An 884,571-nucleotide genomic window follows, 5' to 3' on the forward strand; every position below is an offset into this window, starting at 1 on the left:
AGGCCTTTTTTAAAAGCCTCATCTTGTTAGAGACATCTCATCATTTCTGATGTATTCTGTGTGTTAGAAGCTAGTCAATACGTCCACCCCACACCCAGTGGAAGGAGATTACCCAAGGGCATAAATCAGGAAGCAGGGATCATTGTAAACTACAATGCAAGGCTGCCTATCGCATGTGCTAAGTATTCATTACTGGACTGTTCTGTCGGGTATTGTAGCTTATTGTAAATTAATAAATGATCTCACTTCTTATGAATATAATTTTACCCACTTTACACACGAGGAAAATGAAGTAACTCGCCTGAGGACGGAGTAGAAGAAAGGGAGGGAACCATGATTTATTTCAGTCACTCATCACATACTTTTTTGAAAGTCTGTCATATCTGGTTTTTCTGAATCTGAAAGAGAATATGACATATGAATACACATGTGACATGTGAACCTTGCTCTCAAGGGTTTACAATCTAGGATGGAATTCAGACATTAAGAAGTTACAGAAATGGGGGTGCCTGGCTGGCTCCGTCAGAAGAGCATGCGACTCTTGATCTTGGGGTTGTGGGTTGGAGCCCCACGTTGGGTGTAGAGATTATTTAAAAAGAAAATAAAGAAATTATAAAAATAATTAATTACCATAATCAGATTAAACTGTTAGATTTATAATGCTTCTGTTAAACATGGAGTTGAATAAAACAGATCAAAAGAAATAAAGAAGTATAAAGGTCTTTGAATATTCCTGTGAAAACCAATTTTTAAAAGTTTTTCAAGGTAACAAACAGGAAGAGGAAAATAATTTGGGATGCTTCAGCACTGAAGATGGCTACCCAAAATATCTTGCTTGTTTTAAGAAAATTTTCAGGATTTCCATTCAACTCTTTGGCATTGCCGATCCACAGAAATCTTGCAGTGACCATGCCCAATCACATGTCTGTATTCCCTTCTTCAATGGACTGGGTGATTCTTCTATGCATTCTTGCATCTAGAAAGGCTCAACTGAAACTGTGCTACTAAAAGGATTTTAACAATTATGTTATATGGGCTCTTCATGTTATATAACAAATACATTACTGGGCTCTTCAGCTCCTCTCCCACATTTTAGATTCAAAATATTTACATGTTAAGAATTAAAATGAACTTATTTCAGTGCTGGGCACGTAAAATTGCAGTTAAAAAGGTTACTCAATCAAGGACTTTCAGACCTAAGAACAGCTACTGAGATAAGAAAATTAGGCCCCAAGTATATGAGTTCATTCCAGGAAACTTTCGGTAGACAATGGCAATGAAAAATCTATGGGAAATCCGTAGAGCAATTAAAATAGTGAAAAAAATTAAAGAAATTCTTAAATCCCACATTGCAAATTGAGAAAAATCTGTCAATCAAACGGAAGAGATACATTGGCTTCTTTCATTTTTCATTTCTGTGGTTGCGAAAAACCGAGAAGAAAAAATTCCCAATCTGTGTTAATGAAATCTATCCATTAAGACATCTTGTCTATATTAAATCTTTTTAAACTATTCATTAATACGCCTTGAGAAAGGAAGGACAAGAAGTCCTCAAGCTAAATTTCCACGTATTATTATTTCCTTGAAAAACTTCTGTCCAGGTTGTCAAAGTCTGGTTTTCACTGCGCTCAAACGGACTCCAAAATATTCCTAAATAAGCCTTATTTCTATTGCTGTGCATTTCTACAGAATCAATTCTGACTGCTAAAGTAATTAGGAAAATAGTTTCTGCCATTGGCTACAAAATTCAAACTATCTCTATATGCAATAAACTTCAGAAGTAACCAACAACAGAGAGCTCAGGACTGATGTCTAATCTTAAACTTCTCGGCAGAAGTGCAGATTGAATCAAGACAGTAGTTCTCAGGAAAATGATCATTATATATTTGAATACTCATCAGAGATACACAAATATTACCCGTTCTAATTTTGACCTGCCATGGAATCTGTGAACTCATTCGCCATTTATTTTTATTTCTTGCCAGGAGGTAAAAAAGTTCTGTTTCAAACTACTCGTTTCTTACTGAATAACTAGCTGTTATTCTTCCTCACTCTAACAACTTCCAAACGTTTGTCAAAAATATTTTGCAAAATTTGCATGAAGGCGAAAGGACTTTGCATGCATCCGCGCAGACAAGGAGCCCGCACTTAGGAAGCAGGAGAGGGCTGATTAACAAGCGATTTCTACATTCGGAGTCCCCATCCCGACATCCCGGCCGAGGCAGCGACACGGAGCACGGCCAAGGACTCTCTTGGGGCGCTGCAGCGGGGAAAGGACTTCGGGAAGCTCCAGTCGGCGGGTCTCTCTCCAGCTTCAAAGCTCCCCCGCACCCCGCCAGTCATGCGTGGAAATTCCAACTTCCACCGTGGGAACGAAACTTCTCTTCCAGAGTCCTGCATCCCGCCCGGCATTCTCCTCAATGACTTTGAGAGACTTAGCGTCACTTTCCCCGTCTTTGATAAAGCCGAGAGGAGCAGCCGCCACCTGCCTGAGGCCAAGGCAATAAACCTACTCCACAGAGAGTCTGAGCCCCGCAAGAAGGGGTGCAAAGCACCGCTCAGGGCTCTTTCCTCCCAGCTCGGTTTCGGCTGCGGACCCGCAGAGCGGAGGAGGAGGAGGGGCTCCAACCGAATAGCGCTGGGACCTCGAGCCCCGCGGGGGTCGCCGCGGGAGGTGGGGGGAGGGGATCAGTGGCCGCGCGGGCTCGGCCCTCCCCGGGGGCGGGGCTCTAAGTCTGCCCCGCCCCCGCGCCTCCCTTCCCCACCCCTCCCCCACGTCCTTTTCCACCCGCCCCCGCAGTAGGAAAGGGAGAGGGAGGGGGAAAAGGAAAGTGCTGCTCTGTGGAAAGGGGCGGAAGGAGGGGGAGAAAAAAAAGAAAAGGGAACAGAAACATGGCCGTCAGCTGTCGGAGCGGTAGTGCAGCGGGCAGCTCCTAGGCGACCCGCCGCCCGCACGGCCGGATTCGAGAGAGCACAGGCGCCCGCGCGGGCTCGCGTTCCCGGCCGTTATCGCTGCATGCGGCGCCCCTCGAGACCAAGCCCCTGAGGCGGCGCAGGCGCAGATCGGACCGTGGCGGCGGTGGCGGCCGCGAGAGCAAGTCCCCCGCCCGGCTGTGCTGAGGGCGCGCAGGCCGCGAAGCCGGAGCTTTCATGCCCCAGGAAGGGGCTGTGTCTGGGTGGCACTGAAGGTGGAGCAGGCGGCAGGTGAGTCTGCGGTGGAGGGCCTTTCGCGGAGGAACCCTGCGCCGCGCCGCCGCCGGGCCCGCGCTCCCGGGCTGCGAGGGCGCCGGGCAGGTAGCCACTCGGAAGGCTGAGTTCCTCTGGCTCGCCTGCGGGGGGTCGCCAAGGAGGCGGAAAGTGGCCGGGGCTGGCGTTCCCGGCCTAGCTTCTCCGCGGTTTCCGGGGGCGGGGAGTCCCCGGAGCCTGCGGGGAGTAATGATGGGGGAGAGGCCGCGCCAGGACTGGCCTCCCCGCGCTGTCCGCCCCGGCTGCTGAGAGCCACTTGCCAGGACGCGCGAGGGGTCTGGGCCCCGGGGACCTCCTGCGCGACGGATGTCTGGGAGGGGGTTGGGCGGGGAGGGGGCGGGGATTGGGTTAGAGTGGGTGGAGAGCGAGGGCTGGGGTCTGGAGCGAAGGGTCCAGAGACCGCGAGGGGAGACCTGGGGGCCCGGGCGACCCGGGCAGGTGTCGCAGGTGAATTGAGGACATGTCCTCCTCTGCCTTATCGTAGCTGATCCTCAGGGCTTCCTTGTGGGAGATGACTTTTCGGAAGGCTGGTTCCATTAAACTCCGAGTGACTAAACACAAATAAAACCAACTAATGAGTCCCAAGTGCTGACTTGTGTAGAGAGCTGTAACTTTTCTGCACTGAGGATGCTGTCCTGTCTTTTTTTCTTTTGCTGCTTCATGGACCTTTTTCCCTTCCGTCGCGTCAGAACAAATAGGGAATGACCCAGTTTTTAAAGAGTACCGCCGTCCCATCCCTTTTTGCGTTCGTTTCACACGGAAAAATTTAGGCCAGTTACCGAAGTTACTTGTGCAAATACGAGGGTAAGTGTCATCTCCAGTAACGAACGAACCCTCAGCTGACTTTGTGTTTTTTGCCTAGGAGAGATTGTCAAGCATTGTTACTTGGGAATTTGATTTACTGAGACTGCTTGATTGTGTACAAACTCGTGTTAAGTCTTTTTCCCTAGACCGCGATTTACGGTAGGAGTAGGTGTTCCCTTCCGGTCTTCCGGTTTAGAAGGTGAAGGGTATGGTGAGACAGGGAAGCGTATTAGCACTAAGACGCCAAGTTTTTAATGAATTCTTGATTTGAGGTGAGCGTGTGTATTAAGCTATCCGAAATGAAGAGCATAGTTTATGATGTTCTGTGTACACATACGAGCAAAATCGGTATCAAAAGGAAAACTGTGAGCGTTAAATGTCAGTTCTTGCTCAGTTATAACCCTTAAAAAAACCCTTTTTATTTTCTGCCCTGTTCTTTGCATTACTGTTAAAAAGTTGGTAAACTGTCGTCTTGCTTTGAGATTGGGGACTCAGAAATGAATTTAGATTTCTATTCATGAGGGTGATCTGCGTCGTATAGACTTGCTTTGACTTGCTTTGACTCGAAATGGCAAACTCAGTCCACACTTTGCACTGCATTGGTATCTCGTGTGGCCATTTTGCAAAATAGTTGATCTTTTGTATTACTGATTTTAGTGAACCGGTAACGTGCTAGTTGACTTTGGCCATCCATAGTACCTCACTTAGTGCACTACTGTTTCAGTCTTGTTAATTTGGATAATAGAAAAGCAATGATGCTAGAAATGTTGAAGTCGTATATTGGAGTAATTTACTCTTGTATAATTTGTAAATGAGTGCATCCTGTCGTTGAAAGTAAACATAGTATTTTGTAGTATAAACTTGAGTTTTCAGCTGAAGAAATTGGCAGTAGAGCTGGTGTGTGGAGACTGTTCTTAAAACGCAAATGTTTTAAATTACAAGGAGCTGCAGTGATGTGTAGGCTGTGACAATTCGTGGTGCCAGACTTGGAAGGTTATTTGGTTGAGGTGCTCTCTATAAAGGAACATGTTAAGTATCTTCAGTAAACGCTAATTTGTAGCTATACACAAGAGATTTTTCATGATAAAGATACATAAAGGCACCTTTGCTCTTTATATATCTTCCAGTTAGGACCAAAACATCTCATATTTTCTTTGGATTTTCCTGCCAAGACAATTACTGATTTTGTATTGGCTTTGCTGCTTAGTTTGAACGTTAGTCTTACCCTTGCAACTTAAGTACAGGTTGTAAAGAAAGAAAAAGAAAGCTGCTGAGTCAGAGGCAGGTTGTTTCATTTGGTCTTTCTGATTTGCAGAAGGGAATTTCTGTTAGAATTTCAATTTCCAATATAATATGCTTGCTGAAACTTAGATAGTAAGGGCAAATAAGCTTTCCTAATACACGAATTAAAATTTTATCTTCTGTCAGCTGGTGCCACGAGTTTTATCTCCTCTTTCATATTGTCAATTTGATAGACCTGTAGTGAGTGGAATGCCTTGTTGGGATTGGAGATTGCTTTGTAAGGGTTAAAAGTTGGGGAAAGTTGTACATGGTACAGCTGGTGTAAAGGTGTAGTTTAGCATCAGATTGTAGGAAATTCCAAAATCAGATAGGTTTATTATTTGAAATTTAAAACAGTATTTTTGGGGGAAGAAATTAGGTAGCTTATAAACTTAAAATATTTTTCTACTTATGTCAGTACATAATACATATAAGTAACTGTGATAGAGCTTAATGTGCTACTTGAAAACTTTTTACTGGAAAAGAGTATAACATGATTAAAGGAAATTCAAAAGGAAAAAATTTAATACTCATCTATCTTACATTTTTCTGTATTCTACTTGTATAATATATTAATTAGTATAATATACTAATCCTATCCATACTTGTATATAATTCTGTGGTTAATATTCATATAATTGTTTTTTTTAAAGATTATTTATTTATTTGAGATAGGGAGCGTGCGTGTGCATGGGGGGGAGGGGCAGGGCGGGAGGGAGAAGCAGACTCTCCGCTGAGCTGGGGGCCCCTCGGGGCTGGATCCCAGGACCCTGAGATCATGGCCTGGGCCAAAGGGAGACCCTTAACCGACTGAGCCACCCAGGTGCCCCATATATAATTGTCTTTTTTAAAAAAAGATTTATTTTAGAGAGAGGGCGTGTGGGTGGTGGAGGGCAGAGGGAGATGGAGAAAATCTCAAGCAGAATCTCTGCAGACTCCATGGTCTTGGGGCTTGGTGTCACCACCCGGAGATCATGCCCTGAGCTGAAATCCAGAGCCTGCTGCTTAACTGACTGAGCCATCTAGGCGTCCCATATAATTGTCTTTTTAAGCATAACATGTTTTCCTTGGTGATGCATATTACTGTTATTTTATGGTTTTATAATAGTCCAAAGTTTTACTGTTTCACAGTGGATTTAACTATTTTTTCTGCCTTTTAACATTTTAGTATTTCACTTTATTACTCTTAAAATAATGTGATAATGAAATCATTTTGGTAATATGATGGTCGAAGCCAAATTACTTTTTAAATTTTTGAAAAAGTAAACATTCTTTAAGTGGTTTTGTTAGCAGTGGGTTATTAGGGCCCCTATAATATAGTATTTAATTGAGAACAGAATTAAAGAAAGATGAAAAACTGTAGATATGTCTGTATGACTTGAATTCATTGAGTAGGTATCAAAATATAAATTCATAATTCTCCCTGTTACTGATTTGCTGCATGTTTCTATATTTACTAATTTTACTTTTAAAATACAATAAGTAATATTCTTATAGGAATTCTTAATTCTTAAACTAATATTGTGGGGCATAAATGTTTCTCAGTATACCGTATTTCAACCAGACCTAATGTTTACAAATCTAGATTTATATAATCTTTTGACTTACAGAAGAATAATTTTATAGGATTTTAAAAGTCTTTGAGTTATTTTAAAGGATTCCTTGAACCTTGTTTTTTATTGTGTATATACAGTTTATATGTATCTTGATTTAGGGAAGCTTAGATCCTAAAAGCATAAATGTTATTAGTCTCTTTTTAATTATAGAAAAAAGAATGTATTAAATAGGTACTGTGCAATCAGCTAGGGATAAAAAGATGAGTAACCTACAGTCTGAATATTAAAGTCTAGTAGGATAAACAGTCTTACAAATATGCATCACAACTACAACATGACAAATGTAGAATAGAGTAAACTTCTCTATAGGAGCAGAGAGAAGTCCCTAACTATTTTTAGTGTGGATTGGAGGTAGTGAATTTACATAGAAGGAGACATTTGATTTAAAACTCAAAAGAATGATATGAAAAGGTACAGAGTAGTGAAAATGGTGGATTTCATTACAATGCAGGTAATGTAGTGTAGGTGCAGGTAGTTCTGGAGGGAAGGAGGGTCTAAGCTGGAGGGGAGAGCAGGGGCGATGTCATGAAGGGTCTTAAAAGCCAAATAAGAAATTAAGACCAAACATTGTGGGGAACGGGAAACCATATAATGATTTTAGGCTGTTAAATATCTTTGGCTCAGTTGCGAAGGATGGATGTGGGAAAGCGGCTTGAGTGAGGCTGCGGGTTCATCAGGAGATCTTGAAGGCATCCAAGGGAGACTTGAGATCAGCAGTGGTAGGGATGGAAAAAAATGAATAGAATTGAGAACTATTATGTGATACAAACATTTTTCTGTGGCTCAAAAGCCTTGTCTCTGTTCTTATCTTCTCCTTGTCCAGTGTGCACCTGTCACACCAACCAACTTTCAGATTTTTTCTCTTAGAGCCCTTGCATATACTGTTCCATTTACATGTTAGTTTTTCTGAGCCAGCTTTCCTGATCACGCTGTCTAGTTAGGGAGATCAGTTAGTATCAGACCACCTAGTTATTTTATTCTGTAGAATTTCTTTTCTTACTTTCCTTCCTCCCTTCATATCTCTTCCCCTTACCAATTTGGTGGTTATATGCGATCTGGCTCCTTTTTATTTTTTGTAAGTGTGGGTCTGTTTCTGGTCTCTCTTTTTCTGTTCCATTGGTCTATATTCTTACACCAGTAGTATATTGTGTTTATTACTATTTCTATATAGCAAACCTTGCAGTCAGGTAGTGTATGTCCTTCAACATTGTCTTTTTTCAACATTGCTTGGGTTATTTTAGATCTTTAGCATTTCATGTAAACTATAGACAATGCTTGTCAGTTTTTACAAAAAGCCTGATGAGAATTGACATCTTACTAATATTGAGTCTTCTGATACTTTAATGTGGTTTATTGCTCCATTTATTTAGGTCCCTTTAGTTTTTCTTGGTAGCATTTTTGTAATTTTTCTTTTGTAGGTCTTGTATATATTTTGTTCATTTTATCCTTAAGTGTTGCATGTTTTTTGAGGCTTTCTGTTGTCAGTGATACTGTATTTTAATTTTTGTTGATAGTGTAAAAAATACAGTTGATTCTCTTGTATATGCTGTTTTGTATTCTGTTATCTTACTAAATTCACTGTTTACTTATAAGAGTTTTTAAGTAGATTCCTTAGGATTTTCTTCATACACAATCATGTCCTCAGAGAAAGCCATTTTTGCTTCTTCATTTCTAATCAGTATGCCTTTTTTTTGAGGCTAGATTAATGCTATTCACTAAAAATACAGTGTAATTAAAAATTTTCTGGTAGCCCCACAATAAGAGGCAACAATAAGTCATTAAATGTAATATATTTTTTACTCCACTACCTCCAACATATTATTTACATGTATAGCAGTTTCCCCAGCACTGCCATGACAAATTACCACAAACCATGTAGTCTAAAACAACAGAAATTAATTAATCTCAGTTCTGGAAACTAGAGGTCTGAAATCAAGGTGTCGGCAGGGACTTGCTCCCTCCGAAGGCCCTAGGAAAGTTTCCTTCCTTGCCTCTTCCTGTTTTTGGTGGTTGCTGGCAATCCTTAGATATAGGGCTGTTTAGATTTTCTGTTTCTTTTTGTGTCAGTTTTGGTAACTTGTGTTTTTTAAAAATTTTGTCCATTTCAAATAAGTTGTTGGAATTATTGTTGTGAAAGTATTTATAATATTCCCTTGTTATTTACCAATATGCCTTCTTTCATTCCTCATATTGGTAATTTCACCTCTTGCTTTTTTCTTGATTAAGAGATATTGGGTTCTATTGCTATTGCTTGTCCATTTTCAATTTTATTGATTTCTGCTCTTTTATATTTTTGTCTACTTTTGGTTTAATTTGCTTTTTTTTTCATAGCTTCTTTAGGTGAACCCTTATATCACTGAGTTAAAAACTTTCCTCTTTTCTAATATAAGTGCTTAAAGCTATAAATTCTCTTCTAAACATTACTTTAGCTGCATTTCACAAATTAATTTCCTTACTTTCAGCTCAGAATATTTGCTAATTTCTCTTGCGAATTTTTTCTTTGATGGATTATTTGGAAGAGGGTTGTTTAATTTCTAAATACTTGAGGAATTTTATAAGATGTCTTTCTATTACTGATTCCAAGTTTAATTCCATTGTGGTCAGAGAACGTGTTGTGTCTGATTTATATTCTTTTAAATTTATCCCAGCTTTATTTATTGGCCAGCATCTTGTTTATCTAGGTGAATGTTCTATGTGCACTTGAAAAGAATGTGTATTTTGCTGTTGTTAGGTGGAGTATTCTATAAATAACAGTTATATCAAGTTGATAGTGTTCTTCAAATTTTATGTATCTTTACGGATTTTCTGTGTACTTGTTCTGTGAGGAGTGTTGGACTTTCTTTAATTGTGGATCTGTTTATTTCTCCTTTCAGTTCTGTCAGTTTGCATATGAAAAGATGCTCAACATGACCCATTATCAGGGAAAAAGAAATCAAAACTACGATCAGATACTACCTCACATCTGTCAGAATGGCTAAAATTTAACACAGGAAACAACAGATGTCAGCGAGGATGCAGAGAAAGAGGACCCCTCTTACCCTGTTGGTGGGAATGCAAAATGTGCAGCCACTCTGGAAAACAGTATGGAGGGTCCTCAGAAAGTTAAAAATAGAACTGCCTTATAATGCCCGGCAATTGCACTACTGGGTGTTTATTCAAAGGATACAAAAATAGTGATTTGAAGGGGCACATGCACCTTGATGTTTATAGCAGCATTATCAACAATAGCCACATTATGGAAAGAGCCCAAATGTCCCTTGATTGATGAATGGATAAAGAAGAGGTGGTGTGTGTGTGTGTGTGTGTATAGGTAAATATATATATATATACACACACAGATATATATATATATATAATGGAATATTACTCAGCCATCAAAAAGAATGAAATCTTGTGATTTGCAATGAAATGGATGGAGCTAGAGTGTATTATGATAAGCGAAATAAGTCAGAGAAAGACATACCATATGATTTCACTCATATGTGGGATTTAAGAAACAAAATAGATGAACATAGGGGAAAGGAAAAAAAAGAGAGGAAGAGGCAAAACATCAGAGACTCTGAACTGTAGGAGACAAACTGAAGGGGATGTGGGCCGAAGGATGGGCTAAATAGGTAATAAGTATTAAGGAGGGGACTTGCTATGATGAGCACTGGGTGTTATTTGTAAGTAATGAATCACTAAATTCTACTCCTGTAACTAATATTACTATATGTTAAGTAAGATTTAAGTAAAAACTTAAAATATTAAAAAAAAACACACACACAAAAAACCCCCGATTCTATCAGTTTGTGTTCCATATGCTTTGAGGCTCTTGTTGAATGTATACACTTTTAGGATAGTTAGGCTGGATGAATGAATTTTATTATGAGATGTTTCTCTTTATCTCTGTTCTGAAGTCCTCCTTTGCCTATTGTTAATATGGCCACTCGGGATGCCTGGGTGGCACAGTCAGTTAAGCGACCAACTCTTGGTTTTGGCTCAGGTTGTTATCTCAGGGTCATGAGATCGAGCCCTGCATCAGGATCCACGCTCTGTGTGGAGTCTGCTTGAGATTTTTGTCTCCCTCTCCCCCTCCTATTTGTGCTCTTTCCCTCTCTCTGCCTCTCAAATAAATAAATCTTTAAAAAAAATATGACCACTCATGCTTCTTAAAATATTAAATGTTTTTGCATGCTTGCACTTTTTTAGAAAGTGGACTTTATTTATTTATTTATTTAAGATTTTTTATTTATTTGAGAGAGAGAGCTCATGCAGCCACTCTGGAAAACAGTATGGATGTTCCTCAGAAAGTTAAAAATAGGACTGCCTTATGACCTGGCAATTGCACTACTGGGTGTTTATTCAAAGGATACAAAAAATAGTGATTTGAAGGGGCAGGGGGTTGGAGCAGAGGCAGAGGGAAAAGCAGACTCCCCACTGAGCCAGGATCCCGCCTGATGTGAGGCTCAATCCCAGGACCCTGAGATCATGACCTGAGCTGAAGACAGATGCTTAACCGACTGAGCCACCCAGGGGTACCTAGACTTTATTTTTTAGAACAGTTTTAGATTTACAGAAAAGTTGAGAAGGTAGTACAGAGAGTTTTCTATACCTTGGACCCAGTTTCTCCTATTACTAACTAATCTTATTGATCACTATGGTACATTTGTTACAATTAATGAACTAATGTTAATATATTATTATTAATTGAGGTCTATAGTTTATTCAGATTTCCTTAGTTTTTACCTAATGTACTTTTTCTGTTCCAGGATCTTATCTAGACACACCATTACATTGAGTTGTCATGTGTGCTTAGGCTACCTTTGTGTATAACAGTTTCTTAGACATCCTTGTTGTTCATGACCATGGCAGTTTAGAGGAGTACTGGTCAGGCATTTTTTAGGATGTTCCTCTAGTGGAATTTTTCTGATGTTTTCCTTAGGATTAGAGAAGGGTTATGAGTTGTTGTGAGGAAGATCGAGCACAGAGGTAAATTGCCATTTTAATCACATGTTAAGGATGCCTGCTATCAGCATGATTTATGATTCTGATGTTGATCTTGATTACCTGGTCAAAGTAGTGCTTGTTAGGTTTCTCTACTGTAAAGTTAGTCCCCTCTTCTTCCTTTCCATTGCGTGCTCCTTGGAAGGAAGTCACTATGCTCATTTTACACCTAAGGATTAGGGAGTAACATTCCTTGAGAGCAGAGTATCTGCATAAGTTATTTGAAATTGTTTTGCATGGGAGATTTGCCTGTTTTCCTTAATGTATTACTTTATTCATGTCATTGATTTATATCAGAATGGACTTACGGATATTTATTTTATACTTTCAGTTATAATCCAGTACTACTTTATTTGCTCAAATTGTTACAGTTATTGTTTTTGGCTATTGGGAGCTCTTTCAGTTGGCTCCTGTGCTCCTTTGACATAAAACTCTCAGTGTGGGTTTATACTCTCAGTGTTTATTTTTTGAGCACTTACTTTCTGGCACTAAAAAATGCTCCAGGCTCGTTTTGTGTATTTTCTGTTCCAGTCCTAGACTCAGCCATTTCTTCAAGATATATCGGTTCTTTTGATTGGAGAATAGTGTTATAAACCAAGATCTTGGGGTGGTAGGTGTGCTGATTGCTATTGGGGTGTCATTGCTTCTAGGCCTTCTCAGCTGATTGAGCAAGGAAATATACTTGTGTATATTAACCCATTCTACACATATATTTATAAGTCTATATGTCACCATCCGTATTTATATTAAGCTAAATACGAGTTTATACTGAGTCTCTAATCCATTACTAATGGATTATCATAGTTTTCTCCCCTTACTTTTCTGTAGATTCCTGCTTTGACAGTGAGAAACCTGGCTCTGCTGTCCATCATCTACTAATGTAATTGTTCAGTTCCAGTACACATATATAGCAGTATTGGAATTGTTAACTCATACTCCTGTGGGAAGCAATTTTATCAACGAGAGTGCCTGTTGGCAGTTCCTTTTGCCTTTAGTTTTAAAGACTCCACTCATTTCTAAAGTTACTTTGGTCAGTATCTTTTTCCTCCAACTCCCTTCAGTGAGTTTGTTTTATACATTTGTAATAGAGTTATGTTCTCTTGACCTACTCCACATTGCTTTGGGGGGATCCCCTGACCCCCTCAATGGTTTTTAAAATTTTTGCCTACATTAAAGCTCACTTTCTATGCTTTAAAGTTCTATGAATTTTGACAAATGAATAATGTCATGTATCCACCATTATAGTGTTGTATTGAATAGTTTTACCTCCATAAAAATCCCCTGTACTCCAACTCTAGAATCCCTTTTGCCTTACTTTAAAGCTTTGGAAACTGCTATCTCTTTTTACTGTTTCTGTAGTTTTGCTTTTTCTGAAATGTTATATAGATGAAATCATATAGCAGTTAGTCTTTTCATATTAGCACCTTTCGTTTTGCAATGTGCATTTAAGGTTCCTTCATGGTTTTTTACGGCTATAAAGCTATAAAGCTCACTGCTTTTTATCACTGAATCATCCATTGTATGAATGTATCACAGTCTGTTTATCCATTCACCTATTGAATGACATCTTCCTTGCCTCCAGTTTTTGGTGATTATGAATACAGCTGCTATAAACATTGTATGTAGGTTTTGCATAGACAAAAGTTTTCAAATGAATTTGGATAAATACCTAGGAGCATGATCGCTGGGTCATATAGTAAGATTACGTGTAGCTTTGTAAGAACTGTTACGCTGTCTTCTCAAGTGGCTGTTCCACTTTGCATACCCATCAGCAATGAATTTCCTGTTCTGTATCCTCATCAGTTTTTGGTATTATCAGGTTTTTTTTTTTTTTTTAAAGATTTTATTTATTTATTTGACAGAGAGAGAGGCAGCGGGAGAGGGAACACAAGCAGGGGGAGTGGGAGAGGAAGAAGCAGGCTTCCCACTGAGCAGGGAGCCTGATGTGGGGCTCAATTCCAGGACTCTGGGATCACAACCTGAGCTGAAGGCAGACGCCTAATGACTGAGCCACCCAGACACCCCAGGTTTTCTTTTTTTAAAATTTTAGCCATTCTAATAGATGTGTATTGGTGTCTCTTTTCAATTTGCATTTCTCTAATGACACTGAGCATTTTTCCATATACATATTTGTCATGTGTAGATTGTCGTCTTTGTTGAGGTATATGTTCAAATCTTTTCTCTATTTCTTTTTTGTTTATTGGGTTGTTTGTTTTCTTACCGTTTAGTTTTCTGTATATTTAGTATACCTGTCCTTTATCAGGTATGTGTTTTGCAAATATTTTTTCACACTCTGTAGCTTGTCATTTCATTCTTTTCACAGTGTCTTTCATAGAACAGAAGTTTTTAATAGAGTCTACCTTATTTTTTACTTCATGGATTATGGTTTTTGTATCTGAAAACTCATCGCCAAACCCAAGATCACATGTATTTTCTCCTAAATTTTCTTTTTTTTTTTTTTTTTTTTAAGATTTTATCTATCTGACAGAGAGAGAGACAGCTAGTGAGAGAGGGAACTCAAGCAGGGGGAGTGGGAGAGGAAGAGAGAGGCTCATAGCGGAGGAGCCCGATGTGGGGCTCGATCCCAGAACTCCGGGATCACGCCCCGAGCCGAATGCAGATGCTTAACCGCTGTGCCACCCAGGTGCCCCCTCCTACATTTTCTTCTGGAAGTTTATAGTGTTGCATTTTATATTTAGGTCTATGATCCATTTTAAATTACTTTTTGTAGAAGGTGTAAGATCTCAGTCTAAATTTTTTTTTTTTTTGCAAGTGGAGATACAGTTTTCTACCACTATTGGTTGAAAGACTACTTTCTCCATTGAATTGCCTTTGCTCCTTTGTCAGAGGTCAGTCATCCTTTAACTTTTAACACATTTATGTCTCTCTATTTAAAACGTGTTTCCTAGAGATAGCTTAGAGTTGAGTCTTATTTTATTTCTTTTATCTAGTCCAGTAAGTTCTTTTAATAGGAGTCTTTAGACCACTTAAAATTTAAAAAATCAGTTTTATTGGGGCGCCTGGGTGGCACAGCGGTTAAGCGTCTGCCTTCAGCTCAGGGCGTGATCCCGGCGTTACGGGATCGAGCCCCACATCAGGCTCCTCCGCTATGAGCCTGCTTCTTCCTCTCCCACTCCCCCTGCTTGTGTTCCCTCTCTCGCTGGCTGTCTCTATCTCTATCAAATAAATAAATAAAATCTTAAAAAAAGAATAAAATCAGTTTTATTGAGTTCTAACTTACACATCATAAAATTCACCCATTAAAAGGGTACAATTCAGTGGTTCTTAGTACTATTTACAGAATTTTCCTGCCATCAGTGTAATCTCATTTAGTGCATTTTCATCACCACAGAAAGAAACCTTGTGTCCATTGCAGTCACTGTCTTACCCCCCACTTGCCCACCGCAGCCCTAGGCAACCACTATTTTCTGTCCCTAAAGATTTGCCTATTCTGGATATTTCATAAAATGAAATCATACAGTATGTAATCTTTTGCAGCTAGCTTTCATTTACGATAAGGTTCTTGAGGTTCATTCCTGTTGTATAAGAAATTCATTCCTTTTTTTTAAATTGTGGCAAAATTCACATAAAATTTACTATTTTAACTGGGTGGGGGATGGGCAAAATAGATGAGGGGGAATGAAAGATACAGGCTACCAATTATGGAATGTATAAGTCATGGGGTGAAGGTACACAGCATAGGGAATATAGTCAGTGGTATTGTAATAGCATTGTGTGGTGATAGATAATAGGTATGTGGTGATCATAACATAATGTGTAGACTTGTGGAATCACTGTGTTGTACACCTGAAAATAATGTAATGTTGTGTGTTAACTATACTTCAGTTAAAAAAAAGTGAAAAAAGCTCACCATTTTAACAATTTAAAAATGCCCAATTCAGTGGCATTTAGTACAGTCACAGTGTTACACAATCATCAACCACTATCTAGTTCCAGAATATTTTCATCACCCCAAAAGGAAACTCCTTTCCCTTTAAGCAGTCACTCCCCATATCCCCCCTACCCCCCAGGCCCTGGCAACCACTAGTCTGCTTGCTTTTTCTATGGTTTTGCCTATTCTGGATATTTCCTATAGATGAAATTGTGCAGTATGTGACTTTTTAAAAAATTGAGGCAAAGTTGATATAAAACATATTAGTTTCAGGTGTATAGCATAGTAATTCGATTTTTGTATACATTACAAAGCGTAGTCTGGGGGCACTTGGGTGGCTCAGTCTGTTGGGTGGCTGCCTTTGGCTCTGGTCCTGATCTTAGGGTCCTGGGATTAAGCCCCATATCGGGCTCCCTGCTCAGTAGGGAGCCACATCTCCCTCTCCCTCTGCTGCTCTGCTCTGCTTGTGCTCTCTAGCTCATGCTCTCTCTCAAATAAATGAATAAAATCTTTAAAAAAATGCACAAAAAACCCCCAAAGTATAGTCTAGTTATCATCTGTTACCATGCAATTGACGCTCTTGACCCATTTCACCCACCGTGAATCCCTTTCCCTTATGGTAATGACTGATCTTTTCTCTATATCTCTTGAGTTTTTTGTTTTTTTTTTTAAAGATTTTATTTATTTATTCGACAGAGATAGAGACAGCCAGCAAGAGAGGGAACACAAGCAGGGGGAGTGGGAGAGGAAGAAGCAGGCTCATAGCGGAGGAGCCTGATGTGGGGCTCGATCCCATAACGCCGGGATCACGCCCTGAGCCGAAGGCAGACGCCCAACCACTGTGCCACCCAGGCGCCCCTCTATATCTCTGAGTTTTGTTTTGTTTTTTAGATTCCACACAGAAGTAAAATCATATAGTGTCTGTCTTTCTGTGTCTGACTTATTTCACTTAGCATAATACCCTCAAGGTCCATCCATGTTGTCACAAATGCAGGATTTCCTTCTTTTTATGGCTGAGTAATATTCCAGTGTGTGTGTGTGTGTGTGTGCGTGCGCGCGCGCACACACACACACATCTTTAGCCATTCATCCATCTGTGGACATTTAAGTTGTTTCCATATCTTGACTATTGTAAATAATGCTGCAGTGAACATAGGGATGAATATATCTTGTGAATTAATTTTTTGTTTTCTTTGGATAAATATCCAGAAGTGGAATAACATGGTGTTTCTGTTTATTTTGGGGAACCTCCATATTGCACCAATTTATATTCCCATTGATAGTGGACAAGTGTTCTTTTTTCCACATTCTTGCCCAACACTTGTTTCTTTTTGATAATTGCTATTCTAACAGGTATAAGGTAATACCTTATTGTGGTTTTGATTTACATTTCCCTGATAATTACTGATGTAGTATCATTAATAGCTGAATGCTTTCTAGGTTCATCCATGTTAGAGCATATATTAGTAGTACTTCATTCCTTTAATGGCTGATAATCTAGTGCATGAAAACCACATTTTGTTTATTGATTCTGACTTGATAGAATCAAGTTGGGTTGTTTCTGCATTTTGGCTATTTTAAGTAGTGCTGCTATGAGTATTTTTTTTTTTTAAAGATTTTATTTATTTATTTGACAGAGATAGAGACAGCCAGCGAGAGAGGGAACACAAGCAGGGGGAGTGGGAGAGGAAGAAGCAGGCTCATAGCGGAGGAGCCTGATGTGGGGCTCGATCCCATAACACCGGGATCACGCCCTGAGCCGAAGGCAGACGCTTAACCGCTGTGCCACCCAGGCGCCCCTGCTATGAGTATTTGTATACTAGTTTTTATAGGGACATATTTTTCATTTGTCATGATAGTGACGTAAATTTAGTGAAATTATTGATAAGGTTGGGTTTGAATCTATTACATTGCTATTTATTTTATTTTATTTTATTTTATTTTATTTTATTTTATTTTTCCTTGCTGTTTTTAATTTGTCCTATCTGTTCTTTTTTTTTTTTTTTTAAGATTTTATTTATTTATTTGACAGAAAGCTTAAGAAGGTGGAGTGGCAGGCAGAAGCAGGCTTCTAGCTGAGCAGAGAGCGTGACATGGGACTCTATCCCAATCATGACCTGAGCTGAAGGCAGACTCTTAACCAACTGAACCACCCAGGAGCCCCTGTTCTTTTTGGATTGAATATATTTTAGTATTCTATTTATCTCTGTATTGTCTTGTTATCTATATGTCTTTTTTTTTTAAGTAGTTGCCTTAGGGCTTATAAATGCATCTTTATAACTCACCACAGTTTATCTTCAAATAGTATTATACTGTGTTATGTATAACCTAGGACTCTTTTTTTTTTTTTAAAGATTTTATTTATTTATTTGACAGAGAGAGACAGCCAGCGAGAGAGGGAACACAAGCAGGGGGAGTGGGAGAGGAAGAAGCAGGCTCCTAGCGGAGAAGCCTGATGTGGGGCTCGATCCCAGAACGCTGGGATCACGCCCTGAGCCGAAGGCAGACGCTTAACAACTGTGCCACCCAGGCGCTCCTCTTTTTTTCTTTTCTTTTTTTTTAAAGATTTAATGTATTTGAGAAAGAGCACGAGCAGGCGGAGGGCAGAGGGAGAGGGATGGGGAGCCCAATATGGGGCTCGATCCCAGGATTCCAAGATCACGACCTGAGCTGAAGTCAGATGCCCACCGACTGAGCCACCCAGGTGCCCCAATGACTTAGGACTCCTAATTAAGTACAATTCTATTCTCTTGCATTCTTCCTCATCATTAAAAACAGAATAATACTAGTTCTACCTTATTGGGTTGTTACGAGTGTGAAATGAGTTAATGCATGTAAGATACTTTGAACATAGCTCATGCTTTTATTTATATTGGGAATAATAGAAGAAAACTTCATTAGAATTTCTGAACTCCAGAGCTTGTTTCTTTTCCTGTCTGCGTCAGCTTCCTACTTCCATGATCACACCCAAGACTATTGGTTCTCAATTCTGGCTGTACATTGCAGTTAACTGAGCAGCTTAAAAATATTTATGGTACTATGCCACCCTCAAATTCTTACTTTATTGGTTTAATAGGTATTTTTTAAAGTGTTCCAGCTGGTTCCATTGTGTAGTTAGTGTGGAAAACCATTACCCTAGACTTTATGACCATAATCTGTCACTGAAAGTATTTTAAGCATCTAACTGATTTTCGTCTCCTCTTTGGCCACCTTATCTACTCTGGTACCCTGTTCTGATATTCTTTAGATTCCATTGAGGTCCAGGCCATTAGCCACATCACTTTTTCACTGTCATCCCCCACGTATAGTAATTTCTTTCTTTATCCAGTTACATTGGTTCAGTGAATAAAAATTTTAATGCCTACAAGTGTTCTGTACCATTTCATGGGATCAAGTTACCAATTCCCTCATTTCTCTCTTCCTTCACTATAATTGAGGTAAGGGGTGCCTGGGTGGCTCAGTCGGTTAAGCTCCAGACTCTTGATTTCAGCTCAGGTCAGGATCTTAGGGTTGTGGGATCTGGCCTTTTGTCGGTTCCGTGCTCAGTGTGGAGTCTGTAGTCTGCTTGGGATTCTCTCTCTCCCTCTCCCTTTGCTCCTTTCTCCGCTCATGTGCTCTCTTTCTTCAAGATTTTATTTATTTATTAGAGAGAGAAAGAGGGAGAAAACACAAGTGGGGAAAGGGGCAGAAGGGGAGGGAGAAGCATACTCCTCACTGAGCGGGAAGCCTGATGCAGGGCTCGATCCCAGGACCTCGAGTTCATGACCTGAGCCACCGAGGCACCCAAAATAAATAAAATCTTTAAAAACAACAACAACCTATAACTGAGGCAAAACTTCAATTCTGATTAATTCATTACTTTGCCAACTCCACTTCCTTGAACCTGAGCAGCTGAGTGTGATTGGAGAAAACAAGAGTGCTGACTGGTCTCACTTTAAATTTATGGCCACAAATATCACTTGTGCCCCCAGCATTACCTCCTCATTTTGCTCTTCCACTTTCACTAAGAAGACCATTTAATCTCTTTTCTTTCCATACTCTTGCCCATATACATATGTACGCCTTACTTTTGCAAAGAGGTCTTCCCTGATTGCACTGTAAAAATAAGTCCTTCTGTTATCACTTTCTTTCCCTCTGTTTTGCTTTATTTTTCTTCATAGTACTTACATTTTCTGAAATTATTTATTTATAAGTTTATACTTGTTTACTGATTATTTCCCAACTATGATGTAAGTTCCATAAAGACAGGGCATTTGGTGTTTTCATTGCTTCAATTCCCAGCATTTAGAGCAATGTCTGAGGCTCGGTAATAGGTCATTAATAAACCAGCAGTGATTGATTAGCAAGCATAAGAGCTCATTCGTATTAGCCACACAACTGTAAAATACTAATGAATAATCTACACAAGACCTGAATGAAAAAGATTATACTTTGCTTAAAAGCTTTTTTTTAAAAAAGACCTGAATGAAATGGAGAGTCATACCATGCTCCTGAGTAGGGAACTTAATATTGTAAAGATGCCCATTCTCCTTAAATAAACTGTGTTTTGAGCAGTTCTAAAAAAGATCTCAGCTCCCACCCCTGTCCTCTCCCCAACCTCCACTGAAACTTGATAAACTTAGATGAATAAGGCTGGAAAGTCTTTAAAAAAAGGGGGTGGTGGTGAAGAGGAGGTTTATCTGCCAGATCAGAAAACATTTAGAGCTATTATAATTACCTATGGGTGATACCAGCTTGAAAATTGGCTAATGAAACAAAACAAAGGTTGGCTTTTATAGGATTATATAAGACATTAGTATATGAGAAAGATGAGAAAAGAATTATTCAGTAAGTTAACCTTTCTGTAATACGTAGAGGACGCTGTTCTAAATTTTATTCTGTAGAGCATTTTTTCTTTTTTTTTTCTGTGTTTTTTTACATTTAAATTCAGTTAACTAACATATAATGTATTATTTGTTTCAGGGGTACAGGTCTGAGATTCATGTCTTATATAATACCCAGTGCTCATTACAACCCATACCATCCCCAGTGTCCATCACCCAGTTATCCCATTCCCCCATCCTCCTCCCCTCCAGCAACCCTCAGTTTGTTTCCTAAGATAAGAGTCTCTTACAGTTTGTCTCCCTCTCTGGGTTCATCTTGTTTCATTTTTTCCTCTCTTCCCCTATGATCCTCTGCCTTGTTTCTTTTCTTTTTTTTTTTTCTTTTTTTTTAAAGATTTTATTTATTTATTCGACAGAGATAGAGACAGCCAGCGAGAGAGGGAACACAAGCAGGGGGAGTGGGAGAGGAAGAAGCAGGCTCATAGCGGAAGAGCCTGATATGGGGCTCGATCCCATAACGCCAGGATCACGCCCTGAGCTGAAGGCAGGCGCTTAACCGCTGTGCCACCCAGGCGCCCTCTCTGCCTTGTTTCTTAAATTCTACATATTAGATTATATGATAATTGTCTTTTTCTGATTGACTTATTTCACTTAGCATAATACCTTCTAGTTCCAACCCTGTTGCTGCAAATGGCAAGATCTCATGTTTTGATGGCTGCATAATATTCCATTGGGTATATATATACACACCCCATCTCCTTTATCCATTCATCTGTCAGTAGACATCTGGGCTCTTCCCATAGTTTGGCTATTGTGGACATGTTGCTATAAACATTGGGGGGCAGGTGCCCCTTTGGATCACTAAATTTATATCTTTGGAGTAAATACCCAGTAGTGCAATTGCTGGATTGTAGGGTAGCTAGCTCTATTTTCAACATTTTGAGGAACCTCCATACAGTTTTCCAGAGTGGCTGCACCAGCTTGCATTCCCACCAACAGTGTAGGAGGGTTCCCCTTTCTCCAGGTCCTTACCAACATCTGTCGTTTCCTGACTTGTTAATTTTAGCCATTCTGACTGGTGTGAGGTAGTATCTCATTGTGGTTTTGATTTGTATTTCCCTGATGCCGAGTGATGTTGAGCACTTTTTCATGTGTCTATTGGCCATTTGGATGTCGTCTTTGTAGAAATGTCTATTCACATCAGAAGGCATGTAATATCAGTTTGACTAATCATTAATGATGTTAATTTTGATTATTTGGCTAAAGTGGTGACCACCAGCTTTCTCTGGTGATACATTTTCTTCTTTTTTTCTTAGAGAGGGTGCGGAAGAGCAGAGATAAAATCTTAAGCAGGCTCTGACAGGGCTTATCCCACAACACCGAGGTCTTTACCTGAGTCGAAATCAAGAGTTGGATTCTTAACCAACTGAGCCACCCACGCACCCTGATACATTTTATTCTCTTGTAATTATTAGTATGTCTGGGAAAAGGCCTTGAGACTGTATAAATATCCTGTATTCAACAGCCTTCTGCCCAGAGATTTTAGCATCTGCTGGTAATTCTTGCTTGAAACTGAATACTGTGATGATTGTAAAATGGTTTTTGATCATTCATTCTATGTTTATTAGTTGGCATTCTGTTGTGAAGAAACTTCTTTCCCTCCCCCTCATTCATTTATTTTATAATATCAGTGTAGACTCAAGGATTAAAAAAAACCAGTGTGTTATAATCTATTATTATCATTCATTTTGATGCTAAAATTATTCCCAGTCTGGTTAGTGGGAGACTCTTCAAGCTAGATCCTGTGTCCTTTTGATAGGACCCCATTAGTCTTTGAGTAGTGTTTTTTTCCTTCTTAAGGTGTTCTAGGTATATCTCATGCCTTTTTTTTTTTTTTTTTAAGTTGGCTCCACACCCAGAATGGAGCCCAGCATGGGGCTTGAACTCAAAACCGTGATATCAAGACCTGGCCGAAATCAAGTTTGACACTTAACGGACAGAGCCACTCAGGCTCCCCTATCTTGTGCTTTTCTTGCCCAGCCTTGGAATTGGTCATTTCTCCAAGGAGGTCTAGTATCCTTTGATGAGGAATGGTTTTAAGAAACAAAGATTTAGGTGCTGAGTATGTTTGTTGCTGGTGGGGCGACACTGTTTTTGGGTTTCCTTTTCAGTAATAGGAGACATACACACATACACTTTTAACAGCTTTATTGATAAATAATTCACATATCACACAATTCACCTATTTAAAGCATATAATCCATTGGTTTTTAGTGTAGTCACAGATTGCTTAGCCATTACCACAATCAATTTTATCACCCCAAAAAAGAAACCCCATGCCCGTTAGAGTCATTCCCCCTTTCCCCCATCCCCCCAATCTAGGCAGCTACAAATCGATTTCTCCTTTTATAGATTGCCTATTTTGGACATTTCGTATAAATGGAACCATACTATATGTGGTATTTTGTGACTGACTTCTTCTTCTTAGTGTCATGTTTTAGGGTTTATCCATGTTTAGCATGTATCAGTACTTAATTCCTCTTTACTGCTGAAGATAGTCCGTTGTATGGATGTACTGCATTTTATTTGTCCCCTCATCTGTTGGTGGACATTTGGGCTATTCCCATTTTTTGTCTAGTATAAATAATGTTGACACACATATTTAAAATTTATTTATTTTTAATTAATTAATTTATTGAGAGAGTGAGAACGAGAGAGATCACAGAGGGAGAGGGAGAAGAGAAGCAGACTCCCCACTGAGGAGGGAGCCCGATGTAGGGCTCGATCCCAGGACCCCGAGATCATGACCCGAGCTGAAGGCAGACGCTCAACTGACTCAGCCACCCAGCACCCCTAAAAATTTTTGTTATTGAATTATTTTAGGTTTACTGAAAAGTTGAAAAGATAGTACAGAGAATTCCTGTATTCCTCTATAGTTAACATCTTACATTACCAAAGACATTTGTCAAAACTAAGACAACATTGTTATATTGCTTTTAACTAAAATCCAGATTTTATTTTAATCTCACTAGTTTTTATGTTAATGTGCTTTTTCTGTTCTATATTCCAGTTCACGGTACCACATTACATTTAGTGCATACGTATTTTAAAATCGTGAGTTCATACTGATGCCTCTAATTCTGTGGCAGTACACATACTCTTAGTTGCCCTCTCCCATCCTGTATTTATCGCTCTCTTTTCTCACAGTAAGAATTCTGGCTTCCAACAATCGTTCAGATATAGAGTATGTACAGAATAATGTTTGAATTGCTGCAGCCATACCACTATGTCTGAGGTTAGGATTTCTTTTTCAGTTCTTTATGTTAAATTGTTTAAATTATCTGCATTAGTTCTATTTTTCATTCCCTTTTATGTGATTATATTGTCAATTTGGTATACAATTAGTTTTATTGGCTTATATATTATTGGTGAAGTTAGGTATTTAACCACGTCAAAAAGTTTTTTTTAAAGATTTTATTTATTCATTTGAGAGAGAGTGAGCACAAGCAGTAGAGGCAGAGGGAAAGGGAGAAGCAAACTCCCCACTGAGCTGGGAGCCGGACGTGGGGCTCCGTTCCAGGCCCTGGAGATCATGAAGGCAGATGCTTAACCATCTGAGCCACCCAGGTGCCCCTCAAAAAAATTTTTTTAATGGAATTTAGAAATTGTTCTTTTCTAGACTTTTAATTTAAACTTTACAGTGACTATATCCTGCTTAATGTGTTTTGTTTGAACTTAGTATTGTTTACAAGAATTCTGAATTAGTTGCCGATATTTTAGAACATGGAGATTTACATAAATATCCTGATTTCTGGCTTCTTTTAAGAAGGCAAAAAAGAAATTCTGGTTTTGCCAAGTCCATTTGGCAACAATTGGATGATCTGACTAGTAGTGGCTGCCTCTGTTCTCTAGTTCCCACGACTCTTACATCCTGCTTGACCCCTTTAGGCATTTGTATTTGCAGCCTTTCTTTACAACCCTCCTTCTTTACAAAACTTTTCAGTGGCAGGTGCAACAGTAGAGAATTACACTGCTTTGTGTTCTGAAAAAGGAACTGATTTTGTCTGAAGTGACTTTTTTCAATTTTGTAATTTCATGACCCAGCCAGTGTAGCTAGCTCATGTTGATAATGCTTTCTAAATGGATTCACCAAGGCTCTATTTTAAATTGCTTAAATGTAGCAAATAACTTTGATAATACTGTACTCTCTTTGTGGTTTAAATGACATTCATTCTCCATGGTTTGGAACACCAAGGAACACACATATATTTTTGAAGCCTTAAACAGATCTTTTTGTTACAGTGAGAGAATTGTGTAAACTACATTTAGCTTTATAGATTGACGTTACTGACATTTTGTTGATATTAACAGCATTTATTCATTAAAGTGTATGCCATTCTAAACAGTAGGGTGAAATGAAATTGATTCTGAAAGATTATCTTAGCAGTAGTTGGAAAATGAAATTTAATTATTAGACTCTGTACCTGTTAGTTTCTATAAATATTTTAATGTTTTTCAAAAGCTTTTGTTAATACAGAATAATTTTTATTGGAGATAGAGAAGGCCGTTTCATAATGATAAAGGGGTCAGTTAATCAAAAGGACATAGCAATTCTACATGTTTATGCCCTTAATAATGGAGCTTCAAAATATATGAAGCAAAAACTGGTAAGAATTAAAAGGAGAAATAGACAAATCTGCAATTATAGTCAGAGATTTTAATATTGTTCTCTTAATAATAGAACAAGTGGACAGAAAATCAGTAAGGATATAGTAGACTTGAACAACACTATTAACGTACTTGATTGACATTTGTAGAGCCCTCTGTCCAACAACAGAATACACATGCTGAAGTGCTAAAGTACACATGGTGTATTTATCAAGGTAGGCCATATTCTTTTTATTTTTATTTTTTTTAAAGATTTTATTTATTTTTTCGACAGAGATAGAGACAGCCAGCGAGAGAGAGAACACAAGCAGGGGAAGTGGGAGAGGAAGAAGCAGGCTCCTAGTGGAAGAGCCTGATGTGGGGCTCGATCCCATAACGCCAGGATCACGCCCTGAGCCGAAGGCAGACGCTTAACCGCTGCGCCCCCAAGGTAGGCCATATTCTTACCCATAAAACGAGTCTCAATAAATGTAAAAGAATTCAAGTTTTACATAGTATATTCTCTGACAACAGTGTAATTAAATTAGAAATTAATAACCCGAGATTCTTAGAAAATTCCTGAGTACAAAATTTGGAAACTAAAAAACATACTTTTAAATAGTCCATTGGTCAAAGAAAATACTTTAAGAAAGGGAAATTAAAAAGTGTTTTGAACTGAATAAAAAGAAAACATACACAAATTTTTGGATGCCACTAAAACATTACTTGTGGGATTTATAACATGAAATACCTACAATAGAGAAGAAGAATGGTTTCCAATCAGTGACCTCAGCTTCCGCCTTAAGAAACTAGAAAAAGAAGAACGAATTAAATTTTGCATAAACAGAGGGAAGGAAATAATGAAGATCAAAATAGAAATCAATGAAGTATAAAACAAAAGCAATAGAGAAAAATTAATGAAACCAAAAGCTGTCTTAGGGAAGGTCAATAAAATTGATAAATTTCTGGGTGCCTGGGTGGCTCAGTTGGTTAAGCGTCTGCCTTCAGGGTCCCAGGATCAGGCCCTGCATCAGGCTCTCTGCCCACTGGGGAGTCTGCTTCTCCCTCTCCTGCTCCTCACCCCCAGCCCCAGCTCGTGTTCTCTCTCTCTCTCTCTCAAATAAATAAATAAAATCTTAAAAAAAAACTGATGCATTTCTAGCCAGACTGGTGAGGAAAAAAGGAGACCCAAATTAATAATATTGGGAATGAGAGAGGTGACATCACTACATATTCTACAGATATTAAAAGTATAATAAGGAACTATTATGAACAGCTTTGTGCCAATAAATATGACAATTTAGGTGAAATGGACAAATTTCTTGGAAGACACTGCTATAGACTGACTGTCCCCTCCCCCCCTTCAGATGTTGAAACCTAATCCCCAGGGTGATGGTATTTGGAGGTGAGGCTTTAGGAGGTATTTCAGTCCTGAGGGTAAAACCCTCACGAGGGGAATTAGTGCCTTCCATAAAAGAGATGCCAGAGAGATCCCTTGCTCCTTTCCATTATGTGAAGTTACAGTGGAAAGACAGCCTTCTAGGATCTAGGAAGCCAGTCCTCACTATACAGTGAATCTGCCAGTGCCTTGACCTTGGACTTCCCAATCTCAAGAACTGTGAGAAATAAATTTCTGTTGTTTATAAGCCTTCCAATCTATGGTATTCTGGCATAGCAGCCTGAATGGACACAAACGATGAAAGTTTATTCAAGAGAAAGTAGGTAACCTGAATAGCCTATATGTGTTAAAGGAATTGAATTTTTAGTTATAAAAACCTACCTACAAAGAAAACTCCAGACCCAAATGATTTTGCAGGTGAATTCTATCAAATATTTAAGGAAGAAATAATACCAATTCTATACAAACTGCCCCAGAAACTTGAAGAGGAGGAAGTTCTTCCTAGCTCATTCTGTGACACTATCATTACCTTGGTACCAAAACCAGATAAAGACATTACAAGAAAACTACAGACCAGTATCCCTCATTAACATACATAAATTTTCAAGCAAAATTTTAGCAAATAGAATGCAAGAATATAAAAGGGGATAATATATCATGACCAAGTGGGGTTTATTTTAGGAATGCAGTGTTGATTAATAATTTGAAAATTAATCATTGTAGTTCACTGTGTTAAACAAAGATAGAGAAATGTTTCTTGTCAGTAGATGCAGAAAAAGTGTGTGATAATGTCTAACATCTATTCCTGATAAAGTCTAAGGATTAGAAAGGAACTTTCTTAACTTGATAAAGAGCATTTATGAAAAACCTACAAGTAACATCATATTTATTGATAAAAGACTGAATGCTTTCCCTGTAAGATTAGGAACAAAATGAAGATGTCCGCTCTCAACATTTCTCTCTTTAAAAAAAAAAAATCATTGATTTATTTAAGTAATGTCTGCACCCAGCATAGGGCTTGAACTCACGACCCTGAAATCAAGAGTCACGTGCTTTACTGACTGAGCCAGCCAGGTGCCTCTCCTTTTTTCTTTTTTTTCCCTTTTTAATCAAAGAAATGTGTATTAAAATCTCTCTATACCAATTTTACTCTAACACTATAAACATAAATACAGTTGTAACTCTCACTGAACCATAGATAGATTACTGTTGCCAGGGTAAATTGGTATGTTCTTTTGAAAAGGCAAGAAGTATATAATAGTTGTTACACATTGATTTATATACTATGATCTGGAAAGCTGATTCTGGGAGTTTACTCTGTAACTTAACTGAAGCCCAGAAGGTTAATATGGAGACATGCTTATTGATACATTTTCTTTTTTTTTTTCTTTTTTACTCTAGCAAATATACATAACATTTATCATTTTAACCATTTGTAAGTATACGTTTCAGTGGCATTAAATACATTGGCAGTGTTGTATAACCATTGCCACTGCTATACCCAAAACTTTTCCATCATCCCCAACATAAACTCTGTCCCCATTAAACAATAACTTTCCATTCTTCCCCCTCCCAGCCCCTGGTAACCCCTACTTTACTTTATGTCTCTATGAATTTATTCAGTGTACCTTATATAGGAACCATATAATATTTGTTCTTCTGTGTCTTTCTGAGTTATTTCACTTAGCATAAAGCTTTCAGAGTTCATCCATGTTACAGCACTTATCAAATTCAGTTCCTTTTTATGACAATAATATTCTGTAATTGTAATGATATGTCACATTATGTTTATCCATTCATTTTTTGGATGGATATTTGGGTTTTTACCATTGGTTATTGTGAATAATGCTGCTATGACTAATGATCCTGAGTACCTTTCATGTGCTTATTGGTCATTTGTATATCTTCTTTGGTCATCATTTCTTTTGAACACTCTGCTGGATGTTCTACCTAGTACAGTAAGACAAGAAAAAGAAATAAAAGGCATCTGTATTGGAAAGAAAGAAGTAAATTTGTCTTTATTGATGGGCACATTATGTAGAAAATTTGATGGTACCTACAAAACTCTACAACTTTGAAGCAACTGTATGAAGATTGCACTGTATAAGATCAAGATATTAAATCAATTGTATTTCTGTGTAGTAGCAAATAATTGGAAATTTAGTTAAAAAGGAAACAGTGTCATTTACAATAGCATTAATTATTACGTTGTTAAGCAAAATCCGAAGAGATGTGAGGGCCGTATGCTGTAAACATTGATGAGAGAAATTTTTACAAATCTAAGTAAGTGCAGAGATGAACCTTGTTCATGGGTTTGAAGACTTAATATTGACAGTCTTTCTTAAATTGACCTCCAGTTTCAACACAGTCCTAGTTAAAATCCTAGTAGCGTTTTTTGGTGGTAGAAATGGACAGGCTGGTTCCGAAATGCTTATTGAAATACAAAGGACCTAGAATAGAATAATCAAAACAATTTTGAAAAAGAACAGAGTTTGAAGACTAACACTTCCTGATTTCAAGATTTGTTATAAAGCTTCAGTAATCAAAATCATTTGGTACTGACGTATAGACAGATCAGTGGAATGAAGAATCCAGAGATGAATATAAACATATTGGGTGGTTGGTTTTTGAATAAAGGTACAAAGGCAAAACAGTGGAGAAAAGTTAGTTTTTTTAACCAGTGGTGCTGGAAAAATTGGATATCTATATATAAAAAGTGGATCTTTATTCATACCTCACACTATATACAAAAACTAACTCAAAATGGATCATAGACTTAAATGTAAAGCTTGAAATTATAAAACTTTTTGAGGAAAACATTGGAGAAAACCTTTGTGACTTTAGATTAGACAGTGATTTCTTAAATATGATACCACAAGCACGACCCATAAAAGAACAGATTGGTAAATTGGACTTCATCAAAAATAAAAACTTCTACTTTTCAAAAGGTACTATTAGAGTAAAAAAACAAGTCATAGATTGGGAGAAAATATTTGCTAAGCATATGCCTGATAAATGATTTTTCTATAGAATGTATAAAGAACTTTCAAAACTCAAGAATGGGGGTGCCTGGGTGGCTTAGTTGGTTGAGCGTCCGACTGTTGTTTCAACTCAGATGGTGATCTCAGGGTTGTGAGATTGAGCCCCATGTGAGGCTCCGCGCTAAGGGGGCTGTCTGCCTGTCCCTCTCCCTCCCCCTCTGGCCCTCCCCCCACTAGTGCACAAGCTCTCTCCTTTTCTCTCCTTCTAAACTAAATTAAACAAACAAATAAATAAATAAAATCTTAAAAACAAAAAACAACTCAAGAATGAGTAAACAAACAGCCCAAGTAGAAAATGGGCAAAGATTTGAACAGAAACTTCAGTGAAGAAAATACATGGATGGAAAATAAGCACATGAAAATGTGGTTAACATCACTAGTCATTAGAAAGATGCATATTAATGATTGCCTGGGTGGCTCAGCCAGGTAAGCATCAGACTCTTGATCTCAGGGTTGTGAGTTCAAGCCCTGAGTTGGGCTCCATGCTAGTTGTGGAGCCTACTTGGAAAAAAAAAAGATACAAATTAAAATGATAGTTAAGTATCACTAAAGGCATGTTAGAGTGTCTCCATTTAAAAGACCGTATATAGAGCTATAGAGAGGATTTAGAACAACTGGAAGTCTCATGTACTGATGATAGGAATATAAAATGGTATCCTCAGTCTAGGAAACTATTTAGCAGTTTTTTAGAACTGTATATACCTTGCAGGTGATCTAGTCCTTTCGTCTTAAGAATTGACCTAAGGTGAATGAAAGCTTATGCCCATAAGGCTTATACGTGGGTGTTTATGACAGCTTTATTCGTAATAACTCCAAACTGAAAATAACCCTAATGTCTATTAATAAGGTAACTAGGTAAACATATTGTGGTACACTCAACAGTGGAATACTGCTTAGCAATAGAGAGGAATGAGGGGCACCTGATAGGGCATGCAACTCTTCATTTTGGGGTTGTGAGTTGGGTATAGAGATTACTTTAAAAAATATTTAAAAAAATATACAAAGGAATGAACTATTGATACAAACAACAGTATGAATGAATCTTAAAATAATTATGAAAAAAGAATACATACTATATGATTCCATGTACATCAGTTCTAAAAACTAATGACAAAGCAGATTACTCGTTGCCTGGGGAGGAAGGGATATATGAAAATTTGGGGTTTTGATGGATATGTTTGCTATCTTGATTGTGGTAATGATTTCTCAGGTGTATGTATCTATGGAAATTTATACTTTAAATATGGACATTTTATTGTATGTAATTTATACTTAAATAAAGTTGTTTTTAAAAAGCACATAAAATCCATGGAAATATTTAAAACCTCAGAAGTTTAATTTTATTTTTAGAGGTGCTGAGTTTAGAGATAATAGAAATCTTGACTCAATGTTCATAATGTCTGGGTTTCTACCGTGTATTACCTTAATACAATACAGTCTCTTAATATGTGTTTTATATAATTTTGTCTTCTTTAGTTATAGTATTTTATGCTCTGTCTGGTATTTATGTAGGAAATACATAGTGATTCCTAGACTGACTTAATTTACATGGTGTTCCCATAAAGTTTCTTTTTTTTTTTTTTTAAAGATTTTGTTTATTTATTTGACAAAGATAGAGACAGCCAGCGAGAGAGGGAACACAGCAGGGGGAGTGGGAGAGGAAGAAGCAGGCTCCCAGCGGAGGAGCCCAATGTGGGGCTCCATCCCCTAACGCCGGGATCACGCCCTGAGCCGAAGGCAGCCGCTTAACCGCTGTGCCACCCAGGCGCCCCCCCATAAAGTTTCTTAACTAGAAGGGACAGGCTCCTAACTGGATTAGGAAGCCAGTTTGATTACCTTCATTATTATTACCTTTATTTTTTTTGTCTTAGACCTTGACTTAATTCATGATGAACTCAATTCATTTGTTTAAATGTGAAGCTTAGCTTTAGGAATTTTGTAACCTAAAAGAGAATGATTTTTTAAATGATCTGAATATTGTTCATTAAGTGCATTTTGTTGAAGCACTGTAGCCCATAGCCCACTTCTGACAGTTTGATTATTCTTAACAGGGCCTTGGCACATGAAAGGATCATAGTTGCCTTACAAATGAGTTGATGCTGTAAGCTTGTACTGTATAGCAGGTAAAAGCTGACAAGATAATACCAAAACAGGCTGCTTCTCTGGGAGGACAACAATTTGATTATAAATCCAGCTGGGAAATGTGCTTGTTGATAACTGTTAACTCAGGAGTGTTTATAAACTTTATAAAATAAAGTATTTTATTTAATGGAGGTCTTTTTTCTTTTTTTTCCTCTTCTAGGAAATACAGTAGCAACCATGATAGAAGACAAAGGGCCAAGAGTGACCGACTACTTTGTTGTGGCAGGTCTCACTGACACATCTACTCTTTTAGATCAAGAAGTAAATCGTTTAGATACTAAGTCAACTGGGCCTAAAGCTCCAATTACAGACATTGCAGTTATTAACAAATCTGCTGGGGAAACGGTACCTGAAGGTTACACCTGTGTTGAAGCCACTCCATCAGCTCTTCAAGCAAATTTGAACTATGGAAGTCTGAAAAGCCCAGAACTTTTCCTCTGTTATAAGAGAGCAAGAGATAAACCACCCCTTACCGACATTGGGTATGGTGACTTATTTTCTTTTGCTATAGTGAAGTAAATAACATTTATTTAAAGTGCATGGGAATAGAAATTTGAAATCCTTGATAGTTCTATTATTACTTGTTCCTTCAGGATCAAGTGTGGTAAGATACTACATATCTGTATCTACCCTTACTGAATTTCTTTGTATTGTACTTGAATCATTAGATCATTTCCTTTCAAAAGATTGAAATGAAGGCATTGGAGCCTGAAATGTGATTCCATTTCTCTTGTACTTTTCAGATAAGCTTATTAATTAAAAATAAAAGAACAAGAAGCTGTAATAAAAGACTATATTTTTAAGGAGCTACTTAGGTTATGTGATGAGGTTTTGTGAAGCCCTGAATTCATTTAACGAACATTCTTGTTTTTAAAAAAAAAAAAATTGTGCTGTGTGGCTTTTAGTCCCAGGAGGGAGGAGGTATTTACAGTTTAGAATGAGTATAATTGTTATGAGGTATTTAGTGTCTAGTCCACAGCAAGAGAAGTACATTTTTTGTAAAAGCCCTTTTTCCAAAAATGTCCACGTTGACCCTCTTTTGTAAATGAGATGTGCTTTTAGAATACCTATAATTATTACTTTAATAGGTATACATGTCATGTATTAAGCTGTTCTGCTTATTATAATTACCATCAGTTGGTAAAAACATACAGGTATTTGAGAGCATTAGGAAGTATTTGGGATCAGCTTGTCCATTTATGTAAAACATGAGATTGGAATTTTGGTGGGATTGTATTTAATGTATAGATCAAATTAGGGAGTACTGCCATCTTTATACCAGTTAAGTCTTCGAACTTACGAATGAGAGATAGCTTTCCCTTTATTTAGGTCTTTAATTTCTTTCAGCAATGTTTTACAGTTTTCAGTGTACAAGTCTTTCACCTCCTCGATACATTTTATTCCTTCATGTTTTATTCTTTTGAATTCTATTAAAAATGAATTGTTTTCTTAATTTCCTTTTTGGATTGTTCATTGCTGTTGTATACAAACACAGCTGAATTTTAATTTCATATGTTAATCTTATACCCTGCAACTTTGCTGAATTTTTTAGCTCTAATAGCTTTCTTTTGGATATTCAGGGATTTTTTAAATATATAGGGTCATGTCATTTACAAGTAGAGCTAGTTTTACTCCTTCCTTTGCAGTTTGTTGTTATTTGCTGCCTTGTCTTATTGCTCTGACTAGAACTTAACGTACAGCGTTGAATAGCAGTAGTGAAAACAGGTGTCCTTGGCTCATTGCTGGTCTTAGGTGGAAAGCTTTCAGTCTTTCACCATTGAATATGATGTTAGCTGTGGGTTTTTCGTAAATGCCGTTTATCATATTAAGAAAGGTCCCTTCTATTTCTGATTTTATGAGAGATTTTATCGTGACAGTGTGTCGGGATTTTTTTCAAATGCCTTTTCTTTGTTAATTGAGATCATGCAGGTATTTCTTTCTATTAATGTGATGTATTACATTGATTTTTCTTATTTTGAATCCTTTAATGTCATCACAATACCACACTGTAGAAATGATTAATTACTTAATATCACATATATCCAAATTTCCCTGATTGTCCCATGAAGTTGATTTTTTTTTTTTAATGGTTGCTGGTTTTTCTGATAATAGCTGTTCACATATTAAAGTAGTGAGCTGCTCCGTTTGACCACCACTTGTTGTCTTCATCACCTCCTTTACTTTTGCATTAAAGCTCTAGTGAGATGGTCCTAGGTCCTCATTAAGTTCAAATTTCCAAAGTTAGAGGATGATTTGTCCTTATCTTACTTGACCTTTATGCAGCATCCGTTTAACTCCTTTAGTTAACTCCTTTAGTATTGGCCACCCTGTTTAGTTCTGTGGTTTTCTTTCAACCCAGTACAGTTAGGTCATACAGCTTTATAGGATCATTAGGAACAGGAGCCAGGTTAGAAAAGTTTGAGGAATGATTGGAATTGGATTAATAGAGGCTTTTTTGAAAGCTTGACTTTAAGAGAAAGAGAAGATAGTTATGGGCCTTGTTATTCAAGATGTGGTCCTTGAACCACTATTATCTAGGGCCTGGGAACATGTTAGAAATTCAGAATCTCAGGCACTGCCCCAAACCTCCTGAATCAGAATCTGTATTTTAACAAAATCCCCAGAAGCAACGGTTGAGGATACCTTGGGGGTAAGGCAATACGGAGCCATGTGCTGTTCTTTCTTTCTTCCAGGGGATAACCTTAAACATCTTTATTTGAAGGAGAGAAACCAATGGAAAAGAAACGGTGAAAATATAGGAATACGGAGATATTTGATAGAATAAAATTGTGAAGCAGAAGGGGTAATGTCAACAGCATAGGTGACTGGATTAGCATTTAGTGGGAGGGGCTTTTCCTTTGAGAAGGGGCACGGAGGTTAAAATTGGTATAAACACAAACTGTTGGTTGCAGGGAAGTAATTCAGGACATGTAATGGTTTTATGTCAGTTCTTTTTATTTTCTCCATGAGTTTCTTAAGAAGATAGGTAATATCCATAGAAGGATAGGTATAGGGTAAAATTTTGGTAATATACATGTCAGTCAACGGGAATCAAGCCAGGGACATAACTTGTTTCAGGCTTCAGTGTTCACTGTCCGCCGTCTCTGAAGGCCGTCTTTTCATATCCTCGTCCCCATCCTTCCACAGTACAGTCGTAATTGAAAGGATGTGTAGCTTTCAAAGATTGTTTTTGCTTGTGGTTCCGGGACACAACTTAAAATGATGACTTAGATAATTGTACTTACTTTCAGGTTGCAAGTGACTCTTTCATACACATCTTGTAGTTCCCTGAGGCTTGTTATGATAGTTTACTGATTGAGGTTTTCCAGAGTATAGGTTGTCTTTTAATCATAATCATAAATTTTTCTTTCCATATCGAATAATTGTTAATATCTCTGATGACTGCAATATTTTGACCTGTCCACCCCACTTTCCCCCCATTTAAGTACACGAGTGAGGTGTAGAAAACCTGTAGCCACTACAAAGACAGGTACCCATCTCATTCAACTAAATATGAAATACTGTTGTCAAACTTTTGATCTTTTTTTTTACCTTTTTGACTTTTATAAACTGAGATGAGATATTTATCAGGTTGGTTTTTTTTTTTTTTTTTAAAGAAAACTGTTAAGTTAAAGGTTTTTTTTGAGATTTTTATTTATTTGAGAGTGTGAGAGTGCAGGTCTGCGCGCACGCAAGAGAGAGAGAGAGAGAGAAAGAAAGAGAAAGAGAGCCCATTCATGAGCAGGGGGAGAGGCAGAGGGAGAGGGAGAAGGAGAAGCGACTTCCCACTGAGCAGGGCACCTGATGCAGGGCTGAATCCCAGGACCTGGAGATCACGCCCTGAGCCGAAGGCAGATGGTTCATCGACTGAACCACCCAGGCGCCCCAGGTTTATTGATTTTCAAGAGTTTTTTCTCCAGCACTTTTTTTTTTTTTAATTTTCAAACATACAGAAAAGTTAACAATATTATAATAAACACCGGTATCCTTTCCTCCTGAATGATAGACTGTAGTATAATGAACAGTATACTTTCCACCTAGATTCAACAAATTAACGTTTTTCCATATTTTTGCTAAACTATTTGAAAGGAGGCTGGAGATACCCTGACAGTTCTCCCGTGAATGCTTCATCATGCATCCCTTAAGCAACGCTCCTGTGTAACCATGGTATATAGAAAGTTAATAATAGTATCATGGTTTTCAATATCCATTCCCTATCCAAATAGTCACAGTTATCCCCAGAATATCTTTTATCGCCTTTAAAAAAAAAATATTCATGGGGCGCCTGGGTGGCTCAGTCGGTTAAGCGTCTGCCTTCGGCATAGGTCATGATCCCAGCGTCCTGGGATGGAGCCCCACAGTGGGCTCCTTGCTCTGCGGGGAGTCTGCTTCTCCACAGGGAAGCATGCGCCCCCCCCCCCCCCGCTCTCTGCCAGATAAATAAACAAAATCTTGAAAAAAAAAATTCAGCATCCTGTTGTGGTTTACTTGTTGCATTTGGTTATTATGCCTCTTGAGTCTATTTTATCTCCCCCACATTTTTCTATTAGATAATTGACATTTTGCAGAATCTTGCCAGTTGTCTTATAGAATGCCCCCCACTCTCGATTTATCTGATTGTTTCCAAATTCTGTTTTTTTTTTTTTTTTTTTTTAAGATTTTATTTATTTATTCAACAGAGAGAGAGACAGCCAGCGAGAGAGGGAACACAAGCAGGGGGAGTGGGAGAGGAAGAAGCAGGCTCATAGCGGAGGAGCCTGATGTGGGGCTCGATCCCATAATGCCGGGATCACGCCCTGAGCCGAAGGCAGACGCCCAACCGCTGTGCCACCCAGGCGCCCCCCAAATTCTGTTGTTTAACTTATTACCTTATTGTCAGTATTTCCTGTAAATTGGATGTTACCTTTAAAGTCTGAATTAAATTTATGTTAAATACTTTTGGCAAGAATACCCAGGTAGGGCTAGCATTAGGAAAGCATGTAGTGACAGATTATCCCATAATTAGTGATGTTAAGTTCAGTCACTTAATTAAGATGATAAGTGCCAGATATCTATTGTTATTTTCATTGTTAAATTTAAGTAAATTGTGGAGTTGTGGGCCTTGTTTAAATACCTGGTTCCCTAGCTGCTTTTCACTTCTCATTTTTTAGGATCCATTGATCATTGCCTGAATTAGATCTTGCATGGTGGGGGTTGTAAAATGAGACTTTTCTAATCCTGTCATTTAAAAAATAAATTTTTTAACTGGCATTTTTCTTGAAAATCTTGAAGGAAGAGCTTTCTCGTTCTCTCTCTTTTTTTTTATTGTTTTGAGAATAACTAAGGAACTGTGGATTTTAATTTATTCCATGTGATTAAAAATCTGTTATAATCCTTATTCTGTTTGCTCATATGGTCCCAAGTTTGGCTAGTGGGAGCCCTGACTGCTTTGCCAAACGAAATCTGGATTTGTGTGTGTTCATTGTTACCGAGGTGTCATACATACGTCAGTCCCTTGCCCTTGGAGTAAGACCTATCAGGCGTTTACAGAGTACTTAGTGTGTTAAAAAATTATATATAATAGTATTTCTATGTGGGTACGTTACCAATTTGTTATGCAGTATGCAGTTAGGTTCATCTGTTTGTATTTGTTTTTTGTTTGTTTGGTTGGTTGGTTGGTTAGGTTCTTTTTATTTTTTTAAATGTTTTTTTATTATATTATGTTAGTCACCATACAGTACATCCCTGTTTTCTGATGTAAAGTTCGATGATTCATTAGTTGCGTATAACACCCAGTGCACCATGCAACACGTGCCCTCCTTACTACCCATCACCAGTCTATCCCATTCCCCACCCCCCTCCGCTCTGAAGCCCTCAGTTTGTTTCTCATAGTCCATAGTCTCTCATGCTTCATTCCCCCTTCTGATTACCCCCATCTGTTTGTATTTGTGTTTCATTTGTTGTAGAAAAATTTTGTTAATATGGAAAATATTGTCACAGCTCAAAACACGTAAAAAGATATAATGAGAAATATTGCTTCAGTTTTTATTTCCTCTACTTTTTTCTCTATACTTTCTGCCCTCTCCTTTCCTGTTAGTGCAATTTTTGATTTATCCTTTCACTGTGTATTTTTACAAAAATAAACACATGTGTGTGTGTATTTTTATTTCTTCCTCTTAAACAAACTATAAATACTATATACGTTATTTTACACTTTGCTTTTTTCACCCAACAGTATGTCCTCAGAATCATTCCATATCTGAACATGGAGGTCTTTCTCATTCTTTATAACTCTATAGTACTTATTTGTGTGAATGTATATACTTTATCCAAACCTCTGTTGATGGACATTTGGGTTCTGTCCAGTCTTGTGCTATTACAAGAATGCTTTGGTGAATAACTGTGTATATATTATTACATATTTGTGGAAGTATATTTTCAGGTAGTCCTAGAAGGGCGTTGCTGGGATAAAAGATAAATGCACGCATAATTCTGTTAAATGTTACTACATTTCTTTCCATTGTGGTCATGCCACCATCAATATGTGATGTATGTGCTTCTTTCCCCCCGGTCCCGTCCACAAAATACATGATCAAATTTTTGAATTTTTGTCAGTCTCACAGTCAAGAAGTGATGTGTCATAGTAGTTTTAATGAGATTAACAATTTCTTCATATGTTTAAGGACCGTTTTCCTTTTTTTCTTTTGTCAATTGTTAGTGTCTTTTGGCATTGACTTTGTGACTTTTTAAAAACATGGTTTTGGGACAACTGGGTGGCTCAGTCAGTTGAGTGTCTGCCTTCAGCTCAGGTCGTGATCCGAGGTTTCTAGGATTGAGTCCTGCCTGGGGCTCCCTGCTCAGTGGGGGAGCCTGCTTCTCCCTCTGCCTGCTGTTCCCCCTGCTTGTACTCGTGCTGTCTCTCACTCTGACAAATAAATAAATAAAATCTTAAAAAAAAAAAAAATAGAAACAGGGTTTTGGCCTTTTTGGGTTTTTTTTTTTTTTACAGTACATTATTATGTAATAGGAAGATGAACTTTTTGTGAAATAAATTTCCAAATGTGTTCTTCAAGTTTATAATTTGTCTTTTGACTTGTGTTTTTTGTCATGTAAAATTTACTTGATGAAGTTTATTTTCTCACTCCCTTTTATTGCTTGTAGATTTTGAGTCATAGTTAGACTTTTCCCACTGCTAGGTTTTCTTTTGGTACTAGTGTATTTTCATTCTTGACGTTTATATCTGTGATCCCCTGGGAGTTTTTTCTGGTGTATAGTGTGAAGTATAGATAGAATTTTATTTTTTACCCAAGTGGCAATTCAGTTATTCAAGCACTGCTTATTAAATTAAAAAGTCCATCTTTCTTGCGGTATATTGAGATGTCACCTTTATCCATTTCTGGTATTTCTTTTGTGTTCGTTGTTCTTTTCTGTTCGCTCATTTGCCAGTACTATCCTGGTTTAAATATAGAGGCTTTATACCATATTTTAATATTTAGTTGGGTTTTACCAGTTTCATTGAGATATAATTCAGATATCACACAATTCAGCCATCTCAACTGTACAATTTATTGGTTTCTAATATATTCACAGATTTGTGCAGCTATTACCACAGCCAGTTTCAGAATATTTTCATCCCCCTGAAAGGAAACCCTATATTCATCAGCAGTCACTTGCTGATGACCCTTTCCACCCTCTAGCCCTAGGCAACTACTAATCTACTTTTTGTCTCTACAGATGTGCCTATTCTGGCCATTTCATGGAAATGGAATCATACTACATGTGGTCTTTCTTGTCTAGCTTCTTTCACTTCACATGGTTACAATGCTCATTGATGTTGCACCTCATATTAGTACTTCATTGCCTTTTTAAGTTCATTTATTTATTTAAGTAATCTCTACACCCAGTGTGGACTCAAACTCATCCCAAGATCAGGAGTCGAATGCTCTTCTGACTGAGCTGCCCAGGCGCACCTAGTACTTCACCTAGTACTTATTGCCGAATAGTGTTCTGTTACAAGCCCACGCCACCTTTTATGTATCTTTTCATTACTCGGTGGACATTTGATTGTTTTCACTTTTTGGCTGTGCTGTTAAATATGTATTTGCATACCAGTATTTGTGCAGACGTATGTTTTCATTTCTCTTGGGTATATATCCAGGAGTAGAATTGCTGAGTCATACAGAAACTCCCTGTATAACCCTTTGAGGAACCACTGGACTGTTTTCCAGAGCAGTTGATTCCCACCAGCATTGTATGAAGATTCCAATTTCTCTACACTCTTACCTTACCAGCACTTGTAATTATGTCTTTTTGATTATAGCCTTTCCAGTGTGTGTGAAGTGGGTATCTTATTGTGGTTTTGATTTGCAATCCCCTAATGGCTAGTATGTTGGGCCTCTTTTCATGTGCTTTTGGCCGTATCTTCTTTGGAGAAATGCCTATGAAGAGTCTTTGCCCACTTAAAAAAAAAAAAAAAGAAAGAAATAAAATGTCTTATTTAAAATAACTTTAGTTTTACAGAGGAGTTCTTAAGGGTAGTACAGACAGTCCCCCATATATTCTTTGCCAGCCCTGTATCCATTTTTAAATTGCTATTTATCTTTTCATATTGATTTGTAAGAGTTCTTTACATATTCTGGAAAGAATACCCTAATTAGGTATATGATTTGCAAATATTTTCTCACATTTTATGAGTTGTCTTCCCACTTTCTTGATGGTGTCACTTGTAGCATGTAAGCTTTTTATTTTGATGAAATCCAGTTTTTTAACTTTTGTCACTTGTGCTTTGGTTCATGTATAAGAAGGCTTTGTCAAACCCAAGGTCACAAATTTTTATTCCTTTTTTTTTCTAAGAGTTTTATAGTTCTATCTCTTACGTTTAAGTGTTTGATCCATTTCTGGTATGCAGTGTAAGGAAGGGATCCAACTTCTTTTCCTTTTGCATTTGATATCCAGTTGTCCCGGCACCATTTGTTGAAAAGACTGTTTTTTTCCTGTTGAATTACCTTGGCACTCTTGTCAAAATCCATTGGCTGTAAATGTACGGGTTTAATTCTGCACTGCCTGTGCCGTTTCATTGATCTAAATCTTTATCCTTGTGGCCGTAACACATTGTGCTGATGACTAGATTTGTAGTAAGTTTTGGAATGGGGGAGTGTGAGTCCTCCAACTTTGCTTTTGTTTTTTCGACATTAGGCAGCCTGAGCCCCTTGCATCTCCATATGAACTTTAGGCTCATGTTACCAATTTCTAAACAAAAAAGCAACTAAGATTTAGAGGGGAATTTTGTTGACTCTGTAGATCTCTTTGGGAAATATTGACATCTTACCAAATATTTGGTGTTCTTATCCATGACCATGGGATGTCTTTTTTTTATTAGCTCATCTCTAATTTCTTTGAACCATGTTTTATAGTTTCAGTCAAAGGATTTTTATATTATTTATTTATTCATTCATTCATTTTCAGTCAGAAGATTTTTAAAGGTGGAATTTTGACAGGAATTATGAAGGAAAATTTTGTGAAAACATCTGAATACTTGATCTAAGGATGTTTATGGTGTTGCCCCTTTCTTCTTTCATACAGCTTTTGTAAAAAGCGATAAAAAAAATCAAGTTGTTTGATCTTATTTACTCTTAAGGTTACACTCCAGCTGTTGAAAATGTAGTTAAGAGATCTGTAATTCCCAAAGTAATAATCTTATTTTGGTGCACAATTAAGATTTGAGAAGTAGAAGAAAACCCCCCCCCCCATTTTTTGGTTTGTTTTCAAGAGGAAAACCAGCATTAACTTGAAATGTATTTACTTATCTATATCTATCTATTTTTCCTCTCCCTGCCTTACAGAGTTTTATATGAAGGGAAAGAAAGGCTTATTCCAGGATGTGAAGTGATCCAAGCCACACCCTACGGTCGCTGTGCCAATGTCAACAATAGTTCAACTACTTCACAAAGAATCTTTATCACTTACCGAAGGGCTCCTTTAATTCGACCCCAGAATTCCTTGGCTGTAACCGATATCTGTGTTATTGTAACCAGTAAAGGAGAAACCCCTCCTCATACTTTCTGCAAAGTTGACAAAAACTTAAATTGTGGAATGGTAAGAATACAGTTGTTTCATTTTCAGTTTTTTATGTACTGTCCCCCACACCCCCAAAAGGATAATTTTTGTGCTTCTGTTTATTATTGAGTGTATAATTTACTCTGTTTATATTTTTGTGGTTTTTATTATTTTTTAGATCTGTAACTTCTGTAATTCATAACAATTTAAAAAATCTTTAGCTATCTGATTTTTAGAATAATTTCATTGAGAAAATAAATACTTAAAGTCAGGGATTTAAAATTTTGTTTTGGTATGTGGTTACATTGCCTGTGTTACACTAATACAGAAGTTGTATTAACTTTTGCACTTCACTGGTGTCTTCACAGACAACCATAGGGAGACTGGATAGGGAACTCCCTTTATATTTATTTATTTTAATTATTGTAGTTTTACATACTTGCTCTTTTCAAGTGGGCTCCAGACCCACTGTGGGGTTTTGAACTCATAACCCCGAGATCAAGAGTCGCAAGCTCTACCAAGAATGCTAGGCACCCCATCTCTTACATACTTATTTTGTTAAAGGGCTCTAATGAACAAGAACATTGAACATACACCTTTGATTTATAGTTTTAGGAGACTAAGGTTTACTATGGGGTCAGATTTATTTTGAAAAATACCTTTAGATAAAAATATTACTAGCTTTAGGGGCGCCTGGGTGGCACAACGGTTAAGCGTCTGCCTTCGGCTCAGGGCGTGATCCCGGCGTTATGGGATCGAGCCCCACATCAGGCTCCTCCGCTATGAGCCTGCTTCTTCCTCTCCCACTCCCCCTGCTTGTGTTCCCTCTCTAGCTGGCTGTCTCTATCCTGTCGAATAAATAAAATCTTTAAAAAAAAAAAATATTACTAGCTTTAATGAGATATGGGCAAAGATGACTGACTAATGTACCCACGGCTTTTAGTCAAGACAGTTTGCCCCTGGAGGTAGTGACTTCATAGTACCTCAGTCACCTTCATAGTACCTAGTTTGGGCTCCAGGGCCCACTCAGCTTTGTACTGTTTCTTCCAAACTGTCTGATTGTAGCATTCTAAACTTTTTGAAACTGTTTTGTGTCAGTTTAACTTTTGCGGCAATGTTTTTTTACTCGTTTCTTTCAGTGTTCTGAACTTCATGTTTTGCTATATTTTATAGTCTGTAGTCTTTTTTTAAAAAAGATTTATTCATTCATTTTAAAGAGAGAGAACATGCATGCACACACGGTCAGGGAAAGGGGCAGAGAGAGAGGAGCAGGGAGAGAGAATCTCAAGCAGACTCCCTGCTGAGTGCGGGGCCCAACGTGGGGCTCAATCCCAGGACCCTGAGATCACATCCTTAGGTGAAACCAAGAGTTGGGCACTCAACCAACCGACTAAGCCTCCCAGGCACCTCTGTAGTCTGTTTGATAAAACATATGTTTGAGATAGATTTCACTGGGGGACGCCCGGGTGGCTCAGTCAGTTAAGTATCTGCTTTCAACTCAGGTCCTATCTCAGGGTCCTGGGATCGAGCCCCACATCAGGCTCCCCACTCAGTGGGGAGTCAGCTTCTCCCTCTCCATCTGCCCCTCCCCCCACTGGTGTGCACGCGCTCTCTCTCTCTCTCTGAAATAAGTAAATAAAAATCTTAAAAAAAATGGATTTCACTGAATAATCAGAACCTTTAGAGAAGATATTCAACAAAATAACTTTATTTTCACTCTTTGGTCTTTTTTAAACATAATTTATATTTTACAGTGGGGTTCCAGTGTATTTCTGTGTTATAAGAAGTCTGTGCCTGCTTCTAATGCAATAGCATATAAAGCTGGTGAGTAAATTTAAAAAAAAATTGCTACTGTAGTTACTGTTGTACATTAATATATGGTTAGTTTCCATAGTGTAGTGGTCATCATGTTCACCTAACATGTACATTTGGTTAGATGATGTATGCTCCCTTATGTAGTTTATGGGATTGATCTAGTTATAAATTGAATTATGTATAATATTAGCACATAAAGGTGTAAGTTTTCTTAAATACATTACATACTACAAGATATATTAATATTACCCCCCCAAACATTTCGTTAAATAGAAATTTTCATCCCAGGTAAGCATTTGTGAAATGAACATTCAGGCTTTTAGTCTACACTAATAGATTTAATAATTCAATGGAAAACTGCTTACTCTCTCTGACCTTTTTATTTTGACAATCAGAAAGGTGTCAAACTGCATCTTTACTTCTTATATTTCCTTCTCTTATCTCTGTGTGTCTGATTTGAAACCTCATGTTACTTGCCATGAAAGGTGGACTTGCTTCCTTTTTCCTTTGTTGCAAAGAATCAGCTATATGGAGGAGAGGAGGGCCTGAGAAACTTTTCTGCCATGAAGTGTTTGAGAAATCTATCGCCACATTCTTACTGCACAGTAAAGTGTCAAGGGCTGTAAAGATTTAAGTGTGACCTCTTCATCCCACTGGTATGGTGGGATAGAAACTGAAAATACAGGTATGCTCCAGTTGTAAATAGAAGAGATACTGGAATACTTCCTTATGAAAAGAAGCAGTGTCAGTTACTTTTTGATCATGCACAATTTGTTTTGCTTCAGGGAAGTCAGGCAAATCCATATCTGAAAAATCTTGATTGTCTTCTTAAAGACATTCATACTAATATATCAGACCATTTAATTTATAACATAAAAATAAAGGCAGCAACTAATAATTACAAATTTCAGTATCCTTTTAAAATGTGATACTGTTAATATTGTTGTAATGTGTTGATTTAATGTGATTTCCTAAATTGTGTGTGTGTGTGTGTGTGTGTGTGTGTGGAGGAAGCGTCACTTTAAAAAAGGAACACTTACAGAAACAAGCTTTGTGAAAGTATTCATGTATTTGATAAAAGACATATTTTAGCATATAAAGCTTTGCACACTGAATTTTGATTTAGAGTTCTTCTGATTTTCAAGAGTTTAACTTAGAGGTAGTCTGCATATTAGAGTCATCAGAGGCTAATGAACTGATGCTTCATAGCTACTTTTTTCTGAAGGGGCTTTGTTATGCTTGCCAGAGGCCCCCCCTTGCTCCTGCTTCGTTGGTCTCACATGCTGTGTACTCAGCCAGAGGATTTGGTCTCATTTACTTTTCATGCTGAATACTTTTTACACTGCTGCTCTCAAGATGAGTTTAAGGGCTCTGATCATTTCTGTTGCCTTGGCATTATTACATAACACATACCCCTTCCCTGAATTTTTTGCTGAAATATTTGGTAAATTTTCCTGCATGTTCCTTACCACTCTCTATAGGATGCTGTGGTATGTAGAAGACAATATATTAAGATTGGTGATCCTGTCGAATAGAGTTTTAATTTGTCTATTTAGTACATTTTAATGTTATGATGAACTATAGGTCCATGAGTAAAAAATAAAGGGTAAACTTGTTAATTTATTTAAATTCCTGGTATGGCAAGAGAAAAAGGAAATTTCACACATGAATATTTTCATGCAATTTGCTATTAAAATATCCTGTTAATATGTATCACATGACTTCTGGGAAAATAGCTATTAAAAAAATTTTAATATTGCCTCCTTTCTCCAAAAGGTTTAATTTTTAGATATCCAGAAGATGATTATGAGTCATTTCCGCTCTCAGAATCTGTACCTCTCTTCTGCCTTCCCATGGGAGCTACTATTGAATGTTGGGATCCTCAGACTAAATACCCACTTCCAGTTTTTTCAACTTTTGTCCTCACAGGTTCTTCTGCTGAAAAGGTATATTTTTTCCTCTTTTATTAAACCTATATCGTCCGTGTTTTTATCCCGTAAAATAATTAATATGATGTAAGTTTATTTGAATGTTAGGATTATTTGGCCACAATATATTTTGGATTAAATTTGTACTATAGTGCCCAAGGTGAGAAGTCACCATGAAGATTGGCATCAGGATGCAGCTACCTCTGGAGCTTCTACAGAAGCAAATATAAAGTCTTTCTGGAGAGATACCCACAAAACCCAAGCCTCAAGATGATATTATAGTATAAGTTAGAAGACATAAATACCATAGGAAGAATCAGCAAGATACAGTACAAAGCTGGATTAGACCCTGAAGATATTGAATTGATACAATGACAACATTAAAAATATAAATTAAATATATAATTGAAATGATTCAAGATGTCAAAAAATCAGGGAAGAACAGTGTATTTTGTGAAATGAGTAAACAGACTGGGAAGAGAATCAGACATCTAGAAATGAAAAATATGGTCCTTTAAATTAGAGTCACTGAATGGTTTGAACAGCAGATAAGACATACATGTAGGGGAAATTAATGAAGTGCAAGATAGGTTACCTCAAATGTGGCAAATAAAAACTTCTAAAAGAGTTTAAAAATGTAGAGGATAGAATCAAAAGGACCAGTGGGTATTTAATGACTTCCAGAAGGAGAGATTAGAAAAGGGAGAGGCAGCATTTTAAGGGATATTGGTTGGTCGTTTTCAGTAACCTTCAGCAGAAAGGTTCATATTATAGTGAAACCATAGAACACCAAAGAAAAAAAAGCAACCAGAAAGAAAAGACATACTTATTTTTAAAGGGACAACTATTAGATTGTTGGCTAATTTTTCAATGACAACAATGAGGCTCAGAAGACAAATAATATATTAAAATGGAGGGAGTAAGCAAAGATCAATTTCACAGCATATAGAAAGTACTAGCCAGACTTTGCTGAAGATGGCAGAGTAGGAGAACCAGAGGCTCACCTCATCCCATTCATACATCTAGGTAACACTCACATCACTGTAAATAACTCAGAAAACAGTGTGGAGACGGGCAGAACAAACTCCACAACTGAAGGTAGAGAAGAGGCCACATGAAAGAGGGTAGGAAGGGCAGAGAAGTGGTTGATAGTTAAAGGGCCATGCGTGGACTGTCTGTGGGAGGGAAGGACATCAGCCTGGAGAGGGGAGACTGTCATGCTGAGGAGCCCCTCTTGTGTGGGTAAGATGAATCCCCATAATATTTGGCTTTGAAAACCAGAGGGGCTGAATTTCATGAGTTCTTCCAACCAGTGTGACTTAAAGCCTGGAACTTTAAAAATCAGCAGGCTAGGTTCTAGGACAGGGTGAGTGATAGGAAACTGAGTCCTTACTCTTAAAGAGATAGCATAACAAACAGTCCACAGATACACAGCATAGAAGCAGCAGTTTGAAAAATGCCTGGGACATAGAGGAGGGAGAGTTATTTATTCATCTCAGAGTGTGTCTTTAGGGGTAGGGTTCCCTGAACAGAGGAGGTGGCAGGTGTCATTTCCCTCCCCCGACCTCCCAGTGTAAACAGATGGCTGCCTCTGGGAACCATTCACTATCTAAGTTGATTACACTGCATCCCCCACTCCCCCCAATACCAGCCAGGCCTGCCTCCGTCCTAATGCTGTGAGTCCCCTCCCCCAGAAGATAAGCACAGACCTTGCCAACACCAAGTCTCCTGACTGCACTTTGTGGGGCCTCGGTCCTGGTGGCAGTGGCCGGTTACCTCCTGTGGAGGATGCATGCACCTTGTTAAAACTGAGCACCCCACTGGTGTGTGCTTTGTAGGTCAGCCCCAGCTGGCTGTGGTCTTGGCAGCACCAGCACATCTCCTGTGGAAGAGGACCAGCACAAAACGAATGGGGACTGTGTGTGCCATCCCCCTGGCCCCAACATGGACTTTGCCAATCACCATGGCTGGTCTTGGCAGTGGAGGCATGTCCCCTGTGGGAGAGGACCAGCATGCACCTTGTTAAAACTCTGTGGTCCACCCATTACTTTCAAGAGCAGGAGACTTTAGGTGACTTTCCTAACTCACAGAAACAGGTACGAGTTAGACGAAATGAAGAGATAGGAATATGCCCCAAATGAAAGAACAGGACAAAACCACAGCAAGAAACCTAAGCGAAAAACTGAGATAAGTAATATTCCTGGTAGAGAATTTAAAGTAGTGATCATAAAGATACTTACTGGACTTGAGAAAAGAGTGGAGGACATCAGTGAGACTATTAAAAAAGATAAAAAAGAACCACTTGGAGATAAAGAACACAGTAATTGAAATTAAAAAACACTAGATGAAATAAATAGCAGACTAGAGGAAGTAGAAGAATGAAACAGTGACCTGGAGGATAGAGTAATGGAAAGTAAGTAAGCTGAGCAGGTGAGAGAAAAAAATTATGCAAAATGAGAATAGACTTAGGGAACTCAGTGACTCTAAAAGCATAATAAAATTCTCATTATAGGGATCCCAGAAGAAGAAAGAGAAAAGGGGGCAGAAATTTTATTGAAGAAATAATAGCTGAAAACTTCCCAAATCTGGGGATGGACATAGAAATCCAGATTTAGGAGACATTGTGAAGTCCCAACAAAATCACCCCACAAAATAACCCCAAAGAGGTCCACACTAAGATACATATTAATTATTATTATTAAGATACATAATAATTAAAATGGCAAAAAGTAGTGATAAAGAGAAATTTTAAAAGCAGCAAGAGAAAAGAAGACAGTTACATACAAGGGAAACCACATAGGCTGTCAGCGGATTTTTTAGCAGAAACTTTGCAGGCCAGAAGGGACTGGCATGATACTTTCGAAGTGCTGAATGGGAAAAATCTGCAGCCAAGAGTACTGTATCTAGCAAGGTTATCATTCAGAATAGAAAGAGAGAGAAAGAGTTTCCCAGACAAAAGTTAAAGGAGTTCATGACCACTAAACCAGCCCTACCAGAAATGTTAAATGGGACTCTTTGAGTGGGACGGAAAGGCCATAAATGAAAGTAAGAAAAGTAGGAAGCATAAAAACAGTAAACATAAGTGAAACAACTGTGACAATCAGTCAAGGGACTTACAAAATAAAGGGGTGTAAAGTATGACGTATAAGTATAAACTTAAGCGACCATCAACTTAATATAGACTGCTATGTGCTTATATGAAAACCTAATGGTAACCACAAATCATAATCCACAAATAGATATGCAAAACATAAAGAGAAAGGAATCCAAGTTATTACTAAAGAAAGACAATGATTGTAAGAAGAGAGCAAGGGAGAAAGGAACAGAGAAGAACTACAAAAACAACCGCAAAACAAGTAACAAAATGGCAATACATACATACCTGTCAGTGATTACTTTGAATGTAAATGGACTAAATGCTTCAAAGGAAAAAGTATGACGGAATGGATAAAAAACAAGACCCATTTATATGCTGCCAACAAGAGACTTATTTCAGACCTAAAGACACCTGCAGATTGAAAATAAAGGGGTGGAGAAGCATTTCTCATGCAAATGGATGTCAGAAGAAATCAGGGGTAGCAATACTTATGTTGGATAAAACAGATTTTTTTTTTTAAGATTTTATTTATTTATTTGACAGAGAATAAGCTGGGGGAGCAGGAGGGGGGAAGCCGGCTCCCCGTTGAGCAGGGAGCCTGATGTGGGACTCAATCCCAGGACCCTGGAATCATGGCCTGAGCCAAAGGCAAGTGCTTAACCCACTGAGCCACCCAGGAGCCCTGATAAAACAGACTTTAAAGGAAAGACTGTAACAAGAGACAAAGAAGGCACCATACATTTTATTTGTGTGTGTGTGTGTGTGTGTGTGTATTTTTTTTTTTTTTTTTTTTTTTTTTGTAAAGAGGGAGCGGGAAAAATAGAATCGTAAGCAGGCTCCACGCATGGTACAGAGCCTGATCTCAGCAACCCTGAGATCAGTGACCTGTAGAGAAATCAATCGTCAGATGCTTAACTGACTGAGCCACCTGGGAGGCCCAAAGAAGGACACTATTAAAGGGGACAATCCAATAAGAAGTTAATAACAATTGTAAATATTTATGCACCCAACATAGGAGCACCCGGATATGTAAAACAGTTAATGACAAACATAAAGGAACTCATCGATAATAAAACAATAATAGTAAAGTACGTTAACACACCACTTATGTCAATGGACACATCATCCAAACAGAAAATCAACAAGGGAAACAGTGGCTTTGAATGAAACATTGGAAATCAGCCACAAGAAAAAACCTGGAAAAGAGCATAAATGCGTGGAGATCAAATAACATGCTACTAAACAATGAATGAGTCAACCAGATAATCAAAGAAAAGATCAGAAAATTCACAGAGACAAATAAAAATGAAAACACGACGGTCTAAAATCTTTGAGATGCAGCAAAAGTGGTTCTAAGAGGGAAGTTTAATACCATACAGACCTACCTCAAGAAGCTAGAAAAATCTCAAGTAACCTAACCTCACACCTAAAGGAGCTGGAAAAAGAAGGACAAACAAAACTCAAAACCAGCAAAAGGAAATAATAAAGATTAGAGCAGAAATAAACGATACAGAAACTGAATAAACAGTAGTATATATCAATGAAACCAGAAGCTGGTCCTTTGAAAAGATCAACAAAATTGATAAAATTTTAGATTCCTCAAAAAAAAAAAAAAAAAAAAAACCTCAAATAAAATCAGAAATGAAAGAGGAGAAATAACAGCTGACATCATAGAAGTACAAAGAATTATAAGGGAATATTAGGAAATTATATGCCAACAGACTTGTCAGCCTAGAAAAACCCAGCTAAATTCCTGGAAGCATATAACCTCCCAAAACTGAATCAGGAAGAAACAGAAAATTTGAACAGACCAATGACCAGCAATGATGTTGAATCAGTAATCAAAAAACTCCCAACAAACAAAAGTCTAGGACCAGACAGTTTCACAGGTTCATTCTACCAAACATTTAAAGAAGAGTTAATACCTATTCTCAAAGTATTCCAAGAAATAGAAGAGGAAGTAAAACTTCCAAATTCATTCTATGGGGCCAGTACCAAAACCAGATAAAGACAGTACAAAAAAAGAGAACTATAGGCCAATATCTCTGATGAACATAGATGCAGAAATCCTCAACAAAATATTAGCAAACCGAATCTAAGAATACATTAAAAAAATCATTCATCACAATCAAGTATTTATTCTGGGGATGCAGGGGTGGTTCAATATTTGCAAATCAATCAATGCAATATATCACATCAATAAGAGAAAGTATAAAAACTATGTGATCATTTCAGTAGGCGCAAAGTACAACATCCATTCATAATAAAACCTCTCAATAGAGTAGATTTATAGGGAACATACTTCAACATAATAATGGCCATGTATGAAAAACCCACAGTGAACATCATCCTCAGTGGGGAAAAGCTGAGTGCTTTTCCGCTAAGTCAGTAGCAAGAGAGGATGTCCAGTCTCACCACTTATTTAACATAGTATTGTAAGTCCTAGCTGCAGCAGTCCCACAACAAAAAGAAAAGGCATCCAAATCAGCAAGGAAGAAGTAAGACTTTTGTAATTTGCAGATGACATAATGCTATAAATATAAAACTCTATAAAGATTCCACCAAAAATCTACTAGAACTGATAATGGCGTTCAGTAAAGCTGAAGGATACAAAATCAATGCGCAGAAATCTGTTGCATTTCTATACACTAATAATGAAGCAGCGAAAGAGAAATTTAAAAAAAGCAACCCCATTTGCACCTGCACCAAAAATAATAAAATACTTAGGAATAAGCATGACCGAGGTGGTGAAAGACTTATACTCTGAAATGTATAAATATTGATGAAAGGAATTGAAGACGATGCAAAGAATTGGAAAGACATCCTATGCTCATGGATTAGAAGAACAAATATTGTTAAAATGTCGATACTACCCAAAGTGATCTACAGATTTAATGCAACTCCTATCAAAATACCAACAGCATTTTTCAGGGAGCTAGAACAAACAATCCTCAAATTTGTATGGAACCCACAAAAGACCCTCTATAGCCAAAGTAATCTTGGAAAAAAAAAAAAAAAAACAAAGGTGAAGATATCACAATTCCAGATTTCATGTTATATTGCAAAGCTGTAGTACTCAAAACAGTATTGTACTGACACAAAAACAGACACATAAATCAGTGGAACAGGATAGAAAGTCCAGAAATAAACCCACAATTACATGGTCAATTAGTTTTCAACAAAGGCAAGAATATGCAATGGGAAAAAGACAGTCTTTTCAACAAATGATGTAGGGAAAACTGGACAGGTACATGCAAAAGAATGAAACTAGATCACTTTCTTAACCATACACAAAAATAAACTCAAAATGGGTTAAAGACCTAAATGTGAGACCTGAAACCATAAAAATCCTTGAAGAGATTATAGGTAGTGATTTCTTTGACATAGGCCGTAACAACATTTTTCTAGATGTATGTCTCTTGAGGCAAGGGAAACAAAAGCAAAAATAAGCTACTGGGATTACATCAAAATAAAAAACTGCACAGCAAAGGAAACAGCCAACAGAACTAAACGACAGTCTACTGAATGGGTGAAGATACTTTGCAAATGAAATATCTGATAAAGGATTAGTATCCAAGTATGTAAAGAACCTATACAACTCAACAGCAAAAAAACCATAATAAACCAATTTAAAAATAGGCAGAAGACAACAGACGTTTCTTCAAAGAAGACATAGAGGTGGCCAATAGGCACGTGAAAAGATACTCAATATCACTTGTCATCAGGGAAATGCAAATCAAAACCACAATAAAATATCACCTCACACCTGTCAGAAGGGCTAAAATCAACACAAGAAACAAGTGTTGGCGAGAATGTGGGAAAAAGGGAACCCTTGTGTACTGTTGGTGGGAATGCAAACTGGTACAGTCACTGTGGAAGACAGTATGGAGTTTCCTCAAAAAATTAAAAATAGAAGGGATATGTGTACCCCTATGTTTATTGCAGTAGTATTTAAATTATTGAAGCAGTCTAAGTGTCCATTGATAGATGAATAGATAAAGAAGTGGTATATATATACAATGGAATATTGTTCAGCCAGAAAAAGAATGAAATCCTGCCATTCGCAACAACATGGATGGACTAGAGAGTATAATGCTAAGTGAAATAAGTCAGAGAAAGACAAATACCATATGATTTCACTCATATGTGGAAATTAAGAAACAAAACAAGTGAACGAAGGGGGGGAAAAGAGACCAGCCAAAAACCCAGACTCTTATCTATAGAGAACAAGCAGATGGTTACCAGAGGGGAGGTGGGTAGGAGGATGGGTGAAATAGATAAAGGGAATGAAGAGTACACTTCTCTTGATAAGCAGATAAGCAGCAGTAATATATGGAATTGCCGAATCACTGTATTATACACTTGAAACTAATACAACACTGTATGTTAACTATACTGGAATTAAAATTTTAAAAAAGTACTAGCCTTAAAAAAAAAGATGAATAATAGAACCCCACTGGAATAAAAAAAAATCTGTTTATTTGAAGATACCAGGGGCTCCTGGGTAGCTCAGTCAGTTAAGCATCTGATTTCAGCTCAGGGCATGATCTCAGGGTCCTCGAATGTACTTGTCCCTCTTTCCCTCCCCCCGTTCGTACTCTTTTGTGCTCTCTCTCTCTCAAATAAATAAGTAAAATCTTAAAAAAAAAAAAAAAAAGTACCCTTAAGGTGAAAAAGAAGGCCACAGGCTGGGAGAAAGTAATGCGAGATATATATAATTGAATACATATATATATATATATATATATAATTGAATACATACATATATGTAATTGAAAAAATGTATAAAGCAGTAATAATGACATAATGATAATTTAAAATAAAGATGGTGAAATGATATTAGGAAATAAAAGTAAATGAAACTATGAATATAGTAGAAATTTAAAAATTAAAAGCACTCAGGAAATTTGATAAAACAGTTTATTGAAAAGTATAACTAACCAATGCTGACTCTTGTGGATCAAGAAACACATCTGTGGCCTCATTCTACAGGGTATAAGTTTAAAACCACCGTATTAATGATAATGAAGGTTAAGTGTCCAGCATAGTATCTGGAACATAAGTAAAATACGCACCGAGTGAAGGCCAATACTATATTAACTGGGTTGCTTATAACTAAGGGAAGTCTTTAGCTAAGAATTATTTATAGTTCTCTCATTGGAAGCAATAAATATAAATGAAAATTTTAAGATCTTCAAACATTTAAGAGTACTAAATTTACTTTGATTGGTAGAAAACAACAACAGCCTCATTGAGATGCTTTTGTCATATTGTTTGTTAAAAATCTCTTGAGGTCATTGAAATAGTTGTATCCAGGAGTGTTGTATTTGCAAAGACAAGGGTTAATGTGATACACACACACTACATATATGTGGTGATTGTGTGTGTGTGTATACACAACTAAGTAGTTATAAGATTTATAAGAGAGAGGTATCACTGTTTCCAGAACTTTTTCGTTACCTTAAACAGGAACTTACCCCACCCCTACCCCTGGTTCTTGGTAATCTCTATTCTACTTTTTATGAATTTGCCTATTTTAGGTAGCTCATATAAGTGGAATCATAATATTTGTACTTTTGTGTCTGGCTTACTTCACTTAGTTTAGTGTTTCTAAGGTTCATCCGTGTTGCAGTATCTATCAGAATTTCATTCCTTTTTAAGGCTGAATAACATTCCATCGCATGTATATACCACATTTTGTTTATCCGTTCATCTGCTGATGGACTTTGGGGTTGTTTCCAGCATTTGTCCATTGTGAATAATGCTGCTATGAACACTGGTGTACAAGTATCTGTTTAAGTCCCTCCTTTCAGTTCTTCTGGATATATTCTTATTAGTGGAATTGCTGGATCACGTGGTAATTATTTTTTAAATTTTGGAGAAGCTGTTTTGCACAGCAGCTGCACCATTTTATATTTCTTATCATCTATCTGTCATATCCACTCTAAGTTAGTGTTTCTTTTGTAATGAGAGATAAAGAGAAATTTTAAAAAACAAACCCAAGTCTTATAATGGAATTCTGTTGCTCTGTAGGTATATGGAGCTGCCATCCAGTTTTATGAACCTTACTCTCGGGAACTTCTGACAGAGAAACAGCTAATGCAGCTGGGCCTGTTGACCCCTGTGGAGAGAAAAGTGGTCTCCAAATCCATCAATTCAAACAAATGCATTTGTTTACTCTCACACTGGCCTTTTTTTGAAGCTTTTAGAAAATTTCTCATGTTTATCTACAAACTTTCTGTGTCTGGACCACATCCTCTTCCCATTGAAAAGTATGTATAATGATTAGAAAGATGCCTGGTGGAAAAGCTGGTTGTCTGTGTGTACATTTCATTGTTTACCTGACTTTAAGCAGAAAAGTTCAAAGGGAACAAGAGTCACAGTCACCTTACTTTTGCTTCTTCCCTTCTTCACTTGAATCATTGATTTTAAATCATTGAGGAGTGGTGGTTAGGATAATCAAATAATAGGGGCGCCTGGGTGGCTCAGTCGTTAAGCGTCTGCCTTCGGCTCAGGGCATGATCCCGGCGTTCTGGGATCGAGCCCCACATCAGGCTCTTCCGCTGGGAGCCTGCTTCTTCCTCTCCCACTCCCCCTGCTTGTGTTCCCTCTCTCGCTGGCTGTCTCTCTCTGTGTCAAATAAATAAATAAAATCTTTAAAAAAAAAAAAAAAGGATAATCAAATAATAATCTCTTGAGAATTCAGCTGAAAAAGGAACTCATCATACATTGCACTGTGTGTGTCCTTTCTATTCATTCTGTAATAACGAGAAAAATAGCTATTATACACATACACCTGAACCATACAAGTGGACATTCCTGGTTCTGACTATAAAGCATCTCTAAACTGATGTAGAAATTAATAAGGGTGAGTTAATTGATGCTAAAAATGAGGTTTTGGTTTGAGCATTGAGAGATCCTAATTTTCTACTCTATTTGTAATTCCCTCTGTCATGGAAATCTTTTGTAAGGAAGAAAAATAAATGTGGAGCTGCTGTCTTTTATTTTTTTATTTTTTGTTTTTTTTTTCTTTTCTTTAATTTAAATTCAGTTAATTAACAAACAGTTTATTATTAGTTTCAGAGGTAGAGGCCAGAGGTTCATCAATCTTACATCACACCCAGTGCTCATTACATCACATGCCCTCCTTAATGTCCATCACCCAGTTACCCCATCCCCACAGCCCCCTCGCATCCAGCATCCCTCAATTTGTTTCCTGTGATTAAGAGTCTCTTGTGGTTTGTCTGTCTCTCTCTGGTTTCATCTTGTTTTATTTTTCTCTCCCTTCCTCCATGATCCATTGTTTTGTTTCTTAAGAAGCCACTGTCTTTAAAAACCACATCTTGGGGTGTCTGGCTGGCTCAGTTGGTGGAGCATCCAGCTCTTGATCTCAGGGTCATGGGTTCAAGCCCCCACGTTGGGTGCAGAGAATACTTAAAAAAAAAAAAAAAAATTTTTTTTTTCTGACTTCTAGTGGCACACTGACTTTTGTCTATTACGGGTAATCATTTATTTATCCTCCTAACAAACCAAGAGGTGTCAAGGGCTTTATGGAAATATAGTATGCATAAACAGATTTTTCATACAATTTCAGAAATTTCACATTATAGCAAAAAGAATATGAGCAAAGCATACTAATTAATGGAAAGGTAGGGGCAATTATTTGGCTTTCCTTTTGTACTCTTGGGATACCAAACTAATAGTTCATAGTTCTAGATTTAACTTTGAGCTTTCAGATTAACTTAAAATTGTTTGAAGTAAAACTTAATGGTAGGGACAAGTTAGCAACCTTTTGAAAAATTAAGGTTCTATGAATAGTTTGAGGAAATGAAATCAGTGTATGTTACCAGCATTTTTTCTCAGATGAAGTAATACTTTGCAAGTTAGTGGCTGCTAAGAGCTCAAAGCTTTGGAGAAACTTAAGCATTATTTGTAGGAGAAATAGAGAGTGCAGGTGGTTTGCTCAAAGTTACAGTAAAAGAACTATATTGATTAAGTTAATATTTAATTAAATTAATTACTGGGATTAAATTCAGTATTAGTTTTAATTTATTGTATTGCAGTTAGTTGCTCCCCATACCAGCACTGGTAACCAGACAATAAAAATTAGCTTCTTTATGAAAACTGTATTTATGTCGTTCTTATTTTCCTGGCAATATTAGGGTGTATTAATATAGACTTTTAACCAGGAAATACATTGTGCATTTCAGAAGTTTAGTGGGATGAATACGTTTATTTATACTAGATAAATTTATTTAACGTAAGTTTTAGGTAAGTGGTTTTGTCAGATTGGGAATATTATAATGATATTTAAAACTTGTCAAAATCTATGAAGCATTTTAGAAAAGTAATTATGATCTATATTTCAAATTTTTTTCCAGGCACATTTCACACTTCATGCAAAACATCCCTTTTCCTTCACCACAAAGACCAAGAATCCTTGTACAGGTAATCAGAAACAAATACATTTGAGGGAAGCTCTGCATATGGTCATTCTAGTCATTGCAGAGTAGATTCTATGGCCCTTTGAGTTTGAAGTGGAGCACCATGTGTTCATAAAGTCCTGAATTTCCTGTATTTTATCTTTTATTTGGGTGTACAGAATGGGAATAATTACAGCCTTTGATTCATGACATTATCATCATTGGTCTATGCATGATAATGTAAAACCTAGAATTGTGTTATTGGCATGTTTTTAAATCAGAGCAGCTAATATTAAATATGAAGTGATTCGTGGTTGGAGGGAAAAAGTGAGATAGTCTATGACAGTGGTCTTCAGACTTTCTATGTTACAGGACCAGTTTCTTTTTATTTCCAGTCATTGGCAGACCTATATAAGTTTACAGCTTTTGAAATGTGCACCTTACCATGTGAGCAGTGTAGACATGAACATGTCTGTACCCTGTGCAAGGATAGGAGTCCTCTGATCACGTACTTGGTGGTGGGAGCAGTGTCCCATTGCCATTAAAGTTTCTAAATGTCTTACTCTCCATTTATATATGCTCTTTTCCTGGACCAGTGACAGTTTGCAGACTGGCACTTTGAGCAGTACTGATCTGTAGAGAGGCCATTTTAAAATTGTTTTCTAAGATGTTATCAACATTATATGGTGGCGTTAAGTCAAATATTGTTAATCTTGAATGTACTTCAGTTCAAGTATGTATTTCAGCAAGTATTAATATATAGTAATCAATCGCCAAATGCCTGCCAGTCTATAGAGTAAATAAACTTGAAGCTTTTAAAAAGCAGTTATTTCATAATTTTAAAATAACTGTATTTTAAACAGTTAACTGAATCAAAATTCAATTGAATTAACCATTTAATTTAACAGAACTAAAATAATACCTCTGAGTAAATACAGCTATTGTTTTATATCGTAGTACATTTCAAAAACTATGTCAGTCTGCATGTTAAACTACCTTCTGTATTCTGTATTAACCTTGATATAAATATTTAGGTTTCAAGATTGGCTTGATTAATTCTTTTTTTTTTTTTTTGGAAGCTTTCAGTCCATGATGCGTTAATATTATCACAGCCAGTTTCTACACCTTTACCACTAAGGTAATTACTAGTATCTAAAATGATATACTCATTCATTTGGGAGAAGAATGCTTTAAAATATTTTAAGGGCTAGGATAATAAAGTTAAGTATTATCTTTTACATAAGGATAACCTTAATGTTTCTATCTTTGATAGCTGGATGGATGGTGGGCCATCCAGTGTTTTAAAAAGGGAATATTAAAGAGCGTTGAAAGATTGGGTGTAGGGAGTACATCCCTTTTCTTTTCCTCTCCCCTCCTCCTATCCAGTTCCTAGCTAAATATTCAAGGTGAACTGATTTTAACCTCCTCAAACATCTCAAATCTGTTAGCTTCTAGTCCAGGATAGTGTGATCTCTTACCTGGACAACTTCATTATTAACGTTTTAGTTGGTACCCTTTTGTTCTTCCTTCATTTCTTTATCCACACTGCAGCTGTGTGTCCTTTCGAGAAGGCAAATGTAATTGTGTTGTTTCTATTTTGACATAATCTTTTGCCCCTTTTTTACTATGCTTTAGTCACAATAAGTGTGTTTCAATTTTGTGGAAATGATGGTAGCTTTTTCTTGCTTTATTGCCTCTGCGTATGTTGGCTTCTCCCTAACTTCCATTCTTTTGAGCTCAGCTCAAATGGTTCTTTGGGAAAATCTTCCCTGATAAACTCCCCTTTGTTACCAAAGGATGAATTTGATTCATACTGTTATATACTCTCTCATTAAATGTGCTACTTCTCGGTGATAACTAAATCAACACTTGAAATTAGCACTAGCTTCTCAATCTGTTAATATTTAGGAAATAATTTAATAAGCAAATCTTAACATATTTTAGCGAAATAGTTCATAATCATCTTTTTCTCTTTTCTCCTAGTGGAGCCGACTTCAGCACCTTGTTAATGAATCTGGGTCCTGAGAATTGTGCAACACTGCTGCTCTTTGTTTTACTTGAGAGTAAGATTCTGCTGCATTCTCTTAGGCCAGCTGTGTTGACTGGAGTAGCTGAAGCTGTTGTAGCTGTAAGTATAGAATTGTCCTTGCAGTACAGGATAACTGACAGAATTTTTACTCTAAAGGGAAATTTCCTTCAATGAAAGCAACTTTGAAATTACCAGGAAATGTTTAACAAATATAATAGAGTGGCAAAGAGACATAGTAAGTCTAAAGAAAAAAAAGGTGGTTTCTATTTGAGAGAAAATTTCAATTTCTGATTTTTAATATATTAGAGTACTTCAGAGACTCTGTGATTACATAGCAAAACTTGTGAATGAAGCTTATTAAACAGGAGGCTCTGGCCAATTACATCTGCCCTAAAATTATGCAAATGAATTACAATTAATTACTCCCAGTTTTAACTTTTAATCATTGTGAGCCATAACATAGGAAATTCTAAATGATTGTGAACTAGGATAATGTACAGATGCTTAGCTATTAATGTAAAACATAAATAAAATCAAGTCTTCCTCTGTTTTTTGAAGGCTTCCCATTGCAATTAGATGTCTGATCATGTAGGACTTTATAGATTATAGTATAGAATTTTGGATGTCATTTCTCCAACTTTATTTTTCATTTTATGTTTCATTTCAAATAGTTGACTCTCCTTATTTCCACGCAAGTTACATTTTAAAAATTACATTTTATTATCCTTGTGTCCTCAGCACTTACCACAGCTTAATAGCATGGAGTAAGTAAGCACTCAGTAAATACCTGTTAAATCAACAAATGGGATATGTTTCCAAGATCTTAATTTGGTCAGAGAAATGCTACTATGACTGAAAACTAAAGAAACCAATGTCAGATAGTTTATGGGTAGCAGAGATCCTCATTATGTATTAATTTTCCAAATCTCCACAGTTGCATACGAAAGCAAAAGCCATTGTAATGTGAAAATATTTGTTAATGAACTGAACAGTGTTAGAAAGTTCCCACTCCTTCCTGTAAAACATTAGTGTTTACCTATGTTCCTTGGTCAGAATCTTTGTGGCCCAGTCTCTTGATTGATTTCAGCAATACAGTGCAAGAACAGGTGGAAAAATTGTAATGTGTAATTGGAAATCTTATGGAAAATGCAAGATTGCATGAAATTTATGTAACTGATGTTGGAGAACTGCCTGAATTGGCATGCAAAACCATTGTAAGTGAAGATTGGCAATTTACCATTTAAAGAAGAGAAAATGGAAGGGAATGATGACAGGATAAGTTCTTCAGGAGGAGAATGATTTGAATATCAAAGAGTATTGAAGAATTAATGGAGCCCCATGGCAAACATTGAAAAATGACCCTCTTTATGATTGAGCTGTAAAAGTCAGAGTCGAATACAAGCGTGTCACATTTTGCTGTTACTTTTGTTTTAAAAATTTTTTTACGTAATTGCAGGTGTAATGTACTTTTTTTTGAATGGAAAATAGTTTTTCACTGTAGGTATCTGAAGTCCTTGCAAGGTCCTGTGGGAGTGGCTCTGTCTGTCTGCCCTCTGATCTGATTTCTGCTCCTCTGCCCCCTTGCTTACGAGGCTCCAGCACACAAGCTACTCCTGAGTATATTAGGCAGGCCCCATACCTTAAGCTTTTGCTCCAGCTGTTCCTTCTCTCAAAAGCACTCTTGTAGATATCTCCTAGATCCCTCCTTCAGGTCTAGACTCAGTTGTCACTTTCTTAATGAAGTCTACCCTATTTGGCCTGTTTAATAATATAACCTGCTTCCCCCTTCCTATTCTGAACTCTCATCCCCTTCACTTGGCTTTCCTTTTTCCTTTTCCATAGCACTTAGCACTTCATGATAGGGTGTATGTATATATTTTTTTATTGTGTCCTCTGTGTATTTTCTGCCTCTTTCTGCTAGACCAGGTAGGTGGTGGCAAACTATGGCCCACTGGTCAAATCCTCCTTGCCACCTGTTTTTGTAAATAAAGTTTTACTGGAACATAGGTCATTTATTTACATATTGTGTGTGACTGCTTTCATGCATGGAGACAAAGTTAAACATTTGTGAGAGACAATATGGCTCACAAGGCCTAAAGTATTGCCTATTTTTCTTTTCTTTCTTTTTTTTTTTTTTTAAAGATTTTATTTATTTATTCGACAGACATAGAGACAGCCAGCGAGAGAGGGAACACAAGCAGGGGGAGTGGGAGAGGAAGAAGCAGGCTCACAGCGGAGGAGCCTGACGTGGGGCTCGATCCCAGAACGCCGGGATCACGCCCTGAGCCGAAGGCAGACGCTTAACCGCTGTGCCATCCAGGCGCCCCTGCCTATTTTTCTTGTACAGAAAAAAGTTTCCTGACTCTTTTGCTAAACTGTAAACCTCAGGAGGGCAGAGATCTTTGTTTTAGTCACTGTTGTAGCCTTATCTAGAATAGTGCTTGGCTCATAATAAGTGCGGAAATATTTGATAAATAAATAAATGATTGAAGACAAAATCCTACCCTGAACAAGCATCTGGAATAACCAGCAGATGTAATAAATGCTATAGGCATTTCTTTGGGGGGAGTGATGATGGATAAGGTATAGCAAGGATTTTTGTAGTAGAGGAAAAATTTTATCATCAGTGATTAGAATTTTCATATTAGCTGATAATTGAAATTTTAGTCTGTTTTTTGATTTATCAAAACTTGTCTTTTTTTTAAAGCACATATGACACAAGGTAGAGCTTTATAAAGATTCTTGAGGCATGTTTTATATTGACTAGTATTTTTTTAAGATGCCAAACTTCAGTGAAGTTGAATCATTTTGTGTTTATTTGAGCAGTTAGGAAATTTTTTTATTGAAATGTTTAGTTTACTATTACATTTTTAAGAGAATCATTTTAATATTTTTCAGTCCTTGAAGCTCTTAGTTGGATTTTAGTCAAAGGTTACTTTGAGAATTAATAGATGGATGAAGTGCATAAGAGTTAAAGATCATGAATTTGTTTTATAATTTTGGGGGGCAGTTTTCTCTCTCTGCTTTGACTTTTTCTAAAAATGTGGATGTGGGTTTTATATGGCATTATAAGAATTAACACGCAAAGAGCTATAAGCATTTTTATTGTGCTTGTGATAATTGTCACGCTTGAAGATTTTAATCACATTGGTTCATAGTACTGCTAAGTAATATTTTATAGCCATTTAGTTTTTGGAATGAAGTGTAAGGTAAAAGAAACTACACTTCACTGCTTTTTAATGGTCCCTTTCAGTAATAGTTAATTACATGCTTTTCATTGCAAATTTCAAATTTGGTTAATTTTTTAAAACTTTTTCCCCAGATGATCTTTCCATTTCAGTGGCAGTGCCCGTATATTCCCCTTTGTCCTCTTTCACTGGCGGCAGTCCTTAGTGCACCTTTACCATTTATAGTTGGAGTTGACTCAAGGTATTTTGATCTTCATGACCCACCACAGGATGTTGTTTGCATTGACTTGGATACAAACATGCTATATGTGTAAGTTGATTCTTTTTATATTATCTCCCATTTATATTTTCCCCCATCTGTAGTTACAGCTTATTGACAGAATCTAGAAGTATGCTATTTTTAATGTTGTTCATAAGTTTTCATCTTTAATACAGTAATTCTCAGTGATGGCAACTATCAGAATTCTGGAAAGTTTGGAAAAGAACATGTTCAACATTAGTGTATATTTTGGTAATAATGTTGGCAATAGGCAGAAAATATTTATGTTTGTCAAAAGAGAATATGGATTTGAAAAAAAAAGTTAAACACTGCTTTCAGAGCTCAAGAGATGATACGCTTTCTAGGTTTAATTCAAAATTCATACGTAAGCTTTGAAAAAATGAGTTTACCTGTTTGAGTTTAGTTAGAATATAGGATAATGTTACGCCATTTCATTAGTTGTCAAGATTTGAATTTTTTAGGGATCTGTTTTATTGCAGATAATTTTTTTAAAAGATTTTATTTGTTTGAGAGAGAAAGAGAGCATGAGCGGGGAAAGGGGGGGAGCAGAAGGAGAAGAACAGACTCCCTGCTGACCAGGGAGCCGGACATGGGGCTCGATTCTAGGACCTGGGATCAGGATCTGAGCTGAAGACAGACACTTAACAGACTGAGCCAGCCAGGCGCCCCTTATTGCAGAGAAGTTTATACTAAAAATCAGTCATACTTTGTGTTTACTGGAGGTGATAAAATGTACAGCAGTGGTGTAACTGGGGATTCAGAGAGGAGAGTATAACATTAATAAAAGCAGCTCTGGGTCAGTGCTCAAGAGCTAGTCCCCGCCCCCAAACCCCCTTGGAAAAAAAAGTGGGAAAGGGCAGTAATTGTTGAAAATTCCTTAGCCTTGGTGCCAAACTCTAGATCCTGGAGTTTTTTTGTTCTTTACTGTTTGAGATTTGCAGAAAATAAATGGGGTAAGAATTGTGATGAGACTTCAGTGGTAAAAGCAATGGAATAGGTTGGGAAACTATCCCTAAATGAACCAAAGGAATATGTAAAGAAGGAGGAAAACATTTGCTATCACTTAAAATGTTTTTGAAATGGATCTGCCATTTATTTTTGAAACTGTGTAATTATGGTAGCTCTTTACTACGTATACTTAGACTTATTTATAGCCTTGAAGTAATGAACCACTGAATATTTCCTGTAGCACACATTTTGTTGTTTTTTAGCTGCTATCCCTGAAAAACAATTATTTTAGGGTTGTATACATTGTGGTGCTTTTGGAAATGATTATTTATGAAGTTTAACTCAGATGTTTGCCTTACTTTAATTACTATTCTGAATAAAATAATATTATGGAGATTCTTAATTTTTCCCAGTTTTAAGTAACTTCTGAAATATTTCTGTTGATCAGAAACTTTGTTTTCTAAAATAACTTTGAACTCTTTGCTCAGTTGTACTTAAATAATTATGAAATGTTCTAGATACCCAAGAATTATAAAGAATAATGTAAATTAACTCCCATGTATCCATAATGCAAATTAAGGAATAGAATATTGCCAGTGAATTTGAAACCCTGGATAGTCCTCTGCAAAATAATTTTGCTCCTGATTTACTGTTATCTTGAATTTGGTGTTTGTCATGATCATTTCCATGTGTTTTCGAAACATTTATTATACATGTATTTGTTTAAATGATATTTAGTTTTGCATGTTTTAAAATTTTTTTGTTTGTATAGTTTCCTGTGACTTGCTTTTGTACTTGGCATTCTTTTGGGGTTCATCTGTGTTGAGACATGTAGCTCTACTTCATTTTTAGGGTTTAACAGTGTTGCTGGGTATTTAGATTGTACCTATGTGTTTTGTAATTTTGAACAAGGCTTCTCTGATTATTATTGTGCATATTTCTTTGAGTCCATGGGCAGGAATTCTCCCGAAGCATGGTTTGTAGACATAGCTAATGCCATATTACTTTTCCAAGTTTAACTCCTCTTTGGAAGCAAATGAGAATTCTCTTTGTTCTAGTCCTTGCCGATACTTGTTATGGTCAGACTTTAAAATTAATTTGATGGTAATGGGATCTCATTGTGTCTTTAATTCATATTTCCCTAATTAGTAGCAAATGGGGCATTTTAATTTCTTTTGCCCTTTGATTTTCCTCTCTGTGAATTGGATTTTCCTTTTTTTGGTGCATTTTTCTGTTAGCTTGTTTGTCTTTTTCTTTTGATTTGTATCACTTCTTTATATAACCTGGCTAATTCTTGGTCTGTTATATGCTTTGCAAACAGCTTCTCCCGCACTGTGACTTGTACTTGCATTCTGTTTATGGTGTGCTTTGATGAGCGGAAGCTTGTGTTAATTGATCAGATTTATCAGTTTCTTTTTATTGATTGCTGTTTTTGGTTCTTGTATATGAAATCCTCTGCCTTGAGGTCATGAAATACTATTCTGGATAGTCTTTCTTTCTTTTTCTTTTTTAAAATTTTTTATATTAAGTAAACTCCACACCATACATAGGGGCTCAAACTCACAACCCTGAGATCAAGAGTCACATGTTCTACTGACTGAGCCAGTCAGGCACCCCTATTGTGGATGTTCTTAAATTTGTAAGGTTTTGCCCTTCTCACTTAAGGGCCTTAATTCAGTTGAACTTGATATTACTGTATGACATGACATAGAAGTACCATTTCATTTTTCTTACCTGAATAAATCTCTCTCATAGCACTGTATATTGGATAACCAGTTCATCTCCTCCCAGTGGTCTTTAGTGTCAACACCATTGCATATCAATTTTTATATTTTACATTTATACATATTTTATATTTTACAATTCCATATTATATATTAATTTGCAAATCAATTTATATTTATAATACACTTATTACTCTGTTCCTTTGGTCTGTTTTAGACTCTTGCTAGTATAACACTATCTTATGGCTTTAAAATCCGGTTGTTCAGGGGCGCCTGGGTGGCACAGCGGTTAAGTGTCTGTCTTGGGCTCAGGGCGTGATCCCGGCGTTGTGGGATCGAGCCCCACATCAGGCTCCTCCGCTATGAGCCTGCTTCTTCCTCTCCCACTCCCCCTGCTTGTGTTCCCTCTCTCGCTGGCTGTCTCTCTCTCTGTCGAATAAATAAATAAAATCTTTAAAAAAAAAAACAAAAAGTAAAAATCTTTAAATAAAATAAAATAAAATCAAGTTGTTTAAGGGACACCTGGGTGGCTCAGTCAGTTAAGCGTCTGCCTTCAGCTCAGGTCGTGATCCTAGAGTCCTGGGATTGAGTTCCAGATGGGGCTCCTTGCTCAATGGGGAGCCTGCTTCTCCCTCTGCCTGCTGCTCCCCCTGCTTGTGCGTGCTCTCTCTGTCAAATAAATAAAATCTAAAAATAAAATAAAATAAAATTAGGTTGTCTTAAACATCAGTGAACCTTGAAAACATTTGTGCTAAAAGAGCTTATATGATCTCATTTATACTAAATGTCCAAGGCAGATCTATAGACAGAGAACGTAGATTAGTGATTGCGTCGGAATAGGAAGATGGGGGAATTGGAAGTTAATGACTGAGGTGGGGGATGCAGGGTTTCTTTTTGAGGTGATGGAAATATTCTAAAATTGTGGATTGTTACACAGCTCTATGAATATGCTAAAAATCCATCAAGTACCACGGTTCAGGTGGGTGAATTGTGTGTGAATTATATCTCAATAATGTTAAAAAAAAATATTGTGAGATGACAAGTCCCTTTCTTTACCCTTGTTCTTTAAAATTGTTTTCACTATATTTGGTCCTTTGCTTTTCTGTATAAATGTTAATATATTGTTAAGTTCCATGCAAAATAATGCTGTGATTTTGGTTAGAATTCTGTTAAATTTATAGATTAATTTGGGGGCACATGACTTCTTTTTTATGTAGTCTCCTTACCCATGTATGTAGTATTTTACTTCATAGATTTTTTACATTTTTTTTAAAGATTTTATGTATTTGTCAGAGGGAGAGAGTGAGCAAATAAGCAGGGGGAGTGGCAGGCAGAGGGAGAAGCAGACTCCCCGCTGAGCCCCACAGGAGTCCCATGTGGGACTGGATCCCAGGACCCTGGGATCATGACCTGAGGCGAAGGCAGATGCTTAACCGACTGAGCCACCCAGGTGTCCTTACATTTTTTTTTTTAATAATCTTTGCAGCTTTCTCCATAAAGACCATGAACATCTTTTGTTAGACTTATTTATTCCTGCGTGCTGTGTGATTTTTATCGTATGATTATATTAAGTGATATGTAAAATATAATTTAAATTGCAGTTTCCGTTTGTTGCTGCATTATAGAAGTGCTGTTGGTTTTCATGTAGTCGGCTGCTGCGTAGTGGCTTAATTGAATTCTGTTTTGTCTGTAGATTCTTGTCAGTTTTCTGGCCGTAAACAATCACATCATGTACAATCTTTACATATTTTTAAATTCTTGTCTTAATTCTCTGGCTAGGATCCCAGCTTAGTGTTGAATAGCGTAGTCATAGTTGGTATCTTGTCTTACTCCTGATTTTAAAGGGAATGCTTTGAGCACTCCATCATTAAGTATGGCTGTTGCTTTAAGCAAGAATTGACATCTGGCCCATGGCTCATTTTTGTAGATAAAATTACAAAATTCATTCATTTACATAGTCTGTGAGGCAGCTTTCATGTTATAATGATACATCTGACAAGTTGTGACAGACCATATGGTCCTCAAAACCTGAAATATTTAATATCTGACCTTTTATAGAAAAGGTTTGCTAGCTCCACTGTAGGGTTTTGATTGCTTAATAATAAATTAAGGAACTTTCCTTCTACTTCCACATAATGATTTTTAAAAACCTCTTAAGTAGTGTTGAATTTTATACTTTTGTACAGCTATTGAGATGAGCATTGTTTCTCCTTTGTTTTCTGTGTGGTAAATAACATTATAAAATCAATTAATAGTGAATAATCCTTACATTCCTGAAATATATATCATCTTATTTTTTATATCCTAGCAGATTAAATTTTCTAAAAAATTTAAAATATTTGCATTGATGTTCATAAATGATGTTGGCTTGATGATGTATATAGTGTTAGCTGTGGCCCATGGTTGATAAATAGGCTTTCATCTTTGTAGAGGTTTTTTGTTTTTGTTTTGTTTTTTTTTAAGATTTATTTATTTATTTTAGAGAGAAGGATTGAGAGAGCATGAGGAGGAGGGGGAGAGGGAGAAAGACTCAAGCAGTCTCCACGCTGAGCGTGGAGCCTGACGTGAGCTCTGTCTCAGGACCCTGAGATCACGACCTGAGCTAAAACCCAGAGTCAGTCACTCAACTGACTGAGCCACCCTGGCACACCATCTTTGTAGAGTTTTAAATGTTTCTTCTTTTTTTTTTTTTTTTTTTTAAGATTTTACTTATTTGACAGAGAGACAGCCAGCGAAGAGAGGGAACACAAGCAGGGGGCGTGGGAGAGGAAGAAGCAGGCTCTTAGTGGAGGAGCCTGATGTGGGGCTCGATCCCAGAACACTGGGATCATGCCCTGAGCTGAAGGCAGATGCTTAACCATAGCGCTACCCAGGCGCCCCTAAATGTTTCTTATTTCTATTAAAATATTTTGACTCGTGCATTATTTAGAAGTATTCCTTTGAACTTCGAAGTTTTTTTTCCCTTAAGTGCTATTTGAATTATAGTCAGAATATGCTTTATATATTACTCTGTGACATTTACTGAGACTTACTTCTAATAGGTAGTTTGAAGTGTTAGTTAAATCTGTCACTTAAAATATTATAAATCTAAAATGTAACTTCTGAAGCAAGACTTTGGTGTTGGATTCATAACTCCAGCCTTGAAAATCTGTGTTAGAGCATTAGAGTGAGATGACCAAATTTAACTGAGGTTGTTTGAGATGTAAAGAGAACTTCCTTGAAAACGATTTATTCAGACTGTGTCAATTGTAATTTGAGCAAAAATGCCCTTTCCATTTTCTTTTTTAATTTGATGTAAGAATTTTGCTAAGTAAAAAGAGATTATAACAGATTTTATTAATTATGCTTTTATTTAATAGATCCGATGAAAAGAAGAACATGAACTGGAAACAGCTTCCCAAAAAGCCGTGCAAAAATCTGCTTAGTACCTTAAAGAAGTTGTATCCCCAGCTGTCTTCAGGTACCTGTGAGGAGAAAGGAATATTTTTAATGAAAGAATAGATATGAGAAAATTCTTCAATTTAATAGGAATCTCATTACAAAACAAAATTTCAGTACTAAAACATTAATATTGTGGTTCATGACTTTTTGAGTATGTTCTTTGTGTCCTGTCTGCTTGCGCCTCCCTGCTAGCTCCTGCCAGTGATTCCTTTACATTAATGAAGAGAGGAACTTCAGGAAGTCACGGGTTTTATTTTGACAGTTTTTCTTAATTGTTAAATCATTACTTGTATAACATTCTGTATTAATGCCGTTTTCTCTTCATTTGTCAGTTCACCGAAAAACTCAGGAAGGCTCAGCAATTGAGATGACTCCAATCGAAGCAGATTTCTCCTGGCAAAAGAAGACAACACAACTTGAGATGGAAATTCAAGAGGCATTTTTGCGTTTTATGGCATCTATTTTAAAAGGATATAGAACATACCTCAGACCAATCACAGAGGCTCCTTCAAATAAAGCCACAGCTGTTGATTCATTGTTTGACCGACAGGGTGAGTGGCATTGAAAATATAGTTACTTTTCATTGAAATGAAAAATGTTTTCTATTTGGTATTGCTCCCCCCAAAATAGTCACTATATAAGTTCTTAGAATTGTATATTAAAATAAATGAATATTTGTGTATTTGTGATCCAGCTCTGGGAAGAATTCCTTTCAACTTTATACCCCATTTTTCCTTGAGAAATCTGAAACTGGAGACCTTTAATTATGAAAAGTCAAAGATGTTGCTTATATCTCCTGGGTAGTCAGTTATCTTAGTAGAACATACCTGGTGATTTGCTTTTAGATGTTTCCTCAATTTTGCATAATTCTTCGATTTATACATTCTTCGCTTTACAATATTCCCTAACAGTTTTTGGAATAAGGCCACCAGATCTTAGATTTTTGAAAAACATAGCTTTGTTTCAGGGGAAAACACTATACTCATATTTTTGAGTGTTATTTTAGGGAATTATAAATACTTCTGTTGTTATTCCACTGTTCTTATGTGTAGTAGCAACCTTCAAATACAAAAAAAAATTCATATGATAATTATTTTATATTTCTGTACTTTACCCAGTAGTTACTTTAAAAAAAAATCTCTACTTTTCTAATAATTCTTTTGACTTTTATCATCTCAGCTTCAGGATAACCTGTCTCTTGAATATTTATTATCTTACCAAGTCTGACTAGTTATTAGATAGGGATATAAAGAAGTGTTAAAATCTAGCTCTATGGGATAGTAAATGGAGACTAAATCTAAAATGCTTTTTAAAATCGAACATGTACTCAAGAAAACAGATTTTATATAATTAATAATTCATTGAGAAGTTCCCAAATTTAGAAAAAGGGAGCATTTTTCCAAAGGACTATTTCAGAAGACTTCATGGAAAAAGAGCATGACTTTGAAGAATGGGTAGAATTTAGATAAATGGAGATGATCAGGAAAGGCTTTCTAAAAAACAGTATGCATTAGGGGTGCCTGGGTGGTTCAGTTGGTTAAGCATCTGCCTTTGGCTTAGGTCATAATCTCAGTGTCCTAGGATTGAGCCCTGTGTCATGGGCTCCCTTCTCAGTGGGGAGTCTGCTTCTCTCTCTGTGCCTCCCCCTGCTCGTGCTCTTTCTCTGTCTCAAATAAATAAAATCTTTAAAAACAAAAACAATATGCATTAAAAGCCAAATTTGAATAGAATTTCTCCTTTGCTATTTATTAAGCCTTTCTGAGGTTCTGTTTTCTCATGAATAAAATGGGGTGATATCTACTTCATGAATGGTTGTGAAGATTAAATGTATGTGAAGCAACTAGTAAAATTACAGTACTCATGACAACAGCTATTATCATTAATGGTAGTAACAGAATGGAAGAAACCTCAAGAACAAATGTATAAGGCATGTGTATTAGTTTGTCCTGTCTGCCATAACAAAGTGTCCTAGATTGGGTGGTTAAACAACAAAAATTTATTTTCTCACAATTCTAGAGGCTTAAAGTCCAAGATCAACGTGTTGGCAGGATTGGTTTCCTCTGAGGCTTCTCTTCTTGGTTTGTAAAGATGGCCGTCTTCTCCCTGTCATGCCCTTCCTTCTGGGTGTATCTGTATCCGGATTTCCACTACTTTTTTTTTTTTTTTTTTTTTTAAGATTTATTTGTTAAAGAGAGGGAGAAATGGGGGCGTGTGGGAAGGGAGAGACTCTCAAGTAGACTCCCTGCCGAGCACAGAGTCCATCATGGGGCTCAAACCGATGATCCTGAGATCATGACCTGAGACGGAATAAGAGTTGGTCACTTAAATGACTGAGCCACCCAGGAGCCCCCAGATTTCTCCTTCTTATAACATTAATGATTGGATTAGAGCCCACCCTAATTACTTCATTTTGACTTAATTACTTCTTTAAAGACCCTATCTGCAAATACAGTAACCTTTTAAAATACTGAGGATTAGGACTTCAACATAAGAATTGGGGGGAGGGGGACGCCTGGGTGGCACAGCGGTTAAGCGTCTGCCTTCGGCTCAGGGCGTGATCCTGGCGTTATGGGATCGAGCCCCACATCAGGCTCCTCCGCTGTGAGCCTGCTTCTTCCTCTCCCACTCCCCCTGCTTGTGTTCCCTCTCTCGCTGGCTGTCTCTATCTGTGTTAAATAAATAAATAAAATCTTAAAAAAAAAAAAAAAAAGAATTAGGGGGAGGGGATACAATATAAGAATTATGGGGTTCAGCCTATAATAGCATGTTTGGTAGAGTTTGACCAAAGAAGAGCTTTAGTGGTGTTGTGAAAGATAAGGCTGAAAATAAGATTAGAGCTCAGATTATGGGTAGTCTTAAGTGCCAGACTAAAGATGTGGAGTTTTTCTAATGGGCAGTCGTGGGTCACTAATTCATACATATTCTCTCTCTGTGTCTCAGTGGGAGAGTGGCATTACTAATGGAATTTAGAAAGATATTTAGTTAGTATCTGAGGCCTAAGATTTTTGTTGTTAACAGAATAGTATTTAGTGTCATGAAGGCTGCAGATATTAGACAGTAACACAAATACTAATTACATTTTACTAAGTATATTGTAAAGGAATGTATTGGCTATGGTGACAGTGCTAGGTCAGGGAAAGGTTCCCTGAAGAAGTAACAATTAAGCTTGGGTCTGAAAAATGAATAGGAATTACCTGTGGGTTTTAGATTGACTTTTCATTAGGCGGACTTTCCCAACATGTATGAAAATAGAATAACGTACTCTCATATAGCATCTTCCGACCTTAGCAGTAGTAGCAATCAACATTTCACCATTTCTGTTTCATCCTTCCCCCCCTTTCTTTCCAAATTCTAAGTAAGACATCATTTCACCCATAAACTTTGAATTATCCTTTAGAATTTCCTAGATACGTATGGTATGTGCTTTTGGCTGATCATATCCCCATGGTGCTATATAACATTTCTTCCATCATCTGTATTTCCTGTAAACTTGTGTTTGGATTAAGAGACACATTGTCCAGTAGAAATGTAATGTGAGCCACACATGTAATTCAAAATTTTCTAGTAGCTATAGTCCAAAAAAAAAAAAAAAAAAAAAAAAAAAGGAAGCAGTAGGGGACATTAATTTTCATAGTTTGTTTTTGTAACTTAAAATATCCCAAATGGTACCAACATGTAATTAAATTTCTAAAATTTTAATGAAATACTTTACATTCTTTTTTCTGTACTAAGGCTTTGAAATCAGCATGTGTTTTATATTTATAGCACATCTCAGTTTGGACCAGTCCCATTTCAGGTGCTAAATTGTCACGTGTGGGGAGTGATTACTGAATTAAATAGTACTGTTCGAGAGCTTGACTAGATTCAGGCTCCGTTTTCTTGGCAAGTAGTGCCAAAAACACATGGTGTTCACCACTTCCTGTTGCAACCCACATACATGTATCGCTGTCCCACTTTTAGTGCTCCTAGGATTGATCAGTGTGTTGTTAGCCTCATTCATTCATTCATTAAAATTTCCCCATCAGCCTTTCATTTAATAATTTTAGCGGCCTTTGCTGATCATCGCCTAGATTCACTAGGAGAAGGAAAAAAGACCTTGTTACTACTTGTGAAGAATAATTTATTTCTATTTTATTTAAGCATTTCTCAACTAATTAGTATCTCAAGGGGATGGAGTGAGGACCACAGCTTGTGGAATGCCCTGAAGCATCAAAGAAAGAAAGGCTGGAGGGAAAAGTGGCTCAAAAACCATGCTTGAAAATGGTGGGTGTGAGCCAAATCATGTAGGATCTTTCAGGACCAGTGAAGAGTTTCTGTCTTTAAGAGTAATTAGAAGCCTGTGAAGAATATTTCAGTAGGTAATAGGATCAGGTTTTCATTTTTAAAAGATCAGTATTAAAAAAATTTTTTTCTTTGCCTTCTATGCAGAGATTGAATTGGAGGCATCCAAAGCACGATCTACCAGTTAGTTGGTTATCGCATTGGTCCAAGTGATCGTGGAAGTGCCCTGGGTTAACTGACGGTAGTATGAATGGAGGAGTGGTGTTTTTTTAGGAGGTAGATTGAATACAACTTGGTGATTGAATAGGGGATATAAGATAGAGGGAGATGTCAAGAGCAGCTTTGAGATTTCTGTCTTTGTCAACCAAGTGGATGGATGGTCGTGCCCTTTATTGAAACAGCAGAAAGAGGAAGGATCTGATTATTTTTTAAGGAAAGGTTTTTTAAAATGAGAGAGAGACTTGGTTGTGCTGATAAGTAACTAATAGAGAGGGAAAATTGTCCTGAGAACACCGAAAGGGCTGGAATCCCAGGTTTGTGTGGGCTTGGCCTTAGATAAGAGGGACGCCGTCATTGTAGAAAGAGGGAAGGAGTAACTGATAGCTGCAGAAAGTCATAGATTTTTGTAGTGAGATAATGATGGTAATTCTCTTAATAATTTTCATTTTCTCTTCAATATAAGGTGTGATCATTTAGAAATGGGGGAGGGAACATGATAGGAGAGAATTAAAAAATTGGAAATAGGGGCGCCTGGGTGGCACAGTGGTTAAGCGTCTGCCTTCGGCTCAGGGCGTGATCCTGACGTTCTGGGATCGAGCCCCACATCAGGCTCCTCCGCTATGAGCCTGCTTCTTCCTCTCCCACTCCCCCTGCTTGTGTTCCCTCTCTTGCTGGCTGTCTCTATCTTTGTCAAATAAATAGATAAAATCTTAAAAAAAAAAGTTGGAAATAGTTGTGAAAACACGGGTAAAGGGAAATTAAGTTGATTCCAGAAATTTAGTAGGATTGCTAGTCAGGAATGAAGGTATAAGTGGTTCTGATCAGCCTAGTCGTGGAATTGTTTTTTTCCCCTTTTAAGTTGTGTTCGGCCACACTGGTATAGGTCCAGAGAAAGCAGGCAATACGTTTCTCCAGGGCTGTTTTACTGGGTGAATTTGACAAAAAGGACAAAAGAACGTAAGAATTGAGAGTGTTGACAAGAAAGTAATTGAAATGATGGTACTCTATGACATGGAATCAAAATTGGATAAGGAGAGAAGTGAAGATAGGAGGGTTAGGTAGAAAGTAAAAGGATATGGAATGATTGTAGATTTCAAAGAGCCCCCCCTCCCCAATACCTGGTAGGAGTACTTAAGTAATAAGCAAATTAGACAAGGGTAATGGGCAGAAAGTAATATATATGTAAATTAGATTTGGGAGGCAGAATTGTTTTGAATGCCAACAAGAAAGGTCCAGGGAGTGTGTGACTGTGTAGAAGTTGGTGACTGAGGTGGGATAGACCATAGATCATTGAAATTTAAGGCCTTAAGAGCTCGTTAAAGTGTTGGATGGTTTGTGCTTGTGGATGTTGAAGAATGATAATGGTAGGAGTTGGAGAGGAGAAGACTTGGAATTATGTGCCCTAGTCTTCAGTGAATGAAGGAGAGAGTGTCCTTGAAGTCAGTAGATGACTACAATTAGCAGGGGAAAGGATGGGATCGCCAGGGTGCTCGAACTGTCACTGAGCTGAAATTTTTACAAGCCAGTACAAGAATTGTCTGGCAGCATTGCAGGGGACGGACATTGACCCTTCTTACTTAAGGCTATGCAGAACATAAAAGAGAAACTCGGGCTAGAGGTTCCTTATAGGAGGTTCAGACTTCAGTAAAAAGGTTAATGGTAGAAGTTAAACTTTTTATGGTTGAATCAGGCAGAAGGAGTGATGGTTACTGGAATATGGTTAGTAAAAGCTTCTATAAATGTGGATAGAGGTGAAGAGAATATAATATAGGTATGTACAGGTTTAACATAGTATTTTGTATAACCTCTAGTTCCACTTTAAGTGTTGAATTTAATTGTAATTTTGTTTTCTTCAGGATTTTTAAAAAGTCGAGATCGTGCCTATACAAAATTCTACACCCATTTATCCAAAACACAGATTTTTATTCGTTTCATTGAAGAATGTAGTTTTGTAAGTGATAAAGATACTGGATTGGCATTTTTTGATGACTGCATAGAAAAGGTAAAAGTTTGTCCTGTGTGTAAGTGTTGAAGAAAAACTTTTAACAGTTTGGCTGCCTGTATAGTTAGTCATCATTATTACTAATGAAATGATCTGAGGGAGACAGGATAGGGTCTGTGTGTGTACAAGTGTCCAGTCCTATGCTTAAAAGAAAATAAGAATACTTCTCCTTTGTGATACATAGCTAATTTTTCTTGAATCTCACTTTGGTTTTGCAACTTAAGTACCAAGAACATTTCATTAAAACTTCTAAATGTCACAGTTTTTATTTACCTAAGTAAGATAAGATTTAGTAGTTCATTAAGAAAGTTTAGCTTTATGGGTAATGAAGTCTTGGTTTTGTTTTCTCTTAACTATTAGGTTTTTTTAATTCAATTACACATTTTAAACATTATACCTTCTTGCAGTATAGTCAGTATATGCCATTTTGTTCTTCTGTTTTAATGTCTTTCCAAATACTTTTGCTAAATATAAATTTTTTGTTTTAATGAAGCATATTTGGAAATATGTTTTATATCAAAGTTTTACTTACCCATGGTAAGGAAATTTAAGTTGATTCTTCACATTGATCACTCACATTTATTTTTCTCATTTTTAATGGAGTTTTTATTTTTGCTAAGTGGATCTTGGGGCTGATTTGTTTATGTAAGCCATAGTATATAAAATTTGAGGTTGTATCTAGAAAAAGGTAGAATATTATGACATAATTTTTGTAGTCTCCTTAGAGGACTTGAATGATTTTCTCCCATTCTACCAATGTGATCTAGAACTCTGGGGAGAAGATTAAAACTATTCAACATTTTTGTTACTTATAAAATTGATAGTCTGACATCATCCAGTTAGAGGGAAGCTTAGATAATATCAATCTCTAATGCAGGGTTTTAATAACAATGAAATTTTTGATTTGAGAAACCATATTCTCCTCGTGACTGGCCGTTATTTGCTTGTGAAAAAGGATTTATGAAAAACCTATTTAAAATAAATTGTTTCTATTCTAATAGCCGTAAGAAAAACATTATATGGTAACCTGATAGTGTAGGGCCCCCAAAATGTATGTGAAGTGTTTCCTATCTGCTATTAAAAGTTTTTAAAATAAGAATTTAAGGTCATCTCTAATAAATTCACAGTAGACATTTCACCAAGAATTCTTTTCTTCTTTTCTAGCTGTTTCCTGATAAAGGCACAGAGAAAACAGATAAGGTATTTTTTCTTAAGTTTTGAAATTTCGGAACTAAATATTGCTTGTATGCAGATTCATTGGAGAAAATAATTATTTTCAGGTTGATTTTGATTCAGCCGAAGATACCAAGTTGATAGAGCTCGATGATTCACAGAAAAGTGAGCACACTGTGTTCATAATGCCGCCGGAGCCGCCGCCCGACGACGGAGAGGACCTGCCACCCAAGTACAGGTAGCGGGAGTTTTTTTAAATTGTTGAGTTCAGCTTTAATAATTTGTTTTGATCTTTTGTGATTATTAGTAGATATGTATATTAGTCATTTGTGAAAGTCATTTTCAGAATTAATTCCGTGAACTCATGAAGATGAATATTCTATGAAGATGTTACCGGCCATTGTAACTTAAAAATTGGACAGCCTGTTTGGAAGGGAAGCCAGATGTTCATCACTCTTCACCTAAACATTTAATCAAATTTTAATCTTTAAAAATTTCATTTCTGGAGAAGAATGAACTTACTTTTGTGAGGTTTCTCCTATGTTTGGGGGGTTTTGTTGTCAATGTAAAGACTGAAATTCTTATTCATTAGTAAGATACCAAAGAAACCTTAAAAGTAGAGTGCCAGGAATCATTATTTATTAAAGTAGGTGATGGGGATTAAGGAGGGTACTTGTCCCTGCTGAGCGCTGGGTGATGTATGGAATTGTTGAATTACTGTATTTTATGACTGAAACTAATACAACACTGTATGTTAACTACACTGGGATTAAAAAAAATAAACTTGGAGAATAGAATTTGGATGGGAACCTTTTAAGAAATTAAAATGTACGTGATTGTTATTTGTTATTATAATTATGATAATACACAGTTTAACAAACTTAGGAAATCAAACCAAAAAAGAAAATTAGCACATCATCTAAGCACCAGTACTTAATGTCTGGTAACAACTGTATGTGTATCTTTCCTGTTTTTGTGCATAAATTTGCATTTACTATATTAAAACAAATATGCGTTCATATTGTACATATTCTTTGTAACCTGTGTCTGCCTTTAGTGGTCCGGACATTTTTCCATGCTAACAAATATTTTTGTGCCATATCGTTTTGAGTGACCATATTGCATGCATTTATTGTGTTTTGTTTGACTAGTCTCTTGTGGAATTTTTTTTTTTTTTCATTTCTTTGCTATCTGTATCCTTGTGTATATACATAGTTTTTTTCCTTAGGCTGCATTCCTAAAAGAATATCTGAGGCAAAGGGAGTATAAAATAATTGTCTTCCACAAATATGGAATTAATATATTATCTTACATAGACTGCATAAGAATGAAGAGTATATACCTGGAACTTAGTGGCTTAATTAAGTGCTATTTTGATCACATGTTAATTATAGAATTTCTTTTTAACTTTGGTTTAATCACTATATATTGGAATCCATGTATAAGGTAAATCAAATAGGGAAAGGCAGTCTCTCCCAGAAGAAAATTGTCCAAAGGCAGGAAGTAGGCAATTTCCAAGAAGAAATCCCAATAATTAATAATATGAAAATATATTAAGTTTTTCTAGTATTCAAAGAAATGCAAACCAAAATGGTGAGTAGAAGCATTTTTAATCAATCAGATTGAAAATAGGTTGTGCTACTATATAGAGTGTATATAAGTATAACCTTTCTTGAAATAATTTGATAGTGAATATAATAATTTTGATTCTTTTGATAAACATTGACCGTAGCAAACTCTATTATTGGGCATTATCCTAAGACATTAAGGAAAAGTTTCACAAAGGTAGAAGTATATAGATCTTTAATTGCAAAAATTTAGATAGAACCTAAAGAGGTCCGACAATAAAGAATGGTGAAATTATGGTATATCCCTAAAATAAAAATCTTACGGATTTTTTTTCCTCTTAAACCACTGCAAGGTACTTCTATGAAGAAAAACAAAATTACAAAGTATACTAAATGTTACTTTTTAATATAAATTATTATTGAACACATGGTTTCTGTTGAAAGTTACTAATTCCTCTATCAAGTAAGATAGCAGGATTTTCTGTTTTCCAGGGATTGGTGGAAAATAACTTACAGGGTGAGGAAGAAGCCAAAGTTTCCATGTAGGTAGTCTGTGTATCTTATAACTACATCATCTTACAGTTTTAAAAAATACTATTTTTCTGTATCCGGACTTTGGGGAATAATATTGGGTACTGTTTAAGGACTTAGAAATACTCACCTGAATTCTGGAATAATATGAAGAGTTAATGTATTTTAAATCAGCAGTTCTATTTTTGCTTTTTATTTTAGTTACAAATACTTTCCAAGACTGGACCTTAAGCTTTTTGACAGACCACAGGAGTTGAAACTTTGTTTTAGTAGACACCCTACTGGGAATAGCATTACAAACAGTCCAGCACTCATGGCTAAGAGAACTAAACAGGTCAGATATTCTTTATCTAATACATGTTAATTTAAAATGTAAAATATGTATATGTGATATGCAGCTCGTAGTTTAGAATTACCACCCATGGCAACCATTTGAAGACCCTCTGTGGTTAAGTAAACTAGATGTCTCGCAACCCTGTTGTAATATGGAGGCTGAAGTTTTTGAATGCTTATGTTTATGCTTTAGGAGAATCCTGGGGAACCAAATACACTTTTTAAAAAACAACTTGATTGAGATATAATTCCTGTACCATACAACTCACTCATTTAAAGTATCCTCAGTGTCTGTTAGCATATTCACAGAGTTGTGCAGCCTTCGCCACAGCCAGCTTTAGAACGTTCTCGTTACCCCAAAAAGAAAGCCTGCACCTCTTAACCTGTTAACCCTCCCATCCATCCCCACAGCCCTAGGCAACCACTAATCTGTTTCGCCTGTTCTGGGCATTTCATAATAAATATTCCACAAATGGAATTATACAAGATGTGGCCTTGTGCCTGGCTCCTTTCACATAGCGTAATGTTTGTAAGTTCATCCGTGTTGCAGCACGTGCCAGTACTTCATTTGTTTTTATTGCTGAATAATATTCCATTGTACGAATATATATCACATTTTAGTTTTTCATTCATGTACACGTGAAGTGGTTCCTACTTTTGACTATTATGCGTAGTGCTGCTGTGAACATTTGTGTACAAGTGTTCGTGTGAATGTGTGTTTTCATTTCTCTTGGGTAAATGCCTAGAAGTAGAATTGCTGTGTCATATGGTATCTATGTTTAACCTTTTGAGGAACTGTTGAGACTGTTTTCCAAAATAGCTACACCATTTTAAATTCCTGCCAGCAGAGTATGAGGTTCCAGTCGTACCATGTCCCTGTCAGTCTTGTGATTATCTGTCTTTCTGATGATAGCCATCCTTGTGTGTGTGAAGTGGTATCTCATTGTGATTTCAGTTTTCATTTCTCTTGCAGCTAGTGTAAATATACTTTATGCCAAATATTAAAGGGAGCTAATTTAGGACAAGTTAGACATCTTGCTTTAATACTATATCTGATTTAGGTATAAAGAGTTAATCTGTGGTTAGCTGTGAGTTAAAACGAAACATCCTTTATACATGTATTGTTGACATATTTGTGGTCTACAAAACATGGAAAATTTCAGAATGAAATTTATAGTTCGGGTGTTACCAATTCGTGTATAGTCCCCCAAATCCTAGAGGTAACCTGAAGTGTTCCTTAATTTCATATAGTACACGTTTCTCTCAATGTCAGAAGGGAGATAAGCATATATATATTTTTTTCTATTACCAGCTTAATAAAAGGTAGTTTTTACAATGGGTGAATTTGGTTACTAAATCTTTAAATCTCATATTCACCAGAATTTTTGTCCCCCAGGCTAGCTGGAAAAGAAAAGAACCTTCCTATCTTAGAAAAACAGGGGACTATATTTTCAAATGTATCTTCTAAGTCTAATGGAAATAGAGGTCATAAGAAAAATTAGTGGGCCAGGACATTTTTATTTAGAACACATCCCAGCAGAGGGATCTTTAGTGTAAGGCACACGATGGTAGTCTGACATATCTGGAACGTTCTATGGTTTCTGGGAGTATATATAGTTGTTTTTTTTTTTTTAAGAGTTATTTATCTGAGAGAGAGGGCGCGCGTGCTTGTGTGCGCGCACAAACCGGAGGGGGAGAGAGAATCTCAGGCGGGCTATGTGCTGAGCACGGAGCCCAACATGGGGCTCGATTTCACAACCCTGATGATAGTCATGAGCTGAGCCGGGTGCTCGACCAACTGAGTCACTCAGGTGCCCTGTGGGAGTACATACATAGTTTGAGTAAAGCTCAGCAGGTGGTTTTGATACCTGCTCTTTTCCAACTAAATCAGAATGCAAATCGGAAGTAGAAAATGTGACTGTCAGTCTGTTGGGTAAGAAAGTCTGTGATCTTTCTCAGACTATGTTGCCTGCAGTGGCACATGTCTTTTTAAGGAGTCGGTCAGTGAAAGAATTAAAGACTGGTGAGGGAGGGCAGAGTGGAAATTTTGGCAGGAAATAGCCTATGGTATCTTAAACATTTTCAGCAGGGAGAAAGGTGGAAAGACTGTCACTTTTCAAGAATGCCATTGAAGGACTGACAAGCTCCAAATGGTTCAAACCCTTTTATCCGTCAAGCATACGAGTGCCTTTTATGTGAAGGGCAACTAATTAGCCATCATTATATTATAAACATATGAATGATCCCCACTTCTAAGGGATTTCTAGTCTAGTAGGAGACTTGTGCTTGCCAGTAAATAATTACAGTGCAGTAACTTCTGTAGATGAATGTTCTGGGCACCACATGGCACTAAGTAGGAAGCCACTCATGAAAGTAAAACTGTGAAATGCTTCATTTTAGAGGTAAATTTTACATTACATTCCTCTCTCTCTTTTCCTTCTCACTTTTACCCCCACTCTTAACGGATTTTAATAAATACCATAGTGTTTTTTTCCTTAATTTTCTTTTTGTAAGTAATCTCTACTCCCAGTGTGGGGCTCGAACTCATGAACCAGAGATCAGGAGTTGCGTGCTCTACCGACTGAGCTAGCCAAATGTCCCAAATGCCATAATGTTTTATTTATTCTCTTTCTAGGAGATAAAAACAGCTCATAAGTTGGCGAAGAGATGTTACACAAATCCACCACAATGGGCCAAGTGTCTCTTCAGTCACTGTTACAGCTTATGGTTTATTTGTCTGCCAGCCTACGTTAGAGTTTCTCACGCTAAGGTCAGAGCGCTTCAGCAGGCATATGATGTACTCATTAAGATGAGGAAGACAGATGTGGACCCCCTAGATGAGGCAAGTACAACGAATTGAGTTACCATTACTAGGGTAAATTTTATTTTTGTATTTTTAAGGAAATTTAGTCTCAGTTGCTTTAAAGTGTTCTCAAGTATTTTCATTAAGCAGGAAAAAGTTAAATACTACTCTGTTCCATGGAGCTGATACTTACTGTTTATTTTTAAATACATTTATGTAAAAATTACTGCTTTGGAATGAAGCAGAGACTGCCTTAGTTAGGTCAGATAGTTTACACTTGATAGATAGAAAATAGAAATAGATATTAACTTCATTTTTTTCTTTTCTTTTTTTTTTTTTTAAGAGAGGGAGGGAGTAGGGAGGGGCAGGGGGAGAGAGACTCTTAAGCAGGCTCCACGCCCAGCTCCATCTCACAACCCTGAGACTGTGACCTGAGCCAAAATCAAGAGTCGGACGCTTAACTGACTGAGCCACCCAGGTGCCTCTGCTTCAGTTTATTCTTAATATAACTTTTTTAGGAAGCAAATAGGGAATAGGCTGTTAGTAAGTGGCTCTCCACTTAGGCCCTGTGTCCTAGGGTGAGTTACATAACCTGTCTGTGTTTCAGATTATGTATCTGAAAATGTAGATCCAGACTTCTCAGCCTTGGCACTGCGGACGTTTGGCCCACATCGTTATTTATTGTGGCCCGTTCTGTACATTGTAGGGTGTTCAGCAGCATCTCTGGCCTCTGTGCACAGATGCTAGTAGCGGTCCCCCTTCTACATGGCATTCAGAAATGTCTGCACACGTTGCCAGATGTCCCTGGAGGTCAAAATTGCCCCACTGATGTAGATAATTATAGTTGGTACAATCTTTATAAGGTTAACTTGAGGTTTAAATCAGCTAATGTACAGTGTGCCTAGAATAGGACCTGGCTTATAGTTCAAGCGCTCAGTGATTGAGATGGTAAAGGGTTTATAGGCACTATCTCTCTTAAGCTTCAGAGCCATCCTAAGAGATAGGTAGTGATACTATCCAGTTAGTGGTTGAGGAGACTGAATCACTTATTTCGCCTTTTTCTTTGCTAGTTTTCCCTCTTAAAAATAACTTGTGGTGTTAAAATAACTGTAAATGATCTTTAGAATCAGATTAAAATTTAAAATGAAGTTGAAATAAAAACTCGGAGTAATGGGTATCTGAAGGGAAAGAGCACAGGGATAGGAGAGAAATGGGACTGAAGAGGGGCGCATTGTGGGCTTCAGCAGTAATTGTATATTTTTTCTTAAAGATCTTAAATGAATATAGCATGTATAATACGAAGATTTGATAATGCTTGTGGGTACACTAAAACTCATTTTCTCTAAGTATTAACTGTATGTTATAAAAGCTTTAAAAATAAAAATAAAATTATAAAACAAGTACTAAAATATCCATTCTCATATTTGATTACATTTTCTCTCGTCTGATGTTTATAAAATTATTTGAAATTAAAAGTACTTGATCAGAATGCATTTTAGTGTTTTAAAAAATTTGTTCTAATAGAGTTAGTTTCTAAGATGTGTTTTAGCTTGTGAAAGGTGTAAAATATTTTTAAAGTGTTTTAAAGTATTCTCTATGAATTATGTTACCGTACTCAAAATTCAAAGCACAGTATGTGGATTAAGTTTGTTTGATAAGTTATAAGTTCATAGCACATATCATAAATTTCCTGAAAAGTATTTTCCTCTATAGGTATTAAAGTTCAGTGGTAGTCTTTGGTACAAGGAATTACATTCTCTCATTTCTAACATACAGCAATAATGACTAGTAAGCTAAAAAAAATTTTTATTAGACTATTTCCCCAATAAACACTGTGATAGGAAGCTTACAATTTAGAGCTTAATTTGTTATATTCCTACTTCTAACAAGTTATTTTGACAGATTTTTTTAGTGTCCTGAAGTCATTACATCTCCACAACTGGAAGAAAGAAATGTTTATTTTAAAACTTAAGAATGCATATTTGCTATGTATGTTTTGTGCGTTTTATCTGTTTATTGATTATATAGAGAGTAGCCTATTAAAGTTTTCACAGTATTTTCTTTGAAACTTAGATGAAATGACACACACATAAGAGTGCCTAATAAGTAAGTTGTCTTGATTTTTAGGTCTGTTCCATTAGAACCCACTGTCTCATTCATATGCTTAATGTTTTCATTTGACAGCTTTTTGTTCTGCATGTTATGTTTATAAAAGGTGTAATAACCTAGATTTTAAAATAAAACTCTTCAAAGACAGAGAAATAGCCTATGCTACATAGACTAAAGTTAAAACGTGTAATGTATTTTGTTTTTAATACTACTTAACTGAATTTTTAATGAAAATGAAATATTTGTGTCCAACTTATTCCTACATTTTTTTATCAGTCTGTTCATATGATACTGTTGTATATTACTGAGTAACAAACCACCCCAGGACTTAGTGGCTTAAAACAATGATTTTATTAAATGTGGCCCTTATTTTATTTGCTGAGAACCCAGGAAGAATTCTGGGTGATTTTTCTGCTCCACACTGCGTTAACTGGAATCAGTTGGTTATAGTCAGTTGCTAGCTGATCTGGTGTGGTGGGCCCGAGTTAGCTTAACTCCAGTGCCAGCCAGGTACCTTGGCAAGGGTGATTGGAATGCTGGGCTCAGGTGGGCCCCTCTCCCTCCACGCAGTCTCAGGACCTCTCTCTGTGGTACTTGGGCTTTTTCCATGATAGCTTAGAGTTTGAAGAACGTTTGTTTCAAGGGGGAGGAAGTGGAAACGGGCAGTTTCTTAAGGCTTAAGCCAGGAAACTAGTACAGTATCTCTATAGTCAAATTCTCTTGGTCATGCAGTCTCAGACGCCCTTCTCCCTCAGTTCAAGGGGAGGGACATAGACCCAGTGGAAGGAGTAGCAAAGAGTGAGTGGCTGTCTTTTATCCACCACACATATCCAAAAGATATGTTGCTGGCAACAAAATACTGCAATTGAAAAATTCTCCCTCTCACATTATTACTCTTTCTTTAGTTTGGTGACTGGCTCTTATACAGGTAGAACTGGGAGGTTGGGGAGCACTTTGCAGACTTCAGAATAAATGCATTGCCTAGAGTGGTTGTAGGATGAATCCCAATTTGACATAGAAAGTGAGTTACTTCTTTATGGCTCACAGAATCTTAAGGGTTGGTAGGATTTCGAGATACTTTGGTACAGCTTGAACCTAAAGCTGAGACGCTCTGCAGAAAGTCTGTAGCGTATGAGCTCTTGCCTGTGCTTGAGTTGAGTCTGATGTTCAGGAAGTCTGTGTGTTTCTTGTCGAGCTCAGTTGCACCTCCCTGTGGCTTTTTTGGAGTTGTACAGACTGCCCCCTTTTCTGTGACAAGTCTTCAGATATTTGAAGGCCCCTCGTGTGCCACGTTCTCTCTGATCCCTTCACACATCTTAGCTGCTTCCTTCAGTTGTGCCTGATTCACGTAGTCGTGTGTAGAGCTGCTCCCACAGTTTCGGACCTCCTGTTCCTAAATTACATTCTCCCTTCCTGGCTTCCAAGTAGTCGTCTTTTTGACCCTCGGCCCTTTCATGTCTCTCTCTTTCATTTCTTCTGTTCTCTTGACTAAAATATGCTTTCTGAGATCTTTTTGCTTTCCCCTTTGGCTGAGAGCACCTTGGCTTTACAGTACCTTTTTGTTACCCAACTCTGTCATAAGCAGAGCACATGTTACAAATCCCAAGAAGAGGATCTTCTGTATGTGTATTTCCTTATTCTCAGACTAAGCCGTAAGAGAGTCTGTGGCCAGACCGTCACTGCTCCTGTCAGCTGGCTCACCTCTTTGCCAGAGCCCTTGAAATACCTGTTTATTCTCCATGCTTTCTACCGAAGTCTTCTAACATGTGAGGTTCTGACTCCGTCTTCTAACTTCACTTGTCCTCTTGTGAACAAATCTCGCCGTCCTCAGTAAACACATATTCTCAGAAAAGCCTTTGCTAATAGTATTACAGTGTTTTAAAGTTTCTTTTTTTTTTTTTTTGAAGATTTTTTATTTTTACAGAGAGCTCGCATGCAAGCAGGGGGAGGGGCAGAGGGAGAGAGAGAAGCAGACTCCCCACTGAGCAGCCACTGAGCCACTCAGGCGCCCCTAAAGTTTCTTCTCATACTTTTCTAAGTATGGGCTTACAAAATCTTTTTTGTTACGTTGTCTTTAATTCCTTTGGCACAGAATATAGAACATGATTTGGGAGAGAGTTATTTTAATCATATTAGATTTAAAAAAATGAATTCCTTCTCAAATTATGGGAAATGATAGTCGTTCTCTTTGTGTAAACTTAGTTGCTGAAACAGATGGCCACAAGCACATAGGTCTTCTGTGATATAGTTAAAGCTGGTATTTTCATTAACGAATAGGTCTTTGAAATCATTTACCGAGGCTCAGAACAAAGGATAAAATAGTGCTTAATGACTCTGAGAAGAAGAACTGAGTAATTTACGGATGTCTGCAAGTCAGTCTAATTAACTGCTCATGCTTTGATGTTATTTTTGGTAGGTGTGCTATCGAGTAGTCATGCAGCTCTGCGGACTTTGGGGTCATCCTGTTTTAGCAGTGAGAGTCTTATTTGAAATGAAAACTGCTAAGATAAAGCCAAATGCTATTACTTATGGTTATTATAATAAGGTAAGTGGATTGACATTGGACAACCTCTGCTGCTTATTAAGATTGATACATTTTTGTACCTTATATTATTCACGAAACTTCTGTTAGAGTTTAAGCTATAGTTATTTATGTGTGTATTATATATGTATGTATTTCTTTAAAAAGTCAAGTGTTCCTAATAATCATTATTTTTAACCGTTACTTTACCTGTAGGTAGTTTTGGAGAGCCCGTGGCCTAGCAGTACCCGCAGTGGTATCTTCTTATGGACGAAGGTACGGAATGTGGTACGTGGCTTGGCACAATTTAGGCAACCGCTTAAAAAGACTGTGCAAAAGTCACAGGTCTCCTCAATATCAGGTAATACATGTGATTGGAAAGATACTCTCTTGCTGAACCTTAAGCTTTATATAGGCATATGAGTGTTTAATTGTATGAAGTAGAAAACATAAATGAAATTCTGGTTGATATTTTCCTATACAACTAAAGATAGAGATTACATTAGTCCAAAATTATCCCCCCCCAAATTTAGAAAGTGTTCTGCAACTGCATATGAATTGTGGGGCATTCGCGTTTAGTTTCAGAGATGACCAGTGCATGCGTTATTGAACTGCTGTTGTCCTTGTCTTTAGCTCCTCAGACTGCCACAGGTGGAAGTGATGGGGACACGGTGAGCCACGGTAGCGTGGATAGTTCTAACGATGCTAACAGTGGGGAGCACGCAGTCTTCGTCAGAGATTTAATCAGGCTTGATTCCACTGATAATCACTTTAGCACAGGTACTAAAATCTGCATTTTACTAACCCTTCACTTACTCTCTCAGTAAGTCTTTCCCTTTTTAAAAAGCTTTTACCTTCCTTTCTTAAGAGTTTGTGCAATGAGTACTTTAAAAATACGTTATATAAATAGGGGAAGAAATTACACCTCTGGTTGCAGATCCCTTCTTTCTATTTCCTAAATATATAAAATTAACATTGGAGTGCTGTGTAAAAGGCTTCAGCGTGGTGCTCCCTTTGTATTTGTTAATCATTAATTTGTGAAAGTATACGATAGAACTGAGGAACTTGAATTTAGTGTTACAACGTGCAGATCTTTTTTTCATTAAGTGGAAAAGATTAAGCTTTTGAGATTACGAATGTTAAAGAGGGAAGTAAAAAAGTCACACACCACGAGAAGGAGTATTCTCTTTGCCTAGTCGTCATTTTAAATGACACTTCTTAAAATCTGAGAAACTTCTGAAGCCACTTTCACATGCAAAGCTACGGGCGTACCCTGAGTCCTCTGAAGTTAGAAAGACGCATAATTCAAGTAGCACATTGAGCGAATATTTGTGTGTTGCACATCCTTCTTTTTGTGTTGTTTTTCTTTTTTGTTGTTGTTATTGTTAATATCTCAAGCTTTTCTTTAAGAAGAATCCTGAGTCTAATTCCTGTGCTTCATCTGATGAACTTGTCTCAATGACTGAAGTTTCCTGTTTTCTGCTCTTTGTTGCTCTGCTTTTTGCTCTGTGCTGTTTCTTGATGCCGCATTTGTCCTTGGCTGTCATGGTGTGGGGTGCAGACAGACTTGTGTGACGGGAAGCTATGGATACACGTGGGCATTAATGCTACCCTTGAATGTTAACCGCTTCAGGTAATTTCCCATTTATTAGGTTAAATTTTGCTGACGTGCAAGGGTGGGGGAGAAACCTTTTGTTGTGTTTGAAGTATTGTTACAGGTGGAAAACAATTTCAGTTTTCTTGACTTTTTCTTCTTCAGATAAGTGTAATCATATATGTACCACTGAAAATATTTTCCTGTCGTGTTGCAAAGCATGTTTGTTACCTTATTTGAACGCACGCCTGCCTTGCTGTAATTCTCCGTTGGGGTTTGTAGCATCGTTGTATCCAGTGGTTTTGTGGGGATTAAATGTCTCAGTGTTCCAGCTGTTGAGATGCGTTTGCTTGCTAAAACTGATCTGCTAAATTCTGGCGCTGAAAATTACCCCATAATTACAGAACCATCTATAAACCATGGAGAGTCAACATAGAGCTCTAAGTTACAATCCTGTTTGTAAATTAACTTTCAACAGTAGGAATTTTTATATAACTTTAATTTTAGAGAGTCATTTTTATATGACTTTAATTATATGGTTTTAATTTTAATTTTATATGACTTTAATTTTATATGACTTTTATTTTATTTCGTCCTGTATTTGTTCCTAAAACTTGTAAGAAGAAATGGATTTCATTTATGGAAAAAAAAAAAAAACCCAAGAGAGTAATTTTGTGATATGAAACCATTTCACCAGAATAATTATAATTTTAAAAATAGTAATAGATAAATCCTGTCCTTATTCTTCTAAACTTGTCTCCTTTAAGGACAAAGACAATCTCCTAGTAATTCTGGGTAATCGGCATAAAGATTCCAGTAGTTGGGGAAGAAACTTAGATCTCTTTTCCATATATGTTTTTCAAGTTGCATTTCAAATGGCTGAAGCCCTGTTGCTGAATTTACAGTGATTATGGGTCCTTGTGGAGTTTCTGGTGATGTCATTTGATACTTTTGGAGACTTTCAACCCAGGTGCTTAGGTTCCTCTGTCTTTAAGGATTCTCTTGTAGAATCTTCCCACTTGGTACCTGATTTGGAGTCACTTAGCTTGTTGGGGTGCATACCTCGGTTTAATCAGTCTGCTTCGTCCCCAGACTAGTGTCCATTTTATGGCACCATATGCCTTACCAGACTTTCTGAGGGGCCAATAAAAAACTGACAAATTAATCATTCTAACGAGGGGTATATAAAGAAGTTTAGTTCTTTGTTTATATTGCAAACCCAGAGTTTGAGTGGCAGTATAAGCAGCAGCAGGAGGTAGAAGGCACTACAGTTAACTCTTGAACAACGTGGGTTTGAATGGCACGGGTCCACTTGCACGCCAGTTGTTTTCAATGAATACAGTACTGTAAATGTATTTTCTCTTCCGATTTTTGTCCCCCCGCCCCCACCTTTTTTAAAACAATTAAATTTGAGTGTGGTCTATACGCGATGTTACCTTAGTTTCGGGTGTACAGTGTAGTGAGTCAGCTGCTCTCTGCCTTACGCTGTGCTCACCACAGTGTAGCCGCCGTCTGTCATCACACAGCATCACCGCAATACCTGATGATTTTTTAATCACATTGTCTTTTCTCTAGCTTCCTTTACTGTAAGAATACGGTATATAATACATAGAATACAGGATATGTGTTCATCGACTGTTTATGTTACTGGTAAGGCTGACAGTCAACGGTAGACTATTAGTAGTTCGGTTTTGGGGAGTGAAGAGTTACGCCTGGATTTTCGAATGTGCAGGGTGGGAGGGCCAGTGTTCAAGGGTCACCTGTGTGCTCCTGTGTCGTGTTTCACTGACATCCTCTGTGAAGATTCTCTAGGAACTTAGTTTCAGTTAGTCCTAGTTTAGTCTTCAGTCTTTGTTTCCGTTTTAAATGATAGAACTCAAAAGTCAAATAGACTTGTTTAGGACTTTATTTTGAAATTATCTCAAGCTTATGAAAATGTTGCAAGTGTACTACAGAGAACATCTGAGTCACTTCTGTCTAGATTCACTCTCTTAGTTTGCCACTTTTCCTTTGTCGTTTTCTTTCTGTCCACACAGACACACATTCTTCGGCTGAACCGTGTGACAGCAGGTTGCATACATCCTGCCCTTTTACTTTTTAATGCTCTAGTGGTATTTTTCTCTGATAAAACCGTAGTATAGTTAACCAGATTCAGGAAAATATCGATATGCTACTTTAATCTGTAGTCTGCATTCCAGTTTGGCAGTTGCTGTAATGTCCTTTATGGCCCTCTCTTTAGTCTCCTTTATCCTGGCACAGTTCCTTAGCCTTTCTTTGTCTTCATGACCTTGACCTTTTGAAGAATTCAGTCCAGTCATTTTGTGGAGTGCTCCTTCGTTTGAGTTTGTCTGATGTTTCCTTGTGACTAGATTGGGCTGTACATCCATGGCTCTGCTACAAAAGTGATTGTCACGTCCCAGAGGCACGCAGTGTCTGTCCGCCTGCCGCTCGTTGGTGATACTAATTTTGATCCCCTGGTCTTTGTATTTGGTTTCTCCTCATTATCATTCCAGCCCCTGCAGATAATAAGCTGTCTGTGAGGAGACTCTGAGACTATGCAGTAATACCTGCTTTCTCATCACACTTTCTGTTTTAAATTAACATCCATTGATGATTCTTGCCATAACCAGTCTTTACTATACGGTAGTGATAATGGGGCACCTGGGTGGCTCAGTTGGTTAAGCGTCTGATGCTGATTTCCGCTCACATCATGATCCCAGGGTTGTGAGATCAAGTCTTGTGTTGGGCTGTGCACTCAGCGTGGAGTCCACTTGAGATTCTCCCTTTCCCTCTCCCTCTGCCCCTCCCCCTGCTTGCTTGCTCGCTCTCTCTCTCAAATAAGTAAATCTTTAAAAAAAGTAGTGACTTTGCCAACTCTGTCCTACAGCCACATTTATAGGATGGTATTCTGTGTTTTCTGCTTTAATCATTTTACTCAGACATTCCCTGATTATGTTTTTGAACACTTCCTTTCTTACACAACAAATGTTCCTGGCTCATTCTTGTAGCTTTGCTGCCTGAGATCTGAAATCAGCCATTTCTTCAAGGATCCCAGGTTCCTTTCAATGGGCAGTAGATTCTAGAAGCCAAAATCTGGGCTCTACGTATGCTTACGCTACAGGCTATTACTGCTTCTAGAATTTTTCAGGGGAGCTAGAAAATATGTATATATGAGAAAAGAAAAAGAAAATATGTATGTATATTTTAGAAATACCTTCATTTTCTTTCTTTTTTTTTTTTTTTAAGATTTATTTATTTATTTATTGGAGGGTGGGGAGGGGCAGAGAGAGAGAATCTCAGGCAGACTCTACGCTGAGCACACAGCCCAACACAGGGCTTGATCTCATGACCTGAGATGATGACCTGAGCCGAAACCATGAGTCGGATGCTTCACCAGCTGAGCCACCCAGGCGCCCCTAGATATATTTCCATTTTCAAATCAACCCTACAGATTTTTCTTTGTCTTCCTTTGTTTCATTTTTTTAAAATCTCTTTTCTTCCACAGTAAGTATCTTGGCTCCCAATAACCATCATTATGTTTACTCATTTGCTCTGTCCTGCAGCATATATAGAATAATTTCAGAATTGCTACATCTATTCTGGGAGAAAGGAACTTTCTAAAGCGTTCAGGATTTGTCTGTTACCCCCCTTCCCAGGCTTAGGGTATATACTCAAAATACTGTGTTGAGAAGTTTTTTGGAATAGTCCTATCCCCCTCCCCCTGTTCCCCATCCTTTCAATATGTTTATTCATGTGAAACATAGTTGGTCCCATTTGTTTGTTTGCATTTAATTTTAGTCACTACCCTCCTCCCAGTTTTATTGATTTAATTTTTTTGAATATGTAGACATTGATGCATTTCCAAAAATAAAAACAATACAATAAGCCATATTTAGAGAAGTTTCCTCTCTCTTTATCCTTTCCGTCCTATTTCCCTACACCCCTTGTAGTTAACCAGTTTTATTGTTTTCTGATGTATTATTTCTGCATTTCTGTTTGCAAAAGTAAACAGATATATGCTTATTTCCTCCTCTTCCACAAAAGGTAGCATTCTGTAGACATACTCCAAAAGAAACTTTTCAGAACATCTTGTCCAAATCTCTTAATTTACGGATGAGGAAACTAAGGTTCAGCGCTTCTAGATTTTTTAGTCTTTGATGTTCCTGTAGTTCCTGTTCTTCGCTTCTTATCATTTGTTTACCATGTTCTGTGTGCTTCGTGAGCTCTCGTATCTTCCTTTTCTGTAAGTTTAATTGTGTACATCAGTGGAGTTTTCTTCTGATGTTTTATAGCTGGACTGTGAGTGTGTGAAAACATTCACCTGTAAACCTGCGTTCTTTGTCAACAGGTGGTCAGTCTGACCAAGGCTATGGCTCTAAGGATGAACTTCTAAAGGATGACGCAGAAGTTCACGTGCCTGAAGAACAAGCAGCAGGAGAAGGGATAACTAAAACAAGAGTGCAAACAGAAGGTTAAGTACTGGTATTCACTTGCTTTCTTTAGAAAAATACTGTATTCTTTTTAAGGTTTTTTTGGGTTTTTGTTTTGTTTTGTTTTTTTGTTTTTGTTTTTAAATAATCTCTACACCCAACATGGGGCTCGAACTCATGGCCCCGAGATCAAGAGTCTCATGCTCTTCTGGATGAGCCAGCCAGGCACCCCTGTACTCCTTAAGTCTGATTTGATAATTCTGTTGATTTTTCCTAGAAAGAAATGTAAGGTCTGGGCTTATAAGATACTATGTAATGTGATATATGCAGAGAATGAGTAGTTTCTGAATTTTAGAATTGAAGAGATCTTTTGTAGGACTCTGCAGTCCACTGAGGTATTCCTTTGCTAAAGGCAAAGAGCCATTTTGTGATAGAACCAGGACTAAGCTTTGAGTCCTCAAACTTGTGTTGCAGGGCTTGTTTTATTTTAAAATGCTCTTTCACCAGAAGTCCTTCAAATATCTAAGCAGGTATTTTTCATTGGATAGATTGGATACAGTGTCTGTGGTTTTCCTGTTTTTTTTTTTTTTTAATGGGACTCATTGAGGTAGATAAGATTTATAGTAATCATTTTATGGAAATGTGGAGGAATTTTCTGGCTTTATGGTAATAAGATGTTCTTCCTATCCTTTTACACAAAAGTACACTTTTCTTAAATGATGTCACTTAATTTATGCTCCAGAGTGAGCAGAAGCAAGCCTCTCTCCTGCTTTACAAGTGATGGGATTATAACTGGAAGCCACAACCTTTAATTTATTCACAGGAATGCTCAAGTTAGGATTATTTTTGCTAAAATACAGCATTTATTTTCATTAGTACTGGCAACATTTATGGCATAAAGTAAATCAGACACAATAGATTAGTAATAAAATAGTCATGTATTCACCCCCACTTGGGGGGAAAATATAAAAAATATATAAAAATCAGTATATGGCTTCTGGTCAGTTTTAGTAAAAGTAGGAATAACATCCAAATATTTTTTCCCCAGAGGTGTGTGATGTCTCTGCTGGTGTGGCAGAACATTCACAACCTGGTGCGGAGCCACAGGGTACTACTGAGCCCCCCGCGTGGGGCGGCAGTATCGTGAAGGTTCCGTCTGGGATATTCGACCTCGGGGGCAGGAAGAGCAGCACGGGTGAGTCTTCCCATATTGATGGCTAAATATTTAGAGTAGCTTTTAATGGTATTAAATTGATGACTTAACTGTGATGAGCCAGAAGTTTGGATCCTATACATGGGTTAAGACGTTGTTATTTAAAATATTTAGTGTTTCAAAGGAGAGGTATTTATTGTGCTTAATTGTTACTGGGAGTACCTTTTCTTGTTGTAGGGCCTCCTCTCAGTTTGGTCTCTCTTTCTCATGGTAGATAATGAGAGAGGGCCTGCTGTGCTCATGGAGAACAGAGAGGCACTGATGTTACTGAATTCCAGGGGGGCTTTAGGGTGGCAGTGAAAGGTAGTGGAAGAAAAAGGTTCATATCACTATGCTGTGCTACAGAGAAGTACCAGTGCATCTTTAATTTGGCCAGTTTTTATGGCACCCTGAGCAGCTTATTTGTGATGAATAACTCTTTTTTGCGCATGACTCCCTTGAATTTGAGTTCAGTCCTTTCACTTGTGTTTTAGGCCTCCCGAGGACCCTTTAGGCGTGCATCTAAGTCTGATTTCAAAGGACCCAGCGATTGGCCTGTCTTTAGTAGTAGCTGTAATTCACTGCTCTAAAGCCAGCTGTCTTAAGTGTATCTGTTCTATGACTTACAGAAAGTAATTTGCTCAGCTGCTTGAAACCATGTAGGAATACTCCTTATTCCAAAAGTCTCTCCTTCTTTTAAAATTCAGTGTGTGTGTGTGTGTGTGTGTTTGGGGAGCAGGCTGTATTCAAGACATGGAGCTAAAGGTTTTTGAAAAAAATAATTGGTATAATGTTCTGTATCCTATTTTCCCAACCTGTTGCTAGTGGGTTTAGAAAAGAAAAAGGAGGAGGGCAGAGTTTTCTTCATCAAAGGTTTATGATCTTCTCAGAATATTGACATGTATAAGATCTGGGGACTGGTGTGTTTCCTTCCCTCTTTACTCATCCTCTTTCCATGTTATGTCTTGATGTGGGAAGAGTTAGTCTAATAAGAAAGGTAGTAGTGGGGCTTTTGCCAGTATATCAGAGGGTCAAATTTATTTTAAAATTGAAAAAAATGTGCCACTAAATTCTTGGAAATACTATGAGAACCAGTAAATTTGCTAAGATCTGTTTCTCAGATATTGGTATAAGTTTTCAAAACAGGCACAAATTTTGGAGTTGGAAAATAGGTTAATTTAATTCTCGTAAAAGCTGTGAAATATCTGTAAGTGCTTATTCTCTTTAATTGGTGTGATTATGATTATTATTTGGTACCCATTTGGAAGCTTAAAAAGAACCTTGAAATTAATTTGGAAGATGAAGACTTTATTAAAGACAACTTTCCCCTCAAGTCTCCTAGGTCATTATGCCTTTTAAAAAACAAACGAGAATCCTAAATAGGAATGGGTAGACTTAAGGTCTCATAATGATTCGAATAGGAAATAGCTTTTGGTCTTGGAATGGGAAAAAATTGCACGGTAGCAAGGAATACTACTTGCTTGTTGTGAGGCACACCGAGCGTTGTACGTAAGTGATGAATCACTAAATTCTACACCTGAAACTAATGTTACACTGTATGTTAACTAACTGGAATTTAAATAAAATTTTAAAAAATACTAAACAAAACTCTTTAAAAAAAAAAAGAAAGAAAGAAAAGACTGCTTGCTTCCCCTTACAGCCCCTGGCATAATTTTGTTCCAGTTGATCAAACAAGACTGAACTCTGAGAGACCTGGGATCATGTCTGTTTTATTTGCTGTTATATTCTTAGTACCTTATGTGGTAAACGCTAGTAGACATTTGAGTATTTGTAGAAGGAATGAATATCTGTGAAAAATTTGGAGCTATTCACATTTTATCAGCCTCCTTGGAATCAAGTGTAAGAACTCCATTCTGGATTCTTTTACTTTGGGGAATTATTTTACTTTGGAGCAGTAAGTCTTGGGTTTTAGCAAATATATAATCCCTCCATGATTGTGAATTTACTTTGTGCGGAGTAGATTCCTGGCAAATATTTATTGAATTAGATGTATGAAAGCCAGAAGGGAAGAGATTTTGTCTTTTTAGGTCTGTTACTTAACACAAAATATATTTCTTAAATGGAATGTAGAACTTCTCAACTGTAGGATGTATTTCTAGATCTGTATTTGCTCAACGCGATCGATTTTAGTGAACGGTACAGGTGTCTGCAGCACATATCGCATGATTTTTCAAATGTGTATGTGTCGGGGGTGAAAGGTAGGTTCTAACTGTTAACTCTGGGAGGCAGGATTGAGTGGAGGTTTTTTGGTGGTTCTTTTTTCTGTCTACTTTCTTTGTACTTTCTGAACTCTGAAGCTTTTACTCTGAGTATGTGTTACTTTTCAAAAATCAGAAAAGAAACGTTTTTCTAAAAGTTAGATCAGAAAATAGAGTTTCATTCTAATATTGTTCTTTTCCTTTTAGGTAGTACATCAGATGTGGCATTTTCTACTCATCCAGCTGAAGATGCAGTCTTTGGTGAAGGTACCAATCTCAAGAAGAATGGTGAGAGAGGAGATAAAAGACAAAAGCATTTTCCAGAGAGGAGCTGTAGTTTCAGTTCTGAAAGTCGAGCAGGAATGTTGCTGAAGAAAAGCAGCTTGGATTTGAATTCGAGTGAGGTGGCTCTTATGATGGGAGCAGATGCCAAGATTCTCACAGCAGCGTTGACGTGTCCTAAGACCTCTCCACTCCGGGTTGCAAGCACCCATAGCTTTGACAGTGTTAGTTGTCATCTAGCTGACGCTAGGACTCGTGTGTCTGAGAGCACTTGGGATTCAGAGCACAGATCTTCGGTATTAGAGATGCTTGAGGAAAGCCAAGAGCCCCTAGAACCCGTGGCTGATGACAGTGGAGCTAAAACTCCTGTGGAAAAGGATGCATGTGACAGTCTGCAAAGGGATGCTGATGGTAATCATCCCGGAGACTTGAAAGTAGGATCCAGAGATCTAATAAATAAGAGAAGTAGTTTATATGGTGTCGTTAAAGCCGTTGAGAGGGAGGATGTTGAAACTGGACTAGATCCTTTGTCTCTTTTGGCCACTGAATGTACAGGAGAAAAAACTCCGGATTCTGAAGATAAGGTGTCCTCTCCAGTTGTCGCGCGTAACCTGGCCGATGAGATCGAAAGCTATATGAACCTGAAGAGCCCCCTGAGTAGCAAGTCTTCCAGTATGGAGCTACACGCAGAGGGGGGCCGCGAGTCTGGCCCGAGCGCGGCATTTACGCGCCCTTCGGAGAGGAGGTCAAGCCTCCCTTTAGAGCATGGCCCGGCCGCTCGGGAGGATCCCGAAAGTGGAAAGAGCTCCCCTGCCGCAGCCCGGGCTAAACCGTCCACCGGCCGTTTCAAGCAGCCGACGCCCTCGCGAGGTCACAAAGAACGTTCCGCTTTAGCGGCCCTGGTGCGCTCTTCACCGCACGGCTCGTTGGGTTCCGTGGTAAATTCTCTGTCAGGGCTGAAGCTAGATCACATACTCTCAGGACCCAAGATAGACGTGCTGAAATCTGGCATGAAACAAGCGGCAACAGTAGCCAGTAAGGTGTGGGTGGCCGTAGCGTCTGCGTACAGCTACTCGGATGATGAGGTAAGCGTGTTTTCTGCGCATGCTCTGTCTGATCTGGGACGGTTGCTAGGAATTTTTTTTATATGTAAGTTATTATCTTGAGATTTCTGGCACCTTTGGTTTTTATATTTTAAAACTTTATGCATATCCTATTTCTTTCCTGAAATGAACATAAATGTAAGGAAATTAATAATAAAGAAATAGAATATCAGGACTACTTTATAATTCCATAGATGAGTCTGAGTAACACATTCTTTCTTTGAAGGTGCTAATGATTAATACTTTAATAATAATGCCGTATTATATTTGCATAGCACTTCACTTTTAAAATAACTTTTATCTGTTATCTCTTTAATATATATGGAATCACTCTGCAACTTAATCCGTAGATTTCATACCGCATAACAATTGCTAATTCTTTTAAAAATTATTGAAAAGAGAATCATTAGACCTTCCTGTGAAATAGAAGGGGGAAATTTTGCTTACTTGTTTTACAGAAAAAATTAAAATTTCACCTTTGTGTTCAAAGAATTATATAGTACTTAGGTACTTTAGTGGAAAAGACCGACAGCTATAAAAGTTCACTATTATTATTGTAACACTATGTTATAGGTGCTGTCATAAGCTGTGTATCTATTTTGATATATAATTTTCATAGCAGTCCTGTGCCTTGGTACTGTTGTTATCCCCATTTTATAGATGATGTACCTGAGATTCAGAGAGGTTAATTAATTTCCCCAGGTCCACACAACTAATGAGTGGCAGAACTAGAATTTGTTTTTTTTTTTTTATAATGATTTTTTATTATATTATGTTAGTCACCATACAGTACATCCCCAGTTTTCGATGTAAGGCTCGATGATTCATTAGTTGTGTATAACACCCAGTGCACCATGCAATACGTGCCCTCCTTACTACCCATCACCGGTCTATCCCATTCCCCCACCCCCCTCCCCTCTGTAGCAGAACTAGAATTTGAACTCTGGGAGACTGGCGGTAAAGTCCGTGCTCATAAACCGCTACGGTGGCAAAGAAGGAAGCAGTGTCTTAGAAGAGGCTCTGCTGGGGGACTGTTCACAAAGAGCAAAGCAGGTGATATCTAAGTTAGGTTTTGATGGATGAATTTGAAATTTGGGTTAGTGAACGTGGTAAGGCGGAGCAAGGTGTATCTGAGAGGGCCATATGAAAAAGCGTGCAGGCTTGAGACACCATGCGTTTCAAGAAAACAGAATCCATTTCAGCTTGCTAAAGTTCTAAATAGGAAGTTAGAGATAGGAAAGGAAATCAGACAAGTAAGATTTATATGCCATTTGAAAGAAGACTCTATTCTGTAGGCAAACTATTAATTGAATTAAAAGTACAATATCGAGGGGGCGCCTGGGTGGCTCAGTTGGTTAAGTGTCCAGCTCTTGATTTCGACTCAGGTCGTGATTCAGGGTTGTGAGATCGAGCCCTGAGTCAGGCTCTGCGCTGGGCATAGAGCCTGCTTGGGATTCTCTCTCTCCTTTATCCCTCTGCTTCTTCCTCTTGCTCCCTCCTTTTCTCTCTCTCTCCCCCCATCTCTTAAAAAAAAAAAAAAGTACAATATTGAGTTCTGTAAGACAGAGTTGCATTTTTTGCATTTAAAAGAGCTTACAACGTCAGTGAAGGAAAGACAAAATAAGCTAGCTTCAAAAGTATCTTAACCTAGCATTATGTTAAGGTAAACTAACCGAATGAGCCATTTTATTTTTGAAATTTTATCTAACAGTGTTAATAAGAATAATAATTTAAAAACCCGGGGGCGCCTGGGTGGCACAGCGGTTGGGCATCTGCCTTCGGCTCAGGGTGTGATCCCGGCAATCTGGGATCGAGCCCCACATCAGGCTCTTCCTCTATGAGCCTGCTTCTTCCTCTCCCACTCCCCCTGCTTGTGTTCCCTCTCTCACTGGCTGTCTCTATCTCTGTTGAATAAATAAATAAAATCTTTAAAAAAAAAAAAAAATTTAAAAACCCCACCTTTCTACAGAGCACTTTGGACTTGGAATATATGACTATAAATTTCAGGTGGTCACATATCTTAATCTTTCTTTTCTTTTCATGACTATAGCCCTGGTACTAGTGCCTGACAAAGCAAACAGGTTATACCTAATGAATATTTTAAAATGAGGGAATGAATACAAAGTCTATAAAAAATGGTTATAACTTTTATCCAGAATTTAATCTAAGGAAATAATTAGGGATATGTATAAAAATAGCTCTAAGGAATTCATCAGTGTACACATAAAACTAAAAGCATTCTGAATGTTTAAGCAATAGAGATTTACTAAATGCATTACAGTACGTCAGTACACTGGATTAGCTTGCAGGGGTTTAAGTAATTTAGATTTAATGACATTAAAATACATAAGAATAGGTTAAAAACAATATCCTATTTTGTAAAAGTATATATATGTATTTTAAAATGACTAGAAGGATATATATTAAGATTTTGATTATACTTGTGGGTGTTGGTAATATAAGTGCATTTATTTCCTGTTTTGCATATCTAATTTTTTTATCACTTAACATGGTTTTATAACAAGACACAAGTCTTCTATAAAGCAAAAATAAAAAAAGGAAACGGCTTATTGAAATGTTTTTTATCTAGAGCGCCTGGGTGCCTCAGTCAGTTAAGTGTCTGCCTTCAGCTCAGGTCGTGATCTCAGGGTCCTGGGATCAAGCCCCCCGTCAGGCTCCCTGCTCGGCGGGGAGCCTGTTTCTCCCTCTGCCTCTTTCTGCCACTCCCCCTGCTTGTGCTTGCTCTCTCTGACAAATAAATAAGTAAAATCTTTATTTAAAAAAAAAAGGAAAAAATGTTTTCTGTATAAACTAAAGCATCAGTTCTGAGTTCAGAACTATACTGTTTGGAACTTTATTCTTATTTTATGCCTCTAATATTGATGGTGGTTGTTCTGAAAATCATATTGCCAGCTGTAAGTCTCACAACAACTTTATTTTAAAGGACTCTTCTTATCCATATTTTTCAGATGATATAATTAAAAGTTAGAGTAGTTACATAATTTCTGCAAGGTCACATACCTACTACATGATGGGGGGCCAGGACCACAGTCTGTCCGTCTGACTTTATGGCCCCTACTGTGCTTGTGCTGGGGTGCCTGATTCCAGTGGAGACTCTGAGCTTCCTGGAGTTCCTTCATTTTATGATATTGATTGTTGAGAGACACCCCAACATTTTGTTTCAGTGGTGAAACAAAATCTTAAAGTATTGTAGGTCATTGTTTGACTATGGAAAGGAAATTCCAAATCATATTGAGAAGAGTTCATGGTTTTGAAAAATAGGAGGATGATAATTTATTTAAGGATTGTAGAGAAGTTTAATTCTAAGGGCAGATTGAATATGTTCTCATTGGAGAAGATGTTATTTATGTATGTGGGGTTTTTTTCTTTTCAATTAAAGGAGGAAACTAACAGAGATTACAGCTTCCCAGCTGGCCTCGAAGACCATATTTTGGGGGAGAATGGGACACCTAACATGAATATTTCGGGCTTGGTTCCCAGTGAACTTACCCAGAGCAGCACGAGCCTTGGCAGTAGCAGCAGCAGTGGAGACGCAGGCAAACTGCAGTACTCAACAGGTATGGGAGAGATTGTCCTCTCCTGTCATTTATCTGCCCATACCTTCCCCTCCCCCCGCCACATACACAGTCAGCCCCATCTGTTGAATGAGCGGATAGATTTTCAATATAACACCGTACTATCACTTATTTTATAAGATCTCTAAGTATTACAGTCACCTTAGGTGTATTTGTGGACTCTGTCATTGGTTCTCAGACTTTAGTGTGTGTCGAAATCACACAGAGAAGTTATTTAAAAATATAGACAAATGTCCAAAGCCCTAGGCTAAAACTTTTGAGACTGAATTTGTGGGATTGCAGCCTTAGGAAAAGATATTTTTAAGCAGCTCTCTGGATAAATCAAATGTATACCAGCGTTTGAGAATCCCTGGGCTGTCACTGAAATTTCTTAGTGCTGTGTTATTTTACGAACTTTTAATTCTGTTTATTTTTTCCAACATTCTGTTATGAAAAATTTCAAATGTCCTGAGTAGTTGAGTCATATGATGAATGATATTTTCTCCACTTACATTTAACTATTGTTAACTTTAGATATATACATACAGAAGTTTTTATACTGAACCGTTTGAAAATAAATTGCAGACTTCATGATACTCCCTCTAAATACTTTAGTATGTATTTCCAAAGAATAAGGACATTCTCATATAACGTGTTATATTGATTTCTCTTTAGGTGAACCTCCATTTCCGAGAAGCATAAAAGGGCAGGACTGTGAAAAATCAGACCATGGTTCTTCTCAAAATACCAGCATGTCCAGCATCTATCAGAATTGTGCAATGGAGGTAAAAGTTCTGTATTCTTCCCATGATAAAGTGGCTGTAAACATCTTTCAGAATGGCACTGTAACAGAATTCTGTGATACCCTTGTAGACAGAAGAGTAAATCATTTTGTTGAATTTGCTTCATGTCTCATGTAAGTAAGACAATAAACTGGTAGTTTTATCTGTAAAGTGATTGAACTGTTAATTCCAAATTTGATCAACAAAATAAATAAAATTCTGTGTCTCAAGAGGATGGCCTGTTAAGGTGACTTTTCACTGTGGAGGTTCTCAGTGTCTGCACTTTTCTACTCTTAGGTTTTGATGTCAAGTTGTTCACAGTGCAGAGCTTGTGGAGCTTTAGTTTATGACGAAGAAATTATGGCTGGATGGACGGCAGATGATTCAAATTTGAATACAACCTGTCCATTCTGTAAAAGCAACTTCTTGCCTCTTCTCAATATAGAATTTAAAGACTTGAGAGGCTCTGCAAGGTTAGTATTGTAAAAGCTCCCTTAAGAGGTGAGTGCCGTCCCAGAAGGCATGACTCCTGGGGGAAGAGTGAAATAGTCATGGCACACTCCAGCTGTCCCTTTCCTTTCTCTCCTTCACTCTCAGTATTGGAGTAGAAAATACTGGTAATAGAGGAGATACACAATTATCAGTAGTAGGTAATTCTTGGCGCTAAACCTTATAGATCTTTCAGAACTTTAATGTTTATCATTATTTTAAACTTCATTCTCAGTGACTTTATATCTTCTAGAAGAAAAAATAAAGGTGTGAGGGATGGGGTGTTTTGACTCTTCTCCTAACTTCTTGCCCCTTTACAGTAGTGTTCTGTACGGTGAAATGACCAAATTCTAGGCAATAGAAAAGAGACTAGGTGATCTATAATTAGTCATTAAGTAATTGAGAGTTTGGTAACTGCTTACTTAATTACACTTAATATTCTATTTGTTGTATGGAGCAGACAAACTTCATATTATGATCTACCTTTAGCGGCTTTTAAGTATCTCTAATCGTACAGGTGTTTCTTCTTAGCTTAGTTTTTCCGTTTAGCTTTAGGCGTGGAGCTGAGTGAAATCATATTCTAATTCCTGATGCACTATCATCATTGCTTTGTGCAAGGATCCTCTTACTAGCCCTACCCCCAACCCTGCCCCCATTCCCACTCTCATTCCTTTATTCAACAAAGACATTGTCTCTACCCTGTGTGATATGTAGTTGAATATATACCCTCATAAAATACATTGTTTTGCACAATTATGCATTTTTTAAAGATTTATTTATTTATTTATTCAACAGAGAGAGAGAGACAGCCAGCGAGAGAGGGAACACAAGCAGGGGGAGTGGGAGAGGAAGAAGCAGGCTCTTAGTGGAGGAGCCTGATGTGGGGCTCGATCCCAGAACGCCAGGATCACGCCCTGAGCCGAAGGCAGACGCCCAACGACTCTGCCACCCAGGCGCCCTCTGCATTTTTAACTTACATAATTAGAATACTGATAATCTCCATTACTCAGTTTAAAAGCTGAGTTGCTATATGTACATCTAGCTTATTCTTTTTCTCCTGTAGAAAGCTAATACCTCATTTTATTTATCCATTATCCTGCTATTGCTTCAGTTGCTTCCAGTTCACTGTTACTGTAAATATTTCACTGCAGTGATGGAGTGAACTGTAAAATATGTCTCCTGAGCTTGTGAAATAGTTTCTCTCAGAATAATAGTCTTAGAAGCGAGGTCATGGAGTCATTTTCATACATGATTTCAATAAACAATGGAAGATTGCTTCCCAGATGGCAGTACTCCCACTACTATACTAGTGCCTAAGAATTCTCATTTCTGTATATCCGTACCAGCATTTGGTATTATTTTTCTATTTTTTGTATTCTAGTGAGTATAAAGTAGTATCTTATTTTTGTTTGAATTGCTCTGAATATTAGTGAGTTTATCTCTTCACATACTTGTTAATTATTCCAGCATTTTCTATGAATTGCCTGTTTCTATTTTTACCTTGTCCATTTTTATATTAACTTTGCCTGTTTCTATTTTTACCTTGTCCATTTTTATATTAACTTTCTTTTTCTTGTTGATGTCTGTCTTGAATATTCTTGATATTAATTCCTTGAAATCATTCATTTTGATGTTATTATCCATTAATTTTCCACGTTATGATTTGTGCTTTTGGTCTTGTTTTAAAGGTGGTTTCCCATCTGTAGGACATGAAGAGTGTCTCCTGAAGTTTCTTTTGTTAGCTTTATATTTTTACCTTTGATATTTAGGTCTTTAATCTGGACTACACCCTTGTGTTTGTGTATGATGGTAGAAATACAGCTTTATTTTTCTCCATGTGAGGAGCCCGTTTGCTATCTTTTCTTCATTGATGGGTAGCCTCACCTTTATCATGTATCAAGTTCCCATGCACAACCTCACCCTGCTTCTGTGTTCCCTGTTTTTGGGTCAATAATCAATTTTTATTACTCTTTGTATTACATCCGGTTGATAGGGTAAGCTCCCTGTCATGGAATTTTATTTATTTTGCTTAGAGCAACTTTAGTCTCCCCTCTCCCCCCACAGCCCCCAAATCCAGCTGGAGTTTTCACTGAGATTGCAGCATTATATGTATAGGTTAATCTGGAGAGAATGGACATTTTCAGTATTACTCTTATCTATGAACAAGATCTGTATCTCCATTTTTTTAGATTGTCTTTTATATCCTTTTAATAGAGCTTTAAATTATTCTCCATAGTCTTATACTTTTTTGTTGAGTTAATTGTGTTTTGTAAGCTAGTGTGTTAAGTACCTTATATTTTCTAAGTAGGTAAAAAGGAGCATTATTGATTTTCCTCCCCAATATGTCATTATGGAAAATTTCAAACTTGCAGCTGAGTTTAAAGGTTTTTCTTACAGGGACACCCAAATAGCCATCTCTCCAATTACTATTTTATTGTACTTGCTTTATCAACTGTCTGTCCCTTCATTCACCAGTCCATCTTATATTTTTATTTATTTAAAAGAAGATGTAGACATTAATATACTTCTCCCCCAAAGACTTTAGCATACATATTAACTAAAGTTCAGTATTTGTTTACAGTTTTTTTCTTTTGCGATAAAGATGTATACAAAAAAATCTGCAAATTTAAAATGTACCACTTAAAAATTGAATGCACACATTTATGCAACTCTAACCCTTAAGATTCAGAACATTACTATTACCTCAGAGAGTTCTCTTAATGTCCCTTGCAAGGCCCACCTCACTCCATCCCCACCCAGAAAGAGGACAGAGATAAGATGAAAACAAAATAATGAATAAAGGGGAAGAGGAAATGACTAGAGACAAAATGGATATTTAAGGGGGAGAGGATACTATACACACTTATAGGTTAATACATGCTAAAATGCCATTGCTGCCGTGTTTTTTTTTTTTTATTGTGTTCAGTTAGCCAGCATATAAGTACATCATTAGTTTTTGATGTAGTGTTCAACGATTCATTAGTTGTGTATAACACCCAGCGCTCATCGCAGTGTGTGCCTTAATACCCATCACTGGGTTACCCCATCCCCCTACCCCCCTCCCTTCTGTAACCTTCAGTTTGTTTCCCAGAGTCCAGTGTCTCTCATGGTTTGTCTCCCTCTCTGTCTTGTTTAACTCAGAAAATTAATGAAATATTTTGCTTTCCATCTTCCTTCATAGCTTTCTTTAAAGGATCTTATATTGAACTGTAATGACTTTGAGACCTTTTTCATTTGAAAAGTTTACGACAAGAGAAGAAGATAGAATGATAGCGGGGGTGTGTGGGTGTGTGTTTGAAAGAGGCAGTAGTTCTATGGATTGTATAATTCATCAGTGACTGCTTTATCGTAAAGTATTTCTAAATATGAAATTTAGAGGGTTCTAGGTTTTTAAAGACTTTTTTTTCATTGCTCCATATTTAGCTTTTTCCTGAAACCAAGTACCTCTGGTGACAGTTTACAAAGTGGCAGCATTCCATTGGCAAGTGAACCTTCAGAGCACAAACCTGTATCTAGTTCAGCAGAACCTGACTTGATCAACTTTATGGATTTCCCAAAGCAAAGCCAGACCATAACAGAAGAAACCACGTCTGCGATTGAGTCAAGGTACCACAGGGCACAGAGAAGTCTGTATTATAAATTGGGCACCCTTGTAAAAATTCCATCTTTACAGATAACCTGATGCATGTAGGCATAAGTTCTGGCATTTTAAAAAATTCGGTCTTAACTTTTTTACTATGATACATTGTTTAAGTATCAAATGAATGAATATGATGATAAACTATTTTTGAAATCATGTTTAATGTTTTATAGTGTCCTTTTACAAAATGAACTTCTCAAGAGTACAGAGTATTTTCCTTTGTAGTGTAGTCACTGCCAGTTTCCAGATCGCGTGTAACACCCAGTGCTCATCTTTACTGTGAAACATACTGCTTCCTCTTAAATACTGTTTGAATCAAACATTTTTTGAGAGCCTGTTGTATGCTGAGCATTATGCTAAGCACTAAAAATAAAAAAGTAAGCTCTGGTCTCTGTCCGTAGGTTGATCATGGCCTGATAGAGCTTAAATACTTATGAATGAATCCATAATACTTAGCTGCATAATTCTAGGTGATTTTGGCTAATAATGATGAAGTAATGTTTGAATAAAGCAACTGAATGGGCACTTTGTCTTTTAAAAAGAATATCTATTACCTACCCTTTGTCGTCTTCCCACCCTTCATCAGAGTCATCCACTCCGTCCTGTTCTTCTGACTACTCTTACAAAAATGTCTGAAGAAAATGTAAATCTTACAAGGTGGTACTCATTCTTCTCCGATACATTCAGTAGACTCAAAATTCCTTGTAGAAAATATTCTACCTGGACAGCTTTAGATTGTATTACAGCACAAACACGGCATTTCTTCATTTTTTTAAAGTGATGAAATAAAGAGAGCCAGTGGAGAAGTCCAAACTATGAAAATTTCACCTGCGCCTAATAGTTTATCAAAGCGAAATGTATCTTTGACTCGAAGTCACAGTGTTGGAGGTCCCTTGCAAAATATTGACTTTTCCCAGCGACCGTTTCATGGCATTTCAACAGTCAGTCTCCCAAACAGCCTGCAGGAAGTTGTGGTATGTAACAAGATTATAATTATCTGTGTATTCATGTAAGTATTTATTAGAGCAGCACATAATCCATAAGTGATAAGAATTTTTCGTAAGCAGACTAAGAATTTTAAAATTTCAAGTATGTACAAAACTAAACAGAAGAGTATAATGAGTTCCTTTGACCTGCCATCTGGCTTCAGTAATTTTCTCCTTGGGGCCATTCTTCTTTCATGTATATCATTATTCAGTTCTTGCCTAGATTCCTCTGAAGCAAACTTCAGACATCATATATTCCACTTGTAAATATTGCAGTATACTGCATAGTTCCTAAGAAATAAAGACTCTTAAAAATATAATGCCATTGTATGACTAAAAAAATAACAAAGTATTCAATCTGTTCAAATTTCTAATGGTTTAAAAAATGTCAAGTTTGTGTGTGCTTTGTAGCTTGACGAATGGTCAAATAACATCTCTGCATTGCAGTTGGTTGATCTGTTTTTTTAGTCTTTTTAAATGTGTAGCCCCTTTTCTTAACCTTGCAACTTATTTGTTGATTACAACCCTATAAATGGGTAATTTTATCTAGAAGCTTGATCAGATTCAGGTTTTTGTTTTGTGGTTTATTTTGTAAGACAATAGCAGTCCCTCAATAGAAGACTTGAACTTTCTTTGTGGCTACTAGCTATTAATGCCTCAGTGCCCACATCGGGTTATACATTTCCAGCTGTAAAGGGTGATAGTCTAACTGTCTTTATTATATGGGGTATACCAAAAAGAGAAACTTCCCACATGTGTTCTGTTTGCTTTTCCAAAGACACAATTTATTTTGGGAAGGTAGAATAACTGATTTTTTCCTTTTATTTACCAATTTTCAAAATAACAAGTTGGGTTCCTAGCATTCTCCCAGGTGATCAATTAATTTGGAGGAATAGGGTATCATTATGAACGCATTGATTTAAACATTTATGTTTACATCCATTGCTGTTGTTACCCTTATTAATACTTACATTATCCCAGGCACCTGGGTGGCTCAGTTGGTTAAACGTCTGCCTTCAGCTCAGGTCATGATCCCAGAGTCCTGGGACTGAGTCCCTCATTAGGCTCTCTGCTCCGCGGGAAGTCTGCTTCTCCCTCTGCCCCTCCCCTGTTCCTGTCTGTGTGTGTGCGCACGCACACGCGCTCTCTCTCTTTCAAAAATAAGTAAAATCTTAAACAAAACAAAACTTCCATTATCCCATCTGTGATCAGCGAGAAGCCTCTGCACATTGGTGCTGTAGCTCCTTTGACACAACTCTAGTAGACTTTTTGTAAATTTTTTTAAAGCTTCCTTGCTTTCTTATGTGACAAGATGTTTCATGCTCATGTGATAGATTCTTTTCTCTAGACCTAGAATCAGCCATTTCTCTAAGAAACCCTGGTTCTTTTTAGAGGAAATGGTATTTGGAGACCTCAGCCTGGGCACTAGGGGTACTCATTGATGAGTTGGTCATAGCATTTTATTCTGATTATAATATGCACAACTTACGAAGACTAAACTGGATTCTTTTTTCATTTGTTACTTGATTTGTAAGACTGCTCTTTAACTACTTTAGTTTTCGTTGCAATCCAATGTAAAAACAAGCTTTTTACAAGTAGATATAATTGTAAGAGGAGTCATCAAATAGTAACACAAAGATTGCTGCATCTGTTTAGAGTTTTAGAAAGAAGATAAAGTCAGCTTTTTGGGGGGAATCACCATAAAACATCTGAAATGTGGTATTTCTTATAAAAATAGAGAAACTCAGTGTTTAAAATAAGGTCTGTTATATGGATTATTAATTTTCTTTTGTAATCCTTGACATTTATGATTAAGTATTTTTTTCTTTTTTTAGGTTTTCATTAGGGTATACTGCATGTAGCAGTGGTTCTGAAATCACTGATTTTGAAAGGATAGATAAAGCATAATCTCATTGAGAAGTACTCTTAAACATACAGAATAGGTAATATTCACTTCTTTCTGTATTTTTATTTTTTAAAGGATCCTTTAGGAAAAAGACCCAATCCGCCCCCCGTTTCTGTGCCCTACTTGAGTCCTCTAGTGCTTCGTAAAGAACTTGAATCTTTGCTAGAAAATGAAGGTGATCAAGTGATTCACACATCCTCTTTCATCAATCAACATCCAATCATTTTCTGGAACCTCGTTTGGTATTTCAGACGTTTGGACCTTCCTAGTAACTTGCCAGGACTCATCCTCACATCTGAACATTGTAATGGAGGTGTACAGGTAGGGTAGCAGCTTTGATACTTACACTGCATTGGGGTTGGTTAGAATGCGGCTTAGCTTCTAGTAACAGAGCATACAACAACAGTGCCGTAACAAGATGTATGTTATTTCTCTCTCACATAAAAGTTCGGGTAGGTGGTCCTGGAATGGTATAATGTTAGGGACTTGAGAGCCTTCTGTCTTTTTGCTCAGCGGTGCATAACCTCTATTTCCAAGTTCCATACCTGGTCCAGGATGCCTACTCTGTTTCCATCACATCCACATGCCAGCCAGCAGTAAGGATAAAAATGGATGGAGAAGAGCACATCTTCTTTCTCTAGGGATAGTCCCTGGAGTTGCAAGTAACATTTATCTATGTATCTGTTTGGCCTAAATTTAGTTACATGGTTATATCTAGTTGCAAGGGTGGCTAGAAAAGATAGTTTTTATTCTGAACTATCAAATCTCCAGCTGAAATTCTCACAACTCTATTTTTTTTTTTTTTTAAGATTTTATTTATTTATTTGACAGAGAGAGAGACAGCCAGTGAGAGAGGGAACACAAGCAGGGGGAGTGGGAGAGGAAGAAGCAGGCTCCCAGCAGAGGAGCCTGATGTGGGGCTCGATCCCAGAACGCCGGGACCACGCCCTGGGCCGAAGGCAGACGCTCAACGACTGAGGCACCCAGGCGCCCCACAACTTTATTTTAAAGGCCTCCTCTTATCCATATTGTTCAGATGATATAATTAAGAGTTAGAGAAGTTAAGTAATTTACACAAGGTCACATACCTACTACGTGCTGGGGAGCCAAGACCACAGTCTGTCTGTCTGACTGTAAAGCCCGTACTGTACTTATGCTGGGGTGCCTGATTCCAGTGGAGACTCTGAGCTTCCTGGAGTTCCTTCATTTTATGATACTGAATACTGAGAGACACCCCAACGTGCACCAAGGGCACAGCACAATCTTTGCTTTAGTATCACACTCTCTTTTGACTCATTTATTTTAAGTAGCAGTGTGCACGACAAGATAGTAGAAACTATTGTACTTTCTCCTACCTTAAAATTTGTTGTCATGGTGACTGCTCTTTCATGTGGCCACTGTGCCCAGCTACCAAGTTGTCTTTGCAGTCTGGAAATAGGAATGATAAACCTGCACTTCAGAAAATAGGAATATTTATCATCAGGTACAAATAAAAATTAAAATTTTTGCTTAGAATTTTAGGTCCATTATTGGGGCGCCTGGGTGGCACAGCGGTTAAGCGTCTGCCTTCGGCTCAGGGCGTGATCCCGGCGTTATGGGATCGAGCCCCACATCAGGCTCCTCCGCTGGGAGCCTGCTTCTTCCTCTCCCACTCCCCCTGCTTGTGTTCCCTCTCTCGCTGGCTGTCTCTATCTGTTAAATAAATAAATAAAGTCTTAAAAAGAAAAAAAGGATTTTACGTCCAGAGTTTTTAAAGAACTCATTTGTTTTATATAATAAGCTTTGCTAGATCCACTGGTAATCATTATTCTGCTTAGGGTGCTAATACTTTCTGTTGATCTCTTTTAGCTTCCTCTATCATCTCTGTCCCAGGATAGCAAACTTGTGTATATCCAGCTATTATGGGATAATATCAACCTGCATCAGGAACCAGGAGAACCTTTGTATGTCTCGTGGAGGAATTTTAGTAAGTAAAATAGAATTAAAGACAGACGCAAACTAGAAACAACCCATATATCTTTCCACAGGTGAATGAATAACAGGTTGTGGTACAATGCATACAGTAGAAAATTATTTAGCAATAAAGAAGAATAGACTACTGGGGTAAAAAAATAAAGGAGGTGAGAGAAACAAATTATTCTGCTTTATTTTAAAGTTTTTCATACATTTTTAGTATCTCTTCCATTTTAGATCAGATTGATTTGCTCTTATACTGACCCATTTGACTGTGTCAGGGAGTGGAAGAGTATTTTGTGATTTTTCTGTTGGATGCCAATTCGGGGGGCATTGGGAAAGTAAGTGCGGTTAGTGGAAGAGCAATCTGGATGTGCTGTTGGTATAGGATCGTAATTCCAACTATGTGGATACTGATCTCAAAGATTCTGGCTTCATTTTCAGTCTTATGTTTAGGACATATTTTTCCAGGGCTCTGAAAGAAGTACCATCCAGTATTCCAAAGTCCTTCGAGTCAATAAGACAGCACCACCTATGGGATATGTGAGCATATGATATCAGTAGGCAGTTCACGGAAGGAACATTTCATGACTTATATTAGTTTGCTAGGGCTACCGTAACACAATACCACAGACTGGGTGGCTTAAGCAACAAATTTGTTTCTGTCTGGAGACTGGAAGTCAAAAATCAGGATGTCAGTAGGTTTGGTTTCTCCCATGGCCTCTCTCCTTGGCTTGCAGATGGCCTTTTCCCTCTGTACACCTGCCTCTCTCTGGTGTCCTTTTCTCTTCTCATAAGGACACCGACTATAGTGGACTGAGGCCCCCCCCCTTATGACCTCATTAACGTTAGTTACCTCTTTAAAGACCCTGTCTTCAGATAAAGTCACATAGGGAGTTAGAAGTTCAGTGTTACAGATTTGGGGGGAATGTAATTCAGTGCATAACACAAACATGAAAAAAATGCTCAATCTCATTATTTAGTGAACTATCAATTCCTTTTGTTAAAAAGGGGAAAGTACAAACTTAGTTACATCAGGATGGCAAAAGACCTTCTTATATCCAATCTTTTTGAGGATATGGAGGAAAAGAACACTCTTGATACATTATTAGAAGTGAAAATGATACAGTTCTGGAGAAGAATGTGGCCTATATTGTTCATATTTAATAAGTGGATACCCTTTAACTCAGCAGTCACAGTAAGACAACTCTGTTCTATAGAAATACAGTATGGAAAATTGCACAGTGATGCTTACTGTGTGATTATTTGTGATAGTGAAAAACTTCACGTAAATACCTAACAGGAGAATTGTGATAAATCCATATTATAAAATGTTGACATGAGTCATTTGCATATGAGTGCCTGAAAAGGATGTCATGTATCAAGTGGAAAAAGGGCAGCTTTTGGAACAGTATATGATCTTTCTAATTAAACAACAACAATATATGCATTTAAAAAGGCCTAAAACCACTATTAACAGTGGTTCCTCAGATGAGAAAGGGAACAGTTCACTTTTAATCTTCTACTATTTTGTACTTTTAAAAGAATCTATTCCTGTTTTGCAATTGGGATTTTTTCCAGTTTAAGTACAAAAAAAACAAAACTTTTTTTCCTTGAAAATGCTAGTCACAAAATTATGGATAAATATATTACAAGCTTTTTTGTCTTTTTGTTGTTCAGTTCTGATTTTTTTTTAAACAGAAGCAGAGTAACCTTGAAATTTATGCTAGAAAATAATAGAATTAGGGGCACCTGGATGGCTCAGTCAGTTGAGCATCTGACTCTTGGTCTCAGCTTAGGTTTTGATCTCAGGGTCATGAGTTCAGGCCCCATGTTGGGCTCCACGCTGGGTATGGAACCTACTTAAAAAATAATAATAGTAGAATTAAAGTTCCTATTTCTGTAGTTATTTTCCTACCTCTCTTGAAATGCACAAGTATTCCAAAATATTCTATGATTTGTGATGGGAATAAAATTTAGAGCTCCCAGTGGATTGATTGGCTGCGTTAAATGAAGAATTGGCAAGTAAATGACATTAAAAGACATACGACTTAAGTGGGTGATGACTTCTAGAATGGTAGTGGCTTCCAGTGATTTCTGGAAGAGGAGCTTCAGAGAGCCTGCTTCCCAGCAAAACAACCATAATTGGTAAAAAAATATATATATATATTAAAGAAAAAAAGGGAGAAGGGTAGAGGCAGAGTAGGAGGGTCCTGAGTTCATTTTGTGCCACTGACAAACCAAGGCAACAGCTACATCTATTGTACTAACTCTGAAAATGACCTGAAGACTGGCAAAATGGATCTTCCAAAGCTAGTTGAAAAAAAAGGCCATATCAGAAAGGAGCAGAGGGGCGGTTGGGAACCAAACTCCCAGCACAACTAACCAAATGGGAGGGACATCACAAACATGGAGGAAGGAGGGACTCAGACCCCACCCCGGCCCTGGGGACTTGGACTGAGAAGACAAGTCCCCATAACATCTGGCTTTGAAAATCAGCAGTGCTTAACTCCAGGAGAGCCAGAGGATGGTAGGAAACTGAGTCCCCACCTTAAGAGAGCCAGCATGCTAAGTAACTTGCCAGGGACATAGCAAAGGAGCAGTAGTTTGAAAAGTGCCTAGGATATATGTGAAAGGGGATTTACTGACTAATTTTAAGACATGTACCAAAGGGGCAGGGATCTGCATATTTCTCTGGGAACAAAAGTGCTTGCCCTCCCCCAGCCTACAGCGCTAGACACTTGGAGCCAGCATTAACAGTCTCCATGTACCTTACCAGCACTGCATGCCTCTCCCCGACACTCCCCTTCCAACCCATTTGCCTCACCAGGTGCCCCTCCAAAGTAGCTTCTGCCCTGCCACACCGAATGCAGCCCTGGCTGGGAAAGTTGTCCTTCCAAAGTGACTCCTGCCCTGAGGAGCAGGGGGGTAAACAACCTCACACATCTGCATGTCTAGAGTTCCTGCATTCAGGCCTCTTCACCGGCTGCAGAGGAAGCAAGCTTTACCCATCAGCGTGCCTGCAGCTGTGGTACAGGCTAATGGCAGGCAGCTGGGCTGAGTGCCAGCCCCACCCACCAGTGGGCTCGTGGTGGCTGCAGCTGACCTCTCAATCCCTGCCCAGTGCACCTACAGCGGGTTATTGCAGCCAGCTGGGCTGAGGGCCAGCCCCAGTCACCAGCATGCCCACAGCAGTCGCAGCTCAGCCACTACAAGAGGACACATGGAGCCCACACAGCAAAAACTCTTGGAGTACCTGGTTCTGGTGACCACAGGACCTCTTCTACACAAGGCCACTACTTTCAAGACCAGGAGGTACAGCTACCTACCTCATATAGAGAAATAAACAGAGTTAGACAAAATGAAGAGACAGAGGAATATATCCCCAATGAAAGATTTTTCCTAATCTGGGGAAGGACATAGACACCTGAGTCCAGCAAGCACAGAAAGCCCCTGAAAAGATGAAGAAAGGAAAAGAGAACTACAAGGACAACCAGAAAACAATGAACAAAATGGTGATAACTATATACCTATCAATAATGACTTTAAATGTAAATGGATTAAAGGATTAAATGCTCTAATCAAAAGAGGGTGACAGAATGGATTAAAAAAAAAAAGTTAAAACCCATCTCTATGCTGCCAACAAGAGACTTATGTTAGACCTAAAGATACACAGAGAATGAGAGGGAAGGGATGGGAAAAGATACTTCTTGCAAATGGAAGCAAACGAAACAAAAGCAGCTAGGGTAGCAATACTTTTATCAGACAAAAAATAGACTATAAACAAAGACTGTAGCAAGCGACAAAGAAGGGCCTCACATGATGACAGGATTAATCCAAGAATAGGATATGACAGTTTTGAATATCTAAGCACCCAATATAGGAGCACCTAGATATATAAAGCAAATTTTCACAGACAAAAAGGGAGAGATTGAATAGATACATGCAGAATATTTCATCTCAAAACACACATTCTTTTCAAGTGCACATAGAACATTGTCTAGGACCAGTGTTGGGCTGCAAAACCAGATCTTGATAAATCTGGGAAGACTGAAGTCCTATCAAGCATCTTCCCTGACCACAACAGTGTGAAACTAGAAATCAATTACAAGAAAAATACTGGAAAAAACAAAACGGAGGCTAAACAGCATTCTCTTAAGCAATGGGTCAGTGAAGGAAATCAAAGGAAATTAAAAAGAAAATACTTGGAGATAAATGAAAATGGAAACACAGTAGTCCATAATCTTTGGATTTTGCAAAACTGCAAAAGCAGTTTTAAGAGGGAAGTTTACAGAGCCACAGGCCTATGTCAAAAGACCACAAAAATCTCAGTCTGACCTCTAACATCTAAAGGAACTAGAAAAAGAAGAACGAAGCTCAAAGTTAAAAGGAAGGAAATAATAAAAGAGTGGAAATAAATGGAGACAAAAAAATAGAAAATATCAACTAAACCAAGAGTTGGTTTCTTGAAAAGATAAACCAAATTGAGAGACCTTTAGCCAGACTCACTAGGAAAAAAATCAAGTAATGTAATACACCATACCAATAGAAGAAAGGACAAAATCAATCACCCTTTGTTAAAAACACTCAAGTTAGGAATAGAAACAAACTTCCTCATTCTAATTACAAGTATCTACGAAAACCCACAGTTGACATCATACTTGATGGTGAAAGACTGAATACTTTATCCCTAAGTACAGGAACAAGACAAGGATGTCTCTTTTCCTCAGTTTTATTCAACATTGTGCTGGAAGTTCTTACTAGAGAGCAGTTAGGCGAGAAAATAAAAGACATCCAAATTGGAAAGGAGGAAGTAAAACTAGATTTGTAGATTATGTGATCTAACCAAAATTTTAAGGAGAATACATATACTATATGGAAGTAGTAACTTCAGCAAAGTTGCAGGATATACGATCAATACATAGAAATTAACTATTGGGTAGGGGGATGGGGTAACTGGGTGATGGGCATTAAGGAGGGCATGTGATGGGATGAGCACTGGGTGTTATATGCAAATAATGAGTCATTGAACACTACACCAAAAACGAATGATGTACTATATGCTGGCTAACTGAATTTAAATTAAATAAAATAAATTCATTGTATTTCCGTATACTTTTCAATGAATAATCCAAAAATGAAAGCAAGAAAGTAATTCCATTTACAATAGCATTAAAAAGGATAAAAAAGAGGGGCACCTGGGTGGCTCAGTTGGTTGAGCTCTTGATGTCTTTGGCTCAGGTCATGATCTCAGGGTTCTGGGATCAAGCCCCACGTGCAGCTCTGTGCTCAGCGGGGAGTCAGCTTGAGGATTTCTCTCCCTCTGCCCCTTCCCCTGCTTGCATGCTCTCTAAAATAAATAAACTCTTTTTAAAAAAGAATAAAATAGGAATAAATAAAGCAGAAACACAAAACTAGAGAAGACCTAAATAAATGGTAAGAAATTCCATGTTTATAGATTGGAAGATTTAATATTAAGATGGCAGTGCAGTATTTCAGATAGAGCCACAGATCCAACACAGTCGCTACCAAAAATCCGGGTCGCTTTTTTTTACAGAAATTGACAAGCCTGTCCTAAAATTCACATGGATATTTAAGGGACCCAGAATAGCCCAATCTTGAAAAAGAAGAAAGTGGGATATTGGGGCGCCTGGGTGGCTTAGTTGGTCAAGGGTCCGACTCTTGGTTTGGGCTCAGGTCATGATCTCAGGGTCCTGAGATTTAAGCTCTACATCGGGGTCTACACTGGAGTGTGGTGCCTGCTTGGGATTCTCTCCCCCTCTCCTCTGCCTCTCCCTGCTCACACACTCTATTAAAAACAAAAACAAACAAAAACACAACAATTTAAAGAAAAAAAAGAAAGTGGGATACTGGCATAGGGAGATACCTATCTATCTGTCTCAATAGAATAGAGCTGAGTTTCCAGAAGTAAACTCTCATATGTATGTAGTCATTTGTCTTTCAACAAGAGTGCCAAGACCATTGAGTGGATGAAGAATAGTGTTTTCAACAAATGGTGCTGGGACAACTGGAGCAACATGCAAAAAACAACACCCCAAAGTTGGAGCACTTCCTCAAGTTATACGTAAATGGATCATAGATCTAAATGTAAGAACAACGGAACTCTTAGAGGAAAACACAGGAGTAAACGTTCATGACCTTGTATAGGACAGACCTCCTTAGATACACCGCCACCAAAAGCACAAGTGAGAAAAGAAAAAAATAAATAAATTGGACTTAATCAAAATCAGAAACTTCTGTGCTGAAAAATAAACCATCAAAAAATGTTAACACACAGAATGGGGGAAGCATCTATGCAAATAATTCAACTTAAAAAAGATTTACACTCAAAATGTTTGAAGAACTCCTATGACTCAGCAATAAAAAACCCCACCTATTTAAAAAATGGGCAAAGGATCTGTTTTAGTCCATTCTGGCTGCTGTAACCAAATACCACAGACTGGGGGGCTTATAAACTATAGAAATGTATTTCTCACAGTTCTCGAGGCTGGAAGTCCAAGATCAGGGGGCCAGCGTGGGCAGTTCAGGGCCCTCTTCCAGGTTGCAGACTTCTCATTATATCCTTTCAGGTGGCAGAAGGGATGAGGGAACTCTGGTATCCCGCCGCCCCCCCTTTTTTTAACAGGCACTAACCTGTTCGTGAGGACTCTGCCCTCATGACATGCTGCTTCCCAAGGCCTCCGCTCCAGATACCATAGTATTTGGTATGAGGTCTTTCAACCTAAGAAATGTGGGCAGACAGACCTTCAGACCACAGCAGGATCTGAATAGACGGTTCTCCAAGGATGTTGTAAATGGCCAAAAGCAAATGAAAAGATGCTCAGTATCACGAGACATCAAAGACATGCAAATCGAAACCGCAGCGGTGTACACATCTCACTTGCCAGATAGGCCGTGGTCTAAAGGGTCAGATACTACCAAGTGTTGGTGAGGATATAGAGAAATTAGAACCCTCTGACACTGCTGAGTGGAAGAAAGAGTAGCTGCTTTGGAAGACAATTCATGGTCCTCAAGATGGCAGAATTAGCACAAGACACAGCAGTCGCACTCGGGTATATGCCCGAGAGAAATGAAAACATACATATAAAAATTAGTACACTGGGCTTAGCAGCATTTTCTTACAGCCAAATAATGGAAACGGCCTAAATGTCCATCCACTGAGGAATGAATAAAGTATGGTACATCCATACAATGGAATATTATTTAGAAGTAAAAGTAATGAATATGGATACATAGTACAATATGGATAAATTTGAAAACACAGAAGCAGCCAGTCACAAATCACAGAAAATAGGGTTCTTTTCTATGAATATCCAGAATAGGCACATCTGTGGAGACAAAGTAGGTTAGTGGTTGCCTAGGGCTGAAGAGCTGGGGAGACAGAGGAGAGACTGCTAAGAGATAGGAGGTTTCTTTGGGGGATGAGAAATCTTCCACAATTGATTGTGGTGATGGTTACACAACTTCACGAATATACTAAAAATCACGGAATTACACACTTTAAGTGGGTGAATTGAATGGTTTGGGAATTATTTTTCAATACAAGTGTTAATTAAAAAACTAAACTATAGGAGAAATAGCGAAGTTGCAGATTCTGTTTGGGTTAGGTTCTAAAATCACAGCATAGCATAAAAATCAAATATATTCAAAGGTCATCATGTAGCAGGTGTAAGAGCTAGACTCAAACCCCATAGCAGCCAGTCTTTCCTCTTGTAACAGAGAACTTTATTTCTTTGAACGCAAATGAAGTTCTGCGAGTTGCCTTTACTAAGAGGCTGTGTTGTATGAAAAATACAATAGCCTGTTTTATGACAGGCACTCGAAGTGAGGCTGACGAGGGGGCTACTGGATACGTATTCCCATGGCAACTAGCGTGCGTATAAATAAAATTGTATGGTTGCTGGAATTACATGCAGTATTAAAGTTTTCCCTTCTTTCTGGGCCAAGCACCCTTTGTTGATTTTTTATTATTTTTTTGAGAGAGAGAGAGAGAGCATGAATGGGGGGAGGGGCAGAGAGGGAGGGAGAGGGACTCTTAAGCAGGGTCCACACAGCAGAGCCGTATGCGAGGCTTGATCTCACCCTGAGATCATGGCCGCAGCTGAAACCAGGAGTTGGATGCTTAACTGACTGAGTCACCCAGGCACCCCGATTTTGTGTATTTTTAATGTTAGCGTGATTAAATTCCAATATATACTGAAGCACTTTTGTAATTTATGAAATCTATATAAATATTTGTTCTTAATAATTGTGGAATTACCCTTGTATCAATTAGGATTATACTCTGCTATATTTAATAGCAAATAACAGAAGCTTAAACAGGTGGATTATTCTCTCACATAAAGAAGTTAGAAGTAGACACTCCAGGACTGGTAGGCAACTCCTCTCATCAGCGACCCAGGCCCTGGTGTCGTGTCTTACTTCTTCATGGTCACAAGATTGCTGCTGGAGTACAAGCTGTCACATCCCAGCCTGAAGAAGGAACCCCTACATTCAGGGAAAAGGCAAAGGGATCCTATCTGAAGAAAGCAGGAAAAATATTTTTTAGCTGGTCACATTGACACATAATTTTACTGGTAGGGAGGAGGTGAGGTTGAATAAAAGACTAGAAAATGCTACCACTCTGGGGGAAAAAAAAACTTTTTTTTCCCCAATTTAGAGTATTCTTACTTACTGTGTTCTTACTACTAGATTCTGAAAAGAAACTGACTCTCCTGTCAGAGGAACAAGCAGCAACAAGCACTTTAGTAGAAACCATCAGGCAGAGTATTCAACATAATGATGTTCTGAAACCCATCAATCTACTTTCACAGCTAATAAAGCCAGACATGAAGAGACAAAGGTAAGAGCCCAGTGTTTGCTTCATGCCACTCAAGATAATTTCATGTTTATTATTTTTAAAATTTGTGTAGTTGTAAAAGGAACACACTCACTATAGAACACCTGATTGTTTCAAAAAGTGTTGCCCAAATAGATCTGCTCCTCCTTGAGCAAACATTATGAAAGTTGTGTGTGGAGGAGTAAACTTGAGGAGGTCATTCATTCATGTCTAAAATGCCCTGAGTCTTTGGGAAACATTACTGCTGTTCCCCAGAAGTCTACGAATTTGTTAGCAGTGATGTTATACATAGGTACTACTGGTTCAGGCCCTGTCAACCTGCTGTCTTACCTTTTATTTTCTTGTGGGACATTAAAAAAAAACAAAAAACCTGTTTAGGAATAGAAACAATTTAGAAAAGTGATGGAAACAGTAAATTACAAAGGACATGGAGCTTTCCTGATCCTCTTACTGTTGTTTGCTAACATGCGTAGACTAGTACTCATCCCAGTCTCAGTAGAAGTGAATTTTGCAGCGGAAACCTCAGAAAAGGTGGCATAAGAAATGCTACCAAATACTAACAGTCTCCAGGTCCTCTGCAAATTTCTTTGGTCATGGCATCTTTGAAGATAACCTCAGAAGTGATAGAGCATGAACTGATTATGAAAATGAATGGATCCTTTTGTAATCTCAACAGCTGAGATAGAGATGATCTTTGCAGTCTAAAGAGCAGCTAGTTTCAAGCATCTGTAGTTTAAAGGCAGGGAAGGAAAATTAGAAATGATACGTTACGGCTTCTGAAGCTTCTAAACAAAGCTATCTGAAGCGTTATCAGAATCAGCATTACTCTAATTTTTTTTCTATGTTAAATACTCTGAAATCAGTTCATTTCTTAAGCTTTCCTTCATTTTTAACTGAACTATGAAGCTCATTTCGAAGGTTTGATTTGTAACACTTTTATGTTCACAAACCAGATACGGTTTATCCTTTATCATGGGATTGAATAGTAAAGTGACCACACCACTTTTCACAGTGTCCAAGGGTTTTAGACGCCCAACTTACTTAAAAATTAGTGTTACTTTGTCAGGTGGCAGAAGATGAGAGGAGACTCTGCTTTTGCACATTTTAATTGCAAAGTAGACTTAAAAGAGTTACCTATTACAGTTAACCCCCCATGCAATCGATAATCTGTATATAATTTTTGACTACCCCAAAACTTAATAGCTGTTGACCAGAAGTCCCACCAGTAACATAAACAGTTAACACATTTTGTATGTTGTATGTATTATATAATGAATTATTTACAATAAGTTTAGCAGAGAAAATACCTTTACAGTACTCTGCTGTATTGGAAAAAACCCCAACATATAGGTGGACCCATGAAATTCAATCCCATGTTGTTCAAGGGTCAGCTGTATTTATATTGTTAAAATATTATAATAAGGTTAAAATAAGCTATTTAAAATAGTTTTTAGTGTGAAGCCTTATGTCCATAACTTTTTAATTTGAAATAGAAATTCAGAGTGAATAGCAAAAAGTAGCACAGTACTCACACTTTTCACCCAACTTCCCCTAAAGGTGACATCTCCTAACTGTATTGTTGTATCAAAACCACACTGACATGGATACATTATTGTTAACTATAGAATTTAATCATTTTTCACCATTTTACAAAACCTTCATGTATTTTTATGCTCTGTGCCCATTAACTTTAAAAATATTTGTTTTATAGGAGTTTATACCGAGAAATCCTCTTCTTATCATTAGTATCTCTTGGAAGAGAGAATATTGATATTGGTAAGTTGGCTAATTAAGGATCACTAAAGGAGGTTCTTTCATTTTCTAAAGTAATTTACAAAATTGTAATTGGTAGGGGTAAATACTGCCCTTACCCTTCCAAAGATTTCTCTTAAAGATGCAGTTTATAGATATATATGAAATTACTTGATTACCATTTTTCAATTTATGACTTCTGTTTAACAAATTACTGCATTTTTGGAAATGTCTTTCAGAGGCTTTTGACAATGAGTATGGACTTGCATACAATAATCTATCTTCAGAGATTCTTGGGAAGTTGCAGACAATTGATGCTCCGCCAAGTGTCAGTATGGAGTGGTGCAGGAAGTGTTTTGGAGCACCCCTCATTTAAGTAAGATTTCACTAGATATTTGACACACAGCGATTGAGGGAATAGATTCAGTTGGCAGACATTCAAGGTTTGTTCCAAATCCTAACAACTGATGAAAGGGAAATGAAGTTAACTCTTGGGACAATATATAATGAAACGTAATCTATACTGAATCATCTCGCAACATAAAAATCCCATAAAAATGCCCCAGGGTTAGTGTCTGAAGGTTTGCAAATTCTGAGTGGTTCATCTGCCTCTGCTTGAAAACTGTTTTTGGATTTCTCAGTATATGCAGTTTGATAATGCGAAACTAATCTTGGCAGTTTGTTTATATTTGAAGTTGTTGGCCTTGGGGAATAGCAGTTTAATGTAAACTTGCCTAACCCCAAAACAAATGAAATCTCAATTATAAGAGCAACCTTTTTGTGTATGTGTGTATATATGTGTGGCTGTGTAGGTATTTTTATGTACAGCCATATTATATTTATTAAAATTCTTAGACTGCATGTTGCAATACCATTTTCTGAAAGGGGTCTGCAACTCTTAAATGACTACTGTTAAACTCAGCTGTAGTCATTAATCAAAATTACCTTAAAGTCTGATGACAGTCTATTTCTTCATCCATCATATTATGTATTCTCTTCCTTAGTGGATTTTATCTTGAATATCCACCTTACTTTTCATCCTCTTCCCAAACCATGTTAATTTGCAACAGCTTTAAGATTGGAATAAATGAACCAATCATAGAATTTAAATGCAGTTAAATCAGCCTCATAATTTACAAAATTGGAACATGCTTAAAATGCTTGTGTTTATTTTTTTGGACCTGAAATTGTTCAGGTACATTAATTGTTGCTATTGGTCACTTTTAAAAACCTGTGGGATAAACTTGCACTGCACACAGAAATTTTATTCTTGTATAATATTTAATTTGTATGCTTATTATTTGTGCATTTGTAAATAGTTTTTTTAGGATGGATCAATTAAGTCTTAAAACATTAAAGCTTATTGAGCTTGCTGCCAGTAGGTTCAAGAAAATCATGACCTCACATGCCTCTCTGACATTTTATCATGCCTTTCATTAAGAACAGCCCTTAGGAACAGTTAAGTTTGCCTTAACTCTTCAAGGTTTAAAAAGCCAATGGTTATGTGTGCTTTTACAGTAATTATGCAGATGACTAAATCAGTTGATAAAAATATTTCCAGGGGGTACGGTTAATAGCACAAATCTCCCACCTGGTGTAATCTTTTAAAAAATTACTATACCAGTCTTTCAACATTCAGGGTTAATCTAACCTACGCAGATTTTGTTTCAATTTATTATGAAATTGCTGAGTGAAAGAACTTGTCAGAAATTATGTACAACTCTCATTACCTTAAAAATGGATCATTTGCACTATCTCAGAGTATATATTTTTGCAACGTAACACTTGGTACTTAACACTGCCCCAACAGAGTTTGGAGTTACCTTGCATATAAGCTTGAGGTTGAATAAAATGGAAAATTCTTAAGTTTGCTGTGCTTGTCTCTGTCCCATCTTTAAGGCTCCTGAAATATGTACAATTCTAACCTTTGTGATTTTGAGTTCATTAACTTGAACTAAACTACTTACCAAAGCATTTCCTACTAGTAAGTGTAATGATGATCTCCTTACACATCTAAGATTTGGCTATCCTGTACCAAAGTATACATTTTCTGGTAACTTCTTCGAACATTCTAAATAACTCAGCCATTATACATTGGAAAACTTAGCCTGCTGCTTTCATTTAGAAGTAGGGGCTGTTTTGTGTTCAAAGTACACAAAGGCCTTTTTCTAGCACCTACCACAGAAAGGGGACCACTAAAAATTTACTGCAAACGAAACCAGAAAGCCAGATATGCAGTCATTATCCATACATTTAGAAATATCTAGAATGATTTGTAGCAATGTATGAAACTGGAAAGCCTGAGAACTTCTGCGAACAATCTTTCAAATTAGTCCGGATGTTTAGCATTACCTTACACTCGTTTTGGATTTGAGAGTCTGATTTGACTTGAGCTGCATTTTGTCAATTACAGCAACCTGCATGGTTAAGAGTTAATAAGCAGGCAGAACATAAGCATAAATGACTCCTATAATTGTGGGATAGTCAGTTGTTGCTCTTTTATTAACTTCATTCTTGGTACAAACTAGTATTGCAGGATTAAACATTACTGCTGAAATACTGTCTAGCATCCCCCCCTTTGAAAAGTAGTTTCCATCATAAATCTGCCAGAATTAACAAGTTCAACAGCCTAGCTCAGTCGTTATCTGTCTGTCCACTTTAGTGACTGCACTCCTTGATACAAGAAAGCATGGTGGTGGTTCTCCTGTCATATTAGAACCAACCAGGTACTGTTAGTACAGAACTCTGGGCTGTATACCAGACTTGCCTCCTGGCCTTTAAGTTACCCATGACTGCAGTGTTTATTCCTTTTTATTTTGCGTTATCACTTACAAATGCTACATTTTCCCTTTTTAGTTTGACGTTAATTTATAACATCAACTGCCAATTACAATTTTTCACGTTATGTAACTTCCTAATACCACGTATTAAGAGCAACACCGATCTCCCTTTTGTCTAAGAATCTACTCAGCTAGTCTAGTCCAGAGACTGGCATTATTGGCATTAGCTGGAAACTTAATTAGTAATGTAGAATCTGGGGCCACAAATCTTGTGAATCACAATCTACCTTTTGGTCAGATCTGCAGGTGATTGATAAGCGCATTTCAAGTGCAAAGCACAGCTTTAGTCTCTATGTTAAAGCAATTTGAAAATTTTACTCACTGATGGTTAAAACGTATACTCCAGCAAATAAGGAACTCCCAGTTCTTCACCCTTAAAGCCTAATGTGCCTTTTTAAGAGCCTTCTAGTCTGTGAAGTTTAGTTCTGACTGCAATTAATATAGAAACTAGACAGGCTACATTAGAAAAAGTATACTACTTTCTCTTTGTGCAACCTTCATTGATCCAAGTGTTTCTTAAAGGCACAGTGTGAAACTGTAAAATGCATGAATAACAAGTCACTGAGAGTTGAAAGCTTTTGTTAATACAATTTGCACTGGTTTTAAAAGCTTTGTGAACTGTTTTAAAATGATATCTGTTAACTATACTTTTAACAAGGTATCTTTTTTACGTATGACAAATGTCCATCTTAAGGGCACTTTTCATGTATTGTGTATAGATCTTTAAAATTGTATTCCTCAAAATAAAGTGTACAAAAGATGAATAGTCCTAGACCTTTATTTCCCCCAAATTGTTCCATGTCTTGCTGAAAAAGCAATAGGTACCTTATGCTCAGAATCCCTTTCCTGAGCCACGCACCCATCCCAAAAGAAACCCTGTTCTGGCCATCTCACCCACTGTTAAAGTATGGTCTCAGCCTCTAACCTCGAAAGATATCACTTTCAAGTATCTCCTACACACTTTATCCACCATCAGACTGCTATATACGATACTCCCTTATCGATCTCCATTTTCTCTCCAGTTATCTATGTTTTGTCATCAATGAAAAGTCAATAAAGGTGATTTGATGTCTGATCTTATTTATTTGTCACTCTTAGAAAATCTCATTTTTGACTGGACTCAGACTTAGAGGTAGAAGCTCTCAGAGAGGACAGCCTCCGTCTCTTGGCAATCTGTTCCTGGCGTTTTTCTTTGGCCTCCTGAACAAAACAAAAAAGCAGTTATAGCTTGTCTGGCTTAAAAATCCAAAGTCGGGCCTGACTTTTCCTCCCCCAGTCTTCCTGACTTACCTTCATTCTCTTGGCCAAAAGTTTAGCATATTCTGCAGCCTCTTCCTTATTTTTCTTAGTGCGCTGTTTCTTCAAAGCAATACGCCGACGTTTGTGTTGGAGGACACGCGGAGTAACAAGACGCTGAATCTTGGGTGCTTTGGTTCTAGGTTTCTTACCTGAAAATTCAGATGATTCAATCACTTCTTAAGAATACCCGTGTTCATTAGGATCCATATCTACATTTTTAAAACATTACTAACAGGACTACGTAGGAAAACTTACCTGTATGAGACCTTTTAGGTGAAATCTACACTACTGTATAACTTAATAACTACTCTGCCAACAAAAAGCCAAGATGGGTTAAAATAGCAACTGGAAAGTCCTTTTGAAAAGTGAACAGATTAACTTTGTCTACTAGGTGCCAGTGTTTTCCTGATTAGCACATTTAATCCTAAAACAGCTCATTAAACTACATCTCTAGTTGGGATGTCAACTTCAAGACTGTAAATTTAGGCTACTCCGCTTGAGGGAAGTCATACCCCACGCTTTTTTCTACTCAACTTTGATTTCCCTTCCACCATTAGATTGTCTTCGTAGGGTATTATATATTTTTGTACTCTAAGACACAGGTGCATTATTTTAAAACTGTATTAACTGTGTATGTGTAACTTCTTATCTATGAAAACTAAGTAAAGCTCTATCTGCACCACCACCCTAACCACACTCCGGAATCCCTTATGCTTGAATCTAGTATTTGCCAAAGCAGATCCTGCCAATCTGGGGAACGAAACCATTAACATTAGAATGTGCAGCACACAGTCCACAGAGTACCTTCACTTAGCCTGTGTGCTCTTTAAGTCCCAACTCCTATGTAGTACAGATCTGCTCTGGAGCAATAGTCTCTTTAGATGCAATCATTTGAGTTTGTAGACACCTAGTGGGAGTGACAAATAGCTCAGGCAAAAATTCTAAAACTAATTGTTCAGGTTTTGCTGAAGTCGAACACCTTAATTAACCTTAATTATAAAGCTGTAAGAACCATGCTATAAACACCTGTTAACTAGAACACACTACACTGGTATTGCCAGTGGTGTTGATAATGGGCAACTGCCACTTCTTAAGTGTAAACTGCAGGAGAATAACTTGTCCTTTTATACTATATCCCCAACACTTTAATACCTCACACATAGGTGGTTCAGGTATTTGGAGTGACCCATGAGCACTCGCTATATGCCAGGTGTAGGTTTTTAAGTCCCCGATGCCAAAACCCAACCAAATCTTTTCACAATTGTCAGGAAAACCCGACCTGAACTGACATGCTCTTTATTCCACATAATGAAAATAAATTTCCCTACACTTTACTAGAGACAGTCACGTTACAGAGCACTGCTGCGTCACCAGTGATGGGTTATGTTCCCTAACCATGTTATCTACTATATACCACCTCAAAATATTAAAACTCCAAAACCCCAAACACCTGTTCCTAAGATTTTGAATAAAGTATTTTTCTTCTAATGGCCACAACTCCTACTATTGCTATCCACATCTCAGATTAAGAAAATAAGGGCAAGGAGTTACAGCAACTTCAGCTGATGAAAGCATTACTTCTGTAAAAACAGAATCTCTAATATGTAAAGAAAGCAAAAGTGGATAGGAAGTGAGCGTGTTCAATCATAGAATTTTCTATCATTTTCCCGACTCCTACCCAAAAGTAATGACCTTTAGGTCTGATAAGTTATCTTCAGATAAATATATATCAGTATAACTCAGGTAAAATTTCAAGTAAAATTGTAATACTCTAGCTAGAAGCATCAGACACAAGGATTAGTAACAAGTGCCTATCCTGACCCTCTTCCCAGTCTTTTCCTAAGATACTTAAACCAGTCAATACATAATACATGGACTCTCTAATATACAAGATGCTACAGACAAATGAAATTAAGCAAACCCCAAGTTGCATAATCTTCCCTACCTTCTTTGTTTAGGGGCTTTCTCACAACATACTGGCGGACATCATCTTCTTTAGAGAGATTGAAAAGCTTGCGGATTCTGCTGGCTCTTTTGGGCCCCAGGCGACGAGGCACAGTAGTATCAGTGAGTCCAGGAATATCCTTCTCCCCTAAAAGAGGAAAGTGATCAGACCTTTTTAATTCCACAACTTTCTTATAAACAATAACTGTTAATTACTGTTTATGCATTGGTAAAGAAACAAGTCCACTGGTCAAACTGTGGATACTGCAAATGAAAAAGCATTTGGGTAATCAGCTTTTAAATTGATGTCAACAGAAACCAAACTCAAGAACGTAAGTAAACCTTACCTTTTTTTACAATGACCAAGTTGAGAACACTGAGATTGGCATCCACAATGCAACCCCGTACGGATTTGCGTTTTCTCTCTCCAGTCCTCCTCGGCCTATAGCAGGAATGCCCCTTACTCAGCAGCAGGCGGACACGGCCATGGGTCAAGACACCCTGCTTCATGGGGAAGCCTTGTTTGTCATTGCCACCACTGATTCGAACCACATAACCCTGTAGAATACAAAGACACCTTGTAAAATAAAGGATTATGGTCCTTAAATCCTAGGAAGTGTGCTAAAACCAATTTGAAACTTACAGTTTTCTCTGGTTACTAAGTTTGGCCTAGATCTTCAATCTGGCAAGATCAATTAGCAAATTCCCTTCAATCAAGTTCTACTTAGGTTTTACTACATGTAACAGTTCCAGTGAGGTAAAGATGTTAAGAAACCAAAATGCAAACAAGCAACCAACCAGAAACAACCCTTGTGAGCACTTCTTTAAAAACCTGAGGTCTGTTTTGCCCTTCGATATACATAGAACCCCGCAAGGTGATAGCTCTACTTCGAAGAGACAAGTGGAAGCAATCCAAGGTCAGAAGACAGAACCTGGAGTCTGAACCCCGCTATATACACCAATTTCCAACAGCGCTGACCATCTCAAATAGCTGAACAGTTCAATTCAGTACCTTCCATTCTTCACCCAGAGCATCGGCAGCAACTTCTGTGGCCATACGCTTCTCATAAAACGTACGAAGTTTGCGTTCATCGTCCACTTCAATGAGTTTCTGGCAGCCAGTAGCTGGGAAGGAGATGTTCAGCTAAGGATTAAAGGGGGGGTGGGGGGGGGGGAGAGAGTTTTAAAAAACGGCAGAACCACCAGAAAGCCTTTTATGCAACCCCCAGACAAGGAGCAGATACCTTAACATGTCGGTTTTGTTAGCTGAAGCATGTGTGCGCGTAATAACGCACAAGCACCGCACTAAAAATCGGGCTGATTTTGCCTCAAGGAATGACTCCGGGGGCGAAGGGTCCTCCGCAGCCTTTCAGCCTGTCAGAGCCCGACCCACGGGCCGCCAGCGAGGCAGGAGGGCCGCATCTGCCGGGCCGGGTGTGAGGACGCCACCATGGCGCTCCCCGCCCGGCGCGGCTCCAGCCGTAATCGCTCGCCATCCGCTCTCCCAAGGACCCCTGGACCCGAGAGCGGCAGGCTTTCTCCCGCCTCAGACCCTTCTCCACCTAGATCGAGGGCTCTGGGGAGCCAGGACTGTGGCAATGCAGCGTTCTGGGGCTCGATCCACCTTCCCCCGGCCCATTTCGTAGCCTCCACCACTTCCTACCTTCATCCTGAAGCAGCCTACCGCCTCCGAGGCGCCACGAAAAAGAGGCCCGACTTCCGCTTAGCCCACGTCTCATAGGCACTTCTAATTCTCGCGAGATAAGCGGGCCTCTGGGATAGCGGAAGTGATCGCAGGTAGGCGGTACTTCTGGAGGCGGGGTGAATTCGCTTAGGGAGGTCGGCTCTGCTGGGTGTGAGTACTGCGGTGAGTTTGTTTCTGAAGGTTAGTGTCTCCGGAGGTGGGTCTATCCCGCACTGTCCTGAGCGAGGGTAGAGTCCCCGCTCGATCCTGGAGACTCCGCCTTTGCTGGTACCATGGAAGAAGGGCAGGACCGGAGTTCAGCTCTCTTGGCCTCTCCTGTACCTTAGACACCGTCTGGAGATTTTTAGTTCAGAAGCTTGCCCTGCTCTGGTTCCGGCTGTTCACAGCAGGACGCCCTGAAAGCCGTGATTTGTTTCTCTGCCTGTCCTCCAACAGCTCTGCCGTCATCGTCGTTCTGTCGCAGAATAACACCTTCCCTTTCGCGCAGGCCAATAACCACAATTGCCCTAAGTCCAGGCCACCATCGGTGCGTCCTAAATGGTCTCCCTGGGTTCTGTTTTGCCTCTGCATCTTTTTACAACGCAAAATTATATCACTCTTGCTGGAAATGCACCATTGCAGTTAAATACTTTCCAATCTCCTGTCCCTGACCTCAAACTTCCAACAAATTCACTTACCGTCATTTGTTAATATCATGCAGGTTATTCAGATTAGATGTCCCTCCCAAGAAAAACCTTTCCTGGCCAGGTTACCTAAAATAGTATCCCACCTTTTATTTCTGGTAGAGCACGGTTTTTCTTTCTCAGACCTAATGGTACATAAATGGTTTGTTTATGGTCTATGCCCTCTACTAAATGATAAATTAGGCCAGGGATCCTGTCTGAACTTCACTATGGAATACTTAGGACACAGCAAAAGTGCATGGCACATAAAAAATAGGTGCTCAGTAAATATTCGTTAAATTATGATAGCCTCTGCTCTGATAGGTATTAGTCTATTGCAGTGTGGTAGTATGGAACCAGCCAGTAGAGGGAGAATAAGTGAATGTATTATAGTAAATCTTGAATAGTACACAAGACATGAAAAAGATACAGTGCATTTGATAGTCCTCCAGAACATTCCTGGGAAGACAAGAATGGGAATCCAGGTGGTCTAACTCTGAAGCCCACATTCAATCAGTATCCTGAAGGAAGGAACATTTATTGTCTATTATTTACTCCGTTTTTTTCCCCCAAGAAATAAAAACTCCTGCATTTCAGGTAAACAATAAGTTACTTTCCAAGATGATTACATCCTATCTTCCACTTAAGTATCACAAAAATTTGAATTTGGCCCGTTGCACATGCAAAATTGAAATAGTTTACTAAATCCTGTTTGATCATCTAGCATTAATGTATAGAATGCTGGTGAAATGTCACATTTAAAACCTGTGGAATTTTTTTGCAATGAGGTAAAATTCATATAACAAAATTAATCATTTTTAAGTAAACAATGCATTGGCATTTAGTACATTGACAATGTTGTGCGTCCACCACCTCTATCTAGTTCCAAAAGGAAACCCCGTCCCCATTCAACAGTTGCTCCCCGTTCCCCTTTTCCAGCAGCCAATGGCAACCACAGTCTGAGTTCCGTCTCTATGGATTTACATCCGTAAATGGAATTCTAAAATATGTGACCTTCATGTCTGGCTTCTCGTGTTTTTGAAGTTCATCCACATCATAGCATTTATTAATACTTCATCTCTTTTTATGATTGAATGATATTCCACTATATGTATAGCCTATAATTTGTTTATCCATTCATTCATCCATTGATGGACATTTGGGCCATTTCTAACTTTAAACTTGTGAGCAGCGCTGGTACATTTGGGTACCTGTCTTTAATTCATTGGGGTATATAAATAAATAAATCTTTAAAAAAAAATATATATATATATATAGAATGACATTATTGTGAAACAGATCCTCAGAACTTTCTCATCTTGTCAAGGGAAATTCTATACCTATTCAACACCTCCTCCCCCTTCCCACCCACCCTTGGTAACCACCATTCTCCTTTGTTTATGTGAAGTATCTCAGGTGGTCAAATTTAAAGAAATGGAATCACATAATACTCGTCTTTTTGTGATTGGCTTATTTCACTGGACATGTCTTCCAAACTCATCCATGTTGCGGCATGTATAAGCCTTCCTTCTTTTAAAGCTGAAGGATGTTCCATTGTATCTATATACCACGTTTTGTTTATTCATCTGCTGATGAATACTTGCGTTACTTCGACCGCTTAGCTATCGTGAATAATGCTGCTGTGGCAGGTGAGAGTTCTACCACTGAACCACCAGTGCGTGAACAATGCTGCTGTGAACATAGATGTGCATGTACCTGTTTAAGCCCCTGCTTTCTGTTCTTTTGGATAAATACCCAGAAGCGGGATTGCTGGATCACATAGCAGTTCTATTTTAAATTTTTTGAGGAAACTCTGTACCATTTTCCATAACAGTTGCACCATTTTATAATCTCATCAGTAGTGTACAAGGGCTGCTTACTCATTTTGAATTAGCACGTCTTGTTGAGTTGCAAGAGTTCTTTGCATATTCTGAATATTACAGCTTCATTAGATATATGATGTGCAAATATTTTCTCCCGTTCTGTAGGTGTCTCTTTCCACTTTCTCGATAATGTCTTTTGATGTACAATAACTTTAATTTTGATGAAGTCCAATTTATTTTTTTTCTTTATGATCATGCTTTTGGTGTTCTATCTGAGACAAATTCATTGCCAAGTCCAAAGTAATGATGATTTACTGCTACATTTTCTTTTTTTTTAATGTTATTTATCTCAGAGGGAAAGAGAGTACATGCACGAGTAGGGAGGAGGGACAGAGAGAGGGGGAGAAGCAGACTTCCTGCTGAGCAGGGAGCCTGATTGGGGGCGGGGGGACTCAATCCCAGGACCCTGGGATCATGACCTAAGCCAAAGGCAGACACTTTACCCACTGAGCCACCCAGGTGTCCTATATTTTCTTTCAAGAACTGTACAGCTTGAGTTCTTATATTTAGGTCATTGATCCATTTTGAGTTAATTTGTTAATATAATGTGAGATAGTCAATCCAACTTTATTCTTTTGCATGTAGATATCCAGCTGTCCCACCACCATTCGTTAATGAGACTATTCTTTCCCTCACTGAATGATTTTGGCACCCTTGTTGAAAATCAGTTGGCCATAGATGTAGGAGTCTATGAGTCTGGACTCTCAGTTCTATTCCATTGGCCTATATGTCTATCCTTATGCTAGTACCATGCTGTTTTGATTTGTAGCTTTGTGGTAAGTTTCAGAAATCAGGAAGTATGAGTCCTTGATTTCGCTCTTTTTCAAGATTGTCTTAGCTTTTTGGGATCCCTTGAATTCCATACGGATTTTACGTCCGTTTATACAAAATGTGCCCCCTTGGAATTTTGAGAGGGATTACATTTAATGGATAGATCAGCTCTATCATCTTTACAACATTGAGCCATCAATTCATGAACACAGAATGTCTTTCCACTTATTTAGGTCTTCTTTGATTTATTTCGGCGATGTTTGTAGTTTTCGGCTTGCAAGTCTTCTACTCCTGGATTCATTTGATTCCGAGGTATTTTATTCTTTGGGATTGTTTTCTTAATTTCCTTTTCAGAGTGTTCAGTGTTGGTGTGGAGAAACACAACTGATTTTCAGGTGTTCATCTTATTTCCTAAAACTGCTGAATTTATTTATTAGTTTTCTTGTGGAGTCTTTGGGATCTTCTATTTATGATCATGCCATCTGTGAATGGAGATAGTTTATTTCTTTCTTTTCTCTATTTATGATCTTGTCATCTGTGAATAGAAATAGTTTTACTTCTTTCTTTTCAGTTTGAATGCTATTCATTCCATCCTTCCTTCCTTCATTCATTCCTAATTGCTCTGCCAAGACCTTCCAGTACAATGTCACCTAGCAGCGTTGAAAGCAGGCATCCTGTGGATGTAGTCTTGTCAGTTTTAGAATCACCTGAAAACTTTTGAGGAATAGAAACAACAGCTGGGATTCCAACTCTCTTTTCTATTTGGTCTTTTTTCTTCTTCATTAGTAAAACTGAAATTATAAAAGCTTCTCTTGCAAGTCAACTGAAAGCTTTTAACTAATAAATGTCTAGCGCCTGTGTACTTCCTGATGCATAAATGGCTCACACTAACCTTTGCCCTGAAATCTGTCATCGCCCCCAAGGGGCTTGGATGTGTCTACTACATTTAATTGCACTGTCTGGTGTGTGACAGGTAATCTTTTGCATAAATGGCGACTTTTTGTTTCAATACTGCATCACAATAACTTTAAGCATATGGTCAACAACAAATGGCAATCCAAAGTATGCAAAATTGAACTTCATGACACTGCTCTTTCAAGTATTTCAGTTGCATTAAGAAGCAAATGAATAGGAAACTGCCCAGGAGAGAATGGTCACGACTTACCTCTCTGCCTTGTGGCTGGTAAATTCACTTGACACTGATTTAAGCCTGGTTTTGATGTTGAAATGCTGAAATAGAAAGGAATGTGAGTCTTAGAATTAAGAAAACATGGTATGTTGCATAAAAAAAAGAAGAATGAGGAATAGCTCTTAGAAAATACATAGCCTGGTTTCCCAGATATTTTTGAGTGAGAAAAGTTACTTCTTTTTTTCAATAAGAAAGGGAATAATAGGGGCGCCTGGGTGGCACAGCGGTTAAGCGTCTGCCTTCGGCTCAGGGCGTGATCCCGGCGTTCCGGGATCGAGCCCCACATCAGGCTCCTCCGCTGGGAGCCTGCTTCTTCCTCTCCCACTCCCCCTGCTTGTGTTCCCTCTCTCGCTGGCTGTGTCTATCTCTGTCAAATAAATAAATAAAATCTTTAAAAAAAAAAAAAAAAGAAAGGGAATAATAGAGATGTATTTGTCAATTGATTACCTAATTAAATCGATTACCTTTACCAAGTGGCAATAAGATAGAGGGAACAGCAGTGACAACAGGACGTCCCCGGCAGTGCAGGCATGGATTGACCTGGCTCCTGCCAGGTCTCTGGGTGGGCTGGCTGGCTCTCTGACCATGGCTAGAGGGGCCAGAGCCAAGAATAGGGCCCTTTCAGGATCTCCGGGTCACAGACAGGAAGATCTCCTGCCAGTCCTCGTGCCAGCAGGACTGTTCACAGGTTGCCGCTGGGATGGGCTGGAGTCCAGTTCCAGGGCTGTTTCAAAATCTGCCGTTTGACCAAGTTTGACAGGCTTACTTCCAGGGGCTTCTGGATCCCAGCCGAGCGTCTTAGAGCCAGTTCATAGGCCACTTCAGGGTCTGCAGCCAGGACTGAGGTCCCTATGCCTGTTACCCAACGCACCAGTAGGTGTAACTCCTCCCAAGTCCTTAAGCATACGGTGCTGCTGACAGAACCAAAGCCAAATGGGGCTGTAGCCAAGTCATCAGGGTTACAGAGCTGTTTCTGCATCTGTGGCCATGACCACCGCGGGTGAGCCAGCAGCCCGGGTGCAGGCCTGCCTTCTCAAAACAGCTCTCCTAGGCCTGCATCAGGGTTTCACAACCTACCTGGATCTCAAGGCTCCCACAAAGGCACTTTTGTTCCTGGTTGGATGCCAAATTATTGTTGATGGAGATAGAGATATGAGCAAGGGATGTCGTGGGTTTTTTAAAGATTTTATTTGAGAGAGAGAGAGAGAGAGAGAGAGCGCGCACAAGTAGGGGGAGGGGCAGAGGCAGAGGGAGCAGCAGACTCCCCGCTGAGCAGGGAGCCCAGTCTTGAGCCGAATGCAGACACTTAACCAACTGAGCCACCCAAGCACCCTTAAGCAAAGGATGTCTTACTTGGCCATCTTGCTGACATTAGTACTCTAAATATTCCTTTTATAAAGGTTTAACTTCTATGTAAATCTTGTAAATATTTTAAAAAACAAAAGGATTTTTTTAAATCACTAAATTTAATATGCACAGAAACAAATTGACTATCAAATTGAAATATAATCAGATAAGAAATTTCAAGAAACTTTTGAATACAGTAGTCTGTGTATTCCTGGTGGGGGATATATTCTAAGGACCAAAAGAAGTGCAAGAAGATCTTAAATTTTACTTAGTAAGTTTGCTAATGATAGTTGTATCAGTCTCATAATTCTGAAACTATTTTGTATATATTGTAAGATATAGAGCAAATAAATACATTGATGGCTTAGGAACCAGGATTTTCGCTGTGGGATATGTAAGTGTAGAAAAAATATAGAATCTTGTGGCGTTAGATTTGCATTCGAGGTATTGGTATCGTATATATATACACACACACACACAGACACACAATCTGTGTGTGTGTGTGTGTGTATTTGTGTGTGAGAATGGTGGAATGGGGAAGGGAAAAGGAAGGGAAAGGAAAGGATATTTGAAAACAACTGGTAGGGGCGCCTGGGTGGCACAGCGGTTGGGCGTCTGCCTTCGGCTCAGGGCGTGATCCCGGCGTTATGGGATCGAGCCCCACATCAGGCTCCTCCGCTGGGAGCCTGCTTCTTCCTCTCCCACTCCCCCTGCTTGTGTTCTCTCTCTCGCTGGCTGTCTCTATCTCTGTCAAATAAATAAATAAAATCTTTAAAAAAAAAAGAAAACAACTGGTAAAATTTAAATGTGGATTGTATATTAGAATATATTACTTCAACAATGTTAGGTTTTAGGTACAGTAGTGATATCGAGGCTATGAGGCAGAAGAGCCTTATTCTTTGGAGTGCATTCTCAAGTATTCAGAGATGAAATACCATGGCGTTTGTAATTTATTTTCACATGGCTCAGGAAAAGTTTATATATACAAATATAATATATACTATTATATATATATAGTATATATACACAGGAAAGTATATATGGGGGAAGTGGAAGCAAATATAAAAATTATTAAATGGGGGTGCACCTGGGTGGCTCAGTCAGTTAAACCATCCGACTCTTGATTTCGGCTTAGGTCGTGATCTCAGGGTCCTGGGATCGAGCCCTGAGTCAGGCTCCTTACTCAGCGGGGTTGGAGTGGGGGTGGGGGCAGGAGTGGGCATCTGCTTGGATTCTCTCTCTCCCTCTCCCTTTGCCCCTCCCCCAGTGCACACATGCGTGCGTTCTCTTTCTCCCTAAAATAAATAAATCTTTTTAAAAAATGGTTAATTTTCACTACATTCTTTCCAGTTTTCTTTGGTTTTGACATTTCAATGCAAACAAAAAGTTAAGAAATGAAGAGATTCCAGGGGTAGAATGCGCAGAACTTTATAACTACTAGAAGTGGGAACGGAGGAACAGCTGAATCAGGAATGGTACCTAGATTTCTGGCTTGTCACAGGGGTGTCGTCGCTGAGATGGTGAGCTTTCAAAGGGCAGGCATACAGAGAGTGACGAGACTTCTGCTTTGGACACACCGGGTGTGAAGTGTCTGTGGGATACACAGGTGGGAACATCCAACAGGCTGTTGGCCGTACAGCTCTGGAGGCCGAGTGACATGGTGAAAAAGGTGAGCTTTAAGTTGGGGGCCTGTATTAATCTTCCAGAGCTGCCGTAATGAATACCACAGACTAGGTGGCTAAACGGCAGAAATTTCTTTTCTTACAGTTCTGGAGCTAGAACTCCGAGAACCAAGGTGTTGGCAGGATTGGGTTCTTCTAAGCCTCGCTCCCTGGCTTGTAGGTGCCCTTCTCTCTGTGTCTTCAACGGTCTTTCCTCCATGGGTGTCTGCATCCTAATCTCTTCTCCAGTCAGATTAAATTCGGGCCCATCTTAAAGATCTCATTGTAACTGAATTACCTCATTAAAGACCCTGTCTCAAACTAGTCACATTCTGAAGTACTGGGGTTAGGATTTCACCTTAAGAAAGGGGAGTGGGGAAACAATTCAGCCGATCACAGGGCCTGAAGGTAGTCTCTTGACCCGAAGAAACCTGAGCAAACAGAACACTTTCTTATATTCAATAGCATTAAGTTAAAGTAACCTCCAAGAGTGATCAGTAAAGGCAAAATTTCGCCTAACTCAGTGGTGAATGAGTTTTTCAAGTGTGTTTGGGAAAAGGGATATTTTCCAACGGGAGGCATAAAGACAGAAAGGAAGAGAAGTGGTAAGGGAGGAAATGAGTTTGTGCACTTCAGCTGTCTCCTATTTGGCCCAGGTTGAGGAAGCAGAAAAAAAAGATCATTTTAGACACAAAAAACTAAATTTCAAGGGCAATTTCTACTTGTAGGAAGAAACTAATTTTAAGCATGCCCCACTGTGTTTGGGAAAGGAAGTGAAATCAAAGAAATGAAGTTAGACAAACTCTTTGGCATTATTTCTGTAACTATATCCAGGAGCAAGAATTACAATGGATTTCTCACCCCTTGGGTCAGGGACTAAGGGATGTTTTTGCAGAGTTGTGGCAAATAAGCTCTGGCATATATTTATGAAATATTTGGTGGTGGGCAGGAAGAAACAGGAATGACAGGAAAGGTAAAAGAATAAACCTGGTTTTTTGTTTGTTTTAATCAAATCAAGTCATTATATTAGGGCAATCTTTTTGTCCTATGCAGTTTCATTCCTTCATAGCTGTGTGACCTTGGACAACTTACTTGCCCTCTCTGTGTCTTAATTTCCCCATCTGTTAAATGGTGGTAATACCTTTCTTCTAGAGTTCTTGCCAGGGATAAATAAATAAACAAGTGAAAAAGTTAGACAGTTCTGGGTGTGCGACAGACTTTCCATGGAGGTAAGTAATCCTCCTCATCCCTACCCCGCATCGTCATCATGGGCAATAGCCAGGTCCCTCTAAGTTTTTCATGTCATTCCCTCTGCTGGCAATGCCTTCCTTTCTCCTCTCCATCTGCTTTAAGTTGTGCTGGTTTGGGGAGTGTTTCCCTGAACATGTGAACCGACGGTGACCTCACTACAAGGAGGAAATGGAAGTCTGAACTGGGGGCCGAGGTGTAATGAATGGACTGATTCAGATGGTGGACAGCCATGGGGAGGGTCTCCAATGACACCACTCAACAAACACGTGCTGAGCACCTACTTTATGTCGGAGCCATGCTAGGCGCAGCAGATACAGAGATGGGAAAGGACGGGCCTCTTTTTCAGGGAACTTCCTATCTAATGGGAAAAGAAACAGACAAGCAGGGGCACCTGGGTGGCTCAGTTGGTTGAGCGGCTGCCTTCCGCTCTAGTCCCAGGACCAAGCCCCCGAATGAAGCCCCCATGTGGAGGCCCCGCATGGAGTCCCCCATCATCCATCGGGCTCCCCACTCAGCGGGGAGTCTGCTTCTCCCTCTGTCCTTTGCCCCACTTGTGTGCTCTCTCCCTCTTTCGCTCTCTCTCAAATCTTTAAAAAAAATCTTTAAAAAAAAATACACAAGCAGACAAAGTTTTAATGGAGATATTTGAAAGGTTCACTCCTATAGCAAAAGGCAGGATACAGTCTAAGTGTCTGGATCATTCCCAACAGCCTGAAAACATGCTGAATGTCTCCTAGCTCTAAAAAATCTCATTTTGACCCACACAGCCTCCTCTGGCTGCCATTTCTTTGCAGAGCCCCAACCTCTTCCTTATTGGAAAGCTGTAAATAATGGCGCTATGGATTAATTGTTTGTGTCCTCCTAAAACTCGTATGTTGAAATCCTACCCCCAGTGTGATGGTATTGAGAAGTAGGGCCTTTCGGAGGTGATTAGGGTGGAGGGTTTTTTTTTTGTTTTTTTTTTTTTAGATTGTATTTATTTGAGAGAGAGAGAAAACTAGTGGGGGGGGGGTGGCAAAGGGAGAGGGAGAAGCAGACTCCCTGCAGAGCAGGGAGCCTTATGCAGAGCTTGATGCCAGGACACCCGGGGTTCACATCCTGAGCCAAAGGCCGATGCTTAACCTACTGAGCCACCCAGGCACCCAAGGATCAGGGTTCTTATAAAAGAGTCCCCAAGAAAGCTCCCTTGCCCCTTTGGCCAGTGAGGACACAGAAGGAAGACTGAGGATAGAATGGTGAGGCCCTGAACCTGCCCGTGCCTTGATCTTGGACCTCCTGGCCTCTAAAACTATAGGAAAGAAATTCCTCTCGTTTCTAAGCCTCTCAGTCTATGGATTTTTGTTGTAGCAGTTCAGACTATACGGATAACTTTCTAGGCTTCTTAGTTCCACTTTCTCACCTCACACTCCTTCGTTTCTAAAAAAAAAATGTTTAAAATTTCAAAAAATTACAAAAAGCTATACAGCTTTCTCACCCCACCTCCCAGTTCTACCTCACGCCTCCAGTTACTTAGTGTTATTAGTTTGTTTATACATTCAGAGGTGGGTTTTTCCGGTTGGTACAAACGTATCCCATCTTCCTTTTTAACATAAATGACAACATACCATGTATGTCATGCTGCCCTATTTGGTTTTCCCTTAACAATACATCATAGGGAACTTTCTCTTTTCATACAGAAAGAGCTTCCTGTTGCTTTAATCGGTCTCCTCCTAGTTGACATTTAAGTTGTTCCCAGTCAATTACTATTACAAAGAAAGCTGCAATTACACAGCGACCCTGCGGGTAAGGCATTTCCCGCGTCCGGAAGTAAAAGTGGTGAATGACTAGAAGTCGATATGCGTGATCTAAGTGTACGACATTTGTAATTTCGATAGATCCGGCTAAGTCGTTCTCCATAGGGTTGTCACAGTTCACGCTCCCACTAGCAATCAGAAGAGTATCTGTCCCCCCAACGAAAGGCAAGTGTCCTCGCACCTCGCACCTCGCGCACCCTGCGGGCTGCAGGCTGAGAGGAGCCAAGCCGGGAGGCAGGCGGCCTGGGAAACACGGCTCCAGGGGTCTCTCGTGGCCCCTTTGCCTCTCTGGGAGCTAGGAGCGCATTGCTTCTCCCAGCGGAGCTCCTAACCCCCTTTCTTATCGAAGGCCCTGGGGTGGAGGAGAGGGGCGCCCCCGGGCGCCCCCCCCCCCCAATCCTCTCCGACTTCCAATGTTCCTTGCTCCTGGCCAGAGCCTCCCCGGCTTCTTTTCCCTCTTCCTCCCCTCTCTCCTCCCCTGCAGCCTCCATTTCCTTAAGGGGGAAGGGGGTCCCCACTCCCCAACACACCCTGGTGACGCGCGACCGGGCAGATGGGGGGGGGGGAGTAGAATTTTCTAAGAAACAGCTTCACCCAGATGCCCAGGGCCAGGCAGAGGTCTGATGACGAGAGCTCCAGCCCCAGCCGCGGTGGTTCGGCGGTGGGCCCGCAGGAGCCGGTGGGCCGGTAGGGGCCGGTGGGCCGGCAGGGGCCGGCGGCTGCAAAGCCCGACGACCACGAAGAAGGAAAGCTTTCCGCCACCCTGCGGAAGAAAACCACCACGCTCTCTCGCAGAACCGGTGCCCGAAGGACTCAGGAGGAAGTGGCCGAAGCAAACCTCAATCCTCCTTCTAACTACACTGCGGGGCCTAAAGCAGAGAACTTTCATGAATGGAGGCCTGCTATTCACGGCCCCCAGGTTCTGTCTAGGAAAGCGGGTGTTTTTCCTGGGTATCACCTTTTCATCCGACGATCCGTTTCAGGCGGCACAGGTTCTGTCTGCCCCAGAATCGATGCAACAGCTGCAGTCCCGCTTGGACCGTCGCAAAGGTTTTGCCGTTTGTTGGCATTTGACACGCGTTGTCCCTGCGGATCCTCTGGCTGCAAGCAGAGCCGCGGGGTTGGCCCAACAGAGCGGCCCACGACGCGATGGCCAGACGGCGGCGGAGAGCCAGGCGGCCTCATGCATGATTTGCGCGCGCTGGGAAGGAGCGAAGGATTCTGCTCGCTGTGCCACCCGTCCTAGAGCTTTTCCAGGACGGACTCCTGTGTGTACGTTGGACCGACGCTGCGTTTATCTAACTCTGGAGCCTGGAACGCGCCCCCAAGACGTAAGGGCTGCGGTCAAGAGTAGAACATCGCAGCTCTAGAGGGGTCAGGTTTACCAGCCTCCTTGCAAGTCTGGCTGTTTTGGGGTATCAGAATGTCTTTTGTGGAGTACTAAGTCTACGGATCCGGCCTTTTACCTAATTCATTATCTGGATAAAGTTATAAAAGTAGCCAGAGAGGACTAGGAATTAGGCCATTTGTATAAAACCCAGATCTACTTGAGTGTGTGGTCACGCTATTGTGAAGACTGTTTTCGCTTCACTTGTGTGGGTTTGTAATGAGAGGCTTTCCTTTACCCTTTGCAGCTGAGGCAGCACCTGACAGATCATCTCAGACACACACACGCTCCTGAAAAAATAAAAAAATGAAGTCCTGGCAAGTGTTACCTCACTTTGGGATGTTGTCAGTCCGATAGATGAAATAACTGTTATTTTAACGTAGTTATAATTCATAGCTCTATTACTAGGAATTAAGCATCTTTTTATATATTCTTCTGTTCCATCTTTTACCATTTTCCCCCATTGGATTATGTGTATATATATATATATATATATACATAATATATATATATATATATATAACATATATTATTATATAATAACTGTTTATGTAAGGGATATATATATATATATAACATATATTATTATATAATAACTGTTTATGTAAGGGATATATATATATATATATAACATATATTATTATATAATAACTGTTTATGTAAGGGAAATTAGCCCTGCATAAAAGTTCCACGTGTTTTCCCAGTGTGTAGCATTTTCTTTTTTTCTCCCTCCCACCTTTCCCTTTTTTAAAAAAGCAGCTTTGTGATCACAAAGACAGCATGGTACTGGCACAAAAACAGACACATAGACCAATGGAACAGAATAGAGAACCCAGAAATGGACCCTCAGCTCTTTGGGCAACTAATATTTGATAAAGCAGGAAAAAACATCCGGTGGAAAAAAGACAGTCTCTTCAATAAATGGTGCTGGGAAAATTGGACAGCTACATGCAAAAGAATGAAACTTGACCACTCTCTCACACCATACACAAAAATAAACTCCAAATGGATGAAAGACCTTGATGTGAGACAGGAATCCATCAAAATCCTAGAGGAGAACATAGGCAGCAACCTCTATGACATCGGCCAAAGCAACCTTTTTCATGACACATCCCCAAAGGCAAGAGAAACAAAAGATAAAATGAACTTATGGGACTTCATCAAGATAAAAAGCTTCTGCACAGCCAAGGAAACAGTCAAAAAAACTAAGAGGCAGCCCACGGAATGGGAGAATATATTTGCAAATGACACTACAGATAAAGGACTGGTATCCAAGATCTACAAAGAACTTCTCAAACTCAATACACGAGAAACAAATAAACAAATCAAAAAATGGGCAGAAGATATGAACAGACACTTTTCCAATGAAGACATACAAATGGCTAACAGACACATGAAAAAATGTTCAAAATCATTAGCCATCAGGGAAATTCAAATCAAAACCACACTGAGATACCACCTTACGCCAGTTAGAATGGCAAAAATAGACAAGGCAAGAAACAACAATTGTTGGAGAGGATGTGGAGAAAGAGGATCCCTCCTACATTGTTGGTGGGAATGCAAGTTGGTACAGCCACTCTGGAAAACAGTGTGGAGGTCCCTTAAAAAGTTAAAAATTGAGCTACCCTATGATCCAGCCATTGCACTACTGGGTGTTTACCCCAAAGATACAGACGTAGTGAAGAGAAGGGCCATATGCACCCCAATGTTCATAGCAGCAATGTCCACAATAGCTAAATCGTGGAAGGAGCCGAGATGCCCTTCAACAGATGACTGGATTAAGAAGTTGTGGTCCATATATACAATGGAATATTACTCAGCTATCAGAAAGAATGAATTCTCAACATTTGCTGCAACATGGACGGCACTGGAGGAGATAATGCTAAGTGAAATAAGTCAAGCAGAGAAAGACAACTATCATATGATTTCTCTCATCTATGGAACATAAGAACTAAGAAGATCGGTAGGGGAAGAAAGGGATAAAGAAAGGGGGGGTAATCAGAAGGGGGAATGAAACATGAGAGACTATGGACTATGAGAAACAAACTGAGGGCCTCAGAGGGGAGGGGGTGGGGGAATGGGATAGACTGGTGATGGGTAGTAAGGAGGGCACGTATTGCATGGTGCACTGGGTGTTATACGCAACTAATGAATCATCGAGCTTTACATCGGAAACCGGGGATATACTGTATGGTGACTAACATAATATAATAAAAAATCATTAATTAAATTTAAAAAAGCAGCTTTATTGAAATATAATTCACATACTGTACAATTCATCCATTTAAGGTATGCAATTCAATATTTTTTTTAAAAAATCCCAGAATTGTGCAACTATCACCACAATCTAATTGTGAAGTATTCTTCTCACCCCAAAAGGAAACCCCGTACCACATAGTAGTCATTTCCCATCTCTGTTTATCCAAACTACCCCACCGCCCCAGCCCTAGGCAACCACTAATCTATTTCTGTCACTATACATTGGCCAGTTCTGACATTTCACGTAAACGGAATCACACAATACACCGCTTGGGTAGCTTTCTTCTTTCACTTTGCTTCTATTCTTTCTCAAACCTGCTTCAGTCTGGATTCTGTGTTCACTTACGCTACCCTTTAAAAGGTGGCTAACTAAGGGCTCCTGGGTGGCTCAGTCCCTTAAGTGTTTGATTTCAGCTCAGGTCCCAATCTCAGGCTCCTGGGATCTAGTCCCACATCCCCTCAGCCGGAACTCTGCTTCTCCCTACCCTACCACAACCCTCCCCACCCCTCCCGCTCCCCTTGCTCCTGCTCTTGCTCTCAAATAAAGTCTTAAAAGTAAAATAAAATAAATGGTGGCTAACCATAGCTATCTTACATGTTTCTGCTTGTCCTCCTGTCTCCCCAGCTGTGTTGCCTTCTTGCTGCGTTGCTATTTCCTCTTCCTCTTTCCTCTGGACTTGGAATCCCCCAGACGCAGTCCTTGCTCTTCTTCTCTCTTCTATCTTCACCCCTTCTCGGCCACTCATCCAGGGAGACCACTAGCTTGCTCTAAAAATCTGTTCCTCTAGAATTCTGGTTCCAGGAATAGGGAATAGGCTTATATTCCCTATTCCTCCTGCTAAATACAACTAAAAACTTTGGACATTGTATACAAAACAAACATTCGAAAGGTGGAGAGAAGAAGGCCAGCTGGCTAGAGATGTTGGGACCCAGGCAATGGTATGATGGGGAGTTCTCTGCATTTCTTCTTGCTTCATACATCCCAGAAAGGGAATTGGAGAAGCCAGCCACTCAAAATGCTAATAGGCATAGACCAAAAATTCCACAACAAAAGCTTGTTTTCTCTTGTCAGAGAACAAGACAGGGGCAGTCTAGCCAGGCAGAAACATGTAGATAATAACATTCTACTCCAGCCAAACACCGCAGGAAAAACAAACAAACAAACAAACTATGGCCCAACCCCAACCGCACAAGCAAAGGCTGAGTGGAAACCTAGTCTTCACCCTCATCAGGCTATTCTGAGGTTTTCCACCAATCCTGCCAGGGGGGTGTCAGAGAAAGCTCAGTAGGGACTTGAACTTTCAGCCCAGCTGGCCAGTCAAGAGCCTCCCCCACCCCCCTGAAGTCAGTGGAGACTCTATGCAGAACTTGGACGTCCACCCCTATCATCAGTAAAGAAGAGTCCCCTCTCTGGTGTCAGTTGGACAATCTGGAAATCAATCTCCACCTGGCAGAACCTCCCCTTCCCCTTCAGAGAAAGCCATCTAAGACAGAAGGTTTAGATGAGAGCCATAATTTGTATTATGCAAAGTTATGCATAATACAAAAATATTGAGGCTTTGAGTTTAAAAAAATCACTCATTATACCAAGGATGAGGAAGATCTCGAAGTGAGGGGGAAAAAAAAAAAACACCTGTAAAAGCAGAGATGATGGAGAGGTTAACATTACCGGACAATGATTTTTTTTTTTTTAAGATTTCATTTGTTTATTTTAAGTAATCTCTACACCAATGTGGGGCTCAAACTTACAACCCTGAGATCAAGAGTGGTCTGTTCTACAAACTGAGCCTGCCAGACACCCCCTCTCTGCCTGACAAGGATTTAAAAACAGCCATGATACAAATACTTCAATGAGCAATTAAGACTATGCTTGAAATAAATGAAAAAAACAGAAGGACTTAGCAAGAAAACTGAAAGTCTCAGCAAAGTAATGCAAGCTATAAAGAAGAACTAAATGGGAATCTTCGAACTGAAAAATACAATTACCAAAATAAAAAGCTCGGTGAATGGGCTGGATGGTAGAATGGAGCGGATAAATGAACCAATGAACTAGAAGATAGAAAGATAGAATTACCTAATGTGAACAACAGATGAAATAGATTTTTTTTTTTTAAGATTTCTTCCTTATTTATTTTTTGACAGAGAGAGAGATAGTGAGAAAGGGAACACAAGCAGGGGGAGTGGGAGAGGGAGAAGCAGGTTTCCCGCTGAGCAGCGAGCCTGATGAGGGCCTGGATTCCAGGACCCTGGGATCATGACCTGAGCTGAAGGCAGACACTTAACGACTGAGCCACCCAGGCGCCCCTGAAATAGATTTTTAAAAATGAACAGAGCCTAAGGGAACTGGGAACTACCAAAAACAAACAAAACAAAACAAAACAAAACAAAAAAACCTCTCAAAATCTAATATTTATGTCACTGGAGTCCTGGAAGGAGAGGAGAGAAAGAGCGAGACCGAAAAATTACTTGAAGAAATAATGGCTTGAAAATTCCCAAATGTGATAAGAAACATAAACCTACAGGGGCGCCTGGGTGGCGCAGTCGTTGAGGCGTCTGCCTTCGGCTCAGGGCGTGATCCTGGCGATCTGGGATCGAGTCCCACATCAGGCTCTTCCGCTGTGAGCCTGCTTCTTCCTCTCCCACTCCCCCTGCTGTGTTCCCTCTCTCGCTGGCTGTCTGTCACATAAATAAATAAAATCTTTAAAAAAAAAAAAAAAGAAACATAAACCTACAGATTCAAGCAAACTCCAAAGGGACTGAACCGCAAGAAATTCACATGAAGACACACATAATTAAGATTCTAAAGACTAAAGACAAAGAAGAAAAATCTTAAAAACAGCCAGAGAAACACAACGCCTTACTTATTAGGAGAAACACAGCTTGAAAGACAGTGGATTTTTCGTCAGAAACCATGGAGGCTAGAAAGAAGAGGTGTAACATTTCTTTTTTTTTTTTTTTTTTTTTGAGATTTTATTTATTTATGTGACAGAGAGACAGCCAGCGAGAGAGGGAACACAGCAGCGGAGTGGGAGAGGACGAAGCAGGCTCCCAGCGGAGGAGCCTGATGTGGGGCTCGATCCCGGAACGCCGGGATCACGCCCTGAGCCGAAGGCAGCCGCCTAACAACTGCGCTACTAAGGCGCCCGAGGTGTAACATTTCTTAAGCACTGGGTGGGAGGGAGGTGGGGAAAAACTCAACACAGAATTCTATACCTAGAAAAAGTATCTTTCTTGGATGAGGGGGGGAAACAAGACATTCACAGAGGAAAGAAAGTTTAAAGAATTGTTGCCAGCACATCCACTCTAAAAAAAGAAAAAAAAATCCTTTAGTCATTCTTTTAAAGATTTTGTTTATTTCAGAGAGAGAGTGAGAGGGAGCACAGGCAGAGGGAGAGATAGGAGCAGACTCCCCACTGAGGGGGAGCTCAGGTGTGGGGCTCGATCCCAGGACCCTAAGATCATGACCTGAGCGGAAGGCAGACACTTAATCAACTAAGCCACCCAGGTGCCCCTAAAAGGACATTTTTAAAATAGGAAGTAAATAATAAAGGAATAAAACTTGGAACATTAGGGAAAAAGAATAGAGCAAAAATATGGGTAAATACAACAGACTTGCCTCTTCCTCTTGAGTATTCAAAATAATGTTTGGTGGTTTTTTAAAAAAAAATTTACTTATTTTTGCAAGAGAGAGAAAGAGAGCGAGCACAAGCACGGAGGAGGGGCAGAGGGAGAAGCAGACTCTGCACTGAATGGGGAGCCTGTTACAGGATTCGATCCCACGGCGCTGGGATCATGACCTGAGCTGAAGGCAGTTGCTTAACCAACCGAGTCACCCAGGTGCCCAAATGTTTAATGGTTAAAGCAAAATTTATAGCACTGTTTGGTGTGGTTCTAAATGGATGCAGAGAAAATATTTAATGCGATTATATTATAAATGTGGAGAATAATAACATGTAAAAGGAGGTAAGTTTCTGTACTTCACTTGAATAGGTAAAATGACACTAGGAGCCTATGCTAACATACATACCACCCAGAGCTACTACCGTGTATAACACCCAGAGCACCCGTATATAACTACACAAAGAGATACACTTAGAAACACTGCAGACAGATCCAAGTGGAATTCTAGAAAATGTTCAAGTAACCCACAAGACAGGAAAAAGAAAACTGGTAAGCAAGCACAAAACAAAACAAAACAAAACATGAAAGGGCATAATTAAGCCCTACATACCAATAATTCCATTAAATGTAACTTTGAGTTATTTATTTACATGTATTATATATATTTATTTACATGTATTATATAATATATATTATATAAAAGATCAACATACATAATGATAATAATAATAATAAATCTTTATTACACACGGTGGCAAAAAACTTTTTTCAAGGAATTGCTGAGGGCAGAGCTTTCCTGGTCACTTTTATCATGCAAATGGAATTCAGGTTCTTTTCTTTTCTTTTTTTTTTTTTAGATTTTATTTATTTGTCAGAGAGAGAGAGAACATGAGCTGGCGGAGCAGAGGGAGAGGGAGAAGCAGGCTCCCCACTGAGCAAGGTGCCCAACACAGGACTTGATCCCAGGACCCTGAGCAGAAGGCAGACGCTTAACTGACTGAGCCACCCAGGCATCCCTGGAATCCAGGTTCTGAGCCCCTTAGGAGAGTGAAGGCTGTGTCTAGTTAGAGGCTGAAGGATGACCCTCCTGGGCCCAGTAAGCTCAGATGGCAATTCTGGGAACAGTTGTTCCTAGGGTTCCAGCAGTTTCTTCCACGGGTGGAGGTTGAGAGTGGGATTGAATCTGGTTGACCCCATTATCCAGTAGGAAATCACACGGATCCCTGGAGCAGTGCAGAGCAGGCGGAACTGTGGCTCCAATCACTTCCTGTTCTTGACTGACACTGGAACAGGGGCCACTACGAAAATCCCTGAGTTGTGGTCATGAGTTATTATGTGTAAGGAGATGCCCAAGTTATTCTCTAAGATTGTTGCTACAAATCCTGTCCACGTTTTCTTCAAAATGCTCATCCTAAAAGATGTTAGCAACTTTTTCATGCGAAAAGAAATTGTAACATGTCCATTCATTTGGGAATGAACTATCAAATATTTCTAGGATTAAATTTCTTCCAATTTTCACACTTGAGAGGAGAGTCAAGGTCCTCAAACTTCTAGATCATGTGTTCCCAGGCTGCATTGCTAATGAGAAAGGTGAAAAGATCTTGGTTCTTCTTGGTGCCTTGTCTGGAACTTGATGACTATCCCCATCTATAGAATATACTAGATCCTTGCCTCCAGTTGCTAAAATGATTAGAGAATTTAGTGGAAAAGGATGATCTTCTCACTGGCTTCAATCTTTTTCACTTTCTTCAAGCCTCTGATCTCATATATGGGCCTCTCATTTTTAGACGACTTTTTCTCCCACTTCTCTCAGAAGTATGAATTGCCCCAATCTTCCCTCATCCTCAGTATGTTTCCAGGTCTTCAGATATACTTTCTACATTCCCCCCTTCCTTGGCATAGAATTCTGTTAGGATACTTGGTTTTAAGTCACAGTAACCCAACTCAAACTAGCTTAAGAAAAAATGTGACTTTCCTATAAAAGTCCTGGGGTGTCTTGGGAACATTTGTATGTGGCTAGGCCCCTGGGCATAGCTGGAGTTAGGGACTTCTTTTCCATTTGGAAGACCACTTGTCTAGACAACTCTTTCTGGGACTGCTTCATTATTTCTTTGCGCTGTTGACCAGTTTTGCCAGCTCATCCATCAATCTGGTGAGACAGGTCATCAATAGCGCCCAGATTCAAATTTCTATCCCATTAGGGAGTCAGAGCTGCAAGAGCTCAATTCTGATCCCAGATTCCCACTGATGCATTCTGATCAGCCAGCTTGGGTCAAAACCCACTGCTGGACCAAGGAACTCTAGCCACAGAATCGGGTCACAGTGTGTTACCGTGACTGTTCTTATAGCAGCCTCCTGAATGGTGTAGGGGCAGGGGAAGGTGGGAGGTGGACAGTCCCCATCAAAGAAGCCATGGAAAGTCCCAGAAAAGGAGGAGACATTGGAAGAGATAAAACAACACATGTCTACTTCACGCCTTTCCTCCTCTCCAGGCAAATTGCAAGCTCCTAAGTTTTCAATTCTACTTTTTTCCATCTCCTTGAGGATCTAGTTTCATGAATTACCCTTTTATTTTTCCTTTACATTTTAAATCTGTTCCTATACCTGGGTGCCTTTCTCTTAGGCTGAAGTTTGCTCAAGATTCCCCCAGACTAAAGGAAAGTCCCATAACTCTTCTTCAAGCTCCTGGCCAATCTATGTACCTCTCTTTTTCACCAAATATAGGTCACCTGGGTACTCCCATTTTACCCCACGTGACCTTCTTCATCTTGACTTACTCCACCTTCATTTCCCCAAGGTGTTTCTTGGCTTTGCAAGGCTGAAGACAAGGCAGAGTGAAGGAAGCATGGCGTTTATAGGCCATTGTGATGCATCCCTTCCAGTGGGTAGAATGTCTGATGTGCCAGGGTCAACTCCCTCAAGGTGTATCTGAGGAATCGGAGAGCCTAGCCCCAAGGGTTTGGGAGGATTGGGAGGCCTGGCACTGACCAGTCCCTGACCTTTCTAGCTTCCTGGTTCCAGAAAGTCTGCGGCCACAGCACCACCTGGACCCCACCCAGGCTGCTGATAGCTTGTTTACCAAAGGCTCCCTGGTTCAAGCGCCTTCTCACGCAAAGGCCTGAGAGAATTCACAGGCCTGAGAGGGACTGTTTGCCATTTGCTTCCTCAGGTGAGGGTAACTGCCTGCCATCCTGTGCCCTCTGGAATGAAGGGGACAGGTATCAACCACAGGTTCAACCAGAAATGCTGCTTTAATGGTAGCCATTGCTAAAGGTTGAGCCCTTCGCTCTCACTCACCAACCGCCTTTCTGGTGCTCTCGTCTACATGGGTGCTTGTGGGGTCCCCCCATTTAGTGAAGTCCATTGCTTCTTTACCTTTTAAACTTATGGAAAGTTTTCAACACACACAAAGTAGGGAGACTATTGTGTCTACACCCAGGTCCGACAGTTATCTATTTAAGGCCGGTGTTTTTTCATCTGTACCCTCAAACCAACTTCCTCCGCCATTCATTCATTCATTCATTCATTCATTCATTCTTTTTTTAAGATTTTATTTGTTTGACAGAAAGAGAGCACACATGCTCAGTCAAACAAACAAAATCTTTTAAAAAAGGTAGTAGACTTCTGAAGACTCACGTTTTAAAACATAATCATAGGGGCGCCTGGGTGGCACAGCGGTTAAGCGTCTGCCTTCGGCTCAGGGCGTGATCCCGGCGTTATGGGATCGAGCCCCACATCAGGCTCCTCTGCTGGGAGCCTGCTTCTTCCTCTCCCACTCCCCCTGCTTGTGTTCCCTCTCTCGCTGGCTGTCTCTCTCTGTCAAATAAATAAATAAAATCTTTAAAAAAAACCATAATCATCATACCATTATCAATATCTCTCCCAACCAACGATTCCCAATATCAGCAAATATTTAGTGTTTCCTGTTCCACATTTGTCCGAAAAAGTATTTGTTTACACTCTGACTTAGGATCTAAACAAAGCCTACACATTGCAACTGATTGTTAGGTTTCTATAGGAAAGCCATACGTTTCCTCTCCAGCTTTTGCTGAAGACACTGGGTGGTCCTGAAGAGTTAGTGTCCTTTGATCTGAGTCTTACTGATTGCACCTGCATGTTATCTCCTCCGCTGTTCTCCACGGCCTCGCCACTGCAACGTGGAGGAAAAGTATCTGCGTCACTTAGGAGTTCGTGAGAAATGCAGAATCTTGGACTCCACTCAAGACCTACTAAATCAGAATCCGCATTTTTAACATTTTTACAAGATCCCCAGGTGACTCAGCTCCTGTGAATTGGTAGTGAGAGCCAGAGTTTTGGTTTCGGTCCTGTTTTTTCCCCCCCTTCAGGGAGGCAACACCGCTTTTTATTTCTTAACCCTGCACACCTGCTCCTCTCTCGCCCGGTGGGACCGCTCGAAGGGACCGCGCCTCCCTGTCACTCAGGCCTCCGTAAATGTGGCCACGCCCGAGGCTCCGCCTCCTGCCCGCCCCCATCCTCTGGTCCCGCCCCCATCTTCTGGTCCCGCCCCCATCTTCTGGTCCCGCCCCGTCCGCTGAGCGCATTTACCCACAGGGCTCTCAGGGCTGTCTTTGCTTGCCGTGTTCGCACGTCTTTTGTCTAACCCTGACCTGCCCTTGGTCTTTCAACTTGCCTTTTCAGTTCCTGAGAGAATAGATCTTTCGCGGAGGTTCAGCCTGCACCTTTAACTCAACAAGTCCAAGCCTCAATCACAATTTTTCCCCCTAGCTTCCCTTTTGGGTTAGTAACCCGGCCATCTTCCGATGGTTCAGGCTAGACTATTAAAAGTGGTCTTCTGTTTCCCCCTTCTTTCATGTCCTACCTCTAATTAGTAAACTATTAATTCTCCTGTATTTGTTAGCCTTCATTAGGTCATGCTGGAGTAAAACACAGTCCCCCAAAATCTCAATGACAAGACTGTTTGTTTGCTGACATTCTAAGTTGGGGTGACTGCAGTTCTGCTCTGCTCTAGGTGTCGTCTTCATTCCAGGAGCCAAGGTTGAAGAAGCAATCCCGATCTGGCATATGGCAGAGGGCACCTAGGAATGGCAGAACTAGGGATCGATTTCAAAGCCTCTGGCAGTCACGGAGCACATCCATTCCACCCATATTCTATTGGTCACAGCCAATGACAAGGTCAAATCCCATGACAGTGGGTTGGGAAATATGTTCAAGTATCTGGAATCAACAGTACAATCTGTCAGAACTCCTGTTTTATATCGGAATTGCATCCCTTATTGCAATTCCCTTTCCCCTTGCCTTAAACTTCCCTTCTCTCAGGTTAGAATCCACCTGCTCTGGGAAGCCTTTCCTGACACCTTCAGACAAGGTCAGAGCCACGGCCGTCTATTGTGGTACCTGCACTTTTTTACGGCACACTTGTAATGAATTATTTATGTTATTTATGCAATATTCAATGTCTGACTTTCCCTCTAGACTGCAAACTCCATGAGGGCAGAGACAGCATCTGTTTTGCTCACCACTTTCCCCTCGGCCCCTAGAAAAGTGTCCAGGCACGTAACAAGAATTCAATAACTACATGTAAATGAATGAATGGATGCTTTCACCAGGCTCCTCTCATCCCTCACCTGGATTATGGAAAGACCTCACCAATTGTTTCTGATGTCTGTGTACTCCTCCGATCACCTATTCGTCTTCCAGCTTGGCCTCCCTTTCTGTCGCTTTTCCAGCTGAAACACAGTATTTGAAGTTTCCTCAATTATCATGCTTTCTCAGACTTCCATCCTTTTGCACATGCTGTTCCTTCTGTAGCATTCCCTCTCCTCACTGCTGTTCCTGGTAAAATCCTATTCATCTGGTACACCTCCGTTCTGAGGCTATCTTCTCTGCCGGGCCTACCTTGGCTCTCAGTGCAGACTCGGACCCCTCCCCCCCTTGCTTCCACATTCGATGCGCGCATCTTCATTTTAGCAATTACCACGTAGCAGTCTGATGTTTTGTGAGCCTCTACTAGACTCAGCGCCAGGAGCCCAAGAGGAGTATTTTGTCTTTATATTACGCAGCACCTAATACAGGGCCTCGCACAAAGCAGGTGCTCAAACTCGTCCTATACCCTTGTCCCCTTGCAAACTAGTTCTTTAACAGAGCAACGCCTTCTCTGTCGAGAAGCAGCAGTCAAATCCCACGTTAACAAATTCCACGCACGGCAGGCACAGGCGAAGCCTCAGACTTCCAATCCGAATTGACGGACCTGTACTGTATATACATCCAGTCCTAACAAATTGTTTGTGGCTTTCCAGTGTGGATTAGAGAAAGGAGAGGGGCCCAGGGACAAAGGCAGCAAGTAGCCTCTGACGGCCTGTCCGTAAACTACAGCAAATGTGTCCTTGTCCTGAAGTGGCCGCAGTAGCGTGTGGGCCTGGGGAGTCCCTGCTTCCTGCAGCCCTCTCCCACAATTCTGAGCCTGGGGACTTTGTCTTAGATTAAAAAAAAAAAAAAATCCTTGCTCACCTATCTTGTTTCCCTCCTAACTGAAGAGGGCGAGCAGACTCTGAGCCCCTGGTTTCCTGGTGATGAACCAGGGGCCAAGAGAGGACGATCTCTCTCTGGGCTCCTGTCTTCTTCTTCCTTTCGCTGGTGGCGGCAGTCTTGGCTTGGATTTGATCTTTCGGGGAAGCAAAGCACACGGTCTATAGTGGCGTGTTGCCCTGCCGTGCTTCCGCTACGATAGTGGTTCTCCAGTGTGAGTGTGGGTTGGAATCTCCTGGAGGATTTGTTAAGCCACACATTGCTGGACTCCCCTTCCAGAGTTTCTGAGTCAATCAATCAGTCTGGGGTATGGCCCTAGACATTTGCTTTTCTAAGAAGTTCCTAGGTCATGCTGCCACTGCTGGGCTGCGGGGCGGCCCTTTGAGAATGACTAGCCTGAAAAAAGAGCCTCAAGGGAGATGGTGATGAGAAACTCCGACCGGACAGGAAAATGCAGAAAATTCTATCCGTGATCATGCACTTTGGGCTTTATTGGCACAGGTGCCTGAAATTTTTTCCAAGGAAGACTTTGTGACTCGGTGATTTCCACTTGGAGAACCAGTTGAACTGGATATTTGTTATCAGATATTTACTTAGACCAAATAAACATGGTTAAAAACTCTGTAAAAAGGGAAGATGCTGGCATCGTGACTTCCCTGCAGGGGTGGCTCCCTCAAACCTGCTCTTCATGGATCTCTTTCACGGACTCACATTTAGACCCAAAGCAACACAAGCAAAGTCATCATCAGAACTCAGCAGTGCCCTGTTGTTGCGGTCACACCTCCCACCCCGCTCTCCCCAGGCTCTCTGCCTCCACCTGATTTCAGAATCTTCTATTGAACCACTAAAACTAGTTGCCAAGGCATAATATTAATAGAAATCAATTTCAAAATTAATGAACCTGTGACAGGTCCTCATGGTAATTAGGTTATAGTCATTGAAAAAAATGACAACAATGGGGAGAGTCGAGGACAGCATCAAAAAAACTTTAACGCAGTCCCAAGAAGACCAACACTGATGTCTTTGGAGAAACATCCTTTGTGTCCCTGATGCCACTCACCAATGACCTTTGGCTTAGCACTGTGTCTCTGTGCAATTGTAATTAGAACCCAGGTGGCTGGGTTTGATCTTGAACTAGGATGGTCATTGCCAATAAGAGTTCCTGAGTGGGAGGAAAACTCCTCATCGGCCCCTAGTAGGACCTGCAGAAGGAGGATTTATATCCGGTGAATTCTATACTGCAGTGCTGTTAAAAGTTACAGTATTTTGCATTGTAACATCCTGAAGTCCAGATACATCTTATGGTGGATGGCATTTTATAATCAAGGTTGGCCAAGTGGGGGTCAAGGTGTGTTGTCATTGCCTGAACACACACAAACTGAGTGGGTTATCCTGGTGGAATGATCTGGCAGCTGTCATCTTCATGTTTCTTTCAACAAATCACCTAAGGACTGTCTGGAAAAGAAACATGATGTCAATTGTCTGAAGACTTTCCCTTGCAACCTTCAGGTAAGTTCAAGAACGTGCCAGCATCAAAATATGCACACTAGCATTCAGGAGGGGAGCGCAGCTAAGAAATGCTGCATCACCAGTGCCTGATAATTAACAACACGAGGACACCAGTGACTCAGTTGAAAAATGACTAAGAAAAAGAAGAGAGATTCTAATTATGAGTTCCTTAGTAAGTTTATTGTGCTTATATGTTCCTTTTTCTGTACACACAAGAGTGATATAAAATAACTATGTCTAAGTCTAAACGCTCTCATTCAATTAATACTTAAAAAGCCTAAAAGATAGGGGTGCCTGGGTAGCGCAGTCGTTAGGCGGCTGCCTTCGGCTAAGGGCGTGATCCTGGCGTTCCAGAATCGAGTCCCACATCGGGCTCCTCCGCTGGGAGCCTGCTTCTTCCTCTCTCACTCCCCCTGCTTGTGTTCCCTCTCTCGTTGGATGTCTCTCTCTGTCAAAATAAATAAATAAAATCTTTAAAAAAAAAAAAAACCTAAAAGATAAAAAAAATTACAACGAGTTTAATTGGGTATATCTTTTTTCCTAACAGCAGCTCTCAATCTTTTTGACCTGAGGACTCCTTTTATACTGAAGATTGAGGATCCTAAAATTCTTTTGTTTAGGTGGTAATATCAATATTTATCATATTCAAAAAATTTTTTGAGAGAGAGAGAGTACACATGTTCAGGTGAGGGGCAGAGGGAGAGAAATCTTTTTTTTTTTAAACTTTTTGTTTATTTATTTGAGACACAGAGTGTGAGTGAGCGGGAGAGAGAGCACAGGCTGGAGGAGGGGCAGAGGCAGAGGGAGAAGCAGGCTTCCTGAGGAGCAGAGAGCCCGACGCGGGGCTCAATCCCAGGACCCTGGGATCATGACCTGAGCCGAAGGCAGTCGCTTAACTGACTGAGCCACCTGGGTGCCCCAAGGGAGAGAAATCTTAAGCAGGTTCCATGCCCAGCACTGAGCCCCAAGTAGGGCTTGATCTCACCACCCTGAGATCATGATCTGAGCCAAAACCAAGAGTTGGACACTTAACGGAGTAAGCCACCCAGGTGCCCTTTACATTCAAAATTTAAAGAGACTTTTAATACCAAAGAATACCCAAACACAGATTCCATTAGCCGTCAGAGAGATAATGACATCACCTAGCCTCTGAAAAGCTCCAGTGTGCACTGGTGAGAGAATGAGACCCAAAGGGGGAGACCATGTTGCAGCGTTCACAGGAAGAGAGTTTTCACCTTGTGGATCACCTGAAAGGGGAACCGACTTTGAGAATCACTGGTATATGAAATAATGGTGTGTTTTACAGCAGTAGAGTTAATACAGATATATTTCTACCTTAAGTACCGGAAGGAGCACAACATGGAAAACCAGCGTTGGACAATGGGTCGTGCTGTGAAGCATGGAGAAATTAGCTGCTCTGTGGCCGCGAGGAGTATTCCCCCCCTCCCAGTGACGTGCCCCGCTCACACTGGGTGTCCTGCAGGCCTGAGTCATTCTGACCTTAGGAGAAGGTACCTGTGTCCCTGCATTCCAGGACCGTGGAACCGGCTGTCCAGGAGGAGGACAGAAGTTGGGACAGAGGAAAGGAGTGTGGGTTGCTCCCCACGGGAAGAACGCTGGATTTTTCTGGAGACGAACATTGGCTTGCGGTTTCTGGAGATCTGGGGAGGCCAGCAAACGGCTGTGTGGGTATCTGCTGATGGACACCGGAGCGCCAGCCAGGGTTCCCCTGGACATTCAGGCCCAGAGAGGGCAGTGCCCGGGGAGCTGCTGGCCTTCAGAGCACTGTGCAGGTTGGAGCAAGCAGAGGCTAGTGCCAGGCACCACGGATTGCTGACCAGAGCTGCTTCTGCCACTGTGCTGCCCTGCCCTGGTAATCCCAGAACCACTCAAGGAAGGAGGACCAGAGCCCCCCTCCCCCATACACACACATAGACACGGACACACACTGTTGACCTTTGTGGGGACCGGATTGGGTTTTAGAATCTACAGCGGCAAAGTAGTTACCAGCAAGTCTGAGATCATCCCGCATGCATTTGATTTCTAGCTCTGCCTTACTGGCTGGAATGGCATTGTCAATAGAACCCACTTCGCAGTATCACCCCCGGGAACAGTAAGTAAGCGATGCATGGGGGCTCCCCAAACAGTGCCTGGCCTATCATAAATGCTATGCCATCATCTCTTGCACTTTCAGTGTCCTGGAGATGTCATATCTGCCACATCATGTGTCCTCCGAGTGCTGCTATGACTCAAGTTTCGCCCTATGTTTATTTGAAGACCAGATTAAAGCCCTACAGCTGGAAATCCGGGGGACCAGGAGCGTCCTGGACATTGCAGAAGTGCGCTACTGAACAGCAGGTGGCAGAGGCGGCGTGGGGGAAAGGCCATGGAGTCGGCCACTCCAGCCTGCAAGGTCTTCCTGCTTTAGCCCGTGGCACTGGGTCCTGCCAACCAAACCCTCACGGGCCTTACAAGGACTGAGGGCTTTTCTTTCTTGAGTGTGAGCACGGGTGTCACACGCAGGGCAGAGCCAGATCCGTGAGCGTCCACAGGGGGGTGGGGGTGGAGGGTGGCGGGTGGCGCCTGTGAGTCTGAGCCGGGGAGGTGGGCGTGGGCAGGCATGGGCAGGCACCGGCTGGACCGTCAAGGCTTCTGCCACCTGCCTGTAGCAGGGCTATCTGGACTTGCCCGGAGCTCTGTCCCTGCTTCCGGACTGCCCCTCCTCCCACACGCATCCCGCCGCCGGGGTGGGCGTGGCCTGCTCCTACCCTCGCCTTCCCCTCAGGGGGCGGAGCTGGGGGAGGGGTCCACGAGCGAGTCACGTCCAACAGGCGGAGCGGAGCACTAGGGGGCCGGCTGGGGAGGCGCCACATCCGGCGGCTGACTCGTTGTGTATAAAGCTGCGGCCGCCGCGTTTGGCTTCCAGCAGTAGTTCTGGACTCTTCTCGGCTGCGGGAGCAGCTGCTCCAATGCCCCACAGCGGCCATGAGCATCCCGCACTGGTGGGACCAGCTGCGGGCTGGCAGCTCGGAGGTGGATTGGTGCGAGGACAACTACACCATCGTGCCTGCCATCGCCGAGTTCTACAACACGGTGCGGGAGCGGGAGCGGGAGCGGGAGCGGGGCTGGAAGGCGGGCTGGAGGGAGGGGACGTCCCTAATCGTGGCTGCGCCTGGAACCTGGACATGGGTCTCTGCGTGTATTTGGGGTATGCTCTCTCCAGGGCCACAGTCGATCCGCGCGCCCCCTCCTCTGCGCTCCTTCCAGCTCTCCATCTGTCCTCTTCTGTCCCTATCCCGACATCTGGGCTCATCTCCCCTTGTCATTTCCTTCTGATGTCTCTATTGTCTTGTTTGACCTGCACCTGTCCCGAAGCCAGTGGTCCGTGACAGCCCCTCGCCCAGGTGGGTGACTCAGGGGCTGGTGAACCCGCCCGGACAATTCCTTCCTCCCCTAGGATCTCTGTGGCGTGACGCACTTGGGTCGCATTGTGCGGTTTCTCCCTGAATACCTGCTCTAGGAGTAGGGGGGAGGGGAGGGGAGTCCCCGGGCAGGTCTCAGGGGCAGGGCCCACTGCCACTGTGCCGACTGGCCCCGCCCCACTAATACGCCAGTAATAGGTCGAGTTACTTTCGGCCAGAATCAAGTTAATTGCTACTAGTTCTTATTTCTTTGCCTTTAGTTTCCAGTCTCAGTCCAGCCCCAAAGTCAACTCCCCCAGGCCTGTGCCCTCCCCCGTGATTAAGCCTGGGGAGTGAGAGGGACGTTTGGGAGCGAGTGTGTGTGTGTTTCGTGGGCTTACCTCGGTCCCTACTACGGGCAGGCTGAAACTTCCCCGCTGCAGTAGCCCGTGTGCTGTTAGTATTTATGGAAGGGAAAGCTTGATGCGGGAAGGAAATGCCTCTTCTTTTCACTGTGCGGTGGCTCAGGATTCTCAGACCAAACAGAAGACTCCGCATGGTCATTTCTGCGGCTGGCCAAACACAAAAAAACAGGAACTCCTGGTTTACAAGTCACTGTGAATTTGAGATTGTTCTTTAGGATTTTCTCCTTGGATTTGCTGGAGAGAATGTACTTGGCATCAGTCAGTCTGGAGGGATCTCCGATGAGCTAGTCCCAGCCCTTTCATTCATTGACGATGAAACTGAACTCTAGAGAAGGGAGCCGTCATGCTCGCGTTTCTGGCACAATCCATAAGTCTGCACTCTTCCTCCTTCCTCCCGCACAAACACTCCTGCTTCTTATTTAGGACCAGGTTAATTCTGCAAGAAAACCTGGCCCTCTGCTGTCCATAGGTCCTGTGTAAGACATCGTGGACATCGCTACAGCTCAGCTGTTGAGCCTCCGTTTTCAGAGCATTCTCTCAGGGGTAGACGCCCGCACACAGGATGGGCTGGGGCATGGCTGGGTACTTCCAGTAGCCCTAACTCATTTTCTCCTTTTCTAAGTGGAGGGTACGACTAAGGATTTCACAAAAAACAAATGACAGGTTGGGGACAAGTCCTCATACACCCAGCAAGGTCATGATCTGTGGAATCCGAGGCCAGCCGAGAGTCAGGCCTGCTTCCTTGGCCAGAAGTTCGTGGGTCTACAGCTGCTCTGCGCCTACCTTGAAAAGCCTCAGAGTGCTGGATGGGGGCGGGGGGGGTTATGTTGTTTTTATTTTTAATCTGGTCCCATTGGAGCAGTTATGGAGTGAGTGCCAAAGTCTTTCAGAGAGGAACTGTTGCTCTCAGCTGCAGTGTCTGTGGTTGATGAGCCTGGCTGGTCCTCCTGACAGACCTTCTTTTTGGAATACTGCTAAACCACAACGGTTTGCTTCAGCCCAGCAGAGAGCTGTAGTCGGTCACCTAACTTTGTTGAGTCTAGGTCCAAAGAGCTTGGCAAAAACTGTTTCCTTGCCCTAGTTATCTGCGAAAGCTTATCACAGGACAACCCGTGCTTATCTCTCTCTTGTATTGAGGAAGACAGTGAACTATTACTTGGTGATAAACAGCTCATTAAATCCTCATTGGAAGGCAGCAGGTCTCTTTATCCATTTTAGAATAACCCTTCCTCATTTTGAGGATAAGTGTAAGGAACTGAAGATACAAAATCAGGAGAGGACTGGAAGAGGGATCTAGAACCTTCTTAATGGGTCTTGGGGGTAGCACCTCCCTACTACGACTTCAGGTACTACTGGCTACTGTGAATTGTTTGCTAGGTGTTGAACCTGTGGTGTGCACGGCACAGTGACCGTCAGTGGTCGGCGCGCATTATTAGAGCCGTCTGATAAAAGGGAAGAAACCAGGGTCTAGAGAGGTGACGCAATTTGCCAAGGTCAAGAAAATGGCAGAATTAGAGTTAGTTGGTCCATTTGACTCTACAAAGTTACTTCTCCTGAAGGTGTCGGTGCCATGTAGCTCCTTCTGACTTCTTTATTCTGCATGGCGTAGCTCTTTATGACTCAGCCACTCTTGAACTGGAAGCTCTTGCATCGGAAGCATTTGATCTACAGGATAAAACTCATGATGGGTGATATGAAAAGGTTTTCGTTTTTTTGTTACAGTTGTTCTGTATTTTAAAATGTTCACCTTAAAAATTAAAGTTACTTTACCAGCAAGCATGGGTTTATTTCAGAAAAAGAGAAACTGCCCTTCAGGGCGAGCAAGCTATAGCCAAGCCATAGGCAAGACGGACAAACAAAGGAGAGGAATGTTATCTTATGGAGAAGGAGGAAGTCGGGAGGGGTTGTTGGGACCCGGAGAAAAGCAAGAGTTCAGGGTGATTGTTTCTCATGGGCTGAGTGGCTGGGGTAGTGGACTTCTTGTGGGAGATACAATGTACATCTTTCCCTGTTGGGGCCTGGAATAGACCATTGGTTCCTGTCAGGGAATCTTCTGTGAGGCATCTGTAATTCCCATTGAGTGGTATGGGCTTTCCGTTCCAGCCTCCCCTTCTAGCAACCCCAGTCAACTTCAGCGAGGTTTCCACTTACTAATTTTCACCAATAGTAGCATGATCATGGTAAAAAATTCAGCGTATGCAAGTTATAAAGTGAAAAATCTGCTTTTTTGTGTATCTTTTCAGACTTCTTCAGGCATTGTACAAAACACATGTATTTGTGTGAGTATAGAAAATGCGTGTGTATAATGCATACACACGATATCTAAGCTTTTATTCAACGCAGGTGACATCACACTACGCAAACTCCTCTCGATGCTTGCACTTAATAGGTCTCAGAGATGGTCCTCTCTTGGCTCTGCGTTATCTTCCTCTTTACAATGCCTAATCAGCGCTGCATGTAATGGATTGACCATGATTTATTTACCTACTCAATCTCTTATGGACGGATGTGTAGGGCAGTTTCTGTTTTATGTTTTGATTTGGTTTCTGAGCAGTGATGCAATGAATATCCTTATAGATGCATCTGGATGTACTTCTACAAGTACGAATCCTCTAGAGGGAATTGCTAGGTCAAGGAGAGTGTTTACTTAAAGGCTGCTAATTATTGCTAAATGGGCCACCAGAGAGAGTACCCTGGTTTATGCTCCCACTGACAGTGTTTGGATGTACGAAGCAGTTCGCTTTGCCCCCCCCCCCCCCAAACCTCTATTGCCTCAAGACCTGTCATCATCCTTGGCTTCAGCCAAGCCCAGACCTCCCTTCCAAGAACATGTCATGTTCTTCTACCGCCTTTTGCTTCTGCACAGTTTGTACTGTTTCTTCCACATACAAGTTCTACTGACTCGAGTTCCTTCTTATGTTTTAAGTTTCCGGGCTCTAGTCACACTGCAGAGAAGGATTCTAGAAAGCACTGCTTTAGAGAAAAGTAGGCTCTGCTTTTTAACCACTGGGCTTAGCTTGTGGGGACTCTGTTGCTGGGCAGGGACTCGGGGTCAGGAGGAAATCCACTGGTGCTGAAAAAAAGTCTGGAAGCAAAATATATGCATAAAGTCAGCCCATTGTCTGTGCCTTTCCCAATAAGCTCTGCCAGCCATCAAGAGATAAGGAAGGTAGTTCTCCTGATAATGCTGAAGCCTATGTCCCTGTAGGACAGAATGACCTATGTCCTGTACCCGTTCATCTCTAGATCTATTCACTGGGCAGCTACTGTGTGCCCGTTACAGAGACCAGACCTGCAGACAGTCATCTGGGTGGTGACGGCCAAACCGGAGAGGTGTACCAGTTGGCAGGGCATTATTAGTATTCTGCATGGGGTTGGTGGACTGTGGGGGAATTTTGCAAGAAGTCTTCTGAGTGGAGTGGCCAACTTGTCCTGGTTTGTCCAGGCCTTGCCTGATTTGGAAGCGGAAAGCCCCATGTCCTGGGGAACCCTCCTCAGTCCCAGGCAGGCCAGGCCAGTTGGTCATCCCAGAGGCAGGAGGGGAGCAATGGAATGGACGATTAGAAATCTGCATACAGTTAAGATGCGGAGACTGTCTACCCAGCCAGGGGAATACCCCTTAGCTGTTTCTGAACCTTCCTGCTCAGAAAATCTTACAGCCTGTTGCTTTGTCAGCATTTACCCTCGGCCTGGGAAAGCGCACACTCCCATGCATCGGGAGGAGATTGCTGTCTGTCCCTGAGATTATTTTGGTGAGTTGTTAAGGAGGAATTCGTGGAATGAGGAACTTCCTAAGGAAATAATTAATACACTTTAAAATTGCGGTTTCCTTTTAATGAAAAAAAATCTGCTCCGCAGACATTAAGCAAATTCGTTCTCCAAAGCAATAGGCTTTAAAAAAATACCCTTGGCTGAACTATTCTTCAACTGCAGTGACCCACACAATAGTTAGGGGAAGTTTCATTTCTCAGAAGAGATGAAGCACTGAATGTGTGTTTTAACCAGGACTTGTTTGCTTCTCCGTGTTTCTTTCGGAGTTCCTTCCTCTTTTTGTCTTGGGGACAGAGGCTCCCTCGGATTTGTTCTTTCCCTTTTCATAGGTGGAGGGCTTTAAAAGGCGTGGTGGAGGCCAGCCGTCACTGGTAGAAGGGCTACGAAGAGGCAAGAAGGTGATTTCCGTGTTATCTGGGGGATGTTCACTTGGTGCTTCTAAGTTGAGCTCTTTAATGTGTGCCTTAAAAAAAAAAAATGTTTGTAGTCCCATGACTTTCCTGCAGGTGTAATGAATGACTTCATGCCTTTGTGAGTAGTGTGTAAATACATTTAAACGTGATTAACACAGAAACCAACATTGCACCGTATGTTACCTAGAATTTAAATGCAAATTTTAAAAGAAAAAAAAAAGATAGGAAAAAGAAGGTGATGAGCGCAAGTCGACAGAGCCTGTTGGGGGACGGCTTGACAGGAGATGGTTGCACTTGGCCGGAGCAAGGGAGAGTGCAAGGACTTGAGACAATGAAGACGTAAAAAGCAAAATGCGTCCTATCCCCCGACACTGTAGGAGGGGCTGTTCATTGGGGCTCCTTCCCCTGGGGGAGGACTAGATAACCCACTCCCACATGGGACACTTACAGCAAGGGAGGTCAGTCTATCTGAACTAAGATGAAAAGGTTTACGTAGCCTATTGTTGAAGGAGAGAAGAAACAGAGCGATAATGTTATAATATGGGATATATATGTATTCATATAAATGCAAGGAAAATGATTCGAAGGCTGTGAATCTGAGGATATCCATTATCCCTCGGGAGAAAGGAGACTTTCAAAAAAATTACAGAACGAAACAGGAGGACACGTTTATGTCTAAGAAAGGAGACAGATCGGGTTTTGAGTTACCTCTGGTATAATAATTCCATTTTCTCCTTCTCCCCCTTCCTTCCTTCTCTGCTTAACAAAATGAGAGCCACATTTGTATCCTATCACAGGTGCACAATGCAGGGATAAGTCAGAATTTTTAGAGAACCCGTGAGGAGTTAAGCCAAGGAGGTCAGAGTGTGGTGGGGGAGGGGGCTTGGAGGTGAAACTCGGCTCTGGGCAATGGAAACAGCTCAGTGTTGGCCCCTCCTCTGTGGGTGATCGCTCTTTGACCTCCGCAGCCAGCCCGGGAAGCCCTTCTGGGCGCTCACGCATTGCCCCTTGCGAAACAAGGGATGGTCTTGAAACGCTCTCATTCTTTACTTCTAAAGGTCTCTCGTTCTTTAAAGGATTCCTTGGAAAGTGAAAGGCTGTGATCGTAATAACGAACAGCAGCTTACTGCTGACCATGCACGCAGACCCTAGGCCCAGTTCCTCCTTACCTGCTGTGTAGTGACAGAGAGTGGCCGTATTTCTAAGCCTGGAGACTGCACCCCGGCTGGGCCATCTGAGACAATTTATCCAAACTCTCACCCAGGGTCACAAGTAGCTCATGGGCCTCTCAGGTGGGAAGGAGGAAAAGATCCCCATCAGAGCCCACCAACTAGAAAGAAAGTACCCCTTTCTCCACAATGGTGCAGCCCCACTGGGGGTTTCAGGCTTCGCTCTTAACCCCAGGCAGCAGCCCTGCTCCCATCCCGCCCCGGACACAGGATCTGGTTCTCCACTCATCACTGATTTAATTTCCCTTCTACCCTCTCTTCCCCCCTTTCTCAAAGTGATGTCCCTTCTACCCTTTCCTGCTCCCAGATGATGAAAGAGGCCTGCCTAGGCCGCTGGCCCTGCCAGTCCTTATGTGTGCACCTCAGGTTCTGGGGTTTGGTCTAGTCGTGCACGTGCACACTTTCCTAGGTCTGGTAAAGCCTCACTTCCCTGGCCCCTTCAGCTCAGCTCACACACCCACCCTTACGGTTCCCTGGGGGCTGCCTCTGTGTTGTTCACCATGGGGGACTGGACTGGTCTTTTCTTTGGAAAGACCCCAGGCCCTTGACTTTCTGGACTTCATCTGCCCCAACCTCCTACCTCCGAAAGTTGTTTTTCTAGTCTTTTTTTGTGGAATCCTCCCACACCCCTTCCCCACGGGTGTTGCTCATTTCAACTTAGCTGTGCTTTTCCCATTCTGCATGCTTCCTCTGGCTGCTGTCCTTTATGAGTCACAATTAGAAAGAAAACTTCAAAAGCTGCATGTCCCCACCACTTTGTACCTTGCAGGATGGCGTTCATTAAAAACAAAAACCACCAGAAAATAACACACGTTGGCAGAGCGGTAGAAATACTAGAACCCTGTGCATTGCTGGTGGGAAGGTAATGTGGTCCAACCACCATGGGAAACAGCTTGACGGTTCCTCAATACGTTAAACATGGAGTTACCCTTGGATCCAGGGATGCCAGATTGGGCATATACCGAGAAGAAAACAAGGACTCAAAAACTTGTATGGGAACGTTCATAGCAGCCCTGTTCACAACAATCCATTAATGAGTAAACAGATGAACAATGTGGTGTTCGGACGATGGAATATTATTTGCCCACAAAAAAGCAGTAAGTATTGAGGAAGTAGTGAACGTGCCACGACATGAACCTCAGACACGTTGTGCTAAGTCAGAGAAGCCAGATGCAAAGGTCATAGTGTGTGTGATTCCGCTTTCATGAAATACCCGGAATAGGTAAAAACTCATAGACGCAAAAAGCAGATTTGTACTTGCCAGGGGCTGGGTGGGGGTGGGGAGGGGAGGGAGTGGAAAGTACCTGCTTAATGGGTGTGGGCTTTCTTTTTGGGGTGATGGAAAGGTTTTAGAACTAGACAGAGGTGATGGTTGCATATTCCAAGGGCATTTAATTGTACACTTTAAAATGGTTTATTTTGGGGCGCCTGGGTGGCGCAGTCGTTAGGCGTCTGCCTTCAGCTCAGGGCGTGATCCTGGTGTTCGGGATCGAGCCCCACATCAGGCTCCTCCGCTAGGAGCCTGCTTCTTCCTCTCCCACTCCCCCTGCTTGTGTTCCCTCTCTCGCTGGCTGTCTCTCTCTGTCAAATAAATAAATAAAATCTTAAAAAAAAATAAAATGGTTAATTTTATGTGATGTGAATTTTACCTTGATTTAAAAAAAATTTGGAAAAAAGAAAAGGGAGCTGGCTATAACCTCCTAAAAACAAAAAGACAACAAAGTAAATAAAAAAAAAAAATTAGAGCTGAGGTTCCAGAGTTACGCTGACCAGTATGGTCGTCACTGGTGGGTGTTGGGCGTGTGGGATATGGCTGGTCCCGATGGAAACGGGCTGTAAGTATGAAGTTCCCTCTGGACTTCAAAGCTTTATGTGAACGTAGCCCGTTAATGATCTTTAAATAGTGATTAGGTATTGAAATGACAATAATTTGAATATATTATATTAGAGAAGATGTATTTTTTTTGAAAAGCTAAATGCCCCCCTTGGATAATAGGCTTAAATCCACACCAAAATCTGAAAGTTTGATCTTTACCTAAAATTAGGTTTGATTAGGGGAAGAAACTGACGAAGGCAGACACGGCAACCAGGAAGCATCCTGCCTTCGTGTGGGCGCCAGAGAAAAGGCTGGCCTTGCTAGCAGAAAAGTATTGGGAGCTGGGGTGTCCAGTACTCACCTCCTTATGAAACTTTTATTTTTTACCCTTACTTAGTGCAGGCCTTGCCTTAAAAATGTATGTGCGAGTAGATAAAATGCATCATAGTTGGTCTTGTGCAGAAAAAGAAGAAGATTCTTGGAATCCAGGGAGGGGGCTGGGCAGCTTTCATAGACTGATCATGGGAGCAGCTATAAAAACGCTGCAAAGAGACAGGAAGAAGCCCCCAAATGGCCATTAAAGAAGGCTTAAATTTCCCTGTGTCTGCAGTGGGGGGAAAAAAAAAAGGAAAAAGACGTAAGAGTTTAAACAAGACGTGCGGCCACATTCATCCCAGTTTGCAAAGCTCCTATTTGGAACACGCTGCTTTATTTTTTTGCCCTTTTACTTAACATTCATCTTTTCATTTTACATTCCCCCCTCCCCCCCCAGATCAGCAACGTGTTATTTTTCGTTTTACCGCCCATCTGCATGTGCTTATTTCGCCAGTACGCAACGTGTTTCAACAGCGGTATCTACCTAATATGGACGCTCTTAGTTGTAGTGGGTAAGTGGATGCGTGTTCGAGCAGGGCCTGAAAGGGAGGAAATGGAATTCTGCACACTTCCTGTCCTATTTGAACATTATGTTTTGTAAACCGAAGTCCGTCTGACTTCTTCGCGAGCTTTTATTTTGCTTTGACGCCAGAAGGAGGCCGCTCCTGGGCAGGGGCTGGGTACCGGGGCGACTCCACCGATGGCTTAATTGCAGGGGAGGCCTTATTTATGCGACAGCTGCTGGTGCTGGGCCAGCGCAATGTTCTGAGGACTTCTGAGGAAGATCACGCAAAAGCGATTGAACGCTGATGAGACTTTAGGCTAATGGATCAAAACGAAGAAAGAAAATTCTAGATGTTTGAGCCTTCATTGTTCTGGGAAATGCTTGTATAGTTTCCATTTCCTTCCACAGGCAGATTGGGCATTCTTAACAGTGAGAGAATGTTGACTTTTAGTCACTGCCTCTTCCCCTGAAGCCTTGGTAGAGGAGGACGGAGTGTTTAACTGTGGCATTATTCAAGTTCTGATGTGCTGACATGGGGGCCCTGCTTGAAATCCTCTTTCTAGGCTTCAAGTCTGCATGCCCAGGCGGTGTGGGTCTCTTCCTTCAGCTGCTGCTTTCAGTGAGAGTGTGATCTGGTGATGGTGACCGTGGTTGTTGGAATGGCTGGCCTTCAGCAGTGTGTTGAATTTGCGAGTCTGTTCTTCTGCGGTGACCTTTCTTTATTGGTTGTAATTGATTCTAGGAATTGGATCCGTCTACTTCCATGCAACCCTAAGTTTCTTGGGTCAGATGCTCGATGAACTTGCGATCCTTTGGGTTCTGATGTGTGCTCTGGCCATGTGGTTCCCCAGAAGGTATCTACCAAAGGTCTTTCGGAATGACAGGTAAGCTTGTGCTGAACCATTTTGTATTTACTGCTGAGTGCAGGACCCAGCATATCGATGCATGTATCAGAAAAACAGCACACAGGGGAGCCTAACCTTGTGACACCTTATCAGACACTTCTTTAATGTCCACTGATTGTTTATTCTGCCAGACCGTAAACTGACGAAAGAGGGAATCTTAGTATGCTTGGCGGAGAATTTATAGGATATTAGGGGTAATTTCCTTGAGTCCAATCCAGTTCTACCATTGGATAAGTTTATAGAATTCCGTTAAGGAATTGGTTCTTGTGGTTGTCAAATGGTATTGGTTTTACCTCTGCTAAGATCTACACACACACACACACACACACACACACACACACACACCCCTCCAAGCTGGAAATCCGGAATTTCAGAAACGGATGCATTTTAATAGCTGTTGTGATGCTTACATGGTTATTCATCCAGTAAATATTTTTTTTTTAAACACTTACTATGCATTTTTTTCTAGGCACTGGGATATAGCAGTAAACAAAACAGCAGAGTCTCTGCCTTCAGTGAGCTCATGGTGAAGTCGGGGAGGCTACAAAGCAATGAACAAACAAGCAATACAGTGTGCTGGGACAAGTGATCTGATAAAAAAAAATGAGGGTGGGAAGGGGGTAGAGGTGACATGGGGGCTCATTTGGAGTTTGGTCAGGGAAAGCCTTTCTGAGGAGCTCTATGAGGTTTGTTAATATCTGAAGGAACCGAAGAGGCAACCTCATAACGATGAGAAATGCTTCTAGAACATAGGACCCACATGTATTTCTCTGTAGGGACACTGTTTTATGTGGATCCATATATATATATGTATATATATGGAGATAGATAGATAGAGAAATAGTCTAAAAACATGGTTTCAGTCAAGCAAGCTGTGTGTACCCAGGGAAGAGCTGTACTAGGAAAATAGTGCTCCCCGCAGTTTTCCTGGTACTGTGAACAGGAGTAGACATTTTGGAGCTATTAAAGACAAGGCTGCTCTCTGTGGATGGAGGTGGGGAAGCGTCTGTAAAACACGCTGGCTGCAAGAAGTACGTGGTAGAACTGTGTGTGGGGTATGGTAACTTCAGAATGAATGAACTCATCTCTTGTCGCGTCTGCGTCTTTGTCTGTGCACAGAAATGCCCAGGGGAGGAGGGTGAACAGCCCCTATCGTTGGCTAGTCAGGCATGGGGGAGGGGTGGGGGAGAGAACTTTCACTTTTACCTTTACTCTATACTGTTGTGCAGGTTTTCTTTTAAGCAAAGAGCACGTGTTGCTTTTTCGCAGTAAAAATGTATTTTCAGTGAGGTAGGGAGATAACATACTTCAGATGAACTACTGTACAACTGAACTCGTGTGTTCAAACGAACACACTTCGTTGTACAGAGCAGGATTTGAATTAAATAGTATTTTCTTTGAGGATCATCGAGCAGGTAAAAAGGATCCTTAAGGTTACTTATCCAAAAAAATGAGAGCGAGCGAGCCAGCTGTTCACAGGAGGTGACAGGAAGGGCCATTCCCGGTCTCCGGAGAGCTGTGGTCTCCGTTTGCTGCGGCCTTCTCCTCGGTGGAGGAAGGAGGCTTCAGTGCGTGGCAGGTTGGCTTGCGTGGTCTGCAGTTTCTAGTCTTGCTGTGCTTGCTTGCTCAGTTTCAGGAGAATGACTGGGGTGCTTAGAAAGCCTCGTGAGGTGGAGAAGGGGAGCAGCGTGAGGGCGAAGGCAGGCAGCGCCAGGCAGGGTCAGGAGGGGACTTTGCAGGCAGGGGCTTTCCTCTGGCTGAGAAACATCATTTACCTTGGCCTTTCCTGTCATGTCGGAAGGTGGCCACAGTCACCTCCATCCCTGCCCTGAGCCGGGTGGGTGATAGGTTGAGAGCTGAGGAACCTCTTTGCTCTTGGATCTGATCTTTCAAGTCCTGGGAGCTGAGTGAGGAGCGGCAGACAGGAGAACATTGCTCGTGACACTGTGGAGATGCCCCTGGAAATTCCAAGCGACAGTTTTTAGCATGTTTGTAGTAGAGAACCTTTTTCTTTTTCATTTCTTCCTTTCTTTCCTTTTTTAAAGTAGGCTCCACACCCAGCTTGGAGCCCAACACAGGCCTTGAACTCACAACCCTGAGATCCAGACCTGAGCTGAGATCAAGAGTCGGACGCTTAACGACCAACAGAGCCACTCAGGCTGCCCCTTTCTTTGTCATTTTTTGAAGAGAGGAGTGAGGGAATGTTATGAGCAGGTGAAAGAAGATGGGGCAATGGATGTAGTTATTAAAGCTTACTACCTTTAGTAATGAAACCATACCGCGGGACAGAGAGGTGACCGCTTAGGACTTTCTATTGCCGGCACCTTTTCTCGGGGAAGACGGGACCCCATTGTCTTCAGCTTGGGGACAGTCCTTTGGAGCCCTGAGCACCACAGATGTCTATGTCCCTGGCTTTGGAGACTCCCTGGGTTTGAATCCTAGCTTCCCTGCTTACAAACGGTGGGACTCGTCCGGACTCTTTCACTTTCTGTTTCCTCATTTGTCAAAGTAGGTAAATAATCCTCTCATGAGAGAACCCTGCAGGGCACCAGAGAGTACTGGAAACATGGCAAGTGTACTACCAATGGCACACGGAGATTTCTGCCCAGCATTCCTGCGACAGACAGACAGACACACACACACACTGAAGGAGAAAGTGGGGACTGTAGATGCGAATTAAGGAAAGGCGTATGTTACGGGAGAGTAGCGCACTATAAATAAGGATTGCCACTCTATTCGTCCGCCTTCAACCTGCCAGTGACAGGGAGAGCAAGATGACCAAACCCCTTTTTGTGGGTCTCACTGCCCAGGACAGGGGGACAGGTGTAGCTCTGAGTCCAAGTGGCTGCCAGACCAAAGACTTCGTGTCAAAACCAGGGTTTCTGTACACCAGGGATCGTGTGGCTTAGCTGTCCAAGTTAACGTCTCTTTTTGTGATCTAGACTTTGCTGGAATATTTCTAAAAATACATCAAAAGTAGTTCCAGTGTGAGATTTCTGGAGGAGGGGCAGAAGAGTGTGGTGGCTAAGTGTATCAGAGACACATGGCTTTGGGGAATGGGGTGTTTTGTGTTTTTTTTTTTTTTTTTAAGGCTCTGGTACCTCATTTTGCTCATCTGTAAACTGCAGATATTAAGAGTACATTGCAGGGTCGGAAATACAGGGGGAAATCCTGCAAGGTGTACAGTGTCTTGTCCAGAGTAAGGACTCAGTAGGGCTAGCAGTTATTAGGAATGGCTAATATGGATAAGTATTTTGGAGAATGTCTGGGTCAGCAGGGACATTATTAAAGTTTACCATATGAATAGGAATAATTGGTAGGTCAAAAAACAAGGCATTCTGGGGGCGCCTGGGTGGCTCAGTTGTTAAGCGTCTGCCTTTGGCTCAGGGCGTGATCCCAGGGTCCTGGGATCAAGCCCCACATCGGGCTCCTCTGCTGGGAGCCTGCTTCTTCCTCTCCCACTCCCCTTGCCTGTGTTCCCTCTCTCACTGGCTGTCTCTCTCTGTCAAATAAATAAATAAAATTAAAAAAAAAAAAAAGGCATTCTTTGGTCTTGCCTACAACGTCCTAAGAATCATCATACACTCAGCTGTTGATGGTTATTAATAATTTTTAGACATTTTTGTTTTGAGAAAAAAAAAACTCCAAGAACAAAGAGCTAGGATACGCTAATTATTTCCATTTCTTAAAGATTTATCCTGCTGTGATTTTTATGATTTTGCCCTCGCTTTATAATCCAATTCAGTTTTTGAATCCTGAATTACCAGGCTGGGGTCTGGCCATTCTGCTCTGGCTGCATGACTGGGGGCCAGGGCCTTAGACTCTGCGGGCCTTATCAGTTCCTTACTTAGAAGAGGCCCAGATGCTGGAATCCTGGGCGTACCATGGGCTAGTTGTTCTATATAGATGACATTTTAGTCCTCCAGGGTAGTTTAAAGCACATTTCCATCCCTTGAGGGGCATCTGGGAAGTTTGTGGACAGGGTTTTGGTAGTTACCGTGATGGAGGTTTTATCATCCATGAAATCCATTTCGCTTCGGAAGAGTAAAGGGGGCATCACCAGGTATTTGCTGTAAAAAAGGAGCACAGGGTCTGACAGAGTTGGAACCTCTGCTCTAAGGGGTGGCTAATGGTGACAGCAGTAGCGGCTTTGTTATGTGGATGGTGTTGGGCTGTTTTGATTTGGGGGAATCGAGGAAGACGGGTGATTGGTTTCCCTGACCTGCTGTTCCCATTGGAGCCCATAATGGGCTGGAAAGAGGAGGACAGGACCAGAGACCAGGGGTTGCCTAGTGTCACTGATAAGACAGCACTCTGTCAGAACCCTGCGCTCCTCAGACATGGCCAGCGCTCTTGTCCCCAGGACCCCTGGTGACTCAGGGCTGGGCCGGGCTGGCTCTGACTCGTGTGGACTTCTGCCAGTTGCTTTGGTCCGCTCCGCCACCGTCTTGCAGCACATTCCTCCGCACCCTCTGGACCGTCGGGGCGGTGTCTGCCTCTGTTCTCCTGAAAGAAAGCAAGTTTCCTCATGCTTGCCGCCTTTGAACTGTTTGGTAATGCCCTCCAGGCCTTTGGGGATTGCCACAGTCCCCCCATCAGGCTTGCCCTGAGGGTAGCTGTTACTCACAGTCACATTATTTAAAATAGCATTTATTCTCGAACAGTGGGAAGGAGAACAGTAACAGTGGATTTGATTAGCGCATAACCACGGTCCAGACACCATGTTAAGTGCTTTAATGCTCATAGGAACATCATGGGGTAGGGGGTCTTCTTTTTTTTTTTTTTTTAAAGATTTTATTTATTTATTCGACAGAGAGAGAGACAGCCAGCGAGAGAGGGAACACAAGCAGGGGGAGTGGGAGAGGAAGAAGCAGGCTCCCAGCGGAGGAGCCTGATGTGGGGCTCGATCCCAGACCGCCGGGATCACGCCCTGAGCCGAAGGCAGACGCTTAACGGCCACCCAGGCGCCCCGGGGGTCTTCTTTTTCATATGGGAAACGCGAGGCTTGGAGGGTCTCGGGACCTGCGGGAAGGTCCCACAGCTACTAAGTGATGGAAGCAGCGAGTGAACACACATCTGTTAGCTGGACCACCTGTGCTTACGTCACTGTCGCCCTCACTAACTCCCGAACCATTGATCTTAGAGAAGTAATGCAATTTAGCGAGTGTTTTTTCTTTCTTTCTAATTTTTTTTCTTTTACCTTGTATCCAATCTGAAGAGGCTGAAAAGCCTTGGTACAGGTCATAGCACCTCAAAACTCAGCGAAAGAGGTATTGTGGGTCCCCAAGGGCCATCTGCATGACGGGGGGAGGGGAGTTGCGGGCTGTCATCCTCAGGCTGGAGCAGGCAGCCTTTCCTCCAGTAACGAAGGATGCCAGCCAAGGCCAGGAGGAAAACAGTGATTCTCCTGAGGATTTGCTGCCTGGACCCTTTCCCGCATACGTATTTTTTTCTCTGGTTGAAGTTCAGGGTTACAATTCCTGTTCATTCCAGTCAGAAAGTTGGCAGCTCGATCAATGATTTCCTGCGCCTTGATGATAAATGGTTTTCCTCTTTAAGAGATAAATTTGTATTTTGGAGGTTTCAATGTACTTTGATTTCTTTATAATGGAATTTCATTCAAATGAGTTTCCCAACTGTGACCTGTTCCAGGGCTTTCGGCCAAAGTAAATTGTGCTAATGAGGAATAATAGAAACTTCAGGAAAATCATGTGCTCCTAAATTTCAGTCATGGATGAGGCCTTGGGGATCATCTAGTCCAGCCTTTTCATTTTATAGATAAGGAAATACAGTCCCAGGGAGAGAAGAAGGAGCATGTCCAGGATCACGTCGCCACTTCTGGCTCTTTCTACTGAAAGTGCATCCACTGAAGGGTGTGAAGATGGTATTTTCTTGTTTCCTTCTTACAGATTTATTTATTTGAGAGAGAAGGAGGGAGCGTGCACATGTGTGTGTGCAAGAGTGGAGGGAGGGACAGAGGAGGAGGGAGAGGGACAAGCAGACTCCCTACTGAGCATGGAGCCTGATGGGGGGCTCGATCTCATGACCCGGAGATCATGACCTGAGCCGGAACCAAGAGTTGGCTGCTTAACTGAGCTACGCAGGCACCCTGAGGATGGTATTTTTTTAAGATCTGTCATGTCAAAAACTTGTCAACACAAAATTCCAGTGCATGCTAGTCTGTGAGTTGCCAGTAAATATAGACAGTCCTAGAATTTTTTCTTAAGACTGTTAGCTATATGTTGCTAGACACAGATTATTTATTTTTTTTTAAGATTTATTTGACAGAGAGAGCTCAAGCAGGGGAAGCGGCAGGCAAAGGGAGAAGGAGAAGCAAGCTCCCGCTGAGCAGGGAGCCCAATGCAGGACTCAATCCCAGGACCCTGGGATCATGACCTGAGCCAAAGGCAGACGCTTAACTGACTGAGCCACCCAGGTGCCCGAATTCTTTCTTTTAAGCTAGGGAGCTTTGTGGTTTGTAAATGGTTCCTGTTTTTCTTGTGAAAGTCCTCCACGTTCACCTTGTAGGACAGGTATCTGCCAGCTGGGTCCTGTGAGCCAAATGGGTCCACTGCCTGCTTTTGCAGATCAAGTTTTTGGGGTACAGCCACGCCCATTCCCTTACCGCTTGTCTCCAGGGGCAGACTTAGGGAGCTAGGGAGGTCCTAGTACTTGCGAAACCCAAGATGATTGCGCTCTCGCCCTTTACAGAAAAAGTTTGCTAGACCCTGCTATACAATATCTGAAAGAAATACAGAAAAAAGTAACACTACAAGAACAGTTAACCATATCTGACCCTTGGGGACTGAGATGGACTCTCATTTTACCATTCTCCTGGCTAAATGTTTGTCCAATTTCTGGTTATTTCCTAAGGATAAGCTGCTTGAAGTGGAATTCCTGAGCCTGTGGGCGGGCGTGGGTTTGAGACTCCCGGTACGCAGTGCACCACTTCTCAGCTTGCACACCTGCCTGCTGTGCGTGGCCAGCATTCACCGACAGACGAGAGCTCCTTAGCTAACAGTTCGGTTTGCTTTCATTGATTCAGGGGCAGGTTCAAGGCGGTGGTCTGCGTCCTTTCTGCCGTTACGACATGCCTGGCGTTTGTCAAGCCCGCCATCAACAACATCTCTCTGATGACCCTCGGGGTTCCTTGCACGGTGCTGCTCATTGCAGAGCTAAGGAGGTGGGTGCCTTTGTTCCTCCCGCCTGCCCCTTAGGCGATCCCTGTGTTGGGAACACACCAGCTTCTGTTTTTTTTTTTTTAAAGATTTATTTATTTATTTGAGAGAGAGTGAGCCTGAGCAGGGGGAGGGGGAGAGGGAGAGGGAGAGTCTCAAGCAAACTCCCACTGAGCACAGAGCCCCACACGGGGCTCGATCCCACGACCCTGAGATCATGACCTGAGCCGAAACCAAGAGTCGGATGCTTAACCGACTGCACCACCCAGGTGTCCAGCTTCTGTCTTTTTTTTGTTTTGTTTTTTTCCTTTTTACTGCCCTCGAGTGTGGAAGAGGAGTTTGAGTCTTCCCAGTAAAGCCTTTGCTCTTTGCGTAAGGATTTTCCTTTGGAAAGTTGTATACTCAAGTTCAGGTTGATATCTATAAACAGTTTAGCCTTGTGTGTACATGATTACTTCTTTAACCCCAAAATACATCAAATCACCACCCTTATCGTAGTGAAAATGCTGCTTTTTCTTTGTGCCCATCTTTAGAAGTGTGTTTTAATTCATGACTTTCTCATTATTAGGGACACGGCGTTTAACCGAAGTTTCCTTTGTATCTGTCTTCCTTTGTGTGAGAGTTGCTCTGTGTAACGTGTTGACAGCTTTCTCTCAGCCTTTGTTTTGAGGGGAGATATATGGTTCTTCCTGCTGCTTTGCCTCTGGGGGCTGCTTTGAATGTTGGCCATACCAGGCAGGGTCAAAGGTGATTGAAGAAGTATTTAAAAGTACTGGCTCGCAGAGGAAGGATGCTGTCCGGTCTTGTCTTGTTGGCTTCCCTCCACAGCCTTGAAGGAGTGGAAAAATAAGAGACTGGTTTCAGAATACCCACAGGATTTTGAAGCTCTTTGGAAAACACACAAATTGCCAATAAAGAGATCTGAAATGGATTTGTTATAGTCCAGGGGTGCTGGCTTATATTAGGCCTAAAATGAATAGAATGCTCAGGACTTAGCTAAGTTTCTTGAGAATTCATTGCAATCCAGTTCATTTTAACTCTTGATACTGTGTTTTAGCCTGAAATTTTGTTAAAAAGTAGCTTAAGGGAAGGGAAAATATTTATAATTTATAATATTTAAATAAGAACAAATGAGAGAAGACAGTGGTTAGGGCAGATTATGGTTGAAATAAATTCTCCCTCATGAGTGTGACCTTTAAGCAGGGAAACATTTTCCTTTATTTATTTTATTTTTTATTTTAAGATTTTATTTATTTGAGAGAGACAGAGAGCATACAAGCAGGGGGGAGGGGCAGAGGGAGAGGGAGAGGGAGAAGCAGACTCCCTACTGAGCAGGGAGCCCGATGTGGGACTCGATCTCGGGACCTTGGAATCCTGACCTGAGCCAAAGGCAGACGCTTAACCAACTGAGCCACGCAGACTCCCACATTTTCCTTTAATACTCTATTCTTTGTACATAATTACAAAGGAAATCATCTGTGTTTCATACTAAAAAGTCTTTGCCCCTGAAAAGCTAGCTACGACTATAGCTCATTGGTCTCCATCATTACATTTACAAATGGCAGCGTCATGGGAAGTAGTCTTCCTTCCTGCTGGGGTCTTTCTACCCATGGATCATTCCTTCCATTCTCCTATACTTACTTTACTCCTCTGAATTGTCTACTGGGTCCTCACCCCTCCTTAAGCAGTCCTTCCCATTGGCCTGTAAAAACACTTGAGCCTCTCCCATCTTCCCGAGCTCTCAGCCTGGGCTCAGTCCAGGTCTGTCTCCAACCACCACCTTGCTCTCTCTCGTCTGTCACAGCCCAACGTCTTAGAAGTGCTTATTATAAGTGATCTCTATGTCCAACATGGGGCTCGAACTCAGGACCCCGAGATCAAGAGTCACATGCACTACCAGCTGGGCCAGCCAGGTGCCACAGCCCAACGTCTTTAAAGGTTGTCTTCATCCCTCAGCTCTTTTCTTCTTCAGCCCGCTCTGTTTAGCTTCTGCCCCATTTCGATACCCAAGCCACCTTTGGTCTTATGCCCAGTGACGTTTCTTCAGCCCTCCTGTATCTTATCTGCTCTTCTCTCAGCTGATTGCACAACTCACCCCCCTCATCCTTGATGCGTTCTTCCCCATGCCTCCCAGGATGCCACACTCGCCGCGGATTCCACTCACTCTGCGGTAGCTTCTCCTCTGTCTCTCATGTGAGCTCCTTGTTTGCTATGCACCTTTGCATGTAGGGGTCCCTTAAGGTGACCTCTCACTTCAGCTTTCCTCCTCCTACACTTGGCCCTGGAAGATCTCATCGACAGTCACGGTGTTCTTTACCGAACACATGCAGATGTCTCCCAGGTGTATGTCTGACTCTGTCCTTCCTTCTACCTCCGCCATGGCATCTAGCCTCCTGTCCCACCTCTGGCTCCACCTGTCACAGCCGTCTCGAATTCAACCAGATTCCTGATCTGCCTTTTCTAGTTCTGGTTCTCTTAATATTTCCAGCGATCGTAAATGAGAGCACCATTTACCCATTCGCTCGAGGCAGAGCCTGGCTCCTTCTTCCTCCCCCGAACATTCCATCGATCACTTTCATTTTTCCTTTAGTTGACATTACAATTGACATCGAGTTCAATATCCTCAACATGGCCCCTGCTTGTCTGTTTTTTTAGCTGACCTTGCAATTAGGATGACGTTCAAAATCCTAACATGGCCCCCACCTGCTGATCTGTCCTGCACGAAGCTCCCCTTACATTCTGTCCTCTCGCTGTTCTGACCTTCCCTATCCTCCAGGTCCTCGTTCATGCTGTCCCTTCCTCTGACTCTCCTGCTTGGCTCACTTCTGGCTCATCGTTGACTCACCTGTTTGGCTTCATTGCTCATAGCACCTCAAACTTCTTTCTGGCACCCCTCCCAATTGTAATTAAAAAATTATTTGTGCTGGTTTTGTTGTTGTTGTTGTTTAGTGTCTGTCCCTTTTCTTGGTGTAGACTCCGTGGGTAGGGATGAGGCCCTTATGTTCACTGCTGTGTCCCGGTTCCCACCCGAGTCCCAGCAAAGAAAGAGAAGATGGTTGTTGGTCTGCTTTGATAAAATTCCCAGACAGGGGACGCCCTTGCTGCTCTTTGCATTTCCTTCCAGAACCTTCCCTGCTGACATTAGTGATGATCTGTAATGTGGCAGCTAAATATTTCTCGTCCAGGCTCCCTCTGCTCAAAGGAGCTAGGGAAGCTCTCTATTTCTCATTAGCCTTGTTGTTAGAGCTTGTTTCTAGTCTTTTCTTATTTTCATTGTCCTTTCTGAACTTTCAGACCATGTGGCAATAACATTGTATTTGGGGTTATGACCGGACATTTACTGAAATTTGCGTTGTCATATTACCAAGTGGCTCAGCTGCATTTAATATATTTTAAAGTAGGTGTTTTTTTTTCCCCCGACTATAGGAGTGAGTCTGTTAAGGATGAACAACTTTGAGAATACAAAAGGGTTAAGAAGAGAACTGCAGATATCAGCTCAGATTTTTTTTTATCCTAGAATAGGGTCCTGCTGTATATATCACTTTTGTTCTACTTTTTCCGTTTAATCTCACATTGATATTTTGATAGGAGCCCTGAAAAGTGGGAATAAAACCCGAAGGAGCTCAGGTTTGGGAAAGACCCAAGTGCACACGGGCCTGGTCAGCAGCAGGTAGCAGGACCTGTCCCTTCAGCAACAGAGGAAGGGACAGTACCAGGCCACCCGGAGACCCTGACTCTGCAGGGCTTTCCCCCTACAGGACTCATCACCTGGCAGGAGAGGCGGGATGTCACAGACGCGCACTGCCTCTCCAGCACACTGAACTGTGTTCTGGTGTGTTCCTTAAGCCAGAGTATCTAGGTTTAATTGAATTGAGTGTGCATGGGTCCTCTTGTACCAAGTTGTCTATAGTTGTTGACACTTGTTTTTGTCTGTTTTCATTTTATCTTTTAAAATAGCAAGGCAAGAGGCCTTTTCATTTTGCCTTCGCAGTGCCTAGCGTGCATTCAGAGAATTTGGTACCCAGTCCACGTGGTTACTGTTTAAAAAAAAAAGAAAAAAAAATCCGGGAAAAAAATGTGCTCCTTAGATCCCTGGAATACAATTCACATCTTCCTTTACTTCCTTGTTTTATTTATTCACTCAGCAAGCATTTATTTCATGCCTGTTGTGGGCCAGACACTGCATATACTTGGTGAAAAGCAGGTGGCGTTCCTACTCTCGTTGAGCTTACTGTCTAGTCGGATCCTAGACGTCCAGCAGATAACTACACAAATGAAAACAATGTCAGCTTGTGCAGTGGTATGAAGGAAAATGGCGGGCGCTCCTGGTGCGGACAGCGTAATGGGGGCGGGGGCCGTCAGAGAAAGTCTATCTGAGAAGGCGCCCTGGAAGCCGAGACCTGAGGTGGCAGAGAAAGCTGAGCCGAGAGAGAAGAGGAGCCTCTGTGAGGGCGAACTGTTCAATGAAACTAAGTAGGAATTTAGTGTCTCCAGGCTGGGCCTCTATTGTTTCAAAAAATTTTTCAAGGACTACATTTAGCTCTCTTACAAAAGAGTATTTCAGTTTGTTTTTTGGAGTAGGCCTTTCTGAACCTACGCCCACCCTGGTTTCACGGATGCTTGTACTGATGCTTCCTCAGGTGGCTGGGAAGGGTACCAACCAGTCAGGCTTTTGACACTTGTTCAACAAATCTGAAACAGCTGTGACCCCTTCTCAGGGGCAGAGGTTACGTTGCACTCTGGGTCCCAAGAGACAGCGTGCCTGACCCAGGAGCAGTCCATGGCGGGAAGGAAACCCTGAGGGAGGGCTGAGAAGGACCCTCAGCCACCAGTTGCCTCTGAGCCTTCCCCCCTAGGAAGGGAAATCACCGCCCTTTATGAACGATTCAGAAACAAGGAAAGGAAATGGCAATGGAAATTTCTTTGGGCTGTTAGGATTGGTTTCTGAAAAATGTTTTGTCCCAGTGTATGTGAGAGCTCTTTCTTTGATTCAGCAAGTAGTGGGAGCCCTCTGTGTGCCCCATGCTGTTCCAGGGGAAGACCAACTGTCAGCAAGTACAGCATCGAGGATGCTAGAGGGGTTATGATCCCTACAGAGATTTTGGAAGAGAGAAGGAGGAAATGGTTGGGGGGGAAGCATCACTTAGGGGGGTGGAGACCCACGGTGCAATTGTTAACGGAGGTCAGGAAAGGGTTTACTGAGCCACATTTGAGCAGAGACTCAGGAGACGGTGAAGCACGTGGATATGTGAGGAAGAGCATTCTAGGTGGCAGGAACAGCCAATGCTAAGGTCTAGGGAACGTGCTGGAACATTCCTATTTGAGGAATGCAAGGATCCCTGGTCAGGGGTGGGGTGGGGCTTAATAAGCAGAGGCAGCGAGGGGCAGAGTATGTAGGAGAACAGGGGTTCATTATGGACGTGGCAAATTCAGGTCTGTGTCACCCATGGGTGGACAGGTCCAGAAGGCAGCCGCGTCTGCGTCCCGAGGCAGGGAGAGGCCCGGGTGAGAACACGGCTTTGGGGGTATGTACCGTGGTAGCTACATCCACAAGCCTGTGGGGAGACAGCACGTTGGGCTGGACCTCCAGTGCCGAGGGGCTAAGGTAGGGGGTGTGAGGAGCCAGAGAAGAGGGGCCAGCAAGGTGGGTGGCAACCCAGACTGAGGATGATGCTTTCTGGATCCCTGTGCAGGTGTGACAACGTGCGTGTCTTTAAGCTGGGCCTCTTCTCGGGCCTCTGGTGGACCCTGGCGCTCTTCTGCTGGATCAGTGACCGAGCCTTCTGTGAGCTGCTGTCGTCTTTCCACTTTCCCTACCTGCACTGCGTGTGGTAAGCCCCAGCCACCAGACGGGGGTCCGCACCTGCCGTTGGGCGTTCTTTTCCCTGCACGGTGCGCAGGGGTGCAAGGGCACAGAGCACAGTCTGAGTGCGCCGCTCTCCTCACAGAGACCTCGGTCAGACCTTCTGGAAGCAATGGAAGGTATTGTCAAAAGCAGCATAGGCTCCAGGGAGCAGGTTAGCCAGAACAGAAAGACCTAATTGTGTGTGCTTCAAGGCTGCGGTCTCTTACCTCTGGCTCCATTACTGAAGCATAAAGGACCTTGAAAACCAAATCCGTAACCTGAGCTCTAGCTAGATCCATCGCCCAGGGTCCGGTGGGGGTGGGGGTGGGGAAGGCTTGGGTCAGAGGTGATGTGGGGACGGAGATGCCCAAGTGACCAGGGGAAGGCATCACAGGTCATCTGGGGACAGTCTCACCCATTCGCTTTACAGGTAGAGACAGCTGCCCAGAGAAGTGAATTAATTGTTCAGGATCGTTCACCTGGGAGTTGGGTCACTGGGAACTGGAGCAGCTGTGCACTGGAATGCTCAGGACACGCGCGGTTAAGTTAAAAAAAAAAAAAAAAGCAGCAAGCAGTTTATTAAACAGCATGCCGAATCCTACACTCAGATGCTGAGGAGGAAATCAAGTGGTTTTTTTCCTATGAACTTCAGCTCCAAACCCAGAGCCCCGTTTCGTTTCCCTGTCCCCCAGAACTTCTGATTGCAAAAGAGATCAAGGACCGAGGGAAATCTGCTTGAGGATGTCCCTTGTAAATTGAGAGCCCCTAGGGAAAATTCTAGTGGTAAGGAGCTAGAAAAACTTTATTAGATCCAAGATTCAGAAGAAACTTGACTTCTATCAGAGATAAAACTCTATGCTTTGAAAGAACTCGTGTGAATTCCCTTGAACGTGGGCACTGGTGCAGATCTAGCATGAGATCCAGCTTGCTCTCAGTTTAAGGCTTGGGGACTCCCAGGACTGTGGGCAAAAGCCAGAACAAAGCAAAACAGCACAAACTGGAGATTCCGGTCTGAGGGCCCTTTTCCTGATATTTTTTAGTTCAACCTTGACTCACACTAGTGAATTTATGCACGGTAAATCTGAGTTATAATGGATAATAAAATGCAGATTTTTAGTGTACACTTTGATGAGTTTTGATAAATGTATACACTTGTGTAAATATGACCTCATTCAAGGTACAGTAAGTACATATATCCAGGTTTCTTGGTAATGTTAGCAATTTAAGTAAAATTCAGATATTAGATTGTACTAACTTTGGCTCAGACTTAACTTGTTTCTAAGTTTGATGTACTTCCTGCTTTTTCAAAGTGAACCATATTTTGTCCCAGTTACGACGTTTTAAGAACAAATTGAAACAGACGTATAGAGAGGCTGTCATAATTCTGTCCACCCAAGTGATAACAATTGTTAACAGCCTGAGGCTAATCCTTCCAAATCTTGAGATTTTTGAATTTTAAGTAATTTCTGTGGCTGTTGTGGGGTTTGAACTCACAACCCCAAGATCAAGAGTCACACACTCCACTGATTGAGCCAGCCAGGTGCCCCTCCTTCCAGATTTTTTTTTTTTTTGAAGATTATTTATTAGAGAGAGAGTGCGTGCGGGTGAGTGAGCACAGGAGGGGAGGGGCAGAGGGAGAGGGAGAGAGAAACTTAAGAAGACTCCATGCTGAGTGCAGAGCCCAACGTGGGGCTTGATCTCAAGACCCTGAGATCATGACCTGAGCGGAAACCAAGAGTTGGCCGCTTAACTGAATGCGCCACCCATGCAGTCCACCTTCCGGATTTTTCATATCTATTTCTCAAATTCTGCTTTTTAAAAAGAAATATAGCGTCATTCTATATGTGATAGAAAGCGTTTTGTTTTTTCTTATATAGGGAATACTAGATTGTGGACAACTTTTCCTACCAATGCATACATATTATCTTCCATTTTTTGTGTCCAATTAATATTTCACAGTATGGATGCTTTAGAATTCATTTAGTCAACCTCTCTATTAATAGATAATTAGGTTATTTGTTCACATGCCTGAACATTTCCTTAGGTTAAGTTTTATATATCTATAGATTATATCTGTATCTATAGATACAAGTACATATATAGATCTGTATCTCCAAAGTATTAATGCACACTTTTTATTAAAGTCCATAAGAGGGATGCCTGGGTGGCTCAGTCTGTTAAGCATCTGCCTTCGGCTCAGGTCATGATCCCAGGGTCCTGGGGTCGAGTCCGCATGGGGCTCCTTGCTCAGCAGGGAGTCTGCTTCTCCCTCTGCCTGCCACTCCCCCTGAGCACAAACTGAATCTTCCTCTTTCTCTCTCACAAATTGAATCTTTTTTTAAAAAAAATAGAAGTCTAAGGTATTATCTAGTATATATGAAAATATGGGTAAAAGGCATTAACTCTTCAATCTCGTTAACCTAATTAAAAATATTTTTATTTTCACGTCTTTGTGAAAAATTAGCATTACTGCTGAGCATCTTTTCCAGCATAAGTTCACTGTGTGCGATTGAAAGGTACCTTTTCATTTGTCTTCCCTGTGCAGTGTTTCTATTTTTAAAAATGGATATCTAGCACCTGGTGTCTGGCACGGAGTAACCAGTCACTACTGTCCAGGAACTGTGTGTATTATGCAAGTTTGCATCATTTTCAACAGAACGTAGAATACTACACTGACCCCTCGTGGAGGCAGCCTCCAGCTTCCGTATTACCAGCCTGAGGCCATGTCCGTCATATGCCATCTTCACCCACTGCCTGCTCCCACACTGGTTGTTTTAAAGGGCAGCCAGGGAAATGCCTAGTTTTTGAGAGTTCTTTGGAATACAGGGATTTTTATTTTATTTTATTTTTTGAGAGCGAGTGCACGTGCACGAGGGGGTTGGGCAGAGGGAGAGAATCCTAAGCAGGCTCCACGCTCAGTGCAGAGCCTAACACAGGGCTGGATCTCAGGATCCTCAGATCATGACCTGAGCCAAGCTCAAGAGTCGGCTGCTTAAACGACCGAGCCACCTGGGTGCCCCAGAATATAGGGATTTTAACTCTTTGGTCATATGGTACAAATAGTCGTGTCCCCCCGCCCCCCGCGTTTTCCATTTTTCTTTCAGTATGTGATGGTATTTTTGTGCCATATTGGTTTCGACAGTCATATTCTCCCATCGTGGGTCTCTTCCTGTAGGGTTTCTGGACTTTGTCATTGTCAGAAAGGCCTCCCCTACCAAAGTTTATAAAAATATTCTCTTCGACTATTTAAAAAAATTAGGTTTTAAATACTCAATTCATCTGGAATTCAGTTTCAGTCTAGGGTAGAGGGAAGGGTTACCTGCTTTTAAATGGTCCCTCATTTGATAAAAGATTCATGTTACAACTTTTTACAGGCACAGTGAAGTAAAAAAATTTCCCTACTAAACTGTAAAAGTAGTTTGGTCAGTATAAAAAGAATCCTAATAAAGGGCATAAACTATGTATAAGCAACGTTGGAGGAAGAAGGCGGGATCTAATCAGATGTTCTCAGTTCCACCTTCTTAGCACCTGTTTTAAATCCTTGGGCCTCAGTCTTCAGGGTTGAGCCCCGAAGGCGTTTGCATGTTTGCTCTGGTTCCCAAGTGGAATATTTTAGAACTTTCTAAAGCAGGCACGTTTGCTGCAGAGTTATCCTTCTCCTGCGCTTCCGGGGATTATTGGTTACCTTCACCCCCTCGCTGCAAGAGGCGCTGCGCGGTCCTTCCCGCCAGGGAGGCCCGGTTGGGTGGGGGGGTCTCGCCCGAGGGCGGCCATCTTTGTTTGCCCCACCCCCCCAGGTGCTCACCTCCTGTGTCCTTTCACAGGCACATCCTCATCTGCCTTGCTGCCTACCTGGGCTGCGTATGCTTTGCCTACTTTGATGCTGCCTCCGAGATCCCCGAGCAGGGCCCCGTCATCAAGTTCTGGCCCAGCGAGAAATGGGCCTTCATCGGCGTCCCCTACGTGTCCCTCCTGTGTGCCAGCAAGAAGTCGCCCGTCAAGATCACGTGATGGCAGGGCAGGGGCTGGCTTCTCTGCTTGTTTCTCGTCATGCACCGGGCTTCACTTGCTGGCAAAGACAGCCGGTGGTTTGTAGAGTTAGGGGAAGGGTCTGTCTTTTTAGTATTCTGTTCCCTTGGGCTCTAGCGTGTCTGTGGCGCACCAGGACTCCATCATGCATGGGGAGGAGTGTCTTCCCCTTTCCCGAAGATGGAAAGTGGAGAGCTGAGGGGCACCAGGTAGATCTTCTCAGCGTCCCTTCCAGATGCCATGACTGGTTGGGCTCTATCCTTTGTGATGGCAGAGCAGCCCCTTGGGGGAGCCTCATTTCCCAGAAGGAGTTTGCTCCAGACCCCATCGTTCCCATGTGCCCTCAGAGTGGACCCTCCTGCTGACAGATAGACTCTGTGACAGACAAGACCGTCTAACTGTTGGAAAATGCCAGGGATTTTCATTTGGGGAAATGGTCCTAAAATAAAACCAAGCCAATGAAACCCACACAGGGCTTGTGTCTCAGGAGGCTACTGGTCCACTCGGAGACTCTCAGTAACCAGATTTTACATGTGCTTGTGAATCCTCTGCTACCTCTGCTGGGAGACGGGGACTTCAGAGGAGGGTGAAGCCGACAGGAAAACCCTCTGTGCCAAAAGCTAACTCCACTTTTAAGCCATTCTTGAAGATGAGCACGATTTCTAAATGTTGACATTGTTGGTCGTCCCCCCCCCCCCCCAGCCCAGTGGCCTCAAACACATGGAGAAGAATAGGTGTGGCTGAGCTCTCTGCACATAGACCCCTGCTCCTTACTGCTGAGCTCTGTAAGTTCAAGGCCTTGGGATGGTCACGGTGGGGATCCTGGTTCAACATCTGGAGCAAGCACAAAGTTCTGGAAACTTCTGCTGGTTGGAAGCCTTCTATTCTGAAGTTATCCTCGAAAACCTCACCTCCTCTTTGCCCTTATTTTCTGCGGGACTCGTACTCCTACCCTCACAGTACAAGGTGCTTCCTGCGGTTTCTCCGAGCATCTGACGGCTGCTTCTCTTGAGCACTGAAGGGACTACACGCTGACTTGTGGGGTTGCTGGTGCAGCGGGCAAGTCTGTTGCCTTCTGAGTTTTTCCTCAGCTCAGATGACACTGGCTACCACTAACCTCTTTCGTGGGCTGAATGAAGGCTCCAGAACGGTCATCAAGGTGTGAGGGGGAATACAGGACCTCAGGGATACTCAATGTAACTCTGACATCTCCTGCTTTGCAACATTCCACTGTGAAAAAGGGCAGGACGGAGGTGTCCCTGTGAGGACGGGAGTCATGTCACCAAGGATCGAAGAGTTGGGGGCAGTACCAGTCTTTGGCATGTCTAGGAACTCTTGCTTTAATTAGAATTTTGTACAGGATCTAAAGTGAAAAGTCCAATAAGGAATAATGAATTGAGAGTTTAAAAATGAATGACTTTGTTCTACTTCTGTGGTTTTCAAGTTATGTTTAACAGAACCCTATTTTTAGTAAGAAATCTTGATGGAACCCAAACGTGAGAAAGGTGTTGTATTCTCTTCATTTATTTTACGGTTAAACTTATATATTTCCCTAATATCATGCAGTGAAAATGCAAGTGAAATTGTGGTTTCCATGGTAAAAAATTTGGTATTAAAGGAGTGTACCTGTTTATTATGGTTTCAAAATATATTTTGAAAAAAAGGTGGGGCTTCTAATGCACCTCTGAGACCTAGGTGGTTCATGGAACCAACGAGAGTTTTAAAACTGCTATCTAGAATTTTTTAAAAGGGAAATAGCAGTGCTCGCTTCAGATGGGTTTACCAAGCATGGATTCTGGGCTCATCCATTCTGCAGTATAAAAATGCTCTGAAATAGGGGGAAGCTTTGATGTACGTCAGGCCCAGCTGTCTTAGTGTGGGAGCATAGATGAGGAGAGGCAGGGGGTGTGGGAAGTGTCTGTGTTACAGGTGAGGTTTAATTTCTGTCTCGAGGTGATGGGAGCATTGTTACAGCAGTTAAGGAGGGACTGTGTCTCCCTGTCAGGTAAAGGGGTGGGTCCCTGAGGAACATCAACTCTGCCTCTCAACTCTTTGACCTTGCTTTTCTGGAAGTTTCTGAGTGTCCTTTGGAAATAGGGATAAAACGTGACTGCTGGAAATAAGGAAATCAGTGCCCCGACTCAGGGCTGTTTCCATCCGTCTTCTACAAGACAAATGACAGAGTTAAGATGTCACAAGGGATGTTTTTGCTGTAAAACAAAAAAACAAAAACAGAAGGCCCTTCTAGAGATTGGTTTTAATGAGCTGAGGGCTGATAAAGAAGTACGAATGGGTATATTTGAGGACAAAAATAGAACTCTAACAAAAATCACTCTAGCTTGTTAGTGTGAAGAAGGTAAATCGAGAAAGCGGGAGTTGAACAATCTTATTTGAAGTTAGACTTATGGCATCATATTTATATTTACATTTATGTTTATAGTGCTTTTCTAGCACAACATACTCTTGAAAGGAAACTGGGAAACTACAGGAAAGTTGAAGAGAAAAAAGTCCGTATTTCTATGGTCCAAGGACAATCATTGTTAATATATTGGTATTTTGGTGTATTTCCTTCTCATCTTCCCCCCTCCCCCCCGTAGGGTTGTAAATAGCCGTCTTTTAGAGTGGACACTTCATCCGGTAGCTTGAATGGACTATAAATGCCAGTTGTGTGTTTTTCATGAGGAACAGCTTTTGGAATACACTGCGGTTAGCTATACACTTGAGAGCTCATCACTGGATTCTGACGTACTGCTGAGTCTTCTTTTTCAATGGAGCCTGGTATGAATAGGTCCTAAGAAATAATGAACTGAATTATAATCTACTTTTGGAGAGGTCTCTGCTCTTGGATCGAAGAGTCACAGGAAATCGCTGGTAAAAATAGGTTTTCAGATTTTTAAAAAAGTGAATAGCGTATTAATTGATGTGCACATCAAGAATCTTTTTGTTTTTTCCCCCTAATAGTGCAGGGGCGTGGAGACTGGATGTTTGGGAGTTAGGTCATGGCAGTCACTCACTGTGACGGTCACATTTTTGTTCTGCTTAGATAGAACTTGCCTAAGATCGAGAACCAGCAGGAATTGGATCTAAGATATTAAACATTACTATCCTAGTTTTCAAGCAATCATTCAGGTCACTAATTCTTATGTTACAGTGTTCGATTGAATGTTGCTTTTTAGAAAAAATCTTTTCTCCTCTTTATGATTATGATTATGTTGTTAGCACTTCAGTGACTGTATTTAAAGCGTATGGGGAAGAGATCCCTGAATCTAGTTGGTAACAGGCTACATTTTTGGGGAAATTGGCCTGTCCCTCTGATGAGTGCCTAAACCATTAACTGTGGATCCAAGATGTTCTGTTGAGGGATCTAAGCTTATGGTCATCAAGCACAGACTTCTAAAAAATACCGTAACTTGTTTTATTGGATTTCTCAGGTGTGTAAAAACATCTCATCAGTTCGTCATGCTTATGTGAGCCAGCGCCATATTGGAGGCTCTGAGAGAGGGGCAGAGTCTTCCTTGGCTCTTCATCCCGCGGGGCTGGCACGCAACCATCTCTGGGGGACAGGGAAGGGCTGAAGCTCCTCCAGTGAGCCCCCCTCTTACAGCTCCTTCTCCCCAAATGAGCTTGGAACCTTTCATTGCCAGCTCTTTGCCTGGGTGCTACCGTTCCAGCTGGCCAAAGAGAATTGGCAGGCCAAATTGGGCTTCTCAATGGATTTCATGGACATCCTCCTACAGATTAAAAAAAAAAAAAAAAGCCTCTATTCTAAAGGACTAATTGTTTGAATTGTTCCTTTCTCTCTCTGTTAAACCAGATTGAAGACTATTTTATAATCACAGTATGTAATCAGAGCGTATATAGTATTTTCAGATATACCCCTCGTTTTATACTTTATAGAGTTGTGCCGTATAAGGGTGGTGTGCCCACTGGCTGTGGTAGCATTTAGTCTCCATTGCTTTGGGAGTGATCTGAAGCCTTTTGAAATGGAGCTTTTGCACTTTACGCTATTTTTGTGAGCTGTGATGGTTATAGTCAATATTAAAGCCGTAAGTGGCATTTTCTGTGAATATGTATGTTTGTATTTATTTACAAAATGATTTCTGAAATATCTGAACATGAAAAATGCATTTAATGGATTGTCAAGCAAAGCACATTTCCCCAATTTGTTCATGAATTTGGGTATCATTATTATTACACATACTTTAGAGTAGCGTAGTTGTTTCTTCTCAGAGCTGTGAAATTAACACACCAGTATTTCCGGTATAAAGTGCCTAAGTGTATAAATTTCTTTAGCAGGAAAATCTGTATGTACCTGTTTTTAATTCCCTATGACCATTTTTTTTATTATTAAAGATTTCATAGGCCATCATATTTTAAAGAACAGTGTGACCTCGGAAGAGAGACTGCATCAGTATTATCAGTATCATTGCAGTGGGTTTTTTTTTTTTTAAGATTTTTTTTTTTTTTTAAGATTTTTTTTGACAGAGATAGAGACAGCCAACGAGAGAGGGAACACAAGCAGGGGGAGTGGGAGAGGCAGAAGCAGGCTCATAGCGGAGGAGCCCGATGTGAGGCTCGATCCCAGAACGCCGGGATCACGCCCTGAGCTGAAGGCAGACGCTCAACCGCTGTGCCACCCAGGCGCCCCTGCAGTGGGTTTTTAAAGACTTTTTTTTTCTGGCCTGGGGGAAGGGGGAAGGGGATAAGGAATGGCCACAGAGCCTTTTGACAATCTGGTGGGAGTCGTGAGTTTTCTCCCTAGGAAAATGCCTATCTATAAAATTGGGAATTCACGTGGCCTTAGAAGCCACCCAGATAAAGAGTTCCTGCAGGACAGGGTGCTAGACCAGGATTCAAATCCTCTCTGGGGCCAAAATTGTTCACCTCCACGGACAGGTCTGCTTTCCCAACTGCCCTCTAAAACCGGGAGCTTACATTCGCCTCAAGCCTCTTTCCTGGTTTATCGTACCAGACCCTCCGTATGATTGTATCTAGGTCTGTCATATTATTCTAGCTTTTGTATTGTCAAATTTTTCCATAATAAAAAATTTAAGAGGTGGAACATTTGGGGGTTTTGTCCTTCCTTCTCTGGGGTGGGGCTCAGCCTCCATCCTGCCCCAACTTAAGGGCGCTGCTCGCAGCCCCTCTCCCCGGCTAAGGATTTGTCTTCGCCTCAAGTGAGCACTTCTGTTGCTGACTGTCTCCAGGTCTGGTGGGTGGGTGACCCCCCACTTACCTGGGAAGTCTCTCTGGACTGTAGCTCACAAAAAGATCAACCTCACATGTTTTTTGATTGGTTTATTTTATATTTCTTACTAAAGCAAAACATTTGAACTGCTTTTGCAGAAGAGAGAACATATCACTATAGTAAAAATTTAACAAATAGCAAAAAATATAAAAAAGTTTAACAAATAGAAATAAAATCAGCTTTTGCATTAAGGCCAGTCACAATAAAGGGCTTAAGGTAAGGCCAGGAGCATGAAGAGACACAAAATGGACGGTGGCATTGGTGACATTTGCTAGCGAAGGAAGTCTGAACAAAGAAAGCCATAGCTGCCGGGTGGGCAGGACCGGGAGAGACTCCTGGAGTAATATCGCCATCTTGTGGCCTTTTCAGGTATTCCTCTCAGTGGCGCCCTTGAACCCCTTCCCAATTGCAAATCACCCCAGAACTCAATATAATTATCTCAAAACTCCCACAAGTCACACAACTTCTTTCTGGGTCCAAGTACGTGTTCCTGCTTTTTTCTCCCCAAGCATCTCTCTGCTTTTCCCCCTCCTCGCTTCCCCCGGCCACTCATTCTTCACCCTCTAGGTGTTTGATCTTAGAATTCTAAATATCTGCAGAATACCATAAAACATATTTTCCTGCACATAAAACTGAGTTAACATAGTCGTGATCTAGAGGGAGTGTTGTTTTTTTAATCCACTGAAGTTTCACTTTTGGGATTAAAAGTTCCGTTTGGCAAATAAATGCCCGGTTTGTACTACGTGTGCTAGCTGCGGAGGGCTATCTGATGAACACGGCAATGTGCCCCGCGGAGGAGAGAAACCACCGATTGATGAAATCCGTGCGTACAAGGCGCATCAACAGCGCCGGGAAGGCAGGCAGGAGAGGTGACATCTGACCAGTGGGGAGTTGCTTTGAGACTTCTACGCCGTAACTGATGGACTGCGAGCCATAGTTAGTAATATATAATCTCAGACCAATGAAAGAATGGGTATATTGCCTAGGAGTACTGTTTTTTTCAAAGCAACCTGTATCTGAGAGCTCAGCACATAAGTTAGCTTTCACACAAAATGGTCTTATTTACTCCTCACGGCTTTTTTGTGAGGCCAGTATTACTATTATTCCTGATTTGAAGATGATAAAACCGAGGCTCACAAAGGTATTTAGATCACAGCCAGTAGGTGGCAGAGTCAAAATTTAGACCCAAGACTTTCAATTCTTCTATTTGGTTCTCTTTCTACAAGGGATTTTTTGATTTTTATTATTTTTAAATTCAATTAATTAACATGTACTGTAATATTAGTTTCAGAGGTAAAGTCAGGGATTCATCAGTCCTATATAACACCCAGTGCTCATTCCATCACATGCCTGCCTTAATGCCCATCACCCAGTTACCCCATCCCCCACCCCCTCCCCTCCAGCAACCCTCAGTTTGTCCCCTTTGTTTAAGTCTTTTATGGTTTGTCTCCCTCTTTGATTTTGTCTTGTTTTATTTTTTCCTCTCTTCCCCTATGTTCCTCTGCTTTGTTTCTTAAATTCCACATATCAGTGAGATCATATAATTGTCTTTCTCTGATTGACTTATTTTGTTTGCATAATACCCTCTAGTGCCATCCACATTGTCGCAAATGGCAAGGTTTCATTTTTGATGGCTGTGTAGTATTCCATTGTATATATATACCACATCTTCTTTATCCATTCATCTGTTGATGGACATCTGGGCCCTTTCCATAGTTTGGCTATTGTGGATATTGCTGCTATAAACATTGGGGTGCAGGTGCCCCTTCAGATCACTGCCTTTGTAGCTTTGGGGTAGATACCCAATAGTGCAATTGCTGGGTCATAGGGTAGTTCTATTTTTAATGTCTTGAGGAACTCCATACTGTTTTCCAGAGTGGCTGCACCAGCTTGCACCCCTACCAACTGTGTAGGAGGGTTCCCCTTTCTCTGCATCCTCACCAATATCTGTTGTCTCCTGACTTGCTAATTTTAGCCATTCTGACTGGTGTGAGGTAGTATCTCATTGTGGTTTTGATTTGTATTTCCCTGATGCCGAGTGATGTTGAACATTTTTTCATGTGTCTGTCAGCCATTTGTATGTCTTCATTGGAGAAATGTCTATTCATGTCTTTTGCCCATTTCTCAATTGGGTTATTTGTTCTTTGGGTGTTGAGTTTGAGAGTTCTTTATAGATTTTGGGGACTAGCCCTTTATCTGATATATCATTTGCAAATCTCTTCTCCCATTCTGTTAGTTGTCTTTTGGTTTTGTCGACTGTTTCCTGTGCTGTGCAAAAGCTTTTTATCTTGATGAAGTCCCAATAGTTCATTTTTGCCTCTGTTTCCCGTGCCTTAGGAGACGTGTCTAGCCAGAAGTTGCTGCGGCCAGGTCACAGAGGTTGCTGCCTCTGTTGTCCTCTAGGATTCTGATGAATGCCTGTCTCACATTTAGGTCTTTCAACTACAGAGGATTTCTTCTTTTCTTTTCTTTTTTTTTTTAAAGATTTTATTTATTTATTTGACAGAGATAGAGACAGCCGGTGAGAGAGGGAACACAAGCAGGGGGAGTGGGAGAGGAAGAAGCAGGCTCATAGCGGAGGAGCCTGATGTGGGGCTCGATCCCATGACGCCGGGATCACACCCTGAGCCAAAGGCAGACGCGCTTAACCGCTGTGCCACCCAGGCACCCCTCTTTTTTTTTTTTTTTTTTAAGATTTTATTTATTTAGTTGACAGAAACAGCCAGCGAGAGAGGGAACACAAGGAGGGGGAGTGGGAGAGGAAGAAGCAGGCTCATAGCGGAGGAGCCTGATGTGGGGCTCGATCCCATAACGCCGGGGTCATGCCCTGAGCCGAAGGCAGACGCTTAACAACTGCGCCACCCAGGAGCCCCAGGATTTCTTATTTTCAAAATGGCAAAAGCGGTACAAGGTTTTCATACAGGTGGGCACCAGCCTGGGATTATCAGATTCAAAACCATCCTGTTAATACACATGATTAGATAAAATACAGAGTAGCAGGGGGCATAGAGGAGGTGCTTAGTAAATGGCAGGTGATAAGATGCCCTATCACCACCAGACAGTCATGGATGTCAGTGTTGTCGTCTTGTGGCCATAGCGAGGACCTGCACCCCATCCCCCACACTTTCCACCCCAGTCATCTTTCTGAAGAAAAATCTAACGAGGTCAATTCACTGCTAAAAGCCCACCAATTCTCCATCACTCTGAGAGCAAAGAAACTTACTCTTTAAAAAAATAATAATTTATTTGAGAGAGAGGGAGAGAGAGTGTGAGTGTGGGGGGGGGGTCAGGGGGAGAGATAGAGAATCCCAAGCAGACTCTGAGCTGAGTGCAGAGCCCAATGTGGGGCTTGATCCCACAGCCCTGAGATCATCACCTGAGCTGAAATCAAGAGTTGGACACTCAACTGACTGAGCCATCCAGGTGCCCCAAAGCAAAATTTCTTTGAGGGCTTTAACATGATTTAGAATCCCCCTCACCATCTGGTCCTTGCCTTCCTTTCCAGTCTTGTTCTGAGGGGCTTTCCTCTTGGACCCTTCACTTATGTGAAGACGTCGACATAGCTCTACCTGGTCTTTCCCTTGGCCTCAGGGCCTGTATGAGTTACACAGTGCTGTGTAACAAGTCACTCCAAACTCGTGGGCTTGACACAACAGATTTACTCCCTTGGGTCATAAATTTGGGAGCAGCTTAGCTAGGTGGTTCTGCTTCAGCTTGGCCACCAACTCATGAAGGATCTATTAGCTGGGGCTGTGGTCATCTGAAGGCTTGACTAGAGCAGTAGGGCTCGCCTCCCAGGTAGCTCACTCACGGGGCTGTTGGCTGAAGGCCTCGGCTCCTTGCTGTGTAAAGGGCTCCGTAGGGCTCCTCCACAAGAGGCCAGATGACTTTTAGACGGAGTGACTGAACAGAGCAGATGGGAAGCTACATCTTTTATGACCCAGCCTCAGGAACTCACAGTCATGTTCGTGACATCCTGTTATATAAGTCAGCCCTGTTCAGTGTGGGAAGGGACTACACAAAGGCACCGTGAGTTAGGGCTCACTGGGGGCCATCTTGGAGGCTAGTAAACACAGGGTCTTTGCAGAAAGGATTCCCTCTGTTAGAATGCCCCATAGCATATCCTCCCACCTCCTGAGACTTCACTTCTTCTCAGGAAGCTTTTCCTATTATTTCCCTCCTTCAGCTCCTTCCCCTTTTATTGCAGGGCTTTTCACACTGTAACATAATAGAGCAAGGGTTAGGTCTTTAAAAATACCCATTTCTTTAAAAAGCTGGCACAGAGTAGAAACTTGTGGAACTCGATTCAGGAAACCAGGGACTAAAGTGGGGCGCCGATTGTGCAGTGAGGAGGGATTACCGCAGACTTGATGAAGGCAGAACCAGCCACTTTTCCAAGGAGTCGGAGTGGAGGGCATGGGAGACGTAGTCCAGAGTGACCCCAGTATTTGTTTGCCAGTTGCTACGACAACTTAGTGGCCCAGAACGATACAAAATGCCACCTTGCAGTTGTGCAGGTCGGAAGTCCCAAATGAGTTTCACTGGGTTACAATCAAGGGGTCCTCAGGGCTGCATTCTGGAAGCCTAGAGGAGTCTTTGGTGCCTTTCCTCTCTCGGCTTTCAGAGACTGCCTGCCATTCATGGTTCACGGCCCTCTTCCATCTGCACCACCAGCAACGCTGGCCCGTGTCCTTCTCATGCCGCCATCTTTCCCGTTCTTTCCTGCACCCCCCCAACCCCCACCCCATAAGGACCCTGTGATGACCCTGGGCCTACCCAGATAATCCAGGAGACACTCCCAGCTCAAGGTCGGTTATTAGAAACTGCAATTCCATCCGCAACCTTAATTCCCTTTTGCCACGTAACCTAACATACCCAGCCTGTCCCCAGGTGTCAAGTTTGTGTGGCGGGAGAATAATGGTGCCAGGAGTCAAACCGGAGATGTCAGAAGAGGAAGTTACGAGAAGATAGCTCACGTTTAGTGAATGCTTGTTGTACGTCCCCTACTTTACCTGTATCCATTCATCTCATCCCCCAACTTTGTCCTTCTGCGCTAGGAATGGACGTGATGCTGTACCTTTGTGGGCTTTCCCACCAGTGGGAGCTCCAGGAGGGCGGGGCTTGGCCTAGGGGTCTACTGGGCAACGAGAGCCTGAGGCCCTGCAGGAGCTCAGTCCACATCTGTTGAAGGAGCGGACAATTCACTGTGTCTTTGCTCAGGCTGCCGTAAAAGAATGCCCCAGGAGGGCGGCTTACACAATGGACCTTGATCTCTCCCACGCCTGGAGGCTATGAAGTCCAGGACCAAGGTGCCGGCATAGCCGGTTCCTGGCATGGCTGGCGTCCTGCTCGCAGATGGCCGCCTCCTCCCGTGGTGGGGAGACAGAGTGCTCCTTCTCCCTAATCTTATCACGAGGCCCCACCCTCATGACCTCTAAACCTAATTACCTCCCAAAGGCCCCAGCTCCAAATACCATCCTATGAGGGGTTAGGGCTTCAACAGGTGAATTTTGAGCAACAGAGTCCCTAACAAACTACATGAGGGAGGTTTTGACCCTTTGTTTTCTGGATGAAGTCCCGAGGCTCTGTGGAGCTGACTCTGGAGTCCAAGGTCACAGAGCTGGAAAGCAGCTCAACTCTCCCTCACCCCCAAACGTGGGTGCTCTCCTGTCTTTGGAGACAAGGAGGGACTGTGGCCACTGGCCTGAAGGGGAAGAGTGAAGGGTGAGTGGGGCGTGATTAGTGGATCCTGGGGACCTTCTAGGTGTGCCGAGTCCTTCTATTGTTTCAGGTCACTGGTTACAAGGCGTTGGAAACTAGTATCCTTTTTTTTTTTTTTTAAGATTTTATTTATTTATTTGACAGAGAGAGACAGCCAGCGAGAGAGGGAACACAAGCAGGGGGAGTGGGAGAGGAAGAAGCAGGCTCCCAGCGGAGGAGCCTGATGTGGGGCTCGATCCCATAACGCCGGGATCATGCCCTGAGCCGAAGGCAGATGCTTAATGACTGAACCACCCAGGCACCCTGGAAACTAGTATCCTGACATGGAAACACGGACGTTCAGAGGCACCGTCACCTGCCTGAGGACGCTGAGCTGATGAGTGACAGAGGCAGGGTATGGGACATCGAGGCTTCTGCTTGCACATCCCCTCTGTGGTACGTGGGTGTGCTCACATCTTTCAGATTCGAGTTTCCTGTGGCTACAGTAGAAAATGACCATAAACCAGGTAGCTTAAAACAAGAGGACTGTAGCTCTCACGGTTCAGGAGGCCAGAAGTCTGGAAATCAAGACATTGGCAGGGTTGGTTCCTTCTGGAGGCGCGGAAGGAGAATTGGTTTCATGGTGTTCTCCTGCCTTCTAGTGGTTGCCAGCTATCCTCATCCCTTGGCTCGTAGATGGATGCGTTCCTCTATTCTCCGCCTCTACGGTCACGTGGCTTCTTCCCTATGTCTCTGTTGGAAAAGCCTCCTATAAAGACACCAGTCATTAGAGGCGCCTGGGGGGCTTAGTCAGTTAAGCATCCAACTCTTGGTTTCAGCTCAGGTCGTGATCTCAGGGTTGTGAGATTAAGCACCGTGTCAGGCTCTGGACTCAGCGTGGAGTCTGCTTGAGATTCTCTCTCCCCTCTCCCTCTGCTCACTCTCTAAAATAAATAAATGAGGGGCGCCTAGGTGGCTCAGTTGTTAAGCGTCTGCCTACAGCTCAGGGTGTGATCCCAGGGTCCTGGAATCGAGCCCCGCATCGGGCTCCCTGCTCTGCTGAGTGCTTCTTCCTCTCCCACTCCCCCTGCTGGTGTTTCCTCTCTCGCTGGCCGTCTCTCTGTCAAATAAATAAATAAAATCTTCAAAAAAAATAAATAAATGAAGTCTTAAAAAATAATAAAGACACCAGTCACGGGATCTCAGACCTCATCCTAATTCTATCTGCAAAGACCCTATTTCTAAATAGGGTCACTGAGTGGACATGAATTTTGGGGGGACACTATTCAACCTACTGCACTGTCCCACAAGCTGCTTCTTGCATCTGGCAGGAATGTGGGATCCCCTGCACACATGCTTCGTCAAAGACACCAGAATCTAGTGTCTCAGAGTAGCTCGATCCTCACCATACACACGTACACACGCACGCACACCTGGGCTTAGTTCTCTTCTATGGTCCCTGTCAGTTTCTCAGGCACCTTTCAGGTTCCCCCATCTGAGCTGGGCAATGTGTGCCCCACCCACAAGCAGTGGTGGAAAAATACCTTGAAAAAGGGAGGGAGTGGCGGTAGCCATAGGAAGAAAGGCTCATGGGTAGAGTAGGAAAGAATGGGTCTTAGGATGCTTGCCTGGAGCTTCACTTGGCAGAAAGCCCCTTCTCTCCTGCACAGTTGGGGGTTCTGGTAGGGAAAAGCCAGCCGGCTATGCACCACCCCAAGTCCTCCTTGTCGTCCTAGTGCCAGAGGCAGGCCCGGGGCTGACCTGGCGATCTGTGTTTATGAGATCAATAAATTGAGGTTTGAATTCAATCAATCAATCAATCAATCAATCCACCAAATCATAAAGCAAGAACAGCTCAGAGTGTGGTGGGAATACTCTTTGGGACAAGGAAGTCTTCCTGGATTGGAAGGCGGTGTCCAAACAGAGATGTGTAGGATTGATGAGGACAACACCGAGTAAAAGATTTCAGCGGGTGGGACAGCGCTTGGCCGAAGATGGAGCCTTTGTCAATGGCACCTGGTCGGTCTGTCCGGAGTAGGAGTTACTGTGTGTATGTGGGGGTAGGGGGTGGTGGGAGGGTGGAGAGGGTTGTGCAGGGAAAGTCCTGAGACACATCAGCAGGAGCTATGCCTGGGAGTTGAAAATATCAGAAAAAGGGACTCAGACCTGCAAGACCGCTTGTGATTGTGCTTCTCCGTCATGTTGGACAGTGGCCTCCTGCCGGTGGGGACTGGGCTAAAGCAGGGATGCGCTTGTGCCTGGGTGCCGAGCTGGCGCGGGGGCGGGTGGGGTGGTGGGGGGCGGGGTGAGCACGGGCTTCGGAGCCGTCGGCCCGCGCCTGGGCAGATGTCCACCAGGGGGCAGTGCAGCGGGGCACGATGTGGGGCTTAGTTCAGGGCCTGCAAGCGGGGCGCCCAGCCGGCAGGTGCCAGGCAACCGGGGAACCGGCCTCCCTTGCGCGCAGGGGAGGTTCTCATGTGCGTGCTGCTCTCCTCGGTTGGGAGGTTTTCGGTCGAGCTGCGGTGGCGGGTTCCTGGCTGCAGGCACGTGCCTCAAGGGGCAAGGTTTGGGTTCTGTGACTGTGTGTGTCCGGAGGGGATCCTTACAGCTGGACTTCTAGAGTGGATTCACCCCAAAGCTGATCACGTGCTTCAGGGCTCCTCTCTTGCGGGGGTCCACCCAAATGCCTTGTTCATTTTGGAGAGATACCCCAAAAGTATATAAAGTTTCGGGCCCCACAACACCAGGCTTTGCCCCTGGGTGGCTCCATCCTTGAGGATCTCCGTCCCAACTCGGAAGATGCGCCAGCGGCCGCCTGGAGGCCGCCAAGCAGAGCCCGAGGCCGAGGTCTGGGTGAGAGCGCGCGCTCAGCCCTGTAGCCTCTCCCCTAATCTAGTTCAGACTTCTCATGCTCCAGGGGTAGTCCCTTTGCTCCGTGACATGTTTGGGGGAAATCCTTACGTTGTGAGCCTCTGCTCTTTGCTGTCTCGAGTGCCTGCCTTTAGCCGCTCTCCGTCCTCGGCTCTAGGGGTGTTCCCGCCAGGAGGGGCTTCTTGTGCGGGATTGTCCTGTAAATTATGGCAGCGTCGCCGACCTCCACCCACCTACATGACCTCCCTTCCTCCCTAGCTGTGACAACTCGAAGTGTCTCCAGACATTGTCAATGTCCCCCCCCCCAGCCGAGGGGGGGGGTTAAATTGCCCCTGGTTGAAAGCCACCCATGCACTGGCCAGGAGAGCAGACAGCGTCAGCTTTCCTCTTCCAGTGTGTGTCATGGTTAAGCTTGAAGTCTTTTCTAGAAAGCCTGAATGGTGGCCCCTTCTAGGCCCTCTTCCTAGAAATGTCCACCCACAGAGGTGGGAGGTTCCACACCTTCCATTAGTTCAGTTAAAGCCCTGGTCCGAGGCAGGGGGCACTGGGGCTCAGTAGGCTGGACACAGGAGGTGGAGAGCCTGGTGAGGGGCCACAGGCTGCCGCCCCAAGAGCTGCGGAAAAAGCAGCTGCTGGCCTGGCCTGTGGAGCCACACTAGCCTCCCACAGCCTCGGTCCTCCGGCAGTGACAACAGTAAAGCTGGAAGGGATTGGAGAGGCCATGTAGCCCAACACCTGTCCCTTCTCTTTAAAGAAGTGCTTATGAGAATTCTGAGGTCCATGGCCGGGAAGGGCCCCTTCCAGAGTTGCATGGTTAAGGGGTAGAAGCAGGACCAGAGCCAGGTCTTTGGACTTTGAGCCCAGGGCTTTTTTCCTGCTACACAGGCAGCCTCTCCAAGAGTCTTGTGTTTTAAGATTTGTCAGAGAGAGGGAGAGAGAGAGAGGGAGAGAACATGCAGAGGCAGGGGTGGGGGGCGGCAGGCAGAGGGAGAAGCAGGCTGCCCGCTGAGCAAGGAGCCTGAGACAAGACTCGATCCCAAGACCCTGGGATCAGGACCTGAGTCAAAGGCAGATGCTTAATCGACTGAGCCACCCAGATGTCCCAAGATTTTTTTTTTTCTTTTTAAGTCATCTGTACACCCAACATAGGACTTGAACTTACAACCCCAAGATCAAGAGTTGCATGCTCTCTCCACTGGATCAGGTGCCCCCAAGAGTCCCCTGGGAAAATGCAGTCTTCTTGGAAGACACACACCATAAGCTGCAGGAGTGATTGCATACCAAGTTACCCCAAAAGCAAGTGGCTTAAAGCAAGAGTCAGCATTTACTCTCTCTCAGTGTCTGAGGGTCAGCAGTTAAGGAGTGGCTTGGCTGGGCAGTTCTTTTTTTTTTTTTTTTTTAAAGATTTTATTTATTTATTTGACAGAGAGAGAGAGACAGCCAGCGAGAGAGGGAACACAAGCAGGGGGAGTGGGAGAGGAAGAAGCAGGCTCATAGCGGAGGAGCCTGACGTGGGGCTCAATCCCAGAACCCTGGGTTCACGCCCTGAGCCGAAGGCAGACGCTTAACGACTGTGCCACCCAGGCGCCCCTGGCTGGGCAGTTCTTGCTGAGGGTCCTTTGGAGTTTCAGTCAGATGGCGGCCAGGAATTTTGAATAAGAGATCTTGTCAAGAATTCTAAGACTTAGTTTCCTCATCTGTAAAATGACAGAGGTTACGTCATAAGTTCGTGGGTAGGATTAATGAAATAATCTTTGAGTGGCAGAGACTGCTCATTGCCTACACGAAGATCAGTTCCCCTTTTTTCTTTGTAATAGAATTTCCAATTTTTAGCTGTGAAGGTGGCCGTCTGGAATAGAAGTCTACATTTCTGCAAACCCCCAGCCACCAATCCCTTCTCTCTGAAGGGAAGTAGAAATGGTATAGTGGCAGCTTTCAGGAAACTGCCCTTGATGGTTAACTTTATGGGTCAACTTGACTGGGTTACGAGATGACCCGGTGGCTGGTAAAGCATTTCTGGGTGTGTCTGTGAGGCTGTTTCTGGAAGAGGTTAGCATTTGAATCAGAGTGAGTGAAGATGATCCCTTACCAAGGTGGGTAGACATCATCCTATCCATGGAGGGCCGCTCCAGAACAAAAATGTGCAGCAAGGAACATTCGAACTTTGGTGTTATCTGTTCTCTGGCTTTCGGATTTGGACTGGGACTTACACCCTTGGCTCCCCTGGTTCTCAGGCCTTCAGACATAAACTAGAATTACATTATTGGCTTTCCTTGGCCTACATCTTGCAGATGGCAGATGATTGCATGAGCCAGGCCCTCTTAAATCTCTATCCGTTGTTTTTTTTTTTTTTTTTTTCTATTTCTCTGGAGAACCCTTACTACTGCACTTCCCTTAAAAGCAACTTGTTATCTCCACTTGTTCCTTTTCTTGGTTGCCCTTCCACTCTTCTTCCTAGAATGTGGAGATGCTGGCTGGAGCTCTGGCTGCCATCTTGAAAGAAGAGTAAAGCACCACACCCTTGGGATGACAGAAACCTGGGGTTTTCAAAGTTTTGTGGAGCTGCCCTACCAACCCTGGACTGCCTTGTGATACACAAATCAACTTTTATTTGGGTTAACCGTTATTTAGGCTTTCTGGCTCTGGCAGCCAAACCGAAGGTTCACCTCATTACACCTCAGCGAATGCCTGGTAGACAGGAGGTGCTCAGCACAGTGGTAAGTGATTTTTTTCCAAAGGTGGGGTCAGAGCGGTCAACCACCCGCCATCACAAGGATAGTGGAGAAAGTGCACCAGGGCCGGGGGACTGGATCATGTTTTCAGCTCTTCTCTCTCAGGTGCCATTTAATTTTCTTTCACGAAGAGAGGCTGGATAGCACTACAGTTTTCAATCTGTTCTCAGCAGATGGGAGCCCATATATGAAACAGTGGAATTTGTAATCCAGCCAATCCTTTTAGTACTGGCCCTGAACTGCCCTGGGAGTAGGGGGAGTCCCAAGGGGTCTAGGAGCATTATTTGAGAAACACAGAACGGATGGATTCCCCCGGTTGTGTCCAGAAGCCACAGTGTGACCCTAAGACGCTGAGCTGGGACACTTGGTCAGGCTCTCTAGAATGTGCCATCATCGGGGGTAAGGGGAATGGCAAGCCCCTCACGGTCCTGGGTTCCCCAAGGACTCTGGCTCTACGTGTGCTGATGCTGGAGCCTGCGATCCTCCTCTTACAGTGAAGGAAAGATCTGATCATAACCAGGTAACCCCAGGAAGCATTTCCCCTTTGCAGTTCCAGGCCACATAGTTCATTGGATGAGCCAGAACTTGGTCAGTGTTATCAAGAACAACGGGAGCATGTGAAATGTCATGTTGCTGGGGCTGCAGGATTGAAAAGGTCAGCCCTTCTTACCCATCTAAACCACAGATCAAGAAATGGGGGCCAAGACCTAAATCCTTGCCTTGGAAATTGGGCTCTAGACTGCAGTAAAGGAGCACCACTGTTGTACCATGCAAACCTCTCCAGCCCATTGCGGAGATCACTGCTCGTGTCGCTGGGGTGAAATCAGCATATACTTGGTCCCGTTAAGCGAGGGTGGGAGGAGGTAATCCACAAACATTCAGAGACTAGGTCAGCGACTGTTTCTTCAGTGGTCAATAGGGGGCTTCAGTGTTTTTTTTCTTGAGAAGGCTACAGGCAAGGAAGTGAGCCCTTTGAATACACACAAACGTTTGAAAGTTTTAGGTGGTCGGATCAGATCTTTTCCTTAACAATAGCAAACATCCAGGTGTGTGTGCACCAGGCATCCAGGCACGGCTGCCTTTTTAAAGTCCTTTTTCTAGCCATTTTATCAAGTCCTCATCACAACCGGAGGTGGCTATGGTGTTTGTATCCATCTGATGATTAAGCCAGTGGTTTTCTGCAATCCCCACCTAGCATGTCTGTGGGATGCCCTGTGCCCACTGGCCACAGAGCCTCACAGAGGTTCTTTTCCTCTAAGGCAGGTGCAGGGGGTGGGGAAAGCATAGAAGCATGTGCAGGGGGAAAGGCCTCAGGGCAAGGTGGGGGGGGGGGGGGACACAATCTCAGCGACCACTGAGCCAAGTGAGAAAATGCCTTGCAGGAAATTCTGGTAAGCCCCAGGATGTGCCACACATAGGCCCTGACTCTTACTGACTGTTCTGGAAGGACACTGCTGGAGAAACATTCACCAGAGTAGGTTTTGATTGCAGGCTTCCACTCCCCCTAGTTCCTTTCCAAATCACCCCCAATACAGATGCTCTTGCTTTTAGTTTTTCTTCCAGGAGTATCAGCCAACCAGCCACTGGATTTGGCAAGTTGGCTATGGAAGAGAGAGGCTGGAGCTTTGGCTGGAACTTGGGGAGTCCTGGCCCGGCCACTTACCAGCTTTGGGAGTTTGGGCAGGTGGAATTGCTTTGTGCACTATGGAGGCGTGTGTACAGAAGCACAGGGTGAATACTCAGGGCACTCTTTATTGAGTGGCATCGCGAGCCGGTGGCCGTGACCCGGTGTTAACGCGGATGCTGAGAAGTGTTTTTGGCTCTCTTCCCATCTGCAGCGCGGTTTAGCGATTGCCTGATACCCTTGAACGGAACGCTCCTGGCCAGGTTTGTGAACTCCAACACTGCGCACATCTCCAGGCTCCCCGGTCTTCTTCCTCCCAACTATACACCACCGTGTACGGAGTACCCTCCCTCTAGGCTCTGGCATTTCTGTGCCCTAGGCCCAGCTAGCTTTCTTCCCTTTCCCCTTTTTTTTTTTTTTTTTTTTTTGGGTGCAAAATTGGTGGTTTATTAAAGCACGGGGACAGGACCTGTGGGCAGAAAGAGCTGCCGCCCCGGGTCATGAAGGGTGGCTGAGTACATACTATGGGGTGGGGGGAAGGTAAGGAAAAAGGGAGGCTGAGAAAGTACTTTCATATGTTAAAGAAGACTCACAGGATACCAGAGGCCTTGCCATTGTCAAGTTAAGGTTGTTTACCCCTCTAGTAAGGCATTAACATGAAGACAGTTGGGAACTTCCTGGAGGCTGCAGATTATAAGGACATTTAATTTTATCTACCTTCCCTTCCGGAAGCTCGGTTATTGGTAGAAATGCTTCGTTCTTGTAAACTGCTAAGACATTTGTAAAACTGAGGGAGACTTAAGTCTTGCAGGATTGTGGTGTCTATAGGTTAACTATTTCTTTGTCCTTTAGGGCAGCCAGGAGTGCCTGAGGAATGTCACCTACATCCCATGGGGGGGGGGTGTGTGCGGGGTGTCAGTTTCTGCTTTGTCCTCAGCTTGCCTTCTGTTCCCTCATCATTTCCCCCTGAACAATTTTGACCCTTAAATCTTTAAGGCTGTTGAAGGTGGAAGCTCTCATCTTCTGTAACGTCTTCCTGCTGGATAGGGGCGTAGAGACGTTCCTTCCTATGGGTCAGTATTGTTCAGTTGGGAACGTATAGCGGAGTTATGAAAGGGGAGGCAGCTGAATCCAACACTGACAACATCTCCTTGAGTAGAAGGGATCATCTGTCAGCTGGAAGTTATGGCAGTGAAGGAGTCTTGGCACTAGGAAGGGAGACACCGGAAATGACAAAATAAGGTTAACATTGAACGAGAAAGAGAGATCTGAATAAAAGCTCTTTGATAGTTGACCTTTGATAATTTTCCTCCAGTCCAGGAGTTTAAAACAATCATTAAAGGAAAGAGATCATTTAAAGCACCAATTCGAGTATTGATTTGTCAGGTAGAAACCAGATATGTTTCGTGGTAATCTGGACTGTATACACAGCATTCTGTTTTTATGCTAGCACAAGTTTCACCTTATGTAGCAGTTAAAAACATCTAATATTCTGTTTCTTAAAGCTGCTTTACATATTTGTATTACCCTAGCATTTAATAGAGAAACGCTATTTCGAGTGTCATTTAGGGCTTTGACCATGTATGTAAGAGTTTCCATGTGCCAAACAATAGTCTCCAGTCTCAAAGAGAGATGCTAGGTGGTCACCAATGAGACACAGAACATGTCTACTATGGTTTTAAATTTGGAAGGTTGGTAATGGTTTTAATAATGCATCCATGCATCCAGACAAAACCCAAGAGTACAGTGGCCTATCCAGCCTGGGGGAAGCCATGGCCTCAGGTTAGAGCTGCATAGCCATCGGGTCCCAGCCAGGAGCCAGTCATATAATACTGGGCCTCCTTGAACTGCAGTCAGGATTTCAAGGGCTTTTCCACACTTTCAACACCCTTACTTCTACTTGTCCTTCAGGATTCTATTTACCTAACACCTCCTCCAGGAAGCTTTCTTTGCTAACTCCCCCGCCACACCCTCCCAAGGTTGGCTGAGGTGCTCGGTGTTTCCATAGCAACTTCTGTTTTCCCACCATGGGGCACATCAGACCGTATCCAATGGTCTTTACCATGGAGAAGAAGCGAACAAGATACACTCTCCCCAGCAGAGCTACCGGTCCTTCCTAGCATTCTAGAATTCCTCAGTGTTTGAACTGGAAAGGGTCTTAAATGTTCTCTGGTAGCTTCCCTTTACAGAGGAGTAACCGAGCAGGGAAAGATTTCATGATTAGCCCAAAGGACTACAGCTACTCGGTAACAGAGGTGAGCCTAGAACTCAGGTCTTCAGACAACGGAGACTTTTTCCTTTCCACATGGAAGGAGAGAGAGCAGAGCTCGGACGCTCGTACATCCTTGTTCCAGCCGCGTGGCTTTGAAGAACGGCCTTGGCTTCGGAGGGTTTGCGCGTGTGGATACCGAGGACCTAATGTGATTGTGGGGAGGATCGATTAATTTACGGCGAGCCGAGAGCGCAGTGCTTGGTAAGGAATAGGGGTGGCGTTATGAACTTAAGACAAGGCCACTATTCGCTGTTATCTTACATGGGCTGAACTGGATCTGTAATGCAGATGTGACACCATGATTTATATTGTGGGTCCCGCCCCTCCACATAAGCTCCTTCAGGGAGCTGTATGTTCAGCTCACGGCTGGATTCCCAGAGCTTAGAATAGCACCGGCGCACAGTAGGTGCTTGGTAAATGTTGACTGAAGGAGCAGACGAAGTACCAAGAGACTCCATGGGATGGTTAGAGATCGGTGGCCAGTCCAGTGGTCCCCGGAACCTGGCTAGCTTGTGTCCCCAAAGAACCTTCCCTTATCCCAAACTAGAGGACCCCCAGGATTTTCACTAACTGTCCTCAAATGCATGACAAAGAAAGGATATTTCTCTCAAAGAGAAAGAAGGGAGAGCATGCCTTCTCTTAACCTCCAGTGACAAATGGAGCCCGAAACACACACACCTACATGGCTCGTGTTCTCGGGAGAGAGACACAGTAACGTGCATCTGGGGGAAAAAACCCATTGAGGGGCGCCTGGGTGGCACAGCGGTTGAGCGTCTGCCTTCGGCTCAGGGCGTGATCCCGGCGTTGTGGGATCGAGCCCCATATCAGGCTCCTCCACTATGAGCCTGCTTCTTCCTCTCCCACTCCCCCTGCTTGTGTTCCCTCTCTCACTGGTTGTCTCTATCTCTGTCGAATAAATAAATAAAATCCTTAAAAAAAAAAAACCGGTTGAAGCCATATTTGTGTTAATTGCTTCCGTCCATCTGTACTTCCCCACTGGAGCGTAACACGATGACGGTTCCACCCAGTTTTCTGCCCTATGCTTCTTTCCAAAGGAAACTTCGATGGGAAAAGATTTTTAGAAGACACATGGGGAACAAATTCCCAGCCCGCAGACTAGCATTTATCCATTGTAACCTTCTGTGATGGAAATGTTCTATAACCTGCATTGTTTGGCAGGTCGGCACCAACCACACGGGGCTACTGAGCACTTGAAATGTGGCTGGTGCAACTGAGGGAGTTTAATTTAAATAGCCGCGTATCATTAGTGGCTACTGGACATGGTGGATAATGCAGACAGATGAAGGATGGGAAAGGGTCTGACTTGGGAAGTCCTCATTTGGCTCTTTTCCAGGGACCAGAATCAAAAAAAGCCCACTAGCTTTTCCGTGTTTTTAACGTAGGTGCCCCTTGACCAGCTTAGATGAAGAAATGGAGTCCTGTTCCTTTTAGTATTCAAAGCACAGGTCTAAGCCCTCAGTCCCACCTCTCTTCTCTCCTGGGAACGCTCAAGGACTCCTTGGGGGCCTCCTTTGTGCAAGGGTAGGTAGTGCTTACGCTCCCCTCAGGGAGAGAAAACCAGGAATCCCGGCTCTTCTGTTGCTGCCTCTGCCTTGGCCACTAGATGTCAGCAGTGCTCCCTCAGTGGACCTCCAGGCAGCAAGCGGGTGGGAGGGCTGGGAACACACATGGGGGCTGGAGGTGGAGGCGGACGGCCACTTCCTGAATGGTGGAATGAAGACAACTGTACCACAGGCACCAAGCCATGTACGGATGGACGGGGAATGTGTGCAGGAAGCTGGATGGGGCCCGGAGAGGTTTGCCACAGGACTTGCCTAGATTCCTCCTCTGGTTGTCCTGGGGAAGATTTATCACCCATCCTGCTGAAAGAGGAGGCCTTTAAAATACCTGCTCTCTTGACTCAGTGGACGTCAGCTGGCAATCTCCTATCATAGAAGAAAATTGATGTGCTCGTCCTACGGTCGGAGGCCTCAATCTCCATGGTCCTGAGAAGGGAGAGGTTCTCACAGCAGGAGAGGTGAACAGACAGACATGGGTCCTGGTCCCAGCCCCACCACTCGCTTCTGGTGGGTCTCAGGGGGAGCCTTGCAAACCCCTGAGCACCCGTACCAGAGAGAAAGTAAAGCCGGTCACACATTTTTTGCAGCTTTTTGATTTTTGTCTCCAAGATTAGATTTTTAGTTTCCCTGATAGCTCACGGCACCTGTAAGGGCTCACATCGTGATAGTTGATTGAATGCTAGTTTGAGGGTTATTTAATGTAGGTGGGGAAAGAACTGGATTTTTTTTTCCCCTCCGGGTGAGATTCAGTGGTACTCACCCCACCCCCAGCTTTCTGGAGTCATGAGGACTCGGGTTTGACTACAGCCAGACCTCCAACCAGCTTCTTCATTGGGTAGGTCATTTAGTCCTTCTGAGCCTCAGTTCCCTTCATATGCAAAACGAAGGCAATATTTACATTTCAGATGGTGTGATGGCTAATTTTATCCATCGGTTTCACCGGGCTTTAGTATGATCAGATGTTTGGTCAAACATTATTCTGGGCATTTCTGCGAGGGTTTAGGATGAGTAATCCTTAAATCTATAAACGTTAGGTAGAGTGCCCTCCATAGTGTATGTGGGCCTCACTCCATCCGTTGAGAACTCAAATAGCACAAAGAGATCAGTTCCCTTAGAGCAAGAATTCTCCGGCAGACTGCCTTTGAACCTCTCCGCAGCATTGGCTCCTCCTGGTTCTAGAACAGACGGCTTTGGGGCTAGAACTGGAACAGTGGCTCTCCTGGGTCTCCAGGCTTCCCGCCGCCTACAGATCCCTAATGTAATTCCTCATAAGAGATCTCTGTCCCCCCCCTGCCCCACTCCATCCCTCTCCACATACGGCTGCTTCTGTTTCTCTGGAGAACACGCCTATGGAAGGCCACGAGCATTACCAGAAGTTACAACGGAGAAGGACGTAGAAAAGTGCCCAACACACAGAAGAGATGCGACTTTGTTTTTTTTTTTTTTTTTTAAAGATTTTATTTATTTATTTGACAGAGATAGAGACAGCCAGCGAGAGAGGGAACACAAGCAGGGGGAGTGGGAGAGGAAGAAGCAGGCTCATAGCAGAGGAGCCTGATGTGGGGCTCGATCCCGGAACGCCGGGATCACGCCCTGAGCCGAAGGCAGACGCTTAACCGCTGTGCCACCCAGGCGCCCCGAGATGCGACTTTGTTAGCCCGCCTCCCGATTCCCTTGAGCAAGCATTAAACAGACACGGAGGCAGAGGAAGAGTACTTCGAGTCTGGGCCTCGAAATCCCCTGGTCAGTCTGTTAACGTTGCCCACTGGCGGTGGGCCACCCAGCTTCCATCCCTGACGCCTGTGATGCAGACATTTCCCAGGGCACCTGCCTGCTCTACCCGGCTCTAGTCTCCCAAGTCCTAGACCAAGAAGGCATGTAACGTTCTTTGTTCCCTGTCGCTAATTGCTCCTGGGTGGGTAAGAGTGGGAGGAAGAGAATTCTCCTCCTCCGCTATAGTCTCTATTAAGTCACACGTGTATTTGGAACCTGAAAGGTGAGGGGGTGGGTTCATTATGCTTCAGATACATGAGACCTCTTCTCAAGGAGTGCTTCTCACCAATTGGTAGCAATTAGAATTATTTTTAGCGTATTTGAAAACTTTTTTCCCTTATTGCACTTTGGAAGTCTAAAGTGCTGTGCTATTGTGAACTTTCTTCTCCACACCTATTTACAAGTAGTGTTATAATAAAGAAAAGCCCACTTACGCTATTGTGTTTGGGTCATTTTATAAATACTTCTCATGGCTTAGAGTTTGGTCTATGTATTAGCGTTCCCCTCGGCCTAACAAAATACCATCCGCTTAGCAGTTTAGAACAGCACCTACCTCGAATCTCCCAGCTCTGAGGTCAGGGGTCCAGGCATGGTGTAGCCGGCTTCTCCATTCACAGGGTCTCCCAGGACTGAAATCAAGGTGTCATTCAAGTGGTTTTCTCACCTAGAGCTCTGCTAAGTTTATCCAGGTTGTTGGTAGAATTCCATTTCTGGTGGTTGGAGGACAGACGATCTTATTTCCTTGCTGGCTGTCGGCTGAGGGCACCCTTGGGTCCTAGAGGCCACCCTCAGTGGCTTGCCCCTGGCCAGGCCCTCTGTAGGCCCCCATGTTCTCATGCTTTGAAGCTCTTAGAGGAAGGCCCAATGCCTTTTAAGGGCTCACCTGATTGGGTCAGGCCCACCGGGGATAACTTCCCTTTTGATGAACTCCACGCCAACTGATTAGGGATCTTAACCACATTTGCAAAACCCCTTCTGCCATATAACACGGCGACAGGAGTGAACCCCTTTGCTTTATACGGAGTCTGGATCCTCAGGGGCGGGGATGTTGGCTGCCGTATTCATTTCCTGGGGCTGCCCTAATACCTAGTACAAACTGGGTGGCTCAAACAGAGTTTAGGATCGCAGCTCTGAAGGTTAGAAGTTTGAAATCAAGGGGTTGATAGTGGCAGTTCCTTCGGACGGCAGGGAGGAAGAATCCGTTCCGGAATGTGGGGGAACACAGTTCAAGCCGTAACAGGTGCCATCTAGGATTCCGCCTTCCACTGTCTGCAGAACACCGTTGCCATTAGCGTCAGTACCAGTGGTTCCTTCCAGGAGTCGCCTGCCCCCATAGGAATACTCCAGACTTATAGCATTTTGTACCTTCCATTTCCTTTGTCCTTTTCCCACCAGCTGCAGTGAGAAGGGGGTGGGGACGATCACCCTGGTTGCGGAAATAGTTTTCAGCCTCAAATTCGCAACCAGTAGCATCAGAACAAGGACGCTTGAGGTCTCCTTCAATTCGCCTTAGCTTTGGAAGGATCCAGGGGGACTACCCTTTCACAGGCCACCACTGGAGTTTTTCTGCTGTGGCTTTTGCTGCTTTCTGGTCCTCCTGGGGACCTTGATCCCTGATAGGGCTCCCTTTTCAGAGAGGGTTGGGGTGGGCCTTCTCCTGCTACCACATAGGCCGTCTCTCTAACCCCGCTTGCTTACACTCTCTCTTCCCTCCAAATGCTCAATCAGGCATTGGAAAACTGCAGCCTGGGGTCCCAATCAGCCCTCTGCCTTGTCATTGTGGCACCTGAGAGCAAAGAATGAGTTTGTACATCTTCAAGTGGGTTAAAAAAAAAAAAAAGTATTACATCACACCTGAAAATTATATGAAATTCAAATTTCACTTCCCATAAATAAAGTGTTACTGGAACACAGCTGCTTGCATTGTTCCACACCCGATGTGCTCTGGCTTTTGCATTACAGTGCATCGGCCTGACAAAGCCTAGAATATTACTACGTGGCTGTTGCAGGAAGTTTGCCAGCCCCTGTTCTAAATGGTGGTATTTCTTAAGGCAGGTCCCTCAACCCTCATTTAAATTTTTTTTCTTCTGTGCACTTGTTCTTGGTGACCCCATCTGGTCCTAGGACTTAAAGGTCATTTGCTCCTCAAATCCGTAGGTCCTTGTCCAAGGGCTTTTTTTTTTTTTTTAAGATTTTATTTATTTATTTGATGGAGAGAGCGAGAGAGCACAAGCAGGGGGAACAGGGGGAACAGTAGACGGAGAGGGAGAAGCAGGCTCCCTGCTGAGCAGGAAACCCGATGCGGGGCTCGATCCCAGGACCCTGAGATCATGACCTCAGCCAAAGGCAGACGCTTAACCATCTGAGTTACCCAGGCGCCCTGTCCAAAGGCTTTTTACCTCCACCTTCTGGAATGTTCTTCCACTTGCTCTAACAATAACAGATTCCTACTTATTTTTCAGGTCCCAGATTATGCATTGCTCCTTTCATGCTCTTCCCTCACCAGCCCAGCTGTGTAGACTTCACATTCTCCATCCTTCTCCGCTTTTACACATTGCTTTTTCCTTGTTGGAGCCCATCAACATCTGTAATTCTATTTATCAGTCTACTTTTTGTCTCTTTCAACTAGGATAGAAGCTTCAAGGGAGCAGGGAGTAGGTCTGCCTTTGCACAAAATCTTCACTGGCTGGCATAGTGCCTTTCATTTATTAAGTTTGCAATCAATATTTATAGAGATCATTAATGAATGGGAGGCAGAGTTGGCAGTGGTTGGGGGGAAGCATCCCAGAAGCCTTCCTGAGTCACTGAAATGGAGATGCTGTATTTAAAAAAATTACTTTAGCGATGCTTTAGAAATTAATACATTTCATGGTTGTCTCTTCGTGGAAGCCATACATCAGTGTGACAGTGATTTATTCCAAGGCAAACACCTGTGTAACCACCACTAAGTCAAGAAACAGACCTTGACCACCATCCTAGAAGCCCATCTAGGTCCCCATCCTAACCACCATTTCTGTCCTCCCTCCCCTGACAAGCCATCAATATCCCAGTTTCTAGTTGTTTTTTAATCCAAATGTGCATCTGTAGACACTACAGTTTCATTTTGGACATTAAAAATGGCGATATTCTATTGTTCTTTTGTCATTAGTTGGAATACTTTTATGAAGTAAAAAAATTCTCGTCTACTATGCGGTTAGCCAGGGATAAAGAGCAGATAGAAAGCACAGGACACACATCTTTGATTCTCTTATTTACCAAAGTTCAAGATTAAAAAATTGGTTCCTTGTCATCCTTCAAGAAGGACCAAACGCATGTAATCATGAACTCATGGATTTAAACGTAGCTGATGGATTTCAAGCCATTGCAGTTATTTATACTCCAATTGTTCCCTCTTTAACCAGTGAGGCTAAGCTGGTTCTTGAATTTTTCTGACATGACCCTAGTAATTGGCAGTTGCCTTGTTAACCCGTAAGACAATGTGTCCCAGGGCCATTTTGTACATTTCCAACCAGACCTGGACTAGCACACACAGAATTTCAAGTAATGGCTATTTTAGTGAAACACTATTTCAAGACCTAATCTAGGTTCTAGCTAATGGCTTGGTCATGGTTTCTAATTCTTTTCGGTGGACAGAGCTAGTAGATGGATTTGAAAGTCATGAGAGAGGTAAAGCATTACTCTTTGTAAATAGTCCATAATCCCCAAGTCCCTTAGACCTTCTGGACTTAGAAGTTTCCCAGTATTGTTCCCTATGAGAAAGATGGCGGCTTTGCCATTTGAGCCAAACTCCGGTCTTAGTGACAGCGTTCCACCGACCTAAATACTCCCATTACAGCTTTAGTTAAAAATAGCACCACTTTTTCACTCCGTTTTCAACTGCCACATGGTTGCCACACAGGGGCTTATGTGGAAGCTGTGTCCCCTCCCCCAGGGGTGAGATCATCCCTGTAGATAGCTTGAGTGTCCCCAGAGTCTTGTTAGCACCTTCCTTCCGGCCATGCCGTTCCTACGGCGCCTTCCCAGCTGCTTGTCCGCTCCCACACAGCAGGTCTCAGGAAGCCTTCCAGGGCTGCGTAAGCCTCCGTGGACCTCACCTTTCACGTCTGTGAAATGCAGAGAATTGTACCCACCTCATCAAGTTGTGACATTTAGATGAGGTACCAGCTAGACTAAGGCTTAGCACAGCAAGTCTTCGACAAATTTGTGCCTTTCTGCTCACGTTAGCCAGAGACTTCTCTCCCCAGCTGCAGGTTAGAAACATCTGAGACCTTTTAAAAGAAAAGAACGATGCTTTGACTTCTTGGAGGTTCCGACTTCATTGGTCAGGGCAGCTGGAATCTTTCCAGTTCTTGGCGGGATCCTGGAGCAGGGGCTGGCGACCCACACTGCAAACTGTCCTCTCCGTTAGCACTTTGTTGGCCCTGTGAGGGGAGCTGCTTCTGTGCCATTTTAATATATTTTTTTCCTGATTCCACAGCAAACTGGATTCTTTTAAAACCAAAAGAGGCCTAATGAATGCAGGTGCAATTTGTAAGACAGATTACCGGATAGAGTTAGACCTTAGGGAGCACTGGAACCGAAGGTACTTCCCGAACTCTCACCCCATTGTCCTTTCAGAGGCCACCATAGTGGGCGTACTGTTTAATGCTGTCCCCATCTGTAGAGAGACCCGGCTACTTGATTTAGTCATCCATTCTTTTCTTACCACATTAGCTCAATAAATTTGAGGGAAAAGAAATCATGAGCATTGTCTTTTCTACTCCCCCCCATCCCCACCCCTGCCTTTGAAACTAGCCACCGCAGCTGCTAACAGAAGCATCTCTATGTGGAATGTGTTTTGTCCTTCTGGAGAAGACAAAGAATTATTAAAAGAGCAGCCAGCTGCTTTCACTGGCAGGAGAAAGAGAAGAGCTTGTCAGCATTCACTCTTCGACCCTTCCTCAGCTAATCGCCACCATCTTCCTTTTTATCCCTTTTCCGGTCTCACTTTCCGGTCTGGGAATGTAGGGCTGTCACCCTACTCCTGGGCCTCTAACTCTGGGGAGACATAACGGCCTAGTTCTTCCTCTGTTAAACCTGCCTGTGGCTCCATTCTAAGACTTTCAGCAAGCCAGACAGTCGATAAACTCCACCCTGACTCATAAATAGCTCCTCAAGCTCTCTTTCACAAACACAGATCACCCAATGTTCCAACATGGTTATTTGCACCACAGGGATAATGACAGTCTACCTCCTGGAGTTGTTGGCGTGATTAAATGAGATAGGGCCGTGGGGTCTCAAACTTGGCTGAACATTAGAATTGCTGGAAGAGTTTCAAAAAAAAAAAAAAAAAATCCCAATGCCAGGCAGCACCCAGATACAGTAAGTCAGAATTTCTGGTTGTGGCAGCTATCCACGTCAATATTTCAAAAATCTCCCTAGGTATTTCAGTGCACAGCCAAATTCGGGAGCCAGTGAGATAGTACTTGTTATAAGCACTTGACGAATGGTAGCTGCTTTTATCATAATTAAAAATTAAATGGGATTTCCCCACATTTAACAGACTGCTAAAATTAAGGTTTAGTGGGACCAGATTCATTTCTTCTTTAATTCACTCAACAATGACTGAGCGTTTAGTATGTGCTAGGCTCCGTGTAAATTTCCTCCCCCTCCATTTGAAAGTAAAAAAGATGTATTGCCTGCAAGATGAAATGCAAGTTCTTGAAGGGCAATCTGGCCTCCCCCTCCCCCCCACGCTCTAGTACCTGGCAGCGAGATCACCCACATGCTGGTAAGTTCCAACCACTCCAAACTATTTGTTGCACTAGGCTGTGTCTCTGTGCCCTTCTCCATACTCTCCCCTTTGCTTAGAATGCCCTTCCCACATTTTCCCCTCTGCTTTCCCACCTGGCCTGCCTTATAGGATGGAATTCCTGGTACAGAACCCAAAGAGCAGGTGTGGACCCAGCACTCCTTGGCAGTCCTCGGCCATCCCCGCTGTTCGAGCTGGCCGGTGTCCTGCCAGTTTCAGGATTCCTCGAGGATCCTGCAGTGGGTGAATGGTTTGTGCTCAAGATCAGCTCTCTGCAGAGGGGCGGGGCAGCTCTCTCTACGCGCTCTCAGGCTCCCTCTGGCAGAACCCTAAGAGACTCAGGCAGACTTTCTTTCCTCTGTCTCATTCAACGGTCTCCGTTGTTGCCAGACCTCATAGAGCTACTCCCCAGGGCCCCTCTCAGGCAGAGAGCTCTTCCTCGTCAGTCGCCCAAGGGAGCAGGGCAGCTCAGAGCCCACAGCTCAGAGTGGGCCCAGGCCTGGAGGCTGGATCGTCTGGAGCCACCGCATGAAATCCCAGGAGGCTGGCAGCCTTGGAGGAGTCCGAGGACTTTAGGAGCATGGATTATCCCGGAGGACCGGTCTGTTACCTCCGAACACGAGAGACCCTCGGGTGCCCCTGCACTGCAGGGATCAGACAGAACGGGCAAGGGGCTGCGCGTTGTCATGGCTGCCACAACTTCGGCTAACTCCACTGCAGCAAGGGCTCCTGTTGGGGATCCTCCAACCCTTTCCTTGCCTGAGTGGACCTCCAGACTGGCCCAGCTTGGACAGGTCTCAGGGCTGTCTCTGCATTTCTGGGGCTGCCAAGGAGGTGACCCCCAGGGTATAGATTTGCATGTCGCTGGGCCCACAAAGCTGTTTCTATAGGGGCTGACCAGGAAGACCTTGGTCAGTGTTCCAAGTATACACACACACACACACACACGCATGCACACACGCACACTCACCCCCATGCAACCCCCCTCAGTTCTGGCTCTTCTAGCTCTAGACCTGTGCCAAGGGAAGTTAACCCACCTTTCCAGCGAGGCACAGGGGACGCCTCCCTTCTGCTCCATCCTTCAATATTCATATTCTTTTACTGGGCATGGGGAAGGGAAAAGGAATATTTGAGTGTGTCTTTTTTTGGGGGGGGGGCTTTTTGTTTTGTTTTGTTTTGTTTTTACGTTAGCTCACTTAAGCTTTTATACAAATCTTATTTAGTTGGTATGGTTACTGCCATCTTTCCAAAGAGAAAACAGATTCCTCCTGAGGTCACATGGTTGGAATACCAGTTAGCTTTTGCTGTTACAAACCATTCCCCAAAATAATGGCCTGAAACCACCGGCATTTATTTACCTCCCAGTTCAAGGGACTGCCTGCCCGTCAGCTGGAGTGTTGCGAGTAGGGAAAACAGTCACACAATCTCATTCATCCTTCAGAGGCTAGCTGGGGCTTGTTCACACGGTGGCTTGGCAGGTTTCCAAGGGGAAGGGTGAACGGATGCAAGGCCTCTCAGAACTGGTACTGCTTCTGCCAGATCTATCCATTAAAGCGGGTCACGAGGTCTGCCCAGAGTCAAAAGATGGTAAAGTGGACCCCAGTTTTTGATGAAGCTGCAAAGTCACAGCACAAAGGGGTGAGCATATGGGGAGGGTACAGAACGGGGTTCACTTTTGCCATCTACTGCAGCTGTTGTCAGAGGTAGGATTTTATTTTTAATCATGAGAATAGCATATGCACTGAAGAAAAATCCCAAAGGAGGAAGAGAATCTCTTATCGCTGGGATAGGAGCACTGTCTAACCTAGTCCCACTCTCCACAGGTAAACACCATCAGGAGTTTGCCCATCTTGATACAATTTTTTTTGTGCCTATACAGATGGGAGGCCAATATACGCATTAACCTGCACTTTTCACCTAATAATGCAGCTAAGAGCTCTCACCATCGCGGCACTACCAGAAATGTAGACCCTGGGGCACCTGGGTGGCACAGCGGTTAAGCGTCTGCCTTCAGCTCAGGGCGTGATCCCGGCGTTGTGGGATCGAGCCCCACATCAGGCTCCTCCGCTAGGAGCTTGCTTCTTCCTCTCCCACTCCCCCTGCTTGTGTTCCCTCTCTCGCTGGCTGTCTCTATCTCTGTCGAATAAATAAATAAAATCTTAAAAAAAAAAAAAAAAAAAAAGAAATGTAGACCCTAAAAGGAATGGAACCTAGCGGTCAACCAAGTAAAGGTACTGTGCTTTATTTAACCACATAACCTACTGGTGGATACTTAGGCTACCTGATTCCAGTTTTTGTTGTTACAAATAACGCTTCATTGAAAATCCTTGAAGATCCCCCCCTTCGCATACATGAAGCCTAGATTCTTAGAAATGGAATTGCTAGGTTCGATGCCAGATTTGAGCCTCAGTTTGTTCCCAAAGCCTACGACATTCCCAAGATGGGTCTCTGGCTACCAAGCGTTCTTCCAGCCGTTTCTAGGACTAGAAGCTAACTTAGGAACCACACACCCCGGGGCACATGTCATGTACATGACCCCCTCACATCGGTCCCTTCCTGAAAGGGCTCAAGAGGTCCTGAGTTATCTGTTCAGCTCTTCTAAAATTATCCAGATAAGTGGTCTCAAAAAAAAAAAAAAAAGGTCACGAAGGAAAACAGAAGACATGCACTACTTTGTTATAGGTCAGTGATAAAATAGTCCTAGTAACAAATGTGAGCATACAAATGATGAGTTCCATCCAAGAGAAGGTCTAATGTATAAACGAAGGTTTCACCATCAGTGCACATACAGACATGTGGCAACATAATTCAGCTGAATGAGCACATGGCAGACTACAGGCCTGTTGTCACACTGACTGGCTCTAGTATAGGACTTCGTTAGATTAAATGTTCTATTATGCTTAACAGATTTGTTTTTGTTTTTGTTTTTCTTGTTTTTTTAGATTTTATTTGAGAGGGAGAGAGCATGAGTTGGGGGGAGGGGCAGAAGGTGTGGGAGAGGGAGAAGCAGACTCCCCGCTGAGCAGGGAGCCTGACTCCAGGCTCCATCCCCGGACCCTGGGATCATGACCTGAGCTGAAGGCAGATGCTTAACCCACTGAGCCACCCAGGCGCCCCCAGTTCATGAACTTTTAGTAGCAAATATATCATGAGGTGTTTTTTCCCCCATTCTTGAATACTGTTTTTGGGTTTCTTCACGGAATCCCCCCTCTCACTCCCCCTTGGAGAACTGACATACATCAATGCCTACGTTTAAGGCACACAACATGGTTCGATTTATGTATATTGTGAAAGTACCATAGGTTCAGCTAACATCTTACAGATACGATAGAAAAAATATGGAAAAAATTCTCCTTGTGATGAGAACTCTTAGGATTTACTCTTAACATTCCCATAGATTATACAGCGGTGTTAGCTCTGGTCCCGTTGCACATGACATCCCTAGCACTTATAACTGAAGTTTGGACCTCTTGACCACCTTCCTCCAATTCCCCCTTCCTCCATGCTCCACCTCTATCTAGTAGCCACAAGTCTGATAGATTTTTCTAGAACTTCGGTTTTGTGATTCCACGTACAAAAGAGATCATACAATATTTGATTTATTTAGCAAAATGCCTTCGAGGTCCATCCACATTGTTGCCAATGGTTGGATTGCCTCATTTTCTCTATGGCTGGATAATATCCCACTGTGTCTTCGTGGATCTTGACGCCCACATGCCACCTGTCCAGGTGCTAGCTGGAGACCTGAGTTTTTACTAGGTGTACATGGACTTGATTACAAGTAGCACCTTGGCGATGGTCGGACTCTGGATGTGGCAAACACACGCATGCCTATTTCTTACAGTCCCCGATTACGTCCCCGAGTACATGTAGCCAGTAATTCTGCCGAAGGGAACAACAGGGGGCCCATTTCTGTGATGTGGGGAGTCTCCATTTCAGGACGGTTCTGCAAGTGGGTTAAAGAAATGGACTTCCAGTGAATACAGTTTCAGGAAGTAATTACTTAATGGTTTGAGGTCTTTAGAGAATCATAGGCATGTGCCTCAGACTTCAGAGCAGGGGGTACCCAATGTCCCATCTGTTACTTAATGACAGAGACCCTGCTGCTGTCAAAAGGCAAAGCTCCAAAACATGCCTATTTTTAGAGTTCAAGGAAGACTGCTGCTTTACCCCCGCGGTACAGTGAACAGTGAAGAACTTAAGGGCGGACTGCTCTGCCATCACATTGTTTCTGCATTAACTTCAACATTTATCCATGGAATGCCACATTGCACCAAACACCGTGCTGGGTGTTAGAGATCCAGAGATAAATACTGCAATGCAGCCTCTCCTTGTAGCAGTCAGCTCTGGCTATATGACGAACACCCCAAAACTTAGTGGCTTAGGACAAAAAACGTGGTTTTCAGTGCTCTGGGGGCAGCTGGCCGGTTTTTCAGAGCTGACTGTCTGTGGCCAGGTAGGCGGCTGCCGGTGTCAGGGGTTCTCCGCTGTGGGGGAGGGGGGCTCATGCTTTTAGTAGGCTACCCTCGACTTACTCACGCAGTGGTTAGGCAGATTCCAAGGCAACGCATGGAAGCCTGCTGGGCCTCTTGAGGACTGGGCTCTGAACTGACATGATGTCCATTTAGCCATTCTATTGGTTAAATCAAGTCCAAGGTCAGGTCAGATTCCGGGAGGGTGGGCGCTGGGAGGGGGAAGAGAATACCTCCTGACGGTCATTGCTAAGGGATTTGGAAACGGGGGAATAATGGTGGCTCATTTTTGCAGATGGTCTAGCTCAGTGCTCTTTGGTCTGGTCAGAGAAGAGAAATTAAGTGCTAATAAGTGCTATTTAGAAGTCCCTCCCTTCACCCCCAACCTTGGTCTATCTCTAACAGTTTATATTTCACAGCACAGAAATCTAGTGACTCTAGTTAAACCACTGAGTCAAATGTCTGGTGCAACGCTAATATTGTACATTTCTACTTTTTAACCTATAAGGCAGTTGGAGTGATGCAAAAATATCAACCACCAAGCTGTTGGTCCTAGGGCACAGCTGGTAATGTATCTGAAAGGCAGACCTGTAATGACATAATCAACATTCAAATTGTGCCTAGGTTTTGTTGAAGCACATGGTATGTCCGCATACGTACGTACATTTCTTTAGCTGGAGACAGAAAATCATTTTGTTAAAATGAAGGACTTGAAACCAATGAAAATAAGCCAGAGCCGTGGCTAGAAAAGAGGATTTAACTGAGGGGCTTCTTTTTGACTCTGGAAATAAACCCCTGTGAAGGGATGTGCTAGCGGTGCCAACACCAGATGCGCCTCTTCAAATCCATTACACGTGCTCATTGCGGGACACGTGTCCTCCAGGCCCCCGTGGAGAACGGAGAAAGCCCTATGTGAGTGGTCCTCAAGCTTCAGTGTGTCCAAGAATCACCTGGCAGGGTGGGAGACGATTCTTATTAATACTCTACCCCTCATATCCTCCTAATTCTTCCAGGTAACTTTCACAGGCGGTAAGGCTTACACTTGGGAGCTCACTGAATTTATCTTAGAGAAGTTTTAGTTCCAGAAACAAAGCTCTTAAAGATGAGAGAGAGAGAGAAAGAGCGCATGCAGACACACACACACACACACACACACACACACGCAGGAGGGAGAGGGAGAAGCAAGCTCCCCACCGAGCTGGGACCCTGAACACGGGCTCCATCCCAGGACCCTGGGACCATGACCTGAAGGCAGATGCCCAAAACAGACTGAGCCATCCAGGTGCCCCCAGAAACAAAACTTTTAAAAAGGAATTAGGACTGTCAAACTTTTTTCTTATCAGGCAGAAAGGATCAACCCTTTACGAACTTAACTTTTTCACATAAACTTATGGAGGACCTGAGGTATAGAAAAGCAGTAACTCACTAACCAAAGACCAAAATGCCTTAAAAAAAAAAATCCAATTTATCACAAAGTGGAGCGACTGCAGCTGTGATTCGTGGATGGGCCCAGCGCTTTTGTTTGAATGTCCTCTAGGTTTGTAGATCTGTGAAACAGGGGGGTACAAAGAGAATTTGAGTCCACCTAGCTATACTCCATTCTGTGGACAAAGGAGCTGAAGTAAAGGGGCTTCTCTAAAGTGGCAGAGATGGGACTAAAACCCAGGTCCTTCTGATTCTTTTAAAAATGGTTAGTGTTCTCCAAAACGGAGAGTCTGTAGTACTCAGTCTACTATGAGCTCTTTGGTGCTGGTTCCCTCATGAGGCAGCCAGGCTGGTGGTGGAAGAGAAGACCCCCACCCCCAGCACTTTCTTAGGGCCCCTTTCTGACAGCAGTGCCCCAGACTGGAGTCAGGAGACCTGGCGCTGGGTTCCTTAGCCCCAGCCAGGACGCTGGATGCCCCGCCACACTGGGGACTCTGTCTGGGGGTACATGTGCTAGGGTCACCCTGCCAGCCTCCCTCTATTCTGGGTTCTGAGAGGAGGCAAGACACACCTTCCTGCAAGATCTTCATACCTGCTTAGAGTCTGTGGGTGCTGCCTACGCTTCCACGTTCCTCCTCTTTCCCCACGTGAGGCATCGCTAACCCATTATGACTGTTACTCCAGCAGAGCCAAAGCCTGGTTTCAGAGTGTTTCTCAGGATAACTCTGTAGGCAGCCACTTTGGATCATTCAGGCCGGGAGAGAGGAGATCTGCTTGCGATCCTGCTTCTGAGTGATTGTGTAGAAGAGTAATTCTGAAATTGACATCCCAGGGAGTAGGGATGTCAATTACAAGTCCCCGGGGAGGAAAAGAGCAGAGTCAGGGTTACTGAAGAACAAGGCTGTTGCTCAGGTTCCCTGGAGCAGCCCAGGTACAAGCTGCTGGCCTGGCAGGGGGTGGGGGGCATTCGGGGTCCTTCCCATCCCATCTCCTCTGGTAACAAAGACCCAAGATGACCAGCTGGGCCCGTGGGTTCAGTTCGCAGCTACAGAACAGAGTGACCCCACTGAATGGGGATCACACTGATGTTCTTGGCTTCCCTGGTGTGATTCTCAGCCAGTTGTGCTAGCTTGTGACCAACAGAGAAAGTAAAGGCTTGTGAAAGTAGAGTCCAAAGACCAGCACATTGGCCTCCCTGGGAGCTTGTTAGAAACTAGAATCTCCTGTCTCTTTTCAGACCTACTGAAACACCAATTGAAACTAACAGGTTAGCAAGTCATACAGGTGATTTACATGCACAGGAGAGGGAAATGCACTGGCTTAGAAAAATCACCACATAGCACAAGGGAAGTTCAGACTGGTTATTGTTTTAATGGTCAGCTGTGTGCCTAGAAATGTGAGCTCCTTGAGAGATGACTGGTCCAGTCTTTAAAGGGAGCTCCGTGGGTGCAAAGGCACCAGGAAGAGCATAAACTGGCTTTGCGATCCACGGTGTTCTGGAAAGAAAAACTTGTTTTTGTTCAGCCTTTTTCTTCCTCCACTATGAATCCTTTAATGTTGCTCTTCGTTGTTTGGGTCCTAATATTCAGCTTTCACAGTTACTTCCAACCCTCGTGGTGGCTCGATTACCTGCTTCTCCACTACCTTCCTGTTGGCTCAGGGTTTTGATGGAGGCCCCGATTTTGCAGGGTACACAGATATGGCGTTTCTCTACCTCCACTGGTGATGATCTGCTGATCACATTTAAAAAGACCCAGAATCTTAGGCAATTCAAAAGGCAAAGAAGGTTTGGAGCAGATTTGCATAGTGGATCCTATCTGTTGACAAGTGAAGACACCAAACTTACTTGATTGGTACCTGAATTTGGAGTCCTTCACCTGTACTGGAACCTACTGAATAGCCCCTTTGGGCTGGGACCCTCATCTAAGCAGACACTGAATGGCCAAGTGACAGGTGCCAACTATGTTAAACCAGGTGGCCTGCCCTGTAGTCTTTCCTTGGCATAAAGCTTGCTTCTGAGACTGCCAACTTAGAAGACTGCTTTGCCCAGCACCCAGCCCATTCCTGAAGTAATGGCTAAGATTGCTATAATCCCTATGTTCATTGCCACGGGTCAGCCTCCATGGTGTAACCATTTGACCATGTCCTCTTAATATTCAGGAAAATGAAGATTATAAGAAACAAGCCAGGGGGTCTCCAAAATCTGTCAAATGGTGAAGAGATTAAATGCTAAGATGTTCCATATGCCTTCACTGTCCTCATTCAGGACATTAGTTGGTGGCACAGGACATCTCCCAGCTGCCATCTCTGGCTACTGCTGGCTGCCAACATTTGGAGAAGGTAGGCCTCTTTAAATCTGAATAATTGAGTCAGGATTAATTTGATTTCCTTAACGGAGACACTTAAGAATCTGTCACAATTTCCATTAAGAAAAGATTAATGAGTACTATGATTAATTGCTAGTTATACCAATGCTCCGGTATTTCTTTCGTCTGGGTTATTTGGGTGAAGATATCCATTCCTCCACTGTGCAACATATTAGCCACCAACCACATGTGGCCACTTTGAGTGAAACGAGATGTACTCTGTTGTTGTACCATCCACGTTTCACCTGCGCAATAGCCAGAAGTGACTAGCAGCTACGGATAAAGGACATTTCCACCCCCGGGGAAAGTTCTTTTAGACAATGCTGACAATAGCACAGAATTTAGAACATGGCTGAGTCTTCCGAAGCTCATGTCTCTTAAGTAGCTGAAGGACCTTGGGCAAGTCATTTGACTTCCCAAAGGGCTGTTTCTACATTAATACCACTTGCCCCATAGGGTAAGCTGTGAGGATTAGGAGCGACGGTCCTTCTGAGACGGCTGGTGTAAGTGCTCCGTGTCCTCCTTCCCTCTCTCCCTTTGCCCCTAGATCACCTGCATCCCTGGGAGCCTGGTCTGAGCTTTGCTGGCCATGCTCCGTGTCCTCCTTCCCTCTCTCCCTTTGCCCCTAGATCACCTGCATCCCTGGGAGCCTGGTCTGAGCTTTGCTGTCTGGCCAGGAGCTGAGAGCATTGCCCTTCCCTCACTAGTAGGCAGGGGGCAATGGGGAGGTCCTGAGGCTGTGATCCGGACGCCTGCCCAGGCAGGCTGAGGGAGCATCCGGGGAAGGGAGGAGTTTGGTTTTATTCTGCACACTCTGCCTTGGATCTTTCTCCTCCCTGCCTTCAGTTGCTGCCTGCAACCGACGTGGGGGAGGGGCACACAATCAGTAACATTTGTTCCTGAAGACAGACACCTAAGTTTCAAATGAACGCTGATATTGCCTTGGTTCCTGAGTCTAAGGAGCATCAGAATCAGCTGGGAGGCATGTGAAAACAGTTTGCTGCCCCCACCTCGGGGGTTCCTGGGAACGTGCGCTCGAGTTCGCACGTGCTGCCCGCCTGCAGGTGCCTGGAGTCAGGAAGCCAGGGCGCCGTCAGCAGCAAAGAGGGAATCACCTGGATGCTTGGTTACACAGGGAAGGTCCACAGGCACACCCTTGAGGGCCTAAGAGTTCTGTGTAACATTGTAACAACTGTGAGTTTATTCTCGAAGATTAGTCAACACCTCTTCTAGATCACAGAGGACCAGCTCAAAACCAACTGCCACATGTGATTTTAAGTCCGGCTTTTGCAGTGACAAGGACATCACCAGACCGTTTCCAGAACTGGCAACTTTTTTTTTTTAAGATTATTTATTTATTCGACAGAGATAGAGACAGCCAGCGAGAGAGGGAACACAAGCAGGGGGAGTGGGAGAGGAAGAAGCAGGCTCATAGCGGAGGAGCCTAATGTGGGGCTCGATCCCACAACGCCGGGATCACGCCCTGAGCCGAAGACAGACGCTTAACCGCTGTGCCACCCAGGTGCCCCCTGGCAACGTTTTAACCTTGGTTGTAGTGTTTCCCTAACTGGGTTCTGTGGGCGTCTAGGAGTCCAGGAATCCTCATGTTTAAAACAGAGTCCCAGAAAATGCAAGGTCTTAGGGATTTTCTACAGAGAGCTTTTGGCATTTTTGAGTGGAATGATTTTTTTCCCCCCTGTGCATGACTTTCCCCCTCACTTTGCAGGACATTTAGCGTTGCCGGGTCCGGGTGGTGCTCCAGAGTCACGATACAACCCCAAGGCATTTGCACACATTTTCAAATCCCCTGCGGGGCTGGGGGTGGGAAGGGGTGGGAAAGGGGGGGATTAGTCCTGATAGCTTTTGGGTGAGAACGAAGACCATCAGGCCTGCCTTAAGACAGCTCAGCCTTTGCTCTTTGGGCGGGGGGGGGGGGGGGGGGGGGGGCTACTGGCGGCAGCTGGCTCCTGAGGGCTCTTGGGGGGGAGGGACTTATTCTGTTAATTCTAGGCCACCTGGTAGGACGCGAAGATCGCCCGTCTTCAGGACTCTTTCAGTGGGGCCATCTTCTGTTTTGCCTGAAGAAGGCAGCAACACCAGGAGCTTCCTAGTTGCATTTTAAAGATTTGAGAGAGCTAGCGAGCGAGAGAGCTCTCGCGCGCAGGCAAGCAGGAGCAGAGGAAGGAGAAGCGGACTTCCCGCTGAGCAGGGAGCCTGAGGCGGGGCTCAATCCCCGGACCCTGAGATCACGACCTGAGCCCAAGGCAAATGCTGAACTGATGGAGCCACCCACGCGCCCCTTTTCTGGTTGCATTTTAAATGTGCGAGGGGGTAGCCAACCTAGCCTCTCTATTCCCTCCACCTTGCTTCCCACCTTACCCCTTTTTATTTTTTGGCAGTTACCCTGAGAGATTTTCAGAGTGCCCCTGCTGCCCTGGCGGCTGAGGGCCTGGAATGACTCCCGGCGAGCCGCAGTAGCGGTGGCTGGAGCCCCGGCTGCTCTTCTGGGGTGGTGTGGAAGGCGCGCCCCTCCCCCAGCAGCCTGGGCGTCTGGCAACACTCAGCGGCTTGGAAAGCCTGGGTCTGCCACCCTCCTAGCAGGCTTTTACCCCACGTTTCCCCTCTGTCTTCCTGCCCCCAAGTGCTGCTTCTCAGATGCCAAGTCAGTCTCTTGGTTTTAGAGGAGTTCCTGCTACACTCTGGCAGAGGTCAAAGCGGGGGACAGGAAGATTGTAGTTGCCCCTGTCGCTACTCCAACAAGAGGAAAAATGTAGGAAAAAAAGGTCAGGCAAAAGTCTGAGGAGGGGAGATGGTGCTCTTTGGCTGCTCAAGCCCCACCCCCTGCAGAATTCTGAAGGGGACACAGGAAGGGGGTCCCCCTTGGCTCCCTAGAATAGCTCAGAATCTTTGGATTTAATGTAGCCTTAGAACAAGAACATTTCCCCGTTTTCCCAGAAAGGCCCTAAAGCTTGGCCTACTCCTTTCTAGAAGTCAGCTTTTCTTAGTTGTCTCCGGGACCGCCTGGCCCGCGTACGCGCGCTCCAGCTCCGCCGCCTGCCCCCGGCCGCCCGTTTACCCTCTTGCTGCGGAACAGGCCGCGCCTGCGCGGTCCGTGGTGGCTCCTGGAGCTCACCAGGCTGCACTGCCCTCTGAAGCTCCTGGAGGTCGCTCCGGGGTGCTCCCAGGAGGCCCGGCCGTTTGGGGCCCTCATACTGTACCTCTGTCCTTCCACGACCCCAGGTCCTGGAGGGGACTCTGGGACACACGATGTGACGCACCCAGGACCCAAGATCTCAGACAGCACCGCTCACTGCAGAAAAAACTCATCATCCTGGATGCTAAAATGGGCTTAGGGCAGCCCCGGAGTCCGATGGATGTCCCAGCGGGGGAGAAGGCCATCAGCAGTGGCCCCGGGGAAAATATTCGTACCCAAACCTGGGGGTTGTAGCAGAAGTGGCCTGGCCTTGAGAGTGCAGGGAGCTGATGGCCAAAGTCTGTGTCAGGCACAGTTATCCAGCTGGAGGCACGGGGAAGCGTGCGGGGGGTGGGGGAAGGAGGCCAAATCGTCTTAGGCAGCCCCCACCCCCAGGCCGACCGCCTTCTCCCTCCGCCATTTTACTTCTATGGCCCCTGCTCGTGCAGGCGTCTTCTGCTTCCTCTTCATTCCCCCCAGAACGTTCCTCCTTTCCCAGTGAGGTGCAAATGACTGATGACAGCAGAGGGATAGTGCCTCAGAGCTTTCTCCCAATCACCCTCTCCAGATAATTGTTTATGATGGAAAATTCCAGTCATATAAAAACAGAATACTATAACGAACCCCCGTATAGCCATCACCCAGCCTCAACAATGATCAACTCAGAGCCAGTGCAGTTTCTTCTCTGCCCCCCAAACCCTCCACCCCCAGGGGCATTGTGAAGCAAATCCCAGGCATCATTTCTTTTCAGTATAGGCAGGACTTTCTTGACGACCTGACCACGTCACACGTGGGTGAAGAGTCTCCGGTGGCCTGAGAGAGTGCAGGCAGCCTGGGGGTTGGACAAGGCTCTGTGCAGTCTGCTGCCGCCCACGTTGTCAGCTTCCATCCGTCCATCATTTAGCAGAGCCCACCTACTCCTCTAGCCACGCCAAATATTGTTTTCCCAAATATTGTTTTTCTCATCTGTCATTTGGTACAAGCTCCTCTTGTTAGACTTACGACCCCACCCCTACCCCCAACACACACACACACACACACTTTGGGGCTTTTCTCTGTAGTTTTCTCTGAATTCTGAGATGGAGTTGACCAGGGCCCCCTCTGGGCTCCAGTGGCTCGTCGACACCTGTTTACAGCACTTATCAAACAGAGGGATATTGCTTACCCTCAAATACACACTGTCGTGGGGGTGTTCCAAATAAATACGAACGGATTTAACCACATAAAACAACTCTCATGAGCTTATAGTGGGAAAGTGGGGCACGGAGAGGCTTAGGTCCCCCAGCTGGTAAGTGGCAGAACTGGGGTTTCAAACCCAGGTGATCTGGTTTCTTAACCACCCTCTAAGGCTGCTTATTCTAGTACAAGTCCTGTATTTGTCACATACTTGTGGCCCTCTACAAGCCACAAAGCCTTTGAGAGCAGGGGCTGGGGCTTATCTCCTTGGGTCTCCAGTGCTCATGCCTGTATCTGGCACATTTTGGGCCTGAGCACCTATCGTTGAACGCATGAAGGAGTATAAGGCACTCTTCCTAGTCATTTGGAGAAACTCCAAGGCACGACGCCTCCTAGAGGCAGTTATCATTTCCCCAGGATCGAGGTCTCAGGCTAAACAGTATTCCCCATCTTTTTTCCACCCACCACCACTGTGGGTTATGGTGCACCCCCTTGAGGGAGGGCTCCCTATGGTTCTCACCTGAAAGAGCATGCTTTGGCGGGGGTGGAGGGCAACTGAATGCGGACTGGTTTTACGGGTGGAATTTGAAGAAGCTGCAGGTGTTTTGGATATGCCCTTCGGGCCCAGCGTCTTGGTTGAGAAGCACTGAGCTGGAGAGAGAAGGCACCAAGACAAAATTCCAGGCAACAGTCAAGGATGGGGGGGCAACTTGAGGATCTTGGGGACAGGGTCTTTCTCCCATTTTTCTCCCTCCTCCCAGGCTCTTCTAAAGGCCACTCCCAACCTAGGAATGGTTGACCTAGGCCAACGGGAGTGACGAGCATTACTTTTCTTGCAGAACACATTTTTTCCTTTTCCCCTTAAGTCTAGTGGAACTATTATGGGGATTGATTGCACATTTGAGCGAATTCCTGCGAGGAGACAGGAAAGCGTGAATGTTTACAGCCTCCTCTGACCTGATTCTATTTCAAGGACACGGGTCATTAGCTGCTGGCAGCGGACAGAGCTGTATGCATACCTTCCAACTGTTTTGTAACCACAGTTGGACAAAACTTTTTTTTTTTTTGGTCCCTGAGGTGTTGTTATTATTTACTGGAAATTCTATTATCAAATCCCAGCAGCAAAAACCTTCCTTTTCTTTCTACGCAGTTCTCACTAATTAGAAGCTGTCATTATTCACTGTCTGGCTATAACCTAACTAATGACCTAGCTTAAGCCTTTGAAATGGGAAGACTTCTTATCACGGTTCTCTAGCAAAGACTACAAAAAATAAAAACCAGACCTTAATATCCAGTTGGACGGCTTACTAGTGTGACCTCAGGAAAGTAGCACTGCCTTTGTAGCTCTCATTTTCCTCCTTTATTGGTTGGGCTAGAATGTGACAATTAGGTTTTTTTCTTCCATTTCAGAACTGATGGGTAGTGGCTGCCTGGAATGCTCGGCTGGAAAGTGTAGTGGGAAATGGCGCTGTGATTGATTGTTGATGTCTGCTGAGGGCCAGGGAGCATAAGTGGCATAATTCACCAAGTGTTTGCCAACTCTGGGTTTGCAAGGTCCTAGGGCTGTCCCTGTAGAGATATACAGAATGTACTTAATGTATGAGCTGGCCTTAGAGGCAAGACCGACCAAGCAGGGGGTTCATGTTTCAGTGTGTTATTCGTAGATATAGTCCCCAAAGCCTCCAAAAGATGTGGAAATCCTGAGAGCTTTGGTGCAGCCCAGAATTTTTTATGTCCTGGATGAGCCTGACACCTAGAAAGAGAATTCCTCCTGGTATACTGTTGGTAGGCTTTTAGATCCCCAGGGCCTGGGCACATTGCTGAGTGAGGGTAGGTGGGGGGCTCAGCTCAGGGGCATCCCAGGAAGAGAAGGACTTTCTGTTGTGTGTGGTGTTAGAGTACTGAGACAGACAATTAGGATTCCCGTAATCTGTAAGATTAGGAAGGGTCCAGATAGCCCTCTAAAGGACACACTTAAGACATCTTCTCAGTCTTAGAGAGGTTCTAGAACTTGTTCAAAGTCACGTGGGATGGGGAAGAGGGAGCTGACCTATACTAAAAGCCTCCTATGACCCAGGCACTTCATGGAGTAAGAACTCATCCTTTCCAACGAGCTTGGTGGGAGGCGGGTAGTAGAAATACAGTAGTATTGTTTCTTTTTTTTTTTTTTTTTAAGATTTTATTTATTCAACAGAGATAGAGACAGCCAGCGAGAGAGGAAACACAAGCAGGGGGAGTGGGAGAGGAAGAAGCAGGCTCATAGCAGAGGAGCCTGATGTGGGGCTCGATCCCATAACGTCAGGATCACGCCCTGAGCCGAAGGCAGACGCTTAACCGCTGTGCCACCCAGGCGCCCCAGTAGTATTGTTTCATAGACAAGGAACCGGCGATGCAGAGTCATTGAGTAACCTGCAGGCAGGAGCGGGTGGGTCAAAGTCAGTCTTTCTGACAGCTCTGGGCTCTGATCGCTGCATACTTCATGTCAAGACTTCTGGGTGTTTGGTAATGGTCAATGCCTTTGGACCCCAGGATCTCCGTATTTGTGACAAGGGAGTTTTTTTTTTTTTTTTTTTAAACCAAACATTAATTATATGGGTGTTTGTGGGCCAATGGCTAACCTAAATAGTTGCAAAGGCAATTTTTTTCATAACTTTAAATTTTTACAAATATAATTCGATAAAATTTAATAAAAATTACTTGTGTGACATATTTTCCTTTAATACTTTATGTTAATCAAATGCATACCATAATAGATTTGATAGTTGTTCAAACAGAGAGTTCTCGGGATTTTGGTATTACACAACTTTAAGCTGAGACTACACTCAGAAACAAGTTTAAAAAATGGTATTACCAAAGCATGGGGGTAGTTAAAAAAAAAAAAAAGGAAAGAAAAAAACAACAACCCCCAAACAGCAACAATTAAAAACCCATGCAGGGTTGCTGTGCTGTGGGAAATCACGTGTTTTCACTGCCATAAATCTTTACTGAGGCCAAACCTAAAAACTAGTCCTAGAAGGTGAAGGCATTCTGGAAAAAATACAGCAATTCCAATGTACTATGGTTTTTTCTTTAGCAACATAACCTCCAAAGAGTACAATCTATTCTAGAATTGCAAGTAAAAAAATTGATGGAAAACTTAAATATTCTTGGTGAAATTTAGATCTGTAAAATTGTACCAATAAAAACTGGGTTCAATCAAAATACCGGAGAAGATTCTGTTAAAAAACAACATTTAATCAAGTAAATTTAAAGATCAGATTGGCTTTATTAAACAATTCAGGGATCATGCAACATGCCTTCTAGCAAGTAAGGGGAGCTCCACTGGGCTAAATAAGAGAAAGGTTTTAAAGGCAGAGAGGGGCGCCTGGGTGGCACAGCGGTTAAGCGTCTGCCTTCAGCTCAGGGCGTGATCCCGGAGTTGTGGGATCGAGCCCCACATCAAGCTCTTCCGCTATGAGCCTGCTTCTTCCTCTCCCACTCCCCCTGCTTGTGTTCCCTCTCTCGCTGGCTGTCTCTGTCTCTGTCGAATAAATAAATAAAATCTTTAAAAAAAAAAAAATAAAGGCAGAGAGTGGGCATTTAAAAAAAAAGAAGTTATTGGCAAGGAATGCATTGTTTAGACAAGGTTGCCCTCTTAGGGGCGGTGGAAAGGGTCTATCAGTAAATTTCCTAGTATTGGCCAGGAAATTCCATGTTGACTGGCTAAATATTACATTTCTGAAGGGTTGAAACTGCAGTTAGGTTAGGTATTAAGTCTTGGTTTAATGATTTAGGGCCTAAACCAAAATGATGCTATTTTGGGCTTATGGTTTTCTTTTTTAACAATTCCCAATAAATATTCGCAATAGCAACTGTGGTGGGTAAAAATTTTGATACGGATACAAAACAAAACTTAGTTGATGAGTTGAGCTTCTATTTTATTTTATTATATTTTAAAGATTTATTTACTTATTTTAGAAAGAGAGGAGCGAGTGAGTGTGGGGGTGGGGGAGAGGGGCAGAGGGAGAGAGAATCCTGAAGCAGATTCCCTGCTGAGCAGGGAGCTGATGTGGGGCTCGATTTCAGGACCCTGAAATCATGACCTGAGCCTAAATCAAGAGTCGGATGCTTAACTGACTAAGCCACTAAGGTGCCCCCCATTCTAAAATTAATTCAGCAATGTCTCTATGAAAATTTCAATAAAATAAAAATGGTTAAAAATTGTTCTCTATAGACAATTGATCAAAGATTTAAACCAACCTAATGAGAGTTGCCTGAAATCAGCACTGGTGAAATTAGCATTAATCTCATCGTGACAAAAATATTTACATTCTCAAACATAGATCAAAAATACCATCGGGGCCGTAAACATCACTGCGTTGAATGCAGCGCTAAAATGTCTGTGTCTTTTCCCTACATATAAAGCAGTTTCTAAATCCTCATCTCTGAGAAGTGGGATTCATTTTGGAAGGAAGATGAGAGCAAGCATGGATTTTCAGTTTTCCTTAAAGTTGACTGTTTGCCCTCAGCCCATCAGCTATGCTGATGGAGAAAAAGACCTTTAAATCTTCCTCTAGGGAGAAACCCAGCTATGAGGACAATGCCAGCGGATGTTCATCAAAGAGGCACCTCGGAGCATGGTTTTGGGGATGTGGTATTCCGTGGTTGTGGCTTGCAGAAATCCCTTCCAGAGAACGGCCAAGGTTTGCCCAGGGAGAGACCCAGAGACACAAGAGAGGCAGTCCCCTTAAAGCCAGATTGTATGTGGTAAAATGCCCATCCATGTGGAATGGGCTGAAGGAAGAGTCCCAAAATTTAGCTTCAGTAGTTTCTCTTCACATGGAGACCATTTAAAAATTGAGGCCAAAGGGACTTCTCTGCTTGAATTTTTACATCTGCACTGTTGTGGGTGGGGGATAGGAGGTGTGTGTGTGTGTCACAGAGAGAGAGAGAGAGAGCGAGAGAGCGCGCGCACAGGTGAAAAGGCAACATTGGCTGAAGTGCAGCCACCTTGACCTTGCAGACTGAATTCTACTTGACAGAACTGTAGTGGCTCGAAAGCAGGGGCGATTTTGTCCCCCGCTTCCACCCCTGACCCCCCCCGGGTATGTTTGCCAATGTCTGGAGACATTTTTTGGTTTGTTGAAACTTGTCCCTAATGGGTAAAAGCCAGAGCTACTGCCAAACACCCTATAATACGTAGGACAGCACCTACCAACAAATAATTTCCCAGTCTCCAATGTCCATGGTGCCAAGGTCGAGAAATCCTACAACGGAGACCCCAAACTCAGTCAGGTGCAGCTGGGTGCATGCACTTTCTTACGGAGAAGTGTCAGTTTAGGAAGCCAGAAGACGCCCAGCACTTGCCTGACTTCGGTGTTTTCACCCCGCCTAATGGCCCGTGTGGTCCCTAATTGTGAGTGCTGGGACTTGGGTAATTATGTAGCTCATGGAAGAAGGTAAAAAGTGATCCTTACGAGCTCAGATTTGGGTAACAGAATGACTCAGATTTAGTCGAATATTTTGACACTGTGTGACCTTGGGCATGTTACCGAACCACTCTGGGCCTCACACTTCTATTTATAAAATGGGAATAAAGTGGTTCCCAACCTCAGCGAGTTGTTATGAAGATTAAATGAAATGTATACAAAGTATTTAGCATTAAAGTGCATGCACATAGTTGTCAATAAAGTGTTTGGATTTGTGGTCAGAACAGGTAAGAAAGTTAACAGAATGAAGAACCCAACCAAGCAATAAGGAGAGGAGCTGACTGCAGTCCAGAGGTATAGAGAAACCGGCTGTAACTCAGGTGGGGCTACAAAAGTCATCATTCAAATGAGGAGACCGAACTTGGAGAGATTTCAAGTTAAAAAAAGGAATGGATTGCAAAATTAAACCCCAGCCAGGAGGCTTGGGCTGGGTGAGGAAGGGGCTCTCCGCGGATAGGAAACGGACTTTGACTCAGTCTGAGTGCCACGTGACGGCTGCTGGCGTCAGGAGTTCTCTTGTGTGTAGCGGTCCTGTCTCGCGTTCTGGGGTCCATCCTCTAAACGATAAATAGCGGTACTGTGACGCATGCTCAGTCACCTCGTCCTGCCAGAGATGGTAGGTCTGCTCGTTAGGCGGCAAGGTGATATTGAAATATAGAGATAATAAGGTAAATCGAATTGATAGCATTAATATTTTGGTGTGGCTTAGGAATAAGTTTCATAATCACTGGGATGTTTTGTGTGCATTTGTGTTTTAAGATACTTTATTTTTTTTTTTAAAGATTTTATTTATTTATTTGACAGAGAGACAGCCAGCGAGAGAGGGAACACAAGCAGGGGGAGTGGGAGAGGAAGAAGTAGGCTCATAGCGGAGGAGCCTGATGTGGGGCTCGATCCCACAATGCCGGGATCACGCCCTGAGCCCAAGGCAGACGCTAACGACTGCGCTACCCAGGCGCCCCTAAGATACTTTAAATAAATCTGGCATATCAGGTCATCAGATTAAAATTTGACATGTGTAATTTGTATTAGACTCATATTCATTTTAAAGGTATAGTAGACTTTTATTGTTTGTAAATAGTATTTAAATGTAGGAGAAAATCTGGCTTATAATATTTTATTTGTTTGATGATTAATAAGAATTATCAAGTGTATAGGGAAGATTTTGTTTTTTAGGTTTGTGAGTCTGTCAGGCTTTTGGAGTATTTCAGAAAATTAGGTATGCTAACTGTGAAAAATTTAAAAAGTGCCCAAGGGAATTTAATTCATAAGTGAGGTTAACCATTTAGAATTTAATCTTTTAAACTTATCAGTTACTTGAGTATAATCAAAGAAAACAGTGACTGTGAATTCTTATTTTTATATAAAATATTAAATTTATAACAAGCCCTCTAAATTGAACTTAAAGGCTTAGGAAACACTAGGCTTTTAAATTTCCAAGTTCAATACATTTAATTAATAAAAATCCAATAGTTTGTATAGTCCTTTTAATGTATGAGGTCCGTCAGACATTTAAAAGCTCAAATGACATTAGTAAGCATTCAATAAGTGGTAGTTGTAATGAACAGTAAGTTTGCTTGTCTTTTTGTTACTTTGAATCCCTGCAATGAAACCTTTATGACTGTGTGTCTATTTCTTGAGACCCTGAGGGTCCTGATTAGCTGAAGGTAAGGATTATTCCCAAAACAAAACAACGTTGGTTGTTTTTTTTTTTTTTTTTTGAGTCAATAATTTTATTACTATCATTTTTCACACCGAGGAGACTTAGTTACATAAAGTGATATTCTATGAGTTGATTACTAGTAGTAGAAGCACAAAGGTGTGGAAAGTGTAACAGGAACACAGTGAAGAAACTAACGCCCTTTATCAAATGAAGTTCATGTGACAGAAACACATTACTGCAAACAGCCTATGTACAAATAAATAGAGCTTTCAGTCTATGTACAGACATAGTCACAGAGAATAAACTGACGCAAAATCTCCATATATCTGTCATCCGGTGAAAACTGCGTGTAATAAACAAAACACACAGAAAATGACAAAAATAATTTGGAAGTGCCTCAGTTGGATTCGTTGGGGGTAAAGATAGGGGTTAAAACGCTTCTTTACAATGGAGGCGAACAAAGGAAGTGTCAGATGACATCTATCCCTAAAAAGATCCTTTACAAAAATGGCATTCTGAGATTTTTAATGTAATGTATCCAAAAAAGAGTTTATTTGTTCTCGGGCAAATGGCTACATTGGGGTCAGTGTCGACCACATTTCTCTGTTTTACCAACACGCATAGAACAAAAATATAATTTCTCTTTCCTCTAGGGCTAGCAGCAACTGCATTAAATATCCAGGATGGTAGTTTTTGCTACTCCAATTTTTGATGGCTCTTTGAGCCTGCAGATTGCTTGAAGATAGAAGCTCTTGCTTCTGGAGTTTTCTGACTTGAGCAGAAGAAACATCTGGGCTAGGTGCAGGGCACAAATATGGACTTTGTGTGCAGGGTTCAACAGGGCCGTATGTCAACAGGGGCTCCCGGATAAACTCTTCAGACCACAAAACAGTCCCCAACAAGAACATCACTGGCTCTGGGTCTGGACCCTTTATCTTAGGGCAAATGGCCATTTAAGCATCAAATCGATGGGGTCATTCATTTAATATACATGTTTATTCTCTATTGATTATTTAGGTACCCAGTGAATATTTTTAGGCTATTAAGTGCTTTTTGGTCATTCTTTTGGCTTTCCCTCAAATTATACAGAAAGTTGTGGTCAAGTGAAATGCTGAAGGTTTTAGTTGTGGGGACCTCTGTGTGTATAGGTAAGTAGCCTACCAGAATGGTCAGAACTTGTGTATTTTAGCAGAAGAGGAATGCATTATGAAGTGTTATTTTCTATGTCCTCCCAAGGAAGGTTTATAATGTCGGCATAAGAAATCATCAACAAATTGTATATCTATATTTGCCATTTTTATAAGGGAACTTCTTAGGCCCATCCTACATTTATATAAAAACTCAAACAAACCTTAAGTTTCCCAGGTATTTATTTGCCTAATTATCCATTTCACTCTCCATATGGGTGAACCTTGCTTTACATAACAAATGGATTCCTGAAAAATAATAAACCTATATTTAGAGAAAAACTTTCAGTATAGTATTGGAACTTGCTATGTAAAGAAACTGTGTCACACGCTACTTTGAAGATGAAGAATGCTTTTGTGAAATGAATAATCTCTTTCATTTTCAGTGTTTTATTAAAGTACACATCTAAAATTTAGCAGGTTAGGATTGTCTAAAACAGTCATTGTATGCATTAAAAAACAGAACAGATAAACTCCAATTTACAACAAACAATACAAAACAGGAATGACTCATGACTGCTTATTGATTGACGATATTCAGAAGCCCTGAATATATGTATTATTGGTATTTTATGGCTTTAATTAAGACAATTGTCTCTTATGAAGTACTATAAAGTGCAATATTAAAAAATTAAAAACCCAAAAGGCATCCATTGTCCCTCAGTTTTATCCTGATGAAAAGAATTGGAGATTCATTTAATTAAATGCCAAGGAATTATCTATCCTTACTGCATGCATGTGATTCGATCCTTAAAATTACTTAATTCAGGGATTCAGACTTAACTCACTCCTTGTGTGCGCATGTGACATGATTTAAAACATTAGTATTCTCTTTCCGTGAGCGGACTGTTCTAAGAACTGTCAGTCCCAAGGCCTTCGCTACTTACGGATCCATTATAAAGGGACACGCAGCCCAGCATGTGAGAATGCGGGAGCAAATTCCCATCCTTTTGGTAAGCTGGAGCCCAGTTTGCTGGGCCAGGACCCAATCTACAATCACGCAATTCCTATCCAGCCTAGCACACGAGGAAGGAAATGCACTGCGATACCAGGTGATAAGAGGAGGTCCACCCACCTCTCCTATTTCCTATTGAAGTGGAAATACAAATTCCTTTTGGTAAATCAAAGCACGTAGAGCATCTGAACGATCTCCAGTGGTGTCTCCCCCCCACTCTGAGTTCTTTGTGAGGTGGAATTATGACCTTAAAAATGAAGCTCATTTGCTTGCCTCCCCGGGCCTCACGATCATGCCACAGCCCGAGTTCACACTTTTCTCCCCGGGATGAATGCCTGTTAGTGCTGACGTATCAAAAGGCCTACCGGTGCTCGGAAGGTATGTCTGTGACTCTACTCTCTTATGGTTGTGAGTTCTGTTCACATTGTACTAGCAATCAGGAGGGATTTTTTTTCCCCTAAGAAACTGCCAATTACATGAAACAGAAATTGTTGGGGGCAGGGCCCAGCATTTTTGGATATTCACATTAATGAGGAGGTGCAGAAAATGCTCATTGGACTTGCCAAGGGCAAGCAAACCAGGGACTGCTGGTAAGAACGTTGAAGTGGAGTGAGCACTGCGTCCAACTTGAACTTGAAAGCTGGAAGTGGCATTAGAAATAAACAGACTGAGACTCCAAAAGGCCGAGCCGGGAGTGGCTCATAGGAAAAATGGCTAACCAAATGCACTGGGGCAGCCTGAGAAATGCACCGGCTTCAGCTCAGTGTCTTGGAGAAGAGATACCGAGGTGATAGGGAACAGAAGATGCATGTGAATTAGCAACGAAGTGTGACTTTCTAAAAGTAAGAGCAACAGAGGGGTGCAGGAAAAGGGAGCGAGACATTAGGTTTGCGACGGTCAAGTCAGCCCTGTTCAGAACCGACGTGTGTCATGATTAGTTATAAGGTTCTATAATTTAGGAGCGACCTAAAGCATTTAACAAGGCTGAGTGGAGAAGGACTACAAAAATTAAGAGGGTTAGGAAAAAAGGACTCTGAAGTAAAACTCGAAAGATACTTTTGATGAAAACAGATAAAAGATCACATAGTGGTGTCTCCAACTGTGTCAGGGGTACGGTACATGGCAAAGAGCGCCCTGACACAGTGCTTTTATACCCCTCAAAAAGACATAGGTGGAGTCATCAACTTGTTGGGCTAGGGTTAACCTGTTGGTTGGTAATGTTAATAGCTGATGAAACCCGGTTCCGCTAGGAACACCTACGCCAGGACCCCTCTCCTACGAAAGAATTGTCCTTCTGATGAGGGTAAAAGATGGGAAGAACTGCCTTAGAGAATTAAACCTTCAGCAAACGCAATGCAGATTGCATGGCACTCTTCCAGACTTAGGTAGTTAGCTGTGTTTTCTTTTTTTAATTCTTTAAAGTTTTCCACTCTGTCAATCATTTAGTGCAAGTGCTCTGGCTTTAATGTGGTGTTTCACGCAGTCTCCCTTGTACACTCACTTGAACAGAGTTGTCTCTCCAGCTGTAATTACACGGTCATTTTTGTCTCTAAGAAACTGGCTGACTTGTGGATTCACTTTATCATTTTTAGCTCTCTCTTGCTGTTTTTAAAGGACACTTTCACCGGTCAGATGAAAGACCACTGTGGAATTCAGGTGGTTCTGAGCAAGGCTGGTCCCCCGGGGGGTGGAGAAGGCATGGAAAATGGCAACACAGACATTGTTTGGAGGGGGGTGTCTGGGTGGAAACAGGTGTTACTTCCATACCAAAAATGAGTGCACCTCTGCTTTCTACAGATGCCTGAATTCTCCTGGTGATCACGTGCCATAACCCCAATGAAGTGAAAAGAAAAAACAAAAACAACCCCCCCCTCCCGGAAAAACAAAACCCCCAAACATTGCAATATTGTAATGATAACAGAGTGGTGAGTGTTTATTGCTTTTCTTGTTTGTTACATAGTTCAAAGAATATGGAGCTGTGAAATTAACAAGGATACACAAAGAGACAGAGGCAAGGAGCTAGGCTGAAATAGTGGGGCAGGGGCACATGACCTTTTCGTCGGAAGGCCTTCTAGAGAAGGGAAGATACTTTTCTCTGGGACTTGATGCAGGTTTTTATAATTGGTTGAAAAAATCTGAAATTCGTAATTATTTTAAACTATGTGGGGATATATAGCAATGTGACACTGGTTTTCTTGGGAATTGCAGAAGTAAATAAATTTTTCCTTCCTTTTCCTTATGCTTCATTTTTTCCCCACTAATTCTCTTTCAATGGCAAAACCCTTACTTACTAATTAAAGACAGTACTGTTGAGGGAGGTTTAGGAGTTGAGGATGTGTCTCTTTAAAAATATTAAGCCAGGTGTTTATGTAAGATCTGGCTTAGCAAGAATGAGCATCAGCTTCTGTATCAAGCCTTTAGGAGATAGCCAATTTCCCCAGAAATCACCCTGCGGACAGTTTCCCTTTATTTCTTCTGGAATAGAGCTGCCACTTCTAATATGGCCACTTAATTACTGGAGTGACAATGTGTCCGGGTGCAAGGAAGCATGGCATCCTCGTAATCGTGGGTGTGTGTGTTGGCAGGTGCAGGGAAGAAAGCATACTGAAGCTTCTGGAAATGATTCTATTCAGATCCAGCCTAGCAATCTCAGCCGAGCACTGAACGGAAGTCCCCTCTTCTGCAACCGTGTCTCTGGCCAGCCGCTCTAGCTGTTGTCATTTGCCTGGTCAGCTTTCTGTTAAGGTGGTCTGTGGGGGGGGCCTTCCCTCTATGGCTCATCGCCCACCTCCCTGTTATGGAGGAGTTTAAGAGCTGTGAGCGGCGGTGGGGAGTTTGCCAACTTTCTCCTTGCCCAGGAAGGGATGTACATTAATATTATCAAATGTCTCATCAGTGAGGCAGCTGTGTTTTGCTGAAAGGCCTCCAAACCACCTGATTCATGTCTTTCCTAGAAAATAAATTATAATGGCCCTTCTCAGGTGGCACCTGTTAGAAGCCTTACAAAGCATTTTCCCTGACTATGAATCAGGGCCTGCCTCTTTTTAGAATCTTCTGGGCAAGCCTTTAGGATATTCTGCCGCATCTGCCAAACTGAAAAATAGCCGTACGCCTTGGTCTGTGCACGTGTCCTGTGGCGTCTGATCTATCCCACTGCTGGGCTTGGCTCAGGTCCTGGGAGACCACAGAGATGCCATCTCATCGCCAGCTTCAATGCTCCAGGAACTAGTCGGGTTCAGAAGGCAGCTGGACCCAGCAGGGGCATTTAGAAGGTTCTATTTGGGCATTCTCGGTTTGAGCCAGCTTGCTCTCCTGTGCGGAGGCTGCCCAGGGTGACCAGGGAGGTGACGGGCAAGCAAGGCCGGCTTGGTTTGTTGTGGCTAACTGGAACCATCTGGGCACAGCTTGTTTGTTTTGGATTGGGAGGCAAGAAGGTGGTTCTAGAACTTTTGATATTTATATACCCTGCTACAAGAAAGCAAACAATATCTGCGGTCTAAGCTTTTCTGTTGTGTCTTCTTTGCCTGTACGTCAGCACTGGGGCTATGGCTGGCCATTTCCAAGGTTGTAACTCTACTCTTGGAGTGGGAAAGCATATGGGATGGGGCGGGCTGTGTAGGGTTGTACATACGTGTGTCCAGAACAAACCTTATGAGGTCAGGAAGAGATGTTCCTTTTGGTTGGTGGTGTGTGTGACTTTTCTTTTCCTTCATTACGACAAACTTGATGTGCCCTGCTTTTGAATCCTGAAGGTGACAGGTCAGAGGGTGATGATGTAAGCGTGTGTACATACAGATCTGGTATAGGGATATATCTATATGCATATACACAGGCATGCAGGGGAAGTGCTAGAGACGACCTGCTCAGGAAACTTCCTTATAATTATGTTAGTGATTTGAATGCTTTTCAAGATCCACTGCTGCATTCTAGGCACTGCTTTCTGGACTTGGCCTAGCCCAACACGTGACTTCACAGACGGCCTGAGGCCAGCAGGGGAAGAGGAAGGGGCCTGCACGCCAGGCAGCCAGGGAACACGGCTGTTGTACATCCTGCTTGGCGCTCCTCAGAGGGGCGGGACTGGGCTCCTAAACCCTGCGTCCTCAGGTGCAACTTTTCCTGAATCACCACCACATTTCCTGTGAAGTGGAGCTCCCCAGACAAGTAAAATGCTCTGCGGCCTCTTGGATGGGTCTTCACTGTGAGCTGGGAATGCCTGGGAAGGAGTGCGGAGGTGGGGAAGCATCAGCAAGTGCTGGAACAAGAACGGGGCTACAGTGGGCCTCCCTCATCCTTTTTGGTTTCACGTAGTTTATCTGCAGCTGAGTTAAAGTCACCTATTCAAACCTTGCTTCAAATAACAGACCAGCCAATAATACATACTCACGCAATAACCCAGTTGGCTCCCCTTTGAGTAAAGCCCCAGGAAAACCACCAGAAGTTTTGACCAAAAGTTCACTTACCCATTCTCTTTCCTTCTAAGGAAGTAGCACAGATTCTTGCCTCAATACAACACCCTGCCCTTGATGAAGATGCCCTTCTCACACAAGTGGCTACCTGACTTTTCAGAGTTGGAGAGACTCGAAAGCTCACCTCCTATGCGGCAGCCATCTTGCTTTCCTGTTTTCCGAGGGAGCCTCCGCTCAGAAGCGCCCTCTGCTGGCGAGTGAAGGGCACTGACGGGCACTGCCTGGTACAGCCATGCTCCGTGGAGGGAGCTGGGGTTTTGTGGAAGGAATACTGAGCTTGATCTGGGGCTGCCAGGTCGCCCTTCCTCTCTATTTAGTTGTGAGTCGTGCCTCCTGACTCCCCAGGTTAGGAGGGACGTGCCCACAACAGAACCACAGCAGGCATCAGGGATACAATAGACTGGAGACGAGAACACATGTCGTATAGTTCCCCGTATGTGGCGTGTGCCGCCTCAGATGGAAGATGGGTGCAGAATAACGGGCCACCCTCTGTTTACTTTTTCAACTGATTGGAAGGAAAGCATGACTTGGGGTATGAAGCCTCTATTTTTTCATCAATTTAGTTTGCCCCCCCCCCCATGGTTTTATTTTCTGTAGCCACAGACCTGAGAAATCATACAAGGTGTCAAACAGAATTGGGGGGAATGAATGAAATGAAAATGTCACATGAATGCTGAGCAAAATCAGATCAAAACCTTGGAGTGACTGGCTTGAGGCCAGCGTGAAGGAGTCTTCAGTGGACTCTATGCTCAAAAGAGTCCCACATGGGGTCCCGATGGAAGAAGAGTCACAGATTTTGCACGGGTTTTAACCAAATCCTGGTCCTGGCACCACTAGATGGATGACTCAGAAACCTTCCCGGGTGCGCTGAGTGTTCAAATGCCTTTCCAAACATCTCTAAGCTGCCTCAATCCAAGCAGTATTGATCAGAATCAGTTTAGTTCTATTGGTGGAATAAGGATTTCTTTAGACACTGAAGCCCTTTATGAACCACATTGGAAGATGCTTTAAAGAACTACGCCCTTATATTCCCATTAGGCGGCAAGTTCCACTGAACCTCTCTACTGGATGATATTTCCTCTTACATATCGCAGGCTCTCTTGGCAGGCATTTTGATTATATGTGAGCCCTTAGCATCAAAATACACCCAAATGACAATCAGAGCTAGACTTGTCCCCCCTCTTTTTGGGTGATAATGGGACATGCATTAGAACAATATAGGTTCAGTTTATATTGTCTCGTCCTAGAAGAGCACTAATTTGGTTTGCAGTTATATTTTCTACTTGCATGCTGGGGCAATATATATAAAAAAAAAATTCAAAAAACCCCAACCCTGGTCACCTCTCCCCTGCCCCCAAAGCAATATCCACCCAGTCTGGGTTTTACCTCTGTCTGTCCCAAGTAACCACATGGGTTTTGGTCAGTGCGCCCCAGTGGGCGTGGGTGGGTAGTCTTCACCGTTTGGCTGGTGGGAATGTTTTGGAGGTCTCAGCTCAGGGTCCCTACAGACCCTCTCCACCAAGGCCTCCTTCCTGCAACATATTTCTCTAAAATATCCACCTTACCAGGCAGGATCCCAATAAGTCCAAGGTAGGCTGAAGGTTACAGCAATGATTCTATTAGTTCACCTCTTGCACTTAAGAGGTAAAGCTCAGACTGAAGGTTGATGCCCCTCTTCAAATAGGTGCTATAAATATACTGGAGCTATCCCTGAAAAGATGCATTTGTATTTATATATATATATATGTGATGATTTTATATATATATATGTATATATATATACATAAAATTTTTCTTTCTTTGTGTTCGTATACAGGTATGTATTACTCTATAGGAATGAAAGGAGAGGTATAACACAGGAACAGGCAGGGGTGTGTTCATGTGCATCTATTTATAATTTGTATATTTCGTACGTGTATATAGAGAGAGCCTCTGTCATTGTTTGCATCATTACAATGACTGTACCTCCGACCAGCGAGGAGTACCCGTCAGTGGTGAATGGAGAGAAGCCCCACGTGGGCGGTTCTTGCATGGTCTCTCGCAGGAAGCTGTTCCAGCAGGCAAGGTTGGCAGCAGCTCGTGAAATGAGTGGGGCCAGCGTAAATCCATCCATCCTCCAATCCGCCAAGGAGGGACGCTGTGAAGTGCCCATGGCTGTGTGCCAGCTGCCTCTTCTGGAGAGGTCAAGGAGCCTAGAACCCGGGGCAGGGAGGGACCATCCATGCTGTGAGTTCCAGATATGGCTTTTCCTACTAGATGGAGACAGGGCACACCAGAATTCTGTCTTCGAGGAGGACACTGACCACCAGGAACACAAAGTAGAGGCCGAACATGATGAGGCCCAGCACTTTGTTCATCCGCCATTTGCAGAGCGCAATGGAGAGGATGACGAAGAGCAGCATGATGAAGAGGAGGACGATGGCACAGAAGAGGCCATTGCTGCTGACAGCCACAGGTTGGAACCTGTGAATGATGGTGTATAGGAGCCAGGGCAGTGGGAGCCTGTGAGGGATAGACGGGGGAGGCGTCAGACATGTTGAGGAAGGCCTGTGGCATAGCGTCAGCTTCTTGGAGTCTATCATCTGAAGAGGGTGTCGGGTTAGGTTCACTATGACTTGCGTGAGGTCGGCCCAGGAAATCACATAAGGAAGTCAGGTGAACATCAAAAACCTTTATCTATTTCCTTGATTGAATTAGGGAGAAGAGAGAATTTGTTCTACGGTCGAGTAAGATCAAAGCTGTGACCACTGCAGACGATTTTATTTATTTATTTATAATTTAAAAACATTTTTTTATTTATTTAAAGTTTGATTTATTTTAGGGGGGAGGGGCAGAGGGAGGGGGAGAGAGAGTCTTAAGCAGACTACGCACTGACTGTGGGGCTCGATCTCAGGACTCTGAGATCACGACCTGAGCCGAAACCAAGGGTCCCACACTTAACCCACTGTGCCACTCAGGTACCCCTATTTATTTATTTTTAGAGAAAGAGAGAGTGAGCACATAAGTGGGGGAGGGGCAGAGAGGGAGAGGGAATCTTAAGGATGGAGCCCAGCATGGGGTTTGATTCCACGACACTGAGATCATGACCTGAGTCCAAACCAGGAGTCAGACAACTATCCGACTGAGCCACCCTCGCACTCCAAAAGACTAGTATAACCACCGCAGGTGATTTCTGAATGTGATTGGAAATAATTGTGTGTTTCCTTCTTACGCTAAAAAAGTGAACTGGAAGATTCGTACAGGGCAGGAGAAGGAGCAGACAAATGGAGAAAAGGCGTAGAAATCAGTGGTGAAAATGGCAACATTATTTTTAGGAATGGAGAAAAGAATAGCAATGACTTAATTAACAATCTACCAGCCAGTAAAAATAAATGATACATGATATAATATAGCTGTCTGAGATTTATTTTGGAAAATATGGGAGAGCCTTTTAACTAAAAATTGGTCTTCCTGGAAAATTCGAGGGAGACAGTATCTTACATTTGTGATGTGATTTTTAAAAACTTCATTATGTATTTTTATACCTGTTCTCTCCCTTTGCTTTTGACTTTTAAAAATCTGGTAACATCTTTTGCTTTCTATCCGGAGTGACGACTCCGGAAGACATCAGAATGCTGTCAAGTGCACCCTGGGAGTGAGTTAGGACTGCGAGCGAGAGGAAAATGGCCGACAACACGTGACCCACGTGGCCTGCGCATCTCCAAGCCGCTGGGTGAGACACAGTTCTACCACTGAGCCTAATAATGGAACGTTGGCTGGGGAAACATGGACCCAGCTGCCCAGCTGGATGAGGCTTCTGCAGGATTTTAGCCTTTGGCTAAGGGAGATTCAGTTTTGGCCTGACCTCAGAGAAATGGAAGAAGAGGTGCTCTTTTTTTTTTTTTCCTAAAGATTTATTTATTTATTTATGTGACAGAGAGACAGCCAGCGAGAGAGGGAACACAGCAGGGGAGTGGGAGAGGAAGAAGCAGGCTCCCAGTGGAGGAGCCCGATATGGGACTCGATCCTGGAACGCCAGGATCACGCCCTGAGCCGAAGGCAGACGCTTAACAACTGCACTACCCAGGCGCCCCGAAGAGGTGCTCTTTTGAAGCACAAAGTTCTCCAAAGGAAAAGCAAATAGCTTGAGAGAAATAATGAGGTGAAAGGGGTAGTGAGTTTACACATCTGGTCTCTGCTGCTAGAGGCAGCAGGTGGAGGCAGAGCCCATGAGTTATGCATCTTTGAATACCCAGGGCCTGGCACCTGCAGGCCCCATCTGGGTATATATTTAACCTGGGCCAAGCTGAAGAGATTGGTACAACTGCCTCATGGCGGTCAACACAGGCGTTTTGCTTACTAGAGCTTGGCTGGGAGGCGCTGACTTCCTGCACCACGTCAGGAGGGGACGGGTTCCACAGGCCCTCTCAGGGCACGAGGTGCAATTCCAGCTTTCAGCAAGAGGGGGCAGCCCTGGCATCCTGCCTTGGGTAATGATAAGTGAGGAAAAGAGGGAGTGGGGTGTGTATGTGGGTGTGTTGGGGTGAAGTGCTGGAGAGGAGATGGTACAAACATGAAAACCTCCACTAGGGACTGGTAACGGGGAGCTCTTTTTCCACACTTCTGTCTCTTAGGAAGAAAAAGACCAAAACCACTGTTAAGCTAGACGTGCATATGTGCACACGCACATCCGATTCTGGTGAAGTTGACCTTGATGGCACTACAAATAGGTAAAAACCCTTTGCAGGAAAAATTATGTTTTTTCATGCCTTTTGATCTATCACTTCTCTTGTCAGGGATCAAACATAAGAAATATTTGAAATGTTGGGGCACCTGGGTGGCTCAATCGAATCAACATCCAACTCTTGATTTCGGCTGGGGTCATGATCTCAGGGTTGTGAGATCGAGCCCCAGATCCGGCTCTGTTCTGTGTGTGGCGCCTACTTGGGATTTCCTTTCTCTCTCTCCCCCTCTTCCTCTACCCCTTCCCTGCCCACGCTCGCTCACTCACTCTCCCTCAAGTAAACAAAAAAGAATATATATATGTGTATATATATATACATATATATATGAAATATATATATATTTGAAATATATATATTACTTGCAAATATAATTATTCAGAAAAATGATCATTTCAGTATTACTTTGAGTACTGAAAAATTGGGGATACCTTAAACTCTAATAAGAAAAAGCTAGTTAAGTAGCAAACTACTAAGTCAAGGTAATGTTATGTGGCCATTAAAAATCATAAGCTTATAATGATATAGGCAAATACTCTTGATGTAATTCTATAGTTAAAATGAAGGATGCACATAAAAATAGCAATTTTCAATTCAATTTCAATTTCAATAATGTAAACTATATATGAACTAAAACAGGATGGTGGATTATCCTTGATTTTTATTTATGCTTTGTATGTATTTTCTAAATCTTTTACCATGAGTATGGTTAATATTATAAGCAAAAGGAAAATGCCAGCAAGACTATGAAATACCTTTTATACTTAATATGCTGCTTAAAAGTTCATCAATTGGTATAAACTCTTTTTGAAATATACATCAATAGCCCTTAAAATGCTCATAATCTTTAATTCATTAATATTTCTTGACGGAATTTATCCTAATAAAAATAAAAGAGGAGGTTTTCTGCATAAAGGTCTCCAGTGATGCACCCATAATTGCCAAAAATTGGAAAAAAAAATGTGGCTAAACTGAAAAGCCACAGGATGAAATATTTTGAAGTGATAAACTGTTAATTATGAGAGCTATAAAGAAACTTGGAAAAATAGTTGATTTACTAACTAATAGATACCTACATTGTGCCAGGCATAAATGGCTTTAAAATGGAAAAATAAAAGCCCTCCAAAAGGACAAAACTGAATATTCATGAAGAAAACTTCGTGAAATATTTGGAAGAGAACATACAAAAATTAAATGTGGCTTTTGGGTTGGAGGGTTAGGGGTTATTTTTCTCTAAACTTTCATTTAACTTGTTACAATATATATACACGATGTAAGAACAGTGAACAAAAAGCATCTTGCAATTCCCTAGAATATTTATTTTTCAAAAACAGGACAAGTAGGTCTTATAATTTTTCCCAACTTGTAGGATTTTCTCTCTTTATGCTATAGCATATTTTATTTTCCTTTTTACAGGAGATTGACCGTGAAAACTATTCTAAACGCGTAGGCAGTACAACCGAGAAATACTGTTTCTGCGAGAGACACCCTTCCTTTAAAACATGTACCTTTTAGGGCATTCATTCATTCCTACATTCATTCATTCCGTCTGCAAACATTGGTCAATGCGCCACCATGCATTAGGCATGTATGAGGCTTCGGGGAGCTGTTGCTCTCGAGCGGTTCACAGTCTAGTGCGCAGACTGATAAACATGGCCATGCAAGAGTATGATCTGCAGGGGCGCCTGGGTGGCACAGCGGTTAAGCGTCTGCCTTCGGCTCAGGGCGTGATCCCGGCGTTATGGGATCGAGCCCCACATCAGGCTCCTCCGCTATGAGCCTGCTTCTTCCTCTCCCACTCCCCCTGCTTGTGTTCCCTCTCTCGCTGGCTGTCTCTCTCTCTGTCAAATAAATAAATAAAATCTTTAAAAAAAAAAAAAAGAGTATGATCTGCAGCGAGGACCCAGGAGCAAGAGCCCCCGGTCAGGCCCAAGGGTATCAGGGAAGCTGGGCTTTGACAGTGGTAGTGGAAGTTGGAGTTTTCCAGACAGAAAAGCAGGGAGGAGTCTTGAGTGAGAGGGGCCTGCGAAGGAAGGAAATATGGCAGGAGACGGAACCTTTGGAATTCAAAGGTGGTTAAGACGGTGGGAGCTCAGGGCAGGGTTTTATGCAGTGTTGTGGTGGAGAGTGCAGACTCTGGCCAAACCCCAGCTAGCTCATTTCCTAGTTTTGTGAACTCTGCGCCCTTCAGTTTCCTTATCTGAAAAATGGGGATCATAACACAGATGTCATAGGATCGTTGTGTGGCTTAAATGGATAAAAATCTCCACAAAGCAGGGGCGCCTGGGTGGCACAGCGGTTAAGCGTCTGCCTTCGGCTCAGGGCGTGATCCCGGCGTTCTGGGATCGAGCCCCACATCAGGCTCCTCCGCTATGAGCCTGCTTCTTCCTCTCCCACTCCCCCTGCTTGTGTTCCCTCTCTCGCTGGCTGTCTCTATCTCTGTCAAATAAATAAATAAAATCTTTAAAAAAAAAAAATCTCCACAAAGCAGACACTGAATGAGAAAACACAGGTAATGCGAAGGTATAAGAGAGAATAACATTCAAGATGTTCGATGTGAAAGTAGATCCATTTTAGTGAGTTTCTAAATTCAAGTGTCAAGAGCTCAGTTCTGGGAACAGAAGGATCACATCCCATGTCTTACTTTCTCAGGGGTTCTCATTCAGGGTTCTTTACCAGACTACTTTTACTTCTGGCAAGTTAAATGAAATGACAGAAACAATAGCATCCCACCCCAGTCTGATCCACTTTAGAGATTATTCATATTGAGAACTCCAGTTTGCTTCACTGTAAGAATAGATCTCATCTTCTGACTTTCAAAAAGCCTAGAATATCTTTACCAGCATACGTAAATGACACCAAACCTGCCAGCCCTTTCCAAGGAAGGAGATGGGATATTTTTGCTGGGCCTATGTTTGTTCCAATCTGTTTTATGATCCAAAATCTCACCCGAGGCTGGTGGGGACTTTAATTAGAATTAGAATATGGAAAAAATACAGGAAAACTATACAGCATCTCCATCATACCTGAATACTGAATATTCTTAACGTGTAGCCCATGCCATTATATAAGCAAAATTCTTAAAGTTTTTTCTACAATAGTCACTCCGTGTGCAGGCATGCGTTTCTGCCTATCTAGGGATAACTTATTATTCTTCCTTAAGTTCTCTGGAAATGAAAAATGGAGTCAGTGAAATTGACTGGTACTCCCAGTGTTTACTTTCTATTGATACCAGTTAATTTTGGACTCAGAGATCCTGGTCGTGTCTTCGCAGCCTCTCAGAAGACAAAGACAGTGATAGAACTGACGTGTGCACCTTCACGGAACTGTCTCTACTCACCCTACAGTGATGTCAAATATGTTGCTTCCAACAGAGCTGGACACAGCCATGTCCCCGAGCCCCTTCCGGGCCACTATGACACTGGTGATAAGATCAGGGATGGAGGTCCCAGCAGCCAAGATGGTCAGACCCATAATCTCTTCACTAATGCCAATTGTCTCTCCAACCTAAAAGTAATGACAGGGACACATATGAGTGTTTGAAGTCACAAAACCAACATAAACATTTTCATGCAACTCCCTTTCTTTAAAAAAAGATTTATTTATTTATTTGAGAGAGAGAGAGAACGTGAGAGCACGTGCATAAGTGGGAAGGACAGGGAGAGGGAGAGAGAATCGCAAGCAGACTCCCCACTGAGCATGGAGCCTGACGCGGGGCTCGATCTCACAACCCTGAGATCACAACCCGAGCCAAAAGAAACCAAGAGTCAGATGCTGAACTGACTGTGCCACCCAGGTGCCCCACAACCCCCTTTAAAATAATCCCTCCACTCTGGGGGGGCTGAGATGATAAGAGTTAGCCATAGTCACTGCCGTGGAGGAGTTCATACGTTAATCATATTCAGACCCAAGAGATCGGGAATGTTCACAAGAGTCTCAGGAAAGAGCTATAGGGGCTTGAATGCAGTTTCTATAGGATGTCTGTTAAGACTGGGCAAGGAGGCAGAAGGGAGTTTTTTTTTTTTTTTTAAAGATTTTATTTATTTATTTATTTATTTGACAGAGATAGAAACAGCCAGCGAGAGAGGGAACACAAGCAGGGGGAGTGGGAGAGGAAGAAGCAGGCTCATAGCGGAAGAGCCTGATGTGGGGCTCGATCCCAGAACGCCGGGATCACGCCCTGAGCCGAAGGCAGACGCTTAACCGCTGTGCCACCCAGGCAACCCCAGAAGGGAGTTTTAAAAGCCAACTGGCCATTGGCTCCAGCGGCCAGTGCCTGACAATGGAACCAAATCCTGTTGCGGCTTTGCCTCTGGATTAATAATGGCAGGTTAAGGATGGACACCTAGTGTTCCCATTTTTTCTCTGCCATCTCCTAGTGTCTGTAACCTACTCTTAAAGACTTTTAGACTACTGTTTCCATAGGAAACTGATTCGGGGGGGTTTGGGGTTTGGTAATACATGACTGTAAATCAGCACGGCAGCTGTGGAGAAACCAGCAGTTAGGGAATCACAAGTCCAAGGTCTGGCTCCGGCATTTATTAAGAACTTGACCTACTGTTCAGTTAACCAATTGTGTAAAGTCTTTGATCCTTGCTTTCTTATCCTTAAAGTGGGGATGATAATACCCTTAAAAGGTGGCTGGGAGGACTAAAAAGATCATTTGCAGAAAAGCCCTTCGCAAATGGAAAACATTACTGAAAAGCAATGGGGGATGGTTATTATGTTTTATTTTGGTCTTTGCCCTTTAACTCTGATGAAGTCTATTTTGACAGTTGGTCTAGCTGCAGATGGAGGCTCTCCATTCTCTTGAGCAACTTTTTAAAAGAGTCTTCTTGGGACTTGTAAAAGCTTTATGTATTTTCTGGAGTTGGCAAACTGCAGTTCTGAAAACTTTCAAGATAATGCTTTCAATTTGGTTTTCAACAGCCTACTTGATGACATTCATCATTTTTAGAAAAAAATTCAAAGGGCCAGAGTAGCATGTAAGAATAAGGGATTTTAGGGGCGCCTGGGTGGCTCAGTCGTTAAGCGTCTGCCTTCGGCTCAGGGCGTGATCCCGGCGTTCTGGGATCGAGCCCCACATCAGGCTCCTCCGCTGGGAGCCTGCTTCTTCCTCTCCCACTCCCCCTGCCTGTGTTTCCTCTCTCGCTGGCTGTCTCTCTCTGTCAAATAAATAAATAAAATCTTAAAAAAAAAAAGAATAAAGGACTTTAGGGAATAGAATAAACTCATGTCTAAATACCTTTTGTGATTTATAAGTAATAGCTCTGTTTCCACTGACTTAAAAGCATAGTTGGGAGCTATTTTTGTGTTGATGGTCACGTCTGCTCTAGAGCCTGGCTGGCTAAACCAGCTTATGCTGTCCTCATGGAGCAAAGATTCACTGTTCCCCATCAGAAAGGAAGTCCGTGGGGGCGCCTGGGTGGTTCAGTCGGTTAAGCATCTGCCTTTGGCTCAGGCCATGATCCCGGGGTCCTGGGATCCGATGCTCTTCCTGCTCAGTGGGGAGTCTGCTTCTCCATCTCCCTCTGCCTCTTCCCTCCCCTCCCCCCTCAAATAAACAAATGAAATCTTAAAAAAAAAAAAAAAAAGAAAGGAAGGAAGTCCATGTGAGCAGAATCCCTGCTTGGATCACTGTAGTCTACCTGATACACAGAATATAGCCCGGTTTATTATTATTTATTATTAATAGGTATAGCAAATATACCTATTTGCTGAATAAATAAGTCAATCTACATACTTAGGTGATTTTACTAGCATGTTTTTCACCGATTCTCCTAGAAAAAATTAAATAAGGGTTCTGCATAGGAGTGCCCTATTCTCCTTGATGACCTATTTTTTGGGTTAGCTTTGGAATGAAACATTTTCAGAGACTCTGAAGATGCTGACTGAATGACTGTCATCCCCGATAAATAGGCTGATTCTTCGAGGGAGTTCCACAGCAGCAACTATTCTAAAACAACACTTATATTTAGAGTTTGAATGGCTCTATAGACAGAAAAAAAAAAAAAAGCAGAAAATGAAGAGGGGTGGTTTGGTGGTGGTGTTAAGAGGGATGGCTCGGATCCAGGGGGACCTGGGTGCCAATCTGAGCCTGCCACTCCCAGTACATGGTGGCCAACTTCCCCGAGCCTCAGTTTTCCTCATTTGTAGAATGGGGATAATAATATCCACTCTCAGAGCTGTTGTGATGATTATATGTGATGATGAGACAGCAAATAGCACGGTGTCAGGTATAAATATTCAATAAATATCAGCTGTGCCAACTCAGACCCTACTCCTTTCTCACTCCAACTTAGCAGACGGCAGCCACTGGGCTGGCAGCGGAGCCCGAAGCTGGTTTAGTAGGCGTCAGCCTCTAACGCGGGGCATCACCAGGATGACGACTCTCTGTTGTGCCTCCAACTCCTGGTGAATTTGTACGGCTCCTAGAAACACTGCTGCTGATTGAGAACGAGTCTTCCTAAGCTCATTTGAAGAACATTTCACTGCATTTGGCTTTTGGTGAGTTAGCGGCAAGATGATAGGCACAGGGATGGGACAGTGCTGATCAAATCGGCAGCATCAGAGAAGTTAGAGCTAGAAAGGATGTCAGCCTCTCTTGGGGGGAATTCCTTTGTTTTCTAATGCAAGTAGATGATGGGGCCACTCAGAATCCAAATTCAGTGCCGCTCCGAATATCGCAGGATGCAGTTCCATGCCTTGGCTTAAGGAGGAACTGTAAAAATGTCATATTGCGAAATGAGACACAAGGTTGTATCGGACTCTTAGAGTTAACTGCTCCTATTCGATGCAGGATGGATTTTAACCATATGTTCTCATCACCCAAGAAATTTACTAATTTCATGATGCAAAAACAATAAAAGGTAACAAAAACTAAAGGAAAGTATGCATAAAGCATTTTATGGAAAGGGCATTTATTTTTGGCCAAACAGTAGCTAAATAATGATATTAAATAGCATTTATTGTTGGTAAGACTGTGGATAACAAAACGGTTGAGCACTAAATGGTACATTTGTTATCTTTCTGGCTTTTATAGCTCAAAAGTATAAGAAGCAGAATTAGAGCTAGACTTCTTAGAACGTAAACTGCTATTTTGATCAGCTGTCTGGATGTCTTAGAAGAGCATTTCTATAGAAGAGAAAAGGAAGCTTCTCATTCATTACTAGAAAGTAAGGTTTCTCTTTATGCACTTTATATTCCCGGGCTTTTTGGTAGTTATTATTGTTCTAGGCATTGCGTTTGAATTTTTCTTTTTTTTTTTTTAAGATTTTATTTATTCATTTGAGAGAGAGAGAGAGACAGCCAGTGAGAGAGGGAACACAAGCAGGGGGAGTGGGAGAGGAAGAAGCAGGCTCCCAGCGGAGGAGCCTGATGCGGGGCTCGATCCCAGAACGCTGGGATCACGCCCTGAGCTGAAGGCAGACGCTGAACGACTGAGCCACCCATGCGCCCCTACGTTTGAATTTTTCTACAAGAGAATGAAAAGGAAGTAAGAGTATGGAATTAAGATAATCATTAAAAAGGACAGAAAAATATGAAAGTGTAGAGGATGATGTTTTCTAGAATGGCTAAAGAGAAATCACTAGAAAACAAGTGAGAAAAAAAAAATCCACCACTTTTTTTTTTATCAGTACATGAAAGAATTAAAAAGAATAGAAATTATTTTTTTAAGAATAAAAATAATTATTAAGAAAAATCATTACATGGGGCGCCTGGGTGGCACAGCGGTTAAGCGTCTGCCTTCGGCTCAGGGCGTGATCCCGGCGTTATGGGATCGAGCCCCACATCAGGCTCTTCCGCTATGAGCCTGCTTCTTCCTGTCCCACTCCCCCTGCTTGTGTTCCCTCCCTTGCTGGCTGTCTCTATTTCTGTCAAATAAATAAATAAAATCTTTAAAAAAAAAAAAAGAAAAATCATTACATGTTATAAATGGCAAACAGTCCTGGAAACCTGGAGGCTGAGAAGCAGCTTATCTTCTGCAATGATTTCTGGGTGGTATTGATAGCAAATGACTGTGGAAAATCATGACTTTGGGGCAAGCAGAGCTTCTTCAGTGGGTCAGCAATTGTTTGTTAATATCCAGGAAGAATAATCTGAAGTCAAACATCATAAAATAATAGGATAGGAATAACATAAAGTACCTTGTAAGAATAATACTGGCTATACTAACTGACATTTCCAGTGGATTTTTTCAACGATGTTATATGTTCTTTTTCTTTAAAAAAATTACGGTGTGATTTACATACAGCAAAGTATAATTTTATATCCAGTAAAACTCACCCTTTAAAAAAGTGTATCGTTCTAGGAGTTTTGGTAAATGTATGCAGTCCTGTTTCTCTACATCCTCATCAACATGTCTGGGTTTTTTGAATATAGGCGTCCTAGTGGTTGTGAAGTGGTATCTCATGTTTATTTCTTCAGAGAGACAGAAAGAGCGCGTGTATGCAAGTGGGGCAGTGGAGGGGAGGCGCAGAGGGAGAGGGAGAATCTCAAGCAGGCTCCACACCCAGTGCAGAGCCTGACACGGGGCTCCATCTCACAACCCTGAGATTGTGACGGGAGCTGCAATCAAGGGTTGGACGCTTAGCCAGCTGAGCCACCCAGGAGCCCCTTATGTTTATTTTTAAACAACTCTCTCTCGACATAGAATTTACATACCATAAAATGCACTTACTTAAACCGTATATATAATTCAATATTTTAGCATATTTATAGACTTATAGAGCTAATTTAATTTTAGAGCTTTAATTTAAATTTAGAGCTTTTTATTGTCCCAGGAAAAAACCCTGTACCCTTTTGCAGTCGTTCCCCATTCCCTCCAACCTCCCCAACCCTAGGCAACCATTAACTTTCTGTCTCTACAGATTTGCCTATTTTTCACATTTCATATCAATGGAATCATTCCAGCATGTGATTGTTTGTGACTGTCTTTTTCATTTAGCATAATATTTTAAAGGTCCATTCACATGTAGCGTGTACCAATACCTTGTTCCTTTTTATTGTGGAATAGTATTCTATTGTATGGATAGACCACATTTTGTGTATCCACTCATTGGCTGATGAACATTTGGCGATTACGAATAATACCCCCGTGAACATGTGTATATAAATTTTTGTGTGGATGTTTTCATTTCTCTTGGGTATACAGGTAGCGGAATCACTGGATCATATGGTAACTCTGTGCTTAACATTTTGTGGCCTGCCAAACTGTTTTCTAAAGTGGCTGCGTTACTTTATATTCTTACCATCAATAAATAAAAGTTCCAATTTCTCTACATCCTCCCCAATGCTTGTTATTATATCCATGCTAAGTGAGAGTCAAGTGGCATCTCATTGTGGTGTTGATTTGCATTTCTCTAGTGAATAATGATGCTGAGCTTCTTTTCTTGTGCTTATTATCTATTTGCATATCTTTGGTGAACTATCTATTCAAATCTTTTATCCATCTTAAACATTAGGATGGGCCCAAAGTGGGCCTTGAACTCATGACCCTGAGATGATGAGTTGCATGCTCTGCCCATGAGCCGGTCTGGTGCCCCTTGCCTTTCTATTATTGAGCTTAAGGTATATATCTATCTTATAAGATCTGTATCTATATCTATCCTGGTAGAAGTGCTTTTTCAGATGTATATGATGTGTATTTTAGGACTGTTGATAATAGAGGATAAAAACACAGGTTCCAGAGTTTCAGAGACTTGGGTTACGATCTCAGTTCTGATATTTAAACCTATATAATCCTGAGCAATTTTATTATTAGCTCAAAGTCTAACTCTTTTTCTGTAACTGTGGATAATAATAGCACCTCCTTCATGGGCTTTGTGCCTCCGTACAGGGTGACTGTCAAGATCACGAGGACAAAGTGATGTGAGTTATCCTAGCAATCAACCAGTAATGGTTACCACTATTATCTATGAGAACGTGAAATGTTTGCATTTCATTCTTTCATCCATGTGTTACAACAAATAATTCCTGGGAGTTTATTCTTGTGACAGCCACTAGGACTGGCACTGAGTTAAAAGTAAAATACATCATCATTACAGCAAACTGAGGTTCAAGGAAGGGGACTACTTTGTCTCCACTTCTCTTCCTCGAGCCAGTGTGAAAGGCTGGCGAGAGCTTGCGGTGAGTGGCGGCCCACTCCTGGAGTGGGCAAAACCTCGACATTCCTCCTAGAGCAGGGGAGGCTTGGATTCAGGCTACAGAGGGCAAGAAGTGTTGGGGTGACCTCCTCCACACGGATGTCCAGAGTTATGCTGACTGGACTCCCTGCCACAGGAAAAGGCCAGGAGGCATGGGGAAGTTCAGTGGGGGTAACATCCTTTAGTCCTGGAATATGTACCTTGTCTTTTCGGACACAATATTATTCTGACTTTTTCCCAAAGCAGACACATCAACGAACCCTTTGGCAACCATGAGCAGAACCAGGCAGATGGGTGTTCCTCTCAAGGTCTTACCTGGTGTGCCCACCAGACCATCAAGTAAGAGAATACAGCGATCCAGGTGATGGAGCCAAAGAACGTGATGGGAAAAAACTTTCTTGACGACTGAAAGAGAACCAGGAAGAGACGAGAGCGTCAGCGCCATCCATGAGGTGGACCTGAGAGACCCAAGCTAAATCCACCAATGCTGCTACTCCTCCCCATTGCCTTCCATCTTTGTAGGCTCAGCAATTGAAAGGCCCTGCCTACCCGCATTCAAGCCAGGGCAGAAGATTCTCTCTTGGGAATGTTGGTTGGAGCCAAATCATCACCAAGCTAGTTCCTGAGATGGAAGTCTCTTGAAGAGAATGTCCGTTCCTGCTGCTGGCTGCTTGGATGCCCCCTGCCCTTCCCACGACACCTGGTTTCTCAGCCTGGCCCTCAGTCTCTTGACCACCCCATAGCCTTCCTCCTTCTCCTATTCCCTTCTGCTCAAGTTCATCAGAAACAGTTTCTATTGCTTCACCCCATGCATCCTAGCAGTCCACTGGCCAGAAAACGTAGGTGATTAATTGCTTTTAACAAGAAGGATCAGTAGGTTCCAAAACAGGTTCCTCTTACTCCCCCACAAATCACTGGGAGAGGCCACACGGAAGAAGCCATCACCATAGTTTCTATAGTTTCTATAGGACAGCTGCCCTTCAGGACATTTGACCCACTCTTGTAGAATAGATTAGACAGAGGCCTAGTGCACTGCTTCCTACAGAGGGGGGCAGAGTAGATGATCTTGGGACAGTTTTCTTTCCTGTTCTCCCCCTGACATAATAATGTCTATTTCTTCTTTGAGCACTGGCCTTTGTGCAATCTCAGGCTTACAGTGTGAACACTTTCTATTTTTTTTTTTTAATATTTATTTATTTACTTGACAGAGATAGAGACAGCCAGCGAGAGAGGGAACACAAGCAGGGGGAGTGGGAGAGGAAGAAGCAGGCTCATAGCGGAGGAGCCTGACGTGGGGCTCGATCCCAGAATGCCCGGATCACGCCCTGAGCCGAAGGCAGACGCTCAACCGCTGTGCCACCCAGGCACCCCGACACTTTCTATTTTTAAAATCCAACTATAATGAACAGTGTCAGATTAGTGTCAGGTGTGCAATGCAATGATGCACCAATTCTATGCATTACTCAGCGCTCAGTGTGAACACTTTTAGTTTCTTTCAAATGTTAGCCAAAATCAGACACTCAGAATGTAGTGTTTCTTACCCGACCTCACTACAGAGGGACCAGGCTTGCAGTGGATTGTAGTGGTGTTTTGTTGATAGCTTTTTTTTTTTTTTTTTTGCAAAATTGGGGCTCTTTAAAACATGCTCAGCAGAATGCCCTCAGCCTCTCACCTATTACTACCAAACACTTTTTATCTCAAAGCTTCCACTATGAGAAACAATCTCATTTTTTGCTTTGATAATGCCATCCAATTTTGTCCAGAGAAGTGAATCCTGGAGTTGACTCGGATGAAAGCTATCTCAATTGTCTAAAAAGTCGACCTTGGGCGGTCACACAGAATGCTTTTTTTTTTTTTTTAAAGATTTTATTTATTTATTTGACAGAGAGAGACAGCCAGCGAGAGAGGGAACACAGGCAGGGGGAGTGGGAGAGGAAGAAGCAGGCTCCCATTGGAGGAGCCTGATGTGGGGCTCGATCCCAGAATGCTGGGATCACGCCCTAAGCCGAAGGCAGACGCTTAACGACTGCGCCACCCAGGCGCCCCACACAGAATGCTTTTTGTCATGGCTTTTGAGAGCTTCATTAAGAGGTGCAAACTCGTAACTAGTCATCTTTTGAATATCTGTAATAATAACGAACACAGTCTCTATCGCCCCAAACCAGGCGTACATTCTCTTTACTAATTTTGAGTTTTCAATATATGTTTTTATGATCGCACGTACCGTTCTGTTAAATTAGAGAGTGCTGTCTTTTTGGGGCTATTTGTTAGCTGCAGTGTTTGCAAGACCCGTGGGCTTGATTAAATCGGGGGAGACATCAGGCCACAGTGAGAAGGAGGAAAAGAATTTTGACTAAAGACTCAGGACCCTCCTGGGGGCCTGAGCACTTTAGTCAGTTGTGGGGGGAAAAAAAAGTAATCCATTTTTCGAAGTGTATGTTGAGACATTCACTTCTGAGGGCGAATTCCTTTAAAGCTGAGGATTCAGCTGGATTTTGGAGACCAGATTCCCCAGGTCTTGGAATCGCCAGAGCTAAGAAAGCAAGTTTCCCAGACATGGGTTTAGCTAATTGGAGTCCCCATTCTTTTCCTCTGGTCACAAGTCACTGTTTCAGGACCCTAAGAGGGAGGAGAGTTTCATCTCCTATGGCCAGGCTCCGTCGCAGGGAAGGAAAAGGCCTTTCTTGTGATGTGGGGCCGCACATGAGATTGGAGCAGCCAGCAGGTCGTGAACTTGATTCTGAGCAACCTGGGAGGGAGGGAATGGAGTACCATCTCCCTACTTTATGGTACGGTGTATGTGCTGGAGATCTTGGGAGAGTCCTCATTTCATAGGTTGCTCATTCTGCAGCTTAGATCATTCATTAAATATATAATTATTCTTTAATTTATTATGCCTTTGCACGTCTGTGGATTGATGTGATGTGACAAGTCAGAATCCAATTATTTGAACATATTTCTCATCTGAAAAACATCATCCCTGAACCATAGAACATTCCTAATCCAAAGGTCGAAACTAAGGAGTCAGACTAAGGATGTAAAGGAACCAAGTTCACATCAACATGCTAATGAAAACCTCTCTCAATGATGCTTGTGATTCTTGATCAAGAGGCCAATTAGTAATTAGTGGACATCTATGTGTACCTAGTATTGTATTAGGGACTCAGTGAAAAGAAATTAAAAGATAATTTTTATTTGTGAGTTTCCAGGTCTTCATCATAAACTAGGGGTAGGTAAAGGCCGGGTACCTACTCTGTACCCAAGTCTTGAACTAGACCTGAAATTCAAACCTAGGTCTGTCTGACTATCCAGCATGTATGCCAATATTTAGGTCATACCGATTTGTTCTTAGAGAAAACAGGGCCAACAAGGCTCAAAATATGCCCAGCTATAGACATAATGATGATCATTGTAATACTAGCCTGTGCTCCGAATGTCAGAAGATATAAGGAGCATCGGGGAGACAGAGGCTAGCATTCCAGCTGAATGGCCATCTGCCTCATCCCACCTCCCACATTGTCCCTGATTGGGAAGCATCAACCCTTTATGCATCGGCAGGTCAGCTGAATGTCTCCCAACTGTCCAACTACCTTATCCTTTCCAATCTCACAACCCAGGTAATTCCTTCTTCTTTCGTTTTTTTCTGAATGACTCCCCTAATTTGGACTCTATGGTCTCATTCCAGACATGCTGCCCAGTCGGATTTGTGCAATTATTTCGTTACCAGTCTCACTGGAAGGAAGGAAATAGCCCCTGAAGCCAAGGTCTGACATGTCAATTTTTGGTTAATAATGGTGGCTCTTCCTAACATCTGCTGGGATGGACCTCCTACTAATTAGCAAAAAGCAAATTGCGTCCATGTGCCGGCCATTTTGTTCCCAATGTAATGGTTTACGTGTATAATTGACAGCTAATGTTCTCATTAGAAGCTTTTAGTACATCAGCGTGATACTCTCTTGGCTTGGAAAACATTTCTGGACATTAGCTTGTTGCACAAATTGGCCATATCCTTACTGGTTTAAACTTGACAAATACTCACTGAGCATCTATTTTATGCAAGGTTTGGGGGCATACATGTCTAAAAGCAGTTCCCCCACAATCCTATTAAAGATTAAAAGTGCATTCTCTGGATGAATATGATCGGTATTGAAATCCCTGCTCACCGATTACCAGTGATGTGACTTGAGACAAATCCTTTCATCTTCTAAGCCTCAGTTTTTTCACCTGTAAAATGGGGGGGGGGGATAACAACATCTAATTGTTCTGGGGATTTTGGGTCTGTAAAGTGTCTACCAAAGTGCCCGGCACATAATAAGTGCTCAGATAATAGATGATGTTCCCCTTGTTTTGGTTTTTAAGAAACAAGGAAACTGGAGTTCAGAGAGGTGTACCTGGCTGAGGGTCGTGGCTTTGCCTCTTTCTTGCTGGGTGCGCTTGGACAAGTCACTAAACCTCTCTGGGTCTCAATCACTTCCTTCTTGCTAGAACTGTGCTCGGCACACAGACACAATAAGCACTTGGTGAATGACTCAATGGCTGGTATCAGCTGTGAAAACAGAGCTGACTTCTGAGGCACCTTCCCAGTTCAAATGGTCACGTTTAGATGCGTTTAGATACATTCCTGTTTTGTAAGAGTACCCACCCTAAGTCAGGAGAGAATATAACTTCGGGGGTCTCTATCTCCTTTATGATTGTCCATGTTTACCAAAGACATGCTCCCCATTAAGGTTTGTATGTTAGTTCTTTTGCTTTTAAACCAAAGCCATTATTTTAAGAAAACGATAAAAGTGAATTAATCTGAGCTGGAAGTGTGTATAATCCAACAAACACTGTCATATAATTTGCATATAAATGAAGTGGAAATAAAAACAAGTGGGAGTACTGTTTACCCTGAATCTGGATGGATACTAAAAAATCATGTTTTCCTCGTAATTACTGTCAGGGTTTGGAACGTTCATCTCCATGGGTAATTCAAAAACTACTGCGGAAACAGAGCTGCCAGGCCTTCCGGAGGAGCAAATGTTTATTAATTAATAATTTTCTCCTCTCTTTTTCTTCTCCCTTGATATTTTTCAGGAGGCCTTTGTGGTAGTGCATGCAGGCTGTGGTAGACTGCCAACATGGCCGCAGCACTTCCCAGTTCTTCTTAACAAGAGGCGAGGTCTGCTTCCCCATCCTTTGAATCTGGGCTGGCCTTATGACTTCCTTGGACCAGCAGAATATGGCAGAAGTGACAGCATGCAGATTCCAAACTAGATCTCAAGAGGCTTTGCAGCTGCTTTCATTCTTGCTGCCCTTGGAACTTGGCCATCACGTGAGTCCGCTCCGGCTAGCCTACTTAAGGCTCAGGGACCGTGTGGGGCCGAGATGAGCTTTTCCTGCTGACATACTCCTATGCCAACAAGCCCTCAGCCAGATAGGTGAGCAGAACTGTCCAGCTGAGCCCAGAACAAATGGTCCATTCAAAGAATTCTGGACTAAAAAATTGCTTCCTTTTTTTAGCCACTAAGTTTTGGGCTGGTGTGTTACACAGCAAATGATCACTGATACGAGATCAAAGCTGAAACTCTTCTGTGCTACGCACGATCAAGAAGCCACTTATGGGCTTTTGTATCAACTGGCATGGTTTCTTTCATTTGGCGTTTTGTATACGCAAAGAATGGCCGTATAGGGCATCTGTCAAACCAGCATGCTTTGAGATTAAACTGGGGCTACCCCGGGCAAACTGGGAGGCATGGTCCCTTTAAATTTGCAGTGCTGTGGCGAGGGTTCCCTCTTCATGCTTTCCTTCATCACAGATGTCATGGCCAGCAGGGAATCTAGAGATCTCCCCTCCCTGTACTTCACAGAGGAGGAAAAGTGAGGTCCAACGTTGAGAAGTGACTTTCTCAAGGTTGCACAGCCCATGAGTTATGTGGGGGGGAAACCAGTGTCATCAGTGTGGTAGAATGAGAATGCTTATGGAGCCAGACTCCTGGTCGAATCTAGCTCCTGTCACTGATATGGTGTGCAGTCTTGCTCTATAGTTATATGCCTCGTGTCTTCTTCTAAGTTTAGAGCTCCTTAAAGATAGGATTTGTGAGTTCCGTGTCTTCACCTGTCTTTCCAGGCACAAGCTTGCTGCTTGGCACATAATAGGTTCTCAATAAATATTTTGCTGAGGAAATTTTAAAACAACCAAATGTTCTTAGAGTCACATTTTTGCTTGGGAGGACACACAGCATATGTAGGAAAAAAAAAAAAAAATCCGGTCCAGCCCGGGGATGGCTGTTGGCAGCGTGAAGGGCAAAAGCCTCATTGGCTACCCTGGCCCAGAGGCTGCTCTCGAGGCCTGTGCACAGTGAATGACCAGTCCGTAGTATTACAGACGACAGCATCATGCAGCTGCAGCTTCTTGCTCTCTAACCCCGGGGACTGTAGTGTCAGCCAGCACGGCTGTCGTGATCCGGGTAATTACTGCTATGGTGGAGTCCTGGGTGTTGTCCAAGAGTCGCTGGATCAGAGCTCCTATCTCCCCTACCGGCGTCCTTGTCCTGTGAGCTCAGATCACAGAGACGATTGGCACTGCCAGCCCTTGCCCTAGGAGTCCCGCCCAAACTGCGAGCCCAGGCCTCGATTACTGGCATCTTCCTCCCATTCCTGCACACTTTCCTGACCGCTCCAGTGGCCGTGTGCTGACACCATCTCAGCAGTCCATCAGCCCCCTCCACCCGGGCCACACCGCACTAGGCCTGCCACAGGGATTTAGGAAAGCATGTCTGTCTCTCTGCTTTTCCTCCCTGGGGCAGAGCAAAAGCACTGGTCTGAACAGCAGAACAATGGAAGGAGAGCGAGAGAGCGCGTGTGTGCGAGAGCACACGTGAGCACGCACATCTCAGAAATGTCACCGTGACGTGAGCTGTGAAGAAACTGAACACATTCCAGCTCTTTGGCTGGAGGTTTCCAGGAAGCCAGGCCTCTGCGCGGAGCAGATGTTCTGCAATTGTGTCGTGAATAAAGAGACCTAAGTGTTGCTTTAAGTAAGCCACACCTGTTCCATGTCCCCTTTACTGGGAAACCTCTAATGTTGGGAGTCCTTACACAGAGCGGTCCTTTCCTGGCCTGTATGTGACAAGACATGGCTCTCCACCGGGCTGGATTATTTATAGGCCAGGCCAGCGGGACAGGACTTCTCTTCTGTCTTCTTCAAGTATGGAAAGTGGGATCACCACGGGGCTCTTAAGACTTGGGCTAAATTTCGCTGTAGGTTACCATGTGCCCTATTGTAAATGCTGCTTTCAGAAGTGGTGTTCTTGGACTTCCACTTTCTGGTATCAGGAAATATGAGGGGGGAGCCCAAGCTGTGTGGTCACACAGACCTGGGTGTGAATCTCCCCTCCATCCCCGAGGAAGTGATCAGGCAGGAGTTGGTTAACGTCTTTGTGCCTAAGTTTCTTTCTATTTGTGCCAATAATATATAGCACTATATATAAGTAATATACATATAAACTACGTGTGTGTGTGTGTGTGTGTGTGTGTATACACATTCCTATGCTAGTTGTTTCCTACTGGAAATACATAGTCCATAGTCCATACTGACGCATAGTAGGTACACACCTTTGTTGAATGAGATATGTGGGTAGGGCCATAATAAAAAGCACAGCTACTTCTTATCATTAGTTCCCCTACCCTTTGGGGCACTGGCCCAAGAACCCAGTTCAACAGTAGGAGAGATGTTCTTTTGATCTGATCTCTATTTAGATTGCACTTTGCTGCTCACAAAATGGTACTGTGTTCAATGCGCCTGGTACATACTAACGGGAGAGAAGAATACTGATTATAGTAATGATAACAATACAAGATGGAGAAGATCAGACGGGTAGGCATTTATACTACATGAATGCATTTCTTTAAAATGTTTTTGAGTTGAATGAATAATGTACTCGTACACAAATACTCAATAAAATAAAATGTGGGCTCCCCTCCTGCTTCAAACCTTCAGTTCCTCTTCTCAGAGACAATCACTATGGTGGTTTTAAAACGTGGTTGCCAATTCTTTGACACTCCTTCCGTCAAGGGTGTCATACCCTATATGACACTGATATATTCTAAGTAATTTTTTTGTCTCCTCCCCTTTAATCAAGACAAACTTATGACTGCTTTGACCACTAGACTCTAGTGGAAGTGACCCTCTGTGACTTCTGAGACTAGGTCACCAAAGACTATGCAGCTTCTGCCTTGTGCCCCTGGGACACTCATTCTTGGAGCCCTGATTTCTTATCTATGATGCCTGACTCTCTGGAGGCCACCATGCAGTGAGGGAGCCCGAGTTGCATGGAGAAGCCACGTGTAGGCTCGCCCATAGACCATCACAGGTGAGCCCAGTCTTTGAATCATCTCTGCCCAGTGAAGAAGCCTCCAGATGAGTCCATCCCACAGCTGTTCACAGTCTTCCCAGCAGAGGCCCCAGATGTTGTGGGGCAGGGACACGCCATCCCCGGCATGCCCTATTTGAATTCCTGATCTACACGGTCCCCAAGCGGAACAAAATATCTGTTGTTTCCACACTACTAAGTTTTGTTGTCCATAAATCGGATAACTCGAACCATCACTATTACTGTGCACCTGTCCGGAGAGATCTGAGCCACGCATAAGCATACACGTGTCCATCAGTCACCCCCCTTTTCCTCTTACGGTAGCTGGAGGCAGCCTCGCATACTGGTCTATACTGTGCTGTTCGCAAGAAGTCAACTGCACAATGGTCTACTCACTGGTTTGCGGACGTCAGGTAAGGTGATCCAGAGAGGAAACACTATGGGGAAAACAATTAGGAACGTGACTTGCTTGCGGGGGTTGGAAGGCCAGGCCAAGCTGAGAGGCTGGTCCTCCTCATCTTCACCCGTCTCTGCGGTCTGTTGTACAAAAACAGAGATGAAAGAATAAACACACTAAAAAGACAACAGTGGTCAAAGCCAGGGAGGGGACGCTCAGGACCCCGTCAGGAGTTTCGTTGGGTCACCCCAGCAGCTTCATTATGTGATTTTTAGGTTTGCATGTCTGAATCCTAGGGACAAACAAGACAGGTGCACCCAGGAGGACAGAGGAACTTCCTTTTCTCTCCCTGAACACACTTCAGCTTCTCCCTTAAATGAAGGGATCGTTCAGCTGGAGTGGGCTACAGCTATGATCCATGGACTTTTTATGAGAAACCATATCTGCAGAACAAAAGACCCCAATGCCCACCTTCTCTTCCCTTCTCCTCGAACACAAAGCTATAGGATTCATTATGAGAATCCTTGGAGAGGATTTTTTAAAATTAAAAAAATTAAAATAAATATATATCTTTTTATTTTGTATTTTAAAAAATAAATGTATATGTATTTACAGCATTGACTTTGAGTGGGCAAAGGAAAGTAACCACAGAAGCAATTCAGTAACAATACTCAGCTTCCTTCTCTGGCCCTGGAATAGTCAAGCTCATGGATGATTGTGTGGTTGTGAGTTTTTAACCTATGCAATCATCTTGTTAAATTTTTTTTTTTTAAAGATTTTATTTATTTATTCGACAGAGATAGAGACAGCCAGCGAGAGAGGGAACACAAGCAGGGGGAGTGGGAGAGGAAGAAGCAGGCTCATAGCAGAGGAGCCTGATGTGGGGCTCGATCCCAGGACTTCAGGATCACGCCCTGAGCTGAAGGCAGATGCTTAACTGCTGTGCCACCCAGGCGCCCCATCTTGTTAAATTTTAAACCATTTTAATTCCAGTCGAAGGTTTATTACACAAACATGTGTCCCATCCGCAGAGAAACAGAGTATGTGAGTCGAGGAAGACACAGAGCCTGTGGGGTGTCAAAGGCACAGGGCCTCAGGATCAGGGGTGAACTTCAGAGCTTCGGACTTGGCAGCAAGCGGCCGGGGTTTTACGTGCCCCCTGCTGAAGCCAGTGGCTTCTGAAGTCCGAGAGCTAGAAGGGACCGAAGGTGGCTCCGGGCCCGGCAGGCTGACCATTAGCCTGTCAGATGGGCCCTCCGAGCCTTCAAAACAGCACTGCAGACAGCATCAATCACTCCCTTCCCTGCTTGTTTAAAAATGAAAGTGCAGCAGGAGGATTAAGCATCAGATCTAAAAATATCAACAGGAACTTTTCCACGGATGCTTCCTTTTGAGACCATATAAATAACCCTCATAGGCTTCATGAAGCTCCTGGCCCCCCGTGGCTCTTGCTTCCAGCAGAGCGCACTATTTCCAGCAGCCGCACTGACACCCCCCTCCCCGGCCCCGCACACCCTCTCCCTATGAGGTGGCAGAGGGGGGCAGGCTCAGGCCAGTGGGAGAGGAGAAAAGGACTCAACCAGACACAGGGCTGGGTGTGAGGCCTGACACACTGTGGTGTTATGTTTATTTATAATCTAAACCCTAGTCCCGCCAAAAGGACCTGTAGTGGTTTACACCATCACCCACACTCTCTAAGAGTTAAAACTAAAATATATATAAAAGGAATCTTAAGCCATACTGAAAAAAGTTGGTAATCACAGGTTCTTTCTCTCTGTCCTTGGCAGTGGCTAAAAGAGTTTATAAGCAGCAAATATGAGGGAATTAAGAGGATTAGGTAAAAAGGCAGAATTAAGAAGTTGGCACAGTTTTTGGGTTTTTTTGTCATCTGGATCCTCATTAAATATACTTCTCATGCTCTCCCTCCCTTTGTTACGCACCATGTTGGAAAAGAAGAAAGAAAAAAACAACAATCTATGTTTCCTCTTTAGGAAACTAGAAAAAGGAGAGCCAATTAAATCCAAAGGGAGAAGAAAATAAATAATAAAAAAGTTACAGAATAAATCAATGAAATTGACAAGGAGGGAGTCAATAAAGTCAACAAGACCAAAAGCTGATTCCTTCGCTACGCAATTCATGTGGTTCCATCCACTGCTTTCTTTTCTCCATCCTGAGGGGTCCCATCCCTGATGGAAGCTTGGGCATTGTGTCTCTGGTTCCTCTTCTGAGACAACACCACATCCTCCCAGGAGACACAGCGGACGAAGAGAATATCATTCCCCATTGAGATCACCAGCCTCCCAAGATGTCAGCTGGCCCGCACGAATTCTCTCTGTAATGAGGCCAATGAGGATTTAGGAGACAGGTGCATTTTAATGCTCCCTCCCAGATACGATCTTTCTTATTGAACCTAAATGAACAACTCCCCACCCCCTACTCCAGTAGATGCCTCAGAAATGGGAAGGAATCATGGGATGGTTGAAGCATTGCATCATTCCTACTAAGTACCTCATCTCATACCAGATGGGTGATTTTATTCAGGCAGAGGATTCCAGCACTTCTTCGAAGGCTGATAGCGCTGATCTGACGAGTTCATCGAGGCTCCTCCCCCTTCCAGGATTGACACTCCCCGCCCCCAGGCCCATCTCACACTGCCATCTGCAATCTAGCGACTTCTCTCTAAACTCTAAGCTAACCTTCTTCTGAGAAAAAACAAAAGCAACTCTTCATGACTCATATCATTTTAATGACACCAACAGATGGTGACATTTCATCAATAACCCTTCTGCTTATAACCTACGGATTAGCTCCTTTCTCCATCTGCCGAAGTCACCAGGCAGGCAGTGCCACTAGCAAATAGCAGAAAATAATTGTCTGTTTAGATGCATATGCTCTAAACATACTACTGTCCAGCGCAAACAATTAGCTATATTGTAGAACTGCCAAAAGCTGCATTTGAGGGGGCGTTGCTAGGGCAGAAATGGGCAAGGGGAAGAGCTTGGGTTTCAGGCCATACAAGCAGTGCTCTGCATGCAGAATCCACAGCCCCTTGGGGAACAGTCCTGCTACTGACGACAGGAGCCCGGAACCTTGGGGTGGATTTGAGAGGTGTCCTGGGAGCAAGGCTGTCAGCATATTTTGGGGAAAATTTTCATTGTCGTCTTGCCAAGTGCAATTGCACTCTGGTTCAACGGGCGACAGCTTGCAAGCTGGTTAGAAAAGTGGAGAAAATATACCATGCGAAGGCTGGGGCCGGTTTTGCCTTTGCCCAAGCTGGGGCTGCTAGCACGTTCTCTAGTCTCAGCCCTGGTGAAGGGCCACTGAGCTTAGCGCACGGATTTTTTCAATTTTTCCTAGAGCGGTGGCATCTTGGCTCTGACCTTGTAGCAATCCATCCTCACCTCCTAAACCTTCTGTGGAGTGTCTGCAGCAAACAAAACAATGAAAAATGATCTGGAAAAAAACTCAAGTGACTTTTGATAGAAGGGTTTAAAATAGTTTATGCCTGCAGGGGTCTCTGTAGAAACCTTAGAATTGTGTGAAACCAGGGCCAGCAATCACTGCCTTGGGGCTTCATAATTTCTGATACGGGAAATCGGAGACTAAAACACATGACTTGGAGTTCCCACAGAATGTGTGCTGGTTGTCAGAGCGTGGAGGGATCGGTGCAGCGTGGTGGGACGGGGAGGTGCTAGAGAAGCAGGAGGGCGGGCTCCCAGGCTCTGCTCCTGTGGGATTTCTCAGGCAGTGACCACCATCATCTACAGATTTGCACCGAGCGCCTTTCGGTGTGAGCTCGTGCACTAGGTTCTAACTCTTGGTTCCAAGGAAACTTGGATTTAAAAGAGGAGACAGAACAAATGGCGCCTGGGTGGTTCAGTCGGTTAGGCGTCTGCCTTTGGCTCAGGTCCTGGTCTCGGGATCCTGGGATCGAGCCCTGTGTCGGGCTCCCTGCTCAGGGGTGCTGGCAGAACATGTGGCCAGAACATCTGATTCTGCCTGTTATTCTCTCAGACTCAGCTGTGCCCTCCCCCAATTCCTCTGTTGAAACCCTGACCCCAACACCTCAGGATGTGACTGTATCTGGAGAGAGGGCCCTTAAGATAAAATGAGGCCATCGGGGTGGGTCCTTGTAAAGTGTCCTTATAAGAGGAGAGTAGGATCCACAGACATACACCAGGGGCTTGTGTGCACAGAGGAAAATGCCACGTGAGGACATCGTGAAAAGACAGCCATCTGCAAGTCAAGGAGAGAGCCCTCAGAGGAAAACAACCCTGCCAGCACCTTGACCTTGGCCTTCCAGCCTCCAAACTGTGAGGACTCAATTTCTGTTGGTTAAGCCATCCAGGCTGTGGTATTCTGTTAGGGCAGCCCTGGCAAATTAATATAGTGCCCAGCTGCATGATTGATAGAAAGCTCTTTCATCTAGGCCTAGAATAAAGACTTGGTTTTCAGCCTCTCTTGAAATGAAGTGCAGCCCTATGAGGTTCCGGCCAATGGGAGGTAATCAGAAAATTCCTCTGCAACTTTGGGATGTATCTTTAAAGGATGGAGGTGTGTCCTTCATCTTTCCTTCCTCCTTCCTGCTGGCTGGAATGGGAACATTTTAGCCCGAGCTTTAAGTCATCTTGGAGAAAAACTAGAAAAGGATCTGAGTTCCTGACACCCATCAAGAGCTGTTCTAGCCCTGAGCTACCTATATTGACTTGAGAGAAACAGAAAACTCTGTCTTACTCAAGCCACCGTTACTTGGGTTTGGGTTGCTCGCAGTGGAACCTTACCCTGACTAATCCGATGTCCTCTTTATGAGGAATCAAGGGAGAAAACTATCTTTCACGTCTCAGCACTAGGAAAAGTCATGCTTCTTTTGAGAAACTTCGAAAAATCTTAGAACTACTATGACTCAGGTAAGTGATACTATTTTTCCCCCTTGCTTTGCACTGGGGAATTCAGAGCCGAATTTGTAACCTCCGCCCACCAATCACAGCCCTGGGGGCTGTCTCGCTTTCTCCAGTCCCACTCTATCCCTTTCCTTTACATCTTGTGCTGAATTTTTTCAAAATTCTTCATTTTATCCTTTTTCCTCAGAAGTATTTTTGCAAGCAGCCTTGAATCTTTATAAAACAAGGGAGGGCAGACTCAAAACTCTAACTCCTCAGGGGCTGAACGGAATTATTTGGAGAACCGTGTGTGTGTGTGTGTGTGTGTGTGTGTGTGTGTGTGCATACGTGTGTGTGTGGGGGAGAGGGAGAGTGTTATCCTAAGTGACAAGTGGACAATCACCTTCTAGGATTCATTTATCAAGACTGAAGGTTGGACCCTGGAGGTCTGGCCATCAGAACACTTACAGATAGAAGAGAACAGTTCCAGAAGTCAATTGGTATCTATTGGGAGGTCTCTGGAGCTATCAACTTACTTTTTATTTATCTTGTGAATGGGAAGATAGCCACAGCCTGTCCATTTGTGGCCTACTATCACAAGAATCAATCATCTACCTACCATTTTATTTATTTATTTATTTATTTATTTATTTATTTATTTAAGATTTTATTTGAGAGCGAGAGAGATCACAGAGGGAGAGGGAAGAAGGAGAAGCAGACCCTGCTGAGCAGAGAGCCCGATGCGGGGCTCGATCCCAAGACCCTGGGATCATGACCTGAACTGAAGGCAGACGCTTAACCAACTGAGCCACCCAGGGGCCCCTCATGAGGATCTTTTCAGCTTCTTTGCAGGTACGTCTTACACTATTTCTACTTGTGCCTGGTAGGGGATGGTTTGTCCCAGAAGAGGCATCAGGTTCACAGTGGAGGGGCCTGAGCTGGATTCGCCACTCCGGAGGTTGTTTCTGCAGCTAGAAAAGTATTTCTCGGGCAGCAACCCAATTTCTCATTCTTGTCTGTGAAGGGCATTGTGCAAGATTTCAGTGTGAAGGTGAGCCCATTTTTAATGCAATCTCTTCTATCAGAGAATTAAAATGAAAACCCGGGAGACGTCTGAATATAGGCCATCCTCAAGTTCAGCTTTATCGATTGCTAATCGCATCTTATCTCCAGTTCGCAAAGAACGATCCCAGAGGGTCACCTGGACCTGCCCAGATTTCAGCTCGGCCGGGGCTTGATTCAGGCTGGAAGTGAAGTTCTCACTTCCGTTTCCCCTACAAAAGGACGACACACTTCAGCTCTCGGGAGTGCGATTTCTTCTCACTGGGGAGCCCCTTCAGTGTGGCATGACGCTGGAGAGAATAACATACCAGCACCTAAATAGCCATGAAGAAACAGAACTCATTTACTCTAAAGCATCGGGCCATGGGTAAGTTGGGTGAAGGTTAAGATTATAAGTGGTCTGTACTTCTCCTTAGAGAGAATGATCCTTAACATATTTGCTGTTGTTGCTGTTTCTATCATTTGCATCTGTAGAAAAAAATAAGCTTATATCTCCATGTTGTTCAGCCACGTAGATGCCCACATGAATGACCAAACGGGGCAAAGCTCACCAAAGAAATGCGATGCAGGTTAGGAATTACCTAGACGGCCCAGAGGGGCTGAGAGTGGGAATACAGATTCATAAACACATCTGCTGAGCTTAAGAAGTGAGGTTGGGTGGGTGTATCAGGAATGTTAAAAATATCACACGCCAAGAAAGTTTGCAAAAAGGCACTAATGTAACGTGTAATGTCTAGACTGTGTGGGAGGCATTCGTCTATAGGCTGGGGATGGTAACTCTGAGGCAACTGTAGGGTGCACAGTGCCCGGTAGAGACCTGGGGATCGATACATGGCAACCCTCTTCCCTCCTGCCATGAATCTCACCTCTGTGACTAACTGGTGGTGTGACCTTAGGCAAACCAATGGGAATGCTGGAATGGCCAAAGAACATACACTACGTGTGATCTGTAAGGCACCTGGTCCTGGCACCCCTCACTGCATTTTAGGCCCCAGCAGCCCTTAAAATCCATGTCATCGTGAAGCAGAACTTCTTTCTTCCTTGCAATGCTTTATGGTGGGACCACCTTCCTGACCAAGAAGTTCTGTTATTTGGTTTGTCGTATGGACATGGACAGATCACAAGAGACAAGCTGCATTCAAAGTCCTCTGAGACCATGTAGGATAGGAACTTTAGGCTCCAAGAGAAGCAGCCCCTGAATTTCAGGGTTGAAGGGCCCCAGTCCACTGAGACCACCCCACCCTCATTTGACGGACGAGTCCCTGGGATGAAGGGGTATGCTGAAGAAAAGTCACAGGGTGAGGCTGGGCCCGAGTTCCCTCCCACTTTACTCCCAGCTCGAGGCTCTTTTCTCCATTTCACACTGCCTCCCTTCCTTACTCCTAAAAAATAAGTATGCTAAATAAAAATATAAGTGTGCGTTATGCCCAATTCACCAGCTCTATTTGTAATAAATTTGACCTATCAAACCCCAAATGCTAGCTATGGCAAACACTAAGCATTTAATTGACATAATTGTGCTTAATTTTCTTGAACCTACAACTGATTCCTGGTGGTTTGGATGGCCCATATTTCCAGGACAAGGTGATCAGAACATCTGTTCTTAGTTGCCTTCTTTCCCTTTTCTCTGAGTCTGCTGCAGACGGAACGTTTGTGTCCCTCTGAAATTCATGTTGAAGTCCTACTCCCCAGGGTGCGGGTGTTAGGGGGTGGGGCCTTCGGGAGGTGATTAGGTCATGGTGGCAGAGCCCTCGTGATTGGGATGAGTGTTCTTACAAAAGAGCCTCCAGAGAGCTAGCTTGCCCCTTCTGCCACGTGAGGACACAGTAAACAAAATGGCCATTTATGAACCAGGAAGTGGATTCCATCACCTGTCACTTGACCTTGGACTTCTCAGCCTCTAGAACTGTTAGAAATACATTTCTGTTGTTTCTAAGTTATTCGTGCTACAGCATTCTTGTTATAACATCCAGGACAGCTTTGAAGCGGAAATGAAGAGCAGATTTGGGGGTATGTGGATAGCAGGGGCCACTGTGAGGCCTTCTTTCCTCTCTCTCTGTGGGTAAGATCTCCAAGGTGCCAGGTACAAATTTAAAAATGAAATGTGGGGCTGATATCAATGGATGCCGGGACTTCAAACGCAGGTGAAGAAGAAAGACTTGCTCTTTAGCATCTCTGTCCGAGGAACAAGTACTGAAATCTTGCCCGGGCTTCATGTGGGGGGAGGGGACAACCAAGCCGCACCATGGCCAAAACGAGGGCTTGAGATTTGACGTGCACTTCATTGCCTGATGCTGCCCCGATTCCCATCACTGAGGATAATCTTGCCCTAGCTACTTCTAAGATGCACGTCTAGGGGCCATCGTAGAAGACGAATTAAGCCCTTTACAATAATAAACGTTCTTGATACTGACTTTAGCAAGAACTGAAATAGGAGGGGGGTTATTTCCAGACTCCAGCATTCAGTGTTCAAAGGCCAGGAGAACCTCAGGGGAAGAAAACGGACCATAAAACAGCATCGGCTTTAAACAGGGACTGTCTGCTTCTCCTCCTACCTCTGTCCTCTTTCACTATTGAAGCATTAAAAATACTCTCTTTGACAAAGATGGCATGTTTTACTTTACCAATTAGGTTTCCTTGGGAACCACTGAAAAGGTGTGTGTGCCTGTACAGTGTGTGTGTGTGGGGGGAGGCTCTGAGAGAGAGAAGAATCTTGAAGTGCCTTACCTAATGAAGGAATTGCTGGAGAAGGGATTAATAGATAAAGACCCATTTCTGCTCCAGAACAGTCTTTTACAACATTATTGCTGTTATAAAATTAACTGAGATAATTCATGAAAGTCACTTAAAATGGTGTTTGGTACATAGTGAACACTCATGAAAAAAAATACTAATAACCAACATTTACTGAGTGTTTAGGAAGATAATTTCTTCAAAGACCTCTAGGAGAAAGAAGTTTGACTAAGTGAATTATGATGCTTCCAGCAATAAAATTCTATAATTCAATTAGTTGACATAAAAGTAGAAACTGTAATAATTGTGTTCCTCCATCTACTCATTCATCCAACATTTACTGAGTGTTCATTGACGGCAGTGATGTCAACAATCTAATTTATTTTCCTTTTAGGTAAGATGACTAAATAGAAGGCCTTTATAAATAGGATGAAAGGGAAAATTCCACGGCTCTACGGAGAAAATGCTATTTTATTTCAGTAGGTAGGCTGTAAGTAGACTTTCTATCAGAAACAGAGCTTCCGAGCAGATGGCAAGACTCATAATATTGTGACACCTTGATTCTGTGTTTTGTGCAGAGCTAAAAACAATAGCAGAGTTGGAACTCTCGAAGGTAAAGTTGCCAAAAATGCACCGTCACATTTTATTACGGTGAAGGTCTCTGAAATCAACGACTATTTGGCAAGTAAAAGGTATCTCCCAAGAAACATTCTACAGTGCTCTCCATTTTGTAAACTCAGATCACACCAGTGCTTTACAAAGGAAATCTATTCAAAAATGAGATATTTAGGGGCCCCTGGGTGGCTGAATCGGTTGAGCATCCGACTCTTGATTTCGGCTCAGGTCATGATCTCAGGGTTGTGGGACACGAGTCCTGCCTCGGGCTCTACACTCAGTGCGGAGTCTGCTTGAGATTCTCTCTCTTCCTCTCCCTCTGCCTCTCCGCCCCCCCCATAAATAAATAAAAAATTTAAAGAATGAGATATTTTAAAAAGATAATTACCATATGATTAGTGTATTAGTCTGCTTGGGCTGCCTTTACAAAATGCCGTAGACTAGGTGGCTTAAAAAGAAGTGGAAATAGCGATAGAAATTTATGATAAACTCCCACCCATAAATACCATCTGGCTCAGGGATGGATGGTAAGTGATTCTCTTCTCCATTTTTCCTTAAATTAATTGGTCCATTAGTGGGGTCAACATACTGGTGGCCCACTTCATTGTATCTATTACAGAAATAGAACATCATGCTTGAAATTGGCATATGAAAAAGATCGACCTATAAAAATATTCACTACTGGGTTGTGGATCATTTCGGTCTCACAGACCCAAAAATCTGTACTCAAAATCTCTAAGTGACACAAGAAAAAATAAATTTGAGGGACACCAGAGCCATAGGTCAGGATTTGCCAAAGTAAGGTGTGTTGTGATTCATTTTGAAAGCAAACTCAGAGTTCTGGGACAGGTCAGCTAAGGGCGCTATGGCTAAGGGAAACCTCATTTGCCATTTGCTAGGTTTTTCTCTTTGAAAAGGGAATGAAAACAGGAGTGTCTGGAAGAAGAAAAACTGTTAGATCCCAATGATGGAAAACCAGAGAGCTGCATTTGGGAAAAACTGTTATTTACTCAACTCAAAGATGAGTCTGTATTGACTGTTAATAATGAACAGAATGTTTGTGTCCTTGCAAAATTCATACATTGAAGCCCTAACTCCTAGTGAGACTGTGTTTGCAGATGGGACCTCGAAGGAGGTACTTAATGTTAAATGAGGTCAAAGGAGTGGGTCTCTAATATGACAACATTAATGTTCTTGTAGGAAGAGACATCAGAGCGTGCCCCCCACCCTGCCTTATGTGTACAAGCAAGGCCATGTGAGGACATAGAGAGAAGGCAGCCACCTGCAAGCCAGGAAGAGAGCCCTCGCCAGGAAGTGAATCAGCCAGAACATTGATCTTGGACTTAGAGCTTCTAGAACTGTGAGAAAATAAATTTCTGTGGTTTTAGCCACCCAGACTATGGTATTTGGTTATGGTAGCCCAAGCAGACTTAAACACACTGACAATATGAATATTTATCTTTTAAAAATATCTCATTTTTTTCAATACTTTTTTTGGAAGTAAACCATTGTGTTCACTGGCTGTAATTTATTTTGAGATCACCTTTTTTTCACTCATTCTTTTGAGTCTTTGAAAAATTCCTTTACTCTTGTTCTCTTAGCTTCTCAATGCCTTTGCATTTATATATGTTTCTATTTTTACCAATATACCGCATTCTCTCCACTCTGGTTTTTTATCTTCTTTGTTTCTATCACTTTTTTCTAAGAGATAAGTCAAAAAGAGGTAAGTCAGAGCATCTTCTTTTTGGAGGGGTACACACCACCTGAGACATTTGTATTGCCGTCTGTGTAGACATCCTGAACCAACAGAGCTAACGTTTACGTAGCAAACACATTTTTTAAAAAGTGATAAATCTCTGCCCATCTAGTGGTAGGAAATAATTCACTCCCCTTATAAAACCATCATATGGTTTGTTTTACATATAGATGGAAAAATTAAAAAACAACCACCCAAACATCAAGAATTTAACATATGAAAAATGAAATAAGCTTTCACTCAGTAGTGGCAACCTGAAAAAACGTTAATCTGCTTCTACATGACTTTGAATTGAAATCAAGGTTTCAAAGGATCTCGCTGTGAGTGATGGAGCTGTCTGGACCTAAGTTCTCCGAAAGCCAAGAAACCATTTTATTGCAATATAAAATGGCATCTGAAGGGCCTGGTGGAATGCAATTGCTCTTCACTTTGCATTTTGCCCAAATAATTCCGAGGTGCAACCAACGGACAAGATGGATTGCTTTCTGTATTGCTGTTGTAAATGGTTTTTTTGTACCGTGTTCATGGGTTTCGCGTCAATCTTGCCGATACAAATCATAAAGGGTTTGTAACATAAAAGCTACTGGAGAATCATAAAAAATAATTCAAAAATCATTCCCATTATTTTATTATCAAATGGATTAGAATTACTCATAAGAACAGTAAAATTAATGTCAGTATTTTTTTTCTGGGGAGGTAATAGAGTTTTTCCTTTTTATTAATAGTCAGCCCTTAATGTACTCTGCGTGCATGATTAATAGACGTTCTTCAAACTCTTTCAGAAAGCACAATGACAAATGGTGTTATTAACAGAAGATTCTCAGTGAATATATAATTCTTTGTCAATATTCAAATTTAGTCAGAAACTCGAGTCTGATCTTAATTTCATTTTACAATGTGTTTGAAAGGCCTCTGGCTGCATCTTAAGCACTTTGTAATTATTGTTCGGGTCATCAGATACACAAACTGGGTCTCAACTTTTCCATCGGAAAATATATGTGTAGGTTTGAAAAAAAAAAAAAAAGTTCTCTCTTCCAGAAACAGCACGAACTCCTGCAATAAGGTCTGTTAGGTAAGACACTATAATTTCTACTTTCCAAAAAAGATAGTTTGTATTGGGTTTTCTCCAATACTAATGAGTTTCTTTTCTGAGGCGATCATAGTTCCAACATGGCGTGGGCCTTGAAAAGTCCAGTCGGGTGGAGAACCTTTGGATGTTCTTTTCCTTTCACTATCGGGCCTCTGCATCTCCCCCTCTGGCCCCTCCCCAAGCTTTGGCAGCGTCAGGCACACAGACACATCCCACTTTCCACCAAAGCCTGCATTTCTTGGGGGCCAGAATCCTCTTATTATGCTTTACACCTGTTCCAAGAGGTTGAATAATCTCAACAATCGGGGGAAATGCGGTCCTTGGCTCTTTTTAAACTTTCAAAATGGTGAACCTGGCTGTTAGACCTTAGTCACTGAGGAAAGATACTTGCTCTTTGAATCAAACAGGAAGGTTCGAGGTTCATAACCCCCCGTTAAACCTCACTAGTGCCGAGAACATAAACGTTTGCTAACTAAGGGTAATATTTTAGGAAGACATCATGGGCATTCTAGGTACCATCTGCTTCAATAATCTTGGAAATCCCTATCAGAGCTAACGTTTTGGACCAAAATTTATTATGAAGTCTCCCAATGGAGCTCCAAACCCAAAGAACAACAAGAACAACCCGTAATAAACTGCTGCTTTACTAATGATGCCGCCTTTTTTTTTTTTTTTAAACCACCCTCCAAGATCCAAATTTAATGGAAAGGAGATATTTTTTATGCATTTTATCTTATTTTTTTAGAGCAATCTAAAATCACAGTCGCTTCCATCATCTTTCTCTACTCCTTCTTAGTCACATAATACTGAAACGTTTCCATCAGCTCTATGAGGCTTTATGAAAGCAGAACTTAAAAACTCTCCTGAGCTTAGGGAATGGCCAGTGCTCGACTGGGGAGAAATAAATCAGGGCTGAGTTCCCAAAAGGAGAAAGGAAGGGCTTAACGCATTAAGGTGACACTTAAGTGTACAGCCAGCAAGTAAGAAAAAAAGCATGCATTTTATACATTCTCCGTCTGTTTATATCTTTTTCTCCTAGGAATGTGATTTTCTTATAGAAATCTGTTTGTCCACTGGTGTACCAGTGCAACTTTTCACCAAAGCAAGGACAATTCTGATTTCCCTAAGGACAGAGCGAAATTTTAGAGGCAAAATGAAATAAAACCTGCAACATATTAAAAAAAAAAACAAACAACCACCCAGCTCCCGATACATGAACATGTAGGACACAATAAAAAAAAAAGTCAGACTTTCAGATTGCAGAATCTAAGATGTTTGCAAGGCATTGCCCCTTCTGCCCTGTCACCGTGAATGTGTATTTAAACGGTTCGTTCTGCCGTGTCGTGCACTGAGCACTGACATGCATCAAGGTTGGGCAGTTTCATGCAGCAAGCTGCCTAAGTGCCGTCACCCGGCTGCCTAGATCGGCAGAAGGAAAGTGTACGAAAATGCTGGACGGGACAGACTGTTTCTTTCAATTGTCTTCCGAACCTGGATAAAGTCCCAACACTGAAAATTGGGAGGCTCGGCAAATTCTCTGCGGCAGCTCGAATCCATTCTGCATTAGAATGACTGCCCTGTGTCAGCAGTCACCGGGAGGAGAGAATTAGCACGAAGCCGTTTACAAATCAAATTATTTCTTGGTTCCAGAGAACGTACAAATGAAGCAAAAAACCTCCTGCAAGGGGGCTCCCTCTGTGAAAGAGACTATTTTAAAGTGTTCTTCATTGCCAGCGTCAAGTCTGCACTGGAGAAAGCTCCCAGAGATGAGGTGTCAATGTAAAATTAGTTCCCTTGTAAGTAGGGATTTTGAAACAGCAGGTTAATTACACGAGACAGGCTCAAGTCTCCGGAGAACACCAGGAATGTGTGCGTGGTGCACGGGGCTCAGAATTTCCATTAATAAAGTCAGGATGCACACCTCATTCTTCATGTAGCGTGATAAACATACAACTCGGAACGAGATGAAACTAACACCGGAAAGGCACTGAATCGTTTCTGGGGAAGCTGACGTGCTGACGTTACCTCTTTAGTCTGATTCTGGAACCCTAGCCCTAACGTACCCCATCACCCAGTGTCCTCAGCCTGCCAACCTCAGGATCGCCTCCACCTTCCTTTCTAAGTCCAGATCTGCTCAATGCCACCTCAGACCTGGCTCTCAGATCCAGCCATTGCCGTCCATGTCACAGCCAATACTTGGTCTAAGGCCTTGTCACCTGGGCTACTTGATAGATACCATTTTTTAAGTTTTACTAAGTTCAGCTAATCATAGCAAACACCCAGGCAGTGTTTCCTATGTGCCAAGAACTGTTCTAAGAGCATTCTATTCTCACCGCAATGCTATGAAATAGGGTTATTATCCACGTTTCACAGAGAAGGGCAATGGAGAACAGAGAGGTTAAGGTGACCAATGTCACAGAGCAGATAGGTGGTGGATCTGGGGTTTGGATTCATGTGGTCTGCCTCCAGCGTCTTTGATCTTAAACCACTAAAGCATACTGATTCTGTTTTAATTTAACCTATTATTATTTTTATTGTTGTGGCGTTTTTTGGAATAGGGAATACGGTTAACTGGTTTAAAATTTAAAAGCTGTAGAAAGCTGCATACTGGAAAGACTCTTTGCTACTCTGGTTCCCCATCACCCAGGTCCTGGTTCAGGAGGTAGTCAGCATGACCAATTTTTTCAGTAGCATCCCAAGCAAATACGTATGTTATTTCCCTCCATTTCCTCCCCTCATACACATATCCTAGACTGGGTACGATTTGGCAGTATGCCCTTTTTCACTGAACATATATTGAAAATCATTCCATATTAATACAAGAAGAGCTCTTTCTTTCTTTCTTTCTTTCTTTCTTTCTTTCTTTCTTTCTTTCTTTCTTTCTTTCTTTCTTTCTTTTTTCAAGACTGCAGATGGTCTAGGGGTGGGCAAATTTTTCCTGTAAAGGGCCAGATAGTAAATATTTTAGGCTTTGTGGTCCATATGGTCTCTGTCACATATGCTGCTACAGCTTTTTTTTTTTTAACTTTTAAAAATATAAAAACATTCTTGTCTCACGGGTTGAATTAAAACAGGCTGCAGGCCAGATTTGGCCATGGATCATACTCTGCTGATCCTTGAACCGGGAGGCTCTTCCCTTGCCACCCTGTATCCAGTCTTCCCTCACTCTGGCCCCTTCTTAAGCATCCTGAAAGCACTGTCTTCCTCTCTTCTAAATCTGACACTGCCAGTGCTTCCTCTAAACCCTTTGTGGCTCTCCACTCCCAACACGGTGAAGTCCAGACTGCTTGTGGAGCCTACGATGCCCTTCACAATCCACCCTCATGTCTACTGCACTGGTCCGTGCCGCCATCTGCTCTTAGCCTCAACTCCTGCGGTGACGCTGTTGCCCCACTATTGGTCTACAACCCTCTTGCCCCAAATTCACTCTCCACATGGCAGTGCAGCCCTAGGGATGTGTTTAGAAGTGCAGCTCACATCTGGGAACCTCCAGTGACTTGTTGCTGCCCTAGAAAGAAGCAAACTTCCTTATTATGGTCTACAAGGTGAGCCAGCTCTGCTTGGCCCTCCTGTCCCAGCTCATTGTCACCGTCCTCCCTCCCTCTGCTCCCCACCCACCAGGCACATGAACTTTTCTATTCCTCAAATAATTCCAACTCATTTCTGCCTCTGTGGGTGCTGTTTCTTTAGGCTGCCTCCTTGGAGTTCAGCCTCAGCTCAAATGCCACTTCCTCCGTGAGGCCTCCTGGCAGCTCCCAACCTACAGGGTTCCTCCACTAGTCCTCGCCGCACCACCATACTGAGTTTTCTTCTTGGCCCTTGTGGTCATCTATATCTTGGTTTGTATTTGCAAATTCTCTGCTCTGCTAGAACGTGTGGCTGTCTCCCGTGCCCAGCACGGTGCCTGACACATATTAGATGAACACCTAAAATTTTTCTGATTTAAGAGTTGCAGAGTTTCAGCCCCATTTACCTTTCCTAGTGGATCTCTCCTCACTCCTCACCTTCTCCTTCATTAGACATGAACTTCCCTCTTAAGGTTTTACACCTTTGCACTTGTCATCTCCTTCTCTGAGCAACGAACTCCTACTTATCCATCAACACCCAGTCAAATGTTACCTCTTCCATGAAGCTTTTACACTTTCTCTTCTGAGTGTCAACTTTTTCCTCTAGCGGGCTCCCGGGCACACTTTGCACAGAGCTCTGTGGTCACACTGGGCTATAATTATTTACTTACCACAAATGTTAATTTGTTTATTATATCCTGAATACCCCCAGACATTATATATATATATACACTTACATATGAATATATATATTCATATCTGTTTATGTGTGTGTGTCCATCTATCGCCATCTCTATCTATATGTATTATATTTTCATTTTACCTAAATGAGCTCCTTCAGGGAAGGAACACCTTGGCTGGGATTATACGGTAAGTGTGGGCACAAAATAATATAAATAGCAGCATTTAGCTCTGTGCTAAGCACTTTCCATACATTTTCTCATGTAACTCTCCTAATAACCCAAACGAGGCTGGCACCATTATTATCTATAATTTGTCGATGGGGAGACTGAAGTGAGATTAGGTAACTCCCTCCTGGCGGATCCACCCTTCCCCACCAGGCCGACCTGCCGCCAGTGGGGGGCGCTCTTTGGAGATCTGTTTGCCCTTGAGGTGGTGCACAAATCTGTCCCGTTTCCCTGAGACCTCGGGACACAGCTCTGCTCAGAGAGGGGTCAGGTGGGACTCTCTCACTCCCCTGCAGCAAGGTGCTCCCTTGCGGGGGGCACAGATGTCTCTCTGCCAGCCAGATGGAGAGGCACGGTGAGGACGCTGCCCTCCGCACACCTGTGACTGTGCCACCCCCAAGGGCAGCCAGATGTCCTTGGGGCCCGCCTCCTGCCGCCACATGCTGCTTATCCATGTGGACATAAGCTGCTCTGCCAGCTTACCCTTGAGCTAATGCGAAGGGACCACAGGGCTCTGGGCGGAAGGGTGGGAGCCTAGAAGGCAGAGGAGACAGGGCAGAAGGAGCTCCCTTTCTTGACCATTTCCTTTAGTTATTTCTTTTCCGGCGTTACTGAAGGGTAATTGACAAATAAAATCATATCTACTGAAGGTGTACGACGCGGTCGTTTGGTGTATATATTTTGGGAAAAGCACAGCAAAGGGAGCCATTGACAAAACGAAAGGCAATCTACGGAATGAGAGAAAACACTTTGCCAAGCCATATATCTAATAGGGGGTTACTATCCAAAATATAGAAGGAGCCCCTACAATGCAATAGCAAAATAAATAAATAAATGACCGGATTAAAAAATGGGCCAAGGACCTGCATAGAGATTTTTCCAAAGGTGACGTACAAACGTCCAACAGGTACATGAAAGGCTCCTTGGCAGAGTGGATCCTGGCGTAAAGGAGAAGAGGGTGCTGGAATGGGTTTGTGGTAGTCTGGCTTCTATTTGCGGGCACCGTGTAACTTTTCAGCTCATTGGGAAAATTCTGTCTAGAGAAGTAGGTCACACACTTTACAGCACTGCTATTCAAAGTGTGGTCCTCGGATCAGCAGCGGCAGAACCATCTGGGGGCTCGCTAGCTTTGCAGACTCTGGGACCCGCTCCAGACCTGAGACATCCGATTCTGAATTTTAACATGATCCCCCAGGGGCTTTGTACGCACACTGGAGTTCGAGAAACACAGACTGAGGGTACCTCAACGTGAGTTGGGTCGGGCTCTATGCCTTAGAGATCCTGATACATCCGGTGGGGAGGTGATCCAGAAATGTGGCAAGCATCACCTACTTTTGGGTGGTTCTGCTTCCTTTTGCGAGCAGCTGTGGTCCACAGGCAGTGCCGGGTGGTGGCAACAGTCCAGGCACCGTATTTAGACGGAGCGGGGATTGAATCTCAGCTCGACTCCCTACCAGCTAGGTCATCCTGATTAAGCGCTTCATCTTGTCACGCTTTAGCTTTCTCAGCTCTAAAATGGAGAAAGTAAAAGGCCCACACCTTCGGCTGTGAGGTTTAAAGGCAATATATGTAAAGCGCCCAGTAGCAAGTCTGCGGCACAGAGCACGTGGAAGGTTGAGTATTATAACTATTAGATCAAATCGCTATCTGTTGGTTGCACCACCGATGGGCAGAATGGGCCAGAGTATTGATTAATTTCAATTGCGGAGACAGGGAAGGCCAAAGGGGATTAATCGAGGTGTGATGGCTGTAGTTGCTTGGTTACTTACCCTTGATCTTAAAGACACAGAGAAAGAATTAGACTGCAACAGCCATCGAACTTTATCATTTACTAAGAATCACCGGGAAGTGAGTTTCAAATGCGGATACCTGGAAGCTGTTAACCCAAGATCCTGCTTCATAATTTCTGGAATATGGCCCAGCGATCTGCACTTTGATCTCGGGGAGATGAAATGCACGAGGCCGCCCATCTCAGTAGAGAAACAGCGGCTTAGAGAATGTGTGAATTCATTCACTACACGAAGAACTCGACGCACACGGGGCCCTTTGCTGGTACTGAGCAACAGACACAAAGAGAACCGACTCTGCCGGGTGTCTGCCGCGCGGGAACGTGCCCTCCGAGGAGAACGGAAGGTCTGTGCTGCTGTGTTAGGACGTCAAGCGGAGCAGCGGCCCGGAAGAGCAAGGGGAAAGGCCGTACCTGGGCTTCCGCGGCTTCAATGGTGTGGGAGAGATTCCCATTCTGCACAGGTTCTGACGCATCGCTGGGGGGCGTCATTTCCACCTCCGTGCTCGTGCTGTTTGGGAGCTCGATCTTCTCTGTGGTACAGCGTAGACACACACAGAGAAAGCAAATGCAGTCAGTGGGGGGTAAGAGCCATATTGCAAGGAACGTTCTAAAATGCTGGGTTAAAGAAGACCGTGGTCTTGGAGGGGCGGTAAGGCCCAGGGCTGGGGTGGCGGCAAATGGCACAGGATTTTTTACCATTCTCCCCAATACCTTTCAGCGCTTTCAGTCCTCCTCCTCTCTTTAATAGCTCTCTGGCTCTCTCACTCTGGCCTGATATCTTGAGTCCCCTTTCAGCTCCCTTGGCATGCATTCTCTACACTAGGCAAAGTCACCAAGTAGCCATTCGAGAACATGAACACAGACATTTTTCCACCAAAACCATACTCAATCTACAAATCTATATAGTAATATTTATACTCAGGACCATACCATACACACACACACACACACACACACACACACACACACACACATATGGTAGGATAGTTTCTTTTACACAACATTCTGGAAAGGATATTTATTGGCTAGGGCCCCAGGAGACTTGGGTCCAAGGCTCTGCTCTGTCATTATCAGGCTGGCACTTTAAGCAAATCTCCTTTTTCCGGCTCTCAGGAACCCGGAAATGAGGGGGCTCAACTGGTTGACCTTAAGGCCCACTGCTTCCAGCTCTAATTCTCTAGGCTCGTTGCGTGCACAAGTCTGCCAATGTCCGGGGTGGGGGTGCAGGCTCAAGAGCCTGGCTTTCTCAAAATGCCTGGGGAATGACATTCAGCACATTCGACACCTGGGCATCCTATTGCAAGCAAGGGGAAGGGAAGGTGAACAAGTAACAGAGGGAAATGTCTGTCATTCCTAAGGAAGAGGTGACTTCTGCCTAGCATGAGGCCACAGTCAGCAGGTACAGATTCCAGTTTTCCTCTGGGAGTTGAGAAGTGCCTCCAGGGTCATGGTTAAGCACTGGGACTCTCTGACACTGGGCAGCACAGACCAGCCTGGGTTCATACCCTGGTTCTGCTGCTCATGCTGTGGGACGCCTAGCAAGTAATTTAACTTCTCTGAGATTTAGCTTCCTCATCTGTGAAATTGGGGTGATGGACAAATACTGCTAACAACAATACAGTCAAAGGGTATGGCTGCAAAAATTACATAAGGACATGCATATAAAGCACCTGGCACAGAGCTGGAACAGAGCAAGCGAGCAAGAAACAAATATTCTGATCATTAGTGCATAACTGCCTGGCACTAGACAATTTCTTTTGGGGGCTCAGAGGAGCTCCTCAGGTGATCAGTGCTCAGCACCACCAAGGTCTGCCATGACTTCAGTGGGAGCAAGATAGAAAGGTGCTTAGGCCTTCTGGCTGTGCTGGGTAGTTCTTGGATTTCAGGAGACGGTGAGGCCACGTGGCTAAGTGCCAGGCTTGCCGGGAGCATCGTCATGCTCATCAGTGTCAGATATGAGCCGTTACTGGGCCGTTCAGAGAGTGTCAGAATGTTTGTTTCTAGAAACTGCTGAAGGACGACACATTTTCAATCACCGGAAAATATTTCGAGAGTTACCTGAAAATGACTGGGCTCGAAGTGGCCACATTTTGGAAATCATAGGGAAATGTTTCTGTTTACTCATGTATTTAGTGGTGGAATACAGAGGCATAAATATATTTACATATGAAAAGCCACAGAAGCTCAAATTTATTTTATCGTTCCAGGTTTGTAATAGTGGCGGTGTTATGTATGTGATGATCTGCTGTGTGTGGCCCTGCCGGCTAATCCCAACATGCTTGGTCCAGTTATGAAAAATACTAAACACCAAGTACCTGGGGAAATATTAAAACTGGGTTTTGGGGTGTCTGTTGGCCAAACTGAGACGACGTTGAGATCAACCCACGATGGCCAAACCTGACCCCACCAACAGGGTGTGATCAGGTCCCAAAGCGGAATTAAGATGTTCGGGAACAGACGTGAACGGATGAGAAGAAACACCCCCTGCACACGGTATTTAACATCTCAGCTTATTCCCCCCAGGTTTTTCTTTTCATACCCAACAGAATCTTGACTGTTTCTTGGCCAAAGATTTTCTGGGAGCCAGAAGTCAGGCCAACAGGAGAGGCAGAAACTCTCCTAAGGAGTGTCCTGTATTTTGAGTGCAACACTGTTGCATTTTGTCTGCACATGATTGCAGCTTCTTGGGCAAAAACATCGTTTGTAGCAGAGATCCAGATTAGGTTAAATTTAGTCTGCATTTAGAATTAGTGAGTTATATTATAGTTGCAGACAGGAGAGGAGGAACATCATGTTCTGAGTTAAAATAAGATGTCTGAATGTCACGATCTGGTTCACACGGGAACTCAGAAAAAGCCCAAATAGACCTGGGCTGCTATTGCTGAATTCTCGAGAAAGGAGAGAGGTGGTGTCACCTTGCAGGAACCCGGTCACTCAGTCTAGGAGTGACCAAGTGAACCATCTGGGAACCTCGTGGGTGTGGCATAGGCCATGTCCTAAATACGATATGTAAGTACCTGGTTACCAGGCAAGAATCTCAGAAAGGATACTCTCACCTTTTGTTAAACATTAAATCACAAGTGTATGTGTATGTCTTCTTTCTGTGGAATTCCTGAAATGAAGTGACTATTTTACTCTTCAAGGGAAATGCCTGGTTCGAAGCTGGTTTTACTTTAGGCTCCTCAGAGAATCATTTTACTCTTCTTGGAGTTCCCCTAGAGTAGGTGACATAGTGTATCCATTTGTGCCCTGTACCCCCCAGGGGAAATGGGCTCTAGGGGACACCCTGGAACGGGCTGAGCCGCAGGGTTGCGCGTCTGTACCGAGTCAGAGTCAAGGGGGCCCACGCTGGGTCCTGCCTCCCCGCCCCCCTCCGTGCGCTCCGGGAAAGGCATGGGATGCAGGTTTCTCTGCACTCACCCACGTGATTGGCAGCCCCATTCTGCCTCTCGTTCTCATCCACCTGGCATTTCTTCTTGGCGATCTTGTGGAGGATAGAAGCCTTTTCTCTGAACCTCCCTGAAGCAAGAGAAAGCAGTGGAAAGGAGACACAATGAGGAGGAAGACAAAGAAGGGGGCTCAGGGAGAATGGCGAAGCACCGACCCAACAGGCACGTGGCTTCCACAACTTTCTGCTCACCCCAAACGCCCTGTGCCCTGCATGAAGGGTACGCTCTTACCTTTGTGGATTCTTTAGCCCAAATCTCTGTTGAGAATCTCAAGCCGCCAGACCACCAGCAGAAGGTTTGACTTGGACCTCTACCCTCCTTCCCGATTGCTTACAAAATAAATGCAGGCACCAGTCATCGCTAAAACTGCCCCTCCTGCTGCGATCCAAAACAGGTCTAAAGACACGGAGCTGCCCCGGAGACACAGCCATTTGTCTGGAATTAACTGTCCATCCCAGAACTGGCTTTTGGCCATGGAAAGCCAAGCCCAGGAGTCCTTTGGGTTGACTTCGGTTTTCAAACATCTATCTTAATCAGCACTGAAGTTTTTAAACGAGCTGGGAGGATGCATCCCAGCTTTCCGAATTAGCTGAGTCAGCTGCAATTAAAGCATCAGGGAGGGAACTGCTTCCACCTGGGGATTTAGGGCAAAGGACCATCAACCCGGCGCAGCCGGTCAAGTCTGTCGGTGGTGAGCCGCTTAGGGAAAGGTGCTGGAAAAATACTCCAAACTCTCAAAGTCATCATTTCAAACAGCTATACCACAAACAAAACGCTTCTTTTCTTCTCCATTATTGACATAAGTAACGGTTAAAGGCATGCAACAAGCACAGGAAAAAAAAAAGCATGCAAAAATGTAGAAATTAGTGAAACAGAGCCCCTTTTGCTTTCTCTTTTAATCCTTGACTCCCCCCCCCCCGCCCCCGTGAACATTCAAGGTACAAAGGAGCCTCATTTTAAACGGGCCGGGTCTTTTAAGGGTGAGGCCTTCAGGGCACCACAACCTCTACAATTTTCTCAGTAGGCATTCCGTGTTGGCTGGATTCTCCAGCAGTGTACTAACGGGGGAGCTCATTTTACTTTTCTAGTTAGACCCAAACTGAACCAAACCAAATCCAAACCCAAATGTTTCTCTTGGAGGGTCTCTTTTCCTAGGATGGGACGTGGCGGGTTGGCATCTGCTTAGCCTCCCCGCCTCCTGGATGGAAGTCATGGGGTGTGGTCATAGTAGTGACTTGCGTGACTGGGTGGGGGTGACAGAAGCTGGAAGCTAGAGTGGGATCCGCTGGTTCCAGTGGGAAGGTGACACCAGATGGAGCCCCTTCTGCTTCTAAGCTCCGTCAGTCCGGGGCCCAGACACCCCGCTACCACAAAGCAGCCTCGAGGACGAGCACGCCTCGGTGTAGGCGATGAACGTCCACCAGAGCTCACACTCTCGAAGGAAGCAGGGCAGGAAATGTAGCCCAGAGCAAGTAGGTCAGCACGTGGCTTGGGCTTCATGAGGAATGAGAAGGAAGGATGTGGTGACGCGCACGATGTCCATCCCTGGGGGAGGCTGAAGGTCAGCGTTAGGGTCAACATGCTGAAAGGTATTTTGAATTCGGCTGTTCTTATTTAGTTTCTGAGGGAAACTCTGGGAAGAAAAGGGGAAAGAAAAGAAAGCCTGGGGATGAGGAGGAGGAGGCGGTGAAAGGGAAGAAGAAAGGACAGAAAATGAGGAGCAAAAGGAGTTGAAGGACGGAGGAGGTCGGCAGCGGGTTGTGATGGCTGGGAGGTTGGGTGCCAGCCTCTCTCCTGGCTGCCGAAACTAGTCTCATCTGCTTCTCCGTACTCTGCAGCCGTGAGCCCGAAGAGGGGTGCTGCTCGTGGAAGACACCCCCAAGAGGGCCTCCCGTCATTTGCTAAAAAGCCCGGAAGACAGAGAAAGAAGTTCTGAAACAGAAGATGGTGTTTCCACTAGAAAACTGGTCAGTGGTCTCAGGGTCACTGTTTGAAACTTAGAACCTTCTAAAGCTCTGTGAAATGAAGATGACCAACAGTTGCCGTGTACCAATGATAGAAAAATGAGAATAAAGCAGGAAAGCATTCAGAAGACGAGACAGATATAAACAACCTGAAATAACCCGACTAAGGAATGCCCCAAAGTCGGGAATCACAGCAGAGAAAATACTTGACAGGAACAGCCGATCGCCTACTGTGTGTGGTTACGGGAGTGTTTTCAGAGCTGAGATGTAGACCAGAGGGAAATGATAATAAAAGACACCCCAAAGCATGGAAGGGTCTTGCCACTCCCTCTGCCGGGAAACCTCTTTGAGCAGAGTGTTGGCCATGGTCACTCATGGGCTGGCTTCCCCAAATCCTCTAAAGGAAGGCTGGGAGCATAGGGTAGTGAACGATTCTAGACTTGGGATTTCGTAGGTTCTCAAACATTTTCACAGGTCAGCGAGGGCTTTCTAGATAGCGTGTCACTACTTTTCCCACTGCAGCAACACTTGAGATTTTCTAATCTGCTGAAAGGTGGGAGGGGTTGGCTCTCTTTGTTTTCTCGGGGAGGGGGGAGGGGGGGCAGTTAGCCCTAGGGGCAGCCGGACAATGCTGGGAGGCTGGCCGGGACTGCTCCTTTCCACTCACTTCTTCAACTTCTTTAAAATTCACCCTCTGTCCCAGTTAGCATGACCTGATTACCATTCTGCATTCCTCCGCAGCCTGAAAGGATTTTTCTCTTAAAGATGAGTTTCTAGAAAAGCAGCGGCTGAAGTGCCACCTCCAGAATGCAGCACTCAGGTGTGCTCCTCGAGGGTGGTGGGGCAGAGCCTGACAAAGTAAGGCATGCTCCTTTCAGCCCAAGGGACACCCCAGGGATCGCCACAGGCCACCTCCTGGGAAAAGTCACGTGGATGGCTAAGCAGACAAGAGTTGGCATGAGGTCCCCGGGGCAGAAGCCAGCACAGAACCAGTGATTCTCAAAATGACCCTCTGTGCCTCAGGGTAGGAAGGCAAGGCACCTTCAGGCCCCACGCAGCCTGATGTCCCAAACTGGGGAGGACACCAAGTCCGCTGTATGGGTGTTGGGGACAGCACAGTAATGTGGTTATATTTTGGATGTGACTTAAAGGCAGGTAGACCTGGGTTTAAGCCCTGCCTCTTTCACTGACCGCTGGGTGAGTTTTGGTAAGTTCCTGAATATTCCTGAGCTTCAGGTTTGCCATCTGTTAAACAGGGATTCCAATGGCATTGGCTCATGAGTTAAACGCAAGGCTTAAGTGAGAAAATGTGTGCAAGGGGCTTATCACAACGCTTGGCATTGGAGGACGTCTGTAAATAAGAGGAAAAAGAAAAACAAACTAATGAAAACAACAGGGGCAAGGGTGACATGGCCCCGAGCGGCCTTAGGAGAATCACCGGCATCGTCTCTCAGTGTAAACTTGCAAGCCTGGAGAATCAGCTACACCCTGACCCGATGGTTTAAGCCTAGTGGGGCCGGTGGTCAGGCTTCAGCGAGTCTCCAAAGGCAGTTCCAAAACCGATTAGGAAAAGGATCGTTTTGCATTTTCCTGAAATTGAGAGGTCACGTGATAGAGCTGCCGTTGTGTGTTTCAAACATTGATACCTTTGCGATCTGAAAATAGAGAGATGGTGATCAGCTTTCCCCCATCTCCTGGGGGGACAGAGTTCAGGCAAGGCATTACCACTGCACTATGATCTGTGCGCTCCAGAGAACTTCCTGATGGACGAGGGGTTTTAACTCCTCTGTGTCTCAGGCTCAGAATTTTAAAACAGGGATCACACCCCCTTCTCATACAGCTGGTGGAAGGCTCGATGGGTTAATAGACATCAGGCTAATGCACAGGGCCTCTGACATACATTAAATGCTCAGGACAGCCTTCCCATGAAGTGTTGAAAATAAAAAAGATTGATATTCACAACAGGATTAATGTTTAGCAGCCTCGGTGCCGGAGACCTTGGCAGGAAAGGAGCTGCTTCCATAAACTATGGCATTAAGGGTTGACATAGAAGGGCAGGTTTCAGAAACGACTGTAGCTCTGTGCCTGGGGATCAAGGATGAAGACATTTTTGGGTATTTTCAAAGCGAGGGAAGGAGAGATTTTTCACATGTTTTAAGGCAACCTTAAAAAGAATATACTCTGTTGTGGTGCGAAGCCTCAAAGTGTCGTATCTTTACATAGCGGCAGATATTTGTATACTTAAAATCTCGGAAATAGCAAACTCTGCTCAAATCGTGAGGCACCTACGTCAAAACCTGGTACACAGTTTTAATATAGTTTAGTTTGTCCTGAAATTTGCAAACGAATACCGGCTGAGTGTCCCCAGGGGAGAGGGTGTTGAGGGGGTGGTAGGGAAGAGCGGAATAAAAGATCAAAGCATAAGGACCTAATGTGACTAAGAACAAATTTCGAACAACAATCAGGAATCAAAATCCTTGACCTTGTTACCCAGCCAGACATAAAGAAGACCCAAACTGCACAGCAAAATAACTTCTAGAGGGTCTGTTCCTGCAAAGGGAATGAATTTTGTTTCTGTTCTGCTGTTAATGAATTAAAACAGTCCCTGGAAATTCCTTCACCTCTTTCCCACCAAGCCTGTCACAGGCAGTGTGACGAAGGAACCCTTTGGGTTGGTGATCAGATTAACTCCTGGCTGCTGTAGAATATTCTGAGCCTCAGCCATGGAGAAAAGGGACAAAAGAGATAGACAGATGCAAAGGGGGGCGGGCGCGCCTCGGTGAACGGACCTTGGTTTGGGAGAAGAAAAGAAAAAAATGAAACAGCAGGGAAAACTTGAACATAGTGCTTTTACATCTATTTTTGTGTTTTCAGTTTTGCCTTTCCTGTCTCTGTCTTTGAAGTTTAGGACTTGGCAGGTAGCTTAGAAAGCAAAAGTGCAGCTGAACGTCCCTCCTGTTTATTCAATGCCTTTTTTTTCTTTTCTTTTTTCTTTCCTTTCCTTTCCCTTTTCTTTCCCTTTTTCTTTCTTTCTTTCTTTCTTTCTTTCTTTCTTTCTTTCTTTCTTTCTTTCTTTCTTTCCTTTCTTTCTTTTCTTTTCTTTTCTTTTTTTTCTGGAAGCAGAGACTCAAGTCAGAGAGGCCATCAACACTGAGAAGGCAGGAAATAAAACTGATGTGGCCATAAGCAAACTCTGCCCTTGGGGTCAGCTTGGGCTCCTCTCTTCCCCTCACAGCCCACATGCTATCAGCAAGTCTAGTATCTCTACTTCCAAAATATTTCAGAAACTGCCCCCTTCTCCTTCCTCCCCTCCCGGGCCCAGCAACCCTCCTGCCGGTCTACTCACCAGTCTCCCCTTCCACCTTTACCTCTCTGTCTCCCACACTGGTCTCATCCCAGTATCCTTAGTGATCTCCGATCATGTCACTCCTCTGGGCAAAACCCTGCCAGTGGCTCCCCAGGTCAAAGAGAAAGCCAAGGTCATTACAAGGACCTGGAAGGGGGCTTAGCCACCTAGGCTGTCCTGCCTCATCCTTTCCCTCTCTCCAGGCTCACTCTGCTCCAGCCATGCTGGTCCCCTTGGTGTCAGAGCCATGGCGTTTATAGATCCTTCTACCTGGAATGTTCTTCCCCCAGAGATCCGTCGTGTTTACTCTCTCAGCTCCTTTGAGTATTTGTTCAAATGTCACCTTCTCACTGAGGCTTCTCTGAGGAGCCCATTTAAAATTGCAGCCCCTCTTTCTCCAGGATTTGCTATCCCCAGCGTGTTTCCTCTAACATTCATCACCATCTAATATACTCTATCATCGTTACTATGGATTATCTATTGCTTTCCGTTAACAGCCAAGCTCCACGAGGGTAGGGATTTCTATGGGTCTTGTTCTCTGTGGTATCCCCAGAGTCCCCGTAGGGCTTGATAAATCCTTGTGTTTGGGTTTTCAGGCAAGTAGATGAGGCAATCGCTCCTTAGTAGGCTTCATGTTGGCTAATGACCCAAAGTAAATCCTTTCATGTCTACCCAAACCCAAGGCCCCAGGGGGGCTGTGTCTACCTGTGGAACCAACCTGAGATAAATAGGAGAAAATGGCGTGGACTGGTTGTCCACAGCCCAGAGGTGGAAGACAGGGGCACGTCAGTCATCCCCTTCCTGCACATTGCAGGGGCCGACAAGGTGGGTGCTGAGAGGGGCCTTTAGACACAGAGGAGGGGCCGAGAGCACAGTAGAGGGCAGAGAAGGGAAAGCAGGGCTTTGGCTCCTCCTTCTTTATTAAGATGCTTTTCATCAAGGCCTAACTGAAGGCCCAAACTGAAGGCTTCTCTAATGATACCCACACCCCTCCTTCCCACGTGGAAATCCATCACTCCGATGGCACTTTGATTATACCCCATCACAGCCCTGATTCCAGTTTGCTGCCCACAGACCTGCTTTCCCATCAGACAGCAGGCTTCTCTGGGGAAGGGACCTTCTCTCGCCATCTTGTGTCCCTCAATAAGCATCTTAGAATCGTGCTTGGCACATCGTGGGCACTCACTGAATTCCAGTGAAGTTCTCCCTATGTCAGCTCTCTTTGGAAGTGTGAGCTTTGCTTTCAAAAGTGGGTGCAAGTCAGGAACAATCTTCCGCTCTGCAAATATTAACCGAGCCTGCGCTGTGTAGCAGGCAGGGTTCGGTGAACAAAATAAATCTAGCTGGTGCCCTGTAGAGTCATAGCCGAGAGCCAGAGAGCCAAAAAGCAAGGACTTAAGATTCATGATGGAGGGGGCCTTCTCCGAAGGGTGTGGAAATTCACAGAATAGTGAAAGTTCCAAGATACAAGTTACAATTTAGCAGCTTGAAGGAATCAGCTCCTCTTCATTCTCTAAACTGTCCTCATGGGACAGCTTATTCATCTAATAGGATCTGGCCTGACTTTTATTGTTTTGCTGTTGTTGTTGTTTTAAGTAAGTTCTGTGCCCAAAATGGGACTTGAACTCATGATCCTAAGAGTCGCATGCTCTACCGACTGAGCCAGCCAGGTGCCCCCTGATTTTATTCTTAAAAGCAAAACATTGCGAGCACTTTCACCTTAAGCAAAAGGGTCAAGAACAGAGTTTATTTATTCTTGTATCTATTTTTGAAGTACAACCTCTAAATTATTTTTTCTAATTTTTGTGAAGCATCATGTAAAACCAATTATGACTACATTGATACTAATGGAAATTAAACCAGTATCGTAATATTTTGTACAATGTCTTTAGTAAATATTCTGTGAATGAACCATATAATAAGGGTAATCAACATAATTTAATTGTATTTGTATAGCCGTAATCATAGGACTAGTTTCTGTAATTAATGAGAATATATACATAATTGTTTCTCAAGACTGGCGGCCATCATGTAATGAAATGGAGCAGCCAGATTTCCTTATTAAGGTTTAAAAAATAATTTCCCATAAGAATGACCTTTAGAATCACCCATTAAGAGTGGATCTGTCCGCATGTGAATTGAGTGTATCATCTCCCCTGGCAGGGTCACCTTATCATTGGAAACGTGGAGTGCTTTCATAAGTATTTTGGAAGATTTCCAATGCTTTTCAAAAGTTGATCTCTTAAAGATTGATACATTGTCCTTTATTCCAATTTCTTTGCCCCTACAGGGACTTTGCCTACTCACTCATCGTGAATCTTCAATACTTCCTTGTCCCCTCAGCATATAATCCTGGTTAAGTCTCTCCACTGGGAACCTTCCTCTTGGCTTTAGGTGTCCTCTCTAGCCTATGAGGACTCTTCTCTAGCCTTCCCTTCACAGCCAAGCCTCTGGAAGGGTCTGTCTATGCTGGTGCCTCTGAATCCTTAGGGCTCCCTTGTTCACTTCTTCACTCTGCATCCGGCCTTCGGCAGCATCCCTCCACTGAATCCACCCTCAGCCGCTTTCGGCCTCTACATCACTGGGTCTCTCAATGCATCTGATATTCTTCACCTCTGTCCTTGAAGTCTACTCCGATTTTTCCAGGACTCCTGAGAGTGACCCTTAAGCCACTGTTCCCCAGGCTCTCTCCTTGCTCCCTGTCCCCCATGCCCCACATTCTCCCAAAGAACCCAATGGACCTTCCCCTGAATATCGGTGAGTCCCAAATTCAGATCTCTGGCTCCGAACCTCTTCTCCAATGGACTTCCGAACACTTCACTTGGAAGCCCCTTTGACAGTTAAACTCAACATGCCCCACACTCCCACACGTCGTCTTCTTCCTGGGAATGTGCCCATCTGCTTGCATTTTCTATTGGTGATTTCCTCACTCCCAGTGTTTTCCGGCCATCTTAGAGATCCCCCTCACACCCCACATTCAGTGAGTTGCCAACTCCTTCTGAGTCTACCTTTGAACACCTTAGGTCCAATGTTTCCAGCCTGGATGCTGATTACAGTCTCTTAGCTGGTCTCCCAGTTTTTAAGTTAAGCTTCTCGTGGCTTGGAATGCCCCACGCTTATTATTTGCTTGTCTTACTCCTTTTAAGAATGCTCGAAAGCATCTCATCTTTTAGGAAGCTTTCCCTGAATCCCTTTCCTGGGCTGGCAGGCACCCTGGTGCTTTCCTTTATCACAGCACTGACACTCCTATCATACTGGCTGTCACAGAGCCTCAGAGGCATTTTCCTGACCTCTCTCCAGCGAGCGGTGAGCCCCTCCAGGATAGGGATGCCATTTCCCATCCGGTGCCCAGAGCCTCCGTCTTAGGCTGGGCCTTAGTAAGTGTTTATGGATATAACAACATTAATACAAACGACAAAGGGAGTGTGTGTGTGTGTGTGTGTGTGTGTGTGTGTGTGTGAGGTGCTTACAGTGCTTGCTGTATGAAAATCTGCTCATAGCTTATGTTCCTTCTGGGGGCAGAGAAACAAGGAAGGATGAGAAGCACAGTGCGGTTAAGTCACCAGGATCTCTTCCTGGTTAATGTGGTGATTAAGCCTCTGAAGTTAATAGTGTTTACAGTTAGTATTTGTCTATTTTGAGACTCTTAAAAAATATATGATCTAATCAAGTTTTGCAGAATTGGAATCTTACGAACCAAAAGACTTGCAGCGGGGATCAATGGCAGAATCCGGTGTTTCGGGAAAAGAGCCAATTTACTGACCTTAGCTGAGGTTCACACCGCTGGAGAGCTAATGTTCTTTATCATTTTAGGTCACCTGCTTTATTATTTTAGGAACTTAATTTTCTGTAAATTTCTATCTCCTAGACAGATACAAATACACACCCACAAAATTCTCAAAGGGGTTTCTCTGATCTCCGCTGCGGAGTTCTGAGCCAGGGGAGGGGCTGCCGGATGGAAGGTTTGAATGTCTTTCTCTTGTTCCCATCCTTGGCACCCTGCAGACATCAAGAGATAAACAACTAAAGAATCACTTTACTAGGGCAGGCCTCAGATCTCAAGACTCGCCTACATCCAGCCCCACTACCACCTGAGGGGCGCAAAAGATCTCTTCAGAGTCACATTTCAAAGCTCCTATCTTGGGTACCTCTCTGCAAGTGGGTTGTGACGTTAATGTACTCATTTGGGCAAAGTTTTGATTTGCTCACAGCACTTGACAAAGAGTTGGTGCTCAATAAATGTGTATTGAATAGTTACTCTAACTTGTAAATAAAAAACCGGACGTAAACAGTTCTTTCTCACGGTGAGCCTATATATTACCCGATTATTTATCTTGATGTAAAGTGAAAGACTTTAGATCTGGCTGACATCCGCTCAGTAGCAGCCCCTAGATCATGTATGTATATCGTCTCCTGTTGCCTGGATTTCATGTGTCTGGGAACTGTCAATTAATTTGGGTTCCTACTTCCTAGTTTCTTGAATCCTCAATGTTACCTTGTAAACTGGTGTCTGTAAATTTCATCTGGAAGCAGGGGTTTGCAACTGAAGTGCCACACATGCTGAGACTTCTTAACTAACCGCTCCTGAGGGCTTAGTGGTCCATGACTAAAATGAGATGATTCAGTTCATTTCAGATTTAATCAAAAGAGAAACTTACCATGCTTAATTGAACATGCCAGCCTCCTGGTATTACCGATTCCCACTTTTTTTTTTTTTTTTTTAAGAGAAAGCTTCACGGGGGTGGGAAATGATATCATTAACTTATAATAATAGTATTCAAGTTTGACTAATGAAGGCGACTTAACATTTTCAGCTCTAGGGATGTCAGAAAGAGACATAAAGCAGCATCCACAATTTGCCTTCTGCTGCAACTTAACACCTTCTACATATGAAATGTGGCAAAATCTGCCTTTCCTTGCCAGGTCCAATCTTTCTGCTTTTACTGCTGAACAGTTTAGATCATGAAAATAAGATGCAATGAAGTTTGAAAAACTGGATGTATTCTAATTAGACTTCCTTGGTCCTGGTTTTCAGGAAGACCGTGGATTTACCCACACAGCTGGTTTGGTCTTTCTGACAGATCTGATAGCGGTTACTAGCTGGTTAGTCTGGTTATACACACTAGGCTGCTGTCTTCCTAAGATCCAGCCCCAGGGAGATACTTGGAAGAATACATCTCTAAAAAAGTAATGTGGTTAATAACTGGTGAGTCGGTACATTTTTTGGGGGGAGAGGGGTAAGGCTCAGCCTTACAGAGAGCATCTGGTCAAGTGCCTCGAAAAATCCTCTGGTTATGGAAAGTTGGACTGAATGAGTTAAACCATAAACCTGGGATGAATGAAACATATATGGTATTGGAAATGGTGTCTGTGCACAACGGGGGCTCCCCACTTGGTGATTGGAAGGCAGAAAGTTAACTTGCAGTGTACTTTTCAGACATTCTCAGGGATGTCAACAGTCTTGTGGTGTGAAGGGCACATGCTGCAGTGGAAATTGGATATTCTGTGTGGGAGGAATAGCCTTGTCATGTATTTTACAGAGGAAAGACTTCCATCATAACCGTATCATGGCTTTAACTCACCTTGGGTAAAAAAAAAAAAAAATCAGGGTTCTAAAACAAGAAAAGTAAAAGGTAGTTACAATACAAACGCGGATCTGCTTTGTACAGAAGTCAGTGATGAACCAACGTTCAAAGGACTTAGTTAAATTCGTTGGAGGATCTCTTGTTCACCGTTGGTGGGAGCACAAACTGGGGCGATCGCTTTGGAAGGCGACTGGGCAATATCTTTCAAGATGTGAAGTGTGTATATGCTTTGATCTGATATTTCTATTTCTAGGGATTTATTTTATATGTATATAGTCCCTATTCTGTACAGTTTGCTCTATGGCCAAAGAAGAGGCTCATGTCACGTTCTAATAACTGGATAAATTCACAAAAAATGGAAATTTCATAAATGTCCATCAACAGGGGACTGAGGGAATGAACCTCCCATGGAAGAGCCAAGCAGTAGAATACTATGCAGCTACGAAAAGGAATGAGGGCAGCGCTGATATGGACACGTCTGCATTATATGCCAACAAAAGCCAGTGTAGAGAAGAGCATATAGAAGAAAAGAACCTATGTTAAAAACCAGTAAGCGTGGTTAATTCTAAGGAATGAGTGGAATCTGGGGTAAAGGAAGACTCCCTTTTATTGCCTTTCCTTAGGTAGTGTTGGCTTTTTACCTCTGTGTGCGTGTAACGCTTTTATCATAAAAGGAACAATTAAAATTGATTTGCAGCCAGACTTTCTACTGTGCTAAAAGTTTGTATCTACAACTAAAAGGGAAGATAGTTGTTGTTCTTTTAAAGGTCTATTTCACAGGAACTATGTAACGTCCTATCTGCTGTGCATGTAGCCACATTAATCAACAGTTTATCTCTGAACTGGGTCAAATAATACACAAGCCTTCTATTTCAGAAGCTGTGGCCAGGAGCCCACCTACCCACAGTCTTGGTGGTGGCTTAACCAAAATAGAGGGTCAAGTTTTCAAAAGATCTAATCTTAAAAGTAGACTCTAAACCAACATGTGCCATCGCCGTTAGTAAAAGACACCAGGACAGAATCTTGGACGTGGGACTGGAAGGGCATCAAGGTGTCCATTATCTGAACGCTCTTCTGATGGAGGTTTCCTTGGCTTCTCCAGAGGAGGGGGACTCCCTGCCTTTTGAGGCAGGCCATTGCATCTTTGGCCATGTCTATAGGAATGGTCTTCCCGTGCTGGGCCGAACTCTCTCTCTCTGAATTAATCCTTCCTTAACCTTCCTCACCCCCAGCTGGACTTCAGGGGGTCCCCCAGAACTCCCCTCTCCTAGAAAGATAGATCCCATTTTATCACTGCCAACTGCCCGTGGGGCCAATCCCACGTTAGAATTTGTAGCACATTGGTAGTTGTTCCCATTCCATCTTGCATCCTTGTTCAATTGAGCAGACCCTCTGGGGCATCTAACACTGTCCAGAACCCCCTCATTTCCGTGTGGCTCTGAAAATGCCTGGCCTGACTCAGTCTCCCACCTCTGCCATCAGTAAATCTGTCTCTGCGTCTTTAATCTCTGCTCTGAATATTCTCTCTGCCCTTCTGTTTTAGCTGAAGCTGGGCTGTTTCCTGAAGGTCCCTTTTCTCTCGTGCCCCACGTTCCACCCCCTTCCTCATTACTTCTAGACCATTTCTCCGCCCTTCTTTGAAGCACAAGCCACCTCTACCACCTCCACTGCAACTGACTTCCTCAACCCCCTTCCCTCATTCCTGAAGAGATCAGAACTCAGTTCACTATTTACACCATGGCTCCTGTCACCAGCTTTGGTGACTTTATTGGTAAGCCCTGCAACTCTTGGGTCCTCACCACGCCAACATGCTCACCTCCAGCTACTCTTCCCTCCAGTTCACCTTATCCACCCAATCTTGCAGTTAGGCCCTAGACTTCATCATTAGCAAGAACTACCCCACTTTCAAACTCCTAATTTGAAGCATCTCATCACCACTCTTATCTTTGTACTACAATTCTCTGATTTCATTGGTCAATTCATGGAGACTATCACCTTTTCCCTGTCTTCCTGGGGCACAATTCCTTGGCTGCTGGGACGCCATTCTCTCCTGGCTCTCTGGCCACCCCAGTCTTTTTTGCCTGGTCTCCCCCTTCTTCCCGGATTCTAAACTTTGGAGTCCCCGGGGCCAACTTGACCTCCTCTACCCTACTGATTAGTTAGGTATTCTTACCCGTTCTGTGGCTTTAAAGAACACCTATAGTATGATTCCCAAATGTGCATCCATAGCCTTGACCTTTCTCCCAAGATCCAGACTCCATTTCCACTGCTTCCCCCACTCTCTATTTGGATGTCTCACTGGCATCTCAAACTTTACATGAGTTCTCAACATCGCTCCTATAGCTTGCTCTGTTCTCCATCCTTCCCATCAACATACAATTATACAAAAGTGATATTTCTCTTTTGTGGCGAGATTGCCATGTTGCCTATCTGAGTCTCCTTAAAAGGACTAAAAGGGAAGCCTCCTTAAAAAGAAGACAAAACAGCAGGGGAAAATCATGCTGGCTCTTCCTCCTTCCTGGAATATAGGCATGATGGCTGGAGCTCTAGCAGCAGCCATCTAGGACCATGAAGTGCCCTTGGGGTTGAAAGTCATATATTAGGATTGTGGAGCAGAAGATGGAAGGAGCCTGGGGCTTGGATTACCGTAGAGCTTCCAAATCTGCCATGTACAGCCTACCTCTGGACCTCTTTTACTTGAGACAAAAATTGACGTCCATCTGACTAAAGCCACCGTTAATTTGGATTTTCTATTTTATATAGCAGAACCTATCCTGCCTGATATACGAGTGCATATAACACAGTCTTATCCATCTAGGCAAGGATTAAAATATAATGTGAAGGCCACAGATAACACCAAAGACCTGTGGTAGGACGACATTTTCAGAGGATACGTCTTGGGAAGTGAAAAAGACTGTTAAATGGTATTCCAAAATTCAATTTCTCCCTGAAAAAGAACTGAACTATTTCACTGCAATTAAGAACATCAAATGACTGGCTAGACTGTGTGACCTTAAGGCGCTTTTGTTTCTTCGAGATAATGGGGGTTTTCAAAACTCAGCGACATGCCTAATTGAGGACCCCATGATTCAGGTAAGACATTAGTTTTTCAGCTTGATAAAGGGGCTATTGGTTGCCATGAAGCAGAATCCTTAATTTCATTAAGGAAAAGGTCATTTTTGCCCTTGACATTACAACGTTTTATATCTTCTTTTCTTATGCAAATGAACAAAGACTTTTTAGATGATGGAGAAATTTTTTCCTGGAAATGGCTATTCTTAAGTGGCAATGAGTTTAAGACAGTACATTGCAGGTAGCTTTCCCCATACATTGCTTCTTTGCAAAATATTAGTCAGGTTTTCTGTCTACCTACCCTCTACATATCTCTATGAATGTTTGTCTCCAAAGAGTAAAAATTCGTAGTTCTATAGAATGTGATTGGTGGAAAAGTCTCTTCTCCTTTTAATTCATCTGTTCTATCACAGATGTTTGTTTTCTTTTGAACTAGCTTTCTACACTTTCATTTAGAGTAAGTTCAGTAAGGAAGTCAAGTTCAATTTGTTGAGAATTTTCCTGAATGAGAATGGTATGTAATTTGGGTATTTGCAGAAGAGAAAGAACCTACGGGTTATTAATTTATTAAGAATTTTCCAGAATGAGAATGGTATGTAATTTGGGTATTTGCAGATGAGAAAGAAACTATGGGTTATTAGCTTGAAATAAAAATTGGAGATCGCCCTTCCAAGAATATGCAGTCTTACTGCAGGAGGAGATGAGAGGATGGCTGCCCAGGCAGAAGGGTCCAAGGTCATCAAAAGAGCACTTCTAGAAGAATTTGTTCACATCCCCGGAAACATCTTGTTGTAGAAAGAAACACAGTCCTTGGGAGGAGTAAGCCTTAGTAATCTAGCAAGTCTAGCAAAATGGGTCATACAGAGCACGTGCTCTGTTACTATTAAGTGAACACGTTAGTATCAGGTGGCCGATAAGACTGTCATCATCTTGGGATGCAGGAATGAGTCCATGGAGACATCACCTCTCTGAGAAGCCTGCCCTCATTTCCCAAGGTTGAACATGATGCCTTCTGCTGGGCTCCCCCTGCACCCTGGGTCTGTCCATCACACCACTCATCTCGTGGCCCGTGTCCCCCACTAGAGTGTGAGGAGAAGGGTTGTCTTTAATTAGCCCTGAGCCCAGTCTAGTGCCTGGTACGTACTAAGTGTTGTTGCGTAAATGCATTAGGGAATGAATGAAGGAGTGAATAAGATTCTGATTAGCTTGGGGTGGGGAGGAGGTTGGGTGTGGCCCAGGGAGCTGTTCTTACAGTTTAGGTCCTAAGGCGCCTGAAGATGAGGGAGGGATGGAGGTAGGGAAAGGGCTCTGAGGTCAAGGATGCATTTTATAAAAATGTCATGATTTTGTCCAGTGTCTGAGAATGAGTATATTGTTTTATTAAAATAACTTTTTTATGGTGGAGTGTTCAAGTAGGGGCATGTTTTTTTGAGTAACTCCTTGTTGCTCACTCTACGATGCCCTCATTCTAAGTCTGTGGTTTAAACCTTTCCCCTGATTGGTCTCCATCAAGCATTTCTTCCCGCTCCTTCTACCAACACCAACTTGAACTGTCCAGCTCCTTCTACCCGCCTGGGGCAGCAAAGCACAGTGGTGCCGAGAGGGCAGGGCTTGGGCATGCCACAGTCCTCAGTTCAGGTCCCAAGTCTCCACTTACTACCCCCGAGTCCCAGAGCCAAATGCTTTGCTTTTCTGAGACTTAGTTTCCTCATCGAATAAAATACGTCTTAGAGCTTTGGCTTTCTCATCTTGACACGAGCCCACCTCGTGTGGTCGTAAGGATTAAATGACACGGAACATACAAAGCCCACAGCACTGCGCCTGGCAGGTGAGAGACACCCCATAAAGGTTGGTGTGCTCTCATTCTTTGATCCCTTTCTCAGTCTGGTAGGTCAGAACTTACCATTCCTCTTTCCCCGGTGTACCCAATATTTACTGGTCCTTGGGGCCCAGTTCACTTTCTCCACTAAATCTATCCCCCTGTTGAAAACAATCCTTCCTCTTTCTGTGTAGCCTGTCATCTTCTTCCAAATACCCATGGTACCTACCACTTTCTTCCTGGTGGCTCAGAGCTTGCTTACTGTGTTGTATTTCTCTCCCTGTCTGTAAGTCCTGCGGGGGCAAATTGCTCACCTTTCAATCTCGCATTTCCCCAAAGCACCTGGCAAAATAATTTGCATATAGCAGGCGCTTAAAATCATGAGCTGAATATGTGCAGGGCAATTGTCTATATTTAGGAAATCATCACTCAATTCCTCTTAAGAGGTGGGGTGGCTTAGAGAATCCATCTTTCCATTTGTTCCACTTGAGGGGAAAAGAAAAAAAAAACAGGCCCTCATTTCAAGTAGCTGACCTCACGTCCCATCCAGAGAATTTTCTGGAAAGGGCTACAAAGGATGACTAGTCATACGGGCAATTACAATAAAGCCCTGCTCAAGAGCTAGTCACAGCTCTCAAACTGTGAAAAGAGATGCTTCACACGGAGCGCGGTACTTCCTGAAGGCCAGCGAGCCCACGGTGACTGCCCCAAACATCCTCTGTAGGACACCTCCTTCAGTTGTACGACATGGACGAGGCACCGATCATCGTTCTTATTTTTGATGGGAAGAGAGAGGCCCTCGGGGGTTTGAAGAAGTCACGCGTGGCTGTGGCCTTGTTACTGAGCTGGCTTTGAGATTTTGAGACAGAATCCCAGAGTTAGGGGTAAGCCCGGCCTGGCCTGTTGTGTGATCTGAGGCGGCTGGAGAAAGACCTCCACTTCCCAAGCATCCTTTCTGTGGGTGCCTGCAAGGGATGGCTACGTGTGGAGAATGCTTATTTTTAATCTTTCAGAGGTTCCTATTCCAGGGGAAGGAGAGCACCCTTCATTAGCATTTTCAAAACAGTCCCGCAAGAAGCTCCCTGGAAGAGAGAGTCCTCTGATCAGAGAAGTCTAGAAATACTGCGGACTGCATCCATCTTTCTGCCTTCCTCTGAGCTGCAGCAAATAGCTGCGTGCATCACATGGGAAACACAACTATTTAACTTAACTCAGAAGCTCTTCCACTTAGGAAACTATGGAATCAGACTTACTTTTTTTTTCTTTCTGGGTTGTTGCAAAATTCCTAGTGACATCCTATGAAACCAGGACATCCTAGAACACAATTTACAAATGCTGCCTTAGCTATGATTCACTATGACTGTAGGAGGGATGAATGTTTGGCTAGGAACGGGACACAAGGGGATATGCAAGAAGGGATGGGAAAGGGAAGTATAAGAAATGTGAAAGGGGGCCCATGCGGGGGGGCCCCCAAACACAATTTCCCAGCCTTGCTAAGGGCCAGCCACGATCTTCCTTCCAGACATGATTTCGCCCTTGTTTTCCTGCCCAGAAAGCCCGGCTGTTCTCAAGTGGACTCATCGTTTGTGCATCTTTGTGCGATCTTGAGCTGTCTGGTTTAGGGGGGCTGAGAAAGGGAGTGCTCGGGTGGCAACTTTGCTCAAATGGATGTGGAAAGAGGCAGGAAAGGAGCAGCATAAGGGGGATATGGGGCTCCTAAGGCAACAGGGAGGCGGAAGCTGCCCTCACAATGGAAAAGTAAGGATGGAAGGCGGAGGACAGGAAGGAGTAAAGAGAGAAAGTGGAGGGTCGTGACAGGTCAGGTGGAAGCTAACAGACCCACCTGCTGCCCGAGCCACGAATCAGAGGCTGGGGGCTAGCGAGATGTCCGGAGGCTCGATCAAACTACAAAGTCAGTGAGTCCCAAAGCTTTAGCTTCTCAAGCCAACCACCAGTAAAACTCGAAGTGGTCCGAAGACACGGAATAAAAATGAGAGCTGGAACAAGAGCCTTCCTTTAAGTTCTGGATTGCTCTTTCTATCCTCTCGGTGGTAGGACGCTTATTCTCATGGTAGCTTTCCGTCCCTGGTGGCTTTCAATTCCCCAGGTTCTTGGGAGGGTCCTGGGCCATAACGGGGCCCAGTCTGAGATCCCCATCGTGGTCTGCTGCTTTAGAAGCAAGCTTAACTGAGAGCACAGCAAGAGCAACAGGGGAGGGCCTGGATGCTGTACTGAAGCCAGAGTCGTGGGGGAGGCGGAGAAGGGGCTTCCTCTTACCAAGGGCTGTCAGATGTTCGCTTCTTGGATGCAAAGCAACTCGGGGCTCTTTGGCAAGCTAAGGCAACTTAGAAATACTAGAAGCTGAAAACAGGATATGCAACGCATTTGGGAGTTTCTCTCATTTGAAAGACAAAATTAGCTGATTCTCCTTCTAGGCTACCTTTGGATTGCTTGTCAGAGTCAGTGTAAAAATCACATGAAATCCCCAAATGTTCTCTTTGGGGTGACAAATATGGCTTCTGATCCACAAGGTGGAGGTACACGTGGGGCGAAATGGGGGCTGGGGTGATAGGATAACTCCCTTCGCAAGAAAGTAGAATTTTCAAATCGCTCTTCCATGGTGAACTTATTTCAAGAGAAGTGATTTTCATTGGGTCAAGCCTGTGCTCTGGGATAGTGCCTGGAGTTCATCAGTAAATTCATTTAAAAATAAATCTCTGCCAGACTTCAATTACTCAGGGGAAATGGTTGAAATGATACGCTTAATCTCATAGAGTGTGAACCCCCAGTGAATTCAGGTCCGTGGGCCGCAACTGCGGCCCTGGCTTCTCAGACTAATGCTCTTGGATGAGGGCACGGGGTGTGCGGGGGCTGAGGACGGGAGCCCACAGCCCTCTGCATCAGAAGCAGGTCTCCAGATGGTTTCGGGTGGAGGAGTACCTTCCATCACTCCTTCTTTTGTATAGATGGGAACACCCAGCCCCTCGGAAATTCAGGGACTATTAGAAGAAGACTATTGGTTGGGTGTGTTCCTATGTGGTGTTGTGAGCACGTGCAGGAAATAATGCTGACCCAGTGGGTGTGTGCTTGTGCTGACGTTGCTGACACCATTTCTCTGAGCGTGTTACACAAGTGAGATGGTTTGGATCATCTGAATGGAATAACATGATCACCCATGGTATTGCACGTCTCCAATCCCAAATAAACACAATGGCAAAAACTAGACAAAACGTGGAAAGAATAATAAATCACACAATGTCACCGAAGTCATGCAAAGAGGAAAAGAAGATGAAAAAAAAAAAAAAAATGGGCAAGCACCAGACACCATAAATGGAAAAAAAAAAAAAGCCAATGCATACAATTCTAAAATCATTCTTACCTTCTTCAGTCATTGTGTCATAATATTTTAGTTTTCCATATGATCCAAGTTCTACAACATCACAGTAAAAGACACAAAGATAAGGAACGAGCTGCAATGTAAGAGCTTTGTTTTTACACATTCTTAATTAATCAGATTCAGAGTTATACTGTCAAATCCCGCAATCGTAACTATATAGAGATGTGCAAACATGGGCCCATGTGGCAGACAGCTTTCACGGCCCATTTTCAGAAATCACTTAAAATATATTATTCAACTGGGGGTAGGATGTGCCCTGCATGACAGAAGAGGACACGGTTATTTTCACATCTGATGAAACAGAGGACTTGGCAAGAGAATTCACACCGGGTCTAGGCTGGCCCTGTCATTTGTATAGAGGTGACGCTCTAAGAGAAAGGGTTGATCAAGGACAATGTCCGGGCCCCGGGGGGCTTGCAGCCTGGCATTCCCGGCCAGGGAGCCATGGGCCCAGAGCTTCCTTTCACGGCTCCTCTCCAACAGAACCACTTCCAAGAGATCAAGGAGGCTACCTGGGAAAACCCGAAATGCAAAACCAGCTTCTAGACTCCCCTTTCACTCTTAGCTCGTGTTGTAGACAGAAAACAGTGAATACCATGAGCACAGCATGCTGAGAAGAGCTGCGAAAGGGTGCAGAGCGCTCTGGGAGGAAGAGGGAAGCCACCTGGCTCAGGCAGGGGACAGAGCAGTCACGTCTCCCGGACTGAGGTGTCGTCGCCTGCTGCTCCTTAGATGGCAGGGGGTGGGAGGCTACCAGCAGCCCCTCCTGTGCGCCGATCGCCACAGGGCTCCGTGGTCATGGGCCCGAGGACCCCACGGGCAGAAAGCGCAGCTGGGGGTGCTGAGTCAGCTGGGGTTGGGGAGGAGAGGAGGCCGGGATGCACTGTGGCTGTTGTCTTACTTCAGGTCTAAAATAGAAACTTTTATTCTTGTTCATCTGAAAACTCCAGATTGTTTTAAGCAACATTTGTGAGCAGGTTAAAAATATTTTTCCTGGTCATAACAACACTCTCCCAATAAACCTCAAGAAATTAATTAGACTCGAGATATAATCCTGTGATGGCACAGAATGCCTCCCTGGCTCATTAACTTGGGAAGCCCGTGAAAACCCACAGATGAATCAACTAATAATGGATGGGTTTTGTGTGCAAGATGAGGGATCTAGCTTAAAAGATAATAATAGTCTATTTTATATGTATATTACACATTATAAATGTTATATATAGATACATATATATAATGTGTGTGTATTCTTTCTCCATTTTGCCTAAAATTTTACTAAATCTATTTTAACACTCCGATGCAAAATTAAGCCTTAAGGAGAAAAATCCCCTAATCCTTATCGTTCTGCACAAACCTGCCTACTTTTGTTTTGTTAGATACGTGACAAAAGGTGCAAGTACTGCAATAAGAAATTGAATTTTGTGTAAATAACAAGAAAGTCTTTTTAATGACTTCTGGGGATTGCCTTCAGTGGAATATGATTTTTTTTTTTCTGGGTATTTTAAGAACAGTAGTCTATTATACATACGACATTGCACAAGCTTGGAATTCTTAAATGATCTAAATACCTTCATAAATATTAAACACATGTTAATGGGAGCTTTACATAAAATATATGCACGTGTGTGTGTGTGTGTGTGTGTGTGCATGTAAAATCTTATAGTTAAGTGCATGAATTATATCAGCCAACTAATTTTTTTTTTGTAGCCTCTCCTCTTCCCTTGCGGTAAAGCAGTAGCATAAGCAGCTGGTATTCTCAACTATTTGCTCAGGAAACAGAACGTGGGTGGCTCTGGGTTTGCAAAGTGGGATGTAAACCATATTCTCTACAGGAAAGATCCAGTATCACAATTCTACGGATCTTTTTAGAGGCAACCTCTCCATAGGCACACACCTGTTTTCATGGATCAATTACAAACTGTCAAACATGTGCTTGTGGCACGTGTGATTATTTTTTACCCCATCTCTTGTGGAATCAGGTATAAATAAATACAAACGCATTCCTCAATTGTTTTATTTTTACACAGTCGAAATGGGAACTGTTAGTGTCTGACAAGACTCACGCTGCCGCTGCTGTGGCAATGTCCAGATCGTTTCTTAGCTGCTTCCTTGGATGAATGGGACAGAGGGATAAGAACTCAATGGAGTAGACCAAAAATGAGGTTAAAGATGGTGGCAGAGAGGGAGTAAGTGTAGTGAAGAGCCAAGTGACAACAGGTGGCGTAGCACCCCGAAGCACAGGGAGGAAGGAGGGTGAGAGAAGAGCGTCTGCCCAGGTGAAGGGAATCATGTTCGTTGCTTACTAGAGCAAAGGCAGAAAAGAACAGGAAGGAAACCAGCCTGCTAGAATTGTCTTTGACGCACACCGTGACACGATGGTGAGATGCTGGGCTCAGTGTTCCCATGCTCTCAGGTGGTCAGGGCAGCATCCTGGGGTCAGTGGGGTGCATCTCCAAGAGCTGGTGGTTCTCATTCCTGAACCAGGGCGTCGGGGTGAAGGAAGAGGGGTGTGACAGGTGACCAGCATGAACACCACATGCACACGTCAGCCAGAGCACAGCACGCCCCTGGCTGGTGTCCCACAGACCACGGATGCCTCATGGAGAGTGGTTTCGGCCATTGTGGCTGAGAGGGCCTGAGAGGCATGAATAAGGACTCACCTGCAAGGGGCAATGGCCTCCAGTCAGCACACTCCCCACAGAGACTAACCAAGGTACCATGACACCATTGGATTAGGATTCCAAGTGGGTCTCACCCAAGCTGTTTCTTTGGGATAGGAGGAAGTGAGGGAATTCAAGAGAGGGCTGTTTAATCCCAACTAGCAACACCCGTTCTACCAACTGAGCAACAGACAGCTAGGATCGCAAGAGGGACGAATCACCAGTGACTACCATCCTGGTGTCTCTTCACTGTAACCTTTCTCTAAGAAGCCCACACAGCCTCAGGGAAAATTCCAGAACCCAGTGGTTGGTGTTGGAGTTGAGCCTGCAGGCCGATGGTGAATGCTGCCTGTCACTGTGGCCACACCTACTTTCGCGCTCTCTGGACAATTGCAGCCACAGGCATCCACGCTCCCAGATCTCTAGGACAGTTAGAGCCTTTTGTCAATTCCTCCGTCCACTTCTTTCCAGGTCTTCCAACATAACAACCTGCTTTAACGTACCTCCCGATTCCTGTCCATAGTTCATGGCTGGCAAGTCAAGGGAAGGGTCTTATCTTCTGTCTCAAAGAAATCTGTGAATAAGAGCTGGTGTTTTGGGCTCCTAATCTCCTCCTTCAGAACGGTGTGGATACGGATTTCTCCTTCCAACACCGACTTTCTCAGCTCCATGTTTGAGGCCTTTGCCATTCTCAACCCCCTTTCCAGCAAATCTCCCCAGACAGCAGCCAGAGAAAAGTGATTTCTCACTTTTCAGGCCCCGAGATTCTGATACATGAAACAGAAGGTCAATAACAGCATCTATGCTGGGTTCATTGTATTGGAATAAAAAATAGAGGGAGAGAAATCAGTGAGAACAAGTATTGATTACTTAAGTGTTAACTGCTAGGAAAACAAAATGATTACTCCTTTGTTCTTTAAGTCAAAGAGCTTCTTCATTTTTGATACAGGTTTGCACTCAATATGGAAGACCTAAAACTTAAGGCTTTCTCAATATAAAAGGTAGTCTCTCGGTACAGTTGCCTTACCTATCAAGAAGGTGTGTGCAGATAGTGGATTATGTCAACTCATGGAAGGATTATTTTCAGTAGCAGATGGAAGTTAAGGACATGGGCTTTGAAACCAGAGGGGTAGGCCTGAATCCATGGCCTGCCACTTATTAGCTGTGTGACTTTGAGCAAATTGCTTGACCTCTCTCAGCCCCGGTGGCCTCAGCTGCAAGGGGCATTAACTGTATCAATCCCATAAAGTTGTGGTAAGGAGTAGATGAGACAAGAACACCCACTAAGCCATCAGTAAGGGGCAGCTTCACTACTGTAAGCACCATTAAGAAGTGCGAAGGAGAACCCATGGGACATGGAGCAGAGCAGTTAGGGAATTTGGTATTTTACACAGGTCTGTTCAAGCAAATTCAACACTACTTAAAGAGGTTTTAAATTGATATTTGTTGCTGAACAATAAAGCCTATTCTGCCACATTGGGGCATGGAAAAGAAATGTCTTCATCAGTCCCCTTCTACTCTTCAGATCTATGGGAAATGTCACAACAGGGACCGTACCCATTGGGATAGCACGCGACCCTTCATCCGTCTGGACACTCGGGACCTAGGCACCTGCCCTTCTAATTTTGCACACAAGCCTGTCTCTCCAACTAGGTTGTCCGCATGTGGGAGGCAGAGACCCTCTTCCTCTTAGAACTCTTCCAACAGAACCCAGAACAGTGCTTTCCTCTTATCACACGCTCACGTTTCTTAAAGAACATCCGTGCGCAGCCCCCAAATGACAGTGACGTTTAGGATGCTGTGGTTTGTTAAACTTCCCTAGAAGCTAAAGTCAGGAAGGCAGATACGGATGCCTGAAGCTTCTTGACTGTTGGTACCATGAGATCATTATCAAGGTTAAGAATGCTTCTGAGTGAGGTGGACAAGATGGCTGATTCATAGTGGCTCTACCATTTATGAGCTGGGTGATCCTCTCTGAGCCTCAATCTCTTCTTCAGTTAAAATGGGGACAAGAACAGGGGCACTTGGGTGGCTCAGTCAGTTGAGTGTCCGACTCTTGATTTTGGCTGAGGTCATGATCTTGGTGTCCTGGGATCGAGCCCCGCGTTGGGTTCCACACTCAGCGGGGAGTCTGCGTGAGGATTTTCTCTCCCTCTCCCGCTGCCCCTCCCCCCACTCATGCTCTCTCTCTTCTCTCTAAAACAAATAAATCTTTAAAAAAATCAAATGGGGACAAGAACAATAAATATCTATTCCCAGGAGGGTTTTTGGAGGATAAGATAAGGACAGGTATATAAAGCACTTTGCATCTGGATGGCATAGACATCCTTAGTAACTGGTACCCCCTCTTCATTGTCTGCCAAAGGTCCAGCATGACATCAACTCAGCCTAGCGGGAGGCTGCTGAATCCTATTCAAACTCTGATTATCTCTGCGGGTGGGCACCAATGTCAGTATCTATACTGCCTTGTGCAAATCAACAACAGCCCCCCTTCCCCCTCCCAGATGTCTTCCCTTAAACACAAGGAAATCTGTCTAAAGAAAAAGCTTTCAGTTCAGGGAAAGGCTGGCCGTGGCTAACTTCCAGAACCACGTGTTGCAGTTTTAGCCTTTTTTTAATTGGTGAATTTATTTTGATACTGAAATGTTGTGAGTGGGGGGTATGACAGTTGAGTATTTATAATTTCCCATCCCACTCCCCAAGATACATGTAGCATTTATATTTGTAGATCTATATAATTTTTAAATTTTTTGCAGCATATCCAACCTTATTTTTTTTTCTCTTGTCTTTGCCTCATGTGAAAAACTTGCATCAGAAGGAAGTACAAATGCTGAGTTAAAAGGTGTTTTCCGATACAGCTCAGTGTATTGGTTTCACGTCACCTCAAAAAAGGCTGTGCGAGCCGCCACAATTAATTGCTTCCCATTACAAGGCTTTCTTTGGTCCTTATTTTTCCATATCAAATTCATGCCAATGCCGGTAACTCTTTTAACTTAAAATAATCTTGGGGAGACTGAGGTTAAACGAGGAAACAACCATGAGTCCTCACTTCCTACTCAAGTCAGAAGGAAAGGAATATTTTAACCTTCAAATTCTCACTCAAAAGGAGCTTTCAGAGTACTGACTCACTGCCGAAGCTTCTGCTTACCATTCTGTTGGGGGGGAGGGGATGATGTTCACGTGGTAAGCTTCCCTAAGAGGCTCCTAACGTGTACACGCTTGCCCAGGGACAGTGGCACCCCACATGTGGCCATAGATAGATGTCACACACAAGGTGTTATCGAGAGGCTTTTGCTCTATGGAGTTCTTTGACATCTGACTCTTCCCTTTCTAAGCTAATGAGTACTTCTTTTTCTTCTGCAAGATGAAAACCTCTCACTTAACTTAGGCTTTTGGACGCCAGGCAAGAACTGGACAAATGCAAATAAAGGGCCGAGCTGGTATGTCGTCTTCCGTCAGCTACTGAGTTTCAAGGAGGATTTCTGAACAGACCGCTCAGAAATTCATCACCTGATTTTCATGCCTTCTGAATCTACCCCTTCGTGAAATACTCTTCCTTTTCAGGCTTCTGGCAAACCTAGACCCACTGGTATGTCACTGCTGATATTTCTGTCACCCTCCACTCTGCTTTCCTTGTTTTTTGTCCACCTGCTGACATCATTCTGAGGCCCCGGTTCCCAACCAACACTGACATTACATCACTGGCCAAATCTGGAGTCAGAACAGTCCCCAGCATCTGGCCCAGTGTCTGGAGCACAGAAAGCACTCTGACAAGGCACAAATGAAGCCCTGGTGCCAGGTAGGGAGGGGAGCAGAGTGGGCTGGAGACAAGGACAGGGAGAGGTGTGATCAGGGACACCTGGAGAGTGCATGCCTAAAAATGGGCAGCGGCCACATACCTCCAGCTCCACGAGGAAAAGTGGGTACAGTGTTGACAGACCTGCTGATTATTCAAGGGAAGCCTGAAATCTGGATTTTTATGTGAAAACCTCTGCTTTTTAAATGCTGGCGATGAATTCCAAATGAAAAAAAACACCACCTGGAGGGGCACCTGGGTGGCTCAGTCGGTCAAGTGTCTGACTCTTGATATCGGTTCAGCTCATGATCTCAGGGTCGTGAGATCGATCCCCGAGTCAGACTCTATGCTCGGTGGGGAGGCTGCTTGAGATTCCACCCCCCGCCCCCCTTTCTAAGAAAACAACAACAACAACAACAACAAAACACCATCTGGGTCATATTTGGCTCATTGATTTGTAATCTTTGGTTTAAAATCAGGTTGCGTGGTCTAACTTTCTTATAGCTATTAGTTGGATGAATGAGTGAACAAATGAGACCAGCTTGGCTATTGGAACTGGGAGGGATCCCTGCTAGGCAATCCTTCTCCAGAGGGTCAAGGACTCGGACTCACTTCCTTCATCTCTCTCGAAGCTCATAGATTTCACCTGGTGTAAGTACCACAGTCTGCTCATCTCTGGCTTAGGAACTAATTGAATCTGATCACCTCAGGCTCCTCTGGGACCACCAAGGTGGAGCCCATGTCAGGCCCACGGAGCTGCTAGGATCCCGTGACGAAATCCGTCCTTATGCGTGTTCTTGCCCAGCCAGCTCTGCCTTCACACAAGGCAGCGGAATGGTTTTGTTTTGTTTCAAATCTTATCTTGGGAAGGAATGAAAGCTGCCCATTAGGTGTAACTGTTCCCAATTATCTTGCAAGGAACTATCTGGATTATGAAAAATGCAGTGGGAGGTTCTGAGAGGTAAGTTAGGACCACAGAGGGAGGTGCCGTATAATTACTTGGGAATTATCATCCGCGAACAGTGAACAATAATGTGTGGTCATCACTGCGGATCAGCCAGATGGTTCATAATGAAATACCCAAGTGAGTCCCCAGATACTCCGACTTCTTATAAATTTGTCACCTAATTTGCAGCCTTGCTCCTCTGTGGTGTTGCTTAGCAATGTCAATGGTTACTGATTTCTGTCCTGTGAGGAGCTGACTCAGGCCGTATTTCACTGTAATTTACATGCTCTGGATGATCAAGCAAGAAAAACGGGACTTGGATGTACTGTTCTGTTGCTTTCCTTCTGAGGTGGGTTGGGGGTGGGAGAGCGTACAGGACAGAGCAAAGCAGTTTTCTGGGAAGGATTTTTAAAGAAAAACAGTGAGCAACCTAGGCAGGAGAATCCCAAAACAGTGCAGCTAAGAAAAGATCTCCTGGGCTTTTATGAGTACCCTTTTAACTGTGTAATTAAAAATCCCAGTAACAACCTTAACATAATTTTAAATACTGATCTTCTGTCAAAATGTTTTTCTCTCCAAAGGGATAGAGAAAAGCTCTATTATGATAGAGCATAATAGCTGTATCATCTATAGTTTGGAGCCCTGCGGACCTTGACTTGACAACTGGGTCTGTCGCGTACTAGCCACGACACCTTGGGCATGTTACTTAACCTCTCCGATACTCCGTTCTTGCACTTCTGTAAAATGGGAACAATAATAGTTGCCTTGTAGGGTTGTGGTGAGGACTACAGGTACTTAACATGTAACTGACACATAGTATTCATTAAACATACAGTAGGTTTTATTATGGCTTTAAGGCTTCTATTGGTTTTCCTTCAAATGGATAGCATTCTTCTGATCTTTACAAAATCAGAGTGAACCTGGTATCAAGAGATCTCACCAGGATGCAGAACATGGAGATCTTGTAGCACAATATAAGTTTTAGAGTCAATGGATGTGGATTCTAATCCAGACTTTAATTCTTATTAGATACGTGACTTTGTAGTAAGATACTCCTTAGTTTATTCAGCTGCAATGGGGCTAATTCTAGTACTCCCTATTGTGTTGTTGTAAGGGAATTCACTCGATGCCTGGGACATTGGAAGTGCTCCATCAATGGGAGCCATCAATCTATGATTGCAAAAGCCCAGTGAGTGCTGGGTATCCAGGCTAACATGATAAGTCACAGTGAGTGACCTAGCATGAGAACATCCTTCTCAAAAACTTATATTAGAGGAGAAACAGGTAAAAGGAGAAGAATGACAAAAATAATGACCAATTACTTCATGCCAAAGGAAGTCTATGAATGTCATAGTCTTTCGTGTAATCTGACATCAAGTATATGGAAACTGTTGGCATTGTTTAAGGAATGTACAACTCGGGGAAAGAGAATATAGTGATCTTCTGAATTTTGATTTTCAAAAGGAAATCTCAAAAGGGACTTCAACTGCTTAGCAAAGTATTGTTCAATGGTTAAGAGAGTGAGTTCTGGGGTCCAAAAAATCTGGATTTGAACATGGCTCCATCGATTGCTTCTCTTGTGTCCTTAGGCAAATTATTTAACTACCCTAACTTTCAGTGTCTTTATCTGTAAAATGGTTACAAAAGAAGTTTCTATCTCATAGTACTGATGTGAAAATTAAATGAGTTAATTTATATAAAATGCTTAACATAGTGTCTGGCACATAGTAAGTACTCAATAAACGTTTGTTAGTCCAGTGATTGTCATTATAATTGTCTCTGTAGGTATCTACTTTGGCTGAATATTCAATACTTTTTCTAGTGTCTTCTTTTTCAGCTGCAGTCTCCAGGGAGAAAATGATACTGTCAAAGAGACTGAAAAACTATAGTTTGAATAGCGAAGAACACAGAGTATCAGGTACCATTTGTATAACATTTGGAATTTATTTCTTATTTTCAGAAAATCTGTCTGACCTCTTCTAATAGCAAGGTTCTAAAACATGTTTTTGATAAATTTTTTTCTGCATGGGTAAGGGGTTAGGAAGCTAACATTTTCACTAATGACATCTTCTAACATCTTGGGCACATTTTTGCATTTCTGGAAATTGAAAGATTATGTTTATGAAATCAAGCAAAATGTACTTCCTGGTTAAGTCTTATCAAATTTGGGGTGCGGGATACTGACACATATGTTACTCAGTCTTTAAAGTGGCAAAACATTCCATTCCCTTTTCCTGCCCCCCTCCCCCAGACTCCTTTTTTAAAAAAGGACTTAGGGGGTGGTATGTCTACATAGGCCCACCATTTTCTTTCATAGACATAGGAGCTTGGCTATATTACATGTGACCAAGATCCACAGGGTGGGGCCCCAGATGGTGCTGATGCTTCCACATCATAAGCCACACCCACATCCCAACCAGTCAGGAAGCCCTATCAGTTCCACCCCTAAACATCCTCAATTCCATCTTTTCTGCTCTATTTCCACTGCCCCTGCCTTAGTCCAAGGCTCTTGCCATAATCTTATTTGAACTCTCAATTCCTGATCTTTCTCACCTCCTACTGTCTACTCCCAGCACCTCTCACCTATCTTTCATACTTTCCAGGGTAATGCTTTCAAAACACAAAATCAAAATACGATAGCTCTGAATCCTGCACTTTTTATGTTGGACTTTTATTAGGTCTCCTAGTTTATTCGATCCTTCAGAACCCAGTTCTGAGTTTCCCTCCTGCAGGCAGCATCCCTGAATGGCCCCCATCCCTGGTGGGAGTCAGGTCCCCCTGTGTGTCTGTTCCAAGTACATACTTTTGTTGTGTGCTCATCAAATGTACCCTAACCTATTTGCTTTTTGCCCTAGAGGGCAAAGAATCATCTTACTCATTTTGTTAATTTCAGCACCCAGCAGAGTTCCTGGCACTCTGGAGGTGTTCAAATGCTGCTGAATTGAATTCGAGCTCTATTTAATAGTGCACTGTTGATCTTCTTCAGCCTAGTTGCCTTTGGTACTGATGCCTATGGTTCCTTCCATTTTAATGTTCTAACCCTGCAGTTTCAACTATTCTGTTTGCAGCGTCTCTGCAGGGAGGAAGATGTCCGTAGCCTCAACCCTTGGGATACTTTTCATTGCCTCTGTAAAGTAGGAGGATTTACGTCATGTGCAGGCCCCATCAGTAGAGTCCCTGGCATACAGAAGACAAAATGGCGCCATATCTTGGAAATGGAGGTGGAAAAAAACACTGGTGCAGAGCGATGGATACTGCATGCTGGCTAGAGAACAACTTGGATGTTCTCCGGGATCCCATCTTGCAGCCTGGCTGGATGCAGTGGTATTCGCCAGGCAGAGAGAATAAGTGCTAAATTATATCCAGCCACTGGGTCAGCACAGCTGAGTTTCTACCCTATGATCTACTGAGCATCAAACAGTATCAGAAAAACACACAAGAAAAGCATCCTAGGGGAAGAGAGGAAAAGCAGTGAAACTAAAAAACAAAACTAAACACTCCAGCCATCCACAGCGGGGTAAAAGGCAAGGGATGAGAGCGAAATTTGCGAAGGGAAAAAAAGACTGTGAGAAAGGCAGGAAGTTAATGCCACTAATGTGGAAGGAAATTAAAAGTAAAAACTATCCTTATAATTATGCACTTCAGTCTTGTCCAGGATGTCATTTTACTGATTACTTGGGTCCCTACCACAACAGAAACCACAACAGAAACAATCACCCCAAATTATGAAGAACTGAAAGGATCACATTTAAAGTGGAAAGAATAGTCATGCAATCCTCTAAATTTCATCTAAGTGTAAATCCATTTACAATTACTCCTACTTAAATGCCATATTGTATAACGTGGTACTCTCTCTACAAGTGAGCTTAAAGTCCAGATGTGAAGATAGGGTAGAAGATTAAGACATGTTTTGTAAACAGTCCATTATACATCTTAGATCAAATAGCAAATGCCTGCCAGCGAACCAGAGATCTGATGATGTCAGAGGAGGTCAACCACGGCAGGACCTTCTAATCCCCATGTATGTAAATGGCGGCCTAATGATGTCTCTGCAGGACGAAAAAATTAGTACAGTAATTGCTTTTCCAGATTTTTATCAATATGTTAGAAAGAGGAATTTTTTTTGTTTGTTTGCTGAACATCTGAAGGCTATGAACCCCAGATAAAATCAGGACTTTCTGGAAGGAAGTGAATTAAGTACCATGTCACCCGATTTCCTTCTTGTACAATGGATAGGGAGACTTTGTAAACACATAAACTACAACCATACAGCCTCATGATAACTTTTACTCCAGTAAAGACCAGACTGCCAAAAAGAACAGTTCCCATGTGATGTTCTAGATAGCATACGTATAACAGGATCTAAAAAATTGGCACATAGCAAATAGGTTTCTTTTTAAGGGAAAATATAGAAAAGATAATTCAACAACTTACTACTGAATTACTGAGGAGTATCTGAAAATATAGTGATTGCAAGAAAAAAAAAAGAACAACTGAAAGCAATTTATTTGACAAATATCTACACAGAACTAATGATGTGCCAGGCAACGTTCTGCGAGCTCTAAGAATAGCACTGTAGTCAGTATACGTAATAGGCCGAAGAGAGTGATATTATTATCTTCCCTGTTTTACAAAAGAGGAAGCCAAGGTAGAGAGAAGCTAAATAATGTGCCAGGGGTCGTGCAGCAAGTAAGTGGCAGAGCTGGGTTTGGGACCACTGTGGTTGGCTTCACATCGAGTCTAACAACTACACCACGCTCCTCCTCCTCTAAGTCGGATGGGAAGAGGCCCCCATGAATGCGTCCAGCAGGGGAGAGAGCCCATCTCCATAGGCATACGCTTGATGCTACCTTAACGCTCCAAGGGTCGGCTCCTCATTTTCTAATCGTCACTAGCATTAAGAAGATGGGGTACACTCCTGAGGTCTAGAAAAGAGTTTGTAACTTTTCCTAACAAGGAACGCTGCATGACCTGTCGCGTCATCAATGGAAATGTGGTGCATAGAAAGGAAGGTGAATCACTGGACAAGGTTTTTTTCAGAAATGGCAGAGGAGTATTTTCATCACCAAGAGTTTTCTGGAATGAAACTGACTCACTATGATTTTGAACTCCTGGCAATGATGGTTGTTCTGGCCTGAAGGCCGACGCATTGAAGCCAAGCTGCCTTGGCTATCGGTTATTTCGGATTAAGACCAAGAAGAGAAAGCCCCGCCCCGGAAGTAGCCGTGTGGGTTACCGCAGCAGCATCCGGAAGCTCAGATGCAGCGACATTGTTTAACTGGTTTTCAGGAAGTGGACCAGTCTGGGACGCACACTGGCTACCGTCTCCCCCAGAGACTTCGCTCTAGTGGGGACTTGTAAAGAAAAATCCTTCCCAACGGAGCAGTCACTCACACTCACATCAGCTTGCAACAGGAATGTGTTTTGTGCATGAATGAGTGAAGGAATCCACGAATCCCCACACAAAATAAGAAACCAATCCCCTGGAGACCCATACGCTTTATATGAACAACAATCTTCCTGACTCCTGCTGTGTGTGCGAATGCATATCTGTGAGCGTGCGTGCACACACGTGTGCATGGATATCACATAGTCTCACTCGAGCCCCTGGACCACCTGGACAGTTGCGTGTGGGGTGAGGGAATCCTTTGTAATGGCCCAGGTGAGGAGGACACGTTTGGGGGATCTGATGTGGTGGGGTCAGAGAGAAAGAGACCCTGACAGCAGCTTGAGTTTGAGTGTTTCCAACGTGATCAACACCCAGAGGTGAGCGCGCCGCACAGCGCACATTCCAGACGCGAGGGTCAAACTGGGCAGTTTTGGCTCCTGTCCCAGCAAACTGTCACCTAACTGAACGCAAGTTATCCAACCTGCTCTCCATTGAGCGCTAAGCCCGGCTGTTCATTAAGCCAGCAGAGATGTCTTTAGTGTTTCATTTGGAAGAAAATACCTTTGAATGCTCTCATATCACAGATGGTATTTATGTATCAACACCCATTTACGGGCAGTCGTCGGTAAAATCAAAACGCGTTTGCAGCGCTTGCCCCCGTCCTTTGGTCCTCCACATCATCCTGCCTGTGACGGCTGCTCGCTATCTCTGGAACTCTGAGTCCCTGGCTCGGAAGGAGTTCTCACTGCATCTTTCGAGCATGTGATAAGTTCAAGAGCACAGAGATGAAGCTGTAAGATTATGGACACTTGTGTGTCTTTTTCCTTCTTCGTGCTATGTGTAAGCTCAAGTGCCACCGAAATTGGGGTTTGGGCCACACTCCTTTGTGGTCTTTATTTCAAAGCAAACCTTCCTGAGAGAGAGAGGAGAGAGAGAGAGAGAGAGAGGGAGAGAGAAAACCCCTTTCCATACTCAAAGTCATTGATTTCAATAAGGCCATTCACATTCCTTTCATGTCCCAAATGAAACTTATTTATAACGGGTACAAGCCAAAGAGAGATTCAATTTCAACCATCTTGGCTGTTCAAATCCAAGAGTAATGCTTTGCTATTCCCCAAAGCGAAGAGCTATTTGACTCGTCCCTGCGTTTGCTCTGTGAGAGGCACAAAGAGTCTGCCTTCCTCTAACCAGGCATTTAAACTACTGTCATCTTATTAAAAACACGGCCAGTAGACTGGCGTTTATTCTTCTCCAGAGAAGATTTTCACTTCTCTTGCCTATTATTCACTTACCAGCCGGGCTGCATGCAAACATTTTTCTTGCTAATTTAAACTGATCTATGACTTGGGATAAAGAGAAAGGTTACAATACTGCCTTTCAGGGCCAACATCCCCACATTTGGAATGAAACAGGCCTGCAAATGACTTGCTTCTGGGATCAAATGACAACTTATGAAAACTCATATTGGAGCTGTTTTTAAAAATAGAAGCTAGGGAAATAACAAGTTCTACTGTTTGGTGAGAAAAAAAAAAAAAAAGAAGAAGAAAACCCAGCAAGCAAGTGAACATTTTTAATCTTAGTGTCAGCTTCAAGTTAACGCTAAATGTATATGTTAAGGAATTAGAATGATTTTATAAAATAGACGTTTGGCTCTGTGCATGAGAGATGGACATGCGTGGTGAGAGATGGGAGTCCCGGGAGCGTGGAAAGCATTCAGGCTCTGAGGACAAACTTAGGAGCTAAGTGACCACGAGCAAGTAATGCCACTCTGCACCTCAGTTTACTCAGATGTAAAACACACAAAACTTCCCATAGTCACTGTCGACGGCAGCACCTGAGATGACTGTCAGCTGTGTGGCACAGAAGAGGCACTTACAAGTTCCACTCTCACATGTTCCCTCTTCACCCTCTGTAAGACCCTTTGCTTCCTACGCTTGAATCACACATTCATGACAGACACACATGCAGGTATGGTAGACACACATGCAGACACACAGACACACGCACGCCCCTAGTGCCCCCTGACAGGAGAGACTGCTAGATTGTTGGTTTGGGGGCACAGAGCCGAATACATGCCTGGTCCTCTCAAAGGAGCCCCCATGGTGGTTGGGTCAACAAGAGTAGTTTGGGATCTCCCTGAGTCTGCTGGTTCCAACGCCTTGAATCGCTGCCTTCCTCTCTGTCTGCCCAGGCTTCTCACCTCCTCTGAGATGAGGTGAGGCTTCTCACCACACTCAGAGTTCACTTTCTCTAGGAGCACTTACCTGCTGGCCCTGCCCTCAGGCTCACACCCTGAGGTGACCTTCCTCAAGATCTGGCGAGCTGAGTTCACCCACACTGAGCATCTACTCTGCCCACCGCTGTGCTCGGTGCTCCAATATGGCTTCCCAGTTTGGTTCATGAATCTGCCCTTGTCATCATGTGATGTTGTCTACATGAATGTGTGCTTTCACGGCTTCAGGATTGAGAGATTTGTTCCTTTAAATAAATGATTCCAGTGCTCCGGGAAGCCCCTCTCCTATCCCCCACAGTGCTTCACCTAGAGAGATGAGAAGATTCCACAGGACAGTGGCTCTCACACCTTATTGCTATTCCTTAGGGGCTGCCCCCTGGGGAGACCCCAGCTGCCTCGGATCCAGCCTCTCCTCCTTCCTGCCAAGTCCTTCAACCAGAGCATCTAAAAGCTGCATTTTGATCTCTGATGGGCCTATTTTCCCTTTTTGTTCTTCTTCATGAAAAGTGCCTTTGCTCTTCTTGATTATTCTATATGAATTTATAAACCAAGTGATGAAGTCCTGTGAAAGATCTTTTTCGGGATTTCAATCAGGGTTGAGTCACATTTAGAGTTTCATTTGGGGAGAACCAGGATCTTTACAATATATCAACATTTATTTAGATTTTCTATTTTCTTCAGAAACGATTACTTATTGTTTTTGCTGTAAAGTTCTTAAATGTTTCTTTTGGGTTAATGCTTGGTACTTGATGGCTTTGGTGCATTTTGTAAGTGGTGTCTTTATTGCTTTTATGTTGATTTTCACTGATCTAGAGGAAGGCTATTGAATCAGGCACATTGCTAAAGGATTTGACCTGAGTGAACTTTTAACAGTTCTAACAGTTTAAAACATTTTTTTTTTTACTCTTCCCTGTGGGAATTCTTTTGAGCAAAGGGTTCTGCTGTTAATTTTTTTTTTTTTTAAGTTTGAAAACCCATGGGGGAAGATGGTGAAAAAAAAAATAGATATTTGCTACTCATTTGTGAGGCTTTTACAATTGAGATGTCCTGGAATTCAGGTCACCAAAGCTGCCCGCTCACCTCCCACTGCCTGAGCCAGACCGATAAAGCACAGGCCAGATGGCACTGGGATGTCACAACAGGGGGAGGGGGGAGGAGGAAAGGAGGGAGCAAAACTGTCCTTCAGGAAGGCGGTAGCAAGGCTCCCAGGACGCTCCCCCAACCAGTCTGAATGCCTGTAACGTGAATGTGTTGGCTGGAGAGTCACAACAGTGAGACTGGCTCTGATAACGTGAAGTGAATTTACAGTGGGAAACATTTGTCTGTCTTTCTAACACCAAATAAGGTAGTTAGGAGCACAGTGTCATTTTCAGACATCTCATTACGGGATTCTGAAGATTTTGTCACGAAAAACAGCCTGAAGGGAATTTCATAGCAGGCACGGGGACCCGCTGTCCTAAACTGCCTCAAGCCCTGTAGTGAAATCATCCTCCGGCTCAATGATAGCCTACTGGGCAAGTATTATTTCTGCTTCTGTATTGCCAGGTATCAGGTGCACTCTTTTGTCAGACTTTGCTATTAACAATAAACTTGTTTTTATAACGAAAAAATGTAAATCAAATTTTAAAATTCCACAAGGAAAGAGAAATTACTGGCGTCGTAGAAGATAACCCCAGAACCCACGGAGATGGAACGAGGAGCTTCTTCTTTTGTGATTTCCTTCTCACACACAATTTCACACACAATTATGGGGTAGATATATTTTATAGATGTTTGATGTAAAACGAACGAAAGACTCAAACAATAAACTTCTTAGGACATCGTAGTGATGGTAATTCTTTGACCGTATACAACTAGGCCCCTGGAATACAGTAAGGAAAAGAACCAAAGGTTCATCAAGGGGAAGAAAAGGAAATGAAGTAGGAGAAATCAAGAGTCAGGAAAGAAAAGCAGAAGGAGTGGACAGGAGAGCTCACCAAGGCGAGAGAGAGACAGCAAACATTTCCCACTACGGCGATCCCGCCAGAACCAAGGGAGACGACTCAGTCACCCAGCAAATCTCGCCTGAGCATCACCTCACGTCAGTGCCACGTGACAGGCAGGGGACACAACGGTGGCCACGGCAGAAAACGACTGCTGTTCACTACTGCGGAGACAGCCCTCAATCGACGAGGACTTTGTCAGCCACGACCAAAAGGAGCCCTTCGACAGGGCATGGGCTGAGACAGTCCGCGTGGCTACAGACATAGAACTCTCCAGCAGAAAAATCATAGAGGCGAGCACTCGTTGAATGCATCCCACAAATACGTAGTGGGGTCCAGATGTGTGCTGAGGCCCGGAGATACGGCCTGCCCCGTGTCCTGCCCTGTCCGAGATATCAGGGAGGGACAGGCAGCAAACAACAAATAAATACATTCACGGTGATGAGTGGTACAGAGAAAGAATAAAGCAGATCAAGGAAGACCCAAAACTCTGATTTATTATCATTGTTTGGCTGTGGCTACTTTTCAAAGGCTGGCTGAATAAGGTCTCCGATCAGGTGACATGGGAAGGCTGATCTGAAGGAAGGGAGGGCAGGGCCTTTTGGATGTCTGGGGGAAGAAGGAGTATGTGCCCAAGCCCTGAGTTGGTAGTGTGCTTGGAGTTTGTGAGAAGAAGCTGGTGGGCAGCCAGAGAAGTGAGAAGGGGGAGGAGCGCTGAGAGAGAGGAGGAGGAGAGAAGGGGAGGAGGGGGGAGGATGACAGAGAAGGGCCCAGGGGGCCTTACGGCCGCTGTAAGCACTAGGGCTTTTGCCATTGATGAGATGATTTTGAGCAGAGGATGGGCATGATTTCACTTATGCTTTAGGGGAACCGGGCTTCTTAGACGGCAGGTTTGGGGGCATGCCTTTTCTAGAGGGGGATCCAGGGCCACTGGCTAAAAGTTGGACTCATGGGCCAACAGAGAGCCCTTTAAAAGGGAGAAAGAAGGGAAACATCACATCTGTAAATCAGGGACCCAAGAAAACAGGATTAAGGTTACCACAGGTAGGAAGAAGAAGGGGAACGCACTTGACCTTCCCTGGGATCTCCATGGGGTTCCATGTTGGGGGAGCCAGAGTGCCCTGTGCTGGCTCCTTTGTAAGCTGGGGCGGTCCCACAGCTCTGTTGTGACCTGTGTGATGGAAGCGGAAGTCTGCGTCTGGGGATGCTCAGGTTTCTCTGATTAAAAAAACACAGCTACACGGTCTTCATCCCAGAATACGGGTAAGATAGCGGTGTGGGGGGGAGGGGCGTTGGGGGGGAGCAGCCGCCTTCCTCTGAGGATGAGGATGAGAGAAACAAGCTCTGGACGGAAGAATGAACAGAAGGACGCCGCGTTCCTTATGGCACAGGGGAGCCGTGTGACCAGCCTTGGACTGTTTCCTATCGGGCTTCTGGTTAAATAAGAGAAATGAAACCCTAAAAAGCTACTAAGGCCAATCTGGAAAGGCTATCATAGACTGTACGATTCCAACTCTGTGACATTCTAGAAAAGGCAAAACTATGGAGACAGTGAAAAGACCAGTGGTTGCCAGGGGTGTGTGTGTGCGCACGAGAAGCATGAACAGGCAAAGCACAGAGGGTTCTTAGGGCAAGAAAATGCTCTGTTTGATATTATAGTAATGGATACATGTCATTGTACATTTGCCTAAACCCATAGACTATACAGCACCAAGAGGGAACCCCAAGGTAAACTATGGACTTTGGGGGATTGTGATGTCGGTGTAAGTTCATCCTTGGTAACAAATGTCCCATTCTGGTGAGTGCGGTTGATCACGAGGGACGATCTTCACGTGTGGGGCTCAGTGGTATATCAGAAATCGCTTACCTTCCTCTCAATTATGTCGTAAACCGAAAACTTCTCCAAAAAAAAAAAATAAATAAAATCGTAGAGAAACCTCTTAAATTAAGCCACTGCGGTTGGATTCTCTTACAAGACACTGAACACAATTTTAATGGGAAAATCACTGCCAACGCTCAATGAGCACTAATTTAGTGATCGGGGGGTCCTGTTGTATTGAATGCTCACCATAAACTTTTGGTAGTGAAACTATCATTCCCTTTCATAGGTGAAGAAACCAAGGTCCTACAAGCTGGAGCAATACTAATCGTAAGCATATGCTGGTGGTGCTGTGCTGTCATTATCCCCTTTTAAAAGTGGAAAAACTGAGGCCCAATGAGGTTGAGAAGCTTACTCAAGGTCTCAGAGCAAGAGGCTGAGCCGGGTTTTGAACCCAGGCAGTCTGACTCTTGGACCACAGGCTGACCTCGTTGCCACATAGCCAAATTCTAATGGTGCTCCACGTGTCTTGTCCCCACATCGGTCTCCCCATTCCGTCACCCGGTCATTGGGCTCTCCTGCAGGTGCAGAGTTCGCTACGGGCTACCCTTCCTGTGTGGGGTAGAACCCATGTCGTCCTGGACAGAGAGGTCAACAGGAATTCATGCACTTGAGCAGCAGCTGAGAGAGGAGAGCAAGGTGTGTTGAGGGCCCCCAAGAGTGGCTGACGCTCAAGGAGAGGGGCTGTGATGGGAGGAGCCAAGGCCAAGACCGGCCTTGCCGCAAACGCGTGTGTATGGGAAATTCACATCTTACGAACCGAGTGTATAACTGGTCCAGGGATGGGTCAGAGCTCCCGCTGTTCAGGCTGGTGTCTCCCCCAGGACAGCAGGGAACACTGAGTCGGACATGAGATTACACGAGGCAGCAGAGTAAACACAAGAAGCATAAACACAGACTGTGAGTCAGGCAGATGTCCGATCAGGCTGTGGCTCCGCCATTTGCTTGGTGAGGCAAGATGCAGCCTCCTTCCACTTTGGTGTCCTTCTCCGAATGACGGGGTAGGGCTAACGTAAGGGTTACAGGAGAAGGCTTCTGTAGACCACTCCACAGAGGGTCGGGCTTGCAGATGGCACTCCGCAAAGATCAGTTAGCAGTATTACCACGTAGACAAATTGACAGGAGAAGCTATCCAATCCCAAAGCTCTACATCCACCATCCTTATTTTAGGTTCATAAAGATGGGTACCTGGGTAAATATAATGGCTTGTTTTGAGAAAATGTTAGAATCAATAGGAGACACGGAATGTATTAGAAAGATCAATTCAGACAGCCATACTGTGACCCCCAAAAATGATAATGCCAGCTTTCTAGGGCTTTCTTAGGAAAGAAACAAATTCCTTATTCCAACCATTCATATGAGCTATAAGCAGATTCCTTTCTTTCATGAACAATATGCTATTCATTTTGTGGCCCTGGAAGGGCACTGCTCAGTCTTGCTTTGGACTAAACCTTCATCCAACCTTCATCTAGGCTGACTTTAGCTTTGTCCCTCTCCACATTGTGGTCAGTCCAGAGCCCACCAATCAACACAGAAACCAATCAGTGATCAATGATACGTGTCCCTGAAACAGACTGGGTTTGATTACAGGTGGTTTCAAATTCTTTGGTGTCTTTCCATGAGAGGTAGAGTCTCCTGCTTCTGTTCTAGAGTCTGGGCTGGCCTTTGTGCATGCTGCCTGATTGGTAGCATGCAGAAGTGACATTCAGAAAACAAAACAGAACAAAAAAGGAAGGGACATTCGGGGACTTCCCAGGCTAGGTCCCTGGAATCCTTGGAGCTTATCCCTGGACCTCTTGGAAGATCTGCTCTCGGAACCCTGAGCCACTGCGTCCAACCATGTGGGAAGGCCCTGTGACAACATGGAGGGACAGGGGCGGAGAGGTGGTCCAGCTGAGCCCAGCCTTCCAGCTGTGCCTTCAAAGGTACCAGAAGTGGGGCGCCTGGGTGGCTCAGTTGGTTAAGCTTCTGCCTTCAGCTCAGGTCATGATCCCAGTGCCCTGGGATTGAGCCCCACGTTGGGCTCCCTGTTCAGTGAGGAGTCTGCTTCTCCCTCTGCCTCTGCCCCTCCCCCTGCTCATGGTCTTTCTTGCTTTCTCTGTCTCTCTCAAATATATACATAAAATCTTTTTTTAAAAAATATTTTATTTATTTATTTGACACAGAGACAGCCAGTGAGAGAGACAGCCAGTGAGAGAGAGACAAGCAGGGGGAGTGGGAGAGGAAGAAGCAGGCTCCCAGCAGAGGAGCCTGATGTGGGGCTCGATCCCAGAGTGCCGGGATCGCGCCCTGAGCCAAAGGCAGACACTTAACGACTGAGCCACCCAGGCACCCCTCAAATAAATAAATAAAATCTTAAAAAAAAAAAAAAGTGCCAGATGTGAGCATGAGGCCCTTTTGGACCTTCCTTCGATACCACAGGGAACAGAAGAATCACCCTGCGATCTCTGCCCCTGTTGCTGATCCAGGAAATCAGGAGCAATAATAACGTGGTGGTGCTTTTACGCCACCTGCATCTCGGGGGTTTTGTTAGATACATAACGATAGATACGTAACTGCTGGATCTGTGACTCAGGCTCAGAGGCCAAACCCACCACCAGCTAAGGCGACGGCTCAATCACTGGGTCGTGGAAGACAGACACGCTTGAGTGGCACAGATGAGACCAAGGGACAAAGGTCTTTTCATAAGCCATCGGTCCTAGATGACCTTTCCAGATGAAGCTGAAAACTTGCCTTTGTGAACACAAAGGTGTTCACCGAGGTGGACGCCGGGAGCATCGGGAAGCCTCCTCCCAGTGTAACAGGGAAGCCGCTGCAGCGTTCCAGCCGCCCCCCGCGCCCCGCCCCGTGATGTAACCAGCATGCTCTGTATTGTTAAAAGGTGACAGTTTAGCATGAGGACGTGTGAATTCAAGTGATTAGATGCAAACTAAAAGAGAAACGACTATTTCTGAGAGCCGTGGGTTAATTTTTTTTGGCTGTTCTTGGAATGGAAAATGATTGTGAATTTTGGGGGAAAAATACCAGAGCAATCTGTTTTCTTGGCCGCGTGCTATGGAGCAATTTTAAAGCCTTGAAGTGCTTTCCATATTTTCTAATCACTCAAGTCCAGAGCTGATTACGGCTCTCCGCATTGTCTCAGATTCACACCACCAGAGCGCTCCCCGGCTTTCAGGGACAGGTTTCACCTTGAAAGCAGGCGCCGGATTCGGAAGGCACATCTTGCTACAGCAGGAACACACACTTTAATTGCACACAGCCCCACAAGGGAAAGGTGTTTCGGAAAATCATTGATGGCCTGACTCCGAGACAAACCCAGATTCACTTTTCTTATCTCACAGAAACAAAGCATAACCTCCCCCCACGAAACAGGAAGAAGGAAAACAAGCCCTACCAGAAACAACTTCCCCAAAACACCAGAGAAACTTAGGCTTTGGGGACCCGTGGGCAAGGACATGCACGCAAGCACACAGTTGTATATACGTAAAGTATCTTTGGAATGAGCCCCAAGAATCGGTCACTCTGGGGTTTTTCTCTGGAGAGAATAGGGGGACTGGAAAAAATTGGGAGGTTGATGGAGGAGGGAGACTTTTTTTTTTTTTTATCATAGCATTTTGAATATTTTAAATTAAAAAGAATCAGGGGTGCCTGGGTGGCTCAGTTGGTTAAGCAGCCGACTCTTGATTTTGGCTCAGGTAGTGATCTCAGGGTCCTGAGATGGCGCCCCATGTTGGGCCCCATGCTCAATGGGGAGTCCCCTTGTCCCTCTCCCTCTGCCCTTCTCCTGACTCACACACTCTCTCTCTTAAATAAATAAATAAACAAACAAATAAATAAAATCTTTAAAAAAAAAAGAATCACATGATGCATTATTTTTCAAAATAATGAAAACAGAATAATTCTAAACCTGTATATGGCACTTATAATCTGCTAGGTAGCGTGTTAAATGCTTTATGTATATTCACTTCTTTAATCCTTACAACAACCATATGATGTAGGTATCCTGATTTTACAGATGAGGAAACTGAGGTGCAGAGAGGTTAGGTAACTTGTCCAAGGTCACACAGATAGTAAATGCAGAGCTGAGATCTAGACCCAGAGAGTCTGGCTCTGGAGTCTGTCCTCTTAGTTACTTCACAATACTGCCTTGCAAAAAATAAATATATGCAGTTGCCTGCTCATAATTACATCGGGGCAGATAAAATGGTTCTTTTCTTCTCTCATGTGGCCCTTCAGGGTGGTGGGGTGGAAAAGATGGTGGCTCAGAACAACCAAGGTACAACCCCTGCGGCTTTAGAGGGCTTTGCAATTCTGTGAATGTCAGGTCGAAAGCCTGACATTGGCCACGTGGCTTAATCTTTCTTGAGTTTTAGCAGCTACTCTGTGCCAGGTATTCTGCTGGAGTTTGGGGGAAACTGATGAATAAAATAGAGTTCCTGCTCTCTAGAACTTTACTGCACCCTCGAGGAGACAGGCAGTAAACAATCACACCAATTATAATGTGAGCAATAAGGGCAAAGGAAAGGGGACCCTGCGAGATGAGGTTGGGGGCCCTGATCTATACTGGGTGGTCAGGAAATGTCCTGTAGACAGCCTGCTGAAGAATGGGCAGGAGAAGGGGAAGAGGATGGGAGAACGAAAAGGATTCTGGGTAGGGGTAACAGCCCATGCAAAGACCCTGAGGCAGGAAAGAAGGACCTGAAGACAGAAAAGCCTCTGTGGCTAAAGCAAAGTGAGTCAAACTGAGTCTGGAGAAAGAGGAAGGTCATATACACCATGAGAAGTAGTTCATAATTTTTCCAAGAGCCATGGGAAGCCACTGCAGGTTGTAAGTAGGAATGACATAATTTGATTTACTTTTTAAGAGGACTACTTGGGGTGCCATGTGAAAAATACATAGAGGAGGAGGCAAGGAGGCAGTGGGAAGCCAGTTAGGAAGGCCCCACAGGAATCCAGGCAAGTGAAGAGGATGGGTTGGAATCAAGAGCTGGCAGAGAGAGAAGATCAGTTTGAGATCTCCTTGGGTGGTATGATATTTTATGCAGTTAGAATAATAATGTTGGCTATGAAAAGTAATTATGGAGCGTAGGTTCACAGGTGTGAAAATGCTTTGTCAACTATTAAGCAAAGGTAACTCTTTATATCAAGGAAGACACCAAGTACTAGAGAGACTCTAAGTTGCCCAAAGTCACACAACTGCTCAGTGGCTGAGAGGAAGTTGGCCCGGCATCCCTTTACTCCCTTCTCTGGGGTGGTGGTGTTCGTGGGGAACCCAGGGGAACGAAAAGAAGGCTAGCGACCAGGTGTAATTCCCTCGTCTAGTGGGCCTCTGGGTAAAGAGGGTAATGATATTCAGATGCCCCTGGCTAAAGATTACCTCTAGCAAACAGGACTAGGGATCTATGAGGCAGGGCTCCTTGGAGAATATCACACCAGCTATACAACTTTCTGCGGTATAAAATGGAGATGTTTCATAACCAAAATGCTCTGTAGTGAGAGGTGACCCCATGATCCCAACCTATTATTCTGGGTGAGAGCTGAGTATTTAGTGAGGAAAGACAGGACCTGGGGAGCCGTTCTGGAGGTCCCCAAATGTTCTTTCCTTCATCTGCATCTCTTGATGACCACTACCCTTGAAATTATTCAGCAAAGCTTTATATTGGGTAAGAGCTCCGATTGATGTGACATGATTTGACAATTTCATCCTACGTGTCCCAGGCCATGCTCTTCCAACAACCCCTGTTAGCCCCCATGTAACACCAGGCCCAATTACAAGGTCCAGAGATGAAGGCAGAACACACTAGCTTGCATTTGCACCTCTTGCTAACAGCCTAACTCTGATATTTATTTGACACATAAGATATCTACCTACTGGAAAATTAAATTTTTAGGATAGTTACGTAAGTAAAGACACAGGACGAATCTGCCTTTTTTGTGAATGAGTAAAACTTGAAGAACGCAATACTGGATTCTTTGTGATGGTTCACAGGATTACTCTAGGAGGTGAACCAGGCCTTTCGAGACTGATCCTAAGTAGTTGCCTTCAGAAGGCTCTTTGGATGCTTAGCTCACCCACCACCCTACAACTGCCAAAGAACCAGGACAATATCAATGTTCTACAGTGAACATCATTCCCCAAACTATTCACGGCCCTAATTCATGGCAGTCCCTTCTCTCTTTTTAAAAAAATGCACAATTCATCTCCATATACAGCTTCGTTTTGGAACTTAGGAGGGATGATGAAAGAGAGCTGTCACTCCAGCTGGGAGGGAGAGAAACCTTTTTGTCTTCTCTGCCTCATAACAAACTCTTTATGCCGGAAGCATCAAAAGACAGAATCAGGACACAGACCTCAGCTCCTACTCCTGGTACCACACTCTCCAATTGTGAACAGAGCTGCTGCAGATAAAGCATGCCAAGGGCCCAGGGCTTCCAGATGCTTCACGCGAGGACAGTGGCTGGCTTGTGCGATGGAAGCGTAAACATGTTTTCTGCAAAGAAGGCTTTTTACATCCTCTTCCCCCCTCCCCCGCCACATGCTGCCCAACTAGCGCCTGACATTTACCTTCAGCGAGTGGGTCAAGGGTGTGGATCATGAGCTGGAAGATGCTATTCCTCATGAGACTGTTGTGGAGGGAGGCAGAACTTCCGCCTCGCTGCAGACGTGGCTTAGCCTGAGCGGAGACACCAGACAAAAATGCGGTTAGTTCTCGGAAACTCTAGGCAGTGCATTACAGATAAGATCTCACTTCGTCTGGTAGTCACTCATTTCTGTCACATGATGACACACTATTGTACGAAAGATGTTCAAAGGACATTTCCAATCCTGCCAAGGAATGGCTTTCTCACATCCTAAATAAATTCGTTGCTACCATTTTTGGGGGTTTTTTTTGGAGCTTACTAAATGCTAGTCAATGAAGTCTTAGTCTTAGTCTTCAAGAATCCACTGAAACCCCCCCTGACTTTCAAGCTGGGGGGAGGGGGGGCTCCTTTTGCTCAAACTACTGGTGTGACCCTTTGGCCAATGAAGTGAAACTGTCAGGTAAGAGAGGAAGAAAGAACTTCTAGAGATAAGGTTACCAACAATCTCTTTTTATGGCATCTTCAAAAGCAAATAGGCTAAAAAAAGACACCCTAAACCCTCAGGATTTGCTGGATTTTTATCCTGACTAGGAACTGCTTTCTCCCCCTTCGGTTGATTTTGTGCTAGGTCTCACAGGGGAAGAGGCTTTAGAAGCAGCTAAGCCTTACAGACAGCCGGATTTAAGAGGGAGCGAGGTAAGGTAATGCTAAGGAATTAATTCCTTATGGAAATTTTGATCCAAAATCTCGACATAAAATTTTTCTGGGGCCAGGTAAAAATAAAATACGATTTCCCATGAAGTCTCCCAACTATCTATATGATAAGGGTTTTCCAATATATCTCATCACAATCAAGACCCACAAAGGCTTCCCAAGGAGTGTCCCCCAAGAGACTTCACAATCAAATACGTTTGGCAAATGCTACATCCTAGACCAACCCACGTTTAGCATTTTAAGATATACATTAGACCACTGAGTGTAGCACTAAAGAAACCTGGTTAACTTGGTTAAGTTGGATGGTGCCCTGAGGTCTCTTATTTTGTAGAGTACTTATTAACAATCGTGGTCCACACATTTGAGGACAAAGGTGAAAGCCATGGTAACTTGAAGTATGGGTAAAATGCCAGTGTGAGATACATGGAGAAATCTGAATTTCTTAGTGTGACTCTATTATCATTGACAAGCTATCAGAAATCATAGTCCTAACTCTGACAGAAGAAGAATCAGAGATTACTGGTGTCTCAACTGTGAACCCAATTGTGAGTTCCTCAAAGGAAGAGATTGGGTCTGTATCCCTAGCCCAGTACCAGATCTGGCATATTGGATGGGCTCTTAGTGAATGGCCTGAGTCTTTGCTCTGAGCACTGTAGGAGGATGGATGGGGTCATATGTATCTTTATTACTAGTCTTTTCAGCCTTAAAAATCTGTGATATTTTTTAATGCATTGTAATATTTGATTCAGATGATTCAGGTTCAAAATATTTTAGGGACAAGGTTAAGAGACTCGACTAGGGTTGAAATGTAATCATTGTTTGATGGCTGAACACAAAAACTGTGAAGGTCACTTCCTTGCCCTTTTGCACGTTACAGAATGTGATGTGTTAATTGGAGAGAAACTGGAAAATGTGTTTGTTGTTAATAATTTTTCATAATCACTGTTACTATGTTCATTCTAGGAAACTGGAAGAACTTTTTGTGGAGATCTTCACTGGCAAAGGATTATATTTATAGAACAACTTAAAGCATTCTTTTGGGTATTATGTATATATTAAATACATAGGTCTCATGCAGCATTTCTTTTGATGGAACCAAAAGAAATTTCCAACCAAAAATTTAGGGCATGCGGATACATAAATAATATCTATCAAGCATGAGATCCCACACTGTCCCCAAATATCAGCTCAACATCCCATTGGATGCAATTTGGAAATATTTCATTCTTTCAACTCACATAAAAGTTTATGCCAAATGAAAGAGGGAACTCAAACTTTTTGAAATCTAGTCCCAGAAATAATTGAATATCAGTGATTATCAGAATACAGTTGACACTAATTAGAGGATGGAGTATACATATATACCGGTAGATTAAGCCATTTAAGTATCCCAAGGGGGAGGGTGGTTTGTTGAGCACATGAGCCCTCCTCCTCCCACCCCTGCCCCACACTCTCCACAGGCACACGGACAGGGTGCAGACAGAGCCACTGTTTCCTACCGGGAGAGTCTGCTCATCCTTGTCCCTGGCTGTCGATGACTGCAGAAGAGAAAAAGGCAAAAACAGAAGACAAAGAAATAAATAAACAACAAATCACATCTCCGTTTTACATTTAATAACAAGCATCAGTATAAGGAAAGATTTGGTTCCTTCTGCTTCTGGGCAGGAAGGAACCAACACAGGGGGCCGACGGTATAGATTACTAGCCTAGCCAGTATATAATGGTTTATTTAGGCCTATGGTACATTCTCCTGATCGCTCAAAGTTGAACGGTCATCCCAAATGCCCAGCAATGGAGGGCAGTTTAATCCTTCATGGCCCCTCCATGCATGTGGTCATTAAATACCATGTGGTCATTAAAATAAATGAGATAGGTACACACGTATTGACATGCAAAAATATCTTAAGATACACTGTTCAAGTGAAAAAAAAATTAAGATCTTATTTGTCATGTCATTTTACAGAGGAAAAAAAATGAACAATGCTTTGGTGTACGTAAAGAAAAAATTCTGCAAGAATCACACCAAACCGTTATTAGTGGTTATTGTTAGGGGCTGGGATTACAAGGAAGTATCATCTTCCAAGTATTTTGGAGGGAGTCCATGTTCACCACCCCATATATGGTGAATAAAATAAAGCCTGAAGAAGGTGGACCCCTGATCAGAAGACTAAGACCATCTCACGCGGAATTCAGATACTACTCGGTTTTTTCTGCCTCTACACCACTTCAAGTTTTCCATTCTAAGAATGGAAGTATCTGTCAAGTAGAGAAACTAAACACCAGGGCACCTGAGGGCCTGGTCATCTGTTAGGTCATCTGTTAGGAGAGAACACGACCCTGACAAAGGGACACGGGAGTTCTACCAACATGACCCAACTGGCTGGCTTTGCTTTGTCAACTTACTAAGCACCCTCCTTCGGCAGAACCAGGGCCCCAACCTGCGATCTTTCCAATGATGTGCAGGAGCCCTGTGACCTTCCTCATGCTCGGAACACACTGCCTTTGTCACCACACGTCAACCATGGGTGCATACAGCAAACACAAACTGGACCTTTGCCTCTGGTCCTCCCCATTACTGTCTTTGGTGACCTAAGTCTTCAGGAATAATCCATCCCATACGGAGATGAGTACACTGTGCAGAGCTGTTTTAGAACCTTCACGAACCCTAGGCTCTCTTTTTCAGTCCTACCACACATCTTTATATAAGAACGTTAAGACGCTTCCATATCCCACCTAAAATATACATTTCTGTGTACAAAAATGGAAAGGATTCTTATAATCCTTTTATGATTTTGTATTTCAAATTATTGGCTACATGCAATTCGTTTAACTATGACTGGCATGCTTGAGATCTTGGAACGTGACAAACTGAATCCATAATTTGTTTTTACATATAACGTAACTTTAAAGAAGACTAAATTTCATACTTAATGAAGTTGATATTAAGTATTTGTAGACATTCAGTTAAACATTTAATAATCTTGTAGTACCTTTTTTAGATTTTATCTTTTTTTTTTTAGCATTAAAAAAATTTTTTTTAAAGATTATTTATTTATTTATTTATTTATTCGACAGAGATAGAGAGAGCCAGCGAGAGAGGGAACACAAGCAGGGGGAGTGGGAGAGGAAGAAGCAGGCTCATAGTGGAAGAGCCTGATCCCATAACGCCGGGATCACGCCTTGAGCCGAAGGCAGACGCTTAACCGCTGTGCCACCCAGGTGCCCCCTTTTTTAGATTTTAGAGTCAATACCAACATATATTTTTTTCTTCTGGTACCAAACATTTTTATGGGCCCTTGAAGAGCTTGTAAGTCTCAGGACCAGAGAGAAGCATTCTGCACTGGTGATAATTTCTTTTCTTTTTTTCTTTTCTTTTTTTTTTTTTAGAGAGGGAGAGAGGTGGGTGGAGGACCAAACGGAGAGGGAGAGAGAGAATCCCAAGCAGGCTCCACGGCTAGCGCAGAGCCCGACATGGGGCTGGATCTCAGGACCCAGAAATTGTGACCTGAGCAGAAATCAAGAGTCAGATGCTTAACCGACTGAGCCACCCAGGTGCCCCTGCCACTGGTGGTAATTTCTGAGCAGAGCCCTTGGGCATTCTAAATTCCTCATTCCCTTGATTTGGGGCTCTCTCTCAGAGACTTCCCTCAAAACACGAATAAGAAAATATCGCTGAGCCCCTAGTTCCCAGGAACGTGCTTGGAGACTGAAGTGGACCTGACATTGTTCTTTGATTTCCCTTTTTTGCTCTGAAGGCACTGTATGATCCCACTTCTCTGTGGCAGGTCCTTTCATTTTCTCTTCTTCTCCATCAGACAGCTCAACAAATGGCCCCACATTTTACAGAACAAATCCCCCAGCGAAGTTATCCAGTGCAGCAAACTCAGCCTTTGGACATACAACGCGATTAACTGCCAGAGCACGCCTTTTCAGTTAGCAAATTTACACCTTGTGGCTAAATGGGAGACAAATAATTACGAGCTGGAACTGATACCACAGCGACACTACAGAACATGAAAGAACAGGATGAAAAGGAGGAAAGAACCGGGGGGTCTTTATAAGAGCAAAACTGTAACCAGCCAAGAGTTTGGATTTTAAAAAATATATATATTTAAAGAAAATATTTGAGGAAGGAAAAAAAAATCAAACCTATCTTTTGGTCTGAAAGGGAGAAAAAAGATCTGCCCCATTGACTTCCCTTTTCTCTCACAAGCAAGATGGAGCCTAAGACACAATAAATGGAAAGAAAAGACCTTGTCTATAGATTTCACAAAGAAAAAACTGAGCGCAGAGCAAAGTCTGAAATCCTTACAAAATCTCCCACTGTTTAATGTCAGCAGAAGTTGACATCATTACTTTTCTTGCAAGTGTAACTTGCAGACATGAATATCTATCAGGTTACAACGTGTATGTTTCGTTATATACATAAATGGCAACTGAGGCCATTAAGACGCCCCTCCACTTCCCTTTTATGTAGCCCCGCTGCAAGAGAAATGAGAAGTGTGTCGTAGATGGTAATTGCTCATTTTCGGGGGCTCATCTGCATCTACTGATAATTCCTCATGCCCACCGGACTCAGCCTCGCCTGAACGGCACCGTGAAGCTGCTTCGTGGTCCTAGGGGACGCGATGCTGATTATGTCAGGAATTCAACTTCAAAGGGGTTTTAACTACACTGGAAGTAACTAGTGACGATAACAAAGAAAAGATCCAGATGTGTATAGCCGATGCTTCTAGGCCTGTAGTATTTCTAACCACTGAATTATTTAGCTAACGATCTGGGTTTGCGGTTGGCCTCAGTGTTGTGAATTTATTTTCAGGGCCACTGAACAGGTGGCGAGTTCATTTTAACCCACGGTATACTACAGAAGACGCTTCTTCAAAAGAAGACTAATGGGACTTTAAGGATTAACCTTGACATTCTTCTCATGCATTTTGCGTTTAAATGCCCTTGATTTTAAACCCCTCCAAATATCACAGGTTTGGGCTTTACTAATTTGAAAGCCTAATTCCTGGTGGTCAGTTGAAAGGCTGTGCCAGCTACAGGAAAATTTTGTTAGGCCAACTGGGAACATACGTAGATATTCTTGAGGAATATTTGAAAGAATTCATAAAATGTATCCCCAAGGGTCCCAGGTTGGGGCTCTGGTGTATCAACACAGACCCTCCTCTTCATTCATGAAAGCAGGACATCTACGAGGGCAGGATATAAGGAATACATCTTTTACTTAAAAGAAAATAGCCTGTGATTCAACCCTTCATTTAACTTAAACTGGCCTCCTCCCTAATCACTGCAAGTAATCGAGAAATTGAGCAACTGGAACGCCATTAATATCTGTCGTTCTCCCTGGTAGAAACCCTAGTTCTATACCGGGCTTTTGCTTCCTATTTGCTAGGTGGTTCGAGAGTGCCCCACCCCCATTAAAAAACACATAGCCCATTTAGAAAGCATTCATAAACACTTAAATCGTCTCTCTTCCTTTGACCTCAGAAAGCACCGGTTGAGCAATAATTTCCGTGACTACGAAGTGTGTCATCTGACCTTATACAGAGCTTTACCTCACATACAGGCCCCCCCTTCCCCCTCAGACACATCAACATTAGGCAAATACGACACAGTGTAGCTTTATCACGACCGCACAGTCCTTGTTTCACTCTGACCAGTGACTGCCAACCTGCAAATCACATAATCAAACAGGTCCCTGGGAAGACTTCATATGCCAAAAGGCAACTGGACAGTGGCGTGGCATCAGAGACAAACAATTATTCACAACAGTCAAGGAGTACCCATCAACTTCTCCCACTCTAATCTCTCACTAGATCTGTGAAATGCACCAGAATTTATTGTGCCAAGGGCCCAGAAGCACTGTACAAAGTCTATAAAAACAAATTTAAAAGTATCATTATTTTGTCATAAATGTGACCTAAAACACATATGCCAGGGACTAGAAATGTTAATCCAATATTTAACTGACACTATTATGACGCCTTAGAATTTAGAAAAGTGGGGTAGAAGGGAATGATGGATTTTCGTTTAAGAAATTAACAAGGAAGTAGGAAATGATGTCTCCTTTTTCTTTCACTACACTTAGCTGTAACAAACAATAACTTTCAAAACATCTCTCCTGAGAAAGAGATGAATAAACCTCAAAGCCTATGGGAAGACTAGAAGGTGCAAAAGCCTCAGACCTGAAAATCTAAAAGGAAAGAAATCTTACCACTTAATCAGATGCAAAATCATCACTGTCTCCCTCTCTTTTTGGTCTTAGCAGACTCCCTAAAACATTGGGGGGGGGGTGGGATTAAATAAATTCCTAAAGAAAGAAATACTAAGAGATGTAAGTTCAAATAACTTTTACCATTGGTTGCTGGGTAATTATCCACTATCTCTGCCCATTAGGAAAGTGAGAATTTCAAAGATCAATGAGCGCTGGAGGTGGCTGCCCAGGATGCAGGAATACCCACCTCGCAACTCTGGTTTAAAAAACACATTGGGGGGTGCCTGGGAGGCTCAGTCGGTTAAGTACCTGCCTTTAGCTCAGGTCATGATCCTGGGGTCCTAGCATTGAGTCCCGCATCAGGCTCTCTGCTCAGCGGGGAGCCTGCTTCTCCCTCTCCCTCTGCCTGCCACTCTGCCTACTTGTGATCTCCCTCTCTGTCAAACAAATAAATAAAACCTTTTTAAAAAAATAAAGAAACACATTGGAAAAAATAAAAAATAAATACAGAAACACATTGGAATGGAATGAAAGGGTGGAAATTAAGTAAAAGTGTAGCAAAGGAAGCTCACATTTTGGAAGAAAAGGCTTTCAATGGTTTGCTTGAATAATTCCCATGATCATGAAATATTTGGGATAGTAGAAAAAAATATCAAAAGAATAGGTACCGTCCCAAATAGTGACAGTTAAGGAAAAACATTTTGCCTTTTATGTTAATTTTTTTTATTTTAGAGGTTTTTATTTATTTGAGAGAGAGAGGGAGGGAGAGAGGAAGGGAGAGAGAGAGAGAGAGAGACTGCACGAGCAGGGTCAGAGGGAGAGGGAGAGAATCTCAAGCAGACTCCCTGCTAAGCTCCGAGCCTAATGCCGGGTTCGATCTCATGACCCTGAGATCATGACCTCAACTGAAATCAAGAGTCAGATGCCCAGCTGCCTGAACCACTCAGGTACCCCAACATTTTTGCCTTCTAAATAGTTGTTACAAGAGAAGAAAAAAATGTAGGATGAGTAGTGACATCATATAGTTGCTAGGAATATGGAATCCAGGACCACACTGCTCAGGTTCATTTTCCTATTTTTGTCACTTATTAGCAGCGTGACCTTGGACAAGTTACTTAATCTCTCTATGCTTTAGTTTCCTCATTTGTAAAATGGGGATACTGAGAGTAACTATTTTGGAGTTTGTTGCAAAGGTTAAATGGATTAATACATGTTAAGTGCTTAGGTCAACGTTTGGTCCATAGTAAGCACTATGGATTAGCTCCATTATCATTACAATAAATATTAGGAGTCACAAGAGGGAATAATGCAAATTATTATTTTTTAAGATTTTATTTATTCTTGAAAAAGAGAGAGAGCAAGAAAGCACACAAGTGGGGGGGGGGCAGGCAGACTCCTTGCTGAGCAGGGAGCCTGACTCAGGGCTCCATTCCAGGACCCTGGGATCATGACCTGAGCTGAAGGCAGATGCTTAACCAACTGAGCCCCCCAGGGGCCCCAGAACAATGACAAATTATAAGATGAAAGCATGCCCAAGGTTGTGAACTGGAGTAGAGAAGAGAGTGGTTTCTAGGAGGAGGAAAATTCCATTTTTCAGGAGAGTGAGAGGTGAGTTGTGTAGCACACTGCAGGATGGGTTACTGGGCGTATCCTAGTTTGGCAGCTGAGGGAGGAGGAGATGACACAACAGGGTATATTTCCTTGGCTTGCCTCCCACGAATCGGCATTGTCTGAAGGATTCAGGATTGGCAAGGCTATGTCAGCATCTCATAGCTCACATAACTTAGTGGGTCTGGTTTTATCAGGAAGTCCTGGAGGTTGGAAAATTCAGAGAAGGCAGAATCGACCCCTGAACCAAAAGGCCCCTCCCCAGCCCAGAAGCTCTGCAAATTTCTGTTCAATACTTTCACTTATTGGGATGTTGTTTGTGAGAAGAAAAAGGGAGATATCTGGAACAGAAAGCTACAGGCCTAGCACGAATTCAATTTCTGTTGGAGCCCTTTCTCACCGGGTAACATTCTGAACTAGAAGGTCTGTGAACCCAGGAAGCCAGGCTGTGCGGAGAGGATCTGTGAACATGTCCAGTATGAGCACCTCTCACATCTGCTGAGTCATGATTTGGATAGAGTGAAATAAGGTCCCAGTTAATCCTTGACAAAAGCTTACCCCATGAGAGGGCAGCTGCTTATTACAGATGGATGGGACATCTGTTGTGATCTACTTTAAAACTGTTGGGATACAGTTTGGGAATTCCCAGTCAGGCCAAGGGGACAGGGCAACTTCAAGATGCGGAATTGTGCTGCGAAGGACCAGCTGAAATCTACACTGTGTATTACCAATGCCTCCAAACTTTACTGATGATCTGGCATTATCAAAAAATTCTGAGCAAGTATCACGTACATAATGTGAATGTCTATCGCCTATCTTCCAAATGTACTTTTTAAAAAAAAGATGATTTATTTGAGAGAAAGAGAGAGAGAGAGAGAGAGAGCACGCTCTTGTGTGCACCTGAGTGGGGATTGGGCAGAGGGCAAGAATCTTTAAGCGGACTCCCTGCTGAGCTCACGGGTTGGATCTCAAGACCCATGAGATCATGACCTGAGCTGAAACGAAGAGTTGGACCCAACCGACTGAGCCACGCAGGTGTTCCTATCGTCTATCTTCTATCTATCTATCATCTATCTATCTATCTATCTATCTATCTATCTATCTATCTATCCATCCATCCATCATCTATCTTGTTTATGTGCTGCTGTCAATCATTAAGTAAACATAGACTAATTTCTTCTCTCTCTTTTAAAAGATTTATTTATTTTTGAGAGAGAGAGAGAGTGTGAGAGAGTTGGGGGGGTGAGGAGGAGAGAGAGAATCCAAGCAGAGTCTGCACTGAGTGTGGAGCCCCACACAGGGCTCGATCCCACGATCCCAAGATCCCAAGATCCCAAGATCATGACCTAAGCTGAAACCAAGAGTTGGACGCTTAACTGACTGCACCACCCAGGCGCCCCTCTTCTCCTTCTTTTTAAGAAAATAATACTTATCAAGTTGGTACACAGTGTGTTTGGAAATGGAGAGAGAGAAGCGGGAGAGTCCTCAGGCTGTTTCTGTGCTCAGTATACTAAGCTCCTGTGTTAATTCACTTAATTTAGGAATTAACAACCGAACTATCACTGTCATGTCTCATTCCCCCCTCAATCCAGATGTTGTTAATATACTTTGTTGTATTGCTTGAGCAATCCGCACAATTGCTAATGAACCGTTTTGATAGCCAGTCAAACACAATCTGCTAGTGGTATTCCGGCTAGAGTCACGCAAATTTCCTTTGACTAGTAAAGAATCCCAAATGCACTCATATATTAAGTCTGGACTGCCTTGCTTCTTGGAAGGAAAGAGTGTCTAAGAGGATGTGAATTTTAAAGAAAACTCCAACACATGCTGGTGCTGGACAAACCACAGACTGATCTGCCGCAAACCAAATAGATTCCAATCATAATGGGTAACGTTTATTGAAAGTTCAAAATGTGCCAAGTGCTTAATATATAAATATCTCATCGAACCCTCAAAATAGGTATTATAACCACTCCTGCCACCTTTAACACATAAGGATCTTGAGGCTGATGGAAGTTGGATAATTTGTTCAAGGCCACGTAGCTAGTCAGTGGCAGAGTTGGGATATGAATGCAGACAGCTGGGCTCCAGAGCCCAAGCTCGGGAGAAACGAGAAAGTGGAATTTTCCTTGCAGTGGCCTGTGGGAAGGAGGCTGGAGGCACTAGACTCCAAATACAATAAAAAGTTTATGTACGTTAAAAGCAATTTATGAGCTCTGACTTCCAACGGAGGCCAGAAAATGGTATTGCTAAGTGACTGATGCGAACGGAAAATGACAGATTTTATTTGTGTTTGGTACAAAAAGTGGATGCACGGGAATGCAGCAAGAATAGAGGTTATTTTCTCTGTCTCTCCCAGCGTTATTATATAGACTCACCTATAACTGTCACAAATGTTCATTATTGGTTCTCTCTCTTGAAGGTCATGGGGGCACTTTTTATGACCTTCACAATGGCATAGGTTCCAGTAACTCTGGCAATGAGATTAGCCATATATGAGGTTGATTTGAATGAAGGAGTTTATAACTCAGTAGTAGGGGGGAAAAGTGGGGCCCTCTTGTGGTCCCACTTACCACTGTGGATGTTCGATACTAGTCTAGATTTAGTCGACTTGGAAGCACGGTGCGCCCAGTCTTCAATTTATTTCTGTCACTTGAAGGACTACTGCTGTTTCTTTGTTTCAAGGAAAGAGCAACTCAAACAAAAATTAAATAATCACATTCTCAGTGTCTGAAGCATCCACGAGAGACTCTGAATAGGAAGTTTTGAATTAAAAAATGCAGTCATTTAACAATACTTACTCGATAATATTTATTGGACACTTAATTATATGCCAGGCATTTTTCCAGGTTCCAGGGATACATATATGACCAAAGCTATAAAAAATCTCTGTCCCTGTGGAGTTCACATCCCAGAATATATTATTATTGTAAAATTAACTAGACAGAAGGGATAGTATTTAGATCACTTAACATTAAGTGTTATATTTAAGGATATACTTAAGTGAACTAACTGTGGCCTAACCATAAATTTTGTAAACAACTTTTTGATTAATTTATTAATCACACATTAAACATCCACTCTGGTTTGAAGAGAAGCTGGCAAAGACTATGAAGAATATAAAGAACGTGTTTCTGTCTATAGAATTATAAACCCAACACATAGAAAAGGGCACTAAATATTTAAAGTGCATCTTGAAAGTAATAAAATTGGGAAGTGTGATTAATTTTTAGCAGTACTATTGGCAACAAACCTTGTAAAAGAACTTTCACATTTTTATGACTTAAAAAAAAAAGAAACTCTGAACTTCAAGGAGAACAAAAGACTATAATTTGAATGTAATTTTATGATTTTGGCACATGTAAATTTTCACTTTTATGATCTCCTAGATACAGTGTAACCTCATTAATATGACATAGTGCTGGGGCGCCTGGGTGGCACAGCGGTTAAGCGTCTGCCTTCGGCTCAGGGCGTGATCCCGGCGTTACGAGATCGAGCCCCACATCAGGTTCCTCCGCTATGAGCCTGCTTCTTCCTCTCCCACTCCCCCTGCTTGTGTTCCCTCTCTCGCTGGCTGTCTCTATCTCTGTCAAATAAATAAATAAAATCTTTACAAAAAAAAAATGACATAGTGCCTCTCCGCCACATTTTAACTTGTGATCCTAGAAATTTCACTTTCGCCAGACCAGCACCTGGTTCCTACAGGACGTGATGCAATTTTCACATGCGCAGAAAATGAGAGATGGCAGATTTGCTGAACTTGGTTTTGGAATCCCCAGGAAGCAAACGTGTTATGGCACAAACCCAACTTGAATATTTAGTAATACAAATGAAAATCTAATTAAACTTTGGGTGAAACAATAAAGGGCACAAATATGAAGGATATGACATTTCCTGTCAAAAAGCTACTGATATTTAGGGGCACCTGGTGGCACAGCGGTTGGGCATCTGCCTTTGGCTCAGGGCGTGATCCCGGCGTTGTGGGATCGAGCCCCACATCAGGCTCCTCCGCTATGAGCCTGCTTCTTCCTCTCCCACTCCCTCTGCCTGTGTTCCCTCTCTCGCTGGCTGTCTCTATCTCTGTCGAATAAACAAATAAAATCTTAAAAAAAAATGTACTGATATTTAGACTTGGTCCCATTTCTTGACCTGTTCTGTTCCCAAGAGAGCCCAGGAGGGCACTAAGATCATTCACATCACGGAGACGAGACAGCAATGCATTCATTTGGGATACCGCTTGGCTACATCCATATTCCATTCACACTCAGTGTATCTCCCTATTTGCTCCCTAGGTCATTCTTCCCATTATTTGTCTCATTTCTCTCTTTCCCATTACTGAGCACCCTTCTGAGGGCAGAGGCCATTTTCCCTCATTTTATATTATTTCATAGTACCTAGCACAGTGGTGCTAGATGCATGTTTAAAAATAAATACGTGAGGGGCGCCTGGGTGACTCAGTCGTTAGGCGTCTGCCTTTGGCTCACGACGTGATCCTGGAGTCTGGGATCGAGCCCCACGTTGGGCTCTTCCACTGGGAGCCTGCCTCTTCCTCTCCCACTCCCCCTGCTTGTGTTCCCTCTCTCGCTGGCTGTCTCTCTCTGTGTCAAATAAATAAATAAAAATCTTAAAAAAAAATAAGTGAAATTAGATATATTGTTACTGAGCCTATCTGCTCAAATATAACAAAGCTGGAGCTAAATGGCTTCTTTTCAGCCCAACACGGAGCTACGTTACTATTCTCTTATCATTAGATACTGTTAATGACCCCACTGTTTCTTGACTCCTTCTCCTCCCATGTATCTGAGATGCATGCACTGACCAGGCCTCTATTTCCTCATTCTTGTGGAAGTGTAACAATATAAAACCTCCCTTCTTTGAACTTAAAATTGGTATTTCACACTTAGTCCTGATGGCCGGTGTTTGCCATTTTGTTTGCTTGGCTGGGATCGTCAGCCTCTTGAACGTGGGTGTCTTTGCAACATTGAACATTCAGGATATCTTGATTGACAGTTACAAAGAGGTGGGTCTAGAGCTTTGCAAGGAAGGAGGATGCTTGACTAGGCAGGCAGGAAACTCATTCTGAGAGGGGAAAGAGTTGAGGGGATCCAGTGTTGGGGCTTAAGCCAGGGTCCGCAGAAACTATTTTGACTAATAGAGAGTGGCATTAGCAAGAACGTAACAAATATCTGAATGTTATAATATACCCTGCTCCCAGAGATTAAATTAGCTACTCTATTAATATAATTTCTATTCACGTTCATTTGTAAAGACAAAGATAACTGGAATTTTCACCATCTTAAGAATCTCTCATACTGTAAAATTAACATTATTATTAATTTACTTAAAATTTCTTTGCTCCTTATAGAGTATGCTGCATTGTTACAATGAATTATTCAGGACTATTTAGCCTAATCTAGTTTGCGAGCTTCTGGCTGTAAAGGAAAAGTAGGGACATACATATATATATATTTTAATATTATGTTCGTCACCATACAGTACATCCCCGGTTTCTGATGTAAAGTTCGATGATTCATTAGTTGTGTATAACACCCAGTGCACCATGCAATACGTGCCCTCCTTACTACCCATCACCAGTCTATCCCATTCCCCCACCCCCCTCCCCTCTGAAGCCCTCAGTTTGTTTCTCAGAGTCCATAGTCTCTCATGCTTTATTCCCCCTTCTGATTACCCCCCCTTTCTTTATCCCTTTCTTCCCCTACCGATCATCCTATTCATAAGACCATTTTTAGTTTTAGAAAAAAACTGCCAGACTACTGTCCAGAGTGGCTCTACCATTTTGTACTGCCACCGGCAATGTATGAATGACTTAGCTCTTTTGCATTCTTGCCAGCATTTGGTATTGTCATTGTTTATTTTAGCCATTCTAATAGGCACAGTGATATTTCATTGTGATCTTAATGTGCATTTCTCTAACGGCTTATGATGTTGAGCATTTTTCATGTACTTACTTGCCTGGGTCCAAGGCACCACTGTCTTTGTATTCTCTAAGATACACCACCCTCTGAATTCACCTTCCAGGCAGGACAGAGGGAAATTTATTCAGTAAATGGAAGCCATCTAATCTTCATAAAACTATTTAGGGAAATTGGGAGCTTTAATCATTAACTTTTCTTTGAACAAAAAGTACATGATTTTAGAAGTATTTTCTAGCATCACGCATCCTTCTAATCACATAAAAACAAAGTATACACAGAAAAAGAGAGGTGAAACTGAGGTCTGCCATTAAGGGAAGCCAGTGCTCTATGTTTGCCGGTGAGATAGTAATGGACTAACGATGTTGGAAAGTTCGGGTCTAAAAATAAAATTTCTGGTTCCAGATAGTGGCTGTGGTCTCCTAGGGCATATCTTATCTGTTATCTGTCAATAGCATCGCGGAAATTGTGTGCTATTGAAAACAGATGTAGCCTTGCAGTAACAGAAATGGAACAGAGATGCTCTGAGAATCCTAACTGCATTACAGTCCAATGGAGCCAGAAGGTATGGATATCATGGTTAGTACTGTCTTCTTGGCCACATAGCACTGTTTTAGTGCTGGAATTACAAATCTGTTGCAGAATTAGGGGACGATGACATAGGGGATATCCTGAAGAAGCAGCTTGTTCTGTAACTACTGCTGGCTCTGAAGCCTGGGTTTTAACCATGAGGAACTTCTCAAGGTAGTTCTATACACGTCATTTTGTAGCAGGGCCTACTACACGAGCTTATTGCCGGAGAGTTTCTTAAATGCTCATAATGATCATATAATGTGGTATAAAGTAAGATATATCACCACTGGAAGTTTATTATTTACTAAATTAGAGTAGAAACATTGGAGATCTTGGGCAGGATTCTAAACCACCATGAAAAATATACCGGACCTAAGGGAAAATGACGCTCATCAGTCGATGGAAGAAATCCCCTCTGAAAGTGAAAGACTGTGCCTATAGTAACATGGTTCTCAAAAGAATGTATTTATCTCTATGTTTTTATAACAAAAAATTTCAAACAAAAGTTTTAAGAAAAATATAATGAATAGCCATATTCCCACTGTGTAGATTCAATAACCATTACCATTTTCTGTATTTGCTATATCAATATATGCCTATTTTTTTTTTCAGAATCATTTTAAAATAAGCTGAAGACGTCGTGCAATCTTCACCCCTACACATTTCACATGTGATCTCCTGAGGATATGGGCATTATCCTTTATAATAATGCTATGTGTGTGCATTTTTTTAAAAAAGATTTTATTTATTTATGTGACAGAGAGACAGCCAGCGAGAGAGGGAACACAGCAGGGGAGTGAGAGAGGAAGAAGCAGGCTCCCAGCGGAGGAGCCCGATGTGGGACTCGATCCCATAACGCCAGGATCACGCCCTGAGCCGAAGGCAGACGCTTTGACAACTGCGCTACCCAGGCGCCCCTGTGTGTGTGCATTTTATATGTATGTCCTAGGTGACGTTGCATTGACAGGTTAATACTACTCAATGTGTTTTTTTGACAACATGATCAAATATGTTTCTATTTACACTTTTGTCCCCAAAGTTAGTTACGCATACATAAAACAAAATATCCCTTTTATAAGTTAGTCAGAGACAAATACCATATGATTTCACTCATATGTGGAATTTGAGAAATAAAATGAGCAAAGGAAAAAAGACACACACACACACACAGAGAGACACACACACGCACACCTAGAAACAGATTCTTAACTATAGAGAACAAACTGGTGGTGAGCAGAGGGGAGATGAGTGGGGCGTGGGTTGAAACAGGTGGTGGGGGTGAAGGAGGGCACGTGTCCCGAGAAGCACTGGGTGATGGATGGAAGTGTTGAATCACTGTATTACACACCTGAACGAATATAGCACTGCATGTTAACTATACGGGAATTAAAATAAAAACTTAATTTAAAAATATCCATTTTATTTGCTTAGACATCCTCCCTTCTCTGCTTATCCGACCATGAGAGCAGGTCACCAATCATTTGGTTCATTTTAAAAAGAAAGTTGCTCCAGACAGCAGTACTCATTTCCTGCCTGCTGTTGGGTATTAGCTTATCGATGAACAAGACCTCCATACACGCAAACACTATTTAGTGCTGGAATTGGGAGTCCGCAGTCTGGATTTAGGGGAGGAACATGTGACATCTCTGAAAATGTCAAATTTTGTGTATGTATAAGTTTTCAGGGATAGGAGGAAGAGCATCCGTAACTCACATGAGATTCTCAAACGTGCAACCCTGAGAAGGTTAAGAACCACTGATTTAGTGCCTTCAAAACGCTTCCCCTTTGGAAGCTGGGAGATATAATTACAAAGGGCGTCAATTATCAACTGCTAACTGACAGAAAGGAGGGATTCCACAAAGCCTCATCTAGGCCATCCAATCACCAGCCTGGTGCCCCTGAGCGGGGTCCTCAGAGCGCTGGAGCAGAAGGCAGCACGAAGCGTATTACACACTCTGACAAGTTCCCAATTAGTTCAAAGTCTAGGAAAACAATCTGAATGTTACTGCAGATGGCCTAACTCTCTGCAGTGGGCAGAGGCCAGGCAGAGTGCCAGAGGTCCACTCTGGGGATGAGGCGCCCATCTCGTCCAGACTGTGTTTGTTCCAAGGGGGACCCCCCCCCATAGGCTTTGGCAGCCTTTAGGGTGGTTTACAACCCTGACTGAGCTCACCTTGAAGAAATATAGAAGGGGGAGCAGAAAAACCCCAAATAAACAACTGAGAAAAAGGAAAAGAGTCTCCAGATAACGTGGACATTCTAAAAATGGATGCACTTTCTTGGAAATGCCAAAGGGAATGGAACCAGGGTACGGCTGGGAAGTCCCAGGCACTGTGCTAGGTGTTCGCAAATGGCTGTCTGACAGTGTTAGCGGAATTAGCAGTATCTCCCTTAGCAGCTTTGTTTCCTAGCCAGAAGAAGTGGTGCTCAAAGAAATGAGGCAATCGGGTGGGGTAAGGACAGCTAGTGACTCGGAGCTGGGGCTAGAACCTGCGTCTGTCGAATGCCATTTCCCATCACATTTTGTTGTTGCATAAATATTCACTTGGTGGGGGAGGGTAGGTATGGAATACACAATGAAAAAGAACAATAAACAGGTGAAGTGGGCTCATTCTGTGGGGTCATTTGCTGACTGCTTTATTTTCAGCTAGCTTCTGATGAAACACGCATGGTGAGAGACAAATCAACAGCACTTTGAACCGTTTGATTTAAATGCATTATCTCATTTAATATTATAGCTCCATAAGAATTACCGATCACATTGTACTGCTGAGAAAGGTGCCTGGTGAGGCTAAGTAAAGAGCCTAAGGCCATGGACGTAGTACTTGATAAAGTCGGGGTTCATGTCCAAGACTGGCCCTGAAACTGGTGTTCTTCTCTGTAGGCCTGAGGCTAGGGACCAGGTGGGATCCGGACATGTGTTAACACCTGGGAGGGCACAGACTTTAGGCCACCAGAGAGCACATAGTTGAATGAGAAAAAGGTACATCCCCCCCCTCAAATGAACCCTTGTTTTATCAAATAAATACATTCTTGAGAAGTTTTGTAGAAAACCAAGTTTTAGTAAATTGAATCTATCTTTACTGCCAATGGGTATTCACTAGGCAGATGATTCTAATACTTCCTGTTTACCCACACTGGAGAGCCACAAATAAGCATTTAAACATCTTAGGATATCTAAAGGAATCTCTACTTTGTTTATTTTTTGATAATGGCATAATTATTTCCCAGTGAGTTAGATTTTGACATTTGTATTCTAACAGTAAGTATTAAGAACAACAACGATTAGGCAAGTAAGTAATGGGGAATCTCACTAAAAGGAGTCAGGAAGTGGGCAGGGGAGCTCTCATTCCCTACAACTTGTAGTCAATTGCAGACCCAACGGGAAGAGATGAGCTTGACCTTATATGGACTTGACCTTGCACATGGATACTACTCTACTCTTCCAGCTGGAGGAAGAGATACTTTCCTGTCCTCCCCCCACTCACCCCCCCCACAAGAGATCAGCCAATGAAAAGCCAGCATACTTTGAGCTCCCAGTTTACTCCAATGGACTTTCAGTTTATAAGAGCCTTCTCCACTTACCCCATTTCCTTCTCAGAAAAGCGTACCTCTCCTTTGTTCCTCAGACTTGTCTACTGTTCCGCGGCAGCTTGTTTGTCCCAGATTGCAATTCTTGTTTATTCCTGAATAAACCCATCTTTTGCTGGCAAAATAACTCGCAGTTTTTATTTTTATGGTTAACACAGGGTATGATTCAAGAGGATAAAGCCTTGGAATGACACTACAGAATAAAGAAAGTGTTTTAAATAGCTCTGGCTCTGCCAGTTACCAGTTCTGTGGCCTCTGGCTAGTTCCTAGAGGGCTGGAAACTTCAGTTCCTATACCGTAACATGTGGATGACAGCTATCTCAGAGGGCTGTTTAATTACCAAATTAAATAAGATGATGCATGTAAAATTCCTGGATTCCTACTGGCGCTTAATAAACATAGGAGAAGAGAAATCACAAGAATCTATCATTGGAGCAATTAGATATATCTAAACTCAGAAGATGAGCAATCAGGTTGGAATTCCTGTCTTTGAACAAATATTGAACCTCTCAGAAGCTTTGGCCAAGAATTGCAACTTCATATAACCACGGAGAAGGGGGCAAGTCAGTCATTGTCACCCCAGCCAGATGAGATTGGAATCTGCTGCGATTTTTCCATTTTCTCAACAATCACCATTTTGCATTTGCAAGTGGTTCTACCAACACGAAGATTCTCTCCCACAGCTCTTCATCCACCCTGCTCCCATAATAACCTTGTTAAAAAATCACAAGGTGAAGCCACTATACTACAGGGAAATGAATGGGTTTTTCCCATTTTATTCATCGTGGTAGTTTGTTTGCAAAAGGGTTACAATTATTCTCCTCCCGGGTACCTTTGCAACAGCGACTTTGTGGTGCCCGCCACCCCCCCATCAGGAGGTGGAGTTTATTTCCCTTCCCCTTGATCTGGGCTAGTCTTGTGACTTGCTTTGGCCAAGCGCATGTGGTAGAAGTGACAGTGTGCCGGTTTCCAGCCTAGACCTCCAGGGACCACGCATGCATCTAGACGAGCCTTAGGAATTCTGCCCAGCCACCATGTAAGCAAGCCCAGGCTAGCCTGCTCGCCGTCCCCTGCCAGATGTCATGCCAGCCATCACCCAGATGACAGAAATTACAGCTGAGCAGTAAGGCAACTACTTTAGGGACGTGTGTGTACATGGGACACACTCAGGTGTTTTTCTCACAAATATCTTGTTTGGACACGTGGGCCACATTGGCAATTTCTGGATAACCAATTTCCAGGTGTAATGACGACAGCACTTTGCATTAGTGGATTCTCAAATCTCAAATAGGGAAACTGAGATAGACACATCTCCTGTAATATTAGCACTGCACTGAAAGTCAATAGCTTTTAGGTCCTGCTAAATCCATTTATCCACAGTTACTCAGAGAGGACGCAAATCAACTTTCACAACATCAGGCATCGTGATGAGGGAAGAGGGGGGAGACGATAAGAGAGAAATATTTTTTGTTAACTTGGAAAACCTACAAATATTTATTAAGCAAATAACTACACACTCTAAAAAACTTGTTAATGGATTGCTAAGATTCTTCATGCTTCAGGATAATAACTGGAGTTCATTAGGTGAACGAAGAACTTAACGCTGGCTGAAGAAATTAAAGTTACCGGTTGATAACCTGGTCAATAAGAAAAACCTCTTCTCTGGGCTGGAGAAGTCACAAAAAATTATGATCGTAACATATTTAAGCAGTCAAAAAGCATTATGTCTTGCGCAACTTTAATCTGCCTGGAATGTTTCCATGAGAGCATCATCGGTTTTATCTAAAAATGGCTCTCCTGCTGCTATTAACCCATGTGCCTCACTGAGGACTCACCGCGTAAGGAAGATCAGACCCATTTGGAAAATAAGAAACTGAATCTTCACCTTTTTTTTAGATGGTAAAGTTGGGTGCCTTTCTGTATTACTGGACAAAACAGCTTCAGATAGCTTGGGCTTATTTTAGGTTGCTTAAATATTTTTAAAAACTTACACTAATATTTATGTTTTTGACCATAAAAGCAATATGTGTTCCCTGGAAAGCACAGGTCTTGACATGGGGTTTGCAGAACCAGGACAAGGGTGAGGAAAATGTCTCATTTGCCTCATGCACAAACATTTCGGGGGGGGGGCACCAAAAAACTCAGTAATGTGATAGAAATGCAATATTTCAAAACTCAAATGAATGTAAAAATTCCACGACTAACAAAAGATGAAGATTTGAAGGGCAGGCTTTGACCCTGCATTGGCCTGACCCTTTCTTACTTACCTTACCTGAATCCTAGCCCTGGTTCCAATAAACCTCCAGTTATAAAAACAAACAGCTGAAATCCTATGGTATTTGTCTTTCTCTGACTTATTTCACTTAGCATAATACACTCTAGCTCCATTCACGTTGTTGTAAATGGCAAGATTTCATTCTTTTTGATGGCTGAGTAATACTCATACGTGGAATTTAAGAAACAGGACAGATGAACAACGGGGAAAGAAAAAACAGAGAGAGGCAAACCATAAAACAGATCCTTCCTTACAGAGAACACAGGGAGGGTTGCTGGAGAGGAGAGAGGTGTGGGGGGGGTGATGGGTTAAATGGGTGAAGGGGATTAAGGAGGGCTCTTGTAATGAGCACCAGGTGTTGTACATAAGCGAGGAATCACTAAATCCCACTCCTGAAGCTACTATGACATTGTATGTTAACTAACTGGAATTTAAATAAAACTCGAAACAAACAAAGAACGGCAACAAAAACCAACCAGTGACCATGCGCTGTAGTTTGCCAACCTGATTTTAAACAACACTGTATTAAAATAATATTTATCTTGATTATGGAGATTTTGGGTGCCCCCTTCCATTTTGGGCCTCACTCACCTTGTCCTAGTGCCAGCGCTGGGAATTTGGATTTTGTTCTAAGTGCAAATGGCAAGCCAATGAAGGTTTTCAAGTAAGTGACTGATGGAACCTGAGTTTGATAAAAGATGGCTTTGGTTGCTGTAGGGATTGGAGGGAGGTCAAGTGTGGAGAGTGGGAGATTAGTTAGGAGGCTGATGTCCTAGTCGGGTGATTCTACTCTTGTCCAAGTCACCAAACCACTCTGATGTGAAGTGAGAGGCCACCTCCCATCCTCACAGCTTATGGGCCATGTCAGCATGTGTCTAACTTCTGTCATTCTCTCATTGAGGCTTTCCTTCCACCTCACCAACTCTGCCCTCTTCTGTTCTCAATCCCTTGGCCTTACACACCATCGACAGACCCCTCTAGTCCTGACTTTGTCCCCTCCGAACATGCATATCGACCTGCCACCTAGCCCCCTCCATTCATTGGCCGTGTGAAGTCTGTTATATCCACTAGACAGAGTCCACTTCCATAGATATTAATGCCTCTCTCTGTTCTGTTGAAATCAGTCCAATCATATTCTTCAATGTTATAAAACAATCTCTATATTTCCTTGGTTTATTTTAGGTTGTTTAAGCATTTTCTTTAACACTTAAAATAACGTGTATGTGTTTGGTCTATGAAAGCACCACATGCTTACTAGAAATTTTTATTGCTACTCCCCAACCTGTTCATCTCCATCTACCTTTTCATAGAGGATGGCACTACCATCTACCCAACTGTTTCAGACTCCCAACTTAGGAATCTTTCTTAATTTTTCTCTTCCTTTTCGTCCTACATTCAATCCGCTAGCAAATACCATGAATTCTATTGCCAAAATGTGTCCCCATTTTTCTTTTAATAAAATCATCATCAATCTCAGGAGTCTAGTAAGGACATAGCTCCCACATAGTTAGGGTAGGGTCTGCCCCAGACAGAAGAAGCTGAGGTGACAGGGGGTAAGGGGGTGCGAAGAGGATTACTGAATTCCTGGACAGGCTGTAGAGATGGAGACTGGACTGGCTTTTGGAAGGCAGAAGACACAGGCTGGAGAGAATTGGTTCTTCATGAGCCTGGGTCTCTTCCGGTAGAACAGAGAGTCTAGAAGGTGTCCCAACTTTAGGCCTACCACACACACCCTCTCATATCCTGTGCTGGGTCCACACATCTGGATCTGGGACCAGAGGGAGGAAAACCCCAGCAGCTGGTTGATCTTGGAGGGACTTGGAGGGAGTAGGTGTCTTTTTAGTGAAAATGTGTCTAGTCATTATCTGGGACATTGCTCAAGCAGACAGGGTTGGCAGCAATGCTCAGCCAGAGCTCAGCTTGAGTGGCTCAGAATCCGTGGCCTGGCACAGGGGTGACGCCAGGTGGTGGTGTACCAAAACCATAGGGTCACTTTCCAAGCTCAGAGGATACTCCTCTGGGAGCCAAGTTCACTAAGGCAGAGGCCACTTAGCGAGTAGCGATGCCAATGGGTCCTGCTCGCACGGACCAAATGAAGTTTGTTGCTTGCTTTGCTGTCCGTTGATTTGGCTCTGATGGTTGCTTATATGGGGCTGTGACTTCTCATGTTTTGTGACTGCAAGATGCTGCTTCTAGAGATGGCATTAATTTTTTTTAGAGATCTGAAGGAGTTCATCAATCATCTACCCACTTATAAAAATCAGTGGCTCTGATTTAGTAACTACTGGTTTTAAATGCTCTTTGCATATCCAATGCAAGCTGCCTGACCGTATTAAGATGAAGAATTTTTATCTTAATGTTAAATATTGAAAAAATGAGTACCTGCTTTACTGATACCTGCATTTTCCTAAACTCAGTGGCCTCTATAGTCTAAAACTCTTAGGTTTATTGTCTCTTTCCTGCTGAAATGTCTATTGGCAGAGATCAAAGGACCCATTATTCAGGCCAGATGTTACATGTTTCCCTAATCTTATTTCTATGAAATATTTCTAGCTTAATTTTTGACATGTCTCTTGTACTCCACACTCTGCTACTGCCATTAAATTTGAACAATGGGTGCAAATGACCCTAAAATGGTAGCAAATTGAGCACAGAGTCTTTGGGTACATTTCTCCGTATATGGAGTGTTTTCTACTAAGGGGCCAGCAAGGAGTCTAGTCAGGATATGCTCCAGAGAATGGATGAGAGGGGCAAGAACCCCACATACTCTTTGCTACTTTGAAAGGAGCAGCCTTGTTCTGTCCGAACCTCCTCTCTGTAACATATATTTAACAAAGATAACTACAAGTACCTGTGTATGCCTTTCCTGTTTGCAAAGCACTTGCAATATGTCCAGTCAATATGCTGCTTAGGACCACCATTCTCAGCATTAAATTTTTTCTGCAACACGTGAAGATGACATTGACGTCCTTGCACCTCCCCAGCCACGGACCAGTGATGTGCTTAATCCACAGAGCGTAGGACTGCCCAGATCTTATATTTTTGTGTCCACCCCGCTTGGGGAAGCTTGTTGGAACTCAGCGGAGTGGGGCTGAGGTTATCGTGATAAACCTGAAACCACTCTAATTGGTGAAAGTAAATTTACGAACTGGGGTACGTTAGTCATTATAGTCATAATAACCGCCTATGACACACCTCGCACCTGACCACACACTCCTCCAGCTCAACACTGCGGTTGTAAACTTCGAGCTTCGTGAGGAATGGCACCTCTCATCTAAAGATCAAAGATTTGTGTAAAGTGAGAACAAGGTGTGGTGTTAGACATGGCAATGGTGGAAACGATTCAGTGCTTCAAACGAAGGTAGGGGAAGCCTGGCTTCTGAGGGATAAGGACATTTGGTCTAAACAGACATGGTTGTAATTTTCTAAGGCGACACTTATTGCATGCTTTCTACGCCAGGAAGGGTCTATGATTCACTCAGTGAATCCTTATAACAGCCTGTGAGATAAGTTCTGTTTTCATTTCTAATTTACGGAACAAGAACACCGAAAAAAGAGAAGGAGGGAAAGAATAATTCATTCGCCCAAAGCACCCAGGCAGTCTAGACCCAACGTCTGTGCCCTTGACCACCATGCTACTCTCTATCTCAATTTAAGCTCACTTAATTTTAAATGACAGTCCTGTTTTCCTCACCTGACCTTGGCTTATGCATATTTTCTCCATATTTTTACATAAACAATCTGCTTGAAACAGAAAGAGTTAATGTTTTTGTTTTTAAAAAAACTAATCATGACATTTTTCATGTTCTGCTTAGTGGATACTTGTAAATGACTGAAAATAGGGTTCTTCATAAGGAGTACTGTCATCCTCAATGTTACTTGTTTGCATTGGAAATTTTGTAAGTGGATGACTATCTCAGTATTCTCACTCTGTGATCTCTAAGTAGAAAAGTACTAAATAGGGTCTTTTGCATGAACTAACCATGATTTGGAACTTCTAGAACACATTTGGAATGGGCATTAAGCTACAGAAGTACAATAAGAAATCTATAGTACTCGAAGATGAGAAAAAAATTTTATTCTAGTATATTCTATTTTGTATAGGTTAGACGCTCCTCATTGCCACTGATGAAAATAATAACTTTAGTATTCAAGCTGTATACTATAAAGATAGAGACAGAGGGGACACATTAGCAAGAACGTAACAAATATCTGAATGTTATAATATACCCTGCTCCCAGAGATTAAATTAGCTACTCTATTAATATAATTTCTATTCACGTTCATTTGTAAAGACAAAGATAACTGGAATTTTCACCATCTTAAGAATCTCTCATATGTAAAATTAACATTATTATTAATTTACTTAAAATTTCTTTGCTCCTTATAGAGTATGCTGCATTGTTACAATGAATTATTCAGGACTATTTAGCCTAATCTAGTTTGCGAGCTTCTGGCTGTAAAGGAAAAGTAGGGACATACATATATATATATTTTAATATTATGTTAGTCACCATACAGGACATCCCCGGTTTCTGATGTAAAGTTCGATGATTCATTAGTTGTGTATAACACCCAGTGCACCATGCAATACGTGCCCTCCTTACTACCCATCACCAGTCTATCCCATTCCCCCACCCCCCTCCCCTCTGAGGCCCTCAGTTTGTTTCTCACAGTCCATAGTCTCTCATGCTTCATTCCCCCTTCTGATTACCCCCCCTTTCTTTATCCCTTTCTTCCCCTACCGATCTTCCTAGTTCTTATGTTCCACAGATGAGAGAAACCATATGATAATTGTCTTTCTCCGCTTGACTTATCTCACTTAGCATTATCTCCTCCAGTGCCATCCATGTTGCAGCAAATGTTGAGAACTCGTTCTTTCTGATGGCTGAGTAATATTCCATTGTATATATGGACCACAGCTTCTTAATCTAGTCATCTGTTGAAGGGCATCTCGGTTCCTTCCATGATTTAGCTATTGTGGACAATGCTGCTATGAACATTGGGGTGCATATGGCCCTTCTCTTCACTACGTCTGTATCTTTGGGGTAAATACCCAGTAGTGCAATGGCTGGGTCATAGGGTAGCTCAATTTTTAACTTTTTAAGGGACCTCCACACTGTTTTCCAGAGTGGCCGTACCAACTTGCATTCCCAAAATAGGGACATATTTTGTACCTTGGAGTAAATTCTCCGGCTGTAACAAAATAGACACGATGTGTGTTTTAAATATGGTGGCAAAAAAATGTGTGCTTTAAAAACATGATGGCAGGGGCACCTGGGTGGCTCAGTCGTTAAGCGTCTGCCTTCAGCTCAGGGCGTGATCCTGGAGTTCTGGGATCGAGCCCCACATCAGGCTCTTCCGCTGGGAGCCTGCTTCTTCCTCTCCCACTCCCCCTGCTTGTGTTCCCTCTCTCACTGGCTGTCTCTCTCTCTCTGTCAAATGAATAAATAAAAATAAAATAAAATAAAATAAAAACATGATGGCAAAGAACCCCACGAGGTTGGGTGATGGTGGTGGTGGGGGAGAGGCTATCTCCAGCTGCCCAAGCTCCCAAAGGCTCTGGCCCACTCCACACCTCGATTTTGGATTTCCTGCATTGGTTCTGCAAGAAAGAGGACTTGGCACCATTTTTTTTCACTATGAATCACAAATATAAATTTTTCAGGTCTGCAAAGAACCTCTGAGGGAATTGTCCTTCCTCTCTTTTTTTTTTTTTTAAAGATTTTATTTATTTATTTGACAGAGACAGAGACAGCCAGCGAGAGAGGGAACACAAGCAGGGGGAGTGGGAGAGGAAGAAGCAGGCTCATAGCGGAGGAGCCTGATGTGGGGCTCGATCCCAGAACGCCAGGATCACGCCCTGAGCCGAACGCAGACACTTAACCGCTGTGCCACCCAGGCGCCCCTCCTTCCTCTCTCTTTAAAGAAGAAGCATCTGATCTCTACAGACATGGCTGTGTTTGAAACGCAGAGAGCCCGGGACCCGGGTCAGACGGCCCGCTTGAAGTGATGTTCCCGCATCTCCCCACGGTGTGATTTTGGGAATGCTGTCCATCCTTCGTGGCCCCAGCTTCCCAGCTATAACATGACGATAGGCTTTCCTGGGAGTGTCAGGAAGCATACGTGGGATGATGTATACGAAACTCCCTTGGAAATGATGTAAAGCCATATGGCCTTTGCTATCAAGCAACCCGCTTCAGGCACAATTCTGTAGGAGCTGAGTTTGAACCCAAATGCAAAGACTTCTAGCCATTTTGTATAACTAAGGGCCAAACAGGTATCTTTTGGTAAATCATCTTATATGTTTCTTTTTCTCACAAAGTAAAATATAAACCATTTGAGTTTCTTGCTTGTTCTCGGGCTCCCCTTGAAGAAGATTTGAAGAGAGATTGTATTTTCACCAACAGATCATTTCTCTTCTCTGAAATTGCCTTGCCATGGATTATCAAAAAAAACAAAAACAAAACCAAAAAAAAAAACCCCCCAAAACCCTGTATCCTCGTTGGCAGCAAGCAGGGGGCTGTCACTTTAGGGCTGACACACTTTCTTCCTTTCAGAAAGAAATGCCTGTAAAGCTTTGAATGCTGAATTCAAAACATCAGTGATGTCAGGCCAGGTTCGCCTTTTTAAAGCAAGGTCACGGCTGTGCGAATGGACCTGTGTGCGGGGCCTCAAATTGGGTGGGATAAGATTGAAAGGCAGAACGATTTTGATAGATAACAACAGGCTTTCCTGTTTCAAGGGTGTGCTAATCAGACAGGAACAAGGCATAAACACACCCTTTGCCAATCTGCTCCCTCTCTGCTATTATCTCGTTGGGCATGTTTAGAGTAAAAATAGGTTTTTGTGGCTTTTATGGCCCTAAAAATATGGCTGCAACCAATCGTTTCTGGCATGTATTTCCACTAGAATTCCTTCCCTCATCCTCAAACACATATGTACACACACACACACACACACACACACACACACTCTGAGGTAAAGGACTTGCAAGTTCCTTAGTTGTACCTCGTGTCTGGAATACCATCCTTGGCCATTCCCCTGTAGAAGTTTGCTGGATTTCTCTCTATCCTTTAACTCTCACCTCTTCCACGAAGCCTTCCAAGATTTTCCCAGATAAAATTAATTTCCTTTTCCCTCTTATCATGAGGCTTCCTCAACTATAGCAATATTCATAGCCTGCTTTTAGTGATTTATTTTATTTATTTCCTTTCTATGTTATGAAGTCTTCCCTGACAAGGAGTAAGTTAGTTATCTATGTCTCTCCAGTAGAAACTAAGACATTAGCAAAGGGATTTATAAGAACATTTCCCTGTCAAAACTCTTTAAAGTTGTCCTTTTATCTCAGGGAACTTATAGATGATCTGTGTTAGGGTTTCCTAAATCTTCTTTATTGGAAATTCTGGCCAAAGAGGACAAGACCACGAGCAGATCTCTACAATTAGAGAAGGAGTAGTGGGAAGGATGAGAAACAGGTGGTGTTCATGCCTCGGTTTTCATGTGACAGAGGTCCCTGAGAAGAGGTGGGGCAGCACGTACTGCTCAGAACAGCACTACTGGTTTAGAAATATCATTGAGGGGTCATGGAAATGGGCATTAAAAATAATTTAAGGGTAGGACAATATGAACATATTCAAAAGCACATTTCTGGATTAAGATGGAAGGGGGGGAATAATCAATATTAATTATCAGCAGGAAAGAATGCTTATGAAATTTATCAGTAGGGGACCATTTATGTTTCTGTTGTTACCCCCAATCCTTTAAGTGAATGTATGTTCTTACCTTTACAAGAATCATTAACTCCTATCAGTAGATGGGAAAATGGTTGATTTCACAAGCAACACAAAGAGAAGGCTTGTGATAAACGAGGTTATAGGGGTCTTGCTTGAGTTAGCCAATATCTATTTTACAGTGGACGTCCACACAAGGATTGTGAACCCTGAGTCTGAACTCCTTCCTTCTCCTACTGCTGGTAGTGGTCGGGGGTATTTGTGGGAGGCAAGAAAGGAGGATAAAAGATAAAAAGCTAACTAGCCAACACAGCCCTATTAACTAGTTCTCATAAATAAAAATGGTGCTAACATTAACTGAAGTGCCATAAACTGTATTGGGCGGTGGGCAGACATTAGTTCAAAGCATAGATATGACATCCCTGTAAGGTGGTTATTATTATCTTCATTCTCCAGATGGGCAGCAAAGTTAAGCAAGTCATTCTAGGGCCATCCAGTTAATAAGTGTTACTGTCACGTCTGTCTGATTCCAATAAAGCAGGAGAATCTGCCAAACAAGGATAATACATTTCAAAAATGTTAGGGTTAATGAATTCAGAGAAGTAGCAAGAGTTGAGATGGGGAGGTCAAAAACCAAACACCAAGACACCAAGACACAAAGCACCCAAAGGAGCTAGATGTCACTGACGGAAAGAATTTCAGTACATAAGAGAAAAAGTGAAAGTAAGATAAAGAATCTAATTGCCTAAAACTAGAGCCCGCACCAACGTAACAGAATGCTGCGAAACACGGAAATTCAACCACATTATCTCAGAAGTGGAGGAAACAAAATTCACCTGTAGGAAGAAAGCCCCACTGGGAGACAGTCTGTAAGCGTTCTTTGGAATAGGGAAAGCATTTATTTTTATTTTTTTTAAAAGATTTTATTTTTTTATTTATTTGACAGAGATAGAGACAGCCAGCGAGAGAGGGAACACAAGCACGGGGAGTGGGAGAGGAAGAAGCAGGCTCATAGCCCCACAACGCCGGGATCATGCCCTGAGCCGAAGGCAGACGCTCAACCTCAACGACTGCGCCACTCAGGCGCCCCTAGGGAAAGCATTTAATTCTATCAGGCAAAGGGGAACCAGGTATACACTGAATCACTGACAAGGGGAGACAGCCAATCAAACAGGACACTTTTAAGATGAAGGGGTTCGGGTTCGTTATTGAGTTTTGTGTTTATAAAACAATCCATAAAAAGGGTCAATTTGTATTCAGTTTCACAGACTCTGTACCACCCATGTGTGTTGGGAGACTCGGAAGGCTAGAACAGGAAGGAAATGACTCAAAGCTATTTAATAAAACTGGTTTTGCTCAAATTGTCTGGGCCTAAAGTTATTCATTTCAAAATAAGAGGGCTTAGTGAGTTTTACCATTGTCCATCATGAACAAATTACCCTTCCCCCTCCCCACACGATTCTTTAGAAGATGTAGATGATGGGAAATGTAGGAACCATCTAGAAAAGTTCAAGATCAGGGATCAGTCAGACCCATTTAAAGACTAGAAAGGAATCAGTGCCAAATATTACCCAACTTGTAAACACCATAAGTGTTTAGAGGTTTGGAGATACAGCTAAACAGCTTTGAGAATTAAGGTATATAAAGCTTTTGCTTCTTGAGACGAGGCAGTAGGCATTTTGTATTTATGCTTATGAATAGCATTGAAAAGTATGAAGCTTTCATTTTTTAAAAGATAATACTTTTTGATCTGCAGCTTGCATTGTCTTGCACAAAAATTTGTTGGGTATTTCCAAAATCGACAGGAAGACATGAAATACTAGTGCATTTAAAAGGAAAGCGCTGATGTTATACCATTAGACTTCTTAAGCCCTATCTTCATAAGAGTCAGGGTTGGGGAGGTCAGTAAGATTACTATGTTTGGACTTGAATGTGGGGGTTTTCTTTTCAGCATTTGAAACATCACTTCCAAAAATATGTTCTAGGACATAGTGACATTTGGAGAGAGCACGTCTGGATCAAAGGATCCCCCATATGCAGGTTTCATTTCGCCCCAAGTACTGCATGTTCAAGCATCTCTGTTCAATAAAATATTTCCGAGGTCCAGGCAATAGTCGTCCAGTGGCATGTGATTCAACTAGGAAATACAGACAGTGCCAGGAATAAGATTGAATAGCTGACACATAATAGTTTGCCCAGTTGGCTCGGTTTGCCAGGTGGCCATCTTGGATCTAGCTCCAACAACAGAGACACAATATAAGAGCATCCCCTCAAATCAGAAAGCAATTCAGAGGAAGAAGCAGGCTCATAGCGGAGGAGCCTGATGTGGGGCTCGATCCCAAAACTCCGGGATCACGCCCTGAGCCGAAGGCAGATGCTTAACCGCTGTGCCACCCAGGCGCCCCTGAAATAAACATTCTTAGTAAAGCTACAATACCCCAACCAGGAGCTGTGTCAGCAATAATTGCACCTAATAATAATGCAAGCACTTACAACACTACTTACTATTTTAAGCACCTTAGCAAGTGTTGGCTAGTTTAATTCTTGGAACAACCCGAAGGTTGTTTTGTTGACGAAGGTGGTATTGTTATTTCTATCTTATAGACAAAGAATATGAAGCAGAGTGAAATTAGGGAACCTGTTCAAGGTCATGTGGTGCGTAGAGTTAGGATTTAGACTCAGGCAGTCTAACTTAGAAGCCATGATCTTAACACCACTCCCAACGGGCACTCCTGAGATGGAAGATGACATCAGGCACTAAGGAACATACAGCTTGCCAATGGGACCTCCCCCCGCCCCCCCATCTTCATGCTTCTCTTTCCTTTTTTCCTCCTCCCTTTCCCCTAGGGTGTTACTTTATGAAGGTTAGCAAGCAAACTATCACTATTTTGTAAAATTAGGTTAAAAATAAATCACAGAGTTGTCTTATGTAACTAAAGCCTTTATTTTGCAAATAAGGTGACTGAGAGATCAAGCTAATGGGCCCTAAAACATTACTGGGATCACCCAACCGATGCCAGTGTACCCTGTATAAGCACCCACTCCTTCCTGATCTTCTAGGTGTCCCTGTGACGTTCTCCAGGGACTTCAGCCACTTTCTTACAACTCAGTTTTCAATTCTGACCATAGTTATTTCCCTCAGAGAGAAGCCAGTTTTCCTCCCCCTGCAGATCTTGGTTCTTCCTTTCCATTTGGGCAGTCCTCTGAGAGGTGGTACCAATAAATCCTTACTCAAGTAGACTGCCTGATTGATGAATTTTTCTCTAAGATGATGTTCGCTAAACGTCCTCGTGCTTGGAGAGAAATTTCAAATGTTTTTGAATCTCTACTGCTAAAGCTAATTAGTAGTGCCTTCTATTTAATCTGTGATTAAAGGTTATTGGGTATTATCTTCTCAGCTTTCTTTTGTTTGCTTTGGAGGTAGGGTACTTCTGCTAGTTCCTGGCTTTTTGTTCAGTGAAAGAAAAGATTTGGAATTTGATATTAGCATAGTAAGCTAAATAATGGCCCCCAAGATGTCCACACCCTGTCCTAACCCCAGGAATCTGTGAATGTGTTACTTTTTATGACAAAAGGGACTTTGTGGATGTCCTTGTAAAAGAGAGGCAATAGAGTTAGATTTAGAGAAAAAAAGAAAGACTACAGAGCCAGAGGTAGGAGCGAGGCACTGGAGATGGAGGAAGGTGCCACACAAGGAATGCAGTTTGGCTTCTAGAAGCTTGAAAAGGCAAAGAAATACATTCTCTGATGCCTCCAGAATGACTGCAGCCCCGCCAACACCTTGGTCTTAGAATTCTGCCCTCCAGAACTCGAATATAATAAATATGTGTTAAGTCACATTTGTGGCACTTTGTTTCAGCAGCTTTATGAATCGGAAACAACCACTCTTGTTCAGATCCTCAGGGCTGCTCCAAACTAGTGTCCTTGCTTTCAACCTTTCCTCTTGTAGTTTGTCCCACCAGATTCATGATTCATTTACTCATTGCGCTCACCTAATATTCACTGAGCCCCTGCTGTGCACCACACACTGTGATATCGTGAGCACAACGACGTACCCTGCCTTTTTGCTGCATATACCCAGGCCATTCCTTCCACCTTCTATGCCTTATCCATCACCTGCCAGGCAAAACTCAACTAGTCGTTCACACCAACGCACCTGGTTTTGGTTCACTTTCACTGTTCCAATGTGGGACCTTGACATCGACTGACAATAAACTCAGCCCAGCTCAGGCTGCCTACTGCTCACCCCTCAAACCTTGGGCACATTCAGCTAAGTGTACCTGCCTCCCTTGAGGACAGAGGCCTTTCACCTTCAGGGCCCGGGCCCGGGCCCAGATAACAAAGGGTCAAGAGCAAACAAGAAGTATCCTTATCACCGAAGTATCCTTCAACATCCTGGCGAGAAGTGAGGGTGCAGTCTCCTGAGCACGACAGCTCACTGACATTTTCTTTCTTTCTTTTTTTTTTTTTTAAAGATTTTATTTATTTATTTGACAGAGCTAGAGACAGCCAGCGAGAGAGGGAACACAAGCAGGGGGAGTGGGAGAGGAAGAAGCAGGCTCCCAGTGGGGGAGCCTGATGTGGGGCTCGATCCCAGAACGCCGGGATCACGCCCTGAGCCGAAGGCAGACGCTCAACCGCTGTGCCACCCAGGCACCCCTCACTGACATTTTCTTAGGATACTTGATCATGTGTCATCTTTGCTTAGGATCAGAGTAGTAAGATTGCCTTGTCTCTTCCTCCAGTTTATAATTCTCTTGAGAACAGGGACCCATTCATATGTGTGTCTTCTTCAGTGCCTGACACATGGTAGGTGCTCAAGAAATGTGGTGAATGAACAAAACTACAAGCTAGCACTCATCGTGGATAAATATTCCCGCCAGTGTGGACTGGTAGCCTCACTACTTATCAACCCTGATTAATCTCCTTCATTCTGAAAGCATTGTTTCTAGCTAAAAAGTCAACCTCCCAAAGTTACCTAAATAGCCATGCTGACAATATATAAAATAGTCCAAATATCAGTAGAATGTTGAACTTCGAGTTGACTTTGGAGTTAACTTTGTGATTCCTCTGACATCATTACATACCCAGTTCCGTGGTTCTGCCCATGTCCGGTACTTTCTCATATTCACCGCTGCCCTGCAAGGATGAGTATTCACTGCAGAGGCAATGGAAGGGATATTGGGCCAAGTCTGCAACACACACAAGAGTGATCATTCCCTCATTTTCTCAGGCCAAGTTCAGCAAAGCCATTCTCCTGGTGAATAATCATGGCTGATGGTCTGTAACTTAGTTATAACCTGTGATTCATATTAGTTTGTTCTGGGGCCTAAAACAGTGCCTGGCATGTAGCAGGTGTGCAATACATGTTCGTGGAATAAATATCCCAATCTAACAGTGGTCTGGCTACTGCTAGAATCTCTCTAATGCCTCATGTCCAGTGTCATCTGCTGGTCCTTGGAGTTGCTGCCCAATGTCAAGGTGTTCTGTGATTCCACTTCTCTGCCAGACTATACACCTGATTTTTGAAGAACAGCTTCATTGAGGCATAATGCACATAAAATTCATCTACTTTACGTGTACAACTTGATGAGTGTCGGCAAATGTCAATGTCGTGAGTCACCACCACACTCATGATACGGAACATTTCCATCTCAAAGTTTCTTCATGCCCCTTAGCAGTTAATCCCCCTCCCAATCCCTAGTCACAAGCAACTGCTGATGTGCTTTCAGTTATTAGAGTTTTGCTTCTTCTAGACTTTCCCATAAATGAAATCATACAGATTATAGTCTTTTATATCTGGCTCTTTCCCATGTTTCTGAGAGTCAGGCATTCTGCTGCATGCATCCGTATGTATGAGTTTATCTTCTGTTTTGTCTGGGTGTATTCCTGGCACTTGGCCTGGCCGCCCTGTCCTCCGGCACTGTGCGCTCCCAGGAAGTTGAGGGGTCTGAAATCATGGTCTTTTCTCCCGCATGACAGACCCCAATTTCCAGCCACCTGGAGAGCTTGCTTTCTCACGTAGTTGAGTAGTGGCCCCTCCTTCTCTGTCTACTCCTTGCCCCAGTGAGGAACCGGGAGATTATCTTCCCTCTCCCTTAGACATATTATCTGTGAGTTTCATTCCAGGCAAAGAAAGGGGGCATTGCAAAATACGGTGTTAGAGATGGTTTTAAAAATATTTGGCTGGCAGGTCTGAGAACCATCCACCATCTGTAGTTCTTTGGGAGTAACTTGAGGGCAGAGATCTTTTCATATTAACCTAGAATAACCTTTGTACTTGCCCCCCATCCTCAACTCAGTTTATCATCCCAGTTCCGTGGTTCTGCCCATGTCCGGTACTTTCTCATATTCACCGCTGCCCTGCAAGGATGAGTATTCACTGCAGAGGCAATGGATGGGATATTGGGCCAAGTCTGCAACACACACGAGAGTGACCATTCCCTCATTTTCTCAGGCCAAGTTCAGCAAAGCCATTCTCCTGTTGAATAATCATGGCTGATATTCTGTTATAACTTAGTTATAACCTGTGATTCATATTAGTTTGTTCTAGACAAAACAAGTAATGTAAACAAAACAAAAGAATTCTCAGGTAATGTCTAAATAGTTCATTAATCTTGAAATTAAAATTCCAGGGCCTCACACATCTGTAACACAGCCTCAAATTCAGAAATACATAAAAGAAGTATCAGTCACTGAAGAGGGGAAAGATTCCTCACCCAGCCCGCCTACCTGGCTTTGATAGTATGTGGAAAATGGGTTAATGATTTAACATTCTTAGTTCGCCAGGGTCTTTGACAGCCTCACACACTGCCTAAGTGGCCTCAGACAGAAAACTGGAAGGTGATGAGCCCACCAGAAGCTGACCCCAACTGCGTTTTAAAGTCATAGAAGCTAATCGAGAGAGAGGAAGATAGATGTCTTCTGAGCCATCTCTGGAAGCACACAGAATATTTTAAAATACACTCAAAAAATGAAAGGCTAATAAGAAGAGATCAAATGGCATCTAACAGACTCTGTTTCCCAAGCAAGGAAGAGAGTAGCGAATGCTCCTTAGGAAGGTTTCCATCAGAAATGGCGTTTGACGTGAACAGGCTTCACGTCTCCAGACAATGCATTTGTTCAGAGTCCTTGTTCAGTGATGAGGTGTCATTGCATTAACTGGTGAAAGATTTTCTTCACTGCAGATTTAGAGAGTTCCCCAGTGGTACAAATTCCAGTCACACAAAGTTCTTCTAAGAAAGTCTCTCCAAAGGCCAATGACAAATGGGTCTCAGCTCTCCTGTTAGGTCTGCGATCACAAGAAGTGAGCCCTTCCAGAACTGTTTGTGCAAGCCCTCAGATCGTCAACTTCCATGCTGTGGACTAGCTTCTGTGACCCTCTGAGACCAGGCAATGGATCGTTTCCATAGACAGCACTTCCATTTAAGTCAAATTGTGATGGAAGATGCCACAATGAACAGAATGCAAAGTCGTTGTGGTTGCCAAGACTACAACCAATATGAAAAATAAAAATAGAAATACTAAAAACTTATCTGTGGGAAGTCAGGATTGCTCTGTGTGGTGAATTCTGTCGCCCTTCTACCGGTCTGATGTCATCCCATTTGTGGCTAACGGAAACTGCTCTTTTGGTCCACAGAACTCTAGGATGATCTTCTCTTCATTGTGACCAGTCTAAAATCTGTAGGGTCTCACTTCCCATCTCAAGTCTCTCTTTTTTCATTCACCTCTTCTTATTACTACTTGATTCCAGATACCCTCTCTGAAATCCTTCTTCTGTCCCCCCACTTCATGCACTGACTTGCCTTCTCTTTCCCAGATTCTCACTTTTCCCATTTGGAAGATTCCCATTTTTCATTCCCACCTTCGGAACCCACGGAGCAGACTCACACCATGTTCCTCGTTCTTAGCTCTTGGCATCTTCTTTCCAGCTCTTTGGCCTCTTTTGAAATCCGATGTGCAGCTGGGGTCTCTTCACACCTCCCGCCTTCTTCTCCTCCCACTTGTGGTTGAAATGCTTTGATTCCTCTTTTTCCACCTGCTTCCTCTTCTGACTTCTTTGGGTCTTGTCCCTGGGACCTCTCACCCTCCAGGTGAAGCTGAATCCCTTCCCTAGTATACAGCATCCACCCCTGCCACCTCCTCAAGGATCTCACCCCCACACCTACCAACGCCCATGCCTGCAGGGGAGGCCTGTGCCCAGGCTGCCCTCCCCCAGGGCATCTGTCCCTCTGGCCCTCCAAAAAGTCATGGGTGCTGCCTTCTGTGTGGTGACACTGTGTTGACTGGTGGCTCTGGGTATCCGACCTTGGCAGTGCTCAAATAACTGCCCACTTTGGCTTCTGGAAGATGTCTACTTCAACTACAGGCAATAGCCTCAACTCAATCTCAGAAGAACCTTGAAAGAGCCATAGAGATTTAAACAGGAACAGCCCCGGGGGAGGGAAGAAGAACCAGTTTACTTGCACAACAGGATGGACCTACTGCTGTAACCTTGGCAGTCACAGTGTCATCACGAGCGCTATGTTTTCAGTGGAAACTTAGCCAGGCACTCCAGGTTCTTCACCATTATTGGTGTTTTTAGTCCCATTCCTTTATAATCCTATTTGTTGTCTTGTACCTTACCTTTGACCCTCTCATTTATGCCGCCAGTCCTGTTCATGTCCTCTGTAATCTTTGTGCAGTCCTTCCTTAATTTTGCTTAGGCTGTTGCTTCCCCTGCCGCCCCCGTCTTCATGTGCCCCAACTCTACTTTTTCAAGGTCCAGCCTAAATGCCATCCTTTCCACAAATGCTCTCAGATTCCCCACTGCAGAGCTATCAGTATTCTTATCGGTCTTAAACCTCCACTGATTGTGACTTGTAGAGAGAGTTATCCGTGTCCTGCTAGACTCTGAACTTCTGAGGGCACCAGCCACAGTATCGCCTCCAAATAATGTACTTGGGGCACTGGACTGGTCCTGCCGTCGTTATGGAAATGACCTCGGCCTTCGCCCAAGCTGCTCTCTGGCCCATATGGGTCCCAGGTGTTGAAGAACATTCCCTCGGGTTTACGACTCAAAAAATCAGAGAACGTTGCTGAGGAAAATGATGCTAATTAGCTTCTGTTTGCTCCTCCATATCCAGTCTTCACCCACTTCATCCTGCTCCACGCTCTAGGATGCCGACTTTTAGGAACAGTATCCATCAGCGGCTGTCCTTGGGCTTCCTGTTGGGCTCAAGCAGTGGGAGGTGCCGGCAGGAGATCCAGATCAGAGGTTGGGAGGAGAAAGGGGTCAGAATGTTTATTTCCCCAGCTCCCCCCCTGCCTGGCTGTTCATTCAATTGCAATTCCCTTCCCGAGGCCACAGCTCCGGTCAGGCATCCTTTTCTAAAGCCATGGGTATCAGAGGCTTCTAGAAGTCCTCTGTCCCTTGCACTTTCAGGCAAGAGATGAACCCAGGTGCTTTAGACACATGTGGGGGCTTCCCTGAACCTTACTGTGTTGGGTTGAATTGTATCCCCCCCAAAAGAGATGTTGAGATTCTAACGCCCAGTATTTCAGTATGAGACCTTATTTGGAAATAGGGTTACTGCAGATGTAATTGGTTAGCATAAAAGTAGGGGGATCCTAATCTAATAGGACTGGTGTCCTTATAAGACAACAGCCATGTGAAGACAAGGGGGGCAGAGATGGGATTTAGGTGGCTGCAAGCCACAGAGCACCACAGCCTGCTGGCCACCAGCAGCTCAGGAGAGACGAGGGAGGATTCCCCAGGAATCAGAGGGTGCCTAACTCCACCGCTACCTTGATTTCCAACTTCTAGCCTCCAGAACCATGAGATAATAGCCTTCTGTTGTTTTACGCCGTTCAGTCTGTGAGGCTTTGTTACAGCATTCCTCAGAAACGAACACAGCCGCCTAGACCTTTGGAAACAGTCCCATCGTTAAATTCTCTTCAATCACTTATTTTGAGCGTGCTATGTTTCTCCTGGGCCCCTGACTTTCCTAAGGTGAAAAGCTAGGAACTGGATCCAGGGCTCTGATGGCAAAACTCAAGTGCTTATCCTCTATAATAATTCTAATAACATTGTGGGTGAAACTTACACGGTGCTTACATTAACTCCCTTAATGCCGTTCGGCCTGAGCACAATGTTACAGATTGTACGCTCATCATCGATGACATGCCTGACTTCTTGCTATCAGACCAGCTGTGTCTGAGTTAACTGGCAGAGCTGTGATGAAGGATAAGCCCTTGAGAAAGCCGATTTCCTGAAGAGGAGCAAATACACTCAGAATGGGAGACGTGGAAGCCAGGGTCCCTGGGGGTCAGGACTTTCAAATATGCTCACGAGCTTCTTATGAATACCATCAGGAGCAGAGCCAGGCGGGCAGCTCAGGTCCCGACCTCCATTACCATCGAAGCCTAAAACCAAAGGGCAGGATCTTCATTTTTAAGGTGAAGAGGCAGAGAATTGAAATTGTGAGGGGGCCAAGCCCCTTTTAAATGCAAATAGGCTGCCTACTTGTCATGCTGCAATTCTTGCAGATGAAAACGAAATAAAAAGCAAGCAGATGAAAGGTACAGATCTGAAAGTTTGCCTTTGTCACAGAGGACCCTCTGATTGTTCTACCCTCTGGACCATCTCGAAGCCTCTGTCTTTACGTACCCCAGTTCCTGCCCCAAGGAAGCAGGTGGAGGAAGCCGCTGTCTGAGTAATTACTGCTCTACCATTTCTCCTTAAGGATGTCGCTATTTTTAGAAGTGACTCATTCATATAAGTAAGTGCCCTGGTGTGGCGGCGGGGGGGGGGGGGGGGGGGGGCGGGGGGTGCTCTTCATGATGACTTAACCCTTATGTCTCGGATGTTTTTATTTATCTCCCTACTTTATCCCTCCTCTTGACTTGACTGCTTTCATTCAGGGCACCAGTGAAAACACATAAATCCCCCCTTGAAATAATTTAAAGTGTTCTCAACCCAGATACTGAGAAGCGAGAAAGTTCTAAAAAATCTCTGTTAAGTAGGGTAGAGGGCAAGAAACGGGAAGTGGCTCCAAGCTTCCTGAGAAGGGGTGCAGGGGATGGAGCAGCCAAGTGGAAAAAAAGACTAAAGAAATCCTACTTCAGACTGTTTTACACTTTGCTATGGAGTAGCAGGGAAAACTGTGTGGCAGGAACTGGAAGATTTAGAATTCTTGGGGCAAAAGCATTTCACACTAATAAAGGCAGCTTCCCGATTCCTCTTGTAAAGGAAAGCTTATACTAGAGCCCCCAGCACAACCAACACCACCACGAAGCTTACAAACCCCGGACACTGGGCACTTTACACACATTATCTCATGTGATCCTTACGATGCGGAGAGTGTTAGGAGACAGACAGGGTTACTATCCTATGTGACAGATAAGGAAGCTAAGGCTTAGAAGGGTTTTGCAATTTCCTAAAGGTAACATACCAGTGAATGCCAAAGCCAGGTGTGGAACTCAGGTCTGCCTGGGCCGAGACATGTAGTCATTGGGGCCCATTGGGGTGTTGTTGGTACATAAGAGTCCACCAGCTAGCAAGCCTGCTCAAGAGCTAGTTCTTGAACATTCTGGCAGAACTTCCCACATGGGATTAATTGCCTTCCCCAGTCAGGAGAAGCTCCATCTAGGTGTTTCTGTGGTTTACTGGAGAAGAGAAATGGTAAAATTCTTGCCATTATGAGCACTTTGGTTAAATAACCTTTCTTGTAGTTCTCTCTCATCCGATACAACGAAGTAATTTACCCATGACTTGTATATTTCATATCCATGTATTTTTGCGTGTTTAACTGACATTAGCCCTAATTATTACTCGTCTGTTGTAGAGTATGTATCCCTATATGCCCTGAACATTACTGTATAAACCACTAGATAAAGTACCCAACACACTATGAAGGCAGGATCCTGCTTTAGCATCATTTGCATTAAGAAAAGTCAGCAATTATTGTAAAATAATCATGTCCAGGATATTTTTCTTTTAAGTTCTTTAAAGATGAGAATAAAATACCATGTTGGATCAATTCAGCTCACAATTTCTTTTCTTTACTTTTTTTTTTTTTTAAGATTTTATTTATTTATGTGACAGAGAAACAGCCAGCGAGAGAGGGAACACAAGCAGGGGGGTGGGAGAGGAAGAAGCAGGCTCCCAGCGGAGGAACCCGATGTGGGACTCGATCCCAGAACGCCAGGATCACGCCCCGAGCCGAAGGCAGACGCTCAACGACTGAGCTACCCAGGCGCCCCTCTTTTCTTTTCTTTTTTACGATTTTATATATTTATTTGACAGAGAGAGAAAGCCAGAGAGCACAAGTGGGGGGAGAGGCAGAGGGAGAAGCAGACTCCCCGCCGAGCAGGGAGCCTGAAGCAGGGCTTGATCCCAGGACTCTGGGATCATGACCTAAGCCAAAGGCAGATGCTTAACCAACTGAGCCACCCAGGCGCCCCCAACTCACAACTTCTTGTGGCAGAGGGCCCATGTGGGACACATCTAGTAGCTGTCTCACAGGACATCATCATGAAAGATCAGAGACATATTTTTTTTTTAATGATTTTTTATTATGTTAGTCACCATACAGTACATCCCCGGTTTCCGATGTAAAGCTCGATGACTCATTAGTTGTGTATAACACCCAGTGCACCATGCAATACGTGCCCTCCTTACTACCCATCACCAGTCTATCCCATTCCCCCACCCCCCTCCCCTCTGAGGCCCTCAGTTTGTTCAGAGACATATCTTAATTCTCCTGTGAAGATCCTCATGCAGGGGTCTGTCACCTGTGCCTTCATCCATATCTTCCTCATATTTATAGCTTTAAGAAGTCACAGTGTTGAGGAAGTTCCAAGAAAGGGCCTGACAAGATTCATCAACACTTTCATTTTTTCCGATTATCCATGAGGTAATGTTTTTTTTTTTTTTTTTAAGATTTTATTTATTTATTTGACAGAGATAGAGGCAGCCAGCGAGAGAGGGAACACAAGCAGGGGGAGTGGGAGAGGAAGAAGCAGACTCCTAGCAGAGGAGCCTGATGTGGGACTCGATCCCATAACGCCGGGATCACGCCCTGAGCCGAAGGCAGACGCTTAACCGCTGTGCCACCCAGGCGCCCCCCATGAGGTAATGTTTTAATGTTCTCTAGGGTAACCCTTGACTACCATCCAAAGTGAAATATTAGGGAGCTTCTCTTTGTAATTTTCCGTTGTTACTGCCAGTGATGGACATTTCTTCCTGTTTATCATTCACATGAAGCCTATCAACATATCTGAGTGTGAATGCTCGACATTCATTTTATCAAAACGCCCCTGAGAGTTTTGTACCTATTCCATGCAGTCACCTCATGATTCCCTAAATGGGCCTTGCACTTGCTACCTAGGTGCTTACACGCCTAGCACTCTCCTTTTGGAAAATCCTTCCTCTTCCTTCATATATACCTGAGCCCTACTGATTTTCCACAGCACTGTTCAAGCTCCATGTCCTTCCCTGTCATCCCAGGCCAAGACTTTTCAGTCTTAAGACCAGCACTGTCCAACAGAAATATAATGAGCTACATACACAACTGTAAAGTTTCTAGTAGCCACGTTTAATTTTTATTTATTTATTTATTTATTTATTTATATTATTAAAATATAATATATTATTTTTTCAGGGGTACAGTGCTGTGATTCATCAGTCTTACACAATACACAGAGCTTGCCACAACACATATCCTCCCCAATGTCCATCATCTGGCCACCCCATCCCTCCCACCCCCTCCACTCCAACAGAAGCCACATTTAAAAAGTAACCACCACAAAAGATCTTAAGTAGCCAAAGCAATCTTGAAAAAGAACAAAGCTGGAGGTATCAGAATCCAAGATTCCAAGATTTCAAGATATACTACAAAGCTGTAGTAATCAAAACAGTATGGTAGTGGCACAAAACAGACACACAGATCAATGGAACAGAATAGAGAGCCCAGAAATAAACCCATGATATATGGCCAATTAATCTTTGACAAAGGAGGCAAGAATATGCAATGGGAAAAAGACAGTCTCTTCAATAAATGGTTCTGGGAAAACTAGATAGCTACACGCAAAAGAATCAAACTGGACCACTTTCTGACACTAAACACAAAAATAAGCTCAAAATGGGCTAAAGATCTAAATGTGAGACCTGAAGCTGTAAAAGTCCTAGAAAAAAACACAGGTAATAATTTCTCTGACATCAGCCATAGCAACATCTTTCTAGTTATGTCTCTTGAGGCAAGGGAAGCAAAAGCAAAAATAAACTATTGGGACGACATCAAAATAAAAAGCTTCTTCACAGCAAAGGAAACAATCAACAAAACTAAAAGACATCCTACTGAATGAGGGAAGATATTTGCAAATGACATATCTGATGAAGGATTAGTATCCCAAATATATAAAGAACTGATACAACTCAACACACACACACAAAATAATACAATTAAAAAATGAGCAGAAGACATGAACAGACAGTCCAAAGAAGACATCCAGATGGCCAAGAGACACATGAAAAGATGTTCAACATCACTCATGATCTGCGATATGCAAATCAAAATCACAATGAGCTATCACCTCGCACCTGTCAGAATGGCTAAAATCAGAAACATAAGAGAGAACAGGTGTTGGTGAGGATGTGGGGAAATAGGAACCCTCGTGCACTGTTGGTGGGAACGCGAACTGGTGCAGCCACTGTGGAAAACAGTATGTTGAGATTTCTCAAAAAATTAAAAATCGAATTACCATATGACCCAGTAATTACACTACTGGATATTTCCCCAAGGATACAAAAACACTAATTTGAAAAGATACATGCACCCCTATGATTACTGTAGTATTATTTACAATAGCTAAATTATAGAAGCTGCCCAAGTGTCCACTGACAGATGAATGGATAAAGAAGATGTGATACACACACATATGTAAACACACACACACACACACACACACACTGGAATATGACTGAGCCATAAAAAAGAATAAAATCTTGCCATTTGCAACAACATGGATGGATCTAGAGGATATAATGCTAAGTGAAATAAGTCAACCAGAGAAAAACAAGTGCCATATGATTCCACTTACATGTGGAATTTAAGAAACAAAACAAATGAATAAAGAAAAAAGAGACAAAAAACAAACTCTTAAATATAGAGAACGAACTGATGGTTACCAGAGGGGAGATGGGGGGAGGGGTGAAATAGATGAGGGGCATTAAGAGGTGCAAACTTTCATGTATAAAATAAAGAAGTCATGGAGATGAAAAGTACAGCATAGGGAATATAGTCAGTAATATTATAATAATGTTGTATGGTGACGGATGGTGACTACACTTACCGTGGTGAGCCCTGAGTAATGTACAGAATTGCCAAATGACTATGTTTTACACTGAAACTAATGTTACATTTCAATAATAAATTAAAAAAAAAGAAACAGGTAACACTAGTTGTAATCATAAATTTTACTTAACCCAATGTATCCGTATTAGTAACATCTCAACATGTAATTGATATAAAAATTAACAATGGGATAAAATACATACCAGAGTGTATTTTATACTTATGGTACAGCTCAATCGGACCAGCCACATTTCAAAGGCTCAGTCGTCGCCTATACTGGGCAGTGTAGCTCTAGACTGTCCAATCCTTGAGGACAAGGGCAGTGCCTAACACACTGTAGGAACCGAATGCTCATTGTCTGAAGTTCTCACTTTTTGGGTCACACCCATGTCTTCGTGCTCAGTGTGCAATGACCACCATGCCCTGTATTAGTAACCCTCCAAGACATGCACATGTCTGCTCAACTAATTTTCAAGCTCTTGGGCCGAGAGAGATCCAGGGTCACACTTCAGTGCTTCCCTAGAGCACACTGAGCTACCTGTGGTCCCTAAGCCTGGAGTTCCCATCCACATCTCCTTGTCTCGGCACATGTTTTTGCTTCTGCCCAGAATGTTCCTTCCACTTCACCTTTAAAACAGTAACATCTGCTCTCAAAAAGCATCCTGTCCCCTGCCACTTTTCAGTTTGACTTAATGTCTATTTTCTGAACATCTTTTATCAGGATTTATGTTGTACCTTCACAATTAATTTGTTTATTGGTCCCATTCATGGCCTTATGAGGGGTGTGTGTGTGTGTGTGTGTGTGTGTGTGTGTGTGTATACATATACGTGTATTCCCTGTCTTACTGGTTTTAGATCACTAATATCAAACACCAGCCCTATAAAATTAATGCAGCAACAATGTATAGGATATATATAGCATATAGGACATGCTAATAAAATATTAATTTATCTACATCATTTTGAAAGAAAATAGGCTTCTGGCTGGAGATACACTCTGCATTTACCGCCTGCAAAGCAGGTCAATGGGTAAGTGTTCAGTCCACTCCCTGGAAAAGTAAAAGGACAGACGGGATCCAGCATTCACCAAGCACTTTTTAGTCACCTATGCCAACTCATTTAACTCTCACGATAAGTCCACAAGGGAAATATCATTACCCCTATTTGACAGATGAAGAAACCCAAGTTCAGAGAGGTCAAGAACCCTGACAAAGGCCACACAGCTAGTGAGTGCCCAAAGAGGAGATGTGAGTCCAGGTCTGTCTCTGAAGCTGATCTTTGTACCATTGCCCCAGTTACAACAAAGTTCTAGAACAGTTGCCTTCTGATCGTTTCAAACAAACCCTAGCTCAGGGGTACCTTTTTTCCCTACAGATAATGTAGGAAGGTACAATGCAGAGCCAGGCACCTCTTCTATCTCCATTCTCCCACCAGGATAACCTGCTCTCCTCTCCACCCAGGCAAACATAAAACGAAGTGACAGAAGATGCTTCCAGACTTGGAAGCAGAAGAGATTCCCAGAGACACTGGGATGGATCAGATCAGCAGGAAAGGCCCTGGGTCTACATCCCACAGGCAGTCAGGCTGTCAGGGGCAGGGGTCAACTCCAGCTTTTGAGCGTGAGAAACAGCTTAACCGTGCCCATCCTGCTTTCCAAAGAGGCTCTTGTTTTCTCTCTCATTAAGCATTTCTACCGCCCTCTGCACTGGAGTCTGCCTAAACATCCCCCAGTTGCACTGATTAAACTAAGCGTACATATGTCCAGCAGTGTGGTCGGGGCCGTCACGGGCAATCCCCAAGGCCAATGAGACACGAAAACAGGACGCTAAAGCTGTTAGCGACAAACCTAAGCGACGGCAGAGCACCAGAGTGCAAACCTGAATTTGCAAGCAGGGATCCGCTTTCCTCCCAATCTCCCATCTCTCCTTCTAATAAGCAGCAGGGCAGCTGGAAGCAGAAGGGATTGGCAGGGCTGCCCTTGGAAGCATCTGCTGCCCTGCGTACTGTGGCTCCTCCCCCTAGAGGGTTGTGACCCGCAGTGACGACGGATGGGTTTGCTCTATAGGTTTCTCGGCAGGCTTAGTCTGAAGTCATGTCCCACATAGATCAGCACCCTTGAGCGCTCCTAACTTTTGAATTTGGATTTTGATTTGTGTTATGATGGTCCTTGTATATTCCATTATAAGGAGATGCAATATATAGAGATCAGAATAAAAATAAATTGGTAACCATTATTGACTGTGTTTCTCAAGGGGTTGGATGCAGGGTTTCTTGAAACGCCACGTTTCCTTGGAGCACTTCGAATGGTTAGCTTACAGATAATTCTTTAAAGGAAGAAGTCTGGCAGTAAGTCACACTTGCCACTTACTGAACGGTCTCTATGAGACAGGCACTCTGATGAACACTTTGTAAGCATGTCTCCATTATTGGTCACAGTAACCCTGGCAATGAGATGTTGCCATTCCTGCTGTATGAATGAGAAATTCAAAGTTTGAAGAAGTGCAAAGTCAGAGGGCAAACTTGTTGTGGGTTGAACTGTGTCCCCTGAAAAGATAGGCTGAAGTCCTAATCCCTGGTACCTGTGAACGTGACCTTATTTGGAATAGGGTCTCTGCAGATGTAAGCAGCTTAAGATGAGGTCATATTGGACTAGGATGGGCCCTAAATCTGATGACTGGTATATTTTTTTAAAGATTTTATTTGAGAGAGAGAGAGAGCGAGAGAGAGCGAGCACGAGTGGTGGGGAGGGTCAGAGGAAGAGGGAGAAGCAGACTCCCCACTGGCAGGGAGCCCAACGCAGGGCTCTATTCCAGGACCCTGAGATCTTGACCTGAGCGGAAGGCAGACGCTTAACCGACTGAGACACCCAGGTACCCCTGGCTGACATTCTTACCAGAAGAGAGAGATTTGGGCAGAGGACACACACACAGAGAAGAAAGCCACATGATCACAGAGGCAAAGACTGGAATGATGCACTACAGGCCAAGGAATGTCAAGGATTGCCAAAGACCGCCAGAAGCTAGCAAGAAGCAAGGAAGACTCTCCCTCGAGTCTTCGGAGGGAACACGGTTCGGCCAACACCTCGATGTCAGACTTCCAGCCTCCAGAACTGTGAGATAACGAATTTCTGTTGTTTGAAGGCACCCAGTGTGTGGTGCTTTGTTTGGGCAGCCCTAAGAAACGACCACACCTGGGATTCAAACACCAAGGTCTCTGACTGTAGATCCCGCCATCCTCCTGATGGAACGTCAAGGCTGCCTGGCGTGTGTGCTTACGGACGACCCAAGCCCTTGCTCTTGCCATATCTGATCTGTCTGCTCTGAGGCAAGCCAGTGAGAGGCAGCAGGCAGGGCCCAGGGTATCAGAGGTGAGTTTTCCAAACATGGCCCTTGGTGAAGGGGATTGAAGGGGCACCAGGACGGATGCAGGGGGCTGCTCTTGCCCACGGAGAAAGGAAGGTGGCCTGGACTCACGTGGGGGCAGTGGGGATGCCATGGAGGGGATAGCTTCCGGAGGTGTCGGGAAAGTGGCACTGTAGGACCACTGACACATTGGATCTGGGGTGGGTGTGAGAGCTATTGGCTGAGAAGTCACGATTTCTAGTCTGGGTAACTGGGAGGGCGGTGGTGCCCCAGTGAGGAGAGGGGAACAGTTTACTGTGATTGATCTTGACTGGACTGAAACAGGTTGGTTGCAGAGTTCCCTAAGGGCATCCGGCAGAAGGAAGTATGAACCCTGGGATGACAACACGCTAGCTACAGATCAGACTTAACCTCAGGGGGTTTCAGCTTCCTGCTCTGCAAAAGGTAAGGATAACGGGGAGCCTGGGTGGTGCAGTCCGTTAAACATCCGACTCTTGGTTTCAGCTCAGGGCCTGATTGCAGGGTCCTGCGATCGAGCCCTACGTCAGGCTCCACACTCAGCGTGGAGTCTGCTTGGGGATTCTCTCTCCCTCTCTCTCTGCTTCCCCCCCGCCCCCACCACTCAGGCACCTGCGTGCTCTCTCAAATAAATAGATAAATAAATAATATTTAAAAAAAAGGATGAGAGTACAATGTAGCTTATGTAAAGGACAGTGTAAGCAAATCATACATGGTTAGCAAGCAAATCATACATGGTTAGCTTTTATAGAATATTTTATAATTAACAGAATGCTTTCTTCCTGAACCCTTTCACGACACGTCTTTTTAATTCTCATTATTTCCAAATGAGGCCAAGGGGACCTTGTTTTTATTTCTTCAGTTAAACACGAGGAAAATGGGAGGAATCCATATGGTGGTGAAGGACCAGGGCAACCTCCCTCTAACGTCTCAAGAAAAAAAAAATTATTTTCTGGCTCTGTGTGTCCTTGTGATGATACAGTATCCATCATTCTTAGAGCAGAGATTTGAAATCTTTGCTTTAAAAAGACTATACATGAATTTAAAGCCCAGCAGTGTAGACAGTATATATTTATTTCCAACAATTCATGGGAACAGGCTGTACTGGTAATAAAGTAGCACTTTCTCCTTCCTAGCAGATGTTTTTCTCCTGTAAAGGTCTACTAAAACCGTGAAGTTTTGTTCAGTGCAGGACATCTTGTCCTTTCCCCTGAGGTTATATTACTCGGTGCCTTTCATGATTTCAGACAGTAAACTACTCGCTAAGTGGGGCTCTGTTCTTTGTCCAGGACATTTTAGCTATTATAAAGCACAGTGTGTCTGCCACGACAGGAGCTATTTATGTGTACATTTTCAGTGCTACCCAAACGATCATTTTCACTCTTTTCCTAAAATATCTAAAATAAAACAGTACATATTAACAAAGAGCAGACCCTTTCCTATTTGTGTAATTGGGGTCTGTTCTTTTCAGCTTGAGATACTGATAAATCCACATGCCTCTACTACTGGCAATAACTTGATCTCCCTATCTAAGAACATAACCTAAACGAATTATCACATAAAAAGAGAAAATAAAGTCTTAAGAATCACGATTAAGGAAGAAGGTGCTAAGATAGTAAGGACAGAGGTCTTGCCAAAGCCATTTTTTCTCTAACTTCTGTATTGTCCTCAGGTGTCTCGCAAATATTCAAAAGTGAACACGCTGTGATTTATTCTTTCTACTCCCCCTCCCTCCCCATCCAGACTTTGTTTCCTCCCACCCTGACCATCGTAGTGCACGGCCTGGAGCCACCCCGAACATTCATGATCACTGCTCGAGTCTGGCTGGTCACCACATCCTCGTGACTCTGCCTCCCAATCACTGCTTGGCCTCCTTCCTTCTCTCCATCCCCAAGTCTGTCCCCTGGACCACACATTCTTGACAGCCTCTAGGTTTGGAATTCCACTGTGGTCCAAGGGAGCTTCCTGAATTGCCCTCTCCCTCTTCCTGGGTGAAGCTCTTCACTGAGACCGACAGACACTGGAGTGTCAGCTTGTCAGAATGTGTGGAAACTTGCTGGTGACGTACGCCCCCTCCCGTGGGGCCTCTCCGCCCAACTTACACTTGATATCCCAGCTGCCCCATGCTGCTTGTGGCCTGCTGCTCGCTCCGCCTGGAAGTGTTTCCCTCTACCTTGTAACCCTAGAGAACTATACTTAAACCCACCACTAGTTCTGACAGCACCTCCTCCAGGAAGCCTTCTGTGACCTTTCTCTCTCACCCACTGCCGCCTCAGTACCCCCTTGGACCTTCAATCCTAATTCTATTCTTGTACATTTCACATTGTGTTGGTCAAGTTCTAATTTCCATGCCCCATCTCCCTGGCCACACTGGTGGCTCCTTGGATGTGGAGGCGGTCTCTACTTCATCTCTGCCTCCCCAGCAAAGCAGCGTGATGCCTGGGTACTTGAGACACCCGTCGACTATCGAAGTGAATTATGCTCCCAGTTGTTCGTTGCCAACATTCTACCTGGATTCAGCATCACCTCCTACTACTCTACATCCTCCCACCCTATTTTATTTTAACATTTGAGAGAGAAAGAGAGGGCACAAGTGGGGGCAGGAGCATGAGTGGGGGGAGGGCCATCAGTGGGGGAGAGGCGAAGGGAGAGGGAGAAGCAGACTCCCCGCTGAGCGGAGAGCCTCACGTGAGGTTGGCTCGATCCCAGGACCCTGAAATCATGATCTGAGCAGAAGTCAGATGCCTAACCGACTGAGCCACCCAGGTGCCCTGCTCCCAGCCTATTTTATTTTGCAATCTCCGCTGACTCTTATCTGCATTTGACCGCTGAGGAAGGTGAGGCTCAGAGCACGCAGGTCGTTCTTATAACTGCGCTGCTCGTGAGTAACAGGCAGAACTTGAGCCCAGAGCCCAGCTGCTCAGGGCTGTACCCTGCTGCCCTCCCAGAATATACGCAGGAGGCTGGGGTAACTTTGTAAAGGCATAAAACATTTCCACACCTGCACGTCCATTCTCCTTCTTCGCATCCTCCCTCAAAGCCCCTTCCCTCCTCTCTTCCGCCTGGGGATGCCCTACTCCCCCTTTGAGGGATAGTTCAAATGCCACTGACTTGGAAACATTTTCCGTTCTTGCCAGTTTCAAATAATAAGTTTCCCCTTCTGTGCAAGCACAGTATCTACACACACACACACACACACACACACTCACACACACACACACACTCACACACACTCACACTCCTACATCTTCTCTTCCGTGGCCTTAGTTATTTTCTAGCTCCCGCAATGGTTATTTCTTCTTTGTAAGGGCACAGCCTCCCCCTCCCCCGGCCAATGCTGTGCATGTGAAGGATATTTCATCAGTTTTGGCTGAATGAATGTCATATTTCATTGGTCTATGTCTGAGAACAGGGGCTTTCGAAATATCCTTTCCCTGGTAACCTGAAAATAAGTATCCTACCATGTCCTTGGCTCAACGGTACAATGACATCTTAAACAGGACAACTGTTCTTCAGCGTTTGAGAGAAAGAGAAAAGAATAGGAAGGGGGAAGGCATATGTCATCGGGTGCTCAGTCCCTGAGCACCAAAACTAGAAGAGAGACAGAGGGTGCAGGAGAAGAGAGGGAGAGAGAGAAGGACTCCTGGCTCTGGACACCGTTCTCAGCCAGGAGTACACACGGCTCTCCTACGGCGCGTGTGGAAATGTGTGTGTGTGGCAGGAAGGGGGGAGGTGGGACGAGGCACTGAGTGGGCCGTGGCGGCATCGGTGGTCAGAGCCCACTGACATGCTCAAGGCCCCAGAATGCCCTGGGCGGCCCCCCATAGGGCACTCTGCTGCCCAAAATGCTTATGGTGCCTCTGTTAGGTTTTTATTGCTGTTGTGACGTATTAACACAAACTGAGACACTCACACATGTTTACTCTGTTACACTCCTGTAGGTCAGGATCTTACTTGGGCCCCATTAGGCTACAAAGTGTCGGCAGGGCTGATCCTGTCTGGAGACTCTAGGGAAGGACCCACTGCCTTGCCTTCCCGAGATTCTAGAGGCCACCCACATTCCTAGGCTTGTGGCCTCCTGGCTCTAGCCTCAAAGCCATCCGTAATGGGTGGAGTCTGTCTCCCACTGCGTCAGCGATCTCCCCTTCTGCTGGCCTCTTCCACTTTCAAGGATGCTTGCGATAGTATCAGTCCCATCTGGTCAGTCCAGGGTAATCTCCCCGTCTCAAGGTCAGCTGGTTAACAGCCCTTATTCCATCTTTACTCTTAACTCCCCTTTGCCATGTGATACAACATATTTACAGGTGCCAAGGGTTGGGAGGTGGCCACTACCTGCCTAGGACAGAGCCCCCACAGAGAAATCCTGGAGGAAACCCCACGCGTGTCGGTCAGCGGTGATCATCTTCTGTGTGAGATCCGTCTCCCCCAGGACAGGCACTCAGGAAACGGTCTGAACCCAGAGTGCTCCATAACTTAAATATCCCATGAAATTATCAGCACCTGCTGGAAATATCATTCCATTCTCAGAGGCCTTGACATGCCTTCCCGTTCCTCATGGTACCACTGGAAGCCATCGGGAGTACCAGACCGCCGTCTGAAGAGCCCTCTTCTTCTATAACTGGAGGCTGGAGGCTCGGGTGAGCATGAAGGTCACAGGGAAGCATCCTACTTCAGCACTCTGGGTTAGCCCTGTGCTTTATTAGGTATTTTGACATCCTAGTTCCCAAAGCTGATACTGCTAGAAGCTTCCAAATATGACTACACAACAGCATCTTTACAACTATTTATTACTCATCGGATCTTATGAAATTCAACTCCCTACAATAGTCACGTAATCTATACCCCAAAAGTAAAAAGAATTCATGGTGTCCCATGCATGACTTGTTCCTTAAAATAACAATGGTTATTATGGCTACCATTGCAAATTGCCAGATGCCTTATGCACCATATTTTTTTTTTTCCTTATGACAATCCCGTCGATTTACTCCCCCTTTACAGATGAGGAAATGGAAGCATAGAGAGATTACAGTATTTGTCCACGAGCACATGGCTAACAAGCACAGCCAGACTGTGATCCCAGCGCTGCCAGCCTCCAGAGCGTGCGCAGGCCCATAAACATGCATTGGGGGGAAGAACAGGCAGACATTGCCCAGATTTTCGCTCGTCTCAGAGTGAGGCTAATTGTTCTGCGTGCTCTGTAAGTCGCTCTGCACTTGTCTAGGCCACCAGGTGGTAGAGCAAAGCCTGCTTTATCTGCACTTTATAGCTTTCTAAGGAACATTTCTGATATTCCTGATAAAAACTTAATCCAGCCATCAGTGCTGAGACCTCAAGCTAATTAACCTAAAGTAGTCAGATTAGAGTGGGGTTAATTCTACAATCATTAAAAGTTATTTAGTGTTTCTAGGGAGTTTTCTTTTTCTTTTCCTAGGGAGTTTTGGTAATACAGAATCTCTTAGATCTTTGTTTCAAGGAGTTTCCCCCAAACACTGGCATTTACCAACTATAGAGCTTACCAATTATTTGTTGAATGTGTGAAAGAGTGAAAATAGCATTTAAAAATTAGATGCTTTAAGGAACCTAGGAGTCTATGCTTCTTATATTAGCAATGGTCATTTCTCGGCGGTAAAATTATAGGTAATTTTTGTTATCTGTGTTTTCTATTTTTTCCCCACAATGAAGGCACTTTTTCCATATGTATATCTTACATAGTGGGAAAACTTTTGAAAAAAGAATTTTTATCAGAAATTAGTTAAGAAAAAGACTAAGAAAGAAGCAAATAAAACAAGATAAATGAACTCTTGATTATTTTTACAATTGGAAATCCTATTCTGATTCAAATGTCACATAAACCTGATAAAACTTCATACTTCTATTTTTGAGGTACATATTAGGTAGGGCAGATCTGGCTTTGGAGAGAAATTATTTTATTATTTAATATTTACTTTCTACCCAAGGGACTGACTTCCTTCCTTCCTTCCTTCCTTCCTTCCTCTCTCTCTTTCTTTCTTTCAAGAGAAAGAACGGGTTTGGGGGAGAGGGGCAGAGGGAGAGGGAAGGAGAGAGAGAATCTTAAGCAGGCTCCATGCTGGGCATGGAGCTAGACAAGGGGCTTGATCTCACAACTACCCAAGGGATTTCTTTACAAACATTTTAATGATGAAGGTTTTTATTAGAAAAATTCAAATTAAGGTGAATAAAACCTTGAATTCTCAGATAATTTGAAAATTTAAAATCAAATATTCTCCATATTTAAAAAACCATACAAATCCACTTATTACATCTATAAAACTTGTATTCAATTATATGTGGTTACGTTACCTATAATATGCATTCTATGTACTATATGGTATTGTATGTTATGTTATAAATTTACATAGATACAGTAAGTATAGGCATATATAAACATATACGCACATACTTATATAAGCAAATATTTACATGTCATACACAAACATATGTAAACAAATATGTACAAATACAAACATAAAATATAAACACACGTGCACGATCACACAATACAAACAGTGAACAGTGCTGACAAAGCCAGGCCCTGGACAGCAATGTGCCACAGAAAGATCTGGGGCTTCATCCAGGCACTGCTGGTCTCAAGTCCTCTCTCTGACATGCAAGCTAAGTACCCTGGGGCAAATGACTCCGCCTCCTTGAGTCTCCGTCCTCGTGGCAACACTTGGGCTCTCACCCCAATCCCCAGAGCGGATGCAGGGGGCAGCAGCGTCCCTACTCAGGAATGGCAAGCTCCTGGGGCAGCTGTTTCCACTTGCTATTCTGACTCTAAATTCTGTACTTTCTACCACACCACCCTCAGGCGCTAGTTTATGTCATTCTCGGTACCCTCTCCTACGTCTGTTTCCATTAGGAAGCTTTGCACCCCGCTCTGCGCCCGCCTTCCCAGTGGGAGGACTTCGCGATCGGAACTCGCACCCCGCCCGCCTGCGTCCGGGGACATCCACGCAGCCCGGGCGGTGGAGTGATTCAGGCAACCCAATAGAGCACTTGCCTTTTGATTTCTCTCTCACTTGGGGGTCTAGTGTGACACTTCATCTCTACCGAATAGACATTGAAGGTCCCTTTTCTCATCCTTATTTCTTAAATTTTACTTTTTACCCAAAGAAAATCAAAGGCATTCCCACGAGATGTTCCCATAAACATGTCAAGAAGACATCTAAAGATCTTCTCATGAACAAATAGAGATGCTTTGCCTTTTCAACGAGTTCCTGAGAAATAGATCGTACTTGCCTGCAACTAAAATAAAATTCATATAAAAATGTCTGAAATCAGGAGACTGCCTCTCTGAGAGGCTATCATGGATTTCTTTTAAATACCTTCTCACCGGGATGCCTGGGTGGCTCAATCGGTTAAGCGTCTGCCTTCAGCTCAGGTCATGATCCCAGGGTCCTGGGATGGAGACCCGCATCAGGCTCCCTGCTCAGCGGGGAGCCTCCTTCTCCCTCTCCCTCTGCTGCTCCCCCTGCTTGTGCGTGCTCTCTCTTTCTCTGACAAATAAATAAAATCCTCCAAAAAATTAAAAAAATAAATATCTTCTCACCATTCACAGAATTGACATGCATCAACTCATAAATGAGGCTGCAGATTGCTAGCTCTTCCAAGTAACCAAACACAGAAATGCCCCATCGTAACACGATAAGTGGGAAAAGAACACCCATTGTGTAAGTGTGCAGTTCTGCATTAGGAGGTTAATGAAAAATAATCTCTTTTACTCTGTCTGTGCTGTCACAAAGCCCACAAAAGTAAAAGTAGTAAAACGCACACAACACACGGTGTCCTGAGTTGAGAGAGTTTCAAATGAGCACCAGGCAATCACGCCGTAGTCCTGCGCTGACACCCTCAAGACAAGAATGCAGCCCCTGCGCTGAGAATAGGGACCAGGCAGGGATGGGAGCTGATCACCTGCCCCCGTTAGCGGAGTTCCTACTATCGTAGGCCTTATTATGGCAGGTTTTATTTAAGTTGGAGATCTACCGCCTACTCACCTACATACATCAAAGGGAAATAGTGTCCTTAGGTTCTCTAAGTTATCCATTTTGATCATTTCTGTGGACTGCATAAGGGTCTAGATGACTGCCTGGCCCTTCTGCGCCTTAGTTGCCTTTTCTGCAAAATAAGGCTTAAAAATATCTTCCTCATAACGTTATTTGAGGCCTGAATGAGATAATGCTTGTAATGGGCCTAGCCCAGTCAATGGTGGTCATTCCTTTTTTTTCTTTTTTAGATTTTATTTATCTACGAGAGAGAGAGAGAGCGAGAGAGAGCAAGAGAATGCACGAGTGGAGGGGAGGGGCAGAAGGAGAGGGAGAAGCAGACACCCCGATGAGTGTGGAGCCCGATGCTGAACAATCCCAGGACCCTGGGATCATGACTTGAGCTGAAGTCAGAAGCTTAACCCACTGAGCCACCCAGGCGCCCCTAAAAGGCAGTCATTCTTCTTCACACAGCAAGGAACCTCAAATGTTTCCTGCAAGGGCAGCCATCTAACATAAAATGATGGGCTCCTATGGGCTCTTTCAAACCAACTTTATTTAAAGAAAATGTTAAGAATGCCTTCTTTATTTTTTTAAGTAAACTCTACCCCCCATCACGGAGCTCCAAACTCACAATCCCAAGACCAGGGGTGGCATGCTCCATCGGCTGAGCCGGCCCGGTGCCCCTCTTTCAAACCAACCTTAATTCCACACACACTAAGTACTTCCCGAGTGCCAGGTGATAATAGTTCAGCACTGGGGTGCAAACAAAGAACACGACACAGGTGCTGCCCTCGGGGAGTGACAGCCGGGAGGGAAAGACAAGTAGAGAAATCTACAAACACTGAGAAGTACTACAATGGAGGCCACAGGGGCAGCATGTGATCCTGCTAGAGGGGGTGTCACTGAGGCTGAGGTTTGACGGTCGGCAGTAGTAGAGAACGGGGCACTCCAGAAGTCACAGATCTGGAAATACCTGGATGCACAGAGTGTCAGGGCCCACGGAGAGAGGGGTATGGCTCCCATGGCCCACAATCGCTGCCCAGAGGCCGAGGACAAGAATGACGATGAAGGGAGCGGCCACAGAAGACGCCGCAGCAGTGATTCTCTATGGTTGACGGGGTTCCGCTGCAAATCCTGTTTCTTTGCACAGCTTCGGTTCACTAAAATGCCCGCGTTAGCCAGAATGCTTTAAGTTCACTTTCTTACGTGTTATGGGAAATGTGGATAGTTCTCCAGATATCACTTTCATAGCTGAAATGATGAGTATAAATTTCACTTTGGTGGTCCCCTGCCCCTACAATCTTTCACACGACCCAGATTTACTTATTTTAAGGCAAGGATTCACAGCTTCAAAACATTTTTAAACCCCTTGTCAATTTCACAATGTTGAGACGTTCAGAAATACAACTAGTGACAAACGTTCTTTCCCGTCAAGAGCGGACATGGTCAATGCTCAGAAAGTTCTGTTGACTTGAAACCCTCCAAACATACGGCAGCCGTGGGTGTGTTTCACAGAGCATCCAGAAGCTGACTCCTTCTGAGGCCCCTACCGCCATGACCTGGTCCACCCCTGGTCCATCCCCAATCGCATCTGAATTGTTTCTGAGCCTCCCTGTTCCCAGCCTCCTACTCATCTTAGCCTGTTCTCAGCAGAGCAGCCAGAGTGACCCCACATAAAATGTCAGAACATGTCTCTCCTCTGCTGAAAACCTGCCAAACAGATTCCTATCCTGAAGCAGAAGTCAAAGCCCCTCCAGAGACCCTCCAGATCTATACGGCCTTCCATCCCCACCTTACCTCTCTGATCTCACTTGTCCTTGCTCAGGTCTACTTCACGGTCTTGACCTTGAATTTCCTCTCTGGAACGCTTTTCACCCCAGATATCCTATAGATCTTAGATCTCTTCCTGCCCTCCTTCAAGACTTTGCTCAAAAATCACTTTTTCCAAGGAGGCCTTTCTGACCACCTTATTGCAAATTGCAGCCTCCCTGCCCTCCGGCATTCCCTCCCTCTCTGCTTCAAATGTCTCCGTAGCCCTTCCCACCTGCTAGCATCCTATCTAATTTCATTTCCTGGCTTCCTTCTCTAGAATGTAATCTCCAAGAGGGTGGGAATAATTGTCTCTTTGGTTCACTGCTGTATCTCCCAGCTCGACCCCGTGGGGATCTGGGGTACAGTGCGGAAAGCCAGCCATGTGTGGTCCAGCAGAGAAACTGGGTCTCACTGGGATTTCATTATATCATTTCCCTTCATCCCTGGTTCCTACTGCCCCACTGAAAAACAAGTTTTAGGGGCAAGACACTTTCTATGTAGCACAGTCATAAAAGTGAAAGCAGTAGGCCATAACCAGACCCCCTAATGTACCAACAGCAGGTGTGGCTGTTTTTCTCAGGTAACATGACCATTATACACACACACTGAGGGCTTACAGATTAATGAGTAGGGAGATCATTTACTTTGCCTCTCTGGAGATTCTTTCAGTCAACCTTTGTCTGGGAAATGGTAGATTATGTTTGCAGAATGATTGAAAGAACACTAGTTTGCAAAAACAACTCCTTCACACACCGGAAACAGGCACTGATGGATGGGTTCCACCAGCGTGATTTATCATCATTTCTTCTGCCCAAATCCACCAGCTTCATTTTCCTGTTGACATTTCTTAGGCAGCTCTCTCTGCCACAGGTTAATTGGAACTGGGACCTCGAGAGGGGCCTCTGAAACTCATTATCCTGCATCAGGGATGTGCTTCGTGTGAACGTTCACCAGAGGTGAGATTCTAATTTTAACAACGTTGCCATGCTGTGATGAATGCCCAGAAACGTTTGCTGGGCCGGGAGTCAGATCCTCGGTGTCTCAGGCGGCACGTGTGAAATTACACTTAGGGCTCCTTTTGGTCCTGGGAGTAAACAGTTGCATACGAGATTTAGGTAGCCGAGGGCAAAGCCTGGACAATTCGGTAAGCCCGAATGGGAGAGACATGACCTTCAGCTGGACCGCTAATGAATATTAGGAGTGAAGTTGTCCATCTCCTATGAGAGTAATCCTCCTTCTTACAACTGTTTTCCCTTCTTACGATTTCACTCCAGTGTCAAAAGGGGAACACGCTTCAATACCAAACCCCAGCAGTGGAACCGTCTCAATCTCTGTGGCCATGGTATGCAGGAAACCCCAAAGGAAAGGCCTGTTTCCATGGCAAAATATAAGCAGCACGTGATCTGGTGTGACACAGCCGCCGACCGGGGAGCAGGAGGAGCGACGCAGAAGTAAACGCACCAGTGCGCCCTAAGAGATAGTGTGGCAGCTGTAATCGGGGGTCAGATACCTGGTCGGCTGATCTTAAACCACACCATTGTTGCAAGTGACCTGTACTTATTCTAAGCAAGTGAGGGAAGATATGGAGGCTTTTCGAAGATGGGGCCCAAAGGCAAACCCCAGAAAAAGTAATGGCTGACATCCATCGTCCATTCTTTTCACTTTATATATGTATTGATTGCCTGTACTCTCTTGGAGGGAGATGGATTGAAAAACAAAACAAAACTGAAAGCAGCTCTTCCCCCCCCAACCCCCCAAAAAAGGCTATGGTAGAAAAATGCAGATTAACTCGGGCGGCAGGAAGCCATGAACTCACAATGACTGTTCCGCTTCGCAAAGCTCACTCCTAGTATAAGGCTGAAGTAAAATTCTAATGCAGGGGTTTGCCGAAGAGAGAACAGTCCTGGAAAGAGCAATGAGTTACCCTGAGTACTTACTTTATGCCGGACGCTACAAGAACCCTGTGGTGAAATCACAGAACACAAAGTCCCCTCAGGCAAGGAGTTTACAGTTTAGTGGGGGTTTTGGGTGGGGGGGCATGAACAATGACAAATCTAGAAGTTTCAGGCCTTCTTTTATGGGCTATCACTGGCACAAAGGGCAAGGAGTGACTGGCTCAGCAGAGGGAACCAAGAAGGTTTCAGGGAGATGACTTGGACGTGAGTTGTATCAGGAAGGGTGCAGAGGAGTTCTCTGTCCTTCTAGAAATGGAAGGGGCTGGAGAAGAGGGTGGCTGTTTGGTCTGGTCGTACACAGTGGTTCTGATCAAGTGGCCTGCATTACACACTCGGCGGCTGGCCACCTGCCTCTAAGTTGTGCTCTGAAAAAAATTTTTTTAAACTCCAAGGAATGTCTTTTAATTTTTTCATGAAAGATGCAGCCAACCAAACTTCATTAATTAAACAGCATTTAGTTCATTTTCCCACTGGTATTAATTGGAGGCTTCCAATGAGAGCTTCTGCAGTACAGCGATCCCTACGCTGGGTGGTGGACATCTAGCCGAGGGCAGACGGAGCTGCAATCAGCTGTAGATGGGGCAGCTTTCCCGGGGTTAAATGGGGGCATTAAAAATTTGGGCGGGACATTTAAGAAAGCTGTTGGTGATCTGGTGCCAAGGACACCAGGCAGGGGGCCTTCAGTCCTGCGCACGAGGGCTTTACACACCTCTTTGCTTTCTCTCACTTCCTGCCTAGGTCTCTGGCCCCTTGCTGTCTCTTCTTGGAGGGCAGCCCTTAGGATTCTATGGTCCCAAGCAAAAGAAACTTTCTGGCTAACATGGAAAAGGGAATTTATTGGAAAGAAATGGGGAACTCAGGGGGTTGGAAGAAATCAAGAATCAGGTTTAGAAACAACTGGTATAGGGTCCTCTGAGGTTCTAGGCAGCAGGAAGTGATGGGTAGTCTCCCTGCAGGGCCAATCAGCACCAAGCTTTTTTTTTTTTCCTTCTGTTTTTGGGTCATTTCACTCAAATTCTCAAGGCTCAGGAGAGAGACAGAGTCTTCCTTCAACTGCGTGGTTTATGATAAAAGAAGCAGAGATCGCACTCCTCCCCCACCCATGGAAATCAGGATGCCCCTAAAGGAAGAGGAACCCTGACCCCAAACGGTCTCCTTCTGGAATCAGGGTAACAACCTTAGAGCGACCCTTCACCAGGAAGTCCTTTGATTAAGATGGTAAAGGAGAGACGGTGCACATTTGCTCCAGCGGTCAATACTCGTGCCTGGGGTGGGTAGCACTTCATAGAACCATGGGATAACGGGGCGTGACAGTGCCAAAGAACAAAGGAAGGGGAAGCCCCGAGTCTGTCTGACAGTGAAGGTAGATTTGAACATTGTGCAAGTTCCAGGGTGGTGAGTTCTTCTAGACTTGGTGTCTGCGGTATGGTTCTTCCCCTTACAGAAACCAAATGGTTAGGAGAGGAGATCATCAGAAACCTGGAAAAATCTATCCCAGAAGATAACAAGATGGTAGCATGGCAGTGTGGTGTTCCAACCTGGGTCCGCATCGACTTTATCATGGTAGTCTGGATGGGTTAGCCAGTTCATTGTGTCTTAAGTATGAGATGTGTACAATGGGACGTTATTTACCCACATGTGCATAGTCTTAAAAGTACTAATTTTATAAACCCTTATGAAGCTCTCTTAAAGGATTCATGTGGTAGACATGAAAGTGGGGTCCATGAGGGAGCAAACAGAAAAGGAAATTCTGTTAGCCCATCCCAGTGGTCCCACGGATCAGGCAGTGAGTGTGACAGAAGAGGGCTCTGCCTGACTCTCGCTGGGCACATTCTTCATTCTGGAACAACGGCTCCAATGCATCCCAGGCCATGTTTCTCCACCCATCTTTGAGTTTCCAAGGTTTCCATCTCATGGCTCACTTCCTGTTTGGGGTTTTCCCCTCGTCCCCTCCCACATAACTGCAGTTCTTACTCTCTGGCTTTGAGATTTGCTCCCGCCTTGAGTCTGACTTAGGTTCCCACCAGCTATGACTTTGGGCTGTTTCAAGATTAACACCCCAAGTTACAGGATTAGTTCGAGGCCCTGTAACTTAAGTGAACAGTGTTCCATTCAGGCCCCTGACCCCTTAAAAGGACCCGGGTGATGACTAAAAAAGCCTGTGTTCCTTAAGTATTATTCAGCCCTGCAGTTCAGTGGGTGTCACCCCATGCCCCCACCTGTGCTTTCCAGTGTTTATACATAAACACTGCCGCTTCCAATAATTTCTCTATTTTTTCCATTTCATTAAACTGCCAGGCAATATTTTCATGTGCCTTTGAAAAGCCCTGCCAAGGCTGCTTTCAATGATGGGTGAAATGATTTCTATAAATAACTTGCAAATCAATTTGTTCGGCTTGTAGAGATCTTGATGAAGAAAGGTGTTATTAAATGTGAAAAATCAAAAACTCCATTTTGGTTGAGAACAGGCTCCAAATATTTCAGGAGAAGAGCCCTGGATAGAGTAGCCCAAACCTCGGCTTTTATAATTCCGGCTTCGTGTCTATGTGGCTTTTGGCAAGTCCTATCACTTCCCTAGAACCCCTTTCTTCCACAAGATGAGGGAATAACATCTCCTTGGTGGCACTGTAGCGGCACCGAAATGAGGGAACACATGCAAATGTTGCTGAGAAGATGCTGGCCACCTCTGGTACACTGAATATATTTTCATTAAATCTGGATTTGAAAGCAAAATAGTGATTGAGGTCCATAGGTAATCGCTGGGGATTCTTTGGTTTCAAAAAAAAGTTGCACTTTCATTACATTGACCGGAAAGCAAATTCCCTTAGAATGGATTTTGTTTTTATCTTCACTTTCAAGACGCAAATCAGAATGCGTTCCTCGTGAGTAATGTTCACCGAGGAAATACACTAGGCACGCACTGTAGAAGTTTTTCTCTTTTTATCATTTCACTGATCCTGGGTTTCTTATCTATCCCCAACATTCATGTCTTTCTCGAAACCGCAGAAATGTTTCTAATTTTGCCTGTTTCCTGATGCCATGCTCAGAGCTCCTAGAATCTAAATTCTCCTAGTTTGTTTGAAGAAATACAGGGTCTCGTAGGGGTAAGCAGCATGTCGTGAGTGCGCCCACGGAGGACATAAGACAAATTAGCGTGGTTCAAATCTGACAGAAACTTGAGACTTTAAATTCTATCAAAAAATTAAGGTACACTGATTCAAACTAGAGACCTACGATGAAGGAGCCTTTATTGATGTGGAGGAGAAAGAACACACGTGAGGCACCGCGCCGAGCCGCTGGTCACGCTCTTCCTTCTGGAACAGCCACTCCAACGTGGCCCAGGCCGTGCTTCTCCACGCGTCTCAGAGCTTCCAAGTCTGTCGTCTCCTGGCTCGCTTCCCTTGCCCCTTTCCTGGTTGTTTTACTTATTATTACTTCATCCTATTTTCAATTTAACCTCCTAAAACCGGTATCATTGCCACTTTCCAGATGAGGTGAGGGAGGCTCGGTGGGGCTAGTGAAGTGGACCGAACCACAAGCAGAGCAGTTCTTCTGCTCTTCGGCCAGCACCCTTCTCTCTGGAGAAGGAAGGGCAACGTGACACTAGGACTCCCCAGAGGGAAAAACTGCCACGAAATCAGCCACTTAATCATACAATTTTTTTTTTTTTTTTTTTTTTTAAGATTTGAGCTTTTCTCCAAAGGTCACATTCTCGGTGTACTCAATTTAGTCTCAATAAGATTGACCCAGCTCTGGGATGATTTGATATTCTTACCAGTGAGAGGAGCTAGTGAGAGAGATTTGGACGTGCAGGAGTTACAGGGCAGATCTTTCAACATATCAGATGAATGTTCGGATACCCACTCTCTTACTGTGGTAATGGGACACATGACATCGTGTTTATTACAGTTTTCAAAGAGTAAATGCCACAGCCCGGTTGACAGGAAGGGGAAAGGACTTGCCCGTGTGGCGCGTCTCATTAACCTTCATCACAAGCAAAGCCTTCCGCTTCTGCCCACCCGCCATGTGTCAGGCCCTGTACGAGACCTGGTGCTTTCTCATGGCCAGCGTCCTCTTCTCCTCTTTCTGGAAACAGCACCTTGTCTGTCTTGGAGGACCCCTCTCTCTTCTACTGCAAGTCCATTTGATTTGGGAGGGGATCCCCCGCCCCCCGCCCCAACCTCCCACTTCATGGGAACAGATGACTGGGGCCTTTCAGTGCATCTCACCTCCTGGCCATGGCCGCAAGCTGATCCCAGACTGGGATTGTTGGTGGACCCACTGGGAAAGGGGAGCTGTCCTTCCTTTGGGGATTGCTTGGTTCTCAATATTTGTGTCCCCCCCCCCCCAATTCATATATTAGGCTCCTAATGCCTGACATGACGTATTAGTAGGTGGGGTTTGGGGCGGTGCTTAGGTCAGGAGGCTCTACCCTCTTAAATAGGATTCAGGTTTGTATAAAGAGACCCCACAGAGTTCCCTAACGTCTCCCACCTAGTGAGGACGTGGGCAGAAGGCGCTGACAAAGAACCAAGAAGTGGGCTCTCACCGGAAACTGACTGCTAGCTCTCTGATCTTTGATTTCCTGGCCTTCAGAACTGTGAGACATCCATTTATAAGCTACCCAGTCTCTGGTGTGCTTTGGGATAGCAGCCCAAACAGACTAAGATGGGGTGGTAAGCTGAGGCGATGTAAGCTAAGAGCTGCTGGTGGCTTCTTGTTTACTTGTTTATTGCTTACTCTTGTTTACAAAGAGGCTGCCTGAGAATGAAGCTGGCCCGGGGAAAAGCAAGGGTGAGTGAGAGAGACAGAGGCAAAGCCCAGATGGTACTGCCTGATGCCTCCCGAGCTCTAGCCAGGCCTGAAGCTACTGGACAATTCCGCTAGAAAAACTACAGCATTTTCTTTTTAAAACTTGTTGTTTAGGAGCGCCTGGGTGGCTCAGCGGTTAAGTGTCTGCCTTTGACCCAGATCATGATCCCAGAGTCCTGGGATCGAGTCCTGCGTTGGGCTCCCCGCTCAGTGGGGGATCTGCTTCTCCCTCTGCCCCTGGTCCTGCTTGTGCTCTCTCACTCTCGCTCTGCTCTCTCTCTAATAAATAAATAAAATCTTTAAAAAAAACCCAAAACTTGTTGTTTAAACAAATACAAATGATTCCGATTCATATACCAGGCGCTTACATACTCTCACTTAATCCTCATCCTAACCCTGGAAGTATAATTTCCTCCCATTTTCCACAAAACTGAAGCTCAGCAAAGACAAATCATTTGAGCAAGGCCATGCTCAAACTCTGGTTAGTAGTGAACTTGGAATTCAGTCTGGTTCCACATCCTCTTCCTCTGCAATTCACAGGATATCACCCTGGTGCTAAATAATGGATATTCCCAGTGCTAAGTGGATCTTGGTATGACTGAAAAGTGTGAACCACGGGTAGCATAGTCACCAGCAAGGGAAGTTTATTTCCTTTCTCTGTGTGTATGAATGCGTGCACTGGCAAAAAAGAAAACATACATTCAAACAATTCGTTCAATAGTGAATACCACTGAAGCTGCCCGAGAGAATTTCAGGGACCAGAAACCTAGCACAATGTTGGTCCACTGGCAATCCGGCAACACGCCTTTTCTGAAGGGGTAACGAAGAAAGAACGAGAGGAACCCATAGACATAGAATGCACCTGCCTGTAAGAGATATTTTGGAGGGGTCTTTTATCTACACAGCCACAGGGGACCCTGAAGAGCCAGAGGTCCAAGGACGGAACGATGCGCAGTGTGGCTGCTTGCCAACCCCCCTGTGACTCACGTGAGTGGGGTTCCCACAAGGCAGGCCCAGGCTGTGAATCTACTACCCCTGGGGAAGAGGACATGTTATGGGGACGCAAAGATACGTGAGCAGAGGTTAGCGGGAAACGAAGGACCACAGGGAATCCGTCTTCATAGGGCTTGTGGTGACCAGAGACCATAGCGAAGGTTGCGTTCACTCAGCCTTAGACCTCCCTGTGACATTGTCATGGTTTTCCCATGACTGTGTACCCTATGCTATTCCTAACCTAGGGCTTTTCTTTCAGTGGACTCGCTTTTCTTTTACTTAAACACTTCCTTGTTGATTCTAGGTAATAAATTTAGAGAAATCAGGGGTTTAGTACCAGTTCATATACTTTGTTTAGTATATGTTAAAGCAGGCACGTAATCACGACGAATGTCTGTTGTATCACCTAAATTCTTTCAAGTGCCACCGCGGTGTTTATGCTACTCATGGTGAGGTACGGTCTGTGAAACAAGGACTGCATGACTGCGCCCCAAGTCAGACATAGCACGTGTGGGGGCTCCCGTTCTTCCCCTGAGATGCTGAGTAGTCCCAAGGAGGCTGAGTTTCAGTGCCGTTTGCACGAACCCCTCTTTTTCTCCTCCCCTCTGCTCAGACACAGCTCCAAAGCCTTGGGTTTACAGTCCAAGGGAGGAGGAGTCCACAGGCAAATACAAAAATCAGAACGCAGAGTAAAACAGTCAAATGTGGGACCTTTTGCAAGAGGCTTGCCTCCTCTATTATCTCCTGTCCACAGGAAGGAGTAAGGAATGACCAAGGAGTTCACTGCATTATCCCATCTCTAAAGGCGGTCGATACAAATGACACACTTAGGTCACAAATGAATGGGAATTATGTATATATAATTTTAGTCCGGCAAGGCTTGGTAGGAACCACATTAAACAGACATAAGCCGTCTATCTTTAAAAGGCACGAAACAGTTGCCACTTGAACTTTGGCAAGAGACTGATTTCAACAGCGATGGGCTTCAACAGTGGGGTTTTTTTTTTTTCTCCATCTGAATTTTATAGACACTAACAATAACCTGATTGAAAAAGCGTGACTGTAACGTAGACATTGTTTGATGGTGGATGAAAACACTACAATGTCTCAAGGTGAAACTGAAAGTCTTTCTTTTTTTATTCTTGAAATTAACATGTTTTAGCTTCTCTGTGGATGAAATATGCCAGTAGTAAAGCATAAAACATGGTTTTCTTTCTGAATTGGTAGGAAAAAAAATGCCTCATAGATGCGGTGACTTCAGATGGAGCAATTGCTTCTCTTCCTTGTAATGATCATTCTTTATCCTCTCAACCTGCTCCATTTTTCTTCCTAGTACTTGTCATTATGTGTTCCTATCTTATTTGCTGGGTTTACTGTCTCTTTCCTCCCCTGGACTGTCTGCTGTATGAGGAAGGAACGCTTACTCTTCATGTAGTTTCCCCAGAACCCAGCAACACACCCAGCACCTAGAAGGTGCTCAACAGAAATTTGTTGGATGAATGAATATTGATTAATCACCAAATGTTTACAATTACCAAATCCTCTCATTTTGCAGGCTCTACTCATCAGTTATCAGACCTGAAAAACAGACACCTGTTAGCCATTTGAGCTTTGGCTAAGGTCATTTAACCATGTAACTTCTCACAGTTTATGTCTGTCTGCAAAATGGAGACACCCTCAACTCGTACAGTATTTATGAGAATAAAATGAGGTAACATCCATGAAGTGTTCGCCCCTCTCTGTAAGCATCCGTGAATCTATCCACGTGTTATCTATGTATGAATGATAAAGAGCATCTGCCCCATAGTATGTGAACCATAAATGTTTATTAGTCTATTCAGTTTTCAGTCATCAATTTTACTACAGGATGGAATTATTTCTTCTCTGGTTGTTGGTGGCCCGGTCCAAAACCAAGGACAGGTAATCAATAGAGGAAAACACTACCTTTATATAACTTAACTCTTACTCATCGTGTGACTCTAATATTAAGAGGTTTAAAAACACAGTGTTCTCCCCAGTCAAGTACATTTAGAGGGCAAAAATAGAACAGGTCATTGATGAGCCCGATAAGCATGGAAGATGTCTTTTCGGTCTCTCCCAAAAGGTCAGTTTTGTTTTTAAGATGCTTCTCACATCCAGAAAATTGGAGGAATTTGAGTTTTTGAAAGGTGATTTACAAGGACTTTTTCTTTCTTTTTTAAGTCATACTGCCTGCCTGCCTTCCCTCTCTTCCTCCTTCACTCCTTCCTACCCTTCTAAGTATCTTTGCTCATTAACTAGAATTAAATTCTTTTGATTGTTTACACATAAGATAAATATCTAAAAAACTGAGTAGCTCAGAAGGAGGAAAGAATGGCCATAGAATCAGTGGGAGGAAAAAAGATGGTCATAGAAGCTTTCCCAGAAGATTAATGTACACTAAATCCTCTTCAAATTAGGATCTTCACCAGGAAGGCAAAATGAACTGGCTGAACTATAACAGAGTTGCCTGTCCAAACATGGCCAACCGACGTGCTCTACAAAGTCCCTGTATCATTACAATGTCTATTCTATAGAAATACATTTTTAAAACATTGGAAAAATAATGGCCTATTTGTACAGGGAAATAATAAATGATGGAATTGCAACTGACAGGTTAGAGGTATTCTTATAGACTATTGTCTTAGTTATTATTTTCCACTCAGTTTAAATGCTTCTAGAGATATATGAGGGAAGGGCCACAAGAATTTTACAGATTACATTTACCTAAGTATTTATTCTCCCCAGCAATAATTTTCCTTCTGCTTTATATCTTCTTTAAGAACTGATTAGTTATTCAGAGGGGAAAGCAAAATAAATCTATCTATCTATCTATCTATCTATCTATCTATCTATCTATCTACCTACCAGAGAGAGAAAGAGAGGGAGCAGGGAGGGGCAGAGGGAGAGGGAGAGAGAGAATCTTAAGCAGGCTCCGCATCCAGTGCAGAGCCCCACACAGGACTTGATTTCACAACTTCGAGATCACGATCTGAGCCAAAATCAAGAGTCATACACTCAACTGACTGAACCACCCAGGCACCCCAACAGGATATTTTTTTCTAACACTTGCTTGATTGAGGATTTACAATGTATTTTACCTATATTCAGTGATAAAGAGGAGGCTACAGGAAAAGTAACAGGCTAAAGACTTCCTAAAGAGGACTGCTGACCACAAAGAAAAGAACTGATTAGATGAATACGCAGAGTTAGTATGTATCAAGGATTGAAAATGCATAGACCAAGAAGGGCATTTTAAATTGCACATATTTTGGGGAGCCTGGGTGGCTCAGTCAGTTAAGCCCTGACTCTTGATCTCAGGTCTTAATCTTTGGGGTTGTGTGTTCAAGCCCCGAGTTGGGCTCTATGCTGGGTGTGGAGCCTACTTAAAAAAAAAATTGTGTGATTTTTTAAGTATCGCTTTTGGGACTTTATCATAAAGAATCAGACATGTACAAAGATATACTATGTGAGGACAATGATGTCAACGTTGGTTCTAGAGGTAAAAAATTGCAAATCCTTGTTCCCCACACTTTTCAGGCACTTGAGACTAATCTATGGAGACAGGGGGCTGAGTGTCGGGAAATTTAATCTGGGAGGCAATGGAAGGATACCAGACTCAGTCAAGGGCCGGCATGGAGTACCAGGAGAAAATGGAGGACAAAGGAAAAGGCTGCGCCCGTTCCTTCACCAGGTTGATTTCTCTGCTCTTCCTCTACCAGGAACAGGACATGGGAGGAGCCCTTCTGGAGAAAGTGGTTGACCCCAGAGAAGTTCTCTGAGGGACTTAATTTCGGAGGAAATAGAAGGGCCAGCCAGCCACTTATTCATCCTAGAGCAGTGGGTCTCATCCTGAGGTGTTGGGGGTTGTCCCCAGGGGACATGTGGAGACATCTTTGATTGTCATGGCGCTACTGGCCTCTCATGGGGAGAGTTCAGGAAAATGACTAGACATCCTACAGTGCACAGAACAGCCACCCCACAATGAATTATCCAGCCCCAGATGCCCGTGGTGCTGCTGCTGAGGAACTCTGTCTTCGAGGGAAGCTCACGGGTCACACATGGTCCCCTGTTCCCATCACTCACGCAGGACCTCAACCGGCTCTTTCAGACTTTATCCTTAAATATGAATAGCTGACCCTTCACATTTGAGGAAAGCCCCACAATGCAAGTCAGAGATGAAAACAGTCATCAACCTAATAAGAAAAACAACTTAATATGAACAAAGGATCGGAGGAAACAGAGACCACGCAAAACACTTAAAAGAAAAACTATAATTGCTACAACTGAGCCTACCATGCAATTTTGCAACATCCAGCAAACTTACAGGTGAGCAAACTGTGACGCGGCGTTTCCTATCGCAGAGATTTTTCTCAGAGGAGCTCCTGTGCAGGGCGCCAGGTCAGGTGCACAGACGACCTATGGCAGCATTGCTTGTGAGCAGAAACAATCTTTTTGTCCACCAAAAATGAATAGGTTAATTGCAGTCTGTTCATATAACCGAATACCATAAACCACTTAAAGTGAAGACTCTATTTCAACAGACGTAAATCTCACAAATCTAATGTTGACTTTAAAAAAGCCAATTGCAGTAGCCCATCTTCATTAAGATACTATTTACATAAGGTTAGAAATATGTACAACTTTACTATGTATCCTTTAGGATGTGTACCTGTCTACTGAGTCTGTAAGGCCATTCATGTTAACTATTACCAGATTCAGGATGGAGGTGACCTCCAGAAGGTGGGCAGGAAGGAAGCGTGACTGGGAGGGGCACGTGTAGAACTGGTGACTTTGTAATGGTTCATTTCTCACGCTTCATTTTGGGCTTAGAGTTGCTTGTTATACTGTCCCTTTATATTTTTGGTATACTTTAAACTATATGATAGAAAAACTGTTTTTAATATCTTCAGAAAGATAAAAGAAAATATGGCATCCAATAAAAAGTACTGAATCTCATTTATGAAGTAGGAATTAACCTCTAAAAATACAGCTGTTGTAAGAAAAGTCAATGGCTATTCAACGTATCCATGCTTTAAAATCTAAAATAAGATGTATAGGCTTTAAAAAAAAAATCTCTGTGGTTTAATTTCAAATACACAATTTAAATTTAACCCCAGCGGCATCATTCTAGAACAAATTGAGTTTTTCTTTTCTAATAACGGAGTATATACCTGAGTCGTGTGCCTGTTTGGAAAATTCTATAGATCGGTCCCAACAGGTCATATCGCCATGTCTAGCCATTTTCTTCTAGATGCTGTCTATGCTAAGTATTGGGGAAAATGACGAATTGCTACAGAAGAGAAACTGATTATATTTTAGGCATTTAGCAGTCATGGTCCAAGATAGAAACTCTAAGAAATTAAAAAACAACATGTTTGTCAATGTTCAAAATCTCATCAATGAATTCAGCCCCTCAGCTAAGGGATTGCATCAAAGGCTTTTAAAATTGTAATAACAACTTCTGCCATTACATAACAAACGCCTTTTTCTTTGGCACTAATTTGTTCTAACTAGAGAAATCATTTGGGAATTGAGAAAAGCATTAAAGTCTGTCATTTTTAATTGTATAAATAAATGATGAAAGTTGTGAGTGGATTAGTTTTAATTTCCTTTTCCAGTTTAGCTAAAATTGTCATTTTAATCGTCATTTTAGAAACCTTGTCTATTTTGGGGCACCTGGGTGGCACAGCGGTTAAGCGTCTGCCTTCGGCTCAGGGCATGATCCCGACGTTGTGGGATCGAGCCCCACATCAGGCTCCTCCGCTATGATCCTGCTTCTTCCTCTCCCACTGCCCCTGCTTGTGTTCCCTCTCTCGCTGGCTGTCTCTATCTCTGTCAAATAAATAAATAAAATCTTTAAAAAAAAAAAAAAGAAACCTTGTCTATTTTAAAATATTGTACGCCAAGGAATGAAACATTTAAAGATGCACATATTTAGCAGGTTAAAATAAACAAGTTTCATTATTTAGGAAGAAAAAAGAGCCCCAAAGAAGATACAACTTGTACTTTCCAGTTTTCATTGGCTTCATAAGTATTCATTTAAATTGGCTTTGGAAACTGAAGTGATTTCATCGCTTTTGGATATGATTGCAAAGTTCATCTAAAAAAAATTCATTTGTAATCTAATCATTGCTTCATACATAGTGTGCTTCCTCTAAAAGTGAAAACTCTAGGCTTCTTGATTAGTAAATACATATTAAGACCGTGACCAGTGACAAAACAAAGCAAAACCCAAAGGGCCCACAATGTTTTAATAGGGGAGATTTGTAGCCAATTTAATTTCCCCAGCTAGTTATTTAAATTTATTCTAGCAAGTTCCTATAAGGTGAGGATGCTAGCATAGCCGTGTTTACAAAAATAAAACAGTGACCGAGAAGATGCCCTCTAAAATGAGATCTGTAAGACTCTCCTCCAGCACTAACAGCTCATTCCCTCATCCTCTCACCATGAATGACCCCCTCCTTCCCTGCCTCCCTTCCTGATACGTCCTGTGTGCCTTGCATTGTGTTAGACTCTGAGACTAGAGAGAGAAACCACATGAAACGCACTCTAGCCATAGTCCATCAGCATAAGAAGGGGGAAGGAAGTGTAAGCCCGAGTCTCTAACATATAGGGACTTCTCCACACTCTGCAGGAGAAGGACAGGCACCCTGTCCAGGTGACACGTGCTCATACACAGAGACTTTTGTACAGAAGCTACAGCATTTCTGTGGCCCTTAGTTCACGCAGCATATCACATTGTGTTTCCTTTCATTTATAGTCGGAAACATGGAGGCACAGAGAGGTGGCCTAACTCGTTGAAAGTCACAGAGCAAGTCAGAAGGGCAAAATTAGAACATAAGTTCTTTCGTAATGCTTTCAGCAAATGTACTGAGAACTTGGCAGGTGTCTGGCTCAGAGCCAGGCCCTGGGGACAAGAAAGATGAATAAGACCCAGTTCCTGCCCAGAGGTGTTCGTGCTCTCATGCAGGCACTGGCTTGACGTGGGAGTCCTGGGAATATTTTAACATTTGATTGTCTTGGTACCCGCTGCTGGGTCTCTGAGGATGGTGGTATCATACGTGGATCAGAACCCCTGGTAGAGGACACATGCAGAAGCAAGTTCAGCTTGGCTGTCAACTGTATAATGCCAATTAGAAGAGGTGTTTTTTTTCCCCCCCTCTATCATTCTTGGAAAGGTTTTTAAATAACAACACGCAAGATGGAGAAATCGCCCCTCTCATCCACTGCTATTGGAGATGTAAATTTTGCATCTAGATACCAAAATTGCAGCATCATGTGTAACAGTTTACAACCAGGAATGATTTCTATGTTTAACAGTAAGCAAATGTTTAACTAAATTAAGGTTATGTTCTTGCAATATTATGGTATGTGTGAGATTAGTTAACAACCTGGGGAACCACTCATCATCGAATGTTAATTAGAAAGCCTGGGTATTACACTCTATACAAGACGATCTTACTTTTAAAAAATACAATATGCATGCATACCTGCATTATGGGCACTGGAAGGAAACGTAGCAAAATAAAACTTGTGATCATTTCTGGGTGGTGATATTACAGGTGATTTTTCTTTTCTTTTTGTCTATATTGTCCAAATTTTCTGTAGGCAGACCCCATTAATTTAATAATTAAGAAAACAATGAAGACTCAGTTAATTTTTTCTGACCAGATTGATTCTCTGAAATGAACTGCCTGCTACTAACCGGTTTCAGGCCACCATGACTCAGCCCCTTCTGGTCTGGACACAATGACGGACTGAAAAGACAGTGAGACCCGAGCCGAGCCCTACAACCCAGACTTGTTCTACTGCTTACTAGCTGGATGTCTTTGGGAAAGACAGTTCTGAACCTTTGTAATTTAAGCCATTAAATGTGGCAATTGATATCTGCCACAGATGAAATTTAAAGAGAGCATAAGAAAATGCCTTTTTTATTTTCACAGAGAGAGAGAGAGCCAGCACATGTGGGGGAAGGGCAGAGGGAGAGAGAGAATCTTAAGCAGACTCCGCGCTGAACACAGGGCAGGACATGGGGCTCGATCTCATGACCGAGATCATGATCTGAGTTGAAATCAAGAGTCAGATGCTTAACCAACTGAGCCACCCAGGTGCCCCAAGAAAATGATTTTTTTTTTAAAGATTTTATTTATTTATTTAACAGAGATAGAGACAGCCAGCGAGACAGGGAACACAGCAGGGCGAGTGGGAGAGGAAGAAGCAGGCTCATAGCGGAGGAGCCTGACGTGGGGCTCGATCCCAGAACTCCGGGATCACACCCTGAGCCGAAGGCAGACGCTTAACGACTGAGCCACTCAGATGCCCCAAGAAAATGCTTTTGAAAAACACTTTATAGATGCAAGTTACATCTCTGATGAGAGAAAGACAAGAGAGGACAGATGCTAGAATCAGACTGAGGCCCAAATCCCATCTGATCAACTTTTAGTTTCATCGCATTCATCAAATTATGTAACCTCGTGGAACCTTCGCCTCAGCACCTGTAAAGTGGAGCTATCAGAGCCTTCTCCAGGGGGTCAGCAAGAACTGTGCGACGCTCAGTGAAGGCTCGTTTCCCTTTCTTAGGCTTTGCCTTTCACCGCTCCACCCTTACTCTGAAACAAGGATAAACCAAACCCAAAACCAAAACCCCTCCAGCATCAAGCACCTTCTGTTCGAACTTTAAAGCATATTTATTTTTGGTACCTTAAAAATGTATAGACTCTTTTTTCGCTTTTCTCTGTCCCTGAATGGTCTGGACCAGTAGCACAGAGTCAGCGCAGCTTGGGAAAGTCAAGGTGAGGACGTGGGCAGAGTCTAAGGGAGTCACGTGAGCCTGAAGTCGGCCACACAGAGGCTCTGAAATTTGCAGCGTTTCCTATTAGCGCAGGCAGAGTAGGAAGGGTGAACGTCCCTGCTTTCGTGCGTGGAAGTTATTTCAGCCTATTATGTCTCCTTAGATTCGGGGCTTATCTTAATATACATGTGACATTCTGTAAATGTGCAGAACTCAGACTTTGTCAGGCTCGGTTTCTCCAGTGTCAATTGACAAGTGTGCATCTCAAATGTTTCCTTTAATTAATCTTCTGCATTTTCAAATCAATTTTCTCACTTCTTCCTGGTGTTGCTGCTATTCTAAGGAATGCAGACCTAAGGGGTCCACGTCAAGGCTCGGAAGGTTCGTATGCCACGCCCGGGACTCCGGACACAGACAGACCCCCACGCATCTCCTCCGTCCCTTCTGCACGCCCAAACTGAAAAGCTCAAGGGCTGAGATTAAAGTATCAGGGATCCAGCCCTAACTTTTATTTTTTGACCTCTGGGCTTCCTTTTGTAAAAATCTTTCCTTATGGAAGAATTGAAGATCTTTGAGAAAGGATCAACTCACGTAAGGCCCTCCCTTGTTCGGCAAAATTAAACTGTAAGATGCTGGAGGATTTCCTGGAAGGGCTGGTCCAAAGGGGGAGGTGATCCAGGAGACAGATCAAACAGCAAGAGCCGATGAAGGGCACATAGAGCAGACTGTTGGTGTCCTGTCCACTTCCCTGGGGTCTGAGCACGTTAGCGTGCTCTGGCTGATTTTGGATTGCCAGTGTCTATGCCCCTTTACCAGAGAGCTGAGGGATTCACACTCCCACGCCCAGCAGACTCAGCCAAAAATGGACAGGGTTAATACGTAAACAACCCAGTTCCCTTGCCCCCTGGGCAGAAGAATTCTGCAGTGTGTTATATTTGTTTCCTATTACTGCTGTAAAAAAAACAAAACAAAACAAAAAACCAAAAAAACCCCACAACTCAGAGGTGCAAAGCAACACAAATCTACTCTCTAATAGTTCTGGTGGTCAGAACTCCAAAATGGGTCTTGGACCAAAACGGGCTAAAAATCAAGGTGTCGATAGAGCTGGGTTACTTCCGGAGACGCCAGGGGAGCATCTATTTCCTTGCTTTCCAGCTTCTAGATGCTGCCCACATTCTTTAGCTCTTGGACCCTTCCTCCATCTTCAAAGCCAACAGCTTAGCACCTTCAAATCTCTTTTTGACTCTGGACCCTGCTGCTTCCCTCTTATAAGGAGCCTTGAGATGACTTTGGGTCTACGTGGATGGTCTAAGGTAATCGTCCCATCTCAAGATCCTTAATTGAGTCATATATGTGAAGTCTCTTTTACCGTATAAGGTAACACATTCACAGGATCTGGGGATTAGGACATGGCCATTGGTTGGAGGGGCATTATTTGGGCTACCACAGGTGTGTTCTACACTGTCCCCCAGTTTCCTCCTGAGGAATAAGCTCTAATCACCCCCAGTAGCAGTGGCTTTATAACACACTATATTGGTCTGTTTTCCCTTCCTTGCTTACTTCCCAGCTCTTCTACGGCTCTCCCTGCTCTCGGTGTTTTCTGGACCTTCCAAGGAAACTACTTACGTTGCAAGCCTTGTCTTGGGGTCTGCTTCCAGGGGAACTCAAACTTAAACCAAAATTACGAAGGCAGAAGCTTATGGTAGACAGAAGGAGGAGTCAAGAAAGATGAACTGGGCCATTATGGGAGAAGGTTAAGTCTGGGGAGTCAGAAGGGCATCTGAGTTTGAGGAGAAGATACTGAGTTCTGTTTTAGTCGGGGTGATATCAGGACGACAACACGGAATTATTAAAGGAATAGAATGTTTTCTATGAGGCAAAGGCTTTGAGACACTATAGAAAATGTTGTGCTTAAAACTTGTTTGATAACAACTTGTTGAATTAAGAGACCCAAAGGGCATTGCCATCATCTGAAGTAAGGAGAATAACTTCCACCCCAGAGGCAGGACTGTAAACCCCAGAGGGGCCCGAAATGTCTAAACATTGGCTCATGCTTTCCCTTTTAGAAATATTTTAAATCTTCTTCGTACTTTCTATACCGCAGGCAGGCACTGTTCTAACACATTAAAAAAAAAAAAAGTTAAATCCTTCTCATAAGCATATGAGGTAAGTACTATTATTCTTCTCATTTTATAGTTGGACTAAAGATCAGAGACATTAAATAATTTGTCCAAGATACTATGGATAATGGTCAAAGCAGGATCTGAAACTAAACTGGCTCAGCTCCAGAGCCCGAGACTTTAATCACTGTATTCTCCTGCATTGGTTCGGTTATATGGAGAAGAGGAATTCAAGAAGCCTCCTTCAGGTCTTACGAAAACAAGGTGTCCACGATTTGGTCTACTTGCATCATGAGCCTGGGCAGCCTCCTTCACACTGAGACTCATTTCTGTGTGTTCTCCTCAAACCGATCACACTGGTCCTCATCTTAATCCCACTTAATTTAATTTAACCCCAGTACTGCACAATCCAGGTCTAGAACCACCAAACTGAATCCTCTGATCCTCCCCAGACCAGCAGGAAGAGATGGCCTCCCCGAAGCCCGCCCCAGAGAGAAATCAGTGATGAAAGTGTAAGGTCCACAGAGCCGGAATCCCTTAGTTTTCATTCTGGCTATAAATAACCGCATGATCTTAGTCAAGTCACTTGATCTCTGACTCATTTCATTTCTTCGGGCAGAGGTAGAATTAGTAAGACCTGCCCCTTCTTTGAGAGATGTCACAGCGTTACCTGGAAAATTCTAAGTGAACTTGTTTTGAGTTCTTTTTTTTTTTTCTTTTAAGATTTTATTTATTTATTCAACAGAGATAGAGACAGCCAGCGAGAGAGGGAACACAAGCAGGGGGAGTGGGAGAGGAAGAAGCAGGCTCCTAGCGGAGGAGCCTGATGTGGGGCTCGATCCCATAACGCCGGGATCACGCCCTGAGCCGAAGGCAGATGCTTAACCGCTGTGCCACCCAGGCGCCCCTGTTTTGAGTTCTAATACAACTGCAGAGCATAGTAAATCTTTTGGTTTTGTTTTCTCGTGAATGCAGGTTTTAGTCAAATCTTTCCCAGCGAAGTATCCTCTGTACAACTGGTGTTCCTCAAATATTTATTATTTTTGATAATGAAAAGAAATGTCTCATTGCCAAGTAACATATTCTCCAGTTCCTCCTAATTGTAACTGGAAGGTGTTGAGCCATCCCAGTTACTTCGATCAGCTCCCTTAACTATATTTATATCTGCCTTTTATTTTTATTTTTTTATCGGAAACAAACTAGTTTTTCTATGCTCTTTGAATACTTCTGCAAACTGAAACAATGGATAGTCATTTGTCAAATAAGAGAACACTTGACTTTTTGGTCTATCTTTAATCACACCTGGGTAATTTTTATTGAGAATCTATTATGTTTACAGCTCTGTTGCAGAACGACCCACAGAACTGATCTTCCAGTAGTTTCCATAATAATAGCTAAAATAAAAACTGACATCCAACTATTGCCTTACGGTTGGAAGGTGGCTTCCTACAACTAGATGTTTCTCAAATTTGTCATTTTTATAACATCGACATGATCCTTTGCCATATTTTCAGAACTTACACTCTACTATTTATGAACCATTTTACTTTAAATTGTCTTGCCTTTTTTAAACTTAAATAAGCTCATTTAAAAAATGAACTTCATATCACTACCATAACTAGCAAAACCAATACCGCTTGCCATAAATAGAAAGTAAGTAAGTGCAATGAAAACAAAACAACACGGCTTCATGCCTGTTAGATACTGAGTCAGGCAAAGGTCCCTGAGCACGAGAGCATCTCTTTTTTTTTTGAAGAGTGGGGCAGTGAAAGAAAGAGTTGCATCTTTGAGTTCAGAGACAAACTCCAAATTGAGACTTTGTAAGTGAATTATTTAGATTTGGGGAAATGATCTAATGGATTATAGTCTTCATTTGCACAACCACCTCGTTATTTGTTAAGTAAGCTGCATGGCTATTATTCCCACTTTACAGATGAGAAAATCAAGGCTCAGAAGTTATGTGACTTGTGCCTTGATTCCGCAGATGGTAAATACAGAGCCGGGCCTCAGAAACAGGCCTGCTCATTTCAAATGCTGTGCTCTCCCTTCTGCACCAAACCCTGTATGGAGTAGACCCCCAGGAGAGGGGATGCAGAGGACTTGGATAACACACACTGAAAATCCATTCCCTCAAGCATTTCATTAGCTAGCTACAGAGACGAGAGGCGCCAAGTGGCATATTCAAATGGCATCAGGAGAAAGTGAGTAAGCATGCTTCCAGATACGTGACTCAGAGAATAATGGTGAACATACTTAGCAAGTGAGCTCGCTGTAAGTGGGATTGAGAGGGAAGACTTTCTGGAGGAAGTGAGATGAGAACGGCACGTGAAAGGGAGGATAAAATTAGATGAACTGAAGACAAAGAAAGGCATTTTAATAAAAACGACACGGTGATCACAGTTAGCCAAAATATCACAGAAAGCTCTGCTTTGGTTCACGGCAGCTCAGGGAAAATGCAGACGGGACAGGAAATGCTGTGGCTACACTTTGGTCTTATGTGCTATGAGGTGCAATTCATTACAGTTTTGGTCTCTTTAAAAATATATTATTTCCTGGGGCGCCTGGGTGGCTCAGTTGTTAAGCGTCTGCTTTCGGCTCAGGGCGTGATCCTGTGTTATGGGATCGAGCCCCACGTCAGGCTCCTCTGCTGGGAGCCTGCTTCTTCCTCTCCCACTCCCCCTGCTTGTGTTCCCTCTCTTGCTGGCTGTCTCTGTCTCTGTCAAATGAATAAATAAAATCTTAAAAAAAAAAAAATATATATATATATTATTTCCCTTAACAATATGTATGATCCAGTAAACCACTCACAGGGCTTTTTTCGCAAAGAAAGAATGATGGGTGTGTGCGAATATTTATAAAGGTGTGCCTCGTGGACAAGGAAACTGGAAACAACGCTGACATTTTACAAGATGAGGCTCAGTTGCACCAACGTTGACACACGGACACTGGGGACACAGCTGTCTTCACGAAGGATGTTCACTTGTGCTACTGGAATGTGGTTCTTGGACTAGCATCATCACCTTCATCTGAAACTTCTTAAAATGCCGTTTCTGATTTAGCAGATCTGGAGCCGGCTCTGAGCTTCTGCATTTCCACTAAGCTCCCAGCAATTCACATACGCATTCAAGTTTGAGAAGCACTGATGTGGATGACCAGTGGCACCGAAAGATATTTGCAGTTAAATGCTCAGTTAAACAAGCCTATTTCATGCAAATTATGAATACGACCCTGGTAAGTTTTTAGAAGTATGTATAACTTTTACATAGGAGACTGGCAAATATGGGGTTGCCTGGATGCCTCAGTCAGTTAAGCGACTGCCTTCGGCTCAGGTCGTGATTCCAGGATCCTGGGATCGAGCCCCTCATTGGGCTCTCTGCTCAGAGGGAGTCTGCTTCTCCTTCTCCCTCTGCCCCTCCTCCAGCTTGTGCTTTCTCTCTCATTCACTCTCTGTCTCTCAAATAAATAAATGAAAAATCTTTAAAAAAAAAGAGAGACAGAAAAATATACACAGAAAGAGACAGAAAGACAGATAAAAAGAGTATACACCCAAATCCCAACAGTGGAAGAATTAAAGTGAGATGTAAATTTTCTTTCTTGTTGACTTATCTGTATTTGCTACCATGAACATGCCTCTTTAAAAAATAAAAGCAATAAAACTCTCTTTTTAATTCCTTTTCTCTTTTCAGAATCCCACTCAGCTCTTTCCAGAAAAATAAACATGAACCAACAGGCTGAGCTGGAAGAAAAACACCCCACAGGGATTTCCTCCATGTAACAGGACGCTGTCAGAAGAAAGACGTGGAAGGTAAGAATTTTCCAGTAGGTGTGAAATGAGGCCATGTAACCTCCACACTATAGTCCCTGGAGCTCTTGGGACACATTAAAAACAAACAAACAACCTAAAAAAAAAACACACACATACAAGGTTATGAAGCTATAGGAGCACAGACATTTTCAAGACTGCCAACAGGGAAAGTATTTTTATGATGAAACAGATCAATTTCCCTTAACAAGTATTTTCCATGGCTTTATTCTGACTTCTGGTTGGGCAGATAGATTCCAACAGTGTTGGTTGGAAGCTGGAGGAGGACCTTGATGCTTTGTTGCAATGATTCTTTGCCTGCATTCTCCCTTGGAAAATCTACCTTAAACTTCATTCATCTCTACCAGTTGTTTACCATTTTGGTGATCCCTTTATTTCAGCATATTGTGGTAGGAAAAGGACTCGAATCCCAGCTTCATGATTTTCTAGCTGCTGGGACATTTAGGTAACAGAAGTAAAGGGCCCACATTCCTTTACACAAAATTGGGGGAAATAGTATCTACTTCAGTCAAGAGAACTACATGAAATAATGCATGGAAAGCATTTATTATGGGGCATCAGGATATGCTTGAAGAATTGACTGACTGCTTCATCATCCACAACTATGTATTGTGTGTCCACCGTGTGCCAGAAATTGCTCCGAGGGCAGAGGTTGTGCATGAGCCTAGACATTTTCTCTTACCTCAGAATGCTTCCAGGCTCAGGGGATATACTCAAGGAGACACAATTACTCTGCAGTGTAACAACCGCTACAACAGGGAGAGAGCCATCAATCATGGGAAAAAATAAGAGGTGCCCCTAACCCAACCATAGCGGTGGGGGTAGTGAGGAAGTCTTCCTGGAGGAAGTGACATTTAAGGGAGAGCTGATGGACCAGTAAGTCTTAGCCAAGAAAGGCTGGGATGTTATAGACAGTGGAAATACCACATTTCAAGGCTCAAATGTGAGAAAGACCACTAGTGTTCAGGTGCTCAGCAGACTAAAAGGGTGAGAATATGAATTCAGAGTAGAGGGTGGGGGCAGTGGCAAGAAGGGAAGTTATACTGGAGGGGTGAGCACAACCCAGTTTTGAAGGGGCCTTGGGAGCCATGTACAGGAAGTTTAACTTCACTGGAAGGGCAATGAACATTGTCAGGGTCAGTCATGGTCCGTCTGGGATTTTAGGAAGAATGCTCTGGCCACAGAGAGGACTGGAGGCAAGACAGGAGAACTGGAGACCAGCTCGGAGTTTGCTGCATTAATGCAGGTGAGAGATGAGCCTACTCTGAACTAGGCCAACATCAGTGGAAGTGGATGATTGCAAATGGAGTGAGACTGGTGATTAACGGCAAGTGGGGGAGGATGGAAGATACGGTGAGAATGTACCTAATAAATGCTTTTTTTTTTTTTTTTTTTTCCTCTTCCTGCACTCTCCATAGAGATCTCCTGTCTACTTCAGGCCAAGGGAAGATTAACTCAGCAGAAAAAATATTTCCTGGCCATATAATACCCGACTGTCTTTAAAAAGTAATTGTTTCAGGTTTAACAACAGGCTTGCAGTTCTCAAAGTGAGGTCTAGGGATCTTTGAGGGTCACTGCATTTCCAGTTAGGGGGGCTGTGAGGGCAAAACTATTTCATATTAATACTAAGACACTGTTTGCCTTTTTCACCTTCATTCTCTCAAAGCAGAGGATGGAATTTTCCAGATGCTAAATGTTGGTCGTGATGCATTTGCTTTCATGGCTAACATTATACGTGCTTAGACTGTCTTAGGCTTTCAAGTTTTCTCAGTTTTAATTTTGAAGATAGTAAATACAGAAAATCAACAAAAGCTCTTTGGGGCCCCCAATAATTTTTAAGAGTGTAAAGGGGGACCTGAGATCCCAAAATGTAAGAGCCACTGCTATATGCATTTAAAGAACTCCTTAAAGACATCCACTCCCAAGGGCTCAGCAAAGTTATGAGTGAGAGTTAACTCTACTGACTGAAGAGCCTAATCCTTACCTGAGGTTTGTTGTCCTTTCAAATCAGAGCTATTTCTTGTACAACATATGGAAAATACTCGAGATTTAAGGATGCCACCTAACTCGAGACATCGAAGCACACGACATACAGCATACTAAGTAGAAATAGGAGATCTCTATCTGCGACTCTGGATACTTATTTCTTGAAACTAGTTTTTAAAGTTAGAAAACAGAGTCACTGAGTAATACTCATAGCTGAGAACAAGCTCTCTGGTGTGTGGGCAGAAAAGCAAAATAGAAGCTGCAGTGTGGGCATGTGGAAAATAACAGTGAGGAGAAAAGATGTGCCACTGGACTCAGAGGACCAGGAGCTCCACACTCAAAAGTTTCCATCATTGAAAGGACTTCAGGATCCCCGATGGACCATTCCTTTAAAAAATTAAGGGAGAGCCCCTGGGTGGTCCAGTCGGTTAAGGGTCTGACTCTTGATTTTGGCTCAGGTCATGATCTCGGGGTTGTGAGATCAAGCCCCACGTTGGCTCTGTGCTCAGCACAGAGTCTGTTTGGGAGCCTCTCTTTCCCTCTCCCTCTGCCCACCCCCCCGCCCCACTCCTGCTCTCTATCTTTCTCTAAAATAAATAAATAAAATCTTTTAAAAAGGTTAAGGGAAATGTGCTAATCAAGCACAAACCTGGCAGTCACCTACTCGTCATCTGAAGTGGTCTGGAGACAGCAAAAGAAGCTTTATCATGCCCCTGAACGATACTGGGGTGTTGACCTTCTAAGAGGTCATTGGATGTCTTAGCATGAAGAGCCTGGGGGGAGGTCAGGACAAGAGTAACATAGGAAATGGTCCAGAAGGCTGAGGCCAGTTAAAGCTCAAGACAGGTTTCCGTATGGCTCTTAGGAAGAAGAGTTAACACGTAAGCGTTAATACGAAATCATCTCCCAAATAAATAAAGTAGAAAAAAAAAACACAACGAAGTAGAGAACAGAGTGTGTAATACGGTCTCATTTATGAAAAAAAGAGGTGGGAGTCTATGCATATAAAAATGCTTGTATAATCCTAGACTACTGATAGAAGAATCTGTGAGAAGTGAAATGAACAGAGCCCCGGTAGGAAGGGATATTGGAAGACAGGGACTCACCATGCCCATTTTCATACTGTTCGGATTTTTTAACTACGTGGAGTTTTTCAAGTAATAAAACAAAGTTACAACAAAGGTGCAAAATCTGAATACAAAGTAGGATTCATTCATGGGTAAATCTAATAAGACTAAGAAGTGCTCATGACTGAAATATATGAAACCCCAGAAAGGGTCGATGGATATCTTCTAGTCTTGATTTATAAAACAAATGGCTGTCCCGGAAATTTCTGGAAGAGGCTAATTAAAGAGATCTTTTACTTTTTAAAAGAAGTAAATAGAACTCTATTTAGCAAATAAAGCCTCTTATCAACTTATCATCCTTAACAGCTACAGCAGGAAGGATTCAGATAAATTTATGAATTACTTTGGATTTATTTATTCCACTGTCAATTTTTGACCTTTTGCCTAAAGACAAGAGCATTTGAATCTAACCCTGCTCAGAAGTGAATGGTTTCCAAATATTTTATATTACATGAAATAAATTTTAAAACATTTTTTAATTGTAAAAACAATTCATGCTTAACTGTAGAAAATAAAGAAAACAAAAAATAGTTATTTAAAATTAGAATAAACCGATGTATACAAATTTGACCATTTTATCCCATTTAACCTTGTAGCCTAAAGATTTTGCTGTTTAATGAAAAAATATATTAAGAACTTAATTTTTAATGATTAGCATAAATGATTTACTGATTGCTTTGTTGTTGCTCAATTAAATTACTACTAATTTTTCACATTAATAGCCATCATTGTGATTGACATTCATGGAAAGTCCTTGTTGAGAGTATATCTGAGCACTTGTTGAGATAAACTTGAAATGGAAAATCTTAGAAAACTGTAGCAACATTTTAAAGTCTTTTAATGTATTTTGCCAACCTGCTTTCAAGAAAGGTTACTCAAATTTTCATAGAAGAATGCTCAATATGATTTTTAAAGGATTAATCGTACAAGAAAGCAGGGACTATAGCCATGTTGAATGGTCCACTTAACACCTGCATTGTATACCTGGACTCGTTATCGTTTACAATCTTCTTCCATCCACCACAGCAGCACTGACCCTATGTTCCTATTCTGTCCCTGCTCTGAGACTCCCCTGTGTTCCAGCTACTTTTACCTGATTGCCCTCAATGTGTCTCCATTTCCAAAATGAGGTTTGTGCTTGAAGATCATCCCTTCTTTGGCTACCATTTACATCCAAATTTTGAAATAGCTTCTCAAAATTCTTCCTGTATATTTTATAAAATAAATTCTGTTCTTTAATTACTTACTTAAAATTATCTGTCATTTTCCTAAAGCAGGTAATATGAGAGAATGAATCGAATACTAATTGAACATCCCATTTGTTGGAATCCAAGGCTCCTGCTGTGTTTTGTTTTTTCAGTTTCTAAATGTATGGAAAATCAAAAACATAAGTGCTAATGGGACAGGACTTGGAAGGTGTCAGAGGGGATAGGAAAACCCTGAGGCATTCAGAGTAACACCACTAGACATACCAGACTTGGGTTTGCATTCCAACTTTCAACTTATTACCTGTGGGATGGTAGTAAATTTTTAAAAAATGGCTACAATCCTTTGCAGCTCCTTCCTTCAAGAGTCAATGTCTCTACCCACTGAACGTGGACTCATGTGATGATTTGCTTTGGCCATTACAATGAAGCAGAAGTGATGATGTGAGAGTTGCAGACCTGGGCTATGGCCTTGCTCTTATGATCCCTGCCTCCACCACCATGTGCACCAGACCACAGTTGTCTGCTAGAGATGACAGACACATAGAGCGGACAGTGAGCTTCATGGCTGAGGCTAGCCTAGACCAACTACTCCCAGGCAACTCAGTAGCTGACACAGCATTCATGAGTAAACCCAGCCCAAACTGGAACTGCCATGCCAAGTCTAGACCAAACTGCTGACCCACAGAACTGCAAACTAAATAAATGATTTCTGTTTTAAGATGCTAAGTTTTGGGGTGGTTTTTTATGGGGCAAAAATTAACTGACTCTGTTACCTTGGGCATATCAGTTAACCTTTCTTGGTTCTAGTTTCCTTATAGCTCACAAACAAATAAGTGCTCAATTCAAAGGCTCCTTATATTATTAATATTTAATTATTTGAGAACAGTATTCACCAATGTAACAATGATTAAATGCTCCATATCTGAGCTAATATGGCAGCCATAGTCACACGTGGCTGTTGAGTGATTGTAATGTGGCTAGCACATCTGAGGAACTGAATTTCTAATTTTATTTCATTTCTAATAATTTAAATTCAAATAGCCACATGCGACTAGTAACTACCGTATTGGAGAGATCCATTCTAGAACTTTGGAGAGGCAGTTTGAAGATCCCCCACTGCTGGGCAACATAGCTGAGGAGAATTCACTCCTTAGGTAAACAAGTAGGTGAAACTTTTTTCTTTCACAAAAACCCAGAGTCAGCTTCTTAGGACATCTGCTAACAAAGCTGGCTAGTTCTCCTAGGAGATTTGTGGAATAGTAGTTTAGTTGAGTGGGAAGCAGAGGCAGAGAACACAGAAGCAGAGGTCTTGACTGTTACCCCATGGGACCTGGCTGTGAGTGCTCTTTCAAATTCTTTTCCCGGTAAACATGCTTTGTCACTGTGTAACATGTTAGTGACATGCTTTTGTCACTGAGTAAACATGCTTTGACACTGTGTGTCACAGACACACAACCCCCCTGGTTTTCCTCAAATGTGCCAAACAACTTGCCATCTTGGGTCCTGCTGTGTATTAATTTAGCCCAGAATGTTCTTGCCCTAGATGAGGGTTTCTTAACCTCAATGCTATGAGCATTTTGAGTTGAATAATTCTTGGTTATGGGGGCTGTCCCATGCATTGTAGGATGTTTAACAGCATCTCTGGCCTCGAGTCTCTAGATGCCAGTAGCACCTTCCCACCCCCAGACCAGGCTGTGACAACCCAAAACATCTCCAGATGCCAAATGTCCTATGAGCAGACAAATCGCCCCCAGTTAGGAATCACTGTCCTAGATATCTGCATGATTCACTCCTTCACTTAATTGAACTCTGTACTCAAATGTTACCTCTAGGGACCTTTTTTTAAAACCCAGGCTAAAACAAAAACCCCATCTCTCTCTGTCCCCTTTTCCTGTTTTATCTTTCCTCATAGTATTTATCACTAGCTAGAGCTGTATCCGATAGTTCTCATGGTCTGTCTTCAATGTTCTGTCTACTGCTGTGGCCCTAGCACCTAGTACCCAGACAATGACAGATGTTTTACAAAATCTGTTCAATGAAGGAAGGAAGGAGGAGGGTTCCCCTTAAATAGTTGGAAGAAAAAAAAAGAAAGTTCTCATTTTAGGGAAATGGAGACAGGCCACCAAAGGGAAGGCTTCAATTCTATGTAGCTACTGAAATCTGTATTGATGGTTAGATAGTACAATTGCCAGGTTTTAGGAAATTTCCTAATAATGGGCACACTTTTACTCTCTTTTTCTAAAAGGGTGCTTTAAATGCAGAAACAAAACATTTGAAATGTATTTGTCAACCACATTTATGAACAGTATGGGCTTTTGAGACCTAAAATTAGTCATTTTGTATCAAGAAACGATGTTCTCACCCATTATAAACATTGATATCTGCTTGCCATTGAGCAAAAAGAATTCTAAAAATTACAGAAGTATCTGACTAAAGATCTATAAGTTGAAAATGTGTTTCTAAGAGGTTTTTATTAGCATTACTGTAATGGTAGGCTTATCAATTCAGTGGGTATTACCCAGTCTCCAGCCCTAGTAAGTTTATTCATGTACTGAAGTCCTTGCTTAATTGTGAGATTAAATGTATTTTTTTTTGGAACATTTGTTATATTCTTTCTGAATCCCTTAAGACATATTAGACTGATTTCTAAGATGCTGACTTACTTCTGGAAAGAACTATAGGTATTTAAGAGAAATTACAAGTGCCAAAAAAATTGCACATTCTGGAGGAGATAAAGATATCTCCTGATTGCCGGTAGATCCTTTCGAATGGTTAGATTACTCTCACAGAACTTGATTCTAGCCAGCTATTAAATGAAGTTCATAACACTCCACCTCCTGAGAATCTTTAGGAAATAACTTCGGAATACATTAAATAGAAATTTAAAAAATTAAGTAATTCTTTCATATTTTCCAAGTTTTCAATAATTAAAATCTTGCTGAAACACACAATGCCACAATATTTCCCTCTCTTTTAAACTAGAGTATCTGTAACTCTGTGCGTGTGTGAGCATGCATGCACACGCACGTGTTAATGACCTACATTCCTCGTTAGGAGCAGGTGCTCTTTTGTGAAACTGCACATAAGCATTAAGCAAGGGTGGGTTCAGGTCTCAGGGTTAGGACCCCAAGAATAGCCCTAGAACTTACTTCTCTCACACGTGAAGCGCAGCATATCCAGAACCACGATGGCAATATAAAAAGCCTGCCTTCTCCAAAATGGATCGTTGAATCCAAGACTGAAACTAGCCTTGCCCTTCTGGGGTTCTCTTGCTCAAAACAAACGAGCAAACAAACAAACAAACTATTCTTTGCTCATTTTATAGAGTCTTCTTAGCTTCTCAGTAACCTTCCAAAGCTTGTTTGTGATCTCTTCAGTCAGCGTTCTTGGCAACTCACATCGCTCATCTATTTCCCTTGTGTGGAGGAGGAAGATTCCTCACTATTAGCCCACGAATGTATGTGAGAAGACGTGGGGAAAACCTCCCCTAAAGTGCCTCATTTTCTCTAAGTCCATGAGCATCATCGGAAAATGAACACATTCAGAGATTTAATAGCAGGCTCTATTTTTCTTGAAGCATTCTGCAGTGTTTGACTTTGAAAAGAATTCTAGACGCCTACAGAATGCATTCAGCGGACAGTAAGTTTAGATGTTTTGTGTAGTATTTGTAGAACTTATCAAATGTTTCTTGTATTTTCTTTCTAAATAATATCCCAGTTGATTCATGGGCAGGCAGGAAAATGAGCCAAGATAGTAATCCTGCCTCTTCAAGGGTAGAGCCATAATTGCCTGGCAGGAGCGTATCTGAAGTATCCTCAAGCAAGACTCAGACTTGAAATAATCTTTCCCTGAAGGTACTAAAAAACGATGGAACCTCTTGGGAGGTATTCTTCATCCATCTATGCATTAGCCTGTCCTCTGGAATCAACACCGTGACTCCCCTGAAAGCTCTGTACTAAAGATTTTTTTTTTCCCCACAAGGTAAAGGTTTTATTTTCTAGGAGTCTATAAGACTAGCCCCTGTGGTTTTGGTCAACCTGTCCTCATTATGTTTAAAACCAGGCACAGACCACAGTGAATCTGGCAAATGTGACCAAGGCACACTAGTATGTGTTACTCCGAGGGTGGGGGACTATTTATAATGAGTTATATGAAAGGAATAGACAGCTGACAATTCTTATATAGCTGCATTATATGGTGGCTATTTATAAAAGTTAAAATCAAAGTACCTAGCAGAAAATACCCAATGCCTTAGCCAACTAAGAATCTGTTGTTTTTCTAAGTTGCTCTTTAAAATATTTCTTTTCACATTACTTTGAATTGCAAGTCATGGCGGGAGGGGGGGGAGAGAGAAGAGAAAGGAATTTTGTTTTCACTGAGAAATACTCAAATAAAAGAGGTACCTCCATTCAGCCAAGCATAGCAGCTTATACATCAATAGAATATACAACATAAAATCAGAAGGCTTATGAAGAGCATCTCTTTCTAACCAAGTTATACAACAGAGAAAAACGAATGACATACTTGTCCAGGCTAGGCTTCCCAGGCTTGCTCATTTCAAGTACCCTTGGGTTCCATTTCTTATTCCTATTTCCTTTTGCCTTTCCCAGTCCGTACTTCAGGTTACAGTCTACAACATGCTCACTCCCAATCCAACTGCACGTTTCCATTATTCTGTAGCCAGACTCTACCAGATGACAATGACGATGGTTCATTCATTATTTCACTCATCAAACATACTGGGGACATACTATATGCCAGGAAATGTGTAAGTCCCAGTGATAGAACAAGGTCTCTGGCCTCATGGTCATTAGCCACTATTGAATGACATGTCTGAAGGCTTTCAATAAACTTGATATGCAGTGACACCCTTGTGTGATCCCTGGGGTGATCTGATTTATCCTTGTCTGAAATATGACTCTCCCTACCCTAGACAGCAGTGTTATCCTACGGATGATGTCTGATAGTTGTTTTTGGACCAATCATGTATTGTGGGACTGCAGAGATCTATAATAATTCTTTGGTAAGCCCTTCAGCTGGCCTCCTCGAGTTGATCCTTTCTTTCTCACAGGCTCCCAGTGTTTACATCTTATAGCTACCATCACCCCTCACACCCAAACAGCCTCTTCCTTTTCCTACTCCTCTGCTGTTTGTCATCTATTCTCTGCTCCTACTAGCTTCTTTCTTTTGCTTTGGTCATGTCTTCATGGTTTTGTGTTCATGCTTTCGGTCTGGTCAGTCCATGGTACTATATAATCTCTAGCTTTCTAAGTCTTCTTGGTTCCCATTGTTCCTTTCGTCTGCTCAAACTCTGGACAAAGAATCCTTTCAAACACACATTTATCTGTCCCCAGCACTTCCTCTCTCTCTCTTCAAACCTGGTTTGGAGCCATTCCAGATGCTTGAAGTTGTTTGTAATCGGACATCTGAGTTCTGCATAATGGATGAACTACTGCAGTTCACTTTGCCAGAAACAGTGAGCGCTTTTCCGGAGACACCAGGTACACTCACATCATTTGACAAAATGTAGAGGCAGAATTAGAAGGTAAGAGCTAATGAATAGCACCCTGGCAACAGGCCAAAGGGCTCTAAGCTTTGCCATATATTTCTCTGCAACCTTGAACATACTGTGCTGACTCACTGGTTCTCATTTTCAGAAAAAAAAAAATGGGAATGTTAGATCAGAAAAAGACCTACACTAAGGTTCCATGGGGGAAAGGCACCTCATACGTAACCTACTACACTCCAGTTTATTTGGAAATGGTGGTAGAACAAAATGAAATGGTTAGGTAAACTTAACGCTTTGATTAACCAAGAACTGCCATATGCACGATAATGGATTTCTAATTTTCAAAGAATGAGGATGAATGCACTTAATAAAAAGATGTTGCCAAAGTATTTGCCTCAGAGGTCATAAGAACATTACAACAACAACAACAACAACAACCTATTTAATTTTTTTTTTTTTTAGGATTCTAGAACAATGGAAGTCTATATAAATCCATTTGAATTTGAAAGTTAAACTGATAAACAATAAAGTTACATAATATCTACTTCACCTGCTCTGGGTCTAATATATTGCTTGAGATTCTGGATTTTTTACCTGGCTTTTGATTTATTTTCTCAGTTGTTCTCTATAATGTCTCTTCCTTTTCTAGAACTAAAATTATTCGAAGCCTCTTGCAGTGATTACACTGAATTAGGCTTTCCCATAAAAGGGTCTAAGAACTAGTTTTTTGATGCCTCAACTACCTGAAAATTCAACACTTTACAGAAAGACAGTGCATGCATATGCTAAGATTGGGATATCTGAAGACAATGATGATAACTGGGTGACTTAGCACTGTGACAGCAGCACTGGGCTACTTAACACTGGCACCCCTGACCCTTCTGGATAGCCTGGCTTATGGTCATCATATCATGGACACTGATCACCACGAATGGGAGATGACATCTCATGCATGTTCGAATACTAGACTCAACAGTTTCTACTGCGGGAATGCCTTTCTATTAGCTCATTAAAAGATGACCCATTTTCACTCCTCTTCAACTTTTGGAACTTTAAAGTGTGGTGTCAACTTATTTCCCTCATGACTCTCTCTGAATTTATACCGGAGTCTTGCCTTTTGAAATTTCAGAGCTGGTCTGAGAAAAGTGGGACACATTTCCCTTGACACATTTCACTTGTATGAGAAAGAGGAACTCATCTGCAACAAACTGTCAAACAGAATATTGGCAGAAATCAGTAAGTCCTCTGCAAAGTGAGTCTCACCAGCTCCCTTCCACCTCCACTTCATATAATATCCCAAATGCCAGGATTCCTGAAGAATCTTCCTTCTGGGCATGTACTGCTAAGACTTTATTGTTTGACATTTTCTGAGGCATAGTTTCTCATCCTGGTGCTCACAGTCACAAGACATTCTTTTCCTTGGTTACCAGCATCATGCTTTGGGTGAGAAGAGTCTCACTATTCCTCAAGGGACCTATCACAACACTCTTGTCACCAAATTAGTGGGGAAGGAAGCATGGCTACCATCTTAAAACCTGGTAGGTGATTATTTATCCAGTTCTCATCTCTTTAAGCACTATTATTCTGTTTCATATCTGACCTAGACTATTCTACATAACCTTTTTTGTTGTTGTTTTATCTGAGTTCTTAACAATGCTCTTAGGTGATGCTCAGTGCTCTCAAGATGCCTTCACCATCTCGGTTCCTAGACTTTTGTTATACAGGGGAAGAGCTGATGTTGAGAAATGAGGGGAATCCGACCACTGGAAGATTAGCATTTAAAACTCCCCACTAATGGCAGAAGAGAAAGGGTCCAGAAAGTAAAAAGCAGAGCAGAAAAAGACAGGAATCAGCCTGGGTTGAATTTAGGAATTTATGAAAAGTTTCATTTTTGATTAAGGTAAAATCTTAAGTATTTACAAGAAGTGAGCAAGTTCACTGACCATGTAAAACGGATTTCAAAAATAAGCTTCGTGTAACTTCATCTCAGTGACTCAGAATGTTTTGTCTCATGTTATTATCTACCCTTCTGGATTACTCTCTCTCTGGGTTTCCACTAATGTACATCATAGAATTCATCACACCTGGAAATAATGTTTAGCCACACACACACACACACACACACACACACACACACACACACACACACACATATATCACACATATACAATATTATGTGACTTTAAGCAAGCCACATATCTTTCAGGGTCTTAGTCTTTATTTGAGACAACTCTAAAGTCCCTCAAAATTCTATTGGAGTACTATGATATGGTTCACAAAATAAAATTCCTACAGGGGCCAGAGAGGTAATATAAATGAATGAAGCAGGCTGGAGATAGACCTGTAGATGCTATGTTGCTAGTTTTGTGACCAACCAACACAAGCAATGCTTGCCTTGCTATTTTGTATCTCTGTGTGTGCCAAACAAAACTGAAGGAGGCTGAGTTTAATTTTGGAGACATCAATTTGACTCCTTCTGAGAATCTACAATAATTTAGCAGACGCTACAAAAGGACTCGTAGAAGACACTACACAAACTGTTTAACAACTGAGTGGAAAGGACCTATTGAAACTAGAAGTGCTCGCCTGAGACAGCCTTGTCTGAAAATGCAAGGGTGAAATTTCACAGTCAACATGTGGATCATGAGCCCTGAATTTGTTCTTCACTGGTCTCTGAGTGTTAGTAAACTACAGAACTGCGGGGAAAAGCTGCAGCTGTCCATGGTGCTTAAGAATTCTCCAAAAAGCTAGAGCCTCTTCTCAAGAGTCTGAGGTATGGGAATTCTTTATACTGAACATACTGTATATTAAAATGAACAGGGGCGCCTGGGTGGTGCAGTCGTTAAGCGTCTGCCTTTGGCTCAGGGCGTGATCCCAGAGTTCTGGGATCGAGCCCCACATCAGGCTTCTCATCTGGGAGCCTGCTTCTTCCTCTCCCACTCCCCCTGCTTGTCTTCCCTCTCTCGCTGGCTCTCTCTCTCTCTGTCAAATAAATAAATAAAATCTTAAACACACACACACCAAAAAACCCCAACAAAACACCAAACCGCCTCAGTGTGGGCAAGAGGATCTGATGTATTCTTGACTCAACTCAATAGCAAACACTTAAGTGGAAACTCATGTCCTCAATTTCCTTTCCATAGTTCTGAAACAATTTGTGTATACAGGGGAGTTGGTGCATGTGTGCACACATGCATGCATGTGTGTGTGTTCTACTTATCTCCGTGATGCTAAAATTATCTTGACTTGATTCTCTAAGCTTCCAAAGATAATGCTTGATACAAGTGATTATTTATACAAAGTCCCAGTAATTCTAGCCTGGAGTGTGTAGTTCTGATATAGAAATGTCAACTCCTGACCCTTCTTCTTACAAGTTTCACTTCTTGGTAACTATTCCCTTTTATAAATTTAAGAAAAATCACTGTTGTCCCAAAGTGATGGGAATGAAAAAAATTTCACAATACACACACACACACACACACACACACATTGAAAAACAGCATCTAATCCAGAAATTTTCCACTCTGAAAACCTCACTTTTAAAATACAACTCACTTGGTCTGTTTTGAAATAAAAACATCAATTCTGTATGTTCATGAAGACCCAGAGCAAGATGATCTTTGCTGGATTTCAGCTATAGTCATCCTTTTCCATTATAAACATTCTTAAATGTTGATCCTATGTTGATACAGGATAGAGGAGTTCTTGTGCAAATCTGGATTATTGCTTTATTTTGGAGTTAGTGATTTGCCTTGGAGTGACAATGACAAAAGAAGAAAAACAATAGAGGGAGAAAAGGGAACAAAATATGTATTCCAATAAAATAACCGAACATGAAAGTGTTCTCCCTTCCTTTGTAATGAAAGTTAAAAAACCTTTAATCATGAGATGATGATAAATCTGATGGAATCAGGGAAGTTAATAAAGAAATTAAATAATAAATGGAAGGGAATCTTAAAAACCATTAAAATAGAAGGCTCTTTAAAATATCATTTAGTCCCCATCATTTCAGACACTTATGTCTTTCTCATTCTTATGACTTCCTAATGAAACAATTCCATAGTCCTTATAAATAAATCATTCTAACACATAACAGCCTTCATTTGGGGAATATTTTCATCCAATCTAACCTTAATCTTTGCCATCTAAAGCTTATTTCCTTTTAAAAAAAGCCTATCTGTATATTCATGGAGAAAACATTGGTCATTATTCTTTATATAACTGAAAGCAGTCAACAAATTAGTGTGGCTTATTGTTTTTACAGATAATAGACCTCATTTCTTCAACTTCATTTTGTGTACCTTTTCTCTCCATTTTCTAGTATAAAGTTATTTTCTATGAGGCTTCTTCAAATTTCTCCTATCCTATTGGTTATACAATCCCTCCTGAGAGGAGAAAGCATTCCAGAAACTACCTATTAACTGCAGTTATATTTTTTGTATATGCTATCTTCGTGGTCTTGCTTAATTTTAAATGGAAGTTATAGAAAACAGTATTTAAGTAGTTTCATGCATAGTAAGAGGTGGGTGCAAATAGATTTACTGAGGTGAAAAAAAACTGGAATCCTGGAGCAGATGAATTCTGATACCATCGTCAAGAATGTTGCCTCAGAAAGTTTATGAGATTAGAAATTCTATTGAAGCAATAAAATAATATGAAGTTACTTGGGCTGAGCTGAGAATGTTGGGTTGGGTACATATTTTGATTATCACTTTAAAATAAAAAATAAAAAATAACATTATGACTTGTTACAGAGTAAGATGAATAAAATTTCCACTTCCCTCGGCACTATTACATCTTCAACAGGGAAGCTGAGAATAGTTGATTAATATTTGTAGTTCTTATGAACAGCAAAAAAAAAAAAAGCATGATAAATCAAAATAGTCTTTAAAGGAATAATGGGATATTTCATCAGAAAGAACCAGTTAATAATATCAGATGCCCATTAGGTACAGGGATCTGAATTACGCTCTCTCAGCAGTTACAAAGGAATAAGATATTCAATTCCTATCTTCAAAGTACTAACTTTCAACCTGAAGGGCTGAGGCAACAAAAACCCAAGTGGCAGAATCATACAAAAATGATAAAGAAGACTTCCAAACAACCTTAACACATATCTATTATTGATTCGAGGTAGGAAGGGCAGAGGGAAGGAGAAATGTCAAAGAAAGACTTTCTAGAGTATTTGAAGGTGCTAGAATGAGGTGAAGCCAGTATGGAAAGATAGGTTTTGAGTGACATTGTTAAAGGCTATTTTCTTGTCCTAATAGAATCTGGAAGGTCACCTCTGAAAGTAATGAAATCCTCTCTGCACTGCAATAAGATTGTTCAATTTTTAATTCAAGGAAAATCCCAAAGCAAACGGCACATAAAATACTGGGGCTTGGGGGTGGTGGTGATAAAATTATCATCAAAATGTAAAAACCTGTCAATCTAAGCAGTGCACAGGATCCATTTTAAAATAAATTACGATATTGTTTTAAAATGACAGATTCCACTCTCATCACGCACATTCCTGCAGTCTAGTTCACAATAAATCTCCAAGTAGCTTATGGCAATTATTTTAGGTGCTGCTTTATCCAGCAGTCATGTCGTTTGTTCTCTTTTTCTATTTCTGTTGCATAGATGTGAAAGAAGTTTAATTTATTTCATATTTTTGCTGACGGCAAAGAAAAATAAGATGCAGCAAAAAAGAAGGAGCCCACAGAACATCTGGCAGTCCTCCCCCATTAACAATGGCATTTAATACAGGTGTTTCCATTCCAAACACTCTATCACCTTCCATTTAATTTGTAGCCAGAATTTCCTCCCCTTAGACTCTATCTAAAGCCATAAATGGAATCTTTCATCTTATTAGAGTGATTTCAGCATAGACTCTCTGAAATAAGCAATTTTTGCCATATAACTTCAGGACCGATTATAGCACTAGAAGGGATCCTAAAAAATATTAGGGCTATTACCTTGCCTTCTAGCATAGCTGAATCAGATAGAGACAGATCATTTACTGTCCTATTCATAGAATTCTCCTTGAAAGATAATTTCAAGAGAATTTCTGTTAATAATTAATAACAGAAGTCCAGGGCCAGAGTCAAAGTGAGAAACATCATTGAAGCAAAATCCACAATTGGGAAAGTCTTCTATATATCGTACGTCAGGACAGCTATTATCACAAAGAGCTTATTTCAAACACTTTTTGAGAACTCAGATACTGGTTCCTGTACAAGGCATATCTCTTATACTACGAACATTTGGCCCATTGAGTATTTGCAATTCATAAATGTACAGTGGTTGAATGCGTTAAGCTATTCCAATGTCTTTAATGATATGATTTGTGGTACATGGATAGTAACATTTCTATCCAAACACATCTTCTGCCATAATCCTACAATTTCATTTGTGATGCAGTGATATTGATAGTGACACAATTATTATAGCTGGAAGAGAATAATAATTCATTTGAAGAAGAATTGAAGAGCAAGTCATCTTAAAAGACTCCTGTTTCGGATAACTCAGAGCTACAAAGTTTGGTGAACACAGACTCATGATTAATCTCACACACTTGGTTAAGTGCATGGCTGATGATTGCTCAATCAGACTTAATGAGGCATGCTACCAGGAAAAGAATGACATTTCAATACACCAGAATGCAATAACATCTGCTTTTCAAACATGACACCATTTCAGCAAGTCATTTCCTTTGAGAAAGGTGATGCCTTCAACGTTAAAGCTACATTGAAGAGTCAACAAATATTTGAAAGTCAACCATGCACAATTTTGATCTGGACAAGATGAACTGGATACAGGATAAAATGTCTAAATGACATGACATGCATTTTGCCTTTTCTTGGTAGGGGTAGTTGGGAGGAGGTCCTGACAAAAGGTAACATTATTGATACAAGGCCAGTTATATTACTTTCTTTTCAGTAAAATAATGCCAAGTGGCTTTTTTTTGGGTGGCATTTAGAAATGGAGAATAGCAAGTTTATACATAATCCTATTACCCCCAGATGCTCCAATTCCAAAAAAGTCACATTATTAAGTTCAGAAATAATTCAGTCTTAGTATTAAAGAGAAAATAAAAATTACTTAAATTCTCTCAACTTTTAAATCATGCACAAATTATAATTTTGGCACATTTAGAAATTTAAACAGCTTTGAAACCAATAGGGCATATTTCAAATATAAACACCAGTTGGAAAGGATGCCATTAAAGGTAAATCAATAACCAAGCTATGATTTAACCAAAATCCTATACAAATTTCAAAAGCCAGTCAAATCTCACCTCTTCCTGTAGCCTCCTCAACTTTTCCTACTGGAAAGCACCTCCCACCCCCTTCACAAGTCTCAAAGGTGTGGTCTGCACTATTCAGAACCTCTGTCTTTTTTTTTTTTTTAAGATTTTATTTATTTATTTGACAGAGAGAGAGACAGCCAGTGAGAGAGGAAACACAAGCAGGGGGAGTGGGAGAGGAAGAAGCAGGCTCCTAGCAGAGGAGCCTGATGTGGGGCTCGATCCCATAACGCCGGGATCACGCCCTGAGCCGAAGGCAGACGCTTAACCGCTGTGCCACCCAGGCGGCCCCAGAACCTCTGTCTTATACTGTAATTATTTTTTATCCGCTATAGTAAATACCAGTGGGTGAGTATGCACCCCAACGGCATTTTTGCAATGTCTAGAGACATATCTGTCCTCACTAACAGGTGTGTGTGGGGGTCACTATTGGCATTTAGTGAGCAGGAGCCGGGGATGCTGTTAAACCTCCTTCTGTGCCTAGCACAGTACCCTACAGCAAAGAAATATCCAGCCCAAAATGTCAATAGTGCCAGGGTTGAGAAGCCCTGGAGTACACCCTGCACACTGTACATCTGATAAGTGGTTAATTTCATACTGCATGTTGTTAATTACGTACAACTCAGTCAGTTGTTTCTTCAGTAGCTAAGGAGCTCGTGCCAATCCAGACATGCCTCCTTCAGAATAAGCAAGGAGTTTAGGTAAGAGAATTTGGCTCAACGTTTTATTTTTACTCTATTTTGGCTTAGGATGAAATATGTACAAACTCTGTCGAATGTTTTGATAAAAGCTCTCAGATATGGAGGCAAACAGTCTACACAACAAACTATCTTCCTAGGGCTTCATTTATACATATGACAGTATTGTATTTTATTTTTTTTTACAGCCTTTTGTATTATGGGCACATTAATTTTTGTCATTTTAAGGGAAATATACCCAAGAAAATGAGCTGGTGTATGAATGAAGATTATAGCATTAAAAATACACATGAAGGGGGGGCACCTGGGTAGCGCAGTCGTTAAGCGTCTGCCTTTGGCTCCGGGCGTGTCCCGGCGTTTCGGGATCGAGTCCCACATGTGGCTCCTCCGCTGGGAGCCTGCTTCTTCCTCTCCCACTCCCCTGCTGTGTTCCCTCTCTCACTGGCTGTCTCTCTGTCACATAAATAATAAATAAAATCTTAAAAAAAAAACACACACACATGAAGGCCCCTGTTACTGTGGTATTTCAGGGGTGAGAGTTTGGGAAAACAGCTTATATGCACTCCTTCTCCATGGTCCAAAAGACACAGAACTGAATGTGTGTGGGTCCACAGTTCAGCATTAAATGCGGCATATCATTAAGAGTTTCCCCCCTACTCCCAAGATACCCAACAGTTGTTCACAGCCCCCTCTGGGGTAGAGTTATGTCAGATTTGAAAGAAAAGTCCAATTCTTGCTATGCGCTGGCCCTTTATAGTAGACTTACATGGTATTGGGAAGAAACTTATGCCTCATAACTGTATGGGCTTCTGCTCAGCAAGGCATATTTACAAACACTGTGATCTCTTGATTCTTGAAGCAAACTCATCTCTAGGGAGGCCATATCCTCGCCGAGGAAAGAAAGCAGAGTCAAGGCCTATGTGCCCTGATTAAGTTTTCTGCCTCCAGCTTTACAGGACTTCAAAAACCAATCTCCCAGGAGTCACCTGTTGGCAAGACCTTCTATTATGCAGACAAACATTTCACATTAAACATGGTGTAGGATTACACTTCCCCTCAACAGTCAGTCTCCTTGCTGCAGGAACAATATTCTAATTGCCTGCAAGAAAATAAAACTTCAAGAGTATCTTATATCCAACCCAAAAGGTAAAAGGAGAGGGCAAAATCTCGTTCCATAAACAAGAGTACAATCTTCCTATTCTCACTTCCATTGTGTTTGCTTATTGGTCTTGTTTTGTTTGAATATGAAAGCAACTAAATGGCAGTGTGGTTATTGCTTCCAAACAGCAATCAGAAGGCAGACCACTCCCCCCCAAAACAGGAAGGGGGATGGAAGAGAAGGCTGTGATCGGTGCTCAGAAACCTGAGCCACCTTCTCCAAACTGAACAGAGTGCCAAATGTGATTTTGCTCTCTTCATAACGTTTACCCAACTCCTGTTGGCTAATAAAACCAGTTAGCATTAAATATCCTCTAGTTGTCATGCAGATGACTCACTTAAAATCACTGGACAGCATTATTCACATATGGTTAACTTAGTGAAGTTCATCTGCAATTTACCAACGTTCTATAGAATACTTTCTATCTTGTAGAATTGATCTGCTTACCCCCAGGCGAAGTCAACCGTATCTATAGAGCCTTTCTTTTCCTTTAAATCAAGGGAATTTTCAATAAACTTTAAAATTAAAATGAGTGCTCTGGGTCCATTTGGACTTGTTCCTTCACATCAGAAAGATTGTATTGTACCTACTGTTCGGCAGGCCAGGGCGGTCATCATCCTGCTGGATGCCTCCGTGAAGTCAATGCCAGATTTATTATTTGTACCCACTTCATTCAGGCACGGAAATAATTTGGCGTGAAATTTTTTCACCACTAAAGAAGCAAACATTATGTCACCTTCTTTGTAAGGACAGTAAAAACAGCAACTCTGTATCTGTAGGCTTTACCATACCTGGGTTCTTATCAAGGAAATCTGCTGAGATTTTAATGCTAAACCATCCTAACTTGAGTTGGCATTAATACTAGACCTTTTCCTGTGGATAGACTCAAAGAAGAGGGGGATCTTTATACAGTGACATTTTTGTTACCTCATGAAACAAAAAAGAATGTTTCAGATATAATCCAGATTATGAAAAGTGGCCTTAAATAACTTGTATCCCATGCTTAGCCCATAATCACATCTCCTTTTTGCATTAAGAATTTGACAATATAATTCCCTCCCTTCTTCCCTAATTATTTTTTGTCCATAGCACCTTGCATCCTATCCCCCACTACATCATTTACTTATTTATTCGGTATTATCTGTTCTCCCCCGTCCCCCTTCAAGAAGGTCAGGTCCAAGAGGGCAGGGATTTGGGCCAACGTCATTCCCCCCCAGCTGCCTAAGCACTTAGAACAGTGGCTAGCATATGGGGGAACACTTGTAACTATTTGTTGGAGGAATGATTACTACATCTTTCATTGTCTAACTATTTTTAAGGTCTTCAAATAATTTCACTGTAGACCCTTTTCTAGAAGAAATATTTTTTTAAAAATTCATTTATCCTAAGTATTGAAAAAGATGACTATCCAAAAAACTAGCCTCTAAGAGTTTACCCTATCTCTCTCTAAGCAAAGATCAGATCAGTTTTATATTTATTTGAAAACAGGGTCACTACTGAAACCAGAAATCATAAACGAAATTATTCTCAATTCTTTCTCAGTAGGTTTATAAAGGGGTTGCTTCCATTCTTTACGGCACACCTCTAGAAATTCATTAAAGGAAAAGAAAGGTTAATCTTAGGGGCCTAAACAGCCCTGGGAGGCCAACCTCATGAACCCTTCTCAAGTGGTTCTCAAATGGTTCAATTGCTGGTCAGGTGAGGAAGTGGGGAGTTGGAGCGGGGTTAGGTGGCCTGGGTTTGGAAGCTGTGCCCTTCTAAGTGCATCAGTCCCAGCTCAGGTCCAAAGAATACAGTCCCACTTGCTCTTTGGGTATTTAAGGTTTTCTGAAAGGCAGATGGTCTCACTTGAGTTGCTTGGTATGACTGGCATTTTTAATGAATTAGTGACAAAAAACACTGACGCACTCCCAGCTGGATAATTTTAAAAATACCCAACTGAAAAGAATGATATCTCATAAATTCAGGCAAATGGGCATTAAGAAGGCTAAGTCGGCTGTCCTTTTAATATACTGAGTATTAGCATTTTCCAGAGCGTCAGGTTGGTAATGCGGTTTCAGCTTGAAAGACTACACCTTTTATTCATTCTGCTTTGTTGTAATGAAAAAAGTCTTAAGTTGTCACATGTAATGATTATAGAAGGTTCTCAACTCTGGCGGGGAGAAAGGCTCAGAAATGGCAGGCATAAAATTCAAAGGCTACATCATTCTTATGTCAAACAAAACAAAATAAAAACAGCTGTAACCCACATTTTACTTTTTAAAAAAGTTTAACTGAACAGACCTTTGATGTAGGTAACTCTGCATATTGGAAGGCTCCTAAGTTTTTGTACAGTCAGAGGCCCAAACAACTCTAGGCCAGCTGTTTTTACTCCCTGACAAAATAAAGCATGGCTTAGTCCATCTGGGCCGATATAACAAAATGCCATATCCTGGGTGGCTTGTAATATGGAATTTATTTCTCACAGTTCTGGAAGCTGGAAGTCTGAGGTCAGAGTGCCAGCATGACAGGTGAGGGCTCCCCTCCAGGCCACAGATTTCTCCTTGTGTTCCCACCTGGTGGAAGGGGCTGGGGAACTGTGTGTGGGGTCTATTTCATAAGAGCACTAATCCCATTCATGAGGGTTCCTCCCTCATGGTTTAAACACACCCAAAGGCCCCACTTCCTAATGCCATCGCCTTGGACATCAGGATTTCCACATATGAATTTGGGGGAAATGTAAACGTTCAAATCATCGTAAAGGGCATATTCAGTAGCAACAATTTGTTTTTCTTTGTTTGAGTTGAGGTTTGAATGAAAAAGCAAAGCGGTATACCAAAAGGAGTGAATGTTGCTGTACGTAAATTAAAAACATAAATCAGGGGCGCCTGGGTGGCTCAGTCGTTAAGCGTCTGCCTTCGGCTCAGGGCGTGATCCTGGCGTTGTGGGATCGAGCCCCACATCAGGCTCCTCCACTGGGAGCCTGCTTCTTCCTCTCCCACTCCCCCTGCTTGTGTTCCCTCTCTCGCTGGCTGTCTCTCTCTCTGTCAAATAAATAAATAAAATCTTAAAAAAAACAAAAACAAAAACAAAAACACCCAAAAAACAAAACAAAAAAACCCCCATAAATCAAACGCATTGCCTACCAAAAATAGAATGGTGAAGCCCACGAATCTGGGAAAGGTCCTATTTGGTTTATTCACCTTTGGAACAAGAGTAGTGCCCATCACCTTGCCTTCCACATAGGAAACACTCAATAAATATTTGTGGAATGGACTGGAAGAATGAAAAGGAAAAAGGAACCATCATTTCAATGAATGAATATCAGTTCGCCTCACTGGAGTCCACAGGTAAATTCAGGGGACTGTTACTTTTGCTAGCACATTCCAGAGCAGCAGGCCTATCTCCCTTAGTTCCTTTAAGCCTCTGCTCAAATGTAGGTAGAAGGAGGCAATGCAGTGAGAACAATGGCACTATTTCATCCCACTCGAGGTGGAATGCGTCTTTGGAAATGTTAAAAGTGAAGTTTTATCTTGAATTTAATTTGGCAATATCTGTCAACGTCTTAATTATGCATGCTTTTGACTCAGGGACTGCGTTTATCCTACAGAGAAATTACATGATTTATCTGCCCATGTGCAGGAAAAGAGAAGTGCAAAGATGCTCAATGCTATGTGTTTGTGATTGTGGGAAACAACCTAAGTGTCCACCAATAGGGAAATAGTGAAGTGAATGACGGCCCAATCTTACTATGGGATGCTAGGCCACTATTCCACAGAATGAGGCAAATCTGTGTGTATATGAGAATATATCTAATTTATATTTTACATGAAAAAAGCAATGGCATAATGTGATGTCTAAGAGTCAGTTTTGTTTAAAAAATATATGTATATTTACATAAGGTTTTATATATTTTCTATTGTTTGAATTGCTTAAAATATACATGTATTACTTTTGCATTAAAATGTCTAAGCATCTAAAATATTTAATACATATCTTCTCTAAATATATATGACTGCATTCAAGTTCGGATTTAATAGTGTTTTCAACTGTTAGTCTTTCTTTCTACACTTAAATCCTATAGCTCTCAGGTTATTTTTTACCTTTGGTAATAAAAGTTTCTGACAAAAAAAAAAAAAAAAAAGAAAAAAGGTACTCATCTTGTAAGCACTTGACCATACTTAAAACTGCATACTTTTCATTCCATTTTGCTTTATAATCTATTTGTTCAAGCTCAGTGACACTGATTTGTCTTGGGGTATATCTTTTAAAACAAGCCAGCACAAAACAAACCAGCTTGTGCATAAGAAGCCTGATAAATCAGGTTTAGCTATTCTTGTCATTTACATATTGTCTCGATATTGAGCCACTGAATAAAGTTGAGGAAATGGTCTAGGGGCGCCTGGGTGGCTCAGTCGGTTAAGTGTCTGCCTTCAGCTCAGGTCATGATCCCAGGGTCCTCGAATTGAGTCTGCATCAGACTCCTTGCTCAGGGGGAAGCCCGCCTCTCCCTCTGCCTGCCGCTCCCCCTGCTTGTGCGCACTCTCTCTCTCTCTGTCAAATAAATAAGTAAAATCTAAAAAAAAAAAAAAAAAAAAAAAAAAAGGAAGTGGTCTAGCTGGGGGAAAAGGTATGGTTTTTAGAATCAAGTCCTGGTTTGGGCCCTGTCTCTGCCATGACGATAACTTACTGTAAAATGTGTTTCTTGTGAGGATTATATACATAGTGCTATGGACAGAATATTTGTGTCCCCTCACCCCCAATTCGTTTGTTGAAGACCTAACCCCCAATGTGTCTGGATTTGAAGACAGGGCCTATGAGGAAGCAATTAAGGTTAAACGAAGTCGTGAAAGTAGGGGCCTCATCTGATAGAATTAGATGCCTTTATAAAAAGAGATACCAGGGAGCTCAACAGGCCCAACTGCTTACAAGGGAAGAAAACAGTGACCCTAAAACCACATAAGGATAGAACATTTCAGAAACCTTCAGATGTGACTGGTGCATAAAAAATAAAAATAAAAAAGGCTAACATGGGTCCAAGCGAACCCTGAGCATCTAAGCTGCTCTCTGGATGGTAACCTGGTCCTTCCAGGCCTGATGGCCCTTGGTTCTTAAGTCTCAGCAATGAGGAAAACAGGGTGCTATATACCTGCAGGCGTTCTGGAGTTAGAATTTTCTTGGATCAGTTCTCAGTCTCCTTTCCGTGTGAATATCCTTTTGCACTATGTGTCAGCATAGCTGGCCCAAGGGTATCAGGATCAAAGCTCTCAATGTCTTGCAGCCCAAGAACACTTCGCCAAGGGAAAAATCTCAGTTTCTTTCTCTTACAATGTTCTCTTTAGCTAGGCCTTGTTTCCCAGGATGATCTATGAAGGGATTTTGTAGAGAATGCTGCTTACCACACAGAGCATGGAGTCTAGCACAGTACTCAGCACCTAGTTGGTGTCCAGACCTGAACAGGTGTTCAGGAAATGTTGAATGAACGGAAAACATGAAAAGAGGGAATCTGCCCACTGTTTTCTTTCTGGAGTGATCCTAGTATCCCACCCAAGTTTTCCTGATATGAAATCTCTGACTTGTGGTTTACGGCAGTTCTACAATGCCCAATGGGCCTCTGCTTTCTTCAATGCTGAGAGTTAGTGGCTATGGTCTTTGCTGGGCACCTCTGACCTACACTGGTGAGTCAACGCACATTTACTGGACCAAGTCCTGGTGAAGAAGACAGACAACCCCTGCCTTTAAGAGGTCTACATTCTAATGAGAAAGACAGGAAACAAACAAACCAATAACTTCATTTCATGCGGTAAGTCCGTGATGAAACACAAAAGAAAACAAAGGAATGGAGAAGAAATGTGTGAGGCGAGGTTGTTTGAACCAGGATGATGCAGGTGAGGCTCTCTGAGGAAGTGATATTTGAGCAAAAATGGACAAAAATGGACAGAGCCGTTTGAGCCAGGCAAAGACATCTTTAGAAATAAAATACTTGACAATAGTAACACAGAAAGTGGGAGGGGATTAAATGGAATTAACATACCCTAAGATTCTTAATACACATTGTCCAGAAAGTGGTAAAAATACTCATTTATATATCGGACTTCAGTAAGGTAAGCCTGTATGATGTATTTACAGTTTTAATAAAATAAAACAGAGGAAGTTAACAAAATGTAACAATTATAATCCAAAAAGTAGCAAAATAACAAGAGAAAAAGAGAACTGAGAATGTTGGTAAGACATAGAGAAAAAAATAAGATGATGGATTTAAGCCCAAATATATCCATAATTACATCAAGTATGAATGGACTAAACACTCTAATTAGGAGACAAAGATTGTAAACAAATGATTGCAAATAAAATCGCATCACATGCAGCTTACAAGAGACACACTTTGAACATATGGATATGGAAAGGTTGGAAGTAAAGAGTAAAAAATTCCAGACAAAGATTAACCAAAAGAAGGCTGATATGGCTATACTAAAATTAGACAAAACAGGCTTTAGAGCCAGAAGAGTTACTAGAAATCAAGAGGGCCATTTCACAAGAATAAAAGGGTTATCTCAGCATAAAGATATAACAATTTGCAATTTATGTGTTTAATGACATAGCTTCAAAATATACAAAGCAAAATTAATAGAAAAATAGACAAATCTACAAACATCATGAGAAATCTTAATGTACTTCTCCCTGAACTTGATAGAAAGAGCAGAAAAAAAAAAATCAGTATTGACCTAACTGAACATTTGAAAATTGTGATAAACAAGGATGGGGGCTATCTTTTTCCTCTATACAGTACTGCACCCAAAGTCATAGCCAGACTCACCCAAGGTCATTTGTAAGGACAAGGGTAAGAAGACAAATGAAGGCCACATTCTATCCTTCAACCTTGAGAAGTATACGTTTATGAGGACAAAATAAAAAAGTATAAAATGAATATTTTTATATGACTTAAAATTGGCAAATATCAAAGATGATTAAATTTAATTATTATGGTACATATCTGGGTGTCTTGTCAATGGACCAGCCATGTTTGCATAAGTCATACAAGGAATGCATGAATAATCCATCAATTATTACGTATTTATTCCATAAGATGATTTTTATACCTTTATGTTTGCAAATTTCTCAAGTTGCTGTGGTTAAGATTTTCATAGAATAGGCAATATTGAAAATAAAATATGGATTAAAAATAAAATATGATTGCATTCAAAATATATAAATGTTAATGTATTTTTATAAGAAATAAAGAAAATGTAAAATACCAAAACTTTGTTTTCAAAAATGCCACTTTTCTCCTAAAATGCCCAAAATTATGTATTAAAACTAAAGGCAGGGTACAAATTAATGAATCTCAAAATTTTTAAATCAAATTTAAAGAAACCTGGTATTTCATATTTAATTTTGGAAAATTTAATAAATTTGATTAAATACTGTTATAAACGTAAAACATTTTCAGTTTTAGCACCCCATGTTCTTCTATATGCCAATGAAAAGAATCAGTATGAAGCATCACATACATTAGATCTAGAGTTTAATACAAATTTCAGAGTAATATAAGTTGATTTCTTCCAGAAAATGTTCCTCAGCTGGGATGTGCAACTACTGCAAAAAATGTTGATTTATGCAAACCTGCCAATCCCCGGGAGTACAAATAAGAGCACAAAGAGAACACAGAAGCCAAAACTAGTGGGAAACAAGATTTCATATTCAAGGAATCTATGCATTCACGCTAGGTGGAGGACAGATGTGTCAGGTTAATTAATCTGCCTTTTACATTAAGTGCTTCTGCCACTCCAACCTCTCCTCACTGCAAAACAAAGCAGTGTTTGTCCCTACTATCAACACAAGACAACTCACAAATTGTCATGGAACCTGGACACAATCACCTTTTGTTTCAAAGACAATGCAAGAGATGTGGAGAACCATTTTGGGAGGGCTGGATGCTGTTAGGGTTAAAGTGGATATTTAGAGTAACATCCCACGTGAAAGAGGAGCCCATGCCTTTTTAAAATAAATGTATCATGTTCGATGTGTACTTGTGATATGCTGGTCTAAAAGTGGTAGTGGTCCTAACTAGTACAATAATCCAAAAAAAAAAAAAAAGGGATAAAGATTAAAAAGGAAGAAATAAAGCGTTGGCATTATGCAGACAACATGGCTGTACACACAGAAAAAAAATCAAGTTATTTTCAAATAAACTATTTGAATAACTAAATTTAGCAGACCAACTAGATTTCCATATACAAGCAAAACACAGAAAATAAAAGATTTAAAAATTATCCACTTAGCATAAACCTATGAAAATCACACATCTAGAATAAATCCAATGAAATATATGCAAAGCCTCTACAAAAAAACCCCTACATTATTTAGTGAAATTTTAAAAGTTTAAATCAATGTAAAGTTACAAAATGTTTATGGGTAAAAGATTCTCTACTGCAAATAAGTCATTTCTATTCAAGTTAAATTATAGATTGAATGCAATTCTAGTCAAAATTCCATCAGGTAGTTTAGAAATTGATAAGCCAATTTAAAATTTACATGGAAATAAAACAAAAGGCAGGAATAGCCAAGAAAGTTCTGAAGAAGAACAGACTCCAAGAATGTACACCATGAGATGTCTCAATCCTTATTACAATCAAAATTACATGGTATCCACACAGGGATATACAAATAGAGAAATCATAAACAGACTCATACGTACACCATCCCTTGATTTATGGCAGGTAAAACTGCAGTGCAGTGAAGAAATAATAATCTTTTTAAGAAATGGTGCCAGGTCAATTGTACGTCCATATGCGGGAAAAGAAAAAAAAAAACAACAACAAACCTTGTTCCGTATCTTACATCATAAAGAAATTTCAAATGCAGGTGATTAAAGACCTAAATGTGAAAAGTTAAAAAAAAAAACCTTCTAGAATATAACACAAGAAAATATCTCTATCACATTGGAATAGGTAAAAGCTTCCTAAACAGGACACGATAAGCACTAACTACAAAGAAAAAGTCTGGTAAATTGGACTACAACAAAATTAAGAACTTTTATTATCAAAGACACCATTAAGAGAATGAAAAGGCAAGCTACAGTGGGAGAAGATACGTGCAATGTTTATGTCCAACAAAGGACTCAGATACAGAATATAGGAAGAACTCCTACAAATCAGTAAGAAAAAAGACAACCCAATAAAAGCATGTAAAATACTTGAACAGACTCCTATAAAATATATCCAATTAGCCAAGCATTAGAAAATGTGCTCACCAAGGAAACACAACTTAAAATTATAATGAGATACCATGACACACCTATCAGAATGTTTAAAATGAAAAATACAGACAATGCCAAGTGTTGACAAGAATATGGAGCAACAGGAACTAGTGGGAGGTAAACTGGTGTAACTACTTTAAAAAGTGTTAGACAGTATTTATTGAAGCTGGACATGCGCATATTCTAAGATCCAACAATGCCTTTCTTGACCTATACCCGATGGAAATGCATACAAGAATGTTAGTAGCAACATTTTGTAACAGCCAAAAGCTGGAAACAATTGTATATCGATGGTAGAACGAATGAATAAATTGTGGTATCATCCTGCAGTGAATTACCTCAGGACGATGAACATAAATGAATGATGGCTACATGCAACATGCTTATGTCGCACTAACAATGTTGAGCGAAAGAAGCCAAACTCCAAAATGTACACACCCTGTCAGTCCATATATTCAAAATTCAAAACAGATGATAGTAGTCCTTCTTTGGAGAAATAGTGGGGAGAGGACTTGGAAAAGAACTATACAGTGGCTCTGAGTGGTTTGGAACATTCTTTTTCCTGATCTAGGTGGGGTTTACCAGGTGCATGTCTGATTTGCAGAAATGCACAAAGCTGTAACTAAACATATTGAATTGTTTAGGGATAAAATTATATAGTTCAATGGGAAGCTGGAGGAATAGAAAGGGAGTGTGGGGGGTAAATAAAACGTGAGTACCCAAATGCGTACGATTGTGATTATTGCGTGCTGGGTACATTAGGGGTTCACTGCATTATTCTTTGTACTTCAGGAACATTGGAAATTTTCCACAATAAATAAAATTATTCACAGAGACCTACAACAGCCTCATGATGGTTTACTGTCCTCTATGACCGGATCACAGTTTTATTGGCTCTATTGGAAGGTTAATAAACACTGTTAAAGCTGTCATTTGAGGACAATCATTAAGACGATGCTAGAGTTTGTATGACTTTCCTGGCATCCCGAGGGCTTAGCAAGCCCTTAGTAAGAGCTCATAGGTTTGGCTTCTTCTGCTGCCATCGCTAGCCTTCTTGTCTGAAAACTTTTGTGCCAGTGATGAAGTTATGGCCTCTTAGATCCAAACCCACCCTTCCATATTCTGGCTTTCTGAAACTGGGGATGCCGCTCTGAAAACTAGGTTTCTGATTTGCCAGCTGACCCTATGGTTGTCTGGAAAGTGGAGTTAGAGGGGGACCTTAAGTGTGTAGGAGGAAGAAGGGACTTCCTCCTTCCTTTTTACTTCCTGTGCACTTCTGGTCTGTTTCCTGATCCTTTGCGTTTCACCTGAGGGGTGGCACTACTTTCCCTTCGCAGCAGCTAAATCCAGCATGCTGTTTCTTGTAGAATCAGGCTCAAAGCCCTCTGCTCAAAGACAGGAGCATCAGTGAGCTGCCTCCTCCTTCAAGTGTCTAAGTTTTAAAAACTCTAGCCTCTTCCCTGCTTCTCTGCTCTAGCTGCTTCCTGCAATTCCACCTCCCGGGTACCTTAAAGTTTTCTTACACTTTAGGTCACTTTATACATAGGTAACCATTCTTTATGTTAAGCTCGTCCTGTTTAAGTAACAAGTGAGATTCCTGCCTCTTCACTGGATCCCACCGACACAACCTGCAAGAGTTATACTCCGTGCTTGACCTAAAAGTATTGATTTTTTCTCTTACTAAGCACACATTTGTGTAAAATATCAAACACCTCTTCTTCCCACTCCAGGTAAACAGACGATAACAATGGCAACTACTTGAATATTCAGCTATTTCCATTCTTTTTCTTTTTTTTAAAGGACTATTGGAAATTAAACAAGTTTTGGCATAACAAAACTGTGATTAGCACAGTGTCTACTGGAATAATTTTGGACAAAGTGTATCTGAGCTATCAGCCACACATCTCTCACAAGTTTGCATTATGTCTCTTAGAGGCTCCCATTATGAATGAAATTGATTCAGAGGAAAACCAGCCAAATTCCATCTCAGAAGGAGTTGCCACCAAAGTGTTGATGTCAAAAACATGTGAGAGCTACAAGGTAGGTGCTTACTTAAAAGCAGATGAGAGGAGGACGCCTGGTGGCTCAGTCGGTTAGGCATCTGCCTTTGGCTCAGGTCCCACATTGGGCTCCCTGCTCAGGGGGGAGCCTGCTTCTCCCTCTCCCTCTGCCTGCCACTCCCCCTGCTTGTGCTCTCTCCATCTCTCGCTGACAAATTAAATAAATAAAACCTTTAAAAAAATAAATAAAAGTGGATGAGAGGAAAGTTGCATGTTATATGAATGGGTATCGGCAAAACCAGAAAACAACTTATTGAGAATGTAGTCAAAATATGCTGTGGGAAGATGGACAAGTATTATCTTAAGGAAAACAAGCCAGGAACACTAATGAATTCTCCCGGACTAGACTAGCTAGAAATAAAAGACAAGAAACTGGCAGTTCGTCTGTTTCCTATTAGCCTGTTCTTAGTTGCCCATCTTTTCAGAAGGCGTGAAAGCAGGAAATAAAGCCCTCAATAGTATAGAAGTTATAGAGCGTTCTTAAATCAATAGATTGATATTCCCCTAAGTTAGGAACTTTTCTGTTTTCCATTTTTGTTAGACCGCAGCATCGTCGTATCCAATCAATATTTGTGTGTAAAGCAATCTCCCCTGAACAAATTTCTGAGACATCTCCTAAACACAGCCATCTTTGGTGTTCTATTTAATAATCTTCAATATTTGTATATAGCGAGAACCATCCCCAAAGAGCATTTTCATTAGCATGACTGCATTGAATTCTTACATTTGTCTTACGGAATAGAGATGGTATTATCATTTTCCTCTCTGTGTTCCCTCCCGTATATCTAGTTGAACAATTTTTTTAGGTAGGGGGAGGTTGGAAACTTTCCTTAATTCAAATGTAGGACAAGTGGCTAAGGAGGGCCTAGATCCTGCTCTGTGATTTGTAGCCTGGTCCTCCTTTTCTAAAAGCACTCTGACCAGCATTAGAACATGTCTCCTTTCAATAATAAGGCAAACTAAGAACTGACCTGTGAAAGGAATCAAAGAACTTAACCTCTCACCCCCTTCAACACATGTACCTGTCCTCAGGAATGTCCCCTCACAGGACACTGAATCATTTGGTGTCTATGGACCACAAATGTACTAATGGTGAGAAAGCAGCCCTCCCTCTGGAATGGATGACAGCTTCATGGCACCATATTATGGCATTTGGAGGGAAACTACCGGGACCCTTTATCAACAGATGGCAATCCCAATGGGACATGGGAATTTCTAATTAAAACCAGAAAACTCTTTTGTGTTTCAATGAAAGACTTACACGATTTTTAAATGTCTTTGAATTTTTCATAAGTCTGAGAAAAACCTGTCGTTTTGAAAAGTAGGGAAATTCAATGCTTAACATCTCTTACAAAATAGCAGCATATAAAAATTGAAAAGTCAAAATCAGTATTGGCCTAAGAAGGTCGTTAGAGTTGAGCTGGATAATTATGTCGAGGTTATGTCATGGGGGTCAATCAGTTTTTCACTTCCGTTCATAAGAAGTTGATCATACACTGATTTGTAATTCTCCTTATAAATTATACAGAATTTTAATCAGCTGCTTTTTAGGGAAACAATATTCGAAATACAGGTGACACTGATTTCCTACATTTAAAAAAAAAATGATCATTTACTGTACTGTAAGTACAACTTGGAAGAATGAAGTGTTTTCCTTCAGTGACATTTCTCGGCCATTGCCATTGTCCCAGAGCAGAGGACAGGGCGGGTGTAGGTGGGGGCTGGGCAGAGGCCTGTAGCCCAAAGTGGTTGCTGTAAAGTATAATTTCTTGGAAATCTGTGTTACAGCCAACAAAGATAGAGAGATTTTGCATTCCACAATCTGTTCTTGTTTGCATAATATAAAAATGTTCTAAATTACTTACTAGGTAAATTATTTAAGTGCTGTCCTCTTCTAAAATATCTAGCAGTAAAATTATGCTCCGATTCTAGGGCTCTGTTTATCCTGAGGCATGCTACTGCCTTTCCGGATTCGAAAAGCGTGGAGATTTAGATTCAGTCCATGGTGTTCTAGAAACTCCCCAGGACACAGAGGACAACGGCATGAATGGACTAATGTCTTGTTTTAGTGGGGTTGCAGGTGAGGAGGATACTTACATCTAAACTGTAGAGTTGTGCTAATCTGATTAATCAGTGGTTTTAAAATGAAAAATGGCTTCACCCCACTCATTTTTGGATCCTCTGTCCTGCATCCTTCATCTTCACCACCATCCTGCACAGTGTTGCTGGAGGAGAAGAGCCACAGTCTCTTTCATTTCAAACGGGCTTGCAGAGCTGCTCCGTGATGTTTTAATACCTCGTGTCCACTCTCTGGCACATTCCGCAGACAAGCTCTTCTTTTCCCAAGGACAACGAGCCCCTCGCTCAGATTCAGAAGAGGATCTTGTCTGTGTTACTGAGAAGGCCAAGACAATGGTCTTCAGTTCAAAATCACACTTCCTTGTTAAGAGAGTAGATGCTAAGAGTTCTCATCAGAAGAACTGTTTTTCTTACCTTTTTATTTATAGAAAATGATGGATGTTAACTTGTTGTAATCAGTTCAGGATATATGTAAATCAAACCACCATGCTGTCCATGTAAACTCACACAGGGATGTATGTCAATTATTTCTCAATAAAACTGGAAAACAAATGCCACTTCCTTTACTTTCATCTTTTCTCTTTTCTTCCTTTCCACATCGGGGGGATAGATGTTCCCCTTCCTTCCGCAAAACCAACTCTCCCACTTGTGTCCTTGATACCATCTCTTCTTTCCTCTCACTGGTATTCCTGGTACAGCTAGGTTAGACTAGGGTTTCTTTTGTTGTCCTCCTGGAGGATGCCTCAAGCTTCCAGAAACTTCCTTGAGGCTAGTTCACCTGCCAGGTGATTCTGTCCTTGGAAAGGTATGGGCTGCTGCCCTCAATTTCCTCTTGTGCCACATTGCCTCTTAGCAAGGATACAGGCATGTTCAGGAACCTTCTCGATTAAGTCCTTCTAAGCACATGTGTGGTCAAGTCACCCATTGATACCTGGCTGAACAAGCAAGTTCTGGAGGTCAGATATCTAAAACAGGTTGGCAGGACTGCATTCCTTCCAGAGTCTCGAGGGGAGAACTCATTTCCTCACCTTTTCTGGCTTCTAAAGACTACCTATGTTCGTTGGCCCCTGGTTCTAGGCTCCTCCTACCTCTGCTTCCATCTTTGCAACTCCTCCTAATGTGCATTTTATGTTTTTTTTTTCTTTTTTAAATGCATGAGTGCACACATGGGCGAGTGCAATCCTCTTTTCAACTACACGATATCGTCAGGAGATAAGCAGCTCCCTTGTTTTCAGAGCCTATGGCAACCTTCTAGTAAGCTCATCAGTGAAACATTCAAATATTTTATTTAGTTTCTGTGCATCAAAGTCAGAAGTAACCCCGAAAGCAGAAGCAAAATCTAAATGGAATGCAATCAGCAGGGCTGATTTTTCTAGCAGCCATGACAGACAGGGGAAATTGCTAATACTGATATGAAAATATTCAATATCTCTATGCTATTAGAGGAGTGCCCGAGGCGACTCCAACTGCAGAGAGTGTGGGTAGGCTCGCTGTGACTAAGTATAATAGAATTCCATAATAAAAAAAAAAAAAACTCCATTACCATAACAGTCTAGTGTCAATAAAATTGATACTGCTTCTGCAATCAGCCAAAAATGATGAAATACACCCAAGGGCATGCAATGGGAAGCTTTTAATTTTTGATTGACCCACAGAATTATTTTTCCCTGATTCTGGTATTATTCTCAAAGTAGTACTCCCTGCCTTTTTTCTTTAACTCGCATATTTAAAAAATGAAGGCCAAAAAGCCTACAGAGGATCCATGGGGAGGCTAAGCTAAGTGCTATTTCTGACAAGGAAGATTTATTTAGTGTCCCGGAAGATCTGTATTTTAGTCACACTTGCTTATGTGGTTGGTGTATGTGACCACTGCAAGAACACTTCCAAAGGTGTTCTGAGCGCCTTTTGCGGATTCATAGAAAAGTTCCTAACTGCTGCATTTTCGCTGCAGAATGGAAATCCACCAGTGAAATCAGCAGTGTTACTTCACAGCAATACTTATTGGGGGGGGGGAAAGCCAGCTCACAAGAACCATCCCATTTGTCGAGTGTCTGTGTGTGCCCGTGCTGTGCTGGCCCTCTCCAGATCGCTGTGATAGAATCTCTTCCTAAAATTATGAAATATCTTAAACATTCAAAAAGGTACAGAGAAGATAATTACCACCTGTGAACCCACTGCCTGCCTTATTCAGATTTTTTTTTTTTTAAGATTTTATTTATTTATTCGACAGAGAGAGAGACAGCCAGCGAGAGAGGGAACACAAGCAGGGGGAGTGGGAGAGGAAGAAGCAGGCTCATAGCGGAGGAGCCTGATGTGGGGCTCGATCCCATAACGCCGGGATCACGCCCTGAGCCGAAGGCAGATGCTTAACCGCTGTGCCACCCAGGCGCCCCTGCCTTATTCAGATTTTAACGTATTGCCATATTGACACTTCCCGGAAAGAAGGTATGATGGATCGAGTTGTAGCTTCTCTGTACTCCCTTCCTGTCCCATTCCTCCTCTCCTTTTCCTTACCCCCTGTTTTGCTATTTATCATTCCCATGCACTTTTTATACCTTTACTTTCTCTCTCTTATATACATATATGCATATGTATGTATCTCAAAAACATTTCTATAACTGGTTTCATTATATACATATGCAACTTGCTTTTTTTGCCCCACATTACGTAACCTGATACACATATCCTTAACGTCTTTAAGCCTCCATTTTCGTAGCTGCCAAATAGGGATAGTGAGCCTACCTACATGAAGACTATGTGAGTCCGGTAAAGTGATTAGCATGGTGTCCAGCCTGTAATAGGCAACCGACAGAAGTTAATTACAAAAATTTTATTATTATCTGACATACCATGCGGTCTTTCACGAGATTAGCCAGAGCAAATTCTTCTTGCCTTATCTGGAAATGAACTTTTACAACGAACATCTTCCATACACTCACATGACCTCAGAACAGATCAGAGGAAGAGAGCGCTGTACACTGCTCGAACTCACAACGGCCCAGACACACATACACGTGCACACCACACATGCGCAAGGACTACGCGCAGGAACCGAATGCTGCTGCTTTGCACTAAGCCATTTCATCCACACAACTCCATGCATTTCGCAGGTGAGGAAACAGAGGCACACGGAGGCTAATAAATTGCCGGGGATCACAGAGCCAGGAAATGCTATATGCAAGCCACCGCAGGGTGCTGTGTGCAAGCCTGTGCTCAGGGCTGACACTCGGCTCCATCTCGACCTCTCGGCCCATCCAGACTTCTCTGTTTTCTGGTTTTGCAAAAGGTGCCCGTTCACAAAAGAGATAGGCACCAGCGAACGGCAGGCATACGAGCCTCCCGGGAGGTTTATTGAATTATTTACCAAAAACAAATACCCAAAGCCATTAGCATTCAACAGTGGCTCACACTCGGCTGAGCTGAGGCAGGTGTAAATATGTTGTGCAGGAGAGCAGATCCGAGGTTTCGGTTCCCTGGCTCCCACCAGGGCTCATAAACAAGCAGGCAGATTTCCCCCTTTACCATGACACACTGGTTTCTTTATGCTCAACAAAGTAACAAAACATTATTCTCTTTCCTCTGAAATTAGACCAAGGAATGACCCAGGAATTTTTAGGACTGACCTTCTGATGCACCGGGTACGTGGCAGAACAAAAGTATTGAGGCACCTTTTTTGAGCAAGTTTAATCAAATATGTCGGCACAGCTAAACAGTGAGGGTTTTGTAGGATGGTTGCCAGGTGTGGCTGGTTGGTGTCAAAATTATTAAGTTGTAGTCCAACTTGCCAAGTTAAAAGCAATATTGGTTGGCCCCTTTATCTAGGTAAGCCGAGGCCCCACTGTTTCTGTGGGTCCTTTTTTTGTTTTGGGTTTCTAAAGAAAACAGCTCAAACATCTGCTTGGCTTCCTAATAGCAGTGGCCTGACTGCATCCCTAGGTGCAGAAGGGTGGAAGAATCCCAGGATACAGTTCAGCCTCAGGGGAGGGTGATAAGCAACCCTTCAATTCAAATGGAGAGAGCACAAGAGGAAGTGGGCTGTGTTAAATTAGAAACAAGAGCCTCCTCCTATCTTGAACAGGTTGCTGCACCAGATTGTGCAATCTCTCTCTCTCCCGAGACCTTGTGGTGCAGGATAAAACACATCCGATCGGATCAGCGCAACCAGCTTCCAGAACTATTTCCAGATGCCGTCGATAAGCCCCCAAGAGTCTCGTGAATCAGCAAGACCGATGTGAGCATTCCAGATACTGACCCAAGTCACCTCTCTTCTTGCCCGGGGCTCAGGTTTACTCAGGGGACAGAGGTTAAAATAAATAATTAAAGGGCACACAATACAGACCGCCAGCATCCTCAGCAAAATGCAGGTATTCGCTAATTCTGTTTAAAGGAGATAGGGAAATAGCACACATTTTCTTTCTTTTGGCTGATCTCCCTGTCTGAATTTTATTAAACCAACCAGGATCTCGTTTTTGGCTATCTTTTTATATTTGGTTGGGTACCTGTTTTTTAAAAGGTGTATGTTCAAAGAATAAAAAAAGAGAGACCACCAGGGATCTAAAACAAAACAAACAACCCACAAAGTTTAATTTGTTGGGTGTGGGGTCGGGGAGAACCAGGGCCATGTCACTCCAGAATCGAGCTCAGCTGATCTCCTTGTGCTAAAGGCAAAAGGAGCCATTTATTTCTTATTAGAAGCGTTCTAGGCAATACGAGAAATGTTCGAGGTGGACTGGGCTTTGGGTAGCCAGGTTTAGCAAGTAAAAATCCAAGATGCTTAGTTAAATTTGTATTGCAGATAAACAAGCAATCACTTTTAGTAGAAGTTTGTCCTGTGCAAGATTTGGGACATACTTACATTAAGAAATGAATCCTTGTTTACCTAAAATTCAAACTTAATTGGTTGCCCTGTATTTTACTTAGCAATCCTACGGAAGTGAGGCTTTGTGGGGGGTCAGGGTCATGCCGCAGCAAGTGTCTATGTGCCACAACTTGGGACTTAGTAACATTTTTATTTAACAGTGTAAAGTCATTGTTACACTGCAGCTCGTTCTGCCAATGGGACCGTGAACCAAATTCTTCTATCTGGGATATGCTTCGTGATCAAGCCTAGTGAAATATACTAAACTGGGGAGCCATGCACGTTACTCCTAGACTCTCTAGAACTCAAGGCAAGACAAAAGGAATCACAGTTACCGGGGCCTCCAGGACAAGGAAGATCTGTTGGATGCCGCCAGTGTAGACCGGTGTTGGTGTTGTGGTTCAAGGAGAGCAGGTCTTTGAAGGGATTCTGACTTCTGGCTTATGAAGCTGGTGGGAGGAGAAAGTTTTCATAGAGGCCCAGAGTATGGAAAGATGTACTGGGACAATAGGAAAGGCGTAGGGGTGCAACGGTCTCTTTCTTCACAGCTGTCTGACACACCTGATGTCCTCCACCTGGACGTCCCAGAAAGCTCTCACTCTCAACCTGCTCAACACTTCATTCACTCTCTTCTTCTCCAAACCCGCCTGTCCTCCCAGAATTCCGCCTCAGGTGTAGACCCACACCAAGGCTGCAACAGCCCCAGGCTGGCAACCTCCCTGGCCCTCCCCTCCCCCCAACCACACCACTACTTCTTCACACTTCAGTCAGTCAACTGTCACCTCCAGGGAGGCCGCCTCTCAAGTCCCACCCCCTGCTTGTCCTTTAGTTCAAGGGGGTCAGCTGTCAGCGCCCCTCACCTCAACCATCAGCAAGAGGGCCTTCACAGAGCCTCATCCCCACCAGCCATTTCCTCTTTCTGTCTCCTCTCCTCATTGTTAGGAAATAACTTTCTAAGATGTGATTTTGAGGATGTTTCTCCATTTCTTAAAAGTCTATGCGGCTTTTCCTGCGTGTAGCGTAGAATCCAATTGCCTCTGGGCAGGCGCACAGGTCCTTCAAGGGTTGGCATTGGTCTTTGTTTCCAGCCTCTCAACCATCACTCTCCCCCAACAACAGATGGTGCCACACTACGGCCAGTTGTCTGCCATCTGATGGTCTTGCTTGTTAAGATGACTTTGCAAAGACTGTTCCTTTACCTGGAATGTCCTCTGCCCACCCTGCCTGTGTCTGGCAAATCTGTCCTTCTAGACCCTACTCAAGGGCTAGGCCTGCTTCTGGTAAGTTGCTTCCGTCTCCAGAGAGGTTTCGCTTGTTCCCCCAGTCTGTGCCCACATAGCGCATTGTGACTGCCTTCACTCTGGGGCTCTTCATCTTTAATCTGGACAACAGTACAATTATTATATCTATTTGGTAGAAGAAGAAGCAAAGATGTCAAGGGCAGGCCCATGTGCCATGGCTTGTCCACTAGCAGCTTCAACTCAGCTGTGAAGTGGAAGCACCTGAGAAACCTTCTAGAAATACTGAAGCTTATGCTGCTCGAGAGCCATTGAGTCAGACTCTCTTGTGGCCTGGGACCTGGAGGAGCTCATTCAAACTTCCCAAGTGGTTCTAATGTGCAGCCAGCTTTGAGGATCACTGATCTACTTGCTTCCTCTTAAGAAAATGCAACCAATGTTGGGGAGAGGGGAGAGAAGTCAGAGATTTTTAGGGGGTACAAAGGACCCAGACACTGGCAGCTGAGAGTGCCATGGCTCTGCCACTGTGCCCCTAAGTCTCCCATCGAGCATTACACTCCTGTAGATGAGTGAAGTGCCAGGCCCACCCGATGTGTTACTCCACATCCTTCCCCAGCGTTGCAGAGAGAACCACAGTTCTTTCATTGGTACACGCGTGACTTGAGATCAGGAGTGGGAAGGGGGGTGGAGACAGCTCCTTTCCAACCTGAGAGTGCACTTGACCAGGCCATGAGGGAAGGGAGTGACTGAATTAGACATTTCTGAGCACATGCACTATGATTCCACTTAATCTTCTCCAAAGACAGGACCGGTCCTGTTCCTCTCTGTGCACCAGCTGCTTCTCTGCAAAGAAATCATTCCTTTGCCAAAATTAGAATGTGCAATGCAGTAACCACTTTCTATGTAGTCAAAAAGCTGTCAAAAGGCAGAATTTGACCTTAAAAATGTTCATTTGATGAGTGCCTGACAGGTATTTGGTTATGTGACATCAACGCTAACTGCTTCCCAGGGAAGAAATAAGAAAGAACAAAACCTAGAGAAACTAGGAGCAGAAAGAATGAGGCCTTGATCCAGGATGGGGATAAGAAGGCAAGGGATTTTTCTTGGCAGATAGAAAAGACCTAGGAGAGGTGTGTGACTTCAGAAGTATTAGTAGGACTCAAACGTGGGACAAAGATGGGGTTTATAATGTGAAGAAGAGACCCAGAAACCGAGGGGTTATAGCTGCATCCTAGTTAGCAAAGACAAGGATCCCCTACAGCGAATAAAAACATCTGGGCTCTTCCAGAGCTAAACACGATCATCGTGGTGAACGGAGATGCCTTCTACCACAGGCTCTGCAGTCACTTGGTCCTGGGCATTTGGACCCTGGCTCAGGCCCTTGTAAGTTCTGTCACTTTGAGTGAACTCCTTAAACTCACAGAGCCTCAGTTTCTATCTATGTTTCAAAGTCTTACTAAAGATCTACCTCATAGGGTTGTGGGGAGGAAGAAAAAAGAATCCACACCAACAAGAATAGCTAACTTTTATAGAGGGTGTATATAAGTAATCTATTTACTTAATCCTCACCACAGTCCTAGGAAGTAGGTACTATTATCATGCCCATTTCACAGATGAGGAAACTGAGGAACAGAGAAATTAAGTGACTACCCAAAGTCATACAGATACTATGTGGCCAAGACAGACTTTGAACCAAGGCAATCTGACACCAGAGTCTAAGCTCCTAACTACTACACTAGGCTCAAAATTCTCCATATGTATTAGCAGACAGAATAAGGACAAATGTCAGAGGTATGAAAAATGGAAATGCCAAGATCCCTGAGTGACAGCTTCCAAAGAGGGAGTCCCCTGATCCCTCGGGTAGCAGGAGTGGGATTTAGATTCCCTCTTTATCACATCCTTTTCTTAGCATGCTCTGGCTGGCTGGCTGTGTGGAGACACAAAAGGCCCCTTCTGATGGCCTCAGATCACCAGCAGCTGCCCTGACTCAGCACACAGGGAGGAGAGGCGCGCATGGCTGAGTCATTTCTCATCTAACCACATCTCTCAACTGGCGTCCCCCCCCCCCCAAGTCCCAGCAGTTTTGAAACCCTAAATTTTATCTGGGTTGACAATCAATAAAGCTTTTAAGAACAGAGATGGCTCCTATTCTGGAGAGTTCTAAGTGCTGATGAGCAGAGCTAAAAACGTGGAAAAAAATTAATGACCCTCAACTATGAACATCCCCAAATAGTTTGTCCATTTCCTGTGCAGTTGGGTGCTTATCAGACTGGCACACAACCAATCTTTATTTTTAAACTGCCATCTTCCCATAATATCATGGTCACCTCTAACTTCTAAGGAATGAATTAAATTACACCACTGCGAACAGTAATATCTGCACCTCCAAGTTTCAAAGACCTTTTAGTACTTCTTTGTTTTGGTGTGTTCTCATTTTTTCCCACGAAGCACAGTATTTGCCTACTCAGCCACCTATTTAGAATAAGATATTCCTTCAAAACTACTGTCCCACCACAGGTATGTACGAGGAGAAAAACCAAACCGAGGACTGGACAGGGTTCCCATGGCATCCGACTATGGATTAGATGGGGAGAGCGACTCGGTCTCCCCAGACTTCTCTCTGTCACTGCAGGGGCAGGAGATACTTCCCATGAGCCTCTTCTGATCCCCACGATCAGCACGTGCAGGAATCTCCCACCTACGTCAACCACCAAGCTTGTTTGAGAGAACCAAGCAGCCTTTCTAGCAGCAAAGGTATGTAAATTATTAAATCCTATATTTGAACTTGCAGGCAAGAGAGATACCCTTCAAAAAACCAAATAGGGGAAAAGCTAAAGGCCCCCACCTTCCCCACAACACTAACAATTTAAACTACACTATGGAAGTAAGAAAGCTCACAGTTTTGCTCTCACGGAGGCAAGCCACTGCATCGATTCCTCAGAGATTCTGAAGAAGGGGTCACAACCTCTCTACCAGAGGAAGAGGGAGGATGCATCGGCCCCCGCAGGCCCTCCCCTCCCCACTGTCTTCCCAGGATCCAGTCCACCCCTCCTTCGAGATTCAGTGTCTCCATGAAGCTGTCTCCAGAAATGCTCCTTTCCCAACTAGGCAATGGAGAGGAATGTGAACACAGAGCTCAGACTGTGACCGATTCTGTGAGCGCCCGGCCCACCTATCCCTCACTGTCCGACCTCAGGCCCATCCACCTCTGAGCGGGGGACTCCTCAGTGACACGGGTCCGGTGCTCAGCATCCCGCCCACCTTCCTTCTGGTGTGCCTTCCTGAACGGGAGAGGTTGGCAAATCCGGCATGACATTTCCCGGCCTCCCTTGTGGCTGTGGGGTAGGGTGCCATGGGGGTTTAGCCCATCCAAGACTCTCCAACTCGATTTAGGAGGGGAAAGTGAGATACACGCTCTGCTTCTGCTATGTTTGCTCTTTTCGCTGGCTGTCACAGAGAGGATTTTTCTTATTAACCTGTGTGGTATTTAGTGACTAGGAGAGGCAGGGCACTAGTGGCTTGTTCCAGAAACAACAGCTTCCCGATTCCTGCCCTTCCTGATGGAGGCAGAAGCAGCTCTCTGGGGGCAGGCCAGGCCTACAGTGTGGTTCTGGAGTCACTCCTGGAGACCCAGCCCTCCCAGTGATTTTGCAAGCACTCTGTTCCTACGGTAAAACCCTCGCTCTCATGAAAACAACAGAGTAGTTTCCAGTTTCTGCAACTGAGCCCAGACTGATAGACTTCTCCATCCTTCAGGGTGAGTGAGAGGACTAAGAGACCAAAGGAAGGCAGCAGAGCACAGCAATTGAGAACATAGCCTTGGGCTCACATGGCCTGGTCTTTAAGCCTGGTCCTGTCTCTTACTCACTTTGTAATTATGGGCAAGTTTCTTAATCTTCAGTTCCTACATGAAGGCGTTATTATGGATTACGTGAGTAATACATGTAGAATGCTGGCCACAGTACTTGGTCCCAAGAAGGAATTCAATAAATGTTTGTTTCTTTTTATCTCAAGTTCCCATGGGACCCCTCTGTACACTTCTATTATAGAATTTATCATATTGTGTTGATCAGCCCTTTGTGAACACAAACCCAAAGGGACTGTCTGTAACATGGGAATAAAGGGTAGAGGAATATCCCAAATTCCAATCAAGGAGTAACCTTAAAGAAGGAGAACTGAAAACTACTTGTAACTGATTACCTGGAAACACAATTGTCTATATTGTACTGTGTTATGTGCTGGGTTATGAACAGGTGGTCAGGTGTTTTGGAAGCACAGCAAAGAGCAGGAAGCATCACAATGAGACAGAGTTGGCCAGGCCTGTCCAAGGGCTCTCAAGGGTAGAGGAAATCTTGGCTGAGCAAGTGTAAGGTCATCCCTACCGTGGTGAGAGTCTGTCAAGCATTTTAGCTAAGCAACACTTCTGAAATCCATCATGATGCCATAATCTGGCTTCACATTTTGTTATCTATACAGAGCCAATGTGTTGGTCAGATCAGTCAACTTGACAGTTTAATTCCTCATTGCAAATTAATAGATTGTCACCCTGATTATTATAATTTTGTTTTCCATGTACTTGCCTACTGGGGGATAATAAGGCACTGATTTTCTGATTTGAGCTTTCCATTGGGTTTTAGAGATGTAGCTCTCATTGTATTTTAATGGGCTCTAATTGGATTTGTATTAATAGATAGCAGTCATAATGAGCTTGGGCAATACGAGGCTACCTCTGAGAGACAATCCCTTTGCAATGCACCATCACAATCAGGTTTATGAGCCCACTGGGCTGACAGCCAGGCTCCTGACCATGGCAAATTCACCAAGGTAATGCCACCTGCTTCCAGTGCTCAATGTAACCGGCTGTAATCTTCAAGCTTGAGTGTCCAAACTGTATGCAATGATCTACTTTCTTGTCTGAGCTCCTGGTGCACGATGACCATGCATTAGTCAGATTTTACTTCCAAATGCCCAACTGGGCATCAGGCACAAGCATAGTTGATATGTGATAAATATTTGATGCACAAATTCATAAACAAATGAATGTGTCCTTCTGCAGAGGAGTTTTTTGTTGTTGTTTTAACTATAGAAACCAAGAGAAAAAGAAAACAATTCCAGGGGGACTCCAAGAAAAGGAGAATCATGAGCTTAAATAGTCTATGGTGATTCTTTGAAAATACTCAAAGCTTAGCTATTGGTATTCCAACATTTTTGCATAGCTTTTTTGTTTTCGTTTTTGAAGATTTATTTATTTATTTTAGAGAGCGAAAGAGAGTGGGTGGGGGAGGGGCAGAAGGAAGCGAAGAGAGAGAGAGTCTTAAGCCACTCTGCATTGAGTGTGGAGCCTGATGCAGGGCTTGATCTCACAACCCCAAGATCACAACCTGAGCCAGAACCAAGAGCTAGACGCTCTACTGACTGGGCCACCCAGGTCCCCCTGGATAGCTTTTTATACAATGTTGTTATCATGGGTGCATTACTTCTTTATTGCTAACAAATTACCACAAATTCTGAAACTTAAAAGAGCATCCATTTATTGTCTTGCAATTTCTGTAGGTCAGGAGTCTGGGTACAGCCTGACTCTGCTTGGGCAATCATGTTACTATGTGACAACTAATTCACCTTTGGGAGGCACGAAAGATTCCTGTAGCGTTCCAGAAAGCAGAAGTGTTCCGGATTATTCTGGAACTAGAAAACCAGATTTTTATCTGATTCGATTTCAGACTAGGTTCTTTGAAAGAGGTCTGGACATAAATTTGTTCACTTTACTCAGAAAAATACCATGCTGCTGTAGTCCTCCTGGCAAAGGCTCAGGTTTAGAGAAGATTTTGTGGGGAGAAGTCTATGGTACGAGAAATGTATAAAACTAGAGCTTGGAATCCATGCTCTAAGCTCCTGTTACAGCCTCTTAACAACAGAAATGCTTACCTCAAAATTCCAGAGTCAATCTATTCCATTTGCCCACTTACAACTGAAACAGCTGACTGGCCAAATGATGACAGAGTGTCAATTCCACGAAGGCGAGGCTCCATCTTCATCTCTGGACCCAACGTGCCGAGCATGGGGCCTGTCCCGCATTTAGCACACCATGGGTTTGATACATTTGAGAGTTTTAGAGGGACCTACACACAGCAGCAAAATACACAGCTGGATCTTAAAAAATGATCAATCCTTAGAAGACTTCCCTGGTTCATAAATTTGGTTGCAAAGAAGGATGGAAAAGAACGTAAAGCAATTTCTTTTGTTTCTTTTCCTTCTCCTCTTCCTTCCTCTTCTCACTTGAAGGAATACTCACTTAAGGTCGGAAAAGGTTATTATTTTCTTTGTTGGCAAAGACATAAAGCAGAAATATCCCCTTGGTAGTTAAAAATTGGCTTGGGGAGGGGGTGCTTGGGGAGTTGGTTAAGCATCTGACTCTTGATTTTGGCTCAGGTCATGAACTCAGGGTTGTGAGATCAAGTCCCACTTCAGGCTCTGTGCTGGGCATGGAGCCTGCTCAAGATTCTCTCTCTCTCCTTCTCCCTCTTCACCTCCCCACCTCTAAAAAAAAATGGCTTGAGGAAAAGGTGAAGCTCAGACTTGAAATTAAAAGACATCCCAAAGGCTCCAAAAAGCCAGTGGGATTTCCTAGCCTTTTAAAATCACAAACAACCCAGTAAAGATTTTGACAATGATCTAGACATACCAACATGGAAACTTAAGAGATTCTACCACTGAGTCTGTGCTGGCATCATCTCAATGTCAAACAGGAAAAGCCAGTTTCCAGAGCATGAAAGAAAATAGCCTATGACCCACCAACAGACACAAAGTCCATACATTTGCCTGAACAAAGTTGGTGAAGAAGACAGACACAGGAAGGGCCCATGAGTTCCAGTCCCCATCATCATTTGCTTGCCCACATGAGTACTACCTGAACCCTCCTCCAGAAGAGAAAGGAAAAACCACAAACAACCTGTTGGCAGGGTCAGAATGTTGTACTGCAGTTTGCAGTTGGGACCATTTCATGTGGAATTCTGACCTTCCCTTGTTTGTGTCCATTAGGTCTTTAATTAAAAAACAAACCAACCTAAGAGTTAGAATATAACATTATTTGGAAAATAAATTCTACTTGCTCAAAAGGAACAAGAGAGCATAGTTTCCTTCTGTCGGCCCTTGGAACCAGAACGTCCCATAGGAGTGGTGTATATCTTAAAGGTCATTCAGTGGGGCTGGCTTGGACCCATGAGGGGACCCAAGGGGAGAGGAGACCCTTGTGAGGTTGGGTGTGTTTTTAATAGGGAAGATGATCCCCCTTAAAGAGCATGATGATCCAATACTTCAAGAAAGTTGTTTTACTCCCTACTAATCACTAGTCTGTCAATCATTCCTGTTAACTGGACAAGTCGGAGCTAAAATATATCCTCCTTTTCAACTAAGGTAAAATCATCTGTTCTCCTTGACTCCATAGCTTACCTCATACTGCAACATACCTTTCCTCTGAGGTTTCTGGGACTGACTGCAAAAAATGCTTGCACAGCTGTTTTGTGGCAAGACTGCACCGTAATCAGTAGGCAGCCTATTGATTTTCATGAAGACATGCATCTTGCCAAGCAAAGGGAAATAAAGAACAATTAGCTTACTCGGAGATCCTACTGTTTACAAAGAAAATCAAGTGAAAGACAGCAGGCACCTAGGCTGGGAATACAAAGTGTAGCTCTCCTGTTTAGCTTCCGATTCTTATCAGGCCTGCCGTATGGTAGCAAGTTGGCATCACTTAAGCACCAGAGGACCTTGTTCTGAAATTCCACAACCATATCTGGTTGATCAGTGTAGGTGTCCAACTCACCAACAGATGGTACCCGGCATTTTACCCATTAAACTCTATGATCTCCATAACCATTTCATAATGAGATTGGACCTGATAAGATCAGGGAGCAGATTTGCATTCTGCACAGAGATTCTGCCAGCTTTTCGACAGCAAAGTGACTTTATGGATTAAAAGCCTCTGAAATTATCCTGTAAAAACAGAGCTATAAGCAATATTCTTCAGTCAGTTCTGAAGAATAAAGCGTTGGGAGGGAAAAAAGGCAGCAGCGTGGCCATATGGACACTCTCGCTTGAATGATGAAACATTGAGTGTGTAGAAACAGATCACTTAAAATCACCGGTAACTCTTCTTTTCAGTAAAAAATACTCCGGTTGCCCTTGGTTTGACATCGATCATTCATTCAGCACTTGTTTACTGAGCATTTGTTATTTGCCAGGCATTCTTCTAAGGACTCACGTGTGAACAAAATAAACTCCTCCCCTAATGAAGCTTGTATTTCACCGATGTCTACGTTTCTACTGGAAACCACGTCCGGGCCTAACTGGGGCTCCCAAGGGAGTGAGAAAACCATCCTGTAGGCCCACTGAACTACACATAAGCGTCCTGCTATATGCTGTTGTCAAATGAATGAATGAATGAATGAATGAATGAATAAATAAATAAAGCAGTCTTTTAAAAGAAGATGAGTTAATACTCATTTAAAATACTCTTTAAAAGAAGATGAGTTAATACTCATTTAAAATACTCTTTAAAAGAAGATGAGTTTATCACTCGCCTTCTTGGCTTCCCAAGGGGTACAGATTTCTGTAATTCAGTCTGAGCCACACAGCGTGATTTTATTGAATGTTGCTGGGATCGACAGATTTTATTACTCATTGAAGCCTCTTTCTATCAGACTTCAGAAATCCGTTGCTCTCTATCATGCTGAGAAAAGAGAAACAAAGAGAGACCTTGCACAAGTCTTGGCACACGGTTGTCCCTTCCCTGCAGCCTTGCGGTTCCTCGGCTGACCCCTTACTTAGTGCTGCTCACCCAACCAACCTGTCTGTTGGGCCCAGGATCTCCCTTCCCCTTCCCCACTTACTCAAGGAGGCACTGCTCCTGCAACTCTCCTCCTCTTCGCTTCAGTGAATCTTCCCACTTGCCCGTGTCATGGCCGTGACTACACCCATGTGCTTGAAAAACATCTCCTGGCCCTACATCTTCTCCCAGCTTGTCCCCCGTCTGTATACCTATCTCTAATTCCCACGCTCCCATTTCCCGAACCCACTCCAGAAAAACTGGTCTGAGCAAGTCACCACGGACCTCCTCACTGCTAAATAGATCTCATTCTCTGTCCTCGTCCTACTTGGTGACCGCCTGACATAATCACTCTCTTGTCTTCAGCTACTTTCTGCCCCTGACTTCCTCATTCCCTGGTGTTCTTCCGTCCTCCGTCCTCCCTAGCTGCCTCTTCCCTGGCTCCTCTGCTGTGCCTTCCTCCTTTCCCCACCGCCCCCATGCTGGAAACCTCAGGACTCGGGCCTTTGGCCTCTTCACTTCTTCATCTAGGCTCACTCACCGGGGATTTTCTTCAGTCCCCTGGCTTTATGTCCTACCTAGGGTCTCAGGATTACTGAGCTTGTATTGCTAATCTGAACTCCAGACACGCCTCTCACTGTCTACTCGACCGCTCCGTTTCGTTTCTATGTTAACAACTGAAAATGGAACCCCTGTCTTCCCCCCTAAAACCTGCTCCTCGTCAGGGTGCCTGGGTGGCTTAGTCATTAAGCGTCTGCCTTCGGTTCAGGGCGCGATCCCGGCGTTATGGGATCAAGCCCCGCATCAGGCTCCTCTGCTATGAGCCTGCTTCTTCCTCTCCCACTCCCCCTGCTTGTGTTCCCTCTCTTGCTGGCTCTCTCTCTCTCTGTCAAATAAATAAATAAAATCTTTAAAAAAAAAACCCACAAAAAAAACCTGGTCCTCCTGAAGTCTTCCCTGTCTCAGCTAATGGCAATTCCACTCTTCCTGTTACTCGGGCCCCAAATCTTGGCATCACCCTGCCTTTCTTTCTTTCTGTCACATCCTGTACCTGATCCATCAGCAAATGCTGTTGGCTCTCCCTTCAAGAAATGTCCAGAATGTGGCTACTTCTCACTGCCTCTGTTGTTACCAGGCTGGCCAGGCCACCATCGTCACCCGCCCGGACCACGGCACCATTTACACGAACACGTAAGTCACCCAGCTCCCACTCTACAGTTCCGCTGCCACCGGCACAGGCTACACTGAACGGAATTCAGACTCGCTCAGTGTTTCTGCAGGTATTTTCAACATTAATTATTATATGAATTTCATGCCCGCCGGTACCATAAAAAGGTGCAGTACTCTGTTTTGAACCTACACTTACCCCAGACAGACATATCTTTATGTGGTCTTCTAGTCCTTTAGATTCTTGTAGCCATTGGCTGTCTTACTGATGTGATGGGTATCTGCAGATCTGTATGACGTCATATGTGTGCACTGCCCTGAGGGGTGAGCAGAGCCTGTGTTCCACACCAAGACATGAGTCCTGGTGGGCTGTGTATTCGCCCACCTCGAGGACATGGCACCTTTCTCTCTGCACAAAGACGCTTTCTACTCGTCCCACCCACACCTCTAGAGCTGTCTATACCTAGGGGAAAGAGTGGCGTTGTGCCTTTTCTAATTGGTCTGGTCAGAGCAGGGAGCCTTTTAAAATCTGCTTAAAGACAGTGACTAGACCAGTGGCAGGCCTGGCTATCTGTGTGCATGGACAGAGGCGTCTCCCCTGACGCAGAGCTCTACCCGTCCCCTGCCCCAGAGAAACTACGCTGGTAGCTTTCAACTTCTTTATGGGCTGGGAAGCCAGGCAACCTAACTTACTTGAATTTTGTCTGTGGGAAAACGTATCAACAGAATCTTACAAAGAGTCTTATGGAGTTGTTGCACGATTAAGGGCCTGAAATTTAGAGCATTGATCTTCTGGCATCTATTTGGTTCTCGAAAGTCCTCTTGGCCTTGGATCTTGGTTCTGTTCTGATCCTCTGGACACAGGGCTTCCAGAAAAACGGACGTTTCTGAGATTACAATCATACACAAATACAGACTGCCAGAGAGGGGGTTTATTATTCTCCCAAGATGACTACGTGAACATTTTTTTCAGGATGTTCACCTTAGAGAGGTCCTTTCCATAAAGACAATGTATGTGAACCTTACAAGAAAATGTGCTCGAAACCCTGCTGGTCCTATGTCCTAGTATTCTCATTCAGTGCCTACCACTGTCTCTTCTGCCGCCCCATTCGCCTGTGGGCTCAGACAGTGATCTGCTCCTATTACCTCGTTAATTATTGCCCTATCCCGTGAGACAAGAGGAGAGCTGTCTGCCCCCATTTCTTGATGTAGAAAACTGGGGACAGATAGACACATATGTAACTCACGAAATGTTGGAGCGTGTCACGGGGTAGTAAGAACACAAAAATATTTTAAAATAGGTGCACAGAAGCCCAACTGTTTCAGAACAGCCGTTCAGTGAAATTCTCGAACGAGCATTTTTTCCCCTGGACTTGTGAGGTTCAGGTTAAGAAGAGCAAAGAGCAGCTCACGACACATCACAAAATACTTCACATTACTTTTGTAAAGATGGCTAAAAAAAAAAATCTTTAAACCTCTATCACCCAATTCTGGGACTTTAGGAATCTTAATAAGCAGCCCCATGCTGGTAGTATTTTTAAAATGAGCTATTCAACTACACAAGGGTCTTCCCGTGATCCACATTTGCAAGAAACTGAAATGGTGGTATGGTCCTCTAAGCACTGTTTCACTACAAATAAATAATAGAAATCATGCGCCAGGGCTGCCGAGAGCATAGCTATGGCACGCGGCGGACTTACTGATTCAAGGTGATGATGCTCTGAACGTCGCTGACGTTACCGTGCATTTGGGGCCTGTCTCCCAGAGCCCCAGTGAAGTGAGATAGAGTTGGATTCATTTTTAGCACAGTCTATGCTTCTCCACCAGTGAAGCATGTGGTGCTACTTCCCAGGGCGTTCAAATTCTTCCTCCTAAAGCACGACATCATCTTGTCCTGTTCTATTTATTTTCCTTAAGTGTGGACGACTCGCAGAGCGCTAACATGCCAAAACACATGCTTCCCGAGCCTGTTCTCCCATCTCACCTTCACTTAGACTTTCAAGGTCAGGGCTATTTGTAGCTACCCACTTAATTGGACTTAAAATAAAAGGCAGCCGAAAACAGCAGATTTGTAATGGTCCTTCAAAATCAGCATCAACAGAGCAGCCTGGCGCATCTGAACCTATTTGAATAAATCAGCCTCTTGTTCGGGGCCACAAAACTCTATCCACCATGCCACCAGTCACTGTGCAGCTGAAACAAGCCAGAAGCCAGAAAGAAGATGTTTCTTTCCTAAGCCCCTTGGAAACTGCTGGAGCTTTGAAGCAATTGTGCATTTTTGTACCAAGCATGATTGCTTGGAGAAGTTCTCTTTACTCTCAGAGCATGCTCATTAATCAGGTTCGTCCAATTACTGCTCATGGTAGACAGTGATGGAGTAGATCATTACCATATTGTTACTATTTACAGTATGCCGGTCCATACACTCGCAAAGCTTTGTTTAAGGTAAAGGCAAATGTTCCTAAAGGCTAGAGTAGGAAGGTTCTTTTTGGAAGGAGAGGGGGAAACGGACAGGACTGGCCCACAACCAAGATACATAAAGCTAAATGCCAAGGTCCAGATGGCAAAATGGCCAAGGCTCTCATCTGGAAGTGAAGGCCTGTGGCCCAACTGCTTTCCTGACAGGGCTTCTGGGTAAGATGTACGGAAGGGGATTTGATGACAAGAAACTCTCTTAGATAATACAGAGAAGAGTCAGGAGTAGATAAGGAGAGGTGATGCAATCGGCAGACCACAAACATCTGGGGACCAGTGTTCAAGTAGACTCACACGTTCCCATTATCTCCACAGTCAGGAAGCCCTGGACTCCACACAAACCTGAATCCTCCTCCAGTCTTTAACGTCAAGGGGATCAATCTTTTCTCAAGACCAACTCAAGGAAAGAGGCTGCCTTAGGGTTTGACCTCAGGGATCCAAATCACTCTAGATATAAGTAAGCCTAGAACAGCTTAGAGACTCAAGGGTCCCCAGTCTAGGAGCTGCCCCATCTATGGAGCACATTTCTTAACAACCCACACAATAGGAGAAAATATTTGCAAATCATTTATGTGGTAAGGGACTTGCATCCAGAATGCATAAAGAACTCTTAAACTCAACGATAAGGCAAATAAACCAATTTCAAAAAGGGCAAAATATTTGAATAGAAATTTCTCCAGAAAAGATATACGAATGGCTGATAAGCTTATGAAACGATGTTCAACATCATCACCCTTCCAGGAAATGCAAATCAAAATCATAATAAGGTACTATTTCACGTCCACTAGGATGGGTATAGTCAAAAAGACATAACAAATGCTGGCAAACAGAAACTGGAACTTATGCTGCTGGTAGGCATGACAATGGTGCGGCCACTTTGGAAAACAGTTTAGCAGTTCCTGAAAATGTTAAACACAGAGTGAACATATAACCCAGCAATTCCACTCCTAAGTATAGACCAAAGAGAACTGAAAACATACATCCACACAAAACTTGCATGCTAAGGTTCATAGCAAATTATTCATGATGGCCCCCCACATGGAAATAATCTCGATGTTCATAAACTGATGAATGAATGGAGAATCAAAATGTGGTCTAGTTGTGTAGGGGAATGTTTGGCCATGAAGAGGCTACAACATGGATAAGCCTCAAAACCATTATGCTAAGTGAAAGAAGGCCACAGATTGCATGAGTCCATTTCTATGAAATGTCCACAACAGACAAATCTATAGCAACAGAAAGTAGACGGGTGGCTACCAGGGACTGTGGGGAGAGAGAAAAGGAGGAATTACTACTAATAGGTACAGGGTTTTTTTTTTGGAGGTGATGAAATTGTTCTAAAATTATAGTGGTATTGGTTTTACAATTCTGTGAATATACTAAGAACCAGTGAATTGTACACTGAGGGTAAATCCTATGCTAAATTATAATTCTATGTAATAAATAAATATTTTTATTTCTCATAATAGAATATAGAATATAATATTCTATAATAAATTATATCCCAAGAAAAGCTTCTGAAAGCTACAGCTGGAGTGATCTGACTTTTAGAATTGGGAGCCCTTACACATCCTGATACCCATACTCACAACCTGGGGGGACTGGGGAATTTCTCATGACTCCTATTTCTTAAGTTGGAAATCTGTTGTTTGCCACTTGACTTTAATACATAAGCCACTCATGTTATGATTTTTTTTTCCAGACCCAGACTTTTTATCACGAACACTCATCACCACATTACCACCATCTTGAAGGGCATTAGGTGCCCTTTGCACTTTTACCTATGAGCCTGGGAACAAATACTGCAAATGGGATTGCTCAGTCCCTGAGTCAAGGGCAGTGACTGAATCCAAGGCAGAAAACACAGATGCTGACAAACCAACGTAAGTTATAGCCATGACCGGATGGAGACATGACAGGCTAAGATTAAATATTGATGGTGCACAGAAGAAAAGAGTAAATGCATTTATAGGGCAGTGACAAGAGGGCTCAGGGGAATTTCACAGCTGTGTGAGGCTCAGTTTCATAGATAGGGAAACTGCTTCTCTCTTAATCCTCTGCAAGAACAGAGGGAAAGCAGGTTCAAGTCGGAACACTGAGGATTTGGCTATTAGTTAGGGATTAGTTGGGGCAACTGCCCTTTCATATGGCTGCATGGGAGGCATGGCAAAGTAGCCTAGGAAGCAAGGCAAGGTCCTGAAATGACAGGAGGAAAACACCCCGGGGAGCTGGGGGTGGGGGTAGAGACACTGGACTTAGGGACAGCAGGCTAGTAGCACAGGGAAGGGACCCAGAGGAAAAGAGGCCAGGAATAGGGCCTCTTTGGGTAGGCAGGGGGGGACTGTACTCTGCTAAGCACTTTTCCTGTGCAGTCTCATCCAAATTCATAGCCTCTCTATGAAGAAAATGCTATTATTTTTCTGAACTTATAGATAAGCCAAGGTAAGTCCAGAAAGGTTAAGTAACTTGCCCAAGATTGTACAGCTAGGATGGTCACACTCTACCCCAGGCTTAAATAACAATTCCATCATGTTAAACCTTCACTATCCTACTTCGTCTCAGGAAACAAAGTCCCAAGTTGCTGGAACACACCAATGCTCAGGGTCTACCACAGACCTAAAATAACAGAAGTGGTTCGACATGTATTTAATTGCTATCACGTGGCACGGAAAAATGAAACCAACTCAGCCGACTTGAGAGGTTAGGGCAACAGATGAACAGATTTAAGTGGGAGGAAGAGGGCTGCTAAATGTGAAACCTGTGTTCCTACCAGCAGCCTGCTTGCTCAGCTCAACGTCCATCAAACAGTAAGAGAGAAAGTGACTTACAATGCACGGGAAACTCGGCCCTTTCCAGGAAGGTCCAACAGATGCATAAAGAAGCCCTCATTACCCTTCCAAAGGAACTAATCTGCTTCAGTTGGTTCCTTAATTGGAAAAACACTTGGAAGGAGGCAAGTTCAGGGCTCCTGATCTACTCCTCTATTGGTCAGTCCATAATTACAGGCATATACTTGTTTCTGTCCCATTAATCAAGAAGCACAGGGGCACCTGGATGGCTCAGTTGGTTAAGTGTCTGCCTTGGGCTTGGGTTGTGATCCCAGGGTTGAGCCTCATGTCCCTCTCCCTCTGCCCAACCCTCCCCCACTCATTTGCACTCTCTATCAAACCGATAAATAAAATCTTTTTTTAAAAAATAGAGAAGCACAGAGTTATCAGAGCTGGCGGAGGACCTAGGAGATAAACTGGCCTCTTTATTGTCAAAGAGGAGATGTTCGGGGCAAAAGTGCCCGGACCGGGGTTAGACCACCACTGTGTGGGATGAAAAGGACATTACTCGCCAGGCTTGGTTCCTGCCAATGCGGATTCTGAGTGTACCCTTTAAAGCTGTAAGCGTGGCATTACTATGGCCTGGTGCCCAGACCCTTTCCAAACCCACCAGCTTTCACCAGCATGAGAACCATGTCTGCATCATTTGGCTCACAAATCCAGCCTTAGAAAAAAAAGAAACCAATCTAATTGAAATGCAGCTTTGGTCTTCTCGCCAAGGTTCTGCTTTCCTCTGATTTCATCTCCCTGTTTCATCCACATTTCTTTTCCACCCGATGACAAGCTCACTGGGAAACAAGAATGAGTCGAGGCTCAGGGAGCATATCATGCTTTGATCTGCCCCTTCCTTCCCCTGCAATCTGTCTATGTCAGAGCCAGAGAGCAAGACATAGCTTGGTAGATGCTGGCATATTAGGACTCTGCAGAAATCTGCATTGGTCAGAGGGCCGAAGTTACCCAACTGAACACGGACAGTATGTGTGCTTAGGAAGGAAGCTGAGATACCATGTGGATCCAACTCTAAATGGCTGAAACAGTCCCAACCATGAAAATCAGCATGGATTTACATGCACATAAGGGTCTGCGTGGATCCAGGGCTCTGAAACTCTAAAAAGTCAATTATAAAAAGGAGAAGTTGAGGGGATGAAGCAAAGCCACCACCAGCCCAAAGGGCACTTTGGTTGAATGAAGAAAAGGCACCCCTTCCTCTGGGCAGCCACATTTCCACACCAAAGCACACAGCTTATCCAGCAGAGTGATGTCTGAATTTCTGTCCCTATTCATCCCCTTGATCAGAAAGATGCCCTCGTGGAGTAAACTAGCACAGCTTTGCAGGGCAGCCCTGCGAAGAGGAAGAGGGGAAAAAAGAAATTTCTTAACATGATTCTATTTTTTAAAACTCAGGTGACAACTTATTGGTGGGTCATGAAGTTACTTTAGAGGGTTGAAACTGGTATTTTTGATAACATAGAAAATCTAAGTGATAAAAAGTGCATCACACTTAGATGTTATTTTTGTATGTGTACGTAAGCATATGTTACACAGCATGTGCTGTGTTAACACGATGGGTTAGGATGGAAAACGGATTTCTTAGTGGAGGTCATGGTAAAAAATACTTGAAAGTCACTAACTGAACAAAGCCTAATACAAAAAACGTGAATCTAATTTGGAGGTTTGCTTTGTCTTTATCTCCGACTGTCCAGTGAGAAGCACGAGGAGAAGGAGCAGGCATTTAGGAATCAGACCCAAGTTCAAATGCAGTTTAATACCACTCAGTTGGGACCTCGGGCAATCACTTACGTTTCCTGACCCTCGGGTTCCTGATGTGCAGGGGGAGATGATCTCTACTTCAGAGTGTTGATGGAGTAAGGACCTGGTATGAAGCACGCAGCCATTTTGAGACCTCCCACTTCTCTTGACTGTGGAGAGACTAGCATCCCAGGGACGCACGTGCAGCTGCCCAGGCGAGTTTTCCCAGTTAGAAGCCACAGAAGCTGAGCAGGTCTAGAATCCCACTGTAAACTCTAAATGACTTTCTCCCATGCAAGTCGTTCTCCTGTCTGGAAGAACTACTGCCCACAACATGCCCAAGCCAAAATTCCTGCTCGGCCAAGCCAATAAGTCATTACCTGCTTACTGCAGGTAAGCCAATTGAGAAACAGAGTTTGGTGATATGGGTATGGTTAGAGTCTGGTCTTCTGTTTTAGATAAATGTATTAGGTTATTCCTTTGACACGGTTAGAATACTTCAAATAGTATACACTAGAGCTTCCAAGGACAGAAATGACAAGCTGGAAGCAACGTTTTAGGTCATTCAGGTCAAGTCTCCCATTTTCCAGATGAGAAAATAGGGGTCTTAGGTGGTACAGGCTCTCCCCAAGGTCACATGGCCAGTTCCTGGGAAACTAATCTCCCAATTCCTGAGTCACAAGGTCTCCTTCAAAATAATTCATCCTTTAAAACAAAAAACACAAAAACCTCCTGGCTTTATTTGGGTGCGGAAATCTTGGGAAGGGGGAACGTTAGTGATTCCCAACATACACTTGTAAGAGATCTTCAAGTCATCACAGAAAACTTTAAAAATGACACAAAGGATACACAACAAACTGGCAACCTATTAAAAAATTGGTTCTCAATAAACATATTTTTCCACACTCAAACTCCTCATTAATTGAAAAAATGCAAATTAAAACAAAAAATGCTGTTTCACTGTGAAAACATAAAAATATTAAAAATTATAGTCAACACGACCAAGTATGTTGCAATGTAGCAGAATCTTTAAAAAGCTCATAAACTTTGATCCAGAATTTCTGTTTCTCTGAAATCAGAAATGTGTGTGTAAGGCTATTTGTTGTAGCATTTTTTTATAGTGGTGATATGTTTGCAACATTTTATAATAAGAAAATGACTTTCTATTTTATAATAATACTAAGTAATGAATTACATTAAATGATAGGAAGAAATGCTCATAAATATCAAGTTAAAAAAAACCTAAAATGTGGGGCGCTTCTGTGGTTCAGTCGGTTAAGCATCTGCCTTCAGCTCAGTTCATGATTCCAGGGTCCTGGGATTGAGACCCGTGTTGGGCTCTCCACTCAGTGGGGAGTCTGCTTCTCGCTCTGCCCCTCCCCCTGCTTGTGTGCATGATCTCTCTCTTTCAAATAAATACATAAAATTCTTAAAAAACTAAAATGTTATACACCCGAGTTTAAAGTTATGCATGTCCAATATCATTTCAATTTATCTAAATACTTAGATATATGTAAATATACATGTGTGTGTATATGTGTATGTGAGAAAAGTCTGGAAGGATACATGCAAATATGCAGAATTATTTTTGGATGGTGCAATGGAGAGATTATGGGCTATTTTAAATCTCTCTTTTATATTTTGATGCGTTTTTATAATCCTGTACAATGAATATATTGCTTTCAGTATCTGGTAAAAATATTATTTAAAAGGCAAATTTAAAGTGGCCCCAAATAACTTCGTTAGAATTGCCTCTTAGATTCGACTTAAAATTTGCCATTGGTAGGATTTTTGTTGATGAGAAGCTTTATTGCAATGGTTAGGCTGCATGAAACACTCTGAGAGTACTCAATTAAAATTCCATATCAGTCTCTCTTGTTATATGCATTATCTTTTGACAAACCCACAGTCTGAAACATATATTTCTGGCAATATAATGGGCCAAATATTCAGAGAAGCCATTCTCAGTATATCATATCCCCAAATTCTAGATATTATAATTTTTAAATTATCTAACTATGTTAGTGAGGAGTCAGGGGTTTCTTAGAACCAACAACACCAAGTAAGCACAAATTCAGAGGGGTCTGTATTGCTTTGCCTTCAAAGTACTTGCCATTCTCCAGTGGCCAAAGACTAGGCTTTTAGAAGCTACAAACAAGGGCCTAGTAGGAAGGAGGTAATTCAGAGACCTCCACTTCCAACAAGCTAAAAATGAAGGGTTGATACTCTTAGCAGGTGAATAAGGAGGAAAAAAACTTGCCTAGCAAGGGGAAACAGTAGAATGTGCCTATTTTGGTCTTGGTTTTAAGTGATATTGAAAAAAGAGACAGAGAGAGAGAGAGAAGTCACCTTTAAGAATTTCTACCACTGGCTCACTCACATGGGTTTGGAGTCTGAATTCACACTACCTGGGTAGAAAAAAGTCAAACATTTAGGTTAGAATGATGCCAGGCTGGTTGTGCTACCAGGGACTTGCCTGAAGGACAAATACAGTCCTCTTCCAAGGAACACACTTAAAACCCAGGCCTCAGTGACTTCCCATGGGTAAAGTTCCAAGGAACAGGAATTCAAAGTTATTGTTTTTTTTAAACGAAATATGTAAGAAAGCAACTCCGTATCATTGAGAACCAATTAAACAGCAAAACTAGATCTTTAAGGATATCATCACTAGGAATATCGATTATGAAATATTAATGAAAGCATTTCTATAGAAATAAAAGAAGTCAATAAATGATTAAGGAATAAGAAACAATGAAAGTCAACCTAACGGATACGAAAGAGCCACAAGAAACTTCTAGAAATGAAATCTATAATAATATTAGAAATTAAACGGTTGAGCTTTAGAGTTGATTAGACAAAACTGAAGAGAGAATTAGAAGCTAGGAGGTCGACATAAAGAAAGGAGCAGAATGAGCAACAGAGAAAAAGAGGAGTAGTTGCAAGATGTGGCAGATGGGTTGAGATGGTACATCTGTTTAATCAAAATTATAGAAGACCACAGGAAAAATGAGGTAGAGTTGAAATTGGTAGAATACACTAACCTGCCAATTCAGGAAGTCTAGTGAATCATAAGTAGGGGATCAATAATTAAGAAAACATTACCTGACATGACATAAGAAAAATGCTAACCACCAGAAACATAGAGAAAACCTTAAATGTAGCTGAAAAGAAAAGACAGATTTCTTTTTTTCTTTTCCTTCCTTCCTTCCTTCCTTCCTTCCTTCCTTCCTTCCTTTCTTTCTTTCTTTCTTTCTTTGAGTAGTGATAGAAGTTTATTAAGTGAAGACACAGAAAAAGCTCTCAAGAGTGAGAGGGGTCCTGACAGGGCTGCCAACGAGGGCCGTTAGGGTTGGTCTTTTATAGAAAGCCAACCAAGAAAAGACAGATTTCTTGCAAGGGAGCAACATTTACACTGACAATGGTCTTTTTCAACAGTAAAAATGGAAGTCAGAGACACTGGAATATAATTTTCAAAGTCAAATGAGAAAATAATTTTCTATCCACACTGTCTTTCAGGATTAAAAGTGAAATACATCTTTAAGGAAATACAAACAGGAGCATTTGCCATTAATAGAGTCGTGCTAAAGGAACTTATAAAAAGTATAAGTCAGTAGAGGAAAAAAACTCCTAGAAAAAAGGTCTGAAACGGGGAAAAGAATGAGGAGGGGAAAAGCTGGTAAAAAATGGTTAACTCTAAAAACGCTGATGGCATGATGACAATGTCTAATTTGTAGGGTTAAAAAAGTGAAGTTATACCTCAATAAAGCTGTTATAAAACAGAAGGCAGAACTTAAATCATGGACTTCGAATCATATATAGCAGGGGAGAGGTGATAGGGCTGAAGTGTTCTAAGGTCCTTAGGTTGCTTTGCAGGAGTGTAATTAACCGATACTATGTTAAGTTAACTCTACACATTAAAATTTATAGGCCAACACTAAAAGAATAGAGAGTATATAAATCCCACACTATTAAAGGGAAAAAGAAATTTAGGAGAAAAAAAATCAATGCCCTCCTTCTCCAAAAAAAAAAAAAAAAAAAAAGCAAGAAAAAATTATAAAAAGGAAACAGAAAGATCAGAACGAATAGAAAGTATAAAATAGCATAATAGAATCCAAATGAAATGGTAATCACAATCAATGTAAATAAACTAAACTTTCCAGTTAAAAGATGATTGTCAAACTGAAGTAAGCAAAATATAGCTATATTCTGGTTACTAGGAACCTATTTAAAACAAAAGAAGGTTGAAAATAAAAGAATGAAAAAAAGAAACCAGTCAAATCCACACTGAAGATGTACTTGCCTTCCCAACCCCCAAAGAACAGTTTAACATAACAATCCCATTCCTTGTTAAAGTTAAAATACAAATGATCTGGTTCTACCAGAAAGAGAGACAGACAGACAGGAAAGAAAGAAAAGAAAATGGCGGGGGGGGGGGGGTGCGTGGGAGGAGAATGAGACAAAGGAGGAAGGGAGGAAGGAAGGGAAATGGTGGTAAATTCTTGCTCTCAACATTGCCAGGATTCACAAAGTTTAGGTCTTCTATTGCTGGAGAAATCAGAGAAGCCAGGATGAAAAGCCAAAGGTAATCTGATTTCTGTGTATGAAGATCTGCTGGATTTTCTGGATCTGTCGAAATGCCTGTTCACTCTCTGAATCACTTGCAGTAACTAAAGGGTTTGCTTTTAATATAAGTAGAAGGAAACAAAGCGAGGAAAAGAGCACCATGCTGTATCCCTCGATAAACTTACTACATTCACAAACATCTAGTCAGTTAAGAATTTTAATGCCTAAATTTTCTTTCTTGTCAGAGGGACAGAGAGTTTTCAAGTCTACCACCCTTATATTTATTATAAGGATGATCTTTCCTTACCTTTCTGAAGTTTGTACATTAATTTTACTAATTTATTTACTAGGTGTGGAGGGGAAACAAAGGTTGAATATATAGTATCTTTTGTGCCATAAGCAAGCTTGGACCTACACATTTGTATTGATAACATTATTTTTGGATCAGCACCTTATAAGCACAACTTCACCTTGTGAGAAATATTTATAGTATTGCTTCAATTTTGTTTTTCTCATGAACATTAATAACAATTCGAACTACAGAAATTCTATTTACAAACAACTTTTCAGGAACATACAAACTGAATAAAGCAAACACACATAAGTTACTAACTAGCCTAGTCTTCAAGGATCCAGCCTTAAGCATCTTTATTTAGACCATTCCCTTCATTAGAACTGGGCTGACTTGCTGTCAGATTATAATGCCAAATCTAAGAAGAAGTTAAATACCATGGACAGCTGCTTTCTAGGCCAATGACGGCCTAGCACCATAACAGATCAAGGGACCTCAGCTGCCAATGCCAGGGGCAGAGACAGCAAAATGGTCCGGATGGCCTAAAACTCTGCTGCTTCACATCCTGCAGGATTCAAAGTTATTCCTGACCAGCTATGGAGAGGTTTTTAGAAGAGAGTCCCCATAATTTTATAAATAAGAATACCTTTAAAACAAAAATCTCTGCTCAGCATCGATATTTCTTAACCCTAATTAATGGCCTACTTATTTCAAGCAAAATTCTACACAATGAAATTTCAGGACAATAAATGCATTTGGAGGTTTCCTTAGAGTTTATGATAATACCTGGCCTGCATATATTCACTGTATGTGAACGAGGGTTTATAAATATCATACTATGACAAGCAGTCTATGCCCCTAAGGGAGACAATGACCTGCTTAACTCAATGATTCACTGGCATGAATTCCAGTTTTTAAAAAATGTGAAATTTTTGAATTTAAAATAATTTATTTTAGGGGTGCCTGGGTGGCTCAGTCAGTTGAGCGTTGGACTCTTGATTTCAGCCCAGGTCATGGTCTCAGTGTCGTGGGATGGAGCCCCGTATCAGGCTCCATGCTCAGGGGGAAGTCTGCTGGAGATTCTCTCTTTCCCTCTGCCTCTGCCCTTCCCCCTGCTCACATGCATGCTCTCTCTCTTAATGAATATTAAAAAAAATTATTTTGACTCTCTTTCCATTTAAGAACAGATGATAAAAGGAAAAGAACTAACATTTATTGAACAACCCACATTTCCCAAGGACTATGTTAGCTGCTTAGCATCCATTTCTTCATTTAATAATTTTCCTAGTTTCATGAAGTAGGCATTCATGTCCAAATTAGGAAACCGAGGCTCAGAGAGTTTATATTTTTATACCCTGAGTCAATGCCCCAGATATACTGACCCTGTCATGACACCACACAACTTTTTAAAAAGGATATTATTATCACTAAAAGAAATAATAGTAATAACAAATAAAAAGCACACACGGGGTGTAAAAATTAAACAAGATGAGAAACTATTTCTGTAACTATGAAAAAATACGCCAGCTCACATTTTTCCATGCTTCCCAATTGCCCCATGACATATATCCTCAATAATGGAACCAAATTCGAATTTTCAACTGGTCTACGAAGCAAATAGTTTCCAAAACAGTTCACTGCCAAGAGCCCAGCAGAGCTGATGATTTTTTAGCAAGAACCACTGACGATGTGTACAAGAACATCTAAAATATGTTACCTCTAGTTTCCTAAACTCCCATGCTCCATAGTTGTACAAAGAAGACCACGAAAACACGCCGAATATTTTGCTTCCTAAATTCTTCTACAGCACATTCCTCTCCATGAAGACTTCACTGAGTGCTGCATTTGGGTTAGGGTCTCTTTCCTGCATGGTTTCATGATATCAGAAGCACTGACTTCTGTAGGATGGTGGGGTAGGGAGTCAGAAATCAATGCTGCAGGTTAGGGACCTAGACGGCCACATTCAAGGACACATCCCTCTTTGGGACACCTTATGTTCAGTGCTTGGGCAGCCAAACCTCCATAAGATTCTGAAATCAGGCATATGGTAAAGGCTAACTGCTAAAACAAAAATTTTTCCCAACAATACTTCAAAAGTGAAATTGCCAAGGTGAAATTTCCTGAAGGAAATCACTTATCATCAGACACCGTTCTACCTAAAAATGTGTTCTAGCATCTTTGAGGAACACCAAACGAGACATAGCTATGTTCAAAAAATTCTATTCCCGTGATAATTTATAGTTCAATTTAGTTCCTGAATGCCAAAAGAAATAATAACGATTAAAAGGAATAAATTAAAGCCATTTAGTGCTAACAAGGGAAATAATACAATGAACATATTTTGGGGGGAAAATAAGAAACAGGAGAAATAAACATGAATCTAATCTACTTTCTTTTTTAATTAGGTAAATCCAGAATTTCCAAATTTAAAAACTGCACAATATTAAGCATAGCACTAAATTATGGATTTGAAAAACGACTGTTAAGGATTGTCAGCCTAAGCTTCTGACTTTTAAATATCATAAAAATGACATGACAGGCACCTACTACAGTAGGTAAAGATTCTGCCAGAGCTACTTTAATGAGTGGTTTACAATTGATTAAATATTGCCTGTAAACTGTATTTAAAAAGTTATTCCCAAATGCACAAAACCAGCTCCTCCTCAAATCAGAATATAAAATCCCCCTGCAACTTTAATACACCATTAGATTGCTCTGCAAATTCCTTTCTCACAAATGTTGTCAGTATAACCTTCCGCAGAATCTGTGATTAAGTTAATGAAGTTCCACTGTTGTGTAACAAAGCAAAAATATACTAAGTCCTCGAAAAGGCTTTTTACCCTTGATGTGCCCAGGACATTTATAAGACACCAAATCGTTTCCTTGACTCTAAAAAAATATGCCTTTACCTTGGCAATTACTAAGTACTCTAACTGGATTAAACACATAGATTATTAATGCAAACCGCTCAAACTAGCAATCAGGCTTGAGGGATCATCTTTTTGGCTACAAAATTAGAGCAGGGAGAGGGGTCCAAGGATGCCCTCAAAGATATATATTCAGTTCTAACATCTGAATGCTTACTTGCCATGTCTACTGCTAAATGACTTTTTTTTTTTTACTTCAGTTTCTAACAACCATACACTGAGTGAAATATCAGAAAAAAATATAGTAGAAAACATTTTTCTTTTACATGTAACAAACAGCAATATTACTGGTGTTTTGGGGTTTTGTGGGTTTTTTTGCTTCCATGTCATGGTTACTACAAAAATGATGGGTGGCCATCCAACCTGAATATAAATGAATTATGCTAAGTTAATATCTCTCTCTCCTTTTTTTTTTTTTTTGATAAAATATCTCACCCTCCACTCAACATCTGTTTTTGCATACATGAGATTTTTCCCAGATGCTAGTATGAAAACTCTGCATATGTATTTTGGTTTTCTGTTTAAAATCACATTCAGAGACAACATTCCAATGTTAGGATGTAAATCAGAACTTCATTTCTATACTTAAGATTTTATTCGTGTTGTTTATCCATTATCCATTATTTATTAGTTTATGTTTCTGCTGATCAATTTATTCTCAGCTCTATACCAACGTGCTCACCCCCTAAGTGGAAGGATGGCCACTCTTGTCATTAAAACTCCCTCAAATTCTACTGTAAAATATCTTGGGTGATGTTTATCATGGTATGCAAAACGGGCCATCAAGCCACGGAGGCAGACAGAAGGGCTTGGCAATGACTCCCTCCTCATGGGTCTCCATCAGCTCCTGGTCAAGTGGTCTCAAGATCACTGTGTGGATTAAGAAAGATGGCTGTGACCATTCCAATGACCGGTCCTTCTGGGCCTGTTGCTGACTTAAAGGTACAGCTCTGGTGACCCAAACAAGCTTTCTTCCTTAAATGTCATTAAAGAGATGGTTCTCGATCATTGTCATGTGCATACTTAAAAAAAAAATACCTGCAATTCGCTAAGCGACACACATACCCTCTCTCCTGTGAAAATTAAACTGCTCACAAAATTATTATGCCTACTTCCACATGTAAATAACTGTTGAGTCCACTCTGGGATACTTACATAACCTATATTTATCAATGTTCTACTCTGAAGCAAAGAGCTGGAGAATTTAGGAGATATCCGCCAGAATATCCCCAAATTATGTTTTCCCACTGCCATGTCAGTCTGGCTATCACAGAACTGCAGAAAGCATTCTTTATCCACACTAACCCCAAACACCACCCCCTTAAAAAAGTGGTAGATCTCAAAAACACAATTATTTAGAACATTAAATAAACAACCACCACCACCAACCTTTGCTTGGGCCTCTGGTGCTGTCACCTTGACGACTTTATTGCGATTTATCATTTGCTTCACCCATCTTTCTACTTGGACGTTGAATTTCATGAAAACCACATAGCCAAAGTAAGCTGTTAAGAGAAGCAAGCTTTCCCACCACATGATAACATTATCCAGGAAAAATATGATCAGCATGATCAAGTCAACGATGTAGAAGGACACATCCCGAAAGAGCGGCCACCATGTCAGGTTTAAGATTTCTCTAGAAAACAGAGCACACATGCCAATAACAAAGAGGATATTGAACACAGCTGAGCCCACGATTGTGCCTATGCCAACATTGCTGTGAGCAATAAATACCCCTATGAGAGATGTGAAAAGTTCTGGGGCCGAGCCCCCGGCAGCCATGAAGGTGGCTCCGGCCACATCGTCAGAGATGCCCAGTTTCTCAGTGATGACAGTCAAAGAAGGAACAAAGAACTCATCACAGACAATGGCTAAGGCTATGAACATGTAGATCATTCCAATGACATGCAGAACAATGGCGCCTTTTCTTCGCTCCTCGAGGGAGAAGATGTCTCTTGGGTAGTCTCCTTGGGCATGATCTGTAGTATTCTCAGACGTGCCTTCCTGAGAAAGAGGTGGCTGTGGAGTATAATCCAGAATCTTGTCATTCAAATCTAAGAGAGTTCTCTTACGGTAACCGTGTGCTGTGCTAGGGCCACTTGCACCAACGGCCTCTTCTGTGCTCTGTGTCTCTGTCTCAGAAAAGGCACTGATTGAAAATGAGACGGTGCTGATGGCTACTAGGCCCATGAGAAGGCCCAAGATTCGAATTAACTTCAGTTTTTTCCTGACATTATAATGTCTCCTGCAGCCAGACAGTGACTTCTCCAAACACCATTTCTCAAGGAAAGTGATGGCAGAGCTTTGGTGCAGATCCATCCTGGGTCTTCTGGTCGATGTGGTGGTCTTCCGATTGTAGACTCAACCAGATGGTTCTCTCATACTTTTCTTCACGTTAGAGTCAATGGTGCTTGTGGGGCCCTTTCACAATCAGGGGTTCTTATGCTTCACCGGAAATATTTCCGACATTTATGCTTAAATAAAAATTAAAACAAGGATAAGTAAATGACAAAAGCATATGTCTTTTTTTCTACAAAAAGAACTTTGCAGGTATGATGAAGTCCCATCCTGTGTTTGACCTTGGGAAAGTTACTTAACTTCTCTGTGCCTCCGTTTCCCCATTTAAAAAATAAGAACTATTACAGCACCTGCCACCAAGGACTGCTTTGAGGATGAGACACTTAGAATAAGATGTGGCACCTAGTAAGTGCTTATAACAATCATGTATTTATAAATTCAAACATTTTGGTAAATCCAATGTTGGTTAGACTATGTAGATGTGTGTTAAATATAAAAAATTTGTAGATGAAAATCTATCAGTTTATTCCATTTTTAATCATGTAACAAATAACTGCCCAGTGATAAAAGATACCACTTCTTTTAGAACTAAGTACCTGACAACCAATAATTACTACGTTTTCTTCCAGCCCAATTATATAATTCCAGTTAAAGGCACTTTTCTGATCTAATCTATCATTTGAAAGCACTGAGTGTTGGAGAAGATAGCACTCTTTTCCTATACACATAAAGATCTCAGCATCTTATTTTTTCATGAAAAGCTTCTCCTATATCTGATGCAGAAAAATAGCCCTTTAAAAATTCAAGTTTACAAAAGAATGCTCTGGTGACATGGACTGTCTTCCCTAAACATCTAGATATTGTTTTCAGCTAAAGCTTATTTTTAAAAACAACCTTTAGTCATATGTAAAATAGACAACATAGTAAATCAGGCAACTAACAAGTAGGCTATTTCTAGAGACTCAATGTGTGTTTCGTAAACAATATGCAAGCTGCAGCAATCCTTCTGTCCACAAAATCTGACAAAAATAGCCCCAACACTGACTCTTCTAGTAGGGTAGATATTCAAGCAGTTTTCATTCTCTATCCCACACAGATGGGTAAAACTAGATATCTAGACACCACAGTGGATATTCTAAAGGTTCCTATTTAAATTTTTCTTTAAAAACACGTTGTTGTTGCTTTTTATATCAACGATTTCATTTTAGAGGCTTGCTGAGATGATCTCAGGTGTAAAATAAGCTAATTAAACACACGCCAGTTAAACGCTGAGATTAGCTGGAGCTCAGGTTTGCACAGCAGAGCAAGAACACAAGTCAAACCAGGCTAAGATGCTGCTACCCATCACAGAGATTCTCGGCTGGCTGCAGATGTCGACGCTTAGCACCGAAGATTAAGCGACTCACAGCGCTCCGGGGATTGTCACAATGCCTGGCCAGGGCTACGGGCAGGGACAGACTCAACTCCCAGGGCGCAGGATCAGCTCCAGCGAGCCGGCTGCACCTGCAATTCTGCCGCTTCGCTCCACGGGAGCTGCCTCTGCCGGAGAAGTGCACCCCCAGCTGCGCCCCAACTTTGCCTTGTGTGGTCCCAAACTTTCCCTGGTGGGTTAATAGGAAAATAAAACTAAAGGACAGACGCCCCACTAGCAAGCGGGGACGCAGCTTGGGAAGGCGCTTGGCCCGCATCTCCCCGAATCGTTTGTGGGTGGTTTGGGGAAGGGGAGCTTTCCTCTGGCGTGTCTACCCCGACGGCAGGCCCTGCCCCGCCGCGCCCCCCACCTCGGAGCCGGAAGCAAGGGCGGTCGGGGTGGAAGAAGCTGGGGGCTCGGAAACCGCGCCCCTGAGCGGAGGGAGTTAGCTAACTCCTTGCGGGGCCTGGGGCACCCACGTCCACCACGGAGCCACCTGTGAGCCTGTGGTGCAGCAGCGGGATGCGCGCCACCGGATCCGGGGACAACGACCACTGCGGCCACCAAGCCTGGAGGCTGGCGGGGACTCGGCCGCCCGCACTTACCGGGATCCGCCAGGAGGACGCGCACGCGGCGGGGGCCCGAGCGCGGCCCTCCACTCGGGTCCGCCGCTTTCCCTGGCCCTCAGCCTCCCTGCTCCGAGGCCCGGTCTCCGGCTCCGGCTCGCGCTCGCCGCCGCTCTCGCCGGCCGGGGCTGGGCTCTGGAGGAGACTGAGCCGCGGCGAGCCCCGCGCGCCGCCTCTGGTGCTGCCCGGCCCCCGCCGGCCCCTCCCTCTCGCCTCTGCGCGGGGAGCGTGGCCGCAGAGCGCTCCGCTCCCGCGCCCTCTGCTCCACGCCTCCCGGGCGCAGAGGCTACGCCGGCTGCCGTCTCTTAGGAGATTTCTCCGCAGTGGGGACGGGGGTCAGGATTTGCAGGCGAGCAAGGACAGAGAGGAGAAATCGTACAGGTCGGTGACGCGCCTGATTCCCAAAGCCTGAAAGTGCTGCCAACTTTGGGGTTTATTTGTACTGGGCACCTCGTCTCCCAATTATCTGCAAAAAGTGACAAAGTCGTATATTTCTTTAGGAGGCTGTGTAATGTGTAATGGTGGAAAAGACGTTCAGTGAAAAGGCATAAAGGCCTGCGGGGCTGTGTGTTCAGGCCCAGGGGTGAAGATTGGGACACTGAAGGATCTTGAGTCTTGCAGGCTGACCTTTCCTTTAATGGGTGATGAAATTGAGACCCAAGACACAGTGCCATTTTGAGTCACAGGGCTCAAATGCTGGCGTCTGGACTCCCAGCCCAGTGCTCTTTCCTGCCCTGTTTGGAAAGCAAGATTTCCTGGACCCCAAGAAATTGAGTCAGCCTTTTTGGGGATGAGACGCAAGAATCTGGGCTGAAGAGTGGAAGAAGATGAGACAAACAGGCTACCCTCAGAAGCCATTTTTCGCCTGCTCTGTGAATATGACCAAAACTGTCAAGAGGTACCCACCAGGAAAACCTTTGGGGCTTTGAGCTCACCGTTTTCCACTCTCTTCACCCTCCACCCTCCTGTTTTCTGTCTTAGAGAGGGTTTCATGCCTTTCTGGGGCTGGGGGAATATCCTCATAATCAGAAAGCTCACTACCTTTGATTTTGAGACCTCTATACTTTTTCTTGGTAAGTCAAGAGAAGACTTGGGAACTTACAAATCCCCTTTTCTCCCATCAAAACCAGGCATTTAAGACTACTGTCTTAGTAAGGATTTCAAGGTCCTATTTTGGAAGTCACAGGCTGAACTTTTTTAATCTCTACTTTTTATTTTGGAAATTTCAGCATTTACAAATGTAAGAGAATAATGTAAGGTACCTCCATGGTGCAATTTTCAACCCATGGTCAATCCTGTTTCTTCTATACCTCTTTTTCCTGTGCCATAATTGTAAAGCAAATCCCAGATATTGTCTCCATAAATATTTACAGAAAGCAAGGAAGCTATCAATTTCTACCAGGGTGTCAAAAGGACCGAAGAATCAATTAAAATAGGTTCCCACTAGGCAAGGATGGGTCATTTTGAGCACCCCAAATTCATAATAATTGCAATTATTTCAAACACATCAAATATGATTATATCTGTAAGTTCCTAATGATTCTAAAGCAGCTCAGTTGATTGGTCACCGTTGAGGGATAAAAGGGAATGAACTCATTATTTTGAAGCTGTTTTAGAAAAAAGAAAACAGTCATGCATTTATTTTGTCTTTTCTAAATACAAAATGGACCTCAGGGTAACCAATTAGGCTATACTTTTACTCTGCCTTTGTCTTTATTTTCCTGGCTTAACAATCTTAATATTCTCTGATGCAGTGGATGTATATGGCTACATGGGGTGGGGTGGGGTGGGAGTGGGGCTGGATCTTCAAGGTTCTGCTTAAGAGAAGAAAATTGTAATATATTTTTAGAAATATTCCTATAACTATAAAGAACCAACTCTTTATTTTTTAGATACCTACATAAGTATAAACATTAGCCGGCATCGTATTTACCCTTTTATTAACTGTGATTTCTTTGAACATAGAGTTTATAGGAGTCAATTACCAGTTAAGAATGCTGGGCTCTTTTTGTAATTCTGGAGGGGAGCTTTTCAAAAATCAACAGTGACTTTTAAAAAGCATGGGGTCATCCTTAAGCTAATAAGGTCTTTTTAATATAAAACTGCCAAAGGGAGAAAGGAGCCAGGTTCCGGTTCAAGATGGAGACCTAGGAGGGTCCTGCACGCACGTCCTCCGGCCAACACACCGAATCTACAGCTACGTGGGGAACAACTTCCTCTGAAAACAAAAACGAAAACAAAAAAACCCCAGAAACATTGGCTGAGACTCCTGCTTCGTAGGTAGGAGAGGCTGGGCCACAGTGTTGCCAGGAACCCCACCCTGGGTGGGAGGACCGACCCTGGAGAGGGAACTCAAAACCCAGGCCTTCTCCCTGAGGAGCTGCGGGGGCGTGAACCCCCTATCAAGGCACCCCACCTTTAAAGACCTGCACCTGAGAGACAAGCCCCCCGAAACATTTAGCCTTGAAAACCAATGGGGGTCGCACCCCGAGCCCCACACAGCTGGGATGCCCTGGAAGCAGCTCTTAAAGGGCTCGCGCCGATTTAGCCGCCCCAGGGCCCAGGGCAGAAACCCTGGGTCAGGGGCGCCGGGACTTCGTGTGGGGGAGCCCCCACTTGCGTGTCCGGGAAGGCCTCCTGTCTGACACACACGTGGGGGGCCTTCGGGGATGCTCTCCTGGGTGGAAGCCTGGCAGGCGCCGTCGTTTGCTCTCCTGTCTGGCGTCGGCTAGCGGGTGGGCGGTGGCGGCTCCAGCGCCATCTTTGTGTTCCGCTTTTGTTTTTAACTCCAGACTTCTCCTTCCTTCTTTCTTCTTTCCTGGTTGGGTGCCGTGTCTACATGCTCCCTCCGCCTGGCTCCGGCCCGGTGGGCTCCATCTTTATGCTCGCGCCCCGTTGTGCTTCTCAGCCCCAGGATCTCCTGGAGGGGAGATTTACACACCTCTGGCTCCCCAGTTTTTACTGTGGGGCCGTGTTCTCTGCAGCTGCCGCCAGGGGAGGCCCCCTTGATTGCCCGCTGTGGGGGGTGGGGGGCTTGTATCCCACAGGCCTGGAACAGAAGCTAGTTCTTGGTAGGCCGTGCGCCCCCTCCCCCCTGCAGCCCACCCCCTCACCCTGTCGCCCCGGAACCTCAGGGCACTGCACAGACAGCAGCCTGAAACCTACCCTCAGTCTTCCTGCAAAGAGGCACATTTGCTTGTTCTGGAGCTTTGGCCTGGGGTGGGGGCAGGCTTGACCTTTGGCATACATCTAAGGGTCTAGACCAGTGCATACCACCCCTGCGTGCTCTCTCTCTGCCTCGCTACAGCTCCCAGGTATCTCCTACAGAGGCTCATACGCTTGTCTGGAGCCCGGATCTTTGCCACAGTTGCCAAGGGACATGTCTAGGTCACTTAGCACTGGTGGCCTGTGGGGCTTACACTTGTGGCCCCATAGGATTGTTTATATTTGCATACTTTAAAAGCTGGTACTTGAGGGTCTGGCTTCTAATCAGCCTGCATCTCTGGGCTGAGATCCTCCCCTCTGGGACACTGACAGGTCTTGGCACTCCCTGAATTACGAGGAGCCATTACAGATAAAATAGGCTGGCTTGGACAATCACAAAGGTTTGAGAGACAACGAAGAACTAGGACAGGGTTGAACAATAAGGTTCATTTCTTGTAGGAGACCACTCCTTCAAGACTGGAAGAGGTGGCTATTTCGTGTAATGCATAGAAACCAACACAGAGAGACAGGGAAAATGAAGAAGACGAGGAATAGTTCCAAACAAAAGAACAAGATAAAACCTCAGAGCAAAACCTTAATGAAAACTGCCAAAGGGCTATGAGTTAATAACTTCCTAAGCATCCATATCATTTTCACATAGAAACATAAGATGGCATGGTTTATGATAGGATTGCTGAGTTCCCCTTGCTTCCACCCAAAAGGACATCCCAAGTTGGCACTGTGCCTACAATTTCACCATTAGAAATGTATTGTTTTTGGCTTTTTGTTTTACATCTTCCCCGTAATAAATTAAGAATTTTAAAAAAGTAATGGCTCTAAAGTTATAATAAGCAATTCTATATTGTTTTTGACTTGATATTCAGTCTAAAGGAAAAAAATTCTAGTAAATTTTCATGAGGGGAACGTGGAAGAGAGATAACTGAGCCAGGAAGTTGTGGGCAACCAAGACACAACATGAAATATTCACTTTCTACTTTGTCAGTTTAACCACCTCTTTTTTCATTCTCCCCCCAACACACAACCTTCTTCCTTTCTTTTATTATAATCCCACGCTTTCTGTTACTAATATCTGCAGGTAATCAGGGCTTAGAGGAAGGATTCCATGTGCACAAAAGCAGTAATTCTCATCCTTGACTCTCATCCAATATGAGCATCAATGGAGGGATATTTTTAAAAGAATCCTGACAATGACCCTCTTCTTTCCTTCCTCCTTTGAGCTTCTTGAGGACAAGAATCAGTATCCTACATTTCCCAGCATCTAACACAGTGCTTGGCATTTGTTCAACACATGAATTGAGTTGCTGGCAAGTGCAGTTACTCGTAGGAGAATGAATCCATCAGAAGGTACAGGTTCTGCCACAGTAACAAAGAGCTCACAACTCACAGTGGCTAGAAACAAAGGTTTTTGTTTCTTATTGATGCTACCTGTTCTTTGTGAATTTTGCCATGTCATGCTCACTCCTGACTCCAAGTTGGTCACTATCTGGAACATTGCCAGTCGCCACCAGAGAAAAAAGATACATGGCAGATCTTGTACTTGGTTTAAAGCTGGGAAGTGACGCATTACTGCTGTTCAGATTTCACTGGCCAAAGCAAAAGCACCTGGTTATATTTTCAAGGGAGCAAGAAGGTACAGTTGCACTACATGCTTGGGAAAGAAGGGAAAGATTTGGCGGCCAGCACTAATGACTATCACAGTGGAGAATAGGAACAAGCAAAGGGAATTAACGTATGTTGCCTAACTGCCCTGTACAAGTTTTCATTTATCTCTTCAATCTCATGACTTTTATCGCTATTATTCCAGTTTTACAGATGAAGGCTCAGTGAGGTTAAGTAGCTTGCCCAATATTAAGTGGCTCTCATTTGCCCAATATTGGTTCCAGTGTCCAAGTTCTTTCTACTAATCCTCATTTTATATGACTGAGATTTTTAGTCCCTGCCTAACTAAGTGTTGCATTTTTTCCTGTTGTGATCCTATCCCTAGGTGATGCCTATGGGTTTTTTCTACCACCACCTAGTCTATAATCTGGGATAACTTTCTGCTTCCTAAGAAGATCTGTTTTGCTTATTTAAAAATCACAGGTATAAATACCAAAATAAAATCCTGATGTTCTCTGAAAAATGTTCTCCTTTGGCTCCCAATCCTGGGCTGATTTTGTTTTCCTTTGGGCTTGGCTCATTTTTTGGCCAGTGGCTCTTCCCTTCCAGTTCAATAAGAACCATAAAAGCAGAAAAAAAATATCTGTGGGGTTGAGGGACATAAGTACAGACTTCTTTGCTTTTGACAGTGGTTTTTGCAATAGCGCTTAAAGCAACACACCCAAATTATTGCTCTTTCTTTTTCATCTGTTTAGGAAATGAGAAATGATGAATGCCCGTGATTCTTACATTAGGGACAGGAATTTTTCCAGGCTTAAATGCTCAGGAAGCACAAAAATTGAATTTCTCTTTGCAATACCCGCTCAGCTCAGGCCTCCTCGGTACCAAGGTAGGCACAGTGCTGAGGCAAGGCTTAGAATGGGTGGGAGCATGGTCTATTGATTCCAACAAGGGACCTGGAGTCTAAAACCCTGGCTGTCTTCCTGATTCTAGCAGGGACTTCCTAAGTGACCTTCAGGGTGTCCCTCTGTCTCTTAAAGCCACATTAGAAAGTAAAGAAGGATAAATAATACTGGTAAAAGGAGACCTGCTGGGCAAGAGGCAGAGTCAGGACAGTCCACTCGGCGGTGGGCAAAGGAGCACTTCTTTCGAACAGCTCAAAAAAAGGGTACACATGCTGCCTTCCTTCTTAAACTACATTCTCTCTTTACCTAACTCTGGCTCAGAAATTTCAATATAATATAGAGTTTAAGATATGGGGAAAGAAGAGATATGTGCCTTGAGCATTGATTTTATGTAGGGCATGCCAGCAGGATTGTGCTACTGTACCTTTGGTTTTGAGCACTGAAATAAGATCCTTGTTTGATTCAACTCATGAAAGTAAAATGAATGCATCACTGATCATTTTCCCGGGTCAGAGGTCTCAAGCTGTTCAGTTCAGCAACACCCCTCCCCCTCCAAATAACATATGTGTATGCGGGGGTGCATTTGGGGGTCCTGATAACTTCCTTGGGAGCAGGCCTCCCCTGGCCCAACACGGGGACTCAGTTAATAATTCTAATGCTCCTACTCATCACCTCCCCAAATTAGCTTTTATTGGAATAAGAGTGATAGTTTCTCTTCCACCTGCCACTCCGTTTTGCTTATTTCTCAATTTGTTCAGAATCAAGATGGACAACAGGTGACATCCAATTCTCCAAATGTTACTACAAGGCTTATTTAAAAAACTGCAGCTTTTTCTCCCCACAACTCCTGCTTCCTTGTCCCCAGATGTATCATTTTTAAAGGTTTTTAGCTGTTCATTTTCCCCTGGTACTTATCATTACCTTTCAAAGTAGTAGGCTTTTTTTTTATCTCTTGATTTTTCCAATGTGGATGTTAGCTATTAAATTCCTATTATGAAAGAAAAGGATTTCTTCCTCTTACAGTGTCCCCTCACTCACTCCTGGAAGCCCTCATCTCAACATAATCCTCTCCCCATCCTTTCAATATAGTTATGTCGCCATTTTGAATAAATTAATATTCACATCTTTAATCCACAATGCATCCTTCGAATTATGCAAATATAATCATCAGTTGAGCTGTCTAGTATACAGATTCACCCCAAACTCTCTGATGGCACTGTTCATTTTTCCCTCAGTGTTTTTAAACTTTTCAGTTGACCTGACGGTTGTGTGGTTCTCCCTCAGGAGACATCACTCCTGGAGCTCAGTGACCTCCTGCTACCTTCTGTTCCTAATCCTCTAATTAAGGTGTTTTTTTCTTCTTCATTCTCTATCTCTTAGAAGATTTTCAGCTTTATCATTTAGCCCTTCTAGTATTAAAAAAGTTCACTTGTTATATTTTTAATTTTTAAAAGCTCTATCTTGTTCTTTGACTTTTTCTTTCTTTTTTTAAAAATTTTTTACACTAGTTCTCTGCGTTTAGTCCTTAGGTCTAGCAGTTTCTCTTCCCTTGGTTAGATAATGTAAGCCTCCTGAGGCCATGGCCTTTTCCTGCCTTGTTCATTACTTTATGTTCAACACCTAGAACAGTAAGTGAGTGAGAAGGGCCATCTCCGAGCGACACAGGATGGGGAAGGATCTTTGGAGATGCTATTGCTTCGTTCAACGAAGCTTTCTATCTTCGGGGCCTATCCTGTATCCTTGCTTAATTGGTTTTCTATTGCTGTTATTAAAAAAATAAACAACGTAACCTCAGTGTCTTAAAACAACACATTTATTATCTTACAGTTCTGTAGGTCAGAAGTCCAGTATAGTCTCACTGGACTAAAAATTAAGGTGTCAGCAAGGCAGTTTTTCTGGAGGCTCAAATGGAAATCCATTTCCTACTCATTCAGGTATTGGGAGGATTCTGTTCCATGCACTTGCAGGACTAAAGTCTTGATTTCCTTGCTGGCTGTCAGCTGGAGACAGTGTTCAGTCTTTTTTTGTGGTTCATAATGAAGCTTAATAGATCACAGATGTTTTGTGTTTAGCCATTTGGTGTTTATTTCTATTCAGTCCACTTTGGTCAGTACTGCAGATCTGCTTGATACTCCCTCCCTCTCTCCTTCATCACACTCCAGTTTATTTATGTGGTATGTTAGTTTCCTCAGGCTGCCAAAGCAAATTACCACAAACTTTGTAGCTTAACACAACAGAAATGTGTTGTTTTACAGTTCTGGATGCTAGAAGTCTGAAAGCAAGGGGATGGCAGGGCTATGCTCCCTCTGAAGGCTCCAGGGCAGGATCCTTCCGTATTTACCTCTTTCTACCTTCTCTGGTGAGTCCCTGCAACCCTTGGTATTCTCTGGTTTGTAGCTGCATCCCTCCATTCTCTGCCTCTTTCTTCCCATGGCCTTTTCCCCTGTGTCTCTCTATATCCTCTCCGCTCCTTATAAAAACACCAGTCATTGGTTTTAGGACCCCCTCTAAATCTGTGACGATTTCCTCTTGAGTTCTTTAGCTGCTATCATTTACAGAGACCCTATTTCCAAAAAAGATCACATTCTGAAGTTTCAGGTAGACATGAATTTGCTGGTGGGGTGGGGGTATTCAACCCAAAACATGTGTAGTTAGAGTCCAAGTCTGAGAAGATAATAAGGCTGGCCCACACTCTGACCACTCCAGCCTTGCCAATCTATGACTTGAAACTGTGGCACTAGGGCACATCATCCCCTCGCTTACCCTACTTTAATTATTGTTTCAAGCAAGAAATTAGATTTCTCATGCCTTGGCCCGATTTTGAGGGAATATTATTGAGTTCTATTACTGGAACGTTATCTGTTATTTTTTTGGAATTCTCACTTAATTTCCCCAAATATCACAATATTTTACAGAAATTCTTTATTATTGGTAGTTTGGAATAGAGCCATATCCTGGGTTCATTGTAGATGGGATTCCCTTCACTATATAGTTTAGTTTTGTTGATTTAGAGGCATTCAGTGAGGCAAATGAAGACATACATTTATACTACTACCTTTACTGAAGGACTACGTAATATCTTGTCATGGATCACAATTTATCTAACAATTCCCCAGTTACCCTATTGTTGTTTTTCAGTTATAAATAGCACTGCAGTGCACATTGTTATATATTTAACTCAGTGTGGAAAGACCCTGTTGTTTATATTGAAGTATGTTTCTTGCTATTGGGAACTCCGGGAAGTCATATGTGTCTTTCTCTCATGAAGGATGAGTTTTCTCTGCTAATGCTCTTCCCTGGATGTCTCTACTTTCCCCAATAACCAGTGGCAATTCTACCTTTGTCATTTACTCCACAGGGAGGACCAATAAACTTCCCGTCTTGTCCTGGCCAAGTCCTTAGCAAAAGTATTAGGAAAGAGTCACTATTTTCCCTCAAATACTTCCTGTCCTGTCAGTTTTCCATACTAGGCTCACATCAGACTGTAGTGGAGAACGTTCTTGATTAAGAGTAATTTTCATGACCCTTACAGGAAGCAGTCCATGCAGACTTAGGACTGATGGTTAATGGCCAGACTGGTTATTAAAATACTGATATATTTCTGTACCACTTGGTAAATGTTATTACAGCAACAGTAAAGTTCATTCATAATATAAACTCACTAGTTCTAGTGAAATATTGTAGGATATCTCAGCAACCCTTGATAAATGGCCACCCATCATAAACACATCTGAGGAATAGTGATGGCTCTATAGCCAGTTGACCAAAGTCCAGTAAACGGTGCAGACAGATTGTGTGTTCTTTATAAAACTGTGTGATTTGGGAGAATGTCCAGTTTATCTTCATCCTGGAATTATAGTTGCTATTGCATCTAAATAGTGTTTTTTATGTCTTTTATAGTTACTATATTGTAATTCTTGTAAGTATATATTTTAATGTTTTGAAATTTAAGGATTTATAAAAAAATGTTGACTAGAAATACCTAGAATGAAGGGACAACATAGTTTGGATGTATTTCTCAATATTTCTGTTAAATATATTAACAGGAGTAATTTAAATCTGTGGGAGTATAAAGAAGAAATGACATCAAAATTATATTATTAAAAGGTAAAAATGTTAAACATTTTATTAGATTAGGAATCATGTTCTGTTAAATCTTGTGACTTAAGCGTAAGAGATTTATGATGATCATTAAGGAAAAAAATTATAAAATATCAAGAGTGAGTAAAATAATAAAAATTCAATAAAAATTTCAAAAATTTAAATCAAATTCTTGAGAAAGTAAAAGTCATTTGAAAATCCTTAAAAAGAGGGACGCCTGGGTGGCACAGCAGTTAAGCGTCTGCCTTCGGCTCAGGGCGTGATCCTGGCGTTCCGGAATCGAGCCCCACATCAGGCTCCTCCGCTATGAGCCTGCTTCTTCCTCTCCCACTCCCCCTGCTTGTGTTCCCTCTCTCGCTGGCTGTCTCTATCTCTGTCAAATAAATAAATAAAATCTTTAAAAAAAAAAAAAAAGAAAATCCTTAAAAAGAACGGACATTTTTAGGCATGAATATTTAATAGAACTGTGAAAAAAGAATAATATCAATATAGATACATAATTATAATCTGTGTTTGTAGTCCTGGCTTGTTAAAAGCATGTTTACTGGGGTGCCTGGGTGGCTCTGTTGGTTAAGTATCTGACTCTTAATTTTGGCTCAGGTCAAGATCTCCCGGTCCTGAGATTGAGCCCCGCATCACTAGACTCCATGCTCAGCAGGCAGTCTTCCTCTCTCCTTCTCCCTCTCCCTCTGCCCCTCCCCCACCCCTTCCCCTGCTTGTGTGCATGTGCACACTCTCTCTCTCTCTCAAATAAATAAATAAATAAATAAATCTTTTAAAAAATGTGTGTTTACTGACAAGAGAACACTACTTTAAAAAAAAAACAACTTATTTATTTTAATTTAAATTTTAGGTATAGTTTCCAGAGTAGAATTCAGTGATTTGTCACTTACAACTCCCAGTGCTTATCATAAAAAGTGCCCTCTTTTATACCCATCATTCGTCTAGCCCAACCCCCACTCACCTCCCTCCATCAACCCTCAGTTTGTTCTTTATTCTTAAGAGTCTATTTTGGCTTATTACCCTCTCTCCTTTTCCCCTTTCCCATATGTTCATCTGTTTCCTTCCTTAAATTCCACATATGAGTGAGACCATATGGTATTTGTCTTTCTCTGACTGACTTATTTCACTTAGCATAATACACTCTAGCTCCATCCATGTCATTGCAAATGGCAAGATTTCATTCTTTTTGGTGGCTGAGTAATATTCCATTTTATATATGTACCACCTCTTCTTCATTCATCAGTCAATGGACATTTGGGCTCTGTCCATTGTTTGGCTGTTGTTGATAATGCTGCTATAAACATCGGGGTGCATGTATCCCTTCAAATCTGTATTTTTGTATCCTTTCGAAGAGAACACTACTTTTTGGAAAACATTAATCGACAGTAAAATTTCAATCATTATTGATGATGTTTCAATTGCTTTATGTAAACAGAATAATTTCCTTTAAGTGAAAAATTCAGCCCCTTGAAGAAACTTGGAAATTGTTTTTTTTTTCTTTTCAATATTGACATAATAAGCTAACATAAATATGTCATAAAGAGCTGACATGAATAAGATCTGAAATGCTATGAAAAGTTCTTGTTGGCGGTGCCAGAGAGAAATGATTTCAGGGAAATATGTTGACATAAAAACTCCACTGAACTTTATACAGATGTGCTAGTGTAATGTTAAGGAGAAAATTTGGAGTTTTAACTATGATTTAAAATTTTTTCCTGGATATTTTAATTTGATATTAACCACCATATTCAATAATTTCTGGATGATGCAATTAAAGATATAAAATATATATATTCTTGATAGCTTTACATTTATTACTGTTCATCAAGTAAACATCAGAGAGAATTAGCCAATATTATGGAAGATAAGGGAAATGAAATAATGAAAATTAAAAAAATTCTTCCACCTCAGTTGGCAGCTTATAGTGCTAGAGCTGAAAAATTTGGAAATTATGCCATTATTAGAAATTGTGAAACGGGGTAGTTAAATACTTGAGAAATGAAAAAATTTCATTTTGAAATGAATTGGAGAATTAGGGTTTTTAGAACATCTTTACTGAGAAGTAATGTACATACCATTAAATTTATATTTTAAAAATGTACAGTTGTTTTTAGTGAAGAAAAATATTTAGTGAAGAAGAAATGATACAATGAATGGTGGTCTAGAACATCTGATGTTGTGGAAAAATAAGGAAGTGTGGGTCCTACAACAGTGTTCTTTTTCAATATTGTTTTGGCTGTTCTGGGTCCTTTGCATTTCCATATGAATTGTAGGACCAGCTCATCAATTCCTGCAAGGTTACCTAGGCTTTTGATAGGGATTGTGTTGAATTTGTTGACTAATTTGGGGAGTGTTGCTATCTTAACAATATTAAGTCCTTTGATCCATGAACATGGGAATTCTCTCCAGTTATTTGGGTCTTCTTTCAACATTATTTTGTAGCTTTTCAGAGTACATGTTTTATATCTCTTTAGTTAAATTTAATCCTAAGTATGTAATTTTTTTCAAAGCTATTATGAATGGAATTGTTTTCTTAATTTTATTTTGGGATTGTCCATTGTTACTGTATAGAAATACAACTAATTTTTTTGTATATTATATCCAGCAACCTTGCTGAACTTGTTTATTAATTCTTATAGTCTTTTAGTGGATCCTTAGAATCGCTTATATACGAGGTCATCTCATTTGCAAATAGAGAGTTTCACTTCCTCCTTTCCAACCAAGATGTCTTTTATTTCATTTTCTTTCCTAATTGTCTTGGTTAAAACCTCCAGTATTATGTTGAATAGAAGTGGCAAGAGCTGTCTTTTCCTGATCTCAGGGGGAAGTGTTCAGTCTTTCACCATTGACTATATGCTGGCTGTGGGTTTTTCACAGATGGGCTTTATCAGGTTGAGAAAGTTATATTCTATTTTAGTGTACTGAGTGTTTTCATCATGAAGCAGTATTGGATTTTGTTGAGTGCTTTTCCTGCCTCTATTAAGATGTTCATTTGGTTTTTGTCCTTTTTTCCGTTGATATGGTATGTTACATTAATTATCGTCAAATGTTTGGAGATTTAGTTTTAATAAATGGTATTCTAACAGAGATGTCAGTACTTTCTTGAACTTTATAAGAAATAAATGGTTCAATTATTAAAACTGACATATTAATTTGGCAAACTATCACAGTGATTGAACAGGTACTAACATATTATTCTTGATACCTGTCAACACAATGTGATAAAGGGGCATAATGCTGTCGATAATGGAATAGCCTTGCATGAAAGCCCACCTACATTTCATGGAAAATATTGACAAGTCTTGACGTTGTCATTCGTCATATTGACTTACACTCTTCGGCTGTACATTTAATAAGGGTGCTTGTGTTTTACATTCAGATTGTTGGTAAAATAATTGAATAAGGCAATGCCATTGACTGACATTCCCTGTGCTATACTTTTAGAGACTGCTGTCCAAGTGTACATGAATCCATTAATCAATTCTTTAATGTTTGACCATTCCTCTGATAAAAAAAAAAAATCTACCCAATAATGTAATCACAAAGAGCACATGACTTCATCTTATTCAAAAATACATCTTAGGAAGCTTATTCAAAATAAAGATATATATGGTTAATTTCCTTGTACTGTGTGCTCTGTGAGGACAGTTACTTTGTTACTGTGTTATCCCCAAACCCTTGAACAGTGCCTGACACACAGAAGGATCTTGATAATCAGGTTACATGAGTGAGTGATTCCAATCTCTTGTGCTAACCTAGTAAGCAATCAAAAAAGGAAATAAAATTAGGTTACCATGAATAGTTCTTGTGAACGATTGCCTTCAAATGCATCCAAATTATGAGCTTGATAATTTTTTTCCACTGTTAGGTCCAGGTATTGTGTAGCCTGAAGCTCCAACACTTTCATGCGCCTAAGAAAAAGAATATAAACTTAGTCATAAGATTTTTTTTTTTTTTTTTTTTTAGTCATAGGATCTTAGACGAGGCTTAGGCAAGTGTGGGTTCCTGAGGCTTAAGATGTACTTAGCTTTCCAGTAAATTGTCTTATCTAAAATGCCACAGTGGATTGATGCTTGTATAATGAGTGAATGCATTAATGCAATTTTTTCCTCCTCAAAACTTTCTTTGCCTCAGTTCACTCTATCTTTGATTGCTAAACTAGATGAAATTAGAAAGGGTATAATGATTATTAATATTAGGATAATTTAGGCTAAAGAGCATTATTTAATTTTATTTTAAAATTTAATTATCTAGAAAAGTTATAGCAAGATATAAAATTACGAAATATAAAGTCTTAAGGTATATAGTGGAATCAGCATGGTGTGAAGACTGGGCATGCCGTGGAAAGAACACACAAATCAGGAGTAGGGGGCTTGACTCGAGTCATTAATGAGATGTATGACCCTGAGTAGGTCCCTCATTTCTTCGCAGCTTCAGTTTTCTCACCTGCAGAATAAAGGCTCTGGATGAGATAAACTGAGGTTTCTTCTGTTCTGAATTTTGATGCCTGTTTCTAAATAGAATGGATTTGAAAATCCATTTCTATAAACATGAAATCAGATGTCAAAACAAATCCTAAAAGAAATACAGGGGAAATGCTAATTTAGATGATATCTTCTACTTCATTTGAGATTTTTCCTTTATAAATTAAAAAAAAACAACAACAGAAAATGGACTTTAAGTCTCTCTAGATTCTGTCCTCTTTTGGAAATAGTCTTGCTGGTCTGACCCTTGAATTTTATAACCCAAATGGGACCATTTATAATCTCAGGAATGTAAGTCAGTTAAGTGGCATATCTTTATGGTAACAAGGGACAAAAGGAATGTTATAGGTTTGAAGTGTATGTAAGAACTTGGCTCCTGTCATGTATCTGAACACAGCGACATCATCTAGCCTTTACTGTTAGTCTAGGAGACTGTTTCCTAATTTTGTTATTCAATATGATATTTTATTTTGCTTTTCTCACACTCTTTAGGGTGAACCAACATGTTAGAAGAGAAGAGTGTAACAGTGGATTCTATTAGAGAAAACAAAGGGGAGAGGGACATTTAGGAGGGAGCATAAAATGAATGGCTCAAGTATACTCGTAGCTGCAACCAAATCTAAATATAATAGGGATACTATAACTACAAAGGTGGCGTATTTGAATAAAACTGGATATGAAAGTATTTTAAATGCTAATTGTAATTGGAGGAAATCTGCCATTTCAAACTGCAGACAGTGCCCCCACCTCCTCTTATACTTTATGGCTACTGAAAAGCCTCTGCTTTATTTTTTTTTAGATTTTTTTAAATTTTTTATTTTTTAAATAATATTTTCTATCATATTAAAAGCCTCTGCTTTAAACAAAAATGATTGCCCTGTAACACTGTAAAGTACTTGGAATTCCCTGGCGTAAAGGCTACTTTGTGCCCCTTCCAACATTGTGACTCTGATTCCTCATTTGTTCAGAGTCAGGGCCTCAGGACCCTTTTTTTTGTGATGAACAGCGTGACCACCTGAAAAATCATTAAGGTGCTGTCATCCCTTCTGAATGGTTAGGACTTCCAGTCAATTCAGAGAACATTTATAGAGCAAATTCTAAATAGAAGGAACTAGGGGGGAAATGCAGGTAGATAAATTTGGGTTCTGCTTCCTAAGGACTCCCTATAGATGGGGAATTATACTGAGTCATCATCTGGGTTCTTTCTAGATCTTGTTTCAGACTCCTAAAAGAAATAGTTACTATTTTTTTTATCGTTAAATATAGATGGTGCTGGAAGGTGCCTGAAATAAAACCACCACGATAGTGTCAGCATTACCAGATTAGACAGATGTTTGCGAAACTACTGCAGTGTTCTCTCTCATCTCTGGTTAGTCTGAAGGACACACATGCATTCTGTTTTAAAAGGCATGTGAGTAAGGAAATTGGAACTCCCATGAAAAAAAATGGATGACATTTACATAAAGAGTATTTGACCATAGAACTCCTTGTCTTTAGACAAGGTCTAAAAACAAGAGTTCTTACCAGGTCTAAGAACAAGAGTTTTCTGATACAATGCGGGAAGTGAATGTTTCAAGATTATTTAAGAAGGTTTTTCTCTTGTTAAAAAACAAAATTCAACTGAGTAAATTTTATAGATCTTACTGGATTTATTCGACAATTCATGAATTGGGTAGCATCCTGTCTAGCAAATAGAAAGGAGTTGCTAAGAGCTGCACAAAATGAAAGACAGATGGAAGAGGGCAGAATGGGGAGTTATCAAAGCAAAAGGCAGATGGTTTCAGGCAAGGTCACCTTCCTTTGGGGAATGGCAGGTGTCTATCAGGCAGATTACCTTACTCGTGCTGATCAAGTAATTCCAGATTGACTGGTATAAATTTCCACTCCTGGGAGAGGTTGAATATAATTAAGTTAGATATTAAGTCTTGGCTTGGTGATATGGGTGTAGCCCAAGTGACTCTATTTGGGGCCTTTTGTTTGTTTGTTTGTTTGTTTGTTTATTTATTTATTTATTTATTTATTTATTTTAACACTATCCAGACCACAATGAGGGCTTATTGAAGAGGGGCCCAGACCTCCAAAGACTGCAACATCTGAGTTTTACATCTGGTTCCCTCAGGACCACTAGTTACATATTTGCAAATAAATTAGTTAATGAGTATACTCTTCACCTTTTATTTTGTTCTTCTGTTACTTACTTATATACAGGTTTTTGTTGTTGTTTGTTTTGTTTTGTTTTTAATGTGCACAGGAGTTATCTGAGGGATAGAGTGATTGGCTAGTTTTTGGCTTCCTTCTTTATGCCTCTCTATGTTAAAAAAAAAATCCATCAACAATGAATTTTAAAATGATACCAAACCCTGTTGGATTTTTCTCTTACACAGAAACAGGCTAAATGCTCTGAGATGTAACAGAATCTAAAGAAATAAAAACTTTCAAATTTTAAGGATTTTGAAAACATGTACCTGGCAAAAAATTATTTTCTCAGCACACTAGTCAACAGCCTCCAGAGTATTTCACACTTTGGGAAGCTCTGATTTTATCCCCCTGGGCCATAACAACCAGACTGTGGCTGAATTGTAAGCAGCAGCAAAGAGAAATTTAGCCCTGAGTGAGTAGGGCACTGTAAGGAAGGCCTGAATTGCAGAAAGGAAGTTCTGAGCGTGAGGTGACATTGGCTTGGAACCAGAATTGTCCCACCTCCTCCAGGAGCCCTTGTAGCTAGGCAAGGCACTGTCCCAGGAGACCAGGTACCAACCACAGGGAGCGTGGATATCCAGGGTGGAGGGAGAGTGAGCTTCTGGGGGAGCTCATATATGTAGGCATTTTATCTAATCTATTAATAAAGTGTCTACAAAGACTAGATTTTTTTAAAATTTTGTGTAAATAGGAAAGAAAAACTAGGAACTGTATTGAGAACATGTAGAACCGATCAGCTTTAATGGTCGCAGGTGGCAGTGGGTTTCAGCAGTTCGTTGGCATCATACACATTCATAATAAAGTAGGAAGAGGGAGTACTCGTGTATCCCAAGATGATAGAATATCCTAATATTTGAAAGAGGAGTATTAATTCAGTTAATGAATCCAGTAAAGTGGCTGGTTATAAGAAAAACCATGATAAAACCCATAGCTCTATTTTATATAACCAGTAACTTGTTAGAAAATAAAACAGAGAATGAGATCTTATCACAATAATTTTTTAAAAAGATTTTTATTTATTTATTTGACAGAGATAGAGACAGCCAGCGAGAGGGGGAACACAAGCAGGGGGAGTGGGAGAGGAAGAAGCAGGCTCATAGCGGAGGAGCCTGATGTGGGGCTCGATCCCATAACGCCGGGATCACTCCCTGAACCGAAGGCAGGCGCTTAACTGCTGTGCCACCCAGGCACCCCGTAATTTTTTAAGCCATGTAATAGCCAATGTTAAGGGTAACCTTAGCAAGAAATGTGTGAGGTCCACAGAAAGAAATGGATGAAACTTATAGAATACTTGGCTAAATAGGTATATAAAATATCACATTTTTCTTTTAAATTAAATGTAAAATATGCTTATTGGGAACATTCCTAACAATCAACATTTTGGAAAATAAAATCCTTCTCCTTATTTTTCCCTAAACACTTTTCACTCCCCAGAAGGGCCCGAGTTAGCAGTTTGCTGCATATCTTTCCAAATATTTGGAGCATTTAGTTCATTTATGTTACGAACTTAAATTTGCAATGGGTTTATTTACATATGCTATGATTACTAATATATTTGGTTTTAATGTATGTCAGACTTCTATTTGACTGGCCTATTTATCTTTTCCTCTTTTTTTTCTGGACTTCTTTTGGATTGATCAATTTTTATCATTCCATTTCCCCTTTATCAACTGTTATTTTTCTATCTTTTCACTATTTCTTTAGAGGTTATGAGATTCCATCATGTAATCCTGATTTATTATAGTCTAATATGGATTATCTTCTACCACTTTCCTAATATTAAAACCTTTAGATCATCTTAACTCAATTACCCCTCTCTTAACTTTATTTTAAAACACTGAAAGACATTGTTATTTATCGTTTTCTATTCCCAGTAGTTTACTTTTATCCTTTCCATTGTTCTTCTTTACTTCTTGCATTTTTGTGTTTCACTCTGGGATAATTTTTTTTGTTGGTTTGAATAACTTCCATTAGTACAGGTTTTCTGGTAAAAATTATGTTTTGTTTGTTTGAAAACTTCCTTATTTTGCCTTCATTTTTGAAGGATAATTTTACTATATATATAAAAGTTTTAAAGTTATTTCCTTTTTTCTTTTGTTTTTATTAAAATATGGTTGACATACAATGTTATCTTAGTGTCACGTGTACAGCAAGTCTAAATGTTATGCTGTGCTCACAAGTATAGCTCCCATCTGTCACCATACAGCGCTACTACAATACCGTTTCTATATCCCTGTGTTGTGCCCTTCATTAAAGTTATTTCCTTTCATCCCTTTCAAGATGTTATCTTGTTGTCTTCTGACTTACAGAAGTTCTGATTTTGTTTTTGAAGGTAATATGCTTTTTTTTTTTTCTTAGCTGATTTTTAAAAAAATCAGTTGTGGGGCGCCTGGGTGGCTCAGTCGGTTAAGCATCTGCCTTTGGCTCAGATCATGATCCTGGGGTCCTGGGATCAAGCCCTGCGTCAGGCTCCTTGTTCAGTGGGAAGTCTGCTTCTCCCTCTCCCTCTGCTTGCCACTCCCCCTGCTTGTGCTCTCTCTATCAAATAAGTAAATAAAATCTTAAAAAAAATTTTTAAAATCAGTTGACCATGATCTCTCCATTTTTTTCTTTCTCATATTTTTTCTTCTCTTCTTCTAAGAGGAAATCCAATTATATTTATATTCGGTTTTTTATTATGTGTGTCTTACACTCTTGTAAATTTTTAATCCTTTTTTTTCTTACTGCTTCTCTCTAGATATTTCCTAGCTAGCTCTCTTCCACCTCACTAATCCTCTTTATTCCTGTCTCTAATTGGCTTGTAAACCCGAGTTTCAAGTATTGGGCTTTTCAGTCCTAGAATTTCCATTTGATTCTTTTCATAGATTATAATTCTATGATGAAATTGTCCATGTTTTTCATCTATTTTGTCTGATGTATTAGTCATTGCTATTTTAAAATCTTTGGTAACTCCAGTATAAGAGCCACCTGTGCTCCTACATCTGTTATCTCATTTTTTCCCCTTCATTTCAAGTCATGTTGTACTGTCTCTTGGCATGTGTAATAATTTTGATTGAATGCCAAACACTGTTTATTACTATATAGCCCGCAGATGATTTTATCTCCTTCCAGAAAGTGTGCATCATTTTCTTTCCTAGGCAGAGAGAATTGGGTCTGATTATCTCACTTCATTTAGGCACTGAGCTCTGTAGTTTTAGTAAGTTCCTACCTACCTATATTCTCCTCTGCTCTTAAGCTATAATTAGCCCTTCAGGGCCTGATCTGTTCTCTGGGCCTTTCTTTCTGAAAGGTCCTGAACTCTAATCCTTGCCCTTTAGCTAAAACTCTGTTCTGTTTTCCAGAGGCTTTCTTTCTACTTAGCTTCTTAGCCTCTTGCTCTGTCTAGTTTCAGAATTTGGTAATTGGTTAAAGGAATAAACGAGCCACATGTCAGGCTTGCTTCTCTGTGAACCCACTCCCCTCCCAAGACACACTCTGTGTTGTCTTATGATGTCTCTAATTTTGACTCTCTGGCCCCATGAAACCACCAAAATCTTTACTGGTTTCTCTGTCGGCCCTCAGCAGCCCTGTGCGTGTGCAAAGCCTAGGTTCTCAGACTCTTGCCCTAGGTCCAAAGGGACAAATACCCTCAGAGAAAAAGCAGTTATGGATGCTCAATTCACCTCTCCATTGTGGCTTGCTCTCCAAAGTCTTGGTCCCTCTAATTCTGGTTGCTTTAGCAGTTCTTTAATGGCTTTAAACATATTGTTGTTTGCTTATTTTGTACTAATTGTTCTTAGTGGGAATGTCGTTATGTTATAAGGCATTCTATCATACCCATCAATATCTTGTTCAGACTTAGTCAATGGTCACATTCTACACAGTTAATGGTAATTTAAGAAGTTCTGAGTGGTGGGGCACCTGGGTGGCTCAGTCAGTTAAGTGTCTGCCTTCAGTTCAGGTCATGATCTGAGCCCTGCGATGGGCTCCCTGCTCAGCAGGAAGTCTGCTTCTCCTTTTCCCTCTGCTGCTGCTCTCTCTCTCCCTCTCTCTCTGTCAAATAATAAATGAAATCTGTAAAAAAAAAAAAAAAAAAAGTTCTGAGTGATAATATGCCTAACTGAAAATCAAGATGCCATTCTTAGGAAAGATAGGAAGAGTGGGGGTCAGGGTAAACCTAGCGCTGTGTTCCAAAGTAGGTAGTGGAAGTCAGTTATCGTTCTGGGGTGGGATCTGGGGGCTGGTCTTCCTCCATGGGGGGCTATGGGTTGCCAGAATACACCTGTGCCAGAATTTGACTGTTTTTATGGCCCTCTTACTAAAGTACTTACTGAGGTACTGTCAACATTTAGACATTAGGTATCTCTTTCTGAGTTTAACCGCAGGTCCTGCCTGTGGAATAAAAAAAAATGAATCCTCTGTTTAGAAAGATCTTGCAAGGGGCGCCTGGGTAGCGCAGTCGTTAAGCGTCTGCCTTCGGCTCAGGGCGTGATCCCGGTGCTCTGGGATCGAGCCCCACATCAGGCTCCTCCACTGGGAGCCTGCTTCTTCCTCTCCCACTCCCCCTGCTGTGTTCCCTCTCTCGCTGGCTGTCTCTGTCAAATAAATAAATAAAATCTTCAAAAAAAAAAAAAAAAAAAAAAAGAAAGAAAGATCTTGCAAATGGTATCTAAGTTTCCAAAAAAGAGATGAAGCATAACTGAGATGAACAGTGGAAAAATCATGTCTGAAAACTGTTTCCTTATTATGTCAGATATGCAGCTGGACAATGTGGTCCTGAAATTTGGTGGAAAGAAAACTCAGAGAATTCTAAAAGATCACCCTTCAGACTGATTGGTCTGCAATTTGAAGGTTAATAAAAAAAATGGTCATTCTTTTTCAAGGTAGAGCAGAATATAGATTTTGGCTAATGTGAGAGAACTTCCCTATGAAGTTAATCACTGCAAACATTGGGCTCTAACACACAGAAAACATCTAAATTTTGAGGGTAAGAGCTCTCTTGGCACCCATTTCAATTTTATGGGAATAATCAGCCGGTTAAGAACAGAAAGCAGTAACTGGAGAGGTCCTGGGATTCTCCTGCAAATTCTGAAAAAGGCACTTAATATTTCTAACTCTGATTTTTTCCTTTTCCAATCTGTTACAGAAAATAAAATTTGGCCTCTGAGGATATATTGGTTATACCAATGAAATAATAACTGGAAGGTTGCTTAGTTCATCGGATGGGCCCTGGGCCAATTTCCCTAAACCCTGTTCTCGCCTAATTACTAGCTCACTTAAAATTCAGCACTTTATTAATTTTTTCTTGGCGTCATTTGGGCTGTTTGATTCTCTGCCCTCACTTCTAAATAATTCTAGACACTAATCTATTTAGTTCTTAATCTTATAAAATCAGATATGTGTGTGGAACCTATCCCTAGAAAAAGGCCTCTCTGCATAAAACCCATAGACTTTTGCCTGCAGTTTTAGGAGATTTATAGACTCCTTGGAGCCCATGCAAAGACTGATTTTTATCTGCTAATTAAAGGAAATATAACATATTTATATTTTTCTTAAGATGTATTTATCAGATTTTGAACATTTTCTAAACAATTAGGTTCTTTTGTATCCCCCTTTGAACATTCTGCTTTTCACCATCTCAAGTTCATAATATCATCCCGGATTTTTAAAACATAAAGAACTATACACAACAATGGTAGCCAGTGTAATGGGCAATAGAGCCCAAGTAGTACCAAAGACTTCCATGTTGGGACAGATGTTGTTATCCATTTATTTTTTTGCTCTTTTTTTTTTTAAGATTTTATTTATTTATTTGACAGAGATAGAGACAGCCAGCGAGAGAGGGAACACAAGCAGGGGGAGTGGGAGAGGAAGAAGCAGGCTCACAGCAGAGGAGCCCGACGTGGGGCTCGATCCCAGAACGCCGGGATCACGCCCTGAGCCGAAGGCAGACGCTTAACCGCTGTGCCACCCAGGCGCCCCTGCTCTGTTTTTTTAACCTCAATCAGAATTTGTTGTTTTTTGATGGCCCTGATGACATCCCCCCTGATGACTTACATGGTATTTGGCAACCGGTTGCTGAAATCAGAAGAGACATTTTGGTCTGTTTTAGTCCCTCATATATGTACTTTCCTACTAGGAGCACCTTATACATGCTTTTCTCTCTGCCTTTCTTTCCCTTTTTGCATAGTTAAATCCTCCTTATTCCCACCTGGTTGGTGAGTGGCTTCCCTCCACATGGTTATTCAGGGACCCAGGCTTTTTCGATCTTATAGCTCTACCGTCCTCTAGGACCTCAGAGTTCTGCTTCCATGAGTGAGAATAGAGGATAGAGAAAGCACCTGCTTAAAATCACCTTGACCCAGGGGTGCCCAGGTGGCTCATTCGGTTAAGTGTCTGCCTTCAGCTCAGGTCATGATCTTGTGGTCCTGGGATGGAGCCCTGCTCAGTGGGGAGTCTGCTTCTCCCTCTCCCTCTGACCTTTCCTCTGCTTGTACTCTCTCTCAAATAAATAAATAAAATCTTTTTTGAAAAATCACCTTGACCTAGAAGTGACATGCATCACTTGCCAACGTACTCCGATGATAAGAACTGCTCCCATGGGGGCGCCTGGGTGGCACAGCGGTTGGGCATCTGCCTTCGGCTCAGGGCGTGATCCCGGCATTATGGGATCGAGCCCCACATCGGGCTCCTCTGCTGTGAGCCTGCTTCTCCCTCTCCCACTCCCCCTGCTTGTGTTCCCTCTCTCGCTGGCTGTCTCTCTCTCTCTGGCTGTCTCTCTCTCTCTGTCAAATAAATAAATAAAATCTTTAAAAAAAAAAAAAAAAGAACTGCTCCCATGGTGCACCTAAGGTGCAAGGGGGTTTGGGGACATATAACTTCTTTGTAGGAACACCTCAACACTAGAAGAGGGAGTGTGAAGTTTCGGTGGCATCTACCTTTCTCTGCCGTGCTATTGTGTACCACTGGCATCAAGCATAATGCAACCCAATAGTAGGCACTCAATAAATATTTGTAGAATGAATGTAGTTGTTTGGGGTAGTTTGTGATGAGTAATAATGTAACAATTTCACATCTGGTGTACAGGGTTTGGAGAAGCAGCAGCTCCATTTGGTGTAGATGCCCGATTTACATCGTCTCAAACTCCTAATCTAGGAGAGACCGTGCTTCTCAGGCTTGCTCTGTTAGAGTGCACCCAGATGGATAGCATCACTCTTAGATCTTCAGTTCAGTCTGTTGGTTTGTATCATTCCACGGATGCATCAATAGAAATAGAAGAAGCAACTGTAGTGAATTATGCCGAGAATCCAACCAGAATTGGTTTTATCTTGGCCATTTCAAACCGCGTTATGAGTTAATTGCCCAAAAGAGGCAAAAGAGAGTATAACTTCAGAAAAGATAAATAACTGATGAAAAGTGGGTTGAACTCAACTTTAGGTAAAGATCTTTGAGCAAACTGACCTGTTCTCATTGGGTGAATTTATATATGTATAATATGTTCACTATATTTATATATGTATAATATGTTCACAAGTATATATATATATATATATATATATATATATATATATATATACTTGTATATATATATATTAATTTTTATAATGGCCATATGAAGTATTATACATATGGAATTTGGCATATATAGAATACATCAGGGAACTGTAACATTGTTTGCATGTTTCAAATAACCCTTTTGGGGCATCTGGGTGGCTCAGTTGGTTAAGCATCCAACTTTTGATTCTGGCTCAGGTCATGATCTCAGGGTCATGATCTCAAGGTTGTGAGATGGAGCCCTGCGTTGGGCTCTGTGCTCAGTGGGGAGTCTGAGATTCTCTCTCTCCCCTGCTCCCCCCCTTCTAAAATAAATAAATCTTAAAAATAAATAAAATAACCCTTTTGCCATTTCACACTATAATTAAAACTTGATTATCAAATATAAGAGATTGATCATGTAACAAATGAAAAAAAAATTGTTTCTACCAAGTCTCTAAGAGACTGAGTCTTTGAGAAACCTTGTATCTCAAAGTATGTACCTTTTATAGGGAGTTTACAAGATTAACAGGGACATTCAAATGACCGTGAGGAAAGAACAAATACCTATTGTTTACAAAAAGCACTTCAAAAAAAAGATATCATTAGCTTTATTACCATATTTTTTTATTTTAAGATGCACATTTTCAAATATTTTGACATTTCTGAGATGGGAATATGGCTTATATTCAACATGCATGTTTAAGTAGTGTCTCTGTTTTCCTTCCCCTCTTCTTTCCTCCTCCTCCCTCCCCCAAATCCAACAAACAAGCCAAGAGCTCTTATTAAATTGTTGTCTTACTATCAGGGGACTAGGGTGATATTTTCCAGTTCCTCACTCCTGTCCCCTGGAGATAACCCTTGTGCTTATTAGCTGTGTGAAGAGAAGTCATCTACTTAAAATTTCCTATTGTGGGTTAAACATCTTCCTTAAAGGATTCTATGAACTCTGGAATCACCCATCTATAAGACATGTCTAGACTATTTCTGTCAGTCGATGCCCTTTTCTCTGCAAACCAAGTCTCATCTGGACAATTTACACAGGTGCGTGTCCTTTTGCTGTCCAACTGTCCTCATGGTCCTTCATGATAGCAAGGGATTAATTTTTAACGACTCCAGCCTGCTTTTTATGATGGTTGGTATTATTATTTTTTTATGTACAAATAGTCTCCTAATTCAATTACAAACAGAAGTACAGGCACTTTGTTTGGTAGATGGCTTTATTTAATTCCCTTGAAGCAGAATATGAATATTAAAAAAATAGGAAATGAAGTTGTTTTCTGAGAATTGTGAGTGTAAATTCATGAATGAAAGGGGCTCATATCTAGAATCACATGGAGGTTGGGCAAATCATGTCTTATCCCAGCATTTAATCCCTGCCTGCCCTCCAAGTTTTAAAAACTGGATATGATCTGGTGGGAATGTACAGACTGGACAGATGCAAGAAATTTTAAAAGTGACCAGGTGTCATAAAAGAACACATTGCCTGAGGGGGTGGGTATGTGGAGGGGAGAGGATGTTGGTAGGTAACCCAGCACCAGCTGCTTTGCTGAAGGTAGGAGGGGGATTAGGGGAGGACTAAAAAGGGGAGGGTCAGCTACTCAGACCAGAAGCGCCCTGGCTCTATGCCAGCATTGTATTTGCCGTCTATGTGGGGTCATTTTAACGGAGTCAACAATTTTTCTTCCGGATCACTGATGGACCCTCAGCAGCCCTTTCCTCCACCAGCTGGTCCCCACACTGCCTGCTGTCCTCCCCCCATGCTCTTTTTCTTACCCTTCCTTTTCATCTTCAACTCTTTTCTCACTTTTTTGGGTCTCTTCACAAGAAGGACTGAAATCCAGCTTTCCCAATAAAGCTCGCGTTGTAGAGACCACACTGTCTTGATGTACCTGAAACTCACAGGATGTGAAGATTTGCATAGTTCTTGGTCCTCCGTGCCACTTTTTAGCTCCCTCCCTCCCTCTCTTTGTGTCTCTGTCTCACTCCCCCTGTCCCCTTCCCTCCTCCCCTCAGTGGCCCGTAGAGGTCACTTCCATGGCTCACATGAAGAGATGCAAAGAGCACAGTTTGGAGAACAAATGTGTTTGACACCCGCCTCCACTTCTCAGAGACTATAAGACCATGCTGAGTGCTTGTGAGGATTCTGTGGTTCATTGTGAAGAGCATCTAGCTAGGGCCTGGCCTTTGCAAGCATGCCATGTATTTCTTCAGTTCACTTTCTTACCCATCCATCCCCATTCTTGATTCTACCATCTGCATAATTCCTAGAAAGTCTTTTAATTTCTGAGAACTAGATTTTTTCATCTGGCTCACAAACTGGTAAGGTATTTCAATTTCATCCAAATTAATGGCCTTTCTGATTTCTTGACTTCACAATTCTTTATTATCCTCTATCTTAATTACCTTCATCTTGGACAGCTTCATCCCTTACAGGACTTTGAACTTCAGCCCTTTTTTTGACTATCTCCATGTAGACTTGAACCGCCTCTCTGCGACACTAGATGTACAGAATTGCCACTTATTTTTTTTTTTTTAAGATTTTATTTATTTACTTGACAGAGAGAGACAGCCAGCGAGAGAGGGAACACAAGCAGGGGGAGCGGGAGAGGAGGAAGCAGGCTCCCAGTGGAGGAGCCTGATGTGGGGCTCGATCCCAGAACGCAGGGATCACGCCCTGAGCGGAAGGCAGACGCTTAACGACTGAGCCACCCAGGCGCCCCTAGAATTGCCACTTATGATGGTGTTATTTCTTTTTAATGAGGACTGAATAGGGACAAAAACAGGCCATTATGTGCAATACAGAATATCATTTCATTGAAAAAAATCACTTCAAACTTGGTATTGAGGGCCCATATATCATGTTCCTTAATATTTCTTATTTTGACATTTACCTGGTAAATGAATCTCAGAGCATGAGACCAGGAAAATGCTTGTCTCTTCTACAATTTTGTCAATGTCTTTTAAGCGGAGAATGGAACTTAAGAAATCTTCAGTTTTTCCCACTTTGCCTTGGCTGTTAGAAAGCTCAGGGCCTGCCTTTCTTTCTTCCTTCCTTACTTTTCTTCCTTCTTTCCTTTTCTCCCTTCCCTTCCCCTCCCACCTTCCCTCCCTCCTTTTTCTTCTTTTCTTCTCTTTTCTTTCTTATAAAATTATAACTTTTTTCTTTAATTCTTCTAGTATAATTATTCTTTTCCTTTTCTTTTTACTACTTAAAGTTTGGAGTTTTATTGTATCTGGATTTTCCAGTGCCATTTTTTTTTTAATTTGGTAAAAAACACAGTCTAGGATTATATTGGCCTGATTGGCTTCCTTGACCACCCAGCAGGAGGAGCCAATGGGTCATGAGGCAGCAGGTCTGTGATGGAGATGAGTCTTCCTAGTAGTTTTCCAGTAGAGTCTCTGCAGAGTGTTAAGACACCTCCCCAGGACTGCCATGGAGGCTTTGAGACTGCTGTGAGCACAGCCTATGAACACGCTCTATCTTAAATATTGGGTTTTATGGCAAAAAGAAATCTGCTAGACACTGTTTGCTTCAAGTATGCCAGGACATTCTTACCCCAGAAAAAGTAAGTTATTTGGGGGAACCCCTCAGGAATCCAAGATCTTTAAAATTAATTAGCATATTTTTACAATAACACTTTCTATGTATTTACTTATCATGAGGCATTGTGCTGGACTTTGATAGGCATTAGTTCATTAGATTCTCACCACTACGCTGTGAGATAGGTATCATTGGTAGCTACATTTTACAGACCAGGATGCCAGCTCTTAGAAAAGGTTTACCCTAAATCACACAGTAAGAGCTGGGCCTGCCCTGAATCATCCAATTGAAACTTCATCCCCCAGCTACAGTAGGATCTCTCAGGTGGAATGAAACAGACGGACTCTCCAAAGAACCTTCCGTTCCGGGAGCCAGTAAGGCCCTGTAGGGCTCACCTGAGCAGTTCTGCAACTGGTGAACCATTTAAACCCAGTGGACTTCAGACTCCTACCATTCCTTAACTGGACATTACAGGGACTCTGAGGACCTTGGCGTTGACCCATGAGCCAAAGAGCCAAGCAAAGGACATTGAATGGCTGGCATATGCCTGATTATATGAATTCCAGTCATCAGCTATAGCAAGTATATTTATATATTTTAGTCCGGCTGCCCAGAGAGAAAACCATTCAAGTTCTCCTTGTCATATCTCAGGAAGTCTGAGTAAAAATCAAGTCCATTGTTTTTCTTTTTTATTTAAATTCAATTTAGTTAATATATAATGTATTATTAGTTTCAGGGGTAGAATTTAGTGATTCACCAATTGCATGTAACACCCAGTGCTTAGTACATCACATGCTCTCCTTAATGCCCCTCACCCAATTACCCCATCCCCCTACCTACCTCCCCTCCAGCCACCCTCAGTTTTTCCTATAGTTAAGAGTCCCTCAAGTCCATTGTTTTCTATGCCTTTTTAAAAACTCATCCACCACTCTTATTGCTCCTTCCGTCTGAAATATTTCCTCCCTGCTAATTCATAAGTTGAGCCATTTATGAGCTATTTCGAAACTTGAAAAAAAAAAATGCGTTCTTGAAGCATGTCCCCAAATAAATTTGAAATCAAATCAGTCTGAACAATTGTAGTGCTGCAAATGTCATTGGCTTCTCAATTACATTTGATTCATAGACCTTTTATTTCCCCAACTGAATTTTAAAAATGATTTTTAATTTGGCAGACATAATATTATCTTGAAATTTATACAGTTGTTTATAATACAAAGAAAACCAAGTTGTTTATAATACAAAAACTTCCAGTAGTGAGAAAAAAAATCTCAAACCATCAATATGCCAAATATTTATCTTTCTTCTGAAATAAAATTATTGATTTCCAAATAAAGAAGCCATTTAAGGCAAAGATATGCCATTCAAATTGTAATTGCTTTTTACTTGGTAAACTTAGGATAAAAGAATCTATGCATTGTCCTTGTTTAATTAACAGATTATCATCAAATTGGGATTACAGATTGTTTTTGTGATTTTATTTTGAATCAGATTATGACTGAGTTTTTCACTGAGGTAAAATTTACAGAGGATGAAATGCGCTTATTTTAAGTTTGTCATTCAGTGAGTTTTGATAACCTGGTAACCTCCACCCCAACTGAGATATAGAACATTCTGTCATCCCAGAAAGTACTCTTGTATTCCTTTCCCCTCGTCCTAGGCAAATACTACTCTGATTTTTGTTACTATAGATGAGTTTTACCAGTTATAGAGCTTTATATAAAAGTACTCATACAGTACGTACATTTTGTAACTGGGTTCTTTTGCTCAGTATGTTTTTGAGAGCTTGTTTGGAGGTTCTAGCAGGGGAGCGCAGCTACTCGTATACCCTTGACCGAAGAACGGTCCTCCTCTATCGGGGAAGGTCGTCCTCTTCGACCGAGCGCGCAGCTTCGGGAGGGACGCACATGGAGCGGTGAGGGAGGAAGGGGACACCCGCCTAGCCAGCCAGATCAGCCGAATCAACCCTGGCGATCAATGGGGTGACAGATGTCGCAGCCAGATCGCCCTCACATCCTGTTTTTGAGATTCTCCATGTTGCTGGTGTGTCAGTAGTTAATTCATTTTTGTTGATGAGTATATTCCATTGCAAGAATATACATCCGTTCCCTTGTTGATGGACAGATGAATGGTTTATAGTGTTTGGCTCTGTGAATAAAGCAACAAACATTCTCGTACAAGTCTTTTCGTGGATGTATGTTTTAGTTTTTTGGGAACCATATACTTTTTCATTACCCTTGACTTAAATGTTTATAAATATTTAAACTTTACTTAAGACCATTCGTTAAACATATATTTAGCAAGTGCCCACTCTGAGACAGGCAGTGTGCTAAGTGCTGAGGATACAACAGTGAGCCAAGCGGGCAAAATCTCTATTCTTGGAGAGGTCGTTTTCTGGCAAGGACATTAAATACAAGCAAGATAAATAAGTAAAAAATGTACATTATGGTATATGTCAATAAGTGTTATGGAGTAAAATAAGGCAGAGAAGGGGCATGGGGTCTTGGGGTAGCCAGGGACGCCATCACTGAGAGGGTGGTATTTGAGCAAAGACCTGGACTAACTGAGGGGTGGTTGTCTGGATATCTGGGGGAAGAGGATCCCAGGTAAAGGAAGAGCAAGGCAAAGCTCTTGAGGTTTCCCTGGTTTGTTTAATGTGGATAGGTGAAGCCAGCTTTGCAGGATCAGTGAGAGGTGATGGGTTGTGGAAAGGGCTTTTATAGAGGGTGATATGTCAGCTATCAACCCATTGCCTCTCAGCTCTCAATTCACCTTTTTTGCCTGCTCTGTGAAATTAGATCTGGGTCCTATAATTTTTTTTTTTCCTTTGCCAGCTCACACTAAAGCTTTGGCAATGAAGGACACTGAACAGGATTTGAATTTTAGTGACAGGCAAGTTTGGGGAAGAGATATGTAGTTGCTGTCACCAGTCTGCAGCAAAGAGGAAAAAATATGAATTACGTAGCCAGGTTTTTACAAAGCTAATATATTCAAGCTAGAGGACTGTCCTTTATGTTGAAGTTATGCCCTTCATACTATCCTTGTGTTAATATGCTCTGTCTTTTTTGAAATTATAGTAATAATAGATGTAGGGTTTTCTGAAATCTTTGATAAAATTTGAAAAATCAGGAGCTCTATATCTGTACCCCCAGACATGAAGGATTATAGTCCTCCATAAAACCCCAAAGTCTAAAAAAAAAATAGTGCACATAGCTGTTAGTGCAATGTCTTTTGGAGAATTGTGCTTTAATATGTGTTTATTCATTTGGGACTTGACTAATCGCTCAGTCCTTGCCCTTGAGGAGTTCATGGCATCCTAAATTCTTGTTCAGAAATTTCCACTTGTATTAAATGTTGGAACAGAAATGCAGATCTGGCTTGGGTTCTGTTCCTATGATTTTAAGATAATGTAGTGGGGGTGAAATGGCTTTTCTAATCATTTGACATTACACAGTTGTTACATTGGATTATTTGGGGGAAGGGGCAAATGCTACACAGATGCAAGTAAACAGGGATGTGAGAAAACCGAGAAGGATTCAGAAGATAAGAAACAGAGCTTTTCTGTCTCTTTTACGAAACCGCTGACCTATCTGTTCCTTTAATACTGGGCGTTGCTTTTACATCTTTGAGAGAAGTTTCTTGTAGAATTGAATGTTAGGAAAAATTTTGTGTGCCCCAAAGAATAAACTGCTTTCTTGTATCAGATAATGTGAAGCCCACAATGTATACTGTTTCTCTTTTATTAGCCTTAGCTGCCAAGAAGTTCCATGTAGCTCTCGGTTGCATTAGCCTATCTTTCTCAGTGGTTGCTGATGTAAATCTCTTCCTCCTCTCTCTGACTCTTACTCTCTTTTCAGATTTTTAAAAACTGCCCTTACGTAGATGTGTTTTTGAGGTCTCAATTACTTATGGAGAGGTAAAAAAATAATGAATACATCACCATTGGATAGAATGATCCATATTGCGCAGAAAAACTCAGAGCTTACACAGCAGGCAAAGCACAACACGTATTTTGCTGCTCCCATGTCAGCCCCTGCACATCATCCTAATCCCTGTTAATTTGTTTTGAGTAATTCCTTTTTTCACTTCATGCCAGTAAACAAGTAGCCTAATTTGTTTAGAACAAATAGATGGTGAATTCATGAGGCCTGCACTAATGATCTGGTCATTTCATGTTTGGGTGGAAGAAGGTCCCAACCTGGGTTGCCTGCAAGGCTTGATCCTAGCTTTGAATCGGATTTCCAAAGACTTGTGTTTTTCAATGGGAAGCTGCAGCTCAAATTTGTCAACTATCAGCGATTCCCTTGTGACAGCCATTCTTGTGTGGGATCACATTGTGTTATCATCCCTGGCATTGTTATTTAAATTATTCAGAACAAAGAGATTTTTCCGAATTTAGGTGTAAGTTAACTTGATAACACCTCATTTTTTGTGCGTAGGGAGGAGGAGGTTTCAATTGTAGATTTGCTGAAAATGTTATGCTAAAACTCAGGGGAGCGGGTTAAAATTGTGGCTCGTTCATATTCTATGTTAGGTGACTGGTGCAAGTTATTTAGCTTCTCTATGCTTCTGTTTCTTCGTCTATAAAATGGGCAAAATGGGAGTAATTGGGTGTAGAATAAATGATACATTGTAATATAGGTAAAGTATTGTATATAAATTATTTGTATATACGTAGTATATATGAAGTATTGCGTGTAAATGATATACAGTACTGTATGTAAAGGACTTACATTGGCCCCAGGGAGAGTTATCTATTATTAATATTTAAGAGCTATAGAAATATAATTATACATAGTAAGAATGACAAACAGGTGTTTTAAACACTTTCTAAATACGTTACATACAATTTCACTTAAAGGGCAGTAGGTGAGATAAAAAAAATGTTAAAATCTTCTAACCACAAAAGAGTCTTCTTTAAATCGCGATATACTTCAGGTTCTTGCAGTCCACAGAATGGGATCCACGCATCCTTGTGTTCCCTACTTGACCGGAGCACTTATTGATCAGCAGATGTTCAATAGACGTTGGCCTGGAATGATCTGCATTCTGACTAGCATCTATTCACAGGCTATATTTATTTGAGTGCCAAGGATGCCCCAGGCACTGGGGATACAAAGATAAATAAAACATGGATTCTACGTGCAAGGGAAGCACAGTCTAGTGGGGAAGGCAGACGTGGAAAGAGACAGCTGCATCCCTAGCCAAGTAGCATGTGTGAAAATGTGTAGGGACCTCGCGGGCACCAAGTGAGTGCTGAGACCCCAGGGGCAGGGTGGGTGTCAGAGGAGGTTTTCTAGGTAGTGCAGTCTTGCGTCTGCTCTGTATGGGGATTCGTGCTAAAGTCAGCAAGTAAGGCAAGAAAAAACCAAAAAATCTCTTAATTGCCCATTAGGTATGTGTGGAATAAATTCTGTACAGATACACATCTGTACACATGTGAAATGTCTCTGGTGATGTAAAGTATATTACAGTAAGTATACAAGCAATATTTTTTCAGTATTTTAGTTTAAAAAAGTGTTATCTTGCTGAGGTTATAACATTAAATTCAGTTAACTTAAATATGGTAGATTCTGTTCACACTGGCTAATGAACATTGCACTGTTTCTACATTTATAACACTAGCTGACAAATGTTTCATTAGAGAGGTAAAGCAACATTGGAAAAAAAAGATTTATGTCTATTCTTTTTTTAGAAGAGATTGATTTACTTATTTTAATGAGAGAGAGGGAGAGAGAGTGTGCACAAGAGCAGGGCGAGGGGCAGAGGCAGGGGGAGAGAGAATCCCGAAGCAGACTCCCTGCTGAGTGCGGAGCCCGACTTAGGGCTCCAGCTCAGGACCCTGAGATCATGACCTGAGCCGAAATCAAGAGTTGGCCATATGACCGACTGAGCCACCCAGGTGCCCCGATTTATGTCTGTTCTTAGAATGGAATGCGTTATAAAATAGTTGTGAATATGAGTGACAATAAAATGTACTCACTAATGTATAGCTTATAGCATAAAAATGTGTCTATTTTTGGGCTATAGACTTTCTGTCAAGCGACCACGCAAACATCTTTATCCCTCTATGTCTGGAATGTTATGACTCTAAGAAGACATAAACATAGCAGGCACCAGTCTAAACTGTGAAGACCAAAACACTGATGTGATATTTCATCAACAATCAAGGATATTTAAAGTGAATGTTTCTATGGATGTAGACACACAAAATTCTTAAAGGGTTGTTGTGGGGGAAAAGAAGAGCTGATACATGTGAACAAATTTAAAAAGCAGTTGGCTAAACTTACCAGCAGGTTATTTTCTCAGAGAAGAGGCCCAAAGTCTAAATCTTTTTTTTTTTTTTTTAATGATTTTTTATTATATTATGTTAGTCACCATACAGTACATCCCCGGTTTCCGATGTAAGGCTCGATGATTCATTAGTTGTGTATAACACCCAGTGCACCATGCAATACGTGCCCTCCTTACTACCCATCACCGGTCTATCCCATTCCCCCACCCCCCTCCCCTCTGAAGTCCTCAGTTTGTTTCTCATAGTCCATAGTCTCTCATGTTTCATTCCCCCTTCTGATTACCCCCCTTTCTTTATCCCTTTCTTCCCCTACTGATCTTCCTAGTTCTTATGTTCCATAGATGAGAGAAATCATATGATAGTTGTCTTTCTCTGCTTGACTTCCAAAGTCTAAATCTTAATAAAACCTTCTTCTCTCATAGGATCAATGTTATAATATAAGGTTATGCTTCTGAGTAAGGGCCTGGTTCTCAATTTTTTGTAAGAATGCTCCACTGAGATTATATAAATAAATGCCTGTACATTATTAAGACTTTTAAATAATTAAAAATCGATTAGGCAGGCATCAGAGTAATGGTTTAAAATTATACTTAATATGATGCAGTAGTATAAGATATTATTCAATGATCTCATCTTCTTTCTCCATAATTTAGTTTATATTGCAACAAATGACAAATTCAAAGAATTCTTGTACTAAGAACATTTTTAAAACACAAAGAAAAATTGAGGAAATAGATCATCTGAATTGTTCTAGATTCATTCATCAGCTAGACTCAACAGTTTTTTAAATGTAAAAAGCATTATGTACAAGCAATTAAACCTCCTTATAAGTATGCATATATTTTAATTATACCTTTATTAAAGTATAATTTACATATCATAAGATTCACCTGTGTTAAGAGGTAAGTCAATGATTTTTCACCATTTATAAGTTGTGCAGCCATAACCAAAATCCAGTTTTATTTATTTATTTATTTTTTAAAGATTTTATTTATTTATTTGACAGAGATAGAGACAGCCAGCGAGAGAGGGAACACAAGCAGGGGGAGTGGGAGAGGAAGAAGCAGGCTCATAGCGGAGGAGCCTGATGTGGGGCTTGATCCCATAACGCCGGGATCACGCCCTGAGCCGAAGGCAGGCGCTTAACCGCTGTGCCACCCAGGCGCCCCCAAAATCCAGTTTTAAAACATATCCATCATTCTCCCTGAGGTCCCTTGAGGGATTTTCATTGTGTTCAAGCTTCTTTGCATTTCCATGTATATTTTAGGATCAGCTTGTCAGTTTCTTAAAAAAAAAATCATGTTGGGATTTTGTTGACTCTGGAAATCAATATGGGAAGATTATCATCTTAACAAGTGTTTTCTCATTTCTGTTGTAACAAATGACCACAAGCTTAGTGGCTTAAAACAACACAAACTTATTATCTTATAGTTCTGGAGGCAAGAAGTCCAAAATCTGTCTTACTGGGCTAATGTCAAGGTGGTGGCAGTTGTAGTTGCCTGGGCATCAGGCCCAGTTGTAGAATCTGGTGGCTGGGACTGGATGGTCACAGAGGACATTGGAGAAACTCAGTATGTGGCAACAGGAAGGCAAATCAAAACCCTGGGGCATGTAGGAACAGGGACTGTTGGGAGATCCAGGCAGGTAGTCGGCTGAGGAGGCACCTGGGCTCTCACCCCACCCACTGCTATCTGGGGAGAAGACCCCTCTGATGAGTAATGCAGAAGCCTGGGATGAGTCAGGGCATTATAGTATTAAGCATAATCATTAAAAACAAAGTTGTTTGATGGGTGCCTGGGTGGCTCAGTCAGTTAAGCATCTGCCTTCAGCTCAGGTCATGATCGCAGAGTTCTGGGATCGAGCCCCACGTTGGGCTCCCTGCTCGGCAGCAAGTCTGCTTCTCCCTCTACCCTTCCTCCTGCTTGTGCTCTGTCTCACTTTCTCTCAAATAAAAACAAAACAAAACAAAACAAAAAAAACAACACCAAAGTTGTTTGAAATCAGAAAGCTTCAAGAGATAGTATGTTCCTAGTGGTTATCCTTGGATGGTGGAATCAGATAGCTGTTTTATTTAAGAAGAATGTATTAATGAAGTAACACAGATGTAGCTCTCAACACCAAGTAAACCATCCCAACCTTACTTTGTATTATATTCCCACTCGTACCAGGAGCCTCATCTAACACCTGGAGGGTATGTAGAGTAAACCAGCATTTCCCATAGAAAAGTCAACCCTTCCTTGAATTCCATTTTCCTTTCTTTGAACTTGACCACAATTTCACATTGCAGTTTTGAAAAGCTTCTTAAGTGTTCAATGTAAACAAACAAAAAGGCCAGAGAAAGCTGACTTTTTTCCTAATCCTCGTGAGTTCTTAAGACTCTCTGTTTTAGTCTCTGTGATAAGAGAGAGAGATTTACTCTATTTTTTTTTAATGGAAAGCCATAAAATTTTTTTCCCAGTTGAAATTATTGTATTCTATGATGTGGAACTTGAGGCTTTAAGTACCCATTGGTCTTGGCAGTGACGTTAACCTAAGTTACATTCAGAAGAGAATCTTTACCTGATAAGAGGAGGAATGAGTATCTATCAGGTACAAATTCTTGGAGGCAACTCAGTTCTATTCTGAGGACTTTAATTCTCCCCTAGTAATGCTGAGGGGTAAAGGATATAATGCAGTACTCAAGCTGCAAAATAGTCTGACTGGACTCCATGTGCTTGCTCAGTACCCCAAATCACTGCCTCCAATGTCTATCAGCGTCCTAGTTCACAGACGATATTTATTGCCTGCATTAAGGGTAACTGTGCAACTGTTTCTCTAGATCAGCACTTCTAAAACTTTTTGGAGTCAGGAACTGCTTTGAACATTTGCCAAAAACTTTAGACTCCAACTCCAGACAAAAATTCTGTAAACCTGTACATACACTGTTCTTCAGTTAATATAATTTATTGCACTGGAAATTGATTTCCTTCACCTAGAATAGAAAAATGTTTCCCAGAAAGAATTATATCTCCCATTCTCATTTTTCATATAAATATAATTGAATCCTTGCTTTAAAAAAGTTTAAAAATTCAAACAAAATTAAAAGGAAAATTTAATTCTAATGGTTTATTTCAGGATCAAGGAGGTTGTTGTCTTTGGTCTGTACAAGAACTTGGAAATGGTGTAATGTTCTTGAATATGTATGAGTTTGCCCTAGTTGCTTTCTAACATTTTACATTAATAGCTGAAAAATTTTAGAAATGTCGATGGTATCAGTAGCTCCCTTTGCCACACAAGGACAGGCTTATTTCCGGGTGCTTGAATTCCTTTTAAGGTTCTTCCAACTGAATTCACGTTGTATCACCTTCTTTGTCCTTAGTCACTGAGGTTAGCTTAATCTTTGTCTGTGATGCCGGCCGGCCAGGTGGGAGGACCCAGAGGTATGGGATCCTGTGGGACCAGCCAAGAGGGTCCCTGGCTTCATACAGGATGAAAATCAAGCATGAGCCAGCAGGAGGTGAAAGCAGAGTTTATTGAAGATACATGTATATGGGGGGGGGGGGGGGTAAGAGATACTGATGGAGTGTCCGGGAGACTTGGAAAGGAAAAGGAAAAGAGCATGAGTCTTATCTTTGTCTGGGGTCTGGCTCTTCTTACTGAGGATGATGGTTTTGTATATGTGTCCTCTTGGTCATCCAGGAACCAGTTAGAACAAAGACAAGGGCCCAGGTGTTATTCCTTAGAGTGAGGGGGTCTTGGCATGGCGATGTCTAGCTCCAGTGGTCTGGAATGCACATAGGATAGGTTACTCTGGGTCACTGTCACTTGGTCCTTCCTTAAATCTTATTTATTCTAGAGAATCATTAACACCTTGTCCCTTACAAGGAGGACATAGGCTATTTGCATGACAAGGCATGTGTAAAGTAGGGTGGGGGTTCATATTCTAGTAAGAATAGAAGCCAAAAGAGAAGTGAAGGGGGAAAAATGCAGCTTTTTCTCTCATGGGCTCCCTCTGTTTCCCCGTCTCATCTGCATTATTGATGCTATCTATCTCATCAAGGAAAGAATGTCTTCTGAATCTGCATTTCAAAATGTTAAGCAAATAATCTGAGCAGAAGTATTTTTCTGCCATATTCGATTTTGTCTTCAGATTTCTGCCTGCACCAAACTCTCTAAGGTTTTATCCTCTCTCCTCTGTTTACAGAACCACTTCCTCTAGCTTTAAAAGTTAGCTCAGCTTTCTATGTCCAATTTTACTTTCCAGAATAGAAAAAAAAAAAAGCTTTGCCAAAACAGTATTTGTTTTGTTTTGTTTTTGCCAGCATCCGCAATGGTGACGAAAATTTTGAATGGAAAGATTTTACTCTTGTAAAATCTCTTGTAAAATACTCTTTAGTCTTGTAAAATACTCAAGTAATGCCAAGAAAATCACCTCACGTCCGTTTACACGGAGCAGGCTTTCCTTTTCTCGTCGGGTAGCCGAAATTTCCCCCTGATGTTTCAATCGACTCTTCAAAGACCCTCAAGAAAGCCAGTGATCTTCTGTTTAGTAGGAAACATTTCTATGTTGCTCTCCTTTCTTAACACAAACGTTTGAAAATGAGGTGAAAGAGGGCCAGGGCTCTGATGGAATGGAGGACTTGCTTTAAGTAGATGATGACAAAACTTCTGTCAAGTCCGTTGGCAGAGTCTCTGAGCGAAACGCATGCTGATGAGGACAGCGATGAGTCATGATGACATACGGAGCCTCTTTGTTCATCAAAGCCGCAAACCAGATGTGTTACCAAGTCCTGCAAGGACTCCATCTGTGCCCAGAATATCAAGATTATCCTCGTGGGGAAGTTTTCTTGGCAAGGAAACTTGTCACCATTTCGGAGACAGTGAGAGCCTGTGAAGTTTCAAAACAGGGCTCAGGAAAGAGGAATTCTTTGAAGTAGCAGGCCCCCAGCAGCTAAACGTCAGTGTGGAATGCGGTGGGAAGGTGAGAAATGCAGGGGTCTCATCCACTGGCATGCTGAAAGAAAAAGAAGGGTAGCTGCCAAGTCTTCTATGATGGGCTTAGAAATAGGAGAATTGGGGGTGGATTATGTCACTTGAATAAGATCCTGCCTCAGATTTCTTCCTCTGTTTCAAGTGACATCCTAGCTTGACTGTTCCCAAGGCACACGGGTTCACCAAGGCTTCTCCTGTGCCTGGTAAATGATAAACAACTTTATTCAGCGCCTCAAAACAAGGTTTTGTGTTAAAAATTGCAAGATTTAGTTGAATCCCAACTTTTTTCTTACAACAACAACAACAACAACAATCCTCACTGTCTGCTAGTGAAGAGGTCTCCCTTCAGCGTTGTTGGCTTCAGCAAATTTACTTGTGAAAGCCAACTCAAAGGACACACTAGGGTTACTATACTTCCTTTTCTTGAATATTTTCCAGTTTTGGCCAGCGTGCTCATAAATGTAGAAAGATGTCTGTAACCATAATTGCCAGGGCATGGTCACTCACATTTATTTAGAATGAGCAATATTTCGACTTCTAAATTGACATTAAAGTGTATTTTTTAAAAGATTTATTTATTTGAGAGAGAGAGCATGCATGAGCAGGGGGAGGGCAGAGGGAGAGAATCTCAAGCACACTCCCAGCTGAGCGTAGAGCCCAGCTTGGGGCTCAATCTCAAGACCCTGAGATCATGATCTGAGCTGAAACCAAGAGTCAGATGCTTAACCAACTGAGCCACCCAGGTGCCCTGATACAGTTCTCCCTCTCTCTGTGGGAGCCACAAGGAAAGTTTATTGTTATCTTGAAACACAAAGTGAATCATGTTTCCCTCCACAGTGGTTTCAAGATTTAGAACCATATTTGTGGTCCACCAAAAATATTGAGTCAATATTTCTGAAATCTTGATGGCACTAAGTCAGTTTGAGCTGCTATTTTAAAGCTGCCAGCTGTTTTCTGATTCATTTTTGAGAAGGACTATTTTCTATGTTAAGAAAAATATTTTCACTTCTCTTTTGCAAAGGTAAAGCCAAAATCTAATTTCAAAGAACTTTGGACAATATGGGAACTAAATATCTCTGAATGTGAAATTGAAATTGACCTTCCTTAAGGTATTCTTACCTGTGAATCTGTGCAGATTTTTATACTATTGTCTGGAAGAAGGGCCTGACACTGAGGGGGAGGAAAACATGATTTTCTTCCCTATTATTAGGCCCAGTGAAAGTTGGGGTCCTGCACATTCAACAGGAAAGTCAGAGTCAAAAATTCCTTCGTGGTAAATAAATATACCTTTAAAAAAAGGGGGGGGGTTGCATGGCACCTGGTTGGCACTGTTGGTTAGGCATCTAACTCTTCGTTTTGGCTTAGGTCATGATCTCAGGGTGGTGACACCGAGCCCCACATGGGGCCCCACGCTCAGAGCAGAGTCCACTTGAGATTCTCTCACCTTCTGCCCCTCCCACTCGTGCTCTCTCTCTCTAAAATAAATAAGTCTTTAAAAAAAAATTCCTTTGTAGGAGATAAGCTGGAACGTGCCACTAGACCAAGTGTGGGGCAAAGGGTAAGCAAGTAACTGCATTAGGTTTGGCCTATGGATTCTAGAGGTTGTGACCATTTTGATATCTAATTTACCTTTTCTGTATAGAAATTCTCTTGTGATATTTCCTTTACTTTTAGTAAAGTCTTATATATTCTAGAAATTAATCGCAGCTGTGGAATTGCCCAGTGTTTGGAGGGGTACGGGGAAAATAGCAGAGGTCAGGATGAGACTGGTTCTGAGATGGCCAGAAGTGACCTGCTGAAGTAAGATAGCAGGTGGGGCACTTGAGTGGCTCAGTCAGTTAAGCATCTGTCTTTGGCTCGGGTCATGATCTTGGGGCTCCTGGTATCGAGTCCAATGTCAAGCTCAGCCTGCTTCTCCCTCTACTCCTCCCCCTCCTCATGCTCTCTCTCTCTCTCTCAAATAAGTAAATAAAATCTTTTTAAAAAATTAAAATAAAGTAAGTTGGCAGGCCGAGGAGGTAGTCCTCATGTAACCACGACCCACCGAGACAGGATTGTGGGATATGGAGGCTTTCTGCAGGGCTCTAGGTACGCTCAGTGAATGGAGCCTAGAGAAAGAGGGACTGCCTGTGGTCCCATGGAGTGGGTACTTGGACTCTTGTTTGGGCATTATAGGGAATAAGGATACACACGGGCTGAAGTCACTGGGACTTGTAGCATACAAGAGCATAGAACTTCATGACATGTACTCAATTCATATCACCAACTTAGTTCCATCTTATCCTTATTTTTTTCATTACTCATTCCTATAAATTTGGGTATGTACTTAATTTTTCTGTGTTGTGAATCCATTTTGTACTGAGTCTTGTGCATAACAGCAGTAGGGGCAGATGGCGTTGGCTAGAACTCATGGTCAGAGAGGCCGCTGATGTGTGACCACCCTGCGCCCACCTTGGGATGGGCAGATCTAGGGTGCTCCAGGGAAAAGAGAACAGCATGTATTGCTCTCCCTTTTATGAGCGAGCATGCCAATGCCCTTGTCAGTGCTGGGGACTCTGCAGGCAGTCAGAGTTTAGGTGACCGCTTTCGCAGCAACACTGGGAATTCACCGGCATGTCACCTGGAGACCTTGAGATCAGTGGGAAGTTCGAGGCCTTGCTGCAAGGGGAAGTTGGAGTTGGATGCAAGTTTCCCACTGGGAGAGGGAGTAGGGCCAGGTCCAGCCAGCTCACCATCTGGTAATCCAGGAGGAGCACCCGAATTTTAAAAAAATTAATCCTCCTTGTTACTCTACAACATCTTTGGAAATTATCTTAAACCCCTTTTGGAAGAAAGCTGGATATAAAAAATAACTAAAAATAAAATAATAAGGGTGCCTGGGTGGCTCAGTTGGTTAAACGTCTGACCCTTCATTTTAGTTCAGGTCATGATCTCCGGGTTGTGAGATGGAGACCTTCATCAGGCTCTATGTTAAGTGTGGAGCCTGCTTAAGATTTTTTTTCTCTCTCTCTCTCCCCCTCTGCCCTCCCCTCTTCTTTTTCTCTCTCTTTTTAAAAAATAAAATAAAATAAAAATATAATCATACTGACAATACCCCCCCCCCCAAACCTGAATCATACTACCAAAAAGATACTGTCCTTCAAAGTAGTGTTCTGTAGAGACTGCAGGCAACAGTGTCTCCAAAATTCAGCACATGCTTGGATTTCTTTTTGGAAACCACCTTCAAAGCCATTTATCAAGCACAGAACAAAATCATCATTATTTTATGCCAAATGGACATTCTCTATCAGTCTGCTGATCTTTATTCCTTTTTCCCTTCTTCCCTCTTTTTCCTGTTGAATGTCCTCTTTCCTTCCTCTGTCTCTTCCTCGTTTTCTACACAAGCAGCAGTAATATCTTGAGTGACTATGCTGGGGCTGCTACTGGCCTAGAAGGGGAGGTACTGGGAAAGGGGGTTCTGAAATAGGACCAGCTGGGGAGTTGGAGCCCAGAGAGGAGGTTGCTTGGGGTGAAGTAATTTGTATGCAGTCTGCAAAGGGATATTTTACAGCTGAGTGCTGGACACGTGAATCATGTAAGGTGAAATCACGATAAGTCAAAGAGCTATGAGTTGAAGAAAATCTGCAGAGAGCATCAGATAAATGCCTTGTGTAGTCATTATTACCTTTGTTTTAAAGGAAATAGCAAGTTGTTTGGGGCCCAAAAGAGCCTTGTTACAAAGACTTCTTGAATGTTAAAATGTTCCTACTTTTGTATATATGAATAGTTATTTCGTTTTGTTTTGTTTGTCTTACAGTAGTATTAGAAAAACATTCCTCCAAAGCCAGAAATAGTGCAATAGTGGAAAGCCAAGAGACAGCCGGCAGAGGGCGCATGGATTAGGACTAAGTGTGTTGAGACCACTGCTTTTCCTTTTTTCTTCCTTTCCTTTTCTTTCTTTCTTTCTTTCTTTCTTTCTTTCTTTCTTTCTTTCTTTCTTTCTTTCTTTCTTTCTTTCTTTCTTTCTTTCTTTCTTTCTTTCTTTCATTTCCTTAGTCATAAGAAGTATTTCAAATATGGATTCAAAGGTCAACATTTGAAATTTTTATATTCTTCTTTGCTTTCAGGATTCAAGTATTCGTATAGAGCAATGAGTGAATTTTTAAAATAATAGTAGTGAATAAATAAAAATATACTTCACAATTACCTTGATCCCATTCTTTTTGAATATGAAAATGCTCTCTCCACAGTCCCGCTTACACCTGGCTCTTAACATTGTTTTCCTTGATTATCAAAACAAGGTATCAATTCTGAACACTAGAGTAAAAGAACAGAAAACAAAACAATGACAACAAAACCCCATATGAAGAGTGCCTGGAGCCAAATACTAATTGTGATTTGATTTATTTTCTTCCTTTCTTTTCCCATGCTTATTTTCCTATTTAAAATTGTAAAGAAGCACTATAACGGGATGACTTTTTTTAAAGGAGCACTTATGGCAAATGTGCAATGTGTGAGACGTTTTCTTCTTAGTCTGCACACAGGGACCCAAGGCTTCCAAGACTAGACTTACGTAACAGGCCTCAGAGAACCAGGGCAAGAACTCAGCGCCGGTCGGCTTGCAAACTGACATCATGTATCCCCCGAAGTTACCATCTGACTGGGTTGGTGAGCTGCCACTCATATGGGGCATCCTTATTGGCTAAAGAGGTTTAACCTTCCTCATGTGCACTTATGTATAGTTACCACTGGCTTAGACACTGATCCCTAGACCAGTATTTCATGGCTAGGGTAGTGGGGCTGATTTTCCTCAGCACCTAGTATATTCTCAACTCATGTAGAAATTAGGTTATGTAGGAGGCCAGGCGAGAAAAGTTGATGTGCTTTAGGGTGGTAACTATGAAAAAGATAAAAAAAAAAACAACAGTCAGATTCTTGATTTATTTAGAGGACAAAGCCAACAGTATTTAAATGACTATGGGAAATGAGGAGAAGGGAAGTCAAGGATGGCTTGAGCAATTGGAATAGTGGGGATGCCATTTACTGAACAGGAAGGCTACAGGAGGAAGAGATTTGAAGGGGAATAAGAATGCTATTTTGAATATATTAAGTTTAAAGTTTACAAATCTTGGGTTTTAGGAGAGAGATAATAGGTAGAGGTATAACTTAGGAATCATTGAGGAGGTGGTGTAGTATAATATAGGATATAGTTCTTAAGACCAGGCAAATTGCAGCCAGAATGGGTTCACGTCTTGGCTCCGTCTTCTACTAGCTGTGACTCTGGGCAAATTATTTAATTTCTCTGTGCCTTAGTTTTTCTTTCAAGATGGGAATAATACTATGAACTATCTCATAGCACCATTGTGAGGGTTAACTAGTATGGGTAATATACTTAGAATGGGGCACAAAGTAGGGGTATCAGTCATTAGTCCTATTATTATCATATGACTACAGTTGATATTTACAGCCATGGTTCTCAATGAGATCACTTGAGTCTAGCCAGAGATGTTGGAAGACTGAGACCCTAGACACTACAGTCTTCATAGACTGAAGGCAGAGGAAAAGGGATCAGTGGAACAGACTAAAAAGTGAACAGGATGAGAAGGAAGAGAGAATAATATTGCCAGAAGTCAAGTGAACATTTTCCGGAAGGAAGCAGACGTAAATGTATCAAGTGCTATTGAGAAGTTTAATAAGATGAAGCCTGAGAACAACCTGCTGAGTTTGGCAACACTGAGATCCTAGGGGACGTTACAGGAGCTTTGCCGATGGAAAGGTACAGAGCAAAAAGAGCTCATATGCAAAGGATAATGTTATAGAATTGTATCTTTATACTCTAGAATTACACACATTTTGGCAAGATGCCCCCGCTATGACAGCTCCTTAGCGACTGACATTTCTGAGGGAACAGCAGATTTCTAATTCCATGCCATGCTCACTTAGGGACACGCACTAATCGAGTAGAAATCGCTAGCACCATTTCCGAAGTTATATTTCTCATTTTATTTTTTGCTGGGGTCGTGGAATTAAATTTGCACAAGCTGAATGCTGTGCTACCAGTCTTCCCACAAGCTAAGGCAACATTCGGCACCAACAACGGCTCAGGGTAGTTTCCTCACATGGAGGTTGGGGGAGTGGCAGGTATTTTCAGTTTCATGGATTCTTCCCCACTAATTTGTCACGTGCCCTCCTTTGTTCATGGTGTGAAATCATGAGACTTTCTCCCTGTTTTGAACATTTTCAGAAACATCATTTGTAATAACGCTTTAATAATTCAACCCATGACTGTTCCATAATTCATTTAACTATTCTTCTTTTGCACATGGATGGTGTTTACATTTTTTAATTGCTACAAGCACCACCAGAATAATCTGTCCCACATTAATCTTTGCCTTTGCTCTGATTATTTTCTTGTAGGGGGTGGTGGTTCAAGGAAGTGGGATAAAGTGTGAATATTTTAAAGATTCTTGATATGCTGTTCAGTAGCTTTCCAGAAATAGTGTACCATTGTAAGATATGCCAACAGAGAGTGAGTGCCCATCCCACCACACTCTGGCCAGAATGGAACGTACATGTGTAAGTCATTGCTGTTTTTATTAGTGATAAAACATATCTCGCCGCTGTTTTAATTTTCAGCCCAAAGGTTAATGTCTTTATTTGCCCAGTAAGCATTGCATTTTTTCTTCTGAGACTTTTACATTTCTGTTCCTTTGCACCTCTTTGGTTTTTGGTATCTATGATGTGTTATCTTGATATTAGTAGGACATCTCTTCCTTGTGACTGGTAGCTTTTAAGACTAGCCCTCTATCTACCCCCCACACTTTCCTCAGTCCACTGAAAAAGCAAGGGAGAAAAAGTTGGCATAAGAAAGCATACAGAAAATCACAGTTCTGAGTTTAGTAGAAAGCTCAATATTGCCCACTGTCACTTTTAAGCCACTAGAGATTTGGTCCCTTTGTAGCAACTTTCTGGGACTTTACAGGGATAGGGGACAGGAGGTCGCAAAAAAATTGAGAATCAACTTCCACCCAGTCCTTATTGGGCAAAAGTATATAGCCCAATATATATGTTATAGTATATAAGAAGACATATAAGAAAATATATAGTGTAGAATAGTATGTAAGAAGATATACACATCATAAAGATATACAAAAAGCCAACCCCTAGACTGGAGCATTGAGCTCAGTAATTCAGATAAAAGCAAATAGTGAACAGCATTGAATAACGTCTGAAAAATGACACCCTTGAAAATCCTATTTTGAGCTGTGCTTCGCTGAACGAAAAGGGTAGTTCTCGGAGGCAGCTGATATATGATTCCTGTTGGGGCTCCCTTAGTTCCATTAGATATACAGAAAGATTGATGAAAATAATTGCCCTCTAAGAGAAACTGGTTAAACAGTTGTGACTTAGAACATGAAATGATTAAAATTACCTAATACAAGAATTACAGCAATAGGGATTTTATCAATTGGTTTAAGAACCACTGGAACATTTAACAGGACTATCGTGTTTCACCAGGCAATTGTCTCTACTTCTTAAGATATTGGGATTTGCCAAGCTAAACATTTTATTTATCCCAGTGCTGAGTCACCGAAATGACTGTGAATTTCTGATATCATAAATAGTGTGTCCAGACTGGAATTATATATAGATGCAATAAATGCTCTCCTGAGTTGTGTACAAATCAAAGTTTTACAAATTTAATAGAGTTTTTTTTAACTTGGCCATAGATTACGAAATTTATATTGTAAGCATCAATTAAAATTAAAAATATGGTGTTGTGTTTTGTAAAGCAAAGAATTATTTTATTTAAAGATTTATTTATCTATTTTTAGAGAAAGAGAGTGCATGCAAGTGTGCACACATGAGTTGGGGGCAGGGGCAGAGGGAGAGGGAGAGGAGAGGGAGAGAGAACCCCAAGAAGACTCCCTGCTGAATTGCGGGGCTTGATCTCAGGACCTGAGCCGAAATCAAGTGTGGGACACTCAACTGACTGAGCCACCCAGGCGCCCCACAAAGAACTATTTTATAAGCAAAGAATACTCACCTAATTTATTGGCAAACTGTGAACTTGCTCAAGTTGCTTCATATTTGGGGCTTGGTTCCCTCATCTGTAAAATGATGTCTTTACATCATTCTGGATGTATCTCTAAGCCTACTCCTACTCAGGTCTTCGTGATAAGTACTACAGACAGAAATTGGACTTGTTAGAGCGCTCCTCTGTAAAGTGGGCTACTTATTCTAGAAAAAGTCTGGGATGGTCAATGCACCTAATTTAGAAATTCATCTATAATGGTCTTTTTTACTTAGGACTTTATGGCAACAACGTGTATTAGTTTAGAATAGCTGACCAAAACCATCAAATTTCTTTTTAAGGAATTCAATGTTTATGAACAATATTCCTTAAGAGGTTTGTTTCCTCTACCACATACTACAAAAGGTTGTAGTTATTATTGCTACCTGATGATATCGGAGGATGACTAGCTTCTCACTCTGTGTACACTATGCTGAGGCTATCTATATATATAGGTTCTGTGTTTTCGCTATTCCGAACACTATTCTATAGTTTGAAAAGGAGACAATGAGCAAGTTCTCCTCTCTCCACATTTTTTAATTTGAAAGTTTGTCATTGTAAAATCTGTGTTAGCCAGACTCTTTTTTGGAAGTGAGTAAAATGCAATTCAAATGCTTACGTGTGTGTGTGTGTGCGCGCGCGTGCAGAAAGTTCACATAAGAAAATTATGGGATGGACAGGTCTGGGCCTAGCCATATAGGATGATGGAAATTCTTTCAGGACTTTGTCTCTCACCTCTCCTTCTTTCTACATGTCAACTTTATCCTGCAGGGGGCAGGGGAGGATATGGTCATCAGTGTCTCTGGGGACATATTCTTACAGCTCTTGGCAAGAAAAGACAGAAGTCAAGAAGAACTGTGATTGGACTGACTTAAAGGTCACGGCTGTCCTGACCCATCACTATGGCCAGCTGAATCCCTTGGCCAGGATGGGGAGTGGGTACTCCCTCCATAATAAGGAAGAACAGTTCTTCAGTGGAAAGAGCGTTATGTTATTACTGGAAGGAGAGCAGGGGTCTGCATAGACACAAATAATGGATATGCACATGATAATCACAGTTTCCTGGGGATGGTGATGAAGATATTTTTATGTGCAGAGAACTTTACACTTTATAAAACACTTTCACATACACCATGTTTGTTGGTTCTCACAGAAATCCCATGAAATTTGGTTACTATTCCCATTTTACAGGTGGGAAAACAACTCTGAGTCCAGCTAGCATGTGCTACGGTTAATAGTTAAGATCATTTACAAGTGTCTTCCAAACTTTAAGTGGGCTTTTTGCATTGTTGCCCTGTAGACAAATGTGGTTCCATTATGTTTTAATATTTCTGAAAAATGTTTATTTAATAGTATCTTTTTTAAAGTTCATTCCTGAGGTACCTGGGTGGTGCAGTTGGTTGAGCATCTGACTCTTGGTTTTGGTTCCGGTCGTGATCTCAGGATCATGGGATCGAGCCACATGTTGGGCTGTGGGCTCCGTGCAGTCTGCTTGAGATTCTCTCTCCCTCTCTTTCTGTCCCTCCCCCCTGCTCTCTCTCTCTCTCAAATAAATTAATAAATAAATCTTTAAAGTTCATTCCTAAGCAGGTGCACATGACTTAAAAGATCTACTCACAACCTTCCTTTCATTCCCTTTGCCCACATTTGCTATCTTTCCTTCTACAATCCCCTAACATCTTGATTTTCTTGCTCACTGACAAAAGCTAAAGTGACTGAGGAGCATGCATCAGGCAGCCCAATTTTGTCTTCTATATCATTCATGTCTCCAGCCTTGAGTACATAATGTGACTGTCTCAGGTTAGAGTGACTCAATTTTGGTGCACTAGTTTTATGGGTAAGCTTTTTATTTTTGATTCTTGTGGTGTTTCATTAAATATACCATTTGTTTATAGGCTTAAGGCATATCCTGAAAGAGTAGAAATGAGAAAGACTTGTATTTAGATAAATTATGGGTCTAATGTGGTTTACCACTTTCTAATGTCTGAGATTAGGGGTGTCAGTGAAGCCGACTCTCTCTGAGTGATACAGAGTAAGAAATTAATTCCGGGTACAGAACCTGCTACTTCCGGGTCTGGTGGTCCCAGCATCTGTCTCACTGTCATTCTTACCATGTGTCTGTGGAAATCTTGGATGACTTCCACACCTACAACAGTGATTCATTCTACACCTTTAGTTTTTTTCCCACATTTTCCTTCACTCTTACTGTAGACATTACACTCACCAATATGTATTTTGAAATCTCTATTTGAAGCATTCTTCTCTCTACCCATTACCTCTTATCTTTTCTCCTCAGTTACTCTGATATTCCACCAGGTCCTCATTCCTCCGAGGTTCTAATCCTTTGTCCTGCTACGTCTTCTCTTTCCCTCACACACTTCATGTTCTTGCTTCTCTTCTCATACAGCTTAAGAGTCTAGAGACCACTGACATAACTACTCCCTTACAAGCCTCTCTAAGTACCACACCCCTCTCTTCCTCTCTCATCTTTGCCTTGAAAAATCCCTACTCACTTTAAATCTGTCTGTTTACTCTGTGCCAGCATCCAAGCCAAACACTGGAGAGAGAGACGGGATGGAAGCCACAGCCATTTTGTAACCTAGACTCAGAAGTTGCATCACTTCTGCTATATTCTATTAAAAACAAGTCAGTAAGGGGATGCCTGGGTGGCTTACTTGGTTAAGCATCCGACTCAATCTCAGCTCAGCTCTTGATGTCAGGGGCAAGCCCTGAGTTCAAGGCCTGTGTTGGGCTGGGACTGGAGCCTGCTTTAAATGAATGAATGAATGAATGAATGAATGAATGACCAGTCTATGGTCAAGGGGAGGGGACTGCAGATGGGCATAGATACCAGTATGAAAGACTCACAGGGGGCCGTCTTAGAGGCTGCCTACTGCATCCACGTTGCCAGCAACCCATTTCTTACCAACAGGCAATTTTCTGTCCTTGGCTCACTTAACCTCTCAGTGGCGTTTGATGCAGCTGATTACCTCTTCCATAAGACATTGAGTCTCTAGATTTCCAAGACAGCATATTCGTTGGACTTTCCTCATTAATGACTTCTTCTCTACTGACCTCTAAATATCAGAATGCCTGAAGACTCTGTCCTTGGCTTTCTAATTTTGAGATCCACATTCTTAGGTGATCTCATTCTACCCCATATCTTGGAATCCCATCTAGGTGCTGACAAGTCTCAAATCTGTGGTGTTCTAGTACCTTTATGAATAGCACTAGAATCATATATCTAATTGCTTTCTCTACATCTGTTTCCACTTAGATGTCTGATAAGCATCTCAAACTTCATGTATCTAAGGAAGAACTATCGATTTCTCCCATCTCTGCCTTCCTTCCCCATCATCTCCTACCCCAGTATCCCCCCACTGCTGAAATAAACATCGTGAATTTCAGCTGGTGCTTGACCTTGATGATGGTTGATGTAACTGTCAGGAAGTGGGAGTTCTGATTCTGTTCAAGTTTTAGAGATTTGTGAAGCATGAGCTTTGGAAAGACAAAGAACATTACTAGAATAATAGCTACTGTTTATAAAAATACTACTGGATACCTGGCATTATTCCAGGTGAATTAAATTTATTTACTCTTTTAATGCAGTCCTTCCACCAATTATAAAAATAGGCATTATTATCCTCATTTTGTAGATGAGGAAACTAAGTCTCAGAGAGTTTCATGAAGGTTGTATTTAATTAAGGTCTCATTGTTGGTAGTACTTAGGATTAAGTTCAACTATAAGTGACAGTAGTGACTAAAACATATCAGCTTTATTTTCCTCCCACAGGCCACATGGGGCTGGTATGGTGGCTTCATATCCATCCAACTCTGTGGCTCATGTTGCTCTCTATCCTCCACACAAGGTTTCCATCTGATGGTCTAAGAGGGTTGCTCTAGCATCAGCTTTCAGTGTCTCCTATTTGCCAATAGAAAGCGAAAAGAGAGGGGGGAGAGAAATCCCTTCCTCTCTTAAGGATACTTCTTGGAAGTTATGCTGCTTGACTTAGTCCGTCGGGCTGCTCTAGCAACTTAACCACAAACAGGGTGGCTTATAAACAGCAGAAGTTTGTTTCTCACAGTTCTGGGAACTGGGAAGACTAAGATCAAGGTGCTAGCAAATTTGATGTCTGGTGAGAGCTCTCTTCCTGGTTCATAGACAGCTGTGTCTTCCTGGTTCTTAGACAGCTGTGGCCTTATGTAGCAGAAGAGGCAAAGGGAGCTCTCTGGGATCTCTTTTATAGGGGCACTAATCCCATTCAGGAGGGCTTCACCCTTGCTAACTAATCATCTCCCCAAGGCCCCACCTCCTAATACACATCGTGGGTTGGGATTTTAACATGTGAATGGAGAAGACACAACATTCAATCTATAGCAACCACTGACGAGAACTTAATCTCCAAAGCCTTGCACAGCTGCAAGGGAGACCAGAAACACAGTCTGCCACAATAGGGATGCAAACCCAGTGCTGTGTGGTTCTTGAGATCACAAACTTTCTGTCATTCCACACTCGGCCTCTCTGTACCTTAGTGGCTGAGGGTTCCAGAGACAGCTTTACCATATATCCTGTGGCAGCCTAGGTGCCCTTTAATTCAGCCGCTGTCACATATGCTACAGGTGAGGGCTTGGTTATTTCCTCAGCTTCTTGCTCCTTTGGGATTTTGAATGCCTTTTTATTTAAGTAAGCTCTATGCCCAATGTGGGGCTTGAACTCACAACCCCAAGATCAAGAGTCACATGCTCTACTGACTGAGCCAGCCAGGCGCCCCTTGAATACTTTTATATACTCATCCCCCATGTTATAATTACTTGTTTTCGGTTTTCATGAATCAAACGTTAGCTAATTGGTAATGCTTATTACATGAATAACTGACTTAACGAACAACACGATTTTGTTTCTGTATCTCTAGCACATTGGCCTTTTATAGATATTCAACAGATATATGTTTATTGTATAGATGGACAGATGGATGGATGGATGGATGGATGGATGGATGGAAAATCAACAGCTTTCCTAATTCAACATTTTTTCTTATTTTAGGTAAGCACAGTCTATATTCTCTGCTAATCCCTTTGCCTTCAGGGCTGGGAGAAGAGAGAGAAAAGAGTTCTCTCATCCCCTACTTCCTTCTCTCACTTTAGTATTGATGTCACAATTATGATTTTTTCTATTCAAATGGACCTTGATAATACCTCCTGGGAAGTGTCTTGAGGATGCCACATTCAAGACCGAATGGCCAATATATTAATGTTTCAGAATTTAGGACTATTTGGGGAAGTTGCAACTAATTTTGTTCAGTGAAAACATATATACCTTCGCTTTGTGACATCTTCTTCAGTGAAAACCTACATAAAATTTTATATTTCAAAGCCCTAAAGATGAAATAAATTTTAAAAAATCCCCTATGAAATAGTACTGGTAAATTCATGGTTATTGCAACCCCATAAAGAAGTAAACATCATCACATTCCTCATGAAAAACTCCAGCAAGAGCCATTGGCATGGTTTGAATATAAACAGCTAGCAACTAAATGACTTTATCAAGCTACAATCCCTGTGCTCAGCGATTTAGAGGAAATCAGCAGCTTAACCAAGGTTTTTTTTTTTTTTTTCCCTGAGCAACTGGGGGCCAAAAATAAAACACTATTACATCAAACAGTAGACAAACAAAAATCTGAATAAGTTCGCTGTCTTCTCAGGGCATTTCTGTACCTAATGAGCACAGCTGAGCCCAAAGGCGTCAAGATGTTCCTCGCCATTAGGCAGTGGGATGGTGGAGTGTCCAATAATTCCTGGGTGGTCATCATGAGTTCTTTTGGGTAAAATAGGGGGAAGGTCAAAAGAGGATGCAAATATTTTTTAACCAATGAAAGAGGGAACTGATACATTCCTCTGACCTTTTCCATTGCAGGGAAGATACATTATCTGCATTAATTATCATGTTGAAAAATTCCCTCTGGATTGCCATGTCCCTTCCTATGAGTAGTGGGAAATATGTTTGTAATGTGATGTGCAGCAATCTTCATCTCTGAGTACACATGAAGTGTGAAACAGCTTAGCGACTGTGTCGCATTAGTCTTTCTAATTGGTGAAAAAGCTTAGCATTTGTCTAGCAACAGTAGTGCACAGTGCTTGGGTTTTGAAATGCCAGTTTGCTTAAGATACGGGGTGCGTTAAAAGGAAATACTTCGGGAGGCAATATAAATCATTATCATCTCTAGCACAGTTCTCACTTGTTGATCATTAAACAAATGATTTCATTTAATCCTTGGAGGGAAATACAACTGGTACCATTTAACAGAACACAAAAATGGGGGGTTGAAGGGACTAAGTAATCTGCCCCTAAACCACAAAGAAAGTAAAGTCAGGATTTGATCCCAGAGCCAGTATCCTTTACCACGCTTCAGTACTCCTTCCGCCTTTGTCCTTCTAACTGGGCGCCACTGTGAGTGTTACTTAGCTTTTCTCTCCTCAGTATCCTTGTCTGTAAAAGGGAGCAAGAATAATTTTGTGTTATTGGGATTGTGAGGATTGAATTATATACTGGATATAAAACATTTAGTAAAATGCCTTATTACACATACTATGCTATTATTATTCCTTTAAATTATCACATTCAAGGGTTGGGAAGAATCTAATTATCACCTGCTTTTCTCATTTGGTGAGGAGGAGGAATAACTGAGTAAATGTTATTTATTGCCCACAGAGCTCACATTCATGGTCCTAGAATGCTAGAACTTGGAAGACTCCACAGTAAGCCTTCTTGGTAGTAACTGATGAGGAAACTGAGACCCAAGAGCCAAGTCATCCTTGGGGTCGTGGACTGGGAGAACCATGCCCTTGTTGAAACTATCTTCAAAGCTACTGATGAACCTCTCCATGTGAGTACAATGAACTCTTAGCTCCCCTTCTGCTTATATATTATTGTTTGAATGTGCCATAAACAATAGTTATCCATTAAATATATGCTTTGTCTAACATTTTTTCCTATTTATAAATGTGAAAATGAATTTTTTACTTTCTGAAAACTTAAAAATCCATAGCCTGTGAAAACTTACACTTTTCTCTGAAGTATATTAAAAGACACATAGCACAGTGCTCGCTTCAGCAGCACATAGACTAAGATTAGAACGATACAGAGACGATCAGCATGGCCCCTGTGCAAGGAGGACATGCAAATTCGTGAGGCATTCTGTATTTAAAATATAAAGAATAAAAAATAAAAGAGGCATAGTATAGTACAGAATATTTTTAAAAACCAATTTGAGAGGGAAAATCCAGAGCAATCACAATTTTTGTTTTGATATGTATTATTTAAAGTTATGTATTTGATAAAGGTATTCATTTTTACCTTGGTAGTCCTATAAATAACTATGAAAAACAGGAATTCTCAGGGTGCCTGGGGGGCTCAGTTGGTTAAGTGTCTGACTCTTGGCTTTGGCTTCGGTCATGATCTCAGGGTCATGAGATTGAACCCCATGTCAGCCTGCATGCTTGGCTCGGAGTCTGCTTGAGATTCTCTTTCTCCCTCTCTCTCTGCCCCTCCCCCCACTCGTGTGCGCCCACTCTCTCTCTCTAAAATAAATCTTTAAAAAAATAAGAATTCTCAATTAAAATGGGCAACAAACACACGTTCTTATTTTATTTGTTTTCTAAACATTGGTCACAAAACGGAAAGGGCCAGAGATTTGAGTCTATTATGTTCTCAACACTTTAAAACATTCTCATTTAATCATCACCAAGCCCGTGAGGCAAATATCGTGCCCATTTTGAAATGAGACAATGGAGGCTCAGAGATGTTTAGTAATTAATTTATTGAACATTATAGAGCTATAAAGGGCAAAGCTGAGGTTATAACCTGACTCTTTATGATTCCTGAAGCTCAAGGTTTTTCCATTATTCTAGTTTGCTTTGAACAAAATGCATGTGAGTTTTATCTCTACCATACGTGTTATTTCCCATCCCACTTTTCACTGTACTGATTATATCAGTTACAGTCCAGGCTGGGGGAGAGGAACTGTGTATTTTGGAAATCATGATTTTAGTTGAGGGATTAGAGCTTGCCTAACTCTGGGGAGTTGTGACAAGAAGGCCTTGGCGGGGGCAGCGGGGCGGCTGTCGCAGGGTCAGAGAACAAGCTCCAGGCACTTTCTCTGAAGTGCTGCTCCACGAGGTAAGTCGGAGCTTATGGGAGCATCTCAAACACTTTGTGCATCTGGCTGCCAGCATGGGATTGCAAAGAAGAATCTCGTGGAAGGGTCTGTGGAAGCTGCCACCCCTATGTCCACAGCCAGGTATGTGGTGTTCCTTTTACCTACAACTTGGGGTGTGTATTATAGCACGCTTATGGGAGAAGGCACGAACTCAACAGCTGACGGACAGGAGTCCTCGTGATCTCTGGTGGGTCGATCTTGTCAGCCTCACCCTAAGCCTTCCCTGCTTTTCCTTCAGCACTTCAAATTGTATTTGTCTGGTAGGTTGTGTGCGAGAATCCAATGGGATGAAGAATGGGACAGTGCTGAGGACAGTGCCTGGCACAAAACAGACGATCAGTGATTGCTCTACTTCTGGGTTGTAAACAACAGAACCTATTTCAGCTTGTTGAAGTGGAGGATGAATTTATTCCAGGTCATTAGGTAGCTCAGAGAATTTCCGGGAGGGCTGGATCAGCTGGAGAGCACATGGACAGAAACAATACCAAATGACCCACGAGTCTGTATCAGAGGCAGCCCTGTGGCAGCCTTCTCTAGGCACAGATAGCATAACAGGCAAAGCTGATGTTGGGTCCTGGATTCCAGAGTTGCCACCACCATTGTTCCCAGAAGCAGAGGCTTCTGTTATTGGCCACTGTCAGGAAATGTATTTCATGTTCCTTTATTCTCACCGTGCTCTCTTCCAAGTCAAATCTCGTGTGGGCGTGTCTGACCAGCAGAGCCTGGATCACACATCTGTGCCTTTACTGCAAGGGACGCTGGGAAAGCAAAGGAGAGAAAGGGGTACTTTGTGTAAGACTGACTCTCTCTGCCAGTGGCCTTCTAGACCATGAGTTCCTTCCCTGGAGACTTGCTGGAAACTGGCTATAGCCCGGTGGCTTAAGGCAGTCAGTTCTGGCCAACCACGAGTCTCAGACCCTAGCATTCTTTTTTTTTTTTTTTTTTAAAGATTTTATTTATTTATTTGACAGAGATAGAGACAGCCAGTGAGAGAGGGAACACAAGCAGGGGGAGTGGGAGAGGAAGAAGCAGGCTCATAGTGGAGGAGCCTGATGTGGGGCTCGATCCCATAACGCCGGGATCACGCCCTGAGCCGAAGGCAGACGCTTAACCGCTGTGCCACCCAGGCGCCCCAGACCCTAGCATTCTGATCACACCTGAGGGAGGGCTGGTACTTCTGCAGTCTTGAATGCTGCTTGGTTCCTGGGGTTCAAGCAATAGTTTAATGTATCATACAACTTCAACTGTGAGCCTTGGTCCCCAGCTTCCACATTATACCAGAGGAAGGCCTGATGTGTTCCCAAAGCCATGAAAGATGAGGGTAGGGCTGGAGCCAGTTTTCTACCATGCCACGTTACTATGGTGCCCTGACCCCTAATTACCCAATGAGAGGGGCCAGTGCTTTTCTAATCATGTACCTCGTGAACCCCATGGCCCAAGATTAAGGTCACTCTCTGGGATTCGGCTGTCTGGCCTTGTTAGATCTCTGTGCAAATGCCTTAGAACTGCTAAAAAAAACAAATGGAGGTATACTAAACATGTTTAAGAGTTTATTTGAGCAAAAATCAATTTGAATTGGGCAGTGCCAAATCGGAAGTGGTTAGGAGCACTCTGCCCACAGGAGCCAGGGGAAAAACTTCATAGGGAAAGTGTAGATGTTATTTGATTGGCTATAGCTTAAAGCCTGCTTGGCTGTTTGTGATTGGCTGTCTTTAGTATCTTGATTTCATAACCTTGAGGCATTTGTAAAGGTTAAGGTTTAGATTTTGGTTTGCTTATATTGGCCACTAGGGCGTTAGAGTCACTCCTTTCTTGGCCTCCTTGTTTAATGAGTTTAACAGAATGCAGTGGGCAATAGGGACCAGTGTCCTGGTACTGCTTCTATTTCTGAGGTCTATTCACTTATTCATTTAGTTAGTCTTCGTGTGTGTGTTGAGTGGCATTTTCCCTTTTTGCACCAGTGCAAATGTCTGGTTTCCACCTTTGCGAGGGCGGGACTCTTCATGTGGAAAATTACCCAAATACAGGAAAGGTGTTCAAAGATGTTGGGTGGCCACAAAGTTTGACAGGTATCTATTACCCTAACAAGTGCCAATTCCTAATTAACTCCCCTTCCCTCTTCCTTACTGGTGTATTCCTAGTGGACTCCATTACCTTAAGAGAGTGGATTTGGACATCAGGCATGCCTGTGCAGGCTTGGGTCCCAGTTCTGTTACTGCTAAACCAATGGGGCCTTGGGCAGTTAGCATGACCTCAGGAGTCTCAGTTCCCCATTTGTGAAATAAAGCATATCAGGAAGGCTTCTCTCAAAGGGTAGTTGTTACGATTAAATGAAAGTATGCAAAATCTTACCAATATGTCACTCATACAATAAACATATGAGAAATGCCAGCGATTCTTAAAAGACGACCTCAAGGAAAGTTCTTTTCTGCTCTTGACTCTTTAGGGCTCAACATGATGATAGTTTATTCTGTTCTTTTGCTACCACTCACCCCAAAACTAAGTTCCAGTGGCAATTCTGAGAAATCTACTCTTCACCAAAGGGAGGGCAGGAAGGAGAGAGAGGACTGGAAAAATATGTAAGGCTCCTGGCAGTTCACCCCTCTTTATTGTAGGTAGACAGTAAGCTTTCCTAATTTGAAAGTCCAGAAGTGCACAGCAGTGCGGTGGTGGGCCAAAGTGGGCCTGGGGGTCCCAGTCCACCATGGAACTTCAGCATTACTTTTCACTACATGTGGGGCCTCGGGCACTGGCACTTGAGACCCACTCACTTATTCTGTCAGCCAGTCACTCAGCCAACAAATGCTTATTGATCATCTGTGTGCCAGACTGTGGACTGGGGTGAGCAATACAGAAAATTCTGTAAGGGAGACTGCTGTGGGGGCAAATACTCCTGATTCACTGTGAATGGTGTGACAATAGGGGTGCTTACGAGCTAGAGCAGTGGCACATAACAAAGAACTTTAGTCCTTCTGGGTGCAGGGAAGGACTCAGGGAAGGCCATACAGAGTCGGCAACATTACAGCTGGGTTTTAAAAACTGAGTAGGAGATTGAGAAATGTACCTTCTATTCCTACACTCTGAAGGGTTTTAATCAGGAAAGGATGCTGTATTTTGTCAAATGCTTTTTCGGCATCGATTGAGAGGATCATATGGTTCTTGAGTCTTTTCTTGTTGATATGATGTATCACGCTGATTGATTTGCGAATATTGAACCACGCTTGCATCCCAGGTATGAATCCCACTTGATCGTGGTGGATAATCCTTTTAATGAACTGTTGGATTCTATTAGCAAGTATCTTGTTGAGGATTTTGGCGTCCATATTCATTAGGGAAATCGGTCTGTAATTCTCCTTTTTGAGGGGGTCTTTGCCTGGTTTGGGGATCAAGGTAATATTGGCCTCATAGAATGAGTTTGGTAGCTTTCCTTCTGTTTCTATTTTTTGAAATAGCTTTAGGAGAATAGGTATTATTTCTTCTTTGAATGTTTGGTAGAATTCCCCAGGAAAACCGTCCGGGCCTGGAGTTTTGTTATTTGGAAGGTTGTTTATCACTGACTCAATTTCTTCATAATTAATTGGCCTGTTTAAGAAATCAATTTCTTCCTTTTTCAATCTTGGTAGTTTATAGGTTTCCAGGAAGGATTCCATCTCTTCCAGATTGCTTAGTTTATTGGCATATAGCTGTTGATAAAAATTTCTAATAATCCTTCCAATTTCAATGGTGTTCGTCGTGACCTCTCCTTTTTCATTCATAATTTTAATAATCTGGGTCCTTTCTCTTTTCTTTTGGATAAGTCTTGCCAGTGGTCTGTCAATTTTATTGATTCTCTCCAAGAACCAGCTTCTAGTCCTGTTGATCTGCTCTACTGTACTTCTGGTTTCTGCTTGATTGATTTCAGCTTTAATTTTGGTCAACTGCTTCCTTGTGCGTGGATTAGGCCTGTCCCTCTGTTGCTGCTCCAGCTTCTTGAGGTGAGAATATAAAAACTGCATTTTAGATTTTTCTATTCTTTTGAGTGAGGCTTGGATGGCTATGTATTTCCCCCTTAGGACTGCCTTTGCAGTATCCCATAGGTTTTGGACTGTTGTATTTTCATTCTCATTGGTCTCCATAAATTGTTTAATTTGATTTTTGATTTCCTGGTTTATCGAGTCATTCCTGAGCAGGATGGTTCTTAGTCTCCTCATAAAAGCCATCTATGAAAAGCCTACTGCAAATATTATTCTCAATGGGGAAAAGCTGGAAGCCTTTCCCTTAAGATCAGGAACACGACAAGGATGCCCACTCTCGCCACTATTATTCAACATAGTACTAGAAGTCCTTGCAACAGCAATCAGACAACAAAAAGGGATCAAAGGTATTCAAATCGGCAAAGAAGAAGTCAAAATGTCTCTCTTCGCAGACGACATGATACTCTATATGGAAAACCCAAAAGAAGCCACTCCCAAACTATTAGAAGTTATAGAGCAATTCAGTAACGTGGCGGGATACAAAATCAATGCTCAGAAATCAGTTGCATTTCTGTACACGAATAACGAGAACGAAGAAAGAGAAATCAGGGAATCCATCCCATTTACAATAGCACCAAAAACCATACGTTACCTTGGAATTAACTTAACCAGAGACGTAAAGGACCTTTATTCTAGAAACTATAAATCACTCTTAAAAGACATTGAGGAAGACATAAAAAGATGGAAAGATATTCCATGCTCATGGATCGGAAGAATTAACATAGTTAAAATGTCCATGCTACCCAGAGCAATCTACACTTTCAATGCTATCCCGATCAAAATACCGAGAACGTTTTTCAAAGAACTGGAACAAATAGTCCTTAAATTTGTATGGAACCAGAAAAGACCCCGAATCTCCAAGGAACTGTTGAAAAGGAAAAACAAAGCTGGGGGCATCACAATGCCGGATTTCGAGCTGTACTACAAAGCTGTGATCACAAAGACAGCATGGTACTGGCACAAAAACAGACACATAGACCAATGGAACAGAATAGAGAGCGCAGAAATGGACCCTCAGCTCTTTGGGCAACTAATATTTGATAAAGCAGGAAAAAACATCCGGTGGGAAAAAGACAGTCTCTTCAATAAATGGTGCTGGGAAAATTGGACAGCTACATGCAAAAGAATGAAACTTGACCACTATCTCACACCATACACAAAAATAAACTCCAAATGGATGAAAGACCTCGATGTGAGACAGGAATCCATCAAAATTCTAGAGGAGAACATAGGCAGCAACCTCTACGACATCAGCCAAAGCAACCTTTTTCATGACACATCCCCAAAGGCAAGAGAAACAAAAGATAAAATGAATTTATGGGACTTCATCAAGATTAAAAGTTTCTGCACATCCAAGGAAACAGTCAGAAAAACTAAGAGGCAGCCCACGGAATGGGAGAATATATTTGCAAATGACACTACAGATAAAGGACTGGTATCCAAGATCTACAAAGAACTTCTCAAACTCAATACACGAGAAACAAATAAACAAATCAAAAAATGGGCAGAAGATATGAACAGACACTTTTCCAATGAAGACATACAAATGGCTAACAGACACATGAAAAAATGTTCAAAATCATTAGCCATCAAGGAAATTCAAATCAAAACCACACTGAGATACCACCTTACGCCAGTTAGAATGGCAAAAATAGACAAGGCAAGAAACAACAATTGTTGGAGAGGATGTGGAGAAAGGGGATCCCTCCTACATTGTTGGTGGGAATGCAAGTTGGTACAGCCACTCTGGAAAACCGTGTGGAGGTCCCTTAAAAAGTTAAAAATTGAGCTACCCTATGATCCAGCCATTGCACTACTGGGTGTTTACCCCAAAGATACAGACGTAGTGAAGAGAAGGGCCATATGCGCCCCAATGTTCATAGCAGCAATGTCCACAATAGCTAAATCGTGGAAGGAGCCGAGATGCCCTGCAACAGATGACTGGATTAAGAAGTTGTGGTCCATATATACAATGGAATATTACTCAGCAATCAGAAAGAATGAGTTCTCAACATTTGCTACAACATGGACGGCACTGGAGGAGATAATGCTTAGTGAAATAAGTCAAGCAGAGAAAGACAACTATCATATGATTTCTCTCATCTATGGAACATAAGAACTAGGATGATCGGTAGGGGAAGAAAGGGATAAAGAAAGGGGGGGTAATCAGAAGGGGGAATGAAACATGAGAGACTATGGACTATGAGAAACAAACTGAGGGCTACAGAGGGGAGGGGGGTGGGGGAATGGGATAGACTGGTGATGGGTAGTAAGGAGGGCACATATTGCATGGTGCACTGGGTGTTATACACAACTAATGAATCATCGAGCCTTACATCGAAAACCGGGGAGGTACTGTATGGTGACTAACATAATATAATAAAAAATCATTATTAATAAAAAAAAAATAAAAAAATAAAAACTGAGTAGGGATTTTCAAGGCAGACAGTGAGAAAAGGACATTCCAGACAAGGAGAAAAGACTTTCCCCTTACAACAGATTAAGCCTGATCTTACAGAAATCTGAGGGCCTAAATAATCAATAATCAGATATTTTTTAATGGATAAAGCCTTTAACTATGAAAAGCTCCTTATCATCACCAACAGTGGCAGCAAAAATGACCAGAGTGCTACCAGAGCTGTTAAGTGTCAGTTCACAGGATCCAGCCTGGACAAAACAAGTGCCCTCTCTATTCAATGAAGGCTCACTCTGGAAGAGGATATTGATGGGGTCACTCGGACCCTGAACCTGTCACACTCCTGTGTAAATATCGTAATATCAATCAACTTTATACTGGTGAGCTGGGTCTCTAGAAAGGGCTAGAATTCTAAAATAGGATAAGAGTGTAAGGTAAGGTAATCACTCTATTACAATTAAGTCAGAAGGGAAGGAAGAACAGAAATGGGCTATGTGAATTAGCATTTATGAGATGTGTAAGTATAGGTACGGATATAATATATCTGATACAGTAATCCAATATAGTTTTATTTCCTCCCTAAATCATGTTCCCGTACAGTCTTTTGCCTCCATGGCTAAACCCTAAGGCTCACTACTTCAGGAGAAGAGAGAACAAATCCTACCTAGGAAAAAGAGCCATTGAGTCTCAAAGTCTATAGCAAGCCTTGCAAATAAGACTTTTTCTAAATAAAAACGTTTCTGTCATAGAGAACAGAACAGTGGTTGTTAGAGGGGAGGGCAGTTAGAGGGTTGACAAAATGGGTGAAGGGGTCAAGAGGTACAAACTTCCAATTATAAAATAAATAAGTCATGGGGGTGTAATATACAGCCTGGTGACTATAGTCAATAATATCATAGTGTATACTTGAAAGTTGCCAAGAGAATGAAATCTAAAAGTTCTCATAACAAGAAAAAAAATTTTTTTCTGCAATTTTCTGTGGTGATGGTTGGTAACTAGACTTACTGGCAGTGATCATTTCTCAGTGTATACAAATACTGACTCATGTTACACAGCTGAAGCTAATATAAGTTATATGTCAATTATACCTCAATTAAAAAATGGAAGGTAATACATAAAATTTCAGATACCTGATGATTTATATTTGTAGAGAAGTGTGATTTTAGTTTACTGATGATATGCTTATTTTCATAGAAAAAATGTTTTTATTAAACACTTTGAATTATTTGTTCTTCTTGCAAAATAAATAATAACTACAAATAGGTGAGTTTCTAAATTTCTTTAACTCCCATTCGACAGATCAAGTGTCAAACTTCCTGAGACTTGATTCTGCTTAGAGAGTGTCTTAGTCAGTTTGGGCTGTTATGACAGAATACGATAGACTGAGTGGCTTTGGCAAAAAACATTCATTTCTCACAGTTCTGAAGATGGGAAGTCCGAGATGAGGATGCCTTTATGGTTGGCTTCTTGGTGAGGGCCTCCTTCTGGTTCACAGCCCACTTCCTTCTTGCTGTATCCTCACATGGGGGAGGGAGAGAGAGAGCTCTGGAGACTTCATCTCTGTGTAAGGCACTAATGGCATCTGACCTCACTGAAACCTAGTTACCTACCAAAGGCCTCAGTGAGCGCCATCCCACTGGAGATTAGGGATTCAACATATGAATCTAGGGCTTTGCCATCACAGGGGGGGCATTACTCAGGATGTGATGCAGAGGAAACAAAATGGCCAATCCTTCTTGCTCAGGTGGACTGCAATGGGAGGGAGGGAGAGCTAGAGCCAGGTGGAGGATGTTGTGATTCTGTTTTCCCTTCTTGAAGCTGCATTCTGATAGGAGACCTCAGAAATATCCAGCTAGATATGAGAAAATTATGGGAGTTAAAGGTGGCCCGTGATGTGGGTCAGAATATGCTATCCCAAAATATGGTGCCTTGGCATATTGAACATTTTAAGCTGAAGCAATTTGAGAAATGGCTGAAGCAGGAAGGACTCTCAGATCTCCCACATCGCTGCCCAAGCAGGTCATTAAACCCTCATGTGAAAGGTGCTCTTCCTATTCCAGGAGGAAAGGAGCAAGCTTGTCCTGCAGATGAGGGGTGATGACAAGAATCTGGATGAACAGACCTTGCCAAGTTTTCCCCAGTTTACTACCTTTAGCTCATACCCTTTCGTCCTATTACATCTTACCATGACTTTCTGCTCTTCAGCAAACCTCATGTAAACATGCGCAAGTTTTACCATTCCTTGGGGTCTTCATTTCCTTATGAAGGTTCCAGTGTTACAAAAAATTTATATTAAATAAATGTGTATCTTTTGTTAATCTGTCTTTTGTCAACCAATTTACACGGCCTCAGAGGGAGAAGAACCCAGGAGGGTAGAAGGAAAAGTAATTTTTCCTCCCCTACATTGGCTTCCAACATGGTGCTAGAGAAGAGCTTGAGCCTGAAGAACTCTTACCTCTTCCAGTATGACGCAGGAGATGGCACAAAATGGTGGAAGGTGATAGAGGAGTGTGAAGTTGTACTCTGAGAGGTGCTCTCTTGCTTTGTATGGTGTTCAGGGAACCCAGACATTCCCTCACGTCCTAGTGAATAGGTGGGCATGCTCTGAGAGTGCCCCAGAGCTGTGCAGAGTCCAAGAAGCCCCTGTGCAAAGACTTTGTAACTGAAGGAAGATGGGTGAGACTATGGGCATCATTTGTGAGAGGCGGCATGTCATCTCAAAACGTCCACTGGGTCATACCTCGGTGGTCGCTGGCCTGGAGGCTAAGCAGACCAGACATGTGACATCGGAGACCTGCAAGGATCTAGGACCTCAGTACTTGAAGTGCATCCAGACACCAGCAGTATCAATATCACCTGGAATCTTGTTAGATGTGCAGAGTCTTGGGTTATCGCCCCAGACCCTGTGAACAAGAATCTGTACCGTAACAAGGTACACAGATTATTCATGTCACTTTTAAGTTCCAGAAGCCTTGCTCTAGAAGACACTGTGTGAACCCAGGGGCTCTGCCTCTCTGTTACAGCCCACTATGAGAGGTACAGCACAGTCACCCCCTACAGCCATCTGCTGTCTTAGGGAAGAGCAAAAGATGGGGGAGAGAATGTGAAAGACTCAGCATTATCCAAAATAGACTCAGTTTGAAGAGACTGAGTTCTTGAATTGGATCAAGTTTCCTGGATCGGACCAAAACTGGCCCCCTAAGATTAAATCAGCAGTAAAAAAATAACAGAACTGTATTTTCTTTGATCAGCACCTTTTGAGGGTCATTTTTTTTTTAATTAGTCATGATTCTTTCTCACCCAGACAGATGAATAATGCACACATTGTGTGGTTTCTCACTTGCTGTGTCATATCGCTTACTTCTTTAGATAGTCTTTTGTGCGTTTACCTTTTCTGACTCCCCTGTACATGAGTGAATCCATGGGTCTATGACATGAAATATTTTTGTAGATTTGCATAGCAGGAGACCCAGCTTAACGTCAGGGCTTTTTTTGTTTGTTTGTTTTGTTTTGTTTTTTAATCCTGCCCTGGGAGTCAGTCAAGCCTGGACATGTCTGCACAACTGGTAGAGAAGACTAGCAGGATGACTCTATTTATTTGAGGAATTAAAAATCCTCGTAATAGAGAATTCATCTTAAGGGAAAAGAGTAGGCGTAAAGGACAAAAGGAGCACTGAGTTTCGTAGTACATATGCCAAGTCTTGCATTAGGCTTTTTTTTGCTAAAACAGTTTGTGAACTTCTTTAACATTTTATTCAATAAAGTGCCAGGCCTCAAGGAAAGTTTTGAGTCAAGACTTGTTTGAAAAACTAGTTAACATATATACCCTCCTCCTCGCCCTCCTCCTCGCCCTCCTAGCACACACACCTTGTTTTGCAACACATTCGGTGACTACTTTACTCCTTATTTTATATCATTCTATGTCTTTTATTTTTAGCCATACGAATGAATTATTTTATGTTAAAATAAACTGTTACGCATACACACAAAGTGCCAGGCTTGTGGGTCTCAATTATACTTAGAGGGGCACCACTCAGGATCTGACAGAGAAGGAATCTGGCTCAGTTGGTTCGAGGAGAGCAATGCAGGATCAGAGGTGAGGAGTATTACTCAGACTGCCTCTTACCGCTTCAAGGATATGAGAGCCCATCAGACATAACCTCCTTCAACTTCCCCATATTTTCTCTATAAACACTTATATTTATTACCCATCCTCGGGAACTTCTCTCTTGTCTCAGGGCATGTGATGTGGCCCCTTTTGTGCAATTACCTGCGCCCTTGACTCTATCCCTTCCCACCTCTTTAGGGGCTTGGCTGTTGTCGGGGAGGAACAACCTTTCCTTTACCCCTCTTAGGTTCGGTGTCTGGAGGCATGCAAAATAAACTAACAAAAGACAAATTAACAGGAGTAAGGCACAATATTTTATTAGTATTTGCACAAGAGTTCATGGAAAAGAAGTGAAATTCAAGAAAGCTATTGGAATCTATTGGAAGCTATTGGGGGCTTATCTACCATTTTAATGAAGGAAAGGAGGTTTGAGAGTCAAGAGAAGATTGAACGTCAATGAGTGAAATCAATGGGAGAATTAATGGAAGATAAAGGTTATTTTATTTTTCATTTATTTATTTTAAAGATTTTATTTATTTATTTGACAGAGAGAGACAGCCAGCAAGAGAGGGAACACAAGCAGGGGGAGTGGGAGAGGAAGAAGCAGGCTTCCAGTGGAGGACCCTGATGTGGGGCTCAATCCCAGAACGCCGGGATCACACCCTGAACAAAAGGCAGATGCTTAATGACTGAGCCACCCAGGCGCCCCAATAAAGGTTATTTTAGTAAAGTTTGTTCATGAATACTGATTTTGGTGTTGACTGTCTATCTCCGATGGTAAGAATTGCTCTTCCCTTCCTGGTGGTGGTGGGGGCAGCTTCACAAAGAGAAATTTATGCCCTGCTCTTTTAGGCAGCTAAGAAGAGGGCAGAGAACTCTACCTGCATCTGTTGATTCTCAGCTCGAAATAATCCTTCAGCTCGAAATAATCCTTATGCCAATGTGTCCTCTTCTGGGGTGGCATATTTGGATTCTCTTCACTATATCGAACATATGTTTCCTCTGTTATAATTTCATTTCCTCCCCCAGTTGCTTCCTCCTCTTTGCTTGTAAACATGCTCAGATCTTTCTCATCTAAGGATCCATCCTTCTAGTGGCCCTTCCACATTCATTCAAAATAATATTTATTCAGGGTTTGCAAGCACAGACACTGCTCTAGGTGTTGAGGACATTGTGGGTGAAGAATACAGATACAGTCCTTATCCTCCTGAAATGTATAGTCTGTGGTCCACATCCCCACTAACTACCATCCAATCTCATTTCCTTTCCTTTTTTTTTTTTATTTTTAAGATTTATTCATTTATTTATTTGAGACAGAGAGAGAGAGCACATGCGTGCAAATAGGGGGAGGAGCAGAGGGAGAGGGACAAGCAGACTCTGCCCTCAGTGTGGAGCTTGACGTGGGGCTCGATCACAGAACCCTGAGATCATGACCTGAGCTAAAATCAAGAGTCAAGTGCTTAACAAACTGAGCCACTGAGGCGCCCCTAATTTCTTTTCCTTTTCATCCAAACCTCAGAGTAACCTACTCCAGCTGCTCTTCGTCTCTCCTTAGGTTAGTGCCATCCTATCATCCAAACCACAAACCTAGGAACTCACCCAGTTTTCTCCTGCTCCTCATACTGCACATCACCAAATACAGGTGATGTTACCTAAATATATTTTTTAATGAGTCCCTCTTTCCATCCCTACCATCAAATTTCTAGACTGGCCGTGATCATCTCCTGCTCATCAGTGGCCACTATAACTGGTCCTCCTGCCTCTGGTTTCTGCTCCTTTAGACCCCTCCTCCAGATGTCAGCTGTAGAGGTTGCTCCTATGCTTTTGACCCCTCAAAGACGCTCCATTTCCCATAGGATGAAGTCCAAGTTCCCCAGTGGAGCCTCACACTTTTGTCACTGCCTTCATCTCCAATCTCCCCTCCCTGATTTGCTCTCTGCACTTGCAGGTTTCCATATACAGCATGTCCAGTGTGTGTAACTGCTTAAACTCATAACTGCCGAGAACTTTCCTGGGCTCTTTTTGCCCACGGACACCTGGCTGTATTTCCTAGCCTCATTTTTCAAGGCTCAGCTCTTTGGCTTTTTGCTACCTACTCTAAAAAGTCTTTCCAGGTTTTCCCCTTCCTGAAGGGAGGGATGGGTGTCCTTCCCCCATGCTTCCATAGTGGCTGTATGTATCACTATAGTTAGCATCACTATGCTATCATTTTATAACTGTTAATTCTGTCTTTCTCACCAAGCTTTGAGGTTCTTTAGAAAAATGTTTGGAGCATAGTAGGAATGCAATAAATATTTGTGGAATGAGGCATGATCTGCACTTTTCCATCACTAGATGAGATTCCCAGGACTAGAGACATGGAACCCAGTCCTATCATTGGATGACCAGCATCTCCACCAAGAGATGAGATGTTAATGGCTCTACCATACCCTTCCACTCACTGGAATGGAGATGTTAATGGCTCTACCATACCCTTCCACTCACTGGAATGGAGATGTTAATGGCTCTACAATACCCTTCCACTCACTGGAATGGAGATGTTAATGGCTCTACCATACCCTTCCACTCACTGGAATGGAGATGTTAATGGCTCTACAATACCCTTCCACTCACTGGAATGGAGATGTTAATGGCTCTACAATACCCTTCCACGCACTGGAATGGAGATGTTAATGGCTCTACCTTAGCCTTCCATTAAGCCTGTCCTGTGGTGGGAAATACCTCACCCATGGCTATAAGAAAAACACCCATGATGCACATTCATTATCATTTGTTTTTAATTCCTGCCTAGATATTATCCCAGCACACTGGTTTCTCTTTCCATTGAGAATGAAATCAGACATTTAAGGGTGAACTTGGGTGTTAAACAAACAGATATGGCTAACTTTGAGAAAGAAGACGTGTGTAACATGCCATTGAGCCTTTCAGTATCTGAGACCTAAGGATATTTGTCCACTTATCCAATTAATTTTATATAAATGTGTTTTTACATTTTAAGCATCCTTCAAAAACTACCACATAGCTTCACAGAATGAGGATTGATCACAGAATGAGGATGCTTAACTATGGGGTGTCATGAAGGTATTCAAATCCCGAGTGCAAGGACTGAGGCCAGCAGTTAGATGTTGGGTAAACCCTCTGTGGAAATCCACATCCTCCTTACATGTGCACAGCTGCAAATGTTCTAGCTGGAAAAGACCTTAGGAATCATTTTGGTGAACTTTCACATTACAGATTCAGAAACCGAGCCCGTTAGAGGTTTAAATCAGTGTTCTCAGATGTTAGCCCATGGACAGTACTGGGAAGCAATATGTCCTGGGGAAAGGGTTACAAATATGAATTTTCTGTTCCCATCTCATCAGCAGGAATTTGACTGAGGTGTGGGTTGGAAATCAATGGTTTCAGTAAGTTACCAAGTTATCCACCTCTTTTCCACTGAATTCAGGTAGGACCCTCCCCTCTGCCATACCAGTTTCTTGCGATTCTTTCCACCTTTGTGCTATTCACAAATTGGATAAATAAATCATTCTTGTTTATATCCACACCGTTTATAAAAAGTTCACAAAGACAAGTTCACACTAGAACCTTTCAGCTCACAATAGAGTTTCCTATGGTGGACATCCTCCCATCATATCCCTTTGGGGTTCTTCATTGCCTGATTGGTAATCCTCCCATCTGAATTTTATCCAGTCTTTATTTCTCTGTCTTGTCCCAAATGAAGTCATGAAATATGTCCAATGCCTGGGTGACACCCAGGACACTGTATCTACATTTTCCCTCAACTTGCAGGCTTGTGAAACTATCAGAATATCTGTTTTTAAAATTATGGTGAAACTTTATTTCTTAATATTCTCTCTTTCCTCAAAGTCTGTCCTGTTTTTTAAAATCTTTTTCTGACAATGACCTCTGTCATTCATTGACATTTTTCCTGTTTCTTGTAGTCCAGTTTTTAAAAATCACTTCTGCATGCTCATTATTCTACATACTGAATTGTTTCATCTAGACTTCATGATGACTTCAAGCACCATATGTTTGCTTAATGACTACAAAATCTCCAGCCACCCTGTCCAAAACATAAGTCCCACATTTTCAGCTACACCTGGTGTTTGACGGCAACCTTGTATTAGAGGTACATTTCCTTTCTGTCTGCCAACACCCTCTTAGAGAATGTGCCTTCCCATAGCCCATAAAGGGTAGCCATGCAGATCACCGTGTGACCTCTTCCCTCAGGCCATAGCTGATTTTACCAGAGTGGCTACCTGCTCTAAGACAGGCCAGTCAGATTTCCTTGCCTGGAGATCCCTGGCCAGAGAGCCCTGCAACTGTAAGGTGGTGATACAGAGCTTGAGACCTTATCCACTTGATAAATAAGCAGAGGAAGCCAGTATAGAGAAAAACGGGGCAAATGTGCAAAGTAGCCAAGCAAAGCGCAATAGGATTTCAGAGAGTTCGAGATGGAGCACATGGTTGCCCAAGAATTTTCTGGTGCCAATGAGACCCTGCTGTGTCGCCTTCATTGTAGCTCTTGAAATTCAATCATTCATTTTTCAAATATTGTTTGACAACCTACTTACATGAGGAACTTTGCTATGGGCCAGAAATATTTTGCTGAGTCAGAAAAATGTGGTGTCTGACCTCACAAATCTTACATTTGAATCTTTTTTCACAGTAAATCCCTTGTTACTTACACATGTCTGAGTTTGTTTCTTGCAATCCAGTGATGCATGATCAGTATATGACTAAATTCTTAATATATCCCAAATCGAATTTGTGGTGCTTACAATGCCAGCTCCTCAAGAAAGCCCAGTCTTGATCAGTGGTGTGGTGGTACGCCCTTGTTTTTAGAAACAAAAACCTTATATTTGCATTTATTTCTCTTCTGCTTAATATGCATCCAGTCGATGGTCAAATACTTTGGATTCTACTTCAAAATGTCCTTTCCTTCAGATATTCCTTTTTATCCTGTCTTAGATTAGATCCCTGACACCTCTAACCTGCCATGTTTCAACCACCTTTCGTCAGGTCCTCCTGATGTCAGTCTGTCTCATCCTCCATGATGTCATAACGCTCCTTCCTAAGACCCATTTGTCATCTTGACACCCACCCCTAAACATCTCCATTGCCTCCTCTTTGCTGCAAGGACAAAGTACACACTCCTTAAACAAGAGGCCCTATGTGACCTGCTCCCAAATTCTTCTCCATTGTTTTCTCCCCCAACTTGGACTCCAGTGATTTCCAACCACATTAAACATCTAGCATTTCTGAGTTTCTGTTTTCCCAACACACATTTCTTTTTGCCTAAAAAAGGCTGTTCCCATATCTTTCTGGTAAACTCAACTATGAAGACAAGCTCAAATATCATTTCTACTGACGTAGGCAGAAGACATGTTCCCTTAAGGCATTCTGTCCACCCTGCTGAGACTGCAATATAGAAAAGAGTGAGAAGAGATAAAAGTAATCATAATCCCTTACAACTATGCCTTGTGGTCATGAAGGTTAATCCATTTGAACCATAGAACAGCTCAGGCAGATGAGACAGGAATGCACTCCATTTTGTAGATGAGAAAATGGGCTTAAAGCAACAGGTGTCCTGCCCAATGTCACATGATCAGTCAGAGCTAGGACCCGGATTGTGGAGACAGATCTTTGCAAAATCCTGCACCTAAAAGATCTGGCTCCAAATGCTTCAGGAGTTCTACATGCATTTGATTTTAATTTCATCTAAAACATACATTTTAATTAAAAATTTAGATAAAAGTCATATAACATAAAACTTACAATTTTAGTAATTTTATTTTATTTTATTTTTTAAAAAAGATTTTATTTATTTATTCGACAGAGATAGAGACAGCCAGCGAGAGAGGGAACACAAGCAGGGGGAGTGGGAGAGGAAGAAGCAGGCTCATAGCGGAGGAGCCTGATGTGGGGCTCGATCCCACAACGCCAGGATCACGCCCTGAGCCGAAGGCAGACGCTTAACCGTTGTGCCACCCAGGCGCCCCCAATTTTAGTAATTTTAAAGTGTACAACCCATTGGTTTTTAATATGTGCACAATGTTGCATAGCCATCACCACTGATTCAGAATAGTTCCATCATTCCTTCCCCAAAACATTATTCCTCCCAATTCTACTCCCCTCCTAATCCCTGGAAGCCACAAATCTACTTTTTTGTCTCTACAGATTTGCCTATTCTGGCCATTTCATATGAAAGGTAGCATACAAGACGTGGCCTATTGTGTCTGGCTTCTTTCACTTAGCACAACATTTTCAAGGCTCATCCATGTTGTAGCGTGCGTCAGAACTCATTGCTTTTTATGGCTAAGCAATATTCCATTTTATGGATATCCCACATTTAAACAGCCGTTCATCACTTGATGCACATCTGGGCTGTGTTCATTTTTTGGCAACTGTGAATGATGCTGCTTTGAACATTCATGTACAAGTTTTTGTGTGGACATGTGTTTTCACTTCTCTTACGTATATTCCTAGGAGTGAAATTGCTGGGTCATGTGGTAAATATTTAACTTTTGGGAAACTGTCAAGCTTTTTCCATAGCATGGAACCATTTTACACTCCCACCAGCAATATATGAGGATTCCAATTTCTCTACATCCTCACCAACACTTGTTCTTTTCCTTTGTAATTTCTTTTAATGTAGTCATTCTAATAGGTGTAAAGTAGTATCTCATTGTGGCTTTTAAGTTGCCTTTTTCTAATTCCTAATGAGCATATTCTCATGTGCTTATTGGCCATTTGTAGATCTTCTTTGGAGAATGTGTACTCAGATTCCTTGGGTTTTTTGCTTTATTGTTGAGTTGTGACAGTTTTTTATATATTCTGGATACTAGACCCTTATCTGATTATGATTGGCATATATTTTCTCCTGTTTTATGGGCTGTTTTTTCACTTTCTTGATGGTTTTCTTTGAGGCATAAAAGTTTTTAATTTTGATAAGGTCCAATTCGTCTATTTTTTTGTTGTTGCTCTTTTTTTTTTGAAGATTTTATTTATTTATTTGTCAGAGAGAGAGAGCACACAAGCAGGGGGAGCAGCAGGCAGAGGGAGAGGGAGAAGCAGGCTCCCCGCTGAGCAAGGAGCCCGATGCAAGACCCAATTCCAAGACCCTGGGATCATGACCTGAGCTGATGGCAGATGCTTAACCAACTGAGACAACCAGGCCTGCACTCATGTTTCTGATGTCATATTTAAGAAACTATTGCCTTCTCTAAGGTCACAAAACTATGTCAAGCTATGTTCCCTTCGAGGAGTTGTATAGTTTTAGTTCTAATGTTTAGTTATGTCTTTAATCTATTTTGAGTTAATTTTTATAGATGATGTGAGATAGAGGTCTATGTTTATATATTTTTTTGCATGTGGATGCCTGTGTCCCAGCACCCTGTGTTGAAACACTATTCTTTCCCCATTGAATGGTCTTTGAACCCTTGTAGAAAATTTATTGACCATATATATATATGGGTTTATTTCTTCCAATTCTATTCCAATTCTATTCCATTGACATATATTTGTATACTTATACCAGTATCACGCTGTTTTATTACTATAGCTTTGTAGTTAGTTTTGAAATCAGGAAGTGTGAGAACTTTGTTCTTATTTATTTTAATAATTTAAAAGCATGTATACATGTTCTTCTGAAATAAGTTTTAAAAATAAAATAATTTTTAGGTAGTATGGTTTATCTTACACAATTTAAAAATTTACCGAAGAATTTAAGAAGAACATGAAGGGGGGCGCCTGGGTGGCACAGCGGTTAAGCGTCTGCCTTTGGCTCAGGGCGTGATCCCGGCGTTATGGGATCGAGCCCCACATCAGGCTCCTCCGCTAGGAGCCTGCTTCTTCCTCTCCCACTCCCCCTGCTTGTGTTCCCTCTCTCGCTGGCTGTCTCTATCTCTGTTGGATAAATAAATAAAATCTTTAAAAAAAAAAAAAAAGAAGAACATGAAGGAAAAAGTTTTAGCAGTCATTGTTAACCCACTATTGACATTTTAAAGTATTTCCTTCCAGTTTTACAAAAGTGTCTGTCTATCTATCTATCTATCTCGAATAAATTGAGATACATAGTTCTAAATCTTGCTTTTTTTTCCACATAGCATTAGATCGTGAACAATATTACATGCTATTAAATATTCTAAGAAAATGTCATTTTAAAAGCTTCATTATTAGTTATTCCCCTATAGCTGGACATGTAGACTATTTCAAGTGTTTTTCTGTCATAAATAATGATGAATTAAACTTGCTTATAAAAAAAAGTCTTTTTGTACATCCCTAATAGTTTTTTTAGGATAGATGTCTAGAAATGGAATTACTGCATCAAAGCTTATTTTAAAGTTTTTTATTTTAATGGTTAAATTCTTTTATTAAAGGGATTGTAACAATTTGCAATCTCATGGATGTATGAAAATGCCATACCTCACCAACTGTCAACACTGAATATTATCACTTTTTGACATTTGCTAATTTAATGGAATGGTAGCATTTTCTTTATTTAGCCCTTTTTTCTTATGTGAGTATAGCTGACACACAATGTTACATTAATTTCAGGTGTACAGCTTAGTGATTTGAGAAGTTCATACATCATGCTGCATTCACTGCAAGCCTAGCCACCATCTGAACCTTTACATCCCTATTATAGTGTCATTGATGGGATTGCTAATGCTCAGCTTCTTATTCCCATGACGTACTCATTCCATAACTGGAGGCCTGTATCTCCCCACTTCACCTTTTGAAAATGAATACTGAGGGGCACCTGGGTGGCTCAGTCGGTTAAGCATCTGCCTTCAGCTCAGGTCATGATTCCAAGTGCTGGATTGATCCCTGCATCAGGCTCCTTGCTCAGCGGGGAGTCTGCTTCTCCCTCTGCCTGAGGCTCTGCCTGCTTGTGCTCTCTGTCAAATAAATAAATAAAATCTTTAAAAAAATGAATACTGAAGCTGAAATTGTTGTATGTTTTATTGGAGTTCTCCAGATATTTATATTCTATAGCCATTATTCTATGAAGATTTTAGCATGTTTCTTAGTGAATTGTCTGAATTCTGAGTTCATGATGGATGGATGCAGATACCTTGTCTGTTCTTGTAGCAAATTTCCTTCTTGGCGTTTTGGGTTTGCATTTAGTTGCAATCGTTCTATTTTTTGACTTGCAGAAGTTTCACATTTTCCTTTCAATTCAACCTTCCAAGTTTTCCTCTTTGTATTTTCTTCAGCAGCTTTTAGGTTTGGAATGTCTTTATTTGCAAAAGGACCACAAAGATGCTTGTCTCTCTGCTTCCAGGTTTTGATGACTTTTCACCTGGACTTTGTTGAACTGTTGTCTTCAGGACAGATTTAATTTTATTTTTTCTGAAATTTTAGTCACACCATCTTATTTTATGATAGCTCAAAAATTTATAGCTGGTAGGGCCCATGTTCATTGATGATTCTTCCTCTTTATGGTCTTTTTTGGCATTTTGTGTGTATTTTTGCCTCCAAATGAATTTTTTCATCACACTGTCAAATATTTTAAAAATCCCATTGAGATTTGGATTGCATTTAGACCCATAAATTAATTTGACATATTTATAATATTCATTTTTCTCATCCAGGAACATCATATAGTTCTCTATTTTGATGTCCTGTAGCCAGGTTTTACAATTCTTTTCATATAGATCATGCACAGAAACTTATCCCTATGGTTTTGTATCCCTGTGTTGGTTAAAATAGCAAATAGGGCCGTTTTGTTGTTTTTCTATTTAAAATAGACTCTCACGGATGTGCAATATTTCAATTTATATTTTTGTCTCAAATCTGTACCTTGATAATTTTTCAATAGATGCTTTGTAGTTTTAAGGTTACATGATGTGATATTATTTATATATAGATAATGTCTCTTCATTTTCAATAACTAGAATCTCTTTTTCAAATATTAATATAGTGTTCAGGACTTTAAAGATGTATTATATAATAGTGGGATGGAGGGAATCTTTCTCTTATTCCTATTGCTAATGGGAATGCCTCCAATGCTTGCTTAGCTGTTAAGAAAATGCCTGGCTATTGGTTTAAATTAAATATTCTTCCTCACGTTAAGGAAGGGTCCTTCTATTCCTGGTTTGCTAAATGATTTTTTTTTTAAATGAGGAATCAGAATGGAATTTTATTGCTATCTTGTCATTATCCTTTGAAATAATAATATATGTATTACAATAGCAGATATCACACACACATACTGATTTCCTAATACTAAGTTATATTTACATTTGTGGGAAATACTTTATTTGGTTGTAGGATATCATTTCTTTAATTAACTGCTGAATTATATTTGCTAGTGTTTAGGATTTTTCATATCTATCTTAATAAGTAGGATTAACCTGGAGTCTTTATTGTTGGTTGTGTTAGTTGTGTCATTTTGATATCGTGTTTATCTGGCTTTATAAAACAAAGGGGAGCCTTCAGTCATTTTCTGTGCTCTGGAATAGTTTGTGGGTTTTAGATTCATTCAAGGCAGTTTCCTCTCTCTTGCTTCTCCATGTCACAGCATTCCCTCTCCATTCCCACACCCCTGTTTTCACTTGCTTCTCACCCCTGTCGCCATTTTGAACCATGGGAAGTTCAAGGGTGAGATGCAGTTTGATGCTACCTTCAGGCTGCTGAGACAGCCATGGTGTCTCTCCCCAGAGACCAGCTATGGATGCCTTAAAAGTGTCTCAGCAAGAGCCATATGAAAGGCATTCACCAAGATAACCATCCGCATCAGGAAGCAGTGAGACTGTGCCACAGGTGGTCTCAGGGAAGCCCAAAGACTGGGGGCAGCCAGTGTGCCAGCCAGAGGAGGCATGGTCTGCCTCCGGGGAAACTGCTCATTGCAGGTGTCCAAAGGGGATCTCCAAGGAAAACAGCAGAGCCATGGGACGAAGGGACCAAGCATTGTACAAGTACTACACAGGAGGTCCTGCTGCCAGTATAGAATGTTCCAGGCAAGTAAGATCCGTTAAGTCCCAACGTTCCCATCTCCCTTCCTCCAGACCTGAATCTTAAACAGAATGCAAAGTCACCTACACCTCTCTTTGCCTGAAATAGGCCAGTGTTGGAGGAAGGGGAAGATTTAAATTAAATGAAGGTTGGACTTTTGATATTATACTGAATGGGGTTTTAATTATTTAACAGTTGCTGGAGAACTTTTATTACCAGGAAGTGCCTAGAAAGCGTTGGAACCTATCCAGACTTGTGTCAAGGGAAATGATCTCACAGAGCGGAGTGAGAGAGGGTAGTTATGTGAAAGATTAGTGCTGGCTTCTGCCTGTCCCTACTAAGTTCAGCTCAGTGGGCAAACAGGCCCAAAGAGGGGCACTGAGAGTGATTCCTGGCCTTTTATACGATCACTTTTAGAATGTTCTACTGTGCTGTGCTTTGGAAGTTGATGGCAATACACTGCTTAATCTAAATCTTGGACATTGTCATTTGCCTTTTATTGATAGAGTCTCTGATTGAAAATACAATGGAAGGACAGGGAAGAGCTTGAAGGGAATGGTGGAAAAGGCTCACATGAAATTTGGGCAAAAGAAATCTAGATGCCACCATATTTGGGACAAAGTAAAACGTATTTTAAACAGTATTTAACTGTGTGTTAAACATCACAACTCACAGTTTGGGGGGAAAAAACCCTTTTTTCCTCCAGAGTCTAAAGCATTTCTAAATATATTGGAAGAATCTGGGGCGCCTGGGTGGCGCAGTCCTTAAGTGTCTGCCTTCGGCTCAGGGCGTGATCCCGGCATTATGGGATGGGGCACCACGTCGGGCTCCTCTGCTGGAAGCCTGCTTCTTCCTCTCCCACTCCCCCTGCTTGTGCTCCCTCTCTCCCTGGCTGTCTCTCTCTCTGTCAAATAAATAAATAAAATCTTTAAAAAAAATAATAAATATATTTGAAGAATCTAAATGAAATGTGGCATTTTTTTTTAAAGATTTTATTTATTTATTCGACAGAGAGAGAGACAGCCAGCGAGAGAGGGAACACAAGCAGGGGGAGTGGGAGAGGAAGAAGCAGGCTCATAGCGGAGGAGCCCGATGTGGGGCTTGATCCCAGAACGCCGGGATCACGCCCTGAGCCAAAGGCAGACGCTTAACCGCTGTGCCACCCAGGTGCCCCGAAATGTGGCATTTTTAAACTTTGATCTAGGTATTTTTAATATTCTATTTATTTGTGTTCTTACCTTTTAGGTCAGAGCCTAAAAATAATATGAAGTCCTTGGTATGAGGTCCTTGGTATAGTCATATAATGTTTGATGTCTTTCCTTTCTTTAAAGTTATATTAAGGCCAAGTTTATGTTAAGAAACAACTTCCAAATTCATTAGGTATAGCAGCTTGGAAATAAATGATCTCTTCCAATTACCAGGAATGTTTAAGATCATTTGGTAGGATTTTGACATTTCCAGATTTATCCTTTCTTTGTGGTTTTTTTGGGGGGATTTTTTTTTGGGTAAATTCATCATGATAGGAAAAAAATAGAGTTAGTTTTAGGACAATTCTCACATCTGCCAATGATGAATTTAGCACTCATGATTTTTCAAAGCCCACGTTCCCTAGATATAGACTCTGAGGTACAAGCAGTTTATTTAGGGGGAGATGCCAGGGAAGTGATGAAGTGAGACGGAGAAGGAAAGGAAGCCAGAAATTACCACTGTGGGCTGTCTTGCCGAGAGCCTCTGAGAGGCTGAAGAAAGCATGCCTCGAGCTGGTGCTCATCCACCGTCCCTTGTTGGTCATCGGTGGAGAGCTGCTGGGGTGCCGGGGGGGGTTAAGTACCCAGCACTTCCCACAGGCCTGTGTGTGACAGGTCTCTATGACCAGAGTCCTCGGGCAGTAAGGGACTCTCAGCTTCTGTAAGAGCTGTGAGTTCTGAGGAGAACTGGACAGGACAGCTACAGAGTCTGCAACACTCTGGAGCTGGATTCGAGAGGCGGAAGACGGCAGTGGTGACGGCAGAGTCTGGAACCAAACTGGGTTCAAACCAGCTATGCCCCTCCTTACCTGTGACCTTGAGAAAATCATTTAACCTTTCTGTGACTCCGTTTCCTCATCTCATAAAAAAGGAGATAGTAATAGTACGTAACCTCCTAGGGTTGTTGTGAGGATTAAGTGGGTCAGTAGAGATGACCAGCTAAAAACAGCCTCGACGTATTGTATTATATTTATCATTTGGCAGCTCCAAAGTAAATGGTCAGCCTGCTCCCAACAGTGCACCTGTGCGAAACAATTACCATTTACTTGTGTTCTGTTCGCTGTCACTTACTGAGATGAGGCGCCTTCTGATAGTTTTTATATCTTCACTAAGAACTCAGAACTTATAAAAATAGAATTATCCTGTGACCCAGCAATTGCACCACTAGGCATTTATCCAAAGGATACAAACATAGTGATCTGAAGGGGCACCTGCACCCCAGTGTTTATAGCAGCAATGTCCACAGTAGCCAAACTGTGGAAAGTGCCCAGATGTGCATTGACAGATGAATGGATAAAGAAGAGTTGGTGTATATATACAATGGAATATTACTCAGCCACCAAAAAGAATGAAATCTTGCCATTTGCAATGATGTGGATGGAACTAGAGGGTATTTTGCTAAGTGAAATAAGTCACTCAGAGAAAGATAAATACCACATGATTTCACTCTTTGTGGAATTTAAGAAGCAAAACAGATGAACATAGGGAAGGGAAGGAAAAATAAAATTAGATAAAAACAGGGGGGCAAACCAAGAGACTCTTAACTATAGGGAACAAACTGAGGGTTGCTGGAGGGGTGGTGGTGGTGGGGTGATGGGCATTACGGAGGACACTTGATGTGATGAGCACTGAGTGTTATATGCATCTGATGAATCACTAAATTCTACTACTGAAACTCATAATACACTATATGTTAGCTACATTGAATTTATATTAAAGAAAAAAATGAATAAAAAAAAAGAACTCAGAACTGAGCATGCTATGTATGATATTGAGTGACCTCATCTCAACTGGGGTTTAAAGTTTATTTTCCATTCAGGGCACCGGGATGGCTCAGTAGGTTAAGCATCTGCCTTTGGCTCAGGTTATGATCTCAGGGTCCTGGGATTCCGCCCCACATTGGGCTCCCTGCTCAGTGGCGAGTCTGCTTCTCCCTCTCCCTCTGTGCTCTCTCTCACTCTCTCTCAAATATATAAATAAATAAATAATCTTAAAAACAAAAGTTTATTTTCCACTCATATACATAGACACATATTCATCATTCAGGAGAGCATTTAAACCCCTCACCTAAGCATAGTCTGATAAAGTTCAGTTGATTCTCCTTTTCTGGAGATCACACAATACTTAAGACTGCGTTTCCACAGAGGACCCTACGGTCCAAGGCCACTTCCTGCCCCCTGCCTTTTCCTTGTCTTCCATCCATGGTACTTTGCAGACAAGAGGCCCCAAGGCCTGCTGGTAATTCACAGTACAGAAAGCACATCTATTATTTATATGGAATTTGAATTTAATATGATAGTAGCAAAGCACTTTACAAAGTAGCCAAGAAGGAAGAAAAGGGTTAAGAAGCCTCTATGGACATAAGACACAAATTAAAAGCAGAAATAGAAGAAATGATCCTCTTGTCCCAAGAATGCCAGGAGTGGGGTTTTATGCTCTTTAAATACATCTGCTTCCATTCACACACATTTGCATGTACGTCCACCCCAAGCAGCTAAGAGAAAAGTGAGTGATTCTCTCAGCAGCTAGAGAAGAGAACCGAGTGATTCAGGCCCTTTCTATTATTTCATGAGCAACCGTCTAGACTCAAAGACCAGGCTAGGAATTCTGAAGTGGAAAATTTAGTGTTTCACTCAAAAATTTTATACGCCATCTCCCTAAGTATCAAATAGCTTCAAGGAGTTTTTTTTTTTTTTTTTCCTCCTAGTTTATCCCTAAGTATTTGAGTCCATTATTTTCAGGGGAGCCAAGAGATCTCTTAACAAACTGCACCGGCTTCCTCTGATGCTTAAAAAAAAAAGAGAGAAAGAAAAAGAAAGAAAGAAAAAAAGAAAGAAAAGAAAAAACAGCCATTTACTGTTCTTCCCTGATTTGGAGAAGTTCAATAAAATCTTTTTATGCACCCTATTTATTTTCCTAGACATTTAAATTTTTTATGCAGGCCTGGCATGCTCAATAATTCAAGTTTAGCTCTAAATGGCCAGGTTTTATTTTCCATGGATTATCTTCGGGGACTAAAGGTTTAAAAGGATGACAGCCATGAAAAATCCCAGGCCTGCCTCCAGCCATGCACACTGGATACTATCTCTACCAAAAAGTAACCCGTCTGCTCCATAGGAGGCATCCGACCATGTAAATCATAGCACTTTGCACAGCTAACTTTAGAGCAATGGGGCCATCTAGATTCCGAATAGGGAAATACTGAATGGAAAAATCCCCCCCTGGGATTCATTTCTAGAGGATCCTGGAGATCTGGGTATTGAGAGAGTGAAAGGAAGCATATATGTGTCAGAGCCTCTTTAGCAGGTGACCAAGACAACTCAGCTGCACGATGACTCTCCTAGGTAGAGCACATTGAACATTAAACGTTAAGTATGTATAAGCATTTAAATGAAATATCGTAAACCTTAAAAATTACATTTTATGAGTATTTGTATAAAAAGGAATATATTCCTGTTTTATATTAAAACACTTTATTCAATCTTAAAGTCAAGTTTTTATTTTGATTTTGAAAGAAATTAAGACACTTTCGTGGGGCCCTACAAGTATTGTGGGCCTTAGGCATTGTGCCTAGGGGATAAATCAGTCCTGCATGCACACATGAAGGAAGTCAGGGGCTTCGGAAGTCCAGAAACCTTCCTTCCCTTGTACTTTCAGCATGTACTGAAAGGTGTCCAAACCTGCCGTATTTCTCTGTATTCCCTGCATTTGTTTCATCTTTTAGAATTTCTTATAATGCGTCATACGGTAGATGATACATCTAACATGGTCGTGGTGGTCCTTTTGTTCCCTAAATGCCGGATTGAACTGATGACACTTCTCACCTAGGAAACCTCCCAGATTGGAGGAGATATGGTACCCTAGCCGCGATGAGACACAGGGCGTCCCTCTCAGAACGGCTCTGACCTGGCTCTCTACCATCCCATCCACTCAGCCACACATCAAGAGACGAGTCCTTTGTCATTTTCCCCCTCTCTTGAAAGTCACACAGCATCAGTTCTGCTGTCCTGTAGGTTGAAGCGGTCACAGTCCCACGCCCCCCCCCCCACATTCACAGAAGAATGACAAGGTCACATTGTAAAGGAACCCGTGGGAGGGAAATATTGTGGGCACTATTGGAGAATGCAATCTGCCAAATATCCCCCCCCCACCCGGCGCCAGAGGCAAATTAATAGTGGGTTGGGGTCATTTCTAAGGATAAGGGTCACGAACAAAAGAAGTGACATTTTGCCCAACTGGTTGTGCTGCAGTCATCCCTGTTTCTTTAAGAGATGGGGAAACACACTCAGTAGGCTCAGGTGGTGGGGGTTATTGTGGAGCTTCATGCCGAGGAGTGAGAAAAACAGAAATGGCATAGGGTGGCTAGTATGTCCTTAGCCAGCTGAACCGAGCCGTGAAGAGTCGTTTAGGACTGTTGGGTTATGATGTCATCACTTGTTCCCTTCTCCACCATGGGGCTGCTTTCTGGGGGGGACACCACCACCCACTTCCCTTGCCCTTACTGGTTTCCCTGCTGTCTGCTTCCCTCTTCCCATGGCTTTTACCTGCTGTGGCTTCTGGATATTGTCTTGGTCGAGTCTCCATCACTGATCTAGTGAGCTGTATCCATCGGTGGTAGGAAGCCTGGTGCTTCCAAACAGCTTTCCCAGCACAAGCTGCTGGCGCACCCTCCTCTGGTTAACCTTGATTTTATCAGTGATCCTGGGGCACTTGGCAGGAGGGCGGGAGAGGGAGCGACTATCTATTTCAAGAGTCACACCACAGCGGTTTCTATGAGCTCCTAACTACGGGGCTGAAATTTTAGAAGATGAATTTGCAAAAGTCCATAGTAAACGTGACTGTGAATCTAATCATCGATCACAGGCATCCCTGCTTCAGAAAGGAGTTCTTTTCCCAACTGACTCCTAGGCAAGAGCCAACAGGGATCTCATGTCATTTGGCTCAAGAGAAATACCTCTCACTGCCTGCAGAGGTTAATTTTCTAAGACTAAGACCGGGGTGAATAAATGGGGAGAAAAGCAGGTGGACTCTCTTGAGAGTAAAACACACCCAAAAAATGAAACAACTTTTTAACTAAAGCAACTGCCAGACTCCTTTGCATCTTCCTCCTCTCCTGTCTCCGTGAGAGTCTGTCGTCTGCTCTGTCATTGCTGTCCTTGAGCTCATCTGGCTCTTAAAGCAAAGAATCAGGCCTCTGAATGCAGTACAGACAGAACCAAACTGCGTGTGTGAATGTGCCACACTCAGTGCTCTTGGAGGCCAGGCTTCAAGTAGAGTCGATTACCACAGGCTCTCTGGCCCCCGAGCAAGCCAATGCATCAAACTGGAAATTTCCGTGGCACTCTTAAACTTTCCGTCTTTGGTGCCAAAGTAAAGCACAGCTTGCCTCACATAAAGGAGCCTACATCATCACCCTCAGAATGACCAGCGACCTCAACAGACCTGCACAGAGGCGCTCTGGAGCAAATATCAGGCTTTCTCTCTGTGGACAAATCTAGGCTGCACCTTTATCTGTCAGTCAAAAATATATGCATTTACAGTGATCAGGAAAGAACACAGAGGAGCCTAGAGAAAGTAGACTGCTACTTAGATCTACAATTTTCGTCTTGTATATACAGGCACAGAAAAATGGAATTTTAAGAGGCTATAGTTACTTGATCTTTTTGTCACAATCTCTTAGACTCTAACACATGAAAATTTTTGGCATGGGCAGATATCCAAGACTGTGGCAAGCATAACCATTCAAGGTATACATATATATTTCTAAAAGTATAACTTTATGTACAGTTGTATTTTCTTAATATCTGAGATCTTGCTGCTGGAAAGCTCTCTCTGTTATTTCATCTGTGAACACTAGTACCAAGATTTGAATATTTTGTTATTTGGAAACAGAAGAATTCCAGCAGAGAAAAAAAAAAATGTCCAGAATCTTCATTATGCATTTTTCAAAAAGAAAGCTAATTATCAGGTGAGGATAAAACTTGGGGTTCCCCCACGAGGGAGTGCATCCTGGCCAATGAATCCATGTAACCTCATCCCTGGTCTCTCCTCCTCAAAACTTGAGAATGTTTGGCTTCTGGATAGTGTCAGAAGCAGAAGTGACACATAGTCTCGACGAATAGAGAACTAGCTTTTCCTGAGGGAGATTTTAATAACGTACTACACATGTGAATCCTTTTAAAGAAATCCTTAGGTGCTGGGGAATTTCCAATCCCCACCTCCGTTAACCTGCAGGTTGAGCGAGACACACATCTGTGTTTTAGTTGCGCAGCGTTTTCTAATCAAAACAAACACACCCTTCCACGGAGAAGCGTCTGCCGTACCGGTCAAGGTTTCGGCTCCAGTTAGCCTTTGTGTGGTTGGGGGGGGACGTCTTCTCTAAGGACCAGGAGGTAGCCATCTCCGGGCACCTCCCCTCGTCAAGATCACCCGCAGCAGCGTGTGCTGCAGTCGCGAAGCACGGCCACTAGATGGCGGGAGGGGACTGAGTTGGAGCCCCGGCGGTGGCTCCTTTCACCCTGCAGGGGGAGGAACACTTTTGTTTCTGTGCTTTTTCTGCCCCTTTGTTTGACTTCACCATTTTCTGTCCTCCTTTCTCTCCGCTGTAGTTATGTGGCTTGCTTTTCAGCACCTCCGTTCAAGGAAAGCCGGCCTGGCTCGGTCTCTGGCGGCGCGGACTTGGGAGAACCTAGGGCTCCCGCAGTGACCCTGGCTCTCCCGCGCCTGCCGCCCCGCAGCCCACCGCAAGCATTCGCTCCCAGTTCCTCCGCACCATTCTTTTCAAATGTCACCCAGTCCCTGGCCAGGTGTTCATGTCTCAGAATAGGCATAAGGCTCTGCATAACTTGGAGGTAGTGCTATTTATGCAAGTATTACTTTTTTCAAAAGACAGCTTCAGACCGTGTAAATCAGAATATTATAATCTTATGATGGGGATTAAAAAAAAAGATTCTATTGAGGGGATGCAGACCAAACGGGCCCCAGACTTGTCGTGTCTCCATATTGTATTGGAATTGACCTTCACTATACGGACCCAGAAAGGGTCCTAGAAAGGGATTGCGAAAGCAGACTGCTGTGGTAAGATTTCTAAAGAAGACATTCTAAAGAGCACATGAGGGGTTTTATTGTTGTTGTTGTTGTTGTTGTTGTTTTTTTAATAAACGACCTAATAATCTGAGAAGCCAAACCAAATGCTGACTCACCCGCCTACTGGCACTGAGAGAGGGGCTGCCAGGCCTTGGGCCCCTACAGTGGAGAGCAGTAGGGTGGCAGTGGGGGTGGGGTCTGCCAGGTCTCTTTCACACAGATTAGAAGTCGGTGTTTTCCTTGACGCATTGAGGTAATTCCCATTAATGTTAACAGGATTTATGAGACTAAGAGTTGGGGAGGCTTTGGGGCCAAAGCCCTAGTGGGGTCCTCCGTCCTCCAGTTGGAACCGCAAGAGCCCCAGAGTGGCATCAAGTCAGGAAGAACCATAGTAGGTGGACTTCAGAAGCACTAACACTCTCCTAGCCTGACGAAGGATCCCTGCCCCGTGGCCACCCAGTCCCTGCAAGTCTAGTAAGCAGAAGCTACCTGGGCCTCCTCGGGCCAAAGATTGCCCCATGCAATCTGAGTAATGAAGGTCGCTTTCCTGTTCTGCTAAGTTTTCAGCCAGGTCTAGTTTCCTCCTGTATAAAAGGGGGATGATAATGTACCCACCTTGTGGGGTTATTTTGAGGATCAAATGCAGGAATGAAAGTCAAGTGCTTAGTGCAGTATCTGGCCCACGGATATCTGCATCTAAGTGAGGATGATTTGTATTCCTTTGGGCCTGTATTGGCAGCTTATTCCTATATCAGGCAGAATCTAGTTTTAAGGAAACACACCTGAAGGCCATGATGGAAACATTTCATAATAAAAACCCAAGCAGGTGTGAAATGAAAATCCCTACCCTTTCCAACATCCCCCCCCCCCCAACGCACACACATAGTTGGGGTGAATTAGACAGGTAGGCCAAATTTCTCATCTCGCCTCTTCTTTTCCTATGTGGCAGTGGCGTGATTTATGGCTCTGAGGGGAGAGCCGGCCAAACTCAGTTGTTTCAGCTGACCTTCCCTGTGAGTTTTCAGGTTGAAGTGAAATCCAATGGGGTGTGAACTGAAACTCAAGAATATCTTCTGAAAGCCCAATGCACTGAGCTCAGTGAGGGATCAAGCCAAACTAAAACCAAACCTTCCTCCCGCTTGCTCAGGGCTCCCGGAGCTCACAAAGCACATGCCACTTCTGAGCCCCATAAGGAAGGGTCTGTGGCACCGGCTGGGAGTGATGGGCCATTGTCTTCCCGGCAGCAGCAAATCCCCTGCTCACCCCAGGAGCTGGCCCTGTGCCAGTGCCCTTAACAGCCTGGCAGCCTTTTGTCCTGGAGGCTCGAGGAGCTCGTGACATTGGGAAAGTGAGGCTTTGCCAGAATACTCACGGAGGCCTGGTCAGGCTTTCTCCCCACAGCGGGGAAGCAGGTTCTAGTTCTTTCCAAACCATCGATACATTCTAGCTCCACCACACTGAGAGTTGGGGCCAGGGCATGGAGATGTAGAAGCTTCTCTCTGAAAAGGGAGTCATTAGTGTCTTTCTGAAAAAGCCAGTGTGGTTTCTAGGAGATTCTGTAATGATGTTCTTAGCGCAGAACTCGAGCCTAGAAAAGATGGAGGGAGAAGTTACTGGTCAGGGTCAGGGGTTAAAAGCATGAATTTTGGAGCCAGACAGACCTGAGCTGCAGTCCCAGCTCACATTCCTCACAGCCGAGTGACCTTGAGGAAGTCACTGAATCCCATCGAGGCTCTCTTTCCTCCATTTATTATCAATCTACTCATCAAAATTAATTGAGCAGAGTGGAAAACTTTATAGTAATTTTATTTAATCCTCAGAATGCTTCTATAAGGTAAGTATGATTCACATTTGACCAGTGAGGAAATATAGATTTAGGGAGGTTGCCTTAGATTTAGAATGACCTTTCTAAATTTTAAGTCTGGTTATGTTAGTCCTTGGTTTAGAATCCTACGATGGATTTATCTTCAGGATAAAATAAAATTCTTAACACAGACAACCCTTCACATTGTAATCTTTGTGATTTGCCACTTGACCAGGATCATCATTCTAATTTCTTGACTTACAGCCCACACCTGCCAGGCTCTGCACAGACTCGAAATTTCTTCTCCCTACCCCTACTTCTCAGCCTGACAAATCCTGACTATCCTTTACGATGTGGCTCAGGTTCCTACCTACTCACAACTAGGTAGTAGCAACTTGGTGACAGGTATTGTGTCTTTTATCCTTGTATCCTCAAGACTTCACAAAGTCCTTGGCTCACAGCGGGTGATCAATAAATGTTTGTCCAGTGAATAATTAAAATGTTAAAAGGTATAGAAATGATAGGAAGGCAGATTTGTGCTCTAAAGTACTTTTAACAGAGCTCTCTGTGAGTGGCAACTCCAGGTTTTAACGAGAGGGAAGTATTCTAATCTAACAAAATGTGATCTACAGAATCGTCATTAGCAGTGGCAACATTTATATCCCTTGAGCCGTTGTTATAGGCCGGCTTGTGTAAGCACTTTACATGTATTATCTTGTTAATTTCCTCAGTAATCAGGTGATCAAGTATCCTGAGTGCCCCCTCTTTCCAGAAGAGGAAGCTGAATCACAGAGAGGTTAAGAAACTTGCACACTGAGCTCCTAGTGGTAAAGGTACCCTTGCAGTCTGACTTCATAGCTCACGCTCTTCTCCGCCACTAGTGGACTCTGGGGAATTAATAGGCATTGGTAGGGAAGGTCATGGCCAATTAATACAGGAAAAGTGCCACGTTCAGTAGCACCCGATCATTAAAAGTTCTGAAAATCACAGTATGAAAACTTGCTCATTTTGTAACTCAGCATTTCCCCAGATGATCAACCCTGGCCACTTTTTGGGGGAGAACGCCTGTTCACATGTGTCAGGTCCCTAGAGAAACAAGGAACACAGTTGAGGAAACGCAGTACTGTAAGATGATGCCTTTGGTATCCCTAGCCTCTTTCCAGATCATTCTACCACATTGATTACATTTTGATTTTCCCAAAGCAATGCTTTCATCACTCCACTTCCCTTCTCAAAAACTGTCAACAGATTCCCCCCTGCCCCCCCTGCAAGGTTAATTCCAAATTCTTGAGCCTGACACCAAAGAGAACTGTTTTTCCTGCCCTTATTCTGGATTCGCTTCAATGTGGCTCTTGTGCAGCGGAGAGACCAGAATGCCCGCTCCCTCTGATCCAACCATTCACCTTCCTTATTTTGGGAGTTTTGATAGATTCTGCGAAGTCGGTTTTTAAAGAGGCTAGAAACAATGATATTTGAAAACTTGTATATCATACACTTTGTCCCAGAGTCTTCTCAGAGACCACCTGGCTCAGTGGTTGTCAGTCTTTTAGGTCATGAACTCCTTTGTGAATGTAGGGGGAGGAACGGATCTTCTTGGCGGGGGTACACATAGAGACATATTAACTAAATGTAATTTCAGGAGGGTTCACAGATAACTTGTGGTTCATGAGTGGTTGTCAGGTTAAGAGCCTCTGAAAAAGTCTGGCCTTCTCATTCATAGTTTGGGAAACCGAGTCCCATGATGTCACATAATTGTACACATTCAGATAGCCAGTAAGTGGTCAAGCTAGAATTTGTTCCCAGGTTTTCTGACTCTTTAAGGCTATGTCTATTTTTAAGGTTTCTAATAAGGGAAACTTGATTAATTTTACTGCATACCACAATAGGTCTGCATGGAAGGCTTATCTCTTATGTTTCTTTTTTTTTTTTTTTAAAAGATTTTATTTATTTATTCGACAGAGATAGAGACAGCCAGCGAGAGAGGGAACACAAGCAGGGGGAGTGGGAGAGGAAAAAGCAGGCTCATAGCAGAGGAGCCTGATGTGGGGCTCGATCCCATAATGCCGGGATCACGCCCTGAGCCGAAGGCAGACGCTTAACCGCTGTGCCACCCAGGCGCCCCCCCCTTTTTTTTTTTTAAAGATTTTATTTGGAGGGCTTATCTCTTATGTTTCAATACAGGATTGGCTTTGGCGAAATCCATTAAATTTATGTGACACAAGCACTGACCAACAGTAATTGATACTTTTCAAAAAAAGACATTAATAATGATGACCACAGAATACAAACTGAAAGAGCAGGAAGCAAAAAACTGAAAACACGATGGTTGAAAGAGAATGACAACATTCATAGCTATAGGCTATTAAAACGACAAGAAACACAAGAACGTACCCCCAGATGAGTAAGAGGACAAAATGGGCAAGGTCAAGATGATGTCCAGGTTTTAGTCTTGAACAGTTGGGCATTCAAACTGAGGCCAATAAATTATCCAAGTGAAAGCTTAGCAGCAGAGCAATTATAATTGAGAATTGGGAAGGGTGAAAAACTCACGGAACTTCCATGTTCAATAGTCAAATTAAAAATGGATGTTTTTTCAGTAATAAGTATAGGCAATAGCTGAATACTAAATAATATAAGTAAACACATTAAATAATAACACATTGAACACATAAAGCACATGAGGGAAAGTAACAATTCTTTTTCATCATGCGAAAATCTATTTAGAATGTTAAGGATGTTAATTTTGTCCCAATGTCCCTCTTGTTCTAATTAACGCTTATGAACACCATACTGACGTAGATAATCCATTCACTTACACATACTCCTTTTCAAACCAAAAAAGAGTAGATGCAGACAATAAGAAAATCTAAATTGACTGACAAGTCTACCACAACTTTTAGATTTAAATCATAGATAAAATGGTACATGTAAACTTTCAGTTAGAGTGACTAACCACTTTGGTTTGCCCAGCCCCACCTGGCCTGGATTCGGCATGGAAAGGACAGTTGGTCACCCGACTTGAAATAACCACCTAGAATAGTTATGTCTCTATGATCTGTCTGTATAATATCTCTGTGATAACAACAAATTCATTGAATAAAGAAATAGAAACTGAAGTCGGCTATTTCACATTACAGACCAAGCTGGTTAGTTTTTACTTTGGAGATGTAGCTTTTTTCCTAATGTAGAATGAGAGTAAGTTTTGTTAATTTAGTAAGAAATCATCCATTATGTATCAGCCATAATGGCCGACAGCTGAAATTTCTCATGTATTTATGTACCATAATATTCATGGCCCCATTAAACGTAAGAGTAGAAGAATAAACAAATATGAGGAATAAATTCATGTGGAGAAACTATGAAAAATATTACTGAGCCATAAGAGAAAAGGGAAACCATTTAAGCAGTCACAGCTCTCAGGAAAACATTTCTGTTCTGTAATGGTCAATGTTTCTTTTTTTTTTTTTTTAAGATTTTATTTATTTATTCGACAGAGCTAGAGACAGCCAGCGAGAGAGGGAACACAAGCAGGGAGAGTGGGAGAGGAAGAAGCAGGCTCATAGCAGAGGAGCCTGATGTGGGGCTCGATCTCATAACGCCGGGATCCCGCCCTGAGCCGAAGGCAGATGCTTAACCGCTGTGCCACCCAGGCGCCCCTGTAATGGTCAATGTTTCTTTGTCTCGGATGAGAGGGTGTGGTGTAGAGATGAAAGCTTGGGGAAGAATGTTGGAATTCCTGGTTATATATATTTTAACTGCCACTAATTTACTGCTGAATAACTTTGGACAAATTACGTAATCCAAGTTTATCTCCCATAAATCTTTTGCGATACTGTAGTGAAATTCAGCCTGTAGCAATATTATGAGCCTAAATTAATAATAATAACCTTGCATCCCTTGATGCTTTATGGCAAATTTAATATATGTCAGGATGATTTCCATCTCATTGTCTGGGTGACTGAGATGAGGAAAAGCTACCCAAGGTTCATCCAGCTTGTATGCAGAGGGAGAAGGGCTAAAACTCAGAACTTCTGACTTCTATTCTATTCTATTCTTCTATTCCATTGTGGTCCAGATTTTTTGAGGCCTTCGAGAATCTCATGACAGATATATACCCTCTCCTTATAAAAACAAAAAGACCCCCCAAAAACCAGAAAACCCACATGCATGGGTCCCCCCTGACACTCAGGCCTGGGACAAGTGCACAAATGGATGTGGAGGCCCATGTGCCACATGACACAAGATGTTTCCTCATCCTCCCGACCCTGCTCTGCCCATCATGACATCGATGCCATCAACTTCTTGAGCATTTCCAAGGAACCTAGACTGGAAAGCCAGGTTTGAATTTAGAATTCTTGGATCTCTTAGAGTTTCTCACTGGAAAGTGGCAGCTGGAGATAGAGCTGGTCCTCACCCCTCAGCTGCTGACCCTCAGCCCAGTCCATAGCCTGCCCTCTCCCCTTCTCTTTCCGTCTCTGGGGGAGGTGGGAAGGGGGTTCCTGGGCACCTGTGGTATAAAATCCCACCCTGCAGTTTCCACCTGTGTCTGCACTTTGTCTACAGCCCTCCTTTGCCCAGAGTGGCATGAATTGCCCTCAGGAGGATGAACCTGGGGAAGAGACTTGTTCCCTTTAGGCTAGGAATTCCAGGGTTTGAGGAGCAGAACTGTGTGCCATGAGAGGAGGGGGTCAGCTTATGGTGGGCACATTCCCCTGGCCTCTGGGAGGCCCTGTTGAGAGGGGCACAGCCTGAGCAGGGCATTCTACGGTACTCCATTTGCCTGATCCAAAGACAACACTACATGCACACATACTCGAACAATTCTATGGTATGTGCAATTTCTGATGATTCACCACCCTTCTGTAGCTCTTCCCTAGATCCCAGATTAGGAACTTCTAATACCATTATCTAATAACAGAAAATCCCACTTGTACTGCTCTTAATAGAGTATAAAATGCTTTCACACTCAAAAACTCAGAACCACACTCATTTGATTCCTAATTTCTATCATTGATTTAATTCACTCATCCATTTGTTAAAGAATGTACCAGGGGCTGGGCTGTCAACGGGGAATTTCACCAGTGGGTAAAAACAGATTCTTTCAAGGGGTTCAATGCAGAGTTGCCATAGGACGCAAGCAAGTCTACTTCTAGGCAGACTCAAAAGAAATGAAAACATGTCCACTTAAACACTTGTACATGAACCTTCATGTACATTACTCATAATAGTCAAGAAGTAGAAACAACACAAATGTGCATCACCTGATGAAGGGATACACAAAATGTGGTCTATTTGCACAACGGAATATCGTTCCCCAATAAAGAAGAATGAAGGACTGGCACATGCTAGATGTGAATGGACCCTGAAATATGATGCTCAGTGAAAGAAGTGAGATGCCGAAAGCCACGGGGAGTCGAATTCCATGTATATGAAATGCCCAGAGTAGGTAAATCCATAGAGAGCAAAAGTCGATCAGTGGTCGTGGGGAGGAGAGACGGGAGTAGAGGGCATTCTTTTTGGGGTGATGAAAGTGTTCTGAAATGAGAATGGTGATGGTCACTTGACCTCCTGAATACACTAAAGCCCACCAAATGGCATAGGTTAAAAGGCCGAATTTCATGGTATGTGATTATATCTTTTTAGTTTTTTTTAAAGATTTTATTTATTTGAGGGAGAGAGAAAGAGAGCAATGGTGACTACACTTATGAACATTTTTTTTTTAAAGATTTTATTTATTTATTCGACAGAGATAGAGACAGCCAGCAGAGAGGGAACACAAGCAGGGAGAGTGGGAGAGGAAGAAGCAGGCTCCTAGCGGAGGAGCCTGATGTGGGGTTCGATCCCATAACGCCGGGATCATGCCCTGAGCCGAAGGCAGATGCTTAACCGCTGTGCCACCCAGGCGCCCCAGCACTTATGAACATTTTGAAACGTATAGAGAGCAAGAAAGAGAGCATGAGCTGGGGGCAGAGGGAGAAGCATACTGCCTGCTGATCCAGGAGCCTGACATGGGACTCAATCCCAGGACCCTGGGATCATGACCTGAGCCAAAGGCAGATGCTTAACTGCCTGAGCCACCCAGGTGTCCCTGATTATATCTTTTTAAAAAGGGAGAAAAGTAACAACAGGGATGAAAAATACAACAGAGGAAATATAGCCAATAATATTAGAATAACCTTGTATGGTGACAGACGGTGACTACTCTTGCCATGGTGACCACTGTGTAATGTACAGAATTGTCGAATCACTATGTTGTACACCAGAAACTAATAACACATTGTATGTCAACTACAACTTAAAAAAAGTGGGAGAACAAAAACAAAACAGATCTTGTTCTTGCTTTCATGGAGCCTACAGTCTGGCTCCATGGAGGCCTCTGCCCTATGAGGGCAGATTCAGAGATGGGTGGCTGGGTGCCAAAGCTGGCCCATCATTTCCTCTATTCCACCCCCACCCCAACACACGCACACCTGACAGGCCAGTGAAAGACTCCGCAGGAAAGGAGCAGATGGCTTCATTTCCCAGTGTTGGCTTCCCCAGTGACGTCCTCAGGCCTGTCTCCCCCTACAAGCTCCCCCCCAACCCACGTGTGGGCCCCTCTCCAGTCCCCCCCATCTCATCCCTCTCTGCGTGTGTGCTTGGCAGAGGCCAAAAAAGCAGCCAGCACATCCTGCCTAATTTAAGTGGTAATTTCCTTTGGGGGTTTCACTCAAGTGCAGCCCTGGGAAAATCGTGGCAAAGAGCTTTCCAAGAGGAAATGTTACTCTGGACTTCCCGGAGAGTTTTAAAGAGGGGGAACTTTCTCTTTTGCTTGATGAGAGCCTCTTAAGAGTGGCTAATTACAGAGAACAAACGGGTGGTTGGGGGGGTGGCGTGGGGAGGGGAGAAATAGGTGAAGGGGATTAAGAGGCACAAACTTTCAGTTCTAAAATAAGTCAAGGGGTTGAAAAGTACAGCACGGGGAATAGAGTCAATAATGTTGTAATAACTTTGTGTTGTGACAGATGGTGACTACACTTATGAACATTTTGAAACGTATAGAATTGTCAAATCACTATGTGGTACACCTGAAACTAATATAATATTGTATGTCAACTGTACTTCAATAAAAAATCAAAGAGGGGATGGAGGGGCTCAGCTGGGGGTGTGGCGTGTGGAGGGCAGAGGGGCATTTCTATTTCCTGCCCCTCTAAGGAGCTACGGAGGAGGAGATGGTGGAAGAGAGTTTAAATGGAGAGTTTTGGGCAGAGGAGGGAGGGCTGGCAGGGACCTCAGAGATTGGAGATTTGGTCATCCTTGGAATTTTGTTTTCCTAATGGTAAAGGTTGTTGGTTCCCCCTTTAGCCATCGGTGTAGGGTAGGCACAAAGTAGGGTGAAAAACACTTCTCACTATTGGGCCGAAGATCACCTGCATGCGTCACTGGAATTGCTTGTAAAAGTAAATCCCCCAGCCTCCACCCTGATCTACTGTATTAGAAATCAGGGAGGCCAAGATGGGGGTTTTAGCACAAAAATGCGTATTTTTAACGACCTTCCTAGATGATTAGTAAGCAAACTAAAGTTTAAGAGCCTCTGGTGGGCACTGGGTCCTTGCTGCTGAAGATTTCAGTTCTGGGTGGGCTGAGGCTTTCTCAGGAGGGTCCAAAGAACTAAAAGCAAAACAACAACAAAACCCCCAACAACCCCCCCCCCAAAAAACACAAGGACACTTAAGAGCAGCAGGCTTGAGAGGGACTAGATAGAAAATACAAACTAAGGGCCCATTCCATTAAGAGAAATTAGGAAACAAAGCGAAGCTGCCACCGAAGCCTCCCGCCCATTCAATCACACTGCGCTCACTCACTTGCCCTGGGCACAAGCTTTTTAGCAATGTTGTGGCATTTAAAATGATGTGTTATAAATTTTTCTATTATACTGGAGAAACAAGAGCAAGCAAATCCAATCAGTTATGGCAGATGGGAGTCAAAAGATTTATTTAGGTATTTTTAATTAACTTAGTACACAGCTTTGTTAAGCTTTGTACACAGCAGTACTTCCCAACCTTTTGTAACTTCTGAGCTTTCCCTCAAATTTCCCAGCAAGGTATTCAGATCTTTCTTTCCCTCTTTCTTTCTTTCTTTCTTTCTTTCTCTTTCTTTTTTCTTTTTTTCTTTCCTTTCGTTTCTCCTACATAAAGTTATAACATTAATCATAGTTTTTCAAATCCACGCCTGTCCCCATCTAAGAATTCTTGCCATCTTGTCATACTTTCTTTGATTCTCCTGCCCCTCTACTTTATTAGATCCCCGGTATAACACCTGGGCAGTTCTTTTGACGGCCTCGCTGCTCCTGACTCCTCTCCCCGCCACCTTGCTGCTTCTCCACTTCCTCTCAGCACTGCTCACCACACCTGCTCTTCATTCTGGTCTGATTAGCAGCCCTTGTCCTTGGAGTTAAGACCTGGCTTATTGTCTATACAGGGCATGGCTGATGCTGAATGACACGCGAGGCTAAGTCCAGCGTCCTGTCCTTGTTGTTTTTGCCAGAGCTGTCCTAACTACTCTTCTGCAAGTCTCATGTGTGTCCCAGCGTGAGGAGCCCAAGGGAGGCAGGCATGTCAACAAGGTAAACCATGGCGAGGTCTTGGAGATAGATCTGTACACCCCACCGACCAGCTGACATCAACACAATCCAAAATTCTGAGCCTTTGAAGATGTGAAAATTAATAATTTCTAAAAGGAAACCGCACTTAAGATGGAGTCGGGAGACCAGAAGAGGGAGCTCTCTTGCCCTGCCACTCACTGGTCGGTTGCAGACTCTAAGGGTAACAGAACCTTGCAAGTCTCGTGCTACTTTAGCTACCTTAGGAACCCAGCTGGAGGGAGAAAGCTCTCTCTCCTCCCCCAGCAACAGCGCAGCCAATGAGAGACAGTCACAACTCAGCCAATGAAAAGCCACTACACTTCGAATTCCCATTTCCACCAATGGACTTTTGGTTTATAACAGCCCCAACTTCCCCTTTTCCTTTATAGGCGAGCATTTTTCTCCCTTGATCTGAGGCTTTGGTTGTGTTTTTGTGTTGGCTTGTTCTGAATTGAAGTCCTCTACTGTTCGTAAACGAACCTGTTTTTGCTGGTGAAATAGCTGCCAGTTTTGTTCTTAAGGTTAACAAAGCAACTTCCAGGTGGGAGGATGTTAAAAAACAAAACCCAGGGGCGCCTGGGTGGCACAGCGGTTAAAGCGTCTGCCTTCGGCTCAGGGCGTGATCCCGGCGTTCCGGGTTCGAGCCCCACGTCAGGCTCCTCCTCTATGAGCCTGCTTCTTCCTCTCCCACTCCCCCTGCTTGTGTTCCCTCTCTCACTGGCTGTCTCTATCTCTGTCAAATAAATAAATAAAAAATCTTTAAAAAAAAATAAAAAAAAAATAAAAAAATAAAAAACAAAACCCAACTGAGTACATTTGAAGATCTTATTGGTTCTTTTAAGCCATTTATGAATTCGGCAGCATCCCATCTTGCAAGTAAGAGATGTCCCAAAGTTCTATCGGAAGGGAATGGTTCTTAAAGGCATGACAAGGAAGTCAAAAACAAAAAGGGGGATTATTTTAGGCAAAGACGCCTTCTTTTGGGGAGGAAGGGTTTTATTGGGGGGGTTACTTCATCTTTCTTTGGGAGATGGAGAGGCCCATGGACAGATTACATTGGGGCTGATCAGAAAAGTCCTTACTGACTAGAAAAGACTACATTTCTGGGGGAGGTTGAAACTGTGATCAGATTAGGTATTAAGCTCGGGTTTGGTGACCTCGCCTAAGTGACTCCATTTGGGGACTTTTCTTCGTAAAAGAGTCAGCAGGAGACTAGGAGGAGAAAAAGCTTTTTACTGGAAAGAAGGAGTATTAGTACCTTAAACATTTTTGGAAAGACAAACTTTGAAACTCAAGCTTTCAAGTAACCACAAAAGGTTTGAAAGGGTTTCACCTGGGTATCAGGTAGACACCTGCAGCTCATTGTTCAAATTTCAGTTTAAGCCGTAACGTTCCGTGTAGCTGAGGCTGCCCCCGAGATAAAACTGAGAGCTTACCATGATGTCTGGGACCCACCTCGCCTGTGTTACCATCCCTCATATTTTCTAGGGCTCCTTAACTACTTAGCTTTGGATTCATCATGAAAACTTTGTGGCGTTACTCTTCTGGGATTTGCGTTGTTGTCTTCACTTGTTAAAATTAGGCTGTTCACAATAGTACACACAATTCAAAATCTGAGGGTGGGGGCCTCTGATTAAAAGATTTATATCTTTAAAGTTGCAAAGAACTGTAGAACTGAAAATAATATAAACATAAAACACTTGGAAGTAGAGGGGATTTCTAGTAAATGAGCTGAGTCCTCCCTTTTCATATTAAGGTGTCTAGAGATATTATCTCAAGTTGATAAATGGAGAAAAAGAGGTTAAGCCTCTTATCTAGATTTATGGAGGTAACTGCAAAAGGAACTAAAAACAAACAGTTAAAAGAGGTTGAATCTGGGGAGCGGGATGGGGGTGGAGGCAGAGAACAGAGGGGCAAGAGGCTGCTGCTTTTTACCTTAAGTTTTTCTGTCCTTGTTGATTTGTTCCCACGCACATGTAGTTAGCGGATTTTTTCTTCTTCTTCTTTTTTTTTTTTTTTAAGCAAGAAACAAAAAGGAGAGAGAAAGGAAAACATGGTGGGAACATAAAATTGAGTCAAGAATTAGGTTTAAAAACACACACCACATTGATTCGCACATTTGCTGCAGCTGGGCCACACATTTGGCTCCCAGCTATGCAAGAGCAATCGGGGAAGGAACCCCTGGTTGGCCGATTCCTATCACCCACACATGAAAACAAACTGGTTCTTTGGGAGAATTTTGCCTGCTCTTTGTTATTAAAACATCAAAATGAAATTTCTTCCTGGAGTCTTCCTCAAGAAGACACAGAGATGCGATTAAATCTTCAACACGTTTTTTCTCCCTTAGAATGAGTCTGAACCCAAATAGTTGACGTTACACCCAAGTACAAATCAGATAAATAATTCCATGGGACCCAGCTCCCTGCTTGGTATAGGGATAGACTTTGGAGTATTTGGAAGATTAGATGTTTTGTAACAATAGAATCATTATTTTTGATTTTTAAAAATTAAAAATTGAATTTCTCTGAACTTAGCTATTGAAAATTATCAGATGACAATGAGCTTGAAACTATACTTTCTAATGAGAAGCCGGATTACAACTAATCAGTGTTGGCTATTGAAATTTATCCATGTACCCTAATAGCCAATCAAGTTAGAGAATTTTGTATATGACATTTATGTCTATGCAAACATAAAATATTATAAACACAACCACATGGGTGTCTGTCTTTACCCATAATTTATACACACACAATCTATACACACACATATATTTCTCCAGACATGGAAGCTGTGTTCTTTTTCTTTTCTTTTCTTTTCTTTTTTTTTAAGATTTTATTTATTTGACAGACATCCAGTGAGAGAGGGAACATAAGCAGGGGGGAGTGGGAGAGGAAGAAGCAGGCTCCCAGTGGAGAAGCCCAATGCGGGGCTCGATCCCAGAACTCCGGGACCATGCTCTGAGCCGAAGGCAGACGCCTAACAACTGAGCCACCCAGGCACCCCTGGAAGCTGTGTTCTAATGATGTCTTCACAATGCGTGTGGTGGGACAGCCTTATAGATGAAATGGTTATATTTCTAGTACTTTAATAGTTAAATAACATTGCACAGAAACTCTAGTATTTACACCAACAATTGTGATTTGGGGTTATTACAGAAGCAACATGTTTATTAAAAATGCAAATATACGAAAAGGAGAACATAAAGCCTCTGTTAATAGCATTACCACTATTAGCCATTTGGTGATTTTTTTTCTCTATGTATAGATTACAAATGAAATAATGTAAGATACATTCTTAGAGACTGTTTCCTTTAATACACAGTTTCTGTTTTTCTGTGTCATTAGCCATTCTTACAAAAAATATTTTTTAAAAGTCTGCATAACCCATCATTTTGGTACATATTTGGGTTATTCAGCCAATTCTCTACTATTGGAGACCCATTTTCTAAAACATGCTATAGAAACTCAATTTTTAGGGTTGAATTGTTATGCTTTTAATATGCTATTTTTTTTGAAAGAAAAATCTGAAAGAGATTCTAAACAGGATATAAATATTTTAAGTTGATTTGACTTATGAGCACATGGTTTTAAGGCTATTAATGTTCCCAGTACTTTGAAACTTTCAGTTTTAGGAGAAATTTCATGGTCCTGAATAGAAGAATGGCTTATTAAAATGTCTTAAAGCATTAACTACAGATCCTGAAATAGTTTTATTTTGCTTCATGGTATTAAATATTATTGGTTAGGCAAGACACTAAAAACTCACCTTGACCAAGTTTCTGGGTCTCTTTCCCTTATTTTGATACTTAGATGAGCAGGAAATATGACTTCTCCTGGTTTAACTCTCTAGTGCAGTGGTTCTTAAATTGCCCCATGGATCCTTGGTGTCCTGTAAGCTGGACTGCGGGTTTTTTTGTTTTTTTTTTTTTTAATCACTAAAATTCAATAATCATGTCTTCTCCAAATTTCCAGGGGGGAAAAAGTCACCAGGCACAGTTTTTTTTTTCTTTTTAAAGATTTTATTTATTTATTTGACAGAGAGACAGCCAGTGAGAGAGGGAACACAAACAGAGGGAGTGGGAGAGGAAGAAGCAGGCTCCCAGTGGAGGAGCCTGATGCGGGGCTCGATCCCAGGACTCCGGGACCACACCCCGAGCCGAAGGCAGACGCTTAACGACTGACCCACCCAGGCGCCCCGAGGCACAGTTTTCTAATTTTAAAGTTTTCCCTCCACAGATTTGACTTCAAGCTTCAGCATTTGCTACAGCTTGTCTCCCTGAGACAACTTATAAAACCTGGGAGCAAGCAGTGATCAAATGGTGATGGGAAATGGGAAAATGCGTTAGGTGTCCGCTGGGTCAAGTCCTATGTTTTTCATGGATGTGACTTCTTATGGTAGATCATATAAATGGTATATGCCTTCTGCTAGTGATCCTGTGTCTGGGTTCTAGCTTATGTAATCGCATGGAGTATAGTAACGTGTGCTGGTGTTCTGCAAGGAGTATGGCTCCACACTGGTGTTCTAGCCTTGAAACCTATCTGAGAACTGGGGTGCCTGGGGGGCTCAATTTGTTGAGCGTCTGACTTGATTTCCGCTCAGGTCGTGATCTCAGGGTCCTGGGATCCAGCCCCGCAGGGCTCCCCACTCAGCAGGGAGTCTGCTTGGGATTCTCTCTCCTTCATCCTCTACCTGCCCCCCCCACCCTGCCCCACTGGAAGGCTTACTCTGTCTAAAATAAATAAATAAATCTTTAAAATAGAAAAGAAATATAAACCTATCTGAGAACTAATGCTCTAGGTAGTACACAAATAACCAGCTCTTAGTGAGTTCTAGCCATGCTACACATCACGACTTCTGCCCAAGTCCTCCTCCAGAAGTCCTGGCACACCAGATAAAATGCTCATCTGGAGGGTCCTGCGGTAGCACAAACCTGCAACACAGTTTTCTTAACCCAGGCTATGCCGATAGCGCTGGGCCTGATTGTATGCTCCTCTCTGCCTGCTCTCTCACTTCTCATGACACCCCTTGGTAGGGTGGTGCTCCCATCCCCACTGTACCCACGGGAAGTGAAGGGTTCAAGGGTAAGAGACTTGTAAAGCTGTAAGTGCCACTTTTGCATGGTTTTCCTTTAGAATATTTCTCAGCGCTGCTCCCAGCTCCTGTCTGAAGGGGAGAGTGAGCGACATCTGGTACTGTGTTTTCAGGGCAGCTGAAGATTCTTGAGTATGGGGTTTGGGAAATAATACCCGAAGGGGGAACGCAAGAGGCTTTTGCTGACTGCTTTGCATATCACTTGCTACTAGATAGAACTTTGTGTCTTCGTGCAAAATTTTTTTACTAGTTGGGGGGCCCTTTTAAGGACAAAGTCCTACAGTACTTCAGACATTAGTGGTAGACTCCATGTCTAGCACCTATTTGCTTTGTGACCTTGGAGAAGAGGCATCTTCTCACTGGGCCTCAGTTTCCTTATTTGCAGATTTAGCGGCTTGAATGAGATGATGTTTCTGGCTCCTCCACCTCCAGTCTTCTATGCCACTATGTGACCCAAACGGCAGGCAGGATCTGTGAACCCTGCTGCATTTTTCATGAGTGTCCCTGTGGGCTCAGTACGTCAGGACGTCTGTAGATTCAGTTCTGAGGACTTGCTGACCTAGGGCTATTCATTCACTCACACTCAAGGTGAGAACTTAGAAAATGGTGATTTTATTTGGGACAGGCCTTGTGTCCTACAATGCATGCTCCCAAGGGTGCCCTCTCAATGCACTGTTCAAAGCACTGCCTAGCATACACCCGAATCCCAGTGTGGCTTTTTGTAAAGCCAAATGCCACTGACAAAAAAACGAGAAAGCTTCTCTCGTTTTTATTGTGTTCCTGGCCATTCCAAGAGTCATTTCCTTTCCTTTCAGGGAGATAAAGAGACATATATTATGTGGGCAGAAGATGCTGTGTTCTGGTCAATAACGCAGGCCACAGAGGTCAATGGCTTTAAGCCAAGCCTGGCTGAAAGCTGCCATAAATTTTCAAAGGTGGGGGAGGAAGATTTAGAGACTGATGTACACTGGCTGAGAAGAGGAAAGACACTGGGCATAAATGGCCCTCTAAAAAAGAAGAGTATCAGTCCCATAAAATCCTACGGCAGTCTATACAGGGTCCCTGGAATGGGGAGAATTTTGCCCACCCAAGTTTTACTATGCAGCAGAGACAAATAAAAAAGATCTGAGAATAAATCTCTGAGGCCAACCTGTCCTGGGAGACTGAAACTTGAAGCCTTCTTCCCTGATTTTCTGATTCTTCAGCATCTTTAGTGTTGATGAGCTGACTCCAGGCTTGATGGCGCAGCCCCATAAAGCCTCCATTTTGTCTGGTTTTAACTGGTTTCGCTGTCTTTTTCAAGGTCTACTTTATGGACCACTGTAGTATAGAAGGATCCTATGTTCAGTCTACCCAGACTGCTCTTCTCCCTTCTCCCCCCAGAAAACCACAACACCTGCTTTAGAACGCCACCAGATTGATTTAACAGATTTTGTAGAGGATTGAGAGTGTGGGTGTGTGGGTGCGTATGTTTGAAAGGGTGAGCTGTGTTGTGAAAAGGAAGGACAGCTTTACCTATTCTAAACCCATCTGAGCTAGAAAGCCCATCATATGGCATTTGTAATCCCATACTTATTACAGGACTTGATAAATACTTTTGTTTTAATAAAAATTAAGGATATTGTATATAACAAGATATTGGATGAATATACCTGCCATGAAAGTCTGTTTCTGTCCCATAAAATACACAATAAACACGACAAAGTACTAATAAGGAGTCATTCCTGGGAAGTTTAACCCCACAAGGGATACTTTGTGGCCGTGTGTACGTGTACGCACACACATGCATATATATATATATATATATATATATATGCATGTTTATAAGAATTTCCCTCAAAAGATAAAATATGAAAATTTAGGGATTTAAAAAAACCTTTACCTTGTTTTATTTACCTATAATTCTTTACCTCAGTTGGCAATTTTGCAAGCCCTCATATAACACTGAATAGTTTTCTAAGCCTTACACATCTTTTATCTCATTCTGTCAACCCTCTGAGAAACTAAAATTCAGTAAGAGTAATATCTTCTTAATTTTCAGCAGCAGAGCCAGGGAAAAAATAAGCGTGAACACTGATACTGCCTTTATATGTGACCGGGTTGGTGCTGAGCACATCACAAACATCAGCTCCTACCCTCGCAACGAATCTCAAAGATACAGACGCTATCATCACCATTTTACAGAGGAGGCCACTAAGGTGCAGAGAGGTTAAATAACTTGCCCAAGGTCACATGGAGAGTCAGTGGCTGATTCGGGCTTTGGAGCCATGTGCTATTCAGACCACGTTTCCTGTAGGATGAATTTGAAAGGAAACTGCATCTCCAGTCACAATCCAGGCCGTGGGCACATTTATATCAATCGCGAAAGAATATGAGAATTTCTTAGGGGAAAGAAAAGGACAGCTTAACATGGTTAAACAGCATATTGTGTTTTTAATTTACGCTGGCTAACACAATCACCTGGTCAGCTGAGTATTTAGAAGTAAGAAGATATTTATAACCAGATTGCTTAAGTGTCCTGAGGCCACCATTTAGGTCCATATGGCACTGTGCCCAGGAAGATGTCATCTGTGTCACAAAATCCCTGCTTAATCCTGAGAAGAATTTAGACCTAAGAGAAGGTGAAGCTTATTGTGCTGTCATAACTGGGACAGTGATTGTCCTAGATGTCGGTGTTGTAGCCTCCAGGCACTGGCAAAACAAGCAGAAACGGGAAGCTGGAAAGAAAATTCTCAGTCTCTTCCACTGGTCGCATCTAAAGAAGGGCCCCGAATGAGCCTTTCTAGAGAAATCTAGAAATCAACCTGAGACGTTGAATTAGAACTAGAAGTAGGTGTTTGTTTTTTGTTTTTGTTTTTGTTTTTTTTTCCCCAGAAGCTTAATAAATTATCGGTCATCTTCATGAGGGTCTTGGAATATTAAAATATTTTTAAAAAGCTTAAATGGGGGGGGCGCCTGGGTGGCACAGCGGTTGGGTGTCTGCCTTCGGCTCAGGGCGTGATCCCGGCGTTATGGGATCGAGCCCCACATCAGGCTCCTCTGCTATGAGCCTGCTTCTTCCTCTCCCACTCCCCCTGCTTGTGTTCCCTCTCTCGCTGGCTGTCTCTATCTCTGTCAGATAAATAAATAAAATCTTAAAAAAAAAAAAAAGCTTAAATGGGGTAACAACAATTGTGTATTTTAAATGATGACCTTAACCTGATTAATGCTCTTAACACCTACCTCTAGCTATAATGCACAAGTGTGCTACTCACAAAATAATTACAGGATATATAAAAATATTAATTTATGGGGTTCTATTGGAGGGGTACTCCATTAATGGGACACTCATTTAAAGTTGTATAATGAATGTCTTCTGTTACTGTATTGAAAGGAACAATTAAACCTGGGCTTTCATGTGCTCACCCTAATTGCTTTCTACCCTTTAAGAATTTTATTCCCGGGTCTACTATTCCAGCTATCTTTCATAACTTGCTTCCAGGAGGGAAGTTGGAAGAGGAAGAACTATTTATTTTCATTATATCTCTTATGTCCCTTTTCATTAATTCTTTTTTTTCCCTACAACTCAAACCATTTTTTTATTGTTTTAGAGTATATACAGTGCTTCTGAGCCCAGCAACTGTCCAAAACCCACTATTAGTTGCTAGCAAGAATCTTTCTGAAAGAAACCTCGAGAGTACATTTGTGCCTCTTCTCTGAAATCGTTGAGTAGGACATTTTGCAGATAATTCTCTGCTGAGATATCTATATATCCATATATAGATAAAAATATATCCCTATCTATATCTGTATCTGCCTCTATATTTTGGGGGCTGAACTGAGACACAGAATGGTATTATTTCCAACACTGCACAGTTTTGTCATTATCTCAAGTAAGAAAAGTACTGCTTCCTTTTATTTAAAAAACTTTAAAAAATTACTTAGCTTGTTTTATTCACTGATATTTGAAAGCTACTACAACCTGACCCTTCATTCCTTCATCAAAAATATGTTGAGATTCTACCTGGTGTAAGACACTGAGCTAGAAATTGGGAATACAAAAATGACTTCAACAAACCCAACAACCCTGCTGTCAAAGAGCTTAATTCTCACACCATATTTTCCTATGAATTTAAACATTAGATGATTCAAAGGAATGCTGAAGAAAATGAGAAGGAATGAATGTGAGCTGTAAGAAAAGGTCCAACTTAGAAATAATGCTTAGTACACAACCGAAAGAACATTTAGCCTGTTACATGATCCTCTTCTCATTAACAGGAATGTATTTCAGGATAGAAATGCAGTTTTCCACCAGTCTTATGCCTTTGCAACATGCCATGTGAGACAGTGCCTTCCTAAAGTTTCAGTGTCCCATTGTTTCTTCTGGGCCATGAGCCATGATGTTCACTCCAGTAGAATGCACAGGTACCTAGGTGGCAAGAGGCTGGAGGTGAGTGGAAGCTAGAAGTCCTGTTTCATTTATATTTGTCCTCATTAATGGGCTTATAGGTGTGTGTGACTATATATTATAGATTACATATACATATATATATCCGTATATACATATATCGTATATATACATATATACATATATATATATAATATGTACACGTGTGTGTGTGTGCACACGTGTGTGTGTGTGTTGTAGTTACGGGGTGGGGGGAATGACCATTCTGAGCATTCGGAGGTGCTGGACTTAGTCATTTAGTCAGGTTTCCATTTGGAGAAAAAGATTGTGCAGTTTCTGTTAGATCCTCTCAGTATTCTCTACATGGATGGGGCTTTCCTCTGCACACGTCCCTTTTATACATGCCGAGTGGTCCTGATAAGTCAAATCATATACATCTAACTCAGCTGTTTCTCTTTGAATTAAAGAATAAGGACACCGAATCAGAAGATTAGCATGTTCAACACAGCATTGAGTCGTCACGGACGAGCATAAAAGACATTAAATTGCAGACTCGGCTGTGGCAATTTTATTTGCAATTTCTCTGAATCGGGAACAAGATGCCTCTGCTTTATAAGAAAACGCTAGCAGCACCAGGCTCTTCCAGTACAAAAACAGGTGGAGAGATGGGGGCGGGGAGGGGGAACGGGAAGAGAAAGTGCGGCGGGCGAGGGGGCAGAAGGGAGACTGTCAGAGCAGGAGAAAGTGAAGCAAGTCTGTGGAAACGGACTCCCTTCACGTGAGAACTGTTACTCCGTCCCTACAGCTGTTCACCAGACTAAACTCCCCAAACATTTTGGATCTATGTTTCCTTTTTTATTTTCCATGTTCATCGCTTTATACAGTAAAAACTAGAAAAGGAACCACTTTCGCCTTGTTGTAGAGGTCGGACTGCAGCAAACACCTCGGTTTGTGGAGTGCTTAGTAAATGCCAGGCACTAAGCACCTTACCCTGATCATTATGTGGTATCCCCACGACACCGCTTTGTGTTAGCTGTTATTATTCCCTTATTTGGGACATGAAGAGATAGAGGTTCAAAACGATCTCACACTATGAGGCAGCCAATAGTTCTCCAAAGCCCACAGCCCAAGCTCCTAATGCTCAATGAACTGCTGATAATTGAAGTGGAGGTTTCTTCTCATTACTGTATGAACAGACTGGTTTGGTCCATACATCCCTCAGGGAAGCCCATCTCTTCCAGTGGAGACCACCAAGTTCCCATTCCACGCCAGCTGCGGCTTTGGAAGTAGCCGGGCATTTTAGGGATTGCCCATGGTCTGGGCAACCTCCCCAGAGGCAGTGGAGAAGATTGCCACTCTGGGCTCTCAATCACGTTCAATTGGGAAATGTGAGGACTTTGGAATTTCAAGTTTATTGTGATCAGTGGTGAAAGTTGGCTAAAACGGTCTTCTCCATACCCGCAGCCCCCTCTTAACCCTCGCTTAGTAGTTCATAATTGACCGCAAGGACACCATCACCAAGTCTCTCTTTCCTCCCCCAAACTTGAGTACTGCTAGTAAGTAAAACTACTCGATGGTTTAAGTGGAGTCCTAATTAATGAGTCTGAGTCCTGCCTGACACAGGCTCATTTTTAACCTGGTAAACTCATTAAACCTCTGCTCTTCATTTAGCTACGGGTGACTAGAGTATCATAATTTCAACTAAGTGTGCTCAGTGATTTAATGGCCCTTGAATTTCCCACATTCCCATCGTGTCCCATCTGAGGAGCTCAATCAGTATCGTTAGAAGTTTATTTAGTGCAATGAGAAATCTCTCTGATCTATCCTGAATTCAACCGACGGCTTTAAAGACAAATGAAAGCAAACCGCTGGCTCCACAATTTCAAACAACCCGTTTTGCTCTAACCGTAAATCAGCTAAGGGGGTCTGAGACACAGACAGTTTCCAGACAGACCAGGTCATCCCCTGAGTTAATGAGACAACTTGTGCGAAGGACCAGTCCCCACCTCCACCAGCAGATGCCAGCACTTCCTCTTCTTGGATAAGAAAGGGCCCAGGGGTTCTGTCTCCACGCCACACATCCTGTGATTTTAAAAATAAAGGCAGATTGAAATCCACAACACCAAACAAAACACGCACGCCCTCACACGCAAAATCAAAGGTTGTTCCCTATCTGCTTTCCTTCGCCCAGTTACTGCCCAGTTAATCACATCAAAGAGAATTCTCAGAAAGTGCTGTGTTGTCATTGTTGTTACTGCCGTGTGTGTGTGTGTGTGTGTGTGTGTGTGTGTGTGTGTGTGAGTGTGGAGATATCTGCTTCCCTCTCCCCACATGAGAGAATTCGCAAAGCTCAAACAGGCCAAGGTGAGTTGGTTTCTAATTTTAATGAATTCTCCTAAAGCCCCCGTCAGTAGCAAGTGTCTAGTAAGTGTTTTATAACAGTGACAGCTTTGCAAATACTGTAACATATGTAACTTGGACTGGGTCAATACATGGTGGGGAAATCAGATTGTGAGATGGTCGAGCTGTTCATTTTGGCTGTCTTCACGATCAATCAGCCAGGCCAACTGAGCCTGCAGTGATACTTGCTGATTATTGAGAAAGCGAAAACAAATGGATTGTCCATGCTGTCTGCCAGGGCCCATTCGAAAGCTACAGCCTCTGTCGATAAGCGGCCAGGTGCCATCTTTTGAAAATCAGTTATCAGAAATGACTCCTAGGTCCATCTAAAAGTGAGACTGCATTTCAACTGCCCTGAAAAAGTGAATGCATTCAATTTATTTCAAAAAATTGTGTTCAGTAGATACTGTAGACTGACCTATTTCAGAAGCCCGAAGTTGATAGATGTTGGTGCCAGGCCACGGCAACAATGATTCCTGCTGAACCCCAACTTGCTTCTTTTTCTTCTTTGGGGTATCTCTTGCTTTTGTGCTTAATGCAAAAGCTTGTAAACAAAGCAATCGTCTCAAATATATTTCCCAGCTGTGAAGATAAAGTTCTTTAAAGAAGATCCAGGTTCCAGAGTGCTCTGCAGGACTCCTAAGCCCTTTCTTATAACCTGCACAAGTTACTGGACGTATTCAAGCTCCCGCGGTTCCTCCCTGCCTTCTTTACTGCCTGCCAGCTCATCCGTGACTGCCGGCAGGATAAGCACATTGTGTGAGTTGCCTAATCCAAATGTCTCCGAGCTGCCGGGTTTAGGCTAAGATATTCCAATAAAAATGAAGACAGCCTCCCAGTCTTTGCCTAAACTTGATTCCAATCACATCTACTTGGAATAAATTACCTTCACAATATTTTCTTCACGACTTCTCTGGTTATAATAGAGATAAGAAACCAAGAAGCTGCTTATTAACATTTCCAGGTAGAGAAGAAGAGGACAAATTCATCAACATAAATCGACACAAAGACAGTATTTCCTCCTTTATTGAGTTTCCTCCAGGGTCAGGTAGAGATTGCGAGGAGATGGCTCTTTAAAGACATAGGGCTAAAGAAAGATAGGGAGAATGCCTATGTTTAAAATCTTTATGTGTTCATCCTAAGCTACGATCTTTAGGGTATGCAAGCATTATGGACTGCCCCTTTCCACTTAAGCCGAGCTTTGGAGGAATCAAATTAAGGGAGATGACTTCGTGGTGAAATGGGTTTTTCTGGACACAAAGGAACTTGTGTGCAGGTCAGCGGAAGGTGGAGGGAAATGGAAGAGATCGATCACTCTAAGAAGAAAGCGAGAACAAGAGGTGATGAAACATTCGAAGGCTTTGAAATACACTGTGGCAGAGACTGTTCGTTGTCTCAATAATCCATATCCATTTTAAAAGCTTTATTTTAGTAATAGGACCTCCTGAGCCGAGTGGCTGTCCTGTTGGAGATGACATTTACCTGCCTTCATTGCAGCTTTGGTGTTGACACCTGACTAAATCTGGCTGAAGAGCAGCGCAGAAGTGATGTGTAACTTCCGGTCCTGTCTCTCTACTTTCCTTTCTTCCCAAAGACTGCTGTGTGAATGTGGTGGCTCATTTTTGACCATGTAGATGAGGGCACTCCCTAGTGGATGATTTAAAGAGAGAAGGCACCTGGACCCTTACACCACCTTGTGGAATGGAACCACCCCACACTGCTGGACCTCTCTTGTAAACCAGCTGTTTAGCACAGCGCCTTGTGCATCCAAGTGTGGTCAGGTCAGCAGCAGCACCGGGGAGCGTAGTAGACATGCGGAATCTCTTGGGGCGCCTGGGTGGCTCAGTCATTAAGCATCTGCCTTCGGCTCAGGTCATGATCCCAGGGTCCTGGGATCGAGCCCCACATCAGGCTCCCTGCTCAGCGGGAAGCCTACTTCTTCCTCTCCCACTCTCCCTGCTTGTGTTCCTTCCCTCGCTGGCTGTCTCTCTGTCAAATAAATAAATAAATAAAATCTTAAAAAAAAAAAAAAAGAAAGAAATGCAGAATCTCTGGTTCCACCTCAGGCCTGCTGAATTATAGGCCTGCTGAATTATAGGCCTGCTGAATTATAATCTGCATTAAAAAAAAAAATCCTCTCCCAACAATTTGTACACACATTACACGTTGAGAAGCATGGGTGTAGTGGTTAAAAGCATAGACGTTGGAGCCAGAGCCCGAGTTCAAATCCAAATCTGTGACTTAATTAGCTGTGTCACTTTGGGCAAATCATTAAAACTCTCTGTGACTCAGTTTTTTCATCCGTACATGGAGGATGTTAATAAAACCTCCCTGATAGGGTTGTTGTGAGGATTATATCAGTTAATATAGGTGAACAGGTTGATGGAGTGCTATGTAAGGCTTGCTGTTATTATTACTGTTACAAAGAACTTCTATTTTGCTTAAGCCATTCAGTCTCTGGTAATATTCAGCCCTCATGAAGCTCATATTTTAGTGGAAGAGAGGAATGACATGGAGATGGAGATTATCTATGAAGTTCGGGTCTCATTATCAGGTTGTGGTTCAGACTGCGTTTCTTGATTACTAGGTTGGAAAATTTAAGCACCATGAAAAGAGGAAGTGAAAAATAGAGCAAAACCTCGTAGGGCCTATGAGGTTGTGGTTATTACAAAACCTGTCTAGGGCCAACAAGATTTTTACATAAGAGACTTTGTGACCGCAGGAAACCTATATTACAAAGCAAAGTCAGAAGACTACTAAGTGGGATGGTTGGCCCCCAGTTGAGTTCCCTGATTGGGCTCATTCATTGCTGAAGAGCAGGCAAAGGGCTCCTCCCTGAGGCCTTTGATGGGTATCACCAGGAAGTATCACTTCCCCATGGAGAATCTTGACCATAATGGGAATTCATTCATATAACTCTTTGGGAAGTGTCCACATCTTCCACTTACTTCTTTAAAATTGTGTTGTTTTTCTTACTAAGTTGTCACTGTTACTTATATATTTTGTTTCTTTTTAAATCTGTGGGTTATCTTTCCAGTTGTTTAAGTATCTTTTGACAGGGAAGCATTTCTAACTTTTGTCAAATCCAATTTACCAATTATTTTTTTCTCTTGTGGTTTGAGTTTTTTGTGTCCCATTTATGAATCTCAATGTCACAAAGACTTTTTATCTCATTTTTTTCTCTAGAATTGTAATAGTTTTAGTTCTTATATTTAGTTCTATGACACAGTTTGAATTAATTATTGCATAGACAGTTTAAGTTAATTTTTGTGTAATGTGTGGGGTGTAAGGGTCAAGGTTCTTTTTTTTTTCATACAGATATTTAGGGCCCAGCATAGTTTATTTAAAAAAAAAAAAAAGCAACTATTCTTGGGGTGCCTGGGTAGCTCAGTTGGTTAAGCATCCGACTTGATTTTGGCTCAGGTCATGATCTCAGGGTCATGAAATTGAACCCCGCATTGGGCTCTGTACTGGGTGTTGTACTGAGTACTGTTGTACTGTACTCTGTACTGAGCCTGCTTGAAATTTTCTCTCCCTCCCCTGGCTCATGTATGCTCATGCACTCTCTCTCTCTCCTTTTCAAATAAATAAATAAATCTTTTTTAAAAGAAAGACTATCATTTTTTCCTTTGAATCACCTTGACTCATTTGTCAACGATTAATTGATTCTAAATGAAGGGTTTATTTCCAGATTATTGATTTAAATGTTTATCCTTACACCAATATCACAATATCTTGATTACTGTTGTTTTGTGATAAATCTGGAAATTAGGTAGTGTAACTTCTCCAATCTTCTTTAACAAAATTGTCTTGGTTTATCTAAGTCCTTTCTATTTGATATAAATTTTAGTAATGTTGGGAAAATAGGCCTAAACATGGGCAGTCCTGGGAAAATTGGCATATCTTTTCCCCCAAGAAAGATTGGAAATCGTTGATATTTGCAACTTCAGCAGGACTATGCATGCATTAGGCAATGAAACAGCATTTTCTACTAGACGTCTTAACTCTCTTATTTGGGATTCTATAGAGTCCATTTCTTTTTTTTAAAGATCTATTTATTTATTTATTTGAGATACAGAGAGTGAATGTGTGTGTGTGTGTGTGTGAGAGAGAGAGAGAGAGAGAGAGAGCAGGAGTGCGGGGGTGCAGGGGCAGAGGGAGAGGGAGAGAGAGAGAGAGAGAGAGAGAATCTCAAGCAGACTCCATAGTGAGCTCAGAGCCCAACGCAGGACTCATTCTCAGGACCATGAGATCATGACCTGAGCCAAAATCAAGTCAGACGCTTAACCCACTGAGCCACCCAGGCACCTGTAGAGAGTCCATATTATATCAGCCTCTGGTTGTAAGAATAGTGAAGTGATTCCCTGGGCTTTCCAACCCCTTCTTTGGAGGAAGCAATGCAACCAAACCTTATTTTTTTACAGAAGCACAGGATCAAGAAGGCCAAAATTGCCAAAACTAGTCAGTGAACATCTCTATGACTTGCCAATGCTTTTTAAGGGCATTGGCAGCAGTAAGGGAATCAAAAAGCCTAGGTTTTGAAACAACATAAATTTATTATTTACCTAATAAGCAATGACCAAAGTTCTTATTTAGATTAAAAGATATGAAAGTAGGTAATGAATGCCCTCTCCCCACCCCCACCATATCACTGCTGAGATTATTTAGTCTGTCTTTAAAGCAGTACAGGGGCGCCCAGCTGGTTCATTTGGGAGAGCCCTGGTTTTTGCTCTGTGATCAGGGAATTCATGATGACCTGGGTGCCTCTAGCCTTCATCACTGGGACCTAGTTAGCACAGTCAGTGCCATAGAATCACAGCAGGGAAGGGCATACTGGCCTCTTCTCAGTCTTGTTAAGGTCCTGATACTTGAGCTCTGGAATCCCTGGTTTTCTAAGGATGCTGCCCGTGACTGATGGAAGAAGAGTTGTGGTGTAGGGTTCTTGAGGACCTCATTATGCCTGACTGCCTAGCAGTACATCCTGATGGGGAAAGAACATCTTGCCTAGAAGCCCGCTACACTCAAGACCAGGTCATTTAGGTTCTCTCAAAGCCATTGAAAGACTGGAATCCGGGTACTTTAACTAGATCGACTTCTGGAGCTGAGTCCCTGTCACCACACTGAAATGATGTGACCACCATGCTGACAAATATTAACAAGGAACATTGTCCAGCTGCTGCAAAGTAGCAAAGCTTCCCTGAAAAGTCTGCCCAGAGGTTGCTGTTTCTCCACCATTATGGGGCTGCCTGAGGCCCGAGCTCTACCACTAAGGACCTCTGAGACCCACATCTGTTTGAAGCGGTGCAGTTGCACCCCAGTGATGGTATGCTGGCCACTGAATGTGTCTGAGCCTCAGGCACTGATCAATAAGGGCTGCTGCCCCAAGTCTCAGACTTCTGTATTAACCCTGCCCTATACGAGCTAAGTGACACTGGACAAGACACAATCTCTCTAAGCTTCAATTTCCTTGTCTGAAAAATGAGGATAAAACCCTTGTTTTGTCTACTTCACGGAGAGGTTTCTTGTAACATCAAATAATCCGTGTTCTCATTGGCTTTGTGAGGCACTGGAGGCATCAGATAAGTGTGTGAAATAAAAGGAAATGTGGGTGAAAATATTTTGTCAAGGTTAAAGGGGGCGCACAAGTGTAGACATTACTGCTTGTGACTTTGTAATAGTAAATACAGGCTGAAATGTCATCATTTTTATGTTCAGTGAAAGTCAACCAACAGTTTCGAGGCTCTGCTTTTGTCTGCAAGCCTTTGGGAAGGAGCGGTAAGTCATACACATGCACCTGAAGCCTGGAAAGGCAATTTTTGTGTGGTAAGCTCCCTGCCCCCAAAAGCAAAGACGTGTGGCAAAGAATTAGAAGCCAGTGTCCTTTCACTGTGGCTCTTTTCCCCTAAGACCCACGCTTCGATTCTTGCTAATCTGCCTCTCATTGGAAATGTGTACAGGAAAAAATGTGGGTCCCATAGCTCAGGGCTGGAGATAATTGGCAGAACACAAGAGGAGAATCAGTGATCAGGGGAGGGTATAGAAGAGAAAAAGAGGGACCTGGGAATTGGAGAGAAGAAAAGACAATGTACAAGGAAAATCAATCCTCCTGATTGTGGCATGTAGAGAGAAGAGACTAAGCTATAAAAATGGAAAGTGGGGACCTCAGATTCAATCAATCAGATGCCATGTGGACATAGCTTTAAAAAATGAGGCTGTTATCGCTCAAGTTCATTTGACAGAGCTTACATGTAAGAGTTCAGTGATGATCACTCTTGTCCACAATCATAAAATAAGGTGCCAAAGTGATTTATCACTCCGCTCCTCTAATATACCCCAACTTGAGGAAGCATCTATGAATTTGGATTTCACCTTTAAAAACTCTTATGTTATTGTAAATGAGTCCAGACTCTGGCACACAGTAGGCATTCAATAAGTATTTGCTAAATAAATGAACTGAAAGAAAGCAGACTTACTTATGTTAATTGGCTGCCATGGGGTTGGAGGGTTTAAGGCTGGAAGAGCATACATTTCCCTTCTTAACCCTTTTATTTCCTTAAACGTGAGACTCTCAATTAAGACGTCTCCTGTCTATGTAGATAACTTAATAGCGGTGCTCATTTAATGATTGTTGTGTCGGGCACTATGCTAAGAAGTTCATGTGATCTCAATCAACGTAGGTGAGCACATAATTTCCCAACTTTAAGGATGGGCAAAGTAAAATTCAGGGAGGTTACTTTTAGAAAGATCAAGTCACTTGGCAAAGGTCACACAGCTGGTAAGTTGAGATCAAGTTAACCGATTGCGTATGGCTGTCTTTAATAATTTTATTTTAGTAGAAAGGGCACTAGGAAAAGGGTCAAGAATTATAACTACCCTTTTCCAGGTGCTTAGTGCCAGAGGAAAGTGTGTACAGAGGGTAAGCTATCATTAAAACCTGAACACTTACCTTTTGGCAGTGACCTTAAGAATAGAAGGAGGAGGGGCACCTGGGTGGCTCAGTCACTTAAGCATCTGCCTTCGGCTCGGGTCATGATCTCAGGGTCCTGGGATTGAGCCCTGTGTCAGGATCCCTGTTCAGCGGGAGCCTGCTTCTCCCTCTCCCTCTGCCCTTCCCCCTGCTCATGCTCTCACTCTCTCTCAAATAAATAAATAAATAAATAAATAAATAAATAAAATCTTAAAAAAAAAAAAAAAAGAATAGATGGAGGGACTAGGGCAGAGGCTTTCCAGTGCCTTTGCTGCAACAAAAGTAAGAAATGCACACACACACATAATCATACACGCATACAGTCATACACACAGTCATATACACAGTCTCACACAGGCACACTCACACACACACAGTTACACATGTATACATAACTGAAATAAAACTTTCATTAAGCAATGTTTACTGTTACTATGTGTGATGCATACTAGTATTTTCATTCCTTTTTCTTCTCACTTCTCCTTCCCTTCCATTCTGTTCTACTCCAGTAGTTTTTTGAGTGTAGTTGGGACACAGTGTTACATTAGTTTCAGGTGTACCACAGTGATCCAACAACTCTGTACAGTATGCTGTGCTCACCACAGGTGTAGCTCCCATCTGTCACCATGCAACACCATCACAGTACCATGGACTCCATTCCCTATGCTGTAACTTTTATCCCCGTGACTTAGTCATTCCATACCTGGAAGCCTGTGTTTCCCACTCCCCTTCACCCATTTTCTCCCATCCTTCCAATCCTCTCCTCTCTGGCAACCACCGGTTTGTTCGCTGTATCTATAAGTCTGATTCTGCTTTTTGCTTGTTATTTGTTTTGCTTTTTTAAATTCTACATAACGAACGAAATCATATGGTATATTTCTCTGTCCAACTTATTTTACTTAGGATTATACCCTCTAGGCCTATGCATGTTGTTGCAAATGACAAGATTTCATTCTTTTTATGGCTGGTGTGTGTGTGTGTGTGTGTGTGTGTGTGTACCACATCTTCTTTATCCATTCATCTATCAGTGGACACTTGGGTTGCTTCCATATCTTGGCTATTTGTAGATAATGCTGCAATAAACATAGGGGTGCATATATCTTTTCAAATTAGTGTTTTCATTTTCTTTGGGCAAATATCCAGTGGAATTACCAGATCATATGGTACTTCTATTTTTAAAAATATTTTATTTATTTATTTGAGAGAGAGAGCACATAAGCAGTGGGAGTGGAAGATGGAGAGGGACAAGCAGGTTCCCCACTAAGCAGGGAGTCCGATGTGAGGCTCGATCCCAGGACCCCGGTATCATGACCTGAGCCAAAGGCAGACACTTAACTGACTGAGCCACCCAGGCACCCTGATACTTCTACTTTTAATTTTTTGAGGAACTCCATTATGTTTTACTGACTTACACTATATACAAAAATAAACTCAGAATAGATTAAAGACCCAAATGTGAGACTGAAGCCATGAAATTCCTAGAAGAGAACATAGGCAGCAATTTTTTTTTACATCAGCTATAGCAACATTTTTCTAGGTATGTCTCCTAAGGCAAGGGAAACAAAAGCAAGAATTAACTATTGGGACTGCATCACAATAAAAAACTTCTGTACAGGGGCTCCTGGGTGGCGCAGTCGTTAAGCGTCTGCCTTTGGCTCAGGGCGTGGTCCCGGCGTTCTGGGATCGAGCCCCACATCAGGCTTTTCCACTGGGAGCCTGCTTCTTCCTCTCCCACTCCCCCTGCTGGTGTTCCCTCTCTCGCTGGCTGTCTCTCTCTGTCAAATAAATAAATAAAATCTTTAAAAAAAAACAAAAACAAAAAACTTCTGTACAGCAAAGGAAACTATCAACAAAACAAAAAGACAACCTACTGAATGGGAAAAGATATTTGCAACAATATATTCAATATGGGGTTAATATTGAATTATATAAGTCAATGTCAAATAATTCAATGTCAAAAAAAATAATCTGATCAAAAATGGACAGAGGACCTGAGTAGACATTTTTCCAAAAAAGACACACAGATGGCCAATAGGAACATGAAAAAACAACATCACGAATCATCAGAGAAAATCAAATCAAAACCACGAGATATCACCTTCCACGTGTCAGAATGTCTAGAATCAAAGACAAGAAATCACAAGTGTTGGTGAGGATGTGGAGAGAAAGGAACCGTCATGCACTGCTGGTGAGAATGTAAATTAATGCAACCGCTGGAAAAGAGTATGGAGGTTCCTCAAAATGTTAGCAATAGAAATATCTACTTCAGTATTTTAAGTGCTGCTTGGGACACACTTAACGGACTTCACTAGGCACTCATAGGTTCTGATCTGCAGCTTGAAAACTACTGGGCCAGAAGGCAATAAAGGTGATAGAAGGAGCACAGACTTTTGCTTGAATCCCGGGCTGCTGTTACGTTAACTGTGTGGGCTAAAGCAAGTGACCTCTTCTTTTGAACTTGAGTTTCTCAACCACAAAATGGGGATATTAATACCTACCTCAAAGGGTTATTGAGAACAGCAAGCAAAGAACATAGGCACCTACCCTCGTCCCTAGTGTTTCACAAAAGTATGATGATAGCAGTGTGATGAGGCATTCAAGAATGAAGGGTGCCAGGACACCTGGGTGGCTCAGTCAGTTAAGCGTCTGATTCTTGAGCTCAGCTCAGGTCTTGATCTCAGGGTCATGAGTTCAAGCCCCGCTTTGGACTCCATGCTGGGCATAGAGCCTACTTAAAAACAAACAAACAAACAAAAACGGAGCATGCTGGCCCTAGCACTAGACAGCTACGTGCGCTTAGGCAGATAATGTCTCTAAACATCTAAATCATGTCATCTCTCGAAGCTTCATTTACTCACCTGAAAAAAATTGGAAGAAGAGTAATACCTACCTCATATGATTGAGAATTAAGTGTGATAATACATGTAAAGTCCTTACCACAATACCTGGTGCTTAGTAAGTACTCAATAAATTATTGGCTATATTAGCTGTTCAGCAAATAGATCTGTTATTGTCCTGGAAACCTCTAGCCTAGGTTACAGTATTTATTTTGATGAGACAAACTCAGGATTTTGTGTGTGTGTGTGAAATCAAAACTGCTGTTTACTTTGCTCATCAGTATTCTCTAGAGGCCAAATTAAACTTGGCTGCAGCAAAGGAAATCATTTTTGTAAAGAAAGGTTAGATCCAAATTGGATTCCCTCTCCTCGTTCTTCTTTGAAAGTATTTCCACAAAATCCAATCTTTGGCTTGACATTAAAGGCCTATTTTCAGTTTGAGTAGACTTCACCAAAAAAATAAATAAAGGAAAAAAAAAAAAAAAGAACATGACTCTACACACCAAGTAGTGGGGAGTGAGTTTAATGTTTTGAGTTCAGCTCAAGAACGCTATCGCTGGGTCTCCTGCCTAAAGCCTTCCTTTTTCCCGCTTGTGTGAGGCAGCTGTTAAGATGGCCTTTAATGATCAAAACCTCATGGTATTCACGCTCTGTGTAAACACTCCTGTTGAGTGTGGGCTGTACTTAGTGACTCACTTCAAACTAAGGGGAGAGGTAGAAAATGACTCAGAGAGGAGGTCATAAAAAGCAGTGTGGCATCACCTTTCTCTTCTATATCCCTTGCTCTGGGAGAAGCCAGCTGCCGTGTTGGGAGTAGCCCCATGGAGAGGCCCATGTGATGAGGAAGTAAAGCCCTCCTGTCAATAGCCATGTTAAGTGAGATTGGAAGCTCATCCTGCAGCCCCTTTGAATGACTACAGCCACAGCCAGTAGTTTGACTGACTTCACCAGAGACCCTGAGCCAGAACGACCCAGCTAAGCTGCTCCCGGATTCGTGACTGTCAGAAACCATGAGATGGTAACGGTTGTTTTAAGCTGCTAAGTTTTGGGGATGATTTGGTTGGTAGGAATAGATCGTGAATACACTGCCCTTGAATCTTGCTTCCCACAGCATCTCAGTGTCAGGTCGATTCGTTCATTCATTCATTCATTCATTCCCTCATTTATTCCATGAATGTTTATGAACTCCTTGCTACGCGTCAGGCACTGTAACTACCTTCAGATCCTCACTTCGAGGATCTTAGTCTAGTGGTAGAAATACTATGGGCAGACTAACAGTGAAAATGCTGGGTTCATGTGAAAAGCCACTATGTGGTTTTGCTAGAGGGCTTTGGGGACTCAGAGGAGGGAATGAGAACTTTCAGCCAGGCCAGAAGAAAGGGGGATATAGGGAGATGGCACTTGACCTAAGCCTTGATACCAAGGTGTGATGGCTTTGTCGTGTGTCAACTTGGCTAGGCTTTACTACATTCCCCAGAATTCCCATTCTTCTATGTTTCTGTTTAGGGTGAGGTACAAGGGAGATTCTCCCTGATGATGGAAGGGAAGCAGCAGCCATTTTGAAGTGCACACCTGTCACTGCTGATCTGCTAGCTTAGCTCATGGGTGTGAGGCACCAGCCGGGCCTGTGATGGCTCTACCTTGCCCTAAGCCTTTCTGACTTCTGGGCCAGCCGTGTACGTTTAGCTCTGTGATAAAGGGCTTTGGCTTCTGAGGAATACTCTCCTCACCAAGGTGGGAGGCAAGAGTAGACAAGGTTTTGATCTTTCCTTGTGCTTGGGGTGCCAGCCTTCCTGACTGCCTGCCGCATGGACTTTAAGCTCCGGTCAACAGCCTGCTAGAGACTGCTTTACCAACTCCCACAGTTGTGGAAGCTAGTTCCCCGTGACATACATGAGGTACAAGGTGAATAGGTGAAAAGAGGTCATTCAAGGCAGAAGGAACAGTGTGAACAAAAACATGGAAGGGGAAATGTAGGCCTAAGACAGTTCTTAATGCTGGCACGCCCTTGGTACTGACTCATCAGAATGAATGCCAGTCCCAGCCCTGGCCCAGTAGAGTAAACAATGGTACCAGCACCAGCCAGTCGGAACAACGCTGGCTGTGGTGTCCAAGCAGGGTCTCCAAGCGTTCTGACTGTTCCTCTTTACTGAATTATGGAGACTAAGGCAATGTCTGAGGTCGTTAAGAGCATTTGGGCCATCAAAGATGTGACTATTTCCCAACTGGAACAAAAACGTTTTCTATCTTAATAACTTGTGCTCTTTCCCCGTGGGGGCCCAGTGCACAGTGGCTGCAAACAGTAGCCTCCTTGATAGTGTATGCAGTTTGTTGATTGAATGGGTTGCCCTAAGGGACTGTGGAGATAGCCCTTTCCAGTGGACATTGATGTCTTACCTCATGCTATCCCCAATCCTGGCTCCAGACAGGTATGTGGGGTGCCCTTGGAAAGCCCCAGGGTGGGTGCAGTGACCAGGGTCCATGTTGGCCAAGTCATCATGTCCATCTGTATCCACCTGCAAAACAAGGAGAACATGATTGGGACTCTACGTAGGGCCAAGTTCAAGTTCCCTGACTCCCAGAAGATCCATATTTCCAAGAAGTGGGCCTTTCCTAAATTTAATGTGGATGAATTTGGAGACAAGGTAGCTGAGAAGTGGCTTATCCCCAATGGCTGTGGGGTCAAATATATCCCTAGTCATGGCCCCCTGGACAAATGGCAGGCTCTTCACTCATGAGAACCTTGGCACTATTCCCTTTTTATTCATGCCCACCAATAAATCCTACTTCCTATCAAAAAAAAATTTTTAAATAATTTGTACCATCAGATTGATGCATTCCAGTTGAATGCCAGCTCTGAAGAAAATACACAAGGGGAGTGTGATGAAGAGCAAATTGTTCAGTGTGACTAGACCATTGGCTGGCTTGGTGTGTGGCTGTGGTTTTGAACCCCAGTTACTCAAGTCAGTGAAATGGATTTAACCTGTTGTGTCTTATGTAGCTATAGTCAAAATAGCTATTAAAATTGTTCCATGGAGAAATGCAACTTAATCCAATTATAGGAAACCAGGACCCTATCCCTTTACTGAATGAGGGATCAGAAAACAGATATTTGACCCTCTACTCTGCGACTGACACACTGTGATCTGACAAATCACTTACCACAACTCGTCCTGAAGCCAGAAAGTGGTGACTTTACTTAGGCTTTTCTCTCTGCAATTTTCTGAAGATCTGGAATGCTTTTCCATTCCTTAAAACTATAGCCACTAGTCCCTTCAACTCCGGAGTCAAGACACAGTTCACTCAAAAAGCTTGCTTTGTGCTTTTACTACCTTACCACCACAACTTTACTCTGGCAAGTCCTTGATATGACTTGATCCGTTATTGCCTTTTTCTCTCTAGATAGCATCACAAGTATAAGCTTATCCCTCCTTTTGAGTGACTTGATCTCTCAGCAAATTATTTACCAGGTATTCCTTTTATACCTCATAAGGTCCCCTGGCACTTAGAAATCTGTATACAGCAGGTGCCCGTTAAATACTTAAATGTTCATATATCACCTTGGTAAATTCTCTGGTTCCAAAGGAAAGTCAAGCAGGACATTCTAAACTAAAATATTTAAGGGTTTTGGGTTGTGTACAGCTCTGTGTTGTGTCTGCCTCCCTTCCACTAGCATGAATAATGAAGAATAGAGTTGGACCCCTGTGTGTGCATGCCCATAATAGCATTTGTGTGCATATAATAACGGTGTATAAATTAACTTCTTTTGCTTCAAATGAAAAGGCAGCCTCGTTCAGTGATGAGTAAGTAGGAATACAAAGAGCATTTCAGCATCCTCAGAGCCATTAATATCTCTTGGATAAGCTCAAACTATAAGAAATTAATATTTGCCATTCAAAAGAAATTCAAATCATAAACAGAAAAAAATAACACAGTCAACCCTGAGATACTTTAAATACTCTTCTCATTGGAGAGTTAAGGCACTTGGGCATAATTTGCTACATTTGAAGACCATTTTCACTAACAAACATGTCACTATCAACTCGCTCTCCTTCTGGAAAATGAGATACAGGTTAAACATTCTATAGGGAAAAATAAACATAGGAAAATAAAAAATGTAGAAAAAAGAAACTTCTAAATTCAAACAAAAAGACTGCAGGTATGTGGGGTGCCCTTGGAAAACCCCAGGGTGGGTGCAGTGGCTAGGGTCCATGCAGACTAACAAAATGGTGGTATCTCAGTGTGATTGCTGAGAATTTGGAATTTTGAATACAAATCATTTGCTCTCAAGCAATTGAATTAGTAGAAGAAATTACCAAGAAAAAGCTGAACAGAAAGGACTAATAAATAAAAATCTTAAGGCTTTTGAAATTACTATGAGGCAACTTTTCCTTCCTAAGCCAGGAAAATTTCCCAAAAAATGATGAGGTAGGTTTTTGATCGTTTTTACTTGCCTTGTTTTCATATTTAGCAAATATATATTTAATTGAATTTGAATATGCTTGCTGCAACCATGGGTGAAAAAAAAATTAACATACACACTTAGCATGACCTTGTGAAGCATACAAAGAAGAACAGAATAAGAATTTTTCCTCCTCATCGTATTTCCCTGGAATAAATCCTAGGTTGTTTCAATAATAGTTCATCTGCCAGCATTAGCGTGAATAAATTTCTCCTCTCAGTATAGGAAGCAAATCACCACTTTCTTTATCTTTCATAAGCACCTCCAATCCTTCAACAAGTTCACTTGTCCACTTGTCCACGTACACATGCAACTAGGTGTAGATAGCTCCTAATTCTTAGCAAACTTCTCATTCCCCAATACAATGAATGTACCCCAGTAGATCTAGTCAGAATTGGTCTTCTGAGTCCATATTTTGCCTCCTAAAGAACATCACAGAAGCTTTATTCATTAGCATTCTTAGTCGGTCCTCTAACGTGGGGGTTAGCTCTAATGCAATTTATATTTAGTTCACCCCATGCTTCTAGTTCTTTACATCAAGCCCCCCTATTTGTGCTGAGGATAAGGGAGCCAATTGGAAGAGGTTTTGAACCCTTGGCAAATTCTACCGTAAAATACACCAAAATGCTATAATCTGTATGCAATCTTCATTAAGAATTTCTACCACCTGCTTGCTGAAGCCCCAGCACAGCTCCAGTTATAATCACCATGCAGGGGGCAGCATTAGTTAACGTCATTAGACAAATGTGGAGATCGTCTTTTGCATGTTCATTAGCACCAGGTGGGAAGAAACTGCTAGATATAGGCGTGGAACTTTGGGGGCTAACTTGGGCTTATGCATTATTTAATCAGCCAACTTTCTGAGCATCCGCGAAGAACCAAAAAGGCTAGAATAGCAGGAATTTTCTGTGTTTTTTCCAGATATGTTAGGACCAGTGTCAATCTTCAACTTCACAAAAAAGAGGGTGATCTGTAGGAGCTGTGTGGGCGTCGAGCAAGTCACTTAACCGCTCTGTGCCTCCGATTCCTCATGGCGATAATTTTATCTACCTCCTAGGGTTGGTTCGAGGATTAAATGAGTTAGTAAAGCACTTTGAACAGAGCCTGGTGAGCTATTCTCCTCCTCCTCCTCATCTTTGTTTTGCTAACTCTGCTTTAGTAAACACACTGGGGACCCCACTGTGCCAAAACCGGAGGGCAGGGAGTGATCGCACCCTGAAGCTCCGAAGCACAGCAGCTTCTCTTGTTTTTTTCTTGTTTAACCGTCATTCTTGGGGCACTTCCTAAGTGCTGGTCACTATGCTAAGCTCTTCAGAAACATTTTCTTACATGAACCTCCAAACAAGCCTAACAGGAGAGAGACACTACTATAATTTCCATTTTAGAGATGAGGACATTGGAGTTTGGAGAAGCTAATTTGCTTACAGAATAAAGCTCCACAGTCTCTTAAGAAGCGATGGCTTTCTTACATGTCATATTAACTTTGCGTTAGGGGTTATAGTCACCTCAGGACTAGTTATGACAAGAGCTTTGAGAGCTGAAAGGACCTTTACCCTTGATGTAATCCCCATGAAGGAGTTAAGGCTCAGAGAAGTCAAGGACTTCACCCAAGGTCACACAGCCAGTTGTGACCAGCCGGGATCCAGGACTTTTGCAGGGATCCCTGGCCCTACAATGCACTGCTTTGTATCTTCATGTTATTTTATATAATTAATAGATCTCTTCAAGTGTGCAAATACTTAAAAGTATGCATTCCTTTCAGGGCATGAGTTTCTTCAGTGTGGAAATCATATACTTAGATGGAAAATTAATTGAAGAGGGAAAAGAAATACTTGGGAGAGGTTTTTCGTTTAATTTAAAATTAAACACAATTGCTTTAAGTGAGCAACATCTTAAAAGATGGTATTAAAGTCATACCCCAGAAGCCACAAATACGATAATAAAAGGTTTACAGTGCTTGTTTTACTAGACATTCTTCAGTTCCATGTTTCTTTCCTGTGTTTTTAACTAGCATGGAACTGAGGGAATTAAGTACAGTATTCTTTCAGCTTCTCTTAAGACTTTTCCTGCTTTAAACCTGAATTCCTTATGGCAGAGAAGAAAAGGGAATTCCCTGTTCCTGCATCCACCCCCCAACTCCCCACCCCCCCACCCCCCCACCCCCGCCCTGAATGGCTCCTGACACACACACACACACACACACACACACAGAGTTATTCCTCTCAGAGTGAAATCTCCTTTTTTTCATCTCTTCTTTCTCACAGCCTCCACACCCTCCCCCAAATCCCTCCCCCCAAAACCTAAACCTCAGCATTTGGCTCAGTGACATTCTCTCAAGATCAAAGTCAAATGATAATTTCCATGAAAATCAAAGCAACCTCAGTCTCGCTCTCTCTCTCCCTGGAAAGCCTGGGTCTCCAGCCTGTGAAAAACTAAAAATCCCACACTTCCTCCTCTCCTCAGGATGAAACTCTCTGCTCCCTCTTCCTTTCTTCAGGTGTCTCTTCACTTCAAGCACATATCTGCTTTTCTGCAGAGACATCGATAGAAACTTTCAGCATCAAATTCAAGATCTCGCTACTGTTAGGGTCTCTCTCTTCCTGGGATCGGCAATGCCTGCGAGGCTTGAGGTGAAGGTGGGACAAGAGGACCAGAAGGGGGTGGGGAGGAGGTTGGAACAGAAAGAGAGGGACAGGAGATGCAGTGGGGATGGTAGGAAAGTCCTATTTAGTGATTTCCTGTATGTCCGGTATCGCCATATGGGTAAGAAACATATTTCTTTATGTGTGAGTGGCCTCAAGTTAGCAGAAATTGTTTAAAATTTTCAAGTCACAGAGCTTGTGAATGGTCTGGTTAAAATACTAACCCAAGCTTGTCTGACCTCAGAGTCCAAGTTTTGTGCAAGGATGTGATGTCAGTGACAAATATGGGGAAGAGTGGAAGGGGCTCTATGCAACACCAGGATCCCACCGTTGCACACATTCATACACCTTCATGATGCATTATCCACCTGACCTTGTTTAGCACAGATGATGGGCCAAAAGCAACTGCAAGCTGGAGTGTGGACAAGGACTCTGCCCTCTGTCATTACCCCACCCTCCCTCCATGCATAATCATACATAGGTCCGAGTAGCTCCTTTACTGCAAGGGGACTCAGGCGGTTCTCATTTTGCTCTTACAGTGGAAGGGCCCATTCTGAAATCTTTGCTGCTGTGGGGGAACCCTCCCATAAAGCTACTAATTGGAGAGTTAACTGATAATAGGAGGACTTCATACTTTCCTTTGACCAAGATGTCATCTGAGACGTTTCACACAAGTGAAAATAATATTCCCCCTCAAGAAATGGCAATAGCAATTCTGTGCTTTGTTAGGAAATGCCTTCAGAAAGGAAATACAGTAGGGTGTTTTTTTTTTGAGAGGAAAATATCAAATAACTAACACAGGAAATCTCCCTAGAGTCTACCTCCAGTAGGAAAGCTCATTTTATATTTTGCAAGTTTTATGAGAAAAGCATTCAACTCTAATAAGTAGCTATTTGAGTATTATTCCTTGTGTGTGAAATTCATTTGTTGAGACTAGCATAATACCATGGGATGAAGACTGGTCCCAATAGGAGCTATGAGTCATCCTAGGGATTATGACATGAAATGTTCAGATATCCATTATTAAAAATGAATGTTTTCTTTTGCTACTTTTCTGCCTAATGGGGAAAAGAAAGAAAAGTACCCTACAGATTCCATTAAAACAAACAAACAAACCAAATCCTAGAGTGTATATTCAATAAAATCTTGGCTTGACACAGGGTCCTGAGTTGGTAATATGAATCAGCAAGTGGTTTTCCTGATCTGATTGGACAGCAGTATAAAGAAATGGAAGGCAAAACAAGCATTTAATGAGCATGCTACCCTAGCCTATCCCCGTGTTACATTGTAGCACTGTTTCAGTACTACTCTGGACTTAGCTCTGTGACCTGCTTTGGCCCATCTGATTAACAAATGTGTTGCAGGGAGAGACCTGAGAAGTGTTTCAGTTCCCACTTGCTCTTGTATTCTGCCTTAGCCATGAGAACATGTCTGCGTTAGCCTGCTGGAGGATGAGACACACACAAAACAGAGCCAAGTCACCTGTCACCCCAGCGGAGACGATCCTAGATCAGTCAACAACCAGACGATCCTCCCACACATTAGCAGGTCTAACCGAGGCCAGCAGAATTACTTAGCTGAGCCAAGATCAGCAAAACTTCTGAGCATACCTCTCAGAGGCATGAGTAGTAAATGTTTATTGTTGTGTGGTTTGTGGTAGTTTGGTATGCAGTATTATTGTGGCACTAGACAATGGATACAAAACCCACAGTTAGGAAATAGTTTCTGATATCAAAACATATGGTAAGTTGAGTCGCATGTTATGTGAAAGCCACAGTGAAGATTTGTGTTGAGATAGACTGCAGCCCTGGATGGGTAAACCACAGCCAGGTAAGGAGGGGAAGGATTCTCGCTTAAAAGGGAAACTCATTTCCCTACCAATCACTTAGGGAAAAGGAATATCTCCCCAAGTGAAAATGAAATCTAAGAGGAAGGGTCTCTGTCAAGTAGGCATTATGACAGGATCTCTCCTGGGAGAGTACTTCTCCAGGGTCCATTCAGAATGACTTCTGCTTTGTGGGGACTGACCAGGAGCTGAGAAGCGAAGGTTTCAGGGGTTTCCGTGTGACAATGAAGATGATGGCATGTGATACTTTATTGAGCAGGTTGCTTATTTTGTCCCAGGTGCTATATGCTATACTCAGCTCTTGATATGTATTAGCTCATTCAGTCTTCATACCGGCTCTATCAGGTAGGTATTACTTTTTTCCCATTTTATACATGAGACAATTGAAGCTATTAAAGAACTTGCCAAAGACAAATGAAGAACAGAGCTGGGCGGTCACCAATCTGACTCAAGGACCTCCATGCCAAAGGGCTATGGAACCGTACATCAGACAAGTGGAGTTGGGACCAGACTTGATACTTTGTAAACTCCGTTGTTGTTCGCCCATGTACTCCGTTTCTGACTCGGAATGGGAAGGCATTTCATCCCACCATAAGGCCAGTATCATGGTGACAGTAGAAAGGGGATAGATAAAGAGAGCTAGAGTGAAAGAACAAAAGAAAATCCTAACGCGAAGGTCAAGCTGGGGACAAAGTCAAGTGCCTTAGGGGCTTTATCTCACTCACTTTGGCCAGGATATTCTCGATCTGGTGCTATTTCCTTAGATGTTTGGGGTTTAATTTTATGGCAGAGACTAGAGTTCCCTTATGTTTTGTACTTACTAGGCACTTTTCTAAGCATTTCACATACATTATGCATTGAATTCTAGCAACAGCCCTTCAGTGATTAAGGATATTTTTATCCCTAATTTTAAAGATCAGTGTGATTTGAAATGGAGTTTCTGGACTGATGGCAGGCCATGAGCTCTATCCAGGCCTCAGCAAGATGAGAAATTGAGATGAGAAGTTGAAAGTAGGTGTTTAGAAACTTTTAACAATTAGAGCAATGTTTTGCCTATTGAATCGAATAATGAGTAAAAAAAGAAAATGAGTATATACTCCGTATGTTTATATTTTTTCATTTTCCTGTAATTCATTTTAATGCATTTTATTAAAGTATTTTTCCTCAAATGGATTGGATATTTAAAAAATAGAGTTTGAGGAACACTTTTGTGTAATAGAATTGAGGCTCAGAGAAATTAAATAACTTGCCCAAGTTTTAGTTGTTAAGAGGCAGAACAAGACTCCAACTCAAGTCTTAATCCAATGCCCATCAAATCATTTTATTTTTATTAAAATTAACATCCAAGTTCATTAAGACTGTGCCTACCCACATCTGCCTATTTAAACAATGACTTGAAGTTTGATTTTTGGGGGGTGCTGGGAGGAGAGTGGTGGGCACCGGGGTCTTTCTATTGACAATCAGTCAAGTACTTAACAGAGGATAGAAAAAAGACTTGAGAGCTGAACTTTAAAAATCAAAAGGATGCCACCAGTGTGGATGTGTGATACACGCAGCGATGGCTTGATTCTTGCAGCATCACTTGGAAATACCAGCACAGAGCTTTTTCCTTTGGTCCTTCTTCAACTCCTTCAAGGACAAATGTAGGAAATACAGAAAATTCTCATTTGAGAAAAAATTGTCCAACAGATCCTACACCCAGTGAAGCAGTTGATCTTGTGGTCTTAAATTAAAAAGCATTTCTTCCCGTCATCTGTTAGAGTAAAGCTGTGTCTTGATTACAGCCAGTAGTCGTAGATCTACAAGGGCTTTGGAGCCAGACATACCCAGACTTAGGTCCTGCTTTTGCCATTTTTTTTCCTGCTCTGTAACCTTGGCATCAAGCTAACCTTTCTGGACTTTTTTTTCTCATTTGTAAAACGTGAATAATTCATACCTCATAGGATTTTGAGATAATTTAATAAGGTAACTCATATAAACTGCTCTCATCAAGTATGAAGTAAGAGGATAATTACATCACATGCCCCCAAACCAAATACATTTAACCAGCTTGTTTGAGATCCTTTCAAATGCTATGGCTGTACAATCTCAAAATAATTAACTAAAAGATTTTTTTAAAAATGTAGTTATTCAGCATGTAGATTTCTTTTCAGCAAGGAGTAGACTACGCAAGGTCATTTGACTCAATTTTAAAAATTGAATTAACTGAATAGTTTGCATGTTTTGTTTCCATATAGAGAGAGTCTAAAATTCAAGATGATAATTCTGGCCTATTGTACAGTGAAAACTGGCTTCATTAAATTTGTGAGGTATTCACTTTTATAGATTACTGATAATCTTATCTCACAGGGATGTTGGGAGAGTCCAATTAGATTATGTAGTGTATAGTTTCTGGTGCACGATAAGCCCTGAATAAGTATATTTCCCCTGTATTCCACCTTATTTACTGTTGCTACTGTTTTTAGGTCAGTGTCACTTTATAGCATTTGATTATGTACAATGATTAGCACCTTGGTCAACTTTTTTACCTCAGGACTTAACAGAATGAAGTTATTTGTACTGGGAACGTAGAAATAGGGGCACACGTGATTTAAAGCCATTATGAATTTGCCTTGAAACCCTATGGTGAAATTTCTCCAAATGAATGATAATAAAACCTCTCTGATAAATGATCCTCAAGGTCTGCACTCCAACTTGTTTCTGAGCTGGCATGGAGCCTTTGGCATTTCCTCAGTAATTGGCCCTAAATTGTGTCAACAACTGCTTGTGTACCTTTATAGTTTTGCCTAACCTTTAATCATTCCAGCATTCTTTTCCGAACAAAACACAAACCTGTGCTTTAGATCATTAATTGATTTTCCTTGTGACATCCTGGGGATCTGAAGTCTGAAGTCTCTTTTGGGAGCTCATTTCAGGCAGACTGGAAAGGATTTCAGAACACTAGACAGGACCAGTTAGAAAACCAGCTGCAAACATTGGGTAATTTTATTTCCATCTTCTGGCCATCACTTTGGTGGAATCTACAGATTTTAGATCCTTCCAGAGCACACATAATAACAAGCTTGTAGGATCATTTAAGCATTAAATGAGATTAGGTATGTAAAAGTACTTTTCAAACTATCAACCATAGACAAAGGCTATACAAAGTTTAAATATTGTTATTTCATAGTTACCCCTCTGTGGTTCCTTTATGGGCACAAGATGGCTGCCGGGGCCAGATGTCACGTATTTATTTATATGACTGTGTCCCAAGCAGAAAGGGAGGGGTGAAGGATTTTTCAGAATTTTCTTTCTTTGTATCAGGCAGAAAAATCTTTCCAGAAGTCCTCCCAATACAGCAGATTTCCCTTACGTTTTCATTGGCCCAAACTAGGTCACATATTCGTTCCTAAGGGAGGATCATAGAATTACCCATTCCAGGCAAGGAGAAACAGGATTATCATGATTGGTTTAGGCCAAAGGGGCACAAATGGTCTGATTTAAAGATCTTTGATATTTAGCCCCTAGTCTTAAGAGCCTAGCGTAGCTCTTTTGGGTTCCCTTACTTCTTGGCTCCTAGCCTGCTTCCAATGGAGACTTACTTTTAACACTCCCTGGACATCTTGGTTGTACATTCTGATTTTTCCTCTTAAAATATACCTTTCAATGAAGGAAGTGTACAATCTCCAAAAAAAAAAAAAAAAAAAAAATCCTTCAAGTGTGCCTGAACTCTGCTGCATGAATTCTTCTGTGTATGTCTCCTTCTCTATACCTCTTGGCCATCCAGGCCAATATAGAATTGATGAGAGATGATGAGCTTTGGAATCAGTTGGACCAGAGTTTGAATCCTAGCCCTCTTACAACTTAATTAAGTCATGGAACCTCTTTGGACCTCCATTTCCTCATCTGTACAGGAACATAAAAATGTCTACTTCATAGGATTTAGTACAAGAATAGAAACTACCTGGCAACCAAAAGAAATGATCCATTTTTTGTTATTTTCATCATCAAGTCACACATCGGTTGCTATGATTGCTGTATCTCAAAACCTGGTCAAATTCTTCACTCAGCTCACTTGGGTTGGAGACCTGGTTTTTGATGGCTTATCCTGGCTTTAACGCTGTCCTCCTTTAAGGGCACATTCATTGCTTCCAATATTCTGTTCTTTGCTGATTGCAGTACAATTCTGGATAAAAGGGTCTTAGACCCCTGCGCCCTAGCCTGAAAGAAATCACAATAATAAATACTTGTGAAAATAAAAAAAGTAAGATAGATGTAATGAACATATAAGAAAGTGTGATAGGATCAGCAATTGCAGTCATAACGAAGACTGGACAGGTGGCTAATTGCAGTGGGTCACGTAGGCTTTCGCTACTTGAATAGCAACAAAGACAGTAAAACTTCAAAAGACGACATTATGCAGTATGGTAAAGAGAGCAACTGAAACAGATCAGGAGAAGACAATGGATCAAAAGAGAAAGGGACTTGGGCATGACCCAAGCTATTCCAGTAAATGAACTACTGAGAAAGACCTGGAAACATAAAAGATTTTCCTTTATTTCCTTTATATATTTATTTTTTTAAAGATTTCATTTATTTAGAGAGAGAGAGTGGAAGGGAGGGGCAGAGGGAGAGAGAGCATCTCAAGCAGACTCCCTGCTGAGTGTGGAGCCTATCCTGGGGCTTAATCTCACGACCCCAAGATCATGACCTGAACCCAAATCAAGAGTCAGATGCTCAACTGACTGAGTTACTCAGGCACCCCCCCCCCTTTATTTCCTTTAAAAGATAATGAAACACTTATAATTAGCTGTATTTCTTTAATTTAGATAGTCTATGTTATAATCTTTTCATGGTGTATTGTTGCACCAAGTATTTATTTTCATTTCATATTTGCATATATAGATCCTCAGAGAAGGCAGGTAACATCTAATACAGTTCAGTCTGGCCCTTGCCACTGATTATCCCTAGTTGTGTTCATCTGTACTCTTACCCTCACAGGGCTAAGGTGAGGTAAAATAACACTGGTATTTTACCTGCTGTCCTCTCTTCTTGAGACCTTACGTTTAGTACTTAACCTAGGAGCAGAAGTACAAGACAGATTGGTCATTGTCATCAGGTCCTTTTTGTTGACATTCTAGGCTGTCTACTTGGGTTCTACACACTGCCCCACATGAGTCGTTGAATTTACTGGGTACCTGTCCCTGGCTAATCTAGCTTACTGGTTTCTTGACCCTCTGCTTTGCTCTGACCTCATGATCTTGAAGAGTAGCTTGTTTTGTTTTGATTGCCAGGCTGGGTCTTCTATCTCCCACCTTCCATTCCTGGGGAAGCTCTGCATCTTATGGTGCTAAGAGTCAACGTTTCTTCAGACTTCAGTTACCAGTATGCAGCCCTGTTTCCACTCATCCTCAGACTTTTTCAGCCCCCTCCTTGGATTTTCTGGCCTCTTCCCAGCCAATCCAGGGAAACGAATCCTCCGTGGATCCCTGCCCTGGGTTCCAGTCTACCCTTAGGTCTCATTCCCAGTTTCAAACTCTGAATTTGACCTGCTGCTCCCTGAGTTCCCATGCCTCCCTAGATTCTGAGCTATGTTTTGGTTCATTCTTGCCATAGTGAGAAAACTGAGAGGGGAAGAGAAACTAGGATCTCACCAGCACTTTTCCACTTTCTTGGGCCCCATAGTCCTAAAGGCAAGGCCCAACACTGAGATGGTGAGATGGTGAGATGGTGAGGATGAAGCTTCACATCAAGTGGTTATTTAGAAAATGCTCCCTTTTTCTGTGATTAGTATATGCATCTCTTCCTAACTTTTTTTTTTTTTTAAGATTTATTTGAGAGAGAGAGCAGAAAAGCATGAGCAGGGGGAGGGGCAGAAGGACAAGCAGATCCCTGCTGAGCACAGAGCCTGACTCGGGGCTCGATCCCAGGACCCTGAAATCATAACCTGAGCCGAAGTCAGACGCTTAACCGACTGAACCACCCAGGTGCCCTTCCTTAACTTTTAAAACAAGTGTAACCCCTAGATCAGAACATTAATTTTATTTCTATGGAATCTCAAGAGGAGTAGCTTTAATTTCATCAAATCTAAATGATGATAAGAACAGCAAACTTTTATTGAGTGCTTAGCCGTGATAACTAATACATTCAGCACTCAAACCCTCTGAGGTATCATTGTTGTCATCTCTACGTATGAGGAGACTGGGAAACAGGCAAAGTAACTTCCCCAAGATCACACAGCAAATGATTGCCCGACAGGATTTGTACTTGGACATTCTGCAGTCTGAGGTCCTAATCATTATGTCACATGCTTCTAGATGTTTGATGTGGTCCTTGGTATAAATAAATAAATAAATAAATAAATAAATAAATAAATCATAGAGGATATGCAAATTATGAATTTTGGCAGGGATTTTTTTAAGTTTGGAGATTTCTTTTTTAAATTTTCTGCATGAAAATAGGTAATTCATCCTTTAATCAAAAAGCTGATGCATTGAGATGTGTGGTGATGCTCTGAGAAGCACGTAGTCCTATCAATAGCCAGAAGTGTAAAGTCATTTCTGTAGCCTAGATGATTACAAATGCAAGGGTGCTCCGGCTGCCTTCAAAGTGCAGGAAAAGCTAGAGGGCATGTATAGAAAGGCAAGTGTGTGATGCTATTTGCCCTCCCCAGCAATGCTTCTTTTAATAATTATGATGGTTAATAGCAGTCATAACTCCTCATACGTATATAGTGTTTTACAGTTTATAAAGCATATCTCCATGATTTATTTCCATTTTTGTCCTCCTGATATTCATTTGCAAAATGACAGGTCGAGCAGCTCATTTAATTAAATGAGCAAACTGAAGACTAAAAAGATTAAGTGACTTGTCCACAGTACATGGATGGTGGATGATTACAGCAAGATAAGTTCCTTTGCCACAAACCCTCAATCCAGGTGTTTGTTACTAGACCAGGCAAGTCCCAAATATATGAATTTGAAGGAGCTTTTAGTATCTGGAGAATAATCATTGGACTGAAATGTTTAATAACTAACTGAAACATGATGATAGAAGTTTTCCTATCCACTCCAGAAGTGGTCCTCATCACTGTGATTTTAGACTTACCTTTACGCTGTAAGTATACGGTTTCTTTTCTGTCACTAGAGAACATAATATTCTCAGTTAACAAATGGGGACCAATAGGAGAAGTTATTTTCAACACAAAACAAAAGAGGGATCTGGACTGTGTGAGGAGTGCCTACAACCAACAATAAAATACAGGACACTCAAAAGGAAAATGGCAAAGCAATTGAAAATGGAAAACTTAAATGACTGGTTTATAAAGCAGTGTTCCAGCCCACTAGTAGTCCTAGAAATGCATTATCCTTGTCAGTTTGGGAAAAAAATTAGAGAACTGCATAATGCCATGTGTTGGTGAGGATATGGGTAAAGGAATCTTCGCACACAATTGACAGGGAGTTGAATATTTTGGTTCTGCACCTAATTCTGATTCATGGGGGGAGGGGCACCCCCAGACCTCCAAACAAATAATGCTCTGACACCAGATGGGTGTCCTACCATTTAACCCACTGTTTATCACAAAACAGTATCAGATCCCTCAGGTGAAGGTGTCAGTCCTGTGAGACAACCCCACCACCACCACCACCTGGCCCCACTTCTGGCCCATGGCAAGCTCACCTGTGCTTTTCACCAACGGAGTATGAGTCAGAGAGTCCCACAACCCCTTCCTCAGCTTCAATTAATCTGCTAGAGTGGCTCACGGAACACAGAGAAACATTGTTCTTACTAAATCACTGGTTATTTAAAAAAGGATAAAACTCAGAAACAGACAAATGGAGGAGATACAAAGGGCAGGTTTATGGATAAAGAGCGCAGAGCTTCCTTGTCCATGTCCACGTACACCACTCACCCAGCACCCCAGGTGTTCACTAACCCAGAGGCTCTCCAAACCCAGTCCTTCTTGGTTTTTATGGAGGCTTCAATTCATAGTCATGATTGATTAAATCATTGGCCATTGGTGATAGATTCAGCCTCCCTCTCTTCTCCACTTCCCGGGGTTCAGGGGTGGGACTGAAAGTTCCAACCCTCTAATCTCTGTTGATTCTCCTGGCAGCCAGCTCCCAGCCTCATGTGAGTGCCTGGGGTTGCCTCATTAACATAACAAAGGACACCTCCAGCCTCTCAACACACAGGAAATTCCAAGGGTTTTAGAAGTTAGGTGCCCAGAACCATGGAGGAAGACCAAATATATATTTATTATAAATCACAGTATCACAGCCAAACTAGCATAGCCATTCAGGAAAGTAGTTCTTTGTGAAATTAATACATATGTACTTTATATCCAGCAATCCCACTCCTGAGTATAAATCTTAGAGAAGTTCTCAACCAATCTGTAAAGGAAAATGTATAGGGATATTCCTTGCAGTGTGTTACTGAGATTGGAGGAAACTCCAACTTTATTGAGTCCTTCACTAAAGGATTAGATGAGTAGAATGTATAATAAATGCATTTGATAGTGTATTATGACCTTGCCAAAAGCAATAAATACATGTAATAACAGTAATAAGAAATAAGTTTCTTGAATGAAACTTAATGAAAAGATAAGTTGAATGAAAAAAGAAAGATTTAGATTTCAAATCCATTTGTGTAAATCACGAACACATTCACAGTGGCGTCTAAATATCTTCAAAGGCACTCCTCAGCTAAGTCTCCTCATTGTGTTTAGGCTTTACAAAGAAGATACCTTCAAACACTCGCTGCCTTCTGCCCTGCACAAGTCCCCAAAGCAAGGCAACATCAGGGATCCAGCTACTTGCCTGAAACATAAGAGAAAGGGAAAGATTCAGTAAATCAAGTCCAGATTAGTATCTCAGCATAGCATTCCAACTCTTCTCTATAGAACACACTTGCACCTATCTTCCTGTCTTCTTTTCCTGGCCTTGCTGAGGAGAAAAGAGGTACACACAACTAAAGACACACTTAAGTACATTTAAGTGAACACCTTGGAAGAGGTGGCAGAATGTAAGTTGAAATAGGGATAAAGGAGAAAAATAAGTAAATCCAGAGTGGGATCTTGCTTTAGCCGATGATGGTCATGGGCCATGAGCTAAAGAGAAAGACAACCTCTTTCCTCTTACAGCCTTTCCATAACCCCCAGGAGAGTCTTATTAATAACTTAAATTTCCTGCCAGGATAGATAGATAGGTACTTAGAGGGAGATTTAATTTGATTGCAGAGAATAAGAGAATGGGCATTTCTGCACTTTTCAATTTGTCAAATAAAACTTGAACTTGCATCAAATACATATTTCTATTCAAAGAAGAGTCATTTACTAAGCTGGTTTATAACTGCATGTAATGCTCTTTATAATATTATGTCGCCATCTGTATCATGATCACTTGATGTCATCTTTAGCAAAAGGATAGAGGAGGCACTTTCATCAGTTCCTTAAGAAGAGACCTTTAGAGAGAAATGATTAGTTCCAGTGCACTGTTGCTCAGAAATAACCCCTAGTTGTTGTCTTTAGCTTGCTTCAATTGCCAGTTTTTCTTTGAGTTGGTGAATGTGTTACTCGGTAGAGAGAGAAAAAATGCGACCCTAGGATAATTTCTGTACTCTTAAAAAAGTCTTAGGGTATGGGACGGGTGGTGATAGTAGATGAGGAAAGGAGATATTGTCAATGCAACCAACCAATATCATGATTACCAAGGCAAATTCAAGGAAAGGAAAGGGCACATTTTCTTCGAAGTATTTAGCAACTTTAGAGATATCAGTTGTTCCCCAGCTACCTTTAGACAAAACAAAACAGACAGATACCCACATCTAATTCTTAGGGGTGGGACAGTGGAGAAAATGAATAATTTTCTGGATTGCCAGAATGGAGGCCAGTGAAGAGAAAAGTTATCTTCTTGCTAATGAATGGCTGTGGAGGTGGGGAGGAAAGCTAGCAGACAGAGGAAGAAAGGGGCAGGTAAGTAGCTCTATTGAATGAAAGAGGCAAGTTTTTCTGTACACTGAGGAAGGCTTAAAGTCCAAACCAGATCATTAAGTATCAACAAAGGTTCAGGTATGTTCTGTGTGTTTGTGGTGGCACGTGTGTGCTCTTTTTTAAGTGGTAAATTAGATCTTTGTCTACAGATATGTGAAGAGCAGAGGAGTCAGATAATGATCCCAGCGTATGGCAAGTACCTGAAGCACCTCTCTGGCAGCTTTTCAGCGTTTTTAGCTTAGACCTGACATGACAGCCTATCCTGGCGTACTTGGGATGATTTAGAATAGTGCTCTCAAACTTTTATGTGCACATGAATCATCCAGGGATCTGATTAAAAATTCAGATTCTGGCTCAGTATGTCTGAGATGGTGCCTGAGTTTTTGCACTTCCACCAATTTCCAAGCGATGCTAGTGTTGCCGGTCCTCCAGACCACACTTGGAAGAAAGAACAAGGGCCTAGAACACACACAGTCACAAATATATGTAGCTATTTAAGATGTGTAATATACACATATGAACTTGGACACTCATACAGGTGCAAAGAAAGACATTCACTCATTCATTTAGACAACAAATTTTGAGTACATTTTTTTTTAGGACAGGCACTGTACATATACAGACATACATATGAAGAACAACTAGATAACATACTTGAAGACTGATCTTTGCAGATGGACCTTAAAATTAAAAAATATTTCTTTGGTTTCCCAAGACTTGCATCATTCTCCAGCACCAATTTCTTTGGCCTTACTTTCCTTACTCTTAGTTACTAGACTTCCCTTACTCTTAGTTACTAACTTTAGAATAGGCAGCTGCCCACATGCAGAAAATCCCAGTATGCTACGGTATCTCTCTCCACTGTCTAAAATTCTTAAAATGGCTATATGGCCTAAAGGTGAGAAGTTAGGTATTGAAATGAAGAGATCTGGGCTCAGATTTCAACTCTGTCACTACAACACAACTTTAACCTCCTTGGGCTCCAATTTCTGCATTTACAATATAATGATAAAAAGTCTCCTTCGTGTGGATGGCTGTTCACCGAATTTAACAAATATCTATTGTAGGTTGATGGCCTGCAAAGGACATAGAAATGAAGTCGATTCAACTTCTTGACACAAGGAATTCATAGTCTAGTAAAGAAAACAGATGTGGTAGAAGGATGTAAAAGAAATAGCACAGGGAGGAATTGATTAATTTACCTGGGGCATGGGTGAAGTCTTCCGAGAGGAGGTGATAGCTAAGCTGGGTTGGGAAGAATTATCTGGTAGAGAAGGAGAAAAGAGACCCATGTTTCTTAAATTTAATCTGCATCCAAATCACTGGAGTTACAGATCCTGACTTAGTTGCTGGGATAGGGCATGTAATTCTGCATTTTCTAACACGCTTTAAGTAATGCTATTGTTGGTCATACACCTAGAGAAGTGAGGGAGTTAGGCATCCTGGTTAAGGAAACACCAGCACAAAGATGAACTGAGAAACAGTATGGTGAGCTTGAAGAATAATTAGCAGCTGGGAATGGTTGGACCATCAACTGCGAGGAAAGAAGTCATGGGGGTTGATGCTGGAAAGTGGGTAGAGTTGGATCCAGGGAGAATTATATGAAAAGACATGAGTGACTCTTCCTGGAGCTTAGTAGGGACTTCAGCAAAGTTGCAGGATAAAAGATCAATACTCAAATATTAGTTGTATCTTTGTATTCCAGCGGTGAACAATCTGAAAAAGAAATTGAGTAAACAATTCCTTTTACAGTTGCATGCAAAAAAATATAATACCTAGAAAAGAATCAAACCGAGAAGATGAGATACCTGTACACTGAAAACACAAAACATTGCTAAAAGAAATTAGAGGAATCTATAAATGGAAAGACATCCCATAATCATGAATTGGAAGACAATATTAAGATGGAAATACTATCCAAAGTAACCTACAGATTCAGTTCAATCCCTATCAAAATCCTAATGGCCCTTTCTGCAGAAAGGGAAAAGCTGATCATCACATCCGTATGGAATTACAAGAGGCCCTGAATAGCCAAACAATATTGTAAAGGAACAAAGTTAGAAGGCTCACACTTCCTGATTTCAAACCTTGCTACAGAACTGCAGCAATCACAATAACATGAGACTGGAATAGGATGGATGTATAGACCAGTGGAATACAATTGAAAGTCCAGAATAAACCCATACATTTATGACCAAGTTGTTTTTGACAAAGATGCTAAGACCATTCAATGGGAAAAGAACATTCTTTTCAGCAAATGGTACAGGAATACCTGGATATCCACATGTAAAAAAAATAAAATAAAATAAAAAATAAAAAAAAGCTGGGCCCATACCTCACACCATCTGTAAAATTTAAGGGACTTGGGGAAAGGAACATATGGGGGCTCTCTTTACTTGCTGTGTAATTTTCCAGTAAACCTAAAAATATTCTAAAAAATAAGTGTAGTAAAAAAAACCAACAACAAAAAACCTCCAGATGAGACAACAATCCACATTACTAGAATAGCTACAATGAAAAAAGACTGACAATAACAAGTGTTGTTGAGGACATACGGCATCCGAAACATACGTTGCCAGTAAGAGTTGAAAATCACATGCCTATTTTGGAACATAGTTTGATAGTTTTTTGTAAAGTTAAACATACACTTACCATACATATGACTCAGCAATCCCACTCCTGGGAATTTCTCCAAGAGAACTAAAAACATATGTCCATAAAAAGACTTGTATGAAATGTGCATAGCAGCTTCATTTATAATAGCCAAAACATTGGAAACAAAAGTTCATCAACTGGTGACTGGATAGACAAATTGTGGTATAAATATACAATAGGCATACTACTCAGAAATAAAAGGGAATGAATGATACATACAACTGAGGTGAATCTCAAAAAGTATTATTATAAGTGAAGTAGCCAGACATAAACACCACATACCATATGAATCCATTTCTATGAAATTCTAGAAAAGGCAAAACTGTATTGACATAAAGCAAATTAATGTTTGCCAGGGACCAGGGTCAGAGAGGGTATTAACTATGAAAGGAGGCTAGAGAACTTTTGAGGGGTAAAGGAAATGTTCTAAATCATGGTTGTGATAGTGGTTACATAATTGCATACATTTGTCAAAACTCACCAAGTAGTACATTAAAAATAGAATATTTTCATATGTAAATTATTCTTTAATATGGGTGATTTTTAAAACATTGAAAAAATGAACTCAAAATGGATCAATGACTTAAATATAAGAGCTGAAACTGTAAAACTCTTAGAAGAAAACATAGGGGTAAATGTTCACAATGTTGGATTTGACAACGAATTCTTACATATGACAAAATCTAAGCAATCAAAAGCATTAATAACAACAAATAGGTAAAATGGATTCTAACAAAATTTAAAGTTTTTGTACATCAAAGGACATTATCAAGAGAATGAAAAGATAACATACAGAATGGGAAAAGATATTTGCAAATCACATATCTGATAAGAGTCTAATAGCCAGAATATATAAAGAACTATTATAACTCAATAACAAAAAGACCAACAATCCAATTTAAGAAAGAGCAAAGGGCTTACATAGACATTTTTCCAAAAAAGATACAAAAATGGCCAAAAAGCACATGAAAATATGTTCCATCTCAGCCATTAGGGAATTGCAAATCAATACCACTTCACACCCTCTAAGATGGCTATAATAAACAAGTGGAAAAGAACAAGTGTTGGTGAAGATATGGAGAAATCAGAACCCTTGTAATTGCTGGGGATATACAATGGTTCAGCTGCTGTAGAAAGCAGTTTGGCAGTTCCCCAAAAGTGAAACCTAGAATTACCATTTGACTGAGCAATCCCACTCCTCTGTAGATACCTCAAAGAATTGTAAAGCAAATTCAAGTGCACCTGTGTTCCTAGCAGCACTATTCACAATAGCTAAAAGGTGGAAACAACCCGAATGTCCATTCACAGATGAATGGATAAATAAATTGTGATATATACATGCAAAGTAATGTTATTCAACCACAAAAAAGGAATGAAGAACTGACACATGCTACAATGTGGAGGATCCTAGAAAATACTATGCTAAGTGAAAGAAGTCAAAGACAAAATAATGGCATGTTGTGTGATTTCTTTTATACAAAATATCCAGAATAGGTAAATCCATAGAGATAGAAAACAGACTGATTGTTACCAGGGACTGGGGATGGGAGGAAATAGAAAGTAACTGCTAATGGGTACAGATTTCCTTTTGGGGTGATGAAAATATTTAGGAACTAGGCAGAGTGGTAGTTGCACAGTATTGTGATCGTACCAAATTATTGCCCTTAAAGTGGTTAATTATGTTGTACACCTTAAGCTTATACGTTTTTGTCAGTTATATCTCAATAAAGCTGGGAAAAAATGATAAAACACAGACAACCCAATACAAAATAAATAAAATGGTTAATATATGAATTTGAACTCAGTTTGAAAACAAAAAGGATGCTGCTGGCTTCTGATGAAAGGTAATGAACTCAAGCAGAGTCAGTGACAATGGAGGGGATGAAGCAGATAATGAGATTGGTATGGGACCATGGAGAGTGAGACAGAGGAGGGGTCAAGGGTGTAGCTGAAACTTCTCACCTGGAGGAACGGACACTACATTGGGAATGTGGGAGGATTAGGTTTAAGTGTGGAGACCATGAGCTTAGCTGGGTCTGAGGATCAGAGGTGCCTATGGAAATTTGCAGGTAGAGTGCTCTCATAGTCAGTGAGGCCACTGGCCTCTGGAATATAAGGGGGAGAAGAGCTATAGGATACCCTCATGGACAGATTTTATGCGTGAAATTCCCTTCTGAAGCAAAATACTGATCATGTATAAGAAATTATTAACTTCTTACCTTCCTACTATGATGACACAAGTCTTTCAGTAGATTCAGTTTTGCCATTTTAATTTATTAGTGAAGACTGAGGATTGTAACTATTAAGGATTCATCTAGGGACACATAACAAATCCATCCTGAGCCAGAATTGGCCAATGCTATTGCTCTCACCACTCCTGCTTTAATACCACACTCCCTAGGCACCATTTCACTGCTGACAGCAGCATTGGGCTTAATTCCAGACTCAAGGACCAAGAACTGTGTCACTTCTATGGCTGGTGGGCCTCCTGGGGAAATGCATCTATTTTCTTAAAAGTCTTTTTAATTATAAAAAATTAGCTGGTGCACGTTTCATTGGTATCTTAAGGCTAAAGCAAAGTCATGGGTCTTAGAAAACTCTGTTTTAGCCTGAGAATCCTACAACACACATCCGTACTCTTAATTTCCTCTAGCCACTTTCGCTGCTGTGTCTTCACTCACTTACCACCCTCACCCAAAGAAAAGGGAAACCGTGAATCCCCAGGTAGAGGAAACACTCTTTGCTGGGGGGCCACTGAAGCAACACCACCATGTCTCTACCTTCTTACTGCTCCCCACTCTGTGTTCATCCACAGAAGCTCCAAGTTTGGAATCCACTGGAAATGCCAGTTTCATTGAAAACAAAAATACTTTTGTAAAATTACGCTAAGGAGGCATTCAAGAATCGAGGAGAACTTGTGAGTGCTATAGAAATAGTTCTTTATTCACATCTGGAAAACATTTGGTAGGGGCACAAGGAGGGGCAGACGGAGTACAGGTATATATAGGAATCTAAGTGTTTTTTCCTACTTTTCTTGAATCCTTTCTCCCTACAACCTCTTTGGCTCCTCTTTAGTCTTCCCAAACAAGCTCCCTTGGAAACCTGCCCTTGCAAAGTTCTCCCCGTCTCCATTTAATTCTCTTTTCCTTCTTTGTAGCTGGTTTTGAGCCACACGGCCCCAGATGGTCAGTCTGGGAACAGACACAGGCTTTTTCAAAGAGACAGTATTGATTCTCTCTAGACCCACAATGACCTCTTTCTTCTGCTGCTTCTTACTCCAGTTCACAAGGCTTTTAATCCTCACTGAAGACAGTGCTTCAGTATGGGTCAGAGAATGGGCCACAACTCAAAATCAACTGTTCCAATCCAGGAAGCTTCAACTGCCACAAGCAGCGTTCCATTAAGTGGGGTCTGGGGCCATTGTTTTTGACAAGGCTCTCACCAGCTGGTCTTGCTATGCTTGGCTAAGATTTAGACAAGAGAGGGAGGGTCTGGCTTGAATGGGAAGAGAGACAAGAGCTGGCTTTAAAAGGTGATACCCTCAGGACAAGCTTGAAGGGGCAGGCAACAGGCGGTGTCCCCCACAGGGGTGGTTCTGCTTTTGTAGAAGAACCAAGAAGGCAGAAGAGAAACAAGTTTATACACACTTAGCTGTCTCTGAAACAAAACCGAGACCAGAAGAACACTGAGTTTACTCATTCCAATTCACATACCCACCTTTGACTCCAGATCTAAGGAAAACCTCCTATGATGAAATAAAACATAAAATTCTGGTCGAAACTTTCATTTTCACAGTAGGCGTGTGAAACGCAAACATGCTCACAGCCATTAGATTTTTCTTTTGGGGAGCTAACTTTCCTAGTCATCTGTTGTAAACACCATTTATCCAGCAGCAGGGAAATACGAGATGTCCTGCTTGTGAATTCTGCAGCTCACTAACACACTGGCATTTAAAAAATGTGAACAGTGCTAGGTAAAACGATTTAACAAAATACATTTAATTTTACATATTAATGGTAAATATTGTGTATTATTCCATGCCTGTTTAAGCAGAATTTGTCAGACATAATAAGCTTATAAAGTAGCAATATTATAAATGGTTGGGATCACTAGCCTTAGAATCAACAGAGCTCTGCCACTTACCAACTGAATACCTAGGATGAGTCTTTTAATTTCTCCAAGCCTTGTTTTTCTCATTTGTAGAACGGAGGGTGATAATACTATGTACAATGAGAGTGAGTCAAAACTGTTAACATAAACACTCAGCATAATGCTGGCCTATTATAAGCACTTGACAATAAAATGCATTTACACTTTTTATTGCTAATTTTTGATGATTTTGGAGTCCTCATAAGGAATGTCAATTATTGCACCTAGCCTGTCAATCCTTTTATGTAAGTGTCTGTTAAAGTGGGTATTAATACTGTGAGGTCCCTACAGGCCAAGCTTTATGCTAAGTGATCTGTCACTATTCCTGTTTCTTAGCTTTTGCTTCCCCGTGCTGCTTTCAGTCTGATCTCCTTATAAACTAAGAACACCATTCCCTCTCCCACTCACCAAGGAAACTAGATAATCTTGTGTGCTAAATCAGTAGGTTTAAACTTCTACCCGATTCTAAATAAACAGACTAAGACTCCAAGATTTCCCTGTAGAGAAAAGTACACAGGCTTTATGACAGTTATTTCTTTTAACCAGCAGAGAGGTCTCTTGGAATGAGGACACATCCGTCAGAGGAGGGGAGAACAGAACCTTGTAGAGAGGGAAAAGTGCAAAATCATGGAGACAAGCCAGGCCATGTTGGAGAAGGGGTAGGTGGTGTCCTGACCGAATCACAGGTAACTGTGAGGAAAGGATGTCCAATGATGAGATTGGAGAGCTAAGGCTCAGCTATTCTGGGTAGTGTATAATATTAATAAAGAGGACTAAAACTATAATAATTTTCAATATTTTGGGTGCTACGTTAAGCATTATACGTATATTATCTCACTGAATCCTTACCATAGCCCCATTAAATCTATACTATAATTATAGACGACTATAGATGATAAAACTGCAGCTTGAAAGGACTAAATAAATTGCCCAAGGTCTATCCAGGACTATTTGATTTCAAATTCTGTGCTTGTAACTACCATGCTATTCTCTGCCCTAGAATTAGTGTCTGAAAATAATTTTGGCTTCTCCGTGGGCGTGAAGGGGAGCCAAGGGAGGTTCTAAGTGGAAAAGTAATATGATGAGATTTATTTTTAGGAAAATAACTCAGAACGATGGGTTATAGAAGAGAGAGGCTGAAGGTAGGGAGAATAGTCTGGACATTCAAAATAGATCCAAGCAGGACCTAAGCTAAGGCTTTGGCAGCAGGGATAAAGAGGTGGGGAGGGACTCTTGAAACATCCCCAGGGTAGAGGCAATAAGACTTGGGGACTCGCTGATTGAGGGCAAAGAAGTAGGCTATGTTACCCAGGGTTTTAGACTGATACGGCTAGGCTGGGGCAGCACTTTTTATGCTGTCCTCTAGGGAACAGAAATATGAAGGCTGTCATTCAAAAGAACCCATTATCAAACATGGTTGGGTTAAATAGGATTGTTTTGCAGGATTTCTTGATATGTTTAAACACTGCTGTTCGTTGGGAATTCTCAAGGGAACAACTCCATATGCATTAGGGGATGTCTAGGAGCCTTGGCAATATGGGTCTGGTGCTCAGGAGGGCTGGGCGGGAGGTAGAGCTCTGAGGATTGTTTTCTTCAGATCTTTGACAACATTTCTGTCACAGTGACTGCTCACTTGATAAGTGTTGCCAAATAAAGATATTTTTAAAAGTCCAAAACCAGTGGCTATACATCAGGAGTTGGAAATGCAATCTGGGTGAGTACTAAAATATATCTACCTCTGGGTAGAACCAAATAGCTTCATATAGGAACCATGTACCATATGCAATTCAAATCGGCAAGCTTCTGGGATGGGAATAAAATGTTTATCAACTGAATAAAGAACCAGAGACAGGATGTGGTTCCTTATTTCATCTGCCTCTGAAAGAACCAGGAGGGCCCAGGGCCTCATTGGAGCAGGCTCAAGGATTCAGTGTAAATTCAGCTCGGTTGACTGGGGACTTCCTTGCCTCACAGGAGAAGCCACCCATGCCGTTGTTTGTAGAATCACATCAGCTCTTTGTACATTGGCAGAAGTATGCTCCCAGCTGCCCAAGTATGTGGTTTCTCTGGTCATACGGTAAAAGGACTTGTGACCTTAAGTAACCCACAAGGGTTTGAATGACAGAGCACAACTTTCTTCCTGGCAGCCACCGTGCAGTGTGGTGACCTATCACCGTGTGTCAGTGTGGGGCAGGGTAACGCGTACTCTCAGAGATCCATTCCACACCTGCTACCTTCATAGTTGGTTCACTCAGTCAGGGACAGTCCCCAAACCAATATAACCCTCATGATTTTTTTTTCTCATACTCTCATTAAACTCTTAACTTGTGCCAGGCAGTGTTATGAATGCTTTAGAGATATTAACCATCCCCATAAGGTAGCATCATAACTGTCCCTGTTTAATAAATGCGGAAAATGAGCTACAGAACCATAAAAGTGCACAGCCTCTCACAGCAGAGAGATGAAGATTCTGGTTCTTATCTTTTCGTCTAAATGGTATCTACAGACTAATCATATTACTTCTAGCAGAGTTTCCCAGACTTCAGTCATTCACATATCGCATACCAGTGATTGTTGGCATACCTACATACCACCTTTAATATTATTTAGTGTATTTTAAAACTCAACACCCTCTTAAAACTTCAGTTTTCCCCCAAGGTCTAGAAAATAGAAACTCACACTATGCATGTGTTGATTTTTTTCTAATCTACTTGAAAATAGATTCCCAACTTTTACAATTTTATCCATGCCCTTTCTAAAATTTGTTCTCTAACCATTCGCGGACATTTACTTTTCCTCTGAACAGCTTACATTGTAAACTAGAATGTCATTCATTCCAAACATTACATATGTACAATCCTTCAACACAGTTAACAGTTATAAAGTATCTGCTACTGCATTCAGGGCAGTGTGCCACATTAATTCCTCATTCCACACCCTCCCTCCGTAAAGCCGAACCTGATAACTAGAGGCCACACAGATTTCTTCCCACCCTGGGCCAAGAGTATGCACTAGGTAATTGAGCATTTTATGGTAGACCATCCTGCTCTCTAATTATGTCTTTCCCCAACAAGATGTTAAGCCCCTCTAGAAATATTACTGCTATATCCCCATAACCACTAATAAAAGAGCTTTGAACTTCGTGCTTAGTGATTGATAAAGCACAGTAATTAATGCCCATGGTGAAAGTGATCAGATCTAAACACAAGAAGAGAAGAAGAAAGACATGGTAATTGAGCCCCCACTATATGCCAGGCAGCCTTCCGTTATTATCCTGTTCATTTGTAATTAATCTCCACAGCGGCACTGTGTGTAGAAAACTGAGGTGAAGAGGGGCCAAGTAGATCGCAGAGTTTCATGCTGCTGGCAGGTGGCAGAGCTGGGAGCAACACTGAGATCTGGCTGATTCCAGGTGAGCAGCTTCTTCTACTGCAGCAGGCTTCTGCACTCTGCTTCTAGTAGAAAAAGACACCTCAGGAGGAGGGAGGACAACCTTCTCCATCAGGAAAAGACAGCGCAATTTCTCATTATCTCAGAACATGAGTCCTCTGCTGACAAGTAGTAAATTAATAGGCAATAGCAAACTGTGACCATTGGCAAAAGACTATGGAAAGATAGACTTAGCATGGATGGCCAAGGTAATTAACCATCAACACAATAAATTCCGTGGGCAAGAGTCTTGGGCAGGCTCTCATTCTCTGCTCTGAGTCATACAAATTCCCGACTAGAGCATGGCCAATTGGTTTATGTCTGAATGAGCTGGGCACCTGTGGGTGCAGCAGCTGCAGGGTTTCTCATCTTGGCTCATTCACAGCGGATTAACAAATCATGCCTGGGAGGAAGAGACGACCAGGCCCTTGACTCTGTTCGAAGTCTCACTTAACACTTTTGGATTGAGATCCAGGCAGGAGTTGGCAAACTAGAAGGGAATGCCCAAAGGGGGAGCAGAGTGGCAACTCAGGCGCCTCTGAGGACCTCCACAAATGTGAGTAAAGGGCACTGGCTGCCATCTGCTGACCTGTGGACAGTGTGGCTCCGTGCACCGAGGTTCAGCAGCTTTCCACAGCACCCTAAGCCCCTTCCTTTCGTCTGCCCTGGAGCCAGGCTGTGTTGGTTCACTCTGCAGAGAAAGAGAGAAAGACACTTCCTAAAGAGGTCTCTTCAAATATGCAGAAAGGGGTGGGACTGGAGGGGTCTATTTCCCACAGAATGCAGACTTCATTAATTAAAACTAAAATAATAGCTGTTTGTCTTAAAAAGCCAAGGATATTGAATTTCAGTAGGAGCAAATGCCATAATTTTTTAATTTGCGGAATGGTTAGGGGATTTAACCCCTGTGTGAGCTAATATCTCAGAGCTTGAGTTTTTTTTTTTTTTTCCATACAAGGATAACTGTTCCCTTCATGCAGGATTATTACAGGAGTGAGGATTGAAGACTGGCACATGAACTTACAACAAATGTCAGCTCTCTTCTTTTTCTTTCTTCTTCCATGAATATCTTTTGGACTTAAAAATAATAATCTTGGGGGGCACCTGGCTGGCTCAGTCGGTAGAGCATGCAGTTCTTGATCTTGGGGTCATGAGTTCGAGCCCCATGTTGGGTATAGGGTTGACTTCAAAAATAATAGCAATCTTGGTATGTAAATTTTATTTCAGTTAGAATATCATAATCTTAATCAATTCAACATTAAACTTTTCTCTTATGACCTCTACCTTTGAAATATGTTCATCCTTCAGTTTCTCTTTCAACACTTATGCCCCAAGGAAAAGGGAGGGTAGGAATTGTGTGTGGATATAACAGAATGCCCTGTCTTCTGGAAGGGAAAAAAAAATGTAGGGAGAGCTGAGTTTATTTTCTGGAACATACTTGTAAACCACAGGATCCAGGCTGTGAGGAGGCCATGTGAGAATACTGGGGACTAGGATCTTTTCCATCTGACACCAGGCATTTTGAGCTAACCGCCTCGCATAAGAAGGAGTGCTTAATGATGACAATAGCTCATGTTCAGTTAGAGGCCATAGTCTTTGAAGCATTTAACACATTTGGACTCTTTGCCCTTCTTTACCAAATTATTAGCCTGCTATAATCTCCATTTTATAGATGTGCAGTTTGAAGCACAGAGAGTTTAGTCCAAGATCATCCAGTTGATAAGTGAAGGAGCCATATGCAATTGGCCATAGCATCCAGCCTTCAATCACTCACTGCTTCCTAATGTTCAAGAGCTGGGGCACCATATGCTTAGTCAAGGCAGCATGGTTATGCCCCTCCCCACGCTGGCCGTGAACAGGCACATGCCCAGTGCTGAGCGAACCTCTCAGAGCCCATTCTCAAGAGGCAGCCGAACATGGTTCTTTGGGTGAGGGGAGGGAAGGTTGAGAGAGAGCATCATTGTCCAGCTTTTTAAGAAGATGAGTTCCTAAAAGATATTCCAGAGACACAGAACGAAAGGGGGTGGCATCAGCAAAGATACTGATGTGCGCGAATGGCAGGAAGTGTGGGATGTTAGGAAGAGCATGAATGGGAACAAACATGAGGCCGGGAAGAAAAAGCAGGCTCTAGATCTCAGAGAGCTTTGTCTGCACCAAGGAGCTTGACTTCATCCTTCAGGTCAGTGCTCCACTAATTTCTCCACTTTAAAATCTTAGGAGAGTGATTGCTTATCTCCTTAAGTACTGGGTCAGGAGCCAACAACTCCAACTGTGAAATTCCTCTGGAATCCCATGTTTCATCTTTAACAGCCAGGAAAACTGTGTGTTGTACTCCACAATATATTCATATTTGTTAATACAAGGGTAAACTTGTACATTTATCACCAGTGGCATTACAGAAGATCTGTCCTGTTTATCCTGTGCTCTCCTATGCTCCATGAGCCCCTTTCCTCAAAGTAGCCCTTCCCTGGTTCGACGATGGTAGGTCTAGACACAAGGAGCCTGTTAATCCAACTAGGATGTGACATCATTGGGTCTGCACTGTAGAAAGTGGTCACAGCATGGAGAATGGAGAGGAGAGGAGGAAGGCAAGACAGAGGGACACAACTGGTCAAGAAACTACGCCAATGTTACAGACAAAAGATGGTGTAAAAAGCCAGAAGGCAATCTCCTGAGCCCTTTAACTGGGTGTGTTTTTTGAGAATAAGAACCAAAAAAGAGGTATTTTCCTCAATACCGGAATAAATGTCTAAAATTTGGTCTAGAAGAGGATCTTTACTATTTCCTCTTCATAATTTGTGTCATCTTAGTGTTGGTGCTGGATTCTCCATAGTCAGACCAGGCATGATTTTAGGATACCAGCAAAGCCAGGGCACAGAAAGAGAAATTATAATGCCATCATCTGTTTAAGCTTTATGTGATTTTGAAAGATGAGTTTATTTAACAATTTGATACTGTTTTCATTTTTACTTTCATATGCGTGTGGGAGTACTATAATCTTTTGTGATGTTTCTTAAGCTCTTAATCCAGTCCTTAGTGGGAGAAAGCGGAGTTCCCCTGTCTGTGAGCCCAGAAGGAGAGGGTCAGGGTCATTGTGCACACTCACTCCAAGGGTAAGATTCACCCAAAGACAGAAGGGTTTCCCCAATTGCCGATGCACCATTACTGATGGGGAGAGGCACAGAGAAGTTGTACTGAGTAGTTAAAAATGGTTTCATTGTTGGGGCGCCTGGGTGGCACAGCGGTTAAGCGTCCGCCTTCGGCTCAGGGCGTGATCCTGGCGTGATGGGATCGAGCCCCACATCAGGCTCTTCCGCTATGAGCCTGCTTCTTCCTCTCCCATTCCCCCTGCTTGTGTTCCCTCTCTCTCTGGCTGTCTCTATCTCTGTCGAATAAATAAAATCTTTTAAAAAAATGGTCTCATTGCTGAAAAAAACTGGCAGACAATAGCAGCTGTGAGCCTGGCAGGCAAACTTCAGGCTTAACACTTGCACACAGGTTCAGCTCTGTTTAGATCCCACTTGAAGACATGCTTGGATTCAAGCAATACATTTTACCTGCCAGTGGCAACACTATTTGAATAAACAGTTAATTTGCCACTGTCCCTCACTGCAAAGGTGAAGCTCTCATTTTCCTTCCCAATGTAAGCCAGATTTCAATCCTGATTTTATCAATAGAGGATGCATTATTAATTTTCCCGGACTCCTTCCAACAGGCTCTCCTCGTTGCGAGCTCTTAATTCATATCTGGCATCCTCATTTTCTGGGCGCAAAAAAAAAAAAAAAAAAAAAAAAAAAAGCCAATAACTTTGGGGATAAGCCACAGCAATAATAAAAATTATAGTAATAATAATGTAGCTCTCATTTATTCAGCACTTAACTCTGTGCCAGAGTGTGTGCTGGGTGATTTACATTCACTGTCTCAATGGATCTCCATTAACAAATCAGCAAGATCTGTGATCATCGTCGCCTTCATTTTCTCCACAAAGAGACTGGGGTTTAGAGATGGCAGAGCTGGGATTCAGACCCTGGCAGATGAATTCTGTCTCTCTTGGCCCATGAGCTATATTGATGGCTTTCTGCCAACAAGCTTGGGTCTTTCATCTGGGGGGACCTCAGCCAAAACTGGTCTACACGTACCCCTTTTTGAGCTCAACCCCTTCCTGTCTGTGCTACTTCCTGAAGCGTTTCAGTGATGCACTTCCGGGTCACCTCTACCCTCTGTCAGCCTGGTGGACATTAAATGCCAGGGCCACAGTTGTTCTTTTTGGCTACTGCGCTTCTTTTCCTGAGGATATGCTATTTTCATTAGGATTAAAATGGCCCTCAGCAATAAATATTAAAAACCTGCCCAGTGAAAAGAGCAGTTTCCTCAGAAGCTTATGAGGATTAGAATTTTTAAGCAGGCCCTGCTACATAGGATCACCCCTCTCCTTCACCAGCCCTTTGTGTGCTCCCGCACGGGTGTGCTTTCAGCATCAGTCAGATGTGGTGTTTTGCTCAAATCTGTTCATACTAATTGTCTGCCCATATTGCTGTGTACTCCGGATAGAATGGTCAGGGGAAAATAGGACCTCACCCCTTCTCCCGCCCCTGGGGGGATTCAGATTCCATGTGCTTGATCTTTGTTGGTGGCGAGATGAAAACGCTTGCCATACACAGCAGCTTTGCTCCTTGATGTCCAACGGGCAGCCCCGCGCATGGGGAACCTCAGCCATCCTGTCTGTTACAGAGCCACCCACAGAAGCCTCCGACCGGCAGAAGCCAGGAAGCAGCTAGTGGGAATCTCTGAACCAGCAGAGAGATTTGGGAAAGTGAATTCTTTTGGGTATGGATTGTGGTTCCACTGCTTCATGGCACGAGATGGTGAGCCTCAATTTACTCATTTATAAGATGAAGATGATAATACCTACCCATTGGAGCTGCTGGGAGAGTTAAAGGGGCCTACATAAAGTGTTGAGCACAAGGCTTGTAGCATGGAGATGCTCTTCTGAAAATTAGTATCCTCCCCTCCCCTCTCTGGCTGCAAGCCTGAATAGTAGGTGAAGCATTTATTATCCGTGTTCCTAAACATCCCCAAAGACTTGTGGTTCCTGCATTAAAAACCACATTGACTGTTTCCAGCTAATTGGGTGTCCTTGGGTCTGAGTTTCTCCATATGAATATATGAGCTTGGGAGTTTTAAAGAGTATACAGTAATTATGTTCTTGGACAAATGGTACATTTTCTAGAAAAGCACAGAGAATTTATTCAGCACCCGGAGCTGGGTAGGAATTGCTTGATATATGGGTAGCAACTCACAGTAAGTAATGATTTACAATAAATACTTCAGCAAAGAAAAGTCTGGGTAAACTCTATATTTTATCCTTCTGGCAATGAGCTACAAAAGGTTTGCATCTTAAATCAACTGGTGGTTTGCACCAGAAGGATGTGGTCTAAATAGATTTGTATGACGGGGCAATTACTCATCATGGAAAGGATCCCAGCTGCTGTCGTGGCTTCTCCCTACACAGTCAGTGAGCAAGCAGTTATGGAATTACAGAGCTGACCTCCTGTCCACTGCCCCAAAGTTTCCTGAGCCAGAGTCACAGAGGATGTTCATCAGTGAGACCCAGGAGGCACAAAGAGCTGTCAACACCCACAGCTGAGAATATAACATTGAGAAGGGACCCATTGTCTCCCTCCTTATTTCGATCGCTGGTGCTGATTTTGGCAGGTGGCAGAAGAACTCGGCTGGGACTGCCCCAGTTCAGGATCCTCATGGCCTGAGTGCTAAGGACAGTGTGGAGAGCTTCAGAGACTGTCGTTTTGGGGGGACTGGAAACACAGTTTTGTGAATCACTGCCATGTGCCAGGAGCTGTGCTAAGCACATTATGTGGATTTTACTCACCACAGCTTCCTATTCCATAGATACGCGAACTGAGGAACAGAGGGCTTAACTGACTTGCCTGTATACAGCCAACGTGGAGCTAGTAAATACCAGAGACAGACTTGGGCCCAGGCAGGGGGGATCCAGACTGCCCTATAGTTACAACAGGGAGGAAACCCATCCTGGACGCCAAAGACTTTCTGTGCCAGTTCTCAATACACAACGTGCAGGATCTCCATCCTCAAGGAGTCCATCCAGCCTCATGGGAGGGTGATATAGAAATAGAAGACAGAAAGCACACATAGACTGGAGCCACGATAACTGTGACAGGAGGTCGAGGGAGATCATGAGCTGGCTCCAGGAAAATGGACCCCTTCTCCCACAGTTTCTGTTTCTGCCACCTTTTCACATTTGAGTTTTCTTTCAGTGTCAATGTTTTACAGGTTTAAGGCTCCAATTTTGAACTACAAGATAACGCTTGGCTTTGGCTAAGCAAAAAGAAGAGAAATACACATGCCAGTAAGAGAGAATTAAGAGTAAAATGTAAGACTCTCCTTCATACACAGAGAGAGGTTTCACGGGAAAACAGAATCGCTGTGTATGGGAGAGTTATGTGTAGGGAGGTGTGGGGGAGCAAGGCAAAGAGCATAAGTTGAAATTATTGTTTTGTAAGTTCAGAAGGATCGCCTGACCCCGATAGTAACATGAATATTATCTTGGTATCCGAGAGCAGAGATGACCACCCGTTGCTCTAATGGCCAAACTCTCACTTTTACTTTATTATTTTTTAAAGATTTTACTTATTTATTTGCCAGAGAGAGAGAGAAAGAGAGAGAGGCAGGCAGAGGGAGAAGCAGGCTCCCCGCTGAGCAGGAAGCCCAATGCAGGGCTCCATCCCAGGACCTTGGGATCATGACCTGAGACGCTTAATCAACTGAGCAACCCAGGCGTCCCCATACTTTTACTTTTAAAATAAATAACCGAACAAAAGGGTGGTAGTTGTATCCCATAGGTCACAAAGGAATAAGCCAAAGTCCAGGCTATCAATCCTTGATAAACAAGATGTCCTGTCCTCATAGATCCATACGATGAATGGGGGTGAGGGCGAGCAGGGAATGTGCACCCACCTTCCTGAGAAGCTGCATATTCCTACGAGGACAGCACCTGCCGACCCTCACGGAATCCTCTTCCCCCTCTGCTAGCCACACTAGGCCTCAGCAGCACAGGAACCCAGCCCTACGTGGGGAGGGAGGAACTGCCCTGTAAAAGGAACCCCAATGAGGGCATGGCAGGAAGGGGATGGGGCCAATGCAGCCAATTAATTTTCCTGTGCTGCTTAAATCATTTTCTCCTGACCTGCTCTGCTGAGAATAAGCATAACTGTCCCTAGGATGTCAAGACCCTGTCTTTTCAGTAAAAAACATGGAAATCTGAAGTAGACTCACTGTGTAACTCTGAATAGAGATACCTCAATCCATGCTCAGGTGGGAATGGTGAGGTTTGGGGGGTAGTCCGCTCCTCTCCATGTCACCTGCCGTCTTGAGACCTACTTGCCTCATCGTGAAAGGGATTGCTAGGTATTTTCCTACTGGGAATTTAAGACTCTTGTTACGTGGATCTGGTCATTGAATAATTATGTGTCCTGTTCATGAGGTCTCCAGCTAAGTCACCTGTCCAAAGAAATGACATTTTACAAAGCAACACCTACTTTGATCCAGAACTAAAGTATTTAGTAGAGCAGGACCTCCTAAAAGGTGTTTCTTGGAAATGCCATTGGTCCCGTGGTATGTTCCCTGAGAAATAGACTTCATGGAAAGTATACAGTACAGCCTCTACACACTAGCACATTGAAGGTGGAAAATATTGTTTACATGAGTTCAACCCAGCATTGCCGAAAGTTATTTGGTCATTGAATTCTTTTGCCTTCCAACATCTCGAGGCAGCCCTTAGTGCTGGTTCAGTAGAACATACTTGGGTAAGTGCTGACACAATCTGGAAGGATTGCTTCTGTTCCATGCACTCTAGTGCAGAGACAGGCATTCTGCTTTTCACCACATGACTTCAACATCAAAAGAGTAATGCTCTCATTCTATGCCTCACCCCAATACTGTGTCTGCATAGGCTGACAAGACAGCACTCTCTCACCAGTGGTTGGGAGGTATCTCTGTGCAACACTCATTGCTTCCATGTTAGAGAAACAATTAGCATTTGGTTCTACAAAAAGGCTTACTGCAATTTACTAATTTTTTCCCCTAGTAAAAATGATCAATTTGATATCCCTTTGAAAAGATAATAGTATAACACCAGGAAAATCCACAACTGATCGAAGGGCAGGATCAGGCCTAAAAACAGAAGGACCTTCACTGTACTTACCGTTTACCAAGCAAACCCCCAAGGCAGGTCCTCTTATGACACCCATTTTGCAGATGAGGAAACTGAAGGTAACTTCTCCAGGCTCTTACAGGAAGTCACAGTTAGGACTTGAACCCAAGCAGTCAGATTCGAGTTGGTGCCTTCAGAGTGACTGCCGCCAAGGAGGCCATGGAAGTTCCTGACCCTCCCTCTTCCAGATGCCGAGTAGTCAAATACTTCTTCCAGATTTTTCTGCCATCCCTACCTACTGCCCATGTTTGATGGTTCCAGGAAAGCTTGGCCATTGGGGCCAACTATCTCCTATTTAGCAGGGTCCTCATTAGCGTTGGCCTCTATATACAGACTCTATCTACCTGACGGCTGGCTTCATGGACCTGCCATCACGTGGGGCCCTGTACTGTGCCGTTGCCATCTTGAAACTCTTAAAAACTTCTGAATAAGGGGCCTACCACATTACTTTTGTGCTAGGCCCCCCAAATTACGAAGCTGGCCCTGCCCGCCTCTTTGATGTTCATTTTGTTTGTCAAAGTAGATATTGTGGTAAGAGGGTTTTGTGTAACAAATCTCTGTGAGAGGATTCTCCCCGAAAGGTATGGAGAAGGGTCACTGTAGATGATAGGCAGCAACTAGTTAAACAACTGAACACATAACGCACACTCATGGTAGACAAGTATGCCTGTGGCAAGAATGACGTTCCCAAGACTACTCCAACAATTAGCCATATATCCACACCCATTCTCCGCATCCATATGGTTGACAAGCACCCTGTTATCAGACAAGAGCATCGTTCTAGGACAAACTGCCTTGTTTCATAAAGTTTTATCTGGAAATTATGAGCTATCAAAATATTCATAGCTTTTGATGCAGTAATCCTACTGTAAGGAATGTAGGCTAAGGAAATCTTTTTGATAAAGGGAAAAAAATATATGAATGCTGATACTCAGTGAAGTGGTAGCAAGAAGAAAAAGAGAAAGCAAACTAAATGTTCAGAAACAGAGGGATGGTTGAATAAATTATGGAGTTCAACTTAATGGAAAGTGTGCCAGGCGTGGGTAAACGTTTTATGTAAAGGGCAGAATAAATATTTTAGGATTTGCAGGCCATAGGGTTTCTATAATCAATTCACTAATCAATTCTGCCACTGTAACAGCCACAAACAATGCAAAAATGAATAACCATGGCCAAGTTTCGATAAAACTTTATTTGGAAAAACAAGCAATGGGCCAGACTTGGCTAATGAGAACTTGTTTGCTAATCCATGGCATCATCATTTAAATGATGATTGTGAAGACTGTATTACATGGGATAGTTAATGGAAATAAGAAGGATAAAAAAACTGTATATCCTCAATGATTTCAAATGTGTATTTTTATATGTCTGTATATTTTAAAATCTGGAAAAAAAACATACATATATGCAAGTAGTAGTTGGGCTGGAGAGCTAGGATTATAGGGTGATTTTCTTTTCTTTGCTCTGAGAGAGATTTCCTCAGCCTTGACCTTCTTTCATATCCAATGCTGAATTCTGTGTAAAATACATATAGGTGCCCGTCCCTTATAACCACAGCTCTACCAAGCAGCCAGCAGATGCTTAGAAAGCATGGGCTGTGCTTATGCAATCTTCATTTGCATAATAGCTTTGCTTCCCAAATCTTTAGTCCCCAACATTTGGAGGTTTCCCTTCAATTAGCATTACATCAAAAAAGAGGACACTTTTGCTGACCAATGCTCAGCTGGCCCTGCGGCCGCTGTGTTAGTTGGCCTTTTCCAGGGAAGCTGGGCACGTCAATGAGCATTCCACAATCTGCAGTGGGGAGAGGGAGGAAAGAGAAGTGACATTCTTTGAAAACCGTGCTAACTCTATCTTAACCATGGATCCTTCCAGTTAATAACTGAACATAAGCTATCATGAATTTGCGTTGGGAGACCACCTGCCTGAAAGACTCTCTTGTTTTGTTTTGTTTTATTGAACTATGGGGTGGTCTCCATTAGTGGATTTCACCGTATACAGATTTAGTCAAAGCCATTATTATATTTAAATTTGTTGAGCTGGAGTTTTATAAGAGATTTATCCCCAAAGGAAATCGACTCGCCTTTGTGTATGTGTTCATTTCAAAATACAGTATCTTGTCTCATTAAATCCCGAAGAATGAGGGATTATAACAAAACAAAGCAGGCCCTGCTTTTATTAAGCAGGCCAAACAATGTGCAGTAAAGACGATGAGTTTTCTTTTCTTCCTTTGGGATTACATAATTGAACCTGAGTTGGTTTAAAGAGAAGATTTCTGAATGAGACAAACTTGAAAACAATCTCATTTAAAATAAAAACACATTTATTTTCTTTTCTGGAAGGATCTGATATTAAATAAGAGATCTTCTCTCTTGTGCTCCAGTCTGTTATCATAACGAAATAATTTCCCAAACTATACGTCTTGTTGCTGGTTGTCATGGAAATAGTTGTGCTATATCCACAGTTGAGCATTAAAATATCACAATGAAATTCATAGAGAGGAGAGTGTCTGGAGAAGTCTCTTTAATTTTAATCTGCATGCATCTGATAATCACCTCAAAAATAAATGGTTACCATTCCCTTCATCCACAGTTGATCAAAAAGTCAGGCAAATTGGAAGGCCCTCTCCTCTTTCATACAAATTGTTGGGTCTACAAAATTATTCCCTTGTAAGAACTGGAAGAAAGATGTTCAATCACCTGGCAATGCTAAAAGTAGAAGGCTTTAGGAAATAATATTAATTAAAGAAACATCTTTTGACGGCTTGCTCTATGCCTGATACTATGTTAAAGGCTTTACATATATTAGCTAATTTAATCTTCATAGTAGCCCAAGGTGTAGACACTGATATTGTACCCATTTTACAGATGAAAAAAACAATAAGATCAAGCATCTTGCTCATGGTCACAGAGTTACTAAGTTGTTGAGCAAAGACTTGAACTCAGGTCACTAGGATTCTAAAACCTCTTTTATTAACTAGTCCACTATGTTGCTTCACCAAAGGGAAAGGTCCTAAAGGATTCGAAAGGGGGGGACTTTTTTTTTTTTTTTTTTAGTATATCAAAAGAGGATTCTCCCAGAAAAAAGTTCTTTGGGGTGGGAGTGGAGGAAGATAATTTTACATTGTTTGTAGAATGTGACTCTAGTCTATGAAACCAAGGACCAGTGGTTTACCAGGTGCTAAAGATGGAGTAGAGATGGGAAAACATGAACAGTCAAAATGATTAGGGATTCCAGGATCTAATTTCCTGTTTCTAAAACAAAACAAAACAAACAAACAACAACAACAACAAAAAACCCCTGAAAAACTTAAGGTTACTTATCATTTGAAAATGAACTGAAAGTTAGGGATGGGGCATAGGGTCAGCTGTTAACTAGCATTTAAATAGCTTCTCTTAGGAAATTTGGACATACATTCTGTCCTATCATATCCATGTGCTTATACACACATAAATGTAGTTACCCAATTTATCTGGCTTAATAATGGATTATATGATCTACCATATATAATGTAATACTATTATATATATATATATACACACACACACACACACACACACACACACATAATACATAAGAAGCCCATTTTAGAGCATTTTAGTTTAAAAAATAAACTATATTCTACATTTACTTACCTTTCTTATTTATAGAGCATATTAATTTCATGTTAATGACTTAGGGTAATCATCAGAAACGTTACATATTATTCTATTTTAAAATTCGTGGCTTTAGGTGTCATTGAATTCTAGGGGACTCTCTGCTCCTACATCACATGACATGAGGCTACTATGTTCTTAGAAACCTGAAGCTTGTAATTTGGAGGCAGGGTGGGTCTTATGCAGTGTCAAGAAAATAGTATGTGCTTTGGAGTTTTAAAGACTGGGATTGACTCCCAACTGTGTGTTCTTGTGTAAGTCACTTAAGTTTTGTGAGCCTGAGATCTTCTCATCTATAAAATGGGAATAAATTGCAGTACTTTACTTAGAGCATTGTTTTGAGGATAAAAGAGAATATATATAAAAGAACAAAGTTTAAAATGCTTAGTAAATGGAATTTTAAAAAAAATTTATGTCACCTTCTTTTTGTTAGTATCCTGGCTTCCTACCATTAGTGCCATTTACTCCAGCAAAACTCAACTCTTCATTAGCTCAGTCTTTCAAGATGTGGACTGATAAATCAGATGACAGCTGATAAAGCTTACTAAAATTAAGCCCTGAGTAAGAATAAATAGGCTCTGAGCAAATAAAAGGCGTAGTTTTCACGATTGCTTAAAACCAGACTCCCTGCTCCAACTTTCTGGTTTAGAATCTTGAATGGGATGGTAAACAGGTTTCATCTTGTATGCTGACTCAAGTTTCTTGGAAGTGGCTGTCTGTAACACTGGGTTGAAAAGGATTCTGTACCTGAGTCCTAGTTCAGCATGAAAGAGGGCAGTGATCAATTAGTACTGTCTGTCTTGGGCGAGGGATGGGGTGGGATGATGTGGGTAGCATGTCAGTCACATATTTGCAAAACCTAATCTAGGTTCTCAAGCTTTCCAACTCAATTGTCTTCCTATAAACGAGGGGTGTATACATGTATGAATATAGGTCTGTATAAATCCACATACATAAACCCACATATGTGTATATAAATTCATTCATGTGTCTTTATTGAAAAGTCTGAATGCATTGGGATTCAAACATGAGACAGTTTTATTTTTCACTAATCAGTGTTCTCCACTGTTATGTCTAAGGTCCTTTTGGGCATCTTCCATGACTTCTTGTAAAACTTAATTGTTTAAAAAAGAATTATTTCAGCCCAGTTTGAAAGTCTAATCCCAAAACTAATAGAAATTTCCTTCCCTTTTCTCTGTATCACAGGCTGGATCTGTATTTCAAGAAACTTGCAGAAGTGAGGACAAGTGGGATTCTCTTTAATTCCTCTTCCCATTCCCTCTCCTAGGTCAGACTTTGGGATACTTTCTTTCCCCCAGCCCCATCCATTTCTGGGTCTCTGGGTTTTCTGGGAAGGGAAACTTGGGAGAGGGCAGAAATCCCTGGCTGCCTATCTATACTGGAAGACAGCTTTGGTCTCATCTGGCTTGGCCTAGATTGTCTTCCACTGGTGACTTCTGTGAATGGAGAGTTTGCACGTGATTTTAGTTCACCCCTCTATTGCTGATGGGTAGTTGTGTCTATCTTTGTAGATATAGTTCCTCACCTCTACCCCACTCTCCAGATGGGGCAGCCTTCACTTGGTTGCCACCTGGGTAGTCCCATAGCTTTTGCCTTTTGCACTGGGTAATTGCCAGTTGTCAATCGTTGTGGGTAATTGCCATCATACATTTCAAAGGCAAAGTGGGTCAACATCCCCTCCCCCATATTCTTCTCAAGTACACTACACTGTTGTGGGCCAGCCCACTATCATTAGAGACCTCTAGAAAAGAGGCAGACTCCAGACTCCACATTCCTCATGCCATAGACTCCAGAGGATGCACTGAGCTCCCACTTATTCCTTCCCCACCCTCTGCTCTACCCCACTGGCAGAGCCAAGGAAGATCTTCAGGTTTCAAGTTCAAAAGAATATGCAGTTGGAGTGGGGAGATGCTGGTCTTGCCTCCATTGGGAACCCTTCATTTCTGAGTCATTCTCTTAAGTACCCCTTCTTTATGTTTATATAGTTTATATTCAGCTGTAACTTCTGCATCTGGTGCTCGGCCTGACATTAGCAACTCAGGCAGTTAGAAAGGAAAGATGGATATAAAGTTTGGAAGAATGAGGATGAATTGCGACCCACAAGGATGAACTGGAACCTGTGTCAATCTCTCAGTTCAAAGATGGGGAGTCTTATAGAAGCTGGTGCCATTTGCTATGGAGCTAAACACATATCTGACCCAGGAGTTGAGCTGAAGGAGGAAATCTGATGAGAACTACAAGAGCTGTGGGCTGTAAAATGCTTGTAAAATAAACTAGCAGGTTCCTGACAATATGCTTGAGCATAAGCTTAGTGTCTGAGCTTCTGAGAGATGGCTGCTGCCTCCCTTCTGCCTTGCGGTTCTCCTGGGAATTCCCCTTGTGGCCAATCCTAGCCCAGACCATATGAGAAGGGAATTCTGGAAAACCTAGTTCTAGCTTGGCTAAGTTACACAGTACCAAATGCTCAAGACTTCTAACTCCAGGGATTCTTTTACTTTCCACCCACTTCCAGTCTCTCAACTAGACTTAGATGGGGATCAAAATTGGATGGTGACTAGTGGCAGTACAGCTAATCTCTTAGGAGTCCTGGATGGGAACCTAACCCCATTTGTTTGAATGTGGGCTCCCTGATTCCTCCTGTTCTCAGCTTTGGGCCCTGGTCACCATTTCCAAGGCAGTAGGAAATGTTTCACTACATAGGATTGTATTTACATAAGATTATATTTTATCACATTCCAAAAGATTCTATTTCACAACCCCATTAGATGAGATTATATTTTAAAAGAATCTTCTGAGAAGGAAGGGATCAGTACCATGATCCCTTGCTAGTGTACTTTTAGCTGTTTAGACATTTCTTTCTATCATCACCTGAAAATGTATACAAGTCTAATAAGCACATTTAAAGTGTACATGACAATTTTGCTAATTTAGATTTGTACCACAGACTGGAAAATCTAAACCAGTGCTTTTTAAACTATGAGAGGAGTGTAAAAAATGATACCGAGTAGATCCTTGTTTATCTTATATATATAATCCATGCCCTTTCTTAGAAACAGTGTATTTCTATAGGACCAAAATGTTATTTTTAGCTTGATTCTATTGTATTATTAAAAATCTCAGAATCCATTCAGTAGGATATTGTTATTAGGGAAAACATAAAAATGTAACATATACTGTATTGATTGGTACATATAATATCTAATTCTAGGGCTTGGATTAGAAAGACATTATTCAGGATATAAATGTAGATGTATAATAGAGACACTTACGAAATAGTTCATGAGGTTAAATGAACTGTACTCTGCATTGAATCCTAAGTGATTTCCTGAGTATGTTTTGCTTATAATTTATGCTACACTCACCCATATCCATCCACTACCAAAAAGGATCTGAGGTGACTGATTTTCTAGACTTAACCTAATCCTGTGCATAATTCAAGATAAATAAACTATGAACTATGTATGATTTATTTAACTCTTCCACTAAAGCTGTCTAAATATTTTCTCTAAGTACTAAATATTTCTAAATCATACAGGATATATTTAAATTCGGTGACTGATTTGTTGAAAGTAAATGTAATAAAAACCTCCAACTACATGCACGCACATGCAAATGTTCAGAAAAAGGAATGGGAGGATTCACTCCCAAGTGTGAGCAGCAGTTCTCACTGAGAAGGAGAGAGATACTGTGGAGGCACGAAGAAGGGAGATATTTGGTGTTAGGGGAGAAAAAGAAGGGCTTTCATTTGCAATTTGTACAATGCATGTGTATTCATGTACTACTTGTATATTTAAGGAAACAAATACTTCTAATTAAAAGATAACATCAATTTTAATTTAAACAGGCATAGATCTGTAGAAAATTTAAACAGACCGATTACCAGCAATGAAGTTGAATCAGTTGTCAAAAACTCCCAACAAACAGAAGTCCGGGACCAACTTCACAGTGAATTCTACCGAACATTTAAGGAAGAGTTAATAGCTATTCTTCTCAAATTATCCCCAAAAAACAGAAGAGAAGGGAAAACTTGCAAATTCATTCTAGGAGGCCAGTATTACGCTGTTACCAAAACCAGATGAAGACATGGCTAAAAGAGAGAACTACAGGCCAGTATCCCTGATGAGCATAGATTCAAAAATCCTTAACAAAATGCTAGCAACTCGAATCCAACAATACCTTAAAAAAATCATTTACCGTGATCAAGTGGGATTTATTCTCAGGATGCAAAGGTGGTTCAATATTTGCGAATCAATCAATGTGATACATCACATCAATAAGAGAAAGGATAAAAACCATATGAACATTTTAATAGATGCAGAAAAAATATTTCACAAAGTACAATATTCATTCATTATAAAAACTCTCAACAAGGTAGGTGTAGAGGGAATACACCTCAACTTCATAAAGGCCCTATATGAAAAACCCACATTGAACATCATACTCTATGAGGAAAACCTGAGAGCTTTTCCCCATAAGGTCAGGAACAAGACAAGGATATCCACTTTCACCACTTTTATTCAACTTTTATAGTACTGGGAGTCCTAGCCACAGCAGTCAGATGACAAAATGAAATAAAATGCATCCAAATCAGTAAGGAAGAAGTAAAACTTTAACTATTTAAAAACAATTGCACATGATATTATATAGAGAAAACCCTAAAGAGTGCACCAAAAAACTGCTAGAACTGATAAACTCAGTAAAGTTGCAGGATACAAAATCAACATACAGAAATCTGTCGCATTTCTATACACCAATAATGAAGCAGCAGAAAGAAATTAAGAAAACAATCCCATTTACAATTGCATCAAAGATAATAAGATACCTAGGAATAAACCTAACCAAAGAGGTGAAAGACCTATACTCTGAAAACTATAAACACTGATGAAAGAAATTGAAGATGATACAAAGAAGCGGAAAGACATTCCATGCCCATGGATGAAGAACAAATACTGTTAAAATGTCTATACTATCCAAAGCAGATATGATGCAATCCCTATCAAAATACCAATAACATTTTTCACAGAGCTAGAACAAACAACGCTAAAATTTGTATGGAACCATAAGACCCCAAGTAGCCAAAGCAATCTTGAAAATGAAAAACAAAACTGGAGGTATCACAATCCCAGACATCAAGTTATATTACAAAGCTGTAGTAATCAAAACAGTATGGTAGTGGCACAAAAATTGACACATAGAACAATGGAGCAGAATAGAAAACCCAGAAATAAACCCACAATTATATGGTCAATTAATCTTTGACAAAGGAGACAAGAATATACAATAGGAAAAAGAGTCTCTTGAGCAGATGGTGCTGGGAACACTAGACAGCTACATGCAAAAGAATGAAACTGGACTACTTTCTTTCACTATACCCAAAAATAAGCTGAAAATGGATTAAAGACCTAAATGTGAGGCCTGAAACCATTAAAATCCTAGAAGAGAGGACAGACAGTGATGTCTTTGACTTTGGCTATAGCAATATTTTTTGAGATATATCTCCTGAGGCAAGGGAAATAAAAGCAAAAATGAACTATTAGGAGTACATCAAAATAAAAAGTTTCTGCACAGTGGTGGAAATAGTAAAACTAAAAAGCAACCTGCTGAAGGGGAGAAGATATTTGTAAGTGACATATTCAATAAAGGGTTAGTATCTAAAATATATAAAGAACTGATACAACTCAACACCCCAAAAACAAATAACCCAATTAAAAAATGGGCAAAAGGTATGAACAGACATTTCTCCAAAGAAGACATACAGATGGCCAACAGACACATAAAAAGATGTTCAACAAGACTAATCATCAGGGAAGTACAGATCAAAACTACAATGAGATATTACTTCACACCTGTCAGAATGGCTAAAATAAACAACACAAGAAACAACAAGTATTGGCAAGGATGTGGAGAAAAATGAACGTTTGTGCACCGTTGGTGGGAATGCAAATTGGTGTGTCCACTGTGGAAAACAGTATGGAGGTTCCTCAAAAAGTGAAAACAACTACCCTAAGATCCAGTAGTCACACTACTGGGTATTTACCCCCAAAATACAAAGATACTAATTCAAAGGGATACTGCACCCCTGTTTTCTGCAGCATTATTTGCAATAGCCAAATTATGGAAGCAGCCCAGCTGTCTGTCAATTGATGAATGAATAAAGAAGATATGGTATATATACAACAGAATATTATTCAGCCATAAAAAAGAATGAAATCTTGCCATTTGCAACAACATGGATGGAGCTAGAGAGTATAATGCTAAGCGAAATAAGACAGAGAAAAACAAATACCATATAATTTCATTCATATGTGGAATTTAAGAACCAAAACAGACGAACAAAGGGAAAAAAGAGAGAGATTGAGAGAGAGAGAGAGAGAGAGAGAGAGACACACAAACCAAGAAACAGACTCTTAACTATAGAGAACAAACTGATGGTGACCAGTGGGAGGTGGGTGGGAGGATGGGTGAAATAGGTGATAGGGATTTAAGAGCACACTTATCATGATGAACACTGAGTAATGCATAGAATTGTTGTGTCACTATATTGTACACCTGAAACTGATATAACACTGTATGTTCACTATCCTGGAATTAAAATTAAAAACTTAATAAAAAAATTACATCAGAAAAAAAAAAAGGCCACATGGGAGGTGTCTATAACCCTGAGCTCAACCCATGAGCCTGGGATTCCTAACAAAGTTTAACCAGTGAACTGGTAGATGATCCCCTAGCTACACACCCTTTCTCCTCATGTAAATATTTGGTGGGGTCATGGATATAAAACACCTTGCATAGTAACTGGCATATAGTTAGCACTTAACAGATATCAGGAATGACTGCTGTCATTATGTGCTCACAACCAAATGGCATAGATCTGGGTGAAAGTCATTACATTGTATGCCTATTAATAATTATAATGAACTTTTCTATTTTTTGGCATGAAAAGATCTATATCATATATTAGTAAGTGAAAAAACAATATTTAAAAGCACGCTTTGGGTGAATGCAATGTTATAAAACTCTCTAGAAAGTGTGTGGATACTTGTATTTTTGCATGTGTGTGTAGAATTGGTATGAGGTTAATCTATACACTAAAACATTGAAGTGCTCATCTCTAAGTGGAGATTGCAGGTGGTCTTTCTCCTTCTCTTATGCTGTTTTAACCTTTACTTTGAAAATTTAGGAAAGTCAAAAACATTTAGATCAAAGACTCCATTAAATTCAACATCATTTAAATAGGACTATGTGGAAAGAGTACTTTCCAGGTGGCTCTTTCCCCCTAGACTTTATTTTTCCTTTGTCCCCTTGGAGATGAGTTTACATCACGTACACTCATATACTTTTGAGATCATATGCTGTATTTATAGACTTAATTTATATACACATAGTCATGTATATTTATGTATATACAAATCCAAATACAGAACTAGTAGACTAAAAAATGAACATCTTCACACTAAGTAAGTAATCATTATAATAGAAATAATTAAATAATTTTCATTTTAAAAAAAGTTACATAGGGATGCCTGGGTGGCTCAGTTGATTAACCGTCTGCCTCCAGCTCAGGTCATGATCCCAGGGTCCTGGGGTAGAGCCCTGCTTCGGGTTCCTTGCTCAGCGGGCAGCCTGCTTCTCCCTCTGTCTGTCGCTCCCCCTGCTTGTGTGCTTGCTCTCGCTCTATCTCTCTGACAAATAAATGAATAAAATCTTTTTTTTTAAAAGATTTTATTTATTTATTCAACAGAGATAGAGACAGCCAGCGAGAGAGGGAACACAAGCAGGGGGAGTGGGAGAGGAAGAAGCAGGCTCATAGCAGAGGAGCCTGATGTGGGGCTCAATCCCATAACGCCGGGATCATGCCCTGAGCCGAAGGCAGACGCTCAACCACTGTGCCACCCAGGCGCCCCAAATAAAATCTTTTTTTAAAAAAGATTACATAAATTGTAAGGGAAGTGTGGATGGGGTGTGTGTGTGTACAATACATATTTTCTTAAAAGTATTTAGTGGATTGTGCTGATTTATACACATTGCATACACACGTAATACAAAATCTAAGGCAGCTGTCCCAGTTGTTAGTAGTCCAAATAGACTCACAATAGCCACAGCTCCAGGAGAATGAGCTCCAGGTTTTCTTGCTCTGCTGTGTTTTCCATGGTGCCAAGTCCATGAGGGCGAAGAGATGGAGCAGTGAGGCAGCACAGGTTCACCCAGAGTCGAAAAGCGGTACCAAAGGAGTCTTCGAGCACACAGGTGGGCTCAGTACAATCTCCTACACAAATAACGCTGTCCGTTCCCCTTGTGCTGTCTTCTGGTGTCCACTTTCCAACCCCCTCCTAAACTCCAGCTCAGGTCGTCCCGCCATGTGTGGGGCTACTCCTAGGAGCCATGTACTTATTTTACATCTGGCATTTCTCCTTATATGATTATTAGCATGAGGAGCCACTACACTCCCCCTACACCAGCATCACCCCCCACCATGCCTGGTAGGAGCTGGGACAGAAGAGCTGGGACTTGGCTTCCCCAAAGGCTCCACCTCGGTTGGCTGAACTCCATCCATGATCCAAACTCACCTGACTCTATTGAGGTCCGGAATGAAAATAGTCTATCATCCTTCCTCTTCCTCCCAGTGTCTCCCCTAAAACCCGTGATTGAATTTATTCTGGATCTACCACCTACACCTGATGTATTTTCCCCTTCTTCAGTGTTACTACATTTAACATATCTTTTCTGGCCAGCACCACCTAACAGTCTCTCGCTAGTTTATGTCTTTCTAAAATGTCTTTCTTCTTGGGCGCCTGGGTAGCGGCTCAGTCAGTTAAGTGTCTGCTTTTGGCTCAGGTCACGATCCCAGGTCCTAGGATGGAGCCCCATATCAGGCTCCCCGCTCAACGGGGAGGCTGCTTCTCCCTCTGCTTGTGCTTGCACTCCTTTCTCTCTCTCTCTCAAATTAATAAATAAAATCTTAAAAAAATAAATAAAATGTCTTTCTTCTCTCCTTCTGAAAGGAAGCACATCTCTGGATTTCCTTATACTCCTTCCTTCTCCGAATCATCTATCAAATCTCCTTCCACTATTTTCCACAAAGATGAGAGTGATTTTGAATTATAGTATTATCAAAAACCGAGACGCCTGGCTGGTTCAGTCAGTAGAGCACGTGACTCTTGATCTCAGGGTTGTGAGTTCAAGCCCCATGGTAGGCATGTAGCCTACCTAAAATTAAAAAAAATAATAATAGTGATACCACAAACATACACAATTCTTACCATACAGCAGGTATTTTTAAGGCAAATTTTGTATATTAACTTACTTAATCTGCACAAAAACCTTCAGGGTAAGGCCATTATTAGCCACAGCTTACAGAACCATTAGACTGCTCGCCCAAGGTTTCACAGCTTCTAAGTGGCTGAGGGGGGTTCAAGCCAAGTCAATCTGGGGTCAGAGGCCAGGCGCTCAATGACAGCTCCTCCGTCCCTCACACAATCCCTATTATTGAAGTCCAGGGCAATGTGGTCCTTGATCCACGGGCTCACTCTCACACACAAAGGAACTGTGGCAACTAAGTTATATTCCTGAAGACGAGGTTTCCGCTGCTTCTCTCTTACCAGTTCCTTCCTGGGACCTTAGTCCAGGAACTTAGTGGGCGGGAATGTGAGTTGACTGTTACTAAAAACAAAAAGTCAGTCACACAAAAAATCTTGGTCTGCTGCTGTTATCCAGCCTTGACTCTTTCCTTGAGCAGCCATTTATTTGCTCATAAAGATAATCACATTCCAGTTCTGAAAGGAGTAAAAGCAGGTACTGAAACACCTCCTGCACACTGGGCATAATCCTAGGCATGGTCACCTGAATTAACTTGGTTGGATTCAAGAAGATGATCGGGGGCAGGGATGACCACGGGGGTGGGGGGGCTCTGGGGTCAATAGCGGGCAAACACAAAGACTATTAAATTCAATTTAAATGAGATGAGCTTCAGTTATTAACAGAAGAGAAAATGAAATGGCACTGCGCATCTATTGCCATTTAGATACTGCGCAGTCTGAAAAATCAGTCTACTCGGTTATAAAAGCTATAATAGACTGACTCTCTAGTCATGCCCACTGTATATTTTCATAATAGATTTGAATGAAAACATGCAAATAAAATGCATGGCCCAAAGGTTTGAAATGATCCATTTGACCTGATCTCAGAGTGGTGCGACAAAATATAGTTAATAAGATCAGTACACAAAAGATGGGTTTCCCCTACTTGCTTTCAAAAATATTTCATGTAAACCGCTCCGTATTTCCATGGAAACACAAAGAGAACCTCATAGTGAGGTGAGCAGGACGCAGCAGAGAAAAGGGACAAATTAACAGCCTTGCTTACTATTAATAATTACCTGTGTAAAAATGATTGCTTTTGGAAATTGTACAATCTTTGTAGCTGTCACTTACTCGAGATCTCAGGTTTCATTGGGACTGGAAACCAATGGCTTTGGTTCATTTCATTTGCTTTCAGAAAGACCCCCACCTCCCAACACCAATTCAAGAGATGACCAAGTCCCTTTTGTCTTGCTTAGAAAGAGCACTCATCTGCAGGAGAAAAGGAACAATCTGTTTAGCCTTAAGGTTACCTACATTTTCATTTACCCAGCTCTTGGCTCCTGGTGATTTTGTTCAGGGTTAGAGAAGACTTAGCCAAATGCCTGGAGAAGCAGCTGTTTTTCAGAAACAAACTGGGAAGATAAACAATCGACCCTCCTGTTCCTCAGCTGGGGAAGGCAAATGGCTGGCCAACGTGTTCAAAAAGTGATGTTTTCAAGGAGTGCCTACCACTCAACTTGAGAACATGTTTTCCAATGAGTGAAGGGCCTGTGAACATCGCGGAGCTGGGAACGTCTGCACTGTAAAGGAGTACGGTGCTCAGACATAAGAAAAGAGCCTAAGAAGACCATGCTGGTTTCTCTAGCCTTTAACTAGCTGCATCTCCACGGAAACACTTTCCCATTTTCCCAGTTGTCTCTGTAAATCAATTTAGAGCCACTTTGCTTAGGCTCCAGGCAGACAGAATGGAATCACAGCTCTTGCAAGAGGTGTGAGTTTCTCCCATTTATCATCCTAGGGTGCTTGCTTCAAAGCCGAGTCCGAGGACTACTTCAAGGCAAACAAATCTAAACAAAACGGACCTGTGCTGTCTGGATTGGGTTGAAAGTCTTGAGAATGTGTGGCAGAAAATTCCAGGCACAGACCTGGAAAGCGATTTGCAGGAGACCTCACAAAGGGCTTAGAAAAAATAAACAATCGATGAGCTCCCATCCACAAACACATACATGCACACAAGCAATGGGACTGGAATAGAAACGTGAACTTTACTGGAACCCGTATTTGGCACAGGAATTGGTTTTCCCAGCTTTGGCCTTCAGCAAGGAGGTTACTACTGAATTATTGACAACGCTGCCAAGCTTGACAGCCTTTTTACATTTATTGGTTCCCACTCCAGCCTGTAAATATTTAAGCTATTTGTGGTGTTGGGAATGTGATTATGTGATTAGAATTAGTGGATTCTCTGATAAGGAAACCCATGGGGTTTATAGATTTAAAAAGAGTATAAAAATGTGTGTGTGTGTGTGTGTGTGTGTGTGTGTGTGTGTGTGTGTGTATCTAGCTGATTTCAGTCACTACGAAAAAGGGAGGGACTAAGGTTTTAAAGCCAAAACAGAAGTCTAGTCCCAAAGCATGAAGCATTTGAACCCAAAGAATTTTGGACGAGCATTTTCGAGTGTTTTTCAATCCGTGGACATCTGTTGACTTACTGAGAAACACCTGAGGGGCAAAGGAAACTCTTGTAATTTGGCCATCTGGTCATCTTCTCATTCAAGCATCTGTCCTTCTGGACCCTCTTCTCTAGACCACCAGACAAGTAGGTTTCAATGCTTTTTGATCTTAGGCTACTGCAAGAAATGCTTCTTTACAATGCCACTCGGATATTTGCAACACACTCATAGATGTGATGGAAATAAATGTTCCTAAAATAATCCTCACCCAAAGTCCACTTTGGTATTTTCTATTCTCTTCTATTTTCTTGAATGCTTGTCAGTAAATTAATTTTATGTCTCACTAATGAATTGTGTCCTGCTGTTTGAAAACATTGTAGTAGCATGAATTAGACTTAAGTCTGGAAATTGTAATCACCCTGTATCCCAACTCCTAACACTTGGCCCCTCGATAAGTATTTGCTGGATAAATGAATGGCAAACCAATAAATGAATTAAGTTGAAGTTAATAATGTCTGTCCAGTATGTTAAGCAGAAATATTGGTAGACCTGGAATATCATTTAATTAACCAATTATTCCAAAAAGGTAGAATCATAAAAGGGAAATGTCACCCTTCGGTGGTGGTTTTAGATATTTCAGTGAATATTATTACCTGTTACCAGCTCCTTGATAGTAATAATAATAATTAATAATAACTATGGCAATAGCAATAATAATACTAGTCCGCACTTACTGATCAGCTACCGTGTACCCGTTTCTGTGCTGGGAGGTGATGCTATGAAGATGGTTGACCTTAGTTCCTGTTCTTGGAAGCTCCTGCTATGACTTTCTTGCCATGCATCTCCCAGTTCAGAAACCAAATGTCTTGAAATTCCAATTACAGGTGACATTATGGTCTTTGGCTAGTATGGGCAAAAGGAAGTGATGTTTCTAAGAGAGGTGGAGGTGGGAGGGGAAAGATCCATGTGCCAGCAGCTTTCATAGACAGCTTCTCCACAAACAAAGACACGGGGAGGTAGAAAAGGAGTAGAGGACGCGTTGCTGCTATGAAAGAATTGTTCTGGACAACTTCTCTTGCCCTAAACAAAAACACTATACCATCATGAGGAAACTTGGTCGTGATAGCAAGGGAATATAACGCACTGGTTAAGTGCTAGTTCTATGGTCAGAAGGATCTGTGTTCAAATCCTAGACCCCTTACCAACTGTGTGGCAAGGGTCAAGTTGCATATTCTTTCTTTGCCTCCGCAGTAAAGTGGGGTCCAAGTATGGTCTCTTTCATTGGGCTGTTTTATAGCAGAAGTCACAAATGGGGGGCGCCTGGGTGGCATAGCGGTTAAGCGTCTGCCTTCGGCTCAGGGCGTGATCCCGGCGATCTGGGATCGAGCCCCACATCAGGCTCTTCTGCTATGAGCCTGCTTCTTCCTCTCCCACTCCCCCTGCTTGTGTTCCCTCTCTCACTGGCTGTCTCTATCTCTGTTGAATAAATAAATAAAATCTTAAAAAAAAAAAAAAGTCGTCACAAATGGAACTGCCTACAGGGGCCTGGCAATAATGTAAATGAGGTAAGGGGGTAAAAAGTTTGGAAATAGGATGGGCTGTGGAAAACTGAAGAGCCCAGACCCCCTTTAAACACATTCAAATTTATGTTTGGGAAACAGAGTTCCAGTCTACGGGCGCAGATTGGCCTGCATGCCACCAGTTTGCAATTAAATAAGACAATGGCCATAAAACACTTCTCACAGTGCCTAGCACATAGTAAGCACTCTATAAATTGAAGCTATTATTAGCTATTTTTTTTATCACATTTGTAAAATCCCTGGAACCATTTGTAGATTCTCTTTAAGAGAGAAAATAAATGGTCTCAGAATTACTCCTTTGCATGCCTCAGTTAATGGCATCATTAAAAATATAGACGGGCCTTAGGCCAATCCAGGGATAAAGGAACTGGAGGAGCCTGTGGTCTGTTGTCTGCAGATGAGAGAATATGAAAAAGTTCATGTTTAGTAAGCCAGAACCATCCCTGGGGCATGGAGAAGTCAAGGGGGAGATCTGGGCCCACATTTCAGGGACTCCTGTAGCATTTGCAACAATGAACAGCGAAGCAGTCGCTTGCAGAGAAAAATGCATCCTGACAGCTGGTACTAAACTCCTGCCTGTCCTTTCCAAAGCAAAGTAATAGAAGGCTCTGGTGTCGGGCAGACCTGGGTACAAGCTTCATTTCTCCCACTTGCGGCATACAAGGTGAATGTAACCAGCATGCACTAACGCCATCTCCTCTGCTGTAATGGGTCAGCAGTAACTGTCCAGCCAGCACTCGACAACATAAGAGGGGCCCAATACTTTTAACCTTCCTTCCTCCCCATTTCCTGTGAATGGTTTTAAATGGCGGTGGCTTATTTTTTTCCTCAAACATCATCTTGATTGCCATCTGTCTAAAAACGGGGACAGGACGGTGTCCGAAACCTCATTTGTCCTGCTCGGTCCTCACCCCTCCACTCCCTACCCTGATTCACTCCCATGGGTCCCAAATAACCCAAATGGCTTCCCACCCTTCCCTCACTCTGCGGTCATTCACAGAAATGTGCCATTCCACTTGGGCTTCCGCCCGGCCTCACAGAATCCATCAGGCTTACTAGAAAGCTCCCCAAAGGGCAATAAAAAGTTTATGTTAACCTCAGGCCCACCTGCAGCATCTCTCGAGTACACATCCTCCTGTCTGTCCTCCTCCTTTGATTCCGGGCTTTGTAAATTTTTTACCACATGTTGTCAAAAGCCTGGCAGATGCCCAAATCCTTCCCTGATAACACTCGCTCTCTTTAAACAACCTGGCAGCACTTCTAAGTGAGAAAAAGCCCTAAAATAAAATACGCTGTGTTTAGTCTCTAAGGTCATTTCCTGGCTTTGTCCTGCAGTTTCTGTTTCCTCTAACTAATCACCAAGCGACAGTCCTGGATTTATTGTGGAGGCTACTTGAAAGTTTGGGTGAGCCTCTCAGCCAGACTGCACACCCCCTCCATCACTCTTCCTCCTACTCCCCCACAATTTATCATTTGCTGTGATTTAGTGCGGGGGCTTGAGGTGCAACCGTAGCAGGAGCCAGATCGTTGTCACCAATGCTTTTGAGAAGGCAAAAGGGCATAATGCGCACAGCTGAGCGCCGTGGTCACGGTGGGGCGCGTGGGTCTGCCAGCGAGAGCTGTGTGTCCACGTTGGCGTCCTCATCAGTTTATTTCCAGCTTTTATAAGAACACCTGACCTTGATTAAGTATTTACATGGGCAAGGGGAATTGCTTTATTTCACTTACTACTCACAACCACCATGTAAGGTAAGAACTCTTATTAAATAATTTTTAGAAGTACCCCAGCTCAGTATTGCAACCCAAGCCCATCTGACTGCAGAGCCCATGCTCTCAACCCCAGTCTTGGTTAGTGTGCTGCGCTTGACCCACAGTGCTGATCCTACAATGTTGAATGTTTCCTGATCACAAGGAAGAATAATCAAATCACATTGATGGAGCACTTAGGAAATGTCAGGCAACTTTTGAGAACTTCATAGACTATCGTGTGACACTCACAACAACCCTATGAGTGATTCTTGTTGGGAGGTCCAGTCTACCAATGTGGAGGCAGGATTCCATGGCAGAACCAGATTTGAACCCAGGCAACATAACCTTTAACTCCAATGTTAGCTGTCTTTGCTGAGACACGTGCGTGTGTGTGTGGTAGGTGAGCGGGGTGAAATGAGCAAACAGGGTGACAAATACTAAAAGTCCCATGTTAGAGTTACACAAAGGGTGCTCTGGATGCATTGAAAATGGGCCTGTTGTTCTAGCCTGTTCTGGATGCTATGACAAAACACCGTAGGATAGGTAGCTCAAAACTTACTTCTCACAGCTCTTGCAGCTCAGGATTCCTGCTTCATAGATGGCTGCCTTCTCGCTGTGTCTCACAGCACGGGAGCTCTCTTGTCTAAGGCAGCAATCCCAGTCCAGGTTAGTCTTCAACATAGGAGTTTTGGGAAGACACAGTCCACCTGGAGCATCTCCATTAAACTTGAGGTGTTTTTGGATTGGCATCACAGAGTGGATGATGTTGGAGGTGAACTTCGAAGGAGTAGAAAATTCACCACAGTAGAATGTTCTATGGGGGTTCTCTGGAGAGCACATTCCAGAGAGAGGGAACAGTGTAAGTAAAGGCATAAAGCATGATGGGCAGGGTTGAGACATAGCGTTAGCGTAGTGTGGCCAGAGGCAAGGAGCACGGCATGAAGTGGCTTCACAGTGGAGCAGAGGCCAGATGTGAAAGGCCTTTTAAATTGTTCTACCGCGGGTGCCTGCATGGCTCAGTCAGTTAAGCATTGGACTCTTGGTTTTGGCTCAGGTCATGATCTCAGAGTGGTGAGATCGAGCCCTGCTTTGGACTCTGCACTCAGCACAGTCTGCTTGTCCCTCTCCCTCTGCTCCTTCCCCCGCTCCCACTCTCTTTCTAAAATAAATAAATAAGTAAAATCTTTAAAAAAAAATAAAAATAAATTGTTCTGCCACACCCGAAATCCATTCTGAAAGTTATGGGGAGCTTTGAAGGGTTTTCAGGAGAGGGAGTTGTGTGGTCACGTGTGTTTTAGATAAATCACTATCTAAGGGGTGGACCGAGGAGGAAATCGTATCTGGGTTCTGGAGCCAGGGGAGCCAGGGAAGGGGCTGCTGCAGTAAGTGAGCTTAGCAGTGGGAGGAGGACCTGAGCTTCTGTCACAGAACGGTGCAGATGGAAGGCCTGCCGTGGGAGAGCACAGGGGCTTCCCTTAGGAGGACTCCAGATGCCATACAGTGAGCAGGAAGGCCGCCAACCGGCTGCACCCACAGAGTGAGCCGGTCAACTGGTCACATCACATTTCCTGTGCTCCTGTGAGCTCTGGGGTCTCTACACAACTTCCTGCTCCGTCCCCCCTTTCCAGCTCCATGTCTTTGCGTATGCTAAATGCTTTGTCTGCCTGGGACGGCATCACTCACCAGCTCCCGATATGTGCCAGTCACTGTTGTCGGAGTTCCGTGAACGGTAACTCGCTTCATTCCTAGAAGGTAGGTATGAGGTAGCTGTGACCATAATTTGTTTTACAGTTGAGGAAACCATTAGTAACTGTAGTAAAATGAGCCCTTTTCGAGGAACAACCAGGAGAGAGGAGAAAGAAGGGGAAGCAGCAGATGTATTTCTCAGAATGGGATGTGGTGTGGTTAAGTGATGAATTTACCCGGCCATAACCCCCACCTGCTCCCACCTCACATCCTCGTCAGCATTTCCCGCCAGAAGAAACCCTTTCTGTGAGGAAAATGTTTGTGAAACTGCCCTGTTATTCCCTGACCCCTACAAAAACATCATGGATGCCTTGGGAATGTGACCCTGCCTTTGATAAAACATTAAAAAAAAAAAAAAACCAAAGACATACATTTTATTCAATACAGAGATGTACACCCACAAACTTTACAAATAGAAAAAACTTAATTGTTTATTGAAATGCTGAGAATTTTTTACATTTTTTTTTAAAAATTGAAGAGGAAGCCACTAACAAATAGATTATAACTAAGTTTTAAATTCATGGAGAATAACCATGAGGGAAGTATGTCCTTTTTTGTAAATGAAGAGATTGCTAGGAACAAGAGCACTGACTATCAGAGCTGGTTGAGGACTCACTGAGAGGCGCTGTCCAGAGCTGCCATAATCCTAGGCCTGGAGCATAGACCCAGTAAACACCCGTTCTTTTCCTAGCTTCCCAGGGACCGAACTGCAGCCTGCAGAGCAGCCCCGGAGCTGATTAGGATTTTAGCTTTTGAAGACAGTCTGGAACTCAGCCACAAGTCACTTCGGCTGCTCTAGGGCTTGTGTTGTGCTAGTAAACATTGAACAACCAGTACTCAAAAAAAGAAAGGAAAAAGCCCTGAATTGTAGCGTGCCCCAGTTTTTGTGGTGTAAATCCGCCCATGCTGTCTGATTTCAAACTGCTGATGTGACGTCAGAGAACACAGAACTGGGAAGAGACTCGCATAACTGGCTGTCTTCTGCCGGGTCTGTGTTTGCGGTACACAGCTGCGCCAGGGGACTCTGACCACGCGTCTGGTCTCCTGGGCTCCAGCTTTGCTCCCAAGACCTGATCTGTACCTCAGACACCCTCTATTACCAACCATCTTGTCCAGTTCTTAAGTGAGTTACTCTGGACGGTTTTAATTGGTTAATGCCTTGGGCGGGAGCTGATGTTGTCTCTTCCAAACAGGAAATATGGGTTCCCCCCTCTTTCTGGAAGTAGAGTGTTTCTATGAAACACTTCATAAGCTGAAATGGCATAAAACAAAGAAGCCATTGCCATTAATATGTACGGAAAATATTTTGAGTGTGCCTAGACCGCAAAATAACCTCTCTTAGGGTTTTCTGATACCTTAGGACCCATCTTGCTAATGGATACACAAATCGAGGTAGAGTACAGATGGTCACAAAGTTCAAAGTTATGACGGCTTGATGCTGGGATGTTCCTCGCGAAGGAGCTCGCCGCGTGGGGAGCGCTCTGCCTCTGTACAGGCTCCCTGCAAGGCAGACGCTGAGTGCTGTTTCCACTTTTTGCCTCTTTTTGTAAAAGCAAAAATCCTCTTTAGATTTCTTTTGGTTAGAAAGCACAGTTACTAATGTAGGTCTTTTGTAAAGGCGAGGTGGCATAAAGTGAACTTTCGAAAAGCGGGGGATATCTACACTTCAATTTAAATTCCCTAATTCTCTCTGTTACAATGATTTCAAATCTCTGCACTGTTTAATTAACGGAGAAGGATAGCTCTCTTGTATATTTGGCCCAGAGCAATTAAGCCACCAGCAAGTTTGCAGGGAAAGGAAGGATGATCATTTAATTAGAGGTTAAATAATGAATTATTAATTATTGAATTGAGTTAGTATTCATTAATTAGTTTATAAAGTGCAATAATTACATCTTTTGTGTTTTAATACGGAACTGTGTTTTATAATTATCTGCTAAGTCAATTATGTAGCCATTAGCATTTTGCCCAAGGGTCAGGTTACCATTGTTTTTTGTTCTCTGCAGACTGCAGATGACAGAGAAATACGGTAACCGCGTTCTTTCACATAAATGGTATCCTGTTTACAGTAAAATGTTAGACAACTTGGGTCACCAAGTCAACTAACGCGGTGCAGTTAATGTAGACAAGAGGACAGGCCATTCTGCATCATCTGAGTTAGAAGTAATTCTGTCAATAGGGAGAGTTTCCTGCTGTGATTAAGATGGCAGTGGGAGCTGGTTCCAGTAGGGACAGAGAAGGACCCCAGCCAGGGGGTGTGGGGCAAGGTGGGGTAAGGATAGGTGTGGGGCTGGGGGAACACACATAGAAAAAAGACCTCTACTTCAAGCTGACTTAACAATTTCTCATTCCCCGCAGCTGATCAAAAACTAGAAAATGACAAGACACAATCCCAATTTCTTTTTTTTTTTTCAGCTGGTGTTCTTTGTCTTTTCGGGGTCCAGGCCCCCTTTGAGAATCCAATGAAAGATATTCTCTAAATAATGTACACACAACACTTGCACAAAAGGTTGAATGCAATTCACAGACCCCGAAGTCCATTCCTGAACTCCAATCTAATGATTCTCAAACTTGAACGTGAATGGGGATGCTTTGGAGGTCCATGTTAAAATGCAGATTCCCGAGCCCCATTCCCATAGATTTGAATTTCCTGGAAATACTCATTTTAAACACATACTCAAGAGAATTTGATGTGTCTGAGAACATGACTCCCTGGTTCTCCAAGTTAAAACCCCCTCTGTGTTTTCAAAAAGACCTTGAGCAGCACGATACTAGTGAAAAAAATAAGAGCGCCCAACTCAGATAGACCTGGGTCCAAAGTCCCATTGTTCTACTTCATTTGCTAGGCATGTCATGTAGTTGTTTTCAGACTTAGTTCCTTCATCTGTGAAGTGGGTATAATACCTAACTTGGAGGGCTGCTGAGAAATAAATGAGAGGATGAATTGGAAACTGCTAGCCATTGACAATGTTTGTGATCTCCCTTTTCATCTTTAGTAGATAAGGTAGACACTTGATAGAAAAAAATGTGACAATGGAAAGACTTGTCATTTCGGAGCCTGGGAAAACCTGAGTAGTTGCTGAAGATATGCAGGAGTTTTCACTTGTGTTGGCAGCATTTGTTGTCAGAGTACATCATTCTCACCTTGGTATAGTAAATGAGAAATATCCAGGCCACGCAGGAAGGGCATTCGCTTGGAAAAATTAGGGAACACGTTAGCGCTAGAGATCTTTTTCTAAACGACACTGGAAGAATGAGGATGAAGTTGACCACAGAGAGAAAGTTACAGACAGGGGAGGCATTTTGTCAAAGACGTAAAAGTTACTGAAGATGCCTCAAAGCACTTTCAGCTCTACACCCCAGTCCCGCATGCCTGGTTACTGACATCCCCCTTCCTTACAAAGTGCTTTCACTCGGTCTAACATTGTTTCTTTACTAGAGGAATGTTCATCAGGTTTCATAACAGGAGTTGGTATAAAAGCAGAAGCTTTGCTCTATACAAATTCTATGTGTGAACTACATCTTTGATAAAACAAAAGATGCCTTATTGATTTTTTGGGTAACTCTTTGTTTAAGGCACTGCATTACATTTGCCTTCACTCCCTTCTTCTAGATATTGTACAAATCGACTCAGCTACTGGGGAAAATGGCTTATTCCTAAGTATTTTGACCCTTCAAGAATCAGTAGATACTGTTTCAAATAGAACTAGCATCGATCCCACAATTGTCTGCATTGAGCATTCGCTCAATAGGGAAAAAAAAATCTTCATTTTAAGGGAGCTTATGTTACAAAATTATATTGATGAACATGGGTATTTCAAATTCACACTGCATTTCTGCTCTAGGACTATCATAAATTGAGACATCCCCCAGATTTTCTCAATAATCCATTTTTCTAGAATGTGGTTAAAATATACTATGTAACTATCTATAGAAAAGATAGAAAAAGCCAATACTACACTATTTTTAGAAATCGAGAGGAAAATGAGGAACGATGAATTTAGTGGAATGGTGATGACCAGGGCTGGAGTCCTCGTTCTGGCTTTTCCTGACTTTGGGAAAATCATTTAAGCTCTTCAAATGTCCACAATGGTTAGATTATGCAAACCTTTAACTTGATGTCGGGCATGATGTCAATTCCAAATAATTTAGTTAAATTGCGCTGATGAACTAAGATGATGCTTGGAAAGCCACTTGTCCCCATCATATAGTAAGTGCTCAATATTGGCTATCATTGCCAATATTGTTGAAAATTTAATTATGATGTATAGGTTGGCTAAGAATATGCTAGTTCCTAGAAAAGCAGAGACTTGCAATGAAAAATGAAGCTGCAGAAGAAAATCTCTATAGGTTTTGAAAGGGACATCTGTCCACTTTTGAGAATCTTAACAGTTGATGATGGGAGGTTTTTATCTCACCCAATTCCTGTCTTTCCTTTTTCCTGGAAAGGAGATTATCAACAGCAGAATAGTTAATCCTTATCTGAAATGGCTAGGATTCTATTTTAGCTCCTACAGGAGTGAAGAGGGAGAGGAAAAAGGAAAAGAACGGGAGAAACAAAATGACTCATTAAGGTAATTGGGAAGAAGTTAGAAGAGAGAAAAAGATATGTAGAGAACACGAGGTTGCCAAGAATTAAGTGATTCTCTGAGGAGAATTTGTGAGAAGGAAGAGAAATAGTTGCCAATAGCTCTGCACACTATCTCCCCATCTTCCTAGTGGCAAGAACATTTTGGTTAAGCTCAGGGGCAAGAGTATGTGAAACAGTCGTTGCATTTATAAAACTATAAGTCAGGACTGATGATTTGGGTGATGTCTAACAGAGTGGTTCTCAACTGGGTGGGGGGTGAGATCTTGCCACCTGGGGAATAGTTGGCAGTTGTCTGGAGACATTTTTGATGGTCGTGATTTCATGATTCTGGGAAGAAAGGAAAGAAGGCAACAGATGGGGAGTGTTCTGGGCCTCTAGTGGGTAGAGGCCAAGGAGGCTGCTAAACATCCCACAATGGACAGCCCAGCCCTTCACAACAATGGATCATTCAGCCCAAAATGTCAATAGTGCTGAAGTTAGAAATCCTGACAAGTGCAATCTGAAAAAATTAGTTTTAGAATTGTGATTACAATCATGCTACTTTATTTTACTTTTTGAGAGAGGAAGAGTGCACCCAAGGGAGGGATGGGCAGATGGAGAGAGAGAATCTCAAGCAGACTCCCCACTGAGTGCGGAGCTCCACACTGGGCTTGACACAGGGCCCGATCTCAAGATCCTGAGATTATGACCTGAACCAAAACCAAGAGTCGGATGCTTAACCGACTGTGCCACCAAGGTGCACCTACAATAATGCTACTTTAAAAGGCTGGGTCTGAAAGAATTGGCAGAGTTCTGGTAATGTGAAGTTTAGATCCTCCAGGGTTTTGGCCCCTTGAGCTCATCTTAACTCCAAAGTATGGCAAAATGTGGTAAAAACAAGTCTCCCCCAATATTCCTGTATCATCAGACACACCAGCTCTGGAGCCGCTAGCTTTCCTGTGCTCGAATTCCAACGCTGTCTACACTAGCTGTGTAAGACTGGCCGAGTCATTAACCTCTAAGCTTTGCTTGCTTCAGCTGTGAAATGGAAGGAATGAGAAGAGAGCCCGCAGGAAGTTGAGAGAGATGAAGGAGCTAATCAATGTAAAGTATTTGGCCCAATACCTAGTAGGTTATTAGGGCTCCTTAAATACTAGCTGTCATCCTTTCTATTCTTGTACTTGTTTCCTCGCAGGAGACTTGGGTCTCTGTGCCCAATACCTTAGTAAGGACTTGACTGTTTCTTGATTTCTCCTAAGGCTAGAACTACACAGTCAGAGGTGGCAGGCCCAAGACGGGAAGCCTGACTCTTAACGCAGTGCTCTCTGCAGATGACCCTGTGAATAAAAGTTTAGTCCATAATCTCAGAAATGTGGAGCATGAGGCACTTTCACATGTAATGTGTTGTTCCCTTCTCCTGTCCTCTCCCCTTCTGTGACCTTTCTGCAACAGAATCAGTAAAAGTACCAGCAAAAGGGCTTTTCCCCCAATATAAAATAAGGAATTAAACTAAAACCACAGGTTTCCTCATTTGCATTAAAAAAATATGGGTTTTGCAAATAATGAGCAAAAATGGATTGTTAGATGACAGGCCTGATACGATAGTGGTGCGGATAATAGGAGGAACAAAACCACACGCAGGCAGAGAATAATTTCTGCTGCTTAGGAGGCAGGAAAGATAAGCCAAGAAAGGTGCTAGAATGAAAGAATCAAGCTGAATTTTTAAGAAGTTATATAAAAAATTTTAAAAGCAGATTCAAAATGTGTTTTTGAAGAAAAATGGATGGGTCTTAAGTGGAAATGGAAATTCAACATAATATAAAATGTCACAGAAATAATGGACTAAGAGAGAACAGATGTTAAAACTTAAATTAAAAAGGTGTGGGTGAGGGAGAAAAGGAAAGCAAGAGGAAAATACAGACAGAGGGGGAGAAGGAGGCAGCATAGTATGTTGGAAAGATGCTGAACCAGGCCCTGGACCCCTGTGTTCTAGCTCTGGCCGGCGTCTTACTCTTTGACCTTGATGAAATCCCTGAACTTCCCTCGGCCTCCATCCAAATAAGGGGTGGATTAGATGGGGTCTGCTATGTCTGGAGGCACTCTGGGCCTGTCCTGGTTAATTGCAGGGGCGCAGAGCAGATCAGATCAGGGAGAGCTGGAATCTGGAGCTGGGCGTGCCCACTTGAGAGGGGCAGCTAAGGGAAAGGTCTGATGGCAGCGTGGACAGGAAGTTCCAGTTCCAGGGCAGAAGGAAGGATTTGGAGGGCGCAAAAACAATGGTGAGCACTAGGGGGCAGAAGGTCCTATAGCAAAAGTGTTCCTCTAGGTCTTTGTACAACTACAGCAGGTGAAGCAGGCAGGTAGGAGGTTGGCATTGTAGAGATTGGCAGCCAGGCTCCAGCTTCTGGGTTTTTGTTTGGGGGCACGTTTCCACTCCCTCAGAGTGTCTCACTGGTGGGGTACTATGGAGCTCAGTGCTGACAACATGAAGGTGCTGGGTACAGGGGAGGAAAATGGGGACCCAGTTAGAAGCAGTGGAGAATACAGTGGCCACCGACTCAGAAATGAGGATAAGAGTTTCTCCTACATAAGGGGAAGAGCAGGGCTGAAACTGTGGGGAAGACATAGCAAAGATCCAGGGTGCCAGATATGGGAATGTGGATAAATTTCTCTCAAGCTCTAGCATTCATCCATTCATTCACTCAGTATAGGGTCACAGTAAAATGTTGGGCTCTGAAGATGTGCTGACTAGAGGTCAAGTCTCATATCCTCCATCTCCCAGCTTGGTGACATCCGGCGAGTGATTTAACATTGCTACCATTCAATTGTAAAACATGGCTGAAAGAATCCCCGAAGATTGTTGTGAAGTATCTAAATGTGTGCGTGGCCCCATCCCTAGCACAGAGTATGTGGCTCATACACGGGAGCTGTCATCATTCGGTCAGCGCAGATTTATGCAACCCTTACTAACGTGTGACTCTCAGTCAAGGGAGATGGAACGACTATTTTGTTGTCATCTTAGAGCAATCTTGGTGGTAAATTACAACAACAGGTATATGTGAGACATTTCAAAGAAACGCCACACTAAGGAATGTGTAAAGCAGCTGGAGACACTCACGCTAATACATACAGTGCAGAACGATTCCAGGTTGAGGGTGGGAAAGAGGGTTGGGGAAGACGGAGTAATGAATCAAATGTTGGCTGTGCTGGTGCCAGGACTTCTCAGCCTACAGCAAGACATGAGAGGCCCTTGCCGGCTCCATCCCAACATGCGTCACCCGGTTCTTTTGAACTTCCACCAAATGACCAAGGCAAAAAATTTGAAGGGCAGGAATCTGAGCTCCGTTTGGATCTGCTTCCCTGAGTCCCATTTGCAGACTTATTCTTTGTGGCTGCCCAAAAGTACATGAAGTGAAGTCTGAGGTTCCAAGTGGTTCCAGAATCTTCTGGAATTGCCCAGAGCCCCCCCATGGCTTCCACTCATCAATGAAGATGCAAGTGAAGTCTAATGTCAGGGCTACTTACCATCGCTGGTCCTCCTGGCGAGCTGACGCAGGGAAGGGAAGGAGAGCACTCCTTAGAGCCTACTTGAGATACTTTCCTCATGAGTTTTGTAGTTTCATCCTCAACACAAAGTGAAAATGAAGTCCATCAGCAGCAGATGAAGTTTAGAACTTTAATAAGTTTCTATGGGTCACACAGTCTATGGGAGTTAGGAGTTGAACACAGGCTTGTTTAACTCCCAAGATGATGCTTTTATTCTCTCCTAGAAAAGACATTTCTGCTAATAATAGACTTCCAGTTTTTAGGACATGTACTTTTTTCAAGGAAGCGATGTCTAAAAGTAAAGCGAGTTAACCTGTGTGTATGCATGTGAGTGTGAGGAACATATGTGTGTGTGAGAGAGAGAGAGAGAGGGAGAGAGAGAAAGAGAAAGAGAGAGATTTTTTCTTTTATGTATAAAGCGGCAGACCCTCCCCTCCCTTTTTCATTCCAGTGTAATCTATGCACATGCAAAATAATTACTTCTTCCTGTAGGAAGTGTCAGTCCTCCCAGCAAAGAAGAAAAGGCTACAGCATATGTTACCGACACATGTTTTTGCTAGTCTTGTCTCTGTTCCGCCTGCTGTGGCAATCAGCTTTTGCAAATACTGTCACTTACCAAATACAAAAAGCATGTGAATGCCCAGCCAATGGCCTGGGATAAACACAACCAGGCTTTCTGACTTGGAACATCCACCCAGAACAGAGGCTTTGTTTTAAAAGAACAAAACCAGCCTTGTATCATCAAAATCGTTTGTGAGGAGAGAGAGGGGGCAGTTAGGATAGTGGAAAGACATGGACCCAACCCAACAAACTGCTTCAGGGTCAGCCTCATGCATATGAAGGAAAATTGATAGTATCTGATAGCGAGTGTGCTGAATCCAGCCAAGCCAAAGATGGGTGGGGCTCAAAAACACTGCTGGAGAAGTTGGTATCTGGCCAAATAGCTAAGTAGCCAGTTGGGGGTCTGAGAAGCACAGGCACAGAAGGGCTTTGAGCTCTGCCTCTTGGCAGGACGCCCACCCATCAAGTTCTTTCAGAGGGAGTGTTGGCAGTGGGCACTCCTAATCCCAGAAGCACTTGACAGGTAGGCTGGCTGCCGAGAGCCCCCCTGTTCCCCCTCAGGTGCCAGACTCTGCACTTTGGCCACAGCAGCTCCGAGCACGACGATGAGACAAAGGAGGGGAGTCTGGCACCTATGGTGGGGAGCCTGTCATCTTGTGGTGGGGCATTTGTTGAGTGCTTCCTGGCCTGGGGAGAGTGACACTGAGGGGCGCGCTGTCCCTGGTGAGCAGACCACGGCAGGAATTGGCTGGGGTCAGGAGGGCACAGATCTGGGCACCTCCAGCTTGCCACCAGTCCAATACTTGTCAGAGGGCAGGCTCTAAGCATATTTAAATAATAAACAGGGAAGAGATGGTAGGAATTTGCGGCATCAGTGAAAGGAAAAGAGGAGTCTCATTTAAAGATAGCGTCCCAAGAGCAATCTGAGCTAAGTTTGTCCCCTGAGGAACTCCGGGATATTGAGAAGGCATCTGGGATTCCATTTGTATAGCACACTTGGGCCTTCTGGAAGAAACGCTAGAGAGGATTTTTGGAGCTTACAGTTAAATTCTACAATTCCTGGAACTAAAGTCCCTGAAGAAAGAGTAGAAACCCAAAGTACCTGACCTTTGGGGACTGAGTCTTGGGAGGAAGTTACCCCTTTTCCAGGTGGGAGTGGGGTGGCTCGGACTTCCTTCTTGGGGCTGAGGCCTTATTGGTGAGGAATGTGCCTATGTGGCCCTCCAACACCCCCACTTCAGGAATGAGGAATATATGTGTTATGAACTGAATGTCCGTGTACCCCCAGAATTCACATGTTGGAACCTAATCCTGATGTGGTGATATTAGGTGAGGTCTTTGGGAAGTGATTAGATCGTGAGAATAGAGCCCTCCTTAATGGGATTCGTGGCCTCATAAAAAGGGACCAGAGAGCCGGCTCACTTTGTTTCCACCCTGTGAAGATACAATGAGAAGCAGACGATCTGCAACCCAGAAATAACATATCACTCAGAAACCAGCCATACTAGCACCCTGATCTTGGACTTCCCCGTCTCCAGAGCTGTGAGATAGAAATTGTTGTTTAAGCCGCCCACTCTATGGTGTAATTCGTTATAGCAGCCCAACATGATGAGGACAATATGCTAAGCCTTGCAGAAGGGCCTTTGGGGCCTAATGGGCTGCAACGACAAGAGGGAAAACCTACCATGTCTGCTGTGCCAGGAGCAGGATTTGTGCAAGCAGGATCCTGAGCTGCCACAGACCCGCAGGGAGGGTGACCAGAAGCTTTGGGCTCATTTTACACTTTGAGGCAGGCTGAGCTCAGAGCTCAGGTGAAGGCATCTTCCCTGCCCCCCATCCCCCACCACCCAAATTCCCTTTGCCGGTTCACAGGAGGCCAGGGGGTCCAGGAGGAAAGAGTGTGGACTTAGGTCCTCGCTGGGTTCTTCAGAAAGGTGCAGATTTTTCTCTCCTCTAGCAAATTGGTGATGAAAACTATGCATTGGCCCAAAAGATCATAAAGGGAAACTGACGTGGAACTACAAAGTTACAAAGCTCCAGAGAAATGCAAATTGTTGTTTTCTACCCCACAGTTAGACTTCTTCTGATTATCCTGTTTTACTTATTTTTGTGTGTGTACAGGCCTTAATGCCACCATGCCTACATCTATTACTAAGAAATTAGGCTTCCATAATATGTAGTAAAGCAAAAATTACCCCAGAAATCCATACTTGGTTGTCGTTAGACTAGCACCTGACTTACCTAGGTGTCACTCCAGTATGCTGTGATTTATCTGATACATGGCTGTTGACCTCTTACAGAGGGCTTCTTGGAATCAGGAACCATCTTTTCCATCTCTGCCTGATCAGCTTCAAGCACAATGTCTGGGACAGAGCTTGTGCTCAGTACATTTCTGTTGAATTGAATACAACACTAGCTTACTTGCTTTAAACCTTTCTCTGTGTGGGCCGTTCACTCATGCATTTGGCGGAAATTTATTGAGAACTATGTGGCAGACACCATGTCAGGCGCTGGGTGTACAATGATAAAAGGGAGCTTACCGCCTAGTGGAGAGGACAGACATATACCAAGTGATTGCACTCATCGACATATGAGTACAAAAGAACAGATTTCTCAGAAAACATGTAGCAAAGTGATGTAGGAAGGTTTCCCTGAGGAAGTGACCTTTAAGCTGAGATTGAAGGAAGGGCAAAGATTAATATGGTCATTTAACCCTTACCACTTACATGCTATTACGGTATGCCATACAGTGTTCTTGCTTTTATTTTCCAACAACCCTGGAATGGACCTGCCATCATGACGCCACATTATGCAGGTGAGAAAATCAAGGAGGTTAAATAAGAAGTTAAAAACTTGCCTGAGGTCCTAGAGACAGTGAGTAATGGGGTTTGAACCTGGTAGGCTGGCTCTGGAGTCATGTTCCCCATGTGTGGAGGAGACCAGCTTGTGCAAAGGGCCTGTGCCTCAGCAAGCAACAAATAGCAGGTCTACTCACCCCCAGGCTGGACAGGCTCCTAGCTACTATCATATCAAGTCTTTCCCAGCGCTGACAATTCCCTTACTTAAGGAGAACTTTGGCCAGGGCAATGTCCTCCATCTTGTTTTATCTGTAAGGCACCTTTCATGATGGTAACAAAAAATATTTTTGGAACCAAAGCACCGAAGCCAGGTGGTGCCAAATGAAAGAGGAAAGATAAGTGCCTACCGTGTGGAGAGGCCAGAGGCAGTATCTCAACAAGGAGACTTGTTGGCATCCATCTTCGTATTGTCTAATTGCTTCCGGAAAAAGGAAAGGAAAGGAACAGGCTGACCTGGGCAGGTTTCCCTGTTGCATCGGGTGACTGCGAGTCACAGAGTAAGGAAATACTTAGGCAGACAAAGCCAAACTTCCACCAGAACGGCAACGCCGAGGGCTTTTTCATGGGCACTTCAAATCGGTTGTCAACAGAAATGCAAATGGAGCCCATCTTAGTCTTGAAGCCATATGTCCTCTGCGATAGAAACATTTTTTTCCTGCTGAGAATGCTGTTCAGGGTTTACTTGGTTACAGCTTGAGTGAGTACTGTATGGTAATCAAGGGGGGGGGGGCGGTAAGAGGGAAGAGCAAATGCCCCAAGAGCTGCAACTGAACGTGGACAGTCTTTACAGAGACAGAAAAGAATTCGCAAGCTGAGAAGCCACCTATATCACCTGCTGTGATGGAGAGGAGAGCTGCTTTGCAATGGTCTCTGCTCATTTCTTCCCATCCCCAGGGAATCTCATTTGCTTTTGATCTCACGTATCACCTTCCAATTTTTTAAAGCGATGTTTTGCCTCTCCTTAAAACACTGTTTCTTCACAGTGAATCTCCAGTGTATTCCCTGTCTGTCTACATTCTCATGAAGCCCAGGACTCCATTTTTGGGTTTTTTTAAATTCCTCATTCTAGGGTCCACATGGAGTGACCAGGAAGACCACTCAGGGAGCCTTTGTTTCTTGCGGGACTGCTATTCCTCTCCTTAATCATGTAACTCTAGTTCTTAGCACTAGAGCTGGGGAGCAAGCCACAGCCTGCCTGCAAGAGTCTATTAGGACTGGAGTCCAGAATCCCAACCTGGGATTAGGACAGGTGGGGCTAAGGTGAAGGCCCAAGGGCCCAGGCATGGCCTAGCATTTGAGAGCACGAGCTCTGGAGTCAAATTGCCCAGACTCCACTCCTGGTTCTTTTGCAGCTGTGCAGGCAGCTTGCTTAATTTCACTAAGCTTCAGTTTCTAATAAGTGAAAAAGGGAGGACAGTAGGACCTATTGCATAGGATTCAGTGAGATAATACTTATAAAACACAAGCATAGTACCAGGCTAGAGTAAAAAGTCAGGTTAAATGTTAGCTATTATCATTATTAAGACAAGGGGATTAAAAGCAGGAGCTGGAACCAAGGCTACAGTAGATAGGTTAGTTAGTAGATAGATGATAGTACTAGTCTATACATAAAGTAGATATTTTGCTAGTTAGGAGTTAGGTTAAAGTAGATAAAATGGGAAGAGAGCATAGACAGGAGCAGTGTCATGTGGCATCTATGCTTGTCCCAGCTTGATCCCTTTGAGCAGGAAAAACCCATGATCTGGATATAAAACCCCAGGTCATTAATAATAACTACCATTTATTGATGCCAGGAACAATGCTAAGTGCTTTAGATAACTTGTTTAATATAGTCCCCATAGTACTGTGTGGTTAGTTTTTATATTCTTGGAATGTCTAGCACAGCGCTTGGCACGTAATAGATGCTCAGTAAATATTTGTTGACTTTAAAACATTTTGCAGGGGCGCCTGGGTGGCACAGCGGTTAAGCGTCTGCCTTCGGCTCAGGGCGTGATCCCAGCGTTCTGGGATCGAGCCCCGTATCAGGCTCCTCTGCTGGGAGCCTGCTTCTTCCTCTCCCACTCCCCCTGCTTGTGTTCCCTCTCTCGCTGGCTGTCTCTATCTCTGTCAAATAAATAAATAAAATCTTTAAAAAACAAACAAACAAAAAACATTTTGCAGCATTACGAGGTTATCCCTTTTGAAGACACATAATTTGCTTGGCAAGTCAAACATGGAAGCAATATTATAGGCGTTCACCTTCTAACCACCTAAAGCACAGGAGAATACACGTGTGTGATGAAATCTGTTGGTGAGATCTTTCTACATGGGTGAGAAGACTCTTCTACGTTGGCCTACATTGAAAAGAAGAAGCACAAGCTAGTGATGGGTCAAAGGGGGCATTATTTAGAGAAACTGCTTCACATTTTATAGGCACACAGGGCTAGACTGAAAAATATTCTTCTTGGCAAATGAGTAACAAAGTAATTACAGGAGTCAACATTCAAAACAGAGAAGTGCAAATCTAAAACAGACAGTGAGATAAATAAAACATGAGTCCAGCTTCAGCTGGGTGGGGAAATACCAATTAATAGAGCTATCTCTCAAATGAGAAGATGGAATTCTTGTGTGTAATCCCTCTTAGTAGTTTTTTATTTAACCAGGGATCTCAATATTTCTAATGTGAAAAAATTTTATAAATAGCAAAACCAAGGTTTAAAAATCCTCCCAGAATAATTTACGTTCACAATTTTTTTCTGCCCATTCCTATTTTTAACTGTATGATGGTCTTTAGCAATCCTGGGTGTGGGGTGATTGCTGGGATCTTCTAACCCAGTAAGAGGACAGGCATCATTGAAGAGCAACTCTAAGTGGCAAGGATTTCCGTGGGATTATCTAGCAATAGAGAAGATATTAAGATGACAGCAAACTCTATTTTCTTTCAGAGAATGAGGAAATAGTCGAAGCAGGAAAGGGAATGTTTTCTATTTTATAATGGTTATTGTTCCAGAACCATCACATCAATCAATCAGCAACTATATGTTTGAATACCTATGAAAATGTTCATATAATTCATTGTGTCACACCTCACTGAGTGGGTACCTTAAGTTCAGTGATTCCAATGAATTTTTTTCCCTCGAAGTATCTTACTGGCTCATAGTTTAGCAGCTACCACTTTTTGGCAGTGCATAGAAAGCCACAGACTCTCAAGTGGGTGACTCTACTTTAATTCCCTTCTAAATATAATCTCTCTGTGTGTTTCTCTGTGTTTCTCTCTCTCTTTCTCTCTCTCACACACACACACAGTCACTTACATAGTTTCACTCATGGTCCAACTAGGAAAACAGAAGCCACACTAAGTATACAAGAGCACATTTACTCCAGATGACTAGTTACAAAGATGATGGAATACTTGAGTAGTCACATGGGGATCAGGTAAGCAACCCAGAGACTGGCAACGTCAGGAAACTGCTGCCACCCCAAACTAGAGGGATTAAAGGAGGTTTACCAGAGCCCGGAGGAAGAAATCACGGAGTAGGAAATGCACTACATCTGCTCAGAAGAAATCAGAGCAATGGAATAGACACAGCCACTTGGAAAGATGGCCCTGGATGCAAAGAGAAATGGAAAAATCACCTAACTTCTTCCATTCTCTGCCCACAGTTTCACTGGTGTGTCCCATTGGTCAAACCTAGCAAGAAACCAGCTGATAAGAGACACTGGGAAATACAACTTTCTGGTATCAGTCACCCCGTAGAACTGAGCAGAGGAGGGAAGCGATATGGAACGTACCTGGTATCAAGAGGCCAAGAACTGACATAAGCATATGCTCACATATACACACACATACATAACCTGGTTCCAACATCAGCATTGTCCCTTTCTGAATTTGAAGCTATGAAGCAATGTAAAACAAGGCCAGTCATTTGCAAAATAATTTACTCTCCAAGTCTACTTGACTTTACGATTCCAGGCAATCCTCTTTCAATCTTGCAAAGGTGCAGCTTAGAAAAAGAAAGGGGAGAATAGAAACCTAATGCTTAACCATGTGTTAGGATCAGTGTTCAATGCTTTTCAAGCATTATCTCACTTTATCTTCACATCAACCCCGTAAGTTTATTATAGACTTTAAGGTTAAAGCGGTGTATGAACCTCAGTGCACAAGTGAAGAAACTCAAGGAAGTGAGTACATTATCCATGATAATACAGGTAAATATTGGAGCCTAGCTTTATATACGTGGGTCTGACTTTAAATTTTTACTGACCTCATGCAGCCTAGAATGTAACTGATACAAAGTTGAAACCTATTCATTTGCTTTACCTTCTACAGTTCATTATAATGAAACAGTGATTGAAAATAGGAGAAGAACAACTTGAACTCAAGAATAATGAAAGGATATATGACTTTCAGATTACAGAGGAAAATGGAAAAAAATTTCAATAACCAAATTAAGGGAAGAAAAGGAAAAATTAATATGTAGAAGAAGAAAAATTAGAAAGCACATAGTAAGATAGATTTAAGCCCAAATATGTCACTAATTATATTAAATGTAAATGAACTAAATGCACCAGCTAAAATAAAGATTACCAAACTGGCTAAAAACATAAAACTCAACAATATGTTGTTTACAAATAATACATAGAGAACAGGATAGAGATAGTTTAAATGTCAAAGGATAGAAAAAGAGTATTTGGTTAGCTAATACTAACCAAAATAACAATGTTAATGCCAAGCAAAAAGTATTATTAAATATAAAGAGGGATACTTCATAAAATTTTAATCAATATTAAAGATCAGTCTAATTTTTTGTGCATTTAGCATAAAAACTTTAAAACATATAAAGGAAAATTGACAGAAGTACAAGAAGAAACAGACAATAATCACATACTAGGATATTTACACATCTGAGAAACTGATAGACAACGAATTAGGATGGATAGACAAGATGCAAACAACATGATTAACAAACTGAATAACATGATTAACACGCTTGACATAATAGATATATATATATATATAGAATAATACTGTCAACAATTGCAACATACCCGTCTCAGTGAAGCACACGTTGAAACTTTACTGAAAGTTACCATATACTGAGCCATAAATTAAGACAAAGGCACTCTACCTCTGTTACTGTAGGTTAATTTCTTTCTCTCTCTCTCTTTCTCTCTCTCTCTCTTCTTTCTTTCTTTTGCACAGTCCCCTTATTTGCTTGTCTTGGTCTTTGTATTTCATTTTGGAGGATTTCTGAAATGTATGGTGATTTTTGGCTATCTGTTACTATTTAGGAGAGCTTGTTTAAAACTGTAAGTATAGGAGGCAGGGCTTTAATTATTCACTAGGGGACCCCTAATGTCACTGTCTGTGGTCTTTTCTCTGGGATGATTCAGTTTCACTGAGAAGAATACTAATCCCACTTTCTCATGTGTAAACTCAGGATAACAATAGATTCTAGCCCACAAAGCTATTGTAAGGATTAATGAGATAATCTATATCAAGTGCTTAAAATATTTCCTGGCACACTGAAGCATCCAAAATGTATTAGCTATTATTATTTGAAGTTTTAAATTACTCTCATAGTTTCAATATCATTGATTAGATATGTTGATGGTACCCAAATGTATATAACCAATCACTTTTTTAACATCTCCACATAGATTTATCTAGGCCAAACATAACATGTTCATTCTCTTCTATCTCAGTAAATAATCATTCAATAAACCATTACTGTCTTAGTCAGCTCAGGCTGCCATAACAAAATGCCAAAGAATTGGATGGCTTAACCAACAGAAATTTATTTTCCACAGTTCTGAAGGCTGGAAGTCTAAGATCAGGGTGCCACTATGGTTGGGTTCTGGTGAGGATCCTTCTCCTGGCTTGCAGATAGTCATGCTCTCACTGTTTCCTGATACGGTGGAGAGACACCGAGATCCAGTCCTTTTCTCTACTTATAAGGACTCTCATCCCCTCTTGGGGATCTCACCCTCATGACCTTATCTAAATCTAACTACCTCCCCAAAGCCCCACCTCCAAATACCATCACATTGGAAGTTAGGGCTTCAAGATATGAATTAAGGGGGATATTAAACATTGAATCCATGAAGGAAAATTGACAGAAGTACAGGAGGAAAGACAATAATCACAATACTAGGACAGTTACACATCTGAGTGACCAGTAGTACAGACAACAAATCAGTATGGACAGAGATGTGAACAACATGATTAACACACTTGACATCATCACCTTTGCAATTGCTAAAACCAAAATCCCAACTCATCCTTGAATCTTCCCCTTTATTAGTCTATGGCCTTTCTCCCCAACCAAAATGGAAGCTATTAGACTACAAAGACATTTTTTGTCTTCTTTGGGGTTTGGGAAGTATATCCCTGCAATGGCTGAACTAGCATATACAATAAAATGAGGCATTAAAATAAAGAATAATTGCACTTTACAACCTTGTAGCTGTAAAACCATATTCTTTAAAGGTTGGATTTGTTTCTAACTGCTTGATTTTCCTCTTTTCCCATTTTTTCCCCTCTCGCTTCAATCCACCACTAATTACTTTCAGATAGAGCCTCGCTCTCTTCTCCATTTGGATGTTGCTGTATCTTCTTCCCTCTCCCTCATAACATTTACTGGTGAGGACTCTCTACCTGGTTCCCAGTTTTGTCCCTTGACTGCCATTTCCTGGGCATCATAAAATATCCTTGGGTTCTTCACAGCAGACTATTGAATTTGGAAACGTAGACTTTCTTTCAGATATTTTTGGCTTTTCCTTTCAGACTTCACTGTTAGGCCTTTGGGGCTTCATGTTGTTTATTCTTGGAGACTTCCTGGAGCGTCAAAAATGGCTTAAAATGATTAGTATGCCGTGTATTGGCATATATGACATTCAATCGCCCTACGACCAAGCTGTATTTCAATGAGATTTGCGTAAAAGAATCAGAAACATATGGATTTCATCCTCCCTAACTACCTCTACTTTTTTAAAAGCAGGGTCTCAGCATTTGAGCTTCTCTGGATATAAAATGTTTGAAACTGAATGAGATATGGCAAATCAGAGTGAGAGAGGCTTTCTCATTCCTGATGGCAGCCTTGTCTCTTATATCATCCTAGTTAGTGATTATGCATTTGTTAATTTCTGCCCAGTTTCTTTCTCTCTTGCCTCTAGGTTTTCCTTCCTTACTCTAAGTCCTTATTAACCTCTTTCTCTTCCACCATCCTTCTGTCCTAGAAATAACTACCTGTTGGCCACTGCCCTGCCCTACCTAGGCTCACATCCTAGAGAGGTGTCAGAGGGTTAGAAACCAAGGAATTTTAACACATTGTGAAAGTATCATGATAGAGAAGCTTAAAAAGAACTTTGAGGGGAGAACAACTTTTGGGGGCATTTTCTATTTTCCTATCTTTTGTTTGCATTGCTTAGCACTTTCTTCATAGAAGTGCTCTCCATTGTACTTTTTTTTTTTCTTTTGCCTCTAGTTTCCATTTCTGTTCTTTTTTCTCCCACCTGAGTTTTCTACAGCCACACTGGCTCTTTCCAGTTCCCCATTGTAAAAATTCTTTATCTCCATCTGGTGCTGCATATGCATGAGGGGTTTGGTGCTTTCCTCTCCTAGACTCTTATCCATTGTCCTGAATGGAATCCTCACAGTTGGAGCCTTTTGCTGCTCTTAGGCTGCCTCAGTTTGGTGTAGGTCTCCAGAGAGCAGAGCTAGCTCTTGGTAGGGCATAAGCTCAGCGACTGCATTGAGATCTCCAGTTGCACAGCACAGAATATGTGGCCATGAGTAGACAAGATGTAATTCTATCACAGTGTGGAAATACAATGAAGTGTTGCCTTACATGAGCAAATAGATACCCATAACAGATACAGTCCATGGGACAGTCAGCAGCTCTGATTAGTATTACTGCCCCTTTCCCCCAGTAATTGCATTAACTCAGCCCCCTTGCCACCCATCATAAAATACAAGTCAGGAAGCATGTCTCTAAGTTTTTCTTTAAGTACCTCAACAAATTAGTGTCATTTCTCTTCACCTTTACCACATTTGAAGCATTCTACTAAAAGACAATGAAATACTACCAGTTATGAATATGTCCAGCAAGATACGAGATTTTTGAGGGCCAGGAATTTTACAGATACGAACATAAGTTTAGGTGATCATTAAACTCTTCTCCATCTAGCTACACATTTTCTGCATCAAGCTCTTTCTCAACCCATAATGAATCAGCTAAACATCTGTAGGTCAAGTGTTCTTATGGGAGAGCCAAAGAGGAGATGCTACTTCTGCAAATTGTCCGTTATGTGATTCATAAAATTAAAATTTAGGTAAAACTGAAGGAAACAAACTACATGGTACAGGAGACGGGCTAAAGTACATTGTATTTGATTTAATTTTTAGCATTTTACTAGCAATCACTAATATACTGCTTAATTATTTGCCAAGCACTATTCTAAGCATCTTACAGATATTAATATGGGTAATTTTCATAACAATGCTTCAGTAGGGGTACTACTATCATCCATGATTTACAGATGAGAAAATTGAGACACAGCAAGATTAAGTGATCTGCACATGCTCACACATTTTAAGGGACAGAGCCAGGATTTAAACCTACGCATACCAGCTCCAGAGTCCATGTTGTTTCCACTCCGCTATACTGCTCTACAATGGTACAGATTGCAGATATATATAGTAGTTGAAAGTTTAGAAATTGACTGTAATATTTAAATTCTAAAAGAAACCAGATATATGCTAGAAGCCATCTGCCTCACAAAGATCATCTGTAAAATGGGAATAGTACCTATCATATAGGAAATTATGACATTTAAATTAGTTAACATTTTTAGCAAAGAGCCTGGCATTTGATAATAGTATCCATTTTCTCAAGAAACAAAAGACACACTGAGTGAATTCATATATATATACATATATATATACATATATATATATATACATTAATGAATGAATGGATGACTGGCTGGATAGATGATGAAATAAGCAAATAAACAAATGACAATATTTCCTAGACTCAAGGCAATGGAAAAGACTCACCTATCAATAAGAGGAGTATCAAGGTCACACTGTTTGAGAAGGGTGTGGAATGGGGGATGTTGTGGCTGGCTGCAGAATACTGTCTGCCAAACAAAGTTCTAGTCCTAGTTCTATGAGCGAACCGGTGGATGTTGGGATTAGTCATTTGAAGGTCTCACTGTTTCTGATCATCCTGGTTATACACTTTTTCTAATGAAGTAATTATGTAATAAGTAGTGGGCATTTTTTTGTTTTTGGCTCATTTCTACTCAAAATTGTTCCTCATTTGGGAAAATTCCCTATTGAAGATATCTAGATGGAAATCAAATCCTGACCTTCCACTATTTTTTTTTAAAGATTTTATTTATTTGACAGAGAGAGAGAGCGCAAGCAGGGGGAGTGGGAGAGAAAAAAGGACCCTGGGATCATGACTTGAACCGAAGGCAGAGGCTTAACCAACTGAGCCACCAAGGTGCCTCCTTACCTTCCACTATTAAATCTTCTGACAATCCAAAGCTAGGGCACATGACCTGGTCTCAGCTAATGCAACTGCTTTTGGTCTTTGAAGCTTGACTGGGTGACCTTAAGACCTAGGGATAGATAGGTATGGTCATATGACTTTGTTCTAGCAAAGAAATGCCCAGAAGTGTTATGTGTATCTCCACACACTTGAATGACCCTAATGAGCAAATGACACTATATTTCCCTCTTATTTCTCCTTTTTCAAATAAAAAGGAAAAAACAAACCTTTCTCTACAGCATTAAATTCTCTATAAATAATTTTAAATTATTTGGAAAGAGACATTTCTTTTAGTTCTTCTTGCATGGTGTTGGGAAAAAATCTCTCTCCCTAGAGCATTGATTTCATTTTGAACCTGCAATGGAGATTAAAGACATAATTTTTAAAAATCCCTAGTAACTTTTTGTTCTGTGAATTGAACAATTGTTGACCTAAGTGTGTATGTGTATATACATCATACAGATTCACAAATATTGTACTAGGAGTGCAAGTCTATTATTACTATTTAATATGGAGTTTTTTTCATTTGAGAGGAATGGTAATTCATTTCATTTGTTTAATACATTACGCTTTCAAAGCATGTTTTCCTAACTCTCAAAACTGTCTGAGGTAGATATTATTAACTTCATTTTACAAATGAGAAAACTGAGGCTCAAAGAGATTATTTTACTTCCCCAAGTTTAGGTAGGTTGCACGTATCAGAACCAGGACATGAAACTGTATCATCTGATTGCACTCCAGTAGGTTGTCAAAACTATTCACACATTATTTTCTGCTGGACTTGGTGGTTATCCTTCAAAAGTCCTCATCTTGATAAATAAAAATTTTTAAATCAGATCTAATAAAGGAGCTCAACATTTAACATTAAATTTCCTGGTCAGAAAGTTCCTGGCTCACCACTAGAGATTTTTAAATGATGAAAAGAGAGCAGTTCACAGGTTGTGCTGTTCTCTCTTTCAGCCATAACTTTTCTCCTAGGTTTATAGTTATGGTTTGGCTTTAGACTACAAAGCAGTAAAACTTAATTGAATAGAAGTCAGATCAAGGTCTTTTCAAGCTGGTCATAATGTGAGTAACACAAATACAGATGAATCAACATTTAGAAAAAATTTCAGTTACAAAGACCCCAGTGGAAAACATAACTCCTAATTTATAAATTCTTCCCACCACGAAGCATAGTTATTGTGACATACACAGGAATAGGCCCATAACTATTATTAATGGAAATGAAAACTATACCATAAAACTCATATCTAGAGGCTCAAAGTATACTTCTAATACAAACCTATGCCCTACAAAGAAGAAGAAGCAGCAGCAGAAGACAAACAAATTTATGTGGGTCACTCAGATTTTCTCTACCTTAGCATGTAGGAAAAAATGACTCCCCCATGTACTAAGACTCCCCCTCTTACTAAGTCACATTAAATATATTCAATTCAATAAATACATTAGATATAGTCTTCTAGCCTAATTTCCATTGTCCTATAAGTTGAAGCCCCCTTTTACTCTGATGGAATAATATCCATGATTCTGATACTTTGGGAATTTTTCAAAATGCTACTTTGATATTATATTTTGCCCCATGCTATTGTAGTTGCACACTCTTCTCCCTTTTTCTGAGTCAGAGCTGTCCTACCCTTGAGGTAATGAGTATGCTGACTGTGGATAGATATTTAGTCAAGACTATCCAGTTACTGTGGTAGGCTGAATAATGTCCTCCAAAATATGTCCACTTTCTAATCCCTGGAGCTTATATATATATTTCCTTAAGAGGAAAAAGGGAGATTGCAAATGTGATTAAGTTGAAAGTTCTGAAATGAGATTATTCTTGATTCTTTGGGTGGCCCCATGTATATTCACAATATGTGATAAGTAGAGGCAGGAAGACATCTAAGAGAAGATCAGCAAGGATAAAAAGGACTTGAGCAATATTATAAACCAACTAGACTTAACAGACATATAGAGAACACTCCATCCAACAATAGCAAAATAGACATTTTTCTCACATGCACATGGAATATTCTCCAGGATAGACCATAAAGCCACAAAAAAGTCTCCATAAATTTAAAAAGATTGAAATCATCCAGAATATCTTTTCAAACCACAATGGAATAAAACTAGAAATCAATAACATAGGAAAAACTGGAAAATTCACAAATATGTGGAAATAAAACAACACTCAATTAAATGGACCAAAAAGGAAATCAAAAGGGAAATTAGAAAATACTTTGAGATGAATGAAAATGAAAACACAACATACCAAAGCTTATGAGATGCAGCAAAAGCAGTTCTCACAGGGAAATTTATAGTTGTAAATTCCTACAATAAAAAGGATCTATCTCAAGTCAATAACCTAACTTTACACCTCAAAGAACTAGAAAAAGAAGGGCAAATTAAACCCAATGCTAGCAGACGGAGGAAAATAATGAAAATTAGAGCAAAGATAAGTGAAATAGATTATAAAAAAAATAGAATCAATGAAATCAAAAGTTGGTTCTTTGAAAAGATCAACACATCTGACAAATCTTTAGCCAGACTAGGAAAAACAGAGAGAAGATGCAAATAAGTAAAATCCAAAATAAAAGTGGAGACATTATTATTGACCTTCCAGAAATAAAAAGAATTGTAAGAGAATACCATAAACAATGGTAAGCCAACAAATTGCATAGCATAGATGAAATGGACAGATTCCTAAAAACGCACAAATTACCAAAATTATTATTTCTATTTCATGACAAAATAGAAAACCTGAACAGATTTATAACAAGTAGAGAGATTAAATCAGTAATCAAAAGCCACTCAACAAATAATAGTCCAGGACCAATGGCTTTACTGGTGAATTCTACCAACATTTAAAGAATTAGCATCAATTCTTCTCAAAAACTGCCAAGAAAATAGAAGAAGGAACACATCCTAACTCCTATGAGGCCAACACTACTATCCTGTTACCAAAGCCAGACAAAGATATCACTGGAAAGAAAATTACAGACCCAATATTTTTTATGACCATAGGTGCAAAAATCCTTAAAATATTAGCCAACCAAATTCAGCAAGAATTATCATCAAAAACCAAGTGAGATTTGTCCCAGGAATGCAAGGTTGGCTTCATATGTGAAAATCAATTAATATACTATATCATTGTAGCATAATAAAGGACAAAACCCATGTGGTCATCTAATAGATGCAGAAAAAGCATTTGACAAATCCAACATGCATTCATGATTAAAATCTCTCAGCAAACAAGGAATAGAAGGGAATTGCCTCAACTTCATAAAAGGCATCAATGAAAAATCTTCAGCTAACATCATACTTAATGGATAAAGATTGCAAGCTGTGTACTAAAGAAATTAAAATTAACCAGGTTGGAAAATAAGAAGTAAACTCTTTATTTGCAAGTGAATTTTTGTCCTATATGTAGAAGTTTTTGAAGAAGACACACACACACACTCCACAAAAGTCTTAGAATAACTTTAAGCAAGGTCACAGAATGCAAGAGCAATGTGCGAAACTCAGTTGTATTTCTACAGACTGGCAACAAACAATCCAAAAGTAAATTTAAGAAAACAATTCAATCACAAAGAACAAAATGGAGTATGATAGCCGTAAATTTAACAAAAGTTCATGATTTGCACAATGAAAACTACAAAGCATTGCTGAAAGTAATTACAAAATATATCAATAAATGGAGAGTTCTTTCATGTTTGTCAATTAGAAAATTCAAGAATCTTCTGTAGAAATTGACAAGATAATACTAAAATGTATATGGAAATGAAGGGACCTAGAATAGTCAAAACAATTTTGAAAAGGGAAAGGTATCAAGACCCGTGGTATTTGTATAAAAATAGCCCTGTGGATCCATGGAAGAGAATTAAATCCAGAAATAAACACTAACCTTTATGGTCAATTGATTTCCTTTTTAAAGATTTTATTTATTTATTAGAGAGAGAGCAAGCGAGCAAGAGAGCACAAGCAGGGGGAGTGACAGAGGGAAAGGGAGAAGCAAACATCCCACTGAGCAGGGAGTTCGATATGTGACTCTATCCCAGGACCCTGGGATCATGACCTGAGCCAAAGGCAGATGCTTAACTGACTGACCCACCCAGGTGCCCCTGGTCAATTGATTTTTAACAAAGACACCAAGACAACTCAATGAGGAAGAGTTAGTCTTTTCACAAATGGTTGTACCAGCACCATATACAAAAATTAATTCAAGATGGATCATGGATACCAATATAAGAGCTAAAAGTATAAAATATCTAGAAAAAAACATAGGAAAAAAATCTTCATGAGCTCTGGTTAGGCAAAGAGCTCTCAGATATGATAGGAAAGGCACAGGCCATAAGAGAAAAAAAACTGATAAATTGAACTTCATCAAAATTAGAGCTTTTGTGCTTCAAAAGACACCATTAAGAAAGGGACAAGCCATAAAATAGGTGAAAATATTTGCAAACCATATATCTGGTGAGGGACTTGTATTCAGAATATGTAAAGAACTCTTAATGCCCAATAAGAAAACAGTCCAATTACAAAATGAGCAAAATATCGTATGAATGGCTAACAAGTACATTAAAAGGTGTTCAACATTTATGAGTCATCGGAGAAATGAAAACAATAATTTACTATTGCATAGCCACTAGAGGGGCTAGAATTAAAAAAGAGACAATATCAAGTGTTATTGAGTATGTGAAGAAACTGGATCTTTGTAAATTGCTAGCGGAAATGAGTAACTTTACAAAATAGTTTGTGGTTTTTTAAAAAGTTACATAAACTTACCAGAGAACTCAACCAACAATTCCACTCTTAAGTATCTATCTGAAAAATGAAAACATATGCACAAAGACTTGAACATTCCCATAAGACTAGAAGCATTACCATAATAGCCCCAAACTGGAAACAATCGGAGTGTCTATCAACCTGATAAGTGGATGAATAAATGTGGTATATTCATACAGTGGAATATTATTCACCATCAAAGGGAATTAAATCATGATCTATGTTAAGACATGGATGAACCTCAAAAACATGGTAAATGAAAGAAACCAGATCCACAAGGATATACACTGCGTGATTCCATTTACATGAAATGTATAAAAATGCACATTTATAGAGAGAGAAAGTTGATCAATGGTTGCTGGGCTGGAGATGTGTGAGTGGGGATTGACTGCAAATAGGCTTGAGGAAAAGTTGGGGGTGATGGAAAAGTTCAGTACAAATCAGATTGTACTGATGGGGGTAAAACTATAAATTTATTAAAAATCACTGAATTGTACACTTAACTTCTAATATATGAACTATATCCCAATAAAGTTTTTTTTTTTTTTAAGTTGTTGGAGGAAAAAAAATTTAGCCAGGAGGGGAAAAAAATTAAGATTAAGCTGTCCTTTCATCACGTAGCCTTCTGTGTTTACTTTCATCGTAGCACTTAATTATACTTTTTCAAATCAGCTGCCTTCTTCTCTGACTTACATTCCCCATTGGAAATGTAAACAGAAGCATAACTGATTAATATGCTAACTGGTCTTTTCCGCTCAGGACGTTATTCCGCATTAGGTCTTTCCGTGGAGTGTGTCTGTCTTGGCCAACTGACACCTCAAGCACCTGGCACTGAGACCAGAAGCAGAAACCAGGAAGAGCCAGGAGACTGAAGAGAACAAAGGCCCATGGTACACAATTCTGAGAAGCCGTGGTTCGCAGAACTCTTCAATACACCCTAAGAACGCAGTGTGAGAACCCCGCTGCAATGAGTCTTCGCTCGGCCAGCCAGCCCGGGGGTGGGGAAGGGATACTAGCCTCGAGGAGGAAAGGAGGAAGTGAGGCGAGAGCACAGAATGTTGGCAAATAACCCTGTTCTACATGCTTTCTGTTATTCCAAAAAAATGGTATCCCATGGATGAGCCGCTCGAGGCATGTGAGGGCCATTTGTATTATCAGATGAACTGAAAACATTTAGTTCATGGCCCTGAAACACTGAATCCTAGAAACTTATATCACATTTCATAGCTTTGGGGAAAACCAGAAACGATCGGGCAGGGGTTTTATCGAGGAAAGACCTCTACTAAACCAGGTCACAGGACCTTCCTCTCTCGGCACAGACTGGGAGCGTGGTATCTAAGGCAGGCCTTACCCCCGTAGCCTCTGGACCAGACAAAGGGTCTTACCTGTGATTCAAAGTTTAACAGTGTGATGGGCTAGGACAGGTTCGCGTCTCATCCATATTTTACCCTGTAAAAGGCAGAGGAGACAATAAAGTGTTAGCCCCCTTGTGTGCAGGTGGAGGTTTATGTGAGCTGAGCAGAGGAAGGAAGAGAAAAAGGGGGAGGCCATCCTTCAGGAAACTGACGTTTCTTAAGGGCCCCCACGCCAAGCACTGTGCGCCCAGCACTGTTGTGGGATGGGGATTTTACCTACGTTACAGATCAGAAACTAAGGCTCGGGCATCTGTCCTACCTATCAAATAGCTAACATTATACATTAGATAGAGGTAAGAATTTGCGGCTGCAAATTTGGAGGGAGCAGCGTTACATATTTAGTAAGTGGCAGAGCTGGTATTTAAATTCGGGTCCCTGTGAGCCCTGAGCCCCTGTGCCATTACACCACACTGTGTCCATTCAGGTTCGGGTGGTTTAAAAACGTGTTCGGCCTTTCAGCTTAGGCTCTCTGATTTCTTGTTTCTGGATGATAATAAGCCAGCCAAAAGTCCTCCTGGGAATTCTTTCCTCCCCTAGGGCCCAAAGAATAGAAAAACACCACCGTGCCCTTGAAGTTTCCCTAACAATCCCAACTATAAAGGCTGGAGTCAGTGCTGAGAGGATATTATTAACAAATGGCTTAAGCAAAATCTTCAGAGGGCTTGCAGCCACCCACACCATTTGTAAAATCTTAGGGAAGAAACCCGATCCAGAAAATGGTTGGCAACAACAAACCCCAGTATCAGACGTCTAAGAGGAAGAGGATCATTGCTTTAGAGCACTTGTTTTATCATGGACAATAAAAGTGTTCCAGTTGATTCAACAAAAAACAACCAAAAACAAGGCTATTTTTAAAAAGGCATTTATAGGACGACGGCTTTCATTTCCTTTGCCTTTAGATCTTTAGTTTCACATTCTGAGTAGCAGATGCTGTCGTATAAGGAAGACCACCTGCTTTCCAGGGCATCTCTGCAACAAATAGCTTTGAGAGAGAGAGAGGAAAGATCACAGGATAAAAAGGAGAGAATTAGAAATGGGGAAACGGGAAATTAAGAAGTTGGCTTAATGCATAGCTTCTGAATTATTCAACTGCTAAAAAGCTGACAGATTTCTTTTGACACTTGACTGTCTCACTCTGGGTCTATATCCATATTCCACTTTTTAAGGACCTACTTTAAGAGAATTCTGTCCATCTGCACGTATTTGTGACATATTTATCTTTCCTTGCAAAATGTAGACATAAAAAATTTATAGAACATAGGTATTAATTAAATGGTATTTTAGTTTTAGAAAAGTTGCTTGGCTTTAAAAGGACTCCCAGGGGTGATTCTTTGGGTAAAAGAAATCTTTTGGAAATTGAAATAGCTCATATTCACTCATTCCCCCCCCCCCATTACTTAGTACTTTTGAATTACAAAGTTTCTAAAACTGTGTTAAACTCTTACTTGAGGCAACAGGTATGACTTGAGTCACTTGAAATTATAACCTCAAAGGCTAGGTCCCCACATGCCAAGGAAAATAAGACATTAAGGAAATTATTCATATAATTCCAACCAAGTTAACACATTCACCTGAAACATACCAGTAATAAAAGTAATAACAGGAAAAATCTACAGTTTGGAAGTCTCAGGAAATAATTTGTTCTAGAAAACTGTATTTTCCATATACTGAAAATTTTCCTTTTATTAAACACCCAAACATTGTTATTTTAAATTTTAACTGGCTTTAAGATCTTTCTCAAATATATCAGACATTACTTTGCCTTCTTAAACAGTGTTTATTTAGCTATAATTTATTCTATTAATACTTTCAAAAAGGATTTCAGAGAACGATTAAACTATATTCTACACATAATTTGAACTCTTTTTAATGACCTGGGGTCTTCTTACCAAACACCAGTGACATGATGGGGCTGTAACAAGGAAGTGCCCTTGGAGAGATCAGCATACTTAGTCGTCTTATTCTGTGGTGGCCATATCCTCCTGTGTTGTTTTATTTCTTTATTTTTATTATTTTTTAAAGATTTTTATTTATTTATTTATTTGAGAGACAGAGAACGAGAGAGAGAGAGAGGGAGAGAGCATGAGATGGGGGAGGGTCAGAGGGAAAAGCAGATTCCCTGCTGAGCAGGGAGCCTGATGCAGGACTTGATTCCGTGGCTCCAGGATCAGGACCTGAGCTGAAGGCAGTCGCTTAACCAACTGAGTCACCCAGGCGCCCATCCTGTGTTGTTTTAATTCTTTTTTTTTTTTAAAGATTTTATTTATTTATTTGACAGAGATAGAGAGAGCCAGCAAGAGAGGGAACACAAGCAGGGGGAGCTGGCGAGGAAGAAGCAGGCTCATAGCGGAGGAGCCTGATGTGGGGCTCGATCCCAGAATGCCGGGATCACGCCCTGAGCCGAAGGCAGACGCTTAACCGCTGTGCCACCCAGGCGCCCCTGTTGTTTTAATTCTTATGTCGGTTTTTTAATGTTGCCCTGTCTCTTCCCTTGCTGCCAAGCAATCACATTTTGTTCACGTGACAAGGCTACCTCTGATGGTCCCCTCCCTCTCACAAAGTATTACTGCTAATATTCCACGAGCTTGGAAACCAGATGACCCATTAGAATAAAAAGGTGCTAAGTTAGGGCTTAAGAGACGTTCTACTACGAGTAACACAAAAACGCATTAGAGATCTTCTAACATGTCGCTCAGCAACCAGAAAGGAGCAAGTTGAAATAGCTTTCCCTGAATAGAGGTGACAGATGAAATGCAGAACCCACAATATTTGAAATATAGTTATGGTCAAAAATTATTTGTCGATCTGAATTTAAATTTTACTGGACATTCTGTATTTCTGTTTGTTACATTTGTCAACTCTAAGAGTCACTGCTGACCAAGAGCCTCATTGCAGTGGTTAAGTGGAGTTGACCTGACCCCAACCAGATGGCACTCAAAGAATTCTTTAATTCTAGACATTATGGGAGCAAAAATACTTATTGAACAGTAACTGAAATCACACACTCTAAAAAGAACTACACACTCTCTTCGATTTAGCTAATGTACAAAAATGTCTCAATAAAGATCACTCATTAGGGTGCTGGTATTGATTCTCATCTTCTTTTTGTGATGTAGCACTCACTCTGCATGGCTAAATGAAGGGCCTGTGGGCTAGGCTGGGTCTTTTTTTGTTTTGTTTTTTCTAGATTTTGCTGGTGTTCTTGTGCCTATGTTGTCTATGGTTGGGGATCCTTAGAACTTGAAACTGAAGAGTATTCTTAGTTCTGCTACTGAAACTATTTACAGTGACTTCAGTAAACCTATCTTCAAATGTTGATTTTTCTGGGATATTTAATCTCCTGGACCATACTCTGCAAACTGACCATTAGAATTTACATTCTTACCTGGGACCGCTTAAAAAAGGAGCCAAGAATATATGGTGGGGAGCTGATAGACTCTTCAATAAATGGTGCTGGGAAAACTGGAAAACTGGACTCTTTCCTTACACCATACATAAAAATCAATTCAAAATGGATTAAACATTTGAACATAAGACCTGAAACCATAAAACTCCTAGAAGAAAGCATAGGAGATAATCTCTTTGACATTGGTCTTGGCAATGATGTTTCAGACTGGACACTCAAAGCAAAGGCAGCATCACTGGCATCCCAAAGTTAGCCATGCATCCCTTTCAGATCACAATCTTCTCTCTCCCTTCTAAAAGTATTATTCTGCTTTCATTGGTAATAATTTCTTTTCTTTCCTTTATATTTTTACCACCTACATATGCATCCCTAAAGAATGTAGTTCAGTTACCTTACTTTTTTTTACATTTCTAGAATGGGATTGTGCTGTATTCATCATTCTTTCCTTTTTTTCACTCAACAATATATTTATGTCACCCATGTTGTTCTGTGTAACTGAAGTTTTCTCGTAATTGACTCTTTACTTCTCTCTTCCAGTGGACTTTCAGCATCATGTCCCTTCTGTTCACCATTATATTCCCACCACTTCTTAGAATGTGCTCAAAAAATAATTTTGTGTGTGTGAAAACCAAAACCATCTATACCCATGCTGCTTACGGTCCACATTAGCATAACTTTATTATACCAGTCTTACTCAATATTATTTCATTATTCCAGGAAAATCCTGCCCAGGAAGACAGAAGTTGCAAATAATTTTATTTTTCATTTCAGAAACTTCGTTTTAAAAAAATCATTTAAATAAACATTAAACTCTCCAGTTCTTCAATAGATAGCGTCAAGCAACTGAAATGACCATTTATTCTCCAAGATTCATTGAGCACTTGCCTCTATTGGCTCTGCCTTGCTATAACCACCAGTACTAGACTATTACAGCACAATTCTCAGCTAACCTTAGTCATGTGTCCACATTGAATGACTTGCCTTAAACCAGACTCCAAAACTCCATGAATATCCTGATTTTGTCCTCTGCGCTCTGAGATCACTCAAATTCTGTCAAGATAGTGGGTGGCAATTACACAAGTATTTGCTCTATAACTATTACCCTTACCATGGTAAGAATGAACTCAGCTTTGTATTATTAACAGGTCATTTTGATGATATTTTCAGGTGGCCATCATTGTACATTTGATTGAGTTTGTAAATGAATCAAAGAAACCACAGGCAGCATATTCAGGTTAGAGAGTCAGTGTGCTTTGGCACCACACAGCATTCCTGCAAACTGCTAAAGCATCTAGTACTTTGCACAGAATAACAGAGAGGCAAAGCTTTTCATGGAAATGAAATCATAAAGGCCTGATACTTAAAGATTCTACTTTATGCAGAAGCATTAGGAAAGTCTAAGGATAGATCCTCAGAACAAGATATTAATGATTCTCCGTAACTCTCTAAGGACTTACAAATAGTCTTCAAAACAAGACTGCTTAGCCCACACTTATGCTTTCTAAGAAAAAGTGGAGAGTGTACTCTCAGGGTGTCTGGACAAATATGTTTCATGGCCAACAAGCTTACTAATGCTTCAAACATACTGACACTGAGAAATTGGAGTCCCACTCATTAGAAGAGATGGAGGGTACAGAGTTTCTAAGCATTGCCATCATTACCACCATCACCGATGCCTCACCCTTAGCTCACAGGGTGAAACAACAACCCTTAGCTCTCAGGATGAAACAACAATGTAATGGATGAGACCTTTGGGGACCTTAGAGTGGAGTTTTTTGTACATGAGATGGACATCCGTAGCCTAATCCTCAGAACCTGTGAACATTATTTTATATGGCCAAAGGGACTCTGAAGATATGATTGTTAGGGACTGAGATGGAGAGATTATTCTGGATTATCTGGTTGGCCTGATGGCATCACAGTAATCCTTAAAAGAGAGACACAGGAAGAGTCAGAGTCGGAGTCAGAGGAGAAGGTGATGGACGACAGAAGCAGAGATTGGAGTGATGGCCTTTGAAGATAGAGGAAGGGGCCATAAACCAAAGAAGGCAAAGAGCTGAAGAAGGCGGAGAAACAAATTCTCCCCTCAGAGCTTTCACCTTAGTCCAGGGAAACTGATTTTGGACTTCTGACTTCCAGAACTGTAAGAATAAAAGTGTTGTGGTGGAAGCCACTAATTTGGTGGCAATTTGTTACAGCAGCCATAGGAAACTAATACAAACAGATATTATACACGGTCCCACTAACTAATTAAGACACTGTATTCCTTTTGGATCATTATATAACAAATTATCACAAATGTGATGGCTTAAAACAACACACATTTTATTATCTTGGTTTTCATAGATCAGTTCAGGCATGACTTAGCTGGGTCCTCTGTTCAGGGTCTCACAAAGCTACAGTCAAGGCATTGGCTAAGACTGGGGGTCTCCTCTGTGGCTTGGGATTCTCTTCCAGGCTCATGTGGTTGTTGGCAGAATTCATTTTCTTGCAGCTCTGGAACCCATGATGTCTTGGGAGAGGATCTTCTTTTCTTCCATGTCTGACCTCTAGACCCTCTTATAAAGGGCTCATCTGATTAAGTTGGGTTCACTCAGGATAATCTTTTTTTTTTTTTATTAATTCAGAAGCCAACTGCTTTAGGATTTTAATTAATCTTCAAAATCTTTTCGCCTTTGCCATGTAACATAACCTGACCGTGGGAGTGATAGCACATTCTTTTCTCAGATCCTGTCCACACTCAAAGGGAGGAGATTATACAGGGTGTGTATATCAGGTCGTGGGGATATCAGGGCTATCTTAGAATTCAGCCTCCTGCAGACACATCAAACTTCATTTATTATATGCGATGTACTATTTTAACATGGTTAGTGGATGTTAATATTCCTATATTTAAGTACCATAAATTTAGCAAAAATTCTCATTCACCAATCCTGTTTTTTTCCATAAAGTCTTAGGTTTCTAAACTAAAAATTCTCATATTTCTAGGATTTACAGAAAATCTAACCCTGGCAATAGAGGAAGTTACTTTTCTAGGTACAAATATATGTTCAGTGTGTATGTGTGTTTGTGTATATGTGTATATATATATATGTATATATACACACACATATAGATAGACAGATAGATAGATAGACATAATACTAACAAAATTTAAATATATATATTCTTATGCTGGAAGTTATTCTGTTTTATTGATTAGGAATCTCGGTCAGGGAAAAACAAATTGAGCGGCCTACAATTATGAAACAAATGAGTCAGTGGAGGCCTGGGATCAAAATCCAGATCTGGACAATTCTTGTTCAAATTTCTACCCACTGTACCATAATATAATCAGTGTTTGCATCTCAAAAAACACATTATGGGCTCGATATTAGAATTCAGATTTACACGCTATTGATGGTAATAATTTCCAGCAGGACAGTATAATACAAGTCCTCACAAATGCTGGCATTTTCCCTTCATACCCCTAGGGGAGCTTTAATCTTCCAACATTATCAATTAAGCACTAATCCTGTGTTCTTTATTGCCTTGTGTGTGTATTTAAGAAATTGACATGGCCTCATTGCTCAGTGCACACATACTATTTATAAGGTTCGTGTCCTTGCCATTTAATCATGGAGTCCAGTAATTTATTATTCATTTAATTTAGGACAATTAATGGTTTTGTTGGCAATCATTTTACAGCTACAATTTGGCAGTCCTGATTAAGTCATGTCCAGTGACCTAATGAAAATAATCAGAAAGAAATAAGAGTGAGAGGGGAAGGAAGAAAACGCATACCTTTATTTTGTAGTCCCTTCATTCAGAGCTTTTTCTTGGAAGCCATGGGTCAGTATAGATCAAGTTTTTATTCAGTATGCTGACCCTTTAGTCCCAGAAGGGATCTAGTAGGTTTAGAATTTTCTCTAACATTCTGTACTGTTTTTTTCTTCTTATTTGCCTTCTCATGGAAATCAGAATTTCTAGTGCAGTGGACACAACTCTAGGATAAAGTTAAGGGTCGTGGCTTGTAGATCTGACTTTGCCTCTAACAAGTTATGTGATTTTAGCAAATATCTCAGGGCCTTGGTTTTCTACCTAAGAAATAACAGAAGATTTGTAAGCTCCATCCAGCTCTAAAATTCTATGAACTCTCTATTGAACTAAATCCAAATGAAATTCAGTATCTTTATTACAAAACATTATTTTGTGTCACTACTTTGGTATTACTATTTTTATTGCTTTTTAATAGCTTGGAAACAACTCATATTCACTATAACAGCAAAGTAGAAATGAAACAGGGAGCGGAGATCATGATAAAACTACCATCTAATGAGGACTTTGTATGTGCCTGGCACCATGCTAAATGCTTTGCACATTTTATTTGCTCCTCCGGACAATGCTCTGATAGGATGATTGCCTCCATTTTACAGATGAGGAACTGGAGGCTTAGGGTGGTTAGCTGTCATCCCCAAGGTCACGTTGCTAAGCCAGTCAGGAGCAGAGCTCAAATTGGCACCCACACCATTGGACTCCAGAGACTGTGCTTTCAGTTTTTCCCCTTACTACCTGCCCTGTCACTTGTGCAATGGTCAATCAAGCCCACCATTGCCCCACTGGGGGGTTACCCAGACTGGCAGTGTCCCCTGTGCTTCACACTCTCCCTTCCACACTCTCTTTGGATGACATGGGGTAGGTGTGGGTTCATTCCTTTCTGCTTTCAAATATTCCACTTCTCAGAGTCTCTGCTTGTCTCATCAGCTTTAAGAATCAGGGGAGTTAAAAGGTGGAGCTCCCTCTGGCAAGTCTGGAAGACCACCTGCATTACTGCGTCCCAAATAACTCCTCTTGGCTGATGTGCAAGTGCTGGCAGAAATTGACCTCTATTTTTCCCAGTCTTAAAGAAATTATTGTTAAATGAATACAGGACACATCAAAATTTAAGACTGATCAAAAGGGTAAATGTAAAAAAAGTTAGTCCCCTAGAATTTAATAGTTGGATGAATGTTAGAAATCAGATTTATTTCCTAGATGATGATAAGTGATTTAATGAGTTTGTACAAGTCACTCAGCTACTCAGCGTGGTAGGAACAGAACTGATACCCCATTTCTTGATTCTCTTGGTTTGCTGCTTTACCTACCATGAGGGAGTTCTGATTTAAAAAGAACACAAGACACAGGAGAGGAGAGTGCCACGTAAGGACCAGGGCAGAGACTGAAGGGGGCAGACTTTGCAACCGCAAACTAAAGAATGCCAAAGGGTGCGGGTTAGCCACAAGAAACTAGGATGAGGCCGGGAAGGATTCTCCCCAGGGCCTCACAGGTCCTGCTGACACCTTGATTTTGGACTTCTGGCCTCCAGAGCTATGAGAAAATAAGTTTCCATTGTTGTTAGCCACCCAGTTTGTTTTGACAGCCCTGGGAAATTAATAAATTGTTGATTTAAAGTAGTAATTATTGCTGCCTGTCGGGTATAATTGGCGATGGATGTGGCAGGGGGACAGAGCAGAGTATTATGAAAGCACGGGCAGAGAGTAAAATGCCCCGAGTTCAAAAAAAGGAAGAACACAAGTAAACGTGCTTGGCAGTTGTTTTTGTTTGGTTTTTTGTTTTTGTTTTTGTTTTTTTGTTTTTTGTTTTTTTTTGTTTTTTGTTTTTTGGGATTTTTTTTTTTTGCATAAGTCTTCCTGCAATTTTCTATATAAACATACATATGCTTCTTCTTTTAACACAAGTGGGATTATCCTATTTTGTTTTGCCACTTGTTTTTTCCACTTAATATATCATGAACATATTGCACATTGGCCACAAAAAGATATGCCTCATCTTTTGATGGCTACAGTATTTTCATTGTAGGACTCTACACAATTTATGCAACCATTCTCTGTGGAAGGACCTTTTGTTTGTTTCTGGTGTTTTGCTATTTTAAATATTGGTACAATGACAGCAATGTACATATATCTGTGTGTATTTAGCAAATACACCTATGGGATAAATTCTTAGAAATAAAACCTGTAAGGCAAAGAGCATGTGTTCGCCAATTACCTCTCCAAAGGACTGCACCCTGTTTTAACCTCTCAGGTTTTGAGCGGACCCGTTTCTCCACACCACTGGCCACACCAGTAACAGTCAATAACTTTACTTGCTACTAGACAATATTTTTCATATTCCTCAGATGTTATTGGGTGTGGGTGGGGAGAGAAACTTTCTATGCTGGGATTTATGACCCAACCTCAAAAATTCTTTTTTTTTTTTTAAAGATTTTATTTATTTATTTAACAGATATAGCCAGCGAGAGAGGGAACACAAGCAGGGGGAGTGGGAGAGGAAGAAACAAGCTCATAGTGGAGGAGCCTGATGTGGGACTCGATCCCATAACGCCGGGATCACGCCCTGAGCCGAAGGCAGGCGCTTAACCACTGTGCCACCCAGGCGCCCCCCAACCTCAAAAATTCTAATTAATGTTATTTTTCTCCTCTAAGAGAAAATATCCTTCCCAGATAGATTATGTTGTAGCATTGTTCCCTGAACCCTGCCATGTCCCGCCGGTTAATCCCAGCCATCCCTCATCACCTTTCAGGGGATTCTCACCGTGACCTGAAAAATATTTTGACTTTCCAAATCCTGGGTTGAGGGCTTGAGTGAATTTCATGCTGCTGCATTCACCTTATGTCAGATAAATTTGTCTGTAGCGCTTTGTACCTGAGGTCTCTTTTCCAGTTGACTCAGATTTTATTTGGTGATTGTTTGACATTGATTGACAACATTCCAGGAAATCAAGATACAAACTTGATACCCTCAACCAGAGGGCCTGCCCGAGCCGGCTGCTCTATTTCTTTAGGGATAGCTTGCCTCTTATTAACCCTGATTCTGGATTTGTGCACATTGTCTTCTCAGCACCTGGCAGATCCAGGTCCTGAAACCTCCTTTTCTGGCTAAGTCCTCTTTTCCAAGAGAGTCACGTGCAAAGAGTATGTTGGAGGGACCCCCACAACCTCCCTCTTTATCCCAGTTTATCCACAGGCTGCTTGCAGACCTCTGTGCCTGACGCCCGAAGCAGCAGATCTGCTATTCTGCACAGCTACCATTCTCATGGCATCCTCGCCAGCGGGGCTGCAGCCCCTCATGCCACCGCTCCCGCGCTCCGCGGTGGTGTCTCTCTGCGTGACTGCTCCAGGGCACCGTCACCAGCTGGCTGCCTGTCAGCAGTGTGAGATGTAAATGTCCCTGTGCTTCCAGCCCTCCTCTACTGTTCTTGACATTTTGCTGTAATCTGGAAAAGGAGCAGGGAGATGCTTTGAATTCCCCACCTCTAGTCCCCGTGGCAGGGCAGGGAGGGCAGGGGGCTGCAGCCTGTCTCCTGGAGTGGATCTGAAATTCTTTCTCAAAACAAATTCAGAAATGTAGGTTATGTGTATTACCACATTAAAAAGAAAAGCAAAAAAAGAACAATAACAACCAAAAACAAATTAAGGACTGAGCGCATTCCATTATTATCCTTACAAAAAAGCCACAGAAAAAAAGGTCTTTGAGTGGCATGGTATCTCTCCCTCCTGCATTATTATGTGTCTTCATAGAGAAACAGGAGGGCAAGTGTGCCCTTCCTCGGCATGACTTCCCTGATTTTCAGGGTGCTGGAAACGTTCATAGTCAGTGATGTACTAGTGCTCGTACTAGGGATACTAAGCATAGCCTTTTGTAGGTCTCACTAGGACAGCAAATGATAAAGTCATGGATTTGAACTTCTGAAATGTTTGTCTCATAGTTACAGTAGAGCCATGGATATTTTCACCAATGGATTGCCTCGAACCTCCCCTTCCCATGGTACTCCGTGCTGTCAGAGCACACATCGTCAGGTGGGAGGCGTAATAAACAGAGTGCAGTGCCCACAGCTTGCATTTTCATCAGCTGCTCAGCCTAGCTTTTTGCTCTTTGGGGCTTCAGGAAAGACTAACTTCATCTCCCATTCCTCCTTCCTAGAAGCTCTGTACCACCTCCCCCCTGAACCAGCTGTCACTGGGAGGAGAGGGCAGACACCGTCCTTTGTATATCCCAGGCCCAGTCTGGGCAGGATCTGGGCAGGGAACTGCAGAAAGATAAAAAGAAGTGAGAAATGAGGCAGAGGGCCCCAGACCAGATGGGGGTAAAACATGGAAGCAGAAAGAATCATGGAGAAAGATTCTGATCCCAGCAATGTGACCTGATTACCGCACCTTCTCACATGCTGTATTAGAGAGGCATTAGCCGCTGAATTGCCATTCACTCGAGTCTGCCAGTGTCTGGAAATCATTTTAAATACCATTTAGTAGCATTTAGATTATTTTATGATAACGCAGTACCCATTGAAAGGATTATTAAGCTCGTATTTGCAGTGGCCTGGGAAAAAAAATAATAAAACTTATCTCTTCGAAAGATGACTCCCACAATTGCCCCTTCAGCAATTATTCATTTAGGAGCCTCTCTGCCTACATTAGAACCTGAGATAAATTGGCATATGCTAATATGTGGGTTTCTCCTTTAGGAGTTCAAGCTCTCATTACCTACTAGTTGGTGCACAGGATCCTGGACCCCATTTCCTCCAGTTTGGTGTCGCTGTTACATTGTTTGCTTTGAGCCAAAGTAATTTCTTTTCCTTTCCATATACCTATTGCTCCTCTGATAATGGGTTTCTAGGGCAATATTGCAAATAATAAGCCAATGGTCAGAGCTCACATGCTTGCCTCCAAAAATAATACCTCATTAGGCAGCAGATCTCAGCTATTCACTGTGGAACAGGGAGATTTTATAAAAAGCACCACTCTTCATGGCTCACAGAAGCCCATAACTCACTCAAGGAAGATAATAACATTGCAAAGTTAAATCTGGTGAGCTTTTCTCAGCAAGCACCTGAGAGGTAAAACAGGTTAGTGGTGGGCTACAGTATACGGCTTGGTTTGGGAGAGCCAACGTTGTACATCTCTTCCTAACTCCAGGTTCAATGACTTGCTGTCAGGCAGGTAGCCTATCATTGGCCATGAATACTGGGAAACACTACAGATCAGAGTTTTCTTCCTCCCTCCCAACCTCTGTCTCTTCCTTTTCTGTTTTTCACAGAGCTGATGATTAAGCATATGCCACCCTCCCCCATCTCATTGGACACTCAGATTGAAATGGTTCCCCAGACACAGCTGGGTGGAAACCAAGACTCATTCATTGCTGGTTGCTCACCATGAAAGTGGGCTGGCCTGTTCCCCAAGTAGCACTACCTCTGACACCAGGCTGATTATTTCTATCCAACTCATTCAACCCAATACCTACAACGCCAGCTTCTCGCATATTCCCTTGAATTATAACCAAGAGACTTCTGGACTAAAAGTACCAGGAGCCTGATTATACTTGGTTTTGAAAGGGAAAAGCCTTCTTCTTTTCAGTAATTTCGTTTGAGGTTGGGTGGATAGTTTAGGGTTTCGCGGGCTTCCGGAGAATGGGAACGGATCACTTCTGTTATTACATCTATTGTTTTCCTAAAACACTGGAAGCCAGACGAGTCCCAACGTCTGTTTTTAATTCCTTTAGCTTAAGGCTTTCATTATTATTGAATCAAAATTTCATGATTTAAACTCTTATTATATTCTGTGTGAAAGAGAAAGATTTTCATGAGGGATGAAAGACACAGAGGAAAGAGGGTTCACGAGAATGGAGCTCCCAAATCTAAATGTTCTCACTTGATCATTATTTCTAGAACTAGCCTAGACTATAACAGTATTGTTTAAGTAATATCTTAATTCCACAAGCACACTGTTCAAAAATATGAAGCCCAGGGGCGCCTGGGTGGCACAGCGGTGAAGCGTCTGCCTTTGGCTCAGGGCGGGATCCCGGCGTTATGGGATCGAGCCCCACATCAGGCTCCTCCGCTCTGAGCCTGCTTCTTCCTCTCCCACTCCCCCTGCTTGTGTTCCCTCTCTCGCTGGCTGTCTCTATCTCTGTCGGATAAATAAATAAAATCTAAAAAAAAAAAAAAAAAGAATAAGCAAAAAGTACAAAATCAAAAGTAATATATCCTATCCACACAGCACCTCATCCCACTGTTCAGAGTTAATTACTGGCCAAATTTTACAGTGTACCTTTCCAATTTAAAATAGTATATTTGAGTGCTAAACATACTATTGCATTTGATTATTAAATATTCATCATAAACTCACAATAGTTTCCATTCTTTTTCCAAATACGCTTTTACTCAGACATATAGACATCAAACAATGCTCATTAATATTAAAAACCTGGCTAGTTTGCTGCATTAATTACAGAAACCTGTGGTTTTGCTGCTTTCCCCTTGGAATATTTGTTCAACTTAACCTGAATACAGTAGAGAAAATGCAGAGGAAGTGAGAATCCAGAAGCCGGCTCAGCTCTAAGGGCAGAATTTTCTGCCAGGAAAGATATGTGATCCCAGAAGAGGGCACCCTGCTGGCCCCGGCCCCTCGGTGTCATCCTGCATCATAGCACCTCCCTCTCAGAGCAGAGGAAGGGACTCTTTGGTACTGTCAAATCCATTAAAAAAAAAAAAAAAAACTCACAAAATGCTCACAGTGGCAGCCCTCTGATGGCTCCTTTCCAACATATCAAGGGCCCGGATTTCCTGGCTCGTGTCCTCAACTACAAATCCCTGGGTCGTTTATGGGACCACGTGGCCCATAGTGCTGGGGCTTCTGCTTCAGTGCCATTCCCCTCTGTTCCCCAGGGCCGTGAAGCTTGAGATTCACCCGAAATTCACAAGGAGTCCCCAGCCTCCCAGCCTAACTGCTGCTTTGAGGTCGCCTGTTTCTGATTTCCCACCAGGGAGGAGGGTGAATCCTGACAACGCTGTTAAAATGGACTTTGACGCAGGCACTCGCTTAGCCTCAGGCCTCAGGGCAGTTTCCTTGTCAGAAGAAGTGGGTGCGCCCAAGTGCCTTGCTAAAGGCTCCTCTGTGGCTGGGGGGCCTCCCCTTCTTGGTATTGTTTCCATTGTTACTGTGTCAGTCTTATCTGGGCAGTGAGCAGTCTATTTCCAGGCCCCTCGCCTTTGCTCCTCCACTTCCCCTTCCTGTTTTGTGCATCGCTCAGCTTCCTGGAGCCCCGGAGCCCCACAGCTCCTAAAGCCTGGACAGCCCTGACCTATTTGAGAACCGTATTATGTTAATCTTTCGGTTTAGGCCCAGGAGCGCCACATCCCAGAGCATCCTGGAGCAGCTGGGAAGACGCTTGCAGGGGGCGTGGTTAATATGCGTCAGCCCGTTCTTAAGCGCCCTTGCCCTCGCAGGGAGGTTATTTGAATGTTTATGCAACCCCCCTCCCGCCCCCGCCACACACACACATACTTCCACTCTTACGCTCTTTTCTAGAATGATGATGCAAGGGAATGGCCACCTTCCTGAATAAAATACAGCTCAAATCCTCCAAGGGTGGTGGTGAAGTTTAAATTTCCCACATGGCAAATGATAGCTTGGACCCTATATGTCTGGCTGCTATCTGGATTTGGGGTGGAGTTTCACTGCCTCTCTGCTTCCCCATCATGCTAGTCTAAGGATTAGAAGTTAGAGAGACCCTGGTTGATTCTGGCCCCAAATGTGGATATTCATTCGTTCAATAAATATTTACCAAGCACCTACTGTATACGGGACATTGTTCTAAATGCTAGTGATATCGAGGAAGATTCTTGATCCTCTCCAGCTTCCCTATAGTACAACTGGAACAAGAATGGGATGTTTACATAAGAATAGATGTTAATAACAGGGACATAAATAGAGAGAACCCAAGAAATTGAAATTATCTGGTTTACAAGATACACTTGATCTCTGGGGCTCATATACCAGGCCACATGTGAAATCTCAGCCTCGATATTGGACTCACCACTCAGGAAACCATTTACATAAATCTACTACCCTCAAAGCATAGACCCCGCTGCTCAAGTCTCAAAGAGAGATAATATTTCCTCTCTCTATAGTTTAAAGCCTGTCTTGTTCTGCAGGAGGCAAAACGGATATAAAATCATCATGTGTTTTTTGGATGCTCTGTAGCCTGCCTTTCTTCCTTTCCTACTTGATCTAAGAAAGACTTTTTTTTTTAACGTGTTGATTTACCATTTCTAGTATTTTTCTTTCAACTTCTACTTGTGTTTGTATGCCTGTTTTTATTGTGTTTATTTTAATACATAATATATTTGGTTCATAAAGGTTTAGGGCAGTAGTTCCTTCCTTGTGGAATGAAACCATGGCCAATAAAAACAGCTGTCTTTGTTCTGTTTAATGATTTCTGATGTGAATTATACTTCCATAACATTTTGATTCTCATTTCCTTTATATTTTCAGATTTTTTAATACATTTATGCATCCTTTTCTTTTTATCTTTTTCGAGTCACTTTTTTTAGATATGTACTCTTTAAAATAGTATGTGAATGAATTTTGTTTTTTTAATCTCCATGAAATATTTGTCTTTTAGCAGGGAGAATGATGTATTTACTAAAAATATGTAAGACATCTTGGGTTACAAACTGTATCTCTCAAAATTTCTATTGCTCCATTATATATGCACACTTAGTATTACAGAGGCAAGCTGAATTTTTTGTTCTTCCTTTGTAGAAATTATTTTTTTTTTGGTCTGTTTGTACGCTTATGGAGCAGTGCTTCTAAAAGTGTGGTCTGTGGACCCATGAAGGTCCCTGAGACCCTTCAGGGAGTCCATGAGTTCAAAACATTTTTCCTAATTTCACTAAGAGACTATTTTCTTTCCCAGTGTTGACATTTGCACTGAGTACAAACAGTGAAGCCTTAGCAAGGTTCAAGGCTGTGGCACCAAATTGCAGTATTCATCCCTGGATATTCTAGTCACTGATAAGGAGCCGAACACATAAGTCACTTCCGCAGCACATCTAAGTATGATGACTATCTCGAGGGGAAAAACCACTTGGGCAATTGTTTGAGCTGCAAACTGAAGCAGTCCCTTTTTATAGAGCACCCCTTTTTACTTGAAAGAACAACTTACAAACTATGGTAACTCTACCTTGGCTATTTGTCAGACCTTTTTTTTAATGGACTGAGACTATCACTTCGAGGAAAAGTATTTGTTGTCGCGGATAATATTTAAGCTTCCCAGCAAAAAATTAGAGTTTTGGACCGCCACTGTGAGCTTGTCAACTTTGCAGTACTTTAGGCTTTTCTGATGATAATCAGCGGTGATATCAATAAATGTGATCTTTAAAACCATATGATGAAATGTGTCCACATTTAGAAGATCTTCATAACGCAGGGAAACGATATATTTCCAAATAACCAATGAATGAGGTCATAATATACGGACAAAGATCCATTTAAAGTGTAAGATAGACCAATGGATTTTGCTATAACTGAGCGTGAGAGTTATTTAATTTAATTGCATTTTCCATATTACAATTAACCTTTAGTAACTACCACTTTTCAAGTTTTTGGTGCAACATTTTAAAAATACCTATAATCGTCCGAAAAGGCTGTTGAAATACTCTTTTTTCCAATCACACATCTGTGTGGTGCTAGATATTTTTCAAACACTTCAACCAAAATAACATGTTAAAACTGACTGAAGGCAGAAGTAGATGTGACTCCTTCTGGGTTCTCCTAAGCCAGACATTGGAAAAACTTGCAAAAATGTAAAACAATGTCACTCTTCCCATAATTTCTTTGTTTTGGAAAATATAGGGCTTTTTTTCATTAAAATATGCTGTTTATGTTAACATGTAATGGGCTTATTTTTTCAATAAGTACCTAAATATTTTCTTCACATTCTCCATTCGGATTTCTAATAAGGCAAACATTGATAGATATAAGCTATATAAGCAAAGTCCTACCCACATATGTCCAAATCACACCTTTCCTGACAATTTCGTGAGTCTCCTTTAATGAACACTCACCTCTGAGCATGTCATAAAGACTTTCTGTGTTGTGCCAACTAATTGCTTATCCCTTATCATGAAGTCGCCTTCCCTCTCATCTGTTCATCTTTCAGTTCTTCCCTTAAATGTCCTTTTCTCAGACGAGATTTCCCCTGATGTTCCAGATTAGATCAAGTGCCCTTACAACACACTCCATACCCAGCTGCATTTCTCTGCACATCATTCAACATACGTGCAGATATTCGAACAAGGTCTGCTTCTCACTAGATTCAAAGTCCCTGAGGGTAGGAACTTTGTCCAAGTTCACAACATGATTTTCAACATCTAATACAGTGCCCAACACTTAGTAAGTATTCAACAAATGTTTTAAATAAGTCATTCATTAATACATTTTGAATATACCAATGCCACTATTAATACTTAAGGAGGTTAGTAAGACTTCTTTTTAGTACCATGTACTCATTTTCAGTCTTAATATTTCATTTTCCAAGGAGTATTTAAGATTCCTTTTGCCCTGATCATTTTCCTTTTCCAGGGATGGTTTCTGGTTTTGTTTTTGCTTTTGCTTTTTCATTCCTGTCCCTGACCCATCCCCCTGGCTCATTTAGTTTAGTAAGAAGTAAACTTCTTGTAGATACTCACTTCCTTGAGACATTGTGGTCTCTCTAGAACCTAACCTACCCAATAGGCATAAGTTTGTGAAGGCAATTTATGGAGGCAGGCAAGGCCAGGCTTCCTTGGAACCATGGTCTCATTTCTGGACTCTCGAGGAACTCCTACCTGTACGTCTTTAGGATGGCGATAATTCCATTAGCAGGTGGCATGTTGAGTATCACATCAGAGGTATGGCTTTAAATGCAAATCCTTACAAGAGAAATTGTACTTTTATTTAAATCTCATTTAAGGTCTCAGTGACTTCTCATCATCCTTTCTGAATATACATTTGAAGGATGGAGGTGGCCCCCAGGGACAGGCAAAGCCAGGGGGAACAGTGGAGAAGTGCTCCTACATCACCATTTTACTGTGGGCTGGGCTGGCTCTTCACCTATGACCCTCACAGACTTTATTCAACATATTTTTGTAGTGTGGTAACATAAGAGAAGCTGCCATGTAAAAGGTGCTGGTGCTTTCTATATGGCCTGTATTCATGGAGACTGCCTACCTTGAAGCAGATCTTTGTTCTCAGAAGACTTATTGGAACAGCCCCCTTAGGAAAATAGACAAGTTGATATTCATTGCTCTTGAGGAATAGCGTGACAGATCGTTTTCAGCTTCATAAAGGCTGTCCCATCCCGGGATGCCTGGCTGGCTCAGTCAGTAGAGCATGCAACTCTTGATATCAGGGTTGTGAGTTCAAGCCCCACGTTGGGCATGCAGACTACTTAAAAAAAAAAAAATTGCTGTCCCAAGGAATACCCCTTGGAGGACTAAACTCAGAGGTCTCTAGGTTAGGCAAATTTATAAGTAGGCCAAGAAGTTTTCTGAAAAGAAAGGAATGGAGACTTGACCTCTTCCTTTTAAAGATTAATGATACTGAAATCTCTAATGACTCGAAGTGGTTTTGGGTCAGTCTGGAAAAAAAAAAGTTAAAAAGAAAAAAAGAAAGAAAGATACCAAAAGCTGCCAAAAAGAACTCACTGTGGGGGAAGGGGGCACACTTGTGTGGAGAGGGGATCACAGTGAAAACTATGGCTACATCACTGAAAGCCTGGAGAAAGATCTGTGAACCTGGAGCCCTGGCCTAGGTGACGTGGGATAAATACATCTGAGATTACACTGGAAAGAAAGGCCTCCCTTTTCTCCTCAGTAATAATTGTAGCTTCCTTTATACCAATGTGAATGGAGACAATATCATACCATGCCAACTCTTGTCTTTTACACTAGGTATTAGCCACGGAAACAACAGGAACAAAATCTGGGCTTTTGCCGGTGAACAAGATTCCCTAATTCTTCCTTTCTCCATAAGGAGTTGAAATCTATCCTATGCCTTCCGGAATGAGTAAGCCCATGGAGTACTTAGATTATTGGGGTATAAAGGAGCCTAAGAGGTACTAGACTTTCTGCTTATCTAGGTAGATATGGAATTTAAAAACTAATATGAATAAAAATAATTTCAGAAATATATGTAACCTCAAGTCTACCCCCAGACTGGTGAAGCACATTGTGCAGAAAATAATTAACATACAGGCTTGAGACTGTTACCCTCAGAAAGGTCTGTGTGTAAGGTTGGCCTTTGGCTGGCGTCTGGAGATCTGGGTTTGAAGAATAGTCCCAGGACTCGAACAGATGAGTGGCACACTGCCTAAACCATGCGACCAACAAGGTTTATATTCCACACCTGCTTTTCTTCTGGAATCTCAAATTTTGGTACCTGCTAAGCAGAGGGTGTCTCTCTGACCAGTCCCAACATAAACCTTGGGCCTCGAGTCTCTATTGATCTTCCCTGGCAGACACTTCACACGTGTTGTTACAACTCGCTCTGGAGGAATGAAGTGTGTGGCTCCATTGGGAAAAGACCTTTGGAAGCTTGTGCCTGGTTTCCTCCAGACTTTGTCCCCTGCACCTTTTCCCTCTGCTGGTTTGGCTTTGTATCCTTTGCTGTAATAAATCATAGCCATGAGTAAGACTATATGCTCAGTCTTCCCAGGGAATCACAAAACCAAGATTGTCATCTTAGGGTCCCCCAACACACAAGTAAAACACGTTTGTTTTCAATCACAGGGGATGCCACTTTTTCAATGTGATTATCAAATTTTTGCTCACTTCATGAAGAAACTGAAGCCACAGCAGAAAAAAATTTACAAGGTGGACTTCAACTGGCTTTAAGAATGAGGGCTTAGGACATGTGGCTTTTGTAAACCACTTTAACCCTAAATACAAAAATCACCATATACAGTGTTTAAAATAGTGACATTAAAGCAAATATATGTGTGTGCATATATATATGTTTATATATATATATTTTTATATATTTATATATTATATATATAGTTTGCCTACAATGTATTTTATAGCAGGAGATTTCACTGTTGCTTTGAAATTGACCCAATTATATTAAGAATTGAAGAAAATCTGTTGACATGTGGGACCATCAGTGTAATGAAAACTGTTTAAAAACTTCTATAAATAATCAAATCAACTGCAAAATAAAATCTCACCCAAAGTAGCCCAACTTCTTCTACTACATGCATTTCTTTTTTTTACTCTGACATTAACCGAGATCATTGCCATAATCAAAGCCTGACTTGTGTACTTTTATCGTATTACAGTCCTACCAGTCTTTGCGTCTTTTTGGTCTCCAGACTACAAAAGAACATGTCTTACGTGCAACCCAAAGAGTCAGTAACATGTAAGACTACAGAGTACTTACTGTTCTTTAATTTCCCTTTGGTCCTCTTGTGTGGATGGCATCGAGCAGACTCCCTTGCCCTACTGCTTTTGGTTGTATTTGGGCAATGGGAGGCCCTGGCAGGTGAGCTGCAGGGCAGGAGGAGAGTGAGGTGAGATATTTATTCCCACTTCCCACCTGTTCCCCCTGCAGGGTCACTGTGGGTTGGCTCAGTCCTCCTATTGAATGTCAAGATTGATCTCAGTCCGCTCATCCCTCTCCAGATTGTACTCTGTCCTTCCTCCTTGAGATCTAGGGTTCATGTTGCCTTCCAGGTGCTGCCAGCCCAGGGGTACTATGCCATCTCTTGCTACTTTTCTGGATGATGCCCACACATTTACAAACCAGCCCTTAAATAATCTTTCCTCAAATTTCCAATTTGAGTATGCCATCTGTTTCTGCCAGGACCCTAATGGATGCAAACATTCTTTAACCCTGCCTTTAACTCTTGATGACCGGCAGCACCCACATCAGCTAAGAGCATTTTAGGAACTGTAGATGCTTGGGCCCTTTCCAGACCTACTGAAAGACAGTCTTCTTCGTTTTAATAGGATCCTCAGATGAGTCACGTGTACATTAAAGTTTGAAAAGTACTGGTTTAACACATCAGTGGATATAATCAAATCTAGCCTTGTTGAAAGACTATTATCTGGTCCTTAGTGTCCATTGAGGGATGCTTCTCCAACCCTTCATTATTTGATCCAAGAAGAGAATACAAAATCTAAAATGAAAATGTCCTTATTTGGTAAACCTAGAGAATCTTATGTTCAAAAGTTGTTGATTCTAGTCTCAAAATAATTTCATTTTAAAATCAGTAGAACATTTGGAAGGAAAAGCAGAGGAAAACAGTGCTTACAGATATAGCTATGAATAATAATTAAGTCCACCTATGCCAAACACCATGAAAAAAAGAAGACAGTAGAGTTAACTGGATGAAAATCTTTGCCATATTGCATACAAGTATTGGTAATTGGAGTCTCATTTGTCAGCACTAAGCTATTCATATTGATTTTTCTACCTCTGCAAACTGGAAGTTTGCGATGCAGAATGGAGAAATAATTGTCAACAAGATCTCTCTGGATGGAAAAAAAAGAACATTTAGTCAAAATAAGAAAGCAATCCTCGGTAATTTTCGAAGCTTGTCTACATGCAGAAAGCAAGGCAGAATCCAAGGGAGGGTTTAGAACTCTGCAAATTTGCTGGTCTGTTTAAAACACTTCACACATTATTCAAGAAAAAAATCAGACACATCATGTATGCAGATAGCCTCAAAGGCTTCCTTCCAGGTTAAAGAAATTTATGAGAATGCGGTTTAAGTTATTCATCCTCCTTACCATATAAGATTACCTCACTTTGCACCAGGTGTTCTTGAAAATAATCTGCAACTTCCTTATATTAAAGGAGAAATGTTTGATTTATAGCTTGGGTTTAAACCTATAATGAGGCATTCCATTCTGAGTGATCTCATATACCCAAAGCAATAATAACCCCAGGGTGTCAGTGTATGGGAAGCCCTGCCTGGATGGACATTCTGCAGAGACTGGTGTCCGCTCTTTTTCTCCCTGCTCAGCATTGCTGGGGGGTGCTGTTTCTGGGGCTCTGGAAGGGGGCTTGGCTGAAGACACACTATCTCAATGGTAGTGTGCCAACCTTTAACAGATCTCCTCCCCTACCTCTACTCCTACATCGTTCTTTTATCTAGTTTGTAGGATGCAAGAAAACAGAGTGAGGCCTTCAGTGCCTAGATGCCAGGCCAACAGTGGTGTGGTGAGAGGCACCTGGTTAGAGCTGGAAGCTACAGGTGTAACAGGTAGCTCTCGGCTCAAACTATGGTTCTATTTTATAACTGTTTGGCCCATGCCCTCTCTGGCAAGAGCCCTCCGTCTGCTCGATCCCCGGAGTTTTCCACACACAGAGCCCTCACCTGCAATTGAGTATCTCCCAGTCTTATGGCACACACCTTGGTCTTCCAGTCACCTGGGCTCTTTCCCCAAACTTGCTCAGGAAGTCTTCTCTAGCCCTTTCTAACCCCATATCCCTGGGGAGCAAGGCAGCAGAGTATGACGATTAAGAACAGACTCTGAACCCAGCCTGCTTAGGATCAAATTCTGGCTTTGCCATTTAGTAGTTGGAGAGAGTGATTTGAACTCTCTGTGCCTCAGTTTCCTTAATGGAAACATAATCATTACTATTTTAAAGGGCTTTGTGAGGATTAAATGATTACCATATAAAAACCACTTTGAATAGTGCCTGTCAAATAGAAGAAGGCTATTTATGATTATGATTATTATTATTATGTTCATTAGAAATAGATTGACGTACAGCAAAATTTCTCTTCGCTGGTTCTTTACTGAAGTCCTTGCTTTTGAAAAGTTTGATTAATATTTTTACTTGATAATTATTACATTTTGATTGTAAAAACTCAGAAAATATAGCACTGTTAACATTTTCATGTATTTGCTTTTAAGTCTTTCTTTTTCTGAGCTTTTTTGATCCATTATATTAAAAGCCCTATATATGTTCCCTTTTTTACACACATATTAAAATGTATGTATAAAAATATAGATTTACATAAGTATACTTTTATATACATTTACTTCATCATACATATGTATTTGTATATTATATATTCATTATTTATATTTGTCATCTCATATATACATTGTATAATGCACATATTTATTTAATACGTGACATTATATACATATATTTATAGAACTTAATCTGTATGGACTTAATATATGTTTATTATATGTTAATATATATGTAAATCATATATGAGGTATACATTTATAGTACATATAATATACGATTTTACAAAATTGAATGTATATAAATAAGTTTATATATGTCCTTTTTAATAAACATCACCAGTACACCCCCATGTCAATAAATATTCTTTGAAAATGTGATTTTTAATAGCTGTACAGCATCACATTATATAGATAGCACAATACACATTATATAGATACCACAATCACACTGTCTACTGTTCTCTGTTTTTGGTCTTACTTTTTGTATATTTCCAGTTACTCTTCATAAGCAATAATACTTTGATGAATTGTTCTTTTACATAAATTTCTATGCACTGACTGCTGTTTTCAACCAAGATGGAGTAACGGAAATCAGATTTAAACTCCCCCATCAAAAATCTAGAACAATAAGAAAAGACATGAAACAATGGTTTCAGACATCAAACAACAGACAGTGTAGGAGTGTGACCCCTGAGAGAGGGGAAGCACATGAGAGCAATTCTCCCATTGCCCCAGCTTATTACCTGTAAAGAGATGCCAGATCACATCCCAGGGAAACTCTAAGACAAAGGTCTGCAGTTATACTAGATGTAAACATGGGTTGGGAGTTGAGGAATTTAAGGTGGCAAAGCATCAGAAAGGAGAGAGCTCCATCTAATAGAGGGCGATCAGATTGACTGTTAGAATGTTACAGATATCTGCACAGGAACCCCACTCCCACCCAGCAAGGCCAAGGAAAGAACCACCCCCACAGGGGTAGATGAAATAACCCGTGTACAAGCCACACAGGGCCAGGAAGAGTCTTTGTTCCTTCCAACCACTGGCAAAATCTCATACCTGGGGGATCAGGCAGAGTGCTCAGGAAGCAGTCACCTCAGCAGCGGGGCAAAATTTGCCATATAAAAATGACTGCTCTGGGGGCATTTTGGTGGCTCAGTCGGTTAAGTGTCTGCCTTTGGCTCAGGTCATGATCTCAGAGTTCTGGGATCAAGTCCCGAGTCAGACTCTCTGCTCGGTGGGGAGTCTGCTGCTCTTTCTACTGCAGCCCCTCCCCTGCTCCTGCTCTCTCTCTCTCTTTCTCTGTGTCAAATAAATAAATAAAATCTTAAAACAAACAAACAACAACAAAAGAAACAACTGTCTGGTCCCACCAAACGAAGTCTAAAAGCTAAGACCAAAAAGGACAAACTGTTTCCAAGGAACTTACCTGCATCACCTGCAAGTATTTGCTCACAGATGAAATCAGGAAAAGTCCCGGGAGAATGCAATACATCATCGCAAGTGCCATAGTGCACCTAAGGAGAAATGTTTGGAAGAAGGTAAGCCTAGCCTGCTGTGCAGAAGGGGAAGTTCTGGTCCAATAATTTTCATCAATCAGTCTGTCCATTCAAGTATATAATAACTCTCTATGCATTTTAGCACCAATCAGTTGACAGGCAAGACCTTCTCCATAGTGCTTAGCCACTGCTTGGGGAACCAGGATATGGCCAATTCCTTTGAACCCTCTGGCCAGCCTCCCTGCAAGAAAAGCATCTGATGAACATGTCAAATCTGGTTTCTTAAAATACAATCAAACTGCACTTCCTCCAAAGGCTTGATTTGTGCTAAGCCAACAAAAGGATCTGCTGGTAGACCACCCTGTTATGAAAGTTGCTGACACTTTGTGTCCAAAACAAGATGCACTGAGAATCTGCTCTGTTCCTGTTCTTGGATCACACACTCTATGAATGGACTGTCTGTGGTGTATTGAATTTCTCCCATCATCTTCATTCCAAAAATGGCTATTAGATGGTTTCAATTTGAGACAATTTTCAAGCAGTGATTGCATCAAACTAGAATCTAATTGGGGGAAAGTAATTTCTGGAAAAATCCCAAGCCAGGAGATTTTCTATCTGAGAAAATTACATACTGAGGCTGCCAACTCAGAATGGAAAGCTTAGCAGCATTAAACACAACTCTGCCATTGTCCATTTCTGTACCCTGTATTTGGTGAAGACCCACACAGGACAAGGCAGAAGTTGCTGAGATTTATTCTGTGGTTGTCTTAAGACCAAAGAATGGGACATTTGAAGGAAACTTAATGATAATGTCTAGGACATTTTCTAACTTCAGAGGCTCAGCACACGCCATGCCTTTGTTCAAACTGCTCCCACACTAGAAAGCCATTCTCATATCTCTAAATTGATCCAACATCTTCTTAGGACTTACATTATCCAAAAGCTTTTGCTCTCTGCTCCAGCATCACGGATCTTCCTCTCCTCTAAATGCCTGTAGATCCTAGGAAACCTAAACATTTAATGAGGTATGATTTTAAAAAAAAAGAAAAAGAAAAAAAGTGTTCATTGTTTTCTGACTGTCTTGATGGAAAATAGCATATCATCCATCATAGCCATTGATTCAATTCAGGGGCTAGCACCTCCCTGAGTAGCAGCTCACCACTGGGCATCATAGCACCCTAGGCTGACTTGTTTCCCAGTAGCTACTGCACTGTGTTGTGTGTTCAATGCTTGTCTCTCTCTTCCACTAAACAAGAGTTCCGTGGGGCCTGAGATCATGTCTAGGATGCATTAACGTTCCCAGAATACAGTACAAAGTAAAACTCAATAGATATGGAATAAGAGGAAAATGAATAAATGAATGCATGAATAATAAATGCATGAATAAATGAATAAATTCTAGAAGCTCAATAGCTACTTATTGATTGATTCATTGTTTCTGGGGCAAAAGAACAGAAGAAGCGTTGTTTTCCTCTGTGCTTAGTGAAAGTTGAAGATAATACGTAACTTAGCTCGTTCCTAGCAAGCATTAGTTGTAATAAAGGAAAGAAATGGGAAACAAAAGCAACCACAGTCATGTTAAGCCCTGTTAATACCCAAAACATGAGCTCAGTTATGCAAGCATACCAATCTCTTTCTTTGGAACAATTGAACACTGTTTTTTCTACTCTCATCCTCCAGGAAACTCACCTCCACCACTTTGGAGGGAAGTACAGTCTTGTGCTCTCATTTCATCTGGTAGGATTAGGCTAGAAATGTATTTTGGCAGGGACTGATGGCCCCACCTACCACCCCATCATTGTGCCCAGCCAAAGATAATACCTCCTTTCCTAGCAGGTAGGTGTGTTCAAATAACTAGCTTCTGGCCAATGGTACATGAGTAGACGTGAGGCATACAGGTTCTGGAAATTTTCCTCAAAAGAAGGAAACATGTTCCCCCCCTTTCCATCTGTCCCTTTCCCAGGGGCTAAAACAAAGAGGAGGGCTGAGCAACAGCATGGAAGGACACTGCCTCCCTGATATTGGGCTACGTACTAGCCTCTTGCATGAAAGAGAGATCATTTTGCAATTTTGTCATTTCAGGGTCTCTTATTCTTCAGACAAGATGCCTCTAAAAGAATACTAGAGAAAAGATAAAGAACAAAACTCACCTTTGTAAAATGCTTTCTGTGCAACAGGTATTCTGCTCAATGACAACCCTAGAAAGTATTATCATATTTTCCATGTTAGAAACAAGGAGCCCGAAGTTCAGAGAAGTTAACAACTTGCACAAGATCACATGGCTGGGAAATGGTGGTGCCCACATTTGTTGGTTTCCAAAGCCGATACTCTCTCGACTTGACCGTAACAGTCGAAGTGATAGTAAGAGATAACATTTATTAAGTGCGTATGATGTGTCAAAATCTGTGTTGAGCATTATGCATGAATTAACTTATTTAATTCTGACAGCTCTTTGATGTAGGTACTCCTATTGCACTTATTTTACCAATGACAAAAGGGCAGCTTAGAGTTCTTTAATAACTTTCCCAAAGACACAAAACTAGGAAGAGGCAGCGTCACAATTCACACAGGGTCCGACTGACTCCAGAGCTACAAGTTTTAGCCTTCTGCTTGACTACAAGCACATCTTTAGATTAGATTATTTTTCAGTTACAAGAGGAATAGCCAGTGCCCAGAATTTGCCTTAGGATAAAAAGCAAGCCATCCTGGGGTACCTGGGTGGCTCAGTCGTCAAGCATCTGCCTTTGGCTCAGGTCATGATCCCAGAGTTCTGGGATCGAGTCCTGCATCGGGCTCCCTGCTCAGCAGGAAGCCTGCTTCTCCCTCTCCCACTCCCCCTGCTTGTGTTTCCTCTCTCGCTGCCTCTCTCTCTGTCAAATAAATAAATAAAATCTTAAAAAAAAAAAAAAAAGAGCAAGCCATCCTTCTGAACCCAAGGGCTTAATATGCTCATATCTGGCCAATTTGACCCCATTGTAGAGCTGGTGAAAAAAAAAAAACCCTTTTATTAAATAATTTAATGCACAAGAACTATGTGATAAGACTCAACTGTCAATTTGCTACAACTAGTGTTTACCTTACTGTCACCAGCTGTTAATTTGCAGCCCTAAATCGATAAGTCATTGTATAGAAGCTGAAAGAAATTCATTACACATGACTGAATAATTTAAGTTTAATTTTGCTAAAATCCTATTGAAAAGCTAGGGATGTTATGGAGGATGATGGACAAAACATAGACATAAATAAAGCTTCTGTAGGCCCTTGGCTGAGGCTTGAATGATGATCAATACTTTTTAAGTGGCCATTGTGGGCTCACTCAAAAAAAATATTAATTCTGTTCTCAAATACAGAGTTTTGTTTTTATTTTTATTTTAAATTATATATTCCACCAACAGAAGCTTAGGTGTTCCTATCAACAATTCAACCTGACATTTGCTTCTGAAAATCAGTTGAAAGTAAGAAAGAGGGAAAGAAATAACATAGAAATTTAAAAAGCATTTTCCAATGATCTAGATAACTCTAATAACAAAACCTGACAAAGACATTATCGGACAAAAAAGTGACAGACCAATATTTCTCATGAACACAGATACTGTGATAGACAGTTACCTTCTGGTGTTCATGTCCTTGAATAATCCCCTCCCCTTTGAGAGTGGGTGGGAACTGTGACTTGCTTCTAATAACCAACAGAATATGGCAAAACTGATGGAAGCGATGACACTCCCAGAATCACATTACATTTATATAATACGCCTTGCTAGCAGACTCACTCTAGAGATGTTCCTTGGCTGGCTTTGAAGAAGTAGCCGTGTTGGGAGGCCCACATGGCAAGGAAGTGTTGTTCTCCAAGAACAGCCAGCAAGAAGCCAGGGCCCTCAATTGTACAACCACAGGGAGATGAATTCTGAGAACAACCTGAAAGAATTTGGAAGCAGATTCTTCCCTAGTTGAGCCTTCAGATGAGAGTGCAACCTGGCCAACACTTAAATGCAGCTTTGTGAGACCCTAAGCTGAGGACCCAAAGTGCACCCAGCTCCTGACCCACAGAAACTGTGAGATAATTAACATGTGTTGGTTTAAGCTTTTGGTAATTTGTTATATGGTAATAAATAATACACATGCAAATACTGTCAGTAGAATATTAGCAAATCAAACCCACCAATACAGAAAAAGGGGATTTATTCCAAAAATGCAAAGTTGGTTCAGCATTCAAAAATCAATAATTTGCCACATTGGTAAAGGAAGTAAAGTCATATAATCAGTACAATAGTTGCAAAAAAAGGACTTGACAAAATTTAACACCTCTATAACAAACATTCTTAGCAAACCAGGAAAAGAAGGAAACTTCTTCAATTTGACAAAGGACAACAATGAAAAACCTACAGCTAACATCATACTGTCTGGTATAAAAACTGAATGCTTTCCCCAAAGATTGGGAACAAGACAAGAATGTTTACTCTCACCTTTTCGGTTCAGCATTATACTGGAGTGCCTATCCAGTGCAATAAAGAAAAACAACGAAGTAAAAGTCATTATAGTTAGAAAAGAAGAAGAGAAATTATCTCTATGAGACAACATGATTGCTCACATAGAAAATCCTAAGGAATTACACTAGTTTCCTATTGCTGCAGTAACAATTACTACAAATGTAGTGGCTTAAAATAACACAAATTTATTATCTGGCAGGTCTGTAGGTTAGATGTCCAATATGAATCTCACTGAGCTACGATCCTGAGTGTTGGCAAGTCTGTGTGTCTTTCTGGAGGCTCTAGGGGAGAATCTGCTTCCTTGACTAGCTTTGAGAGACCGCCCACATTCCTTGCCTTGTCACCCCCTCCGTCACCTTCAGAGTCAGCAACATTACATCTCTCTAACCGCTCTTCATATACAAATGTTTTCTCAGACTATGCATTGCCATTTGGTTTTCTTAGTGGTGTGTTTTGAAGGACAGAAGTTTTAAATTTTGATTCGGTCAATTTATTGTGGTTTTCGTTTATGATTTGCTCTTTTCTATGTCCTGTTAACAATGTTTCCAACCCAAGGTTGCATAGCTTCTAGAGGGTTTATAGTTTTCGCTTTTTGTTTAGGTCTATGATCATTTTCAGATTCATTTCAAATTAATTTTTTTGGATGGTGAGTGACAGGGCTGAGTTGGTCATCCAATGGATCCAGACCATTTATAAAAAAGAGTACCCTTTTCCCATTGAAATGCCTGGATATCTTTCTTGTCAATAAATTGTTTGTATATGGACAGGTCTGTTTGCAAACTCTATTCTCTTCCTCTATTTGCCTGTCTTTTAGCCAATATCACACTGTCTCAGTTACTGAAGCTTTATAGTAAATGTTGCAATTAGGCAGTGTGGCTCCAACAATGTTCTTCTTTCTGGATCTTTTCTCAAAATGGCTTTGGCCATTCTAGATGCTTTACATTTCCCTATATGTTTTAGCATTTCCTTACTAATTTCCACCAAAAAAAAAAAAAAAAAAAAGCCTGCTGGGTTTTCATTTGGAATTACATTGAATTTATGGGTCAATTTGGGAATAATTGACATGTCAGCATTATGTAGTCTTATAATCCATAAACATTGTATAGCTATTTATTTAGACCTTTAACTTTTTCAAGAAATATAATATAGTTTTTGGCATAGACATCTTGTAACTTTTCTGGCTAGATTTATTTGATGCTATTATAAATGGAATGTTTTTAAATGTAGCTTTACAATCATTCGTCCAGGGGTGAGAAAAAAAAAATTTTTTTTTTTAAGACTGAAAAGCTTAGGTACAGATTGTGTTTACAGCGTCCTTTAACAAAGGAATTAAAGTCAAGTTTGGTCTTCCGTCAGTCAATAAAAGTTGGCTGAGTATCTACCATATGCAAAACTCTAGCTGTCCCAGGAATACAAAGTTGATTACATACAATCCTCTAGAGGATTTTTGGAAGAAATTCTATCAGTGCTTTCCAGAAGTGTCCACTTCTTTCAGCAAGTTTTTAACTCAGTGTTTCTCCTAGGGCATTTTAAGAAAATACAGATACCCAGACCCCACCCAAAGCTACTCGTAAGCAGAAATTCAAAACTTCCCTATGAAGAAGTCATTCCAAAGTACGATTGTCCTCCACACATTCATTTTGGCCATGGTGCTGTTTTTCCTTCTTAAAAAAGGAATCACTGTATTACTTTCATCCTTACACACCTAGACCTTTATACATAGCATGCATTATACATAACCTCAAAGTGTGGGTGGGTGATTGCTTGCTAACAAAAACAAAATGAGAAAGGAAATCTGCGAAAGCAGCATTCTATGTGATCTCCTGGGAATGTGTTCATTGGACTAAGGGCATTTCAGTGAGGTGAACTGGGGGACACCAAAGGTTCTGAGGAGGACTGCATACATAATTTGCCAGGCTGAGTGAAAAATGAAAACCTTGGTGCCTTGTTCAAAAATTATTAGGAATTTCAAGACAGTGATAGGAGAGCATTTATCCAAGCATGCAGCCCTTCCATACACGGGACTCTATGAGGCTGCAGAGGTTACTTGACCGTGAACCAGCCCTGGTTCTGAGGACAAGAGTGCTCCGTTTATATTCGGCAGTTCCACACACTTGCTGGTAATCAGGCAGGCAAAGTAAAGGAGTTGATTGCATTTCCATCCCAATGGCCATGTTAAAACACACACACACACACACACACACACACACACACACACACACATTTTTTTTTTTTTTAAAGATTTTATTTATTTATTCAACAGAGATAGAGACAGCCAGCGAGAGAGGGAACACAAGCAGGGGGAGTGGAAGAGGAAGAAGCAGGCTCATAGCGGAGGAGCCTGATGTGGGGCTCAATCCCAGAACGCTGGGATCACGCCCTGAGCCGAAAGCAGACGCTTAACCGCTGTGCCACCCAGGCGCCCCAACACACAAACTCTTGAGTTCTTTATATTTTATTTAACCATCTTTTGGCTGCTAGAGAAATTGTTTGAAATGATCTTTCTATCTCCATGCTCTTGTTCTGGATAAGGATACATATGTTTAACGTTGCAAGTTTACTTTATTGGCCAATTCCCATAAACCTTGAAAATCTGAGATGAGGACTTGAATTTCAGCTCCATATTTACCTGAGAGTCACTAAATGCCATTCCTGTAGCTTTCAGCTTTTGTCTTAGGAGAAGCGACATCTACTGAGCACCTAGGGAATGTTTTATATTGATTTTTCTGAAGAACAAAACCAGGAAGGAGGAAATATTTTCTCGACTTTTCAGATAACAAACCTAAGGCTCAGAGAAGTGAAGTAACTTGTCTAAGTAGGGGGTACAGGGAAGTCATTAAGATCGTTGACTCAAAATCAGGCAGATCCAAGTTCAGATTTCATGGTTGTACTTACATATGTGACACTTGGGGAAAATTACTAAACTCCTATGAATTTTATTTTCTGTACTTGTACAATGGAAAGAATAATATCAACTCAGGGGTTGCTGTGTAGCTTAAGATTATATAAGTAAAGTGCCCAGTATGAGGTAAACACAGTGATGGTAATTATTATTAAAGTCACATCTAGTAAGTAGCAATAGTCGGATTTTTTTCTCCTTTGCTGAAGATAGCGTTGGTAAATTTCCACCCTCTTGTTTTAGATAATCCCTGGATTAAAGAGAAAGCAATAAGCATCAACTGCTTTTAAGTTGAGCTGGAGGCTAGGACAAGAAACTATTACGTGCAAATACTGGAGAGGATACTCACAAAACACAGTGCTGACTAGCATTTTGAAAACACCACACCTAACTGCTCAAAGCCTTGGCTTTCTCTTCTACTCCTGGTTATTAGGCTTAAAATACCAAGAATATCAACTCGTAGAACCGTATGAAGTGGTGTCTTCTAGACGCACTTAAATGAGTTAACCGCCTTTCCAGTACTTTCTGTCTTTCCCTGACACAATGGTAGGACACTTAGCATATTTTACCTCCTGTTACAATTTTCCTCTTGGGGGAGTTTTTCCAAGGGGAAGTGGAGATAAGAGCCTGATCCTATTTTATTCTTCCTGATATAACTGTGTCTTTGGCAAAGTGCCCTGTATACAGTAAGCAGGAAGATATGGTGGTTGATTACAATGGACAAGGGAGAGGAGAATTGCACCAAAGTATTTTCAGAGTTCCTCCGAGCTCAAAAAAAAAATCTGTGATTCTGTGCTGTAGACTTATAGAGGGAAAAGGCAGATATATATATATATATATTTTTTTTTTTTTTTAAAGTAAGGCTTAACCAGTTTGTTTGGTTGTTTTTTTTTTTCCACTATAGAACCCTTTCTGCTCATTGTAAAAATGTTGGATAATATAGAAAAGTAGAGAAATTTGAGAAAAAATCATCCATACTTCTACCCTCAAAGCCAATCACATTTTGATGTCCTTTCTTTAGGTAGCCTGTTGTTACCAAGCTTCGGCCTGTATCCTTCTGTCCCCTTCTCTCCTCCTTCCTTTGTCACATATTAGTGCCTTCATGCGGTCTTTCATTTATTGCCCCATCCACAACTTTGTCAGTTTTATCTCCAGAAGCTTAGCCAGGTTCTCACAGTGAATATCAGAGAAAAATCCCCTCTTACTTCCTGCAGGAGAAGGGGAAAAGTTGGCACAATGTATTTCTGTGACTGTATGGATAGTCTCGTTTGAATAGAGGGTGAAAAATGTAAATTTGAGGCCTTAGGTCTCCCACCCCAATCCACAACCCCTTTCTTTTTTTAAAAAACAAAAGATTTATTTATTTATTTATTAGACAGAGAGAGACAGCCAGCGAGAGAGGGAACACAAGCAGGGGGAGTGGGAGAGGAAGAAGCAGGCTCCTAGCGGAGGAGCCTGATGTGGGGCTCGATCCCATAACGCCAGGATCACGCCCTGAGCCGAAGGCAGACGCTTAACGACTGAGCCACCCAGGCGCCCCCCAAACCCCTTTCTGTCATGGCCTAAATTTTAGACAAAATTTCAAAATGGGACCTATAGTTTTGCTCCAGCAAGATTATGTTTGTTGACCATTTTGAAATACACCAGAGCGCTCTGTTCCTTGCCCTCAGGGGAAACTTTAACCCAAGCCTAACCTTAACAGGTGTTTTCGCAGAATCCAACAGACCTGGGGAAAGGGAAACACCCAACTCCAGCTGGCTCCAGCCCTCCATACAGAAGGGAAATATCGGACTCTACCCATTCTAGCCATCCTGTCCCACCTTACAGGGGACTGAGAAACACTTGTGAGTTTCACATTCCAGAGGCACAGACTCACTAAAAGACTGAGACCTAATCATAGGATTAGAGAATACCTCCTGTCCCCCCATACTCATCACCACTTACTACAGGCCTATTTATAGCAGTTCCTTTTACCCAATGCTGTCAAGTCCAGCTTAGGCAGAAAACAAAGTTTGCAAAGATAGAGCAGACATCAGAACCAGACTCAGATACAGCATTGCTGTTGGAATTATCAAACCAAGAATTTAAATCACCTATGATTAATAGGCTAAGGGCTTTAATGGATAAAATAGACAGCACTACTTACTAGGCCATACAAAACTCCATCCCAAAGTGATTTAACCCATTTACACTCCCGTATGAGGATCCGGTCATTCTACACCCTTACCAACTCTTAGTATTGCCTGAGTTTTTAATTTCTGACAAACTGGTAGGTATGGAAACATCTTTCTGTGGTTTCAAATTGCAATCTATTAAGGTCAGCATCTCTTTATATGTTTGTGAAACATTCATATTTCTTCTGTGAAAGCCTGATTATACCTTTCACTTTTTTTTTACTAGACTGTTCATCTTCTTTTTGATTTGTAGAAGTTATTTTCCAGATATTCAATATCTATCAATTCATTGCCCTTAATCTTCTGACTTCCTCTAATTTACCCATGGCAGTCAATCAACAAAGGTTAACTTTCTGGAGAAACACTCACATTCATGCCTATCTAATTGTCTCAAAATTCGTTTCAGAATTCAGCAAGGAAAATTAAAAAAAATATATACTTATGAACACAACTGTTATAATTGAACATACTTTTTCTTTTATCCTCACCCCAGAGTTAGGGAAAGTGCCGGAAATAGGTGAGTCTTTAGGGATCAAAAGTTTTCAACAAAATCTTAGAAGAGGAATTTTGCTCATTCACTGCTTGACTGCTCACCTTTATCTTTTTGGTTTGACAGCACAATTAAACATACATATATTTTATGTTCATGAATAGCCTTAATTCCCTTAATTATATCAGCTCTGAACTGTAGGCAGAAACAGAAGGTGTGTGTGTGGGGGGGGGGTAGGGAGAACGTGGAGCCAGAGGCAAGGAACTTTATTGATGTTGCCTCTGTCTGTAGGGTGTATCATATTTTTAGGAAGAGGAGGAAAAATGCATTCTGCACTGGTTTCAGTTACTTACATTACAGAGGGGATATCCATGTCTAGAACAGCTTTCATGGATTTATTTGCCAATTGACATAAATTAAAACCAGACCAAACTTCATTCTTTTTCTTGTGTTTCTCTCCGGTAGATTTTCCTTGCCTTCTCCCCGTTCTCTCTTATCCTACCCCAACCTCTATCCCCTCAACATCTTTAAAAATAATTTTGCTTTGCACACGTTTTCTGCTTTTTTGGGAAACATTTTCCCATTGCTCTAGTTCCCGTTCTGCCCGAGGGAACATTTTCTTCTCTCCTTCCATTCCTTCATTTTAATCCTCTCAATTATATAAGCCCCTGCCTAGAATCCCTAATACACATTTGGAAAGAGGGAGAGGGCTCAGTCTTGTTGATTGATTTTAATTTTTCTTCTTTTTGAGACAAGGCAACTTTAAGCCTAATATCTTCTTTTAAGAAAAGATCCTTCTTATATTAAGGTAATCATTTACATATTTTTTGGTCATTTTAACAACAACCGAGGACTCCTTAAAATCATAAAAACTTCTAAGCACAAAATCTTACCCAGCTCTGGAGTGGCAGCCTGCAATGATGGCAAAAACAAAGAACATCGTCCTTAGTAAGACCTGAGTTCAAGGGCCGCTACTGCATCTCTTCCCCAGGCAGGACCTCCCTCTGAGTCTGTTTGCTTTTCTGTAAACTAATGTGCCGTATGTTATGGAGAAGTTCAACAAGATCACGGTCAGAAAAGACTTTGCTCACTGTTCCAGGTAGAGTTCTAAGTTAAGGTGAAGGACACATACTAGGATTTGGAGACCCAAGAGATGGCTAGAAGATTAGGGCATGCCCATCACCAGAAGCCCTCGCCACACTGCTCTGAGACTGAAGCATCAGCAACTGCGATAAAACCCAGGGAGTAGGCAAGGGAATGAATAAGCTAAAACCGTGTCCAGTCCCATGCCAGTTACTTACCATGATTTGGAATGGTCACCCTATTAACACGCCAGTCTTTTCCCCAACCAGATAGACAATTTGCCAAAGAAAATTGAGATTCTTTTAGGAAGGGCAAGAGGATGCTAGAGGGCCAAAAACCAACCAATGCATACATAGGTTCTCCATGCTAATTTCTTTCCTCGAATAGAAAGATTCAAAGAATGAAATTAGACATACCTACTTCACATAAAATGTAACAGTCACCCACCCTGTGCCTCTGCCCAAATCTTACTATCCTTTAAGGTTCTGTAAAAAACATCACTTTGTCTCTGAAACTTTCCTCCACTATCCCAAACTGAAAGGTTTTCCTCTGAAACACCTCCAACCCACACTCACTCCAATACTGGATACACACTACCCACTATTTGCAATCCCAGCCATTTGTGTGTGTGGATGGGTGTGTGAGAGAAACAAAAGCCTTACAAAACAATAGTTAGCTTTAATATGTGTGATAAATGTTGATGCTTTTCAATTATATTCTATTTTTTTTAATGCTGATGATACTAAATTGATTTCACAACATTCCGATGAGTTGTGACAGTTTGGAAGTCACCGACCTAGTAGTTGAATGGGAGCTATGGACTCAGGGGAACCAGATTCAAGACCTGTCTCTGTTACTCAGATGTGTGGGCTTAAATAGGTCACTTTGCCTCTCTGAGCCTCAGATTTTGTCAAATAGAATCATAACCATTTCCTCTACCTAAAATAACTGCGAAATGATACACAAAAAAGTATGAAACATGGTGCCAGGAACATAATAATGCTAGCTATTGTTAATATTAAATACTTAATAACCAGTAGAATTAGAATTAAAGTGTAGAAAACTGTGAAATGGGAAGAAAAAGAGAAATGTCAGCCCAAATATGGTAATGTAACATTCTTCTTCAAATGGACATGATCTTTTTACAAGCCTCAGGTGACGGTATTACTGAGATAGGATTTTCTTCTTTTTGCCAGATTATCTGAATGATTCTCTTTCTTGGGCCATCGTAAAAACAGAAAGTGACCTGGGGCTTGGATTTTTCAACCAGGTTATAAATCTCTCCATTGATCCATCTTCTTCCTGACATTCTCCCCATCCGCATGGCCCAATCCGGTTTCCCTTTTTATTCTTCATTCCCTTTTGGTATCATAATCTACACAGTTCCTCAAACTAGGAACTTGGCCTCGCTCCTCAACAACCCAACCTCCGCCCCTAAAAACATATCCTGCCAATTCTACCTTTAAAGTATCCTTGGGACCCCTCACTTCCTCTGTACTCACACTGACATTGCCCTCATTCAGGCACTTTCAACCTTCCCTTGGACTATCCTAGGGTCTCACTGCCTACCTCCCCCACCACAAATCCACTTTCTACCGTGTTCCCCGAGTATGCTTTCTAAAACACAGATAAATTTTCATGTAACCGTTGTGTCCCCTACTTCTGCTGCCAACCCAGGCTTATATATGATCCATAGTTCCCTATAGCCTGCAGAATAATCTCTAAATTTCTTACTGTTACATCTGAGGCTCCCTATGGATTCATCCTTGGCTGCTTTTCATCTTCATCTTCTGCTGCCGATGAACCTTCACACTCTTCCAACCTTGTTCAATGGATGAATCAGACTCATAAGCCTCTGTGCCCTCGTTAACACACTGTTCCCTCAGCCTAGAATTCTGTCCTCCTTTTCTGTATGGAAAACTTCTATTCATCATTCAAGTCTTAGTCTGTCCATTTATTCAATAATTATTTATAGAACACATAAATTCCAGAAGTTCTTCTCAGCAATGGGAGTACAAAGGTGAAGAAAGAGAGTTCTCATCCTCAAGGAGCTCCATCTAATAGAAGAACTGTGAGACCCTGGGCAGGATATCTGAATACTCTATACATTTAGTGAGGCCTTTATCATATTTTAGCCTAGCTTCTATGCTTATGTATATGTTCCTCATCAAATAGTAAATATGCCTCAAAACCAAGGAATATCTCGTATTCTTACAATCCCAGAATCCACTCCAGAGCCTGAAACTCCATAAATAATGTCTGCTATAAGAATGAAAGTATGAACTATGTAAAATGGAATAGTTTAATCTCAGAGTGATTTCAGCAGGACCCATATTACCAAGTCCAGGTCAACTGTTTATTTAAGTCTTGAGTCTGGTGAAAGAAAGAGTGGAAAAGACAGATGATTCATGTATTTTAGAAATGATTACATTTTATATTCCACACAATTTTTCTTCTCCCCTCTGTCCATTATTCAGTTCTTAGGATTGTGGAGGGACTGGTCAAGGAAGAAATATCATCTTCAAATGTGGCCAAAAAAGAGGTACAGGCCCTGGGAGAAACATTAACCTAATATTTATTATTGGCTCATATGTCTTAAAAGACTGCTAAGATTCATGTAAATAGGGACTGTCTTGAATTCCTATTACTGTTACTTCTAATAATAATGTCAATATTATCTCAGCAGGATTTTTTTTTTTAAGATTTTATTTATTTATTTGACAGAGATAGAGACAGCCAGCGAGAGAAGGAACACAAGCAGGGGGAGTGGGAGAGGAAGAAGCAGGCTCATAGCAGAGGAGCCTGATGTGGGGCTCGATCCCGTAACGCCGGGATCACGTCCTGAGCCGAAGGCAGGCGCTTAACCGCTGTGCCACCCAGGCGCTCCTCAGCAGGATTTTTTAAATACCAAACTACAGTAATTGTAATTTACTTGACTATGGGGCTGTATTCTTCTAATGTGTTAAAACCAGATTAATCAGAACAACATTCAAAAGGTAGCCTGAAATTTTCTAAGGCCTTTCCCCCCAGGATCTTAAAATGTATTAGTGGTGTCTCCTATTTTTCTTTTTTTTAAGATTTTATTTACTTATTTATTTGAGAGAGAGAGCATGAGTGGGGAGGAGGGGTAGAGGCAGAGAGAGAAGTGTCTCCTTTTTTAAAAAGTATTTCGATTTCCTGTAGAATTAAGAGACCAGAAATAATTCCATACATGCATGGTCAATTGATTTTCAACAAGAGTCCTAAGACTACTCAACAGGAAAAGAACAGTCTCTTCAACAAATTATGCTGAGACAAATGGATATCTACATGGCAAAAGAACGAAGGTTAAACTCTACCTCACACCATAGACAAAAATCATCTCAAAATGGACCACAGACATATAAGTTTAAAAAAAAAACAACAACATAGGAATAAATCTTCATGATCTTTGAGTAGGCAAAAGATTCTTACTTATGACACTAACAGCATGAGAAACAAAACTAAAAATAGATAAAAGGGATTTAATCAAAATTAAAAACTTGCGTGTCTCAAAGGACACTTTTTGTGCATCAAGAAAATGAAGATAATCCACAGAATGAAGATAATATTTGCAACCTATTTATCTGATAAGGATCTAGTATCTAGAGTATTAAGAATTTTTATACTTCAACAATAAAAAGTCAAACAAGCCAATTTAAAAAATGGGCAGAGGACTTGAGTAGAATTCTCCCAAGAAAAATAGACATACAAATGGCCAACAAGCACAAAGATGCTCGACATTATTAGTCATTAAGAAGTGCACGTGAAAACCACGATGAGATACCATTTTATGCCCACAAAGATGGCTATAATGTTTTTAAAACCCCCAAAGCAAAAAAAGCCAGGGTTAAGCTGGTGTGGAAAAGTTGGAAACCTTATACATTGCCAGTGGAAATGTAAAATGGTACAGCTGCTGTGGGAAATGATTGATGGATGGTTCCTAAATAAGTGTGTTAGTCAGGATTCTCTAGAGAAACAGAACCAAGAAATTTATTTTCAAGAAATGGCTCACACAATCATGGAGGCTGAGAAGTCACATGATTTGCCATCTGTAAGCTAGAGACCTAGGAAAGTGCGTCATGTAATTTAGTCTGAGCGTGGGGCCCAAGAACAAGGGAAGCTGATGATGTTGCTTCCGGTTGAGATCTGAAAACCCGAGAACCAGGAACACAGAGAGCAAGAAGAGATCAATGTGCCAGGCTAGTAGTCAGGCAGGAAGAACCAATTTTTTCCTTCCTCCACCCTTTTGTTCCATTCAGGCCCTAAATAGATTGGATGATGCCCACCCATCATCATGGGGAGGGCCACCACTTCACTGACTTCACCAATTCAAATGCTAATGTCATCCAGAAACACCCTTAGAGACACACTCAGAAATAATACATAGATAAATATCTGGGCACCCTGTGGCCCCCGTTGAGTTGACACATAAAATTAACCATCACAATAAGTTAAACATAGAATTACCATAAGACTGAACAATTCCACTCCTGATACTGAACCAAAAGAACTGAAAACAGGTGTTCAAACAAAACCATTTACAAGAATATTCATACAGCACTATTCACAATAGCCAAAAGATAGAAACAACCCAAATGTCCACCAGCTGATGAGTAGATAAACAAAATGTGGCGTATCCACACAATTGAATAGTATTCAGTCATAAAAAGGAATGGAGTATTGATACATACTACAGCAGGGAGGATGGACCTTGAAAACGTTATCTGAAATGAAAGAAGCCAGACACAAAAGGCCACATGTTTTATGATTCTATTCATATGAAATGTCCAGGATAGGCAAATCCATAGAAACCAAAAAATAGATTAGTGGTTGCCAGGGTTTGGAGGCCGGGAGGGGAACAGAGTGACTACTTCCTGGGCCCGGGGTTTCCTTGGGGTGCAGAAAATGTCCTGGATCCAGACAGAAGTGATGGTTGCACAACATTGTGAATGTACTAAATGTCAGTAATGGTAAATTTTTTGTTATGTTTAATTTACTGCAATAAATAAAAAAATGTAAAGATTTCCCTGCAATGGATTTTGGGCCTACAATTTCCAGTTCAACCTGAAGCTGCTGTAAAAAGATTCTTTGCCTATGGATCTAAAACATAGTCCCCAGCCACACACCTTGGCCGACTTCATGGCAACTCAATTCTCCGGTGTATACTAATTCTAAGAATAGCTCATAATGGTGTGCCAGGAATATTTTTTTTTATTTCTTAAATACTTACAAAACTCCTGCTAAGTGGCAACCTCTATATTAGACACTAGAGACACCACGGCGAACAAGACAAATGAGAAATCTGCTATCAAAGAACTTAAATGATGGACAAGAGACAGGAAAGAAATGAAACACAATTTCACAAGCATCCACGGTTACAACGAAAATGAAACAGTGACATGATGGAGAATGACGGGGGAATAGGGGAATCCAGTTGAGTTGAGGGTCTGAATTCAGGAAGGAGCTGGCTGGGAGAAGAGACTTCCAAGCAGAGGGAATTGTAGGTACAAAGGCCAAAGACTGGAAAGGCCAGGCCTTATTCAGAAAAGACTACAGTGGCCGAAGCAGAGTAAGGTGGGAACTGTAGGCATAAATAAGATCCAGGAAAAGCTGTTGGTTATTGGGAAGCCATCATAAGGTTTGAGGCACGGGAAACCATGATGTGATTGGTGCTTTACAAAGCCCCACTCTCTGGCTGCTGCGCTCTGGGAGAATGCTTAATAGGACACAGCAGAAGTGGGAAGATAGTTGTGCTAGAGTCCCCACGAGAGGCAGTAGTGACCCAGAGCTGTGTGGGAGCAGTAGAGGTGGAAGAAAAACCACCCAAGATTCCTCACCCAGTCCTCTGCCTCCCATTTTCGGCCACTTTTGCCTTTTGGATATCACCTACAATGTCCCTGCCCTAAACCCAGCCTTAGTAACCTGCCCCAGCATGACTTGGCTGCCAGCACCTTGTCAGGACCTATCCTGTCCTAGTCTCCTCACCGGGGTTGAGGGGCAGAGCTCTGAAAACACCCATGGCAAAACAACAACAACAACAAAATACAAGAAAGAACAATAGCCTGAGATTTCTGCTATTCTCCAGAATGTGGGCTCTGTTACAAGTACGTTGGTCCAGACACTTCCTGTTTATAAAAGGAGGTCCTGCAGTTCAAAGCAGGGCTTGCTTTAAGGAGAGGCAATACATGCCCCTGCACACAATGGGAGCAAAGGTTCTTGGCTCTGTTATTATTCTATGCAAGCTGATCCCTAAAGCGCACAACATCCTACCTTGGAGAGTAGTTTATTTATCCCATTGTCAATGGTGAGCCCCAGACTGGGTGCCTAGATTCTGGGTCCCCTCTGCTTTTTCCGCTGTTCATCCTTGAGGACTGGCTTAGGACTGAACCAGAGACAGAGTAGCCAAAGAGTCCAAATTAGACAAAGAATTTGAATGGAGGGAAAAGGACACCTGTCAAGATATGCCTTGGACAACAAAACTCACACTTCACCTTCTGTAGGGAGGGCCTGAGGGCCTAAAGGAAGATGCCTTACACAGATTCCATGTTTAAAGAAAAAATATAACTTTGGTGTAACAAGAAGTCAAAGCCTAAAAAGTAAAATTCAGGAGCTTTTGTGAGATGAGAGAAGGTTTGGATTATTCTTATTTCAGTGGGTGTAACTGTTGGAAAGGAAGAGAGGCCGAAAGCTGGGAGCTACAGTTGACTGTTGCAAAAGTTCAGAGGTATGACAGTCAGAGCCTGCACAAGCCACCCCCAAGTTTTCCTAATTTATAAGCAAATGATCCCACAGCACATTCAGGCTACTGAGTAAAAGAAGCAGTAATCTTAGTAAAACTGTCCAAATAGAAATAGAATTTACCGGTAGGTTAACCTGACATACATAGCTAATGGGGTGCATAATCATGACTGTGCTTTGGAGTAATTACGCATAAATGGTAAATAGTTTACACAATTAAGTGTAATTGGTATTACTATTACATAACTAAACACATTTTAATTTTTCTTTTCCCCCCTTAAGTTTTCCTGTATCCATACAGCTATCAGTGGGACCGCACGTCCCGGACCCTCACACTGAATGATCACCATCCTAAGGAACAGACACCCAAACTAATGGGTGTGTGAATGTCACAGTCTTTCCCTCTGCTCCTCCTAAGTCCTGAGATCTCCCTTGTCCTCCAGCGAGGGTCCTCCCTGGGTAGAACAGCTATTTGGAGCTTTATCACGCAGAAAGAGAAAGAAGAAAGAAAAACAAGACTAGGTCTGAGAATTGGGGGAAAATTTGCAGGGGAAATTGTACAAGTGCTACGAAAGGGAGTTAGACAACACACAAAAGAGGCATTCTTTTAGAAGAATAGTGACTGTGATTCACTATTGCATCAAGAAATGCAAGCAAAACCTTCAAATTATTTTGAAATTTCTTTTGATTGCTGGATATTACTATCATTTTTTACCATGATCCAGCTCTGAAACTGGATCGCACGGATCACGAGGTTGTAAGTGTGTTCATCATTATCATTATCATTATCAAACACTGACACAGCTATATTTTAAACTTCTCAAATATCCCTCCATAATCACTTAAATTCCATTTTCTGTAATTCCCATACTGCGTGTCAGGGCTGAGGACCCAAGTGCTGTATTCAATTCTACTCTGCCAGTCTCGATCAATTGAGCATTTTCTTTTTTACACGTATGGAACGCCTTGTGCACAGAAAAGACTATTTGCAACTATTTGGTTGATTATAACTGCTACAATCATAAATACTAAAGCCTAGGTTTTTCTCATGTCTTTAGGCTCATTGTATAAGTTGTGTCAATCTATTTAAAAAACCAGTAATTCTATCTTAAAAGAAAAATATAATGTATGCTTTTACTTTGTGTTATGTTTAATGATAAATTCAGCAGATTAAATCCCACCAAAGGGTACAACCCATTTGTAAATTAATTAAAATACCTTTAACATTTTGTGATACTTTTTGATGTGTCAGTTTGACTAGGCTACAGCCTTCCAGTTAATTAGCCAAACATTAATCTAGGTGTTTCTGCAAAAGAATTTTGCAGATGTAATTAGCACCCTTATTCAGTTCAGTTTAAGCAAAGGAGATTATTCTGGGTGAGCCTGACTTTGTCAGTGAGAAGGCCTTAAAAGCAGGGCTGAGGCTTTCACAGGAGGAAAAAAAAAAAAAAGAAATTCCTCATCTGGACACAGCTTTGGCCCATGTTTATGGAGTTACAAACTACTCAGGTCAGAATCTTCTCCCCTAACGACCTGCCTTACAGACTTTGTATTTACTCAGCCAGCCCCCAGAATTGCACAAGCCAGTTTCCTTGTGATAAACCATACACATACACGCACACATATGCACACACCTCCCACTGGATCTGCTTTTCAGATTGAACTCTAACTGATACACATTTCAGATCTGCTATAGCTGAAACTCTCACAAAATTCAAATGCCTGAGAGGGCAGACTTACAAACCCTACAAGGAAAATTTCTATTAATCTAATAAAAGAAACTTCTAAAGTTAGGAAAAAACTAGGTTTTCTTAAATATGCAACACTGTTTCCAAAACTAATCATATTCTTACTTTTTTAATTAAAAAAATTACACATCTAATAATAACATTCAAACCACAAAGCAAGTATGCCAGTTACTGAGCTGTCAAATTTTCTTAATATTTCAAAGACTAAAATAACAAAATAAGGGATTATGAGAATTGTTTAAATTTTTTTCCTAAAAGCACAAAAAGATAACTGTAGGTTTAATTTACTTTGTGTGTGTGTGTGTGTGTGTGTGTGTTTATTTGTGTAAGTGGCCAAAGCTATAATCTCACTTACCTAACTCTTTAAAGGTCATAAAAGTAAAACTGACTTTGAATCAAGGTAAACAGCTTTATAATTCAGACAAATGGTACAAACAACTGACAATAACCGCATTCAGCCTCATATGCATTCAAGAGATTTAATTCTACAAATGTGTCCGAGAGAGTTTTAAAGACAGATACTTAACAGATGTATCTAAATGTGAATTTCACGTTAACCTAAGAAGTTAAATTCTATTTGAATCTCCCTTGTTTTGACAGTGGGGAAATGGCTAAAAAGCTGGAGGTGTCTGATGTGAAGAGAAGGGCATGTCAACAAGAAAACACGGGGGCAGAAAGCAGATGACAGAATGTAGGGAAAGGATCCAATGATGGACATGTTTTGTCAAAGCCTTCATGAAAACTATGATACAGGCGAGGGCTAGAGCTGGGGGAATGGAGAGCAAGGATAGTTAAGAAAGCTTCCTACAGAAAAAGTGTCAAAGCTTGACGAGGCCACAGGAAAATTCTAGTGTGTTTTGAGAAACAATGCTTCAGGTCAATGAATTGATTCTAAACACTACCTGTATCCCAGCTTTAAAGGAAATCTATATATATATGGGGCACCTGGGTGGCTCAGTCAATTAGGCATCCGACTCTTGATTTCGGCTCATGTCATGATCTCAGGGTCATGAGTTTGAGCCCCATGTAGGGCTCTCAGCATGGAGCCTACTTGAGATTCTCTCTGTCCCTCTCCCTCTGCCCCTGCCCCACTCGTGCACAGTCTCTTACCCTCTCTCTCCAAAAAAAAAAAAACAAAACAAAAAAACAAAAAAAACAAAAAAACAACTTTATATGATGAAGTTAAGGACTTGTTTTAAGCAAAAATTCTCCTAGATGAAAAAAAAAAGAGAGAGAGAGAGGGAAGAAGGCAAGATAAAGAAGGAAAGTGAAAGAAAAAGAAAGTAAAAGAGAAAGAAAGAGGAAACGAAAGAGAGAGAGAAAAAGAAAGAGAAAGAAAATTCCAAAGGTGAGGAAAAGGGGTCTGAGGTCATAGAGGCCAGGAGGCTACTTCAGGAGAGGTGAGGCCACGGAAACTCCAACAGGGAAGATGAAAAGAGGTCTAGGTTTAAAGAATCGAATGGAAGTTTGGGTGAAGTCTGAGAATGCCAATGTGGAGACCGGTGAGGATGAGAGTAGCCAAAGACGAAAGAAAATTGGAGAAAAGAGGAAGGGGAACATATTCAGAAGTGTTATTAGATTCCCTTTAATTTCCTTTGAACAATTCAAATAAAGCCCAGAACTACATTGTAATGACTTTTGCTTGTAGGATTGTGTATCTAACTGCATCAGCATGCCGAGTCCGGTCCACCAGGCAGCCTGGGATTGATCACATATTTTGCAAAGTGATTCACTAAATTCTTAGATCAGAAATGGGAAAGAAGATTTTTGTATTGCTTGCAAAACTACAGATATCAGCCACTTTTCCAACAGAGTCCATCTGTTTTGCAAGGGTCATCTCTTTCCTTTTATTCCGGGATAAGAAACCTATCTGCCTTTTGTAGGTTTATATACTTTTCAGGCACTACATTATGTGGGTTTCAAAGGAAATCTACAATACTCGTGGCAGTGTCCATTTATTCAATAATTCATTCGGCAGACATCCGTGAAGAAGCTACTCTGTGCTCAGCACTATGCTAGCTTCTGAGATGAGGGAGATAAAACACAAACTCTTCCTTTGAGAAACATGCAGCCTGGTGGACTGTGAATTCATTCTTCCAATCCTTCTGGAAAGTAGTTCAGTCACAGCTATTCAAAAGCATACAAATTTCACTCACCCCAATAAATCCCTTGCCAGAAATTTGACCAAATGAAATCATTTTTGTAACTTTTATTTTTACTTTCCATGTAATTTAAAATTTTAAGTTTTAATAGCCTCAGTCAGACAGATGTCAGTTCAAGTCCCGTTTCTGCCACTTATTAGACTGTTGCTTAGCTTCCCCTGGCCAGTGCTGCTTGTAAGACAAAGATAGCAATTCCAGCACGTCGAATCATTAGAGGTATTTACTGAGATAGCATGCACATCATTTATCACTGTGCCTAGGATATGGGAGACACCTTCTAAACAATCTTGTCTCCCCTTAAGTGGTAACTGCAGAAGGGCTACAACTACATAGAAATCTATAAACTTGCGAACAAGGCTGAGAAAATAGGTTCTCAAACAATGTTGCTAAGATGATATCGTTATTGGGTTGGTTTTTGTTTTCCTCGAATATTTTTATCTACAGCTGAAAGTCTGAGCTCCAAGTTCCAAATTATATTCACAAATTTAATTGTGTTTGGGGTCACGATTGTTTTTCCAAAGGCAAGACACATCTTGAAGTATCATGAGAAAGAGCAATACTTCTGGGTTTCCCAGCATAATTGGGGTTGGGGATTCAGCAGCACATTTATTCACAACTCAATAAACATTTTTTGAAGAACTATGATGGGCCAGACACTGGGCCAGGAACTCGGCATTCAGAATGAAATGACGTGATTCTTGCCCTCAAGGGGTCTATTTCTGGCCTTTAAAGACAAATAAATCTGTTATTACAGAACAAGTAAGTCCTACCACAGAGTTATGCCCGGTGTTACCACGGGAGCCTGGAGGAGAGGCATCTACACCAGACTGGCTAGGGAGGGTTTCCCAAGGTGGTGCTTAAACTGAGCTTCAAAGGATGATGAGGAGTTAGCTAAATAAAAAAGCTGAGGAGCCATGCCAGGAAGAAAGAAAAGTCTATGCAGAGAAACAGCATGAGTGACCATGGGCGCCAGAAACAATCATTCCACACCTAACATTTACATGATGTTCTCTGGAATTGTTCTTTAGATGAATTTAAACCAATTTTCTCAATTACTAAGTTTTCTCACAAGAGAAGAAAAGAGGCCTTAATTCTGAAATTACCTCAAGATCTTCACCTTGATCATGGCCTCTCTCCAAGGAATACAGAACAATAGCGATGATTCAGGAGAGCAGGAGACAGAGCATCTCCTAAAACAGTCATTTGGCCAGGTTAGTCTGGCATAAGATGGGCTTCCTCGGAGGAACCAACAGCACTGAACTTTTACCCAAAATGCATCTGCACACCTTTCCCCTTAGTGCCTGCTCACCTTCCATCGAGAACTTTTCAGTTACATTAAAGGCAAGAAGTGGGGATGGGCAAATTGAGTGTGACTGGCCAAAACGGTGTGTTTTATTATAACTGACATAAAGCTCTCTGATCCATAGACATTATAGTAAATGGAGTCATGTCTGGCACAGGATTTAGTTCTGAAGTTTGGAGAGAAGGCACAGGAGTGTGGGCAAAAGTACTCTTGAACATCCCATGAGCCACCCACAAAGAATAATGTGCATGTTTGGTGTTGATGACCCTGTTTAGTATTATGTGTGTATAAACATATAATGCTTCCAATTGTGGGTGTATAAGTGTACAAGGCATATAGTAAATGGCATATATGCAAAATAAAATTTAAGGCATTTTCATATGAATTATTTAAAAGAGCACTTGGATAACTGAATTTAAAAACTTAAACATGTGATAGGTCTCCACTTTGTAAATCCTTGTTCAATACTAATGCCAGTCCAGAAGCCTAGGATTTTTAGAAACCTAAGGAATTTATTCTAGAAGAGCGAGCATGGGACTTAGGATGGGAAGACCTGGGGTCCAGTCCTGCCACAGTCACTTACTGATAAAGAGGGCCAAAGGATTTGTAAATCAAAGCCTTTATAGGGTTTGTCCAAGATAGTCTTGGAAAATATTCATGTCTGTGTTTGACACTTGATGCGTTGGCACCGGTCACCAGATATGGTAGTGCAAGACTCATGACTTCTCTCCCTTTCTCTACTTAATAAAATTCAACCAGGGACCTTTTTATTTCCCTTGGGTACCTTCACTCATTATCTTATTCACTATTCAATAAATGTTTAGACTATTTTTAGAGCAGACTATTTTTAGACTGTAACAAGATTTTTAAACAGAGTTAAAGAGGTTTCCCCACAACTTCATGTATGGAATGAAAGATAGCCACAGGAATCATAATGTATACAATAAATTGACCACAGATTATTTTTCAGAAAGCCAGTCTCATTCAGCATTGACAATGACTGAGTTGCAAAATCAGGAAATAGAGTGCACGGCCACGTTTTTAGCCTTTCCGCCAAACTGGTACTAAGAGGAGAATCAACGTAGCCCCACTGGTTCCTACCCCGGGGTTCCCGGAGGTCATGTGTATGGTCGTCACTGTCATGGGTCCCCTCATCTGTGAAATCCCTCAGAACTTAGGAAGAACAGCTACCTTTTTATCTTGAGTTCTATGCACTCTAACAGAGACAGCCCTTTTTCTATGAATGGCTAAATTTCATTTTTCAAGATGGTCCGTACACTAGGCTCCACTGGGGATTTCAAAGGTATCACAGGACTGTTTGCCAGATAATTCAGGCTCAATAAAACTGCCAACTATGCTTTGTCATTGGATTTTTTTTTTCAAATATGAGTAATTTAATCCATATGTTGCTCATTCATAAAAATTTCTACAATGCAGTTTAAGATTTTTAAAAGCCACTTGTTTTCCCAGGAGGTAATGGGGCCTACTTAATACTTTTCTAGAAACTATTTTTAAGTCAAATTTCCAAAGAGGCAGCTCCCTTCTCCTTATGAAATCTGGATCCTGAAATTTTAGGGTGGGTTTGAAAACAGATTCCAAATGTTTGCCTGTTATTTTGTTTGTAGGCTACTTGTGCTAAGCTCAATTTCAGTGGGAACTTCAACTCAGTTTTACATGGAACTTAGTCTCTTTTAGGGAAAGAAGAACTATTAAAGAATGCAAGCAATATTAGTTGGATTCCACTGCGCAGTTTTTTTAGGAGGCAAGTGAAACCCTGAATCTCAAGAGCTCATGGAAAGATCCTAAATCTCCTTCCTCATGTAGGGGCTGTGTTTTCCCAGGGAACTAAAGTTTCATTTAGAAAATTACTTTTTCAGGGTTCTCATTCTACTGCCCTGGAAGGTTAACTTACGTCCTGCAGACATGAGGTGACATCTCTGTCTCAGCAAGAAATGTTCTCCCCCACGCATGTGGTTTGAGTTCTAACCTCAGCAAAGCTGTTCTGCTCCCTGGCGAGGGCCCCACCCGCCATGCCAATTCATAGGCTCTGCCTTGCTTTTCTCGTTTTTTCAGCGTCTGTCTTCAAAATGATAAGATCTGCCTCAAGACAGCCTAGAAAACTGCCCCCACCCCCAATGCTCCCTGCCTCATAGTCACCCTCCGCTTTCTTTGGTCCGAAACCAACTGTGAATTCCCGTCTGCATTGCAAAGTGCTACGAAAGCTGAGAACTCAAGAGGCTGCAAATATTGTGTCTTTGTTTTGCTTGTCATTTTGAAGTAAAGCTAGTTTTTTCCCTGCTTTGAGGGAAAAACTCTACCATGCCAATGGAAGAGGCCTGCGCAAGTTCCTTGTTCCTTCGTGGTTAGATATAGGACCCCTGTTGAGTTTGTAAACCACTTCAAAGGAAAAAAGAGAAGGGGCACCTGGGGGGCTGGATCAGTGAAGCAGCCGACTCTTGGTTTGGGCTCAGGTCATGATCTCAGGGTTGTGAGATGGAGCCCCGAGTTGGGCTCTGTGCTCAGCTCAGAGTCTGCTTGTCCCTCTCCCTCTGCTCCTCCCCCAACTCTTGCTTGCTCTCTCAAATAAATAAAATCTTTTTTAAAAAAAGAGAAATGAGATTATTTACTCAATGACTGAACACGTACAATTCATCACCGAGAGGAGGCGACTTTTTGTTGGGTGCGTCTAAGTGACACTCGCAGGTGTGGATATTCATTGAGCATACTTTTATTTCATCCCCAGCCTTCTTTCCTTTTATTCTGGAGCTCATGCTGGCTGTGTGTCTAGTTGTGAGGGCAGTAAAATAGAATCAGCAAATCACACTTATTTTTCATCCTTTTTCAGGATTTTTGTTTCTGTGGCAGCAACATCCACCAACTTTTCCTGTATATTGCGTTTTTGCCAGAAAATGCTGTATGTTAAGTAAAGTGGTCTATAAAACCTAAAAAAACAAAAAACCAACCGAACAAAAATACAAAAACAAAACTGTAAGACCTCTGGAGTCCAACTGACTGCCTGGGTTAAAATCCCAGCGCCAGTACTCACTAACCGTGTGACCTCAGGCAAGTCACATTAGTCCCTCTGTGCCTCAGCTTCCTCATCTGTAAAATGGGCATGACAAGAGTGCTTGCCTGAAAAGATTATTGTGAGCAATGAATGAAATGAAGGAGTTAGAACAGGGCCTGGCATAGTCAAGCATTCAAAAACCATTAGCTTTCCCAGAATCTCTTCTTTTTTTTTTAAATAATAATTTTTTATTATGTTATGTTAGTCACCATACAGTACATCCTTAGTTTTTGATGTAGTGTTCCATGATTCATTACTTGCGTATAACACCCAGTGCTCCATGCAACATGTGCCCTCCTTAATACCCATCACCGGCCTATCTCAACCCCCTACCCCCTTCCCCTCTCCATGAGAGACAATGGACTCTGGGAAACCCAGAATCTCTTCTGTCTCACTAGCCTCCCCCTCAGTTAGCAGATACTCTTCAGAGAATTCCCAAATGCTTGTTTGAAGAGACATACGCTCTATGGGTGCTTCTCCCTGCCATTTAGCCCACAAATATCTACGGAGCTCTTGTTACATGGCAGGCTCTGTGATAAACACGGGGGTATTATTTCGCCCCCCTAAAAATACAGACTCAAGACTCATTCTCCCCAAATGGTAACAAAGAAAGCCAAATGCTCTCCTCTGCCCCTACCCAGCTTCTGTTTGAATCAGTGTGCTGAGGATGGAGAAGGAAATTTGTCCCAAAGGATTCTCACACACCAGAGAACCATTAAATTAAAAAGCACTGGTGCTTCTGGGAGAAAAAGACTGGAAAATATCACCACTTTGCATTAACAGCGCCTATCCAGCAGACCCAGACTCCTGACCCAGCTAAGGAGCCCCTTTAGCATGGAAAGAGCCCATGCCGCTGAATGAGAGTAAGTGATGCGTTCCCATCCAGGTGCCCTGGGACTGATGTGTGCTGCTCATTAGTAGTAAATGGTAGCTACGTGTGGAAATCCCAGCATACTGGAAAGAGAATACAACCCTAAGGAACCATAAATCACCTGCATTGATTCTAAAATTGACTGAGATGTGGCTAGAGAGTTGTTTGTTCAGAATTTAATTTGATTCACCAGCCATTGGACAGGCCTTTATTTGGTGTTAAACTGCTACATTTCCAGCTACTGAAGCTGACTCAGGTGTTCCTGAGTTTTTGTCTTTTTTTTCCTTCCTCCCCAGAACTGCAGGCAAAGAGAGTGGAATACATTTCTTTCAAACCCCGCTTCTGCATGTGTTGAAAAGCACTCAAGTCAAAGCTGAAATATACCAATTGAATGACATGGTTAGCTGTCGCGCCTCCTGCATGGCTGAATTCACAGCTGGGCGCAGCTGGATGTGGCCTAGGTTTGGCATCTTCCAACTGTGACCTTTCTATTCCTTTATAAAGACCAAGGCACAGCGGAAAATACAGACCAGTGTATTTATAGCCACTGGATGCAGTTCTAATTGGCAGGCCAAAAAGAAAAATACAAGCCCCTGATTTGCAGCACTCAGTTAACTAGCCATCTGAAACCCTGACCTCAGAATTCCTTACCTTCTGCTTTGTCCCTGCTTGCATCGCCTTCCATATTAGCTGCTCGCCGTACCAAGCCTAGCCTGAGCCATCCCATGGTGATGCTCCGTCTCCAAGGCGTGGCGTTCCTCCTCTCCATCTACAAGCTTCTCCTTCTCCCATTGCCTCGTTCTGGCTAAGGCCATTTCTTTCCTGTTCCTATACTCACTCCCAGCCTCAACAGTCCATTGGCATGCTTTTGGTCGCATTTGGCCTGCTCGCTTAGCTTGTGCTCTGAGGTCAGCCATACTCAGGCCACCTTCACTCATTCATGCCTTTAAAGTGCTTCTATACCCAAACAGTAATGGCCACGCCCCCCACGCTAGCCATCTGCAGAATGTGTTCCATTTCTGGACCTGTTCCGTAGGACTTAGAGAGAAGTCTTGAATTAACTTTGCCAGTTATGATGTCCATGCTCATATACCAGTCCTTCCAGGCTCCCCTCCAAAGCCGTCTCCTTCTAGATGTCCTTCTTGATGGTCTCAGCCAGATATGACTGCTCCTATCTGTAAATTCCCACAGCTCTTTTCTCATGGACCATTTACCTCCTTATACCCTTTCATGTTTCTACTGTCTAAATAATTTTATCTTCCCCGTGAGATTATGACTCCCTAAACGTGGGAATTATGTTTTATTTATCTCAAGCCTATTCCTTTGCTTTTTGCTGCAGTGTGTGTGTTTTGTTTAATTAATTTGGACAGAGCAAATTTTCACTTGGTAATACTGATAAATTTCAACCCTCGCATAGCAGACATTCATAAGCCAGTGTTTTTATACATTATATTTGTAGCAAGTATTTCTAAACATCTCTGTGCCCTTATGGCAAAATCATGTAGTTTGAATAAGTGAGAAAGAAGTTAAAATTGAGGAAAATCCTGACCCAGCAAGAAAGAGGAATAGCAGTCCTTCTGTAAGGGAAGGGGACATCAAAGAGGAAGGAGAGTAGAGATGTGAAGATTCAGAGTCCCCCAGGGTTCAACTAGTTTGTGTAGGGTTCAGTTAGAAATGAGAAACCTTAGATAAATTGGGGAGGAAGGTAGCAAAGAAGAAATCCTAACTTACTAAGGTTATGCCATGTACTCCAGCCTTCATGAAGAAGACATGATCCAACATGGAGTACCTAGCAGTGGTATGTAGGTGGTGGCTTCATGGAATTTGATAGAGAGAGAGAGAGCCTGAATCAGTATACCAGCCACCCTTTGCTCTCTAAGAATGGGAGCTATATACACATTCCCTCATGCCAAGAAACATCCAGGGATACAAGCCGGGAGACCATAATCCAAAGGGTGCAGTGAACTAGAGCAGAATTTTCTAGGTAAGATGGAAGATGTGAAAAAGCCAGAGAAGTGAAGAAAACTCAACCATAGGAGGTCACTGGGCCCTGACCAATTTAAGAGAATTGCCAGGAGAACATCAACTGTAGACACAAGCTGAGGGCCCAGTGTCTGGATCTATAAGAGGTAACCTCGAAAGAACTGCCTGCTCCGCCCCCAAAGGAACTCTCCCCTTAACCAAAGGGCTATGTACCTGTCTGACAGAGACGAGGATATCATTCGTTGGGAAGCTTAAGTGTGCCTTGCTCTACAGAGATGTATACATAAAGATATCTATGTTTACACATTTATAGGTCCCTAAATACACAAATACATACGCACATACACACATATAAAAATACATACTATCATGGAAGAAGACAGATCAGTTTCCTCTGTCCCTACTTGAGGAACCCAGCAAGCTCTAGCATGACAACATAAAGCTGTAGGCTCGAGGATCATCCAGGCTGGCCCTGAGGCTAGCTTGGGGATGAGGTTTGGATCTAATTTTCCTATCCCCAGGGACAGCTGGGGGCTGCCTTCTGCCCCATCTCTGGCCATGTCAAAGCCTTTTTTATCTACTGGATGGCCCATGTACAAGCAGGCAGTATCCGCTCAATTTTGTGATTTTCACATGTCTGCTCTGCCCTTTAGGAACTATGTGACCTTTTTTTTTAATAATAATATTTTTATTATATTATGTTATTCACCATACAGTACATCCCTGGTTTTTGATGTAAAGTTCGATGATTCATTAGTAAGGAGGGCATGTATTGCATGGTGCACTGGGTGTTACACGCAACTAGGAACTATGTGACCTTGAGCAAGTTTCCATGTCTGCACATTTCAGATCATCATTTCTATGACACATAACTATGACAATGAGGAAGAAAGACGGTATTTTCTGAATCTAGCTGGTACACATAGAAGTCTACATTATGAAATTGGAGTTGCATCCCTTTCTGTCCTCTATGTGCTAAAAGTCTTGGCTGCTTCCCTGTCTATGCTTTCTTCCTTAGTCCCTTTCTCTCTTTCCAGGAACTTGATCCCACAGTTCTCCTCACTCCCTGCAGGACCATTCATAGTCCTCTCTCTGCTGTGGTTTTCCTCTTGATCATCTAACATGCCCTCATCTTTCCTATCCTGAATAAAACCTTCTCAAGCCACAACTGTCTTGGCTGGGTCTCATTCTCACTTCCAAAATCACTGTTGAGAGCATTCTACTACCTGCTTACTCTACATTACAGTCTCGAATCTCCCTATTAACCGCAACCTAGTTTAGATCCTAACCGTTCTACTTGGAAAAACCCATTCTCTTGATTCTCACCAATGACCCACCCTTCCTAAAACACGAAATACTTGAATCATGACACTTGCCTTTCTAGAAATGCCAGTGCCCTTAGGGTAAAGTTCTGATTCTTCACTTTAGTAATCACCTTCCATGACCCCAATCTATCTTTCTATACCTAAGATTGCCATAAAGACAAAATTAAAATAAAGAATTCCATGACCATGGAAGTCTAGAAAGCTTTGCTTACTAGTTCTTTCTTTGAGATTCTTTTTTTTTTTTTTTAAAGATTTTATTTATTTGACAGAGAGAGACAGCCAGCGAGAGAGGGAACACAAGCAGGGGGAGTGGGAGAAGAAGAAGCAGGCTCACAGTGGAAGAGCCTGATGTGGGGCTCGAACCCAGATCGCCGGGATCATGCCCTGAGCTGAAGGCAGACGCCTAACCGCTGTGCCACCCAGGCGCCCCCTTTCTTTGAGATTCTTAATGTATATTATGATATTAAAGTCTCTATGAGGAGCTCTATAGGAAAAAAAAACTTAGTCAATGAATAATTGCCTGCTTCTTAGTAATATCCATGAAATACTTATTTTGATTACTATTCAACCTTTTATACAAATCTTGGCTCAAGTTGTTTTTAAGGTACTAGAAAATACGCTTCGGGCTATGTATTTGTATCCCTCTCAGAACCTGGTCTAGGACTTGGACATAGTATGTGCTCAATATGACATGGAATGCTAGGTTACATCCCATCACAGAGGAGGCATGAATTTTTCTTGCTTTTTTAAAAGAAATTAATTTACAGCACATTTTTCTGAAATGAACAGGAAAGCAATGAACTATAAAATCTCTACGACACCAGTGTTTTCTTTGACTCTCTCAAAGGCCTCATTTCTCCATTGGACATAAAGAAGGAAGAAGTAGGCATTTTTTTAACCACTCATTACAGCCAGGAGCCAAGCCTCGGTCAAATACATGATCACGTGTCAGGTTTGTAACCGTATGAAATAGACAAGATTATCCACATCTTTACTGATGATAAACCAAGGCTCAGAGTCACCCACCAATGAAGTGATGCTGTCTGTCTTCAAAGTCAGGTATGCCGATTCCAAAAATCTTCGCTCTTTGCAGAAAACTGAAGCTTTCACAATGAGGTGAGGAGGGACATGCAAAATGTTCCTGATGAAAACAAGGGAAGGAAGCCAAGATAAGAAAAGCATTTGTCCGTTGGCCTGGGTGATAAGTCTTTGCCAAGAACATTATAAGGAGAAGACACTGTAGCTATGAGCTGCCAAGTCCCAATCTTAGGCCACGGAGAACCACAAAGAAGGCAGATGACAAAGAAGGAGATGACAATGTGCTCGGATTGCCTCAGCTGCTGCAAAGCTACCTGCCCTGGGGGAACCATAAACTGTAAACTGTAAACTGTTTTTCTTGCCTTGACTTAATGCTGATCACCGGGTATCATGAAAATTTGACCAGACTATGCCAAGCAGATTGTCTCCTACAGAAGATGATGAAATTCTATTACAGCCACAGACTGCCTTACACTTTTCCCCACTCTTGCTAACAATGAAACCATTAAATCATGAGTAGTCATTGAATGCCATTTGAAGAAAGAAAGAAAGAAAGAAAGAAAGAAAGAAAGAAAGAAAGAAAGAAAGAAGGAAGGAAGGAAGGAAGGAAGGAAGGAAGGAAGGAAGGAAGGAAAGAAAGAAAGAAAGAAAGAAAGAAAGAAAGAAAGAAAGAAAGAAAGAAAGAAAGAAAGAAAGAAAGAAAGAAAATAGGTTTATGCCAGGGGTGCCTGGATGGCTCAGCCATTAAGCGTCTGCCTTCGGCTCAGGGCGTGATCCCAGCGTTCTGGGATCGAGCCCCACATCGGGCTCCTCCGCTGGGAGCCTGCTTCTTCCTCTCCCACTCCCCCTGCTTGTGTTCCCTCTCTTGCTGGCTGTCTCTATCTCTGTCAAATAAATAAATAAAATCTTTAAAAAAAAAAAAGAAAATAGGTTTATGCCAGAGAACTATTTAAATTCCCTACCTGCCCTTAATTAGTTATGGTGGCCTCACTATCTATGAGGAACAAGGCATTTATAAGTAAAATTATTTTGAAGTTTGTATCCTGAGAATATAGCAACATTCCTTATGGGTGGCTTCATACATCAGTCATCAAAATGTCAATATTTTCTACATGTATGACTATAATATTTTGATGTTGCTTTATCATAACACCTAGTGTCCACTCAACACCACCATGCATTTTTAACCTCAAATTCAAATCAAATGGTATCTTATCAATCTACGTGGATTGCGAGCTTTACTGGTGGGAAAACCTCTCTTTCCACATGACACCGATAATGCTCCTTATGTGTTACAGGGTGAGCAAAAGCAGAACAATGAGAAAGACATAGCTGGGTGGTAGCACTTTACTGAACGTTCGGATGATAGGGTCAGAAATCAAATAAAAACCCCTTTGTTCTCGGTGTTTTCTGCAGAGGATTCTTGGACCCTCTGTGAAAACCCAATTCTACAAGGCTTTTTTCTGCAAAATTACTGGCAGATAGGAACTTTTCAGCTAGCACATGTCAAAGCCTCTGCCAGGAATGTAAGCTGTACAATAATTTTTTTTATGTCTTTAGACACCTAGAACAGAAACCTTAAACACCCAAGTGTCAAAATAAGACAGATAACCCAATAAATTTGCTAGAGCAGGGACAGGGAAAACAAACACAGCCTTCTGTTATACGGATGTCTTTTAACTCTCTCTGACCACTAGCCTGAAACCTTAGCCTGCCACACTTCTTTCCTGTCGATCTGTTTATTTTGACTCCCGTAAAGCCTCTCGGCACCCATTTTTAATGTTCAGCTTGCTTCTTGTCAGCTTTCTGAAAAGCATAGCAAGATCCACTGTTTAACAAAAACAGACACAAATCAGGGAAGGAGGAGATGGATGGCGGGAGGTGGTGGGTGCAGGCGCCTCCCAGCAAGTGTGAGAGAAAAGCATTCCTGGTCCTATTTGTTTGTGACTGGGCGCAGGGGTTGCCAATGGAGGTCATTCAATCTTGTGTGCTTGGGTTTAACTATCTGACCATCCTTCATTTGGCATATTCTGCATTCATTCATGAAAACACTCTGTAAGTGTCCTTCGGTAACGTTGGCAAGAAAAGGAATCTTTGGTGGCAGTTATTTCATTCTGGCAGTTTCCTGTGCTTGATTAGAGGGCCCGAGGAAGCTGCAAGCAATCATCTTGTCCTTCTAAAGAGGAAAGATAAGAGGCTTGAATTCAAAGATCATCAAGTTGTGTTATTTTTTTTTTCAACATAAGTGATAACCCACGAAGTAACAATTATTTATCAAGTAATACTCCATGCGAAGTGCTGTGCCTGGACCTATAGGTAGAGGGGATGTATTTTGTGAACCAAAAATAGGAAACTCAGAGTCTCGTGTGAAATAACCATTGTGGATTGCAACTCAAGAGGCGGTTAGGGAGATGGAGTGCGCGTGCCTCAAGTCCTGGAATCCGCAGGCAGTTTGATGACTTAAGGGGAGCAGTGTTACAGACTATTTAAAAGTGAGCCCGCTTTGTGAAAGCAAGGCTTATGGTCTTGGTAGTTGTGGGAAATAGAAAATGTTTCCACCTCTTCACTGTCTCTCGACTCCCACTCCTATGTAGTTGGAAGCAATCTCCGTTTCCTAGGAGCACGGCGGCTCAGTTTATACTTCTTTGATAGTATTCATTCATTTCTACAGTGGATAGAAATTTATCCTAGAATCATTTATCATATAATTTGTCCTAATAGTAGTGTATCCTATCACATAGTGATCTTCTTAAAATCGTAAGGTTTTGGGACACTGGTAGGCAAGAGAAGGAAAGAAAGAAGTTCCTGGGAAAAAAACCCAAAGCAAATTGTACCCACGATCCCACTGCATGTGTGTGTGTATAGGTGTGTATGCGCACATAAAGAAAGAGGTGAAAGTCTTAGATCTTCTCCAACAGAACACCCCTCCCCCAGGATTAGCTGCTATTAGCATTTGAGGGCGTTCCTTTCCTGGATTTTTCTTGTGCTTATATCTGATCTATAAGAATATACATATACATGTATGCATATATGTCTGTATTATCACAAACAGCCACATATATGTGCATTTCTTTTGCACAAAGGTGGAATCCTGCTATACCTATTGGTATACCACTTATTTTTATAATAGCTTTTTTTATGTATATCTTGTCAAGTCGGTATGTACTGTTCCATGTATTCTTTCTAGCGGTTGCTTAGTATGCCTATATAAATATACCATTTTTATTTAACCAATCCCACAATTGAGCTCATTGCTAATTTGGGGGATTATAAACAAGGCTGCAATTAACATCCATGTATATATATTTTCACTGATTGGGGTAATTATTTCTGAAAGATAGATTCCTAGAAATAGTAACGCTGATAACTGGGCCTGGGCTTTAGTTATTAATTTATCAAAAGAAAGAATTAGAGGTTGAGGGAGAAGGGATCAGAGGCAACAGAAACACAGAGAGTCTGGAAGACAACCTTTGGCAGGGTTCATCCAAACACTGTTGAGACAAAAGGAAGTCTGAGTCTCTGACATCAGGTATCTGTTTCCATTGACAAGGGATCTCTCTCAAGAGATCAGCGTCTCCAGCTTTCCTGAGTCATCATTTTAATTTTAGGTAATAATTAGGTAAATTTAATTGTATCTAATTCTTAGAATTTACTCAGACCTTATGCTCACTAAGCAACATTCTGAATGCAATATGATTTCCCCAAAGATCTAACTTGAGAAAGAATTGAATATAGGAAAAATGTAGATAGTAAGTTCTCTGCCAATCTGTGTTTTGGGTTCTCGTAAATCTGCCCCTGAGAAATGGATCCTCCCAGCATGCTTATAAAATTAGTTTTTGAAACTACAGAGTTACCACCCTTAGGGGTTTTTTGAAAGACATCCTGTCATTAATATGGTCACCATCTTGTCTCCATTGTGTATCTCCACTTTCAAACTTGGATGGACAGTAAGCTCCTAGAAAGCAAGACCTACATTTATTTAGAGTTTGTCGTGCTTACAGTTAGAGGGCAATGGCAGAGTGGGCATCATTTGCCATGTCAGTTTCTCAACGTTCTTAACATTGAGCTCTCCTGGTTCAGCCTCCTAACGGCAACATCAACACTGCCTGTACCTGACTCCACTATCTTCAGTCTCACTGTCCTTGAAAACACACAAATATAGCATCCTGTTGTTTACAGAGCAAAATACTATTCTCTAAGGGCTGGCATTTAGTACCCAAGATCTAGACCCATCATGACTTTGCAGTCCAATTTCTCACTATACCTTTCATTTCCATCTCTAGGTCTCTGCTTATGTTATTTTCTCCACCTGAAAAGCCCTTCTGTTCCCACCATCTTCTCCTTGAGAAATCTAAAATATAGATTATAGGAACAGAAATCTAATATATTTGTAAGACAGAAGGTATAAATATTTCCCTGATGGGAAGGGGCTTCCATAGTAAAACCAAGGTTGATAAGGCCAGGAGATGGGCAGAGATGGGGAGAGTTTTGGACTCTGAGTCACATGAGCCTGTTTGCCCCTCCCCTTATCCCTGGCTTTTTTTTTTTTTTTTTTTTTTTTTTTAGCTGTCATGCCCACCAAAGAGTAAGGTTTGAAAGGGGGCGCCTGGGTGGTTCAGTCATTAAGTGTCTCCCTTCCTCAGAGCGTGATCCTAGGATCCTGGGATTGAGCCCCATATTGGGCTTCTCCACTGGGAGCCTGCTTCTTCCTTTCCCACTCCCCCCGCTTGTGTTCCCTCTCTCGCTGGCTGTCTTTCTCTCAGTCAAATAAATAAATAAAATCTTAAAAAAAAAAAAAAAGAATAAGGTTAAAGGAAATTGTTTTCATAACTGGTCATGATTGTGTATCTATATTAATATTTTTATAAAAGTAAATTTGGCATTATATTTCAACCTTTCTTGGGTGAGCAAATGGAAAAGTTTGTGAAACTCTGAAATTAATTCTGTGTTGTCAGGTTGACATGAAACTGTCCCTTAGGACTGAACAAAAAGACAATTCTTCATTTGGGGAAAAATCTTTATTTCTTTCTAAAATTGAGCAATGTGACATTTGTTTTCTTTCTGAACTTGGTTACCTGACACCATATTTTCTTTTTTGACCTTGGTTACCTGATACCACCACCAAGCAATCATTTATAAAATTGTTTTAGAAAGTCTTCGGTCAAAAACTGCATGATAATACTCATTGTAAATTTAACTTTTTTCCTTCTCCTTGTGAAAAACAGGTGACTTTTTAAACATTTGTTAAATATTACTCTAATATAAGGCAATTCAAAATCCAGTGTAACTTTCTCAAGATTCTTATTTTATTTTATTATAATAAATGGAACATACAATGCTTTCCAAGTTCCAAGGAGTAATCTTTGTCTAAAAGTTGCCCTGACTTGCTGTTTACCTTGCTGCTAAAGAACAGAGAGAATCTCAACCATGATCCCTCCTCAAATGAAATATAGATTTATGTTTGGATGTCTTTGCTACCAACCAGTTCTGCCCCCCAAAAAGGATTATGAAAAGATCCAGAACACTTCTCTCCTTTGAATCATATGTCCAATCCCCACCTCTGGAGTTGGGATACCCAGATCTGCATGATAGATAGATAGATAGATAGATCACAAAAATTTCACAGAGGACTGAAAACCATGTGGTAAGGAATAAATAATGTATAATAAAGTATGAGGCAAAAATAAATCGGCAACATAATAATGACTTGACTGGTTTTTAGGTTTCTTGATGTCTGGAAATATCTTATTTTAGAAGAACTAAAAATTGGGCCAAAGTTAGAGAAAGGAGCTAGTCCTGAGTTTGGCAAGTGTCCAGTATAGATGTGCAATAAATACTTTATCAAACAGAACCCAACTCAAAGATCCAAGCCTTAATCTGAATTAAGGATTTCTTTTAAAAAGAAAAACCCACCTACTGTCCTACATCAGAGGATATCCTATGGCCAGTACCCTATTCTACCAGTCTTGAGGAAATAGGATTGCAAAAGAATGCAATTAACCAGAAGCAAAGAACTAGATCTTATGTCTACCCAGTCTGACTTCCTTAGGTGAGTCACGTAGTCATTTTGAGTCAATTTTCTTATTTATGAAATGTGGATAATAACACCTTCCTCCCTGTCTCAGACGAAAATTGAGAGTATTAAATGAGATAATGTATGTGAGACTGCTCTATGACCATAATACATTATTGTTATCACAATATCAGTTTCTTTTCAGCCCCAAATCATCTCCTGTGTTCTACATAGTCGGGTTCTTTAGGGGCAGTACAACTATATGTCCTAGATTTTCCTGGGTGACCTAACTTTCAACAGTTCTGTCCCACCGTCCTCACGAGTACTCTCCTCAAATCCTATGTCCTTAGATTGGAAATCACAGCCTCTTAATCTTTAGTGGGATGTGCCCATATGCATCATATAATTAGAAGTCTATACACAGAAAATATTCTAATAGTGATCTCCTTCTGAAAGACATAGAATGCTGAATACTTTCATAAGTCTTTTATAAGGAAACTGGCCAAATGCAAAAATAAAGAGAATGAAATAAGGACCCGTCTCAAGAGAAGAAAGGGAAACAGCTATCAGAGGTGTCTGTTGCCAACACAGGTCCAACTTACCCTCTGAAATTAGATGAAACTAACCTCCTATAATTTTGACTATGGTATGAAGCCATGAGAGCCCCTTCAATGAGAGGTAGATGTGAGTTATGACTAGTTTAGAAGAAAATGCCTTTAAGAGCAAGTCTTTGGCAGCTGTGGAAGCTGGATTAGAAAGGAGTTAATTTAAGTGCACAAATAAATAGAATCTATATACATGGGTATTAGAAATGTCATTTTTGACATTTAAAAAGAATAGATCTTGACCTCAGCTGGAATATGTGTGTCTGAGCCTCCCATCTCTTTCCTAGCATTACTAACTGGTGCATTATTGCTTGGACACTAAATGAAGAGAAATGGCATTCCGTCACCGGATCAACACGTTACTTCAGAAATCCCAATTTTATCACAAGGAGTATGTTGACAACGGATGGAGCATGCATACACTGAAAACCTCACACAGTGCAGCTGATAAATCACGCAGAGAGCCAATTCCATTTAAATGCTTATGAAACCTCAGAGAAAAAATCCAAAACATCTTTTTAAGATCACAGTTGAAAGTAAAGTGACGTCTTCCAGCAGCAACAGGCTGGGGAAGGAGATGGCAAAACCTGGTTTTTTTCCTCCACTTGAGGAGCCCATCCTTCCTTCCTTTGTTTCCTATTTCTTTATGTTAACAGAAGGCAACGAGGGCTAATGTTTGCCTCCAGGTCGATTCTAAAACATTGAGAAGATTTATATAACAAATCCTCAGGGAGGTGAAAGATCCCAGTGAGAAACTGATGTGGTCTAGCTGACAACCGCGATGTCTAATTTGGGCAGCCTCTGGATACTTCCAATGGCCTTCGTCTCTAGTTCCAGTCCGATTTGGCTGTTGGGTCTCAATTCTCATCATGCTTCTTTCCATCCATGACTCAGCCATAGCCATGGTAACTATGCATGCACCCTGAGGAGATTTTTTTTTATAAACTTTTTTGTTTTGAATCCAATAAGCTGAATCTGAAACATCTAGGAAATAATCACTTCCCAAAAGGTGATTTGCGGGGAGGGGACAGCCATATTCAAATGACCATAGGCTGCATAGTAAGTGTCTTCAACTTTGGGACTATAACACAAAAGCACTCATAGATAATACTAAACAAGGAACAATGGCTACGTCCTAGGAAAACTTTATTTATGGACACACATATGAATTTCACTTTTTTTATGTGTTATACAATATTATTTTTCTTTGTGGAGTTTTTCCAACCTGTTAAAAATGTAAATATTCTTAACTAATAAACCATATAAAAGCAAACAGCAGGACACATTTGCTCCCATAGGCCACAATTTGCTGACCCTTGTCTTAGAAGCTTAGAAGGGAAAAGAACACTAAGGAACACTTTTAGAAGTCACTCTAGGAAGTTAGCTATGGGTGCAGCCCCTTCCTCAAAGGTTAAGGGTCAATCGGGTGTGCTAGTCATTAGTGTTGTCTAGTGACTATTCCCTGGTCTGCTCCTGGGTCCAGGGTGGCATCGTCCTTTCCTACACCCTTGTAGTCAGTGTGGTCATATGGCTTACTTTGGCCAAGGAGCTATAGAAAGTGACATGTTCCCTTCCAGGTAAAAACTTCAGGAGCAAAACCGTGATGTACCATATTCCCTTCTCAAGGTTAGAGTAATTATGAGTGGGCAAAATACCAACTATTGACCTGCAGTACATGGGGATGGAGCAAGAAATAGAATGCTGTCTGTTAAGCCACGAAGATTTTGAGATGGTTTGTCATCATAGTTTAGTCCAACCTCTACTAAATGCAACTAGCTTATTATATACTGTGATCAGGGGATACCTACATTCCTTAGAATGAAACATTTATACCCACTTTAGCAGAAGACAGCCTCTTTGGCAACTGAAAATTAGTTAGCAGATAGAGCATGGATTTATTATCCTTGTGTCTTTGGACTGTGAAGAAAACTGTAAAAATTAGTAGATAATTTTTTTAATGATACTGTTCAGTGCAGATGAGAGTGTGGTAAGACATGTCATCTCCTATTCTGTTAGTGGGAGAACAAAAACTTCTGCAGCCTTTCAAGGAAGTTGGTTTCTTATACTCATTGATGTCTTTTATAATTTTTCAAATTCTTTGACTACAAATTCCACTATTAGGAATCTTGCCTAAAAAAATAATCAAGGATAATCAATAATAACAGGCAAATATTTATGAATAATGAGATCTGTTTTTGTTAAAATAAGGAAAGGAAAAGAAAAAAACCCTGGAAAAATCATGTCCAACTTTATGGGAAATGCCAAAAATTATGTTATATTCATATAATGAAAAAATTACAGAACGATTTAGAATAAGTTTATGAAGAATTTTAATGGCAAAAACAGATTATATATTATACATGGTAGAAATAGTGTAATTCAATGATTTATACATAAGTTACCTATGATACATGTAGAGAGATAGAGACAAAGAAGACTGTCACGAAACACACCAGAACATAGTAGGATTACAAATGGTTATTATTTTACTCCATTGACATTTTTATATTTTCCAGTTTTTCTGCAAGGAATATATAAAAAAGCAATAAAATGTATTTTTAAAGTAGTCCCAAGCCAGCCAGCTTTAGACTCCCCCATGGGGAGCCCAAGTTCTTTTCCTCTTTCCATAAGCTAGAAAATGCCCAAGTACCATCTTTATTGAAGAAGCCCCCTTTCCTAACTTTTTTACTTTGGACACCAAATTAAGTTGTAAGCATAAAACCAGCCCCAAAAATCATGACTCATTGAGATCCACACTGAAAAAAAAAATGGCCGACACTTCTGACACTGGCATATATTAATTCAAACCTTATTACTATTTAATTTAATTTATTATCTTAATTCTTGTAAATGACTTGCTTCCAGAGGGTTTCATAGGCCTTTTACGCCCACCTTTTACAGCCTTACCATCTCCACTCTAATGCTAGCTTGCAAATCTCAGTGGCTTACCAAATAATTCTTGTTCACATCATAGCCTAATAAGGCATTCTGTGGGCAGCCTTCTGTTTGATGATTCCAGCAGCCTGGGTTCTTCCATTGTATGGGACCGCCACATGCCAAGCCTTCCTCAGAGGTCTTTGTTGGAATCTGTGAATTCAGCTAACCAACAATCAAAGAGAGAAAGTTAGAAGAAAATGGCCTACAATCACTCTACCTTCATTCCATTTGCAAAAAGACAGTCACATGATCTCATGTAACCACAGCGAAACTGGGGAATGTAGACTTTCTGTATGTTTAGGAAGAGGGAACAGGTTGAAGGAACATCAAGCCTATCTCTGCTGTATTCACTACAGGTGACTGACAAGAGCTCTCAGCTGTCCATTTTTACCTATGCTGGTTGACATTAATCCGTTTACTAAAAGAACTACCCCATCCAGCTATCTTTGTTCCTTCCAGAACTCCCAAATTACCTCTGATCTCACCTTTAAGAAGCTTTTCTAAATGTTTTAGTCACACTGAACTTGTCCTTTTCACCATGGGCCTGTTTTAGGAATCTATACTATAACACTTCTCAGAGTCTGACCTGTGGTAGAGAAAATCCCCTATGTTTTTTCTTCATCAGAGCAAAGGGACCGGACTGAGCTAAGTGTTACACTTCATGGTCTCCCCTGATACCTAGCATGATGCTTTCACACAGTAGGCACTCAGCGAAGGTTAATTTCCTCCCATGCTTTCCAATCATATTCGTGAAAGCTAACTGAACAAAAATGCACTGGCTTAGTAGTTTACATAAATGCTGGTTTTTGCTCTCCCTCTTAGCAGATATTATATGAAAAACATTTATAGGGATGTCCAGAAGAACCATCCCAAACGTGTATGGGCTTTAAAACCTCTCTGGGGATTGATTTAAAAAACCAAAGGATCTAGCATAAGATTTCTTATTCCTCTGATAATCCTGTTGTATTTTGCAGATTTTAAAACTCTCTGTGGATTTTTCCTTTTCCTGCAAAATCCAGGTTCTTCAGTAAATCAACTTTTCAGTCCAGTGGGTATAAAAACAGACTGTGTAGTGAACGGGCTTCAGCTTTGCTGAGTATGCAGGCAAATGGAAAGAAAAGCAAAGAAATAAAATAGAAGTGAGAGGTGTGAACTTTCCCCATCCATCTTAATGGAGTGCTAACCTTCCTGCCTCACGGTGACCGGCTGAATTCTAGAACTATTAAACAATGAGCTGAAATCCAAACATTCAGTCTGGGAGTGAAATCTCCTTGAGAAACGACAGCTGTGTCCAGTTTTGACTACAATTCGGGCTTAAGAAAGCAAACACATGCCAAATAAAACTGATCTTGGCTGTCCTCTGTCAGTTTTAGGCCCTAGAATCTCTCCTCTTTGCTCGGCCCTGAAAGGTTCACCCTGTTTAAAAGGTGGATGGGGCACAGGGCGTGGCCTTGCTTTTAAAGATGGCACCTGAGACAGGGAGCATTCCATCAGAGACCTCATCTTTCATCAAGGAGTGCCTCAAAACTCCTAGAATTTAGGATCTCAGCAATTGTTGGTGTTCACCATTTGGAGTGGTTTGTATGATGTTTAGTACTAGGTCCTGCTCTTATAAATAAGGGCTCCACAAACATGTATGGATTGCATAGAGGGAAAAGGCACAGAGGCCAAAGCCTGGCAGTAGAGCTTAACAAGAATCCAGGATGAGGAAGTGAGAACATTCATTTCCAGAGCATTCTTCTTGATAGTCTCATTTACAAAATACAAGGGACTGGAACCAAGTGACCAACAACTGCCCGCTGGTTCTGATGGTTTGGTAATTGCATGAAAGCTCAAGAGAAAAAAGAACACCCACTTTGAAGCCAAGTCAGATGTGGGTTTCGAGTCCAGCTTCAGGACTCAGCAGCTATTTTACCTCAGGCAAACTCCTGAATTTCCCTAACCTATGTACCTCATCTTTAAAATATGAAGAATAGGGGCGCCTGGGTGGCTCAGTCAGTTAAGCGTCTGCCTTCAGCTCAGGTCATGATCCCAGGGTCCTGGGATTGATCCCCAAATCGGGCTCCCTGCTCAGCGGGGAGTCTGCTTCTTCCTCTGCCTCTGCCCTTCGCCTGCTTGTGGGTGCACTCTCAGAGAGTCAAATAAATAAATAAATAAAAATTTAAAAAAATAAATAAAAATAAAATATGAAGAATAACATTGGTTCATAACTCTGTTATTTTGAGAACTCAAGGACGTCATGAGCACAATAAGCAATCAAAATTGTAATTATTCTTCCATGATGAAGAGGGGCTCAGGAGGAGTTTTGGGGGAGCCTTTCCTAACATACACTCCTTCAGTTTCTCCTACCGCCTCAGTTTTGCCTGGCCAATGGCTGCAAACAAACAAACAAACAAACAAACAAACAAACAAACAAAAATTCCAACTGAAATCTATGCAAAGAAAAAATAAGGAGAAAGTAAAACACTGAAAGGTTAACACTGTTTCAGAGTATAGGGTCTTGGGTGATTTGTGTTCTTTTTATGTGCCATTTCCAAATTTTCCATATAAACAGTTATTGCTTTTAAATGTTTAATAAATTTTTTTTTACTAGAAAAAAAGGGTGAATATTGAACAAAGACTGTGTGATCAGTAGACTAGTTATTAAGCAGCTCTTTGCAGGTTGCTATACATAAATAGGCAAATAGATATCCAGGTTTCATGGAAGGGTTCTATAGGTGGATATGCTGTTCCATGTGTTTGATTTGGTCTGGTATATACCAGTACTTTGTATATCAAATGCTGTATCAGATTAGAGAAAACACACATGATCCCACCTCTCTGGGAACTTAGATACTAGAAAGGTCCTTTGTGGTATTAAAATAATAATAAAAGCAAACCATGTGATCCCTGAGCAGAAAGCAAGCACGCATGAAGGTGGGGAGTGAGGAAATCACACTGGGTGCAGACAGTCCCGAGTGCTTAAGCAGAGAGCTCCTCTGGATCTAATGGAGTGCTTCATGTTGATTGGTGGGAGAAATGGCAAAGAAATAGAGACTCTGGGGAGGGTTAAAATGCAAGCTAGACACAGTGAAAGGCTTTACATGGGGGTTGAAAAAATGCCATAGGGAAGGGTTGCTAAGAATTCTGAAATTACCATTGTAGAGGAATTTACAGATGTTGGGTTACAAAAAAGGAGAGTTGGTGAAGGCAGTTGATGCAACTATAATCACATTAGCTTTTTGCCAATTTAGTACTTCTTAAATATGAAAAATTGGATATCCTATTTAATTAAAATGTGATTGGCTGCATGTAATAGACTGTGTAATTAAAAAGTGACCTGAGGGACGCCTGGGTGGCTCAGTCAGTTTAGCCTCTGACTTGATTTCTACTCAGGTCATAATCTCAGGGTCATGAGATTGAGCCCTGAGTCAGGCTCCATGCTCAGCAGGGAGTCTGCTTGGGATTCTTTCTGTATCCCTCTCCTTCAGTCCCTTCCCCTGTTCATGCACGCTCTCATTCTCTCTCTCTCTCTCACCCTTTTTCCCTCTCTCTCTCTCTAAAATAAATAAATAAATAAATCTTTTTAAAAAAGTGACCTGAATAATAGAAACCCAGAGGCAGGAGGTCTCGAGGTTGATTCAGTGACTCAGCAACATCAAGGATCCAAACTATTCCAAGTGTGCTTCTCTCTGCCATCCTCAGTGTGTCAGGGCTCCCTGCATAGCTGCAATATGGACCCAGCCATTCCAAGCACCATATTCTCATACAACCTCCAAGACAGTGGGAAAGAGCAGTGGTGGGGATGGGGCAAGGAAGGCAGGAGAGGCAAGGGAATTCTCCCCAAGTGTCTTCTGTTCTTATCAGGGAGAAAGATATTTCCTCGAAGCTCCCCCGACAAACTCCCTTTATGTTTAATGGCTACAAATGAGTCAAAAGGCCACCCCCATCAAGGAAGGCAGGAAAGCAAGGATCTGCATTTTTAGTTCCTAATGTAGGTTATTGTCTCTCCCTCCATGAAAAAAACCAGGGTAGCAACTAGCTTTATATAGAGAATTAACAGTGGGCATTACAACTATCATTTTTTAAATAAATTAAATGCCTTCCTTCTGTGACTCGAGCCGTCACCCCGTCTGAATACGGAGAGAGCTGGACCAGAAATGAGTGGATCTGGGAGATGTGGAGAGCATGTGTGCATGTGTGCATTTACACACACATTCCTATTACTAGTTAGGGCTGAACCTTAGTGATTTCAAATCTTAATAAAAATCAGGACTCGCTTTCAAAAATAATTATAATAAAATAAAATAAAATAAAATAAAATAAAATAAAATGCCTTCCTTCTGTTAATTCACTTCCAAGTTTTCTATTCCTACAGAAAACTTGCTATTTCACCAACTGATTCAATTGAATTAGTTATTTAAGCAGGTATTTCTTAAAACAAATGTACTTACACTCCTCATACCACCTGTCTTCTGCGTGTGAGTGCACACACACACACACACACACACACACACACAGCAAGCACTCCTAATACTGGTCTCTCATTTTATTTTTTGTTTTATTATTCCTACAATGTTTGCCCCTTGGCTGACATTGCAGAACAAGATCCTCTCACACTTACAAAAGATAGCATTTATTTCTTGTTCTTCTGATTTTTTTAGACTTTTCCCTTTTTAGTTTCAGATGTAACTAAAGGAATTGTAACAACAATAAAAAACAGAGGCCAAGCATGTGTGGTTTCTGTGAATGTTTACCTTTCTTCTGTAAAGTTTAAAAGAAATATTTTATAAACACTTTTGAAATCACTCAATAAATGATGAACATTGTATGCCCTTAGGCACAGAAAGAAAATCAAGCAAAATAGAAGTTACAGAAAAATGCAGCACATAATTGGAGCAGCTCCTACTAACTTACTCAGATGCCATCAATATAGTAATTTTCAAAACAAAAGGTAAATATACATTCATCATAGTTTCATTTTTAAACAAATAAAACTTGTTTCTGAATAGTATTTGAAATCAAAAGCCAGCTGTCCTGGATGAGCTAAGAATAATTGAAAAATGAAACTAAAAATAAATGACAAATACTTATCTGTTTTGTTTTGCTTTCCAATAAAAACTCAATGCAACACCAAATAAGGAGAGCAATTTAAAATTGTCATGCATTATAATAATTGCTTTGTAATTAGAACACTTCATCTTTTATAAGAGCTTATTACCTGTGTAGTGTATTCATCTGCACAAATATTCCTGAATTCCCTCAGGTAATTAGTTTCATGAAATATTGCTGGATGGCACATTCTCCCTCACCATTACTCCTGAGATTTCATAAAATACAAGCGCTCTTACCACAATGTTATGTTGAGAAATGTAATTAACAGAAAATATTATATGATATTCATGTCAAACATTACTTGGGCAAAATACATGTAGACCCTAAGTATTCCTAGATGACCTAATTAGGCAAACTGAATTTATCTCACAAACCTTAACACCATATTACTTCTCCAGAGAAAACATTCAAGGCCTTGGGAGGCATTTGATTCTGTGTTTAACCTCATAGCTTCCCAAGACTCCATATCACGCAGTGACTCTATGAAATCACCCAGGAGAATTCCCTTCAGTTCCTTTCCAGTAAAGTCCTCACCTCTCTAATCCACTAGAGCTAGTATCACCTCCCTGCTGGCTCCTCTTTATGACATCTTTATTTCTTACCTCCTTGGAAGCCAGGGACCATATGAGATCTTTTACTCAACTGTCCACCCAAAGCACCCAGTTGCTGAATTCCCTCCAGTAATTCAGAAGAAGGGAAACTTTTTTGTTTGACATTGGCATCATACAGTTTTCTTCTCCTTTCTTGTTAGTACTGAATCCTACACATGCTCTTCCATCTACCTAATGCTCCACCAATATCTAGAGTTTATCTATGTAGTAAAGTCTTGCACCTTTGTACTGTTCTCTTAGCACTGAGTATAAGAAAGTTATTTATATTTAAAGGTAACTATTGCTGCAGTATTGCAACACATCAATGAACATTTTCCCAAGTCAGTAGCACAAAGATCAAGACCAAGGCAAGGAAAGGAAAGATTTCTATTCACCAGACTCAAAATTGCAATTGATTTTCCAATTAAAAATGGCTATCATGAGAATTGATTGGCTCTGAGACTAGGATGTCTACTAAAGCTACTATAACTTCTAAGCAAAGCAATAAGACAATAAAAAATAATTTTTAGAAACATTCATTATAATTTTTTACTATCAATTCATTTGTTGGACATCTACTCACAACTCTGATAAATAAGGAGGGAAGACACTGCAGAAATAAAAAACACATCAACTGTGTTAAAATGAAAAAGTATGTTTCTATTAAGGATAATTATCACCATATGAATCAAATCTCCATGCAAACTATAAGATCAGCAAGAGGGAATGAGGAAAACTATGCATGACCCCTACATTTAGCAATATCTCAAAATACCACAAACTTTAAATTACACATAATAAATACAGCAGTTTTCAAATTCCCACGGAGCTCCACATTTACAACGTGTTTACAAATGCAGAGAATAAAATAAAATGGCTTGAGAGACTCCATGAAAAGAAGAGAGTAGAGTATTTGGGTGGAACACAGAAAAAAACACCCTCAAAAAGATAAAAATCTTTATTTAAATGCTAAATGATCTGGGACTTGATACTCCTAACAATGCCTATAGGAAGGGACTTGAAAATGAGAGACATTAGCGGTGGCAATTTCAGAGAAATATTGCTTCTATGGGAGAATTCTATAAATACAGAAAATACTGTGACCCTTGGAGACAGAGCAGTGATGAGAAAGAAAGAAAAAGGAGAAATACAAAATAATCCTACAGAAACTAGAGAAATAAGATACACCAATCTTTCTTCCTACACCTACCACCATCAGCATCCCTCCATTAGAGAAATTGCATGATACTGAAGAGGGCGCTCTTGAAACTTAACCACAAACTACCTAAAAATGAAATCTAAAAAAGCAACCCAGTTTTAGGCAAAGATCCTTTAGGAAGAATATAAGCAAACAAAAACTGAGTTCCAGTTGAAAATTCTCCCCAATAAACCATAACGCAGAAAAAAACAATAACTAACCTCCAAAGTAAACTAAATAGCTGTAAGCAATCATTTATAGAGGTTTTTTTTAGAGATTTTTTTTTTTAATGCCTAGAATCAGAAATGTAAAAACTAAAATGGCCATAGAAAAAACCAGGAAGAACTGCAGTGAGAATTGCTAGAATTCAGAAAAGAACTTGAAAAAGACAAAGTCATGAAATGAGGAATAAATTACTAGTTGCACAAGGGAGAATTGATTAAAATGAAAAATTAATAAGATATTGAGGAAAGAAAGGAAAATAAATGAGAATGAAAATAAGAAAAGAAAGAAGTACCAAGGAACAGGGAGCAAAAAAGGCAAAGAAGGCCCAACCTGCATATAACTGGAGGGTCTGAGGAAGGAAAACAAAACTATGGAGTCAAAGTAAATACTTAAATTATAACCAAGTAAATAAAAGAATATTTCCAGAAATAAAAGAATATTTAAATCTATATATTGAAAGGACCACCATATATCTGGGAAAATTGACACAGCACTATTGCAATCACCTTCTAGACCTATCCAGTAAAACTATTATATTTTGAAGACCAAAAAAATCATCAGGGCCTTCAGGCAAATGATCAGATTATCTATGAGGGCAAAAATTTAGGCTGACATCAGACTGTCAAGAGCAACGTACCAAATATGGTCACAGTGAGGTTGAATTTTCAAGAAATTCAAAGACTGAAGTGCAAGTTGAGAATTTCATACTTAACCAAGCTTTGCTTCAAGTGTCAAAGCTGTAGAAAAACAGTTTCGAACATTGGTCACCTCAGGGAATACTATACACATGAGCCATCCTGAAGAGTCCACTAGAGTAATATTTCTCAATCTTTTTTCCCCATTATTGCTCCTCTAAAAAGCCTTTTTAGATATTCCTACACATGCATTCTACACCATGAAATTTTAATACCTCACCTATTCTGTATATCTGTTTATGTACTGTTGCCCTTTGGAAAGTTACATACCAGTGTGATATGGCCACAAGAACCAATTTTAACCCTCTTGGATGTACTGAAGAACAAACCTCTTTTAACAGAGAGATAAGTGAAATTTTTTGGAAAAGGATTGATGAAGCATATATTTAATTATATGGATAGAACTAAAACAATGGAGGACATGAGATGAAAAGTAGTATTTAAACATTTTATGTTCTGACAAAGTAGAAAGAATATTAAATCCCCAAAAAGAGAAAATGAGAAAGGGTAAAGTCAAATAAGATCATTTGCCATTGTATAGGTAATCGGTGGATGTCAACAGATAATATCTATTTAATATAGCAAACCAGGCAATAAAAACTTAAGTAATATGGGGATAAAAAGAATACATATAAAAATAACCATATAGGAGATCCCGATTGGACGGGAAAAAACACTATGAAGGACAGTATTGGGGCAATTAATAAAATTGGAATATGTCCCATAGATGAAAGCATTGTACCAATGTTAACTTTCCTGAATTTGAGAGTTGTATTTCAGTTTTATAAGAGAATATCCTTGTTCTTAGGAAATACACACTGAAGTATTAAGGGGTAAAAGGACATGATGTGTGCAACCTACTCTCAAATGGTATAGAAGAAAATGTATTTATGAATACTGATAAATAGATGATAGAGGATAGATAAAACAAATGTGGCAAAATGCAAAAAATTGGTCAATCAGATAGAAAGTGTATGGGAGTTCTCTATATTATTCTTTCTGCTTTTCTATAAGCTTAACATCATTTCAAAATAAAAAGCTTAAAAGGGAAATTATGAGATAGGACACTGAAAACATAGACAACAAAAGAAAAACTAGATAAATTGGCTTTATCAAAATTAACAACTTTTGTGCATCAAGGAACATAATCAAGAAAGCTAAAGGTCTACAAAATGAGAGAAAAATAGTTGCAAAATCATATATTGGAAAATTGATTAATACTCAGAAAATATAAAGAACTCCTACAATGCAACAACAATAAAAAAATTTAAAAAAACAAAACAAAACACCAACAACCTAGGGGCGCCTGGGTAGCTCAGTCAGTTGAGCATTCAACTTTTGATTTCAGCTCAGGTCATGATCTCAGGGTTGTGAGACTGAGCCCTGCATCAGGCTCGTTGATAGGCTTAGGGCCTGCTTAAGATTCTCTCTCTCCTTCTCCCTCTGCCATTCCCCCACCATCTCTCCTAAAAAAAGACCAAACAAACAAACCTAGTTCAAAAATGGGCAAAGAACCTGAATAGATATTTTCCAAAGAAGATACACAAATGGCCAATAAGCCCATGAAGAGATGTTTAAGATCTTTAGTCATTAGGGAGATGCAAATAAAAACCACAATAAGATAGCAATTTACATCTACTAGGACAGGCTCCTTGCTTGGCAGGGGGCCTGCTTCTCCCTCTGCCTGCTACTCCCCCTAGTTGTGCTTGTGCCCAATCTCTCTGACAAAAAATAAATAAATAAAATATATATTTTTTAAAGATTTATTTATTTATTTATTTATTTATTTATTTATTTGACAGAGACAGCCAGCGGGAGAGGGAACACAAGCAGGGGGAGTGGGAGAGGAAGAAGCAGGCTCCTAGCGGAGGACCCTGATGTGGGGCTCGATCCCGGAACACCAGGATCACGCCCTGAGCCAAAGGCAGACACTTAACGACTGCACCACCCAGGCGCCCCAATAAAATATTTTTTAAAAAAATAATGTGTTGGCAAGAGTGTAGAAAAATGAGAGCCTCATGCATTACTGGTGAGAATATCAAATGATTCAGCCACTGTGGAAAACACTTCTGTGGTTCCTTGAAAAGTTATCAAACTATCATATGACCCACCAATTCTACTCCCAGTTATATGTCCAAAAGAATTGAAAGCAGGGACTCAAATAGATATTGCACACCGATGCTTATAGAAGCATTATTCACAATAGCCAAAAATAGAAACAACCCAAGTATCCATTAACAGATGAATGCATTTTTAAAGGTGGTATATTTATAAAATGGTATATTATTCAGCCATAGGAAGGAATAAAGTCCTTATTCATCATATAATTTTGATGGACCTTGAAAACTTTATGCTAAGTAAAATAAGCCAGACATAGGACAAATATTGTAAGATTGCATCTATATGAGATCCCTAGAATAGGTAAATTCATAGGGACAGAGAATAGGATCAAGATTACCAGGTGCTGGGGGCACACGGGGTTAAGGAGGTGGTGTTTTGTGGGTACAGAGTTTATATTGGGATGGTGAAAACGTTTTGGGTTATAGGTGATAGTAATGGCTATGCAACATTATGAATGTATTTAGTGCCATTGAATTGCACACTTACAAATGGTTAAAATGATAAATATTATGTATATTTTACCACAATTTCAAAAAATAAAAAAGGAATATATGTGGGGGACGCCGGGGTGGCTCATTTGGTTAAGCATCTGCCTTCGACTCAGGTCATGATCCCAGGATCAAGTCCCACATCAGGCAGAAAGATAAAATGAGGATCCGTTGAGTGTGAACAACAGAGAAGCATGGGCAAGTCACAGGATTCCATGAAGTACTATAGCACTAAGATTTTTTCTTTCTTAACTTCAGAGGCACTATATTGAAAGCTTTTGCTTCTTGGCTTAGAGCCTCAGTGAAGCTCCCATTTGTCCTGTGATCAAATAAGAAGCTTAAAAATAGAACAACAAGTCTTGTCTTCTATTCGGCCCCCAAGTAAGACATTTTTCTGAGTAAAGCCATTTTTCTGATATCTTCTGATTTAGTTAGTTTTAAGTTAAGGTCAATGATTTCTGACTTATAAAATTACAGCTGTGATTTCAGTTAGCTGAATCAGATGGTGAATCAAACCAGAGAGAAAGAGTCAACACTCTGTGGTCCAATCACAGACTATTCAAATTGAAATTTCAAGTACAAAAAGAAAGGTCAACAAAGGTTTAGGAGAGTAGTAAGAAACCTCTTTTCAGGAATGTAGTCATTAAAATAACTTCCTGTAATTCCCCCCCCCCCCAGAAATAAACTCTGGAAGGGTCTGGAAACAGCAATGTCTTGGGAACATAGTGTACTATCTTGTAGATGAGAAATGCCAGCCATAGAAGCTGTCGAACGTGCATAAATTTTATTTCCAGGAGTTCAGCCAGGTATATAAATGAGGGAGCTGCTAGTAGACATTAATGACTATAGTCTTGGTCTACTTTGAGTATAAATACCTACCTCTGCACTATTCCTTATATTCCACATATGAGTGAAACCATATGATAATTGTCTTTCTCTGCTTAACTTATTTCACTTGCATAATCCCCTCCAGTTCCATCCATGTCAATGCAAATGGTGGGTATTCATCCTTTCTGATGGCTGAGTAATATTCCATTGTATATATGAACCACATCTTCTTTATCCATTCATCTGTTGAAGGGCATCTCAGCTCCTTCCACAGTTTGGCTATTGTGGACATTGTTGCTATGAACAAGGAGGGAAAACTGAATGGGAAGAAATCAGAGAGGCAGACAAATCATGAAAGACTCTGGACTCCAGGAAATAAACTGAGGGTTACAGAAGGGAGGGGGTGAGGGGATGGGGTAACCAGGTGATGGGTTAAGGAGGGCATGTGTGGTGATGAGCAGTGGGTGTTTTATGCAACTAATGAATCATTGAACACGACATCAAAAACTAATGATATATGTTGGCTAATTGAACATAATAAAAAAGTGAATTACAAAAAAAAACTACCTCCGTGTCTATTCTTCCCTCACTAGTTTGAGAAAATAATTAGTCTTGGTCTATAATGTATTGAAATTGAAAGATGCTAAATGTAAAAAAGCATGTTGCAAAATCTATAAATATGTATGTACTAATATAAGCATTAAAATTCTGGAGAAATACATACTAAACTTTTTTTCCTTTTTTTAAAGATTTATTTATTTGAGAGAGAGAGTGAGAGCAGGTGCGAGCATGCAAATGGGGGGAAGTGGCAGAGGGAGAGAGAGAATCTCAAGCAGACTCCCTGCTGAGCACAGAGCCAGAGTCGGAGCTCAATCTCAGGACTCAGAGATCATGACCTAAGTTAAAATCAAGACTCTGCCACTTAACCAACTTGGGTGAGCCACCCAAGCACCCCTACACTAAACTTTTAATAGCTATCTAAAGTGGGAGACGAGTAGGGTGGATGGAGAAGCATAGAAAATTAGGGAGAACTTCCTTACTATCTATTGTTCCTCATGTGTTTTTTTTTTTCTCATGTGTTTTAATAGTAGTGATATTTATTAACACTTAGTGTGAACTAGACACTTTTTTATTGTACTTTAGATGCGTGAATTCATGTAATATCCACCTAAATGTCATGAGGGTGGGAATATCATTAACCCCATTTTATAAATAAGGAAACTGAGGCCCAAAGAGGTTTAGCAACTTGCCTAAGGTCACAGTGTTAGTAGGTCAAGGAGCCAGGATCCAACCCAGGTGGAATGGCTCCACTGTGCTGTACCTTCAAGCACTCAACGTTTTGATAAAGAAGAGGCAAAATTATAACTCATGAAAGGGCCACAGCACTCCCTTTAAAGAGCTACTACCCTAGGATAGTTCAGGAAAGCAATAGCACCCCACCCGAGCTAGCCAGTCAGAATTGCCCTTCCAGATTTCTTCAGCTAGATCTGGAGGGGAGGGCAATATACTCAGAGAACAAAGAAAAATGCATATTCACTATCAATCAATCAATCAATCAATCTATTAGAAAAGACTCACTGATTCACAGAAACTTCTATTTCGAACCATTAGCATGGTTATTTTGACCATCTGCCTCCATAGCAAATATTAGATTAACTGGTATATATTTTTACTCATTTCTGTGAAGTGCTTTACTCATTTCATTTATTCTTATTTTTCATAATATAGCCATTTGTTATATATGTGGATTTCAGTTTTTTCATAAGACTTTTTTAAGATTTACTTATTAATTTTGAGAGAGACAGCGGAAGAGGGAGAGAGAGAATGGGGGAGGGACAGAGGGAGAGGAAGAGAGGATCTCAAGCAGACTCCATGCTGAGCGTACAGCCCGATGAGGGGCTCGATCTCAGGACCCATGACGACATGACCTGAGCTGAAATCAAGAGAGCAACACTCAACTGACTGAGCCACCCAGGCACCCCTTTCATAAGACTTTTTATATAGGCTTCCCAAAATAAGAAATACCTTATCTGACCATATTTCCTGGCTTCTGAATTTTCAATGGTCACCAAAAGCTATGCTAATACTATATTTACTGCACCTACTTCCCTGCTCACCATCTTTAGAAGGAAATATTCAATTCCTTTCTCTAAATTATTTCTCCCCAAGGAGCTACTTTGTCTTCTCTGCAGCAACAGAACAATACCTACTCTAAAGACTCAGATCAGAGTAGCCAAAGAAGTACAAATAACCCCTTTTCCTGAGGAGCAGGACTCCAGGAAGAGGTGTCAGCTCTAGTTATATGATCTGATCAAATCTTGAGAGGAAGCGTATGGTGGTTTTGGAACCAGCAGAGTAAGATGTAAGATTGGGAACCAAATTCTTTTTTTTTTTTTTTTTTAAGATTTTATTTATTTATTCGACAGAGATAGAGACAGCCAGCGAGAGAGGGAACACAAGCAGGGGGAGTGGGAGAGGAAGAAGCAGGCTCATAGTGGAGGAGTCTGATGTGGGGCTCGATCCCACAACGCCGGGATCACGCCCTGAGCCGAAGGCAGACGCTTAACCGCTGTGCCACCCAGGCGCCCCTGGGAACCAAATTCTAACCTATAGTAGCTCCAAGTCTTAAGTTTCTCCTTAAAGCTTCAGGTAAATAATAGATTAATTAAAATCTATTTGAAAATATAAAGAAAATATGCAAGGCAAGGTTAACAAAAAACTAGCATTTATTGAGTGCCAATTATACCATATGCAATAAATGTTCAGAGTAACCTGAAAGCAAGAAATAAGCATTCCTATTTTGAAGATAAGGGAAACTGAGTCACAGAGAAATTACATAAATTGCCCAAGGAGACAGTAAGTGGAGAGCCGGGATTTGGACCCCTCTCTATCTACCTCAAGAGTCCATACTTTTCTACTAGACTACATTACCTTTTTGTAAGCCAATATGCTACTTTATCCATTCTAGGTAATTGATTAATCTATCATTTACAGCATCCAGTATTAATTATAGAGTCTGGACTGATAAGGTTCTGTTTATTTCTCTATTATAAGCTTAAATATTTTCAACCTTACAGGTGCAGGAACCGAACTGTTCATGGTGTACCCAGATCCACAGCCCTTCTCAGAAACAAAATCAGGCTGGTTTTCTTATGCCAATTTTGGCAGGGAAAAATGTTTCTTAAAAGACAATAAAGTCTTAAAAGGTATAAAGTCCTGTGGCCCATCAACTGTAACTGTCCTCTGCACCTCCTGTCCTCGGGTGCTAGACTGCTGTCTGCCTCCCCGCCGTGCAGCCTGCAAAGGGCTTTATTATTACCAGCTGAGAGCCAAGGCAGCTGAAGGGCACATTGTCACTACAGTTTGCTCCCCCACATGTCAACATATTCTGAAAGCTAGTGACATCTGATTTTAGCTCTTTGCTGCCTTCTGTTCCTCTGGCTTTGACAGATTTTAATGAGACAAATGCTAGCCGTGGGTTTCCTTTATCCATCTTCCCCTACCTCACCCCTCAGGAACTCACGTTCTGCAGCCGTCCTTTGCAAAATGGCAAACCCTACATGAAAACTGCTGATAAAGAGGAACAGTCTTATGCCCAGGAGATACACTTAGCAGAGCCTTCCCAACTTGCCTGATATTGACCCCTGCCTCTACCTTTTCAGTACCAGGCATGCTTCTAACACTCAGAGACATGAACATCAAATCATTCATACGAAAGAAATAGCTGATGCTTCCAGAACTCTTTTATGTAATGTAATGCTAGGAAATGTGTCAGGGAGGGCTCAGGTTCTTTGGCAAGTTGGGAGGCTTGGGGTTCCTTACCGAAACCCAAGCAAGTCAGCAGGTATATTCTCAACCCAAATACCTGGAAGGATACTCAGAATAGCAACCATTCATTGAGGATCAACCATGTGTCGAGTACTTCATATATGTTTTCTCGATTATCCTTGAAGTTGAACCAGTAATATATTTCTATGACACTGAAGTCCAGTTTGGAGGCTGGACAGACCTATTTCAATCACTTGGGGAGTTTCCTGTATAGTTTGAAAAATACCTTTCCATATGGCAGACCCCCATTTTGATGAACTAGAATTAGTGTGACTACCTCCATTCCCTCATTTCCTACCAGGTTTTCTAATATCTCAACTTAGATGTTCAAGGGTTGAGGGCAGCTGGAAGAAAGAGGAAACCATATGAATTCTGAGTAGGTAGGTGTGGGGCGCAGAGGGTTTGTGCCTTGCTTGCTGGGAAAGCAATCACTCATACCTGGCTTGCCCTGTAGTGCAGAGCAGTGGAATGTCTTCAGGATGATGGTCTGAGGTAGTGCATCTCATTCCCTACAGCTTGAGCAGAGCCCACTGGAAATTGAGAAGTCCCCACATGCCCCAGTAAGATGACAAAGGGAATGAAGCGGCCTGGTGTATGGATGGACAGGAGGCCCAAAATATGAGGCCATCACAACTGAAGGCTGTGATAGGATTTTCAAATATCAGCAGACGTTGACCCATGGCCAGAGGCCAGGTGAGATGCATTTTATCACCAACAGAGACTGGACAAGGACATAGAGGCCAGACAGTCCTCCTCCTGTGGCTATGATGCTATTTATGAAAGCTTCCCTCTATACACAGGCATCTCCTGGAAGAAAGAAAGGAGGAGAGAGATGGGGAAGCAGTCCTGAAGAACCCATGCTTTACTCCAAAGTAAATGAATCGAGTCTGAGATAATATTTAAATTGACTAGGAAAAATCAGCATAAAAAATAGGAATAGGTTGTGAGCCCTAGGACTTAAAAGAAAAGTCGAATTCAAATACAGAAAAAGAAGAAAGTTGTATTTTGGTGCATGTGAGTTGCAGAGGACGTGAATATTATCTATATACATGTTGGTCATGTTTTTATCTATTGCTTAAAGTTATCGAACAAAACTGGAAAAAGGAGAGAGCTCAGCATATATATATGACCAAAGAATTCTTTCTGAGATGACATCAATCTATAAATCAATATCCATTGATTACATTGGTTCAACCAAATACAATGCAATATACCTGTAGTCATCCATGATGCCCCATACTTTCATGAGGATATCAATCAATAAGGATTTGGCCATTGCCTAGCTGAAATCAAGATACATGATTATCTTCAGAAAATATGAAGTAAGAGTATGACTAAATATGGGTAAGAAATATGTACAGGCTTTGGAGTCAGAAAACCTCTTCAAATTCCATAATTTACTCGCTGAGGAAGACTGTATAAATTACTTAACTTTTCTAAGATTCCATTTTTTTTAAGTTTTATTGTCTGTAAAATGAGGGTCAAAATCATCAATAATACCTGACTCAAGACTCTTGTTATGAAGATATGAGGATCAATTGAGGTCCCATATATGCTGAGTATTCACCAGCACACAGATTTTGGCTATGATCTCTTGACATAGGGACAAGTTGTATTTAAATCTAATTATTTCAAAAGAAATGGTTGATTTAGAATATATCTTTGTAACAAACCATGTTGGCTCCTGGTGATCTCCGCTTAATTTTTTCCAATTAGTTATAAGCCATCCATTTAAAAAATTCATCCAGAAATTTTGTCAAGGACAGTTTCAGACACCCCTTATCCTTTCATACCCAGTGGACAGAGTATATCTGCTTTGTGGAAATAAGGACTTCTTTTTGCCACCTCTCCGGTTTTTTGTGGTTCCACGAAGACTATTGTCATGGTTCAATGTTTGTGTTCTTTTAAATTTCCTGAGACATTAATAGTCAAAGCCTTGAAGACTTGTGCATAATTATCTTCCTCCTTTTCACTCCTCAACTAACCTGCTCTTTTCTTCCTTTTTTTTAAAAAAAGATTTTATTTATTTATTTGAGAGAGAGCATGAGCAGGGGAGAGGGGCAAAGGGAGAGGGAGAAGCAGGCTCCCCAACGAGCAGGGAGCCCCACATGGGGCCCAATCCAGGACCCCCGGGATCATGGCCTAAGCCGAAGGCAGACGCTTAACCAACTGAGCCACCCAGGCGCCCCTGTTCTTCTCTTCCTATGTCAAGTGAAACACACAAATCTCTCAGCCATATTGGATTGCTCCTTTCCAGTTTGAAGATAATCTTCCTACAAAGAGGAGACCAGAAAAAGAGCTCCGCTTTCTCTTAGTTCTCTTGTAACATAGTCTAATGTGCCGCCACCAGTGCCGACTGACAAGACCAGTACAGTCTGAACTGTTTCCAGCAGCTCCAAGTCACCCTGCCCTGTTGGGCACATAAAGAAGCATGGTAAATAAACAAACAAACAAATAAACAAACAAACAAATTCATGTCAGTACATAAGTATAAAGGTAGGGAAAAAATTTTAAGTAAATAACCAAAATCTTAGCAATTGATATGCGTGAGCTATAATCTTCTCTTTTTCTTTCTACTCTTCTGAATGTTCTAAGATTTCTTTAAGAGGCAAGAATTAGTTTTTAAATTGTCTTATAAAAACAGTATAATAGTTCAGTTCTCTCTATACAATGGCGATAAGACCGAAGTTTTTTGGTGTTTTGATTGGTTGTTGTTTTTTTTTTTTAACTACCCTGTCTTAAAAAGTTACTTACAAGAAATTCTCCCTGGAGAGAATGCAATGTTGGACTCAACCTAAAATCTAGATCCATATTAGTGACTCGTAGCTGGACTTAGGAAAAGACATTTTATTTTCATTTGAGTATTTACGGAGATGAGGGTGAGGGGATAAGGGGCTACGTATAATATCTGATTCCTGATCTCGAGAAGCATTTGACACATCTGAAAAAAGAAGATTAACTGTAATATAAATAAGTGTCCTATTTTGTATTAGGAATATAAGTTTAAGAAGTTCAGAGACAAGGAAGATGTGCATGGGTGGGAGCAATATGTTCCCAACTGTCCTCTACAGAAACACAAGAGACCCCCCTCCTTAGAGAGTCATATTGTTTGTTAGCATATTTGAGCTTCTGAGAAGTCTGCAGTTAAGGGAACTGTTTAACTTTGAGTAACCACCATTACCCAAATATATTTGACTTGCTTTCTGATCTCTGAGTAGGGGTGGGGTGGGAGATTGAGTTCTGACAGCTGGCCCCCTGCATACCCTCCAGACTCGGCACCTTTAAAGAGGTGTTATGCTGAGTAGATTATTGTTGAGACTAACATGAAAGATGAGGGGAAGAAGTGTGAAAGCAAGACCTTGAGACGGTGTCCCTCACTGGCCAGTAGAACGGGTCCTGTTCTCCTTCATCCCAACCCCATCCATGCACCCAGGCTCATTTCCAATGGTCAGGACCTGGTTCGGCCCTGGCCACTATTCTGTAACGGAACAGAGCTTGGCTGACCTCAAATATGGCAGTGCCCTGATATGCCCATAGGCTCTAAATAAGGTCTATTTTTTTAAAGGCTAAGTTTCCTGTCATTCACTTAATTGCCCTATGATTTGCCAATCAAAACAAAGGGCACATTTCCCAGAATGGGTAGTAACAGAGATAATTCTGTCTCCATTTTCTCCTTTCCCTTAATTAAAAAAAAAAACAAAACAAAACTGTCCCATTGCTTATCTGATGAAACCCAAACTTCTCAGCCTGGGGTACAAGGTCCTACATGATCATTCATCTCATGCCATTCCCCCATCCTTCACCTCTGCTGCTGGCATCGTGCAATTCTTGCAGTTCTAGAAGTCTCCTGTCTCTGTCCCTTTATACGTGCTGTTCTGTCTGCCTGCATCCTTTCCCCCCAATTCTTTGCCTGGAAAACTTCTATTCAAATGTCATTTCCTCTAGAAATCATGCCCCATCCTTCGCCAAGCCTTGGCTAGATGTACTCCTTTGTGTTCACAACATTTGTGGATTTGGTGGCTAAACACTTATTAGATCATATCATGAGTAATCATTGCTGTAGATCAGTCTCCCCTAGACCCTTGCTACTCAAAGTATCAGAAATGCAGAATCTCCAGGCCCACCTCAGACCCACTGAATCAGAATTTTATTTTATTTATTTATTTATTTATTTATTTATTTATTTATTTATTTAAGGAGGGGAGGGACAGAGAAAGAGAGAGAGAGAATCCCAAGCAGGTTCCCCACCCAGCATGGAGCCCAACGTGGAGCTTGATCTCACAACCCTGAGATCATGACCTGAGCTGAAATCAAGATTTGGACACTTAACCAACTAAGCCTCCCAGGTGCCCCAGAATTTTCATTTTAACAAGATCCCCACGTGAGTCCGATGCTCATTAAAGCTTGAGAAGGCTTCCCTCTTAGGTAGGGGCCTGAAGAGGTGAAACTGTCTTTCAGGTCTGAATCCCCAGTAACTACCATGGTATCTGGCATGTAATAAGAGCTAAATTTGGCACTGTGCCTATACCCGAACTCCACCTGACCTCTTAGATTGGTTTTGCATCCCTGTGAACAGAGGGTTAGAGCCAGAAGCTATTTTCAAGAGAGGTCCTGGGAAGACCTCCTGTCACAATAGTTTGTGGGGCCCACATGACAAGGTGCAGCCCAAGGACATTCTCCACGTCTCTCCCATGGGACCCACACTCTCTGGAAGGCCCACATTCCAGGCCCAGGCCTTGGAGTTCTCATTTTGGTGCCATGGTGAAGCTTCCTCAGCTCACTTTCTGAGGAGCAGCCAACCATAAGAAGGGGGAATCTGTCATAAGCAACTGGTAGGGGGTCAGGGCACTTCTAAGGAACTCCAAATAACACTGTAGAAACAACTGCAGGGGTCAAAGGTCCTTTATAAACAAATGGGAGCAAGATAGTGGAGCAGGCAGAATAATGGCCCTCCCAAATATGTCGGTGTCCTAGTCCCCAGAATCTATGAATATTATCTGATGTGGCAAAAGGTACTGGTGATTGTTATCAAGTTAAGGATCTTGAGATGAGGAGACTGCCCTGCATCGGGCAGGTGGGCTTGATGGACTCACAAGGATCCTTATAATAAGAGGGATGCAGGGAGCATAAGAGTCAGAGGAGTAAGAGAAATGACAACAGAAGCAGGAGTTGGAATGATGTAAGAAGGTGCCATTAGCCAAGGAATGAGGACAGTCTCTAGAAAGTGAAGAAAGCAAGAAAAGAGATTCTTCCCTACAGTTTCCTGAAGAAACCAGCCCTGCGGGCACCTTGATTTTAGCCCGATGAGACCTGTAGGGGGTGTCTATCCTACAGAACTACAAGAGAATAAATTTTGTTGTTTTAAATTGCCAAATGTGGGGTAATTTGTTACAGCAGTACTGGAAAGCTAGTAAAAGTAGGAAATCTCAGCTATTCGTATGAATGTGGATTCCCTTTTGCGCACAAGCTGGGACATGTGGTAACGTCTGGATTACTCAAACTAAACTCCTGCAGTCCTGGGCTGCCAGAAATTGATTTTATTTCCAGCTGATCAGCTCTTGGAAAGCTCTAGAAAGAAATATACTCCCTTGGGCGAGGGGGAGGAGTAAGAGGTTGGTCCTATCACAATGTCAAAAGATCCAGCATTTTTCAAGCAGATGTACTACTTCATATAAGAATGCTCTCCCAAAGGCATCCTCCTAGCCCAAAACCCGAGTAGTTTTTGAGAGCCAAAGCTTCCAGAGAACAACAATGAATTTGTCATCCTGTGCTGATAAATTGACTGCTGGGAGCTCTGGAGGATTGGTGGGGAAAGCCAGTCATCATAACCATGTAGCAAAAGTCCCTGGGGCCATCAATGCAGAAAACCAGTAGCTTCTATTAATAAATCAATCCCTTCCCAGAACTTTAGTTTAGGTTTTTTGTTTTGTTTTGTTTTGTTTTTTGTTACTGTTGGTTTATGGGGAAACCTTAAAGAAAAAAAGCGGGGGAGGGATGTCAGATCTGTCCAGACCATGAAATCCACCTGACATTATGATTCTTATGGACCATTTGAGCCATCCCTTTTGAAAGATCTCATTAAAAGTGGAGCTCTCCGCAGCTTTGAATTCTCATGGCAGGAGCCTCCCTTTGGAGAACAAACAATGGTCTAGATGCCGGAGAATCCCAAATGCTGAACAGTTTCCTTGGTGTCCACAGCTAAAGCTACTTTCTCAAGATTTCTGCAAATCGCATTACTTTAGCTACGGGTAGCTGACTCTGAGTCTCCCAGAAGAGGCTTCTCTGGAGTTTCCAACCCTAGAAACCAGGGGCAGTAGGGTGCAATTTGGCTTCTGAAAGGGAATACCCATCTTACCTGCTCAGGGCAGTGTTCTCAGTTCGAGGCGCCTAGGAGGGGAGGGAAGATGGGCTTCTTTTCAGAGTCTAAGACAGCCACAGAGAGGGGCCCGATCCACACAGCCAGGAGGAGTGACAGCTTAATTCCTGGCCCCCCACCAGGAAACCATGGCAGGGGTTAATTAATTTCCTCTCTAGCAGTTCCCTGGGAGAGTTTGCATTGGTTCATAGCTGTGTGAACCCACAACACTCCCTGCATGAGGCCTGGTGAAGGAGGCAAAATGAGCTTTTTGCTCATTGGTATCTTTGTTTCTCTCTCACTCTCTGGAAGTAAGTCAGGTAACTCATTGACTGGGCTTAGAAGGGGCAGCAGCCAGGGCTGTCTTCAGGGAAACTGCGAAATAGATGACACTTGCCTCTGGCTTCTCAGGGTAACCTTTTTAGGGCCCCTACCTTTTATATACATTGTCTCACCTCTCTCGAATCTTCCAAATTAATCTAGGGGAAACTTCAGATAATACCTGAAATGTTTAAATCACCTATTATATTTATTCAGTAAATATACGTCTACTCTATACCAGAGACTGGAAAGAAAAGATCCCTAAGGGAAGTAACATTTACATTTACTAAGCACCTACTATGGGCGATACATTGTGCTCATTTGTACTCACAACTCTGTGAAGTACAGATTCCTGGCCCCGTCTTATAGATGAGAAGAGTGAGGCTCAGAAAAGTAAAGTAATTCACCCAGCATCTTATAACTAGTAAGCTGTGAACAAAATAAGATATTAAACCAGGTTTGCCTACCTCTAAGCCTGTGCTTTTTCTGCACCTAGCTATGAGCTAGAAATCTGGAATTAAAAATAAAAGAAATTTTAAAAATCTAGGTTCGACTTTTGACTTTGCTACCTAGTAGTTGTACGGCTTTAGCCAAATTATTTAAATTCTTTAAGCTTGAGTGTTTTCACCTTTAAAAAGAGATGATATAATAATATCTATTTCATAGGATTGATGAGAACTAAATAAGATAATGTTTGGGATGTTATTTAGTGCAGTACATGGTACATAAGAAGTTCTCAAAACGTGTGAACTATACATGATGATGATTTTTCCATGCTATTCTCAAGGAACTTAACCTGTGATGGTAATTCCCTCCCCGACACATTTCCTCTTTTCTAAAATTTTAACATTTGTGAATTGACTTTTGAGGATTGTTTCTCCATTAGCCAAAATCTCAGATTGAGTGATCTTGAGTTATTCAAGATCATAAAATGGGCCAAGTCAAACTGTAGTCACTAGGTGTTCTAGACCACTTTTTCTTGGGACAGACTGGACCTTTGAATCTCTTACTCCCCCTCATAAAAATACCTATTATTACCTTCAGTTCGTAAAATGTTACTGAAGATCTCCTTCGTAAGTGTATGCTTTTTGTAATTATTGTTGTAGCAGACGTAAGAATATCTCAAAGGGTTTTTGTAAAACTACAACCTCAAGATCCTGACTCACTTTTTCCTCTAAGGTCTTGAGTTCACAAACAGTGCCTCCCCTTGCCAGGGTGGTTTAGAGGGACAAGGGTTAAGTACACCCCAGGAGGTGTCTGAGCCCAGGCAGGAGATGCAAATGTACAGCTGCCTGGTGGATATTTGGTAGTGTCTGGTGAAACTGAGGCAGCGTATGTCCTGTGACTAGGTAACCCCGTTCTTCAGTCAGTGTTTCAGAGAAATTCTCACACAGATCGATCAGAGGCCACCTCTGAGAATGTTCGCTGTGGCCTCCTTGAGACAATGGGATATTGGGGGCCAGCTGGCATCCTTTAAGAGGGGAACAGACAAGGAAAATGTGGTGAATGCCCTCTAAGGAGTACTATGCAGCAAGTAGACGTAATGAATTTGATTCTATTTTAGCAATGTGGATAGATCATAGAAAAATCTGGGGTGAAAAAAGAAAAAGTGAGGTTTATGGCATAAAACCATTTATGTAAATTATAAACATCTACACACAAGGTAGCATGACTTATTTTAGGAGGATACACACATATTTGTGGGTACTGTTCAAGCATATTCGAGGGGGCTTGCGTTAACCAGAGAAGAGAATGTGCTATACATGGAGGGGTACGATGAACTCAGCTTTCTACAGCTCAGGTCCAGCCAAACCAAACACAGTAAGAGAGAGATGTAGCTCAATTGCAATAGGCATACAGAGAAAAGCGTGAATTATCCTCATTTGAGAAGATCAATGTTTCATGAAAGTCATGGCATTCTAGCTGCTGGGGAGCGGGATTTAGGTGGGTCAAGGCGGAAAGGCTTTTGAAGGCAGAGGTGACCGCAAAAGCAAAGATGCTGAGAGAAGGCAGGAGTTACTTCAAGAAAGGGTCTAGTGTGCATGTTAAGAGATGGTTTGGAATGGGGAGCCTGGGTGGCTCAGTCAGTTAAGCATCCGACTCTTGGTTTCAGTTCAGGTCATGATCTTATGGATCGGGAGATTGAGGCCCACTTTGGGCTTCTTGCTCAGCAGGGAGTCTGCTTGAAGATTCTCTCCCTCTGCCCCTCACCCCATTCTCTCTCTCTCTCTCTCAAATAAATAAATAAATAAATAAATAAATAAATAAATAAATCTTAAAAAAAAGAGAGAGAGAGGGTTTGGAATGGAATGCTTAAGAAGGTCAAGTAGATGGATGAAAGCTGGAGGTGGGGAAGACTTTCAAAGCCACACCAAAGACTGTTTTGAATACAATGGGCAACAAGTGAATGCTCTAGATTGGAGAAGGGATAGCTCTTTTTGAGATATTCTGAGAGCCAAGTTAAATGCAGAAGGGGAAAGAATGGACTACAGTCAGACAGAGCCATCCTTGGGTAGAACAGGAATCCTTTATAGCACAATCATGTAGACATATGAGAAATACAGATTTTTAGACCCTATCCCCGTTCACTGTGTCAGAAGGTGTCTAGGTAGAGCCTTGGCATCTTTATTTTTAAACTAGTCCCTAGGTGACCTTTACTTACCTCCCTGGGGATTGAGAACTATGTCATTTTCAACCATGGCCACATATGAGAATCATACTAGTTGGGGAGATCTTTAAATTCCTGATGCCCAGGCTGTTGGTCAGACCAAACTGAACTCTCCAGGGGTGAAGTCTGGGCATCAGCATTTTTTTTTTTTAAACTCCACAAGTAATTCTGCAGCCAAGGTTGAGAACCACTGCACTCCAAGAAGCCTCCTTTAGAAAACTCAGGAGCCCAGCAAGACTTCCCCCTCATTCCATCTTCGTTTAATCTCCAGCTAATTTGATTCTCTACTTAATTGGATAAAAGCCTCAGGCCCTAAATCACTTATATTAAAAATATAAATTACCCACCCTTTTATTTCAAGAACCCCCAGGCACGTAGTACAGTGCTGTTCCATCCCTGGCAATTGACATTTGATTATCATAAAAGGACTAGAGTTGGAATTAAATAAAAGTAGTAAGATCCCTGCTCTGGTTGGGCCTGATGAAAAGTAACAGCCACAGGTGCTAGAACATGCCACATACTTTGTATATTAAGTGCACCATGAAATCACATACATTTAAAACTCAAACATACAGATATTAGCTGCATATATCAATTAACATGACAGGAATGGGTTTGAAATAAAGAAAGCAACAGACTAGGTTTGTAACCTTGAGCAGCACTAAGACACATAAATCAGGCCTTGGAAGTCTATTATTTATTAGTCGGTGAACAGGTTTCTCATTTAAAATGGTGCCTGCCTAGACTTTCCTGGTGTATTCTTCCCAGCTTTCTACTAAAATACCATGGAGACACAGAAAAATAAGAAAACTTGAAAGCTCACACCACCCACCAACTCAATTCAGTGCCAGAATCTGGGAAGATTTTCCATTAAATAGAAGGAAATATAATAAAAACGACAACAACGACAACGGATATCCCCCAATGAAATGTAGCTAATCTTTTAATGTAGATGCAAATAACTATCAAAGTAGGTTTTAGAATTAATGCTGGGGGTGCCTGGGTGGCACAGCGGTTAAGCGTCTGCCTTCGGCTCAGGGCGTGATCCCGGTGTTATGGGATCGAGCCCCACATCAGGCTCCTCCGCTATGAGTCTGCTTCTTCCTCTCCCACTCCCCCTGCTTGTGTTCCCTCTCTCGCTGGCTGTCTCTATCTCTGTCAAATAAATAAAAATAAAATCTTTAAAAAAATTAAATTAAATTAAATTAAATTAATGCTGAATGCTGAAACTGATAAACAAGATAGTTTATTTAGAGATCATAAATATTTAAAATGTTGATAAAGAAAAATAAAAAACCCATACAAAAATAACTGAATAATTAGAGACACAAGATTTTTGAATAAGAATACTTTGTATTGGGGCGCCTGGGTGGCTCAGTGGGGTAAGCATCTGACTTCAGCTCAGGTCATGATCTCGGGGTCCCGGGATCAAGCCCCATGGTGGGCTCCACACTCAGCAGGAAGTCTGCTTGTCCCTCTCCCTCTCCTTCTGCCTCTCCCCACTGCTCATGCTCTCTCAAATAAATAAATAAAATCTCTTAAAAAAATGAATACTTTGTACTGCTCCTGAGAGTTATCTGTAAATTCAGTGATATCACTATCGAAGTCCCAACAGGGTTTTGTTCTGTAATGTGGTAAAATGATTCTAAGCTATTTTTGAAAGAATCATCAGAGGGAAGGTGCCAAGAAAATACTGGCAGGGAAGATTTTCCCTATCAGATTTTTAAATTTATCATCAAACTATCATGGTTTTAAAGATAGTAGTAGCACAGAAATAGAATCAATGGAATAGAGAGTGTATCAATGTGAAATTTTATTTATGATTAAATGAGAAGTTTCAAATTATCAGAAAAAAAGCTTGAATTGGCTTTCTGGGAAAACAAAATCAAGCTCTCCATCTTTACCCTAAGTAGAATTCTAGGCAAACTGAGGATTTAAATGTCTTTAAAATAAGAAAATGTTGGGCACCTGGGTGGCTCCATTGATTAAGCATCTGCCTTTGGCTCAGGTCATGATCCCAGGGTCCTGGAATCAAGCCCCACATGGGGCTCCCTGCTCAGCGGGGAGTCTGCCTCTCCCTCTCCTCCTGTCTGCTGGCTCCTGCTCACTCATGCTCTCGGTCACTATCTTTGTCTCTCTCTCTCTCTCTCTCTCAAATAAATACATAAAATCTTAAAAAATAATAAAATAAAATAAGAAAATGTCTTTCAAGCCTATTATGAAAAGCCAGAAATCAGAAAGTAAACAGTTGATGATAAGTTTTAGATTTCTGTATGGAATGAAGAAGTAGAAGGAAGAAGAGAAAAATCCTGCCGTAAACTAGTATCCATGGACTTCAAGTAAGATACCGTCCTTTGGACATTTATATCCATTTCGTTTAAGCTCCTATTCCAGATCCTGTGAGACTGGCCACCCCTCACCTCTCTCAAAGAATCTTCAATCTAAATTTACCAACATGTCCCTCCCATTTTCATGCCAACTCAGTTGCTTTTGTTTTATTTCCCCCCAAATCTCAGATAAAATATTTTCATTTTTAACAAAATTTATTGAAGGTTTCAAGTGAGAAGATATATACCAACGACATCAAATTGAATACTGGATTGTTTTGTCCTAAAAATTCCCTTGTACGCTTTCTCTTTGAAACAAATAATTAATATTTTTCTGCAGCTTTCAGCCCTGTTATGTTGCCCAGACCCTTCTGTTATGGTATTCCTTCTTACTTCCTGTATCCTCAAATCTCTGCTTTTTCTAAATCCCCAAATTTCTATTTTATTGTTAAATATAACATGTGTTCTAATGCAAAATGCATAAATGTTAAATAGCAAATATCTATGTGAAGAAAGACAACATCATTGATACCTTGGGACTCTTCTCAAACACACACATGCCACACACACACACACGCGCGCGCGCCCCTTTTCCTACCACAACCACCACTCCATCTGCTAAAAACAACCAAGATTCTAAGATAGCGATCACACCGTTGGTTCCTTTATGGTTTTGCCACCTGAGCATACATCTTTAAACCATATAATTTAGTTTCTTTTTGAACTTTTTATACATGGAACAGTCTTTGTGAATGTTTTTTTGTGTCTCACTTTTTTGCCCAATACATGTTGGCAAGATTAATCCATGCTGGAGGGTGCAGCTTTAATGTGTTCATGGTCGCAGATATATAGTTTTCTATATCACAGTGTGTTTATCTATTCTATGTTGGTGGCTATTTGAGTTGTTTCTAGTTTGGGTAAATTGTAAACAAGGCCTCAGTAAACATCACTGAACATATATATATGTGTGTGTATATATGTATATATGTATATGTATATATATGTATATATGTGTGTGTGTATATATATATACACACACACACACACAAACACAGAAAATCCCTGGGTCATAGGATACGCATGTCTACACTGGGAAGACTATGCTAGGAGCTTTTCCAAAAAAGATTGTGAAGTCACTGTGTAGTCACATCAGTGATTTACATGAATTCCTGATATTCCATATCCTCAAAAACATTTGGTGGCAGGAAACATCTGATAGGTGTGTTTTTATTGATGTTTTAATTTACATTGATCTGATTACTAGTTAGGTTTTAGAAAATTTACATACATTTATTGGCCATTTGGATCTCTTACGAAGTTTCTGTTCAAATCTTTTGTCCATTTTTGTATTGGTTGTTTACCTTTTTTCTCTCAATTCATAGCATTTCTTTATATAAACTGAATACTAATACTTCATGAATTATATGTGCTACAAAAATCCCCTCTCTTCTCTCTTTTTATTGTGTCTTTTGTTAAACATTTGCCAGCACTCCATTGAGTTTGGCTGTCCCTTTGTTTCACTGTTTTTGTACAAACTGCACTCTCATTGTCTATAATCTAAGTGATTCCTTAAGCTAGTCTCCTAAGCAAAATTAATTGCCCACTCAAAATACTCTCAGGACAAATGTTAAAATAATAAAAATATTACTGCATTATGCAAGGCTAAAAGACAAATGACAGGTTTTTTACAATGTAATTCATATGAGAGAAACAGTTAATATCCATAATATACAAAAATGAAAAAGTTTACATAAAAACCATAAGAAAAAGTCCAAGAGACAGTTCTTAAATGGGCAAAAAATAGGAACAGACAATTCATAAAAGAAAAAAATACCAAAGGTCAATAAACACATGAGATCTGTTTAATACCATTAATTAAACACATGCAAGTTGATATAATTTGATATAAACATTCATCTCTAAGATCAGTGATATGTAAAAGCTTGACCAAACTGTCCCAGTGAGAGTGTGAGAAATGGAGAGCAGTTAATGAATAGTTAATGGAAATATAAATGTGTTTGCTTACTGAAAAATTATTTGACAATATGTGTCCCAAATAACCCCCAAAACATTATGTCCATAACTTTTGAATGTCAAATGTACTTTCTTCAAGTTTACCTTAAGGAGATAATTGCCTAGATATGAAAAGACAGATGCAGAAGGCTCTTCCTTGCAACCATAGTAGTAGTAATGAAAAGAAGCGAAATCTCTGGAAGCTCCCCAGGCTGGTGGAAGGCTCCCCAAGAGTACGCTTTCATTGTCTAACGAGTAGCTTTCAGAAAGATGTCTGGCATGCTGGATATTTTGTGTGCCCAACACATGTAGCTGATTTCTGTTTAATGTGAGTCTGTTGCCCTCATTTAAAAATCAGTCCATTTCGGGGCACCTGGGTGGTGCAGTCAGTTGAGCATCTGACTCTTGATTTCAGCTCGGGTCATGATCTTGGTCTGGGGATCAGGCCCTGCATGGGGCTTGGCGCTCAGTGTGGAGTCTGCTTGCTTGGTTTCTCTCTTTTTCTCCCTCTGCCCCTCCACATGGTTCTCTCTCTCTCTCTCGAATTGATAGATGAATCTTCATAAAGAAAAACAAAATAAAATAAAAATAAAAATCAGTCAATTTCACTTAAAAATATTGATTTAGGACTTCTCTAGAAAAATCTGATTTGGTAACTCTGAGCCACTTATATTTCCACATGATAAACATCAGCAAGATTGAATATAAGCTCCCCTGTGGTTTGCCCTTTTCTTATACCAGTCCCGGCTCACTCATTTATATTACCTGCCTAATACCCGCACCATTTTAGTGTACAGTCCCCAGGCTAATGATTCATTATGTCCTGCCAAGGGCACTGATCTGCCACGGATTTGATTTTTCCCTCTTTTTTTTTTAAAGATTTTATTTATTTATTTATTTGACAGAGAGAGACAGCCAGTGAGAGAGGGAACACAAGCAGGGGGAGTGGGAGAGGAAGAAGCAGGCTCCCAGCAGAGAAGCCTGATGTGGGGCTCGATCCCAGAACGCTGGGATCACGCCCTGAGCCGAAGGCAGCCGCCTAACGACCGCGCCACCCAGGTGCCCCTTCCCTCTTTTAAAATAACTTATTTTTCCTAGTTATAACAGTTAAGGCATACTCATAAAAGTAAGGCATACTCACTATATAAAATTTAAAAGCACAGAACAGCCTAAAAAAGAAACAAATATTAGTAATATTATCCCCTTCTAAAAACAACTCTTGTGGAAATGATGTATATATTCTTTTAATCCTTTTGCCCATACACGTATAATCTCATACAAAGTTGAAATCATCTGTATTCTGGAATGTCCTAGCACAGCACGTCCAGACCATTGCTTCATAACCAGTGCTCCATCATTTTTCATGATTGCATAATGTTACAGGATATGACCATAACATTTATTTAACAGTTATTTACACAGGTATTTCTCAATGTTGGGCATATAATTAGATTCTTTAGGATTGGGGGTTGTTTTATTTTTCTTTTTATAATAAATAATGCTGGAGTGAAGATCACCACCATAGTTTAGTGCATTTCTGTATTATAAGTAGGGAGGGAGTCCCAGAAATAGAACTCTGAATCAAAGCATTTGAGCATTTTTAAGGCCCTTGATATCTAGAGGATTGCCAAATGGCTTTCCTGAGGACTTGTTGGGTCAACTGATATTCTCACAATAGGGCAAAGGGCGCCTTCTTGAGTTTGTATGCTTTCACTTAGATACAGATGCTGTGGGGCCATTCTTACCATGAAGACTTCTAAATTCAATTTAATTTCTGTTGATTGGGGTTGTTATCCATTTCAGTTAACACCTTAATAGTCTTTGTCAACCAGGGCCTTGCCAGACTATACAAAAAACACCGGCAGAATGGATTCGAAAGACCAATAGCTTGTCTAATATGAGCTCTGCAATTGCTCATGAATGTAAGCGCGAAAAATGAAAAGATCCCAAACGTGAACCTTGACCTCACCATTTTCCCCTGCAAATCCTTACTGTAGGAAGACCAGAGGGCTAGTTCCCAAGGAAGAAAATTGCTGAAGACCTCCCTGCCACTTGGCTACATCCATAAGAGTGAAAGGGGGTCCATTTCCAAAGACAGTTACTTCCAGATGTGTCTGCCCCAGGTACCGAGGCTCCCCACCAGAGGTGATCCCCTGGGAGTTGAAGGTGGGTGGGTGGGGCGAGCTCAGAGCACACAGCTGCAGCTGATGAGGTCATCAGCACAATTTGGGGGAATAGATGAGTTCACTGGGGAAAGAAAAAAACATGTCACTTTTCTTTTTTCCCGTTTGAAGTCACTAAGCTTCAGGGTTCAGGAGGGAATTGTTGCTCTGACTTTATTCTCCGGTAGGCGGGTGGCTGCCTGCCAGAGGCAGCTGCTCGCGGGGTCATTTGCATTGCATGCAGGCTCTGGTTTTAGAGGAAGCTCTTCCTTTCCTTAGATCGCCTGTTTCTTTAGAGTCAGGGCCACCGCCTCACACAGATTGTGCGCGCTCTTTCATCTTTTCCCCACCCCTCCCTCTCCCTGCCTTACTCGGTGCAGTTTAACAAGCTTCCCAGACAGGTCCAGCAGGCTCATCCCGACAGCTTTGAAAGCCAGCTGGTGGACAAAGGAGGAATTATTTCATACACTCATGGCTGGATGCAGGAGCGAGGCACTTTGCGGAACACACGGGGTCCCCCTGCCTCCCTCCCTCTCCCCTTTTCTCCCGCTCTCTCCCTCTGTCTCTCTCCTCTGCAGTCCACCCCTAGGTGCTAACACCTTACAGTGTGGACCTTGGCTGGATCTGACGTCCTGAAGTACAGTTAAGATTGCTGAACTTTCAGCTAGTTCTGGCAGACCTGACGGGGGCCTGAGGCAGCAGTTTCCCAGAAGGAGGAGCAAATTCTCTTTTGTGCAGGGGCACATTCTTGAAGTTTCACCAAGGTGATGCCGGGGCTAAAAGGGACGGGGATCTGGTTCTCCAATGTGGGGAAAGTTGCTTTCAGTTCAATGAGGCACCTCTTTTCTTTTGGACGTGGCAGGGGGAAAAAAGGCAGAAAAAAGTGTAACAGAAGGTAGTCTCAGCAGAGGACAGGGGCGCGTGGCCTTTTCTCGGCAAAGGGAAGCATGTTTCTAGCCTGCCGATTGTTGATTCACTGGCAAGAATGTTTCAGGTGTCATTTTATTTTTTATCTCTCTAGCTAGAGATGATTTCAGCCATTACTTTAGAAATAGGAACAAATGGAGAATAAGTGGTCCATTTCAATTTCATCTTTAAAGCTCAGACTGGAGAGAGGCCAGGGAGCAGGGGCCAATAAAAAGAACAATCGGAGATGTGTAATAGTCCCTGTTGGGCGTCTATGTCATGGGACAAGCACCATATAGTATTAAGCCCCAGAATATTCTTCTTCTCCTCCTCAGAGAATCTAGCAACAGATAAGGCAAAGAGCTGCTTAATCATATCGGATGCACTTTGCTTCTTACCAGTAGCATTTGGAAGGTCTCGATTCCTGTTACTAATGTTGCAGTGAACAACCTTGAGGTTGTTGAACATTTTAATCCTTTAGAGTCAGGGCACTTCTATTACCTGGAATCCAAATAACCAGTATCCTCAATATATTCTCCCATGAGTCGTTTTGAGAATAAAGAGGCAAAAAATAGGAAAAAGTAACATGAGATTTTTTAGAATAATATGTTTCAAGGGCTATCAGTATCCTGATACCTGGTTTTCATAGTGACGATACCAAGATGCGCCAGGTAAGAAGTGAAAGTACCTTTATTTACCAACCAATACTAAACACTGGTTACCACTTCCAACACACCTTATTTTGTTTCATCTTCATTATAAGCTCATGATGTATTTTATCCCCATTTCACAGACTAGCCTCTGGCTCTATACATTTTCTCCTCCTCCACTGCCCGTATATTTCCAGGGTCAAGCACCATGGAGTACTTTCCTATGGGGAGTCAGTTTCTGGCCCTGCCATCTTGTTCACAATGCCAGGTGGGTCAGCACGGTGGGCTGTAGCTGTGTGCCTGGTAGCTATTCCTAAACCAAGATTGCCAGCAACGAAGTGACCAGACACAGAAGTGACTTTGATCTTCATAAACCTATCTCACTAAACTCAAATTAAATGTATCTCTAACTCAATTGCCTTGGATCACCCTGACCCTATGCAACAGAAAGGGAAATACAGCGGAAGAGAGGTAGAAATGGAGGTAGCCGTTGACTCATTGAGCCTAGGCTTTAGCAGATTTTGCAACAAAAATGCAAACATGTGAACACATTGTTAGGATCCCTCTCAGGGCCTCAAAAGGGGCCCAGGAGCTTAAGCTTTATTAGCTTCATGGTAAATTGGCCTCTGCCCAGGGATCCTGCCATTGTCCAGAGCATTTGGCATTGACTTCAGAGCTTACTTCATGCTTGTCTGAATAGTCTCACTGGTAGCTTTAAAGGTTGATTGGACTTTTGGAAACAGCCAAAATCCTTTGGACTCAAGTGTTATGGTAGAGGTAATTGGTCAAACTGTGGAGTCCTGTTTTCAGGTCAGAAGTTTCGGTGGTGTCCTACCGATCATTAACTATATCTGAGAACAGTTCTCTGAAACAGGGCATTTGCCCTGAAAATAGCAAAATATAGCCCAGGATTATTCCAAGAGCATTCAACAAAGAAGAGGCAGATTCCAGTTTGCAGCTCCCAAGACCCAAAGTCCAGACTGTAACGCAGTCAGTTGTCTGTCTCCTTCAAGTGCACAGAGAGTGGAACCCAGGGCAGGAGCACCCCTCGGCTATCCACTCCAGACACTAAGGATTTGCTTATCCTTACAGCTAACAACTATCATGAGCTCTCTTTGGGGAAGGGGTTTTTTTTTTTTTCTTTTTTTGCCCAAATTTCATCCCATGGCTTTAATCCCACTGCATTTGTCATCTTCAGCCTCACTGAATACAGAGAAAGAGAGGCTTCCACCAGCTTGCCAGAGAGGTAAATAGGTTTAAACTTCACCACAGATGGTCTCATCTCTCAGTGCCAGATTTTCATCAACAACTGGTGTAGCTAGTGACATGGCAGAGAACCACGGCTAAGCCTGGCTCTTGTCCACCTCTCGGATAACAGAGACCAACAGGGAGATGGAGAGAACAGACAGTTTGGGGTAGAGGAAAGAAAAGGGAACTGAGGGATTGAAGGGGAAAAGAAATCTATCATGTAATAAGCTGGGAGAAGCATCTTAACAAAACAAGAATGGGAACTTAAGCATATTGTGTGTCAGATCTGTTTGCTTACATAATGCCTCAATCCACAAAGGACCGATGCCCCCCTTTTATTTCGAGTTAGGGCTCTATCGAGCTGAAACCATTATTTCCATTCTCTTCTTTGGGTGTATGGGGAGGGGAAAGGTAACATTTAAAAACCATTTATTATTTTAAACTTTCATTCTTTCTCTTTCCCACTCACCCCCCACGTTCTCACTGTGTTCAGTTTCTTTTCCTCAAACATATGGCAATGAGAGGAAGGATGTATTTGCCATTGCTGTGTGGCCACACCTCAGCAGTTGGCTAGAAAAGGGAGAAAAGAGAGGGAATAACAACAAAAGAAAGAAAAAAGGAAAACCATGACTTGGCCCATAATCTTTGGGTGCCAGAATCCTTCTCCAGCAAACCAGTTCTGTCCTGTGGTATGCTTGTGCGCCTGTGCACCACGTGTGTGGGTGCAGCTCATCTCTAAGCCTGGGTGAGCGCAGAATGCTCAGATCACCATCCATTTCTGGGATACATGAGGCTGAAGAAGTGCTCCTAGCAGCCGTCACGGTCCAACCAATTATCAAAGAACTGCTCTCCTGATCAGGTTTTGTGCTAAACACGCCAGAGGAAGAAAGGAAGGGCTGGTGACTGCTTGTTTGGCATTTCTTTGTAGTTGGGGGACTTTTCTTCCCCTGAGGTGGTTGTTGTTGTTAACCGGGGTTGTGTGAAACCCCTTCTGTGCAGAAACTGGAGCTTCCGCTTTGAAGCTGGAGTGTCTTTGTTCTTCACCTAAGTTGGTGCCATTTTCGACAGAAGCATTTGTATTGAAGTCTGGTCAATGCCCGCCACCCAGAATTCAGGGAGGCTATTTGCCAGGTGGGAAAACACAGTGATGGTAGGGCCGGAGGGGACAGTTCTGGAGTGGGGGCAGAGGAGGGATGGCGAGGAGTTGCCTGCATATAAGAATACAGAATAAGATGCTGTAAAAGTTGGCTTGGTTTGGTGGGTCAGAGTTCACAGTGCCCTGGAATTTGAATGCTCCAAAAAGGAGTGTTTGGGGCCAGGAAGAGGAGGGGAGAAAGGCAAGTGGGATGTATTGTTGGATTATAGAAAAAGGAAAGGGAGGAAAGGTAGACGTTTACAGAATATAACCTCATTGGAACCCCTTGATAACTGGTATTGAAACCAGGAATGGGTTTAGGAGGCATTGACACAGATAGCAGTAATTTCTAGGGTTTCCCCGAAAACATGCCAATCTTACTTTCTGAAATTTACATCCAAAATTTTAATTTAGGAAATAACTCAAATTTCTAATGCACAAAAGCAGATTTCCATCTCATCCAGAGTTAGGCTTCAAGGTTGGCAAATATTGCTTATTAGCAAAGTTGGCTTGAATATCCTTAAATCTCCCATTAATTACACACATCTCTGAATAATAATTCTTCTCCATGCTAAAGATGGAGAACCACTGACCTAAAAGGAGAAACAAACAAACAAGACTGGGTTAGAATGTTGTTTTTCCTTTAACAGCATTACCAACTCCAGGTGTGATTGGGACAAGAGAAGAGACCTCTGTAGTGCTCAGTGATAATCTCCTTCAGCACGGAGACCCTATTACCTCAATGCATGTTATGATTTGTTTGTTGTTGTGACAATTAAGTGAGGCCATGTAGTTCTTCTTATGGCAGGGAGTTGCCCCTAAAGTTGGCATGTGAATTTGCTCCTGATTCAGTTCCACTGTATATCAAAGCATGAATTTGTTGGCTCAGCCCTACCACTAATTAGTGGGGGAACTCAGGCAAGTAACTTAAACTCTTAGTACTTCCAACTTCTCAGAAGTTGCTACCCCCATAGGTTGGACACCTGCAGTCCTGGACCTTGCGGCTCAGTGATACCTAGTAAAAATGGCCAAATACACTATTACTAACTGGAAAAATGCATCTCAACCCAAACTCTGGGGCAGTGGCCCTTCTTGTTCATGTATTTTGGGATCACTTATGATATGTACACATTCACAGACTCACAATGTGGCACCCCTTCAAACCAATATTCTTTTTTTTTTAAAGATTTTATTTATTTATTTGACAGAGAGAGACAGCCAGCGAGAAAGGGAACACAAGCAGGGGGAGTGGGAGAGGAAGAAGCAGACTCCCAGCAGAGGAGCCTGATGTGGGGCTTGATCCCAGAATGCCGGGATCACGCCCTGAGCCGAAGGCAGACGCTTAACGACTGAGCCACCCAGGCGCCCCGTCAAACCAATATTCTTTGAATATTTATTCCAAATGTGGAGTTTGGGGAAAAGGAACTCTTTTCCTATTAACAAAAAAATGTTTTCTGAAATAGATTCATATTACTAATTTACTCTCCTTGGTTGAATTAGACTCAACATGCAAAAGAAAATTCAACAAAGTATAGTGGGAAAAGATGAGCGACTTAAAAATATTTTAAACATAGATGTAATGAGCTCTTAAATGAAAAAAAAGTACTGCTTACATCTTTGAACTACAAGTGAAGAAGCTGCAAGAAGTATGTCACAGGGAAAATCATCAAATTGTATCGACTGGAGAAGCGTATACAGTAGCCGTGAGACAGTAAAGCCTCCTATAGTCAAAGTGCTGAATGCCTGCTGGATGAAAAGTCAGTAAAAAGAATTCACAGCACTGCCACTTTCAACAACCCCATCACTTAATGAATTAAAGATTTAACTGGAAGCACGAAAACTGAGTTATTCTCTCTTCTGCACAATTGGACTTCTGCCTTATAAATGGAAGAGTCTAGAAACATGACTATATATTGCTTGTATTTATCCAGCATCAGCACTAAGTGATCATTAAAAAAGATCATCTTTTATGTGACTGTTTGATAACAATTATGAGTGGTGCTGAAAATATTCAAAGAGCTCAATCTCTTTTTTAAAAAATCTATCGATTAATCCTGGAACCACCACGTCCGCAGAGCGCTGATGTTGCAAAAGCAATAGTGGATAAAACTGCTGGTGTCGCGTCTGGGCACAAATCATGGCACCAAATTGTGCCAGGAGCCATCGTGTTCTTTACCACTACACACGAAAAGTAACGACAAACACTTTTTGCACTTACTAATGTTTAATAAAACAAGAAAAAGTATTCTGTTGTGAAACTTGGCTCTTTGGTACACATTTTTTAACTCTGTATGGCAAAATGGGAAGGACGCACAAAGCTCTCCGGCATATGGAAGTGTGATAGTTTACTTCCATGGACGTCTTGACGAAAAGCACTTGTGTGCTTGAGTTGCAGGCTCAACTTTTTTCATGGACTGCCACTTTTACTAGCAAGAATGACTTATGTAAAAACTGTGGCTATTTAGACTTGAGTATTTACCCGACATGTTCTAGAAAAGGAATAAAGTGAGCCAGTCACTTGTCACTTTAAAGGAAACAGCTGATGGTATTTGTTGCCAGTGATGAAACTTGAGCTTCCAAACACAACTTAGAATTTTGGTAAACTTGTCACCATGAGCTTTATAGCTTCCCAGTACTTACAGACTTTTCTGATGAAGTCAACAGTGATATTAATAAATCTTTAAAACTTTTATGTTCACTTATGATGTTTCATTGTTATTATATTTATATTATGTTTACATTATGATCCGATGTTTTATAATGAAATGTATCTGTGGTTTACTCAGTGAACCAATCAATGTTTTCCAAATGACTAGTACCTGATGTTACAAAATCACACCGAGTTGAAAGATCATTCGAAGTGCAAGGTAGACCAATAATACATTTTTATATGACAGGATACAAAAAGTGTATTAATTAATTTCAGATGCCACATTGCAACTACTTTTAAGAAACTATCACTTGTTAAGTTTTGGTGTAATGTCAAAGAGGAATATCCATCATTATCGGAAAGGGCTATTGAAATACTAACCACCCCCCCTTTTCCAACTACATACCTGTGTGAGCCTGGATTTTCTTCGTGGCCTTCAACCAAATAACATCTCACATCAGACTGAATGCAGAAAACAAATATGAGAATCCAGCACTTACGAAGCTAGGCTTAGAGACTTGTGAAATGTGAAACAACGACACCCTTTTCACTAAATTTTTTGTGAAAGAAAAATAACAAGATACAGTTATTTTCATTAAAATACATTATTTATATTAATGTGTAATTGGTTCATAATTTTTAATTAGTTAATAAATCTTTTTAAAAATTTGTTTTAATTTCTGGTGCTATGCATAGATAGTACTGTATATGCCTCACCAACAAAAGTCCTTGGGAATCTTCAGTAATACTCAGGAGAAAATAAAGGAGTCCTAAGACCAAAATATTTGACAACTGCTGATTTACACTTTTATACTCGTTATTTTTTTATTTTAGTTTATTCTTCTGTCTCCCTCATTTATACTGAACTCCTTAGATAGGATAAACACTGTATCTTATTTGAATCTGTAACTAACTTCAGTGCTTAGTTCTCAGCAGATATTAAGTAAACATTCACTGAGGGAACAAATGAATAAATTATTCCACGTTAGTGTCTGAAATTTTCCTGCATTTTGTGATCTTGGCCTTGGTCTCACTGACCAAGAAAATCTTCAGCAATTACAATGTCCAGGTTGTAGAGAAAAACATAAAGGAAAACCACACATTCTTTTGTCTATCTCCTAAGATCATGCATGACTTACCCTTTGCCTCACCGCCCCCACTCCCTGCCTCATGCTTCACGTTTCAGCGACAGAAAAATGCTGCTGAATCATTCTTTATCATTGCCCCCCACCTCCAGTATCTGGAAGCTGTTCTCACACACACGCGCGCGCGCACACACACACACACACACACTCTTCATAGTTCTAACTCTGAACTTGGAAGATTCAGATCAGGCTAGGCAATGAGGCTTCTGTCTGTTCTCTGAGCTACTATAGTACAGTCTGTATATCTTTTTAATTGTTCAGGCAACATTTTGCCTGTAATTTTCCCTTTGTGTGTCTGTCTTCCTTTCTGGACTGTCAGTTAACACATTTTTGTATCTGCAGTACCATCCCTAAGTCTGATGCTTAATGGGTGCTTAATAATATTAATTAGACTGAACTGAAATGCTCCCCATCCACAATGTTAAAGGTGAGGTGTAAGTCATGCAAAGTCCATTCCACGTCACTTCTATTGAGCACTTATATGTGCCAGTCACTATGATTGGCATTGGGGATTACAAATATTTATATCAATGGGGGGGAGAGAGAGAGAGAGAGAGAAATGGCGGCATATAATAAACAAGCTCCGTGCACATGTTTCTATAGAGCCCGGGAAAAGCACATTCTTTCAACAAATATTTAGGACACCTTCTATGTAGCAAGACATGGTGCAAAATACTAATGGAAGTGTGTCCCTTCAGTGAACTTAGAGTCAAGTCTTGTGATGGAGACAGGCATTAAACAAACGTCACATAAATAAGTATATAAATTACAAGTGGTGTGCAGGGCCGAGGAGGAAAAAGAGTATAAAGATGCCATTATTAGGGGTCTAATGTAGAAGGAGGAGGGAAAAAGGATCAGAATAGGGGTTTCTGAGGAAATGATTGACATGTCCCAGAGTGTAGGCATGTGTAGGAGCAAGCCACAGGCATACTGGGAAAAGCATTCCATGCAGTGGGCAGGGTGGTTAATTTGGCTGGGGGGAGGGCATGACGTGACAGTAGGCATTTGCCAAGTGTCACCAGGCTAGCAAGCTAGGCAGGGAGGTCTGGAGAATAGGAGAGGGATGGTATGGTACAGCACAGAGGCCTAAAAGAAGCCTCGAGCTAAGTTTGGATACTTTGTTTTCCTCTCGTGATATGCAGAACCACAGTTCTGGGGGGTCTGTATTCATCTCACGTAAGCCCTCACAAGATAAATGGAGCCTGTTTCCTCAAGTAACTACTGCTAAGAGAAAAGTTTTCTTCAGATGTATTTCTCCATCAGCACTATCCCCATAGGGCACCTAAAAATCTTGATTTATCATAACTGTTTCACCCAGAATACACACACAGTAATACAAATGTGGCATATTTAAATGCACTCCTCAGAGAAATTTGCTGGCAGTGATCACAGACCATAAATAAAGGAAAAAATAGCCCAGTTATGGTCGTTTCCAGAATGAGTAGATAGACCCCTACTCAGGCTATTGCCTGGAAACTGAAACATAACTCAAGAGAATCATGGCAATGCTATGGGAACACCCATCCTCGAGCTGGGACCAACTCCCACTGAAGGGTCAGCCACTGGACTGGGAGGATACTAGCAAAGCTCCCTGAATTTCTTCAGCTGATTCGTTAGACACGGGAGGAAGGAAATGGAGGCGGGCTAGTCAGTGGCATAGGTCCTGTTGGTTAGTTAAGGTGCACTGCCTATGTTCAAACCTCAGTTCAACCATGTACTAGTTATTTGACCTATCTGTCACTTCTTTCCTCCCCTGTAAAACGAAGTCATACCTATTTCATAGACCATTGTGAGCATTAAATGAGATCATATAAAATCAATGCTTAGCAAAGCATTCATTAAATGTCAGCTATGATCAGGATTGCCCATAACCAGTCAGTCAAGAGTCTTTCCAAGTCTCAACGCACCAGGCCTCAAGACCAGCATAACTGCCTTTTTTATCTCCATCTGTAACCACTTGTTTGGCATCTTACGGACACAGTTTTTGTAATGAATCACCCTGTTTTTAGTCTGCTTGCAGATATAACACTCATTTGATGAAATCCTAGCCAACCAGCCATGCAAGAAAACTACTTGTTTTTTTTTTTCCCCTTCCTTATTGCTCAGAACTTTTATATCCTGTTAAAAACATTCTAAGAAAGCCCTCTCTATTAATATCTAAAACATGATTCTAAGGAGCCCTTTCTTCACAGAATTTGCCAACTGCCTCCTTTCTGCTCCAAACAGACACTGCAGTCTGAGAACTGCAGTCCCCTCTGCTGTCACTCACCAACGTGAACCCCCACCCAGACGTGCGCATGTCGCGAGTCCTCATTTCACATCCGGCAACACCTTGAAACCAAGCGCCTGCCACACTTACCCTAAGACTGGGCAAAGCATGAAGTAATCACAGACTTTGATATTTTTCCAACCCCAAGGCCCCTCAAAGTCCAATGTGTCCGTGAGAGAAAAGTGACTCTTTCTTACCTAATTCACAGTGGAACAAGGATCAACAGAGACCACACCAAGATTGTGCGGGGCAAGAAATAAGAAAGACTTTCACGAGTGTACATTTGGTTTAAGCACGCCTGGAATATGAAATAACTAAAACAACACCCTTGACCTTTGCATGAAGACTTTCATAGCAATATCTCAGCATCTCAAATGAAAGAAAGTACTTAGAACCTTGAAACACTTTTTAAAACCTGCAGACAGCTTAATTTAAGGGAGCTTGTGAACAGTTCATTGTCAGGAGTTTCTGACAACTGTTATTTCTTCCTGAATTCCAAGAACCAAGGACTCTGAAGTTTACATTCATATGGGATGAACGAACCCGCCACAGCATTAAAAGGGATAAAATACCTGATGTGGTTTCTTTGAGGGACAGGTTTAACACCCCTACACACACACACACACACACACACACACACGCAGACCCACTACCTGGCAGATGGCAGAAAGGCAGGTGGCCTCCCACGGTTGGGGCTAGACTAACATCACACCCGAAATTTAAAGCAAATGCTGGCAACCAGAAAAGTAATTTATGACAATAAACAAATGGCTCTCAAAAAAAAAAAAATCTGTCAGGTGATAGAAAGCAAGGACAAAAGACAAATGTTTGGCAAAATAGCATTGAAAGAAAAGAAGAAAGGACGGACCAAATCACCATGCAGAAGGTTTCGTGCACCTGAAGGGTGCCACGTGACAGGGCTCGTAAGTCATGAAGGGAAAAGATGTCTGACATGAGATTATCATCACAATCACACGGCTGTGCCCAGATCCTTCAGGTCTGCCTCGGTCAGACAGTCAACATAAGCCCTTTGGGTCTTGAATGTGTGCCGGAAAAGGCAGAACTTTAGGTTTTATGAGGAGAAACTTGATTTTGGCAAGAGGAGGGGGGAAAAATTCCTCCTGTGACAGCCATGAAACATACATCTGATTCTTGAAGACCCCTCAGAAATGGCCCCTGGTGCTAAGTTCGAGAAAACAATGTGTAAAGTTTTAATAAGCATTTGCTCTCCCAGTTGGTATTGCTGCTTGATTCTTCTCTCTTTTAAAAAATATCCTTATTTTTGTGATTGTAAAGAGAATACATGTTAATTGCAAAACCAAGGGACTCAGAGTGAGTATTGAAACCACTTAGCCATGGATGTCAGTCCAAATAACTGTATCAAATATGGTTGCAAAAACAAGGGCTTCTTCTATAAACTACTCTTGAAGGATTAGATAGAAAATATAAAAATATATAGTAATAATTGAATAAAAAGAATTTAGTGCTAAGGCCCCAAATTATATTTTCTCCAAAAATTGGGAAATAAGGGTAGAGCTTGAAGAAATATAAGAATATTAAATTCTTTGTTTGGAAAAGGAGTCTCAAAAGATTCATGTGTATTTTTTACTTTAATAAATAAAGAGACATTGGTCAAGGAAAAATCTTTTTAACTTAAAAAGAAAGAGAATTAAAGTAGAAAATGAACTTTCTAGAGCACTGTAGAAGATAAAAGAGAGTATAGTCTCTCTGAAGGGAAAAAAATGGGAAATGACAAAGAAGCCTAGAGAGAATAGTTAAAATATGATGTTAGAAGTAAAATCAAAATAGTTACATCAACAAATGGGTTGACATTCCCTATTAAAGTGCAAAGAATTTCAAAACAAATTTTTAAAATTCAGTGATAGTTTATTAAAAGTGTTAAGCCTTAATTATAAAGATACAAAAATGTCAAATGTATTCCTTCCCCCTTAAAAATAGGTGCCACAATACTGATACAGAAAAAAAGGAAAATTTAAGGCGTAAACATAAGACAAAGTATGATTTCATGTTGATAAGTGGTTCAATTCACAATGAAAATATGAGTTAATAAATTTTATATACCCAAAACTCATTGCATCCAAATATACAAAAGGAAAACGTAGATGCCAGAGAAAGAACAAAAAAGTTTGTTAAAAAAAAAAATACTGGTAGAAGGGAGGATAACACAAATAAATGACTTAAAAGCCTAAAAAGCAGAATCAATAAACACATTCAAGCATAAAATAAACTTTAAAAAGTTCACGTAATTTACCAACCTTTTCTCCTTAAATCTAAAAAAGAAAAAATAAATTAGAAAGAAAAGTGTAGGCAACTACAGACATGAAGGTTTTCAAATGACAAGATAGTACTCTCTTTTATGCTGATATAAAGAAGTAGGCAATATTCTCAAGCAATTGATATTACTAAAATTGGCCGAGAAACTTAGAAACCAATACAAACTAATAGTTATTTTTTTTAAAAAATGGAAAAAGTTGTCAAATAGCGGTAATAATATTTTTTAGTGCCTACTATGTGCTCTGTCTTGTATCAGGGGCTTTATTCATTATCCCTGATATAACAACACTGTAAGGCAGGTATTACTATCTATATCGCTCTGTCTCCACACCACCCTGTATTTCTGTTACCAAAAAACGTACCAAATTCTGTTTTTATCACCTGTCTTCCCTACTCAAGTCTGAGCTCCACCAGGACAGTGCTGGGTGTTTTGTGCCTGCATGAGCATCCCTTTGTCCCCAGAACCTGTATTTGCATTGAGCCTGTCACACAGAGTAACTCAATAAACTATTTATTCAAAGAATGAGACCTCTGGGAGATCAGAGTAGAGTAGAGTAGAGTATAGAAAAATCACAGTCTTGTCTCACTTATAAATATGGATGCAAAGATCCTAACTTATATATCCTATCCAAAAGACAGATAGGTAGGTAGGTAGATAGATGATAGATAGATAGATAGATAGATAGATAGATGATAGATAGATAGATAGGAAAGATCAATCAATCCTATAGATCCTATCATATACATATATATTTAACTATAATGTAATAGTTACATTTCTAAGAAACCTCATATTATTGAGAACTATGTTTAAAGACAATTATTTCAATGGGAAGAATGAGAAGAGTCACAATAACAAAGTTACTCTCTTGCAGGAAGTTTAATAATATGTTTTAATAGAAAAAAAATGCTTAGCTCTAGCAAACGTATACTGAGCAAATCTAGTCTTTGATTATGTTACGTGCTTAAGTAAAGCCTTGTCCTGTCATTAGCCCAGACTTTTTATACACACTTAACAACGGTATCATCTTTATCAGACCACTTTCCCTTTTTTCTTGTACTATTTCCATCAGTAAGCTGATACCTTCAGCTGTCACCCTTAAAGTGCTAGGCTATTGCTTTTGTCTGCCAGCACGTCCCCTGACCCTTTCTGGTAACAAACCTGCCCCTGGAGTGGAGGGCCCATGACCCAGGCTGAGCCCTGAGACTGCTTCAGTCCACACCAGCCCCAGCCACAATGAGTGGCCCCAGGAATGAGCACTGATCCAAAATGCATGGGTCAAACACCCTAGAGAGAAGACATGCCAGTGTCTCATGCTTGTTCCTGGTCCTGAGGTCTTACTCTTCAGCCATTATTTCAAGTCTGCAATGTTCCTAATATCCTCCCAATAAAACCTTTTGGTGTTGTTTTTGTTTTTCAAGTTACGCTGGGTCCATTTCTGTTACAGGGGTGGGAAAAAAAAAAACCTTAATTGGTAGATACATTTTTTAATGATAAATCACAAAGCCATTCAAACAAAATGAGAGGTTTTTTCTTGTATATTCTATTGCAGTGTTAGTTCCTGGTATCAATGTTGCCTTGGGCGGTCAGTCTAATGCAAAATGTGTTTCCTAAATGATACATCATATTGTATCCAGTTTGCCTCAGGAAAATGTGCGCTGTAAGGAAATGCCAGTGCTAGAACAGGATAACCTGTCAGAGATTAAATTTGATTTGGGTTTCTTTCCCTCTGTCCTCTCCCAAAGAGGAAACAGAGGACAGTGTAGGCTTTCCTTGGAAAACGAATTTCTTCTAAGAAAATTTCTTCTTCTAAGACAAGAAGGGGGGGTTAGAGGTTGGGGAATAGGCATATTTAAGAGGCTTGTGTTATACAAGTCTTGACCTCCCTTAGATAATAAGCTCTATTGTTTTTATCAGAGAAGGGAGAATCATCAAGTGTGTCTGTTAAAGAGTGTCAAAAAAGGAGCATTCCTTTTCAACTTAATGGCACACACAGACCATGATGATATTTGAATGCACAATGGGGTAAACAAAGAGGTTGATCAGCCTCCTCGAGGTTGGTTGGGGGGTTCTCGAGACAATCCAGGTAGTAACTCTTGGTTCTGACCCTCTTTTATTGTCTCCTGGGACAGTGATGACATCCAATGTCTCCTTTGTGGTAGGTTCAGTATACAGGTATCCCTCTGCTTTTCAGTTGTGCCATTGAACAAAAAGCTGGCTCAATTTTTGAACAAAGGTTTTGCACAGGATGCTTTGTGCAACATTGTGTATTCCACTTGTAATAATGGTTCGGAGAAAGATATACAGAGATCTTGGTGTGCCTTAGTTGAGGATAATAGCTAATATTCACAGTTGGTTGTTTCCATCTTTTCCCAGGAAGAGAGAGGAGAAAAAATAATTAAATGTGTTTTGAGCTCATGGTGACTTCAGGCATAAAAAGGAATTTGGAGAATGTTATCTCAAAAGACTCTTAAAAGCTGATTAAGACTAAAAGAAATGTATACATATGCTCACCAGGAAAACCAAAATGGTCATGATAGACTAAACCTGAAACAACCCCAAGTTCATCACCAATAGAAAGTGTAAATATGGTCACACAATGGAATACTATACAACAATGAAAGTGGAAAATGTAGAACTACATTCAATGAGGCACATGAAACTCACAAAGCTAATGTTGAGCAAAAGAAAGCAGACATAAAAATTGCCAAGTGGATGGTGAGAATGTGGAGAAAAAGGAACCCTTCATGCACTGTTGGGGGGAATGCAAACTGGTGCAGCCACTGTGGAAAGCAGTATGGAGCATCCTCAAAAAATTAAAAATAGAATTACCATATGTTCCAATAATTCCACTGCTGGGTATTTACCCAAAGAAAACAAAAACACTAATTCAAAAAGGTATATATACCCCTATGTTTATTGCAACGTTGTTTGCAATAGCCAAGATATGGAAGCAACCCAAGTGCCCATCGATAGAAGAATGGATAAAGAAGATGTGAGATATATATAGATATATATATTATATTACTCAGCCATAAAAAAGAATGATACCTTGCCATTTGCAATGACATGAGTGGAGCTAGAGGGTATAATGCTAAGTGACTTAAGTCAGAGAGAGACAGATACCATATGATTCCAGTTATGTGTGGAATTTAAGAAACAAAGAAAAAAGCGACAAACAAAAAATGAGATCCTTAAATACAGAGAATAAACCAGTGGCTGCAAGAGGGGAGTTTGGGTGAGGGGATGAGTGAAATAAGTTAAGCAGACTTAAGAGTATACTTAACTTGATGAGCATTGAGAAATATATAGAATTGTTGAATAGTATCCAAAATGTACAAAGAACTGATACAACTCAGCAACCAAAAAAACAAATAATCCAATTTAAAAAAGGGCAGAAGACATGAACAGACATTTCTCCAAATAAGACATACAGATGGCCAACAGACACATAAAAAGATGTTCGACATGACTAATCATTGAGGAAGTGCAAATGAGATGTCACTTCACAACTGTTGGAATGGCTAAAATCAGAAACACAAGAAACAACAAGTGTTGGCAAGGATGTGGAGAAAAAGGAACTTTTGTGCACTGTTGGTGGGAATGCAAACTGGTGCAGCCTCTGTGGAAAACAGTATAGAGATTCCTCAAAAAATGAAAAATAGAACTACTATAGGATCTAGTAATCATACTACTGGGTATTTACCTTCAAAATACAAAAATACTAATTCAAAAGGATACATGCACCCTTATGTTTACTGCAGCATTATTTACAATAGCTAAATTATGGAAGCAACCCAAGTGTCCACCAATAGATGAGTGAATAAAGAAGAGTGGTGTACATATATGTACAATAGAATATTATTCAGTCATAAAAAAGAATAGGATCTTGTCATTTGCGACAACATGGATGGAGCTAGAGAGTATAATGCTAAGTGAAATAAGTCAGAGAAACAAATACCATATGATTTCAGTCATATGCGGAATTTAAGAAACAAAACAAGCAAAGGAAGAAAAGAAAAGAGAGAGAAACAAACCAAGAAACAGACTCTTAACTATGGAGAACAAACTGATGGTGACCAGAAGAGAGGTGGGTGGGGGGAGGGGTGAAACAGGTGAAGGGGATTAAAGAGGATGCTTACCATGATGAGCACTGAATAATGTATGGAATTGTTGAATCACTATATTGTACACCTGAATCTAATATAACTGTTAACTATACTAGAATTAAAATTTAAAAACTTAATTAAAAAACAAAAAAATTCAAAATGCTTTATAGTTTACACTTGCAAATAAAAAAGAATTATTGAATGTTATATTGTACACCTGAAACTAATATTACACTGTATGTTAATTATACTTGAACCAAAAAAAAATTACCAATTTTATATGAAGTTCGAGTTCAGACAAAACTGATCTGTGCTGTTGGGGGGGGTGGGTAGTGATCAGGAAAAGGTTACCCTAGGGCATGGGGGAAAGGGTACGTCTGGAGTTCTACTGATGTTCAACATCTGAATCTGGCTGCTGGTTACACAGGTCTGTTCAGTTTTTATAATTCACTGAGCTGGAATTTGCTCTTCTCTATATGTGTACAATACTTTGATGTAAAAATTTTGATTGATAGTGTTTAGAAAGGAACAAGCAGAGGGTGGGGGTGGTTTTCTCGGCCAGTGAGTCCTGGCCTTTTTAAATGTATGGCACAGAGAGACCTTGATATTATTTGAATGACTATTGGGGTAAAAAAAAAAAAAAAAAAAAAGAGGTTGGTCAAGCCTGAAGAGCTGGTCCAGGGGCTCCAGCTGCTCTGAGGGCTGAGAAGATCAATTTCTTAGAACTGTCCCTTGTCTTCATTACCAGTATATCATCTGTGACATTCCCTTCTAGCCAGACGGATCTGAGTGCACAGCCAAGAAGGACTGGAAGAGCATGGCCTCAGACACTTACACTTGCAGATATGTATCCTCCCTCCATATTCATTGACCCTCTCCAGCTGTGGTTTCCAAACCCAGTGTGGCCAGTGTTGGCTGCTGCACAAGCATTAGAGACCCCATTTGTCTTCACAGTGCTATCCAGGTCTCACCACACTAATGCTTTCCAAATTGCTTTCTCCCGGAGAGTATCTGTTTCAAATTATTGTTCCCCAGATGTTTTGGGTTCTCGTTCTCCAATCTGAATCACATCTGGCTATTTCCTGCCCATATTCCTGATCTCGGTCTGCTTTGGGTATTGCCCTTCTATCTTCACTGGAACTTTCAACACCTCCCACTTTTGTATCCTTCAAGCATTTTGTTAAATCAATTATATCCATTTTTCAGCGATCTCAAAGAAAACAGTCAGCTGGAAATTAGAAGCCCCAGATTTATTTCCTGAGATGATGCTATGTGGCTTTAGGCAAACACTTTGCCTTCTCTGGGTATGATTTGTGAATCGAGGTAACCATTTTCCTAGCTCTCCAACGTAGGAGCATAGGAGTACCTATAACATTGAGCCTTGAGGTTCCAAAAGGTACTCAAAGAGAAAATTGATTCTAAACAAGGAAGTCACCACAGGCCACCATGATTAAAACCTACATCTCCAAATCAATCTACTCATTTGCTCTGATTGGTTTTCACACCAAAATCTCTATGAATTCTACCTCTCATATTTGTCCATTCGGTTACTGATGTCTCTGATTCAACCCCTAATAATAGAATTGTTTCCATGTCATTGATCTGTAATTAGATTTTGCTATTCCATTCTACATTCCCTTGGATTTCTAATGCTCCATCCAACTATTCTGGCCCCATTAAATAAGCTGCTTTACTACCACCACAGCACACTCACCTCCCCCTCACACACAGGCACTCAAGCTTGTGTTGGGCGCATTGCAAACCACTCCGGAAGTGTCTGTGCTCCATATTTAGAATGACTTCAAACCAGGGATTTTTAGACTTAGACTTTCTGGATCAGTACAAAAAACCAAAAATAATAGGGGTCACTATCACGAGATTGTTCCCTGGAGTTCTAACATCCTAAGAAGTTCTAGTTCTGATGCCGGACATAGTAAAAATAACTTATTCAAGTTCATATGGGATTGGCTCAAAGAAAGTAGTCCATGTCTTTTAGTACCCAGTTGTGTTAGTTTTCTATGTCATGTAACAAATTGCCAAAAATTTAAATCAAAACACACGTGTATTATCTCCCAGCTTCTGTAGTTTGGAAGTGAAGGTACAGCTTAACTGGGTTCTCCATCAAAGGATCTCATCAAGCTGAGGTCTGGCTGTTAGCCAGAACTGAGGTCTCATCAGAGGCCTAACTGGGGAAAGATCTGCTTCTAGGCTTTTGTGTTGTTGGCAGAATTCATCTGTTTGCACTTGCAGGACTGAGGTCTCCATCTCGCTGGCTGCTGGCTATTGACTATTCTCAATTCTGAGAGGCTGCTCAGAGTTCCTCATCATGAGGCGCTGTCTATGGGCCCTCTTATAATCTGACAGCTTACTTCTTCAAAGCCAACAATGGAGAGACATTGTTTTTTATTTCCAGTTTTACTGAGATATAATGTACATATAATATTGTATAAGTTTAAGGTGTACAACACATTGATTTAATACACTTATAGATTGCAAAATGGCAGTATCATATTAGCTAATAGCTCCATCCTGTTACACAATTAGCATTTCTTTTTTTGTGATAAGAACACTTAAGATCTACTCTCTTAGCAACTTTTAAATATATAATATAGTATTATTAGCTATACTACATCAGGTCCCAGAACTTGTTAATCAAGATTAACTGGAAGGAGAAACATTTTCTTTGCTAAAAATAAAAATATACCATCCTGAGGCTCTACTAGGCTTCCTCCATTCTGCTATCAAAAGCTGGATAACTGACCACATGGCCCCTTTCTCTGAAAGCTAGGAAACTGAGTTACTCAATGAAGTTTGGTAGACCCCAGAACATTCCCATTAATAGATGGTTTTGCAGGCGCATTGTTAATATGGATAGCAGCAAGTATGAAGAAGACCATGTACACTTGCTGGTGAAATGAACTAAGAGGAAGCTTCCTGGTAGCAGGTGGATACCCCCAGTGTGAAGCAGGTTTCCACTTAGATATAGGAACACTCTGGAAAGCTACAGTGAGGTAGGTCTGTTACTTACGTCAGTGTTGCAGCTAGACACTGACTTGAAGAGAAAAGAGTGAGACTTTTCAAGGAAGTCACCTAGGACTGGAAAAAAAAATTGTTTTGTTCTTCTTGATCCTCTTTGGCAATGCTTCTATGGGGCTAGACCAATTTTGGAGATTTTAATAAAATTTCCTGGGTTAGATGGACTCAGACATTGGCTGTGCTAAGGTTCTCTTACTGGGCAAATTGTGCTTATGTTAAGCAATTCTTAATAGTGCCTTCACTGGTGGATGATTAAGCTTTAGGTAAATCAACAGTAGGTCTTCATCAAGATCAATGACCCCTAGCACAGGATAATTGCCATGAACACTTGTATTTCCTGTCCCTGAATCTGGTGTGGTCTTTGGGTGTTGGTACATTTGGCAGGGCACATGATAGAATATTCAGTGCACAAAACAAAATTACTAGACTTGCTGCCGGGTCCTAGGTGGGCCATGACCATGACTGGTTTTGTGGTGTTTGGCAACTAACAATAATTATAATTCATAATTCCTCTTGATCTTAACTGTAAAATGGAAATTGATATAATAAAGTGTGATTAAAAGCACTTTGTTCACCCAGAACTGTTCTAGATTCTGGTGGGGTGAGGAGGGTAGGAAAGCATGGCTAAAGAATTATGGCTCAGTTCTTGCTTTCAAATGAGCTAGCCTATCTACCTCATAGGGTTGAAAATATCAAGTGAATTGGTTTATATGCTTTGAAAAAGTGGGACATGCTATGTAAATGCAATTTATTATTGCTTTTACTGAAGAAAACATGCTGGTTCCTATAGTCCAAAATACTTTGTTTTCCTGACAACATGACGCTTCCATGTATTTTTGACCAATTCCCTATCCCCCCAAAATGTGTGCCTCTTTAGGTCAGTGACAGCATCCTCTAACGTTGTCACCTGGAGAAATGGAGGTCATTCTTTCCTTCTTTGTCATTTCGTCTTCAGTTTCCAAGACTGTGACTACCCTCTGCTCTCCCTTACAAGGGCTTGGTGGGAAAGTAATCCCTTTGTTTCAGCACCACCTTTGATGCACCCCCATGCTGACTCCAAACAGCTCATGTTCACTAAAATTGAGCTTTCCTCTTATTCTCACATATTCAATCAGAGCTCCATATGGGTAAGCAGGAGATCCCAGATGGCCTGACCACTTCCTGGATCATAAAGCTTCTCAGTATATAAAATAGAAATCTCTTTGATGATCCGTGTATTTGTCAGGATTTGTTACACAACACATGTCCCAGGAAAGTCTCCTGTGATTTCCAGCACCTCTATCATAAGCCCAGAAAGACAGTTGGTTGGTTTGTTTGTTTATTTAGTTTTCACTTGGGCAGTTGGTTGCAAAGTTTCCTATTTCTTTCTCTTCTGCATGCCTCATCATCTCCGAACTTAGAATGCAGTCATGAAGCCCTTACTTTTAAAAACACATGAATGCTAAGATCCAGGATGGAATGCTAATTCTCTGAAATAGTGTCATGTTCTTAGTTACTTGAAATATATTTCTCATCATTTATTTGAGTTCCCTGGCTCTCATCTACGTAAGTGGCAAATACCCAATCTGAATAAATTATAGCACAACAGGAACTGCCCAAGACTTGCTAAATCTAGGATAAATTTTACTTTACATATATGTTTTTATTTAACAAATATGTAATGGGAGGCACCTAGGTGGCTCAGTTGGTTAAGTGTCCAACTCTTGGTTTCAGCTCAAGTTATGTTCTCAGAGTCCTGAGATCAGACCCCATGTTGGGCTCCCTCGTCAGCACAGAGTCTGCTTGAATTCTCTCTCCCTCTCCCTCTGCCCCTTCTGCTCACGTTCCCCCTCTCTCTGTCTCTCTTGCTCTCTCTCTCTCTAAAATAAATAAATAAAATCTTAAAAAGAAAACAAAAAACAAATATGTAATGAATTCTTACTATGTATGACACTGTTGTGGGTGCTGAGCAGAGTAACAAAATAGACAAAAATCCTTATCCTTCTAAGCATCCTATTCTTATCTCACTAGAACTTACAAGCTTGTGAGAAAAAGGAAAAGACTATGACAGAGAAGGAGGAGGAGGAGAGAAGAAGAAGGAGGAGGAGAGAAGAAGAGGAGGAGGAGGAGGAAAAGGAGGAAGAAGGAGGGGAAGGGGAGGAGGAGGAGAAGAAGGAGGAGAAGGAGAAGAGGAGAAGGAGGAAGAAAACAACAGAGAAGGAGAAGATGAGGAGGAGGAGGAAGAAGAAAACAGGTTAATTGTGATAAGTACCAAGGAGGAAAAAAAAAAACAGGAGCAGGGATGAAATTTAACATTTTAAATGCTAAGAATAGGCTATGAGGACAAAGGAGAAGCAGAAGTAATGGTGGCTTAGGGTAGTGGTGACAGTGAGAGTGGTGAGAAGATATCACTTTCTGGGTTTATTTTTAAATTAGTGCCGACAGGATGGGTGATGAAGTGAATTGGAGAGAAAGAAAAGGCAGTGAGCATGAGAGAACCTAACATGGGGTAGAAGGTTAGGGACTTGCTCTGAATGACAATGGTAGAGGAGGCGTTAGATGTTTGAAGAGGAGAAAGTATGAGATAGAAATTTAGGAAGGAACAGAAAGGAGAAAACAAAAAACCATAATAAATAGTCATTTTCTAAAACTGAAAAAAGACATAAATTCTTAGATTGGAAGTGCATCCTCAAGTCTTGAACGGTTACGTAACAATAAATTCCCATCAGGGGCTCCTGGGCGGCTCAGTCAGTTAAACATCCAACTCTTGATTTTGGTTCAGGTCGTGATCTCAGGGTGGTGAGATCGAGCCCCACATCAGGATCTGCACTGAGCATGGAGCCTGCTGAAGATTCTCTCTCTCCCTCTGCCCTTCCTTCCTCTCTAAAAATAAAACAATAAAATAAAAACAAATTCACATCTGGACACATCATTATGAACCTGCAGACATCAAAGAAAACTTGAAGACAATTAAAGCTCTCAGCACACTTTTCCTTCATGGCAATCAAAGCCAAAAATAATAGAATAAGACCCTCAGGGTTCACAGGAAATAACTGTCAATCCACAATTTTTATGCCCAAACAATCTTTCAATTGTATAGACAAATAATGTCATTTTTCACCACAGAAAGACTTAGGGCTAAGTTTACCACCTACGGACCCTTACAAAAGAAACTATTTAATGATTACCTCAATCAAGAAGGAAGAAATGAAACAGTGAACACACACACACACACACACAAAAAGAACAAAAAAGAACTATTTTTGAATTTTTAAAGGTACAACAAAAACTCTAAACAAAATTCAAAGATGAGAGTGGGGCATTATTCATTGGTGGTAAAGGCAGGCTATGGATCTTGTTATATTTAGCAGGAAGACAAATATTAAATACTGAAAGCTGGTAGAAAAAGATATGCTTAAATATTTTGGCAAACATCTAAGAGTAGCAGCTAACATGGTAGACAAACAATCTAGCTTATAAAACAGCAGAAGGGAGGGGTGCCTGGGTGGCACAGTTGACTAGGCATCTGACTCTTAGTTTTGGCTCATGTCACAATCTTGGGGTCTTGGGATCGAGCCCTATGTCAGTCTCTGTGCTCAGTGCAGAGTCTGCTTCAGACTCTGTCTCCCTCTGTCCTCCCCCTGTTCCCTGCTCTCTCTCTAAAATAAACAAATAATCTTCTTAAAAAAAAAAAAAAAGGCAGCAGAAGGGAGAAAAGAGCGTAGGAAGAATGTAGGTATCCTATCAGTCCAGGAGAAGAAAGGAAGTAAAAGGAAATAAGCAAGAATAAAGATGCAGTCAGAAAACCTATAATAAAAGGTTAGAAATAAACTCAAATATATCAGAAAACACAATCAATGTAAGTATTCCAACCTACCTAATAAAAAACATCGCTTGGCTTCCAGAGTCTTTTGTAGGCAATATAAAACTAGACTGTGTCTTTGTATACCATATGGTAATCTTTGCTTCAGAGAATAAAAGAAGAGGTAACATTTTCAGCTCATTTTGCAAGGCTAGTATAGTAACATTGATATTAAAACCAGACAAGGAGCGTAGGATTGTATAAAAAAGAAGACATATTTGCAAAAAGATGCAAAATCCTAAATAAAATACTGGCAAATCATTAAGCAGTGTACAAAACCAAACAGTTTATCTCAGGAAGGGTCAGGATGGTTTAACATAAGGAAATTTCTCATATACTTTACAGATTCAAGGAGATAAGTATATAATCATCTCAATAGATGCAGGAAAAAAATCATTTGATAAAATCCAATATTTGTCGATATTTCTAAAAATCTCTGCAAACCAGAATAATAAGGGACCTTCCTTAACACCATAAATCTGTAGCAAGCATTATCTTAATAAAACATTTCACCTGCTATAACTGATTCACTTCAATATTGTAACAAAAGTCCTAACCAATAAAATAAGAGAATGAAAGGAAATAAGTCTAAAACTTTGGGAAGGATCAAACCAACTTCTCTTTATTTGTTGATGATTTTTTGATTGTCTAAGAAAGAGTAGAAGGCAAAGTTAGAATCGATAAGAGAGGTTTAGATATACAAACATCAGTGGTGTTGCTGTCGACTAGCAGTAACCCCATAGAAAATGTAACAGAGGGGCACCTGGGTGGCTCAGCCAGTTAAGCGTCGGACTCTTGGTTTAGCTCAGGTCATGATCTCATGGGTTGCGCTCAGCAGGGAGTCTGCCTGAAGATTTCTTTCCCTCTGCCCCTTGCCCCACTCGCACACGCTCATTTGCTCTTTCTTAAATAAATAAATAAATAAATATTTTTAAAAGAAATGTAATAGAAAAAGAAGATACCACTCAAACATCAGTGAAATGTAAAAAAAAAAAAATCTAGGGATAAACTAAGGAAAGATACGCTGCAACTTTGTGAGGAAGGCTTGAAAATAGCATTGAAGGACACAGACAAAGACCTAAATAAATACAGAGACATGCCATATTCATTGATGGAAAAAATTCAATAACGGAAGACGTCTAGTCTTCTCAAATTAACATATTAATTAAATTCCGATCAAAATCAGAAATTTTCATGATGCTTAAAAGGCTGATCCTAGAATTTATATGGAAGAAAAAGAAAGACAAAAAATATCCCAGAAAACTTTGAACGACAAAATGAGTAGATTGGCCCTATCAAATATCATGATTTATCATAAAGCTGTAACAAGAGAGTGTGATACTGGTACAGGGAAATAGACACATAGATCAATGGGACAGGACAGTAAGACCTAAAAGCACATCTGTGTGGATCCAAAAAAAATGACCGATTACAAATTAGTCAAGATAAGACGGTTTATTCAGTAAATACTGTTAAAATAATTGGCTTTGGCGGGGGGGGGGGCAGAGGGAAAGGGAGAGGGAGAGAGAGAATCTTAAGCAGGTTCCACGTGGGGCTTAATCTCACAACCCTGAGATCATGACCTGAGCCGAAATCAATAGTCAGACGCTTAACTGACTAAGCCACCCAGGTGCCCCAGAATAATGGGCTATTTATATAGAAACTAAAATTATATGCTTTAATCTACACCCCCCTAAATTTGTGGATGAATAAGGATCTGACTATGACAAATAAAAACTTAAACTGTTTAGAAGAAAACGAACTGTCTTTCTGTCTCTGAGCTAGAAAATAATTTCATAATAATTGCAGCAAAGAAATGCGTAAAACCTAAAGGAGAATATAAAGTCGACTTTATAAAAATATAAAACTTATGCACATCAAAACACACCACAATGTAAAAACTTACACAGAGGGAAAAGGTATTTGCAACATATTTAATGTATATGGATATAGATAGATACACATTAAATTGCTTAAAGGGGCCATGTGAGAGTATCTACTAGTATGGATGTTCGTATTCCAGCAATTCCCCTTCTAGGTATATCCTAGAACAGGGTTTTAAAAACTTTAGGTTGTGCCCCCTTGACAGAGAACAAAATCAATTTTAGCGGGCACTGAACGGAAGGGAACGGTAGAGAAAGAGAGGGAAGGGAAGGAACAATACATTTAGATCTTTATTCATCCATGCATTTGTGTGTATGTGTGTACACTAGGGATACAGTTTTGCTTTGTTTTCTACATAAATAGCCAATTATTCTAGCACCATTTATTGAATAATCCATTTTATCCCCCCCCCAATTCACTAAATTAATGAAATCCACTTAGTAAGCAATGTATAGAAGGAAGGGGGAGGGGAGGAGGGAGGAGCATCGTATCAGAATGTATCACAGGTCGGAACGTGTAGTCAATGCCGGTGCTGACCTGCCCAGATTCCTTTATGGGGCCAGTGCACTCACCCCCAGCTGCTGCTAACTGCTTACAACTGCGCTCTTCCAGAGACTGGCTGTTGGCTGATGGGAACTACTTCAACTGGAAATGCCTGAGAGGTTACAATCTTCCCCCAGCCCCCACCACCAGGTGGCCTACAGCTGATGGCTTATAAATAACAGGGCGTGGGGGCGCCTGGGTAGCGCAGTCGTTAAAGCGTCTGCCTTCGGTTCAGGGCGTGATCCCAGCGTTCTGGGATCGAGCCCCATGTCAGGCTCCTCTGCTGGGAGCCTGCTTCTTCCTCTCCCACTCCCCCTGCTTGTGTTCCCTCTCAAGCTGGCTGTCTCTGTCAAATAAATAAATAAAATCTTTTAAATAAATAAATAAATAAATAAATAAATAAATAAATAAATAAATAACTAACTAACAGGGCGTGAAAGCCAAGCGCCTTTGCCTCGGTGAGGCAGATCTGTCTCTCCTCTTCACGGCCCAGAATTCCCTAAGAGCTCAGACTGAGGCAAGGTTGGCAGAAATCACGTCTTTGCTTAGCTCCTTCCTCTCTTCTGTCTTGCTTCCTTCACTTTCTTCAAGGTTTTCTCTTGTGTTGAGCAACTCTGTCCCAGGCCCTGCTGCTAGGGAACCTGACCTCAGACAGCAGGCAAATGCTTTTAAGAGTTTCTGTAGGTGTAGAGGGTAGTTACGTAAAAATATGTTGTTAAAGTTTGGGGGGCGCCTGGGTGGCTCAGTGGGTTGAGCGTCTCTTGGCTCAGGTCCTGAGCTCACGGGTTGTAGGGTTTAACCCCACTAAGGCTCGGCACTGGGTGCTGAGATTCTCTTTCCCTCTCTTTCTGCCCTTCCCTCACTTCTCTTTCTAAAATCCTTTAAAAAAACAAGATTCTGGGCGCTTCAGCTCTAGGGAGACTCCTGCAAAGGGGAGGAGAGAGGGGAATGAAAGTGAGGAGAGGTGGCAGGACTGTTCACGCGTATCTGAAATACTGTCCTTACAAATGTTGAAGAAACTTGGAAGAGTTTGGGTTTTACTAAAGCTGGGACATGAGTGGGTACACCTGGTATCTTTATTTTATGGGTCTGATGATTTTTTCTGATTCTTGCTCTACTTACCTGTTAAAATGTTTCAGGGGGGAGAAAAGCTAGGGGGCTCTAAATCCTTCAAACCTGTCTCCCTCTCCTCCCCTGGTACACTCCCATGGATACATCTATGTGGAAGCAATTGGCTCCTTTTTCTTTTTTTCTTTTAAAGATTTATTTGCGAGAGAGCAAACACAAGTCGGGGAGGAGCAGAGGGAGACCATCTCAAGCCAACTCCCCAGTGAGTGGGGAGCCTGACCTGGGGCTTGAACTCACTACCTTGAGATATCATGACCTGAGTAGGACACCAAGAGTCCCCGCTTAACCGACGGAGCCACCCAGGCGTCCCACTCTTTCTTTTTGATAACAAAACCTTATGTAAAATGTTTCCCTGCTTCAGTCTTTATTCTAAGGTCACTCACAGGAGAGCTGAGTTCTGTGGAGGCTCCGTAATGCTAACCTCCGCTGGTCTTTACGGTCAGCTTGTGCTCTGTTGCTGTGGTGCTGAGCTGATTAATTGCATCTGTTCTTGTTTACGATCCCAAATCCTTTTATGAAGTGAGCAAAATGTGTACGTCCACAGGAAGGAGGGAAGGGGAGAGGACATGGAGGGAAGAACAAAAGGAAAGTTCGAAAAACAAACTGGGAATCACATTTGTCAGGGGAACAAAACCTTACATTTCCTTTCAGTTTCTAAGGCTGAATCAGAACTAGCCACTTTGGAGAAAGCCCCAGTGGCCAATTATATCTTGACTGCAGGTTGGCTTTTGTTTTTGTTTCCTCTAGTTGCTTTTTGAATGTCTAAGGAAATTCAGGAACAGTTGTCTTCCCACCCCCACCCCCCAGGGCCGCGGCCCACTGTAGCTTCACATACGGTGGTTCCATGAGTAGAGGCTTCCCGTATTTTCTGTCCAGAGCTCCCCATACTGCGTGTTTTCCTCTACCACATTTCGGAGTAAGGTGAAGCATGTGGGAATTCGCAGGAGATCAAGTCCATCAGCCAGGCATCAATCTGTAGTGATTTGTGGCCATGTACATATAAAGAGACCATAGTTGTCTGCTAACTGCATACATATGGCATCCGGGAACGTAAACTCCTAGCCTTTGCCTTCAAAACCACATGCTACCCAGGGAGGTAAAATCGTGGTTCACAACATGTGGGTTGTGACCCTGAGTAGTCTGCCAACATTTGGCAGGTGGGCTAGAGATGAATTGTGTGCCTACTGCAATTTCCTTTCTTTGGGGCTCCCTTGGGTGTATGCGTGCCCATACTCTCGAGGCCATGATCTATACCTGGCATGGAGTTGAGGCCATAGTGACGAGACCGGCAACAATATACATACATATTCCTGTCTTGTCGTCTCGCAGGCACGTTCTTCCATCTGTCTTTATTTTAAATACATTAGATACGTGTTTATATATTGCATGGGCCTATGCAACTTTTGTAATCTCTCTCAACCATGTGTGCGTGTTACAGCCCCTGTGGGGAAACTTGACCATTTGCAAATATGTACGTCCAGCCAGTGAGATGGACTCTAACATCGGGGAAATAATTTAGGACTAGAGGACTTGTTCTGATTTGAGTTAATAGAAGGGGGCGGGGGACCTCATAGTAAGGACCTACTTGAATAGCTCTTTTTTCCATCCAAGGGAAATTCCCAAATCTTTTCTAACAGATTACATTGTTCATTCTATAAGTCCAAACAGCAGTAACTTCATCTTAGCATTATTATTAAGCTCTTTTTAGACGGCTTGTGCTCTGGTTCTGAAGGCCTTGAAATGTTGCCTCTTTGCAAATGGTCAGGTTTTCATATATGCCAGGACATAGTGAATTGTTTTAAAATATAAATATGAAATGTTGGTTTTGCTGCTGGACTCAAATATTTTAACTACACTTTGCCAACGAAAATCTCTGGTTTATTTATGATTTCTTTGGTATGTGATGGTGTATAACCTCACTTTTCTGCAGCCTCGTGATTCTGTAATAACCTGGCAAAGTGGTCCATACCTATTTGCATCATCTTCCGGGTGTTTTAATACCCAGTCAGCCATAAAAATACTCAATGACACCTCAGCCGGTCGAGATGAAGATCTAATGGAGACCTAAAAGCATAATCTTATGCATGCTTAGATATCTCTAAGGAAAAGCCTGAGCAGAATGAATTGCAGATAACGTGACTGCTTCATGGTACCAGTTTCCATAATAGTCTGTTACAAAAATAGTGTCTTCTCTACCCTTCCATGTACAGCTATCAGCGTGACCTTGGGGCATTCCAGAATAGTCTAGGCAGCCAAGTAGGCTCAGTAACCACCCGAGCTCAGGCTGGAGACTTGATCTCTTAATATTGCTTCCCACAGCTCTACTGGGGCAACCTCCCCAACGAAGTCTTGCACATGTCTCCCAACAACTCAATGGTCAGGGACTGTATGCTATGAAATAGACCATTCCACCCTGCAAAGGAAATAGTTACAGAACGTCCACTCCATCCAGGATGAAAACAACCTGCTCCGTTTTCTTTTTGGAGTTCAAATCTGGACCCTCTTTGTTCCAAAACCGCATTTTCACTTGTCTTTGCAAAATTAAAAGGCTCAATGAAGTCCACAAAAACCGGTTATATTTTTCTCCATATCTCCACCTCCTGTACCACAAAGAAATGCTAGAAGCTTTGAAATGACAAATTCCTTCACTTGCACATTCTCAGTTTACAATTCTCAAATACTGTAAGCCAAGCTTTTTTTTGTCACAGGACTTGAGAACAAATGAAATTTGGAACTGTTTTCACATAATCTCCCCATAACTAGGGGAGAGTCTAAACAGTGTTTTCTGAGGATCAAACCTTAGGGCTCAAAGTCAAAGTCCTTGCGTTTCCTTTTCTCCTTTGGGAGGTGAGCTCTTCTACAGCCTTGCTCTCAGGTACAAAGACCAGCTCTGATGGGAGGGTCACAGGTCTGTTTTCTACTTCTATGGTAAACCCAATTGACTTACATATACACCTGAAGCAGGAAAATTGAGGCTGGACCATGAATCCCCAAGTAAGGGAGTAGGCACCCAAAGTTTAAAAAAAAAAAAAATCAGCAGAACAAATGAATCTGGAGAACAAGAGATTAGGCCAAGTCAGAGTGGACAGGGTGGACTGACTGGCTGGAGCATGGGCACTTGGCTGTAACCATTTTCTCAACTCTCTGCTATTGCCCCAAGAGGGAAGGAGAGGAACACCCCTATCCTTCTGATCCAGGTAGATGCTGAGACCTAGAAGAAAAGCAGATTGTGACAACCCCAATTGTGGGTACAATCCAGCCTGTACCCAGGCCCCAACCTGTCGTGGCCCCCCACTGCATATATAGCTGGAAGCATGTGGAAGAGAAGAGCCTGCAGCAGAGGGAGGAGAGGCGGGGATGCTAAGGGCCTTGCCCTGGGTACGGGCATCTGACGGCAGTAAACAGAAAATCAAGCATTATGGTTGTAGCATGTGGATTCTCTAGGAAGCCCCAAAGGCCACCAACTGGGGCCAGTCACCCCTGGGAACATGGACTTGTGTGGAATTATGGAAGTAGATACTTGCTTTGGGTCGAAGAAAGGGATTTAGTAAAACTGCAGAATCTGGGGCAGGTGATGGGGGCAGGGGGTTGTGATTTAGCCACACTACTACTCTATTGCTCTCCTGTAACCCCCAGTGTGCTAATCTTTGGGGGAAATACAGGCTATCCAAGTTTCATTTCCATTTGTTTCTTATTAAACACAGCTCATCACATTCCTATGGTCAAGACAGAGCCCATTAACTTGCAGGAAGCAGTGTAGTACTGTGATTAAAAATTGAGATCCTAAAGTCTGAGCCAAGGTTCAAATCCAAATTCTAGCACCTAATTATGTGACCTTGATCAAGTACCTTAGCCTCTTGGTGCCTTAATTTTCTTATCTACATAATGAAAGCAAAAGATTTCATCAGAGAGAGCGCATGAGCCAGGGCAGGGGCAGAGGAAGAGGGAGAATCCTGAGCTGACTCCGAGCTAAGTGTGGAGCCCAACATGTGGCTCGATCCCAGGACCCCGAGATCATGACCTGAGCCAAAATCAAGAGTTGGATGCTTAACTGACTGAGCCACCCAGGTGCCCAATGAGGGCATCATATTAATACCACCTCAGACTTCTGAGGAAGTAGTGAATCAGTTCATAATCATATGCTTTTTTTTTCTTTACCCTTATTTTTGCATCAAAGTTTCTAAACTTAGATTTTGTGTAAATTTTTTTCTTTTTAAACTATTTGTCTCCCCTTCCAAGAGCAGGGACTAGGATCTAGAGATCGTTGTATCCCCCTTGTCCAACCCCAAATCAACATCTTAGATGCTCAAAGAATGTTTGTTGAACGATCCCTAGTTATCTTCAGTTCGTTTACTTTCTAGATGTTCTCATTAGAACGCAGCACAGGAAAGGGGACAAGTGGTGAGTGTTAAATATCTTAGCACCAGCAGCGCTTTCTTAACAAAAACAAAAAACAAAACAAAAACAAAAAACAAAAACCACATGCCTCCTTGTGCTAATCATTTCTCCAAGAGAAATCCTTTCTCCAAAGAGAACCTGGAACCCCTGGTACCTTAACCTTAAGCTGTTTTCTCATCTGAAACAGGAAAACATGGCATCTTGGTCGGCAAGCAGGTAACCTAACCTCCATTTGAAATTCTCAGGAGGAAATGTTGATACTATTTTAATGGAGGGTAGAGAGGAAGAACTTACTGGAACTAAATGTCTATATTATACATAAATAGCTGTTTGATTTCCAAAATCTTTCTGCCAATGTTGGCTTGAAAGGGAAGGGGTCCTCATGCATGTAAACACTCCCTTTGTATTGGCAAGAGGCTGCGAATCAAAAATTTTCAAAGATAAATTTTCCTCTGCTTGATTCGTCAAAGGGATGTCCACTTCCCTTGTCCATATTCACTGTCATGTTTGAGACCTGAGCAGGTTAGATCTAAACCAATCGAGTCCGAGCTTTAGGACCAGCAAATGCTGAATTTACAATCCTGTACTCAGAAACCCCTGAATAATTGAACTAAAAAAGACACCAGCCTCCTGAATAATTGAAAGGCCTGTGCTGCACAAAATCTGTCTTCTCCAGCCCTGAAAAGTAGAATTGTTTTCACCTGCGGTGGGTGGAACTGTTTGCAGAGGGGACCGCAGCAGGAAGCTTGTCAGGGCACTGGTACCAGACTGTGGGGTGATTATGCGATGTGGAAAGTATGTGCCTGTGATGTCTTAATTATGGCTCCCTACTTGTTTGGTCCTGCAGGTAATCAGGGATGGTTACAGGAAAACGTGACCCAGATCAATGAAGGATGGAGGAGGTGGGGACGAGCACAGTGAGCCAGCAGAAGTAAGGTGTGTCTCATGCTGTCAGGCCAAACTAGAGACTGAGTCACAAATGTGAGACCCAAAGGAGCCCACCAGTCTGGGGGCTCAGGGCAGGAGGGACCCCCCCCCCACTACTCCTTTGGCTGTCTTGCTGCTTTTGTGTAAATCTTGCAAAGAGAACATGTCAGAAAGTATTCCATTCATTCTTTTTTGAAAAGATCTTATTTATTCATGAGAGAGCATGCGTGCATGAGCTGGATAGGGGGGTAGAAGCAGGCTCCCCACTGAGCAGGGAGCCCAAGGTGGGGCTCAATTCTAGGACCCTGGGATCATGACCTGAGCTGAAAGCAGACACCTAACCATCTGAGCCACCCAGGTGCCCATCCATTCATTCTTTTATGCTTTACCGAGCACCTACCATTTATGCTTTATTGAGCATAAGGTATCATCTTATATATATTAAACATCTTCAATAATGGACACCATTTAATGAGCACCTTCTAGGCACCAGGCCTTGTGCTAAGTTAAAGGAGGTTGTATAACTCACTGTTACAAGAGAAACTGAGGCTCAAAAAGGTTAAGTAGCTTACCCATGATTACTTAGCCTGCAGATGGCAGGGCTGGCGTTGGGACCTAGGTCTCTTGGACACCAGAGTCCACCTTTTCTGCATCACAATATATCACCTTCCTCTTAAATCTTTTCACAAGGATTGCTGGCAGACAACTGGAAGTTAATTTGGGTGGGGGGGGTAGAAAACGTCGAGAGGGAAGGCATTAGGAAGGTGTTAACACCAGCTAGAGGAAGCTAGAGCAGTGCCAAGAACACTGCTGTACTGTGTATTGGGAATAATGTTTCTCATTTCCCATTTTGCAGTTTATGCTTAAGAAAGAGCACTTACCTGGCGCTAGAAAGGAGTTGGGTTTCTGTTTAATAATTTTTAGTAAGACTTGATCTCAGCAGTCTTCATGGGAATGATTCAGCTTTCTGTTCTGATGAATGATTGAGCTCTGTCTCGGTGGACAGGGTCTTCCTTGTCCTCCAGACATATGAAACGGCATAGTTCCCACGGTGGAGGGTAATTATCAGTTGCAGCCCTAGAGTCAGATGCTTCTGGAAGGCCACATCCCTGGGTTCATTTATCACAATGCTCCAGAGGACTGGGATGGAGGTGCCATCCCTGCTCTCTGATTTAGGAGTCCTCTCCGCTTCCCAGAAGATCCCAGGGGCCCCCAGCTGGACACGGATGTCTGGGTGGTCCCGCTGAGGCTGAATAAAAGGAGAGGCCTGGGTTCTATTTCTACCTATTCGGATTCAACTACATTTATTGGAGGCTTGACACCTGCCAAGGACTCTCATGCTTTCCCATGTTGTTTCATTTTACCCCCACACCTCTCTAGGAGGCAGGGATATTTTTCACCTGTTGGGAATAGGGAATAGGGATGAAGCATCCTGCTCATTCAGGCACCCTTGATAGAGGAAAACCCAAAAGCTTCGACCCTCACATCCAGGAGTTTTTCCATCTCCTAGACTGAGAAACTCATGAAGCCATCTGTACCAACATGTACGTTTCCCTTAGGGATTCTGAGCAGCTCCTTCTAGCACCAACCCCCGCCCCCCAGATGAAGTCAGAGGTGAGCAAAATACAAGGGGCCTGTTCTGTGAGCTCAACGGACCATGGAAATCACAAATGAAGTTCGAAAATCAATCTATAAGGTTTAGGGAGCCGGCACACCCCTAACAAGGGCACATCTGAAGGGTTCCTGTCAGTCCCCCTTCTCTCCCTCCTCAGGCTCCTTCTAGCCCTGAGACGGTTCTTGCTTGCATGCCTTTTGGACGCCCAAGTGTGACTATCTGAGCTCTTGTGCACATCCCTACCCAAATCACCACCAGGAAAAAGCCCACCAGGTCCTGGAAGTGAGCTGAGGCGAAGATTGCCAGAAAACCTACAGGATTCCTAGTTAAATTTGAATTTCAGATAAATAATAAATCATTCTTAGCATTAAATATGTTCTAAATATTTCATTGGACATATTTATACTAAAAAGTTATTTTACTGCTTATCTGAAATTCAAATTTAAATGGGCATCCTGTATTTTTCTTTGATAAATCTGGCAACCCTAGCTGGAGCCCTGTGGTCAGGGAGTTCCAGGAGCCTGAGTATCCAGAGTAGAGCCTAAAAGGGATCAGGTAAGAGGGAAGGTGGGTCCTGGGTAGGCAGAGCCTCCTGGGGAGAATTTAATCCCTGTGGCTGTAACTCAGGGCTGCAGACTCCTTACCTCTAAAGCTCTGGGCCAGAAGCAGGGACCCCTCTTGCCCAAGTCTAAGGGCAGTTACTGGTAGCAGGAGGCTTGGATGGGGACACAGGACAGTCACCCAGCTTGAACTTTGGAACAAAGAGACTTGGGCTCCACCTTGGGCCTTGGGTACAGTCTCAAACTCTGAGCCCCAGTGTCTGAACTGTGCATAAAAAGGAAGTTTGCTGGGATTAATATTTTAAGAAACCTAGCCCCACGCTCAATGTACTGTAGGTCTCAATACTAGCAGCTTTCACCCTTACCTTAAAAAAAGCAATCTAGGAAAATGCTTTGAGTTTTTTGCCGTTCGGTGATTTGTTTGTTTTTGTTTGTTTTTTTGGGTCTTGTTTTGTTTTTGCCATTGAGTCGATTTGCCTTAGCTGAGCTGAAGAAAGGGGTTTCCATTGCCCATTCCTGGACTGGGAAGGTATCACTCTGTTCGGTAGTAGCTGCCAGTGAAGCTTAGGGAGAGAAACTGGGGCTTGAGTATCCCAGGAGAGGTGAGGACTTGAACTCTTCCCTCTGGGAAATCCATATCCCTTTCTCTCCCTCTCCCCTTCTCTCCCCCAGTGTTCATTCCTGTCCCTGGGGCCTCATGGGAAGGTGCGGCCCCGTCCTCTTCAAGGAAGTAGGGAAGGAGAGGGAGCAGAGCAGCCACGTTCCCTGGCCTGAGGTGCTATGATGTAGTTATTTGCTTAATTCACATCCTTGCTCTTCCATCTTGGAAGAAGTCTGCCTTGGATGAGAATTTAATCCCTGTGACTGTAACTCAGGGCTCCACACAAAGGCGGCCCAACAAGCTCACCCCAAGGCGAAGCGTGAGTGTTGGAGGAAAGACGTAAATGAATTTGGAACTTCATGAAAGCTAAGGATCCTCTTGACTTCAGTTTCGCTGCTAACCACCACTCAGGGTATCTTTCTGCTTGAAAGTCAAGAGGGAGAAGTAGAGGAGTGGAGGGGGGCTTTGAGGGTCAACTGGCTCAGAGCCAAACTGAGCCACTTCCTTTTTAATTCAGGAGACGTAATGGAAATAGAATTATCTTCAACTGTAAGGCATTCGGGTTCATTTCTTTCACAGATTATAGCAGGGTTTAAAATGACTAGGGACTGAAACAACCTTGGAGTTCTCTCCTAACCAAGTCCAGTCTCTGCCCTGAAAGCCCACTGCATTGGTGGCCCTTCTGCCATATACATCTAAGTCAATCGTGAGTCTTCTCCAAAAGTGGAGCTTTCTCTTCCCTCCTCCTCCTCCTCCCTTCAGATCCATTCTTGTCCTAGAAGGGATTCTTCACCTTTTTTTTTTTTAAGATTATTTATTTATTTATTTGACAGAGACAGACAGCCAGCAAGAGAGGGAACACAAGCAGCGGGAGTGGGAGAGGAAGAAGCAGGCTCACAGCGGAGGAGCCTGATGTGGGGCTCGATCCCATAACGCCGGGATCATGCCCTGAGCCGAAGGCAGACGCTTAACCGCTGTGCCACCCAGGTGCCCCGGATTCTTCACCTTTTAAATTACAATAAGAAAGAAATGATAGGAGGAAAAATGTAGACCCCTAAGCCAAGAAAACCCATGTGTCTCCAGACTTCACCACTGCCTTTAGAAACATGCAAACATTTTGCTCACCTGGTGGTAACGGTGAAGTTTTTGTTCACCTATTCATGTTAGAATCTGAGAAATGACTCCTTTAGAGGAATACACAACTTTTCCACTTGAGTGAGTTCTGAAATCCTCAAATAATTAAGCACCCACTACATGTAGTAAAATAAGCACTATACAAATTACCAGCTCAATTTAGCAAATGTTTATTGAGGGTCCGCTAGGGAAGTGGGAAGCCTAATGATTAAGAGCATGGGCTCTGAACTCCTTACCTGTGGCCTCACCTTGACTCCACCACCTACTAGTTGTGTGACCTTGAGGAAGTTACTTTTAATCCCTTTGAGCCTAGCTCCTTCGTAACATGGACTACGAGAGTACTGCTTCATTGGGTTGTTTTAAGGACTAATTGAAATATATGGCAAGCATCCATAGTGCCTGGCACAAAGTAATTGTTCAATAAACTAGTCAGGGCCTACAAAGATGATCGCATGGTCTTTGTCCTCAAAGTCTTTGTCTCTATGCTTACTACCTTGAGTAGGAATAAAAGCTGAAAATTGCCATCTATCTTGGGAGTAGGGTACACCACCATGTTCGAGGGGCATATTAGGTGTGTGTGTAGGAGATTGAGGGATTGGCTCGTGTCGGGTAATCATGGGGACTGAGAAGTCCCACTATCTGCCGTCTATAAGCTGGAGGCCCCGGAAAGCCAGTGGTATAGTTCCACCCCTAACCTGAAGGCTTGAGAACCAGGAGAGCTGAGGAGATAAGTCCTGATCAGAGTCCTAGGGAGAACTGATGGGAGAACCCATGGGAGCCGATGGTATAAGATCCAGTCTAAGTACAAGAAGACCCAGGACCACCGGCAGGAGATGATGGATGTCCCAGCTGAAGCACAGAGCGAATTCACCCTTCTGCCTTTGTTCTCAGGCACATTGGATGATGCCTGTCCACATTGGTGAGGACAGTCTTTACCCAGCCTACCAATGAAACCCTGTCACAGACACCCCCAGAAATTGTTTTACCAGCTCTCTGGGTGTCCCTTCACCCAGTAGTTGACACACAAAATTAATGGTCCCATGGGGCCATGAGCCACTAAAGCCAGTATAGAGATGGTTGGAGGGGAACTGGAGGAGAATAGGGCAATCGAGCCAAGTCTTGAATGCTTATTAGCCTGGATTTAGTAGCAGCCAGAAGGAACAAGAACAGCAGAGGCAAGACCGAAGGTTATGGCTTCTTAAAAACAGGATTGCTGCATTTATTGCTGTCTTTTCTCCTTTCCACCAATACCAGATCCCCTCCAAATTAAATCTAGTAGCTACTACTCCCAAAGTTCACCTCTTCATTCTCCTATAAAGTCTACTCTAAATTCCAATGACCTACAAGCCTTCTGCACCAAACACAGCTTCCGCCCAGAGCACCCTATCCCTCACTCCCCATTCTATGCACTGAAGCACCCCAACCCAGTAGGTTCCAGCTACCAGCCCAACTGCAGGAGACTTGCCATTCTTTGTCTTTCCTCCCCACAACCTGCAACATGAGCTTGGCTAAAACGCTTCTTTGCCTCATTTTCCTGTCCATAAGATAGAAGTATGTGCTCTGGCCAGTTAGATAAAAGGAGACTCGTAAGCTACGATGGCCCTTGAAGTCTCGAGAAATAGGGCTGAAGAAACACTACTTACAGGTAAGAAGCAGCGAGGGGCACCTGGGTGGCTCAGTTGGTTAAGCATTTGACTCTTGATTTTTAGCTCAGATCATGATCTCAGGGTCATGAGATTGAGCCCCATGTCAGGCTCTGTACTGGGCATGTAGCCTGCTTAGGATTCTCTCTCCCTCTGCTTCTTCACCCCTGTTCATGAGTGTGTGTGCGCACACATTCGTGTGCGTTGTCTCTCCGCCCCACCCAAAAAAACAATAAACAGGCAGTGAAAGAGGAAGAGCATCTGACTCCATATTTTGTTGGGTTAGTAGGTTGGTTTGATCACATCCAAGGTTGAATAATTGTTCTCAATCAACTACAAGCAAGGAAATCCAGAGCTTGGACTCCAGCAAGATAAATCTGCATATGTTCAGAATTATCCTCCAAGTCCACTAACTGCAGCCGCTCCAGCAGGAGAAGCCGGCTGTCCTACAATAGGGCCTCGACCTCTACTGCCGTACACGGGAGGGGAGGAGACCGGGGGAGAGGTGCCTGGTAATTCGGGCACAGGGGTGGGTATGTTGGGGGTTTTCCTCTTCTCCCCAGACCTGACTCTGGGATGCAACACCTGAGAAGGGAAAGAATCCCCACCCCCAAATGGCTGCAAGGAAAACATCCTGATGGTAATTAAAAACAGAAGTTAGCTAAAGTGGAAGTAAACATCGCTCAATGAATGGCTTTGTCATTTGCCAAAACCTTAGTTCTTCGCTGCCTTCATTTAGTTAATTAGTCTTTCACTATTGATCTGCTGCTGTCAACTAAGCAGTATATGCAAACCACATCTCTAACTCCAGCCTGTTCTGTGAGCCTTAGAAAGATGGAAGGGAGGGCCTTAGAAGAAATCTACAAGCCCGTTGCAAAATGAAAAGTTTCATTTCCCGTGCATAAGGTGCCAAGACCTTTCTTCAATAACCCAGCAGTGTTTTAGTTCTCAGCTGGTGGAATTTCAAATTAGCAGAAGCTTCTGTGGTTTCTTACAGACCTCCTTGGTTAGAGGAAGGGACTCCGCTCCCACCCCTATATTGTTTTCACTTCTCTTATTGCTAAGCTTGCACTTACATTCTTTTTACTTTCTCTCTGCACAATTTTTAAAAACTATAAATTAGCACCTTCATTCCCTCATGGCTGACATCTGCTGCATTTCAAGTGAGCAGGCATTAAAATCCTCTTTTCATGAGACTGTCATAATCGGAAAAGTACATAAGCAGAATGCTGATGGACTGGCTTCCTTTTTTGTGATTATATTTATGAAATACTTGATACAATGAGGTACCATTTAATTTTGTCACATACTAAGTAGTATAGGATACTTTGTTTGTAATATGTACATATACGAGTAGTAAAAATATTTACACATAGGGCGCCTGGGTGGCTCAGTTGGTCAAGCATCTGCCTTCAATTCAGGTCATGATCCAGGGGTCCTTGGTTGGAGTCCCAGGGAATCTCCCTCTCCCCCTCCCATTGCTCCTTTTCTCTCTCTAATAAATAAAATCTTTAAAAATATATATAAACATACTTGGGAAATGATAAACACCACCTTCTGTAAGTGAGGAGACTTTTGACCTACGATTATTCTACTAGCCAACTTGTAAACCTGCTTACACACACACACACACCCTTACATGGACATACCCATTCTCTCTCAGTTTTGTTCTGTGTATGACAAAGGAACTCTGGAATTTGCTTACTAACCTAGAGAATGTCTTAGAAGACTTAATTTTTCCTTTAAAGAAAAGGCAGAGGAAATGAGTTTGTTGGTGGCTGGGGTGGTTAATGACCCCCGATTTGGGGGGGCTTTGATGGCCTTCCAGTAACTCCCCTCATGGCCTCATTTGGAGGCTCAGACTTGGCTTGAGGCCAGCGTGGCAAATCAAGGCTCATGAACTGTCCTCTTTGGGAGATTATTTCTTAGGTTTCTTGATTTTTATTGGTGGACAGGAGGAGCAAGGAACAGGGAACAGGAAGGAGGACCAAGCTGGGATGTCTAAGCTCAAGCAGGATGTCCTGCTGCCCTCCCAGCCGTGAAAGTGCGCTCACCTTGGCCCAGCGGCCCATGCAGGAGGGTTTAAGTTAATTCAGGGAGTCTGGACAGCTTTGAAGGGATTCCTTTACGAAGCTTCAAACCTCCGAGGAGCACCCCTGACTCTGGCAGTCCAGTCAAGGTAGTTTCGAGGAACAATGAACTCCGAGGGGAAAAGAAAAAAAAAATCACGTTAAAACATGTACCTCTAAGCAGCAATGGGCCAGACTCCAAAATGAATCTTTATGAGCTTCCAAGGAGACAGTGAAGGGAAGTGGGACCACGTGAAGAATCAGATGAGGATGTCAGCATTGGAGACTGCAGAAAGGCGGAAGCAGTGTCTGTGAAGGGAGCCCTCAAGCCAGCAGCAAGGGAGAAAGGAGGCCAGGTGGCCCTCACCCCCAGGCCGGCCAGGGGATCCGCCCAGCCCTCCACGCTGCCCTCCTGTGAAATGCGGGCGGGCAGCCCTCCCATCCTGCCAGATTGACGCCCTGCCTTTAGTGGCGACTCAGAGAGGGAGCACAGGCGCTGAACATCCCTGAAATTCTGCCTGGGTTCCCAATGAAAAATTGTTCTGCCTTCAAAGCCAAATGGAAGTTTGGTAAAAGCATGTGCTTTCCCCTTAGGTTCCAAAGAGAAATTAATACCCCCGTCTCGATGTGCATTTGTGTTTTCCTTTTTCAAGTGGAGACGAGAAATGATGAAGGAGCCATTCTATGAAAACAAAAGTATTACAGAATAACAGTACCATTTCTTCACAGAAGCAAGCCCGTTCTTTTTTCGGGGGGGGGGTTGTTTTGGTTTTTTTGTGCTTTTTGTTGTTGTTGTTTAAAAAAAAATGTGCGATTTACTCTAAAGTCCATCAAACCTAGCACAGGTTTACCTCGAATACAAAAAAAAAAAAATCCTGTTTTTGATAGGGCGTCCTCATGATGATTTACCCCCATTCCATTTTTTTTTTAAAGATTTTATTTATTTATTTGACAGAGATAAGAGACACCCAGCGAGAGAGGGAACACAAGCAGGGGGACTGGGAGAGGAAGAAGCAGGCTTACAGCGGAGGAGCCTGATGTGGGGCTCGATCCCATCACACCAGGATCACGCCCTGAGCCGAAGGCAGATGCTTAACCGCTGTGCCACCCAGGTGCCCCTACCCCCATTCCATTTTAAATGCTGTGCGGTGTTAATGTTCTCAAAGCAGACGTCTGAAATGATGTCCATACACGTTGGCAGGAGTTAGCACCAGCCAGAGAGTTCACAGGAAACTCCCATCCTCGGCCATTTATTCCTACAGAGATTTTGATTTTGCCCGGAGAAAATCTTGTAATAGGAAAGATGGAAAAAATAATTTACTGCACTGCAATCCCGTATTAGGCGCTAGTAACACAACAATGGATGGAGAAAATTCTCATGGTACATGGTTCCTGCCCCCAAGGAACTCCTACCTAATGCGGGAAGTAAGGAAGGTGGCGAGGGGCAAGAGAATAGGCCTTATTATTGAGCCGGGTTATCAAGTTGTGTGGAGTAGACATGAGGAACAATGGTTTCTGGAGGACCATAAATGTTTCCAGGAAAACTACACTTAGATGATACTGGTGAAACAGAGGGAAGGGCATGCCAGAGACCAAAGGCCAGGAGGAGTGGAAGTGTGAGCTTCTCTGGGAGCGGGCAGGAGCCCAGTGTAGCCAGAGGGTGGGGACTGGGAGGGGCCGGGAATGGCTGAAGACAGGCTGGGAATGTGGGTCTGGAGCCACAGAGCAGTTTGTCAGAGGCTTGGATTGCTGTGCTAAGCAAGGTGGACTCCCAAGTTAGAGGGAGGGCAATAGTCAATGGTGAACAAACAGCCCAGTCTTCACGGGTTGCGTTGGAGGGGAAAGAAGATAAAGATTGTGCAGTAAGGAGCGCTTGAACTATGGTAGTAGTGGGGGGAACCAAAACAGGGAGAGATGAAGTCTGACTGGATTTGGAGAGAAGGAGGAGGTGAGCTTGCGAGAAAGTTCCTAACCAGGTGCTTGACTAAAATAGGAAATAGTAGTTCACATCTGCTATGTGCTGTTCCCTGCCAGATGCATACTCCCCATTCTAACTTAATTCTCGCTACATCCCTCTACAGCAGGCACTACTGTCCTACCCACTTTACGGGTGAGGAAAAGGAGGCAAAGAGAGCTTTGGTAAATATCCTAAGGTCACAGATGAGTAAATGAGGAAGCCAGAATTCGAACAAAGTTTGTAGTGAGTGTCCAGGGAGACTAGACATTATACTGCCCACAAAGGAGATGGGGTGTTTAAGGGAAAGAAGTTAGATCACGTGTATACGTAACTGAGATGGCAGCAGGTACCAAGACAGAGATGGCCACTGAAGAGTCGGAAAAATAGGGTTGGCACTTGGAGATTCATTCAACAAGTAGTTTTTTAGCATTTACTATGGATGTACCTGGTCCTGTGTCAGAGACGGAGTTAAGACCTCACCAAAATATTTACTGAACACCCACAAAGCAAAGTATACACTTTTAGCGTATATCGAATTTTAGTAAAGCAAATAATTTTCATCACACAGCTGAACACATGCCCTTTAAAATAATCTGGAGATAGCTCCTTCTATAAAACAAACAATTTACCCCTTAAGTACCTGTTTTTGCTATTTCAGAATTACTCATACTGGCTTTCCTTAAAGCAAAACACCCTATAAATGTATAAAAACTCAGTCAGGAAGAAAGAGTTCATTTTTAACTTTATGAATGATTCAGCACATGTGTTGGGCTCAGGAAATAATAAAATAAATATATCTCAGTTATGTTGATAGAATTTAACAGGAAGGCCACAGTAATGAAGGGTTACCCCTAAGTAAACAGAATGCAGATTCTACCCACCCCCAAGGAAAAAGAGGAAAGAAACTCAATCCTGAAGTTCATGAACACTGGCGGGGTGGGAACAGGGCCCACGTTTTGGCCTGTCCTGGCCCCTCTGCCTCGGTTGTACCATCTGCACAACCAGGCACACTAGCTACAAGCATACCTCAGATGTCCTGCCTGGCCTAGCAGAAGAGCCCATGAGGGTTTCTAGCAAATCCTTCTAGACCTTCCACCTGCCCCCCCCCCCCCAACAAAACCTCTGAGTGAAATCTGTTCCAGGTCAGCCTCTAAAGGGGGAGAGGGGAACAGCACCAGGATCCCTGTTTCCAGAGAACGCGACTTTCTGGTACCTATTTTCTGTACCAAATGACCATTCTACAGTGTGCTGCATAATTATACGGTGAGATTCCTTTCACAGAAAAACATCTGAGACCGTTTATATCTTGAACTTAAATAACATCTTCTGCTAAGTACTTCAACTGACTTTCAGCTATCATCCTATTAAATCTCCGTAGATTTCTATATTGAAAATATTTTTCAGCAGTGGCCTGAAAATCAAGGCAATTCCATGAATCTGCACTCTAGCTGAGAACCTTTACTGACCGATTCGCCCACTGGAGAATCGACAGATGGTTTCCTTCTAGAGCAAATCCCATGGCGCTATCATTCTCGTTCCAGCCATTATGGACCTTTGTCAGGAGCTCTAAGATCGTACAGTCAGTCTGGCCTCTCACCTCACTCCATACTTCAACTGTGTTCCAGTTAGGGGCTTTTCAGGTGACTGTCACAAAAACCAAGAGGCCATTTAGTGTAACAGTTAAGAGCATGGGCTCGAAGCCAAACTCCCTTCCTGTGCAAACTTTCCAATCTCTGTGAGCCTTAGTTTCCTCGTCTGTACAATGGGAATAACAGTGCCTCCGACTATGCTCACGAGAATCAAGTTACTACAAAGTGCTTGGATAGTGTAGGCACATGGGAAGCACTCAACAAACACTGCTTGATCAGATCTACACGCATAGGAAAGGAAGAACAGCAGAAAACCTGGATTCCGGGCCCAGACCTCACACCAACTAGGCATGTGTTCTTGAGAAACTCAACCTCTCTGAGACCCCATTTCTGATTCTTGAACTGGAATGGATTATTCTAAGCGGCTGCTTTTGGAGAGATGGCTGTGGCTGGCACCAGTGGTGACGCCATGGACCCCTGTGGGAGTTTCCACCAGGCCACAGTTTGGCTCCTGTAGGTCAAGACTTCTGCAGTCTTGCCTCAGGGCCCTAAGAGATATTGAAGAAAAATCCCTAAAAGGAAAGAGCATTTCTCTGGCTCTGCCTCACAGAACTTCCCCTCTTATCAGGGACAAATGAACTAACCAACCACAATCCTGTGTACGACTATTTCTGGCATTTATTTTTCTGAAGAACCTACATGGCAGAGCTCCTAAAGAGCCTTCTAAACAATAAACAATGAGGGATCCTCTAAACAGTTGCTTCCTCCGGAGATCTGCCCACGGTTCTTCCTGCTCCTCATCTCTCTTCCTCTCCCCGTGGAACCTGTTCGATGTACGGCCACAGTCTGCCCAGGCAAGGGAGCATCACAGACAGAGCAAAAGCTCAGATCCCACAATCCTGTGCTCAAAGTAAAGACAACAGTGTCATAGACCCTGGTGTCAGCCTCCCTGCCTAGGAGTCCTACAAGCTGTGTGACCTTGGGCAAGTTGATTAACTTCTCTGAGCCTCCATTTTCTCAGGGGAAAATATGTGAATAATAAAGGACCTACCTAACACAACTGCCTCAAAGATCAGATGAAATAGTGCATGTCAACACTTAGGGTTGTGCCAGCCCAAAGCGAGTGCTCAATAACCATTAGGGTTATAACTATCGTCACTTGGCCATTTTGTAGCCATGAACTGTGGACCCGTTCCCTAAATTCCCTGAGCTTCCGTTTCCTTATCTGTAATCTGGGGGACAATAAAGGGCTTCCAGGTTTATCATAAAGATTAGATGAGATGATCCGTCTGAAGTGTCTTCGCTCCTAGTAAGCACTGAGACAAGATCTGCTGTTATCCTATTAGCGCGACAATTACATCAGTAAGAAGTGAGGAAGGGGTGGTTACCATGCCTGAACAGACTCCCAAGGCTGACCTCTCGGAATCAGGAAATAGATCTATATAGATTCCTGCACTCCCCCCCGACTCGGCTCTACCTTTAAATAAAAGAAAATGTGTCTTGCAGAATTTCCTTAGGGATTCAACGAAAACCAAGAAAAGTTACATCTAAAAGTGGTTTGGGGTGAAGGCCCATTTCCCAGTTTTGCTGAATGATGCTCTTCGGGAAGGATTTCAAGCCAAATCAGTACAAGAAAACTGCAAAAGCCATTGTTGTTAGGGTTAGCCCAGCCCTCCTGTGTGCAGCATCTTACTGCGTTCGCAGAGCAGCCCTAGCCCGTAGCTAGAGAAAGGATCACTAACCCTGTTCTGCAGGTGAGAAAACTGGGAACTGGAAAAATCAATCCTTCAGCTCTGGCTAGGGAGGGATAGAATCCGAATTAGAACACAGGTTGCCCAGGGCACTTGGGTGGCTCAGTCGGTTGAGCCTCCGACTCTTGGTTTTGGCTCAGGTCATGATGTCACGGTCGTGAGACTGAGCTCAAGCTCTTCACTGGGCGGGGAGTCTGCTTGAGATTCTCTGTCCCTCCCTCTGCCTCCCCCTTTGCTCACCTCCCCCCACTCTTTCTCTAAGTCAATAAATGAATAAAATATTTAACACACACACACACACACACACACACACACACACACACACAGTAGCCTAGCCCACTGCTCTGTAAGCCATCTGCTCAAATGTTTAGTGGTTGACCTTTGGACCACAGGTGATGAGCCCCCACCTGGTGCCCATAGCAGACACCACCAATCAATAGTAGTTCTTTTCTAATGAACCCCAGCATCTTTTCAACACAGTCCTTTGGGACCCATCAGCACTTGATCAAATCTGTCAGGTGAGGAGAAACCTCTCCATCACCCAGGCACAAAACCTTAAAGAATGAAAACTCCAATCCCTCCAGCAGGGACCCGTCAGCTCCTAGAAATAGTGTGTGCGTGCACATCTCCTGTGAGCGCACTGAACACTCAAGCATAGGTCTTAGATGAAGGAGAAGCCAAGTCACCTTTAGCTAATGTCTTCCTATGGTGAAGGGCAGTGTTGAACTAGCCCTATCTTCATATTTAAAAAAATCTTCCATCCGGGCACACATGTAAAATCGCCCAAGTCTTCAATACTAGGCAGCCCGAATAAAATGCACGTCTGGGTCACGCACAGCTCAGAGGCCATCATTTTGCACCTTCTGCCATAAATCAAGTCTTGTGATCCTTGCCTTCTCTAAATTCTGAGCATCCGTTTGAGCTTCGTGCCCTGATTCCTGGAAGCACAGCTCTCACCTCGATTAATGAGATCACTAAGATGCATCTGGAAGGGCTGCTGAAAATATGCAAGGCGCCAGCTGGCTCCAGTGTTGGCCTTCTCCAGACAGAGGGGTCGGGGTTAGTTTCTGCCGGGCGTAGCCCACAGGGAAGGAAAAATAGTGGAAAAGGAAAGACCCCTCCTCTTTAACGTGGCAAGGAAAGCCAGAGAGAGAAGCGCAACCAACCTTTGGGAAAATCTGGAAGGTTACGTTTTGTCTGAGAATTTCCTCTCCACTTCCCTCTCTTCCCAAACCTCTGATACTCCTTGGTATTTCCTCCCAACAAAGTTTCCCGGATTTCCCCCCACCCTTATCCCTTTTTCAGCACCCCTTCTAGAAGAAGGACATGCGTCCAGTAAATCCTGTTAAGTTTCCTCCCTCCCTCTCCAATCTGTTCCAGCAAGTAAAATAGATTAATGTAAACAACAAGGAGAAAATGATCAAACTGTTAGCCGAGGCTTTCTCCAGTGCGAGCTGTTATGGTTTATATTAAACACTTCCATATTTGCCAACTCCACGGTCATTAACAACCAGCATTTTTATAACAGGGGAGTTGTTTTTCCACAAAGAGAAATTAATAAGGAAAAGTAAGTGTCAAGGATTAATGTTATATTACTACAATGATTACAACTGTAAGATTTATCAGTTAAGATACCTTGGGCCACAGTGTGTGTGTGTGTGTGTGTGTGTGTGTGTGTGTGTGTGTGTTTTAGAGGTGGGGGAAGGGGAGAGAGAAGTGATCTTAAGCTGGGCGTGGAGCCCAATGTGGAGCTCAATCCCACAACCCTGAGATCATGACCTGAGCCACCCAGGTGCCCCTAGGGTTCTAGCAATTTTTAATACCTTCTCAAACTGACAAGCAAAAAATATTTTTTAAAATAAAGGTCTAGAGGTGGGATGGTTCCAGCTCAGTGATTCTCAAAGGGTTCTTGCTGTCTTCCCTCTGCCACACACAGTGTATCAGTTGTGCCAGAAGCAGCTTCCCGCATAGACTCAAGATGCTGCTGTGGTCCCAGACACCCCAGCCATGCACCACCCTGCCCAGTAGAGTGGTGGTATGTTCTCTGTCTCCTGGGAGCAAGGACATCTTTCCCAGGAGCCCCCAGCTGACTTTGCCACATGCTTCACTGACCAGGACTTCGATCACCTGCCTGTTCTTAGATGAATCATTGGCAAAGAGAATGACGTTGCCATGAATAGCTTAGGCAAATTGTTTGGGATGGGACAGGTATCAGGAAGCCAGCCCGAAGGACTACAAGATACTGTGTTCACATTGTAAATAAAAGATGGCTAAGGGGGTGCCTGGGTGGCTCAGTCATGCCTTAGGCTCAGGTCATGATTGGGATTGAGTCCTACATCATGTTCCTTGCTCAGCAGGCAGTCTGCTTCTCCCTCTGCCCTGCCCCCCCAACTCATGCACGTGCACGCATGCTTTCTCACTTGCGGTCTCTCAAATAAGTCTTTAAAGAAACTGCTGTGAACAATAAGATCATTTTAAAAGTCATTTTGAAGAGCTCAAAGTCTACAAATAAGACCGTATCAGTCAAAAGGATGAGTCTGGAAAGGCATGTGGGTTGTAATTCTAATATTACTCTACATTTATGTAGTAATTAATAGTTTGCACTTTTCTCACCAGTTGCACCATTGAGGTGCCCTATCTCTAGGGATAGCGCCGCAACCGTTATTCCGTCTTCCAGAAAAGAAAGCAGTTGATCATTTTGCCTGTTGCCAAATGACTAACGAGATCGAGGGGGGACATGATGCCAGGCTTTTGGCTACTAGTTCGCACATCCTTCTGATACACCATATCCCTCTCTCCAGAAAAACGCCGAACAGGGGCAGAGCACTCTGATTCTTTCCCCCAAGTACACACATCTATAATCTCGTTTCCTTCTCAGCACAACCCTGTGAGACCTCCAGCAAAGGTGGAATTACTTTCATCTTACAAATAAAGGATATCAAGGTCCAAGCAGGCTGATAGCAAAAAACTCAGGTTTGGGTGAGTTGAACCCATTTTTGTTTCGTTTCTTACTACCAAATGGTAGTTTTGGTTTTCTTTTTTTCCTTCTTCCATACCCCTAGTTGGCTCTCCGTACCTAGTCCTAAATAGGCAAGGATGCCTCCAAAATATGAGACCCCATTCCAACTGTTGACTCTCTAGAACCCCTTCCAGCTCCAGGCTCCACTGGCCTTCTGGTGTGCCTGACTCAGCAGCTCGTGTTGCCCCATGAGCTCCCGACAGCTTTCCCTCCTGCTTGTCTCAAGGCTCTCTGACCTTCCAATGGGATCATTAGCTAATCTTACCAACGAATCGGCTGTGGAAAGACTCCAGCCTCATGGCCTTCTAGGAAAGAAGAGAGGCATTCTAGAGAAAAGGCTCCCACTTGGTAGTCTGTCCCGAGGCAATCATCCCTCCAGTGAGCATTTTAGGGCAGGCTAGAGGGAAGTCTTGCCCCTTGGAGTTGAGGTGGGAGCCGCCACTCCTGTGAGGATCCTAGAGGCCGGCAAAGGCAATGATGTGAGACAGCCAGAAAGAGCCTTGACCCGAGCGTAGGCTTGCCTACTCTACGATCCAAGTACCTGAGGTCCCATTTGCAAAAATAGATTAACTCCAGCTCAGCCCGCTCGGAAGAGTTTTTATAAAATATTATCAAATCATTTGTGACTGAGATGGGAGTCAAACAGATGTATAGTTATTTAATTTCATAGCTACCTCTAAGTGAGTGGATGCCTTTTCATTTGGCATTTCCCTGGCAATGGTTGCTTACCCTGTCTCCTTTCTGAGTGTAACAGGAAGACAAAAGCAGAAAGATTAGATCCCACTGCTATTTATCCAAGTCTAAGGTTCTAGGGTAGGGTTCTTCACCCTGGCTTTATGTCAGAATCATCTGGGGAGACACTGGCTTGTCCGACAGTCTGAACTCTATTCCGAACCAATTAAGAGGTGGCGTCCAGGCATCTGCCCTCTTAAGAGCTCCTCAGATGATTCTCTGAGCAGCCAGGGTTGAGAACCACTGCACTGGGGTGATCCGGGAGCAGAGAGATTAATTAGAGTCTTTTTCCTTCAATCATGCAACCACACTTGAGGGACTGCGTGACAACGATCCATTCACAAGGGGTCAGAACATCCTCGGTCTTCCTGCTCGGCAACTGGGTCAGCGCAGGCAATGCTGTGTCCTGACCCATTCTGGGCACGGCAATTACTCTCAGAACTACTGGAGGTTTCCTCTCAAAAGCTTTAAAATGTGACTTGGGCTTGAAGAAGGGAAGCCATTGAAGGAGCATCGTGTGGGAGAGAGGGAATATGAGGTTGAAAGAGCTAAAAGCAAAAAGAGAGACAAAGGCAGGCAGGGGGTGGGGCACAGAGAAGCGGCAGCAGAAAATAAAACTGCTGATCGTGGCTTTCAAAATTCAGACCTGCTTTCAAACCATATGGCGGAGACATTAGCTTGCCTGTAATTACTACAACATTCTCCACTGCAGAATGACTTTCATTAAAACCCATGGATTGAGGCACTTGGAATTTGTGAATAATTTTGCTTTGAGCTCTGGCTCTATTATGCTTCTGTTTGGAGTTGATATTTTTTAAGGAGAGAGATTCCACTTGTTCATCAAGCAACTATTTTGGAAATAATGCCATCAAAATCAATGTAATGAGCATTTGTTTAGCACCCATTGTGCGCCAGGCTCTGTCCTAAGAGCGGAGAGTGAGACTCGATGAAGAGTGTTGACCCCATCCCTTGGCCACATCCATTTGACAAATCTATTCATGTCAGCGTGTCAGGCCCCCTGCGAGGTGCAATGGAGCTGGGGTATCCCTAGAAGATGATACAGACGATGACTTGTAGGGTCACGTGGGCATAACCCCTCAGACCTCCATTAGTCTGTTTCAGGTAGCAAGAAGAGAAGGGCAAATGCATTCATCCGTGACTCCAGGGGCACCCGGGCTAAGTCGATAGTGACCCCCAGCCAGTGAGCCAGGAAATAGGCAGGAGTGGCAACTTTTGGTGTCATGATACAGTGAGGTTCTAAGCAGGCTCCTGGATGGGGGAGCAGGGGCCATTACTCTCTCTAGAATGGAATGTGAACAAAATAACCCCCAAGTTCAGGGTTTAGCACATCTAATATCTATACCCTATTTCTCAGCCATGTACCACTTAGCCCAGAGATGACCAGCGGTTTCATTTTTCATATCCTCTCTGATCCATTGGTAATGACTGCCCCGGGTGCTGCTGCTGAGGTTTCTGGGCTCAGTGAGGCAAAACGTTCTGTGACTGATTAGTAATGTCTGCCATGGGAGGGGCATAAAAGGAGAGTTTCTATCCCTCACTTATGGCAGTCTCCTTTGTTCTTGTTGTCTGTGGCTGTCCAACAAACCCCTGCCCACAACAGTCCTTTAACCAGTGGCTTCAAACAGCAGTTCTTTATCTTTTGTATGAGTCTGCACTCTAGGGAAAAGCTCGGAGGAGACCGTTCACGTCTGATGCACACAGCATCAGTGGGGCAGCTCATTTGAGGCTGGAGGATTCACTTCTAGGATGGCTCGCCCGCATAGCTGGCTAGGTGGTCCTGCCTCTTGGCAGGGAGCTCAGCCAGGGCTATCGGCCTCAGTTCCCCTCCACCTCCGTGTAAGCCTCTTTAAGGAGCAGCTTGGATTTCTTCACAGCCTAGTAACTGGGTCCTGAGAGATGACGGCAAGTACAAGAATCTTAAGACCTGGTCCTTGAAACCTACCTGAGGTCACTGTTGCCATATTCTATTGAAGATTTTTTTTTTTTAGTTATTTGACAGAACACAAGCAGGGGGAGAGGCAGGCTCCCCACAGAGCAAGGGGAGCCCGACGCAGGGCTCGATCCCAGGACCCCGGGATCATGACCTGATCCTGAGGTAGCTGCTTAACCAACAGAGCCGCCCAGGCGCCCCTCACACTCTATTAATCTACCACACTGTTCTTATATCTCCGGAAGCAGGCCGAGCCCAAACTTCAATTGTTGGCTAACATTACGATGAAAGAGTGTGGGGAAGTTCAAGACAAATGGATTGGGGAGAAAAATGGTTTAGAATGTGAGACTTGTGAGACTTACTGTCGCAGTCGACTCTGCTCTGCTCTGTCCTACCTGCTAAGCCTCTGCTCTGTGGTACATTCTAGGAATGTCAAAGGCTATACAGTGAAGGCCTAGAGTCCTGCAAGGCTTTGTCAACATTCCAGGAAGTGGGGTGTCTGCTCCTGTACTTCATGACTTCTTCTCCCTCTCTCCCTTACCCACTGAGCCCTACACTTTCCCTAGTGTGGCTTCTGCCCAGCCACCACCTTCTGGCTTCTCTGCTCATCCAGTGCTTCTCTTCTCTTCTCCTACCCTTACAGGCTCTGTCATCACGCATTATAAATTCTGTGGTTTGGCAAATCCAACTTCCAGGCATTGGTGTGTGCAGGGGAGAGACTAGGCTCTATCTAGAGCTGTGCACTCAGGGAGGGCTTTCCGATGACCCTGTTGATGATTCTTCTATCTTAGCCAGGTACTAAGGCAACCTTTGGAGTCCATGAATTCCAAACAGGCTTGTGGCTCTTTTTATTTGCTGCTGTTGTGCCCATTGAGCATGAAATGGCTCACAAGGGAAGAAAGAAAAGAAACTGAAAAGAAAAAAAATAAAACCCTAAGACACACACACACACACGCACACACACACACACTTCCCCAAGGTGCATAAGTGTGTGTACAGCAGTATTGTTCTCTTTGCATAATAAAAATATTCATCTATTTGCCTTTGGTTACCAAAAGCTTAATCATTCTTAGATTATCAGAGGATTCAGCACTTACGGCTAGCATAAATTAGAGACTCCATCAACCTGGTTTTAAAATTGGTTGTGGGTTTTCTGAGGCCTAGTGTTTCAGCTTCTACCCAACACCTAGAAATTCTCCCAAGCCTCCTGGTCTGTCATGTACATGACCAGATTGATTTGATCCTAATTGTAATTAGTATGACTAAATATTTTTCAAAGCTTAGAGATTTATAAACAGACAAAAGTAGAAGCAACACTCGCCTAACCTTTAGAAATTTTAAGCTCCTGAGATTAAAACCTGCCTCATTATAGTTGTCAGCCAAGCTGAAGAGTCTTGCATCCTTCTGTAGCTGGCTTACTCTACGCCAGTGGTCCAAAGCCTTCTACTCATGCCAGATGCATTCATACAGCAAGACAAAGAAGCATTGGTGCTAGAATTAAGTTCCTCCTCAAACTAGCAGTGTGAACTTGGCCTCTGGGAGATGGCATGTACATAAATAAGAGAAGAGAACCGTATTTAAAACAGACTGAATGGAGTTTGAATCCCTGCTCTGCCACTTACTGGCTTTTTTAACTTGGCCAGTTTACTTAACATCTTCGACTTTCTTTTCCTCATCTGTAAAATGAGGGCCAAAGTGCTTGCTTCATCAGTTTGTCAAGACAATTGGGTAAAATAATATATAAAAATAACCTGGCACATAGCAAACCCTTAATAATGGAGTTCCCCTGGGCCTCTTTTCCTAAAATAAGTAGGCCCATTGGATCTAGATCACCAGAGAAACTGTGTTCATTATGACCCTGGCGTGGGCCCTCAGTTTGTAGTCTGGTTATGAGTAATTAAGAAGGGGGCCATCCAGAAAGATCCCCTCAAGAACTAACTTAAAAGAGCAAGCTGAGTACTGAGAATAAGTCTATGGTTTCTGTGCCTTAAAACTCTTTTACATTATAAATTCCATCTCCCCAATTCCCTCCCCTACCACACACACACACACACACACACACACACACACACACAATGTGGTAGGCACAAGGCACAATAATGACCCCCCCAAAGTTGTCCATGTCCTAGTCCCAAGAACATGTGGATATGTTACCTTACATGGCAAAGGGACTTTGCAGAGGTGATTAATTTAAGGACCATGAGATGGGACAATTACCCTAGGTTACCTGGGTGGTCCCAATATAATCACAAGTATCCTAGAAAGTGCAAGAGGAGTCAGTCAGAGGGAGATGTGACCATGGAAGAATGGTCCGAGAGATATAATGTCCCCCTTCCTCTGTCTTCAAAGACTGCAACCTGAGCCAAGGAATATGGGTGGTCTCTAAGAAGTGGGAAAGGTAAGAATGGATTTTCTCCTAGAACCTCTAGAAAGAATCACAGCTCTACTGACCCCTTGCTTTTTTAGCCCAGTATGACCCCATTTTAGATTCTGGACCTCCAGAACTGCAAAATAATGGATTTGTGTCTTAAGTCAACAAATTTGTGGTATTTTTTGTTATAGCAGCAATAGAAAACCAATATACATGGATACTTACTATGACTATTTTGACAAAGTAACCACCGAAGCCCCAGAGAAAATTCTAAGGACATTACTACCATCGGAGGATGAAAATATCCTCAACCAAAAATTTTCTTTTCAATAAAACGTTGCTTTTAATACATCCACAATGCCCCCTCCCCCAAGGTTGGGGGTGAGTGGGTATTGAAGAAAATCAATAGATCAGTGAATCCTATACCTACTGTTTGGGAAGTCACCAGAAACAGTACCTGGAACTTCTTCTCAAGTAATTATAAAATCCTAGAGTCCCATTCAAAAGAAAGCTTTCTCATTGAGAGCATTAAAGAGGAAATTGATAAATTTTTAAGGTTGGGGGTTGGGGAGGGACATCTTCTATTACACTAGAGATCTTCGGCTTCTGGGTAACTAAATACAATTAGATATCAATTCTCAGTTTCATTTTTTAGAAACTTAAAAGATGTAGGTCAGGATTAAAATTCTATCATAACTATTTTCTTTTTCATGTACAGTTTACTGTTTTCTATTGGTATAGTAAAGCCTGGCCATTTTGGAAAATGAAGAAAACTCCAAATCATTTAATCACCCTGTAAACAAAAGACAGCATTGTTCAGATTACATTTCCTCTAAACTGAAAAGGAAAAGGCAAATAACCCTGTAGTACCATTATTCTCCGACCAAGCTTGCTCCCAGCTTACTCAGAATTTTCCTTACAGGGAAGGAAAACTGACCCTCCCAGAGAAGGGTCCCACTGGGGTCAGGCACACATAGTTGAATTTTTGTTTTGGCTTTTCCTACCTGTGCAAATCTGTTCTCTCCAGCAGGCTCCGTTTCCTCATCTGTGAATAAAGCCTCTTTGGCTTTTTTGTGAGGGTCGGAGGTATCTTATGTAAAGCATTTAGCACATTGCTTAATAAAGGAAAGTGGTCATTGCTGGATCAAAAGTAATTTTTCAGAAACTTGTCAACTGAGATCTTCCAGGATTCCTGATGGCTTTGCCAGCCACCGGTCCACTTATAACTCTGCTGTCTACCAGAAAAGGACCTTTCCCTCAGCACAGCCCAGAAATAGTCATCTCATACCTAAAGCTAGGGGCTGTTTTCCATTTACGAAGCCCTATCACATGCATTCTCTTATTTCATATTTGGGCATCAGCCTGTATGAAATGGAAACCACCAAGCTAGATTTGTTTAGAATCCACCACGTGGGGCAGCTGGGTGGTTCAGTTGCTTAAGCATCTGCCTTCAGCTCAGGTCACAATCCCAGGTTCCTGGGATCGAGCCACACGTTGGGCTCCCTTCTCAGTGGGGAATCTGCTTCTCCCTCTCCCTTTCCCTCTTGCTTGTGCACGCTCTCTCTCTCTTTCTCGCTCTTTCTTTCGCTCTCTCTCTCTCTTTCGCTCTCTCTCTCTCTTTCGCTCTCTCTTTCACTCTCTCTCTCTTTCGCTCTCTCTATCTTTCTCTCTCTCAAATAAAAATCTTAAAAAAAAAAAAAATCCACCATGTGGATGTTTCACTCTGGCTCCCCTTAATGGACCCCCTCCACTGGAATGTTCTCCCCCATCCTCCTCCCACTCCCTACCCTCACCACACACTCCTTGGTGTCCACATTGGAGTTTGTACATTTCTCTACTACTCAACAGAGTGTCTCTTTCTTCTCAACAGAGTTGGTTTTAATTTTTTCTGATATTTCCAGAAACTATAACCTTTTTATCCTCATCCCCAGTGCCTGGCAGAGAAACCCTTAGTAGATGTCAGTAAATGTTCACAGAATGAATAAATAAGAGTTGAGTAAATGGGTGGATAAATGGAAGGAGTGGTTTCATGGATTCCTTCCAGACAGTTGGAGTCTGTACCTCTGGTAACACTGGGTCTTCTCCATAATCCAAGACCCCACCCATTTCCAGCTCATAAAGAATTCTAGAATTCACATGTAGTTTTCCTTCCTTCACTACTGATTTGTTCTGAGATTAACCTGGGGGGCCTATAGCCAATGAGATTATGACCTGGGTGGGGGAAACTGAGGGGAAGGATTCTTCAGGTCATGTTCTTTCTAGTGAGAACCTAGAACACTTGCAACCTTCCAGAGACCTCCTTCATGATGGGCTCCATGAGCACGGCAGCCCTTGAATCACCATGCCCTACGTGTCCATATGAACAAATGATGCCCTCTGGAGCAGTGCAGAGTCCAACCCTAGTTTTGCTCCATAATATGTGTCCTCTTAGGAAGACTTTCGCAATGTTCCTTGGTGTCACTAGGGCAAAGCCAACCCTGAACACTTCCACTGTTGTAGGGAATAAACTTGTTCTTCTCCCCTTGTGCCCTCCTGGATGTGTTCCTTCAAGACCCTGCACAATGAAGGCTCTGAGTAAACTTCAAATCTGGCTGAGAGATACAGATCTCCTCCTTTCTCGCCCTGGGCTCTTACTGGTCTCCTCCTTGCTCTGCACTTCTGGGCCGGTCAGGTGTCTAGAATGACTAACTTTTGACAAGAGAGACCCAGATACCACTTCCTCCTGCCAATCTTACTTCTATCACTGTCAGCCCTGAGGGCCTCCATCTCCAGCAACACAAGGAAAACTGTCAGGGCTCAATAAATAATGCAAGAGACCATGAGGAGCTGAGGTATAACAAAGGCAGTCAAGAGCAGGGGCGCTGAAGCGACAATGGTGCCTTCAGATCTCTGGTGGAAGCTGAGCCACTGAATGGGGCAGGTCCCATAAACCACAGCTGCAACTTCCACACCTGTAAAATGAGGATAATGAGATCTACTTCACAGGGTCATTGAGAGAATTAAATGTGTTCCTACTCCTTGAAAAGGCTTGAAACAAAGCCTAAGCCCTAGATAATCAAGAATTTCAGCTATTATTTCTCAGATAATTCAGTTATCTCCTCCACAGTGCGCAGAACCAGCAACACGATAAGTCAGGGCAGTTGACGCTGGTTCACCTACGACAGTGGAAACGTGTCCTGGCTCACAGTTTCCTGAAGACACCAAGTGAAGAGTTTCTAAAACAAGTCTTTTCTTTGTAGAATGGTGGAGTAACCAAATGTGAGCAGAAGTACAAGACACACGGACTTCAAACCCTGTATCCGTCACTGGCTAGCTTACCACTGTGGAAATTTGTGTGAGAAGCAAGCTCCGTTTTGCGCTCCTTCCCTGGAAGATGGAAGCCATCAATAATATCACAGGGTCCTTGTGATTAAATGAGATGATCTGGAAGATCATTTACCTGCGACAAAACAGAAGAGCTTGTTATCTGTTCTTCCCATCCCTAAAGTCTTCATTTCATAGAAGACTGAGGTTTAGAGAGGTTAGCAAGTCACCTAAACAGTATAAACGGTCACTCCTGTAAAATAGAAAGGTTAGGATCTATGATCTCCTGGGGCCTATCAGTTCTAAAACATGTAAAAGTGTAAAATTACATATGTAAAATCAAGTATGACCTGCGGAGTCATCATTGTTAGATATCTTCTTGAAGGGAACGTGACACTTTTTGCCATTCCAGCAGTGAGCATGGAGGTCTAGGACTGAGCGCATAACCCCACCCTTTGGGTCCATCAGCACAGGGCTCTCACCACCTGAGGGTTACTTCCAGGCCAGCCAGAGAAGCAGCAGCCTTCAAATGTCCTGTGGTATGTCCCTGCTCTGGTAGCAGGCTCCCACAAGAGCTCCACATAAATGGCTGGTGCCACTGTGGCCTTCCTAGGTCATGAAAGGATTAGAGCAGAAAGACGAGATATGGCTTCTGGCAGAGAGCTGAACAGACACTGCCATCCATGTGGGGATTCTGGGCAAGGGCAGGGAATCAATTGTCCTGGATTATTACCAACTCTAAAAGAAAGCTGAAGAAATGTCACCCAGTCCCTGCCCTCAGATAATTCCTTTTTTCAGGTTTCACAAAGACCCAAGTTGTCTTGTACATCTGCAAAACACCTAATTCATGTTTCTTTCCAGGACAACTCAGGAGACACACGCCATTATAAACCATGGAACCCAAAACTTCCTGAATCATCAGAACTACATTGTACAACCTATATTCTTTTCTTTTTTTAAGATTTTATTTATTTGAGAGAGCAAGCATGAGCAGGGGGAGGAGCTGAGGGAGAGGGAGAAGCTGGCTCTCTGCTGAGCAAGGAGCCTGATGTGGGTCTTGATCCCAGGACCCCGGCATCATGACCTGAGCCGAAGGCAGATGCTTAACCAACTGAGCCAACCAGGTGCCCCACAACCTATATTCTTATCACCAAGAGTCTCACCAAGTTCAGTAGGTCCTACACAAGCGAGTTTGAAAATCTCTGCATCCTGAAAAATTCACAGTATGCTTTATCCTAGGAAAGGCACTAAACAGTTCTGAATTAAAAGAAAGCTAGCTTGATTTGGTTTAATGAGCAGATCAAAAATTAACATAAAACATAGAGCCCCTTTAAAAAAAAAATTTCCGTGGATCTACAAGTGTTCTTCAGACCCAGTTTGGAAAACACAACATATAGTATTTTTAAATGGAAATGAAATTAAATGGCCTCTTCAAAAATATATCTTCGAGATGTTGCAATTCTAGTTTTCACCATCATGACCACCCCCCCAAACCCACACACACACATACACCCACTTCAGACTTGACAAGGTCTCGTGTTAAGTTTGGAATAACAATATGGCAGCTGCTTGTCCATATCCTGTCGGGAACTCCCCCTCAAGGTCCTTGTGGCCAGAGCAGTGAGCTCTCTTAGCCCTGTGCACAGGCAGGCCCCCTTCTAGGTCTCTACATCCCACAGCTGTACTTTTCCTGGTGTTTGTGGGTGGCGGGGGAAAAAAATCACATTCTGTCAAATAAAGGGGCCCCATCCTTTAAAGGGGCCTAGAGTGGGCAGTCAGGGGAGACTGTGAGGTGAGTAGTTAGATGCCCCACCTTCCCTGAGGCTCCCATAACAAGTTTTCAATGCACATTCCCAGAGCCTGGAACAGTGTCTGCTGCATGGTAGGTGATGGACAGATGGATGAATTGCACCGGGCACGTTGCAGGACAATGTTCCACTGATGGGAGAATCTTTCCTCTCCATGAGCTCCTCAAGGGCAAATAGGATTTCTTTTAATTTTGTGTGCCTAATATCTGTAATGGGCCTGGTTCATGGACTTAACAAATGAGTGGGTGACCGAGTGAATGAAGTGAGTGAATGACCTTGAGTTTCTTCTTGGTCCTTCCTTCTGGGTGCCAAGAAATGGGACTAGAGCACCCAGCCTTCTTCCAATTACTCAAAGCTCCCCATCTTGCTGGGTGTGCCTGGTCCCTCACTTCTGTTCCTCCCCCAGAGCCATTTCTACCACCTTCTCTTCCGGCTAGGTTCTTTGCTATCTTGTTCCTTTGCCAGACAGAGGGAATGGGGAGTCACTGGCCTGAATAGCAAGCCAACCACTTTAGCCTCATTTGCTTGAGAAGATTAACACTGATGGGGGAAGCAGGGCGCGGGGAATGGCTCCCTCTCACACTGAGGTGAGACTGTAAACAACACCTGCAGAGGTCACACTTGGAAACTGAAGGAAGGGAGGGGAAGGAGGAGAGAGAGCTGCCTCAGTGTAGAGGGTAGTAGCCCCAGAGACTTCTCCCTTTACAACAGCCTCACCCACCTCTTCGGGATGTACGCTCTTGTGTAAAGAATTCTGGCATTTTTCCAGGGCCTATTTTTTTTTTTTAGTATTAAAATACTTTAATATACATAATCTTATCTCCTGCCTCCCTCCTTCTATTTTCCCTTCCCCCCTTCTTTTTTTTTTAATGTTTTTTTTTATTATATTATGTTAGTCACCATACAGTACATCCCCGGTTTCCAATGTAAAGTTCTATGACTCATTAGTTGCGTATAACACCCAGTGCACCATGCAACACGTGCCCTCCTCACTACCCATCACCGGTCAATCCCATTCCCCCACCCCCCTCCCCTCTGAAGCCCTCAGTTTGTTTCTCAGAGTCCATAGTCTCTCATGTTTCATTCCCCCTTCTGATTACCCCCCCCTTTCTTTATCCCTTTCTTCCCCTACCGATCTTCCTAGTTCTTATGTTCCATAGATGAGAGAAATCATATGATAGTTGTCTTTTTTAAGATATTTGGTTAAGATATTCTCCCTCCTGCCCTTAACTACTGGAAATAGGTGTTGTGGGAGGGGGGGAGGAAGAGAAAAGAGGCCTCTTAAGGGAGTGCCATTCTGGGACGACATCTCCAACAATTAGCTGGCAAGAGTGGGACTCACTATGGACCCTTTTCAGTTAGGGATTGTTGTAGTTGTTGTTTGAGGTACAATTTTGCAGCCAAGGATTTAAAATTTGCTGCTTTGACCCTTTGCAAATGACCCCAGTGGGCCATGAGAGGAGAAGAGCCCTTTACTTTGCCTGAAGCATGAATTTCAGTGCTCCACAAATCCAGGCTGGGTGGAGGGAAAAATCTTAGCCAGGGAGCAGTCTAGACTTCACCTAAATCTCAACACTTCTGATTTTATTTATCAGAGTGAGAGAGCATGCCCAGCCCGTACACAAGCAGGGGAAGGAGCAAAGGGAGAAGCAAGCTCCCCACCAAGCAACGAGCCCAATGCGGGACTCAATCCTTGGACCCTGGGATCATGACCTGAGCCAAAGGCAGACGCTTAACTGACTGAGCCACCCAGGTGCCCCTATGTATGACCTTTTTAACCACCCTAGAGGGTAGATACGTTATCCTGGTTGTATCGTTAGGGAGATGAGCTATATCCATGATTTGGAGAATAGGGGATAGAACTGTCTCTGAAATATTCCCACTGTACCTTGGTCCTGGATCCAACCTCAGTGCCCCATTCCTCAGCTCATCTCCCCCTCCTCTTCTGACTTCTTACCCACCCAAACTTCCTTCTCTTTGCTCTGCTCTCAACTCTTAAAAGTATCAAAGGGAGGTAGGGGCCAGTTAGAAAAGGAGAGGGTGAGGGGCGCCTGGGTGGCACAGCGGTTGAGCGTCTGCCTTCGGCTCAGGGCGTGATTCCGGCGTTATGGGATCGAGCCCCACATCAGGCTCCTCTGCTATGAGCCTGCTTCTTCCTCTCCCACTTCCCCTGCTTGTGTTCCCTCTCTCGCTGGCTGTCTCTATCTCTGTCAAATAAATAAATAAAAATCTTTAAAAAAAAAAAAAAAAGAAAAGAAAAGAAAAGGAGAGGGTGGAATTCTGGGTGCCTCTCTTCATCCCCAGCAGCTCTGCTGCTTCTACTCTCTGTGCATTCCTGATCTCAGCTGCCCTTTAACATCCATACAAGGGCAGCCCCAACCTCCATTCTACAACCAGAAGAAAATACAAGCTCCCCTCAAGATGTCCTCAAGTACTTAAAGGCCTACTTTTTCTAGTCACTTTGATCTCCTTTTTTGGTTTTACTGAATTTGTTGATCTGGGCCATAGAGCTTTTTATTTTGTTGTTTGTTCATCTTCTTGGTATTGACCCAAGATAAGAATGCAGCCCCTTTCCTCTTGGTATCCTTCCTGTTCTCATCCATAAAGGAAGATCTCTGGTCTATATCTTTACTGGAGAGTTGGGGGTCATAGTATGAAGTCTCCACATAGTACTACACAGCCTATAATTCAAGAGTACTAGTCATAACTATAACAAGCCCTCAGCCTCTCTATCCTTCTCCTTCCCCTCACTTTGCTACCCATCTTCCCACCACTGACTCGAGGTTATTACTTCTACAAAGCCTTGAGTTGTATCTTGGTTGCCTTCAAGTGACTTATCAAGGTATTCCACTAAAATAAGGTTCTCTCCCTAAGGAATCTGTATGGAAAGGGGCTGAGATGGATCATTACAACTACATACCTGCTCATTCATTCATCCATCCATTTAACAAATATTCTTTGAGTGCCTACCAGGTGAGAGACCCTGGGGATGCACAAGTAAACAGCAGGACAAAAGTCCCTGTTCTCATGGAGATGACATTCTAGTGGAACTCTGCAGAAACTACATTTAGAAAATAGAAAGTCGTCAACACAATAAAAGCTGGAAAGCTGAAGTCTGAGAATATTTTTAAACGTTGAGTTGACCATCATGGGTTGTTACTATTGCTGCTTATCCTTCTTAAATGGAATAGGGGATGGAGGGGGAACTTGGTTCTGTTCTTCAAAATCCCAGTTTTCTTTTTTTTTTACTCCTCCTTTTTGAAAAGACCATTTCCTCCTCTGTTCCCCTAGGTGGTACTAGCCTCCTCCTGTCTCTTGCCTAACCCTCCTTGAAATGCACAAAGCAGCACAACCCCCTTCACTTGGTCCACTTTTGCCTTCAAGGTTATTTCCAAGGAGTTCTTCCCGTAAGCACTTTTGCCCACTCATCCACCTCCCCACTCTCCCTCTTCTCCCACCAAAATTAAATTTCGTGCCCTATTTTGAAGATGCTATCTGTGCTGGGTGGGTGTGCTGCTTTGTAGATCATTAAACTGTCCCCCAGATAATTTACAGATCCCTCCAATGATGCATGTCTGACTGTAGATGTCACCAACAGATGTCTGGGGAGTTAACATCCTACCCAGAATATGCACTCCTGCAGTTTCAACAGTTAGACTGTGTATCTTTATTCTTCCCCCTCCTGGGCTAGTGGGTTTCACCAGATATATGCTGCTGTTTCTTTTATGGGATTTCCTTTTTTATTTCTCTTGCTTCTACCCAACAGATCATCGTTGAAGAGTAGCTTTACAACCGACTGAGATTCTCGGCACACAGAAGGCCTCTCTCACAGTGCTACGAGGTGCAACAGACAAATGCATTCGATGTATTTCTACAAGTGCTTTTATTCCCAAAACATCTTAGGAAAGAAAAGCTCAAACAAGAGACTGGCACAAATGTCATATATAGAAGAAAAGCCTCCAAAGCACCAAATAATTTTATACTAGTTTATTTACTTGGACTCCATCTTAAAGATTTGAAGAGGCTTACAAAAATGCATATAATATGTGAAAAGAAACAAAAAATGATAAGTAAATGCAACTGAAAAGAAAATGAGGAAAGAGGAAATACCCTTTTGCAAGGATAATAGAAAATTTGCCTTTTAGGAGATCCTTTGTTGTAGTTCTTGAGGATGCTTGCCGGCTATCTTCCCGAGCTTCCTAATGGCCAAAGCAAAGAGGAGAACCTGTCAGCTTCAGAAGTTCCCTCTCAGGAGTGGGGAGGGTGGAACTGTAGCACACTTCTTTTCTCACCATGATTTGGGGCTGCTTCTGCCTTTAGTGGATGAGGTCAGCAAGGCTACATACCCCGCAGTGCATAGCACAGTCCTACACAGAATTGTTCCATCCAAAATGCCAGCTACACACCTTGGACCAGCTTGTGGGATTCATAGAGTCCAAAAGTCACAAGCCAGTAACTTGAAAGAAGCGCCGGAACTGAGACCAGAAAACAATGTCCTTCTGAGACCTAAAAGGGACACACATTGAGACCGTCTCACAGATCTAAGGAGATTCCTGTGACTATCCCTAATATCCTCCAGGAAGAACTGCTGTTGGGAGTCTCATGGTTTGACCTGTCCCTTAATGCGGTTAAGTCTGCTGGTTCAGACTCCCCTGTTTCCATTTTAATCCCACAAATGTGGGCTAGAGTTACCTAGTAGCGTTCCAGACCCTGCCCTGGTCCCCTGGGAGTTGCAAAGCTGAAGAGGACCCCATCCCTCTCTCAAGGAGCAGGTCTTCTACTAAGGCCACAATCCCCTCTAAAGCAAGTTGGTAAATTGATCGAATAAGACACCAAACTGTCTCCTCTCTCTCCTATAAGCCTATAAACTAGCCTTTGAAATAAACCAATAAACTGACCAGGTGCTTCAAAACAATGAGAAGAAGAAAAAGCATGGCAACTGCCTCTGATAATGATACCTATTGTTCCAGTCCGGATTCTTGGTGGCAAGCTCTAGAAATTGACTCTGGTTCTCTTCAGAAAAGATGTTTATCAGAAGATTATCCAGGGCCCAGAATACACGAGAAGCTCGAGCCCACCGAAAAGGCAGTAGACTTGCCGTGGAGACCCACATTTGTTCCCAAGACCTATGCACTTACGTCTCTACTCATTCAATCAACAAATGCATGCTAGACCCTATTCTGAACACTGAGGTTAGGAGAGTGAGCAGACCAACATTCCTATTCTCCTGAAGCTTCTATTCTAGTGTGTGGGTTGGGGGATGGGGTAGACAATGAGCAAATGAGTAGATAAAGATGACCGTTGTTATGGCCTCCAGGATTATGGGCTTAACTAGAACAGAGGAAGTGGGCTGGGGAGTGCTGGGAGCTGCTATCCCATATGGTGTGGTTGCGGAGGGATCATGCGGACATCTGGGGGAGAATACCCCCAGCCAAGGGGACAGCAAGTGTAAAATTCAGGAGAACACGTTGAAAGACCAGCAAGGGGGCCTGTGGCTGGTGTGGAGTGAGGACAGAGAAGTGGGAGGTGAGACTAGGGAGGAGGTGAGGGGACAAGACGGTGCAGGGAGGTTTAGGCCATATTAGCATATACTGCAGAAACGTGGTCCCAGACCCATCAGTCACTGTTCCTGCCCCAGCCACCAACCAGATGAAGAGGCCGCCCTCACTCTGCAGTGTTTTATGGCACATGACTTTCTCCCTTGAACCTCACCCCTGGATGATAGGATCAGGGCTGGACTCCTGATCTAAGGCAACAAATCTGAAATCTAGCCAGGGAGCTATGACCATGTCGCCTGGCATAAACAGCTGAGGATGACCAATCAAATTCTCTTCCTGGAATCCCGACTGAGAAACACCAACAGAAAGAGGTTCTCAGCAGAGGGATCTGAAGCTAAAAGTAAACCTAGACACAGGGTCAGATCAAGGCTTATGGCCAAAAAGTGGTGAGAGAACAGACATAACAGAGTAAAGCAAAGAGGCCATGAGTGAAGATCACAGCACTCCTGACAGCCACAGAACGTGACAGTGACATCTGCTTCTAGATGTTCAAGCCTTAAAAGTGTCCGCCTCTGCTCAGCCGGTCTGGACTCCATCCCACCACCAAGATCACACCTAAGATAGCATCACACCTCGTCCTTCTTAAAACCCCACTCGCTTCCCAGCTCTGATTATGGATCCTCGAAAGCTTCTTCTAATGCTGCTCTACCCAAGCCAAGTTTACAGTCACTGTCGTTTTACTCTAAGCATATGTTGAGATATGTCTGTAGTGCTGGGTCTTTAAAATACTGTGTATATTGTTTAACTAAAATGAAAGCTATCTTTAAAAGGGCTAATACGAATGATTTGGTAGGTCCATCAGCAACTCATTGATCCATTTCTAACCAAGATGTTTGGACAATCCTCCTGCCAGACTAATAGTTTGCTTGACTAATAAAATTAAATGGCAAGTTCTATATTCTTATTATTTTCTGGAAAGTATAATTAAGATAAAATCACACTTTAAAGGACAGGAAAATCTTTGCTCAGACTAATGGGCCGATTATTTCACACCCCCGCCAACACACACACACACACACACACACACATACACACACACACAACAAATGTTCCTTCTAGTGGCTTGTGTGGCTGGTCCCAAGCAGGTCTCCAGGCCTCAGGGACTCACTCGTTGACATCAATGATGTTGATCTTCCAAGATGGGTATTTATAAAATTTGTCAGTAAAACCATCAGGGGTCAAGACTAGAATTCAGCTTACTAAATGGTCCCAGACTTAAAATCTTCATGTGTGCACCTGCCAAATAAATAAAAGCAGCAGAGTCTGGCAGGCAAGGTGGGCCATTGCCAAGGGCAATGGCATTGTCTTAGGATTCTCAAGAAGCAGAGTCTGAGGCCAGGGTTCTTGAAAAAAGTGATTTATTAAGGGAGTGTGCTTAGGAGAAAGGAAGCAAGAAAAGCAGAATAGGGCAAAGTTAAGCAAAGATATGGTTTCAGGGTGGTCCCATAATGGAACACAAACTCCAACACAAAGTTGATCCCATCTCTAGACAAAGGGCCACCTTCATCCCTTGTCAGTCATTGGCCTCCAGTGGGGAGTGCATAACCTCCAGACTGAGACAGATTCCATCTGACTAAAGGCAATTTTCTGAAGAAGCCAGTGGCCGTGAGCTGTCAGACACCAAAGTCCCTGGACCACAGGATGTGTCAACCTGGTGAAGGTCTGGGCCAGGCACCGACAGCATCCTCTACAAACAGTGAGAGTAAATGGGTAGCAAATTTCCAAGGCCTTTAGTCTCTTCATTAAACTCTGGCATATCCAAGGAGACACTTTGGGGCACTTCAGAAGTTGCCCTGAAGATTGTACAAGAACCAGCTGTGAGCATTGTTAACAAAGAGAAGACCTCTCTAGTACTGAAGCTACATCAGATCTTAGATTTAGGGGGTTGATACTGTCTTTGCTTTCATTTGTAAACTTCAACTCTAGCGGGTTGAATGGTATCCCTTCCAAAAGATATGTCCACATCCTAAATCCCAGAACTTGTGAATGTAAGCTTATTGGGGGGTGAGGGGGAGGGCCTTTGCAGATGTAATTAAGGATCCCAAGGTAAGATCATCCTGGATTATCCAGTTGGGCCCTAAATCCAATACCAAGTGTCCTTATAAGAGACAGAAGAGAAGACACAGCACTAAGGAGACAGCCCTGTGAAGACAGAGACACATCAGGGTTCTGCAGTCAAAAGCCAAGGACTGCATAAAGCTAGTAGAAACCAGCAGAGGTGAGGAATGGAATCGTCTTCCCTAGAGCCTTTGGAGGGAGTACAGCCCTGCCAACTCCTGGATTTTGGACTTCTAGCCTCTAGGAACTATGAGAAAATAAACTTTCCTTGTGTTAAGCCACCCAGTTTGTGGGGATTTCTTTCAGTAGGCACAGGAAACGCCTCCAGTCCCCTCATCTTATCTGTCTGGTCTTGACCAAGTTAACAAACTACTCAGAGCCTCGGTTTTCTAATATGTGAAAGAGGATGAATAATCTTTTCCTATTTTGTCATGTGAATGAAGAGATGGGGGTGGGGGAGAAGCACATGGATAGGCAGGAATTGACACAAAACAGATGTTCAATAAATCTTCCTTTCCTGTCTCTCTTCTCCTAACTATATTGGCTCCCAAGCAAAACTTTTTGAAGTAGATTCTGACTCTGCCTTTCCATTGTGGAAACCTCAATGCCATAATCACTGCTCATTTCCTTTCTCAATATAGGACAGTGGGGCTTTGCCTCCAAAGATTGCAATAAGGCCAGACATGAAGTCTTCAACAAAATATAACTTTAATGAGAGACTTTGTCTTCAATTTCATTTTTTTAGTGTAGTTGACAATGTTCTACTCATCTCAGCTGTACGACCTAGTGAGTCAGGTGTACAACATAGTGATTCAACAAGTTGATACCTTATATTGTGTTCACAGGGGTAGCTCTCATCTGTCACCATACAGCACCATGACCGTATCATTGACTCTATTCCCTATGCTGAGCTTTTCCTCCCCGTGACTTACTCCTTCCACAACCAGAAGCCTGTACCTCCCACTCCCCTGCACCCATTTTGCTCATCCCCCCCACACCCCTTTCCTTCTGTCAACCATCAATTTGTTCTCTGTATTTATAGGTCTGATTCTGCTTTGTTTGTTTGGTTTGTTTTTTAGATTCCACATATGAGTGAAATCATATGGTATTTGTCTTTCTCAATCTGACTTCACTTAGCATAATATGCTATAGGTCCAACCATGTTACCATGTTGTTGCAAATGGCATGATCAACTTTTTTTTTTTTTAGAGCGAGAGCATGCGTGAGCAGGGGGCGGGGGCAGAGGGAGAGGGAAAGAGAATCTTAAGCAGACTCCCCACTGAGCACGGACCCCAACATGACTGAGATCATGACCTGAGCCCAAATCAAGAGTTGGACGCTTAACCGACTGAACCACTCAGGTGCCCCAAGTACCTCCTTTTTTAAAGCCACATAATGTCCCATTGTATGTATATATACCCCATCCTCCTTATCCATTTGTATATTGATGGACCCTTAGGTTGTTTCCATATCTCTGCCATTGTAAATAATGCTGTGATAAACATAGGGGTGCATGTATCTTTTCAAAAGAGTGTTTTCATTTTCTTTGGGTAAATACCCAGTAGCGGAAACCTAAGGAAACAAAGTTTTTATACTCTTTATCGAAGTATCAAATATATTCAAATATATGCATAATGGCATGGACTCCTTAGTATAGAGCTTGATGAATTTTTACAAACCAAACACACCCATTTCACTAGCTTCCAGACCAAGAAGCAGAATGTTACTAACACCCCAAAAACTTCCTTCATGCTCCTTCCCAAACATTACTGCCCCACAAGGGAAACTAAGATGCTGACTTCTAATTACGTAGATTAATTTTGCCTGTTTCTGAACTTTGTATCAAGGGAGTCCTACAACATGTATTCTCTTACGGGTCTTTCCTTGTGTGCCACGTAATGTTGATGAGATTTATCCATATTGCCTGTCATGGTAGATTGCTCATTATCATTGCTGTGCAGCATTCCATTGTGGGGATATACCCTAGCTGATGTACCCATTGCAGTGATGATGGGGATTTGGGTTGTTGTCAGTCTGGGGCTATTACAGATAGGGCTGCTATCAGCATTCTAGTTTAGTCTAGAAGATATAAGAGATGCTGAAAAAGATAATCTGGGGGAAACTGACCTCTCTCCAGCATTAAGTCTTCCACAATATGAATATGGTACATCCCTTCATTTTATTTAGGTGGTGGTAAAATTTCTGTCAATGTTTTGTAGTTTTCTTTGTTGACGTCTGGTGTATTTTTCATTAGATTTATTCCTAGGTGTATAACATTTTTGATGCTATCGTAAATGGTATTGGGACTCAGTGGGATTTTAAGGAGATGGAAAATTTTAATAGTCTGAGCTTTCCTGCCTCTCTAGATAAGGATCATAAGATTTTTCTTTTATTAAAATTGTGGAAGAAGGAAAATTATTTAAATATTCCAAACTGTTAAAGCTGAGAAAAGGCAAGACAAATAGGGCCAGAGGCTATAATTAGCCAATTAGGATGTCAATGACAAATCCCAGTTTTTGCTTCCAACAGTATCTAATATGCCCTAAGAACACTTTTCCAGAAAAAGTATCCAAAAGAAACAACTTGAAATTCCATAGTGTGTGTAAAAGAAATGAACTCTTTTGATCTTTGGCCAGAGGTTAGTTCTTTTTCTGATTTCAAAATTTGAAAAGGGAGATGAGATCCAGCATTTATATACTCTATTATGTGTCAAGTGCATTTACATAATTATCTCTTTTAATTCTCATGACAAACCCATATGCCGGTAGCATTTACTCGATTTTTACAGTTGAGGAATCTGAAACATGGAGAGATGAGTGCCCCAAATCACACTCCATCAGTGATGGAGATGCAAATCCAGCCCTGACAGATGCCAAATGTAATTTCCCCCCATTCTTAAAAGTAACCTTCATTAGTAACTTTCCAACTATTAAAATTAAAGACCTATTCATTATACTTTTCTGTATTTTTCAAAGTTTCAATTAACGATTTTTCTAAAATTTTTTTCATTTAATGACACTTCGCGATAATGTCCTCACGACTTCCCCTATTCAACGCCATTCTAACATCTGCGTATTAGTTCATCAGTTAATCTACCATAATTTTTTAACCAAAAACCTGTCATGTTGGATGCTTCAACTATTTTTCATATAATAGATAATTCTACAGTGAACCACGCATCTGTATCATCACAATTTTGCACATACTTGTGATTACTCCTTTATGGTAAATCCCTCCTTGACCTATTCATTCTCCTGGGTTAGAACGTGTTGAGGCTCTTTAATACCCATGGCCCATCTCTGCACCTCTCCCCATGCCCCTGAGACGGGTCATAGTTCCCACTCCCTTAGCCGGAGAGAATGGCCACCTGCTTGGTATCTGCCTGTGCTGGGTATTGCCATGTAGGAAAATACTTGCCAATTGGATAGGCTTCAAACTCCTATTTTAACTAAAATTTCTTTAAACAATACTGGTTTGGAGCGTCTACTTGCTGATCATGTGTATTTCTCCTTTTGGACATCAGTGTTCCTCCAAGAATGGTCTCTGGATTACCTGCATTAGAATGCCAAAGTGTATCCTAAATGGGCAGATTCCTGAGTCACAACCCAGACTATTAATCAGATGCCGGGGGGGGGGCTCTGAGGGGGGGATCTGATTTTGTTTATGCTCTGCCAGCAATTCACATGCTGTTAGATTTTGCTAACCGTTGCCCCTCTCCATCTCACGTCTGTCCCTTCCATACTTAGTAGCAGCAAACGAATGGCCAAGGATTTGATTCTGTGATGAGTCAAAATCAGCCACGATCCTCACATGAAGCTCTTGTTCATCCATATAATCTCAAAATGTGCTTTCAGGTACACTCATGGCTGCAGACAGATCTGTGGGGATGTGATAGTTCAAATCTCCATGTGAGTAAGTTCAGAACACATTTTTGGTGGCAGAGTCAAGTCAGTGACTGAGGAGTCAGCATCTGTGCCCAGCAGGCTAGTAACTAGACGGCAAAAGAAAGGATTTTCAAAGCAGAAGCTAAAATTGTTCTTTTGAAGTGTTCAAAACAGTCTGTGGAAGCCATGAAACCCAGGATCTCGCTATAGAACGAAGCAAAATAGCTTGCCGTCCACTGCTGGCTTTTGTGGTCGGGTGAAAAGTACAGCAGGATGGGCACCTTGGCCCCTCCTATCTCTCATCTCCACCCTGTCCAAGGTCCCGTGAAATAGAAACAAATGGACTGTTTTTCCTGAGGATAGCATCTGTATATTTACAGGCATTTGGTTCCTATTTTTAATGGCTTACAGGGAGTTTTAGGGTCATAAAATCTACAATGGTATTGTTTGGGAACCAGCTTTTTTTCTTATGCCTTTGCAATGCAAACAAACAAAACTGCATTCCATTCGCAATTCTGAAACGGTCTATAGTCCAAGGAGACCCTGCGGTTGTGGACTACCAGGCCGGCAGGACCCAGACCATAGGCCGGAGCCGCTAGGATGGGCAGAAGATGACATGCCCTGTTCACGTGCAGGAAACAAACATCCGTTTCCTGGGAAGGAAGAGGAAACTGTTTTATTGTTGCCGACCATCCTGTACTAAGCCCCCCTTTGCCTGCAATGTGCTGTGTGCTTTCGTGCCCTACCTCCTGTATCCGCATGACCTTGACCACAGGTGTCTCTGTATCCGTTAGGAGTAGGTCTGATGGCACCCAAGCCAGCCTGGCTGGAGCAAAGGAAGGGTTGCTTTTCTCGTCTACAGTGAGTGCTGAGAACACACCCGGGACAGAGTTGGTGTTCCACAGATGGTGGTGGGTGAAATGAATGAAGGAAGGAAGGAAGGAGGGAACAGTAGGACTTGAACTCGGGTCTCATGACGCCCAAACCTCTGCTCCCATTCCATCATGCTGCTGCTCGTAGGGCTTGGGGCTGGCGGAGCTGCCTTTCCTGGCCAGAAACCGTGTGTGGGCTTGGCCTGGAATGGAAACACTGAAAGTTTTCCCCATGCTTCCATGAATCTAGCATTCACAGATGCAGGCAAAAGTTCAGACTTGAAGCATATGCAGTGATCCAAGTCGGGGCTGGGCTGCCCACCCCTTGAGCACAATTGCCCCAGCCTCGGCCGAGCTCTGCCCTCTAGGGAGGGGCGCAGTGCCCCCTCCACCCTGCACCCGCCCCAGTGTGAACCCCGCCACTTTCCCAGCCCGGCAGAGCTGTCCTCGTCACTCCCTGCTGAAAACAAGGCACAGAAACCGTTGTCCTCCTGGCGGTGCAGAGCCCAGCATGCACCGTAAGGCCCAACTCTGTCAAACAATGTCTAAAACCCGAATTAATACTGAGATGGACCCAATTCTCTGACAGGCGTGTTAAATGTGATTAAAGCCGCAGAGCATTCCCCGCATACCCATCTGCTGCGTTGAGGAGCCCACAGCTGTTCTGATTTCCGACGTACAGTTTCTTGTCAGTTGTTTCAAATAGATCTCTTCTTGCACGTAATCGGGGCCCTCCCTCATCGGGCCGGCCTTGGCCAGCGTCTCTAAGCAGTCCCTGATACCCGCATGCCTCTGGCCGCCGGTCTGTGGAGGCATGTGCAGACTCTGGCTGGTGCAAAAATGTGTGATCACAGGGAAAGCTTAGCGCTTTTGCGGCTGGAATGAATCTCTTGGAACTGAAGCCATGGTGACGCCACCACCTGCGGCTCCTGCGAGCAGGGGGCTGTGGGGTGAGAGGGAAGAACGGGGACAGATACATTTGGGGGCTACAGAGAGCCGCCCTTGAGATGCCCACCAGCTGCCATAGAAAGAGCTACCATGGAATACATTCTGAAAGCTCTAGAAGACGGGTGAGCGCACTGTTTGGGGATTCTGGGGGAAAGGCAGAGGCAGAGATCAAGACGGCTTTGCTGGGCGAGGGACAGAGTCCACAGAGGCCATCAGAGATGTTGAGGCCAGAGGATGTGTCTAAGAACTAAGCCAGCCAGCACTGCCCCATTTGGCATCATCATGAGAGCTTTTTAACCGCCCCCCCCCCCCAATGTGGCTATGATCCTGCACCACAATACATAGGCTGGCAAGCATAGCAAAGGCTGAACTTTTAGCCCTACTTTCCCCTTGACCAGGAGTCCTTGTGCAGTGAGCAACATGTGCAACCATACACACAAGCTCTAGACAGGGGAGGAGTTCAAAGGTGGCAGCTGAAGGAAGTCACTATCAGAAACAGGGAGACAAATGAGTGAAAAATGCCTGCCCTCAAGTCGAGTAGAAGCAACACTAGCATTGAATGTGGAAAATACAGGTGAGCGCAAGAGGAAAAACCAGAAGAGAAATGTGAAAAGAATACCAGGTGGATTCAAGGTTGAAGTCTCTTTCTAGCTTCTGGTAGTTTGCTGGCCATCTTCAGTGTTCCTTGACTTATAAATGCACAATGTCCATCTCTGCCTTGTTTGTCTCATGGCGTTCTCCTTGTGTCCCTCTGTCTCCACGTGGCCATCTTAGAAAGACACCAGTCATGCTCGAAGTTATTTCAAAAAGACTGGTCGTTGCTTTAGAGCGCCGTGCGAAGCGAAGCATCCTACCTTGCTCCCCCAGCCGACCACGGAGCTGCTGCTGCCTGGCATCCTGGGAGAAACCTGGAGCTCTTCCTGGTCTCTGAAACCAATTCAAACCGTTCCCTCAAAGCCCCAGTTTTGGGGAGCCTGAGACGCCAATACTATCTTAGGATTCATGTTGAAAACAAGTCCGGGGGCGCCTGGGTGGCACAGCGGTTAAGCGTCTGCCTTCGGCTCAGGGCGTGATCCCGGCGTTATGGGATCGAGCCCCACATCAGGCTCTTCCACTATGAGCCTGCTTCTTCCTCTCCCACTCCCCCTGCTTGTGTTCCCTCTCTCGCTGGCTGTCTCTATCTCTGTTGAATAAATAAATAAAATCTTTAAAAAAAAATGAAAACAATAAGTCCGTATGAAGAGAAAAACCAGAGTATATAGTCACTGGAGTTCTGTTACAGACATCAGAAAGCACTGATGGATTTTCCTAAAGCACATATTACCTAAAGAGAATCTGGTCATTACACAACAGCTGCAGTTCAATTCAATAAACATTTGCTGGACAGATATTCAGTGTCAGACCGAAAGGATGCAAGAAAAATAAGACCCCATCCCCACCATCAAGGAGTGTGTGTTGGCGACAGGAGCGCACCTGCTACCTGGGACAGACTCAGGGGCTTGGGCAAGTTCTCTCACTGGGCCTTACAAGTGGCTGGCACCTCCTTTGCACCTCTCTCTCCGTGGCACGGAGACCCACTGAGCCAAGAAAGAGCAGTGGTGGGCCTGGCCAGGCAGCTGCCTGCAATCCCATGCTGGATCCAGCGGCGCTGGCTCTGGCCTCTGACAGCTCTCAGACACAACCCAGGTAGCTCCCTGGCTGTTTCCTTGGGGAGGCTGAGCGCAGTCCAAACAATGGACAACAGATTTCAAGGGCCCTCCCAACCAAACCTTTTTAGGTCACAGACGGTGCTGTGTTTATACTCCCAGGGACGGAACATCCTTTGCTCACAGCTCCCCCATCTCCCTCCCTTCGGCAAATGTCTGGACTCTGAGCAGTCCATGCAGATGTGTTGTGAATCACTGTCAGTTCAAGTACACAATATTCCTCGACTTGAACCCCCATCTGCCTGCCCTGCATACCTCCCCGTTCTAAGTGCCGGTGGAGGCCAAGTCCCCAGAGCAGCAGCAACCCCCCAACACTTTGGAACATTCGGCAACGGCAGGCGAGACCGCTAACAACACTAGGTGACTGAGAACCACGATGCATAGTTTGTGCTGGGCAGAGTCCCAGACACTTGACATCCCCACTGCCCTGGGAGCGAGCGACTGTCAGGTCCAGTGTCAGGATGAGCGAAGAGGCTCTGCGGGGTTGTTTTGCACAAATATTCCAGTGAGTGAGAGCGTGGAGATTCAAAGTCAGATATATTCTTCCTACTGTAGGATGTTCGCCTCTAATGGTTAGGTTTCCAGCTCTATCTACTGGCAGTCCTAGTAGCAGCAGTGTGTGGACCAGATACTATGCTAAGTGCTTTGTAGGTATTGGGTCATGGGATCTTTCCAAAGAGCCCTGAGCAAAATGTGATTGGGATCTTCATTTTCAAGATGAAGCAAGGCACAGAGGTTAGCAGACCCCAGAAGGTGAGCGGAGAGTGAGCTCTCCCCTAAATTCCATGTTCCCTTTGCCCTTCTCCAGACTGGAGGCCAGTCGGCCATCAGGGGCAAACCCAGGCCTATAGGACTTGACGTCTTTCTCAAGAGGATGTGTGGCCATTGGGTATCTGAGATGTAGCTTGGAGGTTGGGGTGTACATAAATTAGCCTCATAACATTGCTCCCTAAGAAAGGTAGAAAAAGAAAAGGTTGGGGCAGGGGGCTCTTGAACTAAAGAGGCAAGAATGGCTGCATGGAAAAGCCTGGAAGTTTCTGAAGACCCCTAGAGTGTGCAGGAGCAGGCAGGGCAGGTCCATCAAAGGGACAAGACAAATCAGCCCTTCCTTGTGGGTACCCCTTGGTCCCAGATCACAAAGGACTTTCACAGAGAGGAACACATATTTGGAGAAGATGCAAAGGTTTCATTTGGAAGGCAACCTCACCGCTAGGGAAGAGGGAAGGATGCGGCTCTGGAGCAGGTGGGTACACACGGAGGGTGGTCCCACGAGGGCCCAGCAGAGCCAGGAAGCAGCCGATGGGTCTGGAATGAATGAAATGAACGCCAGAAGGAGCCACACCAGCATCAGCCACGTCCAGCCGCACGCCTTATCGCTGGAGCAGGATTACCCCAGCGGGGTGCCCGTTATCGGATGTGGACACGTCTCCACCTCCAAGTCTGTCGACTTGACCATCACTGGCCAGGATAGGGAAGCTCCTGACGAACTTTCTGAAATGATGATCCCTAAAGACCCAAAATGGTCCACAGGCGACTGAAAGACCATGTCCTTCCTACTTCCCACCCCACGGCTAGGACTAAATGCAGCTGTAACTCCCCTTCACTGAGCACCTAATGATGCCGAATACACTTATCATTTTGAAGACGGGAACCGTGCTCAGGGCGGGAGCTGCTCCGTGTCCCAGGGGGCAGAGCCAGCATCCAAACCTGGACTTCGGGCTCCAAGTGCAGTTCTCTTCTCACCATGCTGTGCTGCCTTCCAGAATGATCCGCTACCTCTGGGCCTCCATAATAAACCCTCTGTTCAGTAACTCTGATTACTTTGAATTTAGGGAAAGGTCTGTCATTTGGACCGGGATCTGCTCTATAAATTCATCTTTGTTCCTTCTACTTCCTGAGAGAGAGTGCAGTACTCTGAACTAGGGATAGGTGACAGACAGACTTTCAATGGAGCTTTGGAGCTTAGCTCCACCACCACACTTTGTGACCTTGGAAAGCCGCCACTTCATTTCTCTGTGAAATGGCCTTGTCCAAGCCCCTCTCACAGGACTGTTGTGAGAAACCCGTCTCTGAGAGTGCCTGCTATACTCAGACGCTCACCATTCTCCTCCGTGGCAAAACCACCCTAGAATTGTGTCCAAATTCCACAAACATTGTTTGAAACATTCAGAACGTCTGTTTTTGACATCGAGTTGGCCCAGAAGTTTGACAGCCTGGTACCCGTAGAGTCCCGCCCAAGAACATTTCCTTCCAAACAGGTTCCTGTTACAGAAACAGCCCTGGTTTTAAAGACACTCCCTCCCCTCATAAAAATGCCCCGGCCAGCTCAAGCCATTCGGCTTAAAATATTTAATTAATCCCTTCACAGGGGTCTGGTCCTTATTAAAGACTCTCGGGGACCATGTCTTAGGGGCAACGCTTTGTTCTAAGCAGCTCTATGTGTTACAGATAAAACAAAGTGCTGGAATGTGCTTTCCATTAAAAGCAGAGAAGCTCGCCTGCCCGCTGCTGCAAACCCCTTTGTCATCAGAGCGACCCATTAAGGCATAATCCAAGTACAACATACAAACCCGAGCAGTGCAAATCCGCCCACTTAGTAAGGAGCGTCCCAGTAAAACCACAAGAAAGGTCTGGTAATTAGCTGAGGGGATTAAAACCGGGATGAGCACGTCCTTTACCTCCTCTCTCTCCTGAGCAGGTCACAGGCAAAGCAAATGAGAGCCAAGACACGACGCGCTGCCCTCACTCTGCTCCATCCGCCTCCAGCATCTTCTGGGCTCCTCAGCCTGGGACAGGGATGCGGGGCCTTGGTGCCCAGTCCCACCTTCCCTGCAGACCAGCCCACACGTCGCCCACCTTTGTCTCAGGGGCTGAAGAGCCACGAATGTTCGCTTGCATTTTACTGGGAGGGGAGTAACTTTTTTTTTTTTTTCTGGTTACAAAAACTGGGGAGGCCCAATTTTGAAATCTTGGGAATATCCAGGAAAAGATGAAAAAGACGCCTAACCCCAGCCCCTAGAGATGACTGAAGCATTCTGCTCCTTCTGAATGTGTGGTTTCCCAAAACTATTACCCTCATTTACACTTTCTGTCCTGCCTCCTTTCCTACTACACCCTGGCGTTTCCCTCTGTCCTTTATTTTTAATCACCAAGGAGGATGTCGGGGAGGGCTAGACCAACATGAATAGAACCAATGATTCCCTATGTGCCAAACACGGAGGTCCTCCCCGTTCTTCACTGTTGTAAACAATGTGATGATAGCATCTTCACACATCAGTGTTCTGGTTAGCTCTTTCAGATCGACTCCCCAAAAAGCGAATGACTGAATCAGTCTATGGGGCTTGTCAAAGTATTGACCTAGGTTTAGCAAAACATCTCCCAAAGGCTATACTGCTCTGTTCCCCTTACCTACATGTGACAATATCTACCTCACCACCACCCCCTTTTGTTTCCACTTTGACTAAGATAGATACAGCTACACGATTTTTTAAAGCAGAAAACCTCTCTTAAACCACCATGCTGCCCCTTTTCATGCATTACAGAAGCAGAGTTTCCATCCCTTATCTTGCCCTTCCATGTACACGAAACAAGAGTCCTGGGGAGATGGGCCCCAGAGGCCCGCTAAAGAAAGGTGGACCCCTCCTCCCACCTGAGTGAATTGGGAGGGAGCTCTGAGGGTTGAGAGCAGGGATTTCAACTCGGCCCCCCCGGGTTGCAGCCAAGGTCCTGGAAGAGTTTGTTTATTTTTCTCTACTTTTCCCTTTGATAATCAACAAATTTAATGCATTCATTGAAAATCCCACAAGTCTGTTCCCTGTCCCAGGAGCAGAATGAAGTCATCAAGTTCCCACATTCTGACAGCGTGGTTTGGATGCACAAAGATGATAGCCCCCAGCCCACAGAGCCAAGGCGAGTTCGAGTAACTGGAGGTTTGCTAAAACAATCAAGCAAAGGGAGGTTTGCACCAGAGCCCCGGAGATCTTCCAACACTTCGCTGCTCAATGATCGCCTCCTACAAGAGTTGAAGCCTTTCCTCCACCTGCCTGTAGCCCTCTCTTGACATTTAATTGAGCTTTGCTATCAGAAGAATCCATTTTTTCATGGTTAGAGACCCAGCCAATGCTTTTACCAAGTAAGGAGAGCTCACGGGCCTTTGCCTCCTGCCTGACGCTAAGCGACAAAGGGGAGGTAGGCTCTCGGCTCAGTGTGTGTGCTGAGCTCCTTGTGCTTTGGGGGTTTAGATAGAGCAAGACTTGGGAAGACCTTCAGCCTCATCATCCCTAACTGACAGTGGCCACACAAGGTGTCCGTCCCCGAGGTCCACTGAGAACCTCTGCTGCATTTCATGACCTGGCTGTAAAAACCGTTCCAGGTGTGAATTTGTTGGTCTCAGGTTTTCCGCTGAATGACTCTGAAATACCTGATTAGAAAGGCTAGCTGAAGTTTCCATGCTGAAGGCCTGGCTTTGATATCTTGCTGCCTCTAAGGCAGGGCCTCAAGCTGGGTCTCCGGGCCAAAGCGACAGGTAGGTTAACTCCTTCACTGCTGGACGCCGGCTCCCTCCCCAGCCCTCCAAGCCCCGTTCCACAGTCCTGGGAGTGCCTGCTGCGAAGACTTATGAAGCACGCAGGAAACCTGACCGTCCATTGCGAGGGCTCTTGTTTGAAGGGAAAAGATCTTTAGAAAGAGTCCATTGTACTAAACACATATAAAGCTTGTTTAAATTTTTTTCAAATATGGAGGTAGAGAGAACTTTTTTTTGTTTTTGTTTTTACAAAGATTCTCACCAGCCAAATAATCCTTATTGATATATTTTTTAAAGATTTATTTATTTGTTTATTTATTAGACAGAGAGAGACAGCCAGCGAGAGAGGGAACACAAGCAGGGGGAGTGGGAGAGGAAGAAGCAGGCTCACAGCAGAGGAGCCTGATGTGGGGCTCGATCCCAGAACGCCGGGATCACGCCCTGAGCCGAAGGCAGACGCTCAACGACTGAGCCACCCAGGCGCCCCTCCTTATTGATATTTTATATCAAATACGTGCGGAAGTTTAGGAGACTGAGATCATTCAGAAAGGTATGAAATTCGAAGTGGGAAAATAATGCAAACCCTACCTTACCCATCAGAATAAACGTCAAGCTTACTATATAGTCTTACGGATAAATTATTCTAATCATGTACACTTTGAATTGTACTTGGTTTTCAGGAACGCAATCCTTACATAAAATGAGAGCACCCCACACTATTTACATCCTCCTACTTTAGAGAGGAGGAAACCAAGTTACAGGGCAGAAGAACTTTCTAGAGTCTCAGAGATAAAGCAGCAGAGCACGGATGTGGGCCCAGGTGTGATCCTAGGGTCCCTGCACCAGCCACACCAGCTGCTTCCAGCCAACCCCCCACCCCCACCCCGAGGCACTGTGGGAAGTGGCCAGCATCCCGCTGCCTGAGGCAGGGCCCACCGTCCCACAGCCAGCCTTACCAGCACGCCGTGCCCCTGCTCACATCCCTTCAATGACTCCCCACTTCATACACTCTCCCAGGGGAGCTGATTAGCCATGGAAAACACTGGGTAGAGATCTGCTTTTCAAAGAAAGTGAGCTAACGAGCGGAGTGGCATCACGTTAATGTCGCTGTAGAGGACCCCCTAGCTCCGTCAAGGGCTGATGAGAGCCGCTGATGTCTTAGCAAATTTTAGGCCAAGAGGTGGCAATCACAGCTATCACTTTGGGCCTTAATGCCTTTGGAAATGGGAGAGGAAGAGAGATTCACCTGAATAAGCAAATCAAAATAAAACCGTTGTCAATTATTTCCATATCTACAGGTGTGTTACGCGCGTCAGCACACAACACCTCTATGAGGTTGAAACTATCATCCCGACGTATAGATGAGGACCCTGAGACTCAGGGATGTTGAACAAACTACCCAAGACCACCCAACCGTGAGTGCGAGCTAGGATGGGTTTGCTGGGCGGGCCGGAACATAAACCCCACAGACTAGGGGGCTTAAGCCATATGCATTTCTTTTCTCACAGCCCTGGAGGCTAGAAATCTGAGATCAAGGGGAAGGCAGGGTTCTCTTTCTCTGAGGCCTCTCTCCATGGTCTCTAGATGGTCCTCGTCTGATTGTCTTCACATGGTCGCCCCTCTGTGTGTCCTCATCTCCTCTCCTTATCAATTCACCAGTCACATTAGACTCGGGCCCACCCGAGTGACCCCATGTAAAATCACCTCTTCCAGGACCCTATCTCCAAATACAGCCATGTGCTGAGGGCCTGGGGATGAGGACTTCAACCTGTGAGGGAGGGGGCACAAGTCGGCCCAGAACCAGTGGCTGAGCCAGGATTCTGCTTCAAGTCTATGATGCTGGAAGCTGGTATTGTTTCTGCGGCCCTGTGTTGCCCTGGAATTCGAAAAAGTTTCCTTCATTTCTTTGGCCCACTTCGGTGTGATTTAGGGAGCCACAGAATAGACAATGTCTATTTACAATCATTATAGCTCTTCTAAGCATAACGAACAAAAAACTCAAGGCCCAAAGCACTACAATCGACTTGTCTCTACTGCCGGCTAATGCAAGATGATGGAGCCTTTATATTGTTAGTTTGTTTATTTCTCCCCAGAATGTTCTACACATATAGGCCTGAAGACCTCTGCTAACCCGTGGCTGGGACTTACCTGCACGTTCTTGGCTGAGATCAAGACTCCTTTCCATGTCCTTCCAGAGGACCCTCTGGTGGGGTGACCAGGCCACAGCCAGCCCCATGGAACATCCACGGAGCAGGCAGGACGTGGACGGCTTGGTCCCAAGCCTTTGTCTTCTCCAGTGGATAATCGAGCCGAGCCCCTTTACAATCCGTTATGCTACCTTCCAAGATGGGCTCACTTCACAATTTCTACCACATCTGCATCCAACCTGTGATATTATTTTTTTTAAACCATCGTACTTGTTTTATTTAAATTTATCTTTTAAGGGAAGGCTTCTGTAACTGTCCTAAATGGAAAACCTGTAAGTTTTTGCCACAGAAGGTAACCACAGAAAAAGCACAAGAAAACAAAATAGTACTAAAGTCTAGCTAGTTACAGTTGCTTACTACCCCTCTCTCTCTCTCTCTGAGAAATACTACCACTGATGTGAGACTTTCTTCTAAGTTAATTGGAGGGTCGAAACACACTTGAAATGGGGAAGAACTTTCTCACCCCGTGATCAATGCTCTCTGGGTCTTTGTCCCATCCCAGACCCATCCCAGCCACATGCAGGAAATGCTGCTTTCTACCTCTCAAAGGTAGGCACTCTTAGAAACTCCTAAACCCCAGGCAAGTGGCCTCTTTGGAGTTCAGATTGGACAACTGTGCTTGCGGTCCAGAACGCGGTCCGGGCAGGGGAGGAAGGAGGGCAGAAACACTCACGGCTAGAGAGAAGGCTTTCCATAGCGGGCTCAGCCCCTTCGTTGGTCTTGAGCCAAGGACTACACAGCGGGAAACCAAACGTAGGTCCAGACACACAGGCTAGACCCAGGTTTCCAGGCCTTGGTCTCTGACGGGCCCGCAGAAGGTGCTAGAACAACATCCGCTTCTTCCAGGGAAGGAGGGACTGCTTGCTGCTCTTTGCTCAGCTGTGCAATTGATTTGACCACAAGTTTTACCAGCTCCTTCCTTTCCTGTCTTTGTTTTACAGATAGCTGACCGAATTCTCAAATCAGAGGACTCTTTGAACACTCGCTTTTAAAGGGGGGTGTCACCGACCCCACCCAAGGGCTTGTTAGAAGTGCAGTGTGTCCCCACACTCCACCATCCACACCCGCGCCCCAGTTCACAGATCGATGCAATGAGAAGCTCCAGGTGAACAAAGTCTCAACGTAATCCGAATGCGTGTTACATTTTGAGAAGCATGACTTTAAAAGCCTGTGGTCAGGACGTCGCCTTGGACTTCAGGCCATGGATCCTTCAGGCGTGTGGTCCTCATGCTCAGAGCTAGGAGCCACCCCTCTGGATGTTGCTCCTGTTAGGAAAACAGGCTCTAATCCAGGGTCTCCTACTTACCAGCTGGGGGATTTTAAGCAAGTCGCCCAGCTGCTCTGGGCCTCAGTCGGCTCACCTGTAAGACCAAGAGAACAAAATCTACCTTCCAGAGTTATCAGAAGTAGTCCGTGAGAATGCCCGCAGAGCACCCCACCGGGTACCTGGCACGTGGTGACTGCTGAGTGGAGGTGTGTATTCAGTAAGTATGCATTGAGCTCCTGCAGTGTCCAGCCTATGCTCCAGGCTCTAGGGGTACAGCACTGAGCAGGACAGACAGGATCCTTCTGTCATGGGGCTTACATTCAAGGGGTGAGACAGGAAGAAAAAAAAACTTCCAACTTTCAGTAGTAAGAAGGACCCTGAAGAAAATGAATCCCATGAGAAAGTAGGAGGAATGGGAGTAGGCACCATGTGCAGGGGGGTCCAGCATGGTGGATCTGAGGAAATGACCTTCAAGCCAGACCCCAAATTGAGGAAGGAGGCAGCCACCTGTAGGCCTGGAAGCAGAATGTTCTGGATAGAGGGTCACCAGGCAGCGGAGCAAAAGCCCTGACCTGGGACCAGCTCGTTATAGGAAAGGAAGGCAAAGGAAGGTCACATTGGCTGGAGTGGAGGTGTTATAAGATGAGGCTGCCAAGATAGGTGGCTTCATTTCTTGATAGAAATCACTATCTCTTGGAGACCTTGTCCTTCCGCTCTATGACCATCCATTGGCTCTTTTCAGAAAGCCTTTCGTGTTCACCCACAGGACAGATGGCAGATGGGCTGACTTGGAGACCAAGAGCCCTCCTCCTCCAAGTTTCCAGCTTCACGGGGGTTTATCTGAGTTCCCACAGGAAAAAGAGACACTTGAGGCCCAACACCAAGTGCTTTGGAGATGGAAGAGAGATAGTTCCAGGTAGAGAGCCCCTGACTGGAGGGAGTTGATGTCTCCAGGGTGGGGTGTATTTCTTACGGATTTCACAGAGAAGCTGACGGTGCCAAATGCTATGGAAAGCAGCCCCAGGGCAGCCAGCAAGATCAGATTCAGAGTTTTCACCAAATGCGAGGTGTTGGCTGGTAGCTCCAAGCTCGCCTCCACTGCGTCAGCCCGCATTCAAGAAGTTTCAGGCAAAGGTGGGGAAAACAAGTAGCTTGCTTCGGAGGCTCGAACTTCACCTGTGACACCACACCATGTTCTGTATCCAAAGTCACAGTCTACAGAGAGCTGATGCTTGCTCCTCACTTGATCCTAACAAGCCTGGGAGGCAGGGTGAGCCTCGCATCCCTGTTTTGCAAATGCTCAGAAAGATTACAGCCTGGAGGGGTAGAACCAGGACTAGAAAGCAGATTTGCTGGCTCCCTGGCCACTGGCATTTTCAATGGGCCAGCCATTGCTAACAGTGCATATCTCTTGCCCCCAGAAGATTCTCTTTCTTCCCACCATTCCAGAAGGCACATCTTTCTTCCCACCATCCCCCTCCTCCTGTGCGCCCCCCTCCCGTGCGCCCCCCTCCCTGCCTTTGCTGACTTTGCCTTACCCTCTTCCTGCTCCCTTCATTTTGTCCAAAGCATAATCTAGAATAATCTCCCTAATTCAAGAGCAGCTACTTAGCACCTTCATTCCCCTTTGCCATGTAACCTAACATATTCCCAGCTTCTGGCAATTAGGAAGTGGACATCTCTTTTCTGGATTATTCAGCCTCCCACATGCAGTCTTTCCCTGAGCCGCCATTTCTTAGCAACAGCTTCACCCTGCGGAAGACTTACGACCCCACTTGGTAAGTCACCGCTCTCATCACCACGTGGCTTCATGCCTCCAAACACTCAGCCAGGTGTTTCTAGTTTGGGGTGATTTAACCTTTAATAATCGTTATATATTTTTAGCATCCCTGGGTGGGCACGAATCCTTAATAATTAATTTTGTAAACTCTATTTTCTCAATTCTTTGGAAAATAAGGGGGGCGTGCACCTGGGTGACTCAGTGGGTTAAGCATCTGACTCTTGGTTTCAGCTCAGGTTAGGATCTCAGGGTCTTGAGATCAAGCCCTGCATTGGGCTCTGTGCTGGGCATGGAGTCTGCTTAGGATTCTCTCTTCTTCCGCCCCTCCCTCTTGCGCTCCTGCGCGCGCGCTCTCTCCAAACAAACAAACAAACAAACAAAAACAAAACTCTCCCATTGGAAGGAAGAACTCCACACCCACCCCCCTGAAATGTTAAGATTTGGAGGAAGTTTAGTCCCACTTTGCGTGGAGCCCAACCCTGAAAGGTTCAGTCCCAAGGGAAAAGGGCACTACGACCATCTCTGCTGGAGAAGGGGGAGCCGTTTCACAGTCTTAATTAGAACGTGCGTTCCTCTGACAATCCACCTAGACGTTGTTCAGAGCTCTGCAGTCTCTGTAGAGCTTGTCAGCATCTCACCTCCTCCCAAGTGGAGCCGTTTTTTTTGCAGAACTCCGTAGAAGCTGCACAAATGCATTCGACTGGTTGCTTTGCTAATGACATCACACATACCTGCATTACCGCGGCGGGCTGCATCTAATTACGGTAAATGCATCTACCCTGAGATTTCCAGTACACCCCAAGAGATGTTTTGAAGATTTCAGGCTTTCGGGTGGGGAGGAAGGCTGGGACAGAGTCTGGCCACACTGGTCTGTTGGTCTGGAGTAATATAAACACAAGGCAGGGCTCTGGGTAGGATTCTTCCTGCACAAACTCTGGAAGGGGCATAAGGAACAGAGCACGCGGGACATTGGAGGGCTCCCTTTAGAGAATTCTGTGCTGAGAACGCAAAAGCCCAGCTCTTTGGGTGCCAAGGGAGAATTCAAGACTCTCAGCTGCCTTTCATTTCACAAGCTTTTAGCGAGCATCAGCTTTTATCAAGAGCTCCGGGTGATGAATTGGGGTAAACCAAGGCAGATGAGGCCAGCTCAGGGCAGGCCAGTCTATGCAGGATCCCAGTAGCCTCACGATTCGGTGCTACTTTAATGGAATATTCTTTATTTGTTTGATATTTATTGAGTGGGTATGGGGAGAAAAGGACTTAACACTCTTTGTAAACGGAAGTAAATTCGCTTATTTTACCTCCAGTGGGCTACCATAAAATGTTCAAAGAATTTTGTCATATACTAGAATTTTTGTTTTCTTCCCCATTTTAAATTGTGATTTATTTTCAAATCAGACAACTTGTAAGCAGAAGGACATTGGAGAGTTTTGAATTCAGGCAATAATATAATTCCCTCACTGCCAATAAATAGCACCGCCCCAACAGTATGAGGTTTCAGAATGATGGCCGACTGCCTGTCACTTTCTTTTTTTTTTTTTTTTAAAGATTCTATTTATTTATTTAACTGAGAGAGACAGCCAGCGAGAGAGGGAACACAAGCAGGGGGAGTGGGAGAGGAAGAAGCAGGCTCCCAGCGGAGGAGCCTGATGTGGGGCTCGATCCCATAACGCCGGGATCACGCCCTGAGCCGAAGGCAGACGCTTAACGACTGAGCCGCCCAGGTGCCCCTGCCTGTCACTTCAAGCCACACTGTCCCCTGTGTGTTCTCAGAGTAGTGTATATTCTTGTTACTATAGGCTTTTCATATACAATTTATAATTTGAAAAAAATTCTGCCAGTATTATCATCAAAATCCAATTTCTCAGGTTTTTTCTAGTTCTTTTCCTCAGGTTGCTGTAAATAAGATCTTTTCTTCTCCTATATTTTACAATTGATCACTGTTCCCATATTTTGGGCTATTTTTTCCATACAGATTTAGTCTAAATTTTGTTTATAGCTGCCTTTTTAAATTTTCTTATTCATTTTCATATTTTCTCCTATCAGTTTTCTTATTTTTCCCCCTTAGGTATATGATCATCTGATCTACACAGACTGAGACCCTTCTGGCAAGTTTGGAACTCATTAGGCCCTTGTCTTCTCTAGTTGTGCTGGCCTGTGTCTCTAGACCAGTGTTGAAAGGTGCTAGTGAATTTGGAAGTCCTTGGATTATTGTTGACTTTAATGGGAATGTTTTCCACGTCTTTCCATTAACCATGATTGCAGCTTTTGGAATAGGATATATATTTTTGGTTTCATGGAACTTTCTAGATACAGCCTGCCGTCATGCCTTTGTACATATTTCCCCTCCTTTACTTGGGAAACCTGTACTTAACCTTCATGGCCCCTTTCAAATTCCATCTTCAGCATGAAGTCTTCCTTATGACTCAAGCTATTGTAGTCTTCTGCTCTTCTGCTGTCCCACAATACCCAGCTCATCCTTTCATTACATATAACACAGAAAACACTGTTTGGTAACCGTCTGTGCCTTTCCTTAGGCTGTGAGCCCCTTTAGATCAGGTGTCCTGTTCAGAGCTTGGTAAGGAGTGGACCCACCAAGCTGCTTCTGGGAGCACTGACCTAAGAAAGGACCTATCCGTGGACTGAGTCTCAGTGTATAATTTCTCTTGGCCCCATAACTTTAATTACTGTCTATAGGGAATGGTCTCCCATTGATATCTCTTGCCCTGACCTGTCCATTGAGCAAGTTCATCCAACTGCCAGCTTCATTTATACCAATTCAAGCCACACCACCACACGTATCATGTCTAAAACAGAACTCTTGATTCCCCGTGCCTCCAAATCTGTTGCTGGCCACCCTTCCCCACCAACTGTCTCCGTCTCAGCCAGTGGTACTAGAGTTGGCTGGACACGCGTGCATCCTCTCTCTCTCTTTCTCTCGCATCTTACACCAGACCATCAGCAAGGCCGGTAGGAACAACTACCAAGACAGAGTGCGAAGAAGCTTTAGAATAATGTGAAAAGGAATTTACCATTTCTACAGATACACAAGCATAAATGCCTATGTTTTGTTTTGTATGTAGGAGACCCGTACCAGTGGTTGCCTTTAGGGAGAGAAATGGGATGGCTGGGATACAGAGATGGGAAGGAGACTAGCTCCCCACCCTCCCTGCTCTGAGTTTTGAACCACGTGCCTGCCTTTACCTCTTAAAAACCAATTAAGTAGCAGAATGATGAAGACAGTAGTCATTTTACCTTGTGATTTGAGACTAGAGTGTGCAGTGGGCTGGGGGCGTGGGGCAGGGAACAGCGATGAAACTGAATAACGAAACCGATCTTGTGGAATTATGAACATTAGAGAGAATGTTCTTAACACTTAGCAGAGTGCCTGGCCCGTTTTAGGTGTCCAATAAATGTGAGCTATTATTACCTACAGATTACATAACAGAATCACACATCATTTAGTGAGGTGGGAGGTTTGGTTTTGCAGGTTTAACTAGGGTAGAGTGAATTCTCCAGTTACTCTTTTCGCGCTGCACATCCAGATGGTGGTATCTGGTGAGGGCCAGCTGGGAGTCCCGAGGGCTCCGACTGTGAGGTGAGAGCCGGAGCTTGGCCTGGAGCTGTATTTCCTGGCCCAGCCTCGGCCCATAGGGCATCGGGCCCAGAACACACCTTTCCTCTGGGGCGAGTGGACCCTGTAGTAAACCCCCGCCCAGCGTGAACATTGTCCTGACTTCAAGGAATGTGTGCTCCCGCCCCTTGGACACAGCCGATTGGTTAAGGCGTGAACACCTGACCCAAGCTGAGCCAATCAGATTTCCTTCTTTGTGAATGTGACACTCGAACCAAAGGAGAATCACGTCATTGTGTGTCTGTGCCTAGAAGTGTGTCAGGTCGGTGTGGGAGCTGTGGGTTAGAGCAGCAGAACAGTCCAGTGCTCTGTAAGACGGAGGGCGTCCAGTTGCCGGTTCCAGTCGCTTCCAGAAGCAGTTACATGAGTGCTTTTGTGATTGGTCGGGTGTCTCTGGGTTCTTCAGATGTATGCCTCCCCCCCCTTTTCTTTGAGGCCAAGTAAACTTGGTTTCTATCTTTTTGTTCGTTGGAGGAGCGCGGTGTAACTAAAACATGGAAACCAATGCAGACATTGACAGTGATCCACCCCAACCTCCCTTTGGTGGTAACAGACTCACATGGGCCGAGACCAACCCGCGGCTGTGCCCTTGGAGACCAGCTCCAGCACCTCCCGCAAGGCGAGCCCTGCGCAGGGAAAGGCAGTCTGGCTGGGGTAGTTGGGGCTGCTGACAGTGGGCGTGGAGAGCAGCAGGGGCAGGAGAGCGAGACCTAGGGGGCTTCCCCAGGGAATTGGCCCTGGCTGGGGTATTGGTTTCCGAGAGCCGCCACAACCAAGTACCAAGAAGTGGGGGTTTGGGGCGGAGGGATTAAAGCAACACAAGTTTACTGTGTCATAATTCTGGAGGCTAGAAGTCTGAAGTCAGTGTCAGCAGAGCCACGTTCTCTTTGAGACCCGTCAGCTTCTGGTGGGGCCTGTCCATCCTCGGCATTCTGTGACTCAGCGCTGCTTTACTCGCCTCTATCAATGCAAGGCCAGCTCCCTGTGTGTCCGTCTGTCCCTGTCTGGCATTCTCCTACACGTGTGTCTGTGGCCAGACTTCCTTTTTATAAGAACACCAGTCACTGCATTAGGGCCCCCCTCAATGACCTTCATTCTCCCTATAAAGATCCTGCTTCCAAATAGGGTCACACTCATAGGTGGGGGAGGTTAGAACTTCAGCATGTCTTTTGGGGAGCACAACTGAGCCCACGGCAGCTGTCCATGGAAGAGCAGCAGCACCGCTCACTGTGAGGATCACTGTCTACCAGGAAAACAGGAACCGCTTGGTGTCTGAAACAGGGGGGTGAAGGGTGCCTGGGGGGCTCAGTCGGGTAAGCGTCTGAGGTCAGGTTAAGCGGCTCAGGTGATGATCCCAGGATCCTGGGACAGAGCCCAGTGTCAGACTGCCTGCTCCGTGGGGAGTCTGTTTCTCCCTCTCCCTCTCCCCCTGCTTGTGCTCTCACTCCCTCTCTCTCTGGCAAATCTTACACACACACACACACACACACACAGACACACAAAGAGGGGATAGAAGAGGCTGAGAAGACCAACAAGAAACCATGATCGACTTAGAGATTAGCAAAAGCAGAGCGCTCCTACCACCTCTAAGGCGGAGGGATGGAGTGAGGGTCTGGGGTCGGGGAGACTGGGGCCTCTATCCCTCACCGAGTGGAAGTTAGAACCATGGCAGCTCCGTCCTGAGGAAGGTGGTGCCAGTGAGAAGAGAGAAAGGGAAGAAATAGCTGGCCTTCCTCCTCCTCCCATCTCCAATCTCCCACCAAGACCCCCACTGGGTGGGGAGCCAGCAGACCGTGGAGCCCACAGGGATGGCCCTTGCCACAGAGAGAGAGAGAGAGCACGCACGCACGCACAGGAAGGGAAGGAGTGAAGGGGAGGGCAAGCACTGACGATCTGAGCCTCACAAGAGCCCGGGAGACTCGGAGCCTAAGCGGCTGGCCCCGGCTCACCAGCTCCGAGCCCCAGCTCTCTTGGGTTTGCACGCGGATTTGTTCCACAGGCTCCAGTTACTTTCCTCCCACTGTTCCAGGCTCCACACTGATTGCCTCTCCTCTGTCTGTACTGCCCCCACGTAGACAACCCCCTTGATACAGCGACCAGTTGAGGGGGAGCCCTTCAGTGAAGAAAAGGGCAGACCGCCAACCACTGGGTCACCGTCACTATCTCCACGCTGTCGTCCTACACATTGGGCTTTTCTGTGGTCTCAGACCAGGCCCGCACCTGCTCTCGTTCTGCACCAGACCTTCAAACGTCGGAACCACACTTCCCCACGCTAACTCCTTTTTCATCCTTGACGTCCAACCCTATCCTGACCCTCAAGGAGGCCCTGTCCTTCTCAGACCAGCCTGGTGTGTCCCTTGGCTGGGACAATTCCTCTCGCTTAATCTTCACGCATTTTCTAATTCAGGGCCTGGTGGTGTGGCCTAGTGAACTGTTCATGTACGGGTGGTGTTCCTCGTCTTCCCTTTTTTCCACGTCTTCCTTTCTACAGGGTTCCAGGCTTTCTCCTCCTTTGCTGTGGGGCCTGCTCCAGAGGGGAAGGAGAGCTGAACGAAGGCCCTGCTCTGCACATAAAACACTGAACTCTGTGCAGGAGACGGAGGCAGAAAGCCATCCCTCCCGTCACAGGAGGACAGGAGCAGCTCTCTGAGAATGGCAGCGTGCGTGACTGTTGGCCGTGGCTGAGCTTAGCGAAACCAGACAGAAATGGAGCCAAGTGTAGCGGAAGAGTTCCTTCGAGCACATTTTCTAAGAATTTGGCCTTTTTAACCATTTTAAGCCCTATATTGGCATGGCTTCTGTGAAGGATAGGACAAAAAGATGTTAGGCGAGAGTCTGAAATGCATCATAGACTGGCCAACGATGCCAACTCCCCTAACACCCAAGAATGGCAGGGGCCCTACCTTTAGGTGCTGCGGAGGTGCAGGGGTCTGTCTGTGTCTGAGCCTGAAGGCAGCCATGTGGCCGTGCCTGGGGGGCTGTGGCTGGACCTCAGAGCGATGGCTGAGTGGGGTACCTGGGAAGCCAGCCCCTGCTCACAGCCTTCCCCGCTCTGGCCAAGGCTAGGTGCCCATAAGTGGCAGGAAAACAGAGGAGTACTTCTGAGCTGCCTGCCGTCTTCAGCCTCCTTGTCCATCTAAGGCCCGAGAGACCACAGCGGTGCCTGCAGCAGCTCCCACAGACCTGGGACCAGAGGCCCTGCCTTCTCAGAATCCTCCTAAAAGCCCTGGGCTTTCAGGGCAAACCTACAAGCTGCAATTTCCAGCTGCTCTGGCAGGATGAGAGCTTAGTCAGCTTTGAGTTCAAGAAAATAAACAAAAATGTGTATTTTTACACAGGAATCGTGGAACTGAGGTTCACGGCCACTCGGTCGCATGTCTGACTTCCCCAGGACCCTGGCAGCCAAGACCGTCCGCCTCCCCTCACAGCCCAACGCCTAGAACGTGCTCCATCAACCTTTGCTGGATCTAGTGAAGGAGGAGCTCTGGCAGTCAGATCCTGGGAGGGCCTCTCTCTACTCCTGCAGCCGTGGCTTGCGGGCACCAGCCCGAGGGGGTGTGAGGCCCAACTGTCCTCCAAAGCCCGCTGACACGGCAGCAGACGGCATGGGCAGTTTCTGTCCAGGCAGGCACCCTCTCCGAGGTGAGGGACACCTCTGAAGTTGCCTCGCATCTCAGGGCTCCTGGCCCATCTTGTGAATTTTCAAGTGCCCCAAGCTATTGTGAGAGCATTCTGTGTTTCTATTCCAAGTGGCTGGAATCTGTGCCTTGCAAAAATGCAAGTTGGAAAGTTAATTCATTCCTTTATGTCAAGGTAATTGCAATTTCACCCTAATCCTCTCTTGTCAAAGACCTTGCTACAATGCAGGGAGTTCTCTTTTACAAGAGACACTTCAAGGTGATTTAATAACAACACTTGCTATGAGTCATTTTTTCCCTGTACTCATCCACGCTTCGGCTGGGGAGAATAGGGTTTCAAGTACAGAAGAGAGAAGGCATTTGGCAAGGCTCATAGCCCACTTACACGCTCTCAGCCAAAGGCTCACCTTCGAGAAAAAGAGAGAACTCTAATGAGCACCTGTGGTAAATAGGTGCTAAACGAACCTTTCGGAGCAATGCTATTTTGTTTGTGTGCTTTAGGGCGACCTATATTCATCCCGGGTTCTGAAGCTGCCGTCTTAAGACACTTGGGAATTTGCCAACTGTGGAGAAAGAGGACATTTCACATTGAAATCAATTATTAATGCCACGCGTATTTCCTGAGCCCCTGCTACTGACTCAGAGCCCAGCCACAGGCTTTGCCAGCAGCCCTCGCCCAGCCCGTGCTCACTTCCTCCGTCCCTTCCCCCCCCCCCCCCGCCACCGCCCCTTTCTCAGGGTTGGAAAACTCGACATTTATGTCACCAATACTCACTCCTTTTATTTTTTTTTTTTAAATCCTACCTGCACAATGAAAGGAATCGGAGTGGATTTTCCTGATCTAACCAAATCCCCATCTCACTGCACAGCAGGAGAACGTCTGCTGGTGCTTCACACTTTCTTAGTCTTGTCACACACTAGATCAGACCAAGAGGCAAAGAGCGCTGGCTGGCCGGTGGCGAAGCCTCAGGAGCTTTGGGTAGGAAAGGCCAGCAGGTGGCCCAGTCTTGAAGACTGTTCGGCTCCTGAGGGGTGAAGCCGTCTCCCACCAGCCAGGCCTTGAGACTCGCCATAAATGTGAGCTTCACCCTGAGAGGAAATCAGGCTGGAGAGAAGTCTCAGTGGGAGCTGTCTTTGAAGAGCTTACCATGTCTCCCTGAAAAAAATACGTACACAAAACACATTTTCAACCACGACTAGCCAATTAAGACAGGAGGACAACTTTGCCAAGTGCCATTTACTCCCTCTTCCAGGTGGAATTTTCTGGGCACGCCAGCACTGGTATTTCTTGCCACAGGCAGATTCCCTACCCGTACCCATAAAAACCCATACTGGCTACTCCTCATGGATTTCTTGGTGTGTTCCTTTCAACTGGATTTCTAGAGCAAGGAACAATGTCACTGGCATGTAATGACAGGTTAACAGGACTGTCTTAACAGATACTGTGTGTTTGCAGTTCAGACTCTCACCAGCCAAGATGTTCTCGGTACAGAAGAAAACTGACCCATCAGAGCCATGAGAAGAGACGCCAACCTGCAGGCGAGCTGTGACCCAGACTGAAGGGGTCAAGTTCGCATCTTGATTAGAGGGGGGGGAAACCTGCTGTCCTTATCCATGTGTGATGTCATATTCTGAATATGGTCATTTGAGGTATAAAATTACTTGGAGTTTGGTCGCTTTGAACCTTATGTGAAATGAAATGGGAGAGAAGAGAATTTAAATCATTGGAGGCTTGAGCTGTCTGTGCTAAACTTTCAAAAGTTAGAAAAACAAAAAGCACCAGCAGCTGCCTCCATGTTGACAATCGTTTCTTCCCCGGCCGTTGGCTCGCCTTGGCTGGACTGGATCCTCTGTCGTAGCAGAGACTCTAAACGACCAGCAAACACCCTCATGCCCGGAGCCGCTCCAGGGAGGACAGCAGAGCCCGTGAGCCTGGGGTACTTACCCAAGTCCCCGCGGGTCTGAGTGTCTGAGGCTCTCTGCAGGAGGTCCTTGCAATCACCAGCTACGGTCCTGCGGGGGCCGGGAGCAACCCTCCACTCTTGCCTTCCAGGAGTGGGGGTCACTCCCTCCCTGTGACCTTTGTGTGAGCTAATGATCCCACCTGAAATGCACAAACACTCCTCCTGTGATCTCCAGACAGAGACAAAGCTTCAGCTGAAGTAACCATGTGGGTTTCGTTAAGGCCCGATCAAACCTCTGGGTGTGGGGCCCAGGCATGGGTGCAGCCGGGGCTGAGGACCCCTGGTTTAGCTTAAAACAGCTGCCTTTGGGGCGCCTGGGTGGCACAGCGGTTAAGCGTCTGCCTTCGGCTCAGGGCGTGATCCCGGCGTTCTGGGATCGAGCCCCACATCAGGCTCCTCCGCTAGGAGCCTGCTTCTTCCTCTCCCACTCCCCCTGCTTGTGTTCCCTCTCTCGCTGGCTCTCTCTCTCTGTCGAATAAATAAATAAAATCTTTAAAAAATAAAACAGCTGCCTTTGCCACCCAAAATAGATGGGTGGACAACGCACGCCGTCTTCCAGACGAATAATGTAAAAATAAGTGCTCTGACAAGGTCCTTAGGTGTCCCCCAGGGATGGTGTCAAGACAGCTGGAGAATGACAGCCCTGGGGTGGGGACAGAGTACCACCAGGTGCCAGACACGGCATCCGAAAGCAGATGCCAATGCCCCAAATTAACAGCAGTGGGGGAGCCAAAGCCAGATCTTTGCCATCGGATAGAAGTGTAGGACCCAAAAAGGAAGCCCAGGGAAGGAAAAAGGAGGACAGAGAGCTGGGCTTCCAGAAGGCGGGGGTGGCAGCGGTTTATATGCCTGAAGGGAGCTGGATTCCCCGCTGTACATCCTGCGGGCCCACCATGGTGACAGACCTTCATCCCTGGGCATTCCTGCCCTCAGCTCTTTGGGTGGTTTCAGTCTTCAGGAGCTTTAGCTCGGTTCTGGGTAGGCGAGGCAACTCAGGTACCAGGGGGGCTAGTAGCCTTGAGTTCAGATGAACAATTAGTGGTATCTGTTGCCTGGACCTCCGTTCTTGGGATTTCAAAGCACTGGGCATTGATAGTGGAAGAGAAATCGAAACCACTCTGGGAAATCCAGGATGGTTGCTGAATTTGTTGGGGTTCTCCAGAGAAACAGGACCAATTAGATATAGATCGACATCTAAAGAGAAGATTTATTATGAGCTTCAGGTAATGTGACTATGGAGGCTGCGGGAGGCCACGATATGCAATCTACAAGCCGGAGAACCAGGAAAGCTGGTGGGAAAATTAGCCTGAGTCCAAGTGTGAGACCCGGGAGCTCCAGGGTCCAGTGTCTGAAGGCAGAAGAAGTTGGAAACCCCAGCCCCAAATGAGAGAAACTTTGGCCTTGTTCTGACTTTTTGTTCTATCTGGGCCCTCACGGAGTTGGGTGATGCCCACCCGCATTGGTCTAAGGGAAGATAACATCTCAATCAGCCGGCCAGATAAAGCTAATTTCTTCTGGAAACACCCTCACTGACAGTTCTCTGGGTTCCCTCAGCCCGGTCAGGCTGACACAGAAGACTCGCCATCACTGTCACCTACTTCCATAGCTCAGAGAGGATCTGGTGTAAGCAAAGCCTTGGGCATTGAAGCCGTCGCTCATGCTTGTGCCCCTCATTCGTGACCTTGCCCGGGAGCTAGTTCTGTCACGGGTTGAAGACAGACCTGGTTTAGGTTTGCTCGTGCATGAGAAATGATGCTTGGCTTCCACTGGATGAATATTTGGGCTTCCCCTCCAAATTTTCTTTCCACTCCTTTCACGTGTCTTTCTAAGAGAACCATAACTTTGGATTTTCAAAACAAACAACAGCTTACTGCACCACAGAGGTGGGATCACATCCTGTGCTCTCGAGTTTTCCATTTGGACTCTCGACCAAAGCAACCTGAGGGCTTCAGTCCGAACACACTACCGCCAAAGGATGGCCCGTGTTGTCTGCAGACCTTGCTCTAGTGAGTTTCGAGCGACCCAATCCCAGTTTTCCTGCGCTGATCAACATTTGCAACTATCGCCTTAATTAATCGTGTGAAATCTTGGTTACTGGGTTCTCTCCACGTCCAAGTTCAGCAGCCCTCATGAGCTGTGGGGCTTAGTCCTTGCTGCATATCAGAATCTCTTGAGAAGCTTGAAAAAGTGCTGGTACCGGGCACCCCACCACTTACGATTCAGATTTAATTATGCTGGGGTGGGTGATAATGGTGGTATTTTTTTTTTAATGTTTGCTAAACCTACTATTTCAGCCAATCACTGCTAATTATTTTTAGTGAGTACTTACAACCCATCTCCCAGCCCGATTAACAGCAGCTCTTACAATCCTCCTTGATACTAATTAACAATTAGTCATCTCCAGTTCCCTACATGGACGTCTGAAGATTGGGGAACTTCTCTGACAAACGGAAATCTGACCTTTTAATTTTTTTTTTTTTTAATTTTTTAGAGAGGGGTGGGGAGGGGTATAGGGGAAGGAGAGAGAGAATCTAAAGTGGGTTCCAAGCCCAGAGCAGGGCTTAATCTCACAACCCCGAGATTGTAGCCTGAGCCAAAATCAAGAGTTGGATGCTTTAACCAACTGAGCCACCCAGGTGCCCGGGGGAGACTAAGATACACCAGCTGTTGTTTTTGAATTTATTCTGAGAGGGTCCTAAGAATTTCCCACAACACTGAAGTTAAGTGGCTGAGAGCTTACTGACTTCAAAAGGAGAGGGTATGTGTGACAGTGGTGTATAGTTGTCCTTGCCATCTCCCAAATATTACCTGCTGTCCTCATATTTATTGACCCTAAAAGTATTAACTCAAAGAAGTGACGTATACAGCCTTGGTCATCAACAAATGTCTTTTCAACTTCAGAAAAATCTACTCCCAAATTTTGCCACATTTTCATTCTCTCTAACAAATAAACTGTCGAGTATCTGGTCTGCTTGGATCTCTTTATTGCAAGGAATATCAAAAAATGCTTATATCGTGGGTCAAGAGACGAAATGGTGACATTCTAGGCTCACATCCAGTTTCTCAGTGCACTTTGAATATGTGCCGTCTCCTGATACTTGTAATTTAATCCTGATAATAAAAGGGGGAAGAGGGATGTCGCCACCATGCAGGAATATCTCAAGACTCTTTCGTCCCGGAGTAAAAACACCAGGTCCTAATGCCAAGACACTTCCCAGACCGAGGTGCGCCTCTGAGGCCTTCAGTCCATTTTGTCTTGATCTCTGCCAACTTCACGATCGGATTTTTACTGGTGGGGTCTGTTTCCCGTCTCCCTCCCATGAGGTCCTGTCCTTCGGGGCTGAGGCCGCATCTTCTAAATATTTCCGATCGAACGCAGAGGGGGTACTCGAACGTGCGGCAATAAACGAGTGAACGAATGAAGAACCCGTTCCCCCGAAGCTAGCTGAGTAGAGTCTAGCTGGAGGACGAGACGGAAGGTCAGGGCTGCGGGTGGCCTAGGCAGAGGCAGCCTGCGGAGATTTATTGCTCGGGCTTCTGCCTCCGTCTGTCCACCGTTGTGGTGCCGGTCAATATCGGTAGTTGTTGCATAACATTCATTTATACATTATTTAGTGGGGCAATCAGTCACAGTCTCCGTGATCGTGGCCCGGCGTTTTCAACTTGCCTCTTATCTATAAACACATTTCCGGAGCTGCTCTATCTTTTCATCTTGTCTAGGTGATCCATAGCAATACCCCAGAACCTGCCTATTTTCCCTTTAATCCCCTGATGGATTATAAATAGCCTGCCCTCAACCTGCCCAAAGCTTTGAAGGCCAAGTCCTGCTCTCTGAATTACTCTCAGCCTCTTGCTCCACACTCGGGCCCCGTCGGGGGGCCGCCCTCCCTCCCAGGGCACACACAACGCCTTCTACACGTCTCTGCTTTCGCGCTACAGTAACACTACGGCCCAGGACCGATGTGTAGACCGACGGCTGCAATAACACACAGTGCTCTCTGTATCAAACACCTGACAGAGGTGATTAAAGAAGAGAGACCTAGTTAAAAGAAGGGCAGGGGAGAATGCAAGCCAAAGAGAACGCTAAGCGACAGGAAATGCAAGGGGCACGAAGGGGCACGAGGGAAACTTGGGGGGGACAGGAAGGGATAAATGAATCTGGGGCAGTGGAGAGAGCCGGGCTCGCGCTCTGTCTCTTTAAGACCCTGCACACTCGCTGACCCGCCTAAGTGTGTCCAGACACCTCTGCGGTAAGCGCTGTCCTGAGAGACAAAGATGGCCCGGGAAGAACTCAGCGCTCTGATACCTCACGATCCTTTTTATTCTCCGCACAGAGAAAAAGAACCCCATTGCCTGACTTGCTACATTTCAGAGCGACGCCTTCATCAAGGCACGCAGCGGATCCTGGGACCCACCGTTTTCAAGGGCTCCCGTTAATGAACACTTCGGGATGTTCACTTGTGACAGGAGGGGGCTGCCGAGACTCCCTCCACCCTCCGCTTTTACAATCCGCTCACACTGCGGACCGGAATCCTCCCCTCCCCGGCCCCGCGCTGCCTCCCAGGCCAGAGGTCCAGCGGCCAGGTTGCCCTTGTCTGAGCTCACTTCTCCCTGCGTATTCATTTTCAATTTCCAGTTAGTGCCTCATCCATTAAAAAGCACTTATTCTAGCAAACCTCTTGAGCAAGGCCTCATCCGCTGTTTCTCAGCATAAACTCATTTTTACCTTCCAGCTCAGTGTGGACACTAAATGAAGCGGAGTGGCCCCCAGCCGCCTTCGCTGCTGCCCCTTTTGCCTCTCCCTTCGCGTCGCAGGCTGGCTTTCTCACGCTTCCAGGCCCCGTCAGAGCCAGCTTGAGGTTCTTCTGAATATCTGTGGGGCTTAGCGGATGGGGTGGTACTTGCTGAATCCAATCTCTAAAAGCCATTAGCAGGAATGCACACAGGACAACCTCAGCTTTCTGTGGGCACGTGCTGAGCCGTTCCCAAGGTGTTCTTCCACAGTCACCATTTTCAGCGAAGAGAGGGAAGGAGTAGCCTCTCTGCCCACTTGTGCTCTCTCGCTCCACCTCTGAGCAGCCAAGGCTTCTCTGCCATTAATGCCCCCTCCTGCCCCCACAAGGGAGTAGCCCTCACTGGTATGGAGTGAACACCCTTTAGAAAAACAAATCAGTTCCTTACGATCCAGGCCATACATCTGGAAGACCCCAAATTCATGTTTCCAAAGACCTGATGCTTTGTGATCCTAGCTCCCCACCCCATCCCTGGAACAAACATTTATGTGTTTTGTGCTGATTTTCTTGGATCATCTCATTGAATCCACCCCAAACTCCGGAATGATGTTTAAACTAGCAGTCAGGTGATGACACTCATCTGTACAGAACTCTCTAGTGGCTTCCTGTCTCACTCAGAGGAAAAGCCAAGTCCTCGCTCCAAGCCATAGTCAGGGCCCTGTGTCTGACCGTGTTGCCTACACGGCTATCCTTCCGTTTCCGCAGTCTCCCTGTGCTGGTCTTCACGGTGCGCCTCCGTCCCCTGACCGTCACATCACTTGTCCTTTTGACTGTCCCTGGTCTCTGTTCTAATGTCACCCGCCTCCATGGGACCTTCCTTGGCCATCAGCTAGCCATAGCGGCCCACCTCCACGCTGTCTTGCAGACCTGCTTACATGTTCTCTATCCCAGCCCCACCCGCAGCCTGTTACCTATTTATTTACTGTCTCCCCCAACTAGCGCGCAGCCGCACAAGGTCGGCATTTTGTTCACTTCTGAATCCCCGAAGTCTAGGACAGTATTCTCAATAAAACATTCTCGAGTAAAGAGACGAATGTCAGTATTCCTGTTACTGCCATTTTACAGTTGAAAAACGAGTTTAGGGGAGCTAATGACCTCCTCTCAGGTCACGAAGCCACTCCACGGCAGGACTACGCCAACAGTTCTGAGGGTGTACCGGCCCCCCTTTCCACATTCAAATGCCCTCGAGGGAAACCTTTTTTCTAGGTTCATTCATTTGGAGGTGGTTTTGACCAAAAGAGGAAGCAGAGATAGAAGACAATGAACAAGAAACCAGTGAGGGAGCCAGGTCTGGGGGCTGCCGTGTGATCTCATACTTGCTTCAAACTCACCTGCCTCTGAGACCTCCTCTCCTTGCTCTTTTTTTTTTTTTCTTATTTACTTAAATGATCTCCACACCCGACGTGGGGCTCAAACTCATGACCCCGAGATCAAGAGTTGCATGCTCGTCAGACTGAGCCAGCCAGGCGCCCCTCCTCTCCTTGCTCTTGACATGGACCAAGGTCAATCACTCCTTACTTCACCAAAGTCAAGTGAAGAGAAGATCACATAAATTTTTTCAACAGTTTGAGGCTCCTGGGTGGCTCCGTCAGTTGAGTGTCTGCCTTCGACTCAGGTCATGATCCCAGGGTCCTGGGATCCAGTCCCACTTCGGGCTCTCTGCTCAGCGGGGAGCCTGCTTCTCCTTCTCGCTCTACCTGTCTCTCTGCCTACTTGTGCGCTCTCTCTCTGTCAAATAAATGAATAAAATCTTAAAAAAATTTTTTTCAACAATTTGAGGAATGATTTGTTGTTACTTGCAAACATTTGGAAACCATTTACTGGATGGCATTTCCGTAGGAAGGGAAAGCTTGCCTAAAATGAGACAAGCCGACCTCAATATATGCTAGAGTCTGTAAGCTCCTACGGGGCGGACACTGTGTGTTATTCTCCCACTGACCCATTGTAGACGATCGATAGATGTTTAGTAATTAAATGAAAGCCACTGGAAAAGTTTAGTCTAAGAGCAGATTTGGATTCTGGTCACCTCATCTGAGCCAGCTAGAGATCTGCCAACCTAGCAATTTGCTTGGGGGATTGGAGAGTCCATCGCATTTGAGAGAAACTCCCAATGCCAAAGGAGAGGTTGAAAAACAAAATCTAGCACGAGTAGAATGGAATCTCCTTGTTACAAGAGAGGAACCCCGAGCAGGATCTGTCTCTTCCATGCTACCCAGGGACCACATGGGGTGGGATGAGCACGACCAGCCAAGCCAGGAGGTGGGCTGCTTTCCAAACACGAAAAACATCCCAGAGGGAGAGGCAAGCAGCCATGATTTACAAACCAGAAAGTTGAGTTGGTGAAGTGTAAACAGGCAGTCTGAAGAAATCTAAGCTGACACCTTCTCTTTGTCCTCTCCCCTCGTGCGGGCCTCAGAGCTCTGCCACATTTTCCTTCAGGGGAGGAGGAGGATGGAGCTGACCCAAGGAACAAAATTCCTTCCTCTGCTTCCTTGAGTCTTTCGGAGGGTCTGGAATATCAGGAAGTGCCCCCAGGCACTCAGCACTTTCAGCTCAAGAAACAATATTGCTACTTGCCCAACTACCAAGCTCCATCTTAGAGGAAGGCTAGCCGTCCAAAGGATGCATCATCCTTCCGACATGTCTAGATTCTTCCTATTGACATGGTAACAGAGATAATCTCTCCTTCGGTGTAGGCCATGCTACTGACTTGCTTCTCATCAATAGAATAAAGAACAAGTGACACATGTCACTTCCACTGGTTTTAAAGAACGGACTTCCATTTGCTAGCACGCACTCTCTTTGCTGGCTTTACCAAAGCTAACTGTCAGAGAAGCCCATGCAGCAAGATAGTGAGGGCATCTGGTCACCAGCCAACAAGGAACTGAGGCCCTCAGTCCAACAGCCTGTGAGGCATTTTGAGTCCTCCCACAACCGCTAAAGGAAATTGAAAGCACATCACACCCAAGTGGAAGCTTGAGATGATCACGGCCTCACCAGCCTCTTGACTGTAGCCTTGCGAGAGACCTGAGCCAGAGGGCCCAGCTAGGCCATGCTTAGATTCCCCAGAAACTGAAACATGCATGGTGTGTTAGCCTTCTAGGTCTTGGGGTCATCTTGTTACACAGCAGCAGGGAACTAACACAAGCGTGAGATGCGTGTAGGAGAGGTTCACACTACAAGGGTCAAGAGAGCACAGAAACTTGGAGTCATAGGCACGGAGGATGTACACTCCGTGGAGGACGGAAGTATGGGACCCTACTTAACAATGCCAAGCTGTCCGTGCTGCTCCCGCCCACCACCGCTGCCTATCTAGCCAGTGCGTAAAGCCCAAGTTTCTTAGTCTGACAACAAGGACTGCCATCATCTGGGCTCTGCCCCCCTTCTCCAGGGTCATCTCCTGCATTCCCCCTCCCTGCACCCTATCTCTGAGACGCGCCGAGCTACATGTATTTGCTCCCAAACTGTTGTCTATGCTGTTCCCCCTTCCCAGAATGCCTTCCTGTACAGGCTTGGTTCCGTGCCTCCCTGGCACTCTGGAACTCCATGCAAACTCTAAAACTGCCTCTCCAATGACTCTCTCACCCCCCACACCCCCTAGTCCTGCAACCTTTCATTTTCTTGTCCAGCACCCCCTCTAGCTCTAAGCTCTGTGCTGAGCCTCTTCCTCAACTTGGTGCCTCAGAGGCAGTTCACAGGCTGGAAAATCACTGATGAAGGAATAACCATGGGCTGCACCTGCCAGGAAGATAAACATTTATTGGTTGGACTATATTATACCACGTTGTTGGAAGATGAAAAGGCAGAGCCTCCACACTGCACGTATATTTGTCACAGTGGAGGGTTGCATTTCACTTCGCCCTTAGACAAACAAGGAAATGCCAAGATCTATGAATTTGCAGTACCTGGCACATTGTTCATGTTGAGAAATCCATTAAGAGAATGGCTTTCACAAGATTTGTCACAATTCAGGTTCCCATCCTGTGTATCAGTTCTTTTCACCAATATTCAAATCATTTGAAAGAAAGGGGGGGGATTAAAAATCCACACCTAATGTTCATGCCTTTGGAACTCTGCCGTCCTCCCCACTCGCTACCCCCTGGAACTGACAGGCTGACCCAGAGTTAGATCGAGGTGGGACTCTCTCAAGGAGTGAAACCAACCACCTTCCTCATAAAGAAATGCTCAGGGAAGAAGGCAGCAGTGACACTATGTCAGAGACGACGTCTTTCTTATGGAGTACAGCCCATCGGAGGGAGATCCTTGATGACTCTTTGAAAATACCTTTGAATCAGTGGTGCCTTAGCATGGAAGCCTTCCGTTTTGAAGAAAGAGAAAATATTGATGATTGAGACAGTTCATCAAAAATCAGTTTCCCTTTAATAGGCTTATTGTCAGGAGGGATTTTCATGCAAGATCAGTAATGAGCCTTGGAGAAAAGGCTTTGAATCCTATGAAAGTAGAATGACTTAGGGATGCCTGGGTGGCTCAGTCAGTTAAGCATCTGCCTTCCCCTCAGGTCATGATCCCAGGGTCTTGGGACGGAGCCCCGAGTCAGGCTCCCTGCTCAGCGGGGAGTCTACTTCTCCCTCTGCCCTTCCCCTCCGGCTTGTGCACGTGTGCTCTCTCTCTCTCTCATTCTCTTTCTCGCAAATAAATAAAATCTTAAAAAAAGAATGACTTAAAATAAAAATTCTATTCATGCTAACCATCACTTTTGGTCCACAGAAGAGAACATATCCAAAACCTAAGCCAAAATCTTTAGGACTTACGACCTCAAGGTACATTCCGACCATGGACACTCCTCTCAGGGCGAACGACTCTGTTTTTACAAATTGGTTGGGTGTGAGGACATGATGGATGGGTTGATGATTTGACTGTGTACTGTGCTGAATACCACCTGTAAAGAGGACTTGGGTGTCTCTGGACAAGAATTCTTGCACCTGAAAATCCAAACCGTGGGTCAGATGAAGGCTAACATAGCCACTATAGGGCCACCAAAAGGAGAAGGCTAAGAAACTTCAGGGAAACAGGTTTTGACCTTGGTTACTAAGCAAAGGCATGGGGAAATAATGAATTCATAAATTAAAACAAGAATAAAGTTATTTTCTTATACTAGAATTGCTAACAAATTAGATTATATAAAAGAAACTTTAAAAATTTATACTGGCGAAATCAGAACAGATGAAAGCCTTCAGTGGCAACATCTTGTCTCCATCAGGGAAATTTCGACGTGTGCATTCTTAAGTACTTCTGGGTTATTTTTATCCAGATGGATTTGCATCTGATTTGCCTCTTTCTATGCACAGCTCTTAGGAACAGCCTTCCCTCTTTCTTACTGATAACGCAACACACGACCCAACAGGGAACGGCACATCACTTTCCCGGCAGCCCTCAACCCACACAAAGTCAGGATAATCACTCAGGAACCAACGTATTCGGTGCTACTCGTGAATGCCCCGGCCCTCGTACACCCCCAGGCCACCCCAGGAGTATCATCGGCCCCAAGAGCAAATGAGCCAGAGGTCGGGACTGAGAGTGGGTGTGGGGCTACACTGCTCAATGCAAGTAAAGGCATGGCTTGAGGTCATTTCCCTCGGGATCCGAAACGGCCCTGCAGTGTCTCCTCGTCTGGAGCGCACGTCCGACCTGCAGCATTTTAGGCCCAGGCCCCAGAGTCTGGGTCGGGAGGCCCGGGATAGAGATAGGGCCCAGGAATCTGCATTCATAACGAGGCCCTGGCTGGCATCCTTAGAGCCCTGGGAAGCAGAACTAGGGTATCTGAAAGTGCCAGAAGATTGACACTAACGTCGTCGCCCCCAAGCCTGGCTGTGCACTGGGATCACCAGAGGAACTTTCATAATTGGGATTCGCGTCCCCCCTGCTCTAGGCCTACGGACTCAAAATCTGTGGCAGTGGGGCCTGGGACTTTATTTTTCACACTCCCACCCTGGCTGCCCATTAGGATAATCTGAGGAGCACTGAAAAACCCCAGCTTCCCCGGCCCTGTGCAGAAAAATTGAATCCGGGACCTCTGGAAGAGGAGTAGCTGGTCAAAGCTCCCTCGGGGATTCTCGTGACCCCAGACCATGGCGCAGCACACGGGAGCCACTGCGTGAGACGGTCTACGATGCTGCTGAGGCCACCGGGTTCATCTTTATCGCACAGACCAGAGCAGCAAGGCGCGACTACGTCCGACCACGCGACAGGCGCTGCAAGGCTGCTCCCTGGGCCTGTGCTTTAAGAAGAACTAGTGATTCAGGGCTAGCCTTTAAAAAGCTTGTGAAACTCAGATCAGGTGAAGTTTGCCGTCAGCAGTGGGAATAAGAAGGCCGAGAGCCCAGAAAGGCTGTTCAGTGGGCCTGCCGGGAAGGGTTGCCACACAGCTTCACGGAAGTTCCAAACCGACGATGACATTGCTGCTCGGGATAACGAGTGTCTAGCCCAGCGAAATGGAAAGGAGATCCTGTCGCCACAGCTGCTGCATTTTCACAAGCTCTTCAAGAGAGTGGCTGGCACATGGGAGGCTTTCAATAAGTATCTGTTGACTGACTGACTGGATTTCCACCACCGCAGCTAAAACCTTAAATAACCTCCCAAGGTCGCTCGCTGCGGAGTTTTCTCCAGCTTCTGAAAAAACTCACCACCACAGTCCTCATCACAATACGACACCATGAACAATTGGAACGAGTAGCAAAATTGCTTTAATGTTTAATGTGGGCCAAAGAAGTTCTAGTGAGCTATTTAAGGAAGCTTTACTTAAATTTCCAAAATGATGGGGATTCAATGCTGGCATCTCCTCACCTGGGATAGGTATGGTCATGGCCTCCCCAAGATAATGACATCCTAATCCCTCAAACCTGTGACTATATTACCCCACATGACAAAGGGGCAGCTTTGATTATGGTTAAAGATTTTCAGATGAGGAAGTTATCCTGGATTATCTGGGTGGTTCAAAGGTAATTACAAGACCTGTCAAAGATGGAAGGAGGCGGCAGAAGGTCAGGGTCAGGAGGAGATTTTAGGAAGCCACGCTGATGGCTTTGAAGGAGGAAGGGGCCATGAGCCAAGGAATGCAGGCAGCACTAGAAGCTAGAAAAGGCAAGGAAATTGATTCCCCTCAGAACCTCTAGAAGGAATGCAGTCTTACTGACACTTGATTTTTAGCCCATGGAGACCCATTTTAGACTCCTGACCTCCAGAATGCTACGAGAAAAAAAAAATTCGTGTTCTAAGTCCGTAGTGTGTGGGTAATTCGTTACAGGAGCAGTAGGAAGATAATACATCACACCATTATTTAAGGGGAAAAACACAGAGACTCAGAGTGACTGGTAGCATTTCAACACAGCGAGGGCTGCACTGCGTACCTGACAAGGGGCTGTGGCCAACAACACCCCATCGAAACTGGCATGCTTCTAAAAGAGCATGTTGCTGAAATAAGAGTTTCGGAGATCTTTGCTGGAAATCAAATCACAGGATAACAATGGCCACTTCTCCATGGCATACACGCTTGCCTTAAAAAAAAAAAGTGTTATATCATTCTAAGGTCTACACGGTAGTAGATCAGAATGTCTGGCTAACCAAGGTCACAAAGCTTCGCTCACTCCGGGCGGAGTGGCCAACATCATCAAGAGCTGGCCTCCCGTCCAACACCCCTCACCAGCGTGGTAAGCCGCAGTTGCGTAAGGAGCATGGTGATATGCTATAAAATGAGCGCCTTCAGAAGATGTTACAAGTCATGTTTGGAAGGGCATGCTGTCCCCCTGTCCTTGTATGACCCAGGACACTCGCTCATGGCATGGTTGCGTAGGAGTGTAAGTTTGTAGCCGTGCAAGGGGCTCCCGAGGGGCTTGAACCTACGACTTCAGGCTCGCCAACGTTATCACCAGCAACTGAACTCACCAGGTAGAGATGTGTTCCACTCTGTCTTATGGCACCTGGCGCTGAGGCCAAAAAGAGACCTGAAAACTGTGATGTTTTACTTCCGGCTTCTTTTCCTCCCCGTGGGCCGAAAACAGCTTTAAAGGTGCAGTTGGTTCCGTAGCTGATAACATGCAAGAAGGTGTGCGTGAGGACGGCCAATAACCATGGCTGCGGGGGTCACAGGCACGTTACAGTCAGCTGACAATTAGGATAAGGACGCTTGAGGCCGAATGGCAAACAGCCCCAGGCCAATCTCATGTGTTGGCAAAATTCTCTACCAAGAGAATAGAAGGTTCTCATCAGACTCCAACAGCAGAGGTCAGAATCACTACCCTGCATTGAGCGCGTGCCTACAGAGCAGGCCCGGTGGGCTGAGTTATCTACAAACATCCACTTTCATACGAGCCTTCAAGCAGCGGTACGTTGTTCAGGCCGTTTCACAGAGGAGAAAACCGAGGTTCGGGAAAGGTCAATTTACAGAGCTAGGAGTGGCAGATCTGGGATTCAAAGTCCAGCTTTTCTGGTCTGATTTTTGTCACCGTGCTATACGTTACCTTTAGCAGCAGGCGAAGACATGATTTTGAAGAAGGAGGCAGCAGAGAATGACATCCACGTAAGGCAAGGGATTTATTCATTCGACATTTTTTGAGTGTCTGTTCTATTTGAGAAATTGTGCCCACCCAGATTGGAACCACTAAAATATCAAAGGATAGCAGGTAGCAGGACTAGAGACAGAGAGGAGAGCAGCATTCCAGAACCTGCCCCCTGAGCAGCTCCAGCAGCGGGCTGTCCCCGGGGAACCGCAGCAGGCAGAGTGGCTCAGCAGGTGCCCCCGAAGAGGCAGCAGCTCCAGCCTGGGCGTCTGTCACCCTGTGCAGAAAGCACCACCACCTCCACAGGCACGAGGCTCTGGGAACAGGATGGGGGCCCAATACAAGGAAGGGGTCCTCCCCACACACGTTGTAGAAAGAACCGATGGCTTGCGTGGGGACAGCAGTGGGGACGGGAGGTTTGGCCCAGGGACCCCTTCAACTACCAAGGCTCCTGAGCAACCCTGGGACAACCCTGAGAACAACAGGGTGACCGCATGTCCTGGTTTGCCAAGGACAGCCTTGGTTTGCTCATGTTGTCCTGGGATAATTCGTAAGTGTCACATTTCATTCTCAAAAACGTTCCAGTTTCGACAATAAGCCAAATGGTCCTCTAACCCAGAAAACCACTTCTGGGGGTATTAATAGCTGTGTTGTCTTTCTCTGAACCTGTAAGCTCCCAATTTATGTTATAAACCTCAAAGAATGAAACAGAGTATAAAAACTCTTTTGACCAAGAACTTAAAAGGAAAACTTGTTATCTTGTGTAACTACTGTTGTGTTACATACACGTCGGGCGATACCGCGTTAAGTAAGAACATACGGCCTCCCCGGAGATCGGCCGCAGTGGCATGTCACGAATATACGGTGGAGAGTCACTTCCTGGGCAGTTTTTCCAAACTTAAAACCTTTTTTCAGGACATGTCTTAAGAGGTGAATGTTTACAAAATGCTCCCACATTTTTGTTCAACGAATGGGAGTGCTTAGTGTGTCTAGGAATTGTTCTAGGTCCTGGAGAGCCATCCGTGAACTAGAAAAGTCCTTGTCCTCATGGGGCTTACATTCTAGTGGGGGAGACGGAATAAATCTGGAAACAAATACTGTCATGTGGAAACCAATGACCTATCACCCAAACGATTGATAAAACGACAACATCTGCCAATTCTGAGTACTCATGAAGCCACCTGTCTTCAGACCTGAGTTAGCCATGAATCATGTCTGTCAAAAGCCGTCAATGGGTACATTTTCTTAGTAGAAACAAGTCTCTTTAAACAAGTCTCCCCCCCACCCTTGAACTGAGTGGACTTCTTTTATCATTTCATTAACATAAGTGTGCCTTTGGGGGGGGTCCACCTTTCTTTAGCTTTTGTCTGGGGACCTTTCTTTTCTTTTCTTTTTTAAAGATTTTATTTATTTATTCAACGGAGATAGAGACAGCCAGCGAGAGAGGGAACACAAGCAGGGGGAGTGGGAGAGGAAGAAGCAGGCTCATAGCGGAAGACACTGATGTGGGGCTCTATCCCACAACGCCGGCATCACGCCCTGAGCCGAAGGCAGACGCTTAACCGCTGTGCCACCCAGGTGCCCGTGTCTGGGGACCTTTCATTTCATATTCCTTTCTGTCCTATCTAGAACTGAGGTGTTATTGAAAATAGCCTTCCTTTCAAAGGAGATGTTTATAATTGCCTAGTACCCAGGGAATAAATTAGAACAAATGGAGAATTATTCCATTCTATGCCACACATCCCACCCCCTAGCGCTGGGATGAGGGACAAGGAGGGGCTTTAAAAAAAAAAAACAAAAACATGCACACACAAAAAACTCCTATCCTTTGATTGATTCTGTGCAGAATATTTAAATGAACAAGCCAAGGTAAAACTTTCCCTCCTGGAACAAAGCAAAAGGAAAGCCTCTTTATGTTGCAGGGGCTCTAGATGCCCCGGGCTGAGTCCGTCCCAAAGCTTCCCTCCACTGCTCAAAAACTAAGCCATCTTGCCGCATTTAGCACTCCCCCCCCACCCAGACCACCCACCCGGACGCGGATACGCAAACCACATGTGTGAGGAATGCTGTTCGGCTAGGAAATCAGTATCACTATTTCAACCTCATTACTTGCACAGACGGCCCTTTTAGTGCAACTCATTTGTTTTATCTTTTCAATAGCTTTGATTATTTTCTTTTAATGGCCTGGATTTATCCTTT

The 884,571-nt window shown here is 42.3% G+C and overlaps 4 protein-coding genes, 3 long non-coding RNA genes and 2 other non-coding genes across 16 annotated transcripts; 5 read left to right on the forward strand and 4 right to left on the reverse strand.

The window, feature by feature from the left end:
- Nucleotides 1-3,086: 3,086 nt before the first annotated feature.
- DENND4C (DENN domain containing 4C) lies at nt 3,087-124,692 on the forward strand. 6 transcript variants are annotated; one of them, XM_048222944.2, is made up of 35 exons: nt 3,087-3,204; nt 22,552-22,716; nt 25,591-25,746; nt 32,038-32,359; nt 41,699-41,951; nt 43,667-43,736; nt 45,504-45,673; nt 54,786-55,024; nt 57,134-57,200; nt 58,255-58,313; nt 59,159-59,303; nt 62,527-62,702; nt 68,704-68,804; nt 69,118-69,336; nt 75,142-75,287; nt 76,452-76,487; nt 76,568-76,698; nt 78,761-78,893; nt 81,528-81,734; nt 86,221-86,349; nt 86,542-86,686; nt 86,959-87,105; nt 92,268-92,390; nt 93,398-93,544; nt 95,968-97,127; nt 100,546-100,723; nt 101,396-101,505; nt 101,800-101,975; nt 105,415-105,597; nt 106,410-106,605; nt 108,599-108,844; nt 110,372-110,489; nt 119,189-119,339; nt 121,048-121,112; nt 121,328-124,692. In XM_048222944.2, exons 4-35 carry the CDS (start codon nt 32,055-32,057, stop codon nt 121,462-121,464), a joined length of 5,868 nt encoding a protein of 1,955 aa, XP_048078901.1. In that variant the 5' UTR covers nt 3,087-3,204; nt 22,552-22,716; nt 25,591-25,746; nt 32,038-32,054; the 3' UTR covers nt 121,465-124,692. The 6 variants fall into 6 exon arrangements, with proteins under 6 accessions (XP_048078901.1, XP_048078900.1, XP_048078902.1 ...); XM_048222943.2 differs by lacking the exon at nt 22,552-22,716; XM_048222942.2 differs by lacking the exons at nt 3,087-3,204; nt 22,552-22,716 and adding an exon at nt 3,669-4,322.
- A 299-nt stretch (nt 124,693-124,991) lies between these two features.
- On the reverse strand, nt 124,992-128,923 carry RPS6 (ribosomal protein S6). The gene is made up of 6 exons (XM_026506469.3): nt 128,835-128,923; nt 128,184-128,315; nt 127,519-127,729; nt 127,173-127,319; nt 125,219-125,376; nt 124,992-125,128 (listed from the first exon to the last, which is right to left on the reverse strand). The coding sequence occupies exons 1-6, from the start codon at nt 128,838-128,840 to the stop codon at nt 125,033-125,035; spliced, it is 750 nt and encodes a 249-aa protein (XP_026362254.1). The 5' UTR covers nt 128,841-128,923; the 3' UTR covers nt 124,992-125,032.
- A 28,641-nt stretch (nt 128,924-157,564) lies between these two features.
- ACER2 (alkaline ceramidase 2) lies at nt 157,565-186,840 on the forward strand. Of its 3 annotated transcripts, XM_048222946.2 has the most exons (7): nt 157,725-157,809; nt 164,725-165,052; nt 166,544-166,658; nt 167,394-167,535; nt 174,602-174,739; nt 180,428-180,565; nt 184,404-186,840. In XM_048222946.2, the coding sequence occupies exons 2-7, from the start codon at nt 165,008-165,010 to the stop codon at nt 184,588-184,590; spliced, it is 765 nt and encodes a 254-aa protein (XP_048078903.1). In that variant the 5' UTR covers nt 157,725-157,809; nt 164,725-165,007; the 3' UTR covers nt 184,591-186,840. The 3 variants fall into 3 exon arrangements, with proteins under 3 accessions (XP_026362245.1, XP_057169461.1, XP_048078903.1); XM_026506460.4 differs by lacking the exon at nt 164,725-165,052 and having other exon boundaries at nt 157,565-157,809; XM_057313478.1 differs by lacking the exons at nt 164,725-165,052; nt 166,544-166,658 and having other exon boundaries at nt 157,582-157,809.
- A 55,592-nt stretch (nt 186,841-242,432) lies between these two features.
- Nucleotides 242,433-478,117, reverse strand: SLC24A2 (solute carrier family 24 member 2). Its single transcript, XM_026506459.4, has 11 exons — nt 477,971-478,117; nt 475,046-476,130; nt 332,902-332,940; nt 330,672-330,780; nt 305,201-305,251; nt 286,007-286,105; nt 282,998-283,116; nt 264,187-264,327; nt 255,752-255,841; nt 248,632-248,798; nt 242,433-243,072 (listed from the first exon to the last, which is right to left on the reverse strand). Exons 2-11 carry the CDS (start codon nt 475,973-475,975, stop codon nt 242,823-242,825), a joined length of 1,995 nt encoding a protein of 664 aa, XP_026362244.3. The 5' UTR covers nt 475,976-476,130; nt 477,971-478,117; the 3' UTR covers nt 242,433-242,822.
- A 120-nt stretch (nt 478,118-478,237) lies between these two features.
- On the forward strand, nt 478,238-841,311 carry LOC130544021 (uncharacterized). Its single transcript, XR_008959882.1, has 3 exons — nt 478,238-478,372; nt 531,589-531,763; nt 838,789-841,311. It is a non-coding gene; the product is annotated as an uncharacterized LOC130544021 (long non-coding RNA).
- LOC113260675 (U6 spliceosomal RNA) lies at nt 531,978-532,084 on the forward strand. Its single transcript, XR_003318055.1, has one exon. It is a non-coding gene; the product is annotated as a U6 spliceosomal RNA (small nuclear RNA).
- Nucleotides 597,276-597,410, forward strand: LOC113260692 (small nucleolar RNA SNORA70). The gene has a single exon (XR_003318067.1). It is a non-coding gene; the product is annotated as a small nucleolar RNA SNORA70 (small nucleolar RNA).
- On the reverse strand, nt 781,151-783,889 carry LOC130544019 (uncharacterized). The gene is made up of 3 exons (XR_008959880.1): nt 783,750-783,889; nt 782,307-782,439; nt 781,151-781,286 (listed from the first exon to the last, which is right to left on the reverse strand). It is a non-coding gene; the product is annotated as an uncharacterized LOC130544019 (long non-coding RNA).
- Nucleotides 795,550-831,141, reverse strand: LOC130544020 (uncharacterized). The gene is made up of 3 exons (XR_008959881.1): nt 830,916-831,141; nt 816,527-816,672; nt 795,550-799,060 (listed from the first exon to the last, which is right to left on the reverse strand). It is a non-coding gene; the product is annotated as an uncharacterized LOC130544020 (long non-coding RNA).
- Nucleotides 841,312-884,571: the final 43,260 nt, after the last annotated feature.

The sequence above is a fragment of the Ursus arctos genome, unplaced genomic scaffold (genome assembly GCF_023065955.2).
Source record: "Ursus arctos isolate Adak ecotype North America unplaced genomic scaffold, UrsArc2.0 scaffold_18, whole genome shotgun sequence".
NCBI lineage: Eukaryota > Metazoa > Chordata > Mammalia > Carnivora > Ursidae > Ursus > Ursus arctos.

Excerpts from the sequence above, each read along its gene's own strand:
- DENND4C (XM_048222944.2), top strand. The coding sequence starts at position 32,055 with ATGATAGAAGACAAAGGGCCAAGAGTGACCGACTACTTTGTTGTGGCA. Across the intron at positions 43,737-45,503 it reads TGCAATAGCATATAAAGCTG|GTTTAATTTTTAGATATCCA; the intron begins GTGAGTAAATTT and ends TTTCTCCAAAAG. Across the intron at positions 110,490-119,188 it reads TGTCTCGTGGAGGAATTTTA|ATTCTGAAAAGAAACTGACT; the intron begins GTAAGTAAAATA and ends TCTTACTACTAG.
- RPS6 (XM_026506469.3), bottom strand. Across the intron at positions 125,377-127,172 it reads AAAGCCCCTAAACAAAGAAG|GTAAGAAACCTAGAACCAAA; the intron begins GTAGGGAAGATT and ends CTGAATTTTCAG. Across the intron at positions 125,129-125,218 it reads TTTTGGCCAAGAGAATGAAG|GAGGCCAAAGAAAAACGCCA; the intron begins GTAAGTCAGGAA and ends TGTTTTGTTCAG.
- ACER2 (XM_026506460.4), top strand. The coding sequence starts at position 157,702 with ATGAGCATCCCGCACTGGTGGGACCAGCTGCGGGCTGGCAGCTCGGAG. Across the intron at positions 166,659-167,393 it reads GACGCTCTTAGTTGTAGTGG|GAATTGGATCCGTCTACTTC; the intron begins GTAAGTGGATGC and ends AATTGATTCTAG. Across the intron at positions 167,536-174,601 it reads AAGGTCTTTCGGAATGACAG|GGGCAGGTTCAAGGCGGTGG; the intron begins GTAAGCTTGTGC and ends TCATTGATTCAG.
- SLC24A2 (XM_026506459.4), bottom strand. The coding sequence starts at position 475,975 with ATGGATCTGCACCAAAGCTCTGCCATCACTTTCCTTGAGAAATGGTGT. Across the intron at positions 264,328-282,997 it reads TTGAAGCCGCGGAAGCCCAG|ACCGCAGAGACGGGTGAAGA; the intron begins GTACGGCCTTTC and ends TTTGTACAACAG. Across the intron at positions 248,799-255,751 it reads TGGTCTGGTGGGCACACCAG|GTTGGAGAGACAATTGGCAT; the intron begins GTAAGACCTTGA and ends CATTACTTTTAG.